Source organism: Podarcis erhardii (genome assembly GCF_964252035.2).
Source record: "Podarcis erhardii genome assembly, chromosome: 7".
Lineage (NCBI taxonomy): Eukaryota > Metazoa > Chordata > Lepidosauria > Squamata > Lacertidae > Podarcis > Podarcis erhardii.
The window spans coordinates 24,111,658-25,265,090 of NC_138511.1; the positions used below are offsets into that span (position 1 = coordinate 24,111,658).

General features: G+C 45.7%; 18 protein-coding genes and 4 long non-coding RNA genes across 42 annotated transcripts; 10 read left to right on the forward strand and 12 right to left on the reverse strand.

The window, feature by feature from the left end:
* Positions 1-21,563: 21,563 nt before the first annotated feature.
* On the reverse strand, positions 21,564-24,514 carry LOC309347047. Its single transcript, XR_014158790.1, has 3 exons — positions 24,282-24,514; positions 22,422-22,455; positions 21,564-21,835 (listed from the first exon to the last, which is right to left on the reverse strand). It is a non-coding gene; the product is annotated as an uncharacterized lncRNA (long non-coding RNA).
* A 29-nt stretch (positions 24,515-24,543) lies between these two features.
* PRDM16 (PR/SET domain 16) lies at positions 24,544-471,738 on the forward strand. 5 transcript variants are annotated; one of them, XM_081870802.1, is made up of 17 exons: positions 24,544-24,764; positions 194,826-195,175; positions 272,964-273,014; positions 413,060-413,194; positions 428,792-428,894; positions 436,307-436,505; positions 436,701-436,848; positions 437,809-437,962; positions 440,174-441,578; positions 445,486-445,573; positions 450,962-451,131; positions 452,453-452,530; positions 460,966-461,135; positions 461,391-461,565; positions 465,662-465,892; positions 467,393-467,567; positions 471,353-471,738. In XM_081870802.1, the coding sequence occupies exons 1-17, from the start codon at positions 24,728-24,730 to the stop codon at positions 471,485-471,487; spliced, it is 3,804 nt and encodes a 1,267-aa protein (XP_081726928.1). In that variant the 5' UTR covers positions 24,544-24,727; the 3' UTR covers positions 471,488-471,738. The 5 variants fall into 5 exon arrangements, with proteins under 5 accessions (XP_081726928.1, XP_081726929.1, XP_081726931.1 ...); XM_081870803.1 differs by having other exon boundaries at positions 445,489-445,573; XM_081870805.1 differs by lacking the exon at positions 467,393-467,567 and having other exon boundaries at positions 24,545-24,764; positions 465,662-465,829; positions 471,410-471,738.
* LOC309347116 lies at positions 332,455-333,328 on the reverse strand. The gene is made up of 2 exons (XR_014158865.1): positions 332,863-333,328; positions 332,455-332,823 (listed from the first exon to the last, which is right to left on the reverse strand). It is a non-coding gene; the product is annotated as an uncharacterized lncRNA (long non-coding RNA).
* Positions 471,739-480,137: 8,399 nt separating the features above from the next.
* Positions 480,138-481,608, forward strand: LOC309347489. The gene is made up of 2 exons (XR_014158956.1): positions 480,138-480,304; positions 480,571-481,608. It is a non-coding gene; the product is annotated as an uncharacterized lncRNA (long non-coding RNA).
* A 5,729-nt stretch (positions 481,609-487,337) lies between these two features.
* On the forward strand, positions 487,338-522,594 carry ARHGEF16 (Rho guanine nucleotide exchange factor 16). Its single transcript, XM_081870973.1, has 15 exons — positions 487,338-487,563; positions 494,323-494,914; positions 500,581-500,632; positions 501,840-502,015; positions 504,929-504,985; positions 506,376-506,536; positions 506,882-507,034; positions 507,575-507,704; positions 508,520-508,594; positions 509,808-509,900; positions 510,367-510,524; positions 513,541-513,741; positions 515,521-515,594; positions 520,107-520,208; positions 521,127-522,594. Exons 2-15 carry the CDS (start codon positions 494,351-494,353, stop codon positions 521,264-521,266), a joined length of 2,136 nt encoding a protein of 711 aa, XP_081727099.1. The 5' UTR covers positions 487,338-487,563; positions 494,323-494,350; the 3' UTR covers positions 521,267-522,594.
* A 2,351-nt stretch (positions 522,595-524,945) lies between these two features.
* On the reverse strand, positions 524,946-732,770 carry MEGF6 (multiple EGF like domains 6). 5 transcript variants are annotated; one of them, XM_081870733.1, is made up of 39 exons: positions 732,739-732,770; positions 718,447-718,581; positions 709,916-710,025; positions 692,126-692,230; positions 644,242-644,364; positions 604,298-604,420; positions 582,302-582,427; positions 579,695-579,817; positions 577,075-577,197; positions 576,107-576,244; positions 571,125-571,247; positions 569,438-569,560; positions 568,264-568,431; positions 567,318-567,449; positions 565,459-565,587; positions 564,406-564,534; positions 564,127-564,261; positions 563,387-563,521; positions 558,662-558,787; positions 557,566-557,697; positions 555,408-555,536; positions 555,191-555,322; positions 553,449-553,577; positions 551,855-551,983; positions 551,625-551,753; positions 549,821-549,949; positions 547,036-547,164; positions 543,324-543,452; positions 541,105-541,233; positions 539,692-539,823; positions 538,680-538,808; positions 537,751-537,879; positions 536,108-536,236; positions 534,277-534,405; positions 533,424-533,552; positions 531,957-532,085; positions 530,678-530,809; positions 528,827-528,874; positions 524,946-527,404 (listed from the first exon to the last, which is right to left on the reverse strand). In XM_081870733.1, the coding sequence occupies exons 1-39, from the start codon at positions 732,753-732,755 to the stop codon at positions 527,340-527,342; spliced, it is 4,770 nt and encodes a 1,589-aa protein (XP_081726859.1). In that variant the 5' UTR covers positions 732,756-732,770; the 3' UTR covers positions 524,946-527,339. The 5 variants fall into 5 exon arrangements, with proteins under 5 accessions (XP_081726859.1, XP_081726858.1, XP_081726860.1 ...); XM_081870732.1 differs by lacking the exon at positions 732,739-732,770 and adding an exon at positions 727,142-727,908; XM_081870734.1 differs by lacking the exons at positions 692,126-692,230; positions 732,739-732,770 and adding an exon at positions 727,142-727,908.
* LOC309347073 lies at positions 725,590-872,895 on the forward strand. The gene is made up of 2 exons (XR_014158819.1): positions 725,590-725,735; positions 872,093-872,895. It is a non-coding gene; the product is annotated as an uncharacterized lncRNA (long non-coding RNA).
* On the forward strand, positions 741,129-746,061 carry TPRG1L (tumor protein p63 regulated 1 like). Its single transcript, XM_081871322.1, has 5 exons — positions 741,129-741,457; positions 742,263-742,354; positions 743,154-743,330; positions 743,662-743,815; positions 744,618-746,061. Exons 1-5 carry the CDS (start codon positions 741,215-741,217, stop codon positions 744,810-744,812), a joined length of 861 nt encoding a protein of 286 aa, XP_081727448.1. The 5' UTR covers positions 741,129-741,214; the 3' UTR covers positions 744,813-746,061.
* On the reverse strand, positions 746,790-770,222 carry WRAP73 (WD repeat containing, antisense to TP73). Of its 2 annotated transcripts, XM_081871147.1 has the most exons (12): positions 768,931-770,222; positions 767,116-767,268; positions 765,665-765,781; positions 757,355-757,427; positions 755,460-755,563; positions 754,131-754,217; positions 753,433-753,567; positions 753,198-753,275; positions 752,318-752,423; positions 750,985-751,110; positions 748,938-749,129; positions 746,790-747,724 (listed from the first exon to the last, which is right to left on the reverse strand). In XM_081871147.1, the coding sequence occupies exons 1-12, from the start codon at positions 768,997-768,999 to the stop codon at positions 747,609-747,611; spliced, it is 1,356 nt and encodes a 451-aa protein (XP_081727273.1). In that variant the 5' UTR covers positions 769,000-770,222; the 3' UTR covers positions 746,790-747,608. The 2 variants fall into 2 exon arrangements, with proteins under 2 accessions (XP_081727273.1, XP_081727274.1); XM_081871148.1 differs by lacking the exon at positions 754,131-754,217.
* TP73 (tumor protein p73) lies at positions 801,393-869,578 on the forward strand. 2 transcript variants are annotated; one of them, XM_081871025.1, is made up of 12 exons: positions 801,393-801,449; positions 821,929-822,174; positions 855,313-855,499; positions 856,040-856,155; positions 858,944-859,053; positions 860,307-860,449; positions 861,219-861,307; positions 861,742-861,866; positions 862,255-862,409; positions 864,033-864,165; positions 865,000-865,093; positions 868,457-869,578. In XM_081871025.1, the coding sequence occupies exons 1-12, from the start codon at positions 801,408-801,410 to the stop codon at positions 868,775-868,777; spliced, it is 1,761 nt and encodes a 586-aa protein (XP_081727151.1). In that variant the 5' UTR covers positions 801,393-801,407; the 3' UTR covers positions 868,778-869,578. The 2 variants fall into 2 exon arrangements, with proteins under 2 accessions (XP_081727151.1, XP_081727152.1); XM_081871026.1 differs by lacking the exons at positions 864,033-864,165; positions 865,000-865,093.
* A 1,863-nt stretch (positions 872,896-874,758) lies between the features above and the next one.
* Positions 874,759-895,277, reverse strand: LOC309346815 (uncharacterized protein). Of its 2 annotated transcripts, none has more exons than XM_081871033.1 (13): positions 895,046-895,277; positions 894,180-894,317; positions 892,346-892,532; positions 890,228-890,475; positions 883,882-884,056; positions 882,445-882,545; positions 881,386-881,457; positions 880,620-880,748; positions 879,569-879,691; positions 878,410-878,574; positions 876,829-876,996; positions 875,937-876,097; positions 874,759-875,366 (listed from the first exon to the last, which is right to left on the reverse strand). In XM_081871033.1, the coding sequence occupies exons 1-13, from the start codon at positions 895,110-895,112 to the stop codon at positions 875,301-875,303; spliced, it is 1,800 nt and encodes a 599-aa protein (XP_081727159.1). In that variant the 5' UTR covers positions 895,113-895,277; the 3' UTR covers positions 874,759-875,300. The 2 variants fall into 2 exon arrangements, with proteins under 2 accessions (XP_081727159.1, XP_081727158.1); XM_081871032.1 differs by having other exon boundaries at positions 881,371-881,457; positions 895,046-895,276.
* A 2,099-nt stretch (positions 895,278-897,376) lies between these two features.
* On the reverse strand, positions 897,377-911,337 carry CCDC27 (coiled-coil domain containing 27). 2 transcript variants are annotated; one of them, XM_081871007.1, is made up of 14 exons: positions 911,225-911,337; positions 910,557-910,657; positions 909,548-909,769; positions 909,247-909,376; positions 907,880-908,011; positions 907,285-907,430; positions 905,845-906,024; positions 904,358-904,588; positions 902,965-903,160; positions 902,242-902,372; positions 900,478-900,555; positions 899,226-899,438; positions 897,738-897,842; positions 897,377-897,617 (listed from the first exon to the last, which is right to left on the reverse strand). In XM_081871007.1, the coding sequence occupies exons 3-14, from the start codon at positions 909,719-909,721 to the stop codon at positions 897,489-897,491; spliced, it is 1,845 nt and encodes a 614-aa protein (XP_081727133.1). In that variant the 5' UTR covers positions 909,722-909,769; positions 910,557-910,657; positions 911,225-911,337; the 3' UTR covers positions 897,377-897,488. The 2 variants fall into 2 exon arrangements, with proteins under 2 accessions (XP_081727133.1, XP_081727132.1); XM_081871006.1 differs by having other exon boundaries at positions 897,377-897,842.
* Positions 911,338-911,536: 199 nt separating this feature from the next.
* MRPS16 (mitochondrial ribosomal protein S16) lies at positions 911,537-916,176 on the forward strand. 2 transcript variants are annotated; one of them, XM_081871444.1, is made up of 4 exons: positions 911,537-911,585; positions 912,497-912,521; positions 914,023-914,283; positions 915,356-916,176. In XM_081871444.1, exons 2-4 carry the CDS (start codon positions 912,509-912,511, stop codon positions 915,478-915,480), a joined length of 399 nt encoding a protein of 132 aa, XP_081727570.1. In that variant the 5' UTR covers positions 911,537-911,585; positions 912,497-912,508; the 3' UTR covers positions 915,481-916,176. The 2 variants fall into 2 exon arrangements, with proteins under 2 accessions (XP_081727570.1, XP_081727569.1); XM_081871443.1 differs by having other exon boundaries at positions 911,557-911,647.
* LOC309346840 (putative oxidoreductase YteT) lies at positions 916,012-939,431 on the reverse strand. Of its 2 annotated transcripts, XM_081871086.1 has the most exons (16): positions 939,307-939,431; positions 936,828-936,969; positions 935,371-935,481; positions 934,367-934,451; positions 932,977-933,050; positions 931,585-931,644; positions 929,330-929,437; positions 927,494-927,550; positions 924,696-924,826; positions 924,074-924,128; positions 923,336-923,428; positions 922,406-922,540; positions 920,633-920,734; positions 920,144-920,308; positions 918,505-919,643; positions 916,012-918,339 (listed from the first exon to the last, which is right to left on the reverse strand). In XM_081871086.1, exons 1-15 carry the CDS (start codon positions 939,414-939,416, stop codon positions 919,527-919,529), a joined length of 1,545 nt encoding a protein of 514 aa, XP_081727212.1. In that variant the 5' UTR covers positions 939,417-939,431; the 3' UTR covers positions 916,012-918,339; positions 918,505-919,526. The 2 variants fall into 2 exon arrangements, with proteins under 2 accessions (XP_081727212.1, XP_081727213.1); XM_081871087.1 differs by lacking the exon at positions 936,828-936,969 and having other exon boundaries at positions 939,307-939,395.
* A 3,741-nt stretch (positions 939,432-943,172) lies between these two features.
* Positions 943,173-955,653, reverse strand: SLC45A1 (solute carrier family 45 member 1). 2 transcript variants are annotated; one of them, XM_081870959.1, is made up of 9 exons: positions 955,314-955,653; positions 951,901-952,309; positions 950,635-950,727; positions 949,929-950,153; positions 947,784-948,523; positions 947,035-947,188; positions 945,715-945,891; positions 943,780-943,985; positions 943,173-943,554 (listed from the first exon to the last, which is right to left on the reverse strand). In XM_081870959.1, the coding sequence occupies exons 2-9, from the start codon at positions 952,295-952,297 to the stop codon at positions 943,288-943,290; spliced, it is 2,259 nt and encodes a 752-aa protein (XP_081727085.1). In that variant the 5' UTR covers positions 952,298-952,309; positions 955,314-955,653; the 3' UTR covers positions 943,173-943,287. The 2 variants fall into 2 exon arrangements, with proteins under 2 accessions (XP_081727085.1, XP_081727084.1); XM_081870958.1 differs by having other exon boundaries at positions 955,251-955,653.
* A 2,387-nt stretch (positions 955,654-958,040) lies between these two features.
* Positions 958,041-966,119, forward strand: LOC309346975 (claudin-16-like). 2 transcript variants are annotated; one of them, XM_081871380.1, is made up of 5 exons: positions 958,041-958,172; positions 961,400-961,535; positions 962,202-962,366; positions 964,298-964,362; positions 965,565-966,117. In XM_081871380.1, the coding sequence occupies exons 1-5, from the start codon at positions 958,068-958,070 to the stop codon at positions 965,757-965,759; spliced, it is 666 nt and encodes a 221-aa protein (XP_081727506.1). In that variant the 5' UTR covers positions 958,041-958,067; the 3' UTR covers positions 965,760-966,117. The 2 variants fall into 2 exon arrangements, with proteins under 2 accessions (XP_081727506.1, XP_081727507.1); XM_081871381.1 differs by lacking the exon at positions 958,041-958,172 and adding an exon at positions 959,414-959,588 and having other exon boundaries at positions 965,565-966,119.
* A 1,592-nt stretch (positions 966,120-967,711) lies between these two features.
* Positions 967,712-978,728, reverse strand: LOC309346981 (claudin-16-like). The gene is made up of 6 exons (XM_081871392.1): positions 978,602-978,728; positions 974,228-974,359; positions 972,055-972,157; positions 969,743-969,907; positions 969,064-969,258; positions 967,712-967,850 (listed from the first exon to the last, which is right to left on the reverse strand). Exons 2-6 carry the CDS (start codon positions 974,339-974,341, stop codon positions 967,762-967,764), a joined length of 666 nt encoding a protein of 221 aa, XP_081727518.1. The 5' UTR covers positions 974,342-974,359; positions 978,602-978,728; the 3' UTR covers positions 967,712-967,761.
* Positions 978,729-983,697: 4,969 nt separating this feature from the next.
* Positions 983,698-993,446, reverse strand: CLDN19 (claudin 19). 2 transcript variants are annotated; one of them, XM_081871371.1, is made up of 5 exons: positions 993,064-993,446; positions 988,532-988,696; positions 986,601-986,685; positions 984,468-984,614; positions 983,698-984,288 (listed from the first exon to the last, which is right to left on the reverse strand). In XM_081871371.1, exons 1-5 carry the CDS (start codon positions 993,284-993,286, stop codon positions 984,210-984,212), a joined length of 699 nt encoding a protein of 232 aa, XP_081727497.1. In that variant the 5' UTR covers positions 993,287-993,446; the 3' UTR covers positions 983,698-984,209. The 2 variants fall into 2 exon arrangements, with proteins under 2 accessions (XP_081727497.1, XP_081727498.1); XM_081871372.1 differs by having other exon boundaries at positions 983,698-984,102; positions 993,064-993,444.
* A 6,391-nt stretch (positions 993,447-999,837) lies between these two features.
* P3H1 (prolyl 3-hydroxylase 1) lies at positions 999,838-1,025,506 on the reverse strand. Its single transcript, XM_081870940.1, has 15 exons — positions 1,024,978-1,025,506; positions 1,020,696-1,020,848; positions 1,019,139-1,019,328; positions 1,018,152-1,018,283; positions 1,017,263-1,017,402; positions 1,016,053-1,016,142; positions 1,015,674-1,015,726; positions 1,014,389-1,014,510; positions 1,013,718-1,013,845; positions 1,012,282-1,012,377; positions 1,009,400-1,009,550; positions 1,008,944-1,009,061; positions 1,006,375-1,006,450; positions 1,003,564-1,003,704; positions 999,838-1,000,621 (listed from the first exon to the last, which is right to left on the reverse strand). Exons 1-15 carry the CDS (start codon positions 1,025,467-1,025,469, stop codon positions 1,000,397-1,000,399), a joined length of 2,307 nt encoding a protein of 768 aa, XP_081727066.1. The 5' UTR covers positions 1,025,470-1,025,506; the 3' UTR covers positions 999,838-1,000,396.
* A 981-nt stretch (positions 1,025,507-1,026,487) lies between these two features.
* Positions 1,026,488-1,031,339, forward strand: LOC309346663 (uncharacterized protein C1orf50 homolog). Its single transcript, XM_081870539.1, has 4 exons — positions 1,026,488-1,026,681; positions 1,027,785-1,027,871; positions 1,028,732-1,028,863; positions 1,030,058-1,031,339. Exons 1-4 carry the CDS (start codon positions 1,026,517-1,026,519, stop codon positions 1,030,241-1,030,243), a joined length of 570 nt encoding a protein of 189 aa, XP_081726665.1. The 5' UTR covers positions 1,026,488-1,026,516; the 3' UTR covers positions 1,030,244-1,031,339.
* A 2,704-nt stretch (positions 1,031,340-1,034,043) lies between these two features.
* CDC42 (cell division cycle 42) lies at positions 1,034,044-1,055,955 on the forward strand. 3 transcript variants are annotated; one of them, XM_081871400.1, is made up of 6 exons: positions 1,034,044-1,034,169; positions 1,044,008-1,044,149; positions 1,048,050-1,048,122; positions 1,049,488-1,049,597; positions 1,049,710-1,049,907; positions 1,054,548-1,055,955. In XM_081871400.1, exons 2-6 carry the CDS (start codon positions 1,044,045-1,044,047, stop codon positions 1,054,635-1,054,637), a joined length of 576 nt encoding a protein of 191 aa, XP_081727526.1. In that variant the 5' UTR covers positions 1,034,044-1,034,169; positions 1,044,008-1,044,044; the 3' UTR covers positions 1,054,638-1,055,955. The 3 variants fall into 3 exon arrangements, with proteins under 3 accessions (XP_081727526.1, XP_081727528.1, XP_081727527.1); XM_081871402.1 differs by lacking the exon at positions 1,054,548-1,055,955 and adding an exon at positions 1,053,064-1,053,253; XM_081871401.1 differs by having other exon boundaries at positions 1,034,117-1,034,211.
* Positions 1,055,956-1,079,754: 23,799 nt separating this feature from the next.
* On the reverse strand, positions 1,079,755-1,131,339 carry WNT4 (Wnt family member 4). Of its 2 annotated transcripts, none has more exons than XM_081871260.1 (5): positions 1,131,213-1,131,339; positions 1,091,900-1,092,135; positions 1,084,631-1,084,762; positions 1,082,582-1,082,724; positions 1,079,755-1,080,833 (listed from the first exon to the last, which is right to left on the reverse strand). In XM_081871260.1, the coding sequence occupies exons 1-5, from the start codon at positions 1,131,287-1,131,289 to the stop codon at positions 1,080,366-1,080,368; spliced, it is 1,056 nt and encodes a 351-aa protein (XP_081727386.1). In that variant the 5' UTR covers positions 1,131,290-1,131,339; the 3' UTR covers positions 1,079,755-1,080,365. The 2 variants fall into 2 exon arrangements, with proteins under 2 accessions (XP_081727386.1, XP_081727387.1); XM_081871261.1 differs by lacking the exon at positions 1,131,213-1,131,339 and adding an exon at positions 1,129,358-1,129,376.
* Between the last annotated feature and the right edge of the window lie 22,094 nt (positions 1,131,340-1,153,433).

Below are 1,153,433 nucleotides of genomic sequence, written 5' to 3' on the forward strand. Positions count from 1 at the left end.
GGCCCTTTAAGTGAACTCTGATTTGCACCAGCAAGGGATTATAAGAGGCTACACCTGTGGGAGAAGGATGACTGGGCAATTTCATTTGTCTGCCTGATGGGCAAAATGGAGCTCAGCTGCTGCATCTCTAGCAGAATGAAGAGTGTGGAGGCAGCCAGGGTTTCTAAAAAGCCTCAAGGCCTTGCCAAGAAAGAGGAGAAGCTCAGTAGAGAGAGGTAAGAGGCATACTATAATAGCTGAGTTAGCCTCAGGTCTTCTGCTGGATGGGGCTAAAGAAGGAATATAAGCACCCTATGTTTATCCAGTTTCCCTGATAAGTCTACATGTGAGTTCTGGACTTAAGCCTGCCAAAGGCATTGAGGCAAGGCATTCCTGCCCTCATTTTGAAGAGCTCCCCATACCCCACTATCCCTGAAACGACTCAGAGAATTCGCAGGGGTGGACTTCAGTAATTTTCCATAATAAGGTGCCCTGTGTGAGGCAGAAGACTGGCACTCCCAAAGGGATCTTCTCAATTACAGAGCTGCTCAATTTTTTGCCCTCTTGGCTCAGTGTTCTGTGCGAGGGAACCACCCACACTGCCCTAAATCTGGTGCTAGAATTGGATTGCCTCTAGGATCTGGGGATTTACTCCTGAGGAGACTGGAGTGGACAAGGGAGCCTTGGGAGTTCTGAAAGGAACCATTACTCTGAAGTAGCCACTCCGGAGAGGAAGTTGCCGAAAGACCTCCAGGATGTGGGCAGAAGCAAGTTCATGGAGCAGCTTTCCTGAAACTGAGTCTTCCTTACAACAGACCTAGAAGTAAGTTGGTACTTTCTTTTAAACACTGACACACCCTTCAGTTAGGTGTAGCCCATGTAAGATACATAGTATGCCTTCTTTTTCATGTGACCCTGGGGTACAATACACAAGCAAATCTGCGAATTGAACCATCTTGTTAAATGGTGCTGGAGTTGTGAAACCTCTGGCCATGATTGGCTGAGCTGGTGCGGCAATGAGGTAAAACGTGTGGGCATTCTGACTGTCCAGGGAACAAAGCTTTCAGAATGTTTGCAGTGTAACTTCTGTTAGGGAAGAGGTTAGTTAGTCTAGTGGAGATTAAGAGCTGAATTTTGGAGCTCTGGCTTAGGTTGAAAGCCCCTGGGAAGCAAGGAAGCAGAAAAGCAATATATTCATGGGTATGAAATGTTGATGGAGGGAAGAAACAGTTGGGTAAGGTTTAAGCTGTTCTTGTAAGCATCTATGGAGCATTGTGCTGGGAACAGGATACTGAGGCTCTCTGAATCTTTGTTCTGATGCAACAGGGCAGTTTTAAAATGTTTCCCCTTAACTATCAGCAAATTGAAAGGCTACATGTTTATTTACAACTTGGTATCAATTGAAATCATGAGTTAATGTGCTATGGCTATGATATAAAGCAGAGATGGTGAACAGAATACTGTCAGAGATGAATCCAGAATTTGACCAATCCTGTCTGGGCCACTTTTGACTGATGGGCGGGGCTGGCCGCCTGCTGAACACCTAATATCGTGTGATTCTAATTTCAAGCTGTGGTTGAAAAGGACACTCTTCTTTTGGTGCTTGAAGTAAGTGGGTTTTGAGTTTGTCACCCACCATGGTGATAAGAAAAAGGTGACAAGGGCATAAAATTCAGAAAGCACTGAATTCAAGTCACCACTGAAAATGAAGATTCTGGAGCCTGCTCAGAGTACTGAATTATTCCTTTTGAATTTGATACCATGGCTTTACCTGCCCAGCGCCTGATGGCAGGTGGGCATGGCATTGCCAAAGCAATCTCATGGGCCAAGCATACAAGTCTACTGTACTGAAGCTCAGCAGTTCTGGGTGTGGACAGTGTCTGTTTATAAGACCATCTTGGAGTCTCATATAGGCTCTTTGGGTTTTTATCCTGAAAGAAAGCTATCATATAAATAAAATGGGTTCTAGCCAACTAAGAGATAACCTAACCTGGGGAGAAAACAGCAAAGACCTGATGAAGAGAGCACAGCAGAGGTTATATTTTCAGAGAATCCTACGGAAAAACAATCTCTCAAAGGACCTGTTGATGGCATTTTACCATTGTACTGTGGAGAGTGTATTAACTTATGGTCTCTGTGTGTGGTTTGGGAGCTGCATGGTCAGGGGGAAAGCAATGCTGTCCAGGGTTGTAAAGACTGCAGAGAGAATAACTGGGTGCACTCTTCCCACCTCGGATCAAATCTATGCTTCCAGGTGCCATAAGAAAGCTGCAGAGATAGCACAGGATAGTGCACACCCTGGAAATGATATTTCAGCTTCTGCTTTCTGGAAGAAGGTACAGGGTTATAAAGACTATGACTAGCCGCCTGAGAAACAGTTTCTAGCCAAATGCGATTTTGGTTTTAAACACATTGTAAGGAGTCTGTATGGGAGTATATTGTATTTAAAAATGGGGTATCAGAGTTTTTAGGGGGCTAACCAGGTTGGGATAGCTGGGATAGCAGGCTTGTTGGGTTTTGAATGTCATATGTAGATTGTTCCATTTCGTTGTTCTGTATGGGACAATGACAATGAAGATTATCGTATTGTGTTGTATTGTATTGTATTGTATTGTATTGTATTGTATTGTATTGTATTGTATTGTATTGTATTGTATCATATTGTAAGTTATACCTGAAGTAGACTTCTCCCTCCTGAGTTAGTAATATCCATTAACTTCAGTGGACTTGTTCTGGGTAGGTCTAACATTAAGTCCAACCCAGTGATAAAGAGACAAAATAAAGGATACTGGTGGTTGGGGATAATTCTCAAAGTAGCAAGAGGTGGGAAAGACCTCTGCATGAGACCCTGGGGTACTGCTACCAGTCAGAGTTGACAATACTAGGTGACAATGGACAAGTAGACTCACCTGGCAAAATTAGGCAGCTTCCAGTGCTCCTCTGAGTTCACTTGGTGGCATTAATGAGCTCTCTCTCTCTCTCTAAGCCTCAGCTGCACAGTCTACATTATGGGGGTAATAACACTGACCTATCTTGCCGAGTTAGGGGCAAGGATTACTGATACATGTCAAGAGCTTTCAGCCTTTGAGAGTGCTATCTGAAATGCCCTGCAGGTTTCCACAGCCTCCTTCAATCAACTCGGTAGCTAGAGTCATTGAAGAAGATACAGCTTGATGGGAATCAGGCATGGCTGGGGGGGTGGGGGCAGGGAGGTATTAAAAGGATCCCCCTCCTCCGCCTGGGTTTTCTGGAGCAGGGCAGCCCTCCCTGAGGTCTCCTGATAGCCAAACATGATTGATTGCATCTTCTTTAAGGTCACGTCTAAGAGTCTTTGGCCTCAGGGTGTTCCTGGTTTCTGCCCTTTCCTGGCTGGCTGGCCAGCCAGCCTGAGCCTCCAGACGTAGATTGCTTCTCTTCCTATTGGAAAAGTGATTTGTTGTCAAAGAAAGAGGAGCATTGACCTGGGCTGATTAAACAGGAGAGGGGGTTGGTGGGAAAAGAAAAAAGCTGAAGGTTTTGTGGGTAGGTAGGCAACCTGTACGGGTGAGGAGAGAGGTGCATGGCTTGACTGGTCGATTGATGGAATTGCGCACCTTCTGGTGAGCAAGCCTCTGGCATATCTGCACCCACATTTCATTCTTTCACCCTTTGCTTCCAGGTCTGTTGAGCACAGGCTTCCTTTGCCCCCTGTCCTCAGCCTGAGATGCCTTGGTGGTTCTTCATGTAGACAGGTGTAAGGGTTGACAAAGGGGATTAGAGTAATGGCTGCTCATTCACAAAAGTGCTGAAGGAGAGGGTCGCAGGGCCAGTGGGAGACCAATGTTTTTCAGGAAAAATGCCCTAGGTTCTGTCTCCCCTGGTGCAGCTGAGATAGCCTCCTATTTGAAGACCTACGGCCAGTCAGTTTAGGCCAGTGGTGGGGAAGCTTCTGCAGCTCGGGGACCTCATTCTGTCGTGGGCCACGAGCCAGTGGTGGGAGGGGCTGGAGGCAAAAGTGGGTGGAGCAATGGATGTGATGCTTGCTTTTTGCGTGGCTGGGATGCAGCCTATTGGGCAAGCTCAGAGCACACAGGAAGAGGCTTGCTAGATCAGGCCAAAGGCCCATCTAGACCAGCATCCATTATGGGAAAGCTGAAAGCAGGACCTGAGCACAACAGGGCTCTCCCCACTTTCAGTTCCCAGGAGCTAATGCTCAGAAGCATACTGACTGCAATAGTGGAAATAAAGCCTAGCTATCACATGGCTAGGCATGTGGGTGGTGCTGTGGGTTAAACCACAGAGCCTAGGACTTGCCAATCAGAAGGTCGGTGGTTCGAATCCCCGCGACAGGGTGAGCTCCTGTTGCTCCGTCCCTGCTCCTGTCAACCTAGCAGTTCAAAAGCACATCAAAGTGCAAGTAGATAAACAGGTACTGCTCCAGCGGGAAGGTAAATGGCGTTTCCGTGTGCTGCTCTGGTTCGCCAGAAGCGGCTTAGTCATGCTGGCCACATGACCCAGAAGCTGTATGCTGGCTCCCTCAGCCAATAAAGTGAGATGAGCGCCACAACCCCAGAGTCGGTCACGACTGGACCTAATGGTCAGGGGTCCCTTTACCTTTTATCATGGCTAATAGCCACCGATAGCCACCTAATTGGGTGGCTCTGAAACAGAATTGGCACAATTCATGGAGGGTGAAGCTATCACAACATCTTTTGGGGCTGAATTCCATATTTAAACTATGTGCTGTGTGAAGAAGTCCTTCCTTTTGTCTGTCCTGAATCTTCTAGCATTTAGCTTAATTAGATGACCCTGGGTTCTAATAATATGAGATGTGGAGGAAAATCCACCACATCATGGATACTTTATACATGTGTACACACACACAGAGAGAGAGAGAGAGCTCATCTCTTTTCTGAACTCAAAGCCCCAAATGTTTTGCCCTTTTCTCATAGGGGAATTCAAAAGACAACACACCTAAGAAATAAGCGGATTTGTTTTCTTAAATAAGATGGTTGTAGCAAGAGCAGTATTGGCCAAGCTTTGGAGATAGGCATGCTGCATAATCCCATGTAAAACCTATGCTCTATGGATCTGACTAGCCAAAGAGGATTCATAGGTTTGCAGCCTCTCCCCTTTAACGTTGAATCCAATGTGATGTGCTTTCAAAGAGATGTTCATAGGAGAATGCGGTCCGGGGCCCTTCACACATTGGCTTTTGCAGAAAACCCTCCTGAGATGATTGATGTCTGACGTTAGAAGATGCGAGCGACTAATACATAATTGCAGGTATGTTACCAGCCATCAAGGAAATGGATCTGGCTGCGACTTCTTGTCAAGTGAACAATTGGTGGCAGACCCTGGTTTCTTACTGTGTAACATGTGCAGTGCTATGATTAAGATAATTACGAAAGAAAAGGGGTTCATTACATTATGAGACTAAGCCATCTCTTTAGTGTGCTTGCTCGGAAAGAAAGCTCATTTTCCAGGGCAGGGGTGGGGAACCTCAGGCATGGGGGTCAAATATGACCCTCCAAGCCCCTCCCTCTGGCCCCTGGAACTCTCCCCACCCAACCACACACCCCAACTAGCCCAGCTCCACCCTCTCCTTCAATGGTTTGGCAGGGCTCAAATGAGTCCTTGAACTCTGACTAAGGCTGTGAGCACACCATCCTTTTAAAGCACCCACCCTCCTGCGAAAGAATCCTTGAAATGGTAGTTTAGCCCACACAGAGCTATAATTCCCTGTACTTAGCCAAACTACAGTTCCCAGGATTATTGGGGAGATGTGTGCGCTTTCAGTGTATGGTGTGCACCCAGTCAATGCCTCTTGTTTCCCTGGATGGAGATGAGGAGTATGTGTTTGTGTAGGAACTAGCCTATTCTACAGAGGTATAATAATAATAATTAATAATAATAATAATAATGATGATGATGATGATGATGATGATGATGATGATGGCCTCCCCAGCCACTCTGGGCAGCTTCCAACAAAGATGAATAATACATTAAAATGTCACACATTAAAAACTTATCTGAACAGGGCTGCCTTCAGATGTCTTCTAAATGTTAGGTAGTTTATGTCTTCGACATTTGATGGGAGGGCCTTCCGCACAGTGGGTGCCACTACCAAGAAGGCCCTCTGCCTGGTTCCCTTTAGCTTTGCTTCTCGCAATGAGGGAACCACCAGAAGGCCCTCGGCACTGGACCTCAGCGTCCAGGCAGAACGATGGGGGTGGAGATGCTCCTTCAGGTATACTGGGCCGAGGCATCCATTGCTCCACCCACTTTCACCCTGGCCCCTCCAGCCACTGGAATGTGGCCCTGAAGGATGCACAGAAAGGAATGTGTCTTTGGGGCTGTAATTGGTTCTTCATCCTGTGCTACGAAATAAACACCATTGGACGTAGTGGGACCTGCTTCGGAGTAAACACAGAGTTGTGCTGCTTGTCCCATTGAGTCCAATGAGATTTAATCTTGAGAAACTATACATAGGATGGCAGGAAGAAAGCCTGGCTCAGTTGCATATTTGAGAGCAGGTTCCACTGAATTCAATAGGTCATATTCCCAAGAAAATATATGTAAGATTTCAATGACTTCTGTCCCGGTATAACACATTATATCCATGAAAAAAGTAGATATGCATGTCTTGATTTAAAAACAAATTTTATTCAACATTGAACTTTGGTGTATACAAAGGCAAACATGATATTTGTGGGCTTTGCATTATTTAATGAACTGTAATCAAAATGAGCATAGCTGTTAACTGTCTGGATCATGTGTCAAGCTTAGCGCATGGGATTTACTGTGTGTTACCATTTATAATTTGAAATTGTGAAAGAAAATGATGGGGTGGAGAGCGAAAATAAGTGAGGATACTTCAGCTGAAATAAACTGGATCATTTTTAAAGGGGGGGTTTCATAAAGATGTCTTATGCTTAAAAGATCAACTTCTTTGTCAAACTGAGCCAATAGAAGACTGTAGAGTGGGTTAAACAGGAATACAAGAAACTGCCTTATCTGACCACATGGGCGTAGCCAAGATCCACAAAAATTGTCAAAAAGCATTGAAAGTACAGTATTGTCTCCTTTGACTGCCAGTGGCTCTCCAGGCTTTCAAACCCGAGTCTCTCCTAGCTTGACCTGGAGGTTTAGGATGAGGTTGTGGGGAGACTGGACCCGGGACCTTTTGCATGCAAAGCAGATGCTTTGGGGAATGGAAGTTTCTATCCATTTCCATGCTCTCTATTTCAACTTTCTTCCAATCTTAAATCCAGTTCTTCACATCTCCACAGTAGATTTTTCTTAAAAAGAAAAATCCTCTTGAAAACTCATCCACAATTTAAGTGTGAAGCTCTTTTTAAAAATTAATTTTTGCTTGGAGTTTTTACCAGTCTACACGTTTGGGCAAGCTGCTTTTTTTAACAGAATGCGTTTTTGTATTTTCACAAATCAATGCTTCTACATGCACCCTTTACCCTGGCATGTGGATTTCAGTGGACATAGTTGGAAAACTGCATCACGAAATTCGGATCAGGGTGAGTTTCAAAGGATGGTTGTGTTTTGGTTCTCACCTTGTTTCAGAAAGTGCCAGTGTGACGGACTCAAATTTAGATGTGGACTGAATCAAACTTCTCCCCACGTCAGATTCTTCCTCTGGAGCTAAGGAAAGTTTTCCAAAACCGGCCCTTTCCATTTTAGACAATCCAACCCTTTAACCTGTCCATCCTTAGCTATTTTCTCTCTCTGATATTTTCACATTATAAATAAAACAGTACTACTGATATTAACAATATCTATGGGGGAAGATGATCTTCCTTTTCAAAATATTTCCCATCCAAGGAGGTTTCCCCCCCTCTCTTATTTTCTGAGAAATCTCAAAAGCACTTCTCCATTCGCATGTTTCTAGTCTTCCCTCCCCCCCCCCACCCTGTCTACAGCACTCTCCTCCAGTGAATCAGAGCTTACTGCAAAATCACCTCACACCCCATAAGTTCTTCCTCCACCTCTCTTGAATTATGCCTCTAACCAGCTTGCGTTTGAGAGTTTCATTGTGTCTTAAATGAATAAAATATGTTGCCAGCCCATCAGAGACTTGTGCTCTGCTCACCTTGGAACCAAGGGGAGTTAATCAGAAGCTGTACCCCCCCTTCCCTCACCCCCCCCAATTCCACACTTCTGTTTTTCAGAAAGAAAGGGAAAGTGGGGGGGGGAGGAACTTTCATGTTTATCATTCATTTTGGATCATCCCTATTTTCTGGTACATAATGAGGGGGGGCATTGCTTTTTAGATGTGCAAAATAGGATATCCTTTGCATGCACTTACGGTGCAAAAGGGATGTCTTTTTTAAAAAAAGGTAGAAACACATTGGAAAGCCACGGTCCTAACTATTAGGGGTGTTGAAAGCTGAAAACATTTGGGTCTTTGTTTCTTTAGGGGAAAGATACAATCCTATAGATGCCTGTTTAATTTCAATGGGGTGAGCTCCTTTTTCAACCTAAGGGCCACATTGCCTTCCAGAAAACCTTTTGGGAGACAAATGCCCAAAGTAGGCAGAGCAAGGAATGTCAGTTTGACCATCATCCAGTCTTTATTTGGTTTCATAAAACCCACATACCACTTGAGAGTAAGAAAAAAAGACCTCTGCGTGATTTACAAAAATAAGAAAACGGTAAGCAATTAAAAACAGCTATTTAAAAAACCTTAAGAAATAATTAAATTCAAAAGTAGGCTAGAAACAGATTTAAACAGGGGTCTCTCCCAGCCTTACCCAGAGATGCTTGCTGGGATTGAACCCACGGCCATCTGCATGCAAAGCAGATGCTTTGCCACTGAGCCACGCTACACCCTTTGCCCTTCAGCCTGTTGCCCTCTGCCTAATGCCACTGCTGTTCAGACAGTGGGCCAAGTCAAGCCCTGCTCCCTCCCTCTTAGTTTGAGTGGTATTTAACATTCTTGTATTTGGTTTTCGGCTGCTGCTAAGAACTGTTCCATTTGCCGCTTCTCATTTGTGGGCTTTACAGCACTTTTCATTTGAAGTTTGTGATGTTTAATTTGGATAGGGTACTTTTATTGTTTTGGTGATGGTTTGTAAGTTGCCTTGAGGGCGTTTACAATGAAAGGTGGGATAAATAAAACATGGTGTGTGTGTGTGTGTGTGTGTGTGTGTGTGTGTGTGTGTGTGTGTGTTTGAAGCAAGTAAACCGAGGTACAAATTCATTTCAGAACAGGGGGGGAAACTGTTTGTTCCCAAACGAAAAAAGGAACCAGAACGATTCTGAGCCCCACTGATGATTCATATCTGCCAGAAGGGGGATGTTACACCAGTGGAGGCTGGTCCATTAGGGAAACTGAGGCACTGCCCCACCCACTTCAGTCTGCTCTCTGCCAGCTCCCACCTGCCTGCCTTCCTACTTGCAACCAGTCCAGCGGGTGGCACTGTCCATCAGCTTCCTGCTCCTTAGTCTTGGTGTTGCCCTTGCAGAACTCAACAGCGAGGAGGAAGACGATGGGAACAAAGCCAGAAGTTATCTTTGCCTCTCATTGGCAAGTCATAATGGGTACCACCAGCCTCTACTTCCCTATGCCACCAATGGCAGCTAGGACTGTGTTGATTTTGACAGTCACCTTCACCCTAAGGCCCAGGACATCATGATTTCTGTTCTCATCCTGAAGCAAAGTTCTTAACCTGAAGCACTATTTCTGGGTTAGCAGTCTGTAACCTGAAGCGAATGTAACCTGAAGCGTATGTAACCCGAGGTACCACTGTATTTGTTTATACTTCGCCTTTTTCACTGGTAGAGATTCAAGGTGATTTACAGATGGAATAAGTGCAGCTAAAATTAAGTGCTCAAGAACACAAATGAATGGAGTAACCAAGCAAATAAGCACAGTGCTGACAGCCCAATGTCTCCTCTGAAGTAAGACTTGTTGAGTTCAATGGACAGTGTTTGCTGGCTTCACCCATACACTTAGAATCATAGAACTGCTGAGTCAGAAGGGGTCCCAAGGGTCATCTAATCGAAGCCACTGCAATGTGGGCATCACAACACACGGTTCCCCATCCAATTTGAAACCATACCAGATCCTGCTTACCTTTGCAAATGTGCTAGCAGTTTTAGTTTATACATATCTCCTCTTCTCATTGACTTCAGTGGAGCTAGCTCTCAGTTAAGGGGGTATAGGACTGGGGGCTTAGGTGCAGAGAACTCATATCACATAAATAGGATAAAGATAAAGGTAAAGGGACCCCTGACCATTAGGTCCAGTCATGGCCGACTCCGAGGTTGGGGCACTCATCTCGCTTTATTGGCCGAGGTAGCCGGCGTACAGCGTCTGAGTCATGTGGCCAGCATGACTAAGCCACTTCTGGCAAACCAGAGCAGCGCATGGAAATGCTATTTACCTTCCCGCTGGAGCAGTACCTATTTATCTACTTGCGCTTTGACGTGTTTTCGAACTGCTAGGTTGGCAGGAGCAGGGACTGAGCAATGGGAGCTCACCCCGTCGTGGGGATTCGAACTGCCGACCATCTGATCGGCAAGTCCTAGGCTCTGTGGTTTAACCCACAGTGCCACCCGCATCCCTACAAATAGGATAGGTGTGCATAAAATAAAGGGATACTAATATAGATAAACTTGCAGAGTTGTTGTTGTTGTGTAAGAACACAAATGCATGATGCTCTTTGAAGAACACACAATAGCATTACAGGGATGCTTGTTGTGGGTTCTAAGTGTGGCTCTAAGTGTGTTTGGGGGAGGGTCTTGTAGAGAAGAAAATAATAATAATAATAATAATAATAATAATAATAATAATAATAATAATAATAATATAGCACCTGTTTTGCATGTAGAAGGTCCCATGTTCAATTCCTAGCACCTCCAGGTGGAGACTCCCTGCCTGAACCCCTGGAGAGCTGCTGCCAGCCAGTGTAGACTCTACTGAGTTAGATGGACCAGTGGTCTGACTTAGGCCAAAGCAGCTGCCTATGTTCCTATCTTCTGCAGTGCGCGCACACACCCTCCTGGCAAAGCGGCAGAGCAGCCTAGCGAAACTTTTTCTCTCCACACGCCCTTTTTTTGATTGTATAGTTCATGTCCCTTCCTCCTCCCCCTTCGGCCAGGCTGTTCCAGTAAGCTCCTGGCACGGAACAACCTGAATTGAAAATAAAAGGAAGCGGAGGGGGAGACCCAAAGCACCCTTTTTCCTTAGCCAGGAGCGGTGCCTTAATTTAAATTATTATTTTTTTGGTCCCTTGTTGCAGCTGAAGAAGTTTTCCACCCACCCCTTTAATACTTGGGCATTGCCCTCAAAGGAATCGTTGGATCCTGCCTTCGCTTCTTCTCCCCCCCCTCCCTCCTCCACGTCTCTTCTGGGGAGTTCTTGGGTCACCATCCTCCCCACCCCACCCCACCCCACCGCCGGTGAACGAGGTCCTGAACTCAATTAATGGCTAATAATTATACAGGCGCAAAGGCGGCAGGGGCGAGCGAGAACAGGCAGCAGGAGAAAAGGAGGGAGGTGCGGATAGTGGGAGCAAGTTGGGGAGAAAGGGCCCCGATTCCGCGCCAGGTTGGCTGGTTGGTCGACGGCTCGCCAAACTGCCTCCGGGAGGCGCGGGATCTTTGGAAAGGAGTCAAGCGCGAATTCCGTCGCTGCTCGTTGGCGGGAGGTGTTAATCCGAATTAAAAAGAGGGCCGTCGCCTCCTTGTTTTAAAAACTTGCCTCTCTGGGAGTGATTGCTCTCTTGGGACTCCTTGAACATATATATTTTCTCTGTGCGTTTGGTTTCTCTTTTCCCTTTAAAGCTGCAACCCCATTTTAAAGAGAAGAAATACCTAGGCGCGCATTGAGGGCAATGCAGATTTACTTATGAGTAAGCCCCAGAGTCGTCCGCGGCTGGACTTAATGGTCAGGGGTCCCTTTACCTTTACGCCCCTCTAAGATCAGAGCTCTAAGGCTTCCATCCTGTACCCGCTTTCCTGGTCATAAACCCCAACATAACTCAGTTCACTGCCGAGTAGAGGCAGACTGGGAAGATTTCTGTCTAAGGTTGGAGTAAAGTGGAACTTTCTCTTGGATCACCAACTCAAAAGTTTACCGCCCCCCGCCTTTTAAGAATGTCTTCATCTCTTCTTACTTTGTTTTAAACCATTCTCTGCAGCCGTTTGCTGGAAATAACTTGAGCGTCGTTTCAGGTTTTCGGCTGCTGGCCGGCAGCGGGTCTACTCGGAGGCAAGCCTCACCGCTGCGGCATTTATTTTTCAAATCCGGCTAGGCAGCCGGGGGCTCTTTTGGAGACGCAAAGCGCGCTTTGGCTTAAACGCTCTGTATTCTTCTAATAGATATTATTGTTTGCTGCAATAAATGCCGGTTTTAAACCAGCTGGGGGAAGCAGCGACTCTCTGATGGAGCCCATCTTTCCATTGCTCCTTTCTGGTCCCTTAAAACTTTAATTAAAAATAAAATTAAAATCCTGGTGGATTTTCCACATCCCATAAGGAATGATTGTTTCTTTCCCCCCCATAAAAACCCTCTTTTTTCGGGTGATGCATTTGGCTAATTACGTTTCTGTCAACAGCAGGAAAAAGGAGGCGGTCGTGTTGGGCTCGTTTGAAGCTCGTTATAATATTTGCGCTCTCGTGACTGTTAATTACCATAAATTAGGCGATTGTCTGCATAATTGTCATTATTGGGAACCTAATCATGGGTCTGTAGCCGACCTCAGTCCTACTCAGAAGTAGGAGCTATGAAATGAATAGACACGGCTGGTCAATGATGTCAATGGGTCTACTCTGAGTAGGGCATCATGGCTGCATCCTAATAACTTGTGAACTAGTACCTGTGAATAAAATTCTCCTTTTAAAAAATCAACCATTTGTCACGACGACGTATCTATGGCTTTAAAAATGCAGCAAAAGAAAAGAAAAGAAAAGAAAAAACCGATTTAGGTTAATTTTTGTTCGCTTGTGGGTGGGAGAGAGTTACCCGGAGGCTTTAATATTTTGGAGGGCAGGGTGGGAGGGGGCAAAACAAGCAGATCGGGTTTGCAGTCTTGGGTTGGGGAGGGGTCTCTCTAGCCGAACCTTTACAATGTTACTTAAAAAAAAAAAATTCAGCTGCCAGAAAGCTGGTGGAAAAAAGGAACAGTAGCTACCTTTGAACAAACCCGGACCAACCTTTTTGTGTGTGCGTGTGTGCATTTATGTCCTTGGGGTGCGAGGAGGAGGGGAGGAGGGCGGTGAGTTTTCAGATCTGGCATGGAAAAACTTAAAATAGTCCTATAAACGGGGTTTTTTTCTTCTTCTATTGCAAAACGCCTGGGCAAGAAACGTTTAGCAATCAACCGCGATCCCGCAGCCACTTCAGGCTGCCTGCTCCTGCTTTTGAAAAAGGGGGAAGAATACAACGAATCTGGAGGCGTTTCCAGGCTTTTCGAAGCCGTAATTAACACCGGATGGACCCTTTTAGACGACCCCCCCCCCCGCCGCCGCCCCCGTTTATTCTAAAGCCGATTAAAGAACAGTTTTGAACAGAGGCATCTCTGCGTTAAAAAAAAAGGATGTATTCCGAGACTAAATTTCTGCCTGCCCTTCCCTTAAAGCAAAACAAAAAAGAGTGTAACCGATTTCCAAACGTCCTTCTTTTCTTCCTCTTGCTTTTCTGTGCGTTTGTTCAACGCATCCACAGTATTTCGTTGGAGGATTTTTATTTTTATTATTAAAAGAAACGGCTACAAGGGAATGCCCCGCTTTCGTGCAAACCTGCACATCAAGGCATATTAAATCAAAACTTTAAAAAATGGGTTAATGCATGTTAGCCCTTCTCGAGTCTTCCAAACTCTCCCAACGCGTAATATAGCTTATTAGCTGAAAGTGGAAATCGTTTTAAAAGAAGGAAACCAGTTTCTGAACGGTCTCTTGCCGGAGACTGTTGCTATCCAGCCGTCGGTAGGTGATTCCTCGTCTCCATCCTCTCAGTTAAGACTCTTTTGAAAAGGGGCACGATCCCGCACTTTTAAGCGTCCTGGCAATCGCTTCGATTTGAAATGGGAGAGAGTTAAAGCGCGTGAAATCAGTGGCATTTTCAAACTCTGTAAACCGAGCCTGTTGCATGTTTACTCGGAAGTAAAACCTCCGAAGACTTCCAGCCCCTTCGGAAGCGAGTATACCACGTAGGCTTCAGTTGGACTTACTCCCAATTAAGTGTGCCTGGGATTGGAGTACATACTCCCAAAAGTGCAAGTTTACTCCGAAGTAAAATTAACTGAATTCAGTGGGACTTACTTCCAAGTAAATGGGCAGAGAGGCAGCCTTGGTCTCTTTGCTTGGTCCTTCCCGCTATTATAAGTAGCTGTAGGAACAGAAAGCTGGTGAGAAACATGGAAGGAAGCAAGAGTTGATATTTCAGCCGGTTGGGAAGGCAAACATTTTACCCTGTGTATATGTTTAATATATAATATTGTCAACAAGTATTCTTTAGGCGCAACAAGAATGTGGATGGTCAGAAACAGGAGAACGAAATTTACGATATCAGTTGTTGCTGCTCCAAAGCGTTATTGTTATCAGATGTAGTGCTGTTGATTTGCATCAACGTGAGTCCTGCTCAGAGTAGACCCACTAAAATGAACGGGCACGACTAACTTAGACTCGTTTATGTCTATGGGCCTGTGCTGAGTAAAGTTAATAGGATAATTGTTCTAGTCAAAGTTAGACCCCTTGAAGTAAATAGACCTGATTGACTTGGGTCCAACAATATCCACGGGTCTACACTGAGGAAAACTAAGTTGGATACTGTACTAAGTTGCTGCTATTACCACAATAATAACACGGTTGAGATTCATGGCATTGCACAGAGTACCATATACCTTTATTTACAATAGTTATGTTTGCAATTTGTCTTTACAATGGGGAGTGGGGTGGGGGAATAAGTGTCTGAGTCGGGAAGCCCAAATACACCCCTCCATTAGGACCAGGCGGCCAAAGGAGCTAGCTGCCTGCGCCATCTTTTTCGGGAGAGAGATGGAGGATCCAGCTTGCCATTTTCTCCTTCAGCCGGTGGCTGTGGGTGGTTCTGCGATTTCCCACACTCCTGTCTCCAGCTGCCCCCTTGCGATTGCAAGATGAGCTTCGGGGGAGCGAAGTGTGTGCGCGTGTGGACAAGCGTGCCTCCTATCTACACACACCATTGAAATCCTTCGGCGAGGAAGCGTTACCGCTTATAAAAAGAAGATAACATACGTTTCCTCCTTGGTCGATATAAATAATAATAATAATAATAATAATAATAATAATAATAATAATAATAATAATAATAATAATGGCAGCGACCAGTTCTCACAGTGCCCCTCCCCAGGCGCCCATGTCGGGCAGCGCGCAAGCAAGCAAGACCTGAGTACAAGAGCGTTTTTCCCCGCAGCCAGGAGTGGCACGTGGTGGGGGCAACCTGAATGGACCCCCCCCTTAAAAACGTAATTAAGCCCTTGCCTAATGCCCTCTCCCTGCAGAACTGGGTATGGTAAGAATCAAGCGCTCATGCCATCAAATCCTCCGGGGGAGGAGATTTATTTATTTTTTAATCATGAACTCAAGGCCTCCTGATCTGTCCATAAAACCCCAAGTATTTTAAGCTGTGCTAATTCTACGGAACTCTGAGGCCAGAGGCAGCCGAAGACACACAGCGCCCCCGCCCGCTCCCCCCGCAATTATTTATTTTTATATAACTTCTTAACGTATACAGTAAGCGCTTCGTTCCTTTGGTTCACCCAGCACATATATTTCGCTCTCCTCGGGAAAATCCCCATTTCCTAGGCTCCCCCGTCCCCCGACCCCGAAAGCAGTGAGTAGCACCGATTTCATTTAATAGGCTTTACTTCCGAGTAAGTGCAAGCAAAGGAACTGTAGATTTGGAGTCCGGTTTTTTGAGGACCCTGGAACAACCCGCTCTGAAAATCTGACTCGCGAGGAAGCGGGGGGGGGGTCAAGAGCAGTGGCGTAGCGTGGGGGGTGCAGGGGGGGCCGGCCGCACCGGGCGCAACATCTGGGGTTAGGGCAAATCCACGGGTTAGGGGGCGCAAATCCACGGGTTAGGGGGCGCAAATTACTTGCCTTGCCCCGGGTGCTCACAACCCACGCTACGCCACTGGTCAAGAGTTTACTTCCTTGAAATGGGTCCCGCGCAAGACCATTTGACACTGCTCAGGTGTATGTTGTTTTTAAGGCGGGGACACCTCCATCCAAAGAAAAAATCCAGCCCGATCCTGTGTTTGTTTCCTGGGAAGTGATTTCCACATGATTCACTGGAAAAAGGTTACGTAGCCACCATGCCTTTAAGGCGTACATCGAAGCCTGGAAACCGTAGTTTACCCATAAATCCTAGCACATACGAGCTACAGTTCCCATCGTTCTTTTTTTGGGGGGGGGAGGTGCTCCAAATGTAAGCGCAGACCCTATGCAGGTGTACATCAAGCCCCCTTGATCTCCTTGGGAGAGCTTTTCGCCCATTCACACCCAAGACAAGTGCTTAAGAATTAAGATGCATATTGATGGAGCTACACATGCATTATTGTGGAGAGACGTGGAGTCCGAACCGACGCGCTGTCAAAGGTGAAACTCGACGCCCTCCACTGTGAGAGGCGATATTACTAGGCATCGCCTCCCTGCGAATTGTTATGAATTGCCCCCTTTTTGGGGGTAGTGGGAAGAATATCGATCGGGAAAAGCAGGCAGGGAGGTAGGTCGTCTGGGCAGCGTTAGCGCAGAAGAATCATTCTAGGGCTGGTAGACTTGTCTCCCTCCATGGAAAACCACTTCACCCAAGTTATGATCTCCACACACCCCAGCCCTGACTTTATTTTTATTTATTTACAAGAGTGGGGCAGAGTAAATACCCCCAAGGGGAGTGAGGCTAACCCCTTTCGCTTGCCTTCCATAAAAATCCAAGCTAACCTAAGGAAAACGGGAGGGTGGTAACATTCTAGTCTTCAAGACTAAATCGATAAAGGTTTCTAGTCCACAATATATATGTGCGTGCGTGCGTGTATTGAGGGCTAGATATTTGTATATGGAGGGATTCTTAAGGAGAAGCAGATGCATGCACAGCGAAATCTAGTTAATAATGGCATTCTCGACCTGAAAGGACAGAGGAGAACAAAACGGGTTGAAAGGGACACTCTAACCAAAGGGGTCCATCCAAGTGCAGTGTCTTTGAACCCTCCCTTTAGGTCATCCACATTCTGCCTTGTCTTGTGGTCAAAGGAGTAAAAAAATAAAATTCTACCAAGCGCAAAAGTCGGCGGAAATGGATACAAATCATTTGGGGGAGAAGGAAAGGACACCGTTACCTGTGAACAGGCCTTATTGAACATTGGGGGTGGGGGTGTTACTTTGGAGTAACCAAGCACAGACTCGAGTTCTGCAGACACCTTGGAAATAGAGAGCAGCGACCATATACAAGGAATCCCTTTGCTCCTCCAGGTTGATCTAAACTCCCTCTTCAGTTTCTGGAACAAGGAAGACCGAATGGGGGGGGTCGTTGTATGTGTTTCCCCCCTAGTTTTATCAGGACTGGTCTATCTGGTTTTCCATATTAAAAGGCAGCTAGGAACACCCCAGCGATAAATGTGTTTGTGTGCATTTTAGATGTAAACAGGGCGGTGGCGAGGGGAGGATTAAGAAGCGGCGCAGTTCCTCCCCAATCCGGTGATAGCTCTGATCCTGCTCCTAATTCGGTTCGCAATTCGTAATCCGAACCAGCCGCGCGGAATTAATTGCTTTCGCTTTGCTTTTTAGTGTGCGCGTTTCAAAGAACAAAAACCTAAAGTTTAAATTCGCGACTTCTGAGGAGTGCGGTTGTGCGCAAGAAACAAAAGCTTGCGGGCAAGCATCGCTCCTGTATGTGTGTGGCTTGGCCTTCAGCTGTGATCCGCAACGCAATTAAGTTTAGACCGAAACAATTCAAAGATGGAACGTCATGGCAATGCGCCGAGATGGGGTGACGGATGCCTCTGGCACCGAATTGACTTCGGTTTAAGAATCCGGTTGTGCAGCCTAAGGTACCTCGCAGGGTTGTTGTGAAGATTAAATGGGGAGGCGGAGAACTATGCAGCTATCTTGCAGGAAAGGTGGAATAATAATAACAACAGTAGTAGTAGTTAATTATATGGAAAACTGCGATTGTGTTTATTGGCATCATCGAGGTGACTACAGAGCTGCTTTGAGAATAAATTCCATTGGACTCATTAAAATCTTACTCCTGAGTAAACATGCCGGCCTGTGTATCCACGTGGGGGTACATTCGTCCGAACCCAGTTGGGACTGCGAGTTTATTATAATCTGATTAATGACCACAGGTGCTGTTTTTCAAAACGCTGCGTTTCATCCAATGCGCTGCCAGTCACCAACTTTTCATCTGTTCTGGAGAAAGCCTATTCTTGTAAAATCCCTTCTTCTACTAACGCCCCCCCCCCATCCCTCGTCCTTAAATAAGTACCCCCCCCCTTTGAACTGACAAAAAAGCCAACCCAAAATCCCGTGCCCTATTCTAAAATTGATTTCTAGATTATCGAGAAAGGACGTGACTGCACTTTGAGGGAGAGAAATTAATTCATCATGCAGATGAGGGCTTTTCTAATTCCTCTACCATCTCCTGCCCGTTTCTTGACTGCTAATAAAATAGATCATTGATTGTATAAAAATAATGGGGGGGGCAATCTGCGGGAAATATGGAGTTGAGATGATAGACAGGGGGAAGGGGATACACACACGCACACCGAGAGAGAGAGAGAATATAACTCACACACAACCGAAGAAATACTTCGATTAATCGCAATCTGCCATGTAGACACAAACACCTGCCTTTAAATTTGCTGTGTGACCTCTTTTAAATGGCTTCTCAGCAAATCTTTCAAAGCATCTCATTTCAGTGACGCGCACCTATTCTTCGAAGGCTCCCCCCTCTTCTCCACTGAATCCCCAATTAATCCTAATTATTTGGTGTCACTTTGGGTTTTGTTTTGGTTTTTTTAAAAACCAAACCAGCCCTTGGAGGGTGGTCATCCAACACCCTCCCCGCTTCCCGTTTCTCCCTGAATTTTCAAAACCTGTTTCTTTAACAAGCGCGATCCTCTGCCTCTGTATCGGAACGGTCCGCTTGAGGCTGCCAACCTTATCCGCACGCGGGCGGTAGTCAAAACTCGTTGAAGTTCACTCAAAGGGATTTACTTCTGACTTGGCGCGCGTAAGCACCGCGCTTACGACACTTCCGGGACCACCATTCTGAACCTTTTCAAAAAGGTGGAGGGAGGGAGGGAGGGAGGGCACCAATCAAAGGGGGAACCTAGCAGAGGAAATTCGGTTTATGTTTACCCCGAAGCGAACCTCCTAAATTTATTAAGTACCATTTATTAAGTTGGTGCTAATTATTATCAATAAATGATAGTACATAATAAGAGTCATCCGTGTTCAAAAGAACTATACTTCCCATTATCCTGTTGCTATTCTTGCCACAGCCCTCTAAGAAAAAGCAGTAGGAATAGTCCCAACTTGGTTTATTCGGAAGCAAGTCCCATTGGAGACCTGCCACGCAAGTGCATCTTTGCAAGCTAGTCACCGCCGGATTGTCTCCCTAGTGAGTTTAGATGGCCAATGCGGATCCGAAGCGCAGGCCCTTTGATTCAGGACCCACCTTAGCCACTGGTCTCTGGGCTATAAATGTCGCTTTGTGAGCGAACTCCGGGAAAGGTGAAACTTAAAGCGACAGGGTGGTTTGCTTTGCGCGTTGCGCAATTGACTTCACTTTTGATACTCTTTTGAAAAGGGCGGATTTTGAGATGGCCCCAAAGAGCCAAATCGCTCCATTTCTGCCCTGGTCATCTCTTGGAAACTGCCAGAGAAGTCGCTGACTTCTCCTCCCTCCTAACCCTCACCGGGGCCATGCTCGGTCGCTTTGCCAGACCCACACACCTGAGATCAACCTGCCCTATAAATATTAAGGGGAGGTAGTGGAAAGAGAGAGATTTTTGCAAATTGGAAACAAGCGGGGGTCAGGGACACAAGGAGCGTGATGTGGTTATTCTGCAAACAGTCACTTGACCGTTAAAGGGGGCAATAAGGCCTAGTGGCCAGAGCGCTGCAGCTTTGACACGCAAGTTCAATTCCGCTTCCCCACCCTCTTAGGCAGCTCCCTGGGGGGGGGGTCACTCCAGGCCAACCCCCAGCAGCCCTCAGCCCAAATTCGCCACAAGGGTAAAACTTTCACATCATGTGCTAATCATTCCTCACACTTTTTAGCCCTGAAAAGTTCGGTTCGTAAACCGTAGGGTGCAATCTAGAAAAAAAATAAATAAATCCGCGGGGTGTTGTTGCTTTTAAATCTTACTGGTGGCGGGGGTGGGTGGGGGAATTTCCTTCAGAGTGCAGCAACATCTACAGGATCGGGTTCCAACTTTCAAGGGACACCAACTGCGATCCTAAACAGTAGGACATCATACCGGATCCAGCCGGACGCACTCTCCCTGGCAGATGGGGGGGGGGGTAGAGAGTAACTGTCTATATGGATCGCGCCCCCGCCTCTCCTCCTGTTCACTAGACTTTTTGGATCTGCTGGTGTTCGATGGAAAAAATCGTTTAGGGCCTGTCTTAAGAGACACACTTGGCACAGCCTACAGTTGTTGTTTACGCGGAAGTAAGTCCCACTTAGCGTTTCAGCCTTGCTGTCAACCCCCACGAGCGATGCCCCCCGCCTTGAAATATTTAATTCCAGCTGGGTTGGATACAGCTGAATATTTCTAAAACAATCTTGGGGAGTTTCCTAAAGCATCTCCTAGCTGGATTTTTCACCCCTCGAGTTCCTCACCCGGTATTGATCTTGGAGTGGATTGCGAATTCCGCGGGGCAGAGAACCTGTCTGCTGTTCTATGTTATGTTGTGGAGAAACAACCGCCACAAAAAACAAAAAAACAAAAAACAAAAACAAAAAAAAAACCCGAGAAGGAAGTTATTCTCATTCAAGGGCCCGATGTATCCATGCTTGCTTTTACACGGAAGTAAATCCCATTGGCTACGGCGAGACTGACTCTTGAATTAACCTGCTTGGGGTTAGGGGCCCCTCAACTCAATGTAGGGCAGCAATTAACTGAAGAAACAGCGTAGACTGCCTTTAGTAGGTTTACTCAGGAGTAAGCACACTCATGCAGAATATATATATATATATATATGCGCAAAAAACACGCGGAAAAAGAGTGCGAATTAAGAACACGTGTTCGTTTACACGCACAGGTGCAACGCAAGGATGTTTTCGCATTTTGAGGGGGAAAAAAGTCAATCTGCTTTTAGCTGGGAAGGGGCAGCTATTGGTTTCTCCACTTTGAAAACATTGACTCGGAAGTTCCCTTCCAATCTTATTATTTAAAAAAAATCTCAACGTACTCTTACAATCCTTATCATCAGAATTCAGATTCAAACGCATTTATAAATAATTCTGGACAAATAACTCTCCCACCCCCACCCCACGCCGTGCTTTGAGAGCCTACATTTAAAACCAATTCCATTTTATTAATTACTTGATAAATAAGCAACGCTTTTTAAATAATAATAATAATTCGGCAGGCTTTGTTTTATTATTTGAATGGCTTTTAAAATTACCAGCTTTATTACAAGTTTGTGGAAACAGAACGGGGTGGGCGGACGGGCGGCGGAATCCCAGAACCTGATTGAGTTAAATCGCGAGGGGTTGGAGTAACTGAACCTCAAGCACAAAATGAAGAAAAGGAGAAGGGGACTTGGTTTGTTACCTTTCTTTTCCGTCCCCGTCCCCCACTTGGAAATATAACAAATGTTTTCAGACCTCCTTTGCCCTGACCACAACAGGATTAATATAAATCTAGATACAAAAAAGAGAAAATCTTCTATAATCTTAATAATAATAATTTATTTCATTGTACTTCATTCTAGTAAAAAAGTATGCAGTTTTCAACCTCAAACTTTATTCTCTCCTCATATCTCCCACCTGCCGGTCGGCTGCTAACCTGCTTTTTTTATTTTTCTGGGGGTGGGGTGTGAACGCCCCTTGTCCTGTTTCTTCTCTCCCCCCCCACCCGCATTAAAAAAAATCTGGTTTATTTTCTTGAAGGCTTCTTGACATTCCCTTTCCCTTTATATTAAACACGCCACGCAATGTATCCTTTCTAGTCACCATCTCTCCCGGGCCCTTGAATTCCCAAAGGGAGTAATTAATTAATACTGACCCAGCCAGGCTATTTACTCCTGGGAGGGGGCCTAGTGTCCTCTATCCACTTTCCCATTTCCGGGGATTCCTGAAAAATTCAAGAATCCAAAGATCCAGCTTCCTCCATTTCCATCCATTGCCCAGGAGAATAGGGTCGTTTCTATAAGGGACAACCAAGCATTTTAAATAGATAATGATGATAATATATATATTAATTAAAGGACCTTAAAATGATACTTACCACCTTGATCCCTTCTAAAGCAACACCCCCGGACCTGTAAAAAGCAGAGTCCAACATTCAAGTGGAAAGGCTGTCATAATAAAAATTAGTTGGAAGAAAGGAGGAGTAAGAATAGAGAATAGCGTGTAAATACATATATATGTATGAACAGGAAGCGCCGTAGAGCAGGTGAACTTGCTTAGATCAGAACCCCATGTTTTTTTGTTTTTGAGCAGGACACATTCATCGCTGTGGCAAAATAGGTAAGTCAGAGATCAGAGAGAGAAGGAGTCGGTGCCCAGGCTGCCTGAGTGGCTGAGCTCTTCCATCCTGCGCATACTTACTTGTGAATTAGCAGCTTGCCACATTTGAGTTCATTGAGCCTTACTCCCAAGTAAGCTTGCATAGGAATGCGGCCCATTGGGTAAAAAACAAACAAATATGTAATGTCTTCCGAGTCAAGCTGCCCGTGGGATCGGCCAGTCTAACTAGGCGTTAAAGGAGCCCCTTACTCCTTACTTCCGAGTAAGGCCACAGCGATTCATTGGGAACGTTTCCTGGGGGCTGGCAAGGTTCCTGAGCTCGTGGGAAGTCGTATTGCGAAGTTCTGGTCTGAAGTGCTTCGATCCTGAAGGCTGCTTTGCAGTGCTAGCCCGCTGGGGAGCCAAGACCCATTCAGCTTGGCGGAAGCTTACTTCAGAGTAAGCCCAGGCTTCAGCAGCGGGTCGCAGCCCAGATGCTTCCCTACACACACACACACATCTCGAGGACCCACGATCAGGTTTTAGCGTGTTTTAAACAAGCACCACGATGGAGACAGAATCGTTTAAACCGGCTGGTGGAGAGGGGGGGGGGCTGGGAGGAGAGAGAACCGAAAGCCCCCAACCCACCCAATTTTTATTGTAAATGGATTGAGGACAGGGTGGGAAAGAATGCGCCGATCGTTAGGAAAACGAAAGTCGTTTGGGTGTACAGGGGGAGTTTTCATTTTGCCCGCCAGATTGGCTTAAATGCACTAGAGTGGAATGGGGTGCACGTTTTTCGGTAACGGCGCAAAACTGGGAGAAAGACACGGTAAAAGGTAGAAGAAGTCTGTGCACCTAAACATCGTCTGTGCACCCCTGGTAATTCTATAAGCCCCCGCCGAGTAGGGAAGCGGCCACAGCTTCTGCAGTCAACCTCAGCCGCGGCTGCGATCTTCCTCAACCTGCCTACCTGGAGGTAAATCCCACTGTAATCAATAAAACAAAAACTTCCGAGTAAACCTGGCCTTAAGGAAGGGTGGGGGAGATCAGACATCCATATATTCACAATTGCCCGGAATGGGTGGCTGGGGGGCGGCGGGGGGGGGAGAAGAGTAAGCCCCTGTGGAAGAATGTGGGGCGTTTACTCGCGAGTAAGCATGCTGCGGATCATGCGAGAAGAAAGCGGGTGTGTGTGTGTGTGTATATATATATATATATATATATATATATATATATATATATAATCATAATATATCATGATATATCATATATATATATAATATATCAGGCGTGGGGGGGGGGGGGGAAAGAGACCATCGCGACTGCCCCATTGATGAGAATAGCAGCTAATAGCCAAATAATAGCAAAATCATTAGATCTGTAAAGTTGAAAGAGACGGCTAACTAGTGACCAGAAAATAATAGATCTGCAAAAGGGCAGCGTGCAATTGACCAGCTGCAACGGACCGGTTGCTAGGAAAATAATAATTAGACCTGTAAAGTACAGCATGCAATGGACCAGTTACCCCCCCCCAAAAAAAAAAACCCCAGCCACATACACCCCCCCAACCCTCCCCGTCCCACCCCAGCATAGCATAGAAACCATCGTCCGAATAAAAAAAAAAGGGCAAAGTCACCTCTTCCTGGATGTTACCTTCCATCTTTAAATATTGTCCACTGGGGAAGGGCAGCATGTAAAGGGTTAGGGAGAGAGAGAAAGGTCGCTTTTTCTTAAAGGGGCAGATCAGGGGAAGTGGCGGGGGGGGGGAGGAGGAGGAAAGGCTGGGATGGTGCTGCGCTCCGAGGAGGTGGGGGCAGAGATAAGTGATCTGAAGAAGAGGATAGGACCACGGAAGAGAAGGGGGGAGGTTAAAAAAAAAAAAAAGCCACACACACATACACACACCAACCCCAACCCTGATGGTGATGAATACATTGGAAAGTTTTTTTGGCCCCGGAGAGGGTGTCAGATTGAATGCTCTGTGCGCATGTGCGAAGGTGTCCAAACTGACAATGCTTGGGAGATGAAGATAGCGCGGCAGAGCTGTTGCGGGTTCAAGGAGGGATCCGCTCCGCCGTCAAGATGAGATCCAAGGCGCGAGCGAGGAAACTGCCCAAAAGTAGGTCCCCTTTCTCCCGCGAGGGGGAGATCCCCGGCGAGATCTGGCGTGGGGGTTGAGAGAGAGAGGGAGAGAGGGGGGGCGCGCGCTGAGCAGAGGTGGGGGGGAGCCATGGGTGTCTGGCTGGTCGGCCCTGGGGTGGGGGGACGACAACGACGAAGTCGAGCCGATCGCCTCCTCCTCGGCCGCCCTGGCCTCGCCGCGGCCGGATGAGCGCAGCTGGGCGAGCCGGGAGCGAGCTCCGCGCCGCCACAGCCGCCGTCGCCGGTCTCTGCGCGACGATCGGGGCAGCCTGGCCAAGGCTCCCCCCGCCTCTCCTTGCGCTCCGAGAGTTGTGCTCCGCACCCCGCGATTGGTGGGGTTCACCCGTCTAAGGATCTCGAGGCGATCAAGGATGGCAAGGAGGAGGAAGGAGGGGGGATCGGTTTTTTAAAAAAATGAAAAGTAGGGGGGACACAGGGAGAGCTAACGAGAGCGAAGCGAAAGTTAGCTACAAAGTTGAAGCCTGCAACTTTTTTTCTCTCCCTTTCCCTCCTCCTCTCTCCTCTTCGCCGAGTCGTTTCCAAGTTCTTGTGAAATCTTTTTTTTTTTTTTTTTAGTTCCCAGCTTTTGAAATATAGTGGGCGCTAGAGATTCGCGGCTGGGAAGGCAAAGCGAGGTTTCCCGAGTAGATGGGGAGCTTGAGAGAGAGAGAGAGAGAGAGAGAGAAGACAGTGGAAAAGAGAGAAGGGGAGGGAGAGAAAAAGGAGGCAAGGGGGGAAGAGAGAGAGAGAAATATATATATTTATAAAACCAACCAGGCGAATAAAGAGAGAGAGATTTGGATGGAAAGAGGCAGAGAAACTGGAACCCCAAATGCAGCTTGGCGTTATAGATATGTGTGTGTGTGTGTATGTGTATCTATCTAGATATACGCAGTGAAACTGACAGGAGGTGAAATGGACAAGTTTCTGGAGCTCTGGCGGTTGTCGTGTTTTGAAAGTGAGCGATGGTGGGGTTCCTGCATGCGCCCTGTTGCAGAAGCAGTTTCTGTCCCCGATTCTCGCGCGCACGCTTGGAAAAGGGGAGGGGGATGTGGAAAGTTTGCAAATATATTCGTGTCTCCTTCCTCTCCCCCCCCCCCAATTTCTCGATCCCTCGTTGCCGGGGGCGAGGAGGGGGGGAGTGGAGGAGGAGAGAGAACCCTCATCATTCTCCAACGCTTGTCATCGGTTACCAATGAAATATTAAAAGATGGCAATGAGAAAAGAGGGTGGGCGGATGAGAAAGAGGGGGGGGCAAGTTGTTTGCTGCGCGATCTAAGATACTTTAGCTGTCAAATGACGATAGATCTTCCCCCCGCCCCATCTCCCACTTTCAGGATTTTTGTAGCAAAAATAATTTAAGTTATTTCTGCGTTGTTGCTGCTCTTTTAAACTCCGAAGTTAACACCGCGTGCATTTCATTCTGGCAGATATTTTTTCATTGTTTTGTCTGGAAAGCGGGAGGGTCTATTCTGTGTTTTTACAATCGCTGTTGTCTGTCTTGATTTTTTTGTTTTAATCTTAATTATCATTTGGAAACGGTCTGTTTTGTTTTGTTCCCCCGCCCCTCGTTGAGTTCCACGCTGAAACCGGACGCGAGATTGTGGCTGGTTGAGGTGGAAGCGCGCGCGCGGGTGGCTGGAGGGGGGGGGGAGGAATGCCGTAAAGCTGTAAAAATAAAATACCTGTAAATATATTTGCAAATATAAGGTGACGGAAAGCTATCCAGGGGAAGTTGGGAGCTGGAGCTGGCGCTTTAATCCTGAATACGTTTAAATACTTTTTAAAAAGGGGAAGGGAGTTTGTCTCTCTACTCCGAAATACATTTACTCGGTAGTGAAAGTTCTAATGGATTTTCAACCATGAACAGTTTGCGCCAGGAGATTTCGAAAGCTCACCTAAGTTTTGATTCTCTCGAGAGAGCGAGGATCTGAAACTCCTGCCTTTAAGTCTTTGTGTGTGCGTGTTAGCTGTGTTGCCGATCGTTACAAAACTCCAGCGGATTTCCACCGCCGTCCCCGAGACAAGTTAAGAACCCGCGACTCTCTCCTGCCTTAACGATTCAAATCCCCGATTTCGGACACCTCCTCCAGACTCAGTTCAAGGTCAAGGCGCCCCCCGTTCTGAATCCTTCCTCCTTCCAGTCCCCTGCATGCTCGTCTCCAGATCACCCCGAAGGAAACAAGTGGAGATAGAGATTTGCAACGCTGAATGTCTCACACTTAATGCAACTCCAATAAGTGAGATCGCAGCCCTAATGGACAGAAGCACGTTTCCTGCGGTTTTAATGGAGCGGTCCCCTCCGCTCCAGGCAGGATCTGTCCAACACCAACTTTCAAACTCCCTTGATTTAGTCTCTACTTTTTCGGAAGGGCGAGAGTTCAAATAAAAAAAGAGAGAGAGAGAGAGAGAGAGAAAAGAAAAGAAAAGGCAGCGGTCTTCCTCCTGCTGTTTTAACGTAATCAATAGTTGGATAATTTTTCAAGGCGCAAAAGGAACAAGCGCGCAGGGCGCGCAGGCAGCCGCTTGTCCTCCTTGACAGGCCCCGCAATTTTAACAGGAACAAATTCCTGTTTTCACAGCTCTCTCTCCCCGGACCGCTCCCCACCCCCCAGCCCGCTTTTCCACTACTGGGTAGAATCGAGGAAGGGAAGAAAAATTGATCTCCAAGCAGGACCTCGTTCCGCCTCGTGTCTTTTTACCGCTGTATCAAACTTGGGGAACGGCTGGACTTTGGTACAGCAACATCTTTGTAATTAATACTATAATTTTTCAATAAACAGAAATATCGGCTCCCTTCCCTATATATCTGTCTCTGCTGCATTAAAAACAATCACATCCAGAATGCCTCAGGTGATATATGTAAATTATCTCTCTCTCTCTGTGTGTGTGTCTTTTAAAAGCGTAAATTAAAATTTGTCCATTTCATCAGGTCGGAGTGGAAACGTCGCTGTCATTTTCCCCTTATGAGCTGAAATGGACGAGACCTCAGGTGTGGTTGAATGCTTCCTTTGGATAATTTCAGTCTTAAAGGCTTCAGTTCTGTGCCCACTTACACGGGAATAAGCCTCACTGAAATAAAAAGCGACTTGCTTCTGAGTAGACTTGCTCAACCTTGCGCTGCAAATGTGTGCTGGAGAGTTTAGTTCATTCCGCCCCCAGGAGGGCAGTTCCACTCTCTGTGTTTTGGGGTTCTGGATGTACATGGGGAGGGGGAGATGATTAAAAAAAAATGTAAATGGTTTTCAAAAACTTTTTTTTTTTTTTTGAGCCGCGCAAGGAGAATTTCTTTCTGCCCCCGCCGTTTACCACTTGATCCAACCTGGAAGTGTCTGTTATGAAAGTCCTGATTAAATTCAGCTGTTTTGATACCAACCCCAGACTCAACAGTTTACAGCCCGTGGAAGGAGGAGGGGGGGCAAGCCCTTTGAAGCTGAGGATGCTTTTAAGGTTCCCCCCCCCCTTCTAAATACAGTAGTCCGGGTTTCCAGATCCCTGGGGCTTTCTGCACGGAAAACGTTCGGTCCTGATTTGCAAGCGATCGTTGCTTTCGCATTTATCTCCGGATCAAAAGCGCCCTCAAATAACCATTCCTCTCCAACACGGGCCTAATGCGTTCGCTTCCCCCCTCCTTGCCCTGAAATGCCTGTCAAGTTTTGTTTGTGTTTTGAAATGCTGATCGGGTATCTTAGACAAAATAAAAATTGAAAATCATCCTCGCTTCCTTGTGACTGATGCAGCCGAGGAGGTAAAGGCGAATCAACGTCTAGCTGAATGTGCTGTAGTAGGATTTGGTTTTCGGTGGGCAATATTTCCAGCAGATGGAAAGGGGCCTCTCCGGAGACTCCCGGTTCCACGACATGTTTTCGCTACGAGGAATGTGATGTGTGAATGCGTGTGGGTTTCGTTTCTTGAATGGAGCCCTTCACCGCGGCACCTATGTGAAGATGAAATTTTAATTTCTCCAGACAGCAGTCCCTTGGCATGAACTGGGATGGCCTGTGTGTGTGTGTGTGTGTGTGTGTGCAAGTTAAATGACACCCCCCCCCAAACACACACAGCTGAATAAATTCATCCTGGGCCCTGCAATCCTATTCTCGTTTAGCTCCATTGAACTCAGAACCCAGTCGACACGTACAGAACTGCCGTCCTACACGCGCGCTGAGCTGAGAAAGCAACTTGTGGCTTCTTCCTCCCGAGTAGGGCTGCATCTCTGGATTAAAGAACTCCAGAACAAATCCAATTATAAAGTGTTGTGTTTTTTTAAATAAAAAATTATTATTTAAAGGCAGGCGCAATGAGCACCAAGATGGAGCAGAGGGTGAGGCGGGGAGGTGATACCTGATTTTTGTACTACGATCACTTCCCTTGATTCTGTCCCGCTTAATAAATAAATAAATAAATAAATAAACAAACAACAAAAACCGCTCCTGCAGTTGAGTCCCATTTGCAGCGAAGGGTTTGGGCTGCGTGCGTTGCAGGAGAAAACGTGGTGATGTTTGGGAGATGCCTTTACACTGGAACAGACAGGGAAATAAATAAAAAAAATTAAATAAAGTCTTAGATAGCGGTGCTAGGCTCTGCGTGTCTACTTGCAAGTAAAGCCCATAGAGCCCGGCTGCACTCATAAACCCACTTTACCCAGGAGCAAGCTCCATCGGATTAAATAGGGTTTGATTCTGAGGAAGCACGGCCAGGCCGGCAGCCATGATCCTGGCTTTAACTCTTAGCCAAAAAGAAAGAAAGAAGTGTGTGTATATATACATACATATATATATATATATAGGATTGCAGCCCGAGTGACTTCCTTAACCGTCGAGAGCCAGATTATGGAATAAAACCTTGAGGCAAGCCGTTTGAGTCTCTGTGTGAAAAAGAAAGTAAGAGGAGAAGAAAGGGAGAAGTTAAGGAACGAGGAAGGGAACGATTGAGACCGGCTTCCCCAGGAACCGAACCTGGAGCGGCTGGGCCGAGGCTGCGCCGTTTCAGATTCTCCAGTCCCGGGAAGGAAAGGCTGGGGAGATTATCCTCAGAGTGGCCAGCCCGATGTACGCGAAAAGCTCTCCGATCTTGCTCTCCCCCCTCTCGCTGTTTCTCAGCACCAGGTCCTTTGCAGCGCAGTCTGAACCGCGTCTGCTCGGAAACAAGTCCAATTGGATTCATCGAGGCTTGCTCCCGGGCAGGCGAGTTTAGGGTCGCAGCCTTAAACCGTCTTTGAAACGCAAAGGGGGGGGGGGACGGGACCGTTTTTTGCGTTAGTTTTTTGAGGCAATACCCTCTTTCGCTGGCTTGGCCTGGTGCTGTGGGGGGGGGGTGCGGGCGACTAAAGGGGGTGCAATCTCCCACCTGGATCGGGGAGCTACGTCATTTTCTTGCAAAAAATAAATAAATTAAAAATAAATTAAAATGCAGAGGAAACGCTCTGCCCTCATCAGATGGCTGATTTCAACAGGTTTGGAGAACTTTTAAAACGCGAGTTTGCTTTTTAAAGGAAACATTAAAGGCGCCCCCCCCCCCCAATTAGGAATTCCGCTTTCACAGATGCAGTTCAAGCAAGAACAGTTTGCTTCTATTCCCCTTTGGGAGGGGAAAAAAGCATTCATATATAGTTCAGATGTGTCCAAAATATATAAACAATTTTCTCTTTCTGCAGGGGTAGGGGGGCACTGGATCGAGGCCTCTACAAGGCTGCGAATACATACACCCCCCTTCCTAGTTATTACCTTTAAACTAAGAACAGTATAGTATATACTCTCTCAACATCAACTCGATTCTTTCCTTCAAACAGGCAGCTAGAGTTCTGTCTAGCAAGCTGAAAACAAGAGACGGTCCACGGGCTACTCATCTCTCTTCTCGGGTACCCCTCCCCGCCAAAAAACCCCTCCACCCTTCCTGCTTCTGGCTGGGATCGCGAGATTCTGAAGAGCTAGGGAGACTAAGTGGAGATGCTGTATGTGTGTGTAATAAGGCAGTTGTGGGATGGTGTCTAAGCTGGGCAGATCTGTAGGAGGAGCGATAGCTCTGAGAATTGTTCAGCCTCTGACCTGCGACTCCCCATAAGTCAGGATCGCCTGCCTGCCTGCCTGGGTAAAACGGAAGCCCATTTAGTGAGTCCTTCATTCTTCTCTCAGCAAATTCCTTCTCCTCACTCCCCCATCCGACAGGACCGCCACTAGAGCTCAAAAACGACACATGGCCTTGCATACTGTCTCTGACTGTGGAAGGCAGCTTAGAAGTTCCCTCACTGCCGCTAGCCCTGCCTTTCTGCACTAAAATGCTCCTGTTTCCTCCCTCTCACGTCATCTAAGGTTGCATGCAGTCCTAGGTTTCTGGACTCCAATGCCATACTTCCTCACCATGTGCTTCTCCAACCATCCTTTTTGTTGCACGTTCATGACAATTTGCGCTCAGGATGCTATCAGGGCAGTTGCACCGTGATTATTCTTTCAGTACTGTTAGTGCCAGCAAAAGTTTTGGAGTGGACACATGGGCGTAGCCGGGGGGGGGCAGGGAGGGACAGCTGCCCCCCAATCAATAAAATTCAATAAAAATACATTGCAAACTGAGGTTTTGCCCACCCTAACAAAAGGCCTGCCCCCCCCAAATCCTGGCTATGCCCTGATTCGTTTCCAATCGGTGTCTATCCTGTCACTTTCTACTGAAATTCTGTCACTTTCCATACCCCCAGTGTTCAGGGGTGTGTATGGGGTTTTTTGTTTTCACTTTTGCTGCTGTTCCATTTTTGTTGTGCTGCAGCTCCTCTGGAAACCTATTATATGATAGCACTGGGAAAGTATCAAATAATAAACCAAAGAGGAATAAATCACTTTACTGTGAACATGTTTCAGAATAAATGCCAATAAAACATCAGTCTGGAGAGAAGCTGTGTGGAGAGAGAGAGAGAGAAAGAGAAAAATTTTGTCTTCCATAGCAATGACTTTACAGTCATGATGTTTCCTTTCCATATTCAAAGTCATCTCCCCCCCCCAAGCCAAACAGCACCCCCCCCACAGTTTTTCATTTTGGCTGCTGATTTCTCCACCCTTTTTTGGGGGGGGGATAATAGAATTGTAGAGTTGGGACCCAAGTTTAAAATGCAATTGTTACTTAAGATTTGTTCACATGTCACCACTGAGCACAAAATGTCTCTGCACGTGTGCAGGAGAAAACAAGCTTGCTCTATCTTCCATGTGACAGCCCTTCAGGTATTTGAAGATGGCTCTCAGATAACCTCTCAGTCTTCTCTTCTCCAGGCTAAACATACCCTGCTCCCTCAACCATTCTTCATAAGGCATGGTTTCCAGACCTTTTATCCTCTTGGCTGCCCTCCTCTGCACACATTCCAGCTTGTCAATATCTTCCTTCCTTCAACGTTCTTAGATCCTCCAGTTCTAGAGTAGGCTTTTCCAGATGGGGTGTCCAGAACTGCATGCATTCTTCCAAACAGAGCCGTGCCTCAATGTCTATAAGAATTTTCCCTTTTCTTTGTTCCCCTAGAACTCTACATTTAAAAAATCGTGTGCCAAAGGTTAATACAGTATATCACTCACCAGCTGCATGTATTTTTCACACGCCTAAAAAGTTCTTTCTTTTGCATTAGTAACATGCAGGAACATTATCTGTGCTGGGAATCACAATCTGTCCCCTGTCATCTTTATAAGTTTGTTTTTCGCACACGCTGCTTGTTTGCACCATGATACTGATGCAGGGCAAAATGCAAATGAAAAAGTGTTCTGAGTTTTACGCAGCTCAATACAGACCTGAGGACCACCTTTCTGTATATGCAAGGTACTTCGGGCAACAAGTGTGTTTGTTCCCCTCTTAAATTCTTGGTTTGGGTGTGTGTCTATTTATGTTTGTGGTGATGATGGTGAATGCAGACGATAACGTGGAAAAGAGGATTTGTAGTGCAAATCAGCTTTCTGACCTTTTAAGAGTTTGTTTTGCTTTTTTTTTTTTTTGCAAACTCTAATAAAATCAGGGATGCGGATGGCACTGTGGGTTAAACCACAGAGCCTAGGACTTGCCGATCAGAAGGTCGACGGTTCAAATCCCCGCAATGGGGTGAGTTCCCGTTGCTCGGTCCCTGCTCCTGCCCACCTAGCAGTTTGAAAGCACGTCAAAGTGCAAGGAAATAAATAGGTACCGCTCTGGCGGGAAGGTGAATGGCATTTCCGTGTGCTGCTCTGGTTCGCCAGAAGTGGCTTAGTCATGCTGGCCACATGACCCGGAAACTGTATGCCGGCTCCCTCGGCCAATAAAGCGAGATGAGCGCCACAACCCCAGAGTTGGCCACGACTGGCCCTAATGGTCAGGGGTCCCCTTAATAATCTAAAAGAGACACATTTATAATGGGGGGGGGGCTCAGGCTCTGGGGGCCAAATCTCTCTCTCTCTAGGCCTCTCTTGTATGGCCCTCAAAACTCTCTGCAGCCAAATCCTGCACTGTGCCCCCATTTCCCCAGTTTTTGGCTGGTTGGAATATGTGCTCAAGCTCTAGTATAGCCTCCTGCTAGAGGAAGGAGAGGTGTATCTCTGTGCGTCGAGAAGCTTGGCTGCTGGGGAAAGGCAAAATTTACATTCATTGCCCCATTCACTTTTGCTTTCGTAAAAGATTGCTTCGAGGGCACGAACTGAATTGGGGGATGTATCAGGTTAAAATCTCACCCAGGTTAATTATGCAGTCGGTGTACTTAGGCAAAACACTAATTTCTTCATTCCCGTGTACAGCACAGGGTGATGATATGGACCCACTTTGCAAGGCAAAACTCTCCCCCCACCCCCGAGTTACTGAGAGAAGGTATGATGAAATACTGTGAATGCTTTCTAGCCACCCATCTCTCTCCAGGCATCACCTGAGCAGGTAGAGGGTGTTCCATGCCAGTGATGCTCTCATAGCAACCAGTGCCAATTCAGGGAGCAACTGAACTTACAAAAGCCTAGAGAGAAAAGGTTATTTGACTTGCCACCCCTAAATATATATTTTCCTCTCCTCCCGTTCTTGATAAGATGTATACATCAAAGTTCCATAAGTTAAATGAACAGGTTGGGATTCACCAGCCCTTCTAGGGCTAGACATAGGCTAGTGCCTATGAATACCAATGGCCTGTTTTCATAGTGGCCAACCATGTACCAGCTGGGGAATCTGGTTGGCTGCTATGAGAACAGGATACTGGACTAGATGGGCATCTGGCTTGATCTAGCAGAGCTCTTATGTCTGAGCAGAATTGATCTTGAGATTGTGAGGTTATTCCATTGCACCTTCCACCCATCAGTCATTGTGGTCAAGGAATATGATGATGTTGTTGTGTTTAAGCACAAAAAAATAGGCAGAGTTTCCCCAGCAGGTGTGAGTATCATGTCTAACTCAGATAGTGGAAGAGCTCCTGATATAAGCAAACTCCCATCTTCTCCCAGTCGTAAGGACTGGATAGCAAAAGTGGAGAGGAAATAACTTGTCATAGGAAGAACACAGAAATGTAGGAAGCTGCCTTTATACTGAGTCAGACCACTGGTCCATCTAGCTCAGTATTGTCTTCTCTGATTGGCAGCTGATCTCCAGAGTTTCAGACCAGGACATTTTTAGCCTTACCTGGAGATGCCAGGAATCGAACCTGGGACCTTCTGCATGCAAGGCTGATGCACTGCCACTGAGCTATAGTCCTTCATAAGCATATGTGTCTGGCTTGGGAGGCCAGGACTCTGAAGAGTCGACAGTCTTTTCACCAGGCCCAGTTCTCCCCCAAAGAAACAGAAAACACACTGAGATGCACAAGTATTTGTGAACCAAGTTTAAGAAGGTGTTCAGCTGCCATCTTGTTCTAACTTCAAAGCAGAAGAGAGGAGGAAGGTTGCATCCTCTGGCAGCCTCATGTCCCTGCAGTTGCTGAGGACAGTGTATGTGCTAAGGCTTCCCAGTCTGACTTCCTGCCAGAGGTGCCATTTCTAAGACCCCTAAGAATCCTATAGGGCTGGTGGAGATAATTGTTGGCCTGACCACCTTTTTCATATCATTCATGGTCCCATCAGACTGCATCCTGATGAACCTGGAAAGCTACAAGAGCTAAGAAGAAGGAGGAAGGAGTGGAACAAACCACAGCAGCCCTGAATCGCAGACACTACTTCCTCTGCGGATGCATGGCTTCCTCCATTCCATGCCCACCCTCCATGGGGACCAGTGTCCTGAAATAGATTCTCTGCTGCTTCCCAGCCACCACAGAGGATGTAGTTCAAGGTGGCTGCACTCTGGAGTCTTAAAATCTTATCATCAAGAGAAAGTAAACCATTGGTGGGTGGAATCTTTGGCCCTCCAGATGTTGTCGAACTACAATTCCCATTATCTGTAGTCATTGGTCATGCTTGATGAGGCTGATGGGAATCATATTTCAGCAGCTTTTGGACTACCACAGGTCCCTCCCCCATTTGTTTTAGGATGTATCTTTCTGATTGGAGAAGCTTCTCCCATGCCATCAATGATTGTTTTCTCAAACTTACATTACATGCCAATAAACTTTAATATATATTTTTTAAACCGAACATTTTTATACCCCAAGTCAGGGTTAGAGAACGTGTCTTTCTCCAGATATTTGCAGGTCTACAATTCCCATCATCCCTAGTAATTGATCATGCTGGCTGGGGCTGATGGGAGTTGGAGTCCTGCAAATATCTGGAGGGTCGCAAGCCCTGCCATAGGTTTTACACCCGAGTTGCTTGTGATTTGAAATGTATATTTAATGAAACTGAATAAATAGAATAGGCTGTATCCAACTAAGACTTTCTCAAAGTAGACCACCTGGAATTAATGGAGTTAACTTAGCCATGCCCATTAACTTCAATGGGTCTCCTCTGCGTATGACAAGCATTGTTTACAACCCGATGCTTCTTTTAAAAAAGGGAGCGGGGAACGATGTCTGAACTTGCCTTGCAAATGGGAGGACCGGCTTACTTAGAAATGTGAAAAAGAATGATAGCATTGATTTCGTACTTTGCACTGTTCAAAGTGCATCACATGTATGATCTTGGTGATCCTTACAAGGATCCCATAAGGTAGGCATGTAAGGCTAGCCTCCATTGTGCACACAAAACACCTGAAGCTTGAGAGGTAGTGAGTTTAAGGCTGAAATCACCTGTTTGCACCATGGGCTTCCTGGTTCAAAGTTCAGTCCTTTAACCACTACGTGATATTAGCTCTGCTGGTGAGGAAATGGAACAGCATTACGTTTATCAAGAAAATAGTAATAACAATCAGAGGTAATATGAACCTGCGCCAAATGATTTCATTCTGACTCTGGAAAAAATACCAGTGCTAGGGTTAGGGCTGTCTACACACCATACATTTAGGGCACATTTAAAGTCAGTCTGGTGCAGAGGTTAGAGTGCTGGACTAGGACCTGTGAGACCTGGATTCAATGCCCCACTCAGCCATGAAGCTTACTGGGTGGCCTTGGGCCAGTTGCTGTCTCTCAGTTTAGCCCTACCTCACAGGGTTGTTGTGAGGCTAAAATGGGGGAGAGGCACCCCATATACAATGCCTTGAGCCCCTTGGAGGAAAGGTAGGCTATTAATACTACTATTACTAATAATAAAAATAATAATGCAGATTTAAGGCACATCCTCCCACCAAATAGGATGTTAAGGGTTTTGGTAAGTGGGCTGAAATTTTTATTTTTGTTCTTGGAATTCTTTGATGGAAGGTGAAATGGGCTTCAAATGTATGGTGTATTTGCAGAAGTTAAGCAGAATGCAAGTGATCAAAGCTACAGTTGGCTTAAGGGGCAGTGAGAAGCACACACCCCCTCCACTAGAGATGGTTTCTTCAAACCAGGGTGTTTTTGTGGGAAGGGAGGCAAAGAGGGAAGTTGTGGTGGCTTAAAAACAATTTTGGGATTTAATGAAGGGATGGTCCTATATGCATTATGCTACATTTGCAGTGACCTGGGTGGGTCTGCAGCAAAGTGCAAGTTGTAAGTGGTGACTTGGTGGCCTAAAGCCCTGTTCATGTGATCATTTCCATGAATAGCAACCTGCAAAGGCAGGGACATGGCTCACCAGCCACATCTCTACACCTCCCTACATTGATGCTCATGAGAAGGTTGGGACAGAGCCTGCTCAGGCTACAAGAAGAGCTTTTGGGTGAACAAATCACATTTTCCTCCTGCTCAGATCAGTCTGCTTTATTTCAGCAGTTGCTTGATTGTCTTCAAAAGCCTGTATGATTCCATGGAATTTTCTTCCGAAATGCACATTTTGTTTTGCCTAATGTATTCATTTTTTTGCCATCCAGCTCTCCCGGCATGTATTTGCACATTAGTGAAAATGCACATTTCCACATGCACTTTCCTCTAATACATGTGCATACATAGGAAAATGCCTTTTGCCTTTTCCATCCAACTCAGCATTGTCTACACTGACTGGCAGCGGCTCTCCAGAATTTCAGGCAGGGTTTTCCAGGACTGAATTTGAGACCTTTTGCAGCTCTCCCTCCTGCTTTTCCTCTGGTTGGAGAACTGCATCACGAAATTCGGAGAAGTGCAAATTTTAATAAATAGCTGTGCTATGCATTGCTGTTTTAGGGTACTTTGGAAATATGTGTGTATTGGGCACAAATGTGGCCCCTGGGAAGAGGGGCTGATTGTTGCCCCACTCTGGGCATCAGTAAGGTCTCCTAAAAACTCTCAGCATCCTTAAGAAAAGCTTGCTACCAGAATTTTCCCAGGGAAATCATGACTGTCAAATGGTATGATAGGGCTTTAAATGTACGGTATATTGTAGATGTAACCTAAGATAGGCATTTGATTGGAGTGTATGTAGTCCCCCCCCCCCCCCGTTATGATATATTGGGAAGTATCAGTGCTCTGAAGAAGAAAGCAAAGACCAGCCAGGATCAGGATCATTCCCCAGGTTGTAAACTCTTCTGGGCATGCATTTGTAATGTTCCCCCTTCTTTTTCTTTTCTGCAAATGCCATTGAGGTCACCTTACTTCTGGCATAAAGAGCTCTTTGTCCCCTGGGCTTTCAGAGCGCTCTCTCTCTCTCCCTTCCAAAATGTACAGGGAGGCCTAGGAAATAGAGAAGGATGAAGGAAAACTCTTATTCTCTGTGGGTGGCTCCCCACCCAGAAAATAATCTCTCACCTCTTCTGCTAATCCACCCTAAAGTTCTTGGCAGCTTCAGAACAACCTCGACATAGCCAGCTAGCAGATGAACCTCTCCGGGGCACTTAACGTACCACTAGGGGCCTGTTCTCCCCACTCAGTGCCATGGATTGGCAATGGCATATAGGCCATAGCAAGCAAAGAGTGTCTCTGGGCATGCACAGAAAACCTCCCCCTTAAAGGTAAAGGGACCCCTGACCATTAGGTCCAGTTGTGGCCGACTCTGGGGTTGTGGCACTCATCTCGCTTTATTGGCCGAGGGAGCTGGCGTACAGCTTCTGGGTCATGTGGCCAGCATGACTAAACCACTTCTGGTGAACCAGAGCAGTGCACAGAAATGCCAGAGTGGTACCTATTTATCTACTTGCACTTTGACGTGCTTTCGAACTGCTAGGTTGGCAGGAACAGGGACCGAGCAATGGGAGCTCACCCCGTTGCGGGGATTCAAACCGCCAACCTTCTGATCGGCAAGCCCTAGGCTCTGTAGTTTAGACCCATCTCATCCAGCCCTACATGCATCTCATGCAGCGCTGTTTCTGTTTTGCTGCAGTTTGTTCGCTAAAACTGTGTCATTGGCCTCTCTGTCTGCTGTGGTGAAATTATATAATTTATGTAATTTACGTTGTTGTTGTGTTATTGCGTCCCATTCATTTCGATGCAAAGGAAACACAATGTGAATGGAGAGGCCAGGAAACATAACTAATTACGCGTCGTTTGCAGACCGAAATCAACAACAACAGATTTCCTTTTTTTGGGCACAGGAGGAATAAGAAAACATGGGTTCCCATTTCGGTTTTTTCTCCCATTTCTGTTTGCACAGGAATTATCCAACAAGTTACCCCTTACTGCTCACAAGCATACCTAGAAGCAGAGCAGACCCTATTATATTTGGTGACCTTTAGCCGAAAGATTTAGGGCATCCTGACTTCTGAAGGTTCCTGGGCCCATTTGTTGCCACTAAGGAGAGCCTGAGAACTCTGGAATCCCATTGCTTGAATTTCAGGGAATTTAAGTGGGCGATGCACTGGCTCAGAGCCATGCATCTGGGTGACGTGAAACTGCTTCCCAGAGGATGCCCTTTGCCTTCTCCAGCACAGACCAGTAGGAGAGCCAGCAGAATTGAATGGGAGAGGCTGAAGGGTTCTGCAAAATGCTGACAAGATGAACCCTGGCTGAAGACCATTTAGTGAAGGAGTCACTATAAGAGACTGTGCACCAGTTCCTAGGGGTAATCTCTTCATGTGAGGCTGGGAAGTCACAGTGCAACCCTAACCATGCTTTCTCAGAAGTAAGTTGGAGGTAGCAATGCTTCTGAATATCAGTTTCTGGAAACCACAGGAAGCAAGAGTGGTCTTGTGCTTGGGTCCCGCTTGTGGGTTTCCTGCAGGCATCTGGTTGGCCACTGTGAGAACAGCATGTTGGATTAGATGGGCTACTTCTCATGTTCCTATTTAATTCAGTGGCATTTACTACCAGGAAAGTGGGGTTAAGATTGTAGCCTTACTTGTGAGAGTTCCATGATCTCCAGAGTGCCCAAGTAAATTGTTGTGGGTTGTTCTGTCCTCTTACATCTGGGGTGGGTGGGGGACCTGTATTTCTCCAGATGTTGCTGGACTACAATGCCCATTTTCCTGACCATTAGCCATGCTGACCAGGGGTCAATGAGAGCTGGAGTCCCAACAACATCTGGAGGCCCACAGATCCCGTAGTTCTTCTCTGAGTGATGAGGGAAAGCAGGCAAATGGCTGTTCCCAAGGACGTAGAATCTGAGTTGAGCCACCTGCCCAGGCCTGAACATCAGCGTGGCAAGGGATGAAGTCAACTATATGTGTTAAGTAGGGACCTGGAAAACTATAGCTTTGCATTGAGCTGGGAAGATGCTGGACTAATTGACAAGGCAAATCTGTGTGCTTGCTTCTGAATCCCTCTTACCACCTGATCAAGCAGTACACATACAAATTGACATGTTTTTGGAAGTCTTTAGGGATCTGTTCTCTGAGGGGAACCCACGCCAGAAAAAGTCCCTGACATCTCCCATTATTTGGAGTCGTTTCTTTTCAGCAGGACTCTTGGGGATGTTAACATCACCTTGGACAAGGCTAAAAATCAAATTTCTCCTCAGGTCAGGTGTGGGGGACCTTTTGCAGCCTGCAGGCCACAATTCTCTCCTGGAAAGCCTTCCAGGGACCCCATGCCAGTGGGCAGAGCAACAAACCTAGGTGTGTGTTTACTTCTGCACAGCAGGCTACACACTTCCTATGCTTGCAATGTTCCTTCCAGACAAGCAAGAGATATCAACAGAACCAGGCAAAAGCACCCGAGGACGGAGTGATGCAGTGCTGGTGAGGGGTGTGGCTCAGGAGGGGTTGTGGCCTGGGGAGGAAAGTACCAACAGAGGTGGAATTAGGGCAGCATGACTGGTTCTGCTGCACTGAGCACTGAGTCTAGGGGGCGCTGCAGGGCATGGCAGCTATGACATAGTAAATTGAGCAGAATGGAAGGCGAGAGATTGGGTGTGTGCGCGCTGAATTTTGGCCTTGCACAGGGTGCTGCTGACATTTGAAAGACCAAAGTCTGCCCCCGGTCCCAAGAGCTAGATAGGGAGTCCTGGAGGACCATACTTGCCTCCTGAGACTCCCTATTCCTGGACTTATTAGATGCTCATATATGAATGCCCTTATTTTGTAGTCTGATTGCAGATTAGGCAGGTCTCTCTACAGGATTCATTCCCTGCAGGGCTTGCTCCCCGTGTAACTTACTTTAGTGCCACAGGAGATAACAAAAAATCAGGAGCTGACCATTCTCATTCCAGCCCTCCTGCCTGCCTACTTTCCTTCATGAAACACCCACCCACATCCAACTCCTATTCCCCCACATCACAATCAACTTCTTTGAAGGAAAGTTTGCTACTAGCTGTTCTCTCCCCCCCCCACCAAAAAAACCACAATTTATTTCAATTAGGCAATTAGAAATACTTAGGGGGTTCTGATCTGGTAATTGAAGTGATGTATAATTACAGTCTGAATCCAAATTATCCAGGATTAAGAAATCTTTATTTTTAAATGAAGTGCTCCCCCCTCCCCAATTTCCCCTCGAACCCTGATGCTGAAATAGTCTTTGATGTGATTCATCAGGTGTCTCCAGGGGAGGAAATGGGGGGTGGGGGAGAGAGAAGGAGAGAGTGGGGAGGCGAAGGCATTGGCAAACAAAGAATTAGCTTTCCTGAGAAACAAACACTTTCAAGGGGACTTTGGTTTGAACCCTGATAAGGTGGTTGGCGTTAGATCAGGCTTGACCTAGGGGTGGGGGGAGCCTTTTGTTCAGCTCGGGGGCCACATTCCATTCGAACAGCCGTCTTGGGGCCAAAGGGAAAACTAGACAGAGCAAATAACGTAGGGTCTCTCTGTGTGTATACGTTTTGTATATTAGGCTCCTTTCTGCATATCCTCCTTTCTGCCCTCCATCCCTGCAAGCGAGAGTTCAAGGACACATTCCAGCCGGGCTAAAAACATTCAAGGAGAGTGCTTAACACAGCCAGAGAGTGGTGTGTCACTGGGGAGAGCGGCCTGTCCGGAGGAGAGAGGGTGTTGCCTGGGGAGAGTCCCAAGGGAGGGTGAGAGAGGGCAGGAGAACCATTTAAATATAATTGGAAGCGAGGTAGGAGAAAATCTGTCTGCCAGCTCCCTGAGTGGAGTGTCCAGTTCTTTTTTGAAGTCAAAAGGCCGGATAAAAACAGACCTGTGAGTTTCTTTCCTCCCTATTTTGACAGACACACACACATTCTTGTCAACTGTTTCACACAGACACTATGCCCTGGTAACGAGGATTAGAGACAATTTAGCCACCATTATTAGATAATGCATGGAAGGCTGGAGCAGGGGAATATTTGTCTAATAGTTAACTGTCTGCTATTTTTTCTTTTTAAAAAGTGTTGGGTGGGGGAGAGAAATGCCAGGATTGGTGCGGGTTTGGTGGGGGAGAGAGGTGTGCATGTCAGTCTCTGTTGAATGCTCTGCTTATTCTATCTCAATGCTAACTCTTTCTGTCCACGAAAATTGGCTTAATTATATCAATGGAATGTTTCTTTTTCAATTCTGCATGCAATTAGTCCATCTTTCTGGCTGCAATTTATTTTAATAAAAAAGTAAACCAGTGGCGTGTACGACTCTTCGTCCCCCGGGGACAAATGCGATTGGTGTGTTTAATTTCATTAACGACAATGCAGCCTACTGGAAAAAAAAAATGGATAAAAATCAGCTTTCTATGGCTTAAACACCAGCGTTTGAAACAAATCATTACTGCATTAGCTGTCACACCAGTAATTCTAGAATCCGAGACAAAAATATTATCGCTGTTTTTATAAGGCGGTTGCAAATGTACTGTTAAGATAATTTGTAATAATTTATTATTACTATTATTTTACTTTTTTATAAAAAAATTATGCCTGGCTTGTTGCTTTTCAGTTAAATACATTTTTATCACCCCCCAAAGAAAGCTATTCATTTTCAGAATCCTGTTTTGTGGACTGATTCATAGTGGATTTCCTTTAGAGGTTTGAGTTTATCCTTCAGCCTCCAGAGGAGAATATCAATTATTATTACCAGCCAAACAAATGTAATGCTTACAACTCCGCCCTCTGGCTCACACGCTGTTGCCTCCTAATCCAAGACGTGTGGTGAAGAAAACGCACTCGGCACATGCTCAAAAGCCAATCTTATTACGCCACCTTTTCTGGAGCTGAGTCCTGTAAATGCTTTCCAAGATGGAGCCCAACATTTCTGGGGGTAAATCTACGAATTCATATAGGGCAAGTATGTTGGTGCCACAGACCCCAGGTAGTTGTGGCAGCTATGGCAGGTATCACACACATTGCTCTTCCTCTACCACAAATCAGAGAATATACACATTTCCTATGGTTAAGGATGAATGTAGTGCTGAGGTCTACTCCACAGTGTTAAGACAGATTGTGGAACGAATCAATTGGAGGTCTCTTTGTCTAGTATGACCTCTGCAAAAGAGGCCAGAATGCAGTGCTGGATTAAACCCTGTGGTGGCCCCTAGGCAATCAAATTTTTTTGGGGGGGGGGTTGCCTTGCAAATAATCTCCTATTGCAATTTCCTTTCATGATCAAATCAATATAATTTTGATCTGTTGCCTCAGGGTCTCTAAAAGGCATGGGACCCATAGGCTGGTGCCTACTCTGTCTATTTGGTAATCCGGCACTGCCGGAATGTCTTCTGCACATGTACCATGAGGTCTACCATGAGGTCTCTTAAACTTTGCCACTGAAATCCCAAACGCTTGTTTGGTTGGTGAGTTCCACCAATCCAAATTTCCGGGTGGACTAAAACTTGTTGCAATGGCCAACAGCTAGAGAACCAAAGGCTCCCAGGCTTCTTGGATGTTCCTGCTGGGCTGGAATGTGTCCTTGAACTCTGATAATGCTCCTCACTTATCTGGATGGAGGACTGAGAGCGGTGGGTGAGCATGTGTAGAAACCAGCCTACTGTACAAAGTTAAAGTTTTACATTGGTTGCTCTGCCCAGTTTTCTTTTGGCTCCACATGTGGCCTCTGGAGGTTTGCACAGAAGGGAATGTGGCCCCCAGGCTGTGACAGGCTTCTCACTCCTGCTCTAAGGCACACAGGTGCCCTCCTTTGTTGTCTTCTGCCTTCCCTCCATGTTATCATCACAACAATCGTGTTAGGTAGGTTAGGTGAGTTGCAGTGATAGTGGCTGGGAATTGTGGCTGCTCAGGGACTTGAATTTAGCTGTGATTCCTGCATTGCAGCCTGCTGAAATAGATGACCCTAGAGATCCCTTCCAACTCTACAGTTCAGTGATTCTATGAAACTGTTGGAATCTGGAACGTGTAACTAGATTGTCCATAGTCCAGGAATGATCAGCTGATGAAAGGTGGCCAAATCAGTCAGCTGCTAGCATTGCCAATCTAGAAATGCTGCTTTGCTTCTGGGTCGTTTTGCCTCTACACTTCCTCCTCTGCCCCAACCATTTTAAAACCTTTGTGTATAATCTGAACTCTTGTTTATACTATCTGATGAGTTAGCCATCAGGTCTCAGTAAAGTGTGTTCCACGCCAAGATGATACCTTCACCATTGCTGTGTTGTAGATGCTATGCCCATAAAGCATGATCTCTCTCCCTCTCTCTCTCTCTCTCTCTCTCTCACACACACACACACACACACCAAAGGTGGATCTAGGGGTGCACAACCAATTCAGTCACACCAGAGGTTGAACTTCTGAAGTGCTGCAACTATGACGTCCAATGGAAGGTGAAAGGTGGGTGGGAACTGGATGTTGGCGTTGCACAAGGCACCGCTGAAATTTGAGATGCCAAGATCCATCACTGCACTCACTCACTCACTCACTCACTCACTCACTCACTCACTTCCTGTTTAGAGGTAATCACTATGTCCATGTTATGCTCCATAGCAGCATCCTGCAGTAAGGAAACACACACATTAAGCAAATGATCAGAGCTCCCTGTGTTTGATCAAGTAGAAATAAAATGGACCTTTAAAGCTGAACATGGCAGAACTATCTTTTAAAATAGCTGGCTTTTTAAATAACTATCTTTTTATAGCGTAGACGATGAGTTGTGGAGAACTTTGCTAAGTCTGCTATGCAAAAAGTTTTGCCAAGGGAACGATAACCCTTTTCTGTGCGTTGGAGATGCATTCTTCCGCCTCTCTAGAGAGCAACCACTGGGTCGCATCCAACACTAGTTCCACTTGGAGCAGACTCACTGATGAGAATGGACATGCCAAACTTGGGTTTGTTAATTTTAATGGGCCTACTCTAAGTAGGACTGAGACTTTATGAGGCACAATTGAAGGAGTGGGTATGTTCAGCCTGGAAAAGAGAAGACTGAGAGCCAACTTCAAATATCCATAGGGCTGTCAGATGGAAGATGGAGCAAGCTTTTCCCCCCTTCTCCTCCGGAGGGTACAAACCAAACCAATGGATTCAAATTAAAAGGAAGGAAATTCTGACTAAATATTAGGAAGACCTTTCTGACAGGAAGAGCTGGTTGGCAGTGGAATAGACTTCTTCAGAAGGTGGTGGACCTTCATTGGAGGTTTTCAGACAAAGGTTGGATGGCCACCTGTCAGGGATGCTTTAGCTGAGTTGCATTGCAGGGAGCAGGACTACATGACCTTTGGGATTCCTTCCAGCTCTACAGTTCCACAAATCTATTAATATAACCCACTGCCAGCTGAGGGCATAAGTAGAGTGAGCAGGGATAACCCTCCAGTTTTGCAATTTGAAGGGCTTCCTGGTCCAAATCCAGTTTACAGATCAGCCTGAGAAGGAGGATACTGGGGCAGGGTTTAAACTTCCCATCAAGAGTAAGAACCTGGACAGCAGCAGACTGAGCAGCTAGCCAAAAAAATGTCACCTAGATATAGTTTTTCCTACTAGGGCAGCAGTTCTCGACCTGTGGGTCTCCAGATGTTGTTACACTACAACTCCCATCATCCCTGAGCTCTGGCCTTGCTAGCTAGGGAGATGGGAGTTGTAGCTCAACAACATCTGGGGACCCACAGGTTGAGAAAAGCTTTACTAGAGTGAGATGGGCTGCATTTTTATTTGAATGAGTGTAATTATTTCCAAATCTGCATTTATGCATATAAATTACCCCATAAATATTTCTGCCCATCTATGGTCATCTCTTGACATCTCTTTACAGTGATGCATCAGTGGTCAATTTAGATAGGGGTCTTACAGGAATATAGGTAGCAGCCTTATAATGAATCAGTTCATAGGTCCTGGGTTGCCATATTCTGAAGAGCAAAAAAGAGGACACATTTGTCGACTTCTGCTTTTAACCATGGATCGCTGTTATGACTCTCTTCATGAAAAAGGGGACATGTCCTGGAAAAAGACGACACATGGCTATTAGCCATCATAGTCTACACCAGGCATAGGCAAACTCGGCCCTCCAGATGTTTTGGGACTACAACTCCCATCACCCCTAGCTAATAGGACCAGTGGTCAGGGATGATGGGAGTTGTAGTCCCCAAACATCTGGAGGGCCGAGTTTGCGTATGCCTGTTCTACACTGACTGGCCGTGGTTCTGTAAGGCTCCCTCCCAGGCCTACCTGAGGATGCTGGGAATTTAACCTGGAGCCTTTTGCATGGCATGCAGACCAGATGCTCTACCACTGAGCTTCTGGCCTAATTATGGGTTGTATGCAATGCTTGCCTACTCTGAGCAGGACAGAGCTGGTCCATAATCAATCCACAATCTCTAGATTTTTATCACTGCCTTTCCTCCTGTCTCACTTAAAAATAGTGCCATGTAAAATTCTAAAACAATTCCCCTCCCCCAAATACTTCCATTAAATGAAATAATCAATTCATTCCTCTCCTCTAATCTGATTTCATGGCAAGGAAAAGAACCACCATCTTCATTGCTCTTTAGGGGAATGTGCTGTAGCCTTCAGAACGCTCATAAATAAACATGGGCTTTGCTATAATGTTTTCTTTTTTCCTTAAGTGCTATTAACACATCTAAAACCTATCAAAACAAACGTGGCAAGGGAATGAGTTTGCGTCCAATGGCAGGGCTTTGGCATCGGCAAAGTTAACGAAACCTGCTCGTTTTGACTTGAAAGGCGTAATTAATGGCAAGTGGTAAACAGCACTTAGGAGTGGAGGGCGACGCTCCTCAGCCTTAACATTTGCCTGTCTTTTTGGAAACCTTGGACCACGGCAATGTCAAATATGAGGCTTCTGCCACAACCTCATTCCCAGATTTCCTTTTCTCACCTGCACACCCTAATTCACTTAGGTCAGAATTCACTTCTGTCCCCATCCAACACAAATTTCTTTGCCCTTGACTTAAATCAATGGTGAGGAATTTTTATCAATCAGAGGGCCTCATTCCCTTCTGGGAGTCATCTTGGGGCCACATGCCATTGGTGGGTGGGGCCAGAGAAAATATGGGCAGAGCAATGAATGCAACTGTTACCTTTGTGCAGGATAAATCAGAGGTTTATACCAGGGCTTCCCAAACTTGGGTCTCCAGCTGTTGATGGACTACAATTCCCATCATCCTTAGCGTGCAGGACCAGTGCTCAGGGATCATGGGAACTGTAGTCCAAAATCAACGGGAGACCCAAATTTGGAAAATCCTGGTTTACACAAAGGTTGTACATGGACTGACCCAACAGGGCTCTCATTGCATTCTAATATGGATTCTAAAATGAAAAAGCTACTATGTAAGGATTCCTATTATATAAATAAAAAGTCTGCAAAAAAACCGAAAGGCTGCTGGATTTCTCTCCAATAAAAGGGCAAAGGAAGTCTGTTTTGCTCACGCCTGTGTCTTGAAGCTCGCATTAGGGTGGGTAGGGAATAGATATTCTAGGGGGGAAATTACAAAATAATCCTTGCAGTGTCGGGTTCCAAGATAATGATGTGTCTCTGTGTGAAAATATTAAATTGCAATAATGTGTAGTGGGAGGATGTTTCTGAATGGGAGAGTCAGTTAACAGCTTGGACCTCACATCCATCTAGTGAGTGACAGGGTACGAATGGTGCCTTGGGATATCGGGGGAAGAATTTCGGATCTCTAGAGTTTTTGCTCTGTGCGATACCTCTCCACTCTCCTTCTCTCTTTCCCATCCATCTTCTTTTAATGAAACAGTTATACAAGTTTAATGATGGTGTATTAATTTCAGAGATCCGAAAACAGCATAGAGACAACTGCTTCGTCTGCTACTTCAGCACCTGCAACTTAGGATGTGAGGATATGTCCGTTTCAGTTTCTTTCAATTTGCAAAAATTGATTTCTTCATATTTCTGCATCAGTTTGTGTGTTGTTGTTGCTTTAAGGTGCTCATGAAAATTCACCCACATTTTAGTATGATTTTCTCCTAATGTTAACATTTGTGCCTTCAGTATAATGCATTTTTTTGTATTTCTTTTCACTAATGTATGCATATAAATGCACACTTTGCTCTAATGTAGGCATTGCAAAATTCAGGAACTGCATTGCAGAATTCAGTGTGAATGTCAAAGGTTGACTGCATTTCAGTTTGCATATTGTTTCAGAAATGGTGAATTAGGTAAGTCCTGACTTTTCAACGTGAGCTGAATCAATTTCTTCCTTACCTTTATTTGCAAGTACGGACTAGCCCAACTAGATGGGAGAGAAATTAGGTTTGGTTTGCATTTCAATGCAAACTCGCCAAATTCAATAGTTCTAGGAACCAAAATGTGCTTGTCCTTCAAAATCTGCCCTTCTCTGAATTTCGCAAGGCCATTCTCCAACCAAATAACACATTCAAAAATCCTTATCAAGAATCTATACACAGGCATTGCAATAAAAGTGATGGCAAAGATGGACAACTGTCAGGTGAAATGCAGTCAACAGACGGTGTAAAACAAGGCTCTTTTCTGTTTAATATTTATGCTAAGGATATTATTGCACAATTGTCTGATGAATCTATTTTTTCCATTATACAAAAATGTGGATATTAGGGGAAAGTGTACATTAAAATGCATTCTGTTTTTTGGGGGGTGGAGTTGCTTGCAAAAATGTGCATATTAGTGTAATTAAACTGACAACTTTTATTTTGAACATCAACCACCACCATAACCAAGAACAGTCTTTTAGGTTGTGTGGTGCAGTGCTTAGAGTATTAGACTAGGACCTGGGAGACCAGAGTTCAATCCCCACTTCAGCCATGAAGCCCACTGGGGTACCTTGGGCCAGTCACTGCCTCTCAGCCAAACCAACCTCATGGGGTTGTGATGAGGATTAACTGAGGAGGGGGAGAACCACAGACACTAGTTTCATTGCCTTCCTGCTGCTAATTCCCCTGCAAAGGTGCTGTTTATAAGGAAGAGCACTTTCTGAGGGTGAATATGAGTGGATGGGGGTAATTTTAGCAGGAAATTGGAACAAGGGCCCAGATCTGTGTCTAATTTGGGAATAAAAGCAGTCAGTTGTTAAGTAGACATTTTTTAAAAAAATAAATAAATTGAGTGTATGAATGTTATTCTGGAGTTTTGCCCTAAATCTGGGGTGGAGGCATGTCAGCAGCTGTGTGTATAAATGCACTTGGATGAACACTTAAGGCCACATGTAGCCTGTTGTTCCTCACACAAAGAACTGTCATATTTTATTTTATTTTATTTATTGTCAACCAATTTGTATATCTAAGGCTGAAGTGGCAAATTTCGGGCCCGGTCATCCGATGTGACTCTCCAGGCCTCACAATCTGGCTGTGGGGACTCTCTCCAAAGCCACAGTTCCTTCTCTGACAATATCCTCTCTCTCCCGGCCACACCTCTCCCTGGCCTCCAAGTGTAAACTTTTTGTGTATAGGATCAGAGGGGCAACATCTTCACAACTGTTAGCTTCACCTCCGTAAGATTCCAGAAAGGCCAAGCGAAATGATAGGGGTTGATTTAGGCCGGCGGTTCCCAAAGTGGGCTGTATTGCCCTCTGGGGGGGGGGTTTACTGTGGGTGGGAAATCAAGGGGCAGCTGAGGGCACTGGGGTTGGAAAAGCTGGCATCGCTGGACCAAGTCCATCAATTTTGTTGAATTAATTAAACGAAATAGTTCGGGTTGGGTTTTGAATAATCGTGTTGATTAATTGCTACTGTTTTGAACGTCATTCTGTTATTATCTTCCACAGTGGGTCATGCAAGCTGCTATTCTGAATAATGCTTTTTGTAGGGTAAGGGCCACACGAGATGTGTTCCATTGAACCAAGGGGGGGGGGCAGTGCCTTGAAAAAGCTTGGAAACTACTGATTTAGATGAGCATTGATCAAGCTGTGACCATGAAGCAATGGGAAGCTCAGACCCTCCAAGTGTCCCAGTTTTCCAGGGAGGTCCCTGATTTAGAGAATCCATCCTAGTTTCTGATTTGATCCTATAATGTCCTGCTTTTGCTTAAAGGTAAAGGTAAAGAGACCCCTGACTGTTAGGTCATGGCCCACTCTGGGGTTGCGGCACTCATCTTGCTTTATTGGCCGAGGGAGCCGGCGTACAGCTTCCGGGACATGTGGCCAGCATGACTAAGCCACTTCTGGCAAACCAGAGCAGCGCACGGAAACGCCGTTTACCTTCCCGCCGGAAGTCTTAGGCTCTATGGTTTAACCCACAGCTCCACCCGCGTCCCTTGCTTTTCCTTAGGATGTCTCTATTTTCATTGAAGAAATGTTGGAGGGTATGGAGTTATCTGACCTACGAGCCATCTGAAGGCAGATCTGTATACATTTTTTAAAAATGTTTTATGTTTTATTATGTTTTTATATATGTTGGGAGCTGCCCAGAGTGCTAGGGCAACCCAATAAGATGTGTGGGGTATAAATAATCAACTTATCATTATGGAACGGGACATCCCTATTTTCGTCAGAGAAATGTTGGAGGGTATGGAATCGTTAGGGAATGTTAGCCATGGTAACTGCTGCTCAGGGCAGACTGAGGTTGGTGGGGCCAGGGCTGGATTTAGGTTTGATGAGGCCATAAGCTCCTGAAGGTAATGGTGCCCTTTATATGTCCAGCTGTCCTTTGTCAACAACAAATTGTCGCTGTTTTTTGTGTTGAATATATGCTGTATGGTAATTTATGGACCTAATATTTTGGAAATGTACATCTAGTTCCTCCCCTTTAATTTCTTTGGGGCCCCCCAAGAGCGTGGGGCCCTAAACTATAGCTTGTTTAGCTTATATGTAAATCTGGCACTGGGTGGGGCAGTGCCCCATTTGCCCTCCTGGACCAGTCTCTGCTGCTTTTTAGGAGCTACCCCATAGCCTATATGTCAGGCTGTGTTCCTTTTCCTTCTTATAGAGCGCTGAGACGCAAGATCTACCTTCTCCAGCCACTTGGTCCAGTCAACTGAAGCTGAGAACTCTCGTGTTTCATCCCAAGGAATTCCAGGGTAGACGAGCCAAATGGAGTTCCCTTTCTCCCCTCCCTCCTAGGTGTTAATCTTCCCCCTTTAAAAAAAAAAAAGTCAGACTGATACTTTTTTTTTTAAAAAAAGGCCTTTGTTGGTTATAGAATATCATCTTCTAATAATGGGGTAAGTTAGGCATTGAAGGGCATCCTGACCGCACCAGTGGGGTCATCTCCATTGGCAGCCTTGATAAGGGATCATTCTTCCCTCTTTACCTCACGGTCTCCCTTTACCAGGGGTTTTAAATTGCTTTTTCCCGACAGACTACCCTCGTTCAAAGGGAAATGGGAAAGAGGTTGACAGGAGCATTGGGTATTAGGAATCCATTACCAAAGGCCTGGATTCTGCCGGGGTCTCGGGGGATGTGCCCCTCACCAGCTCACCAAACAGTGTATTACATTGTGAAGGGAAAGTGTGTGGTGGTGGAGGAGGAAGACACGAGGATAAAGGAATTTGACTTTGCTTTCCCTCTCCCCTCTGTCAAAGAATCCTCACTGTGTTTATTCGGCCAAAACCAGAATTGCTTTGAGATGCTTTAGCTAGTTCTCTGTCTTTTGGCTCATTTTGCTTTTGCCTAAAGAAGCCCCCGTCCCTCCCACTTAAATGGCTCTTAAGCTAATGAGCCGAGATGTAAATAAAAGTTAGCATACTTTGCTATTTGGGTGAGGTGCCCACAGAGATGAGGAGCCTCATAGGGTTACAAGCTGCATGGTGACAGAAAAATACTTGCCATCCGCCGAACACTGGATTATTTCCCATTCGGGGGTGATCTGGTAGCAATGGACAACTGTCTCATTTCAGAAACTGGGTTGGGGATCCTCAGGCCTGTGGTCTGAATGAGGGCCTTGGGTCTCTCTTACCTGGCCCTCGGAACTCTCACCAGGCCACACCCCTCACTGGTTCTGTTTTGCACTCCAGTGGAACATGTCCTTAACCCTGACCACGCCTCTTGCTTGTTGGGGACAGAAAGGGGCGTGTTTAGAAACTTGCTGAACAAAAAGAGAAGTTGCTTTCATTGCTGTGCCCACTTTTAACCCCACCCCCTGCTGGAATGTGGGAGGATAGGTGTACACAACAGAATGTGCCTCTTGGGCTGAGATTGAGAAGTGTTTTTCCTTTCCGCTGTAAAGTCAAAATTTGCCAGGCGCCAGGCACGTTTTGCACCTGGCTATGAGCCACTTAAGGGACGCGAGTGGCACTGTGGGTTAAACCACAGAGCCTAGGATTTGCCGATCAGAAGGTTGGTGGTTCAAATCCCCGTGGCGGGGTGAGCTCCCATTACTCGGTCCCTGCTCCTGCCAACCTAGCAGTTCGAAAACACGTCAAGTGCAAGTAGATAAGTAGGTACCACTCCGGTGGGAAGGTAAACGGCATTTCCGTGTGCTGCTCTGGTTCGCCAGAAGCGGCTTAGTCATGCTGGCCACATGACGCAGAAGCTGTACGCCGGCTCCCTTGGCCAATAAAGCAAGATGAGCGCCACAACCCCAGAGTCGGTCATGACTGGACCTAATGGTCAGGGGTCCCTTTACCTTTACCTTTATGAGCCACTTGCGACCATTCTCCACCATCAGGAGGTACATGCCTGTAGATCATTGGAGTTAGACTATTTTCACATACTAACAACACATCCTGTAGAATTCTATCTATTATATCTTGTCTGCATGAGAATGAATTTCAGGAACCCAAAAGTCATATTGAAAAATATGACTTTTGAACCGCCTGGCTCCCAAATGGCAGCTAGGCATTTCATTTTGGTGACGGTAACCCTGGTTAAGGAAGCCCTTTGGTGCCTAACTTATATATCTGAGTTTCTGACACTGGTCAGAAGGACACCCATACTGCAAGGGGCAGGTGGGTGGGCATTGCAAGAAAAAGAGGGAGGAGTGTGGGGTGGAGCTGGATTAAATCAGTGCTATTTTCTGGGTGGACACAGGGGGACGCATACCCCTAAACATTTTGTGAATCTTTGTACTTTTGTCCATTTACTGTATTTATTTTTCCCAATTTGAACTATAAAATGGTGATTTTCTTGAGTCAAAATGAGAGTACTTCTAAACATTTTTTTTTTAAAGAAAAAAGCACTGGATTAAATAGCCTGGACTTCGCCTCTTCCTTATTGAGGTGGGGGAAACCCATGTGGTAAGCTATGCCCCCCCAAACTAACTCTTCTCTCCTTTTCAAGGGAGGGTAGCATTGCCATATTCCAAAAAGTTGCGTGTTGGGCCTTTTTCTTGCCACAGTTGTTGAGGTTTTTATTTTGCAAAATCTCAAAAAAGAACAACGACCTGAGTTTTTGAGCTATTTTTCTTTTTAATGAAATTTGCCAAAAATTCACTTCTGACATGGGCTGCCATATGTCTGGATTATCCTGGATATTTAAGCAATTTCTGCCTGGGCACTTCTTTTTGACGACCAAGTCCCAGCTATGTCCGGGAAATTCCGGACATATGGGAACCCTAGGGGAGGAGGTTGTGGCAAACTCCCCCCAGCATTGTAATAGGGACAAACAGCATTATGGGGAATTTAAAGTTGGACAGGATGAGCCCCAGCAGTGGGTCCCATGGTCTTAAGCTGTGGTTCACCTGGGGCTGGTACCAGAACTCTCCCAAGTAAATAAACCTGTTGCAGTGTCTGCTTTTACAGCCGGCGTGTGGAAGTGTGCAGATTTTGTCATTGTCATTTCTGTAGGCCATTTTTCTTTCTCTTTTTTAATGATCCCAGAGCCATGGGTAGCCCCTTACCTGAAGCACATATCTTCTAAGGTTTACCCACTTTCATGCTGGGTGAGTTTCCAGTTTGATTAAACAACTGCTCTTCTGCTTAATTTGTCTACGCCAGCCGTTCATATGAAATATGCAGTTAATTAGGGCAGCAGAGTACAGAAACTTGTTTATCCCTGTGACTTAGGCAAGAGAGAGAGAGAGAGAGAGACCCCTTGAAATTTCCAGTAGTGAAGCAATTAAGTAATGGAATTCGGCAGTATAAACATAGTATAATTCAGCTATAAAAAATGATGCCTAAGTAATGTTAATGAGTTGACTGCAAGCCACAGCTGCAAGGAGAATCTAGTTCAGGCAGAGTCATGCTTAGGAGAAAGGAGAGGGGAGAGAGGAGAACTTACCCCTGATCTCCTATCACTGATCGGTTGCATGAAAAACTGCCCAAATTTCACTTGGGACTTTCCCCCCAAAACTGGCCACCTTGGCTTTTGTGCTGGAATCCAGAACTTCTCCCAGATTGGATACATAATGCACAACTGGGAACTACAAGCACGTAAGAAGAGTAGTAGAATCATAGAATCGTAGAGGTGGAGGAGACCTCAAGGACAATCTAGTCCAACCCTCTGCAATCCAGTCCTGCTGGATCAGGCCAAAGGCCCATCTGGTCCAGCATCTTGTTCTCAAAGAGGCCAACCAGATGTCGCTGGGAAGCTGGCAAGGAAGATCTGAGAACAATAGTGGCTCTCCCCACTACTGTTCCCAGGAACTGATATCAAGGTAGGAAAGGAGAGAATTGATAAGGCTTTTTTGTTTTCTTAGAAAAAAAAAAGTTTATCTGTCCCAGTGGGCATGCTGCTAACAACTTATTATTTTAAATGCTTATTAAAGTATAATGTAAGTGTCACTTCCATATAGACATGCGCATTCCATATGTTTTCAGTGCTTGGTTATCCCATAATTTCCCAGAGCTTGATTCCACAAAGGATGGTCCTTTTCTCACTTGAGGTAGAAAGACCCAATGGTTTGACTCAGTAGCTTCCCATATTAACTGGCAACAACAGCCATAGTTCTGGGGCAGAATATATGCTTTGGATGCAGAAGGTTCTAGGTTCAGTCTGTGGCATCTCCAGCTAGGGCTGGGAAGGGTCTGAAAGCCTGGAGAGCTGGTGGCAGTGTAGACAAGCTAGATGGACAAATACTGGTCATTTTCTTCTGCAACTTGTTTGGCGCAAAGACTTCCCCCTTGTCCTCTATCATCTCTCCTGAGGCTTCCATGATGTCCAGTCTAGATGCCCACTCAGGCATGGATAGATATTCTCCTCTGATGAACACAGAAGAATGGTCTGAATCAGAGCGAGCATCAACTGGGGAAGATTCATAGCTCAGTGGTAGAGCATCTGCTTTGTATGCAGGAGGTCCCAGGTTTGATCCCCAGGATCTCCAAGTAAGGCTGGGAGTGACCCTGCTTGGAAACCCCAGAGAGCTGCTGTCAGTCAGTGTAGACAATATTGAGCTAGATGAATGAAAGACTTGGAACAAGGCAGGTCCCCATGTTCCAATACTATGTGAAAATATGCGCTCAGCACAGGGGTACTGCATGTTCATCCTCGGTGCATTCAATCTTCTGAACCTTATCCCACTTCTGCCACACCTGGGGGCAAGGCTAGCTGTCCAGCTGTTGGTTCCTCCAGTCCATCCTTGGAACAAGCCTTGTTTTCTATGCCCCCTGTAATCTTCTGCGCATGCCCAGATGCTAAAATTGTGCCTGTGCAGAAGTGATTTCCAGTGCCGCACATATATGCAGATGCGATTTTCAGTATCTGGGCATGTGCAGAAGCGATTTCTGGAGCTGTGGAAGAGAGTCCCTGTGCCATGCTGTGCCGGTGTAGTGGCTCGGTTTGGGGGGCAGCTTAAGGGCCAGTTAAACGGCCTCCATGGGCTGCTTCTGGCCCATGGGCCTTAGGTTGCCGACCCCTGCTCTAGCTTAATGGTCTTGTGCACGCACGCACGCACGCACGCGCGCACACACACACACACACACACACACACTTTCTATATGACCATGTGTATTTACTTTGGAAGGTGGTAAGTTGACCCTGCTCTGTTTGGGGTTGCAGAAAGAATATCCTTGCTTTAGGCTAAGCTATCAATTAGGCACCTGCAGGAACACATGGACCCGTAGACACCTCCCCTGGCACTCATAGATTCCCTTCCCATCACTGAAATTAGCCCTGAAATGAGCATTCTGCTGTAGCCAATGAAACAAGTTGTGACACACACCTGTGGTGTGTGTGTATGTACGGGCTTGACTATGAATAGGCTGCAAGGGTTTAAAAGAGAACAAGATGTGGCCTTCTCCCTTATATACCCAGCAGGTCACTGTGATCTTTGGGGGAGCTTCTCCATCAGCCTGGAAAGCTCAGTTGGTTAGAGAGTGGTGCTGATAACACCAAGGTTGCAGGATCAATCCCCACATGGGATAGCTGCATATGGCAGGAAGTTGGACTAGATGTTCCGCAGGGTGCCTTCCAACTCTATGATTCTATGACCTTCTACTGCCTGAGCACCACATATACAAGTGTGATGTTCGCAAAGATCTCAGAAGCCCACTCCTTAAGTTTCTTAGTGTGGCTTCCCTTGTTCTGTGGAACAGCGTCCTGTCTCTGCATTTTCTGGAAACAACAGAAGACAGTTTTGCTCAGACTGGCTTTCCAAGCTGGGTAAAGGGGTATTTGGTATGAATGTATATTTAGTAGCTCTTATTTTCTGTGTTGTTTAAAACCTTTAAAAGCCGTTTCTATTGAATTTTGTGCATTGCCTTGAGCTGTTGGCGAAAGGCAATGAAACAGCAGCAGCAACATTATTATTATTATTTATTTATTTATTTATTTATTTATTTATTTATTTATTTATTTAATTTGGCTATTAAACCAGCTGGCCTTAGGCCTGACCCACAGAGGAGAAAGCATGATTGAAATGAATGGAAGTCATTGAGAATGTCTGTATCGGGGAGAGCCTCTCAGACTTTCAATAGAGTATATGCCACTTAATGGTCTCTCATGGCAGAGCATCTACAAAGCATTTCAGGGTTTAAAACCTTGGATGTCAGCTTTGTACCAGTGCCTCAGGGTGAAGTTTCTAGCAGGATTTATTTTAAACGAGCCTCCCCTTTGCCTACCTGGTGCTTCTAATGGAAATGTTTTATAGACCCTTAACGAGAACTGAGAGCACCAGGCTTCCATCATAAAAGAACAAGTTTATAATATCCAGAATGTTAACTTCTTCTTTTTTGTTTTTAATTGACCCCTGCCACTACCCCTTGGCTGTCACTGCTAATTCGGACTTTAAGTGTGTGTGTGTGTGTGTGTGTGTGTGTGTGTGTGTGTGTGTAAAAGCTTTGGAATGCTTCTCTCCAACAAATTTAAAAACAGTATTGACTAAGCAATTTGCAAGTAAGGGGCAGGGCTGCCGACGACATCAAAACAAATAATTCTGTGAGCAGCAGCCAGGAGGAGAGTAATAGGACTTTTACAAGTTGCATTTCATTCAAGCCAGATCCTCTGGGATCTTTCTGCTTTCTGCCACTCTTGGTGTGCGCAAGGCATTTATTTTTACATCTCTCCCCTTCCACTTCACAATGTTGTCCCTGTCACTTAAGCAAACACGATAAACTCGTTGAAGCAGGCATAAGGCAAGGTGAAGCGACTGCCTCAAGCAGCATGATCCACTAGGACAGCAGATTCCAGTATGGACATTTCTTTCCCCCTTGTTCCCCACGTAGATCTTCCCTCACCTCTTCTTCCCTGGTGGGGAGGAGGGCGTCATTTTGAGGTCCGCCTCAGGTGCTCAAATGTCTTGGGCCAGTCCTGCACTGGAGATTTTAAAGGTTGGGGTGTGTTTATCTCATTGCGAGAAGTGAGGTTACAGGGAACCAGGCAGAGGGCCTTCTCGGTAGTGGTGCCCACCTTGTTGAACGCCCTCCCATCAAATGTCAAGGAAATAAACAACTACAGTGGTACCTCAGGTTAAGAACTTAATTTGTTCCAGAGGTCCGTTCTTAACCTGAAACTGTTCTTAACCTGAAGCACCACTTTAGCTAATGGAGCCTCCCACTGCCGCCGCGCCGCCGGAGCACAATTTCTGTTCTCATCCTGAAGCAAATTTCTTAACCCAAGGTACTATTTCTGGGTTAGCGGAGTCTGTGACCTGAAGCGTATGTAACTTGAAGCATATGTAACCCAAGGTACCACTGTATCTGACTCTTAGAAGACACCTGAAGGCATCCCTGTTTAGGGAAGTTTTTAGTGTCTAATGTTTTATTGTGTTTTAATATTCTGTTGTGAGCCGCCCAGAGTAGCTGGGGAGACCCAGTCAGATGCACAAAGTATAACATTATTATTATTATTATTATTATTATTATTATTATTATTATTAATTATTATTATTATTATTATTATATCTCTGCACACCAGAGATTGATGCTGCCACTCTGCAGCTGCGCGATTTCTGTTCTCTTTTTTTAAAAAATAATAATATTTATTAGCCGTTTAAAGATTACAAAAGAAAAGAAAAAGAATTAAACAATACAATACAATACAAAAACAAAACAAAAACACCACACAACCCAAACCCTAAAATATTGAATCAACCAAACAAAACAAAAACAATTAAAAATACATCCAATAATTTTGATATCATAACTTTCGTTCACTTGTTTCAGCGACCTCCTCACACCTCCCTTTTTGTATTCCACTTCAATTAACTGTTTCAGCAATTCCTTTCCATCTTCCTCTGTTTTCTGTCTTGTAATTTATCTTAACGTATTCTAACCTTGTTTTTTCCCTTTAATACATTTACAATCTCAATTTCTGTTCTCATCCTGAAGCAAAGTTCTTAACCCGAGGTACTATTTCTGGGTTAGTGGAGTCTGTAACCTGAAGCGTCTGTAACCTGAAGCGTCTGTAACCCAAGGTACCATTGTAGATGTTTTGAACTGTCCCCCCCCCCCAATAATACTATTATTCTATTCTTTTTAAGAACTGCTTTGTTTGTTTGTTTGTTTGTTTTACAATCAAGCCATGTATAGTTTTTTATGTAATGAATAAATAAACCAATATAGCATTTCGCAAACTGATGTGGGAAAAATACGGAGCACATTCCCAGCCACCTTAAGAAACTACATGTCCCAGGATTATTTGGGGTCTGTGTGTGTGTGTGCTAAAATGTATATATTGTGTACACTGCCTCAATTCTGCCTCAGTAAATGTTCATTCAGCAGAATTGTTTGAGACAGTTGCAATGGGCTGCTGGAGAGAGCAGATCTTGCAAAAAAAATCGTGTCTGTTTCTCTGCTTTTTTATTTTGTTTTTTTTTAAGGTACCCACACGGCCCTGCACCCCCATAATTGCACATTAATTAAAAATCTAATAAAAGGAAACTTGAAATATGTCAATTACTCTCCCCCCCCCACTATGTTCCTAAGGTAAATAAAAAAAGGGGGGAAAGAAACAAAAACGGCTCATACGTTTTGGGGTCGTTAGAAGCGCATTGTTAAATTGGAGCACGCTGCAGAATTTCCAAATTAAAAAACTGCAGAGAGCCACATCTGGAACGGGACATGAGAGCTGATCGTTGTTAACTTCATCCGGGAGTCAGTCTATAGTTCATTTGTTGCTTCTGGTAAGTACTATGGCTGAGAAGCCCCAGCAATCCACAGCTCCTGGAACCATACCTTGCAAAATTTCCTTTTTACAACATCTCCCGTGGTCAACTATAACCCCTCACAGCTTTACCCTCAGGCTTTGGAGCTCTGAACTCCATATGCCGTCTGGTGCTTGAGCTATAATATGCCTTTTAATATGTCGAAAACAGAAACAGCTTGGAATATTAACTTAGCTCGACTTTTCCCGCTGCCACGGGTATAATGATGAAAAGTAGACAAGCTGTCAGGGTTGGCAATTAAGCAAACTAACCCTTTTCTGCATGTGTGTGTGCGCGTGTTTTTAAATGCCAAGTACTGTAGTGATTTCCTAACTGTTCAGACCTCTCAGGTCAAGATACCTCAAGGACAAACCCTGGTTGGGTTGGTTATTTTGGTGGACCATCTCAGTTATTATTTTTTTAAAAAATGAACAACCACCTTTGATTTGAGTTGCACCATAACGGTTTCCAAGAGAAATGACTTTGCTTCCTGAATTATCAATATGTCTACAGAGGGGGTCACTACAGAGTAGAGTAATCAGGTGTTTGCTCACTAGGACCAACATGATGTTTTGAAACATTGTGACATGTCCATTTTGACCTTCTATGGTGGTTTTCTTCTTCCCTTCTCCCCTCTCTTCCCCCTCCTCTCATCTCTCTCTCATCCATCCCATCTCCATTTATGTGCCTGTGCTCCAGAACAAGGAAATATTGACCTTGATCTCTCTTCAATCACACTGTTAGGTAGCCATGGGCTTTCTATCTGTAAAATGGGGCCAAGGATAACATACTTCCCAAACTTCCCAAGGATAAAATACTTCCCAAACATACCTGAAGGAGCATCTCCACCCCCATCGTTCTGCCCAGACACTGAGGTCTAGCGCCGAGGACCTTCTGGCGGTTCCCTCACTGCGAGAAGTCAAGTTACAGGGAACCAGGCAGAGGGCCTTCTCGGTAGTGGCACCCACCTTGTGGAACGCCCTCCCACCAGATGTCAAAGAGAAGAACAATTACCAGACTTTTAGAAGACATCTGAAGGCAGCCCTATTTAGGGAAGCTTTTAATGTTTAACAGACTACTGTATTTTAATACTTTGTTGGAAGCCACCCAGAGTGGCTAGGGAAACCCAGCCAGATGGGTGGGGTATAAATGATAAAATTATTATTGTTGTTGTTGTTGTTGTTGTTGTTTTGTTATTATGAACTAACAATGGCTAGCAGATTATCATCATCATGGTCGTATCCAAACTAAACCCTCCTCAGAGTACACCATTTGAAATCAAAGAACATAAGTTGGTAATGTCCATTGATTCCAAGGGGTCGACTCTGAGTAGGGCTTTGCCAGCCATCTTCTCCCCCCCCCTTTCCCTTTAATCTGAACTCCTTCACACTGAATAAAGCTGCTGTCGATAAACTGGGGACAGAAGGAGGCCTCCCTCTTGTACCACTTTCCCCCTTCTGAGAAATATATATATAACATCTGATTTAGGTTTACTGAAATAACAACAGATGTTTATCTTGTATTGTGTGGCACATGGTGCTGGAGCCCATAAACCCCTCCTGGAGATTGAACCGCTCGCCTTAGACACTTAGGGGCTTTGTTCCCTTTTTCTGATTCCTTCTCCCCCTCTCCCCTCCCAGCTTTCTCTTGGTGTTTTTATTTCTTAGCCATTTAATCTGCTACCAAAGAATGTATAAGCATCACATTATAGAGCGTGAAACAAGGGGATAGTGAGGGGATTTTCAATACTTCCTTCCACTGAGCTGGAGACTCTCGATGCGGTAACCTTACCTGCCGTTTTGGATCAGGAAATAATGACAGGGGCATTCCATAACTTCCTGAAAAGCTTTAGGCTGTGGTCCAATAGGAGTCCAATAGGAACGACCCCCATGGAGATGAATAGAAGTTACTGTGGTACAGCTTCTGTTTGCTTTAGGCCAGCATGGAGGGTCTTAATGGATCGCGACCATGGTGATGGCTGGGAAGGGCTGTGGCTCAGGGCAAGAGCTTCTGCCTGGCATGCAGAATGTCCCAGGTTCAATCCCCAGCACCGCCAGGTATGACTGGGAGGGATTCCCATCCTGGAGAGACGCTGCCAGTCAGTGTAGGCCACAGTGAGCTTAGATGGGGTCAGGGGGTCTGACTCTGTTTAAGGCTGCACTGCTCTATTAAACAATGTAGTCTGTGTTCTGTACTGAGTTGAACAGGATCCAAAATGCAGCAGTCTGATTGGTCCTAGAACAATTGGATTCAGAATGCAACAGTCTGATTAGACCGCAGGAGCCACCCAATCCAACTCCAGGTGGAAGTGAATCCGCAATCTGATTGGCCTACAGGAGAATCCCAGAATTAGCCAATCACATGGGGCCCATTGTGTAAATAATGTATATAAAGCAGACATTTTGGGGGAACTTCCATTCCTCACTACTATGAGCTGAATCAATCGGGTCAGAGCGGAGCTCTGGAAAAATGACAGAGAGGGTGGCTGCAGCACTCCCATCAAGCAGGGCTTGAGACAGCTGCCTCTCTTTAGGATGAGCCCTGTCTGTCAATCCTATTTACAGAACATGGCATCAGTTTCAGACAACCTTATTCCTGACCCATTCACATTTATGAAGACCTGCTTTAAAATCTCACTTGAGTTGGGATGGAATGGCCAGTCCGTTTTTGTTTTATTCCCACTCCAACATCTTCATTTCTGCACCACTTTGTCCAGGGGTCAGCAACCTTTTTCAGCCATGGGCCAGTCCACTGTCCCTCAGACAATGTGGGGGGCCGGACTATATTTTGGGGGGGGGGATGAATGAATTCCTGTGCCCCACAAATAACCCAGAGATGCATTTTAAATAAAAGCACACATTCTACTCATGTAAAAACATGCTGATTCCCGGACCATCCGCGGGCCGGATTAAGAAAGTGACTGGGCCGCATCCGGCCCATGAGCCTTGGGTTGCCTACTCCAGACTTTGTCATTTATGTATTTATATTAATGCCCTGATGAAAGCTCATCAGGGCGTTTTAAGTGCACATTTCATATTTTAAATATATGTATTTTGAATATATATATTTCGTATATTTCGTATTTTAAACACACACACACACACTTTTGTATACCGTTTTGACTAATGGATGCATATTTGTAAGCAATTTATCCTAATAATAAGCATTTCTGTATGCCATTTTCAGTCATATAGGCATTTTGATGGAGATCATTGTATGCCTTCTTTAGTTGGAAACTGCATTTCAAAATTCAGAGAATGGTGATTTTGAAAAGGTAGTGGTGTTTCGGTTCCTGTTTTGCACCAGGAGGTGTGGATTAGGGAATTTGACAGCAAACAATGAACCAAACCAAATTTATCCCTCATCCCTATTGGAGCTTCCAGCACTATCACCTCCGAGGACTCTCCTTCCACCTCGGGTATTTTGGTGGGGGCAGTGTTTGCAATAAATTAAATAAAACATACACTGTCAGTGTCTTATTGCACTTAGAATAATTTAGTAAGATGACCAGGAACGTTCCAGTCCACCGGGAAAAAGAACTAGGATTGAACAGTACACTTTAGAATCTACAACAAAATAATCTTCATTTCCTGCTTAAATTTCAGGAGGGTGTTGAGTTAAGTGGGATATGCTTTTTTGGATAAACATGTCTGGTGTGTTTTGGGTTGTTTTATTTCTGTTTTTGTGCTTCTGTTTTAATGTTTTTTGGAAGCACTTTGAGTATTTTTTCTGGATAAATGTTGTTGTTATTGTTTGTTGTAATGCTGGAGGAGAATGCTCAGGTTGAAAGAGGACAGCCAAAAGTTGATTGATAGTTCCCAAAATGAGATAGATGGTTCCTCATTGTTCCTTTCAATGGCTCTGTATGAAATTGGTGGCTTGACCAGATCTTTCGTACGATAATAAAAACCCATTGGGTTGTATCCAGAAATAATCCTATTCAGAGAAGACCCATTGAAATGAGCAGACTTGAATACCTCAAGTTCATGAATTTAAATAGGACTTCATTAGCTACAACGCTACATTAGCAGACACCTCTTCATTTTATGTTACTCTTCCTTGTGTTGTGTATTGTGTCGAACAATAGCCCTTCAGGGTAAGCACCCCTTCCCATTTTACATGTAAAGACCCAATGTGGACAATGAATTGCTTTTGCTCAAAATCCAAACAAGGAACCCAATCTGCAGTTGTTGTTTTTTTTATAATTACGCCCATTAATTTAATCCACAAAAATGTAACTTATTGATCTACTTAAGGTTAGCCTACTTAAGGTTAGCCTTATATTCATTTTATATACTTCATCACTTTCTGTCTGAGATAAATGTAGCGGTAGCTGGTGCTCTTTGGGGCTGGTAGAGTTGGGAACCCCAACTCCTCCCTAATCATTGGATTAGTTGTAAGTTAGCAGGCAGGCCGAGATCAGGCTGAGGCTCATGGGGAAGTCCCCCCTTTGCCTCGATGAACCAGCCAGGGCCAGATTAAGACCTTTAGAGGTCCTAAGCACTTAAAAGATTTGAATGTCCCCATATATATCTAATTCAAAATATAAACCATATTATATAAACAGCCATAGGAGCCAACTCCTAGGGGCCAAGGGGTCTTCGGTTCCCCCAATAAAATATTTGAAGGGGTTGCCCCCCAAAATTGATGGGCATTCCCATTCAAATGGTGTACATGCACCACATCATGTGATCAATTATGTGGGGTGGGGCTTACCTCGCCCCCCAATATTTTATTCAAGTTGACACCCCTGATGACAGCATTACATTTTTATGTATATAGGAAGATAGAGAGATATTGCATCCTTACAGAACATTACAAAGGTTGATTATTTTCCCTTGAATTAGGTTTTGTTTAGTTTTCGTGTGTTCTTATATAATATGTGATCTTGCCATTCACAGCTGAATCCCATATCCTGAATAAAATGCAATCAGATGGAGCGGGGTGGGGGACAGGATTTTTTATTTTCCCACATGGAGCTACTGAGATAATTGTAGCTGTGAATTCATTGATAACCACCTCACCATAAATTCTTTCTACACACCCCTTCAACTAATTCCAAAGGAGCTTTCAAAGCATCCTCTGGAATCTTATATCCTGTGATTTGCTAGGGTGTAAAATAAAATAGAGAGAGGTGCCCCACATTGGTGCTGTTGAGTTTGTGGCTTTCCACCTGTTCAGCATTGACTGTGGCATTATGATAGAAAGAGGAAAATGATATCGCTTAGCGTTCAGGATAATCCATGAATCTAGTTTCAGGAATTAAGGGAAAGATACCCCTGGAAGGAGAAAAGAAACACAAATAATCTCATCCAGCCTTTTGTCAATTTCTGACAAGTTCCCCTCTTCTCTTCAGAATAACACAGAAGTGGGTGTGGTTTGGGCAGTTGGGGGCGGGGTAACCTCAAATCCTTTAAGCTGTGTTTGGCATTTTGCAAAGCTGAGGTTGATTTGGATTGTGCTTGACAGGTAGTTCCACTCCCTTCTTCTCCCTCGACTGTGAAAATTTAGCAGGGTTTCTCTGTTAAGGAAGTTTGTGTCACTGTGGACCAGGTTCCACACATCATACAGACAAAGGCAAACCCTTGTTTGGCGCTGGACAAATGCTAATCAGGAAGTTCAGCAGTGTATCAAGGTGAGAGAGATCTGCCGCCAGATGTTGCTAGACTACAGCTCCCATCATCCCTGATATTGGCCGTGCTAGCTGAGACTAATAGGTGAGGTCTAGCAACACACAGAGGGACCCAGATTCCCCATCCCTGTTCTACATAGTATCTGTCCTTCCTAGTTCTGTTTCCTTCATGGTGATAGGGGTCAGCTGCCCTACAGGGTTTCCATGTGACTTTCAGATACAGTGGTACCTCAGGTTACAGATGCTTCAGGTTACAGACTCCGCTAACCCAGAAATAGTACCTCAGGTTAAGAACTTTGCTTCAGGATGAGAACAGAAATCATGTGGCGGTGGCAGCAGGAGGCCCCATTAGCTAAAGTGGTACCTCAGGTTAAGAACAGTTTCAGGTTAAGAACGGACCTCCAGAACGAATTAAGTTCTTAACCAGAGGTACCACTGTATAATATAGTAGAGCTGACAGGTTTTAGAATAGAGTTGTAGCCCACTGATATGTATGCACATGTCTAATGTAGGTCCATCAGTTTCAATAGGTCTACTCTAGGTTGGACGTAGTTGGGTGAAACCCATAATCTGATGGTATGGTTGCTCAGGGGCTTTGCAAGATTAGCAGGCAAGATACCACTGCAGACACTTCGAACTGGCCCATGCCTGCAGCCTAACACTGCACAGCACATTCAACTGGTAATGGAACAGAAAACTGGAGTGTTGTCATGTGACACAAGGTGATAGCAACTAGCAGATTCCCCCACCCCTTTCTTTTTTGGCATAATGCTACTTGAGCAACTATGGGAACTCTAAATTTCAGTGTGGTCCAACAGCTGTTCATTACACACGGAGATGTCAGAAGGGATGAATGATGAACTAACTGGGTGCCTTCCATAAGTGTGATATGGATTAGCTATGGCTGTGGCATCTGCCCATCAGGACAGCCCAGGATTCAATGCACCACATATCAAGAGTAGGGAACCTCTGGTCTGGGGATCAAAAACTGCCCTCCAGACTCCCACACCTCACCCTTGAAAAGGCCACACCCTTCACCAGCCTCATTTGAACTTTAAGCATGTGGGTTTTTTTGTCAAGTTTGATTGCATTATTGAACTCTGGTCATATCACTTGCTTGCCTGGTTGGAAGACAGAGGGGTGTGTGTGTGTGTGTGTAGATACTTTGTATAGCACTGCACAGGTTAAAATTTGCTCTACCCCAGCAGATAGCTCTTGGAACATTGTCCAGAAGGGAGTAGGAATATAGGAATCTGTCTTATGCTGAGTCAGACCATTGTTTCATGTCGCTTTGTATTGTCTACACTCAGTGGTGGCTGGTGGGGTGGAAGGCGGGGAGCCCAACAGTAGGTGGCGCCAGAGCCAATGATAGGAAGAGCTGCAGCCAATGACAGGCAGAGCCAGCTAATTCTAGTTTTGTCCCCATCCCTTTCCCTGTTGAGTTGTGCAATGGCAACACTGATACTAAGGCGGAGGAAGCTGACAGGTGGGGACACCCTCTGTACGTGTTTTAAGTAAGTAAGTAAATAAGTAAGTAAGTAAGTAGGCAGGGGACTGACTGAGGGCAGACTGAAGTTGGTGGGGCAGTGCCCCACTTGTTCTAATGAACCAGCCCCCTCTGTCTATACTGACCAGGAGCAGCAGTCCATGGGGTTCAGGTAGAGGTATCTCTCAGCCATACCTGGAGATGCTGGGGATTGAACCTTGAACCTTCTGCATGCAAAGCAGATGCTCTGCCACTGAGCTATGACTTTTTCTGTAAGACATGGGAATGTTCAGCCTTATGCAGGCTGAAAAGGGTCCTCCACTTCTGCCGTAGATAGAAAGCATATAACGTCCTCAGTATGACCCACCTTCTACAGGTCAAGACCAAGTTGGGTTCTTGGAAGTCTCTCTTAGATGGGTCTGAATCTCCCCCTCCTCTTCCTTCTTTCTTCTCCTCTTCCTCCCACCTCCTGCCCTCCCTCCGTAGGCCTTGACAGAGCCGCAAACACTCTTAAATGAGAGATAGTGGCTTCCATCCAATGAAGTAGCCGCTTAATCACCGACCATCGTGGGAAAAGCACAAGATGAGGCCTGAGAAACAGCCCATTGTCTGGGCAAGATTAAAGCTGCAAAGGCCGTATTGTCTAGCCAGCGGATAAATCTTCCTACTGTCACTCAAACACTGAATTAAATTCCCCTTCATTTCTAAAGGGGCTTATCTGTCTTGAATGGGCTGTTACGCCACAAGCGTAAGGGAACATTTTTTTAAGTGAGCTCCTGTCTTGGGCACCTTCACAAATAAGAATGTCGGGGTGGGGGAGAGGAAGGGACGAGGAGTCCTTCTAGATGCCAGCGTGGTAGTCTCTGCATGCGCCTTTGGCATGGCTCGGAAGGAGGACAGAAAAGGCCCGGTGTGTGTCTATGCGTATGGTGGATGCAGCATCCATTGAATGGGAAGCTATCTTATACTGAATCCGGCTATTGGTCCACCTGGTTCAGCATTGTCTCCAGTGACTGCCAGCAGTTCTCCTGTGTTTCAGGCAGGAGGCAATTCCCAGCGCTACATGGAAACGCCAACAACTGAGCCTTGGACCGCCTGACTGCAAAACAAGAGCGATGCTGCTGAGCTGTGGCTATTCGCCAATGATGCCAGCTCTGCTTCAGGCACCTATCCCCATTCATCTGCCTTCATCAGAGGAGCATGACTGGGGTTCTAGATTGCACATGAAGGAAGCTGGGAATTGCAGCTGTGTGAGGAATAAACCACAGTTCCCAGGATTCTTTGGGGGAAGCAATGCACTTTAAATGGACGGGTGTGGAGGTGACCCATGCCTTCATTTTTATTTTATTTTTTACTAGATATTTCTGTTGCGACTCATTTAGGCCAGCCTTTAGCCCAGGAGCCAATGGGTCCTGACCCATTGTGTGTGTGTGTGTGTGTGTGCATGCGCATGGGCCCTTGACCTCATTTTTGGCAGTCCTCAAATCCTCTTTAGCTCCCGATTCTTCCATCCCATCAGAATTCCTGTTCATTTCCTACTTATTTTCCCCGGCTTTCTAAAGTGCTTCCTTTTTCTTTATATGTCGTTTCAGAACAATTGGAAGGGGGAGTATTCTCTTTGATCTTTAAAAATAGCAAAAAAATTGCCTGTTTTAGGGTCACTGCTCTGTTCTGTAGAGTATGGAGCCCCAAATAAAAAATAAAAATAAAAATACCCCAAATGACTTAAGTGATCTTACAGGTCTATGCAGGTCAATTCAGGTAACTGAAGGCATAAATAAAATAGGATATCAATGCAGTCACTAAATTAAGGAAAGCCTGTTGGGTTAGACTGAATATCTACCCAGTCCAACATCTTGTTCTCAGCGTGGCCAACCAGATGCCAAGGGGAAGTGCACTAGCAGGACTAGAGTGCAACAGCCACTCTCATAAGAACATCAGAAGAACCTCCTGGATCTAGTCCAGCATCCCGTTCTCTCAGTGGCCAACCAGATGCCTGTCAGAAACCAGAAGCATAATTCAAGCACGAGAGCCTTCTCTCTTCCTGGGATTTCCAGCAAATTTTTTTTTGAAGCACTGCTGCCTCCCAACTGTGGAGGCACAGTGTAGCCATCATGGCTAGAAGCCATTGATAGCCTTCTCCTACATGACTGTGTCTAGTCTTCTTACCCATCCAAGCTGGTGGCCACCACTGCCTCCCCACTTGGAACTCCCAGCAAATGATATTCAGAAGGATAAAGGTAAATGGATCCCTGACCATTAGGTCATCGCAGACGACTCTGGGGTTGCGGTGCTCATCTTGCTTTACTGGCCGAGGGAGCCAGCGTACAGCTTCCGGGTCATGTGGCCAGCATGACTAAGCCACTTCTGGCGAACCAGAGCAGCGCACAGAAACACTGTTTACCTATCCACCGGAGTGGTGCCTATTTATCTACTTGCACTTTGATGTGCTTTCGAACTGCTAGGTTGGCAGGAGCAGGGACCGGGCAACGGGAGCTCACCCCATCGCAGGGTTTTGAACCGCCGACCTTCTGATCGGCAAGTCCTAGGCTCTGTGGTTTAACCCACAGCTCCACCTGCATCCCTATTCAGAAGGATATTGCCTTTTAAAGTGGAGGGAGAAGATAGCCATTGTGGCCAGTAGGCACTGAAAGTCTTCCCTTCCATTAATTTCTCCAATTGTTTACCCTCCAAAGTATGGAGGGTGGTGGGGCCAGGTGACAGCATGGTGGCAGAGGGTACAGGAAAATAACATCTGCAGAGGGGTTGAGTCTTAACCCAAAGTAATATCTAGACTACAAGTCTTTTACATGTGTTTGTTGGGATGAGGAAGCAAATACTGCTACCATGCTAGCTAGTCAACAACATGGCCATCAGTGGAGATCTTCTGCTTGGAAAACCTCTAGAGTTATTGGCCTTCTTAAAACGATTGATTCCATTACCACAGTAGTGGAGAACCTCAGGCCTGGGGGCCAAATCTAGCCCTTTGGGCTTCTCTGCCTGGCCCATGGGTCAACTTCAAGTACAACTTGGCTGTCTGCAACCCTATGTCTCCCTGTCTGTTTATTCTGAACTGAGAATTATACAAAGGCAATATTCCTCACCAAATTCTACTTAACAGATATTCACACAAACTGAAGGGCGCTGTGCCCCATTGGTCAGCAAGGGTTCACATCACTCTTTATTAAGACCATTTTTATACCACTTAGTACATGAAATATATCTGAGTGATGTCCAGCAATTAAGCCCCCCCAACACAAATTGTTGTTGTTGTTGTTTAGTCATTTAGTCGTGTCTGACTCTTTGTGACCCCATGGACCAGAGCACGCCAGGCACTCCTGTCTTCCACTGCCTCCCACAGTGTGGTCAAACTCATGCTGGTAGCTTCGAGAACACTGTCCAACCATCTCGTCCTCTGCCGTCCCCTTCTCCTTGTGCCCTCCATCTTTCCCAGCATCAGGGTCTTTTCCAGGGAGTCTTCTCTTCTCATGAGGTGGCCAAAGTATTGGAGCCTCAGCTTCAGGATCTGTCCTTCCAGTGAGCACTCAGAGCTGATTTCCTTCAGAATAGATAGGTTTGATCTTCTTGCAGCCCATGGGACTCCCAAGAGTCTCCTCCAGCACCATAATTCAAAAGCATCAATACTGATATCTGCACTGTGCTGGAGTACTGATGGTAACCCCTTCATCTCACAGGGCTCAATACCTCTCAAGCTCCTGGCTGTCGTCCCCAGGACCTAAACCAGCTCCCATGTCACTCCAAAATTTCTCACACCCCCTCAACTTGCTGATCTCATATGGGTCCCTTATTCTGCAGTTTGCTGGTAGGGACCTAGGTCTGATGAAGCTTCTTTAAGATGCCCACTTAAGATGTCCCATTCCACAATCAATCTACTGCACTCAGGGCCAGTCCTCCAATGAGGAAGGGTGAATCAGCCACCTTGGGTGGCAGAAACCCCCATGGGTGGTGCCTCCATGGGCTCCCAACTCCCCCCACTGCCTCTGGCACCAGCAGAGAAGTGGCACCAGCATTGCCACTAATTTCCAGAGAGATCTCTTGGGAGCCTGCCGCTGTGTCACCTAGGTAAGGGATGCTTCAGCGGAGCAGATGTGGGGGCAGCATGATGGGGCAGCACTTCCTGTTTCACCTCAAACGGTGAAATGGGACATGCTGCCGCAGGCTATAGTCCACACTCGTGGGTTTTGTAGGATCAATTGAAGTGCATTCTGGACCTTTTTGGTTTGAGGCAATTAACGTGCATTAAAGTGCTCTGTCCACTTATGAAAGAAAGAGACTGTCTTTTTGCAGTTAGGAAAGTAACAGGGAAATGCATTGAAACGTGCGGGATGATCAGACGATTAATGGGAAAGCAAACAAATGTCTTGCAAGAAAATGAGGATGTTTATTGTTGTATAAGAACCCCCCACGACTAACAAACAACTCAGAATAAATGCTCAATATGGAGTGGATATAGTCCATCCTATTTGTAAAGAAATAAGGAGAAATACTCACTAAATAGGTCACTGGGAGTCATTGTTATTTTATATTTAAAGGTCTAATCCTTGCAAGATTTTGCTAATTGACGTTCAGGTTGGTGTTCGATATAAGTTTCTCCACGGCACTGAATGTGGGCTTTTTGTGGGGAAATCCCCAATGAACAGGCTGAGTTTTTCAAAGATTTTTTGAACAGCACCAAATGTCAACGGTGGTGCACCTGCAAATTCTGTTTAAGGCACAGAGAGCTTTCTATGCAGCCTTTGCTAAACACCATGCGGAAAATGGCATGGAAGGGATTGTTTAGGCAAGGACACACCTTGGGGTGTTAGCATTAGGAAACCTGCTGGTTATACTTTTCCTAGGGCTCGAGTGTATTGGATTAAGTGGACTCTGTTTTTTAGGACTTGGTAGATTTTCTGAAGGGTGAAATAGGATTCTTTACATCCTGTAGGAGGGACCCCTTTGTCGTTGGGGTTTAAGGATCTCCCCCCCCCCCCCAAGATCAGCCTTTGTAAAGGTCTCTCCTTTTTAGCAACCAAAAACCATTGTTTTTAACAAGTGTGCTTACACCTGTTTAGCAGCTTGGTTTAATTATCTGGAAATAGACTGAAAAGAGCCGGCAGGAAAACAATAGCCAATTAAATAATACATTGGTTCTCCCTATCCCATTTCATTTTCTCCTCTGCAGTGATTGCCAATGTGAAGCCCTAGAGATGATGCTGGACCACAAGTCCCATCTTCCCTGCCCCCTGCTTGATGGGATATGTAGTTCAGCAACATCTGGAGGTCGACAATTTGATGTTTCAGTGGAAACTGTCTAGAAAGAGGTTTATCTATCATTGCCATCCCCTAATTTGAGGCTGGGTTTTCATGCATCTGCCCATGGGTGGATGAATCTATCCATTTCAGATTTTCTCATTTTTCCACTCTTAAGTCCATTTCTCCAAGTTTCTGACCAGTTTGTGATTTTTTTTTTTAAAAAAAAGGTCTCATGAGAATTTGCCATCATTTTACTGCACATTGAGTCAATTTTTGTATGTGATTTTGCCTGATGCACACATATATTCCAGCAATTTCTCCTAATATATTGCATTTTACTACGTTATTTTCACTATTAACGTACCTTTTATGCTCACTGTCTCCCAATAAAGACATTTTTTTTTGGTACACATTATTTTGTCAGTTAACGGCATCACTAAATCCTTGAAAGTGCAGAATTTGAAGGACAGCTGGCTTTCAGGCTGAATATCGTTTTGGGAAATGAATTGGGAAGATTTGCATTGAAGCCACCAGTGCCTGATCATTAGGATGAGTGACTAAAGTGACTAGTGGGGTGCCACAGGGTTCTGTCTTGGGCCCCGTCTTATTCAACATCTTTATCAACGACTTGGATGATGGACTCAAGGGCATCCTGATCAAATTTGCAGATGACACCAAACTGGGAGGGGTGGCTAACACCCCAGAGGACAGGATCACACTTCAAAATGACCTTGACAGATTAGAGAACTGGGCCAAAACAAACAAGATGAATTTTAATAGGGAGAAATGTAAAGTATTGCACTTGGGCAAAAAAAATGAGAGGCACAAATACAAGATGGGTGACACCTGGCTTGAGAGCAGTACATGTGAAAAGGATCTAGGAGTCTTGGTTGACCACAAACTTGACATGAGCCAACAGTGTGACACAGCAGCTAAAAAAGCCAATGCAATTCTGGGCTGCATCAATAGGAGTATTGCATCTAGATCAAGGGAAGTAATAGTGCCACTGTATTCTGCTCTGGTCAGACCTCACCTGGAGTACTGTGTCCAGTTCTGGGCACCACAGTTCAAGAAGGACACTGACAAACTGGAACGTGTCCAGAGGAGGGCAACCAAAATGGTCAAAGGCCTGGAAACGATGCCTTATGAAGAACGGCTAAGGGAGCTGGGCATGTTTAGCCTGGAGAAGAGGAGGTTAAGGGGTGATATGATAGCCATGTTCAAATATATAAAAGGATGTCACATAGAGGAGGGAGAAAGGTTGTTTTCTGCTGCTCCAGACAAGTGGACACGGAGCAATGGCTCCAAACTACAAGAAAGAAGATTCCACCTAAACATTAGGAAGAACTTCCTGACAGTAAGAGCTGTTTGACAGTGGAATTTGCTGCCAAGGAGTGTGGTGGAGTCTCCTTCTTTGGAGGTCTTTAAGCAGAGGCTTGACATCCATATGTCAGGAGTGCTCTGATGGTGTTTCCTGCTTGGCAGGGGGTTGGACTCGATGGCCCTTGTGGTCTCTTCCAACTCTATGATTCTATGATTCTATGATTCTAGGATGGAAGTCAACAGAAGAATATGCATTAAATCAACACCAAACTTAGCCCTAGCAGGTTGTGGGCTCACACAGAACTGACTAAAAGGCAAGTAAGAGGTGACATGATTTAAGTTTGTAAAACGATACATTGCATGGATGGAGAGTGTGGATAGAGAATTTTTTTTATCCGCCTCTCATAATACTAGAATGCACCCAAGGAAACTGAATGTTGGAAGACTGAAGGCAGATGGAAAAAGTCTTCGTAATGCAGCACATAGCTGAAGTGTGGAACTCACTTGTACAAGAGACAGTGATGGCCACCAACTTGGATGGTTTTAAAGCAAGATTGGGCAAATTTTCAGAGGCAGCAATGCCTCTGAATACCAATTTGCTGGTATACCAGTTGCCCTTGTGCTTGGATACTGCTTACAGATTTTCCACAGGGATCTGTTTGGCCGGTGTGAGAACAGGATGCTAGACTAGCATAAGCCTTTGGCCTCATCCGGCAGGCTTTTCTTATATACTTAGGACTCACCCCCCCCCTTCCCGGTACAAAAATACAAGCAATATTCATGGCTGCAGTTGTTCACTTAAAATGAACTCAGCCAGGCTTGATTTTCTTTTTTCTTATCTCTTTTTATTGATTTTTCATTTCACACAAACAAACAAAATACAGTAATATTCAACAGTCATCTACCCACATTCTTCCCCAACACCCCAACTGCCGAGCATTGACTTCCCTCCCTCCCTTCAACAGGTTTTCTTACTTCAGTCTCCTTTCCACAGTTTCTTATTATATTTAGTCCACGTCGTAAGATTTATTTCAGTCCTGCTAGAGTCTTCAAATTTCTACAGTTATTATTTATATAATCCATAATTTTACTCCAATCTCTTTGGAATTTTGTTTCCTCCTGGTTTAGGATCCTGCAGTTCAGTTTTGCTAATTCTGCAAAATCCACCATCTTTGTCTGCAACTGTTGGTAAATCTGGTACTTTCCATTTTGGGGCTAACAAAGTTCTAGCAGGAGTCATAGCATATATAAATAACCTTTGATCTGCTTTTCCTATTTCCTCTCCCATCAAGCCTAGCAGAAAAGCTTCCGGCTTTTTGGGGAAAGTATATTTGAACCAGGCTTGCTTTTCATTGGGAATGTATAGGATTGCGCTGGAAATATGTTGTTAACACCTCTGAGAACACACACGTTGTTTTTCAAATAAACCGCTATATATTGTGAACAGTAGTTTATCCCTCACAGAGTCACAATTCTAAGCACCCCTCACAAACTACAGCTCCTAGGATTCTTATTTTATATGAAGGGGGTGCACTTTTAATGTATTGGGTGTGCACACATGAGGTGTAGATGGCGTTGGATCTTTTTTTATCTAGAAAAAGTACCCTTAAATCATCCTATCATTTCCAGACTGACTGGAAAACTTTCTTCCCTCAACTTGAAATAATAAGGTAGTTCCTTTCTATTCTTTTCCCATTCCAAGTAGCTGGGCGAGGCTTGCTTCTGGGTTAAAAATTTGAAATATCTTGGAAGAGGAACAGGAAAACACTTTGAAAAATAAAAAAAATCATGCCACGCTACTTTTAAAGTCAATTTTATTTAAAAATCAAATAAGAAGCAAACAACCTGGCAAGCCCACGGGACGTTTATGTCCTGCGGCTTAATGGCAAGAGTCTTTATACATCAAAATGCAGCAGCTTTCAATAACAAAGGATGAAATTCACCAAACAAATTGCCTCTCTCTCCTCATAAGTCGTGCACTCCTATGCCAGAAGGAAAGATGTGTTGATAACATTAAAATCATTTGGTCCTCAATGAACTGTTAATTCCCACCGAGTCTCTGACCTGCTGCGTCTGTAGTGAACAGCATGGTGCGGGCCGCAAAATGCTTTGTGATTGGTGTATTTTATTGCACTCCTTCTCTCCCTCTCTTTCCCTCCCTCTCTCTTTTTAAAAAAGGGGGTAACAAGCAAATGCCACTGTCAAATTTTTTGGTAGGCAGCTCCAAGAGCTGCGAGGAAATTATTCAGGGTGATTTAATGAACATCTTTTAAGAGCAGTAGCATCCCTTGGTGATGTCGGACAAGGCGGCGACATGATGTTGATGTTTAAATGGCTTGTGGGGAGGGGAAAGGTGGCCAAAGTTGCTGTAGTTCAAAAGAGGGACAAGAGTTGTGCCTCAGTCGGTGCTGTGGAAACACCTTCGTCAAGAAGGCAAACACAGGTCTCGTGTAAAGTGCTTTCTGGGGGCGTGATTCCTGTGACTGGTGGGTTAGTGGAAGCTTATCGATCAGGGAAGACTGGTGGTACCTGGATCTGGTGGGGAACCTGGGCGGAGCTAAGGAAGTCACATGGGCAGGGCTGCTTGTGAAGTCTCCAACCTCTTCCCTTGCAAATAGAGAGTGGACACTTCAGCAATGGCTTGGCGTCTAAAAACATCTAATTTTGGTTCAGAAGGACATAAAGGTAAAGGGACCCCTGACCATTAGGTCCAGTCGTGGCCGACTCTGGGGTTGTGGCGCTCATCTCGCTTTACTGGCCGAGGGAGCCAGCGTACAGCTTCCGGGTCATGTGGCCAGCATGACTAAGCCGCTTCTGGAGAACCAGAGCAGCGCACGGAAACACCGTTTACCTTCCCGCCAGAGCGGTACCTATTTATCTACTTGCACTTTGACGTGCTTTCGAACTGCTAGGTGGGCAGGAGCAGGGACTGAGCAACGGGAGCTCACCCCGTCATGGGGATTCCTACTGCCGACCTTCTGATCGGCAAGTCCTAGGCTCTGTGGTTTAACCCACAGTGCCACCCGCATCCTCAGAAGGGCATACCCTCCAACATTTCTCTGATGAAAATAGGGGCACCTTATTCCTTATGTGTTTGTTTGTTTGTTTGTTTGCTTGTTTGTACCCCACCCATCTGACTGGGTTGCCCTAGCCACTTTTGGCGGCTTCTAACATATATGAAAACATCTTCAAACTTCCCTATACAGGGCTGCCCTCAGATGTTCTTCTAAAGGTTGTATCCTTGGCTTGGGGGGGGGGGTCACATAACTCCATACCTTCCAACATTTCCCCAATGAAAATAGGGACGTCCTAAGGAAAAGTGGGGACACGGGTGGCACTGTGGGTTAAACCACAGAGCCTAGGACTTGCTGATCGAAAGGTTGGCGATTCGAATCCCCGCAGCGGGGTGGGCTCCCGTTGTTCAGTCCCTGCTCCTGCCCACCTAGCAGTTCGAAAGCACCCCTAAGTGCAAGTAGATAAATAGGGACCACTTTCTAGCAGGATGGTAAACGGCATTTCCGTGTGTGGCGCTGGTGCTGGCTAGCCAGATGCAGCTTTGTCACACTGGCCACGTGACCCTGAAGTGTCTTCGGACAGCCCCGGCTCCCAGCCTCTTGAGCGAGATGAGCGCGCAACCCTAGAGTCGGTCACGACTGGCCCGGATGGGCAGGGGTACCTTTACCTTTAAGGAAAAGTGGGACAGTCTGGGATCAAATGAGCTGGATGGAAGCAGCTTCCGATGATTCTTAACAATAGGGTTGTCAACAAGCTAGAACGGAGGCCCAGAACATACTGATCTCCTGCCCTTTTAACAGAGATTTGGCATGCAGACATCAGCAGGTGCAACTTTTCATGGTATGAAGCTAAATTGTTATCACCTGCTAATAGCTGCCGGATCAAAGTGCTCCTTTAAAGGTTGGCAAACTCTGCTTATCAGGGAGATGTATGGAGCAGAGATAGTTGCTGGAAAAAGGGCAAAGAGGAACACCACTTATAGCAAGGCCTTGGAAAGGTAAGTTTCTGCCCTACAGAATATTCTGTTCCTTGTTTCCCTGAAGAATTAATTGTAGAACAAACACACAGGTGCCAGTCTATTGCTGTTTGCTTACGACCAGGTCTGGGAGGTTTAAATTCACATTTGCAATGGTAGAAATGGTGCCATGCTAAAATCATTCTAGATTAATTAACCTGGAGTCTGTGGCTGCATATCTGAGTTCTTTTCACCTGCCTAGTCACAGAGCAAGGCTCCCGTTTATCAAGGAGAACTCCCCATTCCTTGATACTTATCTCTGGAGAGGGAGGAACTGCACTTTTTTGCTGACATAGTAGCAAATTTAAGGATTAGTTGCTGACCACTCTTCTGCTCCTTCGGCTGTTCTTGGTGCATGGGTGGAGCCAGAAAGGTGAATGGCTAGTGTGCCCAACTTTGTTGTTCTTTCCATTCATTCTGAGAAGCACTTCAGTAATGACCAAAGGGGAGAGAAAATTCTGGTGAAATCCATGTGTGTGAGTGTGAAATTCATGCTCCTGTTGCCAGTGCTATCCGGTGCCATCCAACTATTCCTGCTTTTCTAACATCATGGAGTTTATCTGGTATAGCAGAGGGTAGGGACTCTCTTTTCCCTTTGGACCATATCCTTAGATCCTCCATGAGCATCAACTCCAATATCAGCTGATGCCACAATAGTGCCAGGTGATTGGCAGGCAGTTTGTCCCACCCACCTGTCAGCGTTGGCCTGTGTGGAAAGGAGACAGCTGGACCAAGCAAAAGCTTCAGCACTCCACCCCATAAGCTGATGGGTGGAGGGCTCAATCCTGCTTTGTGTAAGCACAGGGAACTCATATGGCTGAGCCGAACAGGACTGAACTCTTCCATCAGCTTACATCACCTGATAGACAGGTGGGCGTGGTTTTGGAAAAATAGTCTCCCAGGCCAAATTCGAACCTCTGGTGGGTTAGTGTTTTGGCTTGTAGGCTGATGGGGGGGCATTGTGGTTCCCCACCATTGTAACATAGCATCCTATTTCCAAAGGAAAGACAGGTAGGTAGCTTTGGGAAACCTTCAGCACAGTATATATGATGTAGTGGTTAGGGTGTTGGAACAGGACCTGAGAGACCAGGCTTCAAACCCCCACTAACTTGGTGTCCTTGAGCCAGTCACTGTCTCCTAGCCTAGCCTAGCTCACAGGGTTGTTGTGTGGATAAAACAGGGAAGGGAAATACCATGTATGCCACCTTGAGCTCCTTGGAAGAAAGGAGGGATAGAGCCCAGGTAGATCAACAAGGTAGATTAACTGTCCCATCGGTTTGTCCCCTCGGCAACTTCTTTCCAGGGTTATGCTGCTTTCCAACACGGAGGCACCTTTTAACTTTTTTTTTATTGCGGCTGCTAATTGTTCTCTCTTCCATGGGTGTGTCTTAACAGAGGAACCCTGTGTGTGTCTGCTTGGAAGTAAGTTCGGTGACACTTATTGCTGGGGACGTGGGTAGATGATCACTGCTGAATCCACACTTGTGACTGTCACCTCAAACTTCCCTTTCAACTTCAAACTCGGAGGAGGAGGAGGAAAACCCCATCACCAAATCTAGATCCAAAGCTCTTTACTCAAGTTAGAGAATTTGAGTTGGACCCCCAAAGGATTAACAAACAAACTGCTTTTGAGCTGCTTTGTTCCCTGGTGATCTAATCAGATGTTAACCTGAAGTTTATATCCAAGCAATCCTTGCCTTATGATAGTGATTAGACTAACCCTCCGAATGAATAGACCACAAAAAGATCCCTATGGTAACCCTTCACATTGCATTCCTCAGGCGGGCTCTGCCTACTCTCTCTAATGACATTCTTAACTCGTCTAACAAACGGCATGCTAATTAGCTGCTTAACCAGCCACGGCTCCTTATTAGCAGGATGGGGGAGCCTTGAATGGGGTGACCTGGGGAGAGGGGGAATATGCACATCGCTTTTCTTTTCTTTTTTTTGGAGTGGGGTGGGGAGCCCTGAAATAATATTCATAACAATAAAAAGGTTGATTTGCCCAAGATGGATGGTGTTTCGTAATTACACTTGACATTTCCTTCCACTTCTTCTTCGTTTTTGCATCCTGGTAGGATGCAAAACTGTCAGGGTTTTTGGAGGGGGCAGGCAAGAAAACTTGGCTCGACAGAAGTCAAGTCTGTTTCAGAGTGATGGGTTGTGCCCAGTGATAGTTATACTAGGAGTAGACCCATCCACATGAATAGCCAGGAGTTTGACTTGCTCAAGGCTGCCATTAAACCCAGCTATGTCATCTAAAAGCAAAGAACGCATATCGTCTTGCTTTGGTGCCATTGTTTTTTTTACCCCGTGCAACTGTGTGCTTGTTTAACCAACCAATTAATCAACTAAAATCCACATACATAATCAACTGAGATTTCTTTAATCAGGTGACTGGCCTGAGCCAAAATGACCATTAACTTTAAGGTAAAGGAACCCCTTACCATTGGGTTCAGTTGCGGACGACTCTGGGGTTGTGGGCTCATCTCGCTTTACTGGCTGAGGGAGCTGGCGTACAGCTTCCAGGTCATGTGGCCACCATGACTAAGCCACTTCTGGCTAACCAGAGCAGCACATGGAAACACCGTTTACCTTCCCGCCAGAGCGGTACCCATTTATCTACTTGCACTTTGATGTGCTTTCGAACTGCTAGGTTGGCAGGAGCAAGGACCGAGCAACGGGAGCTCACCCAGTCGCAGGGATTCGAACTGCCGACCTGCTGATCAGCAAGCCCTAGGCTCTGTGGTTTAACCCACAGTGCCACCTGCGTACCCTGACCATTAACTTAGTTGACTTCTTAAAAGGTTAAGAAGGTTGCGCAGTCACAGGGAGGTTTTCGGTCCTCCAGATGTTGCAAAACCAACCCACATCCAATGGACAGCAATGTTGGAGTTCAACAACAGCTGGAGGGCCAAAGGTTTCCTGCTTCTGCTGTGGTAGTTAGTATACTTGACTTGGACCTGGGAGGCTAGGTTTCAAATTCCCACTCATCCACAAAGCTAGCTGGGTGACCTTTGAGCCAGTCTCCTAGCCTAGCCTACCTCGCAGGGTTGTCGTGAGAGTAAAATGTGGGGGGGGGGAGAAGCATGTAAACCACCTTAAGCTCCATGGAGGGAAGGTGAGATATAAACATGACTAATAAACAAAATTCATGGCACTATTACAATAGCAAAAGGGAACCAGCATGTACAACAAAGAGGGAAGCTTTTCCTTGCTTGAGGGCAGCATGCTGGCTCTGGATAGGGGGAAAGCTAGTGGGGAGGAGGGGGAAGACAGTTTTTCTCCCCCCCTTTCATTCTTCCCATCCAGTTGATATGTCAGCAGAGGGCAGGTCACTTGTGCCAGACATCTGAACAAACATTGCAAAGTTTGTCAATTTCAATTTCTCCTTGTTCCTCATGTTTCCAACTTTAACTCCAGTTCTCCTTGTTTCTGCATGAGTTTGCATTAAAAAGGCCCCACGAAATTTGCCAGCAGTCAGATGAAGATTTATATGAATGCGCCTGTTTTCAGGTGTGCAATTTTGCCTACTCCTACCCACCTTTGCACACAATTTTGCTTTATAGAACATGCCATTTTGGATTGTTATTTTCACCAATGAATGCATTTTAAATGTGTGCTTATCTTGTATGCAAGCATTCTTTGTCTGGGGAACCATATTGCAAAATTCAGAGGACAGCTACATGTTGATTTGCTTCTTGTATTGGAAACTGCAGGTTAGGAAGGTTGGCATTAAGAACCAATGGAAATGTCTCCTGTCTCTCTACAGGCAGAGGACTTTTTGCAATGAGGCCAGGGGCTGCATGCCTACCTGTGGTGTAGAGGCAGTTAACCTCTGAATATTTGGACAATCAAGGGAGAGCCGTTTGGGGAAAGGGATGTAGCTCGTTGTTAGAAACTTGCATGCTGAAGGTCCCAGGTTCAATCCCCAGCATCTCCAGGTAGGGTTGGGAGACATTCCCTGACTGAAAACCCAGAGAGCCTAGGCAATACTGACCTAGATGGACCAGTGAGTCTGATTCAGTATAAGGCAGCTTCCTATATACCAAATCCTTTGTGCAGGTGAATTTGCCAGCAGCATCTGATCAGCTGTTTTGGAAACCAAATGCTGAGCTAGATAAACCTTTCTCTAATTTAGGGAAGTGTGTCTACTGGAAGTTAGGAGTTAGGAAGACTCTGAAGATGCTGAAATGCTCTTATACATTTGATAATACTATCTGAATTGTAGCTGCCGGCAAGTTTTCATAAGACTATTTTAAAATGGCAAATTGCTGCAAAACTGTGGAGTACAGAATTTAAGATCGGGAAAATGGGGTGTGGGGAAAAAACCCTGGAGAAACTGACAGATTCGCCCATCACTAGTAGAGCCTTGCATGCAGCAGGTCACAGATTCAATTCCAGACATCTCCAGATAGGCACTTGAAGCTGTTCTTTGCCTTAAACCCTGGAGAACTGCTGCCAGTCGGTGTGGACATTACTGAGCCTAGAAAGACCAGCAGTATCTTCCAACATAGTTACTGCCAGTCAGAAGATACTGTACTAAATGAGATGGACCACTGTCTGACCCAGCGCAGGTGGGGGGGGGGAGCTTTATATGCATGGTGTGGTGTCTCTGGGAAGGTTATGCCAGCCACTGGGTTGTAGTGAAAAAGAGCATCCAGTTTCAACTAGGAGACCATGTTGATGGGGGCATGAGGCTCTTCAAGGGCTTCCCCTCAAGGAGAAGCCTTGCCACCCCTCTTGGGGTGGGGAGGATGAAGATTCAGCAATGCCTTTGCCCAATCTCTGCCTTCCCACCCTTGGAAAGCCTCACCTGGGGGCAGCCCCAAACAGGAAGCGCTACTGTGCTCTGCCACTCTGCTCACCCATGCCTCCTCTGACATTGGGCTGCTGCTGGAGCGCCAATTTTGGGTGAGATCAGATCGGACTGAAATCTTGGGAGGTCTTGGTGGGAGTTGGTGTCAATCCTAGCACCGGTTCTCAGGTGCTGGTGGTGGTAAAGGTTGGGGGGCAGGTGGGGCACCCAAAGGAGTGCCACCTTCGGGGGCATCCACCACATGAGGGGCAGCTGCCTCTACATCACTGCACCTGCTCTGCCTTGGAGGAAGGATAGGATAGGCATCTCAGAAATACAGTGGTACCTCGGGTTACATACACTTCAGGTTACATACACTTCAGGTTACAGACTCTGCTAACCCAGAAATAGTACCTCGGGTTAAGAACTTTGCTTCAGGATGAGAACAGAAATCATGCTCCAGTGGCGTGGTGGCAGCAGGAGGCCCCATTAGCTAAAGTGGTGCTTCAGGTTAAGAACAGTTTCAGGTTAAGAATGGACCTCCGGAACAAATTAAGTTCTTAACCCGAGGTACCACTGTATTACCTGGTGGTGGTTCCCCTCCAAAAAAACACACGCCAGTCTTTGGAAGAAGGAACACCACTCTTACTCACACAATGAAGGTCTCTGCAGAAGGTCCAAGAATCAGTGCCAGGCATCTCCGCGTAGGGCTGGGAGTGTGCAAAACCCAGCAGAGCTGCTACCACCCAGTTTAAGTCAGACAGACTGATGTGTAAGACAGCATCCTGTATTCCTTTGATTCCCCTTGGACATTTTGATCATCTGGTCAAATTTAGGCTGCTCATCACAACCAAGGCCCTGCACAAGGGCCTCCACAAGGATGTAACAGTTCTATCCGCGTTGCTGCTGCTGACCTCCTGATTTGCTTACTGCTTGAATCAATAGAGAATGCTTTTGATTCATTCAGGTGCTAGGATGCTTTGGATTTAACTTCCCCCCACTTTTAGTTCGGAACAGGTCCCAGTTTTGAGGTCTCGGTTTTTAGTAAAATCAGGATTTTATTCATCACATCTGTTTCCCTCTCTTGAAGCACTGAGAGAAGTATATGTTGGGTAGTCATTTCTTTTTTAATTTCCCAAGAGCCTTGTAGATAGGATTCTCAAAAAAAGGGGGGGGGAGTACTTGTTGGGGCGGAGCCATCTAGGTCAGGGGGAGGAGCCAGGAGCCAGGTCAGAGTTCAGCAATTGTCAGGCTTTGGGACTGTTCATGCTGTTCATGGTTGCTCTATAAGAAAAGTATTCTGTTTTATGTGGACTCTCCTTCACTGGAGGTTTTAAAACAGAGCTTGGATAGCCATCTCTCTGGGATTCTTTAGCTGTGATTCCTGCATTGCAGGGGGTTGGGCTAGATGACCCTTTAGGTCCCTTCCAACTCTACATTTCTATGGTTCTGTGTTGTACAGCAACAAAGGAAGAGCACATAACCATTATTACCTCTTGCTCTTTTGAGCCCTGGCCCCAAAAATCAAATCAAATTTAAATTTCCAGACCTTTTATTCCCCCCTGGCGGTTTGCAATACAGTAGTACCTCAGTTTATGAACTTAATCCATTCCAGAAGTCCATTCTTAAACCGAAACCATTCTTAAACCGAGGCATGCTTTCCCTAATGAGGCCTCCCACCACCGGTGCCCTTCCACCGTTCAGATTCCATTCTTAGACCGAGGGAGAGTTCTCAAACCAGGACACTACTTCCGGTTTTGCGAGTTTGTAAACTGAATTGTTCTTAAACCGAACTGTTCTTAAAACCGAGGTAGCACTGTACTCTGCAGGGCAGGGTTGCCAACTAACCTGAGGAAAACCAGCCCATTCTGCTTTTCTGCATTTAACAACAGCTTAGTGGGCTATCACAGCAGCATGAAGATAAGCATTATTACTTTGCTAATGCCTGCATCTCACAGCTGCACTCATCAGTTAAGAAGTTTGGCTACAGTATAAATGTTTTTGGTTTTTTTTAAATGACAACAGAATATTGGCTCATCTCCATTTTGCAGATGAAGTTTTTCCCATGAGGGCAGATGTGTGTGTGAGCTGCACAGGTTGTTGTTAAAGGCAGAGTAGCCATACTCAAAGCAAGAAGGGACTCCTATATTTTAAACACTTCCATAGGAATCAAAATTTCAGCTGATACAGCTTCTAGCTTTAAAGCAGTTAATGTTTTACCTTTTAAAAAAGTGATTGGTCCTTTCACTGCCTTTACTACAGTGGTTGCTTCTAAGAAAAGAAAAGAAAAATAATTGTTCATAGCGCAAAACTTCAGCAAGTGAAGCTACTCACTTTAAAACAGTTATTTTTGCTTTTATAAAAAAAATGGATTGGTGCTTTCACCTTATTCCTAAGTTAGTTGCATTCTCTCTTTTTAAAAAAACGCAAGCTAAGATAATAAGAGCGGATGTGTATGATATATTTCTCAGTCAGAGGGGTGGTTTTTTTTTGGGGGGGGGGAGTGCTCATCCCTAGTGAAACCAAATCTTCAGGACCCATGCCAAGCAACAGATATATTTAGCATGACATAAATCGGGGGGGAAAAAGAAAAGAGAAAAATAATACACTCTGTTCACTACCCAAATATGTATTCCTCATTTAATCACTCCTTGGCTAATTGTCTGGCAGGGACCCTGTACTAATAGTCTGTGGTTCACGAAGAGTTTTACCCCCAGGGAACAAAGAACACTGGCCACTTACAAGGTTATTAAAAGATGTTTGACTTCTTGAAACTTTGCAAAAGCAAAGCATTTTAACATCTGTCAAGAGAGCTGTTGCGAGCTCAGCTTTGCCCCTCATGAAGGAGGGAATGAATATGCAATTGAAGAAAATGGTTTTTTTAAAAAAACAAAAAAATATGATTAAAACATAGTTGTTTGTTGTTGGTTCTACAAATGGGGGGCGGGGGGGGGCATAAGAACAGCTTGCAGGATCAGGCCTAAGGTCCCTCTAGTGGAATAAAGGTAAAGGTAAAGGGACCCCTGACCATTAGGTCCAGTCGTGACCGACTCTGGGGTTGCAGCACTCATCTCGCTTTACTGGCTGAGGGAGCCGGCATACAGCTTCCGGGTCATGTGGCCAGCATGACTAAGCCGCTTCTGGCAAACCAGAGCAGCGCACGGAAATGCCATTTACCTTCCCGCTAGAACGGTACCTATTTATCTACTTGCACTTGACATGCTTTCGAACTGCTAGGTTGGCAGGAGCAGGGACCGAGCAACGGGAGCTCACCCCGACCTTGTGATCGGCAAGTCCTAGACCCTGTGGTTTAACCCACAGCGCCACCTGCGTCCCTTTTCTAGTGGAATACTCTCTTCCAATTGCAATTGAAGTCTTGCTACCTCCAATTTTCCCCTTTCTAGCAACCCCACGTAGGGAGAGCACTGCAGCGTCTGGGTCTTGCTTGTGGCAGAGACATCTGGCCTCCCACAGTGAGGACTGCATGCTGGACTTATATGGCTCTTTGACCAGATCCAAAAAGGCAATGGTTACGTTAATATAAGATGCCTTGGAGGCAGTGCAGGATTAAATTCCTGCATTTCAGGGGGTTGGACTAGATGACCCTCGGGGTCCCTTACAACTCTACAATTCTATGATTCTAAACCTTGTGGATGGCTGCCGCCCTCGCAAATAATCTCCGAATATGCTCTTGATTTTGCCGACCAACAATTTTAATAAACTAATTTTATTTCAAGATGAAATCAATATATATTTTTTGATCCATTGTCGTGGGGCTCATAGGCAATCTGGCAATGCTTGGAGGTGACCGCCACACACTGACTAACCCACTAGGCATCGGCCTCTGCGAAATAAGTGAGATGATTTCCTGTTCAATTTCATTGGAGAATCCTATTCGGTCAGTCTCTGTTCCAAATAAAATGATGATGGTGACGAAGTGATGAAAGTTCCTAATTTATTGGAATAGGAACTTAAGAGAGACTTGTTAAGAGTCATGCAGTCTGAGCTTAGAGCAACCTGCTTAGACCTCACACATTGAGCTTCTCAGGTAGACTGGAGAACAAAGGCTTGATGACCTAGTTCCTCCCAAGGTGAGCTAAGCCTGGCAGGACAGCTTACTCTATGGTTTAACCCCTTCATGTATGAATTAGACCAGGCATAGGCAAACTTGGCCCTCCAGATGTTTTGGGACTACAAATCCCATGATCCCTAGCTAACAGGACCAGTGGTCAGGGATGATGGAAATTGTAATCCCATAACATCTGGAGGGCCGAGTTTGCCTATGCCTGAATTAGACTTAACCATGTTAGGTATCTGAGGCTGGTTATCCCACATAGACCTCTCTATCTGGCCCACCAGACTCTTCCTCCCTAGCCCCGATTCACAATCTCCTTGAGTGTTTCTTGCCCAGTTTGAATGTGTCCTTGAACTCTGGTAGTGTGTTTTGCTCTCCTGAATAGAGGATACAGAAGGGGTGTCGGTGTGTGGGTGTATGTGTGCAAAAACTGAAAAAAAGAGGTAAACCTGCTAACTTTTAGCTCTGACCTTGTTCACCACTGGCATATGGTCATTGAGCTGCCAAAGTCTTCCCACCCCTGATCTAGGTCCAGAGGAAGGGGTTAAGTGCTGGCCAACTGGCACCTCTAGTTAGGGGGCGTATATTGAGAGCACATCTTCCCTGGTGAATCACTTCCTGGCTTGTATTTCTCAAAGCCCAGCGTTCCTAAAACTTTGTCTTGTTGAAGCATCTTCCTGGCTTGCTCAGTTGTGTGAACCAGGTTGGTGGGGGAGAGAGAGAAGGCAGGGAGAATGTGGAAAACTCAACTTGGGAGGCCCTCTGTGAAGGCATCTTATTATCCTACCCCAGATGGCACCAGCTGGACTCTTGGGCTAACACCCAGTGACTGGAGCTTGCGCCAAATATGTGTTGGAGTGGGCCGTGCCTGCAAGGCTCCTTAAATCTATATATTTAACAATTAAAGCTTGAGCATGAAACGATACGGAATGAACCTCATGGCAAAGCTAAACAGGAGCCTACATGGGTGCAGACAGGACAGAGACGGATATTAATACACACACACACGTATATTTTTGGGGCCCACACTTTGCGTGCAAACGGATTTCTGGCCTTTTTAATGTTTTGCCTGTTGCTAATTCTCAGTTATGCTAATGGGAAGGCGACGCAGACAGGCCGGATTCTGAGGAGGCTAAAGGCTGCCCTACTGATATCATGTAAATGCGAGGGAAGGGGGTGGAGGTTAGGGTCAGTGGCTAGCCTTGTAAACACCACCTGATCTGGAAGGACATGGAGCTCGGCTCTATTCAGGTATTCGGGCCTTTGTCTGCTGATATAACACTTGCCTGTCAGCCCCGCGGTCAGAGGTTTAATCTTTTCTTCTTCGCGGGCTGAAAAGGTCCCAGCGCCACATCGGGACGACACACTGGCTTCTCATTCTCCTTCCCTCTGGAACGCAATCACCGGACAACTCTGCTATAATTCACTCCCTGGCCAGCCCTTTGAAAAGGTGGGCTGCCTCAGCACTGTTAGCCCAGCAAGATAAATCGTGTAGTCGAAATTAACTTCCATTGAAAGGAAGGGGTGGATAAAATGCTGGCTGGTCAGGCGGAGCTTGCTAAAGAAAAGATGACTAGAGTTGATAAATGTCACGGTGGATAATTTGGGGGCTGCAATTAAGATCTTATCTAGGTAGGAAGTAAATAGAAAAGATGTAATAATTATATATATATATATATATATATATATATATATATATATCTCCTGCCCAGGGAACAGGGAATCTGGGCTTTATGAACTTGCGATTTTTTCTCCCTTCCCCCCCAAAAATAAATAACTAAATTGCCCCAAATATTTATTATTATTGTTGATGTGTTTTTTTTAAAAAAATGCCCCAAATGTGATATGTGTGTGTGTGTGTGTGTGTGTGTGTGTGTGTGTGTATAATATGTATTCTGAATTTCACCTTGAGAAAAATAGCACACACACCCTCACATTTTGAGTAGCAAAGAGAGTATTTTTTTCCTTTTCCTTTTTTCTCTTAAAAAAGGGATTATAGGTTGTATCCAATGCTGGACCAGCTGAAATTAATGAAGGCGGCTCACTTAGGTCCATTCACTTCAATGGATGTACTCTGAGTCAAAGTTAGTTAGACACGGCCCTGACTATCTGGCCCCAAAAATGGAATTCCGTACTGATGTGGCAAATTGATTGATGAGAATTCCTGAGTTGCAGTCGTGTGTGTGTGTTTGTGTGTTTTAAAGAATTGGCTTTGCTGCCGCAAAGTTTTCTGCAAATAAAACGTAACCTTATCCCTTCTACATAAAGGAAAGAACATGGTGTCCTGTATGTCCATGAAGACTAACCATATTCATGAAAAAGGGATGCATTCATTCCTCTCTCTCTCTCTCTATCTTTATTGTTGCAAGCAAACTGCTTTTACTGTTGTTTGGCGTTAAGGAGATATTGCAACTCATTCTATCTTGCAAGAAACCCACAGAGCAGGCCAGCTCGAAAACTTGGTTAACATCTGTGTGGTTGAAATGACCAAGATCTGGAGTCCGGTGTGAATTTTCCATTGCGAGTAACTCCAACCCCCTTTTGTCCTCCCCCTCTCCCCACTCACTCCTGGTTTGCTGACGGAGCTCTGCATACGACACAAAATGAGTGCAGACAATCCTTAACAGCTGTACAGCTGTTTTCTGTGTATAGACTTCTGTTAGTTAATGAGAGTGTTTAAAATTTTATTGGGGAGTGTATCCTGTGATGTATTACCTCCCTAATCCAAACCTCTCTGTGATATTGAACAGCAAGAGGTCTTCGGCACCCCATCACGTTTGCCCTGAACGATCCGATTTCTTGGGTTTTCCTGCAACCACTTCTCACAGTAAACAGCCGGCCCTGCTGCGGCATCTCATAAGTGCATTTCTGTGACCCACAGGACCAGATCCTGAGTTCTTTTTGATAGTCCGTTCTAGGGAGGATGCTTGCTGTTAGGATGGGGGAAAGTAGGCTTAACTGGTTTATAATATTATTTGGACTTTGTATTCTGGTCCTGCTGGCCTTTCTGGGCCTCTGGGCACATTTGCAAACCAGAGAATCATAGAATTGTACCGTTGGAAGGGAATTGTTCTCAATTCTGCAATTCCATATATATATATATATATATATATATATATATATATATATATATATATGTATATACATACACACACACATTTTTCTTTATTTTTTAACATATCAGTTCCAACAGTCATACAACATAACTTCTCATCTTATACAATATTTTAGTGTCCCGTCAAAACCTCTGATAATTTCCCATTCTTTATCACTTATTCTGCATTTCTCAATTTCTGTATTACATTTAATTATCCTTAACTAATAATTCTCTTCATAGTCTTTCTTGCAAGACTTCAAATAATCCACTTTACAAAACTTCTTGCAGTCCTACTAGCGTAATCTGTTCATCACAATTACTTTTCAAATAGTTCATATATTTACTCCAGTCTTCTAAGAATCTCTGATCCCACAGGTTTTGAATCCTTCCTGTTAATTTATCTAATTCTGCATAGTCCATCAACTTCATCTTCCATTCTTCTTTCGTTGGTAGTTCTTCCTCAATTCTGCAATTCCACCCGTTTATTGAGAGGGGAAATTTGCTACACCCCTCCTCCCCTCCCCTCTCCCTGTAGAAGAACGTTATGGCACAAGGGTGATTTCGCCTAATGGGGACAGGCTACTTAAGCATGCTCTTCCCTGCACTATCCCTGAGTAGCATTTTTTTTTGGGGGGGGGGATTCTAATTTGCTGTGTGTCTATTCTATCTCACCTATTCAAGGCTGTTGGGTGATGTTTGTCTGTTGGAGTGGCATTCCTTCAACACAGTTATTTGACATGCAGTCTGGGCAGGTGAATGGGACATGGGTGGCGCTGTGGGTTAAACCACAGAGCCTAGGACTTGCCAATCAGAAGGTTGGCAGTTCAAATCCCTGTGATGGGGTGAGCTCCCATTGCTCGGTCCCAGCTCCTGCCCACCTAGCAGTTCAAAAGCACCTCAAAGTGCAAGTAGATAAATAGGTACCGCTCCGGCGGGAAGGTAAACGGCGTTTCCGTGCGCTGCTCTGGTTTGCCAGAAGCGGCTTAGTCATGCTGGCCACATGACCTGGGAGCTGTACGCCGGCTCCCTTGATCAATAAAGCGTGATGAGCGCCGCAACCCCAGAGTCGGTCACGACTGGACCTAATGGTCAGGGGTCCCTTTACCTTTACCTTTTACTGGCAGGTGAGATTTCAGAAATAGTGGCACACTTACCTGAGGCAGTGTTGGGTTGTGGACATCCCTTAGTCACTGTTTTCAGATATGGCCTGTGGGTGCTGGGTAGGGAGGCAGTGCCCTTTGGTTTGATGGACACATCAGGGTGAATGTTGGCCAATGGAGCCACAGTGTGCCTGTTGGGCTGTTACATCTAAGGCGCACACAACAGTGAGAAAGGAATCTCATGAATTTTTTCTGCATACACACAGTGTGCAGCTGCTTTTTGGACCTGTTGAAGGTTTCTGAATTATCGTGGAGAGCAGCCCCATTTTGTGGGGAGGGTGGCACTACAATGTCTATTCCCATAGGATATGAAATTATCTCCAGTTTTCATGGCAAATTCTCATTTTATTTAACATAATGTTTCAAGTCTTAACAGTCTTCTTGCTTTTTGATGTGACCTTGGATGACGTGAGCAAACCACGAGCCCCAGTGGCTTTGGGTTGTATCTGGCGCAAAGCCAACTGAAATGAATGAACCTAAGTTACATCACATCATTTTCAGTTGGTCTACTCTGAGTAGCACCAGCACTTGGCTGCAAACAGGGCCATCTTTCTCTCCAGTTTCCCATTGCCATGAGAGAATTTTGCCCCCGCTGCAGCTGAGCAGACAGCCACATCTAAAAATATCCAGATTCCTCTGGAATCCTATTGGCATATCATAATCTCTTTTTATTAATGACTTGGGCGAGGGGGGGACCTTGGCTCCAATAAACTCTGTATCGGGAGGGGAAGGGGAAAAAAAAGATACAGCGAGAACTGGAAAGTGACAGATAAAGCGAATGTCTTGCTCCTAAACAAACACAGCAGGACAGGCCTGGGTGACAAATGATGAGATTGTGTCAGCTTGAAAACAGATTGGACTAATGGAACGCTGGACTTTGCTCGCCGGGAGATCAATACTCTTTCAGGCCAGAGAGCTGGAGACCTTGTGAATAGCGTTCGGTGAGACAAAAGGGAGATTTCTGCTGATAGGCCTGAGTGCAGCTTGCAAGAGTGTCATCTCCCCCACCACAATAAAACGGCGCCTTAATAAAGGCAGGCTGGGTGCGGGAAGAACTTTCGATTCCAGGCAACACTCTCTGTTGCTGGTGTGTTTTCCTTTCTCTCTTTCAAACTTTCCTAACATCGGGAAACCCTTTCCAAGTTGCCAGGGTAAAAACAGATCTTCTGAAGAAGTTCTGCACATCGCAGGGAGGTTTCTCGGGTGCAGGGCTGGTGCCGGGGGTTGGCAGAGATGGGCAAGTGTCCAGCCCTGCAGGGGCCCCACTTAAGAGAAATTTTAGAGAGGCCATTTTGCACATTATGTGTCACACAGTGTTAGCGGTCCCAGGTTCAGTCTCAGCCAATGGGTAGGGCTGGGAGAGGCCCCTACATGGGAATCCTGGAAAACTCAGTATACACAATACTGAACTATATCATAAATGGACCAATAGCCATACTTGATATAAGGGAAGCTTCCCGTGTCCCTATTTTACAGAGGGAGAAATTGTGTGGTGGGTGGAGAGGGATTTGCCAAATGTTCCCTGAGCAGGGAAGGTCAATTCTTCAACCATTTTGGGCTGACCAGGAAATTAAAATCTAATTACAGTGGTACCTTGGGTTACAGATGCTTCAGGTTACAGATGCTTCAGGTTACAGACTCCGCTAACCCAGAAATAGTACCTTGGGTTAAGAACTTTGCTTCAGGATGAGAACAGAAATCGTGCGGCAGCAGCAGGAGGCCCCATTAGCTGAAGTGGTACCTCAGGTTAAGAACAGTTTCAGGTTAAGAATGGACCTCCAGAATGAATTAAGTTCTTAACCCGAGGTACCACTGTATATTCCCTTCTTTTAATACTGAATGAAACACATTTGTGTCCCAGGTATTGTAGTTTAGTAAGTGTGCTGTACATGGTAGCTCTGTGAGGGGAGGGAAACTACAATTCCCAGGAGTTTTTTGGGGGGGTGGGGGGTGGGAAGCCATGTGCTTTAAATGTGTGTTGCATATTTTTTCAATGTATAGCGTGCCTTTATTGTATTCCTCACATTCTGTATACTAGTATAATCTGAATATGGATCCATATGTAGTCAAAACAGCAGCTTCCACGCATAAGGGGAAAGCTTCAACAGCCTTTAGAAAAAAAATATGGCAACTTGAACAAATTATTGTTCCATATTCTTTTTGTTGTTGTTGCTCTTTTTCCTTTTTTTTTAATAAATATTTTTATTTGTTTTCCAAAACAATTATACATTTTTCTCTATGTTTAACAAATTAATCTTTTTTTGACTTCCTTCCGCTTCTCTGGTAATCATCCATGTTTACTATTCAATACGCATACGCATACCTCTTCATTGTATTGCCATTTGTCTTCCCTCCCCTTTCTATTTCTTTTTGACAATACATCTCAATCTTTTGCAGTGCTTCTTGAAACCCCACTAGCGTTGTTTGCACATCACATACATTTTTCAGATAATCTACAAACTTTCCCCAATCCTCGATGAACTTTTGGTTTCGAACATATCTTATTTTCCCAGTCCATCTGTCCAGTTCTGCATAGTCCGTTAATTTCAATATCCATTCTTGTATCATCAGTACTTCCTCTTGTTTCCATTTCTGGGCCAATAAAATTCTTGCTGCTGTAACTGCATACTGGAAAAGTTTACAGTCTTTCCTTCTTATTTCATTTCCTGTAATCCCTAAAAGAAAAGCTTCTGGTTTCTTAACAAAAGTATATTTTAACATCTTTTTCAATTCATTATATATTGCTTCCCAAAAGCTCCTTACTTTCTTACATTCCCACCACATATGGTAAAACATTCCCTCTTTTTCTTTACATTTCCAACACTTATTGCATGTTTTATACATTTTTGCAAGTTTTACCAGTGTGATATACCATCTATAAAACATTTTCATAACATTTTCCTTCAGCGCCGTGCATGCAGTAAATTTTAAATTTTCTTTCCACATTTTTCCCCAGTCTTCAAATTGAATATTATAACCAAAAAATATTGTTCCATATTCAGCTCTGCAGAGTGTACCTTCCTCTGCCACAGACAACTGGGTGCAGGCCACCCTTCTCCAATGCCCTCTAGCCTCTCCTCCACCGTGTGCAAAAGTTTCTGCCTGCTCTAACAAAGGGATGGAGAGAGGCACCAACTTGCAGAAAATATTGTGAGGGGCCTAAATATTTTATTGGGGCATGAAGGGAACCAGGCCTCATAGAGTTGGCTCCTGTGGGAGAAAGCCAGGTCTTGCGAAAGTTGAGAAACTTAGGCTAATGGCAAGAACCCCCAAATAGAGATCGGGAGAAATTCAGATCAGTTTGCGCATAGTGATGACACCCTCTCATTTGAGCTTCCTGAATCATTCCATGAATTCTGCTATCTTTCAGTTTATGCGCTTCTCTGAATATCGAAAGGCAGTTCTCCAACCAAGTCATGGTTACAACAGTTCGAATATTCAGAAAAGTGTCTGTAACAATGCGTACGTTGTGGAACTCACAGACATTGCGTTAGCAGAAACTGACTGCAAGAATGTGCTTGTAGGGTGATTGCTACTGAATTTTCACAAGGACCTGAAAAAGGGGGGATTTTTTTTTAAAATTATTTTTTGCAAATTGATGAGGCAAAGTAGAGATTAAGATTGGGAAAACGAGACACTGGCATGGACAGATTTGCCCAACCCAAACCGCCCTGTGTGGACTAAATATGCTCCGTAGGCACAGAATGTTGATTATCTCTTTGGCTGGCAGTGGGCTAGGAATAGTCTGGAATGGAGCATCCTGGGGAAAAACCCCATGACTGGCTGGCTGAAACCCTGAAGAAGAGCACTCTGCCACACAATCATTTGCTGCAAGAACCACTTTCCCCCAATATTTCCTTGAGATCATTCTTATTTAACCCTATATGTTATTAACCGGTTTTAATAAGGAATGATTAGAAACCAATTTAAAGTAATCATATCAACAAAGCAATTTCCAAGTCCACAGTTCACATCCATTGACTAGGAACACAATAAAGGATTTGTCAAGCTGCATACTTTGATGGCGACTGTTTTTTTTGTTTTTTTTTAAAATGGAATCAAATTCCAAAAAATGAAATATTGTTACACGATGCAATTCATCAAGGGCTGATTGCTTTTACCAGGCAGTGTCTTATAGGCGTGTGTGTAAATAAACTAACCAACCAACCAACCAACCAACCAACCAACCAACCAACCAACTATAGGTTAGATAGAATCCTGCCTTGTTCTATTACTTTAACCACTCCTTATTTACAGTAAAGAATGTGATGTGTGCACCAGCAGTGGTTAAAGGAAAGGTTCCAAAAGCCATGCATGTTTTAAGGTGCCGCTGTGGGTAAAACCACAGAGCCTAGGACTTGCCGCTCAGAAGGTCGGCGGTTCGAATCCCTGTGACGGGGTGAGCGTCCGTTGCTCAGTCCCAGCTCCTGCCAACCTAGCAGTTCGAAAGCACGTCAAAGTGCAAGTAGATAAATAGGAACTGCTCCGAAGGGTAGGTAAACTGTGTTTCCGTGCGCTGCTCTGGTTCGCCAGAAGCGGCTTAGTCATGTTGGCCACGTGACCCGGAAGCTGTATGCCGGCTCCCTTGGCCAATAAAGCGAGATGAGCGCCGCAACCCCAGAGTCGGCCACGACTGGACCTAATGGTCAGGGGTCCTTTTACCTTTACCTTTAGTTGACACAGTATCCTCTTGATATTTTGGACTACAGTTCCCATCAGCCCTATTGAACATTGCCAGTGGTCAGGGATGATAGAAGCTGTAGTCCAGCAACATCCATAGGGTCTTAGATGTCCTATCCTAGGAAGAGGGAGAGGTGAGCAGATGTCTGGTCGCCAGGGCTCCCCCCTGGAGGAATTCGCTGGAACTCAGTTCCGGCAGCTCTCAAGTGTGCGCCATTGTCATTCTAAGAGAATGAGGGAGGTGTTCATAGCGAGTTCTGGCACCTCTTTTTCTAGAAAAATAGCACTCTCAACTAGGGGAAGTAGCAGGGCCAAGAGATGTCTGGGGCAGGCTTATCAGTGGACCCGCTGATGTGACGTGGGCCTCGGCACGTGCCTGGCAAGGCCAGCTGCTGGTGCTTTGCATGCTTCTAGCACGGAAGGCTGCAGCAACTGGTTCCCTTAGCAGTTGGTTGCTCATGCAGAAAGCTTGCATGGGTTCTGTCTGACAAGAAAAAATGCATTGAGTCTGCCACAGTCATTTGTCTTTATTGGTGGCCTAATTGGAACGAAAGCAGTTGCTAATAGAGGTGTAAGGTGGTGGGTGACTCTGTGTGTGTGTGTGTGTGTGTGTGTGTGTGTGTGTGTGAGAGAGAGAGAGAGAGAGAGAGAGAGAGAGAGAGAGAGAGATATTTTCCTGCGACTTACTGATGTGCAATAATAATAATAAAGTTTATGTACTTCCACAAGACACAGAAAACTGAAACTTGGTACTTAAAACCCATTTTCTAGGAAAACATTACCTTACAGCTATAACAATAATAATACAGTTTTAAAATGTTATTTTAAATAATATTAAATACAGCTATTCTTTGAATAATTATTGTTTGTACACCGCTTGGAGAGCTTTTCAAGCAGTTGATACATCTAATTGAACGATATATAATTTCATATCGTACCATCAGTGTGCAATAGGACTTTGCAAAGTGTAGGAGGCCGGGATGGAGAAGAAATTGGATTAGGCAAACCCACTTAATTTGTATTTTCCAAACCAAGTACGTGAACCGAAACACAGTCACCCTTTGACATTTGCAAACGTCTGGATCTTGCAATGCAGTTCTCCAGCCAAGTAATGTGTTTTAAAAAGTGTGTATGCTAGGGGGAAATCTTCATTTAAAATTTGCACATAATGGAAACAAGATACAAAAAATGTGTTATATTGGAGGAATTGCTTTGCCAAATCATGTATATTAGGCAAAATTGCATAGATAAATGCGTATGTTAAAGAAAAGTCTCTAGTAAAATGCTGGCGAATTATCAGGAGAACTTGAAGAAAACAAGGCCAAACTGACATGGAAATGTGGAGAGCTGAACTTAAGGCTGGAAAAATGAGTGAAGGTGAAATTACTTGCCCCCTCCCCCATCTCTAATAAGAGTACAGGTAGCTATCCTGAGGGGATTTTAATCTAAAATTTGACACAGAAGAAGTGGAGGCAGAGATAGACAAGAGAAGAACTGGTTTCTGTTAGTCACTTTGAGTTCACTTTTCTGGAGAAAAGGAAATCAATAAATATATTTAATAAATATATTCAATGAAAAGAATAATCCCCCCCCCAGTTGCTTTGGGGCTTCTTAGAGGCACTGTTGTCCACAGGTTACCCCACAGCAGGATCTGTGAGGGGGCATTTTGTGGAAGGATGTCCAAAACACAAGATTTGGTCCTTTTCACATGATTTTTAACAATGCTTAAATTGGGAAAGGGATGAAATCTCCCCACTTCTCTCACTCACTTGTTCACTCTCTCTCACACAGACACAAACACACACCGCCAGTACGGTGGCAGGGTATCCAGAGACCTAACTCTCACTTCACAAACCAATACTCAGACTCTCCTTCAAAGCTCCCACTTCCCCCAAACTTTGCAATTATTCTTCAATTCATTACCTGCCTCTCACCAGCAGGTCCTAGGGCAGGTTAGAACAATTTAATTTTACAAACAGTTAAGACAGATTACCGTCACAGGAATAGGGTAGGCCCTGGCAATGCACATCTCAGGTGTCAAAGACCAGGGCAAAGAAGTGTGTCATCAGCATTCTCTGGAAGAAGAAGAAGAAGAAGAAGAAGAAGAAGAAGAAGAAGAAGAAGAAGAAGAAGAAGATTTTTTTATTTATACCCCGCCCATCTGGTTGGGTTTCCCCGGCCACTCTGGGCGGCTCCCAACAGAATATTAAAAACACATTAAAACATCAAACATTAAAAACTTCCCTAAACAGGGCTGCCTTCAGATGTCTTCTAAAAGTCAGGTAGTTGTTTATCTCCCTAACATCTGAGGGGAGGGCGTTCCACAGGGCGCCACCACCAAGAAGGCCCTCTGCCTGGTTCCCTGTAACCTCACTTCTCACAGTGAGGGAACCACTAGAAGGCCCTCGGAGCTGGACCTCAGCATCCGGGCTGAATGATGGGGGTGGAGACATGAGAATTAGCTCTGTAGGGAAGGGAACAGAGTCAGTTTTAGGGAGGTACGACCAGTATGGTCACACAGGAAGCCACACTGCAGGGGGTGCCCAAACAGTGCTGTAGAACAGAGCATGAGAGGCAGAGGGCACTAGACTTTAGAGTCACACGGGGCGCCACTGAAATTTGAGAGCCCAGAGCCCGCCACTGGAGGAAACTCCACAGAAAATGCCCTCTCCTGGGCCACGCTGCCCACAACCTTGAACTTCTGAGGGAGGTGGAACTACCAAGAGGCGCCCCTCTGATTATCTTAACCCCTGGTAGGGTTGGTTGGAAATTCAGCTCTCCAAGCAAAGTGCTTTCAGACATCTGTGCATGAGGCAAAATGGTGTGCAAAAAAAGAACATATTAGGAGTCATTTGCATGAAGACGCGTGACCATTTTTGTGAGGACTTTAAAATCACAAGCTGATGCAGAAGTGGGGCAAGCTGGGCTGAAGGTTGAGAAAATGCAAAAACGGGGGGAAGCTAAAATGGATAGAAATGCCATATATTTTGTTTTTAATCACTACCCTCAGATTGGGGCGGGGTAGGGGGACTGAATTTTAAGTGGCAACCTGAACAGGTTTATGGCTGCATACTGCAAGGTATATTTACGTGTGTCTGCTTATATCTATTATCTGAAATCTACTGTATGAAATGGACTTGCAGATGTTTCCCTACATATCCATGGAATTTAACAGCCTCTTTTAGCATCTCTACATTCTTGCCAGAGGAGGTTGTGCTCCTTCCTCTCTCATCTCTCTGCAGTTCCTCTTTTGTGCATGTGCGTGTGAGAGAGTGTGTGTGTGCTGCTGTTCTTCCTCTCCTGCCCTCCCGAGCAAAAGTTCCTCCACGAATTCATCTAGAAATATATTGATTCCATGCTGCGCTGCAGTTGGACAGTGTGAAGGAGTTCTTGCTGTTTCCCTTTTCATGGAGCAGTCCCAGGCTGCGTCTGTCAGAGCTCCTCCGTGCCATAATAGGTCTTCCTTGCGATTTCGCAATATGAGCTGTACATCAAGGCAAGATAGACATTTTAAATAAAGTGCCATCAAGCCTTCTGGCCCTCACAGTGGTGGGCTATTGTGTTTGCCATACGGGAGAGCCAGTGATGGTCTGGTCCCCTCGGAATCCTTCTTAATTACCTTTAACATTCTCCCGACTTGATGTTTCAATTGCAAAAGAGAGAGAGAGAGAAAGAGAAAAAGAAAAGGCATCCATATACTTGTTTTTGGGGAACGTGTGTGTCTTTGTGTTATTGTGTGCAGCAAATCTAAAATTGCCTGTTTGATCGGGGCAAAGAGGTTAAAATATACTGTCAGCTGGCCTCTGGGAAGCATTGATGACAAGGGAAACCATGAACAGGGGAAGGACCATAGTTTGGTGATGGAGAATCTGCTTTGCATGCAGAATTTCCCAGTTCAATCCATGGCATCTCCAGGTAGGGCTGGGAGAAAACCTTTCTAGAAATCCGAAGGCTGCTGCCATTCAGTGTAGATGATCCTGATCTTGATGAGTCAATGGTCTGACTTAGTGTGAGACAGCTTCCTCCCTTATGCCCCAGAGCTGCAAAGAAGATAGCTAGCCACTTCCTCCAGAAGCTGATATCATCATGAGACTCTCCCCACTCCAAATATCAAGTCTCTAGTCCTTGGTGAGAAAACAATTATGCTGAACTTCCCCTCCTTCTTAGGAATATCTAGTCCTCAGTAAGGTAGGTGTGCGGGGGAGAACCCAACTATTATACCTGTTAAGTGTCTGGCAAGAAGCCTTACTCTGCCAGCACTTGAACAGGAGATGCTGACTTTCTGAAACCAGATATTTGAGCTCAGGTAGCATCATGCAGGATGAGCCAAGAGAGGAACTGAAGATGACTTCTCCGTCTCTGAAACCAAGATTAACTGGGATGGGTCATGTGACCATCTTCCACCCCAAAAGAGTGGTTTGGGTTTCCATTGGGTCCAAACTAGCAAAGATTCTCTCTACTTCCCATCCCTGTCACTGCAAGTGCCATTGCCCTGCCCCTGCAGCCTATGTCCTCCTCCAGATATTTTGTAAGGCGGTCTTGTTTTTGGCCCATACAACACTGCTTCCATTCTGCTGCAGTTCACCTTCCACCCAAAACTGTGCTGTCCCCCCCCCCCCCCGCACTGTCTGCTGTGGTGAGTTTACACAATTTACGCAGTTAACTACGCAAATTACATTGTCATTATTCCACCCGGTTCATTTCCTTACAAAGGAAACACAATGCAAATGGAGTGGGAAGGGGAGATGCAATAAATTAGGTATCATTAGCAGACTAAAAGCAACAACTAGAATGAATACTGATTGTATTCGCTGAATTGATTTCCAATCTGGACATGGGACAAATAAGTGATCATTGGCAGTTCCCACTCTTGTTTCTATTTTTCTCAGAACACTCTGATTTCCCTTCTTCCAGATGGCCTATTTCTTGGACATTCATAGAACCATAGAATTGTAGAGTTGAAAGGGACACCCCAAGTATCATCTAGTCTAACCCTCTGCAATGCAGGAATCTCAACTAAAGGTTAGACTAATTCTGGGCTTCATTGAGCATTCATTCTGATTGACTTGCAGGGAGTTTTTATGGCAATGAACTTGCAGATATAAAATTTGCTATTTAGAATTCTAGTTTAGAATTTGCTTGTGGTGGTATTCACACATCTTCCCATTCTTCCTTACATTTTGCAATGCATTTCTCTCTCGTTTTTTTCCAAACAGCAAAAATTACCTTTTTTGAAGCAAGTGGGTTTGTTCTCCCAGGATACTGGAGCTCTGTATTCCTCTTTCATTGCACAAACATAAATTTCCAATATGTGCTTGAATGCGTCTTCCATACAAAATAGCAGTCTAGAGGCACACGAGAATCCTGTGTGGTACCTTCCAATCTTAATAATAATTAATAATAATTTACACCCCGCCCATCTGACTGGGTTTCCCCAGCCGCTCTGGGAGGCTTCCAACAGAACACTAAATACAATAACCTATTAAACATTAAAAGCTTCCCTAAACAATATATAACCAATATATCTTCACATAGGGTTCCTTTATCACACATATCCAATGAAACGGACTCTCATCCACAAAAGCTTCCACTATCATGAATGTATTGGCCTTTGAAGGTGTCATGAGATTTGTTGCTATCATTGATGTGGTAGACTTGGCACTGCTATCCCTCTGGAAGGCCATGCTTGTGAAGGACTTGAGCCACCCATTGAAAAAAGCCCTGCTGGATGCAGACTTAAGGACCAATCTAGTTTAGCATTCTTTTCCCTCCTTGAGTTGCCAGCCAGATGCCTTTGGGAAGTCCACAAACAGGACTAGAGGGCAGTGACCTTCTCCTATTGTTATTCCCCAGGATCTTGCAATTCAGAGGCAGGCTCTTTCTGGAGGATCAGAGAATGCTGTATAAATGTTAAGTATCGTAACCTGCACCCCCTCTGCCCGCAAAATACTTAATGTTCAAATTGCTATGAGCCTGTAAGAACAGAGCAGAAGCAGAGTGTGCCAAATAATTTCGGTGATGGCTTCAGTCTGCCAGAGACGAGCGTGTCTTAGCCAATATTGTTCCATTTCATAGGGATCAAGTTCCCCTCCCTCCTTAGCATCCTCAGTTCCCTCTCCCTCCACCCCACCCCGAGAAGCAAGACTGCCACTGGGTGATGTATATTACCGAAACCTCATTAATGTCACTGGTTGCTCACTTATGGGGCCTTAATTGCCAGAAAACGAGCCCAAAGTAAACAAATTCAAGCAGGTCTTTAAAATTCTGTAGCATTAAAAACAGAGGTGGGGGACCTGCCTTACAGCCAACAAACTGTTTGGGGTAGATAGGAGGCAGCACACACAGGGTTTGGATGTGTTAAAAAATTTGATGGGGAGGAGATAGCTCTCTGGTTTAAGACACAGAGGGCTTGCTGCCAAGTCAAAACTGAGTACCTCTTTCCTGCCCTCTGGTATGCTGGCAAGGCCAAAATAAAACAATATTTTGAGAATATAATATTACAATAACGTACAAAAACGTTGTGGGATGCTGCTGGTGGCTGAATAATATGTGCATTTGCATTGACTGTTGACGGGAGGGCTGGCTTGGATAATGCTCTTACCTAGGGAAGCGGGGAAATGCTGATGGAAATGGGGATGAGAATTACTCTAGTGCAGGCTTCCTCAACCTCAGCCCTCCAGATGTTTTTGGCCTACAAGTCCCATAATCCCTAGCTAACAGGACTAGTGGTCAGGGATGATGGGAATTGCAGTCTCAAAACATCTGGAGGGCTGAGGTTGAGGAAGCCTGCTCTAGTGGATAGGCTTAGTATTCACTGTTGTGAATTCACTATGTACCGTATTTTTTGCTCTATAAGACTCACCTTTTCCCTCCTAAAAAGTAAGGGGAAATGTGTGTGCATCCTATGGAGTGAATGCAGGCTGCGCAGCTATCCCAGAAGCCAGAACAGCAAGAGGGATTGCTGCTTTCACTGCACAGCGATCCCTCTTGCTGTTCTGGCATCTGAGATTCAGAATATTTTTTTTCTTGTTTTCGTCCTCTGAAAGCTAGGTGCGTCTTGTGGTCTGGTGCGTCTTATAGAGCGAAAAATACGGTAATTGATTAGGCTCTCCCATAGTGGAATTATATAAAAAGACAATTAATTATATAAGTTACATAATTTTACCACAGTGGGCAATGAACATGAGTAATATAGTTTTTGACAAAGGATGAACTGCAGTGGAAGGGAAACAGTGCTGTGTGCATTGGATGGATGGCAGGGTGTCAAGTGAGGCTGCCTTACACCCCTGTTCCTGCTTCCCTGCTGACAGAGTGAGTGCACACGGATTCTCCTTTTCCAGAATGCTGGACTCTGCCATTCCTTCCTGCACATATGGGGACCACGCAGTTGCAATCTATTGAGTAAAATAACAGAACAACTGTGTGATGTCTACACATGTAGGCTAGAATTGGATGGCCTATCCCTGTGTATAAAGATGGGGGAAAGAAGGTAGAGGCTGGTGGAGCAGAGCTGTGATGATAGAAGTGTATAATATTGTGCATAGTATGGAGAATCAAGACCGTGGGACCATTGGATGAAGCTGGAGGTTGGAAGAGTGTACTCCTTCACACACCACTATGAAATTTACTCCAATAAGATGCCGTGTTGGCCACAACTTGGATGGCTTTAAAAGAGGATGAGAAAGATTCATGGAGGATAAAGGCTATGTTCTACCTCCACCAGGGGCACCAACTTGCCCTCCACATTGAGGGGGTGTGGTCATGTGATGTGCCACGTGATGTATCACATGATGCCACCTGGATCTCCATGCTTGATTGTCCCAGCCACAGCCCGGCTCCTGGGCAGAGGCTGGGATGAGCAAGCACAGTCATCTAATCCAGCTCTCCGAAAGATGGTCATCCAGCCTCTGTTTAAAGGCTTCCAATGAAAGAGAACCTACCACCTTCCAAGGTAGTCCATTCCACTGTTGAACAGCTCTTACTGTCAGAAAGCTCTTCCTAATGTTCAGTCAGAATCTACTTTCTTGTAATTTGAATCCATCAGTTTGCACCCTACCCTCTGGAGGAGCAGAAAACAAGCCTGCTCCATCTTCCATCTGACAGCCCTTCAGATATTTGAAGATGGCTCTCATAGCACCTCTCCGTCTTCTTTTCCTCAGGCTAAACATACCCAACTCCCTCAATTGTTCCTCATAAGACCTTTTATCATCTTGATCACATGCCTCTGCACACGTTCCAGCTTTTTAATATCTCCTGTAAAATTTGGTGCCCATAACTTTTCAGTAGGCTTTCTGTAAGACAGTAGGGCTGCAGCAATGTTTGCACTTATTTGGCTAAGTCCCACTAGCACTGAAAGGAGAACTAAAATAAAATGAAATTTATAAAAACTTTTCTGTCTCTTGATTTATTTATTTTTAAGTTCCAGATGAAAGGCAGGAATGTGAAAAAGCATTTTAGAAATAGAAGACCAGAAATCTTGAGTGCTTTAAGTCTATGTAAAGCCTGCTAAGACCCACTGGTTTGGACAGAATTTACTTTGAAATAAGTGTGTGGTACTGAAGATGGTGTATCCAATCCTTTATATTCTTACTGAATTCAATGGGAAGGGTTCAAATGACTGCAGTCTAGTTTAATAGTATGGAGAAGGAGAATAATGTAGAAGCAATTTTTTTATTGTATCTATAATTGTTCCAAATGGATTTGATGGTTTTGTTTTGTTGTTTTTTTAAAATGAAATTGCAGTATACAAATATATTTTATGCATAAACACAGGGGGGCTAGCTTCTGAGTAAATTCTGCTTTAGCCTAATTTAGTGGTTTCTGTCATTAGACCATTGCAAGGCAAAGTTTCACAGCATAAAAGTAACATGAAACAGAAGTTATACAAACCTGACTGAATAAGAGTTTGTAAAAACCAGCGGCCGCTTAAACAGTGTCGTTCTATAGGAAGGCATGCATAGGATTGCCGTGTTGTTTCTGTTTTTGTTTGCGGATTGCCGTAGGGGAGTCTTTGATCCACATATAGAGAAGGATTATGGTTGCGCTTATTGGTCCGGGGCAAGTAAATGCACATAAAACCGATTGCTTCGCCGACACTGTTCTGTGTGAGGAATTTTGTCCCGTGTGCAATAGGCAGCGAGATCTCTGACCTGCTCCCTGCTGAAACGATCTTGGCTGAGGAGCAACGCAAAGCAGGGGTGATTCAGAAACCAGTAAGCTCATAAGAATGAGCCTGTCGTCCGCCGAGTTCTTTTTAGATATAGCGGTTATAAAAGTACATGTTTTGTTGACTTTTATGTTCTTAGCCCTTTAAAATTAAGGTTGTAAAACAGAACAGAAATCCTGATGAAACACATGCAAGGAGGCCAGGCCTGCTCCAGACACTCGGAGATGATGAACATCAACTGTGGACACTTTTAAGTGCATTTTGAAGGACTGTAGCAAGGGGGGCCGGATGGTGGTGGAGGGAGAAATGAGTTGCAAATAAGGAACAGCAACAAGCGGCGAGGGGGGGGGGGGAGAGAGAGAGAGAGACAAAACAATCTCCCAGCATAAACTTCCCCCAAACCTCTTAACTTTACATTATTTATGATGCTGGAACCGTATCAGGATGTCTGCCAACAAAATCGAATAAAATCACCCAGACTTTTTTTGACTCAGTGCGCAGCCAAACATAATGAACATGGCCGTGAGTTTATTTCTCTTTCTGAAGTTTTTAAGTCGTAGCAATCACTTTTAGGAGTTTTATTCCACTTTTCCGAAAGAGAGCCCGTCCTTTTAAAAGGGGGTTTTGTTTTTTAAGTCAGGAGCGGGGTATAATAAAGTTGTCGACATGTCAAAACCTTGCCTCGGGAAAATGCGCAAGGGGCTGTTGTTCTTTGCATCGGTCATTGCTGTCGTGCTATTAAACACACACACACACAAAACCACAGGGCAAAACCCTGCAATTAGCATCTTGGGTATAATAGCAGAAATGTGTGGACACAGAGAGAGACCTCTGAGGTCCACGAAGGAACGCTGGAACAAGTGCAGCTTGCAAATTTGCAGGACCAAAGGCCAGCAAGGAAGTTGCCTTCCTTGGTTGTTCCTCTGCTCATGATAAGTCATGGCAAGACCTCCTTCTTTCTTTGTCCACCCACCATACCAATCCTGATTCTTCCACAGATGAATGTAGCACTCATGGAGGGCAATGGTGGGAAATCTTGGGTCCAAAATGGGTCCCTCCAGACCTCTTGAATTTCCCTCCAGCCACAGGCTCTCACAGAGGGTTTCCAGCTGCTATGATCTAAAACACAGCTGGGGAACCTCAGGAGCCACGCGTGGCCCTCTGGGACTCTCTGTTTGGCCCCCAGGGCTCTTTCCTCATGCCACACCACCTCCCAGAAGCTGCGCCCTTTTTGAATGCTTTTTGCCTGGTTGGACGGCATCCCTGGAACTCTGTAATGCCTCTCGCTTGCACATATAGAGAGGGTGTGTGTGTGTGTGAATGCATGGAGATGTATTTCACCTGCTGTACTGCAGAGCAAGAAATGTGAGTAGGCTAGTTTCTTCACCCTCATGCATCCATCCGGGGAATGAGAAGCATCATCAGAGTTCAAGGCCAGAAGGAAAATGCTGGAGGAAAGGGTGCCAAGCAGTGTTGGGGGGGGTGTCTTGGGAGGGAGTGTGTTAAGAGGCAGGAGTTACTTTTCCATTGTTATTATTTAAATTGCTGAATTCTGGACTTTGTGGCACAGAATTCCAGATACAGTACTTTGAGTGTGCCGGGTTTCATGAAGTCTTCTTTTACATATCTATACAGTGGTACCTCGAGTTACAAACGCACGCCTCTAGTTAGCAAAAGCACGCCTCTAGTTAAGAACAGTTTTAGATTAAGAACAGACCTCCGGAATGAATTAAGTTCGTAACTAGAGGTACCACTGTATAACCATGAAGTCGGTAGTTGAGAACAATATTAACTTTTTTTTTAGAAAACCCCAAACCGATGGCTATGTTATTGCATACGTTCTAATATTGGACTCTTGTGAAGAAGTTTTATTGCTTGCTTTTACTGACTGTTGACAAGCCAGAAGATGACATAAGAGGGAAATTTCCAAACGGGGCTGTTTCTTCGTTTTCATCTTTAAAAATATGGTCTAAAAATTCTGTATTGGGAAGATATGGGGTTCAAGCCTTCGGGGGAATCTTGAGTCAGATCCATAATGACAGAAAAGTTTCCTTGAAAAATAGTTTGCTTAACTACTCATGTATATGCGACGTAAGTTGTGCTCTGTGGAAGTTGGTTCTGCTCAGGGGTAGACCCCTTAAAAATGATGGCTATGGCTAATGTAGACTGCTAATTTGCAAGGGTTGTATCTGATGCTAGTACTACTCAAAGTAAACTCGCTGAAGTTGATGGACAACTTCAGTGTGGTGTAGTGGTTAGGGTGCTTGACGAAGACCTGGGAGACCAGAGTTCAAATCCCCACATGGCTGCAAAGCTGTCTGGGTGACTTTGGGGACCAATCACACTGTCTTCCTCATACCTCACAAGATTGGTCTGAAGATGTCAGGGACTGGACTGAAGAGGAACGGTGGAGACCGCCTCCTCCTCCTCCTCCTCCTCAACCTTCCAGAGAAGAGGAAGACAGTATAGATGTACAACAGTGGTTTGCAGAAGATCACAACTCAGAGACAGAAGAGGGGCAAAGCTGGGAGATAATGGGAGGAGAGGAGGGGAAAGAAGCAGAGCCCGAGCAGCTGGCTGACACATTATCACTAGAAAGCATTCCAGATCCCCTTCGCCCAGAACCTGGCGAGTAGTGAAAACAGGAGAGCAAAGAGCTAAGAGGCAATTGGCCTTAAGCAGCCACCGTAAGGGGTAGTGGTGCTGTTGACGACTGACAAGGGAAGGCAGGTGGAGCTGACTCGGAGCAACACCATTACTCCTAGAGGCAGCATTTCTAATCCTCTCTCTGTGAATATTGAATAAACAACTTGGTAAGAGCTTCTTGTCTATAGTACTGGCAGCCTGCCGTGAGTGTGTGTAGGGGGAAGGATCAGGTTCCCTGAAGCCTGACAGAGGATAGCACAGGGAGGCAGAGAACTATGTATGCCACCTTGAGCTCTTTGGAGAAAAGATGGGGTATAAATGTAAAAATAAACATTAAAAAACAGACACCTTAGGTCCATTAATTTTAGTGGGTCTATTCAGAGGACTTAGTTGGATTCAGTCCAATGTGTTTGGTTGCTACCGCTAACCAGGCTTGGCAGCTCCTCAACTGGTACAGCAGCAGCAGCCAAGTTGGTGCCCCTCAGATGCAACAATGTAGGTCTCCTGTGAGTCTAGTTTTTTGGATATTGCATAACTGCTGGCTTTTGTTTCTCCTGGTGGAACTCCAGCATCAGAAGCAAAGTTGACCTGGTGGTTAAAACAACAACAACAACAACAACAGGTGAAAACAGTGGTTTCAGGTTGAAAAACATGGCTGGGCAAAAGGTTCTCTCCATCTGCAACTACCCCTTTTTATCTAGATTTGGTATGTCCCAATTTAGGTGTCCCGCCTCATTGTCTCCATGGCTATTCAATTTCCCCACGAGTCCAGTAATCCAGCCTTCTAACTCAGATCATGCAATCCAGGGTTCCGCCACATGCATGTTTAATATAAAACTGACGTTTTGATATATGCACCTTTCACAATTTTCTGCTTTTAAAAAATAAAAAACCCCGAAAGTCTTTTGTTCTGTAGAGATTAAGCTAGGATTTGGCTTTTCATTCTCCATAATATTTCACTCTATACATCACAACCGTCCGTGGAGCCTTAATGAGGGTCCACCTTTTGCTCCACACCAGCTCTTGGAACTTGAAAGCGTACCCAAGCCCTCCCTCCCCTCCCCTCCCCTGCCCAGTGCAATCTTCCATGAACAAAGTTTGAAAAGTGCTGTTAATATTACAGATATTAGATGCATATAAATATCCCCCAACCCCTTCCACTTTGGGGCACACAACTTTAAAATGAAGTCAGCAAAGCAACCTGTAGGCTTAAATCTACACGTTGAGATGGGCTCTCTCCCTTCCTCTTCTGAGGACTCACATCTGTTTTTCTGCATTTTGAAACTGCATTCATTTTTCACCACTGCCCGTTTGTCCCGCACATTCAAGCTCTCGGCAAGGGCTTTGTCTTACTTATTCAATAAGCAAGAAGCACAGCAGAGAGATTTCGGACAAAGCTCGGAACTTCCAGATGAACTGAAAATTTTTGTGTCTGCCTGCCTTATATGCTTGCTTCCTGCCAAGGGCCTTGTGCCAGCGTATCCAGAAAATGGAATAAATATTTTATTTCCATGATAATTGATCAATATATATACGTACAGTGTAATTCTACATATGTTTAAGGCCCACAGTGTCCACCTGGGATTTCAGAGAAGTCTGCATTGGGTCAGTCTTTGGCCACTGCCTTTCAAGGTGCCTCTTTTCATATTTAGACAGTGTGGCATAGCAGTTATTGTGTTTGATTAGGACCTGGGATGCGAGAGCTCAAATCCCCATTCAGCCATGAAGTTCACTTGGGTGTCTTTGCCTAACCTACCTCACATTGTTGTTGAGGGTGTATGATGTGAATGGGCGAGCAATATATGCCACCTTCGAGGACAAATGGGCTACAATTGCAAATATTATTATTCTTACCCTTATTACTGCTGTTGTTAACTAGTCTGCTGTGAATCCCTTCCACATTGCAGAGATTTCTGGGACATATTTAATGGCAGGCAGTATATTTAAGGGCAGACTTTGGGGGGGGGGGAGCTGGCTAAGCCTAAGGTCTAATTGACACCTTATTTAAATACTAGGCTAGGGAGCCTGTAGACAGATGTGTGAATCTGTTTATTTCAGTGTCTCTGTTTTCCCCAAGCTTAAGTTCACTTCTCCACATTTTCACATTACTTCACAATATTTTTTAAAAGGTCCTCACGAGAATTCATCATCATTTTAGAGTTATTCTTCTGCTCATATATAAAGGTCTGTATACAATTTCCCACAACATACAATAAATGCAAAAAGTTTTTTTCTGCAACGTAATGCATCTAACATGTGTGTTTAACCCCAGTATGTGCATTTTTGGGAACGTAATGTGGCTGGGGACGCGGGTGGCACTGTGGATAAAACCTCAGTGCCTAGGACTTACCGATTGCATGGTCGGCGGTTCGAATCCCTGTGACAGGGTGAGTTCCCATCGTTCGGTCCAAGCTCCTGCCCACCTAGCAGTTCGAAAGCACCCCTAAGTGCAAGTAGATAAATAGGTACCGCTTTATAGCGGGAAGGTAAATGGCGTTTCCGTGTGCTGCGCTGGTGCTGGCTCGCCAGAGCAGCTTCATCACGCTGGCCACGTGACCCGGAAGTCTCTCCAGACAGCGCTGGCTCCTGGCCTCTTAAGTGAGATGAGCGCACAACCCTAGAGTCGGACACGACTGGCCTGTACGGGCAGGGGTACCTTTACCTTTAATGTGGCTGGCAAATTGCATTGCACAGTTCAGAGAAGTGCAAATTAAGAAGAATGGCTATGTTTCAGTTCTCCTATTGTGCAAATTAGGTAGATGCACCCATCTACATGAAGCCGCTGGGAGAGATCATCAGGAGGGTAGGGCTGGGTGTTCATCAGTATGCGGATGATACCCAGCTCTACTTCTCCTTCAAATCAGAACCAGTGAGGACGGTGAAGGTCCTAAGTGAGTGTCTAGAGGTGGTTGGCGGATGGATGGTGGCTAACAGATTGAGGTTGAATCCTGACAAGACAGAAGTACAGTGGTACCTCGGGTTACATACTGTCAGGACTGCCTCCAGGTCCCAGCTCACAGAGGACCAACACCCAGTGGATGTTATATACAAAAGTCTTTATTGAAGTTTAGTTTCCATTTCTAAGCTCTGGGTGCGCAGACCCACGTCTTGACGCTAGACCGGCTAAGTTCCCTCTGACTCGCTGCTGAACCCACACCAGTTTAAGATTCTAGCCTTGCTCCACCTCCTACGCTGTTCTTTCCTCCTCTGGGTCCTTCTGCCCTCTGACCTTACCTCCTTCCTGGATTCCTCTGACGCTGACCCCCCTGAGTCTCGCCCTTCCTTTCGGCGGGCTTTAGGACCTGGCTCCCTGTCAGGACTCCCTGCTGTGCCGCTCTCCTGTACATTTGAACTTGGCGCGCGCGCCCAGCCGGTAACTTTCCTTCTGACCATTTCCCCGCTCCCTGATGTGGGCGTTGCCAAGCCTGACTCCTCTCCTCCCGCTGGAGATGAGAACACTGGTCCCGACTCCTGGGACTCCCCCTCCCCACTGCGCTCTGGTGGAGAAGCTGGTCCTGATTTCCAACTGCTGCTCAGGGACTCCCCGCTGGCCCCTCCCTCCTGGGGCTTCCCTCCTGGAACCCCCCTCGCTCTGGCCATCGGTGCTCCCTTCTGTGAGTCCTCCGATTCGCTAGAGAGGCTTGTGGATTGACTCTGCCCACTGTCACTGCCTGCTCCCCCTTCGTACTCCTCCTCCTCACTTTCCATTTGCTCACTCTGCTCTGCCTCTGCTCCTGAACCCCTGACACATACGCTTCAGGTTACAGACTCTGCTAACCCAGAAATAGTGCTTCAGGTTAAGAACTTTGCTTCAGGATGAGAACAGAAATCATGCTGTGGCGGCGCGGCAGCAGCAGGAGGCCCCATTAGCTAAAGTGGTGCTTCAGGTTAAGAACAGTTACAGGTTAAGTACAGACCTCCGGAACAAATTAAGTACTTAACCCGAGGTACCACTGTACTGTTTGGGGGGGACAGGGGGCTGCCTGGTGTGGAGGACTCTCTGATCCTGAATGGGGTAACTGTACCCCTGAAGGACCAGGTGCGCAGTCTGGGAGTCATTTTGGACTCACCGCTGTCCATGGAGGTGTAGGTCAATTCTGTGTCCAGGGCAGCTGTCTACCAGCTCCATCTGGTACGCAGGATGAGACGCTACCTGCCCGCAGACTGTCTCACCAGAGTAGTACATGCGCTGGTTATCTCCCGCTTGGACCACTGCAATGTGCTCTGCGTGGGGCTACCTTTGAAGGTGACTGGAAAGTATAACTAATCCAGAATGTGGCAGCTAGACTGGTGACTGGGAGTGGCTGCTGCGACCATATAACACCGGTCCTAAAGGATCTTCACTGACTCTCAGTACATTTCCGAGCACAATTCAAAGTGTTGGTTCTGACCTTTAAAGCCCTAAACGGCCTTGACCCAGTATACCTAATGGAGCGTCTCCACCCCCATCGCTCAGCCCTGAGGTCTTCTTTTAGGTCTTTTTCTGAGGGCCTTCTGGCAGTCCCTCACTGCGAGAGGCAAAGTTACAGGGAACAAAGCAGAGGGCCTTCTCGGTAGTGGCACCCTCCCTGTGGAATGCCCTCCCCTCAGATATCAAGGGGATAAAGAATTATACAACTTTTAGAAGACATCTGAAGACAGCCCTGTATTGGGAGGTTTTTAACGACTGATGTTTTCTTTTTATATATATGCTGTAAGCTGCCCAGAGTGGCTGGGGAAACCCAGCCAGATGGGCGGGATATAAATAATAAAATTGTTGTTGTTGTTGTTGAATCGAAATTTCTTCCCCCTCTGTACCTGTGACCCTGTTTAACCCAGGGATGGGGAATCTGTGACGCTCCAGATGTTGGATTACAACTCCCATCATCCCTGACCTTTGGCCAATGCTGGCTGGGGCTGATGGGATTTGGAGTCAAACAACATCTGGAGGACCACTGGCTCCCCCCCCCCATGGTGTAAAACATGGTTGGGGATGAGGGGGAGTGCAGCTCCCCTCTTCCCTCCTGCCTGAATGGGTTATGTTTTCGGTGCCTGCTAGCCCACTTCATTGCTTCAATAGCAGGGTTGGGGTATGGCTCAGAGGGATGAAATACCGTCTTGCATTAGTTTTCAGATCTGTCTCGTGGTCAAGGAAGCCAGCCTTCCTTGAGAGAGAAGCCCCACATCCCATGATGACCAGAATGATCACTGGCCGAGGCCACTGCAGTCAAAATGCTGTGTGAAGAGAACAAAATATGGTTTCCAGTCTTTGCTGATGGTGATGCATCTTAGGTCCCTTCTGATCTGTCACTACCTCCCTGAGCAACCTTTCTCTTGAGCTTGTCATGCCACATTTGCCTTCCAAGGAAGATGGACTGGGTGAAAAGGCAAAATGATTAGGACTGGCAGCCTCTGAAATTTCACCTCAGCTGAAATTTAAAACACATTTGGACATCCCTTCTCAGGAAACTGCTCAAGAGGGAAGCCAGGAGAATATATACACATATACAGCAAGGGGGATTTCTCAGAAAGGGCATAGCTTGGTGGTTAAGCATCTGTTTTGCATGCAGAAGGTCCCAGGTTCTATCCCTGGCATCTCCAGATAGGACAGGGTTCCTGCCTGAACTGATGGAGAGCTGCTGCTAGTCAGAGTGGACAATACCGACCTAAATGGATCAGTGCTCTGACTCAGGTTGCTCCCTATGCTTTATTGGGAGGTTCTGCAGGTCAGCAGTAGATCATCTACTTTGCATTTCCAAGTAGGGCTGGGAAAGACTCCTGCCTGGAACCCTGGAGAGCAACTTCTAGGCCAGAGCAAGATGGGCCAATGGTTTGACTTAGGCAATGGAATTCCAATCTATCCATGTAATGCCCTTTGGGATTCCTTAGTGGGTCCACACTGTCATTTTAGACTTTGGGGATCTCATCCAAAGTATGATAAGATCTCCCACCATCCCTGATTGGGCATGAACCATTGGGGCTGATGGGAGCTGTAGGGTGCCATGTTGGGCGAAAGCCATTCTCAACATTCTGGGTCCAGGATACCCTAAAGATTGCCTTCCCCCATACATGTTCACTTAGGTCAACAGGACTTTCTCAGTGAGAGTGCCTGAGCTGGGGAACATCCTTCCAAGTGAGACTTGTCTCACTCATTCTACAATACATTTTAGATGGAAGTCCATTTGAAGCTACATATATTCTATAGGGAATTTGAGGTTATATACACACTACACAAATGGAAATCATCATCCTGTTGAACTATGAATTGCCCTTGATTAGGGTTCGAGTCAGTCAGCTGATGCCCTCTTATATAATATTCCATTATGCTCCCTGTTTTCTCTCTCTCGTCCCCTTCCAATGCTTAGTCCCTACCAGACTGTTGGTTGATTTTTTAAGAGGGTTGCCCACAGTGCTTTTTTTTTCTGGGGGGACTTAGGGGTATGCATCATAGCTGTCAACGTTTCCCTTTTTAAAAGGGAAATTCCCTTATTCCGAATAGGACCCCTTGCAAGAAAAGGGAAAAGTTGACAGCTATGGGTATGCATAACCCTAAACATTTTGTGAACCTAAGTTTGGCCTCATTGAGGGGCAGTATTTCAATATGAGTAGGAATATGAGAGTACCCCTAAACATCTTTTATTTATTTTTTTGAAAAAAGCACTGGTTGCCCAACTCACTGGGGGTGAGAAATGTGTGATCCAAAGATTGCCTTTTTGTTGTTGTTGGTACTTTTGCAAACTTTGGGATACCCTTGATCCTGCTACTACCTCGCTGTTGTGTGTGGGTAATATCATTTGGGTTAGATTAGTGGCAACACTCAGCCCCAAACCTTGAGAATTGAGGGAAGGATGTCTTATCTGGTTCTCATTGTGCTATATACTGTGCTGTATGGTTTTTGAAGCATTGCTTTTCTTTTCTTTTTAACTGCATTGTTTCTACATGGTCATTAAACTGTGGATACCAAGGAATCTACAGGTTGCGGGAGACATAAATAAACAATGCCCGTATTTTGTTTTGGTTCTTGTGCCATCATCGGTCACCTCTAGAAAATAACATCCCTTTTTAGGGTTGCTTGTTTGACCAATTTGACAAGCTGAATACCGGAGTTGGCAGTCGAAACGGTTAGAATACGCAGAATTAGCAAGGATGACAGAAAAATTAAGGGACCACGCAGAACAAACATTTATGAGAGAATGGGACATGTGCAGAAAATATCTCAGGGAGAGTTGTAAAAACCTGAACTCGTCGGCAGGTCTGGAGTGACTTCTGTAGGAAAGTAGAAAATTTGGGGAATTTAAGAGAACTGAGATTTGTTTTGACTGATAAAGATAAGTGTGATATGCTAAAACTACTTAGGACCCACGATGGGGTGATTGGAAGTCACTATAGAAGCTATGTACGATGAAAATATTTTATCTTTTGGTAATGTGTATTATTCTTTTGTTGACTGTCTTCTTTTTGCTTTTCAATAAAGCATTATTATTTTTTAAGGACAAGCTGAATATCAGTAGCTGAAAACTGTAGGAAGTGAAAGTTGCTCTTGTACTTGGGTCCTGCTTGTGAAATTTTCACAGGCATGTGGTTGACCACTGTGAGATTAGGACGCTGGACTGGAAGGGTCACTGGCTCTTCTTAAGTTCTTAAATGTATATCCCACCTTTCATTAGAGTTCAGGAAGCTAGCAGTTCTAAGATACAAGAGCACAGCCATAAGAGCAATATTTTATTTTTATTTTTTTAAAACAACCACACAAATATGACAGCCATATTAAAAAAAAACCCTTCCATAAATTGTAGTACAAATGTTAAAAACCACCATCAGGAGATTTAAAACTTAAATAAATTAAAGGAGCAAATAAACCCCAAACAAACCATCACACGGATTAAATTTAACTTGCTCCCTTGAGAACTCATGTAGGAAGTTTGAGACAAGGGATAGACAATACTGTCAGTTTCCCAGTTTTCCCACTCTTAATTTCAGTTCTTCTTGCTTCCACATAAATGTTCAATTTTTAAAAAAATCCTCATACAAATTCATTAGTATTTTTGTTCAAACTTCTCCCAGTCTACACATTTTGGTATGTCGTTTTGACCAATATAAGAATTCCCACCACCACCATTTCTCCTGATATTTGTTTATGTTACTTTCACTAATGTGTGCATTTTTAAAATGCAGTCTCTCTACTAATATCAGCACATTTTTGTATAGATTGCTTGGGTGGAGAACTGCATTGTGAAATTCCAAGAAGTGCAAATTTCAGAGGTTAAAGGTGCTTCGCTTCACGATTTGGTTCAAATTAGGTAGTTTCCCATTAAAATGCAAACCAAAATCAAATTTCTTCCCCTTTGCTGCCCATCTTGCATTTTCGCCACTGAGATATGCTCAATTAGCAGACCTTTTATTGTTGTTAATATTATTATTATGGCACACAGATTATGGAACTTTTTTCCCCTACTCTGGCTCATTGTTTTCCATGGTTAAGCAAGCGATTAAGACTGTATTGTTTCACTGGACTTTTTAAAAAGTTACATACTTTTAGAATTTGTTGTCTTCTGTCTACTCTTCATTGTTCTAAGAATAACAGTTTATTTTATTGTTTTACTTAGCTGTAAAACACCTTGTATCTACTCTGTAGAGAAAGGCAGGCTATATCAGAGACAAAAAAAGAAAATTAAACTGTGAAAAATGTCTCTGGCTGACAAAAGAGGCTTTCTTGTAAGAATCACACCAGGGACAGGTTTGAAGGCTGAGGTAGAAATCTCTAAAGTAAATAATAAGCAAATAATAAAAAAATGAGACCAGTAATCTCTACACAACAGGTCAGTTTGTTCTTTTCTTTTTAAAAAGTAAAATTAAATCAGGCGTTCATGAAAAGCAGAAATGTTTGGGTCTCATCCTGTCTGGGTCTGAGATCCACCTCTTGGCAAGCCAGTGATTTTTGCCATTACTTCAGGGCTAAAACAGCATAAACAAAACTTGAATGTCTGAAAGGAGAAGCAGATCATTATAGAAAGAGGGGAGCGGAGAAGGGAGAGATATTTTTTCCCCTTTCTAAAAAATCACATCCCGCAAATGGCACAATCCTATCTTTTACCAGATGCTGTGTGCCTGGTGAGGAAAAGAAATCAGATTTAAGGGAAAGTGGGTGGCAGGGGGTGGGGGAGAGGGAGACGATTTTTCAGCTTCGTTTTGTAAAAATAATTTAATAAAGAACGTCTTCCCCACCTCCACCCCTTTCAGAGTTCCCCTGCTTTGATTTGTGCCTGAATCCTTCCTGTAAGTCGGTAGGAACACGGTTTTCCTCCTTTCAGTGCCGAAAGGCCAAATTCAAACCAGGGGCTTACACAAGTTAGACTGTGAAGAATTAGAGGCTGGCTTCCTTCAGTCCCCCCCCTTCCTCCTTAAGAGCCGACAAAGAGCTAGTATCCCGACGCAGGGAGCTGATGTCGAGATTAAGCATGACCGATTTGGACAGGAAGGAGTTTTCTATCAATCTTGCTAGCCATGCCGGTTCTTGTAAATCAACATATCTTAATTAATTACATTCTTTTCATACCGAGACTATTTAAATTGATGCGGGTGTGCTGTGGTGTATTTATTGCTCGTTAGCTCCTTGGACGGTGCTAAGGCCCTATAACACTTGTCCCAGACAACTGAATACACCTCGGCCCATTGTGGGTATCCAGTTATGCATTTGCCGCTGAAAGTTCTGGTTTGAAGCTGCTCGCTCAAGTTGCCATGTGGGAAAGGGCTTACTGTCTCTTTTACAGTTGCTGTTACTTACGATGGACCGAAGCTATTTCTTAACGTAAGGCATCAATCCAGGTGACTCTAGCATGGGGTGGTTAGGATCTGTAAGTTTTAGTTTATTCTTTTTCCACATTTCTGCAACACTGCATTTTTGAAAAAATGAAAACGAAAATTCACCAGCATTTCAGTGCACATTTTTTAATTAATTTATACATTTAGGAGCAATTGCTTTCCCACAATTGAATGCATTTTTGCATGTTATTTTCTCGTGGCTTTCCCTATACGCACTATTGTTTTGTGTGCACCTGACTTAGTTGTCTATTTGCATTGCGAAGTTCGGAGAAGTGCAAATTTTGAAAGATAGCTGTATTTCTGTTCCTGTGCTGTATCAGATGACGTGTGAATTAGTTGGTTTTGCTTTTAAAAAGCAAACCAAACTGAATTTCCCCTCATCCCTGCCCCAGCAAAGGGTGTCCATGTTGCTTTTGACGCACAGATAACGGCTCCAAAACATTCTCTAGAATATTTGTGATGTACTGAAACAAATGTTTCAGGCGAAAGGTCACAGCAGAAAACAGAAAGTACATAATGTATAATAATTAAAACATAGGATGAAAACCAAATATAATAGGAAACAATTGCCATGGTCAAAGGACAGAAATTAAAGCTTTCAATCATGTCTCAGCGGTTTAGTTATTTTTTTGTTTGTGACAACTGATCTGCTCAGCTTATCCCCTATAAATTATGAGCGTGAATATTCTGTTTCCCAAATGCTCAGCTATTTGCTGAATATTTTCCAGCTACTGTATTTGGTATCTGTATTGAACATCCACTGACATTTGATTTTCATATTTCACAGCTAACCAATGCCCTTCAGATGTTTTGGTCTCCAAAGTCCCAACATACCCAGCCATTGGGCAGGGCTGATGGGAGTCATGGCCTACAACATATGGAGGGCACCACATTGGCCACCTCTGCAATATTTGATCTGTGACACTGCTGAATATATTATGCAATTTCATGCCAGCATATGACAGTTGGCATGCAATAATAGTTTTACAAACACAAAAGCTTGCTCCCTATTTTGTACCACTTTTAGCTGGTCCTGATCAAACAGTGTGGCTTGCAAGTTCCTTTTCATAATGAACCAACACAGTTGCATACAATGTTTGACTGCATTTGACTCTTGACATGCATACGGTGATATCTGATATTTCGGCAAGTAACACAAGGTTTTGTATTGGCACCAACCAAAATTGAGATAGTGATAAGCATTTCCTTATTAAATGTTTACCCCATCTTTTATGCAACCAACCAAGCAAAGCCAGCTAACAACACTAAAGATATCATCAGTACAATGTAAATATAATGCAATTGTATTGAGGTCCTGTTTGGAGGACTGGATTGACCAGAGTTCAAATTGACTAGGAGACCAGGGTTCAAATCTCCACTCTCCCATTAAGGTTGCTGAGCCACAGGGAAGTTGTGACGATAATATGAAGGGGCGGGGGAACGCGTATGCTACCTTGAGCTCCTTGAAGGAAAAAGAGGGATATAAAAGAATGGTAAATAAATAACAGGGGAAATACCACAATTAAATCAACAGTTAATATTTTAAAAAAATTGAGAGATTTTATTTTTTATGAAAAAATACAGCAGAGCAAATAAAAAGCTTCACCACAAAAATAGCAGCAGCAGTTACCTGAGCAGGTCAGAGGCCTGTCGAAAGAGGAAGGACTTCAACCCGGCAATGGAAGGACAGCAGAAAAGGGGTAGCTAAGCTGGCCTGGAAGGCAAACTGCAGCATTTGGGCACTGCCTAAAGTGCCCGCTTGCACATCACCAAGATTTTCATTTGCGTGAAAATTGCAGAGCCTAATTTATACGAATAGATGCAGATTTAGAAAGAGATGCTATAACAGAATTTCCAGCACGTCTCAGCATCGTGGGGGAGAAGAGAGTGACCAGTTTACCTGTGTGCCTGCTCAATCTGCTGTCCAGGTGCTGTCCGGGTGATGTCAAGGCGCCTATGGCTCTTCCTGCGGCTTTCATCTATATAGGATTGTAGTCTCTAAAGTAGAGCACTTGGCCACCCTACCCAACCCTGTAACATAGCACAGGAACATAACAAGGTGACTTATACCAAGCCAAACCACAGAGTCCATCTAGTTCAATACTGTCTCCAAGGAAGGGCAACAGATCTCCAGGGTTTCAGACAGGGAGATTCTCCCAGCCCTTCCTGGAGAAGCCGGGAACTGAACCTGGGACCTTATGGGTCCAAAGGATGTGCTAAGCTATAGTCCTTCCCCAGAGCAGAGGTTTGACCCAGTGCTAGTTCTATTCAGGGTAGGTTATTGCAATTAATGCCCACAAGTAACTTGGGTCAATGAATTCCAGTGGATCTACTCTTGGTTCAATGCAACTCCATAACTTGCTGTGCCCATTAGTTAAATTTAGTGCTACGAATGAGGCTTAAGGCAGGACAAACTTGTGACATTGATTTTAATAGAACCTAAGTTCTAACAAAGCTCTCTGGATCCAACTTCTTTATACCCTCTTCACTAAACCAAGTGGAAGGAATGGCACAGGCTGAACATGGAAGCTTCTGGAGTAGCTCAGTCAGTAGAGCATGAGACTCTTGATCTCAGGGTTGTGGGTTCAATCCCCACCTTGGGTTGGACTAGATGACCCGCATGGTCCCTTCCAACTCTACAATTCTATGATTCTGTGTGTGCCTGTTTAGCTGTTCCTAGATGAAGAAAAATAACATTGCATCAATTAATGCAATGAGACCTGTGGATAGAGGGCGGTATACAGATTTAATTCATCATCATCATCATCATCATCATCATCATCATCATACGAGCCAGCTCCTAGGGGCCATGGGGGATTTAGCCCCCACAATAAAATATTTGAGGGGGCTGGGCCCCCACAAAGTTGACAGGCATTCCCATTCAAATGGTGTGTGTGCGCACTGCATCATGGGATTGGCTTACCTGGGCCCCCACAATATTTTATTCAAGTTGGTACCCCTGATAAAGATAATAATTAATGGTCAGTCCCTTAACATGCTGCCCCCCAAATGTGGAAGGGAGTAGATGAGATAACATTAAGTAAATCCTATTAACACCCCCCCCCCAGTGTTTTACTGCAGGAAAAGCTTTACTGCTTTATTCTTCTGTACTGGGTATTTTTTGTAGGAGTTGTGGTCTAATGTGTGCATGCTCACATGCGCCACTTGGTCCTCCCCCCAAATGTGCCATGTCTCTGACACCACCTTCTTTCCCCCTTTCTTCTCTGAGACTAATCTATGACAGGCAGACAAGACTTCTCACTCATCAGTTTTGCCAGTGGGAATTTATTTTGGACTAATGGAGAGAGGAAGCTGGAGCGGTTCAACTTGAGCCACATGTTTTCTTACCGTCCTGCATCAGTGGAGGAGAGGTGAAAGGAGGAGATGGCATGCAAAAGGGGTACACAAACCTTTTGTTTACTCTCCGCTTGGCACAGACTGCACACATGGATTTTCCAATGTGTGTGATTTACCCCCAGACCTTTTTGGAATATAGCTGCCGATCCTCTGAGTGATGATATTCAGGTGTGATATCTCCAGGAAACTACAATCTAGAAAACATCCAAAAATATTCCAAGAAGACTCAGGCCACATGCTCCCCTATAAAACAGCATAATACCTCTTTAATTGTCATGGCTTTTCCCAAAGAATCCTGGGAATTGTAGTTTGTTAATGGTGCTGAGAGCAACTAGGAGGAACCCCCCCCCCATCAATCCCATCGCAGAGTTGCAATTCCCAGAGTTCCCTAGAAAGAAGGATTTATTGTTAAACCACTCTGGTATTATTATTTTTTAGCTCTGTGAAGAAAATAAAAGGTGCACACCTTATTTCTACAATTGTAGATTGTTTTAAACTGTTCTTAGTGTTGTGTTTTAATTGTGGTAGCTCACCCTGAGACCTTATGGTGAAGGGCAGATTAAAAACAACAACAACCAATCAACCAGTGTACAGTTTGAGTGTCCAACATTTTGTCCTGCTTGAGTAGACCCACCCAAATTTATGCACAAGATCCACTTAGGCCTACTGATTTCAGTAGGCTCACTGAGTAAAACTTGGTTTGTGATGACCCTGCGTTTACAAATATTTGACATTTATTCACAGGTAGTATTCAACAGCTATACTACCTGTGTCCCAGTGTGCACAATTGTTCAGCTGTACAAATCAACAAGTTTCACACACACACACACACAAATACTTGGACACTGCAGAGACACCTTGTGCTCAGTGGTGATGTGCGAACAAGTCTTAGATAACTTTTGTATAGCAAGTTTGTTTTCTGCTGTTCCAGAGGGTAGGACCTGAATCAATGGATTCAAATTACAGTGGCACCTCGGTTTACGAACTTAATCCATTCCGGAAGTCCGTTCTTAAACCAAAACCGTTCTTAAACCGAGGCACACTTTCTCTAATGAGGACTCCCACCGTCGGTGCCCTTCCACTGTTCGGCTTCTGTTCTTAGACTGAGGTAAAGTTTGCAAACCGGGACACTACTTCCAGTTTTGCGGAGTTCCTAAACTGAATAGTTCGTAAACAGGGCTGTTCTTAATCCGAGGTACCACTGTAAAAGAAAGGAGATTCCAACTAAACATTAGGAAGACCCGTTCAACAGTGGAATGGACTATTTCGGAAGGTGGTGGACACTCCTGAATGAGAGATTTTAAAGAAAGGTTGGATGGCCGTCTGTCATACATTTTTTTTAAAGCTGTGATTCCTGCATTTCAGGTGGCTGGACTGGATGACCCCTGAGGTCCCTTACAACTCTCCAGCTCTATGGTTCTGAGGTAGCCCATTTCAGAGCCAGAGCAAACAGAGCTCCCTAACCTTATTCCATATTAGAACCAAGATTTTTATCGCCTGATCTGGCAGGTGCTTTTGCCTTGATAAATCGTTTCCTCTCTCCCCCGTTACATTTATTATTATTATTATTATTATTATTATTATTATTATTATTATTAATTAAATATTATTATTTTGCTGGAAAAGGTGAGGAAATTCCGCTAACACCCCCCCCCCAAAAAAGGGGGGAAGGGGGGGAGATCTGTGCGTAAGGCAAGATGCCAGTGGCCAGTTAAAAGCACCAGCATTAACCTAATTTATTAAGTGTCAGATGCCCTCTTTGTTTGCATGTGCTTGAAACCCTATTGATGTCAAGCAGGCGGTTAAAAAGCATAATGACATGGCATTAGAGACCCTGAGAGCAATTAACAGGCTGCTTAATTAGCAAAAGGAATTAGAATTTGAGTGGCTGATCTTTGCTTAAAGACGCGTCGTGTGTGTGTGTGTGTGTGTGTGTGTGTGTGTGTGTGTAAGACGGAGCAGTTATCTGATTATGCATTGATCAAACAGGCTAACCCAGTCTGTAGGTAATTCTTTTCCCACTTCCATCATTGTAATCTTTGAATATACAACTGTTTAAATATTCCAAACTGTCTCAATAAACAAGAAAAGAGAACGCTTTGTATTGCGAGGTGGGATGTGGGTGGAGGGGGATGGGAGAAGCCTTTCCCCCCCTGGAAAAAGCTTTCTTTTCCTGTTTGTTGCGGGGGGTGGGGGTGGTATTTGGCGCAGGGTTTGATGGAACGAGTACCAAAGATTCATTTGTTTGTGGGTAGCCTTCCTATTTAGAGGGGGAGGATGAAGGATTGGTTAGTGCAGGCATAGGCAAACTCTGGCCCAGATGTTTGGGACTACAATTCCCATCATCCCTAGCTAACAGGACCAGTGGCCAGGGATGATGGGAATTGTAGTCCTAAACATCTGGAGGGCCAGAGTTTGTCTATGCCTGGGCTAGTTGATCCGGTGAGGGCATCCCCCCGCCTAGCTTTTTTCAGACGTTACGCAACTTTGCTTACATATAATCCTGCCTGCAATACTTCTTTTTTTAAATGCGGATAGTTAAGGATGGTGGAGAATTTTTTTCCAGTTTGTATTTAAAGACGAACTGGCCAAATTTGCACTTCCTGAAATGATATGAGAGCCAAAAATGTGTATGCAAAATTAAGGAGTTGCTGGATGGTGGAACAGGCTACCTTGGAAAGTTGGCAGACTCTTCATCATTGGAGAGGTCAGGTGGCCACCTGTTAGGAACTGTGTAGCCATTTGCATGGGGTTGGACTAAATGACCCTTTGGATCCCTTCCAACTTTGTGATTCTGTGGAATGCACCCGTCCTTTGAAACCGATACTTCTCTGAATTTTGCAGTGAAGTTCCTCGGCCAAGTAATGTGTACAAAAAAATTAATATACCTGGGCAAAGTGTGTTTAGAAAAATGTATATAGTATTTATTTGTTTGTTTAATAAAATGTAAACACTGTTTGACTATATCTATCTATCTATCTATATAGCTATAGTCCCTCAAAGAGGTTTATAAAGAGGAAATAACATAACATGCAAAAAAGGCATCACACATTGAAAAGATGCAAGCAAATGTACTATCCACAAGTGACACGATAGCGGATGGTACTTGGTTTTGACTGATAAACTTACACAACACTATAGAGCAATGCATAGAAAAACAAAACACAATATATATACTTTTGATTCCGAATGGTTCATGTTTATTTCTTTTATTAAGTTTCACCCAGGACAACTTAGCCACCCCCTGTAATTCCTTAATCTTCTTGGCTTGGTTATTTAACTGAACATGCCACTCTTGTTTTCTGCCTTATACACATCATAGCTGTATTTTACTTTGTACCTGGTGAGCAATACCCAGTATTCGTTCTTTGCATTGCTTCATGTTTTTCTTAATAAAAATTATATATTTTTATATTCTTAATAAAAATTAAATGCATCATGAGGGACCGAGCAATGGGAGCTCACCCCATCATGGGGATTCGAACCGCTGACCTTCTGATCAGCAAGTCCTAGGCTCTGTGGTTTAACCCACAGCGCCACCCACATCCCATTTCACATATATAAAAACATAAAAACACATTTAAAAAACCTTCCCTGTACAGGGCTGCCTTCGGATGTCTTCTAAAGGTTGCATAGTTACTTATCTTCTTGGCTCAGGGGTCGCTTAACTCCAAGTTCAACATTTCTCCAGTGAAAATAGGGGCGTCCTAAGGAAAAGTGGGACATTCTGGGATCAAATCAGAAACTGGGACAGCTTTTGTAAATCTTGGACTGTCCCTGGAGAATAGGGACGCTTGGAGGGTCTTATACCAGTGTAAGCTTTTTATCCCGGAGGGCAATGCAAGCCTGCCATCTGACATAATGAAGTCGACTAGGGAAAACCAGGATGTGGCATTGCTAGTTAGCCAAGGGAACAAGTGCTGACAGACCTCTGCCTGTCAACACTGCCTTTGATTAGTCAGCCGACCTTGAATGATTCATTCACCCTTGGCCCCGATCCTTTTCTTGGGAGGGTTTTCCACCTCTGTTTGCGAAGCAACGAAGTTGTGTTGGAAGGAGACCTGTTTGTGAGGAGTCAGTGCTGACCCTGGAAAGCAAGAGGGGGAGGGGATGATGAAGGTGATTCAGATTTAGATATTTTCACTGGGCCAACTTGAGCTTTGCTGCTGCCCAGCTTCTCACCCTACCGGCTTCCTCCCGGTGATTTAGTTTAATTTAAAGGCAGCCGTGTTTACAGAGCTGCCGAGTAAACACTTTCATAACCTCAACCTCTAATCAACACAATGCTTCCACTCTGGAGATTCAGGAAATACAGCCTCCATTACATATTGGCAAACTCTCTCCACCCCCAGTGCACTTAACTGTTTAAGGAGACTTGGAACCAACTCACCGAGAGTGAGATAATTCTGAAGGGGCATGAAGGCAGCACGGTATTCAGATGTTCTGTCTCCACTGCAAAGCTCTAAGGCAATATTAACCTTGAAGGTAACAGGACAGGCCTAGCCCCAGAGTTAAGATTAGCATTACTCATACCCTCCAACATTTCTCTGATGACAATAGGGACACCCTATTCAATAATAATAATAATAATAATAATAATAATAATAATAATACTTTTATTCATACCCTGCCCATCTGACTGGTTTGTCCTAGCCATTCTGGGCAGATTCCAACATATATAAAAACACAATAAAACATTTTTTAAAAACTTCCCTATATAGGGCTGCCTTCAGACATCTTCTAAAGTTGCATAGTTGCCTATCTCCTTGACTCATGGGTCGCATAGCTCCATACCCTCCAACATTTCTCCAATGAAAATTTGTTGTTGTTTAGTCATTTAGTCGTGTCCGACTCTTCGTGACCCCATGGACCAGAGCACGTCAGGCACTCCTGTCTTCCACTGCCTCCCACAGTTTGGTCAAACTCATGCTGGTAGCTTCGAGAACACTGTCCAACCATCTCGTCCTCTGTCGTCCCCTTCTCCTTGTGCCCCCCATCTTTCCCAACATCAGGGTCTTTTTCAGGGAGTCTTCTCTTCTCATGAGTTGGCCAAAATATTGGAGCCTCAGCTTCACGATCTGTCCTTCCAGTGAGCACTCAGGGTTGATTTCCTTAAGAATGGATGGGTTTGATCTTCTTGCAGTCCATGGGACTCTCAAGAGTCTCCTCCAGCACCATAATTCAAAAGCATCAATTCTTTGGTGATCAGCCTTCTTGATGGTCCAGCTCTCACTTCCATACATCACTACTGGGAAAATCATAGCTTTAACTATATGGACCTTTGTTGGCAAGGTGATGTCTCTGCTTTTTAAGATGCTGAATGAATGAAAGGCTGAATGAATGAATGCCCCAATGAAAACAAGGAGATCCTAAGGAAAAGCGGGATGTTCTGGGATCAAATCAGAACTAGGATGGTTTCTGTAAATGTGGGCCGGTGGAAAATAGGGGCACTTGGAGGGTCTACATTACTAAGAACTGTTGAGATTTCTGTTGATTTGCTTGTTAGCAATATTTCCCCACCCATCTCTGATCCTCTAGCTCAGTCCTTTCACCTTAGGGTTGCCATATTCCCAAAAGCAAAATTCCAGATAAAGTTGTTGGGAGCTCCCCACCCCAAAGTCATTGAGCTTTATTTAGGAACATCTCTGCCCAAAAATTAAGTTTTGAGGCCTTTTTTGGATTTTTTCAAAGAAGGTTTTCACTGAAGCATGAGTGCCTAGCAGTTTTCCAGAGGGCACAATGATTTGAGTGAAATCAGTGGATTGAGGAGTGAGGAAGAACTGGTGTCAGGATTCACTGCTCATAATGGATGTAGCAAAGGGCCTAGGAGCCGTGAAACAAATCAGGATATCAGTGCAGACTCTCCTGGGTTCTTTCCGTTCCTGTGCTGGAGAGAAGGAAGGAACCTATAGAAAATCAGAGGGTGGGGAAGATCAGTTCCTATCAAAGAAGGGATCGAACAGCACTCATGTTGCTAAACTGGTTGTTGTTGTTAAATTGAGATACTGCCCTTCATCAAAAGATTTCAGGGCGGTTCACAGAATAAAATACAAGGTTAAACACAAGTAAATAATTCAACCAAAACAACAAAACAATAACTTCTCTTGTCACCCCATTCCATCCCCGTTCCACCCTTTTAGTGACATTTCAGTAATATCTTTATGACATTTCCAGGTCACTTCTGGGTTTAGCATGATGCGCGGTCATGCACATAAATGGGGGTCTGCCTGTAATCGTGCATCCCTTTTGAGAGTTTAGTCTTACCGGCGTACCCTTTCTTGGGTGAAGATAGTTTGCAGTTCATCTCAATACAGTGGTACCTTGGTTCTCAAACTTAATCCGTTCTGGAAGTCCATTCCAAAACCAAGGTGCGCTTTCCCATAGATAGTAATTGCAAAACGGATTAATCTGTTCCAGACCTTTAAAAACAACCCCTAAAACAGCAATTTAACATGAATTTTACTATCTAACGAGACCACTAATCCATAAAATGAAAGCAATAAACAATGTACTGCAGTCACACAATCAATCAATCAATCAATCAGTACCTGAACTGGGTTCCACACAGTCACAAAAACAAAACAAAAAAAGAGCCGCAAAAACAAAAATGCTAAATAAATAACAAAAACAGACAGACCTCAGTGTAACACTCAAAACGGAGGACGTTCGTCTTCCGAAAAAAGTTTGCAAACTGGAACACTTACTTCTGGGTTTGCAGTGTTTGGGTTCCAAGTTGTTTGAGTACCAAGGCATTTGAGAACCAAAGTACAAGTGTAATAATACTTTATAATGGAGCAAATACAATAAATGACATTAATTTGTCGATATGTAATGAAAATAATAATTTATGGACTTTGGCTGTTGTGGGTGGGTGGGGAATGCATATAAACTGTGTCTTTCCAGGGGGTGGGGTGGAGCCAAAATACTTTTTTGTCATCTGGTGGGAATTTATTTCCCATGCTTCCTACTTAGACACTTGAACATTCACCATCCATGCCAGATCAGGAAATACAGAAGTATTGATTTATATTGGTGTGCCACGATTTCTTTTTCCTGACTCTATTGTTTGTTTGCTTTGTATATGGTAGGATGCAATATCCTGCTACTGCACTTTGGGATTGTTAATAAAGGTTAATATTGTGTGTGTGTGTGTGTGTGTGTGTGTGTGTATTCACAACACACATACTTCAACACACACACACACACACACACACTATAACATAAAATTAATAATTCTGCCCTGAAACCTTTGAAATGCTTCTGTGCGTTTTGTAAGCACTGGTCGACGCGGAGCAAAAGAATATTGACATGAGGCCCAGCGGTGATGGAGAAAAATAATAAAGGCGAAAGAGAAATCTGGGGCAGGCTTGAAAACTTTGAGGAAATCTTAACCTAATTCGTTTCATTAGTGAAGCACGGACCCGTCCGGGGCATCTGTACCCAACTTTTTAATTTGTGTGTGTGTGTGTGTTGAAGGAAAGATTAAGTTTAAAGAGATTAGACAATCCCAGCCACCCCTGTTCCTGCAAGACATTAGCTGTTCAAAAATGACAAAAATGTCCTTAAGCCTCTCCAGAGGAAGGGCGACCAAATAGGCAGGCTTTTGTTTCACCCTAATTCTTGCCCGCAAAGACACTGAGAGGTGGTGTCCGGTCACCATGTGAGGGATGCTGGAACATGACTTATCTGTCGCCAAGAAAGCAAATCAGGCAGCAGCGTTCGCGGGAGGATTAGAAGTCAGAGTCCCTAGCAGAGAGGAAAATTGTCCGGCCACCCACAAGGTGCAGCAGAGCTCCTAGTCAGCAGAAGGTTCTTGCAACTGGAGGCAGAAATGATGCAGCTTTTCTTTCTCCATACAAACAACCTTTCCCCCTGGAGGGACTCAAGACAGCTTGCAGATGAAGACAAGAAGCCCTGAAAGCATTGAAAAAATTGATGGTTTAAAATGCAGTTGAACAACAACAACAACAACAACAACATTTATATGCCACCCTTCTGAATGGGTTGCCCTAGCCACTCTGGGCAGCTTCTAACAGATTAAGACGTCAAATTAATAGAATTAAACTATATACATAGAATAACTTGTAAAATTTGTTTTAAGAAATAAAATCTGTTTATTATTAATAATAATACAGTGGTACCTCGGGTTACAGACGCTTCAGGTTACAGATGCTTCAGGTTACAGACGCTTCAGGTTACAGACTCCGCTAACCCAGAAATAGTAGCTCGGGTTAAGAACTTTGCTTTGGGATGAGAACAGAAATTGCGTGGCAGCAGTGGGAGGCCCCATTAGCTAAAGTGGCACCTCAGGTTAAGAACAGTTTCAGGTTAAGAATGGACCTCCAGAATGAATTAAGTTCTTAACCCAAGGTACTACTGTAATAATAATAATATTTACAATCAAGCTTAATGGTTTCCGCCATATTTTTATGAGTTGTTTGTGGAATACGGTGCCATAAGTTGTGGTAATGGTAACTGTCTTAGGCACATCCTAAGACAGTTTTGTTTTATTGCATTTATATATCCAACCTTCTCTTCTAAGGAGCTCAAGGTGGCATACATGGTTCTCCCCCTCCTCATTTAATCCGCACAACTACCCTGTGAGGTAGGTTAGGCCAGGAGGCAGTGGCAGACCCAAGGTCACCCAGTGAGCTTCATCGCCAAGCAGGGATTCAAACCCTGATCTCCCAGGTCTTAGTCCAACACTCTAACCACTACACTGTGCCAGCTCTCATGGTGATAGCACTTTAAACAATGGGTAGGCAAACTAAGGCCCGGGGGCCGGATCTGGCCCAATCTCCTTCTAAATCCGGCCCACAGACGGTCCAGGAATCAGTGTGTTTTTACATGAGTAGAATGTGTCTTTTTATTTAAAATGCATCTCTGGGTTATTTGTGGGGCATAGGAATTCATTCATATTTTTTTTCAAAATATAGTCCGGCCCCCCACAAGGTCTGAGGGACAGTGGACCAGCCCGCTGCTGAAGAAGTTTGCTGACCCCTGCTTTAAACAGTCATGACTTCCCCGCAAAGAATTCAGGGAACTGTAGCTTGTTAAGAGTGCTGAGAGCTGTTCAGAGACCTTCATTCTCCTTCCACAGTCGTCTGTTTGGCCACTGTGAGAACAAGATGCAGGACTAGATGGTTTGACCCAGTAGGCTGGTCTAATGCAATGAAGGGAATGTTTATTGACCGGTTGAAAAATAACGCCTCACCTAACTGGCTAGCTGAATGCTTTTTTAAATACCACGACTGAGGGCTGAGCCGATGAATTCAGTCTTTATGTATGCTTTAAGAAGTGAGTTGGAGTTGGCCCGGCCAACCCTCCAAGAGGTCTGGTGGTTTGAAGAGGTAGTAACAGAACACTTCCATGTTCCCGTGGATGGAGTTCAAAATGCAAGCGTGTTGGCTGCTAAGGTTTGCTCAAGTGGTGGATTAGTGGCTTGTGGTTTGGGGCGTGCTAATTCCCATCTAGGGGGTTCCCTTCGGATGCTGGCAGAGCAGTGGGATAGTGCTGTGGGGGAGGGACATTTCCAAATTTTATTTTTGAAAGAATGAGGAGGTTAGTAGGGAGAAAAGGATGGCATAATAACAAATTGAACATAACCCCCCACTCACATTCCTTCCATCATCCCTAGAGGTGTTTTCCCCAAATGTACTCGTCATCAAGCGTGCAAAAACCTAGAAGTCTTGATGCCTTGTCCAAATATTTCCCTTCAGTGTAGAGATGGATGGATGGATGGATCAATCAATCAATCAATCAATCAGTGGCTGGTTCATGTCACTTATACCCTGATTTATTCCTCAGTCTATTCCATTCCTTTTTTGGTCGGATTTTGCAACTTTTTTAAAGACTGTACAAAATTTAATTTAAAAACAAACAAACAGTACCAGTAATGTTTTTCCTTCCCAAGTCCATTTACTATTTTCAAGATCCATTCCCATTTTATTTGGTATTGATCTATTAACGATTCCAAATTAGTTAGAGTTTCATACATAAAAGTTAAAAGTTCCCTTTGATTGTGCAAGATTAGTATTCCATACTTTGCAGAGCCCCTCAATAAACCAGACATTGTGATCAGCAGAGTAATTTGGTTGAATCCAACCAGTGCTTTTCCCCCCTTAAAAAAATGTTTAGGGGTACTCTCATTTTGACTCAAGAAAACCACTATTTTATAATTCACATCTGGAAAGATAAATACAGTAAATGGACAGAAGTACAAAGATTCACAAAATGTTTAGGGGTATGCATATCCCTGCGTCCCCCTAGAAAAAAAGCACTGAATCCAACTAAATTTAACTCAGAGTAGACTCACTGGGTTGTATTCAATGCTAGAGAACTGCTTCCAGTCAGGGTAGACAATATTGAACTTAATGGGCCAATGATCTGAACTGGCATAAGGCATACATCCCCCTCTTCTTATATGTTCTTGTTTTCCTTCATCCTGAACTTCCAGTATATAACAGCTCCTTCATTTTCACAGTGCACAGGGGGTAAAAAACAGAAAAGCAAAGCAAAGCAAGAAAATATATGGACCTGTCTGTTTGCTTGTCAGGTAGGCCTGTCTGTCACACCCTCTGGGCAAATATAACTCTTATGATCATTTTCTGACAGGCGCAGCTCGGGAGGTCCTGACCTATGTCGCTTGCCTGCCTATTCTTCCAGCAGGCCTTTTCACACCGGCCTGTTTTAATGCCACTCTCGGCTGACCTGCAACTTCTGTTTCTAATACCTGGGAAACCCAGACTAGTCAGCTGTGGGCTTCCTCCCCACCCCCCCTCAGACTCCGCTGTCGGGGCTCGTGGTCTGAACAGTGATTGTTACATTTCCACACACCCCGACCTTTTGAAATAAGATTGCATTGAAGAATGCCGAGTCTTCCAGGTATGCTGAAACAGAAGGTGCTGTGCGGACAATAGAGGAGTGGTCTTACAGCAGCCCTGCACATTAAGACTGCAATTGTTATCCCCGAGCTCAGTGGCAGAGCATCATCTCTGGGGCTCCCCTTGAGGAAGCCATGTCTACTGTGCCCTTGCTGCAATGGTAGATTCCCGAAATGTTCAAACTGACTGTGGCGCAGGGTTGAGGGACATCAAGCCCTGGGGCTGGCTGTGCCCCTCCTGCAATCTTTACATGGCTGCCGGAACTCTCCTCAGCCACACCCCTCTCCTCGTCTTCCATGCCCTCCTCAAATGTTTTCTTGCCTCGCTCAGATATGGCCTTGAACTCTGATATCACTTCTTTGTTCCCTGGATGGAGGCTATAGACTTTCAGGGCTCCCCCCCCCCCCAGCTACAACTCACCAGAACTCAGTTCTGGCACCTCTCAGGTGGGCGCCATCGCAATTCTAAGAGAACAAGGGGGTCGTTCATGGTGAGTTCTGGCACCTCTTTTTTAAAAGAAAAATAGCACCGGAAATGTGTGTGTGTGTGAAGGTGTAGAAACCAGCCTACTGTACAAAGGTAACATTCACATCTTTTGTATCCTCCATTTTAGCCTCTGGTTCACCTCACCACTGCCATGTGGCCCCCCGGGTAATGGCTCGGATGGGAGTGTGGTCCTCAGTCAGAAAAGGTTCCTTACTTTCCCCACATCATTTCAGACTACAGAGATAATATGTAGGGCTGGGATCACATTTGATGGATTTCTGTGCAAAGTCCCTGCCGATGGCTTTCTCCACACTTTCCTGGTGGGCCCCCAAAGGTTACCAGGGGCTGGATGGAGACAGGCAGCAGAAGTCAGCAGCAGGGACCAGTGGTGAAGCTGATAGCAGTGTGGCTCCAAGTATCCAACACTGTGGAAAAATGCTCGGTATGGCAGCTATGTCACCCTCCCTCCTTCCTGTCTTTCAGTGCCTCTGGGCCCATCAGGGCAGGACCCAGGGGCATTGGAGATAAGGAAGACCACATCTGGAATACTGTGTCCAATTCTGGGACACCACAATGTAAGAAGGATGGCAACAAGCTGGAACGTGTACAGAGGAGGGCAACCAATAGTAATAATAATGATAATAATATTTTATTTATATCCCGCTCTCCCCATCCGAAGCTCAGAGCGGCTAACAACAGTAAAAGTAACACAGTTTACATAAAATCACAATCAATTAATTAAAATACATTCTAAAATCAATTCATTCTAAAATCAATTCATTCTAAAATCAATTCATTCTAAAATCAATTCAGAATCAAATTAATGGCAACCATTGGGCTAGAGTTCTATGAGGATTACCAAAGGAGGGGGGGGGTCAGGCTGTGCCTTGGCCAAAGGCCTGGTGGAACAGCTCTGTCTTGCAGATGATCAAGGGTCTGGAACCCAAGCCTTATGAGGAACAGTTGAGGGAGTTGGGTATGTTTAGCCTGGAAAAGAGGAGAATGATATGAGCCACCTTTGAATAACCCAAGGGCTGTTGCATGGAAGATGGAGCAAGCTTGTTTTCCCCTGCTCTGGAGGGTAGAACTTGAACCAGTGCCTTCGAGTTACAAAAAAGGAGATTTCGACTAAACGTCAGGATGAACTTTCTGACAGGAAGAGCTGTTCGACAGTGGAACGGTCTCCCTCAGGAGGTTGTGGACTCTCCTTCCCTGGAGGTTTTTAAGCAGTGGTTGCGTGACCATCTGTCATACATGCTTTAGCTGAGATTCCTACATTGCAGGGGGTTGGAGTAGATGACCTTTGAGGTTACTTCCAACTCTACAATTCTACTGGCAACAGCTGTAACTGCCTTGAGCCCGGAAGGCCTCTTTAAAAGCGATGGGTCTGCAGCAGCTTACAGCCACTGCCATCCTCTTCTCCAAAGCCTCTGAATTTAGAGAACAGTTTGACACCCTCTAATTGCTTCTCTGTATAAAGTTTGAGAGGGCTGAGTTGGGAAAGGCGAGCAGAGAAGTGTAAGCAGCCAGAATCTCCCACCACCCAATCTCAAGTGATGGTTGTGGTCCTCTGACATCTCTGGGCACAGAGCAGACAAGTTCTGCCCCCCCCCCCCGCAAAGCATCTCTCTCCCCATTGGTGCTGACAGCTTCAACCTCCCGTGACCTCTGTGAGTGCATTGGGCAGACACTGGCCATGTGAGGTGGGTCATAAGAAACAGATTTAGATACAAACCCGTATCATCCTACTGGAGGAATGCAAAGTCGCTCCCGATCCCCTTCCACAAAGCCGCATCATGTGTATGAGATAAATTCCGGGGACACAGAGAGGTTTGCCAGCGAATTTGTAGAGGACAATAGCTTTTGCGATTGCGGCGCAGACAGACAAAGGCTGCCCAGCGGCACTGGACATTTTGATCTTAAAGGGCCAGTGGCCTCTGCCCACAACCCCGGAGACAAAGCAAGAGAACCACAAGGGCATCACCCTCAGGCACAGTGACAGAGGCCTTTTCCAGAGGTCCTTGCATTGTGTATTCTCGCTGACTTGTGCTCATGATGCTATTTGGGCAGTTACATGCAATGTTTCCCCCCTGACTTCCAGTGTATTAAGTCTCATGGCGATTCCAACCTATCAGGGACCAAAACGGCATTGCGCAGCTGAACCGATTTAGCAGGAGGCAATTAAGGGCAAGAGCAAGTGAGGGCCATAGCAAGTGAGGGCAAATACATTAGTAAGTGCTCAAGGAGTGCAAAAGAAAGAAATCATGGGGTTCCCCAAAGAGTTTTGATAAACCTGTAATTTCAAGCCATTAAACAATAGGATCAGTGTTTAATCCACTAAAAAAGTGCCCCCTTTCTCCCTCTAAAAATATAAGCTTCTGAATTATGTCACATTTGTGCATTAAATGATATGAGAGCTTTCAAACCAGTTTGACTTGCGCTGTATTTGAACATAGTGCCACAGGAATAGCCAATGTATTGTCCTCCAGATATTTTTGGACTGCAACTCCCATCATCCTGAACCCCTGGCCATGCTAGCTAGGCCTGATGGGAATTGTTGTCCAACAACATCTAGAGGGCACCATGTTGGCTAACCTGCCAGTACCAGTTGAGGAGGTGTGAGCCCCGTCAGTGGTAGCAGTCAGAGAAACAGGAACCAAAAAACTCACCCATCTTACAGTAGAGATACTATAGGTTGTACCCAATGCTAGTCCTCCTTAGAGTAGACCCATTAAGGTTAACAAGCATAATTTAGGTTTGTTAATTCAAGTCAGTCTACTCTGAGTAGAATAGGACACAATATGCAAGGAGTGGAGAGGACAGGAAAGTCCCATTGCATGAGCAGAATGCTACTTACGGAGGGTTGGATGCAACCCTCTTTATTTATCTATGTGCCACTGTTGCAAACTGGAGCTACTTGGCGGTTGTATCCAGCGCTGGTCTGACTCAAAGTAGACCCACTGAAGTTAAGGGCCATGACTAACTTAGCTCCATTAATTTCAGAGGGTCTCCTCTGAGTAGGGTTTAGTTGGCGACAACCAAATGTTTTTGGAGGGTGTCTCCGAAGCTTTGGTAACATGCTACTGTTCCAGAGCCACAGAAGCAAAGGGGAAGAGGAGATGAACTGTATTTTTTTCCCCTTGCAGAATTGAAACCTGATTAAATTGATGTGTTAAATAAAAGAAGGGTGTCTCCCCGCCTCCCCCCCCCTCACACACACTCTTGGTTTCATTTCACTTCCTAATTGTCAGCTCTTTCTCGAGCGATCTTCCAACAGCTGGCTCCTGGTTCCTTAATATTTAGACTTATGGCCCAATTTCAGAAATATTTTCTTTCTTTGCTTTTGATTAATGCTCCCAAGAAACAATGTCATCACAAGCCATCTACCTACCTTGTCAGCTGGGCATCCATCTGGCTGTGCAGTGCTGGTAATTTATGACCCTTTCTGACAATTTGCAAACCTAATGCAAGAATTCGAGGGAGGAAAGCGGAGGATGGAGGTGGAGTGTGTGTGTGTGTGTGTGTGTGTGTGTGTTGCAGAGTGTGTGTGGGGGTGGGGGTGTGTGGAATGCCAGGAGGTTGGGAGATCTTGACTGCCTCTCACTGACTCGGTACGTCTCGCCCCCATTAGTAAAACAAATGGCACAAGAGGTGGGGGGATTGGACATCATCTCCGAGCCTCGATAAATATTTTAACAGCCATAATGGAAATTGTCAAATTGATCTAATTGTACAATACGTTATCAACAAAGATATCAAAGTAGGATGTGGCCTTTGGCCTCGTTGTCTCATTTCAAGGCCTCCCCCTCCTCCCCCCCTGCCTTCGATTGCTACTCCCTAGGAGGAAAGCAGAAAAGAGTGAGGTTCATTATCAAGTTGTGTAAATAATATGCCAAGAGGGTGGGTGGGGGGAATATCCCTCCAGAAGATGAATTCCAGAGGAGTAATTAAGTCAGTCATCATAGCTTTGCTCTGGGGGTAAAGGAGGGCTCAAGGAAGGTCTAGCTACAAAACGCTGTACGTGTTGTTTAAGCCGAACCGGTGAAATTGCTAGCAGAAACTCATTTGTGAGTGGACAGATTCATGCAGCTGGAGTCAAGTTCATCCAAAGTTTTGATTTCATTTGAGTGCATTTTAATTCTGCATTATTTGCTCTATTCCTTTGGTACTTTTCCCATGAAAGTATCTCAAAGCGATGTGCAGTGGTACCTTGGTTTATGAACTTAATCAATTCTGGAAGTCCGTTCTTAAACCAAAGTGTTCTTAAACCAAGGCGTGCCTTCCCATAGCAGCGGGGGACTCAATTCACAAACGGAGCACACTCAGCAGGAAGCGAAACATGTTCTGCTTCCAAGGCAAAGTTCACAAACCAAAACACCTACTTCTGGGTTTGCAGCATTCTTAATCCAAGTTGTTCATAAACTAAGCTGTTCTTAAACTAAGGTACCACTGTACAATGTGCAAAACAAATTGAAATGAAACATCTTTGCATCATATGGGACGGGCAACAGACTTCCACTTGTGGGATGGTACTTTCCCTTCCCTTCCTCGCCACTTCTCTTTGGCCCCTCCCTGGACACCCTCAAAATCTGCTCCAGGAGGACCCTTCTGAGCACATTTGGAGGGTACATAGTGAAAGGAAGTGGAAGTCCCATTTCATGAGCAGAACTCCATGTGCACAGAGCTGGCTATAACCCATTAGAACTACTTTTAAGAGCAAGATTACTATAAGCACCAAATATGTCAATCTATAAATATGTATATTAGGTTGGGCAGTTCCAACCCAACTTTTCTCACTGTAACAAAGTGCACTAAAAGAGACCACAGCCATGCCTTAAATACCCTACAAATCAGGGTCGAAAACATGGGCAACAGGGCGGTTCATAAAATAGCTGTTTACTTGGCTGTTTTCCTATGTCGTAAAGGCTGAAATTTCAATTCAGTGGAGCAGGGTCAAGATATTAACTGATATGCATGAAATTTCAGATATAGCTATATAATCCCTAGTGTAGTATGATAAGACCTTTGGAGCAGGCATTTTTTTAAAAAAGTTTTTTTATGAACCGCCCTAGTGGGCAAGTGAAAATGTGAAATGGGGAGCCACCACCGAGGAGGCCAGTTTCTTCTGCGGCCAACCTCTGCACCTTCCTTGGAGGTGGCATGTGGGAAAGGGCTTCAGGTGAGCTCAGGGATTGCATTGGTTCACATTGAGAGAAGTGGTCCTTGAGGTACTGGGGTCTTCAGCTGCATGAGGCTTTATAGGTTGCTATCAAAAATTCCCCCTCGTACTGAAATTCAAAACAAAGGTTCTATCTTGGTCAAAACATCTGAATGGACCTGAAAGAGTTTCCATAAGATTAATGAGTTCCACCCACAAGTCTCTGTCACCCCAGCTTCCTTATTTTAATTAGTGATGGGTGAAACTGACCCCATCATGATTCTTAACTTGCTGATGAACTGAGCCATATAAAATGTAATTACATAATTTTGAAGCATCTTCACATTTACCGTATTTATTTTTAGCATGGCTGTCACCCAAGCAGGAATGTGCTATGCTTATAGATTCCTTAAATCTGAGGGAGCCAGAGGGGTGTAATGTAATGTAATGTTCTCTGAAGTACTTTAATCTAAGGGATGGGAAATAAATTAATTTTGGTTCTCATTTTAATGCAAACCTACCTAATTCACACTTTATGAAACGATCTGCAAATTAAAACGCAGCTCTTCTTCAAAATTTGCACTTCTGGAAATGTAGTTATCCATTCAAATCATGTGTACAAAAATGCACGTATTAGGACAAAGTGTGTCTGGAAATGCAGGCATCAGTGTTAGTAACAATAAAAATGCATTGCATTAAGGATATATTAGGCAAAGTTGTACACATAGGAGAAATGCACATCATAAAATACAGATGAATTTATGCAGAACTTTTGTACTATTGGAAAACTGAGGAACTAGGGGAAGCCAAAACTGATAGATCCATCTGTTCCTACTTTGACGTAGAAGCAATTGCATGGGGCAGACATATATCAAGCTATTTGTCATGCCAGTAACATCATAGCTCATGCCTGCTTTGTCCCTGGTAAGTAGCTTGAGAATACCAGTAGCGCTTTTCCAGTCAGAGAATCTTAAAACATTGCTTTGGACAGAGCCCTCAAGCAATGGTTTTCATTAGATCTTGCGGAGGTTTTGAACGAGAAGTCTGCATTCGGTGTTTTTGGTTTCCTGTCATTTCAAATCAAAATAAGAATAAGGGAATGTGGTATCTTAATAAGAACCTTGAGCTGAAGTGGCTTTAGGTAGTAGCATCGTTTCTAGAGGAAATAAAAGCGGACACGCTGCAAACTTCCTGCAACGATGCTTTGGCGTCCACTTGTCATCCCCTGTCGCAGATTTACGTATAAGCTAAACAAGCTATAGTTTAGGGCCCCACTCTTTTTTTGGGGGGGGGGAAATTTAAAGGAAAAAAAATGGATGTACATTTCCAAAATATAAGATAAAAAACACATAAAATAAAACCTACATACAGCAAATTTGTTTTGTGTTGTGTAGGCTCCTATGATGTAAGTAATGGGACCCGCCTGCTAACCTGCTCCCTAAAATATCACTGGTTTGCTCATTCCTATATATAGGGTGCCTACATTCTGCATGGACTGGTTGCATGGCAACATGTCCAAATGGCTTTAGATACCCATTAGGTCCATAAATTACCATATAGCATATATTCAACACAAAACAGTGACAATTTGTTGTTGACAAAGGACAGCATGACATATAAAGGGCTCCATTACCTTCAGTAGCTTAGGGCCTCATCAAACCTAAATAAAGCCCTGGTCATTCCCCCCCTCCCCCATTAAAACGTTTGCCACTTTGTCCCATGCTGCAAATGAGAAAGGAAAAGAAAAGTGCATGGCTTGTAACCAATTTACAGAAATTAACTTGTGACTTCCAATCAGATCATAACAGCCTTTAATTTAACTGGAGGTGAACTGGTTCAATCCCCCACTTCTTTAAACCAGTTAGGTGAAATGAAGGAAAACTAGAGGCTGAAGTTAAAGGTCCATGCAGTTCACAGCCTCAGGGCTAGTGATTTGGGAAAGGCTTTCAGACATAAGCAATATGCTGAAGTCCTCCTTAAAATGTTTGATCTTGCTATCTTCGTTGCTTGCTTGCCTCCCTCCCCCATCTTTCTAATGTACACATACTCACTTTGGTGCATCAGACTAAACTATACAAATTAACCAATAATGTTTTTCAACACACACACAAATTCTGGCACTGCCCATGAGGACATCAGAAGAACCTGGCTGCTGGATCAGATCAAAGGTCCATCAAAGCCCAGCACCCTATTCTTACAGTGGCCAAAGAGAAGCCCCTGGGAAATTGGCAAGCAGGACCTGAGTGCAACAGTATTCTTGCCACTTGTGCTTGCCAACAACTTGCATTCACAAAGTGAAGGTTGAAGATAGCCATCATGCCTAGAAGCCACGGCTTCACAACCCTCAATTTAATTTAATAGTTTATACCCATCTGACTGGGTTGCCTGAGCCACTCTGGGCTGCTTCCAACACTTATAAAAACAAAATAAAACATCAAACATAAAAAACCTCCTGATACAGAGCTGTCTTCAGGTGCCTTCTAAAAGTTGTATAGGTATTCATCTCCTTGACATCTGATGGGAGAGCATTCCACAGGGGTGGTGCCATTGCGGAGAAGGTCCTCTTCCTAGTTCCCTGTAACTTCTCCTCTTGCAGTGAGGGAACCACCAGAAGGCCCTCAGAACTGGACCTCAGGAGTGGAGACACTCCTTCGTTTTTTATTTCCTAAAAATAAATATTTTAAAACTCAGAGTCTAGGAAAGCTTGGGCAAACATCTATATTTTAAAGAGAAATCCATGGGTCATTACTTTCTCTGCCTCGTGAATTACCTGAAGGAAAGCATTCCAGAGGGCGGGTGATACCACCAAGAAGTCCCTTTTTTACATCGTCACCAAGTGGCAACTCTCTGACGGTGGCATGACCAGCAGGGTCTCGCTGGAATGTCTTTTTAAAAAATAAATAGCTTCGGTTGTACCAGGAGAGGCTGTCAGTCTGCCAGGTATCCTGGCCCGAATTGGTAAAGTCTTTAAATGTGAAGACCAGAAGGTCACACTTGGCTCTGTAACTAATAGAAAACCAGTGTAGAGCCCTGGTGTTATATCTGTGAAGCTGGGAGTCCTAGTAAACTGGGAGTAGGAAACATCTGGTCCTCCAGATGTTGCAGAACTACATCATCTCCAGCAGTTGACCATGCTTGGTGGGGCTGATGGGGGTTGGAATTCAGCAATGGTGGCATAACAAAAAGCTCCCATCCATTCACCCAGTAAGCACACGAGCAGGTGCATTTTGCACTAGCTGCAGCTTCTGAACTGCGCCCAAAGGTAGCCCCACATACAGAGCACTGCAGTAGTCTAATTGTGAGGTTAAGAACACATTGATCACAGTGTCCAGGAACAGAATAATCCCAGGCCCAACCTACATGCATTACATGAATTCCATGAATAGGCACTCCCATTTACTTTTAATTGAAAAGCAGCCTCAGGGGAATAATTTGTACTTAGTCAAAATAAGGAGCAGAGAACAGTTGGGGCAGAGCTTAGTTGCTTGCAGTGATTCTGTGAGTGGGGCTCAGCAGTTGAGGACAGGCCTGAGGAAGAGCTCCTTCCCAAACCGGCCTGTTCACCTAAAAAGGACAACTTGGGAGGCGAGTGTCACAGAATTTTGTTTTCTGGCAAGTGACCCAAAAGCAAACAAAGAGATATTTCATGTTCTGCCCCAGAGTGGCTAGCAGCAACAACTCCATTAATACCAAATATCAAAATAATATAACAATACAGGAGGCTGGATTCAAACACGTGTGCCATTAGTGGAAACCAGAACAAAGACTCTGATTGGAGCAACTGGGCTTTCCCTGCTCTCTCCCCACTATGTGCCCCCGTCCCTTCCCAAAATCTGTTCTGGAGGGTTGGGAATACCCCCAGAACAACATGCCTGGGAAGGAATGGGGAGAGTGTTTGCATTGGGCAAGGAGAAATGTTTGCATTGACCTAATGATCTCCTCAGCGCTACCCTGAATTCCATCCGGAGCATATATCAAAACAGAAGAAATCAAAGATGCATTTGTGGAAAAACCATTGTGCAATAAATGTATTAAATCTGTAGGAATTGTTTCAATAACAGCCAATCCTCCTCCCAGCCCACTCTTATCTCCTCATACAGTAGTTCCCTTCATTGGCATGAAGATGGGAGCTGCCTCCCCATGAGATGATTTCGTGAAGATCTCAATATTCAACCACGTACTGAACTTCTGCACCTTCATACGCATGTTAGTTGACACAGATGGAAGCTGGCTAGTTTGCTCACTGGAACACTCTAGAACAGGCCTGTGGAACTTGGGGCCCTCCAGATGTTGGAGTCCAACTCCCATCAGACCCAGCCAGCACAGCCAATGGTCAAATATGGTGGCAGCTGGAGGTCCCCAACAACATTTAGCAGGCCACAGTCCCTGCCCCATACCTGCTGTACATTTGTACATAGGAGGCATTAAATAGCAAGCATGACCTGTCAATGAACCTTATGTTCAAACTGGGCTCCCATTGATTTCCAACAATGGTGGTAACCTGTGGTTCTCCAGATGTTGCTGGACTACAACCCCCACCAGCTCCTGCCAGCATGGCTGACAGTCAGGGGTGATGGGACATGGAGTCCTTCAATGTTTATTTTTTTATTTCTTAATCCGGGTTGGTTCGCAAAAATCTCTATGTAAGATGCCTTTCCTACTGAATGTGCTTCCCTCACCCCTGCAGAGTTCATGGCTTTTGCGCCCTCTGCTCACCCCCACCCCAGTGATTTCAAACCTGATTCCCATCAGCAGATGCTTTTAGTAGCCTGGAGAAGGCCCTGGTGGTGATGATGGGGTGGGGTGGGGGAAGCCAGGGGAATGCAACATCTCCCCCCACCCCGAAAAGCTTCATTTTTGAGGCCAAGAATAACCCTGGCCGAGACGAGCGACTCCTTTCTAGTTTCCTCGGGAGACCGTAGCGTCTCGGGCTACACAGACAGTGAGGTCATTCCAAGCGCTATTGTTTCCTGATAACCCAATTAGGAAAGTGCAATTTATCTAGCCTGTTTCCATTTAATTATCTAATTTGTCTGACTGAGCCGGACTAGCTATCTCTATCCCTGGCACTTCAGGAACCGCTATCACACTGACGGCTTGTTCCTGCTTCAGGGGTCCCCAGGTGCTTTTCATTCATTTGACCCTTTAGTCATAAACACTTATAAATCAGGAAGGTGGGAGAAGGGAACGATTACACTGCATTCCCGTATTTTATCATCATCGGAGAAAATAGATCTAAGCTGGGCACTGAAGTACTATTCTCCTTTAGCTTGCCAGAAAATGGGGGGGGGGGAGAGAGAGAGAGAGAGTCTATATTCTTTCTTTTAAAAGAAACGAAAAAGAGGTTTCGATTTTTATTTTTTGTTAAAACCAGCCCCTGGCCCATTATCTGTCAATCCTCCTTTTGAAATGTGCAGTGAAATCTTACCATTGTATTGTTGTTCTCCAGCTAGCTGACCTGTGTGTGTGTGTGTGTGTGTGTGTGTGTGTGGTCTCCTAAGGCTCAGGAAAGTCTATGTGGTGTGTGTTTGCATGTGTGATCTTTTCTGACTCAGTAGAGAGGTCTTAGAGCCAGGGGTGGAGCCTAATACCATCTCTGTACACTGCTTTGAAACACTTCAAATCAGAATGAATTTATTCATCGAATAAATGCCAGTGCTGCTGTGATGTTTGCAGTGGCCTGGCTTCACCTGGGCTTGAGTCTGGACAAGGATCCAGAACCCTCTGATTTTGATTCCATTCATGATATCCAATCACGTAGCATTGTCAGGGTTTGGGTTACTGGCATAAGCTCTGGGTTACGATTCACAGCTTGGGCAGTTCTGACAGCCAATCACGTTGAGAGTGGGAGTGGCCTAGGCCTTTAGAAATGCATATAAGCAGTTGCTTTGCCCCTGTTTGACTGTTCTGTTTTGTTAGCCATCGGCTCAATAAAGTCTCTTGCTATTATCGCTGCGTCTCGCCTCGTAGAAAACCCATATACAACTTCAACCACTGCCTGCTGACCATTATAATTATTAGCAATGATAATGTGATGCAGACTGTCCACGTCTGGTGGCTTCCAAGCCTGAGATTCTCCATTTTTGCCCCACAGTCTGTCAGTCCACCCACCCCAGTGTTCCTTGCTCTGACTGGCAACAACTCTCCAAGATTTCCAGCAGAGTCCTTCCCAGCCCCACTTCCTGAGGTCCTCCTCTTTCCCCTCCTCCCCAGAGTTGTCAGGACTGAACGCAAGAACTTCCTGCATGCAAAAAGCAGGTGAGCCCTGGACCCTCCCTCTTTTGAAGATCTGTTTTTTTAAAAAAGGGGGGGGGCAAAGGGTAGGACACACCCACCCTCTTGAATAGCCCCTACAGAAGTACCTGTTTACCTTTGTTCAGGTGGCTTGCAGCCACAGAAATGTACGTGACACAGCTTCAGAACTTCCCTGGCACGAAGTGTCAAGTTTTCACCTCTTCTCCGTCAACGTGTGTGTTGACTTTTTGAGCTGTGCATCCATTTATCTTGCTGACATTGTTTTCCTGGCAACTCTGGATACTTTGGTGTCCGTCCTGCCTTGCCTAAGGTGTCCTTTAGTAAACGTTTGCTTTTGATCTGTCAGGTCCCATTTCTGAAGAGTCTGCATTCATCCTCAGCACACACAAACAGTGCTACCTGAAATTAACCGTGACTTTAGCTATCTGCTGATGGCTGTACTATTTTATTTGCTTGGCTACAGCCCTGGATGATGTGAGCAGGTGGACAAATATCGGTGAATGGGTGAATGGGTGGGGCTTGTTATCATCTCCTGCCTCGCTTTGTCCCTCTCGCCTTGGTATTGCAGACAAATCTCTCTACTAGGACTTGTCATGCCAGATCATGTTTGTGTTTATTTGCGGGGAGCAGTTTCTCTAAAATCCCAGCAGCAAAAACAAATTTGAAGAAGAGGAAGAAAACACTGAATGCTTTAGAAGAACAATAATCTTTTATCTAAGCAAGCTAACTCAGACCCTCCAAGTGTCCCTATTTTCCAGGGACAGTTCCGGATTTACAGAAGGCGTCCTGGTTTCTGATTTGATCCCAGAATGCCCCATTTCCCCTTAGGACATCCCTATTTTCATCAGAGAAATGTTGGAGGGTATGAAGTTATGCAACCCCCAAGCCAAGGAGATAAGTAGCTACACAATCTTTAGAAGACATTTGAAGGCAGCCCTGTATAGGGAAGCTTTTTATATATAATGTTTAATGTTTTGTTATGTTTTTATATATGTTGGAAGCTGCCTAGAGTGACTGGGGCAACCCAGTCAAATAGGTGGGATACAAATAATAAAAATATATTAGTATTATTATGGAATAGGACGTCCCTGTTTTCATCAGAGAAATGTTGGAGGGCATGCCAAATTGTAATCTTTTGTGAGATGTGAGATTCTAGTTCATCCATTTTTAAATTGCTGCTGCTGTTACCCTTCTTAAGAACTTCATTCCATTTAATTCCAAAGTTCAGTTGTTACTAGCAGTGATGGACATGCTCCCCCCGCCAACGTCCAAGGCACTGTCCCTGAATACCAGCTTTTGGGACTCCCAATTTGGGAAATCATGATTGCACTCTGGGTCTTCCTTTGGGGCTTCCCAGAAGCATCTGGTTGGCCACAGTGAGAACAGGGACTCTGGACTAGATGAGCCACTGGCCTGAACTAGCAGGCAAGCTCTTCCTATGTTCTTCTTTATCATAATCTCTTTTGATGACTTTAGAAGGGGAGTAGAGAAGTTCAATGCTATTAATGGCCGCAAGCCCTGATGGCTATATTTCCCCTCCACTGTTGGAGGCAGTCTGTCTCTGACCACAGGAAGTCACAAGGAGGGAGAGAGTTGGTGTTGTACTCAGGTCCCGTTTGCAGGCTTCTGTGAGAACAGAATGCTGGATTAGATGGGCTTTTGACCTAATCCAACATCTTCTTATGTTCAGGGTTGAGTGCGGATCCTTATGTAGCTAAAAGAGCAACATCTGTGCAGAAGAGGAAGGGGTGAATCTGCAAAGATTTACAGAAGTACAAATATTTAAAATCCATCATTGCATATGTGAAAATTGTCTTTGGTGGGAGCCAGGTAAGTCCTGGCTGAAGTTTTAGCATCTGGCAAACCTGTAAGCAGAGGATGTTTGTGGTTGTATCCAACTAAGTTATCCTTTATTATTACAGTCCAAAGACCTACAAAAAACTGTTTCAGAAGCAAAATACAGTAGAAAAAGGGAAAAGTTATCCTCCAGGTATTTTTTTTTAAATAATATTTATTAAGAATTTCCAATTATAACAATATAAAAAAAACAAAACATCCAAATTTAAGATCTTATTTTCCATAACATCTTTCCAGGACTTCCCCTCCCCTCCCCCTCTTGTATTCCAATTCTTACAAATAAATTCAGCAATTTATTATCCCAAATTTTAACCTTATTATCATTAGCCCAATTTAAAAATATTTTCCCATCTCCTAAGATCGACCTATTCCCTTCCGCGCGTTCCCCCCTTTAATATACATAATAGGTTAAAATATAATAAAATAAAATATGATTTTGATTTTACAGCCTTTGGATTCCAAATCCCTCCCCCTTTTCCTGGTTGCGTTTCCCGTATTGATCAACATCTGATGTCTTCCTGGAGTTCCCACATTTATTTAAACCATAGTCCTTTACCAGTCTTCTTTAATTTTAAATGTCCAATCTTGGAAGGAGTCTATCTCAAAAAGGCCCATTTTTTCCATCCAGATTTTTATATAAGTTATCCTCCAGGTAAACTGCACTGGAATGAATGAAGCTAAGTTGATTGTGCCCATTAGATTCCGTAGCTCTACTTTGAGTAAGGCTGGCATTAAATACAACATTTATATTTGAAAATTCCCTGTGGGACAGGCCTAACAGCAGTTCCTGGACCAACATGCAGTTCTGTGTTTATTTCACACTGTCTGTCACAGTTTTTATTAAAACAACAACACCTTATTTCAGAATTGTGCTTATGGTTTATTACTAGTTATTCTGCACAAAGTCACAGGACAAATTGGGTATTTTGAGAGAAAATACATATATAAATGCACATTTTTAAGCACTTCAGAAAATGATAATAATGGAAAATTCTGATGTATTGGACTTATGGTTTAACACTTGCAAAAGTGATACAGGTGACAACTAGCTCAATTCATCTGTCCCTACCTTGCTTCCCATTGCAGCATCTCACTGACTTCTGTGAGACCAGGATGTTGGACCTGATGGGTCTTGGCCTGATCCTGCTGGGCTCTTCCAATATCCTTATGTTCTACCTGTAAATGGCCCTTTCTCCCCCACAACGCAAAATTGACATGTGACCTATGTGCCTTACCAATATAGGAACGTAGGAAGCCACCTTATACCAAATCAGACTGTTGGTCCATCTATCTCAGCCATGTCCATGGCAGCATCTCTCCAAGGTTTTGGACAGATGCATCTACCTGGAGATGCTGAGGATGGAAGCTGGGACCTTCTGCACGCAAAGCAATGCTATAGACTGCCCACACCATGACCCCATGGAGGAAAAAACATGGGCCACTTTATAGTTGTGAGTTACCAAAAGAAAAACCCTGCCAAGTATGTAGCGTGGACTCTGTGAGCCAAGTCTTACCTCTCTCCCACGCTTTTGGATGAGCGCCTGAAGCACTGGAAAAGCAGGAGAGAAATCTGACTGTCGCCTTGCCAGTGCTAATAGAAGCAACGTTCTTCATTTGCTTGTTCAGGATAATTTTTGACTCGTCAGGGAAAATGTAGCGATTCTGCTTTGCTCCTCAGGGGCAGAGGTAGCCTGTGGTCGAGGAACCCGGTACAACTGGTGGGACATGGTCTGTGATCTCTCGGTCGCAAAAGAACCACAGTTGTGTTCCATCAAATAGGGCAAAGCCCCAGAGGGAAACAAGGTTGGGCATTTGCCAGGGGCTCACAGAAGGACCACCACCCTAACAGAGCTAACGATACCAACTTCCTGCAGAGTATCCCAAGACTGAGGTTGTATCTCCTGCCTCTTCCAGGTTTTGGGGACCCATTGAGGATGCTATGCTCAAGCTCATCTACACTCCCACCCCCCACCAAATAATTCTAATACCAGCATTGTGGCTGATGCCAGCAGAAAGCCCTAGATGACCCACCTTGGGTATTCAATTTATACACAAAGTGAGACATATTTCTGATCCTCACTATCACAAAGCATGAGTGCTCCGCAGGGCAGTAGAATTTGTTTTTTCTGGGAAAACCACACGATGCAAGCCAAGAAGGCAGTTGCTTAATTTGTGCAGATCCGCTGTTACACTCCACATGCCGGTGGTGACTTTATTTTCTTTCTCTTCTTCTTCTTGCATAAACGCTGAGCAGTGTTTATTTTTTAAAGCCCCCGTTTTTCTTTCATATATATATATATATATATATATATGGAGTTAAAATGGTCTCTCTTTCCATCTGAGTAACATTTCTATTTTTAAAGGCTATCTAAATCTTACACGTATTCTTTTTTTTAAAAAAAAATGTGATTTATTATTATCGTGTTTTTTTTGTTGTATTGCAATAAGCAACCCTGGGAATACTTAGAAGTGTGGAATAGAAATCTTTAAAATAAATTAGTGAACCGAAGGCATATTTCATCTTCAGAACACATATCTAGAAAAGCAGACATGCAAGCTTTCTGAGGTCAGGATTTTCAATAAATGCATGTTGGTTGAGATCTCTTGTTCCTCCTCATTCAGGGGCATAGAGACTGGTTAACTATTGTGCATCTTTTCCGGTTCAGCCAATCAATGCCCGTCAAAGTTTCCCATTTGATTGCTCTCCAAGCTTGCTGTTTCACATTCTTTCACCATCCTGTGCAATAGGTTTTATTGTACAATGGGTTTTTCTCTTGTCTCTCTGATTCTCCTCTGGAGCTGCAAGAAATCTTTGAAAACCTGCATTTGGGATACTTTTCTTTTTGCAGCATTGATGGTACATGGTTTTCATAACTAGAAATTAAAACGATTAATACAAGCAGGATCTGCAACAAAATGTTTCCGCCTGGAATGTTCCAGGCAGTCAGCCTTGCCCTTCTCCAATGTGCTTCATTCTATGTCCCCTCCCACCCACACCTCCATTTCCCCCAATGCTCAATCCACATTCCGTGCCAGCTGAGCATGCTCAGTTCTCATCAGTTCCCACAGGAAGCTTCACACATAGGAAGTTTATGATATGGGTGAGCATTGTACTATGTACCAGTGATGCATTGTACTATGACAGTGGTGGCCAAACCTGGCCCTCCAGCTGTTTTGGGACTACAATTCCCATCATCCCTGACCACTGGTCCTGTTGGCTAAGGATGATGGGAGTTGTAGTTCAAAAACAGCTGGAGGGTCAAGTCTGACTCTGTAAGGCAGCTTTCCTGTTTGCCATCCTTGTCCTCTCAGTTTCATGCATGTTCATTCAAGTTCATTTGGTCCTTTATGACATGAATTTTGTGAATTTTTTTTATTTAAAGAAAGAAAGCCCACATAGAAAATTGCATTCAAATAGTATTGAAGTAATTTGCCCAGCTTGTAATTAATTTGTGGAGTTTGCTGTCACCAAACTGGATAATGCCCACTGATTGTGATGTCCTTGCCATGAATTTATTGATCTTTCCCACTCCTTGAATTTATTGGCAGCTGTTGAGAGACACTGGTAGTCAAATGGAGTCTCCGGATTCAGAGGCAGTCTATGTGTGTGTGTGGATTCACACATGTGTGTGCATGAGTGCTGTGGCCATTATGCTTTCCTTGTGGATTTCCCAGCAGTATCTGATTGGACACTGCAGGAAATAGGATGTCGGACGTGATGAGCCTTTGGTGTGATCTGTGCAGTTGTGATGTTCTTAGATGGCAACTCTATACCAAGCTTAAGAGCTTGTTGAACCATGCCTGATCTGGCCTCCAACAGCCTTTCTGGTAAATCAGACCCCTTTGCCCACCCCCACCCCATTTTAGGACTTCACAATTTGTAGAAACAAACCACTGGTGAGCCTGCAAAAAGAAAAAACCAAGGGCTGCATCCAAATTAAGTTCTATTTAGAGTAGATGCATTCAAATGAATGAACCTACGATCATCATTTCCATTCATTTTCATGGGTCTGCTCAGAGTGGGACTAGCATTCGGCACAACCCAAAGTGAGTGGCGAGATTATGTGTGTGTTCTGGTGGGCCGTGTTTTCTTGAGGCTTAGCCTAACGAATTTTGCTAGACGAGTGTTTAGTTGTCCTCTCTAACACCCAAGCAATTGTTCTTTGACCTTTTCAGAGGGCATTTATGGTGATATGTGTATATACGCGAACTTTAATATAGCACACGAAGCCCTGAGAAGGATCCTGAATCCATTTCTGCCGCCATAAAAGAAAGACAAAACAGCCAAATTAAATTGGAGGCAATCTCCTCTCTACACAAGGCCGCACATTCTGAGATTCTCAAAACAAGAGGAGAGGACAGAAGCCAATCGCTGCGATGGGAAGGAGCTGTTACTCTCCCTTAACTCAGAGGTGAAATATTTTAACTCTTCCAGTGCTGGCGAGATCTCCTGCTTGTATAGGTTGCGAACCTGGATGATTGGGAGAAACGGCCAGTGTTTTAGAGGGAAATGTATCTGTAAATCCTGCCCTCCTTAGGATGGCTGGGGAGGCTTTTCAGCCAAAGAATGAGGAATGGGAAGGGGGGGGATGGGGATAATGAGTTTGCGACTTGGCAGGGTGGGAAAAGCAGAGGAAATCCAAAGCCTCTTCTAGCACTCAAGTTTTTAAACATCTTTGAAAGGCTAAGTTCGTATTTGTTATGGTTAAGTTGGCCATTGACCCGCTGGCATCAAGCACCGTCTCGCGCTCAGACTTGTTGTTCGATTTTTATTTTATTTTTATTGTGTGAAGGGGAGGGAGAGAGAGAGAGAGAATGGAGGAGCTAAAAAACTAAACTGATCACCTATCTTGCCTCATCCAATTTAATTATTTCAAGGGGTAGCTGGAGGTGGTTTTTTTGCAGGGGGAGGCGGAAAATGAAAGGGGGGGGAGAGAAAAATGGAATTCCTTGGATCCTGAGTCACAACATCATTGCGGCCAGTTCAAATTCCCTTGACCACTGGAATAATGCCAATGCATCTGGGTAGAATCTGGTCTTCTGAAGCAGACATTCTACCTGATTTGGGGCCTGAGTAAGATTTTGGGTTGCTATTAGCTGCATGGGGGAGAAGGAGGGACAAAATTCTGATACATTGCATAAGGAAATAGCTTTGCTCTTATTTAGAGAAGAAAAGGGAGGTTCTTTTGTAAGGCTCTGCCACAGAGGCATAGGAAGTTGCCTTATACCAAACCCATCTAGCTCAATATTGTCTGGCAACAACCGTCCAGCATTTTAGATGGGGGACATGCCAGGGACTGAAGCTAAGACCTTCTGCATGCAAGGTAGAGAGCTACAGCCCTCTCCATAAGCTGTTCAGGCCTTGTCAGAGTCAGCCAAATAGATTTGGTGAAGTGCAAGAAGGGGCCCTCCACTCCAAGCACAGAGGCTGACCCATTGGGGAAGCATCAAGATTGAGCAGCGACTCTTAACTGCTCAGACCAGAATGGGGGATACAGTTTAGAAGCTGTTATAAGGTTTCATTGCTCTAGCCCATTGGGATAAGGAAGCTTACTTGTTGGTCTCAGAGCTTGCAGTTGGTACCCAGGCTTGAGTTGTCTCTCCAGTTACAAATTTGAGCTCCACCCTGGGCATGAGTCCAGACTAGGGATGGGGGAGACATTTGGTTATATTTGCATTTCATGGCAAACCTCCTTAAGTTGCACCTTCCAAAGCAACACATAAACTGAAATACCACCATCCATCAAAATTCGCACTTCTGCGAATTTTGCAATGAAGTTTTGCAGCCAAGAAATGTGTGCAGAAATGCATATACAGTGGTACCTTGGGTTACATACACTTCAGGTTACAAACGCTTCAGGTTCAGACTCTGCTAACACAGAAATAGTACCTCGGGTTAAGAACTTTGCTTCAGGATGAGAACAGAAATTGTGCTGCGGAGCCAGCGGGAGGCCCCATTGGCTAAAGTGGTGCTTCAGGTTAAGAACAGTTTCAGGTTAAGAATGGACCTCCGGAACGAATTAAGTACTTAACCCGAGGTACCACTGTACTGGTGTCAAGTCTGTAAAAATGCATATGTAAGTGAAGATAACATAAAAATAGGAAGGTGCTTTGCAAAAATGAAAAGGAAAGAGTGTGCATAAGGAGAAATTTGCACTGGAATGCTGGGTATTTTCATTAGGGATTTTTTTTTAAAAGTGATTTGGGAGTGAGGGGAAAAACAACTACTAAGAGCTAGTGGGGTCCAGTTAAATTTACACAGAGTTCCCCTTCTTTCAAGCAAATGACCCTTTACTTGCACAATGTAATCACATCCATCAAACACAGCATTTGGCGGCATGTGAAGATTGGGGGTTCCTGATTTTTTGAAAGATCATTTCTGCAGAATTCAGACTGAAAGCACAGCAGTTGTGTGTAGGGATGGAGCAACTCATTCCATTCTTCCTCCGCCCACGTTCATCAGGTTATGTGTAAAAAAGAAGGAAAAACCTAACGTTTCCTGGCTTGCCTTGTTTCAAGACGGACAAGGGGGACACTTGAAAATGCCAACAGGGTTCATTGGGTTCCTCTTCTTTTTATAATAGGCTCCCAATCCTTTTTTTGTTTTTGATCGTGCTCTCCTCCTGACTGATAAATTACACCTTTACTTAAATGTCAATGTACAAATGGGGAGATAATAGAGACAAAGGAGAGGGACCTTCTTGTGTTACATAAGTGGCTTCCCTCAGGTAAAGCGATTCAGTTGTTCATAAATTGACCTCTTGACCTTTCTTAATTGCCAGCAAATTATCCAGGCCTTTCATCTGCAATCTTCATTATGCACTGTTATGAAACAGACTAATTACCCTTTTTATTGGGGACAGCACTGCTGAAATGTTGCTGAGAACTCAGGGGAGAGGGAGGGAGGGAGAGAGAAGCTTTTACCATGCGTTCAGCTATTCACCTGTGTGCTATTCACCTGGATATGAGGACCTGGATTACTCACATCCTGTGTCATTGTTTCCTTTTTTGCTGCATTTGGCAATTCCCTGTCTCTCAGCCTTTGTTCTCATCTGTAAAATGGGAACAGTAGTGATCTACCACAAAGTTCTGACGTGAGAAAAAACTCAATGGATGCAATCTAGCCTAGGTTGAGCACTTTTTAAAGTACCGTTAATTTCCAACTAGAGGCTGCAGTGCTTAACATTGTGATCTCATATTCAGACATTGCATTTTTTATCTAGTCCTTCCTCCAATTAGCTCAAGGCAGCCGTACATGGCCCTTGTCCCTTTTATCTCCACAATAACCCAGAGAGGTAAGCTAGGCTGGTAGCAATGGCCACAAGATCACATATATAGCTTCATGGCTGAGTTGGGACCTGGACCAGGAACTGCAGAGTCTACATGATGTGCTATTGACTAAACCATAAACTGCACGCTCCTCTGCCTTGCAGGACGTCTTTGGGAGAAGCAAAGAAATTGCGAGAAAGGGGTACTGTCCAATAGGCTTGTGAAATCTGTGAAGCATCGTTGCTATTTAATTGGCACAGTAATTTTTCCAACTTGTAAAGGTAAAGGGTAAAGGGACCCCTGACCATTAGGTCCAGTCGTGACCGACGCTGGGGTTGCGGCGCTCATCTCGCTTTATTGGCCGAGGCAGCGGGTGTGCAGCTTCCGGGTCATGTGGCCAGCAGGACTAAGCCACTTCTGGAGAACCAGAGCAGCGCACGGAAATGCTGTTTACCTTCCCACTGGAGCAGTACCTATTTATCTACTTGCACTTTGACGTGCTTTCGAACTGCTAGGTTGGCAGGAGCAGGGACCAAGCAGGAGCTCACCCCATCGCAGGGATTCGAACAGCCGACCTTCTGATCGGCAAGTCCTAGGCTCTGTGGTTTAACCCACAATGCCACCCGCATCCCTTTCCAACCTGTAAGGTAGTATTAAACGTAAACTTGGGAAATTAGACCAGTTTGGAGCTGGAGCTGGAGCTGGGGGGGGGGAGAGAACAAGTAAAGGTCTCCTAGCAAGATGAGACTTGAACCGGGGTCTTTTTACAGCTCACAATCCAACTCCAAAGTGAAGCCCGCCAAAGCTCATTGATTTCAGGCATTAGTGGAGGTGGTCCTCCATGTTTGGGCCACACCATGACTAAATCTTTGTGACAGACAAGGCAGGGGAAAGCACTCCCCCCACTCCCATGACTTCCTGGCCTACAAAGAACACAAGTGCCGTAGATTCAGTTTTAAGTCACTCAGAAGACGAGGGGGCAGGAAAAAGTCTATGCCTAAAACAACACTGATAAAGTCGTCGTGTCTTCCCTTTAGCAGCCCTTTATGAGAAATGCTGCCAGCTCTGCTAACGGAATTGGCTGACTTGTTGTCAAAGCAATTGGGGAGGGGGGCAGGATTTTGAGGTTTGTGTTGGCAAATTCTGAGGGCATTTCCCCCCATCTCTTTCTGACACTCTTCAGATCCCTTCTCAGGAACATCCTACTCCTTTTACAGATCTATTGGAGGTGTGCAAACCAGGGATGGTTTAGCTGATTGATTGGTTATAGTAATTGGTTTCAAACCTGCTTGGTTGGCGAATAGGTAAGCAGTGGCAGTTTGTGGGTTGCTTTAAAAACAACAACACTACTTATCTATAATATAAGAATTTGTAAACATCATAGCTGGCAGCTGCTGTCTTGGAAGACATAGAACAGCTTCTCTAAGATGGTACAAAACAAATGCACCTCTCCCCCCACAACACTCTTGTTTTATTCAAATGGAAATTCATGCAGATTTAACTGATGGATTGATCAAAACAGATGCAATTGATTTCTTTGCTCTGCAAACAAGCCTTCATGGGAATTTATGTTTGTCTGACATCTTTCGGCTTTGCTTTGATACCTCAGAGGTTCTGTCTGCAGAGAATCTTCTGACTCTGTTTGCTTGTTGCTTTATGCGAGATCCATCAACAATGTTGGGACATGTGCACGTGCATACACACAACACAACACTGTGTTGCCAGTCATCCTACAGTTCCACAAAATTTTTTCAAATATTGCAACACATTTCTCCAACCCAAAAATGCATTTTTTTTAGGAGAATGTGTTTTTTAAAACTGTATGTTACTCAATATAGCATGCAAAAATGCATTATATTGCAGGAAACTGCTTATTTAGCACACAAAAGTATGTATTTTGGGAGATATATGCATTAAAATGCTGTGCATTTTCACAAAGGCTTTTTAAAAAAAATATGTAAACTGATGTAGCAAGCTGGATTAGAGAAACTGAGAAAAAAGTTAAATTTATAGATTTGTCCACCTGATATAGCTTTCAGTAAATCAGGCATGTCCAAAATGTCCAAAGTCCATTTTGGGAGTGTAATCCAGCCTCCCGGCCTCCTAAAAAAATGTCCAATTCATCAAATCTGGCCCTCTTTGAAAAAAGTTTGGGCACCCCTGCATCTATCATATCTCTAGTCCAGGCTGATCACAAGCAAGACAACTCATGACAGCCCCATGGAAAAAATAATAATCAAACTATGCTGACTTTCTGCCATGTTAGTTCATTATGAATCAATTATGCTTAAATTGTGAGTCCAGATGCCTCGAGCTAATGCTTAGTTGTGATGTATGCATGTCAAGCATACTGGTGATTTGGGGAGGGGCTTACCAGCGATGGTCACAGGAGCAACTCTTATTGCTGACCACCAACTGACATTCACTATTGTCCCTTTCCTCAACTTCCATAGGCCGCAACCAGAATGGCTGCTAGTCAGGAATTATGGGAGTTGTAGTCCTGACCACATCTGAACTGCACCATGTTACATCATGAAGCATTGTTGATGTCTATTTTCCACCGCTGAGCCTATTTGCTCTGTAATGGTCTGTCCTCCAGAGATCAAAAAAAGCAAAGAGGGCATTTTTACTTTGGGAGGGAAAACATTAATTGTCCTTATTAAACTGAAATCCCACCCTTCTTCTCAAACTCTAATGTCTGTTCAATTTCTGCATGACTCTGCATATGCACGAAAAATTCACAGGCATGTAAATAGGTATTTTTGACCGTAATTTTCCACAAAGTACATATTTCTAAACCCATATTTTCTCTCACATTTTAAATCTGTTTTGATTTTATTTATTTTTTTAGCTGAGAACTATTGATATCTGGCAGCTTTAATCTCTTTAACTGTTTATTTTGATTATTTTTAAATCCTTTTAATTGTTTTATTGATAACTTTAATATTTCTTGTAAACATCTTAGAGGTTTTACAACAATCAAGTGATTAATAATAATAATAATAATAATAATAATAATAATAATAATAATAATAATAAATAACTGTACTAAAATGTCAAGGAGCTGCAATATTTGATGAATAGTTATCTTCCCGATCTGCACATTTGTTCTGGCCAATGTTAAAGTGTTTAGGTAAAAAAAAGTCCCTGTGTGATATTTTTCATGCTCAAACAGATCAAGGAAAGCAGACGGATTCCCATTTTCTGACATAATGCTCATGGTTTCATTCTTACGGAATTTTACTTACGGAATTTTACTATCCCAAAATCCCCCCCCCCCAATTACTTCCCCCAAATTTCTAATGAATTGGTTTGGAGTACTAAAATTAACCCCACTACCCACCCAAATGTGTCATGCTATTCCTCCTCCAGACAAACTGTTTATTGACATTTCTGATTTGCTTACACAAAGCTTACACAGTGGTTAGACTATGTCCGGCCTTTACTATTCTGATTCATTTGTGCAGAAGTTATAAGACAGTGAGCACCGATTCTGGCTTGTTTGTGTGGTGTTTATACATCTTCACCTTATCCATTTGCTCATCCCACACTTTTCTGTGAATTTCCCCATTGCTTTAATAACTTCAAAAGGACATTTTCCATTTTTTAAAGTGGATTTGTTGCCCCAGGGTGACAGAGGGCCTTACCCCCCCTTTATTTGTGCAAACTTAAATTCCCAATATTCTTTTGAATCAGGCAAACTCAGTGTCTTTGCTTGGCTACCATTTGATGCTAAATGCAACATGCACAAACACAAGATAGAATAGCTTAGGTAGAATAGCTTCCACACTCACACACACACACACTCATCTAGTGTTTTAGGCAGATCGAATGTGAATAGTTGCCAGCAAATTAAATTAATCATATCGAACTGGCACATTGGACAGAGTACCTGCTGGCACTGGGCATTTTCAGCTCTGGCTGAGCTCTTTTCCCTTCTTCTCCTGGTAGTGGATTTATAACAATAATTTTCAAAGGGGGACCAAGAGAGAGAGAGAGAGTAAAAAAAAAAAAAACCAGCACACACCAACCCTTAGAGTCTTGGCTTTGCATCATGCGATCAATAGAAAGCACGACTGCCGATTACCATCTCTCCTTACAGAAAGTGGCTGTGCTCTAGGTTCACAGAATTATTTTGCTTTTCAGCTTTGTTGTCTGGGCTCGCATTGTGTACAGATTTTCGCAGGCGCTTTCTGTTGTTCCGAAGCCAAAGGAACCTGTTTTATTGTTGGCCAATGCACTTGTTCCAATTCGGTGCCCTTCCCATCTGTTTTCCTTTTTCCTTCCTCTCTCGATACAAGCCGCGTTTCCTCTCGGGGAGCGAGGTGCAGCACAAGCCCCGAGAAACAGCTCATTACGCTGGAGATCAGAGCGCAAGATTTCTGAAAAAAGAAAGGGGGGGAAATCCAGTCTCTTCAAACCTTGGGGGGAAAACAAACAGAACTGGAGCATTAAAAGGGGGCAAGCATGGGAGAGAGGAAGATGCAGTTTAGGAACATGAGAAGCAGGCTTACAGCAGGTCACCAGGCTACTTGTTCATCTAGCACTCGATAATGTCCTCTCCTCTGCCTGGCAGCAAGTCTTCTTGATCTCAAGCAGAGAGAGGCCTTTCATGTTACTTGCTCTCTTCGATCGAACCAGGGACCCTCTGCATTTGGAAAAAATAGCTGTACCCCTTAGCTGCGACGTGGGTGGCGCTGTGGTCTAAACCACTGAGCCTAGGACTTGCCGATCGGAAGGTTGGCGATTCCAATCCCTGCGACAGGGTGAGCTCCTGTTGCTCTGTCCCAGCTCCTGCCCACCTAGCAGTTCGAAAGCACACCAGTGCAAGTAGATAAATAGGTACCACTGTGGTGGGAAGGTAAACGGCATTTCCGTGCACTGCTCTGGTTTCGCCAGAAGCAGCTAAGTCAGGCTGGCCACATGATCTGGAGAAACTGTCTGTGGACAAACGCCGGCTCCCTCGGTCAGTAAAGTGAGATGAGCGCTGCAACCCCAGAGTCGTTCGCGACTGGACTTAACTGTCAGGGGTCACTTTACCTTTACCCCTTAGCTATGCTTTCTTCCAAGATTTTAGCCTATTGTGGAACTTTGAGGGAGAGGGAATAAATAAGGCAGTTCATGCATTCCTGCACCTGCATGAGATCTTGCAGTCCCTGGGTCTCTCTGCTTTCAAATCCTTATCTGCACCCTGAATATCAGCCTGGAATTGTGACTTAGATGAGATGTGGCTGGCTAGATCAGTTGGCCTGCGCTGGAGGCAAAGCTTCTACAAAGCAATCTGGAGTCAGGATGAGGTTTTGAGCCAGAAACCTCTGAATCAGGACCTCTAGACATCTTTGAGGAGTTGACTTCCCACCCTCCATGCCAGGCCTCTGCATCCAAAATGACCTAACTGGCAGGGAGAGTGCTGGATTCCCATCAAGACACTTTCCGGACTTCCACTCTTCAAGAAAGGAGTGGATCTGGCATGAAAAGCTGCATGCCAATCTTAAACTTCATGGGAGCAGGCCATCTAAGGCTAAGGTGTTTGCATCCAGAGACATTCTGCCTCTGAGTCTGCAAATATCTTTGGGGGAACAGAGTAATAAGGCATCTGCTTTACATTCAGAAGGTCCCAGGTTCAATCCCTGGCATCTCCAGCTAGAGCTGGGAGAGACTCGGGTTTGAATTACTGGAGACCTGTTGCCGCCCATGTAGACAATATGGAGCTAGATGCATTGATGATCTAACTTTGTATAAGACTGCATCCTATGCTCCTGAGTAACATATAGACATCATGATTGGTAGTCACTGGTAACCTTATCCTCCATGATTCTTTTTTTCTAATTGGCTTTAACCAAGCTGGTACAGTGGTGCCCCGCAAGACGAATGCCTCGCAAGACAAAAAACTCGCTAGACGAAAGGGTTTTCCGTTTTGGAGGCGCTTCGCAAAACGAATTTCCCTATGGGCTTGCTTTGCAAGATGAAATGTCTTGCGAGTTTTTCCGACTCCCCCCCCTTTCCCCCCTTTTTCTAAGCCGCTAAGCTGCTTATCCGCTTACCCGCTAAGCTGATAAGCCGCTAAAAGCCGCTAAAAGCCACTAAAAGCCGCTAAACCGCTAATAGCACTAATCCGCTAAGCCGTCAATGGGCTTGCTTCGCAAGACGAAAAAACCGCTAGACGAAGAGAATCGCAGAACGGATTCTTTTCGTCATGCGAGGCACCACTGTACAATAATAATAATAATAATTTATTATCTATACCCCACCCATCTGGCTGGGCTTCCCCAGCCATTCTGGGTGGCTTTCAACAAAATATTAAAATACAGTAATGCATCAAACATTAAAAGCTTCCCTAAGCAGGGCTGCCTTCAGATGTCTTCTAAAAGTCTGGTAGCTTTTGTTCTCTTTGACATCTGGTGGGAGGGCGTTCCACAGGGCAGGTGCCACTACCGAGAAGGCCCCCTGCCTGGTTCCCTGTAACTTGGCTTCTCACAGTGAGGGAACCACCAGAAGGCCCTCGGAGCTGGACCTCAGTGTCTGGGTAGAACGATGGGGGTGGAGATGCTCCTTCAGATATACTGGACCGAGGCCATTACTACACCTTGTCCCCACCCCCACCCCGTTTATATTTCATTAAATTTCAAAAAATTCACATACACACAGCAAAATATCACCGCCACCACCATCATTCTGTTATTCAACTTATACACCACCCTATACCCAGAGGTCTCAGGGCAGTTCACAACAAGACCGCAACATATAAAATCAAACAAAAAGCAATAACCCAATAACACCCCCCCCAAAAAAAGCCATATTCTAAAAGGGTGTTGGATGTCAATAAGATCAACCAAAGGCCTGGTTAAAAAGGAATGTTTTTGCCTAGCACCTAAAGGTGTATAATGAAGGCGCCAGGCGCACTTCCCTGGGGAGAGCATTCCACAGACGGGGAGCCAGTGCAGAAAAGGCTCGTTCTCATGTTGCCATCCTCCGGACCTCTTTCATTTTATCGACTTCTCCTCCTGTTTTCCATAGTGTTTGTTACTTCTCCCCCTTGCTGCACCCTGCCATCTCTCTCTTAAATCTTAGCCACCATACAATGATCTCTAATTCCTTCTGCTTCTCATAGTTCAAATCCTGCTTGCAAATTCATCATATGATAATATTTCTTTAAATATTCCATTGCTACAGCTTGCAATGGTGTATTCCGTAGTTTAGCCACACACTCTGTGAAGAGTGCATGCTTCATGTTATCTGTTTTGAATTCCCCACCCTTTACATTCATTCGACGACTCTTAAGTTAAGTTTGTGTATTGTGAAAGAGGGAGAAGTCCCTGTCCACTTTTTCAAAGACATGTGTAATTCTATATGCCTCTGTCATGTCCTCCCCTTATTCACTCCCCACCCCATAACAAACTTATAAAGCTCCGAACATTGTACTCTTTTCTTCATTGGAGATGGGGGGGAAATCCAGTTCACTTGTCAATTAAAGATGAATCTGCCAAACTTGCACCTCCTGAAACAATACGCAAAGCTAAACACAAGCAAAATCTGCCGTTCTCCGAATTTTGCAATGCAGGTCTTCAACCAAATAATGTGTAGGGGAGAGGGGAATTCATATACTAGGGAATGTGGGAAGGAAAGCACATATATTAATACATCTTTATTAGGGGAAATTTCCTGCAAAAGTGTGTATGTTAGGAGCTATTTGCACTACAATGCTACTGACAAAGTTTCACGAGGATTTAAAAAGAAGAATTTGCAAACTGAGATGGAAATGTGGAGAGCTAAAGGGAAGACTGGAAAAATGAGAAGCTGACAGTAACCCATCCATATTCCTCGTTAAGGAGCTGCTCCATCCCCTTGATCATTTTGGTTTCCCTTTTCTGGGCTGGAGCTAAAAGCGAATTAAATTGGTTCGGCTTCTTTTCTGTTCCATTGCTATTTCGAGTTTGGCAAAAACAAACAAGCAAGAGAAAACCATGTTTTAAGTTACTTTGCAGGGAAATGGCTGGGCACAGACCTCCCTTCCCTCTTGGCATTTGCAGCAATTAAATTATCAGCAAAAGCAAATGGAACCACAACCGAGCACCCCTTGCTTACAGTGTATGTGTGTGTGTGTTTAGCTTCGCCCCTTTGCCAGAAGTCTGCCGAGATCCTGATGGAAGCTGTTCCAGCCTTGTCTTTTAAAAGCAATGGCTATTTCGAGGATCCACATTCTATCATAGCTCAAAGTGGGCTCTCAAAATAAATGGGAAAGGGGAAATCAATGAGATATATTAGCTGCGCGGCATATTTTTCACCTCCTTCTTTCCTACCTTCCCAAAGAATATTGGTGATGAATTTGCAAATGCCTCTGGATTATGACAGACTTCCCACTCCTGCCTCTTCATTATTTATCCCCAGGCTGAACACCTCTATTAGAGACTACAGTGACAAATGCATGAATAAAAGGCAAAAAAAACAATATTTTAGCACGGCAGCGTAAATCTCCTTTTACGCATTATTAATTTAAAGAAATCCATTACGCGGGGCGGCATTGGGGAGAAAGACAAGGTTACATGAAGATGGTTATAGGCGCTTGAGGGTCACAGGAAGATGGAAAATCCAGGCTCATCACTTTCAGGCGCCTTCTTTTTGGTAATATTTCTATAATTCTATTGCTCAAGTGCAGAATACTAGTTCATACCATTGTGTGTTTGTTTGTTTGTGTGTGTGTGTGTGTGTGTGTGTGTGTGTGTGTAGAAACATAAATATGTGCATTGTTTGTCTGTAGGCTATGCATCTGAACCACCTAAGACATCATACCCAAATTTTACACGGTGGTTCCTGAGATCGAGGAGCAGGTTTTGTCTTTTTGAATACAACTGGGTGCCATTTTCAATCAAGATGGCAGGTGGAACTTTTAAAAACTGCACTGATTTTAAGCACTCATTTCAAAATTGTGCTGATTTTTTTTTGGGGGGGGAGGGGTGTTCCCAAGAAGTGCTGCTTGTGTGTGTGTGTGTGTGTGTGTGTGTGTGTGTGTGTTTTTCTGTGTTTGTATACAACCCATTCAGTAACCGTGAAGTGAGAAACTCAAAGAACACACTGTGGAAGCTGTAAGGGGGGCCCACAGAATGCAAGACACCACATGGAGCCTCTCCAGGCATGGACCATCTGATTTCTACACTATGGGAAAAGGCTGTTGCTCAGTGTTAGAACACATGGCTTGTATACAGAATGTCCCAGATTCTGTCTGCAGAACCAGGGGCACAATGGTTGGTTTTTTTACAGTTTTTAAGGGGGCACAAACCAGGCAACCCTACACAGGTGACCCCAGAATGGCCCAAACCCAGTACTCCTCTCCTCTCCACTTGCCAAGGGCTGCATTGGCCAGCCAGATGCCCCACCCTGTGTGTGTTGGTGCTGACATTATGCTGCTGTGCAGAACCTCCAATCAGGAAATGATCAGGTAGCCCAGATGTGGGGAACCTTTTGGCCCTCCAGATATAGTTAGACTCCAACACCCATTGGTCCCAGCAAGCCTAGTCAGCTGTCAGAGGCGATGGGGGTTGCAGTCCAGCAGCATATGGAGGGCACCAGGTTGGGAACTAGTATATGGGGAGGCTGCATAACATCCACCAAACAATTCGACAATTCCTTTACTCGTGGCATTTGCTTCAATTTATTTCCTGTCGGTTTTGATAGATGAATGCATGTCCCCAATGAGAACAGGAAACTGGTTTATACAGAGTCAAGGCTGTTGGTCCTTCTAACCCATTGATAAGGCTAGCAGCCATCATGACCGTGTTCTACTTTCGCTGTTGGAGGTGGTATGTTTCTCAACACCAGTTGCTGGCAATTGTAAGCGGGGAGAGCTTTTGCACTCATGTCCTGCTTGCAGGCATCCCACAGGCATCTGGTTGGCCACTGTGGGAACCAGATGCTGGACCAGATAGGCCTAAGCAAGCAAGCAAGCAAGCTTTTCTCACGTTTAGTCTCTGTTGATTCACAGCAGAGGTGCCAACTTGAATAAAATACTGGGGGGGGGGGAGAGCTAAGCCCCACCCCACATAATCGATCAAATGATGTGGCACATGCACACCATTTGAAAGGCAATGTCCATCAATCTTGAAAGGGGGCAGCCCTCTCAAATATTTAATTTGCCCCCACCCCCTGAAGAGCCCTTGGCCCCTAGGATTTGGCTCCTATGATTCACAGTGGCTGTCCGTGATCTTGGGCAGAAGAGTCCTACAAACTTGAGGTTCCATAACTGGAAGGAATGAACCCACATCCATCAGGGATGTGGTCTACCAGTGAGTTACACTCAGGATCCTGGATATTTTTGTTTGGTTTGTTTTTTTCCCAGTGAGCCAACCTAACACAGCCACCTCATCTTCCTGATTTTTTGTTCTTCAATATTCTTCAGTGCAACTGAAATGCAAATTTTCATGCACTCTGTGTGTGTGTGTGTGTGTGTGTGTGAGAGAGAGAGAGAGAGAGAGAGAGAGAGAGAGAGAGAGAGAGTAATCGGAGTATAGGGATAAAACATATTACAACAACAACAACAACAACAACAATCTTTATTACGGTCCCAAACAAATTGTTACAAAGCAATACACATAAAACATATTAAACTTTCATAGACTGGAAGTAGGCTTCTCTGTTCACCCCTACTACAATCTCTGTGTTTTGTTGCAAACAGGGGGTTCTCCTAGGGGTGGGGGAGAAATTAAATCCAGTTTGCATTTAAAGAAAAACTTACCTAGTTTGCACTTTCCAAAACATTGCACAAACTGAAGCATACTCTTACGTAGAAATTTGCAATTCTCTGAATTTTGCAATGCAGTTCTCCGACCGGATAACGTGTGCCAAGGTAAACTGTGCAAAGTGATGCCCGTGTCTTTGACAATAACATACAAAAGTACATTTTTATTTGGGGAAATTGCTTGCAAAAGAATTGTGTATATTAGGTTGAATTTGCACTTAAATGCTGTTGAATTTTCACAAGGGTTTTGTTTTTTTTTAAAAAAAATGCAAACTGATGTGGAAACGTGGAGAACTGGACTTCAGATGGGAAAAATAAGAAACCGGAACTGACCGATTTCCCCATCCCTTCAGTGCTTGGAGTTGGACAGGACATCTCCTTGGTCACGTACAGCGCTGCAATGGCTTTTGTCCAGTAATATAGAAGATGGAAGTGTGGGCATGCTGTTTGGCACCCCATAATTTTGGCAGGGCCTGCACAGTCTCCCAGGGGTATGGATTCCATTGTCCTGTTCTATATCACTTCTGTGGCTGAGCTGGAGTAATATTGGAACCAGTAACTAGAGCAAAACCCCCAGAAAGAATGTAGTAGCACTCAGAGGAAAGGGCAGCAGGGAGGGAAGGGATGAAATATATCATAAGATAATAAGAAAATAAACCATTAAATGGCTCTGCTTTCTATTATCATGTGGTTTTATGTTAATGAAGTTGTTCCAGACCCGCTTAAGTTTAACTCAGGCAGGGGAATATCTGGTAATGTGAAAAATGTGTGGGGGACGGAGACCCTAAGTTGAAAAGTCTGTGTAACATTTTCATGTTTTCGTTTTACATGCACTGCTGGGCAAAAATACAAAGGGAGCCAGTAAGTGGTAAGGGGGAGGGGGAGGGGGAGGGGGGAGAATGATTGAAGGAAGTGCGGTGGAAGAAAAACATGTAGGACCCGATTTTCAGTGGCTCACAAATCAGTTTAAGTGGTAATCCTGTATCTCTGGGTGTGCAAACACACACCGGCAGATATGCGGGGGAGAAAAACAGGTTACTTGGCGAGCAATTTTAGACTGCAAAGCTATATGCGCAGGTGTCTCCCAGCTCCCAGAAGGACCTGTGGAACCCCAGTCTTATGGAGGCCGTGCAGGAACCTGCACCACTCCAAAGGCAACTGAGGAAACTCCATCTCAGATATGCTTTGTCCTCCACCCACCCACCACCACTTCTGAGCTGCACCCTAATCTCTATATTCCTCCCCCCATCATTCTCCAGGTCTCAGGAGCAAAGGTGGCAGGTAACCAGAAAGGAAGCCCGTGATTTGTAGGAGGGACACCTATTTGGCTTCCAAACAGCACTATCAGCCCAGAAAGGGTATACAGTGGTACCTCGGGTAAAGAACTTCATTCTGGAGGTCCGTTCTTAACCTCAAACTCTTCTTAACATGAGGTACCACTTTAGCTAATGGGGCCTCCCACTGCCACCGTGCAATTTTTGTTTTCATCCTGAAGCAAAGTTCTTAACCTGAGGTACTATTTTAGCGGCGTCTGTAACCTCAAGCGTCTGTAACCCGAGGTACCACTGTATCCATTATGCAGACTTGTGTAAGGAACGTTCATGTTCGGAAACATCCCCCACAACTGTCCCTAATCACCAGGGACTTGTTACTGGCACAACACTGCCCTGATTCTGCCCAAGATTGTGTGGGTGCTTTGGGGTGGAGTGTGGGAGATGTGGAGGAGGGGAAGAGTGCATTCCAAAAAACAGTATGTGTATGTGTCTGCTCTTATTTCTTTGGGTTTTCCCTTCCTCTCTTGATTCCTTCATATTAAATCTCTGGGTTGTATCCGGTGTCAGTCCTGCTTAGAAGAGACCCGTTGAAATGAACGGACATGGCAAACTCAGGCCCTGTGATTTCAGTGGGTCTACTCTGAGCAAGTTTAAATTGGCTACAACCTTCTGAAAGGGGCTGGATGTATCTTGAGCACATTCCACATGGATGCAATGTTTACTATGCTTTATATGTTCTGTAAGCAGCCCAGAGTGGATGGGGAAACCTAGCCAGGTGGATGGGGTATAAATAATAAAATTATTAAATTATTATGATTTTACATGCCCACTCCTTTGTCCTTTCCTTTCCCTTGCCTATCTAGATAAGAGTACTCCAGACCCAGCAGACATAGCAGAATGTCTTTCTGCTGGCTCCCACCTTGGCTGTTTTGAATGCTATTGAACTTGGGGAACAGGCATGGGGTCAACCAGCCCCATCTTGCAATAGTGCCCAGGTTGCACACAAGACTTTGTGAACTTCCCATATGCAAACCAGGCTACTTCCAGTTGAGAAGTGTTCTGCCACTCACTGATGGTCCTGGAGGACCATGTGATTCCTTAAAGGGGTCACTTGTGTGTGTGTCACCCCCACCCAGTGCCATCATGGCAATATTCCTTCTCTCACCACCTGAAACAGTGAGGATGTGCAATGGGGGGAGAGGATGCTGTTGAGCTGTGGTCAACTTGCTTCCATTTCCCAGCATGTGACTGCACAGGAAGTCCGTGTTCAGGGTGCTGGAGGTGTGCCTGCAGGCCATGCCCCCAACCTTCCTCCCCTGCCTATTCAGTCCCATACTCCTCCCAAGCTGATAAGGGAATGTCTGAAGGAGGGTTCTGCATAGGTGCAAGCAAGCATGCGTGCAAGCTTCATTCAGGCCCTGCTCAGTGCAGGAAAGGCTGGAACAGGGAGTGTGGGGTGAGAAGTGCCAGGGGGCACAGGGGGTGGAGCTGACATACATGACCCTGTGCCTCCTCTATGTGGTGTCACACATAGAACATGGAGCAATCTTGTTTTCTGGTGCTCCAGACAGTAGAATTTGAACCAGTTGCGAGAACGGGGATTCTGACTCAACATTAGGAGGGACTTTCTGATGTAAAGAGCAGCTCGGCAGTGGAATGGAGTACCTTGGGTGGTGGTGGACTCGTCTACATTTTCTAAAGCAGAGGTTGGATCACCATCTATCAAGGATTCTTTGGCTGTGATTCCTGCATCGCAGGGACCTGGAAGAGACGTACCTTGGGGTCTCTTCCAACTCTACAATTCTGTGATTCTAACATTTCCCATTTGGACCCATAAGAGTGGAACATGAGGTTGTGCACCCATTAACAGGCTTCAGTTCATCACCCTCTAACTTCAATGGGTCTACCTTGAGTAATGTTGGATACAACCCAGAGCCTCTAAGACAGCCTTTCTCAACCTGTGGGTCCCCAGATGTTGTTGAACTACAACTCCCATCACCCCTAGCTAGCAAGGCCAGAGCTCAGGGATGATGAAAGTTGTAGTCCAACAACATCTGGGGACCCACAGGTTGAGAACCGCTGCTCAAAGAAGTACTATTCTGAAGTGAAACATTCTATTAAACATCCTTTGTTTACTTCTGCCTTTTTCAGAGCAAGCTGCTATGGCCAGTTTAATGTACAGCGGGCAGAGAGCAGTACAGTGGTACCTCGGAAGTCGAACAGAATCCGTTCCGGAAGTCCATTTGACTTCCAAAATGTTTGGAGACCAAGGCGCGGCTTCCAATTGGCTGCAGGTAGCTCCTGCAGCCAATCAGAAGTGGCGGAAGCCCCGTTGGACGTTTGGGTTCCAAAGTACATTCACAAACTGGACATTCACTTCTGGGTTTGCGGCGTCTGGGAGCCAAAAGGTCCGAGTACCAAGGCGTTCGTCAACCAAGGTCCGACTGTAATGTTCAACTGGGAGAAGGGACAATCCTCTTGCAGGGAGAGAGTGGTAGCTTAGTGGTACAACACCAGGTTTGCCTGCAGAAAGTTTCAGGTTCAATCCCTGGCTTCTCCACACAGAGCTGAGAATGTTCCCTGTCCGGAATTCTCGAGAGCTACTGCCAGTCAGTGCAGACAGTACTGCGCTACATAGACCAATGATTTGACTCTGCAGCTTCCTATGTCCCAATGAATCCTTGGGTTTACGAGTTTACGAATCCTTGTGTGTTCTCTAAACACACAAGACATGTCCCTATTGAAATCTCTGAACGGTGGAAGGTATCAAGTGTTGCTGAGAATGCAAGCTGAGGGGCAAACGTTTCAAGGTGGGCACATGCGGTGAACAGTCCCCCCCCCCACTCTGCCAATTCATTTCAACAGGGTTTGCACAGCAACAGGTTCCCCAGTGGGGCTGTGTCCAAAACCTGCTTTAAACCCCTGCTTAATGCTATATATTAAGTAACAGCATTAAAGAAGAATATCACTTTGCCTCCTGTTTGGCTGATTCAAGTTAGCTGACAGGAAATCATGGATTTCCGAACCTAACTTCCCTTGCAGCGCCGGCTTTCTCCCCCCCCTCCCTTTTCTTTCTTTCTTTTTTTTTAAAAAGGAGAATTAAACTGATAAAAGCAAGTAACTAGAAACAGATCAGAAAATTATTCCGTAGAGCAAAAGAAAATATGCTTGACCTGATCAAATCCTGTGGCGGAGTGCAAGAGGGTTGAATAACTGCTGCTTTCCCTCCTAACAAAGTCTCCTTTAGCTTCATGCAAGGCAGAAGTTCAACAGGTGATGCCCTCCACCAATGTTGCACCTTCACCGAAAGTGAAGCTGTGGGTTTTTGGCTGCCCTGCAGGTCTTAAAAATCAAGGGTTGCCAACGTGGTGCCCTCCTGATGACATGAGGGATATGTGAGCACATAGATGCATGAATTTGTCAATTTTGGCTTCTCATCTTTATGTGATTTTAATCCACTTGTTTTGGCAGCAATTTGCGATCCTTATGAGAATCAGCCAGCATTTTGGCACAAATATCCTCTTAGTACGCACCCTTCTGTATGCAGTTTTGACTAATAGGCACATTTTTTTTGGTAACAAAGTTCCCCCCCCCCCCAAAAAAATATAATGTGTTATGGTGTGCATGTCTTGTTTGCTACCGTATGCATTTTTAAACGCACACTTTCCCTTAGGATGATGTGATTTGTACATGTTGGTTGGTTGCAGAACTGCTGCATAAAATTCCGAGAAAGGCAGATTTCAAGGGCAATTGTGTTTCCATTCATGTATTCGCTCGGGAATTAAGTGCATTTTCTCCTTAGAATGCAAGCAAATTTGAATTCCTCCTCCCGCCCCCCGGCCTGGCCTTTGTGTGCATAAAGTTATAGGTTCAGAATGCTTGGCAAATAAAAAGCTGCCTTATTTACTTGAGGTATTTTTGCTCCTACATCCCTATCTTTCCTCTCCAGGTTATCCTCACAATGTCCCTGCAAGGTAGGTTAGGCAGAGAGATGGCGACTGGCTTGAGGTCACCCAGTGAGCACAATTCAAAACATACCTTTGAAGTTCCATATAGCTTCAGGCATGGCGGCCACAATCAACGCCCCTTTCCGCCTCTATTTGCCTATGTTCTGCATTTGGGGGACACTTTCCCTCCTAGCCCCCCACTTCTGGGACTGCCTACGCCATCCGCCATCTGAGGCAAGGTGGTTGGCAGCCAAGGTGCGCAGGTGGCACATCATATAAGGACCCGCCCGTCACCCAGTTTTGTTTTGCTTTTTAACACCAGTCAAAGACCTGCTCTTCATTGCACCTTTCCAGTGGTGGTTTGATTTGATCTTCCACACAGACAATTTTATTGCTGCCTGCGTTTTGCCAAGAACCGTTTGGCTGCAAATGTGCGAAATAAGCTGGGAACAGGCAAACAAGAGGGCAAGCAAGCAAACAAACAAACAAACAAAATCTTTGCTAGGCCGTTAGAACGGGGAACCGGGTTTGAGTCTCCGCTCCTCCACATGCAGCTGCTGGGTGACCTTGGGCCAGTCACACTTCTTTGAAGTCTCTCAGCCCCACTCACCTCACAGAGTGTTTGTTGTGGGGGGTGTTGTGACGTGGGGTTGTGATTTCAGCTCTCTTGACATAATATGCTGGAGACAGTTCTCTAGTAACACTTCTTTATTAAAGCAACAAGACTGGGACCTGAGGAGGGGAGAGCTACATTTATAGGGACAGGGAACTAGCTAGAAAGGATACATTTTGGAGGGAACAATATCAGGCAATCACAGTCCTGCCTTTTGGAGGAAACCAATAAGACAGAGGATCCAAATACAGCAGCTTAAATGAACCAATAGCAGCTGTACCCTCTGGAACCAAAAGGCAGTTACTTTACCCTAATGCAAATACAGACAATAATAATACAGATATAAAATCCTTTGACTCAATACACAACAGGGGAGGAAGGGAAAGGAGAATGTTAGCCGCTTTCAGACTCCTTCGGGTAGTGATAAAGCGGGATATCAGATCCAAACTCTTCTTCTTCTTCTTCTAGTTATTTTTATTGAAGCCAATTTTTGAAGCCAATTTTTATTGATTCTTAGGAAGCCAAATCTTGCACCCGTTGCTGCTTCCTGTAGTCCCTTGGAAGTGAAGCAGGGACACAACCCTGTCTTGTGAGAGAGGAGCCTTTGCCAATCCTTCGCCAAGGTTGCAGAGGTTCTGCATTGCAAAGGGACGAAGCCATAGGAATCCGCCCAACCTACTTTCTGTTATCACCTTTGTAGCAATCTCACAGCAGGTGCATCACTTCCGTTTGCTGCTTTCTTCCTGGTTTTACTTTTTTATATATATAAAAAAGCAAAACCAAATAAACGAACGAAATAAATTCCTTTGCCTCCATAATTGGGCGGGGGGGGGGAGAGAGAGAGAGGCAGGGAAAATCCCTTTCTTTCCTAGGCTTCTGCACACTCCCCTCTTACGGCTTGCGTCCCAGAGCTGCGCTCGGGTCAGCAGCCAGCTAACGCTTTTGTCAGCGTGATTAATAGTGCTGTGGATTGTCGTTAATTCACTAGCTAATGACTGCAACTCCGTCTGCTCTCGGAGTAATCGGGTGATGTATGGACGGAGCGCGCACCTCATGGCAGAGGTGAAAAATCATTTCGACAAGTCAAATATTGTCACAGGGAACAAATGGCTCTCCCTGTTAATAAAAATTAATGAATTTTTTTCCCTCCCCCCCCCCACCTTTAAACGCCGGCCTGCTAAATGAAGCCGTCGAACGGCCTGAGCGGATGGGGGGGACAAGCTCTATGGAATTAAGCACTTTATTTGATGGTTAAAACTATAAACATCTTTATTACTGTTGCAATAGAACGTGGCATGTGCAAGGGAATTTGGTTTGAGCTATTTTCTCAAATGTGCCGGTGTTCTTTAAATGGGGGGAATGGGAAGCAGGGGGGAATCTAGAAAGCTGAAAAGGTTTGAAATATGAGAGAGGGAGAGGTGTGGGTTTGGGGGAAGGGGAAATCGGAGGGAGAGAGAGCAATATCAGGCTGTTGCTTCCAAATGCCTCGCATCTCGCAGGTGCCATTGCACCCAACTTTGATGCAGTCCCTGCCCCAACTCTGTAAATAACCAGAGAGCAGATCATTAGCTGGCTGAACTGATCCCATTCAAAGAAGATCTTGAAGATTTGGATCATTCAAATTGACTCGATAACATGCGGTTTAAGGGAATGGCAATGGTGCAGATTTAAAGCCAGGAACTGTTGTGGCTTCGCTGAAATAGTCCTGGGAATTATAGTTTTAATTCTGGCACAGGCGTCTTACTGCAGACCACTATCCCCGTTGTAGAGCAGCCATTTCTGAAACTTCCACAATTTGAGGCCTGGCTATTAAATCAACCTGAAACATGTTTAGATTTGTAGCACAGACATATCCCAGGTTGCTTTCCCCACCACAAACAGCTTCTCTGTGTGTTGTACGCGCAGAGGTGTGGATAGTTATTGAGGTGGCAAGAGTTACGGAAGTGAGAAATGCAAACATTGTAAAATGATATATTTTTAAGTAGTTTTCTTTGGGGAGGAGTGTGGGAGTTTTGAGCGTCGCCGACCCCCTTATCTGGTTCTCTTGGGCCACCAGATGTTAATCCAGTGTTGGCCACTATACAATGATCCGTAGGTCTTCAACAAAAGTTAAAAACTAGAAATACCTGTAGTCTGGTCTAAGGATGAAGGGCAGAGGCATGAAAACACACTTTCCAACCAATATAATAACAGAAACACAACTATCCTAGAACCTCACACTCTTTTGTGATGCTTCTCTCTTTCCAAAATTGTGTACAAAAGGGGAAAGTTCAGACAGCAATGTGTGTGTGTGTGCATGTGTGCGATTGTAAATCACTCCAAGGCACTATTGTGTGTAAAACTACCAACCAAACAAAAAAAAAATGAAAAAATTCCTTCCAGTAGCACCTTAAAGACCAACTGAGTTAGTTCTAGGTATGAGCTTTCGTGTGCATGCACACTTCTTCAGATGTATCTGAAGAAGTGTGCATGCACACGAAAGCTCATACCTAGAACTAACTCAGTTGGTCTTTAAGGTGCTACTGGAAGGAATTTTTTTATTTTGTTTTGACCATGGCAGACCAACACGGCTACCTATCTGTAAAAAAAAAATGCAAAATGCATCATTTTAGGCAAAATTGCTTGCAAAGCTGTACATTTTAAGTGGAATTATGTTCCCAAATGTGTATGCCAGGAGAAATGTGCATTTGAATATTTAAGTCAACTTTATTTATTTATTTATTTATTTAAAATGCAAATTGATGCAAGAAAGTGGGTGAAGTGAGCTGGAGATTGTAAATATGAGTGAGGAACTGATCTTGGCATATCTGTCTAGCCCTAGTCTGGTCTTTTGCCTGATCCAGCAGGATTCATCTTATTTTCTCATGTATGGCTTGTACGAAATCTCCCACTTTGTTTTTGTAAATATTGTCACCTCTCCAAACACTTGTGGGCATTTGAAACAGTTGTTGCGCCTCATTGTGGTGAATTCCACGGAACCAGATTAATTGTAAATCGTTCCCCACTCAGAACCATGGTACCCGCTCCCCTGAACAACCTTCCACCAGCATCCTATTCATGGGTAAAATCCCACAAGATCTGCCTGGGAATATCACTGCTTTCTCTCACTTTGACAGGATTAAACAAAGGGGGTGGGTCCTGTCTAAATAAGCCCCTCCCCTCAACCTCACAAGAAGCTTAATCACACCTGGGAGGCAGGAAAGGAATAGACTTGCACTAGATCATAGCAAAGGGACACATCTAAATAAGTAACTGCTCTATTACTTCCTACGCCAGAGCCAAAAATCCTTCTTTTCAAAGATTACTTATATATTTTCCCCATTTTATTAGGAGGCACCTTCTTAACACAGCTAACTAAAATAGTCCTTGCTCTCTCTTGTGGCCCCATTCCCTTCTTGAAGCATAGCTGCTGCTGCTGCTGCTGCTGCTTCTTCTTCTTCTTCTTCTTCTTCTTCTTCTTCTTCTTCTTCTTCTTCTTCTTCTTCTTCATTTCCTCTTCCATTCATGGAGCTCTGTAGTTTATTTGCCAGTCCTGGTTCTGCTTCTAAATATTAGGTTGTATCCAATGCTATGGGTGACTTAGGGCCATGAATTTAAACGGTCTACTCTGAATAAAACTGAGTTGGAGATGACCGACTGAAATGTACTAGGTGCTCCTTGTTGGGTATGTGTCAGATGAGGTGTACCACCAGACTTGACAAGGAGCTTGGACAAGTGACCCCACTAAGAGCTGATATTTGCTTTCTCAGTGGCTTCACTTACCTCGCGCATTCCTGCCTTTTCTTCAACATTTCATATTCCACTTCCTCTTTCCATCTCAGTATTTTTACAATGGATTATTTTAGGGGGGGGGCAGACTTTAGTATCCATCAGACATGCCTCCCTGGGCAGCTTTGAAAAGAAGACTCTGTAGATTGTGTCCAGTTCTAGGGTACTCAGTGAGTGGAGAACCATTGGAATGAATGAAGCTGACTAACTTAGGTCCATTAATTTCAGTAGGTCTGTTCTGAGTACGGTCTAGCTGGATACAACTCTACACACCCTTTCCATGATAGGATCAACAAGGCAGACATTGCAGCCAGTCTGCTATTCTTTAGTCCAGGGTGCGGTGGGTGTCTACCAACTGCAGGGTCCCATAAAGATATCTATTTTTCCACCTATTCCAGTTCTTCACATCCTCCATACTAGAGATCTGCAGCAACTTTGCCAGGTTATATTTGCAGCGGTTTGTGTTGGCTCCTTGGAACGGCATTCGCCCTCCTGTGAATGCTAGTCAGTTTCACAGCCATACCTTCACTTTCTAGTTTTCACGGGGTTCGTTGCCTTCATCCCATCTTTACCAAGGAACTTGTCCAATTTGTTTTACTATTTATTAATTAAAGCAGTTATAACCTGCACTTCCATTTAAAGAAAAAGTATGCATGGTGGCATGCAATGTGCAGGGTTATAATGAAACATCGGCAAATACTGGTTGGTTCAAAAAAGAAAATTCATATTGCGAAGGCCTAAGTTTCCTACTAAGTTTCTCAAAGACATCTGAAAGAAGGGGCAGATGGTTTCTGCCAAACCTCTATTGTGATTTCTGCAGGACAGAGTCTGCTCAGTCCCTACTGAAGGCAAAATGGACCTTCAAGGGCATGAGGAACTACCAGAAGTACCGAGGGTCTTGGCAATCAAGGTGGATGTTCTCTGCAGTACATTGAGCTCAAGTTGTTTAGGGCTTTGTGAATTAACACAAGTACCTTGAAAATGGCCCAGTGGCAAATCAGCAAGAGGCATGGCAATCTCAGACCCTCCAAGTGTCCATATTTTCCAGGGACAGTCTCGGATTTACAGAAGCCATCCCAGTTTCTGATTTGATCCCAGAATGTCCCACTTTCCCTTAGGACGTCCCTATTTTCATCAGAGAAATGTTGAAGGGTATGGAGTTATGCGACCCCCAAGCCAAGGAGATAAGTAACTATACAACCTTTAGAAGACATCTGAAGGCAGCCTTATTTAGGGAAGTTCTTTTAAAAAATGTTTTAATATATGTTGAATGCCGCCTAGAGTGGCTGGGGCAACCCAGTCAGATGGGTGGGGTATAAATAATAAAAGTATTATTATTATTAGTAGTAGTAGTATTAATTTTCATCAGATAAATGTTGGAGGGTACGCCCAGGTATTAGGCAGTTTCCTATGAGTTGTGTCCAGCTATGTCCTACTCATAAGAGACTCACTGAAATGAATGAACCTAAAGTTAGTCATCCCCATTAATTTCAGTGGGTCTACTCTGAGTAGGACTAGCATGATTTTCTCTCTTTGTGTGCTCACTTATTCCATTTGGAGCAGGGGAGCGGAGGGTAGTCCATTGTTGAAGAGTTAAAGGTGAAATCAAATCTCAAGTTCCTACTGTCAGCTTAGGTGGTGCTCAGCCATGAGTTGAGGAAAGAAGTCGGTTAAGATTTAGGGTGGTGGTGGTGGTGGGAGGAGTGTGTGTGTGTGTGTGCGTGTGTCAGGAAGGGTATGGGGGGTGGAGCACAGAGATTTCAGCCATTCCATGGAATACCTTTCCTAGCCCCAGGGCGACTGGAAGTAGTATATTAACCAAGCAACAGAGGGAAAGAGGGAAAAGGCCAAATCACATTTCTTTGAAACAAAGAGCCTCTTTTCTCCCCCCCCCACCCTCCCCCCACCCCAAGGAACATGCTCTGATCAAAATTACGGCGTCTTTGCTAGCCATTTCATCCCACCCAGCCCGAGGCAATATTAAAGCAATGAGGAAATAGGGGGATGCAGTAGGCCCTGAAGAGTCCCTGGAGCCTTTTGCATATAAATAATCCTTTTTAGAATAATGCACTAGTTTTAAACAGAGCCAGGTTCTCCGGGTACCTCCTAACAGTGGATGGCGATGGTATCGTTATCGCTATTATTATTGCTAGCGTTAGGCATGTTATTTATCATTTTTATTTATTTGAATATTTATGATCCACACGGTTGTACCAAGGTGGCTTACAAGATAACTTACAATTAAATAAATCAATTAATATATTTAAAACTTTTTTCTTTTACAAAATCAACAAAACAGCAAGGGGGAAATGTAGGGGGAAATGAGCAATATGTACCAGTTGTTTACAAGCAAGAACAAAAACAGTATTGTGTCTAAAAAGTAGATTTTACGAGACATCTAAAAGAAGGCAGGGGTGGTTCCTGCCTAACGTCTACAGGCAGGGAGTTCCATAGATCACGGCCCATTACACTAAAGGTTTGCTGCCTAGTGAAGGTCAACCAAACATTGGATGAATGTCCTAACCTTGGCCACATACACCAGATGTGTCCCATCAGAAGATGTAGGTCATGGACTTAAAACTACTCTGCATTCCAGTTAAGATTGTGTGAAACCCACCTGAGAACCTTTGCTAGACTCGTCAAATTTTGTGGTGGTGGGAGAGCTTAGATTTTCTCAAAAGTCATTCACACATGCTGTCTAGGAAAGGACCTCCAAACTTAGTTCCAGTGTCATTTTCAGTGCAGAATTTAAAATCCTAACATGGCTCCCCCACCCACCCAATGAGCTTCAAATTGATCCCACCCACCCAATGAGCTTCAAATTGCTCTTGAATTTTCCATACTCAACTCTCAGATTCAATGCCTGGCTTCTCCTCCAGCGCTACTGCCAGCCAGTGGCAGCTATACTGGCAGTGGCAGCTTCCTATGTCTCTATGTGTGCTTTAGGCAGACTTGGTGACAAAAGCCAGTCTTTGGTTCTAAAGGCAAGAGCATAGGGAAAGACAACATCCATAGAGAAAACATTTGGTGACATTATCACTGAAATATACTCGGAGTCGAGAGTGGATTTCATGCTCTTTATTCAGCTCATAGTGGTGAGGAGGAATGGAAGTTCCACCAGAATGTCTGCTTTATATACATTATTTACACAATGGGCCACACGTGATTGGCTAATTCCGGGATTCTCCTGTAGGCCAATCAGATTGCGGATTCAGTTCCACCTGGAGCTGGATTGGGTGGCTCCTGTGGACGAATCGGACTGCTGCATTCTGGATCCTATTGTTCTAGGACCAATCAGACTGCTGCATTCTGAATCCTATTGTTCTAGGACCAATCAGACTGCTGCCTTTTGGATCCTATTCAACTCAGTATATAACAAACACATTTTCACTGTCCTCTCTGCCAGCCTTCCTCAACCTGGTCCTTTCTAAATGTTGTCGGACTCCATTTCCTACCACCCCACACTTCTGTTGGCCACCCTAGCTGGTCCAATGACATATTGGGGTGGGCAGCAGGTTGGAAAAGGCTGAACTATAAAACAAAACTTGGTGGGGGTGTTTCTAGGGTTTTCTGCACACGAAATATTGATGAGGATCTGGAAAAGAACTCTTAGAAACAGGTGGGTGCTTTGATTTTTTTGGCCTCCACACTTCCCTTCCCCTGGGAAAGCTAATAAAAACTAAATTGATTCGAAATAGGAGGGAAGAGAATGTGCCCATGTCAGTTTACCCTGTGTACCCACTGGTCACCTTGCAATCGCAGTTTCATGTGGCCCTGAGCCTGGTTTTTAGGCACAGCCTTCTCCGTTCAGAATAGGCTCCCAACCCTCAGTGGAGCATTTTGGGGGGAGTTGAGGGAGGCTGCTGTAGGGACTGGGAAGTCAGTTTCCTGGAGCTCTCTACGGCCTCATCCAGTCTCGACATTGAAAGCGGTATCATACCACTTTGAAAGCGGTGTCATACCACTTTAAACAGACATGGCTTCTCCCAAAGGATTCTGGGAATTGCAGTTTGTTAGGGAACCCCTATCCACAGAGCTACCATTCTGAGCGGTGTAACAGGCAACTCCACTTTCCAGGGAATTATAGCTGGAAAGGGGCCTCCTAACAACTTTCAGCACCCTTAAACGGACTACAGTTCCCAAGATACTCAGTTCCTTGGGGGAAACCGTGTCTGCTTAAAGTGGTATGATACTGGTTTAGATGCACAGTGCAGATGGGGCCTTAGGTGTGCTTATCTCTAGATGCAGTCTACTGAATCAGGACAGAACGGGAGCCCATTGACTTGCCAGGGTATGACAAGAGGTCAGCTCATGCAGAGAGCCAGAAGGATGGATGGGGGAGATGGGCTGGTCCTTCATTTATAGCTCCGTCCAGACTCCATCTGTGTATATAGAGCTCCTGCTAAACAGAGCAGTCTTCTTAATTGATCCACTTCGCTGGAAGGGGCATTTCCAACATTTTGTTGTTGTTTAGTCGTTTAGTCATGTCTGACTCTTCATGACCCCATGGACCAGAGCACGCCAGGCACTCCTGTCTTCCACTGCCTCCCGCAGTTTGGTCAAACTCATGCTGGTAGCTTCAAGAACACTATCCAACTACCTCATCCTCTGCTGTCCCCTTCTCCTTGTGCCCTCCATCTTTCCCAACATCAGGGTCTTTTCCAGGGAGTCTTGTCTTCTCATGAGGTGGCCAAAGTATCGGAGTCTCAGCTTCAGGATCTGTCCTTCCAGTGAGCACTCAGGGCTGATTTCCTTAAGAATGGATAGGTTTGATCTACTTGCAGTCCATGGGACTCTCAAGAGTCTCCTCCAGCACCATAATTCAAAAGCATCAATTCTTTGGTGATCAGCCTTCTTTATGGTCCAGCTCTCACTTCCATACATCACTACTGGGAAAACCATAGCTTTAACTATACGGACATTTGTTGGCAAGGTGATGTCTTGCTTTTTAAGATGCTTTTTAAGATTTCCAACATACCTCCCCCCATTTGCAAGTGCCCAGCTGCCCCTTGTATTGATACAGATAAGTCAAGCCTTGTGCATGGAAAAGGGAGTTTAGCATGGGCCCTGGAGTCTCTTCACCTATGAGAAATCAGCAGCAGCAGCAGTATTTACTGTATTAGTCATTCAACTATGAAAGAAAATAGTTTCAGTGCAACTTAGCAACACAATAAAACCATTTTAAAAGTTTTAAAAGACATGCATAGCTCAGTTGGTTGGAGCGTGATGCTGACAGTGCCAAGGTTGCAGGTTCAATCCCCATAAGGGACAGCTGCATATTCCTGCATTGCAGAGGGTTAGACTAGCCGATCCTCAGGGTCCCTTCCAACTCTATGACTCTTTGAGATGAAATGCCCAAATTCTGATTCAGCAATCCAGTGAAAAGGAGAAGCCCTGCCCCTCCCCATTAAAAGATGAGCGCCACAGCCTATGTTGACTAAACCACCAGAATAAAATAAAGTCTCAGTCTGGCACCTAAACACAGTGGTGGCACCAGGCATGTTTCCCCTGGGAAGAGCAGATCATGCACATGGGGGCACCACTGGCAAAGCCCGCTCTCGTCCAGCTACCCTGCGCACTTTAATTTTGGCCAAATTAAGACTGAATTAAGGGTCCGATCTCATTCCCAATGCACCCAGGACTAAGCGTTATTTTACGCGTACCGGCTTCCTTCTGAGTCAACCCGTGTAGCATTGTGTCAACTGATAAGGCTGCAATCCTGAGTCCATTTACCTAAGCCCCATTGGATGCAGTGGGACTTACTTCCGAGTAGACATGGATAGGCTTGTTCTGTAAGATAATAGAGCTTGAAAATTCACCTGGACAGTTTCAGACATAATTTGTTTTTTTGTTTTGTTTTGTTTTGTTTTGTTGTTAAGTCATGATCTGATCCTGACATCTGGGTTTCCCCTGTTTTTCTCAGTGGTGAATATCTGAAGGGCAGACATAGAACATAGAAGCCTTCTTTACACCAGGTCAGACTTTTTGTCCAACTAGCCCGCCATTCTCTATTCTGACTTGGGGCGGCTGCTCAGCATCTTGAGGCAGAGAGAATTCCTTTCCCATGCCATGCCGCCTGCCACCGGTGGAGCTTGGTTCATTAGGGCAAATTGAGCCCTGCCCTGCCAATCTCAGCCTGTCCTAACCTGTGTTGCCTTCTTCCTTACAACCAGTCAAGGAATGGCACTGCCTGCCATCTTCCTCCCGCTTAGCCCCAGTCTTGCCTCTTGTAGAACTCCACAGGGAATCACTTGGCTCTGCCTGCCATTGGCTATGGCGCCACCTACTGTTGACCTCCCTCCTTTCCATCCCACCAGTCCTAATGGACAAGGCAAGCAAAGATCAAAGTGGGTGTCTCTCCCAACGAGCTCTGATCCCTCCCCACATGGCACACGTCGCACAGTTAAAAATATCGCACAAGTTAGAAATTCAGCGGCTTTGCAGAATTTCTGAATCCCCCCCCCAAAAAAAATATCTTGGTTTGGGGATTAGGTCACAAAGATCTTTTAAAAGAAAACCACTACTGCAACTCGGCTCTTGGCAATTCATTTTAGAGCAATCAACTTGCTACAGTCAATAAATGTCTTGCTTTTCTTCTTCTTCTTCTAAAACTCCCAAATCCAGCAGTATCCCTAATTGAAAATGCTTTGTGGTAAGAGGTTTTATTTTGGGGTGGGGAGCGGTGGCAGAGTAGGTAGGAGATGAATTAGGAGAATATAAATGAGAATTTTTTGCAAATAACCGTGAGCTTTGAGAAATGCTTCCCTTGTGAACGTATTTTGGTGTCAAAGCTCTGTGATAATTTGGGCCCAGAAACTCCCACTGAAGCTAATGTCAGGGACGAAGCGAGTTAGCCGTGGGTGAAAGTATCAAACACACTCTCTCTGTGTGTGTGTGTGTGTGTGAGAGAGAGAGAGAGAGAGAGAGAGAGAAGAAATGGCCTCAAATTTCTTTTACACAGCCCTCTAAGACATGGTGTGTGTGTGTGTGTGTGTGTGTGTGTGTGTGTGTGTGTGGAATTGTAAAGTTGGAACAAGCAGGGGTGGGTGGTTGATCTGGGAAGGGGGAAAAAATCTGTCCCACATTGTTAGGTTAAAATGCATCCCTTCCCTCTTGTAAAAGAGTTCTGCTTTTGACATCCACCTCACGGCTCAGCCCTCTGTCCAGCATTTATCCTCCCAGCTCCCCTTTTATCCTGCGCTGCCTCTGGCTGCTGGGGTCCGTTTTGATATCTCCGCTAACTCCCCTTCTCTCACCTAGTGCCAGGGGGTATGTTTGTGCAGGGCCCTCTAGGAGATATAAGTTGCTATCGATTATTTTTAATATTTAGCATGTTTGTGAACATGCCTTAGCCCCCTCTCCAGCCCACCCTATTAATCTACTATGTTAATAGCGCCAAGACTCCTGCTCTGGACCCCGGGGAACCACAAGTGAGGAGAATGACAATGAGGCAATGACAACAGAGGCGATGCCTGCGCTTGGCAGGGATGCGAATTCCCAATGCAGGCTCTCTTTGGGGAGAGTTTCAAATTCTTTATTCTTCTTTCTTTTTTCCTGGAGTTTTGAGGGCCAGGATTCAAAGGCATACTTTACACTATCTGCCATTTTCCTTTCTTTCTTCTTCCTTTCTTTGGAAGCCCAAAGGGGAGACAAATCTAATTTGCTCAGCATCTTTCATCTAATATTTCGAAAGCCTTCACATTCCATCCCTTTGGGAATATTTTCCAAATTTTAGCTAGGTTGCATCTTTTCTCTCCCTCCCCCTTTCCCGGCTCCATCCTCCCCTCCCCCGCCCTGTTTCTTTCTCTTTTCTTTCCCGTTTCTATTATTTTCGTACATTTCCACCTGAAAGAACTTCTCGCTGAACTGGAAACTTTGTCCATGCTTTTATCAAAGCTGACATGGCAGCGTTTCCAAAGAAAATAGCACGATTTCTCCGTGTCTTTTCTCCCTCTTCTTCTTCATATGTGTATGCTCACCCACCCCCAGTGAGTTTTCTGAAACTTTTTTTGTACTTCCTCCAAATTGCTAATGAACGTTTCTATGAGAAAGCTCCAGAATTTATTACGTAGCATCCCTTTTCATCATGGTGTAAGGGTTGAATGAGGGTGAGTTCCCACTTCAGACATCTCTCTCTGCTTATCTGTCTTCAGCCACTGTTCAGAAGTCAGTCTTTTTGACAGTCCACTAGTGGCCCTTTGCTAGCAAGGCTATGTGAATTGTATGTTTGTGTATTGTTTGTGGGATGGTGAAATCGGACAATCTTTTAGTGTCTCATATCTCTAATCTTAAGTTCTCTACATTTCCACATCAGTTTGTTGTTGTTGTTGCTGTTTTTATTATGAAAATTCATCAGCATTTTAGTGTGAATCCCTCCTGATAGCTACATTTTCGCAAAGCAATCTCCCCTAACATAATGCATTTTTGGTATGTTACTTTCAAGAACACATGCTTTGTTATGCAAGCTATACCCTGATATATGCATTTTTTGTACACAACATTTGGTTGGACAATTGCATAGCAGAATTCAGAAAAGTGCAAATTTTGAAGGATCGTTGTGTTTTAGTTCAAGTATTGTATTGGAAAGCATGAATTAGGTAGGTTCATCTTTAAATGAGAAGCCAATCAACTTTCTTCCCCATTGTGGGCATCTATATCTGCCAATATATGTGCCTGTGTCCCTGTAGCAATTTTAACAAATACAGTAACATAGTTTTATATTTTCCTTCCTCAAAAAGAAGCAGGAGAAGGCATTCAGTCTTTAAAAGAAGGTGATATTCCGGGAGAGGGGGGGAATTTCCCCTACATTTATTTCAGACCTGCAATCTAGACCTGAGCTGCAATTTCCCAGGAAAAGAATTTTCTGGGGAACATCTCTAGACTTTCTCTGAACTAGCAACATTTTTTTCTTTCCATATGATCTGAGCTGAAATTTCTCAGAAGGGAGTTTTCTGACAGTTTTGTTTTGACACATATAATCCATGACGCTGCTTGAATTTATATAGGTATTATAATTCAGTTTTCATTTTTGAAAAATCTGGTGAGGAGAAATTATAATATGCACTGCATCCGACTGTTCAACCTCCTTGCATGCAGTATTTGAACAGAAGAAGAGCCATGGGGCTAGATCAGGCCAAAGGCACATCAAGTTCAGCATTCTCAAAGTGGCCACCCAGATGCCTCTGCTGAGAACAGGGATGGATTAATCTGCCAATTTTGGTTCCTCTCCGTTTATCATTTTCCCAATCATTTGTTTTTTTTATTTCAGGCATTTATATACTGCTTAACACCCAAATTCTCTAAGCAGTGTTATATTCAAATCTATACGTTTCCACATCAAATTGCAATATTTTTAAAAAATGAATCCTCCTGAAAATTCACCAGCATTTTAGTACACAACATACAAATTTGCTTTTGCAAAGGAATTTTCTCTAATGCAATGCATTTTTTCGACATGTCGTTTTCATTAATATATGCATTTACATGCACACTAGGATATTCATCACACACACCCCTTGAAGTCCAGATTTTGATGGATAGCTGTGTTTTTGGTTTACACCGTTATTTCAGGAAGCACAAATTAAGTAGGTTTGCCTTTAAATGTGACAGGAAATGAAGTTTTTCCCCATCCCTGGTTAGGAAGCCCATGAGTAGGACTTGAGTGCAACAGCAGCTGATCTTCAGAGGCATCTTGAGCATTACGGTGTCCAGGCGGGAAACTGGACAGGACTCCTGTGCCTGTAATAATTGTGCCAAAGACGATGGATTACCCACTGCTTAGGACACTTCTCATGTAACTCCATGCACGTGGTGATCTAGAAGAAAGTTCTCCTGAGTCTGAATGCATTTACTCCCATGTAAGTATGCAGAGAACAGTGGCCTTGCAGTGCAGTCCTCTGCATGTCTGCTTGGAAGTCAGTCCTATTGAACACAGGGAGGTTTACTTCCAGGAAAGTAATAATAATAATAATAATAATAATAATAATAATAATAAATATTAATTATTATTTATTATTTGTACCCGGCCCACTCTGGGTGGCTTCCAACAAAGATTAAAAATACATTAAAATGTCGCACCTTAAAAACTTCCCTGCGGTCCAAGAATAAAAATGCAAATTGATCTTTTAATAATCTCAGAGCCCTCAAAAAAATTGCTCTGTACTCAAAGCATCCAAATTGGCTATATTTTAAAAAGCAACCCATCCAACTATCCAACAGAAGTCATGCATCCTAATTTATGTTGTTGCTGTTGCTGCTGTTTACTAATCAACTTGCAGTGCTCCTTAATTTCCCGCAGTAATAGTCACACACACCCTTTCCCTTCTTCTTGAGTTGTAAAGCAAATAGCTTGCAATTCCCTTCAGCTGAAATCCCAGCGGACTTCACCTGGAGGACTCCACCTGTCCGTGTTTACTCAGAATCAAAGCAAAAAATAAATAACAGAATGCTGTGTTGTGCCAATCCTAACCATGCTTCCACCGAACTAAATTCCACTGCATTCAGTGGGACTCACATGCATGCCTGTGTGCGTACGGTTGCAGCATATTTGTCCTGTTAATACTTTTGCCAAACTGCATTCAGATCCAAGGTTTTATCGGAGCCTGTTATCATGATTAAATGATCTAAATTAAGGGCACTTCTAGACAACCTATTTATTGAGCATTCATCCTGATCTGTTTGCAGGGCGATTAGACGACATTGGCTCTTTGATTAGCATTAATTCTGTTTGTTTTCCACACTCTCCCACCACTTTTCTTATTACAAAAAAAAAAAAGCCTCGTCTCTTGGGGGAGTGGGTTTGCTGCACGGCACTATAATTGCACAAACTGAATTTGGCGGTAAGTGATTGAATCCTATCTGAAAATAGCAACAATCTGGAGTCACCCTAAATGTCCTCTGTTATTTTCCAGAATCAGGTGGGTGGGGAAAGAGAGTTATGCTGAATTTCCAATCCTATCGGGTTTTGACACATCTTGCATGTCTACGACCCGAATATCGAGAGAAGGTTAAGCAAGTGAAAAGGTAATGCTTAGCTCTGGACAGCAGCCTCTGGTTAATGATTCTAATAAGACTTATGTGCGGAAATATATTTTATGCCTGGCTGAACTCAACTTTCACAAGAAATATAATACTGGCATTTAGAAGAGAAGTATTTGGACACTTTCCCTGCTGCTTTTACTAGGGGAAAATGTGCATTTAAAAACACTTTGAAATATTGTTACAGGCTTTAGTCTCCATTCCACCAGCAGAAATCCTTTTAATAAAATAAAATACCTTAATTTAATCTTTAGAAAGTGAAGGCACGTGGAGCCTCCCCTCCCCTTGCTTCTTGAAGTCTCTCCCTCCCCCCATCTCATTTAAATCAATACGACCCACTTCTACATAACGTTGTGGAGAAATTTTATACTGTAAATGGATTTCAGAGTAAAAAAACTTTTCTTCTGCACTTATTTTCCTTGTGGTGTGTTCAAAACCCTTTCTAAGCCAGGGGGTGGTGGAATCTGAACAAAGTTTAGGAGTTTGTATTTTATTTTTATTTTATTTTTAAAATAATGTTTTTCAATTAAGTTTCTGATGCTATTCTGGTTTGAATTCACTTTCAATTCACTTGCCTTCCTTTGGATTTTATCTTCCTTCCACTATGGATTTCAATGGAGACCCTTCCTGCTTACTTCGGCATGTAGCTCTGTCTGTTTCCATCCAATTGACATGAAATTGGTAGGCATTCTGTTACTTCAGCAGTGCATCAAACCAGCCAGATTCCCACATGCACTCCAGCTCTCGCCATTGACCAACTCTCCACCGCTGCTTTTGTTTTGCTGTTACACTCGGGTGCCTCTTGAGAGTAGTGGAAGTGAGACTGTTCAGTCAAATGGGGCACTTGCCCCACCAGCCTTAGTCTGCCCTGAGCCAGACCCCACCAGCCTGCCTTCCTGTTTATCATTAGGGTCCTAGAGCTGGCCTGGGCTGGCAGCTTTCTCCTCTTTAGCCTCAGTGTTGCCCTTGTGGATCACAGCATGGAGGAGAATGGGGACAAAACTACAAGGAATGGGCTCTATCTGTCATTGGCTCTGGCGCCACCTACTGTTGGCCTCCCTGCCTTCCTATCAGTCCCAATGGGCACCACCCACAATTCCATGTTGGTTTCTAATAGTCATCTGGTTGGTCAATGTAAAAACAGGATGTTGGACTAGGTGGCAATTGATCTCATCCAGCAGGGTTCTTCTCCATCCTACAGAGCAGGACTGAGGAACCTGCAACCCCCTGGGTGCTTTTGGATTCCCATCTCCTATAACCACCACTGCCAGCATGGTCAATGGTCAGAGACTATGTGAGTTGCTGTGGAGCAACATCTGGAGGACCACAGGTCCTCCACCCCTTGTGCAGGAGATGAAACTAACAATGGCTATAAGCCAGGCTTCCTCAACCTTCAGCCGTCCAGATGTTTTGAGACTACAACTCCCATCATCCCTGACCACTGGTCCTGCTAGCTAAGGATCATGGGAGTTGTAGGCCAAAAACATCTGGAGGGCCAAGGTTGAGGAAACCTGGCTATAAGCTATGATGTCTATGTTCTCCCTCCACTGATTAGGCAACATGTCTCTGAATACTTGTTCCTGGGAGGATACTAGTGCACTTGGGTCCTGCTTCTGGGCTTACCAATGGTGTCTGGTTCACCATTGTGAAAACTGGATGCTGGACTAGATGGACCTTTGACCTGATCCAAAGGTCCCCAGATTTGTCATTGGATTGGTCCTTTGTTTCTTTTCTTTTCTTTTCTTTTCTTTTCTTTTCTTTTCTTTTCTTTTCTTTACTTTTCTTTACTTTTCTTTTTCTTTTTTGCTAATGAATGCTGGTAGCATTTTTGTTCTTCTTCAGGGTCCCAGTCCCTTTTCTCAGGATATTTGAAGTTAAGTCTCCATGTGTGCAAATGGGTACACACCATCCCTAGCAGACATCCATGTAAATGCAGACACATTAACGCTAAGTGATCACACAGTGCACACAGAGGAAGGTCTGTGGCTCAGTGGTCAAGTGGCTCAGTGGTCAAGTGTGTGTGTCACATTTTCACAATAACCTTCAAATCAAATACATTGTTTCATAACTTGACTTCCCACCCTCACCTGCACAGTGTTCTTATTCCAACATAATATATATATATATATATATATATATATATATATATATATATATATATAAGTTTTTTTTAACGTAGCATTTTCAACAGTAAACATACTTTTACATCTTATTCAAATTTTTGACTTCCGTCAATCCTGTCCAACATTTTCTACTGCGTTGTATGTTTACCTATTGAAAAAAAATAATTGCAATAATTTTATCCTTTTTCTTCCACTGCTTTTATCTCAAAACCTGCCCGCAATTTCATTTGGCTGCAATTATAATAACAATAACAATAACATCAACAGTAATATAGTTCATGAAAAGCCTCCATTCTTCCATAAAATATATCCGTCATTCTGATCTCATAACTTCGCTGTCAGTTTTGCCATTTCTGCATAGTCCATTGCTTTCAGAAGCCACTCTTTTTTCATTGGCACCATCTCTTCTTTCCATGTCTGTGCATTTAATGTTATACTTGCTGTTGTCACATACAGCCAAGCATCCTCACTTAAGCCCCAGAACAACCCTACAAGGTAGGTGAGGCTCAGAGGCTGTGACTAGCCCAAGGTCACCCCATGGCATTCAAAAACAAGATACCCAAAGCTGTAAAAAAAAGAATCAGATAAATGATTCAGAGCCTGTGGAATCACACAGCTGTGTTTAATTCTGGCATAATGAGCATGGATTGCAGAATAAAGAATTTCTCATTGCAGAATTTTGGCTTCCTTTGTTCAGATTTTCTTACTTAAGCAGCATGCTCACAGCACTGCCTACAGCTGCATGTGGTTCCTTCTTGAGAGAAGGCGAAAGTTGTCTCAGTTTGGATGTTAATGCGATGCAACCTAATTTTCACTTTCTGAAGCTGTTTTTGAACTGAAACACAGCTATCCCTGGAAAGTCACGTTTCTCTGGGCTTCGCAGTGCAGTTTTCGGATCACGCGATGTGTTCAAGAAGAAAATGCATGTGTATTAGTGGAAAGGGTGTGTAAACATGCCAACGTACATTCACGAAAATGCATACAAAAATGAATTATAGTAAAGAGAATTGCTTGTGGGGGGGAGGGGAAGTGTGCGTATTATGGAAAATACGAGCTAAAATGCTGGCAAATTCTCACAAGGACTTTGAACAACAATTAGATGCAGGAATGTGGAGAGCTGAACTTAATATTGGAAAAACGAGAAAGTGAAAAATAAGCCTTGCCGAAATTGACAGATTTGAGCAAGTCTCTGCTCTTCCCTTAAGTCTATTCCCCAAATATGTTCTCTTTATGGTTCTGTGCGGCACTGAACCAGGTTTCCCTCCCCGCCTGGAAGCATTTTGGAGTGATTGCTTAGACAGAAGCAGCGGCCTGCTGCAACCCTCTGCCCCACTTGGAAACCAAGAACAGGACACAATTCACTATTTCCCCCACTGTTTTGCAAAAGGTGTGAAATGTTCCGTGCTTTTTTCTTTCTTTTTTTCTGGTGTGCTCAGCCCTCATCCAAAATGATTTGTGTCCAAGCGAGGGAGAAGTCTATGACCCCTGACTTTGGGTTTGTTCCATTAAGTTACAAAGGAAAGAATTTACATCCCTGAAAGCCATAAAAAATATCCAGTGCTTCTCCTAGATCAGCAGTCCACCTCAATATTGCTAAGGGTCTTGCTGGACCACTTACTGACTTTTGTAACAATTGTAATTTGCTTTGCTAAACACTGTCGTTTTTCTTTCTGCTGTGGTTTTCCTTTCTCTGCACTGACCTCTGTTACAGGATAAATGCCACGTTCAGAATTGTAAGGGTTAGACATAAAAGAAGAAGAAGAAGCTTTTTGAGATTTCTCAATCATGTGCAACTTCTCAGCTGCCTTCAGAAGCAGCATTATTATTAATATTTGCATGGATAGATAGATAGATTAGATAGATGAGAGAGAGAGAGAGAGATACCATATTTTTCGCTCTATAAGATGCACCAGACCATAAGATGCACCTAGTTTTTGGAGGAGGAAAACAAGGGGAAAAAAATCTGAATCTCAGAAGCCAGAACAGCAAGAGGGACTGCTGCGCCCCGAAAGCAGTGACTCCTCTTGCTGTTCTGGCTTCTGGGATAGCTGCGCAGCCTGCATTCGCTCCATAAGATGCACAAACATTTCCCCTTACTTTTTAGGAGGGAAAAAGTGAGTCTTATAGAGCAAAAAATACGGTAGATAGATAGATAGATGATAGAAGATAGATGATAGATGATAGATAGATATCAGTGTCATAGCTGTCAACATTTCCCTTTTCTTGTGAGGAATTTTAAGGGAATTTCCCTTAAAAAAGGGGAAACGTTGACAGCTATGATCAATGTTGATGTTGTTATCATAAATGTTGCTAGCAGCTGTCCATTTGGGCTGTAAACTTTCAGTTCAAATATATGGAGCGGGGAGCATGATGGTTAAAAGATGGCAACCCTTCAGCAATGTTGAGTTGAATTGTCTTTGGGGTGGGTGCAGATGAGTGAAACTCACTGCTACGCCTCCCAGTCTTACCTGTCTCTATCATGTACTGTTTCTTTTCAGTTGTTCACTTTCTTAGTCCAAAATGTCACACTTTGCCTTTCATAAACAAGAACCAGCAATCCTCCTCTCTGCCTTTACAGGCTGTTTGTACTCCCCACACCTTCTCTCTATCTCCCCACCTCCCTCTGTACGATTCCTAAGCCAACAACCTCCCCCACCCCCAGGGAATCCTCTTCCTGCCTGTCAGGGTTGTGCAGCCCACAGAGTCGGTTGCTACTTTATGCCCAAGTAAAAATGACCCGTTTTCCTTTTCCTTCCCCCCCCCCCGCCCCCTTTCTTTCCCTCTTTTTCTTTCTTTCTTTCTTGTGAACATCCAGTTCTCCAGCTGTCTGCCAAATCTGAGCCTTGGAGGACTGCCATGTGTCAGGCAAAACGCATAATGCGACGGAATTTCACAAAACTGCTACAGGCCAGATCCTAAGCTGTCGGTGGCATGACCCCAAAATGCAATCATCCACAGTCATCATACTTAGCCCTTAGTGCAAAGCATCATCATTATTTAATTTATATGCCACTTAACATGCCGAAAACGGCTTCTCGGTCTTTTATGAGTATAAAAATCAATGATTAAATATCCACACGTAATTAAAATACATCGTGCCAAAGCATGGCATCGGGCTCCTACAGACTGCTGCTGCTGCATTCTGCAACATGTCACTGTTGGAAGCAATAGGGCATTTGTGGTGGATTTATACTGGACCATCCACCTATCAATCCACTCTACGAGTTGTTCTGTGATGCTTCTCCAGTGTCCCTGCGTTATTGCCATCTGGAGCAGCACTCTTGCACCATAAGTGGGATAAAAAGCAAACAAACACCAGAACGTTTGAAGGATGAAAAGTTGCAGAATTTCAACAGGAAGTTATAGGACATGCACTGATAGGAAACAAAGTGGTATGTCCACCGCAAGACTTTTCTTGACACCATTAGTATTGAAAGTGGAATTGCACCAAACCATTGTGAGCAAAACACATTGTGGATACAAAATGAAAATGATGTTTGGAGGGCCCTTCATTTAAGTGACCCACTCCTGAGTGGGGACCTCCCTGAGAATAAGAGTCCAGTTTCCGCTGCTCATAGTGGAGTCCAGTTTCCGCTACTCATAGTGGCCAATGACTACCACTCACTTCTCATTGTTACCGATACTGACTCTCTCTCTTGGCCGAATTTGCAATGCTATCCAGAGGTCGAGAGCAAAGGAAAGATGGAGGGCAGGCCTCCCATTAAGCAGAGTGAAATGATGGATGCTGGCATGAAGTGAGGGCAATGGTTCCCCTCTGCTGGAGGACAAATCTGTGAGTACCAAGCAGGCATCTAGTTGCACCTCTCAGATACCTTGGTAGTTTAAGAGCATCTGAAAATCCCTGTTGGATCAGGCCAGCATCCTGTCCTCACAGTGACCAACTATATGCTTTCGGGAAGCCCATGAGCAGGACCTGAGTGGAACAGCAACTCTCCCTACCTGCAATTCCAAGCAACCGGGATACTGCCTCCAACAGCAGAGGTAGACCGTAGGCATCATTATAACCATTGATAGCCTTATTCTCAGTGACTTTGCCTAATTTTCTTTTGAAGCCATCCAAGTTGGTGACTATCGCTACATTTGGTTGGAGGGAAATCCATATGTGAAGAAGTGCTTCCTTTTGTCTGCTCTTTGTCTCTTGCTATTCAGGTTCGTTGTATAGCCCCATTGGGTCCTAGTATTCTCCCTATCCAATATCTCTACACCATGCATCATTTTACACACCTCAACGAGAAGAGGCTTCAGGTGTGATGGAGGATGCCATCCTGTCACCAATGTTTGGACCAGACTAGTCCTGCACATGCCATAGGAGTAGTGGTGCCCTCTCCTCAGGCTGCAAAGTGTCTTGGGCTCACCTTGGAGGCAACAGAGAGGAGAAGGAAGAGCAGGACCAAAAGGCTTTGGAGGCTGGCAGTGGAGAAAGCCCATAGCTCAGTGGTAGAGAACCTGATTTGCATGCAGAAGGTCCCAAATTCAAGGTAGGGCTGGGACTATTCATGGCGTAAAACCCAGGAGCATCTAGGCAGTAGTGAGCTAGATAGACCAGTGGTCTACTTGGTATAAGGTAAAGGTAAAGGGACCCCTGACCATTAGGTCCAGTCGTGGCCAACTCGGGGGTTGCGGCGCTCATCTCGCTTTATTGGCTGAGGGAGCTGGCTTACAGCTTCCGAGTCATGTGGCCAGCATGATTAAGCAGCTTCTGGCGAACCAGAGCAGAGCATGGAAATGCCGTTTACCTTCCCACCGGAGCTGTACCTATTTATCTACTTGCACTTTGACATGCTTTCGAACTGCTAGGTTGGCAGGAGCAGGGACCGAGCAACGGGAGCTCACCCCGTCGTGGGGATTCAAACCGCCGACCTTCTGATCGGCAAGTCCTAAGCTCTGTGGTTTAACCCACAGCGCCACCCGCATCCCTTGGTATAAGGTAGAGACCTCTATTTCCCTGACAGGGTGTGGATGTCAGCAGACGGCCAATGATGCCAACCCCTGATTCCAACTCTGAAAGCAGATTACACTTGGGACAGGAGTTGACACCACGTGAAATGTTAAGGTCAGAGAAGCAGGTGGAGCTGTTGGCTTTTGTCATCACTGTAGAGGTTTGGTTTTGAGAAGTGATATTTCTCAGGCAGGTTGCCGCACAACCCTCTAGGCACCCTTAAGTACAGAGGAAACAGCGACAAAAAGAACCCTCGATACTGCTCAGGAGCCGGGCAGCTTGTCATGTCAAGTTCCCCTTCGATGGTCTCACTCTGCTCTTAAACTCAGCCTTCCCTCCTCAGCCTGGTTGGAATCCCTGTTTCATAAGTGCAAAGGGGGCTAATCATAGAGTGGAAAATAATTTGACTTGCTAATACCCAGAGGAGAAACATTTACTGCAACCACAAGTATTTTCGGGATTATGGTGTATAATGCTTCTGAAAGGCTTGTTTCTGGGGGCATGTTTGCGTAAGCAAGATTGCCCTCTCTCTCCCCCCTCCCTCTCGCTCTCTTTCTCTTTTTCTCTCTCGCTGAAGGAAATGTTCATAAGCGATAGATGCATTCGCCCCGGAATGCACGCAACAAAAAAATCCTCCTTCCTATCCCTTTAGTGATCCAAAGCAATGATTTTCAGAATAAGCGTTTATGAGGCCTCAAAAGAAAAGGAGGGGAATATTTCTCAGAGGCCAGAGGCCCCGTTTTGAGAATATAAAAGGGATGAAAGATTCATTCCTTAAAAGTCGAGCCCTGCTGTTATAACTGCTCTGCTCCTATTCGGCAGCACAAAAAATGCCTTTCCACGCTGAAGTGAAAACTGCAATTTCGGTCGGGTGCTATTTCCCTCCCTCCCCTTCCCCGATTACATCAGAGGTCAGCCATTAATATTCTCGCTAGGAGTCCCGCACATTGCTCCAGAGCCCACAATGAGGCAGTTGTTGGATTGTTATTCTGGGGAGGGGGGTGCAGGGAGCGAGGAGGGAAATATGGCACAAAGAAAGCAGGGAGCCTGCAGCTGATGGCTGGGCTGGGGAAAGGTAAATTTGTTCTCCCCCCCCACCCTCCCCCCCCAAAAAAGTGAGAAAGGGGAGGGAAACAACCCAGCCGATTGCCACATATGAAAGGGTTTTATTTATTTATTTAAAAGCTTAACATATACCGTTGGTCCGGGTCTTGTAGCCCTACCTCTACCTTTCTACATTGCCAGGCTCATAGAGCAACATGCTATCTCAGAGCCATAGCTCAGTGGTAGAGCATCCACTTTTTGTATACGAGGTTCAATCCCTGGTAACATCTCCGCCTAGGACAGCTCTCAGAATGGTTTGAAAGCCAATCCATCTTCCTAGGGAATTCTAGGAGTTGTAATCCTCTGAAGGAGAACAGGAGTCTCCTGATGTCTCTCAGCACCCTTAACAAGCTACAGTTCCCAGGGTTCTTCTACCACCATTCAAAGTGGCACCAGAGTGCTTTAAAGGTATTGTGCGGTTTGGAGCCACTGTCTTGAGTAGCAGAAATGGCCTGTCTGTGTCAACAGGGGTAGAGGTAGGCGATGGAGTTCTAGCACTTTGTATCCAATGTTAGTCCTATAACAGACACAGGTCCATTAATTTCAGTGGGTTTGCTCTGTGTAAAACTTAGTTGCAGACAACCCAGCATCTTCGAGAATCCGACAGAACGCAGAAATCTAGCTAGAGACTTTTAGAGGTTTCCACTGTATTGTTATTTTTAACTTTTCTTCAGAAGCTCATCGAACAGGTTGCTCCCCCCCCCTTCTATGCATTTTAGCAAAACAAACAAACAAGCAAGCGAAAGAGCAGAAAGGGGATGTAACGGGTGACTGCGGAATTACAGCTTTCCTTTGCAACCCAGTTTTAAGTGTCGCAATTTGCAGCCTGCTAAAATAATCACACTAATTTCCTAATTGCTCTTGGGGTTGGGCGGAGGGAGAACGACTTTGCAAGATTAAGGGTATTTAGCCTGTGTGTGTGTGTGTGTGTGTGTGTGTGTGTGTGTTTAAAAGTAACAACAGAGGACACAGTGCACGGTTCATTCCTGTATGGTGCTGAGCATCTTCCATCTGTGCTACAGTTCCCTTGCAACCAAGGGTGCCGTGCTCCCTCCTGACCGGATGCATTGTTGGTTCCTTGATGTGGTCACTTACTCTGACTAATTCAGCTAATTGCTCTCCCTTGCAATTTTACGTTTGTTCTGCATATGTCCTATTTGAATGTTTTCTGGGGGTGTTTTCTCTCTCTCCCTCTGCTCCCAAACAACATAGAACTTTAGTGCATGAGGAAAACAGCTGCGGCTCTTTGCTGCTTTTGTGAGCGGAAGGCACAAATCAGTGGAAGAAGAAATAAAAGACACCCCTACCCACTTGTAGGCTCATAATTACTCTTCTGAATGCTCCTAAATTAAATAAGTGTTTTAGCCACATGACTTTTAAAGGTTTGGGTCTTTTTGTTTTCTCTGCAGAGAATAGATCTGAAATAGTTCCTGAAGGGCTCTGTTTGTAAGCGGATTATGAATCTATTTTTCTGCAGCCATTAAACCGAGAGGCACATTTCCACCACCCTGCCGTAACCCAGGATTCAATCACAGGCAAACCTTCTTCCTGATGTGAAGGGTTTTGTTTTTTTTTAATCGAGTAATATGTACACTGCAGTGGAGAGACGAGTTTAACTTCAGTCGTATATCTAGCTAGCTAGCTCCCGGTTTCTTTTTGACAAATTCCTATCCGTCAGCTTATTAACCCAACCTGCTGTATTGAATGAAATTAGATTCAGGGTCAAAAAGCCAATTTTCATTGAACTCAGTACCTTTCCATGACAGTTCTGCAGCCCAGGTCCTTTACCAAACCTTTGACTTACCTACTCAGTTTCTACGTTAGCCGTCGAACCGCCACATTCAGGACTAGTTGCAACTTCTGGGTTAACCTCAAGGGCAGTCCCACATAGAGCGCATTGCAGCAATGCTTGCAAAAATGCATATACCAGGGTAAAGTGTGCACATAAAAACATATGTTGGTGAAGATAACATACCAGAATGCATTATATTAGTGCAAATTGCTTTGTGAAACTGTGTATATTTGGCAAAATTGCTACCTACCTACCTACCTATCTGTGTTTTCCCACTAAAATTCTGATGAATTTTCACAAGGACTTTTCATTAAAACACACACACACACACACACACACACACACACACACACTGATGTGGAGATGTGGAGAAATGAGCTTATAATTAGAACAATAAGTAACTGAGATAAACTAAAACGGAAACGTTCACCTATCCCTACATCTGAGTACAGTTGTGCATATGCTGGTGATGCTATTGTGTTGAAGGAGAAACTGTTCTCTATGGCTTGCCGAGCAGGGCATAAAAGTGAGAGGCATGGTTTCAAGGGCAGGTTGGCTGCTCACCTCCTTTTGAGTTACTCACTGAACCAGATCCAGACATGGATTTTGAATGGCGTCTGTGGCCAAGCCTGAACTGCGGGTGGCATGGTTATACTACAGGAACATGGTAGGACTATAACATTGTTGGGGGAGATGGAGAGAGAGAGAGGGAGGCATATTTTTTTTTGAACAACTTTCCTCAATAAAGGAATATGTACGGTACTTTTCCCAGTAACTTTACAAAGATGAGCTGCTTGTGACTCAGGAATTGCCATTGCTTGCATAAAATAAACATGGCCTTACATAGTTCACTCAGATGCACACATCTTGGCCTGCGAAGCTGATATATGCATAGCTTTTGCTTTGCTAAAATACATAGAAATATTAGAGGGAAATAGTAAATGTAGCACACTGTCCCCATGTGTTCCTTGCTTAAATTCATCCCTAGCCTTACCCTTATTCTCAGACCCTTGGTCTACACTGACTGGCAGAGGCTCTCCAGGGGTTCAGGAAGGGGACATTCCCATCCTTACTTGGAGATGATGGGACCTTCCACATGAAAAACTTGGTCCTTTCCATCTCTTTAAACAATGTCAGTGGTTGATAGAGTCAACAGAATCTTCAACTAGCATTTTTTAAACCATTATTTAGTGAATTTATATACTGCCCTATACCCACAGGTCTCAGGACAGTTCACAGGATAAAATATAAAAGCACAAAAAACATAACACAAGAGTTGCCATTTTTCAAAAAATAAAAAACCAGGACACCCCAAAATTTGTTGAGCTTTTTGTGTAGGAAGATCCCCAAGTTGTTGTGCTTTTCTTTTTAACAAAAATGCCAAAAACAGACAATTTTTCCATTGACTTGCCTAAGATCCAGGGCAAAGCACCACCTTTTAGAAATCCCCCCTCCCCAATGTCAATTCCGCCTTTGAAATCCTGGTCATGTCCGGGGAAATACAGACATATGGCGGCTCTAAAATAACAATAACACACACACCCCAACACATTTTAAAAGGGCATAAGAAGCAGTATTCTCTGCTGGGCAGCAGCAGTCCTTATGAAGCTGTCAGGTCCTCCCCTGGTTCCACAGAGGCCTGTTTCTGAGGCTAATCTCACTGCCTTGGTACGCAGGGAGTGCTTGACTATTCCCTTTGCCCAAGAGAAGAGGATCTCACTGCTTATCCCTTTCTGTTTGTGTGTGTGTTTTCAAGGTGACAACGAGATTGTGAACAACATGTACGAAACCGAGGCAGACCTCCTAGCAGGCGAGAGCGGGGAGGAGGAGACCGAGGACAGCATCATGTCCCCCATCCCCGTGGGGCCGCCATCCCCTTTCCCCGCCGGAGAGGACTTCAACCCCAAGGAAGGCTCTCCGTATGAAGCTCCCGTCTACATCCCCGATGACATTCCAATCCCGCCCGACTTTGAGCTGAGGGAGTCTTCCATTCCAGGGGCAGGGCTGGGCATCTGGACCAAAAAGAAGATTGAAACTGGGGAAAGATTCGGGCCTTACATGACCTTTCCAAGGACGACGTTGAAAGAAGCAAACTTTGGATGGGAGGTAAGAAGGCTTTTGACTAATACGATGGTGATTGGTTTGGCTTTGGAGGAAGGTGCAGCCTTTGTTTTTGGATGACCTCCAGGACCGGGAAGAAGAGTGGCTTTGTTGATTTCATGTCTTTGTGGATATTCTGATTTTTATTGTGCAATGATTATTTATTGTTATGAAGGATTCGGTTTCAGTCCCACAAACACACTTTTTGGAAGCTCCACAGCCATTCTTTATAGGGTCCATGGCCTCATAAGATTGAATTATTGAGAAATGGCTTTTTTTAAGGGCTTTGTGGGAAATTCAAAGTTCAGCACTGATGGGAATGCTGGTTTAAAAGGAGGGTAGTGGTCAGGGGTTGGGCTTGCTGGCATTTGGGGGTGGGGAAGCAAATGTCCACTTGCTAGCATCAGACCCTTGAGAACCTCCCCCTTTTATTTGTTTGAGAGCCAGTGTGGTATAGTGGTTAAGAGCGGTAGACTCGTAATCTGGTGAACCGGGTTCAATTCCCTGCTCCTCCACATGCAGCTGCTGGGTGACCTTGGGCTAGTCACACTTCTCTGAAGTCTCTCAGCCCCATTCACCTCACAGAGTGTTTAGAATCATAGAATCATAGAGTTGGAAGAGACCACAAGGGCCATCGAGTCCAACCCCCTGCCAAGCAGGAAACACCATCAGAGCACTCCTGACATATGGTTGTCAAGCCTCTGCTTAAAGACCTCCAAAGAAGGAGACTCCACCACACTCCTTGGCAGCAAATTCCACTGTCGAACAGCTCTTACTGTCAGGAAGTTCTTCCTAATGTTTAGGTGGAATCTTCTTTCTTGTAGTTTGGAACCATTGCTCCGTGTCCGCTTCTCTGGAGCAGCAGAAAACAACCTTTCTCCCTCCTCTATGTGACATCCTTTTATATATTTGAACATGGCTATCATATCACCCCTTAACCTCCTCTTCTCCAGGCTAAACATGCCCAGCTCCCTTAGCCATTCTTCATAAGGCATCATTTCCAGGCCTTTGACCATTTTGGTTGCCCTCCTCTGGACACGTTCCAGTTTGTCTGTGTCCTTCTTGAACTGTGGTGCCCAGAACTGGACACAGTACTCCAGGTGAGGTCTGACCAGAGCAGAATACAGTGGCACTATTACTTCCCTTGATCTAGATGCAATACTCCTATTGATGCAGCCCAGAATTGCATTGGCTTTTTTAGCTGCCGCGTCACACTGTTGGCTCATGTGGAGGAGGAAGGGAAAGGAGAATGTTAGCCACTTTGAGACTCCTTCAGGTAGTGATAAAGCAGGATATCAAATCCAAACTCTTCTTCTTCTTCTTTACTGTTTTGCATCTCTATCCCACCATTTCTCCTAGGTGGCTACGTGGTTCTGCCCCTCCCCATCACAACAACCCTGTGAGGTAGGTGAAGCAGAGGGACTGTGGCTGGCCCCTGGTCACCCCAGTGAGCTTCATGGCTGAGCAGGGATTTGAACCCTAGTTCCCCGGTCCTATGCTGACATTCTGAGTACTCTGTACCATGCTAGCAGGAGGGCTGAGAAACTCTTGCAAAGGAAGACAGGTTTTCTCTGTTTTTCCAGATGCATAGAATCTGAATATACTTGGAACAGAATGTGTGGGTGTCGTAAGAACACCAACACTGCATAGAATGCTGTGCCCACAGGCCTAGTTATATGTTCAGTTTCTGACAGCAAAGCTTTTAAAACCTGATTTTGTAAACAGTCTTCGTACAGTTATTGAACTCACTGCTAAATATCTCTAGCAGTATGAGAAGTCCTGCTCCCCTCTCCTCACAAAATATAAACATGATGGACAGTTTTCTCTTAACTTTGACAGGAAAACTGGAACTAGAAAAGCAGCTCACTTTCTAGGAACATTTTTGAGAGCTCCTCTTTTTTTTTTGGTCAGGCAATAAATGGAACTGCTGGTGTTTTTGCTTCCTGTCCTGGGTGAGAGTCAAGGCAAACACGTGATGTAGCTGCTTGACAGGTTGCATTTGCTTCCCACTAAACCTGTCGGAAAGGCACTGCTAGTTTTAGGAACTTCTTCTCTCAACAGGCAGGGAAGCCGTCCAAAAGCAAAACTGACTGGGACCTGTGTTAACCTCAAAAAACACACAAATAAACCAAAACTCACACAGCAGGGCTTTCTTAAGCAGGGGACTCTTGTCACCATGCTGAGACCTCTGTATCCTGGCCATTCTGCGTGGATAAGTACAGTGGTACCTTGGGTTACATACGCTTCAGGTTACATACACTTCAGGTTACAGACTCCGCTAATCCAGAAATAGTATCTCGGGTTAAGAACTTTGCTTCAGGATGAGAACAGAAATCGTGCTCCAGCGGTGCAGCGGCAGCAGGAGGCCCCATTAGCTAAAGTGGTGCTTCAGGTTAAGAACAGTTTCAGGTTAAGAACAGACCTCCAGAATGAATTAGGTTCTTAACCCGAGGTACCACTGTACCTTCTTAGCTAGGTATGGGAATCTATGGGAAGCTACCACTTTCTCACCCCCCAAAAAACCTCTGTTGGGCTGCTTCATAGAAAACACTTTTTAAAGCAAAGGTAGGAAACCTGCCTGGGGACGCAGGTGGCGCTGTGGGTTAAACCACAGAGCCTAGGACTTGCCGATCAGAAGGTCAGCGGTTCGAATCCCTGCGACGGGGTGAGCTCCCATTGCTCGGTCCCAGCTCCTGCCAACCTAGCAGTTCGAAAGCATGTCAAAGTGCAAGTAGGTAAATAGGTACCGCTCTGGCAGGAAGGTAAACGGCGTTTCCATGTGCTGCTCTGGTTCACCAGAAGCGGCTTAGTCATGCTGGCCACATGACCCGGAAGCTGTACGCCGGCTCCCTTGGCCAGTAAAGCGAGATGAGCGCCGCAACCCCAGAGTCGGTCATGACTGGACTTAATGGTCAGGGGTCCCTTTACCTTTACTTTAGGAAACCTGCAGCCAACTAGATGTTATTGGACTCTAACCCACATCAGCCCTGGCCAGCATGACTGATGACCAGGGATGATGGAAATTGTAGGGCCACAGCTTCACCACCACCCCATTTTAAAGCATCGGCTGACGCACTCTTGCAGCCCAGTGCCTCCTGAACCCCTTTTTCCCCAAGGGGGGGCTGTACTTCAGAGAGGGAGAGAAGGAAGAAGGAACAGAGCAGGCAGCACCATTCAGCTCCTGCATTTCCTGGGCTGAATGGAGCGGTCCTTTACAGGCGGGAGTTGTGAGGCTGGTAGACCCCTTGATAGAAGTGCAAGCTGTGGTTCGAGTCTCTGCAAGCTCAACAGGTGGTCTGTGCCTACCTTGGATGAGGCCACCTCTGCATCGAGCATAGATGCTCACATTTTTGAGCACCTCTGTTTTGAATAGTGATTCCATATATCCACAGGAAGCTGGTCCATTAGAGCACAGTGGCAACTGCCCCAGCAACGCCAGTCTGCTCTCATCTCAGCCAGGTCCTCTCATCTCATGCGAAAGGTTAGAATCCACATGATCTGCCATGGAGGGCTTGCAAACTTGCACGGGCTGGGAGGAAGCAATGGTTTTGTCCATCATTGGCTCTGGCTCCCCTTACTGTTGAGCTCCCTGCCTTCCAGCCTATCAGTCCCAGTGAGCACCAGCCACCATTGCATGTATCTACTGCTGACTGTCATTGGTGATGTCTTCGTATATAGTACTTGATCTGCAAGGATAGACATCTTCCCGCTTGGCACTTGTGGTGGTCCTCTTCACCTGCGATGATAAATAATTTTCCTGGCAATCACCGGATGCTGCTCTTCTCCTAATCTGAGCATTGTTAAAAGAATCTGGCTAGAAACCAGATCATCTCCCAACCTTCCTTCCTCTTATATGTGTGACTTTCCGTGTTCTTAGGCTGGCATTCCTGTTGCCATTGTACATCTCGCCTTCCTCCTTCCTTGTACCCCAAAGGTGTTGGGAGGGTGGAGGATTTCCTCTTCACAAGGCAAAAGTGTGATGCTTTCCATGGGGATAGATTCCAGAAGAGCGGCCTTGTTAGCGAGGTGCCGGTGGAAAAGGCATTGAGAGCTGTGGCATGTAAAAGATCTGGCTGATTTATTGTCGAGCCAAGTGTCAGATGCATGAAGTGGCAAGGGTTTTTCACATCCTGAATGCGATGCATAAACAGTTTACTTTGGACACTTCCAGAGGCATCTGGCTATGGCGTGGCCCCAGTCTCATGCATGGAAAAAGGATGGGGCAGCCAAGTCTTAAGACTCCTGTGCCACTGGCTGAGGAATTCATGGAGGGGAGAAAGAAGGCAGAGAAAAGCATTTCTCCCTGTTTGATTAGACTATAACTCATGGGCATCCAGTGAAGCTGGGCATTGGAAGGTTCAGGACAAGCATAAAACGACAGAATTTTGCATGGTTAAGCTACTGTCACAAAAGGGAGTGACAGACACCAGCTTGGGTGGGTCTGAAAGCGTATTAGGCAAATTCCCAGAGGATAAAGCTATCAGTGGCTACTTTCCACGTTAGGTGTGTTAAACCACCACTATCAGAGGCAGCAGTCCTCTGAAGACCAGTTGCTGGGAATCACAGGTGAGGGGAGAGCATTTCATTTATTTCGTATTTATTTCATAAAATTAATATACCACGAACACAAAGCGACAACTGCAAAGTGGTTTGCAAAAAGGGTAAAACCACATATCAATGAAAAAGAGTTTGGAACAGCAATTCAAAACATTTTAAACTGCTGCGCTCAAGTCCTGCTGTCAGCCTTTCCCATAATGGGTATCTGGTTGGCCACTGTGAGAAAAGGCTGCTGGACCAGATGGGCTTTTGACCTGATGCAGCTGCAGGGCTCTCCTTACGCTCTATCTACTTGTGAATTAGAGTGGGTTTGTAATAATCCACCTGTGCTTTGGAATGCGAGACAGGACCCCAACAGGTGAGTTCCCCTAAGGCCAAGTCACCTGAAGGTTTAAGTACTTCCTGCTCTACTATGCTTGCCCAGTGGCAAAGGGGGAGGTTAGGAGAAGAAGTGCTTGGGTTGGGGAGCAGCCTTTAAGGCAGTGGTTCTCAACCTGTGAGTCCCCAGATGTTGTTGGACTACAACTCCCATCACTCCTAGCCAGCATGACCAGTGGTCAGGGATGATGGGAGTTGTAGTCCAACAACATCTGGGGACCCACAGGTTGAGAACCACTGATTTAAGGGCTCACACTCTTCAGGTGGGTGGGAGGGCATGAGAAAGCCTTTGTTGGAGCAAGTTGCTCACCTGGAGCTTTCCATAGTCCTGCAGCCCCTCACCCACTGCATCACTTGGCCCTTTGAGTGCCTGTTGTGGATGGATCAGGACATGGGATACTGAACTGGGTGAATGTTTGTTCAAGCAAAGCAAATGTCCCATCATTTCATGCTGAAGCCTGCCCACCCCAATATACAAAACCATGCATGTTTAATTCAACAACAAATCAGCTCCTTACCCATTCTCCACTACTACCACTTATGACTTCATCAAATACTCAACACAAATGGAAATCCATTCAGTGGTTGTTGCGCCTTCAGTTCCCACCATTTATGAGTATGGGCCATGCTGGCTGGGGCTGATGGGAGATGAAGTCTGAGAGGGCCACAGGCTTCCCATCAGTCATTTAATCAGATGACAGGTTTAACTAGCCAAATCTGGGTTCGTATCCAATATAATCCTACTCAGAGTGAGCCTGTTGAAATTAATAGGCATGGTTAACTTAGGTCCATTCATTCCAGCCAGTTTCCTCTAAGTAGACCTTAGATGGCTGCAATCTCTGGAATTTTACACACCAACCCTAACCTTCCCACCATCTGTCAATAAATCAGGACTTCTGCTCAGGTTGCCCAAGAAGAACCAATCACACGCAACGCAGCCACCCCACACATGTGAATGGATTACTGAATGGAGGAATCAATATGAATAACCTATCAAAACTACCTCCTCCCACTCCCCCCCCAAAAAAAATGGTTGGGGGGGAAAAAGGATCATTTGCCAAATCTCTCAACAGCTTTCCACTGCATTTAACAAAGGTGCCTCAGAAGATCTTCCTGCCCTGGGATACTTCAACCATGAATCTCATAACTTTCGGAATGTTTGATTAGCACCACCTTACGGAGTTGCTTGCAGAAACATCCTCCTTCCCACCTCCTCTTTTTTTTTCAGCCTTGGAAATATCAGGCCATTCCAAGCAGGGTGTGGACATGAAGGCAGGCCTGGATTTGCACACATTAAAATATACATTTTATGAGCTAAACGGAAACACCTTGTGGAATGAAGGAAAACATTCCTTAAGGAGCGCAGCACGTCAGTTGTATGTGTGTGGGGGGGAGAGTGTTGGTTGGCTGCTAAACAGAGGCAACTTCTGAAGGCCGCATATGCAACCCCTTTAGAGACTTACTGTAGCTTTAGTCCAGCTTTCCCCTTCGGTAGACTAAATCACCCACCATTCCCAGCCAGCATTGGCAGTGGTCAGGGACCATAGCAGTCATAGTCCAACAACATCTAGGGATTCAAGGCTGGGAAAAGATATTCTAGGCTGCTCATTGTTCAGAGGGTTTCATGTGGAGTCAGATACCTGGTGCATATTTTTTATAAAAAAAATTATTCTCCCTAAAACTCCTGGCTGTCTCTCAGTTTGGGATGGAGAATTTCTCATGTATATATGTGTGTGTGTGTGTGTGTGTGTGTATAAAACATATTAGTTATCATTCATACAACAGAACTTCACATCTTATACAATCTTTTTGGACTTCCATCAGCCCCTCTGATGGTCTTCCGTTCTTATCACTTATTCTGCATTTCTTAAATTCCTATTGCCTTTAATTATCTTATCAGTCCCCCTCATTACCTTTTTTTTGCAATATTTCAAATAGTCCACCTTACAAAACTTCTCACAAACCTACAAGCGTAATATGATCATCACAATTACTCTCCAAATAGTCCGTAAATTTATGCCAGTCTTCTGTGAATCTCTGGTCCCGCAGATTTCGAATTCTTCCTGTTAATTTATCTAATTCTGCATAGTCCAACAGTTTCATCCTCCATTCTTCTTTTGTCGGTAATTCTTCTTGTTTCCAGAAACTTAAAACGGGATGGAGAATTTCTCAACCTCGTGGTTCTAAAGCAAAGGTGGGTAGCCCGCCCGCCCCCAGCCCTGGGGTAGAGGCTGATCTGTCTCCCCAAGCAATTTTTCTGCCCCCATCTTCATAAGACCCCACTGATTTTGGTGGTAGTAGAAAGAAAAATAAATAAATAAATAAATAAATAAATAAGCATTGGCGTTGCCCTTCTAGAGCTGAGGAGTAGGTTGGGGGCAAAAGAGAGGAGGTTGGGGACAAAATTAGAATGAGTTGTCTCTGCCTATCATTGGCCCTGGCTCAACCTCTCTGTTGTTCTGCCCTGCCAGTCCCAGTGGGCACCAGCAGCTGCTGTGATAACCCCTCCCTCAACTGATCTGCATGGATCAGATGAGGAGACAGGCACTGTTCACCTGTGGATACCTGTATGTGTGTGTACTGCGTTTCGGGCCTACTGTTCGATCTGGCCTCTTTTGCTCATTCTCTGGTCCTGCCCAATTGCTCTCTAGTCCCGAATCCTAGTTCCCAGCCTTCTGACTTCGGCTCCAGACTGCTTCCCACGGCCCAGCCCTGGCAGATACTTCTAAAAATGTAAATCATTAAATTGTCCCTGATGGATGTTGAGGCAATAAATAGTATCCATTGTGTACATGCATTTCTGACATCCCTGGGTTGCATCCAGGCTAGGTTAGCCTGGTCTTCAAAACAAATAGAACTTCCGTCATGACTAATTTGTCCTCCTGGTTTCAGCGGGACCTAAATTAGTCCTTACTCTGCCCTCTAAATCCACCAGTAAACATTAAATTGTATATACACATAAACCTTTTTTAAAAATGCTTTTCAATGGAACATTCCAAAGTTCCAAGAAAATAACAGCAGCAACGTGGTGTTGTAGCCCACACTACTCCTACTCAGAGTAGACACATTAAAATTCATGGACATGTCTATTTAGGTCCATTTATTTCAATGGGTCTAGGCTGAGTAGGACTAACTTTGGATACAACATTTGAGGGTTGTTGTTTTTAATGGAAAGAGACCATAATTTATTAGGGTAACGCATGTTTCGCATGTAGAAGGTCCCATGTTTGGGGCTTGGTACCTCTGGTTAAAAGGACAAGACAGCAGGTGGTGTACAAGTCTCTTCTCCATCTGATACCCTGGAAAGCTGCTGCCAGTTAGAGCAGAGCAGGAGTAGTTAATGTGGTGTCCTTCAGATGTTGCTGGACTCCAACTCCCATTGCTCCAAGCCTCCATCATCTGAAGGAAGCTATGTTGCCTATCCCTGGAACAGACAGCACTGGGCACTGTCTGACTGTTGTGCCTTCATTGCCAAGCTGGTGGGCTTCTGAAAGCATATGGCGGCCACTGTGGAAAACAAGTGGTTGGACTAGGTCAGGAGTGGGGAACTGCAAGCCCAGGACCAAATGCATCCCACAGGCCTGGCCAAACTTGGCCCTCTGGCTGTTTTGGGACTACAATTCCCATCATCCCTAGCTAACAGGACCAGTGGGTGATGGGAATTGTAGTCCCAAAACAGCTGGAGGGCCAAGTTTGGCCAGGCCTGATCTATATGGTCCTCAGGATTGTCGCCAGGTCACACTCACTGGTCCTCCTTTGCAGCCTGAGTGTTTTTCCTGAGTGGTGTACGTCCCTGGACTCGACTCACTTGCTTGCCTGGCTAAAGGATATAGAGAGGTGTGGTTGCTGAAACTAGCCTACTATATAAAGGTCACATTTCTAGTTGTTTCTCTCTTCACTTTTGCCTCTGGCCACACCCACCATTGGCATGTGACCTTCTCCACTGCCTGCTACAAGGTAGACCAGAAAGGAATGTGGACTTTGGGTTGAAAAAGGATCCCTTGCAACTGGACAAGGCTGAGCTTCGGTCAGGTTGTCTGGAATAAGCATATATGGAAGGATTCAAGGAAGCACAGCTACCTCCCATTGATTTCAATGGAAAAAGTTAGTTACAATTATGCTTGCAAATGGGTAAGGTCATATTGTATAAGGTTCTCAACCCATTTCCTCTTTGGGACATCTGCCATAGCAAATATATGTGGTTTTGTGTCAAGGTTGCAAAATCCTGGATGTTTGAGATTCCCTAAATTGCTCTTAATTCTTGGAAGTTCCATACAAGCTAACAAGAGCCTATATTACTTCTCCATAACCTTGCAGCAAACTTTTGTCCTTTTCTTCTTCTGATAAAAGTCTTTGTTTATTTTCACGTACTCGGTAATGCTTCATATCTCCTTTCTTTCCTGAACGCCAGACTCGGTACAGGCCCTTTCTATTATCTGTCATAAATGTTGTTGACTTTCCAATGCTATTAATTTTTATTTTTCGCAGTGGACGTGAGAGAGCACACACTTTCCTAGGAGCACCTCACATTTCTTCAAAGCTCCTTTGTTTCTTCGGCTACTACAGAAAGCAACAAATCTTTGTCTCCTAACGCAAACAATTCTCAGCTACCCCCCCAAAAAACCATTGGACTTCCATCTTCCGTTCTCCTCATTAGCAGCGATCATTACTGGGGCTCCACCAAACGTTCACCAGATTTTATTCACTGTTTTAACAATATGTGTTGTTTGTTCACTAATGCTGCTGCTTGAATTAAGAATCACTTAGAACAGCACAACCTATCAGGGACCACATACTGAACAGGCTGATGTCATGACACTATACCTGGCATGACAACAGTAAATATAACCAAATGGGTTGACATAACCAAATCATAATTTGGCTACATGATGCTATCACTGAGGGCAGGTGAGGGCAGTGTTTTGAACAAATGTGCACATGTTCTTTGCACAGTATTGCACATGTTCATCCAGACATCCACTCCATCTATTTCTGAGAATCTGTGATTTATTTATTTTTTCATCTGAACAAAATCCACTTTCATATTTAAACACAATAAGATTAATGGTCATGGCTAAATCAGCACTGTTGATTTCAAGTGGACCTACTCAGAACAAGACATACAGTGGTACCTCGGGTTACAGACGCTTCAGGTTACAGACCCTTCAGGTTACAGACTCCGCTAACCCAGAAATAGTACCTCGGGATGAACTTTACCTCAGGATGAGAACAGAAATTGTGTGGTAGCGGCGCGGCGGTAGCGGGAGGCCCTATTAGCTAAAGTGGTACCTCAGGTTAAGAACAGTTTCAGGTTAAGAACGGACCTCCAGAACGAATTAAGTTCTTAACCCAAGGTACCACTGTAGTTGGTTACAACCCAGATTTTATATGGCATTTTATGTTAAAATACACCTTCTAAAACGTATGTTTATTTTTATTTTATTTTGTCGTCACTGAGGAATGTGTTGGGGAAAGTGTGAAAGCTGATAATTAACTCCACTTCCAGTCTGCATATTAGGAAGACTTGTGGAATTTGATTTTTGCAAATTCCATTAAACAAACATGATCTGCAACTCCTGGACTGGGGTAGACAATGCAGTGTCCTTCCAATGATATTGAACTTCAGTCCCAGATGATGTGATCTGTGGTCCAACATCACCATGTTACCTACCCTTGTTCCAGGAGTGGCATGGTTTATACAGGTATTTGCAAACTGTCCCTACCTGTGAGTAATGTCTGATTTGGCTCAAAAAGCGGCATGCATTAATGTGAGCCGATTTGGATCCCTACATTGACCTATCTTTTTCCTTGCGAAGAAAACTCAGTCCAAAATGTAGAATGCACTCAGTTATGCTGCACGATGGGATTGCATTTTACACCCCCTCCCTCAAGCTTATTATTCCCTTGCTTGCTGACACAGAACGTCCAAGTCACGGCACCCTGAAATAAATCACACTGTGTTTTCCCTTTATTACCCCTGGGTCCTTTGAAAACAAAACCTGGAGGGGGGGGGGCCGACACATGCATGCACAATGATCTAGATCATTTATTGAGTAAATAATGACATTAATCACAGCATTGTTTATTTTGCTAATGAAGAGCAGGCTGAGAAGTGACATCCTGGAGAGTAATATTGGCCACAAAATCATGGAAGGCTTTGCATCACTAAAAGCCTGAAGGAAGCTGAGCATGTGATCCTCTTTGCAAAGAACATGGCTTTTGCATCATAGAGATCAGTGGGATTCACCTACTTTTAATATGTGTGCAGGATTACACCACCAGAGTGTAACTGTCTTAGGAGTCTTGCTTCCTTGGAGATATTTTTTTTAAAAAATACAATAATTGGATCCTTTATGGGGGGGGGGATTTTCCAAGTAACTTGATTTTCTTTTTTTCTTTTACCTTTTTGTAAATCCATACATTTTTAAAATTGGGGTGTGGGTGGCGCTATGGTCTAAACCACAGAGCCTAGGGCTTGCCGATCGGAAGGTCGGCGGTTCAAATTCCCGCAACAGGGTGAGCTCCCATTGTTCGGTCCCAGCTCCTGCCAACCTAGCAGATCAAAAGTACGTCAAGTGCAAGTAGATAAATAGGTACCACTGTGACGGGAAGGTAAATGGCGTTTCCGTGTGCTGCTCTGGTTTCGCCAGAAGCAGCTTAGTCATGCTGGCCACATGACCCGGAAAAACTGTCTGCGGACAAACGCCGGCTTCCTCGGCCAGTACAGCGAGATGAGTGCCGCAACCCCAGAGTCATTCGCAACTGGACTTAACTGACGGGGTTCATTTACCTTTATGTTTTTACATTTTTAAAATGCAGGTGTTGTATAATGGAAAGTGCTGTTTATTATCTATGCTGCCTTAAATGGCACTGTCCACAGATACCCTTTGTTATCTCATAGTATGATCTGAGATCCACGTATGGGTGATGTTTAGTGAGTCAAGACTCAAAGAGAAGCACCACCTTTGACCTTTCAAAAGTGACATTGGTAGAGATCCTTAGCCAAGCGGCACTGTCTAGGGTTTATTTTAAGAGACCGGTCCTGCTTGTATCAACTCCTGATGTAATCTGTGATTTGTCTCCCATTGCCCAAAGGAATGCTGGAAGCTGCCTTACACAGTCAGCATAGTATTGTCTGTTTTGCTTGGGACTGAACCCAGAGCAGATGCCCTACTGCACAGGAATGCAGGGCACTGCCTATTCCAGGTCGGATCATTTGTCCATCCATCTCACTATTGTCTCTAGTGGATGGCAGTGTTTCAGACTTAGAGATGCTGAGGCCTTCTGCATGCAAGGCAGATGCTGTACCACTAAGTTATGGCCCTTCCCGACTCATTTCAAGAGAACTAGGTCTTCATCCTAGAAATGGCTATGAAATGTCCAAACTGCTGAAAGCAAATGTCTTTCCAGCTGCCTCTGTCTCTCTCTCTCTCTCTCTGATGCTCAACCCGTGGATGACATCAGAAGCAGGCTAAGAGGTCACTCTCGGCCCCCGTGTGCCAAGAAATCCGGGACTGTGCTTGGAATGAGTTGGAAACATGGGTATATAAGGAATAAGTGGGGAAGCAAGAGACAGACAGACAGGGAGGGGGGAGGATGTGTGCACACCCAATGAAAGAATGACTAAGAATACCTCTGTGATATTTCTCCATTTATTTCCATAAGGGGTAATAACTCATCGGTAATCCGACAGAGGGCATTTTCCTTAAAATAGAACACTCTGATTCACAAGCAGAAATAGGAAATAAATGTTTTCTTTTCATCTTTGAGAGACATCTATGAATACCAGCCTCTGAACCTGGTATTTTATCATCTCTATTAAAAACAAAATTGAGAACGAGTGAGAGAACCAAGAATAGCCCATTTGTGACCATGGGGCTTGAAAAATAGCCTTTTCCCCTTGTCAGGGAAAGCTTGCAAGAATACAGGGCCCTGTTTTCTTTTCACTGGAATGTTATCCTTTCTACAAATGCAGTCTTCTGCACAATCTGGATTTCTTCCCCTTGGAAAGTCCGGTCAGGAAAGAACGTTGAAGTACAGAAGGGTATTTTGCCATCACGCCCTTAAAGAAGACTCAGGGCACAAACTTATGGAAGAAAGGTTCTATTTATTGAAATCGAGCGTCTCAGAGGCTCTGCAAAATAAGTAATCCATTTTAACCAAGTTAAAATATAGTCTGGGCAGAGAAGCTGCCTAATGCAAGAGGGATAGAATCATAGAATTGTAGAGCTGGAAGGGACCTTGAGGACCATCTAGTTCAACCCCCTGTAATGCAGGAATATGCAGCTGTCCCATATGGGGATCAAACCAGTGACCTTGGTGTTATCAGCACCACTATTTGTCATTTCTCAGTTCTCCTCATTTCCATATCACTTTGTGATTCTTCTTCTTCTTATTATTATTAATCAGCATTTTAATGTGGATTTCTCACAACGTACACATTTCTGTATGCATGTTTGTTTCATATGCACACTTTGGCAATAGAATGCATTTTTGTTCCCCTTGCCTAATTTACACCTTCTGAAACAGCACATGAACACAGCCATCTTTTGAAATTAGCACTTCTCTGGATTTTGAAGAGCAACTTTCCAGCCAAGAAATGTATGCAAAAATGCATGCGACAGGATGGCGTGTGCGTAAAATGCACATATGAATGAAAATGACCTGAAAAATGCATTTTATTGGAGAAATTTGTGTGTAAATTTGGCAAAATTGCAATCAAAAATTCGTATATTAGGATAAATTTGCATTAACGTGCCGATCAATTTACATGGCTTTTTTTAAAAGGAAAAGGAAAATTGCACATAGATTTGTCAACGTCGGGAAATGAATTTAAGATTGGAAAAAATGAGAAACTGAAAGAAACTGATATGAAGACATAGTGGTGTTTGCGCCATTTTGATGAGCTTAAGAGGTTGGCTCTCCCATTTACCAAAACATGGCAAATTTTTCCATCCTTGACAGGTTTTTTCCCCACCCCACCCCCACAGCCTCCATATCTAGTCTTTCCTGTAAGCTAAAAGCTTCCATACTGTACTCATTTTGGGGTGGGATTCAGTCACATATTGGCAAATTCATGTCGTGCAACTTAATTTGATGGGGTGCTCTTGCACAATGCAATCTATTGTGGGGGTTTTTGTGATAAGGAAAGTGAGGGGGGTCAGTGCACTGAGAAGTGTGGACTAAATGCTTATTAGTGCAATATCATGTAACTTAATCTGTCCAAAAAATCAGAATGAGCCCCAAATAAATAGCCAGATTCATCTCACTCCTTTCCTCCAAAGACATCAGGATGAATGCTCAAAAGGCAGGTCGTCTGAAAGCAACCTGTGTCAATGTTGCAGGTGTTCATTCATTCTATGCCATTTCCTCATCAACCAGTTTATCTTAAACAAAAACAACAACTCCTGTAGCTAAATTTTTATTTTATCATTCAGTGCACATGTATTTTTGATGTATGCATGTATGAATTAATTTCATCATAAAATGTGTATTTTAATGCATTTGGTATATGCTTTGAGCAGAGAACTGTTATCACAGTGCAAAATTCAATGCATGATTACATCCCGATTTGTCTATTAGTTCAGGGGGTGTGAATTAGGTTCTGCTGGTTTGAAAATCCGGGCAAAACAAAATTCTTCTTCATCCCAACTAAAAAAACCCACAGATTCATTCGCACAGCTCTTCATTCTTTTTCTTCCCTTAAACCCTCTACAAAGCAAACAGATAAGAGGTTCCTGTTCAGACCATGAGGTTAGAAGTGGATGCTGGTTAGACTTAATTAAGATCCAGACTGATAACCATTAAATTGGTTCACAATGAGTGAGGAAATGCAGGTTCAAGTGGAAAGGGTAAAAAGGGGGGAAAAAGCAGGGGCACCTCTCTGAAGAGCCCATTCCCTCACAACTCATTTCCCCCCTCCCCAATCTGTCTGGACTATGTTACTTGCCCCAATGTTCTTGAAATTCAAAGTGTCTTTGGAGAAAGGAGAACATCTCTCTTCAAAAACGTCCCCTCATTCTCCTCCAGAGCTCGAATTTGCTTGGCCTTGTGCCCGTGAGTTATTTCTAATTTGAAATTTGGGATGGCAGGACTCTCCTGTGAAATATTGCTAGGTTTATGGAAGCAGAGTTTTTTTTTTGGGGGGGGGGACTTATCACAATATTTATCTGGCATTTTACTTGAGCAGAAACCTCCAGATTCGCTTCAAAATTTCACTCCTGCAGAATTGACAGGCAACTGATTTTGAAAATTCATCTGTGGCCCCTCCTGCTTTGTGAAAGAGCACAGATTTATGATGAATGACAACGGTGTTTGTAAGTACTTGAGAGAAGGCCTTTGTGCTGCCTGCGGTTCTTATGTCCTGCCTCACAATAAGCTTATACGGAGGGCAGCTCATTCTGTGAAGAGAGGGAGGTTGGATTTCTTCCTACCTTTCTTTATCTGATTAGCCAGCGGTATATTTCTTCCCTTTGAGATAATGCCCAGGAAAAAAGAAATCTTTGGTTTAATTGCACATCTTATTGTGTCATCCCTGTTCAATCATGTTAGAAAAATACCGGCCTTCCCCCCCCCAAACTCACACCCACCTCCCCTTTTTCCCATTTAGATCTTACTAAAGTCCATTCTACCTTATCAGCACAGTAATTTCGCGAGCAGAGCTTAAGTTTTCTGCCATTTAGGTCTTGCCCATTGTCTGTCGCAGCTGCAGTCAAGATAAACCCTCACCCAGAACAAAGTTGGAATGACCTTTTACAAGCTGAATCTGCCTTGTTTCCCTCTAGACTAATTTATCAGCCTTCATTTCAAGCCTAGATTCTCAGCAGAGGCCTGAAAGAACATTACGGAGAGCATGAATGAACAGGGGGATTAAGATGCTTGGCGTCTCCCCCCTCTCTTTTCTTTTTCTTCTTCTCCTTCTTGCCCCTTTCCATCAGACACCTTCTGGATTTACTGAGATGGATGTAAGCTGTAAACGACCATAAGTTGTGAACTGCCTTAAACTTGGGATAACAGACACTGATGACATAAGAAACACTAGACACATGTTTCGGGACAAATGTGTAAAGGAGAAGCTAACCCTCTTCTCCCCACAGCTCGGTCACCTATGCACCAAAGCATTTGAAAGAGCCAAGTTTCTCCTTATCTCATAGCGGCTCCTGACTGTTTGGCCTGAGGCAGCCTTGCACATCGTAACAAACTGAAATGGCAGGTGCATTTTTTGCAAGAGGCATAGCACATTTTTATAGCATGGAAACCCTGAAACAGATACCTGCTTGCCATTTCCCTTACAGACACATGCAACACCTCCCCATACTAAAGCCAGCTCACTCTTGCATCGTTCACACAAATTGGCTATCTACCATGGCCACTCTTTTACAGATTGCCGTGCTTCCCTGGTTTGGGTGGCGTTACGGCTGAATGTTGTGTGCAGTCTGTCGAGCCTGGAAGGTGATGTATATTCTGAACTCTGATCTCCCAGGTGAAGGTCCAGCGTGCTGTCAATTCAGCCTAGAGACTACAGGGCAAAGCACAGAGTGTGGGACTGAGCAGGGGTGCCAACTTGAACAAAATATTGGGGGGTCTAGGTAAACCCCACCCCACCGAATCGAATGAATGATGTGGTGCATGCACACCTATTGAATGGCAATGCCCATCTACTTGGGGGCTGGGGGCTGGCTCGCTCAAATATTTTATTGGGGGAAAGAAGACCCCTCATCCCCTAGGAGTTGGCTTCTATGGTACGGAGTTGTATAAAATTTAGGTTCTCAAGAATCTCAGCTTGCCATATATATATATATATATAGTGGTACCTCAGGTTAAGTACTTAATTCGTTCTGGAGGTCTGTTCTTAACCTGAAACTGTTCTTAACCTGAAGCATCACTTTAGCTAATGGAGCCTCCTGCTGCCACCGCGCTGCAGGAGCACGATTTCTGTTCTCATCCTGAAGCAAAGTTCTTAACTTGAAGCACTTTTTCTGGGTTAGCGGAGTCTGTAACCTGAAGCGTATGTAACCTGAAGCATATGTAACACGAGGTACCACTGTAAAAGCAATTTCTAGAACTTAAGGTGGAAAATTTAGGGTTCAAAGTGTGTAGGCAATGCTAGCTGAACTCTCAGAAGCCAATGAGGTGGTTGACTAAGATCTCCATTGGCTGGAGGAAGGGCTTCAGTCCACAAGCAGACGTGGATAAAAGAAAGATAAATGAGGGAGATTTGCTGCACTTGCATAATGCCTTACAAGGCTCAGAGTTCAGCTGTTCACCATGGTTTGTCAGAATTGAAACAAGCAATGAGTTTAAGCATTTTTTTCTTCCCTACTCCCCTTCTCATTTGCCCAGCATCAGAAGAGTCCTTGCAGTTTGTTTGAACTACAGTTACCTCTGATGTCCCAACTGGGAAACTGTGGCTTAAGCACTCCCTATAAACCAGGCTGGCAAATGGTGATTCCGGAACTCATCATCCCTCACTCCTGCAAACCATGGTTGTTGAGCAGGGAGTGTTACAGCTGAGCCAAGCCACCTCCCTCCAAGGCCATTGCAATTGAAAAGCTGCTAGGGTTGGCATCTTACACACAAGGAGAAAAGTTTGTAATTGATGCATCAGTGGGATAAATGCGAGTGTGATAATTGTGTGGAAGGGAAATATTAAAAGGAAGGCCATTCCTTTGGTAGGCTTCTTTTTCCAAGGTTTCTGCAGCTAGCTTTTTCCTCCTTTCGTGAAACAACTCACAGAACCAAAATGTTCTGCCCCAAGGAGCTTGCAGAGTATCTAGAATCTCTGGGACCCTCGATGCTGTTTTTTCGTTAAAATCCTGTGTGCTCATTAAAATCTATGCACAGCTGCAGTGCCCTCGAAAGCTAAGCTCCTCTCTGCTTGTTTCCCAGGAAACTGGACCCCAGCCAAAGATAACCTGTCCTATTTAGCGTATCTGTCTTTTGCCCAAAATCTTTTCTGTGACAGCCCTCTCTTTCCCCTCCTCCCCTCTGGATTTGGATTCAGCTTTGGGGGGGGGGGGAGAGAGACCTGTCAGGATCAGAAATTCTTGCACGGCGTAGAAATAGTGTTTCCTCTTTTCTTTTTAATGGATTATGGTCTTTCTTTCTCTATAATACTCTGGACAAATGGGGCACTGCCCCATCAACTTCAGCCTGCTCTCAACCAGATGTCATCTGCCTATCTTCTTACTTACAACCAGTTCAGGGGGTAGAGCTGTCTGTCAGTTTTCTCTTCTTCAGTATGGAGGACAATGGGGAAAATGTTAGATTGAGTTGACTCTGTCTTTCTTTGGCTTTGGTTCCAAGGGGCACCAGCCACCACTTTCATAATATTCCCAGTACTGTGGAAATCCCTCCCTGTAGGTGGTCTTTGAAGATGCACCTCTTTTCTTTGGCCTCTGAAAGGTGTACAATGTACTGCTCCCCTACATTCCATTTGTTTGTTGATTCATAAATTTTGTATAGTGTTTTAGGACTGGGGTTGGGTTTTTGGGTTTTGTTGGAAGTCTGGGTGCAATTATGCAGAAGAGGGGTTTGCATGGGTTTAAAACGGAGTGAGAAGCAATCATATTCTCAGACTATCCCTGTACCTTTAAGCTGTCAGTTTACTTCTCTACCTCCTTCTTGTCTTGACCAATACATCTTAGCTTTCATCCTGTTTACAACCTCCTCCTCCTCTTCCTCTTCCTGCCATTTCTCCCTTGGACCTCAAGATGAGAGGCCATCTTTAACTATTCCTTGGAGGCCCTTGTGGATTCTGCCTCCTGAAGCAATTACCTCCCCTTACCTCGTGCGTGGGCCGGCCCTGTGTCCGAGTTCTGTATTTCCTACAGTAATTGACTGTATCATTTTCTAACCAGAAGCATTTCTCTGTTGTGTGTGATTGGATAGATCTCTGCATTTCTAGCACCTGTTTCTTATAGTATATGTTAACTCATAGTAAGTCCATCACATTCCATTTCTGGATTAACTTGTGGTTGTTTTAAAAAGTTGCGTGGAACTTTGCATTCCAACACACATTTTGTTTGTTTGTTTGGTTGAATGAGTCTTCAAACTGCTTAATAAATAATCTCTAAGCAGTATACAAAAGTAACACAAAGACTAGAAATCAGGGCACTTGCAGAAATGCATTTTTGGGGCATTGCCTTGTGATGTGTTTTAGGGTAAATGTGTCACAGGTAAAAATATATAAATCCTGAAATGATCTAAGTGATCTTCACAGGGGTGGTTCTTCAGGTAACATGGCCACAAGTTGTTTGTAGTTTTATACATTATTAAGAAGACCTTGAGCATAGCCTGGTGCATTATGTGTGGAGGTGTTGATCAAGTCAATTTGTCTTGGGATCACAAACACTTCCCAATATGCCTTCTAATGATAGCTCTGGCCTTTGACTCTGGGGCTGCCAGGTCCCACCAACTTTTCCCTGACACACATTTATAAGCATGAATATGAATATATATATATATATATATATATATATATATATATATATATAGTGCAAGCTTTTATTCTTTTCATTTTTAATGATCACATTTTGAAACTGCATGTGAATTTTCGCTCCAATGACGCCACATCTGAAAAGGTAACTTGTCAATTCAAGAATATTCACCTCTCCTTCTCCTTTAGATCCATTGGTCTGAGCAGATGAATTTAAGCTCATGCAGAGCCCTGCAGATTTTCATTTTATATTGGTTCATTTCATTTTGGTCTTGTTTATAACAATGGATATGCTCTTAATTTATAATCAGTAAAACTGCAGATGGAGTTCAGGGGATAATGTGCCTTTTAGTTTATTACCTGTATTATCACTGTTACATTTTCCACCCTGTTCCTTTATCCTTCATGATTTGTGTTTTCTCTAGACCGACATTTTCCTCCTCTGATGAATTAACTGTCAATTGAAGTTAGCGAGATAAATCAAAACAAATGGATACTATGCACCATATTGACTTTCTTACTGACTGATTTTGAAAAACCACTTTCGGAAAACTACACCAATATTATGTTCACTTGGTCCTGAGCCAATTTGCACATGAGGGCTGGGGGTTGGGGTTTTGAGGGGCGGGCGGGCTGTCTTTTATATATTTCTGCCATCCTGTTCGACTTTTGTTCTTATTATGTCTGGGGAGAGATTTGGCTTGAATGTAGGGATTTCAAGACAATAAAATGCATGCTTAATGTTGGTTACAAGAGGTTAATTTAACGGTGTGCTGCTGTACTGGCTTATTTTTCCTCCTTTTTTATTTAAACAATTTATATTCCACTTAACTACAATTATCTCTAAGCAGTGCATGAGAAATAAAATACAGAAAAGGTAAAAAAAATGGATTAAAATTATAAAACCAGCGTTCAATTAAAATTCTGCTATGGGTGGGCGGGGAGCACTCTTCAATAGGTGCCAGTGGTTCAACAGGGAGGGGGCTCATCAAATCTGAACTGGAAGGGAGTTCCACAAAATTGGGCCTACGGTACTGATCATATGAGGATATAGCCAATACAGGCTGTGCATTGAAGCCACGGGGGACCACTAACAGTGACTCCCTGCCCTCCAGACCTCAGGGATCAAGGAGGGATATAAGGAATTAGGCAGTCCTTGAGGTATCCTGGACCCAAATTTTTTAGAGCCCTGTAAATTAATACAAAAAACATTGAGTCTGGCCCAGCAGTGTATGGGTACCCAATACAAGCTGCTGAGCACAGGAGTTGTGTAGGTTACTTAGGATGTGGATGTGGCTCAAAGCACACCCTGGTTCTAATTTTGTATGGGGATTTTTAAAAACAGCAACAGCAAAGATTTGGGTTTCTGCATGCCGCCATTGCACATTGTCATGGACTGGCTGGATGCAGAGGAGTGGCAGGATGAATGGTCAGAGGGAGAAGAGGGGGGGAAACTGGAAGAAGGAGGTGTTGAAAGCTGGAGAGGTGGCAGGGCTTAGTGAGCAGGAAAAGTCTGTGGCAGAGAGCAGTCCAGAAGCAGAGGCTGGAGAGGAGGGGGCCAAGATCAGGCAGGCTGCTGAAGAATCCGGGGAGGGGGTCCCCATTCTGCTGTAACCAGCTTCTCCTCCCCCCTTGGTCTCCCAGAACCAGAAGAGGCATGGAAAGGGTGGAGCAAAGATAGGCATGATGCAGAAGTCTCAGATTGCTTGAGAAGGTCCCAGGAGAGGAGGAGACTTAAGCAACAGTGGGAAGGCGGGGACCTTCAGTCCCCACAGCTGCCTCATACAGGCAAGATCTACCAGGATGAGTGGCTGTGCTCACTAGGTCACCTGGCCTCCTGGGTTGACTTTGTTTCCTCGATTAAAGAGTTAAATTCACTGAGGCCATGCGATTTATTTCTGACCTGCTCCTGACTCCCACTCCTGACACAGATTGACTGCTTGTGCATCTTCTGTTTTGGCCAAGCGGGACCCCCACAAAGGCTCAAAGCCTGGAAAGTACTTGGGGGCTCAACTGAAATTGCCCAGTGCTAGATGCAGGAAGCCAGTTCCAGGTAGACTGTAAAACAGGGGCAGCTAACTTGTAGGCTTGAAGATGTTGTTGGACTACAGCACCCACCATCCCTGACCATGGATCATGATGACTGAGGCTGGTGGGAGTTGGAGTGCCAGCAACATCAGGTTAGCTACCCTGGCTGTAAAAGGAGGAGGAGGACCAGGCTTTTCAGAACCTGGGAGAGCTCCCATACAGGGCTGATATTGATGTGATGGAGTCGGAAGCACAGGTGTGCCTTTCTGTCTCCAGGCAGAGCCTGTTAACCAGGGAGTGAGCCCCAGCTCCACCCCTGGAACAATAGGTTGTCCTGGCAACTTGTCGCACAACAAGTTGGCTAGGTAGACTCAGGCCCTGTCTCCAAGGATGTACTGTTGGGTAAGCAGACCCAACCCACTTCTGGGAGTGCCTGCTTGCTTGCCCAGTCCCAACACATGGGATGAGAACCACCCAAATGTCTGTGCCCACCTTGCTCTTCAAAAAGGGAGGCCAGGGGGTAAATCTGGTATCATGTACCATACTGTAGAGTCCTGCTTCTGAATTTCTGAGTCATGCAACCTGCAACCTAAACTATGTTTAAACTATGCAGCAACTTCTGGAATAAAGTCTGGGGGGAATAGTTGAGTTGAGAGTCTGAGTACTGTGTCTGAGAGTGGGAACCAGGATGCAAGGAGGCAGAGTTCAGCTAAAGATTAGGAGAAATGTTTTAATGGCATGGATGGTTTGATGGTAGAATGGGCTGCCATGGGTGATGGCTGGACTGACATCTGTCAAGGATGCTATGGTTGCTGTGGCAGGGTTGACTAGATCCCCTCCCAACTCTGTGATTCTGTGAATTGCCTGAACTGAATAAACTTTGTACTGGAAGTGATGTGGAGTAACAAGAACATTATCTGTGTTATGTGAGCGGTGTCTTATTCATGCATGTAAGCCCTCGCCTGAGTGTGACACAGAGAGAGCCACACGCAAGCTGTCCCAAGCATCTTGAAGCAAGAGCTAGGCAAAAGTTGAATAAACAAATTGAAACACACAGTTCCACGCCATTAGGAGTGATGTTAGGAATCCTTTAACCAAGCCACTGGCTGATGGGCACTTCCATTATTTTGGAAGGTTGAGACTACAGAGCAAAATGTATCTAAAAATAGTTCAACACTCGTCTCTGTCTTGCTCTGTTCTTTCAAAGATACTTTGCTTTCCTGACTTGATTTTACATAAGACAGTGGTGGTTTTCACTGCATTGCTTGTTTTCGAAACTATGGAACATTTTGTGATCATGACTCCAACAACTGTTTTATGCTGAGGTTTCCACTAGGGAATGGGAGTTCAGCTGGCACCATAAATTGACAGAACAAGCTCCCCACGAGAAAGAGAACTTTCCATTATTTCTCAAGGAAGAGTTTTTAGATCTTTGTGCCATGATCTGTTTTCTGGCATTGTTTCAGAATTGGTTTCTTCAGAATTATTCTGAAAACATCTTTTTAGCGGTGCGTTGTCCATAATTTGGGGAGTGGGCATGTTTATTTCAGAAAAAAGAGAATTTTGTAGCCTCTTTTTTGTAATAAAATAAAATGAGGTGTTGGTACCTATGCTTTGATAAATTATAAAATGCCTCTCCCACCCCACTCCTCTACTGAATTTTGGCTTACAATTTGGTTTGAAAAAAATCCAAGCTGGCTACAACTTTCCATAAGGAAGCTTCTCCTCCCCAGGTCTTCAAACATCCTCTCGTCTTGCCCCCCAAACCTTTAGAGTGGCTGTAACAGGTAGGCCTAATTGTTCCAAGCAACATGGGACAGGGTGATTTTTTTTTTTAAAAAAAGAAGGATGCTGTCATAGTTTGGGCAAGAGGAATATGCTGGCAAGCAAAACATTGTTGTTAAGAGTTAAAAGCTGGTGAGTACCCTCCTAATGCCCCTGGGGTGAAAGAAGTCTAAAGCAGGGTTTCCTCACCACAGGCTTGCCAAGTTGTGATGCTCTCTCTGTGTGTCTTTGTGTATAAAATGAGATGTTGATGCTCTGTACCAGCACATATAATCAGATGGAAAGCAGAGCTTGTAGCAACCCAAAGACTAATAAATGTATTGGCATAACTTTTTGTGGGCATTTCTCAGATGTGTGAAGTGGCATCCTAGGTGGTTAGGGAAGAGGACATGGGGTGGGGGTTGTGTGGAGAGAGTCTCCTCCTTTAAATTCCTGGGAGTTTACGTTAGTGAAGACCTCACTTGGAAAAACAATATAACTCAGGTGCTTAGGAAGCCCCACCAGAGACTCCATTTCCTCAGGGTCTTGCGAAAGAACAATGTTAAACAACAATTGATTACCTCCTTCTACCGGTCAACAATAGAAATTGTCCTCTCATATTGTATCACAGTGTGGTATGTTGGCTTGACAGCCATGGACAGAAAGTCTTTACAGAGGGTGGTGAACACAGCACATGATATCATGGGCTGTCCCCTGAGCCCTCTAGATGACATCGCAAGGGATCAATGCCTTAGGAGAGTGAGAAATATTATCAGGAACGATTCACACCCCGGCCAGCACCTTTATAATCTTCAACCCTCAGGTAGAAGATATAGAAGTATAATCAGTAGTACCAACAGGCTAAAAAACAGTTTCTATCTGTGGGCTGTTAGGCTGCTGAACAGAACATAATATAGTGCAACTTACTTTCGGAGATGGTGTGTTGTGCAACAAGCACACAGAGCGCAATGAGATTGAGTGTTTGTGGGGGGGGGAGGCTCAGTTAATTTCATTGTACACAGGTTGTACATTGACAATAAAGGTATTATTATTAAAGGGGAATAGATAGTGTGATGGGGTTTTTGTTTTTTTAAGCCAAGCAATTCAAGAGATAGAGGTAGATGCGCCACACTCCTAGGCAGAACTCAAATAGCTACCAGAATCAATCAAAATAGATTAATCCAGGGTTGCCAACATAGGGTTGTATCCAATGATGCCCTGCTCAAAGTAGACCTGTTGAAATTAATGGATCAAAGTTAGTGATACTCATTAATTACAGTGGGTCTACTCTGAGTAGGACTAGCGTTGCATACATCCATAGCATTTATTTATTATCCCGTTCTTCCTCCCAAAGGAGCCCAGGGCAATGTGTATCAACCAATCTATATGTTCTAGCTCAAGTAGTAAGCAGCTGGACAAAATGCATAAAGGCTTAGGACCTGAGTGTATGTTAAGCACAGCTTAAGTCGTCCGAGATTAAGTATGCTGGACAGTCCTCTTAACAGCATTCAGGACTTTGTGGCCAACAGGTAGTCAAGGACCTGCGGAAGAGGATGTATGCACTAGAGCTCAGAGGAAATGGAAATTTGACAACGCCTCACACCTACGACTGCATGCGATGCTAGCCCTACTCAGAGCAGCCCCAAAGAAATTAATTGACATGGCTATCATAGACCAAATAATTCCAGCAGGGATGCTCTGAGTTGGCTGCAACCCCATTCTCTCACCTGGAAAGATGTGCAAAATGCTTAATCAAAGCGATCTCTAATTATTGTACAACGAAAATGGTAAACAAAACACAGCTAAAATCCATACCTTTTTTTTTTTTTAGAAAAAAGAAACTAATATAGTTGAAATAATAATTATTAAAGCAGGAAAGAACAAATCAGTAAAACTTTGCAAATGACTATGGGTAACTGGGTAGGCTTGCTGAAATAAATAGATTAAGGTTTCAGCAGGTGTTTAAAAGAACATAGTGTTGGCATCAGTAGCATATGGGAGCCAATGTGGTGTAGTGGTTAAGAGCAGTGGACTCGTAATCTGGCGAACCGGGTTTGATTTCCTGCTCCTCCACATGCAGCTGCTGGGTGACCTTGGGCTAGTCACACTTCTCTGAAGTCTCTCAGCCTCACTCACCTCACAGAGTGTTTGTTGTGGGGGAGGGAGGGAAAGGAGATTGTTAGCCACTTTCAGACTCCTTCGGGTAGTGATAAAGTAGGATATAAAATCCAAACTCTTCTTCTTCATTGTTGGGCAGCACCAATCACTTGACCTCCTTTTGGCTGAGTTGCAGCTGTGTGCCAGGATGCGGTGGAGGGGGAGGCAGTGGCAAATTCAAACGTGCTGTCAGAAGCACCAGATCGGCTTTGCCAGTGCATTTGCAGTATGCCCACCATGCCAGTCACCTCACCTCTCCACCTCTCCATTCTAGTATGCACCGGTGACTCAGATGGAGGGAGTACAGTTGAGCGGCTCACTACTGGAGGGTTCCTGCCTGGTATCGGTAGGCAGGGAACAGAAAAGCCTGCTTGCTGGTCTCTGGTTGGCCCCTGGAGATAACAGGGTTGCTGGGCTAGGTGGGCCTTTGGCCTGATCCAGCAGGCTCTCCTGCTGTTCTTATGGGACAAGACTATCCCTCAAGTCCCAGTTCACACTCAGTGCATTGCAATATCTGTTGCATTGCTATAAATTTGTGCCGGACTGTGGGAACAAGTGTCTGTCTTGGCGTGCGATTTAGCCATTGCTCATCTTCATATATATGCCCGTGTCAGGGGGTCGTGCCAGGGGTGAAGGGGATGGGAAGGGATCTTGTAGAGTTGAAAAGGTTTTTTAAAAAAGAGGAAGGGGGTGGAGAGAAGAGTGCGCTGGAATGGGCAAAGGAGAGAGAGGTAAAGCCGTCTCAGCAGTAGGTTAATTGGAGAGCGGAATAGGAGCACAGATAGGAGCATGCAGCTCCCACGGACAATGCGCTAAAGAAGCTAGAGCTGAGAAGAACCAGCCGGGATTGTTAGTGAATTAACTGAAGTCAGAAACCCCTGAATGGAGCAGAGACGTAAAGGGGAAATGAAGGTTAGGGTATAATTCAGTCTAAATTAGGTGGGCCATTCACAATGCATAAAGGGGATGCTGAGCTTCCTTTCTTGGGGGAAAATGGGCAGGAAAGCTTACTTTGTTTGAATTTGGAGCTAGTGGCTGATTTAAAGGATGTACTTACCTACAGCCAGGAGCGCTGAAAGCGCATTATCCCAGATGGATTTCGAAGAAGCATTGACAGCAATCTCCCTCCGTGTCATGAACTTGCACAGCAGACTTTAGAAGGCAGAAATTAATTCCGTGGTGCAATGAAAGTCTGTAATTCCCTCCCCTTTGCAACCCAGTATAAAATTATTTGGCAACAAGCCTCTTCCTCTGCATTTAGAACTACTCAGATGCATGTCAGGGGCTCTGGAGTTTGAAAGGGTAAATTTTGTGCTCTCAGGTTGCGTTCCTGCATTGCAATTTACTTGAGACTAAGGGGTGCTCGAGGAATTCAATCTGTGTGCATTTTAATGGGGGAGAGATTTGATTCAGTTCACACTTGAAGGCGAACCTGCATAGTTCGCCCTTTCAGAAACAAAAATGCAAACCAAAATGTAGCTGTCCTTCAAAATTAGCACTTCTTGGAGTTTTGCAGGGTAGTTCTCCAGCAAACTAATACGTACAAAAATGCACATATTTGTGAAAATTACATACAAAATGCATCGCATTAAAGGAAATTGCTTTGCAGAAATTTGGACATTAGACAAGATTGCATGCAAGTATGTGTATATTAGAACTTGGCATGCATGTCCATGAGGAGTTTTTCTTTTTCTTTAAATGGGTTTGCAAACCCATGCTGAAATGTGGAGAACTAAACTTAATTTTTTTTTTGGGGGGGGGAATGAGAAATAGAAAGAAACCAAAATTGACAGATTCGCCCATTCCTAATTCATGTATGGCTTAAATTATTGGATTCTAAGGGATGAAAGCAGGGATTGTTGTCAAAACAATGCAGGTAGGGTCCCTATTTCAGAGAACAAAATGCCTCATTGGCCTCCACTTTGGAGTGTTTTCCAGACTTCTGGGTTGAGATCTGTGCTGCAGAAATGCTGATAGTTATAAGCAGTGCAAACTTTTGTTGTTGTTGTTCAGTCGGTTGACAAAACTGGCTCTGGGAAATGGTTCCTGTTGCCACCAGCAAGATTTGCTTAGAACTGGCATGGGCAGCCTCTGGCTCACAGGCCCAGTTAGCTTTGCTAGGCTTCCCGTGAGACCATCTTGACCAAACCATGCTCACCTAACCTACACCTGATGTTGTATAGGATGTCAGGTGGAGGGCAGGAGAAGGTATGGCTGGGCCAAAAGGGCTTATTCAAGACACTGGCAGTCAGTAGGTTTTTAGGTTGCCAGCAAAGTCCTGTGTTAAGACCCTGCAAAGTGCTTTGTAAGACCTAATGATCAGTTGATGGTTGGATCTCACAAAGCACAAGGCTATGTGTCTATGTTGACATGGTTTGGTTTCAAGCCATATGGGTAAAAAACAAGTCCTCTGACATCATTGTAATTATGGGTTTTGACAAGTGTCTTGCCCACCTCTCCAGTATTGCCCATGGGTGTGGAAGGAATGGGATATATAGGAAACATAGAATCTGATTCATGAGTTTCACTGCCATTGTTTTTGGTATCTGCTACTGTATTAACTGACAATATTCACATGGGCCTTGTCAGGGAACTACCATCGGAGCCAGAGGGAGAGGGAGGGCTCCAGAGGGATTCTGGAGAGCGTCCCGGGAGGGAGAGAAGCAGCCCATCTTCTGGGGAAGGAAATCAGCGTAGCACCAGTGGAGAAGGGAGGCAGATGGAGGAATCGGCGAGGTGGCTCCATGACTCCTCGCCGGAGACCAGCGGGGAGAGCACGGGTCCTCCGTTGCCCACACCCTCCCTGCGCAGAAGGCTTCTGCGCAGGGAGAGTAGGCGGAGACTAGGCGTCAAAGAGCTTCTTTGCTGGAAGAAGTTCAAGAAACGCCCACTGACGGATTCTGCCAGCGATTCAGGCAGCCACGGGTGAGTGGCTGTCCGGACAGAAAGGGTTCACTCAGGCAACCCAGCCAGGTGTGGCGCCGATTTACGCACAAGCAACCCCAAGAACCATTACAGGCCTCTTCCCACGGGACTTGCTTGAGGGTTTCGTTCAACTCATAAATGTGGACTGCACATGATGCATTCACACACACACTCTCTCTCACACACACAACTCAAATCTTTATCCATTTCAAAGGGTTGCATTAGAGCTGTTCATTTGCAACAAGGCTCAGAAAAGCAAGGAGTCGCTTGGTGACATTGTCTGAGAAATCGCTCAGAGCAGCCTTGCAGGTTTCAAAGTCTGTAAATGTAAGTTCTGCTTTCATTTCAAGCTAGCAAATGTGACAGGAGTGAGAGACGGGGAAAGTCAAAACAGCAGGAAAGGGGAGGAGGGAGGAGGCAGATCCTTTGATGAGATTAAAATGCCAGCAGTTTGAAGTGGTGAGCAGGTAGAAGCTTCTGGATGCCTCCCAGTACTCAGAGAGTACTTGAAAGTTTACAAAAGCAAATATACAGAGCAGCTTGATCATAGCATTCTTTTTTCTTCAAAAGTTGCTGCATGCAGGATCTTTGCAGGGTCTAAATTGGAATCGCACAAGAACAGCTCTTTCTGTGTCTGATGACATTGGAAATGACAGTAAATAAGAAATGATGCACTCTCCCTCATTCATTAGCAGGAAAGATTGGGAAGACTTAGCACAGGGAGGCGGAACTTAAGATTCAGGGACCAAATGCAGCCCTCAGGGTCTCTTTGTGTGACCCACATCCCTCACCAGCCCTGTGAAGGCTGCACCCTCCTGAAGTGGTTTTGCCTGGCTGGAATGGGTCCTTGAACTCTGATCATGCCTTTTGCTTGCCTGGTTAGAACAGAGAGAGAGGTACGTCTCAGCCTGGGTAGAAACTAGCCTAGCACCCAAGTTTTCCTCTGGCCTTGCCCATCACAGGCATGTGGCCCTAAGAAGGTTGCGCAGCAGGGACTTGGGCTACTCCTGTGCTAATGGAAATAGACTTAGAGGGAGATGGGGAGTTATTTTCTAACATCCCATGCCAACCACTGGGGGGAATGGGTCAGCCTGGAGATGGGACGGCTGGTCCTTGGAACCTTGGAGCCAGTGTAGTGTAGTGGTTAAGAGCGGTAGTCTTGTAATCTGGTGAACCGGGTTTGCTTCCCCGCTCCTCCACATGCAGCTGCTGGGTGACCTTGGGCTAGTCACACTTCTCTGAAGTCTCTCAGCCCCACTCACCTCACAGAGTGTTTGTTATGGGAGGGGGGGAGGGAAAGGAGAATGTTAGCCGCTTTGAGACTCCTTAAAGGGAGTGAAAGGCGGGATATAAAATCCAAACTCCCCCTCCTCCCCCTCTTCTTCTTCTTCTTCTTCTTCTGCAAGCAATGGATGTGTTGTGCCACTGAGACACAGATGCTCTCCAAATACTGAGACAGAGTAATGAATGCAAATGCTACCTTTTGCATAGATGAACGATAGATGATAGCTAGATAGCTAGAGATGATAGATAGATGATAGATAGATAGATAGATAGATAGATAGATAGATAGATAGATAGATGATAGATGATAGATAGATAGATGAGTTACAGTCTGAAATGAAAAATCACTACCCTTTTTCGTTCCGGGGGGGGGGGGAGCTGTATTAATATTACATTAGCAAAAATTGTTAATTTAATATATATATTAGCATATTATCTATTCCCACACTTTCAGTCCCAAGTTCTCTTTTAATATATAGCAATCCCAGATTCCAGCTTTTCAATCTTTCTTTATAATGTCCACATTTAAAAACGTTATTGTCAGTAGAAAAATTGCCATCCGTTACCATAAGTTTCTAACTACATCTATGGTTTCTAGCTACTTTCCCAGGTTTTTGAGCACATGATTCTTGTGAAGGTTAAGATATGCAGCACTTGAAAATGATAGCTTATTTGGAAACTTAGATTGTTTGCATGTTCAGTATGCACGACAATCAGTCTGAAAGCAGATATTTCATGTATGATTTATGTTACCATATTCCACAAGTTTCTGGCCTCCCATACATGTATACAGCCCCCTTCCTTTCTTCACAAAACCAACATTTGCCATTGTCTTTCCTTCTTACCAGTTCAGAAAAGGGCAACAAAAATGATCAGTGGGAATGAGTGACTCCTCTATAAGGAAATGTTGCAGAGTTTGGAACTGCTTAGTTTAAAGGAAAGGGGGAATAATAGGTGACATGATTGGCACATATAAAATGATGCGTGGTGTGGAGAGAGAAATAATCTCTCTCTCTCTCATATGACACTAGAACTTGGGGTTATCCAATGCAAAGTATTTCTTCACACTGTGCATAGTTAAAACTGTGGAATTCACTCTCAAGAGGCAGTGGAGACCAGCAACTTGGATGTCTTTGAAAGGGAATTAGACAGGTTCATGGAAGAGAAGCCTACCAAGGTCTGCTAACCTAGATGGCTACATTCTGCCTCCACTGTCAGAGGCTGGGTTCTGAATTCCAGTTGCTTGAGAATGCAAGTTTAAAAAGCACATTTGCACTCAGGTCCCGCTTGCAGGCTTCCCCACAAACATCTGGTTGGCCTCTGTGAGAAAAGAATGCTGGACTAAATTGGCCTTTAGCTGATCCAGAAGGCACTTTTTATGCTCTTATTATGACCTCTGTCAATGGATGCAACCATTTTCACATCCCTTCTACTTTGTATATGGCAGCTCCTCTCATGCAGGGTACAAATTCTTCTCCGGAAAAGCCCTTTGCTTTGTCTTGGCTTCCTTTGAGACCCATTCCACATCCTACCCCACTGCATTCCATAAGTTGAAGACATTCTACATATTTAGTGACTGTCTTTTTTGACTGTCCAAAGCCGCCTGCTATTCTATCTGATTGAGGAATACCAACGTTCAGAGTTAGGCAAGATGGTAGTATGAAGGGACCTGAGTTTCCCCTTCTTTTGTAGACAAAGAAAACGTTCTTGCCTGTGAGAGGGCCATAGCCCAGTGGGAGAGTACATGCTTTGGAAAGTCCAAGGTTCAGCCGCTGCCATTGTGACAGACACCCTCACTTAGAATGGGTGCTGCATAACGTGTCTGCTGGATAGGGTGTGTTATTTGTTAACTCCTCCCTGTATTGCCACAACAGAGGTTCTGGTATTAACTGGTTGTGGTAGCGTTCTTATTTACCAGCAACAAGGTATGACCACTAACCCTGAGTGTGGATGAGGCACTTGCAAAACAGAACAGGAACTTTATTTGTTTACACTCAAAGAAGTTGTAGCTCAGTGGCTATTTTCGCGAGGCGCAATATAAAGGGTGCGGTGCCAACTTGAATAAAATATGGGGGGGCAGGTAAGCCATGCCTCGCATAAATGATCAAGTGATGTGGTGCATACGCACCATTTGAATGGCAATGTCCATCAACTTTGGGGGTGGGGAGTGGTCAAAAGATTGGGGGGCCTCCTATGCATTAGACAATTTTAACAGTGTTGTTTGATAACTGTCTTAACCAGGGCTTTTTTTTCAATTGGAACTTGCTAGAACTCAGTTCTGACACCTCTCAGGTGGGCACCATTGCCATTATAAGAGAACAAGGGAGGCGTTCTTTTTCTAGAAAAATAGCACTGGTCTTAACTCAATACTTTCAAGCTGTCCCTGTTCCAGGATGGCTATTGTTTAACCCTATCTGTAAAACACTTCCAGCTGCTCTCCTAGCCTTTCCCTCAGATAGATGGTACCTTACCTGGCTCCGAACAATTCCCAGTACTGATGGAGAGCCACTTCACAATCTATTTTCCCTAACACATTAATACCTAAGTCTGCTAAGATATACAGAGACTCCTTCTGCCCACCCAGAGAGCAAGTCCTTAAATCTAAAACCCAGGTCCTTGTCCAACACACAGGCAATTCTTGCCTGCTCTGTCAGACAGTCCCAGTCCCTGTCTCACTGTTAACTGTCAGGTTCCAACTCTCCCTCTCTCCTGATTGGTTGATCTACATGCTAGTCCCCGCTAGTCCCCAAGGCCTGTTGGGAAATACTGCTGCCTGAAACCTTGGAGGGTCACCACCTCTTAAGATACACCAGAGATGGAGGACCTATGCTCCTTCAATGGTGGACTGACTATAAGTCCCATCACTCCCAGCTGGCTGGGACTAATGAGAGCCAGAGTCCACCAGTATCCGGATGTCCTCAGGTTCTCCATCCCTGGAGTAGGAAGACAAACAAATGCTCCTTCCTGCCTTTGTTGTGCTTGCCATTAGACAGGTATGAAATGATACACCCTGGGTGGAGAAATTTCCTGAGGGAAATTGAATTATATAGCACAGACAATAATTATGCAGATGAGGATCCCTTCCGTCCATGGTTGGAGTCTTGTAGGCACGGGTAGCTAAGGGGGTACTTGTGTGGCGCATGTAAGCTCCTCATCCACCGATCCATTCTTCACTAAAAGCTTCCCTGCAGTGGGCAAAATGCATGGAATATTGTAGGAAAAGGAGAAGAGAAGGGGGGTGGAGGGAAAGACATACAATGGTGTGTGTTTTTTTAAAAAGAGGGGAAAGAAAAAAAGAAAGAAACCTTTGCTCAGCTAAAGGAAAGAGGAAAGTCCGTTAGGTTTTTTATTAATCCTTATTTCCCTTTTTGGACTGTCAGGTCTGGAGTGACAGTGAAAAAGCTCGTCACGACGTTGGCTAATTTGCGCTCCATTCAGTTTCTCCTCAAAACCCATCAGGAGGACTGAAGGGTTGCTCGGCAGTTGACCTTATTGAATGGCAGAGTGATATACTGGGAAACAAGCCAGTTTCCACAATGCCCAAAAGAGCAAATTGGACGGAATCTTTGTTCTAATCTTACACACACACACACACACACACACACACACACACACACGTCCCTTCCCTTCTTTCTATGCCAGGCCGTGTTGTAGTTAAGCTCCAGCGTTTGTTCCCTCAATCGCATTGGGGCTCAGATCCTCCCTGGGGTGCCATTGCAAGAGGATAGCTGGAGGCCTGGCATTGCAAGCAGAAGGTGGCTGCCTCAGAAGGACCCGATTGGGGAGAGAATGGGACTTAAGGGGGTTTGAAGACTTTGTCACGACGAGAAAGGGCTGCCATCAAGCCATCACAGAGGTGCCAAACAACCAATGGGGAAGAGACTTCGGGGACAAAAGATTTACAGAAGTAGTAGGGGGAGAAAAGCCTTGCTCCGATAGTCCTGACGAGGCAAGGCCATAATTGCAAGCCGCAGCACCCGCATCCAGACCTGGAATCTTTGCTCTCCTCCGCAGTCCTTAAGCTTCTTTGGGTCAAGCTTGCTTCATGGGGATTGGGGAAAGTTTTCAGCACCGGGGGCCACATTCCCTTCTGGGAAACTTTCCAGGGGCCACAAGCCTGGGTTGGGGGGAGAGGGGAAGCAGAACCAGAACAAAATCAGCAAAACAATGAATGTAATTGTTACCTTTGCAGCTAGTTTACACACATACACACACACCAACATTTCTCTGATGGAAATACGGACATCATCATCATCATCATCATCATCATCATCATCATATCCTGCCCATCTGACCAGGTTGCCCCAGTCACTCTGATTCACTTCCAACATATATAAAAACATAATACAGCATTAAACATTAAACAAACCTTCGAATACAGGGCTGCCTTCAGATGTCTTCTAAAGGTTGTATAGTTATTTATGTCCTTGGCTCGGGGGGTCACATAACTCCCTACCCTCCAGCATTTCTCCAATGAAAATAGGGATGTCCTAAGGAAAAGCGGGACATTCTGGGATCAAATCAGAAACCGGGACAGCTTCTGTAAATCCAAGACCCTTGGAGGCTCTGCACATACCCACACACTCCTCTCTATTTTCCACTCAGGCAAACGAAAAGCATTATCAGAATTCAAGGACAAATCCTAGCCAGGCAAAAACTTGTCATAGGATGGGGAAAATGGGTCAGTGAGGGGTGTGGCCTAGGAAGAGGAGGCGTGACCTCAGGAGAGTTCCAAGTCTCAGAGGATCTCTAGCAAGAGAACACAATACACGTGCCTAAGAGCTTGGAGGACTGCAGCCTGAGGCCTGTTGTTAGTCTGGGTTAAGCCAGTGTCAGAGTTCAGGAAATAAACCCTGATGCATTAGTTGTCTTGTCTCAGCTGCTGCTTTCTGACCCTTTTTGTTGCATTTATATCTCACTTTTGCATTATTATTTTTAAAAATAAATTTTTAATGCCACACAAATGCACCCTAATTGCTCTTCTCCCCCTGCCCAAATTAATACATGATGTTGCAAGCGGCCACAGACTCCCACATGCCACACAAAGATGCTCTTGGTGCACAGTGAGTACTGGGGAAGTTAAAAAGGTGATTCTGGGGGAGGGGATAGTGTTACCTCATCCACACCCTCGTCTCCACTGGGATATCTCTCAGACAACTGAAGGAAGTGAGGACACTTTTAAAAAGAGAGATTTCTATCCCTGCTCTTAGAAACAAGATACCCCCCCCCAAAAAAAAATACAAAAATGCTATTTAAATTTTTCAAAATAGTCCCTTTAAACAGGGTAGCACAGAAACCACAGTCATCACATGGTCAGAAAATGTTACATAAACAAATTTTAGAAGGCCAGTTAAAAGCTGTCCATAATCATGATCCTGAGATTAAGCATCTCATCCTCTACTGATTGAGCTATGCAGCGTTAGTTATGGAAATGTGTGGGGATACAAGCAAATGAATTTAGCATACAGAAGCATTAATCTCTCATTCAGTTCAATTCAAGCTCTGCTAGAGCAGTGTGGATAGGTCAAAGTATGTAGCAGGGGGAGAAGAGCAGTTAGGGGGCATTTGTGTGGTGTTAAAATTTGTGAATGGAATGAAGGAACCTTTTGCCTTAGCTGGAATTTAGAAGGCCTCATCCTTCAGAAATGTTGTGCCTCTTGGATGGCAAACACAGAAGGTAGCAGCAGTTGTAGAGCAGCTGTGCCTCTCTTTGAACTCTAAGGGGAACGCTTAGGGATGTGTGTGGAATTGCCTATAAAATGGGGGCCTTTCCGACAACCTGTTGGCAATCTGACAGGTCCGATGCCTTGAATGGGCATGTAATCATCTGAAAATCACATGCCACTTGGTCGTAGATTACAGAAGTTACAGGCAGCAGATTTCTGCATCGGTTTGCCATCGAAAGCAGAGGGAAGCAAAACAGTGCAGGAATAATGAAAACAAATGAACTGGTTTTGAATCAGTTATGAAAGCAAATGAAAAATAAGCGAATGAGCCATGAAACAACTGACACTTTCAATAATGAAAACGAATGAAGTCACTAAATTGTGATTGTTACTATTATTCTAGCACGTGTCTATTGCACATCCCTGAGCTTGAATAAAGCATCAAAGTATGCACAGAGGCAACCCCTGTTAGCTTACCAAACAAAGTCCTAGCCTTGGCCTATGCAGGTCCCAATTCAGTCTTTACTGGGCTGTAATGCATACCCTGAGCTCCGCACAAACAGGGGCTCTAACTTCATTTTCAGTATGGAGCTTCATCTGCATCTGAACTGTAAGCAAGAAGCTTCCCTTTTGAATGAATGAATGACTGAATGACTGAAGTCCTCAGTACGATAGAGCTCTATGTGTGCATTAGAGCTGATGGATGGAGATTTTTTGAGTCATTACTATGTCTGATTTATCTTCTAAAGAAGCAGAGGAGCTGGCAGGCTATGGGCTTAATCTGCCACTAGAGCAGTTTTTCTTGCTAGAAATTGAGGCTGTGGGATAAATTTTGAAGGCGAATTTGCCTAATTTGCACTGACCAAAACAACCGATAAAGTCAAACACAGCTGTCCTTCAAAATTCACAGTTCTCTGAATTTTGCGGTGTCGTTCTCCACCCCCCCAAAACGTGCACACATAAATGCATTTATTATGGGGAAATGTGCAACGCAATGTACATATATTTGTGAAAAGTGCCTTCTATTAGGCAGAATTGCAAGCAAACATGTGCATATTAGGGAAGATGCACATTAACTGCATTTCAGCGAGTTCTTTCTTGTGTAGTAGTAGTGATCACAATTAATAATAACAAGTGACTAATGGAGAAATGTGGAGAAGTGAACTTGAGTGGGAAAATGAGAAACTTGAGAGGAAACAAAGTGAAGAGATTGTACATCAATGACATGTTCTTGGCTTCTTTTTTTGCAATTGCTATTGTGCCTCGTGATGCACATCAGAGGCACATTTGGCTCAATCACCCATCCATGATCCCCCGCCTTCAGAAATGTGGACCTGGCTTTATTTTGTTGTGTTCCTCATTCAAAAGCCCAAATGAATGCCAACCTAAATGGTGGCTGCACAACTGCCTGAATTGTGCATCATCTAATGCAGGCACATCTAACAGGTAGATCGTGATCTACCAGTAGATCACTGGGTGTCTGTGGTAGATCACTGGTAGATCACTGGCTCCCCCAAAGAAGCTCAACGACATTGGCTTCCCTTAAAAAAATTTCAAGAACTTTGACCTGAATCCCTAAATAGGCGGTGGATCACTGCCAGTTTTTAACTCTGTGAGTAGATCGCAGTCTCTTGGGAGTTGGCCGCCCTTGATTACAGTGGTACCTCGGGTTAAGTACTTAATTCGTTCCGGAGGTCTGTTCTTAACCTGAAACTGTTCTTAACCTGAAGCACCACTTTAGCTAATGGGGCCTCCCGCTGCTGCCGTGCCGCTGGAGCACGATTTCTGTTCTCATCCTGAAGCAAAGTTCTTAACCTGAGGTACTATTTCTGGGTTAGCGGAGTCTGTAACCTGAAGCATCTGTAACCTGAAGCGTATGTAATCTGAGGTATCACTGTATCAAGATTTGCTTAGAACTGGCATGGGGAGCCTCTGGCTCACAGGCCCAGTTAGCTTTGCTAGGCTTCCCCATTTGGCCCGTGAGACCATCTTGGCCAAACCATGCTCACCTGCCCTACCCCTGATGTCATATAGGATATCAGGTGGAGGGCTGGCAAAGGCATGGCTGGGCCAAAAGCAGTTATTCAGACACTGGCAATCAGTAGGTTGGTAGGTTGCCAGCAAAGCCCTATGTTAAGAACCTGCAAAGTACTATTTCTGGGTTGGTGGAGTCTGTAACCTGAAGCGTCTGTAACCCGAGGTACCACTGTATTCTAATGCATAGAATCACCGCTTCCCCTCTGCCCAAGATCTCAGCAGGGATGGGGGGGGGGGGGACACACCAAGCCCTTGCTAGCTTGCAATGTGGTTGGGAGGCTTACCTATAAAATCAAGTACAGTGGTACCTCAGGTTACAGACGCTTCAGGTTACCCAGAAATAGTACCTCAGGTTAAGAACTTTGCTTCAGGATGAGAACAGAAATCGCGCAGCGGTGGCAGCAGGAGGCCCCATTAGCTAAAGTGGTACCTCAGGTTAAGAACAGTTTCAGGTTAAGAACGGACCTCCAGAACAAATTAAGTTCTTAACCCGAGGTACCACTGTACACGGTTTTTATTTCGGGAGCAGATATTTACAACATCTCTTTTCTGAACCCTGGAATGCTAACTGGAGAGAGCAGTGACCTCTCAGGGATAAATGCCACTCCTGCCGCGAAGTAACATCTTCAGGGCTGTGGCAACCTTGCAGGGTGGAAGATACAGCTGGGTGACCCTCGTTTCCCTCTCTTTTTTGCCGTGCCTTTGCAATGAAGCTGGCACGGTTCTGGCACCCCGCTGTCACCTCCTTGTCTTCCTCCTTCTGGTGCCCCCAGGTCCTCTTAATTTCCCCCTTCCCTCTCTCACATTCTGCCCATGTCCGCACCCTCATTAATCAACGTCAACTAGCAGAGAGGACAACAAGGGCGGTATTCTTCAGCTGCCCCCTCAGTCTTCATACATCCCATTGTTCTGGAGGGCGGAGAAGAAGGGGGGGAAAACCTGATTCAAATGCCCCAAAACAGCCAATGCAGCACTTAAAAGGGATGAGACAAAAATGGAAAGAATTGAAAGTGTGTGTGTGTATGTGTGTGTGCGCACGCGGGGAGATTTATAAAATAAATAACTCAAATTAAAAAGAGAGCAGGCATTTCCCCACCCCGATCTCTCGAATAAATAACTCTGGCAATGATAATTTAAATTATTCATACATTTCTGAAAACATCCATTGAAACGGGAAGTCTATGATGCTCTTTGTCTTTCCCCCCTCTTGTCTCTTGTTTGCGATTAACCTTTACTGTAACTTGGGCAGGCTGTGGCGTTTTCACAAAGGCCGGCCTTTTCCTTCCATGGGAAAATATGTTTTGTCGGATCGAAATGAAAGAAGGGAGGGGAGCAACCGTTTTGAGTGGAGGTATTTTGTGCTGATGCTGCTGATTCTTAGAGATGAGCCTTTGATTGGTCCATTGCCAAAGGCCAAGATCTGCCTGTACGAGGCCGGCCAGAGGCGTACAAAGCACGCTTGCAAGCTCTTCACGTTGTCCATGCTTGGCACAAGGAATGACTCAGGCGCCAAGAGCCTGGACAGCACTTGCTAGCCAGCTGGGGTTTGCTCTGCTTAAGTGGGAATAGATGCATATTCTTAGTGAAGAGCCCATGGAGGAGAGGGAGTTACACTCAGCATATTTTAAACCAGGGCCTCCCAAACTTGAGCCTCCAGCTCAGCGGTTCTCAACCTGTGGGTCCCCACATGTTATTGGACTACAACTCCCACCATCCCTAGGCCAGAGCTCAGGGATGATGGGAGTTGTAGTCCAACAACACCTGGGGACCCACAGGTTGAGAACCACTGCTCCAGCTGGTGTTTTGGGACTACAATTCCCATCACCACTGGTCCTGCTAGCTAGGAATGATGGGAGTTGTAGTCCAAATCCGATCCAAATTTGGGAAACCCTGTTTTAAACTCAGCATCTTCTACTTTTTGGACTGCTTTTCTCTTTAGGCTTTGTGTTCTTCTGTCCGCCTTGTATTTTTTCCCAAAGGAGGTCTAAGGTCAGACAGGGAGGACCACAGTTCAGCCACAAAAACATCTGCTTTGCCTAGGTTCAGTCATAAAAAGTCTAAGAAGAGCCTGCTGGATCCGACCAATGGTCACTCTATCCCTGCATCCTGTTCTCACAGTGGCCAACCAGGTGCCTGTGGGAAATCCACAAGTAGGATTCAAGCTTAATAATAATAATAATAATAATAATAATAATAATAATAATAATTTCATTTGTATGCCACACATCTGAATGGGTTGCCCCAGCCACTCTTCTCTCCTGTGGCCTCAGCAACTGGTATTCAGAAGCATTGCTACCTCCTACTGCAGAGGCAAAAAAGCAGAGACATCACCTTGCCAACAAAGGCCCGTATAGTTAAAGCTATGGTTTTCCCAGTAGTGATGTATGGAAGTGAGAGCTGGACCATAAAGAAGGCTGATCGCTGAAGAATTGATGCTTTTGAATTATGGTGCTGGAGGAGACTCTTGAGAGTCCCATTCTTAAGGAAATCAGCCCTTAGTGCTCACTGGAAGGACAGATCCTGAAGCTGAGGCTCCAGTACTTTGGCCACCTCATGAGAAGAGATGACTCCCTGGAAAAGACCCTGATGTTGGGAAAGATTGAGGGCACAAGGAGAAGGGGACGACAGAGGACGAGATTGTTGGACAGTGTTCTCAAGGCTACCAGCATGAGTTTGACCAAACTGAGGGAGGCAGCGGAAGACAGGAGTGCCTGGCGTGCTCTGGTCCACAGGGTCATGAAGAGTCGGACACAACTAAACGACTAAACAACAACAACTGCAGAGGCAGAACATCCATTGACAAGCCTTCTCCGTGAATTCATCTAATCCTCTTTTAAAGCCTAGGTTTGTGTCCCTCACTGCCTCCTGTAGGAGTGATTTCCATAGTTTAACTATGTGGTGCATGAAGACGTACTTTCTGAAGAAGACCCCTGGCATCTCCAGGTGGTCCAAAGCCCTGGAGATCCACTACCAGTCAGTGTGGGAAGCAATGAGCTGCCCACTAATCAGTTCCACTCATCTAGTTTTGGACCCTGCCCATACAGTGTGCTTCACAGCCCTAAATGGCTTAGGTCCAGGATGCCTGATCCTCCCAGTCCATTCAGTGAGGTCATTTGGAGAAGTTCTTTTACATGCCTCTCCACTCCCCTTGCAGTGAAGGCTGGTCCATTAGGGTGAACAGGGCCCTGCCCTGCCAACCTCAGCCTGCTCTCCACCAGCTCCCACCTGCCTGCCTGCCTTCTTATATATCACTGGTCCAGGGAGGGGCATGGCCTGCCAGCCTCCTCCTTGTCAGCCCCAGAGTTGCCTCTTGTAGAACTCAGCAGAGAAAAAGATGGGGGAAGCACTATAGCTGTCTCCTCCTGTCATTGTCTGTAGTGGCACTTTCTCTTGGCATCTACCACCATTGCTCACCTCCACCCAAGGCATTCTCAGTGCATGCACCTCTGAAACTCTTTGCCCTAGGAAATCCATTCTGACCCCTCCTTGATGACATCCCATCACCATCGGAAAAACAATCTTCCTTCCTTCCTTCCTTCCTTCCTTCCTTCCTTCCTTCCTCTCTCTCCCTCTTTCTTTCTTTCTTTCTTTCTTTCTTTCTTTCTTTCTTTCTTTCTTTCTTTCTTTCATCTTTCATCTATCTATCTATATCTATCTATCTATCATCTATCATCTATCATCTATCATCTATCATATCATCTATCATCTATCTATCATCTATCATCTATCTATCATCTATCATCTATCTATCATCTATCATCTATCTATCATCTATCTATCTATCTATCTATCTATCTATCTATCTATCTGTCTGTCTATCTATCATCTATCTGTCTGTCTATCTATCTATCATCTATCTATCTATCTTCTATCTATCTTTATATCTATATCTATCTATCTATCTATCTATCTATCTATCTATCTATCTATAATCTATCTATCTATCTATCTATCTATCTATCTATCTATCTATCATCTATCTAGGCACTTAGCATGCCAATTGGTTAAATACACCCTTTCATTGTTAAAGAATGAATCTCCCTGCCCCCAAATCCTCATTTGTTCTCAAATCTTACATAGCATCACCAATGACAAAAACAACAAAAGCGTACTACAGTGGTACTTTGGGTTACAGGCACTTCAGGTTACAAACGCTTCAGGTTACAGACTCCGCTAACCCAGAAATAGTAGAATCATAGAATCATAGAATCATAGAGTTGGAAGAGACCACAAGGGCCATCGAGTCCAACCCCCTGCCAAGCAGGAAACACCATCAGAGCACTCCTGACATTTGGTTGTCAAGCCTCTGCTTAAAGACCTCCAAAGAAGGAGACTCCACCACACTCCTTGGCAGCAAATTCCACTGTCGAACAGCTCTTACTGTCAGGAAGTTCTTCCTAATGTTTAGGTGGAATCTTTTTTCTTGTAGTTTGGAACCTCAGGTTAAGAACGTTGCTACAGGATGAGAACAGAAATCGTGCTCCAGTGGTGCAGCGGCAGCAGGAGGCCCCATTAGCTAAAGTGGTGCTTCAGGTTAAGAACAGTTTCAGGTTAAGAACGGACCTCTGGAACAACTTAAGTACTTAACCCGAGGTACTACTGTACTTTAGTCTTCATTACACACTACTAACTCCTACGGACATCAACACCAATGGGAAAGACAGTTTCCTAGAACCACTGGGAAATGTAGTTTCCTTGGTCACCTCCGCACCATGCCTTTCAAGCCACCTTATCCTACTCCAGCAACCATCGATTCCTCCAAAAGTCCTGGGAAGCATAGTTTGCTAAGGGTGCTGAGAGCTGATAGGAGACTCCACACAGAGGGACAATTCCCAGCACCTTTAACAAGCTGCAGTCCCCATAATTCTTTGCAGGAAGCAGGGCTTTTTTCCCAGCCAGAGTTCACCAGAGCTCAGCTCCTGCACCTCTCAGGTTGGCACTATTGCTATTCTAAGTGAACAAGGAAGAAGTTCATGGCGACCTCAGGGACCTCTTTTTAGAAAAACAGCACTGGGGGAAGCCACAACTACTAAAGTGAGATGAGAGCGCTTTAAATGCATGGTGTAGATATGACAACGACAAAGGTCCATATAGTTAAAGCTATGGTTTTCCCAGTAGTGATGTATGGAAGTGAAAGCTGGACCATAAAGAAGGCTGATCGCCAAAGAATTGATGCTTTTGAATTATGGTGCTGGAGGAGACTCTTGAGAGTCTCATGGACTGCAAGAAGATCAAACCTCTCCATTCTTAAGGAAATCAGCCCTGAGTGCTCACTGGAAGGACAGATCCTGAAGCTGAGGCTCCAATACTTTGGCCACCTCATGAGAAGAGAAGACTCTCTGCAAAAGACCCTGATGTTGGGAAAGATTGAGGGCACAAGGAGAAGGGGACGTCAGCAGACGAGATGGTTGGACAGTGTTTGACCAAACTGCGAGAAGCAGTGGAAGACAGGAGTGCCTGGCGTGCTCTGCTCCATGGGGTCATGAAGAGTTAGACACTACTAAACAACTAAACAACAACAACAACAGCAGCAAAGATATGAAGAACTGAGGTGCCCTAGAGAACTTTGTTTCTGGATAGTTTTGGTGCCCTCAAAGAATGCAGCAGCAAAACTCTTGCTTTCTTTCTTTTCTTTTTACAAAGAAAGGGAAGGGGGGCCAATTTCAGGCTGATCCCAAATTTTAGATAGGCTTGGGTTCAGCTTGAAATGAGCACAGTAGTTGCAAACAGAAAAAGTGCATACTCCAATTTCTCACTTCAGCTGCTTCGCTCTGTGAAACAGATTGGCACCAGGCACCCACCCACCCAAACACACACTGTGGTGTTCTGCCACCTTGCGAATCTGAACTCAAGTTTTGTTATCATGGAGCTGTTTGTTCATAATTCGGCTTTTTTCAGTTGAACCTACATTGCAGGCAACAGTGTTTATTTAACCAAATGTGTTTCAGGCAATCTGGAAGAGCATATGTTGAAAAATGGAAAGGGCAGTAAATATCCCTAAATCATATTCCTGGCAATATGATATTTGGCTGCATGTTACTACAATATTTTTTTATTTAAAAATTGGCTGTGAACACAAACTCTCTCTCTCTCTCTCTCTCTCTCTCTCTCTCTCTCTCTCTCACACACACACACACACACACACACACACACACACACACTTGGAAGTTTTCTGGATCTTCCCTTGGCTCACGGTTTCGGATTAGTGGTAATCCAGGCTAATTTTATGTATAGTTTATATGAAGTAATGGGCAGACTTCAGAAGGCTTGGGGGATTAATTTGAGTGCATATTAATATCCTGATTTTCTGAGGTTGTTTGCGTAAGATGCTCGCCAGGCTACTGCTTTCCATGCTTCCTATTGGTTTGGCACAGAGAGGTTTCGTGCATATTTACCATATTATGCTGAGAATGTTTACCCATAAGTAACTTTAAGTAAGTCTCACTCCATACTATTATTCTCACCGGGGAAGTTTGAAGCATTTGATCTTTTCCTTCATTGCAATCTTTTCATTGCATCTTTTCCTGCAGTGCAAATCCACACCTCCTGAACTAAGGTGGATTAGAACTGCAGTTTTTTAAAAAAAAAACTCAGTGGGGCTTACATCTGAGTAGATATGCATAAAATTATAGAATTGTAGAGTTGGAAGGGACCAAAGGGTCCTCTAGTCCACCCCCTGCAATTGCACAGTTAATTACTCAGCAGCTTTCACACTTCCCAAATCTTACAGTGCAGTAAAGGTAAAGGACCCCTGACAGTTAAGTCCAGTCGCAAACGACTCTGGGGTTGCGGCGCTCATCTCGCTTTACTGGCCGAGGGAGCCAATGTTTGTCTGCAGACCGTTTTTCCAGGTCATGTGGCCAGCATGACTAAGCTGCTTCTGGCAAAACCAGAGCAGCGCACGGAAACGCCATTTACCTTCCCGCCGCAGCAGTACCTATTCATCTACTTGCACTTTGATGTGCTTTCAAACTGCTAGGTTGGCAGGAGCTGGGACTGAGCAACGGGAGCTCACCCCATCACAAGGATTCGAACCGCCGACCTTCTGATTGGCAAGCCCTAGGCTCAGTGGTTTAGACCACAGCACCACCATACATTATTTGGAAAGGAAACACATTTAGAAACTTTCAAGAGAAATTTTGAGAGAAGAATAGCCTTAGAAAAATGTGTTCAAGTATGATTTCCTTTCTTGTTGCTGCTTTGATGCAGGATAAAACAGACTTGAGAGTAGGGATATCAAAGAATTCAGACAAAAGTGGTAATAATAGCAGAAATCACTGGTGTTCACTTATTTGTCCATTTCCGGAAAGGAAATCAAGCTCTTTTTCTTGTTTGTCAACCAGCAAACAATTGACCCATTTAAATTGTGTTTCCTTTCCATTGAAATAATTTTGTCATTAATTACATTTAATTAATCAATTGTGCAATTGATAACATAAATTATGTTAAATAGTGGACAGTGAGACAAATAATATAGTGCTTGGTGGAAACTGAACTGCAGCAGAACAGAAACAGTGCTAATTGTGAAGAAGACAGGGCAGAGCAGGTCAATGGCCCATCTAGTCCAACCTGCTGTTTTCACAGAAGCCAACCAGATGCCTATGAAAAACCAGGAAGTGGGACTTGACACCACTCTCCCCACTTGTGATTCCCAGCAACTGGGTATGGCCATTGATTTCTGAGTAAATTTTTCCAGTTTTGCCGGTCTTCAGTTCAGCTATCTATCCACATGCCTGCATCAGTTTGCTTTTTAAAAACAACCCTCATGAAAATTTACCAGCATTTTAGTGCAAGTTTATTCTAAAGTGCACATTTTCCCCCATATATAATAAACTTTTGCATGTTATTTTAACCAATAGATGCATTCGAATGCACACTTTACACTAATGCATACATGTTTGTACATGTTATAGAACAACACTGCAAAATTCAGAAAATTGCAGAAGAATTGCAGGAGATGACACGGATTTCATTTGTGCACTTCAGAAAATTCAGATTAGGTTGGTTTGCCATTCGGTGCAAACTAGGGGATCATAAGGAGCAACAGTTGGAACAGGGTGGAACCAGAAAATGTTTGCAAACCGGAACACTTACTTCTAGGTTTGGGTTCCAAGTTGTTTGAGTACCAAGGCATTTGAGAACCAAGGTACCACTGTACTTTAACGTTGCATTGTTGATGAACTCAAGCATGTCCGAACAAGGCTAGAACATCCAGGCACTTCTCCGAACGTAACAACAAGATGGCAACATGTGAAGGAAACATATTGCGCCATCTGCTGGCCGGAGGTGCTCCATAGACACCCAAACATTTGAAGACTCCAGATAAAATCAGAACGGTAGCTATTTCTTTTTAGGCACTTAGTTTTTGTTGTTGTTCATGATGCCATCTGGGCCAATCTGAGTGTCCTTCCGGCATCTCTGGGATGTCTCTGAGTCATCAGAGCAGTGCTGCTGCTGCTTTTTTACTCCACTGCCCTTTCTTCTCCCCCTTCTCCCCACCCACCATCCCTTCAGTTTGCCCATACAAGGTAAATATCAAGATTGCTTCAGTTATGGAGTCGCCTCTGCCCACTGCTCTCCCTCCCACCCAGAGCCACCAAAGCGAAGGTCTGGGATGGCAGCCAAATGCCACAGAGGACACTGGACTCATAAATCATCCCTTTTCCAACATCTGCAGGCCCCCAAAGGCCTACCCTGATCTTCCCCTCCTCTCTCTCTCTCGCACACAACCCATTGCCCACTTTCTGGCTTTTTTTTTTTAATCCTATCCCTCTCAGACAAAACACCTATTGTCGCAAGTCTCGGTGAAGAAGACTCCCTTTCCTCCCACCCCCCTCACAAAGCGACCTTCTGAAGCCGCCATCAAAGATGCCTGCATCACGGCAGGGAGCCTGTATCTCACTCTTTTTTTCTTCCTCCCTCTCGTACGTAGTTTTTTTAATTTTTTCTTTCCTTTCCCCCTCGCTCGTGGGGGTCAGGCCAGTGCTTTTCATTCCAGCTTCATATTCGCATAAAGACATCAAGTTTAAAAAAGGGGAGGGGGAGAGAAGGGGAACTCACCAGAAAGAATTATTAGGCATGGCTGTCAAATGCTTTTATCGGAAGGTGGGGGTGGGTGGGTGGGTGGGTTGTGGGGGATTCAGTGCACTCCATGTCCTTGCATTGTTTCCAGAGCCAATGTACTTTTGCCTTGGCCCGGTGTGCCAGCCCTCCTTAACGAATTCCGGAAGGAGGGAAACTAAATAAAATAAGAATAAAAAATCCCTTCATGTTGATTGTCCGAAATGACTTGTCCGGTTTGCAAGTATGTTATTGTATGGAATGTTTACTGAAGAAGGGGACTTTATTTAAAGGAAAAAATGGTGTGCCAGTGCTCAATGGTGCTGAGCAATTTATGGAGCAGGTTAGTCAGTAGCGCACGAGGATCTTAATCTCAGAGTTATGGGTTCAAGCCTTGCATTGGGGAAAAGATTCCTGCATTGCAGGGGGTTGGACTAGATGGCCCTTGTGGTGCCTTCCTAGTCTAGTGTAGTCTAGTCTAGTCTAGTCTATGAAACAAAAATATTCCCAGCTAACTATTGTTTTGTCCCCTCCTTTGTGGGGAAAACAGTACATGAATTGCCACTGAAACATCATCAAATATTATATTTGAAGCGAATGTGAGGCTATCTCACTCCATAGCTGAAACGTCTGACATATTTCGAGGGGGGACTGCATTTCTTCACCTCTCACCGCTCAAATAAAGCCCAGCTCAGTGGCAAATCCAGGTTTGCATCCAGTGTTTGTACAGCAAGTATTGTAGCTCAGTAGCAGAGTATCTGCTTTGCATGCAGAAGGTTCCGGCTTTAACCACCAACATCTCTGGGTAGGTTTGGCAGTGTCCCCTGCCTGAAATCTTGTAGAGCTGCCGCCGGTCAGTGTGGACAATATTGAACTAGATGTAGCAATGGCCTGCCTCAGTATAAGGCAGTTTCCCAGGATGCCACAATTGTCTTATCAGACAAGCACCTTCTCTGTTGGGGAAGGGCCATAGCTTTGTGGTAGAGGATCTGCTTTGCATGCAGAAAGTTCCAGGTTCAATCCCCAGCATCTCCAGGTAGGCTGGGGAGAGAACTCTGCCTGAAACTCTCAAGAGCCTCTGCCAGTCAGTGCAGACAACAGGGAACTAGATGGGCCTATTACCTAACTTAAAATATTTTGCAGTTGGCCTGAAAATCTAAATCAGGATCTATGTTAGTTTGTAAGCTTTAGTAGGCCTCAAAGCTATGGCTTGGAATGACAGCTGAACTAAGATCCAGAGTTCTACCTTTTGCTCAGATGTTTTCCCCCCTCCCCTGAGGAAAAAGAAACCTATTGAAGAATTTCACCTCCCTCCCCCAAGGAAATTTGACAAAATGCCTCCTCCCCCAATCTCCCACCAATGATAATTATAGTAATAATTGAGTTTATCAATCTGTTTCCAAGCACATGCGTCAGGGTGATGTATAAAATGCAACACGGCACCTAAAACAGTTAAAAACAGCACAGAAAATAACAACAGATTTAAAAATGCAAAAATAAATAAATAAGCGCACCGATGGCAGAGACCCATTTCTCGAGCTGAAAAGGGCTGTCAAAACAAAAAGGGCTGTCTCCAATTGGTTCTTGGAAAGTGTAGATAAGTGGTGCCCATCGTACCTTGACCGGTGTGCTATTCCACAGTACAGGGGCAGTCACCACAAAGGTCCTGTCCCTAGCCACTGTGGGTGGCTTCCAACACAATATTAAAATACAGTAATGCATCAAACATTAAAAGCTTCCCTAAACAGGGCTGCCTTCAGATGTCTTCTAAAAGTCTGGTAGTTGTTGTTCTCTTTGACATCTGGTGGGAGGGTGTTCCACAGGGCGGGCGCCACCACCGAGAAGGCCCTCTGCCTGGTTCCCTGTAACTTGGCTTCTCGCAGTGAGGGAACAACCAGAAGGCCCCCAGGGCTGGACCTCAGTGTCCGGGTAGAACAATGGGGGTGGAGACGCTCCCCCTAAATGTAAAGGTAAAGGACCCCTGGATGGTTAAGTCCAGTCAAAGGCGACTATGGGGGTTGCGACACTCATCTCGCTTTCAGGCCAAGGGAGCTGGCATTTGTCCACAGACAGCTTTCCAGGTCATGTGGCCAGCATGACTAAGCTGCTTTTAGTGCACTGTGATGGAAGCCGGAGTGCACGGAAACTCTGTTTACCTTCCTGCCGCAGCAGTACCTATTTATCTACTTGCACTGGCGTGCTTTCGAACTGCTAGGTTGGCAGGAGCTGGGACAGAGCAAAGGGAGCTCACCCCGTCATGGGGATTCAAACTGCCGACCTTCTGATCGGCAAGCCCAAGAGGCTCAGTGGTTTAGACCACAGCACCACCTGTATCCCTACTCTGGAGACTTGCTGCCAGTCATCACACATAATGCTAGGTTAGATGGCCCCACAGTCTGACTCAGCAAAAGTAGCTTTCCATGTTCCCAATTGAAAGGGAAACAGTGATGCTAGGTGAGATTTTCAAAGTGGGATTTCCCCACAATCTATCCGCTTGGGGAAGGTGGAACTTTGATCATGCTGTAAGTGCCAGTTTCTATCCAGAAACCAAAGCATAAGAATGTTCAGCGCCATAGCAAGCTTTCCCCTTGGATAATCTTGTTGTGTTTTTTAAAAATAATATTTATTAAATTTCCATTTCATATTACTAAGATATAACCACATTTACCCACAATATTTGTTCTAATAAAATATCGACCTCCTTCCCTCTCATCTCACAGTTACTTTAGTTCTTTTTTATATCATAGCATTTGTACATCTTCCTCCTTAATTATATCCCATCATATATCAAAGTTATAACCAATATGCAAAAAGGTATATATATATATATACATTATAAGTCTTATTAATGCCAATGTTGTCAGTTGCTTGCAATTGTCCTTCAAATATTGTATAAATTTACTCCAGTCTTTCGGGTACGTTTGATCACACTGATTACTGAGTTTCCCTGTCAGCTTTGCCAGTTCAGCATATTCTATCATCTTCATCTGCCATTCTTGTATCATTGTTATCTCCTGATGCTTCCATTTTTGAGCTAGTAAAATCTTTGCTGCAGTTGTTCCATACTTAAACAGCTTTTGGTCTTTTTTGGGGGGGGGGATTTCTTCGTCTATTATTCCTAGTAAAAATGCTTCTGGTTTTTTAACAAACATACTTTTGTACATTTTCTTTAACTCATTATATATCATATCCCAGTAAGCCCCATGGAGAATCTTGTGGTCTTGTTAGTTTTTGCCAATATCATATGTGCAGATCCCCAGCAGTCCTCCCTAAAGTGATCAGCGCTCTCCCATTCCTGCTTCTGCAGACTGTTCACAGCAAAGTGTGTGTGTATGTGAGGGGGGGAAATCAATAGAAATTTTAAGAAGCCCCCAGTGGCTTTTAGGAGCTAGAGATAAATGAAGAACTATAGCTAATAGGAACTGGAGATAAATGAAGAACTATAGCTAATCTTTTGGGAGGCTGATGCCGTGAACGTTTTAACAGTATGCTGTTAAAATGTGTGTCTCAGGGAATAAACACATGAATCTGGAAAACAATAGCATGTTTAAAAAATTAATATAATATAATATAATCTCATACCAAAGTGCAAAGCCATTGACCTCCTCCTGCATTTCCCCCCTCCTTTTCCAAATTTGCCCCTTTGCAAAACATTTTTATTTCCAATTAGGAAAAGAAAAATTGCTAATTTGCTGCAGTTGGACAGGGCTGATGTCTCAATCTGCAAAGTGTCAGCGCTGTGAAAGGAAATGTTTCACACTGTGCCGGAGAGACAGAGCCGTTCTAAAGAGGGTCAGGGCACCGGGCCCAGAAACCACATTGACTGGCCACAGCGCTAAATTACTCACACAAGACAGACATTGTCTGTGGTGCCAGCGATGATGGTGGACTCACTTTCGCATTCTCCCTCTGTGCTTCCTCGGTGTGTGTCGGCGAGGGGGGAGGTGAGGAGGAGGAGGAGGAGGAGAAAGGGACAGTCCGAGTGAAAGGGTGAGCAGGGGACAAAAAAAGCTCCAGAACCCCTTTCATGCAATTCTTACTGTAGTTTGATTTTTAAGAAAACAAAACAAAACAGCAAAACCTAAGCTGCCTGGTTAAAGGTTATCAGAGATAAGGTGTGAAATGGCCAGACGAGAGGCACATCTTAGAAGAACAAAGCACCCAGCCCAGTTTGCACAGTAGTCTTTGGGCTCGAAAGTGCGTGTGTGTGTCCGTGTGTGTTTTAATTTGGCTCTGAGTTTTTGAATCTTAGCATTCTGGTCACATTTCGAACTCTTCACTGACAAGTCCATGGATTTTATTTTTTAAAAAATAAGCTATCCCCCCCCCCCTGAAATCATGGGCATCATTTTAGAGTTGGCCACATGAAGAAGCACAATAAGATTCCTTGCTCTTGGACATAACCATAGGAAAAATGCATTAAAAAACCTCCAGCTCCCCCCCCCCATTTTGTTTGCATAACAGCATCTTCAGCTGGTGAGTGTTAACAGGGTTGTTGTCAACAAGGGACCAGTGAGGAACAAGAGAGAAGCATGAGTGGGGTTGGGGGAGACCCAAGATTTTCAGAAGGTGAAGAAAACCTTTATTTTGAGCAGGGGGGCGAAATCTAAAAGGGCAGAAAAAAACCCAAACATCCCAATGAGAACTATGCATGCCTGGTGGGCACAGAATGTCGAGTGTCTATTGGCTGGGAACATAGGAAGCTAACTTTTATTGGTCTATCTTGCTTAGCATTGTCTACACTGACTGGCAGCAGCCCTCCCAGGTTGCAGACAGGAGCTTGCTCCCTGCCCTGCCTGGAGATGTGGGAATTGAATCTGAAACAGTCTACCTGCAGAGCAAATGCTCTGGCACTGAGCTATGGGCCTTCCATGTGTGGGGAGGGTAATTTCGAGTCTCAAGCAGAGAAAGGTCTTTCCCATCTCTTGGGTCACAAACACGGTGCCCGTGGGCACTGATGTTTCCTCAGAGGTTCTCCTTGGCAGCCCCAGGGTCTCATCAGTCACCCTTCCCTCCCTGCACTTAGACTTTGGGAAGCTGAGTCTTGCTTCCCCAACTGATGGAAGATCAGACTCCCAATAAGCTTGAGAAAAGTGGTGATGCTTTTTCAGGAGTAAGTGTGGATGGATGTGCGTGGTCAGGGGGCATAAATGTGCAGCTGAAGCATCAGTTTTTCCAGTTTACCCAACAACTCAATGATCCAGGTGCTACCTAATCGTTTTAACTGGATATGACATGACAGTAGAGATAGACAAATCTACTGTGGGTTTTTTATTTCTACCAGTTTCTCATTTTTCCATTCTTAAGTTCTGTTTTCCACATTTTCAAATCAGCTGCCCCCCCCCCCAAGTTCTCATTAAAATTCATTATTTGCATTTATGTGCAATTTTCTCCTAACGTGCACATTTTGTATGCAGTTTTCCCCTAGTGCGCACTTTTTCTGCAAATCAATTGGCCTTAATATTTGTTATTCTTCGCACATAATGTAAATTCTTTTTGTGCACGCTTTACTCTGGTTTGTGCATTTTTGTACACAAAACTTGGCCAGAGAGCTGCATTGCAAAATTCAGATAAGTGGCGTGTTGCAAAGGATAGCTGCGCTTTAGTATGCATATTGCTTCGGAAAGTGAGAATTACATAAACAGGCCTTTAAATGTGAACTGAATTGGATTTCTACCCCATCCCTAGCCTAGGAATTGAAACTCTCATCTTCCACATGCAAGGCTTTACAGCTGAACTATATAGTCTCTCCATAAGGGCCGGATTTGGGGGCGGGGCTTTCGGAGAAATTTATTGTACTTAATGCCAGCTGCTGCCTATATCTCTCTTTAAAGAGAGATGGATTGCAAATGTTCAGCTATCTTTTTCTTTTCTTTTTCTTTTAAGCTGTGTCTAGATAGCAGTCCTGCCATATGAGAGGGTTGAAGTGTTCCATTCCATTGGAGAGAGAACAAGGATAGGTATCTGTTCTGTTTAATGCACAGGAAGCTATGAGCCATCTGAAAAGAACTCAGCTGAGGGCTGAGGGTGTAAGGGAGACCTTAATGTGTTTGGATTGTGCAGAAGGAATTCAAGATTATCAGGAAAACAAGAGGTCCTGAGGGGACTATCAGTGGAAAGTAACCCAGAACTCTGCCATGCAAGAAGGTGGGGGGGGGGGGTTGGAGGGAAAGGTTTCTCAATAGATGTACAAAATTATTCCATATCCAGGTGGCAATCTCAAGTAATTGCTGTAGACAGCGAAATGGCTTTGCTCCCCCCCCCTTATAAAAACACAATATAGTTTCCGTGTCGCCATAGCTGTTTTACCAACAAGGTTATTCGTTAGTTAGTTACTACATTGTTACACCCACCCCATCGCTGACATCCAGTGAGCAATGGATAAATAAAATACAGTGGTACCTCAGGTTACAGACACTTCAGGTTACAGACTCCACTAACCCAGAAATAGTACCTCGGGTTAAGAACTTAGCTTCAGGATGAGAACAGAAATCATGCAGCTGCGGTGCAGCGGCAGCAGTGGGAGGCCCCATTAGCTAAAGTGGTGCTTCAGGTTAAGAACAGTTTCAGGCTAAGAACAGACCTCCGGAACGAATTAAGTTCTTAACCCGAGGTACCACTGTATGTTGAATTATTTTAATCAGCGTATGCCTGCCCCACCTTCACAAAACAGTGCATCAAGTGAAGATAAGCATTGTGGTACTAAAGAAATAAAAAAATTCAAAACATCCAATACATAATATGCTTTTAAAAAAGTAATTAAATGAATAAGCAAGCAGGCAAGCTCCTGGTCATCCTCCCTTAATTTGGTTGTACACAACTTCCAATGTTTTTCTTTTCGCGCCTTTTAAAAAACAAAGCATCATCTAATTAATGGAAATGCAAGGTTGGAACAAATTATGCCATCTAAATTTGCAACTATTCACACACAAAAACACAAAGATGGTTTCTGAGCATAAATAAAAATAATAAAGCATGCAGAAAAGCCAGCACAACCCCCCCCCCAGCATTAATGAAAAGTCTGAACTGCAAATAGACATGGAGTCATCAGAGGATGAACCAAACACCACAAATGGTTGAGGACCTTGAGGAACTGGCAGGGTCCAACCTAGAACCAGCATGGAGGAGACTTGCTGAAGAACCCATGGAGATGTCAGAAGAGGTGGTGGAGCCACTTCCCTATCTCCAAGAAGGCCAGAAAGAAAAGGTCCCAAGGGTGACATAGCATGCCTCTACTGAGCCACAGTCATTGTGTGGCTTGGGAAAAAGCAATCCCTGAAATTCGTTCCCTACCAGTCGGGGTGGTCTAGGAGGCCAGAGTAGATTCCTCTTAAAGCTGTGCTGTTGCTGGAAGTGAAATAGGTCTCTGGCTCCTTGTTCTGGTTCCTGCAGTGCTGCACATTGCCTGAACATCCTGTAATATTGAACTCTGGGCTGCTTCCTGACCTTTTCTTTGAATCATGTTTTGGACCTAAGTAGTTCCCTGTGACTGACCTTGCTGCACCTGCAATGTTGCCCTCACTGGGAAGAGTTTTGCTAAGGGGCTTACACCTCCTGAGACTGGGCCTTTGAGGGCACCCAGTCAGGAGTGCGGTGGGTAGAACAGGTCGGTGTAAGGAGAAACTTCACCTCCTGACCTCCTGTGGCATCGAGTGGCTTCCATGTCGCTGCCACAGTTCTTTAGCTTTGATTTCTGTCGCGTCATGTTCAGCAGATTCGTGATCAGCTGAATCGTTTTCACCGTTGTGTGGCTCACGGTTGCATTGTGTTGCTGACAAAGAGGCTGTTGGCTTTGTCCCTTTTGCAGTCAATTGTTCTGCAGTCCATAAACTTCTTTGTCTGAAATTAAGAAAACGACAGCGCAGTGTTGAGTCAGAGCTCAATATTTATGTTACGGTGAACTTGTCGGGGGAAGCCTGGGATGTTCTGCTGCCTGAGGCCAAGGGCAAGATGGTGTTCCCATCTTCAAAAATCGGAAGGGCTATCATATGGAAGCAAGCTTGCTTTCCACTGTTCCAAAATGGAGGACCTGATCAAATGGATTCAAACTACAAGAAATGAGCTTTTGACTAAATGTTAGGAAGAACTTTCTGCAGGTACAAGCTGTTCAACACTGAAAAGAACTAGCTTAAAAGGTGGTAGACTCTCCTTTATTGGAGGTTTTCAAACAGAGGTTGGATGGCCACGTGCCAGGCATTCTTTAGCCTGCATTGAAGGCAATGGACTAGGTGGCCCTTGTGGTCCTTTCCATCTCTACAATGGTATGGTTTTATGATTCAATCTTAGCAGGTGCACAAAGCTCTTTTCAGGTGGCACACACTACCACTGGCCCCCACCCAAACCACATTAACCACTACCAGAGGTTACCAGAATCACTACCAGAGATTCTTCGTATCTGAAGAAGTGTGCATGCACACGAAAGCTCATACCTAGAACTAACTCAGTTGGTCTTTAAGGTGCTACTGGAAGGAATTTTTTTATTTTGTTTTGACCATGGCAGACCAACACGGCTACCTATCTGTAACCACTACCAGAGGTGACTGTTTCACTTTGCCTAATGGTGGGGCCGGCCCTATGCTCACTGAGGCAGAGAAACTATGCTTGGGCTGCACTCTCACAGGCTTGCAGATTGGGAAACGTGAGGCCAAATGCTCCTCTATCCAGACAAAACAATCCCTTGACCATAGAAAAATCATCCATGACAGGGATCCTAACCTCTGTGATCTGATGGCTTGCACCGATGAATGATACTTTTTCTTCCTCCCTGCGCAAAGGAGCCAACTCCTAAGGGCCGAGGGTACTTCAGCTCCCCCCCTAAAATATTTGAGGGGGCTGGGGCCCCCAAAGTCGATGGCCATTGCCATTCAAATGGGGTGAGTGTGCCATGTCTTGTGATGGATTATGCGGGGTGGGGCTTATCTGCCTCCCCCATATTTTATTCAAGTTGCCCCCCCCCCGCGTCCTTGCTCCAGAAGGTACAAGGTCACAATATGCTTTGCATACCTTTCCCTGGTGTAGCTTTCTATGTTCTGCACCAAACCACCAAGACTTGCAGGTCACCCAATGAAATTGATAAATGCCAACACAAACTCTGAGAGGATTCTGTTTGGATCTTTTTTAACAAGCTCACAAAACTGCATACATTAAGGAGAAAAAGATGCCTTAGACATTAAGACCTCCAAAAGCATTGTAGGCTGGGCGGCTACATTGTCAAATAGTTGCCCACCTCTTTACGCTTAACAATATGCATGCACACAACACCAAAAACAGAGACAATTTTATTATTTCCTAAGATATGGGTCATACGATGCTGGAATCCCTTTTGTAAAATAACATAATAATAAAAAAGACCTTGAATTAATAGAAAAATCTAATCAAAGCCTCTTTATCTTTCCAAGGAGCTGGTGTGAATTCAGAGGGGCAGCTGTATATCACGGGCCTGTGTCTCTCAAATAGATAATCAATTTCCATGAAGGCATCAATAATCATAGCCTGACGTTTATGACCCTCTGGATGGTTTATCTTTGGGGCTAAGAGGGACAGCAGGGGCAATGACAAATGCCAAGGCTGTCACAGAAGACAATTAAATGGCACAGGGGTAAAGGATTTAATATTATAGAAATATATATGAAGCAATCCAGTCCATTCATAATTGAACAAGATAGTATAAAGTATATAGGGATATAAATATGACATTTGCCTGCTTGAATAAACGCTGGCGGTTTAGCCAGGGGGATAGGCGGAGGGGAGGCGGGCCTGGAAATCTGCTCTGTGCTTGCCTTTCAGACTTGGAGTGAACTTCAGCTATCATGGTTATGGAGAAATGCTTGAACACGCATGAGTAGCGTCTGCCAGAGATTCAGGACTCGGCACACTCGAGCCGGCACACAAGTGGAAATGGATTTAGGGCTGTGGAATTGAAAGCATATGCAGGCTGGAGCTGAAAGAAAAATGAGAGTGGGGGATTTTCATGCTCTTGGCCAGAATGAGCTTGTTTTAAAGTTTGATTTTATCAGTCGTATCTTATGCATAGTTTGTCTAGTTTTATGTGCACGCTTGGAGGTTTTTGCTAGTTAAGTAGTAATCCGGGCAGGTAGGATTGTATCCAACTGAGTTAATACTCTGAGCCACATCCATTGACGTGATCAAAGCTGAGTTAGCCATGCCTATTCATCTCAATGGGTCTACGCCGAGTAGGACTAGCATACAACCCAGTGGAATTGAGGGATCCAAGTTGGCCATGCCTGTCATTTTCAAGGAGTCTTCTCTGAGGAGCACTAACGCCATAAGCTTTGCTTTTTTAAAACAACAACAACTAACATTCTAGAGCATTTTTCTTTCCTTCCAGTATTCCCAATTATTAGTTTACAGTTAAGGATTTGGCAACACAGCACAGGAAGTGGAGAATCACTGTACATAGCTAGTTACTACTTCACATCATTGACTCTCGTTCATCCTTAAGAATTTTTTAAAGTATCCCCTGGACTCTGGTTACAAAAATGTCCTTTAAAAATTGTGATTCCAAAGGTTTGTGTGTGTGTGTGTGTGTGTGTGTTTTCATGAATTCTGGATATTTTTTTCTGCGGTGAACATGGTAGCAGCATTTCATCCCAGCTCCGAAGCAAGTTACGTAGAGAGAGAAGAGAGAAGGTAGTGGCACTTCTGGTAGAAGGTGACTTGGTCTGCATCTCCTGGACTATGTGCAGGAGACTTAGTTGTCCGCAGCCTTCCCCATTCCCCTAATGATCCAATGCTGTTTTCAGCTCAAGCAGCATATCATATTATCTGTACTTGTTGGGTGGATGAGATCTGGATGAGCAAAAAGGTCGCAGGCAGGGGGAATGTGTCAGAAAATGAGCAGAGAGAGACCTAAAAAGAAACAAGGTCATGGGAAGATTTTGAAGGTGAAGGCAAGAAGCTAAGGAAGGTGCGGAGGACAGAACTGGCAGCTTCTGGGAACTACAGGCGAGGAGAGTTGCTGTTGCATTGACCTATGTGAAAGCATCACAGGTTGGCACAGGCTTGGTTGCTCTCTGTAGCTGTAAGCCACCTTGGGTATGTATGTGTATATATATATATATATATATATATATATATATATATATATATAATAAACAAGTGGAACACAAACCTAGACAGCATCTTAAAAAGCAGAGACATCACTTTGCCAACAAAGGTCCGTATAGTTAAAGCTATGGTTTTCCCGTAGTGGTGTATGTAAGTGAGAGCTGGACCATAAAGAAGGCTGATCGCCAAAGATTTGATGCTTTTGAATTATGGTGCTGGAGGAGACTCTTGAGAGTCCCATGAACTGAAAGAAGATCAAACTATCCATTCTTAAGGAAATCAGCCCTCAATGCTCACTGGAAGGACAGATCCTGAAGCTGAGGCTCCAATATTTTGGCCACCTCATGAGAAGAGAAGACTCCCTGGAAAAGACTCTGATGTTGGGAAAGATGGAGGGCACAAGGAGAAGGGGACGACAGAGGACAAGATGGTTGGACAGTGTTCTCGAAGCTACCAGCATGAGTTTGACCAAACTGAGGGAGGCAGCGGAAGACAGGAGTGCCTGGTGTGCTCTGGTCCACAGGGTCATGAAGAGTCAGACACGACTAAACAACTAAACAACAACAACAGATTGTCATTTTTCAAAGGTCCCCCTGGGCTTAAATTTGGAATGGTGGTCTTGAGGAGTCTAAGCATGCCCACATTGAAGTTGTTGTATTTCTAAAGCAGCGGGTGAAGCCAATAGCAGAGCTTTGGATAAGTCCAGCAGCCTTATTACAAGGCAGAGACTATGCTGCTATGCCTCCAAAATTCAAAACCCAAAGGCTTGGCTCACATGCATAGCTCAGTTGGTTAGAGCATGCTGCTAATAGCACCAAGGTTGCAGGTTTAATCCCCGTGAGAGATAGCTGCAGATTCCTGCATCAGAGGGGGTTGGACTAGGTGATTCTCAGGATCCCTTCCAACTTTAAGATTATATGATTCTGTTACAAGCACTTTGTTCTGCCCTTTGCTTCCAGCTCTGTGTCCAAATTGCCATTACATTCTCCTTCTTCTTTTTACTTTGGATGAGCTGGACACTGGTTTCTTTATTATTTAAATCTGTGAGCTTAAAAAAAAAAAATGCAGAGAAAATTTGGACGCAGCTACAGGGCTCGCCCTGCTGAAGACTGAATTCCCTTGGGATAATATGGTGGGCATATCTGAAGCCAACCGTTGGCAGGGCCAGAGTAAAAAATGTTAAGGCATCCCCTTCTCATTCTCTCCTTCTCTTTTTGACACCCCCTTTCTCTCTTTCAATCCCTTCTCCCCTTTTATCTCATTATGTCACCCCTGCTTGCTCTCTCTCTCCCTCTCCCTCTTTGACACCCCTTTTCTTTCTGACACCTCCTTCTCTCTCCCAAATGGCTCACTCGCAGAGAGCTCTTGATATTAGGCTGAAGGTCACACACAGATCTCTGGCAGCAGGTTGCCCATCTCTGCGTTAGGATGTCAAACACAGAGATCGAATATTCAGGAGACATGCAGCAAATGTAATATTGGACCCAAAGCTGTCCATGTGCTCTTGGGAAAGTTTTCCAACGTAGAGGGAAAGCTTTGTGGGATAAAGGCAAGGGCCGTAGCTCATTGGTAGGGCACACGACATTGTATGTTCTTGGGCTTCCAAAGGCATCTTAGTTGGTGCCAGTTGGAAACAAAAGTTCTGGATTATGAGGATGTTGGTCTCTTCTAGCAAGACACACATTAAATCCTTATTACTTTATGTTCATTGTGGAACATCTTCTACTTGGACACATGCCAGTGTTCAGATCCAACCAAACTATTGTTGTTTTCCTGTTGAATGCAACTCTTTCCAGATGAAAATTAACCTCCAGTACAATGGCTGAAAATCTTGATCAAGGGCTACAAGGTCTTCCCAGTTTGTTTGCACATTCATTCAGAGGTGCCCATCTTTCAGTGCCTTGATTAAGGCTATTTACAATCCTGGAAAAGTAGCTGAATGTCTGTGGTTCTGCTATGTTCCTTGAATGCAGCTTTGCAGAAAATTCAACGCTGAGTTTTTATTTCAGTGCCTTTCTGACTTTGCTTCCTTCTATTATGCCAAAAGGAACATTGATGGTAAGAGATGCATCTCTCTTTCTGTCTGCACAGCGTTGCCAAAAGGCACTTCTGTTTATGTCTTAAAACTATGACCAATATTTCATGGACACCACAAATGTTCATAATGCAGCCAGACGCTAGAGAGGAAATTTCTTTACGCTGTTGAAGAGGGTTTATTAAAGTACATTTTTTGGATTGAGGCATCCAAAATAAATAATCATTTATCTGAAGGCAGCCAAATTCTATGAATGGCCAAAAACTTTGGACGCACCACCAAGGAAACTCTTGCTAATATAGAGCTCAAAGCATAATAAAGTACTTGTGAATTTGGCAGTCTCCCAGCCCCACAGCCGAAATCTTTGCCGGCGGCAACAGCGGAAAGCAAATCCATATAAAGGAAAACCTTCTCCAAGTCTTTTCAGTAGTGCTGAACCTAAAATGGGGGGGGGGGGAGAGAGAGATTTTATGGAAATATGTGCCAAAATCTAACCATCTTCTTTTTGAGCTGCACATACACTCCAATTTCATCTAGAAGCAATGGAGGCTAAATACTTGTTTTTTTCTATCATAGTTATACGCAGTCTTAGATGTATTACTTTTTTTGCTCTGAAAACGCTTCCTAGAATTAGAGAAAATTGTAGAGCTTGAAGGAACCCCAAGGGCCATCTGGTCCCACCCCCTGCAATGCAGGCATCGCAGCTCTTGAGAAACCCGTTTCGTTGCAAAAATAAAAGCACACTGTAGAGGAGTCTGCATCACCCGGCAGCGGGTCCATTTGAAAACAGATGTAAGCAGTTCCTGCAATAGGGGCTGTATCCACACCTGCCCATTGACATATCCCTTGAGGTTAGCAAGATCTAAAATCAATCTAGCTTGAAAGCAGTATGTTGAGGACAAGTACTAGGAATTCTGGATTGGGGCAGGTGTGCCATTGCATTTTGCACTACAGACAGGTTGGTGTGCATGCAGCCTTTGGGTCACTTTTCAGAGATAATTGCAAAATAACTTTAAAAACAGAGTGCTAGAATAATCCCTGGCTGACTAGGATCACTCATGTAGTGAGCTTCATTCATCACCTGATGCCTTTATGCAGTCTTGCAGATTCCTAGGTGGTATTAATCACACCAACATGATCACAGTTTCTGCACTGTATCTTGAAGCTGCATTCAGGGCTTCCCCCCAAAAATGTGCCCTAGCTGTTGGGCACACCAAGACTAGGGAAGGCAAACCCACCAATGTGTAAAACTGACCTATGGCTGCTTAAAATAACCACCACAAGGACATCAAACTTCAGGAACCTGCATCTCATAAGCAGAGATGCAGATTGATGATGGAATTGGCACAATGCATACGAGCAAATGTTCAGAATCTTCTACGCGGTTCCTAGCATAGGGCAAACGGCGTCTTGTTTTTATTTTGTGACTTTGGCTCAGTCTGGGTCAGCGGATCTTCATTATGCCTCACTTAGCTCAGCAGGGAAATCAGGTTAAAAGAATGTGGCATCATGTGCTGAAGCTCACTCTCTGAACAGAGACATTCTTCAAGGAAAAGTGAAGGGGGAAAGGGAGATTGAAACATGGGCATGTTCGTTACTACATTAATCAGTCTTCCCTTCCAGTCCTATGATCTATCACCATCTTTGGGCTGTTGCATCAAAACCCGGCCAGGGACACCTTGACCACAGTAGTCCATAACTGACAATCTCAAGGCTGGATTACTGCAATGTGCTCTATGTGCGGACTTGAGCCTGGTTAGCACGGTTCAGCTAGTATAGTGGGCCATCTGGAAATGAATTTAATTCATTCTGGGGGTCCGTGCACACCCCAAATAATTCGTACCCAGGGCGCCCTTCTATGCATGCGCGCAGCACGATTGAGCACTTTTGCGCATGTGCGCGCGGCAAAACCCAGAAGTACACACTTCTGGGTTTGCCACGTTTGCAACCCGAGGATTATGTTACTCGAAGGTAACGTAACCCAAGGGTCCACTGTACAGAATACTGTGGCTAGATTGGTGGTGTGGGCAGAGTAACATCTACATGTGACACCAGAGAGAGAAAACCTAGACTGCCTTTCCATCTGGTACTGGGCTGGATGAAAGATTTTTGCACCAGTGTGCAGAGCCCTGAATGACTTCGGCTGACCTTACCCAGGTATGGACCACCTTACTCAGTATGTCCCAACCTGATATCTGAGGAAGCACTACTGGTGGTCCCCCATAGTCTCGGGTTAACAAGGACCATGCCTTCATTGTATTGGGCCCAAATCAATCCAGTTCCCTTCTACTGGGAATCAGGCAGGCACAGTCCCTACTAAGTTTCAGAGACCGTGGTGGGTGGGAGGTGCCTAGACATTGCATTGTGGTGACTGTAACCTGGTCTTAAGGCTCCATGTGGCACCTAGTTTATATATCTGAGTTCCTAGCACTGGATATATCCAGGATTACCATATTTTTCCATGTATAAGATTCCCCCATGTATAAGACGACCCCTATTTTTTTTAACCCAACATTAAGAAATTAAGTTGTTTAGCTTTTTTGGGCAGTGGGGGAGGTCATTTCCGCCAATTGCTCATCCGCCTGCCCGCCACTGCCAATCGTTTGCCACAGCCACTGCCAATTGCACACCTTGCTGCAGCCGCCAATTGTCTGCCCACTTGCCACAGCCACCAATCACCCGCCCAATTGCCACAGCCACAGCCAATCACCAGTAGACCATGCCACAGCACCAATCACCCGCCCAATCGCCGCTGCCTATCTCTTGCTTGCTGCTGTCATTTATCGCACACACACCCCCCGCATTCACTATCCATGTATAAGACGACCCCCAATTTTTGCCTATTTTTTAATAGCAAAAAGCATCGTCTTATACACGGAAAAATACGGTAGTCCTCCTCAGATTAGATCCACTGAAATTCATGAATCTAAGGTAGCTATGTCCATTAATTCCACTCTTACTCTGAGTAAGATAGCATTGGATACAACCCATGTCCTAGAGTTTCTTAGTGGTTAGTCACACTTAACTTTCCGCTGCAGTTTCGAGACATGGTCCATACTTTAAAGCTCTGTATCTAAACGTTTGTGGGGGGTTTTGCCCTGGAACTTTCCCTGCAAAAATGTACTCCTTACTACTCAATCAGAACAAATGGCAATGCACAGAAAATGCAAATTGTCATTTGTTGTGCTTCAGCCTTAAACAGTGGGTTTTCATGGGGAAAGTTCTGGGACAAAAATGAGAGAGCTCAGATGCAGAGCTTTAAGGCATTCATCTGTGCATAGAATGTGTGGGGCAAAAGGTAAGGGTGGATATGCTCTTATTTTGAACTGTAATACCTTAACAAAACAAGAGTTCTGGAGACGGGTATTCCACAATGAGCACAGATTGTATGTAACATTTTAATGGCTCCAGATCACATTAATTCCCACCCATGGAAGGCATTGTCATCCCTTACAGAACTGGTCTCCCGGAATTCCTGTCTCAAGAAAAAGCGACGAAATTACCACCCACTCTCCGTCGTCTGGCGGATGAAATAAAATATTGGGTCTTTCCAAACATAATATTATCATTCCAAGCATAATATTATCAAATTGTGCCCAAGATTGTTTCAACAGCTCTTAAAAGTGAACTCACCTGGTACCCCCATCTGTTCAGATAAAACAACATTGTGCACTTTCTTAAAAATAGGAAAGCGATTATATGCTTATGACGAAAGTTAATCCACGGAATTGCTGTGTTAACCTTTCTCTGGAGTGAATATCAATGGCCCACTATTAGTTCAGAAGAAAGGAAGAAATGGGGCTCTGTTTAATTCCCTCTATTGTTTCTTTCCCCTGTTCAAAACGATTACTGCCAGCAGTCATTCTCTCCCAAGTTAACATGTGTTTATATATATATCCTGTTTTTGAGCAGCAGAAGTCTTTATGATGTTGTGGCAAAACAATACCACAATTTGCCTCTAGAAAAAAAATGGCACTGAACATTAGCTTATGCAAGAATGCTGCATATATTTTCACGTACCTCTTAATAATTTGAGTTTTCCATGGGATTAAGGCTGCAACCCTAAGCATACAGCAGCCTAGTTCTCTGCAAATTCATCCAGAAAAGAAGTATTCTCTCCTCCTCTCATAATACTAAAACCTGAAAGTCGTCCAGTGAAGCTGAATGTGGGAAGATTAAAAACAGATACCTTGATGCACCTAGTTAAACCATAGGCCAAACTGCACCACATATTTAAAACAGTATCATGACACTTAAACAGTCATGCTTTCCCCCTAAAAAGTCCTGGGTATTACAGAATCATAGAGTTGGAAGAGACCATGAGGGTCATCTAGTGCGGCTCCCTGGGCAGGCATCCCCAACCTTTGGCTCTCCAGATGTTTTGGCCTAAAATCCCCATGATCCCTAGCTAACAGGACCAGTGGTCAGAGATGATGGGAATTGTAGTCCAAAACATCTGGAGGGCCAAAAGTTGGGGATGCCTGCCCCTGGGGCTTGAAACCCACAACTCTGAGAGTAAGAGTCTCATGGTTTCCCAACTGAATTTGTTAAGAGTTCTGGGAGTTGTTAGGAGACCCTTATTCCCACCATGGAGCTACGATTCAATGGAGCTTTCAATGGAAGTCTAGAAATCATAGCTCTCTAAGACAAAGCTTTTTAAGTCTCAGCTTTTTTAAACAAGCTACAGCTCCCAGAATTCTTTGGGGGAAGCCATGATTTCTTAGAGCGGTATAATACTGCGTGAAATGTACATTGCGCAATATGCTCCCTCAAGATAGAGTGATGTTTTATAGATGGTACTTAACACCTCCCAAAATTGTGAAAATATATAAAACAAAAGCAAACCTGTGTTGGAGGTGCAGTAAAGCACAAGGGACACTTGTACATATCTGGTGGACCTGTGGAAAAAATCTAAAGCTTCTGTATAGTATATGATGAACTTTAAAAAATGTTTAAATATAACTTTGTGAAAAATACAGAAGCTTTCCTATTAGGAATAACAGACACAGGTATAACAAAAGAAGATTGGAAAATATTCCTTTATGCCACAGGTGCGGCGAGGACCTTAATTGCCAGAAATTGGAAAAAAGGATTTGTGCCAACAAAAATGGAATGGCAGGATAAATAATTGATTATACTGAACTGGCCAGATTAACAGAGACAATTAGGGGTCAACCCAGACAAGAATTTCGAAAAGAATGGGGAAAATGCAGAGAATACTTTACCAAACAGTGCCCCAATATATATACCTGGACTTGTTTCGATTAATTTCTACAGGAGACTTTGTGGGTTTTTTAAGTCATAACTAGGAAAAATTGTAATAATCACATATAAAAGAAACAGTATACAAGAAGTAAATAAGGAGGCCATTTACAGGATAAAGAAAGTCTTTTATTTTTATGTTTGTTTTCTTTATGTAAGGGGATAGGAGTTTAATTTCAATAATTAAATTGTCAATGGTGGTGGGTTTGTTTGTATGTATGTATGAGTTGTTGTGGACTATGCTGTAAATAAATTATTAATTTAAAAAAAGATAGAGTGGTGGTCATCACATTGGACAGGTTTAGGACGGGATTAGACAAATTCATGAATGGTAAGGTAATCACTGGTTACTCCTGTATCAGAGGCAATATGTCTCTGAATCCTATTTGCCAGAAAACACGAGTAGGTCTGTGCTACTGCATTCATGCTTGTGGGTTTCCCATACACATCTAGTTGGCTCCTGTGAGGCAAAAATTCAAGTCTACACCAGGACTTTTAAGTTCTTAAGGAAGTTCTGCTTTATTGAAAACCCTCCCCACCCCTTAGCCTTAGTCGGAAGCAAACCCCATTCCACTCAATGGGCTTTGCTTCTGTTTGGCCATTTCCCCCCACCACTGTGTTTGAAACTGTAAGAGACACTCTCCGTTAATATACCAGGTTCAGATCTTCATTTTCACCTTGCTGGGATGTCTCAACATGACAGATGCTGAGTACCTGTCACCGTGTTCCAATTCAGCGTGGGGTTTGTGGGTGGGTGTTTTTTTTCTACTTCACCTTTCAGGATGCAACTTTATTTTCTTCCACGGCACTAATGGGGGTCATTTTTCTCCGTCTAACAGGCAGACTGACTAAGACCCTGTCATGTTAAAGTGACATTTGGCTCGGTGGCTGGTGGGTCTCAAACTGACATATCCCATCCTTTCTGTCAGGGTACCAGGAAGGGTTATGTTCCCAGACAGTGTAGGAAAAATAACCAGCTTTCCCCCTGGACTCTAGCAGTGTTTAAAAAGGCAGATGTTTCATGTGTCTTTTCACCACATAGGTGGCTGACTTAAGTGGCGAGATTGGGGGGGGGGGGGACATGGAATACCTTTTCCATAGCATTAGCACAAAGCAAAGTAGCATAGCAATCCTGCACACATTTTACTTATGAGTTACTCAACACAGCAGGGCTAATGTCTCAGGAAAATTGCATAGGATTGGGCTGTAAAGTGCTAGCATTACTACGCTCCCTAAGAAGAGAGAAGGTTTAGCCACCAAAGAAAGTTAGAAAATGTCCTTTGGCTAGGGAGGCTTCCCCTGTAAATCTGTTACTGGCTTTATCAAAAACCGGCTTTATCAGGGCGCTGGGTCCCCCACCCTTCACTTTGAGTTGAATTAAAGGTAAGACCCAGTATCAAAGCATCACCCCCCCTTTCAGAAATTTCGCTAGCCATCTCAGCTCCTCACAAAATTCTGACATCTTTTGTAAGACTCATGGAGAGCCTTTCAGGTCTACCAGTGTCCTAAAGAAATAAACAAGCTAAGTGGGTCAGTTGACTTGTTATTCCAGCCACACAATACAAATTGGGCCCACACTGACAGGGGAGCATTTTCAAGGTCCCTTTGGAAACCCCCACTTTTGAGAGTACATATCTCATTTGAAGAAATAACTGCCAAACCCAGCCAGATGGGTGGGGTATAAATAAATTATTGTTGTTATTGTTATTGTTGTTGTTGTTGTTGTTGTTGTTGTTAACATTTCATTAACTTCAGGGAAGTGAAGCCCCTCTTCCCCATTCAACACTCCTTGTGAGTGAAGAATGAAAGCTGAACGCTACCTTTTAGCAAGATATATCTAACCTGGATCTGCCAATTATCGCTGTCTCCCTCACTCCCTGTGCATTACCATTACAGAAGATATATGGGCAGCCCTTATTTACTTATGATTATTACAGATCATCTTAACAAACAGCTTATCAATAACCAAAGCACCAGACAAATTCATTCCCTTTTATCACTTTGTCAATAACAAGGTCAGTTCTATAACGAAAAAGGATTGCATGAAATGAAGAGATGGATCATATGTGTACAGGCAAAACCTACCCATGATTTATTGTGCCTACTTTGTTTTATTGAAGTGAGGCTTTGAACCCCCCCCCCCATATTAAAGAGGGACCCCCTCCAAAGAACAAAAAATAATGTTAGTTTCTCCTGAAAATTGTACAGTACAACTTTGTTATATTTGTTTGGATTGGGGGGGGGTGAGTTTAAAAATATAAGAATGCCGTGAATAAGTCTACAGAGATCTGAGTATTCCAAAATGTGATGCTTCATGAGTCAAGGCAAAGCTGACCTGCTGCTGTCACTGAGCCTGATTTGAGTCCAATCGGTTGATGGCAATCCAACATTTCTCCGATGAAAATAGACATCCTATTTAATACTAATAATAATAGTTGTTGTTACCATATTGACCTGATTATAAACTGCACTTTTTCCCACAAATTCCGACAGTGAAAAGTTAAAGTGCATCTTAAATGTGCAACCTTACAAATATTGGCTTATTTGTGGGTGTGGCTTATATTTGGGCCAATACGATATTATTATTATTACAGTTGTACCTTGGTTTTTGAACAGCTTAGTTCTCAAACATTCTGGCTCCCAAAGGCCGCAAATCCAGAAGTGATTGTTCTGGTTTGCAAACTATTTTTGGAAGCTGAACGTCTGATGGGGCTTCTGCAGTCAATTAGAAGCCTTGCTTTGGTTTTCGAATGTTTTGGAAGTCGAACGGACTTGCAGAATGGATTTAGTTCGACTTCCAAGGTATGACTGTATTGTTATTCTATTTAAACCACATCCATTTGACTGGGTTGCCTCAGCCACTTTAGCATATATAAAGACATAATAAAACATCAAACATTTTAAAACTTCCCTATAGAGAGCTGCTTTCAGATGGCTCGGGGGTCGCTTAACTCCATACCCTCCAACAGAATATCTGATGGAAATAGGGACGTCCTAAGGAAAAGCGGGACTTTCATGGATCAAAACAGAAACTGAGGCAGCTTCTGTAAATCCGGGACTGTCCCTGGAAAATAGGGACACTTGGAGGGCCTGACATAATAAATAAATGAAATGTCCCAGAAGAGGGAGATTGCTACATGAAAAGAAAAGAATACACCTCATAATTAGATTTCTATTTCTTCTACACACAGAAACACATGTAATGAGCTTACAGTATTTATTTCCCCCCTTTTCTCCTTGAGGGGGGAAAACCTTGCCAAAGCTTGAAGTACATTTCATCAGCTCACAAACACTGGACTTTTAAAGCCTGATAAGGACGCCATATAAAAACCAAATAGGCCCTGAAGACTGTGGGATTGTACTTAACATCCTCCTATCACCATCCTCCAATTACTTGGCAAAGGGAAAGGTGCCATTCTGCAATCTCTACCTTGTCTTCTGTTTGTCTTGGCCAAAAGTCTTAAGTCCTCTGCATACTGAACTTCTTACAAATGATCCCCATTAGACGGCGTGTTTAACTTCCTGATATTTATCGTGGGATATGATCACACCAAAGCCGGCAGGGGGAGGTTATTACTTCTTGCTGTGTGTGTGTGTGTGTGTGTGTGTGTGTTTAAGCCAGGAGTTTTGATATATTTTTCAGTTTCATCTTGGTTTCATCTCTCAACAAAGTCGACAATCGCTTTTAATTTGTGCCGTTCATAGAGAAAGAACAAATATAAAGCTTCAATAGTAAAGGTGAACCTGGTTGTGAAGCTGCACAAAACTTTCGAACTTTCAACTTTTTCCCTTTCAGTTGCATTTCACTGGTGTTGCCCATTCCTTATGGAACAACCTTGCAAAAACAGTTGTCTAATGGAATATGCATGTTACTTGCATATCTTTGACCCTTTCCCCATTAAATACTGTCTGTGTTTAAGAGAACATCTTACTAATTGCCCTGTGCTGCTCTGAAACATAGATTTTTATTTTTTGTATTTTACTTTCATTTGTGATATTGTTAGGATATCAGAGGCTTCTTTAAAGTATGAAATTGTATATAAATGACCAAAATGATGATCTATCTATCTATCTATCTATCTAGGGACTCACCCTATGCTCTTGATTGTAATTGTTTTAACTGATTTTAATATATTTTTTTATAAGTTGTTGTAACCTGCCCTGGAATCTCACGTTGAAGGTTGGGTAGGAAATCTAATAAACAGATAAAGGATGATAATTATTGATCGAACATTGGTCATTGATCAAGGCTGGTTCTGTGGAGTCAGGTGCTATGGAGTCAGACATCTCTACTCGCCCTGCCATTAGATCATTATATATGAACTTTCCCACACCTGGGAGTTATCACAGCTGGGCTCTTGGGTGTGGCCTCTCTCCACAGTATCTGCCTGGTGCCATAGCCCAGAGTGACAAAACGATTAATCATGGCTGTGTTTGAGGACCGTCTGGAGGGATTAGGGTGAAGAGTGCAACTCTGCATACTGGGGAGACAACAGACACTCAGCTTGGAGGTGAATGCTAGTGCAGAAAAGCATCTGATCTGCGGTTAAATATTAAGCCAGCTCCCCACCACCACCCTCTCTGTTTCATATTCAAATAACATCAAACACATCCTGATCAAACACCTCATCTTCAGCCCATCAAAGGCCCTCACCGGGTCTTTGAGAGCTGGCATAGTGCAAAGTGCTGAGACCATGCACACATGCCATGAAGCTTGCTGAGTGGTCTTGCGGCAGCTGCCTGATAGCTGTCTATCGGGGGTGTTGTGGGGATATACAATCTGTGGTGGTTTTCTTTTGTGGGGGATGTATATCTCCCTTGGCTCCTTGGAGTACAAAACTGTTTAACCATTCCAGGACAACTTGCGCAGATATGGCAAACCCTTATGGTCACCCCAAGACCATCAGCCTAGAATAGGCATAGGCAAACTCGGCTCTCCAGATGTTTTTTGAGACTACAATTCCCATCATCCCTGACCACTGGTCCTGTTAGCTAGGGATGATGGGAGTTGTAGTCCCAAAACATCTGGAGGGCTGAGTTTGCCTATGCCTGGCCTAGAAGGATAAACACCTGCTGTCCATTGTGCAGTGGTCTGAGGACCTAATCTTCCTTGTCGCATTTGAACATGCTTCTTATGCATGGCAATTTCACATGGATACCTATCTGGACATTGGATTCATGTGCTTAAATTAAAAATGGGTGCACTGGTGGTTATTGCATCTTAATGTGAGCTTATGGTTGGGTTCTACCCCTTCCTTCCTTCCTTCCTTCCTTCCTTCTCCTTTCTTAAAGGGGGGGGGGTAATCTATCTATCTATGCATTCCAAGAACCAATACAGAATTTTTAATTTAGAGAGGAATAAGTCCCTTGACTTATTGACTCATCCTTTGCCAACCTGGTGCCATACAGATGTATTGGACTACAACTCTCGTCAACCCCAGCCAACACAGAGAGATCACCCATATATTTCTGGACCAGTGGGGACCAAGACCCTACTGGCCATTGTCAGGGACACACCCAGCAGAGAGGAATCTCCAGAGGAAGAGGAATTGGCTTCACCTGAGTCGCCAAGAAGTAGGAGGCGGAGCAAGAGATTAGAGCAGAGGTGGGCTAGCATGAGGCAGGGGAGGACATAGTGTATATCTGGCCTTGGGCGAGGTCAGAAGCCAGTCGAGTCAACTGACTCCGACGGGGAAGGATGAGTTGTGGAAGCTTGGCCTGCTGTAAGCCTGTTATTGAGAAATAAACCTCAGCTACTTACCGTATTTTTCACTCTATAGGACACACTTTCCCCGCTCCAAAAATTAAGGGGAAATGTGTGTGTGTCCTATGGAGCGAATGCAGGCTCCTTGGTTTCAGCGATAGCAACGCGAAACCTTGGAAGCACAGAGGGAGTGCTCCCTCCACGCTCCAGAGGTTTCGGGTTCCTTTTGCTGAAGCCGGGAGAGCAAGTCTCTCCTGGCTTCAGCAGAGAGGGAGAGCTGTGCAGCACCCCTTCAGTGAAGCGGGAGGAGAAATGGAAGGGGCTCTGTTTCTCCTGCCGCTTCGCTGAAGGGGCGCTGAGCAGAGAGGGGGAGATTTTTTTTTTTTCTTGTTCTCTCCCTCTAAAACAAGGTGCATCCTATGGTCGGGTGCGTCCTATAGAGCGAATAATATGGTAAACTGCCAGCATTCTATGTCTTGTGTGGGAGAAACGCTAAACCTGACAGCCATGATGGCTGGGGTCTTGGCATTTGAGGCAGAAAATTGCACAAGTGCCTCGCCTTGGAAGTAATATACAACAATAATAAATCAACCTCTTTTTTTGCTGCCCATTCATGATATCCAAAATCACTTGCTAGAGAGGACTACTGCCTCATTATGCCTACTGATAGGATCAGAATTGCATCAACTCTGACTCCTAGCTTTGTCCCTCATCTTTGACTGCCAGACACAGGAAGCAGCCTATAGCTCAGTCCTGACAGGAGCTAAGGAGTAGAGCTCACAGCTTAGGGCAATCTTAACCAACCTGGTGCCCCTCTAGATGCTGCTGGACTCCATTTAACATCAGCTCCAGCCACCATGGCCAATGGCCAAGGATGATGGGTGTTCTGGCCCAACAATATATGGAGTGGGGGCACAGCTTCCCCATATTTGATCTCTCTGTGCTGGCTGGGGTTGGTGAGAGTTATAGTTCAATACATCTCTGCAGCATGAGACAACAGTATGCAGAGCAAAGGATTGGCGGCCCATGACAGCTCCTGACACCTCAGGCATGAATTGAGCTTTGTGCAAAGTCATCTATCTCGGAGATGTTGTTGGACTGCATCTCCCATCAACCCCAAGTCCATTAATTTCAATGGATCTACTCTGAGTAAAAGTTAGTTGACTACAACCCACAGCTACCCCATCCTTGACTTCTCTTGGTTGTTTCAATGTATCTCTTAACTGGGTGTTTGTGTGAGGGGGAGTTATGGGTGAATTTGTCAATTTATGTCCAGTTTCTATCCACTTGGCCTTTTCCCAAGTGTTATCTTCAGTTCACTACATTTCCACATCAGTATGTGATTATTATTTTTAAAATCTTTGTGAAAACATGTCAGCATTTCAGTGCACATTTTCCTATTCCATTTTGCGAAATGTACACATTTTTGCAATGTGCTTTTCCCTAAAACAATGCATGTTTGTGTGTTATTTTCATAAATATATGCATTTTGAGGAAAACTTTACCCAAGCATTGCTTGGCTTCAGAAATGCATTGCAAAATTCAAAGATGCGTGAATTTCAAAGGAAGGTTGTGCATTATTTTTTCTTTCCAGAAAATGCAAATAAGATAAGTTTGCCCTTGGGTGTGAACTGAATCAAATTTATCCTACTCCTAATATGCTTCAACGTGACCTGGTGGCTCACCCCACAGGGCAATTGCACACAGAACCAAAGATTCCTGGTTCTAGCCCTGGTAATTCTCAACAGTTCCAGGCATGCACAGAGGGTTGTGACTCTTCAGTGTTGGCACTCAGCACATCTCTAGAGACAGCTAAATTATACTCAGAATATGCCCACTGAAATCAACAGACCTGGGTTTGTCATGTTTGTTGACTTCAGTAGGTCTACTCTGAGTAGGTCTAGCACTTGGTGCAACCCATTACCTGTCTTCAAGCTTAAATCTATTGATTCTAGCCTCAACCTAAGATATTGGAAAAGGAAATAAAAACTCTGGATGCCATATGCAATCTTGAGCACAGCAAAACAGCGGTTTGGCCAAATAGATACAGTAACTATACATCCAATATATCCATCCATTTTGCATGCCTGTGTGCTTTAATTACACACACACACACACACACACACACACACACACACACGGGATAAGCATTTATCCAAGCACATGGGATGAATGGATAATATTACTATTTACATAAGCTCATTGTGATCCGTCCGGGGAATGTAATCAAATTAGGGCTAAGCGCAGATGGCGCATGCCAACTTGTAAACTGTTTTTGAAAAAGATTCACATGGCGTCTCCTGACATGTTTGGCTGTAGAAAGTGGGGAGGAGTTGCACAAATCCCAATGCGCCAGCAACAAAACCTCTTCCATCTCCCAACTCCAGGAAGGAAAATCTAGGGACAGGATTCCTTCCCCGCCGCTGCCAGCCCTAGAGCAACAGCTAATGCAAAGCTGTCCTTCAGCAGTGGCTGCTGAAATGTTGTTATGCTTGTATGATTGTGTGTGTGTGTGTGTGTGTGTGTGTGTGTGTGTGTTTTCAAACTCCTTTGGAAATTTTTATTTCTCTCTCTGTTCATCCAGGAACAAGGAGTGGATTTTTGCTGGAATTGTCAATGCTGGGATAGAGGGTAGCATTCTGCTCAGTCCTGCTCAGAGGAAACACACTTAAATTAATGAACCTAAGTTAGCCATGTCCACTAACACCATTGGGTGTGTTCTATGTAGGACTGTGCTGAATACCACTCAGAATTTTTCAAATTTGATATTTCACATCTTGGGGACTTTCTCTTCAGTTCTTCATTGGCAGTTACATTGTGGTCTTGGTCTCTCTATAAGGAAATGTTGCATTGTTTGGAGCTTCTAAGTTTAGAGAAAAGGGGAGTAATAGGTGATATGATTGGTACATATAAAATGGCACATGGCATGGAGACAGAAATAATATCTCTCTCTCTCTCTCTCTCTCTCTCTCTCTTTCTCTCCCTCTGAAATTTAGTCCAGTGGTTCACATTTTAATGCAAAACTACCTAGTTAGTACTACCTGAAATGATTTGCAAGCTGAAACACAGCCATCCTTCAAAATGTCATGGGGCATTTATCTAACCAAGTAACTGGATATATCAGGGGGGAAGTATATATGAAAATGCATTTTATTGCAAAAATAACACACCAAAAATGCATTGCATTGGGGAAATTTGCTTGCAAACTTGTGCATACAGTGGTACCTTGGGTTACAGACACTTCAGGTTACAGACGCTTCAGGTTACAGACTCTGCTAACCCAGAAATAGTACCCCGGGTTAAGAACTTTGCTTCAGGATAAGAACAGAACTTTGCTTCAGGATGAGAACAGAAATCGTGCGATGGCAGCAGTGGGAGGCCCCATTAGCTAAAGTGGCACCTCAGATTAAGAACAGTTTCAGGTTAAGAACGGACCTGCAGAACGAATTAAGTTCTTAACCCGAGGTACCACTGTATTAGGAAGTAGAATGCTAACGAATTTCCAGGAGGAGTTTTTCTGCAATGCAAATGTATGCAGAAAAGTGGAGAACTGAATTAAGATTGGGGGAGCGGGTGAGAAACTGATATTGACAGTTTCGTACATTCCTGGTTCTCAGACAATATGGATGCTTGCCCCTTCAGCCTGGTGGGAACTCCAAAGAGAGACTCATTCAGGATCAAAATTGGCTTTGTTATCTTAGTGTATATTGCGCTAGGTAGCTAAATCCTCCTTTAGACTGTAATGAAGAAATTTCACACCCTCCCTAAATTTCTGTATATCCTGATTGGGCTGACAAGCTGAGTGTGGGCTGCTGGCCTTGCCCAGAAGGACTGTCCTTTCCCTTTAAAACCCCAGCTCGGTTCTGCTCCATCGAACCAGCCCCATCTGCTCGCATTGGGGCATGCAAAACTATTTAGCATGCAGCCTGGAGTGCTGATTTTCCCCCGACAAACTTTGCTTTGTTCCTCCGGTGCTCACCTTTCGCTCCTGTTTGCTTTTCGCAGCTTTCCAAAACCACAATTTTTGGTGTCTATTAAAAGAAACGTAAAACATCGGAGGGGTTAGAAAACCTTTCATATTTAAAATCTGACACTTTGTTGTCACAGCTGAGCTCGGGGAAAAGCCCTGCCAACATATTTGAACTTAGGAAATTGGGCGGCCTTACCCAGGCCGGGTCATGCAAACACAGAGATGGAGCCAGACCCACTCAGCTGGCACATTTATTGGGCAGAACGTGTAGGACTTCTGTAGCTCAGAGTTCCACCCTGGAAAACGGGGGTGGGAGAGAGAGAGAGAGAGAGAGAGAGAGAGAGAGAGAGAGAGAAGAAATAGCTGGAGTAGTCTGTGAGTTCCAAATTAGCTACTACGACTCCAGAAAGACATCTTGGAACCATTGCAGGAGCTTCCCAGAAAACAGCTGTGCAAATGTGTCCAAAAGGAAAGAGAATATTGAGGGTTATTAGGGAAGGAACAGAAAGAAAGAAAAATACAGCGAATATATTTAGGTCTGAAATTCTGACGATGATAATGAGTGATTACTGTTAATATTAAGAAACCAGGGAAATGTCTACACGTGGGCCCTGTGTATGGCAATGATCTATAGGATAGGAGGGGCAAAGGGATCCATGTTGGTGGAGGCTGGACCACCCATGATTAGGTGTAGGGAGTAGATTTGTTCCACCACAACTTTTCCGTTGATTGAAGACCTTTATTGGCCCCATGGAAATAAATGGCAGAAATTTATGTGCAAGAGAGTAAGTAAATAGGTGTCTGAAGGGCCCTGTGAAAGCATGAAAAGGTTGTAGCCATTGCTAGTCCAATTCAGAGTAGACCCTTTCGAGTTAATAGACATGGCTAACTTAGGTTCATTAATTTACATGGGTTTGTTCTGAGGGGAACTTAGTTGGATGCAACCTGAGTTCTGCTGGATCAGGCCACTGGGCCATCTAAACTAACATACTTTTTTGGGTTTCCCACAAACATCTGCTTGGCCACTGTGAGAACAAGATACTCAACTAATTGTGCCTGGTCCAGAAGGGCTCTTATGTTCTTCTCGGGTTCTCACATTGCCCAGCCGGAGGCTGATGGGAAGTTCTGTAAGTAGGGTCTGAGGACAGCAGCACTCTCCCTACCTGTGATTCCCTGAAACTGGTATTCAGAGGCATGATTCCTCCAACAGTGGAGGTAGAACACAGCCATCATAGTTGGCAGCCATTGATAGCCTCAACAAATTTGTCTAATTCTCCTTCAACGCCAGCCAAGTTGGCACCCAACACTACTTCTCTTAGCTATGTGCTGCTGTGTGAAGAAGCATTTTCTTTTGTCTGCCATAAATCTTCAGGCATTCAGCTTCACAGAATATCCTGAGTTCTAGTATAGGGAGAAGGAGAGGTAAACTTTCTCCACAATCACAGCACCATATTTAATTTTGCCCACCTCCGTCAGGCCTTCTCTTACGCACCTTTCCCTACACTAAAAACAGACAAACAACCAGTAAACCCCCAATGTTGTGACCTATCTTCATAAGAGAGTTGCTCCAACCTCTTGATCATTTTGGCTATCCCTTTCTGAACCTTTCCCCAGCTCTTCAATATCCCTTTTAAAGGCAAAGCAACTAGAATGGACACATTATTCCAAGTGCACCATCCCCAGTGAAGGGAGTTTAAATGGCACCACAGTTAGTGGGCAAAGAACAGGTTTTGCCTCAAATGGCTGTTGCCTGTTTCTTTTCTCCAGTTGTGACAATCAAATCTGCTCCTAACTGCATGGGTTCAGTATGTGGCAGTGAGGGTGCGTGTGGAACTGTTGGCTCTGTACAGATTCCCCATGTCACCAAACTGTAGGTGGCTGCTTTTCAGTGAAGAACCATGAGACTCTGGACCGACTTCACCCATCCATATTCACCATTGGATCCACCTGGACCAATGAAGTACAGTGGTACCTTGGGTTAAGAACTTAATTCGTTCTGGAGGTCCGTTTCCGTTCTTAACCTGAAACTGTTCTTAACCTGAGGTACCACTTTAGCTAATGGGGCCTCCCACTGCCACCATGCCGCCGCCGCACAATTTCTGTTCTCATCCTGAAGCAAAGTTCTTAACCCAAGGTAGTATTTTTGGGTTAGTGGAGTCTGTAACCTGAAGTGTCTGTAACCTGAAGCGTCTGTAACCCGAGGTACCACTGTAGTATAAAGGGCTTTCTGTTCTTTACAGAAGCAACATGGGTTTGTCTCTGACAAAACTCTCCTGAGAGTGGACCTGTTGAAAGCAGTGAATCTAAGTTAGTCATGTCCATTAACATCAGTGGGTCTCCTCTGAGTAGGAATAGCATTGGATACGATCCATAGTCATACTGAGCTCTGCCATGATTCTGCATGCTTGCAGCACATCTCTGGTGCCCTGACCCTTTTTGCAAGCAATCAATTGGGATAGTTCATGTTTGCCCATCACCTGTTTAGTTTATCACAACATCCCTGTTGTGCTTATAAACAATCCTTCCTGCAATCCCCCAAGTTCCAAGCATATTGTCATTTCTGTGTTGATAGGAAAGAGTATGAGAATGAGGGGCTTTCTGAAGACCGCTTGGTAGGTCATGGCAGAAGTGAAAATCAAGCTTGGGACAGGAGTCTTTAAGCAACAAACTGCATGCATGTATATACCATGAGAGAGATAACATGCTAGTTGACATGTTCATATTGTTCTGCTTATCCCCTTAATGAGGGTGCTTTTGAATGGAGTGATTTATTTATTTATTTATTTATTTATTTAGTGTGCATTTTAGATTGATGTAGAAATTGAATGGAATGGACTGCAGTGGGAGGGGAACATATGTCAAATGAGAATTAGATTGATTCCCCCATCCCTGGAATTCTCTATTCAGTTTGAATGCCTGGTTTTACCCTCCTTGCGTTCCATCTAGAGACTGGGGAGGAATCCAATTCGGTTTGCATTTAAAAGTGAATCAACCTAATTCAGTTTCTGAAACACAGCCATCTTTGAACTTGGCCCTTCTCTGAATTTTGTAATGCGGTTCTCTAGCCAAGCAATGCCTGCAGAAACACACACACATATATATGTTATGGTAAAGCATGCAAAAGAATGCCTATATTAATGAAGATAATATACAAAACAGTGTTGCATGTTAGGAGAAATGGTTTTGCCAAAAAAAAAAACCATTTACACCAGGCAAAACTTCACACAATGAAAATGCGTATATTAAGAGGAAATGTGGAAATGTGGAAAACAGAACTTATGAAAAACAAGATACCCAAACTGACAGATTCACCCATTCCTAGTGCCATCGCTGTATGCAAATCATTGTATGCTTGTTTCCCAGTCTAAAATCATACTTTTACTCGTATTATTTCAATATGATTTGCATTGTCTCACTGCTCCCCAGATCTGCCAAGTGACCTTTGTTTTTGTTTTGCTTTCAGCAAATGCTTACGGATCCTGAGACAGCTTTGCAAGCTGGCTGCATTAAAAAGGTAGGAGAGAGAAAAAATGCCTTTTGATCTTGTCCAAGTTGTGCAACTTCTGTATTTGGTTATGACGGGACCTAGACTGCTTCCTTGTTCCAGGGGCGAGGAAGTGGGTGTGATATATGTCTCCTGAATATCCACCTAAATTTGTTGATTTGCATATTGTCGTTTGCATATTGGAACAGGAATGCCCTTCTTATTGTGCGGGGGGTTCCGTTTATGTCTAGTTTGTGGGCTCAGCATGATTTTCAGGTAGGATGTAGGCTTCAGTTCTGGGTCAAGCTGGACAAAAGTTCAGAAATCCTCTGTGGCACTGAAAATAAAATTGTTTGTTATAAATAGGTTTTGAGTCCACTCTGTGGAAGCGAATGCGTTGCCTAAAATTTTCATCTCTTGGAACTCTTAGAAACCATGTGGTCAGCTATACATGTTAGAAGGGGACTGTTGTGATGTTAACATATGAGAGTGCTGGAGGTGAAACAGTTAAACAGGTTACCCAATCAGAAGCCAGGAGGTGGAGTCAGAGGGACTATAAAACCAGCTCTGGGAGGGGCGAAGGGAGAAGTTCATTGGGAGTTGGGTGGTTGGTTGGAGTGGGAGTGAATGGGGATAGAGTCTGTGGGTAGGTTGAGTTAGTGTAGCAAAATAAGCTGAGTCAGGAACAGTTAGGAGCTAGGAAGACAAGTTAATATCTGAGAGGTGGTTTAGTGAGTGAGAGCAGGTAGCGGAAGTTATAGGTCTGGATAGGCACCCCATGAATGTAATTGACTGATACCGTTTATGAAACCACACGCTTGTTAAACTGCAATAAACAAACAGAAGTTTATGTTCCAATTTAACCCTGACTGGACTAAGAATTTTACCAGGTAGGGCCTGGGTGGTGGCAGTGAGAAATAAAGTGGTGGCACAGGGATCAATAGACGGTGAAACGTCCGGGGACCCTGTGTGATCGCCACAACTGTATCCATGACCTGGTATCAGTGAAAACCTTCTCCACCCAAGGCCCAAACAACTGAAAATCAGCTGCAAAGCCCCTTCCAAAGGCTACTTTGCTAGTAACACGGTCACTGCAGTAAGCCAGGAGGATGGAAATCTGGATGCAGAGCTCCAGCCCAGAACATCCCTCTTGACAAATGTCCGGGTAGCAGTGAGTCTGCATTTTCAGTGTGGTAGCTTTTGAAATTGAGGGAGTTGGGGCCAGGGCACTACCTTGTGGGCTAGATTTTCAAACCATGGGCAGGGCCTGGCAGATTCCGCTGTATCATGTGTGGAGCTTTGCAGATGTTGATGATTCATGGGCAGAACCTGGAATATGCTACTGAATCAGTGGTGGGAATATTGTGGCTTTGGATGATCTGCAGACAGGGACTGGCAGATTCCGATGAGTCAGGCATCACACCTGGCAGATTTTGGTGACAGAGAATCCTGATTCTTACTGTCTTTCTAGCCCTTAGTACTGTGTTGTTGTTGTTTTTAATTGGACATGAGTTTTAGAGGTCACACCACAGCCACATTCACACCATGCATTTACAGCACTACAATACTTGTTTTTGTTGTTGTTGTTGCTTAGTCGTTTAGTCATGTCCGACTCTTCGTGACCCCATGGACCAGAGCACGCCAGGCACTCCTGTCTTCCACTGCCTCTCGCAGTTCAGTCAAACTCATGTTAGTAGCTTCGAGAACACTGTCCAACCATCTCGTCCTCTGTTGTCCCTTTCTCCTTGTGCCCTCCATCTTTCCCAACATCAGGGTCTCTTCTAGGGAGTCTTCTCTTCTCATGAGTTGGCCAAAGTATTGGAGCCTCAGCTTCAGGATCTGTCCTTCCAGTGAGCACTCAGGGCTGATTTCCTTAAGAATGGATAGGTTTGATCTTCTTGCAGACCATGGGACTCTCAAGAGTCTCCTCCAGCACCATAATTCAAAAGCATCAATTCAATACTTAGCAAACCACAGCTCCCCAGACTCTTTGGGGGAAGCCATGACTTTTTAAAGCAGTATGAATGTCCCCAAAATATATTCTAATCTGACAATGCTTGCAGGGTTATATGGGATCTCAAAGCAGCCCTGCTTACCATTGCCTATTTATTGAATTAGGCCCAATCGTTACACTTATCCCAGCCAAAGTCTATCCAGTTTGCTGTTTTAGTGGAACAAGTAACTGAGTTGGAGGGCGCGCTTCATTGCATCACCTATCTAGGCAATGGCAACATGTGTTTGCCTAAAGGTGTTCTTTCTGTGCTTCATTTTGGCTTATTTTCTTTTTTATGAGATTTCATATTTTCGGTAGCATACCTCCAGAGACTTCCTTTTAAGAAACCATTGCTGTTTCAGATTGAAAACTAGAGCAACTCTTTTCCTGCCCCCTTTGTATGGCTGTCTTGTTAATGACACTTTCTGAGCTCTGAAAGTTAAAACGAAACACCCGGGCAGCTTCTGCCAAACATTGTGAAACTCTAGATCTGGCTGGCTCCAGAGGCAGTTTGAAAAGAGATACATAGACATATCTATATGCAACACAGTCTATTCCAATTCTCTCCAGGATGAGGAGGCAAATAATCTTTTCCTTTAGAAGCTAAACTTGAGGGCTGGGGGGTGGGATGTCCCACATGAAATGCCCTCTGTTGACCACCCTGTGACCTTGCAGTAGTGCTGAACTTTTTACCTTGTTCATCTCATAACTCATCGGCCATTTGTCTGGACCTCGGAGGGCTCTTATTATCCCAAGCCATGTGGGGACAGTCCTTATTATCATAACCTCATTTATCACCCCCAAAAATGGAATCCCATCCTCCTTGTTTTAGAAGCCACTTTGCAGTTTTCCTGGACTTTCTCATGATGTGTTAGCAATAAGTCCCATTCCATTTGTACCCAGTCAATGTGAGCTCATCTCTAGATGTTTGTTATTGCAATGAGGCACACATACAATTTTTTATTTTGATTTTTTTTTGGGGGGGGAACATCCTCCTTAAATGTCTCACAATTTTTAAAATGTGAACCTACCTAATTTGCATTTCTCAAAGTGATGGTTCATTTGACATGAAACTGAGCTGCTGCTGTTGTTAAATTTATGACCTACCCTTGATCAGCAGGTCTGAGGGCAGGTTATAACAATTAAAAATTAAAAATGATTGATTGATTTGATTTACTCCATTTCTATGCTGCTTTTCATTCAAATGAACCCCAAAGCAGCTTACAAACAATAAATAAGAATAGCATGATAGAACATAATAGAACATTACGAATACAACACAAATCATATAGAATAATCAACAATTCCTCATATTGAATTAACAAATCACCAGATGGCATTTGTAGGAATAGGGTGGGGCTGTCAAAGCACACATCTTAGGTGTCAAAGGTCATGGTAAATATGCATTTCTTCACCATTCAGCAAAAGTTATATGGCGAAGTTTCCAGATGTACCTCTGTGGGGAGGGGATTCCATGACCTAGGGGGCTGCCACAGATAAGGCCCTCCTCCAGGAAACCCCTAGAAACTTCTGAGGGAGGTGGAACTATCAAGAAGGCCCCCTTTCATGTCATTGGTCCAGGCATCTTCCAGTAAAGATTCAGCAGGTGTCTTCTACACTGGCCTTTAAACATTTGCTGAAAACTTTTTTTCTTTGCCATTGGGATTATGGAGGCTGTTAAGATAAACTAGTCAGTGATCTATAACCATGTGGCTTTTATTGTGTGTGTACAATTGTTGTAAACCGCTTTGATTTTTTAAAAAATGTAATTGCCACATACAAGTTATTTATTTATTTATTTTGCTATAAATAAATAAACGGAGCTATCTAACAAGATTTGCAGTGTTCCCGATGTTGCAGTGCTCTTCTCAGTAGCAGCAGAAATGCACACTATAACACTTTTTTTAAAGGAGAAATTTGCACAGAAATGCATGCAAATATTCATGTAGACTTTGCCATGACGCCCATAAAAAAGACTCGAGCAACATGAATGTGGTGAAACAGGTTATGTCTGCTAAAATATAACAACTTAGAGGATCTGCAAAAACCAATTAAACCAATTAGTGAAATAAAAGTACAGGACTTATGGGTACAGCAAATTCACATTGGATGCTCATGAGTTCTAGTGTCATGAAAGAGGGAGGAAAATGTTTCCCTACATACTTCTTGCATGACATCCATAATATTGTACACTTCTATCATGTCATCTCTTGCACACCTTTTCTCTCAACTCAAAACTCCCAAATGCTCCAACCTTTCTTCATTTAGGGATGTTGTTTCATGGCCTTGATAAGTTTGGTTGCCTTTTTCTGGGCAGGTGTGCAGAAGGATGCAGAACTGAACTGAAATGAACAGTGAGGTGGCAGGGAGGAGAGAAGGCCAACTGGACATTCACTATCCACAGTTGGGTTGGTTCCTCATTTTCCTGTCTTAATTCACACACACACACCCCACCAACTGCAAACATAAACTATGACAATTATAATATTTGACATAGGCTCTAGCCTAAACACATTGTAAAGAAGCACTACCGACGGTTTATGAGGTGATAAATTTGCTGAAGGCCAGTCGGATTTTGAAGCCAGGCCAACAGAGGTCAAAGCAGTAGGGTAAAGAGTTCAAGTCTAAGCTTAATGGCTTGTGAAGGAACCTGGTGCTAAACAGAAGGAACTACCACCAGACAGTGGAGAGGAGTAAAGAATGAAAAATCACCCTTTACCAGTGCCTTTCTCTGCTCTAAAGGTGTGAGCAGAATCTGTCATGTTTGATTTCTGCAAGGGATGCCACAAAGCGGTGCTTAGACTTAATGAAATGTCTACTAGCCATGATGGCTATGTTTACTACCTCCACTGTTGGACACAGTTTGTCTCTGAATACTAGCCTCTGGAAATTGGAGGTGGGGAGAGGTGGCATTGCCCTCAGGTCTTGCATATGGACTTCCCATAGGTTGGCCACTGCGATAACAGGATGCCTGATCCAGCACAGCTCTTCTTACATCCTTAAATCCTCTTCGCTGGCTTCAGTGGGTCTGTTCTGAGTAAGGTTACTATTGTATTTCACCCATTTTGTATGGAATTTTTTTGATCAAGGTGTGCTCCTTGCAGAGCAATGCTGGGAAGAGCAGAGGGTCCAGGTAGTAATGTCCCTCCAGTGAATGACATCAATCAGAGTTTCCCAAACTTGGGTCTCTGGGTGTTTCTTTAGACTACAATTCCCATCATTCCTGACCTCTGGTCCTGCTAGCTAGGGATGAGGGGAGTTGTAGTCCAACAATGACTGGGAAACCCTGGTGTAGATCAAATTGGGGAGGGAGGAAATAAACCTAAAGGCAGCTTTGTATCCTCTCTGTTTCTAATGTCAGAAAGGGTACCACACTCCCTACTTTTCTAGTGCATGATAAGCCATTTCCAAGGCAAGACCTCTTTCCCCTGGGGAAAAAAAATGGTTGAAAATTGCAGAGAAGATGGAAGAAAGAAGCATCCATACAGGCCAGTCTAGTGTGGGCTGTTTAATTTTATTTTTCCCAAGCATGATGACTAAAGAACCTTGGAAGACATCTTTCTCCAGTATGCTCTCCCCCCCTTTAGCCTCTGTTTACTTAGAGGGAATCGCCTAAAGGGGCTACTGGAGGGAAAACAGCTGTGGGAGATAATCTATAGAGTTATCTATCTATCACTCTTTGTCAACCCCGTCTCCCCAGAGACCATGCGGAGAGACTTGTAATAAAAAGGCATTGCTTGAAGAGGCTTTAGGGACAAATAAAGAGACATGTTAAGGGCCAGCTGAAATGGATAGGCAACATTATTAAAGCTCAATAGCCGTCTTATCAAAATCAAATAGGATAGACATTTGCCCAAGAAGGTTGTGGGGGTGGGGGGAGGCTCTGAATTTATTCTGTGACTTTCTGGTGAGTCCAGATTTATCCATCAACAAGGAGAAACTCTGTGGGGAGACCGAGAGATAACATTGTCTTTTTAAAAAATAATACACAGAGAGAGTCAATCTTTAAGATGATAGACCTTTTCTTTCTGCTCGAGTTTGCATTATGAATATTTTTTTAAAGTAATAAATGTGATTAAGGCTATGCAAAATGCAGTGAACACGTTGGCGGGGAAAGCCCCTTTTGATATATGCTGACCTTGTTTTCCTGAAGAGCACTAGAGACTGTTGAAGACTGTATTGCAAATAAATAAAGGGGGGCACATCTTTATAGAAATTTGGAACATTTGTTGTTGTTGTTGTTACTTTTATTCTTTTGATGAGCCGAATCCTTCAGCTCTGAGAAACTGCATCCCATATCTAAGCCTGGCAGTTATCGGGGCAGATTTATTCCCAAATTCACTAAATGTCATTGCAGAGAAGCATTAGCAGCCATGGAACCAATAAATCTCTCTCTGTTTATGTTGCGCAACCACACACACACACACACACACACACACACACACTACAGGTCACCCAAGCCATCTGATATTTGCACAAGGCATTGTTCAAAAGAAGATGATTGATTGATAATTATGATAATTTGTGAAATCATTATTTGGATATTATAAACATAGCTCACCCCACTGGGAGAGAGTGGAGACATTTTATAGAGGACAGGGCCATCAAAAAAAAAAAAAAAAAGGAAAGGCCTCCGGTTATAAGGGAGAGAGAAAAGGTCTGCTGGGCCTTCTCCAGTGGGATCTGAGGGGCTGATGAATGATGACCTCAAGGAGTGGGAAATTAGGCTTCAATGGGAAGTCAGGAAGGTAGTTAGAGAAGAGCAGGGGAACTGTTAACTGTCTTTTGTGGAGCAATTATGACTTGGGCCAATTTGCCGAAGGCCTTTGCCACATTTATAATAACAGTACTAAACACACACACACACGTTTGGTCTGGAGATTTTAACTTGAGTTGCTCAAAGTTCACAGATTCCCTGCAGTTCCAATGCAGTGCGAAGCAAACCATGATGTTTATTTTGTATCCTCTGAAAAACTCCTTGCACTTAGTGGCATTAAATGTTCTCAGTTCTTCTTTTTTTTTTTTTTTTGATTTTTGGTTTTTGGTTTAAGTATGCATTCAAAGCTATGGTGCTTGTGAACATATCCATTTGGGGAAGGGTGTGTTATTAAAAATATCAGTTGGGCAGATTTTATGTGTTTGCAGCCAATGGCTATTGCCATATAAATCACACGCAAAACAAGGCAGTCAAAGGGTGAGTTTAAACATATCCGTTTTCAGAAGCTGTGAAAACCTGAAATGTTTCTCAAATGAATTAGTGTGGTTTTTTGTTTTGGTTTTTTGTTTAAAGCACCTCGATTTTCTCACTGCTGGTGCTCCTATAAGTAGAGATGTTGGAGAAATCTGAATGAACAGGAGAGGAAATTGCACATGTCTACTTCCGCATCCCATGTCCAGAATGGAAATGTATTTAGCAAATATCATTCACATTGACTGTTATTGCAGTTTTCATTCCACAGACAATACATAGTACATTGCATTTCCTTTGCTTTGAAATGAATAGGGTGCAATAGTGTAACGGCAATGCAATTTGCGTAATTACATAAATTACACAAATTGTGCGATTTCGTCACAGCAGACAGGGAGACAAGCAATGTAGATTTGGGTGGGAGATGAACTGCAGTGGAACTGAAACAGTGCTGTGGACGATGAAGGCGGCAAAACAGAAACCTTCTTCCATCCTTACCTAGAGGTAACAAGCCTGTCTGCATTGGCCAGCAAACCCTCTGACTTAGAAACCACTTAACTGGCATGCTAAAAAAATCTTGAATAAATAGCAGAATCTGTCCCTGGGGAGGATTAAAATAAATTTATAGGTTTGTGGGGTGCAAGACTCCTCTAAACTCCTGGATCCAGTAAGTGTTATAATTTAATCTAGGTATAGGGTGTTAGACTGGGTGCCAGACACTTAACCCCTGGAGCCAGCAAGCGTTAAAAGAGAACAAAGGGAAAGGTGACAGGCCCTTTTAAGAAAGCAAAAAAAGGGGGGTGCTTTGGGCCAGACGACAAATGAGTGGGGCACTTCCTCCAGCTCTGAGATAGTTAGAAGGACAAAGCCTGAGTTTTGAGGGTAGGGTTTGCTGTGATGTGTGACCTAGAGGTGAAGCTGCGTACTGGAAAAGCAGAGAGAGAGAGAGAGAGAGAGAGAGAGAGAGAGAGAGAGAGAGAGAGAGATGATTTCTGCTTGAATACAAGGCTGCAGCTATGGGGTAAACAAGACCTTTTTGGGTCTCCCCTCAGTCCTAAGTGGAGATGTTGTTGGGGATTGAACTCCTGCATGCAAAGCAGTTGCTCCAACAACGAACCCTGGCCGTTCCCCAAAAGCATAACTGTGAAATGTTGAAGAGCTATGTGTTATGCAGGCCTGACCATGCACTAATTCACATGCACTGCTCCATCACATTTTTGGATTTTTTAAATAAAAAATGCTCTGAAATGCATTTATTTGTCATGCCTTTTCCTTATTAAGCATTTTGTAAATAATCTATCTATCTATCTATCTATCTATCTATCTATCTATCTATCTATCTATCTATCATCTCTCTCTCTCTCTCTCTCTATCTATCTATCATCTATCTATCTATCTATCTATCTATCTATCTATCTATCATCTATCTATCTATCTATCTATCTATCTATCTATCTAATTTACATCCCCCCCCCAAAAAAGATGCATTGTGATAGATTTCCCCCATAGCATACACATCGCCTTTTGTATCGAAACTGCCGAGAAGTGCACATTCCACCTGATAACTGCATTCTAGTCCGGGAGCTAAAAATCAGGTGGTTTCACTTTAAAATGTGGGCAGTACGGGGTTTTCCTCTTCCCTAATGGTGACCCACAGTTATGTTATCTCACTCCCAAGTCTATTTACATTTCTTACATCGGTCTTGTGTTCAAAAATAAAAACTAAAAAATGGAGGAATGAGTGAGGGTCCAGTTGTGGTTTGAGAAACCAACTGAACAATAGTGGCTAAGAATCACAGCCTTCTGTATAACAATATCTATCGGTTATATCTCAAATCCACTTTCAACACACTCTGCTGTGGTATTTCAGGTTCGTTCAGCACTTCAATTTGCTTGTTTTATAGTTTCTGACTCTATGAAATAAAAGTGTGTTTAGCTGCCACAACAGAGGCAGCTTTGAGTTGATTTTTATAATCTCTCTCTCTCTCCCCCCCCCCCCTTTAAATAGACTCACTTCATTGCAATAAGCCCTTCAACAAAAGACTGGACAGTTGTCTGAGGGAGAGAGAGAGTGTGTGTGTCTTTATTTTATTTTTTTTAAAAAAAACAGCATTTCTCTCTCCCTCTCTTTTTTTCATTGTTAGGCCACCGTTAGTAAAAGAACGAGGAGTCCATTAATTCAGTGAATGAACATATAGTAAAGTCAGTTCCCCTCTTGAGAACAATAATGTTGAGGTCAGCTTAGGTTACCATGGAAACTAAGTACCTCTAAGAAGTTTGCATCCTTGATTTTCCTGAAATGAAGCATGGAACGCAGAGGCAGGAGCAAAACAGCCGCTGGACGCCTTGCAGAACAAAGTTTAACGGACAAACGACAATTGCCATCTTGATCTTTACATGTCTGGCAATTCCCAAGCAAATGTCCTACACTGGGGCTGAAGGTGGGATTGAACCAAAATCTCTCTCCACCCCACTCCAAAAAACCACAACAGTTTTTGTAACCCTATTTCCTAAAAGGGAAATAAAGAGTCCGTTTTCATAATTCTGGTGGGGGGTATGGGAGGGGAGGTAAAGGGCAACCCCTCCAATACATTTGGGGGTTTTGTTTTAAACTCTCCTTCTTAATGTTCCCCATATTTGGGGAATTCAGAAAAAGAACGACATGGTAGCCACTAGGGATGTTGGACACTTTTGACACAAACAGAAACATAAATTGTTGATGTTCGCTTATTCATCCCTTGTCCGGAATGGAAATCATAGAGTTGGAAGGGAACCCCATGGTCATCTAGTCCAACCCCCAGCAATGCAGGAATCACAACTAAATCATCCCTAATCAATGGCCACCCAACCTCTATTTAAAAACTTCCAGAGGAGGAGAGTCCACCACCTTCCGAATGGTACATGATGTTGTTGCTTTCAGATGTTTTGAGACTACAATTCCCAGCATCCCTGACCATTGGTCCTGCTTGCTAGGGATCATGGGAGTTATAGGCCAAAAACTTCGGGAGGGCCGTGATTGAGGAAGCCCGTTCTACTCCATTCATTTCAATGTAATCTTCATAATTTGTCACGTATATTACGTAAGTTGCATAGTTTCACCACAACAAGCTGCAAGATGAATAATGTAGTTTTTGGTGGAAGCTGAGCTGCAGCAGAAAAGAAACAGTGCTGCATGCGGCAAAACAGAAAACTGTGTCTTCGTACATCATTAGCAACCACTCCATGTGGGTACTAGCATTTCCAAACACACACTGAACGTCCCAGAATGACACAGCGCTTGTTGTGGGTAGGATATGGCAGCCAGAAGGTGGCCACCAAGAATATCCAACCCTGCTGACATCTGTTTGACATCTGTACTTTTTTTACTCAGTCATGGCAGCTGATGCTGTTTGGGGGCAAAAAATTAGTCTGTAATTTTACCACTGCTTGAAAGCTACCTGACAGATAACAAGCTTCACTACATTGGCCAGGAACCATCTAATTTCCATCTAATATGATTGACTTTTTAGAAGATTCTGAATGAATAGAGGATTCCATCCCTAGAGGAGTTATATCAAGGGCAAAACATAATATAATGTCCCATGTCATAGCTCTGGTCTGATCCACAGAAACCAAGATGGCTAGTTGATGGCCTGTTAAAAGAAATTACTGGTCAAATAGTCTGTGAGCATAGTTTGAAAGCTGAGCGGAGCAGTGCATGTCTTAACAGGAAGGGGGGTAAGTCCTGCCCCCCAGAAGAAATCGTAGGTTGAGCAGTTCATGCCAGTATTATATCTTTTTTACAGTTCCAGTTCTCTTGTTTCCATTAAGAATATGACTTCTGGTGCAGCTATGACACCCACACCTCCAGCAGGGAGTGTTGCTATAAAGGAATCTGTTGGTAGATCTTTGAGTGATTTGCAGTAGATCTGCAAGGCTTTCTGATGCTTAACAAGAGTCTATTCTCCCTTCCTTCCTTCCTCTCATATTGCTAGACATTAGGTGGGGGAACATAGGGTGAATTTTCGTGTGAATGGATTGCCAACTCAGATCCAGTATTGAAAGCAGTGCTAGAATCCCTGGTTCCTAAGAAGACATTGGTAGATGCTTGTTTATAGAGGCTATCCCTGTATGACTCATGGAGCACAGTAGGTCAACTGGCTCCACCTCCAAGTCACCATTTTGAATCTGGTTCGGTCACCACAAATGCCTCATGCACCAGTCAATTCTAGCAACAAAATGTGACGCGTTAGATACCGCAAACTTGAGGTCTGCTCACCCCTCTGGTATGCCACAAGAAAGTAATGTTGCATTTCTGTTCCTTTAGCTTGTTCATTTCGGTTATCTCACTCGCATGGTGTTGACACCCATCCTTCATTCCCTTGGCATCACAAGCCTTACATAAATCTGCAGATATAAACTGGGTTCTAAGCTAATGAAGAATTGATTTAGCTTCACATCTCTCTGCCAACCCAGGCAATTTAAAGGGGGGGGGTCAACAAGAGTGTCCGAGGGCTTTGGGAAAGAGGTAGCAGGCAAGATCAACTTGATTTTACAAAAAGGTTGCCATGCTAATGATCTAAAGGGTGCTCTGCCCTCGTCCATTTATTTGCATTAACCGAGAGGGGAAAGGGCTTTGCCAATGGACGGTTAATCACCTACATCATTATGGTATTGACAATATTGAAAACCCAAGCTGTTACCAAGGACTCAAGCCACCAACTGCTTCTGCTCGATTCAGTGGAGTTTCTTGGAGATAAAGATGGGAGAAAACTCTTGTGGAGAAGTGTTAATCTCCTTACCACGGCCTGATTAATTGGCACGTGCACTAAGAAGCTATTGATTCTTAATTACTGGATATTTGGCCTTGTCATTCCAAATGGGAGCACAGAAGCTGGTCAAGGAAAGTTCATGGACCTGGACTGCCCAGGTTGACCGAAATTGAACCTTCCACCCTTGTTCCTGAACACACCGATGCATTTTGTGTTGTTCCCTGATGCTCAGTGTTATATGTTGCCTTTTGAGGGTGCCCCAAGCACTCAAAGAAAAAATATATGAGCACAAATAGCTAGAGAAGGGAAAGAAATTCAGACCTGTTTGCATTTCAATGCAGCCTTCCCTAATCTGCACTTCTGGAAACAATATGCAAATCAAAACAGTGCTCTCTTTTGAAATGCACACTTCTCTTAATTTTGTGGTGCAGTTCTCCTACCAAAATAAATGTATAAATGCATTTTCGGGGAAAGTGTGCTTTAAGCTTGCAAAAAATATGTATGCTAGGAAAAATTGCATGCATATATATTTATAGTGGCATTGAAAAGGAGTCTGTGATGGCACTAGGTGGACCTCACTGGGGAGAGCATTCCATAAATAGGGAGCCACAAGTGAAAAGGCCCTCTGGCTTGTCATCACTCTCTTGAGTCCCCTTCAGAGGGGTGGGCAGAAGAATCCCACAATATTGGGGACTATGTACTAGGATTTAAAAAGAAATATTTGTATTCTACTGGCTTGGCTTTTTTCATTCATATTGGGCAAGGCCCACTTGGTGTTTGCTCCTTCTGCCACAAGGAACTCAAGCACTCTATTTCTATATAATTTCTTCCTCTCTCCTTTGATGCACACATGCGCTCAGATTATCTGACTCGCTTTACTGAAAGAAAACGATGGCTCAAAAATAGTGTGATTCAGAATGGTGGTTGAACTGAGCATTTGCCTGCTGAAACGCAAATGAATGCTCACATAACTGGAATGGTTCATACAAAAATTCCTTCATAAATGTGTTTTAATGCACATTTCTTCTAACATGCATGCATTTGTATACAGTTTTGCCTAGCAAATCCATCTGTCCAAGCAAATTTCCCCAAACAGAATACATTTTTGGTAAAAGCGGGGGGAAACCAAAAGAAGTATTTTTAATTTTTTTGCCTAGTTTGAGAAATGCATTGCAAAATTTGTAAAAGGTGTGAGTTGCAAAAGAGAGCTGTGCTTCAATTTGCATATTAGTTTGGGACATGCAGATTCACTAAAAGGCAAACTAAACAAATTCCTTCTGCCATGCCAGTCACAAAACGAAATGAACAGCAAAACGGTTGGCATTAACATGGACGCATCTCTCTCTTATCCCACTTACCCAGATGATTGCTTGTGAAATAATAATCTGGATGCCTAAGAGGCACACAGCCCCCACCCCCAAGCCTCTTCATTTAAGAATGCTAGAAAGCCCCCAGAGAGCTTTCAGGAGTCTGTTGCCAGCCGGCCCCTGTCAAAGCTGAAGGCCGCGCTGTCTGGGGCCCGAAATCAACTTCAGGAAGGTCATGTGAAAGAAAATCCTCCATCATCAGGAAGCCCTCGGCCTCCTGGCCTTTCTGACATTCTCTGACAAACCTTAAATCACCAGCCCCAGCGGCAGACAAAACACCACAAATTTTGGACCGCTGCCCCTCCTGGGATTCCAAAACCGCATTTCTAACTTAGGCAGCAGGGCAAAGACTGGCGGGTGACGTAACGGTCTCTATATTGGCATGGCAGTGAAAGGATTGGGGGGAGGGCTGAACTCTGAGAGTTTCTGCCAAAGTTGATCAGGTCCTGGCCCCTTGGGCTGAATGAGAAGAAGCTTGCAAAAATGAGAGCAAATGTCTTTTTGAGAGGGACATAATGTTTTCTAACAGAGTTTTAGCCAATATTAGTCCTACTCAGAGTAGACCCATTGGATTCAGTGCCCATGGGTAAGTTGGGTTGGTGAATTTCAATGGGTCTGCTCAGGGTAGAGACCTCTGGGTATAGGGCGGTATATAAACTCATTATTTTTTAATAATAATAATAATAATAATAATAATAATAATAATAGGCAACAAAAGGGCATTTTAACGAAACATGGTGTTTCATAGTATGTTCCGGTAATATTTTCTATGGGTTAGGGTTAGGGTTAGGGTCGCATTTCACAGGACACATTTCATTGGAGGTAAAATGCAGACTTATCCATGGGCTTGACCCAAAGCAGTGCTTGAGAAGGTTGATCTTTGAGAACTCTGACACAAATTCTGGCCCTATTGGCACCCTGATGAATGCAAAAAAATATTTTTTAAAAAATAAATCAAAACTTTCAGTGTAATCCCACCTGTGTCTACTCAGAAGTAAATCACACTGGATTCAATGGGGCTTGCTTCCTGGTAAGTGGGGTTAGAATTGCAGCTTTATAGCTATGCATCTGCTCTCCCCCCCTTTCCAAATGTTCTAAGGCAGTTCACAGATAAAAAATAAAATCAAAACACATTTTGAAGCATATTTAGAAATATGCACCTTGAGAGAAAAAGAAATACAGATTTAAATTCTGAAATGTTTAGTTGTCATCATTGTTTAATGGGGGGTTATTGGGTTGTTGCTTTTATTTTGATTATGTATTTTGTGGTTTTATATTTTGATTTTGTTCTGTGAACCGCCCTGAGACCTCTGGGTATAGGACAGTACAGTGGTACCTCAGGTTAAGAACTTAATTCATTCTGGAGGTCCGTTCTTAACCTGAAACTGTTCTTAACCTGAGGTACCACTTTAACTAATGGGGCCTCCCTCTGGCGCTGCACGATTTCTCTTCTCATCCTGCAGCAAAGTTCTTAACCCAAGGTACTATTTCTGGGTTAGCGAAGTCTGTAACCTGAAGCGTCTGTAACCTGGAGCATCTGTAACCTGAGGTACCACTGTATATAAATTCCAGAAGTAATAATAATAAATGCAGATCATTGTGGAAGCAGGATAAAACAGACATGGGTGAACACATACCAAAATAGTCATCATAAACTGACTGATTCATCCATCCCCAGCAGGCCTAGCTGAGCCAGGTGGTGCTAACAACCCCCCCCCCACACACACACTGCTTGACACCTCTGAACACCTCTGGGCTGAGCATCATGACTAGGGATGGTGAGGAAATCCAGTTCGCATCTAAAGGTGGCTGTAATCACAATTTCCGAAACAATACACGGACCCAAACCCAGCCATCCTTTGACATTTGCACTGGTCTGAATTTTGCAATGCAGTTCTCGAGCCAAGTGATGTGTACCAAAAAGTATATACTAGAATGGTGCGTGCATAGAAATGCACGTATTAATGAAAAATAGAACAAAGCAATGCATTTATATTAGGGGAACCGTTTTGCAGAAATGTGTACGATAGGCAAATATGCAAAGAAGAATGGGTTTCGGAGCAGAAATCAAAACAAAAGCACCCACGAATTTTCATGAGAGCTTTTTTTTTTTTTTTGAAAAAAAAATTGCAAACTGGAAACGTGGGGAACTGATTTTAAGTCTTGGAGGTACAGTGGTACCTCGGGTTACATACGCTTCAGGTTACAGACTCTGCTAACCCAGAAATAGTACCTCGGGTTAAGAACTTTGCTTCAGGATGAGAACAGAAATTGTGCAGTGGCAGCGCAGCGGCAGCTGGAGGCCCCATTAGCTAAAGTGGTGCTTCAGGTTAGGAACAGTTTCAGGTTAAGAACGGACCTCTGGAATGAATTAAGTACTTAACCCGAGGTACCACTGTATAGGAAACTCAAGGGAAACAACAACAAAAATTGGATAGATTCAGTCATCCATAATGGCCTAGCAAAAGGTTTTCCCATTTTCTGAGGCTCCTGGAATGGTGCATTATCATTAAAAATTGAGAATCTGTAAATATACAGGAAATAGATGAAGACGCCTAAAATTAATAACTTAGCACATGTCTAGTCTAAACCTTTAGAATCGAAGGGGGCAATGCGTTCTTAATTTGGGGGCAATGCTGCCGGGGGGGGAGTGTAATATTATAGCATGGTCCTGTCCCCCCGCGCCAGTGATTGGGACAGTGTTCGTGAATGCCTTCAGGCTTTCAAGAGGGTGGGTGGAGGAAGGTCACCCTCTGGTGACCTGCCCGACTTTTGTGAAGACTGGATAATTAGAAAGGCTTGCCCATACTGAAAGTTTACCATGTTTGTGCTCTATCAAATAGAGCCATAGCTCCCCCCTCCCACCTCCCCAAAGCCAGCTCCTGGTCTTCCTTCCATGGGGTGCTTTTGAGTAGAGACATAAGTTGAATATGCCTAATGAGCAGACTTTTCTAGAAAGCAGCATGGGAACGACTGTCTCTTGCATAATGCGAAACCTATTTAGATGCTCTGAGATTAGGCTACGGAGCAGAGCAACATTTATTTGTTTTTTCCTGGCCAGTATAGCATTTGGAAGAAGGGTTGTTTTAGTGTACATATTTTATAAGTGCATTATCCAAGCCAGATGGTGACATCAATAATGTCACTTATCATCAGGCGTGCCTGATACTGAGTTAATTGAATTGTGCTGCACCATTTGGAGGGAAATATATATCATCAGAAAGGCCTATTAAGATCTCTTAAACCAGAGTTTTGCAGAAGGAGAAAGGGGTGTGAGAAGACTTTGAGACTTTTTTTTTCCTCCTCCAGGAAAATGAGTGCTAAAAACTGAGCCAATTAGATTCTTCTAGTAATATTCCTACCACTGCTTTTCAGAGTAAGAAGGGAGAATTTCTTTTGGCCCTTGTTTTTAAGTGATCCTAACCTAAGCTGCACCACCCAGATCAAAAGATGTAGAATTTGCACTTTTCTGAATTTTGTGATACGGTTCATGGCTCAAAAATAAGCAAACAGGCACAGTGGTACCTAGGGTTAAGTACTTAATTCATTCCGGAGGTCTGTTCTTAACTTGAAACTGTTCTTAATCTGAAGCACCACTTTAGCTAATGGGGCCTTCTGCTGCCGCTGCGCCACCGGAGCACAATTTGTGTTCTCATCCTGAAGCAAAGTTCTTAACCCAAGGTACTATTTCTGGGTTAGCGGAGTCTGTAACCTGAAGCGTATGTAACCCGAGGTACCACTGTACATTAAAATAATATTTTAGAGATGTGCATACCTTGAGATAATCACATATTTAAATGCTGCTTTGCAATATTTAAATAGAAATGTTTGCATGCAGTCTTTCCTTTAATTCCTAGATTCATGCAGCAATACGATGGAATGGCCTTAAATGTCTGAAATTGACACACTGCAGAAATAGACTGATGTGCCTATCCTTTTTTAGATCTAACGAAATGTCTTTGTATTGAGATGAAATGAACTGTCAATGGTGATCAAAAAGTATGTTTCTAAAATGCTGGGATAGAGGAGCCAGTCTTCGGAAAGCTCTGAGGTGGGCTGAGCTTGGTGTTGATCTGGTTAGAATGGGTTAAAAGTCTTGTTTCAAATCAATAAAGCAAGTTAGCTGTAAGTAAAGTCCTATTGATTTCAGTGGAAAGTAAATTTGTCCAACTTATTCTGGATCCAGTCCAATGTGTATCCAAGGACATAGTGGTCTGTTGGTCAAATTTGATCCACTGATCCACTGGGATCCATTGGCCAACTGTTAACCACAGTAAGTCATGGCAGCATCATGTACACATTCACACTGAACACAGAGAATTCCATGAACTGGGAGCAGCCACAGAAAAAGGCACTTTCATGTCACTACCAACTTTGCCTCTGATGTTGATGGGACTGAGAAAAGGTGCTCACCCAAGGATCTTGACACCAGGGAAGGTTCATAAAGGAAGATAAAATCAGTGGTGGAGACAAATCAGCTACAAATCCACTGTTAAAGATTTTGAATCAGATGGCCACTCTACCACTATAAAAAAAGTAAGTGGGAAAGGGCCCCCAATGTGTGAACACACCTATAAATATTGTGTAGAAAAGGGCAAGGACAGAGAGGGAAGTGAGTGAGTGAGAGGAGTAGACAAATAACTGGTCCACATTCATCAACTGGATGAGGTGTTAGACCAATATAAGCAGGATGTGAAGTCAGAGTGTGGATTTGTCTGGTGGGAAAGTTCTAAGTACTGACAAGATGGACAATAGAGGAAAAGAGCCTTGTGAAAGCAAGAAATTGCTAAGAACATAAAGTGTTGCTTTCTACTAAGCCAAACCATTGGTTCATCTAGCTCCCATTCATCCACACTGGTGGGCAGCTGCTCTCCAGTGTTTCTGGCAGGGGCCTATCTGGGTGTTGAAATTGTGACCTTCTCCATGCATAGCAGTTGCTCTGGAACAGAGCTAGTGCCCTTTCCGTTACCTTCTCAAACTCAAAACAAAATAAAAAAATTCCTTCCAGTAGCACCTTAAAGACCAACTGAGTTAGTTCTAGGTATGAGCTTTCGTGTGCATGCACACTTCTTCAGATACACTGAAACAGAAGTCACCGGACCTTTCTATATAGTGAGAAGGTGGGGAGGGGTATTACTCAGAAGGGTGGTGGGAATGGGTGATTGGCAGATAGCTGCGATGAGCCTGTTGACGACTCTTAACGACTGCAATAGGTCTAACAGGAAAAAGCAAGGGGTGAGAAGGTGAAAAATGGCTTTGTCATGTATAATGAGATAAGAATCCAATGTCTTTGTTCAAACCAGGTCTCTCCATAGTTTTAAGTTTGGTGATAAGTTGCAATTCAGCAGCTTCTCTTTCCAGTCTATTTCTGAAATTCCTTTGTAATAGAACAGCTACTTTGAGATCTTGTATAGAATGTCCTGGGATCTGCCAATCACCCATTCCCACCACCCTTCTGAGTAATACCCCTCCCCACCTTCTCACTATATAGAAAGGTCCGGTGACTTCTGTTTCAGTGTATCTGAAGAAGTGTGCATGCACACGAAAGCTCATACCTAGAACTAACTCAGTTGGTCTTTAAGGTGCTACTGGAAGGAATTTTTTTATTTTGTTTTGACCATGGCAGACCAACACGGCTACCTATCTGTAACCTTCTCAAACTCATTTGTTTTCCCCTCAAAAATTATCCAATGTTTCAAGCAAGGAGGGACCCCTAACTGAATGACACTTACATGCCTAACTTCAGCTGTAGCATTTAATGAAGGCAAAGAAAGGGGTTGCCAGAAGCCCCCTTGCTCAGCCAAGAGCTCAATAGTGACCCAGAAGGCTTTGGAGGTGATGCCAGGGCAAATGAGACAGTTGAGGGATGGTGCCACATCAAAGCCATTTATTTTATATTGTCTGTTGTCACATTTCTAGCCCACCTTTCCTCCAAGGAAATCACACTCCAACTACCCATTTTATCCTCACAACAACACTGTGAGGTAGGTAAGGCTGAGACACAGTGATTGGCCCAAGGTCATCCAATGAGAGCTTCAAGACCAAGTCGGGATTCAAACCCTGCTCTCCCAGGTTCTATCCAGTCCAGCACTCTAACCACTACATCACAGCGGCTCCTACGTTTCTGTGACTTGTCAGTGGAAGGTGAGATTGGGCAACCGAGGAGCCAGGCTATGTCCATGCCATGCAGCCCTTATCAGTGACTCTCAAAAAGTCAGAGGTTTGCAGAAAATAGAAAGCTAAGTCTGTATTTAGACTTTTCTCCCTCCCTCAATATATAGCTCTTTTCCGGTTAACAAGATATTCTTTTCCCCACCCAGAACACAGTGTTGATGAATTAGGTCATAAGAGCAAGACGTATTATTCAGTGCTGGAATTGTGCCTGGGCTGTTCCTGAGTTACAGCCAAGTCTGCAAGCATCTGTTTCGCGAATGTTTGTGTACCTCTGAATGTTAAAATTATGCCATCAAAAAAGAAACAATAGCTAGCATGGGTGCAGAAGCAGGATATTTGGTCGAGGGGTGGTGGGGGTATAAACCTGCCCTTCTCTTTCTACCACCTCCCTGTGGAACTAATCAATCCATGAACTCAAAAGTATTCATATAGCATCTTTCTGCAATACGTTTTATGCTTGAGACAAACAGTAAACGAAATATCGGTAGACATTTAGCTTTTCTAATAAGAGATTGAAAAATGAAAAGCAACGCAACGCAACACTTTGAGCTTCCAAAGCAAGGGGCAGGGAAACCTATTTAGCTCAAGGTTCACATTTTCTTCTGTAAAACCTTCCAGGGACCAAATAATAATAATAATAATTATTATTATTATTATTATTATTATTATTATTATTATTTATACCCCGCCCATCTGGCTGGGTTTCCCAGCCACTCTGGGCGGCTTCCAACAAAACACTAAAATATAATAACCTATTAAACATTAAAAGCTTCCCTAAACAGGGCTGCCTTTAGATGTCTTCTAAAAGTTTAGTGGCTATTTCTCTCTTTGACATCTGGTGGTTCCACAGGGCAGGTGCCACTACCGAGAAGGCCCTCTGCCTGGTTCCCTGTAACTTGGCTTCTCGCAGCGAGTGAACCACCAGAAGGCCCTCAGCACTGGACCTCAGTGTCCAGGCAGAATGATAGAGGTGGAGATGTTCCTTCAGGTATACTGCTCCAAAGTCATTTAGGGCTTTATGCCAGCCAAATGCCAGCGGTAGGAAGAGTCGTGGGCAAAATGGGATGGAGCAACGAATGCACAGTAGGCTATTTTCTACACACAACCCCAAGCGCATCCTTTTCTATTCTCCAATCAGGCAAGGAAGAAGCATCAGAGTCCAAGGACACATTTCAGCTGGGCAAAAGCATTCAAGGAGGGTGCATAGCAGAGCCATTGAGAGGTGTGGCCTGGGGAGAGGGCATTGGCATGGGAGGAGTTCCAAAGGCCAGATACAGAGGCAGGACTATTATTGCTCACTTGCTTAAGTTGCTTACATATTTCAGCAATACCTAAGTTCTGAAAATGAGAGAAAGGTCATCCTCTGAAGAAAAAAACCCCAATGTGTATAAAAGTACAGAGACCTGAGTTGGCAATTATTAATAAAGTACAAATTGGGTTCAGACTTAGAGTAGACCCATTGAAATAAATGAGCCTTACACTCTGACTAACTTAAATCTCATTTATTTTAATGGGTCTGTTGTAAGGATGACTAAGTTTGTGTCCAGACTCTGGTAGCCACCAATAATTGGAGACTTTCCATCGAACACTTGTGAAACCCAACTCATGTATGCACCTTCCAAACTTGGTTCAAGACCTTTCAGTTGACGTAGCTTTCAATAGACTTTTCTTTAACTTTTCATTTAGAACAGGCACTTTTTAGATAAACCATTGTGATATAGTCAGATAGAAAAATGGAAACAAGTAAAAGATGGGAAGTAAGACTTTTTAAATAAAAAACCCACTAATCAAATAATATCGGGGGGGGGGTGGAAATCTTTATCCATCCAAAGCTCTGAAGCTATTTGTCCTTGCAGCTGACATTACTCAGTTTCTATGCAGTGACGCGATGGGTGGAAACATCCTTTAACTGCCAGACAGCACTTTACCGATAAGCCGGCCAATTAATAATACTGATTTGAAAAGCCCAAGAGTAGGTGAGAAAGCAAAGTCCTCTGGCAAGTCATATTTGCACAGCATTTAAGAGTCCCTTTTTTTACCTGGCCTGGTAAACAGAGTATTTGTGGAACTCTGCGGCTATTGAGAAAGTTCGAGGGACTACAGCGATACGTCGGCCTGATAATTGGCCACTCCCAGCCATTCGGCTCCACTTATCATGCCTTTTGTACATACATACCTTTTGAAAGAGACATCTCGCCGCTCATGTTTGCCACCTCCTCTTGAATGCTGGGAGGCCGGCCTCCACCATTCCTGCTTTATCAAGGCGGTGGGGGGGGGCAGGGGGAAGCGTGAAGAGAGAAGAAGTAGGATTGGCGTTTCCACTTCTGAGGCAGTTGCAAGTGACAGGCTAAGACTTAGTTTTGCTCTAGAGCAGGGATGGGGAACCCCTTTTTTCAACCTGCATTTCCATCTGTGCAACTTTGTGGGGGCCGAGTACCAGCTGTTGGCAAGCTCAGAGGCAAAAGTGGGCGCCACAAGAGATGTGAATTTTTCCTTTGTCCTGTAGGATTGTTTCCACATATGTCCTCCATCCAGACAAACAAGAACCGTCATTGGAGTTCAAGGGCACTTTCCAGCCAGGCAGAAACATACTGAGGAGGGTGCAAAGCAGGGCTGGTAATGGGTATGGTCTTGGGGACACAGGGGTGTGTCCTATAGAAAGTCACAAGGGCCAGTTAGAAAGGCATGGAGGGCCACATAGGGTTCCCGGGCCTGAGGCTCTCCATCCCTTCTTTATTGTTGTTGTTTAGTCGTTTAGTCATGTCCGACTCTTCTTGACCCCATGGACCAGAGCACGCCAGGCACTTCTGTCTTCCAGTGCCTCCCGCAGTTTGGTCAAACTCATGCCGGTAGCTTGGAGAACGCTATTCAACCATCTCGTCCTCTGTCGTCCCCTTCACCTTGGGCTCTCCATCTTTCCCAACATCAGGGTCTTTTCCAGGGAGTCTTTTTTTCTCATGAGGTGGCCAAAATATTGGAGCCTCAGCTTCAGGATCTGTCCTTCCAGTGAGCACTCAGGGCTGATTTCCTTCAGAATGGATAGGTTTGATCTTCTTGCAGTCCATGGGACTCTCAAGAGTCTCCTCCAGCACCATAATTCAAAAGCATCACCCTTCTTTATAGAGAACCCCAATCCTAAAGGAAAGCCCAAAATTAGCAGCTAGCTGTGCGGAAGGATTCAAGTTTCTTCAGCACCCCTGGAGGGCCACCCCTGGATTGATGGAAAGCATCAGAAAGGGACAGCTGTTGGCTTCCTGCCCTGCTTGTGGGCTACCTGAAAGCAGATTGGCTACTGTGGGAGTGCTGTTGCTTAGCTATAGGTGGACCATTGGCCTGATCCAGCAGGCCCTTCTTATGGGCTTAACATTTGCTTGCTAAGAAATCCCTTTCCAGTTTCCATTCTGCAAGCAGGTTTGGGTGTGCCAGTTGTCTGGTCCTGCAGGAAAGTAGAAAGAAGGAAATAATGTGGCCTAGTGAGTGAAAATGCAGAACACAGGTGGGGTTTTTTTCTGATAGCAGCAAGTTACTAGTCCCTATGCCTTAGACAAGCGGCGGGGACCTTTTTTTTCAATTTGAGGGCCACATTCTTTCTTGGCAACCTTCTGGGGGGCCACCTGCCCCCATGGGTGGTTGGATTGAGCCAATTGTGGGTGGGGCAATGGAAGTGATTTGTACATTTCCTACAGCTGGCTACATCTTAAAACAACAGAGTTTTACATGTACACACTTATCTCTCCAGACTCTGTTTGCAATGTTACAGTTCAAGGACACCTTCAAGACAGGCAACAGCAGTCAAGGAAGGTGTTGGGCCAGTGAGGGGCGTATCCTGTGAAGAATGGGTGTGGCTAAGGAGTGGGTGTGGCTTAGAAGAGGTTTGGAATGCCAGATAGAGAGGCCTGGAGGGCTACGTTTGGCCCATGCTGCAATAGACTTCCCATGCTTACCTTAGCCTGCCAGGCAGGGATATGGGAATGGCCTTTTCTATGCACCTTCCTCTCCCATTGCACTCATGCTCCTCTGAGCCGTTGAGCAGCAAAATTCAGAGGTGGTGGCAGCAGCAGCAGCAGCAGTGACTTCAGTGCAAAGGTACAGCTTTGCACATCCATGGTGCTTTCCTGGGAAGGCCTATGGAGGCTGCATGTGTGCCACGAATCACCCCAATGTTCCCTAATAGTTGTGGGAAACATGGTTGAGAAAGTGTGTAGGCAGGCTTGATAAAAGCCCATGACACTGGAAAGATGCTGATGAAAGATCTCCAATAACCTGTGAACTACAGTGGTACCTCGGGTTAAGAACTTAATTTGTTCTGGAGGTCTGTTCTTAACCTGAAACTGTTCTTAACCTGAAGCACCACTTTAGTTAATGGGGCCTCCTGCTGCCGCTGCACCACTGCTGCACGATTTCTGCTCTCATCCTGAAGCAAAGTTCTTATCTCAAGGTACTATTTCTGGGTTAGTGGAGTCTGTAACCTGAAGCGTATGTAACCTGAAGCATATGTAACCCGAGGTACCACTGTATCAGAGTCCTCAATGCCCTTATCCAAAACAGTATAAACCAGGGGTGGGGGGAAGCTATGGGGCCTCCACATGTTGTTAGACTCCGATCAGCCCCTACAATCATATTCAGCAGTGAGGAATTATGGGAGTAGTAGTCCAGCAACCTCTGGAGAGCTACTGGTTCCCCATCCCTGGTACAAAGCTTCAGGATATGTAATTACAGCAATTCTGCAAATATGATTAACAGAATTCAGATTTCTTGGCACACGTTTTTGTTTCTTATGGTGCCGAAAGCAGCCACGGAGTTGGAAAAGTTGTCCCCCAATGTGTAATCTTGTGAAGGCTGCCCCACTGAAGCCAACAGGGGAAATGTCGGCGTCAACGGCTAGCTGTTTTGTCTCCTCCAAAACACACATTACCTAGTCATGCTCCCACTGCAAGGGGATATTTTAGTACTAGCAAGGCTGGTGGCAAGAAGGGGGCGGGCAGAAAATGCCCTTCATATTTCAAGCTGATAATGAGAAGTTAATAAACTTGGGATTTTGTTCAGTGCAGGGCCCTTTGACATCTTAATCTTTATTAAAGAGTCTTTAACTACCAAGGAGCCACTGGTGCGGACTGGCACCGCCACAATCGACAAAACACGTGGACAGGCTGGTCAAACGAACTCTTAAACACTCATCCGTAATCCGCCAGAGAAACAAAAAAAATGGGGGGGGGACGGGCGGGACACACATCTATTTTTCCATGCATCAATCATGCTCCCCCTAAGTGGCTTCTAATTAATTTATATTACTTTTAGATTAGACAGCTCCCCAAGATAGCTAATCTGAACGAAGCCTTTGCTTTATTAAAATTGGGGGGGGGGGAGAGCCACCCAAGGAATCGCCTTTTGTCTGCATGTCAAATATTGTCCTATATGATGTTGGGGGGCAGGAATTCTTTCTCTGCACGCAGTTCCTCCCTCCCACTTAAGAATTAAATTTCTACTTGGTGCCCCACACCTTCTCTTCAATTTCAGAAAACCCTTTTATGAATCCTTCAAATAAGCTTGGAAATTTTGTTTGGCTCCTTTTTGCAAAGGAGGGGAGAAGCTATTTAGCTCGACTGGTGGTTCTGAACGGAAGACTGCACTGTATCATCAGAATCGAATACAGAAAATGATTTATTTTTGTTTCCTGTCCCCCTCTGCAAAAGGACAGTATAAATGACATCCTTAATTAATTATCTACTGATAAAGCATGAGACAAACCTCTTGAAGTTTTCTGGGTTTCCCTATCCCACACCCAGGAAAAAAAGCCCTTTTATATTGATCCTTGAGCCATAAGACATGGCAAGGGTAGACGTCCCTATACATTTAACAAACCCATTCTTGTAAGCTTCACCCCCCTCCCCAAATGCTGTTTGCTAATCCAATGAAGGAGAAAGGGAGGAGGGGAGGACAGAATCTTTGTCATTATCCAAGCAATTAAGATAATTAAAAAAGAAAGCTTATTGGGTAAACATGCTCTTAAATTGTGACCTCTTAATTAATGGACTACAGGGAGAAATTACAGCAGTGGCAAGATAATTAACACATGCATTTAAAAGGAACTGTAAAACAAGGGCATTCCGGGATAGTAAAGAGAGACTGAATCACTGGAAGGCCAAGGGGGTGAACCAACAGAGTCAAACAGGAGGAGGATGAGATTTGTCTTCGCATGTCTCTGCACACCCAAGGAATCCAAATCTGATTTCAGGGAACTTTGTCAGCGTGGGAAGGGAATCCTCTCCCCCTTCTTCCTGCATAATTCATTTCAAAAGTTGGTCTGTGGAGAGAAGTAGAGACGGGCAAAATCTGCCAGTTTTGGCTTCTTTCGGTTTTCTGGTTGCAAGTTCACCTCTTGAAAATCTGTCAGTATTTTCGTGCATATTGCACATTTTTGTGTGTGTATGCAGTTTTCCCTAACATAATGCATTTTTATATGATATCTTTGCTTAGATAGATAGATAGAATGATAGATAGATAGATAAATGATAGATAGATAGATAGATAGATAGATAGATAGATAGATAGATGATAGATAGATAGATAGATACATGCACACTTTACACAGTGAACACGTTATTTGTTTAGAGAACTGCATTGCAAAATTTTGAGGAGTGTGAATTCCAAAGGGCGATTGCGCTTCAGTTCACATTACTGTTTTGGAAAGTGTGAATCAGCTCAAATTGCTTTTAAGTGTGAACCAAATCATATCTGTTCTCTATTCCCGGGAGGGAGAAAGTAGTTTGTGTCAATGTCCTTTGACGCTTTGTTTCTCAGCAGCATCGCATTTTCCTAGCCAACCTCTGTAAAAGACTCATGTGGAATCTTGATTATTATGGCTTAAATCAGTGTTTCTCAACCTTTTTCTGACCATGGCCCCCTTCCGACTTTGTTTCCTTCCTGTGGCCCCCCTGCCCTACCGGTAGAAATGTAGCTATTTAAATTGCTTGCAGATAGGACATGTTTTATTTATTATTTTCATTTATAATTTTTTTATTTATAATTTTTATAAATCCAGTCGGAGGCATGGTCACTTCCCTGTTCACTCTACTTCTCTGTTTTCTATCTTCTTCACTTCTCTGTTTTCTTTCTTCTTTTCTGTTTTCTTTTCTCGCTCACTTCTCTGTTTTCTTCATTTCTCACTTCCCTCTGTGGCCCCCAAATTTTGTGTCATGGCCCCTCATTTATACGATTTTCACCTGTGGCCCCCTTGGAATATCCTGGGGCCATATGGCCCCCAGTTGAAAAACACTGGTTTAAATGACTTGGCTTTCATTTTGTGCTTTCCTACTATATTTTTTGTAAATCACTCTGGACTTTATTTTATTTTATCTGCTAGTAAGTGGTCTAAAACAGAAATAATAAATTAAATGTGGAAGAAGAAAACAGATCTGAAGTTAAACTTCATGTTGTGAATTCACTTGCAGGTATATAGGATTTCGATGTTTGTTTGTTTTCCACTTCTAGTTATAGTGCTGTTAAATTCAGGTACTTTAGAAATAAGGGAAAATAAAGTGAAAAGTGCTGAATGAGCCAAGTTAATAAATTCTAAGGAAAACTATACCAGCAAGAATGTTTAGTTTTAAGAGCAATCCTTGAAATTGGAATACAGGCATTTGGAGGAAAAAATGATACACATTCTGTTTTTGGGGTGTTTTGCTGCAAAACCTTGATGCAACTTGGGGTATGTGTCTTAAGGCTGATGTTTCTAGCTAAAGTAAATATTTAAGTCTCCTTCTAACTTTTTGTCGGTGTGTTTTGGTTTTGGTTTTATGATCTATTAGCTGCTTTGAGAGCCTACACTAAAGAACAGCATGCAAATTCAATATTGTTATTATTTGTCAGGTGCATCCATAGCTCAGTGGCAGAACATGTTTGCATGCAGGTTCAATCCCCGGGGTGTTGTGAGAATAAAATGTGGGGAAGAAGAACCATGTATATTATCTTGAGCTTCATGGTGAAAAGTGTACAATAAATGTGGTTAATAAAAATGAATAAATATGCTCCGTGAGTCAATCAATCAGGCTCTACCGGGAGGCAAATGGTACACTTGAGCTCTTACCCAACTGCTGATTGCCATCTTTCCCTTACCAGTAGGCAATGATTTCTGCTCTTGCTTGTGTTTTTGGCAAGCAGCACTGTTTCCGTACTGCTGCATTTCGGCCTCCAACAAAAACGTTATTATTTGTGCAACTGTGGTGGAATTTTACACAATTAATTACATTATGCCACACCATTTATTTCAATGCAAAGGATACACAATGCAAACAAGGTGGGGTGGGAAGCCTGTCATCAATTATGTTTTGTTTGCAGACTACAGCAAAGACTGGTTTATTTTCATTATGGACAAGGGACACATGAAACACACTGGCAATTTCCACTACCATTTCCTGATCTGCCAAAACTTTGGTTCTTTAGCTCCACTCCCTGGATCTCAAGATTTCAGCATCAGGACACCTAGATGGGCTTTGAATAAAGACTGCTGGCTGAACTTTGAGGTGGCCAGCTAGCCATGAATTAGATTGGGGTAACTGGTTAAAAAAAAAAAAAGACCTGTGTGGGATTGGGAAATCAGACCATGTGCCTGTGTCACTTTTGCACTAGTTCACCATAAATCTCTTCAATCCTGTTTCTGTATGAATGTGCAAGTAAAATGAATAAAATTTGCAAACACAAACGGTGCACTTCTAGACACATACTTCAAAATGTTCTTTTCTCTGAGAATGTGCATTTCTATGTGCATTTTCTCTCAAATATATGCCCTTTTAAAATTGCCGTTTAATGCCTTTTGAGCAAAGAGCTACTTTGGAACATTTGGAAAGTGCAGAAGCCCATGGATAACTTAAGTTCCGATCCACACATCCATTCAAGAGGCACAGATAAGGTTAGTTCCTCTCATAATTTGCAAATATCAGATCTCCAATTCTGTTAGGTAACTATTACTGGGCTCCAGAGAACCAATGAGTTTCACATTCTGTCTGCATTACACCAGTTCTGCACTGCCACCAGCCCTTAACCCACTATATTTATGTCAAAAATTCACACCCCTAGGAATATGCTACTGTCTCCAATACCTTATGGGGAAAGTAGGATCCATTTCCCCCAAGTATTGGACCATGTTTCTCAAAACAGACTCCTTGCTTAGAGTAGACCAGGGATGCTCAAGGTTCTTCCAGATGTTGGATCGCCCTGTGTTCTGCATCAGGGACGAGCAGCCTGTCCTTCCAGGTGTTGCTGGACTACAACTCCCATCAACCCTTGAGACCATGGGACATGCTGGCTGATGCTGATGAGAGCTGGTGTCCAACAACACTTGGAGGGCCACAGTTTTCCCCTCTTTGTTGTCCATGCTTATGCTGGAGCGGGTGGATGGAAATGTACTCAGTGGCTTTGTGCACTGTTCATCAGTGACCCAAATATCCCTCTCTTTCTCGTTTTATTTTTTTTAACTAATTGAGTACATTAAATAATACATCCCCGAGAAGACTGCCTAATTCAAGACACTTTTCAAAGCTTCTTTAATAATAATAAAAAAATCTATTTGGGATTTCAACCATAATGGCTATCCTTACTTGCCAAAACATGACTTCTTAGCAGGTGACTTTCATCAAGTACATCTGAAATAGTACCTAAATGAATTAGCAATAAAATGGACTTAGGCCCACCAGTGGGAGCCTCCATTAATCTTGGTTTAATCACTAAAGAGATGCCATTCACTTTTCTTAAGAAGTCACATTTTTCTCCCCTTGCTGGCGAACAGATTTCATAAAGTAACATATTTCTAATGAAATGACTCTGCTTGAATTAAAAAACCCTGAAGGTTTATGCAGATTTCAGTTTTGATTACTGCTGGCATGGGCTCTTAGCTGACTCCGGAAGGTAGGTCCGTACTGAAAGGGTCCCAGCATGGAGTTTATAATATTCTTTGAAATAAAATACTGCGCTTGTACTTAGTGGCTTTAATCAGCTCTGACTTTTGATAACCCAACAATAGCTAATTAGAATAACACCTGCCTTCTGAGTCATGTCATGTAGGTTACTGCCAACAAGGAACCTTGTATCTTAGCTGCATGATTATTATAGAGTTGAAAATCTATCTGTAGAAAACACTAGAACTGACACTCTGCAAGTCTGGTAGCCATTAGGCAGAGCTTTTTTCCTCCTCCTTCCCCTGATACATTTTGCGTGCGTCGCCCCCCCCCCCCCGCTCACCCGCCACACACACACACCAGTGCACAGCTCCTCACTGGCATATGCAAAGGGGAAAATGTTTGCCGCTGAAGCAAGGATGCAACACCCCATGTCAAACCTACATCTTATTTTGTCATCCCATCCATTGCATATTGACACTGGAGATATTGCAGCGATTGGGTGGGGGTGTTGGTGGATGTACAATGGGATGAGTGATTTTGGATGTTTAGTGGAGGCTACTTAATTTGGGTTTCTGGAGCAGGGAAATTCTGAGTAGTTGTAAAATATGTCCTTTGGGGGTATGTTATTGCTTTATTTGGCATTTTAGGTTTCATTGTTCATTGTGAGATATACTATAGCTATATAGATAAATACAGATACAGATAATAGATACCGTTTAGACTGCCCTGGTATAAATATATGATATTGTATCTATCCGTTTCTCTGAATGGCATGCACGATCCTAAGCCAAGTTGAGATACACAAACAATTAGCAAATTATTTTGGCTATCCTGTTTTCCATTTCTGGGGTGCCATGTAGCTGCAGAATTGAATTTTGCATGTTTTTAAATTTATAATGGTGGTGGTGGTGGTGGTGATTTTAATGTAAACTTTTGAGGGGTTTTCAGGCTTTATTTAAAATAAGACTTGGTGCCAAAGTGTCATGTTCTGAATGTTAAGTAAACCAACGTTTTCAGTCTTTCTAGAAAAAGAACCCTTCTTCGCTTGTCCTTTTTTCTCAATTGAAATATATTATCAAATGAGTTCCACTGTCAAAACCTGCCAATTCCAGAAGTAATAAATTATTGTCTCATTGAGGACCTTCTTTTGCTCGTTAATTTTGCTCACAAACAAGCTCGCCCTCCCTCTCCCCCCCCCCCCAATGAAGCCACTCAACCAAAAGAGAAAAGAGAAAAGCATCAGTTCTTAGCTACAGGCACAAAAAAGACTCCTCTAACAAGTGTCGGAGAGTTAACAACCGAGATACAATGATAAAGTGATGAATGTGTCCTCCTCCAGGCGTAAAGAAGATAACGGACATCACTCCCCCCTGCTCCTCCGCTGTTGTTAAACAGGAGATTACACTCCCAATGAAGTCCAAACAGGGAACTCTCCCGGCAAATTGACTCTGCTTCCTTCTCAGCCCTGTGATTTTACAATTCCGTGAAATGGATCCTGCCATTTAAAAGCACCAGAAAAAAACCAACAATGCAGGTCGACAGAGCTTGTCTGGCGTTGTTGCACTGCGGTGTCCGCACTTTCCACGCCCTTGAGAGTTGGAATTTGGGCCCATTATACCTGCTCACCTGCAGCTTGACAATTTAGATCTCTTAACTTTGAATGCACACACACACACACAAGCACACGCACACACGTACATGTGTATTTAGATGTACTTAGTAAATACATCGAGTGAAGTGCATCTCAGCAGAGCTCCTCTTAAATACCTTGTCGTTTCATAACAAGCAATGCCGCTGCTTATTAATCACAAGGAAATCGAGATTCTAGCAGGGCCCATACCACAATTGCCCAAATATTTAGGAAGCCACATAGAGATCCAGTGTAGATGGACTGTTGGGTTTGCATCTTGAAGTCCTAGGTTACCCAAGATCCCCTCCTCTTCCAAAGTCTACAGTTAGGAGTGTGGTGTACGAATGAGTCAAATCTGGGTTTGGGATGTTGGTGCGTTAAGGAGTGTGTGCTCCCACACAAGCTTGTTATCATTTGGAAAGGTCCAGAATGTTTGGAGAATGTGGCAACTGTGGAGGTGTTCCAGTCTGGAATGCCCTCCACAGGGGTGTTCACCCGACACTTGCCTTTATGAGTTTCAGGCACCAGGTGATGACATTGTATTTTAGACTATGCTGTTTGACACCTGCAGATGGCTTTGCTCTTATGACTGCTCTCTGCTGTTCTATTGTTTTGCCTTTTGTATTGGATTGTTTGGTTTTATTTTTCTTTTATCAATCTCACATGTCACCTTGGAAATGCTTAATGGGATGGCAGGATGGGAAATGTGTCGGAATGAATACATCTAAATATAGCAGAGAGCTGGGTTTGGCTTAGCTCCCTGTCAAGTGTAAATGTGGTGGCAAACTCAGATTTGCTATCGTTGGCGGAGATGGCCAGTGTGGCACTTATAGGGTGCACTTGAGGTCTTCCCCTAGTGCCCACAAGCTTCTGAGCCCTCCCACCCGTGTACTTACTGCCTCCTTATTCATGAAGTGATGATAAGTAGTTACCTTTTTCTCCCTTGAAGGAAACATAGGGTTGAAGGAGGAAGTTGGGAAAGTGACACTCTTGCCCACTTCCTCTTTCAGCTCTATGTACTTTTCAAGGCTCAGGTTAATTTTATTAGATATGACTTGTGTGTGCATAAGTATATTCTGTCTTTCTGTTTCTTGGGGGTAGACTGATCCATTGGGGGTACAGGATGGGAGGGAGGGAGGGAGGGAGGGAGGGAGGGAGAGAGAGAGAGAGAGAGAGAGAGAGAGAGAGAGAGAGAGAGAAGTGCCAGATGGGGCAGCACCAATGACACTCATTCAAAAATCCAAATCTACTCAGGGGTCTATAAAGACTGGCAACCTCTGAATTTTGTAATATGTGAAATGGCTGATAAACCAAGCTTTGGATTTCATTTTTACAACGTAAGAACTTCAGCGAGAGAAATTGCTTGGTTTGTTTGGTGTACAAGGAATAATTCGAATTGCAGTGTGGAGGGACACTGGCTCGGTAACAGACAGCTGCTGTGCCTGTCGAATGCCCTGGGTTCAACTCTTTGCATCTCCATCTCAAAGGACCAGGAAGTGGGTGTCATGAGCCCCATAGAGACTTCTTGGCAGGGCTGGTCAGAGTGGGAGGAGGAATGGGATGAGAGACTGGGGACCAATCCAGAGGTGGGGCTCAATGCTTTGGGAGGGGCCAGGAAGGTTGTGAAGAGAAAGCTCCGCCTCAGCAACATGCTAGGGTTGAGCTTTTTAGGATTTTGCTTTGTTTTGGGTTTTATAAGTGGTGTTAATGTTTCGATTATTTGGGACACTTTTGTGAAAAATGGAACAAATGAGGAGGAGGAGTCTGAAGTCTGCAGGCGTGGAGCAGTATACAAATATAATGTGCAAATTAAGTCAAATGGCTTAAAAATATGGGCCAGATGAAATTGCCCAGCATCCCTAGTCAAAGCAAGTCTACGTGCAAATCTCTCCACCCAACCCCACTGCAACCACTGCTCAGTTTATATTCTGGCCAGGTCCAGACCTGCTTAGTTCCAAGGATCTGCTTAAGGAACCCTGCCCTGCCACTGGGAAGGTGTTGTTGTTGTTGTTGTTGTTTTGCTATTCTGCACCCTCTACTGCAACTGCCAGGCAATGTAAATAGCACTGAGCAAAATGGCCTGACTTGGTCTAAGGTAGCTAATTATTATTATTATTATTATTATTATTATTATTATTATTATTATTATTATTATTATTTATACCCTGCCCATCTGGCTGGGTTTACCCAGCCACTCTGGGCGACTTCCAACAAAAGATTAAAAATACATTAAAACATCAGTCATTAAAAACTTCCCTAAACAGGACTGCCTTCATGTATTGTGATGTTGTGGAACGACCTCGGTGAGTCCTGGAACAACTGCTCCCTGCCTTGCAGGCCTTTTCCCACCTGGCCTGGGAAGGTAGGGCCCTGACTGACTCCAGCTTACAAAAGCTGAGGATTCTGAACAGACTTGGATTTGGGCATTTGGGGTTTTATTGCGAGGGGCGGTTATTGCTGCCCCTCATTTTTATTTTAGATCTTGTGATTTATGTGGAAATGATTCGGTTTGGTTGTGTATTTTTAATGTTTTATTTATTTTTTGTGACTACTTTTGTTATGTTGTAGTTATGTGTTTTTTTTTATTTTGTAAGCCACCTTGAACTGTGGAAATGTGGCCTACAAAGAAAATCAAGTGTGTATGTATATAGTAAGGCTTGCAGCCCAGCCGTCCTTTGAAATTCACACTTCTCTGAATTTTGCAGTGCCTTTCTCCAGCCCAAATACTGTGTACAGCAATGCATAAATGAGGGGGGAAATTTGCACAAAAATGCATATGTTAGTGGAAACAAGAAACAAAACGTGTTAATGTGAGGGGAAAATTGTTTAAAAAAGCATATTAGGCAAAACTGAATGTGAAATTGTCTATATTAGGAGAAATTTGCACTGAAAGGCTGATGAATTTTCCATGCAGGCTTAAAAAGAAGAAGAGCAACCTGATGTGGAGAACTGAATTTAGGGCTGGGAAAATGAGAAGCTGAGAGAAACAAAAAATGACAGATTAATCGATCCCTTTCCTCATTTCTGGTTCTGGCCCCACCTTTGTTAAAACTCTCTGGAGATTCCTTACATGTTTTCCAGAAGCAAGAGCGTGCAAATTCACTCAGCTCACTTGGATTAGTTGGAATTGTTGGTCAGCAATGGTGGTGGCCCTGGGTGGTGGAGGGGTTATCAAGTTCAGCAATGAAACTATGTCATCTCCAAAATGCACATATGAAGCCAAGGTCCAAGGGCTACCCACAGGTTTTGTTTTGTTTTGGTGTTGTTGTTTTTTTAAAAAGAAAACCCCTGCACACCTCATGAATTGTAGTGAATACTTTGTAGGTTGTTTTGATAGAAGCAAAGCAAGAAATATTTGTGCGTGGGGGCTGCGGGCTGAGGCGTTGCTGTTAACTCGTGGTGTCGTTGCTCTACAATGGTTTGCCAGTTGGGCTCCACTCCAGCCTGACCTCCCTCCAGCCCTCCTCCCAAACGCACACACTTTAGTTATTCTTGCTCCCCGCTATCATTTGTCATGTTAACCTCAAGCCAAAGCAGCCGGGCATCTTCTTTGTATCAGTTGCTATGTTTGCCATATCTGATCAGCGTGATTGATCATTGCCTTGGCCACAGGTTGGTAATAAGCTGTTTTGAGAGACTCCCGCATTTCCCAGAGGGCAAAAGTGGCATGACAGCCTTATAAACCGGCCATTCATCAATGTGTTCCCTGGTGGTGGCCTGTCTGAAGGCTGCGAGGCAGGCCGGCCGGCCTGTCCGTTCTGCCTGAGCCAAGAGCCTTGCTCGTGGGAACAGTTTCAAGGCTCCGCAAGGCGCTTAGGCAAGAAGCACAGTAATTAACTGACTCCTTGGCTGAATCAAAACTCCCAAGCACAAATGCTGTATTTTAAATTCTGATAAAATGGCTTTAAAATGTGACCCAGCTCAAGGGATGCCTGACTTGACCACGTTGTGGAAGTCTGCTAGCCTTGATGAAATTATTTGGGCTTCACGTGACATTCCTCAAATATTTTGACTGAGGAGGAACTTCTCTTTAGGTGGCTCCAAAATCCATCGTAGGACAATGCTTTCATTGGGACTGACTCAAAATGAGCGTGCATCTGAATTCCACAGAATCTTCCATCATGCTAGATCAGGGTTTCCCAAACATGTGTCTCCAGCTGGTCCTGCTACCCAGAGATGAGGGAGTTGTAGTCCAACAGCAGCTAGAGACCTAAGTTTGGGAAACTCTGTACAGTCATACCTCGGGTTGAATATGCTTCATGTTGAGCACATTCGAGTTGCGCTCCACAACAACCTGGAAGTAACGGAGTGTGTTACTTCCAGGTTTCGCCGCACATGCATGCGCCGACGCTCAAAATGACGTCATGCGCATGCGCAGAAGCTGTGAAAAGTGGCACGCGCTTGCACAGACGTGCCATCGCTAGTTACATTTGCTTCTGGATGCAAACAGGGCTCTGGAACGGATCCTGTTTGCATCCCGAGGTACCACTATATGTAGCAAATGTGAGGGGACAGGAATATTAATGTCAGGTGATGTTGAAGCCACAGAGTCTGCAGTTAGTAGGAGGAGTTGGCGGACACTGGATTAGGTTCTGCTGCAGGAGTAGGGAACCTGTGGACTCCTAGATGCTGTTAGATGTCAATTACTACCAACCTCAGGCAGGCTGGCAAGTGGTCAAGGATGATAGGAGTTGTAGCTGAACAACATCTGTAGGGCCAAAGGTTTCATAGTCCTGTTTTACTAGGTTCTATTCTGGTTTCAGCCTACATCTAGGAGGTATTTCAGTGCCAGCAATGACAACCTTCTAGGAGGACATTATTGTGATGGTCTCTTCAACACAGCCCCATTAGCATCATGTTTATATAGGAATGAACCTCCTGATCTGCTTGAGAAAGCACCACTGTTGCCAGTATTGGTATTGTTGGTGACTGTTGTCCATTGGGACTGGTGGGCCAGAAAACAGTGAGCCCCACAGTAGGTGGAGCCAGAGCCACTGACAAGCAGAGCCAAATAATCCTGGTTTTGGCCTCACACTCCTGCCTGTTGAGTTCTACAAGGGCAAGATCCAGACTTAAGGTGGAGGCTGATGGAGGGCCACACCCTGGACTGGATATGAGTAAGAAAGCAAAGTCTTTTGCCTAGTTTTGGCATGATTTGCTTCTCCTTTTGTGGATAACTGAGACTGAGATTTTGAGGTGAGGTGGACCATGACTTTACTATATTATATGAACTCCATCTTTTGAGTGGGAGTGGCTATTGATATTTTGGTTCTGTAATACATAAAAATAATAATTGAGGTTGGTGGGGCAGTGCCCCACTTGCCCTAATGTCCCAGTCGCCACTGGTAGATAGCTCAGTCAGTAGAGCATGAGACTATCCATCTCAGGGTTGTGAGTTTGAGCTCTACATTGGGCAAAAGATTCCTGCATTGCAGGGGGCTGGACCAGATAACCCTCGTGGTCCTTTCAAACTCTACAATTCTAAGACGCTGTGGTTCTATTCTTGAAATCTTTTAGGTGGCAATGTTGGGAACGGAACCTGCAAATGCTTAAAAACAAAGCATAGGCTATAGAGGATCGCAGGACACCTCCTTACACCAGGTCAGATCATTTGTCCATCTAGACCAGCACTGTCTGCTCTGACTAGCATCAGCTCTCCAGAACCTCAAGCAGACCTGCTACCTGATCCTCTTTAACTGGAGTTGCCAATGATGTTATGCGAGTTTATTCCAGGCTAGAGATTAGGGATGACAGACACAATCTAATAACCATTGGCAAAAGCTCTTGAATAACATAATTGAAAACCACTATCTCAGTTTCCTCCTTCTTTTTTTGTCCTGAGTTTTTCTCCCCTTTCCATTGGATCTTGGGTGAAACAACTTTCCCTTCCAATAAGTGCAAAGTGATTTCTTTCTTGTAGGAAGTACAGTTTTAATCTTAACGAAAGATTTAATGCCCACTGAAGTGTAAAATAAACCACTGTGTTGCACACACGGCCTAATCAATCAAATCTACATAGTTCACAGGGAAAGTACCTGTATGAGGTTTTTATATCAAAATGCCTGTAATAATAAGAGACATTTATTAGCACCCATAAACCTGTTTGAATTTAATCCCTCTCTAAATAACACCAACAGCATTAAAACAAATCTCTAAAGCAAGCACAAGTGTGTCATAAACAGCCTGCAACACAAGGCTTAAAAGCCATTATGGAAAACTCATAGATTGTAGTAGTGGTTCAAGACTCCATAGAATGAATAAGGGAAATCCCACAATTACGATGGATCAGCTGTGTATTTTCATTGCACAAGCCATTAGAGGCCTGGCTGTGTCCATTCAGCAGATGGAAAATGATTCTAAGAACTTTGAATTCGCTGCCCCCGTGTTTCCCAATTGCTTTGCTGGATAAGACCACTGAATCCAGCTCGGGGCTTTCAACATCAGGTAGCTTCTGGGAAGTCAGAAGAACATAAGCAGAGACCTGCAGCTGGATCAGGCCAGTGGCTCACCTAGTCCAGCATCCTGTTCGCACAGGAGCCAAGTTGATGGCTATGGGAAGCCACCAAGCAGAACATGGAGGCAGTCTCTCCACTGTTGCTCCCTAGAAAGTAGTCTATAGCCATCATGACTAGTAGCCACTGATATTCTTTTTTCCCCAATCTCTTCTGAAAGCCATCCAGATTGGCAGCCGTCACTTTATATTGTGGTCACAAATTCCATACGTTAACTACACAATGTGTGAGGAAGTACTTCCCTTTGTCTGTCCAAAAATGTTCTCTTTGTTTGTTTGTTTAACTTTAATTTTAATAATAATAATAGAATAATAATAAATTATTTATACCCCGCCCTCCCCGGCCAGAGCCGGGCTCAGGGCGGCTAACACCAATAAATATATACCACCCTTTATCGAAAGATCTTAGGGTGGTTCACAGAATAAAATACAAGATAAAACACAAGTAAATAATTAAACCCAAACCACAAAACAACACACACACACACACACACATACACACACTTTCCAGAGATCCATTTTAAAAGCTGTAGGATATTCATCAGCCAAAGGACTGATTGAAGAAGAACATTTTCGCCTGGCCCTAAAAATATATAATGAAGGCGCTAGGTGAACCTCCCTGTGGAGAGCATTCTACAAATGGGGGGCCACTACAGAAAAGGCCTGTTCTCGTGTTGCCACCCTCCAGACCTCTTCTCTCCCATCTCCTCACCCCCCACCTAACTTAGGGACATAATACTGATTCGCCTTGCCCAGATGTAGTAAGAACCACTGAGATTCTGTATGTGAAACCCTCTGAGCACTTGGAATCACTGTGCAAAAGTGATTGTCCCCGGAGATACCGACATATCCCTGAGTTTGGGCTCCCTTGAGGAGCATGGAGCAGGGTTTGTTTGAGCAGGGTGGTTGTGTGGATTGGGGTGTGTTGGCAAATGTGGCTGGATCAAAGCTCTGAGTGAACAGGATGTTCAGAGGACAGGAGGCCACGGGATGTATGGCAGAATAAAGGCTGGCAGTGTTTTAGGCCTGCAGCTGTGGTTAAGGGATGGGAGTCTGCAAGGTAGTTTTCTCACTGGAGGTTAGCGGACCCTGCTTCAGAGAGAGAGAGAGAATAAGTGGGGCAGCCCTTTTGCGGGAGAAGACAACATTGGGTGGCTCTGTGCTTTCAACCCTGTCCACCCAAAGTGAGCATGAATGCCCAGATTCACGGCTGAGCTTCCTTCTCCCACTTCAGAGGGCAGTCTGCCCTCTCTGTATCACTGTCTGTGCTGAACGACTCAGGAGGAGGGAATCCCTTACTTTGGGGTGGGGGTGGGGAGGGTGTTTCTGCTTAAAACAGAGCGAGCTTTTAAAAATAAGAGCAAGCTTTCATTCAGAGCCAAGGTTATCCAAAGAACCTCACAGCCAAGCTTTCAAGTTCTTGATGCTGGAAAAATAAAATAAAGCCATACGTTTTCTTTCCTCTCCAGAAGAGTTCAAATATTCCTTTAAAAGGTGTCTGTCTTATCCATGTGCTTAAATGGAACAGATCTCCAACAACAAAAACATTTAGAGCACTAATATCCAATAAACTGCATCTCCTCTTTTTGTATATCCTTTTTGCATCTCCTTTTGACAGAGACTCCTTGAGATAAATTAGCCCTGGGTTGTGTGGCAAGCTCAGAAAATGCTTTAGCAAGGGTGACTTAGGTGTCCTCTATTTGAAGGAGGTCTCTATTTGGTTTAAAGTTAAAGAACTTTAAGAAGGGGGAGCAGGCATTAGACACACAGATATAGTCTGAAAATAACCTACAGAAATTGCTTGCAAATGTGTGGTTATAGAATGTAATGTGCATCAAAATGGAATTTTTAATATATAAATTTGATGCATAAATTGGCTGAAATAGACCGAGGACCTACTGCAAGTGTCTGTAGATGTTGTTTAGCAAATAAAGATTAGGTATCTGTGCACCGACAACCCCGTGACAATTTTTTCGTTAAAACAGGACACATTGTGTGTTCATTTGGTACAGATCCCTCCTAAAACATGCATCTTTGTCTCTTTCTCAAGTGCATTTTACCCTAAAATGTGCATTTTTTTTGTACATTAAAAAGAAAAGTACCAAACTGCACATTTTAATGTGTGCAATTTTGGGGGGGACTGAAACTTCACTGTAAAATCTGGAGGTGTGCATAATCTGATTGACAGTTCCATTCAAAACCAGCAGGTTAAGCCCAGCATTGATTATTCTGATTGTTGTGCTATAAAAAGTGGACCGGGTGAATTTATCCTCCAACCCTAGCTATGCCTGACAAGGAGAAGACCTGGGGAGGATATGAGTGTACTCATCAAATTCCTGAAGAGCTGCCAGATAGAAGAGGGCAGAGCCGATGGAAAATGCGAGACTGTATTTTATGGGCTTAAGCTTGAGGAGGACAGGTTTTCACTGAACATTCAGGAAAAACGTCTTGATGCCAAGGGCAGTTTGACAACAGTTTGTGCATCCTCTAGAGGGGTAGTGGGCTGTCCCTCACTTGAGGTCTTCAAACAGAGGCTGGACATCCACCCCCAATGAACTTAAACTAGGCTTGGAGAGCCCCTTCCACAATGTTGTTGCACTTCCATCAGCCCCAGCCAGCGTGCCCAGTGTTCAGGGAGAACGGGAGTTGTAATCCAGGAACATCTGGTGGTTCATAGGGTTGCAGACAAGACTGAGCTAGATAGAGCAATGGTCTGACTCACTGTTGAGCAGTTTCCTATGTTCTGAGTATTGGGAGATGTGAAAGGAATAGATTAGGTGAAGGGGAAATAGCATCTGGCTCCCAGGCAAGCAAGCAAGAAGAAAGGTGTGTGTGTGTGTGTGTGTGTGTGTGTGTGTGTGTGTCCCCAAAAATCACTAGGCAAACAAGGGAACCAGCTGAAATCTCCTGCCTTCAGTTGAGGATAATAATAGCAAGGAACTGGCTTGGGCAAAGAAACAATTCCAGGAGACAGCTAATGAGCTGCCTGCATGTGATACCAAGCCATGATCTCACCTCGGGAACCAGAAGAATAGTAAAGCACTTGGTGGCCTCTGGAGTCTCCTTTTCCCTTTGAGGGGAAAACAAAAACAAAACCACGCAGAAACACAAATGCACCAAAGAGGAAGACTTCAGGAACTGGTTCCTGGATGTCTTCAGAGAGGTGGAGTTGTCAGGTCCTAAGCTTGAAGGGGGCCTTTTTGTAGTACAGTGGTAGCTTGGGTTAAGAACTTAATTCATTCTGGAAGTCTGTTCTTAACCTGAAATTGTTCTTAACCTGAGGTACCACTTTAGCTAATGGGGCCTCCCGCTGCCCCCGCGCGATTTCTGTTCTCATCCTGAAGCAAAGTTCTTAACCCGAGGTACTACTTCCGGGTTAGCTGAGTCTGTAACCTGAAGCGTTTGTAACCCGAGGTACCACTGTACCTCCTTAGCAATAGATGTTTCTCCCACCGCTGGAGGAGCTTGGCAGCAAAAGCTGTCCATCTGTGAAGGAGAACCTTTTGTAGCCTGAGGACTGCATTCCCTCACGGGCAACTTTCCGGAGGCCACGCACCAGTGGTGGGTGGGGCCAGAAGCCAAAGGTTTACAGATCCGTAATTCATTGCATACCCTCCAACATTTCTGTGATGAAAATAGAGACATCCCATTCCATAATGATAATTTTGCTATTCGTACCACACACATCTTATTGGGTTTCCCCAGCCATTCTGGGCAGCTTTCAACATATATAAAAACATAATAAAACTTTAGACATTTAAAAAAATACTTCCCTATACAGGATTGCCTTCAGATGGCTTGGGGGTTGGATAACTTAATAATAATAATAATAATAATAATAATAATAATAATAATAATAATAATTTATTTATACCCCACCCATCTGGCTGGACTTCCCCAGCTACTCTGGGCAGCTTCCAACAAAATATTAAAATACAGTAATGCATCATACATTAAAAGCTTCCCTAAACAGGGCTGCCTTCAGATGTCTTCTAAAAGTCTGGTAGTTGTTCTCTTTGACATCTCCATACCCTCTAACATTTCCCCAACATTTCCCCAATAAAAATGGGAACATCCTAAGGAAAAGCGGGACCTTCCAGGATCAAATCAGAAACTGGGATGGTTGCTCTAAATCAGGAATGTCCCTGGAAAATAGGGTCTGTCATTGCTCTCACCAAATGTATTTTCACCAAGTGTCATGATCCTGGCAACGGCTTATTGTTAATTTGTTACTTAAGCCTTAAAAAAACCCCAACAACTTTATTTTAAGATAAAAGGCCAATCTCAGGCACTGGTTAAACCAGACTCCCTGGCTTCCCATTCCTCAATTAAAAACCAGGGAAAGGCATAATCTTGGTTATATATTTAGACCATTTCTATGCTGCTTTATATATATAAACCACCACCACCACAAATATTACAAATAAACACAATAATACCCAGAATGCAAATTACTAAGAAATAAATACTGACATATATTCCTTCTTCCACTTGACATCTCTCAGCCTCCTGACTCCTCCAAAGACCCAAACAAACTCACATACCATCCCTGAAACCTTACAACAAAGAGATTATGAGGTTCCTAGAACCTGCTGACAGAATCTTAGTCTCCCTTTCTAGGCTTGCTTTCCTAGGCAGGCACCAAGGTTGATGGGGCATCCTCTGGCTGCCCACTATTGCAATACCACTTTGTCCCATGTCAGCTGCACTGCCCACGCTCAGCTCCAGGCTACGGCAGGGTTGGTTTGGTGAGGCAGCTTCTCTGGTTGGCCCTTTTCAGATCGGGAAGTGTAGGGAGGATGCAGAGTGCTGGGGGAAAAAAATGTTTAGTGGCATGTCACCCTCAGCCAGCTCACAGCAAGTAGGAAGGCTCAACCACACACCCACTAAAACCATTGAGATATTTTCAATTTGTATTGTGAATTAGACAGAAGAGGAGAAGCCTCTTTTGCATGGGAAGAGAACTTTCTATAATTTGGAGGAGCACTGAGCTGAACAGGGCAATCTTATGTTTGTCTACTCAGAAGTGTGTCCATTGAGTTACTTCCATGAAACCAGCTATAGGACTGTCTACAGGCCTGCTTTTCATTTACGTATGGAACGGCATTTCAAAGTGTGTTTAGATATGATCCATGGGGTTTATTTTTCATTTTTCAGCAATTATTAGTCCCCTATCGCCCTGAAATCACACAAGAACTACAGTAGTACCTCGGGTTACAGACGCTTCAGGTTACAGACTCCGCTAACCCAGAAATAGTACCTCGGGTTAAGAACTTTGCTTCAGGATAAGAACAGAAATTGCGTGGCGGCAGCAGGAGGCCCCATTAGCTGAAGTGGTACCTCAGGTTAAGAACAGTTTCAGGTTAAGAACAGACCTCCAGAATGAATTAAGCTTTTAACCCGAGGTACCACTGTATAGTTTAGTATCAGGAATCCCACCCACCCCTCATTTTTCTCTTTCAAATGGTTTCTGTGTTCAAGCTGACAAGGAAAGGGGGAAAGTCTCCGCTCTTCTCAAATAGAACTTGTCCGGGCATTTGATGTGATGGAATGACTGTCATTTTCACACCTGTACAAACTCTTCATGAATGAAGGTTATTCTGAATGCTTCTCTTTAGAAAAGCCCTCCGTGTGTGTACATTGTCCCATCCAATCCAATGCAAACAGTCATGGGGGCTGAAGGTTTTGTAGAGTAGCATACCGGAAGACCACCATTGGTTCATTCTGGGTTTTCAGGAAACCCATTCTTCAGAATAAACCATGTTGGTAGTCCACATACAAACGCTATAAAAGGAATTACACAGGACATGATTCAATGAGGCAGTTGGGCTTAGCTGGAGGGTGAGAGGGCCTAACATGCATGTAGTATGAGGAATGGAGGAGTTGTGTGTTTGTGTGTGTGCGCACTCGTCTTAATTACGGATGAGGAGAGAATTGATTCACTTTATATTTTAGGGCAAATCTTCCAAATCTGTGTGATTTGTGTGATGCAAAACACTACGCAAACCGAAACACAGCGGCTCTTTGAAAATTGCAATCTTCCGAATTCTGCGATGCAATTCTCCAGCCAAGGAAAGTGAATGCAGGAGCTGAAAAGGAAATTAGATTGGCATAGTCATAGTTAGATGAGTTGCATTCTAATGCCCCCTGTTTAAAAATAATGATGATAATGGTTTTCCATGCCATCATAATTTCGAGGTAGCAAGGGGAAAGGCCGAGAAAACAGTGAACTAACTTTCAGTGAGAATGGTATCCATCAAATCCTGACTTGGGGAGTCCTGAACAGCCAGATGTGGCAGTATTGGAAAGCCACATTAGTTACTGCTTTAGAATCGCAAGTGCAGACACAGATTTTTTCCAGGAAGGTGTACCAATTAGGGCTGGTATTTGGGTAGGATATTTTATGCCCTTTATTCTGCATGTTTGATTTAAAGATGGTGTTTTCTTTGTAAGATCAAGAAAAAGGAAAGTAAGTTATCCAGAATTGAATATGCATGTAAATATATTTCCCCCTGCCCTTAAAATCAGTGTTTAATTCTTCATCGACAGGTTTTTATTTTAAGCCAACTTTTCTTTAAAAAATCAACTCTAAAAAATCTTCCTAACAGTAGAACCTATAGCATACTCATATTATAATCAGAGAGTGAGTTTTAAAAACAGGATTTTTTAAAAGGGCTTCGTTGATGGTCCAGAACATGTTTTGATTATCATGTATCTTTTAAGTATAGTCATTTGAAATGTAATATAACTACTGTATAAAGGTGCCCTCTGTTGTTAAAAGTTGGTTCTGCAGCCTCTAATAGAGATGGCCTTCTGGATTAAATCTGTGTGGTTGAGATGATGGTTCTGCCTCCCCCATGCTCCTCTGTTGAAAAACGATACTTGAAAGATGCCAAATATTTGCTGAATCTCTAAAAAAGAAGAAAAGAAAAGAAAGTCAAACACTTGTGATTTCTGGCTGGCTAGTCAGCATTAAGCAGCAGAAATATATAAGATTCTTCTGGGAAAGTTAATAAAGACGGTTTAAAAGAACCAGAAAATGTACCCATCAAGAAAATACAGTGGAAACTAGATAAAAGAACATAGCATTTAAATAATAATAATAATAATAATAATAATAATAATAAGCTGTAAAATATGCATTCCAGTCATTCTGATATTCAACACTGCTGACATAGTGTTGTGCAATTTGGACAAAAGGCTGTACAGTAGCTAAAGGAATATGCTTATTGATGATTTCTCATTTTCAGTGTCTTCCCTTCCACACCCTAGCTATTTCTGTTCTGTTCTTTGAAAAATGTAAAAGGAAGGGGAAATGAAAGCTTTAAATAACCCCATGCAGTTCTGCTATCTGTGTTCAGCCAAGAAGTCCCTGGATTGTATCAAACTAAGTTCTGCTTGAAGCAGACCCATTTAAATTAATGGACCTCAATCACATCCATTAATTCCAGCGTAGGACTAATGTTGGATGCAATCCTTCACTTATTTAAATCATTGTTGGATGCGTGAGGGATAACATCTTAGATCCTCGGGATAAGATAAGGAAGCCAATGAAAGTTTCACATCCTCTGGGACCATCTGTACCTCCCACACCCAAAATGCCTCTTTGAACAATTGAAGGTCTCTCCTGAACAATGGGGGCTGGTTCAGAGTGGAGGGGGACAGGAAGCTTTCCTTCCATGAACTTCCCTTCCATATGAACTGACCTGGCCCTTCTCTGTGTGCCCCTCTCCTCTATTGGAGGCCTGGTAACATGGGAATAGGCCTTTTCAGTGGTGGCTCCCAGCTTGTGCAATGCTCGGCCCCAGGGAGGTTTGCCTGGCACCATCTTTGTCTCGTTTGGGGCACCAGGCATAAACTTTTGTTTTCACGCAGGTTTTTGGCCCTTAGTTCAAAGGGTTTTACATATTCATGGCCTCTTTTGATGGAGTAGTAGACTTGCCTTTTGTTTGTATGCATTTGTGCTTGTAAGGGTTTTACTGATTACATTTATTGTAATTGATTTTGACATTTCTGTTGCATTTGTAAATTGCTTTCAGTTATTCTTGTGAGTAAAATGACAAATTATTATTATTATTATTATTATTATTATTATTATTTCCTTAACTTATATGAGGATCTAAGACTGTCTGTCTATCTATCATCTATCTATCTATCTATCTATCTATCTATCTATCTATCTATCTATCTCCAAAAGGAAAACAAAATGAAACATGATCTTGTGCAACATTGCAGCCTGGCATCAAGTTTTCAGCTGGCCATGCACATTTCCAGAATACTCCATTCCATTTCCCCTCCCCAGTGTTCCATTGCTCCCTCCCTGCAACAATCATTCAGCATTCTGACTTCACTGAACATGCTCAGCAATAATTGAGCTGTTTAGTCCTCCCCTTGCTTTAGGATTCCCCCCTCCCCAAGAAATTCCATACTTCTGAAAATGTATTGTGTGTCCCACAAGTGTGCCAATATCTTCCCACTCGTGTGCGGATGATGCTGTTTTAACTATGCACAGATCGGAATCCAGAGAATGTGTTCCCTACTAGTATATAGGCCTGAGGACTGGCTGTTGCAGAATAAATAAAATCCTAGGACAGGCTGAGCGTGGGCAGTGATCCCTGGTATGAGAATATAAGGCCGTTATGCGCATGTCCCTTTTCCCAGCTGCGAACTTTTTCAAGGGCATGCAATTTGCAAGGGTGTGTGAGTGCGTGCACACTATATTTTGGCTACATTTTGCTCAGATGACCAAGTTTATTAAGTGCTACTGAGTGCTCCTCTTGCGGGTGTGTCTCCCCCTTTCTGGGGAAATGCCGAGAAAAGCCTTCACAAAATCTGCCGGCTTGGATCGTTGACATAGCTTTATATGATAGCAAGTCCCTTGTATAGTGTAATTGGCCGCTAATGAACCTTCCTTGAACAGAGGGGAGGATACACTTTGAGTTAATTTTTGGCACGGTCCCTGGGCCTCTGCTAACATGAGCCGAAGCTGGAAAGATTTCCTGGCAGAGGAGGCTGCAGTAAGGACGAGAAAACATCAGGCTCATAAAAAATTGCTGGCACTTCTGGTAGCGACAAATGTTTCAGAAGTTTGAGATGGATTCCTTGCGATATTAAGAGCATCTCCAATTCAGGAAACAGTCCAGAGGTTGTTGTTGCTTTATTATTATTATTTTTAAGAAAGTTGAGATGGGTTCTAATTTTGTGGTTAAGGCAGAACGTCGTTTACCTTGTTTACAGGCCGTGTGAATCTCTCTTAACTCCCAAGTGACAAAAGATGAATGCTCCAAACCAGTTTAGGAGTGGCTTTAAAAACAAAAGAAAAGACTTAGACGTTTGGGGTGTGACATATTGTTGGGACTTTTCTTTAAACGGAATTGGCCCCACATTTGAAAGCCGGGCAGGGACGTAGTGGGCAAAGCACAGTCTCATCCAGCGATTTATGAGACATAAGCCTTTTAAAATTTTAAACTCCAAAGGAAACTTTACCTTGGTGGAAACCTAGCCATGTTTACCCAGAAGTAAGTCCTATTGAATTCAGTGAGGCTTACTGCCAGGTAAGCATTTAGAGGATTGCAAACTAAATACCTAACTCTGGATTATCCAGTCGAGAAACACCATTTCTGGTTTGCTTTGCAAGATGGGGCACTTCATGATTGTTGGGAATAAATATTTTAATATGTGCCCTGTCTTGCTTTCCCTTAAAATTATGCATATTTTTTTTTTTTAAAAAAAACATTTTTTAAAAAATGTGGCCTAAGTTGGATTTCAAACAAAGCATTTTTTTTTTTTAAAGCATTTGAATGCATGTGCGACATTCTGGAATAAGGAGTGTGCCTCCTGTTTCATTTTCTTTAGTGCAATTCTAGCCTTACCAAATAAAGAAATTCGTACCTTTGCAAATTCATCAGCCACACAAACATACGCAATGTACCTATTTAGTTTTGCTTTTCCATTGGGCCAAATTTGCTTTTTTTAAAAAATCTCCTTTTTCAGAAAAAATTGTGCATAGAACTATAACTGGTGATTATTGATCTAGTATGCAATTTCTAGGACTGTGCAGAGCAACCCTAACCGCTGTTCCACGCTGCTGGAAAGGGTGAGGATGAGCTGGAAGGGACAGGCTCCACTTATGCAGGGCTCCTGTTGCCATATGTCCTCTTTTGGGGGGCCAAAATGCCAATCCAGGGGGGTTTCCACATTTTAAAGGAAATGTCTGGGGGTTTTGGGGGGGCGAGGGGCACAGGCAGCTCTGCACACCGTGGCTGCTGCCAGTCCCCGCCGGTGGCCCTGCATGCCCGTGCCCTTCTTTCCCGGGCTTGGGTTGGCAGTGGCTCAGGCTGTCCTCTTTTTTTGCTCTTCAAGATACGGCAACCCTACAATCACTGAAAATACAGGGGAGTGTGTGCTATCTTCATTGGCAGCTATCAGAGGAGCACGGGGGAGGGAGAGCAGGTCCAGCATAAATCTGCTGGATCCCAAGCTAGGCTTGCCATACGTCAGGAAAATTCCTGACATGTCCTGGTTTTCTAGTGCAAAAATGGCACGGGTGTGGAGTTTGTCATAAGAAAGCTGCAGAGATAGCGCAGGATAGTGCGCACCCCAGAAATGATGTCTTTCAGTTTCTGCCTTCTGGAAGAAGGTACAGGGTTATAAAGACTAGGACTAGCCGCCTGAGAAACAGTTTCTACCCAAATGCAATTTTGGTTTTAAACGCAGTGTAAGGTAGTGTCTATGAGAGTATATTGTATTTAATTATGGGGTATCAGAGTTTTTAGGGGGTTAACCAGGCTGGGATAGCTGGGATAGCAGGCTTGCTGGTTTCTGAATGTCTGATGTAGATTTTTTCCATTTCGTTGTTCTGTATGGACAATGACAACAAAGATTATCATATCGTAAAAAAATAATAATAATGTCAGGGAAAATCCAGATGTATGGCAATGTGATGGAAGAAAAGAGCGGAAGCAGCTCCAAAAGCTTACAATCACTATTTTATCAACAATTTGAGTGGTTTCCTTAAGGAAAAAAAAAAAAAAAAAAAGCTCAACAACTTTGTGGGTGTCAGGAATTTTACTTCTTAAAATATGGCAACCCTATCCAAAGCTGGACCATGTCCCGTGGAGAGCCAGGATCCTAACCCCTGTTCTGCACCAGCCTGGAGATGGTCCCATAGAAAAATGTTGGACATAACCACCAGTTTTAAGCCTTTCATTGCTGGAGGCACAAAGCATGGGGTTTTAGTTCTTCTGCTTAATTCCAATCCACCATTCCTGGCTGGAGTTTTTGCTCAGTGAGACGATTTTGTTTTATTGAAAGGGTTGATTCTTGCCCATTTCTCCGAGGGAAAAAACCAGATACATACTGAGGCATTCTTTGTTCAGTGAACTTCACAGGGCTTTGAATTCGGGTCTCCCCAGCCTTAGTCCACACTCCGACCACTACACCACGCTTCTTCTCATGTGATGCTGTCCATAAAGCCGGAAAGGGTGTTGAGATTAGTCCAGCTGGTCAAGACCATGAATTGTGGAAAACTCAGGTCCTAGTTTTCTGTTATAATTGCTGATTCATTTTGATGGGATTGCTTTTTTTTTTTTTTGCATATCCTAATAATGCATGTTTATATGTTATTGTTCTTAGGCAATTGCTTTATTGTGCATTTTTATCATGGGTCTTTATATTTGGATGTTTATGCCATTCGTTTTTTATACTTGTACATGGCTCAGAAGCCAATTTGACATCTTTTAAGCAGGACATAAAATATAATAACAAGCAATGCAACTGCATTCTCATGTCAAATATTTCCAATGCTCAGTTGAAAAAAACACAATTGCATACTAGTAAGTGTATACGAATATGCTTTTATAATTGCATACTAATAATTCTCATGGCAGTGGATCAATGGGGGATAAGCCTCCCCACATTTTTGCAAATAGATCAGCTCTGGGTTTTTTTTTTTTTATAATCACGGGACTAGCTTTGAAGGAAATGAAGCTTTGGAAGGAGGGTGAGAAATTGAAGGGTAAAATTCTTACTTGTCTCCACCTAGCAGCTGCCGACTCAAGAGTGCTACTTGATGCTATAGACTTTTTTCCTGACATAACACCAAATAAAATCCCAGCAGCGTGAAAAGCTGTCTCTGTGTGCGTATCGCACGCACACACACACACTCAAAGGGAACATTTGCAAATTTCAATAAATTGATCATATTCTGCTGAACCTTCACCTTTATAATGCTGTTACCATTTAAATGCTAATGCCATTTAAAAAAACAAAAAAAACCCCAACAAAGTCAATTACTGGAGTTTTAAAATAACTGAGTCAGCAGTCTTGGATGTAGATCTGGCATATTAATCTGCCTCCTACACTATTTCCATGTGTGCTGATGCTTTGATCCACCACTTGCAAGTAAGAAGAGCCCTCCTGGATCAGGACCTAGTCCAGCATCCTGTTTCATACCCGCCAACATTTCTTAGATGAAAATAGGAATGTCCTATTCAATAATAATAATAATAATAATAATAATAATAATAATAATAATAATAATAATAATTCAGTATGCTATTCACCATGGGTGGGAAACCTTTGGCCTTCCAGGTGCTGTCGGACTCCGACTCCCATCACCCCTTGCCAGAATGGCCTATGGACAAGGATGATGGGAGTTGTAGTTCAGCAACACCTGAAGGGCTATGAGTTCCTCAGACCTTCTATACAGATTCCTTTAAACAAAACCCCTGCTGGCCTTGTTATCATTTTTTTTTTTTACTTAATTGATTGCTTCTGGGGGCAATTATGTTTTAATTGTTGCTTTCATTATGCACCTGCTTTACAATTTTGTTAGCTGCCCCAGGGAGCCTTTGGCAAGTTACAAATATTCTAATGTACACACGGCATAAATTGGTTTGTTTATTATTTATGGTGTTATCATATAGTAATTCATCACAGTTAAGCGTCATTAAGGTTTCTAGTTCAGGTGCTCCAGCACAAACCTGGCTGAATATTGAGATTGCGTGCAGCCGATTTCTCTAAGCGATCCTGTCTTCGGAGGCGACTGTGGCTGGCTGGGCTGAAATTTCTCAAAAGAGATGTTCAGATTGATTTCCTGAGGATTTTCTTTGTGAAGAGTTGGAGAGTTCTACGCGCACACCACAGAAAGAATTGAGCAAAATGTCACAACCGTAGGAGCCAAAACCTAGGGCTGAGGTCCCTTCACCTCTCCCGAATAACATATTTGAGGGGACCGGGGCCCCCAAAGTTGATAGGCATTGCCATTGAAATGGTGTGTGCGTGTTGCGTCTTGTGATGGATGATGTGGGGCAAGGCTTACCTGCCCCCCACCAATATTTTACTTATGTTGGCACCCTTGGTCACAACTGCAATGTGGTCACTTGTAAATGGGGGGGGGGAGAGAGAGAGAGCACCCTCACCAAAAATTCACTGGCCCTGTTTTTACCCCTTCCCCACAATCCTTCTAAAAATGCAAAAATCCATATATAATGGGAAGATGTACATTTTAAAAAATGTGTATATTAGGTGAAATTGCTTGCAGAAATATTGTTTGTATCCCACTAACTTCAACTCAGATAAGACCCATTGAAATTAGGGTACCTTTCTTAGCCACCCCCATTAACTTCAATGGATCTACTCTGAGTAGGGCTAGCACTGGCTGCAGCTCTCTAAATCGAGCATCGCACAAAGCTGGCTTCTATCAAAGCATCAATACTAGAGGTTCTAAGTTTAAGATGGTTCGTATTGCAATTGAGGGCGGATCGTCTCCAATGAGGAACCCAAACTGAAATGTTTGCGGTCATTAAGGGACTTAAAGGTTTGTCGTACATGTCCTACCCTCTCCCCCCATGGTAATGACCCAGCTCAGTCCTTCTGCCAGATCTCTCTCTCTCTCTCTTGCTCTCTGACCTCCGCTGCTTCAGGATGCTGTTGAACTTGCTCTAATTACATTCCAGTCTGACAGGGGTTTGAACACTTTTTGAAGTTCCAGGTGTCCTTTGCTTCCAGACAGATCGCTCTCAAGGCTACACAGGAGGTGTGTGTCTTTGGAATGAGGCCAACCAAGTCCTACTCAGAGTAGATCCATCAACATTAGTGGTCATAAGTTGCCCACATCTATTGATTTCCGAGGGTCTGCTCTGAGTAAGGCTAATGGTGAACCTGTCAGTGTAGGTTTCTCTCGGGTTTTTTTTCCTTCTTCCAGTCTTCAGGTCTGTTCTCCATGTTTCCACATTGGTTTCCCTTTCTCTCCCCCCCCCCCACCCCAAGAATGAAAATTCACCAGCATTTTAGTGTTAAGTTTCTCCTAATATACACCACTTCTTCTTGCAAAGCAATTTCCCTTTGGTGTGTTATTTTTACCAAGCTGGGTGGCCATCTGTCAGGGATCTATGCCTTGCAGAGAATTGAACTAGCTGCCCCTTGGGATCAGGGGTGCCATCTTGAATAAAATATTTGGGGGGCAAGCAAACCCCACCCCACATAATGGATCACATGACATGGCACACACCCACACCCCATTTGAATGGCAGTTCCCATCAACTTTGGGGCCCCCTGGCCCCTTCAAATATTTTATTGGGGGGAAGACTCCCTTGGCCCCTAGGGGTAGGTTGTTATGCTTGGGATCCCTTCCAATCTACAGTTCTATGAGTCTTTGTATTTTGAACACAATGCTTGATTGCATTGCAAGATTGAGAAATGTGATTTTTCAAGGATGGGTGTGAGGTCCAGCACCAAGGGAAACAGGCAGAGGGCCTTCTCAGTAGTGGCGCCCACCCTGTTGAACACCTTCCCATCAGATGTCAAAGAAATAAACAACTATCTGACGCTTAGAATACATCTGAAGGCAGCCCTGTTTAGGGAAGCTTTAAATATTTGATTAATTATTGTATTTTAATATTTTGCTGGAAGCTGCCCAGAGTGGCTGGGGAAACCCAATAATAAATTATTATTGTTGTTGTTATTATTATTATTATTATTAATAATAATAATAATTTCAGTTTACATGTTTCAGGGACTGTGAATCTGGTAGATTCATCTTTAATATGGCAACTCTGGAGGTACTGCAGATCCCTGGACCTCTGGTTGGCCAGTGTGAGAACAGAATGTTGGACTTCTGCTCTTAATCGCTGGAATCTCATTCAATGGGGACTCAAGATGTAAAAAGGGGACTCAATATGTTAATGGAGGAGAAGGTTTTCAGTGGCCAGTAACCACAATGGCTGCATTCTCCATCCACTTTCAAAGGCATAATTCTTCTGACGACAAGTCACTGAGAATCACAAGGGGGGAGTGATGCTGTTGCCCAGGGGTGTCTGGCTGGCTAAGGTAAGAGCAAAATGCTGAACTACAATGGGCCTATGGACTATCATCTCAGTTGGTTAGAGCATGGTGCTGATAATGCCAAGGTTGCAAGTTTGATCCCTGTTTGGGACAGCTGTGTATTCCTACATTGCAGGGGGTTGGACTAGATGATCCTCAGGGTCCCTTCCAACTCTACAGTTCTATGATTTCTATGATCCAGCCGGGCTCGTCTTATGTCCAGAGTGAGGCATCACATCAGGTGCCTCGTTCAGTCGGGAAGCAGAGTCCCCGAGGGCCTGTCACGAAGCAGGAGGCATCAGCGAGGCAGTTGCACATTTCAAAATATTGTATCATTTTAAAATGCAGCCCACATTAGGCCACTGAAACCGGACACGCCGATTTGAGCTCTGTCAAATAATGCAGCCCTCTGTTTTCAGGGACAAGAGGCAAACCCCGCACCCGAAAATCCCTTGAGCTGTCTTTCAGAGAGTGATAGTTACGGAAATTAGCAGTGCAGAAATTCATACTAATCATTCATCGGGAGCCTTATTAGCTGTCTTAGCGATGTTATGAGGAGTGGGCCCAGCCTAGTGACATGGGCAGCTGCAAAAGGGCTTCTTCAGACCCACAGATGTAGAAAAAGTGATGCTTCGGGGATCTTCGGCATGGCTGTTAAGGTGGAACTTCGTTCTAGTGGCTGAAGTTTAGTACATTGATTATTGGGACTTAGCTCGTGTTTGGAGCACCAGTCCTGGAGAGATCACGTATTTTCAATAGACATACCCCAAGGACATATTGCTAAGAGCTCTCCAGCAACAGTACCAAATCAGTCCAAACAGGAACTGAGCTAGGAAGGGCAAAGAGTCCATCATGCATCATGGATTTTTGAAGGGAGATTTATGGAGACCTTCTGTTGCCCCAGGAGTGCCAACTTGAATTAAATATTGGAGAGGGGGGCAGGTATGCCCTACCCCACATAATCACATGGCACAGTGCATGCACACCATTTAAATGGCAATGCCCATCAACTCGGGGGGGGGGGGGCTTGCCCCCCCGAAATATTTTATGGGGGGCGAAGACCACTCACCCCCTAGGCGTTGGCTCCTATGTTGTGCCCTGCCAGAGGTTCTGGTGGGCAGACTGCTGCCCATTCAGACCCTCCAAGTGTCCCTACTTTCCAGGGTCAGTCCTGGATTTCCAGAAGCCGCCCTGGTTTCTGATTTGATCTCGAAATGTCCTGTTTTTCCTTAGTACGTCCCTATTTTGATTGGAGAAATTTCGGAAGGTATAGAGTTATGCAAACACCCCCCCCCCCCGGAGCCAAGGAGATAAATAACTACGCAACCTTAAGAAGACACCTGAAGGCAGTTTTTTATATTTATTTTTTAAAAATGTTTTTATATGAGTTGTAAGCTGCCCAGAGTGGGCAGGATAAGAAGAAGAAGAAGAAGAAGAAGAAGAAGAAGAAGAAGAAGAAGAAGAAGAAGAAGAAGAAGAAATTCCTAGTTTCATTAGAGAATTGTTGGAGGATATGTCCATGTGTTGGCAACCTCTGGGGTAAGGGCTGCAGTAACCTTACCTGGTACTGTAGCCCTCAATATACAGTGGTGCCTCGCAAGACGAAATTAATCCGTTCTGTGAGGTTCTTCGTATAGCGGTTTTTTCGTCTTGCGAAGCAAGCCCATTGACAGCTTAGCGGATTAACGCTATTAGCGGTTTAGCGGCTTTTAGCGAATCAGCTGATAAGCAGCTTAGCGGCTTAGGAAAAGGGGGGGGGAACCCGCAGGAACTCGCAAGACATTTTGTCTTGCGAAGCCCATAGGGAAATTCGTTTTGCGAAGCGCCTCCAAAACAGAAAACCCTTTCGTCTAGCGGGTTTTCCGTCTTGCGAGGCGTTTGTCTTGCGGGGCACCACTGTACCATACGGTTTGGGAACTGCCTGCCTCCATGCGGGTTTTGTGGAAGTCCTGTGGAGCCTTGCAGTGTAAACTGCCCCCAGTGATCCAGAAAATGACAAACTGTGGGGTAGGATGGGGGACAGATAGGTTTTTGTTGTTATTGTTTATAAAAAAATACTGCTGCATTTGAGATTTCCATCTTCTTACACGGCTGGTGTCTTCAATCTGACCTTGAAAAATGCATTTTTAAAAATTATTATTTCCCATTCTGGAACAGCCACTTTTATTTCTGTGAATCACCATCAGAATGAAAGCCATCTGATTCTGAGCACAACCATTTCCACTAGCTTTCAAAGCTAGCTAGCTTTGCCTGGCCTCTCCACCTTAAGAGGGAGTGAAGAGATAATTCGTGGAAAAAGAAAAGGGACATTTCTGGCTGTTTCCTTATCTCTCCAGTTGAACTGTGTTCCTCGTGTGTTGAAAGGGGTACTTCTTTAACAAGCATGACATAAATAACCTTCACTCTTGACTGCACTGTCTGTAGATAGTTTAATGCCTAGATGAAAATAGGAGACCTTTTTGTATTAGATTATCTCATAATGACACGGAGAAAGGCAAGGAATGTTCCTTGTTGCGCTGGCCTTGAAGGAGTTGAAGAATGCAACTTGAGACCTGGTGGAGAGCATGGAAGAGCATCGTTTCCAAGAGTGGCTGCCTCAAGCGCTCAGCTCTCAATGAGATAGTGAAGCTGTGTCTGGCCTGTAGGAATGATAGAAAAAGTCCCTGCCTACAGAAGGCTACTATGTTCAGGGAGAAGGGTTTTCAACCTAGCTTTCTATGTGCTGGGATTTGTTTATTTTACGGAGGACCATTGAATCACATGAGCTCCAGCCTGAGTCCAGAAATTAGCACAACTAGGTCACAGGGTACCCATCTCAGTAAGAACTAGGTTATGGTCTACACTGGGTATTGCTTTCTTTCTTGTTTTCTAAATGCATCTCGTGGCAAAGGAGCTATAAATATGGCTTAGGCCTATGAAGCTGAGGGTAGTGGCAGTCTTCAGCAGATCTCCTTGCTCATACTTTCCAACGTTTCTCCCAAGAAAATAGGGACGTCCTATTCCATAATAATGATGATAATAATACTCTGGGCGGCTTCCAGCGCATATAAAAATGTAATAAAACTATATAGGGCTGCCTTCAGATGTCTTCTCAAGGTGGTATAGGTACTTATTTCCTTGGCTCTGGGGGTCACATAACTCCAACCTTCCAATATTTCTCCAATGGAAATAAGGACACCCTAAGGAAAAGTGTGTTGTCTTTGTCCATGGAGTTTTCTTGGCAGGGATACTGGAGTGGCTTGCCGGTTCTTCCTCCAGGTGGATCACATTTGGTCAAAACTCTCCACTATGACCTGTTCATCTAGGGTGCCCTGCTCAGCATAGTTCATAGCTTCTCTGAGTTATTCAAGCCCCTTTGCCATGGCAAGGCAGTGATCCATGAAGGGGATGGATGCTTTTGATTGATGCTTTTGAATTATGGTGCTGGAGGAGACTCTTGAGAGTCCCATGGACTGCAAGAAGATCAAACCTATCCATTCTGAAGGAAATCAGCCCTGAGTGCTCACTGGAAGGACAGATCGTGAAGCTGAGGCTCCAGTACTTTGGCCACCTCATGAGAAGAGAAGACTCCCTGGAAAAGACCCTGATGTTGGGAAAGATGGAGGGCACAAGGAGAAGGGGAAGACAGAGGACGAGATGGTTGGACAGTGTTAACGAAGCTACCAGCATGAGTCTGACAAAACTACGGGAGGCAGTGGAAGACAGAAGTGTCTGGCATGCTCTGGTCCATGGGGTCACGAAGAGTCGGACATGACTAAATGACTTAACAACAACAACAAAGGAAAAGCGGGACCTTCTAAGATCAAATCAAAAACTGGAACAACTTCTGTAAATTTGGGGTGTCCCTGGAAAATAGGGACAGTTGGAGGATCTGCTTGTTCAGCCTTCCCAAACTGGTACCCTCCTGATGTTGTTGGACTGCAACTCTGAGCCATGGCCAATGGTCATGAATGATGGGAGCTGTACACCAGGCCCATCTGGCAGGGATCAGGTTCTCCATCCCAGGTGGAGATGGATGGACCTGTCCATTTCCCGTCTGGATAACTTTGGGACAAACAAGGGGGCTGCACTGCTGCCTTCATGCTGGGCTTTCCAGATGCCTCAAGCTGAAGATTGTGGCTACCTTCACACCACACATTTAAGGCACAATGATATCCCTTTGAGTAGCCATGGCTGCCCCCAAAGAATTCTGGGAGCTGTAGCTTGTTAATACTGTTGAGAATTATTAGGAGACCCCCCCTAGTCCCCTCATAGGGCTGCAGTTCCCAGTGTGGTTTATCAACCAATCCTTTTTCATGGGGAACTCTGAGAACTATAGCTCTGCAAATAGAGGATCTCTTAACAACTGTCAGCACCTTAACAAACTATAGACCCCAGATTTTTTTGGGGGGGGGAGGGGGGACTGAATTATGACTTAAAGTGGATTCATATTGTTTTAAAACAGTGTTTCCCAAACACAAGTCTCCAACTGTTTTTGGACTACTGTTCTCAACATCCCTGACCACTGGTCCTGCTAGCTAAGGAGTTGTGGTCCAAAAACAGCTGGAGACCCAAGTTTGGGAAACACTGCTTTAAAGTCATAGTGTGAATATGGTTTAGAATATGGCTTAGGTAATGGAATATATGGACCTTTGGTCAAGTCTAGCTGGGTTCCTCTGATGTCCTTAGAGAACCTAAGTGGACATGGGAACAGACAAGATTGGAACATGTGTGTTCCTGCCTGCCTGCCTGCATTAAGGATGGACAAATCTCACTTTTTGTTTCTCCTCTTCACGTGTTTGCCCCATTTCTGCATCAGTTTGCTATTCTTTTTTAAAAAAACCTCATGAAAACTTGCCAGCATTTTCACGCACATTTCTCATTGCATGCACAGTTTTGTATACAGGTTTGTCATATACGCCAAGGGTGTAGCACCGAATGCTAATCCTACTCACTAAAGTCAGTGACATTTGGTCTATTAATTTAAATGAGCCTTATTGAAAATAATAGATCCCCCCCCCAAAAAAAAATTGTGATAGTAAATGTGGATATTTTCCAACAAAGTTTCTGTCCTCCATTTTAGGATGGCAGTTAAAATAAAATATAATAAATTGGGACTGTGGTATTCTGGGCTCTCGGCTACGAAATTATTGTAATCAGTGCCTGAAAGATTTGCATCTCTGCAGTGTGCTTGCCCACGGAGGTGTAATGAAACCTTCTAAAATCGCCATGGATGCTGATTTTGATAATAGTCTGTGGCTAAAGGTTGTATTGATATCCATGTAGTGATTCATCCATCTATGAACCAGGACAAAGTATTAATAAAAGGGATTGCATTGCCCTGGGGCGAAGCTGTAGTGGAAACTTATCGGAAGCGCTGAACTTTGATGTGAGGCGGTTAAAATATAATTTCATTATTCTTCCATAAATAAAAGGTTTCGGGTTGCCAAGCCACAAAGTGCTGATCGCAGGGTAATAAGTGTGCACTAAATCTTACAGGTTCCATTGACTGTGGGGCAATGGGAGGGTCTCAGCTGATAAGATGCCTCCGAACTTTTGTGTTTGCCTTTGCAGAATTTAATTGAGGAGCTCTGCCCATCTTGCCTTATTTTTAAATGTCTGCTTTAACCACCATTCTTTGATCCACCCACTCACAGAATCGGCCAGGGGCACTTTTGTGGGTAAAGGCAGCCAGTAATATATTAAGCGAAATGGCAGTCCAGCAGTGGAGCAGGCTGACATTGCTCTGATGTGTTAAGATCTGGTGGACTCAGTCTCCAGTTTGGCTTGCGGATGCAGTGGCTGATGAAGCTAAGAAACTGAGGTCTAAGACAGGGAAAGATGTTCATGGGAACATGGGATGCTTCCATTGGCCCATCTAGCTCATTATTGCCTACACTGACTGGCAGTAGCTCCAGCTGGTCTTGGGCCAGAATCTTACCCAGGCCTACTTGGAGACATCAGGGATGGAACCTGGGGGCTTCTGAGTGTAAGGAACTGAACTGTGACCCTTTCCTTGAAGGAGGAGGAGGAAATGGCAGAAGACCAAAGGGGAAGGACCAGTATATTTATATTATGGCTCAGGAACTCATACCTTCCAACATTTCTCCAATGAAAATAGGGACATCCTATTCCATTATTGACTGAGTTGCCCCAGCCACTCTGGGAGGCTTCCAACATACATAAAAACATAATGAAACATTAAACATTTTTAAAAACTTCCCTATATAGGGTTGCCTTCAGATGTCTTCTAAAGATTGTATAGTTACTTATCTCCTTGGCTTGGCGGGGTCACATAACTCCACACCCTCCAATATTTCTCTGATGAAAATATGGATGCCCTAAGGAAAAGTGGGACATTTCAGGATCGAATCAAAAACCGGAGTGCCTGTCTGCTTGTCTGTGTAAATGGATGAGTTTATGGGGAATGTTCACCTTGAAAGAAAGAAAGAGAGAGAGAGAGAGAGAGAGAGAGAGAGAGAGAGAAAGAAAGAAAGAGAGAAAGAAAGAAAGAAAGAAAGAAAGAAAGAAAGAAAGAAAGAAAGAAAATATTTCAAATGATCTTTGGGAGGCTGTGCATCCGGCTCTGTTTAATGCGATCATCAACATGCCTCTTCTGTTGCTAATGCACATGTCATAAAGGAGGGTGTCTGGGGGGGGGGCGTTTTGCCTTCAAACATTGGTTCTTATGAAAGGACACCAGATCTTTGCTCTTGAGCATCCTCATTCAATTTCAGTTGGATATGCAAAGGATACATAGGAACCAACTCCTTGGGGCTGAGGTCCTTTTTCCCCTCCCCCAATAAAATATTTGAGGTAGCCAGGTCCCCTGAAATTTGGTGGGCATTGCCATTCAAACAGCATACCTGCACCACGACTTGTGATCAATTATGTAGGATGGGACTTACCTGCCCCCCAATATTTCATTCAAATTGGCACCCCCAGATATGTTTGATGATTCTGTGGGAGGCAGCCTGGGCTGTATCCAGCAGAGTAGACCCATTAGAAGTGATGAACATGGATCTACTCAGAGTAGATCCATTAGAAGTAATGAACATGACAAACTTGGATCCAGTCATCTCAATCAGTCTACTCTAAGTAGAACTCAGTTGGATGCCACCTACTGTTTCAGATCAGAGGAGCGTGCTGTGTGTGTATTTTGTTTCAACGAGAGTGTGTGTGTGAGAGAGAGAGTGGGAATGTATGTCAGTCGAAAAATGTTTGAACTCACAAATTCTCAACACAGTCATACTGTGTAGGAACAGGCTAAATTCTTTCCAGGACATACTGTACACAATAGATGGTACATTAGCACATTTGGAATTCATCAGACTTGACTCACAAAACCATTTACTGTGTTTTCAGTAGCCAAATTCTATGCATTATGGAAATGAGCCTCTATTATAGGTAGCAAAACACAGTTTGGGGAGAGATAATGTGGCTCACATTAGTGCTTCCTAGCACAGGATTCTGGGTAACATCTAAAGTTCCAGTTTCAGGGATAACGTAGTAGAAACTTCTGTGCTAAAGGATGTTGGATTCGTCTAGTCTTCTCCAACTCGATGCCTTCCAGATTTGTTGGACTCCAGTTCCCAACAGCCTCAGAAAACGATGGGAAATGTAGTCCAGTAACATCCAGAGGGAAGGAGATTGGAGAAGAATGCTCTGGGATGTCTTCAAATTGAAAACCTGAAGCTCACATTTCAGTCTTTCACCAATTCCGGACAGACAAAACTGTTGCAACATATCAAGTTACATTCGACAGTTCCGGATATTGAAATGCTTTTTCAAATGCGCGAAAACCGCAGAGGGATGTAGAAACTGGGCAGGATGGGATTGGTGGTAGAACATCTGTTTGCATGCAGAAGGTCCCAGGTTCAATTCCTACCAGCATTTCCAGGTAGGACTGGGAAAGATTCCTCTCTGAGAGTTGCTGCCAGTCAGTGTAGTCGGCAATATGGAGTTAAAGGGATTAAAGTCCTTCCTAACAGACTTCATAGAACCATAGAATTGTAAACCCTAAGGAAGGGACCCTAAGGGTCATCTAGTGAAAGCCCCTACAATACAGGAATCTCAACACATGGTCTCCCATCCAATTTGAAACCATACTGGACCCTGCTTAGCTTTGCAAATATGCCAGCAGTTTTATTGCTGAACAGACTCATTTATCCATGCCTGGAGTCATCTCATTGTCTACTGACAGAGCAGGAACCTGGGCTAGATGGACACTTGGACTGTCTCAGGAGGGTTCTTCTAACTTTCTTCCATTACCTAATCCACAATAGCATCAACACAGGTTGCGTTACAGCTCTGTTGTTGCTAGGCAGAAGAGTCAAGGAAGTGAAGAACCTGAATCTGAACCTGGGTTGGTGCTTCCACAAGACCGGTTCCCACCTTTCGAAACCCTGACCATCACCACTGGTTGCAATAAGCATGCATTTGGCAGGAATTCCAAATAATTATTTGGCGCTTGTGACGGTGAGTCCTGTTTGCTCTGAAAGGGCTATGCCAAGCGTTTTTAAACCAGCAGAGGAAAAAGTATTTAACAGATGCCCACTGCCATTTGTTTAGAGAATGTGGAATTAGGAGTGCTGCAGTCTGCTGCCATGACCCCTCCTCACCTTCCACTCCGTCACCAGAATGTAAAACAGGGTTTCAAAACCCTTCTAAACTGGGTACACGGGGGGACATGCACATTATTGTGAGTACACAGGCAACCGTGTGCCTGTTAGCCCAGGAAGAGTGTCTCATAACAGTGGGACGATAGTTGAACAGCAATCTGGCTTTCATTAGAGACCAGCAATGGGCCGAATTTCAGCACTGGACTGTATGCTCACATCTCTCTCTCTCTCTCTCTCTCTCTCTCTCTCTCTCTCTCTCTCTCTCTGTGTGTGTGTGTGTGTGTGTGTGTGTGTGTTGGTCATTAACCCCTTAACTTCTGGATACAGTGGACCATCCACATCCCTCCCACCTGTCAGGCTTTTGAGTATCTCCTAAGCTGCACGTGATCTTGTCGGGGGGGGGGGGAGAGAGAGAGAAAGAGAGAGAGAGAGAGAGAGAGAGAGAGAGAGAGAGAGAACCACATCTCAAAGCACCCATCAAATCTCCTCCTATTTATCTGTCATGCTTAGTTGATGGGAAAGCTCCCTTATCCCAGTTTAAACATTTGCTTATGCCCTGGGAACCTCCTTTCTGCACAATGGTCATGTCCAGTGTAACCTATTTGCTCAAGAGACTTGTGGCCCTTGGGTGGTAGTCTAGAAGGAAATGCAGGCCTTGGGATGAAAAAGGTTCCCTACCTCTAAGACTGAGACACAAGGAGAGTTAGGAGGTTATTTCAGGATAGAGTCTGTGCAAGCAAACCCTTAGACATGAACACCAGTGCATGTTCCTTGCAAATCACCGAAACTCAACTTTTTCTCTTTCTTTTTCCCTTTGGCTGTGCCTGAAATTTCTGGTCTGCTTTTGTTTTCATGGCAAATATTTTTGAGATGTGTTACAAGCAGAGCTTGATGGCTCATGTTTAATGTATGGGTGTTCAGTGAGGTTTTCATTAAATTGGATCAAGCAACTGTAAAGAATTTATCTGGAGCACGATTACAATCACACAGCCTCCCTAAGGAAGGCGAGTCCATTCCCAGCATTTCCCGAGAGAGCTTCTTATATAAAGCTTCTCCTCTCTTGCAACATTACACCGAGCCATCAACACGTCGTCGGCATACGGTGCCAAATGTGCAACAACAAACAATTTGAAATCACACTAGCCTTGCATGCACAACACAAACATTTCACACATTTGGCATGCCTCAGTCCTAGACGTAAGTGCAGCTAAGTCATTGGGAGTTGTGATGCACTCCCAGTCTGGCCATAATAGTTTCCTGGGTAAGACATTCCACCTGTCAAATTAGTTACTTCTATCCCACCTTCTTTCCAGGGAGCTCAAGGTGGTATACATGGTTCTACCCCCCAGCTCCATTTAACTTCACAACAACCCTGTGAGGTTGGTTAGGCTGAATAAAAGCGTGCCACACCTGGTTACGACAGATGCTTCTGACACAGAGTATGTCAATAGAGGGGTTCAGAAAAGGGCAACCACAATTATCAAGGGAGTGAAGAGAAGTTGCAGGACTTGGGACGTTTTTGGTTTGAGAAGAGGCAAGTGAGAGACAACATGATGCAAGTACCGTATTTTTCGCTCTATAAGATGCACTTTTCCCCTCCTAAAAAATAAGGGGAAATGTTTGTGCGTCTTATGGAGCGAATGCAGGCTGCGTGGCTATCCCAGAAGCCAGGAGAGCAAGAGGGATCAGTGCGCAGTGAAAGCAGTGGTCCCTCTTGCTGTTCTGGCTTCCGGGATAGCTATGCGAAGCCTCTTCAGGGCAATGGGTACAGCTATCCCAGAAGCCAGAACAGCAAGAGGGACCGCTGCTTTCACTGCACAGCGATCCCTCTTGCTGTTGTGACTTCGCTTCGCTGGAGAGGTGCTGCGCAGCTTTCCCTCTCCGCACAGGGCCTCTTCAGTGCTGAAGAGGCCCTGCTCAGAGAGGGAGAGCTGCGCAGAGCCCCTTCAGCAAAGCGGCAGGAGAACCGGAGCCCCTTCCATTTCTCCTCCCGCTTTGCTGAAGGGATGCTGCACAGAGAGGGAGAGAATATTTTTCTTTCTTGTTCTCCTCCTCTAAAACTAGGTGTGTCTTATGGTCGGATGCCTCTTATAGAGCGAAAAATACGGTATATTAAACTGAGCACAGCACAGAGAAAAGGTACTCATAGCACGCACCCGATGAGGCTGAATGTTGAGAGATCCAAGACAGGTAAAAAATGCTCACACAGAGCATCACTTACTCCCATAAGAGGCAGCGATGGCCACCAACTTGGATGGCTTTAAAAGAGGATTGAGCAGAATCATGGAGAACAAGGCTGCCAATAGCTACTAGCCAAATGGCTATGCTCTGCCAACACTGTCAGATGCTTCTGAATCCCAGCTGCTGGAAACAGGAAGAAGGGAGAGTGCTGTTGCACCCATGCCCTGCTTGCAGGCTTCTTGCTGCCATCTTCTTGGTCACTCTGAGAACCTGATGTTGAACTAAGTGGACCCTTGGCCTGATCCTGCAAGATCATCTTATGTTCATATGTGTGTGTGTGTGTGTGTGTGTGTGTGTGTGTGTGCATGTGTGCGTGTGGTGGAGATCAGAACTTCCTTCACATATCTGATCCTTGTAGTTCAGACATGCAGGTATTACACACAGTTGTTTTCCAACAAAATGTGTAGCTGCTTTATACTAGATTAGACCATTGGTTCATCTAACCCATAATAGTAGGTCTCTCTGGGGTTTTCCACATCACCTGCTTCTAGGGATGGAGGATTCTTTCAGTTTTACTTCTCTCAGCTCCTCAGTTTTAAGTTCAGTTCTCCACATGCCCACATAAGTTTGCAAATTTTCAAAAGTATGTATGGAAATACACCAGCCTTTTAGGGCACATTTCTCCTAATACACAAATTTCTGTAGGCATTTTTATTTTATTTTTTGCTCAGTATACTACGATTGTGTATTACATGGAGGTTATGTTCAGGAGATGGCATGTATATGCCAAAATGGGTATACTGAACCACTCCTGACCTTTCCGGAGCAGGCACCACAAGCAGCCCTGGCAACCTCGCCCAAAGTAAGGCAGAAAACTTTTAAGTTCTCTGCCTTGGTTACTGGACTCTGGGATGCCCTTGCAAGATCTCGCAGGGCTGTCCGAGTTCCTACAAGATCTTTCAAGGGTATCCCAGAGTCTTGTGGGAAAGCCCCGTGCAAAAAGAGCTTTTAAGCTCTCTGCCTTAAATTGTGCGATTTCAACTGGTCAGCCTTTGGCTGCATAAAGTTGAATTTGTGCATGTTAAACGTGTGCAAATTGCAACTGTACTGTATTGTTATGAGTTTGTGGGTGCCAGGCACCTAATCCCTGGACCCAGCCAGCTAATCAAGCCTTCAAATTTTGGGAAATAGCCAGACTAGCCTCCTGGTGAGGTGTAAGGAGAGCAAAGGAAGGGGCTCTGTGGGAAATGGCAAATGGATGAGGCCCCTCTCTCGATTCACAGATATAGTGAAGAGGAATAAAGCCAAAGTTGAGAGTTAGATGTTATGTGAGTGAGAAGCTGGAGGTGTAAAAGCTGCAGGCTGAAAAGACAGAGAGGCAGAGCGCAAGGTTTGATTTCTTGTTTGAATCCAAGTCTGCGGCTGTGGGAGAAACGACCCTTTTAGACTGTTAATGCTGTGCACCCCTCCACCACAGGCTCGGGTTGTATGTATGTGCAAATAAATCATATATCCTAAAGGCAATGTGCCTCATTCCCAAAAGGAAACACAAACCCTGGGTAAGTGCTTGTAACCCCTGGAATCTTGCACGGCTCAGAGATTGGGGTGGCATGTAACAGTAGGCATATTTTTTGCAAGCAGATCCCCTTAATAAAATGCATCTTTTAATGTTATTGTCAGGGAACTGCCATCAGCTCAGAGGCGAGAGGTGGAAGGGCAGTTGTGTTATAGGGAACCTCTGAAAATCTTGCGAAGCAGTTTCTCCTCTGGCGAGGAGGGAAGCCCCACCTCCTGTGGAGAGGAAGTGGTGGGAGCAGGGGATGGTAGGGAGAGCCTCAACACCGAGCCTGAGCAAACCGGAGGGGAGGGAAGTACCCCTTTGCCAGCGCCCATGCTGCGCAGTAGGTTTAGGTGCAGGGAAGGGAGGAGAAGGTTGGGGGTCACACAACTGTTATGCTGGAGGAGGTATAAGGACCGTCCACTCCCATATTCTGCTAGCGAGTGAGCCAGACATGAACTTGCGACACTCTTCACTGTAAATAGTTTGCACTAATAATAAAGCCTGGAAAAGACAGGTCGGAGTCTTGCCTGTTTGTTCTCGAGCAACCACACCAGCACCTGACAGTTATATATATTTTTAATTTGCACATTTATGCACACTATCCCCTAGTATATGCATCTTTGTTCACATCATTTGATGGAAGGACTTGACTGCAAAAGTTTGTAAAAGTGTGCATTCTGAAATGGGGTGTGTGTGTTGTGTTGTCTTTCAGTTTGTGTACTGTTTTGGGAAATGTAGACGTGAACTGAATCCAATTTCTGCCACATCCTTAGCTCTGAATTTTTAGAGCTCTGAAATGTCTGTATATCTTTAGGGGATGCACACATGCCATCAGTGCCTTTGGCATTTATGAGAAATTAATACAGGCAAAGAATACCGTAAGGCTCGACCGAAGCCTCTTATTCATCTCCCTTCCTCGCTATCGTATGGTGAATCCTTTACTCATCTGACAATGAAACTGGCAAGTGTGTCCTTTTCTGCTGTCAAATGCTGGAGGGAAGGAGGGAGCCACCAGCTGGCAGATGAGCAAGATCGGTGGCATCCGTTACCAGTCCACTGCTGGTGAGCCCATGTCTGTGGGTTAAGTGAGTCAAGTTTCAAAGAGGCAGTTCAGGAGTAGGGCAAGAAGCAACAGAGAACAGAAGCCGGAACTAAGGGAAATGGATAGGAAGAGTCACACCATGCAGGCTATGATTGTCAGATAAGTATGCAGATTTAAATACCAGCCAAGCAGAAGCCTTGGCTACAGATAATCAGGGACACCCGAAAGAAAAAATGTGGTGAAACCAAAAGGGGAAGGGTCGCGACCTGCTTTGCATTACCAGGTTCAAAGCCTGGCATCTCCAGCCAAGGCTAAGAATTGTGCCCCACCTGAAACCCAGGAGAGCTCCTGTCAGTTAGTGCAGACAATACTGAACTCGATGGACCAATTCGGACTTGGCCTAAGGTAGCTTCCTGCGTCCATCTACAGTGCAGTCCTAAGTCCACAACAAGTGGTTTAATGTTAGCCTCTGGTAATATTAGGAAAGGACACAGTCTAGCGCTGTAGCTTGTACAGGAATGTTGTTGTATAATGGTTGGGGAATCAGATGGCATGTGGCAACCTCTTTGCTGCAGCAGAGACCGGAGTGTCTCCCAGTCAGGTAGGAAGTTATTGCTGAAAGCAGCCTAGAGAGAGAAAAAATGCCAAATAAGCTTTTTCAGAAAAAAATAAAAAAATTTGGATCCAAAGTTCATGGGCAACTCAGCCACAGAGCTCCGGAGTCATGATTCAGGAGTTCAGAAAGAAGTTCAGAACCCAACGGAAGTGGTGAAGATGCCCCAACAAGTTTCCATGCCCCTACCTGCCAAGCTTTGAGAGACAAGGTGTGGTAAGCTCACCTGCAGCACTCTCTCACCTTGTGGGAACATCAGGATTGCAGAAACACAGTCCCTCGGGGTGGGTGGGTCTGCTCCCATTCATGAAGGCAACACGGATGGAGAGTCCTGTGGGTACATTTGTTTTTCTGGGAGCTGTGTGGCTGCTAGCTAGGGAACAACCAGACCTGGGCAACATATCCGCACCAGCAAATAACTTTAGCTGAATTCATTCATTCATTCATTCATTTTTTATTATTCAGATTGAGTTAGATTTCATGTCCCGAAAAGTCAAAAGCTGAGCATTTCAAAGTTCAAAAATTGTACATTTAATTTATTCTCCCCCCTCCAAAAAGAGAAGCATCTTAGCGTGTCACGATGTGTGCTGCATACAAGTCTAATAAGCCCTGCAGTGCAAGAATACGACACTTAATTTAAAAAAAGAAAATCAGAAAAGCGAAGAGTGAGGGGAGAGTAGTGAATAGAGAGGATCTTATAGTGAATGAAGGAGGTGGGGGCAGGCGGGGAGGGAGAGAGAGAGATGAGCCAAGGGACTGACGCGTCCCTCGGCTTGTCGGACGTATCTGTGGACTTAAATGACATCTCAGGGGACGGGATCAAACTTCCAGATTCAATTCATCCATCAGATGGGAGAACAAGACCTGGCTTTCAGTCAGAGAGGAGCTGAAGGTTCCTATTGGAGTAAATGAGCTCAGACCACACAGATAAACAGCGTTTTCTGTTCCATTTGAAAACATTTTCAGGGGAGAATCATCTGTCACTCGGCTCCAGGCCGGAGGCCTTTCAGCTCTGATTAAAGTAGAGAGTTCAACACAACACTGGCGCTTTTGAAAGCCTCTCTCCAATCCTTCTCTTCATCTCAACTTCACAGCTTCCCAGAATTTGAAGCAAACCGCCTGGCATTCATATATTACTGATAGCATTCTCATTCCCAAGAAAGGATGAACCGTGCTTCGCAAGCATTAGTTGTGCTCCAGCCCTTTCTTTACTGACTCATTGTCTAGTGCCTGTGTTTTCTGGCTTTTAATGTTGGGGATCGGATGCTCGGACAGAAGGGCCAAAATGTATTTAAGCATTTTATATATATATATATATATATATATATATATATATATATATATATATATGCAGGTTTTGGTGTCCTCGGGTGTCTTCCCGTGTAAAAGTTGGGGTGTCTAGGCGACGTTTCGACGAGGTCTCACTCGTCATCTTCACTCGTCATCTTCGAGACCTCGTCGAAACGTCGCCTAGACACCCCAACTTTTACACGGGAAGACACCCGAGGACACCAAAACCTGCATTCCTGTACCCGTGAAAATCTACGAAAGCATATATATATATATATATATATATATATATATATATATATAGTTGGGAGTGGGGAAAATCAGAACTCTTGATTATAACTTGCTTGCAGAAAAAAATGGATTTCTCTTCTCTTTATTCTATATTACGAAGGAAGGTGTGTGCTATACCCTCTGCCCCACCCCACTCAATTAAAAACACCCCTCTTTCTCATTAGACAGAATAGCTCAGTGGTTAGCACATTCCTTTTCTGCAAAAAATAAAAAATCCAAGCTCAGACTCCGACATCTACACTAGGGGCTAGGAAGGATTCCTGTCTGAAATTCTGACCAGACCATTGGCCTCATACCGAGTCAAGCCATTGGCCCATTTAGCTCAGCATTGTCCACACTGACTGGCAGCAGCTGGCCAGGGTTCAAAGGCAGGGAACAATCCCAGTCCTACCCGGAGAAGCCGGGGATCGAACTTTGGATCTTCTGCACGCAAAGCAGATGCTCTCCCCCCTGTGCTACAGCCCCTTCCCTAATTCTGGAGAGCCACCATTCAGTTGGTATGGACAGGACTGAACAAGATGAGCCAGTTGCCTGGCTCAGTGAAAGGCAGCTTCTTAGGTTCCTAAGTCTTAAAGTAAGAACTGTATCTCAGTGGTAGAGCCATGTGGCATGCAGGCAAAAGGTCCCTGGTTCAATTCCCAGCATCGCTAAGTAGGGCTAGGAAAATTTCCGGTCTGAAACCCAGGAAAGCTTCCACCAGCAATACTGAGCTGGAGAGACTAATGGGCTGACTCTGCGAAAGGCAACCTTGTCTTTTTCTGTGACCTTGCTGTCATCCTTTGCTGAAGCACCAAAAATCCCACATTTCTCCTCTTCCTGCTGCATCACAACCTGCTACCCAAACCCAAGTCTCGTTGCAAACGGTCAGCCTCCTGATTCCTACTCATCTCACATCTTATCTGGGGTTGGCACAGCACCACACTGACAAAATTCATGCAGGATTGCCAATGACTTGAAAGTATTCAGCGTATTCCATCAAGGGTTATTCCCACGCAACTTTCCATTGAAATAAAGAGAAGCTGTACTTGATAGATTGCATCCATTGTTGCCATTACAACTGGCCGTTGTGGGCATTAAAAAAAAAACAAAAAAAAACAACCCAAATCACTCATATGCACAGGGGGAGGGAAATGGGAAATTTTCTCCACCACACACACACACACACACACACACACACACACACACACAAGTTCAATGTCAAAAATATAGGCATATGCATTTGGTGTGTGCTTTTAAGCAAAGCAACCTAATTTGCAGTTCCTGGACTAATCCATGGATCAGCACACAGTTATCATTTGCACGGTGCATTTCTCTAAACTATACAACACAGTTTTGCTTCCAAAAAGTACATTTAGGGGGGGAAATCCATACAAAAATGCCAACTTTAGGGTAAAATGCAAACACATTCAGCAATGTGCAATTTGGGAGTTGAATGTGTACTGAGATGTGTTTTAAGGGAAATTGCATACCAAAAACAAAACAAAAAACCCCACAATTTAGGAGGAAATGCATATCAGTATATGTTGTTTTTTTCTGTATTAAAAAAGAAAGAAAGAAGACTGGATAGGTTGTACTGATGATTTGGCACATGAGAAGTTGACATGGAACAGAAATAGACTCTCTATCCCTAAAAACAAAAACAAGCATGGTGAGTGGGGGTGGGGTCGGGTGGCAATGCTTCTATTCTATTTAGTGTATGTGTTTTGTGTCAGCTGTAGAAAATATAACTTGGAAAAAAAGAGACATTGCGCATACGTTTGTAAACCAAGAAATCTTTAATTAAAATACGTTAAAAAATAAAAAATAAAATAAAACAAGCACACAAATATAAAGTGGTACCTTGGTTCTCAAACTTAATCCGTTCTGGAAATCCATTCCAAAACCAAAGCGTTCCAAAACCAAGGCGTGCTTTCCCATAGAAAGTTATGCAAAATGGATTAATCTGTGCCAGACCTTTAATAACAACCCCTAAAACAGCAATTTAACATGAACTTTACTATCTGAAGAGACCACTGATCCGTAAAATGAAAGCAATAAACAATGTACTGCAGTCACACAGTCAATCAATCAGTAGCCGATCTGGGTTCCACACAGTCACAAAAACATAAAAAAGAGGCACAAAAACGCAAAATAAATAGCAAAAACAGGCAGACCTCAGCATAACACTCAAAATGGAAGTGTGGCACTCAAATCGGAAGCGTAACACTCAAAGCAGAGCATGTTCGGCTTCCGAAAAGCGGTCGTAAACCGGAACACTTACTTCCGGGTTTGCAGTGTTTGGGTTTGAGAACCAAAGTGTTTGAGAACCAAGGTACCACTGTAATAAGAAATAAGGACTAACAAACCTTGTCCCGGGGCAACCGTGTAGTGTAGGCAGAAACGCCTCCGTTAATTGCTGAGCAGTCTGTTAACCATATAGGTCCTAGCTGGCCTGAATGAATCCAACTAGTTTTACACTGTAAGGTAAACTAAAGAGGACTGACCAAGGAGTTGTGTGCGCTTATACAGTCCCTGGCACCAGGCACCATGCCGCTGTCAGTGCCACATGCAGATAAATTCACCATGCAGCCTGCAGAGCATTCACCGAGGCCACTTCTGCTCAGTGGCTGCATCCACACTGTGAATTTCATCCTAGGAACTGCGGCTTACCCCTCACAGGGCTACAGTTCCCAGTATCCTTAATTGACTGCATTGCTGAAGAGTCTTTGGGTGCAAGCAGGTGCTTTCAATGTGTTGTTTCTATCCAGGCAATAAGTGTGGCAAATGGAGGAGTGTGGTTATCATTTTATAACTACAATTTATTGCCAAGGCCCCAGGGTGGGTTGCAACATTAAAACGCGACATTAAAAGCAGTAATCAAACAACCGCCGATCATAAAAAAAATAAGGTGGGTTCTAAAAATAGATACCTCAGGTGTCAAAGGCAGGGTAAAGAGATGTGTATTTAGCTGTCCTCCAGAGGAGGCATAATGAAGATGCCAGGCACATTTCCTTGGGGAGGGAGTTCCACAGCCTATGGGCAGCCACAGAGAAGGCCCTCTCCTGGGCTGCCCCCCCCCACCTGAGCCTTTGAGGAGCCAATGTGGTGTAGTGGTTAAGAGCGATGGACTCGTAATCTGGTGAACCGGGTTCGCTTCCCCACTCCTCCATGTGCAGCTGCTGGGTGACCTTGGGCTAGTCACATTTCTCTGAAGTCTCTCAGCCTCACTCACCTCACAGAGTGTTTGTTGTGGGGGAGGAAGGGAAAGGAGAATGTTAGCCGCTTTGAGACTCCTTCGGGTAGTGATAAATCCAAACTCTTCTTCTTCTTCTCTGCTGATCATGGCAGCTGAGAGGGCCAGCACAGAAGGAGGTGGTCTCTCAGATATTTGGGACCTGAGTTGTTTAGGGCTTTCAGTACTTAACATGAGCACCTTCAATTAGGCCTGGAAACAAACTGGCAACTGGCCCAGACTCTCCAAGTATCCCTATTTTCTAGGACCTGTCCCAGCTTTACAAAACTATCCCAGTTTCTGATTTGATCCCAGAATGTCCCACTTTTCCTTTGTTGTTGTTGTTTAGTCGATCAGTTGTGTCTGACTCGTCGTGACCCCGTCGACCAGAGCACGCCAGGCACTCCTGTCTTCCACTGCCTTCCACAGTTTGGTCAAACTCATGTTCGTAGCTTCGAGAACACCATCCAACCATCTTGTCTTCTTTCATCCCCTTCTCCTTGTGCCCTCAATCATATCCAACATCAGAGGTTTTTTCCAGAGAGTCTTCTCTTCTCATGAGGTGACCAAAGTATTTGAGCCTCAGCATCAGGATCTGTCCCTATTTTCATTGGAGAAATGTTGGAGGGTATGGAGTTATTGCAACCCCCGAGCCAAAGAGATAAGTAAATATGCAACCTTTAGAAGGCATGTGAAGGCTGCCATGTACAATGGTACCTCAGGTTAAGAACTTAATTCATTCTGGAGGTCCGTTCTTAACCTGAAACTGTTCTTAACCTGAGGTACCACTTTAGCTAATGGGGCCTCCTGCTGCCGCTGTGTCGCCGCTGCATGATTTCTGTTCTCATCCTGAAGCAAAGTTCTTAACCCGAGGTACTATTTCTGGGTTAAAGGAGTCTGAAACCTGAAGTGTCTGTAACCTGAAGCATCTGTAACCTCAGGTACCACCGTACAGGGAAGCTTTTTTAAAATGTTTAATGTTTTACTATGTTTTTATATATATTGGAAGCTGCCCAGTCAGATGGGCAGGGCATAATAATAATAATAATAATAAGAAGAAGAAGAAGAAGAAGAAGAAGAAGAAGAAGAAGAAGAAGATGATGTCCCTATTTTCATCGGAGAAATGTTGGAGGGCATGCCAGCCTGCTTTATGTGAGATCAGAAAGGAAACCCAGCCCAGTAATCAGACCATTGCATTTTGGACCAATCGAAGTTTCCTAGTCACCTTCAAGGGCAGCCCCACATGGAAGTCATTGCAATAATCCAATCTGGAAATTACCAGAGCATGGAGTACAGTGGCCAAGTCATGTTAGGGGGGAGACGTAAATGACTTAAATGCTGCACATTTTCTGCAGGAAATGGGATGGAAAGCTATTCATGGCTGAACATGTGACAAGAAAAGGGACTAGGCTCATCTGTCCTTTCTTAACAACACACACACACACACACACACACACACACACACACATGCGAACGCCTATGCAGAGTCCTGAAAGGACAGGTTGGTTAACTTTTGTCTCCCTAACTATTGTAAAGATGCGTTTTTCATCCTGCAAGGCAAGGCCCCTAGTTAGTGGTTCCTGGCCCGTTACATTAACTAATTTGAGATTGAATTATCAAATTTGCTCATTGCTGCTAGCACTAATTTGAAACCATACAATAAAGAACAGTTTGAGAAGCCAGATGAAAGGAAGCCACCCACTGAGGCTCCAAGACCTGTCCCTCGCATATCACAGCAAGGTTCGGAAAGATTTTGGATAATTGCAGTCATGAGCTGCAGTTGATTGAAGAAAATTATACCCTTGGCTTTTTCTTTCCTTTTTTTTTTCAACTGCAAGGGTTGAATTTTGGGTTGTTGCTTTTTTTGCATGGGGGGTGGTTTAGTATTGGTGGCGATGGTGGTGATTCCAGCCACACTGCGCACTGGGAGAAAAAAAATCAATGGCTAGGAAGAATAAGTCATTTTATCAGAATCATTTAAAAAAAAAAAAAAAATGGGTGGGGAGGGGGAGAAACCTTTCACTGGCAGTCCAAATGGCAGATGGAGAAATGGATGGGACACTGTCAATAATGCAGAGATTGATTCATTTGCACTTTGAACATTTGATCCACCAGTTCTGGGTAGAGTATCAGAGACCAAAAGTATAAACAACAATAGAGGTATATACAGCAATAGAGGTGTACACAGCAATCCTTAAATTACTCTCTTCAGCTTTCATTCAAGAAAGCCCTACTCAGAGTAGACCAACTGAAATTAATGGACCTATGTTCACCAGGTCCATTCATTTCAACGGGTCTTCTTCAAATAGGGCTAACATTGGCTACAACTCTCAGAGAGTTGGTTGTTAAACCACTTGGGGAATTGTAGCTCTGTGAGGAGAATAGAGGTTTCATTACAACACTCAAAGCTTTGACAAACTGCAGTTTCCATAATTCTTGGAGGAGGAGTCATGACTGTTTAAAGCGGTATGATCCGGCTTTAAACGGATAGTGGAGATGGGGCCTTTGTCCTCATTCCCTGCCCCTCCTCTTCTAATCTTGCCTTCCCTCAGGGAAGAGATAGGTGGATTTCAGACTTGCGGGATCTACAGTGGTACCTCGGGTTAAGTACTTAATTCGTTCCGGAGGTCCATTCTAAACCTGAAACTGTTCTTAACCTGAAGCACCACTTTAGCTAATGGGGCCTCCTGCTGCCGCTGCGCCGCTGGAGCACAATTTCTGTTCTCATCCTGAAGCAAAGTTCTTAACCTGAAGCACTATTTCTGGGTTAGCGGAGTCTGTAACCTGAAGCGTATGTAACCTGAGGTACCACTGTAGTTGGGGTTTTACCTGGGACTGGCTAACCAGATTCAAACACATTAATGCAAAACTCAAAGCCATTTGGGGGGGGGGTCAGATGTGTCACCCTCAGGGAGCGATTGGGTACAGGCCTGCCCCCTCATGTATTCAAAGTGTGTGCATAGGCAGGGAAAGGGAAAATTTGTCCCCCCCCCATTGCCTAAGGCTACTCTCCCATGCACGCTAACCTGGAAGTAAACACTACTAAACTCAGTGGAATTTGTTTCCTAGTCAACATGCAGAGAATTACAAATTGCAAATGCCTTAAAGCCTGATCGCCGGTGCATTTTCTTGGAGCAAGTCCTACTGATTTAAACGGATCTTTTACTTCTACAAAGCAGCTGTAGTATTGCAGATTTAACTTCTCATTTTAGAATCGCTACCAGTCTGGGGTTTATTTTTGTGTTTTTTTAAAAAAAAAATTGGTCTGAGGTTATTGTTTTAACTTTTGAATGCCTTCCAACTGCAAAAAGAAAGATGTTAATGTGCTACTGTACTCAAAAGAAATTATGTAAGACCATTTACATTCTAAGTTGCGGGGGAAGCTTTACTGTTCCGTCTGAGATTTTTAAGTTGTGCAAGGTTTCTACACACAGACCCCTTTGATTTTGGCAAAAGAGGAAGGTTTGCATTTTAATAGCTATTCTGTCTCTCTCTCTCTCTCTCTCTCTCTCGTGTGTGTGTGTTGTATAAATATATCCCTCTGTCATATCCTCACTAAATTTGGCTGGCAATTGCAGACATGGAATCCCTGAAATGAATGAAACCACCATTGAATTAAGATAAATGTCAAGCTAAAGGATTTCCCCACCAGCGCTGACCTTCCTGGGCATAAACAGTAATGGCAGAATCTTTATATCAATATCGAAAGGTGAGAGGTCAAAGCTTCTCACTCCCCGAAATCTTCAAAAATGCCTCATTTCCTGCATTGGTTTTCTTTTGACTCAATGGCTGCAAGATGTCAGCACAATTGCTGTTATACCTTCTGCATTTGAATTCTTGGGGGGGGGGGCGAGTATGAAGAACGGACTCTGCTTGGAGCGCATTTCAATCCAAATTATGTTTGTAAAAATCTCTCTCCTCTGAACAGAGATTTTAGGGCCAGGTTCAATGCTGACAACAAGTCCTGCGGTTTAGTTAGGGCAAAGGTTAAAACGCTCTCCTAATTTGCAGCCCCTTTTGGCACTCCCTCTCCTTGAGAGTTGTTGTTTTTTTGTTTTTTTCCTTAAAAAAAAAAAAAATCTGGGGGAAGAGGCAGACAAACATCAGAGCCGGCTGAGCTTGGAGAGAATAGCAAGTGTTTTGAACTTCTTCCTTTTTTGCGGAAGAGAATGCAAAGAACATTGATGCCCCAACAGAGTGGAACCTCGCATACAGATTTAGGCTTCCACAATGCAGGCAACATGGTATCTATCAGCTGCAGCTAAGAACCAGTGGGAGCTAGCTGTGCACCCTTTTGAAAAAAGTCCCTGGGTCCAGGAGTTGCTGTTTTAATTCCCTGCAATGCCTTGGAACATGGGTCATCAACGTGACACCCGTTGGTAGTGCTGTGGCCGCCAGAATCTCATTGGACACAAAAGACCTCAGTAAATATTCCATCATAACTCCACTGCGCTCCCTGCTTATTCCCTGTTTATGCTGGCTCTGCCTCTCCTACATTGGCCATGCCTCCTTAAATGTGTCCCTACGTCCAATTTTGCATCCATTCGGAACAGAGGAGAGGTGCAAAGAGTGTCCCTCTGATTGTGCTGATGGGTGGTGTACATGTTTCACCCCACCTCAGATGGGGGATGGAGGGGACATGCAAACACCATTTTGTGGCCCTGATGCCACACACTGAAACATCCACAGCACCCATTATGTCACTGGTTCCTATGGCAGAGAGACAAATGACTGGGTCTGCACAATCAGATTCAGATCAGAATTTGGCCCATTTAGACGTTGTTTCTGTTGCTGAACTGTTGGTTCTGGCAAAGGCCCACGTGACTTGCAGGGCTTCATCTTGGTCCCTGCTTTGCGGGGGGGGGGCATGGCGGGGGGCAGGAGGAAGAGAAGCCATACCTTCAATTATCTCTGCAAGATATCTGTGGCTGTGTGTGTGTGTGTGTGTGTGTGTTTTAAAAGACAGAGTACTGGGGGCTAATTCGAGAACTTTAGTGACAGAGAGGAAACAGGGCCAGGAATAAATGGCCTGTTGATTTACTCAGGTTACATCATTTTCTTCCCCTCAAGAGCCTATAAATCTCCCTCTCCTTGTAAAAACAGAATTTAAAAACAATTGAGAGCTTCTGAGGGGGACCCCTCGGCTTCCAGGCCCAGCAGACTCCCAGCACAGAGTCTCCTTTCACGACGACGGACGGGCTCGGTTCGCCTCAGATAGTCGGGGAGCCCCCCGCCCTCCAGCCAAGCGGCCAAAAACTGTTAAGATATTTTATAGTCATCCTAGCGGTTGAGATAACACTCCCCGCGTACATATCGCAGGGCTTTAACTTAAATAGCTGGCTTCCTGGCTTGGCTGTCAACTTGTAGAGCCATTTATTCACACATTCGCAGCCATTCTCCTTCCCAGTCAACCCCCCACCCAGCACCGTCACCTCCTCCCCTTCAGTAATATTTCTGATCAAAGACACACAGGCCGAGGCTATTATTTATTTTATTTTATTTAAAATGAAGCCCAAGGAAAGGGCAGCTTCTCTGGGCTTATTGTAAAATTTATAGCCTCTCTTGACTCCAAGGGTTTAATTTTTTTTTTTAAGGGGAGGGGGTGAGGATAAAAGAAAACAGCTTGATTGTTCAGCAGCTTGAGGCAGTGCTCATTAATTTCATTTTAATGTCTCCCATCTGAGGGGAATGGGGAATTAAATTTGATTTCTTTCCTCGGCCGTATTTGAATAGCAGGATAATACAATGCGTGTCAGCAATCCCAGAGGTGGCCCGGCCTATTAGGGGCTCCTTAAATCTGCAAGAAGGGGGGCAGGAGAGACACACACAGCCCTACCCGATGGTCATGGTGGACATAGGACATGATAACAGCAGGGCTTTTTCCCCCCTGCCGGAACTCAATTCTGGCACCTCTCAGGTGGGCACCATTGTCATTATAAGAGAACAAGGGAGGAGTTCATGGTAAGTTCCAGCACCTCTTTTTCTAGAAAAATGGCACTTGGTAACAGGTCTATACTCTTCCGCCTTTCCTCAGATGTGTGTGGGGTCAGCCACAACACCAGCGAGATATAGGAGGACCGGAACCAATTCAAGGTGACCACATTAGTGCATCAAGCCCTAAACATGGTAGGCCCCCAAAATCTGAAAGCTCCTCCTCTTCCTTTGGTAAAGACCCTCTTGGGTGTTAAAATCAATAGAGGGGGAGGCTCTTGGGAGCTCCACCACCTTAGATGTTTGGTGGGGTCTTCTCTGTGGCAACCCCCTAAACTGTGGAATTCTCTCTTCACAGTGGCAGGTTGGCCACCTTCATTTGTACATCTCTTACATAGCCTGGTCACAAGCCTCTTGATCCTGGCCTTTGAAAGCTGATCTATAGATAGAGATATTGATGACCCACCCTATCCTTCTGCTTGTATATTGGTTTAACTGATTGCTATATTGTTGCAAACTGCCCTGGGAGCTTATAATGAACGGCAGGTCAGAAATCCTATAAATGAATATTCGGAGCAGGAAGGCAGAGAAGTTTTATCAGTTCAGATTCTGGACTGGAAAATGAATTAAGCAAACCCCTAACATCTGGGACAGGGTAGAGCTTGGGAAGCATGGGTTTTTTTGTGTGTGTGTTTGCCACCAGATCCCCAGGGCAGGTTGTCAAAGTCAGAATGGTGGTGAAATTCCAGAATGAGTGGCCCAAGATCATCCAATGAGCTTCATGGTTGAATAGAGATTGGTTTCCCTGGGTACCGAACCTCTTCCTGCATGAGGGCTACATTCCCTTCTGGTCAGCCTTCCAAGGGCCACATGCCGGGAAGTGGGAGAGGCCAGAGCCAAAGATGGGTGGAGCAACAAGTATACATTTTATCCTGCTACAGAAGGAGAGTTTCCACACATACTCAAGCACCCATCTTGTATCTGCCTTCCATACAAGCAAGAGACATTATTAGCTTTCTAGGACACATGCGAGGGACGCGGGTGACTCTGTGGGTTAAATCACAGAGCCTAGGACTTGCTGATCAGAAGGTCGGCAGTTTGAATCCCCGCGACGGGGTGAGCTCCCATTGCTTGGTCCCTGCTCCTGCCAACCTAGCAGTTTGAAAGCACTTCAAAGTGCAAGTAGATAAATAGGTACCGCTCCAGCGGGAAGGTAAATGGTGTTTCCGTGTGCTGCTCTGGTTCGACAGAAGTGGCTTAGTCATGCTGGCCACATGACCCGGAAGCTGTACGCCGGCTCCCTCGGCCAATAAAGCGAGATGAGCGCCGCAACCCCAGAGTCGGTCACGACTGGACCTAATGGTCAGGGGTCCCTTTACCTTTACCTTTACCTTTAGGACACATGCCACCCAGGCAAAAACAAAAAAGGAGAAGGTTGAATTGTGAAACAGGGCCAGTGAGGGGGGTTGTCTGGAGAGAGTTCAGAGGGGCAGAAAGAGAGGTCTGGAGGGCCACATTTGGCCCCTGGGCATGAAGTTCACCACCCCTGTCCTCATCCACCATTCCAGCTGTTACACCTCACTGACTCTTTTCAAATTTCCTGCCCCCGGTGCTTAGAGAGCACTTTGCATCATAGCAAAGCAGAGCTTTGATCTGCAATGTAGCATTGATGGTTGGTCGCATGAAGGCTGCTTCCAGAGACTGCTACTCCTGGGCAGCCAGGTCCTTGTTAGCATCCTGCAGGCTCTCAGGGACTTCCTTCTGCTCAGAGGTTGTTCTTGGATCAGGGCCGCTGTCTGTTGAATTGCTTTCAAATTGCACTCGCTGAGTCCTTGGAAAGGGGCATAGGAGGAAGAGGGCCCATGCAGGCACGAGGTATATAAATTAACTAGATTTATGGCCTATTCCCATAAATGACTTCAGTGAAGCAGAAAGATGGAGAAGGGGAAGGGGGAAGCTCCAGGAAAGTCTTCAGATGTGGAAATGTAGGGAAAGCCTTTTCTTGGGGGAAATCCAGGGGTTTGCATCCAATGCTAGTCCTACGCAGAGTAGACCCCTTGAAGTTAATAGGCATGTCTAACTTGGGCACATTAAGTGGGTCTGCTCTAAATAGGACTTCCACTGGAGACAACACCAAGACTCTAAAACCAAGGTGAGAGATTTCTTTTTATTTTCATTTGTCACTGTTGGGGTTGGAAAGATGAGTTTTAGGACTTTACAGCTCTATGGTTCCCTTCCCTCACTAGAGCTCTCTGTAGATGGGACAAAATGAAACATAAGAATTTTATACTAAGTCAGACCACTGGTTCATCTGGCTCTGTATTTTCTCTACAGTGACTGGTACTTTCAGATGTTGGAGTTGGTGGGCTTTTGATCTGATCCAACAGCAGTTACCATTGTGGTTTCTTTTACAGTAGGGTCCTTCCATGCGGCAGAGACACAGCCATCTCAGGTGGTGGATTTGGGGTCTGTTGAGGCTGCACCTAACCTATGGATTTCGATCCAATGGGCATTTAGGAACACAGGATTATTCTAAGTCAGACCATTGGAGCCATCCAGCTCTGTACTGTTTTCAGGCAAGGGTCATTCACAAGTATGCGTAATAGTTTCCTGTTGTCTACCTAGTTGCAGGAGTTGGGGAACTTCAGGCCGAGGGACAAATGTGGCTTTCAAAGGCAGGTCCATCCTCTGGCCTGACTGGCTGGTAACTGAGGAATTGGGCACAAATCCATTGTGCGTTGACACTCTAGTAGGGATGTCAGAAGGCATCGTTTTTTGTTCATCACATGCAGCACTGCTTCCATTCTGCTGCAGTTCACCTTCTGCTAAAAAAAGACCCCATTCATCTCACTATCTGTTATGGTGAAATTACGTAATGTACATTTATGTGCTTTGCATAGCTAGTTACGTAAATCACATTGTTGTCATGCTATTCCACTGCATTCATTTCGTTGCAAATGAAACAGTACAAATGTGGGGGCATGGATGTAATAAGTACATACCATTTTCAGACTGAAAGTAACAACAGTGGATATCAACCATATTTGCTAACATTGGCAATTTCTCCTCCCGTTTCTGTTTTTGTCAGAAGCCTCCAGCACTCCCTACATGGCATGTTTCTGAGTTTCCCTCCTTTTGCTTCTACTCTGTCTTGCTTTATAGATAAAAATTAAACACAAACACACACAAAACAGGGTAAGTTCGTGTATTCTCCCCGCTCCAAAAATAAAAAATAAAAACCCAGGCCCACTTCCCTTGCCCTCAAATGAGTCAGTCGGCCTCCTCTCTCACACATGGCTTGGAAACACATGAGTTCCATTGATACCGCCCGCCATTTTCTTTTATAGCAGTACTAAGGAATTGACTTTAAAAGAAATTTAAAATTAAAATAAAAGCAGGACCTCACAGATGTCGAAGAGTGTTTGGCCTCACGCTACAATTTTGCTGGTGCCCCAGTTCCTCTTGCTGAGAAGATAGGCATGGCTTTTCATGCCGTTTGACAGTTATCTCCTCAGCTGCGCTACTGGGTTTATACACCTCCTTTCAACAGCTCTCGATAGGACTGACAGCTGGGGTGGGTATGGGTTGGGGGGGCAGGTTGTTTCTGTTTTGTCTCAGGGAAGGAAGGGGGAGGAAAGGTGGTCTTTTGGCAGTAGCCAAGGCCACACTCGAGCACCGAGGGGGTTACAATGTCTCCTCTGTCTCCCAGAGAAAATAGCTCTTGACAGGAATCGGGTTTCAGTCAAGCCACCAGGGCTTCTCCCATTCTGGGAGGCCTGGTCTGCAGGCTGTTCTGCAGATAACCTACCTGTTATCATTGAGGAGATGGGAGAATTGGGCAGTGGTGGTGGTGGTGACTATCGCCCTCTTCATGTGGAAACCGTCAAATAAATAAGCCCCTTGCACGTGGCGTTGCAAGATCTCTAAAGAGAGTAAGGATGGATGAACCTGTTAGTTTGTGCTTCTCTCCATTTCTCTGTCTTATTGTTTCAGCCTTATGTTTAGTCTGCAGCCCCTATTTTCATAGCCATTTGCATTTCTTTGTTTTTTAAAAAATAAATAGTGTTTTTGTTTGCGTTTCCCATATAATATAGGTTCGAGACCAATGAAATTTTGCTCAGAGTAGACCGAAATGGGCGAAAATGTATTAGTTCAGTTAGTACAGGGGTCAGCAAACTTTTTCGGGGGGGGGGAGCGGTCCACTGTCCCTCAGACCTTGTGAGGGGCCGGACTATATTTTGGAGGGGGGGGAAATATGAACAAATTCCTATGCCCCACAAATAACCTAGAGATGCATTTTAAATAAAAGGGCACATTCTACTCATGTAAAAACACCTGGCAGGCCCCACAAATAACCCAGAGATGCATTTTAAATAAAAGGACACATTCTACTCATGTAAAAACACCAGGCAGGCCCCACAAATAACCCAGAGATGCATTTTAAGTAGATGCACGTTCTACTCATGTAAAAATGCGCTGATTCCCGAACCATCTGTGGGCTGGATTTAGAAGGTGATTGTGTTGGATCCGGCCTTAGTTTGCCTACCCAAGAGTTAGTAGAACACTGATATCAATACTGTTATAATTATTATTAGTTGCTCAACATATAACGAATCTACAGGTGACTTACAGAATTTTAAAAAAGCATAAAGTATGGCATTAGATCAGTTAGAAAAAATAAAATGTGTTAAAGGTATCTGGTTGGCCACTGTGAAAACACGACATTGGAGTAGGCAGGCCATTGGCCTGATCCAGCTGCCTCCTCTTACATGGATTGCATCCAATGTTAGTACTATGCAGCGTAGACCCATTGGAACTAATGAACATACTGTAACTAACTTATTTTTAATGGGTCTGCCCTGACTGAAACTTAGTTGAATGTGACAGCAGCAAAAACACCAATAGCCACCAAAAGTCTAGGAGAAGAAGTTCTGTACATGGTTTTTGTGTGTACTTTCCCCAGTTCACACATTTTGGGGCTGGAGATCTATCACAAGACTGGATCTATCACAGTACAGGCAGCTTTGCATTAAAATGTGAATTGGGCAAATTTCTGGCCCCACCACCCCTGCAATCCCTGAACTGGGTGGTATGTACAAATGTGTCTTGCATGGATAGGCCAACCTTTCTGTTTCCTTTCTAATGAGCTATGTTTCAAGCCAAGCATGAAATTCAGTTCAGGCTATTGATTAACTGGACAGAGCTGTAGGCCGGTGCATGTGCTGAGATGCTGTAGGAACACTGGGAATTGCCTTACATTGAGTCAAACCCTTGGTATGTCTAGCTCAGTATTGCCTCCACTGGCTGGCAGTCATTCTCCAAGGTTTCAGATGGCAATCTCTCCCAGCCCCACCTGGAGAAACCAGAGATTGAATATGGGACCTTCTGCACGCAAAACAGAGGCTCTACTGCTAAGCCATGATCCTTCCCGATAGTATATACAGTGGTACCTCGGGTTAAGTACTTAATTTGTTATGGAGGTCCATTCTTAACCTGAAACTTTTCTTAACCTGAAGCACCACTTTAGCTAATGTGGCCTCCTGCCTCCGCCGCGCCGCTGGAGCACGATTCCTGTTCTCATCCTGAAGCAAAGTTCTTAACCCAAAGCACTATTTCTTTCCTTTTCTATATAATAATTTTTATTGATTTTAACATATAAATTATAAAGTGTACCACGAAACTTATCACTTATACAATCTTTTTAGACTTCCATCAGCACCCCTGATAATCCACCATTTTATCCACTTCTTATACATTTCTTAACTTTATATTGCCTTTAAGTCTCTTAACAAATTATCCTTCCCCTTATCTGTTTTTGCAATATTTCCAACAATACTCCTCACAGAACTTCTTGCAAACCTACAAACGTCGTCTGATCTTTACAAATACTTTTCAAATAGTCCGTAAATTTACTCCAGTCTTCCGTGAATTTCTGGTCCCGCCGGTTTCGAATTCTTCCTGTTAGTTTATCCAGTTCTGCATAGTCCATTAACTTCGTCCTCCATTCTTCAATTGTCGGTAATTCTTCCCAAAGCACTATTTCTGGGTTAGCGGAGTCTGTAACCTGAAGCGTATGTAACCTGAGGTACCACTGTACAGAGCATGGAGGAGAGCAGAGTGTGGTCTTCTGTGTGAATACAACTGCTCAAGAGCTTTATGTTTGATTTTTTTAAAAAAGAACACAGTCAGTTGGACACCAGTAACAGGAGAAATGCAGGAGCCCAGGATGATGAGGGGGCCATTATTATTATCTTTAAAAAATATCTAAGGACATAAGGAGATCCTGGCTGCAGGGTCAGGCCAAAAGTCCATCTAGTCCAGCATTCTCTTCTCCCGTTGGCCAACTGGATGCCTCTGAGAAGCCCACAAGCAGGATCTGAGTACAACAGTAACTCTCCACCTGCAATCCCCAGGAAGGGACACTGTGTCTCAGCTGTCTTAACCAGCGAGACAAACCATCAAAGTGTTTGAGTGAAACAATGTGAAATCCTGAACGATAATGCAGTGAGGAGTCTCCTTGAGGGGAGAGTTCCATCACCAGGGACCCACAAATGTGAAAGCCCTCTCTGCCTTAGCTAAAGTGGTCTTAATATTGCATTGAGCATGTTTCATCAGGGCTTTTTCCAGCCCAAACTCTCCAGAACTCAGTTCTGGCACCTCTCAGGTGGGTGCCATTGCATTGTTCATGGTGAGTTCCGGCTCCTCTTTTGCTAGAAAAATAGCGCTGTGTATCATCAGCTAACTTTCTTTACCTGCCCATTTCCTACTTATGGAGAATTAGCTTCCCGTCCACCTCTCTGCCTTTGCTCCTGCCGTACAAATAATGATGCTTAGACTTTTCCATTGAGGCTCTGCGCAGATAGGGATAGGCAGTGTACTTAGAGATAGGCCTATTATAGTAATAGTCTGTTTAGCCTGACTTTAAGTTATTTGACCTCCAAGCTGATCATGTTACTGATAGCTGGCATATCAGATCTCTGAAATCCTGGCTTATCACCTGAGCACTGATGCTGTCAGGTGGGGAAGAAGCCAGAAAGGATGGGTTCTTGGTAGAGCAAGAGAGGATGGAAAGTAAGGCATAAAGTTACAGAGAAGAGCTTTATCCAAAGCAAATCCGTGGAGTTAACCCCACCCTGGGGGAAACAGAAATGTGCATACACACATCTGTATCGTGCAAAATGGCCTCTCAACGTCCACTGGTTGCTTAGAACTGCCCTATCATTCAAATGGAAATGGACCTCACCAGTGTGGAGGAGAAGGTGCTGAGATGACCTTTGTGCCACTGGTGCTAAATGGACACCCTTAAGGCCTCTGCAGGTCCAGCCACCAGCTCAGATGGATTTAAAGAATCATGGAATTGTTATTATTATTATTATTATTATTATTATTATTATTATTATTATTATTATTTATTTATACCTCACCCATCTGGCTGAGTCTCCCCAGCCACTCTAGGGCGGCTCCCAATCAAGTATTAAAAACAATACAGCGTTAAATATTAAAAACTTCCCTGAACAGGGCTGCCTACAGATGTCTTTTAAAGATAGGATAGCTACTTATTTCCTTCACATCTGAAGGGAGGGTGTTCCACCGAGAAGGCCCTCTGTCTGGTTCCCTGTAACCTTACTTCTCGCAATGAGGGAACCACCAGAAGGCCCTCGGCGCTGGATCTCAGTGTCCGGGCTGAACGATGGGGGTGGAGACGCTCCTTCAGGTTTACAGGACCGGGGCCATTTAGGGCTTTAAAGGTCAGCACCAACACTTTGAATTGTGCTCGGAAACGTACTGTAGAGTTGGAAGGGAGCCCAAGGTTCATCTAGTCCAACCCCCTGCAATGCAGGAATCTCAACTAAAGCATCCATGACAGATGGTCATCAAAAGAGGATTAGATAAATTCATGGAGGACAAAGGTGTTCTGCCTCCCCCATCAAAGGCATTACACCTCTGACCAGCAGTTTCTGGGTATTGCATGTGGGCAGAGTGCTGTTGCACTCATGTCAAGCTTTCAGGGTTTCCACGTACATCCGGTCAACCACTGGGAGAACAGTGTGCTGAACTAGATGGGTCTGCGGGCTGATACAGCTGCTGTGTTTTCCTTGCGTTCAACATGAAGATCTTCTCTGCTGGTTTCCTTCAAAGGTGAAGCAAAGGGCGGAAGCCAGAGTTAGCTGGTAGAACCTGAGACTCGAGCTCCATGTTGGGCAAAAGATTCCTGCTTTGCAGGGGATCGGACTAGATGATCCTTGTGGTCCCTTCCAGCTCCACAATTCTATAATTCTATGACTCCAAATGTCTACCTTTCCCTTTTACCCACTTCTGATGTGAGCCTTTACGCGTGTGCGCGCGCGCACACACACACACACACACACAGCCTTCCCCTGATAGTCGGATCAGTGGTGAAAACAAAGACGGGAACATGCATGCGAAGCTGCCTCAGAAGTTCAAAGGCCCACCAAATGCGAAATGCGTGCCTGCCGTGCCTCTGTTGCAAATGAGGTACCTCCCAGAACAATCCAGTGATGACTGTGCCCTGTCAGCTCTTTGCTTCCTGCCCTCCCGCCCACCCGCTCAATTCAGAAGGCAGAAGGAAGGAGAAAAGCTTTCATGTCATGCAGCAAAGCTGCAGCGAGACGCCTAATCATTCCAAAGAGGTCAAGAAGCAATCGGCAGGCCCACACAGTTGCCGTTCCGACTCATCTTGGAACCACCTTTACAGTCTGTCTGTGGCCCGGGCTCTCCAGTGTTCAACGGGATGGATAGGATTTACGTAGGCACTTCATAGTCTTAATTACCGTTAGTTGTTGCTGGGGTTGCATTATTGTGATTTGCAGCCCACACTGGCTGTAGGGAACACAGTGCAGACATTTTTAAATGTGACACAGTGGTGCTTTAGAGTGGACACAGTTAACGATGGGCGAATCTTTGAATCTTCCAATTGAATCCCCCTCGGTTTTCCTATCTTAAGTTCGGTTTTCTGCATTTCCACATCAGTCTGCAAATATCTTTTCACACACACACAGTTCACATGAAAATTGATCAGCATTTTAGTGTAGATCTAATAATATACACATGTTCACATGCAATTTTGTGCAACGCATACTTTTTTTGCAAAACAATTTTGCCTTATATAGTGGATTTTCACATATTAATTTTACGAATGTATCCGTTTTTATGCACACTTTACCCCAGTATATGCATCTTCGTAGACATTCCTTGGCTGCAGAACTTCACTGCAAAATTCAGAGAAGTGCAACTTTCCAAAGATTGATGTTTTTCAGTTCTTGTGTTGTTTTGGACTGTTTGAATCACATAGGTATGCCCTTGCATGCAAACTGAATGGGATATCTCCCCACCCGCCACACATCCCTAGCTATAGATCAGTGGTAGAGCATTTGCTTAGCATGCAAACAATCTCAGGTTCAATCCATAGTATTACAAGCTGAAAGGATCAGAAAACAGTGGGGAGAGGACTTGCTGAGGAGAGGACTTGCTCTGCTTGAGATTCTTAGAAGAACCTTTGGACAAAGTAGTCATAGAATCTGTCTTGTTTAAGGCAACTTCCTATGTTACTGTAGCTTGGCAAACTTTACAACCTTGTAAGGTTGGCCAGAATCACTATCCCCATATTGCAGACGTTGAAGCTGAAAGGGTAGCAGAAGGCCTTTGAGTAAGTTTATGGAAAGCGCGAGTGGTCAACCAAAAACACACCAGCTCCAATCTTGCTTCAACCAATGTTAATTTTGTAATGTCCTTCCACCTCCCCCTTTACAAAAAAAAAGGAAAGTTCTGGGATTGAACTATGAACATTATTGGCTATTAACTCAAGCAAATCCCTGCACAGGATTTTGTGTTCGCCTGGCACCTTCATTATAAATTTTTAGGCACCAGGCAAAAACATTCCTCTTCAGCCAGACCTTCAGCTGATTAATTTTCTACAGCCTTTTAAATGTGTCTGTGGGAAGGGGGGCGGTTATTGTTTTGCTGTGTTGTTTTAATTATTTACTTGTGTTTTTATCTTGTATTTTATTCTGTGAACTGCCCTGACATCTTATGATGAAGGGTGATACATAAATAATAATAATGTGTGCACGTGCAACATCAGCCCTTAAATCGAGGCTTACAAGAAGATATTAAGAACACTCGGTTTTTCAGGAATTAGGAAAGCACTGTATGTTATTGACAGAGCATCTGCTTTGCAAGAAAAATGTTCCAAATTCAACCACAAATGCATTGATTGTACACTCATGTCTTTTAACCAGTGAATACCCTTGTACAGTGCGCCTTCCTGTATTGTCAGACCACTGGCCCACCTTCCTCAGTATTATCCACATTGGCTGCAGAGGATCTCAAGGGATTTTTGGAGGCATCATCTCCCAGGCTTTCCTAGAGATGCTGGAGTTTGGACCCTGGGACTTTTGGCATGCAAACCTCTGAGCGGCAGCCCTCACTCCTGGGCCTTTATCAGAAGCCTGGTGTTATACTGGTGAATCTTTCCAGTTTCAGGGGAAGGGGAATGCGGGGCAGAAGAATATGGAAGCACTGTTTCTTCCTTCCTTTATTTCTTTCTCTCCTTGGATGAAAGAGTCTGCCTGAAGCGGCTGTCTCTTTAAGAAGGAAAGCTTTGGCCGGCTCCAGCCGCCTCATTCTGATTCCTATCACCAAGTGATGATGTGCGGGTTCAGCAGAAAGAACAAGAGCCTGGATTCTCAGCCAAGAGGGGTTAAGGGTGCCTTTCAGACTTCGCTGACCACCCACTTCACCTTGTACTTGTCAAGCGCGGCAGGGTTTCTTAACCCTCGCCTTGGCGGAGCAAACTAGCTAGTTAGGAGTGCTTTGTTTAAGTCAAACTACTTCTTCTTAAAATAAAGAGTCGCACACACAAACAGCTCGTGCACACCCAGATAATGCGCAAGCAAATGATTGTCACTCTAGCAAGTGCTTTGCTTGAAAGGTTGCAATTTGTTGCACCAAAAGCCCCAGAAGAATGTGTGGATATTGATATTAAAGAGGTTGCGTTCCCCCTCCCCTTTCTCCCCCTTTTTCTCTTCCTTTAAATGAATGCTGGCACTCCTCACGTGGCCGTTGCTTAAAGTATGTGTCAGAATCTCAACCCACCAGACATTTCTTCACTCAAGTGGCCTGGCTGTGAAACCTGATAAAAAAGAGAGAGAGTTCTTGCAAAGTTTCAGCCAAGTTTTTTTAGAATAATAATACGAAAAATAAAACAAAGAGCTGGTGCAGTGTATACTGAACTCAACACCCTGAACGGCCACGAGACAGCTCTTTGTCATTTGCACACATTTGCATTTGTGAAATTGTTTGCACTGTTGTTATTATTATTATTTTTACTGCAAACAACGATTTTTACTCAAACAACAATCTTTTTTACCCAAACAACAATCTTTCAGATCCCTCCTCTAAACTCGCAATTCTAATAATGTCTGTTTCTCCGTCCTTTACAGGCCATGCAATTTGAGTGTCTTCCCCTGAACCCCTGAGCCATTGGCTCGACACTCACACCCCAAAACATCACTTGTCTGTCAAGGTGACCTTGGTATCTCCCAGCATAACCTGCTATGCAGAGTTCCTAGAATTACAGAATTGAAGAGTTGGTAGGGACCTCAAAAGCTCTCTAGCCACATCCCCTATGACCCAAGAGCCAATATCTTAAAAACAAACAACATATATGCATTATCGCTGCAGATTCCCCACCCCCTTCTGAGTTCAGTAAGGCTGTCTGTGACCAGTCATGGGGTAGTGGTTAGAGTGTTGGACCAGGACTTGGGGGGACCAGGGTTCAAATCTCCACTCAGCGACGAAGCTCACTGAGTGGTCTCGGGCCAGTCACCACTCCTCAGCCTAACCTATCTTGCAGGATTGTTGTGGGAGTTACTGTATTGGCCTGAATATAAGCTGCACCGGAATATAAGCCTTTCCGCTTCTTCGCTCTCTCCCTTCCCAGCCTTGGCAGAGAGGACGGGAGACTACGTCCGAAACGGGCACGGCTGTTTGCCCCACGTTCCTGGCTGCATACCGTACGGTGGCGAATATAAGCCGCACTTTAACTTTTCATGATCGGAATTGGGGGGGGGGTGCAGGTTATATTCGGGCCAATACGGTAAACGAGGAGGGGGAGAACATTGTATGCAGCTTTGAGCAGCTCAGGGGAAAGGGTGGGATATAAATGCAACAAATGAATGAAATGAAATGAAATAAATGAAAGGAAATGAAATGAAATGAAAGATGGGGGGCTGGTGTGCGGGTTTAAACATTCCCTAGCCCTCCTGGAGGCTACTCACACCACTCAAATAAAATAGAAGTGGCTGCTTCATCTGGATGTGAATGTTAGGTTTCCCTCCCTCCTCTTTCTTTCTTTCTTTCTTTCTTTCTTTCTTTCTTTCTTTCTTTCTAACTAACTAACAGCATTCAAAGATGCTGCAGGGGCCTTCCAGCCTCATCGCCGTCCTCTACCCCAGGGAAAAAAAGACATTTCTTCCTCCTTTCAAGGCACTGCAACCAAGGACTTTGTCACCTGTTAGGTCCCTGGCAAGAAATTAAACCCTTCCCCCCCTCCTTGCAGCCATGATTCAGGGTCAAGAGGTAAGGAGATAAGGCCCCCCCTGGCTCTTTGTGAATGGGAGCTTGACTTTCAGCGAACAGGAAGTAGGAATGAATGAGAGGAGAATGGCAGGAATCAGAACAGTGAAACTCCAACCTGCTTTGATCTGATAAGGGATAGACATTAAACTTAACACTGACAGGGAGACTCCATTCAGCAGCCAAGCAGAAAAGGAAGCTCTGAGCCCACATAGTTTTGAGCAGAGAGAGCCTGTGGTGTGCATTTTATTACTTTTGTCTATAAACTAAAGCCCAAACTTTGCTGTCCTCCCATTAATATCCGGAACAGATCATCCATTCCTTAGGTTCCCAGGGCTGCACAGTAAGCCCCATTGAACTCAATGGAACTTACTTCTGAGTAGATATGGGTTGTGCAGTAAGTAGGGATGAATAAATTTGCCAGTTTCAGTTATGCACTTAAGGTCAGCTCTCCACATTTCTGCACCAGGATGGAATTCTTCCTTTTTTAAAGGCCTCAGCAAAATTTGTCAGAGTTTTAGTCTATGCATACTCCTCTAAAATACACATATTTGTATGCGATTTTGCCTAAACCGATGCATAGTTTTGATAAATTTGCCCTAATCTAATGCAGTTTTGTTTGTTATCTTCCCCCATATAAGGGTTTTATGCAAACTTCCCCTTAATCCCCCCCCTTTTGTAAACACTGCTTTTTTGGTATTAATGTTTTATTGAAAAGCTTTCAATTATAAAGAAATAAAGTGATGCAAGGGGGGGGGAGATAAAAAGAAGAAGAAAGCACAAAAATGTGTAGAAAGAAACAATATACAAGAATATACAATATATGGAAAAATACCCTAAACCATACATTCTTATGTACATTTTATATTATTGTCCTAATATATGTGTAAATATTGATAGCCTGCTATATTTTGTATAAACTCATTCCAAATACAGTGGTGCCCCGCAAGACGAATGCCTCGGAAGACGAAAAACTCGCTAGACGAAGGAGTTTTTCGTTTTCTTAGCCGCTTCGCAAGACGCATCTCCCTATGGGCTTGCTTCGCAAAACGAAGCTTGCCCCACAAGCTCCGGGGATAGCGGGGAAGCGCGCGCACCTTCCCCTCTGTCCCCGGACCCCTTTTGAACCAAGGGGCGGCAACGGGGAGAAGCGATTCTCCCCGCTGCCCCTTCCCTTGCTTTAAAACAGGCCCGGGACAGGCAACGGGGAGAAGCAATCTTCTCCCCGCCGCCCCTTGCTTTAAACAGGTCCGGGGACAGAGGGGAAGGCGCGCGGCGCTTCCCCTCTGTCCCCGGACGGTCTCCATAGGAACGCATTGACTGATTTTCAATGCATTCCTATGGGAAACCGTGCTTCGCAAGACGAAAAACTCGCAAGAAGGAAAAACTTGCGGAACAAATTAATTTCGTCTTGCGAGGCACCACTGTATTGTCATATTTATCTACATCTGTAAGCAGTCCGTTCATAAGTTGCGATTGTTACCATACCGTCAATCCTTTATTAAAGGGGATCATATCTTTATTCTTCCAGTTCATCAGTTTCATACTTTTTTGTAAACACTGCTTGGTGAGAGAACTGCATTGCAAATTTCAAAGAAGTAAGAATTTGGGAGGATGTTTCTGTTTGAGGGGCTCCCACGTGGATTCACGAAGTGTGACTTTAGATAGATTTGTCTTTAAATAGGAACCTGATTGAATTTTTCCCATGTTATTGACAGTGAGTCTCCTGCAAAGACTCACCAAGTTATTAGCCTGCAATTTATTTATTTATTTTTGCTATTCATCTACTAAGAGGCAAGTAGCCTGCATTCCCATGCCAGTCAGGGAGGAATAGATTTTCTTTGGCAAGAGGCTAGCATTGAAACCATGTGGGCTGCCAGAATAGGGATGCTGTGATCTGTTCCTTTGCCACATACAGGAGATTCCTGACGAATTGTGAAATATATTTCTTCAGAACCCAAGAGTGGTGCATCTATATGCATCTATCTAAACCACTGAGCCTAGGGCTTGCCGATAGAAAGGTCAGTGGTTTGAATCCCCGCAAGCTCCCGTTGCTCGGTCCCTGCTCCTGCCTCATTCCTAGCTAGAAGTCCCAGTGGTCAGGGATGATGGGAGTTGTAGTACAAAAACAGCTGGAGAACCATGTTTGAGGAACCCTGGACCAGCAAGTAGGGATGGCATTTGAGAGATCTGTTGCATTTGAAGCAATATTGGACAAAACCAGATTAACAACAGACTCTGTAAAATAGAGGAAGCAACCTAAACTGGTGTCTGTATCCACGTATGGGGGTTTCCTCTCTTTTTTTGAGGGGGGAGTACAGTATGTGCAGACGCGGGTGGTGCTGTGGGTTAAACCACAGAGCCTAGGATTTGCCAATCAGAAGGTCGGTGGTTCGAATCCTGTGATGGGGTGAGCTCCCGTTACTCGGTCCCTGCTCCTGCCAACCTAGCAGTTCGAAACACATCAAAGTGCAAGTAGATAAATAGGTACCGCTCCGGCGGGAAGGTAAACGGCATTTCCGTGCACTGCTCTGGTTCGCCAAAAGCAGCTTAGTCATGCTGGCCACACGACCCGGAAGCTGTACGCCAGCTCCCTCGACCAATAAAGCGAGATGAGCGCCACAACCCCAGAGTCGGCCACGACTGGACCTAATGGTCAGGGGTCCCTTTGCCTTTACCTTTGTTGGTGGTTGCTAGACACGATGGCTATATTCTACCTCCAGTGTTGGAGGGGCAGCATGCCTTTGAATACCGTCAGCAGGAACTGCAAGTGGGGAGGTAGAATAAAGTGTAGTAGAATAAAGTTAAAATGAGAGAAATACCCAAGGAAAACAATCGTAATAATTTCCTATGCTAAATGTTCTCAGTTCCTCACAGGAACTCTAAGCCCATCACTGTCCACAGACTCAGCTGTATAGTGGCTGCTGGTGTTTACTCAGTGAGGACATGGCTTTTCTCTTAAAAAAGAAAAAAAAAAGAACAGAATATGCATTATTTTCTTCCTGACAGCAACGTACAGATAGCCTCCTAGATAGCTTCCACTTGCAAAATCACAAAAAAATGGCTGTTTTGGAACTGGTCCAGAGATGCTAGTACCTTGGTTATAGTGAAATTGCAACATCGTTTTTAATATATATGTTCTTTCCTTTTTGCTGTTGTTGAAGCAACTCTTTCAATGAGGCAATAAAACACATTTGGCATGGAGTCTTTTTCTTTTCTTTCTCCCTTCCCCTTTTCCTTTTCCACCAGTCTTTGGAGGAGCAGCTGTCAAATCTTGCCCATAAAGTTTGTCTCATAACTTGCTCCTACGTTTCATTCCTGCTCCCCCTCGGCTTTCCCCTCCTTTTTTTACAGCTTTTAAGCTACTCCTTGATATACCACCAGCAAGCAAGATGGGGATTTATTGTGAGCAAATCTCTCATAAAATGGTCAGCTTGGGCCAGCCCAAGATCGCGGCGGGGGGACGAGTTCCACACTGCTGGGATGTGCTGGACTCCAAGCACATGTGGGGCTGTTAAATGTAATTGGAGACGGGAGGAAATGTTTGCGCTGCTGAACTTCCTTAATTACATAGCAGTAGGGCCGGCTACTGGTCTATCTCTACGGCTTTCTGAGCCTCTGGAGAAAGAGGAAAGAATCTTCAAAATAGCAGTCTGCAGCTTTACAATGTTATGCCTCCTTTGAACAGGGCCGCTGTGACGGCATTCATGCTGAGGCTGCTGCAACAGAGTTGGCAGAGTAGGATCGGGTGGTGTCCAAAGCATTCTAAGAACCTCAGATTTTTTTTTGGGGGGGGGAGGATGTGTGCACACAAAATCATGTGCACATACTGTAAGGTAAAGGTAAAGGGACCGCTGACCATTAGGTCCAGTCGTGGCCGACTCTGTGGTTGCGGTGCTCATCTCGCTTTATTAGCCAAGGGAGATGGAGTACAACTTCCAGGTCATGTGGCCAGCATGACTAAGCCGCTTCTGGCGAACCAGAGCAGTGCACGGAAACGCTGTTTACCTTCCCACCGGAGTGGTACCTATTTATCTACTTGCACTTTGATGTGCTTTCGAACTGCTAGGTTGGCAGGAGCAGGGACCGAGTAACGGGAGCTCACCCCATCACAGGATTCGAACCACCGACCTTCTGATTGGCAAATCCTAGGCTCTGTGGTTTAACCCACAGCACCACCCGCGTCTGCACATACTGTACTCCCCCCTCAAAAAAAGAGAGGAAACCCCCATACGTGGATACAGACACCAGTTTAGGTTGCTTCCTCTATTTTACAGAGTCTGTTGTTAATCTGGTTTTGTCCAATATTGCTTCAAATGCAACAGATCTCTCAAATGCCATCCCTACTTGCTGGTCCAGGGTTCCTCAAACATGGTTCTCCAGCTGTTTTTGTACTACAACTCCCATCATCCCTGACCACTGGGACTTCTAGCTAGGAATGATGGGAGTTGTAGTCCAAAAAAACAACTGGAGAACCAAATATTGAGATCTACCAGCCGATCCCAGTCAACCTTTTGATGAGGCATGCATAGCCCACCAAGTGATGGCAGGACTATGAAGCAACCTGACCGTCACATATCCATTCCGAGTATCCATTCCGACTTTTTCCTTCAGATGCAACAAATCTCTGAGGCCAGCACAACTCATTCAGAAAATGCCACCACTGGTGCTTTGAACAGAGACAAAGAACTTCTGTCACATGGCAAGTATTAATTAGCTCACTGATGTCATGATACCTGTGCTCTCCATGATGGTTTCTTTGCAAATGGTTTCCTGCCCAACTGTGGGTGTTAATGCAATGATCTCAGCAATTATCACACCAATCTGCTACTGTGAAAAGTTTGTGATTGTGGCAATTTAAGGTATTCAGGGAGAGCTCGCCCATGAGGCAAGGTGAGTCAACTTCCATCATCACCAGTAAGCATGGCCAATGGTCAAGGATGATGGGGGTTATAATCTGGCAACGTCCGGAGAGCCACGGGTTCCCTAACTGCAATCTACTGCCTGGAAAGGTCGGTCAGTTGCCCTAGACTGAAAACAGGGCACTTAAAAGGCAAACGTGAGCCACAGAACAGCATAACTGATAATTTCTATTAATGTGTTCTATGGGGTAGCAGGAAAGAATGTATAGTCATAATGCGACGGTTCAGTAAATTTCGAAAGTGTTTTCCCCAAAGCTGGAATCTCCAATTTCTCCTTGGTATTTCATGGAAGGAGTTGCTGACAACACAACACAACTCCCCAGGAAAACGCAAAGCTGCAACAGAGAATAAGCTGAGAAGATCCCACCTCCCACCTCCCTTATCTGAATGCTTGTTTTGATTACCTCTGGAAGCCACCAGATACAATGGGGGGTGGGTACGTGGGGGGGGGGTTTACAGGTATTCACCTGCACGAAACAGCCAAGCCAAATCTTCCGCGGCTCTCATTACGGCATCTGTCCTTTCAATGGTACGAAACCTTAGGAGTTGTCTTTAGACAATGCGCTCGCTGGAGGCCCAATCTCATGAACTCTTCGCGAGCACACCTCCCATTCATTGGGGTGGACTCAAATTCACATTCCTTTCTTACAGTGCCGGGTGGGGGGGGGAATCCTTGTTCCCACAGCTCGGTAGCATGGATAAGGGTGTGCGTGTTGTGGGGAAATGGGTTCGCTTGCTTTTAAAATCTGGTTTTATCAATACTTTTAAAGTATATCTTATGTAAATTGCTTATAGGGATGGCAGATAAATTTGCTTCCATTCTCACTAAAGTGGTACCTCGGGTTAAGAACTTAATTCGTTCCGGAGATCCGTTCTTAACCTGAAACTGTTCTTAACCTGAGGTACCACTTTAGCTAATGGGGCCTCCCACTGCCGCTGTGCCGCCGCCGCTGCACGATTTCTATTCTCATCCTGAAGCAAAGTTCTTAACCCGAGGTACTATTTCTGGGTTAGCAGAGTCTGTAACCTGAAATGTATGTAACCCGAGGTACCACTGTACCTTATTTGCACTTTCTGAAGCGATGCACGAACCAAAACACAGCCATCCTTTGGAATTTGCACTTTTCTGATTTTTGGAGTGGGGTTCTCCAGTCAAGCTATGTGTACAAAAATGCACGTACCCGAACAACATGTGCATACGAATGCATATATTAGTGAAAACAGGGTGCATAAATTTTTAATATGGGTGGGGGAATTGCTCTGCTGAAATGGGCATATTAGCCCAAATTGTATCCAAATACATGTATACTGCATTAGGAGAAATTTGTTTTAGAATGCTGAGGGGTTTTCATGGGGGCTTTTCTGCTGTTTTGTTTTAATGTAAACTGATAGGGGAATACATAGAGCTGAATTTAGGATTGGATACACAGAACAGGGAGAAAAACTGAAATTTGCAGAAATGCTCATTCTCAAATGCTCATTGATTTTGATGATTGCATACCCTCCGATATTTCTCAGATGAAAATAGGGACGTCCCATTCCATAATGATAATTTTACTGTTTATACCCCAGCCACTCCGGGCAGCTTCCAACATATAGGAAAACATAATGAAACATTAAACATTAAAAAAATCCTTCCTTATACAGGATTGCCTTCAGACGGCTCAGGGGTTGCAATAACTCCATAAACCTCCAACATTTCTCAAATGAAAATAGGGACATCCTAAGGAAAAGTGGACATTCCAGGATCAAATCCGAAACCAGGATGGCTTCTCCAAATTAGGAATGTCCCTGGGCTGCCCCCCTTTGAGGGCAGGGGAACTACTGGGAGGTGCCCCTCTGCCGATCTCAGCAGCTGAGTGGGGCAACACAGAAGGAGGCCATCTCTCAGATATTTGGGGCCTGGGCTGTTTAGGGCTTTCAACACTTAACACGAGCACCTTCAATTAGGCCTGTAAACAAAATGGCAACTGGCCCAGACCCTCCAAATGCCCCTCTTTTCCAGCCTGTCTGTCTGTCTGCTTTTCTATCTACCTACCTCAAAACAATCCACCAAATTACTGCCGCTCGGCCCTCTTATATATCCATCCCGCTTCAGTAGGGCTAGCTCAGACAAGGCATTCAACAAGCTGATCTCAGAATCATAATGTTGGAAATAAGAGAAGGAAGGAGCCAAAGGTAGTCATTGCTTTTGTATCCCATCCTTCCATCAGGTCCATATATGGAGTTAATACTTTATCATCACTGACTGCAATCCTAGGTATTTTTACTAGGCACAAGCCCCATTGATTTTTTTTATTTTTTTTTTTTGTGGGGGGCAGGTTTTCTTCTGAGTACATGTGTTTTGGATTAAGCAGCCCTGTGGAGTAGGTAGGTTTGTGAAGGGTCATGGCCTTGCTTGCAAAAGTTCCGAAGCACCAGCATCTCTGTGTACAGCTAGGAAAGATTTTTTGTGAATTGCTTCCAGTCAGTGCTGAACTTGGTGGACGAATGGTCTGGCTCAACATCAGGCAACCTCTTAGGGATTCAAGTGATATGGCCAACACCAGCCAGGGTATTTCATGGCTATGTGCAGATCTGAGCCAGGGATGTTCAACATCTCCCATATTTTAACGTGGATACTGCAGTTTTAATGTACTGGGTATGTTTAGTGGAGTTAAACTCAAAATGCCTGCTTTGCTTCTGAAGGTGCATTTCTGGAATTTTGCATCTTCAGTGTAAGAGATTCAGTGCTTCCTTTTCTGCTTCTGGGCAGCAAAGGCAGACTAAATGTAATTTTGATCTGTTTTTAAATTTTGTATGTTTTAAAGTATGGTTGTGGATTTGTCTCGATTTTATTGTGTGCAGTTTTTTACAATCAAGCAGTGTATAGGTTTTATGAAATAAATAAATGTGCATTAAAAATGAACTCCCCTTCACTAAAGGCAGAACAATGCAAACATGCAAATTGACTGTTGATATCTAGATATGGGGGATAAATTTGATTGCATTTAAATCCAACTCTATCAAATTTGGACTTTCTGAACAATATGAGAAACAAAATACAGCTGTCCTTCAAAATCCGCACTTATCCAGCTTTTGTGATGCAGTTCTCCAACTAACACTTACACAAATATATAGTTTGGGGCGTAAAACTGAATATATTGGTGATAATAACATGACTGAATGCTCTCAATGCCAAGGGGACAGCAGTACATACTCCCTGCATATAGAAGGCTACAATGTCAGGAAAAAGATTCCATTTTTTTCTGCAAGTGGTGTGTGTGTGTGTGTGTGTGTGTGTGTGTGTGTGTGAAAGAGCTTTCACTCCATTGAGATATCATAATATAAAGTGGTACAGCCCACCTCAGCAAGGACTGAGCCATGCAGCTGGGCCATTTCTGAGGTTGATTTCTTTCCTTATAGATCCTATCTGGTCTTATCTGGCTGCCTTCAAACAATGTTGAATGAAAATGCTTTAAAAAAATAACAATCTGCAGGCTTTAAGTGAACGTATTGAGTGGTGTTTTATTTTGTGTGTGTGTGTTTTAAAAAGGAAATGCTTTTTTAGTCTCCTAGCTTCATGTCAAAGTGATAATGTAAGCTGCTTTGAGCTTTGTAAGGAGAACCGAGGTTGCCCCCCCCCCCCACCACACACACACCCTGAATTAAGTAAATAAATCCTTGATCCCGCTGCTTTCAGTGGGGCTGACTGCTCCGTGGACCACAGCCAAAGAATCCCTAATACAGACCATTAATGCAGTCTCTGGTTTTAGACCCCCATATACCTGAGGGATGTATCATAACCAAATATCCTTTTTTGTTTTTGGTGAGAGTTTATTATTATTTCTGCGAGGAGCGCGGCTATGTTACATTATATCGCTGGCAGCCGGGAAGCCAAGCCAAAAGTATATAAAAAGGCCCTTATACCGGCCATCAGGTTCACCTTCTGTGGGTCATTTGCTTCGCTGCTGGCTCAGACCGCCGACGCACACTGAAGCCTCTCTCAGTTTTTGCCTTGGAAACGGAGCCCAAACAGGCTTTCATGTGGCTGCCCCTTGTTTTCCTTTTTGCATAAATGAACCCCTTGAACGTTCAGCGTTCCCTTCCCCAGCGAGAAAGGCAGCTCTCGCACATCGAGATAGTCAAAGTTGGCAGCCTCCGCTTCCTGAGCGCACTGTCCTTTGCTGGTCGGGGGCTGCAAATACGCCTTACATTAAAGCTACCTTTAAAGCACATGGATTCCACCCCCCCCAAAAAAATAATAATAATCCTAGGAACTGTAGTTTAACCCTCCCCCCCAACACACACACACACACAGCTGCAATTCCCAGCACCCTTAACAAACTACATATCCCAGCATTCTTTGGGGATGTCATGTGCTTTAAATGTGGGTTGTGTATGCAGCCTATATGGGGTAAGGTTTGTACTCTTCTCACCTAGAGATGCTTCCTAAACTTTGAGGAATGGGGCAGACGGGGATGTAGGGAAGCATGATGATGGTGGTGATGATGATTTATTCATTCATTTATACTCCGCTCATCTGGCTGGGTTTCCCCAGCCACTCTGGGCAGCTCCCAACAGAATACTAATAAGAAGAAGAAGAATGTGACAAAACATCAAACATTAAAAGCTTCCCTAAAGAGGGCTGCCTTCAGATGTCTTCTAAAAGTCAGGTAGTTGCTTATTTCCTTGAAATCTGGTGGTAGGGTGTTCCACAGGGCGGGCACCACTACCAAGAAGGCCCTCTACCTGGTTCCCTGTAACCTCACTTCTTGCAGTGAGGGAACCGCCAGAAGGCCCTCGGCGCTGGACCTCAGTGTCCAGGCAGAATGGTGGGGTGGAGACACTCCTTCAGATATACTGGACTGAGGCCGTTTAGAGCTTTAAAGTTCAGCACCAGCACCATTGGTTCGGTCTCACTGGGTACGAAGCCATGGGGGTGCCTGCAGGGGACGCCACAACTATGATTTAGAATGAAGCATGAGAGGCGCTGAACACCTTCCATGGTGTTCTTTTCTTGCCATATAAAGCTGCTATATGACTTACATTTTTACCCATTAGATACATGAATTTATGGTTTAAGAAGGCCCTGTGTTTCATTCAGATTAGGCCCTGCCTTGCTGGGGTTATTTCCAGGTAGTGCAATGCATGTTGATTTTGGCACTCTTGAGCTATGAAGCTGCTTTTGCAAACAGTTTTCTAGAAAGTGTGAGACAACACTTGCTTAATGCCACGTCATCTAACGTCCCTGAAAACAGGTCAGTGTGGGTGCTCAATGAATAGTCAACATCATCTGATATCCCCATAAACAAATTAGGATGAAAGCTTGATGAACAGCTTGTCTGAAAGTGACATTTAATTGTGCAAAAAGAAAAAGAGAGAAGGGGAAAGTCCCTCGATATCACAACCAGCAAATTCTGGCTATTTTCAGAGACTTGGGTGTATATTGAGGGTGGGAGCATAATTCAATATATTGTTCTGGAAATTGGAGAGCAGTTTGTGTATATATGTCTCTCTGTCTCTGTCTGTCTGTCTGTCTATCCTTGAATACCATTCCTTTCTCTGAGGCCTTTTAAACACCTATTGGGCACTTCTGCTTTCTGTACCCTGAACATATTGAATTCTTAGGAACTCCCCAACCCTGCTTATCACTGGCACCAGCTGTGCTTAAAAACAGAAAGGTAGTGGTTCGAGTGCTGCGGTGGTTAGTGTGTCGGACATGGATGTGGGAGACCTGGGTTCAAATCCACACCTGATCAGTCAGTCTCTCATCCTCACCTACCTCACAGGGTTGTTGAGGAGATGGGCACTGGGCAAGCAAGGAACCATGCCCCCTATTTTATGCTCCCTGGGCAAAAGTTCGAATACAAATGCAACAACAGGCAAAAGCTAGATTGTCTGCACGTCTTTTTCTCTTTCATCCCCCCCTCCCTTTGAAACTAAACATCGGGCTTTAAGGTGCTTAACTCTGGCTGGATTCTACCCTGCATAAATAAACACCAAGGTTGCAACGGCAACACCATTAATAAATTTCAGTCTGCAGCTCAGGCAATTAAATTATTCAGAGGCTGCGACGCATCAGAAAATGTGCTGCGGTGCTTTGGCTTAATGTGATCAGGTGTGTAACGCAATGCCTCAATCATTAATGCAGCAGCCTGGCCAGGATCGGTGGAATTAAAGAAGTTGTCTTTAAAAAAGAGCAATAGCAAGAGGTTGTTGTGCTTGGGATGCCATGTGTGTGTTTCTGTGTGTGTGCACGCGTGTGTGTGTGCGCGCGCACACCAGTGTGGTTTGTGTCAGGTTGAGTGGTGCTGCTCAAAAAGGCAGGAGAAAGAAAACGATGCAGCAGATCGACACTCAGAGTGAGACTATGCCACAATCAGAATGGAGGATTTGTTTATTTATTTGTTTATTTATTTTTAAATTATTATTTTTTTGAAATAGACTTTTTGGGGGGCGGGAAGCAATATGAGAGTGAAGTGTCATATTCTATTACGTTCTGAAGTTCGTTTCATATGTTTATCATGCAAGACAGTTTAGAAGGGCTTTAGCTCTTAAAGGTAGCCTAACTAGTGGTATTGCTGGTGCCCACGGGCAATGCGTTGGCGACCCCTGCTCTAGAAGAACAATCTTTTTTTTTTTTTTAGTAGGGGGAGGGGGTGTTAATGCATGCATGTGTGGAATGTGGATGTCAGTTCTTAATCTAGGCTTCATACCAGCCTTGGGAAAACCTCCATTAAATGGATGTTGGGTGGCCATCTGTCAGGGATTATTTAGCTGTGATTCCTGCATTGTAGGGGGGTCAGACTAGATGACCCTGGGGTTCATCACCAACTCTGCAATTCCATTATTCTAAATCTCCTGCAAGTATATTATTCTAAATCTCCTGCAAGTATAAAGCTGATAAGACATGGAACTAGAGTTGCTCCTGAATTTTGATGTTTTTGAAGGGAGTCCCTAGTCAAGGTAAAAACAATCTCCAAGGAATTAGAAAGTGTACTGGATTTGGGGGGCAGGTTCCACACATACCTAGTAAGGTAAAAGTGATCGGAAGGTTGGTGGTTCAAATCCCCATGATGGAGTGAGCTCCCGTTGCTCTGTCCCAGCTCCTGCCAACCTAGCAGTTTTGAAAGCATGCCAATGCAAGTAGATAAATAGGTACCACTGTGGCGGGAAGGTAAACAGTGTTTCCGTGCACTCTGGTTTCCATCACGGTGTCCCGTTGTGCCAGAAGCAGTTTAGTCCTGCTGGCCACATGACCCAGAAAGCTGTCTGTGGACAAATGCCGGCTCCCTCGGCCTGAAAGTAGGATGAGCACCACAACCCCATAGACACCTTTGACTGGACTTAAGTGTCCAAGAATGGGCCCTAAATGACTAATGTGCATTTTTAAAAAGTAGACCAATGGCAAGGAGTTTGTGGTCCTCCAGATGTTGTTGAACCTCCAGCTCTCAACAGGCCAACTAGCAAAGCCAACAAAGAGCTGTTTGGAGTTGTAATTCAGTAATATCTGAAAGGCCACAGGTTTCCCAACTTTGGTCTAAGCACTTTGATGCCTTCCCAGATCATTGCAGGAGGAACATCCCTAGGAACTTGGCAACCTCTTTTTCCACTTGTCTAGTTTCCCCTCACAGACCATCAGACTTGGCTCAGACATGGATGCTAAATAAGCCACTTAGGGGTCCAGGCTGCAGATCAGTGGTAGGGCATCTGCTTTGCATGCAGAAGGTCCAAGGTTCAATCCCCGACATCTCCAGGTAGGACTGGGGAAAGCTCTCACCTGAAACTCTGGACAGCTGCTGCCACTCAGTGTAGACAATACTGAGATAGGAGAATTGATGAGTTGGACTCAGTAGATTCTTATGTTCCTATATCTTAAGGCAGGGGTCAGCAAACTTTTTCATCAGGGGGCCGGTCCACTGTCCCTCAAACCTTGTGGGGGCCGGACTATTTTTTTTTAAATGTATTTTTATTAAAGATTTTCTTAATTTACAAAAGTATGTGCAATGTCACTCTCTCGTTTTCCCCCCTCCATGTAACATTTTTACAAATCAATTTCATTTGTTGGCACATTAGGAAGAATAGGGGGAAAGAGGTGGAGGGGGAACAGATGAGTGGGGGTGGGGGTGGGGTGGTGATGTTTCTACATTTTATTTACTATATGTGGGGTTTTGTGTCAGTGTTGCTTGTGCAGGTTCTCTGCTGTTCACTTGCGCTCCTTTGGTGGTGAGAGAGGTTGGGGTCGGCCTAGGGTGTGGTTGTTCATTTGTGGTTGGCTGTGGTGGTCTTCGTTTTCATGTGTGAGTGGGGTGGGTGGGTGTTTTGGAGGCCGGACTATATTTTTCAAAAATATAAATACCCTGCAAGCCGGTCCCGCAGCTGCCTCCAAACCTGGAGAAGGAACGCACTCTCCACACGCTCAGGAGCATGTGGAGAGTGCCGCTTGCTCACTGGCATTGTGGACAAGCAGCGACCACTCCATTGGCCCATCCCCACGGAGCTACCAGGTGATGTGCACCATGCGCTATGGCCCATCATCTGAGGCCAGGTCGGCGGGCAGGCCGCGCATGCAGAGCACCAAGCAGGTGGTGCGCAGCTCGCCCTCCAGCTGCTCCAGCTCGGCCACCAAGCACAGCACCAGCAGCAGCACCAAGCTGAGCACCAGGCATGGGGCCAGCAGGCGCACCAAGCTCTGCCTGAAGCCCTTCGACGCACCCATCACGATGCCCATGGTGCGGCCCAGACCTGCCACCCGCCCGCTGACCTCTCCATCCATGGCCATGCCAGGTTTACCTCAGCGTGTAAACGGCAAGTCTTCCGATTGGCCGAAGGAACCTCGCCACACGGGGACTGACTTCCGTAACGCTGGCACGGCTTCAGATTGGCTGCAAGAAGCCACGCCTGCTTCCTGCAGCCAATCCGAAGCCGTGCCAGTGTTATAGAAGTCAGTCCCCGTGCGGCGAGGCGTCCGCGGCTTCTTTTCAAGGAAACGCCACAGCACACCAGTTTAGCTCATCGCGGGGATTGACCAAGCGGGTGGCAGGGTTCACAGGCCGGATTTACGAGCCTGGTGGGCTGCATCTGGTCCCTGGGCCGTAGTTTGCCGACCCCTGTCTTAAGGGAAGGAGCATGGCTGAGTGGTAGAGGACCTGCTTTGAATGGAGAGGGTCCCAGGTTCAATCCCCAGCACCTCTAGGAAGGGCTGGGAAGAGAGATGCTATCAGCTGGAATAGAAATTACTGAGCCAGATGGTCCAAAGACCTAACTACCAAGACCTGACTATTTTCTCGAAGACCGCTTTGTACATTTCTAAGCAGCCACATTGCGGCAGGTTAATTGAATAGTCCCCTTGCTCTGTAGATTAGAGTCAGGATAGAAATGGTTGGTTATTGTGACTGTTGAGCTCTCAGTGTGATTTAAATGAATTTAAGTGTTGTTGCAGGTTTTTTTTTTAAGTATGTTCAGATTTTATAGTAGATTTTTAAAATTGCATTATTATTATTTTAGATGTTTGCCATTTGTTTTAAACTTCTGTTGCACATCAGTCAGAGAACCATGTTATGTGTATTAGTATTAGTATTAGTATTAGTATTAGTATTAGTATTAGTAGTAATGGTAATACCAGTAATACTTATTTATGTCCCACCATTCTCTCAGAATTGGGACTCAAGGCGATCCACGAAAATGAAAACAATGAGTTTGGTCTCATTAAGGAGCAATATTTCAATATGAGTAGGAAAATGAGAGTACCCCTAAATATTTATTTATAGAAAAAAGCTGTGTTTGTGTGTGTGTGAAGTAATTAAACTACGGTGGCATGAAAACAGGTAATAAATGCGGCACTGTTAAAAGCCCTTTCCTTAAAAGCAATCAGTTCTCCAAAGCCTATAATAATATTATTATTAGAAAATAAATAGATAGATGATAGATAGAAAGAAAGATAGACGAGATAGATAGATGATAGATAGAGATAGATAGATAGACAGATGATAGATAGATGATAGATAGATAGATAGATAGATAGATAGATAGATAGATAGATATAGATAGATGAGAGAGAGAGAGAGAGAGAGAGAGAGAGAATGAGAGAGTATCCTGTGTCTTGCTGAGAGTAGAACCATTGAACTTAATGGGCATGACTAACTTAGGTTAAGAGGTGTGCAAATGTTATGAAATTCAATTAATTAATTATTTTTCTGCCCAGAGTGTAACTTAGCTTGTCATTAGTGGTAGAGCGAGACCTCCTGGTGCTTCCCAGGGCAGCTGGACCTCTCCCATCAGTCCATAGAGTTTTCTGGGGTTCATTGTTAATTCTGTGGAGATGGCCAACCTTTTCCCAGCCATCATCTACAAATAATATAGAAGTTTTAAAATGGAATCATGAGCTATAAGCATTTCACTTGCAAACAGCATTAAAAGAAAGAAGAAAAACCCCTCGGAGGTTGGAAACGAAGTGTCAATAAATGCCGAGCTGTTCCCCATACCCTTCAGAAACCAGTGTTATGGGTCATCGCATCCGATAGTGTCTTGAACGTTCCCTTAGAAAATAAAACAATTATTTTTGGCAACTTGCATTGATTTATGTGCGTGTATGTATGTATGTGTATGTATATATTTTCCAAGAGCAGTTATCCTTTTTACATTCTCTTTTGGTGTCTTTGGAAAAATAAAAAAAGCCTGCGGGAGATTCAATAAACCAATTGTTTGCCTCATCGATCGCATTTTGGGTTGGGGGTGTGTGGAAGGAGGAGAGCGAGAGAGGGAGAGAAAATCTGCAGACAGCGCAGTGTTAAATTATTAACTAAATGTTTCCGTCCTCCAGGGACATGTTTCTGTAAAGATCATCTGGAAGAACAATGATCTTTTTATGAAATTAATAGCCTGAGGGATGTCATCAGATAAAGAAGCCGAAACTCCCCGAGCAGCTGGGAGAACAAATGCAAGTGTGGCTAGCAAACAAGAACCTAATATTATTATTACTGTTATTCTTATTAGAGGTGAAGATTCACACATGCTCATCTCACTGCATGGAGAGAAAGAAAGGCTCACTTTAAGGGTTGTAGCTCAGAGGTGGACAGCTGCTTGGCATGCAGAAGGTCCCAATTCAATTACTGGCATCTCCAGGTAGGGCTGCCTGAAACCCCAGAGAACTGCTGCCAGTCAGTGTGGACAATGCTGAGCTAGATGAACTGATGGTGCGACTCAGATTAAGGCAGCTTCCTATGCTTGATCCTGGGCAATGATGTCCCCTTCATTCATCCTGAACTTACAGGTTTTAATTGTGCAGAATGGGGTCATGCTGACTGGCCCCAGCCCCAGAACTGTGTCTCCTGATGCCTCCACCATCTATGCTTGGAGCCAAAGCATTGAAGTGAGGTGTCTGCTCTATATATTACTCTCCCTCATAGTTTAGAACTCTTCAGGATCACCTTCCCATTTTCTGTTTGTGTGATTTTGATCACGGGGACAGATACAGCCGAAAAGGACTGGAGTCTTTGCTGAGAAGCTCGGCTGACTTCCAGCAGTGTTGAGTCTGTGGTGGCTGGTGCCCATTGCGACTGGTGGAGCAGCAGGCAGGGAGGCCAACAGTAGGTGGCGCCAGAGCCAATGATAAGCAGAGTCAACTCGTTCTGTCCACGTACTGCTCCCGTCTGAGTTCTTCCGGTGCAACACTGAGGCTAAGGAGGAGGAAACTGATAGGCAGTGCTACCCCCTGAGTTACTTGGAATTAAGAAGGCAGGCAGGTAACTGGTAGACAGGCTGAGGTTGAGAAGGCAGTGTCTCTCTTGCCCTAATTGACACTCCTCCACTGCTTATGGTGCTTCCAGACTGGGGGATATTAATGCGGCCTCGGTCCAGTATATCTGAAGGAGCGTCTTCACCCCCATCGTTCTACTGAAGTTCAGCACCAAGGGCCTTCTGGCAGTTCCCTCACTGCCAGAAGCCAAGTCACAGGGAACCAGGCAGAGGGCCTTCTCGGTAGTGGCACCCTCCTTGTGGAACACCCTCCCACCAGATGTCAAAGAGAACAACAACTACCAGACTTTTAGAAGACATCTGAAGGCAGCCCTGTTTAGGGAAGCCTTTAATGTTCGATGCATTACTGTATTTTAATATTTTGTTGGAAGCCGCCCAGAGTGGCTGGGGAAACCCAGCCAGATGGGTGAGGTATAAATAATAAATTGTTGTTGTTGTTGTTGTTGTTGTTGTTGTTGTTGTTGTTACTATGGAACATGCAGGATTGCACCAGATTCCTCACAATTCAGGATGCATATTTTTGTGCGTATATCTGTGAACAGTGCTCCAAAGCAGCTCATTTTATAATAGTGCCTTCATTATTATACCACCCCCCCAAAAAAGGTGGGTTGTACCTCAGCTGAGGCAGCAGTACCCTGGACAGCTCCATTCAGGGCTCAGGCTGAATACTTAAGGAGAGCAAGGCTCAGATGTTGCTTCAGCAGCAGCCATCCTCAAGACGGATCCCTAAATGAGAGCTCCATCTCCGTAGCCAGCTCCACACTTCCTGAGATGAGCCTCTTCATTTAAAAGCCAGCTTTAGCAATCATATATTGTGGCAGAGCAAGGGAGACTCTGATTGCAGTTGGGCTTCCGATCTGGAACTTTCTGAGCCAGAGGAAGGCAATGCCAAATCTGAAAAATAAAAATAAAATGCTTATGGTTGGTTAGGAGTTTCTGGGACTTTTCCCTCAGGCCAACTCCATCTTCCACTCTGCATCCCTAATCTTGTCCCCAGGTGAATAGGAACCTGACTCCAGCGTTGTGACGCTGTCATTCACAGAGAGGTCCAAGACACCTGCCTGTTTCTGGAAAGTGAACTTGAGAGGACAAAGGGATAGAAAGGAGATGGAAGGGAAATGGGAATGATATTCTCTGCCCCACGCAAACTGCCTTGGAGGGCCTGTCAAACTGATGGTGGGCATTCTGTGTGCCTCCACACACCTAGAGCTGCCCCTGTACTGATGCTGTACCTCCTTCTCCAAAACAAAACAAATTCCTTCCAGTAGCACCTTAAAGACCAACTAAGTCAGTTCTTGGTATGAGCTTTCGTGTGCATGCACACTTCTTCAGATACACAGATCCTTCAGATACACTTCTTCAGATACACGTGTATCTGAAGAAGTGTGCATGCACACGAAAGCTCATACCAAGAACTGACTTAGTTGGTCTTTAAGGTGCTACTGGAAGGAATTTGTTTTGTTTTGACTATGGCAGACCAACACGGCTACCTATCTGTAACTCCTTCTCCAAAGGTAGAGTTTTCTGAGCTCTCCAGAGAAGCAGAGCAATAGCAGTTTGATGACAGCCTCATGTAGGTGCCTTCCAAAAAGTGAGTGAACAAAATGCCTGGGAGTGCCCTTCGTACTGTAATATTGAGGGATGACTTGTATCTGTGATGAGTCTTAAGAGATGAAGCCACACCATGGGCAGTAGGACTTGTTGTGTGTATTGATGGGCCATGCCCCCTCAAACTCTGAGAGCAATGATTCCATGTTGAGATATTGCCTCTTGTAAAAGAAACACAAAATGTCTTGCATGTGGAAAACTAGCATTTCAGGAAGAGTGTTGGGCTAGCACTAAAAGTAGAAGGAGAGGGAGGGGAAACCCACCCTCCCCTCTATTATTTTGCATTTTAGTAGAGCTATTATAGCTCTGAACAGCTGGAGGACAACATTTTATTTTCCCCAGTATCATGATGAATCTTGAAAGGGTGGGTAGGAAATACATAACACATACGACAATTCAAGAAGATTGTAAATTGCCCTGAGGTTTATGTGAAAAGGGATTCATTAAACAACAGCAGCAATATTATTGAGGAAGGTCTTAGAGATAACATTGAAACATGGTATGAGTAGGTATTGTAGTTTTCTTGTTGACATCCAAAACGTATGCAGCTCCTGCACTCATTTAAGTCTCTCTCTGTGTGTGTGCGTGCACACGGACAAAACAAACAATAAAATAAAAAATGAATGAGAATCAGAACGCATGTTCAGGAAAGCAAGACAAGTGGGGAACAAACAGATGTCTACCCTCTCTTAGTAGGGAATGCCTGAAGAATACAGTATTTATGAACATCAGCACTGGTTGACGATCCTCATCTCCTAGATCTTAGGCTTCTCACTATTATTTGCAACCCCTAGATGTTCTGTTGCAGTTCCTGGTTCAACAAGTGTATCTCCATACATTTGGAGCTACATTTAAGATAGTATAGAAGTGTGGATTTTTTATGGAATTGCAGCTTAGTGTGCGAGTGGGGCTGAAGGGATTTATGAGTGACCATGTGCGAATGTGAGCTAGACTGAGTGGGGCATCTGTTCCCATAAATTGCACACCATGTTTAAAACCTACATGTGGAGAGAGTCTGAGTGATGACAATGTGTCTGTGTGTAAACCCCACAGGTTTAACCGAAAAACGAGGAACTAATTTAGTATCTGCTCTCCGATGTGCTCTTTTAGATTATAGTGTCCCTGCTGAATACAAAGGAGCAATGCATCTTCAAAACAATATGCCCTTGTACAGAATGCATGAACTAAAATGCTTTAAATCGTGGTTTTCAACCAGCTAAAGAATCACCTGCCTTTTCATGGATTAAATGTCCATAAACTGGCATTCAGAATCATAGAATTGTAGAGTTGGAAGGGGCACTGAGGGTCATCTTGTCCAGCCCCCTGAAGTGCAGGAATCTCAACTAAGGCATCCCTGACAGGTGGTCGTCCAACCTCCGCTTAAAAACTTCAGATGAAGGAGAGTCCACCACCTTCCAAAGGAGTCCATTCCGCTGTCAGAACAGCTCTTACCACCATGAAGTTCTTCCTGGTGTTTAGTCAGAATCTCCTTTCTTGTAACTTGAATCCATTGGTTTGAGTCCTACCCTCCGGAGCAGGCCTGTCACAGGCCTGTGAATATTGGAAGATGGCTGTCATAGCTCCTCTCAGTCTCCTCTTATCCAGTCGAAACATATGTACTGGAACCATGCACACCCTTTTGAGTGGTTGGATGAAAGAAAAAGCATTGGTGGTTGCGTTTGGTGAATTATATACATATGGGCAGGCAAGCTGAAATTAAAAACAAAAGCAAGCTTTCAGCAGGCATCTATAGAAACACAGGCGGTACCTGCCTGAGATCAATAAGCAAGGAGTTCCAAACATCGCTCGTGTTTATATTCCAGTTTTCAATCACCATTGACTTCCATTGCAGCTTACAGGGATGAAAATCCATCAGGATGATTGCAATTTAAGTTGATAGAGAGACATAGCAATTTGGAGAGAGGGTGATGTTTGCAAGGGTGAATCAATTAATTTTGCTGATTACCAGTTAACTCTGGGAACTCTGTGTTTGTGTGTGTGTGTGTGTGTGTGTGTGTGTGATCTCTGCAAGGCTGGAAGAGGTAGAGTGTCATTTGGGGTTCTGTTTATAACATAGATGAAAACGTCACCAGGAGGATGTCTCTGAGAGGTTTCATCCTGTTTTCTTACCAAAGCATGTCAAAGCTAATGTGTTTATGCCTTCAGTTCCATGGTGTGTGTTGAAGAGAGGAAGAGTCAACTTGTGCCAATTACAGCAAGATCCCGGGTTGTTTCTGGCTGCTTCTGTTTCAACATGGCATTGCCCAGCAGGGGAGACGTAAAGGGGAGGATGTTTGGGTTATTGTGGTTTAATAAAAATATCAGGTTTAACGTCTGAAGAAAGAGCTAGAGAAGGCCCTTTTTTTGTAAATCACAGCAAGGGTCGGAAAAGGGTTGGGGAGGAAGGCAAGGGAAAATCCTCATTCTCGTCATGAACTATGAAGGTGAATGTGTTAGGGGAATGCCCTATGTCCAAATCAACCTGAGCTCTTTGCAGTGAGGAAGGGGCAGCCTTCTTAGGTTTAACAAATTTCTCTGTAGGTAGCCGCAACTGTAAGTCTGAAGACAATGTAGTAATAATAGGTAAAGGTAAAGGGCCCCCTGACCATTAGGTCCAGTCGTGGCCGACTCTGGGGTTGTGGCCCTCATCTTGCTTTATTAGGCAAGGGAGCTGGTGTACAACTTCCGGGTCATGTGGCCAGCAGGACTAAGCCACTTCTGGCGAACCAGAGCAGCGCACGGAAATGCCGTTTACCTCCCCGCTGGAGCGGTACCTATTTATCTACTTGCACTTTGATGTGCTTTCGAACTGCTAGGTTGGCAGGAGCAGGGACCGAGCAACGGGAGCTCACTGCGTTGCGGGGATTCGAACCACCGACCTTCTGATCGGCAAGTCCTAGGCTCTGTGGTTTAACCCACAGCACCACCCGCATCCCTTTCAATTGTTCAGTAAGTGAGGCTGGAAACGTTTGGGGGACAGAGGCAGATTGCTGAGAGGGGAGGTCTGAACCTCATGTCCTTGATCATCAGAAAAATCTAAAAACTCAGGTTCATATTCAGATGAGGTGTCAACCTGAGAGTGACCATGCAGGATCTTTCATTTTTGATACTCACTTAAAAAAAAAAAAAAAAATCCCTCTCCAATTGGGGTGGGGGAATGCACTTAGCAAAATGTTAAGGCCACACAAATTTTCATGAAGCATATCCAGCAAAGCTTCTCAGATTAAATGAAACACGCTCATCTCATTTTAGAGTTTGTTATAGCAAAGACATTGTGCTTCTATTACATCAGAGCACAAGGAAGAGGCCTTCTGAATCAGGCCAGTGGCTCATCTGGTCCAGCATCCTGTTCTCTCAGTGGCCAATCAGATGCTTAGATCTGATCACAAGGGCAACTGTCCCCACCTGTGATTTTCCAGCAACTGGGATTCGGGGGATTACTGCCTCTGAGCAGAGACAGAACATAGGCACCAATTATTAATCACTTCCCGTTAAACATGTCATGATAAATGCACATGGAAAACAAGTTTGCATATAAAGAAACATTGAAACAAATTCAGATATGAAAGTAATTAAAATCGTTTCACATATAAAAACAATTTCAAGTCCAGCACAGAAACGAACTGGAATGGGAAAAAATCTTCATGGGAAAGACTTGTTGGAAACAGAAGGTCTTTGGTGAGTCCCAGAAAGACCATAGAGACTAAGGAGGATTGGCAACTTAAGTGCACAGAACATGCAGAACTTGCAGATCTAACACACAGAATAAGAGAGCAAGAGGAACATTTATTTAGAGTAGAAAACATTTATTGAGTATGTGGAAAATAACTGTACACAGTTGAAAATGCTGGCAGCATTAAAACAAATTCAACAGTGTAAATAATATTTGATTGATGTGAAAGTGACAAACTGATTTGAATGGTTGCAGTAAAATATGCAGGAATGTATGGTATGTGAAATGAACCATGGAAGGAGAAGAAGGGAAGTTACTGGATATTTTAAAGTTTGCAAAATGTTTATTTTGAAATGTAAAATTGAAAACTTTATAAGAAATATTATGCAGAAAGACCATGGAGAAGGTGCCTGTCCGGTGTGTCATAGAATACTAGAGAACCATAGAATTGTAGAGTTGGAAGGTACCCCGAGATTCATCTAGTCCAACCCCTGCAATCCAGGAGTCTTTCACCCAATGTCAGGATCAAACCCATGACCCTGAGATCAAGAGTCTCATGCTCTACCGACTGAGCTATCATGGAATGCCGTGGGGGAGAGCTCCAGAGGCTCGGTGCCACTACACTGAAGGCCCGTTTCCTATATCATATGGACTGGACCTTCTGATGAGATGGCACCAGTGCAAAGATTGCTAAAACTAATAAAAAATTGGGGGGGGGGGGGAGATTGCTTGGGCATACAGTGGTACCTTGGGTTAAGAACTTAATTCGTTCTGGAGGTCCGTTCTTAAACTGAAACTGTTCTTAACCTGAGGTACCACTTTAGCTAATGGGGCCTCCCTCTGTCACCACTGCACGATTTCTGTTCTCATCCTGAAGCAAAGTTCTTAACCCAAAGTACTATTTCTGGGTTAGCGGAGTCTGTAACCTGAAGCATCTGTAACCCGAGGTACCACTGTATTAGATTGCCTCTTAGGCATCCTGGCCCCAAGCTGTGTAGGGTTCTCTACACCAGACCAGTGTTGCCCTTGTTGGACTCAGTAGGGTGGAAGGGTTGGATCTACCTGTCGTTGGCTCTGGCGCCACCTACTGTCAGGCTCCTGCCCTTCTGTCCCACCAGTCTCACCAGGCACCAACTACCCCGATTAGTGGAGAGAGTCATGCAGCAATGCGTAAGTGGGGAAGCAGGTGCTCGGACAGAGCATGGGGGGCTGCCACACAAGCAGGAGCATCTTGTTCTCATCTGTGAAACACTGGAGGGTATGTCCCCTGCAATATTGCAAAGGAGCTGGATGGGGGTTCTCCCCCATTTGAACACTGCCTCTAAAAATGTTGCCGCCTAGGCCAATTGCTAGGGGTGCTTATGCTGTCAGGTTAGCCCCATGTCTCTTCCTGGACATTGTGTTCTGTATGATTCTGAGTGATTGCATTTATGCTTTTGACAAAAAAAGGGGGGGGAGCTAGCATAAAGCAGCTGAACTGAAGTTAATATTTATGCCCAGTGCCTGTTTGTGATAGGAAAAAGGAGGAGGGTGGGGAGGGTTATGACTGGTGAAGGGGGCTCATTGTTCCCCGTTCCTCTCCGAAAAATATATGTGGCAGTGACATAAAGCCAGCCTTACCCCAATGCGTGACTCGGTGCCACGCTGAGCCCTCTTTTGTTTCCCCAGAAGAGAATGCACAGCTTCTGCCACTTAAATGGGCCATTTTTCTTGCAAAACATAGCTTTCACAAAAAAAGAGAGCACTTTTTGGAACAAGATCCTCACTAAGGTAAGAAGGCCTGGCATCGTTTCACGCGGCACTCCAGCTGTTTAAGAGCGGCCTTTTCTTTCCAGTGTCCAACCTATAATAGGTGCAAATGAGCAATATTTTTTTTGTTGTTGTTCCATGCTCAAAAAAGGAAGGGGAAAGGGAAAAAAAGGACCTTTGGGGAGTGCCTTGTCATCCCACCCCAACCCTGAGAGAATAAAGACTGTATTTTGGGCAAATTAAACGGATTCAACTTTGCTCGCGTCACATTGCCTGAGAGGAGGGTTAAAAAGAGCCCCTGCTTGGGGTGTGTGTCGGGAGGGGAACTTGCGAGGTTTTGTTTGAAATTATAGGAACGATTCCCGAATTATAGCAGCTGTAAGTAAATGTGTTGTCAGGAGGTGCGGGGCAGGGTGGGGGCACCCATTTATAATTTCCCTCACTTTCACAGACTGTTAGCTTAATCTTCTCCGGTCAACTGGTGCCGCTGAACTTGTCTCTGAACTGCATTCCGAGACACCAAGCTCCTCTTTTTCCCAGTTGGGGACCTCTCTCCACGGGAGATAAGAAGAGACAAATCTCCTTGGCCGAGAAGGTGTCAATGGGAAGACTCCCTCTGCCCAGCGCTGCCCTGACACATGATGAGTGCTCCAGCCTCTGGAAAGGTGCTGACGTGGCCACGCCAACTTAATGAGGTCATCGCTGAAGTCACGGCCCCCTGCTGATAACCTTGCAAATCCAAAGTTATGCGAAGATAGCACAGGAGGGTGTTCAGAAAATCCTGTCCTTCATCATTCTCTCGCTTGTCAGCCCCAGTTCAAGAAGGAGAGCAGCTACCCCTCACGATCCGAAACAAAACAAATGTTCCCATTGCATTGCGCTCATTCCCCTCACAGCTTTCGGGAGCTGCTTTCTTAGACGATGAGAAAGCAGCGCCTTTGCGATGAGGTCCGTAACAATCGCTGTCCAGAGAAGCCAAACATTCCGGTCGGACATAATGCAGCCTTTGTTGCCATATGCGTTGGCAACCGGTAAAATGGTTGTCAAAAGAGGGTGACTTGCGTCGCTGAGGGCTGCGGCTGGGGAATTTCACTTTCACAGTGAAATTCTGCCTTGAGTTTTGAGGTTTCTGCCCAGGGATGAAAATGTCCCATGCATTTCAAAGGAAGCGGAAAGAGTTTGTATAAAATTGCATATGGGAGTTTCTGTGCCTCCTGCCTGGGACCCAGGGAGCACATCAATGCAAGTGGTTATTATTCATATTTATTTATTTATTTATTAAAAAAGTATGTATATGCCACTGCTTCATAGAAAAATATTAAAGCTGCCTTATGGGTGTTCACCAGCAGTGGCTGGGTTGTTTGTTAAGATTAGAGAAGAAACTTTCCAAGCAATGAGACCTTATGACCCAAATCTAGGGTTGCCACCAAATTTCACTCACCGTGAAAATTCAAAGTGAATCTTAGGGCTATTTGAGGGGAATAGCCCTAGCCACTAAGGAAAGCAAATGTTATCTTAACAATATAAGCGGGGATGGGGAAGGAATTTACTTTTGTTTGCATTTCAATCAGGAATTACCTAATTTGCAGTTCTCAACCCAGCACACAGAACTCAAGCCCAATTCTCCTTCGTAATCAGCCCTTTTCCAGTCGTGTAACATGTACAGAAATGCCTCTGTTATGCTACCATTTAGTGTACTTCTCTCCTCATAAACAGCTCCCTGCCTGCCCATACTTCATCGTGGCCAGTTGTGAATTTTCTGTCCTTTCCTTCTTAGCAGCTCAGGTTTAATTTACTTAATCAGTGCAGCAAAATGTCCAGGGCACCTCTGTCTTATTCCCAGAGGATCAGAGCTATTTTTAGCCCCTGTTTCTGATCCAAGTGTGTTCGGCAGAGAAGAATTAATTTGTGCTTTGTGCTCCCTTGCTCTTTGGACCTTTTATATTTATGGAGGTGGGGGGGGGGAGAGACATCAAAGGCTTCAAAAACCAGAGGAATATCATCATCATCAGTTTGCATTCTGCAGTAGGACTCTTTTCTTTTCTTTTCTTTTCTTTTCTTTTCTTTTCTTTTCTTTTCTTTTCTTTTCTTTTCTTTTCTTTTCAGCATACTGAATGAACTTCTGATTTAAATAGGAAACTTTATATTGAGTCAGGCCGCTGGTCCATAAAGCTCAATATTATCTACACTGGCCAGCAGCAGCTGTCCACAGTTTCAGGTGGAAGTCTATCTGCAATCCTACTGGGAGATGTCAAGGATTTGTACCTATGACCTTCTACCTGCAAAGCAAATGCTCTGCTCCTGAGTTACGGCCATTTTCTACCCATCTTCTATGATTTTAAATGAGTGTGCAGTGGGGAGGACCTCTGTTCTGAAGCCCTGATGTGTCCTACACCTCATACCATCTGCTCCACAAACTCTTCTCAGGCAGGAGGTGACTCAGCACCAGGCAAGAAACTCCCAGGATCAATACCCAGGATCTCCTGATCATTACGGAAGAAAGCCTCCTCTGAAATCTGGAGAACCACTGCCAGTCAGTCCTGAGTTAGGTGGACCAAATAAATAGATGCAGGGGAAGGGCTGTGGCTGCAATATCCACTTTGTGTACAAAAAAAGGGTCCCAGTTTCAAATCCTTGGCATCTCCAGGTAGGGCTGAGAATGACCCCTTTCTGAAATCCTGGACAGCTGCTGCCACTCAGGGTTGACAGTACTGCGCTAGATGGGCCCATAATCTGACTTGGTATGAGACGTCTTCCTAGGCTCCTTTGTTCCCCCGTTGATCTTTACCCATCCGCCAGTGACCCGTTCTTGGCATCTATCTGTCTCGAGAGACAATGGAGTGTGCCACTGCGGGTGAAATCAAACTGCTGCATTAGCAGCATCAAAGTGATCTCCCCAAGGTGCAAGCCTGGGCAGTGTGTCTGAAGGTCCTGGGCTGCCCAGATGACAAGTCCCTCCTCTTGGCATCACTAATGTGGTCCAAAGAAAAGCAGAGCAATATGGTTGGCACCAGCTTGGCTGCAGGAGTGGCCAGAAGGAGTCGCCTTCCAACTGTCTTAGGGTCTGCACTCCAGATTTGTGTAGGGTTTACTCCTTAGCCTTTTCTTCTCCTGAATATATCCCACAAGGCAGTGGAGGTTTAGGACTACCTTCCCAAGTTGACGAGCCCCATTTGCCACTCACTTCCCTCAGCATGTACAGAAATCTCCTTCTTGACTGTTGGACCCACTATTGTTCTCGGCCACTCAATCCACCAGAGCCTGTCTTCTCATGTAGGGGAAGCACTGCAGTGATTATCTTCCAGAGTTCTCCCCAGCCTTCTGGTTTTAATGTCTTTGTTATTTTAGTTTATTGCTTTTTCAGTCTCTTTGTGACACCTTAATGTGAATTAACAACGAAACCTTTGCACTAACGATGGAGAAATTCTAAACTTTCAACACCTCTCCCTTCCAGGTTTGGTTAAACTGTCTTCATTCATGTTCTCCAAAGCACTTCACATCTGCATGGCAGGCAGTAATTCAGCAGGTAGGGAGAGGGAATGGAGCTCTCAGCTCGAGGTGTATTCCAGGTGTGTCTGGCTGCTGCTTACTTACCCTCTAGGAGCCTCAGCAAGTAGAATTTGTCAGGATCCTGAAGTCACAACCAAATTTTGCACTGAGACCCCAGCAATTATGGAAGTAGCAAGACTTCCCAGATATATTTTTCCACCCTGCTACATCATAGATATCCCCAGGTTTTGAATTGTTCCCATCCCAGCCTTTTGATTGGCTGGCATGCCTACAGACATCCTTTCAAACTCATGTCAGGACTAGTCTTGAGCATTTTGTCTAGCCGTGGGGGCTGGTGACCATTGGAACTGATAGGACAGAAGGTGGAACAGCCAACAGTAGGTGGCGCCAGAGCCAATGAAAAACCAATAGTTTTGCTCCCCACCCTCCTTTCTGCTGAGTCCTAGAAGGGCAACAATGAGGCTAAGGAGAAGAAAGCTGGGCTGTAAGTGATGGGGCAGCCCTTGTTATCCCAGGCCAGCCCAACCTCTGGGGAAGTGAATTAGTCACTTTCTGGTTCATATCATGTTTCCAGGTGTTCTGCCATCTTTCTGAACCATTCTGTTACAGTATAAACTATGATCTGTCATCTATCTATATCTATCTATCTATCTATCTATCTATCTATCTATCTATCATCTATCTATCTATCTATATCTAACTATATCTACCATCTATCTATCAGATCTACCAATCTATCTACCCATCTATCAATCTATCTGCTCAAAAAATGCATTTAAATAATCTTCCAAAGCCTGTTGTCTCCCCAAATGCACATTTCTAATTGTACTTTTATTTGTCTTAAGTTTGAGCAGAGATCTGTGTCAAAACATTTGGGAAGTACAAGAGCAAACGGATAACTTAAGTTCCTATCTACACATTAGACCGGGGCTGGTGGTGGTTTGGATCACAATTCACAGTGACCAAATTACCCCTTCCTCTGGCCCATTTCCCACCACCACCAGGAGACAGTGGTGGTATGTGTATGCCATTTTGATTTTCCTCCTGGGGAAACCAGAACATGTTCACCTCTCTCTGCTGCCATGGCTGAATAAGGGTTCATGCAATAGGCACATGGTGGCCCCACCTTCTACCAATGTGGAATATATATGTGGAAGGTCTTCACTAGGTCTTTGTAGCCTCATCTGATGAAGAGTTGACCTTCAACCTCTGTTCAAATCCCACACCTGCTCGGGTCGTGCTGCGCAGTCTTGGACTTGTTACAGCCTTCCATTTTCAGTTGCCCATCTGTAAAAACGGGAAGCACAGAGGCCTACTTCACAAGGCTGAGGTTTTCTTTTTTGAGGGGGTGACAGATGTATTCATGATTAGAATGCAGTTCTGTAGAAAAATCCCCGCAACTTTTAGAAAGGTAATGAAACAAGCACCCTATAGCTTTCAAGTTTTTTCTTTTCTGTTTGTAAGTAAGTCAAATGTGATTGAATTGTGTCCTTTAAATGTACTTGACTTTACACACACACAAACACACACACACACTGTGCAGGTGTAAAATGAGAAATCCAGAAAAGGAATAGTGGCTGAAATGACAGTGGTAAAAGTTTAGAACTAGAGAATAATAATAATAATAATAATAATAATAATAATAATAATAATAATTTATTTTTATACCCTGCCTATGTGGCTGGGTTTCCCCAGCCACTCTGGGCGGCTTCCAACAGAATATTAAAATACAATAGTCTATTAAACATTAAAAGCTTCCCTAAACAGGGCTGCCTTCAGATGTCTTCTAAAAGTCTGGTAGTTGTTTTTCTCTTTGACATCTGTTGGGAGGGCGTTCCACAGGGCGGGTGCCACTACTGAGAAGGCCCTCTGCCTGGTTCCCTGTAACTTGGCTTCTTGCAGCGAGGGAACTGCTAGAAGGCCCTCAGCACTGGACCTCAGTGTCCGAGCAGAACGATGGAGGTGGAGACGCTCCATCAGGTATACTGGGAGAAGTACAGTATGAGGAATTGGTTATTTTTGAAGTCTGATATGAACTGGACCAGGGTTGGTACTGTCAGCTCCAGGGCCAAATGTGGCCCCCCAAGGCCCTCCATCTGGCCCCTTGGACTCTACCCAGCCACACCTCTCACCAGCCTTTCTTCACACACCCATTTAGTGTTTTTGCTTGGGTGTCTGGATGGAGGATAGAGAGAGGTTTGTGAATTTTACTATGCATTGTTCCTCCTACTTTTGCACCTGGCCCTGCCCTCCACTAGCATGTGGGCTCCAGAATGTTGCCCAGAAGGGGGTGTGGCCCTTGGGCTGGAATACATTCCCTACTCATGAACGAGCCTGCCCTGCAACTCCTAAGCAATTGTGTGTATTTGAATTTAGCTACCTGCCTGTTTTCTCACTTCTCAGATAATGTTCATGGCTCAAACACTGTCTCCAGAAAACATGTTCAGAATGCTACGTTTTGAGAGAAACACACATTGCAAAAGAAAATACATTTAGCGATGCTCAATTTGGGAGACTGCATGCAGACTGAAACGTGGATTTCTGTGCTAATTTAAAACACATACAGACCGGTGCTGAAGTAGGATCCTGAAACAGAAATGCGGAACACCTGCAGGAGTGACATAGCCTGGAATTAGACTCCTTCAGCCACCCTTATTTGGGCACACAGGCCCAGTAAAGGGCAATCTAATGCTTTTTGCTTTTTGCTTTTGCATGCTTTGCTCCCCCGCAGGCGCCACCAACATCTCGCCCTCCTTTTCTGAGCCTGTGCCTGTTTTATGGCCTGCTTGGATGGCTCAAAGATTGAATTTCCCAGCATCTACACACGATTAGGAAGCTGCGCTTGAAACCTGAGCGCAGTGGCAGGGGGATCTCCAGCTGGGCTGAGTCTTCTGCAGGCTACTGCCCCTGCAGTTCGCTCACAGGATGGGGAACAGCTGTCCTCGCTAGCAAGGAAATGTCCCTTGACTGACAGTCAGAGCAGATGTTGGTTGGGGGGGGGAGAGAAAGAGAGAGAGAGAGATGGCTCTCGCTTTCCACACAGGAGGGAACTCCCTAGGTAGCGCTGGGCAAGGCTGGGACCCTGGAGATCTGCTGCTGTTCCGGACATGGGACAAATACGTGACCCTTGACAATTCCCATTTTTCTGTTTCCATTGGAATTCTCTGACATCCAGGAGTGTGGTCTGGGACAACATCTCAAGGGCTGCATAGAAATGTCTGGAGGGCCAAACATGGCCCCCATGCCTGGTTTAGTCTATCAAAAAAGAATGGGCACAATTCTAATGGAGGCAGATGAAGAATGTCAGAAAGTGGAGCTGCCAATGTCCTATTTTACCTGCCATTTTTGCAGCTTTAAAGGGTTCTTTTTTTGTTAGTACAAATTATACTGATTATATATTGGTTACTGTAATGGATCCCATCACGAGATCATGTTTTGAGTGGGCTCTACCACTTTTTTTTATTATTCTATTACCAGCATCTCTATGTGCTTCAAAATGGATTGTTTTAATCTTGCAGGATTCTGACATGGGACTGTAGCCAACACTAGTCCTACTCAGAGCAGACCCATTAAAAAATCAATAGGTGTGTCTAACTTCGGCCCATTAATTTCAAAGGATCTACTCTGAGTATAACTTAGCTGGATACAACCCTTGGTTGTTGTCATTTTGTCATTTTTATTTTATTTTATTTTTGTTGAACAGAAAGGCAGGACATACGTATTTTCAATAAATCAAATAATTATAATTTCCTTTCTTTGCATGAGACCCAGTAAGTGGCAGTAGCCCCTGTTAGGATTGCCCCAGACATAATCTCTCAAAATGTCCCTAATCCTATGTCCCTAAACCCATCCATCCATCCATCCATCCATCCATCCATCCATCCATCCATCCCATTTCTATTCCACCTTTCCTCCAAGGAGCTCAATGTGACATGCATACTCCTTCTCCACCCCATTTTATTCTTCACAACAACCCTATGAGATGGATTAGGTGGAGAGCGAGTGCCTGGCCCAAGGGTCACCCAGTGACCTTCATGGCCAAGTGGGGATTAGAACCCTGGTCTCCCAGATCCTAGACCAGTGCTCTAACCACTACACCATATTGGCTTTCACTGCTTGAAGCTTTCCCCAAGTCCCATTTCTGAGGCTTCAGGTTTGAGGGAGCCCTCAGCAAAAACATTATCTGGTGTACGAAGCGACACACAGAGATTGGATGATCATCTGCCAGGGATTCTTTAGCTGTGGTCCCTCCTTTGCCAGGGGTTGAACCAGATGGCCCTTAGGGTCCCTTCCAGTTCTGCAATTTTATGATTCTCCAGTTCAAGCCCAGTTGGAACCATCCCACTGTAGGGAGGTTTAGATTCTTCTCTGTCTACTTCGGCTGTCCAGCAAATCGAGGAGCAAGGGAAGCCTGCAATTGTCCCTCTGCTCATTTGGCTTAGATTTACCCCTGAAACAATACCCGTGCATACCTTCCCTTCTTTTAAGGGGAGAACAAGGAGACCATCCTAAATGGAGATGGACCTTTGGAGGTGGACCATAGCTCCATGCTGGAGGATCTGCCTTGCACGCAGAAGGTCCCAAGTTCAATCTCTGGTGTCTCCAGGTTGGGCTGCGATTGCCCTGAAAAGCTGGACAGCTGCTGCCTGTCAGTGTAGGCAATGCTGAACTAATGGACCAATGGTCTGAGCCACCTTGCTCTGCTCCTATTTAAAACCACTCTTTATATAGGACCATGAAGACTAGAATATTACTTTAGAGGGGTGACCACAGCTCCGTGGGGAGAGCATCTCCTCTGCATGCAGAGAGACCCAGATTCAATTGCTGGTAGGGCAAGGGATGTCTCCTGTCTGAGCCACTACCAGTCATGGTAGACAATGCTGGGCTAGGTGGACCATGCTCTGAGTCGGTACCAGGCAGCTTCCCATGTTCCTATGTCCTATGCCCTGTGTTAATTGGAAGCGGGAGGGAGAGAGGGAAGGGAGTGACATTTAGACACCAAATGTCTTGGGCCGGCTCCATCATCTTTTCGGCTTGTCTGTGTGTCATCTCCCCTCCGTAGGCACAGCCTCTGTGATTAAGTCTGCAGTTCCCCTGCTGTTTTTAATAGGCCTGTAGACCCGACCAGCTGATGAGAACTAAACTACACAGCTTGATCCCGAATATTTTCACTGGAATCTCCTAATACACTATATTAATCATTACTGTCAAACCATTCGGGAGCCAAATATGTCCACCCAGAAGGGCAGGAGGGGGTTGGGGCTGCAAGCACGGGGGGAGAGAGAGATTGGCTGGCTCCGTATTAAAACCAGACTCAGGATGGCCCCATGTGCCTGTCTTTGTAAGGCTCTAGCATTCTGGGCCTTTGCACAAGCAAAATGGACATCAGCATGGAATAGCCTGCTGGCTTTCCTATCTCAGTGCATTGCAAGCAATTCATATGTTTTGATGACTTGAATAGGGAATAGAAAGCAACGAGAGATATTTATTAGTCCAGCATGTTTCAGCTTCTACTGGTCCTTTGTCAGGGAAATCTTTTTTAAAAAAAGTTGTTAAAATAACCATGTTATTTACTTCATTAAAAATATACACTGCTTGATTGGTTAGGTTTTTTAAAACAACAACAACAACAAATTGGTTTACAAAGAGAATTAAAGAATAAAATCATTGGTTAAATACAGCTATTTAAAACATTCCAAAAAATAAAATAAAATTGGCAATAAACTGAAATCGGATTGAAGCACATATTGGCATTCTAGGTATCTGAGTCATTCTTTTTGCCTAAACAAAATTGTTTTGAGCAGGTGCCTGGAAGAGTACAGTGAAAAGTTCCTGCCTGGTTTCAATAGGCAGCGAGTTCCACAGTGCAGGCGCTTCCACATGAAGAGATTGATTTCTTACAAATGCCAAATGAATATTATGTAGCCCCTGTAATAGTGCCCCTTCCACACAGAACTGAATAGTGTATTATATACAGTGGTACCTCAGGTTACATATGCTTCAGGTTACATACACTTCAGGTTACAGACTCCGCTAACCCAGAAATAGTGCTTCAGGTTAAGAACTTTGCTTCAGGATGAGAACAGAAATCGTGTGGTGGCAGCAGCAGGAGGCCCCATTAGCTAAAGTAGTGCTTCAGGTTAAGAACAGTTTCAGGTTAAGAACGGACCTCCGGAACGAATTAAGTACTTAACCTGAGGTACCACCGTACATGATTTCTCAATAAACAATATGTATAACCATCATAACGGAATTTTAAAAGGACAGAAATTAATATCCCACATTTAAAAAGAAAACGTTTTAGGAAGTGCAATATACATCTTTGAAGTTAAAGTATTCCAATGGAGCAGTGAAAGTTGTGAGTATTATATATTTATACCAAGTTTTATGAGAACAGTACACATGCTTGCGTGCAGAATGCCATTTTTTTTGCAGTACCTTATCACCAATAAACGTAAATAAATGAAATTATCTGGGACTAAGTCTCATTGAGCTCAGTAGGATTTATGTCTGAGTAGACATGGAGGCTCACGCAGGAGGTCTGCAATTCCAAATGCATTTACCTAGGAGTAACCTCTCTTGTACTCAAGGGGCTGTGCAAGTAGGAAGTCACCTTACAGCAGACCAGCCAACAGGTGGTGTAAAGGACCCTTTTCTGCCTGGGGTGGCGTCCATTATATAAGCAGAAAGGCCAGTAGGTGGGCTTGTGCAGCAAAGTTGGACATTGCAAGTAGAAGAATAAAGTTAGGTATGTTTTGCCTCCCCCACCATGGTGTCCTGGGTTGGTGTGTGTGTGTGTGTGTGTGTGTGAAACCTTGGGTGTTGCTCATGCAAAGATGCTTAGGAAATGCACGGTAACTCCTTTAGGAATACTCAGAGAGCTTTCAGAAGTGTCCCACCTGAACACCAACAGATAGCACAGAGAGATAGGTTGTGTGAGGTTCTCCTTCCCCACTGCTCCCGGAAGGGACACCCTCGCCTGTTGCAACCTGGCAAAGTAAATTCAGCATACATGGAGAGCTCGGTCGTGTTGGGAAGCCATGGATCTGGGAGTCTCCTTGCTTCTCCAGCACCCCTGTGAGTGCTGAAGCCAGCCTGCTCATTTGTAAATATTATATTAATATGATTTTTCCTTTCCTCGGAGACCGGTCTACCTTTATTGGAGTGCTTTCTTCATGTGCATCTGCTTTAGGGCAACGTGTTTCCATAACTATATGATTAGCTATGTGTCCTGCTTATAATAATAGTGCGCGCGCACACATGCACACACGCGATACTCTAGATGGTGTTGTAGTGTTATGTTATATCAAAACCATGTGTAGCAAATCCTTATTTGCAGCAACTTCTGAGTTTGAGTTTCAGCTCCTGCTCCACTTATCAACACTGATTCTCAGAAACCTTGCTGGTTTATTTCCTCTTTCACCTTCATGCCAACTTTTATTTTCACTCCCTTCTACTCCCAGCATCCCCCCCCCTTCCTGGCAGCCTCTTTCTCCTCCCAAAACATGGTCCCAAAACATCTGGATGGGGGGAAGGCCGTTCTAGGCTTCCTTATTTCCCCCTCCCCCATCAAATTTTCCATTTTTCGGAGGAAACAGGCTGTGGTTCAGGGCAGAGCCCAGGTTCCAGGTTCATTTTCCAATGACATATCCAGGTAGGGCTGGGAATGTCCCCAGCTTGAAACCATGGAGAGCCACTGCAGATGGATGTAGACAGCACTGAGCTGGCTGGACTGGTTCTGGTTCTGCCTAAGTCAGCTTCCTATGAGCCTAAACAATCCTGCTTTCTTCATGAAGAGGGCAGAGCAACGTTGCATCGGCATGCGGCATGGAAACTGGTGGTCCTTCCACCCAAGCCATTGCCACTGCCATTGACTCAGACCTTCTCAAAAGCAGTGTGGCAAAATGAGAATGGAGAAGTGGGCCCTTCCGAGCCCTGCATTTCTGAATGGGCTAAATCCTAAATTCATAGGAACCCAGAAAGTTGCCTTATACTGAGTCAGTCCATCTAGCTTGGAATTGTCTACTCTGAATGGCAATAACTCTCTGGGGTTTCAGACAACAGCTTTTTCCAGATTCCAAGGAATGAACCTGGAACCTTCAGGACAGATATTCTACCAATGAGCTGCAGTCCTTCCCCTGTCCTGCAGTCCTTGAAAATAGGCTTGCAAATGGAAAAAGATATGAAAAGATTAACATTTCTTGCACTGTTCTGCATACTTTCTGTTTTGGTTGCAGACTGTGTTTCTCCCCCTGCTCATGAATGGCTACTTAAAGAGAATGTTGACAAATTAATAAAGGTTAGCCCATTAACCGCTGTCTTGGCAGGCCGTTTTGCAGAGTTTAAGAATCCCGGTTTTTCCAACTAAGTGCCGCTGCCAGTTGAATGAAGCGAGCACGTCTAATTAGAAATGTTAGCGATTCAGTGGGCAACAAGGAGGCTGCCCCATAATTGCATTGAGAACACAGCAATGAAAATATTTTCGTCAGTTTTGAGTGCATGGTCCAATTTATCATGTTCCTGTCCGCTTTCATCTCCAAGCGAGTATAATAACGAGGACCACATGTGGGAATTTTGCCTCTGCCTTCAGCAACGATGTTGCTAATCTATTACGCTATAGAGATAACTTTGTTTTGTACCTACGGTGGTTGCCAACTGCCATGGGCCCCTTGGCTCCACCAGTTGGAGGAGGTTGGGAGTTGGGCACCCAGGGATGTAGGCCCACCCCTTGTGACTGACTACGCTAGGGAGGAGGAAGTAGATCATCTGCTTTCTCTCCTGGCCTTCCTGTGGAGTGCAGAGCCCCATCAGAGAGTGAGAAGGACATCCACCAGCCAGAAAGAGGGACCACAAGAGGTGGTGGTGCTGGAGCTGGAGACAAAGGGACAAGGCACAGGCTTGCTGCCAAGAACCAGGCACCACCTTGGCACATGGGATCAGACGCACCCACCCAGATGGAGCGCATGTGTGCACAACCCAAGAGAGATGGGATCTTGTGAATGAGCTCACGCCACCTCATCTTTAAAAGCTTGGCAAGCAGGGCATGCCCATTGTTGGGGCATCTTCCTACCTTCTGTTCAGTTATGAACCATTTGCCTTGCTCATGGACCTTGAAATGTTGGCTTCTGGTCCTTGCACTTTTAGCCTAAAAAATATCTCTTCCATACTTTCAAATAAGAGCTTCTGTTGTCGTGTTCAGAGAAGGGAGACAGAAACCAACTCTACAGAGGAACTTCGGAAGCTGTCCTTTACAGAGTCAGGCTGTTGGTCTGTCTAACTTAGTATTGTCTGCTCAGACTGGCAGTGTCTCTTTGGGCTTTCAGACACAAGTCTTTTCCCCAGCCCTCCTAGACATGGTGGAGATTGTTCCCGGGACCTTCTGCCCTGCCTCTGAGGGCGCAGTGTGAAAGTGGTACCCACAATGGTTTCTTCAGTTTGCAAATGGGCCCACCTGAGGGTGAAACATTGGTGACCCCTGACATAAATTAATGGTGCAAAAATGAGGGGAAAGTAGAGTGGAGTTTATCAAGTGTGGGATTGCACTCTCTGTGTGTGCATATCTTATTCCCCATTCAACACCACTGTCTGGTCACATCCTTAGACGTGCATTGACAGCCGCTGTTGCCATTATTCTTGAACTTCTACACAGAAGCCCTCAGTTCTCTGTTTTCCATCCACCCCGGAGGTGTTCCTGCCTTTTTCCAAAGTGGAACATCTTCAGAAAGTCCTAAAATGATACCAGATGTGCCGTTGATGTTCCCATTAGGGTCAAAGAAAAAAGGGGGGGGAGCAAAGTACTGTCCGCTTGGGATTTTCCATATGCTCATTTTCTCCCAGTCAAAGAAGAAGAAGAGGAAAGGCGGGGGACCTTTTTCTGTTTGACTTAGTGAAGACACGGCTCCAACAATCCCGACACTGTCTTGTCACACAGTGTTGCCATTCAGGAGCACAGATAGCCTTTCATGATGTGAGATAGCTGCGTGGGACAATCAGGCAAGACATTGTGTTGTACAATCTCGTTTTGTAGTCAGCAAGTAGGCAGCACGGGTTGGGGATTTTTACCCTCCAAAGACATCGGGTTGACCTTACAGAAAGAAGCTCTGTGGAGAAAAAAAACAAAAACAAAAGCCAGCCGTGCACCACTCTGGCTTTTTCGCTTTGCGTTGGATCTCCTGCTTTATTTTCAATGTATTTCATAATTCTTCTCTCCTCAACTTCGGAAGGCATTCTTATTATTAATGCCCTGCCTTTTCCCTACACCAGGACTCAAGGCACCTTACATAAATTAAAGCAATAAAAATAAAATACCGAAAAGCTAAAAACATGCAAAAGATGATAACTGAAGGCAAATCTGCAGATTATAAAGCTAGAAAAATGCCACAATTAAAATCTAACAACAGTTACACACAAATGCCTTTATCTTTTCAAGGAGAGATGGCATCAGAAGATGACTTGATTCCTTAATGATAGGCCATTATTTATTACTTCAGGTACCCCGAAGGACAATGCGACACCTCTTAAGTCCCTAAACCACATGCACAAAACCATACAGACACACACACATACCTTTTAGCAAACAGTTTCAAACAATTATCGCCCGCCCCACAGATTGAAATCTAACTTTTTCATTAATGGACCTTCTAGTGTCAAACTTATAAAGCACATGGCGTAACCTCTCCTGCCCTCCCCGCTGCTTCGCAACGTCCATTAACGATCTTTGGTGCTCTGTAAGTTTATGCTACACGCCCCAAGCCTCCGGCTTTAGAGACAAAATGAAAGCCCAGTAAATGGCAAAAAAAACACACACACACCAAAAAACCCCTCACACCACCCCAACAACAGTTCTTTGCTGCCCCGGCAATTACATTTGCTTCATCTTCGAAAGCCAGATGGGCGACATTATAGAAACCAGACCCTTGCCACAGTTTTAATTATCAGGGCCCTGACAGAAATGAGTGAAATTTTGAATGACCAGCCATGGAGCAGACCGAAATGCTTTACACATGGATTTTTTCCTCCATAAAACTTTATAGCTTCTTAAAGAAACACTATTCATATATTTTACGAGGCCTAATCATTGACTAATGCCTCGATGGCTGCACCTGTGGCCCACGGTCCCAGGGATATCCCTGCGCCGTTGCCAACAACTCATGCTGTTGACCGACCCTGACAGGCAGCACACGTACCGGAGGAGAGGCCGGCCTGGTTCCAGTTACCTAGCAACCATTCTAATAAGGCAGAGGCAGGGAGATTTATGGGTATTTATCTGCTGACGCATAGATTTGGTATGAAGCAGGTTCAATTTCTTCTTGAAAAGAAAAGCCATTTGCCATATTTCTTAAGGCAGGAAGAACAGAAAGGTTTCGACATTGGTGCATTTAGGGGGTTTTTTGTTTGCAGGGGAACGGGAGTAAGGTAAAGGTAAAAAAAGGTAAAGGACCCCTGGATGGTTAAGTCAAAGGCGACTATGGAGTTGCAGTGCTCATCTTGCTTTCAGGCCGTCCACAGACAGCTTTCCGGGTCAAGTGGCCAGCATGACTAAACCGCTTCTGGTGCAATGGAACACCGTGATGGAAACCCGAGTGCGTGGAAATGCTGTTTACCTTCCTGCTGCAGTGGTACCTGTTGATTTAATTGCACTAGTGTGCTTTCGAACTGCTAGGTTGGCAGCAGCTGAGACAGAACTCACCGCAACATGGGCATTTGAAATGCCAACCTTCTGATCAACAAGTCCAAGAGGCTCAGTGATTTAGACCACAGCACCACCCGCATCCCTGGAATGGGAGTAGGAGGACACGGTAGAAATATATGAAATTATGTGTGGTGTGTGGAACATGGACAGAGAGCATGCTCTCCAACATTTCACAGATGAAAATAGGGACGTCCTATTCAATAATAATAATAATAATAATAATAATAATAATAATAATAATATTTATACTTCACCCATCTAAATGGGTTGCCCCAGCCACTCAGGGTAGCTTCCAACATACATAAAAACATAATAAAATATTAAACATTTTTTTTAAAAAAACTTCCCTATACAGGGCTGCCTTCAGATGTCTTCTAAAGGTTGTATAGTTATTTACCTCCTTGGCTCAGAAGTCGCATAACTCCATACCCTCCAACAGTTCTCCAATGAAAATAGGGACATCCTAAGAAAAAGCTGGACATTCTGGGATCAAATCAGAAACTGGGACATCTTTTATAAATCCAGGACTGCCCCTAGAAAATAGAGACACTTGGAAGGTCTGAGAGAGAAGTTTCCCCCCCTCTCTCACAATACTAGAATCGGGGGGCATACAATGGAGCTGAAGACTGGGAGATTTAGAATGGAGAAAAAGAAATATTTCTGCACCCAACACATAGGTAAATTATGGAATTCACTCCACACACACACCCGGAAGGTTGTGATGGTCACCAGCTTGGATAGGTTTTAAGAGAGGATTTGACAAATTCATGGAGGATAAGGCTATCAATGGCTACTTGTAATTGATGATTATATCCTTTCTCCTGTATCGGAAGGACCAGTTGCTGGGAACTACATGAGAGGAGAGAGCGGTTGCCCTTATGTCCTTTTTACAGGCTTCCCATAGTCATCTGGTTGGCTACTGGTTGGCTGCTAGTCTAGGCAGGACTGCCTTGGGGTTCTGAGACTGGTGGAGTGACTCTCCATGCTTGGGAGAAAACTGGGGGAAAATACTGAGTTGCTTTTGCTTCCCTACAGCAAAATGACTCAAGTTCCTGCTTGGGGGAAGCATCTGAAGAACTTCCAGGGAAGCCAAGTGTCTCAATAAGATTTCTCAGGTCTCCAAATTTTGCAATGCAGTTCTCCAAAGACTGCATACAAAACATGTGTACAGTACTATTGTATCTTACATGGGCATTCTGTTCCAAGGGTTCCATGTATACATGAAAATTGTGGGTACCCAAACCCTCAGAGGCACCTTCACGGCTAGTGGGTGAGGGGGAGAGAGAGAGAGAGAGAATCCCACATACTCCCAGTGCTTAAGTAGCAAGTAGGCCTTGCCCAGCAAGCAGGGCAAAAAGCTTACATGTTGTTTGCACACTGGGTAACCCAAGGAGACCTCTCTGCCTTGAGCTTGGGGTAAGGCCTGCTCAGCACTCTGGCTCTGAGATGCTCACGTGAGATCTCACAGGGCTCTGGGACGCTCGTGTGAGTGGACTCAGTGCACAAAGAGCTTTTAAGCTGTCAGCCTGGCTTGGGTTTAGCGCGCACAGATTCAACCAGCCCGCCTTCAACTGTGTGTGGTTGAAACCGTGCAAGTTAACTGCACATAACATGCGCTTGTACTGTATATTAGGAGAAAGTGAGCCTAAAAAATGGGCACGTCCGTGGAAATCACATGCGAAAATGCTTTCCTTTGGGGGAAGAGGAGTGCTTGCAAGAACGGGTATGTTCGGCATAGAAAAACATGTAGCTTAGGAGAAATGTGCACTTAAATTGATGATCAATTTTGATTAGGACTTCAAAAGAAAAACCTGATGCACAGAAGCGCAGAACTAAAGTTAGGACTGGGACAATGAGAAACTGAAACTAATACATTTGTACGTCTCTAAGAGGAAGGCAGGGCTAGAATTCTCATCCCAGAATATATATACAGTGGTACCTCGGGTTATGAACTTAATTCATTCTGGAGGTCTGTTCTTAACCCGAAACCGTTCTTAACCTGAGGCGTGCTTTCGGTAATGGGGCCTCCCCCTGCCACCGTGCTGCCAGCACGTGATTTCCATTCCCATCCTGGGGAAAAGTTCTCAACCAGAGGTAGTGCTTCTGGGTTAGCAGAGTTTGTAACCTGAAGTGTTTGTAACCCGAGGTACCACTGTATATATTTGACACTTAATGGCCACACCTGCAGTGTGCCAACCTGAAAGGTGAAAGGGAGTTTTGCTGGGAGGGGAACTGTTGATTATACCATTTGCTCCTCCTGTGGGTTACCCAAGTAGTTTGAAAAGTGGAAGAGACGAGTGGTTACACCCCAGTTCTGTCCGTCTGACACCATCCTTCGGTTTAAGCACATTCCTCACCCCCTACCAACTGCCCTTTGCTGGTCTCCCTCATGTGTGTGTGTGGGTTTTTTTAAAAGGTACAAAGTGTCCTTTTACTGAGCTGATCAATTCAGAAAGGGGCTAGTACTAAGCCGAGAATATTTGGATAAACTTGTCAGCCCTTGAAGACAAGAAAAGGTCTTTTGTCCGTAAAATTTGGGGGGGGGGGCTGGGGAGGAGAGAGAGAGAGAGACCCATTACCGTACTGTAGGATCAGTTGAGTGTATCCAATAAAAACTTAGCTTGGCATAGGGTTAAAAATAAAATAAGAAGGTGATTGGGATGTCTTACGGGTCTTAAGTATGTTTGATTTATTTATTGGAACGTAAGCCTGACATCCTATTGCACGCTCAGATTCAGCAAAGGCCTTCTTAAGACGACTGTCCATTGACAATGGGGACTTTGTATGAAGTTGAGAGGAGAGTTCGTAAGGCAGGGGACAAGCGACCCAATGGGCAAAGGAAGGGAAACCCAGAAGGCGAATTTATTTTGCCTGGATTTAGCAGCACTTTATGGGGTTTATTATTAGTGTTGTGAAGGACCACCAAGGACTTCCCCACTGTCGTCGTCCCCACAGTATGGTTGCCTCCTGCATGCTTGCAGGATTAGCGCCCAGTCACAGCAGTGTTTGCTGGGTGGTGGGAATGTCTGCAGCTAGACAAGACACAGGGCAAGACCCTGGCAGTCCTTCTCAATAAGAGAGCCAGTGCGGTGTAGCGGTTAGGGTGCTGGACTTTGACCTGGGAGACCAGGGTTCAAATCCCCACTCAGCCATGAAGCTCGCTGAGTGACCTTGGACCAGTCAGTGGCATAGTAGGGGGGGATGCTGGGGGTCTGTGGCCTTGGGTGCATGTTTTTGAGGGGGCACGCAGCAAGACGCCCTGGCGACAGGCTCCCTCATTGGAGCCTGGCTCCAGTGAACAAGGGAGTTATGGAGACAGCTTCCTTGCGTGACGGCCCAACACCGCTAGCCGGCTGCAGCTCCACTCCTGGGTCAAGTCTGACCCGGGGGCATAGAGAAGAAGGAGAAAAATGAGGACCAAGGAGAACCCAAAATTGACATATTCATCCATTTGTAGCTGGAGCTGATGGAAGCTGGCACCCAACAATATCTGGAGGGCCACAGGTTTTCCACCTTGTGGTGCAAATAGTACTCAGAAGCTTTCTTTCTTTGCACCTTCTGAAAAAAGCAGAAGATGTGTTTGCTGGCAGGAAAAAAAAGAGGAGGCGTTGGCAATAATCTTGCAAAATAACAATAATCATTAAAGGTGATGAGGACATGGCTTCTTCCCACAATTGTAGCACTCTTTTTGCCTTGCCGAACATAATTTCCTGCTTTACTAAAACCCCACTCTCCTTGTTGCTCTCAGTAGCTGCTCTGGGAGCGCGCAGTTTATGCCTCTCCCTCTGCTGGCAATTTCAAAACACAGAACTCTCTGCTTCAAACGTGTAAAATTGTGGTCAGCTCTGTGGTTCGCTCTGCAACCCTTTGCCCTGTGAACTCCTGCAGTTTAATGGTAGCACATTTAAAAAGTGAAAACCCACACCGGATCTCAGACCAATGTTTTCTCATTTCAACTGCCGGAGCACTTGTGAGGTTTGCTGACATGGGACTATAAACCGGCAAGGAGGACCCGGCAAGCTTTTTTGGGTGGGTGGAGAGGGCCACCGCTTTGTGCCGCTGCTCAAATCCACACCCATTTCCAGGGCTGGCCTTAGATCAAAGGGTGCCACCCCCCCCCCCAGGTGAGCAATGTCATCAGTGGTGCTTCATGTACAGACACCCTATGCCTCCATTTTATTCAGCTGTTGGATACTTAAATTTTGTTCCTGTATTTATGGATTGCTTTCCTTTATTCTGATGCACATGATTTAGTCCTATAAGAACAGGCAATACATTTGACGTGGAACATCAGCAAGCAGGCCTTGAGTGCAACTGTGCTCTCCCTACTTGGCTCAGTTGGTCAGAATGTGGTGCTGACAATGCCAAGGTTGCAGGTTCGACCCCTGTATGGGAGAGCTGCACATTCCTGCATTGCGGGGGGGTGGGGTGGACTAGACCCTACAATTCTGTTCTTCTACTTATTCCTGGTGACTGGTATCCGTAGGGCCCCCCCAAAGTGGGACAGATAACAGAAAGTACTTTTTCATGCAAAGCACACTTCAGCTATGAAACTTGCTCCTACAAAAGGCAATGATGGCCACTGACTTGAATGGCGATTAGACAAATTAATGGAGGGAAAGGCTGTTGATGGCTACTAGCTACAGTGGTACCTCGGGTTACAAACACTTCAGGTTACAGACTTCAATAACCCAGAAGTAGTACCTTGCAGTGGCATAGCGTGGGTTGTCAGCACCCGGGGCAAGGCAAGTAATTTGCACCCCCTAACCTGTGGATTTGCGCCCCCTAACCCATGGATTTGCGCCCCCTAACCCTAACCCCCAGATGTTGCGGCCGGTGTGGCCGGGCCCCCCCCGTACCCCCCACGCTACGCCACTGGTACCTTGGGTTAAGAACTTTACCTCAGATGATGAGAACCCTCCGAACTTGAAGCATGGGAAGTCCTATTAAAAAAAATTATAATTTGGCAGAATATTTGGATTATTTGATATGTATATATATAATTTGGAATATTTCATGTGATTGGATTGGACTGTTAAAGTAAAAATTTAATAAAAAGATTTTTTTAAAAAGAACTTTACCTCAGGATGAGAACAGAAAGCTAAAGTGGTACCTCAGGTTAAGGAAGGTTTCAGGTTAAGAGTGGACCTCCGGAACGAATTAAGTACGTAACCAGAGGTACCACTATACCACCAGAGGTACACTTTGTTGTCCCTCCATGATCAGAGGCAGCAATGCTTCTCAATGCCAGTTGCTGGAAACCAGAGGAGGGGGAGGTATTTTTGTGCTCAAATCCTGCTTCCAGGCTCCCCAAATGTATATGGTTGGCCACCGTGAGAACAGGATGTTGGAGTAAATGGGCCATTGGCCTGATCCAGCAGGCTCTTCTTATGTTCTCAACACAGCCATTGTAGCGAGGAGCTATTGATAGGCTTACCATCCATCAGTTTGCCCCATCCTCTTTTAAAGCAACCCAAGGCTTTGAACTAAGAATGTAAGAAGGGCCCTGCATCATCTAATGAACCAAGGCTCCATCTAATCCTGACTCCCTCAGTGGTGAACCTTTGGGAAGCCCAAATGCAGGGCATGAAGGAAACAGCCCCTCATGGAAGGTCCCATTTCACTGTCATGGTTGAAGAACCTATCCCACCACAACGCCCCCTTTCCCCTTAAAAGTCACTGGTTGTATCCAGGTCCTACTCAAAGTAGACCCACTGAAGTTAATGGACATACGTGAGCCATGCCCATTAATTTGAATCTATTTATTTCTTTATTACATTTACACCCTGCCAAATTCTGTGTGCCTGTGGGTTGCCAAATTCTGTGCGACTGCCATAAAACTTAGGGAACAAGTTGTACTACCAAAATGATTAAGGTTTTAAATGATAATTTTAGGTTATATTTTAGTGATCAAGATTTAATATATTTTTTTAACTGCCGCTATATCTGAATTGTCTCTGTTATACCCAATTGCAATACAATGTATTCCTTTTGTGTTTTATGATTTTCCTGATATTGTAAGTGACCTGGAACTGATCTGTGACCGTAATAATAAAATTCTATTCTATTCATTTACATCCCGCCTTTCCTCCAGGGAGCTTAAGGGGGCATACCTAGTTCTTCTCCTGCTCCTCATTTTATCCTCACAACAACCCCTGTGAGGTAAATTATGCTGAGAGGCAGTGACTGGCCAGGGCCCAGTGGCGTAGCGTGGGTTGTCAGCACCCGGGGCAAGGCAAGTAATTTGCGCCCCCTAACCCGCACGCCTGGCACCCCCCCTCCACAGTGGGCGGCGACCCGGCGGCTCGGATCGGATTCGCACAGCCAGCACAGCAGTGAGAGAGAATGAGTGAGCCAGGTAGGGGCAGAGAGCTGTGAGTGCGAGCGCGCCCCACCCAGATGTTGCGTCCGGTGCAGCCGGCCCCCCTGCACCCCCCATGCTACGCCACTGCCAGGGCCACCCCATGAGCTTTAAGTCCTGGTCTGCTAGGTCCTAGGGATTTGAATCCTGGTCTCCTAGGTCCTCATATATCACACTGGGTCTTCTGCAAGTAGGACTAGCATTGGCTACAACCCTATGTAAACCAAAGGCCATCTCTACGTCCCATGCCAGTGAATTCCATGCCTCAGTCCCATAAGATAACTGAACATGAGAAAGCAGAAATGGCCAGCCTAAGGAATGATGCAGAAGAGTGAGGCGATCAAAACAACATGCCTGGAGGGGGGGCTGGGGGGTGAGGTGGACAGAGTTGAGCCCAGACGAAAGTGATGAGTGAAGAAATGCAGAGACAGCCAGCAAAGCATTGCATTGTCACCTCTTGTCAAGGGGTAGAATCCTTTCCCTCCCCCAGCTCCATGCAGATAGCTGCCTTCCCTTTCATCACCTCCTCAGTTTCCCTATCTGCATCCACACAGGAGGATTTGATAATACAGAAATAACCCAAGCGGAAGATGTGTTGTTGTTTTCTGAAAACACCGTGGTTTGTATCAAGGTAGACTCAGAGTAGACCCATTGGGTTGCACCCAATATCAACCCTACTGAAATGAACGAACGTGATGAACTAGGGCCTGTCCGTTTCTACAAATAAACTCTGTGTAAGACTTAAGTAAAGGTAAAGGGACCCCTGACCATTAGATCCAGTCTTGGCAGACTCTGGGGTTGCGGCGCTCATCTTGCTTTATTGGCCGAGGGAGCCAGCATACAGTTTCCGGGTCATGTGGCCAGCATGACTAAGCTGCTTCTGGCGAACCAGAGCAGTGCACGGAAACACCGTTTACCTTCCCGCCGGAGTAGTACCTATTTATCTACTTGCACTTTGACTTGCTTTTGAACTGCTAGGTTGGCAGGAGCAGGGACCAAGCAATGGGAGCTCACGGGGATTCGAACCGCCGACCTTCTGATTGGCAAGTCCTAGGCTCTGTGGTTTAACCCACAGCGCCACCCGCATCCCTTGGGTAAGACTTAGCCATCTTCAAATATTTGAAGGGCTGTCACACAGAAGATGGAGCAAGCTTGCTTTCTGCTGCTCTGGCGGGTAGAGCCCAAGCTGATGGGTTCCCATTGCAAGGAAGGCGATTCTGACTAAACGTTAGGAAGAACTTTCTGACAGTAAAAGCTCTTCGAAAGTGGGAAGGACTCCTTCGGCAGGTGGTCGCCTCTCCTTCATTGGAGGCTTTTAAACAGAAGTGGGGTGACCATCTTGTCTGAGATTCTTCTGGACACTCCCGTCCCCTGCTCCTCCCCCTTTCCCATTCACTAGCTTTGCGGGTTTGGGAGATCCTTATCTGCAAAAGCGGAGATGTCATTTTCTGCTTGCCAAAGGTCCAAATCATTCTTGCAAGGTACGCAAATCATTGTCGCACGCACTGGGTTTTTCCACATCCGGCTAATTGCACATTGTATTCATCATCCATAAAAAAACCCAGACATCTCTCAAAGCAGGAGGCTTTGAAGGTTAACACGTCCACACCTTGAACGGAGCCCAGAACATCCCAGTAACTTAGTCCAAGTTAGTACTGTTAAGCCTGATCCACTTCTTAAAGCAGCGAAAAGTTTTGAAGACCCAACACTTAAAAAATCTTTTATTTCCTTAGGAAGGAGGTCCCTGGCATTTTGTAGTAGTTGTGTTTATTTACAAATTTACAGGTGGGGTGTGGAGCAACAGGCTGCCTTTTGGAGTACTTAAGTTGTGTGCCTACACAATAAATACTCCAAAAAGCATAGTTGCTGCTATGTCAGGTCTCTAGGGCAATGGCTGGTACCCTAAAATGCAGTCAGAGCTCAATGTTTAGTTCTCTGTGTTACTCACCCCCCCCCCTTAAAACTGCAACAAGCCTGGATCATCTTTATCCCCCCCCAAAAAAAACCCCAATACGGTCATACCTCGGGTTACAGATGGCTGCATTTTTTCAGGTTGCGTACTGCCGAACCCCATAAGTACCGGAATGGGTTACTTCTGGGTTTTGGCGGTCTCGCGTGCACAGAAGTGCTCAATTGCGCTTTGCGCATGTGCAGAAGCGCCGAATCACAACCCGTGCGTGTGCAGATGTGCCACTGCAGGTTGTGGATGCTGCGGGTTATGGACGTGCATCTCGCACAGATCACGTTCGCAACCCAAGCATCCACTGTAGAAGCAATTGGCTATCTATTTAACACCCCATGCAATACATCACCTGTGTTTGTCTAACAAAGGGATCCAGGCCAGACTTGGGTGGGTCCCAATTTCAAACAGTCCTGCTCCTGCGCAACCTCCCAGGTTTACAACAGTGATGCCCTAACCACCATGCACCATGCACCAATAGCCTGGGAGTCATGTCCTATCCCAGCTGCAGTTCCTTAACCCTACTCACAACTCTGAACCACATTGCAGTAATCACACTGGGGAAGTACCCAAGCTATTGAGAACACTCACTTGCCTCTGCAAAAAAGAAAGAAAGAAGAGTGTGTGTGTGAAAAATCTTTGCTACCTGTCTTCAGATACTCTCACATAACTTGCTAGCTTTCCTGTGTGAAGAAAGTAGAGGCTCTTTGAGAAGAGAAAGAGAGAGAAACAGAAAACAACCGTGAATTTTTAAAAGGTCACCACCATCATTTTCTTTCCCACACTTGCACATTTGTATCTTCTAAGTATCTGTGAGCATGTCTGTCATCAGGGCTTCTGTTAATCACAACTGGGCTTCTGTTTTTAGGCTTCAGCTGAGATAACTTGCCTTTGCCCAGTCTTCTGCAACCTGGTGCCCTCCAAATGTTGCTGGACTCCATCTCCCACAATCCCAGGTGATTGGCTCTATCAACATGGGCCAGTGGAATTTAATAGTATCTGGAGGGCACCAGGTTGGGGAAGGTTGCTTAGACTGACATTGAAGCATGCTGCCTTTTAATCAACCCCATTCTCTCTTTCAATGTACTTCTCCACCCCCATCGTTCAGCCCGGACACTGAGATCCAGCACCGAGGGCCTTCTGGTGGTTCTCTCATTGCGAAAAGTGAGGTTACAGGGAACCAGACAGAGGGCCTTCTTGGTAGTGGCACCCGCCTTGTGGAACACCCTCCCTTCAGATGTGAAGGAAATAAGCAGCTATCTTATCTTTAAAATACATCTGAAGGCAGCCCTGTTTAGGGAAGTTTTTAATATTTAATGCTGTATTGTTTTTAACACTCGATTGGGAGCCGCCCAGAGTGGCTAGGGAAACTCGGCAGATGGGCGGGGTATAAATAATAAATTATTATTATTAAAAGGGGGGAGGAATCTGGATCCATCTCTGCCTAGAAGTCACACACTTTGACCTGACCTCAAACCCAAATGTGTAGTGACTGATTGCAATTGTAGCTAGGTTAAAGGCACTCTGTGCACGCCCAGAAATACTTTGTTCAAGGGGCTGGTTTTCATAAGCAACCCACCTACCGGCTTATTCATTTTTTTCCACATAAGCCCTTCTGTGTGCAGGATTTCAGGGTGAAACTCGGGCATAAATTGCTTGGTTCGGGGATGCAGCCCACAGTATAGGAACATGTAGTCAGTCCATCTGGCTCAGTATTGTCTACCCTGGTTGGCAGCAGCTCTCCAGGATTTCAGGGAGAGAGGCCTCTCTGAGCCCTACCTGGAGATGCCAGGGATTGAACTCTGGAGCCATTACATTCAAGGCAGATGCTCTACCATGGAGCTATGGCCTTTGGTATGGTTATGGCAGCATGGCTCCCTTGCCAGAGGAATCAAAATTGTGGATGTCACCGTAGGCAGGAACTATGCACTTTCTCAGTTTGCACAAAGGAAGCAAGGCCAAGAGAGGTTGTGAGTTCCAAGACGCAACTGATTTTTCCAGACCAATTTGACCTGGCCAATAAATTTTGGGCTGCTTTTCTCCCTCCCACCCTGCTTATGTCTTTACTTAAGTACTTATAGCAGGGGTAGAGAGCCTCCAGCTCTGGGGCCCAATGCAGCCCTCAACCCCCTCCATTTGGCCCTCAGAACTCTCCCCAGTCCACAGCCCTCACTAGCACTGCTTCAGATTCTCCTTGAGCATTTGAATGTGTCCCTGAACTCTTGATAATGCCCCATGCTTACATGGATGGAGAATAGAGAGGGGATCCATGTGTGGGTATGTGTACAAAGCAAACTGCTGCACAAAGGTAAATTTTTGCCACGGTTGTTCTTCCCACTTCTGACCTTGGTGCCATGTGGCCCTCTGGAGATTGCTTTGAAAGGAATGCGGCCCTCCAGCTGAAAAGCTGTTCCCAACCCCTGGCTTAAAGGTAAAGGTAAAGGGACCCCTGACCATTAGGTCCAGTCGTGGTTGACTCTGGGGTTGTGGCGCTCATCTCGCTTTATTGGCCGAGGGAGCCGGTGTACAGCTTCCAGGTCACGTGGCCAGCATGACTAAGCCGCTTCTGGCGAACCAGAGCAGCACACAGAAATGCTGTTTACCTTCCTGCCGGAGCGGTACCTATTTATCTACTTGCACTTTGACGTGCTACCGAACCCCTGGTTTATGGTCTTCCAATTTGGTTGTTTAACACTGCTTTCTCTTTCAGATTGGCGATGACCTGGGCACTGAGAAATTCTGCGTCGATGCCAACCAGACAGGAAACGGGAACTGGCTGAAGTACATCCGGGTGGCCTGCTCCAGCGAAGAACAAAACCTAGCCGTGTGTCCTGTGAATGACCAGGTATGATCTGGATCCATGGAATCCACTTCTCTTCCCCATGTCATCTTGTGTCTCTGCTGCTGTGATGAACCTTTGGGGGCCAATTGGGCAGTGAGAGTGGAGTTAAGTGTATCACAGGAGAAAGTTCTGATGATTTATCATTTGAATTGATAAATGGTTGCATTTAAAAAGAAAAACCAGAACGCCACAACAAAGTACCCCAAGTTTAACACGTAACAATATTCTCCAAGATCTGATGATTGGTTACCACGCCAGATTCAAGGCGGGACCACTTGAGTGCATTGGCCTGAGGAACTGGCACTTTTAGAAGTGGTTCCATGCTGGCGAGTAATCAAACTTTCCTTGTTATCTTGGGATGTAATAATTAATGATGCCAACTTGTAGCTGTTGTAAGGGTTGCGAACACATTGTGCATTAGGGGAATAGGGTTCCCAGGCCTCCAGGTCTTACCTGACAATAATTCATAATGATAATTTTATACCCTGCCCACATGGCTGGGTTGCCCCAGCAACTCTGGGCAGCTAACAGCATGTATAAAACATATAGTGAAACATCAGACATTAAAAACTTCCCTAAACAGGGCTGCCTTCGGATGTCTTCTCAAAGTTATGTAGTTCTTTATCTCCTTGACATCTGATGGGAGGGCGTTCCACAGGGAGGGTGCCACTACCAAGAAGGCCTTCTGCCTGGTTCCCTGTAATTTTGCTTCTCGCAGTGAGGGAACCACCAGAAGGCCCTCAGAGGAGAACCTCAGTGTCTGGGCTGAGTGATGGGGGTGGAGATACTTCTTCAAGTATACTGGGCCAAGGCCATTTAGGGCTTTAAAGGTCAGCACCAACACTTTGAATTGTGCTTGTCACCATTTCAACAGTACAGTCATTTGCCAAAGGGAAGAAGAGGCGAGCAATCTATTTCATCTCTGTGGGTCTCCAGCAAGGGCAGAATCCTGTAGCGTACTTTGGCGACAAAAAAAAATCAAACAGAGGAACTTAGCTACTGTCTTAGTGAGCTCCTGGTCTCTCCCCTGTAATAAGAAGCATATAACCTCTGTCTCTGCTTTCCATATTGGAATACATAGATGGTCTAGAAATTGTTGGCGGAGATCATCATACATTTTACATTTAAGGGCCATGTGAGCTAGAGTTTCCACCAGGTGGGCATCCCATGGGCAAATCCTTAGAAGGATTAGAATTGAACCTAGCCAGCGAAAAACAGGCGAGACAGTTTGTGGGCAGGTAGGGTCTCAGCCGGCGTACCAGATGGAGCTGTTAGACAGGTACTTTGGTTGCCCTCCTCTGCTCCTCTCTTCCAATTAACCTCCATCTCCAGGACCTGCCCCCATGACATCACCAAGGGCCATTCCTAGGTCTCAGGTTTGGGCCCTGGAATTTCAGGGCCTAGGATGCTCCTGATCTGGCAACCCTAGAGAGGAACGGGAGCCTCCTGACAACTCTCAGCACCCTTAACAAACTATAGTTCCTAGGATTCTTTAGGGAAAGCCATGACTGTCAAAGTAGTATCACAGTCCTTTAGATGTGCAGTGCAAATGGCACCTAGACCATCCAAGCACAAAGGCTGCGCTAGTTAATCGTTGATTTCAAATGATGATCCTGAGTGAAATGCAGAGATAAGACTTCCACCTATCAAATTAAAATCCTGGCCCTTTCACCCTGGATATCTGCTTACTGCCATTCTTGAGAATTGAGCATGGTAAACTACTTACCTCTTGATTTCGGCTTGCAAGGCAAAATACCTGCCATCACACTGTATGGTTTTTAAAGAAGCTTGTGGTGTGTTTTGGATGGGGGCAAGCCTCACTTCTCTCTCCCAGACTGGGGCAAATGGCAGGTCCAACTTTCTGGATCATTTGACTCAGTGGTTTTTCATTCCTGTAGAGCGCCTACGGAGGGAGGGCGGCAAAAAAGGCAGGGCAACCTTCCTGCAACCTGTTGATACTCTGCTCTTTCTAGAACACACAGTCTTCTTGGATAATGGGCAGGGGAGCAGCTCAAATGGTATAGAGAGCCAGTGTGGTGTAGTGGTTAAGAACGGTAGACTCATAATCTGGTGAACCGGGTTCGCTTCCCTGCTCCTCCACATGCAGCTGCTGGGTGACCTTGGGCTAGTCACACTTCTCTGAAGTCTCTCAGCCTCACTCACCTCACAGAGTGTTTGTTGTGGAGGAGGAAGGGAAAAGGAGATTGTTAGCTGCTTTGAGACTCCTTCAGGTAGCGATAAAGTGGGATATCAAATCCAAACTCTTCTTCTTCTCTTCTGTAACAGCTCCTTCCACGTGTTTTCTCTCTGGCTGGAAACAAGAGCTAATGGGAGCCAAAGCGGCTTGCAGTGTGAGGACCCATGCCGCTGTAGACTCTGGGGGGACAGGTTTGGCAGGTTTCTTGGAGTGCCGCAAAAACCAAAAGCGCCTTTTGAGTAGTGGCAATGGTGGTACTTTGGCTCATTTCAGATGTAACAGCAAAATGCTAAGTCATAAAAAAAACCAACCCTGATCGGTGCTTGAGCTTCAGCAGTCAAAGTCATAACAGAAGTCACTGCTGCTGTGGATGTTTGAAACTGCAGTTTTAGTTTCAGAGCGTTAAATAGCTTTTAGTTTGACTGAAGCCTGAGCTGTCCATCTCCCCCACCCCTATATCTTATTAAGCTGTTTACGCTTCAGGGTTTTTTCTGGTTTTGTTTCCAGCACTTGGAAAAACATAGCTATTGTCAATATATGCATGTGTATATATTATATAGATACGCAGTTTCTGATATCGAGTGTTTTTCAAATGTATGTTGAAAACCGAAAGCTAGCATTCTTGAATCAGCAGGAAGCACTTCCACTATGACCAGCGCTGAGTTGTTTTGTGACATGACCAGGTTTTTTGGGGGGGAGGGGCGGGATGATTAAAATATGATTTCAGGGTTTTATTATTTATTTATTTATTGTAGCTGAAATGAGGCTCCCAAAGTGAGCATTCAGATAGAAATTCTGTTCAATATCATCAGCTTGTTTGTATGGTCAGCTAGCAAAGGTAGGAAAATAAAGAGCACTTTTTAAAAGGTACAACCCTAGAGTGGGGTGAGTGGCTTTCTTAATTTTGAAACATAAGTGACATGCTGGCAAGAGAGGAAATTCATTGATTCTAGAGGAGGAGGAGGAGGATATGTTAGGTGTGTTATTTAGCTGAAACCCATTTCAACAAAACAATTTCTGTATTTCTTCTTCCTTTCCTCTTCCCCCTGCAAAAAAATGAAATGAAATGACGTCACAATGTTCTTAACCACTTGGTTCCAAAAGGTATTTCTCTGCCTAAACTACTTAATTCTTTTTGGAAATCGTTTTGGAAGTGAACTGACAGCGAGGCTCTTGTCGTTTCCTCTCCTCAGATCTCTTCAGTTTCAGAACTTTGGGAGGGCTGCTGTATCAATGAATACTGGGGGAGAAATAACCTCTGAATACTTCATATATGTGTCTGCCTATCTAATCCAGCCTTCCCTAGCCTGGTGCCCTCAAGAATCCATCCAGGCGTTTGGGACTACAAATCCCATCATCCCCAGCTAGTGCAGCCAGCTGGGTACAGGATCCCAGCCTGGACCAATAACATTTGCATAGAACATCATTCAGTGTCTATATTTACCTAAACCCAGAAGCCAAAACTCTATGGGGCTGTAGTGGATAGTGGAAGCTGTGGCGTTGCTTGGGTGGTGTAGTGGTTAGAGTGTTGGACTAGGACCTGGGAGACAAGGGTTCAAATCCCCACTCAGCCATATAGCTCCTTGTCACCAAGCTCCTTGAAAAAGTAGGGCTAGAAATAAAATAACTTAATCAATTAATATGGGATGTTTGTATCTGCCCATTACAGTGCAATCTTAGCTATGTCTACTCAGAATCAAGGATGGAGGGGGGGGCAGGAGTGCCAGGTTGAGCCCACGGCTGTGCATGCTGCATGGCCCTGGCACCAAAATTTGTGGGTGCCCGGCCCCTTCATGGGGAATTTTGTGGGCACCTAGGGCCCAAGGGAGTTGGCACCTGTGTGGGGGGAGATTCACTTTGCATTTAAAGGGGAACCTACCTAATTCATGCGTTCTGATACAATACACGAACCAAAACACAGCCATTTGCTGTTATCTGAATTTTGCAGTGCAGTTCTCTAGCCAAGTAAAGTGTCCGAAAATGGATACATTAGGGCAAAGTGTCCAGAAAAATGCATATGTTGCTGAAAATAGCATGCAAGACTACAGTATATTCGGACAATTGCATGGGAAATGTGTATCTTAGGAGAAGTGCACACTAACTTTCTGATCATTTTTCATGAGGATCGAGAGTGAGAGAGAGAGAGAATTCACAAACTTGGTGTGGGAATGTGGAGAAGGGAACTTCCGGGGAATTCTGGTTCCCCAGAATTATGTCTGGTCTCTGGCAATCTGTTGTTTCTATTGATGCATTTTGACAACATCCACCACCCCCTTCAGACAATTTCACTGAGGTAGCTTATATTAGCAAAATTATAATTTTTAAAAATGCAACAAAATGGTTAAAACAAACCTAATAGATAAAAGCAGCATAGATTAAAAGCCTAGTAATTAAATAATAATAATAATTGCCTGGAGCCAAAATGACTTAAAAGGTGGTACCAGGCAGGCTTTCCTATGAAAATTATTTGGGGTGCCACTACAAAACATGTCCTCTTTTTGTCACTGCACTGCAGATAACAGTCACAAGAAGAAAGGCCCTGTTGTCTGCTTCTTAGTCCAGGCTTATTCCACTACGAGCTGTAACTATTCTTTTTCTTCATTTTCTTACTCATTTCCCTTACCTGCCTAACTTCAGCAAAGTTACTATAGCCTTTGTCTTTGGATCATAACTCTAGGACCAGCTCTTATACCCAAAATCTGGTTCAGAACTATATTTGTGCAAAGGGTCTTTTAATTCACATCTACATTTTGAGTTGTAAGAGTATCACACGCAATATATGCACACATCTAAACTCAAGATTAAAGTACCTTCAAAATAATATTTCCAAATAGTTCAGCAAATTTACAAACATATTCCCAGTAACCAAACGGTACTTACATTTATTACTTCTCCTTCACAAAGCATTTCAGATTATTGGCATTTGCAAGAGAACATTCTGATCAAATTGCCTATTCCGCTAAACTACTGAAAGATTTTCATGAAGCAAACAATACCTGTCTTTATTCATTATGATTAGCAATGTATTTGAGAGTACTGATATTATGCATTAATAATATCTGCATTTATCACCTTCCCAAGTGAATACAGTTTCACCATAAACACATCATTCAACGTTCTCTTTAACTAATCTTTCATAGTTTCATCTCTTGCTATTATCATATGCACAATGGATTTTCTGGCAACCTCTCAACTGTAAAATATTTTACGTAGCCAAACATGGCTCAAAAGACAAACAAACCACCTAGCCAAACAGACACCATTTTGGGGAGATATATGCATGAGATATTATGTTACATTTCTAAGCATTCTGATAAATCCCTTTGCTCGCTTCTAGAATTTCTGAATCTCCATTCATCCCCACCAAATAGTGATATCACCCACCCACAGTCTCGTCCATCTCCAAAATGTGTATCTCAAATGCCGTAAAGGGGAGGTTCAGAACTAATTAGTGGATACTGCATACTTACTTGGCAGTGAATGGTTTTTGAAACCTGACTATGTCTGGCAAGTTGTTCTGCATCAGGTAAGACAAGGTACTCCTCTGTTACATGTTGTATTGCCCCCCCCGCCCCCATTCACCCTTGAATTTTCTTTAAGTTGCTGCATCTGAGAGCTTTGTTATATATTTCCAATAGTCACTGGTAGGCATTATTCAGCAAAGATGCATATTTCCCATGTGCTTTTGAGACATTTCATTCATTCATATTTCTACACTTTAATCATTTCTGGTCCAGTTCTTAGAATGGTTGTGTGTTTCTTATATTGACTCTAGCTAAAATAATTACGCTCTGGGGTTTTAAAAGGCTTTTTATCAGTTTCAACTGCAAACTCGGGAAATCAGACGACCTGAGGTTGTTCTGGCATTCTGACCCCCCAGTTTTTTGCTAAATGCGTTTACCTATATTTCTGTACTTTTCTTCTTTCAGATCTTGGGGTGAGGCTTTTTGCGGCATTCTGAACTTGGTATGAGCATCCAAGAGAACGTATCATACTTCAGAAATGCTGTTTTTATTTTTCACGACAAGAGCAAACATTTGTAACACCTACTGTGGAATTAGCAAAATTATCCAAATGATAAAAATCTCTGTAGTTAAAAAGAGAAGGCAACACATACTTATCCTCAATAATTTCCAATGCCTTTTTTAAAAATTCAAGTTCGCTAGTTGCCAAAGAAGACAGAATATTGATGGCTCATCCACATTGTCAGAAATGAAACGTTCTCGTAGCTGCAGTGAGGTGACATTAATTTGTGAAAACTACAAAGAGACCCCAGTTTCCTTAAAAGGCTAGTGCACTGAGCCTAGCATGTGCTTTCTTTGACAAGCACCTAGTCTTTCAGATTCACATAGCAGCGAACAGATTACTTGAGCCATGAATTGCTTGTGTAGCACAAAACTATAGATGCTGACTTGAAATAAGTCTTAGGATGGGACTTGCTCCCAGGTAAGTGTGTCACAGATGGCATCCTTAAGGCCACCATAGAAATCTTCTCTTTCTCTCTTTTTTCAAACGGTGAGGAGGAGGATGTTGAAATGGCAGAAAACAGAGTGAAACCAGTAAAATGTAAGCACCTTGACCAGGCAGTTCACAAACCAACAGAATGTTATACCTAGAAATAATAATAGCAGCAATAGAAATTGCATCAAACTAAGTTCTACTCAGAGCAGACCCACTGAAATCAGTTGAGCCAAGTTAGCCATGTTCATTAATTTTAGTGGGTCTACTTTGAGTAGGACTAGCATTGGAGTCAAAATATTAATGGTACTACTACTAGCATTCATCTCTGATATATTTATCTCTGTTGAATGTGTTCTAATCCCAGGAATTATAATGAAGAGGGAACTGGGTTCTTGTTGGTTGCCGAGTTTAAAGTTTTGTGGGGTTTTTTATCTGTTTTCTTTTTGTTTTCTCCACCTCCCCCCCCAAAAAAAAAACAACCTGAGGAAGTTTTCAGGCAGTTTCAAAACTCTGGACGCCTGACTCCCATAACCCAAACATCCTTTTCCTTCAAATTGCAAGGGAGCTGCAATCTCTCTCTTACATTCTTAGGGTAAGGAGGCTGGTTTGATAAGAGCTGTGGGTGTGTCTCAGATGTGAAGATTTTAGGTAACCGAGAGAGGATGAAGTGAAAGGAAGACTTTTGCAAGAGAGGGATAATCTGAACTGAGGATGCTGTGTTGCAGATAGAAGTATCCCCCACACTCTGCACACACACACACCCTCTCAGCTTCCTGAGGCCCATAATATCTGCTGTTTCCCTCTAATCGCGTACAGAATGGTTTTTGTGGTCAGCTCTCTTGATTCCGGATTAAAGCACAGGGACCCTCTAAATTTAACCTGGGTCTGTCCGGTGGGGGATCTTGCACAGCAGAAGCAGGTCAGCAATTTCATTGTTGTTTTCTCTCTCTCTTCCTCTCCCTCTCCCTCTCCCTCTCCTCAGCCCAGCTTTTGTCACCTTGTGTTTGTCAATATGCCTGCATTCTGTGGAGCCTTTAAACCTCTGCTTTGCAATGCAGTGTAGATGGAGAAGGGCTGCTAGGGGCTTCTTAACTTTGAATCGTGTCTGGGCCAGGATCTAAAGGACAGCGGACCTAATTCCAGTGAAGCTTGAAATCAGTACAACTGCCAACTCATCGTGACCCAGCATCATGCCCCTTTCCTCCACCTCATTCGGGAAACTTAATGAAGTTTTAGATGCAGGAACAAAAGGCCATCAGAAGCTGCTTTCTACAGAATGAAATGATTGGTTCATCTAGTGCAGTACTGTCTACCTTGACAGGTAGTTGCTCTCCAGGGTTTCAGTTAGGAAATATCCCTAGAGAGATGGCAGAGATTGATCCTAGGATCTTCCACACGAAAAGCAGATGCTATCCTTCTGAGCTACAGGCCTTCCCCATGTTCTTTGTAGGGATGGGGGGAGAGATTAAATTTGCTTCCAATTGAAATTCCAACCCACCCGGATTTTCACTTTACGAAATATTTACACAAATCAAAACGCAGCCATTGTTCAAAAGGTGCTCCTTCTCTGATTTTATTTTGTTTTTGTTTTTGCAATGCACTTCTCCAGCCAAGTAATGTGTACATGCGATGATGAAAAATTCAATGAGGATTGGAAACTTTTCATTAAGTATTTAAAGAACTACTGCAGCAAGATAAAAATGCAAGCAGGATTTGAAATATGAGCAGCAACAGCAGCATGTATTACTAAGATAAATAGGTTAAATTGAATGAATGGAATAGTATAGGCAAAATATGCAGCATTTAAGGAAACCATGGAAGGGGAGGACGGAAAGCCAATTGACAGAGTAACTTATGGTTTAGGTTAAAATTTGTAAAGTGTTTTTTTTCTCTGTGAAAAATTACTAAATAATAGTTTTTTTAAAAAAGAAAATGCACATGCTAAGGTTAAGTCTGCATTGAAATGCACATATTAGTAAAAATAGCATACAAAAAATGCATTATATCAGGGAATGTTGCTTTGCAAAAAAAAGAAAGAAAAGGTTGCGTCAGAGAAAGGTGTGTATTATTAGAAATGCTAACTAATTTTCTTGAGGAATTGAGGACTTCTTGTTGAGAAGTGGACTTAAGCTTAGGAAAATGAGAAGGTGGAGGAAACCAAAACCGACAGTCTCACTAGACATGTGTCCCCCTAACAAAATGTTGCGTCTGTTCAGAGTAGGCCCATTTAAATTAATGGACATAGCTAACTTAGGTCCCATGAATTTCACTGGATTTATTCCCGAGTAAAACTTAGCTGGAGATAACCCATCCGCTCTGAAATTCAACCTTCATGAGATTAGATTACCGGATTGATCAACTTCCCCCCTGCTCCCAAAAGAAAGCTGGAGATGAACTTTGCAGAATTCCCCTTCAATCTCAGCTCTCTTTAAAAGTCGACCTGTCCACACATTCTCCCACAGTGTGCGAGGAAGGATTCAACCTCGCCTGCCATGAGGTTGTGATCGTTCTTATCTGACTGAGCGGGTGGCGCCTTCTGGAATAAATTTCTATTCATTCTTTTTTGCTGCATTAAAAGATGCTTACAAGGGATTTTGCTGTTGTTTTAGCTTCAGTTTAGCACTTAGGTTTATTTGAGGAATAAGGTCCTTCCTTTATGTATCCACCTTCAAGGAAGCTTTCGAGAAATGGCTCTAACTCTTGCTAGGTGGAAGGAAGGAAGGAAGGAAGCGGTAGGATATACAGTATACCAGTTTTGGGGAAGTGATTCCCTTGCCGCTCAACATCCTTTTCATTGGTAAACGGTGCCCTCTAGCGGGCGAACGAAAAGCGCGGATGCACCCCCTCAGAGAACGTGAGAATGCCTTTCAAAATAAAGGTCCATAAATCCAACAAGTTAAAAAGCAGCAGTTCATGATCCAGCCTTATCCATTTATTAAAATTATATCTGACAGGCTATTTGGGTAAATCTGGGTGAGATGTGTCAGAAATGGGTTCACTTTGAAAAGCAGAGGGTAAACCAAGGCAGAGGAGAAACAATAGTTGTTTTGTGCCTATAAGGCCAACAAGGAATGAAATACTGCTCCTTCTGTCTTGCACGGGGTGGTATATATCACACACTGAATGAATCATTCTTTGAGCACAACGCAATTTCAGCATTTCCTCGGGCGCTGCTTAGAGGCATCACCAAATATCGGCTAAAACCAAATTCAGAGCGAATTCAAAGCTTCTGAAACAGCTGTGTGATTTTCAAGGGAACATTTGGTGGTGGTGATGGGGGAAAAGATTATAGATTATCCCCAGCTGCATGCCACCAAAGTCATTTTGCTTCTGAGGAACAATAAGATTTGTAGTAACGATATATGTGCAGCCTATGTTGTCACATAGACTTTATTCTGTCTTCTGCTGTGTTGTGTTTTAATTGTCGGTGTGGATTGCACACCGTCATTTTAATCTTTGTTTTGTAATATTTTATAACATATGTGTGTTGTTAAGCATTCCAGGAAAAAGGACAGGATAAAAGAATGAGAAATCAATAATATTGCAGGTTGCTTTAGGTTCTTAATGCAAGTTTCTTTCTTTCTCTCCCTTTATCTACACCTTTATAGCTACCTGTTTCTAAGAGTGCCACTTTGTCTGACTTAAAGGCAGAGCAAAAATTAAAAGCAGATCCCTCACATGGGATTCTAATATTAAGAAACTTAAACTAGTCTTCCCTGACATGCTGCCCTCCAAATGCCCTTGCGGGTACTTATTAATTACGTACCACTTAATGGCAATATTGGCTTCTAAGTGGTTTACAAGTATGAAAGCCAACAACACAGATATTAAAATATAAACATCCATAATTAAGAGACACACTGAAACAATCCCATTAAAGCATTAAAATATAAGCACCCATAATTAAAATTGGGGGGGGGGACAATTCCATTAAAACAGTACACCAATTAAAACAAGAGATGAGAGGTCAAAGGTGGAGAGATCATAGGAATGCCTGTGTAAATAGGTGCATCTTCCAAAGCCGGTGGAATGCCAGTGTAGATGGAACTTCTCTCATTGGGCTCTAGCTCCCATCCTCCCTGGCCATTGGCTGTTCTGGCTGGGGTTGATGGGAGTTGGAGTCCAGAAACATCTGGAGGGCCTCAGGTTGGGGATGGATGTTTTAGGGGAGGGAAAGGGGAGGAAACCACTGTTGGCTCCTGGTTTTCCAGGGCAGGTGGGCATTGTGCTCTCAGCAGGCTCTCGTTTCCTGAATGTGTTCTCCACCTCCTCCTTATCACTGTCATTGCTGCCCACTCCTATCTTTCTCTCCACCCATTCCCCACCAACTCCCAAAGCAGGCAAAGGCTGTTGCTCCATTCCCCAGCTACTCATATGCAGAGAGCAGAAGTGAGCAAGCAGCACATTGAGGAAAGTGTGGACCAGGAAGCTCCAGGGATTGGCAATGGGCCCTTACTGGTGTGGGGGCCTTGGCTGGTGCCCAGTGATGTCAGGCCCTGCTGCCAGGCCCGGAGGGAGCACTAGGGGTGAATGGGAACCAATGCAGTGTCAAGAACTTTGGACTGTGTCCAATTTTTACGGTTGTTGTTGTTGTTTAGTCGTTTAGTCATGTCCGACTCTTTGTGACCCCATGGACCAGAGCACGCCAGGCACTCCTGTCTTCCACTGCCTCCCGCAGTTTGGTCAAACTCATGCTGGTAGCTTCGAGAACACTGTCCAACCATCTCATCCTCTGTCATCCCCTTCTCCTTGTGCCTTCCATCTTTCCCGACATCGGGGTCTTCTAAAGTTGCATAGTTGCCTATCTCCTTGACTCATGGGTCGCATAGCTCCATACCCTCCAACATTTCTCCAATGAAAATTTGTTGTTGTTTAGTCATTTAGTCGTGTCCGACTCTTCGTGACCCCATGGACCAGAGCACGTCAGGCACTCCTGTCTTCCACTGCCTCCCACAGTTTGGTCAAACTCATGCTGGTAGCTTCGAGAACACTGTCCAACCATCTCGTCCTCTGTCATCCCCTTCTCCTTGTGCCTTCCATCTTTCCCAACATCGGGGTCTTTTCCAGGGAGTCTTCTCTTCTCATGAGGTGGCTAAAGTATTAGAGCCTCAGCTTCAGGATCTGTCCTTCCAGTGAGCACTCAGGGCTGATTTCCTTCAGAATGGAGAGGTTTGATCTTCTTGCAGTCCATGGAACTCTCAAGAGTCTCCTCCAGCACCATAATTCAAAAGCATCAATTCTTTATGGTCCAGCTCTCACTTCCATACATCACTACTGGGAAAACCATAGCTTCCTATTGAAATGACTAGACCTGACTAACTTAGTTCTATTAATTCAGCAGGTCTACTGTGAGTCAGGCTTAGTTGGGTGCAACCCTTTATTTTGGTGAGTAAAGGTTTGCTTGCTTGTTTGGAGTATTGGTCATTAATTTGCAAGATAGCATGGATATCTAGCTATATAAGTTCTCAGGGGAAATTTCCCCATCTCTGAGGAGGTTGCCATTTTCCACCATGTCATAGGCCGCAGGTTAGGCTCAGCTATATCTCCCAGCTCCCCACTCTAGTGAAGATTTCTGTTTAGAAAGAGACTTGCGAGTATTGAAAGACCAATGCAGCTGCTGCCTCTAGTTGCAGTCACCAGGCTGTGAAACATCACACTGTGGGATGTGTCAAGCCACCTGCCCCTTCCTCTCTGTGGAAAGGTCCCCTCCACCGTGGGTGCTGACAATGCAGCCTTAGGACACTTGCGTCAAAAGCTAATATGCTGTTTTTGCAAGGCTGGTTGCACAAAACACATGAGCTTATTTTTTTGAAGTCAGGACAGATATTTACAAGCAGCTAAAGAATGAGAGGGGAAAGGAATGCATCAAATATAAACCAGGGGCGTGGTCTTAGAGGGTTCAGTTGTCATTATTATTATTATTATTATTATTATTATTATTATTATTATTTGCAAACATTTTCATACTGCCAATGTTAAGGAAAAGTATCCCCCCAGTGAACAACATAAGGGGTTGTAGATAATACTAGACCTATTCAGCCCAGTATACCTGAAGTAGTGTCTCCACCCCCATCGTATGGCCTAGACATGGAGGTCCAGCGCCGAGGGCCTTCGGGCGGTTCCCTCGCTGCAAGAAGCCAAGTTACAGGGAACCAGGCAAAGGGCCTTCTCAGTAGTGGCACCCTCCCTGTGGAATACCCTCCCACCAGATGTCAAAGAGAAGAACAACTACCAACTTTTAGAAGAACAACTTTTAGAAGACATCTGAAGGCAGCCCTGTTTAGGGAAGCTTTTAATGTTTAACAGACCACTGTATTTTAATACTTTGTTGGAAGCCGCCCAGGGTGGCTGGGGAGACCCAGCCAGATGGGCAGGGTATAAATAAATTATTATTATTATTATTATTATTATTATTATTATTATTATTATTAGCACTGCAACCCCATAGTTCCCTTTGACTGGACTTAACTGTCCAGGGGTCCTTTACCTTTGTTTACCTGAGCAGCCTAAGCAAAGCCCTGCTACACCTTCGGTCTCTTTGGGGCTTCCTCTGCCCTCACCTACATCCTCTTCAGGGTCCTCCGATCTCAGGAAGGGTCTCTTCACAAGCCACGAGGGCTCTCCAGCTCTCTCCTGCCATTTCCTGCTTTGAATCTATTTCTATTTCTATCCTGGCACTATGCATATACATGGTTGCGTATGAGGGAAGAGTGCATAAGTGAGGGGGACGCCTGTATTTTAAACCCCCCCCCCCGGGGGTTATAAATTGAGCAATAATAACAAAATCTCTCCCATAACTACTAGCATTGTTATAAATTTAAATTTTCAGTTATAATGCAGGGGGAAAGGGCATAAGTTTGGATATATTTCTGGGACTCAGTCATGCTGCAACAGTTGGCAGCAGTAATGAAAGAGGGGAAATTGCAGGAGGGGAGAGGGATCTTGTCCTCAGGTCCTAATTGTGGTTCTTCCACAGGCATCTGGTTAGCCACTCTGGGGATAGGATACTGGGCTAGATGGGCCATTGGTCCAATCCAGCAAGTTCTTTTTGTGTTCTTATGTGATTCATTTTCAACATTGAGTGACACACATTTCTGCCGCATTTATAAGCTGTGGGTCTTCTGATTGGATTTCTTCTTTTGGGAAACAAAGTAAAGGGACACTGACAGTATTGTTGTTTTTTGTGGTGGAGTTACTTGACAACTGGCGTCCTGTGATTTGTTGAATTGTGGTCAAGATTAATTTGCCTCTCCCCCTCAAAGACAAAAAAATTAATACATGGACAACATGAATTCATATTGTTATCCATGATGGCCTCAATTGTTTTCGAAGCACAAAATCAGTAGTACAACACAGACCTGTATCATGGCTGCACATTGGTTGCGCAACTGTCTACTTTGGGAATCGTTTTCATTACAAATCTTGGGCCTGTTGTGGAAGCCCTAGCTGGTACAGGATGCGGCTGCTAGACAAGGGGGTGGGCAGATGGTCAACCAGATATGACCCTCTTGCTAAAACATCTGCATCGTCTGCCAATGTGCCACTGGACGAGTTTCAAGGTTCTTGTGTTGATATGAAAAACCGTTGAAAAACAAACAAACATGGGTATACTTTTAGGATTGCTTGACCCTTTCTATCCCAGCTCAATTTCTGAGATCATCCATGCCCACCCCACCCCACCCCAAGCAATGGCTAAATGTAAGATGTGATTAATAAACTCAAGTAGACAATTATCTAGATTAGAAATGGCCACAACTTTGTTGATTACAGGTATAGGTGGGGTTTTGGCTCAGGCATTGGGTGTAGATCCGTTCCAGCCCCCACCCCCGACAATAACAAAAATTCTTTAATTTAAAAAAGGTTAGGGAATTCAGCTCCCCCAAGTTCCTACTCAAAAACAACCCTGTTGTTAATGGTCTTTTATGTTTTATCACTATACAGCACCCTGATATTTTATGATACAGCAGAATAGAGGGGGGGTGGGGGTTCTTTTTTGTTTTGTTTTGTTTACAAATAAATAAACCCAGTGCTAGCTAATATTCTTGAACCAGCTGCCTGTTCCATGTACTTCTCTATTACCAGGAATGTGTGGCTTTGGAGATGGTGGTTGGTGCAGAAGTGGGGGATTGTTGATATTCATGACTGCTTGGGCTCTGCCACGACTGTATAGCTCCTGCATATGGGCAAATGGGTTTTCCGTCATTCACTTTGTGGCTGACCCACAGATCACTATTGCACGCTCATAGTTTGGTTTGCAGCTGAAGTGGATGAGACTGGTTGAGTGAGGAGCATTGCATGTACCCATGAGGGATGTTGTTCCATGCATCAGAGAGGAAGATTTCAAGCATAACAAAAACCAGAAGAGTACAAGAAGCATGATAGAGACCAATATTTGGGGTTGCATCTAATTCTTCTCAGAGTAGAGCCATCCTTCAGTGCTGAATGGAATTAGGAGCTCCTTCTCACCCGAAGCTCTGTGAAGACATCAAAGCTATGCAGACCTTTGGATCATTCCACATATAGGGGTGTGTTGAAAACCCCTTCCTTGCAGGCAACACCCTTGGGGCACTGTGATCTTCACTCAGGCGGAAGTGGGAAGACTTTTGCAAGGCCACTGACCAACTCCCCCCTCCAAACAATACAAGTTTGTGTTGGAAGGTGTATTTGCCAATCGGGGAAAAAAGACATGTGCTTTGAGCTATATTGAATTGTGACTTTCCTCCCTCTGAGTCCATGAAAATCTGGCAAACTTAGCATATGACTAATAGCCGGGAGCAGGGATGGGGGGTGGGGTAAAAACTGAAAAGAGCCAAGATCAAACAGATCAAGGGGCAATTTTCTTTTTCTCTCTGGGGGAAAAAAGGCCTTTAAGTCATACGAAAGTGACTGTGCAGATTTAATATTTTCTCTTCTCTTCTCTCTCTTTCATTGCAAATGTCTAGATTTATTATAAAGTTATTAAAGAAATTGAACCCGGAGAAGAGCTGCTGATGTATATGAAAGAAGGTACTTATCCGACTGGGAACATCCCACCCAGTTTGGAAGGTAAGAATTCTTACACGAACGCACTCTGCAACCTTGTCCCATTTCCTTCAAGACATGAAGCTCCCTGAACACGCACACAACGAACAAAAAATGATGAAGTACTTAGAATAACTCACCCGTGAGAAAAGGTTCCAACATGTGGGGTGTTTTAGTTTTAGGAGTGAATAAGGGATTGGGGACATGATAGAGGTAATTAAAATCATGCATGGTTTGGTAAAAGTGGACAATGCTATAAAACACTGGGGTGATCCAATGTGGCTGAATGCTGGACAATTCAGGTCAGAAAACAGGACTGGACTCTTACACACCTTCCATCGTTGGAATTTTCTCCCCCAATATATAATGATGGCCGCCAACTTGGATGGCTTTGAAGAAGGCAAAGTCAAGGATGACAAGGCTATCAGTGTTACTAGCCACAATAGCTGTGTCCTCCCTCCACTACCAGAGGCAATATGCTTCTGAATGCTGGTTTTTTGGTAGAGGAGATGTTGTACTCGCCTCCTGCTTGTAGGCTTTTCATAATGTGCATCTGGTTGGCCACTGTGAGAACAGGATGCTGGATTAGACACTGCCTTGGCCCAGCGTGGCTCATGAAATGTATCATAAAGAGGAGGCCGCAGAGGGGATGCAAAGCATTGACACCTTTTTTTATCAAGCAGTTTGCGGAGGGAACAAATTATGCAGCTTGCAATGCAGAACTGAAACGAAACTGAGAGCCAGCACCACATTACTTGGTATGGCAATCCAATGCACTGGAGTGTTTCTTTTCGGCTTGTTATTCTGCCCCATTGTCTGATTGCAGCATAAGAGTGACGAGCTCTGCCAAGAAGTCGACTACAGTATCTGCATCCACAAAGGGTGACGAGTTGGCAGCTATTTAATTCGTTTTCTTCATCCTTATTGCAGGAGAGCTATGCTGAGGAACTGACCTTTGGCATGTACACTACTCTCTGTTCTGTAAAATGGAATGCTTTTTGGTAGGGAGGGCTGGGAGATTCCGCAGGCATGGTGGCTGCATCAGCAGCCTTGGGTGTGGACCTTTCTGCTTCTAATGTTGCCCTGTGGGCATGGGAAGGGCTGTAGCTCAAAAGCAGAGCATCTGTCTTGCATGCAGAAGGCTACAGGTTCTGTCTCCAGCACCCCCAGTCAGTGTAGGTAGACCAATGGGTTTGACTCAGTATAAGGCACCTTCCTATTTCCCCATGTCTTAAGAAAATTTCCATAGCTCAGTGATAGAGCACCCGCTTTGCATGCAGCAGTTCCCAGGTTTGATCCCCATCATCTCCAGGCAGGGCTGCCAGTCAGTGTAGATGATACTGAACTAGATGGAACAGCGGGTCTGATAAAGGAAAAGACATCTTCCTCTGGGCTGAAGCCACAGTGTTACTGCTTCCTGGCCACTGACCCATCCTCAGAATTGGGCTCTTAAGCCAAACTGCATGCTCCCAGCAGCCACGTGGTATGGTCCTTCCTGGACTGTAAGTGTGATGATACTGAGGGAGGCTATGAAACAAATGGAAGAAGAAGACTGCTTAGTTCTGGAAGATCTGTTGAGCATCATACATTTCATTTCATTCCAAAATGACACATTTCTGAATCTACCAGGGCGGGGCGAACCCCCCCACCAAAAAAAAACCCATTTACCTTGCTTCCAACAATGTTCCATTTTTGACATGCCGCAGTATTTATCTACCACCTCCTAATAGCGTATCAAGTAGCAGGCAGTTGCCGGCTAATTGCTTCCCAAACATAATAACCTATCATCATCAAACATTTGACTTTTTAAATACTTTGTCTTTCTTCTTTTCCTCTTTTTTATCCCCCCCCCCTTTTTTTTTGCCTTCGACAAGGCTCGGTCTCTCCCCCCACCTTGCTTTTCCAGTGCAACTCTGAATTGCACAAGAAAGGAAATGTTAAAATGTTCCACACAAAGATAATTAAAATCTTTTTCTCCAAGCCGCAGCCAAATGTGGCAGACCCCCTTATCACTGCAGGAATTTTGAGCAGGGCTCTTGAATTCCTTTGAGATACGGTTCTGGTAGATTAGCATGTAGATCCTACAATTATGTTCCCCTTGGTCTCTTTGAAAGCTATTACGGCCTGATGTAATTTTTTCTCTCCCCTTCCTCTTCTCCCCCGGTTGCTTTCTCACTATGTCCCAAGTGTTCCTGATGGAACATAAGGCAGAAGCGTGTAACACAAATTTGACAAAGAGGGCAGGAAAGAATGACGGAAAAGAATTGCCTGGAGAGATTCAACCCCTCCCTTAATGCCATGAGTCCTAATCTAACCCCAAGAAACATAGGAAGCCATCTTATAACAAGTGTGGACATTGGTCCATCTAGTGGTCTGTCTGCATTGATGGGCAGCCTCTCTCAAGGATTTCAGCCATTATGATTTCAGGCCAAAGCCAGTGTTGTGCAGAGGTTAGAGCAGAGCTTTCCAAACTGTGTGTCGCGACACGTTAGTGTGTCGGCTGCAGGGCTGGAAAGGCGTTAGCTTAATCTCTGGTTTGCTAGTAAAACTGAATTACTGTGTCACGAAATGATACATGTCTCTAAAGTGTCACCAGCATGAAAAGTTTGGTAAGCTCTGGGTTAGAGTGTTGCACTTAGGGAGACTAGGATTCAAATCCCCTTGAAGCTCACTGGGTAACTTTGGGCCAGTAATTCACTCTTGGCCGAACCTACCTCACAGGGCTATTGTGGGGATTGATTGGGGTGGGGGAGAACCTTACATGCCACTTTGAGCTCCATGGAGAAAAAGACGGATGGATGGATGGATGGATAGATAGATAGATGATAGATAGATAGATGTTAGACATAGATAGATGTTAGAGATAGATGATAGACAGATGATAGATATAGATAGACAGATTAGATAGATAGATGATAGATAGATAGATAGATAGATAGATAGATAGATAGATAGATGATAGATAGATAGATTGATGATAGATAGATAGATAGATAGATAGATAGATAGATACATGATAGATAGATAGATAGATAGATAGATAGATGATAGATAGATAGAGATATAGATAGATAGATAGATGATAGATAGATGATAGATAGATAGATACATAGATATAAATGATGATAGATAGATAGATAGATAGATAGATAGATAGATGATAGATAGATAGATAGATAGATAGATAGATAGATAGATAGATGTTAGACATAGATAGATGATAGATAGATAGATGATATATGATAGATGATTGATAGATAGATGATAGATAGATAGATAGATAGATGATAGATAGATAGATAGATAGATAGATGTTAGACATAGATAGATGATAGATAGATAGATGATATATGATAGATGATTGATAGATAGATGATAGATAGATAGATAGATAGATAGATAGATAGAAGTATCTCTCTGAGCCCGATACCTGGAGATATTGAGGATTAAATTTGGGACCTTTTCATGCAAGGCAGATGCTCTACCACTGATCTATGTCTCTCCACAGAACCGTTGCACTTGTGCCTTCACACTAAACTCTGGTTTGGCTTGGCGTTATGTGTGAACCAGCTCTACTAACATGCTTTAGGGCAGTGGTGAGGAAGCTTTTCCAGACCAGGGGGCCCCATTTCCTCAGCTGTGGGTGTGGCAAAAGTACAGGCATGGCCAGACAACACACTGCTTTCTGGGTAAAATCACTAGGGGAAGATGCAGAACAGGGCCAATGAGGGGGGCGGGCCAGTGTGTATGACCTGTGGAGACTCCCAAGGTCTGGAGGGTCAGTCCACAAACCTGAGGCTGCAGAGACCTGCTTTGAGGGTCCTGCGCTCCCTTCCCCATAAAGTCAGAGAGAGATTTAGAGCTCTGTAGGGGTTGGTTATTTCCCACTGAGCAGTGTGAACTGTAGGATATCTGACTGCAGTAGGTGTCCTGTTTTGCACCCAACACAGACTCCTAATGGATATCTTCATTCAGCAGACATAGAGTTCAAGCATGACAATGCAGAAAACAGGCGAGATGTTCAGAACTGGGGGGAAGCACTGAAGATGTCCCAACAGTTCCCACACCCTTCCCACCAAGCTTTTAAGTATGAGGCGTGATGCACTCGACCACGAGGCTCGTTCACTTGGAGGGGATGTGAGGATTGCAAGCGCCCATTCATCCAGGGTGGGTGGGAGGCAATACCTGGTTCTGGGCAGCAGGACTATGCCCTCTTATTCATGCTCCTGATTGTTTGCTTCTGCCTTCAGAGTTTCCTCCCACCTTGGCTGCCCAAAGCCCTCCCCAGCCTCCGTTTAGACCCTCTGCTCTTCCTGTAGACCATGGGGAGCAGCCAGCACCCGGGAACCCCCTTCTGAAGTGGCTGGAGTCAAAGCACAACAGGGAGATGCCCCCCATCCTCTGCCCCCACTTCCCAGCAACCAGCCTCTCTAATAGGGGGACCACATGCCCCAGTTTAGAGAGAATGGTCTTCTCAGTCCAGTGTCAAGATAAGGAACTATAAAAAGAGAGTGCAGCATTGAACCTGCCCATCAACCCTTTAAGACCTACACCCTTGTAAGACCTGGAACACTTTAAGACCTGGAACACAAACTGAGCAGACACACCAGTCACCTGAGCCCTGTTGTTCCCACTAGAGTGAGATGTCTTGTATTCCTGTTTAAAGGATTATAGTTCTGTCTAAGTTTGCATTTGTAAATAATAATAATAATAATAATAATAATAATAATAATAATAATAATAATAATATTTATACCCTGCCCATCTGGCTGGGTTTCCCCAGCCACCCTGGGCAACTTCCAACAAAGTATTAAAGTACAGTGGTCTGTTAAACATTAAAAGCTTCCTTAAAGAGGGCTGCCTTCTTATGTTTTCTAAAAGTCTGGAAGTTGTTCTTCTCTTTGACATCTGGTGGGAGGGTGTTCCACAGGGTGGGTGCCACTACCGAGAAGGCCCTCTGCCTGGTTCCCTGTAACTTGGCTTCTCACAGTGAGGGAACCGCCAGAAGGCCCTCGGCACTGGACCTCAGTGTCTAGGCAAAACGACGGGGGTGGAGATGCTCCTTCAAGAATTAGAACATGTGAACATTATGGGTTGTGTCCAGGGCTGGTCCTACCTAACATTGATGGACATCACTAACTTAGGTCATTAATTTCAATGCGTCTACTCCGCACACGACCTAGCTGCATACAGCCCTATTGAAATCACTGTCATCTTTCGCCTTCTGTTTTCAAGATCCCTGTCTCTCTTTTTGGGCAATGCAAAAGTGGCTTTATATAAGGGTTGTATCCAATGTAGTCCTATGCAACATGGACCCATGGGGAGCAATAGATGTGACTAAATTAGGTCCATTCATTTCAGTGGTCTACTCTGTGAAGGACTGGCGTTGGATACAACCCTCTCTCTCTCTCTCTCTCTCTCTCTCTCTCATTAACACCTCTGTTTATTTGCTCATCTTTTTAAATTGAATGTTATGGTTTGTTCTGTAAATATGAATAAGAACAGTTTAAAAAGTAGTGACAGTTACAGGCTTTATATTAGCAGTAAAACTGTTAGAGGAAGCGAGTGAGCAAGAGGCTTTAATTACAAAGCAAGCTTCTGAAACGGAGGATTTCAGTGCTGAGGAAGGTGGGAAACCGTAAAGCAAAAGCAGGAAAAAAGAAGAAGAAGAAATTTACCAAAGCTTCTGTTTCAAGCGAGGAGGAAGAAATCCTGCTCTGTCCCGACTCTCCTCCCAGAAACCGCTCTGCTGGAAAATTTACAGCGCTAAGCCGATTGTTTGGTTTGGCACTCTGGTCAGGATGCTGTCTTGTAAACTTAATAATAGCTGCCCTCCTTTTAATTTGTTTGACCTTGACTACAATAATTTATTATGTGCGTTAGAAGGTTTCTCTCTCTCCCTCCTCCCCCCCGTCACTTTTCTTTAAAACAAAGAATTTGGCTTCTTCCCCTTGACTGCGCGGAGAGAGCTGTGCCTTGGAATTCCCTTTGGCTTCAGTTGCTCATGTGGCGGCTGGTTAGCAATCGACTTCATATTTAAACAGAGGACAGAGTTTTATTTTTTATTTCCCCCTTTTACATGTATATTTGAATCCCTGGAAAACCTAAAAGGCTGGTTTTTCCTCATTGGAAAGACATAATTAATCTTGGTCTTGGTGAATGGTTAGTTCAGCATCTCTCTGCATTTTGACAGTGCTGCTGACAATGTCTGCCTTTTCCTTCACCCTCCTCCTCACTCCCACCTTAAGTCTGCCTTCAGATTAAACTCTCTGGGCTAGGGAGGTAAGAAGGTTTTCCATTCTGCCTTGTCGTCGTCCCATGCAGCGCTGTCTCCATCCTGCTGCAGTTTGCCTTCTGCCAAGACCATCGTTCCTTTTCTCACTGGCCATTGCGGCAGCATTGTGCAGACTGCATAATCTGCAGAACAAATTACGCAACTGATTGCGTAAACAATGCAAGATGCGTTGTCATTCCATTATTCCACCCCATTCATTTCAACACAAATAAAAAAAGGGGGGTGTAATCAATTGCATATTGTTTGCATATCGTTTTGGCTCTGGCCCCACTTGCCAGCCGCATGACATAAAAAGGTTCCTCGCTTCTATGATACAGGAAGAACCATAAGAAGAGCCTGCTGGATCAGACCAATGGCCCTTCTTGTCCAGCATCCTGTTTCCCCAGAGACCAACCAGATGGCTTTGGAAGGCCTCAACGCAAATACACTCCTTTGGGGTTCTCATTCTTCCAGCCTCAAGTTTCTGTTCTCCACATTTCCACATCAGTTGGCAATGCAGGGTGCAGGGAAGTCCTCATGAAAATGAACCAGCATTTTACATAAGAAGAGCCTTGCTGGATCAGGCCAATGTCCCATCTAGTCCAACATCCTGTTTTCACAGTGACCATACCAGATGCTTGTGGGAAGCCAGTGATCAGGTTTCAAGCACAAGAGCGCTCTCCCTTCCTGTGGTTTCTGCAACTGGGGTTCAGAACCATTGCTGTCTCCAAATGTGGGGGCAGAGCATAGCCATCATGGCTAGTAGCCAGCCCTCTGTTCCGTGAGTTTTAATCCATCTGGGTCGGTGACCCAGCATCTGGTTGGCCATTGGGAGAACAAGATACTGGGCTGAACAGCCCTGATCCAGCAGGGCTCTTCTGATGTTGTCCTGTTCTCAGCTCCAGCCAGTGTGTTGTAGTGGTTAAGAGCGGTGGACTCGTAATCTGGTGAACCGGGTTCGATTCCCCGCTTCTCCACATGCAGCTGCTGGGTGAACTTGGGCTAGTCATACTTCTTTGAAGTCTCTCAACCCCACTTACCTCACAGAGTGTTTGTTGTGGGAGAGGAAGGGAAAGGAGAATGTTAGCCGCTTTGAGACTCCTTCAGGTAGTGATAAAGCAGGATATCAAATCCAAACTCTTCTTCTTCCTTCTTTCCTTAGAAGTGCACACGTACCGCTGCGAGGACTGCGACGAACTCTTCCAGTCAAAGATGGACATGAGGCGGCACAAGAAATACTCTTGCAATGCCGTCAGCTCCCTCTACGAGACCCTCAGCGAGGAGATCAAGCAGGAAGGGGCTTCTGATGGGCAGGTCCATGAGTGCAAGGATTGTGAGAGGATGTTCCCAAACAAATACAGGTAATACACCTGGGAACCGGTGAGATGCTGAGCATCCTGGCTGGGGCTGGTTGGAGTTGGTCCAGAACACCTGGAGGGCACCAGGTTTACTCTGTAGCCCTCTTACCCTGTTTCAAAATTAGGCTTGCTAGAGTTAGTAGCAGTAGGAAGAGCTGTAGTATCCGTGCAACGTGTCCGCCCATTTCTCTCTTTCAGCTTGGAACAGCACATGATCATCCACACTGAGGAACGGGAGTACAAATGTGACCAGTGTCCGAAGGCCTTCAACTGGAAATCAAACCTGATTCGTCACCAGATGTCGCACGATAGCGGCAAGCGATTTGAATGTGAAAACTGTGTAAAGGTATGGCTGTGATGGGCACCATTGATTGACTCTGGTTGTGGTCCCAACCACTCAAGAGGATCAACCCTACCTTCCTTTGAAGATGGGGAAATAAAGGGACAGAGGAAGACTATTTTGAAATAAAACAAATGCCATGGATTGGCTGGACACAGAGGAATGGTGGGAGGCACTGGGGAACTCCCAAGGGAAGAAGGCTCAGAGCCCTGAAAGAGGTGGTGGGATGAAGATGAGTGGTCAGAGGGAGAAGACTGGGAGTAAGTGGAGGGGTTGGCAGCTAAGGAGGCAACGGCTTAGTGAGCTGGGAGAGTCTGTGGCAGAGAGAAGTGCAGAAGGCAGAGAGAAGGGAGGCCAAGAGGCAGAGATGAGTCAGGCTGGTGAAGAAGCCAGGGTTTCTCTCCCTCCTGCTACAACAGGCTCTCCTCACCACTGGAGTTGCAGTACTAGGAGAGGCATGAAGAGGGAGGAACAGAGACAGGCATGCAGGCATTGTCTCAGATTGCTTGGGAAGGACCTAGGAGAGGAGGATGCTTGCTGGGAAGGCAGGGACCTTCAGTCCCCACAACTGCCTCTTAGGCGCAAGACCTACTGAGAAGAGTTGATGTGTCATTAGGCCTGGTGCTCTTGAGCTGACCTTATACTTCTAATAAAGCGTTAACTTCACTTACTCCATATGATTTATTGCTGACTTGCTCTTGGCAACAGTTCTGCAAAAAAGCGAAAAAGACACTTTAATCTCAGAAATAAACCCTACCTCACAGGGCTGTTGTGGGAATTAAAGGAGGTGGGGCAGAACCACATATGTTGCCCTAGGCTCCTTGGAGTGGGGGGGGAAGGTGGGATATAAATGAAATGAAATAAATAAGTCGCCAGTAAACAGAAATTCACAGTGAGAGGAATTTATGTGGCTTTGTTAATCAAAAAAGTTCTCTCTCTCTCTCTTTCTGCACTCCCTATTTCCAGGTGTTTACTGACCCCAGCAACCTCCAGAGGCACATCCGTTCTCAGCACGTCGGCGCACGGGCGCACGCTTGCCCTGACTGTGGGAAAACCTTTGCCACTTCTTCCGGCTTAAAGCAGCACAAGCACATTCACAGCACTGTCAAACCTTTCATATGTAAGTTGTCATGGCTGCCTCCGAGAGCGGGCCAGCCACTATAATTGCACATATCCTGAGCCGCAGCCTCCACCGCCACCCCCTCCGGCCTCTGCCAGCAGCAGCCGCTGTAATTTTATAGGTCAGAGCACCAGATTAAATTCTGCCGCAATTCCCACCCCCCACTTCACGCACGGCTCCTGTTTTTTCAGTAAACATTTGAGGCAGGGTTTTTTGTTTTTGACAGGTTAAAAGCTGAACTCCGCAGTCAGTCGGGCCAATTTGGCTGTGCGCGTTTCGTTGCAGCAAGCGCACACCCACACGCCATCCCCCCCCCCCCAATCCTAGGAACATAGGGAACTGCCTTATACAGAGTCAGACCATTGATCTCTCCAGCTCAGAATTGCCTCCAATGACTGGCAGGGACTCTCCAGGCTGTCAATCAGGGGGCGTCTCTCCCAGCCCTACCTGGAGATGCTGGTCTTTGAACCTGGGACCTTCTGCATGCAAGGCAGATGTTGCAGGCTATGGGGACCTTTTGGTCTGATCCACGAGGCTCTTCCTGTGTCTGTGCAATGAGCCCTTCCCCACTTCATCCCTGCCCCCTTTCTTGGGCAGAAATAACCAACTCTGGGCAGCTTCCAACACACATAAAAACATAATAAAACGTTAAACATTAAAAACTTCCCTATACAGGGCTGCCTTCAGATGACTTCTAAAAGTTGTGTAGTTCTCCATCTCCTTGACATCTGATGGGAAGGTGTTGCACAGGGAGGGTGCCACTACCAAGAAGGCCTTCTGCCTGGTTCCCTGTAATTTCTCACAGTGAGGGAACCACCAGAAGGCCCTCGGAGGAGAACCTCAGTATCTGGGCTGAGCAATGGGGGTGGAGACACTTCTTCAGGTATGCTGGGCCAAGGCCATTTAGGGTTTTAAAGGTCAGCACCAACACTTTGAATTGTGCTCGGAAACATACTGGGAGCCAGTGAAGATCCTTTAAGACCAGTGTTATATGGACCGGTGTTATATTCTTTAGAGAAGGCCGAGAGGGCCCTCTGCCTAGTTCCCTGTAACTTTATTGTGGCAGAAGGCCCTCAGAGCTGGACTTCAATGTCCGGGCTGGACGATGGGGGTGGAGACGCTCCTTCAGGTATTCAGGGCTGAGTAGTTTGTTAACTGTGCTGGGTATTGTGATGGGTAAGCTACAGCCCCCAGGGTTCTCTGGGCCAAGCCCCATGCTTTTTAAATGTGCAGTGGATGCGTTTTAAACATATGGTGTGGATGTGACCGTCATCTTCTACACAAGGAATTGTCTCAGCCAATATTTCCAGTGAGGTAATAGGCTTGGTAAGCCAAAGCACTACTTCGGGTTCACATGAGGGGCAGCAATCAAACTGTTAGCACATTTGCAAAGCTAAGCAGGGTCCGGTGTGGTTTCAGATTGGATGGGGAACCCCATGTTGAGATTCCTGCATTGCAGGAGGTTGGACTAGATGACACTTAGGGTCCCATCCAACTCTAGAATTCTAGGATGCAGCATTTCTGCAAATTTGCTTGCTGCGAAATCCTTTGCTGCTGGGAACTGGGGAAGTTGCTGGCTCACCAGGGCAAGGCAGCACTGGGCTACATGGGCTAAGGGGTTATGTTTGAAATTTATATGTAAAATGATGTTACTCCTCCCTCCCCCCCCATGCTCCGCTTCAACAGGGTGGCACCCAAAACCAGTAAAAAATAACAACAAACAATCATGATTTCAGGTTGATAGTTTTTAAAAAACTATCAATTCTTTATTGATTAAAAGATTCACATGTCTATACAAACATTATGTACTATCTCTTTAACAAGTAAAAGAAAAAAGAAAATTATATAAAATAGAATATTTATAAAGAAATAAAGAAGTAACAAAGATAAGAAACAAAGAAATCATTTTTTTAAAAAAAGAAACAAAGTTATTTATATAGTAAAAGTACTCATCCGCACAATCCTTCCCATCCTTCTCATTATACTGTTTGATATAACATTCTTTTTTACACAGGTTTACATTGTATAATATCATTTCTTTCTGCTTTATATACGTTCCTTTGATCTTTTTCTTTACAAATATCACTCAATCACTCATCCAACTAAGTCCTGTTCATTACTTTATTATGAAACACCACCTGATTTCCAACCAGTTCTTTCATATTAATTTCATATTGGGTTTTGGTATTTTGGTTTCTGTTGATGCTTTAGGTGAGGTCTGCCACAAGTCCTACACGCAGTTCTCCAACCTGTGCCGCCACAAGCGCATGCATGCTGACTGCCGGACCCAGATCAAGTGCAAGGACTGCGGCCAGATGTTCAGCACCACCTCCTCACTCAACAAACACCGCCGCTTCTGCGAGGGGAAGAACCATTACAACCCCGGGGGGATATTTGGGCCAGGCTTGCCTCTCACTCCCAGCTCAATGATGGACAAATCCAAGCCATCTCCTGCCCTTAACCATGCCAGCCTGGGGTTCAGCGATTACTTCCCATCCCGGCAGCACCCTGGAGGGCTCCCCTTCTCCCCCACTCCCCCAGCGTTCCCATCCCTCGCCCCTGGGTTCCCGGGCATCTTCCCTCCTTCGCTGTACCCCAGGCCCCCTTTATTACCTCCGACGCCGCTGCTGAAAAGCCCCCTCAACCACACTCAAGATGCCAAACTTCCCAGCCCCCTGGGCAACCCAGCCCTCCCTCTGATCTCGGCCGTAAGCAACAGTGGCCACCCTGCCTCCGGGGAGGAGCGTTACAACAGCAGCAACCTGGGGAACTCCTACCTGGAGAAGCTCAAGGCCAGGACCAGCGACATGTCAGACGCGAGCGACTTCGAGGACGTCAACACCACCACAGGAACGGACCTGGATACCACCACCGGGACAGGGTCTGACCTGGAGAGCGACGCGGAGAGCGACCGGGACAAAATGAAGGAGAAGAGCAAGCCGTCCGAGAGCAAGCCGGATTTCGGCAGTGGCGCAGTGCCCACCAGTTCCGCCAACAACATGAGCGACCTCCCCCTCTTCTACTCGCAGCATTCCTTCTTCCCTCCCCCCGAAGAGCAGCTCCTCCCCATGGCGGGAGCAGCCAACGACTCCATCAAGGCCATCGCCTCCATCGCGGAGAAGTACTTTGGGCCCGGCTTCATGGGGATGCAGGAGAAGAAGATGGGCTCCCTCCCGTACCATTCCATGTTCCCCTTCCAGTTCCTCCCCAACTTCCCCCATTCGCTGTACCCTTTTACGGACCGCACCCTCAACCACAGCTTGCTGGTCAAGGCAGAACCAAAGTCACCCAGGGACCTTCACAAACTGGGCAGCACCAGCTCTGAGTCGCCCTTCGACCTTACCACAAAGCCAAAAGAAATCAAGCCAGCCTTGCCGCCCCCCAAAGTCCCGCCCGCTCACCCGTCTGGGGAGGAGCAGCCGCTGGATCTCAGCATCGGCAACCGTATCCGGGCCAGTCAGAATGGGAGCCGGGACTCCCGGAGGAACCACGTGTACGGAGAAAGGAAGTTGTTGGCCAGTGAAGTATTACCCAAGATCTCTCAGGCTCAGATGCCGCCACAGCCATCACTGCATTACGCCAAGCCGTCTCCTTTTTTCATGGACCCCATATACAGGTATTAACATAGCCTGCCTTAATCGCACGTGTTTGCAGCTGAGGCCAACTGAGCCCCAGCGACAACAGTGGTGGCAAGCAGTGGTTGGGGTTGCCACCGCTACTGAGTTACCCCAACCCTGGTGTGTGAAGCAATCACTCGGGTCTGGTCTACTTGCCAGCAAAGTTCTCAGGGACTGAGCAGAGGAGGAATGGTGGAGACCACCTCCCCATCCTAACTTAAGGAAGAGGAAGACAGTAGATTTGCTACAGGGGTTTGAGGGAGGTCAGAGCTCAAAGGCAGATGAGGGGGGAAATTGGGAAATCATGGGAGAGCTAGAGCAACACCCAGCTGACACGTTGTCATTAGAAAGCATTTCAGAGCCTCCATCTCCCAGAACCCAGAGAGCCTTGAAAGTAGGAGAGCAAAGAGCTCAAAAACAAAGGGCCCGTAGCAGCACTGGTAGAGGAGGCGATGAGAATGACAAGGATGTGGGAGAGATGGGGGGGGTGGAGATTCACTTGGGACAACGCCATTTTCCAAGAGGCTGGGTTCTATACCCTCTCTCTGTAAAGATTGAAATAAAAAAGGATGGTAAGAAACTTTATACTTTCCTGGGCAACCAGCCGGGAGCCGCTGACAGCATCCTGGCAAAAGTTGACCGTTAGCTGTGGCTGCAACATGGTTATGTTGTTTGCATGTCGAGACCCCGCAGCCACCCCCTCGTTGGAAATAACTCACACAAGGACACGGATATTAGGTTTATGTTATTGGGCAAATTTTGGCCACACCTTTATTGAAATTACAGAATGTGAGTGGTATTGGCTTAGGCATTGACTGGACCTGACTATACCTGTCTCCTGCCCATTGTGCAGGAAGTCGTCAGTAAGGGTAAGCCACCAGTAGGGGGAGCCCTGTCAATGCGGACCAACTCAAGCTCCCCCTGGTGTTCCCGTCGGGGTTGTGTCAAGGCCTTAGCCCCCCAGCCGGGCTTCAGACTAAAACAACACCCCCGGATTCCTTTAACGGAATACCCTTAAGCATGGAGGGGCAGGTGATGGCCACACCTCCCCCCCCACTAGGTCAAACAATGCCTAACTGCCACAACTGGTCATGCCCCCCGGCCAGCGGGTTGGCTGGCCGGGCTCTGACGTGGCCAGGATCCCCCAGGCAACGGGGGACAAGGCCATGCAGTCCAACGCAACTCCTCCCCACTGGGAAGTGGAGCGGATATATCACGTTGTATCCAATGAAACTCTGTGCAGAGTAGACCCACTTTAATTAATGGACATGACTGAACTAGGCCCATTAATTTCCAATTTATTCATTGAAATGAACGGCGCTAGGTCCTTAACATTGAAGCAATAACTTTAGTTAAAAACAACAACTCAGTTTCTCAGCCCAGTGGCCAATAAATTCACCTCCATATCCAATGCCATTGACAAACAGAATACACGTGGATCAATTAAAATGAAATAAAATGTGCAGTTACATGAAGCAAATATTTTCCAAAGCCAGTATCTGTGGCCAGACATGCTCTGATGAATAGGGTTTCTTCCGTGGCAGGTAAACAAAACAGAACACCAACTTGAGCACGACTCTGAAAGTGTCATTGCTTTTTTTATGATGTGCTGCAGCAAACATTTCTTTCCAAATTGAAAAAAGAAGACATTTTAGTCTTCTGCCAACACTGGCCATCCCCACCACCAGAAGATAGAGTCAGGGGTGCCAACTTGAATAAAATATTTGGAGTGGGGCAGGTAAGCCCCGCCCCACATAATCGGTCACATGACATGGTGCACACACACTATTTGAATAGTAATGCCCATTAACTTTGGGGGGCCCTGGTCCCCTCAAACATTTTATGGGGGGGGGCGCGAAGACCCTAGGAGTTGGCTAGGATAGAGTCATTTGAAAACAAGCTGACTGTTGGGCTAGGAGATTGTTTTCATCAAGTTATCATCTTAAAGCTTTTTTGCCTATGTAATAGGTGTATCTGTAACTCATAGGCTACCTTAACTTCTATTGTAGCAAATTAATGAGCACGACTAACTTAGGTCCACCCATTTAAATGGATCTATTCTGATCAAACATACAGCACATGCACTCCTGATCGTTCTTGGTCTGATACAGTCGTACCTTGGTTTTCGAACAGAATGCGTTCCGGAAGTCTGTTCGACTTCCAAAGCATTCAGAAACCAAGGCGTGGCTTCCTATTGGTTGCAGGAGCGTCCTGCAGTCAATCAGAAACTGTGGAAGCCGCACTGGATGTTCAGCTTCCAAGGCAAAGTTCGCAAACCGGAACAGCTATTTCCAGGTTTGCGACATTTGAGTTCTGAGTTGTTCGTGAACTAAACTGTTCGAAAACCAAGGTACAGCTGTATAGGACACTGGCCTAGATAAGCTCTTCTTACCTTTTTGTTGTTGTTGTTCGTAAGTATTGTTGTTGGCATTCATCTGCCTTGAGAGACAATGGTTGTGCTCCTCCAGGGGTGAAGTCAAACCACTGTGTTAGCAGCACCAAAGTGATCTCCCTGGGGCACAAGCCTGGGCAGTGAGAATGGGGGTCCTGGGCTGCCCAGATGACAAACTTCCACTCTTGGGCTCGCTGATGTGGTCCAAAGGAAAGCAGAGCAGTACCTTTGGCATCAGCTTGGCTGCAGGAGTTGCCAGAAAGAGGTGTACAAGACGCCATCCAACTGTTTGAGGGAATTGCGTCGGGTTTAAGCATATAGGCTTGTATAGGACAAGTGGGTCCAAAATTAGGAAACCAGAAACCGTGATCTGCAAATCATGCACAGTGGAGAAGTTTGGGAAACCATGAAGTCAATATGGGAAGATGCCAAGGAACTGTCAGCCAAGGTGATGTTGGCCGGGCATGTTGAGAAACCGGGAGGGGGTGGGTAAGGAAGAGGAACTCGAGTTTTCTCAAGATCCCTTTTCAGATTGGTACTCCATGAGGAGGGCTTCCTTGTTCTCACTCTTGAGATCCTAAGGACTTTGCTCAAAGCTTTATGTTGCCTCTCCCAATCATGCTCGTCTAGGAATGCCATTCCAGGTATGAAAAATGGCCCTGACCATTTTCGGCTTTGTTCCTTGGGAAATAGCGACGGTAACGGTAGAGATGGAAGTTATTCCAGTGGGATTCCAGCACCTCTGCGTAAGGGCTGGAAAACGTGCCAAAATAACAGAGGTTGGAGGAAGCTTTGCCAGTCAAAACAGAAAGGCAGGAAACGGCACAGGAGCAGAAGACAGATGAATGAGATGGATCAGGGGACGGGGGAGACATGCTCAGTGAGTCCCTGGGAGATGTGAAGGATTAGTAGCGGGTTCTTTTGGGGGGGGGGGTAGATTTCAAAGTTAGAAACAAGTCAAAGGTTGTAAATCCAACTGAGGATGCCATGAGTTAGCAAGCTCAGAAAATAGAAAAATGCAAGTTGGACCCATAACATATTATTGCTGCTCAAGGACACATTCCAGCAAGGTGGAAACACTTTGGCAGGACCAGTGAGAGGTGTGGCCTTGGGAAAGTTGTGAGGGCCAGATAGAGAGCCCTGGGGGGCCACATTTGGCCCCTGGGTTGGAGGTCCTTCACTCATGCTCTTAAACCATGAATGGGCCTGCTCTGAGTTGGATTAATGTTTGTTTCAGCCCATTGTTATAATCCTGGCACAACAGTAAGGCATCCCTTGGCAGAAACCAGGAAGGGTAGATTATATATACATATATTCTTAGTTCAGTTGGTAGAGCATAGGACTCTTAATCCCAGGTTTGTGAGTTCGAGTCTCATGTTGGGCAAAAGATTCCTGCATTGCAGAGGGTTGGACTAGATGGTCCTCGTGGTCTCTTCCAAATCTACAATTCTATGATTCTTCTGGTTTTCCCTGGAGGTCCTGTGAGGTATGTAACCCTCTGTATTGCTGTCCAGCAGGGTGGAGAAGCGGAAGGTGGTAGATTCAGTGGGCGCATTGAAGGAGAAGTATCTGAGACCATCCCCGCTGCTTTTTCATCCCCAGGTAAGACCAATTTTTTATTTTTTTAAAAAATGTTATATTTGACTTTGATGCAGTTTGATGAGAACCGACTTTGTCTGGAACCTCCCGGACAGATGTGTGGATCAGAGCAGCGGACTGTATCCAGCTAAGACCTACTTTGAGTAGACCCATTGAAATGATTGGGCCTAAGTTAATCACGTTCCTTAACTTCTACTCTTAGTAGGACTGGCAGAGACTACAGCTCATCATTTTGCAATTCCCTGGATTTTGCAGTAGTTTCCAACTCAGAAAATCGGCCCGAAAAAGGCATTGCAAAAATAAAAAAAAGTTCATTTGTGGAGATAAAATAAATTTTATTTATTTATTTTTTTAATAAATTTTATTGGTGCGTGTGCCCCCCCCCCCCCAGGTACAAACCTAGCACACCAGAGATACATTTTCTACCCCAGCCAGGTACTTGTTTCTAGCCTGACGTCAGCAACATCAGCAGCAACATTATTATTATTATTATTATTATTACTATTATTATTATTAGCCTTATTTGAACACCAGGGCTTTTCAGAGCACCCAAAGCTCTGAAATACTTTGCAAGTTCTCATGAGACTCTTTATCTCAAGGTCGTGGATTTAAGCCCAACGCTGGGGGAAAAATTCCTCCATTGCAAGGGGTTGGACTTGATGACCCTCATGGTGCCTTCCAACTCTACAATTCTATGACTATTATTCTAGGGCCCCTCATAACTGAGCACACAAAAATGACGTTTCATTGAATGAGACCATTGGGCTAGTGCGATCAAGAGCAGATTGGCAGGGTCTTGTGCTTCTGCAGGGTCTTGTGTGTTTCCATGACTTTGCTAAAAGATCTATAAAGCCCCTGCACAGGGGTCCCACCATATTAGGGGCCCCTTACTTCACTCTCAGCTTTAAGCACCTTTGCTATCCCTTAAGCAGAGGGGCTAGCGATAAAGCACAAGCCATCAGTGTCACATCTCAGTTTCCCTTCTGTTGGAAACAGTAAGAGTCTACCCTGTGGTTTCATTTACAGGGTACTCAACAACCATTGTTTTGCGGCTGGAGCTTTTCCCGCCCGATATGGTTTTGCTTTCACAGCTAAACTTAGTTCCTTCATTGTTTTGTCTCAGCCTGAGAGTTTGGTTAATAACTTCCCCCGATTTTCCATTTGAGGAGGTCCTACAATGGTGACAGGCTGGCCAGGGACATCCTGTGTTTGTGTGGGTTAGAATAGCAGGAGAGAAATGATCTGATAGCTGTCCCAGAAAGTCTGGTGAGAAAGCTATGTGCCCCGAGAAAGACTGTGTGCTGGGGGCACAGAAGGGTCTAAAAGTCAATCTCATAAAATTTGGACCGTGGAAAACATCTGTCACATTGGTTGTCTGTCAAGTTAGTATCTGTCAACAGAATATATACAATGATGGTGGTCGTTCTCACCATCACAATTATCAACAAGTTCTTTATTTTTTCCCAAACCACCATTCCTCCAGATAGCCCAGGGCAGCATGTATGAATCCCTCATTCACACTCACCCACCCATTCGATTCTCACAACAGCCCTGTGAAGTGGGGTAAGCTAAAATATAGTGTGTATCTCATGGTCATTCAACAAGCTTCTTGACTGAGTGATGCTGTGAACCTCTTGAATGGTGGGGCTAGGTTGTGGGCCTGGATGGGGAAGAAACTTGATTTAGCTTGCATATAAAGGTGAACCCACCTAATTCACACTTTCTGAAACAATACGTGAAATGAAACAAAGCCATTCATTGAAATTGGCACTCCTCCGAATTTTGCAGTGTAGTTCCCGAGCCAAGTAAGTCATATACTGGGACAAAGTGTCCATAAAGAGGCAGATCTCTGTCATTATAACATTAAGAGTGCCTTGTATTAGGGGAAATTGCTTTGCAAAAATGTGCAAAATTGTACATAAACATTGCAATAAATTTGCTGGTGAATTTTCACGAAGGCCTAATAATAATAATAATAATCATCGTCATCATCATCATCATCATCACACAAACTGGTGTGGAAATGTGGAGTACTGAACTTAAAGTTGGAACAAATTAGAAATTGAGAGAAACAAAAATGGACAGACTTGCCCATCCCTAACTGTGAGAAGCAGAGTAGTGGGAGCTGGGAGCCAGAAGAGCGGCTAGTTGTCAGGACCAGAAAGCAAGTAAAACAAAAACAAACCAAGGAGGCAAGAGCAAAGAGCAAACCAAGTCGAGACTAAAGCATAATCAGACACAGGGACACAGCAGAGTTCAGGAAGACTGTTGTTCCATCAAGGATCAACAAGAACAGGAAGTCCTCTTAAACTACTTCCTGTCCAGGAAGGTCCAATATACACCTTCAGTGAGCACAGTCAATGGCAGAAGCTATTTCACCGGGTAGCTTCTATACGCATCTCAAAGCTTCACCACATCGGGGTGCTGCACACAGACCCAGCTGTTCCTGACACCATTTCCTGGCTGTAATTTGCAGTGCAATGTAGATTAATTGCTTAAATTGTGTGCCCATAGTTCAAGGGGTAGGGACCATTTCAGCCTGAGCTGGACAGGTTCCAGCTAGGCAAAAGCACTTGAGGAGAGTATGAATCAGGGCCAGGGAGGGGTGTGGCCTGAGGAGAGGTGCAGGGGCCACAGAGAGAGGTTTGGAAGGCCACATTTTTCCCCTGGGACCAAGGTTCCCCACTCCGGGAACATTCCTAGAAGGGGACAAGTCTATCTGTCTAAAACCCTTGAAATCCATGCTGTGGCATTTCCTTGCAAGTGCTATTTGTCAACAGCAAAATATCAGCATAAGGTTGGGATAGTCAACATGGGGCTGCTTTGCAGAAGTTGTTGGTCTCCTCCACCCATCAGCACCCCCACCAGCATGGCCAAATGTCAGGGATGATGGAAGTTGTAGTCTAACAACCTCTGGAGGACCACAGCTTACCTAACCATGGACAGCTCTTTTTGATACCCAGCTCCTAATGCTTTGTCATTTAGTTTTACTGGGCCGTGTGGGGTTTTTGAAATGAAATGCAGATCTGTACAAAATCTGGCATTTAGGAGACCATTAGCCTTTGGAAACCAAGGACAATAACATAAAAAATAAATATATGCTGGATTCCCATGCTGGCATTTCTGAAAACATGACATGTATCTCTCTTTTGTTTTGCAAGGGGCAGGAAGGGGTATAAACAAAAGAAGGCTTTCCCCCCCCCTTCACTGATTTTTGTACAACTCCAGCATGATCTGTTTCGAATGAACTTCTGCCTGCACAAATCATTGGCAAGCCTTTCTGATTGCTTAATGGCAAGCCCCCCCCCCGCACCCACCCCGATGACTGTCTTTCCTTCTTCCTCTTCTCTGCTTTTCTTTTCTTCCTCATCTTTATTTGTCATTTCGAACCGGTTGCTCCTGCCTTAAATAGCAAATGCTCCTGCCAAACGGAGAGGCCAGGGCCTGCCTTTAGAATTGTAGAATGAGCCCACGACATCTCACACTGGCAAACCCTCTGTGATTAAGTGCCAAAAGAGCGGGGAGCGACAAAAGCCGCCACCAGGTACTCCGGTAAAGGGCTGAGTGAAAAGAACCCTCGACGAGATCCACCAAGTGTTTTGCAACCCGCTCGGTTTTGTTACATGACTGGCAGCGGGGGCTGGCCCTCTGTTCCCTTGCGCTATTATCATACAGTCCTGGGATCTGTTCTATTAAATAACACAAAATGGCTTTTATGGGACTCCTTTTATTTTATTTTTTAAGGTTTATGATTGGTTGTCAGCCTTCTGCAATTTATTCCTCAATGATCAGGACAGCACTCTCTATCTATCTTCCTTCCTTCCTTAATGTTGTCCTTTGTTTTCTTTCCTTCTCTCTCTCTCTCCCCTTCCCCTTCCCTTCCTTTTTTTTCTTACTCATTCTCTCTGTCTCTGCCTCTCCCCCCTTCCCTTCTCTCCTATTTTCTTAGTCATTCTCTCTCTCTCTCTCTCTCTCTCTCTCTCTCTCTCTCTCTCTCTCTTTCTCTCTCTCTCTCTCTCTTTTCACACACACCCAGAGAGAGAGAGAGAGAGAGATAGGAGGGAATGGGGGGGGGGACGGGACTATACATGTTCCACATTTTAATGTAAAGCCACTGACTTCACACTTCGGAGAAACTGAATTTGGCACATCCGTCTGTCATTAGAAATGGTATGCATTCTTAGGCATTATCTCCAGTCCCATTTCAACGGAGTAGGAACATGGCAAATGCCAGCTCTCCCAGGTACCCAACAGAGCACCTTGTTTTGTGACTGAGAGATCCCTCCTGCCATCAAAAGTGTGACCTCCCATCCACAACATTGGACTCTTAATTCTGAGCCTTGCACCCTCCCTGCTCAGCCTCCATTGCTCTTTCCTTCCCGCATAACAATACCATTAAGACAGTTTTTAATCGCCTAGCTCTTGGCATAACACAGCAAAGATTTATCTTACAGGGCAACCATTTCGCTTTACTTTATTGGGCTGTTTCCCCTACAGAACAATGTTAACCAGCTATAAGGAAGAGATGTTTAGCACAGACCCCAGTGTGCTAGTTATTGCAGGTTTCTACATGGGGGGAACATTTGGAAGAAAAAACAAGTTGGGAGTGGGGACAGGATGGTTCTCATTGAAAGGCCAACTTACCTAGATTGCAGAGTCTGAAAGCATGTGTGCACTGAAACACACCTCTCTGAATTTTGCAATGCAGTTCTGCAGCCAAGTAACATCTTTTAAAAGATGCATGTACTAGGAGAAAGTGTGCACATAAATGCGTACATTGGCAAAACTAGTATAATAAAAATACATTCTATTAAGATAAATGGCTAAAGTGCTGGTGAATTTTCATGAGGCTATAATCATCAGCATCAGCATCATTGCACACTAATGTGGAAATGTGGAGAGCTGAAAGGTAGAAAGGGGGTGTTATTTTTATTTTGGGTTGTTGTTTTTATTTTTGTTATATATATTGTGATTTTTATCTTGATCTTTTCTGTGAACCGCCCTGAGACTTTAAATACTACTACTACTAATAGTAATAGTAGTAGTAATAATAATAATAATAGGAAAATGAGAGAAACTGAAACATGTTCACCCAACCCGTAGGTGACGCTAAAGCAGCAGACAGGCTCCTACAGCCTGGACTGATCTAAATATTTGCACCTTACATCATATAATATGCAGAAGAACTCCCGAGCAATATCTCATTAAAATCAAGGAAGCGGAGTGGTTAGGCCCCACTCAGAATTATCTCTGTCTGAAAAGACGTTGGATGCTTATAGGCCTGCCTGGTTGGTAGTATCTAGAATCCCGCCGCCACCCTGCTTGTTCAAAATCTATAAACAAATTGTGTTGGCCACTACGGGTGACAAACCTTCCCCCTTCTCTGAACAGATGTCAGCAATAGAAACCATGACGGAGAAACTGGAGAGCTTTGCAGCCATGAAGGCAGACGCCAGCGCTTCCTTGCAGCCCCTCCCGCACCATCCCTTCAACTTCCGGTCGCCGCCCCCAACGCTGTCCGACCCCATTTTGCGCAAGGGCAAAGAACGTTATACCTGCAGGTAAGAAGCGAAGGGCCGTCAGTGTTATGTACTGAAGTTCTCACCCTGGGCCAGCAGGGGGATAGTGTAGATAGTTCAGGTCCACATATGCAAATAAGGGATTGAAAGTGATGTTCAGTGATTGGATAGTTACAGAAAATGGTTACTGTTGCGTTCTAGTGGAGCTCTATATAAGCAGGCTGGCTGAACCCTTCAGTTCAGTTCAGTTCTGGCCTGTGAATAAACAAGAGCTGTTTGAAGAATCGCTGTGTCGTCTGGTATGTTCACCCACAACTTAACAGACAGTTGAAAATATATATATACACAACTAAAGCTGTATTTGACGGGCGAAAGGATATATGATTTTTGACATGACTGAGAATCGTAGAGCCAGGGACGGAGAATTTTAAAGATCGGGATGTGGGAAATACGAAAACAACGAGAGGAGGCAGGACTGAAGATTTGGAGATATGCTTCAGAGGTCCAGACTATAGGGAGCCCGGAAAATATAATAATTACAATTTGGATTACAATTTGGTCCTTTTTTATTTTAGTTTTTTGTTTTTAATTGGATTATGATGTGGACATGTTGATTGGCTGTCTTTATTGGAAAATCAATAAAAATGATTATTATTATTTTTTAAAAAGAAGAAGCTAAGGGCCATCAGCAGTTGCTGCAAAGAACAAGGAAGAGAGAAAAGGCTCAGCTTGAGGTGGGATGCAAGATCCGGGACAGGGATTGCCATCCTTCTAGGCCAGTGGGCACATTTGGGATTTTTGATCGTGTGTCGCTGGTCCCACTCTCTCTGTTCACTTCTCTCCTCCTTCAGATCGCCAGAGAGAGGTAGAAAGAGTGTCCCCACAAGCTGCCCTTTTGCAAGCGATCCATTAGCATTGATGTGAGCTTTGAAAAGCCCATAGAGTTGAAAGAGGAAGTGGGAAAGAGCATCACTTTCCCAACTTCCTCCTTCAGCTCTATGGACTTGTTGAGGGGGAAGAAGGTAAGCTGCCTCACCAACTTGTAGACAAGGAGGCATGGTAAGGTGGTGTCAGGGGGCTCAGAAGCTTCATGGGCACCAGAAGGAAGCCTCAAGGATGCCATTGCACACATGGGCACCCTCTTGGTGACACCTGATCCAAGAAAATGAAACAAACAGCCTCTTCCTCTTTCTGATTTCTTTGCTTGAGAATCCCTCTACCCCCTCATGACAGTTAGTAATCTCTGGATCACACCACTATAGCAAAGGGCCATAGAGGAAGGCTGTCGTTCAGTGGTAGAGCATCTGTTCCTGCGATAGCCATAAGACTAGGGTCTGAACTTCACTGTCTTCTTGCCTCCTAGGTACTGTGGTAAAATATTCCCGCGTTCAGCAAATCTGACGAGACATCTGCGGACACACACAGGAGAGCAACCTTACAGGTAAGGAAGAACGTAGCTTTAAATCTCAGGACAAACAGCAGGAAACAGTCAATATAGACTTTTTTTCTGAAGAGAATTATGAGCAAGAAAGGTTTGGGGCAAATATAAAGGAGCCTGATTTATCTGTGGAACTGATTGCCACAGGATCATGGGATGGCGACTCAACGTAGATGAGCCTAGCAGACTCACAGCAGATAAGCATTAGCTGCGATCCCTCAGAATGGAGCCTCCATGTTCAGGGCCTCTCTACCACAGGTGCCCTTTTAGAGTTTGGTGTGGAGCAGAAGATAAACCGCAAAATATCTGCTGTTGCCGGGCGGGGGGGGCGGGTTCCACAAACCTGATAATTTCTAAGAGTTTTATCCATTGAAATTAATGGGCATGACTGATGTAGGCCCATTAATTTCAATGGGTTTACTCTTGAGTTAAACTTATTAGGATAATGGCAGTTTTTTATATTGGTTCTGGGTAAAGAGAAATTTCAGCCCAATTTTGAGGGGAGGCGGAGGTTGGATTTCAACCATTTATTGAGACGATTTGCTGGTGGGTGGGTGTGTGAAAGAGAGTGGGCATAAAAGTAGCTTTAGCAGGAAGAAATAGGTGGTCTGAAGCAAAGGAAGGATAAAAGAAGTGGTAGAGGAGAAGGAAAGAGCTTGTGGAGGACCACTCTATTATAGTGTTATAGATTAGGGGGAGCGAGACCCTAGAAATTAAGAAATGGTAAAGGTAAAGGGACCCCTGACCATTAGGTCCAGTCGTGACCGACCCTGGGGTTGCGGTGCTCATCTTGCTTTACTGGCCGAGGGAGCCTAGCGTACAGTTTCCGGGTCATGTGGCCAGCATGACTAAGCCACTTCTAGCGAACCAGAAAAGCACACGGAAACACCGTTTACCTTCCCGCCTGAGTGGTACCTATTTATCTACTTGCACTTTGACGTGCTTTCAAACTGCTAGGTTGGCAGGAGCAGGGACCGAGCAACGGGATCTCACCCCGTCGCGGGGATTCGAACTGCCCACCTTCCGATCGGCAAGCCCTAGGCTCTGTGGTTTAACCCATAGCGCCACCTGCGTCCCTAATAAATGGTAGGATTTTTATTATTTGGGGAGAAATACAGGCTGCAGAAGAATTCCCAAACTAGCCTATGCAAAATGACCTGGCCAAGCTAGGGCCATTAAGAAACAATACAGGGCCGTTGAGAGCCATTGGCAATTGGCCATTGAGAGTCATGCTGGTGAACCAGAGCAGCGCACGGAAACACCATTTACCTTCCCGCCAGAAGGTATTTATCTACTTGCACTTTGACGTGCTTTCGAACTGCTAGGTTGGCAGGAGCAGGGACCAAACAATGGGAGCTCACCCTGTTGCAGGGATTCGAATCACCAACGTTCTGATCGGCAAGCCCTAGGCTCTGTGGTTTAACTCACAGCGCCACCCGTGTCCCAATGCTCATAGTATGGGACTCACAAAAGAGTGTCTGGTTTTCAGGCACACCATGGGGCCTCTGAGAATCCTGGGGACCTTGGTCAGGGATAGACTATACTTGACATGTGTCAATTACTTTAAAATGTTTTCAGCTGGCCCTGTTGCATTTGGGGGAGACTCCTTCTCCATCAGCAGAGCGAGGTCTCCAATTTTCACCCCAAAGCCCTGTCCCTGGCCTCATGGGAGCTTTCAGCTCTGCAGTAGGCTTTTTAGTTTTCTTTTTCATTCTGGTCAAGAGCTGCTTCCATGGCCACTGCCTCGCCCCCATGTGCATTCTGCAGTTGCTTCCCCGCTCCCCACTCTTCCAATCTGTCTGTCGGGCTGTTTTGCTGTTTGAAGGAGATGAATGCCGCCGTGTTCCCTTGTCCGGAGCCCAAAGCACACATCAGATCATTCACAGCTTGTTCAGTCCATTTTTCTTCCAAAAAAGGAGACTTTGATACTTAGCATAAGTTAGCAAAATAAAGTTGTATTTGGTCTGGTCCTCTCCCAGAAACGGGGTTGGGGAAAGTCTGTGCATTTTTATTATTTTTTAGCAATCAAGGTTTGACTTCTGGGCAATCCTGCATAGTAATGGCACTCCGGAGAGGGAAGGTGGCATTTTGCAAAGAGCATGGGCCACTGTTGGGTTTCGTTTTTTCTTTTCACAATGTTGGCTTCTAATTTTAGCAAAACAAATGGCTCCTTAGAAAGCGTTCTGGCTTGGCCTGGGCAGGAAGAAGCCCATTGCTAGGTTCTAGCTCATATATTTGGACCGTCCCCCCCCCCACTTCAGCTGCTTAAGTAGTTTCTTTGCTGACCTATTTAATCTGAAGAGATTAATCAAGCACCTGACTGTGAGTGAGCGTGAACTTCAGGGCAAGCAAAGCAGAGCTGAGTTGATGAACTTTGCTCCAATCCCAATTCCCAGGGCAATCCTGGGCATGTTGACTACCATGGATTCTTCAGCTGTGGCTCCTGAGTTGCAGGGAGTTGGTGAACCCTGTGTTCCCTTCCAACTCTGATGATTCTACTCTGATCTAAACCTCAACGATGTCTCTGGAGGTTTTTGAGCAGAGGTTGGTCCTGAAAGACCTGCATTGGCTCCCAGTACGTTTCTGAGCACAATTCATAGTGTTGGTGCTGACCTTTAAAGCCCTAAACGGCCTCAGCCCTGTATACCCAAAAGTGTGTCTTCACCCCCATCGTTCAGCTCAAACACTGAGGTCCAGCACCGAGGGCCTTCTGGCAGTTCCCTCACTGCGAGAAGTGAAGTTACAGGGAACCGGGCAGAGGGCCTTCTCGGTAGTGGCACCCGCCCTGTGGAACACCCTCCTATTAGATGTCAAAGGAATAAACAACTGTCTGACTTTTAGAAGACATCTGAAGGCAGCCCTCCTTAGGGAAGTTTTTAATGTTTGATGTTTTATTGTGTTTTTAATATTCTGTTGGAAGCCGCCCAGAGTAGCTGGGGAGGCCCGGCCAGATGGGCAGGATAATAATAATAATAATAATAATAATAATAATAATAATAATAATAATAATAGCCCTCTGTCATGGATGCTTTAGCTGAGATTCCTGCATTGCAGGGGGTTGGACTGGATGACCCTTGGGGTCCCTTCCAATCATACATTTCTACAATTCTTTGACTTCACTGCTGTGTACTCCCTGGCAAATGTGTATAGGCAAAGGTGGGGGGACCTACGACCCTCCAGATGTTGCTGGCAAGGTTTGCAGGAGTATCCCCTCTCTGAAAAAGAAGCAAATCTCAAAAAGTCAATGATGTGTGAGCATGCTCAATGGTCACGCAATGTTCTGTATCAGTTGGAGAGAGAAAAAAACAATTAAAGCAAGTGAATAAAGAGAAAGACAGGGAGATTCCCGACAGTGGCATTCTGCAAGCTGGTGTTCTCCAGAGTCTACAACTCAACATAAACCCCAGCCAATACATTGGTGGAGGTGGAGGAAGTCATAGCTCAGTGGTAGAGCATCTGTTCTCCAGGTAGAATTCAGCTCCCATATGAAAGTGTGGAAAGCCACTGCCAGTCAGAGTGGTCAGTCCTGAGCTAGATTGACCGATACACAGTAGCTTCCTATTTTCCTATGTTTATTGGTCTAGGTAAGGAAAAGTAGAGGCTAAGCCCCATTGCTCCCTGCAATAAGATGAAGATAATATCAAACTCTGTTGATACTGGGTCCACAGCTGCCTCTCGAATTCATGGGTAGCAAATCTGGGGTAGACCCTATCTCTACATCCTCTCCAGGGGAGGACTGGAAATTCTCCCCCAACAGTTCAGGAAGAACTTGAGAATGGGAAAGATTTCCGAAACTGTTCATGAAATTGTGAAGTTTCAGTTCAGGCCTCCTGCGTCTCTGAATGCAAAGCCAGCCACTCTCTTTGTCTAGGTCAGTGATTAAAAGCAGCACAGTGACCCCTCTGAGAACTCATATAACCCAATAACTGTTTTCCCTCACTCCTCATATGCTCAGCCATGAGATACAGCCTTCTTAACATCTTCCTCTGGTTTTGATTTTTTTAAGCAAGGTAATTATCTAAACTCTGTATCCTAACTTCTGTGCCCATCACTCACAGCTCAAGCAAGGGGCTGTCCAGAGTAACTTTTCAAAGACTTCCGGAACAGATAGGCAATGGGTGCTTTTTCTTAATTTGCACAAGGCTCTTTGAAGTCATCAATTATTATTATTTTTTAACAAAAGGAACAGGAAAATACGCTTTAAATGGCACACGGTGCCAGCAAATAATATAGGTGACGGACATGGGGATCCTGACCTGAGTACCTTTTTTTGTCTCTTAAAGAAGCTAGAACATCTTTTCATTTTTTTCTGTTCTGTTTTAAACCCATCCCAGGAATGAAGGAGGCTCCTCACTCCTGTTGTCGGGAACAGAGGTGTGACTCAAATGTTTCCCAAAGTCCTTACAGTTCCAGGAATTTGGTAGCTCAGAAAAGAAAGAGACCTCAGCAACAGATATGGTGGAAATATATTTCATAGAATTGTAAAATTGTAGGATTAGAAGGGACCATAAGGGTCACAAGTAGCCCAATCTTTTGCCCAATGTGGGGCTTGAACCCACAACCCTGAGATTAAAAGCCTCATGTACCAGCTTTTCCCCCAAGGAGCTCAAGGTGGCAGACATGCTTCTCCCCATCCTCATTTAATCCCCACAACAACCCTGCGAGGCAGGTTAGGATGAGAGGCAGTGGTTAGCTCAAGGTCACCCATTGAGTTTCATGGCAAAGTAGGGATGGGACCAGGACGATTGGTTGACTAGGAGCTTTGGGTATAGGGCATGTGGTTTGTAGCCACTGTGATGGAATCTAGACACATATTAAAAACACTGTGAAAATGCTTTTTTTAAAAAAAGCGTTTTTAAAAATATACTGAAATTGCCATAAGTTTGCTGTCGCCATCTAGTGTCACATCTGTATAATGCACTTAAAACACACTTGAAACATTATATTTGCATGGCCAAGTCCTATGTCTTACTCCAAAGTAGACCAACTGAAATTAATTGGCCTAAGTTAGCCATGTCCACCCATTTCACTCTGAGTAGGATTTGATACACACCTGTGTGTTTCTGTTGGAGGGCGATAGCAATGGCTTTCCCTGTGTTGCGGACCACATGCTTTGAGAGTCCCTGTCCACTGTAGCCTAGTTCAGATGTAATAGGAAACCATGATTTCTCACTATGTTAACAAGCTTATACGTGCCTCAGGTTCACGTGTTCTCCTGCTGCACCTCATGGTTGCGAAGTGTCATGGTCAGAAGCTTCCATTTCCACTTTTAAACAAACCACAGTTTCCCATGATGTCTAAAGCCCAGAAACCGTGGCTTACTTAGACTATGGCTCAGTGAGGCCAAGCCAGGGTTAAGCTGTGTTTTCAGAACCTGACTTGTTCTGAAATTGTGATTTCCTATTATGCCCCTAAAAGTTGCCAACACCACCTCCAGAAATATTTGAAATGACTCTGCTTTTCAGCAAGCCAGCCTTCCCCTCAGAATGGAGGATTTAATGACAGTGTTTTGTGACATGTAACACCTTGAGTCCAGCTCGTTATTCAAAGCCGGCAAATCGCAAGCTGAATGCGGGGTCCAAAAAACAAAACAAAAAGGAGAGTGTTTCATAAATGTATATCCGCTGTTTCCAAAAATAATAGGGGAGATATTTTTAGTCTCAGTCCCAGCTGTAGCGCATTTGGAAAGTATGTGCTGTCTGCATAATGTAGAATTGTGACAATTGCTCCCCTCCTTTGAAAGTTTATTTTTAAGAAAACAAACTCTGTGTACTCTGCATCAATAGGCTGAAGGATACAAGTGCTAGCAAATCTAATAAGCAGTCCTGTTGGCGGAGAGGGGAAAGCCTCCAAGGAAGGAACAAAGCTTGACTTCAACAGGCACTGAAATCCCAATTTCATTTCTGGGTGCCCCAATGCTGCCCTCTTCAGGAAATCTGGAGATCTTGCACATCAGAGTTTTTTACAAGCCTCACAAACCCGTCTAAAATCCCTGGTAGAGGACAAGGATCCTGAGATCACGTTAAGGGTAGCCAAATTCTGTGTGATTGCCATAAAACTTAGGGAACAAGCTGTGCTATCATAATGATTAAGGTTTTAAATGATAGTTTTACATTATATGATAGTGACTAAGTTTTTAATTTATATATTTTTTAACTGTTGCTATATCTGTATTGTCCCTGTTACACCTAATTGCAAATTCAAATGTATCCTTATCGTGTTTTATGACTTCCTTGATATTGTATGTGGGCTGGAACTGGTCTGTGTCCGAAATAATCAATTCAATTCAATTCAGTCTCACAAACCTTCCTGGGCCAAGGTTGGTACCGCTGCTTATTATAGTTGCCATCATTAACCGCCTCAACTCCAATATTAGCAGCTACGGTAGCCGTAACAAACTCAATTCTTCCCGGCACTAGTGTGATTTTCAAATTCCTTCTTGATCATGAAGCTTGCTGGGTGAACTTCAGCTGCTCACCAACTCTAAGCCTAATCTACTTCGTAGGGTTGTTTTGAGGAGGGGGAGAGCAATGTACAGTGGTACCTCTGGTTATATACGTAATTCGTTCTGGAGGTCTGTTCTTAACCTGAAACTGTTCTTAACCTGAAGCACCACTTTAGCTAATGGGGCCTCCCACTGCTGCCACACCACCGCCGCACCATTTCTGTTCTCATCCTGAAGCAAAGTTCTTAACCCAAGGTAATATTTCTGGGTTAGAGGAGTCTGTAACCTGAAGTGTCTGTAACCCGAGGTACCACTGTACACCAACTTGAGCTCCTAGGAGAAAGGGGGAGGTCATCACCATCATCACAATTAATCAGATTTTGGGTCCCTGTTTAGCCAAACCTCAAAGTTTGCAGAAGCACTAAAATCTTTAGAGAGAGAAAGAAAAAATCTAAAGTGGGAGGAAACCCCAAAGCAGCCCAATAAGGGCCAAGTGTTAGAAGGGAAAGGAAGCCCCAGAAAACTGAGAAAAGGGTGGAATGGAGTATCCCAAAACAAGGCGTGGTTGGATGGAACCTTGTACAGGAGCACTCCATTTTGTTGCAGGAACTTCTTGTAATTATTACAATAGTAAATTATTCAGGTGCCAACCTAGGTAGTTGGTAGTTTATCGTTCCCTTTTATTGCGTGGTTTGGCCTTGTTTTTATTTGTTGAGCTATTTTTGTAAGCTTCTCTACTTATACTTCCACACAATCCAAAGTGGCCGACAGTAAAAATAATTGTAGTATCAATAAGGCCTCCCCCCTCTCGCCCCCCACAATCAAAGCAAACAAATATCACAGCATATAATAATCGTAAAAGCAACAGTCAGCAAATGAAAGGAGATTGCCTCCTACTGGGGTCCTAGCAGCAAGTGTGATTGCTTGTTTATTTAGTTCTATGCAGCCATTGCCCAGCATGGGATTCCAGGGAGGGTTATGTGTAGCTTAAAAAATATGAATTGGGGTATTACCGTCCACCTTCAAAAGCTTGGGCAAAAAGGCACAACTTCACCTGATGTCAAAATGTATTCAGTAGTGAGTTCAGATGAACTGCGGAGGGGAGGGTGTTCCAGAGTCTGAGGGCCACCACAGTTGAGACCCTCTCAAGCACCACCACCCCAGGAACTCGTAGAATTGTAGAGTTGGAAGGGAGCCCTTAAGGCAGGGGCCAGCAAACTTTTTCAGCAAGGGGCCGGTCCACTGTCCCTCAGACCTTGTGGGGGGCTGGACTATATTTTGGGGGGGGAGAGAATGAATGAATTCCTATGCCCCACGAATAACTCAGAGATGCATTTTAAATAAAACGACACATTCTACTCATGTAAAAACATGCTGATTACCAGACTGTCCGCAGGCTGGATTTAGAAGGCGATTGGGCCGGATCTGGCCCCTGGGCCTTAGTTTGCCTACCCATGCCTTAAAGGTAAAGGTAAAGGTACCCCTGCCCGTACGGGCCAGTCGTGTCCGACTCTAGGGTTGTGCGCCCATCTCACTTAAGAGGCCGGGGGCCAGCGCTGTCCGCAGACACTTCTGGGTCACATGGCCAGCGTGACAAGCTGCATCTGGCGAGCCAGCGCAGCACACAGAAACACCGTTTACCTTCCCGCTAGTAAGCGGTCCCTATTTATCTACTTGCACCCGGGGGTGCTTTCGAACTGCTAGGTTGGCAGGCGCTGGGACCGAGCAACGGGAGTGCACCCCACCGCGGGGATTCGAACCGCTGACCTGACGATTGGCAAGTCCTAGGTGCTGAGGTTTTACCCACAGCGCCACCCGCATCCTATGCCTTAAGGGTTATCCAATCCAAGTCCCTACAATGCAGGAACCACAGCTAATGAACTGTTTGCACAAGCTTCCTTTTCCCTCCAAGAACCAACCATTGCAGACAACTTCTTTTATTGCCGTGTTATTGGTTTTCCCCCCACATTGTCTTTCTTCTTCCTCTCTCCAGATGTAAATATTGCGACCGGTCCTTCAGCATTTCATCCAACCTCCAGCGCCATGTCCGAAACATCCACAACAAGGAGAAGCCATTCAAGTGCCACCTGTGTAATCGTTGCTTCGGCCAGCAGACCAATCTCGACCGACACCTGAAAAAGCACGAACACGAGAGTGTGCCAGGTAATGGGGAACGGTGCAGGCCCAGAATTGTATGAGTGAAAGGCAATCCTTGATTTTCCCACCACCGACCACTTTTTAAACAATTTTCAGAGGCAGAGAACCCAATGAGGCGGTCTTTGGATAAGTGTTGTTCCCAGGTCAATTTGGCTTGTTTTCATTCATTAGACTGATCGTGTGTCCTTCTTTACAGAGGACATTCCTCTGCTTGAACAAGTCCTCTATTTAATGTGCGCCTGTTCTCTTCCGGCACCGCAGTGAGCCAGCACACGGGCGTCATCACGAACCACCTGGGGACCAACGCCTCCTCGCCGACCTCAGAATCAGACAACCATGCACTTTTAGACGAGAAGGAAGACTCGTATTTCTCCGAAATCAGAAACTTTATTGCAAATAGCGAGATGAACCAATCGTCAGGCTTAGCAGATAAAAGGTGAGTGAGTTTCAATGTGTTTTTAGTGATGGAGCTGGGAGAGTATTAATTGTGAGCTTCCGGGTCATAATCAGAGCCTACCCTCACAATGAGGAAGGAGCCATTTGGTTAGACATTAATTTTGGGAAGCGGGGAATTTTGGGAAGCGGGGTGGCTAGAATAGCTCAGAGGTAGAGCACATGTATTGCTGTTTTTGGACTCAAACTCCCATCATCCCTATCTAGCAAGACCAGTGGTCAGGGATGATGGGAACTGTAGTTCAAAAACAGCTGGAGATCCAAGTTTGGGAAAACCCAATCTAAGACAACTTTGTACATTCACTATGGTGACAGTAACAACCTCAGCAGACATCTGCAAGGATTTTTGGGGAAGAGCTTAAAGGAATTAGGAAACAGCCTTATGGAAATGGTTTGCTTGCCTTATAATTATAGTGCACTTCTGACTTAGTTTGGTATTTACAACCCAGTTCTACAGTGCGGTGACAGAGCATGTCTGAGCTGCTTCACTACAGACTGCAGGTGGGGGGCTCACATAAGTGCATAGAAAATAGTGTTTCAGGGAAAAGGTTGACATGCTAGATTTCTGAATACAGTGGTACCTCAGGTTAAGAACTTAATTCATTCTTAACCTGAAACTGTTCTTAACCTGAGGTACCACTTTAGCTAATGGGGCTTCCTACTGCCGCTGCGCAATTTCTGTTCTCATCCTGAAGCAAAGTTCTTAACCCAAGGTACTATTTCTGGGTTAGCTGAGTCTGTAACCTGAAGCGTCTGTAACCCAAGGTACCACTGTACAAGGATTTATTTGTGAGTGTTAGGAATCAGATTCCATGACCTATAAGAAAATGGTTTCCTCAGCCTTACCTTGTATAAACATTACTGCTAATTTGACTTTTAGATTTTAGCATGTATGGAACTCCCTATCACAGTAACTCAGAGCTGCTGAATGTGATCTTTTTCCACTGCCCCTATTCCCTTAGAATGGATTTGGAGCATCTTAGTAGCTTGATACAACAGTCTTAGGCAGGAGATGGACACCAGCACTGGCTTTGATCTCCTTGCAGCCAAGAGGAAAATATGGCAATCTCATTCAGTACCAAAACAAAACAAAACAAAAACCCTGTGAAATAGTTTGCTTTTAAAACTTTGTGCTTTAGATCTAAATGAGAAAAGGAAACCCTGAAAAGTCAAGGATGGAGTTTTGGTGGAAAATCACGTTAGTTGCAAACACACACAAATTGATACCAAATTAGAGGTGGAATCCTCAGCAGACTGGCATAATTGATCTCTAGGGAGAATGAAATTGGGGGGACCTGGCTTTCGTATGTGTGGGTTTTTGTTGTTGTTTTTTAATTACAAGCAGCTTCTGAACTTGTTTAGGCTATGTGATGAGATGCAGGGCTCACAGGAAGCTTGTGTGCTCCCTACCCTTAATTTTTTTAAACCTCACATTGACGGGGGGGGGGGGTATATTTAAGCAGCTTACAGACCAAGAGAAGAAATAAATAGGGTCCTTTTTGTACCCTGCACACAAATACTCTCTCTCTCCATCCTACTAGGCAGTGCCAGTTGCAATTACGATCAGGCTATTCTGATCTTTCCAAATGCCATGTAATGTGAACATGGACATTTAAGAAAGAAAGAAAAAATACTTAATTTGTGTGTGGGGTTTTGTGTCGAGAATTCCATGTTTGGAGTGGAGCCCCCAAGTCAGACACTAATCACGGCATTTCTGATGGCTCTTGAGGGTCGATGCTTATTTTCTGTCTGGGACAATGTTGTTCCTGGATCCTGGTGGGCCTGTGGCAAAGATATCATCTGAATTAAGCATGGCAAGCTGTCAGCGCCGGGTTTATAGTCAGCCAAGCATACAGAACTTTGAAATGAGTGATGTCATTCAAGTTCCTTATTTACCTGGCATGGGCTATGAACTTCTCCAGCTCAGCTGTGTTATATCGATTGAGTGTCATTTCCATCCAGCTTAGAATACAGGCAGTTTCAGAGCATCAGCGAAGATCCCTGGGAAATAAAAGTTTTCCATAGTGACTTAAGTATACTATGGCACTCTCAAACACCGTGCAAATTGTTGTTGTTGCTGCTGCTTATTTTCCCACCAAGGGACTGGAAGCAACTTAACATTAAAGACTTCGTTAAACTTTCTTCCTGTTTTTTCCCATCTTTTTTCTTGTTTTTCTATTTTCTTTTTGTGTAAATTCTTTTTCCTTTCATAACAGAACAATGTGTTTGATTATGTGTAAATTTTTAATGTGGGAATCAAGATTATTTTTAAAAAACCATTAAAGACAATTAAGGGCAGCCAAATTAAAATCTTTTAAAAAAAAAAAAAAACAGACCCAGCTATACAGATAAAAGGCAGGACTTAGTTATCCTACCCACTCAAAGAAGCCACAATTGCAATCCTTTCAAATTAAGGGCCAAAAGCCCAGGTAAAGAGAAGAGCCTTAAAAGCAGGGGTGTACCTACGGACTGGTCAAGTCGGCCCACCAAATGCAAAGACCCAAAGGGGTGCAAAAAGTGTGTCTCTTCACTCTTGGTCCGAGTGACTAGGAGCCTGCCTGCTATGAGCTCCCCCAGCAGTTTTCCACTGCTCAGGGCGGCCGGGCAAGGTGTGCAGGCTGTTCTGGGCTCCTTGGCAGAGAAATTTGGTCACCAGCAGGGGCGACTGCAGCTGCCCCTTTTCCCAGTGGCGCTGTTAGGTGTGTAAGTGGAGTGCCCAGTGGGGTTTGGGGGGAAGAAAGAATGAGAGTGGGTGAGGAGTTGGAGGAGGGAATGAAAGAAGAAGAAGAGTTTGGATTTGATATTCCCAGTGGCGTAGCGTGGGGGGTGCAGGGGGGGCCGGCCGCACCGGGTGCAACATCTGGGGGTTAGGGTGCGCAAATCCATGGGTTAGGGGGCGCAAATCCACGGGTTAGGGGGCGCAAATCCACGGGTTAGGGGGCGCAAATTACTTGCCTTTCCCCGGGTGCTGACAACCCACGCTACGCCACTGGATATCCCACTTTATCACTATCCAAAGGAATCTCAAAGCGGCTAACATTCTCCTTTCCCTTCCTCCCCCACAACAAACACTCTGTGAGGTGAGTGGGGCTGAGAGACTTCAGAGAAGTGTGACTAGCCCAAGGTCACCCAGCAGCTGCATGTGGAGGAGCGGAGACACGAACCTGGTTCACCAGATTACGAGTCTACCGCTCTTAACCACTACACCACACTGGAATGAGGGAGGCAGAAGGGAAAGCAGCAAACTGAGGGAGGAGGGAAGAAGGCAGACTGCACCGAGGTGGAGGAGGGGAGGCAGAACAGAGCAGACCTGACCCTGATGGTCACGGGGAAAAGTCACTGGCGAATGCGGAAAGCGACAAAAAGCAAACTTTTTGAGTTTCTGGTCCATGGTCTCTCCTGACTTCAGAGACACAAGGGAGCCTAGGTATGCCTCTCCCTAAAAGTAGATCCATTAGTACCTGGAATGCTGTAAGGAGTAAAGCTGTAGGCCATGGGATGTGTACTTTCCAGGTAAAAAGCATGGAATGCGGGTGGCGCTGTGGTCTAAACCACTAAGCCTCTTGGACTTGCCAGTTGGAAGGTTGGCGGTTGCAATCCGCGTGACGGGGTGAGCTCCTGTTGCTCAGTCCCAGCTCCTGCCAACCTAGCAGTTTGAAAGCACACCAGTCCAAGTAGATAAATAGTTACCACTGTAGCGGGAAGGTAAACAGTGTTTCTGTGTGCTCTGGTTTCTGTCACAGTGTTCTGTGGTTTAGTCATGCTGGCCACATGACCTGGAAAGGTGTCTGTGGACAATCTCCAGCTCCCTTGGCCTGAAAGCGAGATGAGCGACGCAACCCCAGAGTCGCCTTTGACTGGACTTAACTGTCCAGGGGTCCTTTACCTTTACCTTTTTACTTTCCTGGGCATAAGACATTCTCAAAGGAGCAGAGGTTAGGAAGGCATGTGGATGAGAAAATTTCCTAGCCTATTTCTTATAACCCAACAGCCGAAAAGCACCTTTACAAACTGAAAGTCATATTTGCTCTCTGTTTACCACAACCCCACTCCAAAACCTTTGCACTTGCAACCCACAGGCCTGAAATCCAGAATGCTGATGGCAACTCCCAGTGCCATGGCCTCCCAAATGACAAAACGGAGGATGTTGACGAGGAAGAGGAAGAACTGGAAGAGGAAGACGATGATAGCCTGACGGGGAAGTCGCAGGACGAGACGGCGTCGCCGACGACAGAGCCGCAAGGAGGGTATGAGGATGAGGAAGATGAAGAGGCCACGTCCCTTACCATGAGTTTTGACCGCACCCGAAGGTGGGTGGGACAGGACTTTCAGTGTGTGGTGGGGGGAACGCCTGCTTTTCCCACCCCTCATTGGCAAGTCGTGGGAGGGGGGGATCGTGAACCATCCATTCGGCGTGGCTATAGCATCCGCCCTAGAGGTGCATCGGTACCTCTGCAATGAAGGGAGTCTAGCTCAGCTCTCAGCAGTAGCATTGAGCTGCGGTGACAGGCAAAGCCACAGAATGTCATCAGCATCCCATGCAAGCTTCCGCAGGCTGCAGAGAGAGCCTTTGGGCTCCTTCACACACGTCCGCTTTATCCAAGGCATCCGGGGATCATGGGAAGTGCAGTTCCCATGGATCCCTGTATGCCCTGGCAGGCACGTCTAAGTTCCCCTCTAGCTTGTGTCCTTCCCTGCATGGATGAGAACTCTCAACCTCACGCAGACACACACTCGGCTGGGAAATAAGGCATAGCCAAGTGTAGTAGGAATCACCCAGCATTTTTCAGGAAAGGTTGTGAGGCTCAATCCACTCATCAAGAGCATGGCAGTATCTGAAACCTCTCTATGCTCGCCATATTTCACCTGCAGTTGGTGAGGCCCTTGCTGTTTTAGCTCCTCACCATGGCATTACCCTGAGGGAACTAGGTGCTCCAGAGCCTAGAGGGGGCCTTTTGGACTCTTTTGTCTCCATTATGAAGTCTGTAACTTTCAGCTACACACACACACACATGCAAGCAGACTCCCGCAGCTTCCTCCTCTTTGGTCTCAGTGCTGCCCTTTGTAAAACTCGGCAGGGAGGAGGCTGGGAACAACTCTAGAACTGTTTGGCTCGGCCTGTCGTTGGCTCTGGCGCCACCTGCTGTTGACCTCCCTGCCTTCCACCCTACCATCTGGATGGGCACCACCTGGTGCTGACACACCCCCATACAGGCAAGCTAGAGGCATTATCAGAGTGCAAGGACACAATCCCGCCAAGCAGAAGCACTTGGTGTGTGAGGGGGGCATAGCAGGAGCAATGGGGTCTGGGGAGAATCCCAAGGGTTGCATTGTATAGCAGGGCCAGGGCAGGCACTTCTGGCCTCTGGGCCTGAGGTTCCTCACCCCTGGTGCAAGAGGGCACTGAGAACTCCTTTGAGGCATCTCCAGGGAGAGCTCCTCAGCTGGGCAGTGAGCACCAAACGGCGCATGCAGCACCACACGCCAGTGAGACGGCGTGCGATCCAAGCTCACACGGCCATGCCCATGCCATGCTTTGCTTGTTCCTCGGTGTCATTTGCAAGCCCCTCGTCTGTCCGTCCATGTGCCCCCCCCCTCTCTCTCTCTCTCTCTCTCTCTGTGTGTGTGTGTTGTGTGTGTCCCCCTCCCTTTAACACGTCCTGCATGTAGCTTCCGGGCAGCTCCTCCACGGTCTGTGCATGTTGTCAGCCCCTGCCCGAGTTTGGCGACGCTCACCTTGGCCCTGTTTGTGAACAGTCAGATGCGCTAACAGGTCCACCCCTCCCCTCCCCTCCTGGTCATTGGTACAGGTGTGTTGAGGAGGACGAAGCCGGCCTGTTAGATTTGGAGCAGTTACCGCAGTTTGGGAAGGGGCTGGATCTACGCAAGGCGTCCGAGGAAGCTTTTGAAGTTAAAGATGTGTATAACCCCACCTTAGACTCTGAGGCAATAAAACATACTCTGTACAGGCAGGCTAAAAATCAGGTAGGTGCACCCTTGGGATATTTTCCGCAGTTTTCCCTCTCGTGGTGACGAAGGGGGTTCAGCCCGTTTGGTTTCCTCTCCTCGCTGAAGGTCCCCATGAGCAATGGCCAACACTGGGAACTCGCAGCCAAGCAGTGTCAGGTCCCGCAAAACATTATCAGGATTTATGGGTTGGGTTGCCTACCAATCTAACCTCAGAGGCGACAGTGGGAAGGACGAATGGGTCAACCTGCATGGCCAATTTCTCTCGGGTTTTATAGGCTGAGCCAGTGTTTTGTAGATTTGCTCTGGGGAGCGGTACCAAGAAAATGCATCAAACATGGACATGAGTTGCTAGAAATGTTGAGGGTCTTTTTTCTTGGTGGTGGGGTAGGTTGCATACCTTACTTACAGGAGAGGTAGCCTTGGGTAGATGGTTTGGTGGTGGGGTTTTTTATTTCACTTTTTTAATAAGTCCGAGAACTTGCCAAGTGCAATTGGCAGCCAGCAAACCTCCCTGTCTTACCGCATCCTTCAAAATTCCTTCCAGCCGCATGGCTGTTTCTGCACTAGATCACCATGAACTGCTAGCGGCTAGAAGGAATACAGAAGGCTGTGGAGCAGGACCAGCCAATGTGGTCCCCTCCAGATGTTTTTGGATACCAGCCTCCATCACCCCTGTTGATTAAGGATGAAGGGAGTCGTAGCCCAAGCAAACCAGGAGGTCACTACCTTGCCAACTCCTGCTGTAGGTCATGGGTGGAGAATCTGTGGCCCTCCAGATGTTGCTCCTATCATCCCTTGATATTGCCCATGCTTGCTGAGGCCTATGGGTGTCCAACCACCTCTGGAGGACCATAGGTTCCCCAGCCCTGCTTTAGATAGACCAAGATGCTCGCTGGCCATTGAATTATGGAGAAATAGGTTCAACCCAGTACTTGTTTCATACTGCCATAGCATGCTTCTCCTCACCTTGAAAAAGGAAGAAGCAAGAATCCTTGGCAGGAGCATTGGTGAAGTGGCAGAGATCCTTTCAACTGCCTCTCAGATCACCACTGTTTTCTTAAACTCAAGAAACATTGCTTTGCAAAGTGCAAAGTTCTGTTGAGAGCCCAGCTGCCCACCTTCTCAGCTTGTTTGAAGACCACCCTCTGCATCGATACATGTACAAATTTGGGTGGTGATCTTGCGGGTTGCAGCCAGCTGAGTTCTGCTCAGAGAAGACCCATTGAAATGAACAAGTCTACGTTCTTCATTGCAATGGCTTTACTTTGAAGATGGTCCTTGTGCAACACAACCCCAGTATTCATGCATCCTGTCACAGCATCCCTGATCCTGGGGAGATTTGAGGTCCGTGAAAATTCTCTCTCATAGCTCCCCCTAGCCTTTCTTCCGAGAACTGCAATTATTAAGGTTTTTACCTGGGAAGATAGAATTGCTGTTTAAACCATTTTAAGTCTGTAGGAAAGACCCTCCCTGATGGTAGCTGCAGAGAACCTCAAGCTCCCCTACTTTTGTTTTGTGTGGGAAACTCATGCTCTTGTTTGTTGAGAAAGAAAGGGAGGTCTCATTTCCTGTTTCCATGCATGTCTCTTTGTCTTTGTCTTTTTAATACTAATATGCTGAAACCTACTAATTTTTTTATGGACTTTGTCTTCTCTGTTCCTGTTTCCCTGCAATTTCAGTCTTGGTTTTTACAGAGGGCTCCTGTTGTTGCTTTGCTACAATGGTATATACACCAACACAGAATTGTGATTTGGCCAAAGGCAGTAGAGCTGAGAAGGAGGGAGAACACAGGATTTCATTTCCCAAACCTAAACCTTTTTACTGTTCACTCTGAAGTCCATCCTCCTCTTTTCCTAGTGAGGAACCCTGCCCTCATCTCCCTGGATTCCATGGTCAACATTTGCTGTTGGATCTCAGTAGGATGGGGATCACAGGACATTGTTTTCCCTGGCCACACTTTTCTGATACTGACTCAGATCAATCAGTCCGGTGGAAACACCATCCTCTGGTTGGATGGCCATGTGTCAGGGATTATTTAACTGTGATTCCTTCATTGCAGGGGGGGTGGACTAGATGGCCCTTGGTGGTATCTTCCAACTCTACAGTTTCTATGAGAAAAAACCCTCTCCCCCTGGATTCCAGAGCAAGGACAACCTAAGAACTCATCCAGTTCAAGCAGTGGGCCCATCAGGGGGCAGAGGTCCAGGGATGCCCCACTCAGCAGAAATGAGTAGGCTGCCTCCCCCCTTCCCATTGCAGCAGTGCTCACTTACCACATTTGGAAGCAAGTGGTGACATTGCCATCTCAAGGAGGGGGGGGTCTAGCTTTCTCGGGCTCAAGGACAACATTGCCGCCTTCCAAGCCCCCAGAGGCTGCATGCCAGAGGTGGCGAGTGTGGCTTAAAAATGGGCATGGCCACCCCATGGTTGGCATGCATAGACACACCAGAGCAGGTGGGAGGCAGGTCACCCCCTTCCCCATCCATCCAATCAATTATTTGGTGCGGGGCAAGGGGGCAACCTCAGTCAGGAAATGAGGAAACTGAAACATAAGGAGAGTGCGCACATGCCAGGGGATGAGATGTGTAAACTGAGCCATTCTGATTTCCCATCTCACCCCACCACCCCCAAAAGCAAGGGTAGCCAACGTGGCACATTCAAGAGGCTACTGAACTGCAACTCCCATCATCTCTTGGCCATATGGGCTGGAGTTGATGGAAGACAACCTTGGCCGCCAATGAGATTTAATCAGAGTAGATGCATAAAAATTAAAAGACCTTGGCCGGTCACGCCCAGTCCCTTTGCTGGGTTGCATTCAGCGCTAGCCCTGCCCAAAAGAAACCCACCCAAAAGAAACCCACTGCTCAAAAGAAACCCACTGACGGGCATGACCCAATTGGGTCTATTGATTCCAGTGGGTCTACTCTGAGTAGGACTTGGTTGGCTACAAGCCAGCGGGGGTATATTCTGAGTGTGAAGAACGCCAGACACAACTCTTGAAGTCCAGCAACATCTGGAGAGCACAGTGCTTGCTACCATAGGTAAAGGTAAAGGGACCCCTGACCATTAAGTCCAGTCATGACCGACTCTGGGGTTGCGGCACTCATCTCGCTTTATTGACCTAGGGAGCCGGCATACAGTTTCTGGGTCATGTGGCCAGCATGACTAAGCTGCTTCTGGTGAACCAGAGCAGCGCATGGGAATGCTGTTTACCTTCCCGCCGGAGCGGTACCTATTTATCTACTTGCACTTTGACGTTCTTTTGAACTGCTAGGTTGGCAGGAGCAGGGACTGAGCAATGGGAGCTCACCCCATCGTGGGGATTCAAACTGCTGACCTTCTGATCGGCAAGTCCTAGGCTCTGTGGTTTAACCCACAGCTCCACCCGTGTCCCTAGTCCCATGCAAAAACACACCACACCACCAGGAAAGTGCTCTTGCACCAAAGTCCCTTGAAGTGAATAGGGGTGACATTTGTTTATCATGACTACATTTATGCCCCGCCTTTCCTTTAAGGAGCTTAAGGTGGTGCGCGTCATTCCTCTTCTCCTATTTTGTCCTCACAACAACCCTGTGAGGTAGGCCAGGCTGAGAGACTGTGCCCCCTTAGTAGCCTTACAGCTGAGTGAGAGATTTCAAACCTGGGCTTCCGGGTCTCAGCCCAGCCCTCTAACCACTACACTGCACTGCCTTTCTTAGAATCCTCACACACACACACTTTTCTTTGCTGACAAAGATCTGACCAGCATGTACTGATGCCCTCTTTCCCTCGCTGTGTTTTTCTTCTCTTCCCCCCCTTAGGCTTATGCAATGATGTTGTCCCTTTCTGAGAACACTCCCCTCCATCCTTCTTCCCAGAACTCTCTGGATGCTTGGTTGAACATGGCAGGTGCTGCTTCTGAGCCAGGAGGCTTCAGCACCGTCGGTCATCTCTGAGAGGCTGGAGGAGAAGGCGCCCGGCCCAAGATCCCAAGCAAGGAGGCCGAGGTGCCACACGTCTCCCTTCTCAGACCTTCTGGTCAGCAGCGGAGGACTGGACAGGAAGCCCTCGGGGCTCACCCACCCACCACCAGGAGAAGGAACCCACCACGGACAGCTCGTTCCCTGTTTCGTCGGACCTAGGAAACCACCACCGCAGCAGACCTGGGGGCCTGCCATCTCTCTGATGCACAGTACATCCCAGGAGCGAAACTGGGGGGGGGGGGAGACCAGGTGCATTTGTCGTTAGCAAATCCAGTCGTGCCCCACCCTCTCACGTTACAGACCGTGTTGCTGAGCCAGCAAAAACCTCCTTGTAAACAACCCCACCCTACCCCACATGAAGTCCCTTGACCCTCGTATCCAGTTCTGCTAAGAAGAAGAAAACGACGTTCTAGGCCAGGTCCCATTCCAATGAAGTCACTGGAGTTCTGCTGAGATTAGAACTTCCCTTGAGTTTTGTTTGCTTCCTTCCCCCTCTTAAAAAAAAGAAAATAAGGTGTCAAGTTCCTTTCCCTCAGGTGCACTCTTCTTCAGGTGGCCTCACTGTGGTTAATAACCTCTCTTGTCCCCCAGTGGTTGCCTTTTGGAAAGCTTGTTGGCACACTTTTTTAAAGGAAAAAACCCCCTCTGTAACTCTGGTTTACAGCCACCCATTGCCACTTCTCTTGAGGGGTTTTCACACGTTACGTTTGACGGTGAGTGCACAGTCTTTCTGGCCCGGGGTGCACATCTACTGAGCTGTACGCTTGTACGGTTATTCACATGTAACAATCAAGGAGTGTACAGTCTGTGTGTGCAAGTCACAATTTTCCACACACACGCTGATCGCTGTGTTCAGCATAATGTGTGGAACAAGCCACACATGTGAAGTTCTGATGCTGAGCTGAGGAGCAGCTGGGGCTGTGGAAGGAAACTTTATGTATGGCCTTCACTATCCCACCTGCCCAGGTTGTGCTTATGATGGAAAACAGCCTGTAAAAGTTTGAAATGGGCAAGAGAGGTGCTATCTAATTTCCCTCTCCTGTTGCACAGCCAGAGAACAGAATTACTCCCCTATAGCTTGAAGTAGTTAAGGTTCTGGACTTTGTGGTGGTGGGGAGAACAAAATCAGCTCCTCTGATAAATGGGGTGTACAGACCCTCCTTCCCTCTGACCCGAGAAGCATCACAAGTCTTACAGAAATTCCCTTTGCTTCTCTTTGAACTCCTCTGCTTGTTTGTTTTGGTCTGCCAGATTGCCAAATCTGCCTCGCAGTTGCACTTTTGGTGGAACTTTGACAGCAGCTTCAACACAGGTGTGGATCGGGGCCACTCCTGGGGGACCTGGGGGCATCAATCAAAGCATCTTGCTAGGGTCCAGCTCCACAATTTTTGTTTCCTTCCCAGGGATGGGCTGGCAACCTCTCTTGCAGACTGTGGCAGCAGAGTTTTGCACAGAGACCTAGCAGAGGTCAAACCGTGAGTCTTGTGCCAACAGGTGGGATGCCTCCAGTCTGTGGCCAGGTCAGCTCCCATGCAGAACACCAGACTTTGCCAGTCAGGTGCCATCCAGATGTTGTGGTCACAACTCCCACCCGCCCCAGCCAGCACAGTGGGATTTGTAGTCCAAAACATCTGAAAGGCACCCAGTTGGCCAGAGGCTGTTGGCAAGAAGACAAGGTCCCAAGACAACACCATCCAAAGCCAGCCTTATTCCTCTCTCCCCAAACTTCTTCTGTATAAAGCGGCAACCTTTCCCACCTTATTCCAGAACCACTATTTAAACTCATTCCTAAAACAAGGACAAATAGTATTACATGGGTGTCTGATTGGTTTTTGTTTATTTTTGTTTGCAGATTTTCAGTTCTGATTCCCTCCCGTCCAGTGCCAATGTTTTCAAATCATCTCTAGATCAAGTTCCAGGACACAGAAATAGTATTGAGACCTTAATGCTGAATTGTTGTGAGTCCAGCATTCGCTTTGCTTAGGGTTCATCCAGGTTTAGGGGTTTTTAGAGTACAGGGTTGGTTTTTAGAGTAAGTTTGGGCAAGAGGGGTAATTATCAGGTGTTCAGGTCTTCCTGTAGTTGCTGCCAAGGCAGGAACTAGACAATAGGGCAGAGGTTGCCAAAGAGGTGCCCGTGGGCACACATCTGCCCACAGAGGTCCTTCCTGCTACCCATGTGATTCCCCTCTCCAGTTTCAAGTTCAGCTTGGAAGCAGCATTCTGTGGTAACCAAGAGCATGCTATGTTGTGTCTGCTGGCTTGTGGGTTGTGCAGCACCTGTGAGTTATCTCTGGCTTGCAAATGGGCCCCACGGCTCCCCAAAGCTTCGTGACACCTGCATTGTGGCAGGCCGGAAGTGATTGTACTGGAGGAAACATTAAGACGGGTGTTTCTCCCTTTCTCTCTCTCTCCCCCCCATCCCAGTATTATCTAATGGGTGGGGGAGAATGTGAAACAACATAAGCAACATCCTGCATTTATTTCTGTCCCTGTTGTACTTCACTGGCTTTGTGGCACCATGACAGTGCCACATTCTGAATTTTTGTTTTACGCGGCATTACAGGGAGAGAGGGAAGCAGACAGCCAGGGTTACCGATTGCAGTCAAAGGCACCACCTTGTAGATAACATCAAGCTCTGACTTCAGAAACCACCTCATCTTCCCATCTCTGTCGGACAGTCGTACCTTGCTTCTCGAACTCCTTGCGAGTCGTACGTTTTGGCTCCCGAACGCCACAAACCCAGAAGTGAGTGTTCCAGTTTGCGAACGTTCTTTGGAACCCGAACGTCCAACTCAGCTTCCGCGGCTTCTGATTGAGTGCAGGAAGCTCCCGCAGCCATTCAGAAGGCACGCCTTGGTTTTTGAACTTTTTTGGAAGTCGAACGGACATCCGGAATGGATTACGTTCGGGTGCCAAGGTACGATTGTACTGGAGACTTTGTATTCTCAAATAGCTGGCTCTCCCATCTCTTTCTTTTCCCATTGATCACTCTGCACCAGGCCCTTCCTTACATAATTGCCCATAAAAAGGAGTTTCTCACAACGGCATAAACTTAGATCAGCTTTATTATTCCAGTTTACCTATCCTGGCTCCCCACCTCCCACCGCAAGGATATTGGGAACTGTGGTTTTGTCAAGGTGATACTCTGTTGAAGAGATTGCTAGGTCTCCTGGCAGCCCTATGTTCCCCTGAGAGAAAGGAAATATGGCTAGATTTTACATTTTACAGGCCTGCACAAATACCCAGAAGTCATTTCCAAGTCTTGAAGCTAAGTGTCTATCTGGTGCCTTAAGGACTGTATGCAATCAAGTCCTACTCAGAATTGGATCCAAGTTAGTCATTAATTTCAGCCAGAGTTGTCTGAATAAGATTAGCATTGGTTGGATAAAAGTTTCAGGTGCCAGGGTACCTTCTCACATGCATTATCATTCATATATTTTCAAGTTTTGCTTTTAAAAGCCAGCTTTTTTGGGAGGGGGGAGTGAAGCTTACAACTTTAAGTTGGAAGGCAGCCATTTATTTTTTTAAAGTACTTCTACCTACACCTTCCCACAAAACCCTAAATCTCCTAAAACCTAATGACTCCAGTAATAGGGTTGCCATAGGTCCTCTATTTCCAGGACAGGTGCTCTTTTTCATGGGTATGTAAAATGAGAGTCATCATAGACATCCATAGTTAAAAATAGAAGTCAGCAAATGTGTCCTCTTTTTTGCTCTTCAAAATATGGCAACCCTAAATTAGTTGGGACTTTGCAGAGAGGGGTGGCAAAGGACACACCTGAACTGAACTGAAATTTTTCAGAGCACATTTGTCAGAAATAATATTTTGAGATTTTTCATTTTCTCACCTCCCTAGGGGAGGGGGGAGACTAAATATTCTCCATCGTTATTCATTTGCAGGTCTGTTTTTTTTGTTTAAGTTTTAGTACCTTGCTGGTGGTGACCACTGTTTGTATCACCTAATGTCCCAGAATAATGTATTTTGGAATGTACAAAGTGGTGGTTATGCTGACAGCACAGATCTTAAATTTCAATGGTAAAAAAAAAATCCCCAAATCCTTAAGAAGAAAAAAGAAGACATTTTCGAATTTCTCCTCTCCCTGGATAATTCTGGCAAAATGGTCCCCCCAACTCCTTCCTTCCTTCCTTCCTTCCTTCCTTCCTTCCTTCCTTCCTTCCTTCCTTCCTTCTTTTCTTTAAATGCTTTATTAACTCACTAATGCATTGAGATAAATCAAAAGTTTTTTTACAAAAAAATGCAATTAGGGTTTCCTAAAGTACAATAACATTGTAAGAAACTCAGAGCAGTGTAAAAGTTTGATGTGGTCATTAAACTTATTCCAGAACATTGCAAACAAAACCCATTTTGCCCCAAAGTGCATAATGGTTGACTTACGCAAATTCTTTTTTTGAATAAGTTAACTTGATCCATATTGATACAGACCCAATCATTTCTATCTACTCGGCTTCTGTAGGGAATCAACTTTTCTTCCATTTCTTAGCAATCACTACTCTTGCAGCTGTTAAAAGATTAACTGCTATTTCTAGGTCATTTTCCAAGATAATGCCTTTCCAATAACCAAGCAAGAAAATTTCAGATTCTGACGGTACGAATGTTGGGTCTCTCCAACTTCTTCATCTGCAAAGAAAGTTGAAAATGTGAAAAGGTCATTTGCACATTGCTTTTTAAAAAAGAAGGATAGATTCACATTTTAGCAAACGTGCTTAATTAGCTGCTGTTGCTTTAGACATCACCGCCACCAAATAAGTCTCACCTGTATTTCAGGAATAAAATCATAGAATTGTAGAGTTGGGAGGGACAATAAGGGTAAAACACCTCTAACTTCAAGCCTTACTCAGGCAGTGCTATTTCTGAGCATCAACATTGTGATTTCAGTTCTTCTGCTTAGCTAAGATGCTCTGAGATGTTGCACTCCACATAACAAAGCTACCTTAGATCAGATTTGATCTTCTTGTCCAGTATTGTCTCCTTTGGATGGGCAGAAACTTTCCACAGTCTCAGGAACGGGGTCTTTCCAATCACTTGTCACCTGAGAGCCGTTTTTGAAACTGGAGATGTCAGGGTTTGAACCTGTGACCAGCTGCATGTAAATGCTTTTCACTGAGCCGTGAGATCTTCCCTATCGGTTGTCAAGTATTCTGCTTCCTAGATCAGCACGGAGGGCTGATGAAAGCCACATCACTGGCAGAATGGCTATTTGAATGTTCTTCCGAAGCTTGATGTGGCTCCAGAATCTCTGGGTTCATCATGCGAGACCCACCAATGGACACCCTTAATTGTTGAGCGACGGCCAGGATCATACAAACCAAGGGAAAAACCTTTCCCTGTAAGAAACCTCCTTCCTCTAAGAGGAATGAAGAGACCGGGCAAATTCTCTCCTTTTGTGCTGAGCTTTGAAGGAAAGCTGGAAGGACTTTTCAGGTGCTGATGGCTTGGCGAGGCTTCTGGTCACCAGTAGTTTTGATCAACCTGGCTGACATCTGGTGTCAGCCGTGCTGCAAAACATAAACAGATTCTTGTGCATCTTCTCTGCCCACTTTTGGGGAATTTGAGTGCCACCAACCTTAGTGCACCTCCCTACAGGTGAGAGTCACAGCCAGTTTCGTGTAGTGGTTAAGAACGGTGGACTCGTAATCTGGTGAACCGGGTTCACTTCCCCGCTTCTCCACATGCAGCTGCTGGGTGACCTTGGGCTAGTCACACTTCTCTGAAGTCTCTCAGCCTCACTCTCAGCCTCACTGAAGTCTCTCAGCCTCACAGAGTGTTCGTTGTGGGGGAGGAAGGGAAAGGAGATTATTAGCCGCTTTGAGACTCCTTAAGAGGAGTGAAAGGGGGATATCAAGTCCAAACTCCTCCTCCTCCTCCTCCTCCTCCTCCTCCTCCTCCTCCTCCTCCTCCTCCTCCTCTTCTTCTTCTTCTTCTTCTTCTTCTTCTTCTTCTTTACAGAAGACGCAGAGCCATTTAGAGTGGATGCCTAGCTTCCTCTTATGCCACACTGCCAAGCAGTGTGGAGCCTAACCAATGGAGGCTGGTTCACTTAGGCAAAGAGGCCACTGGCCCACCAACCTCAGTCTGATCATAGCCAGCCCTCACCTACCTGTCTCCTTACTTAACAACCAGCCCAGGGGACAACACTGCCTGTGCCTTCTAATCCCACCTGTCCCAATTAGCCACCACTGAGTATAGCAGTGTTGGGGGGTTGCAAACCTTCCCCTGGGACGCATCTGGCGTTCCTACTTTTGCATGGCCAGGAAGTCTGGGAGAGAGCATCCTTATCTGGGAATCATCCATGAATAGGTTGCGAGAAGTCACTCTTAACATTCCATTCCTTGGCACTTATGTTTCTACAAAGCAAATCATCCCATTCACGTGGGCTGTGTGTTCAAACAGGGGCCAAATTTTTATATATAGAAAAATAAAAGACTATTGGGGTATTCTATGGGATGGTGGATTTTTTTTTAATCTGTATATAACTTGTGATTTTTTAAAAAAAGAAGAGAGGAAAACACACACACACACACACACATTTATTTTATTTCTTCCTTAACAGTATTTTATTATTATATTATATATACATATATATATATTTGGCGTTAGATATCATTATTGTGGAAAAAATAATAATGTTAATATAAGTAACTAGTGAAGGACCAAAATGGTGTATAATTAAAGGCTATTATGCCATATGACCAATAAGTAGGACGTAGAAGGGTGAATTGTTTTCCATTATTAATTAATTGTTTTTATCATTGTCAATGTGCCAAATGACCCATAAATAATGAAAGCGCTAATCTGGCAGCCAGCTTCCCAGACAATCATATGCTGCATCTAATTTGGTTTCTTAAAAATAATCATCATAATATTTCCATCATATTTGCATTTAGAATTAAGTGTTCTATTTATTTTCTAGGGTAGTTTGGTTTGGCAAAACAAGGTGGGAGGCAGAAGAAAATTGCAATTATAAATATCTATATTAAAAAAAAAACCCACACAATCACACATGTGTGAGTTCTGTGTCAGAGAATGCCACCCGAAACAGAAATCACGCCAGCAATTATGAGCAGTATTCACTTAGCAGGGCTTTTCTTTTCTCCACAAACCTTAGTTAAATAATTACGTTCTTTTCTGCATTTGTTTGTTTGTTTGTTTCCCTTTTACCGAAATGCATTGAAATTAATTGTGTGAATAATCATGTATGTTTTGGCCATAGCGAGATGAATAATGTAGGACTTAGTGGAAGCCAGACTGCAGCAGAACAGAGATAGCGACGATTGCAGTTAGATGGAAACCATGGCCACCTCTTGACACACCGACTCCTAAGCACCCAAACCGCAAATGCCTAAGAACAGTCCTTGAGGTGTTCTGTATTCAAGTCAGATGGCATTTATTTCAAGTGTGCCACTTACATTAGAAGATACCAATAATTATTATTGTTTTAGGAAGTCCTCCCTCTCCTCCCCTCCCCACCACCAAAGTCCTGCTTGTATTTTTGGTCTGATCTGAGCAGTTTTCAGCTGTCCTCCAAAGTTCCCCACATGTCGTGCTGTGCTGTGTGCAGGAGGTGATGTTTCCCACGGGTCTCTTGACATGCTGGCCACTACTGCTTGGGCGGGTGCACTGAGTGCAGAATTCTAGCAGACGAGCCTTTGCTGTTGCCATGAGCTTTCTGAACTTTGACACCAGTATTCAAACCCCATGAAACATCGAAGATTCTTTTGTTAAGTTTTTACAGTGGTACCTAGGTTTTCTAGCATCTCAGAAGCCGAACGTTTCAGTTTCCGTATGCCGAAAAGTCAGAAGTAATTGCGTCCGTTTTCAAACACGCCTTGGAAGTCAAACGGCTTCCGCTGCGTGTTTTCCATTAATTTTTTTTCCCAATTGAACTTGCAGCCCAGCCTTTTGCGCCTCGGTTTTTGAACGTTTCAGAAGTTGAACGGTCTTCCGGAACAGATTACATCCGAGAACCAAAGTACCACTGTAGGTTTAAATTTGACAGATAATTGCCCTATGTTTCTTCCCTCCCACCCCGCAATGCTATTACAGACATGCTTCCATGGAAAGGCGTGAACTGGGTGTTGTGGTGTCTAGACCGGGCTCCTTAGATGCTGATGTATCTTGCCCAGCTCCACCTGTGCTGTTTGAATATAGGAGAGAGAGGGCAGGTGCTAAGCTTGTAACTCTGGAAGACCAGAATGATCTTGCTAATGGGAATATCTAAGGAGGAAACCACCCCCTTCAACTCATGTTTACTGGCACTTTTCACGCATCCTGAGTGTGAAGTTGGGCTATCCTAGAGAGCAGAGAATTCTGGATGGAGTGAAGTGCCTGCTCTGTCCAATGCCCCATTCCCCAGGCTCAATATCCTGGTGTCTGTATGCATAATAATAGTGATCTCCATCTTCTGTTCATTCCACCATTGTTGCCTCTCTGTCAGTGTGCCCCTCAAAAAACCTGGCTGGCTATTTTTCTGGATTGTTTCACAAATGTGTGCTTCAAGAGCATATATCTCGGACTAAGGTGCCCAAAATGTCGGCTTGGGTCAAGGAATAGGAAGCAGCATTCGACACCTGCTAAAAGATACTGTCTATATGATGATACTGTCTATAATATGTCAATGATTTGGTGGAGGGATGCAGGGAAATGTCCCTGAAGTGAATCAGTGGAACCTGAAAATGTAGTTGAGATGGGGTGAAAGTGTGGGTCAAGGCATTTGCATTCCTTTGTAACCAAAATTAGACCCCTTGCTCTTTCAAGAGAGCCAGTGTGGTGTAGTGGTTAAGAGTGGTAGACTCGTAATCTGGTGAACCATGTTCGCTTCCCCGCTCCTCCACATGCAGCTGCTGGGTGACCTTGGGCTAGTCACACTTCTCTGAAGTCTCTCAGCCCCACTCACCTCACAGAGTGTTTGTTGTGGGGGAGGAAGGGAAAGGAGAATGTTAGCCGCTTTGAGACTCCTATGGGTAGTGATAAAGCGGGATATCAAATCCAAAGTCGTCTTCTTCTTCAAGCCAGTAAAAGGGCCAGCAAACAAGGCAGGAAAGTTGAAACGGAATTAGATGGTTATGTTGTGAAGCTTGGCAGCAAGGAAGCACTGTGATTGCCAAGGTGCATTTTATGTTGCAAACACAACCCCCCCCCCCGCCGCCGCCTATATAAAACCAGCACTTAAGGAGAGGCTGTGGCTCAATGGGTAGCACACCTGCTTGGAATGCAGAAGATCCCAAGTTAAATCCCTGATATCTCCAGGTAGGGCTAGGAAAGGCTCCTGCCTGGTGAAATCCTGGAACGTTGGCATCCCTGAGGTAGATGGACCAACGGTCTGACTCAATATGAGGCAGCATCATGTTAGAATTTCGCAAGATTATTTTCTCTGTGTGTGGAGAAGCCTTTGAGTTCCCCCAATCCTGTGTTTAGGGTGACGAATTATGAAAAGCACTTGCTCAGTGGGAAGAAACCCCCATCCCTTGACTCCCCAAAGAGGGTCTCTTGCCCAAAGTCTCATGGCAAATGAACTACAGCTGCACCACAGGGCAACTTCTGCAAGGGACGTTTCTGATGGACTGTACCCATGTACAAATTTAGGCACCAATAAATACTATAATGAACCACAGAAAAAGCACTGGATTGAGTTTCTCTCCGTCGTACTGCAAGCTACTGACTTAAAACATTCATTATTTTAATATGCTGTAATTTTTTTGTGTGTGTCGTGGTCTGAGGGAGCGGGGAGGGAGGGAAGGGAGGGGGATGATGCATCATGGTGTAGAAACTCACAAAAAAATAAACGAATGAAGGAATGGCACGATCTACTTGCGCCGCTTTGCCAATGAGAATGTGGGCTCGAAACATTTCCTTCTATAATGGTCAGTAGGTGTCCTTCACAAACCCGTCAAACTGTTTCCCTGTATATTTAACAGATACTGTGATTAAAAGGTTTTGTTCCCCTTAATCGAAGTGTATTTTCTTTTCTTTTTCAACTCTTTCCCCTCGCTGTCTCTGATTCCTCAGTCGTTGATACCACTTTCAGAACGATGTATGATTTATTATTATTTTTTTGTAAGGAAAAATAAAAATACAAACGGCAGCTTTGCTTCTTCCTCCCTAACAGGCAATTCACAGAAGATCAAAAGATTCTAAAGCCATTTCTTAGAGGGCAATATCTACACCAGAGACTGAAGCTGCAGTTCTGCAACCCACTTACCTGGGAGTAAGCCCCATTAAACACAGTGGAACGTATCTCCAAGTAAATATGCCTCAGATTGCACTGGAAGGCTGCAATCCTATACACCAGAGGCGGGCAGGTGGTAAATCAGTGTTAACACAGGAAAAATAACAACACACAAGTTGCTTTTAATTAATTTGCTGAGATGAACTAATTTTGTTGTTGTTGAGAAAACTAGTAGTGCATTTGTGTATGAAAAGATTCCTGCATGACCTGGAAATATATCCTCAGACTGAGGCTGTGACAAGAGCCCTCCAAGTCCTTAATAGCACCGCCATTTTGCAACTGGCCCTGGCTAGTGGATCTCAGGAGCAGCAGTATGGTGCAATGGTTAAAGATTGTTGGACTAGGACCTGGGAGAACAGGGTAAAAAATCCCTAGTCAGCCATGAAGCTCCTCACTTTGGGCCAGTCACTGTCTCTTAGCCAAACCTCCCTCACAGGTTTGTTGTGAAGGTAAAATATGGAGGAGAACCACATATGCTGTCTGGGGCTCCTCGAAGGAAAGTTGGCGTGTGAATGCAACAAAGAAATAAAAAGTGCTAGGGAAGGAAAATGGATTTATCAGACCTGAAATCTGCCCGCCTCTGCTGTATATGGTTTACCTGGGAGTAACTCTGGTTGAAATCAATGGGGCTTATGACTGAATTGGACAGAATTGCTCTTTCAGTGGCTTAACACTAGCCGTTCCATCTCCCCAGGGTTCCTTGGGAACTGTAGTTTGCTAAGGCTGAGAGTCTCTAACCAGAAAGTTTCAGCGTTCACAGTAAACTATCATTCCCAAGATTTTGGGGAGGCAGCCAATGCAATTAAAAACTGACATGTGTTTCTAGTGTAGATATGCCTCGTTGTCTTAGCTTGTCTTTCTCTGTGTCTTCAGAATGCAACCTTTTCCCCCCCCCCCAAAAGCCCACTGCCTACCTACAAAAAGATGTAATTTTTTCATGTTTTTTAAAAAGAACCTTATATATATAAATGGTAGCAAGGATTATGATTTGTGTATCTGTCCTCATCTTCCTGTTCTTATCCCATCCTCCTGCCGTTGTTACAGTATACACGTTTGATCTAGGATATTTCATTTCTTTTAGAATTGTATAGTCTCTCTCCCCCCTCTCTCTCTTGCTTTTTTTTTTAATCAATTGTAAATGTCTGTTTTTTTCAAATAATGTTTTTAAAACACTGCGAAAGAGGAAGGTGCTAGTTCCTTAGCATTCTGGAGTGTATATTGCTTCTATTCTGTTTATAAGTAAAAAAACAAAACAAAACTGTGCATGACTTGTGTTTAGCAGTCATTATTGTGTCCGTTTGTGAAATTTTTATTAAAAAGGAAAAAAAAAATTCAGTAGATGCACTTATGTATATGTGATTAGGGGTTTTGTTTCATTTTTTTCCCCTCCGTTGTTGTTTCGTTTGGGGATTATTATTATTATTATTTGTTCTTTTTTTTTTTTTGAGTTGGGGCTAGAAGCCTTGAACTGCCAAGGAAAATTTTAAATAAGTGGCAGTTATTAATTAATATGAAATCGCTTTGTTGGGAGAATAAATAAAGTAAAAAAATAAAAAAGAGGTGATGTGTAGAATATAATTAAAATAAAAGGCGATTTTTTTTTGCAAAAATTTCACTTTGATGCTTGTGATAAAAAGATGAAAAACAAACAATGTACTTGTGTAGAGAAATTCCTTTAAAAAAATAATGACTAGAAAGCGCTGATTTTGAGGTTAATGCTGTAGAATAGGAATGTATACCAAATGTAATCTTTCCAATGCTACAACGGATTTATACATGAGATTGATATGCAATAAACCTGTGTGCTTTTTTAAAGGATGCTTCTCTGCATTTTCTTGGGATGCGTACAAAATAAGTTGAATGCATAATGAATACTATTTACAGTCATACCTCATGTTACGTCCGCTTCATGTTACATTCTTTAAAGTTACGTCCCTTGGCGACCCTGAAGTACCAGAAAGGGTTACTTCTGAGTTTCATGGCTCATGCATACGCAGGAGCGCAAAATGACATCACAGGGATGCGCGGAAGCGGCGAATTGCAACCTGTGTGCGCCCCGACTCGCCACTGCAGGTTGCACTCTTTTCATGTTGCGAACGGGCCTCTGGTTCGCTAGAAGCGGCTTAGTCATGCTGGCCACAAGACCCAGAAGTTGTACACCGGCTCCCTCGGCCAATAAAGCGAGATGAGCGCCACAATCCCAGAGTCGGCCACGACTGGATCTAATGGTCAGGGGTCCCTTTACCTTTACCTATATATTGTTTCATACTCTATGACTGTGAAAGAAGCCCTGGTTATATCATACTTACAATGGCAGCGGGTACCAAAATGCTCTGTGAGTGGGTACCTGAAGGGAAGCAGTTCTAGGATTTGGAATCTCTCCTCATCACTGGACTCCTCTGTCTAGATTTCTTTTCTGTACAGCTTTCCCTATCCCTTGCTATTTTTGGTAGGATAACGGTTCGCTTCTGCCCACCCACGCTGTTCTCTACTGTGACACACAACATCCCATGTTTGCGTTTGCTACACTTATATAAAAGCTTTGTGCCTCCTTTGTTTGAGGTTTGGTTCTTTTGGAGAGATCCAAACTAAAACTCACTTGTTGCAGCTTTGAATATACCTTTTTTTTACTTTCCCACCCATTATCCCTTGCCATTGGCCAAGGCAAGTGGGATTGGCATAATTCTCTCCCACCCCCCGTCCCCAGACACCTCCCCATCCCTTTCTGGACCCTTTCAATTTATTTATTTTAATTGTCAAGTTTGTAAAGATGAATGCCCACAAGTTAAATACATGTACGGTAAGTTGCAAGTGTATTCAAGGCAATGAGCAGCATCACCCAGCAGAGGGCGAGCTGCAGCTGCAGAATCTGGGCTTTGCAGCAGCGTTTCCAAGCTAACTGATGCACGGGGCTCCAAATTTCATGCAATGTTAAGAGTTTTGCTATTTGAACTCCCAATGGCATTTCCCTTTTCATAAGAGTGTAAGAAGAGCTCTGCTGAATCAGGCCAAGGGACCACTGGGTGCAACAGCCGATTCTCCCAGTTACCAACTAGATGCCCCTGGCAAGCAGAACCTGAGCCCAACAGCATATCTCTCAACCTACAATTCCCCGAAACTGGTATCAAAAGCCTTAGATACCCAAAGTTACTCTGTTTTATTTCTACTTTTTAATTCTGGTTGGTTTTTTAAAATCTTCGCTCTTGTTGGGTTTTTAATGTTTTCTAACTAATTAATGATCAGAACAATAAATCTAATTTAATTCTTGCTGTGCACCTTTTATGTTGGTGTATTGCTTAGTTGGGATGTGGGTGGTGCTGTGGGTTAAACCACAGAGCCTAGGGCTTGGTGATCAGAAGGTTGGCAGTTCGAATCCCCGCAACAAGGTGAGCTCCTGTTGCTCGGTCCCTGCTTCTCCCAACCTAGCAGTTCGAAAGTACGTCAAAGTGCAAGTAGATAAATAGGAACCGCTCCGGTGGGAAGGTAAATGGTGTTTCCGTGCACTGCTCTGGTTTCGCCAGAAGTGGCTTAGTCATGCTCCCCACATGACCTGGAAGCTGTACGCCGGCTCCCTCGGCCAATAAAGCGAGATGAGCGCTGCAACCCCAGAGTCAGCCACGACTGGACCTAATGGTCAGGGGTCCCTTTACCTTTACCTATTGCTTAGTTTCACTCTTCTTGTCAGGCAGAGTTCAGTTGCTTTTAACTACACTGCTCTGGGAAGGAAGTTCTTCAAAGAGAGCGGTAATGCACTCTTCAAATAAATAAAGGGCACTACTAACTTAGGTCCATTAATTGCAGTGGGTTTAATTGCAGCAGTGCCAGATTCATGTATAGGCTAAGTAGGCTGAAGCCTAGGGCCTCTAAATCTGGGGGGCCTCACCAGCCCTCCCGCTCCCCAATGCTGCAGTCTCCCCTCTCCCAAAATTGCAAACCCAAGACTTCATGCAAGGGCAGGGCAACTCAGGCCCAGCAACCATTAGACTCAGGGCTAGCCAGTGGGGCCCAATTTGAAGCAGTGGGGCACAACTTGATTTTTTTTTTTTATAGGGCCCCAGTTCACAGCCAAAGTCTGCAAAACCTTATAGATATAAATAAAATCCATCAAGATTGCCCTGGTGAAGGGGCCCCCTTAGGAGCGGCCCGAGGGGCCCAATTTGGCCCAGTTGCCTTAATGTCAGCCCTGATGAGACTGTGCAGGGGTTGGACTGACAAGCCCTGCACCTTCTAGGTCCCTGGTGTCACCATCCAGAGTACAGACTCAAGGACTTGTTATGGAAATAAAGGGGAGGCACTTATTGGAAATCAGTTTTGTCACCTCTTCCACCCGAAACCCTGAGACAATGAGCCCAGCCACCTTTTATTCACAGTCGCATAAGCACTACATTATAGCATGGCCATAAACTTGTACATTCAACTGCTGAAATATACACCCATAATGGAGATTTATGTTACTGCTTTATGAATGAACACTGTGTTTTATGAATGGACTCTGTTTTATGAATGGTCGATGGCCTGTCCACCTCTGCTAGCCTCTAGAGTAGCCTGTTTGCTAAAAGGCGTAGCTGTGGATCCTGAAGTTCTGGGTTTGAATCTTGCCTCTGCCATAAACTCAAATAACCATCTGGCTTATTTACTATGCAGTTTTTCATGAACGCTGAATACACACCTCTTTACCTTTGCGTTTCGACCCTTGTGATGTGTGTTTTTCAGGACCCACCCTATTCCTAGGATGGGTAACCTGTTTTAACTGTTTTTAATTCTGATTTTTAAATGGTTGCAATCCACCATAGGGCCTGCTGGTGAAGGATGAAAAATAAATAATATGCAAAAGATGGCATGGGGCTCTGAAATCTTCGAGAGCTGCTGCTAGTCAGTGAGGATATTACTGAGCTAGATAGACTAGGTATAAGGCAAACGTCTGGAGGCGAAGCTATGCAGGTTAAAGGTAAAGGTAAAGGGACCCCTGACCATAGGTCCAGTCTTGGCCGACTCTGGGGTTGTGGTGCTCACCTCGCTTTATTTGCCGAGGGAGCCAGCGTACAGCTTCCAGGTCATGTGGCCACCATGACTAAGCCGCTTCTGGCGAACCAGAGCAGCGCACAGAAATGCCGTTTACCTTCCTGCCGGAGCGGTACCTATTTATCTACTTGCAATTTGTGCTTTCGAACTGCTAGGTTGGCAGGAGCTGGGACCGAACAACGGGAGCTCACCCTGTCGCGCAGATTCGAACCGCGGACCTTCTGATCGGCAAGTCCTAGGCTCTGTGGTTTAACCCACAGGACACTGTAAAAAAACACAAGAATTAACATTGATTTGAAAACATTTTAAGACTATGACCCTTTGCGACAGTATCAGGAGAATATAGACCCAGGAAAGCCCACGCCATAACAATTTTTTCATTTATTTTATTTATTGCAACTCCCAGCGTTGCGTTTTGCTGGTTAACCGGGCAGGGGTTTGAATCTTTTGTAACTTGACGCCCGCGTGGGAATCTGCCCGGCCTGGAAGAGTTAAAGGAAGTTCAGAGGAAGTCTTTGGGACGCCCAAGCCCCGAAGGGCAAGGCAGGCTGGCTGGCTGGCTGCAAGAGAGACCGGTCGGCTCTTGCGCCCCAGCTGGAGAAAGAGAGCCACGTGGGAGGGCTTGCCCAGGTGCACTTCGATCTCAGGCTCCTCCTCGGAGGGTGGAGCCCCCCTTCTCAGGCGACACCTGTGCTTTTCTTTTCTTTCTTGTCCCAGGCCGAGGACGATGGCGCTCCGTTGACGCTGGAGACTGAGCCCCGATGGAGACGTAAAGAAGGTGAGCGCGTTTGGAGAAAAGCGCGCACGGGTTTGTTTTCGGTGTGTGTGAGAGCGCGTGGGAAAGTTAGCTCGCTGGTCAAAGGAGGACAAGGCATAGTTTTCCCAATTGCTTCCTTACCGGGAGGGAGGCTCCTCGCATCTCTCCCCCCACCCCACCCCACCCCACCCCGCGCGCCTTGATTATGGGGAGCTGTGATTTGGAGTTAGGTGGCTCGGTTTCAAATCGTGGGCGTTCAGGCAGTCACCTCCGCGGGTCGTATGTATCCCGGTTAGAAAAGGGCTTCCCAGCAGTTAATAAAGCAAAGCTGCTTCGCATGATGCATTCTGCACTAAGGGAACAAATCAGTGAATTGTAGAGTTGGGGCACACCAGAGGGTCATCGAGTCCGACCCCTTGCAAATCCTGGAGGGGCGAAATCTAGGCTAGCAGGGGTCCGATCCTTTTCCAGGCCTGGATCTTCTAATTTCTGCGGGTCTACTCTGAGCAGGGATCCCGCAGGATACAGGCCCCTGTTGTTGATAAGAGGACTTCCTTTTGCGGAAGGCGGCCCGAGGATCGCATGCGTGGCGCGCGGTGTACAAAGGGTTAAAAGGAGATTGGCTGGAAAATTGCAACAGGCACCTTTTGCTCTGACGTAAGCGGTGCATCGTCGAAGTGGAACTTACTCCTGAGTCTGAGTCCCCACTGGATAGTGGCGCGCGTGTGGCGTGGAGGGGGCGGGCTTCTTGTGCGTGATGACCCAGCTGAATGCGTACTCGAGTAAGCATAATAGAGGATTGTAATAATTTATTTTATTTTTAGTAAATGATGAGTGTAGCCTTCCTGCGTGTAATCCATGTGTACCCACCGCACTGTGGGTGGGGGGCACAACTGTGCCCCTTGCCCCTTCCTCCTCCCCCCCCCCCACCATCCCCAATATCCCAAATAGAAACCAAGAGTAAGTTTGTAGAATCTGTGATATGAAGCAAAATATGTAGACGCTACTGTGTGTGTGTGTGTGTGTGTGTGTGTGTGTGTGTGTGTAATTATCCCCCCTCGCTTTTGGTGTTGTTTCTCTCCCTGCCCCCACCCCCAAAGGATTGCAGGTGCCCATGGTGCAATCCTGTGCAGGCCCAGTGAGTATGGTGGCACTTAAAGGTAAAGGGTAAAGGGGCCCCCGACCATTAGGTCCAGTCGTGGCCAACTCTGGGGTTGCAGAGCTCATCTCGCTATATTGGCCGAGGGAGCTGGCATACAGCTTCCGGGTCATGTGGCCAGCATGACTAAGCGGCTTCTGGCGAACCAGAGCAGCTCACGGAAACACCGTTTACCTTCCCACCGGAGCGGTACCTATTTATCTACTTGCACTTTGACATGCTTTCGAACTGCTAAGTTGGCAGGAGCAGGGACTGAGCAACGGGAGCTCACCCCATCGTGGGGATTCGAACTGCCAACCTTCTGATCAGCAAGTCCTAGGCTCTGTGGTTTAACCCACAGCACCATGTCTAGCACCATGCTGCCTCTCTGTCACCTTGGCATATTTGGGAGTAAATTAAGTCAGACTGATTTAAGAGTGAACCTGGATAGGGTCAGCCTTCAGAGAATAGTTTGGGGAAACCAAGGTCTCAAACAAAGGAATCTGATTGAAATCCATGGACACTGCTGGGGGTGGGCACTGTTAGGATCAAGCTTTTCAATATTTAAAGTGCTTTGGCTGGAAACGGGTTGACTAATGAAAAGCTTACAAGCTGTTTAGGCTTGCTGTCATTCTCCCAGGTTCACGGAAGGACTTGAAAGTGAAACTAGTCATATCTAGTTGTGTTCAAGGTTGGTCCTACTTGGAGCAGACTCACTGAAATCAATGGACCTAAGTTAGCTATGTCCATTAATTTCAATGGATCTACAGTGAGTAGGGCTAACATTGGATAGGAGCTATAACCCTAAAGTTTACCTCCTTCCTGAAAACTGATTATTTCCAGGTGACCTATTTAATGAGCATCCATCCTGATTCCTTTGCACAAAATTTGTGGGGAGGTTAGATAGCAATGGCTATTTGTTGAGTACTCATTCTGTTTCTTTTGCAAGGAGGTTATATGACATTGAGTCAAGCCCAGTGCTATTTCGCACTTTCTGGTGCATTTCCACCTCGCTTCTCTTACCATGAAAAGTCCAAATTTTGCAGGGAAGCAGGTTTGTTGAGAGAGCCAAATTAACTTGAATGGTGCAACTCTAATTTGCTGGCACATGATAGAATCACACCTGGAATTGTGAATCTGAAAGTGTCCTGGGAGAGAACGATAGGCCTTATCCTGAGTCACTCAGACCATTGATCCAGCTAGGTCAGTATTGTCTGCACTAACTGGCAGCAGCTCTCCAGGGTTTCAGAAAGGGAACATTTTCGGTCCTGTCTGGAGATGGTGGGAATTGGACCTGTTACTCTCTTCATCCAAAGCAGATGCACTACCCATAGAACCAGGCTTTAATTTTCATCTGAAAGTGGTTATTGAATCACACCTGACTGCTAGTCCTGTATGGCTAGTTGTGATTCCTACATTGCAGGGAGTTGGGCTAGATGGCCTTTTGGATCCCTTCCATCTCAACATTTTTATGATTCTCTGATTCCCTTTTTAGTTATTACATCCTGCCTCAGGAATTGATGCTAGCCAGTTTTGCCTGCATGTTATTTTCCCAACCTGGCTCCTGTGCTTTTGACTGCAGCCTAGTACGGTACTTGGAAATCCAACAAGATAAATTGTTATAATCAGCACAGTGGAGCACTTAGAATGTTGAAATACCTTTGTATACATGACTTAAGTAATTTTTTAATGACAGCCCTGCAGGAGGAGGAGTCAACAGTATGATCCTTGGGAAAAATAATAATACCAACAGAACTGCCAGCAGGTTCATAGCAAATGAGAAATTTGAACCGGGAACATTCCCGTTTGTGTGTTCAGCCGGCACGTGGCCCTAGCTCTCATTGAGGAAGCTAATTGTGCCAGCATCACTCTGTGTGTCCCCACCACCACTGTTGAAGTTATGTGCAACTAAGTTCAGATGGGACGCAGGTGGCGCTGTGGGTTAAACCACTGAGCCTAGGGCTTGCCGATCAGAAGGTCGGTGGTTCGAATCCCTGCGACGGGGTGAGCTTCCGTTGCTCGGTCCCTGCTCCTGCCAACCTAGCAGTTCGAAAGCATGTCAAAGTGCAAGTAGAGAAATAGGTACCGCTCTGGCGGGAAGGTAAACGGCATTTCTGTGAGCTGCTCTGGTTTGCCAGAAGGACCTTAGTCATGCTGGCCACATGACCCGGAAGCTGTACACCGGCTCCCTCGGCCAATAAAGCGAGATGAGTGCCACAACCCCAGAGTCATCCGTGACTGGACCTAATGGTCAGGGGTCCCTTTACCTTTAGGGTCAGATAGGAAATGTAGAGGACAGAGGCCTCCTGTGTCTTTAATAGTTGGGCAGAAGATGGAGTTTCTGCAGGTGTACCTTGTTACCTAGAGCTGATTTGTTCTTCTACATAACTATTAGATGCAGGGGCCCACCCCACCCTGTTCCTCTTTTTTGCATTTGCCCATCTTATCCATATCCCGATCTTGGCCTTGACATCATAGAATCATGGAGTTGGAAGAGACCCTGAGGATCATCTAGTCCAGGGTTTCCCGAATTTGACTCTCTGCTTTTTGTTTTCTTAACTTGTGTGTTCTCTGTCGCTGCCTGCTCCAGCCGTGCCCCAACCTGCCAACCGAGAAATCAAAGGGTGTTTCTTCTCCTTCAGGGTTGGAAGGAATGCTGGTGGAGTAAATAATGCAATCTACCTTGCACCCTAGATAACATGTCTCAACAGGTGCGGGTTGTAAATAAAGAAATTTCCAGGCATTGCACCAAATAGCTGCAGTTCATAGCTTCTTCTTCATCATCAGCATCATCATTCCTCCTAGGAGTTAAAGGTAGCATACTTTGTTTTATCTATAGAGCCCTTAAGGATTCAACCTCTGCTAACCCTGGTGCCTACTTTCCCAAACTCACCTGCTTGTGGGCATGGAAAGGTGGATCAGCCTGATTAAAATCTGTGCTATGATATGTGTGAAAATCCAATTGTGGCTATTCTTGGAGAACAATTTTCAATGGCGCATTTCAGGAACAGTGATGAGTGAGATATGTGAATTAGGCGCAAAAGCAGCTCCTACATTTCTTGCATCCATTATTTCCTCCTTTGCATGCCCTCATTCATATTAAATAATCAGGGGTCTGTGGTTTCTAGGTGTAGCAACTAGAGCATCAGACCATGGAGACCAGGGTTCAAATTGCCCACTCAGCTGTTAAGAAGAGCCTGGCTGCTTGATCAAGCCAGTGGCCAATCAAGCCCAGCATCTTGTCCCCACATAGGCTGCCCAGATGCCACCCAGGGAAGGCTACAAGCAGAACTGAAGCACGGCTGCTCTCTTGTCATTTGATGCCCAGCAGCTACCATTCAGAGACATTCTGCCTCCAGCAGTGGAGGCAGGACACAGTCATTGTGCCTAGTAGTCATGAATTTCCCTGGTTATCTTGTGCCAGTCAACATCTCTCAGCCAAACCTACCTCACAGGGTTGTTGTGAGGATAAAGTGGGGGCAGGGAGAACCATGCACTGCATCTTGATCTCCTTAAAGGTAAAGGGACCCCTGACCATTAGGTCCAGTCATGGCCGACTCTGGGGTTACGGCACTCATCTTGCTTTATTGGCCGAGGGAGCCGGCGTACAGCTTCCAGGTCATGTGGCCAGCATGACTAAGCCACTTCTGGCAAACCTGAGCAGCGCACGGAAACGCTGTTTACCTTCCTGCCGGAGTGGTACCTTTGACGTGCTTTCGAACTGCTAGGTTGGCAGGAGCAGGGACTGAGGAACAGGAGCTCACCCCATTGCGGGGATTCGAACCCCTGGCCTTCTGATCGGCAAGTCCTAGGTTCTGTGGTTTAACCCACAGCGCCACCCGCGTCCCCTTGGAGGGATATAAATAGTGTTATTGTAGCATGCCTGTACATTTCTAGAATCCTTCCAAAAGAAGAAGGAACGAAGGAGGAAACTTACTGCATCCTAGCCAGCATGAAAACAACGCTGTCCTGGGATCCCCAAATATCTTTAAACTAGGAGTTGCATGCAAGGTATCTGGAAGAGGAGCTCCCCGCCCTTTTACAGGGACAGTTGAATTAAGAATACCTTTTAGTGCCCCAACCCGCTATAGAAAACTGGAAGAGAATACTAGTTGGAAATCAGTTTGAAAACTAATCCAACAGGTTGGACAGCCTTTTTTCTCCCCTAGTCTTTGCAAGCTGAAAGAGTTCTGCGGCCTCTATGTTTAACTTTTTAAAAAACAGTCTTGTTATGAAATTGACCGCTTCGATGGGAATGAATAAGCAACAAGGTGCCTATGAAATCATTCTCAGCAAAGGTTTAATATTATGCTTTGCTAATATTTATGGGGCACTATGAACAGGTGATTTTATGACCTATTGACCAGCCAAATGATGGTGCTGTTTAAAAAAGAAAAACACCCCATAAATGTACATATTTCTACTTACTGAAGGAATATCACTCAGCGGCAGCTTTGGGGGGAGATGCTGTTCCTAGAAATTAATTTAAGAAGAAAGCAAGAATTTATGCAGGTTCCTCTCTTGGTGATGTGGGGTGGGCCAAATGGAAGATGGCTTGGAAAGAATTGAGTATATTTATTTATAGAAACATACAACTGTAGACTTGGAAGTGACCCCAAGGGTCATCTAGTTCAGTCTCCTGCAATGCAGACATCTCAACTAGATAGTATGTGACAGATGGCCTTCTTATGGTTGTCACAAGAAAAGGAAACATTTAGACAAATTAAATAAGGATTTCTGGCATAGTTAAGTCTGGAGCGTAGTTATTGTTGAAAAATTAACTCACACATGATGTTAGATTACAGAACAAACAAACAAAAATACAGTGGTACCTCGGGTTAAGTACTTAATTCGTTCCGGAGGTCCGTTCTTAACCTGAAACTCTTCTTAACCTGAAGCACCACTTTAGCTAATGGGGCCTCCTGCTTCCGCCGCACCACCACAGCACGATTTCTGTTCTCATCCTGAAGCAAAGCTCTTAACCTGAAGCACTATTTCTGGGTTGAGTCTGTAACCTGAAGCGTATGTAGCCTGAAGTGTATGTAACCCAAAGTGCCACTGTATTCATTTTCAACTGCAGGGAAAAAATTGCCACCTGTGGAATAATGTTACTATTTGGAATGCTTAGTAACTTTAGCTCCAACTGAGAATATCATAAGACAATATCCTGGTACAGTCAAACCTCGGTTTTTGATCATCTCCGTTGCTGAACATTTCGGCTTCCGATTGTTGAAAACCCAGAAGTAAGAGATCCGGTTTCCGAACGTTTTTTGGAAGCCAAACATCTGATGTGGCAGACAAGTGGCTTCCGATTGGCTCTTCTGGTTGCAAGAGCCAATCAGAAGCCACGCCTCAGAAACGGAACATTTTGGAAGTCGAACATCCTTCCGGAATGGATAACGTTCGACATCCGAGGTACCACTGTATTTTAAAACATTTTTTTTATTTAAGTGTTACTACCTACTCCAAAAAGAGTAAGAAATATATTTTCCTCAGGGATTCTGAATGAAACCACCCAAATGGTCTCCACATGTTTATTATGTCATGGCTTTGGCAGATTCAGATCCCTAGAGACTCACATATTTTGTTTGCTTCCTGTGCTGGAAAGCTGCATCCCTGATCCTCTTTCTTCCTTTCTCCAGGCCCCACAAATCTGCAGACGCCGGCGCCATGTCTCAGCGCCATTCGACCGGCTCCTTGGGAGACAAGGCCATTCTGCTGGAGCACCAGGTCAGCTCGGAATTGCGCCTCAGCTCCAACAATGTGTCCCCACACAGCAAGCGCAGCTCTCTGGGCCCGCTGGACAGCTCTGCGTTCTTGGCCGAGCGCTCCCCATCGCCCACTGGGCCCCGCCGGATCGTCCTTAGCACCCAAAGCCCAGTCGCCCTCAAGGTGGGCACCCAGCAGCTCATCCCCAAGGGCCTGGCGGAGGGCCCCAAGCCCAAGGTCCCCTCTCGGCACCAGAGCTTCTCGGCGGCCATCTTGAGCAAGGAAGCCGCCCGAATGGACCCCAAGCGCATGTCGGCCCCCAGCATTTCGTTCGACGACCTGGAGGAAGCGGAGCTGGACGGAGGGACGCTCAAGCGCAACCTCCGCAGCATGTCGTACCGGGCCGCCATGAAGGGTCTGGGGAACGGGGAGCCCGCAGAGCCCTCCAAGTTCATTGGGGGCGGCCTGAAGCCACTGTGTGAAGAAAGCAATGGCCAAGGAGCCCGGAGCCCTGGAAGGCAGAAGGTAGGGCCTTTGTACTGCCACTGGCCCTCTAGAATAGCCTAGAATTATAGGCTATTCTAGAGGGCACAGTGGTATATAATCCACTGTTGTTATTATTTATTGCATGTCTATTCCACCTTTTTTCTCCATGGATGGATCTCAAGTTGGCCCACTCTTTATGCGTAATACTTTTTTATTAGTTTTCAGTTACAATGATCCAATAAAAGCCTCATTGTCACAATACCAAATTATAATACAACCAATAATGCCAATTGTTCATATGCCAAACTATTGTCACAATACCACATTATAATACAACCAATAATGCCAATTGTTCATATGCCAGACTATGTTAGAATTGATGGCTTGGTAATTTACTTTAACTCAGCATTCCAAAAACTTATAAATCCCAATTACACACCAGTCAGAATAACAAACCCTGCAATTTTAACGACTTCCATTCACATTAACACATCAAATAATTTACAGTCTTACAGGTAAAGCATTCAAACTCTCTCTTTGTTGTTCTTTGTGTGTGGCTAATATTCTGTCCATGATGTTTCTTCCTGTCCTTGTACTGTATTATGTCCACCTTTTGTCGCTTGTTGCTGTTCTCCACCATACCTTAGGTGGAGCTAGTATTACATTGCTGTTTCATAAGTTCTCCATTGCACCGTTCCAAGCTTCATTGTTTTGCAACTCAAGCAGCTGCTGAAGCAGGTGGCCTGTTCTTTTAATCTCCACTATGTCCACTACAACCCTGTGAGGTGGGTTAGGCCAAGAGGCAGCGACTGGCCCAAGGTCACCCAGTGAGCTTCATGGCTGAGGGGGTCAGGATTCGAACCCTGGTCTCTCTCTGTCTGATACTCTAATCACTCCACCCTGCTGGCTCTCATTTAGCAGGGAAGCCAGCAATGTGTCTTCAGTTGTTGTTGCACTCTTAATTTCCATCCGTCCCTAGCCAGCATGGCCCACGGTCAGGGTGGCAGAAGTTGTAGCCTGCTGGTGCTTCCTTCCTGGGCATGGCTACCCCTGTTTTAATGGGGTTATGAGCATTTCAGCAGCTGATTTGTCCCAGTCGGAAACTGGAGTAGAGTTGGGTGGATTCCTTCCATTCACCCAGAAGATGCTTGAGACTTCAGGGGTGTTTCAGGTGGACATGCCAAAAGCCCCATAGTGTCTTCCACCCTACCTCAGGAAAGGAACAAGCTGACAGTGCCACCTTCCCCAACCTGGTGCCCTCCAGATGTTGAGGGACTCCAAACCATGGCTTGCCAGTGCAATTGGTCACTCAGACCACAGTCTGGATTCTGAAGTACTCAGGATTCACTGAGATCCCTGCATTGCAGGCGGTTGGAAGATAAGACCCTTAGGGAAGGGAGGTACCTTCTAACTCTAGGAACCCACACAATGAAATTGTATTGTGAGCTGCTGAAGCAATGGTGTGTTTGTTTCCAAAGTGTTAAAGCTTTCATCCTCGTTCCAAATGATTTTATTCTGGATTGGACAAATGCATACAGAGCGCCAGTTTGGTCGCAGCTGGCCCGAATTACTGCCCTGATTAGCTGAGGCCTGGCCAGCGGAGGGTCAGAGCTCAAACTTGGATTTTAAAACAAAACAAGTTAACTCTGTCCACTCCAGAAGTGAGCAAAGCAGCCTGCCATCTGGATGCAGGATATGGTGCTGCCTTTGATAGATCCTTGGGAACTGGGGAGTTAATCACGCTCTCTATTTGAAGATGACTTTGGGGTTTCTATCAACTTTTCCAGGGAGATTTGGAATGAATTGGAAAGGGGAGGGTGAAGGGGCGGACGTTTTCAGCACAAGAGTCCATGTAACTGGGCTTTTCTCTCCTGGGAACTTGGAAGGAGAGGGGAACCTTGCCATGGATATATGGCAGAGTTCATGCACTCCACTTAGATTTTTGAATACACTCCGCTTAGATTTTTGAAGGACCACAAGCTGCAGATGTGGCTTGAATCAGAAAATGGATGCAAGGGTGGCCAATTTGTGATTTTTTTCCCCAATGGAAAGTGCTGACTTCATTGCAATTCACAGTGTTGGTTATGACCCTGTATGCACCTACCTCCTTATATGAGCCTGCCCAGGTTTTGAAATCTTCCGAGGAGGCATGAGACAAGGACTTCTTGGTGGCTGCTCCCAGATAGTGAAACTCCCTTCTACAGGGGGTTAGTCCAGTCTCCTCTCTGCTTTCCTTTCAGTAGAAAGCAAATACTTTCTTTGTTCAGACAGGTCTTTGGCCAGTAACTGACGTGGCAGGGTCTTCTGAAGGGAAGGTTGTACCGTGGTGCCTCGCAAGACGAAAATAATCCGTTCCGCGAGTCTCTTCGTCTAGCGTTTTTTTCGTCTTGCGAAGCATCCCTATTAGTGGATTAGCGCTCTTAGCGGCTTTTAGCGGCTTAGCGGCTTAGAAAAAGGGGGGGGAGGGAAAAAACTCGCAAGACTCGCAAGACATTTTCGTCTTGCAAAGCAAGCCCATAGGGAAATTCGTCTTGCGAAGCGCCTCGAAAAACGGAAAACCCTTTCGTCTAGCGGGTTTTTCGTCTTGCGAGGCATTCGTCTTGCGGGGCACCACTGTACGTTTTTGTTTTTGTTTTGGATATGTGTGTTGTGCTTTTAAATGGTTTTCGGTGCTGGCTGTTGATTAAATAGGGTCACTTATTTAACTGTTAATTAATATTTAAATGTATTGTGCATTTGTAGCTGAATCTGTTTTGATGTATGCTGCGAATCACTTTGGGTCCTGCTCTTCGGAAAAGGGTATATAAATACAGTCATACCTCAGGTTAGATGTGTTTCGGGTTGAGCATTTTCAAGTTACACTCTGTGGGGCCCCGGAAGTAACGGAGCGCGTTACTTCCGGGTCTCGCTGCTCGCGCATGCGCAGATGCTCAAAATGACATTACGCGCATGCGCGGAAATGGCAAAACGCGACCTGCAGACGCGCAGGCGCGTCTTACGTTTTACTCAGGATGCGAACAGGGCTTCCGAATGGATCCCATTCGCATCCAGAGGTACTGCTGTACTTGAAACAAACAAACAAACAGATGTAGGAGGAACTGTTAAGAGCCAGGAGTCCCAACGACCTCTGGAGGGCATCATGTTAGCAACCCTTGCTCTGTGTTTGGTAAACTGGGACCCCGAGTACGGCATACCCTCCAACCATCCCTGTTTGCCCGGGATATTCCCGGAATTACAGAAGTCATATTGGCTTCTGAAATGATCCTGGAATGTCCTAGGGGATGAGCAGGCGCTGGCGCTGGCACTTGCAGTTGTGTTGTGCTCACATGCAAGTCAGCAACACCAAAAGATGCTTATACACTGCTTGGCCCTTTCTGCTCCCTTGAGATTTACCTCTTGCACCCAGCCAGGAATGTCCATGATGTGGAAGAGGTGGTGTCGATCCATCTGAGGGTGCAAAGTAGGGCTTGGAAGGTGAGTTCTGAGGTACTCCTGAAGATCAGAAACAGAGAGAGAGGCTTGGAGGACCACTTTCACCCCCTGGGCCTGAGGTTCACCACCTCTGGCCTAGGTAGGTAGGTGCTGCAGCTGCTGTTCAGTCTCTCACCACAAGAGGCAGCAGCAAGTACACCAAGGTTTGAGTCCTGACAGCTCTTGGCCTGAGGGTTGATCCATCTATGCTATGTGTTGCAACAAGACCCAAGGTGGGTGGGAGTCTAGTATGGGGAACTGCTGCAGTGATAATGTTAGGGCTGCTGGGGGCAAAGGTCCCTGGAAAACTAAACAAAAGCTTGAGTCACTTTGGAACTTGGATTCCTCCACCCCCATCCCACACGTTGAGAAAGTGAAACTGAAATAAGGCAAAGAAGATCACACGCCAAAGTTGCAAGGTGTGTGTGAAAGACACACATTGACCAAGAGGTTATGGCCCTGTGGGAAAGCCCTTGGTTGTGTTGCTTCCTCTTAAGGCTTAAGAAGCAATGCAAGGGATCCTTTCTTGCATACTGTGCCACATTTCTCTGATGAAAATAGGGGCGTCTTATTCCATTGCTGCTGCTGCTGTTGTTGTTCTATTTATGCCCCGCTCAACATGGCAGAACATGTTTCTTGCATGCAGAACACCCCAAATTCAGTCCCCAGCATCTCCAGGAAGGGCTGGGAAAGGCTCCCATTCTGAAATGCTGGAGAGCTGCTGCCAGGCAGAGAACTGGGCCAGTGGTCTGACTCTGCCTACAGCAGCTTCCTATGTTCCACCTCTATTAGGCTGCAAGCCTAGGCTAGAAACTCCTTAATGCTGAACCCAAACCTTTGTGATGTTTATTTGTCGCAGGCCCCTTTCCTCTCTGGACTCTGCTCGGTATTTATCCAGAGAAACGCCTCGTTTTCTGGGTGGTTGTTTTTGTTTTCAAACTGGGGCTGCAAACTTGACCGCGGACGTAACTGCCGTTGCAACATAATTCTCTGGCTGGCAATTGTTTCCCTCGGCTCAAATCCGGATGATCCTCTTAGGACGTTGTTTGTACATAGGTCTGAGCCAGCCGTGGGGCGGATAAACATGTGGGGGAAATTCAGCAGCCGCTGAATCTACGAAGGAGCTTGGCTCTCAGTTGCTTGTTCAGACTTCTGGGAGTCCTGAACAAGCAAGAGTTGTTCAAACAAACGGAGCAAGATCACAGAACTGTGGAGTTGGGACCAAGGGTCATCTAGTCCAACCCCGTGCAATGCAGGAATCTCAGCGAGATCATACGTGGCCGGTGGCCTTTCAACCTCTGCTCAAAAATGTTGAATGATGATTGGCAAGGTTCAGTCATTGCTAATGTCTAGTATTTCATAGTGCTTCGGGGCAGGAAACTTTTTTTTTCCAGATTGAGGGCCGCATTCCCTCCTGGGCAGCCTTCTGGGGGCCATAGGAAGACGGTGGGTGGGGTGAAAGTAGACTTTACCTTTGTATGGTGGAGTGCTCTCCCCAGAGAGGCTCATCTGGCAGCATCATTGCATGTCTTTAGGCACCAGGCAAAAACATTCCTCTTTACCCTGGAATCTTTTGATAAAGGGTGATATATAAATTGAATAAGGGACAGGGGTGGTGCTGTGGTTAAACCACAGAGTCTAGGACTTGCCAATCAGAAGGTCAGTGGTTCGAATCCCCGTGACGGGGTGAGCTCCCATTGCTCGGTCCCTGCTCCTGCCATCCTAGCAGATCAAAAGCACGTCAAAGTGCAAGTAGATAAATAGGTACCACTCTGGCGGGAAGGTAAACTGTGTTTCTGTGTGCTGCTGTGGTTCGCCAGAAGCGGCTTAGTCATGCTGGCCACGTGACCCGGAAGCTGTACGCCGGCTCCCTCAGCCAATAAAGCGAGATGAGCGCCGCAACCCCAGAGTCAGTCACGACTGGACCTAATGATCAGGGGTCCCTTTACCTTTACCTATAAATTGAATAAACTAATAATAATAATATTACAGTAGGCTTGTTTCCTCTCTCTCTCTCTCTCTCTCTGGAGAGAGGAAGAGAATTAGTTGGCTCCGCATGTCTTTTGCTCTGGGCCTGCCTGTTATTGGCTCTAGCGCCACTTACTGTTAGTCTCCCTGCCTTCCAGCCTACCAGTACAAATGGGCACCAGCAGTATGATTTTTTTTTAAAATAGAGTGTCTGTATACCTGCTTATGATCGCCTCCCACCCTCATTTTCTCTCTCCGTTTGACAGAGAAACTTTGGTCGGAAGCGTATGAATCGGCATGGAGGTTCCTTCAAAGATGGTGAGTAGATGGACCAGGATATTCCAGGGTACCCCTAATCAAGACTTTAGATTGATCCTGGGAGTCTTCCCTTTGCATCCATTTCACAACAGGACCTCTTAAAATAAGACGTGGTTCCTATGGGAGCAGTTTCACACAGGCGGTCAACTCAAGGTGCCCAAATTTTTGGCAACAGGAAGTGGCAGCCTGGCTACTCTTACGTCAGTTCAGCTAGCGATCCTCAGGGTTGTGTCTTGTGCTAGCCCCCTACTCAGAGTAAACCCACTGAAATGAATGGACTGCTGAAATGAATTGCTAACTTGGGTCCATTAAATTCAACAGGTCTACCCTGAGTAAAACTTAGTTGTCTGCAACCCCCCTGCTAGGGTAGTTGTTTTCTGCTGCTAAGGACTCCCCATGCCTAGGAACATGGGAGTTCTTGATGGGAATTACAAGTGGAAGCTGCAACAAAATGTTGCAGTGTGGAGTGATTTTGCTAAGGACACCAGGCAGTCGAACCCTCTTCCAGGATACTCCATTCCATCCCCCCTTTCAGTCAGGCAGCATTCTGGGGTCCATTCTCAAGTGTCGTTTGGGCTATTTTTGCTCTTTCTCGCTCTCTCTCTCATACACACACCTTTAGCTTGTTAACATGGGCAGCTGCATTTTCCTGAGTCAGCCCCCTGTTCCATCCAGCTCAGGATTAGTTACATTGACTGGCAGCAGCTCTTTGGGGGTTTAGGCAAGGGACATCTCCAGACCTACCCAGAGATGCTGGAGATGGAACCTGGGACCTTCTGCCTGCATAGCTGAGTCTTGGATTCCGCTTGAAAGTTTTCTTCCCCCTAAAATATATTGTTTAATATAATTGAGCAAACCTTGTTTTCTCCAAATCTTTCTGATGCTTGCTTCATAAAAGATATCAATGGAGAAGAATCAGTTCACTATTACCGCATAGCAGGGATAGCCAGTGTACTGTGAAATGTTTTGGGACAGATGTTTTGGGACTCCCAGCTCCCATCAGCCCCAAATGGTCAGAGATGGTGGGAGATGTTGCTGAGGAATGTCTGGAGGGCCCCACATCATCCCCTCCTGGTATATAAGATTCCTATTGGTAATGCGCTTCCATAGCGTTAGCACATAGGCTGGGAAAATGTGTGTCTTTGGGGAGCAAAGAGTTACCTGAGGTTTCTCAGCATCACTGATCCGCACCACTTCTCTATCCCAGATCCCCGCCTGTATCAAGAGATTCGCGAGAAAGGTCTCAACTCCATCAGCCACGAGTCAGATGACGACCTCCTAGAGGTGGAAACCATCCCTGAGGAACCCCCTGCCACAGATTCCTCCACCATTGTGGTGAAGAACTACCGGCCTGCTCACATGACCTGGAGCCAGCTGCCAGAGGTAGGAATGGGAGATTGCTAGAGGGTGAGGGATCCCGTCTTTCAGAACAGCAGCTGGGAACCTCCTTGAATCAGGCCCAGTAGGCCTTCTCAGTTGCTCCATTTTGGCCAGAACCTGCCCACCTGCCCTGCACATGATGCCACGTATGATGATGACAGTTGTGGAGCAGGTAAAGGCACAGCAAGGATGAAATGCACTAGCTGGTCATTGACGATTTTGTACATGGGCACATGATATACCAGTGACATCAGGTGATGGAAAGGCTGCTGGCCCCACCCATCTGTGGTCCACAAGAGGGGTCCTTCTGTTTTTGAAGGACAGTCATTTTCTTCCATTTCATTTTGGGTACCTATGGGGCTACCTTATAGAAATACTTTTTGCGCCACTGGTTAGTGAGGCTCAGGGCTTGCTTGCATTTATTAGCCCCCAACTTTCCTAGCTTCCGCAGAGCTGTTTTGCAACATTGTTGTTGTTTAGTCATTTAGTCATGTCCGACTCTTCATGACCCCATGGACCAGAGCACGCCAGGCACTCCTGTCTTCCACTGCCTCCCGCAGTTTGGTCAAACTCATGCTGGTAGCTTCAAGAACACTGTCCAACCATCTCGTCCTCTGTCGTCCCCTTCTCCTTGTGGCCTCCATCTTTCCCAACATCAGGGTCTTTTCCAGGGAGTCTTCTCTTCTAATGAGGTGGCCAAAGTATTGGAGCCTCAGCTTCAGGATCTGTCCTTTCAGTGAGCACTCAGGGCTGATTTCCTTAAGAATGGATAGGTTTGATCTTCTTGCAGTCCATGGGACTCTCAAGAGTCTCCTCCAGCACCATAATCCAAAAACATCAATTCTTTGGCGATCAGCCTTCTTGATGGTCCAGCTCTCACTTCCATACAGCACTGCTGGGAAAACCATGGCTTTAAATATATGACCTTTGCAACATAGCCCACTGAATATAAATGTGGTGCAAACAATGTAGGGGGATGAGGCAGGTTCATAAATGAGTTGCCTCTCCCTCAAATGAGTTCTTTCTGACAGTGGGTCTCTGGGATCCTTCCCTACTACTGAAAATATAGCAGTGTGGATGCCAGGCAAGACTTGTTGGGGAGAGTACTACAACTGGGAAATACCCTCTTGCTGGTTTGCCCCCTTCCTTGTCTGATGGCCTCGGCATATGGGCCGTTTGTTGTGGGAACTCTATGTGCTCAAGCCGCATACTGCTGTACTGGTACACACCAACACTGAATTCTCAGAAGTGGAGCAGCAGGAGTCATAACTTAGTGGTATGCAGGAGGTCCCAGGTTCAGTCCCCAGCATCTCCAGGTCAGGTTGGCTGAGATCCCTGCCTGAAATCCTGGAGAGCCACTGCAGTGTTCTAACTCTGGATTAGGGAGCGTCCTGTGTTCCAGGAATGTACTTCAGGTGGATTTCTTCTGCTTCAGTCAATATTTGCATACCTGTCTCCCGCACCCTTTTCGACATGTGTGTTTTGGCTACTGTGGGACTCTCTGTAGAAGTTCCCCTGCAGCAGACAGAGAAATGGATGGTGCAACATTCAGTTGGGATGATGTGACCTGAAGGAGTGGCTTTGCCCCTGAGGCTCACCTGCCTTTTCTTATCTGACCTGGTATTGTCCTCCTCCACTTTTTTTTTTTTTAAAAAAAAACCAACTAAACATTTCCTCCTGAGATGGTTCCAAAGTTCATCTGCTTCACCTGGCAGGATTAATGGAGTTTGCTGAAATGCAGCTCTGATGTTTTTCCCCTTTTCTTTTCAAGCTTTGTCTGGGGGCGTTGCAGGTGAGAGTGGAAACTCCCTGAGCATGGAGCTCCCTAGTAACTCTACAGTGCCACGTAATGTTTGTTCTGCATTTGCAAGGAATCGACCCATTAGTGTGGCACCAGGACTCCCTGCCCATTATTATTAGGCTGTATTGTTTTCTGCACCTACCAAACCCTTTCTAGCCTCCCCAGGCATGCATTTCTCTAACATGTACTTTGGTTACATATGTTTTAACTTTTCTGATTTTATTTGTATTTTGACTATATTCTATGTTGGCTTGTTTTTAACATTTGATATGATTGGCATTTTGGACGGAATACGTTGCATTGTTTTATGTGAACCAGTAAAAGTAGGGGGAGCTTTGTCAGCCTGAGGGCCACATAGCCTTCTGAACAATGTCCTGACGGCCATATGGTGGGTGGGGCCAGAGGTTAAAGTGGGAGGAGCAACTGATGCAAATTTTACCTTTGTACAGTAGGCTGATTTCTACGCACTGCCAGTCTCCCTCCTCCATCTAGCTAAGCAAGAGGCATGATCAGAGTTCAAGGGCACATTCCAGCCAAGCAAAAACACCTAAGGAGAGGGTAAAGCAAGGCCAACTAGGGGTGTGGCCTGGGGCGTTCCAAGGGCCGGACGGAGCTGCCTAGAGGGCCACATTCAGCCCCTAAGCCTGTTCCCCACCCCTGAGTTAGAGATTTTTGATTACAAAATAACAAAAATAATGGGGAACTCAATCTGGCTTGTTCAGTGTGAGGGACTTAGCTCTGGGACAATATGTAGTGGCAGTGAAGAGGGGCAGATTTGTTTTGTCTTCATGGGAAATACTTCGTAGTTTCATTCCTGTAACTTCTTTACCATGTTCTAAAAACAAAAGATAGATTCATCATCTTCTTCTTCATCATCATCATCATCATCATCATAAAATGAGTTCTTAACATAAAAATGGGCACCCTGTAATCCTATAACCACTTACCAGGGAGGAAACCCCATTGAATTCTATGTGACTTGCTTTTTTTTTTTTTAAGTGCCCTTCTTGCACCCCCATGGCCACCTGTGGGGTCCTTGGTCATGTGGTTCCACAGAAGGGATGTCTGAAAACTATCACTGAGTCTGCAAGTCACTCAGAATCTGTCTTCTGCAGGTGCAGGAAGCCGGAATCCTGGAGCAGATATCCCCGGAAGAGCGCAAACGGCAGGAGGTAAGAGAAGCTAGCAGGCTCAAACAAGCTTCCTGCTTGGTGCTAGAAGAGTACCGTAATTTTCCGTGTATAAGATGCCCCCATGTATAAGACGCCCCCTATTTTTGGGGACTCAAAATTAATAAAATGGGAGATTGCCCAGAGTTGTTGAGCTTTTTTTAGGGGAAATTGTCAAAATTCACTCACCTGCCTGACCTACGCTGCGACTTGCACACAACGCAAAATCCGCAGCAACAACAAATAACATGCCAAATAGCCACTGACGATCTCCGGCTCATGGCAGCAACCAATCACATGTCCCCACAATGCACTATCTGTGTATAACGTGACCCCCAATTTTTAATACAATTTTTAAGGAAGAAAAGCTCGTCTTATCCATGGAAAAATACAGTATGTTGCGCAAAGTGCTGTGGAAATTGGAGAAGTGGCATGGTTTTGAATGCCTTGTGAATTCTCCCAAACAATGAGTTCCTTTCAAGCTGCTGTGTCTCTTTATTCCCTGTTTCAGATTGTTTCGCTTAATAGTCTTATGGAGGACTTCTCTTCTCTTTCTCTTTTATTTGTTAGTCCCTTTTCTCAAGGAGGGACCATAAGCAGCTGACATTAAAACCAATAAGAACACGCTATGGAGATTTAAAAATACAGACAAAACAGATCAGGACTTGCAGACCCCACCCCACTAATGTCATATTGAGGGCCAAGAGCCCAGGTAAAGAGAAGAATCTTTGCCTGGCACCTGAAAATTGACCAGAGATGGCTCCAGGCATGCCTTCCAGGGAGGGAGAGGATTCCACAAGTGGAGGGGGCCACCACTGAAAAGTCCCAGTCTTGTGTTGCCACCCTCTGAAAATCGGTGTTATGTGTTCTGACCATACTGCCTAGTCAACAATTTGGCTGCTGAATCATGTATTAACTGCGGTTTCCAAATCATCTTCAAAGGCAGCCTGACATAGAATGCATTGCCAGAACATAAACAATAAATGTCAGATCGCTAAAGTGGATTGCTGGATTTTTTTTGGGGGGAGGGGGATCTGCCTCATCATTCTGGAGATTAGAGCCCCAGATTTTTGCCCACAGTTCTATCCAGATGGCACCATTAATGGTGCCAATGTTGGTGGCTGCAGACCAACATTTCACTTGCCAGCATCTGAAAATGCACCCCCAAGACAGCTGGATGAACAGCTCAGTTGGAAGAGCATGAGACTCTTAACCTTAGGTCTGGCTTACACATTGGGCAAAAGATTCCTGCATTGTAGGGGGTTGGACTAGATGACCCTGGGGGTCCCTTCCACCTCTACAGTTCCATAATCAGCTATGATCAGTGATCAGCTTAAAAGGGCTGTCCACTCATGTTCACCTTTCTGTCTCTCCATCCTTTTTTTCCCTGCAGGCGATCTTTGAGATCATTACCTCTGAGTATTCCTACATGCGCAGCCTGGAGATCCTGGTGAACCACTTCATGAAGTCGGAGGCACTGAAGGACACCATGAATCAGACGGATCACCACCACCTCTTCTCCAACATTGGGGATATCCTGGCTGCCAGCAAGAGGTAAATCTCAAGCCTCAGGCAGCTGTCTGTGTGGTGTAGCAGTTATAACAGGCTCCCCATCCCTGAGTTAAGAGTGTTGGACTTGGTGACAACCAAATTCATATCCCTGCTCAGCTAGAAAGCAACACTGGGTGACCTTGAGCTGGCCTCTGACCTTTTTTGACCCACCTGGCAAAGTGGTTGTGAGGATTCCTCTTGAGATCCTTGGACTGTTCACCTTTGGATCTGCTTAACTGTTCTGGGCACCACAGTTTAAAGAGGATATTGACAAGCTGAAACATGTGCAGAGGAGGCTGACCATGAAACTCAGTTTCTCAACCTCCCTCTTATTTATTGTACCTCTAGCTTTTTTGAGGACTTGGAGAAAAGGCATCAGGAGAACGTCCTGATCCCGGACATCAGCGACATCGTAGAGACTCACGCAACTAATAATTTTAATCCATACGTAATCTATTGTTCGAATGAAGTCTACCAACAGAGGACCCTTCAGAAGCTGTTGTAAGTGACTGCAGTCATCCTCCTCCCCCAAACTTAAAAGATTATTTATAAGCTTTGGTGTATTAAAGTCCAACCCATGTGGCTTGGTGTAGAGACTTAGAATCTTCCCCCTGTTATGAACCCAAGTGGCCTTAGCCTTCAGTCTCCCCCATCTGTGATATGGGAATAATAACACAAACATGCCTGGCAGCTCTATATAATTGTATGATTCTAAGTAAGTGCTACTGAATGCCAACTTAATCCTACTCAGAGTAGACCCACTGAAATTCATTACCCTAAGTTAGTCATGCCCATTGACTTCAATAGGTCTGCTCTGAGCAGGACTAATTTGGATTCAACCCTTAATCCAGGGTAGGTATAGCTGAATTCATTGAAACTCCCAGTTTGATACTCTACTCTTTCTTGCACCAGGAGGCAACTTTGTGTGTGTGTGTGTGTGTGTGTGTGTGTGTGTGTATTCAGGTTATCCATTTAAAGTGTAAAAAGCATGCATTGCATTGGTCACAAGAAGCTAAAGTGGTGTTTTCTGTTCTGTTGCAGAACCACGAATCCTGCCTTTAAAGAGACCCTGAAACACATTGAGCAGAAACCAGAGTGTGGCAGCCTTCCCTTGATCTCTTTCCTTATCAACCCCATGCAGAGAGTTACTCGCCTGCCTCTTCTGATGGATGTAAGAGCAAGCAGAGGGGCACATGGAAATATATATGCCCATCTGTTGTTGTTTACCTGCCTGTCACCCCGGGGGCAGGGGGCGGGTTTCAGCATTAAAACACAATATTAATGTCTACCATTCATCAGGCTGAAAGCTGGGGTTCTTTCCTCTGACCTTCGAACCTCATTAACAAGCCATGCTGCTAGACCCTGGTGAGGAAGCTGTTTATGCTTCTCATTCATTCATTCATACCTGACCCTTGGCCCCAGATTTACTGGGCCCCTCACTGATCTGCATGTTTTTTAAGATCGCTACATGTTCCTGAAGAGAAGACTGAATGATACACCTAAAATCCTGCAATTCTTATAGTAATGTTCTCTGTGTTCTGATCAGATCTATTCTATTTGGTTTAGGCATTTTCCAAAACTATACACAAACTGAAACACAGTCATCCTTCAAAATTTGCAGTTCTCCATCCAAGCAATATGTCCAAAAATGCATATGCTGGGATAAAGTGTGCATCAGGATACATTTATTCATGAAAACAACATATAACAAAATACTTCCTGTTAGGGAAAAAATGCATTGCAAAAAAGTGTATATTAGAGGAAGGAAGGAGGGATAATTCATGAGAATTATTTTTAAAATTGCATGTTGATGTAGAACTGTGGCAAACTGGCCTCAAGATTGGAAAAAACACACCAAGAAACTAAAATTGGCAGATATGCCCCTCCCTTAGCTGAGCGGACGGTCAAGAACAGGTTGCAGGTTGGGGCAGCCAATAGTTTTGGAAGGGGGCAATGAAGTGGTGTGGATGTTCTGTTCCATTTCAGACTGTCTGCCAGAAAACCCAGATGCATAGTAGAGCTTATGAAGCAGCGACTCAGGCTTTGAAGGCCATCAGTAAGGTAAGAGACTTTCTCCAGCTCTCTTTGTGTGATCACATTTTTTGAAGAATGAAACGGGCTTTTCTGCAGTTAGGAAAGTGATGGGAGGCAAATTGGTTGAGAATCGTGCGGTGGATAGATGGTTAATGGGAAGACATGTAAACACCTTACAAGCAAATCAGGATGAATGTTTATTGCCGCATAACCCTCCTAAAAATGGGAACAAATGCTCCATAGAGCAAATTGGAATGGATGCTCAGTAAGGACTGGGCATAGTCTAACCTCCACATAAGCTTCCCATGAGCATATGAGGATGAATGCTCCATAAACTGGTTATTTGGGGGAGCCCCAGAATTGGTCGCTCAGTGTTTAATCTAATGAAGGAAAAAACAAGGAGATGCTTTCTTGGACAGCTGGGGCGCTCTCGTGTGGTCTAGAACCAATCAAAACAAATCAATAAATTCTGATAGAAAATTTAATATTGTCAAGGCCACAATAGTTTTCAAGAGGCGTCTGAAATTAGGGAGGGACTGCTCCTGTCAAACCTCTAACAGGAGATTGCAGAAAGACACACTTTAGCAACCCATTCCTCTAATTTAGTGGTGTTCAAACTTCTTTCAAAGAGGGCCAGATTTGATGAAGTGAAGGGCCGTGAGGGTCAACCAGAGTTGTTGACCCCTTTTTTTGGATCGAAGGATGTAAGTTGTTGAGCTTTTTAAAGGATTTTACCCCAGGAAATAAACCGACCAGCGTGCCAGGTTAGGCCTCCAAAACAGTCTTTGGACATGCCTGCTCTAATTCCAGCATTTTGGGTTTGAGTGCTGTTGCAGATGTAGCTAAAACTGAATTACACATGTGCAAAAAGTGGAAGGATCAGCAGACTCTGGGGAACCCCAACTTTTGCAGATGTACCCAACCTGTACCTGTCCCCCCAAAAAGGGAGGAGGGAAGCAGCCCAGTGAGGACTAAGCATGTTCAGTGAGCATGGAATGCTGACTGATGGACTGGAGGGGGGAGACTCAGAAAACCAGGTGGGATGGGAAATAGAATGGAGCCAAAGGCATGGAATGGAGTGTCACCGAGGAGGGTTAGGACTGACAGGCTGGAGAGGTGCACAGGAGCACCCCCGTGTTGCACCATTACTATTTTTCCTGCAGCTCCCACTTGTGCAGATGACAATAGAGATGATATTGCATTTACAAAAGTATGTTTCTGCCTCTCCTTTACACCCCAGCTCGTGAAGAGGTGCAACGAGGGTGCCCACACCATGGAGAGAACCGAGCAGATGTACACGTTGCAGAAGCAGCTGGAGTTTGGAAAGATCAAGGTGTGAGATTTGGAAGGTGTAAATCTTTTTTTTCCCCAGCGCGGCTCTGCCCCTTAGGCTTGATGGCAAGTTGTGGCGTACTGGTTGGACTTGGGGCCCTGCGAATCCTCACTCAGCCTCCCTTGGTGACCTTGGGCCAACTGCTGTCCTTCTCCCTAACTTACCTCGCAGGGTTGTTGTGTCTAACTCCCTTTTAAAAACATCCAAGTTGTTGGCCATTGCTAGAACTTCACCTTTACACCCAGAGAGCCCACCTTGTTGCTAGGCCTTGTGTTCTTTTGGAGACAAAAGGAAGGGAGTATTTTGAGGAGGGGCTGTTTCTCAAGTAGGGAGCGGTCTGGGGGACAGTGCCATTTTGGATTTGCCCCTGGCTAACTCTGAATGTGTCTGGTTCCGTGATATACTTGTTATAACCCTTTGGTTGAATTTGCTGTATTGACCAATGTCACCCTGGGTCTTTCCCCAGAACTTCCCACTGATTTCTGCTTCCCGGTGGCTGCTGAAAAGGGGGGAACTCTCTATGCCTCTGGCGGAAGAAGGTGGAATTTTCCGGAAGGGCTCTGGACGTGGGAACTGCTATCTCTTTGTGTTCAACGATGTCCTGATCATCACCAAGAAAAAGAGGTGTGAGAGAGGCCATTTTTAGTGGAACAAACTTCACCTCACGTAGGGGGGGGTTTATTTTGTGCATGATTTTTTTTTACCTCATGAAGTCGCTTGCAGTGCACTTCAACAAGGCTCTGCTTCATTCATTTGGCAAACACCATCTCAGTCCCTGATGATGCCTCTTTTAAAATTAATATTTATAGCAAATTTAACACAGAAATAAAAACAGAGGGAAAATGGGAAATTAAAAAAACACTCATCATCTCACGCTGAAAATACAATAGCCATTGACACATCCATCTTAATTTAAAATATGCAAATCTGTATTAGCCACCCAAATGTCCAGATAGCTGTCCACATGAAAATGATATTTATAAGAAATATTTTAAATGTAGCAAGGGTATTGTAAGTCCTCAAACCATTGCATTAACAGGCGCTGGGTGCTTATCCTTCCAGCATTGAAGTGATCATGCCAGGTGTGCTTTCCTAGGGAGAACATCCCACAAACCTGGGAGCCACCACTAAAAAGGCCTGTTCTTATGTTTCCACCCTCCACACTTATGGGGCACATGACAAAGGGCTGAACAGGGATTTGAAGCCAAGTCTCCCTGGTCAACCTGGTTTAATTCTCTCTTCGTCTCACTATTGATATCCTTCTGTGATACAAAAGAAAATTAGGTAGATTAGGTAGATTCCTTTTAAGAGGGGTTGAGTCTCTGGCCTGCTTCCTAGCGACTGAGGTAAAATCCAAGAAAAGTCTGTGTAGATTTCTTGCCTGATGTGTGAGGGTTTCTGGTTAATGCCTAGAGGCATCAGCAGTGGGGGGGAAACCCTGATGGAAAGAGGCTTTGCAGACTATGTTGAGGGCTGCTCAGAACTTCAAATGGAAAAAAACCCATCAATCACGTCACAAATTTGCTGGATGGAGGGAAATGGCTGCTTCTTCAGAGGAGTGTGTTCTGATGTCAGTGAGATGCATCTTATTCTCTTCTCTCCCCCCCCCCCGCCCCCGACATTGGGTTTTGGGTGGAGATCCTGTGGCTCTGTCATTATGGGCAGCCTGCAAGCACGATGTGTGTGTGTGTGGTCATGTGATGCCCATGACAAGTTACCTCAGATTTGCAAATGTGCCCATGGACCCAAAGATTATTTCATATTATAACCATTGCCCCTTCAGTGGGTTAACATTTGATGTTTTGAAGTTTCGGGATGTTTTTCGGTCACTTGGGGTCGGGTGGCGAGGATGTTTCTGGCCAGGCGCTGGTGTGCAGAAACACTTGAGAACCGTCTTTTGCGATAAAGAGGGAGCTGAAGAATTCCTTGTGGAATGTGAAGTCATTAGACGCTGTGCATTAGTTTTTTGTTTCGTTTTTTCTCTTTGCAAGATTGTGGGACTGTGGCCCTGTCCCTACATTCCTTCTCTGAGATTCGCCGTCCTGGCCAAGACTCTATTTCACTAGTTTTTTCCTTCCCTCATTCTTTTTTTATGTCATTTGGGGGGAAATCTCCCCCCACCCTGCTTGAAATGCCTCTTGCCTGCTCGCTGTGGAATGGTGAGCGGCTGATTTATGTGGGAAGTGCCTGCCGAGAGGGACGTGGTTTGTGGCCTTCCCATTCCCAAATGATTCTTTAATGGGAATTTTGGCACAAAGAGAAGCCAGGCTTCTGTCTGTCATGGGAAAACTCTTCCTCTCTCACACATCAGGCTTCAGTCACTCTCTCTGCGGAATGCCAGAACGACTGATTTTTCATTTCATTTTATATATCATTCTATAGCAGGGCTGTGAGGCCTGCAGTCTTCCAGATGTTGCTGGACTCCAACTCCCATCACCCCTGACCATTGATTGTGCTGGCTGGGGCTGATGGGAGTTGGAGTCCATCCACGCTTGGAGGTCCCGCAGGTTCTCCAGTCCTGTCCTACAGCAAGCAAAGAGCCTTGAACGAAAAATTTCCCCAAGGAAGGACCATCTTGCTCTTCAATGTGAATCCTGCAAGACCAGCTCCCTTCCTTGCTGGCCTCTTTCTGCCTGGTTGGGAGGGAGGGGCACTGACTGACTGACTGACTCCAGCTACAAAAGTTGAGACTGGCGAAGCGGCCAGAGACCATCTTGGCTGAGAGTCCTTCACAAACTGCTTCTTGAGAAGCCTTCAGACTTTTGGGGTGGGGTATTGATTAGGGGTGTTTGTTGGGGTCAAGATTTAATTTTGGAGCTGTTAATTTTGATGTTCTTTGTGATTTTTTTGTATCTTTATTTGTAGATCTTGTTATGACTTGTGTGGGGATTGTTTAACTTTGTGGCACACATTTTGATAAGTTTTTATTTATTGCTCGCAACTGCTTTTGTTGTATTGTAATCATGTAAATCTTTCCAGGTTGTAAGCTGCCTTGAAAGTAGAATGTTATTATGGAATCATAATAACAATTTTATTATTTATACCCCGCCCCTCTGGCTGGGTTTCCCCAGCTGCTCAGGGTGGCTCCCAACACAATATTAAAAATACGATAAAACATTAAACATTAAAAACTTCCCAATGCAGGGCTGCCTTCAGATGTGTTCTAAAAGTTGTGTAGTTCTTTATCTCCTTGACATCTGATGGGAAGGCGTTCCAAAGGGAGGGCGCAACTGCCAAGGCAGAATACTAATAAATGATGATGATGAGAAGGGAACTTTGGAGGGAACTGTGGGATATTTTAGGATGCTTTGTCCCAAGCTGTCAAAAACAACACAGCCAGTAGATTAATTCATTTACAGCCTTCCCTGGCCTCATGTCTTCCAGAATATGCTGGACTCCATATCCCATCAGCCCCACTCAGCATGCCCAGTTGTTGGGGGGTTATGGGAGTTGTAGTCCAGGAACATCTGGAGGTTCTTCTGCCACCATTATAGAAAGAAGTTAATGATCACAGTTGCCTTGGGGGGACTTTCACTGTTCACAAACCATTTTGTAGCAAGTAAAACGTAAGTGCAATTCCGCTGTACACAGTTCTTTCTCACTCTTGTCCCTTTCACCGGCTCTCTTTTATTTCTTGCAGCGAGGAGAGCTACATGGTTCTCAACTACGCCATGCTTGACCAGCTTTCGGTGGACAAAATTGAAAACCCGGATGCTCCCTCTTCTCCCCCCGGCAAGCCGGGTTCGAGTGGTGCATTCCGCTTTGGCCACTTGTTCCGTGTGATCATGAACAAGGACAGCGAAGGCAAGCGGGAGGCGATAGTGCTGGCCGCGGAATCCCTGTGAGTATTGGTTTGATTGGTGCAGAGGTGGTTGGCGTCACCGGACACCTTCCGGGGCAGTTGTGCCCAGTGGGTAGAGGGCACGTGATCAAGCAGAGGTGAAGGGGAAGGTGGGCACTGGAGAGATTTCTGTGTTTGCTTGTGGGGGGTGGCTGTTTCCACCTGACTTTCCCTACCCTTCAGTCCTCTGTGCCTGCATGGGATGAAGCCTTGTGTCCATCCAGCTTAGTATCATCTACACGGACTGGCAGTGGCTCTCCGGGGTTTCGGACGGGGGACATTCTCAGCCCCTACCTGCAGACGTCAAGGATTGAACCTCAGACCTTCTGCATGCAAAGCAGATGCTCCACCACCAATCCAACCAGTCTTTGCAGGAACTGTGTAACTAAGAGCTAGTGCAGGGGTGCAGAAGGTGTTGGATGTTGTTGGACTACAATTCCCATCATTCCCTGCCAGCATGACCAATGCCCAGGCAGTATGGGCACTGTCCAACAACAGCTGGGGGACACAGGCCCTCATTCCTTGCTTTCTTTCTCTTCACTTCCATCCCTCATTCCTGTATCTTTGTCTAAGCCTGAAGGTAGCTGGGTTTATATTTGCAAGGTGCCTTGGGAACCTATTCCCAGTGGGATAAAATGCATTAAATATATAGGGTTGTAGCCAACCTTAGTCCTACTAATGATGTTCTACTGTGCTTGATGTTTTAATCTGTTGGAAGCCGCCCAGAGTGGCTTAGGCAAACCAGTCAGAAGGGCAAGAAACAAACAAACAAATATTCAGAATAGGCCCACTGAAATTAATGACCATGCCTAACTTGGGTCCGTTGCTTTTGGTGGGTCTGCTTTGAGTAGGACTAACACCGGATTCAGCCCATAATGCTTTTGTTGTTACATGCCACCCCATTCTCTGAGGAGGGAGAGACACCAGAGGTCCTATGGGATTTTTCCAGGGTTCGGTTTCCTTGGAATGAAGGTCACCGGAGATGGTGATGCATTTAGAAGATACTATTTTATTTGCATATCTATACAACCTGGGGACATGGGTGGCGCTGTGGGTTAAACCACAGAGCCTAGGGCTTGCCGATCAGAAGGTTGGCGGTTTGAATCCCCTTGACGGGGTGAGCTCCCGTTGCTCAGTCCCTGCTCCTGCCAACCTAGCAGTTCGAAAGCACATCAGAGTGCAAGTGGATAAATAGGTACCGCTCCGGCGGGAAGGTAAACGGCGTTTCCGTGTGCTGCTCTGGTTCGCCAGAAGCGGCTTAGTCCCTCGGCCAATAAAGCGAGATGAGCGCCGCAACCCCAGAGTCGGTCACGACTGGACCTAATGTTCAGGTGTCCCTTTACCTTTACCTTTACAACCTGAGCATAGGATGGAAGGGCTCACAGCATTAACTCCCAACAGATCTTGCTTCTCTATTAGGTTTCCTTTGGGAAGTCCCAAGTCCAGCATGGAGCAAGTAAGTCTCTATGTCTCCAGCTTCCAGACTGCTTCATGCTCCGTCGCCACAACTCTGGCCTATAGTTCTCCAAAGTGGCAGCCCACCTGTTTTACTCTATGGTAAAATAGCAACTTCTTTTGTCATGCTAAATCATGGTACTTAACAGCCAAAGCCATTGACTTGATGAAGGAACTGGTTTGACAAGCTTGCTTTTATGCATTCTACCCCAAAAGATACAGGATCTCAAGAACTGGAAGGCACTTGGGGGTATCATCCAGACTCCCCAAACTCATAACATTATATTTGCTTTGTAAATGCTCTGAATTATGTGCTTTTGGCAGGAGCGACCGTGCCCGGTGGATCAGGGCTTTGATGCACAGGGAAGACAAGGAGAAGGACACTGCCAACAAAGGAGGTACAACTTATTATTATTATTTGAAAATCTTGTGCTTCTCTTAAAAAGAACTTGCTGTATTTATGGAGAGCTGAATTGAGTCTTGAATAATGGCTCTAAAACAGGGCTGGAGCTCCTTCCCTCCACCCCCTTGTTGTTGGACTCTAAAGTTGTCATTGTCCCCCTCCAGGGCTGGATTAAGTGGTTGCATCCAGTGCTGTGCTTATAGAATCATAGAACTGTAGAGTTGGAAGGTACCCTGGGGGTCATCTAGTCCAACCCCCTGCAATGCAGGAATCTCAACCAAAGAGTCCCCAACAGATGACCATCCAACCTCCGTTTAAAAACCTCCAGTGAAGGAGAGTCCGCCACCTTCCGAGGGTGTCCGTTCTATTTAATGGTACGCTGGTTCCACTGGCAAAATCCTTTGCAACTGTGGAATGTTGCCCAAGAGAACATTTAAGCAGGTTTTCTAGAGTGCACAGCTAGCTCCTGCACCTTCCTTTGGATTCCTCTGTTGCGCAGTATTAAAACTTGCCTTCTCTGCAACTGCAAAAGCCCTGAGGCCCTAAGCCCAGGGGTAGCCAACATGCTGCCCTCTGGATGTTTTTGCTGGACTACAACTCCCATCATCCCTGACCATTGACCGTGCTGACAGGTGCTGATGGGAGATGTAGTCTCATGATGTCTGGACGGCAGCACCTTGGCCGTGCCTGTCACAAGCTATTAGCATCATCATCATAATTATTATTATTAACAATGTTGTTGTTGGCAGTGTTTGCATTTATCGGTTGCTTTTTCCACAAGAGGTGACCCAAAGCAGCTTACAAAATGGTGCAAATGTTAGGCCCGATGTATAAAAACCAGAACCAAATGAAAACCTAAAGCCACCTGTCCATTTTATATATAAAAGGCAGGTCAGACACAGAGCTCCCCACCCCACTGGAAGATTTAAAAAAAAATGGAGCCACAGGTAACACCTATTGTCCTCCAGATGAAGGGCCCAAATCATGGATTAAAATAAAAGGCTTTTGCCTGGCACCTAAACATAGATGATGTCTCAAGTTACAGTTTTAGAACCAGCGCTGTCTGGGTGTTCCCATCTGCTTCCTCAAAGAGCAGGCGAATGTGCTGGGCTAGTTTTGAAGCCAGCCTGAAGGTGCTTCTCACTGCAAAGGATCAAAAGAATCTGGGAGTATTCCAGCCTCTTACCTGAAAGAGGGGAGCCATTCAGGCAGGTCCGGTTCTCTGCAAGGGAGGGTGTTGGTCTTGGCTCTGCCCCTTTAAGAGATACCTTGCCCTCTGTTCTCCCTGATCTGAGGGGGAGGAGAGGGGGGAGGACAGTGCTAAACAAGGAATGTGGCTTTTTCCACCCTTGAGTGCAGAGAGCAAAAATCCAAAAAGGAACTGAGATTAGTGCTCCCTCTGGTGGTTCATGCGGAGTTTGGCTGTCTAGGGAAGAGCTCAATTCTAGAGAATATAGCTAGTTGACTTTCTGCTGTTGCAAATGTTCAGTGTTTGCAGGAAATGGGGCACTTTCATTCCACCGCCCCAGGATGCTGCCTTATGCTGAGCCTGTCCTTTGGTCCATCTAACTCATAGCTCAGTTGGTGGAGCATGAGACTTTTAATCTTGGGGTCATGGGTTCGAGCCTCACTTGGGCAGAAGGTTCCTGTGTTGCAGGGGGTTGGACTAGATGATCCTCAGGGTGCCTTCCAACTCCACAGTTCTATGATTCTATTACGCGCATTGTGGCTCTTCAGGGTTACAAGCCTGCCTGGATTTGCTTAGGGATTGAACCTGGGACCTTCTGCATGCAAAACAGCTGCTCTGACACTGAGATGCAGCCCCTCCCTTTGTTGGCAGCAGGCTAGGCAGGAAGCCAACAGGTTATACAGACCGACATTTTTTTCATTTTAATATGCTGGTTTGCTTCCCAAGGGAAACCCAAAGTGCTTGATGAGCAAACCAGGAAACAGTTCAGTTAATGGAAAGTATCGGAATGGAAAGTCAGTACAGTGGTAACTTGGGTTACATACACTTCAGGTTACATACGCTTCAGGTTACAGACTTCGCTAACCCAGAAATAGTGCTTCAGGTTAAGAACTTTGCTTCAGGATGAGAACAGAAATCGTGCTCCAGTGGCGCGGTGGCAGCAGGAGGCCCCGTTAGCTAAAGTGGTGCTTCAGGTTAAGAACAGTTTCAGGTTAAGAAGCTAAAGTGGTGCTTCAGGTTAAGAACAGTTTCAGGTTAAGAACGGACCTCCAGAATGAATTAAGTACTTAACCTGAGGTACCACTGTAGTTCCAAGAGCCAGATAGAGAGGCTTGATGTATAGTGGTACTTCAGGTGTCAAACGCTTCAGGTTACAGACTCTGCTAACCCAGAAACAGTACCTCGGATTAAGAACTTTGCTTCAGGATGAGAACAGAAATCGTGCTCCGGCAGCGCGGCAGCAGCGGGAGGCCTCATTAGCTAAAGTGGTGCTTCAGGTTAAGAATGGACCTCCAGAACGAATCAAGTTCTTAACCCAAGGTACCACTGTATAACGAAACCATAGCATAGCCTCAAAACAGAAAACAAAAGCCATGGCATCAAGATAGAAAGCAAGTTGCATCTAAATTGATGTCAATGCAAGCTATGGATCTAAACTCAAAAGCCGTGTTCTCCCTCCACTATTTAAGACAGTATCTTCTGAATACCAGTCGCTGTGACTCGCAGGCGGGGAGAGTTGCTGTTTCACTCAGGTCCTGCTTGCGGGATTCCCATAATGAGCATCTGTTTGGCCACTGTGGGAACAGGATGCTGGACTAATTGAGCCATTGGCCCGATTCAGCAGCCGGAGTCTCCTTATGTAATTGATCCACTAATGTCTCAAAGTCTCCCTGCTTGACCAGCTTCCCCAAATCTTTACAGGGCAGGCTAGCCAGAGAGCGGCCTGCTCCCCAGAAGTCAGCCAGAAGCTGAATGTTAATGCAGTGTGGGAATAACTATCGTTCTCAAAAGTCTTTTGCCTGCCAAACTGAAAATTGTGTGGTTGGAAAGGAAGAGAGGGAGAGGGGAACTGTGGCAGAAGCATTCTCTATATCTTTGCCCAATGTTTCCCACGTTTCTTTGGTTCAATGCATTTCAACCGGATGAAGAAGGGCCCCCACAACTCGAGATCTGGGGACCTGCCTTGCAGGCATCAATCCCCACACATTTGATGCTCCTCTAATAACAAATGCAGGTGGCCCATGCCGACAGAAATGGAGCCCCTGAGAGATGGGAGGGGAGGTATTGGCAGAGCTTGGAATAATTTCAAGGTTTGCAGAAGTACAAACACTCTTAAAAGGAAGGTCCAATGAGGATTGAGCATTGTAAATAGCCGCTGAATGTTGCCCATTGAGCGGAGAAAGGAAAACAGGAAGTTGATGTGGTGGGTTTTGCCCTACTTCAGCTCCTTAGACTAGGAGTGGGGAATCTCAGGTCCATGGGTCAAGGCTCTCAAGTCCCACCTGTCCTGCACCTGACGTCAGGTAAGAGCAGGCCTCTGAAGGAACAATCAGGAGCTTAAAATGAGCTCTCTTGATTGTTCCTTTGCTGGCGAATGGCACATTCCCATCCACCCAATGACTGATTTTCATTTCACTTTTAATTTGTATACCATATTTCTATTTTACAATACCCAAGGCGGTTTACAAGCTAAGGAAACAAAGAATGTACGCCTTATAACAATCTAATCCAATACAAAAATATGATAAAAGAACATAACTTTAAAATAAGCAACTTATATCAAATAAAGTAACATTCAACAACCCATTAGAATGATATAGAATCATATTAAATATCAGCATATTAAAAATTATAATAAATAATTTCTAAACTATAATCAATAAAACAACGGCAAGTCACAGTGCATAAAATAATAATATTTTAATAATATCGGCAGTGGGAGTATGCCTTACTCCAGGAAAGGGAAGCAGTTTCCACTGAATGAAGACCGCTTCTCCCTCCCGGGGTCGCTCCTTGAACCTCCGCTTCTCAGAGGTTCAGAGAGCAGCACGGGGTTGTTTGCACTGTGCTTTGAAGTCCTGACTATCGGGGCTTCAAAGCAAAGCATCACCTGATGTCATCACATTGTTGAGTGAGTGACAGGTGGGCAGTCCCCCCCATCATCCACTGAATGACACTGTGACATCAGGTGATGGTGTGCTTTGGCCTGGCAGGCGTGGGGAGATAATCTGCTAGCCAGATATAGGTTATCCACCTGTGCCTTGTAGTATCTTTGGGGAGGGCATGACTGGCAAGAACCTGGAACAAGAGAAATTGTACTAGGGGATGAGTGCATGCTGCAGCATTTATTTTTCTTTGCAGCTCCCACTTATATTCTTATCATTGAATTGATTTTGAACTTCATGTTTTTAAAGGTTTTTCTAAAAGAATAGGAGGGAGAAAGGAATGCTTGCATTGTTCTTTCTCTTCTTCTCTCTCTCTCTTTGCCCCTTTTGTCTCCACGCTGCCACTCACTCTGTGTCCCTCTGTTTCTCCAAGATCTCAAGCAGGTGGAGATTGTACGGGCTTACTTGGCCAAGCAGACGGATGAGATTTCCCTCCAGCAAGGTGATGTTGTCCTAGTCCTGACCAGGGAGGAAGGTAAGTGTGCTCTGAAAAGAGATTGGTTTCCAGAGATAGATTTATGGGCCCAGTTTGAGAGGACCTGGAGTAGGATCTGCCAGGGCTTTAGGCCCAGTTTGCAGGTGTGATTGTGGGGTGTGTATGTGAGGAACCTCCCCAGACCCTACTCCACACTCTTCTCAAGTGTCTTTGCTCAGCTGAAACATGTCCTTCAACTGTGATGTTTGCCTGGATGTGTGTAGAGATCTCTGGCTTTTTAATGCCTGGAATCTAAACCCCATCTGTTGCATCTGGCCCTGCCAGCTTCTGGCCCCTGGAAGATTACTAATAAGGGAATGTGGCCCTCAGGACTTGAAAAGAGAGAGAAATCGCCACCATCTGTGCAGTGAATATTATAAACAGAAAAAAGTTCTTCTCTCTTAACAAAATGCCACTTCAGAAAGACTGAGTTTAGGAAACCATGAATGATAGCCTCCATATCCTATATACAGCACAATAGATTTTTGAAAATTGCAAGTGTGTACAGTTATGCTGCTGTATGGCTTCTTAATGATTTCTGAAAATAATCATGATTGTACTACAAGAGATATAAATATATTGCGTTGGGAAGTCTTAGAACTACTCCAGTTATGATTTTTTTTATATACCAAGGCCTAGGATTGCAAATGTTTGGCTGCCAAAATGTTGAAACGCACCTGTCCAGTTCATCTAATAAGCACTCTTAATTGCAGTTTGACCTTTTAATAGAATATAGGGATGATTTTTTTTAAACAAATTGTAGCCTGTATGGAAAATTAAAAGCTTGTGTTTATGTTTGCAGAAGCTGCAACTGAATGTTTTAGCTTAACTTTTCTCTTTTTGAAGTTGAGGCAATAATGAATGCGATGCCAGGCTAGGAGCAGTGGATCAAGTGCCCCTTCTCTCTCCTCCTTCCAGGCTGGTACTTAGGTGAGCGTCTGCGTGATGGCGAGAAGGGCTGGTTCCCGCAAGCCTGTGCCCAGGAGATCACCAACCGCAGCGCCGTGGAACGCAATGTTCAGCGCATGGAACGGTTGCGCATAGAGACAGATGTGTGAATGCTGGAGCATGTTGAACATTAGTCCGCTGGAGCACTTGGGACACAAAGCCAGCTGTAGGGCCTGGGAAGGCAGACCTCAGTTGCTGACTGCCTCTCAATGTCCCTCCTGGGTCGGAAGTGAGCTCTTGCCTTACTTTGTAAGGTAGCCGCCGTCCAAAGAGATGAATGACCTTCCAGCCATGCTGCACAATGGACGCACCTTTGTTGGGGGACCACCTGGGTTGAGGCATCTCCCCGCTTCCCTCCCCCTGCACAAAAGGACACAGTTGTTCACCTGGTTGTTTGAAGATGGTGTTTCGCTGGCATTCTTCGCCCCTTCCCTAAAGGTCCTCCTTGGGTGTTATCTTCTGTGGTCTGTTGTTGGTTGTTCAGATGATGTACAGATAACGTTCTGTCCAGATTCATGTCAGCATCTCATCGTGGTGTGTTTGTGTGTGTGTATTGTGGAAGCTGCAATGCTCAGGGAAAATGGGGTTATGTGACCCACCAATTGTAGAAGCTGGCTTTTAATATTGCAATTTCCTGCCCCCACCCCCAAACCTGCAGCCACGAGGACACATTCCTGTGCAATCAGTTCGATGTTTGCAGAGCCTTACACCTCCCTTCACCCTCCTTTGCCAGTTTGCACAGATGTGGCGAATCCAATATATGTTCATGAGCCATTAAGCCATTGCACCTCAGTAGTGCTGTGTGATTCTTATAGTTGGAAGCACAATGCCTTTGAAAACTTTTGAATGGATTCCTCCTAGTCCGCATACATGCGCTGGCACCATTTTATTCTTTTTAGCATGGTGGTTTCCAGTGTGACCTTTACGGTGCAACCCTAAACATGTCTTGCACAAAAGCAAGCTCCGCTGAGCTCAATGGGGCTTACTTTTAGGTAAGTGTGCATGGGCTTACAGCCTTATTTATCTTGGATGCCTTTTGACGTATGTCTAGCTTATGGGCTACAATGAATTTGGGTTTAGTGTCTAATGCTGACTCTTGGGTGTACTGGTTTTTAAATCATTTTTGTTCGGGGCATTTTAATAAGTGCGCCTGCCTTTTATACAGTATGTGTAACTCTGTTTTTAGACTTCATCGTTAACATACACCCCCTCCAAGTAGTTTGTTTTCCTGTGTCTGACCACTGTAATTATCCTGCGCATTCTGGATCTGCATGAGTCTAGCAAGTGGACCGGAGTGGTTTTGATTGGGACAAATTGCATTGCTGTAGTAACCCTGTTTCCTGCAGTTCCTGTGAGCTTGGAGGGTAGTTTTAGAAAATGAGTGGTGCGTCTTGCTGTATATCTATTTAAGCTGATTAAACTCTTGTATGATTTGGAACGAGGTGCGGAGCGTTTATTTCTACACAGGAAGACCATTGGTCCATCTAGCTCAGTATTGTCTACCCTGACTGGCAGCAGCTCTTCGCAGTTTCAGGAAGGTATCTCTCTCCCAGCCCTGCCCAGAGATGTTGGGGATTAAGCCTGGGACTTTCTGCATGCCAAGCAGGTGCTCTCACCACTGAGCCTTCCTACTTCAACCCAGGACTGAAGCTTTTGCTTTAAGGGGTAGGGTACCCAAGGAGTTGTTCAGACCTGGGGTGCATTGAGATGTGGTGTGGATTGTATTGGTGATAACAACATTTCTGTCTCAGTTTCTAATATTCCTTTTCTACTGCAGGAAATTACAGCACAAAAAACTCTTGCCATTTTCCAGGTCGACAGAGTTGCAAACGGATATTTTGTGGGAGCAATTAATGCAGAAGTGAGCGCTAAACTTCCACTAGATTTCCAAAAGTGGCCTTTATGCCACGTGAAAGAACACACAAGATGTGAAAAGGCTCAGGTAAGGAAATGGAACAAAATGCTGTCTGTGTTGGTTAGATTTCACATGCAACATATTTGGAACTAAAGTGGTGTTTCTTATGTAGTTTGTCCTGCAGTTTTTGTTTCAAGGAGGCTTTCCCTAAAGTGTGGCTCAGTCACTGTGGGAAAATACTACCATAATTATAGAGCTGGAAGGGATTCCAAGGGTCATCGAGTCCAAACCAGTGCAATTATCATAGCTAAATAACCCCTGACAGGTGGCCATCCAACCTCTATTGAAAAACCTCTAGCAAAGAAGAGACCCTCACCTTGAGACAGTCCATTCCACTATTTGGCACAGTTGTAGAAATGGGCTTAGCCAACTTGAGTTTGTAATCGTTAACATTTTATCTTTCTCACATCTTATTTGTAAATTAGCTGTCGGAACGTATGGTTTGGAAGCGGTTCATAAATCTGCAAATAATCTGTGTGTGTGTGTGTGTGTGTGTGTGTGCGCGCGCGCGCTATGGGGAAATGCCCCAAAGCTCCTAAATTTAGGCACCAGGACAGAACTTTATTTTTGCAAGCTTCTAAAATGTGTTTTTAAAAACCTTGCTGACTGTTTTCTTAAAATGATCTAACATAGTTGTTTCTTTTTAAAAATATTATTACTTGAAACATCTGTATAGCACTGTCAAGTATTCAGAGCAGTTCGTATGCAGGCCCCGAATGCAGTCTTTGCAAGCACCCTGTAAGGTAAGTCAATATTACCATGATCCCCCCCCCCCCATATTGCAGATTATTGCAGGGTGGGGGGCAGATTGAAGCTGAGAGAACAGCTTCTTTAATGCTACCCAGCAAACTTGTGGCTCATGCAGGATTTGTAACAGGGACATCATGCTGTGCAAGCTCAGTTTCTTAGGCTGCATTCCTATTCCCTGCAGCTGGGAAGTAAGGTCCACTGAATTCTGCAGGGCTGCCGTCTGAGTATACCTGAACACTGTATGCCTGGGCACTGAGGTCCAGCTCCGAGGGCCTTCTGGCGGTTCCCTCACTGTGAGAAGTGAAGTTACAGGGAACCAGGCAGAGGGCCTTCTCGGTAGTGGCACCCGCCCTGTGGAATGCCCTCCCACCAGATGTCAAAGAAATAAACAACTATGACATTTAGAAGACATCGGAAGGCAGTCCTGTTTAGGGACGTTTTTTATGACTGATGTTTTAATGCATTTTAAAGCTTTTGTTGGAAGCCGCCCAGAGTGGCTGGGGAAATAATAAATGGCTACAGAGTGGCTGTAGAAATAATAAATTATTATTATTATTATTATTATTATTATTGAGTAGATGTGCATAAGATTGTGTGTTAGTCACTTTGCACTTGATGATTTTTAATGATAAAAGCAGCTCAAGGCCAAATCTGGTGATGGGGAGGAGGTATGTCAAAATTATCCTGATAAAGATGTGGGCAATGACATGAGAACGTAAGAGACTGCAGGATCAGGCCGATGGCCCATCCAGTCCAGATTCTTGTTCTCACAGTGGCCGACCCATATCCCTGTGGGAAGTTTGCAAGCGCAACCTCCCCTTCTGCGGTTTCCAGCAATAGCTGATATGCAGAAGCATTCACTGCCCCTGACCACAGCTTAGTAGCCATCAGTCACTTTGCCTTTGGTGAATTTGTCTCATCCTCTTTTAGAGCCATTCAGGTTGGTGGTATTCAATATTATAGAACTGGGGAGGGCAGAGAGGCCATCTATGTGTGCAACGTGATTATTGTTATTTTGGGCGGGGGGGAACCCCAAATTAATTTTTATTTTTGTGTTGGACATAATACCCTGTGCCAAAAATCTGCCACCTTCACGGAGGATAGCATAAAGTGTATACAGTAAATAAATATAAATATATATTTTAATAGAAGCAAGTGACAACATTATAATTTTGTCAGACATATGGCAAGATGTTCTGCAGTATTGCAGCTGGAAAAAAACAAAGATCTGTAAACCGATGGCAGGAGTAAGTCAGAGGTCATGGATTGTTTCCAGTCTTAGTCCAACACAAAGTAAATGTAACAGGCATGACTGACTTAAGTCCATTAATTTCTACGGATCTGCTTGGGGGTAAAACACAACTCTTGACGGGACAGCAAAGAGGGTAGATAGCAGGTAGGTGGTGCTTTTGAAAGCAGGCCTAGGGCATTATGGACAAAGGAGCACTAATCTTGCAAATAAAAGCTTCCATTAAACTGAAAAGGCAAAACTCTGCTCTATTAAACTTTAGCTGGGGAAGTTTCTGATGTGTTGTCCCCAAGCACAAGTATGAAAGCTAAAACTTTCACATATAAAACACTGTACAGCTCCACAGTTTCTGATTACTTTCTAAAGCCAGGTTCAAGTTCTTAAGCATGACACATGATAAAATCTCAGTTGTGATGGTAAGTTCTCTCTCTCTTTGCTACAGTAGCCCAGCTTTTAACTGACTCTCTCTTTATTTTCCAAGACTTAGCCCTTGTAAAAAGGAGCTTGGGCAGTGAGTGTTTCCCATATCTTCTGGCTCAGTGGAGTTCTTCTCAGTGGAGTTCTTCTGTTTTCCAGATTGGCAGTGGATGTTCAAGGTAAGATGATGCCTTTGCTGCAAACCTACCTTGCCTTTCGCAAGATAAAGATTGAGGGAAAGGGTGAAAATGTGTGTTTGGGGGTGAAATTCCTGAATTGTTTGGTTGTTGCTGTCCTGTAATTAACCAATTTCTGTGCCATCGCTACTTTAAAAAGGAAGACTTCCCTAGGTGTTCAGTCTTCAGAATCTGACTCCTCCTTGTGCCATGCAGGCTGATAAAATCCTGTCCTTTTCATCCTGTCTTGGTTCCCAAATTATTTTTAAGCAGAGTCTTCACAAAAGTACTTCATTGCAAGTACAATGTAGGCTGGCAGAGATGCAGCAGAAAATTCGTGGACCACCAAGCACATTTCAGAACCGGCAGAGTTCCAAGTTTCTGTTCCAAGTTCCAAGTTTCTGTTTAAAAACAGCAAGTGGCTTTCCCACATGGCTGTATAGGGAAAGGCCAGGCAAAAAGCTTATAAAAGACTCTAAAACAAGGAGGAAAAAGCATGCTTAAAAAACCCCAACAACCATAGGGCTCATGCATGAATTAATCTAACAAGCTTTTTAGCTCTTGCTCGGAACAAGTTCCACGGTCTTTTCCCTCTTCCATGATGGGAAAACAAGGATCATAGCAGAAGAGATGTTCCTATAGCATTTCACAAGCCCCTGCCTCTTGCAATCTCTCTCTGATGATATATTGGTGGGGGATGATGGGTTTTGTAGTCCAAAATGGCAGGAGAGCACCAGGTTGACGAAAGGTGGAGCAATGGGCATCAATTCATCTTATGCAAAGTCAGGCAGTTAAAACATCTGTCCCCAAGTCTGATGTCTTTAGGCTTTAGATTGCAGGCTTAATGGCTCCTTTGTATATGCAAATGGCAACCTAAAGTAAGCAACCCAACAGACTTTTTATGTGAAATAATCTCAGGCTGGCTGGTGCATCTGTGGTGCCAGGCTACGATTCTTCTACAAATCCCTTAGGCCAGATCATAGAAAGGCAGCAAAACAGTCTGCACCTTTGTAGTGCCATGTTTTTGCACCTGGGGCCTTCTGGGAGTTAAAAGGGGCTATCCTCTCCTCCCACCACCACCCAGCAGCTTGCCACTCTCAAGCTCTTGGCTAGCTAGTATGGGGACTCTTGAGATCATGCTATCTCAAGTGCCAGGGATGTTGTGTTTCAAACAAACACGCTTCCACCCTCTGTCTCCCACACTTTCCAGGGCTACACAGACCCATAGGGCCTTTTGTGTAGCAAGTAAGAAGATGCAGCTTTTGATACACCTGCCCATAAATAATACCTTTACATAAATACAGAATCCTGCTATTAATAATTCCAGGCAAACAAGAATAACTCATAATTACAAGCTTTTGCTCTTTTTAAGTCCAGAAGCTCAGAGACAAAATGGCTATGCTTAAAAATGGTTTCCAGATTTTGTGAGTGGATGAGATGGAGGATTTGGGGGGGGGGGGTTCCACACTGCCTTGTTGGTTCGAAGCGGATATGTGCTTCTTTTGAGTTGTTTTCACTCAGTCTGTGCAGGATGACAGCTCCTAGGATTTGTTGCACTCTTGAGGGGTCAGATCTGCAAGCTGGCATGTCATGAGTCAGGTGGGCTAGTTCCATACTTGGCAGCCAACCACTGCAGCTTCTGCCCAAGTCTGCGCTGGAAGTGATGAGTCCAGAAACTAGTGCTTCACAGATGGGGCAACCACCCTGGAGGAAGCCCGGTAAAAAGTCCGAGACTGTGCAGCTGTAAGAGGAAAATTATAATGTGTTAGAGGCATGGCCTCAGCAACAGGGCTATATAGTTCAGTGGTGGAGCCCCTGCCATGCATGCAGAGGATCCCGGCTTCAGTCCCCGACATCTCCAGGTACTAGGGCTGGGCGGTGTTTGGTTTTCAGCATCGTGATATATCAGCAGCTAAATACTGCAGCATACTAACACATCACGATATCTGAAATGTATCTGGCTGCTTCTTCCTTGCCACCTTAGGGGAGGATGAAACAGCCAGATACAGCACCCAGGCCTTTGGCTGAGGAAGTCCCTTTATCGTATTGCTCCCATTCACACAAGCCAGATGGTAGCGGGCAGGAAGGTGCAACCAGTCTTTTTCCTCCCAGTTGGGCACTTTGAAGGAAAGTGACTGATCGCTGCTCCCTTCGCTTGCTTGTGGGAGGCCAGGGCTGATGCAGCTTGTTCCCAGCACCCAGCGTGTGGAGGGAACAAGCTTCTGTATTGAGGCGAGCAGGAGGGGGGCTCCCTCAAAGACACCTGCCTGCTTTCGCCCAAGTGGGTGTGCTGCGTCTTTACTCCCAGGGGAGGAAAGATGCAGCCTGCCCAATGGCGACCAAGCCCATGGAACCTGCTGGGCTCCAGTCACAGGATTCCCTCTGCCTTCACACGGGTGGGCATCCTCTTTCTCCTGGGAGAAGGTGGCCTGGGCAGCACGGTGGCCTCAGGCACTGCCACTGTACAGGTGGGTGGCATCTTTATACTGCTCTGCTGAGGGGTGTGCAGCTGCCTGTGCCCCTCAGCAAGCAGATGAATGAAGCCCCCACCTGGTCTGTGGAGGCTTGATCAGCCAAGAAGCAGGCTTCCTTAAACTGCCCGCCTGTTCAGCTGATCAAGCCTCCACCTCCTGGATAAGTGGGCTTTTTGTTAAACTACTCCCTAGAGGCGCAGACAGCCGTGCCCACCCCTCGGTGTAGCAATTTAAAGAAGTCACCTGCTGGCACAATGAGGACCAGACTGCTTCACCCAGCAGTCTTGCCCACATACTGGACTTGGGTGATGTATCAATACATTACCCAGGCCTTTCTTGGGGTCTTCAGATGCTGTTGAACCGCAACTCCCATTATCCCTCAGCACTGGAGGGTCGGTGGTGTAGTCTAACATTATCTGGGCACCCAAAGTTGATGTAGACCAGTGATGGCCAAACTTGGCCCTCCAGCTGTTTTGGGGCTACAACTCCCATGACAAGACAGGGATGAAGGGAATTGTAGTCCCAAAACTGCTGGAGGGCTGAGTTTGGCCATCACTGAATTGTAGACCCTATGGAGCTAGGTGGGCCCGTGGTCTAATTTGGTCCAAGGCTGCATCCTATGCTCCTAGTTCTGATGCCCCTTGCTCCCCACATCAGCCAGCTATATATCTATATATAAAACAACTCACATTGTTCCGGTTGTAGTCTCGTGTGGGTTGGCAGCTGTGGTAGGCCACCTGAAAGTGAAGATGTGTTAGTTTTGCTCTGTCCCTTCATCTATCTGTCAAATTTATTTCACCACAATTCTATCTCACCTTTTTTATTTACAAGGAGTTCAAGCTGGTGTGCATCCCTGTGGCCTAGTGGGGATTTAAGCCCTGGTCCCCCAGGTCCTAGTCTGACACTCATAAGTATGGACATGACCTAGGTCCAAAATCCTACTGGGATGAAGCCTGAGTACTCCCCAGTTGGTTCCTTCCTTCCATGACCGTGGTAGGAAAGCACAAAGTATTACATCTGAACCGGAGATCCTGATTTCCACCCACCCAAACACAACCAGGAAAAGCTAAGCCTATAGCCACTAGACCAGGGGTTGTCAGCCTGGTCCCTACCACCCACTAGTGGGCATTTCAGGACTCTAGGTGAGTGGTAGGGGGTTTTACAGCACAAGCTGAATCCTCCTTCCACCGAGCACTGGTGGGCAGTAGGTATAGAAAGGTTGACTACCGCTGCACTGGACAGTGCTTTTATTCTAGACAAAAGGGTGCTGGTACTGTGTACCCCCAGAAAAAAGCACTGTTAAGAAGGACTAATGATCACAGGTTATTTGGGGGACACAAACAATGCTCTCCCATGGTTCATCACTTGTCTTGGCTGAAAAGCATCCCTGATGGAAGGTGGCTCTCAGTGGGGCTGTTCTCCTCTTCTCAGCAGTGTCACCCCTATATATGGGACACACAAACACCCCCATCTCCCTGCCTCAGTTTCCCGTGAAAAGAACAATGGGAGGGAGGGAGGGACTCTGGTGATATGGCACCCTGAGCGATGACAACATTTGGTGTCCTCTCCCAAATTTTTTTTTCTTATCTTCACACAGAGATATGCCAGAACTGACTTCCCCCTGGGAAAAAAAGACCTTCTCTCTCACTCACACACACACAAAACCCACCAATTTTTCTATCTATCTCTGGTACCAAGAGAAGCCTTTTCCAATAGGTGAGCGAGAGAGAAATTGAGGGAGGGCAAGCCTCTTAGCATATCACGGCAGCACTTCCCTCTCCCATTTGGGGTCTGAGGTGGATTGCTACAGGGGCTGGCTTTCAAAACTCGGCTCTGCATGTGTGTTTTGCACTCCCTAGGTGCTCAGACAACCATTACAGTGTAATGACAGACCAGTACAATTATTATAGAGAGAGATACCTACACAAACTTTTCTCAGTCTCTCTGTATGTATACACACAATGGATTTGTATAAAGTACAAGTACTGCAGCCTTTTTTGGACTTGACTACTTTATTCTGCAGGTGCTGGTGGGGAAATGATCTCCTTGAATATGACCACCTAACATGGGTATTTACGTGTGTGTGTGTGTGATTTTATATATATCTCTCTCCTATATATTTTGGAAAGTTATTTGTTCACTAAAATTTTGGACACCAAATATTGCATGATGGTTCCTGAGATCAAGAAACACATTTTCACCTATGTTTGGATATAATTAGATGTCATTTTGTATTTGCCAGATTTGAATCTTTCAAAACCTCAATGATACTTTTAGTATCTTACAACAAACACCAGCCATTTCCCCCTAGCATGTGCTTTATATATATATATATAAAACAAACAAACCCACATTGCTAGCTGTAAAGATTCTCCCTCATTTTCCTCACCTGCTTGAGGAACAGTATTATGGAAGCAGGTCATTTCCCTACTAGCAGCTGAGCAGTGGAATGATGGAGGCTAAAGCAGGCTGCTGCACATAGATAAACTCAAAGAAATCCAGGATTTCTTAAGACAGCGTCCAATTTGGGCCCTCCTTACCTTCTCGACACATCGCCCCTATGTAACCATTGAGGCAAACGCAGCGGCCGTTCTGGGCATTGCAGTAAGCGTTGGACATGGCGCACTCGCACGTCAGAGCACAATCGGGGCCAAATTTCTTCAGTGGGCAATCTGGGTTAGCAAGAAGAACAAGTCAAATCACAGATGGTGCAATGCTAGGAAGGAATCTCACCCCGGGGGGGAGCGAAGATTCTGCCACACACATTTAAAGTATAAAAATGTCCTGAGACCGGGAGGCGGTAATCCCATAGCAACAGGGTCTGCCCTGTATAGCAGAGGTGAGGAACCCAGGACCCTGTTGGGTTTGACCCACTTTCCAAAGCTGGCTCCTACCCCCTTAGCATAAGATTGGCAGGTTTCCATCAGTCCACGGCAAGACACTTAAGGGGGCAGAACCTGATTGTTAACCTTGGGTGTGGGGGCGAATCCTGGATAGCTCAGTTGGTTAGAGCATGATACTGGTAACGCCAAGGTTGCAGGTTCCGTTCCCTTATGGGACAGCTGCATCGTGCTGCATTGCAAGGGGTTGGACCAGATGATCCTTTCCATGATCCCAGCTGATACACAGACTAAACCTGGGAGCATCTAGTGGTAAAGAGGAAGTGCTAAAACTGTGCAGTCCCAAAGAAATGGAAGAAATTTTAGGGGGTGGGGCAGGCACTGCCTCTCTGAGAACCTCATGAATGATGAACGAGAAATTTATTTAAAGCAACCGAAAGGGCCATAGCTCAGTGGTAGAGCATCTGCTTTGCTTGCAGAAAAGGTCCCATGTTCAATCCCTGATGGCTCTAGGAAGATGCAGGGAAAGCTGCTGCCTGGAATTCTGCCAATCAGTACAGACATTATTGAGCTAGATAGACCCGATGCTCTGACTCAGGGGGCTTCCTAAGTTCCCCACCTTCACATTCTTCCTACTGCAAAAAAAGTGAGCACTGCTACAACAGCCAAAGCAGCCCATTACTGCTGCAAGCTGCTGATTAATATAACTTCGGGGCTGCTAGGGCAATTTCCAGGTACACTTCCATGTACAAAAAGCTCCTAGAGGCCGGCAGGTATCTGATCGCCTAGTGCACCTGCGTACCTGCAGGCTGCGAAGTATTCAGAGGTGTGAAGGACTAACAGACAGCTCAGAGTTTCCAACTTGCTGCAACTGAAAAGAGCCTATTTGCATTGCTGGCCCAGCCATATGGAAGCCAGCCCACTCCTGCCCTTGACAAGGTGTGACTTGTTTCTTTGTAAAGATGATACATGCACTCACCTACGTCACACTTGGCACCCGTTTTCCCAGGAGGACAGAGGCAGCGGCCACTGGTTGCCTCACACGGAGCGTTCCCCTCACAGTCACACCAATGTTGACACTTGTCTCCGTACGTCCCCACATCGCACACTGTGGCCGCAAAAGAGATATCCATTGTTACTAAGGGTAGGCAAATTAATCTGTTTCATTTCCAGCTCTCTCTCTCCCCCCCCCCCCGTTTCTCATCTTTCCAGTATGTTCAGTTCTCCATATTTCTGCAGCAGTTTGCAATTATTTGTTTTTTAAAAATCCTTCTTTACAGTCTGCTCCCCTCCCCCCAGCCCCCAGATGTTTAAAATAGAGCAGACAACATAACACATTTTTTGGAGTTGCTTTCAAATGCAAACTATTTGGAAATCTGTACAGGCCCATGTTTCTGACATGTAAGGATATTATACACCCTTAGACCGTAAATTACTGCTGCTATGCTATCTGAAGGATGTTATCCCGGAAGATGAGCAAGACATAAGTAATCAACCATTTAACTGCTGTAAAGATTATTGTAGCTAAAAACTGGGGCAGGGGGTGTATGTATCTCCTACTAAATGTGAATGGTTCAAAAAAATCTGGTCTATAGTAATCAAATTATCTTAATACACATAAACCAACCTAATAGGTTCTTGGGAAAATAGGTTTCCTTCATAATGTTTCTGAATAGTGATTTTAATGATACTGTTCAACCTTGTGCTGCTTTCAATTTGTTCTAATGTTATGGTGTTATGGGTGTATGTATTTATTTAATTTACTGGCTCTGATGTAATCTCACAAAAATTAATTCAAATTTTAGCTTACATTTCCTCAAACATACACATCTTTGCAAGCAGCTCCCCCTAATATAATGTCATTTTCACTAATGCATGCATTTCTTTACAAACTTTCTCCTAATGCGGAGTTTTATACACCTTGCTTAGTTGAAGAAGAGCATCATAAAATTCAGAGGCATGCAAATTTCGAAGGACAGCCCAAGTTTCAGTTTGAATACTGCTTCAGGCAGTGTGCTAAAGTGCGGACCAAACCAAATCTCTGCCACATCACTGTTACAGCCATAGGGCAAGAGAAAGATATCCTTTCAACCAGAGCACTCCTTCAAGCCAAGGAAATCAAAATTAAAACGAGAGTACCACCCCACTGACAGTTAAAGAAACAGATGGAATGGCTCAGACCTGGGTGGAATGGCCCACCATCCTCCTAAATAGTATATATAGCAGGTGTTGAGAACCCTTTTGGCCAAGTGGGCCAGATATTTCTCTCTCCCACAGCCCAACTTTGGCAGGTGGGTTTTCCCCAACATCCTATCAAAGTTGCCCCATGCAAGTGGGCAGAGACGCTGCCCAAACAGGTCCGCAATTCCCCCTCAACATTGGCTGACATGAAGGGAACTCAAGCCTGCTTTCTGCAGCCACTTTTCCTTTCCGGAAAGTTCCATACCTTTCTGACACTGGTTGCCGTAGAAACCCGAGGGGCACACACATTCCCCTGTCGTCGGGTCACACGTGGCTCCGTTCTGACAGTCACACAACTCCTGGCAACCAACTCCATGAAAACCAGCTGGACAAGCTAAGGGAAATGGAAAGCCATTGGGAAGCAAATTAAAAACATCCATGTGAAAAGAGGACCAAAAGATATTTCGGGACGGGGGATTCCATTTGGCTTGTTGCAGCTGGCAACCCACTTAGCCAAAGAGCACTAAACAGCCCTTGGATTTAGAATCATTGTATTGCCCTTCGCCAACTCACCAACGTTCAGGTCCATCAGTTAGTTTCACATGCTCAGCCTGCCGTTATCAAAATAAACAAGGGTGGTTTTTTTTGCCACCCCAGCTCCCAAATGCCACCATTTTGCCATCACAGTTTTGGGCAGTGAAACTGAGGTCCTGCAGGGGGAGTGGGTGAAATTTAAGGGTGGGATTCCTCCTCCTCAAAACCCCTATGTGATGATGCAACATTGCTCTGATGGACTTCAGGGGGCACTGATATCCACAAATATTTTCCAGGGCAGCATCACCAACCCCTTTCTCCCCAGTGCTTCTAAGTTCAAGCTGAAATTTCTCCCGTAGTGTAGTTTGAGATCACGACTAGCTTTTCCGACTTGGCTGAAACTTCAGATGGAAAGGCCACTGGGGATCAGCTGAACCCCCAGAGCTACGGCCACACCCTATTTCTGGAGACAAGAGCAGCTCTGATACAATGCATCAGGCCTTAGGCTTGGCTTAGACCGACCTGGTCGGATCGTTACCAAACCTGCAATAAATTTCCGGAGCAACAGGAGTGACCACACTTACTGTGTTGGCAAAGGTCTCCATAGTGCCCTTTCCCGCAGCGGCAGGCTCCCGACACGGGGTCACAGGTCATGTTATTTTGGCAGGTGCAGCTCAGCTGACAGTTGGCTCCGTATCTCCCTGGCGGACATCCTGCAAGGGAAGACCATGTCTCAGTTTATCACACTGCTCGTAAAGAGGTGGTCTCGCTCAAGCTCAAGCAGGCCAAAATCGAGATTTATTATCAAGCTGGTTCCCAGAGATCCTGCCTTGTTTCAAACATAAACTTTTTTTTCCTTGGGGGAAATTACGCAAGATCTCAATTAAGAAAACAGTATGCCAATTGGAGAACATCTGTGGCTGACATCATACATATCTAATGGTAGGAGAAAAACAGTCATGTGCTTTCTTACACCCCCCCCCTTTACTCTCATAAAAAAGGAAGCTAGCTGATGCAGACTTTTAAGCCATCTAGTTCAGTACTGTCTACACTGACTGGCAGCAGCTCTCCATGATACCTGGCAATGTGGAGGAGAGACTCCTAGACCTTCTGCATGCAAGGCAGACTGGAATGGATTCTCTCTAGAATACCCTTTCGGAATTGTTACAAAGCATTCTTTTAAAAGAGCAGCTCTGCTGAATCAGACCCGCCACCATACAGCATCTTGTTCTCACAGTATTCAACCCGAATACTGCAACATCTCTTTCCCCATTTGTGATCTCAAGCAACTGGCATTCAGGAACTGCTACCTCCGACGATGAAGGTGGAATATAGTCATGGTGGCTAGTTAGCCCCCAAGAGCCATATCCTCAATGAGTTTGCCCAACTCTCTTTTAAAGCCCATTCAATGCAGGTGGCCATAACCTGGTACCGTTCCCTTTTGAACGTAAGAAGAGCCCCTGCTAGATCAGGTCAAAGGCCCATCTAGTCCAGCATCTTGTTCTCACAGTGGCCAAGTAAATACCCTAAAGTAGTGCTATATACCCAGCCAGATGGGTGGGGTATTTAATAATAATAATAATGACTGCAGGTCCTGTTAGCTAGGGATGATGGGAGTCGTAGTCCAACAACTGGGGACCCAGTTTGAGATACGCTGTCCTAGTGGGAAACCTGAAAGCAGGGCCTGAGTGCAACAGCCTTCTCCCCTCTCCCAGTACAGTGGTACCTCAGGTTAAGTACTCAATTAGTTCCGGAGGTCCGTTATTAACCTGAAACTGTGCTTAACCCGAAGCACCACTTTAGCTAATGGGGCCTCCCGCTGCTCCCGCGCCACCAGAGCACATTTTCTGTTCTCCTGAAGCAAAGTTCTTAACCTGAAGCACTATTTCTGGGTTAGCGGAGTCTGTAACCTGAAGCATATGTAACCCGAGGTACCACTGTATTGAGAAGCTTGCAGCCTCAGACACTGGAGGTGGAGCAAAGCCATCGTGACTAGTAGCCAATGGTAGCCCTTTCCTCCATTAATTTGTCTAATGCACTTTTAAAGTCACCCAAGGAGATTACGATAAATAAAAACAGTTTGGTCTACTGGATCGGACCAAAGGCGCATTTAATCCAGCCAACCAGATGCCTAAAGCAGGACCTAAACCAAAATAAATTGTCAGGAGACATGACCAGTGAGTTTTTAACTTCCCCGCATCAAAATGCACTCTCTCCAACATCTGAAACCCCCACCTCCACGTTCATGACCTGCAAATGTGGCTGGAAAACGGAGGTGGGTTTTGTTTTGTTTTTAGCACAGCGGCTCTAGTGAAATTCCAGCAGCCTGGACCGCAGCCAAGTTGCGGGGGAAGGCAGACGGATCAATTGCACCTTTGTAGCAAGAGGGAATAGGAGCCGCACATGCAGAATTACCCAATTCGCAAAACTTCCCCGTCCACCCGAGCCCACACAGGCAGGAGCCGTCGGTCGCCAGGCAGATCCCCCCGTTCCGGCAGGCGCACGTCTGCTTGCAGCCAGCTCCGTGGCGGTTCCCTGGACAGCCTGGTGGCGAAGAAGAGAGCGAGACATGGTGGTTGGGGATAGCCAGGGACAGACACCTATTTCTGTTGACGGAGCAATGTGACGACAGGACACGAAGAGAGCCCTGTTGGGACTGGGCCAAAGGACAAAGTTCAGCATCCTGCTTTCCACAGTGGCCAATCAGATGGCTCCAGGAAGTCCAGAGGCAGAACATGGAGGGCGGCAGCCCTCCCCAAACGATTGGGTCAGGCTAAGAGTCCATTATAGTCCACAGTCCTTTTTGCAGTGGCTAAAATCAGATGCCTCTGGGAAGCCCACAAGTAGGACATAAGTGTGCAACTTCTCCCCAACTTCAATGCGCAATTTTATTATTACTTCTACTGCCACCACCTATGCTTCACCCCAAGGTCACAGCTATTAAAACACAAAATTAAAAACCAGTTTAAAACAACTTAAAATTACAGAAGAAAGATGGGGTCCTAAAAATATGCATCTCAAGTGTCGAAAAACAGGGTAAAGAAGTATCCCTATTTTCACTGAAGTGTCCCTATTTTCCAGGAACAGTCCTGGATTTACAGAAGCCGTCCCACTTTCTGATTTGATCCCGGAATGTCCCACTTTTCCTTAGGACGTCCCTATTCTCATCGGAGAAATGTTGGAGAGTACAGTATGTTATGAATGAGCCCGAAACACCTCTGTTGGATGGGAGATTCATAGTTTCGAGACCGCCACAGAGAAGGCGTTATGCTCATCAGGCTCTATTGGACAAAATGGCACTTTACATTAATGGCAAGCCACACCACACCCGTCACTGGCCCTGCACTGCACCCCTAGAGTTTTTGCCTGGCTGGAATGCATCCCTGAACTCCGATGGCACTTCTTCCTTGCCTGGGGGGAGGACAGCGAGGTGTGTGTGAATATGTGTAGAAACTGCCACAAGTTCAGCCTACACTCAAGTAGGGCCCTAGTAGAGACACATGCCTGACTGGCATGTTCTCTCCCTCCTGGTCGATCGTTCGGGAGCTTCAACAGCTTTCTTCAGGCCGAACATCACAGCAACCGATGCCAACCGACACCGGCACACTTAGAGATCTGCAGACTTTGCGCATCATGCACATGACAGACCTCAGTAACTCCGCATTTTGGCTAATCTACTTTATTTACATATAAAGACATACAGAGCACTGCAACATGGCCCCCTCCCTCTCTAGCATCGGACAGCAAAGAGAAAAAGAACAAAGGACAATAGTCCCACTTCACGGAACACAGTAACACAAACATCCTGTTTCTGTCACTTCCCACTCTGTGGAGTCAAAACATACACCGTCATGTGATAGACAAAAATCCCATGACTGCAATCATAGATCAGGAATTCTAACAGAAACTAGTGTACAAAAGGTAAAATTCCCCTCCATCGTCCCCACACACTTCTGGCCCCACCCACCATAGTCATGCAGCCTCCAGGACGTTGCCTAGAAGGGAGCGTGGCCCTGGGATGAAAACTGTCCGCCCCGCCACCCGCTCTAAATGCTTACCGTGCTCACAGTTGGGGCCTGTTTTTCCTGGTGGGCAAAGGCAGAGGCCTGTCGCATGATGGCAGGTGGCGGTGTTGCCACAGGAACACACTAGAGCACAGTCCACACCGTAGCGACCGGCTGGGCACGCTATGGAGGGGGGAGAGAGAGATAAAGAGCGACAAAGAAAGGTCTTCATTTACAGCAGAGTCTTCTTAGTGTTTGCTCCCAAAAGCACATCTCCATAATCAAGGCTGCAACCCTACAGTAAGGAACAGCAACCCCATTTCACAGATTGGAAGGGAGGGAGGGGAAGTTATTTTCCACCAGTGATGTTTTCTGATACAGAGAAGGTTCTGGAATGGAGAAACTGACTCCTGAGGCCTTCATAGAAAAGAAAAGAAAAAATGACACAGGTTGGGTGCATTCCAACAACCCTTAGTATGTGACCAGCTTTCAGTCGGCACTTAAAAACGATTGTCTCCAATAAAGAGTGTGTTCTCATGACAGGTTTATTGTATTTTCCTGACAGTTCCCTAACTGTTAACTTCTGTACGTATTATATTTGAGCCTGCACATGATGCAAAGGCCACTTTGAGAAATGTGGCGGAACAGAATGCACATTTAGTACTGTACTCCTTTCCATATTATTGTCAAATGGATTTTTTTTAGGGGGGAGGCAAATAACACATAAATGAGTGCTAAACTTGTGCTATATTCTGGTCCTTTATAAAACAAGATCTCCCCTCTTTACCAGCTTCTGTAATTTTTATGACAAAAAATTAAATATATGATATTTTGGTTCAGAGTTACATCACCTTAAAAAAAACAAACCTGTGTAAATTTCATGATGAAATTTCAAATATTTGATCTTTCAGCCTAGCTAGCCTTTTGCCACTCAATATATAAGAAGCCGCTGCATTACATACAACCCGTCCCAATCCACTCACCAGTTCCGCAGTCGGCACCAATATAACCAGCTGGGCATTGGCATGTTCCTGTGGTGGTCACACATTGCCCCCCGTTCTTGCACTTGCACTGCCTCTCACAATTTGGACCATAACGCCCAGAGGGGCATCCTGGGTACAAAAAAAGCCATTAAAAGTTGAAAAGATTCAAAATAAGCCTGGGTTTGCACTGCCAAAGAAGAACATTTTGCTCGTGTCAAACCAATTTCCATTGCCACAGGAGGGGGACTGACATGCTTTTGTCATCATGCGTCGATTCTCCCAACAGCATCTGGAGATTCCAACCAGGAGGGGTTGCAAGCTGCGTTGCAAAGCACCTGTTGTTTTGCACGCCGATTTCCCCTAGGTTCAATTCCAGCATCCTCCAGGTAGGGGGTGGGAAACCTGCTTGAAACCCCACAGGTCTGACACAAGTATACTACTGACTTAGTCTAAGGCAGCTTCCTATGTTCCTATGCTCTTGTGGAGACAGCTATTCAGAGATCAGCTGTGCACACATCACCCTAAATCTTTTGAGTTGAACTGTCCTGCTGCTCCCTTCTGCATCCTCTATACATTCTTCGTGTGTGTGTGTGTGTGTGTGTGTGTGTGTGTAAACATGTACTGGAGAGCAAGTGTGGTATAGTGGTTAGGGTGTCAGACTAGGACCTGGGAGTCCTGAGTTCAAATCCCTCGCTCAGCCATAAAGCTCGCTGGGTGACTGAGCTAGTCAATCTCTCTCAGCCTAGCCTGCCTCACAGGGGTGTTATGAAGATTAAATGGGGAATGGTGGTATATACCACCTTGGGCTCCTTGGGGCAGAGGCGAGATACAAACACAATACATCCTACCTCGCAGAATGTGAAGACGTCCAAAATCCGAAAGGCAGTAACATTCTAATCTATATGAAGTCACCCAGATGGTGCAAATTCCATCAACTCACTTAAAACCGCAGACCAAACAACATTACCTCCCATTCCTTGCTATGCAAGCAAATAATTCAGAGCAAACTCACTTTGTCGGCAATTGCTGCCGTGGTAACCGGGTGCGCAGATGCAGTCTCCAGTCACTGGGTGGCAGTCATGGTTCACTCCGGGACACTGGCAAATCCGAGCGCAGTTCATTCCGAAGGTCCCAGGGAGACAGGCTGAAGGGCAGGGGGCATGGAGGAAGAAAGGGGGACAATGAGCTGGGATGGTGAAGGTTGGGTCCAGATCTCTTTCGGCACCCAACAAATTGGTGGTGCAGAGAATCCATAGCAAGGTTTTCCATGAGGCGGCTGATTCCTGTTTTCTGTTCTTCCGTAACGGAATTGAAAGCTGAGCAGATGCTGTATCTTATTTTTTGACATGCAAAGGCACTGTATCGCAACTTTCACAGAAGGATTTGTAAACATTTGCTTTTAATGCCTCTGGCTCTGCCCTCCACACATGTGTCCCCACCACCACCACTCTTCTGAAGATTCCCTAGGAGGAAATGTAATGCTCAGACTGAAAATAGTTTCTCCACCCTGGCTTAGGCCCAGATTAGTCTGCCCTCAACCTGGGTGAGGTCTGCAAACTCCTTTCACCTGGTCCTCCCCCTGAGCCTTTTGGGGCATTTGACGGTCTCATCTCTGTGCTGTGACCAACTCCACTTTTCTGCAGAACATGTTGATATCAAAGGCTGAGGAGCAGGCCAGGTCAGGGTCCTCCAGGCCCTGTTCGATCAGTTGGCATCTTCTCTTAGAAAAAGAGAATGCTTGTCGTCCTGTGAAAAGTCAGCTAGCAGTTTGCAGCCAGGCAGGGTTTCTTTTCCCGGTCAGTTGGCAGGAACCCTTTGAAGCATGGAAGGAGAGCCTCAAAACACACAAGTGCATGAATCGTGGCGGCGAGCCACAGCGCTCTGCGCCAAGCCTTGGCTTCCACTTGAGGCTTTATTAATCTAATCCTCTTTGGACAGAGGATGCTGATCCCATTTCCCACTTGGCTCTCCCTCCGCTGTGTTTGGATTACAAGAGCATGAGGCACCTGCCAGGATGCGATCTGGGATTTGGCTGAGCACCCGCTTTATTTACTCCATTTATATATATCAGGCATGTGCAACCAGTAGATCACGATCTACTGGCAGAGCCCTGGCTGATCCTGGTAGATCGTGGGACCCTTATCGATTGTAGGATTAAATGAGGTTTACTGAAAGTTAACAAATAAAAGCTGAAGAACTCTGAGCAATCCTATCCCCAAAAATGCTCAACAACTCTGGGCAATCCACCTGCCCCCCCCCACTCCTCCTCCCTCCAATGGGTAGATCACTGCCAGTTTTTTTATACTGGGAGTAGATCACAGTCTCTTGGGAGTTGGACATGCCTGATATATATTATCCAAAGCTGAATGGACACCAACACTCTGGCCCAAGCTGCAAGCCCCACTGGGGAACTTGGGGAACATACATTGCTCGCATCCATGGCCCGTAACTCCTGGGGGGCAGCTGCACTCGCCCGTGATGTGGTTGCAAGGCGTTCCTGGAGGGCAGTCACAGCTGGCAGCACAGTCTTTCCCAAATGACCCAGGCAGGCAGGCTGTGATGGGGACAGATAAGAGCGTTAAGACAAAGCCCTGTCGGATCAGGCCAAAGGGCCCATCGAGTCCAGTTCTTACAGTGGCCAACCAGATTCTCACTATGGGAAAGCCCACAAGCTGGACCTGTGGGCAACAGCGACTCTCCTCCTTTGTGGTACCCAGAGCTATACACCTCCAACCAACAATGGCAACAGGACACCGTCATCGTGGCAAGCAGCCATGGATAGCCTCACCCTCCCTGAAATCATCTAACCCTCCAAAGAGAATACAAAGAATAAAAATATAACAGTCCAGTGGTTGGATTAGGTGAAAGACCACTCTGGACCAGCACCTTGTTCTCAGAGCGGCCAACCAAGATGCCTCTGGGAAGCTCAAAAGCTGAGAGCAACAGCAGCCTCTCTGCTTGTGATGCCAGCAACTGGTGTTCAGAAGCATGGCAGCGACGGTGGAGCAGAGCCATTGTGGCTAGCCACCTTTCCTCCACGAACTTCTCCAGCCTTCTTTTAAAGCCATCGAAGTTGGTGGCCATCGCCTGGTATTCCACAGAAGCAGGAGAAGCGCCAGGCTGCCAGATCAAGCCACAGGCCCATCTAGTGAGGTATCCTTCCCTCACGGGTGGCCAACCAGACGCCCCCCTGTAGGAAGCCCCCAAGCAGGGCCTTGAGTGCAACAGCTGCTCTCCCCATTTGTGGTTCCCAGCAGCTGGTGGGACCCAAAGCAGTAGGCTCCATGCCAGGGGTGGTGGAAACTAAGCCAGCCTTTTTCATGCCATCCAGGAAGGGAACTGAGCAGAGCAGCAGAGGGTTGAGAGAGAGGGGTTATTGTTGGAGCCTCTGGGGGGAAAGGGCTTCAGTTTTCTGTGGAATCAGTTTGTTTTCCAGAACATGCTTGTTTTCCCAACTGGGTGGTCTCCTAAATGAAAAGATGTTAGCAAGCCAACGTCTTTCCATGGAAAGCTCATACCCTCTTAAACTTGGCGGTTCTCCCACATCATATTATTCCCCCAATGTAACATTTTATGATGGTGCCATTCAATCCTCGCATCCTAACCAGGATTCAGAAATACCATAGCAGCAGGTTAGTCAGTTGTACTGGAAGGAGGAAGAAACGGGGAGTAGATTGATGGCAGGTAAGTGGGGAAACAGAGGGGACAGCCATGTGTCAATTCCTGATTATCAGGTGCATGGCTTGAAATTGAACCCATGCAGGCACAGTGCTGGATGCTAGAGGTTGCAAAATGCTGTGGCTGAGATTATGTGCAGGATTGTTGTAGGTGCTGGCCATCAGTGGTGCCTGCAAGCCCTCCCCCCTTTTAGCCCAGCCACATTCTCATTTGCCCCAAAACTTAATGTCCTATATGATGTCAGGCAATCAGGAGTGGCTTGGCCCCAAACAGCATCGTAGGCCAGAAGGGGAGGGCTGGAGGGCCGCATTAGGTCTGTGGGCTGGAGGTTCCTTGCCACTACAGGGGCTCAAGAGGCCTTATGCACTGTGCCGCCAGAGCAGTTTGCCAAAGGAGGCATCCACTAGCCTACTCTTGTGGAGTAGCCTACTAGAGAGCCAGCGTGGTGTAGTGGTTAAGAGCAGTGGACTCATAATCTGGTGAACCAGATTTGCTTCCCTGCTCCTCCACATGTAGCTGCTGGGTGACCTTGGGTTAGTCACACTTCTTTGAAGTCTCTCAGCCCCACTCACCTCACAGAGTGTTTGTTGTGGGGGAGGAAGGGAGAGGAGATTGTTAGCTGTTTTGAGACTCCTTAGGGTAGTGATAAAGCGGGATATCAAATCCAAACTCTTCTTCTTCTACTACTCTCTGCAGCACACCAGCGCCCCCACAGGGTGGAGGTGTTATTGCACCTACCCTGCAATACCACCTCCAGCCAGTGGGGGCAGTGAAGGGCTGCAGATACAAGGGAAAATGAGAGTTCAGGCTGGCCCTATAAAATCACTGACTCCAGCCCATCTCTCAAGTTTGAGCAAATGGTCACTCACCAGGCAGCAACGGAGCACAACCTCCTCGTTTACCTGCTTGGCCGCCTGCATACGGGCTCGCCTACCTGGCCACCAGAGGAGCTGGCAGCTCCCTCACCTTTATCACAGTGATGTCCTCTCCACCCTGGTGGGCAATCGCAGGCCCCTGTAATGTGGTGGCAGGAGACCCCATGCTCGCAGTCGCACCGCTGCTTGCACTGTTCCCCATAGGTGCCCTCGGGGCAAGCTGAAAAAGAGAAGAAACGGCTGCGGTGCTTCATTCATGAATGCATTCTGATCTAGAATCTGATCAAAACAAACAGACTCAGGTTAACCGGACACAGCAATCAGCCCCCCACTTTCAAGAAGCTGTTAAACCATCCCTCCACGCCAAATTCGTAATGTAGAATTATTGACTGGGTACATACCACAATGTGGCTTTACAGGTCAGATCAGGAGCGGGAACCCAGACATTGGATGCTCAACTACCATCAGCCCCAGCCAGCATAGTCAATGGTCCAAGGTGAAGGGAGAGCTACAGGTTTCCATCTCTCACAATAGGGGTAGCCAGTGTGGCGAGCTCCAGATGCTGCTAGACTCCCACTTCCATCTTCCTTGACCATTGGGCATGCTGGTTGAGGCTGGTAGGAGCCACTGGCCAACACTATCCATAGGGCACCACTTTGGCTACCCCTGGCTTACAGCATCCTTGAAGAGCAACGTTGGCTGGCAAGGAAGCCGAAACAGGAGCCACACTTGCTACGCTGCAACTTTTTGTCATGGCAGCAGCTGCTGTGTTTGTGCAACTCCTAACTTCAAATTTCAGTTTCCAATTTCTCCCTGCCTGCGCCCCTCAAGACCTCTGTGTGTTTGTGTGTGTGTATGTTTTTCAAAAAGAACCCTCTTCTTTAAAGTTCTGCGTTAAACTTCCGATGACAGATAAAACAGCAAATTCCAACTACTGGAGCCGTTCTTGCTAAATACCCTGGATCATGGTGAGATTGTCCTGGCATCCGAGCGCTGCTGGCTCAAGCCAGAAATAACACTTCCAATCTTATTTGGCACTGTTTGGGGAGAGCTTTTCACACCCGGATAAGAAGGGGGGGGGAGCGTTTTGATTTCTAATTTCTGCAGCTTCTTCACTTTCTGCCCAAGTCAGCGCCCCCCTCCGGTTGCCAAGATTCCCAGGAAAATTCTTTTGCGGAGAACATTCTGCTCCAAAGCTCCCAAATAGGGGAAAGAGAAGTATCTCATGTCAGCCGCATGGGCTTGCTGGCCATAAGTAAGTGATAGTCTCCAGTTCAGGGGGTTGGACTAGATGGCCCTTGGGGTCCCTTCCAACTCAACAATTCTAAGATTTTATAACTCCCTTTCCTGCTTGAGCTCCCAAAAGGAAGCATGTCCCCCCTCCCCCCGGAACAAATGACAAATTGAACTGAATGATGGGCCCATAACAGAGGGCTGGCAAAACTTTTTTTTCAACAACTACCAGACTTTCAGAAGACATCTGAAGGCAGCCCTGTTTAGGAAAGCTTTTAATGTTTGATGCAATGATTACTGTATTTTAATATTTTGTTGGAAGCTGCCCAGAGTGGCTGGGGAAGCCCAACCAGAAGCTGGGCCAGTGAGGAATGTGGCTGGGGAGAGTCTCAAGGGCCAGGCAGAGAGATCCAGAGGGCCACAGTTGGACCTCAGACCTGAATTACCCCACCCATTGGTGTCATGATTTGGAAATTATATGAACGAAAGGAAGACTGGAAGACAAGTGGACGGAGGGGATGAGGTAATCAAAATAGATTCTGGTATTCACCATTTCAAGCAGCAAACATTTGCCAGGCGAAAGGACAGTTTCCTTGCCCTGGGCACAGAGCGGCTTGGAAGCCGTCCTAACGCCTCCATCACGGAACTGAAACGCAGCAAAATCAACACTGGGGCACTGGCTCAGGAGCTTGGCTGCGCTCCCAGTGCTTGCCAGTTCCCGAGCAGGGCAGCCGGTAACCCGAGGCGGGCGGCTCGCCTTACAACACACGTGAGGTTGCCCCGAGGGCACGCCAACTCCACTCAAACCTCCTGAGCTGGCTCTCGCCTCAGACAGAAGGCGAAAATGGCCACAGTCCAAGGCAAACACAGAAAGGGTAAAATGCAAGGTAGGCTGGCTAGGGAACGGCGCCGAGCCGGCCGTTTGGAATGGCACCTTCCGCAGCCTCATTCCCAGTTGCTTTCATGGCGGCCGGGGGAGGCGGGTGCGTAATTGAAACCAGATTCGGGCAATGCCAGTTGCAATTTGCACCGGGAAATTCCAAATGGATGTGAAGAGGAACTCCAGGCTTGGTTCAGAAAAAGCCTTTCAAGCATTTTACATGGATATTTTTCTAAAAAAAATAAATCACAGTCTACATTTGAAATTTGCTTGTTTTGATCAGTGTAGTAAATTGTTTTATGTTGTTATTGTTGTTTAGTCATTTAGTCATGTCCGACTCTTTGTGACCCCATGGACCAGAGCATGCCAGGCACACCTGTCTTCTACTGCCTCCCGCAGTTTAGTCAAACTCATGCTGGTAGCTTCGAGAACACTGTCTAACCATCTGGTCCTCTGTCGTCCCCTTCTTCTTGTGCCCTCAGTCTTTCCCAACATCAGGGTCTTTTCCAGGGAGTCTTCTCTTCTCATGAGGTGGCCAAAGTATTGGAGCCTCAGCTTCAGGATCTGTCCTTCCAGTGAGCACTCAGGGCTGATTTCCTTCAGAATGGATAGGTTTGATCTTCTTGCAGTCCATAGGACTCTCAAGAGTCTCCTCCAGTACCATAATTCAAAAGCATCAATTCTTTGGCGATCAGCCTTCTTTATGGTCCAGCTCTCACTTCCATACATCACTACTGGGAAAACCATAGCTTTAACTATACAGACCTTTGTCAGCAAGGTGATGTCTGCTTTTTAAGATGCTGTCTAGGTTTGTCATTGCTTTTCTCCCAAGAAGCAGGAGTCTTTTAATTTCGTGACTGCTGTCACGAATTGTTTTATACCTGCTTTTAAAATTGCTTATTTGCTGTTAAAGCACTTCGCTGAAAATAGTTATGGAGGCAGCCCTGTATGCATGAATGTGGGCAGAGGAGGGCAAGCAGAACGACACAAGGTCTGAGAACCAAGCCTTGTGAGGAACGGAAGAGGGAGATGTTTCCTTTAGCCAGGAGAAGAGACAGAGAGGATAGGACAGCCAAGACAGAGCAAGCTTGTTTTCTGCTGCTGCTCCAGTATCGGGAGGACCTGAACCAACCAATTCAAATTAGAAGAAACAAGATTCCAAGCAAACATTAGGAAGAACTTTCCGATGCTAAGAGCTGTTCAATAGTGGAATGGGCTCCCTCAGAAGATGGTGGCCTCCACTTCCTCGGAGGTTGTTAAGCAGAGGTTGGATGGCTATCTGTCATGGATTCTTCAGCTCTGCTTGGGTTGGGCTAAATGACCCTCAGGTGTTCTGCAATTCCATGAAACAATTTAATTGGCATATCTACCATGGCACACTATGCCCCGTTTTGTTTTTTTAAAAAGTTATTTTGCCATCATTCTGCAGAGGCTAAATTAATGAATAGCAATAATCAAATGATGTTAAAAGGCCTCAAATCAATAAAAGTGTTGTTTCAGTCCACTTATTTATCGAAGGCTGCTTTACTGCTTGTTTCAGAGGGCGCAATGTGGATTTTAAACTCGGTTTCTTACATATTGCTAGGTTTGTTGTGTCATTACTTTGCACCATGCCTCATGAAGGAGATGCCTATTGTAAGGATGTTCATAAGTTTTGATATAAAAAACCCCCACAAAATATTCTACTTACGGCTTTGGCACTTTTCTCCTGTCCAGCCGCTGCGGCAAAGGCAGCGCCCGGCCTGCCGGTCACACAAGCCCTCGTTCAGGCAATCGCAGCTCTCCTGGCAATTGACCCCATATTTTCCTTGGGTGCACTCTAAGAGAAAGAGACGTTTTTAGATGAGCCTTCCACAGACTACCCGTCAAAATGCAGGTGTGCAGGGTGGGAACGTGAGCTGAATGCCTCCCCCCTCCAATGCAAAACACACGATAAATATCCATGTCAGTAGAGAAGTAGCAGATCAAGGTTATGTAGCTCAACCTCCCTTAGAGATCTATTTTCTACATGCAAGGAGGCTTACTGTAGCTACATTCTCTGGTGAGACATGGGATGGCTGAAGAGTTTGCATCACATCGCTTCTGATTCTGTTTACCCATAAATCCATCCCATGAAGGGAATGCAGCAGCCATCCTTGAAAAGGTTCCCCATCCCCAGCTTAAATTATTGCGCCAGAGAGTTCCGCAGATGGGGTGCCGATGGATGGGAGCGTCAGGTTATGAGGTGTGTGTGTGGCTAATGACAGGTGGCACCATCATTAAAGCATCTGTTCTGGCTGCCCATCTACTACCAAGCCAGATTCAAGGTTCTTGCATTAATCTGCAAAGCTCTGAACAACTTAGGTCCAGGGTATCTTATCCCCAAGGGACACAGGTGGCGCTGTGGGTTAAACCACAAAGCCTAGGACTTGCCGATCAGAAGGTTGGCAGTTCGAATCCCTGAGACGGGGTGAGCTCCCATTGCTCGGTCCCTGCTCCTGCCAACCTAGCAGTCCGAAAGCACGTCAAAGTGCAAGTAGATAAATAGGTACCGCTACGGTGGGAAGGTAAATGGTGTTTCCGTGCACTGCTCTGGTTCGCCAGAAGCGGCTTAGTCATGCTGTACGCCGGCTCCCTTGGCCAATAAAGCGAGATGAGCGCCGCAACCCCAGAGTTGGCCATGACTGGACCTAATGGTCAGGGGTCCCTTTACCTTTACCTTTACCTTATCCCCAATCGCTGGGATCTACTTCAGGAGCTTTTCCCTAAACTCTACCCTTAAAGAATCTAAAGAATTAATTTCCTTCCTGTTCAAAGCAGCTAGACTTTGCCCAACAAGGGAAGGAAACCTGTTATATACCATTAGAGGCTTGGGTTAATAAGATCTGGAGCAGCCTTTCTCAACCTTGGGTCCTCAGATTTTTGGCCTACATGATCTCTAGCTCACAGGACCAGTGGTCAGGGATGATGGAAGTTGTAGGCCAAAAACATCTGGGGACCCACAGGTTGAGAAAGGATGATTCTGGAGCATTGCACAGACCATCAGCAGCTAATCAAGACCATCTCCAAAAAAGGTATCTTTCACACGATCTGGTCTCCCTTTTTCTCTCTTATTGAAGAAGAACAGGAGGTTTTAATGCCATCATCATCCCAGAGGTGTCTGTGGAGGGGATATATTGATTGAAAATGTCTAGCCAACCAGATTGATAGTTGGATTTCCAAACAATAATAAAAAAGGAGCGTTCCTCAAATTTGGGAGGCTCGTTTGACAACAGCAAGAAGAAACTGAGCCTATAGTATCATGAGCAAGGCCTTGTGGCTTACTCTGCCAGCAAAAGTTCAGAAGGCACCTTCTGTTTCAAATTATAGATGCCCAATTGTTATTTTTCTTTTTCCTTCAGGCTGCTTCCAATTTTAACCTCTTCATATGGGAGGAGCAAGAGGATGGCTGGTGAACAGCTCCTTTGAGCTGCTCCTCTGATAAGTTTTTAACTTATTCTATTTTTATTTTATTACTTTTTTGGCCCATTGATTTGTATCGCTTTTCAAAAAATTTTTTACAGATCTACATCAAATTTATTATAATTTAATACAAATCTAAAAGTTGACTTCCCACCCCACTTCCATTATGTTTTTCTTCCCTCCCTTACCCAGTGCAACATACATTTCATAATTCTGTTTTAATACTTGAAATATTTTAGCGTTTTATCACTTTATCACTTCTTCATTTCCCCTTGGCTGTACATATTTCAATCCCCGCATAGAATTTTATTCAACTACAACATATTCCCAAAATGTCAAGCAGGGTTACTCTTCGCTTTGCCAGCCCACAAATAAAATCATTGGTTATATATCAATATTCCACAAATGCAACTTATCCCTCCTGCTATTTTATGTATGAAAAAGTCTGACTGGTAAATAAGAAATCCCCTTCAGCCACAACATTCCATTCCTGCTCCTTTATTTTATTACTTTTAACATTTTAACACGTTCCTCATATCTAAGCAACATAGTAAGCATTCCCATAGTGCTTTTTTATTGTGTGGTTTTACGTATAATTGTTTTAAGCAGTTTTGTTATTTACAGTTCCTCATATCTAAGCAACATAGTAAGCATTCCCATAGTGCTTTTTTATTGTGTGGTTTTACATATAATTGTTTTAAGCAGTTTTGTTATTTACAGTCGTACCTTGGTTTTCAAACAGCTTGGTTTTCAAACATTTTGGCTCCCAAGCACTGCAAACCCGGAAGTGACTGTTCCGGTTTGCAAACTATTTTTGGAAGCCAAACATCCAACGGGGCTTCCGCAGCTTCCCATTGGCTGCAGGAGCTTCCTACAGCCAATCAGAAGCCATGCTTTGGTTTCTGGATGTTTTGGAAGTCAAATGGACTTCCGGAACTGAGTCCGTTCGCCTTCAAAGGTATGACTGTATTTATGAATAATGAGAGAGAAATTTATTATTATTATTATTATTGCAAAAAAAAGAAACAGATTACCCTGTTCGCAGGCCAGTCCTGTCCAGCCTTCAGGACACACGCAGCTCCCAGTGACTGGATCACACGTCCCGCCATTTTGACAAAGACACTGCTGCTGGCAGCTTGCTCCAAAGGAGCCATTGGGACACACTGAGGGCAGGGGAGGAAAAAAGGGAACAGCAACCAGATCAGAACGCAGCTGAAATAAATTTCCAGTGGGAACAAAAAGGGACTCAGAATCTCAATTGTTTAAGCCACAGGCTTGGCGCCCATAGGAAACTAATTTGCACATCAGTAGCTCCTACGAAGCCCACAAAAGGTAAAGGCCCCTTCGGAAATCTGCAACGCACAAGAAGCTGCTTGCTCTCCATGCTCAGTTCCTGCTTGCTCTCGTTCAGTCTCTCCAACATTGAACACATCCCCTTAAGCATGGACGCATTTCATTGGTTGCCTGGATTGGACCCACACAGCCACTCACCCTTTCATTCTGAACAGGGGAGAGGTGCGAAGAACATTTTTCTGTGAACACGGCAGGTCTCTTTCCCTCCTGGATTGCGAGGAGGGAAATGCCCACAACATTTTCAGCTCCTGCCTCTTCACCCCAGCACATACAAAATTATATTTGTATGCTGCCTTTTACAGTTCAGACCTTGCGCTAAGCGGCTTGCAAAATGAAAGCAATACATGACTACAGTGGTGCCCCGCAAGACGGAAAACCCGCTAGACGATAAAAGGGTTTTCCGTTTTGGAGGTGCTTCGCAAGACGAATTTCCCTATTGGCTTGCTTCACAAGACGAAAATGTCTTGCGAGTTTTTCCGACTTTCCCCCCCTTTCCCCCCCCTTTTCTAAGCCGCTAAGCCGCTTATCCGCTTATCCGCTAAGCCGCTAATAGCGCTAATCTGCTAAGCCGCTAATGGGCTTGCTTCGCAAGATGAAAAAACCGCTAGATGAAGAGACTCGCGGAACGGATTCTTTTTGCCTTGCGAGGCACCACTGTACAGCATAACAAACGTGTTATTTGACTACATTTCAAAAAACACAACCAAACTGTTTATGCATTGACAAGGTCTAAAAATAATGATACAAAAAAAAAAAGCAACAGTAACACACACACACACACACACACACACACACACACACACACACAACAAAACCCTTCAGATAACAGCCCAGCTGAAGAGTCTCCGTTCAGCAGCCTCAGTTTTTGTAGCTGGAGTCAGTCCGGGGCCCACCCTCCCAGACCAGGTGGAAAAAAGGCCTGCAGGTCTTCCTTCCAGGACTCACAGCCAAAATGGTCTGCAAGTGATGCTAATGTCACAAAATACTTCAGTTGGGTTTAATCTTTCCAAAAGTGCCTTTCCCTTTCTTGGATCAATACTTATAGTTTGAACTCCCCCCTTATCTTCTGTAAACTTCAGGATCTCTCTCTCACACACACATTCCCAGTCTACTTTGTTACAAACTGAAGTGCCAAGAATTCCTAAACTGGGCAGTCTTCGTTAGGTAGTTTAGGAATGTGTCTATGCGCTTGTGTGTGTGTGCTCCCTAAATCTCCACCACAGATGGAATTTTTGCTGGTCATTGCTTAGAAGCAACCCACTAGCAGGAGAGAAGTGAAATAGATAAAAACTTTCTGCATGCTAACAAGAGCAGAAAAGGAAAGGAAAGGGGAAGTCAAGCTCTACAGCCAACCAGAAACTGGAGGACAGCAGCACTCACCTGACTTGTGATTCGAGAACACTGTCTCCAACAGTGGAAGCCGCACACAGCTATCATGGCTAGTAGCTATAGAAAGCCTCCTTACTTATTATTAGCGAGCAATACCTTGCTGGCAGGTCTCTCCCATCCATCCAGGTGCGCAGAGGCACTGGCCGCTCATGTGGTCACAGGTGGCCCCATTGGAGCAGCTGCAGTCCTGGCTGCAGTTCTCCCCATAGCGGTGAGCCTGGCAAGCTGTAGCAGAAGGGAAACAGACAATGAGGGCCGCCACTTTCACGCATGTCCACAGCCAGCTGGGGAGGCTGAGAGGCTGGCACCCAGCACAGGGCACCTACTTTGATTGCAGGTGGGACCGATCCAGCCAGCGGGGCAGGTGCAGCGTCCGGTCACGTGATCACAGCGGGCTCCGTTCAGGCACCGGCAGGCCTTGTGACACTCCGTCCCATAAAAGCCATCAGGGCAAGCTGGGGAAAGAAAAACCCGCATGATAAGTCTTGGCACCAATGCGTATGAGAGAGCAAAGCCACCTTTCTTTTTCTTTCTTTTTAAATTCACTTAATCTAGATTTTCAAGACAGCCTACAAAAGAGAACCATAAAACAAATATAAAACAGATGAAAAAGCTTAGAGACAAAAGCAGCTATTGCAGCAATACTAAAGATACAAAAAAAGCCCTAAACGGCCTTGGTCCAGTATACCTGAAGGAGCGTTTCTACCTCCATCATTCTGCCCGGACACTGAGGTCCAGCGCTGAGGGCCTTCTGGCGGTTCCCTCACTACGAGAAGCCAAGTTACAGGGAACCAGAAAGAGGGCCTTCTTGGTAGTGGCACCCGCCCTGTGGAACACCCTCCCACCAGATGTCAAAGAGAAAAATAACTACCAAACTTTTAGAAGACATCTGAAGGCAGCCCTGTTTAAAGGTAAAGGGACCCCTGACCATTAGGTCCAGTCGTGGCCGACTCTGGGGTTGAAGCGCTCATCTCGCTTTACTAGCCGAGGGAGCCGGCGTACAGCTTCCGGGTCATGTGGCCAGCATGACTAAGCCGCCTCTGGCGAAACAGAGCAGCACACGGAAACGCCGTTTACCTTCTCGCTGGAGTGGTACCTATTTATCTACTTGCACTTTGACGTGCTTTTGAACTGCTAGGTTGGCAGGAGCAGGGGCTGAACAACGGGAGCTCACCCCGTCACGGGGATTCAAACCGCCAACCTTCTGAGAGGCAAGTCCTAGGCTCAGTGGTTTAACCCACAGCGCCACCCGCATCCCTTAGCCCTGTTTAGGGAAGCTTTTAATGTTTAATAGGTTATTGTATTTTAGTGTTCTGCTGGAAGCCACCCAGAGTGGCTGGGGAAACCCAGCCAGATGGGCGGGGTATAAATAAATTGTTGTTGTTGTTGTTGTTGTTGTTGTTGTTGTTGTTGTTATAAAAGCAGTTAAAATCCTGGGCAATCTTCTTCTTTTTTTGAAAATGTCTAAAATAGGGCTCTCTGGGCAACTCAGTCATGTGGTGACTTATAAACAACAACAACAGTAGCAGTAATAAAGAAAGCCTACTGAGTGGCAGGGATATTTAGAGAAGGACCTCTGGTGCCAGGCTTAACAAACAGGTAGGTTCTTTTCTTTAAAAAGAAAAGAGAAAAAGCTAACATTTCCTAGACCAGGCGATTATGAAGAGTCTGCTGTGGTTTGGCAAATGGAGAGGCAGAGAAATGAGTAAGCTGGAGTTTAAATGGACACCCCCCTCCAGGGACAATACCTTCCTGCTGAAAACATTTCTGGGAGAACTTTTGGCACAGCCCTCATTTGAAGAGCGACTGGCAGCCTAGCAAGGTGAGCAGATCGAAAGGTCCTTCTGTGAATAGGGGCGGGGAGGATTTTATTAGTAGTAGCAGTATGAGTAACAAAAGTCCTGGGTTTGGGTTACTTACGGCGTTCACAGAAGGTCCCTCTCCAGCCCGGGGTGCAGGTGCAAGCCCCGCTGACATGGTCGCAGCTAGCCCCGTTGTCACACTGGCACCTGTGGCGGCAGCTTGGACCAAACCAGCCTTCGGGGCACTCTTGGGGAAAACAGAACACATAAAAACAATGGCGGGGGGGAGGGAGAGAGAGGGGTTTATAAGAGGATGCAGAGCTGGTGTGTAAAACCAGATGCTGCTAAAAGGACCACCTTCTTTCAGGAAAGCGCTGCCTCCCACCCAGATGTTCAGGAGGGGAAAGGAGTTTGGTGGGGCCACAATCTTGGATGTTTGATTCCCCTGCTTTGGGAGATGAGGACTCCAAAGCAGAAGGGCGTGCAGGGCCAGCCCCAGAACCACTTTCACTGGCCCCGTCTCTGGCGGCACTGCTGCTACCCTTGGATGACTCCATTGCGCTGGCCCCAGGGAGACTGATGGAATCCCTTTAACTAAAAAATGGCACCTTCCAGCAGGGTGGGGTTAGTTGGGTGCGGCTGCTATATAAGGCTCAGTCTTGGGTTTGATAGCTGCTGAGGCAACATCTGAGGTCTGCTCTCCCCAAGCACAGTCCGAACGCCTCCTTGAACCAGCCCTTGCCTTGCCTGAAATCCATGCTCTCCTCACAACAAGCTGCTCCAGTCATGTTCATTCTTAAAAGTTTTGCTTTTCACTCAGAACCATAGCTGTCAACGTTTCCCTTTTTTAAAGGGAAATTCCCTTATTCTGAATAGGATTCCTCGCAAGAAAAGTGAAAAGTTGACTAGCTTATTTGTTTTACTTGTTCCCTAACTTCTTTTGGTTTTATATTGCTTTCAGTGGAAGACTCAGGTGGTCTTTCTGCTGCCTGTAACGTTGGTGTTTTCCCCATTCATGTGGCATGAAATGTTCAGGCTTCTTACTACTTCAAAGCATCAGATCTGCCTGGTTTCAGACAGGTAATGTTTGCTGCTTTAGATTCAGTTAAAGGAGGCACATATCCTATAAACTACCCATTGCATTCCATTACAGAACTACCAGCTCTTCTCCTGCTTATTACTTCCATGTTTTCTGCCCCAATTGGCATGAACTTCTCAGACTTTCTACTACTCCTTCAAACAGACAGACTGGCCAAATCTATAATAGAACAAAGGGTCTCTATCTTATAGGCCTTTAAAAAAAATTAGAAATACAACCTAATTTCTCTCCTTCCCCTCTCTGTGATCTTCCTGTGACCAGTACAGACTGTTCCAGGTTATATTAAAACTTTGTCCCAATATCAAAAATATGAGAAACAGAAAAGAATTGTGTTTTTTAATGGAACATTTCTTTGAATGAGTGGAAAAACTCACATTTTGAATTTTCCATTCAGTTTGGAAATAAAGATTGTTAGTAATGGCAATAAATGATTTTTAAATCCAATTTAGAACCACCTAGTGTTCAAGTAATCTGGCCGGGATTCTCTGATACAGGTGAGTTTCAGGAGCTCAGCACATTTCTTCAAGAAACTGGACATTCTCCATTGTGGTGCCCTCATCCCAGAATTACCTCACAAGATTCAATCATCTCCCAGTCAGTTGGTCTCTCTCTCTCTCTCTCTCTCTCTCTCTCTCTCTCTCTGTGCGTGTGTGTCTCTCACACTCACACATAATCACTCTGCTGGCTGGACATTAACAACACCTTCGCACATGCACAAAGAGTGAGCAGGAGGCTCGAAAACACCGGAAGGCGGCACTCACTCTGATCGCAACGGGTCCCGGTGTAGCCGGCTTCACAGAGACACTGTCCTGTCATAGCGTTGCAGCTCCCATCACTGTTGCTGCAGTTACAAGTGTTGGTGCAATCGGGTCCCCAGCGGCCAGCATTGCAGGCTGAAGAGGAGGAAGGGGAAGACTCATTATCATCGTGACTTCGACACTGGGTTGCACTTAAGTCCTACTCAGAGTAGACCTATACCTCTTCGGCAATTGTGGCCCGTCCATCCGGGCAGGCAGCTACACCTCCCCGTCTCAGGGTGGCAGTATCCTTCGTTCCCACAGTTGCAGCGCATTTGGCAATCTTGCCCAAACCATCCAGGTGGACATACTACAAAAGGAGGGGGGGGGGGGAAATCCAATAAACAGTTATTGCTTGTAGCCAGAGTCCATTGCAAACACAGTCAAATGCCTATTTGCACAGATTTATTTATTTTTAATGCATTTTCCAATGTCTAATTTATACATCCTGTTTTTCCATCACATGGTATTTACAGACTCCCCAACCCAGCATTCCAAGACATTCTAGATATACCTTGTTTTGCTACATATCAAATACTTTATCCACCCATTCCCCCCTTCTTTTACCTCTTTGTTATAATTCGCCGCTGCTCAAAAAGTTACCCTGACTTGAAAATTGATTTTTATATCACATCATTTTAAACCTTCCCCAAAGCTTTCCCGCTCGGACCATATCCGTTTGTCATCCCAATTCCTTAATTTTGGCTGTCAAATTGGCTAATTCTGCAAATTCTATAAGCTCAGGCAGTCATTGTTATTTGTTGGGATTCCTTGATCTTTCCTTTATTTTTTTTAACACAGGCAAGATTGCATTTTCTTTCTCGACTAGAGCCAGGGCCTTTTCGGCCGTGGCCCCAGCCTGGTGGAACACTCTCTCATAAGAGACCAGGGTCCTGCGAGATTTGACATCTTTCCACAGGGCCTGCAAGACAGAGCTGTTCCGCCCGGCCTTTGGTCAGGGTTCAGTGTGACTCATTTTCTCTTTGTATAAGAACAAGCATGAAGGAGGTTTCCCAGCCCGCTCACAGGTCCTTATAATATCAGTGGAAATAGTTGGTCCCGGCGAGTAACCGCTTTCAATTTTAACCTGAGGATTGTCATTTGTCCAGTCAAATCTTAATTTCAATTTATTTGAATTAATTTTAGGATGCATTTTAATAGTTTGATTGCTTGTTTTTATGTATATTGTATTATTTATATGACGTTAGCCGCTCTGAGCCCAGCTTTGGCAGGGGAGGGCAGGATACAAATAAAATTTATTATTATTATTATTATTATTATTATTATTATTATTATTATTATTTCTAGGACAGGCATTATGGTTGGGCAGTGCAATAAAACATTTTACTAAATCCTCCATACAACCGTTCCCACACACACACAATCAAAGGTAACTGATGCTCCAGATCGGTACATCAAATCACCTCTGGGGAGGGATGGGAGGAGGAGGAGGAGCAATGCAAAGGCAGTACAGCCCATAAGCATTTGGGGGGTGCCATTGAGAATGGCAGAGTCAAGGGAGCCCAGCTGGCACTGTGCTCTCACACAACACCCATTCATTTCACTTGCACTTACTTGGAAGAATCCACACTGGGTGTTGCTTCCGTTGACCACACATGTCAAATTCAACTATTTTATTATTATTATTATTTATTCAACTTATACACTGCCCTATACTCGGAGGTCTCAGGGAGGTTCGCAACAAGACCACAGCATATAAAATCAAACCAAAAGCAATAACCCAATAACACCCCCCAAGCCACATTCTAAAAGGGTGTTGGGTGTCAATAAGATCCACCAAAGGCCTGGTTAAAAAGGAATGTTTTTGCCTGGCACCTAAAGGTGTATAATGAAGGTGCCAGGTGAACTTCCCTGGAGAGAGCAGTCCACAGATGGGGAGCCACTGCAGAGAAGGCCCCGTTCTCATGTTGCCACCCTCCGGACCTCTCAAGGAGGAGGCACACAAAGGAGGGCCTCAGAAGATGATCTCAGGGACTGGGTAAGTTCATATGGGACAAGGCAGTCCTTGAGGTACTGCGGTCCTGAGCTGCACTTCTATCTTCACTGCAGGTATTTAAACAGAGGTTGGATGGCCATCTGCCATGGATGTTTTAATGGAGATTATGGCATTGCAGGGGGTTGGACTGGATGACCCTTGGGGGTCCCTTCCAGCTCTGCAGTTCTATGATTCTATGTCTATACTTCTCTATGGGGTTCCAGGCCAAGAGTCTCTCCTGGCCCTACCTGGAGATGTCAGGCATTGACTTTGGGACCTTTGGCATGCAGAACAGGTATCCTTGCCGTTGCTTCTAACCCTGCTAAAGACAATAGCTGCTTACCGTCTTGACAATGGCTGCCTGTATATCCAGGAAGGCACAAGCAAGTGCCAGTGGCAGGATCACAGCGGGCACTGTTCTTGCACTCTGGGCAGAGCTCCTGGCAGCCTCTACCCCAGTGGCCTTCAGGGCAATCTGTATCAAGAGAAAGAGAGAGAGAATGAATGTTGAAGACCTGGATTGGCAATGGACTCTAGGTTCTCCTCTAGGCAGCGCTAGGCTCCCCATCACCCACAGCAGCTTCCCCATGAGGTAGTCCTGAGCACCTGTGGCACACATGGGAACACCAGAGCCATTTGGGTGGGTCTTTCCTAAACAAGCAGCAGGCAGGAGGAAGTAGCCACACAATCACACATTGTCAAGGTTTCACTGAAGGAAGAATCAAGTGGCTGGAGTGATGTGGTTGTTGCAAGGACATGGTTGAGTGATGGTGAGTGTGAGGGTGTGCAAGGGCATTTGTGAGCTCCTTGGAAGAAAAGGTGGGATGCAAACACAATGAATGAATGAGTTAATTGTGCCCATTAACTTTAATGGGTCTACTCTGAATAGGACTAGCCCTCAATACTACCTATAATGCTGAATGTGTCCATCCCCCAACAGCATAACAAGGGCAGGGGGAAACCACAGGGTTGTGTCCAGCTTAGTCCTACTCAGAGTAGACCCACTGAAGTTAATGAGCGTGAATAACTTATTCATTTATTGTGTTTATATCCCACCTTTTTCTCCAAAGAGCTCGCTGCAGCATACGTGGTTCTCCTCCTCCTCCTCATTTAATCCCCACAACCACCCTGTGAGGTAGGTTAGGCTGAGAGGCAAGGTGAGCTTCATGGCCCTGGTCTCTCCCAGGTCCTAGTTTGATAGACTAAACATTACGCCACGCTGGCTCCATAAACCTCAGTTGCATTAACCTCTGTGAGTCTACTCTGCCCATAACTAAGCTGAATTAGTTAAATTAAAATGCCATAGGGCACTGTGTGAAATCAATGGGCACGATGTTTCCTTACATCTTCAAGCTGTGAGAAGTTCTAGCTCTTCCTTCCTGTGACGCAGGGAGCGTTCAAGGGTTCAGAGGTGGAGACATGGTACTTCCCTTACTCACCTTGGCTGCAATCCACACCAGTCTTCCCGGCCACACAATGGCACTGCCCGGTGAAGCGGCTACACTGCGAACCACCGCAGGAACAGGTCTGTAAACAGTTCATGCCAAACTTGCCTTCTGGGCATTCTGAAAAGCAAATGACATGAAGCGATTAAGAGAACGCACATGTCCCTAGGGATGGGATTTTTTTCTGAAACTCTCGACGCCAAGATTATCTGCCCAGATTTGTTTTCCATCCAATTCTCATCTTTGCCTTCACTGTCCTCGACAATGTTTAATCTGATCGGTTAGAGTGGCCATGTGGCATTTGCCTGTTATGTTGTGGACACCCAGTAGCAAAAGGACATGGAGTCACCATGGTCAATCTGATTAAACACGAATGTGGTTGTTTGAGGACAGCGGCAGCCCCCCCAAAAAGAAGCAAAACACCCCCTTCCAGCAAAAGGGCCTTTTTAGTGGTGGCTCCTCATACACAGAACTGCCTCTTTGCAGAGGCACACCCGGCCCACATCTTAATAATTTTAGGTGGCTATTTAAGATACATCTTCAGGCATTTGGACGAAGAGAGACCTGATTGCTCCTGCTATTAGCAACTATTCTTTAGTTTGTTTGTTTATTTATTACCCTGGATTCATCTACCACTTTTTTGTAATAAAAACTCAACACCAACATGCAAAAAATTATGAGACTCATAGAATTGTTGAGCTGGAAGGGACCCCAACCCTCTGCAATGCAGGAATACATTGCGAGTGGCCATCTAAACTCTGCTTAAAAGCCTCCAAGGAAACTAAAATCTGGATTAAGACACATGTCAATAGTGCACATGTCACAATCATAAAAAGTAAACAAATAGCACATGTCAGCATAAATGAATAGATTGGGTTGTATCCAGTACTATTCCTCCTCGGAGCAGACCCAGTGAAATTAATCACAGAATTATAGACAGATCCAATCACCCAGCAACACAGGAATCACAGTCTAACTTAGGCCCGTTAATATCAATTAATGGTTAATTGATATTAATTAACCAGGCCAGATTCAATTAAGTTGTTGTGCTAGCAGAACGGGACTTCTCTCCAAATCTGCCATGGAGGGTCATCTGCTGCAGAACAGTGCATGGGAGAGGAAGACGAGAGTGGACACTTTTCTGTCAGGCAAGCAGAAAGGTTTATGCAGACAGAACTATTGCCTTATGCTGAATCCCATCCAGCGGACCCCCCCCCCCTTGAGTAGGCCTTGGTTGGATGCAGCCCAAAACATTTTAAATAACCAATGAATAAATAAAATGATCTAAACTACAGAAGCAGCCTGGTGGATGTGCAAAGGCGAGGCGCTCGTTTATGTTGGGGCAGGTCTTGCACAGATGCAAGCCCTGAGCTGCAAGCACACAATCAAAAAAGTCCATTGGGGGCAGGAATTGGTGGGGACACACACACACACACACACACACACACACACACACACACTGATTTAAGGATCTAAAGCAACAACAGCATCACTTTTGTGCATTCTTTCCTCTAAGCTAATAGGTGACAGATGTTTCTCTTCCCTTTTAATAGCTTCCAGATTTTGTATCGAAGTCCAGAGCTCAATATTGCCATTAAAAAAATTTACGTTATTTCCTGTCCCTCCTTCCTTGGGGGCCTGAAATTTCCACCAAGATGCTTGTGTTGCTTTCAAGCCACCCGGTCCATCATTATATACCACTGCCTACCCCCCTACCCCAATCAGCCCAAATTGCTGCAACATAGCACTTGTGATCCAGACAGATCTTAGCAAGGATTCCTGCTTTCTCTGTGACTGGAAAGTGAGATTCTTCCTGGGGGACTGAGACATATTCTCTGCAAAACAAAAACTCAAAGCTTTGATCAGGCATAGGCTAAGATCCAAAAGGAGAAGGAAATGAAATGAATGCTCAGATATCGATGTTGCCCAATTAAAAGAACACACACTATTTATTTATTTATTCCATAAAATGCAAATACTTTAAATAAATCAGCTTGATGAATCATAGATTTGTACAGTTGCAAGGGATCCCCAAGGGTCATCCAGTCTAACCCCCTGAAATGCAGGAATCACAGCGCTCTCTTTTTATTTAAACTCTGGAAAGGTAAATGAGCCCACTCAGAGTCTATAACTAGAGACATACCCTGAAGAAAAAGAAGTCTAGTAAAGGAGTAGGGAGGTTTTTCATGCTAGTGGACAGAGGAATTAATGCAAATTTTGTCCGTGTACAACAGGCTGATTTCCAAGCACACTCACACAGCCCATGCTACCCTCCCTCCAGGGAAGTAAAAGACATTTTAAAAAGGTAAAAGGTAAAGGACCCCTGGATGGTTAAGTCCAGTCAAAGGCGACTAAGGGGTTGCTGCGCTCAGCTCGCTTTCAGGCCAAGGGAGCTGGCGTTTGTCCACAGACAGTTTTCCGGGTCATGTGGCAAGCATGACTAAAACAGCTTCTGGAGCAACAGGACACCGTGACGGAAACCAGAGCGCTGCGAGATTGGGATCGTGGGACCAGCCACTTGACCTTGAAGAGAAATGTGTTGGGAGGAAATTTTGGTGTCTGCCCTTGACAAGACAAATGCTTTGCTGGAGCAGTTGCACGAGAGGATGAATTTGATGAATGAGAAGTTGGACTTGATGACTGCCGTAGCCAGTGAATATGAATTAACAGGAAACAAAGATAAAGAAATTATACGGCGACCAACTCAGGAAACTGGTTTGACTGGGCAAGTGCAAGGGCAGAGGAAGATGGAAGAGGTTGTGATTGCACCCCAAGCAACACAAATGGAGAGATCCAAAGTCCTGCAGGAGCAAAAGTTGCTGCATTGGAAGATTGAAATTAGAGTGTACCTGGAAGTGTTTGGAGTTAAGGAAGCTCTTAACTCTGGTGGGACTATGAAACATGTTGACAATTACCTTTTGGACAACCACTTTTTGGAATACAACGATGATGACAGGGAGTGGAAATGTGGGGAATAGGCTGGCTTGATGAAGGAAAATGGAGATTATTACCGGTTGGAATCCCTCGGAGACCCACTCCCCAAGGAGAAAGGGAAGAAATTAAGAAAGAAACCAACAAAAGGCAAGGAAGAGTGCAACTACAAACAAGAACAAGAAAATCTGCAGAAGGGGCATAGAAGACACTTAAGGGCCTCGGATATAAGATCACCAGATTGATGGACTGGATGGAATGCATAGAAAGGACTGACATAACCCGAAACCAGGAAGAAGGGATGTTGGATAATAATTAGGGGGAAAAATTCCTTTTTTTATTATTTATGGAATTAGTGTAATATTAATGAAATATCAGGGGAAATGCTGGAAAGGAACTAATTGGCTTTAGTAGAAAGGATTTAAGGAGTTATGTATAAATATGGTTTAAACTTTGAATCTTAAGGTTTTTAAGGTAAGATAAGGTTAAATAAATTACTGTAAGGTAAATTGAATAACAGAATATGGTAAAAGATGGAAAGGATATGTTGAATTAATTAATGAGATAGGTTGTTAAGACAAATTATTTAAATAAAAATTGAGAAATATGGGAAGAATTTGCTGAAACAACGAATCAAGTTAGAATACAAAAAGGGAGGTGTGAGGAGGTCCAAGAAACAGGCAAATGAAAAGAGGTAATAAGGGATGTGTATTTTTCTTTTCTTTTTACTTTTTCTTATCTTTTTTTCTATTGTATTTTTTGTGGGGTTTTTTTTGTATTTATATATTCTGGAAACTTTGAATAAATATCATTTTTTTAAAAAAAGGAAACCAGAGCGCATGGAAACACCGTTTACCTTCCCACCACAGTGGTACCTATTTATCTACTTGCAGTGGTGTGCTTTTGAACTGCTTGGTTGGCAGGAGCTGGGACAGAGCAATGGAAGCTCACCCCATCATGGGGATTTGAACTGCCAAACTTTTGATCAACAATCCCAAGAGGCTCAGTGGTTTAGACCACAGCGCCACATAATAATAATAATAATAATAATAATAATAATAATAATAATAATAATAAATTTTATTTATACCCTGCCCTCCCCAGCCAAGACTGGACTCAGGGCGGCTAACACCAGATATAAAAACAATTGATTGAAATACAACTTAAAAAACAAGATTAAAATACAACATTAAAGCATTAAAATGCAGCCTCATTTCAGTGGAAACTCAAATCAAAAACTTTTTGGGAGATGAAAATGTCAAGTTTTCACCAAGGCTAACTATCCATACTGGTCCTACATGGGCCAGAAAAAAGCCAGGGAAGTCCCCAAATAGGAGTTCCATCACAGAAGGAGAAAGGAAAAAAGAAAGAGGGGGAGGAAATCAAGTTGATTCCAAGCCAAAGGCCAGGTGGAACAACTCTGTCTTACAGGCCCTGCAATATTGGATGGTCATTAAACATTCCAGCCAGTCAGAAACACACTCAAGGCAGTGCTGTGGAGGAGTGTGACCTAAGAAGAAGGGGTGTGGCCTGGGGAGAGTGCTAAAGGCCAATGAGAAAGTTATGGAGGGCCGCATCTGGGCTTCAGGTTCCCCACCTGTGCAACAAAGCTGTCGCCTGCCTACAGGCAACGATGGCACCTGGGAAACACAAGAGGAGAGCTCTCTCACGCTCAAATCCCGCTTGCTGGTCCACCACAGGCTGCTGTGAGAACTGGGTGCTGGATGAGATGGGCCATTGGCCTGATCAAGCAGGCTCTTCCTATGTACACCCCAAAGCAGATCTTACCCTGGCTGCAGTTCTCCCCGTGGTAGCCTGCTGCGCACTGATTCTGACACTCTCCGCTGACATGGTCACAGGGCGAACCAGAGGGGCAATCGCACTTGCTTCTGCACCTGGCGCCGTAATAGCCTGGATCACATTCTGAGAAGGGCGATAGCAACATCAAGCATTTAATGCAAGGCTGGACAGGGAGGAGAGAGGGGGCAGCTGACAGGTGGACAACAACAGCCTTGGTATGCAAAAAGTTCCTGGGTTTTAATCCACAAGATGCCCCACTAAAATAGTCCTCCCCAACCTTGGATCCTGTTGAAGCTGGGGCTGATGGGAGCTGGAGTACAATATTGGGGGACCCCCCCAGGTTAGGGAGGCTGCACTGAAAGAAAAATACAGATCCAACGCCGGTCAGAATAGACAGTCAGTATCCTTCATCCCTGGGCCCTAGATTTGGATGGACTACAATGCCCATCATCCATGACCATTGGCTAAGCTGCCATGGATAATGGGTGTTGTAGTACGGCAACATCTACAGTGGAAGGGTCATAGCAGAGTGGTGTAGAGCCTGCAAATGGTCTCCACAAGTTGAGCTGGGACAGATGCCTTGTCTGAAAACCAGGAGAGCGGCTGCCGGTCAGTGTGGACAACACTGAGCTAGGTGCATCAATATTCTGACTTCGCAGAAGGCAGCTTCCCAAGTGTCCCCTACAAGAACCTGAGTACCTGAAACCGACTGCACAAAAGCAACTCACTTTTCTGGCATCTGTCACCGGAGAAGCCGGGTTTGCACACGCAAGTGCCGTCCTTTTTGTCACACTCCAGGCTGTTTGCTTGTGTGCACCGGCATTCTTCAGAGCAACCTGTGCCATAGGCCCACTTTGGACAAGCTAACATAGAACAGGAGTGAAGGGCAGGGGGGAGAGAATCAAGAAAAAAAAGTAAATGGACTTGGGGAGGGGAAATACACTTATTGGGGGGACCCCAAGAGCCCTCTCAATGTCCCCAGGCGAACAAGGTGCCCAGCTGATTACCTAAATGACAATATCGCCCATAAAGGCCTGGGTCGCACAGGCAGGCCCCGTAGATTCGGTGGCAGCGCCCTCTGTTGGCACAGTTGCATTTCTTCCTGCAATGCTTCCCGAAAAATCCTTTGGGGCAGCCTGGAAACAAGCAAACAAATGAAGATGGTCAAAGCAGAATGATAGGCTGATGTAGGCTACCCTCTTTCCCAAACTCGGGTCCCCAGGTGTGGCTGGACTACAACTCCCATCATTCCTGGCCAGTGTGGCCAGTGCTCATGGATGATGGGATATGTAGTTCAAGAACATCTGGGGACCCAAGGCTAAGAAAGGCTGGGCTAAATCCTTGATGCTTTAGTATCCCAATCACTAAAGGCAGCTCAAACCAAGTCCTTTCCATTTCCTGCTGATATCAGAGGACCCTCTGGGACATCAGACCGATTTTGAATTTTGTTTATACCTTCTTGCTTAGTCTTAATCTTATTACCCTCAAGGCCAAAAATGGCTGCACATCTTTCTTGTGTGGAGCGAGGGAAATTAATGCAGTATCAGGTGCCTCTTGGACTCATTCCTGCTCTTCTTGAGTTGCCTTTCCTAGCAAATTGCTTCCATATGTTCCTAACTATTGCTGTGAGGTCATGTTAATGGATTTCATTTTTGTTTCTTAGCTTTGGACAAAACATCCGTCTCCCCCCCCCTTAAATAACCTCCAGGGTGGGGGGAAATACAGTATGTGGCATTGTGTGACAAAAGTGAGGGATCAGGATCGAAGAGACCTGGGTGACAATTGCTACTCAGCCATGAAAATGCATTTGGTGGCCTTAGGAACATTGTAGTCCCTATGCCTCTCAATCTCTGTTCTCTCCATTGAAAGCAGCATTTGTATTTTATTTCACAATCATGCAGAGGTGCCATTCCCATACATTCAACAAGGAAGTGTGTTTGTACATCCTTGAGCATCCATGCACACCTATCTAGGAGCCCTGATGAATGGTCACAGCTGCTTAAGGACGTGTGCTTGTTGACGCTACGGGTCAACAAGCACATGCAAGGTCTGAGCCTTACCGTCTTCACACAGTTCCCCACTGACTCCAGGCGGGCAGCGGCAGGCTCCTGTCACCGGGTTGCAGGTGCCTCCGTTTTGGCAGAGGCAGATAGAGCTGCAGTTCCTTCCAAAGGTACCTTCTGGGCAGGCTGTGAGAAGGAGACAGGCAGAGAAGGCCCATGAGATACTAGAAACAGATGGGCCAGGCCAGTGGAAACAGAGGAGAACTTCAAAACCTTTAAAGCTCTATGCGGCCTAGGACCCACGTACTTACAGGACCGCCTCTCCTGGTATGCCCCACGGAGGACCTTAAGGTCCACAAATGACAACACTTTGGAGGTCCCAAGTCACAAGGTGGTTAGGTTGGTCTCAACTAGGACCAGGGCCTTTTCAGTACTGGCCCCAACTTGGTGGAACGCTTTGTCACAAGAGACTAGGGCCCTGTGGGACTTGACATCTTTCTGCAGGGCCTGCAAGACAGAGCTGTTCCGCCTGGCCTTTGGTTTGGACTCAGTCTGACCCTTTTGTTTCCCTCCCCTTATGGTTCTGACTTTTAAAATGAGGCTGCATTTTAAATTGCATTTAAACCGGTATTTTAAATTGTTTTTTTCTTTTTCTTTTTTTCTTATTATGTTTTTAATGAAATTTTATTGGTGTTAGCTGCCCTGAGCCTGGCTCTGGCCAGGGAGGATGGGGTATAAATTATTATTATTATTATTATTATTATTATTATTATTAAAGAATTAGATAGATTCATGAAAGGTAAGTCTGTTGCTGGCTACCAGCCACAATGGCTATGTTTCAGGGATATGCTTCAATCAAATGCTGGATCTCACAGATCTCACACTGAATCAGATTGATTTGGGTCCAACCCTGGATTTATACAAAGCCGGTTGAGGCAACTCTGGATCCCTCTGATGGGATCGAGTCCATCCGGAATGATCCAGGGCTGTTAAAAGGAAGGGCAAAGGAGATGCACCTCCCTTCCTGACTACATAGACCCATGGACTTGTAGAGTTGCAAGGGACATCAAGGGCCATCTGGCCCAACCCCCTGCAATGCAAGGATTCATCCTGGGTCGCAATGGAGCTGCTCCAAAGCACCAGCCTGGGTCTTAAAATCAGATCGGAGGAGGCATATAAAAGCCCTATGCTTTCCCTCCATCGTCAGAGGTATGTATGCCTCCCAGTTGCTGGGAATCACAAGTGGCAAGAGTGCTACTCCACTCAGGTCCTGCTTGCAAATTTCCTGTAGACATGTGGTTAACTGCTGGATGGGCCTTCTGCTTTCTCGCGAAAGGTGAAAAAAGAAGACCTTCTTCTTAGATAGGCATCAGTTCATTTAGTGTCAGGTGAATGGGCAGGGAAGGTACAGGCATGACTCAATTCTGCCTACAGACTCAATTGGCCCCTTGAGGGAGGTGGCGGTAGTGGGGAGTGGTGGTCTCTGTTTTTCCAGAGTGGCCAGACACTGTGCTGGGAGACAGAATCCCCAAAGGTTCCCACTGGTGTCATATAAAGAGTTCATTAGCCTTTCAAAAGCCAGCAGTGCTTCTAATTCATCGCCGATAGGTTTATAGCTGTTGTCTGAGTGCAAACACTCAGATCCAAGGCACACAAAAATGCCTGGACTGCAGACTGGGATCTCAAGGGGCAGATAGCAGCAACGGCCTCCGCACAACTTTACTGAGCGCTTTTGCCAGGTAACTCTTAGTCCAAGGTAAACATGATAAAATGCAGGCCTTTGGTGCTATTCCAAGCCAGCTGGCTCACCACTGCCCTGACGCTCTTCACGTTTAATGGCCTCTAGGAAGGAAACACTTTGACAGGTCATAAAAGGCGGCCCCATCGTTTGCCAGGGCATTGCCTTCCCAACTCACTTTGGTTGCAGAGGATCCCGCTCCAGCCAGCAGGACAGTTGCAGCCTGTCCGGTCCTCATTGCACACCCCTCCGTTTTGGCAATCGTCACATGTCAGGCTGCAGTCGTGGCCGAAGGTGTCGTCCAAGCAGACTGCAAGAAAGGTAAACTGTTACGGAGCTCAACCTTGAACCAAGAGGCAACAGTAGTGCAATACTTTTATGAGGGCTAACTGGGGGAGGCTTCTAGCTCCGTGCTTAACATGCCAAAGGTCCCAGGTTCAATCCCTGGGACCTCCAGGTAGGACTGGGGGGAAAGTCCCGTCTGCAACCTGGAGAACCACTGCCAGTCTGTGTAAACAACACCAAGCTAGATGGGCCAATGCTCTTGCTCGGAATAATGATGTAAATGGATCATTTGATTCATTTAAACATCTGCATCGTAAGATTCAGTGATGCACAGAAGCTATTGTGGATAGCTAAGTTCCAAACCACAGTTTAGCAAATCAGGTCATTTTGTGCTGGAAATCACAAAGACTGAATTCACATCTCCCAGTACTGGAGTGCAATATGTTCAGAATAAATAAAATAGATTTGAATGCCTAACTTTGCATGATTTTTTATGGTTCTCCTACAGGATAATCACAAGAAAGGGAAGCGTTCAGTAACAAACTTGGGAGTTTGCAAGCTATCGACCCTATAGAATGAAATCTGAGTAAGTAAACCTGCAGGACATACACATTTGTCACACAACAGAAACAAAAAGTACGCATGTTTAGTGGAATAGTGATTGTTACTGGTGTGTGTTTTGATGGAGGAAGAGAAAACCAGGGAAATGAATAATGGAATGGACTACCTGGGAAAAGGGCATGTCTAGTTGGCCGGCGACCGCAGCCATGAACAGGAGTGCTCATTTTAGGAAGGAGGACACAGTGCAATATTTTGCTGTGGGTCCCATGTGTGCTTACTGAATTTCTCAGACAGTGTGTGCTCTCCTCTTGCTTCTGCCTCCTCCTCCTCATCAAGGTAGTCTTCATCAAATAGCTGGGTGAGCTCATCTCGCAGGACCGCCACATGGGGGAGCGGCCGGAAGATGGGACGCCGGCTATCCAGGGCCTCCACGGGTTCATCGAGCACTGCGGAGAAAAAGCAAGCCACGCCAAGGACATTTAAGGAACGCCAAGGACCCAGAAAAATGGTCTGATCATTCACCAAAAGAAATAAACTCAATATGGGGGCTGAGCAGTGTACAATGGTCTATATTGTTTTATGTTGTAAAGAATCTAAATGCCCTTTTCCAAAATGACACACACCTTCTGCATATGGACCCTTCTTCATGCATTACATTTTTAGGTATAGCTTGAGAAGGGTCACTAATCATAGAGCATGTGCTTTAGGTCAGGGCGGAGGACCTCTTTATTTGACCCTTCGGATAATGCCTGGATGGAGGACAGAGTTTAGGGGAGTGCAAGTACACATAGGAACTATCCTGCCATCTGAAGGTAAAAGGCTCTGGCTCACTTCAGGAATACGGCCCCCAAAAAGTTGCCTAGAAGGGAATGTTGCCCTTAGGTTGAAAAGGGCTCCTGTGCAGATGCAGAATGTTCTCGGTTCAGCTCCTATCATCTACTCCAAGGAGGAGGATAAAATTGGGAACTAAATGAGAAGGGGGCAGAACTAGGTACATCACTCTGAGTTTCTTAGAGGAAGGTAGGATGGAAAGAAAATGTAATAAACAAACAAATGTAAGTAGGTATAACAAAGAGCCACTGTGCTGTGTTGGCTTTTAATTTCTTTGTTGATTTGCTCCAAGGAGCTGTTTTGTTTTGTTTTGTTTTGTTTTGTTTTGTTTTGTTTTGTTTTGTTTTGTTTTGTTTTGTTTTGTTTTGTTTTGTTTTGTTTTGTTTTGTTTTGTTTTGGGGTTTGCTGATGTTTCCTGTACCATGTGCACAAAGCCTTTCAGATTGAGTGGGCTCTCAATCTAAAGAAGTAAAATGCCTCCAGTGTTGATAAGAAGGAGAAGGAGAAGGAGAAGGAGAAGGAGAAGGAGAAGGAGAAGGAGAAGGAGGAGGAGGAGGAGGAGGAGGAGGAGGAGGAGGAGGAGGAGGAGGAAACGGGTGGAAAGATGAAGAAGTCACTTACAGAGACAGCTCCTTCGGTCTTCATCGAGCTTGTAGCCAATCTGACAGCTGCAGTGGAAAGACCCCACCAGGTTCTGGCAGAGGTGTTCACATCCGCCGTTATTTGAAGAGCATTCATCCACATCTTAAAAATTAAAGGAGGCATATATGCATATATATTTTTTTAGTTTTAATTTTGAGCTACAAATCTTCAGAATGTAAGAATCAAGCAACATGGCTGGACTAGGCCAATGGCCCATCTAGTCCAGCATTCTGTTCTCATAATGACCAACCCAATGGGAAGCCCAAAAGCTGGATGGACCTGAGCACAAGGGCCCTCTCTCCTCCTGTGGTTTCCAGCAACTGGGATTCAGAAACATAACTGCCTCAGACTATAGAGGCAAAGCACAGCCTTCATGGCTAGTAGCTATCAATAGCCTCCATGAATTTGTCTAACCCTCATTTAAAGCCATCCATTTTGGTGGCCATCACTGCCTCCTGTGCAAACAAGTTCCATAGTTTTAACTGTGCACCATATGGATTATTTTCTTTTATTCGTCCTGAAACTTTCAATACTCGTCTTCATTAGATGCCCACGAGTTCTTGTGCTATGAGAGAGAGGGAGGAAAACTTTCTTCATAGCCACTTCCGAGCTGGAGAGGAGGTGGGGTTGTGGGCTTCAGCCCCTGCAAGAGCAGGGAATCCTCGGGCATGTCATCTCCCTTGCCAGCCAATCAGCTGGCCTGGGAGGCGTGGCCTGTGCTGTTTAGGGCCAGCGCGCCTGAGGATTTCCCTCTTTCTCCGCTCCAGCGCCCCAGCTGCTTCAGCATCCAGTTTAGCATGGAGGCCCTCTTCAGAGATGATGGCGTGCATCTTTCGGATGCTGGAAATGATATCTGGTTAGCCGACATATCTTCAGGGATTAGGGATTGGTTACAGGTTTGAGGGTATTGGCGGCGAGCTATTGCTCGAGTGGCGGTTAGGCATTGTTAAGGGTATTGTTATGCAGATGAGTGGGGGGGGGGAGGAAGCGTCATCACCTTCCCCCATATCGAGGGGTAGTCTGGTAAAGGATTCCGGGGGGCGTTGCCCTGTCCGAAGCCTATGGAGGTGTGGGCCTAAGGCACGCCTCCAAGCGGTGACCCCGGGGGAGCTCCTAGTTGATGTACATCAGCAGGACTCCCCCTACTGGTGGTTAACCCTTGCTGGTCTTCTAGCAATCAGGCTGAAGCCGGTTAGTCGATAGGACCAATGCCTAAGCCAATACCGCTCACTTCCTGTAATCAATAAAGTTGTGGCCTAATTTTGCCCATTAACCTAAAATACTGGTGCCCTGTGTCTTTATTTCCGTGGGGGAGGCGGGAACTCGCCACGCAACCACTTTCTCCATGCGTACATTCTATAAGACTTCTGACATGTCACCTTGCTCACTCTCCCTTTCCTCTAAGCTGCAAATTCCCAAGCACTGCCACCTTTCGCTCCACCCCCTTGATCATTTGTGTTTCCCCTTCTCTGAACTACAGGTCAGTAAGATGAACCAGACAAGTAAGACTGGGAAACTGACAGATGCCTCCATCCCTAGATGCACGCTCACACACACACACACACACAAAAAGCATGTGGACCTTTGAGCAGGAGCTGAAAGCGAATGGAAGGGCGCAACGCCAAACTATTTTTTGAGTCCGGCTGAGCGCATAGCACCTCCCTACCATCGCAGCTGCAGCCATCAGCGTTCAGCCTGTATCCAGCGAAGCAAACGCACTCGTAACCCCCTGGGTAGTTGTAGCAATCCTGGTGGCAGCAATGAGAATGAGCGCCGCACTCGTCTGTATCTGGTCGAAAGAGAAATGGTTGTCAGCCTGCATCAACCCTGCGAAGGGCAGTGTGAAGGAGGAGCAGGTTTACCTGGCCCTCCCCCTAAGACACAAACAGGGGAGGCATTGGGCTCTGCTGGCATTTCAACGGGAATCTTCCCAGTTCCTACCTCTCAAACTGAAAACCAGCTGCCCTGCAGTTCTCTGACCGACGTGTACAAAAATGCATATATTGTGGGGGAAGGGGGCATCTGGCTTAGTAGTGTCTACACTGACTGGCAGTAGCTCTCCAGGGTTTTAGGTTGGGGGGGCAATCCCAGCCCCATCTGGAGAGGCTGGGGATTGGAGACCTTCTGCATGCAAGACAGATTTTCTCCTGGGGAGCTACAGCACTTCCCAAAATTAGGGAGGGGAAAGTAGAGGGGGGAGAGAAAGAGGTGCAGGTGAGAATCTCTACTTGGACCTCCTCTCCCGGCTACCATTGCCCTGATTGCATGTTTAATTGGGGTTTTAAACCCTAATTAAGTTTAGGGCTGTGCATGGCCCACCCCCATCCAGTTCAAGGCCTGGATTGTGCCAGGGCTGGGTTACACCATGTCAGATCTGGCCCAATCTAACATGCTGAATCAGACCTCAAACCAGATTGGCCCAGTATACCTGAAGGAGCGTCTCCACCCCCATCGTTCAGCCCAGACAATGAGGTCCAGCTCCAAAGGCCTTCTGGCGGTTCCCTCTCTGTGAGAAGTGAGATCACAGGGAACCAGGCAGAGGGCCTTCTCAGTAATGGCACCAGCCCTGTGGAACGCCCTCCCTTCAGATGTCAAGGAAATAGACAGCTATCTGACTTTTAGAAGACATCTGAAGGCAGCCCTGTTTAGGGAAGTTTTGAATGTTTTATGCTTTATCGTGTTTTTAATATTCTGTTGCTAGCCGCCCAGAGTGGCTGGGGAAACCCATTATTATACATAATAAATTATTATTATACAAGTCTGAGGTTGCCCATAGATACTGTCTACCAATTACACTGGCTTGAAATGAAAGTGCAAACAGTATTCCAGGCCCTGCTAAACCTTCCTTGCCCATCACACACCCTCAGCGCTATGAAATTTAATAGAATCATCCAGAGTAATTGCCCCTGGACATGGGAAAGCTGAGAAAATCCCTGGGGGGGGGCAGGGGGACAGCAACTACAACCTCAATGCAGAAAGGATGCAGGCAAAATTGCACTTAATGGTCCTCTGAAGATCCCGCTGGATGCTCTGGGCACTGACCCAGACAGACCTACGCTCCACACGCGCAGCTCAGATGCATCCGGTGCATAAACATTTAAACACAGGCGGAGCCAGTTCCCTATCCAGGAAATGCCTGGCTGGTAAGATCTGCGGAGAGTTTCTGATTAGGTTAATTGCCAGACTGGGACTCAGCACGGCGTGATATAAAATGAAATACAGACATTTGAGATCATGGCATTCTCACACACACACACACACACACACACACACACCTACGCACACGCCTTTGTCCAGCAGGCAACCTACAATTTGACGGAGCGCTGAGTTTTTGGCAGCTTGCTTGGAGATGGAGACCTTGTTATTGTCAGTAATTCTTCTAGTGTTGTTGATGGAGGGGAAGGCAAAGGAAGCCAGGTCTCCCAGGGCCTGTGGTATTAGCACCTGCCGAGCACGCAGAAGGTCTCAGGTTTGATCCCTGGCGTTTCCAAGCAGGGCTAGAAAAGTCTCTTCTCTGAAAACATGGAGTCTGTGTTGACAATGCCTAGCTAGATGGCCTGACTCAGTCTAAGAGAGCTTCAGATGTTCATTGGGAGTAAGGGAGCAGAAGTTCAACTGCTGGCTCCTCCTGTTAAAAGAATCTCAGGAAGTTGGGTTTGGAAAGATCCCTGCCTAAAATCTTGGAGAAGTGTTGGCGGGTAGTATTGGGCCAGATGGACCAGTGGCCAATTTGGCTAACTATCGCCCTGTCTCAAATTTACCATTCTTGGGCAAGGTGATTGAGTGGGTGGTTGCTGAACAACTCCAAGCACGCCTGGAGGATGCAGACCATTTGGATCCCTTCCAATTGGGATTCAGGCCTCACCATGGGACTGAAACTGCCTTGGTCGCACTGGTTGATGATCTCCAGCGGGCTAGGGACAAAGGTGAGAGCTGTTTCCTAGTTCTGCTGGATCTCTCAGCGGCCTTTGACACCATCGACCATAACATCCTTCTGGACCGTCTTGAGGGGCTGGGAGCTGGGGTCACTGTTATATGGTGGTTCCACTTCTTTCTCCTGGGCCGTGTCCAGAAAGTGGGGGGGGGGATGAGTGTTCAGACCCCTGGGCTCTCACTTGTGGGGTGCCTCAGGATTCTGTCCTCTCCCCCATGCTTTTTAATATCTTTATGAAGCCGCTGGGAGAGATCATCAGGGGCTTTGGGCTGGGTGTTCATCAGTATGCAGATGACACCCAGCTCTACCTCTCCTTTAAATCAGAACCAGTGAAGGCAGTGAAGGTCCTGTGTGAGTGCCTGGAGGCGGTTGGAGGATGGATGGTGGCTAACAGATTGAGGTTGAATCCTGACAAGACAGAAGTACTGTTTTGGGGGGACAGGGGCGGGTGGGTGTAGGGGATTCCCTGGTCCTGAATGGGGTAACTGTGCCCCTGAAGGACCAGGTGCGTAGCCTGGGAGTCAGTTTGGACTCACAGTTGTCCATGGAGGCACAGGTTAATTCTGTGTCCAGGGCAGCTGTCTACCAGCTCCACCTGGTACGCAGACTAAGACCCTACCTGCCCACGGACTGTCTCACCAGAGTGGTGCATGCTCTGGTTATCTCCTGCTTGGACTACTGCAATGCGCTCTACGTGGGGCTGCCTTTGAAGGTGACCCAGAAACTGCAATTAATCCAGAATGCGGCAGCTAGACTGGTGACTGGGAGCGGCCGCCGGGACCACATAACACCAGTTCTGAGAGATCTGCATTGGCTCCCAGTACGTTTCCGAGCACAATTCAAAGTGTTGGTGCTGACCTTTAAAGGCCTAAACGGCCTCGGTCCTGTATACCTGAAGGAGCGTCTCCACCCCCATCGTCCAGCCCGGACACTGAGATCCAGCGCCGAGGGCCTTCTGGCGGTTCCCTCATTGCGAGAAGTAAGGTTACAGGGAACCAGGCAGAGGGCCTTCTCGGTAGTGGCGCCCGCCCTGTGGAACACCCTCCCAGCAGATGTCAAGGCAATAAACAACTATTTTACTTTTAAAAGACAACTGAAGGCAGCCCTCTTTAGGGAAGTTTTTAATGTCTAATGCTGTATTGTTTTTAATATTCAGTTGGAAGCCGCCCAGAGTGGCTGGGGAAACCCAGCCAGATGGGCGGGGTATAAATAATAAATTATTATTATTATTATTATTATTATTATTATTATTAAGTGCAATATATATGCTTCTCACTTGTCTGGATGGATAGAGAAGGGTGAACACGCATGTGTAGAAACTGGCTTCATTAAGGTAACATTTAGATGCATTGCCCCACCTACATTTGCCTCTGGCCATACCTGTCCCTGGCATGTGGCCCTCAGAAGGTTGCAAAGAAGGAAATGTGGACCCTGGGCTGAAAAATGTTCCCTAACCCTACCTTGCAAGCTTCCAGGTATACCAAGAAGGCATTCCCTGGGGTCCTGGTCAGGTGGGGTAGTTCAGGGAGAGACATCCCTGATGGGCCAAAGATCCACCCTGGCTTCCATTGGGCAGGTGACCCGTGCTTTCTCCACATGTGTGTCTTGCTTGCTCAAGGCCATGCCCCTAAAATGGAGGGTATCATGCAGGGGTCCACAGTTTATTTGGCTGCCCTTAGCAGCTAGGCCAAAATAACCCATATGGTTGCCTCCATACCCTGGTTGGTTTGTGTGCTCTGGATACCTAGACCAACCAATGGCCAAAGAGCCCTTTCCCAAACAGGAGTACAGGGACCAGAGGCTTGTTGTTGTTTTTTGCAGAAACTTGGGGGAACTGAATTCCCTTACCACATTATTGTTGTTATTACTGTTACTACTGTTATTATTATGGTCAGGTGGCGGGGGGCAGGGAGGGAGGCTGGAACGGATATACACCCAATGCCTGAGCCAAAACCCCACCTATATCTGTAATCAATAAAGTTGTGGCCATTTCTAATCCTGAACATTGTCTGCTTAATCACATCTTACATTTAGTCACTGCCCGGTGTGTGTTTGTGTGTCACTGTGACTGAGCCCGCAATAAACAAACAACTTTGTGGTGAGTTCCCCCACTGTTTTTTCCAAGAAAAAAGAATTGACAGGGACCACCACACAACTTCTAGAATGATCCCCCAATGTCCTCTGCAACTCAAGGATTGGGAGGAAGCCTGGGGCTCAGCAGTCTTCTGAGAAAGGTGATCTCAGCGAGTGAAAAATGTGGAAGCCTGGAAGTAGGTAACCAGTCATCTCTGTCAATAGCAATGGGGAGCCCCTTAGATGCTTCTCAAGCAAACCTCCAAACAGCATAGCCAGTGGTCAAGGATGATGAGTACTGTAGTCTGACAACATCTGGAAGGTCATAGGTTCCTCATCCATGCTTTAAGTAACAGCACTGCTTACTGCATATGACAGATGGAGGGGTGTCTCTATTTCGAAGAGGCGTTTCCACCTGAGAGTGAGGGGTGCCTCTTAGGTCAGAGATGGGGAAGCCTGTGGCCCTGCAGATGGTGTTGGATGCCAACTCCCATCAGCTCCAGCCAGCATGGCCACTGGTCCGGGATGATGGGAGCTGTAGGTCAGCAGAGACTGGAAGGCACCAGGTTCCTTGCCTCTCATATGCTCATCATAGTTTTTTTCTTCACTTAACAAATCACCAGCTCAGGTTATTGGATTACCAGTGCAAGTCTTCTTGTCTTCGTCCAGCTGGTATCCTGAGTTGCAGCTGCAGACGGGACCACTGCTGGTGTGGTGGCAAAGGTGAGAACAGCCCCCATTGCTGGTCTCGCAGCTGTTCACAATTTCCATTTCTATACCTAGAAAAGCAAGAAGAAGAGGAGGAGGAAGAGATACACTATTGACTGGTTTCCTACAGAATTATCTATTGACCCATGGCCAAGTGGAAGCAGACATTTGCATGAAATCAACATTTCAGTAAAAGAGTTTGCACGCATTCAAAATTTAAGAGGTTTTTTTTTAAAAAAAGAAGATCTGAAATGTGAATTCCGAAATTCGCAGGCCTACACTGCCCCTTGATATATCGCTCTTATTGTTATTCTATTTTATGAATCGCTTCCTATGAAGCATTTTGATTCTTGAAGCAATTCCACAACACAATAAAAACACATATGAAACAACTGGGTATCTAAACACAGGTTTAAACTAGGGTTATTTACCTGGACTAAAATGCAAAGGTGGAAGTCAAAACATGTAGCAAGAGAACTTATATCTCTTGTTTTATTAATCACGGTACTGTATATGTTATTTCAGGGATTAACAGAACCCCAAAAGGGATTTGGGGCTTTTTTCCCCAACCGGAACTCACTGGAATTCAGTTCCTGCACCTGTCAGGTGGGCACCATTGCCATTATAAGAGAACAAGGGAGGCGTTCGTGGCAAGTTCCGGCACCTCTTTTTCTAGAAAAACAGCACTGGATCTGGAACAAGCTTGTGTGAATTGATGTTTGATGTGGGCTGACTATGTGGCCCCACCAAAAGACTCCGTAACTCGCCCAAGGAAAGCCTTATCTCAGCATCTTCCGCTCTTGCATTTTCATCAGAGGGAAGAACATGGGGTTGCACTCGATGACCCTTGGGGTCCCTTCCAACTCTATGGTTCTGTGATTCTATGGAGATGAATACTTACGGTAACACCGCTTGCCGTCAGCCCCCAGCTCATAGCCTGGATTGCAAGTGCATTTAAAGGAGCCGCGGGTGTTCAGGCAACCATGCACACACATGGCTATCCCTGCTACGCATTCATCGATATCTGGACGAAAGAAAGCAGAAGCAAGCTATTTTATGCAGACGAGCTATTTAGATCCCTGTACATAATTGCCAGCTTGCAGGGGGTGGGACTAGACAAGCCTTTCTCAACCTGTGGGTCCCCAGATGTTGTTGAACTACAACTCCCATCACCCCTAGCTAGCAAGGCCAGAGCTCAGGGATGATGGGAGTTGTAGTCCAACAACATCTGGGGACCCACAGGCTGAGAACCGCTGGATTGGACGAACTTGTGGGCCCCTTCCATCTCTACAGTCCTGTGGTTCCATGAAATTGGAGCAGAACTGCAGACAATGTGAGCAGAGCAGCTGATGGCGAAGACTGCCATCGAACCAGAGAGCTTGAACTTTGAGCAACTCAGGGGAGTCAAAAGAAACTGCTTCTTCACACAGTACATAGTTAAACTATGGAACTGGCTATGGACACCAACTTGGATGGCTTTAAAAGAGGATTAGATAAATTCATGGAGGATAAAGACTATCTGTGGCTACTAGCCGTGTTGGATATGCTTTGCCTTCACTGTCAGATGAAGCAATGCTTCTGGATATTCAGAGTGGTCCCATTGAAATTAATGGACCTGAGTTAGCTCATTTGTTCTAATTGCTGTTCTCTATCCAGATCTAAAATCCTGTTGTTCCCAGTGCTGGTGGAAAGTTTGCCCATTGCTACCCTCTCTCTTCCCTTCATGGATCACTGCCTTGTCATGGCAAAGGGGTTTGAATAACTCAGAGAAGCTATGAGCTATGCCGTGCAGGGCCACCCAAGACGGACAGGTCATAGCCGAGAGTTTAGACTAAATGTGACCCCCCTGGAAAAGGAACTGGCAAACCACTCAATGGACATAAAAAAGAAGCTTTAGGAAGAAAGTGAGTTTGCAAGGCATGCTCTGGTTCATGGGGTCACGGAGAATCCAACATGACTAAAACGACTAAACAATAACAACCCTCTCTCTGGCTGCAAAGATCTTACAGTGCAGAGCATGCTTCACCATCTTGTTTTGGTCGCCACACTCTTAAGTTTTCTAGTGGGCAATGTGGTGTCCTCCAATAGACATTGGACTCCCAACACCTGAAGGGCCCAGCCAGCCTGGCTAATAGTCAAGGTTGAGGGGAGCTGTAGTCCGTCCAACAACTTATGAAGGGCCCCACATGGACTCCCCAGCTCTAAATGTAGCTGGACACCAGCTCCCATCAGCCCCAGCCAGCCTGGAGAATGGTCAGGGGTGATGGGTGTCGTACAAATTATGGAAATAATTAAATTAAAGGTTGAAATATGTCAGAGAAGGGTTGAGCAAGTAAAGGCTGGAATGTGAAGGCTGTGTTTGCAAGAGAAGCACAGAATGACATGAAAACACAAGCTACTGCTGTAACTGTTAAGGACGAAGGAAGGGAGGAAAGTTAAGATGTTATTCCTCCTGACTGAACCAATAGAAGATAGAAGAAGAAGAGGAGGTTTGGATTTGATATCCCGCCTTTCACTCCCTTTAAGGAGTCTCAAAGCGGCTAACATTCTCCTTTCCCTTCCTCCCCCACAACAAACACTCTGTGAGGTGAGTGGGGCTGAGAGACTTCAAAGAAGTGTGACTGGCCCAAGCTCACCCAGCAGCTGCATGTGGAGGAGTGGAGACGCGAACCCGGTTCACCAGATTACGAGACTACCGCTCTTAACCACTATACCACACTGGCTCTCCCGAAGTACTGCCATATATGGACATAACTGCCCCTTTCCTTCTCTTTGTTTATAAATGTATAAATGCTTGTGGTTTGTTTTTTTCATATTTGGGGTGCCATCCCTCAACTACCTGCTACCTGAGGTTGTGTTGCACTGGCTTTGCAACACCTAAATAAACGTCCTGTTGGACTGAGAACTGGAGTCTGGATTTTATTTGCTGTCCAAGCTGAACCCACAGGGTGTTGGTTATTCAACCCCAGTATTTCCCCAACAATGGGAGTCATAGTGCAGTTGTACGAGGTTAGTATGGCCCATGTACAAGGATGACGCACAAAGCTGTTATCCAGGAACACCAGGAGGACACCACATCGCCCCCCCCCCCCCAATATGTTGCTGAACACCAACTCCAATCATCCCTGACCATTGGGTCAACAGTCAGGGATGATAGGAGTTGTAGTCTACAATCAGCAGGGCACCCCATTGGCTGTCCCAGGAGTCTCTCTCCCATGCATGGAGCATATTGGACAAGCATAGAATTGGTGGCTGAGGATTTTTTGGTTGCTGTCCCCCCACCCCCATGAACACTAGAAAGATCTGTATTAATTGCAAGAAGTAAATGGGATTTTTGTTTTTGCAAGCACTTATCTTCTAGGGCAGCTGAAGGCTCATTTATCATCCTCCCAGACCAGACGGAGCAACTAATTATAGCATCTATGGAGATTAGCAAGGCATTTGCATGGGGGGAACAGGAGGGAAGAGAAAAAGGACAGCTCTGCAGAACTTGTGCAAGAGCCTCATGAGACGCCCCGTACCTTCGCAAGCTTTGTTGTCAGCCGCCAGCCTGTATCCAGGGTGGCACTCGCAATGTGCCACCCCACGCCGGCTCTGGCACCGGTGCATGCAGCCTCCATTCCTGTCGGCACATGGGTTTCTCACTGGGAAGAGAAGGGAGGCAGCGAGTCAGTTGGAAATGGTCCAAAAGGAAGCAGTCCAAGGCAGAGCCTTGGTGTCACGTGCAGAAGATCACAGGAGCATCTCCAGGTAGGACAGGGAAGAGACTCCCCCTGGACAGCCACTGCCAGTCAGCGCAGTCAATACTGAACTGGATGGAGTCTATTCTCAATAAATAGGTCATCTGCAGAAACCCACAGGCTGTTGCCCAAAATAGTTCTGCTTATGAGAGAGGAACAGTGGGGTGCAACTGCTTTGGATGGAGGCTTCCTTGCATCTTGTGAAGAAGAGAAATTACGCCGTGCGGGTTCTTAGAACGGCCAAACACCCTTTCCAAAGAACACTGGCAATGGCTTATCCTGCATGCAGTTGTTCAGGAAAGGAAGCCAGGGGCCAAGTCCTTTCAAGTACATTTTGAAGAAGGATCAGCCAGCACTCAGATGCCAGAAGAGCTGCAGCTTCAGCTTTCCACCAGTGAGCTCCTGTTCTAGGTTAATCTGCACACCAGCATCCTCCCCTTTCTGTCTCTTATCTGAGTCCTTCCAGCTGAGATTATCCAGCTGGTTCTCTCTCCATAGTTGGCTTTCTCCCCTCCTCTGCTGGAACCAGAGATGACTAAAGGGGAGGGGCAGGCACTTCCTCAGAGATAATTCTGTCTCTTCCCTGGTATGAGAGACTCCTGGGCTTGATTCTATTTCATTTCGCTCTGCTTCCCTCCCTTCTCCTCTTCCTCCAAAGACAAAGCATTCCCTCAAAAGGTGTCTGAAAGAACATCATTACACACTCCCTTCTAAACACAAACTGGCCGTGCAATCAGGGCAGTGCCGGATTTATGTATAGGCTAAACAAGCTATAGCTTAGGGCCCCACTCTCTTGGTGGCCTCCAAAAAAATTAAAGGGGGAAAAAGCTTAATAATTATTTCACTATCAATATACTACTTCTTAATTGTATTTCACTATTAATATAATTCTTCTTAATTGTATTTCAGTTCAACAATTACTTTGATAAAAATACATATTTTGTTACATGCAAATGGCTTTAGATACCCATTAGGTCCATAAATTACTATATAGCATATATTCAACACAAAAAACAGCGGCAATTTGTTGTTGACAAAGGACAGCTGGACATATAAAGGCCCCCATTACCTTCAGTAGCTTAGGGCCTCATCAAAAGTAAATCCGGCCCTGAATCAAGGAGCCTCAGTCCAGGCCAGCCTTTCTCAACCCGTGAGACCCCAGATGTTGTTGAACTACAACTCCCATCACCCCTAGCTAGCAGGGCCAGAGCTCAGGGATGATGGGAGTTGTAGTCCAACAACATCTGGGGACCCACAGGTTGAGAACCGCTGGTCCAGGTGATCATTATGAATGAGCAACCATTTCCCGACCAGCTGATCTCACTTGGAACACCTGTGGAAGCCCAGGGGGTGGCACACCTAAAGACATTCACAACTGTCTCCTGTTTTCATCAGGACCACCCCCAGGTTTCAGGCAGCCCCTGCCCTACCTGGTGTTGCTGGAGCTTGGACCCAGGGCTGACTGCATGCAAAGTGGGTGCTGTATCATAGAGCGACTGAACCCAACCCTACCGGGAGATGCTGGTTATTGAACCTGGGACCTTCTGTATGCAAATCAGAAGCTCTTACCACTGAGCTACTGCCAGGGATGGGTGAATCTGCTGTCAGTTTGGGTTGCTCTTGATTTCTCTTCTCCCCCCATGCCCAGGCTGTAATTGTGTTAAATTAATCACCAAATGTGAAAACACACACCAACTTAATTCCAAACAATTCATCCATTTTTTTAAAAAAAAAACTGAATTAAAATATAGATACTGGTGACTGCATTTCCACTGTACAAATTTGACCCTGGCAATAATATTTTTTTTGGGGGGGGAGGGTGGAATTCCTTATATTTATTAAATATACACAATTCCATGCAAGTAGCCTGCAGAGGCGTAACTGTCTCTGATCCTAGATATATATAGCCCTCAGGACCATTTGGGAAGAGGGCAGTAGCCCAGTGGCTAGAGCACCTGCTTTGCAAGCAGAAGGTCCTAGGTTCCATCATTGGCATCTCCAGGTACGGCTGGGAATGTCCCCTGCTGGAAACCTTGAACAGTCCCTGCATGCAAGTAGAGACAATGTTGTGCTAGATGGACTAGTGGTCTGATCCATATAAGGCATGTTCCTTTGTTCTTATTAAACCAGGTCTTCATTTAGAATCTTGAGGACTAGGAACTTACTAGGGGGAAGGTCCATAGCTCAGTGGCAGAGCACCTGCCTTGCATGCAGGAGGTCAAAGGTTCAAACCTTGGCATCTCCTGATAGGGCTGCAAATGTCTCCTGTCCAAAATGTTGCATGAACAATACGGAACTAGATGGACCAAGGGTCCAGGGCTCAGTATAAGACTGGCCTGCCACATTCCTCTGCTTGATCCGAGCCCTCAAAGGGCAGGGGAGACTCACCAATGCAATGCTTCCCATCCTCCTTCAGCTGGTAATTTGGCCGGCATTGGCACTGATGCTGTGAGAGGGTGAGCTGCACACAGTCATGTTCACATCCACCGTTGTTGATAGCACAGGTGTTTATGGCTGGGAAATAAAAGAACAGAGGCATGATTAGGTCAAACTGCAACAGATGAACGATTGGCCTGATCCAGAGGGCCTTTCTTCTTAGTAATGTGATTGCAGTCATGAATCAACTTCACATAGAAATCTTGAACCAATTGCACAGTAAAATGATAATGACCAACAACATGCAAAACAAATAAAAACAATTCCACATATACAGAGAATTAAAGACAATTCCATTTTTCAACTTCAATACAGATACCGACTGCTTGTTGAAAAATGGCTTGCTGAAAAAGGAAGGCGTTCAATAGGTGTTGAAAAGACAACAAAGACAGCGCCCACCTAATATCTAATGCTGATTTAAGGACTCCAACCCCCATCAGTCCCAGTCAGCATAGTCAGTCATCAGGGAGGATGGGAGTTGTAGCCCAAGAACATCTGGAGGGCCAAAGGCTCCTTCCCGGTGCTTCAATGGGAGGGAGTTGCTGACACACTAAAATCCAATTCTGGAACAAACCTTCTGATAAGACAGTATCTGCAGGAAGCCCTCGTCTGAGCAGTTCAGTGATCAACTGAGTATATAATGGGGGACATGATTTTATTTTAGGCATCCTGGTTTCAAGCATCCTGGGCTTTGAGCACCAGAGCCAACACATTGTTGGTTAATTGGGAGCCACTCAAATTCTTTCAGCAGCAGTGCAAAGCTGCTGCATTTTGCACTAGCTACGTGATGTGTGAACAGATGCTTTCTTCAGTCATGTTCTTGTCTACAGCTCATAGCTAGCAAAGAGGAAACTTAACCCAGAGCCCTAGTTTCAGTGATGATACTCCAAGCCAAACTTTGGCTGAACTCAGTGCGGCACTGAAAAAGGACTGGGATGGAGCAAAGCAGTTGCAAGATCTTCTCTGGGAGTCCACACATTCACAAAGTCCAAGGAAGGCAGAGTTGGGGCAGTCCCTTTTCAGACCAAAGGGCCCCATTATCTCCTGGGCAGCCACATGGCAGTAGTGGGTGGATCCAAAGGCAAAAGTGTGCAGAGCAACACCTTTGTACAGACAACTATTTTCTGAACACAACCCTCTCCATTCAGGCAAGCAAGAAGCATGTTCTGCTTTGCAGGACACACTGCAGTCAGGCACAAACATCTGAGGGGCAAAGCAAAGCTGGTGAAGGGAGTGGGCTGGGGAGAAATTAACAGGCCACACAGAATTGCCTGAAGGGCTTTACTTGACCCCTAGTCCTAAGGTTCCCCAGCCGAGGTAAGCCACAGTTTTGGACTTGCCATTTGTGAACCAGACCAGTGTGTCACTGAGCAATGAGCAGAACAGTCCATGTATGGGACTCGTCTGCAGAAAAATGTGCTGATGATATAAAACAGGCCATTCTTTTTGGATCTGCTATCTTGTTTTGTTTTTAAAAGAATGAAAAGAGGGATGTTCTCCTTGGATCGAAATTTCAGCCACACGGTTTCAGTGACATAATCCAAGGCTGCAAACTGGGGGTGGTTCAAGGGACGGATTCCAATTGACAATTTTGTCTGCACGTGGCAAACCCTCTGCCCCACGCTGCCACCTGCCCGGCAGGTGCTGAGGTTGAAGGACAAGTTTTGATGAGGGTTTGTTTAAGGAAGGAAACGGCCAACATGGGGTGTTGATGGCAGGAGGGGCGGCTCCAAGTGCCCCCAGCGGTTCAGACCAAACCAGGAAGAGAGCAAACAGTCAATGGCAATTGAAGCTGCATTCAAATAACTTTCAGTGAGACAAGAAGGATGTGGGAAGCTCGTTTTCTGGCTGCACGCCATGCAGTAAACAAACAAAGAAAGAAACATTTTATGCAACCAGTCATGCTTCAAAACACCCCAAAGGTACACGCAAAAATCTGCCTTGCTTTTCTGGACTTTCAAAGACTTGTTTCACGTATGGAACTTGAGAAGCTACTTTGTACAGAGTTCAGAACTTTAGTCCATTTACACGCGGGGGTCAAATACAGCCCCCTAGCCCTCTCCTTCTGGCCTTAGGCACTCTCCCAAGCCATGCCCCCTTACTCAGGCCACACCCCTACCTGACCCTGCTTTGCATCCTCCTTGAATGTTTTGCCAGGCTGGATCACGCCTTTTGCTTCTCTGGGTGGAGGACAGAGAGCGGTGTGTAGCCAACTGTACAATGCTAAAATTTGCATTTGTTGCTCCGCCCACTTTTGCCTCTGGCCCCGCCCATGTCCAGAATATGTTCCCCAGAAAGGAATGTAGCTCCTGGGTTTCCCCCAACTCCAACTTATGCTGATTGGAAGGGGGAGGGTCTCTACACTGTCTTTCCCAGCTCTTCCTTCCTGGGTGCCCAGGCTGGAATCAGATGCAGGTCAGTATGAAGAAGCAGTCAGTTGTCAGTAAAGTTAACTCTTTATTCAAGGAAACAGCATGCAACTCAGCCACACTTCTGAGTAGGTCTTGCCACTGTGGAACTGGCCCTGCCTTCCACCCCTTCTAAGGCGCCTTCTCTCCTAGCTGTTTCCCAAGCAGTCTCAAACTGCATCTGCCCGCCTCTGACCTCTGTTCTGCTCTCCTCATTATTCTGTGTGTTCTTGCAGACCAGGGTGGAGGGGAGCTTCTCGCAGCATGAGAGGGAGACTCCCAGGATCCTTCAGCAGTATCTTAACCCCCTCCTCTGCTGCAGCCTCGGAGTCTGAACTGCTCCCTGTCACAGGTTCCTCCTGATCATTAAACCCTGTATCCATCACCTCTGTCCAATCTTCCCTCTCTGACGTCTCCTCAGTGTCCCACCACCAATCCCCTGGCTCTGAGCCTTCATCCTCTGGGATTACCCATGGGATTACCCCCCTCCTCTTCACCCAGCGGCTTCCACTGCATTAGGTGGGCTCCTCACATGGCCTCCTCAGTGGGCCAGGCCCGGTGGTACAGTCCAGGAAAGGCTTTGCCACTTGACTTTAGTGAATGTGTACATTAGCCTTTAAATTCTCTGGAGACATTTATATTTCATGGCCCACAGCCTGCTTCTTCACGCAAGAGACTGGCTGACAATATTATCTTAGAAAAGAAACCGTTCAGTGGGTTTCCATAAACAACTTCTGGCAAGCAACAATTATTTGGAAGGCAGTTATCTCGAACCCTCTGGGAGACATCTCCCGCCTCCCTCCCCACAAATAAAAGAGAGGTGCTTTTGGAGAAGGTAATGCCACGTCTCTTGAGTCGGAGGTGGGGAACTTTTTACAACCCAAGGGCCACATTCCCTTCCAGGCAACATTTCAGGGGCCACATGCCAGTAGTGGGCGGGGCCAGAGGCAGAAGTGGATGGAGCAACAAATGTGGATTTTGCATTTTAACAGCAGGCTAGTTTTATTCAAAGGTCTGTATAGTTAAAGCTATGGTTTTCCCAGTAGTGATGTATGGAAGTGAGAGCTGGACCATAAAGAAGGCTGATTGCCAAAGAATTGATGCTTTTGAATTATGGTGTTGGAGGAGACTCTTGAGAGTCCCATGGACTGCAAGAAGATCAAACCTCTCCGACATAAGGGAAGGGAATAAGGGCAAAATCCTGCTTTTGCTACGGCATTCCACCATAGTTAATTGGTAGAGCCTCTGCTTTGTGTAGAGAAGGTCCTTGGTTCAACCACTGGCATCTCTGTGAAGGACTGGGAGAGACCCCTGGAGAGCTGCTGCCAGCCAGGGTAGACACTACTAATCCAGATGGAGTCAGTGGTCTGACTTGGTATATACAAGGCAGCTTCCCACGTTCCTGTGTCGTAAGAGCCATACCCCCATGGCAGAACATCTACTTTGCATGGGGAAGGTCAAGGTTCTCTCCTCAGCATCTCTAGGTAGGGCTACAAGAGCCTCCTGCCTGAAACCCTGGAGAGCTGCTGCCAGTCAGTGTAGGCAGTTCTGGTCCAGATGGGCCTATGGTGCGATTTAGCGAAAAGCAGTTAATGTGCCTGTGGGAGGTTGGGTGATGGCATGATCTCTCTATATGGATACTGTCCTTTCAGAGCTGTTTGGGGAGGACTGTGTTGCTTTGAGCTATATGCTCAATGGGCCATCCCATTATCCCAGCATTCCTTTTGAACAAGAAACATCCAGTTTTGTAAGCTTAGCTTTCATATGTGTGCTTGCTTGCTTGTGAGTTGGTATAACAGCCTGTTTAATTCTGAAATACAAAAACAAGTCCTCTTTAATAGCAAGAACTGGTTTAAGTTTTATACGGTTTCATACCAGGAGAGATTATTTTAGATTTAAGATGATCGCTTATTAAACCTTTGTAGTCTTGTTTTTCTCCCAGGCGGGCAAAAGTGAAGCCTGCTTTTACCATCATATATATATTTTTAAAAAAAGGAAGGAAAGAGAGAACCTCAACAGCATTCTTTATGAAAGCTTTGAATGTTTTTATTAGCTTTGTTTAAATATATGTGATTTGATTTGATTTTTTTTAATAGCTACCACCAGGCTCTGTAATATCCAGCTCCTCATTGCCTCAGTCCAAGATGATTGTGCATGTGTGTGTTTTTGTTTTTGTTGCAAAAGAACCGTAAACCACTTTTCCAGCTCCTGTTCCAACAGCCCTTATGCATTGCTCAACAAACATTTTGACCCGCCTCAGTGGCTTTGGGTCCCCAAATGGGTTGCCTGGTTAATCAGGGGCTTGTGTGTCTATGCCTGAATGCAAAAGACCAATTCAAATTGTTCTCTGTATCAGGAAAGGTCACACATTACTATTTCGGGCCGTGTTTTGTTTTTATGCTGGGGGAATCGTTTACAGTAAAATTAGGACATATTTGTGGCTTTTCCCTCTTGCACGCTAAGCCAAGTTTTCTTCTGCAGCTCCTGGAGGCTATTTGGGGATCACAGATGATCCTGGAAGAGCAGCGCACTGGAAAGCAGACACCTTTTGAGATGTTATATTGGGGATGAGGAACCTCAGGCCCTGGCGGGGAGGGGAGGGGAGCAAATGCAACCCTCCACTCCATCAGGCCCTTGGGATGCTCCCTCCCAAGCCCTGATGCTAGCCCTCCTTGGATGTTTTTTTGCCTGTCTGGAATGTATTCTTGAACTCAGAGTACATCCTTTTCCCTAGATGGAGAGTGGTGGGTTTTTTTTGGGGGGGGGGCTGTATAAAACTTGTCGTTTAGTCGTGACCGCCTCTTCGTGACCCCATGGACCAGAGCACGCCAGGCACTCCTGTCTTCCACTGCCTCCCGCAGTTTGGTCAAACTCATGCTGGTAGCTTCAAGAACACTGTCCAACCATCTCGTCCTCTGTTGTCCCCTTCTCCTTGTGCCCTCCATCTTTCCCAACATCAGGGTCTTTTCCAGGGAGTCTTCTCTTCGCATGAGGTGGCCAAAGTACTGGAGCCTCAGCTTCACGATCTGTCCTTCCAGTGAGCACTCAGGGCTGATTTCCTTCAGAATGGAGAGGTTTGATCTTCTTGCAGTCCACGGGACTCTCAAGAGTCTCCTCCAGCACCATAATTCAAAAACATCAATTCTTCAGCATCAGCGTTCTTTATGGTCCAGCTCTCACTTCCATACATCACTACTGGGAAAACCATAGCTTTAACTATACAGACCTTTGTCGGCAAGGTTCTAGCTATCTATCCAGCAGCTAACAGTCCAGTTTGATCAACCCAGGAGCAACTTATGAATGGTTTGATTCCACTACACTCTCCTCCTCCTCCTCCTCATTCACATTTCAGGCTCCACTCTGCTCAACCCAGAAGGAGCACTTACAGATTTGATGTTGGTAGACAGAGAGCTCACAGGCTCAAAAGAGCTGAAGCAGAGGGAGAACACAGCCATCGTGCTTAGTAACCAATGTCAGAAACTCAGTCTATAAGCTAGGCACCAAATGGCTCCTTAAACCAGTTGCCATTTGGGGGTTAGATAGTTTGAAATTCCTATTTTTCTCCAGCACGACTTTTTGGTTCCTGAAATTCGTTCTGACTGCGCAGTGAAAATATAATAGAGAGAATTCGACAGGATGTGTTGATAGGGTGCGAAAGCAGCCAAGAGCTAAATATCGCCAGGCACGCGCCTCCAGATGGTGGAGATGTCAGGTGCCAACCTGGCACCCGGGCATCTTCACTTGGTTGCACGTGGCCGAAAGCCAGGTGCAAAATCCACCTGGCAATTTTCGAATGCTGTTAGTAACCACCAGAAATCTCCTCCTCCATGAATTGGTCTTTTAAAGCCATCCATCTGAGGAAAGTATCGTGAATAAGAACAATAAAAGAGCCAGGCTGCTGGATCATGGCAAAGGCCCATCTAGTCCAGCCCCCTGTTCTCACAGTGGTCAAGCAGATGCCTATCAGGTTTAAGGTGCTTCAAAGCCCTATACGGCCGAGGACCCTCGTACCTACGGGACTGCCTCTCCTGGTATGTCCCACGGAGGACCTTACAGTCTTCAAACAAAAACATCTTGGAGATCCCAGGCCACAGGGAGGTTAGGCTGGCCTCAACCAGAGCCAGGGCTTTTTCGGCTGTGGCCCCGATCTGGTGGAACGCTCTGTCACAAGAGACTAGGGCCCTGTGGGACCTGACATCTTTCCTCAGGGCCTGCAAGACAGTGCTGTTCCGCCTGGCCTTTGGTCAAGGCACAGCCTGACCCCCTCCTTTGGTAATCCTCACAGAACTCTAGCTCAATTAATTTGATTTGAACTGATTTTAAAATGAATTGATTTTATAATGTTGTGTTACTTTTATTGTTGTTAGCTGCTCTGAGCCCGGCTTTGGCTGGGGAGGGCAGGATATAAATACAATATTTTTAATAATAATAATAATAATAATAATAATAATAATAATAATAATAATAATTGGAATCCCGCAAGCAGGATCCAAGCACAAGAGCATTCTCCTCTCCTGTGGTTTCCAGCAACTGGTACCCGGAGGCATGCTGCCTCTGACAGTGGAGAAAGAAGACAGCCATCACTGGCAGCCTCACCTCCATGAATTTGTCCAGCCTTCTAAAGCTCTCCAGGCTGGTTGCCATCATGGCATCTTGTGGGAGTGAGTTCCACAGTTTTACTAGGCCCTGGATGAAGAAGTACATCCTTTTGTCTGTCTTCAATCTCCCAACAATCAGATTTCTTGGATTTCCACAAGTTCAATATTATGATAGAAGAAGGAAAAAACATCTCCCTATCAGCTTTCATACCCAACATGTATAGTTGTGTACAGGTTTATAATGCTCCTTCATAAATTATAGCAAGGCCAACTTCTCTGTATGTAAACAGGATTTGTCATCGCTCATTTGGGTGAAGGGGATTTCCTGTTCCCTCTACATCTTTTTTGTTCTGAAGGGCTCCTACAGTTCCCCAACAGTTCCCAGTAATCTTGAAAATCACTCTTTGGAAAATCAGGGCAGTTTTCTGAGCTGCAATTGCCCGGCTTTGGGTAAACAAGACCACCTTCTTCAGCTCAAAGGGCATTCTGTGTCTCTGCAGAATTTCATTTTAAATCCTAAATTGGAGGAGGACTTCTCTAGGGTACAGTGCCCAGTTCTCAATACCTCAGAGCGTTACAACCTGAGCAAATCCATATTTTGACCAAAAAAATTATTCATTTTGGCAACTTTGTTAAATTATATTCTGCCCCACTCAGGAAACTGGTTGAGGGTTTTATAGAACTGTTTCCAGTAGCGCTCTGCCAAAAATTACCTTCACATATTTCCCCCCTGACGCGTTTTCCATCAGTTAATGAGAAAAGAAATTACATTCAAAAACATATCAAGGGAGGAGGAAATTTCAGTGAGATTTTCATGTATGGGATGTGGTTTTTTTGTTCTGCTTACTTACTTACAAGGTGGTCAGGGGGAGGGGAAATCTTGAATGTCCCTTCATTCTACAAAAATCATTTTCTCTGGCATTCTGCAGGCTTGCACATTAATCCCACTTCCCGAAATCCACATGAGGTGAGCTACCCTTTAAGTGGGGGGAGGTGGAGAGGCTGCCTACTTTGTGCCTGATAGTTGCTCCCCCCCCCCCTTTATTAATGCAGAGCATTGGAATGCCAAAAGGGAAGGGAAAGCAAAAAAGCAGAAGTAAACAAACTGAACTCAGGAACTCCCAGGTAAGTTCCGCCCACTATTGTGTGGGCAGGTCGATCCCTCCCCTTACCTGGCCAACTCTATCCTGGCAACGCCTCCCCAGCTGGGATTAGGTAACTGGCAGAGGTAGGCGGCCACCTCCAGGTGGTCAGCCTGGTGGGGGGGGGGGCGAATCCAGGCTGTACTGCTGGGAGCCGCATGGGATTGTGGGGGCTGCATGTGACCACACAAAAGGTGCTCCCCATATGATGTGGGGAGCGGTCATTAACACAGCACTTGTTTTAAATGCTAGAGAGAGCAGCATTTGGCCGTCATGCCCCGTACTTACAATGAGTAGGCCTAATGTTGAGTATAACACACTGCTTAGGTCAGGCATGGGGAACTTAAGAGTCAGAGAATTGTAAGGTTGGAAGGCACCCAGAAGATCAACTAGTCCTGCAATGTAGGAATAGACAACTGTCCCACAGGGGGATCGAACCTGCGACCCTGGGGTTATCAGCACTATGCTCTTGCCAACTGAGCTATTCAGCTGTGACTCTTCTCATTTCATTTATTATATTTCTATGCCGCTTCTCCCTCACACAAATTGGCACACAAACAATAAACAATGATAACATAATAAAACCTCAAGATTTCAACATAAATCACGAAGAACAATTAACAAATAATCAGCAAAACAAATCGCCAGTAAAACAACCACCTTCTATAAAACGCTATCGACAAGATTAAAACATAAGCTAAACAGCGCAGCCACAACAAAAAGTCATATTCTAAGACTCACAAAACACTACAGGATTTGTAATCCACAAAAGACTATTAACAGCATTAGCAAACTAACAACCAAAAACAATAAGCAACTATTTTACTTTTAAAAGACAACTGAAGGAGGCCCTGTTTAGGGAAGTTTTTAAAGATTGATGCTGTATTGTTTTTAATATTTGGTTGGAAGCTGCCCAGAGTGGCTGGGGAAACCCAGCCTGATGTGCGGGGTATAAATAATAAACTGTATATTATTATTATTATTATTATTATTATTATTATTATTATTATTATTAAAAAAATAAGCACTGCTGAATGCACACACTCTCTCTTCCAACCCCCATGACTCATAATCTTCCACTCAACTCATCCAAAGACACATACACATAATGCCCATGACAGTAACTCCATTTTGAAGGCTTCAGAAACTTCTATGGCTGGAGGTTGGGGAAACAACAACAACAACAACAACAACAAACCAGGTGAGGGAAGCTCATCAGGTCTCAAACTCTCGGTGAGTTATGTACTGAGTTGAACAGGATCCAAAATGCAGCAGTCTGATTGGTCCTAGAACAATAGGATTCAGAATGCAGCAGTCGGATTGGTCCTAGAACAATAGAATTCAAAATGCAGCAGTCTGATTGGTCCGCAGGAGCCACCCATTCCAACTCCAGGTGGAAGTGAATCCGCAACCTGATTGGCCTACAGGAGAATCCCAGAATTAGCCAATCACATGGGGCCCATTGTGTAAATAATGTATATAAAGCAGACATTTCAGGGGAACTGGCATTCCTCACTACTATGAGCTGAATAAAGAGCATGAAATCCACACTCGACTCCAAGTATATTTCACACTGCATGAGAAGACAGTCTCAGGCAGACTGAGCAGATGAGACCAAAGATGGGCCCAACGACCAAGAAGGCAGTTTCTGCATGTGCTGTAGCAATGAGGGGCAGGTGGGGCTCATGAACCTGGAAAGCCAGCTTGTCTAGGAGAAGGAAAACCTCCACTGCTCTGTGGGATATCTTTGGGAGAAGGAAAAGTTAAGGATCAAACCCTACACAAATCTGGAGTGGGGTTGATGGTTGAATAGCACCTGGTACGCCTCTTTCTGGCAACTCCTGCAGCCAAGCTGGTGCCAAAGGTATTGCTCTGCTTTCCTTTGGACCACATCAAGAGGGAGGTCTTGTCGTCTGGGCAGCCCAGGACCTCCACACATACTGCCCAGGTCTGCACCCCAAGTCTGCTAACACAGTGGTTTGATTTCACCTCCAGCGCACACTCCATTGTCCCTCAAGACCGATGGATGCCAACAACCAAAAACTCTCTCTCCACACACCAACCCTGTACCCAATTCAATACCCTGCACCACCAAAATGCGACTGCTGGACTCTGAGGAATGTGTGCAAATTAATTACCTGTGTGCTGGGCTTGCTTTCCCTCCCCTCCCCTAAATAATTTTGCTTTCAGCTCCCACCATTCAAACTATCAAATACATTGGAATAGATATAATGCAGCAGCAACAGAGGCGAATGCAATTCTAGGCTGTCTCAACAGAAGTACAGAATTAATGTCATAGGCAATTGTCAGTTACATTGAACTACCCTGGGGCTCAGTTTCACTCAAAGTAGACTTGTTTAAATTAATGGCCCTGAGCTAGTCAAAACCATTAATTTCAACGATCTGAGTAGGACTAACATTGAGTGCAAACTTTGTGAAAAATAATTTATTAAAATGAAAGAAATACAAGTATGACTGACAATCAAAATGATTAAAAAGGTAAGCTGGATAAAAGTATATATATATAACTGGCAGGAAGTTGTTCTCCGCACTCATGAAGAAAAGAAGCTTGTAAAATGATGTTAAATTATTCACTGCATACATGCCTTGTGTTTTGCTTTTTAAGCAGCCTGAGGAGAATGGGAGGGTTAGGGTAAAGGTAAGGGTAAAGGTAAAGGTAAAGGTAAAGGGACCCCTGACCATTAGGTCCAGTCGTGGTTGACTCTGGGGTTGTGGCGCTCATCTCGCTTTATTGGCCGAGGGAGCCGGCGTACAGTTTCCGGGTCATGTGGCCAGCATGACTAAGCCGCTTCTGGCGAACCAGAGCAGCACACGGAAACGCCGTTTACCTTCCTGCCGGAGCAGTACCTATTTATCTACTTGTACTTCATGCTTTCAAACTGCTAGGTTGGCAGGAGCAGGGACCGAGCAACGGGAGCTCGCCCTGTCGCAGGGATTCGACACGCCAACCTTCTGATCAGCAAGTCCTAGGCTCTGTGGTTTAACCCACAGCGCCACCCGCGTCCCTGTTAGGGTATCTTCTCCCAACTAACTCGTCCACTCAATTCTCTTTGACCATCCCAAAATACAGGTTGCATGTAAGAAGAGGAATACCCTTCCCCGCCCTCCACAAGCTAATAACCCCGTTTGAACCTTATAGCTTTTCCAACTGTACATGTCAACTGCAAAGCGCTCTGTTTGCATTTGCCATACGGCGTACATTCCAGCTCGGGACAAGTAATAAGAAGCAGAAGTCATTCTCTGGCAAGGCACGCAGCAGGCCATATGCACATGTGAAACAAGACGGGGGGTTGGCAGCCCCGTCGATACAGGATGGGGAATTATACATGGCACATGTCAAGGAGGAAGAATCAAACCAATAACACAGAATTGCATTTTAATACATACCACCCACCTCAGTTGCTAGAAGCCAGGGCTAAAGTTACACTGGTGGGGGGGGAGGGGGGGAGGAAGACCGGGAGCCCCAGCTTGATTTCATCGTGGCACCAACTTAGTCAAGAAACAGCTTCTGACTACGCAAGTCTCTTTTTCAAGGTGGACCTTGTCAGCACACAAAAAAGCTCACCACCCCCATCCCCACCTATCAAACATAAAATAAAGGCAAAAGAATTGATTCCAGTCCTGGTAAGTTCCCTCTAGAGACAAATGCACAGAATGTTTGTGAGTCCAGGCACTCTTTCAAAGCAGCAACTTGGATTGTAAAAAAATAAATAAACCCAGAGCTGTGAACCTCACAGATTCCAACCCCCCCCCCCCAAACATCCAAACAAGCTCCTCATCAGAGCAGACCCACTGAAATTAACGGAACTAAGTCAGACTGCATTTAAAGGCAGTTTGTTCTGTTTTCATGACTTTCCCCTCACTGTCGAGTTCCACGTTATATCCAAGTTTTCAGACAACGTTAAAAGGCACTCCTGGAACTATAGTGGGAAACGGTGGAAGTTCAGCACTCAGTTTTGTGTTACTTGAATCCAGAAATAATCTGTTTGCAAATAATATGGGAATGAGTGCTAAGCTTTTTATTTTTTTCCATTAAAAAATCATATACCACTTGATTGTATTAAAAAACAACAATCCTCACAGTGGTTTACAGAAGGAATAAAACAATAACGTTTTTGGGGGGAAACAGATAAAACAACCATTTAAAACATTACAAAACAAAACCAAAAAGCCAGTAATAAGCCAAAAAAACACACCAGCATTCTAGGTATCTGGGAAGGTTTACCTAAACATAAATGTTTGGGGGAGGTACCAAAAAGAGTACAGTGGTACCTTGGGTTACATACACTTCAGGTTACAGACGCTTCAGGTTACAGACTCCGCCAAAACAGAAATAGTACCTTGGGTAAGAACTTTGCTTCAGGATGAGAACAGAAATTGTGCTCCGGTGGCGCGGCAGCAGCGGGAGGCCCCAATAGCTAAAGTGGTGTTTCAGGTTAAGAACAGTTTCAGGTTAAGAAAGGACCTCTGGAACAAAATAAGTACTTAACCTGAGGTACCACTGTACAGTGAAGTGCCTGCCTTTTAGCAATAGGTAGGGAGTTCCAAAGTTTAGGTGCTGCTATACTAACAGATCAATTTATTGCAAATGAAGAACAGGCATTACTTGTCACCTGTAACTGTGCCAGTTCTGCAGATTTAAGCAGACATATGGGCAAACGTGGGCAAGGCACAATATGCCCCTGAGCCACAAAGGCTGGTGTGGTTGGGGAGGAGCATAATACTCAGGCCTCTGTCGGGAACCCAGTGGCAAAGAGGCTTTGGATTGGGGAGATCCAAATCTGCCTCTGCCCCGACTGAAACTCTGCTGGTGGTCGACTGATGCCGATGGAGGTTTCCACAGCTGTAACTGTAGCCTCCAATCCTGCCAGCAAAAGCTCCTCTCTAATGGTGGAAAAAATGTCTCCACCCAGCCCTAAAACCCCTGCAGCCAGCAGATCTGGGGGTTAGGATTTAGCTGGGTGTCTGTTGTGTACAAGGCCTGAAATAAGAAAGACAAAACCTCTGTGTCCCTTTCTCCTCCTCCAATTACACACTGGTTTTGTTCGGTTTCCTCCAGTGAAGTGTTGTCAGGATTTTATTTTATTTTCTCTGTGGAGTTAATTAGGTGGCTTTGCTAAGAGGATGAGCCCAAGATGACCTCCGGGTTCTTTTTTGTACCCATCAGCAGCCAGGAACACTCGCCCCTTCAGAATAAAGGCACAGTGACCGTGCAGATTCTGGGTGGGTGGGTGGAAAATCTAACCAGCTTCTCTCGAGTTCTGTGGTCATGCCTTTGTGCCCATTGGGACAACAGCAAACCTCAATTCCTAAAGCACAATTCTGGAGACACTGTGCTTTAGTCAGCTTTTGCTGATGAGCCTGAAAGCTTTTGTGGTTTTTTTTTTTATGGCAGCCCAGACACATTTGGATTGGTGGCTCGTTGCCAACTTTAAACTGGAATCTTTTGTACAGTCTTTTTTCTATTATTAAGAATAAAACAAAAGCACCCCCCCCCTTTCTCTCAAAAATATTCCTGGCACTGCATTTGTTTACTTATTTTGCTCATTAGTTCTGCCAACTGCTTCCTAAAAATGAATTTGCACAACTGACGGTGTCTCAGGACCAAAGGGGAAACTGCTGCGTACCCAATCTAGGAACTGTAAATTTTCCACTTCCAAAGAATTGGTGGCCTGGGAAATGGGAGGGTGGAAGAAAATAAGAACCCCATACCTTTGAGTTGTGATCATCACACTGAATTGGAAGTACTTCTGAATCAATGATGGCCAATTGATCGAGCAACTAATAGTTACTTAGGGTAACTGAGATCCGTAAGGGGTGGTATTCCCAGGCTGCATCTTCCAACAGCAGCAACAACGACTGCATCACAACACACTTTGGGCTGCAATCATCGACTGCATCACAACACACTTTGGGCTGCAATCATCACATTGGACTGGAAGTACAAACGACTTCCCACTTATGTGGGGTTTATGTTCTGGGCCCCCAGACACCTAAATGAAATCGCATTAAGTGAGAAGTACCCTTTAAACACCTTCTAAATGCCCTCTCTGCCGCCTTCTCTTCAATCCATACCAAAACATTTGTTGTTGTTGTTTAGTCGTTTAGTCGTGTCCGACTTCGTGACTCCATGGACCAGAGCACGCCAGGCGCTCCTATCTTCCACTGCCTCCCGCAAAAATATCCACAACCAGAATTGAAGCCCTGGGGCCATATTTGTGTGCATTTCCCCCAATATACTCATTTTTGCAAGCTAATACAATGTATATTGGTAGGTCACTTACACATCTGTAGGAACACTTTCCCCTAATACATGCATTATTTTGGTACATGTTGCTTGATTGAAGAACCACATTGCAAAATTCGAACACCCGCAAAATTTCAAAAGAGAGTCTTCCTTTGGTTCACATATTGTTTCGAAGAGAGCGAATAAGGTAGTTCCATGTTAAAAATGTGAACCCGAGTGGTTGTTTCTCCCCCATCCTTTCCCACTGCTGCCCTTCCTCTAGGCAGGCTCCAGACTCAGAAGACCTGTCAAGAATGTTGCTTTTTTAAAAAAATAATAATAATTAAAGCCACGTGATTTCAAAGATCAAGTCAGAGCAAATTCACCGTTTCCCTTAGAGTAAATATTTACACAGGCAGAGAGCTGGCTGAATGAGCCCCTTTCATGCCTGTGCAGAAGCACAAGAGAAAGGAGGCAGGGGTTCCTAGGCCCCAGGCGATTTGTATGGTGAGCCCTCCCTTCCCCAAAATCAAGCATTGCTGCTCCGATTAAGTCAAAGCTCCTAGCTTCTAGAGCTCAGTGACAGAGCATCTCCCTTGCATGCAGAAGGTCACAGATTCAATCCTGGGCAACTCCAGTTAGAGCTGGAAGAACTTCCTGCCTGAAACTCTGGGAAAGCTTTGCCATTCGGTGTGGACAAGATTTGGCGAGATGGGACTGACTCAGTTTAAGGCAGAACTCTTGTGTCCCTATTTAAGCAGCTCTCAACTCTGAACCATGAGGACTGAAATCTTACTTTAAGGGAAGATTCTGCAAATCCGGGACTGACCCTGGAAAACAGGCACACTTGAAGACTCTGATCTAGTCCAACCCCCTGCAATGCAGGAATCTCAAGCCCATCATACAGGACAGATGGCCATCCAACCTCTGCTTCAAAACCTCCAAAGGATGGAGAGTCCACCACCGCTCGCTGGAGTCCATTCCACTGCCAAACAGGCCACTGTGAGAAACATGAAGGTGGACTATATGGGCCCCTTGGTTCGATCCAACAGGACTCCTGTTGCCTTTTAGCTGTCTCGGGGGCCGTATATGTGTACACACATGTGCCAGAAGTAGGTTTCAATGTGGCCTAAGGGACTGCTAATACTTTGGAAAAATATGAAAGCTAGCCACAGTGTCTTTGGATCAGAGAGAGCAAGCTCTTTCCCCATCTGAACTTAATTCATCTCCTCTTAAAACGTGTCTGCTTCAAGCGGGTGTATAATGTCCCCAAAGAACTACAGTGCGCACATTGCATCTGGCCCTGCCCCTAAAAGGTGTGAATGGACACAAGTCACTTTCCAGACACGGAAAAGTTACAGAAACATATTTTTGGTTTACTGCCAAGTTGCTACAAGGTTTAGAAGCCCCTGTGCTCTCTATTTTTCTAGAAACCCCACACTGCACATACCGGCTCGCCACAATGTTTTCATTCGAATGGGACGCTGTGGGGTTTTGCACCGTTCCGTCCGTCTCAAAGAGAGAAGGCAAGCATAATCCCGGAGGAAGGAATTGGCACAGCTGGAACTATCGCAGGCTCCACTAGAGCAAAGACCCTCATGTCTAGTGGCAGGGAGAGAGGGGAGGCCAACAGCATCCTCTGGGATGGGAAGGCCAGCCCAAGACATTTTGCTGATGGAATGAGGAAATCCAAAGATGGTACCCACCTCCATGTGTTCACGATCCACTGAGAATTTCTCCCTCACAGAGGTCCTTGCAATGACTCAACAGAGCAGGAAGATCCTGCAATCTTTGTAAATTGGGAGTCTTTGGATTTGTTTGAGGCTTCCTCCAGTATGACTATGAACACTGGTGCTGAGAATCATGGGCAGAGAGAGTCCTCTTGTGCTCTGGTCATGTCTGTGTGCTTCCTACAGACATTTGGTTGGCTACTGTGAGAACAGGATGCTGGACTAGATGGGCCATTGGCCTGATCCAGGAAGGATCTACTTATGTTCTTATATATGGTGAACCACAGAACAGCAGGCTGGTGGGGTTTTTTATCTAGACCAAGAAACTTTTCTGCTACAAAAGCTACATTTTCTATCCCATGTCACTGGTACCATCCAAATTAGGACTCATCCACTTTCCCCTTGCCAGTGAATGGTTTGAGATCACATCATACATTTAAAGCACTATAACTGCACTTTAAGCAGTCATGTCCCCCGTCGCCAAGAATTCTGGGAGCTGCAGTTTTTGTTAAGGGTGCCAAGAGTTGTTAACAAAGCTCTATTCCCCTCTCAGAGCTACAGTTCTCTGAGTGGCTTAACAGCCAGCCCCTTTTCCCAAGGAATTCAGGGAACTCTGGGCCTAATGTGCATATTTGAAAACTGAAGAAACTGTTGTAGGCACCACATAGACCACAACCTCTTCCATTGCTCACAGCAGAATGCATCAAAACATAATTTCAGCAGAAATTTCGTTGGTGACCTGTGCTTTAACTGATAAGTGTCCCTCAGCCATTTCCTGGCTACCCTCTGCTCCACAAATATCTTCAAAACCTGGAGAATCGAATGGCCTTTGTAGTAGAAGGAATCTCTTGGAATCGGAAATGAAAGCAGAGTACAGCTCATCGCTGTGGCTTGAAAACGTCTCACCGGGGCGGAAAGCATCGCTCCATTTGCTTCAAAACAAACCATTAAGAACAAAGTGAGGGTGCAGTGAAATGAATCATCCCAGAGGGGATCACTTTGTCTGAAAAAGCCTCGAGATTCCCCGTGCTTTGCCGGCCTCCCCCGCAAAGTGAGCTCAAGCTGAGCCCTCGGACCACGGCTTTCCTTTCTCAAACTTCAGAGGGATGAAAGCTGATCTTGCTCAGGAGGAACCAGCCCAAAGCCAGGTGCTTGGACAAAGTCAGGGTCAACTGGGACATCCCAATACATCGCACTTGCACGTTACAACCATGGAGAAGAAAAAGCAGCGTAGCTTCTTGTTTTTACAAATCCATTGCTGCTTCCCTCCTCTGTCTAGTGGTGAGGTAAGGAAACAGGGAGAGGTTTTCCTGTCAAGAAGATAGACACCCCTGTGGACACCATGCACGGGTGTGAAAACTCTGTGGTAAATTTACAGCTCCAGGTGTTTTGTGTGTTTGTTTTTGTGTTTGTGTGTTTGTGGACTCTCCTTCCTTGGAGGCTTCTAAGCAGAGGTTGGATAACCCTCAAGGTCCCTTCCAACTCTACAATTCTATAATTCTAGTATTCTCTCTCTCTCTCTCTCTCTCTCTCTCACACACACACACACACACACACACACAGGGGGGAAGGGCAAGGGGGGAGATTGAATAGACTGTTTCAGAGCTTTTCTACTCCAAAGGTCTGATAAGCTGATTGGTACCGGTTGACAGAGACTTTTAGTTCCAGAACTATGCAGTTTTCTCATGCAAAGCACCACTCACTGCCCTCTAATAGCAAACCCTAGTGACAAGTGCCAATGATACTCAACCCAAACAGGGCCACCAAAAAACTGGGGAGGAGGAGGTGGTCAGCATGTGTGGCAGCAAGCCAAGAATTGCAGAACTACAAAATGCATATGCAGTGGAACCTCTGGTTACGAACTTAATTTGTTCCGGAGGTCCATTCTTAACCTGAAACTCTTCTTAACCTAAGGTACCATTTTAGCTAATGGGGCCTCCCACCGCTCCCGTGCCACCGCCGTGCAATTTCTGATCTCATCCTGAGGTAAAGTTCTTAACCCGAGGTACTACTTCCGGGTTAGTGGAGTCTGTAACCTGAGGTGTTTGTAATCCGAGGTACCACTGTATATTGTTTCAAAATCGAAGGGAGCCACCATGCAACACTCAAATAATAATAATCCAATTAGCTGCTGGACACCCCACCTGATTGACATGTGGAGGAAAACGTTTCGGTAGTTGGACTAGTTTGTAACACAGAGGAATTATTACCTGCCCACATGAGGGGAACATGGTCAATTATGTGTTGTTTATGGACTAAAAACAACAATAATGAATCATAGAATCATAGAGTTGGAAGAGACCACAAGGGCCATCGAGTCCAACCCCCTGCCAGTCCATATTCCAGTCATATACCGGTCCATATTCCAGTCATGGGATAAATCAGCAAATATTGGCAATTTCTGCTCCCGTTTCTGTCAGAAATAATGAGCATCACTTCTAGCCACAAAAAAGCCTGAGGTTTCACCCTCTCTCCATCCCAGAAAGGGAGAGGCAATATCACAGTTCAATGAAACATAGGCAGAAGCACTTGTGAGGGCTGCTAAGGGCCATGGCCTGAGGGACAGTCCTGGGGGCCAGACAGAGAAGCCTTGAGGGCCACATTTGGCTTGTGGTCCAGAGATCAGTTAAAAAAAGGTAAAGGACCCCTGTGGATGGTGAAGTCCAGTTAAAGGTGACTGTGGGGTTGCCATATGGGACTATGGGGTTGTTCTGTTGAAAGCCGCCCAGAGCAGCTGGGGAAACCCAGCCAGATGGGTGGGGTAGAAATAATAAATTTATTTATTTATTTATTATTATTATTATTATTATTATTATTATTATTATTATTATATCTTGCTTTCAGGCCAAGGGAGCCGGCGTTTGTCCATAGACAGCTTTCTGTGTCCTGCGGCCAGCATGACTAAACAGCTTCTGGTGCAAGTGAACGCCATGACAGAAACCAGAGTGCACGAAAATGCCATTTAACTTCCCACCGCAGCAGTACCTCTTTTTCTACTTGCACTGGTATGCTTTTGAACCGCTAGGTTGGCAGGAGCTGGAACAGAGCAACGGGAGCTCACCCCGTCACGGGGATTCGAACCGCTGACCTTCTAATCGGCAAGCCCAAGAGGCTCAGTGGTTTAGGCCACAGCAGACACCCCCCACTGTGCCCCACTGTCATATTCAAAGCAAAACTTTACAGTCTTCAACAACAACAGAACAAGAAATGATCATTTGGAGACTTCCTTGAAGTTTTTCCCTTGGCACACCTCGCAGACTTTCCATCCAAGAATATGTTTCTCTCCACAAGACCTCTAACTGGTGTTTACTTAAGAGAAGCAGGCCAAGACATGGAGCAATCAGACGCACCTATTTCCCCACTAATTCTTAATTTGATGTAAGCAGGAGAGAAAACAATTAAATCACCGACTCTAAACCATGGTTTGCCTCGGTGTTCATCTCTTTTGCTGTTAATTTCAATTAATTTCAATTTATTTTTATGGATATTGTGAATATTTTTTTCTTGTGAACTGCTAAGAGGCTTTGCTACAATCAAATGATATATAACTTTTGTTTAAAAAAAGGAAGGAGGAAACACTATTTGGATTCTAAGCTATGGTTAGCACAAACCATGTTGTCTCCTTCTTACTGGCAGTCCTTGGTCCTAGTGCAAGCCAAATCTATACCCATAAGCAGAATACTTGCTCTGCCTCTAACAAATGCCTATCATATCTATATTTTCTAACAATAGCTTGCAAAGAATAAGGATCGTAATGGCTATATTCTCCCTCCACTGTCAGAGGCAGTGTACTTCTGAATACAGTGGTGCCTCGCAAGACGAAATTAATCCGTTCTGTGAGGCTCTTCGTATAGCGGTTTTTTTGTCTTGCGAAGCAAGCCCATTGACAGCTTAGCGGATTAGCGCTATTAGTGGTTTAGCGGCTTTTAGCGATCAGCTGTTAAGTGGCTTAGCTGCTTAGGAAAAGGGGGGGAAGGGGGGGACCCGCAGGAACTCGCAAGACATTTCATCTTGCGAAGCAAGCCCATAGGGAAATTCATTTTGCGAAGCGCCTCCAAAACGGAAAACCCTTTCGTCTAGCGGGTTTTCCGTCTTGCGGGGCACCACTGTGCCAGTTTCTGTGGGGATAGGGACTTCTCAGGTTAGAGAAAAGGCAAGAGATGATATGAAGGTGAGAGATGACAGGTAGAAATTTATAGAATTATGCATGGCATGGAGGAAATGGTTAGATGTAAGTTTTTCTCCCACTCATGGAAATCCAATGAAGTTCCAGAACAGATAAACGTACATAATTAAAGTAAAAAAGGTAAAAGGAAAAGGACACCTGGACGCTTAAGTCCAGTCAAAGGAGACTGTGGGGTATGGCGCTCATCTTGTTTTCAGGCCGAGGGAGTCGAAGTTTGTCCATAGACAGATTTCCAGACCATGTGGTCAGCATGACTAAACCACTTCTGGCACAACAGAACACCGTGATGGAAGCCAGAGCACATGGAAACGCCATTTGCCTTCCCACCATGACGGTGCCTATTTATCTACTTGCACTGGTGTGCTTTTGAACTGCTAGGTTGGCAGGAGCTGGGACAGAGCAACAGGAGCTCACCCCTTCGCGGGAATTCGAACCGCCGACCTTCCGATCAGCAAGCCCAAGAGGCTCAGTGGTTTAGACCCAGCACCACCCACTTCCCATTTAAAAGTATGGAACTTGCTCCCACAGGAGGCAGAGATGGGCAGCAACCTAGATGGCTTTAAAAGAGGTTTGGACAATTCCATTGAGGAGAGGGCTATCCCAAACTACCAGCTATGATGCCTCCATGGGCAGAAATAGTAATGCTTCTGAATACCAGTTTCTGGAAACCACAGGAAGGGAGAGGGCTCTCGTTCTCAGATCCCGCTTGCGGGCTTCTCACAGGCATCTGGGTGGCAACTGTGAAGACAGGAGGCTGTTGGTCTGATACAACAGGGTATTATGAGAGCGCTGTTGTGCTCAGATGTTGCTCATGTGCTTCCCGCTGGGGTGATTGTAAGAACAGGAAGGTGGAGCATGGCCTCCCATTGGCCTGATCCATAAGATTCTGCCTATGATCTTATAGGCAATTGAGCTGTGAAACTGCAGTCACATGTCCAGTTACAGTGGTACCTCAGTTTAAGAACAGCCCTGTTTATGAACTATTCAGTTTAGGAAAGCCACTTCCGCCCTGCAGAGGAGGTAGGGTTGCGGGCTTCATGGTCCCAGCCCCTGCATGATTGGGGGAATCCCTGGCTGTGTCACCCCCTGGTCAGCCAATCGGCTAGCTCTGGGGGCGTGGCCTGCCCTATTTAACGCAGGCGCGGCCGGGAGTCTCCCTCTTTTGCCGCCTACCAGCTGTTCCTGTTTTTTGCTCCGCAAAACTGGAAGTAGTGTCTCGGTTTGCGAACTTTACCTCGGTCTAAGAATGGAAGCCAAATGGTGGAAGGGCACTGGCGATGAGAGGCCTCATTAGGGAAAGTGTGCCCCAGTTCAAGAATGGTTTCGGTTTAATAACAGACTTCTGGAATAGATTAAGTTCGTAAACTGAGGTACCACTGTATTTGGAAGCAGGGCCATTAAACATGGTGGGACTTACTCATGAGTAAAAACCCCTAGGCTGGCTGCACCATTCTTAACAACTAAGCAAACCAGGTGAATCAAAGGCAGTCAATGTGATTACGTAGCATTGTTCTGCAGAGATGATTCAACACAAGAGAGCCAGATCCCTTTGGCTGACATTGTCTTCCCAGCATGTGCTGGGCTGGACACTGGAAGTAATCAGAGGGGCTGAGATGCCGCTGAAATCCACGTCTTACCAAGACAGGTCCTGCCGTCTGTGTGCAGACGAAAGCCTGGCTTGCATTCGCAGTAATAGGACCCCAGAGTGTTCACACATCTGTGCTGGCAGCCCCCATTGTGAACTTGGCACTCGTCAACATCTGGAAAGGAAGCAAAAATGGAAACAGTCAGAGCAGCGGGCATGGTGCAAGCTAAACTCAGCATTTGTGCCAGCCAGAAGCAGGACTCCAGAGGAGCAGCCAGCCAGGCCAATGGGCCAGGCTTAGGAAGATGTTGTGGCTATTCTGGGGTGGGATTCAATCACGTATCGACAATTCAGGTTGCACAGTTAAAGTTTACTTGGTGGTCTTGCACACTGAGCCCAGTTTCTGCAAAACTGCAGTCAGGAAAGTGATGGGGAAATGCATTGGAGTCTTGTGACACTTGCTTGACACAACACTGTCTAACCTCCCCATAAACAAACCAGAACAAATGCTTAATAAACAAGGTGTCTGGAAGCACCCCATGCAGCTATGTGCTCCATCATGAAGCTACAGATGCACCTAATAAACATAGGAAGGTGCTTTATGCCAAGTCAGACCATTGGTCCATATGGCTCCATACTGGCTACACTGACTGGCAGCAGCTCTGACCCAATTTGTACCTCATCAGCTTATGTGTGGATTGTAACCAAGGTCCCCAGCCCTGAAGCAGCTTTTCAGCTAGCTTCCACAGGAAGGACAAAAGCCCTGTACAGGCACACACTGTCACACATTCAGACAATGCATAAAGAGAGGCACAGGGCCTATGCTTGATGGTCTCGCCTCAGTGTCCCCCTCCCTGCTAGCACCAACCCCAGCCTTCAGACCTTTCCTAAGGACCAGGTGGTTCTTGGAAAGTTGTCCCAAAGGAAATGGAGCTCTTCAGCTCAGAAAAAAAGTTCTTAAGGTATAAAACAGAAGAAGGAGGGGAGAGAGTTAGAAGACTGCTGGACTGGCTAAGTGAGAGATGGATAGGCTGGAAATTATTCTCTGGCTCGGATTTTAATCTAAGCCAGGAAAGAATTCAGGGCCCCTAAATGCTCACATTCCTTTTATAACCCCTCAAAACTCCTATCCAAACCCTGGACAAGCAGGTTTTGCTAGCGACTCTACCCAGGGTTAACCATTCAGTTTCTTCTAACCAGCAGTCTAAACAATGTAATGCAATATGCATGCAAAATTTGGAAACTGCAGATCCAAAAGTTCCCTCCACATGTGCACACACACGCACGCACACACGCACAAACTTTGGGGTTGATTTTGTTTCAGCTCTGTGGTGTGGAAAGGGGAGACCATGAGTCTCGAGCACATTCAAGCCCATGATGCTTATCTTCTGTTCTGGTTTTGGAGCATGGCTTCCCCCCTTTTTTCCTTTTGCAGTGGGGCGGGGAGAAGAGGCTTCCTCACAAATGTCCTCCTTCCATTTGGCCTTCTGCCCAGAAAGAAACGCACCAAGGCAAACACAGAAGATGCAGACAAAAGGCGTTTCCTGCCAGCAGAGAAATGGTGATGGACAATGTCTTTATATTTATTTTATTGCCTGTAGGGGTCAGTGGAGCCACCACTGAGAGAAGCTATCTCACCTCCCCCAAATGGTTCTTGCGGTTAATGAGAAGGGGCGCTTCTAGGACGCAGTCCAAATCCGGTTGCCCTCAATTGACAGGGACCCGGCCTTGTGGTCCAAAACGCTCTCAACAGGGCACAGAGAAACTTCAAAAGCACGGCCAAGAAAGGTTGGCACTCGCTCTTTTCCCAGCGTCCTGCTGGGAAATGATCAGATCCTCCTGCTTCAACTTCTGCACTGAAAAGGTTCAGAATCATCTGTCATGTTTCAAGGGAAACCGGGGGAATGCATTGAGACATTTCACAAGCTTTTGTTTGGTTGAGTGTTCAAAGGCAGAAAGAGAAGGAACGCAAAGATAAATTGTGTTGCAAACAGATTGTTGGCGGGAGGGCAGGAATCAAGAGTCAGAATCAAGGTGTGCTTGTCCTCAGTTCAACTTTGCGTTCTTCTTTTCAACAGGGCTATGGAGGCCATTTGTTTTCAAAATGTTCCCCACTTTTCTTTATTAAAAACAAAACAAATTCAATGCAGCTTATGGACAATGATGAAGAGAGAGCAATCTTAGCATGGTCTTACAAAATGGCAAACTACATCTCTTCATCCTTGTGCACCTATGTATCAGGTGTGAGGAACCTCCAATGTGATCTTGCATAGGTCACTGTCCAAACCTCTGAACTCTCCCCAGGCCTAACCAACTCTCCCCAGACCCTGTTTTGCATCCTTCTTGGGTGTTTGTGCCTGGCTGGAATGTGCCCTTGAACCCCAATAGTGTGCCTTGCTTGTCTGGATGGAGGCGGGCGAGCGAGGAGGATGCAAGGGTGTTTACATGAACTAGCCTAATGTAGAGACACCACCTTGCCAACAAAGATCCGTATAGTTAAAGCTATGGTTTTCCCAGTAGTGCTGTATGGAAGTGAGAGCTGGACCACAAAGAAGGCTGATCGCCGAAAAATTGATGCTTTTGAATTATGGTGCTGGAGAAGACTCTTGAGACTCCCATGGACTGCAAGAAGATCAAACCTATCCATTCTGAAGGAAATCAGCCCTGAGTGCTCACTGGAAGGACAGATCCTGAAGCTGAGGCTCCAATACTTTGGCCACTTCATGAGAAGAGAAGACTCCCTGGAAAAGACCCTGATGTTGGGAAAGATGGAGGGCACAAGGAGAAGGGGACGACAGAGGATGAGATGGTTGGACAGTGTTCTCGAAGCTACCAGCATGAGTTTGACCAAACTGTGGGAGGCAGTGGAAGACAGGAGGGCCTGGCGTGCTCTGGTCCATGGGGTCACGAAGAGTCGGACACTACTAAACGACTAAACAACAACAGCCTAATGTAGAAAGATAAAATTTGCACTCAATGCTTTGCACTCAATGTCCACTTTTCCCCAATGCTAGTATATGGCCCCGAGATGGTTATATGTGAGGGAAGGCGGCCCTCAGGCTGAAAAAGGTTTCCCCACCCCTACCTTGGAATACCTCGACATCTCCAGGTAGCAATGGGAGAGACCTCCATCCAAAACCCTGGAGAGTTGCTGCCAGCCATTGTGGACGATACTGAGCTAGCTGAACCAGCCAGCTGGCTCAATACAAGGTAGCTTCCAATGCTTCTACTCTTGGCTACTTTCAAGAGCAGACTACCCTCCCTCTCTATCTTCTTGTCAGATCAGAGGACACAGGGAAGAAGAAGAGAATAGACCTCCTACCTCTCTCCACCAGTTTATTCTCCTGTAATGGGCAGCCTTCAGGTCTCTCCTTGGCCTCTTCCCTCCCTTCAGGTTGCTCAGGCTCCTAAACCACCAAAAGGCAGTAAAAGGCTTGCAGCATCTTATCAGCCCCAACCCTACCCACCTGCAGCCCATACTGGCTTAATGCTGTTGGGGTCAATTGTCAGCAAGCAGGTGGTCTAGCAGCTACAAATGTAGGAAGCTGTCTTTACAGAGTCAGATCGTAAGTCCATCTGGCTCAAGAGTCTCTTTGTCAACACTGAGTCCCCAGCCAGTGTAGCCAGGGGTCAGGGGATGATGGTACTAGTTGTCCAAATGGCACCAGGGGACCCAAACTTGAAGAACACTGGTCTACAATGAGTAGCCGTGTTTCTCCAAGGTCTCATGAAGACATTTCACTCAGCTGAAAGCGGGGTTGTCAGGGATCGAACCAGGAACTTCCTGCATGCAAAGCTGATGCTTTACCACTAAGCTGCAGCCCTTCTCACTATATCTCATTGACCAGTTGACCAGAGGGAACATCACCCCTTTTTCAGATCCTGAAGGAGAGGCTCCCGGCGGAGAAAAGATGCTTTTGGGACCCCCGGGGTGAGTGCAGAGCGGGCTGCTGGTCTCACCCTCCCACCTCTTAATTTTCATAACCGAATCTTCATTAGCATAATTGGCCAGTCTTGCATATGTTGGGATTTTTCCTCGGCAGCGTATTCCGACAACGGTGAGTGCGAGAGCGATGTTTAAAATGCGCAGCGCATGGATAGCACACAGGGATAATTAGTGAGGGCAGATGAGGCAGAAGTAAAACGGTTACAATAGAATAGAATGCCATTACCCTTGTGGCCGAAAGGCGTTTGGCGTGAATGAGTTTCTAAGATTAGCCCATCGAAAGGGCTCGGATGATTACTGGGCCAACAAGAGGGGTAGGTTTTTTTATCGGTATTGATCCGCCCCTCCAGCCAAACAGATAATGGCTACTGGTTTGGATTAAGGTAGGAATGGGCACCCCCTTACGTACTGAAGGGGAGTGCCACCCATCAGCCATGACCCTGCTAGGAGGGCAGGCAAAGGAGCCCCACACACAAGTCCCTCCACACGAAAGAGGTTTGTAATCGGCACATGACTGGTGAGGGGCATTGGTGATGGGTGTGGCAGCAGGATGTGTCTGATGGGTACCACTGTCCCTCAATATATGCAGGACCTCTATGCCAAGCAGGGTTGCATGGTCAGTGGGTGTGGCTGGGCTAACCCACACTGCTTCCATGCTCTTTTAATGCCTGGACTCCCCTCCTGTCGCGTGATAAGCACATGCTCCTGTTCATGTATACGTCTGACCACACTTTGAAATTCGTACTTCTCTGAATCTTGCAGGCATGTAATCAAATGTACAAAAATGCATATACTGGGGTGAAGTGTGTAAAAAAAGAAATGTGAATATTTGTGAAAATAGCATTCCAAAATGCATTGTGTTGGGGGGAATCACTTTGCAAACATGCACAAATTCAGCAAAATGCCATACAAAAAAATGTATATATTAGGAGAAATTTGCACTAAAATGCTGCTGGGTTTTCACAGGGACATTTGTTTTAACAAGGAGTTTTCAAAATGATGGGGAAATGTAGACAGATGAGTTGCAGGCTGGAAAAATGAGAGACTGAAAAAATGAGACCGAAACCACAATTGACAGACTGGCCCATCCCTGGCGAGGACGGGCGTCCTCAGCTCACCTGCTCCGATTACAAACTTGAAGCAACAGAAACCTTTGCTTGAAGTTATGAATGAAGGAAATGGGAAGGAGCTGGGGCAGGAATGACGTGCCAATTGATAATTAAAGTGATTCCCCCGCCCCTCAAAGGCATGGGCACAAAAACACCCTTAAACCAGATTAATCATGTTGATCAACTTCTTTGACTAGGCTCTGTGCAAATTCTTTGGCTCCAGCAGAACCCAAGAAAACGTGGCAAAAGTGCCAGGCAGAGGCAGACATCAGCACAGACTGCCATGGCCCAGGGGCACCACTGCAGCCAAGGGGTGCACAGACCTCTCTGGCACTGGAGCTGTGAGCCGCTCCTCAAATGAGAACCAATATAGCTCGCAGGACTTACGAAGAGCTGCAAAACCTAAACCTTGCTGGGAAATTTCAGTTTGTGCAATTAAAGTGGATTCAAGTACAATGTTGCCTGAGAGCCACAAATCTATGAAAAGAGAAGAAACAGGCTTGAAGAATGATGGGGAGATGCATTCTGTTTATTATTTATTTGTTGCAGCCTGGAGCTCATGGTGGCTTATATGCTTCTCTTCCTCCTTATTTAATCCCCACAGCAACCCCGTGAGGTAGGTCAGGCTCCGTGTGAGTGACTGGCCACCAAGGTGATCTTCGTGGTCAAGAAGAGGTGACGACTTTTTCAGAGGACATGTAAGGGAAGCATGATGTCGTATATGTGATGTCACAGGGAGCCAGGGGGTGGAGCCAAACACCCTCTGAAAATTGAGGGAGCCCAGTCCCTTTAAAAAATACATGAGGGGAACTGCCTTGGCCCATAGGAATCGGTGCCTATGAGGCTAAGGAGGGATTTGAACCCTGGTCTCTCCCAGGTCCTAGTCCGACACACGTCAAATGCAATTTTCAAATGCATTGAAAACTGGGATGAAGCAATGCAAGCACATCCAAACGGATACAGAATGAATGCTCATTGTTATATAATGTTCCTGCTCCTATACAGTGGTATTTCTGGTTGCGAACGGGATCCGTTCCGGAGGCCTGTTCGCAACCTGAAAAGCCCACAACCTGAAGCGCCATATCTGTGCAGGTGCGTGTCACAATTTGGTGCTTGTGCGCATGCACAAAGGGCGAAACCCAGAAGTAACCCTTTCCAGTACTTCTGGGTCACCACGGGACGCAACCTGAAAAAACATAACATGAAGCAAACGTAACATGAGGTATGACTGTGCTGCTGAATTCCCTCCCAAGGGAGGCCCGACTGGCTCCCTCCTCATTCTCTTTCTGCCTGCCTTCCTTCTTACCTTCCTGTTCAGACAGGCCTTTGGAAACGAAGGTGCAGGCTATGCTGATCATTGAACGGCTGTTGGGACAAACACCATTTTAAATACTGGTTTTAGTTGCATTGTGCTGTGTTTTAATTGATGCTTTTAACTTGTTGGTTTTAGCCTTCTTTATTTTATAACTGATTTTATTTTTTAATGTCACAAGCTGGCTTGTATTCCAGCTTGGGAGAAAGGTGAGACGGAAGTACGTTACTTAAATAAACAGTAAGTAAATAAATTACAACAAATGCTCAATAGAGACCAGAAATGATCTAAATGCTGCATAATCCTTGTGCAAGCAAATCAGGAGGAATGCTCAGTAAATAGGTCAACTGGAGAAGCCCTAAGTCACCTTTAAAACATAGAAGTGCACGCACATGCATGTGTGCACTATAAAGGCCGAAACCTTTTAGCTTGTTCTTGCAGGAAATGTGCTCCAAGCTATTAACAGGGTGGCGGAGACGGGGGAACTTTACTTTTACACTGCAAATCCTCTGGTTCTTTTCTTTCCATGTGAGCAGGGGCAATTTATGCCTCAGAAGATGATTTGTTGTTGCCTTTTATTCCGCTCTACCACTCTACAGAGGAAGCTTGCTGGTTGGCACACTTGGCACAGTGCCCCCCTCCGCAATAGCTGCCAGTGCTCCTTTAGCACTTTTCAGAACAGAAAACAAAAATGGGATGTTCCAGAGCTGCAGCCATGAACAATTTTGCCTGGCTTTCTCAGTTACAGCTGCTCAGAAGCTGCCACTACACAGTCAGGCACGAAAGCACACTCCAATGGGGCTGCATGATGACATCCTTACATTTTTATTATATAGAGAGAAATATTGCAGCTCAATGAAGATATGGGACGGATGAGACTATACATGCGGAAGTGACACAGATATAGTGTAGGCAACACTGAACTAGATGGACCAATAGTCTGACAGTACAAGGCAGATTCAAATGCTTCTATATCTTAAGGGCTGTAGGTCCATGAAAGAGCATCTGCCTTACACACAAAAAGTTTGAGGTTCAATCCCCAAATTCTGCATTTAAAAAAGGAACATGCAGCAGGTGGCAGGAAATATCTCTGTCTGAGACTCCGGAGAGCCTCTGCCTGTCAGCACAGATAATAGTTGGCTTTCTGAACCAAAGGGTTGACTGAATAAGCTTGTTCACACATTACACCAACACAGGCACAAGCTGTCTCCACACACGCCCAAGTCTTTGTGTGGAAGAGCATATGGTGGTTGAGCTGTACTGTTAAACTATAGCGTAGACAGTAACCTCCTTAGATGTTGCGTGTGAATGCCTATATGAGTGTACAGCTTAACTAATTAATTTACAAAGCCCTGAACAACTTAGGTCCTTAGGGATCACCTGAACCCTCATATTTCAACTCAATCACAGAGATCATCTGCCGGAGTTGGTGAGGCTTATTTGACAACAAAAAGGAACCCAGCCTTTAGTGTTATTGGCCTGGTCCTGTGAAACACTCTGCCAATAGAGATTCAGCAGGAGCCTTCTGCATCAGCATTCCAACACCTGATGAAAACTTTTTCTGTGCTGTCAGGCTTACACAGGCAATTAAGAACAGTTTCCTGATTTCTGATTTTAACTTTTTATATCTGGTTTATATTGTACGGTTTTAGGTAGCGTTGCTGTGAACTGTTTCAATGCTTTCTTTATGAATTAACGATCTATAAATAGTTTTCTTAACTAACGACTGTGTATACACACTGTATACTCCCTGAATGTAACAGGTGAATGCTCCCAGAATAATGTGACTTTATACCATGGAAAATACCCCAGCTTGGTAGGATTGGAAAGGGACCCCAAGGGTCATCAAGTCCAACTCCCTGAAAATGCAAGAGTCACGGCTAACATATCCCTGACAGATGGCCATCCAGTCTCTGTTTTAAAATCTGCCATGAAGGAGAGTCCACCACCTTCTGTGGGAGCCCATTCCACTCTCAAACAGCTCTTCCCATCCAAAAGTCACCTCTCATCTTATATATATGTGCTAATAGCAAACTATCAATCAAGTTGATTAGTGAAATGCAGTTAAGGATTAAAGGGCCCATCCCCTCCACACAAGGAAGGCCACTCATACCTGCTGTCATTTGAAAAAAATAAATAAGAATCAGCTGGGATTCTATGATACCTGTCCCGAGGCAGGGGAGAGAGAAAAGATTCATGCATTTAAAAAGCTATGCTGTTGTACAGGCAGCCAACAGTGCCCCTGGAGTTGTGAACAAAACAAGCTGTACCTTACCTGGCCTCCGCTCAGAGTGGCCCACGCTGCCGTATCCTGCCTGCCCCAAATAGCACGGGTAACAGTTTCTCCAGAGGTAGCGGTAGTGCAAGGCGGTAGCTTGGGGGATGCTGTGCAAAACAGCTGCACAGCAGAATAGAAGTATCCAAAACTCTGCCGGCTGCTTGTGTCCCATAGCACAAAACCTAATCCGATTTTAATTAATTAATTTTTTTTTTTTAAAAAGTGCAGGGGTGGTGGTGGAGAGGTTTAAGAAAAGCTAGACCCCAGCGCAGCAGAAGGAAAACGGTTAAGCTGCAAGGTTTCCATGTGCATGCATGGGAAATGCTTTTAAAAGAGAGAGAGAGAGAGTTGCAAAGCAAATCCCTCTCCTCTCTGCTCAAACGTTGCTATTGTTTGCAGCTTGGAGACAAATTCCTTCGGTGAGGATGCCCTGATGTACACACCATGTCCCTGTGAAACAGCTTACAAGCACACATGTCGTTGGGGAGGAGGCTTTTCAGAGCAACCCTCCCACACGGACTCCTCTATAAAAAAAAAAAGTGAATGTTCTCAACTTTCGATCCGCCCCCTGCAGGTAAAAATGACCAAACCCACAGTGGCTTTTCTGCCCCCTTCTTCTCTCTCACAGCACAAATTATCTTTCTCTCCCCTGTTCTATCCGGGCTACTCTAAGAAAAGAAAAGAAAAAAGTGTGACACTGCATCTCTCTCTCTCTCTCACACACACACACACACACACACAAAATTATGCCTGAGAAGCAAAGGAATTCTGGCTGATGGGCTCTGGGGCATTATTGAGTTCCTGGCTTGAGGCCAATCTGGATTCTAAAATTGGCCATGTAAACAAGAAAAGAAACCAGGAGAGTCAGGGGGGAAAGGGGAGGGCGGTCTTTAAATCAACACCACATTTTGGAAAGTCCTGCTTAGAATCAGTGAAATATTATTCCAAAGTTCTCTCTCTCTCTCTCTCCACACACACACACACGCACACACACACACTCCGGGAAGGAGTTTTACTTTTTGAGACAATGAAATATTCCCCATCTGAATATTTCAAAGCCAAATGGGAGAAAGTCACACCAAATTGAAAGGGTTGTATTAATCCTATGCAAGGTAGACAAATTGAAAATAATGGACACGACAAACAGGCTCACCACTGTGACTAAGGTTGGCTACAACCCATTCTTATCGGGTTAGCCCTACTCAGGGTAAACCCATTGAAATCAGTGTACCTAGCCATGTCCAGTAATTTCCATTGATCTATTCGGGGGGGGGGGCTAACATTAGATACAACCTATTTTTGTTGTTTTGTTTTTGTTGTTTTGTTGTTCTGTTTTTCTGGACAAATTGGTCTGCATATTTTAATCACGCTTTATATAAAATAAGACTTGTACACCATTTGGAGGTTTGTTTGGTGTGTGTTTCTTTAGGTTTGTACATTTTCTAAATAAATAAATGCCCACCCAAAACAGCTTGCAATCAGTAATGACACAAGGATTAAAACAGTAATACAAAATTGAAAAACTTGAAACTACAACTCAGCAACACACACAGATAGACACAGAGAGAAAAAGAGTGTCAGAAAAAAATAATTCAGTCAGACTCATCACCCAGCTAATCTGCATAATGACCAGAACACCAAGTTGGGGGGGGGGGGAGATAGTTCTTCAGGTATGTCTGAAAAGCTAGAAATGTAGAGATTTGAGATTTGACATGGGCCTAATGGAAGGGAATCCCACAGCCCTGGGGCTCTCTCCCTCGTGGAACACCTACCCAATCAACCTATGGGAAGAACCTCTGAAGCAAATCTTAAATTGCGGGCAGGGATGTTGTGGGGGCAAGCAGACCAATAAGTAGCTTGGGGTTTCAAATGCAAAATGCAACACTTTCAACTGAGTTTGGAAACCCAAAGGTTTGGGAGTGTAGCTTATTAGGATTTAAAATAAAATAAAAATATGGACTAATAAATATCCCATTTCATTTGCAGCCTTATAAACACAGTCGGGTTATTTTATATGTTTTTTCCATATTTTCTCAAAGTTGCATAGTTAAATTTAGGGTCTTGGAATGTAAAGACCCTTTGTTGACTGGTATTGAATTGGTATTCTTTGGGATACAAAAGGCATTGTGTAGACAAGGTGCAAATATCATTTATCTGGCGCAGTATTTGACAGACTGGGCCACTTCAAAGCCTGTTCATGGGAGGCATTGAGTTGTATCCAGTGCAAGTCTTGCTCACAGTAGACCCATTCAGTAACTTAAGACCTATGACTAACTTAGGCTTATTAATTTCAAAAGGTCTGTTTTGAGTAGGATTCAGCAGGATACAACCCACATAAGCAGAGCCTGCTAGATCATGTCAATGGCCAACATCCTGTTCTCATAGTGGCCAACTGGATGCCTTTGGGAAACCCACAAACAGGACTCGAGCACAACAGCACTCTCCCCTCCTGTGGTTTCCAGCAACTGGTCCTTGGAAGCACCCTGCCTCTGATGGTGGAAAGAGAACATAGCCATCCCAGCTAGTAGCCATTGGAAGCCTTATCCGCCGTGAATTTGTCAACCTTCTGAAGATCTCCAAGTTGGTTGCCATCACAGCATCTTGTGGGAGTGAGTTCCGTAGCCTAACTATGAGCTGCATGAAGAAGTCCTTTCTTCTATCTGCCCTGAATCTTCCAACCTTCAACGCCACTGGCTGTCCACAAGTCCTAGTGCTAGCGAGGATTCCCCGCTGGCTCCTCAAAAGCTCTTTTCATCTTACCTTGACAACAAGAACTGGCCTGCCCCACTAATACCCAACTATCTGCACTAATCCATGCGTGAACAGCAATCCACACATATTTCTGAACAGGGGTGGGCGGAGGGGGCACTCAGCGAGTCATCCAGCTTCACAGCCTTGAATCGTACACATCTGACCCCATGCTCACTCATGGTTGGGTGAGGCCGTGCGGAAAGGGTATGCTGCCAAGACGAGCGGCTTTTGTGTGCTCCGTGCACACACTCAGCTAAGCACACCCACGGCTCCGCGCATGTTATGCAGGAAGGAATTTGTCAAACCTTTCAGGGCGTGACTACCTGCGTCACACCCACCCAATGTTATTTGGATGGGCACCCTGGTGCAAGCCGGCAAAGAACAGAGGGTTCTCTTGGGAAATATGAAGCCATGCAGCAACCTGCCTCTGGAATGAACATGGCAACAGAACAGTGAACACACAGAGCTTTTTTGAATAATGTAAAGGCAGAACTTGCTCTTGGAACAATTATATACGGTGGTACCTCGGGTTACAGACGCTTCAGGTTACAGATGCTTCAGGTTACAGACTCCGCTAACCCAGAAATAGTACCTCAGGTTAAGAACTTTGCTTCAGAATGAGAACAGAAATTGCTCGGCGGCAGCGGGAGGCCCCATTAGCTAAAGTGGTACCTCAAGGTTAAGAACAGTTTCAGGTTAAGAACGGACCTCCAGAATGAATTAAGTTCTTAACCCGAGGTACCACTGTATATATAAAATAGTTACACTTCCAGGTAACAGCCTGAAGCAGAGAAGCCTATATGGATTTGACTGCACAAATTAATCAGCCCTGGGCTTCTTCAAGATACTTGCACAATTCCTTCCTTTTCTGTCTGCATTGATTTAATTTACCCAAAACACTACTAGGCATGATTCTGAAGATCAGGGGTGGGGAACATCCAGCCCAGGGGCAAAAGGTGGCCTTGCATGCTCCTTGTTAAATTCTCAGGTAATAGAAGACAAGGTTACTCACTTCATAGGCTCAGAACAAGAGGCTGTTTCTTGGAGAACACAGCAGCATCCATTGCCTTGCATCGATCTGCACAGTAGTGTTACAGGTGCCACACAACACTCGTTTTTAATTTGTAAGAAATTGGTATTTTATTCCTCGGGGGCACAATGGGTCAGTAGGTGGTTTGAGCCCACCCAGGTCAGAATTCCTGCATTGCAGGGGGTTGGACTAGATGAGCTTTGGGGTCCCTTCCAACTCTACAATTGTTTGGTTCTGTAATTCTAATCTGGTAGCACCTTCGCTGGAATTCACTGTACCCTTTTCCCTGTGCTTCAGGCGCTTTCCCCTGTGCTCTTCTTGGCGTCTGCTGTAAACTGTTTTTGTTTAGACAAGCCGACCCAGACATGCAGAATGCTTGATCTGTTTTTAGTTTATTGCTGATTTTATCATCTGAATGTTTCAAAAGAGTTGTCTTTACTGCTCTTACTGGTAATTTTATTGTTTTCCTCTCTTTGTAAACTACTTTCTTTTTTTTAACCATCAAGCTGTGCATGAATTTTATGAAATAATTTCATACTTATTAAGTAAGTAAATAAAGACTGCGTAGGAAAAAGGAGGGAGATGCAAGGACAAGCCAAAAGGTGGCAACTTAGTTTCAGTCCATAACAACTGGAGACAATATTTAACCTAGTCTCAAGCCATGACTATGGCACTGTGGGTTAAACCACAGAGCCTAGGACTTGACGATCGGAAGGTCGGCGGTTTGAATCCCCGCGACGGGGTGAGCTCCCATTGCTCAGTCCCTGCTCCTGCCAACCTAGCAGTTTGAAAGCATGTCAAAGTGCAAGTAGATAAATAAGTACCGCTCCAGCGGGAAGGTAAACGGCGTTTCCGTGCGCTGCTCTGGTTCGCCAGATGCAGCTTAGTCATGCTGGCCACATGACCGGGAAGCTGTACGCTGGCTCCCTCGGCCAATATACGAGATGGGCGCCACAACCCCAGAGTCGGTCACGACTGGACCTAATGGTCAGGGGTCCCTTTACCTTTACCAAGCCATGACTATACCTCTCTCTAACAGGTTGTTGAGACTGCCCAGGCCAATGCAACCCTCCCTAGGCCACGCATCTCATTGGCCCTGTACAAAGATAAGAAGCATGACTTCTGCCCCACCCACTTTGGCCCCTGTCCCCACCCACCACCACCATGCAGCCCCTAATAGCTTGCCAATGAAATAATGTGGTCCTCAGGACAGAAAAGTTTCCGTGTCCCTGTTATAAATGCAGGCTATAAAACAACTGCCCTCCGCACATGGGTTTGCATCTCATGCAAAGATTATTTGCATTCATCGCTCCACCCGCCTTTTCCTCTGGCCCTGCCCACCATTCGACCGTGGTCCCCAGAAGGTAGCCCGAAATGAAATTGCACATTCTTGGTTTGGTTAAAAATTTAAAAACTTAAAAGCAGGGATAAGGAATCGGCTGGCTCCTTGAGCTTTCTTAATGACATTGCAATGGTCAGGATATTTTAAATCAAGACACTGCTTATTCATATGAGAAGGCCCTTAAACCTTGCTAAGAATCTTAAAACATCCCTCTCCCTGCCCCATAGGCTCCTTCCCCCCAACCCAGCAATCTCTTTGGATGGAGCCAGATTTCCTTAGGCATTTTTTATTTTCATTCTTTTTTCACCATGAATTCTTTCCTCGGGAGCTTGAGCCAGAGCTGGGAACCCAGCAAGTATCCTCGCTGCACTTTCTTGCGTGTTCTTGCGAGAACAATTAAATGCAAATGTTACTCTGCTGAGACATATACTCTCCCTCTCCCTCCCCCCCCCCCCCCGCCGCTGCCCATTAAGCAGTCACAGAAGCTCTCTTTGGCGGCTGAAGAAATCGAAACCCACCCACATGCCCAAGCGGCAGATACACAAGCAAACCTTCCTTGGTTTTTTTTTTATTAATACAACCTGTTGAAAGACAAGATTATCGGGCGAATTGCTCTGTTATGATGGCGGGGGCGATGGTTTTCCCAGTCCTTTCAGTGCTGGTGATGGAGACGATGGGGTAAAGGAATGGGGAAGCGGGAAGCATGGATAAAGATCAAGGCAAAGCTCCATCCCCCTTAGCAGGGCTCAGTTCTCTATGAAGAGGAGAGGTTTAGCCTCATTGACTCCTTGAAGTCCATTCGTGGGTAGGCAGGCCTTCCCTGTGGAAGTTGTTACCTGAGCATCCACAGGCTTTTACAAAAGCATCAATGCTTTTATTCACACAGCGAGCTAGAGACAAACCATTCCTGTGTGGCAGGAAAAGGATGCCTATGGTACAGTCAGTTTATTTCCCTGCAACTCATTTTCATTCATTGTTCCAATCTGGCCCATTTGCACAATGAGGGCATTTAAAACACACACACGCAAGTGCACATTTAAATATGTAAAGAGAGAGAGTCGCTCTTGCACTCCTGTTCCGCTTGCAGGCTTCCCCTTCGCATGTATTTCATAGAATCATAGAACTGAAGAATTGGAAGGGACACCCAAACGCCATCTAGTCCAGCCCTCTGAAGTGCCACCGTGAGAACAGAGTGCTGGACCAGGTGGGCCTTTGGCCTGATCCAGCATGTATTAGTGAAAATGACATGCCAAAAAGAAAAGAAAAATGCATTACATTGGGGAAAACGGCATTGGAAAAAAAAAATCTGTACATTAGGTTGCATTGCATAGAAAAACGTGTGCTATTAGAAGGAATCCACACCTCATTGCTGATTAATTTTCATGGGGACTTTAAAAAAAGAAGATTGTAAACTGATGTGGAAATGTGGAGAACTGACCAAGAAAATCCGAAATGGACAGGTTAGCCCTGTCACAACAGGTAGTGCCTGAGTCCAGGTGTATTGTGAGAGAATTAAAATTAGGGTTTTGCACCAGATCTGGGCTAGATCCTGGGTTGACTTGTGATTCAGCAGGATTGGATTGAGGCAGCCTCTGTTCAGACCTACCTGGAACAATCCAGGGTGCTCAAAAGGGGGGGGGGTTGGCAGTGAGAAGGAGGGGAGGAGAAGGAGATGGAGACATCCAGGCAGCCTGTGTGCATGTTCTTCTCCCCTTCCACCATGTTTAATCAGGGTTAAAAACCCAAATTAAATACTGTGCACCCAGTTCAGGTTGGATTGAGATTGCTGCAAAACTCTAGATGAAGCCCCAAATCCAATCAGGGGACCTGTACACAATCCTAATTTAAACAGCATTTTCAGTGTTGACACCCATAGCAAAAGAATAGGCAGCCCTATCACAACCAAGGTAAGGGCTAAAGGGCCTTGTAATGGAAGCAGGGGGGCCTGGCAACCACCCCCACAAACCTGGAGCCAGCCCCCCCAGTAGGTGTTTTGGGGGGCACAGGCAGCTGAGGGGTACTCTGTGTGCCCAACGATTTCCCCCCTTTTTCCTTTTCAGCAGCAACGCTCATAAAAGCCTAAATTGCTTTTCTGGAATGCTTTGTCGCATTGTGCCGCCGAGGAAAGGAAAGCTTCTCTTTCAGAATCACAGACATTTCCGCGGTATCGATTTGGCTGCGGAAAAATTCCAAATTAAAACGTGCGGTTTTGGAGCGCAATGAATACCATTTTGAAATGGTACACTGGGCTGGCCTGTGCCAGGAGCCAGAGAACACTTTTATGCTCAAGAAATAAACCCACCCTCAAGTCATTTTTAGCAAGGCTGAATCAAATGAGAACCAAATTCTTAAGCACCCATGGCCTCTGCCTTCTGAATTGCAAAGCTAACTGACTGCCACATTGAGCCTGCTTCTGATTCATAACAATATTTCCCCAAGCCAAAGTGATTTCCTAGAAGACACAGAACTGTTTCAGAAAAAGAGAGAGCAAGTTGTACAGTCAGCAGACAGTTTTTTTCTCCGTGGGCAGTTTGACAAGCTCATCATCCCTTCTTCCTTCCACAGTCTGCCGGCTGGAAGTACGAATAGACTTCACTGGGAAGTCTTGTGCCTAAGATGATATAAGGGGATGTGATGGTTTTCTTGCTAGTGTTGAATCTGAGTTCACTCGTTTTGGGAAAGGGGGCATAGCTCAGTGGTTGGAGGATATGTTCTGAATGCAGAAGGTCCCAAGGTCCTTTTGGGTATTATAGGGACAGAACTACTCAAACTGTATAGAAATTTATTCATCTATGTGACTACAGCAGCAAGAATGTTACTTGCCCAAAAATGGAAAGAAGAAGTCCCAGCAAAAGAAGAATGGGTACAAAAAATGATGGAATATGCAGAAATGGCAAAACTTACCAGAAAAAAATAAGAAATCAAGATAACAAACTTTTAAAATAAAAGAACAGAAATTGTTTGCTGAATATTTACAAATAAACTGTAAACACAGAAGAACCCTGGAAGGATTATTGTAATAACCTGCAGTTTTATAAGAGTGTATCTTTAAATTAGATGAATAAATGAGCAAATTAGGTTAATTTGGATATGCAGAAAATGTTAAAAATAAATTTAAGGAACCGCAGAAAGAGGGGGAAGGAAGTCAAGTTTGGAAATGTTAAAATGATTATAGAATTATTGAAACGTATAAAATTGAAAATTATAAATAAAATAATAATAAAGAAGGTCCCAAAGTCAATCCCCTGCAATTCCAGGTAAGGAGACTCAGAAAGACCCCTGCCCAAGACTCTGAAGAGCCCCCACCAATCATGGTAGACAATACTGAGCAAGTTGGACCAATGGTATGGAAGCTTCCTGTGTTCCCATTCACACCTGCAACTTAATACAAGCACCCTGCTCCACTTCTCTCTCTCACCAACATTGCTTTCCTCTGGAATTCAGACTGGAAAAATGATAAGCTGAAATTGACAGGTTTCAGAAACTGAAATTGACCCTAGCTGTGTAACTTCCCAATGAAGGTCCAACAAATAATACCTCGGACTGTTGCTGGGGTGGGGAGATGGCTCTGTGAAATAGCCAGGGGAACAGAGCAGATGGTATAGATGGCCCAAAACAGCAGTGAAAATTCACCACTGGAAAAGAGAACCTGGAATGAGGGGAAGAAAGAAACGCACTGCAAACTTAAGACTAATGGCAGGGAAGTTTGCTGTTTCCATAATGGATATTTTGCAGAAGAAAACCAGTAAGTAAGCAGAAGAAGAAAGCAGGCACCCAGGAGTACAGATCACAGTGAGTGGAAGGTGTTTGACTGCCTCTACGGGCCATTTTCTGTAGCAGATGGACCAAAACTCTCACCCAGCCAGCCCTTGTGTGAAAAACACAAGAAGAGTCCTGATGGATCAGGCCAGAGGCCCACCTCACCCAGCACCCTGTTTTCACAGTGGCCAACAATGGGCTGTACTCGACGTAGCTGTGAGGAATACGTTCCATCGGCAAAAGGAGTTCTCTGTGTGCAGTGGAATGTCTGCCTCTTCTTCTCCCTCTGTGCACCCCTTAAATCTGTTCTGGGGTTTTCCCCAACCCTCAAGAGCAGATACGGGGGTGGCTTGGGGAATATACAGGGGGAGGAGATGGGGGAAATCCCATTGCACAGGCAGTAATCTTTGGGCTAGTGCTACTATTTGGTTGACTACCACCCCACGTGTCTATAGGAAATGTGCCAGCAGGACATGTACACAGCAGTACTCGCCCCACATGAGATTCCCAAAAACTGGTGTTCAGAGGCATACAGCCTCCGACTGTGGAGATTGAACATAACCACCATGGCTGGCAGCTGTGGATAGCCTCATCCTCCAAGAGTTTTTCTAATCCTCTTTAAAAAGCCCTCCAAGGAGAGTATGATTAATAAGAATCTAAGAGCCCTTGCTGGATCAGACCAAATGCCCATCTAGTCCAGCATCTTGTTTTTGGCCCCAATGGGAAACTCAAACCAAGACCTGAGTGCAACAGTGCTCTCCTCGCTTGTTACTCCCAGCAAAGGATATTCACAGCCATCCTGCCCTCAACAGTGGAGATAAAACATAGCCATTAATAGCTTAATCATCCGTGAAGTTGTCCAGCCCTCTTTTAAAGCCATCCAAGTTGGTGGCCATTGCTGCCATCTTGTGGGGGTGAGTTCTGTAGTTCAGCTATGCTGTGGGGTGAAGAATTGCTCTATTTTGCCTGTCCTGGATGCTGCAGCATTCGGCTCCATTGGATGTCCCCAAATTCTAATATTAGAAGAGAACATGCATCACCTTCTCACCTCTATCAAGATTCTACCTTGCTTGCCTTTAAGAAAAACAAAACAAAACAGCACCACTTCTCTCAAATGAGAGCTGCTCCAAGCCCTTGATCACCCTTCAGTTGTCAGGCTGATGCTGGAAGGTTCTCCCTATAGCTTCAAAGAACATCTGAAGATCTAACCAACTGGATGAAATTTCATTTTCTGGAAAGGAGGCTCACAGTAGAATGGAGCACTTTCTGGAATTAAGTGGAATATTATCGGCACAAGGTTATTGACGTTGGCCCAACTGTATGCTTGCTTGTCACCTGATTTCATTTAGCTGACAAAGCTCTGGAAGGAGTTGGTTTAGATTTGGCAACCTCTTTGTATGATTCCCAAGGAACCATTATATCTTCGCCTCGATTTGGTTGCCAGGCTATTCATCACCTCTTTCGGAGCCTGCTGACATCCATGTGGACCGAGCTTGTAAGGCTAAAGGAATTTCACCGGGGTTATCCCTGCCCACAAACCTGTCCTGATGTGTTAATATGTTCTTTCAAGGTCCCCCGGTGTGTGAATGATAATCGCCAAAAAAAAATCTTTATAAATTAAGAGAGAAAAGTTTGACAAGATTTGTTCGGAGCTTAAAATTAGCTCTCTGGCTCAGGAGGTAGGAACCGAATTCTCGAGTTCAGTGGGGGCATTGGGAACTTTTCCCATGGGCAAGTTTCTACGTTTGATCAGACAGCAGGAACTTGGGCAGATTTCCTAGCACACACCCCCATATATATCATAGACTATATGAGTTGGAAGGGACCATGAGGATAATTGTGCTGGTCCCATGGGTTACCCGAGAGGCGAGGTCCAAGTCCGGTCTGTGGTCAATGGTGCAGCATGGAGGCAGTCCGTAGTAGTGGAAGCTAGGTGCAGGGCAGGGAGTCGGGTGAAGTCAGGAACAGGCTTGTAAGCAGGGAGCCAGGGCAGGTCAGGAGATCAGGCAGGGAGGCAGGAACTAGCAACCAACAATGTTGCTCCCACAACTTGGGACTGGGGCTGGCTGGCTTTTATCTGCCCTGAGGCATAGGGCAGCCCTGATCCTCTGGTGACTCGCCTCTCCTGGCCTGGAGGCGAGCACTCCTCCTGTGAGAATTTAGTTCCCTCTGCCTCTCTGCCCTGAGCCTCTGCAGCCCAGGAGAGGCTGGAGGGTTACCGGACCCAGAGGCAACCTCAGCTTCCCCTGACAGGGCTGAGAGTGGAGCACCTGCAGACAATGGGTCCTCCATCACCTCAGGAGCCAGAGCAGACTCAGCTGGAGCCTGCAGCTGAGTATCCAGCACAGGTGAGGACCCTTCAGGCTCAAGCCCCAGCCCTGGCTCAGCTGGTTCTGGAGGCGGGGAATCCTGTGCAGGCTGGGATCCCTCAGGTTCAGCATCTAAGTCCAAATCCCAGACCATCAAAATCATCTAGTCCAACCCTCTGCAATGCAGGAATATGCAGCTGTCCCATACAGGAATCGAACCTACGACCTTGGTGTTTTCAGCACCATGCTCTGAGCTGTGTGTGTGTGGATATGTGTGTGTGTACACCCTAAATATAAACCCATTGGGAGGCAGTTTTACTGCCTTCCCCAATGAAGAAACAAGGGGAATCATAGAGCTGTAGAGCCCAACGTGGGGCTCAAACCCACATCCCTGAGATTAAGAGTCTCATGCTCTACCAACTGAGCTATCTCAGCAAGGTGGGCCCTAAATATATAGAGATATAGAGTGAGTGGAGCAATGGATGCAAATTTCACCACTGTACAAAGGGCTCGTTTTCACACACATTTGCCAACTCCCTCCACCATCTGTCCAGGCAAACGAGAGGTAATGTCGGAATTCAATGGCACATTGAATTCATAGCACTGTAGGTGCAAAGTGGTCGGTGAAGGGTGTGGCCCGAGGCAGCGGGTGGCCTGGGGATAGTTCCAAGGGCCAGACAGAGCTGGAAATCCCCCTTCTGTCTCCTCGAGTTTTCCTCTTCCATTTCTCCTTCTTTCATTCTTTTTTTTTTTTTAAAAAAAAAATCATTTCTAAAAAGGTACAAATTACAAACCCACTTCAACTAGCTAGAAGCGTGACTCACATAGCATGCTATGAAAACAGAGCTAGAAATTTCACTTGTTGTAAAGTAAAACTGTTTCCAGGATCACTGGGTTTCGGGTGGGTGGTTTGGGAAAGCTGCCCAGCCTGCTTGAACAAATCTATTAAGTTTTGTTGTTTTGATCCCTTGGGGTTGTATCCAGCTTCAATCCTCTTCAAGAAATGCCCATTGTGCTCAGGCCCATTGATGTTTATATAAGACACATCACAAACTCCTTGGAGGATTTCATTTTGCAATTCCATCTCGCAGTAGATGTGGATAGATTAGATTAGATTAAAAATCAGATTGTAAACCTGCAGGCAGTGCCCTGTTGATGATTGACTGCTGTAAGTATTGTAAAACACAATATTATACGTACGATGTAAATACTAAATGATGGTGAGATTTTTGTGAGAACAAAAAAAGAAAGAGCGCTTCCGTTGTATATTTCAGTGAGACCCATGGACATGTGGTTCTGTATTATTAATTTTAAAAATGACAGAGATTCCACACTGCAATCCGATGAAAATATTCTTGGAGCAAGTCTCACTCTGAATTTTGCATTGGAGCTCTCCAACTAAACAAATGTACAAAAATGCGTATACTGGAGGAAAGCTTGCATGGAGGGGGGGGAGAATGCAGCTATTAGAGGAACATGCTTGCAAAAATGTACATCCATCAAAACTGCATATGAAAATATATATTTTAAGAGAAAATTGCACTAAGATGATGACGCATTCTCATGGGGATTTTCGCTCTAGAAATGTAGAGAACTGAATTTAAGATTGAGGAAAAGTGAAACTGAAAATGGTAAGATTCATTCATCCCTAGTCAGAACTGCCGCATTACATCTCAGCCGGAAGTAACTTTCCTATAGGAAGTTCAGAGGCCTACAGCAACAATTTCGCCACATGGGTGTCCCCTTTTTCAGGCTGCTGGGAAGGAACAGCTGACAAGCAGGAAAGCACCTTTCATTGTTGTATTTGAGAAAGCCTTGTAGAAGGAAGAATGAAAGAAACTGGAGTCAGGGATTCTGTGTGCGTAGGTGTGCTTTTCAAGTTTCTGTCTTGCTGGGTAATGCTCTTAAAACATCAGGAAAACTCTGACAAGGCAGTTCTTCGAGATCTGAGCAATGAGTGGTTTCCCTCTCCCAGAGTAGTGAGATAGGGGTTGCAGAACGCAAAGAGGCAAAGTGGCTCAATGATAGAGCATCTGCTTTGCACGTAGAATGCTTCAAGTCCAATCCCTGGAATCCCCGAGCAGAGCTGGGAATACTCTCAGTCTGAAACCCTGGAAGTTAGTACAGATGTCACTGAGCTTGAGTCTGACTCAATATAAAGCAGTTTCCTGGATTAATGACACAACTCTTCACTTTTAACGGTACTGTGAACCTTTGGAGCAATTGGGCTTCAACCATTTCTTGATCAGAGCCAGTATAGCAAAGGTGTGCTATTCAGAGAGGATGACTGATTCTTCTGGTTGTTAGGTATGTCTCCCATCCCCATTCCTCTGATTGCTTGGGTGGGACGGTGTTCCTCATTCTTTAAGCCCATCCATCTCCAACTTGTTAGCAGACCTAATTTTCCTCCATAAATCTATCAACAAGTGATTGAGACACATGTCCCTGAATAGTTGAAGCCAACCACAGAGAAGTGATCCAACTTGCAGAAGATCACACCCTTTTGCTTTTGTATTCTTCTTCCTATCTGCAGGCATTTGTCTGGCAAGGAAGACTCCAGGTACATATGCAGGGGCTGTTCTAGCTTCCTCTCAAGAACAAGTTCTGCACATTGGATGGCCCACAAGTGAACACACAGGAGAATTCTGGCTCCCTGATAGGGCTGCCCATTTTTGAAATGGAACCTCCAGCAATACCTTTAGCAGTGGCTCTAGATGTAGCAGTTAGCAGACAATTATGCTTCATTCTGCACCCTGAAATGCTTCACTCCAATAAAGAATAACTTTGTTCAAAAGGCACAGCAGGATCAGGCCAGGCTGGTAATTTTTCTCTTCTGATTTCTGGCAACTATACTTTCTTGGATTCCTGTGTTTGCAAACATGTGGAACTTGTTGCATCCACAAGTTGTGTTTCTGAGAGCACGTGTAAAAGCCTTGAGTGTACACCTAAACATAAAGATGCATGCAAAATAGGTCTTAGAAGCTGGTGCACACAATCACTCTGTGTATCGCTGGTGCCTTTTTCCTGTGCACCCTGAAGCCGCTCTCCATTGGTGGCATGTCCACACAACGGGTTCCGTGAAGCTCAGATTCTGAGATTCAGAGGGCAGAGCCTAGCAAAGAAAAGATGGTGGCCAGAGCCTGGTTGAATGGGGTGGCATCTAGGACAGGTGGGAAGTGGCATCTGACCAGGTATGAAGAAGAGTCAGGCTGTGCTTAGTGGATAGGAGGTAAAGGAAAGGAGCAAAACCTTTGAAACCTAAGCAAATCTTCTGTCCTTATATGCTGAGATTGCAGTCAATCACCAGAACATTGCTACTTAATGAATTATGGTGGTACCTCGGGTTACAGACGCTTCAGGTTACAGACTCCGCTAACCCAGAAATAGTACCTCGGGTTAAGAACTTTGCTTCAGGATGAGAACAGAAATTGTGCAGTGGCAGTGCAGCAGCAGCAGGAGGCCCCATTACCTAAAGTGGTCTTCAGGTTAAGAACAGTTTCAGGTTAAGAACGGACCTCCAGAACGAATTAAGTTCTTAACCCAAGGTACCACTGTAATTACTTCCTCCCCCTCCCCTGTCCATTACCAAGAAAATCTAAGCCAAGGGTTGCCAAACTGTCTTCCCATAGGCCTTGTTTGGTTCCCCAACTAAGATGAACCATAATTCCCAGATGCCCAGCTTTCTCAAAAACAAAAAGTTTCAAGCATTTTTAGAACCTGAAATATGAGGCAAAACATACGGACACATTTCCTCCCCTCCACCCCCCCCCGCCTTCATTTTTCTTTTTTGTGCAAAATGAGCCTGCTCCACCCTTTCAGTGTCTTCCTTTGCTCCCCTGGGGAAACTGCCTCCCTCCCTGGAAAAATTCCTGTGGATGCCCAGGCATGCTAGAGAGGAAGGAACACACTCAAGGAGAGATGCACATGTGGTGTGGATGTGGGGGGCAGATGTGTGGTCTGCGGGGGAGGTGTGTGTGAGAGACAGAAATTATGAATATGTGGCCATATGTGTGGTCTGAGATGCGCTTGGGCAGAGAGAGAGATGAGTGGGTGCATGCAGTGTGTGTATATATTTGTGTGCAAGTGAGAGACAGCATCTTAAAAAGTAGAGACATCACCTTGCCAACAAAGGTCCATATAGTAAAAGCTATGGTTTTCCCAGTAGTGATGTATGGAAGTGAGAGCTGGACCATAAAGAAGGCTGATTGCTGAAGAATTGATGCTTTCGAATTATGGTGCTGGAGGAGACTCTTGAGAGTCCCATGGACCGCAAGAAGATCGAACCTATCCATTCTTAAGGAAATCAGCCCTGAGTGCTCACTGGAAGGACAGATCCTGAAGCTGAGGCTCCAATACTTTGGCCACCTCATGAGAAGAGAAGACTCCCTGGAAAAGACCCTGATGTTGGGAAAGATGGAGGGCACAAGGAGAAGGGGACGACAGAGGATGAGATGGTTGGACAGTGTTCTTGAAGCTAGCAACATGAGTTTGACCAAACTGCAGGAGGCAGTGGAAGAAAGGAGTGCCTGGAGTGCTCTGGTCCATGGGGTCACGAAGAGTCGGACACGACTAAACGACTAAACAACAACAACAGAGAGAGGTGAACGTAGGCAGTTTGCGAGAGAGAGCATGCTATGGGCTCCTTACACATTTTTTCTGGTACTGGAGAAGTTTTCCTGTTGGTATTAAACAGTAACAGCATCATTGCACATGAAAAATCAATATATTGTGCAATCTCCCCAATCAGGACCAGCAGGACAAATCAGGGCAAAGCCCTGGTAAGCCTGATGTTGCCCAGGATGCAGCTGATGCAGCAATGAATGCTCTCTCTAATTTTTGTGTCGGGCTCGGCCTCCACTGCTGCCATTTTGTGATACCATGTCGCTGAGCGCTTTCACAAAATTCAAAATGTGCCTGCTGCTCCAAAAAGATCAGCAACCCCTGGCCTACACTGACTGGCAGCTGCTACCCAGGGTTTCAGATGGGGCTGTTTCTCAGCTCCACCTTGAGATGCCAGGGATTGACTGGTAATATCCGCATGCCTTACCACAGTGCTACACCCCTTCCCAAAATTAATTAGGTTATTGCTCAAGCACGTGGCAGTTCTCTCACCTCTTAATAGTGAACCTTTTCATAACTTTCCCCCCCAAATCTTATTTTTGGCTTCCTCTGAAATCCCTCTGAGGTTTCAGCCACACTTGAACATCAACATTCGCTTTGAAATTTTGCTTTAGGCCAAATCTCGCAGCAACTGCCTCTCCTGACCAAGCCCGACACAATCTTCACTCAATGCCAGCAAAATCTCAGGATGTAAGAAGCTAGATTTGGTGACCTGGCCCTTCTTTCAGAGAATTCTCAAAGGAAAAAGTGGGGGGGGGGGCGAGCCTACCTATTAGGAAAATCAACAAATGGAATTGCTCGCCGTTTCTTGAAAGAAAAACCACCCATCATCTAACTGAGGAAATTGGTGGCCTTGAGGTGTGTTTAGTGTCTATGCTAAGAGGAAGAAGCTGTTCCAGTCTGTTTGGCAGTAAGAGCTTGATTCTAGAGATTAGCAAATTGGCTCTCCTCTAATAGTACCATGCTAAAGGCTTTGGAGGTTTCGGATAAACAAAGAGGACAGGAAATTTCATACATGCCACTGGCAAGCTATGTGCTACACAATGGCTCCCAGAAAGATCTCCAATCCTCCCCACCACCTTCCCTTCAAAACATTCAAGAGGAAGATATTAGCTGATAATTGAATAAACAGAATCCATGTGTCTTCCCAAGCATGAAACATTTTCTCTCCCTCTTTTCTGAAATACAGTTAAAAGCTGAGGTTTCAGTTTGGGGTCAGGAGGACAATGGCCTCATTTTTATGGGCAAGTGGTTCTTGAAGGGTGTGGCAGGAAGATTCATGGATCATCAAGGAATCACTTAAACATTTCAGCACAGTATAGCATAATATAGTATAATAATAATAACAATAATTGCAGAATATGCCTAGATATCTTTTCAAAATAAGAGCAAGAGCATTACAGGGAATGCTCTGCACCACGGAGAAGGGTCGAAGCAGCCGGTGGTGCCACCAGGAGGAGCTGGAGGAGGAGCCACTGGCTATTGAGACATGCGGCCGCTGTGTTCGGCTCCGTCCATGGCTCCTCCCAATGTCCTGACATCATGCTTGGGGCATCAGGATGTTGCCCACCCCCATTGATCTCGCAAGCTGGCGCCTCTGCTGAGGACAATCCTAGCTGTGATCCAGAACCACTGTTTGAACAGAGTTGTGAACAGGGACACATTGTTGTGAACAGAGATTTTCAACTCTGACAAAATACAGAAGATGAGAAAGGGGGAAGGCTTCTTTGTGTTGATGAGCAGATGAGAGTTCGTTTGTCTCAAATCAGGCCTAATGTACCCTATTTTTCGCCCTATAGGACGCACCGTCCCATAAGGCGCACCTAGTTTTTTGGGGGGGAAATAAAGGGAAAAAAATTATTTCCCCCCCAGGCGCGGGGCTGGGGCGGGGGAGGCCCGCCCGAGGTTCCCCCGACCCCAGCCCCCAAACAGGCAGCTCTCTGCAAGCTGTGGGAGCCCAGCGCTGGCTCCTGCTGCTTGTGGAGAGGTCCGCGAAGCCTGGACGCGCTGAGCTCAGTGCGCGCAGGCTTCAGCACGCAGGCAACTCTCCGCAAGCAGCGGGAGCGCTCCCGCTGCTTGCGGAGAGGTCCGCGAAGCCTGCATTCGCCCCATAGGACGCACACACATTTCCCCTTCATTTTTGGAGAGGAAAAAGTGCGTTCTATAGGGCGAAAAATACGGTAAGTGAGATTACCTGGCAAAGGCAAGCTCACACCTCTCATTGAACTGGTGTGCATACTTAAGGTACATATGTAAGATGCTTGTTTGTAATTCTATTTTGAGAAATGATTCCTGTTCTATGTAGCTGCATTCTTTTATACTTTCTGGATGTCCCGTGATCATATTACAAAGTGGTTGTGTTCTGTGTTTTAAATCAAGCACTGCTATGAATTGCTTCTTTTTGTTTTCCGATATATTTATTATCAATAGCAAATGTGGTGTGGCCCGTGCAAATTTTTTTTATGAAAGTGTGGCCCAGAGAAGAAAGTTTGAGAACTACTGGCTTAAAAACAGAAGAGAGAGACAGAGTTTGGAACATCCTATATGGTATGTTATTGGAACTACAACACAATGCCAACCATGTCTACTCAGAAGTAAGTTGTATTGAATTCCTAGGTAAGTAGGGTTAGGACTGCAGCTGGTTGGGCTGTCAAGCTATACTTTCTGAATTTAAAATGAGCACATTGCATTTATATCTATATATGTAGGTCAGCTTTATGTTAATGAATTTAAACACCAGTACCAGACTAAGTTCAATGTGCTGGTACAGGGATACAAAGCTCTATACATCTTGGGTCCAGAATACCCCTAATACACCCAACGTACTACTAAGCTCTCCCTGAAAATATCATGTTATCTGGAGGTCCATTCCATGCAATGCAGGAACTGTGCCTCCCATTATATACCAGGCAGGCAGCATCTCTATTGTATTGTAGGCACCATTAAAAATGGTGGACTTTCCTTCAATTGAGGTTTTTAAGCAGGTTGAATGGCCATCAGTCAGGGAGCCTTTAGCTTTTGATTCCGGCTCTGACTAGATGGCCTTTGGGGGGGTCCCTCCCAACTCTACAAGGGACATGGGTGGTGCTGTGGTCTAAACCACAGAGCCTAGGACCTGCTGATCAGAAGGTTGGCGGTTCGAATCCCTGTGACAGGGTGAGCTCCCATTGCTCGGTCCCAGCTCCTGCCAATCTAGTAGTTCGAAAGCACATCAAAGTGCAAGTAGATAAATAGGTACCACTCCAGCGGGAAGGTAAATGGCGTTTCCGTGCACTGCTCTGGTTCGCCAGAAGTGGCTTAGTCATGCTGACTACAAGACCTGGAAGCTATATGCCGGCTCCCTTGGCCAATAAAGCGAGATGAGCGCCACAACCCCAGAGTCACCCGCGGCTGGACCTAACGGTCAGGGGTCCCTGTACCTTTACCCAACTCTACATTTCCTACAGTTCTACGGTTCCTTTTTCAACAAGGTTCTCCAGTAGAGATTTTTTATCCCAAGCAGTATCTGTATTGAATTTGAATTGCGTTTATTGCTGATGTGTTTTTGCTAATTGCTTTGAGATGTTTTCGTGTGTGTGTGTGTGTGTGTGTGTGTGTGTTTGTGTGTGTATAAATAATTCCAGGAATCAGAAGTTGACAACTGAAAGCAGATTCAGCTTGGATCTAAACAGGAGACAGTGCCTCCCTTTCCTGCTGCAGATGTTAATTAATTTAGCATTGCCAAGCTGATGTTTCATCACTTATCGCTGCTGTTGTAAAGGGTAATGAATAAATGTGTATTTATATACACACATTGCATTTTGAAAGTTTTGGCTTAGATCAGACATAATGACAAGTCAAGCAGTGAGGCTCCCCCAGCCCACCCCTCGCAACCTCACACAATTCCTTCTTCCTTTGTGTTCGCACATTTTCCCCTCCACTTCCTCATTTTCACTAACCATTATGTGCCATGGGATCCCAACTGGCAAATGATGGTTATTTAACCCCAGCTCAAATGCTGGCTTCATATTGCGGGTTTGCAAGCAGGGAACAAAGCATAGTTCCCACTTTGGACATCACAGAAAACTATGTTTGGGGTGAACTAGGAAGTGAAGGAGGGAAGCTAGGGAGGAGGATTGGAGGTGGACTCTCAGATATTTGGGGCCTAAGCCATTAACCAGGCACAGGGCCTTCTCGGTGGTGGCGCCCTCCCTGTGGAACACCCTCCCTTCGGCTGTCAAGGAAATAAACAACCATCTGGCTTTTAGAAGACATTTGAAGACTGTTTAGGGAAGTTTGATGTTTTACTATTCTGCTGGGAGCTGCCCAGGGTGGTGTAGATTGGCCAGGGATGGTTCAGCTGTGGTCCCTGCCTTGCAGGGGGTTAGACTAATGGCCCTTGGCGCAGCTTCCAAGTTTACAATTCTATGATTCCAGCTGGGCAAAATGGAGGATGCAAAGCAGACCTGGCAAGGGGTGTGGCCTGGAGAGGAGGGGTGTGGAGCGAGAAGAGTCCTGAGAGCCTGATAGGGGGACGCAGAGGGCCACATGTGGTTCCCCAACCTCACTTTAACCAGAGAGGCTGGGCGGTGAGCTCGGAGCCCTGTGCCTGAAAAGCATGAGCTCTACCACTAAGCGATGGCCCCTTGCCCTTACCTAGGGTTGCAGCCTGGCCTCCCTTCATCCATTCAAACACTCTCGAGTTGGCAAGAATGACCTTAAGTGGGGAAGCCGGCCAAGTCCCAGTTCACGGGAGAACGGGGAACAAAGACTTCTGAGAAATTCCCCAATGATTTGAAAACAGAAAACTGGAAGCCTTTCTGAGCTTGTGACTAAAGATCACTGCCGCCCAGCCAAGACTGCCTGGCTCTCACCCGGGATCTGTCTACACTCCCTGGAAGCAGACACCCAGCAGCAGCAGCAGCAGTGGGCAGGAGCTGTGGAAAAGATTCCTGGCAGCAGATTCGGATGAGCGATCAGAGAGCAAAAGGGTGGAAAGCATTAAAACGGACATCGGCAAAGCTGTCGTTCTTGCAGCCTTAATGGGAATCAGATTTAATTTCTTCTTTGAGTCTTTTTTTCTTTTTAACAGTCAAATACAAACAAACTCTTGGGTCCATTCCAGTCTTAAAACTACATGCTATTGGAAAGATGGACACTAAGCTCTTTGCTGTCTCTAGGCCATAATTTGAACAGAGCGGTCCATCGAGCAATCTCTACAATGGATGAAAAAGACCGTCTTGTAAGTTGGGAGAACTTGGCTGGGGGCTCGGTTTAGCTATGTCTGCAGTGCTTTTTTCTGGGGGTCACAAGGGTACGCATACCCCTAAACATTTTGTGAATCTTTTTACTTTTGTCCATTTACTGTATTTTTTCCCTCCAATTTGAACTATAAAATGGTGATTTTCTTGAGTCAAAATGAGAGAACCCCTACACTTTTTTAAAAAAAAAGAAAGAAAAAAAGCACTGGGTGTTCGTCTTGCCTTATTCCAGAAATATCTGCCCAGCCACCATGGAGAGGTAGTTTTGACCACCACATCTTATGCCTCTAAACGCTGCTCAAAAACCATCCAGAGCTGAGATTTCTGCATTTAGGAATGGGGGAGAGATTCAATTTTGTTCGTATTTTAATGAGGAACTCCCCAATATGCATTTTCTGAAACATCGCACATTAAAGCTCAATTGGAGCAAATGGCAATCTGTAGAAAACCTGAATTGACATTTGCTCCAATTGAGCACTAAAGAGCAGGTTTTTACAGGGAAAGTTTAGGGCAAAAAAAACACAACACTCAGACAAAGAAGTTTTAAGTGCAGCCCTTTGCTTGGATAGAGTGGGGCAAAAGGCAAACAACAACAACGATGACGATGATTTATTTGTTCCCTGCCCATCTGACTGGGTTGCCCCAGCCACTCTGGGCACCTTCCAGCATATATAAGAACATAATAAAGCCTTAAACCTTAAAAAGCTTCCTTTTATAGAGCAGCCTTCAGATGTTTCCAGATGTAAGTGTGGATAAACCCTGATCTTAAATTAATGGTACCTATTTGGGGGGGGAGAGAGAGAGAGAAAGGGAGAGGGGGGAGGACATATAGATTTTTGAGATCAAAGCATTCTTTCGTACAACATTTGGAAAACAAACAGGACACCCCAGCGGGGTTAGCTGATGCTCCCTAGCACCCTGCGGCTGTCACTATGCAGCTGTTTGTTTAAGAAGAACTTCAAACATGAGGTCTCCTGCAATCCAGTGTCATTGAATGCCTGACAGAGACCATCCATCAAGCCAAAGTGCCAAGAGTGAGCAAAGTCGCGATCTTTGAGCCCAAGACATGCAGCCTACATATTCCCAACAAAGCCATGAATCCCATCCACAGTCTGAAAGCTTCACACACAGACCCCCATCTGTCCCATGACCCCACCACCCACACAGAGTCCTAAAGCTTCATAAGTCATACACCTTCACTTCACGCTTTCTGGAAAAGGCCAGACAGTCTTGATTCAAGGTCCAGTGTGATTCCTGCTTTAGCATAACGCAGAAGAATGAGAATGTATGTTCCCAAAGACTTGTGCTTCCCCCTGTGTGCATCCTGGTGCATAGAATGTGGGGACCATTATTCAAGGATGAGTGAATCTATCTGTTTTGTTTATTTCTCAGCTTCCCATTTTTGAAATCTGGTTCTCCACTTCATGAAAATTCATCAACACAGCAACACTAATTTCTCCTAACAGACACATGAATGATATACAATTTTGCATACACATTTTGGCAACACAGTGTTTCCTAACATAATGCATTTATTTGGGTTACTTTCACCAAACAACCTAATTTAGTGGCAATACCACCTGATTTCCATGAATGTGATATGTTTAAACTGTTTTTAATACTGAGTTTTAAACTAATTGTTGTAGCCCACCCACAAATCTGCTGGTGAGGGGCACGTTAATAATAATGATAATCATCATCATTTTAAGCAGTTTCTCCTAACAGATGCATGTCTGTAAAGATTACTTGGTACTTGGCTGGAGAATTGTGTTGCAAAATCCAGAAAGGTGCAACTTTCAAACGATTGATATTTCTCGGTCTGCGTATTGTTTCAGAAAGTGAGAATCAGGTATGTTTGCATTAAAATGCGAACTGGATCAAATGTCTTCCTGCACCCCTAGTGGTAGAACATCTGCTTTGCATCAGGAGGTCTGAGGTTTCATCCCTGGCCTTTCCAGTTAAATAGAATCAGGTAGCAAGCAATGACCCCAGCCAGAAAGCCTCAAAAACCACTGCTGGCTAAACAGTCTGACCGAGTACAACAAGACAGCTTCCTTTGCTCCTAAATGATCCTGTTGGGTCGCAGGGGAATTGTCACAGTTGTGGTGATCCATTGCAGTGTTTTTGGCACAGGCATCTTAAAGTAGGACCTTTCTCAGCCTGAAAGCTACATCAGTCCAAAATTCAGCATCTTGATTACTGACTAGGGTCCCTTTCAAATTTCATATAGCCCCAGTTCTGAAACAGCGACACTGGTTGCCAGTTCATTTCAAGGCCCAATTCAAGGTGCTCATGTCATAACCCCGGGGGGGGGGGGAGAGAATGGGACATCCCAGTTTTATCATACAAGATCATGGCGGCCATTTTGGATGAGACAATCTCGCCTCATAAAAACCGTTCATTTTTTCAGGGCAAGAATGAGGTGCGGGTCACATGACTTGCCTGAAAGTGCATCCTGAAAGACACACGTCGTAGTTTGGGGTCTGAAAAAGTTGGACAGTGTGTCATGCTAATGTTTAAAGCCCTTAATAACTTGGGCCCCAAATATCCTTCCCTACAGACAATCTCAGATGCTGAGATTGGTAGATGGGGCCCTCTTGGTAGTTCCTCTGCCCTCAGAGGCTTGCAGGGTGAGTAGTGGCCTGGGAGAGGGCCTTCTCTGTGGTGGCCCCTAACCTGTGGATCACCCTCTCCACAGAGGTGTGTCTGGCACCTCTTTTGCCACTTGAGATGTATAGTTTTCAGACCCACCTTATTTTGTGATTGTAGATTGCTTGAAACAGTTTTAACTATTGCATTTTAGTGCTGCAACTTGCTCTGGGACCTTAGGCTGAAGGGCAAGTGAATAATAATAATAATAATAATAATTCCTTTTTGCAAAACTTTCCAGGGGCCACATACCAGCAGTGGGTGGACCCAGATTCAGAAATGGGCAGAGCAAAAAATGTGAAGCCCAGCTCTCATCTGCCCAAGTCATCCTGATGGGTCAAGGATGATGGGAGTTATAGTCTGACTACTTGTGGGCGGCACCACTTTAGCTAACTCAGATGTTGCCCTTACATGTGAAAGTAAAAGGAAGGAAGATGGGAAGGATCTGCTAATGGCCCAGGGACAAGACAGGGCTGGGAAAGGTTTGGAATGACTCCAACTTCCATCAGCTGCAGCCAGCATGGTCCATGGCTAGAATGATGGAACTTGAAGCCCAGTAACATCTTAGAGATCCACAGCATCCTCATCCCTGGAACGAACCACATGCCCTCCAACACATTGAGTCTCAAAACTGAGTCATGCATCTTTTTTTTCTTCAGGGCTATGCTTTTGCACAAGAGCATGAGACCCAAAAACACATGTTCTGGGGAGCTGTGTGAGTTCGCAGCCCCCCAAAAAGTGCTTTTTCAGGGCGAAATCTTGGTGCAAAACTGTGTGAGATCACAGTGCCCCAAATGGCTGCTGTGCTCTCGCAAGGAAAAATGGGATGTCCCGGTTTTTCTGGGACACTTGGGTATGAAACCAGCGATTGGACACTATGGGCATTGTTAGGCATCTTCTAAGGCTCATGCCCAGTCAGTTCTTGACCTTGTGGTTCTGCCTTCTGCTTGTCGTTCTAGTCTATGCTTTCCAGACTTAGTTCTGCTTTGCTTGCTTCCTTTCCAGGAAAGCCTTTACAAGTGGTATCAGTAACCATGCCGGTTATGGATCACACAGCCTTTATGTAACCAAATCACTTGCAAAAGTTACTTTTTAAAGCTATTAAGAGTTGTAAGCAACTTTTACAGATTTGCTAATGGGCTCCAGTTGTTTTTAATGTTGTTTTTTTCTTTAAAATAAAATAAAAATCCATTTAAATGTTTTAATTGCCCTGTTAATATGCCCTTACTTGTGTATATTTCAGGTCCCACTCCATGTATGGAATGAAATCTCTCTCTCTCTCTCTCTCTCTCTCTCTCTCTGTGTGTGTGTGTGTGTTAATTTGAAGGTCTGTGGGCTATTAAGAAATATGAATTGAACTGAACAGTAATAAAAGCAGGGGTCCTATTTTACAGAGGACAGTCCTTTGTTTGGTAGCCAAGTTTGATTCCCACCTCTTCTCTTTTCTCCCTGCCCCTTTCCCCTTGTGTGCCCTTTTTTGCTTTAGATTGCAAGCCTGCAGGTAGAGACTCCCACTCTGGGAGGGATGCATACAATCTAAATAAAAAAATAAAATTTGAAGGAATCCTCAATTTCAGTGATAGGGGGACCATTTTCCCCTTCAGGTCAACCTTCTGGGGAACCACATCACAATAGTTGCAGGGGCCAGAGGGAAAACTGGACAGATGGGGTCTTTATAAATAGTCTAGGCAGCCTTCCTGGTCTTGTGGGAAGTGGTGGCTGGTGTCCATTGGGGCTGGAAGGCAGGGAGGTTGACAGTAGGAGGCGCTAGAGCCAACAGTTTGTTTGTAAGTAGGAAGGCAGGCAGGCATGTGGAGGCTGAGGCTGGTGGGCCAGTGCCCCATTTGCTGTAATGGACCAGATTCCACGTCTCTTCCCTGTATAGAAGCATTTAATGAGATGGAAATGATTTCACAAGCTATGAAAGACCTTCTATTGCCCCCTTCCCCCAGCTGAGTCACAACTGAAAGCATCAAAAGAGCTATATCCCCTCGTGGAACATCTAATCTTTCCAAGCCCAGCTGTTTGAGGAGAAGGATGGGGGGGGGAGTGAGGTGATCGCAAGTTTGGATCAAAGGTATAGGTCAGTCTGAGGCTAACGTGCGGGTCAGATATAATGCTAGCCAAGGCTGCTGGCCAATCTTTATTGCAAAACAGCGATGCATGGCTTGGATCGCCAAAGCGTCGGCAAGAGATGGTTCATTTCCCCCTGATGGCTGAGAAACCTTTAATCATTCAACAGGCTAATCCCTGTCCAGGGAATTCTGGGGAAATTAAAAATGGCTTAGCTTGACTCAGATACGGGCAACAGTGTTCATTTCACACATATTGATAGTGCAAGGAGCCTGGAAATATTTCAATCTCCCCACCCCCCAATAAAATATACTCTAATGGCAAGGAAAGAAGAAGAAGAAGAAGAAGAAGAAGAAGAAGAAGAAGAAGAAGAAGAAGAAGAAGAAGAAGAAATAATGATTGCTAAAATTCCTGAACATCCAGCCCACCAAGAGTATTTCATGCTCCCAGATTGCTTTAAATGAACATTCATAAGCAAAGGTGCCATTTTATCCCTGTAACCAAATCCATCCAGAAGTAGCTCTGATCAAACGCTGGTTTCTAGAGAAGTATGAAGAACTCAGTCTTTGAAGTGTTTGCTCTGATCTGATCTGTACTTGACTAGCATGAGGATCAGAACATAGATATCCATCAGTTTGCTTGCTTGCTTTGTATTTTGAAAGAATATGTTGGTTCACTCCACTCAGTATTGTCTAAAAACTGACCACTAGCAGCTTTCCAGGGTCTGGGAGGAGCATTCTATCTCAGTCCCTTCCTGGAGATGCCAGGATTTGAACCTGGGACCTTTTGCAAGCAAAGCAGATGCTCTACCATGAGCTAGGTTTGATCCGTGTTTGGAAATAGGTGCTTATATGTGAATTTTTGTATGGGTTGAAAAACTGCAAGTTAATGTGGAAACGCAAAAGATTAGATGCAAGGGTGAAAGCACATGAACGAGACATGGATCACAAATACACTGGTTTGTCTACCCCTGAAAATGTCATTCCTTCTGGGGATTCTCTCTGTCACCTAATGGGAGGTGACACAAGGAAATTTGCTGGTCTAATATGCTTCAGAGCCAATTGATTTTTCTATGGTGAAGTCAATGCACATTGGCCGTGAAGTTCACCAAAACCAGACGGTTGAACCCTCCGACACATCTCCAGACTGTGACTCACCATGTCATGGCACAAGTCACTTGCATGGTTTCTTTTTCAGGATGTGGTTGATGAGTTGTGATCTGGACAGATGCTGAAGTTTCCCCAGACCAGACCAGTTTTCGCAGGCCTCGGTTCAGACACCAACTTAAACATGGGCCTGTGAAATATGGGCTTCCATGAAGAATTGGCTCATGCAATGGAATAGAACCTTTTGGAGTGTGAAGGCAATGTGCTCTTCTACACAACCTTCAGGGGCCATGCATCAGTGGTGGGCAGGGCCAGAAGCAAAAAATGGGAGGACCAACGAGTGCTAATTTTGATTTTGTCCAGTGGGGTTGCTTCTACACTCATTCACAGAGTCATAGCCAATTACATTTTACGCAGAGCAGACCCCCTGAAATTAATAAGCCTAAGTGAGTCCTGGCCATTCATTTTGATGGGTCTACCCTGAGTAGGACTAGCATGGAATGAAACCCAATTATCCCTCTTTATCCTCCATCCAAGCACTCTCAGATTTCAAGGACCCACTCCAGCCAAGCAAAAGCAACAATGGGTGTGTCCTGGGGAGAGTGGGAGTCACCTAGGGTGAGTCCCAAAGGACTTGGAGTCTAGCAACATCTATAGATCTACAAATTCCCCATCCATGTGGAGAGACTTTCACCAGCCAGCAATTGGGCAATGCGTGTCCTGCTGCCAGGGCAAATATCAGGGGCCATTGTTGGATAGCCTCCAAGCCCCATACCTAGTCAGGGCCCACTGCCAATTTTTGAACCTATTGACCTTGTGGCTCCACCTTCTCCATGTTGTTTCAGCCTCTACTTTCCAAACTTAGTTCTGCTTTGATTTTTCCCTTTCCGAGAAAGCCTTTAGAAATGGTGTGTGTTATGGATCACACATTCTTTATGTAACTGAATCACCTGAAAAAAAGTTTCTGTTTCAAACTATTAAGAGTCGTGAGCAACTTTACAGATTTGTTAATGGGCACTGGGGTTTTTTTAAATGTCTTTTAAAAAATAACAAATAATCTATTTAAAGGTTTTACTTTTCCTGCTAATATACCTTTTTCGTGTATTTGAGGTCCCACTCCTTGCATGAAATCAAAGATCTGGGAGTGTGTGTGTGTGTATGTTTTAATTTGAAGGTCTGTGGGCTAGTAAGAAATATGACTTGAATGGTAATAAGAGCAGGTGACCTATTTTACACAAGACAGTCCTATATTTGAAGGGATCTGCTATTTTAGGAATAGGGAATCTTTCCAGTGCAAGGGCCATATTTCCTCCTCGGGGGCACATGCCAGAAATTGGTGGTACCAGGGGCAAAAGTGAACAGAGAAAGTCTTTAGAAATGGTATATACAGCCTTCCTAGTTGAGGAACACACAATCCTTATGTAACTGAGTCAGTTGCAAATGTTTCTATTTTGTAAGCGACGTTTGCAGAATTGCTAAATCCTGCATGGGTGCTTTTTTAAAAAAAGTTGTTCCCTTTAATGATTGCAATGAAGATACAGTGGACCCTCTGGATACAAATTAAATTTGTTCCAGGGGTCTGTCTGCAACCCGAAAAGTCCGTAATCAGAGGCACCGCTTCTGCACGTTCAGCGAAACCCAGAAATAGACACTTCCAGGTTTGTCGCGTTCGTAACCCAAAAGTTACGTATCCACTGCAGTACGTAACTAGAGGGTCTACTGTATGTACAAACTCGCTGCACATGAACAAGTTGTGAAGAAACATATCCTTGCCATGGATAAATTTAACGATATTTGGAATTCATTTTCATAAATACCATATTAGATTAAGGTCTAGTTAACTACAATAACGTTCCCCCCCCCTATTTTTTTGTAATGTACACAATATAATTTTGATGTTGTTATTGCTCTGCTTTGTTTTCTACATGGGTACTATTTCTTGTTTCTTTTTTGTGTGTGTCTTACCTTACTCTTGTAATTTTGTACTTTTTATTTTTTCAATAAAGACTATAAATATATACATATGAAAAATGTACTTAAATGTTTTATGTGTCCCATTAATATACCTTTCTGTTTATTTGCACTCACACTCCTTGTATGGAACCATTTATTTATTTATGTATTTATTTATTTGATTCCATTTTTATGAATCGCTTTCCATAAAACATCTTGAAACAATTTCACATCTGGGGCGTGTGGGTGTGTTTTTATGAATATGAACTGAATGTGCCCCCCCTTTTTTTTCTTTTTTGCAGATGACAGTTTTCTCTGTGGAGGAATCCTATTTCAGGAATAGGGAATCTTTTTCCAGCTCAGGAGTCTCATTTCCTTCCAGGGGTCATGTGGCAGTGGGGGGCGTGGCCAGAGGCAAAAGTGGGTGGAGTGACAAGTTTTAATTCATGGCTAGTTTCTACATACACACACCCCTTCTCTGTCCTCCATCCAGGCAGGTGAAGAGGCATTATCAGAATTCAAGGACACATTCCAGCCAGGCAAAAGACACTCAAACAGGATCAGTATCGGGTCATGGACTGTTTGGATGCAGAGGAATGGTAGGAGGAACCAGCTGGGGAAGCTCAGAAGAAGAAGGCTCAGAGCCCAGGGACTGGTGGTAGGATGACGATGAGCGGTCAGAGGGAGCAGACTGGGGAAAAGTGGTGTTGGAAGCTGAGGAGGCAACAGGGCTTAGTGAGCTGGGAGAGCCTGTGGCAGACAGCAGTGCAGAATCAAAGGCAGACGCTGAAGTGGATGAGTGGGAGGATGGAGGCCAAGAGGCAGAGAGGAGTCAGGCTGGTGAAGAGTCATAGTGTCTCCCCCCTCCTGCTGCAACAAGCTCTCCTCCCCCCGGGTCTCCCAGAACCCAGAGAGGCATGAAGTGTGAGGAGCAAAGGTAGATATTTAGGCGTGGTCTCAGATTAATTGGGGAAACTATAGAAGAGGGTAAAGGTAAAAAAGGTAAAGGACCCCTGGATGGCTAAATCCATTCAAAGGTTGCGGTGCTCATCTCACTTTCAGGCCAAGGAAGCCGATGTTTGTCCACAAACAGCTTTCCAGGTCATGTGGCCAGCATGACTAAACTGCTTCTGGTGCAACAGAACACGGAAACCAGAGCACCCAGAAACGCCATTCACCTTCCCACCACAGTGGTACCTATTTATCTACTTGCACTTTGATGTGCTTTCGAACTGGTTGGCAGGAGCAGGGACTGAATAACAGGAGCTCACCCCGTCGCAGGGATTCGAACTGCCAACCTTCTGATCGGCAAGCCCTAGGCTCTGTGGTTTAGACCACATCACGAACCGCGTCCTCCAAAGAATCCTGGGAAATATAGTTTGTTATGAGTCATGGGAATTGAAGCTCTGGCAGAGGGTTGGCTAACAGCTCTCAGCACCCTTAACCAACTAACTACAGCTACTGGGATTCTTTAAAGAAGACCACGACTGTTTAAAGTGGTATGGTGCTGATTTAGACATACAATGCAGATGGGATTTAAGCAGATCCACAGCACACCTGGTTGCCATCTGCCCCGCTATGGTGAAATGTGTTCTGTTTTTTACAAGATTATAGTTTAGAAGACTGCATCTATTCACAAAGAAGGCCAACAGCAATTAAAAAGGCAACCTATGTTATTGTTTTAAAAGCCACAGATCACACACCATAAAGACCAGGAGCCTTGTATCTGCCTGCTTCTCTTTGGTAAAATATTGCAACCCAAGCCATGCGCCGCATTTGGCATGAAAAGTTGGTTGTGGGCACTCGAAATCATAGAACTCACTTCCTTCAAGTCAAACTCTCTGCCTTTGGAAAGTGAAACCACCATCCCTCTCTCAAACAGACAGCACAGACTAATCCACTTAAATCCGGCTTAGCAATTAAACACACATAAACACACTTTTCCAAAACATTGTTAGAGCAGAGGTGGGGGAAAACCTTTTTGAAGGCCCAAGCTCAATTGCTTCCCAGATGAAACTGAGCTTTGAACGGGGCACACCGGGATAAAACCCTCCAGCAACAGCTAGTGACCACTGGAACTGGTGGAGTGGAAGGCAAGGAGGCTAGCAGTATGTGGAGCCAAAGCCAGTGGCTGACAGAGTCAGAGCCAATGACAGGCAGAGCCAACTCATTCTGGTTTTGTTCCCATTCTCTCCTCCCTGCTGAGGTCAAGAAGGGCTACACTAGGTCTCAGTACACATCACTGGCTTAAAACACAGCTCGGTCATTCTTTTCTCAATTTGAATCAAAGCCAATTTGGGTGAAAAATGCATCAAAATGCAGCATTTCGTAAGGGTTGTCTCATAGAAGATCTGGTTGTAGAGTATACAATGGTGCAACCTAATACTTAAGAGGAGGGAGCTGACAGGCAGTACAACTTCTGGACTGTTTGCAAGTAAGAAGGCAGACAGGGACCGGCATCTAGGGAAGCCCAAACCGCCTCCAATGATACAGTGATTGGTTAAATGGACTGTCATTACCTTCACAGGCCTTTCCATCATCTTTAAGCTTGGATCCTTCGGGACACTTGCAGTAAAAACTCCCAATTGTGTTACAGCACTGGGATTCGCAGCCTGCGTTCCCGGTTTCGCATTCATTCACATCTGCAAGCAAAGGAAGAAGAAGAGGAAACTCAGTGTTCTAACTGGTGCTTAATGCCAATTTCCAGTGAGAGCTATTGGCCGTGTTCATGTTCACAGGTTCTCAGAGGGTGTGGAGGAAGGATTGGGCCATGCATGCTAATCCACTCCCCAAGTTCCATGCCTGACCTTTATGCATAGGAACACAGAAAAGTTAGCTAACTGTTGGTCCATCTAGCTCAGCATTGTCTACACTGCCATTCAGTAGCTCTCTGGGGCTTCGGGTGAGCCCATCTCTAACTGGAGACAGGGAGGATCAAACCCCATTCTACATGCAAAGCAGATGCACTCTCTCTGAGCTATGCCCCTTCTCCAAAAGGCAGCAACGCAGTATACTTTGTGTCAGTATACACCCTTTGCCTGTCTAGACTACTGTTGTCCAGTCTTGATGGGCAGCATTTCTCCAGGGTGTCAGGCCCAAGGACCTGACCTACCACCGGATCCTTTTAATTGGAAATGCTAGCCAAGGAACCTGCATGCCGATCTGGTGCTCTCCCACCAAGGTATGGCCCCACTGATCTGCACTGCCCCACTGGAGCTTGCAAACAATAGTGTTGCACCATGGAACCCCCAGTTGCATGGAAGCAAGGAGGACTTGGCAGTCCCATTTTCCTTGCCCACTTTGAATACTGAACATTTATTTATGGCTTTGGCTCCAGAAGTGCAAATTAATGCAAATCTGGTGGGTGGGTGTGTTCCACAACATATCCTGGTATGGCAGAGAAGTAGAAAAAATGTATGGTTGTTCTTAAGTCATCTTCAAATATCAAATGAAGATCAACCTTCTGGGTCAAATGTGAGAGGTGGGTGGAGCCTCCCGCCTGTCCAAGGCATATTGTCATGGCACCACATAATCAGTTTGCAATTTAAAAAAAAACTTCATGGAAATTTGGTGGTATTTTGATACACATTTCTCCTAATACACACACCTTTGTAAGGCAGTTTGCCTAATGTACCAATTTTTGCACAGCCATTTGGGGTTTGGACTAGACGGCCCTTGGGACCTTTTCCAACCCCTCGATCCTATGATTCTAATTTCCACCAAAGAAATAATTTTGACATCTTCATTTTCACTAAGGGGTATATTTTTATGGACACTTGATCCCAGTGCAGGCTGCTGCTGCTGCTGCTTTTTTGGTGCGCCTTCCTTGGCGCGAGAAATGCATTTCAAAATTCAGGAAAGTGCAAATTTCGAAGGATGGCTCTGTTTCAGTTAGTGTACTATTCCAGAAAGTGCAAATTAAAGCTTTCTGGGATACAGCCTTCCAAGAAATCGGATCTTTGGTTAAGTATCATCTTTTACCCTCACACTACAACTAGCCCTCCTCAATCTTTTTTTTTAATGGAAGATGATGCTATTGTTTATAGTAGGGAGCTAGTTGGACATTTATTGACTGCTGCACAACTCAGGATTGCAAGGTTTTTGGAGAGATAAGTCTGGAGCTGATTTGAACTACTGGTGCAGGAAGGTCTGCACTGTTGGAAAAGCTAACATTTAAATTAAAAGTGTGCAGAAGTCAATGTAGAACAGGTAAGTTCACTTCGGTTTAGTTTATTTGTTGTTGTTGTTTAGTCATTTAGTCGTGTCCGACTCTTCGTGCCCCCATGGACCAGAGCAAGCCAGGCACTCCTATCTTCCACTACCTCCCGCAGTTTGGTCAGACTCATGCTGGTAGCTTCAAGAATGCTGTCCAGCCATCTTGTCCTCTGTCGTCCCCTTCTCCTTGTGCCCTCCATCTTTCCCAACATCAGGGTCTTTTCCAAGGAGTCTTCTCTTCTCATGAGGTGGCCAAAGTATTGGAGCCTCAGCTTCAGGATCTGTCCTTCCAGTGAGCACTCAGGGCTAATTGCCTTAAGAATGGAGAGGTTTGATCTTCTTGCAGTCCATGGGACTCTCAAGAGTCTCCTCCAGCACCAGAATTCAAAAGCATCAATTCTTCGGCGATCAGCCTTCTTTATGGTCCAGCTCTCACTTCCACACATCACTACTGGGAAAGCCATGGCTTTAACTATGAGTTGTGTCAATACTGTTACATGCCACCACAATCTCTGAGCCGCACAAGACTCCAGAAACTTACCCCGGGTTCCGTTTCCTTGGAATGAAGGTCAGCAGAGATTATGGTGTCTTTGAGATGTATGTTTTTGTTTTTATTTACACATATATACAACCTGAGGATAAGATTGAGGAGCTCCCAGCATTAACACCCAAACAGATCTTCTTCTTGTGGTTAATTTAATTTCTATACTGCTTTATATTTTTAAGAAAGCAAAAACCTCTCAAAGAGGTTTACAGCCTACATTAGAAGCTCAAATAGAACAATCCAGAATCAAGTCAAATATAGACTGAAGAAAGTATACTGAAGAAAGCAAAATATAAAGTATACGTACATTCAAAGCAATGTAATTTACAGGGAACTGAACTATTATCTTAAAGATTTCAAAATAAAACATTACCAAGGAGGTCAACTACAGAAGGCGCATTTAATGCAGCAATGTTAACCCCAAATGATTATTATCTTAAACATTTCAAAAGAAAACATTACTAAAGGAAGTCAGATATAAAATGAACATTTCAAACAGCACAATTAGCAAGAGAATGAAAGTTCTTAATATAGGTTAGCCATAATTCCAAGCTTAAGTCTGAGAAGAATCAGTACTGTTTGCTTCTCCATTAGTCACAGCTTTGGATCCAGCACAGATCAAGCGTGTCTCTGTGTCCCCAGCTTCCAGCCTGCTTTCTGCTCAGTACTCCCCAACTCTCACTACGTCTACTGTTCTCCTTCCTAGCAGATAGTGAGGGGGTAGAGGAAAGGCCTGCCCATTTGTTCTATGGCAGGGAGCAACTTCTTTGGTTATGCTAACCATGGCGCTTAAGTGAATCAGCCAAAACCATGAGCTAGACAAAAGGACAGGTTGGGCAAGCTTGCTCTCATACATTTGACACCCACAGATACAGAATCCCAAGAATTGGATGGGACTCGGAGAATCATCCAGACTGACCCCACCCCCCCAAATCCACAATATCCAAGTACATGGTCGGTTTCCACCATTGGTGTTTAAATGGATCTGGTTAAAGCTGAAGTTCATCAATATATTATTTTTGTTTCTTTGTGTGTCTTCTCCCTCTTTTGTACACCCATTTCCTGAATTTGCAAAATAAAAGAGATACTTTTTGGTGTTATACTTACAGGATATGATCCTTAAAGACTACTACAGACGACTTCTTCTTTAATCCCTGCCCAATGTTTGCTCTTTGTTTATATTGTTTTCATCCCTTATTATGGTAAGATTTATTTTTTACTAGGTTATGTCTATTATTCTTATTTTTTTTAAAAAAAGAAACATTTTATTGAGTTGTTTTTTTAAAAGTGCAGGCGTTAACAAAAAGAAAGAAAATCAAGACTCAGAAGTGTAAAAGAATCAAGCATCACAGTCTAGAAGGACAAAATCATAGAATCACAGTTGGAAGATACCCAAAGAGTCATCTAGGCCAGCCCCTTGCGATGCAGGAATCACAGCTAAGTACAACGCACAAAGATACTTTGTACAAAGTACAAAGCTCCAAAGGGGTAATAAAGTATTAACCAATACAAATATCCCCTTTACAAATAATAAAGACATGCAAAAATAAATGTATTCTCCACCTGTGAGTCCCATCGTTATTGAGAATAAAGGTTCTTAGATGAGCCAGACGTTTGCATATACTGGTGGGCTGAGCAACCATGTGCCTTGATATCTGCGTAAGAAATAAAACCACGTTCTCTATCCCAAAAAATGATTATTTGAGCTGTGCCATTTAGATACTTTCGGCTTATCAGATTTCTTTCCAAGGAGGGCAATTTGCCGAGTGCAAAAGTACCTGCGATTCAAATGATTAACGGTCAGTTATTGTTATTTAAGAAACTGATCTGATGTTTAGGAGTTATCAAAACTCAATAAAAAAATTATACGAAAATGGGTGTGTGTGTGTGCAAATTCAACAGGTTACCTTTAAATGCAACCCGGATAAAATTTATTCCTCATCCCCAGAACCCGTCTCACGTGATTACAGGGAACTTTGCTGGGGCACCAGAAGAAGGTAGCTTGTGCTTTGTTGTCTGGACCCATCCTGTTACTGTTCAGGGACCAGGGCTTTAACAGGAAGACACTGCAGTTAAGGGACTTCAGGGAAACACTAGCAAAGATCCGACTTGGGTGAAAAGCCTTTGACGCAGAAAGCTTTAAGACCGGGCTCGGGCGGCTCTTAAGTCTGGGCTGCCAGGCGGCTTCAGAAGGGAGCTCAGAAACGGTTGACCTGGGAGTCCAGCCAAAGGAGAGTGAGTTCCAGGCGACTTCAGCTGTCACAACATGCTCAAGGAGGCGGGGGGGTGGAAGCATGTGCCACGGAACTCTTGAAAAACTTATGGGCCCTGACTGCTGGGCTGCATTTCCAGGGGGAGCTGTCATCCACAAACCTATCCATTTCAGTTTTGCTCACTTTCTTAATTCCCCACACCTTAAATTCAGGACCTGGGAGACCAGGGTTCAAATCCTCACTTGGCCATGAAGCTCACTGGGTGTCACCTAGAGCTAGTCACTGCCTCTGGGCCTAACCTACCTTTAGGGGTGGAGGTGCAGGGAAAAGCACGTAGGGCACTCTGAGCTCCTTGGAGAAAAAGAAGGGATGTAAATAAATAATATGTTTGCAGATATAGGGCTGTACCCAGTGAAATGAATGACCTCCAAGAAACTAAAATCATCTTGACGACACCTCAATGCGGTGCCCACCATAAAAACAGTAGCATTAATTATCTGTCCAGTGCCCCAAACAAATTTGTCCAAAAACAGTGTCTCTCTTATAAGCACGTTTTCATCTCTTTCCATGCCACAATGCCTCTTGTTTTTGGAAGGATCCTGCCCCCTGGTGGCACATCTTTTTTAAAAAAACCAGCTACATGCCTATCTTTGCCATCCACCCTCATAGTGTTGAAACTGACAATTTTGGCTCTTTCGGAATTTGATTGGTGTTCATCTTAGACAGACGGCTGCATCTGGCAGTAGTCAAACGAAGAGTATAGCCACTAAAATACCGTAGATTCTGGCGTATAAGACGACTTTTTAACCCCAGAAAATCCTCTAAAAAGTTGGGGGTCATCTTATACGTCGGGTATGGGTTTGCTGGGCAGCGGCAGTGGGCGGTGGGCTCCACGCCAGGAGGAAGCTGCCTGGCGAAGCTGCCCAGCTTTGCAAAGCCGGCTTCACTGGGAGGCTTTCTCCCAGTGTGGAGCGGAGCCCGCCACCCACTGCCACTGTCCAGCGAAGCTGCCGCGTATAAGACTGGGTGTATGTCGACCCCCCCCCCAATTGGCAGCTGCCAATTTGGGGGGTCGTCTTATACGCCCAGTCGCCTAATATGCCAGAGTCTACGGTAAATAGCTTGGACCCATTAAATTGCAATGGGTCTACCTTGAGTAAAGCTCCTCTGAATGCAACCCAGACGTCAGTTATAACTAAGGACACTTCCAGGCTGTCAGCGTTTTGAGGGAGGGGTTTGGTTTCCTAGCAGAAATGTAGGTTTGTGCAGTTAAGGTGGATTAAAGCGCTTGGTGATAAAAGAAGAAACAGACTTCTTGCAGTTAGGAAAGTGACAGGAAAATGCATTGAAAAGTGTGGGAGGTTCAAATGATGGTTGAGGAAATGTATAAACAAGCAAATCAGGATGAACACAAGACAAAGGCGTGTTCTTGTATAACCTCCCCACAAGTGAATTAAAATGGATGTTCAATCACAGAAAGAGGCAATAAATTTTTTTTGTTGGAGGACAGCAAAAGCCATTCTAACCTTTGGGAGGTTTAAAGGAGGCTCCTTTGAAGCCCTCAGCTTGAATATTTATGCTGCTAAAATACTCCCCCAACATTTGTATGGGACTCAGACACCAGGACGGGGATATGTTCCAGCAGATGCAACCAACCATTCAGAGTAAGTTTCTGAAGGAACTGCTGGCACTTCCCCCACAGGTACTTTAGCACTAGTACTAGTACTAGTACTAGTACTAGTACTAGTACTAGTACTAGTATTACTATTAGTATTAGTATCTAAATTTGTATACACCCCAATACCCTCAGGTCTCTGGATGGTTCACAGCATAAATTCACAATATAAAAACACAAAATACATAATAAAAACAAGAGCAACCCAATTAACCCTCCCTCCCCAACACATTTTAAAAGGGCATCAGATGTCAATCAGCCCAAAACCTTGCTAAAGAGGAATGCTTTTGCCTGGCGTCTAACGGTGTATTATGAAGGCATCACGTGAACTTCCCTGGGGAGAGCATTCCACAGACAGGGAGCCACTACAGGAAAGGCCCGTTCTCATGTTGCCACCCTCCGGATCTCTCGTGGAGGAGGCACACGAAGAAAGGCCTCAGAAGACGACCTTAGGGTCTGGGTAGGTTCATATGGAAAGAGGCGGTCCTTGAGGTACAGTGGTACATCGGGTTAAGAACTTAATCCATTCTGGAGGTCCGTTCTTAACCTGTGCTTAACCTGAGGTACCACTTTAGCTAATAGGGCCTCCCGCTGCCGCCACACGATTTCTGTTCTCATCCTGAAGCAAAGTTCTTAACCCGAGGTATTACTTCTGGGTTAGCGGAGTCTGTAACCTGAAGCGTCTGTAACCCGAGGTACCACTGTATTGCAGTCCTAAGTCGCTTAAGGTACCTTCTTAGTCATACTCTCACTGGATGAGTAGACAAATTCATGGAGGATAAAGCTATCAGTGACTACCCACCATGATCTGTGTTCTCCCTCTGCTGTGAGAGGCAAATGCTTATGAATACCAATTGCAAGCGGGAAGAGCTGCAGACATCTGGTTGGCCACTGTGAGAACAGAATGCTGGAGTAGGTGGGCCCCCCTTTGGCCTGATCCAGCAGGGCTTTTGTTCTGTTCTTATTGTGCTGCTAAAACTCTTGCTCTCTTGCTCACCACCCCTTACACACCACCCACGGCCCTAGATGCCAATCACACACAAAAAGAATCCTTCGCTCCAAACCTCTACGGTTATTCAGAGAGCCATAAAACACACAGTTGTTATTCAATCCAGACACCAGACCCCAAGATTTATTTGTGTATGTGGGGAATGTAAAGAAAAGGACACTCTGGGGTGTGTGTGTGTGGGGGGGGGGGGTACTCTAAGATCCTGGAGGTGCGGGTGGAGAGCAGGAAGAGAGTGAAGAAATCCGATCCGTTGAGTGTTTGCCCCCCCCCAAAGCTTTGAAAAGCTTCAGCGTTTGAAAACCTAGATGTTTTAGGAGTTCATGAAGAGAATCACACAGTGAAAGAACCAGGCAAGAGAGTTGAATGGCGGGGGGGGGGGGGTCAGATTTAAAGGGATCGCTTTTCCAAATCCTGTATTTGAACACAAAGCAGGGAGGGTACCGTGTTTGGCTTTTAAAACATGTTTTAAGGTGTTGCAAAGGGTTCTCTCTCTCTCCTTTGCCCCTCCATTTTGTGAGGAAGTTATACAATGTCCACTGTTTATGGAGTGGGGAAGTCTTAGGATGTTGGGCTGTTCATGGTGTGTGTGTGTGTGTGTGTGTGTGTGTGTGTGTGTGTGAGAGAGAGAGAGAGAGAGAGAGAGAGAGAGAGAGAGAGAGAGAGAGTGATGTTAGTGGCACAATGGCCAGGAATGAGGACTAGCAGCAATCAAACAGCAACAATGGAAACTGAAATATACTCGGAGTGTCGAGTGTGAATTTCATACTCTTTATTCAGCTCATAGTAGCAATGAATGAAACTTTCCCCAAAATGTCTAGCTATATATACATTATTTACACAATGGGCCCCGCATGATTGGCTAATTCTGGGCTGCTCCTGTAGGCCAATTAGGTTGCGGATTCACCTCCTCCAGAAGCCTGACTGGCTGCTCCTGCAGGCCAATTAGGTTGCGGATTCACCTCCTCCAGAAGCCTGACTGGCTGCTCCTGCAGGCCAATCAGGTCACTGATTCACTTCTACCTGGGGCTGGATTGGGTGGCTCCTGTGGACCAATCAGACTGCTGCATTCTGGATCCTATTGTTCTAGGATTCAGCTCAGTACATAACAGAAACATTGTGTTATTGGTGAGGAAAACGGAGAAATTTGATTTAACTTTCCAGTGGTACCTCGGTTTTTGAACGTAATCCATTCCGGAAGACCATTTGACTTCCAGAACATTCAAAAACTGAGGCACAATGGGTGGTCTGTAGAAAATTGAGAAAAATACAGTTGTACACTCAGCGGACGCTGTTCGACTTCCGAGGCACATTCGAAAACGGAAGCATTTACTTCCGGGTTTTCGGCGTTCGGGTTCTGAAATGATGGAGACATCCAAAAACTGAGGTACCACTGTACACTGAAGGTGAACCTATCTAACTTGCACTTTCCGAAATAATGCACAAACTGAAACTCAACCTTCCTTCAAAATTTGCACTTTTCTAGGGCTTGCAATGCAAAAGCTGCTGTATTATCGAGATAGGTCGTTGGTCCCTCACTAGCTTAGTACTGTCTGCACTGATTGGCAGCAGCTGTCCAGAGTTTTGGACAGGGAGTTCTTTCCAGTCTCTATCTGGAGACACTGAGGATTGAACTTAGGACCTTCTGCCATGCAAAGCATCTGCTCTACCCACTGAGTTATGGCCCTTCCCTGTTGAGTCCAGACAATGTGACCATGCCAGCCATGGAAGCGAGATCTGGCAGAGCTCTTAGGTTCTTCGAAAAGGTAACAGAGCAAAACATCATGGGAGGCAGGTTTGCCAAGAGCTACTAGTTGTGACCCTTAAATGGGAGCTGCATATTCAAAGACACAATATATATCATAGGATCAGATCCAGGCGGGATAGTGGATAAAGCCAATGAGACAGATTCTCCCCTTGCAGGTCAAGACTGAAAGGTGTCAATCACCTGACATCACAATGGTGTCAGAAGTCCCACTTTTGCTCATGTAAAAGTCCCCATGGCATCTAGTACACCATTTTGTGCCTGTGTGTTTCAAAATCAAATGGTGTAGGTAACCACACAGCGTTTTACATTGCCTGATGATCAGCTGGTCATGGGCACTGCAGCAATCAGCTGGGCTGGCAAGTTTTAAACTCCTTTTCCATGACCATGCTGCTTGGGACCGATGGAATCATAGAATCATAGAATTGCAGAGTTGGAAGGGACACCAAAGGTCATCTAGTCCAAACCCCCCCCCCTGCAATGCAAGCATCTCAGCTAAAGTATCCATGACAGATGCCCATCCAACCTCTGCTTAAAAACCTCCAAGGAAGGAGAGTCCACAACTTCCATAGTCAGAATCTCCTTTCTTGTCAATCGAAGCCATTGGTTCGATTCCTACCCTCCAGAGCAGGAGAAAACAAACTTGTTCCCTCTTCCATGTGACAGCCCTTGAGATATTTGAAGATGGCTATCATATCTCCTCTCAGTCTCCTCTTTTCTGAGCTAAACATAGCCAGCTTCTTCAACCATTCCTCATCAGGCTTGGGTTCCAGACCCTTGATCAGCACATGTAGCAGAAAAGGAGGATCAAATGTTCTCCACTCCTGACTTATTGTATCTGGTAGCAGCTCTTCACACTCTGAGAGACTGAGAAAGAGAGACAAAGTGTGTGTGTGTGTGTGTGTGTGTGTGTGTGTGTGTGTGTGTGTGTTTCTTCCCATTGCTAGCTCCCTTATCCTTTTTTAAAAAACTGGAAAGAAATTCACCATTCACTCTCTACCAAAACCCTTCCACCATTTGCAACTGCCCCATCTGCTTTAACCAAGCCGAATCCGAGATCTACAATCTTTGAAATACGAAATAAAAGCACACAGAGCATTCCACCTAGGAGAACATCAGGAGAACATCAGGTTTCTGTTTCCCTGACGTTTTGAAAACCTGCTCAGGTTCAGCAAAAGGTCTGGATTCCAAAACCTTCCTAGGCAAACCATGCTGAGCCCATCCTGACCATTCCAAAATAAAGCTCCAAACTGGTTGAGATGGGTTGCTCTTTAAAGCAACGTTTCACTCCATTCTTGAACCATTGCCATGGTTTGACATCACACACAGGCACCAAAGAAGTTCAGAGAGTTCTTCATCCAGACTCAAACAGCGGGGGCACCTCTTGCAAGGAACTCTCCGCGAGGGAGCGCAGCGTTTGGGATGACAGGGTGATTAATGATGTGTGCTCAAACGCTGAAGAGGCCGGCGAGGACAGACCGCCACAAGACGCAAAAGGGTCGAGGCCACAATCCTAGATGAACAGAGCGCCACTGGGCTCGAAGTGCGCTTGCTGCCAGAGGTGTTTGGAAAGCTGGCGCTGCAGCTGACCACCCTGGTGAATCAGCAGGCCAGTTAGAAATGAAAAAGAGGATTTGCCCATCAACGTCTGGCTGTTTTTAATTCGCAGGAGCTTGTGAAGTAATGTCTGCCTTTTTGCAAGCTGAGGGAGAAGACTGTCGACATCCCCTGCTGACCTGTGAAACCAAGAGTGGGTCGCCTACTCTTACATCCACAGGTCCCACCCGCTCTTGATTTCCAAGGTGAAACAGCGGGCAGAAATTCTTCAGAGGAAGAAGATCATTAGGTGTGCGTACAGAAGAAGACCTTGTGTTGGTGTTGACCTTTAAAGCCCTAAACCGCCTCGGCCCAGTATACCTGAAGGAGCATCTCCACCCCCATTGTTCTGCCTGGAGACTGAGGTCCAGCGCCGAGGGCGTTCTGGAGGTTCCCTCACTGCAAGAAGCAAAGCTACAGGGAACCAGGCAGAGGGCCTTCTCGGTAATGGCGCCCGCCCTGTGGAACGCCCTCCCACCAAGATGTCGAAGAGAAGAACAACTACCTGACACTTAGGAGACATCTGAAGGCAGCCCTGCTCAGGGAAGTTTTTACTGTGTGACATTTTGATGTATTTTTAATCATAGAATCATAGAATCATAGAATCATAGAATCATAGAGTTGGAAGAGACCACAAGGGCCATCGAGGCCAACCCCCTGCCAAGCAGGAAACACCATCAGAGCACTCCTGACATATGGTTGTCAAGCCTCTGCTTAAAGACCTCCAAAGAAGGAGACTCCACCACACTCCTTGGCAGCAAATTCCACTGTCGAACAGCTCTTACTGTCAGGAAGTTCTTCCTAATGTTTAGGTGGAATCTTCTTTCTTGTAGTTTGAATCCATTGCTCCGTGTCCGCTTCTCTGGAGCAGCAGAAAACAACCTTTCTCCCTCCTCTATGTGACATCCTTTTATATATCTGAACATGGCTATCATATCACCCCTTAACCTCCTCTTCTCCAGGCTAAACATGCCCAGCTCCCTTAGCCGTTCCTCATAAGGCATCGTTTCCAGGCCTTTGACCATTTTGGTTGCCCTCCTCTGGACACGTTCCAGTTTGTCAGTGTCCTTCTTGAACTGTGGTGCCCAGAACTGGACACAGTACTCCAGGTGAGGTCTGACCAGAGCAGAATACAGTGGCACTATTACTTCCCTTGATCTAGATGCAATACTCCTATTGATGCAGCCCAGAATTGCATTGGCTTTTTTAGCTGCCGCGTCACACTGTTGGCTCATGTCAAGTTTGTGGTCAACCAAGACTCCTAGATCCTTTTCACATGTACTGCTCTCAAGCCAGGTGTCACCCATCTTGTATTTGTGCCTCTCATTTTTTTTTTTTTTTTTTTTGTCCAAGTGCAATACTTTACATTTCTCCCTATTAAAATTCATCTTGTTTGTTTTGGCCCAGTTCTCTAATCTGTCAAGGTCGTTTTGAAGTGTGATCCTGTCCTCTGGGGTGTTAGCCACCCCTCCCAGTTTGGTGTCATCTGCAAATTTGATCAGGATGCCCTTGAGTCCATCATCCAAGTCGTTGATAAAGATGTTGAATAAGACCGGGCCCAAGACAGAACCCTGTGGCACCCCACTAGTCACTCTTCTCCAGGATGAAGAGGAACCATTGATGAGCACCCTTTGGGTTCGGTCAGTCAGCCAATTACAAATCCACTGAGTGGTAGCATAGTCAAGACCGCATTTTACCAGCTTCTTTACAAGAATATCATGGGGCACCTTGTCAAATGCCTTGCTGAAATCAAGGTAGGCTACATCCACTGCGTTCCCTTCATCTACCAGGCTTGTAATTCTGTCAAAAAACGAGATCAGGTTAGTCTGACATGACTTATTTTTCAGAAATCCATGCTGACTATTGGTGATCACAGCATTCCTTTCTAGGTGCTCACAGACTGTTTGCTTAATGATCTGCTCCAGAATCTTCCCTGGTATTGATGTCAGACTGACTGGGTGGTAATTATTTGGGTCCTCTCTTTTCCCCTTTTTGAAAATAGGGACAACATTTGCCCTCCTCCAGTCTGCCGGGACTTCGCCTGTTCTCCAGGAATTCTCAAAGATGACTGCCAGTGGTTCTGAGATCACATCTGCCAGTTCCTTTAATACTCTTGGATGCAGTTCATCTGGCCCTGGAGACTTGAATACATCTAAACTAGCCAAGTATTCTTGTACTATCTCCTTAGTTATTCTGGGCTGTGTTTCCTCTGCTGAATCATTTGCTCCAAATTCTTCAGGTCGGGCATTGTTTTCTTTATCGGAGAAGACTGAGGCAAAGAAGGCATTGAGGAGTTCAGCCCTTTCTGTGTCCCCTGTTTGCATTTCACCATCTTCTCCTCTGAGTGACCCCACTGTTTCTTTGTTCTTCCTTTTGCTACGAACATACCCATAAAAGCCTTTTTTGTTGCTTTTAACCTCTCTAGCAAGCCTGAGTTCATTCTGTGCTTTAGCTTTTCTGACTTTGTGTCTACACGTGCTGGCTATTTGTTTGAATTCCTCTTTGGTGGTTTCCCCCCTTTTCCATTTTTTGTACACATCCTTTTTTAATCTTAACTCAGTTAAAAGTTCTTTAGATAGCCACCCTGGCTTCTTTAGGCATGTTTCCGTCTCATTGGTATTGCCTGGAGTTGTGGTTTTACTATCTCCCTCTTAACAAACTCCCAGCCATCATGAACTCCCTTTCCTTTTAATATTACTGTCCATGGGATCTCACCCAGCACTTCCCTAAGTTTTATGAAGTTGGCTTTCTTAAAGTCAAGAAATTGAGTCCTAGTATGCTTGGCTGCTCCTTTCCGCTGTATAGTAAACTTCAGAAGAGCATGATCACTCGCGCCTAATGATCCTTCCACTTCTACCCCACTAACCAGGTCATCAACATTGGTTAGGACCAGATCTAAAATGGCTGTTCCTCTTGTTGCTTCTCCCACTTTCTGGACAACGAAGTTGTCTGCAAGGCCAGTGAGGAATCTGTTTGACCTTATGCTCTTGGCTGAGTTTGACATCCAGCAAATATCCGGGTAATTGAAGTCCCCCATTACTACTATCTCCCTTCCTTTTGCATGCTTGGCCATCTGTTCCAGGAAGGCATCATCTATGTCCTCCATTTGGCTTGGGGATCTATAGTAAACTCCCACAATGAGGTCCCTGTTATTCAGCTCTCCCTTAATTTTGACCCAAATGCTCTCACTTTGGCTTTCAGGTTCTAAATCTTGGATCTCTTCACAGGTATACACATCCAGCGGCGTAGCGTGGGTTATCAGCACCCGGGGCAAGGCAAGTAATTTGCACCCCCTAACCTGGGGCAAGGCAAGTACAGTAATTTACTCTCCCAAGCAGCAGCAGCGAGGCTTCTCTTTCCCCCGCACTCTCCCGGAGCTGCCTCTTTTCTTTCCTTTTTTCCCTTTCTCCAAGGCTTTTCGCTTTCTCTCCTTAATTGATTCCCCCTCCACACCGCGGCGTTTCCTGGCTGCTTCCCCCCCCCCTTCCCCTCTCTCTTCTCCTTGCTCTGCTTGCCTTGCCCTGCCCTGCCTGAGGGCGCCCTGAGGAGACTCCGCTCTCCGTTTTGACCAGGCGAGGTGGAAAAAAGGGGGGAAAGTCTCTTCCCGCCCCCTCGCCAGACTCCCTGCTCGGCTCGGCTCACTACCCAGGCGGCCAGTGGGGAGAGAGCCGCAATTACCATAAAGCTCCTCTCCCTCCGCTTCGCCAAGCTGTCAAAGCCCGGCAGCAGTGGCAACGGCAGCAGCAGGCGTAGCCAGACCCCCGCCAGCCAGCCAGCCCGCCCGGCTTCCTCTCCTTTTTTTGCCCGCGGCAGAAGGCTTCGCTCTCCCCCTTCCGCAACCTCCTCGCCAAGCCGAGCGAGCGCGGGCTCCCTAACCCGTGGATTTTAGTAGGGGCAGAGAGCTGCTAGTGCGAGCGTGCCCCCCGCCCATGTTGCACCCGGTGCGGCCGGCCCCCCTGGCACCCCCCACGCTACGCCACTGTACACATCCCTGACATATAACGCCACTCCTCCTCCTTTCTTGTCTGGTCTGTTTCTCTGAAATAGATTGTAACCCTCCATTATTACATTCCAGTCGTGGGACTTATCCCACCAGGTTTCAGTGATGCCTATTATGTCATATTTACTTTGCTGTACCAAGAGCTCAAGCTCATCTTGTTTATTTCCCATGCTTTGCGCATTAGTGTACAGACATTGAAGTCCATTAATCATTCCCCCATGTCTCTTATTTAAGGATTTTTTCCTCCCACCACTAGGTCTACGCGCTGTTTGCTCCATTTGGTCTATGACATTTGGATGATCATCTTCATCAATTGATAGACTCCTACCTTCAGGAGCACTGTCTTCCTCCCCCTAATAATCTTTGTTGGAAGCCGCCTAGAGTGGCTGGGGAAACCCAGCCAGATGGGTAGGGTACAAATAAATTATTATTAATTATTATTATTATTATTATTATTATTATTACTATTACTATTATTATTTTACTATGCCACAGTCTGTGCAAGGCCATTTGACACCCTCCCCCCAGCCCTTTTGGCACCAGCTTAAGCTAGGCTTTGGTAGGGACCTAGAGATCTCCTACCTTCTTCCCAAATCACTTGCTCAGCTTTGGGAAGGAGGAAGGAGGACACTAGGACTGTGTCAGAGCCCTCACACCTCCTCTCTGAAGTCAGATAAGCACTTACCGGGCTTTGGGAAGGCACCCTACTCGGTTGCGCACCCGGTGCAACCGCACTGCTCTCACTGCCCTAAATGGGCCCCTGGTGGGTGAGTAATGGGGGAGGCAGAGGTGTGTAAAATCATGCACAGCGAGGAGACAGCAAAAAAAGGAGAAGTTGTCCTCCCTCTCTTGTAATACTGGAACTCAGGGTCACCCAATGAAGCTGAATGTTGGGGGAATGTAGGACAGGCAGAAGCAGTGGTGTAGCATGGGTTGCCAGTGCCCCGGGCCGCATGGAGTAGAATGGGAGGGAAGGAGGGAAACAGTCAGAGTACGCATGCACATTCAACTGCCTAACTGCGTCCGCAGCACCCAGGAGATCATAGCCACAGAGATAAGAAAAGAAGAGTCATTCCATTGCCTGGAGAGGTCAATTCCTGGTTCACATGGATAACCCCTTTTCAACAGCAACAGAAGTGCACAGCTATATTGAGGCAGCACCGGGTGTTGAAATTCGCAGTCCTAACAATTTTGCACCCAGAGCAACTGCCCCTGTGCCCCCACCCCGGCACACTACGCCACTGGGCAGAAGAAAATACTTATTCACACAGTGCTTGGTTAAACGATGGAATTCATTTCCACGAGAGCTGGTGGTGAGACACCATCTTGGATGGCTTTCTCAGAGGGTGAGACAAATGGCTGCTAGCCATGGCGACTAGGTTCCACCTCCATTGTCCCCTGCTGAGTATCACAGGTGAAGAGAGTACTGCTGGAATTGTGGGCTTCCCAGAGGCATCTACAAAAACAGGATGCAGGACGAGCTGGGCCTAGCAGGGCTCTTTGTATGTTATAGACACAGATCCAAACCATGGAGAAATCCAGTTCAGCGTCATCTGAACAGGCAGGGGCTCTCGGGCAAAAATCTTTCCCTGCTCTCTGTCCTCTTTTACCGGTGATGCAAGGGACTGAACTTCTGCATGCGAAGGGTGTGCATCCAAGACAAATACTGGGGAAATCCAAGCCGCATACCAGACTAACAGCTTGCTTGTATAACCCCAGTGCAGAGGGCGTCCCCTCAAAAGCTGTTATCACAAGGGTTAGCCGATGGGTGGTTTGTGGGCCATAAACTACCATGCAGTTCTTGCCAATGGAGGTCATGCACACAGTTTCTCACGGTGACAAATCACAGAATGAAGATATTCTGGTGCCTCAAAATAGTGCCTCAGTGGTTGCGCTTCTCCTGCTCTGCACTCTGCCTCCCCCTTCATCTTTGACCTCTCTCCTTTCATCACAACTCTTGATGCCATTAGCCGATCTGAAGTCACACTGGGGCTGACCAAGCAGAAAGTGTCCGATGGCTTATCTTCCCCTACTATTGGCTTGGCTGCTCTGATGTCAGAGGTGGGGCATACCTCCATTTGCCCTGCCTCTTTCCCCCGGGGAAACCCAATTTTTAGCGCTGAATCGGAACAAATGGCTATTGGGTTTTCTGCGGGCTGCTGTACTAATTTAGCACTAAAGAGTGAGTTTTCCAGGGGAAAGTGGTGAGGCAAAGGCAAACTCAATCAGACCTCGTGCCTAGAAAGTGTTGGACAAGCAGAAAACTGCTTTCTAGGCACAGCACAAATGGAAGTGTGAACAAGCCCAGAGTGAGGAGGGTGGACTCCTTCCAACAATCGATTCATTGAGCTTATATTCATCCACAAAGCTTATGTGGAGCTTAGACTATGTCCAGTCATTATTTTTTGTAATTGTTTTTGTTTTTTCCCTTTGTAATATGCAAGGAGCAATAATGGCAACAATAAAGAGAAAGGGAAAAGATCAAAGCAGGAAAAGAAGTGAAGGCTGTGAGGAGAGGGGAGTGGAAGTATTCCAAAAAAAGCATTATAATTCCAGACAATTGCCCTTGATAATAAGTCTGTTATCCAAGAATGTTTCCATAGGAATCTATGAGAAGAGGGCAGCTGCCAAGAATACTATGTCCAGTCATTACTGAGCACTCCTGTTTTTCTTCTTTTCTTTTTTTGCGGGGGAATGGACAACCATGAACACTTACCCTGAATTACAGGTGCTTAGACATCTCCCCATAAGATGCGGGTGGTGCTGTGGGTTAAACCACAGAGCCTAGGACTTGCCAATCAGAAGGTCAGCGGTTTGAATCCATGTGACGGGGTGAGCTCCCGTTGCTCGGTCCCTGCTCCTGCCAACCTAGCAGTTCGAAAACACGTCAAAGTGCAAGTAGATAAATAGGTTCCGCTCTGGCGGGGAAGGTAAACGGCGTTTCCGTGCGCTGCTCTGGTTCGCCAGAAGCGGCTTAGTGATGCTGGCCACATGACCCGGAAGCTGTACGCCGGCTCCCTCGGCCAATAAAGTGAGATGAGCACTGCAGCCCCATAGTCGGTCATGACTGGACCTAATGGTCAGGGGTCCCTTTATCTTTACCTTTTAGGCATCTCCCCATTAATTGCTCATTTTAATGCATTTTCCCTGCCACCTTCCCAACGGAAATAGAATAATAGAATCAAAGAACTGTAGGGTTGGAGGTTCCCTGAGGTAGCAGATTTGTTGTACTAAGGTAACAAGAGTGCTTTCGTCCACGGGAAATGTGAAAACCTAAAGTTCCAGCAGGCATCTGAAACCAAAATGCAGACTTGGAGAGAGTGCATAGTCAAATGCTCTCTGGACTCTGCCTGCAACACATTACTGAATAAAGTCCGGCCAGTTGGGAACTTGGTGTGAGTCTCTGTAACAGAATGTTCCTCCTACAGCTGCTCCCACGTAGTGCAGGCAACAGTGTGCTAGATGAGACTATGGTCTGATTCGCTGTGGGTTAAACCACTGAGCCTAGGACTTGCCGATCAGAAGGTCGGCGGTTCGAATCCCCACGATGGGGTGAGCTCCCGTTGCTCAGTCTCTGCTCCTGCCAACCTAGCAGTTCAAAAGCATGTCAAAGTGCAAGTAGATAAATAGGTACCACTCCGGCGGGAAGGTAAACGGCGTTTCCGTGCACTGCTGTGGTTCGCCAGAAGCGGCTTAGCCATGCTGGCCACATGACCAGGCTGTACGCTGGCGCCTTCGGCCAATAAAGCGAGATGAGCGCCGCAACGCCAGAGTTGGCCACGACTGGACCTAATGGTCAGAGGTCCCTTTTCCCTTTACCTTTACCTATATTCTTATCAGGTTGTGGGGTTTTTTTTTTAAATAGTGCTTCATCAATGGGGGTGTGTCATCCATGCACACATGTGCACTGGCAATGTGCCAGGCCGTGAGATTGGGATGCTGCATATAAATGGAACTGAAACCTGAAGCACCGGTTCTGCAATTCATTTGATGAAAACTCCTAAGTAAAAGCAGATCCTAGGAGAAGAGAAGCATGAGGCAGAAGAAGGCAGAAGACAGACAAAGAATTGGGATGGGGAAAATCTTCCCATTCTTTACTTTCAAGATATACATTTCTTGGGTTATTCTCCTTTATCTTCTGGATGGGTTTGTTGGTTTGACAGACGATCATGGTCTTCTAGACACTGGAGGAGCCACTGTTTTGTTTTGTTTTGTTTTGAATTTACATATATGTATTTATTCACTGACGTATTTCAAAATGGCCCTGTTGACCTTGAACATGCAGTAGAATTAGATAAGCTTAAGAACATATGAAGTGGCATTATCCTGTATCAGACTCCTCAGTCCACCTAGCTCAGTAATGTCTATACTGACTGGTAGCATCTCTCCAGGGTTTCAGGCAGAGAGTCTTCCTGAGCCCTCCCTGGAGATGCTGGGATTGAACCCGGGACCTTCTGCATGCAATGCAGAGACTGTGCCACTGAGCCAGAGAGAGCCTTTCCCCTGCTCAAAAGGAAGTGGCTTCAGGTTATATGTCTGTTGAGACTAGCACTGTAACCCTGACAGGCAGCAGCTCTCCAGCAGAGGTCCCCTCCCTCACCTGCTATCTTTTACTGGGCATCGAACCTGGGAACTTCTATACGGAAGGAATCCATTCTACGCCTAAGCTGCGGTTCCTGCCATTTGCCTCCTTCCCACCAAACTCAGTGATTGTTATTTTTACATTTCTATATGAGCTTTTCCTCCAAGGAGTGCCCATGGTTCTCCTCCTCTCCATTTTATTTTCACAACAACCCTGTGAGGCAGGTTAGGCTGAGAGACAGTGATTGACCCACCTCCTCCCAGTGAGCTTTGTGCCTGAATGCGGATTTGAACACAGGTCCGAGTACAGCACTCTAACCATTATACCACAGTAACCCCGAGACCCGTGAAGTTGCATTGGAATCCTTCTCCAGGCAAGGGGAACATGGTTGGTCTGCTTAGGGCTTTAAACCCTGGTCTCTCAGGCCCTAGACCGACACTCTAACCCAGGCATCCCCAAACTTGGCCCTCCAGCTGTTTGGGGACTACAACTCCCACCATCCCTAGCTAACAGGACCAGTTGTCAGGGATGATGGGAATTGTACAGTGGTGCCTCAGGTTAAGAACTTAATTCGTTCTGGAGGTCCGTTCTTAACCTGAAACTGTTCTTAACCTAAGATACCACTTTAGCTAATGGGGCCTCCTGCTGCCCCTGTGCTGCCGCCGTGCAATTTCTGTTCTCTTCCTGAAGCAAAGTTCTTAACCTGAGGTACTATTTCTGGGTTAACAGAGTCTGTAACCTGAAGTGTCTGTAACCCGAGGTACCACTGTAATCCCAAAACAGCTGGAGGGCCGAGTTTGGGGGCTGCCTGCTCTAACCACTACAGAGCACTACCTTTTGTGGCACTTGCTAATCCTGGCCCTGCCTGTTGAATTTGTACTCAGGGAACGTAGTCTTTAAGGAACCCCCCCAAAAAAAAAACTCTGTCTTTTGTCACTTTATCGCAGGAGTGAATGGCCAGCATCTGCAACTGGTTCTACAGCTCAAGAAGTACAATTGAATTTCAAGGGAGGAGGGAAGGATTCAGGGCACATCTGGTCCTTTATTTACCGAGATTCTGACATCCCCACATGAAAGTAGTTTGCCGACTTAAAACCGATAACGACCCCCCTCCCCTTTCCTCTCTTCCATCTGTCTTTGGGCACAAAAAAACCCTCACCAAACAGACACGCTTATTGTGTAGGAATTTATAGCATCTCAAGGAGAGAGGGAGAAAAGGGAGGAAGCTTCCAGAAGAGCAAGAGGCTCCTCTGGGCTGCCAGCATCTGTCCGGCTTCCTGAACAATGACCGTCCCTTATCATCCTCCCCTGCAGAGGCACCATAAACAGACCCACCAATCAGATTCACTGGCAACCAAAATCTACAGATGGGACACATTCCTGTTGGCAAAGAGAGAAAGAGAGAGGGGGAGAAAGAAAGAAAGAAAGAAAGAAAGAAAGAAAGAAAGAAAGAGATGAAGACACAGGAATCAGGCAGCCCAAGTTTCCAAGAAGGCAATAATGTCTTTGTAGGAAACTTAGAAAGCTGTCTTTATAATGAGTCAGAAACTTAGAAAGCTGTCTTTATAATGAGTCAGGGTGTTGGTGCACCTATCTGGTCATTGCAAAGACTTAGCATGTGACTAGGAGTGTGTACGTGGATTTGCTGCTTCTTTTCCCTTCCTCCCTTCCAGTCCCTTTCCTTATGTGTTGCAACACGTCCACTGTAAACCTTATTTGGACTGAAGAGCAGGGTGATAATGCTTCAAATGAATGAATGCATAAAAAGTGCCTGCAAAAGAATAGTTAATTGTGCATCCATTTCATTTGCCAACGCACTCATTTCAGAATAAACCTTTTTTATATAAAAAAATTTTCAGGTGAGCTCCATTTAATTCATCTTCCAACCCCGACCCCACATACAATGACTTCTGCATCAGATTAGGTGTCCTCATCCCCTCTCCCTAACATGATCGGTAACTGTTGTGCTTGAATCAAGATTTCACTTCTTGTGTACCAAAAAAAGAGAGGAAAAACTGTCATTTTAAGACCCTCAGTTTTTCAGTTCCCTGCATCAGTTTGTGAATTCTTCTTTCAGTTCTTCGTGAAAATTTGTCAGGTGTTTAGTGTAAATTTATCCCCAAATAAACTTTTTTGCAATAATTCCCCCCCCCCCAGTATAATGTATTCTTGTATGCTTTTTCCACAAATATATCCATTTTTAAGCTTTATCCTAGCATATGCTTTTTGGCACATATTACTTGGGTGGAAATCTGCACTGCAAAATTCAGAGAAGTGCAAATTTCAAAGGTTGGCTGTGTTTCGGTATACAGTGGTACCTCGGGTTGCATACGCTTCAGGTTATATACGCTTCGGGTTACAGACTTCACTAACCCAGAAATAGTATGCGGGATGAGAAAAGAAATCGTGCTCCGGTGGCGCAGCAGCAGCGGGAGGCCCCATTAGCTAAAGTGGTGCTTCAGGTTAAGAACAGTTTCAGGTTAAGAACGGACCTTTGGAACGAATTAAGTACTTAACCCAAGGTACCACTGTACGTACTGCCTCAGAAAGTGTGAATTAGGTACATTCACCGGTATATGCAAACTGAATCAAATTTCTCTATCTCCGCTAGTAGCGAGGCTAGTATTCATTCATAAACTAGAACCTTGACTCCCCGTCATGATTTATTTCCACAATTTGCAGTTTTACGCAAAGGCCACCAGGCGGAGCCCCTTCCATCCTTTTGTTCTCTGAACTGTAGAGTTTATTGGCAGGCTTAATCATGCATTTCTGTTTAATAATTTTATACACACACATACACCCCCCCCCCCAAAATTGAGAAAATGTAAATGCACACAAGATGTAACTGCTACCCTAAGACGTCCTACAAAACCACAAATGAATACGCAGACATGAAGCTTCAGTAGAGAAAGAATTCCAAGTACCTACATCATAAAAGCCATTATTAGGAGCAACTACATATTTAAAAGCAGCAAGCTAGCTTCTGAGTTCCACAAATTTCTTCCTCTGGATTGTTGGGTTTTTTTAAGGGACAAAGAGGAAGAATACCATGCCTTGTTTTAGGAGGCTAGTATGTTTGGATGTTGAACACCACAACAGCCTGCAAAGATGTCTCATTCAACACCACTGATCTCCCCTGAAGCATGCTAACCTCAGGGTACTTACAAACAACCTGTTTATTCAGCATTCATCCCAATTTTGTTGTAGGGAGATTAGAGAATGCTGGTTGTGTAACAAACATTCATTTAAAGAAAAATCAATTTTTATTAAGAATTTTCAACATAAAACACAATAAAAGGGGGGGGTGGAAATCAGAAGAAGTACCGACATTGAAAGATTGGCAACATAAATTTTTTCAAGTGATTGAATTAGCAAAAATGACGGCGACAATTAGAATGCAATCTAATCAAAATCTCAAACAGGAATGGAAATGTGTAGAAGAATACATGACCAAAAGATGCTCCAACAAGATTTTATTGAAATGTATAGACTGATTTCACAAACTTAAGTTAGGTTAAGCTAAGCAGATATATAAGATTGAATGTTTAATTATTAAGATACAAAAATACAATCTCAATAATAAAGTTACAAAATAATAACAAGTCATGCATGGGTAGAGGGAAGACACAGGGTAAGAAATAAGAAGTGGATAAATATTGGTACATAATGAAATGTGAAAATGTGAATTTACGAATATAATGTATATGTATCATTATGTAACGATTTCATATATGTATTGCAACTTTAATAATAAAGAAATAAATAAATGAAATGCAAAAAAGTGAAACTAATCTAAAGAAGATTAATAGGAAAGAAGCAAGAATAAGCAAAAGAAGAGAATAAAGAGAAGAGAATAAAGAGAAGAGAATAAAGAGAAGAGAAGAGGAGAGGAGAGGAGAGGAGAGGAGAGGAGAGGAGACAGAACAAACACCAGGCCCTCCATCACAATTATATCTTAATCATTTTTCCATACATAGAAAAGTGAACCCTCCAAGCTCTCACCTGGGAACTTCAAACATTCATTCTGATCTGCTTATGGGGAAGTTAGATGGTGTTGCATCCAGTGCATTCACCCATTGCCTTCCTCAGCATGAAAAAGTCTGATCTTTTGGGGAAGAGGGTTTGTTGCACAAGACCTCCCAATCAACTGGGCTAATGACAACAGAGCCAATTAATTCTACTTTTGTCTCCACCCTCCTTTCTGCAGAGTTCAGAGGAGGAGAAAACTGCTTGCCAGTGCTACACCCTGGGCTGGCTGTCAGTAAAAAGTCAGGGAGCTGGATAAGGACAGAGTAAGGTTCCTGGAACAGTGCCTCATTCATCCTAATGGACCAGCCTCCACTGCATATTGTCCATTCTAGGAACAGGGAGCTTGTGGACCTCCATATGTTTTTGAACTCCCATCATCTTTGACTCCTGGCTGGCAGGGGTCCATGGAAGCTGGACACCAACAACATCTGGAATGTCAAAGGCTCTGCACCCCTGACCTAGTCTAAGCGGCGGCAGCTCTTCACAATGCGAGAGGTTGAGAGAGCCTTCCCATTGCTTGCTACCCTATCCTTTTTAAAGCTGGAAAGAAATCCATCCGCAGAAACTCGGCCAGAGTTTGCCATCCTCCCCATCACCCAGCCCTCTTGCTCCCGCAATCCTACTGACTTGCTGGGTCTGGAGCTCCCGTAACGACATTAATCAGTTGAAACACCATCACTGGGGAACTGCTAACAAGCCCCGACAGGCAGTCCCAGACCATCATTCTGGGGAGAGAAGCATGATGGCATTGGGAGTTGAACTTCTGCATTAGCAGAAGATGAACGTAGAACTGGATCATTGTCAAAGGCACACACTTTGCCCTGGAAATAATCCCGTTGAGATTCTGAGTTTAGGGGAAACAAGAAAGCTATGGTTTGTTTTCGTTTCTGTAGGAATCGCATGCCAGATAGGAAAGATCTGAGTTCTAACTAAGGAGAAGAGGCAACAAGTCAAGCTTGCTCTTGTAGCTTGGATGGACAGACATCCAAAATTGACACCTCCTCTCCTTCTCCCATGGAGAAGAAGAGAGTCGGAAATGAGGTTGGCAAGCCTACAAGGAAGGGAGGTCAGCACAGGGAAAAGGACAGTCTAGGAAGCTTGGAGGTTCCTCCTCTCTCTCTCTCTCTCTCTCTCTCTCTCCCCCCCCCCCATTTTCCATGCTGACACATCAGCCGCCAGGACAAGCCAAGTTGCATCCCAACACTTCCAACAAGGCCATGGCAGGTTTGTAAAGTGAAAGGACAGGTTCAACTGGTCTTGAAGTGGAGTTGGCATCTTCTTGTGCCCATTGGCATTCCTTTCCATTTCTATTCATGTCCCTCTCCTAGCTGCTCTTATGAGAGTTCTCCAAGTGCATCAATGCGCAACTGAACCAAACCCAGGCTGACAGCTGGCAACCGGCAGCACACCAGTTACTGTGGGAGATTTGCAGTCAAATCTAACAAGGCATATTCTTGTGAGTTAGCATGTGAGGGGGTAAGACCACACGGCCACATTGCTGATAGGCAGACTCAAACCATAGAAATGTAATTGGTAGAGAAGGCTCTGTGTGATGTCATTTCCCTTCCTCTCTTGGGAAGGAAGAATCAAATAAATATTTCCCCTTCCTTCCTTCCTTCCTTCCTTCCTTCCTTCCTTCCTTCCTTCCCTCTCTTTCTCATTGACCAGTGATGGATACAACTGTTCCAGCACCAGTTACATGCCTGAGGATGTTTATACTGTAAATATAAGCATTTTGCCTGCATTTATTTTACTGCTGTTGCTGCTGCGAACGAATGCATGATTATGAGTAAGTAAATCATATGTTAAACTTACTTCTCAGCCTGAGAAGCATGGCGAGAAAGTGGGAGCCAGCTTGCTTCACAGCTGGACTTAATTAAAAGAAGTCTTCACAGCCTATTCCTATGATTTCCATATTTCTGCTAAGGATGGGACTTGCAACTCTGCTCTGCCCCATATATTAAATAAAGTTGTAAACTCTTTGTATACTCAACCCTCACACATGGGCACCTGGAGGGATAAATTGCAATTAATACATCCTCTCCTACCTATTAAAATCCACCCCACAATTACTGAAGCAGGAATGGGCAAGTGGTGACCCTAAAACCTTTCTTTGCCTTGAGGGCTGCATGGCCTTTCAGGTAATTTTCTGGGGCCACGTGCCGGTTGTGGGTGAAGTAATTGGTGCCAGTTTTACCTTTCTACAGCAGCTTAGTAGAGACACATAAACACCTCTATCCTCCATCCATTCATTCCAGCCAGAGAAAAACAGTCAAGGAGGATATGATGTAGGGCTGGTGAGGGGAGTGGCTTTTGGAGAAGGGGTGGAGTCAAGGAAGGGGTATGGCCTTGAAAGAGTCCCAAGAGGCAGATAGAGAGGCCTGTGGGGCACATTTGGCCCTTGGGCCTGAGGCTTTCCCCCACCCCATCCTTATGACACATGCGACTCCTTGCCTAATCTGAAAAGCCTTCTGCAAGCGACTGGTTCAGACATCTGGCAAGTGTGGTCTGTTCTCCCCCCAGAAGAAGAAAAAGAGTTTGGATTTGATATCCCGCTCTATCACTACCCGAAGGAGTCTCAAAGCGGCTAACATTCTCCTTTCCCTTCCTCCCCCACAACAAACACTCTGTGAGGTGAGTGAGGCTGAGAGACTTCAGAGAAGTGTGACTAGCCCAAGGTCACCCAGCAGCTGCATGTGGAGGAGCAGAGACGCGAACCTGGTTCACCAGATTACGAGTCTACTGCTCTTAACCACTACTCCACACTGGCTCTCATCAAAGAAGTGTGACTAGAAGCCCTCTGGCCAGGGAGGAAGTGGGAGGGGAAAGTGTGTTTTAGAAAGAGACAGACAGAAAAGGGATGGCACCACCCATATACAGCTCTGGACCCTCCCACTGTCAGCAGGCAGCCCCTAACAGGATAGGAGTCAGTGTGGCACAGTGTTTAGAGAGTTAGACTAGGACCTCAGCAGCCAGGGTTCAAATTCCATACTTGGCCATGAAGCTCACTGGCTGACTTTGGGCCAGTCCCTGCCTCTCAGCCTAACCTACCTCACAGGGTTGTTGTGATGATGACATGGGGAGAATAAGGAGGAATATGTACACCACCATGAGCGCCTTGGAGGGAAGGTGGGATATAAATCCAATAAAGAATAAATTAATGATCAATTAATCAGAACAAACCTAGACAGCATCTTAAAAAGCAGAGACATCACCTTGCTAACAAAGGTCCATATAGTAAAAGCTATGGTTTTCCCAGTAGTGATGTATGGAAGTGAGAGCTGGACCATAAAGAAGGCTGATCGCCAAAGAATTGATGCTTTTGAATTATGGTGCTGGAGGAGACTCTTGAGAGTCCCATGGACTGCAAGAAGATCAAACCTATCCATTCTTAAGGAAATCAGCCCTGAGTACTCACTGGAAGGACAGATCCTGAAGCTGAGGCTCCAATACTTTGGCCTCTTCATGAGAAAAGAAGACTCCCTGGAAAAGACCCTGATGCTGGGAAAGATGGAGGGCACAAGGAGAAGGGGATGACAGAGGATGAGATGGTTGGACAGTGTTCTCGAAGCTACCAGCATGAGTTTGACCAAACTGTGGGAGGCAGTGGAAGACAGGAATGCCTGGTGTGCTCTGGTCCATGGGGTCATGAAGAGTCAGACACGACTAAACAACAACAATCAGCACAAATGCTTAATAAAGACCAGGCATAAACTAAGTACCAAGTAAGCTCTGTGCGAGTAAATCAGGAAGGATGCTCACCTGCCCTTTGGCTGGCAGGGCAAACCACACTCTTTATTTGCAACATGCAAATGCACTCTGTCAGCAACAGGTCTCCTCTTGCACACCTAATGTTTCAATCCATCGAACTATAAAAACCTCCACATATAACCTTATCCTTAATCCCTCGGCTGTGTTACAAAGAGGAAAAGGCACAGCCACACATTGGAAACTGGCAGGAAATTGAATGGCTCCCAATGGGATGATAACAAAATAATTAGGCAGCTATAGACTCCCCCTCCCGTCTCTCATAATGTTGGGAAAAAGTAATAATACTCATTCTCACTAGACAGCAGGCGGCCAGCAATTATGAGCTGCGTGTAAAGTTCAAAAGTGCTTTCCAAGCCAAGAGATGTTCTTGCAGAAATGCTAGCTAACGGCTCTCCGAGGTACATGGGCTGAGATTGCAGAGGGGATGGCTGGCTGGTGGAAAAATAGCAGGACAGGAATTTGTTCGCAGACGGCTCTCTCTGGGAAAGAGAAGGCACTTTGGCTAGCTCTGGAGCCACCAGTGCAAAGGAGAGGGAGCTACAAACATGGACATTTTACGAAATCAGGGGGAGGGGGTCAGAACAAAAATACAGATGTTGTTGCACTGGTCCCTGTGCCTATGCATACTTATTCTGAAAAGTCTGATCAAGGAAGCAAATGAGAGTTTTTAAGGTAGAACAATACAGGCATGGTTGTTTGTGGATTGAACCCATGGATAGATGGCTGCTGCACATCAAAAATCCGCCAGGACCAAATTCAGCCCCCTCTGTCCACAGTGACAGAGGCTCTTCCTTGTAAGAAAGAGATCTTTATTGGGGGTACTAACCAATACTGGTGCAGCAGCAAACATGGGGACCAGAAGTCACAATTCCAAAGTATACAAAATGAAGCAAGAGGTTCAGGACTGAAGAGAAGCAACCAAGATGTCCCAATGGTTATCGCACCCTTCCTGCCCAGCTTTGAAAGAGACTTGCTTGCTTTGCGGGAATGCCAGTTGTGCCAAGACGCACACTTCGTCTGGGCACGTGTGCCTGATCCCATCTGCAGAAGTGACACCTGGCTCTTGGTGACAAGACTGCATCCTGCCCCTCTGGCTCTGCTACCACTGCCTCTTGCTCAGCCCCATCCCCAGGCTGGCTGAGGTCTTCTGCACTCCCCAATGGGGCTCTGAATGAAGGGCAATGGAGAGAGCCGGCAGATTGGCTTGTCCATCTCTGATACTTGGTATTGAAAGTGGAGAACCCCTATTTTCCATCCCTGGATGCCGACCTTAACACAAACACGCCCTGCTACGTATCTCTCCTAATTGTCCACATCCACCTGGGGCTGCCAAACCATGCCAGATCCCAACACAGCTCATGCTGAGATTTCAGAGTCCTCCAGAAGTTCCATCCTTAATACCCATCTAGTCCAGCATTCCCCTTTGGAGGAGGGACTTAGCTCAGCAGTAGAGTATCTGCTTTGTAAGCGGAAAGTCCCAGGTTCAATTCCTGGTATCTCCAGGTAGGGCTGGGTGAGAATCCTGCCTGAAAGCCTTTCAGTCAGCATGAGTAATACTGAGCTGGATGACCTACTCACTGGTCTGACTTGATATATGACAGCTTCCTATCCGTAAACTTCAGTTTTTTAAAGAGAGAACAGAGGGAGGTTGTAATTTCACCCCCCAAAAAACTCCTGGGGTGAGTGTGTCAGGGTGGGGGACTTGGGATTTCATTAATGGCCCCTTCTTCTCCCCATGGTTTGAAGAAAGGAGGTCAGGATATCAAATTCTTTGGCCTGCATGAAGCCAGATGAAATGGCAATGGGAGATTCAGCAGCAGCTGACAACTATAACTATTATTACTGGCGGTCTTCCGAATGTGCAGAAAATCTATCCTGCACCAGATCATATTCCATCCAAGAAATAATGGAGGCTGCAAACTCATCACACCAGCTTCTTGTCACAGGAAAGGAATATTGTATACATGGACTTGGGAGTGGCCAGCCAGTTGCTGGTAAGAATCCCATAAAACAAACCTGAGCAGCATTATTATTATTATTATTATTATTATTATTATTATTATTATTATTATTTCTATACCACCCTTCATCTGAGGATCACACGGCAGTTTACAATATAACAACACAAAAATACATATCATAGTAACAAATGAAAACAGTAACTCGCCCCACCCCAGTTTAAAAAGTCATGGATTGTTTAATTAGCCAAAGGCCTGGGAGAAAAGGATATGTAAAGAAGGGGCTAGGTGAGCCTCTCTGGAGAGAGCATTCCACAATGGGGAGCCACCACAGAAAAGGCCCGTTCTGATGTTGCTGCTCTCATGGAGGAGGCACACGAAGAAGGGCCTCAGATGATGATTGCAGGGTCTGGGTCAGTTCCACTGGGGAGAGGCAGTCCTTGAGGTATTGCAGTCCTGAGCCATTTATGGCTTTATAGGTCAATACCAGCACTTTGAATTGGGCCCGGAAATTAATCAGCAGCCAGTGCATTGCTGAGCCAGGATTGGCGTTATTAACTTACCCTGGTGAGCAACCTGGCGGCTGAATCCTGCACCAGCTGAAGTTTCCGAACCATCATCAGGGGCAGCCCCACATATAATGTGTTGCAGTAATCTAACCAAGAGCACTCTCCACCCCTGTGGTTTCTAACAACTGGTATTCAGGCACCTACTGCCTTCAACAGTAGAGCATAGTCTTAGCCCTCCATGAATTTGTCTAAACTTCTTTTAAAGTTGGTAGCCACCTCTTGTGGGAATATTTCAACTCTGGGCTATGTGATGAAGTACTTCCTTTTGCCTGCCCTGAATCTTCCAGAATTCAGCTTCATTGCATGCCCCCAAATTCTAGTATTATGGGAGGAGAACAACTTTTCTCTACACACTTCCTCCATGCCCTGCACAATTGTATTCTATCTTGATACCAAACATTGAAGAATCAACTCGAAACTTCATTTACCCCAGCAGAATCTTATTCACTAACGCCCAGGAGTGAGTGAAGTCATGGATTATGGCTAGAGGTACATATTTCTCCTTTAACAGTCAGCAACATATGGATTTTCATTCCAGATAATCAGAAGGTGGTGGCTGGTAGGCTCTGCGCTTTGGCGCTGGAATGCGTGCAAATACCTGCCATATTAGCATGACTTAGTAAGCGCAGGTTTTGCAAGCAGCCTAAAAGGAGGCCCATCTGCCAAGCATATAGCAGTGAGTTGGAGCATGGAAACGTTTACATGTAGTGGAGGTTTCTGATATAGTCAACAGACCCCGGAACAAACAAATAAAATGATCAAGGAGCAAGAGAAGATACCACGATGCCAAGATTTACTCTTTTCTTTAGTCCTGTTCTAGGGGTGCAGAATCTCACTTTTAGCCCTCCAGCCTTCTCCATCTAGCCCCCAGGAATCTCCCCAGGCCCAAACCATCACCAGCCCTATCTCATATCACGGTTCTGCCCAACTGGAACCTGTCCTTGAACTCTGAATGTGTCATGCTTAGAGAGGCAAGTAGAAACTAAGGGTCATATTCAACTAAGCCTTACTCAGAATATACCAACTGAAATTCATGAACCTAAGTTACACACACACACACACACACACACACATATGGTACCTCTAGATGTGAACAGGATCCGTTCTGGAGCCCCGTTCACATCTAGAAGCAAACGTAACCCGTGTCCATGCGTCTGCGCGTGCGCAGGTCACATTTCGGTGCTTCTGTGCATGCCCGTGACATCATTTTGAGCGTCGAAACCCGGAAGAAACACACTCCGTTAGTTCTGGGTTGCCGCGAAGCGCATCTTGAACGCGCTCATCCCAAAGCACATTCAACCCGAGGTATGACTGTATACACACACACACACACACACATATACAGGTAACTCCCATTTCAGGCGTGACTGATATGTAGAATCATAGATTCACAGCGTTGGAAAGGACCCTGAGTATCATTTAGTCCAACCCCCTGCAATGCAGGAATATGCAGCTGTCCCTTATGGGGATCAAACCTGCAACCCTGGCATTACCAGCACCATGCTCTAATCAACTGAGCTATCTGCCTGTTGTACAGTGGTACCTTGGTTCTCCAACTTAATCCATTCCGGCAGTCCATTTGACTCCTGAAACCATTCAAAAACCAAGGTGGAAGTAACGCTTCCAATTGGCTACAGGAGCTTCCAGCACTCAAGTGGAAGCCACATCGGATGTTCAGCTTCCAAAAATTGTTTGCAAACCGGAACACTTACTCCTGGGTTTGCAGCATTCAGGAGCTGATTTGTTCAGGAGCCAAGCCATTTGAGTACCAAGGTACCACTATACGCTTTCCTTTGGACCACATCAGCGAGGCCAAGATGGGGCCTTGTTGTCTAGGCAGCTCAGGACCTCCATACCCACCAACCAGGCTTGTGCCCCAGGGAGGCAGCAGTTTGACTTCAACCTCGAAAGTGCACTCCATTGTCTCTTGAGGCAGATGGATGCCAACAGCAACTCCAGAGTCAATGAGCCCTGATCTGCGCTTCCCTAACTCCAGTTGGACCTCTATGCAACAAATATCAAGGCCTGCTTTGGCTCCTGCTTTCTCAACATGGGCATTCATCATCTGCATCTGACAAGCAAAATCAGTCAACGTTCAAACATTTCTGGAGACCAGGGCCCGCCTGCGTAGCTCCTGCCAGCTGTTGCAACCGTTTACACTGCTTGTCAGCAAAAGCTTCTCCTCCGAAAGCAGACAAAGTGCCGCTATCAAGGAGCCCTGTTTCAGCTTGACGTTGTGCAGAGTAAGTACAGTTCAACAACCGCAAGGAAGAATGCAGGGGTAGCTGGAATGCACACAGCTTCCAAAGCATCTGAAGGGGACCCAAGGATGGAGGGCAGGGGGGAGAAGGGGCCTCCCTTTCTGTCATGCCCCTCATTAGTTATACCACCAAAGCTTGCTGTGTTGTTGGGTATTCTCAGAACACACATAATCACTAATTAGCACATTCTCAACATTGCTTGGCTTCTTGAATTGTTGCATAAGCCACTCTGAGCTGTGGGGAAGGGGTGTTATTGAAAATTAGAGGCTACATTTAAAAGTGTTCCAGGAAGGAAGGAAGGAAGGAAGGAAGGAAGGAAGGAAGGAAGGAAGGAAGGAAGGAAGGAAGGAAGGAAGGACCAGAAGGAGAACCATGCCCCATCTAGTCCAATAGCCTATTCTCACAGTGACCATCAAGATGTCTATTCTTGGATGTCTACAAGCAGGACCTGAGCACAACAGCATTCTCCCTTTCTATGGTTTCCAACTACTAGAATTAAGAAGCATACCAACAGCCTCCTTCTCCACCCATGAATTTGTCTAATCCTGTCTCACAGTTAAAGGGACGCGGGCGGCGCTGTGGGTTAAACCACACAGCCTAGGACTTGCCAATCAGAAGGTCAGTGGTTCGAACCCCCGTGACGGGGTGAGCTCCCGTTGCTCGGTCCCTGCTCCTGCCAACCTAGCAGTTCAAAAGCACGTCAAAGTGCAAGTAGATAAATGGGTGGGAAGGTAAACGGCGTTTCCTTGTGCTGCTCTGGTTCGCCAGAAGTGGCTTAGTTATGCTGGCCACATGACCCAGAAGCTGTACGCTGGCTCCCTTGGCCAATAAACTGAGATGAGCGTCGGTCACAACTCGACCTAATGGTCAGGGATCCCTTTACCTTTACCTATCTCATAGTTACCCATGTTGGTTGCCATCACTGCCACTTGTGAGAGTCTGTTCCATAGTTTAGCCATAGAGATCACACCAAAACTTACTGTAGAATCACAGAAGTTTAGAGTTGGAAGGAATCTTTGAGATCCCCTAGTCCAAACCCCTTTTGTTTTTGATGTTTCCCTTCCACTGAAATGAATTGGAATCAATTATTGAAATAATCAGAGTAGTTTCAGCCATAGTGGATAGCAGGATTTAGGTTTCAGCAGAAGCTGAACTGTAGCAGAACGGAAACAGTGCTGGTTGCACGGAATGCAAGATGGGATGGAAATTACTATCTGCTTACATCCCTACTTGAGGCAAACTCCTGGGCTCTGAATTCTTTCATTCTAAGGGTATGCATTTTTTACTTTAGTTGGCAAATATGAGTGTTCAAGGGGGGGAATATAGAGGGGGATCCCACATTGTGATTCCTGCAATTATAGAGGTTGGACCAGATGACCCTTTGGATTCCTTCCAATGCTACAATTCTATGATCCTGTGACCTATGCTTGCTGATCTAATGTGTAGATCTATTCAAAGAGTGTGTGTTGGAATGGAGAGGTGAAGAATCAACAGGATTCCTGTTCGCCCACCAGCTCCTCTGTTTCTCACCTTCTCCAAAGCTCAATGTGAGTGAGATAAGATACTCTCCCCACTGCTTGTTTCTCAAGCCCTCTGGCACACACACAGAGGGCTGAAGGGAGAGATATTTTTATAATTTTTGGACAAGAAACAGCAGGAGCCTCTCCCACCCACTCCCCTCCTATAAACTCAGAGGAGAGAGATCTCACCTCTCTCCCACTGCCTCTACACCTGCCAGGGGACTTAGAGGGAGAGCGGTTGTGTTAGGGAACACAGCTTGTGGCTAGCTAGAGGTTAGCCAAGCAACTATTAGGAGATCCAAGGCTATGAGCTCCACCTACGACTGTCCCCAGGGTCATCCCAGTGGTGACAGATGCTCATTGCGGCTGATAGGGTGGAAGGCAAGGAGATGAACAGTAGGGGGAGCCAGAGCTGGTGACAGACAGAACACCCTCTCAGTGGTTGTAAGGAAGAAGGCAGGCAGGCCTGGCAAACTGGGGTTGGTGGGGCAACACCCTATTTATCCTACTAGACTATCCTCTTCAACTGCCTAATCCTGAGACTTATAAGGCTGGGCTAAACACCCCTGGTGCGGACAGGATTTGTCAACTCCCAGCTGATTTCAACCTCCCACTCACCCTGTAAACATGACTCACCAGAGCTCCAGAGGAAAGCAAAAGAAAAGACCAGTTGGCTTCAACAAACGAAAAGCAGGACCCTAAAATAACAGATTTTTCAGCTGCCATGAACTTTTTGCTCCAGGTGTATAAATCAAGTTAATGAGCTGAGAACTTGGAGGGCTTCTTGGCTTTCCTCTTCTTAACATAACAAATTGATGATGATGGTGATGGGTGAGATATATATATATATGTAACTCTTGTAAGAAGTGAAACTATTCCAGGTACAGCTTGTTGTATGCAGCAAAAAAATTATTTAAAACCTTGATCCTCCAGATGTTGTTCAACTACAACTCCCATCATCCCTGACCATCAACCATGCTGATGGGAGCTGGAGTCCACCAACATCTGGAGGACCCCATCCCCAATCCCCATTTTAAAAAGTAAAAATAAATTTTAAAAGGGAATCTCCAAACACTCCTTTTGTCCTGAGTGCATTCCACTCCCCCCCCGCCCCGCCCCCATTTAAATGCATTTACCAAACTTCCTTGCACAACTCAATAAGCTCCTCTAATATGTTGGCTTGCTTCCCTTCCCAGCCTCTCCATCAAAGTGTCTGGTGCTATCTGCTTGCCAACTATTAAATACCTAGTACTTGGCTGATGGACAAGCAGATAACTCAGGGCAAAGCGGAGCCTTGCTTTCCTCTCTCCTCCTGCTCTCCCACCCCACTTTACCTGTCAGAGCCGGGAAATAGCCAAACAAAAAAAGAGGGGATGAACAAAGGGGGAAATCAACAAGAACAAAACCGGAGACATGAGCCAATTTTACTCCCCCACCACCACCACCTAATATGCTATGAAACTAATAACCATAACGGAAAAACCAGAAATACTGCAATGTAACTAATGGGGTGAGGGACACGGGTGGCGCTGTGGGTTAAAGCACACAGCCTAGGACTTGCCGATCAGAAGGTCGGCGGTTCGAATCCCCGCAACGGGGTGAGCTCCCGTTGCTCAGTCCCTGCTCCTGCCAACCTAGCAGTTCAAAAACACGTCAAAGTGCAAGTAGATAAATAGGTACCGCTCCGGCAGGAAGATAAGCGGCATTTCCATGTGCTGCTCTGGTTCGCCAGAAGCAGCTTAGTCATGCTGGCCACGTGACCCGGAAGCTGTACGCCGGCTCCCTTGGCCAATAAAGTGAGATGAGCGCCGCAACCCCAGAGTTATTCACAACTGGACCTAATGGTCAGGGGTCCCTTTACCTTTAACTAATGGGGTGGGGGGAACACTTACAGTGATATTAAGGTTGACTCAAGATTGTCCCAGTATGGAGAAGTAGAAAGGTGTCTAGAATCATTGAATTGTAGAGTTGGAAGGCAGAACAAGGGTCATCTAGTCCAACCCCTGCAATGCAAGGAATCTTTTTCTCCAACGTGAGACTTGAACCTGTGACCCTGAGATTACAAGTCTCGTGCTCTACCGACTGAGCTACCCCAGCTCTTTTACTTTTGTCCTAAAGGGCTGCAAGTTATTCACATGAGGTTGTTTCTTATATCTTCTTCTTGGAATCTTGTCTATTTCTGGTGCACTAAGACTGGAGATAAGTACCCTTCTTCGTTTTCACACGCAAACATGCTCCACCTCTTCATTCAGGAAAAAATAAATATGGCAGCTATTCTATGGAAGCAGATGATCCATTGTGAGGATATGTTTGTCTCAAAGAAAAGGGAACTGCTAAGGTCTAGTTTTTCTTTAGTACGGGTGCCTAAGGAACTTGAACTTCGTGAATTCTGATTCATACCAACCAAACTAATGCGATCGCCAGCTTTCACACTTCAGTTACCGCCAGACAGTCTGCATTTTGCAGAGGGTGTGAGCTCGTGTCAGAAATTTAGGCTTGCCATTAAAAGCAGATTGAAGCATACTATCACCCTGGAACAAGCATTCCTCTTGGGGGGGGGGTGCAGAGGATTTTTGCAATTACAAACGTTGGAGAGGAAAGGCATTGGAAAACATGGATTGGTGATCAAATGATGGGAGGACAAGTAACCTCTGCTCACACAAATCAGGGCAGGGCACAGGCATGCATGCAGAATGTAACGGTAAAGGGACCCCTGACCATTAGGTCCAGTCGTGACCGACTCTGGGGTTGTGGCGCTCATCTCAGTTTATTGGCCGAGGGAGCCGGCGTACAGCTTCCGGGTCATATGGCCAGCATGACTAAGCCACTTCTGGCAAACCAGAGCAGCGCACGGAAACGCCGTTTACCTTCCCGCCGGAGCGGTACCTATTTATCTACTTGCACTTTGAAGTGCTTTCGAACTGCTAGGTTGGCAGGAGCAGGGACCAAGCAACGGGAGCTCACCCCCATTGCGGGGATTCGAACCGCCGACCTTCTGATCGGCAAGCCCTAGGCTCTGTGGTTTAACCCACAGCGCCACCCGCGTCTGGGCACAAAAAGTGCCCTGACCTTTCACCATGGTAGCCCAGGCTGCTGCTCCACATCTTCCAATGAGCTGCACCCTGGTACCTGGAACATCTCACCTTGGGTGAGCAACAAGGGGGAGCTGTGGCCCAATTCAAGGTCCAGAGGTCAAAAATGTCTGTATTTTCTAGAAGAAAAACAATACAGGAGTATACTCCACTGCTTTCTTCCCCTTGGCAAAAAAAGGTTCAAAGTTGATGCTCTTATGTTTGGAAAGGTCATTCTCCAAAGTACCAGAAACTTCCCCCCAACTCCTTTATTTCCACACAAAGCTCTCTGCAGAAGCTTCAGGGAGCCAGATGGATCAGACATTAAAGGCTTGCTTTGCTCCCCCACTCAGCGCACCACATGCTGTTGGTCATTAGAAAATCTGGCTCGGGAACTGGGCTACTATCTGTTCTGGAAGGGGTTGCACTCCCAGTGAAAGATTATGTTCATAGCTGAAGAGTGTATCTTTGACCCTCTGGTACTCCTAGACTCCCCAGTGGTGGAAGCAATAAGCATGTTTGCAGGAATACATTCAGGATTGTATCCAACAGCTGTTGCACCCAAGAGTTGTTGCCCGCTGAAATGAATGGGCATGACTAACTTGGGTCCATTAATTTCACTTGGGTCTACTCTGAGTAAAACTTGGTTGGCTGCAATCCTTAGGGTGCAAGCTACACCCTTTCACTTGATGGTAATGGCTATTATTTTTTTGTCTGCAAATTTAACATGTAAAAATATGAAAAGATGAAAGATTTCCTACATTTCAGATAGGAATTCTGTTAATGTTTCATTGTTTTTTAATGGTTGCTTGTTTGTTTGCTTCCTATGTTTTTAGCTGCTCCTATTTTATCTGTAAGCTGCCTTAGGTTCCTCTCAGGGAAAAAGGTAGAGTATAAAGTAATTAATAATGATAACAACAACAATAATAATAATCTGTTACTATTTGTAGGTGGGCTCCAATCACATCCCAGAAAATTCAGGTTGCACAATTCAAGTTGGCTTGAAACTCTTGTTCTCCCAACCCAACTGACTTTTCCAGATAAGGAGCTTGACGTGAAAATGCACTGGGAAAGTTCAACATCATTTTGCCTCCCTGCCAACAAGTCAGGATGAAGGCTCAACAGACAGGTCATCTATAAAAGGTCTCAGCCACATCACATCCAGGCCACTTCAAAATAGTCAGCATTCAGACTTGCACAATTAAAGTTAATTCAAGCACTCCATCGAATGAGCACAAGAAGCTCACTTTTAAAAAGAAATCATTTTTTTGTAGTTAGAAAGGTCACAGCAAAATGCTCTGAAAATTGGGGGACTGAACAAATATTGGGGGCAGAAATATTGTGCAAGCAAATCAGAATGAATGTTCATAGTCATATAATGTCCCTGCAAAACAATAAGAACTGGTGCTCAATAAAGTCAGGGCATAATCTAACTTTTCCCTAAGCTTTGTGCCAGCCAATCAGGATATATGCTCGATACATTGGTGATCTAGAGCTATATATGTGTCTACCCTCGAAGAGCATCTGGTAGTTGCAGTCGCTGCAAAGTCAGCAGCTAGGCTGCTTACATGTCCATAGGACCAGGAACCCATCACTTGATCTTTCAATACACCCCTGGTTACTGAATGTTATCCAACTGGGCTACATTTGTTTTAACTCTTGGAGCCCCAGAAGGCTTGAGGCCAGGCTATTTGAAGGATCTTCTGTCTTGTTATAAAGCTGTCTAGTTATTAAAATCTGCAGGGGAGGCCCTGCTGAGCATTTTACAGAGGCTTGCTTGATGTGCACAGGTGAGAAGGCTTTATCCTGTGTACAGTGGTACCTCGGGTTAAGTATTTAATTCGTTCCGGAGGTCCGTTCTTAACCTGCAACTGTTCTTAACCTGAAGCACCACTTTAGCTAATGGGGCCTCCCACTGCCGCTGCGCCGCCGGAGCACAATTTCTGTTCTCATCCTGAAGCAAAGTTCTTAACCAGAGGTACTATTTCTGGGTTAGCAGAGTCTGTAACCTGAAATGTATGTAACCTGAAGCGTATGTAACCCGAGGTACCACTGTACATTAGAAAAATTCACTGATGAATTTTCACGGAGGGTTTTTTTAAAAAGTACAAATTAATGCAGAAATGTGGATAACCGAATTGAAGATTGGAAGAACGACAAATGGAGAGAAACTAAAACTGTCAGATCCACCCAGCCCTGCTTTATAATATTTCATGCACCTGGCAGAATGGGCTCAAGTCTATAAAACCTAACATGCCACCATGTTAGCCTTCAAGGTGCCACACGATCCCGGGTTGGGTTTTGCTGCAACGGACCAACCCAGCTCGCTCTCTAGGACTTCTTCCAAGCAGGGATTCTTTACCTGTGATTCCTGCGTTTCAGGGATTTGGACTAGATGCCCCTTCCAACTTTCAATTCTAGGATTCCATGAACTGCAAGTGACTACGGACGAAGTCCCTGCAAACCAGCACAGGATGATCCCTGCCTAGATGCAACCAGCAAACTAAACAGGTCAGGCTGCCTGTCTCATCTCCACGCTGAGCCCAGCATCTGTAGCTTATCTGCTGCATCACACGTCTCCACGTGCGGCGGCTCGGGTCTTCTTTTACACAAAGGGCTATGAAGATTAGTTTGCCAGGAAGCCCCCAAGCGAGTCAGAAGGGCTTTCATCTCTCCCCCCACCCCACCCCTCGGGGGGGGCGCACGGGAAGATTGCTTTCCTGTCCACATTCTCCCCTTGGCCCAGGGGGATATCCGCGGAGCCAACTGAAAGCCACCTTGAGCACATAATGGAATTCAGGAAGATGTATCTGCGCTCGGGACCAAATTCCAGCAGCAAAGCCCATAAGCTTGTTACAGCTCTGCGGGGACCTCGCCATCAAACAGAACAGAAGGGCTGGCCTCCGACTAAAGGAGCTCTTTGTTTCAAGGGGAGGGAGAGCGCAAGCGGGGGGAATACATTTGGGGAAGGAAATTTCAACCTGGCAGCCTCGCCGAGAAGGAGAAAAACGGCTTGTTCTTGGGGCCTCTCCAGATGGTTCTCTTGGTGCAATAGCAGCGCAAGCTCATTACTCAGCTGTTTGGAGAAATCCAACCTCCACCCGCTTCCCCAATCAATGTTGGGGGGGAGGCAGGAAAGGAAGGCCCCTCTTGCAAGATGGTGGAATTTTCCCCAGTGCAAAAAGGGGGGCCTTTTGCGCCCGAGAAAGTCCTTGCCATCCTGATACTACATCACAACAGTGCCCGCTGCAAGGAAATGCAAGAAGAAGAAGAAGAAGAAGAAGAAGAAGAAGAAGAAGAAGAAGAAGAAGAAGAGTAGTAGTAGTAGTAGTAGTTTGGATTTGATATCCCGCTTTATCACTACCCTAAGGAGTCTCAAAGCGGCTAACATTCTCCTTTCCCTTCCTCCCCCACAACAAACACTCTGTGAGGTGAGTGAGGCTGAGAGACTTCAGAGACGTGTGACTAGCCCCAGGTCACCCAGCAGCTGCATGTGGAGGAGCAGGGAAGCGAACCCGGTTCCCCAGATTACGAGTCTATTCCTCTTAACCACTACACCACACTGGCTCACTACACCACACGGGCATTTGTATCCAAGGTACAGATGGAACAGGTAGCTGCAAAATACTGCATTTACAATAGGGGAACCTCAGGCCCACATACAAATGTGGCCTTCAGAACTCTCCCCAGGCTACACTCTTCCCTGTTCTTGCTTCACATACACTTTGAGTATTTTAGCCTGGCTGGACTGTGTCCTTGATCTGATCGTGATCCTTGCTTGCTTGGATAGAGGCATGGAAATGTGCATGGAAACGTGCCCAATATCTCCTTCGCTTTTTATATCGGTCCTGGAGGTTTTGTTAAACATGATTAGAAGGGACCAGTTGGTTAAAGGAGTTCAGGTCGGAGTTAGACACTACAAACTAAGAGCATTCGCAGATGACCTAGTATTGACTTTACAACAGCCAGACACTAGTACCAAAAGAGTATTAGAGCTAATCGAGACTTTTGGTCAAGTAGCAGGATTTAAACTTAACAAACAGAAAACGAAAGTGTTGGAAAAAAATTTAACTATGGAGGAAAGAGAGAGATTTCAGAATGAAACAGGTTTGGAAATAACGAAAAAAGTGAAATACCTGGGGGTAAACTTAACATCTAAGAACGTGAATTTATTTAAAGACAATTATGAAAAATGCTGGTCAGAAGTAAAGAAAGATCTAGAAATATGGTCAAGACTGAGACTTTCCTTGTTAGGCCGAATTGCTACTATAAAGATGAATGTATTGCCTAGAATGTTGTTTTTATTTCAAAACTTACAAATATTGGACAAGATGGACTGTTTCAAGAAGTGGCAGAAAGATATATCAAAATTTGTCTGGCAGGGCAAAAAGCCCAGAAAAAAATTTAAGATTTTAACTGATGCAAAAGACAGAGGGGGGTTTGCCCTGCCGGACTTAAGACTCTATTATGAATCGGCAGCTTTCTGCTGGTTGAAAGACTGGCTACTTCTTGAAAACACAGACATTTTGGATCTGGAAGGGTATGACAATAGTTTTGGTTGGCATGCATATCTATGGTATAACAAGGCAAAGGTATACAAGAGTTTTAAAAACCATATTGTCAGAAAAGCATTATATAATGTTTGGATTAGATATAAGGATCTGTTGGAAAGTAAAACTCCCAGGTGGTTGTCACCAATGGAAGCTAAGGCAGTGAAAAAACTTAATATGGACTCTAAATGGCCAAAATATTGTGAAATTCTAGAACAAGATGGTGAAAAGGTTAAACTTCAGAGTTATGAGAAATTAAAGTCCAAAGTTCGAGATTGGTTGCACTACCATCAGATAAACGAGACATTTAAGCAGGACAGGAAAATTGGATTTCAGAAGGAGAGGTCAAAATTAGAAACAGAATTGTTAGAACCCAATACAAAAAAATTGTCAAGAATGTATAACTTGCTGTTGAAATGGAATACACAGGATGAAATGGTGAAATCAGCTATGATTAAATGGGCACAAGACATCGGTCATGACATTATGTTTGCTGACTGGGAACAGTTATGGACCACCGGTGTTAAATTTATGGCATGTAATGCCTTAAAAGAAAACATAATGAAAATGATCTATAGGTGGTACATGACCCCAGTCAAGCTTGCAAAAATTTACCATTTGCCCAATAACAAATGTTGGAAATGCAATGAGACTGAAGGTACTTTTTATCACCTTTGGTGGACCTGCCCGAGGGTTAAAGCCTTTTGGGAAATGATCTATAATGAAATTAAGAAAGTCCTTAAGTGGACCTTCCCTAAGAAACCTGAGGCTTTTCTCCTTGGTATGGTTGGCCAATTGGTGTCAAAAAAGGATAGGACCTTTTTTATGTATGCTACTACAGCAGCAAGAATTCTACTGGCAAAGAATTGGAAGATGCAAGAACTACCTACTCTGGAAGAATGGCAGACAAAGGTGATTGACTTTATGGGACTGGCAGAGATGACCGGCAGAATCCGTGACCAGGGGAAAGAGACAGTGGAAGAAGACTGGAAGAAATTTAAAATGTATCTTAAAAACTGTTGTAAAATTGAGGAGTGTTAAGATGTCAAGGGGTAAGAAACAGAGAATTACAGCTGTAACTAAAAAATTAAAGAAAACTTAATGAAAGGGAACTAAAGGGATTAATGGATTAAAGGGTTGCTTAAAAAAAAAATTGTAAAATAAGGATGCAGCGAAAGGGAGGTATGGGGAAGTCGGAGGAAAGAAGGTATATGAAAATAAGATTGTGAAATTATATGTGTTTGTTTTTGATTTGGTTTGTTTGTATTATGTGTTGTGTTTGGCTTTTTGTTTATGTGTTTTTTTAAAAAAAATCTGAATAAAAAATATTTTTTTTAAAAAAGGAAATGTGCATGGAAACTAGCCTACGGTACAAAGGTAAACATTTACAGTTGTTGCTCCACCCATTTTGACCTCAGACTCCACCCACCATTGGCATACAGCCCCTGAAAGTGTGCCCAGAAGGGGCTGCGGCCCTTGGACTAAAAAGGTAAGGTTTTGTAAGCTTGCAGACCACTTCCAGCTCCAAGAACCTTCATAAAGGAGCTTCCTCAGGAAGAAGAACCTGGAGAGGCGAGAGACTCAGCACTTGCTATCAAGGGATGGCTGCTTCTGCCTGCCTACTGTATAAAAGAAATATCTGCATTTGCTGCCCCTCCCATTTTTGCCTCTGGCCCCGCCCACTGCGGGCATGTCACCCACAGAAGAGAACTGGCCTTGGGGCTGAAGGACAGACACCCCACTTCCTCTGATCCATAGATGGCCATCTGTTATGGCCCCTTTAGTGAAGATTCCTGCATTGCAGGGGTTTGGATTAGATGACCTTTGGGGTCCCTTACAACTCTATGATTACACTCCCCATCACTTCCCCCACTCCTGAGCTACATAATGAAGAAACAGAAAGAAAAAAACCAGTATTTGAAAGGAGCTAGAACATGGATTTTAATAGGAGGGTGAGAAATAGCCTTCTGTAAAATCGTCTGGAACAAACCATCTACACCTGGACCGATGTAACTCCCGTTTTAATAGCAAGGGAAATCCATTATTTCTGTCTGTGAGTTTTAGGCAGGTCATTAATGGGACGTACAAGAGCCAGGGCCAGAAAAGCATATTGCTATTTGGCTCGGCCTGAAACTGCTGTTTTGCACGCCATCTGATACCAGAATTTAGGAGGGGAGGCAATGATTATCTTGGCATCAGCCCTAAGGGCAAAGTGTGCACCCAGGAAAATAAATCCTGCATGTACCTCTCTATGGTAAGAAATTTGTTTTTATTTTATTTATTGCATTTGTATCCCGTTTTTTTCTCCAAGGTGCTCACATGGTTGTCCTCATTTAGTCCCCACAACAACCCTGTGAGGTAGGTCTGGCTGAGCGGCATTGGCTCAGTGAGCTTCATGGCTGAGTGGGGATTTGAACCCTGGTCTCCCAGGTCCTAGTCCGACAGGTTAACCACTACACCACATTGGCTCTAGAAATCCAAGGGTCCTTCCTTAGGGGAAGATCAAGGCGGTAGGGGAACTCTGCTATGAGGAAAGGTTGCAGCATTCGGAACATTTGAGTTTAGAGAAAAGGTGAACAAGTTTCTTTGAAAGCTACTCCCAGGAAGGGGTCCCTGAGAGTCCCTAAGTTTATAGTATTATGCATGGTATGGAAATAGTGGATGGACAAAATTCCCCCACCCACTCCCTCATAACACTAGAAACTGGACATCCAACAAAGCTGAGTGCTGAAAGAGTCAGGACAGATAAAAGAAAGTCCTTCTTCATGTAGAGCCAGTGTGGTGTAGTGGTTAAGAGCAATGGACTCGTAATCTGGTGAACCGGGTTCGATTCCCCGCTCCTCCACATGCAGCTGCTGGGTGACCTTGGGCCAGTCACACTTCTGAAGTCTTTCAGCCCCACTCACCTCACAGAGTGTTTGTTGTGGGGGAGGAAGGGAAAGGAGAATGTTAGCCGCTTTGAGACTCCTTAGGGTAGTGATAAAGTGGGATATCAAATCCAAACTCCTCCTAATGCATAGTTAAACTTCAGAACTCACTTCCACAGGAGGCAGTGATGACCACCAACTTGGGTGGTTTTGAAAAAGGATTAGACAAATCCATGGAGAGGGCTTTTTATGGAAACTAACAGTGATGGCTATGCCCTGCCTCCGTTGTCAGAGTGCTTCTGAATACTAGTTGCTGGAAATGGCAAAAGAGGAGAGTGTTCTTGTGCTTGTGTCTTGCTTGAGGTTTCTCATAAGGGGCACCTGTGAGAAGCTGGACTAGATCCAGCTGGGTCTTCTTATGTTCCTCAGACTTTCTGCATCAGCTCAGCAGCCAAGGAGCCATTTGGAGTCACTGCCAACTAGATTCTACTCAGAGCCGGCCCCCTGGAATTAATGAGTCCCAAGCTTAGGTCCATTAACTTCATTGAGTCTACTCTTGAGTAGCACTGGACATAAGCCTTGATCTGGGATGTGCACTCATGACAACCTGCATTTGTTCTCATTCACTGGAATGAAGTCTGAAGGAGAGCTATAGAGCTATTTGCATTCATTCCAAGTTTTTGTATGTGGAGATCGTACAACGTTGAGTGAAGCATGTATTATCCTACACTTTCTAATGGGTTTTCCCCTCACTTTCCTTATTGCAGAAAGTACAATCTATTTTGGGAGAGAGGGGAGTCATTGATAGCCTCCATGCATTCTTCACTAGAAGCCATCCAAATCAGAGGCAATCGCTGCCTTTTGTGGGATACACGGTTGTAGTAACTAGTCAGTAATAAATCTCACAGAACAGCATGGCATTTATCTCTGAGGAAATGTGCATTATAAAGAGCTCTCCTGGTGGGCAACCCAGTACACCAACTTTCCCCAACCCGGTGCCCCCAGATGCTTCGGGCTACAACTCCCATCAGTCCTGACCACCAACCCTTCTAGGCCTGGGACTCAAAGAGAGTTGGGAGTCCACTGACAGCTCAAGGGGGCCCAACTAGGGCAGGCTGCCATCCACGCTGACCAGAAAACAAGTCCCACTGAAGCAAATGGAACTTACTTTTGAGTTGCAATGCAGAGGATTATGCAGTTGGCATTTACTTCCAAAAACGTGCAGTGGAAAAGATAGAAAAATTGGGATATTCTTTCAGTTTGGAACGGAGCATGCAGTGGAAGTTATGCAGAGAGAAAGGGGGAATATATTTTGCAGGAGAGGATCATGAGCCCTGCTGAACACACCACACCCATAGATAACCAAAGGTCTCTTGCAACAGCATGATATTTGTGCTCTCTCTTGCGCACACTGTGTGTGTGTGTGTAGAGAATTGCATCTGCTTTCAACAGATTATCTGAAAGAGACTTCAAATGCCTTGATAGTGCTTCTATATTGTCACCTGTAATGATAATTACAGTTCACGAAAACAGATGTACCATGAAAGAAAGGGGAAGGAGGGAGAAAGCATGCTGAATCAGCAGCTAAAACCCACCTAACCAGATGAGTTCACGATTCTCCTGTAATCAGGACTCCCCAAAGCATGAAATGGATGTGTGCACTCAGCAACGGAGGTTCCTGAGGCCCATCGCCATTCTGCATACTCCCTGAAGACTTAACATCAGAGGAAGCGAGATAGCTCAGTGGCAGAGCAGTTCCTCCACACGCAGAAGGTTCCAAGGTTCAATCCCTTGCATTCTCCCAGTAGGATGTTTTACAGTGGTACCTTGGTTCTCAAACGTAATCCACTCCGGAAGTCCGTTCCAAAACCAAAGCGTTCCAAAACCAAGGCATGCTTTCCCATAGAAAGTAGTGCAAAATGGATTAATCTGTCCCAGACTTTTAAAAACAACAGCTAAAACAGCAGTTTAACATGAATTTTACTATCTAACAAAACCATTGATCCATACAATGAAAGCAATAAACAAGTCACACAAGCAAGCAATCAGTAGCTGAACTGGGTTCCACACAGTCACAAAAGCAACAAAAAAGAGCAGAAAAATAAAAATAAAAAAATAAATAGCAAAAACTGACAGATCTCAGCATAACGCTCAAAATGGAACTGTGGCACTCAAATTTGAAGCATAACACTCAAAACGGAGTATGTTTGGCTTCCGAAAAAAGTTCGTGAACCCAGGTTTGCAGTGTTTGGGTTCTAAGTTGTTTGAAAACCAAGGTACCACTGTATTATGTTTTTATATACATTGGAAGCCACCAACATATCGTCATTGTTGTTGTTGTGGTTGTGGTTGTTTAGGACATCCCTATTTTCATCGGAGAAATGTTAGCAGATATGTGGTATGTAGTGGAATTAAGCTCTCTCCTCCCCTTCCAGACCATTTCCCTAAATCCTGATTCACCTCAGTCTCTCCCCCCATCCCTCAACTCACTGTGCAGCTGTTTGGCTGGGGCGGGGGGGGGGGTATTTAAAGAGAGAGAGGCATTCACACGCCTCCTTTGTAACATGCTGTCTGAGCCATAAAACATACCTGCTCAGAAATGTGCCCCATTGAATGCATGGACCCCGAATTGCCAAGCAAGCATGCCTAAGGTCAGGTTACTTAAAAAGAAAATTGTGTGATCTAGCTATGGGTTTGTGTGTGTCCATCATGGGTGTGTGTGTGATCCCTGAAGTTTGTTGCTGGAGGTAGGGGGAGACACATGTATCGTGCCAACTGGAAGATCTCTCCGAATTACAGGCTGTAAGGAGCACTTAGCGGGGTCTTTCCCAGAGAGAACCTCTCTTGCTATGATGACCTAACTGCCCCCTCTCTCCAGCTGTTATGAATCAATAAAAACTGGCAAAAAGGCAGAGGAGACTGCGTCTGGCTTCCAAATACAAGATTGCAGCCGGCAGCACTCAGACATCACGCACACGTGCAAACGTAAGAGGGAGACCTCGCTAGAAAACTTGGGATGTAAAAAAGACAGGGCGGTGCAGCAAGAGCAGCAGTAAGAATTATTCCAAATCAGCAGGTCAGTACCAAGAAAATCACATAGTTCGGCTTGGCATGTTGCACAAGCCAGGTTAGAGATAGACAAATACCGTATTTTTTGCTCCATAAGATGCACTTTTTTCCTCTTAAAATCTAAGGGGAAATGTCTGTGCGTCTTATGGGGTGAATGTGTGGTCCCTGGGGCTGGGGGGGGGACCTGGGCTTCCCCCGCCAGCCCCACAAGCTCAGGGAGCAGCGGGAAGGCTGCTCCTTTCACTGAAGCCTTTCCTTTCGCCTCTCCTTTCGCTGAAGCCAGGAGAGTCCTGCTCTTCTGGCTTCAGCAAAAGCAACCCGAAGCCTCTGGAGTGCAGAGGGAACTCTCGCCACGCTCCGGAGGCTTTGGGTTGCCTTCACTAAAGGCGAAAGCAATGTGGGAGAGGGAGAGCTGCACAGCACCCCTTCAGTGAAGCGGGAGGAGAAATGGAAGGGGCTCCGTTTCTCCTGCCGCTTCGCTGAAGGGGCGCTGCACAGAGAGGGGGAGAATATTTTTTTCTTGTTCTCCCCCTCTAAAACAAGGTGTGTCCTGTGGTCGGGTGCGTCCTATAGAGTGAAAAATACGGTATGTAAGGAATATGTTTATACTGGCCACTAGCAACTGCCATTTGTACAAGCATATATGAGCACAACTATATATTAAATTATTTCAGGCACTGGAAAATTGGGCAGACAGTCTCAAGGTCCAAAGCGCTAATCCATTGTGCTTTGCACAAGCACACGTGGGTTCGAATCCCACCTTCGGCGCCAGTGTTAAATTGTGGGTGGACATAGCAGTCAACACAGAGATTTCTCCAAGTAGTTCCAAGTTGGAACTGGACTGAACTGAAGTGAACTGAACAGCTCAGCCGGCCTGCTTTCCGCATGGCTGTCAACATTGTAACAACACCACCCCAGGGTTTCCCGCCTAAATTAACTTATGTGGACCTGAGTGAAAACTATATACACAATACCCCTGGTGGCCAGTACATAACCTCAATACATAACAGTTATCATCCACTTAGAAGTCGACTCCCAACAGCCTGCTGTGTGTGCCAAGCCAGGTCTCCGACTCAGGTGGAGAGGCGGCTCCACCTTAAGACTGACATGGGCGCAAGGGTCACTTTGAAGCAGCTACTCACCATATTGACAGCTGGGGCCCTGGAAGCCTGCAGGGCAGTGGCAGACCTGAGTGGAGCCTTCCGCACACTTGCCTCCATTGAAACACATGCCGTAACTGCAGACAGCTTAAAAAGAAAAAGACAGATGACCATATGAGATATGGATGCACTGGATAACTCAGTCAGTAGAGTAGGAGACTCTTAATCTCAGGGTTGTGGGTTTGAGCCCCACAGAGGGTGAAATATTTCTGCATTGCTGGAGGCTGACTCTTGTGGTCCCGTTCAACTCTATGATGCGATGAGTCCATTGACTGACACTCTAGAATATGAATTGGAGGCCATTCTCAGCACAAGAGCAAAAAATCCTTTCTGGACGAGCTTCCAGAGAACGCTTGCTGGCAGTGGGCAGAAAGGCAAAAGTGGGGCAGATCAAGAAATGCAAATTTCACCTAGTTTTTACAGACGTTCTCACACACCTCTCTAACCTCCATTTGGGCAAGCAGGAAGCCATCATCAGAGTTCAAGGATACCTGCTCTCGGGTTGTTCTGGAGAAAGTATGGGAAGAGCGCCAAGGAGTTGCTCTTTTGTACACCTCACAGCTAAGCGTTTCAAAAAAAATGGCGTGGAAGTTCCGCCATGTGCAATGGAATTTCTAGGGGCAACACAGCTTAGGTCACCACAAAAGGAGGCCTCGGAGCACTCCAAATCATTTGCTATGTATGTCCACAGATCTAGCTGAAAGGCAATGCATGATATCCGCCTTGATCATTGTAATGTGTCCCTAGTTATTATTATTGTATAATTATAAGGAAATTGCATAATCTTAGAAGGGAGTGTAGCTGTGACTATCCTGAAGGGACCTCGCACTTCCGAATTTGCCACTACCCTCCTGCAGCCAGCCCACTATACTATGCAGCAGAACAGAAAAAGCTCAACAACTTTGGTGTCCATATTTGTACTTTTCGAAATATGGCAACCCTACCATATTGTGTCATACCACTAGAACAGGGGTCAGCAACCATTTTCAGCCATGGGCCGGTCCACTGTCCCTCAGACCATGTGGTGGGCTGGACTATATTTTGGAGGGGGGAAATGAACAAATTTCTATGCCCCACAAATAACCCAGAGATGCATTTTAAATAAAAGCACACATTCTACTCATGTAAAAACATGATGATTCTTGAACCGTCTGTGGGCTGGATTGAGAAGGCAATTGGGCCGCTTCTGGCCCACGGGCCTTAGGTTGCCTACCCCTGCACTAGAAGGACCTTTTTCATTGTTGGAAGGAGGAGGAGGAGGAGGAGGAGGAGGAGGAGGAGGATCTCTTCAGCAGTAGCAAAAGCCAAAAATCACAAGCAACTTTGGTACAATGGGGTACAACAGAATTACATAAAGGTAAAGATAAAGGGACCCCTGACCATTAGGTCCAGTCGTGACTGACTCTGGGGTTGCAGCGCTCATCTCACTTTATTGGCCGAGGGAGCCGGCGTACAGCTTCCGGGTCATGTGGCCAGCATGACTAAGCCGCTTCTGGCAAACCACTTTGGTACAATGGGGTACAACAGAATTACATAAAATATTCAATTAGCTTTGCATTTAAAAAGCCCAAAGTACAATGCTATATTTTCAAATATGCCTACCATGAATATGACTTAATCTCTCAAGGCTGCCTTATTTAATAACAACAACAACAACAACAACAACAACAGCAACAACAACAACAACCCGCCCATCTGGCTGTGTTTCCCCAGCCACTCTAAACCTGCCTCCCTCATTAAAGGTATATAATGCTTTATCAAATAAATCAAGTTCAGTCTCCCCTTGAATTACATGGCAGTGTTAAATTAGATGTTCTGAGAGAGCTATATCCCATACGTTGCTAAGCCACATCTCTTAGGGCATTAGCTCTCAAGATTTCTAACAGGATGCTAATCTTGCAGAGGCTAATAGCTGGAATGCAAAAATCGTACGTGATACTACAGGATTAGAGTCACTTTCTGTGGACAATAGACCTGGCTCTGCAATTAGCTTCTGATGGGTACTGCATGCTATCTCTGAAAAGAGCTCCAAATTTTTGCACTTTCCCACATTCCCACCCCAGGCAAAAATGTGCCTGTTACTCCACACTATCTCCAACAATGCAGGGGCATAGATCATGTAATACGAGAGAGTGCCATTGGTGTCTGATGCCAGGTTAAGACAATTTAAGAACCACAGTCCAAAAACAGTGAAGTGATTAGCTCCGAAGACTGTGTAGCTCATACAGCGTGATGGCGATTAAAATGCCACAGATCTTGTCTGGCGCTCTGACAAGGGGTCTGTTCCAGTGGATGATGTCCAGAGCAGAAGTCTTTGGACTAGATCCCACTATGACAGAGAAATGCTCTGCTCAGCTTGGAAGTCAAGGGAAACAGAAACAGTGCGATGTTTCTGAATTCCATACAAAACGGCAGGGCAGCAGATCTCCCCACCGCATGGATGAACTCCATCCACAAACACAGAGCTGTATCCAATACTAGCCCGACTCAAAGTAGACCTACTATAGTTAATGGAGGTGGTGATTCATAGAAGTCTAGGGGGTTAGGAGGGACCCCAAGCGTGGTCCAACTTCCAACAATGAAAGAATCAGAACTGAAAATAACTGACAGATGGCCAACCAACCTCTCCCAAGAAACCTCCACCACCTTTTGGAGCAGCCCATTCCACCGTCAGAAAGTTCTTCCTAATGTTTAGTCAGATTCAGCTTTCTTGTAGTTTGAATCTATTTGTTTGGTTCTTGAGTCTATTGGTTTGGCCCTGTTTAGGGAAGTTTGTAATGACTGATGTTTTAATGTATTTTAATCTTTTGTTGGGAGCCGCCCAGAGTGGCTGGGGAAACCCAGCCAGATGGGTGGGGTATGAATAAATTATTATTATTATTATTATTACTACTACTACTACTACTACTACTACTACTACTACTACCACCAGTATTATTCCCCTCTGGAGCAACAGAAAACAAGGGGCCCCATTTTCCATCTGACTCACAACATTTTAAAAACACATACATTAGTGAATACAACATACAGAAGATGCATTATGTTAGAGCAAGCTGTCTGTTAGAATGTGCATACAGTGGTACCTCTGGTTGTGAATAGGATCTGTTCTGGAGGCCCGTTCATAACGTGAAAAGCCCGCAACCTGAAGCACCGTATCTGCGCAGGTGTGCAATGCAATTTGGGGCTTGTGCGCATGCGTGAAGCGCGATTTAGCGCTACTGCACATGCACAAGCAGTGAAACACAAAAGTAACCCTTTTTGGTACTTCCAGGTTGCCTCATGATGCAACCTGAAAAAACATAACATGAGGTGTGACTGTATTAGTCCAAACAGCATACCAAAAAAGGTTTGTATTAAAAGAAATGCCCCCTAAAAGACTGGTGAATTTTCATTCATTTTCATTCCTAAAATATTGGGGGGGGGGCTGAATTAAGTTTGGGGGGTATAAGATGCTGGGGGGATGGAATTCACATATTCATCTGTTCCTGGGGACATATATCAGCACGTGTGTGGAATTCCCTTCACATGGCTTCCAGCCACCTTGCCAGAAGAGATCATGGCCAGTAATCATTGGTTGCATCCAATGCTAGTCCTACTCAGAGTAGACTCAATGAAGCTGATAGACATGACTAATTCAGCTTCATTAAGGGTCAACTTTGGCAGCAGCAACTGATGCCTGCAACTCCCTCAAACATTCTTCTGCTCATTTCTGAACAGGCGTAAACAGGGTTGTACCACAATCTACCCAGATACATCTGCAGCCCTCGAGATTAAATGGGCAATCCATCATTTGCCTCTCCTGTATTCTTACCTCTAAAATTCCAAAAGAATCTCTTTTTGTAACGCTCAAAGTGGTGTTTTTGGCCAACTAACCCCAAACGTTTATTTCAAAGTGGGAAAGAAAAACACCTCTTTGCAAAAGAGATAAAGAGTTGTTCCTCAGCTGGGTAAAACAACATGCTCAGAACACCCACAGAGGCTGGAAATCTGAACAATGGGAATTAGCAGGAGGAGGATTAGCAGAATTGTTTTCCTGCAAATTTCAGGAACTTTTGTAAGAAATTCAAGTGGATAGGAGAAGTAATCTGGCCATAATCCACTATTTGCTCACTCCTGAGCATTTATACAGGATTAATAAAATCCCTCTGGAATAAATGAGCCTTGAGTTGAAGCCTATACAATGATTTTTGGGTTGAAGCAGATTCCAATGCAATTGTGCATGGTCCAGAAAAAGTGGACAGAGGGAAGTTTTACTCCCTCTCTCGTAATGCTGGAATTTAGGAACATCCACGGAAGCTGAGTGCTGGAAGATCATAGTTAAACTCCTGCCAAGGACCAGTAATGGCCACCAACTTGGACTGCTTTAAAAGAGGACTGGACAACTTCATGAAAGATAAGCCTATCAAAGACTACTAGCCACAGTCACTAGGTTCTACCTCCTCTGTCGGAGGCAGTTGAACACTAGTTGCCAGAAATTGCAGGTGGGGATTTGCTGCTGCACTCAGGGCAGTCTGGTTGGCCACTGTGAGAACAGGATTCTGGGAAAGATGGGCCATTGGTTTGACCCAGCAGCTGGTCTCTTCTTGGGTTGCTCCTTTGCATGAGTCATATCTGAAGAGGTCTGTCTGCAAAGGCTCAGCTGTACCTTTTCATTTACAGTCGACCCCTTTCAGCTCTTGCAAGAAGGAAAACATCCCTGTGAGGCCCAGTGACACTAGCAGGTGTGGTCCTGCGATCTCAAGTGGGTGTTAATTTATAGGAGCCATAAAACTAATGGGGAGAGGCCAGACATAACACAAGACAGACCAGCTGGATAGGGGATTTCCTTGCAGCGAGTTGAACATGGTTGCTGTACAATGAAGAGTGTCCTGCTCTCACAGTGGCCAACCAGATGCCCATTGTGAGAACTAGGGAAAATTACAGAGCCTAGGACTTGCTGATCAGAAGGTCGGCGGTTCGAATCCTCGTGATGGGGTGAGCTCCCATTGCTCGGTCCCTGCTCCTGCCAACCTAGCAGTTTGAAAGCACGTCAAAGTGTAAGTAGATAAATAGGGACCGCTCCAGTGGGAAGGTAAACAGCTCTGGTTCACCAGAAGTGGTTTAGTCATGCTGGCCACATGACCCGGAAGCTGTACACCGGCTCCCTCGGCCAATAAAGCGAGATGAGCACCACAACCCCAGAGTCAGTCACGACTGGACCTAATGGTCAGGGGTCCCTTTACCTTTATCTTTACCTTTATTGAGGGGGGATGCAATGCATATACTAGGCAAAATTCTGTCTGAAATGCAAAAATGTGCATGAATTTTCACGTGTTTTTAAAAACAAAGCAATTCACAAACAGATGTGGAAATGGGGTCAACCAAACCAAAATGGACAGATTCATCAAACCCTACACCTCCATCTATGCAGATTTGCCTAAATCCAAGAAATAGCTCTCAGAGCCTTTTAGGTTGCTGGCAAAATAGTGACAGAGATTTTTTTTTTTTTTTTTTAGAGCATTTAAGGGAAAAATCAACAGCACAGAGGAGATCAAAGCATTTTTGTGAGCCAACTCAGTCGCCAAAGAGGAGCTTGGGAAAGACCCCCACCCCCACCGCCAGTCCGGAGAGAAGATAAATTTCTGCAGAGAGAAGGAGTAAAGTGAGAAGAGAGCACCTTGGTGTCAGATAAGGGCCTGGGCTCAAAATGCATTCTGCATTCACCTGCAGAATCTCTTGGATCTAGGGAAACAAAACAAAACAGCAGCCACAAAGGGAGGAGAGTAAATATATTCCCAGGGACACATTGGGCGCCTCAAGACCGTGGGTATTTTCTAGAAGAAGAAGAAGAAGAAGAAGAGTTTGGATTTGATATCCTGCCTTTCACTCCCTTTAAGGAGTCTCAAAGCGGCTAACATTCTCCTTTCCCTTCCTCCCCCACAACAAACACTCTGTGAGGTGAGTGGGGCTGAGAGACTTCAAAGAAGTGCGACTGGCCCAAGGTCACCCAGCAGCTGCATGTGGAGGAGCGGAGACGCGAACCCGGTTCCCCAGATTAGGAGACTACCGCTCTTAACCACTACACCACACTGGCTCTAGGAGTGGTTCAAGCATACGCTGGGAAACTTGAGGATTCTTCCATTAAGTCAAGCGCTCCATTGCTCTAGTCTAGTGCAAGAAATCCACTTTTAAAAACTAGCAAATATGTTATGGTTCAGAAAGGGATGGTAAAGCACACTGAAAGGTATGAGAGGCATGCAGATTAGTGGGAATATGTGTGAACACCACACAAGAAACTCCACTCTTCGTTGAACCTCTCTGCAAAGAAAACCGAACAAATGCTCAATAAAGACTAGACATTGCCTAACCTCTGTTAGGATGAATGCTCTTTGTTGTATAACCTCCCCAGAAATAAATCAGAAAGCTCAGTGAAGACCAGACACTGGCTGCATCTGGATGTGAGAAATGTTGTGTTAGATTTCCTGGTTAAAATGCTGCCACTTCGGTCCTGTTTTCTAATGTTCCTTTCAGTGCCTGTTGCATTATTGCAGTGCCTGCTGCATTGTTGAACAATACTTTTGGACAGATATACTAGCATGTCGTGCTAAATTTCTTTCACACCAGTGGGCATAATGTGGCAAAACAACGGATGTCATGGACAATGTCATTCTCCTCCATACATGCTTCTGTTTCCCCATAAAAACAGCAGGGTAGAGCTATATGTTGGCTGTTGTTGTTGTTTAGTCGTTTAGTCGTGTCCGACTCTTCATGACCCCATGGACCAGAGCACGCCAGGCACTCCTGTCTTCCACTGCCTCCCACAGTTTGGTCAAACTCATGCTGGTAGCTTCGAGAACACTGTCCAACCATCTCGTCCTCTGTCGTCCCCTTCTCCTTGTGCCCTCAATCTTTCCCAACATCAGGGTCTTTTCCAGAGAGTCTTCTCTTCTCATGAGGTGGCCAAAGTATTGAAGGCTCAGCTTTAGGATCTGTCCTTCCAGTGAGCACTCAGGGCTGATTTCCTTAAGAACTCTCGAGTCTCCTCCAGCACCATAATTCAAAAGCATCAATTCTTCGGCGATCAGCCTTCTCTGTGGTCCAGCTCTCACTTCCATACATCACTACTGGGAAAACCATAGCTTTAACTATATGGACCTTTGTTGGCAACGTGATACAGGAACCTTTGCTTTTTAAGATGCTGTCACCCCAAACCATGCAATTTTCTGGATCCACAGGGTTGCAAGCAGTTTTTTTTTTCCTTGAAGCAAGTGACACAGAAATGAATATTAAGCTTTCACTAGATTTCCAGAAGCTGCTTTTGTGTCATGTGTGTTGGAAATCCCAGATGCAAAGAACCAAACTTGGGGCAATTGTTCTTTGGTGAGAGAACCCTAGCTGAGATTTGATGTGGCAAAATATGCAGCAAAGAAAGCATGGGAATATAGGCTGTAAAAACTTTTACATGTGCCCTTTCCAGTGAATCTTGATGTATCCCATTTCCCTAGCACAAAAATAGACCACACGTTTAGAAAGTCATAAAATGGTACCCTCACAAAATTCTTCAGAGGTCAGGTTCATGTGCTTTTCCATATAGCAGTCAGAAATAGTTGCTCAGGCAGTAAAATGTTGCTTGATTATAAAATGGTAAAAGTTCCTAAGCTATAGGTATAGGAAAACATTAGTTTCATATTTTATTCTTGTCTGAAACAAAAGAGGCTGCTTAAAGCCATGCAGCTGGAGGGAGCAGCTCAGACATCCTCATACATGTAGACATCCTCACACATGTAGGCTTTGTTGCCTGTTTCCTCCCAAGGTGAGGGGAAGTGGCATAGGAAAAACCTGGCAGGATAGCTTACTCTATGGCATTAACCCCTTCACGCATTAATTAGACTCAAACATGCTGGTGATATGAGGCTGGTTCCCCTACAATGTGAAAGCTCAAATAAAATACAGTGCTTTAACCAACAATCCCTCTTTCCAGGGAACTCTGGGAATTGTAGCTCTGTGAGGGCAATAGGAGTCTCCTAACAACTCTCAGCACCCTTCACAAACTACAGTTCCCTGTATTATTTGGGGGAAGGTGTGATTGCTTAAAGTGACAATGCTTTAAATGTATAGTGCAGATGAGGCCTTAGACTCTTTTCCAAAGCTTCCTTCATACTCACAAAGGACTTGGGCAGTTCTTTTAGCACTGAGTCAGACCACTGGTCCAGCTCAGTACTGTCTACACTGACTGGCAGCAGCTTTCCAGGATTTCAGACAGTGGGGCTTTCCCAGCCCCAACTAGATGTGCCAGGTTTTGAACCTGCAACCTTCTGCATGCAAAGCAGATACTTTACTACTGAGCCATGACTCTTCCCACAACAGCTGAAGTATTTGCAGTTGTGTTAATACATTTGGGGCGTGCACAGGGGAAGCAGCTCTTTTGCACCACTCTTTATATTACTGACGATAATATTCATAAACACTTCTTTTGTTGGGTTTTATCACGGTGCCATCAATTATGACCCCGGTAATACAGAACAAGTTACACTCTGACAACATTTCCTGCTATTCTTGTTTCTGCCATGGGAAATTAAAGGCATTAAAATTTCAGTTCTCAGGAAGAATAAGGGAGGGACCTCAGTGAAGTGGTAGCGCTCGTTCTTTCCATACATAATAAAGGAGCCAGTTTCACCTCTTGGCATCTCCAGGAAAAGACCTATATTTGAGGTCACCTCCAGGCTGTCAGCATTTTGTGGGAGAGATTCAAGCGCAAACCAGGAATTTAGGTTTGCTGAATTAAGCGGATTAAAGAACTCTGTCGTCCTGGCACAACAAACCCACTTTTTAAAAAACTGACTTTTTGCAGTTGGGAGAGTTAACAGGGAAAGCATGGGGCAAATGAACAATTAATGGAAAGATGCATAAGCACCGCACAAGCAAATCAGGACGAATTTAGGAAGAATGCTGCCCACAAACAAATGAGAACAATGCTCAATATAGGCCAGCTGTAGCCTACTGTCTGCATAAGCTTTCTGCAAGCAAATAAGGATGGATGTTCAATTAAAGTTGGACATAGTCTAGCCTCCGCATGAGCTTCACGTAAGCAAATCAAATGAATGCTAAATAAATAGGTCACCTAATGGAGCCCAGAGACTTTGGATAAACATTACCAATATAAAGTACTGGCCCTTTGCCCTGATCCAGCCAACTTGGTATCCAAAACCAGACCCTCCAAGTGTCCCTATTTTCTAGGGAAGTCCCGGATTTACAGAAGCCATCCCAGTTTCTCATTTGATCCCGCAATGTCCCGCTTTTCCTTAGGATGGCCCTATTTTCATCAGAGAAGTGTTGGAGGCTATGGAGTTATTGCAACCCCCAAGCCAATGAGTTAAGTAACTATACAGCCTTTAGAAGACATCTGAAGGCAGCCCTGCTTTGGAAAGTATGTTTAATGTTTTATTATGCTTTTATATATGTTGTAAGCCACCTAGAGTGGCTGTGGCAAACCAGTCCAATAGGCGGGGGATGATGATGATGGATGATGATGATGATGATTCCAGTTACAGATAGGTAGCCGTGTTGGTCTGCCATAGTCAAAACAAAACAAATTCCTTCCAGTAGCACCTTAAAGACCAACTAAGTCAGTTCTTGGTATGAGCTTTCGTGTGCATGCACACTTCTTCAGATACCTGAAGAAGTGTGCATGCACACGAAAGCTCATACCAAGAACTGACTTAGTTGGTCTTTAAGGTGCTACTGGAAGGAATTTGTTTTGTTTTGATGATGATGATGTTGGATGTCCCTATTTTCATAGGAGAAATATTGAAGGGTATGTGCATTCCTAATGGCATGTTTAGCATCATATCGATTTTGACCCCTAGAAAACAATGTGATAGCACCAACGTCTGTTTGCTGTCATCCAAAAAAAGGCCATGGCTCAGTGGCTGAGCATCTGCTATGCATGTAAAAAGTCCCATGTTCAATCCCCAGCATCTCCAGGTCACACTGGGAAGATCTCTGTCCGAAATTCTGGAGACACATCACCAGTCAGCATGGGCAATACGGAACTGGACAGAACAATGGTTTGACTCTGGACCAGGCTGATTCCTCGGTTCTGCATCCTGCCAATGCTCACAGAACCAGAGTCTCTTTTTCCTCTTGGCTTACATCTCAGCTTGACCCACACCTGAACCCCACCACTACTTTGGCTGCATCAGAAGAGCCATGCCTGAACTTTGGAACCTGCTTGAATTGAATTGCGAGTCACAAGTCTCTTCAGAAGCATCCCCATAAATGGATGCTTATCCAGACAAAAGGCAACGCTCAAGCCATGCCTCCTGTATCCCCAAAGTAATGAAACGGTGTTGAAAAGTCTCTGCCAGAATTCTACTTAAGATGTCAAAGAGGAGGAGGAGTCCATAACCTGCTCGGTTTGACATCAGACACCCGTAGCTAAATCTGCATATTTCATTTGTGCTCATTGATTGCTTAACCATTCTGGAAACTCTAGCTCTGTGAGGGGAACTGGGGTCCCCTAAAACCTGCCGGCACCCCTTAACAAACTACAGCTCCCAGAATTCTTTGAGGAAAGCCATGACTGTTTAAAGTGGTACCATGCTGCTTTAAACGCATCATGCGGATGTACCCCATGTCTCAACTATGCTTGAGGAACAGTCTGGTGTTTCTTTTGAACCTTTAAGCAAGCCTTGGCCAGCCAAACAGCCCAAAGCAAAAGACAAGGGGGTTTAAAGAAAAAAAGATAAACATGAAACCGAGAGAGAGAGAGAGAGAGAGAGAGAGAGAGAGATCCTGTTTATGAGGTGCGATCTGACAGCATGAGAGGACCTTATGAATCCAGCAGACCCACTCACACACACACGATGGAAAGAAGCCGCTAGGAAGCCCAATATTTCACAAGGCATTTTACAGATCCCCTTGGAGCTGTTTAAAGTATACAGGCCTCTTCTTGCGGTGTCTTGTTCACCATCTGTTTTCCGTGAAAAGTTTTCCACCCATCTCCCAGCTTTCCTTTCATGGGGATGAAGAAATTCTGAACTCAGCAACGGGGTTGTTAAAGGGGGGGGGCACCGACCTGACAGAATGTATGGAGTTCCTTCAGTCAAACAGGAATGAATTTGTAAGGGGAAGGGTACTCCTGGGCAAATTTCACACAGTTTGCATTGACATGTTCAAGGTCTATGTTTGCAAGAAATAAAAAGGCAGCTCAAAGTGGGTCAAATCATGAGAAGGTCCCGAGGAATAGGGGTGGGGAGAGAGAGGGAGATCATGATGCACCTTACAGAGGACAGCCCTCAATATCAAAGGTGACCAGATGGAAGTCCTCTAACTGAAAGAATGACGTTAATAAAATTATATTTACTCATATCAATTTTATCAAAGGGTCTGAAATATTTTAAAGTGGTTTTTAACAGCATAGTGATATGTACTATTTAATGCGTACAAAGTGGTCTAATGTGCATTATTGCACACAATTTTAGATTTAGCCTCTAATAAACAAACATGTATAGCTCTCAAGGTACATGAACGGCGGTATTCAACTAAATTTTATGCAGAGTAGAAAACTATATGCCTAAGTTAACCATGTTCATTCATTTCAATGGATGTACTCTGTGTAAACATAAAACCACCCTATGCACAGAGGGAGAGAGCTTGGAAAGTTCATTTTCAAAAGAAACTAGTTCTAGTTGAATACGCGCTAAAAGAAACTAATTCTATGTCACATTCATCCCACCCCTTTTTTTAATAGAAAATTTGTGAACAAGTTCAGTTCACAGCTCAATTCAGGTTTATCCAAATGATCCTCAAAAAAACAAAAAACAGCATTCAGAATGTTACAAGCTTTGCCAAACTACAAAATATACTTAAGTAAACATCAAAACACACACACACACATATACTGGAATCTGAATGGTTTAATTTATACCCCCTCCCCAAATATTTATGATATTTAGGCTTTATGGGTTTAAAGGGGGGCATGTCAGAGAATGAAGATAAAATAGATTTTTTTTTTTAAAGTTCTACCTGAAAATGAACTCAATTCATATTCAGTTCACCTGGCACTTACAGAAACTACTTTCAAGTGTAGTTCAGAGATTCTTGAACTAATTCAATGAGCTTCGTGAAACTGAACTAGTTTATTTCAAGCACGGTAATGCATGTGCACGCACGCATGTGTACAGATACATAGCATGGTGGAAGAATGTATATTTATTAGCTTCTATCATGTCATCTTTAACTCCCTTTTTACCTAAACAAAAAAGCCCCAAACACTGCAACTTTTCCCCATGGGGAGCCGCTCCATCCCCTTGACTGTTTTTATCACCCATTTGCTGAACCTTCTCCAGCTCCTGTTTGAGGTGAGACAACCAGAACCATACTCAGTACAGTAAGCCCGTGACTTACATACATTATATTCCAAGGATCGTGCCTAAAGCCAAAATTGTGTATAGTCAAGACCCATTGGGCTCAATGGCGGTTTGCAATGCCAAAGACATTTTCCCTGGAATACATTTCTTTTTAAAATTGCCCTGCATGTAAGCTGAATGCACACAAGTTAAACGCATTACATGTAGGCTTACTGTATTCCAAACGTGGGTCACAGCATAGATTTGTACAATGGCATTATGATATGAGCAGTTTCATTTTCAATTCTCTTCCTAATGATCCCTAGCATGGAATTTGCCTTTTTCACAGCTGGTGGGTCGACATCTTCAGAGCTTCACTGGATGGTTCCTGGGTTGTAGTGGTGGGTGGGTGTGGGTGGGTGGGTGTGTGCGTATGTGGGTGGGTGTTTCCCCTCTCCCCTTTCTCCACAGCATGCCAGTTGTTGCTCCAACTGCAGCCATACAAAAACTCGTGACAATTGCTAGCTGGCAACAACACAAAGACCGGCAAACGCAGAAGCTCATTAGCTTTTAAGGCCACTCCAGTTAGCAGGCAGTTAAAAAAAAAAAAGCAAAAACACAAACATTCCTAACTTTGGGTTCCTCTGACAAATTACACACCAGTTCATAAACAGACACAGACTATTATTATCATTTTTCTTCTGCACAGACGCTCTTCCTCTTCGTGTCTGCCCCCATTATCTCTCTCGCCCCTTTCCAGCTACAAATGAGAGATTTCCTTCTGCCTTCTCCGTGCCAGCAGTTCAAATGGCAAGCTAAGATGCTGCTCTAGGCGTCTCTCTTTCCTATACTGGACTTGAATTATTCACTTCCTCTGCAGGAAACCTTTATGAAAGTTCTTTTCCCTCCTGAGTTGAGCTAATTGGCCAATTGCCGATTTGGGTGTACTTTTTTTCTTCTCCTTTTTGCCGAGTTCAGATAAGGCCATTATCTGGTCCCTATCCAAAGTTTCCTTTGAACTGTTGTTGTTGATATTATTTATTTTATTTTATTTTTTACTCTCTTCATCACCCTTCCACAACAGACAAACTGGCCACATCTTGAGTTAGGTATTATGGTGGTTGTCGTTACAAATTCACTGTTTATTCATCTGTAGACTGCAAGACAGGTTTCTAAGCAGTATTAACCTAGTTACACAACCACTGAACTATAAAACATCCATCGTGAATCAGAGAATTGTAGCATTAGAATGTACCCCAAGGGCTATCTAGACCAACCCCCTATAATGCAAGAATCGCAGCCGACCACTGTTTAAAAACCACCAGTGTAGGAGACTCCCAACACCTTCTGAGGTAGTCCATTCCACAGTCAGCCAGATCTCCATGTCAGAAAGTCCTTCCTGATGTTGAGTTGGAATCTCCTTTCTTGCAATTTAAAAATACACAATAAAACAAAGCAATCCTGCTTTAAAGGGAATTCCTGTGCAATGTTTTGTTTATCTTCAATGTGGTTTTATAATGCTAGGGGTGCCATCTACCAGTGTTTGCTAATACAGCCAATTTCTGGGCCCGGAATTAGAATATATAGTTTTATTAAGACGCCTGCTTCTTGGGAGAAAAGCAATGACAAACCTAGACAGCATCTTGAAAAGCAGAGACATCACCTTACCAACAAAGGTCCATATAGTTAAAGCTATGGTTTTCCCAGTAGTGAAGTATGGAAGTGAGAGCTGGACCATAAAGAAGGCTGATCGCCGAAGAATTGATGCTTTTAAATTATGGTGCTGGAGGAGACTCTTGAGAGTCCCATGGACTGCAAGAAGATCAAACCAATCCATTCTTAAGGAAAGTAGCCCAGAGTGCTCTCTGGAAGGACAGATCCTGAAGCTCCAAGACTTTGGTCACCTCATGAGAAGAGAAGACTCCCTGGAAAAGACCCTGATGTTGGGAAAGATGGAGGGCACAAGGAGAAGGGGACGACAGAGGATGAGGTTGGACAGTGTTCTTGAAGCTACCAACATGAGTTTGACCAAACTGCGGGAGGCAGTAGAAGTCAGGAGTGCCTGGCATGCTCTGGTCCATGGGGTCATGAAGAGTCGGACATGAGTAAATGACTAAACAACAACATGCATAAACACAACCTGGGAGGTAGGGGCTCGCAGCATTAATACTCCAACAGAGGCTGCTTCCCCATTAGGTTTCCAAAATCCAGAACAGAGGAAGACCTGCCTCACTTCCTCCAGTCTTCAGCATCAGGCCAACTCTCACACACTGCTCTGGTTATTGAGGGGGTAGGGAAAGCCCCACCCATTTGCTTCTATGGCAACCTTCTGGACTTTTAAATTGCAGTACTTAGCTGGCCAGACAAAGCCATTGCCTTGACAAAGGAACTTGCATTGGCAAAGCTTGCTTGTATGCATTCCACCTTCAGAGATACGGGGTTGCGGGTTGGGGAAAGAAATCCAGGGTTTCATCTAGACGGACTCGCCAAATTCATAATAATCGTCACCACCACTGCATCTCTCTAAACTTTGGGAATGGAATGCTGGACTATAATGGGCCTGCGGTCTTATCCAGCCATGAGCAACAATGCCTGGCTCCTTTCCCCACACAATTAATCAGCGTACATAGAGTGATTCCCAATTTACCTTCTTCAGCCCAAGCTATTAGGAAAAACTCCAGAACACATCGCACTAGCAGAGCACAAAGGCATATCAGGCAACTCCCGGCGGCCTGATCATTTCTACATACATTCTGACAAATGAGGAGGATGGATCTTGAAAACAGTCCAGAGTTTAATATCCTCAGTGCAGGTCTTTGCTTTAAATAGGGATGGACCTCGAGCCAACTAGCATTTCAATGATGTAAACGTAGAACACCTTCCACGCTAAGAAGTAGTAAGGACCAACCACGAACAATGGAAAGGTAGAAAACAAAGACAATATTCTTCAGAATATTTCTCTTGCTTTGCTACACACTTGTGGGGAGCAAACAAACAAACAAAACCCCCTACTTTTGAGGTCCTATGTAGGAATAAGCATCACCACCAGACCACAATATCTTTGCAAACTGGAACAGAGTTGATTCTTCTTCTCCCCACACCCCTTTAGGCCAAGAGTGAAGAACTTCTATCAGCCTTCTGGGCAACCCCTGGGGAGGGCACATGCCACCCGGGCCATAAGATCACCTTCGCCAAGTTTCATGGTACTAATGAACTGGAAGAATAGCGATATGATTCCCCCTTAATCAATGGCTTGACAATGTGACAACATTGGCAACATACGAACAGACAGCTTATAGACGCAGACTTTGGATAAATACAGCAATATATGGAATGAAATTACAAAGAATCTATTGGGTTACTGACAATTATATGTGTATTAGGATAATAAGAATATGCACATTTGTACCGTGGTACCTTGGGTTAAGTACTTAATTCGTTTCGGAGGTCCGTTCTGAACCTGAAACTGTTCTTAATCTGAAGCACCACTAATGGGGCCTCCCGCTGCTGCCGTGCCGCCGGAGCACGATTTCTGTTCTCATCCTGAAGCAAAGTTCTTAACCCAAGGTACTATTTCTGAGTTAGTGTAACCTGAAACATCTGTAACCTGAAGCGTATGTAACCCAAGGTACCACTGTATATTAATGTATGAAAATGTAATAGTACTTTTCTTCTTTCTATCTTTTCATAGATGAAATTCTTGTTTTTAAAAAAGTTTCATTTCAAGTTGTTTCAGAGGTTATAGCTCACGACTTGAAATACCTCAATTTAGTTGTTGTTTTCTCCACAAATGAGGAAGACAGATGGGTATAGAAGTCGGGTTATGCAAGCTGGTAATTTTTCTGAGGTTGTCTCCTCAATGCTGGAACCAAAACAGAGACTTGCACAATGATATCCATGCTGCCTGTGACCAAATTTCCAGGGTGTTTTTTTTGGGAGGGTGGGAGTGGAGTGGGGGGGGGTTAGAAAGAGTACTGTTCATCCTAGGAGGTGAGTGGAGGATCTTTTTCAGCCCAAAACCTTCATCCCTTCTGAGCAACTTTTTGAGGGCCACACGGCAGCAGAGCCAGAGGCAAGAGTAGGCAAAGCAATGAATGCAAATTTTATGTTTGTACAGTCACCTTGTTTCTACAGTACATCACACCAAAGCACACTCCTTTCTATTCTACATCCTGACAAGCAAGAGGCATTAGTGGAGTTCAAAGATGCACACCAGCCAGGCAAAAACACTTGAGGAGGGTGCAAAATACGGCTGCCAAGGGGTGTAGCCTGTGGAGAGAGGATGTGGCCTAAGAGAGACTTACGAGGATCACATTTGGCCCCCGGGCCAGAGCTTCCTAGCCTTGTATGGCCAGGGAAGAAGCTTATATACAGTACAGTGTCTGCTTCCATCTGGGAAAGATGCCCTCTCTGAAAAGGCCTCTTTGGTCCTCCACACTATCACCACCTCCCATTCATTTGCTCTGTGTTCCTTTGAGCGCATACAACAGCTCAGAGATTCAGCAAATGTTTGGTCCCTCTGCTCTGCCACACACAGAGAGAATTTGTATTTGCTACCCTGTTGTTAAGAAGCACAACACACTTTGCATTGGGCCAGCAGGGGTGTTCGCACACCGCACAATCTGCATACGCAAACGTTATGGCTGCTCACCTACACCGTCCTACGAGGGTGCACTCTGCATGCCTGGGTCACCGAGGTGTGCAAATCAACAAATGTACACACAGACACTTGCCCACGTGCAGGAACAGCTCGTACCTGTTGTAAGCCACAGTGGACATCATCAAAAGACAAGGCCTAAATCACGAGCATATGCATGAATCTCTCTGAGTTTCTGTATGTGCAATTAAAGAGACACATCATAGAACTGTAGAGTTGGAAGGGACCACAAGGTCATCTGGTCCAGGGGCATCTTATCCAGGGAGGCTAGTGGTGCAGGGAACCAGGGCGCCAAGTTCTGGAGGGCGCCAGGGAAGAGGCAGAGGCTGGACGTGGCACCTCCTGGAATCATCTCGCCACCTTCGCCATGCAGTGCCGCGCCGCGCTCAGAGCCTCCGTCAGCCATGGCCACCGCAGCACAAAGCAGTCAGCTGAGCCGGGAGCCACCACGTCCAGCCTCTGCCTCTTCCCTGCCGGAGGAGTTGCCTTCCAGCCGCTGCCCGCCTCCTCCAGCCCCGCAAAGCTGGGCACGTCACCGGCAGTACCGTCCTCCCTAAAAAAGGTCAGCAACTCTGGGAAACAGGGAGGGCGCCAGAGGGATCTTTGCACCACAGCGCCAGATATGCTTAAGATGTCCCTGGTCTGGTCCAACCCACCTGCAGTGCAGGAAGTATTTTGCCCAACATGGGGCTCAAACCCACAACCCTGAGGTTAAGAGTCCCATGCTCTACCGACTCAGCTATCCCAGATGGCAAAACATGGCAGGATGAAGGAGGGCCCACTTACGATAAAGGCAGCCTGCGTCCTCTCCAAACTGAGACCATCCCGGGCAGCACCTGTACACCGTCTGGTACTGCATGCTGTAGAGCTGCCTGTTGTCCATGTAATACACCATCCTGAGAAAAGAAAACATCAAAACAAGCACCGTTAAGTGTTACTGCAGCTGGAGGCTACAGCCGCATAATTCAGAAGAAATCAGATGCAGAAAGTTGCGTCCAGTGTTCGTCCTACTCTGAGTAGACCTGCTGAACTTTAATGGAGGTAAATTAGCTCTGTCTATTGATTTCAGTGGGTCCGCTCTAACATTGGCTGCAACCCAGAGCAATCAAGCCATTGCAAATAGGAAGCAACATAGGAATCTGCCTTATCAGACCAAAGATTCATCTGGGCCAATAATGTCTACACCGACTGGCAGCGGATCTCCAGGTTTTCAGACAGGAGCTTTACCAGGATCAACTTTCACTGTGCAACTAGAATTTCTCAGTATGTGATTGACTCCCACCCAAAAAAACCCCCAGTGGAAGTCTGTAAGCGACCAAAATTACAGGTGAAAAAAATACTTTCACGTCACATATAGTTAAGACTCCAGTTGAGTTAGTCTAACTTCACTGTTTGACCATTGTGGTGGTTTTAACATATGTTTTCAACACATCCCATTGGCAAGAGATGAAACACAACTAACTGTAAAAGCCCACAGAATGACTGCATGTATTCGAGCATTGCACTCACACACACTTTCCTGCATAGCAGAAAATGCCAGGTGTATCCATTTTTAAAAATTTAAAAAATTAAGTGTCCAGACAAATCCTGGTTACTTAGTGCTTTTAATTCACAAAGAAACTGAATCATAAAAACATAATTTGTACAACTGTTGCCCCAAGGGTGACCTAGCCCAACCCCTTGCAATGCAGGGCAAATGATCAGGGTTGTATCCAACTCAGTTCCACTCAACGTAGACTCAGTGACATTAAGGAGCCCACGTTAGCCATGCCCATTAACTTCAAAAAGTCTACTTTGAGCAGGGCTAGCATGGGCCACAAGCCTTAAGGCATAACCCAGCTTCATCCAAATGTACGACATCTCCAGTCTAGTTTTGCAAGGAGGAAAAGAGAAATAAAACGGGGTGGTGGAAAACATGAAAATATTTTACCCATTTCAGCCAAGCATGGAGAAAGCAATCAGGGCCCAGATGTGTCTGGGAAAGCAATATCCAGTCATTAGACAGCAAAACAGCTCGCAAACTGGCAAAAAGCCCAACCGGGTTGCGTGCTGCCAAAAAGACTCCCTTCTCCATTGTGCTCAAAACAGATATTGCTTTCAACGTCACGCAATCGGCTTTTTAAAAAATCCACAGGTTTAATATAAGTGATGGAGCAGATGTCCTGCAAGGAAAGCATGCCGAGGTTCGAAAAAAATGAATGAAAACTCATTGTTACATTCCCTCCACAGTTAACAGTTCACATCAAGAGGGGTGTGTGAGTTGTTTAGAACCAGGAGAAATTATTTGGGCTTTGAGAAACTCTCTTAGGTGACAAGAGACTTCTTCCCAAGCTGCTTACACACAGGGGGTAGGAGGACCCAACAAGACCTTTGCTGGATCAGGCCAGTGGCCCTTCTAGCCCAACCAAATGCCCCCGGGAAGCCTGCAAGCAGGACTTGGGCACAGCAGCAGTCTCCCCACTTGCAATTTCCAGGACTTAGTATTCAAAGTCATACTCCGTCTAACAGTGGAGGCAGAACATAGCCAGCATAGCTAGTCACCATTGATAGCCTTGCCCTCCATGAATTTGGCTAATCCCAAGAGTCATCTAGTCCAACTGGCTGAGATTCAGGAATCACAGCTGACAGATGGCCACCCAACTTCTGTTTAAAACTCTCCAGTGAAGGAAAGCCCACCACCATCCAAGAAAGTCCGTTCCACTGTCAAATGGCTTTTCCCATCAGATAATTCTTCCTAATATTTAGTCGGAACCTCCTTTCTTGCAACGTGATTTGATTTGGATCCTACCCTCTGAAGGAGCAGGAAAAAAAATTGCTCCATGTCATGGAAGAAGAAGAAGAGAAGGAGGAGGAGGAGGAGGAGGAGGAGGAGGAGGAGTTTGGATTTGATATCCTGCTTTATCACTACCCTAAAGAGTCTCAAAGTGGCTGACAATCTCCTATCCCTTCCTCCCTAACAACAAATGCTCTGTGAGGCAAGTGGGGCTGAGAGACTTCAGAGAAGTGTGACTGGCCCAAGGTCACCCAGCAGCTGCATGTGGAGGAGCAGGGAATCGAACCCGGTTCACCAGATTACGAGTCCACTGCTCTTAACCACTACACCATACTGGATTTGGGAGGGAACCCCCCCCCAAAAAAAATCCTAGAAATGGATAAATGGTAGGATTTTGATTAGTTGAGATATGGATGAAAAGTACAAGCTGCAGAACTGTGCCAGACAAGGAATCCCTGGCAAAAGGGGCTGATGGTCCCTCAGAGAGGAATCCTTTGGCCTGGGGAGACAGATGTATCCCAGGTGATTGGGGGGGGGGGTTTGAGGTGACAGGAAAAGAGAGTTTTGGAGCAAGGGGTTCTGGGAAGGAGACGGCAGAAGAAAGACTGGAGTCCATCTTGGGCAGGTTGGCTGAAGGCTGCCTGCACTGCTGTGGGGGACAAACCCCTCTTGATATGGCCATGCTGTAAGATCTGGACCCCCTCCATGCAGACTGAAGGTGTAAATAGGCAAATAAACCATATTTCTTATAGCTATGACAGTCTCCACTGTGTCTCAGTCTTCCAAAGATACACAGGGCCGGGGGGGGGGGTGTCTGGAACCCCATGGACTCTTGCCACTGCTCGGAAGAGAGAGGAGGAAGAAGGCAACTTTTGTAACCCTCCATCTTCCACACCACAGCCCTTCAGATATTTGACAAGGGCTATCGGATCACCTCTCAGGCTTCTCTTCTCCAACTAGAACTTTGGTTAGACTCTGCATATGGCAGCACCCAACATTTCTATTCGTGCAACAGGAAGGCCAAGGTGCCTTGCTGCAATCTGACAGATTTGGTTTCTGACCCGGGTAGTACAGCTAGAGGCACAGTGTGGGAGCAGCCAGTTGGCAGAAGAATCCACCTAGGAAGGATTCCCCGCAAGGAGGAGAACTATCAGGCAATGCGGTTTCAAAGAGGGATGCCAATAAAAGCTCATGTTGTCGAGCCCAATAAAAATTAATATGGCTCCTTATTGCATTGAGAACTAAGCTGGAGAAAAATAGCCCACTTAACAGGACCCAGAGGAGGGGGGAGAGGAAGGGCAGGTGGAACCACTCTGGCCGTCTTGCTCTGGGCTTGGCAGAAAATGCTGCTCTCATCTCCAGAGCCCGCTGCTGCTCCAGGATGGAGGAGGTCAAGAATTCTACCTTCCAGATATGTGTTGCTCACAGGAAAGAGAGGGAGAGGGAGAGAATGTGGGTGCACACAGTTCCTTAAAAGCCATTCAGGCCAGCTTGAGCAGTTTGGCTACAGGCAGACTTTTTTCAGACCTTCGTCTTTTGACCCAGGGTCAGATACAAGTTTTGAGGGCCTTGGGGCAATAGACCCCCAGCTCCCCCTAGCCCTGAGCAGCTCCTCCATCCAGGGGCATTGGAAGGGATGCAATGGAGGCGGCGTGTCCCAGGTGTCATCCTTAAGGGGGTAACAAAATCCCCCCATGGCGGATCACTACACCGCCTCCCCCCCCCCAGCAGATCTCCACGTGCCCACCCCCGGTACTGATCACCACGCCGATTGTTGGGATACTGCCAGGGAGATGGAGGCATCAGGCAGGCCCCCCCCCCCATCGTCTCTGGATGATCACCGGTCTCCCTTGGAACAGCATCAGTCAATTAGCAACACAAGCCTCAGAGACATTCCAAGGCCCGTGCACACCCTTTCTGCAGAGTTTCCACAAGGGAAGATTCAGACAGGAGAGCATACAATTGCCTCCCTGGGTGCCGATCGCTGCACCGATCGCCCCCCTGGGCGGCTCACCTTGCCCCCTGGATGCATGGCATGTGTGTCGCTCTGGTTGCCTGGCCCGCCCCTGGGATAGCTCAGTTGGTAGAGCATGGGACTCTTAACCTCGGGGTTGTGGGTTCGAGCCCCATGTTGTGCAAAAGATTTCCTGCACAGCAGGTGGGTTGGACCAGACCAGGGACGTCTTAAGCTCCGCCACTGCCCACATCCTCTGTGGCTCAGCAGCAGAGAGTCCCAAAGCCAATCCATTTTGTTTCCTCGTAAGGCTGGAAGAAATCTCTCTCTCCCCCTTTCTCCCTCTCCATATATGTGTGTGTGTGTGTGTGTGTGTGTGTGTGTGTGTGTGTGTTGAACATTGTTTCATTCATAAATTTGTTCATAAATTTGATGCACATCAGAGAAAGGGCCATTAATAAATTTAAATTAATAAATTTATTGTTTATTATTTATTGTTGTTAAAGACTACTGTGATCATCTGGCATCTAAGGAAGACCAGCTCTCTCAAAATGCTAAGAACCTCCTCTCACTATCCTAGTTCATTTCATTGAAGGCTGGATGGCCCTCTGTTGGTGCCTTCCTATAATTTTGTGACAGAGGGGTCTGGAGGGGCACATTTGGCCCCTGGACCTGAAGCTCCCCACATTTGGTCTAAAGTTACATAACTGCATACTCCTGGAATGACAAGGCAAAATCGGTCATGATAGTTGCCTGCCAAAAATTAAAACATTAAATAATGTGTGACTTCTTCCAGAACTGCCAGCGTGGTGCGTGCCCTTTGCCTGCCATTTTGCAACCCCTGCTTGGGCCATGCCCATGGCTAAGTGCCCCTGTTGTCCAATCTTCGTCACACAAAAGCTTATAACAAAAAAAAGTGGAGCAGCTGCCGTGCCTCCCTGGTCCCATCAAGGAAATCCGCAATGCTGCAGCCAAGCTCCCGATTCATCTGCTTCCACAGCCTAGTGTTGGCCAATTGAAACAGCTCCAGAAGCCAACACAGAGGCCAGGAAACATACTTTGCATGATATGAACCATACACAGCGGAGCTATGAGCTTTCACTCCCAAGGATTATGGATAGATGGGCTGCAGTCTTTGACTAGTTAAACTGGTAGATCAGCCAACTAATATTTTAGGTTGATTAACAGCGGGCAGCAAGTCACCGTCATACCTGCTGATTAGTAACACTCACACTCGTTTATTAGTGTTTTTAAAATGCTCTTTTGGTTCTAGTAAGTTCTGAAGGATTATCATGAACCTGGCTGCAAACTTTGACTGCTTTAACTGGTAGACCAGCCAACTATTATTTTAAGGTTGATTAACATGGGTAATGAAAGTGAAATACATACCCTGACAATACTTGTTGATTAATATTTTCAAAAGCTGTTGTGGTTCTGGTGTGTTATCAGCAATAGGAAGGATAAATAGGTGCTGCCTTTCGTTTATTAAACTGAGAGTTATCTGAAGACAACTTCAGATATAGAGATATGCTAGTTGGCACATGCATGTAAGCTTATACATATTATTAACAACTTGCACTAAAAAGAAAATATAGCCTCCTTATGTTCAGCTGAAATCTAGCCCAACTCAAGCTCAATAGTAACACAAGGAAGTTCACAGAATTGTTGAGCTGGAAGGAGCGGAGAGCAGGCGGGAGCATGGCATGCGTCCTGGGGGCGTGGCAGCCATTTGTGGGGGCGTGGCACCCGGCACGATGGGGGTGCGTGTCCCGGGGGTGCCCGTGATGGTACTTCCCTCCCCAATGGTGCCAGGGTGGTGCGCTCCCCCCGTTCCTCTGCCAGTTCTGGAAGGGACCATGAGGGTCATCTAGTCCAACCCCCGGCAATACAGGAATCTTTTACCCAACGTGGGGCTTGAACCCACAACCCTGAAATTGTGACTGAGCCAGCTCTTGAGTTGCCTTATATCGTCAGATCGTAAGCCCATCTAGCTCAGCACGGTGGAAGTTGGTCCATTTCGGCAAAGGGGGCACTGCCACACTAACCTCACACTGCTCTTAGTCAGCCCCTACCAGCCTGCCTTCTTCTCTTAGTCCAAAAGGCTGCATGATCTCTCAGCTTCCACTTCCTCATATCAAAGTTGCCCCTTGTAGAACTCAGCAGGGAGAAGGATAGGGATCAAAACTGGAATTAACTGGCTCCGGTGCCACCTACTGTTGGGCTCCCTGCTTGCCACCCTACCAGCCTCAATGGGCCCCAGCCACTGCTGATCATCTACGTTGACCTGCAGCGGTTCTCCAGGATTTCATGCACAGAACATGCCCTGGGTTGAATATGGGACCCTTCTGCATGAGAAGTAGATGCCCTACCACCAAGTTATAGCCCTTTGCTATACAGTAGTACCTCAGGCTACATACGCTTCAGGTTACATACGCTTCAGGTTACAGACTCCACTATCCCAGAAATAGTACCTCAAGTTAAGAACTTTGCTTCAGGATGAGAACAGAAATTGTGCTCTGGTTGTGCGGCAGCAGCAGGAGGCCCCATTAGCTAAAGTTGTGCTTCAGGTTAAGAACAGTTTCAGGTTAAGAATGGACCTCCGGAACAAATTAAGTACTTAACCCAAGGTACCACTGTACCAAGTTAGTCCATTGGTCCACTAGCTCAGTATTGCCGGCAGTGATTAGCTCTCCAGGGCTTCAGGCAAACCCTACTGGAGATGCCAGGGTTCTCCTGTGGGCTTCCAGGAGGGAGAAAAAGTGACAGAGAAGGAACTGTTGAGATGGGCAGTGAGCTCCCCCACCCCCAAATTTCCAGGACAAAATGGGGGGGTAATGTTTCAGCCACACAAATGCAGTTAAAATATTGATAGCACAGCCTCTGTCTTGGGGGCAAGACCCCTGCCTATTTGCTTATGTAACTCTTGCAGTAAGCACAAACCCCTCTGACTTTGCATGCCAAAAACGTGCATGTTTTTCAAGCCAGGAAGAGAGCAGCTAGAGTCTCATGGAGAAGAGAAGGGAGATTGTGTTTATGCTTCCTGATTTACAATGTTAAAAAGAGGGGATGGAGGGAGATTCATCGCATGAGAGCGAGCCGAACATTTGCAAGACGGAGGATTCTGAGCCTTTGAAGTGCTGTAGCAACAGACAAAGCCCCTCACATTTCAAAGTGTCCTCTCCGCACCAGACAAAGACACAGACTTTAAGACCAAAAGAAGAAATAAATCAGTAAGTTCAGCCTTACTGGTGGACAGCTCTCCATCAGCAAGGTAATTGCTGACAATTACAGGCTGCAAGGGATTCCTTAAATACAAGACCGGACTTTCTTTAAAAAAGAAAGAAAGAAAGAAAGAAAGAAAGAAAGAAAGAAAGAAAGAAAGAAAGAAAGAAAGAAAGAAAGGAGCTATCTTCATTTCTTTCAGGGACATAGGGTTGCACCCAACGTTAGTCCTCTTTAGAGCGAACCCACTGAAACGGATAGACATGAATCTACTCTGAGTAGAGATGCAAGAAGCCATCATTTTCTGCTTCTGTATTTATTGCATGCAGTACTGTCTCCATTCCACTGCAGTTCGTCTGCTGTCCAAAACTGCATTATTCATCTTGCTGCCCACTGCGGTAAAATTAAATAATCCGGAACTTGATGGACCAGGAGCCCCTCCAGATGTTGCTGAACTCCAGCTCCCATCAGCCCCGGTCTGCATAGCCAATGGTCAGGGATGAAGATGGAAGTTGTGGTCCTGAAACATCTGCGGGCACACAGGTTAGCCAGTCCAGCTGTATGCAACTTCATATATTTATACTGTGTTGTGTCCAAGGTTGGTCCTACTCAGGCCGCATCTGCACCATACATTTAACTTTAAGGGCATCTTCCCTCCCAAAAAATAATAATCTGGAAGCTGTAGTTTCAGAGTACTGTGAGTTCTTAGAAGACCCCTCTTTCTCTCACAGAGCTACAATTCCCAGAGCGATTTAACCATCAATCCTTCTTCCCCAAAACCTCTGGGAATTGTAGCTCTGTAAGGGAAACAGGGATCTCCTAACAATTATCAGTGCCCGGGCTTTTTTTCCAGCTGGAACTCAGTTCCGGCACCTCTCAGGTGGGCGCCATTGCCATTATAAGAGAACAAGGGAGGCGTTCATGGTGAGTTCTGGCACCTCTTTTTTCTAGGGTGGGGAAAAGCCTGCTCGGCATCCTTAATAAACTGCAGATCCAAGGATTCCTTAGGGAAAGGTATTAAAGCTGTGCCATTTAAAGCACTGGTATAATAGTGCTTTAATTGAAGGTGTGGGTGCAGCCTCAGAGACAGCCTTATGAAATCAGTGAGCATGACTGCAATAGGCCCATTCACTTCGACGGCTGTACGCACCCCCAATTAAGTCCTACTCGCTGAAATCAGTGGGCCTAAGTTAGTCGTGTCTATTAACTTCAACGGTTGCACTCTGAACGTAACCGACCCTGAACACATCCCATTATGGTCCAGGGGTGGAGAGGCTGCTCCACCAAGCTTTCAAGATGCGGGCAACGTAGCAATTGGAAAGAGCAACCAAACAAATATGGGAGACCCAGTGCAGCGACGACACGTACCTCCGTTCATAGCCCAAGCACCATGGATGCCCTCGACAACTTGGATTCCACACTTTAACCAACCGAGAGAAGGAGCTGATGCGTGGCTGTCGGTGACTGACCATTGCGAGTTGTCGCTCTGCACAGACGTTTGGCCTGGAGGGAAAAGAAAGATATTATTTCTTTACGCGGCTGAACAGTGGGACGTTCTTTTCAGGCACAGGGGACAAACCTGGCCCTCTAGGCTTTTTTTCACCGGCCCTCAGACTATGCTTCCTCTCCCTGTGCCACACCTCTAACTCCCCCTCCTTGATTGCTTTTGCCCGCTTGGAATATGTCCTTGATCTTTGGCCATGCTTTCCTCTTGCCTGGACAGATGATGCCAAAAAGTGTGTGTAGGAACTAGCCTACCATAGAAAGGCAAAATTTACATGTATCGCTCCTGCTGCATTTCCCTCTGGCATCTGCCCCTCAGGAAAGAATGCAGCCCTCTGGCTGAAAACAGGTGGCGCACCCCTACTTTTCAAGGTAGGCATCACGGCTGCCTTCTTTCAAAATAATTTAGGGAATGGCACACAGAGGATATGGATTGCCTAGTGATTATGATATGAATCCCTCCCCACCACCACCACACCCACACTATTTTGGGCGGGGGTGGAAATAACCTTTCAGGAATGCATCATTACTTAGAATTAGCTAGCAGCATAATGCAAGAAAACACAATCCAAGTGAAATTGAGGGATGGAAATGGATCCAATATCAGTCCTATCTGAAAATAATTTGTTGTATCCACCTAATTCCTCCTGCTGTTTTTGTCCATTGAGTTTTCTTGGTAGGGATGCTGAAATGGCTTGCCGGTTCCTGCTCCAGGTGGTAAGATTGCCGGAAGAAATATAAACAACCTCAGATATGGAGATGACACAACTATGATGGCAGAAAGTGAGGAGGAATTAAAGAACTTTTTAATGAGGGGGAAAGAGGAGAGCGCAAAATATGGTCTGAAGCTCAACATCAAAAAAATTAAGATCATGGCCACTGGTCCCATCACCTCCTGGCAAATAGAAGGGGAAGAAATGGAGGCAGTGAGAGATTTTACCTCCTTGTACTTTCTGCAGGAAAGGGACGCAGGTGGCGCTGTGGGTAAAACCTCAGCGCCTAGGACTTGCTGATCATCAGGTCGGAGGTTCAAATCCCCACGGCGGGGTGTGCTCCCATTGCTCGGTCCCAGCGCCTGCCAACCTAGCAGTTCGAAAGCACGTCAAAGTGCAAGTAGATAAATAGGGACCGCTTACTAGCGGGAAGGTAAACAGTGTTTCTGTGTGCTGCGCTGGCTCGCCAGATGCAGCTTGTCACGCTGGCCATGTGACCTGGAAGTGTCTTCAGACAGCGCTGGCCCCCAGCCTCTTAAGCGAGATGGGTGCGCAACCCCAGAGTCGGACACGACTGGCCCGTACGGGCAGGGTACCTTTACCTTTCTGCAGATGGAGACAGCAGTCACCAAATTAAAAGACCCCTGCTTCTTGGGAGAAAAGCAATGACAAACCTAGACAGCATCTTAAAAAGCAGAGACATCACCTTCCCAACAAAGGCCCGTATAGTCAAAGCTATGGTTTTCCCAGTAGTGATGTATGGAAGTGAGAGCTGGACCATAAAGAAGGTTGATTGCCGAAGAATTGATGCTTTTGAATTATGGTGCTGGAGGAGACTCTTGAGAGTCCCATGGACTGCAAGAAGATCAAACCTATCCATTCTGAAGGAAATCAGCCCTGAGGGCTCACTGGAAGTACAGATCGTGAAGCTGAGGCTCCAATACTTTGGCCACCTCATGAGAAGAGAAGACTCCCTGGAAAAGACCCTGATGCTGGGAAAGATGGAGGACACAAGGAGAAGGGGACGACAGAGGACAAGATGGTTGGACAGTGTTCTCGAAGCTACCAGCATGAGTTTGACCAAACTGCTGGAGGCAGTGGAAGACAGGCGTGCCTGGCGTGCTCTGGTCCATGGGGTCACGAAGAGTCGAACACAACTAAACAACAACAACAATTCCTCCTGAATGGTCCTATGTTAGTTGCTCCCATTCATTTTGGTGCATCTGCTCTAATTAATGCTGGATTCGACCCAGATTCCACCCCCACCCCCTGCCTCTCAATATAAAGACTGCCCACTCTCTCCTTGTTCCTATTTCCCACCTGCTTTTTGCTGGCTGGAAAACTGCAAAGTTAAGAGTCGCTTTGCCTCTGGCCCTGCCAGCCACTGACATGTGTGTCCCCCCCTTGTTGTCCACTAGGGAATGTGGCCCTCGGGATCCAAGAAAGTCCCCCACTCTGGCTCTAACTACTACACCAGCATCCCAGCCACTCTAGGTGAGGAAACGCCAATCCTACAGACATTGCACGAGTCACGTTTGGCTCTCCAGGATTCCATAACCCCCAAACAGAAATGTTTGTTTACAGCCAGGCTAATTTTGTTCTTCATTCAGCTAAAACCGTGTCCTGAGAGTGAAATCTATTGTCTCCAGGGAAGCTGGAATGGAGAGGCAGGATGTGCTAAGCTAAATCAAGAGCTCATCAAAAGAAGTGTTCCAGTCAGTGATGATGAGTTAAGCTAACAGGGCTAGATTAAAGGCTGCAAGGGAGCCTCAGGATAAAACCTATGTGTGTGGGGAGGGGGGAATCCTCCCCACCTGTCTCTACTTTACCGGGACGTGCAGAGATAAACGTTGTCCTGGGCTGGGCTGCAGAACTGCCAACTTTTGCTTTCAGAGCTTTTGGCAGGTGAAGTTGAAAGGCTTTGGGTCACAGCCAACGCTAGCCCTACTCAGAGCAGACCTGTCGACATTAATCGATCTAAAGTTGTTGTGTCCATTAATTTCAAAGGGCTTATTCCAAGTAGGTCCAGCATTGGATATAACCCTTTTAAGTATATCCAAAATGGAGCAGAGCTTTGCTTCCTTTAAAGCAAGAACAAATCTAAGGACGAAAGGGTGTTCCTGAGAGTACTCAGAGTGCTTTTACTCCCATTCTGAGCACATCAAACATTTGATTGAGTGCACCCATTTGGCAATTGGATCGCTGGGGACCCAAACATGCAAGCTCCCTTTGTACTGAGCCAGAGCGTCCATGCAGTATTATCTATGCTGACTGCCAGGGTTTGAGGCAGGGGTCTTCCCCAGAATTACCTGGAGATGCTGGGGATTGAACCGGGACCTCCTGCATGCAAAGCAGATTCTGTTACCATGAGCTACGGCTCCTTCCTCAATGGAACACACAGCTTCAAGTTAGACCACTGGCCCATTCTGTGTAGCAGCAAGTCTCCAAGATCCCGGGAGAGAGAAGACTGTCTCCCATTATCTGCTCTCCCAGCTCCTTTAATTGAACCACACCACATCTTCCTTGAGCCACACACACAGTTGACCAAAGAGTACAAATCCAAATTTTCATCTATCAGGGATTCCAACTGCACAGTCTATGGATGTCTAACCAGAAGTCCCATTGAGTTCAATGGGCCAGGTAAGGGTGTTTAGGCAGAAGGGCAGGTATGTCTTGTTGCTGCTGTTGTTAGACAACAGGGAAACCTTCCACAGCAAATCATCCTGCAGCACCCAATTTATCGTCTCCCTACAGTGGACCGGGTGGCGCTGTGGGTTAAACCACAGAGCCTAGGACTTGCCAATCAGAAGGTCGGCGGTTCGAATCCCCACGACGGGGTGAGCTCCCATTGTTCGGTCCCTGCTCCTGCCAACCTAGCAGTTTGAAAGCATGTCAAAGTGCAAGTAAATAAATAGGTACCGCTCCGGCGGGAAGGTAAACGGTGTTTCCGTGCGCTGCTTTGGTTCACCAGAAGCGGCTTAGTCATGCTGGCCACATGACCCAGAAGCTGTACGCCAGCTCCCTCGGCCAATAAAGTGAGATGAGCGCCGCAACCCCAGAGTCGGCCACGACTGGACCCAATAGTCAGGGGTCCCGTTACCTTTACCTTTACAGTGGACTAGAATACTCAGACCAGCCTTTGCCAGCCAGGTGTGCTCCAGATGTTTTAGACTACAACTCCCATCAACCCCAGCCAATCTGATAAACCTCCAGATGTAGTGCAAACATTTGGAGGGCACCTGGTTGACAAAGGCCGATGGAGATTTGCGGTGAGCCAATCCAAAGGGCAATAAATCCACTTGAATCCAAGCCTTCTGGGGTTTGACTGGGTTGTAATTCAGGCTACAACAACGGCTTTCTCAAAACGCATTTGCACTCAACCAGCCTAGGTTATCCCTGCCTCAAGCTGCTCAGCTTATAAACTTAACGAGTTTTCCAGAAATACGGAAAATGTCATCATGGCGGAGTTTTTCAAAGCGCATCGATGACATGATTCTGTCCCCTCAACCCCAATGCCTAACACACACATCCCATCACAGGGCAAACAACATATGGAGAAGATGGTCTGGATTTACTATGTTGTTCAATCCTGGTTCGGTTTACAAAGGAAAACAAAGATTTCGCTGAGTCGAGAATGGCGCTCTTGGCCAGAGCTCAAGCTTGTAAGGAAACTTTCCAAAGATTCACACAGTCGTATGCCGAGCGCCAGAGCTATAAGCTTTAATTGCAAGGAGAGGAAAACAGGAGGCAAATACTGTGCTCGTAAAAATGAGCAATCCTTTCAACTGAGCAGCGTGAACAACTTTCTCCTGGTTGAGCTCTTAAGATGGCAACCTTAAAACACAGACTTCCTCGGGGTGGGGGTGGGACAACTGAAAGCCCTTCCAGAAATCCATTTTATTCTGCATTTGCGATGATTTGAGCTCATGATGGTATCAGGGCAGTTATACACAATCCCACTTCCAATACTGTTTCAGCCTGCAAGAGTTCCGGGACAGATAACCTGAGGTACCACTGTACAGGACAAGTACATAATTCGTTCCGGAGGTCCGTTCTTAACCTGAAACTGTTCTTAACCTGAAGCACTTTAGCTAATGGGGCCTCCTGCTGCTGCCACGCCACAGCAGCACGATTTCTGTTCTCATCCAGAAGCAAAGTTCTTAACACAAGGTAATATTTCTGGGTTAGCGGAGTCTGTAACCTGAAGCGTATGTAACCCGAGGTACCACTGTAGCTTCCTGATGAAATCCTGCAACTTCTCATAGCACAAATGTTCTGGGTTGTTTGGGGGGTGGGCAGAGAGTGTTGCTCTTTTGTTACACTGTAGGTAAAAAAAAGGTAAAGGACCCCTGGACGGTTAAGTCCAGTCAAATTTGACTATGGGGTATCATGCTCATCTCCACTTTCAAGCCAAGGGAGCCGCCATTTGTCTGCAGACAGCTTTTCTGGGTCATGTGGCCAGCATGACTAAACTGCTTCTGGTGCACGGAACACCATGACAGAGGCCAGAGCGCACAGACACATCATTTACCTTCCTGCTGCAGTGGTACCTATTTATCTACTCGGGTTGGTATGCTTTTGAACTTCTATGTCAGCAGGAGCCGGGCAGTGCAACGGGAGCTCATCCCGTCATGCGGATTCGAACTGCCAACCTTGTGATCAGCAAGCCCAAGAGGCTCAGTGGTTTAGACCACAGCGCCACCCGCGTCCCATGCTGCAAGATTCCCCCGCTACACAGCAACAATGCAGTAACATTGGAGAAGCCTTCCAGAACAACTGAGTGAATTGATGTGTGGATGGTCCAACAGAAATCCACCACTATTGCTGCGTAGATGGCATGTTGCAGAAGACACACACAAAAATGAAAACCAGTCCAAGGAGTCTGGTGGCATGTTTAAAGACTAATAACTTTACTACAGCAGAAGCTTTTGTGGACTACAGTTCACGTCTGTCGGAGGTGGAGCTTTACTGCAGCCCATAAAAGCTTCTAAATTTGTCTTTAAGGGGACAAAACATTAAGTGGTTGACTTTGCTACAAGAGACTAACATGACTGCCCCATTACTTTCTCAGGTGAGCTGAGGGATGCTTTTTCAGATTAAGGGCCACATTCCCTTCTGCACCATCTTCTAAGGGCCATGTGCCAGTGGTGGGTAGAGCTAGGGGCAAAAGTGAACAGAGCAATCCATGTGAATTTTGCCTTTGTACAGTAGTTTACACACACACACACACACACACACACACACACACACACACAGCCTCTGTCCTCTATCCAAGCAAGCAGGAACTATTATCGGAGTTCAAGGGCATATTCCAGCTAGGCAAAAACACTCGGAGTCTGCAAAGCAGGGCAAGTGAGAGGCGTGCAGCCTGGGAAGATTTCCAGGGGCCAGACAGAAAGCCCTAGAGGGCCACATTTGGACCCCAGTCCCAAGGCCCTGCACCTCTGCTCTAGTGAACAGGTCCCATTGCACAGAGCACCAATTACTTTCTGCATGCATGTGTTCTGTGAGTCTTTTAACAGCTGCATAATACACAGATACTCAACTTGTAGAGCTTTTCCCATGCGGGCCAGGGGAAAACGTAAGAAAAATGCTTCACCTATTGAACTGCTGCTTGACACTAAAGTGTTCAACACACAGGGGGAAATTCTGGCTGCCTCCTACACTTAAAATTCCTTTGCTGGCTTGCAACGAGAGCAAGAAAAGATTATTTAAACTACCTGGGATGTCTTCTTTTTTTGCAAATGGAGTAGATTAGCTCTCTTTCTCCTGGTGTCTTCCAGATGCACCAGCCTGGCAAAGGCTGGGAGTAGACTGTCAAAATGCATTTATTATTTTATGGTGTTGCTTTCATATCCCAGCAATTTCTCCGAGAAGCTCAAAGTGGCACACAAAGTTCTCCCCTCCCCTATTAATCCTTACAGCAACCCTGCGAGGTGGGTTAGGCCGAGAGTCAGTGACTGGCTCAAGGTCACCCAGTGAGCTTCATGGCTGAGTGGGGAGATTTGAACCCTGGACTCCCAGGTTCTAGGCAGAAACTCTAACCACTAACTCCACACTGCCTCTTTATTCATCTAACCCAATACTGTGTTTAATTGAAACAGCTCTAAGCACTACGCACTATCCAGGTTAGGCTGGCTAACCTGTGGTGATCCAGATGTTGTTCAGATCTCATCAGCCCTCCCCATTACCATGCTGGCTGGGACAAATGGGAATTGGGAAGTCCAACAACATCTGGAGGACCCCACATGGACTACCTCCAATTTACAGTGGTACCTCGAGTTACATACTCTTCAGGTTACAGACTCCGCTAACCCAGAAATAGTACCTCGGGTTAAGAACTTTGCTTCAGGATGAGAACAGAAATCGTGCTCTGGCAGTGCGCCAGCAGCAGGAGGCCCCATTAGCTAAAGTGGTGCTTCAGGTTAAGAACAGTTTCAGGTTAAGAACGGACCTCCGGAACGAATTAAGTACTTAACCCAAGGTACCACTGTAAACTAATCCCCTTCCTCGGGGGGGGGGGTTATTATTTTTATTTTAAAAAACAACCTTATTTAACACATTTTAAGCCAGAGCAACTTAAACTAAACTTTGCAAAGGAACATGGCTGAGTGTACAAAGTGTTATCAGCAAGTATTGGGTGAACTGGTAACAGAACAACCCTATGCAGGTTTACTTGGGAGGAAATGTTCCCCTAGTGCCCAAGGGAGCTTACTCCCAAGTAAGTTGGTTGGGAATCACAGCATTGCTCTCATCAAGTCTCAGCGTCACCACCTGTTTAATGGCAACAACGATAGTAACTGCTGTGCACAGATAAGCATTCCTCAAAAATATTGGGGAAAGTTCATAATGACCCTTGGTGATCATCCAAAAATTAAAACCATCTGCTTTTTCCATTGCCTGCAGCAACAAGGACTCTTGCTCTTTAAAAAAAACAACAGTAAACCAAGCAGAAATCAAACAGGTGAAGCATTTTCCTTTCTCCAGCCTAGAAAAAGCTACACCATCTGAATAATAATAATTTATTATTTATACCCCGCCCATCTGGCTGGGTTTCCCCAGCCACTCTGGGCAGATTCCAGCAAAATATTAAAATACAATAGTCTGTTAAACATAAAAAAATTCCCTAAACAGGGCTCCCTTCAGATGTCTTCTAAAAGTCGGGTAGTTGTTTCTCTCTTTGACATCTGCTGGGAGGGCATTCCACAGGGCGGGTGCCACTACTGAGAAGGCCCTCTGCCTGGTTCCCTGTAACTTGGCTTCATGCAGTGAGGGAACCACCAGAAGGCCCTCTGCGCTGGACCTCAGTGTCTGGGCAGAACAATAGGGGTGAGACGCTCCTTCAGGAATATCTTTGCCCCATGAATGATAAAAGTACAGGAGTCCAACAGGAGAAAAGAAATACAGAACCTTGCCAACTCTCATACTTAGCATTCACCATAGCACCTTAGAGTAATCATAGCAATTCATAACTATCATTAACTCAGGAATTCTTACACCAACTTTCCCAGGTAGGGCAGTATTATAACCCCCCTCCAATACTGCAGATTTGAAGTGGGGGGTGGCATGGGCAGCTGCACCCCCTAGATCAAGTAAAACAATAGAAATACTTAACTGACCAATCACGTTGGTTCTGCCCCCCCCCCAAAAAAAAAAATCCTGGCTACGCCCATGGGTAGAGGGGGTGGACATGGAGGAACAGCTGCAGAGAGCAGAATCTGAATCCAGGACTTCCCACTTCACAGTCCAGTTTCTCAGCCACTATTATCCTTTTTCACACAGCACCCATATATAAAAGTTTTCCGCCCGGCTTTGGCCCCAATCCAAAGACAAGTTTGAATACCTACATGTTGGGCAGCAGCTTGTTCCCGTAGGCAGGGAAAAGCAGCTTGAGGACAAAGATGTACCGGGCGAGGGCATGGATCGCCATCGCTGCCATCCTCGGCCCCACACCTCCCCCAGGATGGAGGTGCCTCCAGCAAGTTGCAGCGAAGTCACAGTTCTGGCAGGTCCCCGATTTTCGGAGGAAGGAAGTTCATTGCTACCATTTGACCCAGCCGGGTCTGTCTGTCGCTGTTCCTCCTGCTGCTGTTGTTCCTTTACAAAAGAGCACTTTTGGAACTCTCTGTCCCCCTTGCCGGGAGATAGATAGATCTGTCACCGGGTGACATTCCCTCTGGGGAGCAACCGAGCTCTCCTCTCCCCTCCTCACACATCCACGGGAAAGCAGGGAGACTTAAAGGCAGAAGGCGCAACAAACAGCTGCCCTCTCCGGTGTGCTGCAGCCCAGCCTTAAAGCGCTTTGCTGCGACGGTGGCATTCGGGAGAAGCCCATGGATGGCAGGATCCGTCCAGACAAAGGGAGCTGCATTCGCGAGCTCGATCCACGCTTCTTAAGGTATAGTCTTTTTGTAGCAAAATCCAGGCACGGTGAAAGAGAGGGAGAAGAAAAAAAGCGCGCGCGCACCTTTGCTCCTTCCAAACAGGATACAATGCGCATTCCAGGGCGCCTTCACGCACAATGGGGAGAAACTCCCATTAATTCTCTCTGTGTCTCTCTTTCTTTCTTTCTTTGCAGAATGCGAGCTATCCCGTTGCAGGAGAAGCTGTTCTCTCCCCTCCCTCCCTCCCCTTTAAACAAGCCGCTGAATTTTGGAGACTCAAGTTAAGCAGAAAGCCATCCCACCCCACTTTTTCAGGTTCGGAAAAGGAGGGGGGGAGCCAGCTGGAAAGAGGAAGAGGATTTGGCTAGGGCAATTAATGTATGTGTTTTCTTTTTGCTCGTGTTGCAAGGATCCGAGTACCAAGGTGGGAGCTTGCATCGGTGCCTCTTTCTCTCCCCCTCTTAAAATACCCAAAGAAAAGCTGGATTTAGACAAAAAACCTCCCCCTCTGCACCAACTTTGTAGCCTGATCTGATTGCACGTTTACCCTGAATGAAGCTGGCAAGCGCTTGTTCCTCAGTCAGAATTGCAGAGATGGAAGGGACCCCGTGGGTCAAGCAGTCCAACTGCCTGCCATGCTGGAATCTCAGCCACATGAATCTCAACATGCTGCCCACCATCCAATTTGAAACACACCAGACCCTGCTCAGCTTTGCAAATGTGCTAGCAGTTTTATGGCTGGTGTAGTGGTTAGAGAGCCGGACTAGGACCTGGGAGACCAGGGTTTGAATCCTCGCTGGGCTGTGAAGCTCCCTGGGTGGCTTTAGGCCAGTCACTCACTCAGTCTAATCTACCTGGCAGGATTGTTGAGTTCCAGGGAGGAAAAGGGTGGGTTATATATTCAGGTGCTAAATAACTAATTCTAACCCTGCTTACCCAAAAGCAACCTGCACTGGCTTCTGTAGGACCTACTTCTGAGTAGGGCGTGGCTAGGATTGAACTGTTATAGACTGCAAACTTAACTTGGGATGGGGTGCCGCTGAGCTTGGGAGACTTGCTTTTGAGTAGACAGGCTCTGTAAGCAAACGGGCAAATTTAGGATTGTACCCCTGCCAGCGCAAGCTTATCAAAGCCTGCTCAAGGAGTGAGTCGATTTAGTTGTGGGTCTACTCATAAAATCCATTGAGTTCAGTGGGGTTCAATTCCAGGTAAGTGTAACTAGGATTGCCTCCTTAACCGGGATAAAGGTTCAAGGAGGAATTTGGATATGTACACTTGAAAACCCATAACCCACACAAAGAGAATGTAAGAGGCTGCCTTGCCCTAAGTCAAGAGTATTGATCCATCTAACTTAGTACTGCCTACACTGACTGGCAGCAGCTCCCCAGGGTTTCAGACACAGGTGTCTCTCTGTCCTACCTCAAGATGCCAGGGATTGAGCCTGAGACCTTCTGCATGCCAAGCAGATGCTCTTGTGTGGAGCCACATCCTTTCCCTAGTTGTAGAAGGAAGGTGTTGCGAGCAGGGAAAGGACATCTATGCCTGTGCTCATTTCTCTTCTTAAAGCTCATCTTACAAAGTTCACACAGCTGTGTTCATCAAGGGCCAGGCTGGAACCTGATGCCATTCATGCAATCAGCAATTTTGTGATTTATTTTTTTAAAACATAAAAGTAAACAGCAGGTGTGTGCCCCACCCACCCCTTTCCTGCCTGGGACCCTGACAGGGGGAGGTAAGGGGGCTTTAATCCTTATTCTCCATGCCACACATACACACCCACACACTGCAGTCCTGATCTGGATCAGAGCCCAAATGGCTCTATGCTTGGGAAGGGAAGGCTCCCTGGGCAAAAAATTAATGATGATAACTTTCAGGTGTGTCTGGCTCAGGCCTGCCAGATCAGCTGCAGCTGCATCTTCACTCTCCTCCTCTTAAGGGTTTTCTCAATCCATTTCACTGGCACCTTTGGCCACCCCAAACTAAGTGGCCTACTGCAGAGATGGAAGACCTGTTTTTTCCAGCAGAAGGCCTCCTCCTTTCATTGAAAGCCTACCAAGGTTCCAGTGGTGGGTGGGTGGGTGGGGCCAGAAACAAGAGTGGGCGGAGCCATGGGTGTGCCTCCTAGCTGTGATTCCTGTACTGCAAGAGTCTTGCCTCTGTGCAACAGAGTGCAACCCTACTAGGCATAAACCAGAGGTGCACACCCTGCGTACAGGCAGCTCTCCCTCCACCTGAGCTAGCAGAAGGCAATCGAGGGCACGTTCCAGCCATGCAAAGCCAATCAAGGAAGACGCAGAGCAGGACCGGTGAAGGGTGTGGCCTGGGGAGAGGGGGCGTGGCTTAGGGAGAGCAGCTTTGATCCCTGGCCTGAGGTTCCTCCACCATTATCAAATGCGAACTACTCAGGGATGAGGGACCCTGATACTTTCAGATGTAGTCAGCCCCCATTGTCCCTGACCATGCTGGCGATGGGAGCTGGAGTCCCACAACATCTGGAGGGCAGCAGGTTCCCCACCATGGGATTTCAAGAGCTGTAAGGGATCCTGGATGCTGTCTAGACCAACCAGCCAGGCAGTAGTGCAGGATCTTGCAGCTTGAGCATCCTTTGCAGGTGACCACCGTCTGCTTAAATACCTCCCGCGGCCACCAGCTCCTGGGGCAGATCGTTCTCCTGCCAGAACAGCTCTTACCATCCCGAAGCCCATGGAGCAGGCATCCCCAACCTTCGGCTCTCAAGAAATTTTGGACTACAATTCTCATCATCCCTGACCACTGGTCCTGTTAGATAGGGATCATGGGAGTTGTAGGCCAAAACATCTGGAGGGCCACAGGTTGGGGTTGCCTGCCATGGAGCAACAGAGGTTGAGAGTGGCAGCAAAGTGCTGGAAGGCAGAGCTGAGTATGGCATACAGCCTGCCCTTCTGCCTTCAGTTGTGATGGAGGATCCTGTCCTGCTATCAGTGTCGAGTTAGCTGCAGCTGGAAGTCTGGTTGTCCCTGGGAACAAAAAAATTTTTTTTGGGGGGGGGTCATTTACTTCTTCATCCGAGGTGGCCGTGATGGACTTGCAAGATCCCTTTATTTTCAAGTGGGACTTGCTCCCAAGTAGAGGTGGGCATATCTGTCAATTCTGCTTTTCCTCCTATTCTACATTTTCCAGTCTTAAGGTCAGTTCTCCACATTTCCACATCAGTTTGCATTTTTTAAAAAAGCAACCATTTTAGCTTGAATTTCTCTGAATATAAAAATGTTTGTGTGCAGTTTTGCCATGGGTTAAACCACAGAGCCTAGTACTTGCTGATCAGAAGGTCAGCGGTTCGAATCCCCATGATGGGGTGAGCTCCCGTTGCTTGGTCCCTGTTCCTGCCAACCTAGCAGTTCGAAAGCATGCCAGTGCAAGTAGATAAATAGGTACCGCTCCAGCGGGAAGGTAAACAGTGTTTCCGTGTGCTGCTCTGGTTCGCCAGAAGCGGCTTAGTCATGCTGGCCACATGACCCAGAAGCTGTATGCCGGCTCCCTCGGCCAATAAAGCGAGATGAGCGCTACAACCCCAGAGGCAGTCACGACTGGACCTAATGGTCAGGGGTCCCTTTACCTTTACTAGTTTTCCCTTACATGCACATTATTGCAAAGCAATATCCCATGACATAATGTATTTGTTGGTTATTTTCATTTTTATGTACATGTTGCCTTAATATATGCCCCCCTTTTTACACATTACTCTGTTGTAGAACCTCATTTCAAAATTCAGAGAAGCATGAATTTTGATGAAGCGCTACGTTTCAGTTTGTGTATTGTTTGGGAAAAGTACAAAATAGGCAGAGTCACCTTTCAGTGTGAACTGAATTGAAGTTCTGCACCACCTCTCCTCTGAAGTAAGCCCTGCCAAAGGACAAAGATGCAAAAGTGCTTATAAAGTTGCATCTGTCGGCTTTCTTTTTCTTAAAATAATAATAATAATTTTGTAAATACAGAAAAGGAAAGAGAGAAATCAAACAGGCCCACCTCCAACCTTCCTGGTCAACCTGGTTGGTTCAATACAAATTATTGAGTCTCCTTCTTTGGAGGTCTTTAAGCAGAGGCTTGGCAACCATATGTCAGGAGTGCTCTGATGGTGTTTCCTGCTTGGCAGGGGGTTGGACTCGATGGCCCTTGTGGTCTCTTCCAACTCTATGATTCTATGATTCTATCCCAAAGTGCTGTTCCACATTATGCCCATGTCTGCTAGGCGGGTGAAAGCTCTGTTCCTTTGCTACTGCATACAAAATAAAACTTCTCCAGATGGTGTAAAACTTATGAGGAGCATGTTCATTGCTTGGGGCTTGAAGTTTATGAGTCAGTTGTTCCATCAGTGCCAAAGTCCCCATCTGAATAGTTCATTCTTTTGACAAGTTCTGCAAAGCTCAGCTATAGCCTAGCTGCTTCAATAAGGCGTACGATTAAATATTGCCGCCGTAACAATGTTTCAGAATCAAAGAAAGAAAGGAAAGTGTGTCTAGGACTGGGCGGTGGAAGCTTTGGGTTAGTTATATGTTTCATTCCCAAAAATGCTTTCCACCAGAATAAGGTGACTTTGGGCAGGACCACAACATGGGATAAGAAGAACCAGGGGCCCAGCACTTTCTCCGGCATTTATTGTCTGCAGACTTCAAGTTACCAATGGTGATTGAGTTTAAAAGTGTTTTCCCTAACTCTGGCAGAAACTGACCTGGCATAAATCCAGCCCAGATTTCTCGCCAGTCTTTATCAGTTATGGGTTCCCCAGTGTCATGATCCTGCCTCTTTCTCAATCAATTGTCTAATGGGGTTTAAGTAAGGATTTAATAGAGTCTCCGCCCCCTGCCGCAAAAGTAATACAGTTTTATTATGCGAAAGGAGACCAGCATTCATCCCTGGGGGTCTGACCAGAGAAGATATACAATCATGCACAAATAGTTAAACATACACAGCACATGATTTTCACACACCCCAAGAAACCCTCTAATGTCCTAATACAGAAAACAAAACAAAAAACCACATTTTTTAAAAAACCAGTGAATCTGAAATCCATGTACACTTACCAAGAACTGAACCCCATTGGCCGCCTATCATAATCTGGAAGACCTGGCACAATTTTGCCTGCTTCCACAGTCAGATAATTGAAATATGTGGATGTCTTCTTTTATGCATATCTTAAAGAAAAAAGGGAAGCCATCAAGAGTGTTGGAAAATGAGACATAAACCATTACTATCTATTGTGACTTATAAATTACTGTTATGTATTAGATTTGGTTTTTATATTTAAAAAAACAACATTTTTAAAAAACCCAACAAATTACCAGTCTGAAGGATTGTTTGTTTCTTTGCAAACCACAATTAAAGCTGCTGTGGTCTAAACCACAGAGCCTAGGGTTTGCCGATCAGAAGGCTCAAATCCCCGCAATGGGGTGAGCTCCCGTTGCTCAGTCCCAGCTCCTGCCAACCTAGCAGTTCGAAGGCATGTCAAAGTGCAAGTAGATAAATAGGTGTTTCCGTGTGCTGCTCTGGTTTGCCAGAAGTGGCTTAGTCATGCTGGCCACATGACCCAGAAGATGTACGCCGGCTCCCTCAGCCAATAAAGTGAGATGAGTGCTGCAACCCCAGAGCTGTCTGCGATTGGACCTAACGGTCAGGGGTCCCTTAACCCATTAAGTCCTTTGAAGTCCTTTAAGTCCTTTGAAGGAAGAACAGGGTAGCAATATAATAGATATTGAAGCTGATATTTGCCATATTAGGAGTAAGCCCTTTGAAATTAATTAATTAGTGCTTATGTGAAAAGATCTATATTGGCCACATTTGACTCCATAATAATAATAATAATAATAATAATAATAATTTATTATTTATACCCCGCCCATCTGGCTGGGTCTCCCCAGCCACTTTAGGCGGCTTCCAACAAAGTATTAAAATACAATGGTCTGTTAAACATTAAAAGCTTCCCTAAAGAGGGCTGCCTTCAGATGTCTTCTTCTGAATGCGAAGTTCCCCTAAATGCAAGGCTCCCTGATATACAGCAAAGTTAAATTCAGGAGTGCCCATTTCCTCTAAACAGTCCAGCTTTTGCTAACACTCCCCCACCCCTGTAAACATGCTTTGTAAAGCCAAACCGTTCTACAGAACTATTTGGTTGTCGTTTTAAATCTGACTCAGAAAGCAGAAAACCCTCCCTCCACCTGCAACAGACATTAAGGTTTTGGCTAAGGAGAAAAAATCGCAGGCAAAGCCACAAGCACTTCTTCTTTATTGACTTTGGAATCGTGTTGCAAGTAAAGAGTGCCTAGTTCAGGAAGTGAAATACACAGGGATTTTCGTTTCTTGGTCCAAGGCCACAGGGGAACAAAAACATGCTGTTAAGTGTGCAAACGTGAAGGGGGCGGGGGCTGAGCTATTTCTGAACAGCAATGAATGCCTTAAATGAAATGGACAGATTGATATATCGGTCATTTTCAGGCTGTCGCTGCTAGGGAAGATCGAGGGAATCCCCTCCTTCCATCTTATCAGTCAAGGCAGAAGAGGCTGATGGCCGATTAAAGCCAAGGCCCACTCATGAGAATCAAGGAATTAAGCTTTTTCCACATTGCAATGGTCAGTCGTTCCATTCAAGGTCGCCTCCAGGCTGTCAGCATTTTGTTGGAGGGATTCGTTTAGTCGCATACCGGAAATTTAGGTTTCTGCAATCGAAGTGGATTAAAATGGTCTGGCACAACAAACCCACTTTTTTTTAAGGCTTTGTATAGTTCAAAAGCACATCAAAGCGCAAGTAGATAAATAAGTACCGCTCCGGCGGGAAGATAAACGGCATTTCCGTGCACTGCTCATCGTTTGCCAGAAGCGGCTTAGTCATGCTGGCCACATGACCGGAAGCTGTATGTCGGCTCCCTCGGCCAATAAAGCAAGATGAGCGCCGCAACCCCAGAGTCGTCACGACTGGACCTAATGGTCAGGGGTCCCTTTACCTTTATAGTTAGGAAAGTGATGGCGGGTACACTACAAAGTGTGGAATGAGCAGATTATTAATGGGAATATGTATAACGACATATCGGTCACTCAATAAAGAAGAGGCGTTGTCTAATCTCTGCATTAGCTTTGTGCCAACCTTCAGGATGAATGCTCCACAAACAGGCCACCTGGAGAAGAACCACACCTTCTGATGGCTCAGGGAAATCATGGGGAACCTGTATGCGCTCACAGGATCAGTAACATCCTCTTGGGGACTGATTGCCAAGCCGCTCTAGCTGACAGAGATCCAGGCCAGCTGTGAGGAGCACCGAAGCCGAAATCATCGGAGAGAGAACACAGCATCGGGAAAGTCTGTTTACAATGCTTTGAAAATAAGCCCCTGCAATGGCTGGATTTGTGCATCCATGTCGATGATGTTCATTCCAGATGCTTCCAGCTACGGTCCCTCGCGGGGCTGGAAGAAATGCAGTTGCGTCTTTGTGACAGGGCTTAAATGAATTACAAATATTTTTTGCAGTGGAAGAAGAAGCAATGCAGACGCAAAATAAAGTGAACAACAGGGAGAGAGAAATAACTTGCAAACCCGTTCTGGGATAAAGGCATTTCCTGTTAAAACTGTTTAGCGATTGGCTCCCCCTTGTGTGCCTGGAATAGAGGAGCAGCTAGGAAAAGGTGCTTCACGTAAGACAAATTCCCTACGGGGGGGGGGGTCGATATCCCACAAAGGAATGGGTATGACTCACGTCTGCTTAGTGGTGGGTGTAGGACATCAGCATTCAATGGGAGGAAGAGGGAGAAGGGGCCCGAATTTGCAGGAATGTGGCCCAGTATATGATTGGTGTAAATATGGAAAAGAACCTTTACAAAATAAATATTGGTATTTGAGGCTTCTATACAGTTGAAAGGTATGTATAACATATAATGTGACTGTGCTTTGTTGCAAATTCCCACTCCCTCACAGCGAGTCCCTAATCTAAGCTCACGAACTGCTGTCCGCCACTTATTTCAGAGAGCTGCATACACAAACCTTCCACTGATTTAAAAATAAATCCATTTGCGTTCTCCTGCACATAAAATGGAAGGTGCCTGTCTGAGATTATGGTGGCCAGAGATGAAGGAGGTCAAAGGCCATTGAAATTTTTTAAGGGTCTGGTAGCAAATGAACTTTTTGCTTTCATTGATGATCACTGAACATTCGAGGAGGTAGAGCACAGTTGAAGAGGAGGCACATTTCGTTGCAGATCCCCCTTGTGTTTCACTGCCTACCAAACATGCCATCACATATATTGCTATGGTCGCTTCCAGACAGCCTGTTTATATTCATCCTTGTGGAGTGGTGGACTTGCACAAAGTATGCAGAAGTTGATTCGGCAACATCAACCCTTTATCAAACATTCATTCTGATTTGTCTGCAGGGAAGCTTTGCGACATTGCAGCAATCTACTGTTATCCCAAACTTCCCAGAGCAGTTGCCTATCACACAAAGTTGGGGGGGGGGGCAAGTTTCTTACACAAGAGTGCCAAGCCAGTTTTACGTTGTGAACAGCCCTGAGATCTATAGATGAAGGGCGGCATACAAATTTAACAAATAAATACAGTGGTATCTCAGGTTAATAACTTAATTCATTCCAGAGGTCCGTTCTTAACCTGAAACAGTTCTTAACCTGAGGCGCACTTTCGTTAACATGGCCTTCTGCTGCCGCTGCGCCGCTGGCGCACGATTTCTGTTCTTATCCTGGGGCAAAGTTCTTAACCTGGAGCAACCACTTCCTGGTTAGCGGAGTTTGTAACCCGAAACGTCTGTAACCCGAGGTACCACTGTAAATAATAACTGAATTTGCTCGTGACTGAATCCCACCAGAAAATTGCAACAGTCTGGGCAACATCCTATGAGAGGCACAGGATACAATCTTCTTTGGCATCTGCTCCCCAGAGTTGGGGAAGTCACACCTGTTTTGTTTGCTCTCACTCATGTTGTTTATTGACAGGAGCGAGCCAGCGGTCAATCACACAAAGCAAGTGGATTTAACTCTTCATTAGGAAATACAGGATCTGAACAGGAGTGCAAGGCCAAATGAGCACTGCAACGCATCTCTGGTAGGTCTTGCCCCCATGAAGTAGTGTGTGATGCAGAGCCAGAAGGGGGCATGGCTTGGGAGAGTACCACGATAGGGAGCTGTGGAGGACTGCCTTTACCCACCCATTCCTGACCTGACACTCTCCAGACCTGGTTTAGAGTGAATAACTGGTTATGTTGCGATAAATCGGTTACCCTTCTTAAGTTACTGCGAGGCTTAAATGGGTATGCCTCTGGAATTTGCCTCTCGCACAGCTGCAATTGTTTTCCCCAAACTTGGGAGGTCCAACACAACATGCAGTGATCTCCTCCCCCTATTACAATGCAGTTGGCAGGCCAGCCCTCCACGTTTACTCAGGAGTAATTCTCGCTGAGTTCAAAGGGACTTACTTCCTAATCAGTAACCTCAAGGGTCGCTGCTTTGTTTTAAAGCTGTCAACTTCCTCCTGTTTCTGCCTGTTGCAATACAGACAGGCAACATTGCCATTTTGGAACAGGTAGCTGGGTAGACATTTGGAAGAATTTCATTCAGTTAAGACATAGCTATCCTGTTTCTCCATCCCTCAGAGGATGGCTAAAGCATATTTTTTTATGACTAAATAAAAAAACCATAATGAAAACACAAATAAAACAGAAGGAATGTTATCAATAGGCTTAAAACCCAGCGACTGTTTGCTGTTCTTGCATGGGCTCAGATTCTTCCACACTGAAACCACCACCCCCCTGCCTTGAACATGCCCACAATTTATAGGGCACCAACTGCTAGCCCCTCCTGCCACAGGCCAGCCAAAATAAATGTTCTCCTTAGTTAGAGCTCTCAGGACTGAATTTTTCGAAATCATGTCACCAGATGGCAGCACTTACCTGTAACCACATCAGGGCAGGTGAGACAGGACATATTAAACTGCAGAGTTGTCACCTGAATAACTCCCAAATAAGGAACACATTGTGAGACCCTAAGAAAATGACATATTGCCTGTGTCACAACATTATGAGTCGTCAAAGTCAGACCCCACCTGGAGGCCTGTGTCCAGTTCTGGGCACCACTATTTAATTCTTCTTCTTCTTCTTCTTCTTCTTCTTCTTCTTCTTCTTCTTCTTCTTCTTCTTCTTCTGTGATTGCTCGTAGCCAAGTAAGATTGTCTTCCATGAAAAGGGTCTTAACAGTGAGTCTGTAAGTGACTGTGGAGGCTAATTCTAGATCCACACGTCCTTCCACAGTGGAGACATAGGTTTCTGGGTGGGAGTTGATCACGGTAAGGGTTTGCCAAGCATGCCTTCCTCTTAGCACGTTTCTTCCTTGCGTCCTGAGTTCAAGTGTCTTCAAAGCCCATGACACCTTTGGTAATTGGAGCGCTCGCAGGCCAATGTTTCCCAGTTATTAGTGCTTATACTAGATTTTTTAAGATTTGCCTTGAGAGCATCTTTAAACCTCTTTTGTTGTCCACTGGTATTTCAATTTCCATTCTTGAATGGGGAATAGAATAGTTGCTTTGGAGGACGATAATCAGGCATCCAAACATGACCAGTCCAACAAACCTGAGTTGAAGAAACATTGCTTCAACACTGGTGATCTTTGCTTCTTCCTGTACACTGACATTAGTTTGCCTGTCTTCCCAAGTGATGTGTAAAAATTTTCGGAGACACCATTGATGAAATCTTTCAAGGAATTGGGAGATGGCGTTTATAAATGGCCCATGTTTCACAAGTGTACTGTAAAGTTGGTGGTACAGTAGCTTTGTAAATAAGCATTTTGGTTTCCCTGTCCCATTTGGTGTCCCATTCCTCAAACACTCTGCGTTTCATTCAGCAGAAAGTTGCACTCACAGAGCTCTCAGGCAAGGCTGGATTTCATCATTGATGTTGGTCCTTGTGGAAAGATAACTGCCCAGGTAGGAAAAGTGATCAACACTTTCCAATGTTACACCATTAAGTTGGGTTTGTGGCACTGAAGAGAGGTTGTTTTGTGGTTGTTGGTGTAGCACTTTTGTTTTTTGGATATTGACCAATGGGTCAAGTTTTCCGTAAGCTTCTGTAAAGATATTTATGATGTTTAAGTTTAAGGATATAGACAAGCTGGAACGTGTGCATAGGAGGGCAACCAAGATGATCAAGGGTCTGGAACGGTTGAAAAAGCTGGGTATGTTTAGCCTGGAAAAGAGGAGACTGAGAGGAAATATGATAGCCATCTTAAATATCTCAAGGGCTGTCACATGGAAGGTAGAGCAAGCTTGTTTTCTGCTGCTTCTGATGGCACAATCCAAACCAATGGATTCAAATTGCAAGAAAGGAAATTCCAATTAAACTGTAGGAATAGACATAGCTTTCTGAGGGTAAGAGCTGTTCAACAGTGAAATGGACCCCCTCGGAAGGTGGTAAAAAGGTAAAGGGACCCCTGAGCGTTAAGTCCAGTCACGGATGACTCTGGGGTTGCAGCGCTCATCTCGCTTTACTGGCCGAGGGAGCCGGCGTTTGTCCGCAGACAGCTTCCGGGTCATGTGGCCAGCATGACTAAGCCACTTCTGGAGAACCAGAGCTGTGCACGGAAACACTGTTTACCTTCCCACCAGAGTGGTACCTATTTATCTACTTGCACTTTGACATGCTTTTGAACTGCTGGGTTGGCAGGAGAAGGGACTGAGAAACGGGAGTTCACCCCATTGCGGGGATTCGAACCGCCAACCTTAGACTCCTTCATTGCAGGTTTTAAAGCAGAGGTTGGATGCCCATCTGTCAGGGATTCTTTAGCCAAAACCATACCTATGGGACTAGCCAGGTTTTTTGCCCCAGGTGAAGCCCCCAGAGGGGTGCCATTAAGGCTCTCAGGCTCTGTGTATATGTGTCTATGGAAATGCATGTGGGGTTTGTGTGCCAAACTAGGTCTCTGACCCGGGTGGAACAACGCCTAGTTTCATCCCTTCTTTAGCTAAATGATTTGTGCATTGCAGGGGGTTGGACCAGGTGTGTCATATTTATTGGAAGTGTTTATAGCCTACTCTTTATTGAACATTTTCAATCCCAGAAAAAGGAACATAATAAAAATAAAGAGAGAAAAGTGATATACATGTATTTCAATTGTTTTTAAAAGCACTTGATATATCTATCTATCTACTGGATGACATCGTGGAAGAACGTTGCCCCAGGAGAGTGAGGAAAATTCTCAGGGATGATTCACATTCTGGCCAGCACTTTCTTGATCTCCTGCCCTTGGGCAGAAGCTATAGAAGCATGATTAGTTGCACCAACAGGGTAAAGAACAGCTTCTGTCTGTGGGCTGTTAGGCTGCTGAATGAAAAGATAACAACAGGGCAACAGACTTTCGGGTTTGGTGGGCGTGCGTCAGTAAACGAGGGGAATTAAGATAAAGTTTCCAGATTCTTTTCCATTAATCTGGGGACACTTTTCAACTTCAATGGATTTTGTATGGGAACTGATTTGTAAATCCAGGGACTGTCCCTGGGGAACGGGGATGTCTGGTAACCTTAAATTAAGACTAAGAGAGCTGAGTGCGGGTGCTCGTGTAATCTCACTGTATACAAGTTGTACAAGTGACAATAAAGTATTTCAATCTACGTGGTGTACAATGTAAAAATAACAGTGAACCTTCTCATTAAAACAAAAACACGAAACACCAACAATACAACAGTAGTATAAGGAGAGGATGTTAAAAACCAATAAAAACCGGAGCTCTGGGTATTCAGACAAATCAAAACCTGGGCATTGGTTTTAGTGAAGCATAAATGTAGATGGTGAAATCAGAAGGGAGTTGAATGCCTGCAGCACTTAACACTTGCTGTTGAAAGGGCAGTTCACAGCAAGCATAGACTGCAACATCCTCTGTTGCTCCTTTCCAGGTACTATGCTGTGAGCAATGCTTAAACATTCCCTTGCTTACTGCTATCACAGGGGTTCACTCCTAAGTCCCAGGTCTGGTCCTTGACATCTCAGGGTCTGGGATGCTCCTAGAGCTGGAAGGGTCATCTCGTCCAACCCCCTGCAATGCAGGAATCTCAACGAAGGCATTCGTGGCAAGTGGCCACCCTGGCTTGGCAACCCCAATCGCGAACAACCAAAACAGCCCTCCTGGATCAGGGCAAAGGTTGCCCACCTAAGTCCAGCAACCTGCTTCTCACAGCGGCCAACGAGCTGCCCGTTGCGGGAAGCCAGCAAGCAGGTGCTAAGCGCAGCAGCAACTCGCCTAGCACCGAGCATCCCCAGCAGCTGATACACGTGGAACGTATGAGTGAAGCCGACCCGGAAGTTGCGCCTTCGTCCTCCACGGGTGTTGAGTCTAAATTCCCCCCTCCGCGTGAGTCTACGGGCTGCCGAGTCCCCGCCCCTCAGGACGGCCGTTGGGCGGCGCGCGGGTGGGAAAGAAGAGAGAGGCTGCCGTTGCCGCCGCCGCCGCCGCGCAGGCGCAGAAGGCGCTGCTGTGAGGCAGCCGCCAGAGAGGCCTGGCGCGCTAGGCGCCGGTGTGGGCGATGCTGCAGATGCGGGACTCGGTGGAAGGCGTCGGGCCGGGCTCCTGCGAGGGCTCCGGGGGGGCGGCGCTGCTGGTGCCCGCGGCCGAGGCCGACGTGCCCTTCACGCCGACGGGGGAGCTGCCGCCCAGCTCGCCCTCTGCCTCGCTGTTGGCGCAGGCGCCGCCCAGGCAGACCCTGCGGCCCCTCAGCGTCCGAAACCCCACCCGGGGGGGCCGCCTCAAGGAGTACTTCGTCTTCCGGGTGAGGAGGGGGGAGGGAGCGGCGGAGGCCACGCCCACCTCTCTGGCGCCCGGGAGCTCCTCTGCGGGTAGACTGCCCCTGTGGCTGGAGGCTCTCTTTGGAGGGAGAGGAGAGAGAAACGGGCACGCGATTCTGGGCGCAGATAGGGGGATATTCTTGTGGGAAACAGTGGCTTGGAGGCTCTGGAGCGGGAACGGAAGAGGATCGCCGAATCGTAGAGTTGGAAGGGACCCTGAGGGTCATCCAGTCCAACCCCCTTGCAATGCAGGAATACGCAGCTGTCCCACACGGGGATCGAACCTGCACCCTTGGTATCGTCAGCAGCTGAGCTATCCAAGGACACATAATTTTGGGTGGCGGCGTGGGGATATTTGGTGGGGTTGAGACTGCCGTTATGTGGAGAAGACGACAGAGAGAAATTCACTTTTGAAATGAAAATATATTTGGGCAGGCCACCCCTATGGCTGGAGGCTCTTGTTTGGGAGGGCAGAAGAGAGGAGACCAAAGGACACATAATTTGGGGCGGTGAGGAATATTTAGCAGGGAGTAGATTGCAACTGTGGTGAGAAGACAGACAAGAGAAGGAAATCAATTTCCAAGAGAAAGAACGTCATTCTAGGGGTAGACTGCCCCTGTGGTTGGAAGCTCTGGGAAGCAGACAGGAGAAAGGGGCATGTAATTTTTTGGGTGGGGGGGAATATCCTGGGGTAGATTGCAAATTGTGTATGGGGGCTCTGTTAGGGGTGAAAAGATGTCAATATTACTCTAACTGGGGAAAATTTATTTCCATTTTGTTTTAATTTAGCCAGGAACAATAGAGCAGGCAGTGAACGAGATACGAGTGGTGGTGATGCCCACTGAAGATGGAGAAGTGCAGAGTGTATGGCTGCTGACTGAGTAAGTAGCAGATCTGATATGCAGTTTCAGTGCAGTTTCCCTCCTTTCATTCTTTCCAACAAAACAGCTGAAACTTAGGAGTGGTGGTTCAATTAACATCAGAAAAGCAAGCCAAACTGCATGCGGAAGATCTTGTGATCTGGCAGGAGAAGTCTTTACAAAGTTCTTGACTGCAACCACTTTAAAAGAAGCACTTGACCATGCCACCCCCAGGCCTCCCAAAAGCAGGGTGAGATGTAAACAGAATGACCAGGCGCAGGAACCAGACTGACTTGTTTTGATCCAGGCAGTAAGGCAGGGGTGGGAAACCACAAGCCCAGAGGCCAGAGGTGACTCTGCAGGCCTCTCCATTTGACCCTCAGGACTCCCACAAGCCCCGCTCCTTGCATGTTCTTGCCTGGATAGAATTTTTATTGACCCAAGATCTGGACAGGGGTAGAGTACACAGACCTATTGACTTTTGCAGAGCTGGAATCTATGGTTCAAAGATAAGGATCATATCCATTGCTCTGCCCACTTTTGCCTCTGCCCTAGAAGGTGCAAGGGTGGCCCACAAGCAATGATTTAGAAGAGGTGCTGGTGAATTATCATTCCATACTTCTTGATTACAGGATTATCTAACCATGCCACAAACCTTTTAGTGTGTATCTAACTGCAGCAAAAATAGACTTTCAATTTAAACTGGGATGGGCATGCGTACGAATAATTTATTTCTTAAAAGCCCTCCTCACTTTATCATCTGTGTTTAGTTTAGGGAGATAAACCATGCTAACTCATCTTTATTTTTTTCCCTTTCCAGAATTGATCACTGGAACAATGAGAAGGAGCGCTTGGTTCTCATTACTGATTGGTCCCTTTTGATCTGTAAATATGACTTCATCAGCCTGCAGTGCCAGCAAGTGACCAGAATATCACTTAACGCCGTTGATACAATTTCCATTGGAGAATTTGAGTTTCCTCCTAAATCACTGAACAAGTGGGTTCTGATTCTGTTTCCTGTTCTTTGTTTTCTCTATCTTGTAAATCCCACTGCATTATAGAAGACTTGCAATTGTTAGCTCCTGTCTTCTAGTAGATATGGACTATAGAAGCTTTTTGCTTAAGCTTCTAGCTTCCGGATCTCCATTTAAGCTCCTCATGCATTTTAAATTACTACAAAAACTATCAGGTTTCACAGTGTAACATATTTTTATATAGGCTGTGTGTCATTGCTTTCCCATAAAACGGTTTAAATGGTTGCAGGGTTCACAGAAACTGCATGGCTGAAGGGGGAGCTTGAGTGAGCATACAATCTTTCCCTTTTTCAGACGAGAAGGCTTTGGAATCAGAGTCCAGTGGGATAAACAAAGCCGTGCCTCCTTCATAAATAGATGGAACCCATGGTCCACAAATGTGCCATATGCCACCTTCACAGAACATCCAATGGCTGATGCTGATGAAAAGATTGCATCTCTTTGTCAAGTAAGGTGTTGCCATATGTGCGTTCTTTGGGTGATTTTAGTCGAGGTCAAGTTCTTTAGGTAGAAATCATAACAGAACTTTAGTAAGGTACCACTGTACACAAGACAGACCAGCATCCTACACTTTGTCCTTTCTGAGGGTTTGATGGAAGTGTAAAGGCTTGATTTGGAGGAGAAAGGGCTGGGATTGATTTTAGCTGCCTTAATATTGTTCTCCATTGCTACTGACCCCTTCTCCACTTGCCTTTTAAAAAAATGTGTGTTTTCTCTTTGGTTTTCTTAGCACAAAATCCACACATCTAAGCATACATGCAAAGGACAGTTGTTTGGTTTACTTCCAAAAAAGGTTGACAAGAGTTTGCAGGAGACAACTTGATGCCAACTGAAAGGTCTTGAGACTTTCAAATATATAAATTTGTAGGTACATCTAAGGTTCTGGACCCATGCTGTTAGGGTCATTCTTTTATACCGCAGATACTCTTGCTATGCCAACAAACTGCTCTTGAGAGTCCTCATGGTTTCAAAAGTAACTTGCCATATGGCACGGAGGGATGCTGTTTGAGAAACAAGCCCTATTCCAAAGTCCCATTGGCTGTGCTAATTGTATGGCTTCTTCCATCCTTCTGTTATGGAGTTAGAATGAAACCTGTTATTTCATGGCACACTTCTGGTGAGGGGTTTAAAAAAGCGCTTGAGCCATGTGCAGTTAGTTGTTCACGGATACAGAAGTTCTGCAGTGTTGGTTTACTGACTATCGTGACTTCAGTCTAATTAACAGGTATGGTTTGTGTTTGTTTTTTAAGTTGGAGAACTTCAAAACTCAACTGATCCAAGCTGTGAAGAAGGCCCACAAGGAGTGCCCTCTGCCTGGGAGGGCAAATGGAGTTCTGCTGCTGGAGCGCCCTCTTCTCATTGAGACCTATGTGGGATTAATGTCTTTCATCAATAATGAGGCCAAGTTGGGCTATTCAATGACAAGAGGCAAAATTGGATTTTAAAAGTCTGCTTCCAAAAAAAGGGTGGAGAGATCACTGCCTATCAACTCCCTGGAAGAAGAAAGAGAGAGAGAAGAACATATAGAGGAGTTTCCAGCTCATCTAACAAGTCTTGCTTGTCATAAAATTCATTTGGTGAGTCAAATAAATATTCCAGTGAAAAGTTCTTTCCCTCCGTCAGTGTGTCTCAAGTAAGCCACCTGTATATTTTGAAGCATGGTTTCATTTTTAACTCTTATCAGTAAACATATTACTTTTGCAAGTGTCATATTTACATATGCTTGAGGTTCTGTTTTGCAGGGATAAAAGTTCTCTCTCTTCATTTAAAGAGAGCACCTCTCGATTTGACAGGTTGTGAACTGTTTTGCTAATGTGATTATTTTGTCAGAACCCAAGTTATTTTCTGTTAATCTTTGGAGACTGCACATTTGAGTGGAAATGTGGTTGAGTGATGGTAGTTGCCTTTAATAACCTTCTATAGTCAGATGCAAATGCATCTACCTACAGCTTCTCGTTGCAGTCAGATATCCAAAGAAGTCTCACTGTGAACACACAAGCAGCAGTGTCTGATTTTTATATTAACTTTTGCCACATGGGATCAAGTTTTTTTTTATCTTACAAGAAAAGGGAATTTTTGATTAGCTTTCTACTTTGTTTTAATCTAAACTAGATGAATAGCACCAAAGTACCTCTCTAATAAGAGGGCTAGGAGAAAAGACTATGGACATTTCCTTAAAACTCGACAAACCTGTATCTCTTAAAAGTCAAGTATATAGAGACTTTCTGCTCTATTGCATGAATAATGTTCTGTGGCTGGGATCCAAAGGGCCATGTGAGGTTTGTGCATAAGGATTTATCGGAAACTCCTCATATCCTTCCTCCAAAAAGGTACCCCAAAAGGTCACGGATCTTTCCAGGTGGCATTCGATGAGATAAGATGCTGCCAGAAGGGAGGAAATAGCAACCATGCCAGCCCTCCCAGTGCCTGCACATGAGCTTTGGCTCCCGGCCTGTGTCACCTTTGCTGGTTGAATCTTTCTATGCTTACTGAAAGTTTGTCACTAATATGCAAGAAATCCTGCTTTGGTACTGGTAATCCAATGTTTTATAGTGCTTATTTCTCTGAACCATTTTTTTCTCTCTCTGAAAATTTGTGTCAAAATATATGGTGCTGGAATGGAACCGAATGCATGACCTTTTTTTGTCTTAAGCAAGGTATATTTAAGCTTAATAAACTTGAAGTAAATGTGAATCTTAACTGTTATTTATTCCTTGTGGCTGGGTCAAAGGTCGGGCAGGGAGGAGCAAACAATTGTTTAATTGAGAGCCAGTGTGGTGTAGTGGTTAAGAGCGGTAGTCTCGTAATCTGGGGAACCGGGTTCGCGTCTCTGCTCCTCCACATGCAGCTGCTGGGTGACCTTGGGCCAGTCACACTCCTTTGAAGTCTCTCAGCCCCACTCACCTCACAGAGTGTTTGTTGTGGGGGAGGAAGGGAAAGGAGAATGTTAGCCGCTTTGAGACTCCTTAAAGGGAGTGAAAGGCGGGATATCAAATCCAAACTCTTCTTCTTCTAATGGTAGCGAAACAAGTAACACACACACACACACACACACACACACACTTTTTACATTGGGTGCTGCCAGTGGCCTTGTTACACTATTTTGTATACCAAAGAAAAGCATTTTTAACCTAAAGCCCTTATCATAATTTATTAGACCAGCTAACATAATTACAAAATGGTGTGCAGGGTTGCGTTGACAGACCTCTTTGTCCAACTATATTATAAAAATGGGGGGGGGGCAGAATTGGCTGGTACTGTTCCCATCTGTGTCTGCATCTGGTAACAGCCTTAAGGTAGAGAGTGGGAGGGGGTAGCAGGCATTCAAATGAGGTTTTGTTAAGAGTAGTTCGTGTAGTAACAAGACATACTGGGAAGAACAAACTGTCTGGAGATTTTAGGCTGTACGCTAAGTAATAAAAAAAAAATCAAAGCTAATTGGGTAGCCTTACTTAACAAACAGGTAGATGTTGGCAGCTGCTTATATACAGACTGCCTAGCTGTTCTTCATTTCTGTTTTCCACTTACCAAGGAACTGCAGCGGAGGCATGGGGTGGAATCAAATGAGCACTGCCCTCCTTGCTCTTGATCCAAGCAGTTCTGTGTTTTCTAAGTCAACCAACAGGACAACAAGCAGCTCTTCTATCCAAATTGTTGCCTTGGTTATCATTGACTGCATCCGTAACAGTGAGTGGAAACCTCAGTAAAGGACTGAAGGGGCAGGTGCCAGGGCCCTTGAAAACTGGCCAAATCCTGCTTCAGGCAGACCGCTTCTGGGAACATTTCAGGTGCTGAGTTTAACCTGAGAGCTTTCCCTTTATAAGTCTGCACTGCATACCTTCATTCAATTTTTTGTTTTCATAGGCGACAGCAAATACTGTTCATACTCTGAAGAATGAAAAAAATGTCAGCCTTGTAGCCATGTTTTAATAATGCATTATGTAACAAAAATGTTTTATTTTATTTTCAAAATAAACTAAGTAGTTTACACACTAAGATACACATGTTGTAAATGGATCTAGAAATTTAAAGCTAAAACACCTGTTTCCTCACTATTCCATAACATTTTATACTGCTCAGCTGTTTAAAGTGCATCAAGGGCAAATACAAGCTTCCACAAATCTATATACAGACTAAGCCCAGCAGCAGTTTCTCTCCACCCTCCCCCTCCACTTGCAATGCTGGAGAACCAGTACACAAAACCAGGCTTCCGTTTTAACCCAGCTTAGCTTTGGGTGTAGCTATTTCACATCTTCCTCTTCTTTTTCTAAATAACACATACAAAAATTGTCCTTACTCAGGAGAGCCAGAGTGTCCCCACTGGAGTGCCAGCACAGAGAAGTTACCTGGAAGTCACCTGTGGACAAGGATAAAAAAAAATTACTGGCAAATACCCTTTAAGCACAAAATTTTGCTAGGCGATCATTATAATGCCCACCCCTTCAGATAAAAGATAGTTGTAGGCATACGTTAGCTCCAATTTGCAGAATTGCACTGTACACGTAAATATTTAAGGATTACTTTCTAAAATGTATTCAAACACGTTGCTGCATGGAGCATTCCTGTTCATGGTCTCAACCACTCCATCTTGTTTTCGAGTCTTATTCCCTACCCTGACCTACAGCAGTCAACATCCTGTGGCCTCTTAAGCAGGTTCAAAACTCGTTGGGCTGTTTTGAGGTTCTTCGAACACACAGACCTCCTATTATCTCCCCGTTTGGGTGTGGGTGATGCTAATTTGGTCACAGCTTCAGAATTTGAAAGGATGATTAAGAGAATAATAATCCTAAAAGATTTTAGGATTCCTTTGTGGTTTTTTCAGTATCTTAAAAGTGCAGAAAGCACTCTAGCATGTGTGCCGTAGCAGCTGATGTAGGAAGATGACTCAGATCAAATCAGATTGACCATCTAGCCTAGTGTTGTTTACTCTGACTAGCAGTGACTTTCTAGAGTCTCCATCAGACAGTTTCATTCATCACCTGTTACTACTACTTTTTACTGGAGATGTGAAGGATTGAACCTTGACATGGGCTGTATTCCACTATTAGTCCTACTCTGAGAAGGTTGACCAATTTTAATGGGCCTACTCAGAGTAGAATACACACACACACACACACACACACACAGTGTGCTTCATGACAGCAATGCAAGTATGATCTATATGGTTTTGGAGATTAGCACAGAGTTAATCTCCACTTGTGACTGCCTCAGTTTTTTCACAGTCACGTGCAATGCATTTAATCAGCACCGCATGTTTAACAACCAAATGAGGGCCAACCAGCACACTGCTTTCAGTTCATTTCTGATGTGGTAACATCAATCCAAGCATTGACCTAGAGTTGTTGAAATGATCACACACCTAGAGAATGTGAGCTGTCTATTAAAGACATGTTGAAAATGATCAGCCAGTTTAGAAAAAAGGCTTCACAGTTTAAGAAAATGTTAACGAAACCTGTTGTTGCTAATTGCCCAGTAGGTAACAGTAACCCATTCAAGGATACCCTTCCCCACTGTAGCAAAATTGCCCCTAGGCCTGACTTGTCTGCAGTATCAGTTTGGAGCTTCCTTACCTTCCACTGGTACCTGTACAGACACGCATCCTGCTGGGGACCAGAGGTACACTCTGCTGTTCCCAGTACAAATGGCAAGCCGGGACTGACGGGGATCCCACTGGAAAAGCTGGATGGGACACAGCTGCTCCAGGATCACAAACAGCTTCATCTTTTGGACATCCCAGATCCAAATAGCGTTAGGAATATTATCTGTTAGACGTGAAACAGCAATTAAAGGTACAATACAAGCACACAATGCAATCAGTCCCTGGTTCACAATTGTACTAATAATTGGTCTATGGAACTGAGGCAGACGGACCTCAGCAACCACCCACAGTGAAAACTTACTGCAAAGCCCATCAGGCAGTGAGTTGGATCTTTTGTTAATCTGGATAAAGATATACAACCTGTTCTGGAACCAAGTACTGTGTTAGTCACCAAATACTAGAGAACCAAGCACAGAGTTTAGAATACCTCCTGGAACCAAGGTTATTTCTAGATGCCCAAGTTGCATCTGCAGCCAGGAATGCATTCTACTAGCTTTGGCTAGGTTTACCGGCTGCAACCTAGAGAAAGCCCATTGGGCCTCAGTTAACCATCTGCTTGCTACAGCCATACTAAATTACTTGCAATGCATTTAAAATTGAGCTGTCTTTAAAGACAAGCCAGAAGCTGCAGTTGATTCAGAATGTGGCAGGAGCAAGGTGGTGCAGACACATTACTACTCTGCTCAAACTGGTCACGCTGCTGCCAATTAAAAACAAAACTGGGGATGACCAAGTCCCTCAAGTTTGGGACCTGGTTATTGCTTGAACCACCTGTGCCAGGGGTGAGGAAGCTGTAGCCTCCCAAGTGTTCTTAGGAACTATCAGCCCCAGCCAGCATGGCCAGTGTTCAAGAATGAGGGCATCTGTAGTCCAGCAACATCTTGAGGGCCACAAGTTCCCCGCCTATGTCTGCATGAACCTATCAAAGTCTCAGGATCCGCAACCAAGGCCTGGCTTCTGGCCCTGCCACTGACTGAGGATCAATCTGCAGGGAATAGGAGCTCCATGGTGGCAGCTCTGTAGTGGCTCTGTGATTATGGAACTCAGTCCTGAAGGAGATTCACCAAGCCTGCTGCCTGCATGCTTTTTGACGGGTGCCTTCAAAAGACCTTTTAACTAACATGTTCCATTTGGAATCCTAATTTAAACAGCTGTTTTCATTCTACTGATCACTATTTGAATTTTTACTATCTGAAATAGTATTTATAGCAGCTTAATACTGTTAAGTGGCTTTGTGATTGCTGTTTTGCAAAATGGGGTGGAAGTACCTAAATAAAATTATGCAGCCCCCTGGGCATGAATTAAAAGAACCAATAAGGTGGCAGATTGTGCAACCAAATTTTCTTCAAGTGATTTTGGGGGAAACCAGTCTGCAGGGCAAGACCTCACAAAGTTTAGGGTGGAATGTTCTGGGCATGCTCCCAGAGCAAGAGTTTCATAATCACAGTGTTATCAGTGCAAGGCATGAGAGAGAGAGAAACATGTTTCATTTTTCTCTTAAGATCCATCCTCAAAAGCATATAATAACAATAACAACAACAATAATTTATTATTTATACCCCGCCTATCTGGCTGGATTTCCCCAGCACTCTGGGCGGCTTTCAACAAAATATTAAAAATATAGCGTCAACATAAATTTATATTCCAAGCTAGTCAAGATGTTTATAAAACAAGATAAGAACACACAGCTTTACAGAAGTTACTAGCTGATGTCATGATGAAAACATAAAGTGCTGAATATTAACAGCTGACAGGTCCCTGTGCTCAATGTAATAGCGTTTTCACGCACTAACCACTGAGCACACCACTCAGTCTGAACTGGAGAAACCTCCACAATGGGTCACTCCTATTAAGGAGACCCTTGCCATGTAAGATGGGGCAGTTACTTTCCAAACTATAACATGGGAAGTGAGTCATATACACAAAGCCATACAATGAGTACATTCTAGAGGCAGGACTTAAACCCGAAGTCACTAGGACACACATTGGTCCTCATTCACCCCTCTTGAGATACTAACCATTTCTGGTTGCCAGGAAGCAGTTATCTGAGCTAAAAGCTAACATTCCAACTCCAATTCTAGGATTTGCTCGGTCTACCGCAGGTTTGACATGATGCAAAGAAACTGGGACCTGGGCAATTTCATCTGGAAGGAGAGGAAAAATTAAAAGTCATAATGACACTTAAACCATAGATTGTTCTATTTTATGGATCCTGGAATAAACTTCCTTTTAATATTATGATGCACACAGAGTACTAGGGCTGCACACCCTCCCACTGCTTCAATTCAGGGCCCAATCAGGCGCCCCAATGGGGGCCTTGCAAAGTGTTTAATTAGCACTTAAAAACCAAATTAAACATGTATCAGCAGAGGGGAAACACCTGCAGGCTGCCTGCCTAGATCTCCTCCTCCCCACTCCCCAACCTTCACTACAAGACTGCTCTGCACCGCCACCCTTGACAGCCCTAGATCACTGTGGGTAGATCCGATCCAACCTGAGGCTACCTCAACCCATTCTGGCGGAATTATGGGTTGACCTGAATTGGCCAGATTCAGTTCGGGATTCCACCAGGACTGGTACACAGCCCTACTGAAGTGAAGGAGCCCAGGCCAGGAAGAACACATACTACCAGCTCCCAAATGGCATTGAGAAGACTCTATAATATATATGTTTTAGTATTTTAAAACTGTAAATCACCTTGAGTGGCTTGACAGAAAGGCAGTGTATAAATCCAATAAATCAACAGATACTGAGTACTTAGTCCAACCTTCTTTTAAGTGCCCAGTCTCACAAAAATGAGATATATCTCACCATACACAACTCCAGTATCTCACGATGTGGTTCGGAGATTTGTGGTGCGGTGGGGGTGGGGGGCTAGGAAAACTGAGCAACTACCTATTAGTATCTTTTGGTATCTGTTGACACGAATTAGAGAATCCAGTCCACAGCAGTTGCTCAACAACTGCCAAGTCAAGCAGGTATGCTGCTAAGACCTTACAGTCAATGGTCTCAAAAGCCATCAAGATCTCACAAGAACCATATGGTATCACTCTGGGTATCATGTATTTGAACCTTTTTCTGTGGCAAAACCAAATCCTTTTGGCACCTCCTTTCTCTAACCTGCTTCCGCCCCAGCTGGCTGTTATAAGAAATAGTGCTTTGATATTTGTTTTTCCCCTCCTCCCCTTCTCTTTTTCCCTTTATGTCTTGCCTTTTACACAGTGCGTCTTGTATTTCACCATGGGGGTCTTTTGAGCAGCAGAAGAGAGTAAAAGTTATTTCAAATACTTTTAAGTAAGTAAACAAACAAGTGATAACGCAGCTTTGTACACAGTCCCTGCTTTGACTTACATTTGCTCTTTGTGCTGAAGAGAGAGCTTGCCATTTTCTTGGTAGGGGGGAAGGCAAGTTTCTCCACTTCCACTGCTGGCGATTTCTCCACCTCCTTATAGACAATCTGAAGAGAAAGGCAAGTCAACCCTGCACCTCTTTATAGGAAACACGTTGCTAGAACATCAACGCTTGGGCTGGAAAGCATGGCAGTAAGCAAGGTCTGAGTGGTGGGGGTGTCATCAGATGAAAATAGAAACCTAAGAATAAACAGGGTGTGGGGTTTGGGTGAGAAGACTCTTTAATCCTTCTCAACTATTGTTTTAACACAAATCAGAACATAGATATCCAGACTGTGTGATGTAAAGAGAAATAGAAATGCAAGAGAATTTGCAGAATAGAAGCCGCAACATGGGTGTCCATGTTTTAAAAGCCCATTCCATGGGGGAGGAAGAGCAGGAAGAAGAACACATGAACCAAGGCAGTGCCTCACATTTCTCCTAATCTCCGATCACAAAGCAATGCTCCAATCCCCTTGAATCTGCATATGTTTTTGGTTCAAACAAACAAACAAAAAGAAAATAATTATCAAAGCTGTCCATACTAACCAGCACTTGGCTGATTTACATCAAGTGACTAAAAGGCTGAGATGTGAACAGGAAGTCCCGTGTTCAAATCTCACCTCAGCTGAATGCTTACTAAATGACCTTAAGCAAGCCACACAGCCTGAACACCCTCATTGCTGGGGACAATGATACTGACAGAGTTTTTGTAAGGACTGCTGAAAACATTTTGAAGGATTCTACAAATACCAAGTATTATCATTATAAGAGGTCTCAATGCCCCCCCCCCCAGTGTGTTTCCTGCAGCATGAGCCGGCCACTCTTCTTTTTCTACTTACTATCTTTGGGCTAGCAATGTTTGCAGGATGCTCAAATTCTGTAATTTTCTTCCAAGTCACATGGTTCAGAATGCGCACCTGATTAAGAGAGGAGAAAGCCCAGGGTGAACACACACACACACAGAGAGAGAGAGAGAGAGAGAGAGAGAGCGAGAGCGAGAGCGAGAGCGAGAGAGAGAGAGAGAGAACAAACTGTGGCACAAACTCAACTTTGGCAGGGATTCAGAAGCCTTACCTTTTCATCATAACTCCCGATTGCCAAGAACTGGCTGCTGGGGCTCCAGGCGATAGATTTAATGCCTAGTGACCATTCATAAGCACAGTATGTGGACAGCAGACGCCCGTCGAGGGAGTACAGCAAAACTTTATACTGAAATGAAAGGTTTACATCTTTAAGACTGGCAATGGCTTAAGAGTTTTAGTCTGTCCCATCTGAAGCTCTTGAAGCAAGCAACCTCCGCCCCAGTCCAAAAATGCATATGCACAGCCTGTCAATTATCCATACTCAAGTGCTGAGTGCTAAGCACTAAAAAAAGAGAATCTTCTCTGCATTTTGCAAAATCTCTTAAGTGTTTTTGCATTCAGATTCCAGCAACAGATTTCATACGCTCAACAAGTTGATGCAAAGGCCATCTCTTGAGACAGGAAGGGGCAACCTGTGACCCTCCAGATGTTTGGGACTCCAGATCCCATCAGGCAGCATAGCTGATGGTCAGAGGTGGTGGGCATTGCAGTCCAGCAACATCTGGAGGGCCACAGACTACCCATGCCTGTTCTCAAGAGGCCATTACCTAGATAATGTTCTCATTAAAGCCACCTCTCAGCCACATTTCTATGTGGGCTATTGAGTCAATATGGATGCAGCTGCTCTGACACGCTGCAATGGGTTTGGCAAAAGATCCCTCCACTGAGGCACTGGCAGTTTCCCCTCACCTCCAGGCAGCTGTCCCACACCGCCAACACGCAGCCGTTCGGCGCCCATTCTGTCCCAGCCAGGTCCTGTGTTTCAGTATCAAAATGCTTCCAAACAGAAACAAAGGAAATAATATCAGTGTGAGCTTAAGGTGAGGAAACAGCAGAAGTGAGAGAAGCAGCTGCTTCCTATGCTTCTATAGTTGGTTGATGGGGGCTGGTTGTCTCTGCTGTACTGCTACATCTTGAATCTGCCCATAGGTATGGTCCCCATTATGACAGCTGTTTCCATTTCTACTAATGTTTAAGAAGGCATCTTACATAATTGTTATATGAGGTACTGTAAAAAAAACCAATATTATTTTGACTTGGCTATTTTTGATATTTTAGGATGTGGAAAACAGCTTAGAAAATTTCTCTGAAATATGAAGAGGTAAATGACTCTCCTTCATTTGCTGTTTTTAAACAGAGGCTGGATGGCCATCTGTTAGGGATTCTTTAGCTGCGATTCCTGCAATGCAGAAGATTGCACTAAATGACCCTTGCGGTGCCTTCCAACTCTGTAATTATGTGATTCTAAATAAATTACCAATTAAATAAATAGTTTATTTTCTTTTATGAATATTGGACCACATTTTGAGAAGAATGATTGTGGGCACCCACAGGGTGTCCTCCTGCCCCATACCTGAACTATAATCCCAGTTCCCAGCTTTCATTTTAAACTGTGTGTGTGTGTGTGTGTGTGTGTGTGTACATGAGCAACTTGTATCCATTAATGAATACAATCCTAACAGTGGAATTAAATATCTCGCTCTTCCAATTGTTCTATCTGTGCAAGCATACACACCCTTGCTTGCTCTTCTGGCGATATTTTCCTGACACTCCCTGAGCCAATTTCAGAGGGCGGGAAACCCCATTGTGCATGAGGAAGTGTTTGTACAGGCCTTATGTTAATGGAACTGGCTAGGTGAATCTAGCTCTGAGGTTCTAGCATTTGTAGAGCCTGAGACATGAAGCAAAAATATTCAAGCACTATTCATCTCACTTTTTGCAAGAAACTAGCCTGCTCCCCACCCCTACAATTCACTATCTTACTTTGCCTTCTCCCCTGGAATAAGTCCTCTGGATTCCCAGGAGGATTAGCATTAACCATGGTTAAAGACAGCACCAGCTCTAGCCTATCGAAGAGAATTTGCAAATTGAATGAGGTGGAAGGAAAAGGCACAAACTGGTGGTCAACTCCTTATCGTTAAAGGGATTTGGAACATTACATCTGCACAGGCTCTATAAAGTTACAAGGCACATGGGAGCCTACAAGGGGAAGGTGAATAATGGGGGGAGGAGGGTTACCCTCAGAAGCTGCCAATCACTGCATACAAAGAGGCTGATGTAGTCTTTGCAGTCCCTCCTCTCTGCCAAGGCCATGTACCGGCCATCCTTTGTGAATGCTATTCCTGCCAAACACACACACAAAAATGGCAGCACTTAGGAGAGAGGGAAATTGAGCAATTAATACCAGCCAAGGAATGGGCCAAACCCAAAGAAAAACAAAACCTGGACAGAAGAGGCTTTTTTTGAGGATGGATGAGTATGTCTTAAGGCATATTTGTTGCTGCTTAGTTCCTGTTCTCTTGAGAGGCCTTGCATAACACACACGCTATACTTGCTCTGAAGTGGAGGTCTATTGCTTTCATTCGACTCTTCAAGGCCCTGAAGTACCACCACTGTAAACTCCGCTACTGTCAAGACCAAGTAATGGAAAGCCTGTCTGCGTGTGAAAGGAAAACAGAACCCTGACCCAGGACCCTTGACTCTCAGCTGTCCTCATCTTATTTGGTAAGAAGAAATGCTTTCTGAAAGGCCACACAAAACCACAAATGTTTAATTCAAAATACTGGTATGAACTACGTAAGGGAAGGAGTGGAAGTTAGTATTCTCACCTCTAGTTTACACAAGAGATATTAGAATACTTCCCTATTTCTTTAGGCACATGATTTGAGTGACATTGATTGGACAAAGCGGTGCTTATAAGTACAAAGAATCCATATCTTGTGGAGTGGGGAGAGCCAGTCTAACAGCAGATTCACGAGACTGGTTATGCAATTACTATTATAATAATCAAAAACAACTGTGTACATGTAACCTAAGATCAAATATCAGGGAGATACTGTTTTTGCAAGATAAAGCTACTTCTCAGTGCGTTCTTTAACCCTTCCACTTTTCTTGAACATTTCCACACATGCCATTCAAAGCATCTTCAGCCTCTCCTATGGTATTCATATTCATGTGTGTGCGAGAACATGGTAAATACAGAGAACAAAGAGAAAAGAGCCATGTTTAATTAAATTGCATGGGCTGCCCAATGGGATATGAACCTAAAATTAGCGCTGTTCAGTTGGGCCAAAGGGTCCAGCTTCCTGTTCTCAAAGTGGCCAACCAAATGCCCCCAGGAAGCCCACAAGCAAGACTCAAGTGCAACAGCAGCTCTCGCCTCCTGTGATTCCCAGCTATCAGTATTCAGAGGCTCACTGCCTCCAACAGCGGAGATAGAACATAATCATCAAGGGCTGCAGAAATGAACAGCCACATTTTCCAAGTTGACACACATATCCTCCATGTTGGCATTGTTCTTCTACCCAAACACGTTTGTTGTTTTTTGTGTATGACAAGGCCTTCCCCACTTGTACCAGGGGGGGAAACCATTCTCTCTTCAGTGCTATATCCCCAAAGCACCAATTCATAGTGACATGTATGTTAGCAGAACTGGTTGTGGTTATTCAGTGGTAACAAAGATATGCTACACATCCTCAGACATTCTGTCCTCCAGTCAGCCTGCACATGTTGGCTTAGCAATATCAGGCTGCTGTTCACAAGAACCACACCTGACTTCCTTCCTGCTTCAAAACTTTACCCACACAGAAATCAGGAGTGTACTTTCATCCCCCCATGCCCTACTAATTTGATTTTGTCCTCTGGATTTTTATTCCACAGATCTCCACCAGTCGGACACTTGCCTGCATCTGACAGAATACAGCTTGGGAACAAGAGGGGATTGCTTACTTGTGAACACCAACATCCACTGGGACAAACATATACTGCAGTTACCCCGCCATATCAGTACCCTTCCTGCGGGTAGATAAATATCAGTTGAAGGGGATATGGGATATCCCCAAATCATGGCAATCTTCGCTATAATAATAATTTTTTTAAAAAAACCTTTCCTGTTTTAGGTTAGCTCCACTTACCCTGCTGACAGGCCTTGGGATACTTGATATAAGACACAGATTTTGTACACAAGGACCAGACAGTTATCCGCAGCTGTTGGAAACAGAGAAAGAGACAGAGGAAGTATTTGTTTATCTTTGCAGATGAAATACATGCAGGGGGAGTGCTTTTTATACAGAACCCACTGAGCTTCATCTCCACACTCGACAATGGTGTGGTTTTCATTCTGCAGAAAGAATGGGAAACCAAACTAGGGGGCAAAACATGAAGACATACGGCAGTTTTGCTTCAGATACCTTCTTCCCAGCACACAAGCAAAAGCAAACTTACATCCCTCAGGCATTTTAACTGGTGCTTCCCTAAAGTTCTAAAAAAGTGGTGTTCAACTGGTACACACCTGTGACCCCAATCTCCAACTCCCAAACTGCATCATGGGGTGCACTTTTGTGTTTTCACTTTTGATTTATACTTAGTTATGGTAATAATGCATGTTGTTAATCCTAAAATGGCAATTCACAGAACAACACATGCAGTGTTAACTTAGCATTACTACTAAAGGAAAACCAGTGCTGCCGTGTGGCAGGAGAAAGTGCTCGATCAGAAATACGTATCTTATTTAAAAAAACAACTGGTGCCTTTCTCCTGCCACACTGCGGGACTTGTGGAAATGGATAAAATGAGTGCCTTATTAAAATGTGTCCTGGTCTAGACACACATGTAGTTAACTCTCCTTAGACTAAGCTGGAAACCCACATGGCGGCAACAGCTTTGTTGTGACCCACTTGGTGTGGCCTCACAACCCACCTGTGGGTGTGAAAGTGTGGAACGCACATACAGCTGGGCTTTAGTTTACTACAGGGTTCCCCAAACTCAGGTCCTCAGCTGTTTTCAGACTACAATTCCCATCATCCCTGACTGCTGGTCTTGCTGGCTAGGGATGATGGGAGTTGTAGTCTAAAATCAGCTGGAGACCAAAGTTTGGGAAATACTGGTTTACTATCTTGTGGCCTAATATCCCAGCTGTAAATGGAGGGGGGTGAATAATGATACTCTAAAGTGTCTGGGTGGAGAAGTAGCAGGAGTGGTGAAGATGCTGCCCCAATTTCAGTGGTGGTTAGAGTGAGGTACAGTCAGAGTGGAGGGGCTGCTTACCATCAAGGGCAAGGGCCTAGGTGTTTGGTCTCTTTTCCTTGTTTCAGCCCTCTCACTAGAAGGAATCGGTAGCATATACATTTTTATTTACTTTATTTTTTTACAATCAAGCAGTGTACACATTTTATGAGATAAATAAATAAATTATTAGCGTTGAAGGGCACATTCAAGCCAGGCAAAAATACTCAACTGAGGCTGTAAGGCAGGGCCAGTGAAGGGTGTGGTGTGGGAAAAGGAGGTGTGGCTCAGAAAGAGGTGGGGCATAGTTAGAGTCTCAAGAACCGGATAGAGAGGCTTGGAGGGCCATATTTGGCCTTTGCACCTTAGGTTCCTTATCCCTACTCTAGTCTTTCAATCTGCATACTTTCAGTCGAGTTTGAAGTTTCCCTCAGCAATGCAACATTAATCACAAGGTAGCAAGCAATAATTTTCTATGTCCATTAAAAAAAAAAAAAAGATTAATTCTGGGTCTGAGCCAGTGAAAGGCTTTTTAGACCATCGTCTCATCAGCTTGTTTGCAGTCATGCCAAAATATAAATTTCAGACTACACTCCTGACACTGAATATTTCTTTCGAAACAGCAACACAATGCCTATCTCAGCAGAAGAGAGATTGCAGTGCACTGCCCAGTAAAATCTGGGGATGATCAGGGAGCTACAGAGGTGATTTCAAATCTAGGCTGGAAAGAGGCCTTCACCCATTTTGTGCACTCAAGAATGTTGTTCGCCTACAACTCGCATCATCCCAGGTTGTCAATGGGAGTTGTAGTCCAACTTCTGCAGGGCAACAGGTTGGTGAAGACTGCCCTATCTGCAAGCAAGTGCACGATGATAAAGGCAAATTCGTAGACAAGTAGTAATAAGGGATGGCCCCCTGCTACTTATTTGATACCCTTAGATCCATTTATAAACCATTCAGAAAATTACAGAGCAGTTTCCAAAATATATGCTCCAATTTTTGCAGGACAACAGAACCATAAACATTGACCTTAGCATTCCAGCAAGATAAAGCACACCCATAGACTGTTCTACGAACTGAATGTTCCCCGTACCTAATTAAACAGCAACCTCAACAAGACCCAGAGGTCTGAGTGAAGTTGTACACCATTGGGAACCTGACAGAACTGGGAGTATGGGCAGTGACTAATGGTCTTCCAGAGACATGAAGCTCTACCAACATCCAGTGGTGGCCGATGCCCACTGGAATAAGTCGGGGAGGGAGGCGGACAGATCAACAGAAAATGGAGCCCGAGCCGATGAGAGGCAGAGCCAAGTAATTCTGGTTTTGCCCCCATCCTCCTCTCTGTTGAGTTCTGCAAGGCGCAACACTGAGGCTAAGGAGGAGGAAGGTGCTGGCAGTGCCACCCTCTGGACTGTAAGTGAAGTGGCAGCTGCATTAGGAAAGGCTGAGGTTGGTGGGGCTGTGCCACCTTCACCCTAACATGTGCCAACACCGCTTCCCTGAATGTTTACTTTAAAAGAAAAGCATTTAGCCCTTCTACTTACAGTGATAAGGAACAACAAGCGGGCAGATCGTCCGCAATTCGTGAGTCAACCTGCTCCCACCTTCCAACATTACAGGCAATTAATGCCAAGGCACTTAGGCACCCAACACCTACCAGCATGAGATTCTCGCTAGTCACCCCTCTTTTTATGTACGAGATCGAGAAACTAAGAAATTTAACAACAGATTGTAATGTTGGGGGGGGGGGTGTGCAAATCCCAGCAAATGCCACTACAGGGGCTTTTAGCCAGCTTTTCCCTAACAGATTTTCTTTCTCACCCACCCCCACCCCCAAATGTGGGGGTTACAGACTTAATTAAAATTTCCAAACTCACATCCTACTGCTAAGGTGCCTGAGGAGCATACAGCTGTTGTTTTGCAGCACAGGGCAGGGAAGGGTGGGAGGCGAAGCAGAAGCAGAAGCAGCATTTTTCAAATAGCCTAAAAACAGCTGAGAAACAAGAGGTATTTAGACAGTAACGTGATAAAACAGTCTGAAGAGCCGGGCTAAGGAGCTGCACCCAAGCTTTGACAACCCCAGGCAGGTGGCAAGACTGGCAATTTTCATTACACAAAACCCACGCTTAACAACCTTGCGTTCTCAAGTGACTGTCAACTTTTGTCCCAGACTTGACTAGGTCACTGGGCCTCCTTACATAGCTGTGTCTGTCAGCACAGGATTTCAGGGGATTACACAGCACACATTCCTCGACAGAAAGTATTTTTCAACCAATATAGCCATTTACAGTTACTAAGGATTAGAGCGACAGGGCACCCAAGTATTCGCCGAAAGAGGGAAAACTGCCGCTAGCAGCTCCTCCGGCCGTTCAGACCACAAACATTGCTCCAAATGGTAATGAGTCAAGCAGCGACCCTGGAGCATTTTTAGTGTGCAAACACAAGCATCATACAACTGTAAGTGCACACTCGTCCTGCAAAATAACAGGGGGGGGGGGGTGTAGCTGGAGAATTACAATGCTGGACTGAAACGGGGTCTGGGCTCAGCATGAAACTTACTAAATGGCCTTGGCCAATACCACCTTCTCAGCCCAACCTACCTTACAAGGTTGATGTGAGGATAAAATGGGTTAGATAACCCATTGTATATTGGCTTCAGCTTCTTAGAGAAAGGATAGGAAACAAAACATGGTAAATAAATAGGAGTGGCTGACTCCTCAGCTCTACATGGTGTCTAGCAGATGCATGGGAGTAAATATATGTCTTATAACAGTAACACGGATCTTTTGGTCCGCAAACAGCTTCTCAATAATTTGGTTCTCGGTGGCTGCCCAACCAGTGTGTAATATGCTTCCCAAAGCTCTTAAAGCTCATGGCAAAATACCATCCAGATGTTTTCTAAGGACTTTTCTTGTCTGGGCTGGCATTCAACGGCTAGAAGTTAAGTGGGCATGGGAATTTAATGTTTAAATCAAGGGTAGCCCATGCTTTCCATAGAGATGTTGTTGGACTACAACTCATGGTATGCTTGACCGTTAGCCATGCTGACTGAGGATGATGGGAGATGCAACCCAACAACATCTGGAGGACTTCAGACAAATTTTAATGCCTCAGCCTTATAAAGGAAAAGTTAACCCTTCTCACCCATCAATCAGCTACAACTATTTGAATAATACTCACAGCTTTATAACTATATCACTGTAAGAAATAAGGGGCCTCTCTTTAAAATCAGCACCTCATAGGAATATAAACTCTCCTCAGTGCTATCACTTGCCTTCTTAAAATAGCTAGCATTACCAGAAATCATCCAAGAGTCACATAAAAGGAACTTGTTAACACACTCTTCACTTCTTTACAGTCCTATTAGCTTACCAGGAGACAAATCAGAAAATGATCTTTCAGATACAATTTATTGTCGCAGGTTAAGACTTGCCGTTGTGAACCCAGTTATAGAAGCGGGTGACTAAACAGCCAAGTGAATACAATTGCATGCAACTGTTTCATAATGAATAGCTTATCTATCTATTGGACTTAAAGCCCACCCCATTTAGAGAACTCACATTAGGCAACAGTGTTTGCAAGCTTCCTCTACACTGCCCCTGGCCACTGGAGGCCAGTCTGGAAAAGAAAGAAAAAATCTTACAATATTTCCAGAAGGCAAATCTGCAAAGAAACAGAATTTCACTGCCAATAATATCTCCTTGCTGTAGGCCCTTACAGACTAATCTGGCACATTTAGGGAGCATTCCCAGCCAATCTTAAACATCATCCTAGTCAAGCTCAAGCCACTGGGCTCCTTGAATGGCACTTGGAAATAAAAGGGAGCCAATACCAACATTTGAATCCAGGTGCAAGTTATTCTCAATAATCCTCTCCCATCAGAAGACAGTGGATCTGTGTCTTTTGCATCACCTGGAGCCTGTGAATGGTAGTCCTGCAAAATGTTTAATACAGTGGGCTAGCCTCAAATCTATGAAGGTACAACATGACAGTCACTAGGTGTGCACCACTATGCAAAAGCAAGTCTTCTATCCATGAAGCTTCTATCCACTTCCGGCAAAACCGGGAGGAGGACTGTAGCTCAGGGGTTAAGAGCGCCTAATCTACATGCAGCAGGTACCAGGTTCAAGCCCCGGCATCTCCAAGTAGGACTTGGGAAAACTTCTGCATGAAAGCCCGGTGCACCACTGCCAGTCAGTGCAGACAATACTGAGTTACATGAACCAGGGGTCTGACTCATTACAAGGCAGCTTCCCATGTTCCAGCACCAACACCTGGAACCCAGGCACCTCCCAAGGCTACAAAACTGAGTGAACAGAAGGGACAAACCCAGCAGCAGTGGGAATTCCAGTCCCCTCCCAGTTGCAATGCCTGCCAGTCATTACCGTGGCCACCGACTTTGACAGCTTTAAAATAGGACTAGACAAATATATGCAGGAGGTGGCTATCAATGGCTACTGGGTCATGATCCTCTCTCAACTGTCATCAGGCTGCAGGGGAGTAAGAGAGAGAGAGAGAGAGAGAGAGAGAGAGAGAGAGAGATGGGACCACAGAGCCTCTCCATTGTCAGGATGCATTAAATAAGTAAAATACATGGGAACTTGATCAGAGCCAACTATGTTTATACTCCGAAACTATGCCCATTAACTTTAGTGGGTCGACTCTGAGCAGAACTAGTGTCGGACATAACCCGGCCTTCTGAATGTGAGCAGCAGCGGCTGAGGAATAACTTGCAAAACCTTCTAAGCGATCCCTGAAATGGGCAATGTGCACAATGCAAGGATATTATGTATCCTTAAAGTGCTCATCTCAAAACACTAGTCCACAGTCTGCTCCGGCAGACGATGGATTTAGAGGACCTGAGAGAGTAAACAGTGCAGACACCAACATATCCCAGCCAGCTGTCTGCCACAAGTTAATTTAGCAACCTGTTTACAGCTGGGGAGAAAGTCTATCCCAAACACACATGCCAACTTGGCAAGGGCTTAATGAAAATCCTGCAGGGTCAAATGGAGTTCTGATGGCGGGTAATAAATAACTTGTCAGCCCGCCCCCACATACATGTGCCATTTGGAAGCCGTGAGAGGTATGCAGAGGGAGCCCACCATCTTTGATTCCTCGGGATGCTGTTAGCCAGGCATCTGACTAACAAAATGAAGCTGGATAATTGGAATAGTTTTCACCCTATTAAAACTATCCAATACAGTGAAGTCTCGTGCCTGCTTTTTTGCCGCATGGCCCCGGAAGAGCCATGGATCGAACGGATGAACTGGCAAAGATGCAGGGAGAGGATAAGCCCGCACCATGAGGATAATATTCACCTGTACTATGGGAGATTACTTGCCACAAAAAAACCTAGAAGGTATTATTGCAGAGAAATGTGAGTGAAGCACTGTAAGCACGTGGGGAGCACTGGCAGCAGGAGAGACCAAAATAAGCAAGCGACTTCCCTTTGAGGAAAGGATGTAGCATTCGGGACTTCTTGGTTTGCAAAAAGGAAAATTAAGAGGTGGCATGACAGAAGTTTATAAAATTATGCATGGCCTGGGAAAAGTGGAAAGAGAAATGTTTTTCTCACTTACATCACACTAGAACCCATGGATAACTGATGTTGCTAAAAGATTCAGGACAGATAAAAGAAAACACTTCTTCATGCAGTGCATAGTTAAACTATGGAATTCACCCCCCACAGGGGGGGGCCACAAACTTGGATGGCTTTAAAGGAGAATTAAACCAATTCATGGAGGCTATGCTCTGCTTCCATGGTTGGAGGCAATACTGAATACAGTAAGCCCCCAACTTACGCACATTTAACTTGTGCACACTGAGCTTTATACACATGACAAAGGGGGTGGAAAGGTGGCTGGGTTCTGGGGAAAATGACTTGGGCAATCCAATCCCCCATTGAACCCAGTGGGTTTTGACTATACATGATTTTGGCTTTAGACTTGATCCCACGCAAGTTGTGAGCTTACTGTACCAGTTTCAGGAAACCACAGGAGTGCTCTTGCACTTAGGTCCAGCTTGCAATTTCCTACAGGTATCTGGTTGAGCTGTGAGAACAGGATGCTGGATAAGATGGGCCATTGATCTGATCCAGCAGGCTCTTCTTATGCTCTTAGGAGGGCCACTGCTCTCATATCCTGCTTGTGGGATTGTCATGCACATAGGACTGACCATGGTGGGGACTGGGATGCTGGGATAGATGGGCCTTTGATCTGATCCAGCAGAGCTCTTATGTTCTAAGGAGAGTGGCTCTATGCATGCCATCATCTATGATTCTATTATTCTTTTATTTACTGAACCAGCAACAGTTATTTCCACACCTGGGCAGTTATTACAGTTGAGGAAAAACATTTGACGGGCTCTAATGCAATACGGGAGGAAAATATCCTTCACAAACTAGCCCTTCAATTCGCTCAGTAAGAAAAACAGAAAGGTGTTCTCTCTCTCTTCCTTTGATTTTGGAACATTTCCACATTTGGGGAATCAGGGACAGTCGAGAGCAGAGACTTCACAACAGACCTTCACTTCACACATCTGTCTAACTGACTGCATATTTGGAGATGGAAATAAGCTTTACCTGAGATTAGGTAAGAAAGTGACCCTGTATTTTCTGACATGTGTTACCGGGGGGGGGGGGGGTCACCATGTGTATGGTGACCTGCACAAAGCCATTTCAAGCTACTGTGCTATATTAAAAATATCAGTGGGAGAATAATTCCAATTCTAATTTGTATATTGCTTTGAAGTGTCCATATGCATCAATCACCTCAATAGTCCTTACTTGTGAGCTTAGTAACATGCACATAAATGCAAAAAAAAAGTAAAAAAAATGTGGCTGAGATAGTGGTTTAATTAAACTAGTGGTGGTGAACAAGGAAACAAAGACTTCATGGCTTACTAATCCTGTTCTTGGCTACTGAACAACGCATCAGTCCTCAGGAGAGCTGGAGATAATGTTTATGATTCCTTATATACCCAAGATTATGTGACTAAAATCTGAGACTTGTTACCTTTCTTTGTTGTATTCTCCTGCAAAGAATGTTAAAGGAGCCTTTCCTTAATCATGCAGCCTCACTTTTTTAAAAAAAAAGGTCCCACAAGTACAACTTAGCAGCACACTGCAGCTTTAAGAGCTTCAGGCTATTTTAGGGGCTAGGATGTAGACAGTAACATTTGATATCTTACAAGAGCAGCCTCAATTTCACACTTACGTGGAACTCTGTAGTATTGAGAATGTGACGGCCATCCGGACTCCAGCAAGAAGCCACGAGTCCCGCTGAGCCTTCATCGATCTTGCAGTGCCAATCAGGCTGCTCCAAGGACCAGACCTAAGCCAAGGGAGGAAGAACAGGGCTGACTTGAACAAGGCACCCAAAGGCACCCAAGGCACCCAAAGCCCTACCAGCTTCCTCTCAAGGATCACTCTTCAACAGAAAAAGACAAGCCCACCAGCAAAAGACCATGAAAGACTGGCGCTGGATCCCACTACAGAGGTAAGCCTTTTCTTCTTCTTTACATCCAGTCAGATCCACAAAACTATTCCAAAAGAGCGTTTGTAAAGATCAAGAGGTTTGTTGTGGCACAGGATTGTATAGGCCTCCAGTAAAGATGGTGGCTGTCTTTAAGAGATCTGGACCACAATATATTTGTGACTTTAAAGATATCACAGAGCTCTGATATTATTAAAGACCCACCACACATTAAAATTTCAAAAAACTGAAAGGGTTTGCTTAAATTATTTTTTGTTTATTAAATTTACATACTGCCCTATTTATATGGTGCTTTTCAGATGCAAAGTGCTTCACAACAGGCTCACACTTACCAAGTTGCCTGTGGCAAACATGAATCACCTCCAGGCGACCAAGGAGGGAAATTTTATAACTGGTCTTTCATTAAGCATGATGTTGTCTCAATAAGTCCATGTGAGCCATTAAAATAAAATGTATGAGCTAGGAAGTTTGGTGAAATTACTTTCAAGTCTGCTTTGCTAAGCATCACTTTGATGGTCCACCACTGCTATTCCCAGTTTGTAAATGATGGTACTAAGCAAGGCTAGAAATCAGCTGGGTCCTTAACCCAGCTGCCCAGCTCAGTCATTGTCCACAGGACTGACAGCAGTCAGTCTTTCAGAAACTAGCAAAACCCTAAAGCTACTTTTTTGCATCAGGGGACGTAGTTCTGCGGTTTGTTTGTTCCTGGAAAAGACATGCTCTTTTCAACCTAGCTCAGTACTGTCTATAGTGACTGGGATGAGCAATACACGATTTCAGGGAGAAGTCTCAGCCCTACCTGGAGATATCAGTGGTTGGACTTGGGATCTTCTGCATGCAAAACAGAGATGCTCTGCCACTGAGATATGGTCCTTCCCCTAAACATTAAGAATTCTAGTCCTCATGTTTCTGAATAAAGACCTGATATTAATAGGAAGCTGCTTTAAACAAGGTCAGGCCAATGGTACAACCAAACTAGCTGGTAGAGGCTTTCCATGGTTTCAAGAAGACTCTCCCATCCCTATCTAACGATGCCAGTTTGAACTTGGGGGCATTCTCTAGGTAAAGTGCATTTGTTTCCTCAGCACCTATATTAAATACTTGCTGCTTAACACCATCAGTTTAGAAACTGGCAAGTTCCAGAAAAGAAAGCATATTGCATAGGTGCCCACCTGCACAATTCCACGCTTGTACATTGCACATAATATAAAAAGAGAATCTGAAGACCACTCAATGTGCTGGATTTGGTCTAGGCAGGTGAAGAGCTGCAGAATTTGGAGAGTGTTTACATCACGAACCACCAAACGATACTGGACACCGGAGGCCTGAATAGAACAAAAAATGAATAGCTTAGCTGTGGCATTTTAGCTCAGTGACAGGGGGCAAAATTATTTCAGATGTGATTCCTAAATCCTCTAGTATTAGAGACAGGAGAAACCATCAGAAAACCTGTAGAATAAGATGAAAGCTCTTCAAAATATAGACTGATGACATTTTTACTGCATGACAGGCCTGCGGTATAACTGATTTGTCAATTGCCAATTAATATATTAAATGTACCTGTTTTACAAATTAATATAGGTGCTTAAAGGCAAAGATAAAGGGACCCCTGACCATTAGGTCCAGTTGTGACCGACTCTGGGGTTGCGCGCTCATCTTGCTCTATAGGCCGAGGGAGCTGGCGTTTGTCTGCAGACAGCTTCCGGGTCATGTGGCCAGCATGACTAATAGGTGCACCGATAGATTTTCTGATGAGCTTCAGTAACTACAAGCCCTGAAATTTAGAGTCCAATCCCAAACCTTTGTAGGGTTTTGTAGTCGTTTAGAAGGGTTTTGTAGGGTGAATCATGCATTTTGTAGGGCCCCTCAAACCAGGGGACATAGGTATCCCCCAGAAAGCCAACTTGGTCTGGTTCATAGTTAATGAAGCTCTCCTGATAGCTTCAGTGGAAGTCTCTACCCCCATAAACATAGCTTGGTTCACACGTAACTTTAGCCAACGACACAGAAACTATCCTTAGGCCTATGCAGGACAACCAATGAAATAATGAAATAAATGTGGTGGCTTCTCCAACCGTAACTGATCACACAAGCTTCAGTTGCTGAAGCTCCCTTTTCTATGTAACTATTACAGGTGCAGAAGCCCCCTCCTCTTTTATATCTGAACACCTTCGGTTTATGCACTCCTCCTCCTCTTGAACTTCCTCGTCCTTGGCAAACCATTGTTTGTCATTTCATCTGAACAGGGCAAACCATGGTTTGCTACAAAAGAAGAAGTGCAGGTGGGGGAGAGAGGAACCCAAAATTGTTCATTTAAACCAAACTGGGGGCACTGGAATAGATCAGTGGGGTTGACACTCGAAGAAGCAATGCACAGAACTGCAGTTCTAAACAGCTACACCAGTTCTGCATACTAATGTTGCAGTAAACGTGCACTTCTGCAGATATACTACAAGGAACAGATTTCACATCATCATAATCCAGGTTGTTAGAACTACTAACCAAACATAGTAATAAAAGCTTATAAATTAAAAGACAAAACACATTAAGTAGGAAAGAGAAGGGGGCACAGAGGTGGCGCTGATTAAAATGATTATTTAAAATCACAGCCAATTTATACTTTGGTATTACTATGCACATCTTCTGGGAAGAGATTTCCTGGTGTCATTTAAAAACAGTTGAGAATTTAATGGGCAAATGTCATACAAGGTTGCTAACTAGGTGGAAAGGCTCATTTTATGGATGCTGCTCTCCTCAGCAGAAATCAGATACTGTTTGGCTAAGGCTGTCCCAACATAAAACTGAGTTGGAACAAAGAAATCATGTGTATTATCATCAAATATCAAAGCCACTCCTGGTCCCCACATCTCCCATCCTTCCCTGAATCCACATTCAACCCCCCCTCCGCCCACTCTTAGTCCTTGCCCCCCACAAAACCATTATCTGTATAATAGATACACAACGGCACACCACAAGGCTAAGCTCACCAAGCATTTTCCATCCGGAGAGAACCTGCACAACTGACTGGAGAGTTTAAAAACCTCGGAGAAATTCATGTTGACCAAATAACGAGAGAAGGGGAGCCTAGCGAATGAGCAGGACCAAATCTAGTCTCCCAAGGGCAAAAGGCCTGTTCGTCTACCTTGTTGTAGAGGCTAAGGAACAGGGAGTTTTAACATTACAGTTTTGCTCCAAGCAGAGAGCAACAGTTCAGTGTAAGGTCTGTCCTAGGAAGCGGAGTGGAGGAGATATCCAGCAGATAGTGGGAAAGATGCCATTTCCCATAAAGAAATGTGTATGCGTGTGGGTGAAGGGGTGATATCAACTAGCCCAGCCTTGGAAAATATATAATATAGAGGTATCCGGAATAATAGAGACTTGCCCACGGGATGCTGTATTTTGAGAAGTCTCAGAAAGTAGGGGAGGGGAACACATACAGAGGGAAAGAAATTTTCAAAATGAAAACAGTCTCAAAGAAGGTGCTGCCCATCAATGCCTAGGAGATGGAAGGGGGTGAGAATTTGAGTAAGAGGAGGGAGGTCCCCAAGGAAGGAGTGGATGACACCCCCGCCAAAAAAACCCCACAACCTGGCAGATATATGATATATATCATTATCCCCAATAAAAGAAAACAGGGGAGAGGTCCTCCTCAAAGGTGTTGAATGCAACTCTTAAGGTCTCAAGTAATGCCAAAGAACTGTCCCCTGAAGAAAAGGAAGGAGGTACAAAGACCCCTCACCCACCCAAAAAAAAGGAATACAGAAAAACGGGGTAGGGCGGGAATACACCTCAGAAGAAAAGATGCCGCCCCTTAAAAAATTCAAGGGAATAATTTGCCCCCCTGAAAGAAAAGAGGGGAGGAAGAGAGAAAGGGACCCCCAGCCTCAAAACACAAGTGGGGTGTGTGACCCACACACTTAGGAAATTATCCACAATTTTAAAAAGGGGAGGGGGAGGGAGATTTGGTCTTTGAAGCGAGGAAGAAACTGGGACACCCCCCCCCCCCCAAAAAAGAGAGAATAATAAAGGGAGAGAGGTGACCCACCCACCAGCCACCCTTCTGAGCAAAGGGAGCTGATTTGTAGGGCGCCCCCTCTGCCCCCCTCACCGACAGAGCGGGTAAGACCACCACCACCACCACCCAAATAAACGAGCCCCCTCCCTCTCTCTCTCGGTGGGGTGGGCGGTGGAATGGGGTGGGGGAGGGGAAGGCGCAGCTGCCGAGGCGAAGAGGCGGCCTCGCGCCCGCTTCAAAGCCGCCCGCCAATCAACCGGCTCTTCCCGGGCCGGAAACAGTTATCCGCTCCCTTCCGGAAAAGGTATGGGGTGGGGAGGAGGCCGCGAGGCACGCTGGGAGGTGTAGTTCTGCAGGGTTCTCGGACTCTCGAGCTAGGAAGCTAGCTAGGAAGGTCGGCCAAGGAGTTGTCAGCTGGCCGGCTTGCGGAGAAGGGGACGCTGCTTTTATTGCTGATGATAATGAAGATTCCACTAGGCCAGTAGGGGAGATAGATATAGATAGATAGATAGAGATGTTTGTGTGTGTATGAATATTATATATATATATGTATAAATATATCTAGCTATACTATATAATACTATATCTAGATATAGATATATATATCTCTGTGTTCAAGCAAATAAAACAAAAGTCGTGTAGAAAGCAGTATACTGGGGGTCAGCAATCTTTTTCAGCAGAGGGCCGGTCCACTGTCCCTCAGACCTTGTGGAGGGCCGAACTATATTTATTTTTTTTGGGGGGGGGGGATGAACGAATTCCTATGCTCCACAAATAACCCAGAGATGCATTTTAAATCAAAGCACATATTCTACTCATGTAAAAACACCAGGCAGGCCCCACAAATAACCCAGAGGTGCATTTTAAATAAAAGGACACATTCTACTCATGTAAAAACACGCTTATCCCCAGACCGTCCGTGGGCCAGATTTTGAAGGTGATTGTGCCGGATCCGGCCCCTGGGCCTTAGTTTGCCTACCCATGAGTTAGAGAATCAGATCCGGGAGAGAGACCAGGGTTCAAATCACCCCACCCAGGCATGAAGCTTCCTGGGTGATCTTGTGGGGGGGGGGCAGTCTCTGCTTCTTAGCCTAGCTCATTTGCAGAGTTTTATGACTAAACCACAAAATCATAGTCCATGGCCTACGACAATGGTAAGAGTTGGAAGGGACCTCAAGGGTCATCTAATCCTCTGCAGTGCAGGAATTGCACCTAAAGGTGGCCACCCAAGAAGGGTCATGGGTTCGAGCCCCACATTGGGCAAAATATTCCTACATTGCAGGGGCTTGGACCAGGTGACCCGGGTGGTCCCTTCCAACACTACTCCCTTTTTAGGGAAGCTTTTAATGTTTGATGTATTACAGTATTTTAATATTTTTTGGAAGCCGCCCAGAGTGGCTGGAGAAGCCCAGCCAGATGGGCAGGGTATAAATAATAAATTATTATTATTATTATTACAATGCTGTGATTCTATGATTCTGACCTCTGTTTAAAAACCGCAAATGAAGGAGAGTGCCCCACCTTCCAAGGAAGTCCTTCCCACTGTCAAACAGCTCTTAACATCAGAACATTCTTCCTAATGTTTAGTCGGGATCTCCTTCTTTCTTGTCCTTTGAATCCATTGGTTTGGGCCCCACCCTCTGTAGCAGTAGCAAACAAGCTTGCTCCATCTTCCATGGGCAGCCCTTCAGATATTTGGGGGACAAATGATGTATCCTACCTTGAGCTGTATGGAGAAAAGGGTAGGGTAGAAATGCAATAAATAAATGAAATGAATAATATGACGTTTCAGCCATAAACAGATAAAATCCACTCAATGGCAATTCAAACAAGGGCTGTAGCTTTGTGGTAGAGCATTTGTTTTGCATGCAAAACTTCCCAGGTTCAATCCCTGACAATTCCAGAAAGGGCTGGAGGACTCTTTCCTGAAAACCCAGAAAGCTGCTTCCAGTCAGTGTAGGAAATATAGAGCTAGCTGGACCCCTGCTCTGATTTGGCAGCTTCCTCTGTTCCTGTTTAAACTGCATTTCATCAAGAACCACAGCGTCAACTTTGCAGGTAGAAGCTCCCGATGTCTCTGAACAGAGCTGAGAATGTCTCCTTTCTGAAACCCTGCAAAGCTGCTGCCAGTCAGTGTAGACACTACCAAGCTAGATGGACCAAAATTCTGACTCAATATCAAGCAGTTTTCTGGGTTCCTAATTAGGTTTTCAGGGGAGAGCCATAGCTCAGTGGTAAAGCATCTATTTTTCGTGCAACAGATCGCAGGTTCGAACCCTGGTATATCCAGACAGGGCTGGGAATGTCTCTGGTCTGAAACTTGCCAGTCAGTGTAGTACACAATACTGAGCTTAATGGACCCAGCCTTCTAGTTCTATGTGGTACGTTGCATGCAGAAGAAGGTCTCAGATGCAGTCTCCAGGCAGGGATTGGAATGCCCCCTCCCCGTTAAACCGCTGCCAGTTATTTTCCTAATGGAGAAACGCTGCCCTGCTTTCTCGCTCAGCAAACAGAAAAAAACACAAGCAATTCCCGGGAAAGAGCGCGCCACCTTCTTAACGATCATCTGGGCAAACAGAGCTGCTCCGCCCCCAGCTATTTCCTTCTCTCTCTCTTTCTCTCACACACCAGTCCATTCGTCGCCCTTTAATTCCCAAATACAATTTAAAACCCAGACAAAAATTTCCTTCTCCCTTCCTCCCACCCTCTCTCCTCTCCTCTCTCCGTCCGATTTGCTCCGATCATGCATCCACAATCTGGATCTGATTCTTAGGGTAAACTCGCTTTTCAGTCCTGTGTATGTTTTCTTGGAAGTCCTACATTCAGGGAGGTTTACTCCCAGGGAAGTGGGCGCGTAGGACTGCAACCAGACTGAGGCTGTGCCAGTCTTGCAAAAAAATTAAAAAAATTAAAAAGTGTTCGCAAAAATGAGAGAGAGTTCTCTCTTTTTAATCGAAAGAGGTAGGCCATAAATATTTATTAGAGAAAAGAAAGGAAGTCGATGGGGTTTATACCTTCCTTCTTCCCATTACTTGGAAGTAAGTCCCGCCGAAATCAATGGCACTTCCTCCCAGGTAATGCGTGCAAAGCCTACAAGGGCGTAGCCAATATTTTTTTTGTTAGGGGGTGCAGGCCTTTTGGTTTTTGGGGGTGCGGTGGAGAACCTCAGTTAGCAATGAATTTTTATTTATTTATATTGATGGGGGCATCTGCCCCCCCCCCACGCCCATGATAGCCGGTACTCTGCTGTGCTGCAGGTATGTGAACTCACATCTTCCTGACGCCACGTGTGTGTGTGTATTTCTTCCTTTGGGGTTAGGTCGGTGTGCCTATGCATTGGTGTCCAAACTTTTTTCAAAGAGGGCCAGATTTGATGAAGTGAAGGGCCCTGAGGGCCGACCAAAGGGCCGATCAAAGTTGCTTTTTTAGGGTTGGAGTTGTTGAGAGGTTTTTTTTAGGATTTTACCCCAGGAAATAAACTGCCACAGGGGCCGAATTAAACCGACCGGAGGGCCGGATTAGGCCCCCGAAACGGATTTTGGACATGCCTGGCCTATTGAGTTCTAGTCTATGACGAACTTCAGTCCATTAATTTCAATGGTTCTACTCTGAGTAGGACAGGACCAGGGCATTATACAAGGCACATCATGACATCCTCAAGTGATAAAAATCCCAGAGTTCATGTTACATACGTTAAAGCCTCTAAATGTCCATATTATTCCCTTTGTGTGTGTGTGTTTTTAAGTCTTTGCTGAGTGCATATGTAATAAAGTTATGCCTATATTGATTGATTGTATTTCCAATGCTGCTTTTCATTCAAATGAAGCGTAAAGCGGCTTACAAATAATAAATAACAACGGAGTGAATCGTATAACATAATCATACAAAATAACAAATCAACAGTAAAACAACACAGCAGCAACTAAAAAAAATAAGCTAAGCATCCCAATCACAGCAGAAGACGTATTATATGATCTATGCAACAATATTAACAACGTTAAATAAACAGCAGCTAATAAATAAGCTAAGAATTGCATGGCAGTCATAATGATATCTAAAAATTTATCTAGAAAAATGGAAAACTACTCAGATGAATTAAGTGATATGCCGCAAACATATCTCCTAAAGTGCCTTATTAATAGCTTTGCAGCGAAACCGCATCCTTGACCATTCACAGGGACGCCTCGCTTGTACTCTACTCTCCCTCTTAGATAGTGATGGAGGGAACTGAGGGGCAGTCAAGGCAAGTGACGGTCCAAATCGGAGATGGGGAACCTGCTTCTCCCCAGATGTTGAACTTTCAACTCCCATCAGTCCCAGCCAGCATGATCAGTGGTTAGGGGCTATGGATGTTGGAGTCACGGGGAAATCTGAGGGTGGGACACCAATCAGGCTGGTTGTGGCTTTAGCCAGGCACTTCCACGATAGCATCCCAACTGCAGAGCCAGAAGCCAGCGATCCCTATAAACACCGGAAACAAGTCCCGTTGAACTCAATGGGGCTTCGTTTTGAACAGACGTGTATAGGGCTCCATTGAATCAAATGGGAGAGCTCACCTGCTGAAATGGCACGGCTGTGACTGCATCGTAGCCCTTCTAGTCAGGGTTTCGACCCGATTTCGCAGGTGTCAAACTTGCCTGCAAATCCAAACCTTTATTATTATTATTATTATTATTATTATTATTATTATTATTATGCTCGAAAGCTGATTCTCCACATCCGTGGGTAGGATTGGCTGTTTAGCGGAGAGGGGCCCTTTGTGTATGGTCAGAGGTCCTGTTTGTTGTTTTCTCGTTGTTCCGGGGCGCCTGACTTACCGTTGAAAATAGGTTTTGAATGATGAGCTTCAACGTTAGTGGTGGTGATATTTTACTATTTATTTCGTGTTATTACTATTGTTGCTGCTATTCTTTCGAAAGGACAGTTTGAGAAACAATGAAATCCCATTACAGGAAGTTCAACCGTGAAATCACGACTCAGAACTAAGTCCATCGAGTTCAATGGCTTTTACTCCCAAGGAAAAATGGGTTGGATGGCTTTGAGTTGTTCACTTTCTTTCTTTGTCCGGGAGAAAATTGGGTTCTACCACCCTCCTGCAAATTTTTATAGAGCACTCCTCGCGTGCAAATCCCGCAGAGTTAAGTGGGTCAGATTTATTTCTGAATTAAAGCTGCATTCTGAAAAGTGCGTTCCCATTCAAAATTGTTGTCGTTCATTCGTTTTGCTATCTGTTCCGGGATTTCTGCTCCTCTTTGGCCACATCAGGGCCCCGAGGGAGGCTCAGGTGCATTAAAACAGCCTTGCCAACCTGGTGCCCTCCAGATGCCATTTGAACTACAACTCCCACCACCCCCCTGCCAGTACCTGCTCATGGGAACTGTAGTCCGCAACATTTGGAGAGCAGCAGGTTGAAGAAGCTGCATAAAAACAAGAACATCTAAATATGGATAAAATATTGACAGGACCAGAGTCTCACCTTTTCATCAAGCGTTCTACCAGGGGCCTGACATTATTACTAGTTATGGCCTGTCGTTTTGTTTGTTTGTTTGTTGTTTTAAAAATAGATTTCGTGTATTACGGCAAACCGCCTTGCGGACTGTGCAAAGGTATATAAGTCACCTGAAGGAGTGGATAAAATATAACAACTTTAAAAGCAGCATCATAATGCGGATAATACGATTTAATACAGAACGAACGGCAATCCATGCGTTGCACTCGATGCTGGTCCTCCTCAGAGCAGACCGTTTGGACATGAGCAACAGCTTCATTAATTTCAGTGGGTCTACTCTAAGTAGGACTTAGCTAGCCACAACACGAACTTGGAGGCCTGAGCCGCCACCGACCGTACGGATCGGATTCGCTCCGCCGTCGTAACGACGCTTGCCCCGTTTACACCTGGTGTGGGAAACACTTTGATTCGGATTGATCCTTGCAGCAGGGTCCAGGAATCCCCTTTAGCAGAATACGTAGTTAGCTTGGAACATTTCTGCGTGCCATTTCGGCCCTGCTTGCGCTGTTGCTGCTTTCAAAAGGAAACAAACCCCTGGCGCACAGATTCCCCCCGCGTTGCTGTTTTTGTTGATGTCTCGAATCTCACTTGGCCGCCCCTCCCAATTTATTTATTTTTGCATCCACACGGGGCTCTGCGCTCTCCGGCTGCGGGTTCATTCGGCGCACAGGCTAATTTGACACACGACCAGCGCTGGCAGAGTTAGGCAACTGCCGCCCACCCCCTCCACCCGCCTCTATAATAAGCTCAAATAAACAACAAATGAACACCCAGGAAGAAGGGGGGGAACACCCTCAAAAACACCCACAAAGGAAGGGATCCACCAGGAATCCGCAGCAAGCTGCAAAACCGCCTGCGATCCCGGAGCAATTTCCGAAAAGGTACATTCACATCTATATCTATATTTATATATGGCCTGATTGGTGAGGGGTCCCCATTAACAGTGGCGTGTTTTGTTTTGTCCTATATCTAATCTATATCTATATCTATACAGTATCTATATCTATATCTATATCTATATCTATATCTATATCTATATCTATATCTATATCTATATCTATATCTATATACGTTTGTTTAAAAACAAACGAATCTGTGTGCATTTTCGTTTCTTCTGTGCTTTAAAAAATAAAATAAAAAATCACAACCCTCGACTGCTATTCAACCATTGGGGAAATGTTTAAAAGAAAATTCCCAGGAGGAGCAGTGGGTTGGTGTCTCTCTCTCTGTTTGTGTGTGTGTTAGTTTGCAAGAGGGCGAGTCGAGCATCGTAATAAATTGCCATGATAAAAGATGGACCTCCATGCCTTTTTTAAAGAGTTGGAACTGGGGAAGGGTAAGGTAACTTTTAAAATAATTTATAATGATGGAAATTGGAGGGGAGAATCTTTTGCGATTTTTGAAGCAAGCACGGGTAGGTGCTGCAGGAAAGTCCATGATGTGTACGCGCGCGTGTGTGTAAAGAAATGGGATGGGATCAGGAACAGGAGGACGGCATGATCGCAGAGATAAATGTAAACAGATCCCTTTGGCCATATATATACCGTATATAATCATCGGGTGTCGTTCAACCTACATGATAGCATTTTTCTCCTGGAGTGCAATGCTAACAGTGCCTACTCAGAAGTAAGCCGTATTGTATCCAATCGGAAAGTGGGGTTAGGATTGCAGCCTCGGTTTGTCAATACGATGTCTAAAATCCTGCTCCCCCTAAAAAAACCAAAACCCCACCACTACCACCACCCGGTTATGTGGCGTGCAGACAGACGCTTCGGATTCTGTCGTTCCTGAGCCGCCTCCAAATTTGAAACAAGCGTGAGGTATAAATGGCGCGGAAAGGAAGGTCTCCAGTTCATGAATTCTCAAACAGAAACCCCAAAAGAGGAGACCATTTGCTCCTTTTGCTGCTGTCCTGCTTGGCACATGTGTGTGTGTGTGTGTGTGTGTGTGTGTGTGTGTGTGTGTGGTATCTGGCCATGGGCGTCCACGGGGTGCAAGGAAGGCAGCCTCGCTACCTACCCGTGAACCATAATTTCCAGATCCGGCCCCCATCTTAAAAAAAAAGTGTTAAGCATTTGTAGAATGCAAAATATGCAAGCACGATTCTTCTCAAAAAAAAATTGGGGGGTGTGTGAGAAATTAACCTGCCTTCCCACAACGAAAAAAAAATTCTTGCCCAAGTGCCCACTTTGAATGACAGTTGTCAAGCTGAATTACCTATATACCTATTTGACAGAGCGTGAAATGCAACCCCATCCATAGCTAGATACATCTCAGTGCGACTTACTTTTGAACTAAGTCCTACAGAGAGTTAAACCTATTAAGGGGCCTTGGTTACCACGGCTGTCATTTTACATGGCTGCACTCGATGTGTAAGACTAACATTGTCTAAAACCCGCTGAATGCAACCAACGGGATATTTAACAAGGTGATATCAGGCCAGCATTAGAAGGGAGATTCTAACCACATCTGCGCAGAAGTAAACCGCATTTAATTCAGTCGGGTTTATTCCTAGGAATGTGTGGGGTTAGGATTGCAGCAGCCCTAGGGTTGCATCCAACCAATTTCCAGTCAGAGCAGATCCACTGAAATTAACGGGCCTCAATTAAGCATGCCCATTAACTTCAATGGGTTTACTCTGAGCAGGATTCGTAAGAGCTGCAACGGTCATCATTCACAGGACTAACTTCTGAAGAGACCAGAGTGAGGATCGTGCCTGTTTGTCAATGAACATGGGAATGGAGAAGTTAGTTTCTCTGAAACAATGAAAAGATGCTTGCCGTAGGTTAGTTTGAGTGTGGGCGATGTAGGTGGGAGGGTTGCCTTGAGGACCTCTTGTGAGTCTCCTCCCCATCTTTCCCCCTCTGCCTCTCTTTCTCTGCCTTCCCGCCTGCTCAGAGCGAAAAGGCGCCTTTCCTCCTGGCCATCCCCTTCCAAGAATGCCAGGGAAGGGTTAAAAAAGCAAGGCATTGGGGGAAACACACACACACACACCCCCCCCCGCCAACAACCTGGAATCAAAGAGGGAGGGGAAGGAGCGGAGTAAAGCTCCATCTCATCCCTCCCAGCCCAGGCCCAAGTGGGGAAACAAGAGAAGACTAGATGAGCAAGCATGGCTCTGTGGAACGAGGGTGCCAACCTCTGCTGCGTCCCCCCTTGGCAGAGCTGAACCCCCACCCCAGTCAGCCAGGTAGGGAAGGGGGAATTGGGTTAGGCGGGTAGAGGGGCAAATGGCCCTAAGGATGGCTGGAGTGCCCGGCCAGTTGCTAGACTAGGGTACTTTGCTTTCTCTAATTCCTAAAATTCCAGTTATTTATTTAATCTGCAAATAAAGCAGGGGGAGGAGCCATAGCTCAGTGGCAGAGCATCTCTTTGATGCAGAAGGTCCCAGGTTCAATCTTTAGCTTCTCCACGTAGGGTTGGGAGAGACTCCTGAAGAGCCACTGCCAGTCAGTGTGGGCAATACTGAGCTAGATGGACCAAGAGTTTGATTTTGCATAATGTGGCTTCCAATGTACCTACGTCTTCAAGGGAGGGTCATAGTTTGGTGGTTAGAACACCTTGCACCTGAGTTTTGGTCCCTGGCATCTGCATGTACGGCTAGGAGTCTCCCCTGCCTGAATCCCTGGAGAGCTGCTGCCAGTCAGTGTAGGCAATACTGAGCTAGATGGACTAATGGTTTGACTTGGGAAAAGGCACCTTTCCACCGTCCTTACTGATTTTCTTTATTTACTTCATTTATACCCCTCCATTTCCCCCAAGGAGTTCAAGGCGGTAAACACTCTTTTCATTTCATCTTTGTAACAACCTTGCAAGGTAGGCAAGGCTGAGAGAGAACAACTGGTCCAATGAGCTTCTTTGCTGAGTGGGGATTTGAACCTGGGTCTCTGGTCCTAGCCCAACATTCTCAACTGCTATACTTCCCTGACTCTCTTATTTGCTTCATCCTATTTTTTTCCATAAAGGACAATCCTCCCCCCTCCCCCCCATCCATTATATGGAGCAACCTCCTCCCCAATGCCAGTTTAACAGGGGACAAAGGACCCAAGGAAATGAAATTTTACTTTGTAGAGTGATAACTTAGCCAGAGTTGGATCATTGGCCTACCTAGTTCCATAGTGTCTACACTGTCTGACAGCAGCCCTCTGGGATTTTTACAGGGTCCTATCCCAGCATACCTGGAGATGCCAGGGACTGAACCAGGGACCTTCTGCATGCCAAGCAGATGTTCAGCCGCTGACACCAGTTCTAGACCACACATTTAAAGCATGTGGCTTCCAGAGAATCCTGGGAACTGTAGTTCTGTGAGCAGGAAGCTACAGTTCCCAGGATTCTCTGGGGGAAATCATGTGCTTTGAATGTGTGTTGAATGTATGATGTGGATATGATTTGAGCTACAAACCTTCCTGAGGAACAGGTGGGTCAACCCTCTGCTCCAACAAACGAAAAAGAAAAGAGCCTTTGATGGTACCTTAAAGATGGATGATAGCACCAACTAGCATAAGTTCTAGTCCAAAAAAAGGGGAAGAAAAACAAAACCCTATGCCACAATCAAAGCTGTTAGCCTTTATGTGACTTTGATACTCTGGTTGTTTCGATAGTGAGATTTGATTCTTTGTGGTATGCTGTTTAGGACTGGAAAAACAGTGTTGGCTGCTTCCCATTGAGACTGGTAGGGCAGATGGCAGGGAGCCCAACAGTAGGTGGCGCCATAGTCAATTATAGGCAGAGCCAACAATTTCTAGCTTTGTTCCCACCCTCTTCCTGCCTGCTGAGTTCTATAAGGGCAACACTGAGACTAAGGGGGAGGAGGAAACTGGAGGGCAGTGTCACCCCTTGGGCTGGATATAAGTAAGAAGGCAGGTTGGTGGGAGGTGGGTGAAGGCAGATTGGGCTTGGTGGGGCAGTGCTTTATTCACCCTAGTGGACTAGCCTCCAGTACTGAAAAAGGAAGAGAAGTGTAGGTCCACCAAGCCTGGTCCTGTGCTGAGGAGCAGCTCCACAAAGCCCTAACACAAGATGGGGGAACCTCAAGTCCAGGGGCTGAATAAATCACCCTCCAGGTCTTTCCATCCCATCCATTCTCCAGTCCACAGTCCATAACTATCTGGTGAGTTTTTGCTTGGCTGGAATGTGTCCTTGGGCTCAATGATTCCTCTTGCTTGCCTGGCAGGAGAATAGAAGTGTGTGTGTGTGTGTGTGTGTAGACACTAGCCTCCCACCTCACAAATAAGCCAGTCTAAATATAAGCCAGGGTAGCCACTCATGCAGGGATACTGCAGGGAGCCCCCTTTCTGGATCGTGGTCTCAGTCAGCCCCCAGGAGCCTTTACTCCAGGAATAGGAGCCCTCCAGCCTTCCAGAAGTCACTGGACTCCAGTTCCCATCACTCCTACCCATTAGCCATGCCGTCTGGGGCTGATGGGACTTGTAGTTTAACAACACCTGGAATACACCTTAGCTACCTCTGGTCTAAGTTATCACAGGACGTCTCCCCTCTTTGAGCAAAGCTCTGCCTGCTGTTATTTTACTGGAGTAATGTGCTCTTTCGCTGATAGCAGCTGTGGCAAGAAAAAATTCGGGTCCAGGACTTGGTGAGAGCAAAAGGATGCACCCAGCTTTCCCTCTCAAAAGCTCAGGTTAACACAGATGGGTTTCTGTCCAACAACAACCTTGCTGGGTAGGCCAGAGGATTAGAAAACATGATTTGCCAAGAGCAGCAACCTTGCAGTCAGAGTGAGTAATTAGCAGAGTTGGGCTTTTCCCCTCAACAACCATCCTGCTAGAGTAAGTTAGAACGAATGAATATCATACATGGGTTTTCTGCCAAACAACAACCTTATAGATCAGATCAGGGTGAGATTCACTGTTGGACAAGGATTTGAGCAAATATCCACTATGCAGAGTCTAATATAATAAATTATTTTGCAAATCAGGAGAAATAATAGGGGGGAATAGGTGACAGACAGCTATGATTGATGGAACTATTCAGTTTAAATATTCATTTCTTCTTCCCCAGTACCCTTAAATTGTTTGATGGAACTGCTGATCTATTTGATCCCCTGATTCCTTCCTTTTTTCCAACATCTGGAGAGGTAGCCATGCTACCAATATACTGGCTGCTTGGGGTTGCCAACGTGGTGCCCGTGGGCATGATAGTGCCCATGAGGACTTCCCTTGGTGACTGTGCAGTCTTTGAGTCCTACCCTGCTCACATCACATGGTGCTCAGAGTGGTTAGCTCCTTCCCCTGCAATAGAGGGAATGAGAAGAGTGTTGCTCTTTCAAACTTCCTCTTTCAGCTCTATGGGCTTTTGGAGGCTCTGATCTGCCGGGGAGGCACTGAATGGAATGCAGGGTGGGAGAGAGAAAGGGAACGTTCTGGGAGACTGTGAGAAGAATGGCGAGAAAGTGGGATGCTACAAGAGGGGGGGGGAGGGAGGGAGGGAGGGAGAGAGACAGAGGGAGTGAAAGAACGAAAACACACACAGAGAGACACCAGGGTCCAGTAAAATGAGTCCTCTTGGTTAATTTATTCATGAGTTTGTCTCTCCCGCAACCATCACCACATCTGCATCTACTGACTAAACTGAGAAAATCATCTATCTCCTTGCTTTCCAAACCTATTATGGCTCAAAAACACGTATCCAAAGTACAGGTCCTCTCCCCGAGGAAGCCTGGCTGGTTGCTGTAGTTTACTCCTCACAGAGATATAGTTCTCAGCACCCTTAGCAAGCTAAGGTTCCCAGGATTCATTGGAGGAGAAAGAAAGGGGCCTGAAATGCATGAAATGCGTGAAAACAAATCTGGACGAATACCCAAACAATAAGGCTGTCTGGATGCACCCAAAGTGATCTGTTCCAATTAGCGCAAAGCAGCAAAGGACCCTAGTCAGGAGCCCCCCCACCCCACTTTTCACACAATGAGCCAAGTTTTTACCTGCAAGAGAGCGGGGCCCTCTGGGTTATCCCACACGCCCAGCCCAGCCGGCAAAAGCTTGGTGGCCCTGCCTTTGCATTGTGCAATTGTGTTACTATGGCGGTTGCCATAGAGGCTAGTGTAACCAACAAGGGGATATTGCAATGAACAGGTACAAAATGTAACAGAACTAGTCTAAAGAGCTTGTCCCTGGTGAAATCAGAGAAAACAAGAGCCTTCCAGAGGAGGGACAATAGCGCTGCATCTGTTTCGGGCTGTGATCGGGGGCGGAGGATCCTCCCACCTGTCACGCCCCCTTCTCCCAGAGCTTGAGAAGGAGGCTCATTAAAACCACGCTTGAAAATTCCTGGCTGACTGGTGCAGAATATCTTCCCTGAGCTTCCCATTGTGGTGCCTTAAGACGAGTTAGAAATAAAACCACTGCAGCAAAAAACACACACAGAGAAGAAGTAGAGCGGAGGAGCTGGTGGCTTCGATTTGAAGCCCAGTGGACATAACTAAAGCTGGCTTTGTATAGAGTTGTCACCCAAGACACTGAGAACCTGCTTTTGAAGGTTCTCGAGTGAGCAGGGAGACAGCGACACCAGAACCCGGGACCTTCTGCGTGCAAAGCGGGTGTTTTGCCACTGAGCTACGAATCCTTGACCGGCTAAGTGCATGAGCTGGAGGGGGTGTGGGGAGGTGTAACCCACACTTCTGCCATGAATCACAGCAGCCCTGCTTCACGGTGGATACTTAACAGCAGTGTAACGTCAGCAGGATGTAGCTGGCATCATACGCCCTGTCATCATTGTGTACAGGGCTGACGCCAGGTGACCCTTGGCAGCCCACCACCACTGCCCCTCCACACATGGTTTTATGGGTTCAAATCTCCTCTCAGGCATAATGCTCACAGGGTAACCTTGGGCCAGCCACTATCTCTCTCTCAGCCCAGCCTACATCACAGGGCAGTTGTAGAGGCGAAAGCTGGGAGGGGGGGAGCAGTGTGTATGCCACCTTTGAGCTCCTTGGAGAAAAAGGTGGAATATCAATGTAATAATAATAATAATAATAATTAATAATAACATTATTATCATCAACATTATTATTATTATTGCATCTATATCTTTTTAAAAAATTATTTATGATTTTAATTTATATACATTTCAGTAGTAATTTAACAGTAATATATCACATTTATATCAATATTATTATATTATAAATATTAACAACAACAAACAATCTTAATGAAAAAGGTGATGGTGATGAATAAAAGGTTTGATATTACAGTGGTACCTCGGGTTACATACCCTTCAGTTTACATACGCTTCAGGTTACAGACTCCGCTAACCCAGAAATTTTACCTCGGGTTAAGAACTTTGCTTCAGGATGAGAACAGAAATCGTGCTCCAGCAGCCCGGCGGCAGCAGGAGGCCCCATTAGGTAAAGTGGTGCTTCAGGTTAAGAACAGTTTCAGGTTAAGAACGGACCTCCGGAACAAATTAAGTACTTAACCCGAGGTACCACTGTATATTACACCTGTATCGTTTTTTCCTTCTTTGCCATCATTACTGAATTATTATTATTAATAAATTCATAGCAAACCTTTCATCACAATCATTATTTAACAACAACAACAACAACAACATTTTAAAAGTATGTATTAAGTTGGCCTATACATCACTTTTGCACACAGATTCTATCAGCAAAGAAACTCTCATTCCGTGTAAACTGCACCTTAGAAAGCATCAAATAGAAAGACATTGTTGTTACAACAACATCAACAATCACAATATAGCAGCAGCAACAACAACACATGGAGGGCTCCAGGTTCCTCACCTGTAGGAGCATACAATCTAAATTTCAACACTGGGAGAATAACCCCTAACAAGCAGCAGGGAAAGTCTCCTGCTTTGCGGCCCGTTCAGCTCCCTGAGTTGCCGCAGAACAACATGCTCCCTGCAAGGTACCAGCTGGATAATCAATTCACCTCTCATTGCCTTTGCCAGTTGTGCGGGCCTTTAATTGCCTGCCTGCTGCTCCTTGCAGTTCTGCTGCTCTCCAAGGAGCGCCTCTCCAGGGCTGGGTGGGGACCTTCCTGCGTAATTGGGCAGGTGTGAGTACATTTTGAACTGCCGCCACTGTTTCAGTCGCCTCGGATGTCTCCAGCTCCAGCTTATGGCTCCACACCCAAACCAAGAGTTTGGTTTAACAGCCAAATTTCTAAAATCTGGACTTGGAATTTTGCAGTAGATCATGTCGGAACACCCCTGGGGGGGGCACACACAGCCCCTGGAATGAGACAAACCTCTCCTCTTCCGGATGAAGTGCAGCCCAGGATGTTCACAAATCAGTCCCGGTGTGCACCAGCGGCACATATCAAAATACATGTGCATGCTCACTCAACAGAGTATAGCAGAAATGATCGTGGAGCGTGAGTGTAGCATTCTAAGTGATTGCATTCTAAGCAATACATACAGGATGCGGGTGGCACTGTGGGTTACACCACAGAGCCTAGGACTTGCCGATCAGAAGGTCGGCGGTTCGAATCCCTGTGACGGGGTGAGCTCCCGTTGCTCAGTCCCTGCTCCTGCCAACCTAGCAGTTCAAAAGCATGTCGAAGTGCAAGTAGATAAATAGGTACCGCTCCGGCGGGAAGGTAAACGGTGTTTCCGTGTGCTGCTCTGGTTCACCAGAAGCGGCTTAGTCATACTGGCCACATGACCCGGAAGCTGTGTGCAGACAAATGCCAGCTCCCTCAGCCAATAAAACGAGATGAGCGGCGCAACCCCAGAGTCGGCCACGACTGGATCTAACGGTATGGGGTCCCTTTACCTTTACCTTTACCTTTACCTTTACCTTTACCTTTACCTTTACCTTTACCTTTACCTTTATATACAGGACAAAACAACCATGGTGTCCTCTTGCTTCTTCTCCAAGAGAGAAAGAGAGAGGGGGAAAAAGAAAGCACAAAAGTACAGTACGGCGGAAGAGAGATAAGACTGACTTCCGTTCTCACACTTTCCAAGCCTAGAAAGTAAACACTGACATGTGATGTAACAACCACACATCCAGCAACAGAGGAGTGAAATGCTAACAGATCAGAGACAAGGAGCTTCCCCCACCCCAAGGGCCACATCCCCAGGGGGGGAAGAGGCAAGAGTGCGTGGAACAATGAATGCAAATTTCACCTTTGTAAAAATGGCTAGAGCAATTAAATTAAATTTTATTTTTTTTGTCCATAGGCTAGTTGTTCCACGCATTGTCCTCCACCCAGTCAGGCAAGCGGCATTATCTGAATTCAGTCCACTGTCATGATCTCAGTGATACTATTCACTAGTCCTACCCATTGTAGTAGCCTGAAAGTGGTTTTGTGGTTGTGGTAGGTAAGAGAGATGCCCCTCACCAAGTGATGCTGAGAGTTCATTTCCTGAGTTCAGACAAGACGAAGTTACAATAGGTGAAGTTTCTGCAAATACTCCTCTCTGTCCTCCATCCAGACAGGCAGGCAAGCAGCATTATAGATCATAGAATCATAGAGTTGGAAGGGACCCTGAGGATCATCTAGTCCAAACCTCTGCAAGGCAGGAATATGCAACTGTCCCATATGGGGATCGAACCTCCAACCTTGGCATCATCAGCACTATGCTCTAACCAACTGAGCTATCCAGGGGCTGCAATGTAACTCATTATCTGAGTTCATTTTACCTTGCACAGCAGGCTAATTTCTACACCAACACCCTTCTCGCTCCTCCATCCAGGCAAGCAAGAGGTATGATCAGAGCCCAAGGGCACATTCCAGCCAGGCAAAAACACCCAAGGAAGGCAAGACCCATGAGTGGTGTGGCCTGAGAAGAGAGCGAGCGAGCGGCCAGGGGGAAAATCCAAAGGGGCAGATAGAAAAAGGGTCCCCGGTTATGGGGCTCCCCTGCTGCATTGTAATGCAGACTAACATCCTTACACATTAATAACGGCAAACGATGATGAATATTTTTATATCGGAAGGGAATCTGTACCACACTTAATTACATGCAACACGCCTCACCAGGCAATTAAACCTCCATTTCCCCCATCCCGTCACTCATTCCCCAAAGCCTAGAAATGTCAACAAAACTCCGTTGTAATTAGAAGAGTCTCCTATAATATTTACCCCCCTTTTTTGTACATAAAGCATGTTCCAACTTGTCCCCCGATTCTTAATTTCTGATCACGGCCAGCGTCTCTGCTAATTATGGGACATAATGAGAGAAAATCGATAACAACAGCTTGTGGAAGTTGCCCTCAGCTTTTAGGGAAAGGCTGCAAATTGCAAAAGGAGAGGTAGGTAAACAAGTCACTAATTGGGTTAAAAGGGGAAATTATAGAGACTCCAGGGCTGCTTTTACATATATGGCCTTTGTATAGCTTTTATATACTATGCCCATAACAACACAATACACAACAGTAAAATCCAATGCAATATGTCATCACATTTTAAAAAAATGTTATGGGTGCATTTGCAATTCATATTACAGGTGGTACAAAACCAAACCATTTTAAAATTCAATGTGCTCAGAGAAATGTGTATATTAAATTGATGAAGATTCATACTTTCCTTATCCTCCATAAATGTCATACCTAAAATCAACACGACTCAATTTCAGTATGCTGAGAGCTTGCATCCACCCTCCCTGCCAGAAAGAAAGCTTGTGCCTGAGTTTGCTTTTCACCTCTTCCCTCCCAGTCAATTTTCCTTTTGTGTTGCGTGACAATAGTAAGTGCAAGGGCAGGGACTGCCTTATTGATAATTGCAGTCTGCTTGGGAGCTTTCTTTGGCTGAAGAGTGGGGTAAAAATACCTTAAATAAAATATCTGTTTCCTTCCCCTAATAGAAGTCACAGGACTAGATCATAGACTGAGGCATCACTCATTTTGGAGTAAAGCCCATTGCATTCCAGTGGACTTTCTTCTGAGCATACATGCTTAGAATTGCATGGTGGTTTAGTTAACTGAAAGGTAGAGGGACCCCTGACCATTAGGTCCAGTTGTAGATGACTCTGCGGTTGTGGCGCTCATCTCGCTTTATTGGCCGAGGGAGCCGGCATACAGCTTCCGGGTCATGTGGCCAGCATGACTAAGCCACTTCTGGTGAACCAGAGCAGTGCACGGAAATGTTGTTTACCTTCCTGCTGGAGTGGTACCTATTTATCTACTTGCACTTTGACGTGCTTTTGAACTGCTAGGTTGGCAGGAGCTGTGACCGAGCAACGGGAGCTCACCCCGTTGCGGGCATTCGAACCGGCAAGCTTCTGATCGGCAAGCCCTAGGCTTTGTGGTTTAACCCAAAGTGCCACCCACATCCCTTGGTAAAGGGACCCCAAAATTGGCATGGTGCAAGTTAGGTGATGAGAAGGGATGAGGGATAAATTCACACAACAACATACATTATATTAGGATAAAAATGTCCTTACAAGGCAAAATCACATTAAAAAATGAGTATGTTGGGAGAAATATGCTGTAGAATGCTGATGGGTTTTTGTATGTAATAGCAAGCTGATCTAGAAATGTGGTATACTTAAGACAAAATGAGAATCAGAGAGAATTTGAAAATGGCAGCATTGTCCATCCTTCGTCATTGATTTCAGTGGGGTCTATGTTCAATTCACTTGTTCTGCATTTGACCCAGGCACAGAGCTGTAACTAGGTGATCTTGCGCCCCTGGCAGAATTGTCCAGATTGCATCCCCTATTTAAAGAAAAATGAATAGGGAAAAACAGGGCCCCTGCATATCATATAAAGACCCTCTATTTAAAACTTTTTCTTATGAGGTATTAATCAATATTTTTATTTATAGACATATTTACAACACATTTTAAAGCCTGCACCTCTGGTGGGGGCCTTCCTCACCACCCCCAAGCTATGGCCCTGCCCAGGCATTTCTTTAGGATTAAGATGGCCTCTTCCTGAGACAAATGGGAGAGAGAATTACCGTATTTTTTGCTCTATAAGACTCACTTTTTCCCTCCTAAAAAGTAAGGGGAAATGTATGTGCATCTTATGGAGCGAGTGCAGGCTGCGCAGCTATCCCAGAAGCCAGAACAGCAAGAGGGATCGCTGCTTCCGCTGCGCAGTGATCCCTCTTGCTGTTCTGGCTTCTGGGATTCAGAATATTTTTTTTCTTGTTTTCCTCCTCCAAAAACTAGGTGCGTCTTATGGCCTGGTATGTCTTTTAGAGAGGAAAATACGGTAATTTACAGATAGAGTGATGGTGACTGGCAATCCAGTCTGGCTCCAGCATAGTTCCTGATTCTGAAGATATCTCTCCCAATTAATAAAGCCTTGCATTTGTTTATCGGGTTGGGAGAAAACAGAAAAACACTTTAGCAGCCCTCTTTTCCAGAACAGCCACAAAATGTTCAAGGGATTGGTTGTGAAATGACCTATCTGAACCACACACACACACACACACACACAGAGAGAGAGAGAGAGAGAGAGAGAGAGAGAGAGAGAGAGTTTGTAGCCTTTTGAAGAACAGACACATTTTTTGCCTTGAATAGCTGCATGACACAGGCAGAAATGCAATAGGTATGTCATTGCTCATTTTTGCATTACCTTACTGGTGATGGAGAAGCTTTACCAGCTAAGTTCTGCCTGTTATGTAGCTGCCAAGTCTTAGATGGCAATGTGTATCATATTGCTTATACAGTTCCCCATCTTTTGCAGACTATTTAAGAGAGTGTGTGTGTGTGTGTGTGTGTGTGTGTGTGTGTTTAAAACCCCCCAGTAAAAAATGAGATGGAATGAATTTATGGCTCAGCACATATGACACCGACACAGACCAGAAGCAGAGGGTTGCCTCCAGCTATGTTTTACTCACCCTGAAATTAATGGATCTAAGTTAGCCATGACCATTAATTTCAGTGGGTCTGCTGTGAGTAGGACTAGCATTGGACATGAGTAGGAGAAGTAAAACTGGCTAAGCATCTGAGCAGGGATTCCTTTGATCTGCATGGTGGTTCCATGGATCTAGTGCTGATATAAGGAGAACATTGCAGGATTAAGGAAAGCAGTCTGGAAAAAGAAGCACAATGCATGTCTGTGCATTTCAAGATCGTGTGTGCAGCCTCCAAAGAGGCCTTAGCCCCAGCTTGACCCAAAGCTTCAAGTTTGCCAAATTGCTACGCCTGATGATAAGGAAGCAAAGTTGTTTGCTGTGGCTGCACAGGTCACTCTTATCCAAATAATCAGATCAGGTGTGCTTCAATAAAACAATACAGGGCTGTTGGCATGAAATGGAAGGTTCAATGTCAGGTGTTCAATTAACGCAGCCTTTGCCAACCTAGTGCTTTCCAATTAGAAACATAGAATTGTAGAGTTGGAAGGGACCCTGAGATTCATCTAGTCCACTTAAAAATCTCAAATGAAGAAGAGTCCACCACCCTCCAAAGCAGTCTGTTCCACCGTCAAACAGCTCTTCCCACCAGAAGGTTCTTCCCATAGCCCTCCAGATGCTTTTGGGCACCAGTTCCTAGTAGCCCCAGACAACCTAGTCAGGGAACTGGAGTGCTGTGATTCCTGCATTTCAGGGGGTTGGACTAGATGACCCTTGGTGATCCCTTCAAACTCTACAGTTCTGTGATTCTAGGTTCCTCCTTCCTGGCTAAGATGGTGCCTGCTGTCAGAATTTTGCCTAAACTATTTAACCAACAAAGACAACCACTTAATCGGATAACAATGTGATTTGAAGCACCTTTACTCAGAAATAAATTGAGCGGGCTGACTCCTAAGTACAGTGGTACCTCGGGTTACATATGCTTCAGGTTACATACGCTTCAGCTTACAGATTCCGCTAACCCAGAAATAGTGCTTCAGGTTAAGAACTTTGCTTCAGGATGAGAATAGAAATCGTGCTCCAGCGGCGCAGTGGCAGCAGGAGGCCCCATTAGCTAAAGTGGTGCTTCAGGTTAAGAACAGTTTCAGGTTAAGTACAGACCTCCGGAATGAATTAAGTACTTAACCCGAGGTACCACTGTATGTACATACAGGATGTCAGCTGAAACGTAACAGTCAGCGGCCTCTTCCAGAACAACTATATATTGAGCATTCATCCCACATTGCTTCTACAAAGCTTACGCAGAGGTTAGATGGCATTCAGGTCTGTTCATTCAGAGGTTATCCGACAATAAGCATTCATCACAATTTGCTCGCACGTTCTGTCATTCCATTAATCATTTGCTCATCTCGCGCTTGTCAGTGCACTTTCTCCTAACAGTTTCCTAACTGCAAAACAAGGAGGTCTGTTTCTTTTCCAAAGAGGCTTTGTCGCGCTGAGGCGACGGAGTGCTTTAATCCACTTGGATTGCTGCGTAAACCTGAATTTCCCCGGTATGCCTTTTTAAATCCCTTCTGCAAAAATACGGATAGCCTGGGAGAGGCACCCCGAGTTACAAAGCCAGGTGTAAGCAGGGTCATATACCTACGCAGAACCTGCAAAAGGTGTTGGATGCTTTCAGGAGAGTTTGCAGGAAAAGAAAAAAAGAAAGAATCGGATGACCAGGTGAGGCAAGTTGTCTAGGGCTTCTGCTTCAGGGCCTGCTCTCTAATTCCTCAAGGCAGGGACACAGCTGGGGGAGTGAACAGCCCCTCCCCGCCACACTTGGCGTTCCAGGAAGGAGTGCGCGGGCCTTTGCCACACATTTCACATAGCTTTCGACAGCTCCAATGTCATCACCTAGGCGACCGGGACGCTACTTTGTCAGCGGGTGCAGTTAAATAACTCAGAATCTCAACCCTTTAGGCCTCTCTCTCTCTGTCTGTCTCTTTGAGGGAAACCCAAACTTACTGGGGGCTGCGAACAGGTAAGAAGACACTTTCTCCTTCCCCTCCTTCGCTCTGCTCTAGAAGCATTTTTTTTTTCCTTTTAAAAGAAGGTGTGATTTGCACACATTTGATGGTCACAATCAGATCCTGGTGTTACAGGCTGCGATGTAAGGGAGAGGGGGTAGGATTTGCTTCCCTGGCTAATCCCCCTCTGGCAGGAAAGATAGGTCTGCATTTTTGGATGGGGCATTAGCGCTACAGCAGACATATGACCCATTGGCAAAAGTTGTGTGTGGATGACTTGGCTCTAGAGAGTGATGCCTTTGCGTTCAACTGTTTCTATAATTTCAATAGGAATGGTCTGTTCAATTTTGGTTCTCTGGGGTTCTCATTTTCCCCAGTCTTGAATTCCATTATCCACGTTTTTGCAGCAATTTCCAGTTAAAAACAACAACTCCTCGCCAGCATTTTAGCACAAATTTCTTCTAAAAAGCATATTTCAGCAAAGCAATTTCCACTAATACATGCATTTGCATGCACACTTTACCCCAGTATGTGCCAATTTTTTTGTACACACTACCTGGATGGAAACCTGCATTGCAAAATCAGGACACATGTGAATTTCGGATGGTGGTTGCGTATTGGTTCGCAAATACGTTCGCATGTACGGGTTGTGCAGGCTCACCTTTAAATGTGAACTGAATCGCCCCCAAACATATACATGTTCTGAATCACAGCCTCAGTCTCCCACTGAAACCATCAACAATTTCCAATACTGAAATTTGACCAGACTGAGCCAATGCTCTCACGAAGTTTTTTGTTTATGTAGCAAATGGTTATTGTTGCGGCACCACCTATGAAAATGCATTACAAAGTTACATAAGTAGAGAAGTATTGCTTCATTCTAAAATGGACAATGCAGGTGAGAAACAGTCACGGAATGGAGAGGGCAAACCTACAACTCCTCCCCCCCGATTCCACAAATATTATTGAAAAGCATTGAAAATTTTCTGAGGTTTTGCCTCCTTGCATGCAGAAGCTTGCCCCCCGCAATGTCCTACTGATACGGTATTTTTATTTTTACCTGTGATTTCCCAAGGAAGGCTCAACAACTTTGAGTCGCTAAAAAAAGCTCAACAATGGGGGCTGCCCAAAAAGAGCTGTTTTAACTGTAAAAATATAAATACAGTCATACTTTGGGTTACAGACACTTCAGGTTGTGTGTTTTCGGGTTGCGCACTGCGCTGAACCCGGAAGTACCGGAATGGGTTACTTCTGGGTTTTGGCACTCGCGCATGAACAGAAGTAGTAAATCATGCTATGCGCAAAAGCGCCAAATCGCAACTTGCACGTGCGCAGACACGGCACTGCGGGTTGCAAACACTGTGGGTTGCAAACATGCCTCCTGCATGGATCACGTTCGCAACCCGAGCGTCCACTGTACCATAAATGTGTCTTCAGCAGCTGGTCATGGAGAAAGGCAGACTGCAGCCTTTCCTTTGGGCTGATGTGAACAAAATGGAAGTAAGGGGCACAGAGGGTGACAGCACCCAGCAAAACATCACCACAGGGAATGTTTTTTTTCTCCCCAGTCAAAACTCACAGAAATTCAGTTCTGGCACCTCTCAGGTGGGCACCATTGCCATTGTAAGAGAACAAGGGGAGGTGTTTGTGGTGATTTCTGACACATCTTTTTCTACAGAAATAGCACTGGTTACAGGTACACACCCACACCCCACCCACGAACAGGCAATATCCCAATCAAACAGGTCTTCCTCCCCCCAAAAACCCACATTTCACAACATAGGAGTACTGTGAGTGGGGGCTGGGCGAACCACATTGGAGAACCCAGGCCTAGTAGTAGGGGCAATCTCATCCTTTATTTGCACACTGTGGCTCCAGTCCAAATCATCTGTCAGGAGAGTTATTCCCAGGATGCAGGCAGGAGGCACCCATGAGGATGCTGCCTCGGGTGTGTGGGTGGGTGGGTGGGTGGGTGTGGGTGTGCTTCTGTTGCCTCAGGCAGCTACTTTACGCCACTTCATGGATGGGCTGGCCTTGCCTGAGGTCATTATGGGCATGCACACTGGTAGCTGTTTACCTGTAAGCACAAACCTTTGTTGGTTTTTTAAATACAAGTTTCTCAATCTACCAGATTTGCACAAAACAGCAGCCATCTCTCTCTCTCTCTCTCTCTCTCTCTCTGTGTGTGTGTGTGTGTGTGTGTGTGTGTTCCTCCAAGCCAAGAAACCTGAGATCCACGGGTATTTCTCTACATGTGCACATACACCTTTTGTGATTTACCATGCTTGCACAAAATAGCAATCCAAAACTAAAAATAAGTGATGCCTTGCTCCAAACTAGGTAAGGATTTGGAATGAGGCATATTGAAAAGCATGTACTTGATTATCTGAGGTTCTGCGCCTATCCCCCGCAATGTCTTATTTACAGGGTATATTTATCTGTGATTTCGACTTGGCCCATGGGTCAAATCAATGATATGTACTTAGAATTTGGAAGGGGTACTGAATGGATGATCCAAAGACCATATTTAAAAGCAGGGGGTTTGTGGGAAAGAAAAGTGATGGAAGGGCTGTAACTCAGTGGCAGAGTTTCTGCTTTGCATGCAGAAGGACGTAGGTCCAGTTACCAGCATTTTCAGATAGGATTGGGATAGACCCCTGCCTGCATCTCCAGATAGGACTGCCTGCGTTTTTGGAGAGCCACTGCCTGTCAACGCAGACAATACTACTTGGTATGGGGGGTAAGGTAAAGGTAAAGGGACCCCTGACCATTAGGTCCAGTCGTGGCCAACTCTGGGGTCATGGCACTCATCTTGCTTTATTGGCCGAGGGAGCCGGCGTACAGCTTCTGGGTCATGTGGCCAGCATGACTAAGCCGTTTCTGGCAAACCAGAGCAGCGCACGAAACACCGTTTACCTTCCCGCCAGAGTGGTACCTATTTATCTACTTGCACTTTGACGTGCTTTCGAACTGCTAGGTTGGCAGGAGCAGGGACCGAGCAACGGGAGCTCACCCCATCATGGGGATTTGAACCACTGACCTTCTGATCGGCAAGTCCTAGGCTCTGTGGTTTAACCCACAGCGCCACCTGCATCCCTGGTATGGGGGGGGGTAGCTTTCTATTTAAACAACTATTCATTTAGAACTATTCATGATAGCTGGAATCTTATTATCATTGAGAAAGGGGTTGCGGCACAGAGAGAGAGCAGCTTCCTGTGTTCCTGTGTGGCAGCAAGAGTTTCTCTAGAAAGAGCAGGGCTGGTGTCTGGTTTGAAGGGACCCTGACTAGATCTTAGCAGAGGGCAGCAGCACTGGGACAACTGAGCAGGCAGTGGAGCACAACAGCAGCAAACAGCCCCGAACTCTGAAAGTGCTGGGCAAGGTGGCTGTGACTCTGCCACCTTAATTTCTCGAGAATGCCTCTGAACATGAGAAAAGTCTTGCTAGAGCAAGCCAGTTGCTGGGCAATTGCAAAAGGGGAAAGCATGGCTGCTCTCTGGTCCTGTGATTGGATTTCCCAGAGGTTGCTGGTTGGCTGTGGTTGAGAACAGATTCTTATGATAAACTCAGGAGAAAAACCCTACCCAGTTTCCCTACAAGTCACCAAAGTTTCATATATGCAGGTCCACTGTTACTAATCCACTGTGACACCTCTATGAGGAAAGGTTGCAGCCTTTTTAGTTTGGAGAATGGAGAAAACTGGTCCTCTCTCTCTCTTGTAATGTTAGAACTCATGGACATCCCATGAAGCTGCAAGGCTCAGCACAGATAAAAGGAAGTCCTTTTTTATGCAACACACTTTTCAAGTTTGGAACTCCCTCCCACAGGAGACAGTAGTGGCCACCAATTAGGATGGCTTTAAAAGAGCACTGGACAAAATCAAGGAAGAGAAGACTGGTGACTGGGAGCGGCCACCAGGACCATAGAACACTAAAGGATCTACATTGGCTCCCAGTGCATTTCTGAGCACAATTCAAAGTGTTGGTGCTGACCTTTAAAGCCCTAAATGACCTCAGCCCAGTATACCTGAAGGAGCGTCTCCTCCCCCATTGTTCAACCTGGACACTGAGGTCCTCCTCTGAGGGTCTCCTGCTGATTCCCTCCCTGAGAGAAGTGAGGTTACAGGGCACCAGGCAGAGGGCCTTCTCGGTAGTGGCACCCTCCCTGTGGAACACCCTCCCTTCAGATGTTAAGGAAATAAACCACCCCCACCTGACTTTTAGAAGACATCTGAAGGCAGCCCTGTATTAGGAAGTTTATAATGTTTGATGTTTTAGTATGTTCTGAAATATGCTGTGAGCTACCCAGAGTGGCTGGGGAAACCCAGCCAGATGGGCGGGGTATAAATAAAATCATCATCATCAATAACCATGACAGTTATGCTCTGCCTCCATGTTCAGAGCCAGTAATGTTTCTGAATACCAGTTGCTGGAAACCACAGGTGGGGAGAGCGCTCTTGCACTCGTATCCTGCTTGCAAGTTTCCTACAGGCATCTGTGTGGCCACTGTGGGAACAGGATGCTGGAGTAGGCAGGCCATGGGCCTAATCCACCAGGCTCTTCTTATGTTTGTTTTCTAAACTAAAAATCCCCATACACCACAACCTTTTCTTGCAGGTGTGTTGCTCCAGCCTTTGGTCATTTTCAGGGTCCAGAAGCATTCTGGAAACTTCAGGTAGTGGCTGCAGCTGCCTCACCAAATGCTTATTTATAGAGGGTCCCAAGGAGGCTGATGTCACCAGCATGGCTGTCCATGTCAAGGCTACCACCAGCAGTCAGTCAGGCTAATCCCTTGCCGAGGGCCCCAGGACTTGGCCCAACTCCTGGCCTGTTACTGGCTTTCCCCCCTTGACCTCCTTGCCACGTCTGGGCTCAGAGAAATTGCTAAGTGGGACCTTCACAGAGCCTGGCTTTCTGGGAGAGGTGGCCAGTCACTGTCTGCCCTTCCCCATGGGATTCAGAATCCACCTAAAACCTGCTGGAAGTGCAAGGAAAAAGATGGCGATTTCTATCACATGTGGTGGTCTTGCAATAAAATAAAAGAGTTTTGGGATGCGGTTTACAACGAGTTAAAAAAAGATGTTTAAGTATAGTTTTCCCCAAAAGCCGGAAGAATTTTTGCTAGGTTTGGTGGGAGAAGGGATTAAAAAGATAGATCAAAGATTATATTTATATGCAACAACTGCAGCCAGAGTTCTGATAGCTCTAAAGTGGAAGCAACAGGAGATGCCGACTATAAGAGAATGGCAGATAAAGTTGGTTGAGTATGCTGAGATGGCTAAATTGACACACAGAATTCGCAATCAGGAGGAGACAAAGTACCAAAAAGAATGGAGTAAATTTATGGTTTATATAAGTGAGAATTATACAAATATGAAGACGTTGGCAGGATTGAAATAATTCTCATGTCATGGCATAATTTATAATTAAAGAATCTGTAAACTATAGAATGGAATAGGAAAACTGGTGGAAGGGAAGGACGGAAGCTAATGGATCTATGAAACACAAAGTAGGATACATGTAACAAGATGTGATGTTTTGGTGGTGGGTGGTGGGGGTTGGTTGGTGATTGTAAATTTCAATAAAAATCATATTAAAACAAAAAGAATCCACCTGAAGAAGGGGAACATCACCCAGGCGCATGGCGATTAGGAACAAAAAGCAAGGGGACAAAAGAGATATTTATTAATGCAAAGTGGTAGTGGCTTTAAATGTTGTATCTTTTCCCAAATTTCAACAAAGAAGAACCACTAGAACTTGAAATGTGGTGGATTAATACCTTCCTGGCTCCCCCCCTCTTTTTTGCTCCTACTTCCATTTCATTTGGGGTTTTCAATTTTTGTTGCATCATGGCAATTATGGCTTCTCTTAACTGTTTTGCCCCATAAGTTGTTCAGTAGATGTAAGAGTCCTCAGAAACAGATAACAGGGAAGGGGCACAGATTAGGAGTAAAGCATCTATTCTGCATGTAGAACCTGCTTTCCCAGGAATCTGTTTCCCCAGGTTTGAATGCCTGACATCTCCAGGTAGGGCTGGGAACATTCACTGTCTGAAACCCAGAAGAGCTGCTGTCTGTTAGTGTAGGAGGTGATACTGAGCTAGATGGACCAATAGGACCATGGCAGCACAAGGCAGCTTCTTGTTTCTTGTGGAAGGGCCATAGCACCTGCTTCGCATGCAAGAAGGTCCCAGGTTCAATCTCCAGCACCCCCAGGTAGGACTGGGAGAGACTCCCTGCTGCTGCCAGTCAGTGTAGACAGTACAGAGCTCGATGGTCCAATGGTTCTGACTCGCTTTAAGGCAGCTTGCTATGTTCCTAACAAGGTTTAGAAAACACAACTGATAGGTCAATGGCCACAAGCTTAAGAAACCCAGAAAACAACCAGCAGCCCCTCTGGGGTAGGAGCCAGAGTGAACTAGCTGCCTACCAAAAATCCAATGAGATGAGATTAGGACACCGGCATATTCTGCATTGCAGGGTGTTGGACTAGAAGACCCTTGGGGGTCCCTCCAATTCTGCAATTCTATGACTCCAAGTAAATAGGCAATTAATTATAGGCCTGGTGCCTTTTTTTTATTAAAAAAAAAAAAAAGAATGCCAGGAGCTGTTTACCTTTGACAGCCAAATAACAGGCTGAAATGGGGAGGACATGATGGTGTGAGGGGGAGACTCTATACCTGCTGAACTTCTACCTGTGACCCTAATGTGGAAAGCGAAAAGAGCATCTGTCCATAAAGCTGGTGGCAGGGCTAATTAATAATGTTTTATTTTTATATAGAGGAACACCAGGGCCTCCCACCTCGCGGGTGTGCAGGTTGCTTCCTTCCTTAATCCCTTGGCTGGTCCCCTGGTTCCAAGAGCTTGGGGATCTAGCACTCATCTCCTCTGCGGCCTTGTGCTTGGAAACAAAAGCCCTGTAGAACTCATTACATTGAATTGTTGCCATTTCAGCTCTAGGCAGAACTGGAACCTGGCCTCAGATGTAGTAGCAAAGCATTGTAGCGCAGTCTGGGGCAGAGGGAGGCGGTAAGCCAGATTGTTATCCTCCCCACCCCCGCATGCAAACCAAATTTGACAGCTGAGTGACGCATCACAGTGACGCCTGGTTGACCCTTTTTGCCTACATGATTCAACACCAAACTATGCAGGCAAATGCACTCCACAGGATTCAGCAATCAGCTTATTGGGGGGTCTTGCAAAGGGCTTTTCAGGTGCCGGTCAGCTGATTGGTGGTGCTTGTCCTACCAGTTTTGGCTAAACCAGGACTTTTACCTGTACATAGGAAGAGAGAAAGCTACAGAGCCAGTCCATCTAGTTCAGCATTGTCTACACTGTCTGGCAGTGGGACATTCCTAGCCCTGAGATGCTCTGCCACTGAACTATGGCTCCTCCCCTGCATGATACCTAACTTCTTCTATGACATATCAGGTGTTGGGCAGATGGCTGTGGCTTGGCTGAAATGGCCTTGAGGGCTAAATGCCAAGGCTTGGTAGACCTAATCTGGTTTGAAGGCTGGAAATTTCCCAACCTCGATCTAGCTTCACAGTCAAACATCTATGGCTGTTCAAAATCACCTTATAATTATCTGCACTTCTATTTTATTTTATTTTTAAGGCACTTTGTGTTTTAACATGGTATGCCACCTTATTTTATGATGCAACAGTATATGAACACTTCTATAAATAAAATACCTCAGAGCTTGCTAAGCTGATTTCCTCCTCCCCTTCTCCCCTTTAGGGCCATCTATCCTTCATCTGAGACCCCTGCTGTGAAGATGTCTGAGTCTTCCCCAGCAGATGAAGGCACCACATTCGAGCACCTTTGGAGCACCCTGTAAGTATCACCTGTATGCCACCGTCTGGGTGAACGGAGCTTTGCAGTGATGAGCCCCTGCCCCAAAGAGCTTACAGTAATGTCCTTGTTGCCCTGAGTGACTTTCCATGCACAGTTTTGGCTAACTTTCTCTCCCACTGCAGGCAAACAGGAGATCCTACATGTATTGTTTGTTGATGCCATAGCTGGATTTAGGAGCTTCACCTAGCTGATGCAAATAGTAGAAAGGGCTTATTCCCCCCCGCCATTGTCAAGCAGACATCAGCATTACAGTAACCTGTGCTTTTGGCCAGGACCCCACAGAGGAGCTGGCATGACTCTGTAACAGGACAGGCGTTCAGGACCCTGGCCAGCTCCTTGAAGCACAGATACCACCAGCTAAGGATGCAGCTCCAGCAAAGGTGCAGAGCCACCTGGGGGGTTTAAATAATATTGCAGCCATCTAGCTCCACCCCCTCTGGGGGGAACTGCTGCACTTAAAGAGGTCATGCCCTATTTAAGCCAGAGGTTGTCAACCTTTCTGGGGGCCATGGGCCCATCTGCAAACAGAAGAAACTGTTGAGGGCAACAGGCGCACACTGTTCAACTGGCTGCAGCAAAGTGCTGCCTTCAAGTCTAATTTTAGCAGAAGGAAAGGAACTGTGGGCTCTTACAGAGACAATGCCTATCTTAAGCATTGGCACGAGCAGGGCTGGGGACCACCACTGCTGCTGCTCCAGGCTGCAGAGTGGTAATAGCAAAGTGCCCTCCCTCCACTGTGGACAGTTCCAAAGGGGACTTGTCCTCAGAGTCAGAGCCCTGTCCAGTGGGAGTTGACAATGCAGGGTTGGTGTTTTCAGGGCTCTTACCAGGCCTGGCTCTGTCTGAACCGTTTCCCCCCATCATCTCTATCATCTCTTCACCAATATTTCAGCCTTCACATATCTGGAGTGCTCTAGACTGGTGGAGGTTGATCTATGCCATCAGGATTCTGGGACCATAATGAATTGCTTTCTTAAAATAACTAACAAACAAACAAACAAACAAATAAATAAATAAATAGAATAAGAATAAGAATAAGAATAAGAATAAGAATAAGAATAAGAATAAGAATAAGAATAAGAATAAGAATCCACAGGGTAATTTACAACTTCAATAACAGCCATGCAACAACCAACATGCATGCATTTGTATTCCAGATGAAATTAGTTTGCAGAGATGCACAGTTTCGAAAGGCAATTTTAAAATGCATGCATTCAAAATGATGTATATCACAGGGACATAGGAAGCAGCCTTCTTCGAAGTCAGGCTATTGTTCTTACAAGCTTAATATTGTCTGAACTGCCTATATGGACTGGCATCAGCTCTCCAGAGTTACAGGCAGGGATCCTGTAACTCCCAGCCCTACCTAGAGATTCCTGGGATTGGATCTTCTGCAGGCAAAGAGCACCACATAATGCCTGCTCTATGCTTGCAAGGAATCAGTCCTTCAGTGTGGCAGCACTTCTTATTTGGAACACACTGCCCATTGATATTAAGTAAGTGCCTTCACTGTACTGTATTCTGTACCCCAGACAGGTAAATTTGACATGCTATTAAATTTGCAAATTTATTTCATTATGTATACAGTAGTACCTCGGGTTACAGACACTTCAGGTTACAGACGCTTCAGGTTACAGACTCCGTTAACCCAGAAATAATACCTCGGGTTAAGAACTTTGCTTCAGGATGAGAACAGAAATCACGCAGCAGCAGTGCGGCGGCAGCGGGAGGTCCCATTAGCTAAAGTGGTGCTTCAGGTTAAGAACAGCTTCAGGTTAAGAACAGACCTCCAGAACGAATTAAGTTCTTAACCCGAGGTACCACTGTATATTTAAACTGCTGGCTGTATTTTGCAAAAAGCAGCCCAGCTAACACCTGATTTTATTGGTAATTTTAATGAGCACCTTATATTGCACGCCTGCCATGTACCAAGCAATCCTAACTTTTGCCAGATGACCCCAACCCCTCAGCTGGAAGAGCCCTGCTTAAGCTAGGATATGGGACTTACTGACTGAGCTGAGGGTGGGGAACTTACTCTAGTGTAGCTCCAAATCAGTTGTGAAAACACAAGATCCTTTAAACCCATACTCTCTCATCCCAGGGAATCTTGAATTTTGATTGCACCATTGAAGATTTTGGGGATTAAGCTGGTATATATACCTTGCTAAATATGAATGAATGAATGAGTAGAAGTGCAAGGTGAGGCTGCATTCATTGGAGACCAGACCAGATGCACTGAAGCCTTCTTGTTTCCTTTCCACCAGGGAACCTGACAGTACTTATTTTGACCTTCCCCAGTCGGGACATGCAGGGAGCAGTGAAGCTTCTAACCGCACAGAGGTCACCATGGATGTCTTCCAGATGAGAAGCATGAATGACTCCGTAATGGTAAGAGATGGAAGAAAGTGGAAGGCTTTGTTGACTCAGTTGAGGCTGCAGAGAAATGACATGGTGACGGGTTGGTTCAAGGGACACTTCAGACTTCAAGCACTGGTGTCTGGACTAAACAAAACAAATTCCTTCCAGTAGCACCTTAAAGACCAACTAAGTCAGTTCTTGGTATGAGCTTTCGTGTGCATGCACACTTCTTCAGATACGCTGAAACAAAAGTTTCCAGACCCTTCTATATAGTGAGAAGGTGGGGAGGGGTATTACTCAGAAGGGTGGTGGGAATGGGTGATTGGCAGATAGCTGTGATGAGCCTGTTGACGACTCTTAACGACTGCAATAGGTCTTACAGGAAAAAGCAAGGGGTGAAAAGGTGAAAAATGGCTTTGTCATGTATAATGAGATAAGAATCCAAGGTCTTTGTTCAGACCAGGTTTCTCCATGGTTTTAAGTTTGGTGATAAGTTGTAATTCAGCAGCTTCTCTTTCCAGTCTATTTCTGAAATTCCTTTGTAGTAAAATAGCTACTTTGAGATCTTGTATAGAATGTCCTGGGAGATTGAAGTGTTCTCCTACTGGTTTCTCTGTCTTGTGATTCCTGATGTCCGATTTATGTCCGTTTATTCTTTGGCGTAAGGTCTGGCCTGTTTGTCCAATATAGAGAGCTGAAGGACACTGTTGGCATTTTATGGCATACACAATGTTAGACGATGTCTGGACTGGTAGGGCAGAAGGTGTCTGGACTGGTAGGGAAGGTGTCTGGACTGGTAGGACGGTGTCTGGACTGGTAGGGCAGAAGGTAGGGAGATGAACAGTAGGTGGCACCAGAGCCAAGGATAGCCAGAGCCAACTGATTCCAGTTTTGTCTTCATCATCTTCTCTACTGAGTTCTGCAAGAGGCAACACTGAGACTAAGGAAGTGGAAGCTGCTAGGCAGTGCCACCTCCTGGGCTGTAAGTAAGAAGGCAATACAGCTGGAAACTAGCGGAGATCATAGGGCCCCTTTGGCCCTAATGGAACAGCCTCCTACTACTTCTACTACTACTACTACTACACACACACACAGAGGGGGAGAGAGAGAGAGAGATTTCCCACTCCTAGTCTGAAATGGTACTGTCTGTCCTATCATTTCAAAACTCTACCAACATGTCCTGCAGTGGTTTGGCCTCAGGAAGCATTTGCACCAGCTAAATTCTCAAGGGAAGGAGGAGGTGAGCTCTTTCAAGGTTGCCCCAATCCAGTAGATTGCTGCTTTAACACTACATCCTTTTCTTTTACATTTTGAATTAGCGTGGTGTGATTTCCTCACAATAAACCTCATTTTTGTTAATCGTACTACCTATGGATATATAAAGGAAACAATTTGGGGGACCACTTTTGTCATCATGGCATCACAGCAGGGGAGCAAAAGAGCAGCCAGTTCTTCTTCTTCTTCTTCTTCTTCTTCTTCTTCTTCTTCTTCTTCTTCTTCTTCTTCACCCTTTGTTGGTCCACATCCATCCCATGACCCCCTCCAGACACTGGTTCACTGTCTGCACTCTCTCTTCTGATCCAGATAACACACAGAGAGATAGATATTGATGATGCTTTGCTTTAGATCTCTTGAGGACTGGTCCCAATGGATCTATGAGGTTGTTAAATAGAATGGGAGAGAAGGTTCAACTTTATGGGGTGGTGGTGCTCACAGATCAGTTCCCATGAGGCTGAGCAAAGGTTTCCCAATGCTATTCTCTGAAACCCCCTTGGAGGTCTTATCTACTCTAACTGACCCTTTTACTGGAGATTCTAGGGCTTGACCTAAGACCTTCTGGATGCAAAGCAGATTCTCTACCATTGAGCTATGCTCCATCTTCCAGAGTTGCTTTTGGCTAAATCAGACCATTGGGCCACTTTTGTCTTGTCTAATTGGCAGCAGCTCTCCAGAATCTCAGGCAGATATCTTTTCCATCAGATAGTGAACTCAAGCCCCTTGACTTTACCCACACAACAGCCTTGTGAAGTAAGTCAGGCTGGGAGACTGATCCAAGGTCCTCCAGTAAACTTCACAAGTGAGCAGAGATTTGAACCTGGGTCCGTCCCCCCCCCCCGACACTCTCAGTACACTAACAGTGTGATTAAATGTGTCCTCCGATTTCTCAAAAGCTTGCTTTCCTCGCAAATGAAGCTTCAGATTTTCTGCCTCATTCTCAAGGCATTTTAGAATTTCTGCAGGATTTCTCTCAATGCAAGGGTTGGAGCTCACTTTATTGCTGCAAGGGGGTCACAGGTGGTTGGTGTTACTTTCTTCCCCAGTAAACATTTCTCCGGGGCTCTGCAGCCTCCTGTCCAGTTCACCCCTCTGCCCCGATTTGAGAAAGAGCTATGGGATGAGTCACTCACAATGGCTTTCCCTGGGCTTTGATTGGAACGTGGGCACCCAGGAAGGCTGCAGACTACTGATGAGATGATGTGTAGAATAAAAGCAAGGACATTCAGAGACCACTCCCTTGGCCCTCTCAAAAGGTATGCACAACAAACAAACAAACAAACAAACAAACAAACAAACAAACAACCCAAGAATTTCTCTGAAATTTTCATCTCCCCTTTCAATATTTTGCAAATGCAATTTCCTTTCATGTTATTGGGTGGGAAAATTGGGGGCGGGATGCAAGAGAAGATTTTGGCACAGCACTCCTTCACATGCTGGAGAAAATCAGGTACCCTCTGCATTCAAAAAGGAGTAATTTACCATGGAGTTGTGTGCCATCCTCTTCACACATCCTCTGGTAACTTTCCATGGATCCCTCAAGGCTTCTCTCTGGGAGACAGTGGTGGAAGCTACTCCATTAGGGCCAATGTGGCACACTGTCCCACCAATATCAGTGCGCCCTTTGCCTGCCACGTTGCTTACACCCAGTCAAGGGAGTAGCACTGCCTGCTGATTCCTCTTCCTGTGTCTCTGTGTTGCCCTTGTAGAACTTCAGCAAGGAGAAGTGGCGGGGACCAACCCAGAATCAGCTGGCTCTGCCTGTCATTGGTTCTGGTGCCACCTACTGCTGGGCTCCTGCCCCACTAGCCCCATTAGCCCCACTAGCCCCAGCGGGCACCAGTTGCCAGAGTTTTAAAACTGAAGCTGAAGCCACTGCCTATAGTTTCTCATGTTGGTTCCTTCTCCTTCCCCTCCCCATTCTCTTATCGTGGTTGGACCCATGGCTGCTGGGGTGGGGGAGGATATGAAGCAAGAGTCCCAAGAGAGAAGACCAGCTTGCTTGCTTGCTTGCTTGCTTGCTTGCTTGCTTCCTTCCTCCCTCCTCCTCCTCTTTTTAAATTTATTTTAAAGTTCATCCACCTCAGCTGAACAGCCAAACGTCTCTCAGGTGTAGGAATGTGAATCATAGAATTGTAAACTTGGAAGGGACCCTGAGGATCATCTACTTCAACCCCCTGCAAAGCAGGAATATGCAGCCAGGGATTGAACCCGCAACCTTGGTGTTTATCAGCACCATGCTCTAACCAACTGTGCTATCCAGGTTTAAAGCTTCTGTTGCTTGACTGGACAAGTGGAAGGCAAACATTCTTGCAGTAGGTGGAGCACGTCAACAGCAGAAAAGCAGAGGCTCTGATTCGTGCTGGTATAGAGTTATGCTGCAAGGAACCGTGAAAATGTTTTCCTGCGGTGATACTGATGCTGCAGTTCTAGGAATACAGGAAGTAGCCTTATACTGACTCAGACCGTTGGTCCACCTGGCTCAGTATTGTCTGCACAGAGGGATCATCCACACTTCCGCTTGTTCCATGCCTAGGAAGCAGGGTTTGAGTGGATTCCTGCTTGTCTCGTGCTTTCTAGGCATGAGTCCGAGTGGTTTTGCCTTTGCCCCAGAAAACCTACTTTTTAGCCCCAAATTGGAACAAAACTGCATTCTGCAGGGAACCCGGCTGCTGTTAATTCCGATCTGGCACTAAACCACAGGTTTTCCCTGGAGAAAGCAGGGGACAAACAGAGGAGATGATAAGCCCCAAGTCACAGGTTTTCAGGCAGGGCTTTCTCACCAGCCCTACCTATAGATGCTGTGGACTGGACCTTCCACACAAAATGCAGGTGCTCTAGTGCTGAGCTACAAATGTTCCCTGAAGACACAGGTGAGTCAGACCATCAGTCCATTTCACTATTGCCTACACTGGCTGGCAACAACTCTTCAGGGTTTCATACAGGATCTCTCCCAGCTCTACCTGGAGGTGCTGGGGATTGGATCCAGAACCTTTTGCATGCAAAGCAGATGTTCTACCACTTAGTTATGGCCCTACCCCCTATGCACACTTGCTTAGGGGGTCAGCCCCTCTGAACTCATTGCTGAGTAGACATGCCTAGGTGGAGTAGCATTGTCTACAGAGACTGGCAGCAGTTCTCCAGGGATTCAGTTAGAGGTCTTTCTATTGGGGTCCTATTACCTACTGAAGCCCTTTCATATGCATATTGAGCAGTGTTTGTCTACTGAAGCTTGGTTAAAGAATAGACTTTGTCTGTTGAAACACCAAGAGAGATGCAAGAGAACAATAAAGTTGTTTGTTGTAGGAAATACACCACAAGGATTTTAGGAAATATATAGCAGCTGGAAAGGTTTCTAGTTCTAGTCTAACTAGCCCAGAGAAGAACAAGGCAGCCATGCTTGCTCCTTCAATCTCTCAGAGGCTAGTTCAAAGAGGACCTGTCATCTTGAGGTCTAAGAAAGAAGTGTCAGGAGGAGGAGGAGGAAGCTGTAAACACAGCACCTAAGATGTATCAGCCTAAACAGACAGGAGACAGAGAAAGAAGCTGATGGGTTAAATGCACAGGGATCATCTGGGGATATGGATGCCCCTCACTCTATCTGTCTTAACCCCAAGTGGAGTTGCACCCAAACTTCCAACACTTTCATCACCTAGCTGAAGACTCTGGGAATTGAACCTGGAGCCAGCTGGTTGTGGGAAGAGGGGCAAGACACTCTAACAAGAGATCTGAACTGATAGTTTGCAGAGGGGTTTTGAAAGTTGAGTGCATGCAGCCCCAGAGGCAGTGGAGACTGGTCCATTAGAGCAAATGGTGTACTGTCCCACCAACCTTGATTCCTCTGGATGTGCCTGGATAGCTCAGTTGGCTAGAGTGTGGTGCTGATAATTCCAAGGCTGCAGGTTCAATCCCCGTATGGGACAACTGCATTGCAGGGGGTTGCACCAGATGATCTGCAGAGTCCCTTCCAACTCTATTATTCTATGTCCACCTGCCTTCTTACTTGCAACTTGCCTACAGAGTGGCCCTGGCTGTCTTTTTCATACTCCTTAGTCTCAGTCTTTGCCCTTCTAGAATTTAGCAGGTATGAAGAGTAGAATGGGGAATAAAACTAGAATCAGTTGGCTCTGTCACTGCTTCTGGTGCCACCTGCTGTAGACTTACCTGCTTGCTGCCCTATCAGTCCCACTAGGCATCAGCTACCATTGCCTAGGGTAAGGATAACCAATGTGGTGCTCTCTGTGTTGTTGGACTACAGTTCCCATCAGCCCCAATGACAAATGATTTGGGATGATGGGAGTTGGAAGCCAACATCTGGAGAGCACGACATGGCTAGGGCCACAGGTTTCCCAGCCCTCTTGGAAGCAAGGATCCTCTGTAATATTTTATTGCAGGTTCTGCTTGTGGAGTGCTAATATGCCAAGCCCTGTCAATAATATCTGAGCTGAATCACTGTAACCCCACAATAACAGCCCCTTATGCGGGAGCCCAGAGGATGTGGTTGCATCAAGGTGAGTCAGGCTCAGAGAAGACCCGCTGAAATCATTGGACCTAAGTTAGTCACGTTGAGGACCTTCAGTGGGTATACTCTGAGTAGGATCCAATCTGTGGTTTACAGAAGAACTGATCTTGCCCAGAGTTGTAAAGTTCTGCACCAGGGTCTGTATCTGGGTTTCCCAAACTTTGGTCTCAAGCCGTTTTTGGAATACAATTCCCATCATCCCTGACTAGCTCCTGCTAGCTAGGGATGATGGGAGTTGTAATCCCAAAACAGCTGGAGACCCATTTTTGGGAAACCCTGGTCTATAGCCTAAGATACTGTGGGCTACAGGGCAGTGTTGAGGTCACTTGACCCAACACAAACCATGTCATGGACCCTACTTTATAGAGGACAGCCTCTCTGTTGAGAGACCTGGGAGATGGTCAGCCACAATTTCCACCTGGACATCTCTAAATCTGCACCTGCACATATAAATTAGCATTATGCAAATGTGACTAGATCTCTGTCCTCTTTTACCCTCTTTTCTGGAGAAGTGTGAGTGGTCGTTCTCACTGCCCCTCAGATTCTTTCAAGTCTGCTGGGAAAATGGAGCTCCGTTGCTCATGGAAAGTGAATGGTTCAAGGGATGGGGAACGAATGCAAGAGGGATGGGCAGGAGGCAGGGAATGATAAAAGGAGGCTTCATCCCAATATCTCCAATGGTCCTGAGAGTGTGAATTTGGATCCAGATGAGCCTGTTGGTTGATATGCAAGCACTTGTTAGTATGTGCACTCTACATCCCAGAGCGTTGATAAGTTCTTTTCCTATGGTTGGTTAAGTTCAAAGTGCTAGTTTTGGTGTACAAAGCTCTCTATGCAGCATGGGACCAGGACACCCGAAAGATCATCTCACCCCTTATATACCCAGTCAATCACTGTGCTCTGCAGGTGAGGGCCTCCTGCAAATGCCATCTTACCAGGAGGTCCTTTGCTCACAACATAGAAACTGGGCCTTCAGTGTGGTGGCTCCTGCCCTCTGGAATGCCCTCCAGAGACAGAGCTGCTGTCTCTGTCGTATTTTTGGTCCCTACCCTCCTCCTCTTCTAACAAGCCTTTTAAGTTGAGATCTCTCCCAGTCCGCATCTGTATTGGAATTGTTTTCAAGGTGGTCTTTATCATTTTATCACTTGTTGCTTGCTTGCCCTGGGCTCCTTTGAGAAGGAAGCGCAGGACAGAAACGATTCCTTTGGAAGGAGAGGCGACTTGGAGTCCTGCTTTTGGCAGGCAAAAACTCCTAGGTTTGGTTTTTGATAGAATTGGAAATGGGCCCTGTCAGAAAGGGTGGAGAGTCAATGTGGTTCAGCATAGGCCAGGGGTTAGGAACCTCAGGCCTGGAGCTGAATGTGGCCCTCCAAACCTCATTTTTTGGCCCTTGGAACTCTTCCCAAGCCACAACTCTCAATTATATCCAGAGGCCCTGGGGAACAAGGTGGACACTGAAGAATCACCACAGTGTCAGGGTTCGTTCTTGCTCAGATCTGGAACCAGGGGTCTCACTGGAGGAAGAGCAGGGGGAGCACAGCCTCTTGAGTGCTTCTGCCCAGCTGGACCATCCCTCTTGCTTGCCTGGTGAAGGATAGAGATGAGTGTCTGCAAGTGTGAGTAGAAACCAATCTACTGCACAAAGCTGAAGCTTACATTCATTGCTCCACTTGCTCTTGCCTCTGGTACCACCCACCATTGGCATGTGGCCCCTGGAATATTGCCCAGAAGGCAATGTGGCCCTCAAGCTGGAAAAAAATTCTGCATCTTTGCCATTGATGATTCTGAACTAGATGGACCAGTGGTCTGATGCAGTAAATAAGGCAGCTGCCCATCACCCTCCATGCTTCCTGATCCTCTCTTTGCCAGGCCTTCACACACACACACACACACACACACACACACACAAAATCAAAAGACAAACTATCCAGATCCACACCATACATTCAAAGCACATTCAGCACTCATGACTTCCCCCAGAGAATCCTGGGAACTGTAGTATGTTAAAGGCATGGGGGATTGTTGCTCCATGAGGGGTAAACTACATTTCCCAGGGTACTTTGGGTGAAAGCCAGGTACTTTAAATATGCTATGGAGATGCTTTAAATAAAATTTATTATTATTATTATTATTAAATGTATACAGTGCAGGGTTGCCATATTTCAGAAAGTGGAAATCCGGACACAAAAGTTGTTGAGCTTCTTTTGCAAAATCTCTTGCAAAAAACATGGGTTGCCGTACACCCGGGTTTTCACAGACATTTTGACCAATTTTCAGAAATTCTGCCCAGTCACTATTTTTAGCGGACGAATCCCAGCAATGTCCGGGAAATTCTGGATGTATGACAGCCCTAATGGTGTGGACCGAAACCTTATAGGTCAACGGAGAGAAGCTTTCATGCAGCTTGCCAGCTTGTAGACTCCATGATATTAAAATCCATTCATACCAGTGGTATGGAAGCAGCACAATCAGTACCCTGCTTTGCACTCTTGCATATACAGTGGTACCTCAGGTTAAGTACTTAATTCATTATGGAGGTCCGTTCTTAACCTGAAACTGTTCTTAACCTGAAGCACCACTTTAGCTAATGAGGCCTCCTGCTGCCGCTGCGCCGCCGGAGCATGATTTCTGTTCTCATCCTGAAGCAAAGTTCTTAACCCGAGGTACTATTTCTGAGTTAGCGGAGTCTGTAACCTGAAGAGTATGTAACCCGAGGTACCACTGTATCTGCATCTATCGATCGATGGATTGATACATGTTTTTGTTGCAGAAAGAAGGCCTTCTCTTTAAAGCACAGACTTCTATAATCTATTACTATCTGTCTTGGGAACAGACCTTTTCCAGCTTCACAAATACACACACACAAACACACACACACACCTGGGGACAATTTCCAAATCATTCCGTTTGCCCATGCAGAGAAGTCTCACTCTGTCCATGACAAAGCAACGTACCACCGAAATCTGTTTCATGCAGCTAAAAAAATATTTTGGACATGGGAATTAAGTCTGGCTTGGTTTTATTGTGCAGAAAGGACACCCACCTCACACTCCAACCCCCCCCCCCTTTCCACTGAGAACCAGTGGTACTGTCCAATACATCACCGGGCAAGTCTAGGCCTGCCTATTTCTTTAATGAATAGTCATGAGAGAGGGAAAGGGGTGGGTATGAGTTTTGTTGTTAGATGCAGCTAGATGACAGAACTAAGGTGTGGGGAGGGTGCCGGGGGTGGGGGTAGAGAAACAAGCAAAATAGCCAGCCACCAAAGTAGCCAGCCCCACATCTTTCCGCTGCCCTTTCCCCATTGGCACACCACAGGCACTTCACCGCCCTCCCCACTTTTGCATGCTGTTTAAATGCCCCCCGCGGCTCCACCGTCCACCCCTTGACTCCATGACTCCGGCGACAGGGATTTCCCCTGTTACTTTTAAACCCCAAGAAGACTAAAATGCTGTACGCTAGCAACCCAATGCAGCACTACACCACGGTAGGTGTCAACTTTTCTTCTGCCGGGGGCTCGGTTCCCGTGACGCGGTGGCGCTTGGCTAGACCTAAACAGGGCACCTGTGGATTCTTGAGGAATGCCAGCGTGGGCTGGCTCAGGATGGGTTGAAACAGGGGAGCGTTTGCTTTGCCTGTTAGCAAATGGTTCAGTGGCACAGGACATCTGCTTTGCATGCAGAAGGTCCGGGGTTTAATCCCTCGCATCCCCAGGTAGGACAGAGAGAGTCTGAAAACCTGGAGGGACGCTGCCAGCCACCGTCTTTGCACTTCTGAGCATGTGGGGAGACGCATTGATCTCACTCTAGCAGGCTTGCATTGAAGATGGAGTTGGGTCCTACAGCACAGGATACTTGTTTGGCAAGACATCTGGTACGGTGGCTCAGTGGTGTATTTTGACCTTTGTCTCCAGTTGAGATAAAGGTTGGGCTCCGACTTGACTTCCACATGTTATTTTTTTTAATGCTTCTCTTGCTGGTCTGGAGGTGGTATTTCCCCATTCATCCATAACTTTGTAAGGGAGGCTGTTTAGGAAGCTGCTCAAGAGAACTGGGGACAAAAAGGGATCTGTAAAACCAAAGACCCAGTATGTTTAGGATATGGCAGTCAACAAAGACCACAGGGGAATCCACGTTGTCCTTTTTAGGAATGGGATCCTGCGATGTAGCCTACACTGTGACAGTTCAGCTGTTTGCAGGGGTTCCAGCGAAATGCAACACAATGTTTTGGTCCTCAGCATGGTCTTCAAAGAGTGATAGAGGAGGGTTTGTTAGCATGTCCACAGAATTTGGCTCCTTACCACAGTGCATCAGAAACGAGCTTCCTTAGAATAAAAGAAAGGCACTCACTGGCAATTACTGATGAATGTGCTTGGCTCTTATTTCAAGTATTATAAGTAGATTAATGTCTTTAATCAATAGTATGTGTAAGTTAAGTAGTCCATTAAGTGTTCCATTAAGTAGTCAGTTAGATTTTGCTCAGAGTAGACCCATTAGGCTTTATCTAACATTAGTCCTAGAGTAGACCAATTCATTCCAATGAGTCTATTTTAGGTTAAACTTAGTTGGATACAACCCATTGAAATTAATGGGACTAATGTTTGATAAACCCAGACTCTTGTGTTGGTGCCCTAGCCTTTGAAATTAGCGGATTATTGTTTGGTTACAGATATGAAGGCTTGTTTCTTTATGGGTTTTCTGTGTTTCACCGATGGCATTCATACATTACTGTATGTGCTTTTAAGGCAAGTATATTAAGCACTCTTAACAAGCGAGAAAAGAAGGCTGAGTTCAATGAGACTTCTGCTTGAACATGTTACGTTCAGGTGGCGTGCTTCTTAGCTTTTCTGACATTATTTATCCTTGACAATCTCAAACAGTAAATACCTTTTTATATAGAAAAATACCATGTTATACTCTTAAAGCTATCTTGCAAAGAAAGCAATTTCACAGTAATTATTACCATTTCTCTTTTGCTTTGATCCATGAAATTGCTGAACAATTAGCAACCCGCAAGAACATCTCCAATGGCACAGAAATTTCCATGAAGTTTACGACGACAAACAATCTCTCTCTCTCTCTCTCTCTCTCTCTCTCTCTCTCTCTCTCTCTCTCTCTCTCTCTCTCCTATATGAACAATGGCAATGTTAATTCATGCTCAAACCCTTTGCTGTAACTTTAAAAGTCACTCCAGAGCCTGGCTTCTAAGTTGCATTTATTAAATCCTGGCCATTTCATTGGGATCCTGCTTACAAGCTTGGACCCTAAATGTATTACCTAGAAGTGAATTGCACTAAAATCAAAGGGATTTATAATCTGATTCTTCACAGTTAGAAGTTATCTGTCAATTTATCACTCAGCATTTAAGGTGATCTGCCTTAGACCTTGTTGTCTACCAAACAGTGTAACACACCCATGGTGTGTGCTCAGTGGGGTCTGACTCTTAACTTGCGCTAATTGGCGTGAGTCACTCACGGTAGCTGCCTCCGATCCTGTGTAATGCTCACAGGCCATGTGTTTTCTGTAACCTTAGGAGATAATTGCCAGAGTCAGGGTGACTGTGTCTCTTTAATTTACTTCACCAGTAATCGCCACCGTTGTGGTTTTGTTTCTTCTTCTTTTAAAACAAGCCATTTATTATCTGTATATCTTGCGCTCCCGGTAATCTCTCGTCTAGATTTCTGATCTGATCCATGCTGGATTACATTTAGTAATTCTGTCATAGTACCACATACTAAAGCTCTTGAGGGTGTAGCACGATAAAAATGCTGACCAAGTTCATGGCATTTTTCGTAATAGTTGTTGTTGTTGTTTAGTCGTTTAGTCGTGTCCGACTCTTCATGACCCCATGGATCAGAGCACGCCAGGCACTCCTGTCTTCCACTGCCTTTCGCAGTTTGGTCAAACTCATGCTGGTAGCTTTGAGAACACTGTCCAACCATCTCGTCCTCTGTTGTCCTCTTCTCCTTGTGCCCTCAATCTTTCCCAACATCAGGGTCTTTTCCAGGGAGTCTTCTCTTCTCATGAGGTGGCCAAAGTATTGGAGCCTCAGCTTCAGGATCTGTCCTTCCATTGAGCACTCAGGGCTGATTTCCTTAAGAATTGAGAGGTTTGATTTTCTTGCAGTCCATGGGATGCTCAAGAGTCTCCTCCAGCACCATAATTCAAAAGCATCAATTCTTCAGCGATCAGCCTTCTTTATGGTCCAGCTTTCACTTCCATACATTACTAGTGGGAAAACCATAGCTTTTACTATACAGACCTTTGTTGGCAAGGTGATGTCTCTACTTTTTAAGATGCTGTCTAGGTTTGTCATTGCTTTTCTCCCAAGACTCGTAATAGTAGGCACAATTTAAATGCCATACATACACTTACTCGCAAGGAGTCTTCCCTAACATGATGCATTTTCACTAATATATGCATTTTCACTAGCATTTCTATGCACACTTCCCCCCGCTCCAATATATTCACAGCTTTGTACACATTATTTGGTTACTGAACTGCCACCAAATTTGATGGCCTTCAAAAGAGGACTGGACAAATTCATAGAGGAGAGGGCTACCAATGGCTACTAGTCGTGATGGCTATTCTCTGCCTCCATAGTTGGAGACAGCCATGCTTCTGAATACCAGTTGCTGAAAATCAATGGAGGGGAGAGTGATCTTGTACTCAGATTCTGCTTGCGGGTTTCCCATTGAGGCATCTGGTAGGCTTCCATGAGAACAGGATCCCGGGCTAGATGAGCCATTGTGCTGATCTCACAGGCTGTTACTGTGTTCTTTTATCTTTTCAGAAAGCGCAAGTTAGGCAGAGGTCCGCAATAGCATCCTAACCAAAGCAAATCCATACCCTCTGCCCCCATTGCAACACTTCTATAGAGATATATGGTGCAGTCACATGTGGAATGCTGTGCCCAGTCTCAGAAGAGGTTGCAAATCAGGAAAAAAAGGAATAGAAAAGGGCAACTAAAATGATCACCAAGGTGCAGCAACACCCCTATAATTTTCTTTTCTTTTTTTTGAACTAAAAAGCTCCTATCCCTGCAGCCTTTTTTGTTCAAAAGAAAAGAATCAGATTCTCCAAGCGCCCCTATTTTCCAGGGACAGTCCCAGATTTAAAGAAGTCATCCAGGTTTCTGAACTGATCCAGGAATGTGCTGCTTTTCCTTAGGACGTCCCTATTTTCATCTGAGAAATATTGGGGGGTATGGAATGGGACATCCATATTTTGACCGGAGAAATGTTTAGTTTGAGTAAAGGTGGGTGTGAGACTTGGCAGAGGTTTTTTTTTAGAAAGTTAGGCATTGTGTGGAGAGAGTGGATGGAGAGGGTGGGGTTTTTTTACCCTCTCTAATGAGACAAGGATACAGGATCAGTTGAAGAAATGGATTGGTAGGAGATTCCAGCCCAGAGGAAGGACTGCACACAGGGCATAGATAAACTATGGAAGCTGCTACTGCAAAATTAGGTGATGGCTTGAAAATGGGGGTTAGACACATTCTTGGTGGTGGAGGAGGAAGCTATCAGTGGCATCTAGTCATGATGGCTGCATATTATGCCCCTGATGACCAGTTGTTGGGGAATAACGGTGAGATGGGCTTCTTGCAGCCATATCCTTGTGGTGGGCTTCCCATGTGCATCTGGTTGACCAGCTGGGGAAACTGAATGCTGTACCTTTAGTCAGATCCAGAATGACACCTCTGATGTTCTTCTTGTTGTTTAGTCGTGTCCGACTCTTCATGACCCCATGGACCAGAGCACGCCAGGCACTCCTGTCTTCCACTGCCTCCCGCAGTTTGGTCAAACTCATGTTGGTAGCTTCGAGAACACTACCCAACCATCTCGTCCTCTGTCGTCCCCTTCTCCTTGTACCCTCAATCTTTCCCAACATCAGGGTCTTTTCCAGGGAGTCTTCTCTTCTCATGAGGTGGCCGAAGTATTTTCTTATGCCTATTCAATTCCCCATCATTGGGGAAGTTTGTGGCATCTCAGTGTCTCATTTTTCCAATCTTAAATTCAGTTCTATCTCTTTCTACAGCAATTTGCAATTCAATCATCATCATCATGAAAATTCTTCAGCATTTTAGTGTGAATTTCCTCCTGATAAACACATTTTTGTATTTTCATGTGTTTTTCAGCCAGAAGTCTGTCCTGTCCGTTTTTTAATAGTTTTTTTAAAAATATATATTTCAAAAAATGAAAATGTTGTGATTAAATTATACACATCCTTGTAAACACTTTCCCCGGAAATATGCATTTTTTGCACATACGTTTTATGCATTTCTATTATAAAGTTCACACTTTATATGCCTTACACCTTTGTACACATTAGATGGTATCCAGTGCTAGTCCTACTCAGAGTAGATCTTCTGAAGTTAATGGGCATGACTACCTTCGTTTCGGTAATTTCAATGGGTCTGGTCTCATTAAGCCTAGCATTGGCCATAACCCATTATCCTCATAAAATACAGATTTCAGTATATGTCTTTTGAACCAAAACTGCATTTTAAAAAAAACGGACTCTGCTTACTCTGTTCAAGCTGCATATTAGCTGGAGAACTGTGAATTTGGTTGGTTTGCTTTAAAATGCAGACAAAACAAAATTCTCCTCAATTCCTATTCTTGGGGATCTCTGTCTGAGGACGCACCTCAAGATCCATAGCGCGGAGGGTGAAAGCATCCTGGAACTGTATTATCAAAGAGGACAAAAGAGTTTTGCATGCATATTTTCGGGGAGAAAAGAGGTGTTCTCCACCAGTGCAAGTTCAGTCTTGCTCCGAATTCCAACTGTTACTCACTGAACACTGATGATATTGTAGGAGTTACAACGCGCTGGAGGTCTTGCTTGACATGGATGTCTCATGTTGGTACTTTTTTAAAAAAAAAGAAAAAGAAAAAGAAAAAAGAAAGGAAGCTATTAGAGTGCAACATCAGAAAGTTATCCGTGGGTGAGGTTCGAGAATCCCAAGTTATAACTTGTCCCTTGATTCCAAAGTCTGGTTAGTTTTAAAAATCTTAAGATTGATGGCATGTTGGTAAGGAGGGGAGGGTAGCTAAGTTCCATTGCTGTGTTGAACTGGGGATCTGCAAAATGAAATCCATCCAGCTTCTGGTGCTTTGCAGACACATCTTCAGAGTTTTGCTTTATCTGGTGTAGAGTCAGGTCGTTGGGTGGAATCCGGTGCTAGAGTAGACCCATTGATGTTGATGGGTGTGGCCAAAGAATGTAGATGATAGGGTTGCCATACGTCCAGATTTCCCCAGAGATGTCTGGGATTGCAATGCTGGAATTAGCGTCTGGAGGGGGGAGGATTTTGGGAAATCGGAAAAATGTTCGGGTTTTCGAAACTCCCCCCGAAAAAAAATATGTCCAGATTTTTAGTTCTTTAAATATGGCAACCCTAGTACATGCCAACCAGATGAACCTTGGGGTCCCTTACAAGTCTACAGTCCTATGATTCTATGGCTGTACTACCCTCTCACCAGCAGAGCTGTCTTTCCTATTGGGCTTACTGGCGCATTGTGCCAGGGCGCTGGCTTCTCAGGGCACCCCAGTGAGCGGGGGAGCTGTGCGGCTTTACCGGTGGCCTCCCCTTTCCCTCCTGCAAGCTGTGTCCCGTCAACCATATGGCTGGCGGGCATGCAGCTTGCCTCCCAAGCCTCCTTGGGAGGAGAGCGATCCCCACAGAGGCTTGGGAAAAGGTCGACAACTCTGCGAAACGGGGGTGGGGCGCCGGAGGGATCTTTGCACCACGGCGCTGAATATGCTTAAGACGAATATGCTTAAGACGGCCCTGCTCACCAGCAAGGTAAGGTTAGCTCCAACAGTTTCTGGTGTATGCTGAAAACAAACAAACCCACTCTTATTTGCCCAAGCATTTTTCTGGACACAGATATTGTGCTGGTAATTGCTGCTGGATGTTGTAGGTGCTGTTGCTCTGGCATTTCAGTGTTGGCTTATTGCATTTTTATAGTACATTATCATCATCAGTATTATCGTTTGACTGTAAGCTGCCCTTAAATCTTCTGAATAGAAGCAGCAGCGGTGGAGCATATGCCCAAGCTGCCCAGGGCAGGTGCACACCCAAGGAGGGCAGGGGAGCTCTGGGGGGCATGGGCGCGGAGCGCACTCCCGAGGGGGGCAGAGCACGGAGGGTGCCTTCCCAGGCACGGGATAGCCACTTGGGTGCATGGAGCGGCAAAAGCGCCTGCCGCCGGGGACGGAGCAAGCCACCCACGGGGGCAGAGCGAGTCCCTGATGGGGGAACATTCAGCACGCTGTCCGCCCATGACTCCCAAGCCTCCCTGAGCTGTCAAAATGAAGGAGGAAGGGGGGAATGGCACAGGCAAAGTGGTGCAGCTCCCCTCTTCCCCCGATGGCTCAGGGTAGGCTTGGAAGTCGTGGGCTGGCAGCATGCCGAATGTCACCCCTCTCAGTGAACACACCCGGGGCAGTCCGCCCCCACTGCCCCAAAGAAATAAATGGCTGCATTTTTCATGCCAGTAGTGAGGAAGGTCAGTTACAGGGCCTGAATATGCCTCTCCAAGCCTCTCTGTTTGACCTTCAGTGCTGTCCCCATCCTCACACCTTCCTGGGCTGGTTTCACACCCTCCTTAAACCATCATAACCCCTCCTTCCTGGACCACTTTGCGTATCTCCCTCTCTCCTTCACATTCACTTCAGATCTCTTAAGGGCTTAACCAATCAGTTGTTGTGCTCTCTATTTTTCCCCTTGCATGCCATGGTGGCTGGTGGATGTTTAGGCTGGTGGGGCGGAAAGCAGGGAGCCCAACAGCAGGTGGCACCAGAGCCAACAACAGGCACAGCTAACTGGTTCTAGCTTTGTCACCCTTCCTTCTCCCAACTGGGTTCTGTAATGGCAACCAGGGTTCTGTAATGGCAACCAGGAAGCGGACTTTATTTTTTGAGCCTGAGACCTAGAGTGTGGATACAGGTAATGACCCAAGCTTTCTTTTGAACGCACCAGAGCAGACTTTCCTGTTGTTGGATCACAGCTCCCATCATCCCTGGCAGCTAGGGATGATGGGAGTTGTAGTGCAACAACTTCTGGGGACCCAAGGTTGAGAGAGGCTGCATTAGAACCTTGAAGTATTCGGCAGAGAAGAGAATGGCAGCAGAAACTAGTTAGTTAGAATCATGTTGTTGTTTAGTCGTTTAGTCGTGTCCGACTCTTCGTGACCCCATGGACCAGAGCATGCCAGGCACTCCTGTCTTCCACTGCCTCCCGCAGTTTGGTCATTGCCATGGCAAAGGGGCTTGAATAACTCAGAGAAGCTATGAACTATGCTGAGCAGGGCACCCAAGATGGACAGGTCATAGTGGAGAGTTTTGACCAAACGTGATCCACCTGGAGGAGGAACCGGCAAGCCACTCCAGTATCCCTGCCAAGAAAACTCCATGGACAAAGTTAGAATCATAGAAGCTTATAATTGTGGAGTTGGAAGGGATCCCAAGGGTCATCTAGTCCAACCCACTGCAATGCAGGAATCACAGCTAAGTGGTAGTTGGCCCTGCCTGTCATGTGTTCAGTGTTCTGGGCAGGGGATATTCCCAGCTGTATCAGGAGATGCCAGCAATTCAACCTGGGGCCTTCTCTGTGCAAAGCAGGAGCTCTAACCATTGAGTTTATGGTCCCTCCCCAGCAAGTGATGCTAGAAAGCTATTGAAGCCCTGGCATGGGCTTTCAGCCTGGACACCAAGCACAGGGCAAGGGAATCTGTGTGCCTGTTCTGGGGTGGAAGACCTACGTACGTGTGCAGGCTTGCCTCTGCCAAGACCAAAAATATATTTTGTTCAAACACGCTCACGAATTGCCTCGAAGACCTCAAAAAGATGGGAGATGCATACGTTGAAATAAGGAAAGTGGATCGGAAGGAGGCTTTGTAACTCAGCAAGAGGGCATTTGCTTTCTGCGCAGCATCCTCAGGTGTGGCATTGTGGTGCCCATTGGGAGTGGTGGAGCCAAAGGGAGGAGGCCCAACAGCAGGTGGCGCCAGAGGCAGAGCCGACTCATTCTAGCTGTGCCCCATCTGCCTCCTTCTCCCTGCTGGGTTATACAAAGGGCAACACTCAGGCTAAGGTGGAGGAAGCTGATGGACAGTGCCTGCCCCCTGTTGACTAGTGGAAAGTAAGAAGGCTGGCAGGTAGGGATTGGCTAAAGGTAGCTGGCAAGCCAGGACCCCATTTGCCCCCAGGGAAGATTCTGTGCTGGCCCCGGGGGAAAGGTACCGTGAGCGTAGTCTGAGTCCACACAAAGAGGGGCGAGGTCCGAGGTGGAGAGCCGGGCGGGGAACAGGAACGCTGGAACAGGAGGCCGAGCAGGGTACAGGAACACCGGATGGTCAGGAACAGGAGGCCGAGCAGGGAACAGGAACACAGGAAGGTCCAACGCCAACAACGACATTGCTCCCGCAACCTGGGGCCGGGCTGACTGGGCTTTTATCCTCTTCTAAGGCCAGGGGCGGTCCCGGCCCCCAGGAGCCCCGCCTCCTCTGGCCTTAAGGTGAGCACTCCTCCTGGGAGCAACCAGTTCCCTTCGCCTCTCTGCCCTAAGCCTCTGCAGATCAGGAGAGGCCGAAGGGTTACTGGGCCCTGGAGGAGGCTCACCTGTAGCCACTGAGTCTTCAAGCCCCTCTGGGGCCAGAAGGGTTTCACCTGGGGCCAGCTCCCGGTGCTCTGCCACAGGTGCAGGCTCTTCAGCATCTAGGCCTTGCCCCAGTTCAGCCGGCCCTGGAGGCGGGGACTCCTGTGCAGGCTGGGATTCCTCTGGTTCATCCTCTGAATCGGAATCCCAGGCCATCACAGATTCTTTGCAAAGTCTTCAAGATTCATTTGCCCATCCAGGGAGAAATCAGTGGGGTAGCCTCATGGGTGCCATGCCCAAAGCCCATGGGCCACATCCATTGCAGGGGACCCACCAGCCCCCAGCAAAATCAGCACCCTCTTTTCTCCATCTCAGCGCTGAGCTGAGTGGCTTAAAGCCCCTCTGCACAGCTCAGCACTGCAACGGTGAAATGGCCCAGTCAAAGCATGGAGTTATATGGAGAGTTTTACACCACTCAGCCCAGCACTTCAGTGGCAATGAGCATGGCATGACCTGTGTGTGGCTTTATATCTGCTGTGTGTGTGTGGCATACAACCCTTGGACCTTCAGCACACAGTCCTCATGCTGAAAAGGGGTAGATGGGTTTTGTGTAAGACAATTATCACCTGCTTCCAGTTCCTTGGACAAGTTTACCTGCGCAAGGAAGTAGAGAACTGCTTTATTCTGAGCCAGACCCTTTGGTCTATCTAGTTCAGTATTGTTTACACTGACTGGCTGTGGCTCTCCTGGGTTTTGGACAGAGGAAATCCCCAGCTCTGCCTGGAGATGTCACAGTTTGAAGCTCTGCTCTGCATGCAAAGTTGATGCTCTTTTAATTGAGCCACAGCTGCAGTTCTCTTAATAGTTGTATGCTTCTGCACAGATGACTGCTGTGCTCATTCATTACATCTGTGGATGAGAATGCACTGCGGCCCATTGCAAGTAAACTTGCCCATAGACTTATAAAGCTGGAAGGATTCTTGGGCATCACCTCCAGGTGTGGGGAACCTATGGGCCACCCAGAGGTTGCTGAACTGCAGCTCCCATCCTCACTTTTGGCTCAGGGATGGAGGGGAAATTCATGTGGTCTGCATTTTAATACAAACTTCTCAAATCTGCCCCCCCCCAAAAAACTGCTATGTGAACCAAAACACAGTTCTCCTTTGAAATGAGCACTTCTCCAAGAGAAGATTTTCAATGAAATATTCCAAGCAAAGACTGCATACAAGCAAGCATGCAAGTATTAGTGAAAATAACAGTCAAACTTGCATCCTATTGGAAGGTGGGGGAAACAGCTTGCAAAAATGCTCACAGAAGGCAAATATGTGTTGCAAAAATGCACAAATAAGGAGAAACGTGTGTAAAAATGCACACACACACACATTTTCATGCTGTCTTATGTAAAAGGGGGGGAAATGCAATGTGCAATCTAGATTTAAGACTGGAAAAAGGAGAGGAACTGAAATGGACATCTCTTTCTATCTCTACCCACAGCTACACCTAAAGATAGTTCATGAGGGCCAGTCACTTATGCAAATGCCTTTAGTCTCACTTTCAGAATGGACAGCGCCCAAATCACAAAACCTTTAGCTCTTCCCAAGGGCAAAATGCAAGGGTTCCATTTTGCTAAATTTGTTATATGTATTATATATGTATGTATGTATGTATGTATGTATGTATGTATGTATGTATATATCCTGGGTTGTGGGTTTTTTTTTTGGTTTTTTTTTTTTTTTTTGGAGGGGCAGGGTTGCACATGTGTCATCTCCATCCTGGATCAAGGTCAGTCTTGTTAGAAAAAAAGGCAAAAGGCAAAAAAGAGATTATCCTTTTCTTTTTCTAACAAGTGGTGGCTTGTTTGGAATTGGGGGTGGTGTAGTGGCTAAAGATAAGAAGCTGAGCCATGAATGGCCCATGCTGCTTTTCTCTGGAGTGAGGCTACCCCTTTAAAGGTGCCTGTAACAAGACACCTGGAAAACTTTTTCTTTTGCAAAAAAAGGAGTGTGTTGAGATTTCCATGTGTTTAAACTGGCGGTGTTATTTCTCTCCATCCCTTCCTTCCTCCTCCCCCCTTTCCATCCTCCTCCCCCTCCGTTTCCTTTCCTCCAGTCTCAGTTTAATTTGCTAAACAACAGCATGGATCAGAGCACTGACAGCAGGGCCGCCTCCTCTAGCCCTTATAGCTCCGAGCACGCCTCCAATGTCCCGACGCTCTCGCCTTACTCGCAGCCCAGCTCCACCTTCGACACCATGTCCCCAGCGCCTGTCATCCCGTCCAACACTGACTACCCGGGGCCGCATCACTTCGAGGTCACCTTCCAGCAATCCAGCACGGCCAAATCTGCGACCTGGACAGTAAGTTGCATGGCTTGGGTTTTTTTGCTCTTTTGGAGGGCAAGGCCACAGCTCAGTGGAGGAACAGCTTCCCTTTGCATGCAAAAAGTCCCAGGTTTGATTCCTGGTGTCTCCAGGTAAATCTCATGCCTGAAGGTTTAGGCTGGAGAAGGGGAGACTGAGAGGTGAAAGCCATCTTCAAATACCTGATGGGCTGCTGCATAGAATATGGAGAGAGCTTGTTTTCTCCAGCGGGTAGGACCCAAACCAATAGATTCAAATACCAAGAAAGGAGATTCTAACCTAAATATTGTGAAGAACTTCCTGACAGTAAGAGCTGGTTTGATAATGGGATGGACCACCTCGTAAAGTGGTGGACTCTCCTTCCTTGGAGGTTTCTAAGCAGAGGTTGGATGACCATCTGCCATGGATACTTGAGTTGAGATTCCTGCATTGCAGGGGGTTGGACTAGATGGCCCTTGAGGTCCCCTCCAACACTACAATTCTGTGATTCAGTGAAGCCCTGGAACACCACTGCAAGGCAGAGAAGACAATACTAGGGTAGATTGACCAATTGTCCTACTCAGTGCTTTTTTTCAAGGGGTACTCAAGTGCGGCACCTTTTTTTGTTGTTGTTAAAAAGTGTGGCACTTACTGTAACAACTTCATGGTGAGTACCAGTACCTATTTTTCTAGGGGGGAAAGCATTGGTCCTACTCCGTATAAGGCAGCTTCTCATGTCCTTCAGCTGGGGATTTGCCAGCCAGGAATGCACTCTCGATAGGTTGCCATCTTATTTATTTATTTTAGAACCTAAGCAACTGCCTTGTGCAGACTCAGGCCACTGATCCATCTAACTCAGTGCTGCCTACACTGACTGGCAGAAGCTCTCCAGGGTTTCTGAAGGACCTGGAGATGCCAGGGATTGAATCTGAGCCCCTTTCCATGCTCAACATGTGCTCAACCCACTGAGTTATGGCCTTTCCTCAAATGCTGGTGCATGACAATAGGCGTTCTTTTAAATATGCATTTGCCCATATTGGGCAAACGGACTTTTCAGATGTGTCAATGCACCGTACAACCATCTTGCCTTTTTCGCTCTTCTGTCCAACTTTGGAGCTAGGTCACCGGTATGTCCATTATATGGGACCTCTTTCTCAACAAGCCAGTTCCAAAATCCCATCACACCTGGTGCAATGCAAGCAAAAGGGTGCAGGGCATAGCTGAACAGATGTGGCATTTACTGTTCACTTATTACACATATATCTGATCATACAACTTAGTGCAGCATAGGCGGGGTTTCCCATGTAGCAATGCATCCATGTGCTGACTAGACCTAATAGCAACAACAACAACAACAACAACAATTTAATTGTACCCCGCCTATCTGACTTGGTTGCCCCAGCCACTCTGGGTGGCTCCAGCCACTCTGTTTAAGTATAGCAAGTTGGCTGTGTCATATCCCTTTAGACTGGGAGTAGCCAAAAGTGTTGCCTTCCAGATTTTGTTGGACTACAATGCCCATCAACCCTGGCCTTGCTGGTTTGGGCTGATGGGAGTTGTAGTCCAACAACACCTGGGGAGAGCACGCTGTTGGCTGTAACTCTTAGACCGTGCCTTCAGAACTGGCTTCATTCAAAGTCTCACCCACTGAGCTCTATCAGACAAAGCAAACTAGCCACTTTCTGCATCAAGGTTGAGAGGGGTCTGAACCCACTTCTCCGGTATCACTCAGGTTAAGCAGCAGGTTTAGCCAGTTCCCTTCCTCAGCAGTCTCCAAATGGTCACCACACATGTGGTACATGGTACATAGACAGGCATCCTTCTATGATGCTCCTGTGACACACACAGCCTCCCCTCCCACATGGTTCCTGTCAGTAGGGATGGAGGAGAAACTCGATTCACTTCACAGTTAAAGGCGAGCCTACCTGTTCCACGCTTTCCGAAACAATATGCAAACGGAAACATGGCCATCCTTCGAAATTTGCGCTTCTTTGAATTTTTCAAAGCAGCCAAGTTACGGACAGCAAAAGCGCATTGGCTGAGGTGAAGAAGCATGCATGAAAATGCATGACATTAAGTGAAAACAACATGCAAAACTGTATTCTGTTTGTGGAAACTGCTTTGCAAAAATGTGTATATTAGGCAGACTTGCAGATAAGCATGCGTATATCAGGAGATCGTCACATTAAAATCATGGCGAATTTTCATGAGCCCTTTATTGGGTGTTTGGTTGTGGGTTGCTTTTTTTGTTTTTTGTTTTTTGTTTTTTGTTTTTTGTTTTTTTTTTTTTTTGAGAGAGAGAGAGAGAATAATAATAATCAGGAAATTGATGTGGAAATGTGGAGAACTGAACTTAAGACTAAGAAAAGAAACTGAGAAGCTGAAGATGACAGATTCACTCATCCTTATCAGTCAGGATAATGCAGCTTGAGTGGTGAGGAGAATGCCAAGGGCACCACAGCACCTTTCTCCTCCTAAGTAAACTGTTTATTTGTGTACAAGGGCATTCTCGTTGGCAGGCACGTGGCTTTGGAATTCATTGCCAGACCACTAATGCTGCAGGCTTTCCTGAGATATTTGGGGACTCAGCTCCAACCCCAACCCTCTGCAGGCTGTCCTTTGAAGGGTTGTTACTGGGTTTCCCTTTGCTTCAGGTCTTTCATAATATTGTAGTAATTTTGAGTGGGTCAGCCTGCCTTATCCATTACTGTTCTCCCAGTATTCTATTCGCTAACTGTCGTCATTGCATTTCTGAGTTTTATTGCAAGCTGTCATGAAGGAGGCAGCATATAGCTGTTTCAAACCCATAAAATGGTGCTGATAAGGGCACCATCTCTGGGCAAAGCCTAGCCTCCATCACAGAATATAAGAAGCCACCTTAGACTGAATCAGACCACTGGTCCATCTAACTCAGTACTGCCTTCACTGGCTGGCAGTGGCTCTCCAGGAAATTCATACAGGAGTCTCAACATCTCACCTTGGAGATGCTGGGGATTGAACCTGGGACCTTCTGTATTCAACACAGGTGCTCCACCACTGAGCTACAGCCCTTTCCTTAAAACACAAGAACATAGTCAGCTGCTGTATACCAAGCCAGACCATTGGTCCATCTAGCTCTGTCTTTTTGACACTGGCTGGCAGCAACTTCCCAGGGCTTCAGGCAGAGGACATTCCCAGCCTCCCCTGGTGATTCTGCAGGGTTGTAGGACCTGCGCTCTTCTGCATGAAAAGCAGGTGGCCTACCACCAGGCTTCCCTTCCCTAAACTGAACTCCCTTAGCCCAGCCCAGAGTGACCAGGAACCCACAGGAAGGCAGGATTTCTTTTCATGGCACAGACTTTAATGTGATTAGTAATAGCTCAACAGGTTAGAGCATGGCTGCTAATGCCAAGGTTGCAGGTTCAATCCCCGTATGGGATGGCTGCATATTGAGAGGTTGATCCTCAGGGTCCCTTCCAACTTTACAAATCTATGATCACTGACTAGTGGTTGTTAAAAGGAGAGCTGGCACTCAGGCATTAAAGCCCATTACAGTGGTGCCCCGCAAGACAAACGCTTCGCAAGACAGAAAACCCGCTAGACGAAAGGGTTTTCCGTTTTGGAGGCACTTCGCAAAACGAATTTCCCTATGGGCTTGCTTCGCAAGACGAAAATGTATTGCGAGTTCCTGTGGGGTTTTTTTCCCCTTTCCCCCCTTTTCCTAAGCCCTAAGCCGCTTATCAGCTGATCCGCTGATAAGCCGCTTATCAGCTGATCCGCTAAAAGCCGCTAAACCGCTAATAGCGCTAATCCGCTAAGCTGTCAATGGGCTTGCTTCGCAAGATGAAAAAATCACTATACGAAGAGCCTCACGGAACGGATTAATTTCGTCTTGCGAGGCACCACTGTATCTGCACACGCATGCAAATATTGTAGCAAGTGTTCCGCTAGCTGTTAAATCATCGTGGTAATATTTATAAACCAGCCCAAGTTAAATGGCACGCACAAAACTCTTCTCATACTGGAAGGTGTTAGGATGAGCTCATCACCAGTCTTACATGCTACTGTCTAGCATTAAGATTTCAACTGATTTTTCACCACAAGCTTAAGCACACTTACAGTACCTGGGAGCCAGGTATGATGGGGAAAGAAATATGATTCAGTTTGCATTTAAAGGTGAACCTAATCTGTACTTTCTGCAACAAGACACAGTCATCCTTCGGAATGTGGATGTCTCCGAATCTTGCTGTGTCTTTCTCCAGTGTATCAGAATGCATATATTGAGGTAAAGATATCCATAAAGGGTGCATATATTGGTGTAAATGATGTACCAAAATGTGCTGCGCTGTGGGGAAACTGCTTTGCAAAAACTGCTCACGTTAGGAAAACTTCATACCAAAAACTAGCAGGAATTCACAAATGCGAGTGAATTTTCATGAGAAGTATATAAAAAAATTGGAATTCGGGCACTGATGTGGAGAAAACATGGGCTTGCGGCAGGAAAAACAAGAAGCTGAAACAGACAGGTTTTGCCCATTCGCACTTGGGAGTAGCCCCATTGAATTCAGTGGAGCCCAACTCCCGAGGAAATGCATGCAAACTCTGGATGCACATCTCCTTGACTATAGTCCTGCAGACAGTTAGGCAGCTGCAATCTCAATGTGGAGATGCCTAGACAAACTCACCAGGGTGTAAGCCCCACCAAACATACTTCCAAATAAACAGGCATAGAACATGATTGCAATTGTGTTCAGAATCTGAGATGTTGCCTGCTCTGTGCAATGGTGGCTTGCTTATCTATCTATCTATCATCTATCTATCTATCATCTATCTATCTCTATCTCTATCTCTATCTCTATCTCTATCTCTATCTCTATCTCTATCTCTATCTCTATCTCTATCTCTATCTCTATCTCTATCTATCTATCATCTATCATCTATCATCTATCTATCATCTATATCTATCTATATCTATCTATCTATCTATCTATCTATCTATCTATCTATCTATCTATGCTTTAATCTCCCACCTTTCCTTCAAGGAGCTAAAGGTGACATACACGGCGCTCTTCCTCTCCATTTTATGTTCACAACCCTGTGAGGTAGGTTAGGCTGAGATGATGACTGCCCCAAGAAGACCTGCTTCGAATGCAAACTGTTTTGCCATCAGTGGGGATACTTTTGAGTAAGTGTTGCTAGGGACAGAGTGTCCATTGATCAGTTTTTCTGGGATTGCACATTATTTATTTATTTATTATTTAGCACAATGTGTATACCATTTTAATGCAATAAACCTCTAAGTAGTGGTTTTCAAGAAATAGGAAAATGATCATTTTTAAAAAAGTAATGCTAAACACATTTAAAAGAGAATTAACATTGGTAATTAAAATGAGATCAAAACACTTGTCAGCATTGTTGCATTTTAATATTTTGCTGGAAGCCGCCCAGAGTGGCTGGGGAAACCCAGCCAAATGGGCGGGGTATAAATAATAATAACAACAATTTATTATTATTATACTGCATGTCTGGATAGGCTTGCCAAAACAAAAATATTTCAAGCAGGTGACAAAAAGAGGCCTCTCTGCCTTGTATCAATAGGCAGGGAGTTCCAAAGTGTAGGTGCTCCCACACTAAATGATTGATTTCTTACAATTGTAGAACGAGTATTATGTGGCATCTGTAACAGGGCCAGTTCTGCTAATTGAAGTGGTCAACTGGGCACACATGGGCTAAGGCTATCCTGCAAGTAAACTTTCCCCAAGCCGTTAAGGACTTTATATACCAATTGTGATACCCTGAACTTGACACAGTAATGAACAGGCAAACACTCCAGATCTCTGAGCAGAGGTATTGCATGCTGACAGGCCCTCACTCCTGTCTGCTCTATCTGCAGTTCCCGGGTCAAGCACAAGGGAAACCCCACATAGTGCATTGCAGTTATCCAGTACGGAGGTCACCACCGTCTGATGTACTATAGTTAAGCTGGCACATCTGGTTAAAGGAGCTTCTAGCCACTGTAAGTTCAAGGGCCTCTAGTGGTAAAGCTGAGTTGAGATAACAGCTTGTCCAGGGCAACCCAGTAATGTCACAAGAGTTTGGACATAGATTCTCCAAGTCAATCCTATGGACCAAAGCAGATCTTTCTCCATTTCTCAATGTGCAGTTTGGGATATTCAGCCTCCTGGTGGTTTGAGAGAGGTTGTGTTTCCAGAAGAGAAAACCACCCCTACTATCACCCAGAGTTGCTTTCAAGTATGCTATACTCAGAGTAGACCCATTGAAATTAATGAATGCTGTAGGGGCCTCCCATTCTAGGGCAGAGATACCTGTACAGTGGTACCTCAGGTTACAGAAGCTTCAGGTTACAGACGCTTCAGGTTACAGACTCCACTAACCCAGAAATAGTACCTCGAGTTAAGAATTTTGCTTCAGGATGAGAATAGAAATCGCACAGCAGTGGCATGGCAGCAGCGGGAGGCTCCATGAGCTAAAGTGGTACCTCAGGTTAAGAACAGTTCCAGGTTAAGAACGGACCTCCAGAATGAATTGATTATTGAAAGTCCCTAGGGGAGAGTAGAGATCATCCAAAGGCCGCTGTTTCCCTTGCTCCTACTCTGAAGAGAAATATATTTAAGGAGGATATTGACAAGCTGGAACATGTGCAGAAGAGGGTGACCATGACGACAAAGGGCCTGGAAGCCAAGCCTTATTAGGAACGGTTGAGGGAGTTGGGCATGTTTAGCCTGGCGAATAAAAGACTGAGAGGTGATATGATAGGCATCTTCAAATATCTGAAGGATTCCCCATGGAAGATGAAGCAAGCTTGTTTTCTGCTGCTCCAGAGGAGAGGACACCATGCAATTGATTCAAATGACAATAAAGGAGATTCCAGCTAAATATTAGGAAGAACTTTCTGGTGGTAAGAGTTGATTGATGGTGGAGCAAAGTACCTTGGAAGGTGGTGAACTCTCATTCATTGGATGTTTTTAAGCAGAGGTTGGGTGGCCATTTGTCAGGGATTCTTAAGCTGTGATTCCTGCATTGCAGGGGGTTGGACTAGATGACCCTTGAGGTTCCTTCCAACTCTGTAGTTTTGTGATTCTATACCCATTGCCCAGGGCTTTTTTATCAGCTGGAACTTACTGGACAGCTATCTGATAGGGAGATGCGGGCTCTGAATTTCTATAACTCAATAGGGGTTCAACTAGGATCACCTTTAGATGAACTATTTATTCTGCGTTCATTGTGATTTGTTTGCAGGGAGGCTATAAGATGTTACATCAAGCAATTATTATCCCACACTTTCCATTTCATTTTCTGGTCACTTTCCTTATTCCATAATTTTTTATTGGGGGTGGTGGGGTGGGTGGTTTGCTGTGCAAATCAACTTTAATTGCACAACCTGGATTTGGTAGTGTGCAATTGAATCCTACCTGAAAATATTGGCAGTCTTGAAGCACCCCAGATGCCCCATCAGCAGAGTGTTGCAGAGAGGCAAGATGTAATGCAAAATTTTGCTACTAAGCGCTCTCTCTCTCTCTCTCTCTCTCTCTCACACACACACACACACATACACACACAATCTTTAGGGGTATGTGTACCCCTGCACCCCCCCAGAAGAAACATTATATATATATATGAGACTGTGTCCTGCAAAAATCTATATATCCTACTCAAGACATTCCAAATTTAATTTAATAAATTAAATAGATTTAATAAATCCTGTCTTTATTTATCCGCTTCTCAAAGTACTGAAATAATCCTGTAATGAAAAAGCTAGCATGTATGAAGGAGTCAATAAATTTTGACTTTGAATGTTTTAGCATTAGTATTACTTCCGTGATGGAATGTTTTTAGATGATAGTGGCTCATTGTTGTTGTTTAGCAATTAAAATATCATTCGGCGCCTGGGTTTTCCCTTCTGTTATTCTGGTTCATCTTGGTACTCTTCCCCACACTTTATTTGTTTTGTTTTCAGCTTTGTGTTCTTGGGGGCTTCATCACATTTGCTGAGGGGGTGAATTCCCTGGAACTCTTCAGCAAAGTTTGGGAGGGACTCAAGTTCCCAGAGAGCACCTGCTGGAGCAAGGCTGTGCCTTCTGAGGACAATAGGATGGGCTTGGGCGATTGACCACACAAATCTGGCTTCCTTGGAGAACAGCAGAGCAGTTCCAAAGGGAGTTCATGACAGAGGCGTGTGCAATTTATGCATGGCATAGACAGAAAGAAGTGCTTCCTCCTCTACTAGATTTTTGGGACCATCCAATGAATCTGAATGCTGGAAGATTCAGGACAGACAAAATAAAATACCTCTCCACACAGCCCATAGTTAAACTATGGAATTTGCTCCCATGAGAGATAATGATGGCCACCAACTTGGATGGCCTTCAAATAAATTTGTGTTGGAGAGAGAGGTTTGGAAGAGAGTTCCAAGTTTGCTTCAGCATACAAGACACCATCTTTAACTCCATGGCATTTGTTCTTCTCAAAGTGCACTGCAAACTCTTTCTTGTCTAATGCAGAGACGTTTAGCATGTTGTAGCTCAGACTTGGAGCGTACGAAAACATCAACCACGTTGTTGGCCTCTTGGTTTGTCGTTTACTCTGAGTCTTAACATTCTGGATCCCTTGTTTTGGATCTCCATTACATCACTGTTGGAAATCAGAATGTTCCTGCTCTTGGGTTCTAGACCCTTAAAGAAATTCCTGTTATGGGAACGGTGAGAAGAACACCCACTGTTGATAATCCTGCGAGAGGGATCCTGTAGGAGCATATTGCTCATGTTGCTCTGTCTCCTTCTATTTGTCCACATTCCTCTGGGGCTTCCCCCATTGTTGTCTAGAATGTGTTGCCTTGTGGGTAGGGTTGCTGCTCCAGCACACATTGGCCTTGTGCCCCTCTTACCCACATCTGAAGCAAGTAAGAGGCTCTCTCTTGGCCAGGGCATTCTCCCTGGAATGGGAGAAGTCATTTGAGTCAGAAGGCTCGCTTTGTGACGGAAGGAACGCTTCATCCTTTGGGGAGCAGTGTTCTTTCAGAAATGCCATGGTTCTGTCCAGGACATCTCATCATTCCAACACTTTTGCAAAAGCATCAAAATTATCTCCTAGTGAGCTGATCAGAACTAAAACCTTTTGCTCGTCATTAAAAAAAGCCTGTTAGGGCCAGCTGGTCAGTTGGTGTTAGCACGCTTGCCACAGTCTCTTTCAGAATTCAGCCTTAGCCTGAATAGTTCCTTCACCCATTTTGCCTGATGTCTCTTGCTAACAAATCCAAATGGAAATTCTAGCTTTGTTAAAGCTTCAGCTGCAGTTTCACAATGCTCAAGATGGATCAGCTGGCAATTCTCTAGGCTTTGCATAACGATCCCCATGGCAGAATTGCTTTCTGTGTCCCATTGGCATGCTTCCTTATCATTGGCTTTGGGTCTGGGAATCTCAATGCATTTAATATGCCTTTTGCCTTTAAAAAGGATCTCCAATCTCATTTTGCAATGGACAATTGTGGAGTTTGTAAGCTTTGCAAGGGTGGAATTATGACAGATCATTGGATCCAGGGCTGTCATGGTTAAAAAACAAGTTTCCCCAAAATGCTGGAAACGCACACACACACCACTAAAATTGCAAAAAATAAAATAAAAAATTGCTTGATAATAAGAATAAAACCTTTCTGGAGATTTGAACACAAACCTGGTGCATGGGGAAGAAAAGAAAAAAATGGTGGTTGATACCTATCCCCCTCAGTAAAAACAAATGGACAAAAAGAAGTCTCAAAAACCCTTTCATGCACACAAGTGTGAGTCAGTAACTGCATATTACAACAGTTTCAACCCATACATGGAGGATAAGCCTATCAATGGCTACTAGTTGCTGGGAACTGCAGGAAGGGAGAGTTGAAATTACACTCAGGTCCAACTTGTAGGCTTTCCATTGAGGTATCTGCTTGGCCAGTAGGAAAACAGGATGATGCACCAGGTAGGCTATTGGCCTGATTTTGTAGGGCTCTTTCAATGATGAGGAAGTTCTTTGACATAAACCTCACTAAAATAAATGGAAGATACACAAAGGAGAGGTGGACAGTGCTAACCCAAGACATTTTGCTTCATGAGGCAAAGGATAAGATGCCCTTCCCCCAATTACATTCACAAAATCAGGCCAGGTGGACAGTTGATTCTTATTTCAGCTATGGTGATGGGACAGCAGACTAGTTTGGAGGATAATAATAATAATAATAATAATAATAATAATAATAATAATAATAATTTATTTATACCCCGCCCATCTGGTGGGCTTCCCCAGCCGTTTTGGGCAGCTTCCAACAGAATATTAAAATACAGTAGTCTATTAAACATTAAAAGCTTCCTTAAACAGGGCTGCCTTGAGATGTCATCTAAAAGTCTGGTAGTAGTTGTTCTCTTTGACATCTAGTGGGAGGGCGTTCCACAGGGCGGGTGCCACTATCGAGAAGGCCCTCTGCCTGGTTCCCTGTAACTTGGCTTCTCGCAGCAAGGGAACTACCAGAAGGCCCTCGGCACTGGACCTCCGTGTCCAGGCAGAATGATGGGGGTGGAGATGCTCCTTCAGGTATACTGGACCAAGGCCATTTAGGGCTTTACAGGATGGAGGTCAGACTGTGGGTGGCATCTACAGGACTTCTTTCCAACGTGCTGCCACCACTTTCTGCTTCTCTTCATTTGTCACCAGAGGCAGCCACCTCACTGAACCTTGGCTGCAGGCAGCTGTCCAAGATGAGAGTGAAGAGGACCAGGAGGGTGTAGCCAATGAATTAACCAGAGAGTCAGAAACAGAGAACCAATCAGTAAGGATGGAGAAGAAAGCTACTTCCGTTCGCATCTAAAAGCGAGCTTATTTACTCCCTGAAACGAACGGGTGAACCAAAACAACAGCCATCCTTTGAAATATGCACTTCTCTAAATTTTATAGTGCAGTTCTCCAGCAGAGTAAAATATGCAAATAAAATAAATAAATAAATAAATAAATAAATAAATAAATAAATAAATAATGCATCTAAACGGGTAATGTGTGCAAAAGTGAGAAACCAAAACAGACAGATTTGCCTGTCTCTGGCTGTAGCTCCCAGAGAAAAGGATCAATACTGTGGAAACTGTAGGTCTGTGAAGGGCATAGGGCTCTCCTAACAACTCTTGGAATCCTTAGCAAACTAATGTTCCCCTGGATTCTTTGCCATTTAAAGTGGCACCATAGGGCTTTAACTGCATGGTGCAGATGAGGCCTTAAAGTTGAACAGCTGCTGGAATGCCACAGCTTCCCCATCCCTGACTTCTGGAAGTGTTCAAACCTGCAGTTCTCTGGCTCACCAGAAGTGTCCCAGTTTGACCCCAAGCATCTTCCTACAGACACCTTCACAACTGCCATGCAAGCTCCTGGTATTTATAGCAGCCCAATCCAGAGGCTTCCCCTCTGCCAGCCAATCAAAGTTCTGGCATTACAAACCACTATTCCCTTTTGTGCTCTGAGCATACTCAGGTCTTGGGTAGCTTATCATGGCTAGCCCTCAGCCTCAAGGCATGGTGACCGCTGCAGCAAAAGATTGCTTGGGTCTCTCTTTAGCAGCTTCTGCTGCATCTCCATAATCATCCTCCTCATCATCATCATCATCCACCCCTGAACAAGGACCTCATAGGGTAAATGTATTTGTTTAGAGCAGGGGTGGTGAAGCTCGGGCCTATGCACAGAATATGGCCATCCAGATTTCTCTGCCTGGTTCTCAAGGCTTGCCCCAGGCTACACCCCTTCCCCACCTATATCCCCTTCCGCAAGGTCACATCTGTCACCAACCCCACTTAGCACCTTCCTCGGGCGTTTTAGCCTGGGTGGAATGTGTCCTTGACCATCACTGTTGCTGACCTGGATGGAGAATAGAGAGAGGGGAGTTTGTCCATTTTACAAAGGCAAAACTTTACATTTCTTGATCTGGCCCCTTTTGTCTCTGGCCAAACCCACCACCAGTGTGGGGCCTCTGGAAGGTTGCCCAGATGAGAATGTGGCCCCTCAAGCAGGAAAAATTTCCCCACCCTTGATTAAGGAGATTTACACCCAACCTTTTAATCAAAGTGACTCATGATAGATTGCAACAGCATGCCCTAAATCCACACAACCATGTACTCTCTTAGTCCTCTGGCTGGTGGATGGTGCCTGGCTGGTTGCCCCCCAAACTATGATGTTCCTCCTGAGAGGCAGAGGGTGAAATTTCTCATTAGCTTTGGTATTGCAGCTGTTAAGATCACAGAATCATAGAACTAGAGTTCGAAGGGATCCTGAGGATCATCTAGCCCAGGCACAGGCAAATTCGGCCCTCCAGATGTTTTGGGACTATAACTCCCATCATCCCTAGCTAACAGGACCAGTGGTCAGGCATGATGGGAATTGTAGTCCCAAAACATAGGCCGAGTTTGCCTATGCCTGATCTAGCCCAACCCTCAGCAATGCAGGAATATGCAGCTGTCCCATACGGGGATCGAACCTGCAACCTTGGTATTACCAACACCATGCTCTAACTATAAATAATAGTACCAGAGTGTGCCTCTGTTCAGTTTTATTTTTTTAATACATTATATACCCCTTGATTGTAGGGAAAGCGGTATCCAAAAAAACAAAAAACAAACTTATCAGTAAAAAGTAAATAAATACAGCCATGATTTAAAACATACAGAAAGTTAAAACCGCAATAGAATAGACGAAAGACAAATGGAAACTCCTACGAACTTCCTAAACATCTGGGTAGGCTTGTCTAAATAAGAAGGCAGGCACCTGGGCAACTGACAGATGGGACAGAGAGGGAGAAGTCCACTTCCTGCATCTGCTCCTTCTCTGGCTGATGGAGGGGGCCTGGCTAGTCTTGCCCCCATTGCTACAAGCTCTTCCTTGAGAGGCAGCAGGTGCACCCTCCTAGTGTCCTTTGACCTCCTGACTAATGGAGCAGTGGGTGCTCCCCTTCAGCTCTGAGGTCCTGGGTCAACTCGTAGAAACCCCACATCCTGGCAGCAACCCCCCCACACACCGCCACTCTCCTGTTTGTGATTCATTTTCATAGTGGGTGGGAGGCCAGAGAAGCTGGCTCTCTGATCCATGGGCATGATGGAGCATGTCAGTAGCCCGACAGCATGTGCAAAGCTATCAGGCTGTCTGCCTGCAAGAGCTGCCTGGACGTGTCAAAACCGGGAGCTGATCGCAGCTGCCATATCTGCCCCATGCCCCTCCCTCCCCTCCCCTTGCCACGCCAGCCAGCTGGTAACTGATAGATAATTAGTATTTTTCTCAAGTCCAATCGCGGCAGCAGCAATGGCAGCTGTGGGACACGCTGCCTCCCTTCTTTAGCACTCTCCCAAAAAGCATGGGGGATGCTTGAAGTGAGAAAAGCACCTTTGGCCCTCCACGCCTTGTATGCTGCTGTGGAGACTTGCAAGAAGGTGGGGACATAAGCACACAGAAGAAGAGGAGGCCTGATGGACACCTAGCCCAGCGTTCTGCTCTCAGGGTCACCAGCCAAATGCGTGTGGGAAGCCCACAAGTAAGAGCCAGATGCAGCAGGGAATGCAAACTTCACTGGAGGCTTCTAAGCAGAGGTTGACGGTGGCCATATTGACAAAGTGATTCTTTAGCTGTGATTCTGGCATTGCAGGGGGTTGGACTAGATGGCCCATGGGGTCCCTTCCAACTCTCCAATTCCATGATCCTGTGACCCCCTGCCATTCCCAGCAACTGGTATCCAAAGGCACACATTGTCTCCATCTGTGGAGGCAGCACATAGCCATAGCAGAGAGTAGCCACTGATGGGTATCCTCCATGAATTTGTCTAACCCTTGTTTAAAACTTATTCAAGCTGGTTTGGGCAAAAGAAGGGGTAATGAACATGTCTAGTTTGCATTGTTTATATTCTGCCATCAGCGTAAACTACACTTAATAAATGTAACTGTCTGCTTGAGATGCTTCAAGTCTAAATTCAGACCAAAAGTTGGAGTAGGGTTGCCATGTGTCTGGAATTTCCTGGATGTAGCTGGCAATCGGAAACATTGTCTGGGCAGAAATAGCTGAAACTATGGCAAGCCATGTTGGCAGTGTCATTTTTGGTGTGCCCCCCCCCAAAAAATAGCTCAAAAATGTCAATATTTTCGAGCCCAACAACTTTTCTGTTCAGATTTAAAATATGGAAACCCTAGTTTGGAGTGAGGAAGTGGGCAAAAGAGGAGGAGGGAAAATGAATGGAGAGGAAAAGGAAAGGGGGATTATTTCCAGCAATCCAGCAATCGCTATCATGCACACGCATTGGTTTCTTCCAGTTTAAAAGTGCTCATGTGAAGCAGCCTTATAGCTCAGACTCTTTGTTAGTCTCACCTAGGCTGCATTCACATGACAGTTTGTCACAACTTTCCCCTTACTGTAACATTCCACATTAAATTTTAGCTTTCATCCAACATCAAAGCCACTTCTGGAACTATAGAGGAATGTATAGTGCAACTTTAGTGCTCATTTTCGTGTTATTTGCTTCCAGGAAAAAAAACTCATTTGCAGATAATATGGAAACGAGTGCTAAACTTGCACTATATTCTCTATAGTTCTGGAAGTGACTTCTACATTGTGTGAAATTTCAAGAGTTAGCAGGGCCATAGTATGATGAATTCGCTCGCAGGATTTGTTCTATGAGCAACAGAAGGAATTAGAGATTATTGAATCATTGTTATGATATAAAAGATAGAAGATAGGGTGCTGCAAGGGGGAGAAATAAAAAAAACACAATGGAAAAGGGATTGTGACGTTGACAAAACAAAAGAAAAAATCGTGATATATTAGAGTGTATATGTTACATTGTCATGTATCGGAATGTTTATGTGAAATTGCTGGAAATTTATTAAAATATATTGAAAGAAAAAAAGAGTTAGCAGGACCAGCCCACCCATTAGACAGGGCGAAGCAGCTGCCTCAGGCAGTGGAAGCTCTGTGGGTGCCAGCAGAGAAGTGGCACCAGCAGTGGTGCCAATTTCTGGGAAGATCTTACTGGAAATTGGCGCCAATGCCAATGGCAGAGGCAGCACTGTGTAGGTGGCACGGCAGGCGGCTCAATGGGTGGAGCTGCACCTCAAGCATCATGCGCTGCCCCTGACAGTTGAGGAAATGTCATGCAAAATGGAATAAACTGCCCTGTGAATGCAACCCCTATTTTTATCCAGCAAACAGAGTCTTTGGGCCCCTCCAGGTAACCTTCTTTACTGAGCCTTCATCCAGATTTGCTTGCACAGACAAGGGAGAGATTTGACTGGGTTGTCTCCCGCGTTAGTCCTACTCATTGCAGACACACAGGAATTAATTGATGTGACTAACCTCAGTCCATTCATTTCAGTGGGCCTACTCTGAGTATGACTTCCTTGGCTGCAACCCTTTGTTGTTGTTTAGTCGTTTAGTCATGTCCGACTCTTCGTGACCCCATGGACCAGAGCACGCCAGGCACTCCTATCTTCCACTGCCTCCCGCAGTTTGGTCAAACTCAGGTTTGTAGCTTCAAGAACGCTGTCCAACCATCTCGTCCTCTGTCATCCCCTTCTCCTTGTGCCCTCAATCTTTCCCAGCATCAGGGTCTTTTCCAGAGAGTCTTCTCTTCTCATGAGGTGGCCAAAGTATTGGTGCCTCAGCTTCAGAATCTGTCCTTCCAGTGAGCACTCAGGGCTGATTTCTTTAGGAATGGATAGGTTTGATCTTCTTGCAGTCCATGGGACTCTCAAAAGTCTCCTCCAGTACCATAATTAAAAAGCATCAATTCTTTGGTGATCAGCCTTCTTTATGGTCCAGCTCTCACTTCCAAACATCACTACTGGGAAAACCATAGCTTTAACTATACGGACCTTTGTTGACAAGGGGATGTCTCTGCTTTTTAAGATGCTGTCTAGGTTTGTCACTGCTGCTGCCCAGCCTTTATTGAGTGTTTGTTATATGACATCAAGCATTTCTGCTGATTTGCTTGCACAGTGTTTACACATCTTTGTGTTGGTCGTTTGTTCATCCCATGCCTTTCGATCCCATTTCCTTGTCACTTTCCTAATTGCCAAATGCCGTTTTTTTAAAGTGCATTTGTTGTGCTAGGGGCTATTCCAATTTAACTGTGCAAACCCCAGTTAACAGGTATGTGCTTGAAGCCCCCCTGACTATCTGAAGATGCCCTAAATGAGATACTGAATATCTGAAGATGCCCTAAAGGAGAAACAATGATAAATTGCAGGTGATCAATGGCTGCTTGTCAAGATGGCTGTGTATTACCTCCCATTTCAGAGGCAGCAGGACGCTGAATACTGATTCCTGCAAATCACAAGTAGGGAGAGTGTTGTTTTACTCAGGCCCTGCTAGTTAGCTTCGCAGAGGCATCTGGTTTGCCAGTGTAGGGATAAGATAGCCCCTTGGTCCAATTCAGCAAGGAACCTCACCGACTGCTAGAAGTCCAAGTGAAATGGTTGCTTTTCTTGTTGTTGAGTTCACCTGGAAGGCATTCCTGCCTTCCCCCCTCCCCCTTTAGCTTGTTGAGGCTCTCCAATTGCATGGGCAGGATCAAAGATGATCCCTTGTTGCATTAAGGCCAGATTAAGAGCATTAACCATAAACTCCCACAAATACTCATGCCAGATTTCGACAAGAGTCTCACATATTTGAATGCAACACTAATTTTAATTGCTTTGTTTTCCTCTCATTGGAGTGATTCTGTGAATTCAACACAGGCTCCCTCTGGGACCCATCCCCATACCTCAGTTTCACAATCTGTAAAATCAGTAGGCAGGGGAAATAGTTGTTCACCTTCTTGCGCTCTAAACCTGGGTTTGTTGACATCAGTGCCATAGCAGGCAGGTAGAAAGTTTTGTCCATATAAAGCAGGGGTGGGGAATCTCTTTTGACCTGGGGGCCACATTTCCTTCCAGACAACCTTCCAAGGGCCACATGCTAATAATGGGTTGCTCCAGTGGCTATACTGGGTGGTGCAATGAATGTAAATTTCACCTTTGTACAGTAGACTAGTTTCTGCATACACACACAACTCTCTATCTTCCATCCAGACAAGCAAGAAGCACAGTCAGAGTTCAATGACACATTCCAGAAAGGCAAAAACATGCAAGGAAGGTGCGAAATAGGGCACGGCCATTCTGGCTGGGGATGATGGAAGTTGTAGTCCAAAACATTTGCAGGGTACTAGGTTGGTGAAGTCTGTTATGAAAGTAGTCAGGGCTGTTATCTTGGTAACCTAGCAATATCTATCAAGTTTCTTCCTTTATAGGCAAAGTGGTTTTGATTTCACAGGGCCATTCATGTTTGTTATCAAAGGGCTCGTTTCTTTTATTACTCATTAATTGAAATGATACTGGGTTGGTCACTCAGGGTGACAACCAACAGCGTCCTACTCAGCATCCATTGAAATTAATGGAACTAAATTTGGCATGTTCATTATTTTCAATGGGTCTGCTTTGTATAGGACTAACGTTGAATGCAACTCACATTCATAAATGTCACATTCATTTTGTTCCTCGCATATTTATTAATTTACACATTCTTAAAATATACTGCTTAATGCAATATTGAAGTGTGTTATGAAAAGACATTAAAATTAAAATTTAGCAAAAAAATTTAGAACCTAAATAAAAACAAGACAAAACTTCATATCACGAATAAAACTGAGCATTATACAGAGCAGAGTTAAAAAGGAAAGCTTGGGGGAAAACCTTTAAGTTTTAAAGATGTCTTTAAAGATCATTATGGCCTCTGCCTCACAGATTCAATTGGACTTGCTCCCAAGTAAGTGGAGTTAGGGTTTCAGCCTAATTTGATGTTGTTTTTCCTTCCACTGGGGCAATTGAGAAAATAAATTGAAAGCTACTAGGACCAGTTAACATCAGCTCTACTGTGGACAGAGATGGTTCATTTGGAAAATGAAATGGCTCGTTCTTTTTATTCATTACAAAATGCACCCACCACTACCCTACTCTGTAAAAGTGCATGTTAGCTGTGTTGTTCCATTGGCTATTGCATAGTTGGAGATTGTAGAGCACGGAAAATTTTCAGAAAAGGACAGCAAAAATAATCATGCAGATGGAGCAACTCCCTTATGATGAAAGGTTACAACATTTGGTCTTGGGTTTTCCTCTCTCTTTTTTAGTTTAGATAAAAGGCAAATAAGAGAAGACATAGTTGTTGTTGCTTTTGTTACCTGACTGTTTGAGAGACAATGGATAGGAGTGTATAAAATCTGAGATGGTGTGAAAGTAGTGGGGAAATGCATGAGGTGGGGAGTAATTCTTCATGCAGTGAATAAACTGTGGAATCAGTGATGACCACCAACCCATATGGCTTTAAAAAGGGAGTTAAATACATTTGTGGAGAATAAGGCTATCATTAGCAACTAGCCGATATGAGCTACATTTTACCTGCATTGTTAGAGGCAGGATCCCTCTAAATACCAGTTGCTAGGAATCACAAGTGGGGAGATAGCCCTGTTGCCCTCTTTGCAGGCTTCTCATAAAGTAGCAGGCAACTGGTCGGCCACTGTGAAAACCAGCAAGCCCATCACCGTCCGTGTCAGGGGTAGCAAGATCTACAAAACCTACTGCTCATTGTGTAAAGATTCCGCCAGCTCTGGACCACAATACCTTCCAAGAATGTTTCCTTCCCGCCCCCACCCTCTGCTCCCCGATTTTGGGTGGGTGGGTGAGTCTTGCTCTTATCCATAATAATGAAAAAATAAAATAAAATAAGGAGCCAAGCTTTGCGGTAGGCATGTGCTCTCATCTCCCAGGATCCGTCCTAACAGATTTGGCCAAGCTGGTTAACGGTATTTGCGGTTTGCAAGATCCTACATGTCGAAGGGAAATGACAGACGCATTATTATCACCTCTCCGCTGCTATCTGCCCAAACCTGCCCAAACCAGGGAAGGGGGTCCTTGCAGCTGCTTGCTCAGGGAACGCAGAGAAATTAGCAGCCCGGGGCGCAATTTTTTTCCTTTCCCCCCCACCCCCCTTGCCTTGCTCCCTCTTTCCAGGGTAGCAGTTTCCTTAGGATCCATTGACTGCTGCATCCCCAAACACATCTGGAGGAAAAACTCTAATGAGGAGAATGGAATGCAAAAAATAAAATAAAAAATCATCCTAACAAAAGAAAAATTAAGGGTGTGGCTTTTTAGGGGGGATGAGGATAGGAATGAGTAGGAAACAACAGTAATGGTTTGGATCATTTCCTTTAAGAAAGAAGGAGGACAAACCCCTCCCTGTGCCTTTCAAGTCTAGACACTTCTGTGTCAAAAGCTGATGATAAACGGGATCTTATCAGTTGGGATTCTGTTGAGACACATCCACCTAGCGGTTCCGGACACAGAGATATTTCTCTGAAGGAATATTTCTGGGCAAGGCAAGGCTAGCCTTCAGCTCTCCAAATACTAAAGGGGGGGGTGAGAGAGAGACATTCATTGTCTCCCTCTTTTATTTTCTACAATGTATAAGGAGAGTTGGATCTTGCTATGAAGCAGCCAGAAGAGACTTTGAGGGTCGCAGAGTGGGAGGTGGAGAGATCCGATCTGGCAACTGGGTATGGGCTGCAGCTGTAGTGTGTGGGGGGGGGGGAGCTCAATGCCTTGCATGCAGAAGGTCCCAGGTTCAATCCCCAACATCTTCAGGTAGGGCTCAGAGAAACACCTTCCATAGCTTTGGAGAGTTGCTACCAGTCATTGTGGACAATCCTGAGCTAGATGGAGCAATGGCCAGAGAGCTTTTCTCTGCAAGTGTTTCTCCCCAAGTCAACTGAGAGAGAGTATGATGCCCTAGCACAATAAGCAAATGTTGTTAATCTATTTTTGATGGCCAGGCAGGCTCAGGACATGAGAGTCTAGGAAAAACAGTGAAGGGTCTACTATGACATATTGATTTGCATCCAACTGACTTCGTGCAAGACACCACTTTGGGGCAGGGATGTATATATAGATATAGGCACTGCAGGAATAACAAAACGATATCCAAAAGAAATCTGTGGAATCCCCTGTCTCTCAAGAATCGTCCAAAGAGGAACGCGGGTGGCGTTGTGGTCTAAACCACTGAGACTCTTGGGCTTGCCAATCAGAAGGTCGCGGTTCGAATCTGCGTGATGGGGTGAGCTCCTGTTGCTCTGTCCCAGATTCTGCCAACCTAGCAGTTTGAAAGCATGCCAGTGCAAGTAGATAAATAGGTACCACTGCGGCGGGAAGGTAAAAAGCATTTTCATGCACTCTGGTTTCCGACACGGTATTCCAATGCACCAAAAGCGGATTAATCATGCTGCTCACATGACCCAGAAAGCTGTCTGTGGACAAACATTGGCTCCCTCGGCCTGAAGCAAGATGAACACCCCATAGTTGCTTTTAACTGGTTGTAATGCACAGGACTCCTATAAAATGCAGTGATGGTCATTGACTTGGAAATCTTTAAAGGGGGAATTAGACAAATTCATGAAGGATAAGGCTGTCAGTGGCTACTGGCTGTGATGGCTCTGTTCCGCCTGCATGTCTCAGAAGCAATTGCTGGGATACCAGTTTCTGGAGCTCGCAAGAGGGGAGAATGCTGTTCTATTCAGCTCCTGCTTGTGGGCTTTCCATTGGGGCATCTGGTAGGCCACTGTGAGAAAAGGGTGCTGGTCCTGATGGGCTAACAGGACTATTGTGAACATTTCATACACATAATGCATTCAAAGGAAAGAGAAAAGAAAATTCCCCATATTTGAAGAATCCGAACCAAGTGCCTAATTGCATGGGACATCCATTTGCATAAAAAATAGCAAAGCCATCACCTGTCCCTGTCACCCCAAAAGTGTGTCTTACATCTGGTTTTCGTTTTACACCTAGACCAGGGTTTGGCATATTTCAGGCTAGTCAGTTCTACTCTGCTTTTTCACTAGAACCCCCAAGATTTTTCCAACCAAATGCAGAATAGGTGTTGTCAGCCATGATACAATACTTCACAATATGAGAATGATTATTTATTGCCTCTCATTCACCCTCTTCTCAGCCACAATGTCCACCGTATCAGCTGCTGCTGTTGTTTTCATTTCACTCCATATAGGACAAATACCAGGGACAGCTCCTTTGAAAAATTGCCAAATCAAAAGGCCAAACAACAAAGAACACCAGTCAGCTGTAATGATCCTGAAATGATCTGGTCTTTTCTCTTTGCAATAAAGGAAGAGGGAAATGGAAACAATGAGCGTGGTTTTCTTTTTATAACTAGACCAGGGTTTGGCACATTTCAGGCTAGTCAGTTCTACTCTGTCTTTAGCTAGAACCCCCCCCCCCAAGATCTCACAACCAGATGCATAATTGGTATTGTTGGCCACATAATGAGCCTAGTTGGTGCCCCCTAGGGCTGGTAGGGTGGGAGGCAGGGAGCCCAACAGTAGGCGGAGCCAGAGCCAATGACAGGCAGAGCCAACACATTCCAGTTTTGCACTAAACCTCCTCCCTGCTGGGTTCTATAAGAACAACACTGAGATTAAAGAGGAAGAGGAAGCTGACGGGCCATGCTGCCCCTCGAACTGAAATAAACACAGGGTGTTAGAGATCAGCTAGGAGACCCAGCTTAGTGCAGTGGTTAGAGTGTTGGACTAGAAACTGGGAGACCAGGGTTCAAATTCCCACTTAGACATGAATTTTACTGGGCGGCTATGGGTCCCTCACTGCCTTAACCTGACTCACAGGGTTGTTGCGGGGATTAAATGAGGAAGAGGGGAGAACTATGTAACCCACCTTGAACTCCTTAGAGAAAAGGTGGCATATAAATGCAAAAAATAAACAAAAATAAGAATTGTTGGGGTTTTTTTTCCAAATGGACCAGCCTCCACAGTCTGAGCATAAGAGTTTCCAGTTAAGTCACTTGGTTGTTAATTTATTTATTGGATATATAACCCACACTTCATCTTGAAGGAGACCAGGATGGCATCCTTTGTTTGGCAGCTGGGAGCCGGAAAGCACTTGTTGATCTGCTTCAAATCACCCAGAGATCCAGCAGGATAACCCAGTCTACTTTCTGCTCAGCCTAGAGTGCAACATAGGAGAAATCTGCTCCACTGCCCAGTGGGGAGGAGTTGTGGTGGACCGCGTGGCCACCCACTCCCCACTGGGGGTGGGGGACTTTATCCCCCGTTGCCTGGGGGATCCCAGCCACGTCAGAGCCCGGCCAGCCAATCCACTGGCCGGGGGACGTGGCCGGGTCCATTTAAACTGAGGAGCGAGCCAGAAGATTTCCTCTTTGGCTCGCTTCCTCAGTCGCCCGCCCTCCCTCCCTGTTATGCAGGTTAGGCAATGGCCTTGCTATAGACTTCGGTTGGTCGCCTTGGTTGTCCGAGGGGCCTGGTAGGAATTTTTCCACTTGGCAAATTGGCACTGGCCACTTGTTTTTTGCCTACCTCGTAGCAATCGTCACAACTTTGTTAGGGTTGCGGGAGTTAGATATAGTCAGGTCCAATCAATGCCTAAGCCAATACCACTCACATTCTGTAATTCAATAAAGTTGTGGCCAAAATTTGCCCAATAACATAAACCTAATATCTGTGTTCTTGTGTGAGTTATTTCCAATGAGGGGGTGGCTGCGGGGTCTCGACACGCAACCTCTTCCTCTGATTTTAGCCCACTAATCACTCATTAATTGGGCCCCATCATTAGTGTTTGCAAATGACGATATAAATCACAGCCTAAGGCCCTCCTTGCCTGGAACTTGTTTTGTTACAGGGTTTCTCGCCCTGGGCAGGTTGCAACAAAGCAAGGGAAACGTTTTAAAAGCAAAAATGGAACCACTAACCCAAAACAGTCTTACAATATTGTAGTGATGGGGGACGTCAGGCTCGAGGACCAAATGCAGCCCTCAAGCCCTCTCTAGCCAGCCCTCAAAAAAACTCCCAGAGCCACACCCTTCACCAGCTCTGCTCTGCATCCTCCTTGAGTGACTTGGTCTGGCTGGAATATGCCCTTGAAATCTGGCAATGCCTTTTGCTTACCAAGCTGATGGAGGACAGAGTGGGGTGCCTGGATGTCTGTGCAGAAACTAGACCACTGTACAATCCACCTCTATTGCTTTGATCCCTTTAACCTCTGGCCCCGCCTTCCCCTGGCATGTGGCCCTATGGAGAATAGGTGGCCCTTGAGCTGAAAAAAGGTTCTTGCAATATTGCCTTGTCATAATTAGGGATATATTATTGTCAACAGCATGGGCTCTGAATGGGTTAATGGGATCTGGAAAAGCAGGAATCAGCTCCCCATCTGCTCCCAGTAATTTTGAAACTGACTTGCGTTGCTATACTTCCCATCCCTCTCTTTTTCTCTCTCCAAGGGGCTCAGAGTGGTCTGTGTTGTCTCTCCCCCACGGCCAACATGTAGTTGGTGAAAGGGCCATGGCTCAGTGGAGGAGCCTCTGCCTTGCAAGCAGGAAGCCACAGGTTCAGTCCCTGCCATCTCCAGATAGGACTGGGAGAGACTCCTGTTTGAAATCCTGGAAAGCTGCTGCCAGTCAGTGTGGACAATTCTAAGCTAGGTAGAGTAATGGCCTGACTCAGTATAAGGCAGCTTCCTGTGGTCCTATGCTTTCCATTGGGGCAAGGAGTGGGAGGGTCTAGAAGCCAAAGTGGGTGAAGCAATGTCACAAACCATTGGTTGTTTTGTCTATCCTATATCCAGAGAAGAAAGTTTGCAGTTCAAGGATGCATTTGGCCCAGACAAAAACAAACAAACATTCAGGAGGCAAAACAGGAACAGTGACAGATACGGGCTGGGAAGAGGATGTGTGACCTAGGGAGACTGAAGAGTGATTCCCTGGGGAATCAGTATCCAGCCTTCAAATCCCTGCTTGGCCATAAAGTTCACTGTGATTTAGGTGTGATTCCTGCATTGCAGGGGGTTCGAGTAGATGACCCTTGGGGGAGGGGTCCTTCCAACTCTGCAATTCTATGATTCACAAGATGACCTTGGTCCAAGAACTTTCTCTCAGTGTAATCTATCTCACAGGGTTTTTGGGTGGATAATGGCCTCATTTGGTTAATTTTTTTTTCATTTGTTCCTAAACGATCCTTTTGTACACGATTGTAGCTAAGTGGTAGAGCAGCTGCTATGCAAAAGATCCCAATGCTGATGACCCCGGCATCAGAGCGATTTTTTAATAGCACCTGCACACACGTCTTGGATGACCTAGAAGGTGCCCTGATTTAGTTGGGCGTCAGACTCAAGTACTTCTAAATACAGGCTTCTAAAACGATGTCTGGTAATCTAAAACAAAAATAGAATAGTTTTTTGCTCCAGAGCAGTTGTTTTTTATTGCCAGCCAAATGTATGCAAATGTGATACTAGTCTATTAGTTGGTTACAGGTAAGACTTCTTTAATAAGATAATAGCTGCAATTATTATGCATGTCTGATGAAGCATGGGTGGGCAGATCAGTCTGTTCCTGTTCATTCAGAAACCCAGTATGTCCTGGTTTTCCATTAATCTGCAATTACTTAAATATGCATTTTAAACATATTTGATAGTTGAGAACTGCACCACAAAATTCAGAGAGAGAGAAACCAGAGGCACAAAATCTGGGGAATAACTGTGTTCTGGTTGTGCATATTACCCTAGAACAAGGGAGGTAAAAGTTGTTGTTTTTTAACCTTCAGATAACAATGCCATCCCCTGGTCTACCCACTTTTTGCCTCTGGCCCCACAGACGACTGGCATTTGGGATTGACAAAAGGTATCCCTGCTCTTGTTTCTTCAGCGATGGTCTCTTGCTACTCTCTCTTTGCTTGCTTCCTCCCTCTAGAAGCAAAGTGAATGGCTTGACTAGTCCTTACATGGCAGGGCATGTTTTTGCTGTCAAAAACATTCCTCCCATCTCCCCGCAAAATGCAACCCGAGCACCAAAACAACACGCACCACCAAAAAGTCCCTTAAAAACACCAGCTCACATCAAAAGCTCCCAAGGAATGTTCATCACCTGCCCAAACATGCCCTTCCAGGTAATATCCCAGGATTTAGAATGTGGTACCTAAGAGAGAAAAGGCAGGTAAAACCTCAAGTTTTGCTTTGCTTACATCTCCATAGTCACTTGGTGGAACCCCATAAGCCTACAAGGAGAGCCCTGCTGGGTCGGAACAAAGGCTGGTTTAGTCCAGCATCCTCACAGTAACTAACCAGATTCCTTTGGGAAGCATGCAAGTAGGACTCTCCCTATGCCAGAAAAGCAAGGTTTCCTTCTCTGTGCAATAGTCCTTGCTGAGATGGCAAGGTGCTTTGTAGAAAGTTTTTTGAAAGTCCAGGTAAATACACTATGCTGACCAGATCACCACTATCTATGTTCTCGTTGGCTCTCTCAAAGAATCATGCATTTGTCCTTGCTGAGATGGGTGCCAATTCTGCAAATTAATTTTTTAAAAACCAACTCAATTTGAAACCCTGTTATTTTGACTTTTCACTTCAGATGTGAAATAGTCTAGAGTCAGCACTGCCTTTGGGGGTTATTGCATTCACTTTACTTGGTTGTGAATTACAACCAAGACATACACACCCCAACAATGACTTGGGGGTGGGGGTGGGAATCTTACATTCCTTTCATCCTTAGACATGGAATCCTAACAATTATCTTCCTCTTTTTTATATATACCGTAAATGCTATTCTGTCACCACCATGGTGGGTTCCAACTAGCCACGGGTAACAGGAACGCAAGGAGAGAGAAGAAGGGGGGGGAGATACCCCACAAGCCAGGAAATCATTAATTTGAACCAGGCTAGCCAACATAAATATCATATTTTCTTTGTGCAAAATTATGTTGTACATGTTTTGCCTCCCACGGTGGCCCACAAATTGCTGCTGCAGATTGAACATGATAAGAGAAGCATTTAGGAAACTGGATTTTTATGATGTTTTAAGGTATCGTTTAAGAAGTTTGATGCAATTAAATCTTTTTTTTAAAAAAAATGGAATGTTGGGTATTTTATCATTGCAGCATCTCGTACATTAAACAATTGTTAGCTGCCCAGAATTTGCAAATAAGGAAGAAGGGATATACAGCTTGGACACCAACAACAGACAACAGAGCACTGCCATAAAATGTTGCAGTGTGAAGTGCTTCTGTCCAGGTTCCAACCAACCCGCCAGCCCGTTGCTTTTACACTCAAATGTGTTAGGAAGCCAGGACGTAGCCCAACATAAACGTATGAGAATAAAGAGAATTATACATTATACATAACCACCCTGAGATCTACAGGTAAAGGACAGCATAATCAATCAATCAATCAATCAATCAATCAATCAATCATTCAATGCCTTATGCTGTAATCTGCATTCTTCTAGACCTGGGGTATGAAAGTGTTTTGTTTTTTTAATGCAAGGGCTGCATTCCTTTCAAGAGACGCATCCCAGTGTCAGACGGGGCAGAAGACAAAGTGGGTGATTCTCCCACCCCTCCTAATTTAATCCCCACAATAACCCTGCGAGGTAGGTTGGTTTGAGAGGCAGTGTCTGGCCCATGGTTACCCAGTGAGCTTCATGGCCAGGTGGGATTTTGAACCCTGGTTTCTCCCAGGCGCCAGTCTGCTACTCTAACCAGTGCATGGCTTTATTATACCAATTTGCCAAAAAAGGCTCCTTCTGTATATTTCCCGCATCCCTACTGATGTCAATTAAAGTCTCAAACTCAGGTCCTGCCTGTGAAACTGCCTTAATGTCTCCCCTGACCCATTTATGTGAAAAAGGACCCTTCCTTGGCTTCCAACCTCTCCCCAGTTTCCCTGCCAGCTTCACTGTCCACTTGTGAGGAGTCCAATAATCCCTCCGGGGTTCCCCTTTGGGGAAGGGTTGGGGATTATGGGGGGGGATTTCCCCCTCCCCTGGCCAGGTGTTAAACACATGGATGACTCCTGTCAAAGGATCCCTTTCATGGCCGACATTCCCAGGCACGTCCCCAGCATGCCTGGGAAACGAAAAAGTTCTGGGACAGCGGAGGTGCTTTACGCTAAGCCGCTCAGTACAAATTATCTCGTTATGCCATGTTATGACACGGAGAAGAAACCTTTCCTTGAGCAGCAGCAGCAGCTCAGAGCCTGGAGGGGGGTTGGATGGGAGGCTGCCACAACCCCACACAGACAAGCCTCCTCTGATAACCCTGTCAAGTCCCAACAGCTCCTGCGAGGCCTCCAGAGATTCTTCGAAAACAGCAATCCCCTTTCGGTGGCACGTGCAAAGCGTTGCCGCGTTCGGAGGGAACCTGGATGGGCCACTGGCTGTTGAAGGTGCTTTGGGGTTGATTTATGTGGCTGGTTATTCCTATTGTTTTGCTCGGTGAAGCACGGAAAGGGAACCTCAGGTCCCTTGTGCATAGAGAGGGAGCGCATTGACAGGCATTGATGGGTGCAAGTAGCCCTCCCAAGTAGAGACTTAACAAGCAGCTAGGAAGGGTCATGCCCACTGTGCATGTTGGGTAGGGGAGCAGGGATGGCCCACCCAAGAGGCAAGGTGAGGTGACCACCTCAGGTGGTGGGATCTGTAGGGGCAGGAGATCCAGCCTCCAAGGAATGCATCAGCCGCTGCTACTGCTTCTGGAAACAACAGCTGCAACGCGCTCCTTGGAGACAAGATCTGTGATTTCCTTGGCAGGACACCCCCCATGTTGTCTCTACAATGGACACTTGGTGACTAGGAGGCACTGTCGGTCTCCTCCCACCCGTAGGGAGGAAATGGTGGGGGCTGTCCTCTGGACTCTGCACTCACCTGGTGTGATTAAAAGTGCCCCCCTCCACTGAAACAGCCTTTGGTTCCCACTTCAACCACCGAGCATGGTTGATTTGATTCCACTCCACTTGATCCAGATGTAGATTTTTACTCTATCATCTATATCTATCATCTATCTATCTATCTATCTATCTATCTATCTATCTATCTATCTTTCTATTTCTCTCTCTCTCCCCCACCCAATTGTTCCCAATGTAGATCTTAATTTTTCATCCTTTCCCCCGATGCAGATCTTTATTCCACCACAACCCTTGTTCCTGGTGTAGCTCTTCATTCACCCCATTCTTCCCTGGCTGGGGGGCATTTTGTGGTTCGCCTCAGGTGCCAAAATGTATTGGGCCAGCCCTGTGGGGAAGGAATAACCAGCAAAACCCTGTGACAGGCCCCACCTCCCTCACACACTGAAAGAACAATCACCTTATCTCAGCATGTTCAGTAAATACAAGGGATGTAGAGCCCATCAGAAACTGCCCCTCAAACAGGGGTGCCAACTTGAATAAAATACTGTGGGGGCCAGATCACATGAAACAGCAGATGCACATGATTTGAATGACAATACCCATCAACTTGGGGGGCAGCCCCCTCAAGTATTTTATTGGGGGGCAGAAGGGACCTCGGCCCCTAGGAGTTCACTCCTATGTCCTCAAATGACTCCACCTTGAACTCCATACAGAATGCTTTTTCTTTGGCACAAAAGGAGGGGGGGGAAGAATTATTAGTTTTCATGATAGCAATTATTCAAAATTTACTGCTCTTGTGCAACTTTTGGACTGATGGGCTTGGAATGTGACAAAAATTAATCAGGCAACAAAGCAGGCGAACTGTATAAATTAGGAGGAGTGTCAGTATAAGTTGGGCTTTTCCTTACATTTTTTTTCCAAAATCTGAAGTCTGTCTGTGACAGTGGCTTGAACTTTGTGAAGCCCAGAAGATTAACTACCATACCCCTTAAGCATTGCATTTCAAAACTGGAGTCTTTCCACTAGGAAAATGGCATTTGCACTTCCGCTGTGTACTCTGTTGGGTGTGTGTGTTGAGGGTTTAGAAACTATGGACTAGAAGCTTGAAGTTGACAAAGCATGCAGATGCACAATGGGATGAGGAGGAAAGGGAAGGGAGTGGAGGAGGAAAGTATTCTGCATCATGGGGATCTCCCTTCAGCTGAGTCAGACCATTGCTCCATCCAGCTCAGTATTGCCAACACAGACTTGCAGTGGCTTTCCTGGGTTTCAGGCAGGGGTCTTTCCCAGCCCTACCTGAAGATGCCAGGGACTGAACCTGGGGGCTTCTACATGCAAAGCATGTGCTCTGCAACTGACCCATGCCTCTTTCCAGATCAATGCAGAGGGGAGATTTGGTACTACACCAATATCCCACCAGATGTCCAAACATTAACAAGGAGGGTTGCCAATTTTTTTGTGTGCCCCAGAGGCTCTAATAGCAATGTGGCAGGGGGGTAAGTGATGGGCTGTGCAATCACTTGCTAAATTTTCAGTGTTAGGTTGCCATTGTCTTTACCTGTTCAAAGCTCTTTTTCTTTTTTGGGAGCTGGGTATTCTAGATTTTTCAACAGTGAGGTCTTGTTATTCTCGGCTTCCACTTCAAGCCAACTTGTCCCAGCAGATCCATGCAAGGAGCAAACTCAGTGTGAATTTTTGGGATCTCTGAGCAAAGGTGCTTGCTCTGGCATGTTGGAGAAACCCCTCCCATTCTCAGTCCTTGCCATGAAAGAGAGAGAGAGAGAGGCCAACCAAATAATCAGGATACCACTGGTGGGTGCAGAGGGGAGTGTCTAATAGAGGCTGGTCCACAATGGGTGGCAAAGTGGGCCTGTGGTCTTTGCTAGGGATGTTTGCATTCAAACAAGAAGCTACCGAATTTGCACTTCTTGGACCACTACATGAACCGAAATGCAGCTGTCATTCAGAATTTGCATTTTGCAAGGCTGTTCTCCTGCCAATGTTTGCAACAGCAACAAAAAAATGCATATATGGGGGGGTGTGCATTAAAAATGAACATGTTAGAGAAAAATGACATACACAAATGCATTGTATATGGGAAAATTGCTAGCAGAAGTGTGTACCTGAGTCAAAAGCATTAATTACAGTAGGTCTACTGGGAGCAGGATTTAACTGGATACAACCATGTGCATTTGCACTTTGTCTTATGTCATCTGGTGGTACCTGCTCAGATAGCTTTCTCTGTAGACAGAGAGACAGGTAGATAATTAGCATGAGCTGTGCCTGGTGGTGATGTATCTATTGACTGAACTCGACATAGGTCAGCTTCTCGCTCCTGATCATACACCTGCATGTGGCTATTGAAAACAAAAGGAGTTCAGCAAGTAGAATTACGTATAATGTATTATTTCAAATTTTAATTAGTTATACTTAGTTATACCGCGTTGTTTATACAAAAGTTCAAAGTAGCTTACATTTAAAACTAACTAACTACCCATCAAACTATGGAAATGGTTTAAGCTGACTTGGGCAGCATACACACTATGCAACACAAAAATGAAGTTTTTCTCAATCTTGAGTCATTCAAGCTCATCTTCAACATGCTGCTGAGTCTAGATCCTGCTGCCCACAAGGGTTGGTGCAGTTACTTGATATACATCTGAAAACCCTCCCCTTGATTAGGTTAGCCATGCCTTTTCCTCCTTGCACCTGCCTGAGGTGAATGAAGGAGGAAGTGGCGATTGTGATCTTGGTATATGCCCACACCTGCACAGTGTCATCGGACAGGTGTGGATGCATCTTCCCTCTATTGCCGGCCCTGCCTACACCTGTATTCTAATGGACATGCTGTGGAGTAATGCAAGATCAATCTGCAATGAGCTTTTATTTTCAGTATGAAACCGATTCCTCAAGAAACATTTGCCCATCCAAGGCAAAAGAAAAAAGGAAGAAAGAAGACGTACTAAATCTAGATTGTGCGTGGACAATGTCAATGAAACAAGTACTCAGTCCCCATTGATTCCAGAATAAAATGGCATGCGTATGCAGGCTTTGAGTACTTGTCAATCAATTTCTCCCTGTTAAGCATAACCTATTAGCTGATTGGGATCAAGTGGAACTATAATTGGATGGGTGGATCAAAAGAGCAGTAGATTGAACTGCTTTGTATCAGAAATCTGCAATACTTTTTCTTCTATTTCATTATCACTTTTGGGGTGTTTTTTAGGATCCTAATTTGTTCCATTATAACTTAACTTAACTTAACTTAACTTAACTTAACTTAACTTAACTTAAAACTTAACTTAAAACTTAACTTAAAACTTAACTTTTAACTTAACTTAACTTAACTTAACTTAACTTAACTTAACTTAACTTAACTTAACTTTTAACTTAACTTAACTTAACTTAACTTAACTTAACTTAACTTAACTTAACTTAACTTAACTTAACTTAACTTAACTTAACTTAACTTTAGTATTAGATTTACATTCCCAGCTTTCTTCTAAGGTGCTCAAGGTAGCATATAGTGTTCCCCCTTCTTCCCCATCTTGATCCTCACAGCAGCCCTGGGAGGTAGGTTGTGACCAGTCCAAGGTTGCTCAACAAGTGGAGGATTTGAATCCAGATCTCCCAGATCCTAGTTTAGCCTTCTAACCACTACACCATACTGGTATTAATTTAGTTGTTTGTTTATCTGTATTTTGTATTCATTTCGTCAATCATTTCCTCTTTTGTTCTTTTAAAAACAGTTTTTTAAAATAAAAAATAGTTTTATTTTGGAATCCAGCAGCAAAGCTGGATTCTGGAGCCATTCCAAAAGACCCCCCCTTTCAGACCCCTCCCCAATTCAGCATTTCTGAATGGGGGAAATTGTGGCCCCCACTAGTAGTTGTCATTTCCCCTCTAAAAGAACTATGCAACATCCAGGGCATTCTGGGAGGCACTAAATGATGGCCACTAGATACAGGACTCAGCTACATTTGTAAAGATAAAGCGCTTTACAGTGGTACCTCGGGTTACAAACACCTTGGGTTACAAACACTTTGGGTTACAGTGCTTCCCTCATGCCTCTGATAGGAGAACAAATGGGCTTGAGCTGCAGTTCCACATCTGACTCGATAATTCATTCCTTTCTGCATTAATTTCAGAACATATCTGAAAAATGTACTAAGAGGTACACATTCAGCCAAATTTTCCATTTGTTCTGAAATGAATTTTGTAAAGGGCTATAACTCAGTGGTAGATAACTCATCTGCTTTGCATGAAAGAGGTCTCAGGTTCATTCACTGCCGTCCCAGGTAGGGCTAGAAAAAAACCTCTACCAGAAGTCCTGGAGCGTTGCTGTTGGCTCATGTAGACAGTACTGAGTTAGACAGACCCATGGTCTAGCTTGGAAGCTTCCTATACAGTCGTACCTTGGGAGTTGAACAGAATCCATTCCAGACGTCTGTTCGACTTCTGAAATGTTCGACTTCCAAAGCGCGGCTCCTGCAGCCAATCAGAAGCCGTGGAAGCCCCATCAGACGTTCAGCTTCCCAAAGAACATTTGAAAACTGGAACACTCACTTCCAGTTTTTGATCATTTGGGAGCCGGAACGTTCGACTCCCAAGATGTTTGGGAGCTGAGGTACGACTGTATTTCTTTGAATGCCTATCCCTACTTATGAATGCACACACCTGATTTAGGCATGCTACATAGAATCATACAATTGTAGAGTTGGAAGGGATGCTGAGGATCATCTAGTCCAACCCCCTGCAAGGCAGGAATATGCAGCTGTCCCATACGGGGATCAAACCTGCCACCTTGGCATGATCAGCATCACACTCTAAGCAACTGAACTATCCAATGCCTGTCGAAAACCCACAAGCAGGACCCTGGCACAAGAGTGCTCTTCCCTCCTGTGGTTTTAAGCAACTGGTATTCAGAAGCATTATGGCCTCTGACTATGGAGGAAGGCTACTGTTGGTAGCATTATTCTCTAGTAACCATTGATAGCATTATTCTCTATGAATTTGCCCAATCCTCTTTTAAAGTGGTCCAAGAGGGTGGCCATTGCTGCTTCCTGAAGGAGTAAGTTTCATAATACTTTCTTTTTACCTGTTCTGAATCTTCCAGCCTTCAACTTCATTGGATGTCCACAAGTTTTAATGTTGCTAAACTTTTTATGAACACTTTCTAATGCTACAATATCCCCTTTGGAGGTGAGGTGATCAGTATTCCAAAAGTGGTTGCACCATAGGTTTGTAGAATGACATCACAATTGATTCTGCCACTTGGCAAATGCAAAGGTCAGTGCTGGTTAGGAGGGGAACAGGTTTTCCAAATCCACCTTCCAGGCGGATGGGTTGTCCCCTCTTGCTGGCCATCCATGGAGAACAAATGAGAAATGCTAGCACACCCCCATTCACATTTGTACCTTGTTCCTCTTTCCAGTATTCCCCGTTGCTCAAGAAGCTCTACTGTCAGATTGCGAAGACGTGCCCCATCCAGATCAAAGTGTCAACGCCGCCTCCTCCGGGGACTGTCATCCGAGCCATGCCAGTCTACAAGAAGGCGGAGCATGTGACAGAAGTGGTGAAGCGGTGTCCAAACCATGAGCTCGGGCGCGACTTCAATGACGGTGAGATCAGGTTCAACAGGAAGTGTGTGCCGTTGGTTCTCAAGAAGTTCTGGAATGCATTGGGTTGTCTCCAGCTATGATTTACTCAGAACAGACCCACTGAAATCAGTGGACCTTAGTTATCCATAGGACAATAAAACTCTAGAGTTGAAGGGGACCCAACAGGCCATCTGGTCAATCTTCATGTCTATTAATTTCAATGTGGCCTCTGCCCCCTTATAATGGGTTGTCCATTGCGATTGGTTCAGTGAGAGCAACACTAGGTGGCACCAGAGCCAATGAGAGGCAAAATTCATCCCTTACTGATGGCAAGACAGCAAGCACATCAGGGCACACTGAGGTTGGTAAGATGGATTGCTTCCCCCCAGCAGCCAGTCAGAAGGACAATCTTGTTGGCTTACATTACGATGCGTCTTGGCCTCACAGGAATTTATGCTGTTGATGGTGACATTCCGCTGAGTGGCATTTCTGGCCTCTTCATCCAAAAAGGCAACTAAAGGAGCAAATACTTGCAGTTAAGCCTGCTTTTTGTCTTCACAGGTCTCTCGGCTCCTGCAAGCCACTTAATCCGCGTGGAAGGCAACAACCTATCTCAGTATGTGGATGACCCTGTAACTGGGAGGCAGAGCGTGATGGTTCCTTATGAACCTCCCCAGGTAATCTGACTTGCTAATGGGGGGGGGGGCAACGTTTGAAGCAATAGGCATAATTTTTCTCTCTCTCTCTCTCTTGTGGGTGGTGGGTGGGGGTTGCTAGACCTCTTGAGGCTCAGAGCCAGAGGGAGGAGCCTGGGAATTCACAATGTTGATTGGATAACAGGGTGGAGCTTTCAGGAAAAGCATGCTTCTCATGTAGAGGCAGCTGCTGGCAGACTGAAGTTTTAAACTCACTATTCGCACCACTATATGGTAACAGCCAGAGGTTTCACATACACACAAGCCCTGCACTCATCTCTCCATCCAGGCACACAAGAGGCAGTATATCACAGTCACCTAGAATAAAATATTGAAGGGGCCCAGGGAAGCTCCATTCTGCATAATCGATCACATGATGTGGTGCAGTGCACTATTTGAATGGCAATGCCCATCAACTTGGGGGGGGGGCTCAAATATTTTATTGAGGGGACCGAAGACCCCTTGGCCCCTAGGAGTTGGCTCCTATGATCACAGTCAAGAAGGAGGGCATAACAGGGCCATTGAGAGTAATTGTGTGAGGATAGGGGAAAGGGCATTGCCTGAGAAGAGTCTCAAGGGCCATATAGAAAGACCCTTGAGGGCCACATCCAGCTCTTGGGCCTGAGGTTCCCCACTCCTGCTGCACAGAGTGCAGCCTCCCACTGTGTGGGAAAGGAAGAGGACACCGGTGCAAATCAGGTTTCTCCACTTCTAAGGGCCAAGCATGTTAAATATGCCTTAAAAGGCAGCAGGGAGGAAGTAGTATTTAAGCCAGCCGGTTTTTATTCTGAAGGAAAAGCAGCTACGCGTGAGCATTGCCCAGTCTTAATCCACCATAGAGGTTGTAGCTCAGTGGCAGAGCATTTATTTTGCATGCAGATGGAACCAGGTTCAATCCCCAGCATCGCCAGGTAGGACTGGGAATGTCCCCCTTCCTGAAAGATAAGCTAGTTGGACCGATGGTCTGACTAGATACAATGCAGCTTCTTTAACAGCTCCTCATCTGGAACCATGAGGACTAGAATCTTACTTTCACTTTAAGGGCTGGAAATGTCCCCTGTCTGAAACTCTCAAGACTGCTGCCAGCCAGTGGCGACAGTACTGAGCTAGATGGATCAGTATCCTGTCTTAGTATCATGAAGGACTGCAGCTAAGTTGCAGAGCATCTGTTGTGCATGCAGAAAGTCTCAGGTATCTCCAGGTAGGGCTGGGAAAGTCCCTGTGTCTGAAATCCTGGAAAACCACTGGCAGTCAGCATATGCAATCCTGATCTAGCTGGACCACTGGTTTCACTCGGTGCAAAGCAGCCTCCTAACTTTCGCCTTACCTTCCTTCTGCATTTATTGAACTAGGGATCTGGGGGGCATGTACCGCCAATGTTTGCAAACCCCAGGAAGAAAAACCAAATGTTGGCTGCATCTGCATTCAGGATGGGAACACCTACCAGGTGTGCTCTGCATCCTCGCCTGTCAAGAAGCACACCTGTAGCTCCTCGCTCTTTAAAGGATATGCCCACCTTCTACTGCTCTAAACTCACATATACTGCAGCATCTCAAAGGAGGAGAAATGCAGGAGAGTTTTAGGGGGGAGCCCAGAAGGAAAAATGAAGTCTGCTTATAGGAAGGCTTGGATCTCCCCCTACTGTTGGGCAGAATTATTGCAACTCTGATTCTGCACAACAGTATGTAATATGCTTCAATTTTGGGCATCATTACTGCAACTTTGATTCTACGCTCAGCTTGCAATGCTTCGTGCCTTTCTATGCCAAAGAGCTCAAAGTGGCATGTGTAGTTTTCCCCATCTTATACTTACAACAACCCTGCGAGGTACGTCAGGCTGAGAAATAGTGACTAGCCCAGGGAAATCCAGCAAGCTTCATGGCTGAGACTTGAACCTGGGTCTCCAGAGTCCTTGTCTGCCACTCTAACCACTACACCACACTAAGCCTCTGCTTTCCACTTCTGGAAAAGGTCCGAGACCTCAAAAGGTCACCTGCATTGGGGTGGGCAGAAGATTTACTAGTGGAGTTCTGAATGATCTTCCATAGATCAGCAAGGATTCTGACTCCTGTTTGTTTAACGATAGATGCAGCAACAACAAAGGTTTCCCCCTTATAAATTTCATCCTCTAAGCTGTTTTTGGTTTTTTGGTGGAGGAAGGAGGCTTGCTTATGGGGTCACTTTAAACCTATTATTATTATTATTATTATTATTATTATTATTATTATTATTAATTACCCTGCCTTTTCCCCTGGCAGGACTCAAGGCAGCTTACAGATAAAAATGAGAACTGCTAAAAACGTAGACGAAAATCAACATTAAAAAAAATGTTCTTAAACCATGCCAGCATATTAGACCTCCACACAAATAATTTTGGGAGACTTGGAACTTAAAGAAGAATAAGAATTGGCTGTTTGGTTTGTGAAATTGTGGACTGAATTTGGGATCCTGCCCTTGCACAGACCTTCTTTTAGATTAGTACTGTCTACAATGATTGGCAGTGCCTCTCCAAGGTTTCATACTGCCTTACCTGGAACTGCCAGAGATTGGACCTGGGACCATCTGCATGCATAGCAGATGCTGTACTGCTGAGCCATGCCTTTTCCTCAAACCCATTCCCATCCAGCTGATCCCTTCTACTCTTCACCTTTCCCCCATCCTCTTCCAGCAAATGGGCCAGATCCCCACCCACCTCCAGCTATAATAATAATGTTATGCACATCCCAAACATGGCTCACCACACCTTCTTCCCCCTCTTTCTCCCTCATCAGGTGGGTACTGAATTCACCACTATCCTCTACAACTTCATGTGCAACAGCAGCTGTGTGGGTGGAATGAACAGGAGACCCATCCTCATCATCATCACCTTGGAGACCAGAGAGTGAGTCAGTTATGTGAACACCAGCTCTGCTAGAGGACATGCAACTCCCCAATGGACAGTCAGATGAGTGGAGTTGATTTGGGTTGGGTTGGGAAGGTAGATGAAGATTGGAGCCGTGCCTCTAGAGGGGGTATTCCCTTGAAGACAGTTTGGAAATGCATGCGAAGGGCAGCCAACAGGTTGCTTACTGGCACATACTTTTAGACTGGCCTTATGTCAAGTGCACTGGGTTCCAATCTGCCAAACCCAAGGCGATGGTTCTTACTTCTGATGTGCTAAACCACGGGTAGGAAGCCAGTGAATCCCTGACCATTGGCCATACTGGGTGTGTGTTGGCAGAATTTGAATTAGGGGCAAGAGGGGAAAGGTTGGATCCCATCCCCCACTACCCACACCAAGTCATCCCTCCCTCTAATTGCTATTAACTGAAGAAATAACAGCAGGAGATGGATTCACCAACTCCTGTGTTATGTCTAGTTTGGCCCTAACACACCCAGAGTCAGGCTTTGGACCTTCCTCATTTATTATCATTCATCTGCTTCCCACTGCTACCACCACACAGCAGCTCAGGAAAGTATGCAAAGTTATCCCCTTCCCATTTGACAACTAGTACAGTGGTTTAGTGTATCAGCTTAGCACGTAGGAGTCCTCAATATCTCCTGATCTGAACCCACCCAGACCCTTAGATCTCTTCTGAGGTCCTCCACTGGGTTCCTTCTTTGAGGGAGGCTTGGTGGAGGATGGCAAGGTAGAGGGCCTTTTCAGTTGTGGCTCCCAGACTGCAGAACACTCTCCCCAGTGAGCCCCACCTGACACCTTCATTGACATATGTTGATGCCAAGTAAAAATGTATCTTTGCCCACTTCCAGCTTTTGATAAACTAGGAAGATTATGGTTTTTGCTGCTAAAGCTTTCCATGGCCGTTATTTTAGGGAGGGATTGTTTTGCATATTTTGGTGATTTGCACTTTTTAAAAAAAAAAATATGAATGTGTTAACATTACATTACACTGTATTTATGTTTTTATGTTACTGCTAATCACAGTAACAAGTCTAATAATAATTATAAACAAGGTCACTGGGTTGCATCCAACTATGTTCTGCTCAGAGCAGACCCCCTGAAATTAATGGACTCAAGGTAGTGATGTCCATAGGTTTCAGTGGGTCTTCTCTGGGTAGGACTAACATTAGATACAGCCCACTGTTGGTATAGAGGTTTACATCTGCTGAATTGACATTGTTTTTCCTTCTCAGCGGACAGGTCTTGGGGAGGAGGTCATTCGAAGGCCGAATCTGCGCTTGTCCAGGCAGAGACCGGAAAGCGGATGAGGACCATTACCGAGAGCAGCAGGCCCTGAATGAAAGCGTGGCAAAAAACGGCAACCCAAATAAGCGGAGTAAGTCTTTGGGTTGTGGATCATGGGCAGCATTCCAGAAAGGACAGCTGCCCCCAATCTGCTGCTTGTTACGGAAGTCAATACTGAGCGAGCTGGGCCTATGGACTGGTCTGGGATAAGGCAGCTTCCTATATACCAAAACTTAAAATGACCCAAATGACTGAAGCTAATTGGCCATAGGATCCTAGGTACAAACAGGGCTTTCAGGACCATGGACAGGTCACTGGAAGCTGCCTATTTATTGCTACATGAGATAAAAGAAAGTACAGTGGTACCTCGAGTTACATACGCTTCAGCTTACAGACTCTGCTAACCCAGAAATATTACCTTGGGTTAAGAACTTTGCTTCAGGATGAGAACAGAAATCGTGCAGCAGTGGCACAGCGGCAGCGGGAGACCCCATTAGCTAAAGTGGTGCTTCAGGTTAAGAACAGTTTCAGGTTAAGAACAGACCTCCAGAATGAATTAAGTTCTTAACCCGAGGTACCACTGTACTTCTTCATGCTGCAAATGGTTAAATGGTGGAACTCGCAACCACAGGAGCCAGCAATGGCCACCAGCTTGGACTGCTTTAAAAGCAGGTTAGACAAATTTATGGAGAAGTCTTGTCTATAGCCATGATGGACCGCTGAAGCAGCAGTGCATTACGCCACCTTGAGCTGCAGGTTCTCCACCATTCTCTCCAAGATGCCTTTGTGCTGTCGCAACCTTGGCTCAAATTAAGCCCTGTCTAATAGCAGTCATTGTTTCCTTCTCTCCCCTCACCCAGCTTTCAAGCAAAGTCCTCAAGGTATTCCAGCACTGGGAGCTGGAGTGAAGAAAAGGAGGCATGGGGAAGAAGAGACATATTACGTTCCTGTGAGTAGCACCTGAGACTGGTTTGTCTTTGTGTGCATGTGCAATGCTGTACAAGTGTCAAGCCACTAAAGCACGCTTTAAGATAAACTAGACCATGGCTTTCCAACATGGCATGCACAGTCACCATTGCCTCCTATGATGCCTGCAAAAGGCCTCAATGAATGTTCCCCCCCCCAAAAAAAAGATCCATAGCACATTTGAACTGTGATCATAGAACCATAGAACTGTTGAGTTGCAAGGGACCCCCAAGAGTCATCTAGTCCAGGAGTCATCTTGAGAGGTGGTGGGCTCTCCTACACTGGAGGGATGAAATCAGAGGCTGCGGCTGCAGATTCTGCACTGGACAGGGGGAGGGTTAGATCGGATGAACCCCCTCCCCCGGGGTCCCTTCCGACTCTTTTGATTCTAACTCACATCTGTTCTCCTTGATTCAGGTACGTGGCAGAGAGAACTTTGAGATCCTAATGAAGATCAAGGAGAGCCTGGAGCTGGTGGAGCTGGTTCCGCAACAGCTGGTCGACTCCTATCGCCAGCAACAGCAGCAGCTCTTGCAACGCCAGTAAGTCCCCAATTGTCTTTCCCCCTCTCTTCCCCCAAAACAACTTGCAGCACTATTAGGGTGAACAGGGTGCTGAAGGAGGATGGGAACAAAACAAGATTTAGCTGGGTCTGCCTCTAATTCGCTCTGGCACCACCTGTTGTGTTCTCTGTGTTGCAAGCTGCTTTGTTTATATTTTTTACAGAAGAGAGGATTCTGTGTTTTCAAAAACCATTCAGCAAATTTCAAATATTTCAAGAATGGTCCATCAGCTATTGCAGGATAGCAGTTCTCATGAGAGCGCAAGTTTAAATAAGCTGATTAAATAAATAAATGTGAACTGGAGCAAACTTCTCCTACCCTCCCACTCATCCCTGCTGCTGACCACCAAACTCCATTCCCCATGCAGGACTCACCTTCAGCCTCCTTCTTCCTATGGCCCAGTTCTCTCGCCAATCAACAAGCATCACACGGGAGGGATCAATAAGCTGCCGTCCGTCAACCAGCTCGTGGGGCAGCCCCCACAGCACAGCTCCGGTGCTGGGACCACCCTTGGGCCGATGGGTAAGGCAAGGCACCTAATGCAAAACGCCAAGAATGTTTTCTTATTGTCTGTGCAGCACCCTTTCTCTGAATCTCCCTGGTTCCCTACAGACACCCTGTCATTTCATTTCCTGTAGTCAATATTTCAGTGTTCCTGTATTTTGGGCTTCTTGCATGCTACCTGAGCCAGCCTCTCAGGGCTGTATAGGGTGGGATATATAGTTTTCTAAATAAAACGGAAAGCCCCGCTCTTCCTTTTGGAACCGAGATGGGGCGATTTGGGAATATGGAAGTGTAAACAGCTGCTTTGTGCTGAGTCAAAGCATTGGGTCATCTAGATTACTGTTGTCCACACTGACTGGCAGCAGCTCTCCTGGGTTTCATACTCAGGGGGTATTTTCAGCTCTACCTGGAGAAGCCGGGGATTGATATTGGGGTGGGGTTCTTCATGCAAAGCAGACACTCTACCACTGAGCTACAGCCCTTCCCCAAACTTGTGAGAGCTACTTTGTGGTTCCTTTTTCTCTTTTTACAAAACTCCCAAGGTTTTAGCAAACTGGATTCAAGTGTAAAATAATGGCTATCATGTGTGGGTGGAAAGCCCCTCCAACAGCCAAGAAGAGACGATGCCATCTGGACTTGGCTGCCCGTTTTTTGACCACCCTAAGTCTCTGTTTTAAAAACAAATAAAATTTAAAATTGCTTTCCTTTCCCACAATGTATTCTTGACTTGTAACTGACCAGCTAAACTGTCTCTGCCTGATGCCTGAGTGAGGAAAATGGGATAGGACATCAAGCTTACACTGAGCTGCAAAATCAACCCCAGTTACCTGGTGGCAACCCCACTAAATTCAGCGGGACTTACTTCTGAGTGAACATAGATAAGTTTGGAGCCATAGATGGCTTTGAATGGGCTAGTGGCCCATCACAAAGCCATTTTTGGCTCTTTGTTGTTTTGGCTGCAAAAATTCTAAGAGGGAAATTTATTAACTTTGGAAGGGAACATGCAAGGAAGGATTGTGAATATCTGTTGATGACTGGGTTTTTTGTGTCTGTTATGTGCTACACACACACACACACACACACACACCCCATTTAAAAATACATACTTGTTGCATCAGAGGATGACTAGATGGAACACAGACATGTGCAAAAGGACCCAACAGCAGCAGAACAAAAATTGCCAGGTGAAAGGGCAAATGAATATTGGAATGGATTGAGGCATGTTCAAACATCCCTACCTGGGTGTAAACCCAAGTGAACTCAATGGGATTTACTTCTGAGTACACACATGCACCATTGTATTGTGAGACTGTCCTTCTAAGCCCAGCATGCGCCTGGGGAACAGTGATACTTACACATGGTGCTAATCGATACCTGTGTGCCCACCTTTACCCACTTTAGAGCCAACACAATGTCCCCACTAAATACATATCTTTTGCATGGGGTCGCCATTTTTTTATCATACCCCACCCCAAGGCATCCATTTTGCGCTACGCTGCAGCCATTTTGCGGCATTTTCTCAACATTCCCTATGATCCCATTGGACCCGAAGGGTTGGCAGCCCCTGAGTTGTGTAAGGTTGTACCTGGAATGTATTTTGCAAACTCACCAGGCTGGTTTGCTGCCATTTCTTGAACCCAGGGCCGGGAATGCTGAACAGCCACACCATGCAGTCCAATGGAGAAATGAACGGCGGGCACCCCTCGCAGTCCATGGTCTCAGGGTCGCATTGCACGCCCCCTCCGCCCTACAACCCAGACCCAAACCTTGTCAGGTAGGAAGGAGGTGGCTCAGCAAGGGTCAACTCAGCAACGCCTGGTTTTGTTTTTGTTTAACCACACACTAACCTCTGTAGCAACTGGTTTGCTTAGGCCAGAGCTTTCCAAACTTTTCATGTCGGTGGCACACCTTTTACACGTGCATCGTTTTGTGAAACAGTAATTCAGTTTTGCTAGCAAACCGGAGGTTAAACTAACCCCTTATGAGAGATATGGGCACTTATCGCGCTACAACACTTCAGCCGACACACTAACATGTTGTGACACACAGTTTGGAAAGCTCTGGCTTAGGCAATGCTCTGTTGGGAGCGGGGTGGGAGAGAAAGGCGAGCGCTCCATTCACAACTTGTTTTCTTTAGCTAAGAGATAACAAGATGTTTAAAGTGGCATCATAGAGTTTTAAATATTTGGTATAGATGTGGCCTAGATGTTGCTGCCCTCCAGCTCCGGCCAGCAGGTCCAAAGGTCATGGATGATGGAAGTTGTAGTCCATCAACATTTGAAGGGCGCCACGTTGGCTATCCCTGCCTTAAGCCACATTTCCTACCACCGCTGTTCCTATTAACCCATCATATTCTTAAAAATTGATTTCTGTCAGCATTAAATGGGAACCGGGGCAGGGGGAAGGGGACGGGTTATGGAAACCATTTCCCCTCAATATTACAAAATATCTTATCAGTTATTGGAGCCATCCTAGGATATGAGAAGCTTGTCCATTATTTTGCCATTCCTAGCTTACCTTACTGATAAGAGTTTAATGTACCTGAGGACATTATTCTATCCCCCCCCCATATATATATCTATATATTTTTTCTTTTCTTCTTCTGCAGTTTTTTAACAGGTTTGGGGTGCTCAAACTGCATTGACTATTTCACTTCACAAGGGTTACAGACTCTTTACCACCTGCAGAACTTAACTCTAGAGGTAAATACCGAGAAAATCTGTCACTCTGTTTCTCTTGGGGCTGTCACTCTCAAAACAACGTTTTTGGGGATGGGATTGCGGGGCGGGGGGGACTGGGGATCTCAAGCAGCTGAAATGCATGCTTGTCACAGGAGAAATATCTTGACGATCATATTAGTTCAACAATAAAGACAATTACCTAGAGCACCCTTCCCCACAACCTTGGGTACTCGGGTATGGTTGAAAAGGCCAAAAACTCAGTGGTAGAACATCTGCTTTGCATGCAGAATAATAATAATAATAATAATAATAATAATAATAATAATAATAATAATGATGATGATGATGTGACTTTCCCACACAATCTTCGATTTCATTTTTGTTCTAAAAATATGAAGAGCACATAGTAGAATATGGTGAAATAATGTGGTCAGTTCTGTCAAGCACTGAACAGTTAATGCAAAACTTCATGCAACTTTCAGAATAATCCAGATTTACTCTGTAAACCACATGGAGTCTCTTTTAGGGGAAAAAGGTGGTATACAAATAATAATAATAATAATAATAATAATAATAATAATAATAATAATATTTATATGCCACCCATCTAACTGGGTTGCCTCAGCCACTCTGGGTGGCTCCCAACAAAATATTAAAAACACAATCAAATGTTAACCATTAAAAACCTCTCTAAACAGGGCTGCCTTCAGATGTCTTCTAAAAGTCAAATATTTATTTGTTTGACATCTGATGAGAATGTCCCTAGTTCAATCTCCAGGTATCTCCAGGTAGGAAATATCGCCCACCTGAAACCCATCAGTGTAGACAATAGGAAGCTTGCAGGATGATACTGAGCTAGATACATATTCTGAGGGAAAGCACACATTTAAATATGTATCCTGAGAGAAAAACATATTCTGAGAATGAATATGTGTTAGAATCCGTAATCTGAAAGAAAAATATATTCTAAGAGAAAATACGCCTTTGAATACAGTATGTGTTCTGAGAAAAAAACTCATTGTGAGAGAGAATACAATGTATTCTGAGAGAAAATTCACAACTGAATATGTATTCTGAGGAAAAAACTCATTGTGAGGAAGAACACACCTTCAAGCACCTTCTGAGAAAAATGAACATTCCAATACATATTCTGAGAGAAAATGAACATTTAAATATTAATTCTGTGAGAAAAACATATTCTGAGAGAAAATACAAAGTATTCTGAGGGAAAACACACAACTAAATATGTATTCTGAGCAAAAAACACATTGTGAGGAAGAACACACCTTCAAGCACCTTCTGAGAAAAATGCACATTTAAATATGCATTCTGCGAGAAAAAAATATTCCGAGAGAGAATACAATGTATTCTGAGGTAAAACACACATTTACACATGAGGGGGGGAGGGCTATTTCGATATGTGCTCTGAGAGAAAACAGACATTTAGATATGTGTTGTGAGACAAAATACCTTAAATGTGTATTCTGTGAGGAAAACATATTCTGAGAGGATACATATTTAAACACGTATTCTGAGAAAAGCACACATTTAAACACATGTTCTAAGAGAAAATATGCAATTAATCATGGGTTTTGTGAGGTGTTGTTGTTGTTTTAATGGCAGATGCAAGGGAATTATAGTAAAAACATATGAAAGCGGTATGGATCAGAAATTAGGCAGAGTTCTGTATCCCTACCCACTGTCCCCTGAGCAACCTTTCCCAAACCTTCTGCCCTCCTATCATCCTTGCTGATCAGCCATGCTGGGATGGGAGTTGGAGTCCAGTCACGTCTGGCGGGTTCCAGGCTGGAAAAGGCTGCTCTAAGGGAACCCTACACACATGTCTGCACATTGTATGTCATTTTCCGTTCCGGGCTTCAAGCACTGAACAGAAAACCTGCAGAATAAGGGCTTTTCCTTCCACAAACACCCGGAGCCAGTTGCACAGTCTTAGACTGGAATCAAAAGCTGCTTGCTGCTTAACCCCATAAAGTTTAGCATTGTGTATTCGCTTAGTTTTTTTTAAAAAAAAGAAAGATCCCATTTTTGCATGAAGACTCTTCATCTTTCCTGAGTTATGCCCACACCTAACTCACAACAGAGGTTTTCATAACTTGATGCTCTCCAGACGTTTTGGGTATCCAACTCTTTATGTTGTCGTTGTTTTAAAAAAAACCCATAAGGTGCTGATACTCATTTCTTCATAAAAGTTATCTGAGTGCCAGTACAAAATGGCTGGCATCATCAGCAAGAAAAGAGAGGCAATGGTATTCCAACTGCCTGCGAAATAAATCCAAAACACCTGCAGGGCACAAAGTTAGCGAAAGCTGTAATATAGTGCTTTCTGTTTTAACTAAATTAACACTTGTGCATGAATCCATGGTTGTTTTCATGAGTGGGACTTAAAACTGGCTGTGTTGTAAATCAGTCCTCTGAGAAGAACATGAGACTTGTTTGGGCCTCTGTGTCTCCTCATTTCCTCCCCCAAATTCTCTCCTGCATGAATCACACATGGAGGGCCAGAGCACTTTCTATGTTAAACATGTAGTACTTGGGCCTTCCATGTTTGTTTATTATTTATTTGGCTTGAAATAGTAGCCATGAGGTAGAGAGATCAGGACTGGAAGAGGCAAATCCCTAGAGATGGATATCGATGGCTATGAGCCACAATAGCTATGTGGAGGCAGCAATGCTTCTGAATGCGAATCATTGGAAAACACTGGAGGGAAGAGTGCTCTTGGTGGGCTTTCCAAAGGCATCTGGTTGACCTCTGTGAGAACAGGATGCTGGGAGAGATGGGCTGTTGGCCTGATCCAGCAGGCTCTTCTTATATTAAGGTTACCAGACGTCCCCATTTCCTGGAGACAGTCCCCAGATTTACAAATCAGTCCCCATACAAAGTTGGGACATGGGTGGCGCTGTGGGTTAAACCACAGAGCCTAGGACTTGCCGATCAGAAGGTCAGCGGTTTGAATCCCTGCGACGGGGTGAACTCCCGTTGCTCGGTCCCTGCTCCTGCCAACCTAGCAGTTCAAAAGCACGTCAAAGTGCAAGTAGATAAATAGATACCGCTCCAGTGGGAAGGTAAACGGCGTTTCCATGCGCTGCTCTGGTTCGCCAGAAGTGGCTTAGTCATGCTGGCCACATGACCCGGAAGCTGTACGCCGGCTCCCTCAGCCAATAAAGCGAGATGAGCGCCTCAACCCCAGAGTCGACCATGACTGGATGGTCAGGGGTCCCTTTACCTTTTACCCTATACAAAATCCACTGAAGTTGAAAAGTGTCCCCGGATTCATTGAAAAAAATCTGGCAACCTGATTTTATTTTCTTACAGTTCACCCAGTCCTTTTGTCAACCCAATCTCCCAAACATCTTTCTCTGCAGGATCTTGGAGCACTGAAGATCCCGGAGCAGTACCGGATGATTATCTGGAGGGGCCTCCAGGAACTGAAGCAAGGCCACGACTACGGAGCCCAGCAGCTCATCCGCTCCAGCAGCAATGCCTCCACCATCTCCATCGGCACGTCCGGCGAGCTGCAGAGGCAACGTGTCATGGAAGCCGTTCACTTCCGCGTCCGCCACACCATCACCATCCCGAACCGCAGTGGGGCCGATGAGTGGGCGGACTTCGGCTTTGACCTCCCGGACTGCAAGTCCCGCAAACAGTCCATCAAAGAGGAATTCACAGAGGGAGAAATCAACTGAGTGTCTCTAGAGAGGCACATGGAAGCCGGCGAATTAAGGACAAGGAACTGAACAATTGGACCTGAAAGGTATTTGGCACAACAGCCAGGCGGAACGAGCCTTTCGGGTAGCCACCGAAAAGTATTCTTTTTCAGAGCTTGGGGCAGGACGTGACGGTTGCGCTCTGGAGCTTAAATGCAGTCCTTTGCGATGTACCTTTTCACAAAGGGTAGCTAATTTGGCAGTTGCATTTAGGAGCAGGGCATGCACTGGGTTAAAAAAAACCCTGTGTTGTGTTGCACTTGGTTGTGTAGCAAACCTGGGTCAAATGTGTATCACAGCATCAAGTACCTTAAGGATATCATGTATCTCATTTTATCTATTCTCTTCCACCTCGTCAGAAAGTCTCCGAGTCCCTAACTTCTTTAAGTGAGAACGGGGTTGACCTATCGTACATCGTGGGAGGTCTCCATGGCCAACTGGAACCAAACCACTTAAGGACTTCTTTTCTTTAATAGACTGCCAAAAAAAAGAAGTGTTTGTTTTTCTACAGTACTTTGCAGAACAGAAAAGCGGCTCTTTATTATTTGATTAACCTGAGGGATATCTGTGTTAGCTGGGTGAAGGCTTTGCCTAGCAAGACAACTTTGTACACACACGTTGTATATACAGTATACTCGCCATGATGTTGTAAGGTCTATTTTCTATGTAAGCTATTGTGAAGAGTTCACAGATGGACAAGGTTTTCCCCCCTTCTGAGGGGGTGCAAAGATGGCATTGTTCTTCCCCTACCCAAGAAAGGAAAACAATTCCACAACTGTTTCTAGAGTCAAAGGTTTATTGCTTGATCAAATCCAAATCATTATTTGGTCTTTGTAATGGATTCCTAAGCAAAACATCAAAAAAGCTATAGTTTTCATCTTTGGGAGAAATGGGCTCTCTGTCATTACACTTCTCCATACACAAAAACACACACAATGATATATAGTTTGGTGCTAGCTATTTCGTGCTTAGAAGCCCTATAGATGGGTTATGTTCCCTAGATTTCAGAACAAATTCATGCTTAGGTGATAAGGAGTTGCATTCAGCAATGTGTGTGTTTTATCGGCTCGAGTGCAAAATTTTGGTTTGTAAGAAACTTTCTTTTTCTTTAAATTTTCTTCTTCTTCTTTTGTCACAGCACATTTCAATAGACTCCAGAAAGGTAAGAGGTTTTGGAGGGAGCTTCCAAATGCCATTGGACTCCAACTCTCACTAGCTCCAGGCAGAATGGCCAAAGGTTAGGGATAATGGGAGTAGTAGTCCAACAACATCTGGAAGGACAACTGGTTAGTTACCCTTGCTTTAAAGCAACTCATTCCATCAGGTTGGCCACTTTGGGAACAGGATTTATTTTGTTAAATAAATCATCTGGATAGCTCAGTTGGTTAGAGCATGTTGTTGATGACACCAAGATTGCAGGTTTGATCCTGATAAGGGACAGCTACATATTCCTGCACTGCAGAGAGCTGTACTAGATGAACTTGGTTCCTCATAAGGCTTGGTTACCAGATTATTGATTCCCTTGATTGCCATCCTCTACCCTCCAGCTTGGGTGCCTAGAATTGGACACAGTACTCTTATAAACCCTCCAGATGTTGTTATAGATTCCAATTCCCATCAGCCCCAACCAACATGGCTAAGTGGCAGGGACAATGCAAGCTGTAGCCTAGCAATACCTAGAAGGCCAGAGGTTCCCTATTCTATCCCAGGTACACATAATCGGTACCTCTGGAAATTTCCTCCTGATTCTGACCAGGATTTTCGACATTGACTTTCCTTGTTTCACATGCTTCTGCTATTGTATGTTTCTGTTTTCTTGTCTTTGCTAAGAACAGTTTGCAATTCACCCATCCTGTTGCAGCATCCAGGTAGAATTTTAGAGCCCCCTTTTGTGACACTGTGTGATTTTGTTTGTTTGTTTGTTTAAAAGCCCCTTGCAGGGCAAGGGGAAACACTTTGATTTGGGTTTGGGTTTCTTGATTTTTCAATAGGCTTCTTCTGGACTTCCATCCCTTAAAGAGAGGACTCTTTCAGAGGACTGCCCACTGTAAAGCAGGACACATACACCAGCTGCCCCTGCCACTGAACTAGCACAGCCAAAATGCTACAGATCTGTCACTCATTACGCAGCAAAAAAATCCTTCTCCTTTTCTCTCTCACCCACTTTGCATCACTACTCAGTGACTATCTCTAGGGAGCACCCAGATTTGCACCTTGTTAAAGATCCTGTCTGAAAACTGTGCATGTGTTTTTGTCCTGCAGGGGCTGAGACTTTGGGAACAGCCAAGATGAAATAGTGCTTGTGAAGTAGCAGCGAGTTAAAGCACTTTATGTTGTTCTTTTCCCCACTCTCTCACATCTTCAGTGGTCACAAAAATGCTTTCCCAGAGCAGTATTACTATATATAATTACTCTGTGTGTGAGTGAGTGTGTGTGTGCATCTGCATGCTTATGTTACTAGCAAATTTCAAAATGTTGGGCACACGTCATGAGCAGCTTGAGCAAAAATCCAGAAGCTCTGGAAGCATCCTGGAGTCAGCAGCAGGGATGGGAGAGTACATTTGTTTAGTATGCATGCAAAGGTGAGCCTTCATTCGCACTTTCTCGAAAAATACGAGGACTGAAGCACAGCACAGTAATGTGTACAAGCATGCATGTAAAGTGTACTTGTACCTAGAGGTATACAAGGTTCACAGTTTGCAGGAGAAAGGCCTATCATATTTTGTCGATTCATAGCCATACTGGAGAGCGGAGACCCACAGGATGCACAGACAGAGTGCATGTTGTTGACCTACCTGGGCTTCAGCTAGAGTTAGGCCTATATACACCTGCCACAACCACAGCTTACTCTGGTAGATTCAAAACCATGAAAAGGGAAAGAAAGGTGTTGGCACTCTAGATAACTGTAGGGAACTCTGGAGTGGCATCTCTCTTTCCCTCCCCCTCTCTTTCTTTTCCTGCCTTCCCCCCTGTCCCATGTTGAGAAAGAACATATGAGGAAGGAAGCCAGCACTTACAGGCTTCCACACAGTCTGAAAACCCAGGTTGTCCACAGTGACGGGCTTGTGCCTGTTAGGACAGGAAAGCAGGTGGCTCTGGAGCCAATAACAGGCAGAACCAACTACAGTGGTACCTTGGGTTACATACGCTTCGGTTACAGACTCTGCTAACCCAGAAATATTACCTCAGGTTAAGAACCTTGCTTCAGGTTGAGAACAGAAATTGTGCTCTGGTGGCGCAGCAGCAGCAGGAGGCCCCATTAGCTAAAGTGGTGCTTCAGGTTAACAGTTTCAGGTTAAGAACGGACCTCCGAAACGAATTAAATACTTAACCCGAGGTACCACTGTAACTACTTTTGTCCTCCTCCTCTTTCTCTGTGCCGAGTTCTACAACGGCAGAGCTAGGATTGAGAAGGCAGGTAAGCTTGGAGAAATCAAGGCTGAAGTTGGTGAGACAGTGCCCTAATGGACAGGTGTGTGTGGCCCAGCTCCCTATGCCCATAGACATCTATGATGCCTCATTATTATTATTTTGACTTGATTTTCTCTGCTGTAACAAGTGGTGCTAAACGAGAGTCCCTTCTGGAATAACTGGGGGCAAAGTTAGATATCCACTGGCTAATGCTCAGAGGTCCACACTCAGTGTATGGACAACAAGGTATGGGCTCCCATGCGGCATTGTGCATGAGTCCAAACCAGTACCATGACCCCATTGCCCCTTCTATGGGTGGGGATTCCTTCTCTTTCATGCACAGGTCTTTCATGCAGTTGTATTTCCCAGATGAAGCAGGGCAAAGAACAATCCATCTACATTGGTTTGTTCTGGAAATGGCCAGTAAACTTTCTGATGTCTGATATGGCAACCTCTGCATCTCGTCCTCCTGGTGGCTGCCTGACCCCTCTCAGGTGTGCGTGCCCGAGCTTTTTGGGATTCACCTTAACATGGGCTTAAGAAACACAAGTGGAGTTTAAACTTTGTCATGAATTGTGAGGTTTCGTTTCGTTTTTATTGTAATGATATCTTTGAGGGGGAGGAGCGGGGAAATGTGTTATTTTTATAGCTTTCTTGGGGTAACACAATAAATGGATTTCAAACGTTGTTTGACTCAAAAGGGAGAGATGCATCGCTGTTGCACACACATGCATAAACACGACCCTTCCTTTCATGCTCCTAGTGTGGGGCAAGTGAATTGTTTTAAGCCAAAGGGTTGCATTCACCGGCCACATGCCAGTGGGGGGGGGGGTGCCTTTTCACAGAAGGCTAGTTTCTACAAACATTTTCTCTCCTCCATCCTGGCAAGCAAGAAGCATTCTCAAGAGTGCAAGGGCACATTCCAGCCAGGCAAAAACACTTGGGTGCAAACCAGAGGGGGGAGGGAGTGTGGCTGGGTAGGAGGGTGCCCTGGGGAGAGTCCTGGGTGCCAGATAAAGAGGCATGGAGAGTCTCCTTCAGTCTCTAGCCCAAAGGGGAGTGACAAAGCATAGGAACCTTTTAAGCACAGCTTAGGCACACTACTGTGAATCACATCATGCTTCCCTCTTTTTTCACTTTAGAAAAGCTGTCTGGTTTCTGAATTCGATGGCAGCAGCATTAGTGCTGGGGGCAAGAATGCTTGATCCTTCCCACTCATTATAGGTAGAAGAACAGATGGTGCAGGAGAAGCGTTGCAGGTGCCTGGTCTTTTCATGGACTTGCTAACATTTCTGCTGCAGGAATTGCTGTTGATCTGCAGGCACATTCCGTGATGTGACCCATCCCATCGGCAGCTTGAAATGATACAGCCTCTGACACAGGCTGCTGAATCAGGAGTGGCCCTACCAATAGGCAGGGTGAGATAGCACCTCAGTGGACACAGCACTAGGGGAGTTGCTGGAGCTGTGAGAGCCACATAGAATCGTAGAGTTGGAAGAGTCCCCGAGGGTCATCCAGTCCCACCCCCTGTGGTGCAGGCATTTTTTGCCCAGCACGGGACTCGAACCCACAACCTTGAGATTAAGAGTTTCATGCTCAACCGACTGAGCTATCCCCTGCCCTTTACCCTCTAAACTAGTCTGCTCCCCTCACATGCTTTGAAGAATGCTATCCCAGCTAAACGGCTAAACAACAACAACAACATCCCATCAACACTGCAGGAGTAAGATCTATTACCAGTCCAGTTGAGTGCTGTATTGCCATAATAAGAAGTACCCTGCAGGATCAGGCCAAAGGCCCTTCTAGTCTAGTTTCCTGTTCTCTCAGCACCCAGCCAAAGATGCCTTTGGGAGGCTCACAAGCCGGGACCTAAAAACCTCTGATATTGCAGGGTAAACATGGACAATCTGGCTAGTAGCTGCCAATTGCCTTATCCCCCTTCAAAGCCATCAAAGATGGGTTATGCAGCATAGGACTAATCCCTGCTGGACCATGCCAGAGGCTCTTCTCGTCCAGCATTCTGCAGCCAAATGGATGCCAACGGGAAGTCTGCAGGCAGGACTCTCCCCACTTGCCACCTTCTTCAACTGGTTTTCCGTCAAGGATAGCCTTCAGGATCTGCCTATGACCCGGAAGCTGTCTGCGAACAAACGCCGGCTCCCTTGGCCAATAAAGCGAGATGAGCGCCACAACCCCAGAGTCGGTCACAACTGGACCTAATGGTCAGGGGCCCCTTTACCTTTTTTTAAAGTTAGTTGCCACCATTAATTCTAGTGGGAGCAAATTCCATAGTTTAAAGACATGCTGTGCTCTTTCATCTGTCCTGAATTTTCCTCCATTTCATGCAGCAAAATGTCTTCTAGGAGAAGAAGGTAGGTCGTTTATGATGGATGCATGAAACCTATGCCACCCTGAACACCCCTGGAAGTAGAAGTCCTTTCTGTTTCACAGAGTAATAATGATGCTGCAGAAGCCTTTCAAAACTGAGAGTAGAATAATAATAATAATAATAATAATAATAATAATAATAATAATAATTTGATCCAGTATAAAAGCTGGGGGAACTTTAATCATATTCATCATTGACCAGTCTCTGCCCTTTGTTGCCTGGGACCAGAAACTCCTCCCATCATCTGCTTTACTGTGGTCTGGGTTCCTCAAATGACCACAGTGCACAGGCCCTTCTGCAAACACGACATCTGTGTTCATTTCCAAAGACTCTTGTGCACCCATGCAAAATCCATTAACTGTGGACATAGTTGTGCATGATATTTCACAGGATGCTTCATTCCAGAGAAGATACTCAACTCCAGGTGTTTCTCAGTGCAATTAATACGGTTCCAAAATTTTCTTCCCAAACCGTTCTTTGCTAAAGTTGTCCATTGGTACAATTCTTTTCCTTTCCTCCCTCCCCCCCCCCAGCTTTTGGGCACCTGAGAATGGTTCTGTCTGCACTGGCCCCAATTCTCACTAAGCAGTGGCTGGATTGTCCTTCACAACACCATGAAATTTGGCCCACAAACTGAGAGAAGCCATACTTGGCCGGTTGCTGGTATTCTTCCCACTGCCGCATTGACCAATGTTTGGGTACTCATTGAATCAGTTTCCCTGTTATTATAGATTCAGATGGTTTGGGCAGGTATTTGCAGTAAGCCTCCTGCATGCAATAAATAAATAAAAATGAGAGAGACAGAGAGAGAGAGAGAGAGAGAGAGAGAGAGAGAGAGAGAGAGAGAGAGAGAGATGAGACAGAAGAGTGTGTCAATATCCAGACTGTCAACATATTGAAAGATTGTGCTGGGGCAGGCACAGTCTGCAGGTTGGAGATGCTGAATTTCCTGTGCATTGCTCAAACCTCACCACTGCAATTTTCAGAACAGAAAGCACAGGACATGCTTGCCTTTTAAAAACAGCAACAAGAGCAACAACAACCATGTGGGACAGAATGCTTTTGGAAAGTAGTTTGCTAGTGGCGAAATCCCTTAGCCCTTTCCCTTTGGCCTGCTATCTGAATTAAAACCCTTCCTCCAAAACTGCTACTTTTCCTGGGAGGGGACATGCTAAAACAATTAAATCCCCCTCCACTGGTGCAATGATCCTGATGTGGGTACTCCCCTCCCGGAATCTGAGTCAAGGATGGCCAAGGGTGATGCGAGGTTCCCCAGCCCTGTCTGAAAACGTTCTCTTGTCCTTTGTAGCCATGATTTCAAAAACCTGCTTCTCTCACCGGAAATCCGCAAGAGCCTTCCTCATACCCATGCCCACTGCAGTTATTCCCTCCCTGCTGTGGGGCAGGGTTGTTGCACTGTCGAGATCGGCTCACGACTCCTAGTCCGCAGGTGACGGGGCAGGGAGTCCAGGATGCCCAGGGAGACCACATTCCGTCAACTGAGGCAGAGAGAAAGCAAAGGGTTCAGTTTGGGCTTCCCACCAGCCGGGTCAGTCCATGATATTCCGCTGCCTCCAGACGGTCAGTATTTTCTATGAAATATTCAAGTGCATACTTCAGGATTGCACAATTAAAGGGAGGCAGGTGAAAGAATCATGCTGAAGAAGCAAGACTTTTGCAGTTAGGAAAGTGATGGGGAAGTGCATTGAAAAGTGTGGAAGGAACAAGTGATTCATGGGATGGTCACTGTGAGAACAGCATGTTGGACTGGTGGGGCTCATCCAGCAGTGCTCTCCTTATGTTCTTGTCTTGGGGAAAGGGAATGTGAGAATGTAAGATGAGCCCTGCTGAATCAAACCAAAGACCTGTCCAGCAGCCTGTTCTTGGATGCTTTCAGACAGGGCCGGCCCTAGTATTAGGCAGAAAGAGGCAGCGGCAGCCTCAGGTGGCAGACACAGGGATGGACGAGGGAGTGGAAGTGAAGTGCCCTTTATGTTTGTCTGCTGCCTTCAGATGTAAGAGAGGACCCTGTCCTGTTGCTGGTGTGTTGACGTAAGAGTCACCTGCCAGTCCAACCCATCGCCCTCGCCTTTTGGGAAGAGCTTCACAGCTGGGGAACTCCCTCAAGGTTTCTAAGGATTCAGCATTCAAGCCCAAAGGGTGCCTTATGCTTCTCCCAGCAAGGTCCCCTTCATGATCGCCCAATCCCTCTGCAAGATGATGGCTGCACCTGGACACTGGCTGTCATTGCACATTGCAAGCTCCTCCTTCTCCCCTTCACAAGGCAGGCCCCCTCCGGAAGGAGCAGGGCTGTCGCAGATTCGAATCCTTTTCTTGACCCCAGAACACTTCTCCGAACACATGGACCAGGGTGACCACTCTGACCAATGGCCGTTGTCTAAAAGAAAGAAAGGAGAAAATTGTTTACCAATTCTCGACATCAGTTTTGGACAAGCAGGTTCCTCCTCCTCCTTCTTCTTCTGTGGACATGACTGGTGTTGCACAATGGCCAGTGGCTAAGTGCATGTGTTTTGAGTGCTAGGATCTTCCCAGTTCTACTCTTTGCTATTTCCTCGGGTTTTTCTCCACCCTGGCTTTATTTATTCACAGCATTTATTCCATACCTTTTAGCAAAAAGGGGGAAAGAGAGAGTGTGTCTAAGAGAAGCTTAGCAGCTCTAAGATTTGCAATCTAAAAATACTTGACACACAAGGAAATAGGAATGGGAGGGTGGGAGGAGAATGGTTCCACTTCCTCTGGACTTGAGTTGAACAATAGGGAAGAGGGGATAAAAAGTGGTCAAGTGACAAAGGACATAAGAGGTGCTGTGAGATCAGCGAGAGATGTGTGATCCTCTGACAAAGGGGAAGCAGGGGAGAGGAGAGGGAGAGGCATCTCAGAATAGGTACAGGGCAGAATTCTGTTTTTGTTTGCATTTAAATGAGAAACTGCCTAATTCACCCTTCCTAAATCAATATGCAGAATAACGGCATAGATGCAATATGAAGAACAACTGCCTTTCAGAATTTGCACTCCTCTGCATTTTGTGGTGCAGTTCTCCAACAAAACAATATACACTTAAATGCATTTGTTAGGGGAAAGTGCAAACAGAAATGTGTGTATGAGCATACATTTGCACTGAAACAATGACACATTTTCATGGGGATTTATTTTTTTTTAAAAAAAAGATAGAGAAAAGAAATGCAAAGTGCTTGGGAAAGTAGAGAACTGAGTGTCAAGATTGGAAAAATGAGAAACTGAGGGAAACCAGAACTGGCGGATTCATCCATCCCTACTTGCAAGAACAAACCAGGATTCTTTGGAAGAAACCATGGGCCTCTCCAGACTGGTGTTTTATTGCAAGCATGCTCTGGAACCTGTTTTTGACACAAGAAGAGTGGTGCCACATTAGAGGTGGAATTATTCTGCTTTATTAATTGTTCTGGGATGCTTCCCCAAGGCTTCCACATGATTGCTGTCCAGAGGGGCTGCAGAACAGCAAAAGTGGAACAAATATAAACCAGAAGATTTCCGGCATAGAAATTTGTGAGATTGCTCAGGAGGAGGTTATGGAATATGCACTAACTGGAAATGAAAGTGTCACCCCCACCTACCCACCCAATGCTTACAAGCACAAAGGGCACTGAAATCTGGACTTGCATATGACCACCCTCTTAGTGGTGTGAGCACAACTGGAGGTTGTCTGGTGGGCTCCCATGAAGTTATAAAAGAAACGTGCTTTTGCAGTGGAGATGTGCCTTCTGCAAGGGAGGTCTGCCTGCCCCAGCTTAAGAAGTGAAGGCCAGCTTACATGGGCAGGGTTGCGTCTTAGGACAGAGCTTGAGATCAGAGGAAGGGCCCACACATCGCATGCCGCTCTCTGGGTGAGTGCACTGCCGGATGCGCATCTGGTTCTGGAGGCCGCAGGTGGCGGAACAGACGGACCACGGAGACCATGGGGACCAGTTGCTTTTTGCTGTAACAGCAGGAGAGAGAGGTGAACACCGGCAAAAAGACACACATGCACACCATGTGGGAGGATGTGGAACCCAAATCTCAAATGCACGATTGGCAGGCAGTCACAAACAGGGGCAATGGCACCGTGGAGTTTCAGAACCAGTACAGAGGGGACTCTATGATGTCATACCCCCAAACCTGGTCACAGGAAAAAGACAATGGGTTAATCCCTGCCTCTTTTGTTGGGTCACACACTCATTTTTTCCCTGCCTGCGATGGGGGAGGACGTTTCTTTGCTCTCCTTCAGGTAGCAATCTCCATTTTGAACTATGGATATCTGTAACGTTTAAGGATTATTGCCTGCCTGATTGTCATCCCTGTAACATATTGGATCCTGATAAGACTTTTGATGTGAGTTAAATTTGTCTTTTTCTTGTTTACTAAACAGTCTGAGAGTGATTTCTTTGTTCAGAGGGAAACAAAGCAAAACAAAAATGGGAAAAGGCAATCCAAGTCTGCCGAAAGCATCCTTGGATATAATAATTGTTCTAAAAGGTTATTCAACCTTGTCATAATAGCTTATAGAGATAAGATGTGCATGGATGGTGGTTTTTAACTCTGCTGAAATACATATTTGCATTCTCACACAAGTGAGTAAGTGGAGGTATAATTACTAATTAAACTATCCTCTCCTGCTCCTTTATAACCATCCAACACACACTTCTCCCATAAATAATCAACGTGTTTCCAGAACAATATCATATGACTAGGAAAGGGTAACAAAGATGGTCAAGGGACAGGACATTTCCCTGCCCAGGAAGACTTTTCACTTTAGGGATAAAGCCCACAATTATAGGAAGACATGAAAGTCTTAATAATGTGGTGTAGAGAAAGCGGGACGGCAGGAGGTAGTTTCATTTTCTCTCATAGTAGTTTGGAGCCATTCTACAAATCTGATTGGTTATAGAGCGTAGGGATGGAGGGGGGAATTCAATTCAGTCTGTGCAACTTACCTTCGCAGTGAACACCGTCACCAGTAAATCCACTTTGGCAAACGCAGAAGTAGGATCCCAGGGTGTTCAGGCACGTCGCGTCCTGGTTGCAGGCATGGGAATCCCTGGTGCATTCATCTATGTCTAAAAGGTGGGGGTGAGAGAGAAGCTGCACAATGTCTCAGACCTGTTTTTTCCCTTGTCTGCTGGGGCTGCCAGGGATTGAGCCTGGAACTTCTGAATGCAAAGTCAGGTCTACTACACCTGAGCTACAGGCCACCCATTACGGACCAGAAATGGGGGGCCTGTAAGTGGTGAGCTGATAACACCCTAGATATTTTTGGAACCCTCCCACAATGCCCATGAGCTCCAGCTGGCACAGCCAAGGTTCAGAGATAATCTGTTAGCCGGACTGGGTTACTGCAATCCACACTGCATGGGACTGCCCTTGAAGACGTGTATACTTCAATGGCTCCAAAATGCCGTGGTCAGGTTACTGGGGCTCCATTTGGGACTCACATAGCCACAATGTTTGTCAGTTCCAGGCCCAATTTTAGCTGCTTACTCGAGTGCTTAAAGCCCTAAGGCCCCAAGCATCTGAAAGACTGCCTGCCTTCCTACAGGCCCCCATTGGGTGCTAGGATTGGCAAAGGGTAATTGGTAATTCCACCACCCTCAGAAGCAAAGGCGGTGGCAGCCCAGGAGAGGGCCTTCTCTGTGGCAGCCCCCAGGTAGTCGAACTCCTCTCCACAGGTATGTGTCTGGCACCTTCACTGTGCAGTTTACATTGTATGCTAAAGCTGCACCTCTTTACCTTAGCCTTGGGCACTCAAGTTGTATATCCCTGGGACCCACCCTGTTATTATTGTGATTGCATTTTATATATATATATATATATATATATATATATATATATATCACAAACCTGTTTTTAATGTTGTATTTTAAATTGAGCTAGGACCTTGGGGTGAACAGTCAGTGATGGACTCTGCAGCAATACCCAGAGGCGACACAGTTTCCCCAGCCCAGCCCAACTATTCTTCACAACCAGAGACGCTGACGTTCCCTCTACCTATGCAGCTGAGCACACCGTCTCCTTCCAAGCCTTTTGGACAGCGACAAAAATATGATCCGTATGTGTTGATGCAGGTTGCTTCAGCCAGGCAATGCACGGGCATCTCCTTTTTGCACTCATCTATGTCTTTGCAGAAAAGAAGAAAATGAGACTATATAGGAGCATGCTCTACATACATTGTGCACATCAAGCCCAGCATTGTCTACACTGACTGGCAGCAGCTCTCCAGCCCTTCCCCTGCCACCTGAATCCTTTTAAATGGAGCTGGATAATAGCTGCCCTTCCTTTAAAAATAAAGCAAGGTCCCAGTCCTCATGGTTCTGAATACAGTGGTGATTTAAACAGGGATTTAAGAAGCTGCCTTTCACTCAATATTGTCTTCACTGACTGGCAGCAGCACTGCAGGGTTTCCAACAAGGTTCCACCCCAGCCCTGCCTGGGACCTTCTGCATGCAGGGCATGTGTGCTACCACTGAGCTTTAGGTATTCTAAACACAGGTTTTGCCAACCTTTTTGCAGCCTATGGACACAATAGGAATTTTAAGGTACTGTTGTGGGGGCACACACACAAAATGGATGCTGTAGGGTGTGTGGCACCACACAAAATGGCTCTGTTTGTGTGTATGTCACAATAATTCATGCATCAACGCTATATGTGGGAAATAAATGGTTGTTTATAGCAGCATTATGATCATTATGTACTATGCTAAAATAAAGACTAGAAGAAACAAAGCTCACAATTATTTACCAACACAGTGTATACCATTTCCCTCAAATCCTGGATTGCATTTGCAGTTTTCTTCATCCCGGCCTCCACTGCAGGTTTTGCTGATATCTGATAGGAAACACGTGAATAGCAGAAACTTGAACGCAGACACAAAATACCACAACAGGGTCTTCAGATTCAAAAGAGTACCAAGCACGGCCTTACTGACACAGTATTTAGGAATATAGAGGCTGTATATTTATGATTCCAAAATGTTTCAATGATCACATTTCCACTGTATCATTGCTTCATCTTGTTTTTCTTATGCTTCTGTTTTATATTTTATTAGCAGGGAGCCTTGCCCAGATATTTTTATAAATAAAAAAGGATGTGTTTTTTTAATAAAAAAATGGCTACAATTTGTGAGTTTGGACGCGTCACACAAAAAATTGGGTGAAGCCAGTCCAAAGTCATGTTTTGGCCCACCATCTTGATTCAAAATGGCACCTGGAATTCAAACAGTAATGAAGTTTGCCAGCCCCACCTCAAGAACCCTTGTGCCAAGTCTGGTGACGATACCTCGAGAGCTGTCCAAACGTATAGAGAACAAACGAACAAACAGGCAGGCAGACAGACAAACAAACTACTTTCCAAAATATCTAGCAGATGAAGTGAATGGATTGAGAAAGGACATTGGGCTGTATTTTAAACTCTGAAATTGTTGTTGCAGGTACTGTTTGGCCACACCATCATAAGCTGCTCTGAGCATACTTTGGTGCAGAATAGTTAATACTTATAATATTAGAGTCAAAGAATTGTAGAGTTGGAAGGGACCCTGAGGATCATCTAGTCCAACCCCCTTCAATGCAGGAATATGCAGCTGTCCCATACGGGGATCAAACCTGCCACCTTGGCATTACCAGCACTGCGCTCTAACCAACTGAGCTATTCAGGCATTGTTTGTTCATTTGTGTAGCCAACGCTATTGCAGAGCGAAACCTGGGATGGTTGGGCATAAACTGACAATCAAGAAAAGAATTGTTGTGTATCGCTTTAACAACCATTAACCACAACAGGATTTTTTAAAAAAGAGGGAAGGAGGGTGAGATTCCATACCCCTATTTATTAAGAAGAGTCTCTGAGCGTTTAACACCCTTCCAGGGACATCAGGGCTAAAATCGTAGACAAGTGCTCGGAAATAGCCAAAGTCAGTGTCCCTAAGAGACGAGGAAAGGGATAACAATGGTGAGATATGCTTCATGAAATCTTGAAACCCAAAGAGCAAAAATATGTAGAAATGCTCAGTTCTAGACACTCTCTTGCACACACATTCTCTCTCTCCCACATGTGCACACTCTAATCTAGTTAAAACTTTATAAAATTATGTATGGCATGGAGAAAGTAGACTAAGGAATGCTTCTTCCCTCCTCCTGTAAGACTAGAACTCATGGACCTCCAGTGAAGTTGAATGCTGGAATATTTGGGACAGATTTTTTAAAAGTACTTTTTCATGCAGTGCATGAGCTGTGAATCTTGATCCCACAGGAGAGACAGCGATGGCCACCGACTTTAAAGGAGGATTAGAGAAATTCATGGAGGATATCGGAGACTGCTAGCCATGATGGCTATGCACCGCCTCCCCTGACAAAGGCAGGTTGTTTCTGAATACCAGTTGCAAGAAGGCATAGGAGGGGAGAGTGCTGCTGAGCACGGGTCATGCATTTGGGCTTCCCATTGGGTTATCTGGGTGTCCACAGGGATGCTGGACTAGGTGAGCCATTGGGCCTGATCCAGGAGGCTCTTGTTATGTTCTTATGATACACAACACCCTTCCTTCCCAGAATGTAGGGGCTACTGCGTTAGAAGATCAGGTCCTTACATGTGCAGAACAAAGATCAGTTCCGTGAGCAAAGGCTTGTGAATGCTTGTGAATCCCACTTGCTGGAAACCACAGGAAGGGAAGAGCACTCTCACACTCGGACCCTGCATCTGGTTGGCCACTGTGAGAACAGGATGCTAGGCCAGACGGGCTGTTCGTCTGATCCAGCAGGCCTTTCTTATGTTCTTGTGTCAGGAGCAGCTGGAACCTGTTCTCCCCAGTGAAGAACCTTTGAATTGCAAGGTGTCAGCCTTCTCAGTGAGGATATTGCTGGACTACAACTTCCACCTTCCCTGCTGGCTATGCTGGATGGTGCTGATAGAAACCGGAATTTGACAACATCTGGAGAGCCACACGTTTCCCCACCCCTGACGCATACAATTTATTACGAAGATTATTATAAATATATATACTTCTTGATAACCAAAGAGGCCTCCTTAAAAGCCTAGGATGCAAAAATTAAAATATAAACATTCAGCATTACAATGCACCAAGAAGCAATCCCACCCCCACCCCCCTTTACATTAAACTGTGGGTTTTTTTCATAGTTCCCAAAAGATTCTCATGGCAGACACCGTCAAAATAAATAAGCCCTCCCCCTAAAGTGGGAAGTTGGAGGACACCTTTCTGTTTATAGGCTGAGCCTGAAAGCACCCGGATGATGGCAAGCGTACATTAATCCTCTGATCTCAAGCTCATCCAGGCCGTTGGCCAACACCACTGCATGGCTGTCCAGCAGCGTCATGGGGCGGGGCTCCTTGATCCACCGGACAAAGCTGGACGGAGGAAGCCGGAGGTATTTCGGCAACTGGATGGCAACGTTGTCCCCTTCCAAGAACTCTCCGACCTCTAAAAATAGAAGCAGAAGAAGAAAACAGAGAGACCTCTTGATGCACTGGGTCGTGAGCTGCCATGTCAAGAGTGTTGACTTGTGGCTATGGGGCAGAGGAAGGAAACCTGCAAAGCTTTAGATCAGGGTTCCCCAAGCTTGGGTCTCCAGCTGTTTTGGGACTACAACTCCCATCTTCCCTAACCAGCAGGACCAATCATCAGGGGTGATGGGGATTGTAGTCCAAAAAGAGCCAGACACCCAGGTTAGGGGAACCCTGCTCTAGATGAAGTTGGGCTAAAGTTCCCATCACCACCCCTGGCTGTCGGCTATGCTAGCTGGGGCTGATGGGAGCTGGAGTCTCACGACATCTGGAGGAGCACCATATCGGCTACTCCTGGCTTAAGGAGCAGGTACACCTCCTCAGTGAATAGGCTAGTGCAACGCCGTATTTATTGCTTTTGCTGAAATTAACCCCCCGCAGCTACAACTCCCATCATCATCCCAGACCATTTGGTCATGCCGGGCGGCACTGATGGGAGTTGGGAGTCCGACAACATCTGGCTCCCCCCCTCTGCTGCAGGAGCTGGTAGGGCTGAAGGCAGAGAGATGGATCCAGGAGGTGGATCCACAGCCAATGACAGATGGAGCCAGAGCTAATGGCAGACTAATGGGAAAGCCAAACAATTCCAGTTTTGTCCCTGTCATCCTCCCTGCTTCGTTTTGCAAGGACTAAGGAAGAGGAAACTGCCACACTCTAGACCAGCTTTAAATAGGAAGGCAGGTGGTTGGGAGAGTGCCCCATTTGCACTGAGAACATCTCCTTCCACCCGCTGTCCTGTTACATTCTGAGCTCCTACAGCTACTTGCCTCGTGTTTACAGTGCTCTCAAAGACCACTTAAAAATAACAACATCCAACAAAAAAGGGCTGAACTGCTCAGTCTGCTTTAATTTCCATAACTTGTGCAGCATTTACATGAATTTGGGGTTTTCATCGCTCACCCAACAGTCCAACTTTTGGCAAAATTCAGTCAAAATGACTATCGTTCCTTCTAACAGTGAATCTGGCTGCTAATTTGGAATGAAATGAAGCTGGTCAGAAACAAGGTTGTGGTTTCTACATACTCAGTGTGTGTACGGGAAGGGGACCTCCTTTGGTATGTAGAAATATAGAAGTTTGTGTGTGTGTAAGTGTGTGTGTGTGTTTTCATTTTTGAAACAAAAGAAGTGCCATGGTCAGGTCACTTCCTGGTGCAACTGGACTTCTCCGCGACCCTTCCCCTCTGCAGGGAGGTGGGACCAATTCGGATAGTCCGCCCCCGCCACTTAATGGATCCAAATGGTTTCCAGAGAGTGGTAGGGGATGCTTTATCCCATGTTGATGGCCTTTCAGCTGATTCCCTGGTGGCCCGCTGGAATGCAGGGCTATCGACTGTCTGGCTCCGAAGCGCCCTCTCTGATTGCATGGAGCCGGACAGCCCCGTGGTTTTCTTCGGAGCTGAGGGCAATGAAACAAGCGCTGAGATGGCTAGAGCGTCGGTGGCAGAAAACTCACTCCGAATCTGACCGGACACAGGTTAGAGCTCAACGTCGAGCCTACCAAGTGGCGATAGCGACGGCGAAGAAGACTTTCTTCACCGCCTCTATTGCATCTGCAGAAAATAGTAGCAGGAGATTTTTTCAGGTGGTTCGCAATTTAACGGAATCACCTTTACCACCGGGGCCTTGTAAAGACCCCAAGATCTCCTGCAACGTTTTTGCAAAGTTTTTTGCAGATAAAATCACTCATATTCGGAAGGAGCTAGATACCACTGTGGGAGCAGGGCTGGGGCGGGAGAGTGCTAGAGCTCTGTCTGGTCAAGTTGCATGGAATCAATTTCAATCCATTACCCCCAAGGATGTGGACAGGCTGCTTGGGCGCGTGAAACCAACCACCTGTCTCCTTGATCCTTGCCCATCCTGGCTAATAAAAGCAAGCCGGGAAGGGCTGGGCGATGGGCTCTGCGGGGTGGTGAATGCTTCCCTCTGTGAGGGAACATTCCCAGATCCGCTGAAAGAGGCGGTCATTAAACCGCTTCTTAAAAAAACATCTTTAGACCCGGCCAGTATGGCCAACTATCGCCCAGTCTCAAATCTTCCATTCTTGGGCAAAGTGATTCAGCGCGTGGTTGCTGAACAACTCCAGGCACGCCTGGAGGATGTGGACCGTTTGGATCCCTTCCAATTCGGGATTCAGGCCTCATCATGGGACTGAAACTGCCTTGGTCGCGCTGGTTGATGATCTCCGGCAAGCTAGGGACAAAGGTGAGAGTTGTTTCCTAGTTCTGCTGGATCTCTCAGTGGCCTTTGATACAATCGACCATAACATCCTTCTGGACCGTCTAGAGGGGCTGGGAGCTGGGGGCACTGTCATACAGTGGTTCCGCTCCTTCCTCCTGGGCCATGTTCAGAAGGTGGTAGTGGGGGATGAGTGTTCAGACCCCTGGGCCCTCACTTGTGGGGTGCCTCAGGGCTCCGTCCTCTCCCCCATGTTTTTTAACATCTATATGAAGCCGCTGGGAGAGATCATCAGGGGGTTTGGACTGGGTGTCCATCAATATGCAGATGATACCCAGCTCTACCTAACCAGTGAAGGTGGTGAAGGTCCTGTGTGAGTGCCTGGAGGCGGTTGGAGGGTGGATGGCAGCTAATGGATTGAAGTTGAATCCTGACAAGACAGAAGTACTGTTTTTGGGGGACAGGGGGCGGGCTGGTGTGGAGGACTCCCTGGTCCTGAGTGGGGTAACTGTGCCACTGAAGGACCAAGTGCGCAGCCTGGGAGTCATTTTGGACTCACAGCTGTCCGTGGAGGTGCAGGTCAATTCTGTATCCAGGTCAGCTGTCTACCAACTCCACCTGGTACGCAGGCTGAGACCCTACCTGCCCGCGGACTGTCTCGCCAGAGTGGTGCACGCTCTAGTTATCTCCCGCTTGGACTACTGCAATGCGCTCTACGTGGGGCTACCTTTGAAGGTGACTCGGAAACTACAACTAATCCAGAATGCGGCAGCTAGACTGGTGACTGGGGGCGGCCGCCGAGACCACATAACACCGGTCTTGAAAGACCTACATTGGCTCCCAGTACGTTTCCGAGCACAATTCAAAGTGCTGGTGTTGACCTTTAAAGCCCTAAATGGCCTCAGCCCAGTATACCTGAAGGAGCGTCTCTACCCCCATCGTTCTGCCCAGACGCTGAGGTCCAGCGCCGAGGGCCTTCTGGCGGTTCCCTCATTGCGAGAAGCCAAGTTACAGGGAACCAGGCAGAGGGCCTTCTTGGTAGTGGCGCCCGCCCTGTAGAACGCCCTCCCATCAGATGTCAAAGCGATAAATAACTACCTGACATTCAGAAGACTTCTTTTTTAAAAAAAAATAATATTTATTACTTTTAAACCTTACAAAAAAGAAGAAAAAGAAAAGAAAAAAAGAAGAAGCAAAAGAAAGAAAAAACAATACAATACAATATATAAACAGTACACAACGCAACATTAACACATTAGACTAAACAAAACAAAGCAAAAACAATTTAAAAACATACATCATTCCATTTCAATGCCTTATCTTTCATTCCCTTGTTTCATCGACCTCCTCTCACCTCCCTTTTTGTATTCCACTTCTATTAATTGTTTCAGCAATTCCTTTCCATCTTTCTATATTTTCTGTCATATAATTATCTTAACTTATTTTAACCTTATTTTCCATTAGTACTATAATACTTATTTATGCTTAACTCCTTATAACATTTCTACTAAAGCCATATAATTTCATTCCAACATTTTTCTGACACTCATTAATTTTACAGTATTTCTATAAATAAACTTTAAACTTTTTCCAATCTTCTTCCACCATCTCTTCTCCCTGGTCTCGGATTCTGCCAGTCATTTCTGTCAATTCCATATAGTCCATCAACCTGGTGATCTTCTGTCCGAGGCTCTTAACTCTTTTCCAGGTCCCTTCTGCAGGTCTTCTTCATATTTATACATGCACTTTACTTTGTCTTCTGCTGATCTTGTTCTTAATTTCCTTCCTTTGATGCTGAAGAGTAGATCTCGGGGAAGCTCCGACCTAGCAATGTTTTTATTCCTTCTCGACAGGTCAGCCAGATCTCCGTAATTAAAACTAAAATCCAAAAGATATTTCAGGACGTGTTTCAAAATCCCTCCAAATCTGAAAGTCCCCACAACTCCAATTTCCTCCTGACCCAGGTCCAGGTCCCAAAGGTCAGTAAATCCCTGCATGAGGTGATCTATCCAACTTTCCTTCTCCAGTCCAAGCAGGGCTCCAATCCTCAAAATCTGACTTTCTCTGAATTCAATCATAGAAGGCAACAACTTATAGTCATCAAATTGCCTCTGTAAGGCTGGGGCTCTCTCCCTCTCCACTTGTATTACTTTAGGTTCAACAACAACAACTTTCTCCCTCGCCTTCTCCACAGTTTGCCATGTCAAAGTAGATTCCTGTATCGATTCCTGAATGGTTTCTGTATAGATGTTCACTTTTTGTCCCAAATTAGTCACTTTTTGTCCCAAGTTATTGATTTTGATAGTCATCAGATCCGTCTTCTTGTGGAGCTGTTCCAATGAATCACTTATCTTACATAATGCAATCACTAAGGCTTCTTCTGTCGACATTCTTAACCTATCCAAGGTCAATCCCTGTTCTCACGGTTTTTTATCTTGCAGCTGGAGATTCCACCAGCTCAACTCTTGTAACAGTTTCAAAGGCTCCCTCTAGAGGGAAACAATTTCTATTTGTATCAATCCTTTTAAGCACAGTTCAAGCAATAAAAATAGTTTCAATTTTCAGTTACTTTTACTCCTTTTTAAACGCAAAGGGAGACAATGGAAACAATGTATTTCTCTTATTTAACTAGCTGTCAAGATACGTTTTATTCACAGTCAATGAACTTTCCCAAAACGTCAGTCTTACTAGCAGCCCGTTTCCAGGTTCAGAGCGGGGGTAATTTAACTTTCTTCACTCTCTCCTGCAGGCTTACGCAATCCCAAATTCCCCCCCCCTTCTCCTGCTTCCAAGGGGGGTTTAATGATTTTAGCCAATGGAAGTTTAATCCTTTACAGAGGACTTTCCAAGACTTTAGCTTGCAAGCTCTTTGCTTCAATCTATTTACAAAAGGGGAAGGGGGACTTCCTGTTTGAAACCTCCCCGTTTCAGTGCCAAATTAAGACGTTTAAAAATCCAATTTTCCGTTCTACTCACGGGTAGTTGTTTAGGATCAAATTGTCCACAGGAAAAAGTCAGCACTCTCCGGCAACAGCAGTGCGGCTTCACTCCGTGAAAGAAGCAGTCAATTCGAAGCACTGTGCCGCTCAGCCCACGTCGCTCCGGATCCCCGAAACCGGGTCTCCCTGTGAGTAGGGGAGGCGCAAAAGGTGCCAGCCGAATCCCACGTTCACAGGCTTCTCCCGCCTGTGATTTTTAGTGGGTCTCCGCCTTCGCCGTGGCGGCTAGACCCTGATTTCCACGGAGCAAATTCCTCCCGATCAGAGGAATTCCGCCATTGTCGGAGGCGCCAACCCAGAAGTCAATTCAGAAGACATCTTAAGGCAGCCCTGTTCAGGGAAGTTTTTAATCTGTGATATTTTAGTGTATTTTTGGTTTCTGTGGAAGCCGCCCAGAGTGGCTGGGGAAACCCAGCCAGATGGGCGGGGTACAAATAGTAAATTATTATTATTATTATTATTATTATTATTATTATTATCTCATTGCATAGAGAGGAACTGACCAGGTTTGAAATTTATGTCTGCTGCTATTTTAAGGCAGGACTGACATGAGGAGTGGGTGCATATTAATGTTATACTATTGTTATACAGTGGTACCTTGGGTTACAAATGCTTTAGGTTACAGACACTTCAGGTTACAGACTCTGCTAACCCAGAAATAGTATCTCGGGTTAAGAACTTTGCTTCAGGATGAGAACAGAAATCGTGCGGCAGCAGCGGGAGGCCCCATTAGATAAAGTGGTACCTCAGGTTAAGAACAGTTTCTGGTTAAGAACAGACCTCCAGAATGAATTAAGTTCTTAACCAGAGGTACCACTGCATAGAGTGAGCATCGGCCTTCCTTCCTTGAGCATATCTGCTGTCTTGAAGTCAAGTTGCAACAAATCTAGGGGAGAATTTAAAAGTTGCCTTACCTATAGGCATGCTATCCAGAGCAAAATAGTATCTCAGATTGGAAGGATTTAACAGCTGGAAGCCTGTCAGGTCATAGGCCTCAACCACGGCCGCCTTGGTGGGTGGTGTGCTTGGTTTCACTTCTGCCCAGAAAAGATTTGGGTAAAAATCATCCTCTTTGATTGAAAGTAGTGTCAGCGCCTGCCCACGATCATGCACAGCCATCCTCAGAGGCCTGTTCTTCCCAAGCGCCAATCTTCTCCGATAGCTGCAAAGCAACATCCATGGGGTAAGTGATGGCTGAGAATGTACCAAATAAGCCATTTAATTTCATCTCCCAAGATACACTCTCAAGCTTTGAAACCATTTCAGCCTTGCCTGCATTCGGTTTCTCAGTGCTTCTCTCTGTCTCTTTCCAATTACATTTCATTAAGTTTCAACATTTTCAACATATACAGTCAAAGCACAATTTAGTCTTTCCCCTTCTTTTTGTCAACTTCTCACCCCTTTCCCCATGGAGTTGTTGTTTCTCCCCTTCTGCTGCACCCCTATCTTCTGTCTATCAAATCACAACATTATAATCTAATAACCTTCTGCTGCTTGTAGCTCAAATCCTGCTTATGAGTTCATCATACTATAATATTTCTTTAAATAGTCTGAAAAAGGCATCCGGTCCTCCATAAAAGACTCATCACTAGATTCTCTTAATTTTGCTGTTAATTTTGCCAGTTCAGCATAGTTCCTTATCCTAACTTATCCGTTCTTCTTTGGCTGGAACTTCTTCTTCCTTCCATTTTTTCACATGTGGAATCCTAGCTGCTGTTGTTACATGCATAGCATTTTGGCGGGGTGGGGTGGGGATTTCTGCCCCTATAATCCTTAACAGAAATTCTTCAGGCTTTTTGGACAAACTCATTTTAAACATTTTTTTCTTATCTCATCATGTATCATTTCCCCAAATACCCTCCTTTTCTTGCGACTCCACCACATATGGAATATCTATATCTATATCTATATCTATATCTATATCTATATCTATATCTATATCTATATCTATATCTATATCTATATCTATATCTATATCTATATCTATATCTATATCTCCATCTACCTGTTTACACTTCCAGCAATTACAGTAGTACATCAGGTTACATACGCTTCAGGTTACAGACTCCGCTAACCCAGAAATAGTACCTTGGGTTAAGAACCTTGCTTCAGGATGAGAACAGAAATCGTGCTCCAGCAGCACGGTGGCAGCAGGAAGCCCCATTAGCTAAAGTGGTGCTTCAGGTTAAGAACAGTTTCAGGTTAAGAACGGACCTCCAGAACGAATTAAGTACTTAACCCAAGGTACCGCTGTATTAGGAGCCTTCTTATACATTTTAGATAATTTATTAGGTGTAAAGTACCATCCAAGCATCATTTTCATATTTTACAGCGCTTCTCAACTCCTTACATGCTCCTTCCTCAGGCTTGAAATCCATCTGGGAACAGGACTTGGGGAAGGAAATTGACAGAGTTTAGCTGGAATAGGATCTGGTCTACAAAACCTACCTCCTCTGTCTCAGCCACTATTATGGGCAAACTGCATGAAACAACCCACAAGACGTTTTTACACTCCGGTCGGATTTGCACATATTCATGGAATGGGCAATAAGCTTTGGGGGCGGAATTACACCTTGGGTGGTCCTGCCCAACAGCCTTTGGGGCTGCAATAATTTCTGAAATAAGTCATTGTTGGTGACATTGTACATGTGGTGCCTGCCTTGTGTTCATTGTCTCGTTTCGAAGGGAGCAACTAATTGGCTGTTTTAAAGCCTCTTGTTATTGTTGGAAGTTTCTGTAATGGCTCAGAACTAGAAAGACATCTCAAATGCCATAGTGGTGGACTTGGGGCTTTCAGATTTTAGCGGCAACTGGAGTGATGCCAAAATCCAGCCCCTCCCTGCCTCTTGCTTTCTAAGTCACTGCTGCGCTGCCCCCGAGTCACCCTCTCAGCTCGGTGCCCATTACGGGCAAACCAGTCGTGTTCCCCGAAATTCACCTCTGGTGAACAGCTGCCTTGAAAAGGACTACAGATAGGGCTACATCTTAAGAGATGCACACCAGATTGTATTTTGCACTCCACGCAAGCATACCTGTAGAACTGTGGGCTTTGGCCGGAGTAGAATTTGTACCACCTCACTTCGTGCTGGTGGCGTCTGCCGAAGATGGAGACCGTGATGTTGAAGGTGACTTTCCTCTCTCTTGCCTTGAGGAGACAGACCTGCTCTCCGAACCCATCGCAAACAGATGCATTGGAAATGGTGATGCGGAACCCAGGGTCTGCATGCAGACAAAGAGTGAGGTCAGTTCAGGTAGGTAGGTAGGTTTTTCAACGAGGTTACAGTATATTAAAGCCAAGGAGAACACTTTGAGCTCTTGCTAAGTGAACGATTAACTGATCGTTGTTTCTCTGGTAGCTAACATGTGAGTGTTGTGACTTTAGATTATGTGAGAGGTATTGGGTTGCAAATCTCCATTCTGAATCAAGTTGCCTTTGAGTCTTTTCTCCCAAACTCAATGGAGTGAGCATGTAAACGAAGTTCTCCTGAAGGGAGAGTAAACAGCCCGGAGGCTGGAATGCAGGGTGTGGAGAGACAGAGACAGAGACCTTTGCTTTTAGGTCTGTTTGGATTATTTCATATTTTATAAAATGTGACTCTTTTTGCTGGACAGCACAATGCATTGTATAGATATTTTGGAGATGTGATTTGATATATCTTTTTTATTTTAAAAGAGTTCTGTCAGTAAAAGTTTGAATAATATTTTTAAGAGTCTGAACAATGATTTATTCCAAAAGGAGTCGGTTCTTATGCTTCCAATAGCTTCAAACTGGTCAATATTAGTCTCTGCAACACTTGCTATTAATAATATAGGCAGCAATTCTCATTCGACAAATTTATCTTTCAGTATCTGTCTTTATCTCTTTCTTCCACAGAAGAACTTTGTGAAGGAAGCGTTTAATCATATCCCTCTTTTACAGATCGGATAAATGGAGTCTGGGAGAGGGAGGGAGAGTGATCAACCAAGACCACACAATGTTACAAAGGTGGGTAATTATTATTCACTTATTTCATTTATGAATCACATCCCAGAAAACATCATGAAGCAATTAAACAATAATTAATCACACACACACACACACATTGAATCCAGGTCTTTCCAGTTCCAAGATACTTGGATACTAGGGATACAAGAGAAATTTGTATTTAATTCTCATTTAATTCGCATTTGATTCACATTTAATTCACACAATATGTGGACCAAAGCACAACCTTCCTTTGAAATTTGCAGTTTTCTGAAACTTGCAGTGCAGTTCCGCAGCCGAGTGCAAAAATACATATACTGGGGCAAAGTGTGCATAAAATGAATGCATGCAGGGGTGCCCAAACTTTTTTCAAAGAGGGCCAGATTTGATGAAGTGAACATGCATGAGGCCTGACCAAAGTTGTTAGCTGTTGGGCCACGGAGGCTGGATTAAATCAACCAGTGGGCTAGATTAGGTCCCCGAAACAGACTTTGGACATGCCTGCATTAGTGAATATGACTTACAAAAATCCATATGGTGAAAAGTTGCTCTGTAAAAAATGTGTGTATTAGGCAAAATTGCATAGAAGCTTGTGTATATTAGGAGAAATCTGCACTAAAATGCTGATTAATTTTCATGAGGACTTAAAAAAAGTATGCAATGAGATGTGGAAATGTGGAGAACCAAATTTAGGATTGGGAAAATGAGAAACAAAAATTGACAGATTCACACATCCGCATCACACACACACACACTGCACTAAAAGCATTTTTAGGGTTCCTTGGGCTATCTGTGTGCATGAGAGGGAATGTTTTAACGTGGTATAGAAGACTGAATTCTAGCCACTGCGGGTCTCTGCTGCCCCCCATAAGAGGCAGATGTGCACACAGGTATTAACTTACCTTGGCAATTGTTTATTCCATCCCCCTTGTAGCCTGGCAGACACCGGCAATAGTAATCAGATGTCAGCTTGTCAAGTTGGCAAATGGCCTTCGGGTGACAGAGAATCCTCCTGGTGACACATTCCTGTTTATGTGGATCTAGAGAGGCCGGGAAGAGATGCATAATTGTTGATCACTGCCACCACCCTCAAAATGGAGGCGCATGGCTTCAGTAGTCAAAAAGGGCACAAATAAATGTTAAATCACCACTTCCTGGGGTGGGACATACTGGGACTTACCCAGTTCAGAGTAAAGTTCATTGAAAGTTGCGGACCCAGAAGGGAATGAGGCCCTTGGGGTGAAAAGCCTCAGCACCCTTGAGTTTGTGTGTGTAGGAGAGACAGAATGAATGCATGGGTGCAGAGGAGAGAGGGGGGTGAATATCCACAAGGGAATATAGCCCTCAGCCCCCAAAATGTTGCTCCTCCTCTTCTAACGGGCACAAATTATCCCTAAATGAAGAGAGGCAACTAACACAAAAGCTGGACATTCCTGCGCTAGCTGATTTGAAGTCTCCTGGCAATTTCATCAGGACGCTGAACACCTGAGATACACACTTTTGGGACCCACCCTTGATCATACGTTTCTTTTAACAGATTTTAATATTTTACCTTTGACATTGCAATAATGCAATCCTGTGACCTTACGGGCAGGCAAGAAATGTTAGTTGTGCTTCCTACATTGATGGTGATTGGCTTAAGTGATCCTTCCAACTCTGAAATTCTTTGGTTCTATGAAATCTAAGAACCATTTTTATTTTTACAAAGGCAGTCACAGAAGGGGTTCTAGGTTTCGTTTGTCCCCCACCCATCATGTAAGGGTCTTACCATGGATCTTGCTTAGGACCTGTGTGGTGATGAGGCAGAGGAGAGAAGCCAGGCGGCTCACTAGCATTTTCAGTTAAACCCCTCCTTTGTGGTTAGCTCGCATCTTGCTGGCTGCGGACAGGATTAGGAGGACGGTGTTGGCGGCATGTCTGTGGGTCTGCAGGCAGGTATTGTTATGTCTCTGGGATCTGCAGGCAGGAGGCACCAGGCCCAGCGTCCAGGAACAGAGAAGGTCCGTTTCATTTCAAATTATCTTGAAGGTTCTGCTTCCGGGATTCCAGGGGGCTTCCGATTGTGGGCCAGAGTTCCTCGTTCCGTCTGCAGAGCGGCAGTTTTCAAGCAATGTTCTAGGAGATCCTGCAGGACAGGCTCCGGTTCCGGTCTGCCTTAATGGAGGCAGCTCCCACGACAGCGGGAGATCGTTAGCGATCCTACAGACGCAGATCGAAATAACTCAAGGAAATCAGATCTGGCCTTGCGTTGCAATAAATCCATGCTTTATTTATTTTAAAATTTCATTTCACAGTTTAATGTTGTTGATATCTTGAACTCCAATTGCGGGCGTGTGTATGTGCACTATAATCTTTTCAGGCCTCGGGGCCTCTTCATTTGGCCCTGGTCTATCGTCTATTCATATAAATTAGCCTATGAAAAGTAAATGCAAATCTGTGCCCTCCCTTTCCTGGCAAATCCCTTTCTTCCTTTTGGGTGATGTGCAAGTGATCCGCTTAGCAGGGCACCCTGTTCACATGGGGCAAAGGGGAGGCCCTAGGCAGGCTTGAGCTGACTGTGGACCCTAAAACAGGTGCAGGAAGACTTCCGGCTAACTGGATCTATTCCAGGGATGGGTAATCTCAGACCCAAGACACAGCACCCCTCCTTCCCCAGGCCTCTCTGTATGGCCCTTGGGACTCTCTCTAGGCCATACCCAGGCACACCAAATTCGCATCTGCCCCCAAATCCCAGGAGAAATTAAAACATCACTCATTTCCTAGGTCCCAGCTGTGCTAAACGTTTAAAGCAGTATATCATTTAAAACAATCACAGTTTCTCCCCCCAAGAATCCAGGGAAATGCAGTTTTTTTAAAAAAGATATTTATTAAAATTTATTAATAATTTTATTATTTAATATAATTTATTTTCAAAGCAACAAAGGAAATGTAGCTTGTTCAGAGGTGGGGGCAGCCATCTACATTAATGCTTGGATGTTGTGAGCCATTTGAATCAAGGTGGCAGACCGAAACATCACTTTGGCGTGACTTTTCCCATTTTCTGGGATAGGTTTGGCCACTTCTCGAGATACCACTGCCAACCTTGGGACGAAGCTTTCTAAGATGAGGCATGCATTGATGTTTGAACTCCAGGTGCCATTTTGAATTACCATAGCGTACTGAAACATTTTGGGTGTGACTTCACCCATTTTTTGGCATGAGTTCATATCGCGTCCTGAGATACTGTCACCAAACTTTGCATGAGGGTTCCCAAGGGGCGTGGCAGTGGTTTTTGTTGATGTTTGGATGCTGGGCACCAATTAAGAATCAGGCAGGCAGACTGAATTGTGTTTTTCTTGTCACGGAACAGAGCAAATGTACATTTATTTGTGCCTTACTGAACACAGATAATGAATAACCTGGCCTCCCATCGATATTTATTCCATCAATATCAAGGGTGGGACCCAACGTTAGTCATACTCAATAGCAGACTCACTGAAATTAATGGATGTGACTAACAGATCCATTTGTTTCAGTGGGTCTGCTCTGATTAGGATTTAACTGGATACAACCCTATAAATATACCTCATCTGAAGGGTTACTCCTGAGCAATTTTTACACTTGTGTCAGATTGATGCACAGTTAAAACTTACAGAATTTCTTGCCACAGGGCCATAAATGCAGACTGCTATATATTTTGGAAAGTTGCTTGTCTGTTCATTTTGCCACCTCTTAAGATACTGTCACAAATTTGGCACAATGGTTCCTGAGATCAAGGAGAAAGTTTTCTTCCATGTCTGGATACAGCCATTTGGAATCACAATGGAGAACTGAACCCTGCACTGATTTCAACCACTGATTTAAAAACTGCACTGATTTGTGTGTGTGTCTTTTAGAATTCCTGCGCAACACCAGGTACGAGGCCCCTAGCAATAAAATTAAATAAATTACATGTTTTTGGAAGTAGTTTCTACTGTTGAGTCTTCAAGCTAAATTGCAACGATATGACATGACTGCTTCGGTGGTAATGCAAATTATTAGCATCTTACACCACTAGTAGGAGCAGGTTTCTTGAAGAATAAGAGGAAGCGGCAAGTGGGTCAGAGAGAAAAACTAAACATTAAGTGCAATCATTTAATTGGAGTCAGGAAAAGGAATTATAAAAGATGACCAAGAATGGATCAAGCCCCAGTTAGAAAAGAATGTGAAGAGAGACTTTAGCTTTCAAATCTCTATCTGCTGGAACTCTTTTTCTTAGAGGTAGTGATTGGAGGGGGTGGTTCGGAAGCGCCTAGAGCTGGGACTTTCACCCCTTTCTGTTTCAGCAACTGGTAAAAGTCTAGACGGTCTGTTATGATTTTCTGGAAGACAGATCCACAGAGGAGCTTTCTGTTAGAAATGGAGGCAGCTATTCCATTCCCCCATCCCGCTTCTGCACTGCAGCCACAGTGACAATCTGACTTCCACATGGTTGCCTTTACCTGCAAGGACTCTAAAACTTCGTCATCTGTGATTTCGGCCTGGGGAGACTTGGTGCCAGGGGTGCTGTAAGTTGCCTGGATGATTTTGCTCCGAAACCTTTCAAACTTTCAGTGAAAAGAAGGGCGGGGGAATGAAGTGGACAGTGCCTTAGTTCAAAAATTAGAGAATGTCATTCCTTAGAATCAAAGCTAATGCAGTGAGACAAGGTCACTCCCAGACAACCTGTTTACATTCGTCCTGATACATGTGCACAAAGATTCCGAGTAGGACCACTGTTTATTCTGATTTATTTGGGAGAAGGTTGAACAACATCGCACCAAACAGTCCTTATCCCTCATTTTCCAGGGGATATCCCTGTCACTTTCCTTACAGCAAAAGGTCTGGTTTTCTCGGAAGTGGGTTTATTGCACAAGAACACCAAATCCACCTGAGTTGCACAATCTGGATTTCCCTGCACGTGACTGAATCGCACCCCTGAAACAGGGACATTCCGGAAGCGGCCAGGATTCTCGGTTACTGATTTGCGAGAGCCATGTTTCATGCCATTTTCACATTTTTGATTTGTTTCCGTCTCTCAAAGAGCACTAGAAACTGAAATTCAGATTTTTATCCATTTAAAATAGCATGGCTTACCCCAAGGAACTCTGGGAAGCGGGGCAAATGGGGTACAGCCCCACAATAAGCAGCTCACCCCCCCCCCAACTGCCTGCCTGACTTCTTGCTTACATCCAGCCCTATGGATGGCCCTGGCTGTCCAATTCCTTCTCCTTAGCCCTAGTGTTGTCCTTGTGGAACTCAGCAGGAAGGAGGATGCCGTCAAAACTAGATCTGGCTCTGCTTGTCATTGGCAGTGGCTGCAGCTGTCACTGGCTCTGGTGCCACGAACTGCCTCCCTGCCAGCCCCAATGGGCACCAACCACCAGACTCTGGGAGGTGCCATTTTTCAGACCGACAGAATTCAGTTCTGTTCCTGAGATACTATTGAAAATACTTTGGGCCTGAGTGTAGACATAAATGTATGTTCATAACATTACATGCACATATGCATGCAAGCATGCAAGTATGCATTAAACACAGAAGGTCTTGGGTTCAATCCCTGGCAGGTTGCACTGGGCATAAAACTCCTGGAGAGCCTCTGCCAGTTGACGTAGACCAGGGTTTCCCAAACTTGGGTCTCCAGCTGTTTTTGCACTACAGCTCCCATCATCCCTAGCTAGCAGGACCAGTGGTCAGAGATGATGGGGACTGTAGTTCAAAAACAGCTGGAGACCCAAATTTGGGAAGCCCTGGTGTAGACAATACTCAGCCAGATGGACCAATGGCCCTGCCTTTGTTTTAACTGAGTTTAGTAGAGTATTTTTGCACTGCTGTGGTGAAGGGTTGATAGGAAATGCAAATGTTAATAACGGCAATAAAAAAGACCTAATAGCAGTAACAGTGGTGGTAGTAGTGGTTGAAGAAGCCCTGCGATCTGTGGAGAAGATTACCCTGGCACTGATGCTCTCCAGAGTGACTCTGGTTTGCTGCTCTGCCCGCTGCAAGATCTCCAGCTGCCTCTGCAGATCGTTCTGCCGGCTCAGCTGGTTCCCAACATGGTGCTGATTCAGTAACAGCTCGGCCTGGAGCCGGTTGACATTGCTCTGCAAGTCATCGATCATCTGGCTCTTGTCAGTTAGTTTGGATTCCAGATCAGCGAGGTCCTGCGTGGCAGGAGAGGATAAAGATAGAACTGTTAACTAAGAGTAAGGATGGAGGTTTCGATTTTGTTTGCTTTCTAACGGGAAACTACCTAATTTGCAGTTCCCGGACAAATAAACAAACCGAAACGCAGCTATCCTTTGAAAATTCACACTGCGCTGAATTTTTCTCCAGCCAAAGACTGTGTGCAGCAATAGTTGAAATGTGAGGGGAGAGTGCAAAATGGCTGCTGTGGGGGCACGGCATATCAGAAGATGGCTGCTGTCAGGGGACATCTTGGGCCCATCCTTATCTCTCAGTCTAACCTACCTCAAAGGGCTGTTGTGAGGATAAAAGTGGAGAGAGGGAGACACATATTCAGCACCTTGGGCTGCTTGGAGGACAAGTGGGATAGAAATGTAGTAATAAATAAAGCAAAAAAAAAAAAAAAACCAGAATAATGGCTTGAATGTAAGAGAGGCTGAGGCTGTAGAAACAGGAATGGCACACGAAAAGCTCGGTTTCTTTCGCAGGTGCCTTAGGAGGTACTGGCAAGCACACTGGTGCCCATGGGCACCACATTGGAGACCCACACTTAGAACTTAGGAACCTGCTTTGTGGATTCAGTTTGCATTTAGTGGCAAAGCCACCTGATTTGCACTTTCTGCAACAAGAAATGAACTGAAGCACAGTCCATCCAGTGAAATTCACACTTCCCCAAATTTTCCAGTGCAGTTCCCCAGACAGGTAAGGTGTGGGGGGAAATGCATAGGCTGAGGTGCAGCGCACCTGCAAATGCATATATATGGGGAAATATAATTTTAAAATGCATCAAATAATGGACATGGGGAAATAATGGGGAAATGCATGAAATAATGGGCATATTAGGAGAAATTCAAACAGAAATGCTGAGGAATTTCCTGAGGACTCCCCCCCCCCAACACACACAAAAAATGCAAACTGATATGGAAATGTGGAGAATCGAAGTTTAAGACCGGAAAAAATGAGAGAAACCAAAACTGAGATATTCGGCCTCGCTACTGGCAGGGAGCAGCAACTCACCTGCCTGAGATTGTAATTCTCTCTCTCGATGGAGCCCATCATTTCTTCGTGCTTCCTCTCCTCTCTCAAGTTGCTAAACTAAAATAAAAAGGCAAGCATGATAAAGGTACAACCCCATTTAGTATGTTCGTGGCCCGGCGGAAATCCCAGCTGGAAGGTACAGCCCATAATAATACAGGAAGCTTCCTTAGACTGAGCCAGAGCACAGCTGCACCTAACTCAGTATTGCCTTGATTACTTAAACTGCAGAATTTGCTCCCACAAGAGGTACTGATGGCTGCCAACCAATTGTTTAGGGTTAGATTCATGGAGAAGGCTGTCAATGGATTCTAGCCACAATGGCTGTGTGCTGCCTCCGTAGTTGGGAGACAGTAATGCTACTGGAACACCAGCTGCTGGAAACCACAGGAGGGAACGAGTACTCTTGAGCTTTTGGCCTCTGTGAGAACAGGATGCTGGACAAAATGGGCCACCGGCCTGATCCAAGAACAGGGCCCTTGGTACGTCCTTATGTCTACTTCCAACCACCAGCAGCTCTGTAGGATCTTGGGCTGGGGACCTTTCCAGCACTGCCTGGAGATGTTGGAGATTGAACCCAGGACAATTCTGCTTGCAAAGCGGATGCTCTCCCACTAAGCCATGGCAACTTCCTCCAAGTGCCACGTGGACCTCCAGCCAGCCACAGACCTGCCATCTCACCATAAGGCAATTAGGATCTTAGCAGCAAACCTGCTAGAAACATGTGGAGGGGGCAATCCATTCTCTCAGCCCTCTCAGGGACCTAAGAAGCTATCTTATGCTGAGTCAGACTACTGGTCCAACTAGCTCAGTATTGGCTGCATGAATGCCAGTGGCTGTCCAAGGTTTCAGAGAGGAGGCTGTTCCAAATCCTTATCTGGAGATAGCGGGGACTGAACTGGATATCTTTTCCCCCCTCCAATTAAAAGTTGTTAATCCATAATAAATTAAACAACTTTAATACAGTGGTACCTCGGGTTACAGACACTTCAGGTTACAGATGCTTCAGGTTACAGACTCCACCAACCCAGAAATAGTACCTTGGTTTAAGAACTTTACCTCAGGATGAGAACAGAAATCGTGCAGCTGTGGCACGGCAGCATCAGGAGGCCCCATTAGCTAAAGTGGCATCTCAGGTTAAGAATAGTTTCAGGTTAAGAACAGATCTCCAGAACGAATTAAGTTCTTAACCCAAGGTACCACTGTACAACATTATTTTTTTTTAAAAAAATGGCTTCCCAGATGTGCCAATAATTAACCCTTACTGCTGCTTATATTTCATAATTATCTCTATTTCACTATTTCCCCCTTTTGTCCTTGTCCATCAATTTGTCAATTCCTGCTTGTGCATTAGTTAACATTTCCAATGTTATCAGTGAGGACTGTTCATCCGTTTATCAATCCACATTAACCCATTAATTATTATTTCTGAAACAAAACCTTCATTTCCCTCCATCTGTGTATATAAAAAACCTAATCATTCCCACTCTGTAGTTGTTTTCCATTCGATTCTTAATTTGTAGCAAATTCACATCAAATTAATTTGAATTCCCTACATCTTTAAAAGTGTCCTGAAGTGGAGACCTTCCTTACAGAAAGCAGATGCTCAACCACTGAGAAACGGCCCCCTCCTCACCATCTCATGCATTCAGCTGTTTCAGAGCACGCCTTAAAAAATTAAAAGAATTCTCAGCCTTCCCCGCAATCCAAACCCAGCAGAACTGTGTAACCCCCCAATCAACATACTTTATTAGACATGGCTTCCAGCTGAACTCCCCGCTCCCTCAGCTCCTTCTGCAATGATTCTCGCTCTGCGTGAGCTTTCCTGAGCTGGGATGCCTCAAAGGATAGCTGCCTTTGCAAGGAAGATATCGCGCCTAGGGAATCAAGAGAAAAGCCTGTGAATGTGATCGAGGCCACCCAGTATGGATCGCCAGAAACTCTCCACTAGCATGAACCCTCTGAATTAACAAGAGAGGGACCTGCAAACCAATGTTGCTGTTTTGTTTTCGCCTTCTTGCAGGCATGCTCTCGTCCAATGGACAACCAATCCCAATCCCAGAAAACTCCATTCCATTCCCTGTGCCCTGGTTTTCTTTTCTTTTTCCAACGGGCTACCATGCCCAATCCCAGGAAACTCCATTCCATTCCCCATTCCCTGGTTTTCTTTTCTTTTTCCAACCGACACTCAGCAATCCATGGTTGCTGGGCACGCTCAACTCTCATTGGGCTCTTGAGGAGGTCACCCGCTTAAGATTCCAAAATGATTGTTTTGCATTTCAACTAACCTCAGGGTTCCACTGAGCATGCTCACAACTCCCTCTTGTCTCTCAGTGGCCTCACCTTAGTTCCATTTAAATCAGTGCCTACAATGTGAGGTTGCCTCCAGAAGGGGTGACTCTTGGTTCCCCAAGGAAAATATTAGCCAACCCTTTTCCATATATAACCATCTCAGCTTTCCAAAGGTACCTGTGGCCATGTCATAATCGCATTTCACTTTCTCCAGCTCCTCGTACAGCTCGTCGTTCATCCTCTGGAACTCAATAAGCTTGATAAAAAGGAGCTCCTCTTCCGATTCTTCCATATGCACTTCTTCGTAAGACCTACTTTCCACACGCATCTCTTCCTCGCCCTCCGAGCGTGCCTTTTCCTGTATTTCAGAGTACTGCGCAGAGAGAGCGCAAAGAAAGACTGGGATGCCAAAGTAAGGGCATGGGAGAAAGCCAATTTCGTTCGCGTTTTAACAGGAAAATACCCAATTTGTACTTCTCAAAGCAACACCTGAGCTGGAATGCAATTAGCCTTTGAAATCTGCACTTCTCCAAATTTTGTGCTGCGGCTCTCCAAGCAAGAAAGGTATGCAAAATATGCATACCCTAAGGAGGAGATTTGCACAGAAATGCATACCTTACTGAAAACAGCATTCAAAAATTCATTATAGTAGGGGAAACTGCATCCCCCCCCCAAAAAAGAGTATGTTAGGAGAAATCCACCCTAAAATACTGGTGAATTCTCATGAGAATTTAGGGGTTGTTGGGGGCTTTTTTTCCTTCAAAAGTGCAAATTGCTGTAGAAATGTGCAGAACCAAATTTACAACTGGAAAATGGGGAAACTGGCCTCTGCTAGGTTCCTCTACTCAAACGTTTCCCCTTCTTCCTCCATTTTCCCTGCCTGGATTAGACCTTTTACTCACCAACGAGGCAGAACTTTAGGATACAGGTCCTGGGACCCCACAGAGTGAGCAGGTGGGCCCCTGTTAAACGCAGCAGCACGACGGACCATATTTGGAAGTAAGCGAAGTGATGAGGATGACTTAGGCACATAAAAGCTTTCTTAAACCAAGCCAGAAGCTTGCTCCACTTTGTTCAGCATTGTCTACACGGACTGGCAGCACCTCAACAGGGTGACCTGGAGACACTGGGGATTGAACCTTCTAAAGGTGTAGGGTCCTTAAGACCAGAGTCTAAAACGACCTAACTTCACCACTGCTGACTCTGACCCTGATAAGGAGGGTGCCAACCAGGTCAGTTTGGACACAGGAGACTGAGGTCTTGCTGTGGCCTGGGGGAAAGGCAGGATAGCAAGGGAAAGGGACTCCCAAGGGCCAGGTAGGCAATCCTGGGGGCCACAATTGAACCACAGGTCAAAGGGTGCCCATCTCTAGCTTGGGGAGGGGGCAGGGTTCTGCCCAGCCCCACAGACATTCTGTACTTCTGCAAATCTTTGTGTGTTCCCCATGCCTGCAAAAACTTTCCTCTTTTGTGTGGACAGTGCTGTTTCGGCTCTAAGGAGACTAGAGCTTGGGAAACGAATTTGCTTTGAGTGTAGAAAAAAATCTCCCCAACTAGCCTTCAGGCTCACCTCTTTCTCCAGCTGCTCCAGTTCATTCTGATCCTTCAGCAGCGTCTTGCTAAGGAGCGCCATCTTGGAGTCCACCTGTCTGTCTGTCTGGGCCAGCTCCAATTTCAACCGCTCCAATTCCTGCCGAAATTCTTCCGGGATGCTCTTCTGCTGCATAAGGACCGGCAGAGAGACACCTCGCCTGCGCAGGTTTGGGTCACTCACTTGCATCATAAGCTTTTCTTCTGGTTCCTTTTAAGGAGAGGGATAAAAGATTCAGAAGGCGCTGAAGCTGGAAACTGAGGGCGCAGCCCTCCAGTAACTTGGGGAAATGCTGCTAGAACTAGGAAGGTTATCTCAGAACTGTTGTAGGAAATACTGGGCACAGAGGATGCAAAGCATAGGAAGCATAGGGACTCTGCCTGCCATTGGCTCTGGCTGTGCCTGCTACTAGCTTTGGCGCCACCTACTGTTGGCCTCCAGGCCTTCCGCCCTACCAATCGCTATAGGCACCAGCCACCACTGAGGGCGAATCCACCAAACATATCCCCAAGCATTTGCCATTAGCACAGAGGATGCATTCACTTTCCTTGCTCTCCCTTTAGTTAGATTGCAAAGTAAGAGCCCCTGGCACATATAGAGGCTTACAGAATTACACACAGACAGCCAATGTGGTGTTGTGTGCTTCAGGATCCTTCTTTTCATAAAACTGCAGAGTTGCAAGAGACCTCGTGAGTTATCTACTCAAACCCTCTGCAATGCAGGAATCAGAGAATTATAGAGTTGGAAGGGACCATGGGGATTATCCAGTCCAACACCCTGCAATGAGGTAGCTGCCAGTGGTCCCCTATGGCTCGTATCCACTAGGAGCCTCTCTGTGTTCAGTGCCTTGGACACTGTGTTCAGTGCCTTGTTCAGTGCCAATTTTTGCGGCACTCCCTTCCAGTTGAGTTCAGGCCGGCCAAAGATGATCTCAGCAGGTTATCCAAGTGAATGCTGATTTCATAGTTTTAACTCACATTTAATCTTACCGTATAGTGCAAATTGTTGAAATGAAAATTTAAAAAACAGTGGTTCACATGTCGAACTAGGACCCAGGAGACCCGGGTTCGGATCCCCAATTGGGTGTGAAGCCTGCTGGTTAACCTTGGGCTAGCCTCAACCTCTCAGCTTAACCTACCACACAGGGTTGTTTGGTCAGGGCACAGCCTGACTCCCTCCCTTGGCAATCTTCACAGATCTTTAGCCTAATGGTTGCCATCAATTTGAGTTGAATTAATTTTAATGAAATGATTTTAGAATGTTGTATTATTTTATTGTTGTTAGCCACCCTGAGCCCGGCTTCGGCTGGGGAGGGCAGGATATAAATAAAAAATTTTATTATTATTATTGTGAGAGTAAAATGTGGAGCAGGGGAGAACCACGTATACACCAATCTCAGCTCCTCGGAGGAAAAGCAGGACAGAAAGGCAGTAAATGAATAAACAAATAAGAAGGACTGGGCCAACCTTCTGGGTGGGTCTCTCCACTGGGGCGAGCTCATCCCCCTGCTGGGCCTGGTCCAGCTGCATCTGCATCACTTCCAGCTCCTCCCGGAGGACTGAGATCACGTCGTCCTTGCGGACGCTCTCCGCTTCACAGTTAGCAAGGCGGACGAGTTCCGCTTCCATCTTTTGCAAAGTTGTATCCTTGGGGGGGGGGGAGAGAGATATGAGAACAGCCAGGTTGAGACCTCAAAGACACTTCCTACAGTTGCATGACATGGGTGCCCCAGCAGGCAAGGCTGGTTCTACAATAAACACTTTGTCCACTTACATGGCAAGGGTGGGGAACCTCAGGCCACAGGCCAAATGCAGCCGCCCAGGCCGCTCTTCCTGGCCCTTGCAGCACTCCTCGGCCATTCCCCCTTACTGGCCCTACTCTATGCCCTCCTTGAGAGTTTCTGCCTGGCTGGAAGGTGTCCCAGAGCTCGGTTCCTGCCTCTTACTTGCCTTGGCAGGGTATGGAGAAATGGATGCTTCTGTATGGAAGCCCTGCTGAAATGTAGGCTGCTGTGCAAAGGGAAAGAGCTGCCCCTGCTGACCCACCTACTTTTCGCTTCTGGCCATGCCCCCTGCTGGCATGCGGGCCCCACAGAAGGCTCCCCACAAGGGAATGTGGCCTTGAGCTGAAAACAGGTGACTGTTGTATGGGGTAGGGAGGAAAGACAGCCACGCTCAGATACAAGGAAGACTGCTGATGTAGCCCAATATTTTTTACTCTGACAGGCAGGTGATCTCCAGGAGCCAGAGATCTTTCCACCAGCTGTATGTTCCCAAGTCCCAATTCATCATGCTGACTTGGATCTATAAAGGCCCGTGTAGTTCAGGACCCCTGTATCTTTCAGAGCGCTTCTCCTGGTGTTGAACCCTACTCAGATCCATTGACCTGCACCGGAAGGCCCACTTTCGGGTGCCTCCCTGGAAGGGCACGTACTGGAAATTGTAGAACTGTATATGCTTTGATAAATGGCCTACACGTGATATAAAAACCTGTAACTGCAGGAGGATAGCTCTATTACTCTGGCTGCATTAATGTTTGTCTGATGGAGAGCAGGTTCCAATATGGCAGGCATGCTTTCCGCCTGAGAACGGGACTTAGTTTCCATGCACCTGTAAAACTAAGGTGAGGGCATGGCTCTATATAAGCCTGCGTAATTCATAGGCTTGCAGTTTCCACTTTTGCATTCTTCCTCGAGGCCGCTGCTGTGACCAAGTAAAGTTGCCTTAAACATCACAACAGTGTGGTTATACTGAAGAACTCCGCTACCGGCATGAGTCCCCCCCATGCTCAGCATCCAGGGTGCCAGGATGGGCCTGGCCAGTGCCAGTGCTTTCCAGTAAGCCTTGCACGGCCCAGTTCCCTGCTCCCTTTCCTCTGCCAAGCTGCTTTGACAGTTACATCCTTACCTTTTCCTGCAGCAGACTGACGTACCATGGGATTCTGCTTCCTTTGCGGGTTTGGCTTTTCGGGTAGACGCCGCCTGTGAAGCCCTCGGTGAAACTTTTCCACTTAGGCAACCCAGACATGCTCTGAGTAGATGAGGCCGGACAATCTGTGTGCGCAATGGCAACGGAGTGGAGGAGAGAAAGGCACCGTCAAGGTAGTGCTATGGATCATCTCCGACGCTAGTCCTGAATCTGCTGGGATGCGACTGAAACCCACACGGGTCTAGCAATCATCTGGAAGCACCCAGGGTGCCATGGGCAATAATGGAGCCCTTTAACGATACATTTAATACATTGCCATTATAAAAAGAAGGCTGTCCTGGGATGTACCGCATCGGAAGGCTAGAAATCGTCCAGCTCAGTTGCCTGAAAAGAGGCGAGTTATAGCAGCTGAAACAAAAGCACTGCAGTTTTGTTTAAACATAGCAAAAGCTGCCTGCCCCACACCCCTTTCTGCATAGTCCTGAGATGTAAACTCCGGTTTGCAGCAGGAAGGGGAGGGGAGGGGAGGGGAGGGATCTGTGTGGGAACCAGCAAGTCAGACAAAGGCACTCACATCTGAGGCAGCTCTTTGACTCAAAGATATCTGGTCTTTGAAGTATCAAGTTCCATTCTTCCAAGGAGAGCTGGGAGGACAGACTTATGGTGCTGATGTTGCAAGGCAGGTGGCCTTTGGTTATCTCATTCCCTGCAAGGAGAAGGAGGAGGAGGAAGGAGACGGTTACATGGGTCCTTCACACACACAATGCATGGAAATCGTCAACAATGGAGGCACCACTTTTTCAGTTTAGACAGCATGCAGCAAATCGCAAAACAAAACCTTCAGCTCTCAGCAGGTTGCTGGATGATCACAACTCCCCTCTTCCCTGACCACTGGCCATGATGGTTGAGGCTGGTGGGAACTGAAGTCCAGCAACATCCTGGAGGACCACTGGTTCTCATGCCTACCCGAAGAGACATTTTGGACGCGAGAAGATTATGGAAGAGGGGCAGGTTAGGGTTACAACAGCACTTAGCAAGCTCAGGAGTCGGTTATCTGGAATGTACGTCAACATCCTGACAGTTCAAGTATGATTTTCTTGAGTTCAGTTAGGATGCCTTCTTGATTGATAATGATGGATGGAAAGGTGCTCATTAAAGTACTTTGATGACTGCTTGCTCCTAGCTACTGCACACATCTCACCTGCTTGAGTGCAGCCCCCAGAGCAGGGTGGGGAACCTTTTTCATCCCAAGGGCCACATTTCCTTTTCAGCAACCTTCTGGGGGGCCACATGCTAGTGGTGGGTGGGGCCAGAGGCAAAACTGGGTGGAGCAATAAATTTAAACTTTACTTTTGCAGTAGACTAATCTCTTTAGGCACCCCACACCTCTCTCTATCCTTCCTGTGTGTTGACGAGGGTGGAGTGCAGGACTAGGACAGAATTTCCCAAACTTGGGCCTCCAACTGTTTTGGACTACAATTCCCATCATCCTTGACCTGGTCCTGCTAGCTAGGGAAAGGAAAGGAGATGTTAGCAGAGTACAATGATGCATCTCAGCCAGGCAAAAGCACACATACAGGTACACAGCAGGGGTGTGGGCTGTGAACAGGATGTAGCCTGGAGAGAGTCCCAAGGGCCCAAAAGAGAGGCATGAAGGGCCATCTTTGGTGCTGGGCTGAGGTTCCCCATCTCTGCACTACAGAAAAACACTTCAGCCCATTGCTCCTCCTAGCTTAGGGATGGGGAACCTGCTGCCTTCCGTAAGTTGTTGTACTCCCAGCTCCCACCACTACTTACCATTGGCCATACTGGCTGGGGGCTGATGGGAGTTGCAGCCCAGCAGTGCCTGGATGGAGAACCATAGGTTGGGGAAAGCTGTCCTCCAGCCCACTACACCACCCTGGCCTCCCACAGAGACTGCCTCTTCCTCTTGAGCCTTACCAAGCTGAGATGTTGAAGTAGCTCTGTGGCTGTACCTGGGGCACCCAGGGCGCATGAGGAAGGATTTCCGCAGCTCCTCCACCTCGGGCGTGTAGGGAGACCTTGTGGGGCTCGCCAGCTGTTCCTTAGCCTGGGGAAGGAGAGGAATTGAGGGTGCAAAGGAGATGAGAAAGGAGGCACCGCGTCGGCAACTTCTGCCGTTAACGGCATCATGCACTGAGCAGGAAGGGCTGGACTAAATGACATCCAGGGCCCTTTCAAATTCATGCTAGGATTCTGCTCGCATCAAGGCACTGCCTACCTGCTTCTCATAGTACTCCCTCACTGCTTGGCCTGCTTTGCTGGAGATGGTTTTGCCGCTTGATGGAGGAGTCCACACTGGATTGTTCTGCTGCGACTGCTGCCGCTGCTTCCGGTTGCTCATTTCCTGCAGCACAGTGAAGCTCTTCCTCATCAAGGTGTCGCGTTTCTCCATGAGGGCAGCGGCTCAGTTGCTCTCGTTGCAACAAAGGGGTAAAGAGCCCTGCAATGTTTAAAAGCCCGTTATGAGAAAAAGAGACCTTCTTATTGTCAGATGGGGTATATAGGCCTGAACAAAGACTGTGAGCCTATGCACACTGTGTCTGTGAATAGACATCCCCCCCCCCGCCCCCATGCCTACTGAACATGAGTGGGACATACTTCCGACTGAGAAGAGCCTGGCTGCTGGATCAGGCCAAAGGTTGATCCAACCCAGACTATGCGCTTGTCATCTGAGGCCCTTCTCTACATCCCCCACCCCAGAGAAGTTCGGAGGGTGACAACAAGAGCCGGGCCTTTTCTGTGGTGGCTCCCCAATTGTGGAACGCTCTCCCCAGAGCCATCATTACATGTCTTTAGGCACCAGGCAAAAACATTCTTCTTTACCCAGGCCTTTAGCCATTAAATAAGCTATAGCCTGTGGAAAGTGTGTGGGAGAGGGCTGTGAGGATGACTATTGCCTTATTAGGCTGTCTGTAAGTATGCTTTTTATGTTTTTATCATGCATGTTCTGTAATGTGTTTTTAATGTCGGACATAGCCCTGGGATCTTTTGATAGCTGGCGATATAAAAACTGAATTCATAAAAATAAAAGTCCAAAGTCCTGTCTTCGGAGTGGCCAACCAGAAGCCCCTGGGAAGCCTGTCAGCAGGACCTGAGTGAAGATATACTCTCTCCCAGCAAAAGGTATTCAAGAGTTCTACTGCCTTCGACAGCAGAGCACAGCTGTCTAGTAGCCACAGGTAACCTTATCCTCCACAAATAACATCACTTTCACTATTAAAACTTACCTTTGAGTAAATGCAGTTAGGAACGTGGCATAAAGCGATCTATTTCAGGGCCACAAGGTTTAGTGGCTAGATGAACCAATCAAACGTTTTTGTCGATCCGTCTAGAAAGACAAATTATAAAATGGTGGGGCTGAGTGAACAAGGAGAGACCCACATTTATTTCCTTTTCCAGCTGTTTTCGATGTGCTGGTATGTTCTAACAACAGGAAAAGAAAGCAGGGGAGAGACAAGATTACAGACAGCCTGTCCTAACACGCGACAGCACACAATTTTAAGTGTGGGTGGTTAAATTTTAAGTTCAGCGTATATACCAAACTATCTCTATCCTTTTTTTTTTAAGCACCTATATCAAGGTTTGATGACGTGCATAGTTATTTAAATTCATCAATTAATCCATTAAAAGGAAGCCAATTTAATATGTTTGGGTGCTTTAAACCTTGCAGTGGGTTGGACTAGACGACCCTGGGAATACCTTCCAACTACGATTCCATGTAGGCTACCAGCGCACGCATGCGCATCGGAACCCGGCAAGCGCAACAAAGGCGGGGCCAAAGGGGCGTGGCCAAAAGACAGAGGCGGGGCCTGTTCTCTTATTCTCTCTCTGGGCCGTTGTACTGAAGCTTCTCTCGGCCTTTCGCTCCGTTCTCCTCCTCCGCCTTCCCCCTCACCTGCCAAAGGGCCACGGCCCGCGCCCTCCCCCGGCTCTCCGGCCGCGCGAGCCGGAGCCCGGCCAAGGAACGCGCTGGCTGGTTCCCCACCTTCGCGGCCTAATGCGGTTGCTTAGCAACGCGGAAGCGGAACTACAGCTCCCGTCGCCCTCTGGCGCATGCGCTTCGGCGTTGTTGTTTTTAATACACCGTGTTCTGATTGGTCGCCTCTCCCACGCTCGTTCCGCCGCTCGCCCCTCCCATCCCATCCGGGCACGCATGCGCGGGGCCGACTCGGGCTCCTCACGTGGTTTCCGACCTCCGGGACCTTGTAAGTAGCATCTATGTATGCGGTTGTCGCTTGGAGGGGAATTGTGCTCGTGTGGGCGCGCCGAGTTGCCTTGCGCGGGTTTGGGGAATGGCAGCTAAGGGCTCAGGCAGCAGGTACAGCTCGCCACGCGGGGCAGAAGCCGGCTGCTTCAATCAGCCCCTTTTCTCGGAACCATGTGGACTAGCGCCTTACTTTATTTTGAGGGGAAGGAGCGTAGCTCAGTGGTTGAGCTTCTGCTTTGCATCTGCAAGGTCCCAAGGTCGGGGGTGTCCGCTATGTGAGACCTTGCAGAGCCGCTGCGGATGGATGATAATTGTGTTAAATTCAGGGTCGCCGCCTGTCCTGTATAATACAGGATTGCCACGTATTTCAGTGTAAAATGCGCTCTGTGTGTGTGTGTGTGTGTGTGTGTGTCTCTCTCACACACACTCGGCCAAGTTAGGTATCCTCTCCAAATGCATGTGTTCGAAAGGGTGTGAGAAAGGTCATGTATTTAAGCTCTGGGTAGCCAAGCACAGACAAATTTACAAATTCGTGGGTGTGGGTGTGGGTGACAAATTTCAGAGACGCCAATAGATTATAATAGATTGCTTTGAATTCACTTCAGCACCAGCTGGAAAAAAATAATAATCCCCCACAACTGCTCTGCCCCATCCTGTCCTATATTTTGCCAGAACAAAGGTGGCAGTCATAAATGGACTGGTGGGTCTGATTGTATAAAAGGAGCTTTCTACATTTCTGGGTTAGGAATAATTGAGGAATGGACCACAAGGATTCTGTGTTCTCATTCCCTGGGCCTAGCTTCTATTCCACATCCCCCTCATTTATTTTAGAATTGCAGAAATTTAGGTAGCCTGGTTCCTCATTTCATAACTGTAAGCTGATGGCGCTTTTTTGTTTGTTTTAAAATGAAACTAAGTGTTGGGATCTGATTTGTTACCTCTGTTTCCCCTTCTCCACAGGAACCAGACATCATGGTTCAGCTGGGTAAGTGGGATTAATACTACTTTGTCCTTGTGTAGTGATGGAGCAACACTGGAACCAGTAAGAAAGCCCTGCTGGATCAGGCCAAAGACCTATCAGTTCTGGCATCCTGTTCACACAGCAGCCAACCAGGTGCCCTTTATAGGAAGATCACAGGAAGCCCCGAGCGCAACAGTGCTGTCCTTTCTTGTGATTCCTAGAGGCCTAGCACCTCCAGCAGTGGAGTTGCGTGACTTCCTCCATCTTTCTTAACTTTTGGGAGGAGTTTGAAAACCTTCCCATTTACCCAGGTATTTGGTGGCTAAAGAATACTATTCTAGGCAGCCTCTATATCACTGGGGGCAGAAATGCTTTTAACTTTGACCGGTATTAGGTGTAATGGTTTTTAGAATGTGTTAACTCTGCTAGATTTGTTTTTTAAACTCTGCCTCTGTTTACCACCCTGGGCTCCTTGGGGACGGAGGGTCAGGTATAAATTCAGTAAATAGCAATAACAATAAATAATAACAAGATAGACATCGTGATTTGTAGCCTTCTCATCCAGGAATTTGCCGAATCCTCTTTTAAAGCCATCCAAGTGGACTGCTGTATGGTTTTTAAGGCATTGGAAGACTCTAAAAGCAGACACGTTTGAGATCTGGATGTCACAACTCTGCGGCTTGATATTAATGGACAAATTGGCAGCCCTTGTCTGAGAGAGTTGAACAGAGAAGAAAGCCACTACTCTTCAATCAACAGGGCATAGTTTTATTACGCGTGTAACATCGATAGAACCCATTTATAGACCTCCCAAGAACACATGGCGATTTGTGGAATGGTACCATTGTTTAAGGAATACACGTAGCGCTGCGGTCTAAACCACTGAGCCTCTTGGGCCTGCCTATCAGAAGGTTGGCGGTTCAAATCCCCATGACAGGGTGAGCTCCTGTTGCTCAGTCCCAGCTCCTGCCAACCTAGCAGTTCGAAAGCACGCCAAAAAGTGCAAGTAGATAAACCTCCAGCGGGAAGATAAACGGCATTTCTGTGCGCTGCTCTGGTTTCATTGTTCCGTTGTGCCAGATGCGGCTTAGTCATGCTGGCCACATGACCCCAAAAAACTGCGACAAACACCGGCTCCCTCAGCCTGTAAAGTGAGATGAGCACCACAACCCCAGAGTCGTCTGTGACTGGACTTAACTGTCAGGGGTCCTTTACCTTTACCTTTTTTTTAAACCATTGTTTAAAGACTGAAACGACTTAAAAATTAACTGTAACTAAACAGATATTTGGTACTTCTAGGCAGGGTGGGGTGGGGTGTAAAAACAAAAATCAGCATTTATGAGTGACATATATTGCAGATGAAGAAAAGCACTATGGAGTTGGTGGTCATTGGGAGCGAGTTCTACAGCTTAACTATGCTCTGTGTAAAGAAGTATTTCCTTCAGCTTGTTTTAACCGCTGGAGGGAAATCTTCAATAAATGCAGGGTTTCTGTTGACGTTGTCTTTGCACGGTCTCCCTTCCAGGGCACTGCCTCCTGAAAAAGTACCACAATGCGCATACAGTCATCCGCTTTGCTATGGGTGGCTGCGCCAACAGGCCTTACTTTCGGATCGTGGCCGCACAGAACAAGCGAGCCCGGGATGGGAAGCACCTGGAGCAGATTGGGTGCTACGACCCGCTTCCCAACGATCACAACGAGAGGATCGTTGGTGTGAACTTCGAGCGGCTGAAATACTGGATTGCCAATGGCGCCCACCTCACCAAGCCCGTCGAGAAACTTCTGGGTAATGCCACCCGGTTTCCTTCTTTTTGGGGGGGGGGGGAATGTTGCTCCTATTTTGTTGTCGCTTTCTGTGTTCCCTTACTTAGATTGACATTTTGCTTGTTAAACAAAGCATTTATACCAAAATTAAACATGGCTTATACTTTTAATAGTTTCTCCACCATGCCAAACTCCTGCATTATTATAACCTATCCCTATGGGGGTTTTTTGCTGAATAAAATTATGTTTATTGTACAGTTATTCATTGAACCTAGGCAGTTCCTGATGATGATGATTCGTAAAATCATAGAGGGTATAAGGGGCCCCAGGGCTCCTCCAATTCAACTACCTTCAATACAGGATTTTTTTTTTCTTAATCCTCCCGTTTATTTTTAAGCTGAAAATTTGTCCGGGGGAACAAGTGGAACGGAAAGCATAGTGTGCTTCCTGATGTCACGGACAACCAGGCAATCAGTTCTTTCACAGCTTTGCGCTTAAGCCTAGGGTTGGGAAAGCTTTATCTTTTTGGACTCCCAACTCCCAGTGTCCCTAACTATTGGCTTGGGTCAGATGAGAGTTGTAGTCTTAACAGCAGCACGCACCCCTGACATATGACTGTGACATAGTCAGTACATTTTCTGAAGGCGATGAACTTTAGATTTTGTGTGTCCTGACTCTCCCCACCGTGCTTTGCTTTAGACAGTTGACCTCGAGAGATAATGCAGGGAAGGAGAGCTTCAGAACCAGGGACCAAATGTGGCCCTCCAGCCCTCTATATCTGGCCCCCAGAATTCTGCCTAAGCCACATCCCCTCACTGCTCCTGCTTCACTCTCTCAGGTGTCTGGCTTGAACTCTGATGCCTCTGCTTAGCTTCCGGGATGGAGGATAGGGAAAGCAGCCTATTGTGCAAAGGTAATAACTACACAAATTGCTCCAGCCGCTTTTGCCTCTGGCCTCATGCACCATTTATACATGCCCCCTGGAAGGTTGACCGGAAGCGAATGTGACCCATCAGGCTGAGAGAGGTTCCCCCATCCCTGCCGTGAAGAGTATAGACAGTAACAACAAAGTGATTTTTCTTTCCACCGCCCAGGGCTTTCTGGATTCTTTCCCCTGCATCCGATGACCATCACAAACGCCGAAAGAGTGAGGAAAGCACAAGCCCAGCAGGCTGAGAGGGCTGCTCAGGAAGAAGCAAGCCCAGCTCGGAATGAATAAAGAGCAAAATGTGGGGCTTTCGCTACCAGCTCAGAAGGCAATGCCAGGATGAAGGACCGCCTGTTGTGCAGAAGAAGCGAGCAGATACAGGCTCTGTCTCTGCTTGCAACATGATAGAGCCACAGCCTTCTTCAGGTTTGGTGACGTGCGGCCTGCCAGATGCTCTTGGACCCTCCTCAACCCCTGCCAGAATGACCAGTGGGCAGGGATGATGGGAGCTGGAGCCCAGTTCCACCTGGAGGGCTGCAGCTTCCCCACCCCATGGCCTAGCTCACAGCCTGACTCGACATCAGCATTGTAACGCCTGCTAGGAGAGGTACTTCCAGCAACATGGGATGGGAGCCTTTGCAGCACTGCAACTCCCATGATCCCTGTCCACTGCCTTTGCTGCCAGTTGGGCATTTATCATCATCCAACCATCCACAGGTTTCCTGCTCCCGTCTTTAAAAATTCAGTTCTTTCTCCATCCTTTGGCCAGATTTAATGCTTCTCTGGTGTCTGCACAGTCACTGCTTGTGAGATACTTTATTGGGGGGAAAGGCTTTCCTCCTGGACCACTTTGGCAGAGGAATGTTAATGGACTGGTGGGAGGGAAGGAAAGTTTTCCATCTACGCACCTGCCTGCTGATCTACCTCCTCCCACTAAAAAGGTGCAAAATTCAGCTTTCTGGTAAATAAATAAAAAAAAAGTTTCTAGGTCTTGGTATGTTGTATATATGAATGTCCGAGGATGCCTAAGAAGAGGTGTGTCTGGCAAAAAAACCCAAATCATTTGTAGGGGTTGGTGGATGAGATTTGAGGGCCCTGGTCACCTCTTGGCCGTCACAAGCAGACTAAACAGTACTAAAGAATCACAGAATTATAGACTTGGAAGGGACCCTGAGGATCATCTAGTCCTGCAATGTAGGAATAAGCTGATGTCCCATATGGGGCTCAAACCTGCAACCTTGGCCCTATCGGCACCATGATCTAAATAGTCTTGCTTTGTGGGTTTCCTCCTCAGTGCATTAGGCAGATCAGTTTGCAAAATGGCTTTTATTATTTATTTCGTGAAATTTATACATAGCTTGAATGATAAATTTTTTTAAGACCTCAAAGCGGTTTGCAAAAAGAACAAAATCAATAAAAATTTACAGCTTCGCTTTAAAACATACAAAGGTTAGAATAGTAAAACAGTTTAAAGTTACCTCAACTTTCTAAGCATCTGGGTAGGTTGGTCTAAACAAGAATGTTTTTATCAGATGAAGGCTCAATCTCAGAAGGCAGGGAGTCCCAAAGTGTAGGTGCTGCCATAATGAGAACCAAATTCTTAAAAATACAGAATCAGACCACTGGGCCCATTCTCTACACAAGTATTTCTCAAACTTGGGTCTCCAGCTGTTGTTGGGCTGCAACTCCCATCATCCCTAGCTAGTGGGACCAGTGAGCAGGGATGATGGGAGCTGTAGTCCAACTACATCTGGGGACCCAAGGTTGAGAAACACTGCACACTGACTGGCAGCACCTCTGCAAGGTTCTCTCCCAGCCCTACTGGGAGATGCCAGGAATTCATAGCATCACAGAATTGTATAATTATACCTTCTGCATGCAAAGCAGATGTTCTGCTAGCAGCTGGCAAAGGAGGGGTAGAACACTCCGTTAGAACTTAAGAACTTTGCGGATGCAAATCAAAAGGGTCCATCTAGTCCAGGGTCCCGTTCAGTCTCCCCCTCCCCAAGAGGCCAGCTAGATGCCGACAAGGAGGGGATGAATGAAATGGTTATCACACAATATTGCTTCTAGGCAACTAGGTATTCAGACACATACTGCCTCCATTACTGGATCTCCGGGTATAGGGCAACATATAAATTAAATTAATAATTAATAACAGTATATAGCCAAGGTGGCTACTAGCCACTAATTGCTTTATCCTTTGTAAATTTGTCTGAAGGGGAGGGGCTAAATTTGTCTGAAGGGAAGTTCAGTGGTAGAGAATCTGCTTTGCATACAGAATATTACCATCAGTGATTTGTTAATCACATTCTGAAGTGTCTCAAGGTGATGTACGTGAATGGCCATTCAAAACCAGAAAATGCATTTAAAACAAAACTCAAACTATACTTAAGACTGATGCCTGTGGCAAAGACCCATTCACCCTGCTGGGAAAATCAGCTAGAACAAAAATGTATTCGTTTCAGAAAATGCAGATGTTAGGCAACTGTTGTAACTCAATGTGAGCGCTACTCCAGATAATGGGTGGTTGTTGTGATGGAATAACAGTTCCATTGGGGCATTAAATTCAAGTAGGTAGCCGTGTTGATCAGACGCAGTAGAAATATGTTTGTTCTTGGTATGAGCTTTCGTGTGCATGCACACTTCTTCAGATACACTGAAACAGAAGTCACCAGACCTTTATATAGTGAGAGGGTGGAGAGCGGTAGGTTTACCACACCTGTCAGCCAATCACCCATTCCCACCTTCTGGGTAATACCCCTCCCCACCCTCCCACTATATATAAAGGTCTGGTGACTTCTGTTTCAGTGTATCTGAAGAAGTGTGTATGCACACAAAAGCTCATACCAAGAACAAACTTAGTTGGTCTGTAAGGTGCTACTGGAAGGAATTTTTTCATTTTGTTTTGACTACGGCAGACCAACACGGCTACCTAGCTGTAATAAAGAACAAACTAAGTTGGCCTCTAAGGTGCTACTAGGGACGCGGGTAGCACTGCGGGTTAAACCACAGAGCCTAGGACTTGCCGATCAGAAGGTCGGCGGTTCGAATCCCCGCGACGGGGTGAGCTCCAGTTGCTCGGTCCCTGCTCCTGTCAACCTAGCAGTTCAAAAGCACATCAAAGTGCAAGTAGATAAATAGGTACTGCTCCGGCAGGAAGGTAAACAGCGTTTCCGTGCGCTGCTCTGGTTCGCCAGAAGCAGCTTAGTCATGCTGGCCACATGACCCGGAAGCTGTACACCGGCTCCCTCGGCCAATAAAGCGAGATGAGCGCCGCAACCCCAGAGTCGGCCACGACTGGACCTAACAGACCTACCTTTACCTTTTTAAGGTGCTACTGGACAATTTTTATGTGTATTTCTATTGGGGCATTAAAACATCCTTAATTAAAATATCTCATTCTCTGGCATCTTCAGGTAGGAAGGAGAAACGGGCAGCTGTCTGAAACTCTGGAGGGGAGCTCCTCAAATACAAGACTGATCCATGGGTAAATTGTTTTATGAAGCACCTTTCCTGTGAGGTGATTTGCAAACATATAGTAAAATCAATGAAAACAGGTTTTAAGAACAATGCAAGCACCGGCTTGAAAACAATAGTAAAAGTAAAGGGACCATTAGGGCCAGTCGCGGATGACTCTGGGGTTCCGGCACTCATCTTGCTTTACTGGCCAAGGGAGCTGGTGTACAACTTCCGGGTCATGTGGCCAGCATGACTAAGCCGCTTCTGGCGAACCAGAGCAGCGCACGGAAATGTCGTTTACCTTCCCGCCGGAGTGGTACCTATTTATCTACTTGCACTTCATGCTTTCGAACTGCTAGGTTGGCAGGAGCAACTGCTAGGTTGGCAGGAGCATTGAAAACAATATGAAACACCTAAAACAGACCTTTTCACACAGCTGGGAAGAATGATAAATACCAAAACGTCCTGGAGTGTTTCCAAAAAGTGCAAAGGATTCACATTGTCATACCTCAGCAGGGATGCTGTTCCTCAAAATATTGGAAGCCCCACTGAAAGCCCTCCCTCCCTGGTTACTGTTGGGGGCTTCTTAGGGACTTCCAGGGAGAGAAATTCCTGCAGAATCAAGAGTGGGGAGGGCGTGTCTTCCTTGAATGCAAACTTTAAAAATTGAAATACGTTCCTGTAGTTCTTGTGCTATAAAGGAATGATAAGGATGCCCTTAAGATCTTTGGAATGCAAGCTGTTAACTGCTTCATTTTAAGTATGCAAGCAAGCTGCTCCCTACATCATAAATGATTCAGCTGCATAGAGTAGCGTTAATCATAAACCAGCATAGCAATTGCCCATGAGATTCAACATCACCTCCCCTAGCTTTTTCACAGCTCTAGAAGCACAACCCGATTCTCTTTTCTGGATCTCTCTGCTTCAAATACAAGGAGATGAGAGTTTAAGGTGTCTTCTGGACCGGTTCGAATCAGAGATGGGTTATTCTCCTGTTTTTTTCAGAGAAAAACAAAAGATGTTTTAGCGAGGCCTGGAGATGAATAATAAACGCCTAGCATTTGTAGAGCCCTTCAGAGTATTTGAATTCACATTTATTCTTGGGAATCCTTAAGGCGAGCCTATAAGGTAGGCCCTGTTATTAGGTGTACCCATTGTACAGAAGATGGAACTGAGGCTGATAGAAGCCTTACCCAAGGCCAATTCAGAATGTTCCATGTGTACAAATCTGCATTTGCATGCAAAAAAAATAAGTTCTCAGCAATGTTCCAACACACACAAAGTCTTGAAATCACTGCAGGCTGTGCCCTGTAGCTATCAGAAACCAGTGTACACACAGTACAGTCTTTATGACTCTGAAGATGGGTTTGAAAGCATAGTGGGCAATCTCAGACGCAGAGGGGTGTGTGTGTGTGTGTGTGTGTGTGTGACACAATACAATTCTATACTTATTGGGGAATTAAAGTGGGGTGCATGCGCATAATAAACTCACCGCTACAGCTGAAATGAAACTCTCCATGAGGTAGTAGTCAGCACCACTATGAGCACTTAAGCACATTGGGACACAGGCTGCTTTATCTGGAGAAAAGCTGCTTTTCTTCCTTTCCAGGAAATCATAAATCTCCACTGGTCCTGAACCCTCGCAGGAAAGTTCTCCCTAAAAATAAAAAACGCAGGAAGGTAAAACTGTTTTATGAAGACCACCAGTGTTTAATATGACCAAAGGTGAAACTGACTGAAGGATTTTAATTTTATTCAGTATTGCGTGTACACCTCACCTTTTCTCCAAAGATCTCAAGGTAATGGATGCACTCCCTCCCCCCACTCTCCAGTCTATCCTTACAACAACCCTGTGAGGTAGGTAAGGCTGAGAGACAGTGACTGGCCCAGGTACCTTGGAGATCAGATTGCAGAATTGGGAATTCCCTGGGTGCGGCCTGTGGGTGCAATTTCATGCACAGAGCCCTGCAGTTAAGTTTACCTTTGTCCCATAGATGGTTGTTTTCCTCACGCCTAGTTTGTGTGTGAAGCCAACCATTGTGAAAGCAACAGTGGCTCCACCTTCAAACTCCATATTGACAACCTGAGGAGGGACATGAAACAACAAGTGAAGACCAGTGTACAGAACATGGTAGGGAGCTGGAAGCAGGTTTCAATTTCCATTATTTAAACAGATGCTCCTAGTTCTCAAGACTGGTTTCAAAGCATGCCTTCTGTAAGCACCAACTTGGGCTGATGGAAGTTATAGGAAAAACTATCTGAGAACTGCGAGTATAGAAAAAAAAGAAGAGAGAGAGAGAGATTATACACATACACAAATATATGAAACCTTGAAGTCTTAAATCAGGGTTTCCCAAAGTTGGGTCTCCAGCTGTTTTTGGACCACAATCCCTGTTAGGTTGTGGGCGAACATAGCAGGTGACACAGCGATTTCTCCAGAGCAGCTCTTTATTTGTAAGCTGGACAGAACTGAACAGCAAACAGCTCAGCCGGCCTGCTTTTATAGGCAGCCGGCTGTCAACATTGTAGCAACAACAACCCAGGGTTTCCCGCCTAAAATAACTGACGTGGACCTGAGTGAAAACTATCTACAGTATCCCCCTGCTGGCCCAGGGTGAGAACTTCAGTACATAACAATCCCCATCATTTTTGACCACTGGTCCTGCTAGCTAGGGATGATGGGAGTTGTAGTCCAACAATGGCTGGAGAAACCCTGTCTTAAATTAGCAAACTAGAGCCGTAACAAACCTTCCCACCCCCAAAACTGACAATGAAAAATGTCACCATTCAGAAGTTTTATGTTGAGCATTGACATTTGGGTTTCAAATTCAAAAGCAAGGCCAGCTTTCATTGGCTTGGAGTCGTTACTATTTTCACCAATCTGAAGGGACGTTTCTGATTGGTTAAATGAAATGATATAAGGAACTGTCCCCTTGCTATTTTGTGTCAGTTGTCAGGAGGCCATCAGAGGTGCATATCAGATACTGCCACATAGCTGACTGCCCCTGCAGACTCACTGGGAGCCAGCTGCTCTTAAACTATCAACTCCCTGAGAGTTTATGCCAGACTGGACTTTGCCCTTGAACTCTGATTGTGCCTCTTGCTTTCCCAAACGGAAGACAGAGATATATGTGTGTAGAAAACTGCACAAAGGTCAAATTTGCACTGTTCTGCCTCCTTTTTGTCACCCCGAACATTACCCAGGAGAGAATGTAGCCCTCAGCTTGAAAAAAGGTTCCCCAGTCCTGTACTATATTAAAGTCAAGCAATTCATACTTCTAGAAAATATTCACTGCAAAGGTGCAGAGGATAATTGGAGGGTGGGGAGCATAGGCTAGGAGATTAACCCCACCCAATGGACTAGAATGTGGTCTAAACCTCCCTTTAAATCTGTATCAGTGGAAAGGAAAGAACTCATTCTGAAACTCACAGATAGTACCTAACACCACAGAAACTAGTGCTAATATGCCCAGGAACCTCACGAAAATGCTGGCGAACCTCACCAAAATCCACAGGCACATACCTCCACATTTGGTGAGAATGCCCCAAAATCCAACTCTTCTGGACAGCAATCATATAAGAAATATGCAAAATAACTAAACAAGTTTTAGAAGTCAACCCAGAACTTGCCCTACTAAACATCTTCCAAGACAATAATGCTGACATTTCTGTAACTTGTCAATTTGGTTAAGAAATAACCGGAGGAGGGCGGCTGGGGAGAAGAGGAAGGAAGGTTTAGTGCAAGGCTGCATACCTGGTGATTAACAACATCATTGTCACACTCGTAAACGCACCTTCCGTAGGGGCCGTGGCGCAAGGCGTCGGTCAGCGATTCTATATCGTACTCACCACTATGGCAGACCACAGAAACTGGCCACCCAAAGTATCCCTGGGATGAAGCAAAAGTAAGACTGTGTCAACAGCAGCTGCCCAGCAGGATCCAGCCCATCCTCAACAAGTTCGGATCTTAGGAACGCAAGAAGAACTCTGCTGGATCCAGAGTCTGAAGACTGGATCTCCCCAGCCAGCACACTAACCGCTACACCACACTGCTGCAGCCCAACTAGCCCACCAAGTTCTGTGGCCATTTACCATATACACCCAATATTGTGGGATTCTCTCCCAAGGGAAGTTAGACTGGCTCCCTCTTTCATGCCCTTCCACCAGAAGGCTGAGACCTTCCTGTTAAGAGAGGCCTTTGGAAACTAAGGTGCAGACAATGCTGATCTCTGGGCTGCTGACCGTGGGGAAAACTGTATTTTAGCTTCTGGTTCCAAATATGTCCTGATGTACTTTAATTATTGCGTTTAACTGGTTTCTTTTTATTACTTTGTATTTTAGAATGGTGTTTTTAAATGTCAAAAGCTACCTTGAAACCCAAGTTGGGAGAATGGCGAGTTAAATAAATACATTAAATTATATAGACATAGAAAAACAAGTGAGTGAGTGTGTGTGTGTGTGAGAGAGATTTTCTTGTTGCAAACTGAAATCATTTTCATAACTTTTTTTCTAAACTGCCAGGCACTTGCAAATTGATCAATGTACACCTCTACAGTCAGAAAAAAACAAAAAATAAAATTAAGTGATTGGTTTGGTTTTTCCTTACTGAGTAACTTGTTAACCTGTGGTGGGGGAATAAATAAATCAACCTATCTCCAAGGTAAGAACTTCTCCCAGTACCTACCCTCTCGGCCTGTGCCAGATAAATCTTCTTTGCTGAATACGGGCAGGTTTGTTCAACCGAACAGTCTAAACAGCGATCTGAAGCTCCTTCCGGCTAAGGGAAAGTTGGAGAGAAGTCATTGCTGAGAAACAAATGGCGCACTATAACTAATCCAGAATGTGGCTCCCAGTACGTTTCCAGACACAATCCAAAGTGCTGGTGCTGAACTTTAAAGCCTTGGCCCCATATACCAGGAGGAGTGCCTCCACCCCATCGTCCAGCCCAGACACTGAGGTCCAACTCCGAGGGCCTTCTGGCGGTTCCCTCATTGCGAGAAATGAAGTTACAGGGAAGCAGGCAGAGGGCCTTCTCAGTAGTGGTACCCGCCTTGTGGAATGCCCTCCCATCAGATGTCAAACAGATAAACAACTTTGTGAATTTTAGAAGACATCTGAAGGCAGACCTGTAAAGGGAAGTTATTTTATTGTTTGATGCTTTATTGTGTTTTTTGTCGGAAGCTGCCCAGAGTGGCTGGGGGCAACCCAGTCAGATGGACGGGGTATAAGAAATAAACTATTATTACTATTAAATTCACAAACTGCATCTCAGAACATCATTGTTTCCACATTTTATTTCAGGGGCAAAGTTGAAAGCTGGCAGGACGCAGCTCAAATTCTGCACTCACCCAGTGTGGCAAAATGCACAAAAGACTCTTCCTTTAAAAACATAAAAAAGTAATCATTAGAAAGTTTGACCAACCTTGTGCTCTTTCGTGAAATGGGACAGGTTGCCAAAAGATGACACTTTCAAACATCTGAAAGAAGAATCGGGGAGGGAAGGGGAAGAGGCATTTTGAGGTTTATTTATTTATAACAATATTTATAAAACACCACCATATTTTTTTAAAAGTATCAAGACATTGTGCAATAAAACATAATAAAATCCAGACCAAATGGCCAACGTGGAACACTTGCAACTTGAAACAAATGCATTTTCGGCATCTTTCAGGGCTGCAGGGGCCTGTCTGATTTCCACAAGAGCAACATCCCAAATACACACACACACACCTGCATATTTTACAGAAACTATTCCAATCATTTCCCCAGTATTACACCCATCAGAGATGATTTACACTGTTGAATTTATCTTAATGCTGCCAGCGTTTTCAGCTGTGCAGTTATTTTCCGTATACTCAATAAACGTTTGGCAATCTTCTTTAAACGTATATTCTTCTTGCTCTCTTATTCCATATGTTAAGCCTGCAAGTTGTGCATATTCTGCCAACTTAAGTTGCCAGTCTTCTTCAGTTGGGACCTCACTCACTTTCCGCCTCTGCAAACAATAGCAGCCTCTTAAGAGAGAAGGGTTCTTCCTTGCATACCTTCTGCTGCCCATCCAGTAATTGATGAGGTCGACATCGTGGCACGATTTAGCGAGCAGCGAAAAGGTGCTCTCGGCTTCGTTCCGCCAGTTTCCTCGTACAAAGGAGTGGGCAAAATGCCAGAATCCAACCTGGGTGGGGGGTGGGGTCAGGGAGAGAAAAACAGTCCGTGGTCAGTCTCGAGACAGGGAGCAAGTGCTGCTGGAACGGAAAGCATGAAGTGCTAAAATTCAGGTGGGGAACTTGCCTCCCCGCAAGCTACTGGACCCTAACTCCCATTAGCTCCATCAGCCAGGGATGACATTAAAACCTTTTTAGTTTAAACAGACTTTTTCCCAAAGGTGGCCCAACTCTGTACCACCAATAATGCAAACTTTTAATAACAATAATAACAACAACAATAACAACAATAATAAGTATTAGATTTGTTAAAGTAAAGTAAAGGTAAAGGTACCCCTGCCCGTATGGGCCAGTCGTGTCCGACTCTAGGGTTGCACGCTCATCTCGCTCAAGAGGCCGCGAGCTGGTGCCGTCCGAAGACACTTCCGGGTCACGTGGCCAGCATGACGAGCCAGCACCAACGCAGCACACAGAAACACCATTTACCTTCCCACTATAAAGCGGTACCTATTTATCTACTTGCACTTAGGGGTGCTTTCGAACTGCTAGGTGGGCAGGAGCTGGGACCGAACGGCAGGAGCTCACCCCGCCACAGGGATTCGAACCGCCGACCTTACAATCAGCAAGTCCTAGGCACTGAGGTTTTACCCACAGCGCCACCCGCGTCCCACATTAGATTTGTTAGTCACATGTAAACATACACAGCCTTTCTGATGTTTTATTTGTGTTTTAGGACATTCTTTTTTCTTTCTTTTAAAAAAATGTATACTGTCCAACAGACTTTCGTATTTGCACACAAATCTGTGCAAATACGAAAGTCTGTTGGACAGTATACATTTTTTTAAAAGAAAGAAAAAAGAATGTCCTAAAACACAAATAAAACATCAGAAAGGCTGTGTATGTTTACGTATTTGCACACAAATCTGTGCAAATAAATAAATGCGAGAAATTATTATGAGAGCTTCCCTACCCGCTCAAAAACTTAGCTAAACACTTGTACAAGTAGGTTGGAATAGCTCGATAACGTACCATTTGTCTTTTATTGCACCATCCACACAAATGGTCCTTGACCAAGAATTTGGGGACAGGTACACTGCCCAAAAGGATGACTGGTAGGGTGGAAGGCAGGGAGCCCAACAGTAGGTGGTGCTAGAGCCAGTGGCAGGTGGAGTCAATGGATTCCAGTTTCATCCCTATCCTCCTCTCTGCTGAGTCTTACAAAGCGGGTTCTCCTTCATGGAGAGCACGTGTTGCAGTGGGGGCAACCATGACATCCCCTGTTGCTGGGCGGGTTAGTATGGATGGCCATGAATTTGATAAGGTACCTCCAACTGTTGCTGGGGAGAATTTAATGTTGCAAAATTGTTTGATTGATGGGGGTGCTATTTATTTCCTGTGCGCAGCTTTGATCTTCCTCTTTTTGCTGCGCACATCGGATCGCCCGCCCTCCTTCCCTATAGTTAGGGTTTGTTCATGCTGACCTTGCTATGCCTGTCATGGGGTCGTCTGCTTTGGAGCAGGGGCCTGGTAGGAATTTTTACCATTTGGCTGATTGGCTGGTGCCATTTGGTTTTTTGCCTGCTGTGTAGTAAATCGTCACAACTTATAAGGTTGTGGTTAGGCATTGGTTAATTTTGGTCGGTGGAGGGGATGTGGTTGGCTGTGCCTGCCCCTCCAATGCTGCCTGCTGCAAGGGTATTCCGGTAAAGGAATCCAGGGGCTCGCCATGCTCTTGTCCAAACCCCTGTCAAGGGGCTAGGGCCACGCAAGAGCCCCTGGGAGCATTTGGGGAGAGGTGAGAGCCTGGCGCCAAGCTCTATTCTCTCCCCAAAAATGTTTACCCTTACTGACTTCCGCAGGCTTGCGGTTGTCAGTTCTGTTCCTACCTCTATGTAGGAACAGATAGTCGCTAACCAATGCCTAAGCAACCACTCACATACTGTAATTCAATAAAGTTGTGGCCAAAATTCTGCCAAAAACAAAAACAAAAATGTTGTGTGAAACGTGTCTTTATGTGGGGGTGTCTTGGGGGGCCTCAACATGCATGGGGCAACACTGAGACTAAGCAAGGGGAAGCTGACAAGCTGTGCCACTCCCCAGAACTGATACAAAGGCAGGCAGGCAGGTGGCTGAATAAGGGCAGCATGGGGCTAGTGGGACAAGGGGGAAAGAGAAACAGGCAGGAGAAAATGGGGGGGGGGCATGCTATTACATCATGAGTGCAAGGAAGTGTGTTTCATAGGATTCAGTGTAATTTGGGCATGTAATACTGAAAACGAAGCCTTATGAAAAGTGCTCGAAGGAGCTGGGTATGTTTGGCATGGAAAATAGGAGACTGAAAGGAGATATGATAGGCAAATATCTGAAGGGCTGTCCCATGGAAGATGGAGCAAAGTTGTTTCCTCCTGCTCTGGAGGGTAGGACTCGAACCCGTGGCTTCATGTTACAAGAAAGGAGATTCCAACTAAACACCAGGAAGAACTTTCTGACAGGAAGAGCTGTTTGACAGTGGAACGGTCCCTCTTGACAGGTTGTGGACTCTCCTTCCTTGGAGGTTTTTTAAGCAGAGGCTGGAGGGCCCTCTGTCATGGATGCTTTAGCTGAGATGCCTGCATTGCAGGGGGTTTGGACTAGATGACCCCATGAGGTCCCTTCCAACTCTATGATTCTATACTTACAGGTTCCAGGTGCTGAATGTGGCAGATGTCTCCAATCAGTCCAGCGTCTAGGAGTTCCTAAACAAAAATACAGTGGTACCTTGGGTTAAGTATTTTCGTTCCGGAGGTCCATTCTTAACCTGAAACTGTTCTTAACCTGAAGCACCACTTTAGCTAATGGGGCCTCCCGCTGCCACTGCGCCGCTGGAGCACGATTTCTGTTCTTATCCTGAAGCAAAGTTCTTAACCTGAAGCACTATTTCTGGGTTAGCAGAGTCTGTAACCTGAAGCGTATGTAAACTGAAGCGTATGTAACCCGAGGTACCACTGTAAACAGATAGGGCAGACAGTTGTCAGAGAAAAATAAAACGGGAGCAGAAACCGATTAACTCATTCACCCCCTGCCTGGAACAGAAACCAATCCAGTGAATGCAGTTGGTTTCCTCTGTTTATTTGAGGTTTGTGTTGGGTACAGGGTCAGGAGACAACTGCACCCAATGAGGAGGCTGGGCAAGAACTCACAGAGGAACCTCTCAGCCACCTTCCCCTGTGAAAGAAGTGAATGTAATTAAGGTCAAGCTTCTGAGTCACTGTTCAGTGCCTTTTCATAGAATCATAGAGTTGGAAGAGACCACAAGGGCCATCGAGTCCAACCCCCTGCCGACCCTCATTAACCATCTCCTTAAAAAAGGAAAACTTTGTGCACGCCAGCAGAGGTGTAGAGTAGGGGTCTGAGAAGAGAACATGAAGGAGACATAGAAAATAGATAGTGTGAAGGAAAGCATTTTGTCAAGGGCATACAGGAGGATCCCTTCTGTGGGAGCCGGCTGGGTGAATTACCGCAGCGTTGAACTTTCTACCAGGAGTATAAAGGGCAGGCAAACCACCTTTGACTCCTGTAAGAACTGCACTGTTTCCTTGCATTTAAAAGGACTACACCCTCTCGTGAATGAGAGAGAGGCTTAGTATTGAAGCCTTGCGTTAGACGGGTTGCCTGTTGGCTCATCTAAACGCTACCTCTGAGTTAAAAACTCCCGGTCCTCAGTCTCTGTGAGAAGTGGTTCCTTCAGGTGGAAGAAGATTGGAAGAAATTTAAAGTTTATCTACAGAAACATTGTAAAATTAAGGAATGTTAGAAGGATGTTGGAATGAAGTAATGTGGTTTTAGCAGAAATGATATAAAGGATTAAGTAAAAATGGATTGTTAATTGGTGAAAGAACAGAATGTAAAATTATAGTATATTAAGATAAATCATTAGGATAAAAATAAAGATGGAAAGGATTTGCTGAAATATCTAATTGAATTAGAATACAAAAGAGGGAGGTGTGAGGAGGTCAAGGCAATAAGCAAAGGAAAGAAAGTTATGTAAAGGTTGGATTTGTGTGTTTTTTTGTTTTTGCGCTTTGTTTGTTTAACTTTTTCTATTTTTCTTTCTGTAACCTTCAAAACTTTAATAAAATTTATTATATATATAAAAAGAGAAGTGGTTCCTTCAACACTGGGTTTGGAGGAGGGAACCCACTGTGCGGCAGAAACAACCAGCACACCTTCCTTCAGGCCAGAGGGTTTGGCCCTTTATAGCTCTGAGGTTCTCTGCAAGGAGGTGGGGCCGCCTGATTTGCACGCAGAAGGTCCCAAGTGCAACTCTTGGCATCTCCAGCTAAAAGGAACAAGTATCAGGCAAAGAAAGAGGCCTCTCCCCAAGTCCCTAATCCCCCACGCCTCCTTCTCTAGCTTCTCAGTAGCCATCTTTCTCACATCCAGTCCAGTCGACACTCACCGGTCAAGTTTGGAATTAGAAGGGCTGATATTTTTAAGAGTACGTCCTCCCCTCACTGTCTGCCTAGCTGGCATACCTTTATTTTCAAGGACACCGGATGGTAGCGCAGGACGTGACAGACTGCGAGGATGACGTCGTTGGTTTTACAGGCCAGAACTATTTCTTTACAGTCCTCTAGTGTTACCTGATCGATCAAAAGGGGGGGAAATACCATCAGTTTCAGCGAAGGCAACACTGGTCACTTCACCTGGGGATATGCCAACCTACTGCCCCCCCCCCCCCCGGACTACAACTCTCAACATCCCTGGCAATGCCAGCTGGGGCTCTTGGGATCTGTAGTTCAAGAACATCCCAAGGGCACAGCTTCCCTGGCTTTGTTTCCATTGATAAAAGCCAGATCAGCCACTTATGCAGAGACACAGCAGGGAGACTCCTTTCCGGATGAGCCTTTAGCCCAGGGATGGGGAACCCAATGCACTCCAGGTATTACTGGACTACAACTCCCATCATCCCTGATTACTGACCATGGCTGATGGGAGTTGTAGTTCAACATCTGGAGGCCACCACCTTGGCTACCCCCTGCTCTTACCTATTTTAAGAGCATAGGGCATTTCCTATCCCTCCAGGGCAGGGGTTAGGCCTTCCAGAGACAGTGTTGGGCTCCAAGTCCCATCAGCCCCAGCCAAGCACAGTCAATGGGTAAGGGATGATGGGAGTTGTAGTCCAAAAACGCTCCAAGGATGTGGACATATGGAAACGGTCAATGGAAGAAGAGCAACAACCAGCTAGAGTCACACTTGAAGGCATTTGGGCCTTCTCAGCAGTGGTTAGAATTTCAGAATGAGCAGGAGGGCTTCTGAAGACAGCGAGGTCGGCTGGCTGACCACGCGAGACCATTAAGCCCAGAGACTTACAAAAGAAATGCTCGACTGCTCACAAGGAATTCAGTCAGAGATTCTGGCCTGAGGAAATAAATTATAGCTGACATGCACACTTTTTGGCTCAGCTGAGTGCACATTTTTCGATCTCAGCCAAGTGCTACAAAGGCAGAGGAAGTGCGTCGAAGAGTCAACAGGAAGCAGAAGAACAAACCAAGGAAGAATTCTTGGGAGCCCAGAAAACAGACCCAGGAAGGAAAGACCCTCGCTTGGCATGCTCTGAGACAGCTTCTCCTTTCCACTGGAAAGCAAGTCCTTATGGTTCAGCATGCAGCCATTATACCCGTCTTAACCCTGGACTTGCTACTGTGGCCTCAACAATTTCCTCCAGCAAGAGGTCCTGCCAGCACACAGCAATCGAAATTCTCCAGGGGAAATTTTGCACCTGGCCTTCAGCCAAGTGAAGATGCACCTGGAGGTGCATGCCTGGGGATCCTTGGATCTCGACTGTTTTCACACACTAGCATCACATATAACAAATTCTATCCGTTATATTTTACTAGAATTTCAGGAACCAAAAAGTCATATTGAAAAATACAACTTTCGAATTGTCTGGCCCCCAAAAGGCAACTAGCTGTAACCCTGGTTTAAGGAGCCATTTAATGCCTAATATATACCGTATTTTTCGCCCTATAGGACACACTTTTTCCCCTCCAAAAATGAAGGGGAAATGTGTGTGCGTCCTATGGGGCGAATGCAGGCTTTCGCTGAAGCCTGGAGAGCGAGAGGGGTCGGTGCACACCGACCCCTCTCACTCTCCAGGCTTCAGGAAGCTATCCGCAAGCCTTGGGAGCTCCGTGGGAGTTCCCGTCGGGCTCCCAAGGCTTGCGGATAGCAGCCTCCAAACCTGACCTGGTTTGGAGGCTGGGGGTGGGGAAAGCAGCGCTTCTCCCCACCACCAGCCCCACAAGCTCGGGGGACAGCGGGGAGGCGGAGCACGCTTTCCCGCTGTTCCCCAACCTGGTTTGGAGGCTGGCGGTGGGGAGAAGCGCTGCTTTCCCCACCCCCAGCCCCACAAGCTCGGGGGACAGCAGGGAGGCGGAGCGCCGCTTTCCCGCTGTTCCCTGACCTGGTTTGGAGGCTGGCAGTGGGAGCTGCCTGCATCCTGAAGCCTGGGGCACGCTGAGCCACGCGCCCTGGGCTTCGGGAAGATATCCGCAAGCCTGGGGAGACCGGTGCGACTTCCCGCTGGGCTCCCTAGGCTTGCGGATAGCAGCCTGTTCTGGGGGCTGGGGTCGGGGAAGCTCGGGCTTCCCCCGCCCCAGCCCTGCGCCTGGGGGGAAAATATTTTTTTTTCTTTATTTCCCCCCCAAAAAAAAACAACAACACACCGGTGCACCCTATGGGGCAAAAAATACGGTATATGAGAGTTTCTAACACAGGCAACACTTACTGCCATGGGCTTCTCCAGCAAGATGTGGTATCCTTTGTGGGCAAAAGCCACTGCTGGCGCCTGGTGGGGAAGAGACCACCACAAATTACCATCAAGCAGCTGACATTTCAATGCATCCTTAGTGTCCTGGGAAAGGATTTTTCTAAATACATAGTTCTCCTTTTTTTATATAGCAACTTAAAGGCAGACATCCTATTCAGTGGTCCCTCTCCTCTGGAACCGCAAAGACTCCATTTTGGCTGTGTTTGGATGGTGGTCTTCTGGCTTTCAGCAGAAGACGGAATTGCACAGCAACAATTGGCCAGTTCCTGTATCATTCACAATCAGTGGGGGATGGCCCATCAGGTTGCATGAGGCAACCTCAGCCTGCCCCCACCTTCCTTCCTTCCTTCCTACTTACAGCTTAGCTCAGGTGTGGCACAGACCGCCAGCAGCCTACTACACAGTCTCGGTGTTGTCCCTGGTAGAACACAGCAGGGAGGAGGATGGGGACAAAACTAGATTTCCTTGGCTCTGCCAGCCACTGGCTCTGGCACCACCTGCTGGTGGGCTCCCTGCCTTCCACCCTACCTGTCTCCATGGGCACCAGCCACCGCTAAGCACAATCTCATAACCCCATCCCTTTCCTGAAGCAAGGTTTTGGGAAGTGGCAACTGGCTGGCCCTTAGATCACTCCAACAGCCTCCTCCTTCAGAACAGTTTTTAATGCGTAAAACAAACTTTGCACAAACCATACTAAAATGCATGGATAAGCACACATGGTGTTTCAGGGGGAAAGGGGTGTGCGTGATATGGCAAAGCGGATATTAGGGAAACTAGGCAGCATCCTTTTCTGTTCTGCCTTGCGCTCGTCACATGCAGCGCCGTTTCTATGCCTCTGCAGTTTGCTTTCTGCCAAAATGGATGCTATTCATCCTGCTGTCAGGAAACAACGTGGCTTAGGTAATTTGCAGAGTTAATTCATTGTGCACAATAAATTGCCGTCGAGTTACTCCACCCCACTCGTATAAACATAAAAGGAAATGGGGGAGGCGGAATGTAACCAATTTCACATCCTTTGCAGACCAAAAGCAACAGCAGTGAATACTGATTGTATTTCTCGACTTGGAAGGAACAAACTGACATTGGCAATTTCCTCTCTGCTTTCCATTCTCCAACATCCTTGGTGGGCATTCCCATGGCTGTATGGGGGACGCTGTTAGATTCAGAGGCTGTGTGTGCTCAAGCTAAACTCCTTTCTGTTTCAAAGTATATCCCTAAACTACTTCTACTTTTATTTCTCATGCAGGGCTAAGCTGAGCACTGCCACCAAAACTGTTTGCATGCAAGCAGAGTCGAGATGATTCAGACTTGACTCAAAAGAAGCATTGAGTGGGAGAAGGTTAGCAGTACCTTGTGAAGGCTGTCAGGCGTTGCTATGATAACAGCATCTGCAAACCTCTCTTTCTCAGCCGCTGCTGTCCAGTCTTAAAAGAATAAGATTGAACAGTGAAAGGATGAACTGCAAGAGCAGAAAATTACACTTATTATGCTGCTGGGTTCTCTTCCCCTCCATTTCCTGTTATTTAGCATAATCTTTAAATGATTATTAGGAAGAAAATTCTAAAAAATATTTATATATCTTGGAATCGCCGTACCCACAAGCAGGCATTTATTACAAATGTACATTCTCACATCTTGGGCGGGGGGGACCATAATGGGGTGTATACAACTAATTTCTACACGGACAAAACTCACTGAAATGAATCAACCTACCTTAGTTCAATGGGTCTACTCTGAGTAGCACTAGCATTGGATACAACTCAGTGTGTGAAACGAAGCAAAATAAGATCTCAGCCAATGTTTCCAGAGGCAGGAGGAGAGAGAAAAAACCAAGCCCCAAAACAGTCAGAGAGATGTATTAATTTTTGTTCAGCCTCGCCTTCCTGACAGAGTTGTTGTGAGGATAAAACGGGGGGGGCGGGGCAGGGGAGAAATAGCAGTGTGCATGTTGCAGTAAGCTCTTTGGAGAAGGGGAGCATATTTCCTGGAGAAACTTCTAGCTTCTGTGCAATGTCACAGGGATGTAAGAAGGCACCGTTTTTCCATTCTGCCCTGAATGAAGCGCCGTTTCTGTTCCTCTGCAGTTCACCTCTGGCCCAAAAATACATTATTTGTCTCATGGTCTGCTGTGCCGAAATTGAGTTTACATTATTTCCACAAAGAATCACCCAAATTACATTGTCAATGGGTTATCCAGGACCCCCCCCCTTTCAATGCAAAGAAAACACAAGGTATATTGAAATCAGCAGCAACAATTGGTATTTGCTGGGTTGGTTTACTTTTCCAGACATAGGACAAATAAGCTAACATTGGAAGAGAAGAAGAAGAGTTTGGATTTGATATCCTGCTTTATCACTACCCAAAGGAGTCTCAAAGCGGCTAACATTCTCCTTTCCCTTCCTCCCCCACAACAAACACTCTGTGGGGTGAGTGGGGCTGAGAGACTTCAGAGAAGTGTGACTAGCCCAAGGTCACCCAGCAGCTGCATGTGGAGGAGCGGAGACGCGAACCCGGTTCCCCAGATTACGAGTCTATCGCTCTTAACCACTACACCACACTAGCAATTGCCTCTTTCATTTTCACCAGAATTCTGAAACCCAGAGGCTACATCCTGATAGTGGTCAATTTTCTCAATTCCTCCCCTCTCCACACCTACATGAATTATGCTGAAGACCACAGATGGGACCCTCTCTGTTTTGGAGCAAAGGCAGGGCAAAGATATAGAGTAATAATTGCATACCATCAAACACATTGTCCTCGTCAATGCCATGAGCTTCCTGGAGCCTCTTCCTCGCAAATGGATGTGGGTCTGCCACACCAATCACCTAACGAAGGGAGAAAGCTGTCAGCATCTCACAAGCAGATAGCTGGACTATGGCGGTCCAATGCAGGCTATTTCAATACAGCTTAGTTCTCGAACGTTTTGGCTCCTGAACACCGCAAACCCGGAACCGAGTGTTCCCGTTTGCGAACAAATTTTGGAAGCCGAATGTCCGACGGGGCTTCTGCAGCTTCAGATGGGCTGCAGGAGCTTCCTGCAGCCTATCAGAAGCCACACTTTGGTTTCCAAACGTTTTGGAAGCCGAACAGATTCCGTTCGACTTCCGAGGTACGACTGTACCATGGAAAGCATAGTGGTCCATTTAGTTCAACATCCTATGCTCACAGCAGCCAATCAGATGCCCACGGGAAGCCTGAGTGAAAGCAATACTCTCCGCACCTGTGAACAGGACTGGTTGATATATTGATATACAGTGGTACCTCGGGTTAAGTACTTAATTCGTTCTGGAGGTCCGTTCTTAACCTGAAACTGTTCTTAACCTGAAGCACCACTTTAGCTAATGGGTCCTCCTGCTGCCACTGCACTGCCAGAGCACAATTTCTGTTCTCATCCTGAAGCAAAGTTCTTAACCTGAGGTACTATTTCTGGGTTAGCGGAGTCTGTAACCTGAAGCGTATGTAACCCGAGGTACCACTGTAATGTCCAAAACCAGTTTAAAGTCCATATTGTGATAGCGGTTTCATAATTTTTGCCCTGGCAAAATCATGAATTGCAAATCATTGGTGTGTGGGTGTGGGTGTTTGTGCTATGCAAAAATCACAGTGAAGAAAAATGGGACATTTGCTGGGGGGGCAGGGATGAGTATCAAGTGTTTGGTTTGAAGTCCACTGCACCTGGAGCTATTTTGACATCAGTAGAAGGGTGTGTTCACAAGACTCAGAAGATCCCTGGTCAGCTCTTACCTTCATGCGTGCAGGAAACTGCTGAGCAAAAGAGGAATAATTCCTTCCCCGACTTCCAGCTCCAATCACGAGAACAGTGACTTGGCGAGACATCTCGGTGTTGCTTTCCATCTGCGTCAAGGAAACAAAAACGTAGGACAAGCTTATGGCTGGGAAGTTCCTGCAGAGTTATGGCTTTATCTGGATTTGACTGCATCCCACAATTTATTGCTGACAGCTTCAATGTACTTCCAGGAAATCGTGATCATATTATTCATAGCTTTCTTTTTATCTCCCCGCAATAACCATGTCTCTGCTCTGCAACATTCTCCTTCTTAAATTGTGAGCCACAGGATGTCAAACATGCAAAGCCATTGTTTGTTTCTGCACCTCTGAAACATTTGTTATATGTAACGAAACATTCTGTTTTATGTAACGAAACGACCTATTTTTTTGAAAGACAGAAAATGAAAAGAACTTTTGCAGAGAGAATTCGGGAAATGAAACTATCCACAAACCACAATTTACTTACCGTACATGTCTGCTTTGTTTGCATTTCCTGGCTTCTTTTGCTAATCTTGGCAGAGATTCAGGGAAATGTCAAGAGGTTGTGAAGCCTCAGGCCTTAATCAACAGCTTCTAAAATGTTCTACAATGTCCCTACAATTTCAAGCCTACTTCTCAGTCATAAGGTCTAGAAACTTGATATATATATTTAAAAAGAAGAAGAGGAGGGTAGTCTCACAAAGTAGAATTCTATACTCAACATCAAATTCCAAATTACCCTAAAATAATCAATAAAAGGGGACGCAGGTGGCGCTGTGGGTAAAAGCCTCAGCGCCTAGGACTTGCCGATCGAAAGGTCGGCGGTTCGAATCCCCGCGGTGGGGTGCGCTCCCGTCGCTCGGTCCCAGCGCCTGCCAACCTAGCAGTTCGAAAGCACCCCCGGGTGCAAGTAGATAAATAGGGACCGCTTACTAGCGGGAAGGTAAACGGCGTTCCGTGTGCTGCGCTGGCTCGCCAGATGCAGCTTGTCACGCTGGCCACGTGACCCGGAAGTGTCTGCGGACAGCGCTGGCCCCCGGCCTCTTAAGCGAGATGGGCGCGCAACCCCAGAGTCTGTCAAGACTGGCCTGTATGGGCAGGGGTACCTTTACCTTTACCTAATCAATAAAAACATTTATTTTATTTTTCTTAGATTTAAAACGGGCATGTATAGAAGAGGCAAATCATGATGTAGAAATGAGTAGTCAACGCTTGCAGGGAGAAGCTCAGAACGAGCTTGCAAGAGAGGTTAAAAATAATAATAAATGGTTTTCTGCAGCTATGTTTGAAGCAAGAGGAAGAACAAGCAAATAGTAGGTCCTCTGCATGGAGAAGATGAAGAAATGCTATTGGGTGTCAGAGAGAAGGTAGAACTGTTCAACACCTATCCACGGCCTGCTGAGCTGCGTTCAAGGATTACCAAAGGAACTCACATTTGGAATCTCAGAGCTTCCTCCTCTAACATTTGAGAATTCTTGGGGAACAGGTGAAGTCCCTGTGGGCTGGAAGCAGGAAGGTTTTGCTCCCATCTTCAAAAAGGCAACTACCAACTTGCTGTAGATACCAGGAAAGGTCCTAGAACAGAATTAAACAGCCGGTCTGTGAGCACTTTGAAAAAGATGCTGTGATTACCAAGACCAACCATGGGTTTCTGAAAAACAAGTCATGCCAGACTAATCTTATTTCTTTTCTCTCTTCTTTGAGTTACAAGTTTGCTGGATCAGGGGAATGCTGTGGATGTAATATCTCTTGATTTCAGTAGACCTTCCTGGTAAAATGTAGACTAGCTAGACAATATTAGTTAGGTGGATTTGAAACTGGCTGACTGACCAAACCCAAACAGTGCTCACCAATAGTTCCTCGTCATTCCATAAAAAAGTGAGAAGTGGGGTGCCGCAGGGTTCTGTCCTGGGTCCAGTGTTGTTCAACTGCAGCGGCTTGTATACTTGTGGCCAAGGGATGGAAAGATCACGAGGGTCCAAAATAACAGATTGGCAAATCAAATTACACGAATTGGTGGAGACGGCTCAATTGACTAGTAAACTCAGAGGAAACTCAAAGCAAAAATTTGTGGGAAAATGGGATGGTTATAGAAGATATGTGCAAAAATACAATAATAGTTTTGACTCCATGCTAGCATTCAAGTGATAAATTAACTAAAAGGAGGTGGACAACAATTAAGGATGTATTATGTTTTCAGAATGTATTGGAAAATTTATATAGAAAGGTTTATTGTTTTGTGTACATTCGATTGTAAGATAAAATATATGCAAAGGGACTTGACAGGAAGTCAAAGTTGAAGAAAAGATTTTGGAAGATAAAAGGGGAAAAATATTTACTTTCATTATTATCATTTTGTGTGCGGGGGTGTGTGTGGGTGTGTGGGTGTCTGCACATATATGTGTTTTTGTATGGAATGTTTGGGAGGAAATAAGACGGTAAATAAACTAAATATTGATGTATGTAATTTTTATTTCTTAATTATATTTAGTGCTAGTATGGTTATATTTTTTTGTAACATAAAATCATTCAATAATGTTTTATTATTATTTTTTAAGTGAGAAGTGGGGTGCTTGGTTGAAGGAACTGGGCCGGGTGCTTGTCAAACTTGCAGATGACACCAAATTAGGAAATGTAGCTAATACAGTACCACATAAGACAGAATCAAAATTCAAGGATTTAACATAACCTTAGCAGATGGGAGAACTAGGCCAAAATTAACAAAATGAATTCCAATAGGGACAAATATAGGATGGGGGACATCTGGGTTGACAGCAGCTCAGTACATATAAGAAAGTTCTAGGGGTCTTAGTAGACCACAAGCTTAACAAGAGTCAGGAGTGTGATGTAGCAGCAAAAAAAAGCTAACACTGTTCTAGGCTGGATCAACAGAAGTATAGTGTCCAGGTCAATGGGAATAACAGTTCTACTCTTATTCTGCCTTAGTCAGATCCCGTATCCAGTTCTGGGCAACACAGTTTAAGGAGGATATTGACAAGCAGGAAAGTGTGCAAGGGAGAGCAACCAAGATGATCATGGGTCTGGAAACCAAGCCCTATGAGGAACAGCTGAAGGAGTTGGGTATGTTTAGACAGGAGAAAAGAAGACCGAGAGGTGATATGAGAGCCATCTTCTATGCTTCTGTGAATAAAGTGTGTCCAATTTGTTTTTAAAACTGTTAGTTTGGGGTGGCATCCAACATTAGTCCTGCTCAGAGCAGACCCATTGAAATTAATAACCCAAGTTATTAATAACCCATTAACTTCAACGAGTCTGATTTGAACGTCGGCTACAACACGTTACCTGTATTTTAATAACTTTTGTCTCATTTATTTTATTTTATTTGTTGATACTTATTCAAAGATATACATACATACCCATTACAAAGTATATTTTTATGATATGCCAAAATAAAACTGCTCTTTTTTTAGATTAAGTAGCTAAGTCAGAAGGAGGAAAATACAAGAAAAGGATAAATTGAAAGAAGGAGAAGGAAGAGAGATGGAAAATAAAGAAAAAGCTATTTTTTTAATGAACGTTTTATATTATTTTATGTAAACCGCTTACAGGTGGTATTACCATTACTATTATTAGGCAAAATACAAATCCTGGTAAATATTTAATATTTAAATATTTAAGCCCCACCATCTTTCCACCTTGAGCTCCTTGGAGGAAACGTGGGGTGTAAAAGCATTTAATACAGCTTAAAAATGCAAGCCCGCCACATCCCACATAGCGCTGGCTAAACAGCAAGAGGAGGGAAGTATCTTAAACCTGAAACTAACGTCGGGGAAGCTTTGCAGCGATGCTTTGAGACCATCACCCTGGTTTGTTTGTTTTAAAGTGATTTCCTCCCGCTAACAGCATCCCTTCGTGTTATCAGTTTTATAGTTTGCATTGAGAGAGACTCACCGGACAATAGCAGAATTTGTTCTGATCTGATCGCTGAGCACGATTAACACCGACCTCAGAACAGAACGCTCAGCTGGGCAGGGAGCCACGCCCACTTCCAGCTTCCCCATTCACGCGGGGCTCTCCGAACTCAAGCCAAACAATGGGCGCGGATGACATCGCAGGAGAGGAATTTTATTGGCCGACAAGAAAAGTTGGGGCGGGGAAATGAGGATGCCAGCTGTTGATTGGTTCTGCGTTTAGACCGGTTAACTTTGGACTCCAACCCCAATTAGTTAACAGTGAGGAATTATGGGGATTGTAGGCAAGAACATATGGAGCTCACCGGGCTATCGCTGAGCTAAGGAGATGCCCACGCAGTGCCTACTCAGAGGTAAGCATCATTGAGACCAGCGGAGCTTACTCACAGGTAAGTATGTGCAACATACTTGTGTAGCATTGCAGCATCAGCTATCCTTTAAAATAATAATAATAATAATAATAATATAGAATTGTAGAGCTGGAAGAGACCACGAGGGTCATCTAATTCAGCTCCTTGCAATGCAGGAATCGAACTGACAACCCAGAGATTAAGAGTCCATATTCCACCGACTGAGCTATGTAGCAATCTCCTTTCAGCGGATATGTACATGCTGCTTATATCTAAAAAAATTCCTTCCAGAAGCACCTTAGAGACCAACTAAGTTTGTTATTGGTATGAGCTTTCGTGTGCATGCACACTTCTTCAGATACACTGAAAGAGAAGTCACCAGACCTTTATATACAGTAAGAGGGTGGGGAGGGGCATTACTCAAAAGGGTGGTGGGAATGGGTGATTGGCTGATAGGTGTGGGAAACCTGTTGACGGACTGTTAACGACTGCAGTTGGTCTTACAGGAAAAAGCAAGGGGTGAGATGGTTAAAAATAGCTTTATCATGTATAATTTTTTTATTTTGTTTTGGCTACGGCAGACCAGCATGGCTACCTACCTGTAACTACTGCTTATATCTATTTATTCTTAATTATGCAAGTGCATATTGATAATTTTATTTTTAAAGTGTTATTTAATTGTATCTGCCTGCCACCTTCCAAGGGAGCTCTTCCTGCTATCAAAGAGTTCTTGGCGTCAGAAAATTCTTCCTAATGTTTAGTCGGAATCTCCTTTCTTGTAACATGAATCCCATCTGCTGTATGGAGATAATAATACACATCCCTACCTTCCAGGGCTGCTGTAAAGACTGCATGCATGTGAAATGTTTAGAATGATGTGCTAGGCATGTATTGTTACCCTTATTACAAGTGAAGGGACGCAGGTGGCACTGTGGTCTAAACCACTGAGCCTAGGGCTTGCTGATCGGAAAGTCGAAGGTTCGAATCCCCGTGACGGGGTGAGCTCCCGTTGCTCGGTCCCAGCTCCTGCCAACCTAGCACATCAAAGTGCAAGTAGATAAATAGGTACCGTTCTGGCAGGAAGGTAAACAGCATTTCCATGCACTGCTCTGGTTTCGCCAGAAGCGGCTTAGTCATGCTGGCCACATGACCCCGAAAAACTGTCTGTGGACAAACGTCGGCTCCCTCGGCCAGTAAAGCGGGATGAGCGCCAAAACCCCAGTTGTTCACGACTGGACTTAACTGTAAGGGGTCCTTTACCTTTACCTTTATTACAAGTGAGAACCCACAACAAAATGTTGTAGTGTGGAGTGTGCCAACCAGCTAGCCATTCCTTCTCCAGGGTATTCCATGACAACCACAACTTTCCAGCTTTTTCTTTCCCAAGAAGCACCCTAGTCCTCGTTGTGCTGTTCCCTGCCCTGTGCCGCAATAGTGCTTTTCCCCTAAAAAAAAATTGTTGGATCTTCAGGACTCCCTTGAGTATGCTGATAGCCTCCTTGCTTCTGAGTGGACCATTTCATTCACCAACAGAGTTCACTAGAGGAAGCTGTTATGTGTTTATTGCTTTTTTAATATTAATATTGATATTGATGTGGCATTTATTGGATTCAACGCTGAGCTCTCCCCCTCCCCCATGGCTAATGCTTTTTAAAGTTATTTAGCTCCCCTGTGGATTTCTGTAAACTGCTTTGAGCACTGCTGTGATGCTCCAACAGATCACTTCCAGAGTCATATGGCTCTTGGGAAGGAAGGTTCCTTACCCCTGGGCTGCTTGTTTGAAATGGCGGGTTACATTTTTCAAACAAACAAACCAGCCTACTAACTGAGAAAACTGCAGGAGTAAAGTGGCAAAATCTGAAGCGGTATACGGTATATTTGCATTAAGTGCCGGATTTATGTATAAGGTAAACAAGCTATAGCTTAGCGCCCCACTCTCTTGGGCCCCCCAAAAAATGTAAAGGGAAAAAACCTGGATGTACGTTTCCAAAATACAGTGGTACCTCGGATTACAGACGCTTCAGGTTACAGACTCCGCTAACCCAGAAATAGTACCTCGGGTTAAGAACTTTGCTTCAGGATGAGAACAGAAATCACGCAGAAGCGGCGTGGTGGCAGCAGGAGGCCCCATTAGCTAAAGTGGTACCTCAGGTTAAGAACAGTTTCAGGTTAAGAATGGACCTCCAGAACGAATTAAGTTCTTAACCCGAGGTACCACTGTATAAGATAAAAAACAAATAAAATAAAACCTACATACAGCAACAGTGTTTTGTGTTGTATAGGCCCCTATGATGTAAGTAATGGACCCCTCCTGCTAGCCTGCTCCCTAAAATATCACTGGTTTGCTCATGTCTATATATAGGGTGCCTACATTCTGCATGGACTGGTTCACGGCAACATGTGCAAATGGCTTTAGATACCTATTAGGTTCATAAATTACCATATAGCATATATTCAACACAAAAAACCAGTAACAATTTGTTGTTGACAAAGGACAGCTGGACATATAAAGGGCCCCATTACCTTCAGTAGCTTAGGGCCTCATCAAACCTAAATCTGGCCCTGCCTGCATTCAGTTACCCCTGTTCACATGTGAGAACAGAACCATGCATGTGCGGAAAAGGTGGAGTAGGAGCAACTTTGTCCAACGACATTCGTCGTTGTGTCCGACGGCACCCACTGTTGTGAATGAAATTTAGCTGGTGACAAGCTGGTATGTTGATCAAAAAGCCACATTTCCATAACACAATAGGTCCCTGCAGTGGGAAAGGAACATTGGAATACAGGACAGAGGCGCCAGCATTACAACTGTGAAAACCAAGACAACACAGCCCATGTCTGAATGCGCCCGGTGTTGCCGCCTGGAGCAGTAGCGCAACAAAATCAGGACAGCCACACCGCCTGGGACATTTGTGATATGAAGAGTCCCAGGATTTCAGCAGGAAGCGAAAGGAAATGCCCAGATTGGAATCGAAGCTGCATGCCTGTCCTAAAACGTTTGCACATGCAAACGGTATTGAAAGCAGGTTTGCTCAGGTATAATCATGAGCACAAATCTCAGGTAGCGCAATGGGTCAGTGTGCCTAGCTGTTAAGCAAAAGGTTGTTGGTTCAAGCCCACTCAGGGATGGCTGTGGGCAGGATTCGTGCGTTGCCGGGGGTTGGACTGGATGACCCTCGGGAGTCCCTTCCAATTCTACAATTGAATACAGAATAAGAAAGATGCCTGGAGGGAACTGCTCCCTTTTGGTTAACACACTTTCCAACCTACAAAAAAGCTCCCTTAACTTCAGTGGATTTGTCGAGTACTTGAACCCTCTCACATGCTTGATTCCCTCTCACAGAGCATTGACAACCTAGGAGCATCCTTGGACTTCAACCCTAGACCTATTTACTTGGGAATGAACCCCACTGAACTCAGCAGGACTTGCTTCTAAGTAGACATGAGCAGGATTGCATTTCTGAGGTTGCCACTCCTCTCCTTCACTTAAAGACATCAAAAGGAGTCATGTGTGGTTTTTGTTTATTAAGGGCACAGCTCCGTGGTCCCCTCCCCCTTCCACTGTCTCTCGCACAGCACCGCGACGCGTGATCCCCCTCCCCGCGCCAGCTTCACGTGCTCAGAATCAGCGGCTGTTGCTCCTCGGCCATTTCCTCGCCTGGCGAGATCTCGTAGATGACGCAGAGGGACGAATACAGGCAGCCGACAAAGGAGACCACGCTGGAAAAGTACATCACCCCATTGGCGCTGCCCACGGCAGCTGTCAAAGGCCCCATCACTATGGAGACGAGGATCTGCGCCAGGAAATACTGGCAGCTCAGGAGGGAAATGTCCACCCCCATGCCTCTTTTGGTGCCGTCTTCATTCGATCCCGCGAACTGTTCAGGGGACAGGGGAAAAAGCCTGTGGTTGGAAAACAGTTTCTGGTACCCCTTGGGAGTGGTGGGACGGAAGGCAGGGAGGACAGCCATTTTGGAGGGCCGCAGGTTCCCCTTCCTTCCTCTACGTCCCTCGACCCACAGTGCCAGTATATTTTTGATACCCGTGAGATGGAAACCCCCCCCCCAAGCGATACATTGGGGGCTGCCAAACCCGAGGCTCACCTTTTTACTCTGGTAGTAGTCACACAGCAGCGAGTACGGAAGCGTGCAGAGTGTCGAAAACAAAATCCCGTAAGTGACGCACAGCGATAAAATGACGTAGACGTTCCGCGACAGCGTCGCCAGTCCTGTGCCAAGCCCGAAGGCGAGGTAGGCTATAAAATACAGCGTGCGGATGCTGAAATATTCCTCCAGTTTTTCCAGGGAGGCTGTGGAATGAAAAGGAAGGACATTGACTATTCTCTCGAGCAGATCCGGTGCGTTTTGCTGTGGCCTGAGGGGCAACTCAGGTGATTGTATTTTAGTGTTCTGTTGGAAGCTGCCCAGAGTGGCTGGGGAAACCCAGGCAGATGGGTGGGGTATAAATAATAAATTATTGTTATTATTATTGTTGTTGTTGTTGTGTATAAATAATAAATTGTTGTTGTTGTTGTTTATTATATAACTTCAATGCGGGGGCGGGGCGGGGCGGGGGGAGATGGGAGACCCTCTAGAAGTTGTGAGGCTCCAACTTCCTTCACCCTCTGCCAGTAATACTAACGTTCAGTAATGATGGGCGTCACCTCTACTTTAAACATTCATGAGAGCCAGTGTGGTGTAGTGGTTAAGAGCGATAGACTCGTAATCTGGGGAACCAGGTTCGCATCTCCGCTCCTCCACATGCAACTGCTGGGTGACCTTGGGCTAGTCACACTTCTCTGAAGTCTCTCAGCCCCACTCACCTCACAGAGTGTTTGTTGTGGGGGAGGAAGGGAAAGGAGAATGTTAGCCGCTTTGAGACTCCTTTGGGTAGTGATAAAGCAGGATATCAAATCCAAACTCTTCTTCTTCATCATCATCATCTGTTTTGGCACTTTCTCTACAGTGCTCTTAAGACAGAGGTTGGATGGCCATCTCGTATATGATTGAGATTCCTCCATTGCAGGGGGTTGGCCTACATGACCCTCTGGGTCCCTTCCAAGTCTACAACCCTATGATTTAAAACTGCTGCTATTTACATGCATGTTGGACTGTAGCCTGCCATAACAGTGAGTGGGGAATCCAGATGTTGCTTTCAAACATGGGGTGATGGGAGCTGGAGCCCAGCAATGTCTGGGGGGCCACAGTTCCCCCAGCCCTGCCATCGTGTTTGGGAAATTGTTGTTTTGGTGTGGCAGCACCCACCCTTTGGAACTCCCTGCCTATTGACAGAAGTGGAGAGTGGCGAATCTGGGCTTGCAGCAGCAGGGCAGAGAGAGAGAGAGAGAGGGTGTCAGGGTGGCATGGGCAAGCTTCAAAGGTTTGTCAAGAAGAAAGGGGGATGCTTGCAGAATACTCTCCCCAGGAAGGCACGCCTGGGGCCATCTTTCATTCTAGGCTCAGCAGAGTATCTTTGGCAAGGAGTAAGGGGAGGGGGAGGGACGCGGGTGGCACTGTGGGTTAAACAACTGAACCTAGGACTTGCAGATCAGAAGGTCGGCAGTTCGAATCCCCACAACGGGGTGAGCTCCCGTTGCTCAGTCACTGCTCCTGCCAACCTAGCAGTTCGAAAGCACATCAAAGTGCAAGTAGATAAATAGGTACCGCTCCAGTGTTTCGTGTGCTGCTCTGGTTCTCCAGAAGTGGCTTAGTCATGCTGGCCACATGACCTGGAAGCTGTATGCCAGCTCCCTCGGCCAGTAAAGCGAAATGAGCGGCGCAACCCCAGAGTCAGTCATGACTGGACCTAATGGTCAGGGGTCCCTTTACCTTTACCTTAAGGGGAGGTGGGCTGTGGGCAGGGGGTTCAGGGGTGGGTGGGAAGGGCAAGCTGAGTAGGAGCATCAGCCCCATGTGTTTATGCATTCACATACATGAATGTGCGCAGATGTTACACAAAGCCACGGCGATGTCCAAAACCAGACAGCATGTGCCCTGCAAAAAAAGGTCTCCATGGAGAAGGCCGGAGAGGTTTTGTACCTGAATAGAAGGCGGCGCTGAACGCATAGATACACATGCCCCAGCAGCCCATGGTGACTCCGGCGTTGTACTTCTGATACTCTGCAGAATCGTGAGGGGCTTTGGGGTCCCCTTGGAAGACCACTTCCCCCATGAAGTCGGTATAGAACAAGAGCATCCCTTCGAAGGAGAGCCAGCCTGGGGGAGGAATTGGAAGACAGTGAAGGAGGCGGCACAGTTTGGAAGGCGAGAAAATCAAGCAGCCGTTATGCAAGGCAGCCTGCTTCCAAGGACATGGCAACCCCGGGGCTGTATAGAGAAGCAGTGATTTGTATTAAAAAAAATAAAAAATGAAAATTGATTAACCCTTGCAGAAAGCCAGTCCCTACTTGCATGGGGCTCTTTGACATCTGCCCTGAAGTTTTTCTGATGGCACCACTACCATTTAACTTGCAGTCTCACCCATTCCACAATGCTGGCACTGTTGTTAACATTTGCTAATTGACAATATAGTCTCTACTATGAATTAGGTACCAGGTTGCATCCCTAAGGTTCTCCCCACTAGTTTGAAATTGTAAGGCCAAAAAGGCTGTAGATTCTTTTAACCCTCAACTCTTTCGTGTGTTCCTCTCTCTTCCATGCTATCCGGGAAATGGCTTTTCCAGAACAATCAAGACAGCATGCTTAAACTAAATCAGCCAGTGTCACGCATCCAACAAATAACTGTGAAAGTGGCAAATAATAATTTGAATGGGGTGCAAATAAAAACCAACAAAAGGATAAAGGAGAAACTCAGCTCAGTACACATTTGAAGATGAATCTGCCAAATTTTCACTTGCTTAAATAATATGCGAGCCAAAACACAACTATCCTTCACAATTCATACTTATCCACATTCTGCATTGCAGTTCTCACAACAATATATACAGACATGCACGTATTATGGGAAAGTGTGCATTTAAAGATGTGTCCATTTTTTAAAATCATTATTTGAATGCAAATAGCTGCAAAAATTGGAGAACTGAATTTAAGATTGGAAAAATATAAGGAGCTGAGAGAATCAAAATGGACAGAGCCTCCCATCCCTGTGCAGACAGTTTCAGGTGCCCAGAAAATGTATTTTGTCCACTACGGGTAATAGGTTTTAAAACACATACAGACAGACACATTTTATCCAATAGCTCTGTTTGGCAGCAGTCAGCCAAAATCGGGGCCTCATCTTGGGCAAACGTTGAAGACCAGCAAGTGGTTCTGCAAAACCACTGCTTTGGAGGCATTGTGAAGTCTTGGGACCACAAATGTGCAAATATAGCCAAAAGCAGGAGCAACTCACAGGTTTACCTAGGAAGTGATTGATGCAGAGGTTCCTCAAGGGTTTGGGCATCCGGCAGATGGTCGAGCAAAGGAGCTTCATTGAAAGTGGCTGCTCAGACAGTTCGCTCGATCCGTTCAATTCGCTCTCGTACTTGACCCCATTCAGCAAAATGTTTGCTACCTGCACCACAAAGAGGATGCCCTGGTCGGCATACAAAAACGTACAAGCAACCTGGAACGGGAACTGAGCAGGAAGAGCAAAACGTCTCTGGCATAGCTCCGGAGTAAGATATTCCTCCTCCTCTGCTCATCTTTTTCCCCAGACTTGATTTATAGTGATGTTTCCCCAGTAAGATGCACTTGTGCACCCCCAGCATGTCTGTGTGGAAAATGCTGTTGAGCTTTTCAGGGATACTGTACCCTTAATTAGAAACTTCCTCCACCCGCCTTTGGCTTTCAATGGCTTTCTGTGCAGTTCAGCCCAGCGTAAACTGATGAATTGCCCCTTTATTACCCCATAATTAAGTAAGTCCCTGTTCCCCACAAGAACAAAACATTTCATTGCAGGAGAACAGGAATAATGGGAGGGAATCAGCGGCCAAAGCTCCACCCTATGGAGCAGGATTTAACCTATTAAGGATAAGAGAGGAGGTTGATTAAACAGCTGAACCAATCTGGAAACCATTATAGACAGAATCAGCAAGAAGGAAGCTTCTAACAAGTTGCAGGGGCCTTTTGCTGAACTTGACTACTAAATAACCATTTTCACCACTCACCTGTTGGCTGAAGGTTACGTTCCTTCTCCTACTGTTCTCGGGGAGATTCCCTGTGATAATATCCGGGATGGCTAAAGTCTGCGGTCTTTTCAGGATTCCCGACGACCGTGGTTTTATTGCGTCCAGGGAACCCACCCTCAGGCAGTCGCCCTCTGGCCCAAGCACCCCGACATTCTCTCCTGCTTCCAAGGCGGCACTTTCATGGCAGTGGAATCCTTCGGGGGCCCTAGGGAGGCTGACGCTTATGCCCTGCCGGGGCAAGCTAGCCGGGATGCTCAAGTAGCCATCGTGCCCTGCCGTGAAGCAGTCAATGAGCACGCTGTCGATATTCGAGGTCCCGAAAGATGAGGCGAACTCGCTCAGCCCCGTCAAGGAGTTGTCCCGGCTGATGAGGCTGCCGTACTTGGGCGTGAGGGGGCTGAGTGGGGAAATGGGGCTCGTGAAACTGGCGTACAAACGGACGGGGTTCTGGGCCGCGAGGTTTTCGTTCCCGCAGTCCTCGAAGAGAAGGGGCGGCGAAGGAGGAAGAGGGAAGTTGGGGCTCTTCATCACCTTCTTCAGCTTGCTGAAAGACTGCAAGGGCCTTTCGGGAATACTGACCAAAGTCAAGGCAGTCGCTAGTGTCAGCGTGATTGAGGTAAAAATGTAAATGACCCGGAGCTGGCCCCCTACCGCCCTGCCGAAGCCAGTGTGGTCCCAGTTGATTCCTCCCACAACGTAGCCAAAGCCACCTCCGAGACCTGCCAAGGGGGGAAGAGAACAAAGTTGAAATCGCCTCTCACAGGCACTTACGAAGCTGCCTTATGACAGTTCAGGCCATTGGTCCATTTAGCTCAGTATTGCCTACACTGTCAGGCAGCAGCTCTCCAGGCTTTCAAACAGGGGGTGGACTGGATGACCTGTTGGGTCACTTCCAATGCTACGATTCCATGATTGTAGAGTTCTCTCACAGCCCTATTTGGAGATGCACTCGGAGAGGCAGTGTGGTTTAGTGGTTAGTGTGTCGGACTAGGACCTGGAGTCTGGGCCATGCAGTCTCTTAGCCTAACCCCCTTCACAGGGTTAGAATAATATGGATGGGGGAGAACCACGGACACCACCTTTAGATCCTTGGAGGAGAGGTAGGGTATAAATGTAATACATAAATGCCCAGAGACTTAAGAGGCTGAGCTACGATGAATCATAAAATTGCCCAGCTCAAGTCTCACCTCTGCCATGAGTATGCCTAGATGTCCTTAGACCCACATTTTCTTCCTCTTAGCTTTATCTGCCCATCTGATAATGCATAATAATGCAGACCTATCTTTCAGTGTTGGTGTAAGCAGTGCTTTTTTTCTTTTCTGGGGGTACACGTACCCCTAAACATTTTGAGAATCTAAGTCTGGCCTCATTGTGGGGCAGTATTTCAATATGAGTAGGAAAATGAGAGTACTCCTAAACATTTGTTTAGGGGAAAAAAGCACTGGCTATAAGGATTATTTAAATGACTTCAGTTTAGTTAAGCTCAAGGCAGCATACATAGTTCTGCACACACCCAGCCACCCTGTGAAGTAGGCTGAGCTCAGAGATACCAGCAGACCCAAGGGTGCCAAGCGAAGTGTGGATTTGAACCCAGATCTCCCATACACTATTCTGGCTCACACTTTACAGCAAAATAATATGTGTTATGTCATCAGAACACTAAAAAATCACCAACTACAGTGGTACCTCGGGTTACATACACTTCAGGTTACATACGCTTCAGGTTACAGACTCCGCTAACCCAGAAATAGTACCTCGGGTTAAGAACTTTGCTTCAGGATAAGAACAGAAATTGGGCAGCAGCGGCACGGCGGCAGCAGGAGGCCCCATTAGCTAAAGTGGTATCTCAGGTTAAAAACAGTTTCAGGTTAAGAACGGACCTCTGGAATGAATTAAGTATGTAACCAGAGGTACCACTGTACATTTAAGATCTTATCCTCCAGTTTGCTTTTTCCTCCTCCCTCCCATTCCCTTTTTCCTTGCTTGTTGTGACATTTCAGTTTGTGAGGGGCAGAACTGTCTCAGCAGCCGCTCTGGGCGTCTTTTCAGCTAGAGGGCCAGGTCTAAATCCTGAAAATAAGCAAATGCCCAGCACTGCCACTGCCGATATGCCGAAAACCTCACCAGCTAGCAGCGCGTGCATGTTGAGTCCTCGGTCCTGATCCGATGGGCTGCACACATCCATCATGTAGGCGTGGCTGGGGTTGTCCGCAGAGTCAGCACAGAAGTCCATCAGAATGACTCCGCAGATGGTGAACGCAATTCCCCACTTGTGGTCACTCACAGTGTCGGTCAAGGCCGTGCCCATATCCCTGCCGTTCAGCATCAGCGAAAGGCCCAACAATGCCCCTGAGGAGGAACGAGGAACCAAATCAAGGCAGTCAGAAAACAGCAAAGAAGGCTCGGGTTCAAGTTGGTACTTTTTCATGAGCCACAGATTGGTTGCGTTCCCTTCTGGGCAACTTTCCAGGGGTCACATGGCCAGTGGCAGATGGAACAACAGTTGTAAATGCTGCCTTGGATCTGGAAACCAAGCCTTATGAAGAACGGTTGGGGGAGTTGGGTCAAACAAAGCATCTACAGTGGACGCTCGGGTTGCGAACGTGATCCGTGCGGGATGCACATTCACAACCCACAGTGTTCGCAACCCACATCTGTGCACGCGCAGTTTACGATTCGGCGCTTCTGTGCATGTGCAAAGCACAATTTAGCTCTTCTGCTCATGCACGACCGCCAAAACCCGGAACAGGTTACTTCCGGGTTTTGGCGGTCCGTAACCCGAAGAAACGCAACCTGAAGCGGCTGAAACCCAAAGTATGACTGTATTTACCAATTGCGAGGACCAGGATGAAGGGTCTCCTCCGTCCAAAAGGTGAAGTGCACCTGTCGCTCCAGGCTCCCAGCAGGGGCTGCAGCAGGAAACCTGGAAGAGAGAAGAAGGGAGATGGGCCATTCCCCCATATGTGGTGGAAATGTAAAAAAAAGGGGGGGCAAAAAAAGCTAAAGTCTTTTGGGAAATGATATATAATGAAATGAAGAAAATGTTTAAATGGGTTATTCCCAAAAGACTGGAAGCTTTCCTTGCAGGTATAATAGGGACAGAAGTTTCAAAGAAGATGACTAAACTATTTATGTATGTGAAAACAGCAGCTAGAATATTATAATCACAGAGATGAAAAGAAGAGAAGGTTCCGACAAAAAAGGAATGGCTTCTAAAATAATTTCATTTACTTATTTATTTATTTATTTATTTATTTTATATTATTTATACCCCACCCATCTGGCTGGGTTTCCCCAGTCACTCCGGGTGGCTTCCAACAAAAGATTAAAATACAATAATTCATCAAATATTAAAAACTTCCCTAAACAGGGCTGCCTTCAGATGCAGAAATGGCAAATATGACAGCAAAATTTAAAGATAAAAATGACAAACTTATCACAAAAGAATGGAGGCCTTTTGGGAACAATTTTAAAAAAAAATAAACCACCATAGTCAAATGAAATCATCAGCAGGATTCGAGATAAAAGCAACAGAAGGAAAACGCCAAGATAACAGTAAATGGAGAAACTTTTAGTAATAGTTAAAGATATAATACAGTAGAAAACGTTTCAGTGGAAACACTGTTGGGGGGGGGATTTATGAAACAATGTACGGTAATCATTGGATATGGAATTTACTGTGAACATGTTTGAAAATTTCAATAAAAAATTATATTGCCAAAAAGAGAGAGAGGGAGGGAGAGAGAGAGAGTTGGAAAGAAGAGTGTCATTCAGCACTTTCTGACCAGGGAGAGCAAGACAGAGGTCTCAGCTAAAGGCCAATCTGTGTTGGGTGGCACCAGTTCAGCCTGTGACTGGGGACCAGTAGGAGGGGATTGCCCTTAGGAACATCGCAAGTCCATGCAACCAAGCCCTTCTCAGAGCAGACCCATCAGAATGAATGACACTGAGCTGGCTGCCTCCATTGACCTCAATGGACTGTTGACTAAGTAGAACTAGCATTGGATACAACCCAGCCACGGTTTGCTTTGCCAAGTCCCACCAGTTCCCAGAGCAGTTAACCTCTCTTCCTGAGGACCGGGGCCCCAGCACTCACCCAATATTGGGCTGATGAACCAGACCATTCCATACAGCTGATCTGGCAAGCCCATCTGGAGCAAGACAGGCGTCACGTAGGCGGTCTCCATGGCGTAGCTGAACTCGATCCCGAAGAGAATGCACCCATTGAACAACAGTTCCCAGAAGGACCTCTGCGGGTGGATCTCGCTAAAGTGGACCTGGTCGATGGGGCAAGGGGTGTTGGGCGGCGGGGGAGGGGAAGGCCGGATGTGTTTCCTCCTCTTTGGGTGCCGCTTGAAGTTGTTGGCCCGGTGGCTGATGTGGCGGGTGACGGATCCGGCATACCCTGCCACCTGGGACCTCCACAGTTCCTGAGATGACAACGTGGGGAAGAGGGCGTCGCTGGAAGGGCTCGCCGTGGTGGGAGGAATCATCGTGGATTTTGCCTATGAAGAAAAGCTGGCACTTTATCTTTACTTATTACTGGCAACATTTTCCAGCTGCCCTAAATCAGACAGGCTTGCAATAAGGAGTGGAAGTTTCAGCTGCACAGATCTGCCTTCCTGCAGAGCAAGGGGTTGGACTACATGACAAGTGGACATCCATCCCAAGTCTACAGGTGGGGTTTGGGGTTTGGGGTTTTTGTTTTGGGCAGGGGTATTCTGCAACGTGGCATCGGTCACATCCAAACCATACTTTTAAAGCACGTTGGGTCACAGTCAACAAAACAGCTGTGCTAGCTTTGAGCCAGCACAATGAGTTTCTCTAGTGCAAAGTTACCCAAACTTGGGTCTCCAGCTGGTTTTGGACTACAGTTCCCATCATTCCTGTGGGAATGTTGAGGATAGTAGGAGAGGATATATTGATTAGTATCAACCTTCCTCACTCTCACTAGTGAGCTAGTAGCAGGGCACATTCCCTTGTACATAGCAGGAAGCTAATTGATAGATCCGTTAGAACCTTTTGAGTTAAGCAATCCAGTCTGGCTTGTCCAGATTGGATTGTTCCTGGTAAATTCCCTCTGTTCCCTCGTAAAAACAATACAATTGTACCTTGGGTTACATACGCTTCAGGTTACAGACGCTTCAGGTTACCGACTCCGCTAACCCAGAAATATTACCTCGGGTTAAGAACTTTGCTTCAGGATGAGAACAGAAATCACACAGCGGCAACGAAAGGCCCCATTAGCTAAAGTGGTGCTTTAGGTTAAGAACAGTTTCAGGTTAAGAATGGACCTCTGGAACGAATTAAGTTCTTAACCCGAGGTACCACTGTAATGGCACAACAGTCCTCTTTTCTAAAGTACAGTGGTACCTGGGGTTACAGGCGCTTCAGGTTACAGACTGCGCTAACCCAGAAATAGTACCTCAGGTTAAGAACTTTGCTTCAGGATGAGAACAGAAATCACGTGGTAGCGGCACGGTAACAGCGGTAGGCTCCATTAGCTAAAGTGGTGCTTCAAGCTAAGAACATTTTCAGGTTAAGAACAGACCTCTAGAACGAATTACGTTCTTAACCCGAGGTACCACTGTAATGATAAGGTTTACTTACATTCAGTTCACAGTATGATACTGAAGGGAGGCTTTAGCTTTTAGTTGCAGTTAACAGAGAAAGGTTTGGGTTCATGCTCTTGTGAGGGATGAGCCCGTGTGCTGCTGACTGAGAGCCAGCACACAGCAAAAGAGCATATCAAGAGAGAAGGGTGAAAAAGGGAAGATGGCTGCGTGACCAGCCCTTTTATGAGGTCTGCCAGGGTCACGCCCATCTACCTGGTCACACACGCAGGGGGAGAGGATGCTCCAGACCAGGTGTGACAGGAAGTCCTCCTGGCTGGAGCAACATTCCCCTGTGTGTACACTCTGGGACAACAGGAAATGTTGTATTTGGCTGCTTTTGTGATGTTACATCCCACACATCCCTGACCACAGGTGCTGCTAGCTAGGGATGATGGGAGTTGTAGTCCAAAAAGAGCTGGAGACACAAGTTGGGGAAGCCCTGCTCCACTGAAATGGAGCTTTCTCCTGCTCTCCTTTGCCTGTATATACCCCCACACCCCTGCCCTAATTCAGTTCTGTGGGGTCAGGAGAACCCCCCAAAGCAGAACTCAGGGGGAGTAGAGAGGGAAATGCTTGCACTGACAGAGTGCTGTTGAATTCTGCCCATTGCTTCTGCCAAGGAATTCTGGGAACTGTCGGGAGCGGTAAACTGCAACCCCCAGGATCCTTTGGGGGAAGCCAAGCACTCAACTTTATGGTGCAGATGTGACCTACGAAGCAACGGATCATGGTGGCTTTTTTACCAGTTCGCCCACACATCATTAAACTTTGTTCATCATAGTTTTGTTCCCCATAGTTTTATGACATAACTTCATCAAATGATTCCGGGGCTGTGTGCAAAAAGTGTGAATGGAGTTAATTCACAGAGATACAACCGCATGTTGTCAGGTAAGCATGATAAAATACACAACACCTTTTTATCAAGCCCTTCCCCCAAATACCTCAAGGCAGCTTCCGTTTTATGCCCACAACAGCCCTGTGAGGTAGGCCAGTCTGAGAGATAAGTTCCTGGCCCCAAGTCACCCAGTGGCTGAGTGGGAATTTGACCCTGAGTCTTCCCAGTCCTAGTCTCATAAACTCATCATTGTACTCCACTTATGCTCAGTCTCTCCTCTTTACAAAACATTACCTGGAATAAATTCTTAACGGTAACATATATAATAATAATAATAATTGCACTCTTACATTCATCAATTTGTTATCCCAACACCTTTTCACTCATTGATTAGAAGACTGGAAAATGGGCAGATTTGCTGGGCAACAAGCTAGAATACAGCCCATATATTTCTTTTTAAATTTTTTTTGCCTTATACCTCTGCAACCAAAGGGACCAGAAACTTAACAAAAATAAAACTGAAAATTCATCTTCACTGATATATCTGGGACCAAAAAGGACTAGAAACTTAACAGGGGGTGGGGAAATAAACCTGAAAATTCATTTGTCCTTCTATCTCCGGATCCAAAAGAGTAGAAACTTAAAAAAAGAAAAGAAAAAAGCTTAACATTCAGGAAAAGAGCCCTGAGTATAAATATGTAGTAACACCCTCATAGGCTAAGGCTCAGTCTAGTGGATTATTCTAATCTGAGGGATAAAACCCTCAGTCACTGCCGTTCACTCTCTGTGAAGGCAAAAGTCCACAGCACACCTTAAAATTCCACCACATTTCCCTCTCTTAACCACCATCATTCAAACACCCCCCTCCCTCCATCCCTCTTGGAGCTAAAACAGGCAGGTAAGGCGGCGCCCACCCCATCTCTTTTAGCAAGGAGGGCCTGGTCTCAAAGATCTTAGGAAGCAGGCTGGCAATGATTCAGTAGGAAATGGATTTACCTGTATTAGGATAGATGGTGGAGCATCCTTCCAATAATAATAAGAATTAAAAATAATCTTTACAATAATGCCTGCAATTTTCCCCGGGATCCTTGGATTGGCGGCGGCAGGCTCGCTCTCCGTCCTCTCTCTCTCTCCCTCTCTTCCCGCCCCCCTGCACTAGGATCCTGCGTTTCTGGCTGGGGAGGAGGCTGGGTGATGTCACTGTGTCTCCTGCCCTGCCTTTCCCCCAGCCCTGCAGAAACGCATCCGCCTTCTCTCCACCTCGTCCACCCCGTGCCTTAAAGAGGCAGGAGCCAGGGATGCGATTCAGCATCCTGCTGCACGGGTACCCAACGGCGGAGGGCAGGAAATGGATTGGTTGAAAGACGGGAGGGGAGGCGTGCGCGCGCGCACACACACGGAAAATTCTCTGCTGAGGGAGGATCCAGATTCAGGTATGCTTTGGACAGCACGGGAGGTGTTTGCTGAGAACTGGGTACCGAGGCAATCGCTGGATTGTATCCCTACAAAACCCTTTTTCTAAAAAAAAGAAAAGGAAAGTTTGGATTCTGTTGACTCCAGAATCAGTGCCGGATTTGCGCATAAGCTGAACAAGCTATAGCTTAGGGCCCCATTCTCTTGGGGCCCCCCAAAGAAATTAAAGGGGGAAAAACCCCTAGAGGTACATTTCCAAAATATAAGATTAAAAAAAGAAATAAAATAAAACCTACATACAGCAACAGTGTTTTGTGTTGTGTAGACTCTTGAGAGTCCCATGGATTGCAGGAAGATCAAACTTAACCATTCTTAGGGAAATCAGCCCTGAGTGCTCAATGGAGGGACAAACCGTGAAGCTGAGGCTCCAGTACTTTGGCCAGCTCATGAGAAGAGAAGACTTCCTGGAAAAGACCCTGATGTTGGGAAAGATGGAGGGTACAAGGAGAAGGGGACGACAGAAAACGAGATGGTTAGACAGTGTTCTCGAAGCTACGAAGAGTCGGACATGACTAAACAACAGGCCTCCTTTGTTTTTAATATAACTTTATTAATTTAAAATAAATACATTTATGAAAAACAGACATACATACAAGTAAACAAACATACGAACAAACAAACAAATAACAGAAAAATCAAACAAACCGCCACACTATAAGATATAAGAAGATTAATATAATACAGTGAGATTAATTGGATGTCAGTTTTAAATTTCTTCTCTATAAATTTTATAATTGTTTTCAATACCAGGAGTATATATGATGATAATTATAATTATAATTATAATTATACAACAACAAGGCTCCTATGATGTAAGTAATAGGCCCTGCCTGCTAGCCTGCTCCCTAAAATATCGCTATTAATATACTTCTTAATTGTATTTCAGTTCAACAATTACTTTGATAAAATACACATTTTGTTACGTGCAAATGGCTTTAGATACCTATTAGGTCCATAAATTACCATATAGCATATATTCAACATAAAAAACAGTGACAATTTGTTGTTGACAAAGGACAGCTGGACATATAAAGGGCACCATTAGCTTCAGTAGCTCAGGGCCTCATCAAACCTAAATCCAGGCCTGTCCAGAATGATGATGAGGAAGAGCTGTAGCCCAGTGGCACAGCATCATCCAAAGGTCCCAGGTTCAATTCCCTTCTGGCTTCTCCAGGTAAGCCCAGGAGAGGCCCCTGCCTGAAATCCTGGGCAGTTGCTGCCAAGTCCGTGTTGGCAATACTGAGCTAGATGAATCAATGATCTGACTCAGTGTGATGCAGCTTCATGTGTTCCTATTATACAGCCCCCCATCCATATGGAGGTTTTACCAGGTGATTCGGAATGTATGCTCCTTTTCCATAACAAACTGTGCCAAAAAAGAGTCTCACAAATAGATTTTTAAAACCCTTTCCTATCAAAATGCATAGCATAGCTGGGGAGGGAAGCTACATCCCTATAAGACAAAATCAACAATTGAATAACTCTAGAACAAATTCTACATCACCTTGCCAACAAAGGTCCGTATAGTTAAAGCTATGGTTTTCCCAGTAGTGATATATGGAAGTGAGAGCTGGACCATAAAGAAGGCTGATCACCAAAGAATTGATGCTTTTGAATTATGGTTCTGGAGGAGACTCTTGAGAGTCCCATGGACTGCAAGAAGATCAAACCTATCCATTCCTAAAGAAATCAGCCCTGAGTGCTCACTGGAAGGACAGATCCTGAAACTGAGGCTCCAATACTTTGGCCACCTCATTAGAAGAGAAGACTCCCTTGAAAAGACCCTGATGTTGGGAAAGATGGAGGGCACAAGGAGAAGGGGACGACAGAGGATGAGATGGTTGGATAGTGTTCTCGAAGCTACAAACATGAGTCTGACCAAACTGCGGGAGGCAGTGGAAGACAGAAGTGCCTGGCGTGCTCTGGTCCATGGGGTCATGAAGAGTCGGACACGACTAAATGACTAAACGACTAAAAAACAACAACAACAACAACAACAAAACAAATTCAGTAGGATAGTGAAGTAATTCAGATTAAGCACATAGGTGGCAAATGTGACATGAAGCCTGGCAACCTGAACCCCGGTGTAACCACTTGCAGATGATCTCAAAGTACCTGGAGACAGTCTGATCATGCAGCTAACACAGCAGTTTGACTTCGCCAACCAAAACGCATGTTCTTTCCATTTCCACAAGGGGGAACATGCTGGCTTTTACCAGCTTCCCTCTCAAAGTCCTTTCCACTTAGATCTGCTGGTCACCTTCTGGTCTACAGGTTCCAAGAAGAAAAGTGGTGTGTGTGGGGGGGTGCTGCGAAGGAAAATTCCCAGTTGAGCCTGGAATGGAGATCCCGGGCATGGCAGTGGCAACAGACATCCTGGCGATGGGACTGGGAGGGCTGGGCTTTTTGCTTCTCGTTCTGGGCGCCGGAGCAGATTGCTGGAGGGTAAGAAACAAATTAAGAGGACTTTAAAGCTGGGAAGGGGGCAAGGGGGGGGGAATCAAAATCTGTGTTGTGCCAAATACCTGCCCTTTAGTTTCCTTGGTTCTTTTCATTTTTTCCTGCTTCATCTGTGGGTAGGGATGCACAAACCTGTCTGATTTCAATTTCCAAAGGCAAACTTTAAGTTCCGAAACGAGATGTTAAGTGCAATGTAGCCAACCTTTGCGCTTCTTCAGATTTTGCAGGGCTGTTCTCCTCCACGCAAGGTGTAGATAGTGTACACTAGATCGCAGAAGTCCCAAGCACTGACAAGATTATGGTGCCTCCCCCCGCCATGTGCAATTAAAAATAAAAACAATACTGAAACATAGAATAAAATTGTACTACAGTGGTACCTCGGATTAAGTACTTAATTCATTCTGGAGGTCCATTCTTAACCTGAAACTGTTTTTAACCTGAAGCATCACTTTAGCTAATGGGGCCTCCCGCTGCTGCTGCACCGCCAGAGCACGATTTCTGTTCTCATCCTGAAGCAAAGTTCTTAACCCGAGGTACTATTTCTGGGTTAGCGGAGTCTGTAACCTGAAGCATATGTAACCCGAGGCACCACTGTATTTGTAATGTCACAGAACTCGTATGTATGCTGAAATGCACATGTATGTATGTCATTTGTGACACGCAACAGGATCTGATTTCCTCACATTAGTTTGATCTGTGTTAGGAGGAACACTCCCTGGCTTAGGAGGAGATAAGTAATAAAAAGAGAAGAGGAATAATGAGGGAAGTATTAGTAGTGGAGAATAAGGAAGCCCAACAAAGGTCTGATTTTCCCCATCAGAAGAAGTTTTTTATTTTTTGGAAATCTCAAATGTTAAATTACTTCCCAAAAGAAATACATTTTGTGTGTGTGTGTGTGTGTGTGTGCACCCCTGCCTTGCTGGTACCTGAAACATGTGCTTAATCAGTCCATTGGGCAATCTAGCACTGTGTTCTACAAGACGAAGACACAAAGTCCTTCTGGGAAATTCTTCACCTTGGATCAGCTTCAGAGCCATTCCCTCATCCTAGCATACAAAATTTTCTTGGTCCCCCTTTCCCTCTCTGAAGAAATTGATAGAAGAACTGGAGGGGTGCTTGGCTTGTGCTGTTGTCAAACCCAAGGCCTGGTTGCCATAGGAACGTTAAGCTCTGGGGAAAATATACCGCAGCGGCAAGGGCCGGTGTACTCCTTGGAAAGGTCAAACCTGCTTCTGGTGACTTTGATAAAGAGGGGCCAGTGCCCCCAGCTTTGCCCTTGCTGGGTAAACACTGGCCACGGGAGCCATCGCCGCTTCTTCCTTTCTTCGTTGCTCAGCCCTCTCCGGGTGTTGGATGCACAGGAGCCTGCTCTGTCAAACGTATTTACTAATATTTATAAAAGTGAGCTGCCTGTGTGTGAGAAAGATACAGACAGACAGACAGACAGACAGACAGACAGACAGACAGACAAAAGAGAGAGTGGGGGCTGTGAGGATGAGAGTGCCTGAGACACAGGACAGTCAGAACATGATAACATAAGAGCCTACTGGATCTGGCCAATAGCCCATCTGGCCCAGCCTCCTGTTCTCACAGCGGTCAGCCAGATTCCTCAAATGGGAAACCTGCCCTGCAGGACCTGCGCACAAGAACCCTCTCCCCCTTCCTGTGCTTTCCAGCCACTGGTATTCAGAAGCATTGATGCCTCTGACCATGGTGGCAGAACGCAGCCACCATGGATAGCAGCCATTGATCGTCTTCTCCTCCAGGAGGTTCTCTAATCCTCTTTGAAAGCTGTCCAAGTATGGTGGCCACCACTGCCTCCTGCAGGAGCAAGTTCCACCGATTATGCACTGTGTGAAGAAGTTACCGTATTTTTTGCTCTATAAGACTCACTTTTTCCCTCCTAAAAAGTAAGGGGAAATGTGTGTGTGTCTTATGGAGTGAATGCAGGCTGCACAGCTATCCCAGAAGCCAGAACAGCAAGAGGGATTGCTGCTTTCAGTGATACCTCTTGCTGTTCTGGCTTCTGAGATTCAGATTTATTTTTTTCTTGGTTTCCTCCTCCAAAAACTAGGTGCGTCTTGTGGTCTGGTGCGTCTTATAGAGCAAAAAATATGATATTCTCTCTTTTTTTATAAATAATATTTATTCAAAATTTTAAAAGTTACAAAAAGAAAAAAAGAGAAAAAATAAAAATAAAAAAGACAGAAAGAATACAATCATTTAAAAAAGAAAAAGAACAAATCGAGCCTTTACATAGCTTTCTTCCTTTACTTATTTCCTTGACCTCCTCACACCTCCCATTTTTGTATTCTAATTCAAATTGTTATTTCAGCAAATCCTTCCAACCTTGTTTTTATCTTAATAATTTGTTTTAATCTACTGTAATTTTACGTTCTCTCTTTCATCAATTCATTTTTACTTAATCCTTTATATCATTTCTGCCAAAACCACATAATTTTCTTTTTCCAACATCTTTCTAACAATCCTTAATTTTACAATATTTTTGAAGATAAACTTTAATTTTTTTCCAATCTTCTTCCACTGACTCTTAAAAATATGATATTCTCAACTGTCCTGGTCTGTGGACCCGCTGAATGGGGTTCATCAACAGCCCGTGGTCTGCAGGCCCCTGCTTAAGAACCTCTAATTAAAAAATTAGTTCTCGAAGTCTCTCTCCACCCAACCCCCAATCCTTCCTCCCTGCTCACCTTCCTTCTTTCTTACAACGAGTCCAGAGTGTAGTCCTGGGTGTCTTCATCTTCCTCCTTAGTCTCAGCGTTGAACTCAAGGGGGGGAATGGGGACAAAACTAGAATGAGTTGGCTCTGCCTGCCATGCCCTCTGGTGCCACCTACTGTTGGCCTCCCTACCTTCTGTCCTACCAGACCTCATGGGCACCAGCCTCCACTGACTACAGTTCCCACCACCCCAGTTCATTAGCCATGCTTGGGGCTGAAGGGTGCTTCAGGGAGTCCAACCACATCTGGAGAGCCTCAGGTTCTTTCCATCCTCGAATAGGGGACAGATTCCCTCCTGCCACAATCCTGAGGCTCCAACCAATTGGAGGGGTGGGCAGCCTGGGTACAACTGAGTTAGTCCACCAACACCTTTCTACTCAACTCCATCTCACTTCACCTCACCTGTCTGTACAAAAACCCCGGCGGTGCCTCATTCCTGCACAGAACATTTCTTCTCTCTTCCCTTCTCTAGCAAGATGCCAAGGACCCCCTGTCTTCGGTAGGGCTAAGTGCCCGGTGCCGGGGGTTGTGGAGTGAGTGTGTGTTTGATAATGTCGCTGACCTCTGGACCTGTGACATCCCGATCTCCTATCTCAGCGAGCATCCAGGTGAGGAAAATAAACCAGGTCCACCTAGTTGGAGCAGGTTGCAAAGGTGGACAGGACACACAGGAAGCTGCCCTGTACCATTAGTCCATCTAGCTCAATAATACCAGCACTGGCTGGCACTGGTTCTCCAAAGTTTCAGACAGCAGTTTCCCCCCAGCCTCACCTGGAGTTTTTCGGGGATTGAACCTGGGATCAGAGGCTCCCAGTCAAAGATGCAGTTCTAAGACTCTCAGCTCAGTTATTGCCAGTGGGTTTATTCCATAAGTCACAACAATGGCCAAACAGTGGTCAGGTTACAAGGTGTCCAGGTCACCAGTCTCCAGACGGAAATTGCTAAATGTCCTGGAAAATCCAGCCATATGGCAACCCATGTTGGGAGTGAAGTTTCCCACGTTGGGCAAAAGATTCCTACATTGCAGGGGGTTGGACTAGATGGTCCTAGTGGTCTCTTCCAACTCAACAGTTCTATTATTCTAACCCAGAGGAGGTTTTTGAGAGAAGGGGGAGAGATTTTGTTGTTGTTGCTGTCATTATTAAATAAGTGAGCATCAGAAACCCCACAGCAAAATTTGCCTGCAGTCTACCATTAAACTCTGATCTCCTTTCAAGGTGCCTTCCATGTTCTAAAGTCTTGTTCTCTCTCAATTCTTCACCCCATCCCACCAGCTGTTCTCGTGGTCACTCGGGTCTTGGTGATCCTCTCTGCCTTTCTGACTCTTTCTGCCATACCTCCCTTCATTGCTGGCATGAAATGTACCAAGCTAATGCGCAGCAGAGTCCTTCAGAAACAGAAGTTCTCCCTGGCTGCTGGCATCCTGTTCCTCTTAGGAGGTAAGCACAGCCTTGCCTTGTTTCAGGTTGGGGCAGAATAGTACTCGATCTAGACCTTGCCTTCCACAGTCTTGTTTGTAGGGTGCCTCCTTCCTCTTCCTTTTTACATTAGTCCCGCATTAAAGCCTTTAACAGCAACCAAAAAACAGAGGAACCCTCCAGATGCCCTTTTATTCCACATTCATGATGATTTGTGCTCAAAATGGTATTGGGGTGGTTAAACCCGATCCCACATTTATGGCTCTCTGCACCTGCAACTTCTTACAGTCTGAACAGCTGTAATGACGAAGCAGTGCAGATTGCTCAAAATAAGTAAATGTAAGTTGAAAGAGAGTAATATGTGGAAGTATAGGGTTGTCTCCAACTAAGTCCTACTCAGAGCAGACCCAGGGCCGGATTTAGGTTTGATGAGGCCCTAAGCTACTGAAGGTAATGGGGCCCTTTATATGTCCAGCTGTCCTTTGTCAACAACAAATTGTCACTGTTTTTTGTGTTGAATATATGCTATATGGTAGTTCATGGACCTTTAAATTGGGGGGGGGGGGAGAGTGGGGCCCTAAGCTATAGCTTGTTTAGCTTATACGTAAATCTGGCACTGAGCAGACCCATTGAACTAAGTTGGTCATGCTGTTATTCAGAGTAGGACTAGCACTGAATATGACCCTGATTCATAGGATGATGTTCTAGAATATGACAAAGAGATCTTGCCCTTCCAGAATTCAGTGTGACACCAAGGATGGGCACATCTGCCAATTTCGGTTTTTCACAGGCTCTCATTCCCCCTTCCCCCAATTGTAGTCCACATTTCTCCTACTATTCGCATATATTTTTTTTTACCATTTCCAATTTTGCCTAATCCGCACCTTTTTTTTTGCAGAGCAATTTCCCCCCAATATAATGCATTTGTAGCTTTCTCCTCCTTCCCAATATCATATACACTTTTGTAAACATTACTTAGCTCAAGAAATACATTGCAAGATCCAGTGAAGTGCGAATTTCTAAGGATGGCTGTATTCTTGAATTGTTTTAGAAAGCCAATGTGGTTAAGAGCGTAATGGTTAGAAATGTTGGACTAAGACCTGGGAGACCTGGGTTCGAATCCCTCAGCTCACTGCATAACCTTGGGCCAGCCACTGTCCTTTAGCCTAAACTACCTCACAGGGTTGTTCTGAGGATATAATCAGCAGCTGGAGAACAATGTAGGCCACCTTAAGCTCCATTGAGGAAAGGTGGGATAGAAATGTAAAAATAAAAGTGGGTAGGTTCACCTTTCAATGCAGATGAAATAAAAACCCACCCTGATCCCTGTATGAAGTGGAGGTCAATCTAGTGTTGATCCTACTCAGAATAGACCCATTGAAATTCATGGGCCCAAGTTGGCATTGTCCATTTATTGCAGTGGTAATAAAAGTTAGCTAGGTGGATACACATCAGCCGGAGGTGTGTGCACAGCTATTTTTCAAAAAAAGAGAAAGCTTAAAATTCTATTTATCCTTAGAGGAGATATTAGAGGACATCTGAAGGCAGCCTTGTTTAGGGAAGCTTTTAATGTTTAATAGACTATAGTATTTTAATATTCTGTTAGAAGCCGCCCACAGTGGCTGGGGAAACCCAGCCAGATGGGCGGGGTATAAATAAATTATTATTATTATTACAGTGGTACCTCGGGTTACAGCGCTTCAGGTTACAGACTCCGCTAACCCAGAAATATTACCTTGGGTTAAGAACTTTGCTTCAGGATGAGAACAGAAATTGTGCTCTGGCAGCGCAGCGGCAGTGGGAGGCCCCATTAGCTAAAGTGGTGCTTCAGGTTAAGAACGGACCTCTGGAAAGAATTAAGTACTTAACCCAAAGTACCACTGTATTATTATTATTATTAAGGAAGCCACGGCAGCTGTAAACTCTAATGTGGAATGGTCTCCCTTTCACAGGGCTCTCTGGAGTGGTTGCTTCACTGTGGTATGGCATCGACACCGTTCAAAAGTATAAGCTTGAGGTAAGTAAGGTAGCCTAAAAGAACATATGAACAGAAGCATCATAGAACTGTAGAGTTGCAAGGGACCACATGAGGGTCGTCTAGTCCAACCCCCTGCCTTGTGGTAATCTTCTGCCCTACATGGGGCTCAAACCCACCACCCTGAGATTAAGAGTCTCGAGCTCTACCAACTGAGATATATGGCAGAAGCTGCCTTATGCCAGAGTCTGCTAGCTGACTGACACCAGCTCTCAATGAAGGGAGTCTTTCCCTGCCCAGCTTGGCGATGGCTAGATTTGAACCTGGGACCTTCCTGCATGCAAAGTAGGTGCTCTACCACACAGTTGTGGCCATTCCCCAATGGGAATGGAGTTTAGTATAGAACGTCTTGGAAGCTACATGGATTCTTTAGGGCATTCCCCATCCACCTCCTGCCTTGACTGGCTGCAGTTCCCTGGGGTCTCAGGCCTTTCTCAGAAGTACCTGAGATGTCAGGATTTGAACCTGGGACTTTCTACCCGCAAAGCCCTACAAGTGAGAATTTTTTTATGGTAATCAACACATTATTTTAAAATGTGCTGCTCCCACCCAGTTTGATGCCTGCAGAGTGTCCGGGATTGCTCACCATCTCTCTTTTTTGTGTGTAATATTTTTATTGCTTTTCCATTTTCAAAATTTAAACATAATCTTATTATCCACATTGTTTTTTTGCTCTTCTGAGCCGAATCAACTTCCCTCCCTCCCTCCCGTCTCATGGCTTTCAAAGTTCACCCATATATCATATCGTTCATACATCTTCCATTTTACATATTTCTCATTCAACTTATCTCCATGTTCAAATAAATAAAAAAGGTAATAACCATTATCATTACAAGATTTCTTACAACCCTACTAGTGTTGGTAAATGTTTACAATGATCCTTCAAATATTGTGCAAATTTACTCCAGCCTTTTAGGAAAGCTTGATCACGCTGGTTTCAGATTTTCCCGGTCAGCTTTGCCAATTCCACATAGTCCACCATTTTCATCTGCCACTCTTCAATCGCTGGTACTTCTTGTTGCTTCCATTTTGGGGCTAAAGGAGTCCTTGCTGCAGTAGTAGCATACATGAACAATTTATGATCACTCTTTGGTATTTCTTCACCTACTATACCTAATAAAAATGCTTCCTGTTTGTTGTTTTTTAAAGAAAAGGGATCGCTCACCATCTCAGTTCTCTTTCAGGTCAGCTTGGGCATCCCTGGCGTGACTTACGAGCTTGGCTACTCCTATTGGATGGCTGCCGCAGGCGCCGCTTGTGCCACTTCCGGTGGTGCCTTACTGATCGCTGCCGCCTGCCTCGATGCCCAGGCGCCGAAGAGAAAGCAGAACCTTCTCTGCAGCCCACTGACCTCCAAAGGGCCACAAACCTATCTATGAAGAAGGAGTCCAGCCCTCTCTCCACTGACAAACCAACCGTTGGCTTTCTAGCAAATGTTGATTGTAAAGGCTGCTGGGGATTATAGCTCTGCGAGGGGGGAACTACGGTTCCTGGGCTTCCCTGGTGGAAGCCATAGGCTTTAAATGCCACGTGCTTTAAAAGCTATATGGTTTATGAGGTGGGTGCGACCATAAAGCAAGATTCCAATTAAACCAGAAGCAGCTGGCTGGTTGGATTGCATTGTGTCTTTTCTGCATCATCAGACTGGTCTTCGCACTTGCTTGCTGATTGGTAGCAGGGCCAACCGGGGAGCAGCCAGAAGGACCACATGGCCTTGGTCTCAAGCTCAAAAGGGGGCTCAGATTTAGCCATGCATTTGTTCCATTTCTGTCGCATTTGAGAAGTTTTGCAAATTTGTTTTTAAGTGCTGAAAGGTGACACATTATCCTCCCTTGGAGCTGCAAATATATATAAAAAAGGGAGTTGTGATTTGGCAAAAGACATCCAGTATTTAATGATGGGTAAAGCTGTCCATTTTGGTTCTCTCCATTTCTCAGTGTGGTGTAGTGGTTAAGAGCGGTAGTCTTGTAATCCGGGGAACCGGGTTCGAGTCTCCGCTCCTCCACATGCAGCTGCTGGGTGACCTTGGGCCAGTCACACTTCTTTGAAGTCTCTCAGCCCCACTCACCTCACAGAGTGTTTGTTGTGGGGGAGGAAGGGAAAGGAGAATGTTAGCCGCTTTGAGACTCCTGAAGGGGAGTGAAAGGCAGGATATCAAATCCAAACTACTACTACTACTACTACTCTTCTTCTTCTTCTTCTTCTTCTTCTTCTTCTTCTTCTTCTTCTTCTTCTTCATATTTCCAACCTTAAGTTCAGTCCTCTTTGTTCCCACATCAGTTTCCAATGCTTTTTGAAAGTCCTCGTGAAAAATTGTCAGTGTTGTGGTGCAATTTTCTCCTAATATGCACAGGTTCCTAAGCAATTTCTCCTAAGAAACACACTTTGGCAAAGCAATCTCCCCCTATAGAATACAGTTTTGAACTTCATTTTCCCCACTAACAGGTGTTATTTTTTTGACACCCTTTCCCCTAATAGAGGCATTTACTTGGTCAGAGAACCACAATACAAAATTCAGAGAAGTGTAAATTTTGAATAATGGTTGCACTTCTATTTCGAGAAGTACAAATTTCCATATGTTTGCCTTTAAATGTGAGATGAATTGAATCCCCCTGCCCCCATCCAGCCCTTGTTGTAATATGACAACCCCACATCTCATCTAGGGGTGCTATAAATATACAGTATGTAGCATCAGGATTCTCTCCAAAGAGCTTGGGCCACACGGCAACCACATAGTGATTCCTTCTGGTTTCCCAACATGTCCCTAGCTCTTAATTTCCACATCACATTTGAGCTTCCACATGACAAAGAACTATAGTAGGATGTAGTGCAAGTTTCATACTCGTTTCCATGCTATTTGCAAAGGATTTTCTTCTTTTTCTGGAGGCAAGTAGCACATGAATGAGTCCTCAGCTTACACCATATTCTGCTGCATTTCTGGAAGTGGCTTTTACATTATGCGGAAGCACAAATATAATGTGGAAATTCACAGATAGGGAAAGAAAATGGAATAAACTGCCATGTGAATGCAGCCCAGGTGTGGAGAAGCTGTGTTGTGATCAACAGCATTTCCATGCTCTAGGGCATGAGTGTGTTTGTCTGTAGGGCTTCCTTTGCAAACAGCTGTGCTCAATGTACAAGCATCAGAGAGTGGATCTGAGCCAGAGTCACAATATCAGGGGTGGGGCAGGGTGTGGCTCCCTATTCCTGCTTCACCAGCAGTCATCTAAGCCACACGGGGGGGGGGGGAGAAGGCACACGCCATGTGGGCAAGGCCCCAAAGTGGTCATCTGCCTTCCCTCCGAAGCCAGCATGGAGAGAAAAAGCTCGTGAGCAGCTGTTCCAGAGGCAGTTAGCTCACTGGGACCGCTTGCTTCCGTGTCACACGCGGGAAGCCATGGCATACATCTTGCAAGTGACTATGGGCGAATGGTGTGTCGGGCGCTGAGGTCTCCTGCAGGGGGCAGCACCTGCATTGGAAAGAAGAATTGAAGTCACAATATTTAGAAATCGACGTGGCCCTCTCTAGTGCTCTTAGAGAGTGGTGCATACACAGTGGCGTATCGTGGGTTGCCTTTGCCCGGGGCAAGGAAAGTATTGCCCCCCTAAGAAAATTATTGTGCCCCATAAGTGGCATTTCCATGCGACACTGATGTTGCTACTGGACGGAACTTCAGCACAGCGGCAGAATATGTGCATGCACCTCCTTGGGCTTGGGCATCACCACCGTGGCAAATCTCGCCGTCTGCCTGCCTCCTCTGCTGGTGGGGGGGGCACACAGCCAAAGGTTGCAAGGGCCCATCCTCTCCCAGCTCCTGCTTGGAGTGCTGTTCAGGTGAGGCAGGCAAAAGGTTGGGGCAAAAGCTGCAGAGGCACACTCGTAACAATTTTTGCACTTGGAGCAATCGCCCCGGTAGCCCCACCACCATGCTACACCACTGTGCATACATTATCTTGTAACAGCCCTGCTAGGTTATCTTCACCCATGTGGGGGGAGCACCGTGAGCAGGGTTTCCTGACATCACCTCCAAATTCTCACTGTTGGGTGGGAGGAATTCAGCTAGGGCCCATCATCCCTAGGCAGCATGGCTAGTAGCTAGGTAGGGTGGTTGGAACCTGTAGCCCAAGAATATCTGGAGAATGTAAGAACATAAGGGTAAGAACATGTAAGAGCTTAAGAGCCCTGCGGAATCAGGCCAAAGGCCCATCTAGTCCAACATCCTGTGGCCAACCAGATGCCCATTAGGGGAAGCCCCCAAGCAGGATCTGAGCATGACAGCAACCCGCCCCACTTGTGGTTCCCGGCAACTGGTATTCCAAAGCATAATGTCCCCAACAGTGGAGGCAGAACATAGTGATAACTGGCTAGTAGCCATTGATAGCCTCCCTGAATTTGTCTAGTCCTGTAAAGTTACGTGAGTTGGTGGCTCTCATTACCTCTTATTATAGTGAGTTCCACAATTTAAACATGTGTTGTGTGAAGAAGTACTTTTCTCTGTCCTGAGTCCTCCTACGTTTGGTTTTCTTGGATGGCCCCAGGTCCTAGCATTATAGGAAGGCACAAGTTTCCTACCCCTCCCTTAGGACAATTGGGGGATAGCCACAGCCGGTGATAACTACTACTGTTTTTCCTCTTACACCACCTTTACTGCTGTCTCTGAACTCTTAACTCTTCGTACTGACCTCCTGCGGCGGCAGAAAGGCAGCAAGTCAACACAATGGCTGCCACGAAGCATCCTGAGGACCCCACCATTCCCAGCCAGCAAGACCATCCAAAGTCATAATGGACTCCCAAGAACACACTGTGCAAGACAAGAGTGGTCCTCTCCATATAGATGTCGACGGCATACCAGACAGAGCCCACCAGTCCGAGGACACCTGGTGGGCCAAGAAAACACAATTATCTTAAGAATGGCAGAGGCCATATGCTGGGCCACTACCCAAATCCCTCTGTATATGTTCATATATGTGTCAAAATCTCTCCATGTCAACTGGCCAGGGGTCGCAAACCATTTTGGGCCAGTGGGCATATTTGGGCCAGTCACAAAATGGCTGCCCTGAGGTGTGCAACATAACACAAAATGGCTGCTGGTTGTAGGCGTGGGGGCATAACACAAAGTGGCTTCCATTGTGAGTCATGGCACAACACAGGATGGCTGTCTTATCTAAAGGAGCAGAAAAGGAGACCTGGATGGAAAACAGTGTGGTCCTGTCCTAGAATCAGGGGCAATGCATCCCGTTGTGTGATTATGAGGGATGAGAGAGGTGATACAGGAGACTCCACTTTCCACCTCAAGGCTTGCCTCGGTAGCTGTCCTGGTCGATAACAACAAAGCCAGACCCCAATGGAAAAGGCGCTTACTTCCGACTCCCAGGACTAATCCTGATGAATAGCGCATCTTCAGCTTAACGTGCGGCTCGTCCTTGAGAAACTTGATGCAGTCGAGGCCCAGCGCCAGCAAGACTAACGCGAATCCCGAGAGGATGTCAGCTGTGATCAGCAATGCTCGAGTCACCACAATCTTCACTGAGAAGGGAGAGCAAAATACAAGGTAGTTGAAGGTCAGTCAGAGAAGCATCCCCCTGGCTGACTCTATTGGGAGGAACCCTGAAGGTCTGTCTAATACTAAGCCAGGTCATTTGTCCACTTAGACCATCAATGTCTACACCAGTGGGCAGTAGCTCTCCAGGATTTCTCGCAGCAGTCCCTCCCATTTCTCTACCCGGATTAAAATGGGACCTTCTGCATGCATATCAGGAGCTATAACCACTGAGCTAGGTCCCTTTCCTAAAATTAAAGCAAGGTGCCAGATAGAGTTGATTTAAATAGAAACATAAGAAGCTAACATACTGAGTCATTGGTGCATCCAGCTCATGATGGACTACACTGACTGGAAGCAGCTATACAGGAATTCAGGCAGGGGGTCTCTCCTAGGATAGTTGGAGATGCCAGGGATTGAACCTGCAACCTTCTGCATGCAGAGCAGATGTTTTACCACTAAGCTATGGCTCTTCCCCCCTGGTTCTTCCCTGCTCTACCTGGCACCTGACCTGTCTTCTGACGACCTCTCTTGCCTCTTCCTCTAGCTCCCGCTTCCTTATTTACCTGATTTGGTGCCTCTGACCTCCAGCCCATCCAAGATTGTGCCTCCTCCCACTGCCCCATTTTGCAGACCAGACCCTTCAAGAGTCACCGTTTTCCAGGAACAGTTCCAGTTTACAGAAGCTGTCCCGGTTTCTGATTAGATCCCAAAATGTCCCACTTTTCCTTAGGAAATCTCTACAGTGGTTCCTCGGGTTAAGAACTTAATTCATTCTGGAGGTCCGTTCTTTACCTGAAACTGTTTTTAACCTGAGGTACCAAGTTTAGCTAATGGGGCCTCCTGCTGCCGCCGCCGTGCGATTTCTGTTCTCATCCAGAAGCAAAGTTCTTAACCTGAAGCATTATTTCTGGGTTAGCGGAGTCTGTAACCTGAAGCATCTGTAACCCGAGGTACCACTGTATTTTCATCGGATAAATGTTGGAGGGCCTGGAGTTACATGACCCCCGAGCCAAGGAGATAAGTAACTCTACAACTTTTAGAAGACATTTGTGTAGGGAAGTTTTAAAAAAACTTTTAATGTTTTATTATGTTTTTATATATGTTGGGAAGCCGCCCAGAGTGACTGGGGGAATCCACCCAAATGGGCAGGGTATAAATAATAAAGTTGTTGTTGTTGTTGTTGATGATGATGATGTTATATAGGACACCCCTATTTTTAGTGGAAAAATGTTGGAGGGTATGATTTTGGCTGAAGCCTGTGCCAGGCTAGCACTACCCCCGTCCAACTCTAAAAAGGTAGGGCAGTGTTATTACCCCCATACTGCCAAAAAACAAGCTGAGGCTGAGAGAGATACAGCTTGCCAAAGAATATTTGCATTGCCACAGATCACGGGCACATTATTATCATCACTATAGGCCACTATGGGGCTCCCGATTTGGCCCATGAAGTCATGCCTTGTACAGTGCAAGCCCCAATGATCAGACAATGGTCAGGGCCTCAGTGCACAGCTCTACAGTGGTATCTCGGGTTACATACGCTTCAGGTTACATACGCTTTAGGTTACAGACTCTGCTAACCCAGAAATATTATATCGGGTTAAGAACTTTGCTTCAGGATGAGAACAGAAATCGTGCTCTGGCAGCGCGGCAGCAGCAGGAGGCCCCATTAGCTAAAGTGGTGCTTCAGGTTAAGAACAGTTTCAGGTTAAGAATGGACCTCCGGAACGAATTACGTACTTAACCCGAGGTACCACTGTATTTAAAGAAAAGCTCCCCTGATGTCATTGTGATGTCAGATGATTAACAGGTCAAACTTGGCCCATGGAGGGGGGGCAGGAGATAAAGATTTGGCCCACCAGTTCCGAATCCAGTTCTTCCACCCCCTGACGTAAGCCTATCCAACCTTACTTTATAGAGGACTCTCCACTGGTCAACTCTCATTTTTACTCCACCCCTGGAGGCCTGATCATCAGTTCCAGCCCTTTTAGCAATCTTAACATGCTCAGAAACACCTCCTAGCACCTCCAACAATTGGGGCGAACTGTAGAAGGGGAAGGTCGCAATCATGCAAAGGCTGAGAAACTTGAATGCACCCGAAGATGCTTCAGCCCATCAGCTGTTGGAGACTTACAGGGGTGCTCTGCTAAAATGGAGTCGTACTGGTCGCAGGTCCTGATGCCGTCTTGCATGTTGGTGACACACTCCCTCCACAGTCCTCGGCATTTGTGGCTGACCTGCAAAGAACATCATTGGAAGTTTTAGGTGCAAAAGGGGGGGGGGGTTGCCTGGGGCTGAGACAGATAGAGAAAGGGATCTCCACATTTCCAGGCTATCGCTGTACCTTTAAGCTTACTGTTTTATCTCACTGCTTTCTTATTATTATTATTATTATTATTATTATTATTATTATTATTATTTATACCCCGCCCTCCCTGGCCAAGACCGGGCTCAGGACAACTAACACCAAATATAAATACAGGAAAAACATTTTAAAACAAAACAAAAAATGTTCATAAAAATATAAGTTTAAAATGTAACTTACAATGCAGCCTCGTTTTAATGGTAGCCTATAGATCAAAGCCATAAGGGGAGAAAATGTCAAATATTCACCAGGGCCAACTATCCATGCTGGTCCTACATGGGCCAGCAAAAAGAGCCTAGGGAAAATTTATATACAAAATCCCATATATGGGGTTCCATAAAAAAAAAAAATAATAAGAGGGGTGGTTAGACCAGCCCAAAGGCCAGGCGGAACAGCACTGTCTTGCAGGCCCTGCAGAAAGATGTCAAATCCCACAGGGCCCTAGTCTCTTGTGACAGAGCGTTACACCAGGCCAGGGCCAAAGCTGGAAAGGACTAGATGTTTTAGACTGAAACATCTTAAGTTGCATCCTATTTACAACTTCCTCCACCTCCTCTGACTTTTCTTTTGGACCTCAAGATGAGAGGACACCTTGGGTCCATCCTCTGAGAACAAAGGAGTAAGCATGGCTGCTTTTGTATTGCCCAGATTAGTTGGTTAGGATAGAATGAAAAAACTTCCCTATCCAAGTTATGTACTACCTATAATAAACTACTTTTCTTACTCCACAAGCATCTCTGCATGTTGGATTGCAACAGGTAAAGTCGACTCTGGGTTCTCTCTTTTTTTATATAATATTTTTATTGATTTTTACAAATAATTTCCAAAAATCATATAACATACTTTCTTATCTTATACAATATTGTGGACTTCAATCAACCGCATCTGAAGATTTTTCAATCTTTATCACTTAATCTACATTTCTTAATTTCTCTATTACTTTTAATTATCCTTCACTAATAGCTCTCTTCATAATCTTCTCGGCAACATTTCGCATAATCCTCCTTACAAAACTTCTTGCAGTCCTACTAGCGTAATCTGTTTGTTACAACTGCATTTCAAATAATTCAAATATTTACTCTGCTGCAACTGGATTCTCAAGCCATATGCTACTCACTTTGCACAGCAAAGAGCTCCAATAGGTAATTGGGCTCAGTTCCTGTTAGGATTAGGGACGCGGGTGGCACTGTGGTCTAAACCACCGAGTCTCTTGGGCTTGCTGATCAGAAGGCTGGTGGTTTGTATCTGTGTAATGGTGTCAGCTCCTGTTGCTCTGTCCCAGCTTCTGCCAACGTAGCAGTTCAAAAGCATACCAGTACCTTTTCATCATCTATTATTTATTATAGTACTACTACTACTACTAAAACTAGTTGGTTGCCTGATACAGGGCTGGCTTACAATCATGTTTATCTTGCTGTCTTACAATCAAATTTCATCAGGTACCCCAGGAGAGACGAACACTTTAGCTGCCAAAATGTGCCCATTTTGCAGGCAGGGAGCCTGACAGTAGGTGGTGCCAGAGCCAATGACAGAAAGAGCAAAGTGATTCCAGTTTCGCCCCCATCCTCCTCCCTGTTGAGTTCTGCAAGGGGCAACACTGAGACTAAGGAGTGGGGGAGCCAATAGGCAGCGCCACCCTCTGAACTTGTAAGCTGGTAGAGAGGTGGGAGAGAGCCCTAACCCTAACCCTGGCTGAGGGCAGATTGAACTGCCTCCACTGGATGTAAAGGTTGGCCCCAGGTGGGCATGGCCAGGGAAAGCACTCCACAAGCAGAGAAGGGTGACTGCAATCTTTCTTATTATGGACGGGCCCTGAGGGAAGAGGGATGCAGTTACAGATCTGTAGAATAGGAATGGTTGCATATATAGGCACCAAGCTGGCTATCCCAGCGTAGTAAAACATGCTGGAGCTCAGCTACCTGTTCCTGTTCCTTGCCCTCACCTCCAAGCTGTCATCAGCATTAACCATCCAGCAGTCGGTCCATGTGGCCGCGACCAGGAAGAGGGTTGAAATGAGAGCGACGCAGAAGGACATCAGTTGCAAAGCCACCGCCATTGGGAGAACTACGAAGGGCTAGGAGGAGACACACGTAAGGCTCTGGGTATCTCTCCACCCTCACCCTGCCCAAAATTACCACGGCTTCCCCCCAAATTGCAGCAGTCTCTGAGCTTTGCTCCCAATAAGGGATTCCAGCTTGTCCCCGTTTGCTTTGGGGGGGGGAGATGGGTGTCCTTTGGAAAAAAAACAACTTACAGAATGAAGGCACACAAACATTGCAGGAGGTTGGAATAGATGCCCCTTTGAGCCCCTTCCAACTCTATAATTCTATAATTCTATGAAACGCACATGTGCTCAGAGTCCACATATATGCACTCTGCTCCCAAGAAACTATCAGAATCATATATATATATATTGTTTCATGCTGATTTCCTTGACCAATGGCTTGAGGAAACCCGAGTTAGGCAAGCAGGAAAAGACTTCCACCCTTACAAAAATTAAAAAAGGGTGAGGGGATTGCACAATAATGCCAATTCCAAGCAACTGAATTTGTCCTCTGTGCTGCCAGCTTTGCCACATAAAAAAGGGTTCCCCAAGGAATAAGGTAAGCTAGAAAAAAAAAATTCAGAATGGCATACTAATGTAGCAAAATTAACGTTTGAGGCTGAAGGAAATCTCCACGCGGTGGTGATAAAACAAAGGGTGTTAGCAATAATGGCTCAGTGGGAATCACTCTCCAAAAGCTGAGCAAAGCCCAAAAGGGTGAGGCCTGCTTTATATACATAGCTGTTATCTGTTAAAGCAATACAGTGATACCTCGGGTTAAGTACTTAATTTGTTCCGGAGGTCCGTTCTTAACCTGAAACTGTTCTTAACCTGAAGCACCACTTTAGCTAATGGGCCCTCCCGCTGCCGCTGTGCCGCCGCCACGTGATTTCTGTTCACATCCTGAAGCAAAGTTCTTAATTCGAGGTACTATTTCTGGGTTAGCGGAGTCTGTAACCTGAAGCATATGTAACCCGAGGCACCACTGTATATATGCATAAACTTCCTCCAATCTAAAGTTACAACACAATACTAATTATACCGTGTATGGTCTTTCCTTCATTACCTATTCATTAGGCAAGGAAACAAAGGACTCTCTCTTGTCAAATGTAAACAAAATAAAAAAAATTTTCTTTCCAGTAGCACCTTAAAGACCAACTGAGTTAGTTCTAGGTATGAGCTTTCGTGTGCATGCACACTTCTTCAGATACACTGAAACAGAAGTCACCGGACCTTTCTATATAGTGAGAAGGTGGGGAGGGCTATTACTCAGAAGGGTGGTGGGAATGGGTGATTGGCAGATAGCTGCGATGAGCCTGTTGACGACTCTTAACGACTGCAATAGGTCTACAGTGGTGCCCCGCAAGACGAACGCCTCGCAAGACGGAAAACCCGCTAGACGAAAGGGTTTTCCGTTTTGGAGGCGCTTCGCTAAACGAATTTCTCTATGGGGTTGCTTCGCAAGACGAAAAAATCTTGCGAGTTCCCGCGGGTTTTTTTCCCGCTTCCCCCCCCCTTTCCTAAGCCGCTAAGCCGCTTATCAGCTGTTCCGCTGATAAGCCGCCTCTCAGCTGATCGCTAAAAGCCGCTAGACCGCTAATAGCGCTAATCCGCTAAGCCGTCAATGGGCTTGCTTCGCAAGAGGAAAAAACCGCTAGACGAAGAGAATCACGGAACGGATTAATTTCGTCTTGCGAGGCACCACTGTAACAGGAAAAAGCAAGGGGTGAGAAGGTGAAAAATGGCTTTGTCATGTATAATGAGATAAGAATCCAATGTCTTTGTTCAAACCAGGTCTCTCCATAGTTTTAAGTTTGGTGATAAGTTGCAATTCAGCAGCTTCTCTTTCCAGTCTATTTCTGAAATTCCTTTGTAATAGAACAGCTACTTTGAGATCTTGTATAGAATGTCCTGGGAGATTGAAGTGTTCTCCTACTGGTTTCTCTGTCTTGTGGTTCCTGATGTCGGATTTATGTCCGTTTATTCTTTGGCGTAAGGTTTGGCCTGTTTGTCCAATATAGAGAGCTGAAGGACACTGTTGGCATTTGATGGCATACACAATGTTAGACGATGAGCAATTAAATAGTCCCGAGATGGTATGTGTGATGTTGTTGGGGCCAGTAATGGTGTTGTCCGGGTGTATGTGGCAGCAAAGTTGGCATCTGGGTTTATTGCAGGCTCTGGTGCCAGTGTCCGTGTTAAGTCTGGTTATAGTATTATTGTGGGTTAGGAGTTGTTTAAGATTGGGGGGCTGTCTGTAGGCAATGAAAGGTCTTCCTCCCAGAGCTTGAGAAAGAGAACTGTCATTGTCCAGGAGAGGTTGTAGATCTCTGATGATGCGTTGTACTGTTTTAACTTGGGAGCTGTATGTGATGACTAGAGGTGTTCTGTTATTTTCTTTTTTGGGTCTGTCTTGCAGCAAGTTCTCTCTGGGTATCAGTCTGGCTCTGTTGATCTGTTGTCTAACTTCATCTGCTGGGTATTTTAGTTCTAAAAAGGTTTGCTGTAGATCTCTTAGGTGAGAGTCTCTGTCTGTAGAATTGGAGCAGATGCGGCTGTAACGTAGTGCCTGTAACGTAGTGCTGTTCTATTACAAAGGAATTTCAGAAATAGACTGGAAAGAGAAGCTGCTGAATTGCAACTTATCACCAAACTTAAAACTATGGAGAGACCTGGTTTGAACAAAGACATTGGATTCTTATCTCATTATACATGACAAAGCCATTTTTCACCTTCTCACCCCTTGCTTTTTCCTGTTAGACCTATTGCAGTCGTTAAGAGTCGTCAAAAAGGCTCATCGCAGCTATCTGCCAATCACCCATTCCCACCACCCTTCTGAGTAATAGCCCTCCCCACCTTCTCACTATATAGAAAGGTCCGGTGACTTCTGTTTCAGTGTATCTGAAGAAGTGTGCATGCACACGAAAGCTCATACCTAGAACTAACTCAGTTGGTCTTTAAGGTGCTACTGGAAAGAAAAAAATTTTTATTTTGTTTTGACCATGGCAGACCAACACGGCTACCTATCTGTATCCAAATGTAAACACTTAAGGATGTTGTTTACAACCTTGGGACTAAAGCTGTTCCTAACATGAGATAAGGCACAAGGCCTCTAGCCTAGCTAGTTAGCTGAGCTTATAGGTCTCTATGTGCATCACTAAGACCTAGAAAGAAGCACACAGAACATCGCTCAAGGGCCCTGGCTTCTTTGGTCCACAGGAATTTGGGTGGGTTTTCTTTTTAAAAGCTCAGTGCTCTCTACACTGACTGGCAGCATTTCTCCAGGTCTTGCCCAGCCATACCTGGACATGCCAGGAACTGAACCTGGGACTTTCTGCATGCAGGTCAGATGCTCTGCCTCTGAGCTATGAATGATTTTAGTTTTCACCTGCACGGCCTGGTTGTGTTTGCGGGAAAGGGAAGGAAAGTAACCAACTCAACTCGTGGCACCAGGGGAAGGAGGCATGATGGAAGGGAGCTGGTGATGTGTTGATGAAAAGGATGACAAAGGATGTCCTGAGATTCTCAGTGTTTTGCAGGAGGGAACCTAGTGCATGGCATAATTGTAGGCTTGTGCAATGAAAACAGATCAAAGCCCTCTGTCACCCTTTTGAAACGAATCCACTTTTGAAAAATAAATAAAAGGGAAGCGGACTTCTGTGGGGGAAGGCAGCAAAAAGTCCTGCAAGCACACCAGAACAAATTGCTCACTGACTGCTCATTGTTGTATAACAGCCCTGCAAACGAATCACAACAAACATTCAGTCAAGACTTAACTAAAGCCCCATCTGCACTGCAGTAGCATATCACTTTCAACAGTGATGGCTTTCCCCCAAGGAATCCCGAGAACTGTACTTTGTTAAGGGTGCAGAGAGTTGTTAGGAGACCCTTATTCCTCCCACAGAGCTAAAACTCCCAGAGTGGTTTAACAGCCGATCCCTCTTCCTAGGGAACTCTGAGATCTGTTAGCTCTGTGAAGGGAATAGAAATTCTCTGAATTTTGATTCAGTGATTGTTTTGGAAAAAGTGACTTTGTTAGGTTTTCCTTTAAATGTGAACTTAATCTGATTCCTCCACCATTTCTAGAAAAACCCTCCCATCTTTCCAGAAAGAAAATAAGACTGTAATAATTATTAGTATTATTATCCTCCTGCCCCCATCCTATTGGAGGTGGAAACAGGAGACTGAAGGGAAGGCCCTTAACTCAGTGACAGAGCCTCTCTCAAAGACCACAACGCCCTCCCAAGGAAGATCACAACATTAGGAGTTTACCTTTAAGTCGGGTGCACAAGAGCCTCTGCTTCTGACATCCTTGCAAAGGAGATCCCACAGAACGTCTGAAGAGAAGTCAGAAATTCAGGTTAAGTCTTTTCCAGGAGTTTTGAAACGTCAATAAGGTGACATGAGTTTGCACCACCAAACCCAGGAACCGTCACCTGACAGTACAGGGGGCAGAATTGAACCCCACCTGGCAGTCCTGCCACTGGCCTGTTCAGTAGCAATAGAAACTGTCTCTGGATCAGATTCCTTAAAAAATAAAAATAAAATCCAAGCCATGTCAGCTGTGCTTTGGGCTTTAACAGCGTGATGGGCTTCCTTGCAATTAAAATGGCTATGGGTCAGAAAGCATAAACAGGTATTGGCATCTTTGGGAGCTTGCCAGGCGATACTGGCACGCAGCGGTATGCCCTCCCTCCAGAACTAAATCCATCACTTCTTCACTGAGGATCAAGGCTACATCAATTATTTCCGGAATTAGAGGTTCCAGTCAACCTCTCCAAAAGAAAGGCTGGGAGCCTTTCCTGCGGGATCCCTGGGTTCCTGGTAGAGGGTTTGTTCAGAGGTCAAGAATGCAATGATTTTGCTAAATTGGACCAAAATCCATCTTAGTCTGGTATTCTGTTGCCAACAGTGGCCAGCGGGATCGGGGGTGGCTGGTGCCCATTGGACAGAAGGGAGGGAGCCCAACAGTAGGTGGCGCTAGAGCCAATGACAGGCAAAGCCAAGCAATGCTAGCTTTCTCTCCATCCTCTTCCCTGCTGAGTTCTACAAGGAGTAACCCTGAGACTAAAGAGGAAGAGCACTTGAGAGAGAGAGAGAGAGAGAGAGAGACAAGATATCAGGATATCTCAGTTGGTAGAGCAGGCAACTCTTAGTCTCAGGGCTGTGGGTTCGAGATTCCTGCATTGCAGTGGGGTTGGAGAATTGATGCAAACAGCCCCTTCTATGGCCTGTGATTAAGACCGCAGCTTTGGTGCAAAAAAGGCCAAAAACCTCTCCCTCTCTTCCTATTTCCCAAGTCTGCAGCTGGAATTGTCACACGTGCTTGTTCCCAGTGCCTGCAAAGTGTGGGTGCCTCCTCTTGATGCTGAGCATTAAGATAACAGGTTGGAGCTGCCATTGTTGCCAGTGAACAGTTAAATCATTCTCATGGCTGCTTCATTTGCCTTGAGCATCAGACAAGAGGCTGCTTGCTGGGCCCTTCCAAACAGAAGTGTCTGTTAAAGCGGAAGAAAGGGCTTCTGTGTTTTGGTATGAAACATTCTGGAGCTCTGCCAGACAGCTCAAAGTCTTGAGGCTGGTTCAGGAGGGCCATGTAGATTGCTTTGTTGCCTGGGGTTCCGAAAAGGTTCAGAGAATATCATTTATCGGACTTTTCAACCAGGTCCACCCTCCCCCTCCTCTTATCTGGACCAAGGATGGATAAGTCCAAAACCTCCTGCAAGATGAACTTTGATGCTCAAAGACAGCACAGTGCACACCAGCTATTTGGGGATGTAAATCTTAAATTGGGAACGCTGGCCTGACTCAAATCTGATTTTTCTTTTCATTGCCATGAACTCGCTAGGCGAAGGTTGGCAGGTCACCATTTTCTCAGCCCTGACTTCTTTTGTTTGTGACACGGGGAGTAAGAGCACTTGTAAGTTTGTAAGCCGTTACGTCCTTTGCCCCACAGGTTTAAAACACATGCCTTCCCACAAAGATTCCTGGAAATGGTTGCTTCTTATATGTGCTGGCTGCTTTGTGCGGGGGAAAAGACAGTTCCCAGGTGTCCTTTACATGTATGGTGGGTGTGCAGCAGAGTTCACTTTGGGTATCCTTTGGAGGAGAGCATGCTGCCATTTTTAATACAGTGGTACCTCGGGTTAAGTATTTAATTCATTCCAGAGGTCCGTTCTTAACCTGAAATTGTTCTTAACCTGAAGCACCACTTTAGCTAATGGGGCCTCCTGCTGCTGCTGTGCTGCCGCAGCATGATTTCTGTTCTCAACCTGAAGCAAAGTTCTTAACCCGATATAATATTTCTGGGTTAGCAGAGTCTGTAACCTGAAGCGTATGTAACCCGAGGTACCACTGTATACTGTATGTAATACTGGCTTACATGCCACAGGTGGAAGTGTGATTTTCAGAGTCCTGGGCCAGGTGTCAGTGTGTGCCATGTACAGTGGTACCTTGGGTTACAGATGCTCTGACACATATGCTTCAGGTTACAGACTCCGCTAACCCAGAAATAGTACCTCAGGTTTAGAACTTTGCTGCAAGATGAGAACATAAATCGCACAGCAGCGGCGCAGCAGCAGCGGGAGGCCCCATTAGCTAAAGTGGTGCTTCAGGTTAAGGACAGTTTCAGGTTAAGAACGGACCTCCGGAATGAATTAAGTTCTTAACCTGAGGTACCACTGTATTTGTTGTTTTGCATGCCATTTTCTGAGGGGAAATGGTGAAGAATGCACATCATTCTAGCCTTCCATTTGAAAGGCTATCTGGTCCAAGTCTGGTTTAAAGACAGAGAAGCATAAGAAAGGAGATAAGCTAGTCCAGTGGTTTTCCACCAGTGTGCAGTGGCACCCTGGGGTGCCTTGAATAGTGGTCAGGGTGCTGCAGGCAACGCTGGTATCTGTCCCTCCTTCCCTCCCTTCTCTGATGCACTATCTTGTCTTCCTCCCAAAGGCTTGCACAGCTGTTTGTTGCAGTAGCCCTGGCTACAAGCTCCCCAGGCGAATGGTGCCTCTAGGGCTGACCAGGGGGTGCTTCCCAGATCCCTGTGGGGCAGTGGGAGGAGACACCTCTCTATGGGCAGGGAGGGCAGCTCAGAGACCAAGGGCGGCGGCAGCGGCTGCCTGGAGGACTCCCAAGGAGAGGGGAGAGGAGGCTGAAGGAACACTCCACAAGGGAGGATGTTCAAAAAAGGGTGAGAGGCTGCCAGGTCTGCAAGGGGGGACATAACTGGGCTCCTGAGCCCCATAGGGTTGCCACAGAAAGAATGCAGTTGGTCAAGGGAGCCGTGGACTCAATAAGGTTGAAAACCTCTGAGCTAGGTAGACTGCAGTCTTCAGCTGAATCCAACAGCAACCTGCTCCGCTACTGGATTGACACCCCTGTTTAGATGGCTTAAAGAAGAACTGAGCCCAAACCAGTTCCAGGCTGGCTTGACACCTGAACACACACACACACACTGTTTTTGGCAGCTCGTGATATCTTGGGCCCAGCTGGTTTTTGCAGAGGCTTCTGAAGCTGCCTAGAACTTCAGAAAAGCAGCCCCAATTAGCCCACATTAGGCACAAAAGCCGCAGGGGAGAAGATTACCTCTCCTTTGCCCCCACCCCTTTCCATGGCATCCTGCGTGTGCAGACGGATTAGGTTAATTAGCGTTTCCTGCATTCATCAGCCCAAAAAATGAGAGCAAAGGTGGGGGAGAGAGAAGAATGAACAATTTGGCTCAAGTGGCTAGTTACAGGCAGCAGCAAAGCTGAGGCTCCCCAGTAGCAACTGGACGACTAGCAAGTGGGGTGGGGGCGATTCCATCAGAAGCCAGGCAAAGCAGGATGCTGGCACACCAGACACATCATGGGGTCAAGAAGGCCAAGCTGGCTGGTGGTGGGAAAGCCAGGAGTTAATTTTGCCACCAGGGATCTGCAGCTACAGTCTTGGGTTTGCTGATTGGTCTTCCCAATACAGTGGTACCTCGGATTAAATACTTAATTCGTTCTGGAGGTCCATTCTTAACCTGAAACTGTTCTTAACCTAAAGCACCACTTTAGCAAATGGGGCCTCCCGCTGCTGCCGTGCCGCCGGAGCATGATTTCTGAAAGTTCTTAACCTGAAACTTCTTAACCCAAGGTAATATTTCTGGTTAGCGGAGTCTGTAACCTGAATCGTCTGTAACCTGAATCGTCTGTAACCCGAGGTACTACTGTATGGGTTTCCCCTCAAGCTATAGGGATGGGCAAAGTATCCACTTTGCATGCAGAAGCTCCTAAATCCAGTCCCTGGCATTTCTAGACCGGGCTAGGAAAGGGCCGCTGTCCAGAACCCTGTTTTGCCACTGCCGGCTAAGCTAGATGTACGGGTGATCTGACTCAATGTAAAGCCACTCTTATGTTTATATGGCTGTGTACGCACCATGCATTGAAAGCACATTTCTCTCCCCACCCCCACCCCAGTTCCAAAGAATCCTGGAAATTGCGGTTCGTTAAAGGTGCTGGGAATTGTAGTTTTCTGAGGTGCCAACTGCAATTCCCAGGTTCTTGGGATGTGCCCATGCTAAAGTACATTCAAAGCACCTTCCTCCCCTGAATGCATTTTGGCCGCTGTAGTTCAACCCTCAGGGACGCGGGTGGCACTGTGGATTAAACCACAAAGCCTAGGGCTTGCCGATCAGAAGGTCAGCAGTTCGAATCCCCGCAACGGGGTGAGCTCCCATTGCTCGGTCCCTGCTCCTGCCAACCTAGCAGTTCGAAAGCACGTCAAAGTGCAAGTAGATAAATAGGTACCGCTCCGGCGGGAAGGTAAACGGTGTTTCCGTGCGCTGCTCTGGTTCACCAGAAGCGGCTTAGTCATGCTGGCCCCATGGCCTGGAAGCTGTACGCCGGCTCCCTTGGCCAGTAAAGCGAGATGTGTGCCGCAACCCCAGAGTCGGCCATGACTGGACCTAATGGTCAGGGGTCCCTTTACCTTTACCTTTAACTGAAAACCAGTACAAGTCTATGTAGTAAGTAAACCATATTCTAAACTTGCTTTCCAGTCTGTTCTCTTATATCTTTGTTAAGCAGAGTAAGAAGGGAAAAGCTAGCCTAATTCCTCTGCTTCAGTTTTGCTGCTATGGATGGGACTTTAAAAACTCTGTTCAGTCCACACCTGCTTTGCATGCAGAAGGTCATGTGTTCAATCCCCAGCAACTCCAGGTAGGTCTGGGAAGGTTCCCTACATGAAGCCCTCAATGCAGAGAATATTGAGCTAGCCTGGCTGAGTATATAAATTTCTCTACTACCCCCCTCCCCTCAAAATGTGATGGGTAGTGAACTTGCTGGACCATTCAGTTCAGCACTTATAAGGCACTCCAGAATCTGGGGAGGGATACAACAAACTTTAGAAAGCTGGCAATAAAAATATTTTAATAGGAGAAATGTTTAGTACAAACCATTAGAAACATTTATATATTTTGTTGTTGTCGTTGTTGAAAAGGTAGAACCATATTGTCAAGCAGTATAAACGGTACCATGGGGAAAAGTTAATGCAACCTTTTTACATTTCGAAAACGAGCAACTTTCATTTTCAAAGATGCATTTCTGGTTTTTCATTTTTCTCTCTCCCAATAAGGAAAAGGGGTCTTGGGGAAACACAGTGAGGTGTCTGCTTTGTGTTTGTTTTTTTTAAATGTCCTCGCTATAGTCACTTTGGTCTCTTGGATTGAAAAGCTCAGGCCCAGAACCATGTGTCTCTCTTCCCCCTGAAGGCATTACACGGACTGATCTCCCCTTTTTACAGGGGGCCTGAAAAATGAAGGGGAAATAAAAAGAGGGCTGTTAGTTTCAAGCCCACAGATACACAACAGGTGGGTGGAAAACATATCACGAGGTTGGGACTCCCTTCCCACCGCTCACACGGGCCCATCTGTGATGCCATTTTGCAGAGCTGTGGGTGGGGAAGACGTTCCAAATCCCTTCTTGTGCATGAATCTGAGAAGGAACCAAAAATAACAATAATAACAACAACAACCCCTGAGATACTGTGCCTCTGGACTTTCTAGCCTGCTTGGAGCTGCAAGAGGCAACTTGGCCCTCTCCATTCCACAGACACGTAAAAGAACCACCCGTCACTTGTCTCCACTCTTTCTTCCCTTGGGATTCAGACGTACTCTCTAGCTGTGGAAGGCTGCGACTGCCGGTAGTACTGCTGCCCTCTCTCTTCCGGTTTGGGGCAAGAGCAGGAGAGGAAGGCTCCGCCCAGCATGGTCAGGCTGCCTGCTGACCACCCCACAAAGAGAGCAGGTCCAAATTCATACCTAAGGCCAAAAAAGAAGAAGAAAAAGTGTAGAGTATAACAGCAGACATGTTGAGGTGTACATCCTGATAAATCGGCTCCACCTCTTTGTGGGGACACGTTGCGGGCAAGCCGCCAAGCCTCCCCTCCTACAGGGAACCAGGCAGAGGGCCTTCTTGGTAGTGGCACCCGCCCTGTGGAACGCCCTCCCACCAGATGGCAAAGAGGAAAACAACTACCAGACTTTTAGAAGACATCTGAAGGCAGCCCTCTTTAGGGAAGCTTTTAATGTTGAATAGGTTATTGTATTTTAGTGTTCTGTTGGAAGCTGCCTTACACTGGGGAGGCCCGGCCACACCAGTTAGCCAAGTGGCCAGTCAGGCGGCTTGGGGGGCATGTCTGGGGTCAATTCAAACCACAGCACAACGCTGAATCACCCCTTTTCAGCCTCACACCGCGGATCTCCTGCCCTCCCACCCTTTGTTCAGGTTGCGTCATTGCCTTGCCATGGACTTTGGTTGGTCGCCGTTGAGGGGCCTGGTAGGACTTTTTCCACTTGACAAATTGGCACTGGCCACTTGGTTTTCGCCTAACTCATAGCAATCGTCACAACTTTGTAAGGTTAGGCGGTTAGACACTGGAATAGCAATGTGGGGGGGGGAGGGGAGGTGCGGCCATCATCTGCCCCTCCGTGCTCAAGAGTATTCCGTTAAAGCATGGGTAGACAAACTAAGGCCTGGGGGTCGGATCCGGTCCAATTGCCTTCTAAATCCAGCCTGTGGACGGTCCGGGAATCAGCATGTTTTTACATGGGTAGAATGTGTCCTTTTATTTAAAATACATCTCTGGATTATTTGTGGGGCCTGCCTGGTGTTTTTACATGAGTAGAATATGTGCTTTTATTAAAAATGCATCTCTGGGTTGTTTGTGGGGCATAGGAATTTGTTGATTATTTCTTTTCAAAATATAGTCCGGCTCCCCACAAGGTCTGAGGGACAGTGGACCGGCCCCCTGCTGAAAAAGTTTGCTGACCCCTGTGTTAAAGGAATCCAGGGGTGTGGATCTCGTCCAAAGCCCGGGGAGGGACTAGGGCCATGCCGCGACCCCAGCGGGAACCCAGGGGATGCTCGAGTGGATCTACATTGGCGAGGCTCCCCCTGCTGGTGGTTTACCCCTAAAAGACTCCCTGCAAGGAGGGCAGGAGTCTGATATAGTCTGTTGATGCCAGTGCCTAAGCCAATACCGCTCACATTCTGTAATCAATAAAGTTGTGGCCTAAATTTTGCCCATTAACATTAACCTAAATTCTGTGTCCTTGTGTCTTCATTCTCCTGGGGGTGGCTTGGGGCTTTGACATGCAAACTCAGTTGCCTCAAGATGGCAAAAAATAAAGGGCCACAGTGGAGTGGCAGAAGAACAGAACACCTGCTTTGCATGCAGGAAGGGCTGGGGATCATCCATTGGCATCCCCCAGGTAGGGTTAGGCGACAACCCTAGTCTGGAACCCTAGGCTGCTAACAGTCACTGTAGACAATACTGAGCTACATGGTGTGACAATCAGCTTCCTGTTTCAGGAATTTATGGGAGGGATTGAAGTGCATATCAGAACTTGTGTTAACTTGTGGGTTAACGTGCTGTGTTGCTCTGGTGCATTAAATCAGCGCTGATTTCCAGCGAGATCTCAGACAGCGAAGGCATGTTGCTGGCCCCGTAGAGATGGGTTTGTGAGTGTGTATTCAAATTAGCCTGGTGTGCAAAGGTAACATTTACATTCATCCCTTTCCTCTACGGTCTCCCACAGCTGGCATGTGGCCCTCAGAAGGTTGCCCAGAAGGCAATGTGGCCCTTGGACTGAAAAACGTTCTCCACCTGTGATCGAGGGGGGATGCTGTACACAACTGGGACAATCTCTCTGGGTTTTGAAAGGCACACATCCGCTGCTGTGATTTCTGGTTTGACAAGAGGTGTAAGAAAGCACACTCTGGGTTGGCGCAGGCCCTGCTCTCACCTGGCATTAACCGGCGTGCTGGGATTGAAAAACTCGTACGTCACCCGTGCCGCGTACCATGAAACAGCCGTCATAGTGCACAGACCTGGGAACAGAGAAGACAACACAAATGATCCAGTTAATAGGAATTGGGGGCCAAACTACACATTACACTCATGTTCCAGGATTGGGAGTCATCATGAGAACATTCTGCTAAATCAGACGAGGGACCCATCTAGTCCAGCATTCTCTCAGTCTCTGACCACATGCCTGTGGGAAGCTCGCAAACTAGACACGAGTGCAACAGCACTCTCCCCACTTGTGATTCCCAGGAGCTGGAATTAGGAGGCGTAATATCTCTGACAGTGGAGGTAGAACATAGATGTTGTAGCAAGTAGCCATTGAGAGCCCTCTCTTCCCTTGAATTTGTCCAGTCCTCTTTTAAAGCCATTTGAGTTAGTGGCTTTCACTGTCTCCTGCAGGAGTGAGTTCTATAGTTCAACTAGGGGCTGCGTAAAGAAGGACTTCCTTTTATCTGTCGTGAATCTCCCAACATTCAGCTTTATGGGATGTTCTAATATTGTGAGAGAGGGAGAAGAGCTTTTCTCTGTCTGCTTTCTCCATGCCATGCATTGTGTTATAAACAAAAGGGTGGGGGGAAGAAATACAAGCAAGCCCAGGAACCCATTCTTTAAAGTAGTAAATGAACAGCTTGAATGGAAAATGTTTGAGGGGAGGAGCAGCCAAACAGAGATGGTCTCTTAGCAGAGCCAATGAGAATGGGCCCTGCAGTCCTATATCTCCTATGGCTGCTGCTGTCTTGTAACACATGTCTCCAATTCCCCCATCCCCAAAAGCAATATTCAGTGGTTGATGTACTTCATAAGGCTTATCTGCAGGCATAGGACCAAGGAGAAACTGCTATGTTGCCTGACCTACTGCCCTTACTAAGCCTTGGAGCAAGCTGATATATCTAGCTTTTTCATTTACTATCTTGAACACATGCTTGTGTTCCCCAAATCATCATTTAAGCACCAGTATAACAAGAACTTTGATATGCATTTCATGCTCCAAGCCAGGATGTGCCCAGAACAGGTGCACCCGATAACCCTCTTATTAACTTGTTTCCACAAAGTTGTATTTGTTATGAGCCACTTCGAGTCCACCAAATAAAGCAAGGGTGGAGTGTATTTTTCAACCACATTATCTTCTGGGCAACTTTCTGGGGGCTACGTGCCAGTGGTGGGCAGCAGACCTGAAGCAAAAGTGGGTGGAGCAATAAATATTACTCTCGTCTTACTGTATAATAGCAATGTAAGATTGTCGTCAGGCTGCAGTTACCTTGGCCACCAACAGACGTCACTGTCCACTTCAGTGTAGTGAGTGGTGGCAAATAGGCAGCCCAGGGAATCTGTGGGGTGACAGCAAGAGCACGATGCAGCAGCCACCCAGCTCCACTGGCTCCCCCACCTGCCAGTCTCAAGGGCCTTGCCCCCAGGATTCAGATACCCAGGCTGACTGCTGGTCACCTACCCCCTCTGCATCCCGCCTTGGAATCTGTTGCTATTGATTAACAGGAAGAATGACAGGAGGAGCAGACCAGAGAGGTGAAAGATGCCCGGAAACATAGTCTGGCCTTGAATACTGCAGGAGCAGTAGCATGGAGAAGGCACTCAGCAGTGGCAGCCAACCAGCCTCCAGATCTGCAGCACAATCCAGTTTCCACGTGTTGTCATACACACACGTCTGTCCTCCATCCAGGCAAGCAAGAGGGATGCTCAGAGTTTGAGGACGCAACCCAGCCAGACAACAACACCCAAGGAGAGTACAAATACAGCAGGCAAGGGACCAGGGAGAGTCCCCAGGTCAGAGGGAGATGCCCAGAGGGCCCCATTTGACACCCAGACTGGGACAAGGCCCACAGGGTATATATTGGCCTTCAGCTTACTTACCTGCTAGTAGGAAGAAGACACCCCCCAACACAGCGATCCAGCTTTTCACCACGGGATTCTCGTCTCCGACTTTGGTGCATTTCATTCCGATCACGCTGACAACAGCCCCCACGAAGCCCAGGAGGATGGAGACCACCATGAGTGCCCGGGAAGTCTGGATATGAACTGGAAAACAAGAAAGTGCCTGTCTTTGGGGTGTCCAAGAGGGGAAAGAGGCAGCTGCAATTGCAGGGTTAAGTTGCTTAAAATGGCCCATAAAGGTAAAGGGACCCCTGACCATTAGGTCCAGTCGTGGTTGACTCTGGGGTTGTGGCGCTCATCTCGCTTTATTGGCTGAGGGAGCCGGCGTACAGCTTCTGGGTCATGTGGCCAGCATGGCTAAGCCGCTTCTGGCAAACCAGAGCAGCGCACGGAAACGCCGTTTACCTTCCTGCTGGAGCGGTACCTATTTAGCTACTTGCACTTTGACGTGCTTTCGAACTGCTAGGTTGGCAGGAGCAGGGACCGAGCAACAGGAGCTCACCCCGTTGCGGGGATTTGAACCTCTGACCTTCTGATCGGCAAGTCCTAGGCTCTGTGATTTAACCCTCAGAGCCACCCGCGTCCCTTCAAAATGGCCCATAGGGTTGCCATATTTTGAAGAGCAAAAAAGAGGTCACATTTGCCGACTTCTACTTTTAACTATGGATCACTATGATGACTCTACACAGCAGGTGGTGCTGCGGTCTAAACCACTGAGCCTCTTGGGCTTGCTGATCAGAAGGTTGGCAGTTCGAATCCCCACGACCAAGTGAGCTCCTGTTGCTTGGTCCCAGCTCCTGCCAACCTAGCAGTTTGAAAGCACGCCAGTTTGAAAGCACTGCCAACCTAGCAGTTTGAAAGCACGCCAGTTTGAAAGCACTGCCAACCTAGCAGTTTGAAAGCACGCTCCAGCGGAAAGGTAAATGGCATTTCTGTGCACTCTGGCTACTGTCATGGTGTTCACTTGTGCCTGAAGCGGTTTAGTCATGCTGGCTACATGACCCAGAAAGCTGTCTGGCATGAAAGCGAGATGAGCACCACACTCCATAGTCGCCTTTGACTGGACTTAACCTTCCAGGGGTCCTTTACCTTTACCTTTTTACCTCTACCCATGAAAAAGAGGATGTGACCTGGAAAAAGAGGACACATGGCAACCCTTCCAGGAACTAATTTTTAACAAAGGCATTTCATTTCATTTCATTTCATTCCCAATTAAGAGTGCCTTGTTCCAACCTCTGATGTATGGGCAAAGGGCTCCCTTACCTGTTAAAGGCCTCTTTGACACATTGGCTAAAGGCTCTTTACAGCTCTACCCAATGACTCTCGCCCATTGACACATAGGCAAAGGGCTCCTTTAACAGTTATATGCAACACTTATGAAAAAGCTCTGACACAGAGGCGAAGAGCTATTTAACCTGGGCTCTACACCTTGAATCAGATCCACTGGCACACAGGCCAAAGGCTCCATCTGCTCTGAAAGGGGTCTCCAATGCAGAGGATAACAGACTCTCTCACACTGACACATGGGCGCCATTTTGAATCCATCTGTCAGGCCCAAACTCTGCCAATTTGGATGCCTCTGAAGATTTCCTAATTCCAGTTTGGCGTGATGGGCTCCCGATAGTGAGGAGTGGGTTTTGGTCTCTGTTTCTTAGATTCCTGGGGCAACACCAGGTGTACTGCCAGCTAGCTAGCTAAATAAATAAATAATAGTTAATCCTCAGCAAGCAGTTGCACCCATGCAAGAACATCGCACGCGCACAGTTACTGTTTTAGATCTTCGCTCTGTTCAGGGTTGCTTTGACCATGCAAAGCACTTAGAGAAGAGAGCTGGTAGCAGAGCGATCTGTTGAAGAATCAGCATCCCTACTGACTGGTAGCTTTCCCCCTCCGGGGGGTCTTCCACAATCAAATTGCATTAGTCAAAGCTGGCCCATCCATGAGGCGAAGCGAGGCGGTTGCCTCAAGGCGGCAGGCTCCAGACAGCCACAAGGAGTGTCAAATCCAGCTGCCAGGGAATGTGCACCATGACTGTCAGGCTCCTTTTCCACTGCATGCCCACCTGGCAGGCTGGCACACAACAGCGGGCACACAGCAGTGGAGAAAGCATTTTCCACTTTGTCTCTAGCAGCAAAATGTCCCGGCCTGGCCCTGGCATTAATGTTGGGTTTATTCTGGAAAGTCCATACACCACTCCTCTTTACAGTGGTACCTCGGGTTACATACGCTTCAGGTTACAGGCGCTTCAGGTTACAGACTCCGCTAACCCAGAAATAGTACCTCGGGTTAAGAACTTTGCTTCAGGATGAGAACAGAAATCGTGCTCCAGCGCCACAGCGGCAGCAGGAGGCCCCATTAGCTAAAGTAGTGCTTCAGGTTAAGAACAGTTTCAGGTTAAGAACAGACCTCCAGAACGAATTAAGTACTTAACCCTAGGTACCACTGTATTGTTTTTCTTCTTCAATGCATCTCCAACATTACTGCATGGAGAGGTGCTCTTGCAGAACAATGACAGTGGGACTCACCCTCCCACCGTGGATACTGAATACTGCAAAATAATAATTATCAATAGTAATAGTTTGTATCCAGAGTTAGTCCAACTCAGAGTAAACCCGCTGAAGTTAGTAGGCATTGCTAACTTAGGTTCATTACCGCATTGGCCCGAATGTAAGCCTCACTTTCCCCCCGTATTCCGACTGTGAAAAGTCAAAGTGTGGCTTATATTCACGACATTACGGTATGCAGCCAGGAGCAGCGAGGAATGAAGAGGCTTATATTTGGGTATTTTCCCTTCTTTTCTTTCCCCCTCTCCAATTTTAAAGGTCTGGCTTATATTCGGGTGCGACATATTCGGGCCAATATGGTAATTGCAATGGGTAGCACTTACTTGGAGGGAGCCCCCAAATAGTAAACAGCTACTACTGTCACCCCAAGGCTTCCTTTGAGGCAAGGTTCACCAGGGGTCACTTCCAGCACCTTTACATGATACCAAGGCTCAACGTGGATACGAAATAGCACCAAATGTTAAACAATAATAAATATCACCTTGAGCCTTCCCTTGAGACAAGGCTCACCAGAGGTCACTCGCAATGCCTTTATATGATGCCAAGGTTTGGCTTGGATATGAAAGAATATGAAAGCTAATACTGTAATAAAAATAAAAGCAAAAGAGGAGGAGGAGATATCAACTGTGTGGCATTTTCACATTAACAACAACACAAGGAGCCCCGACAATTATGGACTGGCATGCCAAGCTACAAGAATTTGCTGAAATGGCACAGCTGACAAATAGCCTGAGAGGCAACTCAAAACAAAAATTTATGGAAAAGCGGGATAGATATAAGATATATGTTCAAAAATACAGTAAAGGTTCACTATCTATGCAAGCATTCGGTTGACGTTGGGGAGAGACTGAGTTGAGGAACAAGACCAAGGGTGCATATTGATATAGGAATGTATTAGGCAAAATGTAAAGAAATATACAATAATAAGAGTACATTCATTTGTAAAGGGAAAAAAAAGTAATATACAACGGGATAGACAGGAAGTCCAAAGTGTTGATAGATATATGATTTTGGAATAAGTTTGGAATAGCTTTTTCTTTTTGGTTTTTTTCCCCTTTCCCTTTTCTCTTTATGCATATAAAGTATACGTACAGGTTGAAAATTACAGTATAATAAGTTTTGTGATGTAATATGACAATGCCTGACAATGTAACGTAAGAACTAATAAATAAATTCAATTCAATTCAATGCACTGGAGACAATCAAAGGCAATTGTGAGGGGGGGAGCTTTTCTTTTCTATGTTAGGAGAAGAGAGAAGCAGAGCTCTCAGCCGCCACCACTGCGTAGCTAAAACCCACCACATACAAACACGCAGCACATTTGAGTGGGAAGGGGTTCCAGATCCGTGGATGCTGCCATGGGCGTAGCCAGGATTTATGGGGGGCTGCGGCAGGACACCCACCTGTCATCAACCTCTTCTTAGCAGATTCGGAATCAAGGGTCTCAACAACAGTAGTTTTAAATTTCTCTTGACCAGCACCCCCCAAGTGCTCAGAAAAAAAATCTGTCCAAATCTTTCTACAGTGTCCACTTTTAGTAAATTGCTTTTATTCATTTACAGTGGTACCTCGGGTTAAGAACGTAATTCGTTCCGGAGGTCCGTTCTTAACCTGAATCTGTTCTTAACCTGAAGCACCACTTTAGCTAATGGAGCCTCCCTCTGCCACCGCCACGCGATTTCTGTTCTCATCCTGAAGCAAAGTTCTTAACCCGAGGTACTATTTCTGGGTTAGCGGAGTCTGTAACCTGAAGCGTCTGTATACCGAAGTACGATTGTACTTGATTTAGAGGGGGTACCTCGGGTTACAGACGCTTGGAAGCTGCGCTACATCCCGTCAGGCGAGAGCCCCTCTTCCCCTACCCACCCGCAGGCTGCCTGCTGGACGCCAGCGAGGCGCAACCGCAGTGCGCCCGCTCCCCCCCCCCCATGCACCCCTGGGACGCACCGTCGAGCGAGAGCAACGACTCGTGGAGCTTGCACTGGACCTGCCCGGTGCTCTGCGAGGCGCAGCTCATCCAGAGGCCCTCATACAGCCCGACGGCCGTGATGATGGCGTCCCCAGCGTAGGAGCTCTGCTTCCACTGGGGCAGCGCTGACGAGCAGATGGAGCCCACCAAACCGGCCAGGGCCATGAAGTAGCCCACCAGCTGCAGCCCCGCGCTGGCCATGGAGAGAGGGAGAGGACCACGGGGAGCGACGGCAGGAGGAGGAGGAGGAGAAGGCTCGCCTCTTCCGACGGGGCGATCTGCGGCAGCGACTGCAGCGGCGGCCGACGATGCCAGGGGCCGCCCCCGCGAGGGAACACGCTCTGGCAGCGGACGAGCTCGCCCGCCCGCGCTCCCTTGCTCTCGTCCTCTCTCTCCCCCCCCCACCCCATAGCAAGGCTGGCCCCGGAGCGGGAGGAGCCAGCCCTCGAGTCCAGGCAGCTTGAGCTCCGCTGGACCCTTCGCAGCGATGAGCAAAAGGCATCACACAGAACCGCAGAATGGTACAGTGGTACCTCAGGTTACAGACACTTCAGGTTACACATGCTTCAGGTTACAGACTCCGCTAACCCAGAAATAGTACCTCGGGTTAAGAACTTTGCTTCAGGATGAGAACAGTAATCGTGCGGCACAGCGGGAGGCCCCATTAGCTAAAGTGGTGCTTCAGGTTAAGAACGGCCCTCCAGAACGAATTAAGTTCTTAACCTGAGGTACCACTGTAGTTGGAAGGGACCTCTAACCCCAAGGCAGCAGGTTCTAAGTCCCAAGGGATGTGAGTAAATTTGTAGAGGATCAGGCTGTAAGGAACATTCTCATGCACACATAGAATGATGACGGAGGGCTTCCGCCACAGATATGCATCAAAAACTGGTGCATGCCAAGGGTATCTATTTGAATAAAATATTTGGGGGGGGCAAGTAGGCATGGGCGTAGCCAGGAATTGGGGGGGGGGGGCAGGACACCCACTTGTCATCATCCTCTGTCTTGCTCTTTCTAGCAGATTTGGAATGATATTTCTCAACAACTGTTGGTTTAAATGACTTTATTTTGCCCCCAAGTGCTCAGAAAAATCTGTCCAAACCTTTCTACAATTTCTACTTTTAGCTAAGGTGGTTTTAGGAAGGGGGCAGCTGCCCTTCCTGCTTCCCTGGCTACACCCATGGGGATCACATAATCACATAATCAATCACAAGTTGCAGCACACACCCACACACCCATTTGAATGTGGCGCTGTAGTCTACAGAGCCTAGGGCTTGTCGATCAGAAGGTTGGCATTTGAATCCCTGTGATGGGGTGAGCTCCTGTTGCTCGGTCCCTGCTCCTGCCAACCTAGCAGTTTGAAAGCACGTCAAGTGCAAGTAGATAAATAGGTACCACTCTGGCGGGAAGGTATATGGCGTTTCCATGCGTTGCTCTGGTTTGCCAGAAGCGGCTTAGTCATGCTGGCCACATGACCCGGAAGCTGACTGCGGACAAACGCCGGCTCCATCGGCCTATAGAATGAGATGAGCGCTGCAACCCCAGAGTCGTCCACGACTGGACCTGGTCAGGGGTACCTTTACCTTTTTACCCATCAACTGGGGAGGGTGAGGGGCAGTGCTAGATTATCAAATTAGAAGAGTAGGCACCGTCCTATGGACCCCACACTTTTGAGGGGCCCCACAACAATAAATCGAAATAGTGTTGATTTGATCTTGAAAGAAAATTACAGTCAAACTGAGTAGAAGCTTTGAGATAACTTGCAAGGGGCCCCCTGAGATTTTGACTGCCATGGGGCCTCCATAGGGTTTAACCCAGCACTGGGGGGGGGAGGGCTCCCAAATATTTTATTGGGGGGGCAAAGGGAGCTGGCTCCTGTGGTACATGGGCACCATTGCAGTCAGTGTCAGGTGCCTCGTTTAGCAGGATCAGGGCCTCTGAACACAATGGCATTTGGAAAGTTTGACCTGCCCCACTCTCATTTCTTCAACTCCTGCCCTTTGTCTAGTAAAGTAGCCCTGAGCTGCATGCTAATGAGCATAACCTTTCCCTCTCCTTGTCCAAAGGCTTGCTTTGTGCCTAGGCCCCGTACGTGGGGGGCGCTTGGCATTTGGGCTAGGAATCCGGGTGGGCTCTGTGCGTAAACAAAAAACCTTATTGACACGAGACCGTTGGGAGTGTTTGGCTTCCTGCTGATTACATTGACTCTCCCCACCCTGCAAGTATGTGTGTAAAAGAAAGAATGTTTTTAAAAAATAAAAATAATCCTGGTGGAAAAAAAACAAAAACCACAGTCACAAACAGACTATATCTTGCAGTTCAGTGCTGCCCCCAGCGTGAATCCTGGCCCGAGGCCAGAACTCAATTCGTGCCCTGTGCATTCCTGCCTAAAGCAGTTTGGAAAATTGCTCTGCAGGGTTGCCTTTGAGAGAATTGCTGTTGCGCTCCACCAAGACACATGATTTTTAGAAGTCGGTATGCATGGAGTAGAGAAAGCAAAGAGCAAAATGTTTCCTTCCCTCTTCATTAACACCAGAACTCCAATAGGATGAAGTGGAAGGTTCGGGGAGGGATAAAGGAAAGCACTTTGTTGTGCAGCGCTCGGTTAATCTGTGGAACTCCCTCCCACAAGGAGGCAGCGATGGCCAGCAACATGGGTGGCTGTAAAAGAGAACCAGACAAATTAATAGGAAAAGGTTATTAATGGCGACTCTCCTACAGTGGCGTAGCGTGGGGGGTGCAGGAGGGGCTGGCCGCACCGGGCGCAACATCTGGGGGGGCGCGCTCGCACTCGCAGCTCTCTGCCCCTACTAAAATCCATGGGTTAGCGGGCGCAAATTACTTGCCTTGCCCCGGGTGCTGATACCCCACGCTACACCACTGCTCTCCTACCAACCTAGCAGTTTGAAAGCACGTCAAAGTGCAAGTAGATAAATAGGTACTGCTCCAGCGGGAAGGTAAACGGCGTTTCCGTGCACTGCTCTGGTTCGCCAGAAGTGGCTTAGTCATGCTGGCCACATGACCCAGAAGCTGTACGCCAGCTCCCTCGGCCAATAAAGCGAGATGAGCGCCGCAACCCCAGAGTCAGCCACGACTGGACCTAATGGTCAAGGGTCCCCCTTTACCTATTAATTCAGAAGGTTAAAGGTTCCACACCTGGCATTACCACGTCCTTTACCTGAAGCCCTGGAGAGCTATTGCCAAACAGCACTCAGCTAAGGGGACCTGGCCTCTAACATGGTATAAGGCAACGTCCTTAGGAGCATACATGGCTCAAAGGAAGAGCACCTGCACTGAGTGCAGAAGGTCCCATGCTGCAACAGCTTGAGGCAGCTATGTTCCTATGAGGGAGAGGGTTGTGTGGAACTGTGTGTGACAATTGTGCAGCTGGAATACAGTCTGTTGCCACATTTAGAGAGGTAAGACTACCGCTTGGACTTCTGCAATGCGCTCTGCGTGGGGCTACCTTTGAAGGTGACTCGGAAACTGCAATTAATCCAGAATGCGGCAGCTAGACTGGTGACTGGGAGTGGCTGCCGGGACCATATAACACCGGTCCTGAAAGATCTTCATTGGCTCCCAGTATGTTTCTGAGCACAATTCAAAGTGTTGGTGCTGACCTTTAAAGCCCTAAACTTCCTTGGCCCTGTATACCTGAAGGAGCATCTCCACCCGCATCGTTCTGCCCGGACACTGAGGTTCAGCGCTGAGGGCCTTCTGGTGGTTCCCTCGCTGCGAGAAGTGAGGTTACAGGGAACCAGGCAGAGGGCCTTCTCGGTAGTGGTGCCCGCCCTGTGGAATGCCCTCCCAGCAGATGTCAAGGCAATGAACAACTATTTTACTTTTAAAAGACAACTGAAGGCGGCCTTGTTTAGGGAAGTTTTTAATGTCTGATGCTGCATTCAAAACAAAACAAATTCCTTCCAGTAGCACCTTAAAGACCAACTAAGTCAGTTCTTGGTATGAGCTTTCGTGTGCATGCACACTTCTTCAGAACATGCACACGAAAGCTCATACCAAGAACTGACTTAGTTGGTCTTTAAGGTGCTACTGGAAGGAATTTGTTTTGTTTTGACTATGGCAGACCAACACGGCTACCTATCTGTAACTGATGCTGCATTGTTTTTGGTATTCGGTTGGAAGCCCCTCAGAATGGCTGGGGAAACCCAGCCAGATGGGTGGGGTATAAATTATTGTTAATATTATTGTTATTATTGTTGTTGTTATTATTATTATTATTATTATTAAAGAGTCATATCAACTGACCTGCCCACCTTTAGCACCCAGCCCTTGTCCACCCTTGGAATGTGGCCCCCCAGACTGTTCTCCATAAGGGAATGTGGCCCCTGGGCTGCTAAAGCTCCCCACCTCCTTAGAGCACTTGGATTCTTCTCCTTTCCTTTTTTGCAACGTTCCCAGTCGTGAGCTTATTACTTTTGGGGGCCCACCAAAACATCACACACCCAAAAAAGCTGTTGAGAAGACACAGTCTCGATTCCCCTTCCCCACAGCTGAGAAATGGCCCCTGGCCGAGAGTTGCCCTCTGGGCTTGGGCCTCGCCCGCCTTCCTCACTCCTCCACCTCCAAGCTGCAAATATTTAACTCTCCCTGCTCATTAGCAATCTGCTCACGCTTTGCAACCTGGCTTTCACCTTCTTTCCTCGCAAGGAGAGCGCGACGCGTTCACATGTGCTGCGAGGAGGCAGCGTAGATATGATATGAGGTTTATAGAATGGTTTCTGGCTTGGAGGAAGTGGAGAGAGATTCTCCCCACACCCTTGTTCAGTTGTAGTGCCCCAAAGCAGACAGTCAGAAAGGCAGAGGGGCTGTTACTCTGTATTAGAAGTGCGGTGAGGTCCAAATCCAGCTTAAAGGTAAAAATAAAGGGACCCCTGACCATTAGGTCCAGTTGTGGCCGACTCTGGGGTTGTGGCGCTCATCTTGCTTTATTGGCCGAGGGAGCCGGCGTACAGCTTCCGGGTCGTGTGGCCAGCATGACCAAGCCGCTTCTGGCGAACCAGAGCAGCGCACGGAAACGCTGTTTACCTTCCTGCCGGAACGGTACCTATTTATCTACTTGTACTTTGACGTGCTTGAATTTAATTCGGCACGTAGCCTGTAGCTTTTTGTGCCAAAATACTCTTGCTGTCCCCTTGGTATGAAAAGCTGGACTGCCCTGTTCTAGGAGGTTTCTTCAAAAGTAGTTTTTAGGTGGAGCGGTGGGGATATTTGAAGGAATGTCATTTCGTAATTAAGGCGCTGCGGCAGAAAATAAGCAGTTATACGAAATGGGAGGAGGTCTGCAAGATTAGAGACACACAAAGGGACTGTAGAAGCAGATGAAGGGGGGAGAAGTGCTTTCTTAAGGAGAAAAAGGATGTTTCTAGTGAAGAGAAGAAAGGACAATAAGCGCAGTGACAGCGAAGAGAGCAGTGGAAAGAACAAGGCCCAATGGGAGCCTGGAGAGGAGGAATGTGATGTCTTTCAGTTAAAGGTGAAGGGACCCTTGACCATTAGGTCCAGTCATGACCGACTCTGGGGTTGCAGTGCTCATCTCGCTTTATTGGCCGAGGGAGCCGGCGTACAGCTTCCGGGTTATGTGCCAGCATGACTAAGCTGCTTCTGGTGAACCAGAGCAGCACACGGAAACACCGTTTACCTTCCCACCGGAGCTGTACCTATTTATCTACTTGCACTTTGACGTGCTTTCGAACTGCTAGGTTGGCAGGAACAGGGACTGAGCAACGGGAGCTCACCCCATCACGAGAATTCGAACTGCCGACCTTCTGATCGGCAAGTCCTAGGCTCTGTGGTTTAACCCACAGCGCCACCCGCATCCCTTGTCTTTCAGGTACAAAGGGGCTATCACAGCAAAGCAAGTGGTTCACGTGGAAAAGATCCTGGGTTCGATCTCCCAGGTAAGGCTGGGAGAGTAAACTCGGGAGAGTCACTGCCAAACAACATAGACAACACTGATCTAAACACAGACCAGTGGTTTTGTTTAACACAAAATTGAAGGGTTTGCAATATAGTTAAACTCATTTAATATAAACCATGTATTTAATTAAATACATATTTAAATACAAAACTAATAAGATTTAATTGTTAAACAAATTTAATACGCAGATTGCATGCGCTTTTGTTAATAGTGCATGACATAAAAAGTAAAATTTTAAGGCTTTAAGATTTTTTTTTTCTTGAATGTTGCCGAGGGCTGCCAAAAAGGCTGCAGATTGAACTACCCTGTCCTAGGACATATATTTTCCTTCATCTCACTGAACGTTCCCCTTTTTTTAACTCCTTTTCCCCATTTCGTGTCAGCACATCATCTCATTTCCTCCTCCCTCCACTGTTTAGTTTCCTCTTGTGTCGTGTCTGCTTTAGCCTACAGGCAGAATCTTTTGTCTACTTCATTTTACATACAGTGCCCAAGCCACTGGGGGACACTCAGAATCATAGAATTTTAGAGCTGGAAAGGGCTTTGGAGGTCATTCCGGAATTAAAACCCCTTTGTTCAACGGAGGACTCAACTGCAGCACCCCTGATGGATGGCCATCCAGCCTCTACTTCAAGGTAGGGAATATTTTTTTCAAGCCAAGGGCCACTTTCCATTCTAGGCAACCTTCCAGGGGCCACATGCTCGTGGTGGGCGGGGCAAGAGGCAAACGAGGGCGGGGAACAAATGCAAATTTTACCTCTGTATGAAGACAGGTTTCCACCTACACGAGACACATACTTGTTCCAGAGCAGGAAAGTGGTATCCATCTTATTTTATTTGGTACATTTGCATCCCACTCTTCCTCCACAGATCTCAGGGCAGGGCCTGTTGGGCTGCCTCTGCTTTTATGCTCACAACAACCCTGTGAGGTAGGTTAGATTTGGAGATGGCGACAGGCCCACAAGTCGCCTGCTAAGTTTCGCAGCCGAGTGGAGATTTGAATTCAAGTCTCTGGGCAGCAGAGCTTTCCCTGCGACCCCAAAACTGGCTGGACCCTTAAAAAAGAAAAGGAAAAAGAAAACACAGCTGGTGGTGTGGCCCCCTTTGGAGAAACAGAACATCAGGGGAGGGGGAGAGGCAGATGGAAACAGGAAGCTTCCTCCTTCTCCCTCCAAAGAAATCCTCCTGGGCCACAGCAACTATATGTAAGGCACTTGGGAGGTGGTCATGTTCAGTCTTGTTTGTGTGCCGGACGAGGGTCCCAATCCACAGGCTGGTGGCCCACTATGCTTCTCGGTGCCCCAAAAGTTCTGCCTGTTGGTGCCTCTCGTTGGGCTCTCTTGGTTGTGTGCATTTGTGTGTTGGTGTGCGAGAGATTACAGCTCGTCTTTCCCTAAAGTGGCGTCTTGCTCAGGGTCTTCTGCTGGGGCTGGCGTGGAACTCTCCGCCACGATTTCCTTCTCCGTCACGATCTCTTTCTCCGCCACGATTTCCTTCTCCGCCACGATCTCCTTCTCCGCCATGGTCTCCTTCTCTGGAGGCAACTCTGTTTCCTCTGTGTTGAACAGCATCCGCACCAGGTCGTCGGCCTGGACTCTTTCCTGCGGTGGATGAGGAAGGAGACTTTGTTACAGGGGGTGGGGTGGGATGGGGTTCTGCTCTCATTATTATCTGTCAGGCTACTGCCATCGGAACAGGGTAGGGAAGCAGAGGGGCAGTTGGGTTACAGGGAACCTCCGGAAATCTTGCGAAGCACTTCCTCTTCCTGTGGTGAGGATAGCCTCACCTCCAGTGGGAAAGAGGGGAAAGGACCAGAGGATGCTGCTGGGAGCCTCAGCACCGCTCCTGGCCAAGCTGGCCAGGAGGGAAGCACGCCCCTTCCGTCGCCCACCCTGTGCGGAGGTGTAAAAGGCAAAGAAGGAAGGCTGGGGGTGACGAAGCTCTTATGTTGGGGGAGGTCCCGGAAACAACCACTCCTGGATTCTGCTAGCGATTGAGGCAGGCCTGAACTTGTGGCTCTGCACTGTAGATAGTTTTGCACCAAAATAAAACCTGCAAAAGACAGGTCGGAGTCCTGACTGGTTACTCACGAGCAACCACCACTGCCATCTGACATTATCGTTTCTACAACAGGGGCTCCCAAAATGCGCTCCGCCTGGGACCTTCTGCATGCAAAGCAGGTGGTATGACCGCGAAACTGCAGCCGCACCTAAAGCAGCTGCCCATTGTGCAGGATATTTAACCAACGACTCATGTTTTGCCGGAAGGCGCATGAAGGGGCTGAGGGTCACAGAGTGTTCCTGAAAAACTGCTAGGGAGAACTTGGTGGTCCTGGCAGGAAGAAGGCATAGCTATATATCCTCTTCCTTGCCTGGGCTCATCCTCTTTCCACCCTTCTCAGCCACGAGAACACCTGCAAGTTCAGACTCCATCTTAAGCTAGACTTTAGCATGTTTTAGTAACTGAATTGCTACTTTAAGCCTGTCTGAACAAACCGGCTGCATCTGTTATTCTTCAGGAGGCATACTGAGTGATTTTTACCCTTTACAAGACTGTGTGGTTGCTATTTTAAGGGGGAGAAAAGGGGGGTAAATAACAGGAAAATCCACTCTGCCTTAAAGCATCCTGGATTGCTAACACTGAAAGGCGAACACTAGCCTATTTAAGCTTCCCTTTTAAACACTCTGCTGAATGCACAAATGTGAGGAAGGAGGAGTAATATCTAATAAATATATCCTCCCTTAGCATCTAATTACATCCCAACACATTTCACCACAGGGCTGCCTGGGAAATTATGAAAGGTATGAGAGGAGAACAAGGTGAGCAAACTAGCAAGCCTTCTGTAGAAATGTATCGTTGGTACATCCCTAAGAGGTCATCCATTCTAGCCCCCCGTTCATTGTGGGGTGCAGCTTCAGCCAACCAACCTGCAGGAAAGGAGAACACACCATCTTTCTAGGCAGCTTGGCCTACAATCAAACAGCTCTTGAATATTTTGGTCACTGACCAGAGTGCAACATATACAACAGCAGAGAGCATACAAACATAAATTGATTAATATTAAGCTCTGCGAGCTAGTACACAATAAATAATTCAGATATAAAACAGCTAAAACATATAAACTAAAACCTTAATCGCTAATTTAGAACATCATTTAAAACCACTGGCCTGGTGGAACACTCTCTCACAAGAGACCAGGGCCCTGTGAGATTTGACATCCTTCTGCAGGGCCTGCAAGATGGAGCTGTTCCACCAGGCCTTTGGTCAGGGTTCAGTCTGACTCATTTTCTATTTGTATAAGAACAAGCACGAAGGAGGTTTCCCAGCCCACTCACAGGGTATTATAATATCAGTGGAAACTGGTTGGTCCTGGTGAGTATTAACCGCTTTCAGTTTTAACCTGAGGATTGTCATTTGTCCAGTTTGAACTTTACTTTTAATTTATTTAAATTAATTTTGGGATGCATTTTAATTGATCAATTGCTTGTTTTTATGCATAATGTATTATTTATATGATGTTAGCCGCTCTGAGCCCGGCTCTGGCTAGGGAGGGCGGGGTACAAATATTTTTTTAAAAAAACATATTCTTATTATACTTAGACATTGGTCGTTAGATTCATTCAAAGCTTGTCTCCTTAATTTTATAGAAGCAGCACGGAATTTAGCCACTTTGAAGGTAGTGTCTGGTTCTCTGTTCTCTATTAAGTATTTTAAGTAATAATCATCAGTTCTGCTTGGGGGTTTGCTGCGTGACTGGAGTGACAAATATAGAGCGTATAACCTTGTAGTAATGACAGCGCGGTAGGGCTTGAGTAGCAGTTTCAACTTCCTTCAAACCACAGAGGCATGTTCGTTCTGAATATGGTTTGCCTTCAAATCTGCCCTGCTGGTGGAAGGACATTAAATCTGGCAAGCATAAAAAGCTCTTCTAAATTTGGGTATTTCTATTTTGGATAAATACCTCCCTTTGGATAAACCCCCTCCCGTTAATTTCTGGATACCTTGTCCTTTCAACTCATGTGGTATTGCAGCTCAACATCACCCTATTCGTTGTTTAATTGTGGATTCAGCTTTTTCATATCCACAGGTTATCAGAGCCTGCAGTGTGAACCCTACGTTTCTCTTGGATTCTCTTGCAGTGAGGATTTCCCCATTTTTGTTTTGCAAAAGAAGAAAAATTAGTTTTAGCCAATAATGGACCTTCAGAATCCATATCTGGGACCTAAACAGTTCTTGCCATCTAGCAAGTGCCTCCAAATGCTTAGCCAAAAGATCTCCTTCGATGCGGCGCCTACCCACTAGGCTTCCTTCCTCTGCCCTCTGCATAACAACCAGGTGTTTTAGAAAGCAATTTCTTGGGAGAAAGGGCAGAGGCAGAAAACTTGAGGCCGAGTTGCCTGCAATGCAGAAGTGAAACCCAGCAAAACCCTCTTTTTTTTGCAGAATTTTACACACAGGCCTGGATATGGGGGCGGGAGAAAAAGAAGGGCATGGTGGGGTTGAGAAAGGAGGAGTGAGGCAAAGCAACAGCCATTCTACATACCCGTTCGCTGTGACGGGGGTCCAGGGTGAACCACAAGGCAATGGCACAGCGCTGGCCCTTGGTCACGGCTTTCACGCCATGCGGGTTTTCGGAACCTGATGAGAAACCCACAGCCCGGCCACACTGGGGCTGAACCTCTGCCTGGAAACCAACAAAGGGGATAATAATAATAATAATAATAATAATAATAATAATAATAATAATTTTATTTATACCCCGTCCTCCCCAGCCAAGACCGGGCTCAGGTGGCTAACACCGGGTATAAAAACAATTGATTAAAATACAACTTAAAAACAAGATTAAAATGCAACATAAAAAAATGATCAGAGGACCATTTTGATTTGGACAGCACACCCCAAACTGAATTGCTCCCCGCCGGGATTGCTGTGCTGACTGGTGCTGATGGGAGTTGTAGTCCCAAACACCTGGAAGGCAAATGGCCTTTCTAGGCCACTGGGCACATTAGGATTCATGAACAAATACTGGTGGTATTTGACTCCTAGTAAGTTTGATAATAATAATAATAATAATAATAATAATAATAATAATAATAACAACAATAATAATCTATTATTTGTACCCCGCCCATCTGGCTGGGTTTCCCCAGCCACTCTGGGCGGCTTCCAACAAAGATGAAAGATACACTAAAATGTCACATATTAAAAACTTCCCTGAACAGGGCTGCCTTCAGATGTCTTCTGAATGTCAGGTAGATGTTTATCACTTTGACATCTGATGGGAGGGCGTTCCACAGGGTGGGCGCCACTACCGAGAAGGCCCTCTGCCTGGTTCCCTGTAACCTGGCCTCTCGCAGTGAGGGAACCGCCAGAAGGCCCTCGGAGCTGGACCTCAGTGTCCGGGCAGAACGATGAGGGAGGAGACGCTCCTTCAGATATACTGGACCGAGGCCGTTTAGGGCTTTAAAGGTCAGCACCAACATTTTGAATTGTGCTTGGAAATGTACTGGGAGCCAATGTAGGTCTTTCAAGACCGATGTTATATGGTCTCGGCGGCCGCTCCCAGTCACCAGTCTAGCTGCCGCATTCTGGATTAGTTGTAGTTTCCGGGTCACCTTCAAAGGTAGCCCCACATAGAGCGCATTGCAGTAGTCCAAGCGGGAGATAACCAGAGCATGTACCACTCTGGCGAGACAGTCTGCAGGCAGATAGGGTCTCAGCCTACGTACCAGATGGAGCTGGTCAACAGCTGCCCTGGATACAGATTTGACCTGTGCCTCCATGGACAGCTGTGAGTCCAAAATGACTCCTAGGCTGCGCACCTGTTCCTTCAGGGGCACAGTTACCCCATTCAGGACCAGGGAATCCTCCACACCTGCCCGCCTCCTGTCCCCCCAAAACAGTACTTCTGTCTTGTCAGGATTCAACCTCAATCCATTAACTGCCATCCACCCTCCAACCGCTTCCAGACACTCACACAGGACCTTCACCACCTTCACTGGTTCTGATTTACATTGTTTGAAACAATGTATGGAACAGGTACAAATATCTACTGGTAATGTAAAGAAAAAGAAGGTACCTTTTATCATATGTGGCGGGTGCGTAAGAAAATAAAAGCTTTCTGGGAGATGGTATATAATGAAATGAAAAAAATGTTTAAAATAACTTTTGTGAAAAAAACAGAAGCTTTATTATTAGGAATTATAGGTACTGACATCCCAAGGGAGCAGAAAATACTTTTTATGTACAGCCGCTTGCATGTTACTAGCCCAGAGATAGAATGAAGAAAAAGTCGCTACCAGAGAGGAATGGCAAACTAAGCTGAAATGGCAAAGCTGACTGGGAAACTCAGGAACCAAGAGGACAAAAACTTTAAAAAAGAAGGGAAAAAAATTATAACTGATCTAGGAGACCACTACACGCAGATGGAAACATTAGCAGGATTTTAATCTCACTTGTAATGATAATTTGGACTGATATGAAATATAGAGTATGGCATAATATGCAGCTGTAAATGTTAATAATAGGACCCACGGAGGGAGTGGGGAGAAGTCATGAGATTCAGAGTAATATCTACATGTGGATATGCATTTGGAATGTAATAATTTTATATCTGTAAAATCAAATAAAAAGGATTTAAAAAAGAAAAGAAAAAAGGATTCACCCACACCCTACCCCTTCTGTCTACTCCCAGAAAAGAGAAGGAAGGAAGTGGGAAAGAGTGTGACTTTTCCAACTTCCTCCTTCTAGGAAGGAGGTTTCAGGGGAGACAAAGCGAACCACTCTCACCACCTGGCAGCTGAGGGCCACTGAGTGAGGGGGAAGGAGGCTCAGAGACCTCGTGGGCACTCAGGGGGGCAGCGTTGCATCTGCTGGTGAGCCCTGGTATAACTGCTAACATTAAGCGGAAGAGACAGAACCAGGACTCAGCTACATTGGCAAAGAGAAAACGCTTTATATGCGTTGGTTTATGCAATTTAACACTGTGACACCAGATGGCGCTGTGGAGTTCTGTTTTTGCTAACCTGATTTCTTGTACAAAGCTTGCAATCCATTTAACTGAAACGCTTCTTTGACGTGCCCAGATCCAATTATGCTTATTTGCACAATGTACGAAAGACGTCAGAATCCAGCACAGAAGGGGCATAGCCCCGCTGAAACGAATGAAATCCACTAACTTCAGTGGGTCTACTCTGAGCAGGGCGAATATTGGAGGCAATACAGGGCTGGCTCATTTGCACCAAGGGTCACACACAGACTATGGAGTCCAGCAAAGATGACCTTGGGGGGGGGATTCCCTTTGCCCAAAGACACACGAAAGAGCACAGAACATAAAGAGGAACAACCGACTCACAGTCACCGTCGTGGCATCCAGTTCCGTGAAGTAAAAAGCTCCTCCTTCAAAGTCACCGTTTAGGTAGAGAATAGCACTAGAATTAGCAGAGGAGAGGGGGGAGATATTATGTCAATGCCTTTCCTTCTGGTGGAGCGGAGAAACACACAGACCTGGTTCGTTTCACCTGGTTCATTTTGAAAGTGTCCTTAAAGGACACTCTTCCCAGGGGCTGCCAAGGTTTTTGGCCACGGGGCTCATTTGCCTTTTTAAGAGAGCGTCGTGGGCACATCCACAGATCTGAGACTTGAAAAAGGGCACAGAGCTGGAGGAGGAAGAGAGAGAGAGCATCACACTTCCCCTTTCAGCTCTATGTTCTTCTCAGGGGAGAAAAAAGATAATCGGTCTTTTGCTACCACGTGGCCATGGGGTGGGGCCCTCAGAGGCTCTACAAACACCAGGGGAAGACCACAGGGGCACCATTGCGCCCGTGGGCACCATAATGGCAACTGCTGCTCCAGAGTCTAATTTGCAGTGCATTATGGAGCAAAGGCAGACTCTGTTATAGTGCAGGGAATATGCATCAGAACTGCCTACCCTTTTCCTTCCTTCCTTTTTTTTTTATAAAAAAAATGAGGGATTCTAGTCCTCATTGTTCAAGATGGAAATTGGAAACCCCGCCAATTCCTTCTGAGCAGAAGGGGCTGAGCAAAATGTATGCAGATGGGTGAACCAAACATGTTCCCTTGGGTGCCAGCGTTGCAGCCCACAGAACAGAAAACAAGGTTGTTATATCTCATTTGAGACAGCCTATTTGAAGATGGCTCTATCCTATCAACTTCTCAGTCTCCTCTTCTCCAGGTTTAACGTACTCAACTCCCTCAACCGTTCCTCATAAGGTTTGTCTTGCAGACCCTTTAATACTCTTGGTCGCCCTCTTCCACACATGCTACAGCTTGTCGATATCCTTCTAAAACTGGGGTGCCCAGAACCGGACACGGGACTCCGGCAAGTTGCTGTTTCAAGAATAACCTGGCAGAGGTTGGCCACCTGTGCCTGACATGTCCTCCCTATGCTGGTCTTTTGACAGGCTGCTCTTATATTGTTTTAAATGGGTATTTTAATCGCTTTACTCTCATGCTGGGTAACGTTAAGTCTTTGGAGCGGCTGTGAGGTCCCCTGGTGGAAAAACCTGGGATAGACACTTAAAGAAAATAAACAAGGCAGAAGTCATGAACATGAGCCCAGTCTCTCTCTCTCTCTCTCTCTCTCTCTCTCTCTCTCTCTCTCTCTCTCTGTGTGTGTGTGTGTGTGTGTGAAAAGTCTTGCAGGGATAGAGGGAGTGAACTATGCAATCCTGCAACTCCCTCTTGCTGACTGACCTGGCTCCACCACCAGAAAAATGGGTTCCCCACCACTGTCCTAAAAGGGTGGGTCTTCAGGCAGCTAGACCTTGCCAACTACCTTAAGAACAGGGCAAGAGACTTTTGACCTTCAAGAGGTTGCTGGACTACAACTCCCACCTCACCCCTGACTGCTGGTCATGCTGGCTGGGGCTGATGGCTGCTGCAGTAGCCCAGCAACATCTAGAGATCCTCAGGTTCCCCATTGGCAGAGCAGCCACTCATGCAGGGACACAACACACAGCCTCCTTTCCAGATGGTGCTCCCAGGAGCCTTTAGCCCAGGGATGGGGAAGCTGTGGCCCTCCAGATGTTATAGACTACAACTCCCATCTTCCGTGACCAGCGGGTGCACTGGCTGGGGTTAATGGTGTCAGCATCGCCCTTGAGCCAGTGCCACGAACTGGACTCATACACTTCAGCCCCAAATGGGCCAAGCAAGCTGGGTAGCACTTCCAGAGACCACCTTCTGGACAGGAACAGGTCAAAGTGCTGTGGACTCACAGCTTAGAGTTGTGAGCACCGGATTCACTCCAGCAAGAAGACAGTCGTCCATAGCAGAGTATAGCAGAGTACATCAGAGAGCAGCTCTGTAGAATATCTTCTTTATTCTATCTACAACTATACAACTATATACAGAGCTTAATGAGGTCTAAGCATAAATGAATGCTACACTGAGTGTCTGCAGCTGCTCTTAGCAGCAACCTTATCTCTACACACGATCTCTAACACTCAGTCTCTCTCTCTCCGACACACTGACTGACTGACTCTTTGATGTGGTGCTGGAGTAGAATAAGTAGAGAGCAGAACACCGCCCCCTCCTCTCTGGAGAATCAGCAGAGACATCAGGAGATTCTTGGATATGGGAGGGGTGAAATCTCCTCAGATGGGAGTCGTAGTCCAACTACATCTAGAGCAGCGGTGCTCAACCTGTGGGTCCCCAGATGTTGCTGGACTACAACTCCCATCATCCCTGAGCTCTGGCCTTGCTAGCTAGGGGTAATGGGAGTTGTAGTTCAACAACATCTGGGGACCCACAGGTTGAGAAAGGCTGATCTAGAGGGGCACAGGGTCTGTGCCGTTCCTTAAGAGGTCAAAAAGCTGCTCAGGAGCACAACCACCGCAGTGCCTTGCTGTTGTCAGTGGAGAAGGAATTTTTCATTCTCTCCACTTCCTCACAGCCATTACCTGTAGTCCCGAAATGTGTAGGCTGGCGGCTCTTTGACACACACTAAAGCCTCTGCGTTAAGGATGCAGTTGTCCACGTGTACAGGGTGGCTTGGATCCGCCCGGTCTTCCTGTTTATCTGCACGGGAGACAGGCACCGCTGAAAGTTTGCACCACTGCGGCCAGCCTGCCACACTTGGCAGCGAAGATTCAATTACCCGAAGGATCCGGCTTTCGAAAGACAGCAGCCCTTCACGTTCCTAGTCCTCATGGTGCTTTTGGAAAGGCAAACTCCAGGCAGGCAAGAGGCCTGGCGAGAGTTGGAGGACACATTCTAGCCAGGCCAGAAACACCCAGAGAGGGTGTGAGGCAGGGCTGGTGAGGGGTGTGGCCTGGTGAGGGGTGTGGCCTGGTGAGGGGTGTGTGGCCTGAGGCAGGGTGTTTTGCGCTAGAGGATGTGCAGAATGCCCTACTTGCCTTCAATAGCAGTGCGGCACACCAGGTGGGAGTAAGAGAAATGCAGGGGGGTGTCGAGGCGAAAATAGGACTCCATCACCAGCCGGACCTTCTCGGTCACATTGTAGTAGAGGTAAGCACTTTGCATGGGCACTTTGCCTTCCTGTCCCAGCTGCGGAGGCATAATAATAATAATAATAATAATAATAATAATAATAATAATAAATTTTTATTTATACCCCGCCCTTCCCGGTTCAAAAACTGGGCTCAGGGCAGCTAACAACAAATTTAAAACACTTTAAAACACTTAATTATAAAAGCAGCATAAAATATAGTATAAAAACATGAATAACAATAAAATTCAAAAATAAAAAAACAATTAGATAATCCCCAGGGCTAGCTGGCTGAATTGGTCCTACTTGGGCCAGTGAGGAGGCCAGAGGAGAATTAGCTGTGGGGTCTCAGAGCAGGTGATCTTCATAAAAGGGGAGGGGGAAGGAAGAGAAGGGAAATAAAAGATCAGGCTGAATTCAAATTAAAGGCCAGGTGGAATGGCTCTGTCTTACAGGCCCAACAGAAGGAGGTTAAATCCTAAAGGGCCCTAGTCTCATGGGACAGAGCATTCCACTAGGTCAGAGCCATCACTGAAAAGGCCCTGGTGGAGGATAGTCTGACTTCCTTAGGGCCTGGGACCGCTAAACTATGGTTATTCATGGACCTTAAGGTCCTCTGCAAGGCATACCAGGAGAGGCGGTCCCATAGATACGAGGGCCCTATGAGGCACACAGAGGAGGTTCAAGTTCCAGACAACAACAACAACAACAACAACTTGTTATTATTTATACCCCACCCATCTGGCTGTGTTTCCCCAGACACTCTGGGCAGCTCCCAACAGAATACTAAAAACACGATAAACGGTCAAACATTAAAAACTTCCCTAAACAGGGCTGCCTTCAGATGTCTTCTAAACGTTTATTTCCTTGACATCTGATGGGAGGGCGTTCCACAGGGCAGGTGCCACCACCTTGAAGGACCTCTGCAAGGTTCCCTGTAACCTCACTTCTCTCAGGGAGGGAACTGCCAGAAGGCCCTCGGAGCTAGACCTCAGGCTAAATGATGGGGGTGGAGACGCTCCTTCAGCATTACTGGGCCAAGGCCACTTAGGGCTTTAAAGGTCAACACCAACACTTTTAATTGTGATCAGAAACATACTGGGAGCCAATGTAGGTCTTTCAGGACCGGTGTTATATGGACTCAGCGGCCACTCCCAGTCACCAGTCTAGCTGCCGCATTCTGGATTAGTTGTAGTTTCAAAGGTAGCCCCACGTAGAGCACATTGCAGTAGTCCAAGTGGGAGATAATCAGAGCAGGCACGACTCTAGTGAGACAGTCTGCCAGCAGGTAGGGTCTCAGCCTGCGTACCAGACCCTGGACACAGAATTGACCTGCGCCTCCATGGACAGCTGTGAGTCCAGAATGACTCCCAGGCTGCGCACCTGGTCCTTTAGGGGCACAGCTACCCCATTCAGGACCAGGGAGTCCCCATACACCTCCTGCCCCCTGTCCTCCCAAAACAGTACTTCTGTCTTGTCAGGATTCAACCTCAATCTGTTAGCCGTCATTCACCTGCCAACTGCCTCCAGACACTCACACAGGACCTTCACCGCCTTCACTGGTTCTGATTTGAAAGAGAGGGAGAGCTGGGTATCATCTGCATACTGATGATCACCCAGCCCAACTCCCCTGATGAGCTCTCCCAGCGGCCTGTCCTGGTCCCTATTACCGTGGGCTCACCGGCTTTAAAAATGGACTACTGCCCCAAAGACAACAGGTCCTGCGCTCCATCTTCCCTGACCCAGGCACCTGGTTCATTTGTTTATTTTATGACATTTCGCAGAATCATAGAACAGCAGAGTTGGACGGGCCTTCGAGGGTCATCTAGTCCAACCTCCTGCAATGCAGGAATCTTTTGCCCAACTTGGAGCTTGAACCCACAATCCTGAGATTAAGATTCCTGTGATCTACCGACTGAGCTATCCTAGGCCTGCCGCTTGAAGGTACACACACAGCAAAAACAACCACCTCAATAGCTGTTTACAAAAAAGACAAACGGGGAAGATTTGGAATCGGCGCGGCGAACTGTTTCAAAAGGACTGGAGCAAATTTATATTTTATATGAAAGAAAATTGCAAACATTTGAAAACGTTTGTAGGTTTGAGTTGGAATGTTTTGTAATGTGAATAGAAGGAGCTGATTTACATAGAATGAGGTGAAATGTTAAAGGAAGATAGAAAGTAAAAAGGGGGTTATAGAGATGCTAAGAATTTAGTAAACATGTTTGGAAGTCAGAAAGAGGGAGGGAAGGAGGTCGGTGCTCAGTCGAGCAATGTTTATGTAACAAAATGTGATTATGACAAATATGGAAAACTCAATAAAAATTATTATAAAAAAACCAAAACAAAAATAATAAACGTTTATCGGTAAGAAAAATTAACAACGACAATTCAAAACTCCCCAAAAGTTGAGGGAACAAACGGCCATGGCTTTTTATTCCGCAGTAAGGTTGGGATCTAGCTGAGGAGGCCACAATGCTTTCTGTGTTTGTTACAGCCCCAACATCACGGAAAGCAACTTCCGTCTGCGTCTTTGATGACAAAGACAGAGATTTACACAGGAAACAGGCCCATTCCAGCAGGCAGCGATGCTTCTGAATACCAGCAGAACCACAGGAGGGGAGAGGGGTCTTGTGTTCGAATCCTGCTTGTGGGTTTCCCACGGTGCAAAGAGGATGCTGGACTAGGTCAACCATCGGCCTGATCCAGCAGGCCCCCCCCTTAGATTCTTGTGTCCTGGATTCCCCCCCAGAAGTCCGAGCACAGCTTTCTGCTCTTTCAGAGACTTACCTTGAGTGCTTTATAGACGGTGACGCCATAGAAAGTCTCACTGGGGGTGTGTGGGGAGGTCTTCCCACGGTAGCCGTCACCGGCAGAGGCAGCTGCCTGCATTGGGAGAGGGTAGAGAAGATATATATATAAAACTGAACATTTATATCTCTCTCTACTTGTGTGTGTTAAATTTTGTGCTTTACAATTTAGAATATTCATTTATACAACCTTAAAATAGCAATGACTTCCCTTCTGTCTCCATGGTTCATTTTACATAGCATAAATCCCTGCATATTTTATATAAACTAAACCATTCCATATTCCATTATTACTTCCATCGATACTTATTTACATTGTTGGATTTATCTTAATGCTGCCAATGTTTTCAAGTGTACACAATTCCCCTCCCTGCCATGTATTCAATAAACATTTTCCAATCTTCTTTAAATAAATGTTCTTCTTGTTCTCTTATTCTATACATTAGATCCGCAAGCTGCGCGCATTCCATCAGTTTAAGTTGCCATTCTTCTTTGGTTGGGACCTCGCTCCATTTCCATTTGGGGCTAAAAAACATGGGCTGCTGTAGTGGCATATAAATAACCATTTTTGACACCTGGGAATTTCCATCTGAATCATCCCCAACAAAAAGGAAAGGTGCTTTTAAACATTTTTTCCCCCCAATTCATTATAAATTATTTCCCAGTACTCTATTACAGGTCCACCACACATGAAAGAACGTACCCTCAACCTCATTGCATCTCCAGCACTTATCTGATTCAGTCTTACACATCTTAGTAAGTCTACTCCAAGTAAAACTGAACATTTCAATCCATTTTTTCTTCTGGGGTTGTGGTGAAAACCCCAGGTAAAAAAAGAGAGTAAAAGACCTCTGGACGTTTAAGTCCAGTCAAAGGCGACTATGGGGTGTGTTGCTCATCTCACTTTTCAGGCTGAGGGAGTCAGCGTTTGTCCACAGACAGCCTTCCGGGTCATGTGTCTAGCATGACTAAACCGCTTCTGGCGCAATGAAACACCAAATGGAAACTGGAGCGCACGGAAATGCCGTTTACCTTCCCGCCACAGCAGTACCTATTTATCTACTTGCACTGGCGTGCTTTCGAACTGCTAGGTAGGCAGGAGCTGGGACAGAGCAACAGGAGCTCACACCATTGTGCAGATTTGAACCGCCGACCTTCTGATCGGCAAGCCCAAGAGGCTCAGTGGTTTAGACCACAGCGCCACCCACGTCCCTCAAGCAGGACTCATCTCAGGCCAAATGGCAGAGCTTGAGAACAGGCCCCTCGTGGCTCAATCCCTGTGCATCTCTAGGGTCAGGCAAACAGCTAAGGCAGCTGAGCTGAGAAAGAACCCCCCTGGACCAAGATTCTAGAGTGAGCTGCAGCCTCCCAGAGCATCCACAGTGCTGTGTTGGGACCTGAGGGGCAGCTACTCACATTGGTCAGCCTCTGCAGTGCCCGACATTCCTCTTCGGACAGAAAGCCGTCCACCACCACACGCTGGGAGCCGTTGAGCAGCTTGGAGTTCATGGTGATGCCAAGCCCGTCGTACACCAAGGGGCCTCCTGTGTGAGGCAACAAGAAGCAGTCAAGGCGTTATGGAACCTAGAGGCCCTTCAAGATGCTGCTGGACTCCAGCTCCCATCAACCCTCAACCGATAGGGATGCTGGGAGCCGTGGTCCATCGTCCTCTGGGGGAGCCAATTGGCCGCTGGGTGCAGCTGGAGCTGGGACTAAGCCTCGCCCTTCCAGTCAACAATCTCGAGCTCTGCCCTAGCTTCAGTTTAGGAGTTGTCTTCAAGGGCAGCCCCATGCATAAGTCACTGCAGCAGTCTAACCAGAGAGGAGGCGGCAGAAGCTAGGTTAGAGGCATGTCAGGGGTGTGGCCGCTCTGGATGCTGCTGAAACCTGCATCATCTCCAGTCAACATAGCCAACGGTCAAAGTTAAAGGGAGCTGGGAGTCCTTATGGAGGGCCGCAGGTTCCCCACGTGCGAGGAAATGGATTAGACCCTGCAGTTGGGACACAAGAGCTGGAAACACAGCTGGAGCCATGGGAAGAGTCCCCTTTCCCTTGGCCACCGACAAACACCCAGGCTGCCCTGTCACCTTCTCGCACGAGCTTGTTCATGTCCGTGGACTCCTTCGTCTTCTCCTCCACCAGGTTCTCAATCTCCTTCATGAGGTTGCCTATCTCTTCCGAGATGCGGGCTGCCGTCTCGCGCTCCACCCTGCAGAGAATGGAGAGACAGGGCGGCGTCATCAGCTGGAAGGTCAACAGTAACTCACTCTATGTGGGGCTGCCCTTGAGACTGACCCAGAAACTCCACCGGGTGCAGAATGCCATGGCGAGACTCCTTACGGGGTCCTCACTGCGGGATCAAATTCACCCGGTGCTATACCAGCTGCACTGGCTCCCAGTGGAGTACAGGATCAGGTTCAAGGTGCTGGTTTTAACCTTTAAAGCCCTATACGGCCTAGGACCCCTGTTCCTACGGGACCGCCTCTCCTGGTATGTCCCACGGAGGACCTTACGGTCTTCAAATAAAAACATATTGGAGATCCCAGGCCACAGGGAGGTTAGGCTGGCCTCAACCAGAGCCAGGGCTTTTTCGGCCTTGGCCCCGATCTGGTGGAACGCTCTGTCACAAGAGACTAGGGGCCTGCGGGACTCGACATCTTTCTGCAGGGCCTGCAACACGGAGCTGTTCCACCAGACCTTTGGCCAAGGTACAGTCTGACCCCCTCCTTCGGTAATACTCATAGAACTCGAGCCCAATGGCTGCCATTAATTTGATTCAGAATTGATTTTAGAATGAACTGATTTTAGAATGTATTTCAATTAATCGATTGTGATTTTATGTAAACTGTGTTATTTTTACTGTTGTTAGCTGCTCTGAGCCCAGTTTCAGCTGGAGAGAGTGGGATATAAATAAAAAATTATTATTATTATTATTATTATTATTATTATTATTATTATTATTAACTGGTAGACCTTGGAATGGAGCCAACTGCTGGCCTGGGTGGTGCGGTTGGGGGGAAGAGTTCCCATGCAGATGTGGAAGGAGAGCCAGCTTCAAAAGCCTAGCTCTGAGCTATAAGGCAGCCAGAGAGAACAAGCCAGGCAGAGACATAAGCAGAGAGCCAACATGGTGCAGTGGTTAGAGTATTGGACTAGGACCTGAGAGACCAGAGTTCAAATCCCCACTTTGCCATGAAGCTCTCAATGGGTGACCTTGGAGCCAGTCCCTGCCTCTCAGCCTTGGAGGGTTGTTCTTGGGATTAGATGAGGGGAGCCATGGGGGCCACCTGGGGCTCCTTGAAGTAAAAAGTGGGGTATAAAAGCATTTTAAAAAAGGGTGGGGAGAGAAAGTCTATTGAAAAAGGCGCTCACTTCTGCTTCTCTTGTAGCCTCTTCGGTATCACCTCTTCCGGTGTCCAAGTGTCCTTAAAAACAGGGGGAGAGAAAAAGAGCTTAGCGCAAGGAATTCACCCAAAACGTACAACCAGGGGTGGTGGAATTCTGGGCCTGCTGAGCTTCCTGGTCTCAGCTGCCCAGTCGTTGTACTCAGAAACTGGGGATGATGGGAACTGTAGTCCAATAACATGTAGCTCTCCACAGATCCCTTCCTCCTTGACTCACACAGCGCCAGCTCTGACACCTCTCCACCTCAAAGCCCTAGGCCCCATACTTTGCACCTTCCCCTCATCTGCCTTTCCTTAAAAAAAGGGCAAAACAGAATGGGTGTCAGGCCGAAGGAGCCGCCTCTTACCGGGTCCACGAAGGGGATCCCAAAGACGTCGTAGGCGAAGAAAAGCTGCTCTTTTTCCAGAAGGCTGCGTCTCCAATAGAGCTTGACATCCTGAGCGGAGAGGGTGAGAAAAGGAGGACAGAAAAGTCAGAAGCGGGCTCGATGAGCCAGCACAGGGGTGGGGAACCTTGTGGCGTGGTTCAGTTGAAGGACCAGATCTCCCTCAGCCTGGGGTCTGAGATCTCCTAGGGAAGCCTTTCTCTTAATCCTGCCACTCTCCCAGGCATGTTTGGTGAGAGAGAGGGGCTTAGTAGCTGCTCCCAGATTGTGGAACTTCTTTCCACGGGGAGCCTAAGCCGGTAGGAGTGTGTTGAATTGTTTCAACTTTTGAGTTCCAAAAAAAGGGGGGCGCGCTAAAAAGTCGTAACACGACTTGGGAATCCGAAACATATTTTGGTTTAATTGATATAATCTAGTTTTGCCTGGTAAGTGAATTTGTGTAAAAGTGCATAGAAATAATCAAAAATGACTGCCAAGCACTTTCAGTTATATTTATGGTTACCTGACATTTACAGAAGTTAAAATTAAAATTAGTTGGTTTCCCGAAAGCAGTTTATGTGCCTCTTTATCAAATACAGACTTATCAAGGTAAATGTTGTCCGATCACAAAAAGAATAGCAGGTTTGAATTCCTCACGCCCCAAAGCATATTTTTAAGACCCCACTCACTGAATAAATTTACAAAAAGTAAGTTTCACTCCAAACTAGGACAGTCTCCTCTCTGCTTTCCTCTTGCTGGTAGGCAAAGACTTTCTTTTCTTTTCTAATATAAATGGGATAGGCAGTAATAAAAAGATATAAATAAGTAACTGCAGAAAGGAGGAGAGGTAAGTTGAAGAAAATGCAGAATATGGACTGATGTAAAAAAAATAAATCAGCAAATATATGTAAAATGGAAAGAAAAAAAAATATCTAAGAATCCCTGTGGGGGGAAAGACTTTCTTTTCTTGTTCAGACAGATCTTTGGCCACTAACCGGCCATTGTGTTTTGGCAGGCCTTCTGTGTGTGTATGTGTGTTATGCATCCCCTCCGCATTGTTGTGTTTTTAAAATGGTTTTGTTTTGATTCAGTGCTTTTTTAAATAATATGCTCACTTATTTAGTCTCAATATTTATTGTCTGCTTTTCATTGTACCCGTGAGCCCCTGTACCTCACTTGCCAGGACACCCACCTTTCTGGGGCGTACGGGCATGGCCAGGTTGTCCCCCAGCACAGCTGTGTAGTAGGCCAGGTTCTGTTTCATCACTTCGTCGTTAGGGAAGAAAAGCAAATAGGTTTTGGCACACTCAATGGCCTTCTCGTAGTCGCCGCCTGGAAAAGGGGAGAGAACCTGCATAAGGACGTAAAAAGAAGAAGAAGACCTGCATCTGGATCAGGCCAGGCACCCATTTGGTCCAGAGGGGCAGATCCCCCAAGGGGAATCCTGCAAGCAGGACCTGGGAGCAACAGCAACTGCTAGTCAGAGGCAAAGCAGTGGAGGGAGAATGTACTGTATTTTTCACTCTATAGGACGCACCCGACCATAAGACGCACCTAGTTTTAGAGGGGGAGAACAAGGGAAAAAAATTCTCTCCCTCTCTGCACAGTGCTCCTTCAGCGAAGTGGCAGGAGAAACGGAGCCCCTTCCATTTCTCCTCCCGCTTCGCTGAAGGGGCATTACTTCCGGGTTTCGCCGCTCACGCATGCGCAGACAGTTAAAATGACATCACACACATGCACGGAAGTGGCAAACCGCGACCCGCACGGGTTACATTCACTTCAGGATGCGAATGGGGATCCGGAATGGATCCCATTCGTACCCAGAGGTACCACTGTACTTGCAAACCGCTTAGAAGCCTCTTTGGGTGTCACGAAGTGTATATATTAACACATTAGACAAACACATTTATTGTATACTGTACAATGTGTGGTGCGTTTTAGGTGTGTGATATCATGAGGGTCCAAAGGATAATTTTTCCTGGAAAAGGTGGCACAGGGTAAAACAACTGAAAGGGGAAGCAGGCCCGTTTCTTACCACAAAAATAAGAACGATTGGACCTGGACCTTTTCTCTCAACTTACTGTTGTAGTAGGCAAACTGAAGGTAGTTGAAATGAGATGGGAGGAAGTCCTCAATGGGCTTCTCAGTTCCGGTTTGAGATGCAAGTTCTGTGACGCAGCCTTGCTTGCAGCTCAACACTTGTGTGTAGTGATCTGCCCAAAAAAAGACGACAAACCAGGTTTCTTCTTAAAAACAGGACCAGAGAGTTAGAGGGGGTTTTGCAGGCCAGAGGCAGTAACCTACACACTGTATGCCATATCAGACCCAGGACAGACCAAGCCATGGCTTCCTACCCCACACCTAATGCTATATGTGACGTCAGGTGTGGGGCAGGAAAGGCTGTGGCTACAAGGAACAATCCTTAAAGTGAGTTCCTGACTGTTCCTTTGCAAACAGGACTTGCCATTCAATGCAAGCTTTGCCCCTTTGCAGCTGTGGTTTGGATTTGATTTTCCCAGACTGCATTGGCAAACCAACTCCCATCCCTCTTCACTTCGTATGCTCCTGAGTGGTTAAAAAAAAAAGGTAAAGGACCTCTGGACAGGTAAGTCCAGTCAAAGTCAACTATGGGGTTGCAGCGTTCATCTCGCTTTCAGGCCAAGGGAGCCGGCGTTTGTCCTCAGACAGCTTTCCGGGTCACATGGCCAGCATGACTGAACCACTTCTGGCACACCGTGACAGAAACCAGAGTGCATGGAAATGCTGTTTACCTTCCTGCTGCAGCGGGACCTATTCACTTGCACTGGCATGCTTTTGAACTGCTTGGTTGGGAGGAGCTGGGACAGAGCAACGGGAGCTCACCCTGCTGCAGGGATTTGAACCGCTGACCTTCTGATCGGCAAGCCCAAGAGGCTAAGTGGTTTAGACCACAGCGCCACCCACGTCCCCTGCTCCTGAGTGGTGCAGTCCAGCCACAAACTGAATGGGGCGCTTCGGCATTTAGAGAAAAGAATTGCTTGAGTTTCTTTTGCTCGTCCACAACACTCCGGCTGCTGGTTGGGGCTCACCAATGATAGCTTGGAAAAGGTCCGCGTTGTACTCGAGGTAGTTGTAGCCTTCGTAATCGTACGGCCCCTCGCAAAGGGCTCGGCACTCTGTGTCGGCGACCCAGTAGGCTTCTAGTGCCTTCTCCAGGTGCAAGATGGCCGCCTGGGGCTTCTCCTCTGTGTAGTAACTCACACCCAGGCGGAATTCTTCCTACAAAAAAAAGGGGAAAGCATGGGAAGCAGTCAGAACTTGTGCGAGAGATGGGAAGCACAGATTGGAAGCTAGTCCACCAACCTCAATCTTAGCTAGACTGCACATAGCATATGTTTGGAGGAATCCTTTCTCAGACTGTATTAAGGCTCGCGGCAAAGACCCTTTTTATCTAGTTGGCAAAGCCTGTCAGAACAAAAATTCCTTCAGTTATTTCTGGAAAGCACAGAGGGTGGGTGCCTGTCGGATTCCCCAGAATGGGGCACCCACCTTGGAGGCCCTGCTGCAGGTCAGTGAGGAGAGGCCTTCTGGGATCTTTGAAACTGGGAGGAGATACGTAAGGGAGCAGGCCGTCTCTCAGGTGTACAGTAAGAAGCACCATGCCTTATACGGCAGCACCTCAAACTTGGCCCAGTTGCAGTTTGGCCACCAGTGCGAATCCCACAAGCAAGGTGTTATATACTGGCAGTAGTTTGGCTCGACAAGCAATGTAGCTGCTCTGGTCTGGACCAGCTCACCCCATTGTTCCTGCCACTGTCAGCAAGAATGAGGTGTTCCAGCATGTGGTGTTGCCACTCATTTTACCTGTCCCTGAGTCCAGAACTTGAGTTGCCTTCAATGCTTTGGGGAGAACCCTGGCTCTTGCAAGAACTGGGAGGTTCCGGCAATAGAAGGGGAGCGGGCCGGCAGCAATTGCTGTTTTGCCTCAGGCGGTGAAACAGGATTGGCCACCTCTAGGCCCTGTGGTGGGAATTTTCCAGTCAGGAACCCAAGCAGCTGCTGTGGAAACCTCCATTCTTATGGCTGGAATGACCATGTTTGAATGTTGAGGGATGCCGGAATTTATTTATTTTTTTGTGGTGAGGGGGAGGGTTCTGCCTCCCCTCCTCCTCACAGGTGTCCCCAGGTTTCAGCCCTGGGCAGGATTGAACTCTGACACCTACTTGCTAAGTCTCCTCTGCAACGCCACACGGTTCACAGAAAGACCAATTTGGAGACCACATTTGTGGCTTAAAATGTGGAATTTATGTCGCCCAGGCTAGATTCTGGACCAGCATAGGTAGTAATTCATAGACAGAATCAGAGGCGCCAATTTGAATAAAATATTGGGGGGGGGGGAGGTACGCCCTGCCCCTCATAATCAGTCACGATGTGGTCACGCACACCATTTGAATGGCAATGCCCATCAACTTGAGGGGAACGGGACAATCCCCTCAAATATTTTATTTGGGTGGCTGGAGATCCCTCAGGCCCTAGGAGTTGGCTCCTGTGGGCAGAATATGGACCCTCTCTGTGCATGTGTGTTTATGTGTGTTGGGGGGAGAATCTGGGCACGGGTGAAGTACAGTTGCCAATGGCATTCTCACCATGTGCGGCTTGGCCTCCAAGTCCACAAAGTCAGAGTCTTTGACGCCAGCCATCATCTGGTAGTAGTCCAAGTTCTGCCGCATCTCCATGTGGTCAGGGTTGGCCACAAAGAACGTGTGGGCTGCGGCCACGGCTTTGTCAAGCTTGTTGATCTGAGGGAGGGAGGAGTAAAGACAGTGTTGAGTGCATAAGATGAAATTTGGTGGACCAAAGGTGGGGAGCCTTTCACAGTCCCATTCTGTTTGAGCCAAACCTCGGTGGGGCGGGGGGGGGGGGATAATAATAATAATTTATTATTTATACCCCGCCCATCTGGCTGAGTTTCCCCAGCCACTCTGGGTGGCTCCCAATCAAGTCTTAAAAACAATACAGCATTAAATATTTTAAACATCCCTATGCTATTATAGGGTATGCTAGTAAAGAGTAGTACAGTGGTATCTTGGGTTACAGACGCTTCAGGTTACAGACTCCGCTAACCCAGAAATATTACCTCGGGTAAAGAACTTTGCTTCAAGATGAGAACAGAAATCGTGCGGCAGCGGCAGTGGAAGGCCCCATTAGCTAAAGTGGTACCTCAGGTTAAGAACAGTTTCAGGTTAAGAACGGACCTCCGGAACGAATTAAGTTCTTAACCTGAGGTGCCACTGTATCAGAGGCCGGTGAGCCAAGCTTTGAAAATGATAATGATGATGACGATTAGGTGTCTCAAAGTGAACAACAAAAACAGACCTAACAGACATTAAGATCAGATGCAAACACACCAGCAAAACAAATAGTTCTTTCAAAATATATATCTTACCCAAGTTCTCCCTACCCCACTATAAAAAATGAGCATGAAAACAGCCAAGTTACATCCAAGTGACCCTCCCAATTAAAAACCAAGAGCCTGGGCAGATAAAATGTTTTACTTTTGTATAGCAGTCCAGTTTCTACACATGCAGAGGTGCTGAACCTGAGATTACCAAAATTGCAACAAGCCCTGCTGTTTGAGAGTTTCAGGGCCAGCCAAAGACATTTTGCTGCCCGAGGCAGAAAAGGCTGCCCCTCCCTCACCCCCTTCTACCACCATTCAAAGCCAACCAGAGAGGCAGCTGAATTCTACAACAACGCTGGCAATACTGCAGTCACCTCCATGGCACCTGAGGGCATTGGGCTGGCTTGCCCTCGGAGGGCAATCTTTTTACTCTGATGGCCAGCAGGTCGCACTAACTGCCATCCCTGAACAGCCAAAAAACACACATACCAAAGCCCCCTCCAAATTGCTTGTGTGAATTCTGCAAGAGTCCACACACATGCTTTATTCATGGTTCTGTGATGCTTCCCTAGGGTTAGCCTATTATTGCCATCTGGAGGGGCAATTCTGGAGCTACAGCACATCAAAGCAGGAAAAAAAAAATGAATGAGATTTGTTATGGCCACTCCATTCAAGTTTGCTGAGAGATATACAATGAAATGCTTCCAACATTTGTGCTTTAGAAGTAATCTTAAAGAAGCTGGCCAGATCCCTCTTAAAGGACCTCCCCTATTTCTTAGTAAAATTTTTCCTGTTGCTGGGTTTTTAATTGGTTTTATTACTTGGAAAATGATTGATATATTTTAATTTTTAAAAGATATACATATATATATTAAAGGGCTTTTGGAGGAAAAACCTGATTGCTGCTGTTATTAATGCCTGCGTAGTGATTTGTTGCTGTTTTAATGGATTGTGTTTTCTAAAAACAATAAAGCGTAATTGAAAATTAAAAAAACCAAGAACATTTGCGAAAAGATTCCAGCAGGAAGTTTTGGAACACGCATCACTCAGAAAGGAAGGCGTGTGTCTGTGCAACGCGTCTAACCGTCCTGATACCATCATGAGCACAGCTTTGCACAAACGCACAATGAAAAGGATTTCTAGAGAGGGCCCCCCAAAACTAACAGGAAGGCATGCAAACACCCCACAAGCAGTTCACTGCGAAGGCAGGGCAGCCAACTGGAGGACATAAACCACGGTATCCGATAGATAGGAAAAGCAGGAGGATTAAACTGCGGGTTTTTGCCTTTTAAGAATGGAGAGAGCTTAGGAATCAGACACAGAGAAGTCAACGGGGTTTTGGTTTTTGGTGGGGGAGAAAGAGAGCCTGGCTCTTTCCATATTTGCTTTCTCCACTCCAGTTGTTGAATTGGCTCTGAAACCTGAGACCACGGGGGAGGGCCCCCCTCTTTTTCGTCTTCCTGCGCAGCCCCTCTATGGACGTGGCACATCGCCCCTCCTAAGGAAGTAGGGAGGAGAGAGAGACACGAGAGAGGAAGGGCTGAACTTCTGGCCGCAGGGGAAGGAGCAGGAAAAACGCTTTCTAAGTGGCTGGAGTGAACATGTGGCAGACAAATGGATGGAGACTACAAGAGAGACAGGCCAGGTCAACTCTTCAGAACTGGAAAAGTGATTAAAGGCAAAACCCTTTCTGCAATAACTGTCCCTGAATCCAGGCAGCTCAAACTCATCAGCTCCTCCATCTCTGCTTTGTTCTGCTCAGACATTGCAACCGAGACGCAGGGCTTTCTACAAGGCTGCTTCCTATATAAGGACAAAGTATTCCTTCATTTTCCAATTGTGCCACAGGAAATCTGGAATGACCGATTCAGTTCTCCAACTTTTCCCAGACTTCCAACAAAGGGGAGATACTTCTAGGACTTGGGCAAAGTCCAGGCATTGGTCAATGGCATTGCAACTGACCCAGCCACTGGTGCATGAGGCAAAAGAGAAAGCCCATAGGTTCATTCATGGGGCAGCAGGATTGGGGCTGAAATGCAGTGGCAGGTCCAGTCCTAAGCATGGATGTGAGACAGATCTGATGCATGCTGGACCAAGTGGCCCACCTGGTCCAGCATCCTACTGTCACAGTGACTAATCAGAAGTCTCAATGGGAACACTGCAAGCTGGACCGGAGGGTAACAGTGCTCTCCTTGCTTGCAATTGCCAGCAACGGCAAAACCATTTCTCTGATAATGGATGCGTTTCGAGATGCAGATGGTGCTGTTTTTTTGCTTGCTCCCAGTGTGATTATTTTCACCCACAGCTGCAGTTTATTACACAGATACGATTAATAATATGTTCAACCTCTGTATGGCACTTTTAAGCACTTGGCGTATTTCACATGCATTTATCTAGCTGCAATCCTTACGAGCTCGCACGATAAACCGCTATTATTATACCCAATTTTGCAGGTGGAGATGCGAAAGATTATGCAGATTTTCAGCTCTGTCTCTTAGCGGCTTTGCAATTTCTGTTTTCTTTCTCTCTCCTTCCTCCGGTCTCTGTACCTGTAGCCTAGTTTCTCTGTTTCTTTCCATTGAACCTATTAACGTTTCTTCGACCTCAACCTACACGATGCCTGGACTGCCTAGTGGAGGGAAGGGGACTCTTCTTCAGCCAGGGGGACGCATTCCCTGCTGGGAAATCTTCTGAGGGCCATGTGCTAGTGATGGGGAAGTATCTGGAGTGCAAAGCAGAGTCGTCAAAAGGCCTGGGGAGGACTTGCCGATCAGAAGGTCGGAGGTTCGAATCCCCGCTCCCGTTGCTCGGTCCCAGCTCCTGCCAACCTAGCAGTTCGAAAGCACATCAAAGTGGAAGTAGATAAATAGGTACCACTCTGCCGGGAAGGTAAATGGTGTTTCCGTGCGCTGCTCTGGTTCGCTAAAGCTGGCCACATTACCCGGAAACTGTACGCCGGCTCCCTCAGCCAATAAAGCGAGATGAACGCTGCAACCCCAGAGTCGGCCAAAACTGGACCTAATGGTCAGGGGTCCTTTTACCTTTAAGAGTTGGAAGGGACCCCAATGGTCATCTAGACCACCCTCCTGCAACACAGGAATCTTCTGTCCAATGTGGGGCTCGAACCCACAACCCTGAGATTAAGAGCCTCCTGATTTGCTCACAAAGTTGTCCCAGTAGGCATCTTGTTGGCCACTGTGAGAACAGGATGCTAGACTAGATTTGAACTCTTCTCATATTCTTAAAGGAATATTAAAATTAGTTAGGGCTCCTAGCAGCAGCATCAAACCATCTCTTCCAACCCCCTCTAACTTTTGCTAAAACGGAATCCAACTGAACTCGACGGGGCCTACTTCCCCGGTAAATACGCAGAGAGGATCAGGAGGAATCCAAACCAAGCTGGATAGATCCCCCAGAGGGGCTTCCGTGACTCCTTTCCTCCCTGAGAAGGTCCCGATCCATTTGAAAAGATTCCCCCCTCCCCCAATCCTATCGCCATCAGTCCCCGATCCAAGCGAACAGGCTACCTTGAAATAAGCCACTTGGAGATAGTTGTACGGACTGCGCTTGCGGAACTCCAGCTCCGTCTCCTCGCCGAGCTGGTAGCGGGAGGCGCCGTCGGGGAGGCACTTGCGGAGGCAGCCGGCACGGCGGAGGAGCTGCCCGAAGAAGCGGAGGTCGTCCAGCGGGCGCCGCTCTCCGACGGCGGGAGGCGCCGGCTGCTGCTGTTCGCCCTCCGCCGGGCGAGGCGGGGCTCCGTCGGTGCTGTTGGCAGCGCAGCGCAAGCGGCACTGGATCAGGCGCGCCCGGTGCGCCTCCCGCGCCCGCAGCGCCCTCTCCATATGCAGGATAACGGCGCTCCAGTCCCCGCGGGCGTAAGCCTCCGTGCCCGCCGCCAGCAGCATGTCCGCGGGAAGCGAGGAAAGGTCCGTCTCGGCCTCGACGGCAGGGACGGAGAGCTGCGCCGCCAGCACCAGGAGCCCAAAGAGGGGCCGCGCAAGCAGATCCCGGGGCGCCATCGTGGCTCGCTCGCCGGCTGCGAAGGGGCGCGCAGGGGGGCTGGCCACGCCCACCCCGACGGGGAAGAGGCCCCGCCCCCGGTAGCAAATAGCCCCGCCCCTCTCCCGGAGGCCCTGCCCCCGGCATCTCTTCTTCCAGAGACTCCGCCCTCCCTCTAGAGACGTACTCCCAGTTTTGTGCATAACTGGGTGCTCTTTATTTTTAATGCTAGGTTTAAATTGTGTATGTATGTGTGTTCTATTCTCCTGCAATTCTTATTCAGCTATTTTTATTTGTTCATTGCGAAGCTTGATGCGCTGCTTTGAACCTCGAAGTGGTTTATAAAAAAAGAAGAAGACTCAAGAAATAAAAAAGAAACTCTCAGAAGCAGCTGTTTAAAACATTCAAGATTCACCCATCAAAAGCTAAAAATCAAAACACACGTCCGTGTTCTGTTGGATGGACTTGACTAAACAAAAATGTTCTTGGCAGGTGCAATCTAAGTTCACTTACATGGGAGTAAATCCCCTTGAATTCAATAGCCTGCTTCTGAGTAGAAACGGGTAGGGCTGCACAGCTACACCGAAGGCAGTGAGATTTCTTTCCGATTGCGCTTCTTAAATGTCACAAGCGAAACAAGACCTGGATCATAAAAAGGAGGGACATTTCTCGCTTGGCACTTTCCTCCCTGACTTTGTTAAGTCACAGCTAAACTTAAAACTTTGGATTTCCCCTTGGGGGAAAAGGGTGGGAGAAAGTTCGGCTGATATCCGCAATACCACTTCAGAAGCCTAGTGGTAGTCTAAAATTTTAGCAAGTCTATGCACCGCTCCCAGAAGCTCCGCCCATTTCCTGCCTACTTTCTCAAGAGGGGCTCTGAGTGGCCACGCCTACAAAAGGGAACCGCGCCTCCGCGACTCGTCCATCCACCCCGTTCCCCCGTTCGTGGCCTCCCTATTGGCGGAAAGGCTGGCTCCGCCTACTCCGTTCTGTCCCGTGGGTGCCCCGCCTTCTTTCTGACGTAGGCCAATGGGAGGTCGAAGAGGGAGGGGCTTGTGCCACGAGGAATGGCGGCCAGGGCGGAAGCGGAGTCCGAAGCCGGTGTAGCTGCTGAGTCTCCGGCCGCCTTGTCTCAGGGGGCGGCGCTGGTGGAGTCCAACTTCCAGCTGGCGCCGTCTGCGCGGAAGGCTCGGCCTTCGGACTTGGTGGCTCTAGCAGAGCAGGTGCAGAAGGTGAGCGAGGAGGGTGCCTCTGAGAGCGTGCAGAGCGCCTGTGTTTGATGAGCCTCCGGGCACGTGCAGAGTGGGGGGTTTTTTGTTTATTAACGCCTGATTGAATGTTCGGTGGTTGTTCCGTGGGCCTTGGCAATGGTGGCCTCTGGATGACAGCTAGCGTGAGCATGTCGGCGTGTCCCCCAAACTGCATTTGCGTTTCCGTGTAGTGTTTAGAATGCCGGACTTGGACCTAGGACATCGGGGTTAATAATAATAATAATAATAATAATAATAATAATAATAATATACCCCGCCCATCTGGCTGGGTTTCCCCAGCCAATCTGGGTGGCTTCCAACAAAACACTAAAATACAATAATCTATTAAACATTAAAAGCTTCCCTATAACAGGGCTGCCTTCAGATGTCTTCTAAAAGTTTGGTAGTTGTTTTTCTCTTTGACATCTGGTGGGAGGGCATTCCACAGGGTGGGTGCCACTACGGAGAAGGCCCTGTGCCTGGTTCCCTGTAACTTGGCTTCTCGCAGCGAGTGAACCGCCAGAAGGCTCTCTGCGCTGGACCTCAGTGTCTGGGCAGAATGATGGAGGTGGAGACGCTCCTTCAGGTATACTGAACGTATATAGGTATACTTCACATCCCCATTAGGCCACAAAGCTCTCACAGGCTGACCTTAGGGCAGTCATTGCCTCTCAGCCTAACCTACCTCACAAGGTTGTTGTGGGGATTAAACTAGGAGGGGGAGAACCATGTACTCTGCCTTCAACTCTGTAGAGAACAAAACACAAGATATAAACACAAAAATAAATAAATAAATAAATAAATAGGGTCATTACTGCTACTCACATATGTCAAAATGTTTGATGTTGGTTACACCCCTGAGTACACACCTTGAAATTAATGGACATGCCTTCACTTATTTCCATCAATTTCAATGGGCCTTCACTGATTTAAAATGCATTATTATTGTTCATTTATGAATGCCCTTCCGCGCAAATGTCTGAAAGTGCTGTACAAAAACCACCCTTGAACTTTTGTTGCTTATATGGAGACCCAGATTTCCAGTCTTCTTTAAAAAATATTCCCGTTTCCGTTCTTTTCTACAGGCCGATGATTTCACCCGAGCAAATGCCTGCAACAGACTGACCGTCATAGCAGAACAAATCCGGTACTTGCAGGAACAAGCCAGAAAGGTAAATGTGGGGAAGGGAAGAACTCCATTATAAAAGGCTTGCAAAGTTCTAAAATAACGCATCCTAGAGAGGTTTTTTCCTCTACCTCCCTGTTTTATCCTCACAGCAACGTCATCTCTAACCACTACAGCACACTAGCCAATTGGCTGATTTGCTGGCGCCTTCAAAGCCAAATGCAAAGAGGTCCACAAGATCTCTGCAGGCAAAAAAACTCCCTTGAGGTGATTGCCTGGGTGATGGGCCCTTAAGGGGGAACAAAGGAAAAGGACTCTGTGTGAGATGGCAAATGGGTGGGCCCCCTTCCCCAGCACAGGCTAGTTAGAAGAACAAAGCCAGAGTTTAGAGTTGAAAGTTTCAGTGATGTGATTTGGGAGGAAAGCAGCAAGCTTGAGAGAAAGAGCAATATTTCATAGAATCAAAGAATTGTAGAGTTGGAAGGGACTTTGAAGAGTAGGATATGCTGGGACCAGTGTACTTGGAGAAGGCTGCTTTAGGGGTCGGCCAACATGCTTGTCATAGCATAGTGCAGGGTTCTTCAGGCTTGCACCCCAGATGTTTGTGGGCTCCCAGCTCACAATCATCCCCAGCCAGTGTTCAGGGGTGATGGGAGCTGTGGTCCAACACCAGCTAAGGACCCAAGCCTGAAGGACACTGGCCTACTCGTAGAGAGCATCTGTTTTGCATGCCAATTTTCAGTGATTTGGTGCTCCATCAGGAATATGCAGGTGTCCCATATGGGGATCGAACCTGTAACCTTGGCGTTATCAGCGCCACATTCTAGCCAACTGTTTGTATCCAAGACTCTTGTGGGGTGTTAATGCGCGCGCGCTCTCTCTCTCTCTCTCTCTCTGGTGTTCTAGGTTTTGGAAGAGGCTAACAGAGATGCTGATCTGCACCACGTTGCCTGCAACTTTGTGAAAAAGCCGGGCAATGTCTATTACCTGTACAGGCGGGAGAGTGGCCAGCGCTACTTCTCCATGCTTTCACCTAAGGTACTGACCCCTTCTTTTAAAAGGGTTTTGAGTTTTGAGAACAGGCAAGTAAGAGGCAACATTATAGAGGCTTATAAAAATAATGCCTGATGTGGAGAAAATGAACAGAAGAAAGCTCCCCCCCCCCCCGTAAGACTAGAACTGCTGAAAATCCAATGAAGCTGAATGTTGGAAGACAGATAAGGAGGAACTCATTTCCACAGGAGGCAGCAATGGCCATCTGGTTGGATCGCTTTAAACATGGATTAGACAAATTCATGGAGGGCAGTGGCTACTAACCCTGATGACTATGTTCCACTTCCACTGTTGGAGACAGTATGCTTCTGAGTGCCATTTGCTGGAAATTGCAGGAGGGGAGGGTTGCAATTGCGCCCAGCTCCTGCTTGTGTGCTTCATAAGAGGCATTTGCTTGGCCACTGTGAGAATAGGATGCTGGATTAGATGGGCCACTAGCCTGACTCTCTTTACGTTCCTAAGGATTGTGTCGGAATTAGAAGAAAAGTACAGTGGTACCTCTGGTTACACACGCTTCAGGTTACAGACTCCGCTAACCCAGAAATAGTGCTTCAGGTTAAGAACTTTGCTTCAGGATTTGCATCACTTGGGGGCAATGCAGAGCTGTCTGCTTACAGAATGTCCCAATTCCAGTCCCTGGCTTCTCCAGGTGATGGAGAAAAACTTCTTGCCTGAGGCTCTGGAGACCATGGCCTGTAGCCCTCTAGATTTTGCTGTACTTTTGCTTCCATCATCCCTGGGCGTGGTGGTTTAGGGCTGGTGGGATCTGGAAGTCCAGCAGTGTCTGCAGGAACTCATGTTCCCGATCCCAGCTGGAGACCTTAGACCCCGGAGAACTGCTATCATTCAGGGTAGGATATGCTGGGACCAGTGTACTTGGAGAAGGCTGCTTTAGGGGTCGGCCAACATGCTTGTCATAGCATAGTGCAGGGTTCTTCAGATGTTTGTTGGCTCCCTGCTCCCAATCATCCCTAGTCAGTGTTCAGGGGTGATGGGAGCTGTGGTCCAACAACAGCCAAGGACCCAAGCCTGAAGGACACTGGCCTAGCTGTAGAGAGCATCTGTTTTGCATGCGAATTTTGAGTGATTTGGTGCTCCATCAAGAGCACGGTGTAGACACTTTCTGCTGGCATTCTGATAAGTGTTTCTTTCCTTCTCTCTCTTCCCCCCCTTCATAAGGAATGGGGGGCCAGCTGCCCAAGCGAGTTCCTTGGTGCCTACAAACTGCAGCACGACATGTCCTGGACTCCTTCGGATGACATCGAGAAGCGCGACGCTGAGCTCAACGTTCTCGAGAAGCTGCTAAACCAGCAAGCGGCGCTACCCCCCTGCAGCGAGCCCAACTTCCGAGGCCTTACTATGTAATGGTGGACCTAAACCAACTCCTCCTCCCAACTTGGTGCCTTCTACACACTTTGGGCCACAATTCCCATCACTTCCAGCGTTGTTATTGTTTTTTTGGACTACAACTCCCATCAGTCCCAGCCAGTTCTACTTTCTGGTGCTGATGGAAGCTGTAGTCCAATATATCTGCAGTGCCCCAGGTTAAAGGAGCACATGAAAGGCTGTAGCTGCATACCAGGTCAATCTTACTGCTGAACAAGGAGGCTCCACCCCAATATCATCATGACTAATTAAAACAAAACCAAGAAACCTCACAAGAATTATCCTGCTATATCAGGGATGGACAGAAGACAGATCAGGATCTGCTGGGAGATCTGCAATAGCTCAAGAGGTTCTGACTCCTTAATTTATTTATGGTGCATCCAAATAAGCTATCCTCTGAACAGATCTGATGAAATTAATAGTAAATCTATTGAAAATAATATGCCAGTATTATTAAGAGAACTCTTGGGTTGTATCCAACTAAATCCTATTCAGAGCTATGTTCATCTTCTTCCGTGGGTCTGCTCTGAGTAGGACTAGCATTGGCTATAACTCTATGACTCCAAGGTCTTTTTCCTAGTCAGTTGCTTCTAGTTTGGACCCTGTCAGGGTCTGACTTTAGAGGCGATGATCTGAACTGGAGGGCAATCTTGCAGCACAGGGTTAAAACGGGGGAATTCATTCCCATGGGAGGCAGTGATAGTCACAACTTGGATGGCTTTAAAAGAGGATTGGACAAATTCATATCGGTCGCAACTACCTATGATTGCTATGCTCTGCTGCCACAATTGGAGGCAGCAATACTAGTTGCTGGAAACCGCAGGAGAGGAGAGTGCACCTATTCTCAATTCTGGAATCTGGGTGGTACCTGTGAGGACAGGACATTGGACTAGCTGGGACATTGGTCTGATCCAGCAAGGCTGTTAGCTCTATACATAAGGCTGCTGTAGTGAGTGATTCTTCCTACAGAACATTTGGCTGTTGTTCAAAGAGAGAACACAATTATGTTGTTCCTTTTGAACTAAGTTGATGCTTGGTGTTTTTTCCTCAATTAAAAACAAATGCTTGCAAAAGAGGACCGACTCCAGCACATGCATTAGGAAGTGGGTTTTTGACTCCTCCCTGCAACTTGCCTACAAAGGATATGCAACTCTTTCTCCGGAAGAGTGCTGGTACTTGCCAGGCAGAGCTGCCCCGAAGCTGAGCGACTGACTTGGGTTTCTTTTCTATCACACACCTTGGTCATAAAAGTGTCCTGTGGTTAGGAGGCTTGACTCCCAATGCGGATATGATGTTTTACCATTGCAAATATTACAGCAGGGTAGAGAGCCTCAGGCCTGCGGGCCAAATGTGGCCCCTTCAGGACTCCCAAGGCCACACCCCTGCTTCACAACTTCTTTGCCAAGCTGGAATGTGTCCTTAAAGTGTGCTTACTTGTATTGAAAGGCAGATGTGTATGTGTGTGTGTTTGTAAGTGAATGCAGAAACCTTTTGTGGATGAGACGCAGAAACTCAATAATAATAATAATAATAATAATAATAATAATAATAATAATTTTAATATTTATACCCCACCCATCTGGCTGGATTTCTCCAGCCACTCTGGACGGCTTCCAACAAAACACTAAAATACAATAACCTATTAAATATTAAAAGCTTCCCTAAACAGGGCTGCCTTCAGATGTCTTCTAAAAGTTTGGTAGTTATTTTTCTCTTTGACATCTGGTGGGAGGGCGTTCCACAGGGTGGGTGCCACTACGGAGAAGGCTTTCTGCCTGGTTCCCTGTAACTTGGCTAATAATAATAATTTACCCCTCCTGCTCTGCACGCCACTGGCTTACTGCCTCCCTCAAACTGAAAATGATTCCCCACTCCTGTCTTAAGGTACTGGGGAGCGAATCATAGCGGCAGCAGTTCTAAAGCTTGCATGCTGGGAACTAAGTCTCATAGACCCAGTGCTGTTTCTTAATGAATTAGAAAAAGAGATGTTGGCACTCATATCTTGATAAAATTGCTGAGGGTGGCTGCAAAAAAATTAAAAAAGAGGTGACAGGACTCCATACCAGTGAATACAGTCATAAAAAGCATTGCAAAGAGTTAAATTTTTTAAATGTTATCAATAAAAATGGACACATATTGATCAGCTGAGATTTGACGACAATGATAATGCAGCCTAAGGAAGCAAACTATTGGCTGTCCCACTGATGTTTGAGGAAGGAAGAAAAGGGCACCATGGGATAGTGCCACGACATGTAAGAGCCTCAGCCAGGACAACCTCTCCAGTGCTTGGGAGACCAAGCTGGATTAATGTAACTTAATTTCTTCCATAATTGATTTTTTAATTTAAAAACCCCTTTAATCAATCCATATCTTAAGTATTGGGAGGCCTAAGTGGAAAACATAGTAGTAATATCAACAAACATGCTCAAAAGTTGTTTAGTGACCGCTAAAGTTCTATCTAGTTAAGGAGATGCTTACTGTGAAGAGTGTTGCCAAGTGGTTCCAAGGAATAGGGTGAAATAGGGCAATAATACCACTTGGCATGGGGACCAGGAGGGGGTAAGAGAAGGGCACCTGGTGGGTAAATGGACAGACCCTGGTGGCACTTGGTTCTACAGAATGGAGGACTGGGGAAGCTGATCTACTGGGAAGCATCCCCTGCCAAGCCAGGCAGAAATCAACCTGCCCAATTTACTCTTACCGTGCTGGTGCTGTTTTTATTGTAATTATCTCTATGTTTTTAATAGATAATATATAGAGAGTTTTAATTCTATCAATGTTTATTTTTAATTATTTCCCCTGCCATATTTCTAGCTCTTCTTAACTTTATCCGAAACAACCTTTAGTCCACAACAGGGAAAAAGGCAGGGTATGAATAAATATAGTAATAATACCGTATTTTTCGCTCCATAGGACACTTTTTTCTTCCTAAAAAGTAAGGGGAAATGTCTGTGCATCTTATGGAGTGAATGCGTGGTCCCTGGAGCTGAATTGCCCAGGAGCAAAAAGCAGATCATGGTTTTTTAAAAAAATAGGGTGCAAAAACGTGGTTATAAAGCATGGATCCACATGGATTCTCAGGATTTTTGCATTGGGCTACCCCAAACTCACCGTCAAATCACATGTCTGTGGCCACAGCATAAACCACAAAAATCATACATCCATGGTTCAGAATATTTTTTTTCTTGTTTTCCTCCTCTAAAAACTAGGTATGTCTTATGGTCAGGTGCGTCTTATGGAGCGAAAAATACGGTATTTTATTTCGTAATAATAAATACAATTCGCTCAGACTTCTTATGCCAGAGATGCTGAGGAGGCTAAATCCTGAGAGTCATGGTCAAACTGTCTAGATCTGCCTACTTCCTATGTCCAAGGCCAAAATAAAGAATAGCCAGGAATCTGCTTGCTGCAGACAGGCAGGCTAAACTACAGTTCCTGGGAACTGCCTGGTATTTGACCGTAATAAAGATGGATTCGTTGGTTGCAGTTCCCAGGACTGGGACCTGGGAGAGAGAGCTGAGTTCAGATCCCACCCCTTCAGCCATGAAGGCTCTCACCGGGTGTGACCTTGGAGTCAGTCTCGGCCGACCTCACAGGGTTGTTGTTGTGGGGGGGTATTGTATTGAGGAGTGGGGGAGAGAACCGCGTACACCCCCTTGGAGGAAAAGGAATGCCCTATCAACGCCGTAAATAAATAGAAATAGGCTCCGCTCATCCGCTCCCCCTCCCACTCGAAACGACGAAGCCTCTGTTCCGTTCCCGGAGCCCCGCCTCCTGCGGAGCGCGGTGACGTCAGCGCGCACGCCCCGGCCCTCCTCCCCCTCCCGCCCTTGCTGCCCAGGCGAGGAGACCCCGCAGCGAGCTGCCAACGCCCGGCGGAGGAGAGCGAGAGCGCCCTGCGTGAGGTAAGGCGCTGGTGCCGCCGAGGCGAAGGCGGACGGGCCCGGGTGTGTACGGAGAGGGGTCGCGGGTGGAGGGGGGGGGGACGTTTTCTTCTTGGCGGTGGGGCGGAGGCGGCGCGATGGGGGGAAGACGCCGCCGCTGTCGCCCTGGGTTTTTTTTTTTATCCTTTTCCGCTTGATTGACGGGGGGGAGGGGAAACGGTTTCCCGAGCGAGGTGGGGGAGGGGCGACCGGAAGCTCCGTGAGGAGGAGGAAGAAGAAAGGACGAAAGAGGGGGAGGGGGGCTACTGGCGGAGGATGGGGGGGGCGTCCGTTAGGCTCTTTATCCGCGCGCCCCGTTTATGAGGAGACAGTTCCTCTTCTCCCCACCAGCACCATCCTGAGGGCGGACACCGGGCCGCCTTTCCGCCGGCTTCCCTTCTCTACCGGCTGGCCTCCCCGCTCGGTCTTTTCCCCCCTTTCTTCCTGTCTCGGTTCCCCCCCTCCCCCACATTCCTCCGTGTATATCCCCGCCGCAATCTCCCCCCCGCCCCAAGCTGGGCGTGGACGGGGCCCTCGCCAATGCAGAGGAAGGGGAAGAGAGAGAACAGGGACGGGTCTCTCTCTCTCTCCCTCCCCCCCCCCCATCCAGGCCTATATGGAGCAGGCCTTTTTAGTCTGCTTCAGACCCGCTTGAAAGAAAGGGCTCCCCCAAATGCACGTTTGGGTTAAAACGTGCATTCCTAATGTATAAAAACATTTTGCTATATATATGTTTGAGTGGCGGGCGGTGCTCCTGTTGGATCAGGCCCCCGACCCAGCACCTGGAGACCATTCGTGGCCGGATCTAAGGGGGGCTGCCACAAGAGCCCCTGCTGCTTCACAAATATATATATGTGTGTGTGTATAGTGAAAAAAAATCGGTCTCAAAATGCATGTTTGGGTGTAAAGTGTGTCCTGGGCCTGAAAAAGGCAGAAGAGACCCGGTCTCTGGCCCACCAGAATACAGGGCAGGGTGGGAGGATCTTTCTTGAGGTGGTGGGGATGTCCCTTTGCCTCCCAGCTGCGAGCAGCACCCTCCCCCATGACAGGCCCTCTGAATGCTGGAAACTGTTAAGAAAGAGGCAGGAGGAGGGGGAGAGAAATGGGGGATTCCATTGACTATGACCCTGCCCCCCCCATCTTGTGAGGGGCTTAGGGAGCAGATGGGAGGACAGGTTTCTTACCCTGGGAGGGACTTGGGAGGAGAGGACAGACCCCTGCTTCCAGTGGGCTTCCAGTGGAGCAGAGAGGCTGGCGGAGGAAAGGGGATCTCTGTTGGCATGCCCCTGACTCTCACCCTTGCCCTCAGGGGGTGTTACAGAGAGTGAGAGAAGAGGTTTCTGCTCCAGAAGGGATTACAGAGGATAGGATGGTAGGCCCCTGTCTCTTGACAGGTCTGTAATGTAGGACACTGCCAAGAGAGAGATGTCAGTGAAGGGGGTCCCTGTGGAAGAGGTCTCTCCTTCTGATGGGCTTGCAAAGGGTGACAGGGCAGGTCCCTGTATTGCAGTACAGAAGGAGATACGTTGAAGAGGGAAATGGAGTTTTGTAGACAGGTTGTTGTCACTGAGAATATAGGAAACGGAAAGGAGGGAGACAACATGGAGAGGAAAATGGAGGGAAAACATACTCTATAGTTATTTTGTATTCAGGCTTAGCTAAAATAGGGGATGATAATAATGCTGATCTCCTAATTAGGATTGCAGCCAGTTTATGTGTGAAGTGCTGTGAGTTCTAAATGCTATGGATTGCATGCAGTTTTGAGTACAGTAGTTGCATTGAAATCCATGGGACAAGTTAGCCATGATTTGCCTCAAGTCCTGTCGATTTCATTGTGGCTACATGCAGCAAATGTAGTCTGAACCCAAAACTGGTGTAATATATTTCCCTTCTCTGCAGTATGAAAACCATAATCACTCCCTACCCACCCCCACTCCAAAGCTGGTGAATCAGTAGAGAGGTTTAACTACTATTCAGGAAGTATTTCTCTCCTCTCCCTTGTCCTCTGCTGCCAGAAACTCCATAGGTGGGCTTAGGTAAGGTATGGGGAACCTTTGGCCCTCCAGATGTCACTGATCTACAATTCACTTGCCCTAGCAAGTGTGGGCAATGACCAGGATTGATGGGCCTTAGATGAAGCTGCTCCAACCTAAGACTTTCCCCATCTGTGATATTTGGAAGAGGATGCTAATATTTCTGGCCTATTTCATAAGACTGTTGTCAGGGTTGATGTAAGTTAATGTATATTGAGTACCTTGAACATCTTTATTGGTATTCTCTGTCCTGCCACCTGCAGTATGTGAATTAAAATACCAATAATTCAGTGGCTAGGAGACTGGAATTGGCTAGGTGACACATAGACAAGCCACCCTTTCTGTCTTAGCCTCGCAGTCAGATATACATTGCTCTCCATGTATATAGATGTTTATGAAAGATCAAGGAGACAGATTGCTGATCTTTAGTGGTACTATATCACCGCCTTGCATTAAGAAGATCCTCTGACTTTAGACAGAAAGGGATCCCATGCATCTGGGTGAATAAGTGGGGAATAAGTGGGAGAGGACGGACTCCCCCTCCCAGTCTCTTTCATTTTCATGTTGGCCATGAAGAAGGGGAAACCTCCTTGTTTGTGGGCAGCCTGGAAACTAAGCAGGCATTTTTAATTTTATAGCCTGCTAGAAGGGCCACTAGCTTACATTTGTATGTTGGCTGAGGAGAAACACAGCCCAATAGCCCACTTAGTAGGCAAGTTTAAGTAAGGCTAGAAACTTTAGTGACTTATTTATGAGGCTGTTGTTTCATGACAATAATAAGAGCAGATTTGAGGTTCTTAATGCACTCCTTGAATCTATAACTTCACTGTGGCTGGGTGTTCACAAATCTTAAAATCTACCACACAGAACAGAATACATTACAGTACTTTCACAGAATAAATTGCATGTTGCAAACAATTGGCATATGGAGCTGCCTTGTACTGAGTCAGTCCACTGTTCTACGTACAGCTGGTGTTGCAGAATGGTGGAGAGCTATCATTTGAGAAAACCCTGATTCACATTTCAGCTCTGCACAAGTGGGTCTTAGGAAGGGTACTCTCTCCCAGCATCAGTCCTCTTCTTTCGCCTGCCCCCAAATCTGCAACATGGGGATAATACAGCTGCTTTAGAGCAGCTGTAGTCAACTTCTGACCTATATGTTGTTAGACTTCAACACTCTTCATCCCTGACAGTGTGCCGTGTTTAGCTGGACTGATGAGAGTTGTGGTCCAAGAAACCTCTGGAAGGCTTCAGTTTGCACACCCTTGCTTTAGAGAATGGTTGTAAGGATTATTTGAAGCACTTTGAAGACACTATAAATTCTCAGATTTTATTATTATCTGTCCAGATTGGGGTCCTTGGAGTGTAAGAAGGAATTGGCCAGTGGGGTGAAGCTAATGATCAAAGATGGTGTTAAGTGGAATGAGATTTTGTTGTGAATTTTTTTGCTTGCAAGTTTATTAAAGGGGAAAACAAAAAGACAGTTTACTTTCACAGTACAATAAACATCCATCTTAATTTACACACACAGTTTGATATATGTTTTCTCAATAGGTACCAAAATGAAGTTGGTGTTTATAGAAAGTGCATTCAAATGTAGCAAGGTTTTGAGATCTTCAAGCTATTGCCTAATAGTCACCTACACATCTGTGTATGTGGCTGCCAGAAATAATTGAGCCTTCTGCACAACTAATTTGAGACCTTCTAAATGCATATTTGTTTTGTTGGTTTCATTGCAAAGTGAGGTGGTAATTCCTTTCAACTAGCTTATAAGAACATAAGAAGCTGCCTTATACCGAATCAGACGATTGGTCCAGTTAGCTTTGTATTGCCAGCACTTAACTGGCAGTGAGTGATCTGCCAGGGTTTCTTGCAGGGATCTTTCCCAGCCCTGGAGATGGCGGGAATTGAACCTTGGACCTACTGTATTGAAGGCAAATGTTCTGCCACTGAGCTACAGCCCTTATTATCAGTCTTACTGCTGTGTGTAAAAGTACAGTGAGTTATTGGGTACCCAGGTATTGAGACCACCAGAAGCATGCTTTCTGTTAACAAATATTGTACTGGAAGAATGTTCACAGAAATCTTGTGATGGAAACTCCTTAGGTTGTTTGAGCCTGTATGCGTGCAATGAGGTGTATGCAATACAAGGATCAGTTATTTATTCCAAGCATGGACACTAAAAGGACAGCCATAAAAGCCATTTTACTTTGTAATTAAACTCTCTGCATATGGCTGCAAACTTGTCTTTTCTCATAGTGTGCTTGTGCATGTTCTAATAATTAGATATTGATACATGTTGACTAGCATCCAGCATAGACTGAATCATGTAATAGTACTTTTTGGTATAGAAACTCCCTATGAAGCTTCCTTTGTGATAAGAAAGAAGCAAATGGTAACGTGGTACTTTCTGTAGTGGCTCTGTGTTTGTAGTCTTCTTTGCCTAGGAATTGATGCACTTAATCTGACCTTGAAGCTATGTACTGCCTGTTAGCTATAAATCAAATCCCCTAATGTATGTGTCCAGAGAAGTTAACCCAGATATTTCTTGTGCATTTATGCAGACAGATGATAGATGGTGTTAGAAAAATGTCAGCCATGTTCACCCAGAATAATTCTCATTGATTACTGTAGGGCATTTGGAGGACTTTACGGTGGGTTAGTAGCCACCCAGGGAGTATGTGGGCAAATCTCAGTTTACAGAGAGAGTAGCACCTCTTTACAATACAATTGGTTTTAGAGGACAATGTTTCTAGAAAGATGGGACAAATTATATACTGCTTTAACTATTGTAACACTTTAGTCTAGTTGAATTGTGTCTGCAAAAATCGTTGTTTACTTGTTTGCTTAGCAAAGCAATCAGCAAGCTGTTCTTTTTTTAATTTATTTTGTATTGCTTGTTAATCTAACAGTTTCCTTTTCCTATTCCTTTTTATCTCCATTGCATAAACTTGAGGTTTCTATCTGAGGATGGGTGTGTGTGTGTGTGTGTGTGTGTGAGAGAGAGAGAGATTGACGTGAATCTTTCGAAATTGTGATTGCAAGAGTTCTACTTCATATTACTTTTCCCATGCAATTGTTTTCAGGTTTCCCAACCTTTCTGGGTCCAGGGAGCATTTGGAAATCTAAGAAACTGTGGTGGGCACCACAGGATACAGTTTTCAGAGAAGAAAACTGGCAGTGCGCAGACTCTGCCTTCAGCAGGCAGAGCATGTACATCCCCACAAACCAATAAAACACAGACAAAAGAAAAAGTCTCTTACTATGCATACGAAGGACAGGCAACCCCCCCCCCATTACAACCCCAAAGCTTAAAAATAAACCCTCATTATTATTTTTTTAAAAACCATAAAATAGAGATAGGCAGAGGGCCTTGGCAAGCATCAGTGATGTGTCTGAGAACACTGTGGTGCCCATGGGTGTTACATTCATCAATTATTTTTTAAGGAAAGGTTAAAAGTCATGTCCATTATGCATATGTGAATTTTTAATTCATATCTTATGAAAGCAATGCATTCAGTTTTATTTAGCATGTTGTTGAGGTCTTTTATTTTAATGGAACCTGGATCCAAGGGCTCAATGAGACATTCCTAAATTAACCTGTTATATTGGACTGGTAGTAGCACACTTGCCTACTTTAAAGATCTTGATTATACTTTATATTTGTCATTTTAAATCAGGGTTTCTCACACTTGTGAGTCATGACCCATGTGAATACTAACATGTTCCTGTGTGGGTCACACAATGAATAGCTATTTTCATTTTGGGGGCTCCCCCTTTTTTTTTGCTAGACTGATTGCTATCTGTTTATTATTTATTTGTTGCATTTATATCCCACCTTCTCTGAAGGAGCTCAAGGTGGTGTCCATTGCTCTGCCCCTCTTCACAACAAATCTGTTGAGGTAGGTTGGCTGAGAGGCAGTGAATGACTCAAGGTCACCTAGTGAGCTTCATAACTGAGTGGAGATTTGAACCCTGCTCTCCCAGGTTCTAGTTTTGACACTCTAAACCAGGCATCCCCAACCTTCGGCCCTCCAGATGTTTGGGACTACAGTTCCCATCATCCCTGACCACTGGTCCTGTTAGCTAGGGATCATGGGAGTTGTAGGCCAAAACATCTGGAAGGCCGCAGGTTGCGGATGCCTGCTCTAAACACTACACCACACTAACTCTCTTGCTATTATGTGGTTCCTTTAAGACATAGGCTTGCTTCCCCCTGCCTCTGTCATGCTTAAATTCTACTCAAATATATTTAAAGATGAAAAATTAAAAATGAAAAATTTGTTCAGTGTTAACTACTGATGAGGTAGTCTTAGCTTAGAAATGTTCATGAAGAACTGCTTTAAACCAAGCTATAACAATGCTCTCTTTTTTCTATTAGTGTGTGTCAGAAGAAATTAGCATAGTGAGTTTAGGAAGAGTGCAGCTGGTTATTATTTGTGTGGAATTCAGGTAGCTTCTTAGATTTCAGGGCACCAGTAATTCTTTTGATAAATAATCCAGGGGTCTGTTGACTCTATTGCTAGGAGCTTCTGTGAAGCAAAGCATCTGCTCAGTGCTCTTCATCTCCTTGTTTCTAGTGTGTGTGTTCTGCTATTTGGAATATGTAATCTGAACAGGGTGATGATGTGTGTGGGAACATGTTTTTCATTTCACCTCAAAATTAGGAAAGCAAATACCAGGGTGAATACTAAAAAAAAGTCAGGATTGTATTTTTTGTTTTCTTTAAACGGTATCATCCAGTGCTTTCAGGTTTAAAACAACAGTTGAAACTAATATATACCTAGTTTTAATCTCTAGATACTCACTCCATACTTTCTAAAATACTTTTCTCATACTTTTACATGTAATGAGATTAGAGAAAAATCTACCTTTGGGCATCAAAGCATTATAAGTATGGCACAGTGTTTGTCATCTGTGTATTGTGGGCTTGATACTGGGATCTAACAGTAGCCCCACTCAGAAAAGAATTTATTACTGGTGTTCAGATTCCATCTCTGGTTCACAAAAATAATCCACTGAGCCTACCTATATGAGCTCATATTCTTGTTTTAAGCCCTTTAACTATCTAAATTTTGCAGGTATGACCACTTTCAGTTAATGTTTGTGGTTGTGCTAGTCCTTTTTCTGGAAAGGTAGTTATCAGAGTCAACAAATTTTGGCTTATTTAGCCAGCTAAAATGTATTATCGTGGCCCTGCCCCACCCCTTTCAGGAAAGGGCAGGGTCTTCTAACATTATGTTGAGTGTTGTTCGCCACAGCTGAGGAGAGGAATGGAGCCATGTCCCCATTCCATTAAACTTCAGAAAGCAGCAAGACGTCTTGTGTCTCAGGCTCAGCACAGGATCAGGAACAGCCCTTACCATTTCCCAATGCTGCTGAAGTCAGACCTTCATGTTTTTCCAAGCATCGAAGAATACTGGAGAGTCTTGCTTGACCATGGGCTCTCTCCAGAGCAAAATACATATTTTCAGGTCAGGGCAGTTGTGGATATGGGCTGTGTTAGTAAAGCTTCTTATTTACTCTTACAGGTTAGTATAAAGGTTGTACTTGTGTTTGACCACTTATGGCAGATTGTTAGTCTACACTTTGCTTTACAAAATGGAAACTTCATTTAAATTAGTCATAGCTGCATAATTGTTTGAACCAGGCTACCCTGAAAATGATCAGTGGATTTTCCTTTTAGTTTACTCTTCCGATCTGAAGGGTAGTATATGTAAGATTAGAAGAGCTACCTATCTTCCTTTGGTGGCTGGTATGGTGAAGTCTAAGAATGGGTAACATTCCTGTTGGTTGACTTTTGTAGGAACACTTTGTGAACTAGGTAAAATGTGACACTTGTGAGAGAAGGAAAGTCAAGAAAGCTCTACTGAGATTACATCTCACAGTAAGGTGTGGCTTGTGCTCAAAGTGGGTGGGCGTGCATCAGAAGGCCCTGTTAAGTAGTTGTGCTGCCATAGCTGAGCATCAGCATAAGGACTTTACTGAGTGAGGTATGCTTTGATGAGAGGGTGTTAACAAGTGTTAGCAAAGCTTTCTAAATAATGCTTCTTAACTGCTAAAGGCAAGCTAGATGTATGCCCTCCCACCTTATCCAATATTCCTCAGTACTTTTCCAGTCCTACTTCCGTGTTGGTGTGTCTCTGCAAAAGAGATAGTAAAGCACATAGATGAAAGGAACAAGGCAAAGTACAGTGACTCAAAGGAGAACACACCCAACAGTAGGAGGGAGCTGTGACCTCATCGATCAGTGTGTATCTATGCTGTTAGAAGTAAGAACAATGTACTTATCTAGATGAAGGAAACACAGTGGTACCTTGGTTTATGAACTTAATCCGTTCCGGAAGTCTGTTCTTAAACCAAAGCATTCTTAAACCAAGGTGTGTTTTCCCATAGCAGCGGGGGACTCAGTTTACAAATGGAACACACTCAACAGGAAGTGAAACATGTTCTTATTCCAAGGCAAAGTTCACAAACCAAAACACCTACTTCTGGGTTTGCAGCGTTCTTAATCCCAAATTGTTCATAAACTAAGCTGTTCTTAAACCAAGGTACTTTTGTAGCTATCTTAGCATTTCAAACAGTGAAAATCTGGACAGGAAAGTCTTCAAGCTATTTTTAAGGAAAATTGCAAAAAACAACACTGCCAACAAGGCTTGCCATACGTCTGGATTTCCCCAGACACTTATTTTTTTGTGATTTCTACCCGGACTTCTTCCGACTGCAGTATTCTGGGAAATTCTGGACACATGGCAACCCTAAGGTAGCTGTACTAAATGGGGCTTTTTAAAGGAAGTGGGCAGCATGCATATGTATGCATATGTAACTTTCTGAAATGTTTCATATTCAGAAAAGTGCATTAACCTCTCACCACAGTAATAGCAAAAAGAGCGGCATCTGATTTGTATTTCCTTTAATAACTGGAAACTGATTTAGAGCACCAAAGGGCGGAATTAGATGCCATGTCAAGCCATATTTTGAAGGGTTCGTTTTAATGTTATTGATCTCAAACAGGCCAAAAGGTGTGGTGCGAAAGATAGTAATTTTCCTATGTAGTAGAAATTGTTTCTGAAATTAAAATATCAATTGTTTAGTGTGTGTGTTTGGTTGGCTAGGATGTCATTGTTACTTCTGGGTGTCTACTTGCAAAACAGGAAGGAAAGGGCTTGTGGTTAGAAGGCAGATTCCAGCTGTGGTACCGGATATGTAGGCTGGAGGTCCCCAGCTTGGCAAGAGCAAGACATTTAAAGCTTGTTATTAACTTTGAAATTCAGATTAGATAGAAATTGAAGTGGGTTGAGATGTATGTATATATCACATTTCTTCCTAGACAAAATCATACAAAATGCACATAGATCATACATAAATACTTGCTTCTTTCTTGTTCCTAACCTTAGAGTATTTGAAAGTAGGGGAGCATTAATGGTGAATACCTTTTAAATAACGTGTCAGTAACTTTTTAGCAATGTTTTCTCCATCATGTAGGCCCTTTGAGCTTCCATGAAGGTTTATTGGGTTTCCAAGTGATGAGGAAATAAAACTAGAGCCCAACTTGAAATTATTCTTTAATCAATTGTGGTTCCTTATCAGATGTTGAGAAGAAAAATAGATTCCTCCTGAAAGTCTCTTGCCTCTGAATTTTTTGTTTCAACTTTTTAGCTGCTTCAACTGTCATAGACCTGTTTGACTAAAGTTATTGGGTTGCTAATACAGAAGCTGTAATAGTGATCAAAAAATATTTCCCATTGTACAAAATTATAAAAAATATGCAATTGTTTTCTTTCTAGATTAATCTTGGACCTGATAAAGTAGCAGACTTCAGCTATGCAGACGATTAAGTGTGTAGTTGTGGGTGATGGTGCTGTTGGTAAAACATGTCTTCTAATTTCTTACACAACAAATAAATTCCCCTCTGAATACGTACCAACGGTGAGTAAAGAGTAACATTTTTATATTTTTCTTTTCTGTGCAACGTGGGGAATAGGGAATCTTAACGCTGTCAGTTAAATTACATACTGGTACATGTATATCATTAGTTGATTCCTGTATTTTATGAGTTTTCGCTTTTAGCAATATTGTGTATACATGATATGGCTGTGGCATTGTATTTTTGTATGTTTTACCATGTTTCTGAATCCATATTCTGTTTGAGGGAATCAGTATTTCTCCTAGCATGTAGATATGGTAATTTGCAGACTCCTTTGTTGAGGCCATTGGTTCTCAGTTCATATAAGTAATTATATAAGTCTCTAGTTTGCTCTGTCAACTATATTTGATCACTACACAGGTGTAAAATTTCTGATTTTTTAAAAATAAAATTTGAAATGTATGTAGTACTTAATCAGTCTTTAAAGACCATGAAAAGTATATAGCACATAAATTGTACTGTTTGGTAACAGGTGCATTTATGACTCTTTAAACGACAGAAGCCTTAGTTTTATTCAAACTGTAATTACAGATGTATCCAGCATTTGAGATGGAGTAGCAAGCTCATGGGGGTGGGGGACAGAAAATCTGCAACACCAGTGGAGGCAGTGGGATAAGCATACACATAAGCTATAATCCCTCTTTCAGAGAGATTCCAATTTATTTGCAACAGAAAAAGCAGAACTAGAGACTGACTCTAACTTAACAGGTCATAGTATTGATGATGATGATAATAATTTATTATTTGAACCCTGCCCACTCTGGGCGACATTAAAATGTCACACATTAAAAACTTCCCTAAACAGGGCTGCCTTCAGATGTCTTCTAAATGTCAGGTAGTTGTTTATCTCTTTGACATCTGATGGGAGGGCGTTCCACAGGGCAGGTGCCACTACCAAGAAGGCCCTCTGCCTGGTTCCCTGTAGCTTTGCAGTGAGGGAACTGCCAGAAGGCCCTCGGCGCTGGACCTCAGTGTCCAGGCAGAACGATGGGGTGGAAACGCTTCTTCAGGTATACTGGCCCGAGGCCATTTAGGGCTTTAAAGGTCAGCACCAACACTTTGAATTGTGCTCGGAAACGTACTGGGAGCCAATGTAGGTCTTTCAGGACTGGTGTTATATGGTCTCGGCGGCTGCTCCCAGTCACCAGTCTAGCTGCCGCATTCTGGATTAGTTGTAGTTTGCGGATTACCTTCGAAGGTAGCCCCACGAGGAGCGCATTGCAGTAGTCCACACGGGAGAAAACTAGAGCATGCACCACTCTGGCGAGACAGTCCGTGGGCAGGTAGGGTCTCAGCCTGCATACCAGATGGAGCTGGTAGACAGCTGCCCTGGATACAGAACTGACCTGTGCCTCCATGGACATCTGTGAGTCCAGAATGACTCCCAGGCTGTGCACCTGGTCCTTCAGGGGCACAGTTACCCCATTCAGGAGTCCTCCACACATAATTAAATATGGATGTTGAGTTTTGCTTTTTTAGTTTCAGAAAAAAATGATGAGCTTGAATATTGAGTTAAATTACTAAGTAGTACGGTGTTATAAATTTTTAATCACAGCACAAAGTAAGTGTAGTAGTAATTGTGGTCAAAATGAACCACATGAAAGCCACATGCCACTTTTAAAAATGTTTACCTATAAATCAGGCATGGGCAAACTTGGCCCTCCAGATGTTTTTGGGACTACAGTTCCCATCATCCCTTACCACTGGTCCTGTTAGCTAGGGATGATAGGAGTTGTAGTCCCAGATCATCTGGAAGGCCAAGTTTGGCCATGCTTGCTATAAATACTAGCGTCACAAGCCTTTATTTATTCAGTAACAATGTCTGGAAGATACTGAAATTCAATTCTGAATTCTTATTTTACTTCAATAAATTTCAGAAACTGAAGGTTTCAACAGATTGAAACAAGCCTTTCTACTCTAAACTATTATTTTATTTCTTGATCTTGGTATTCGTAAACATAGACAACGTTTTCACTTGATGGAGAATCATTGAATTGTGAGATCTCCATGTTTACAGTATGCTAAAAGTGGAATTACTTATCACTTACCTTAAAGAATAATTACATGATTATTGGAAAGCATTTTGATAGTGTAAAGATAAAATAGTATTTTAAGCTTAAACCTTAAGGCTTAAAAGTATTTTCTTCATTCTGAAAAAGAGGGTTCAGAAGAGGGAATTTTTTCCCGTGTTTTCCCCTATGTCTCTAATTTTTCCACTGGAAAACTTAAAGACTTTGGCAGATTATTTTTTCCCCAGTTGTCTTCCATACCTTTACATCTCTAACCCCTACACCTTAGCAATTAATGGATCTTCTGTGCTCTACAGTAAATCATTGTATTTTGTTCTCACTCATATCTTAAGGATGTGAGCAGCTATGCTTTGAGCTGTCTTCTTTTGGCATTCCTTTGATCTTCCCTTCAGGCTATCACATCTTGGTTCTCATAATAGCATGATAAAGCAAACCAGGGCTTTCTGGTGTAAGACAAGTTCCTCTAGTTATGATAAGAGCATAGACCCCCCTTATAAGTTACTGTGGATTGCTGCCTAACTAAAGGCTTATCTTTAGATCAGTATAGTATCCCTTTAGGGACGCGGGTGGCGCTGTGGGTAAAACCTCAGTGCCTAGGACTTGCTGATCGTATGGTTGGCGGTTCGAATCCCCGCGGCGGGGTGAGCTCCCATCGTTCGGTCCCAGCTCCTGCCCACCTAGCAGTTCGAAAGCACTCTTAAGTGCAAGTAGATAAATAGGTACCGCTTTATAGCGGGAAGGTAAACGGCGTTTCCGTGTGCTGTGCTGGTGCTGGCTCGCCAGCTGCAGCTTCGTCACGCTGGCCACGTGACCCGGAAGTGTCTTCGGGCGGCGCCGGCTCACGGCTTATAGAGCGAGATGAGCACGCAACCCTAGAGTCGGACACGACTGGCACGTACGGGCAGGGTTTACCTATAGTATCCCTTTAGGGCATTCCCCCCTCTGCCACTGAATTGGTTTCCATTTAGCAAGCATGTATCTATATAGCTAAATAAAACATAAAAGTGAGTTGCTACAAAGCCATAATCTGAAGATCCTCACTTATCTCATTTGATAAAGGAAATTCTGTTGCAAGTTGGGGTCTCCACAATAGACTGTCCAGACACCCTATTTCATACTGAATATCATTGAAATTACAATTCTTTATTTCAGTTAGCATCTGAGAGAGGCTGCTGCTGTACTGCTTCAGCAGTGAAACCAAGAAACAATGGCATGATACAAAGCATTATTGTATGGTTTGCTAAGCATGGGAAGCTTGCAGTTAAGATGTTCTGTTGGAAAGGATTGTGTTCTGTGGATGTTTGCTCGCACATGCATGTAGTGTAGTAGGTAAAATGTTCAGCTTTGACTATTCTGCTACACCATAATCGGAGCCCTGAACCCATTTTTCACTAGTTGACCAATGTGCTACCTGCATTAAGATGTAAATGTTAACATAAACTTGAACCTTTTTAAGATTCGAGTCTTAATAAAAGTTTCAAATCTGCTTGTTCAGCTTTAAAAATGAGAGAGAGAAAGAAACAATTGTGCTATTTATTTTAACTACTTGTTACAATCAGTTTTTTCATTTGATTTTCAGTAGACAAGAGTGGGCTATAGTTTTACTGTGTTGCTTACTTTATGCTTTGTACTTCATAACGGTGGTAACTGCAAATTTTGAAGAATATAATAAGGTTTTTGTAAGCTGCTTTTTATTGGCAGGTGTGCCAACTTCAATGTCGTTGTGTCTAGTGGTGATAATTGAACTCAGCCATCTGATAGGTCATGAACACAAAGTCACACTTCTGTTTTGACTGTTGGTTTACCTGCCTGTGTATGGCTCATGTTTAGAAGGTGATGTTTTCACTCTGCCTCTTCTCTCTTATCCCCCAGGTGTTTGATAACTATGCTGTAACAGTGATGATTGGTGGAGAGCCATATACCTTAGGCCTCTTTGATACAGCAGGTAAGCTCTCTTTTGAAATTAAACCCATGGAGAAAGCAGGTGACTTTGTTTCCTAGCTGCTTACCTAAATTTTCAAGACTGGCTTTCGATTTTTGAAAAAAACTTTCAACCATCAAGTATACACAGAATTGCAGGACATGACTGTATTACGTGGTCAAAGCAGTGTTTTCCAGTTGACCCCAGGTGATGAAGCTCAGTCTCTTGTTATCCTGCATCTGTAACGTCTTAGGCAGCCTTTAAGCTCAGACCATTTTGTGAAGGTGTGAAAGGGATTTAAAATATAGTGGAGAGACTCTTACTCTTCTAGTAAAAGTGGCTGTTTCAGCTAGAATTGAGAACTAATCTGGTAGGCACTTCTCTTGGGGGACTAGAGAAGGAACAGAATGAAGATGAACAGGACAGTAAAGGGAAAGAAGTAAAGAGGAAGAAGCCATTGTAACAGGAAGAGTAGAAGGGAGGATGTAGCATAGTTTGTGAGAATGGGGGAAGGTTTATTGTATTAGTTCATCTGAGGTGTATGAAATAGCATAGTTCACCCTTTGTGGCTATGTTATGCAGTATGTTGTCTTAAGGATTGTGTGTGCACACTTCTGTTTCCAATCCAGGAATGCTACTTTGGCAGCACTCTATCCTTTCTTGCCTTTAGGCAGGGTGGACATTGCCATTCATACAGCTTTCATGATGTTTCACAGTATTTCTAGGTTGTGAAATTAAGCACAGAGGGTGACTAAGGCTTCCAGTTCTTGCCTGGCTGGGATGGGCACTTATGCATAGATGGTGTAGTGCATGTGAGTAAGCGCTGTGGCAGATCAGCAGGGAGGAAGGATGGTTCCAGTGGAGTTGTTGCTTGCCAAATTCTGGTCAGTGGAGAGCAGTGTCTACTTCTCACAGGGTGATTTGGCAATTTGCAATGTGCATGGCAGTAATAGGCTGCTTTTTCTCTGGATGAAGTGGAGAATTGCTTCTGCTTATCTGCCTGACATCAGAGTAAGTCAGACTCATGGCACCTGTGGTATTGGTATCAAAGAATTCTTCCAACATGGAACTGAAAATCTCAGGCTGAATTTCTTAGGGTATTTATACCACCATTCTATAAAATAATCAAGGTGGCTGCTTGATCTGGTTTCCGGTTGATAAATTGATATACTAGATGAAAATTGTCAGTTTTCTGTTGTCTGCCCATAATCTTGAGAGCATAGATAGGTGCAAGGAAGATAAGTTGTTTGGGGTGTAATAAGTTATTAATCTATGGTAGTATTCGCCCTGCCCCCCCGTATGCCTGCATAGTTATCTGGAAAAAATGGCACATTTATAAGGCCTCCCCCCTCAATATAGGCTTCTGATGTCATTTTTAAATTTTAATAGGACAGGAAGATTATGACAGATTACGGCCCCTCAGCTATCCACAGACAGATGTGTTTCTGGTCTGTTTCTCAGTGGTCTCGCCATCTTCATTTGAAAATGTGAAAGAAAAGGTGAGTATGCTTTGACCCCCAAACTAGTTTTTGTCAGGCTTTGTAAAAAGTGTCCTGTGTTGTTGGATCCTGATATTTGCATTATGACCATCACATTTTATCTTCTCTTCAGTGGGTACCTGAAATCACTCACCATTGTCCAAAGACTCCCTTTTTGCTTGTTGGGACCCAAATTGATCTCAGAGATGACCCTTCAACAATTGAGAAACTTGCCAAGAATAAGCAGAAGCCTATCACTCCTGAGACTGCTGAAAAGCTGGCACGGGACTTGAAGGCTGTCAAATATGTGGAATGCTCTGCACTCACACAGGTAAGGCTTCTCATTTGTGGTGTTCTGGACTATTTCTTTCATAGTAGAGTGGAATAGCTAAACATGCTCTTTGGCGAAGTGAGTTTTTTATGGTTCATTCTAGCTGCATGAGAAGAATTTAAATGTTTTTCACCTGAAGATACTAGAACTAGCTTCAAAAATTTATCAAGTATTTTGCACTTACTTTCTTGAGCATTTTTTACTGCAAACAAATTATTTTCCTTACACGTGTTTATCATTGGGCATATAATAGAACAAACACAAATTTTGCCAGGATGGTTAATTGTTACAAAAAACGGCTAAATTATAGTCAGATAAAGCTGTGTATCTCATCACCGTGGGTTCTGATATTCTGTAAGGGTTCTAGGTGATAGTGTGAGTGATTCTAATGCAAGAACACTAATTAAAACAAGTGGACCGGTATGATTGACAATTCAAAATCAGTCTTATCTAACACATACAGAATTGAATGAGTTTTTCACCTACCTTTGATGCACAGGGAACACCTATTAATAAAAATAAACTGATATGTGAGATAGCATACTTTACAGCTAAATTTAATGCATGTATGTTGGTGAAACAGTGGTGTTACGGAACTGCAATAGTAATTATACCTAATCAGTTGATTTTATGCATGAGAATCATGATGAACTTGCAAAATAGTAAATGGCTTAAGGTTTTGAGTTACTTTTTCCTGCATATTACTGGCACTGCAGCAAAACTACGACACCTTTTCAGAAATTAGGCTTTGTCAGGGAATTGTGACTTCCCACAAATCCCTTTCCCAAATCCCAACCAACACATAGTTGGACATGGAACTGTAATATCATCAAGCGTAGGGCTGGAAATATTTCTGCTTATAATTATGTGAATAGCATTAGGGCTTTACCTAAGTTCTCATTATCACTTGGTGGTATACGCAAGTGGTGAAACACACTGTAGTTTTGAGCTGTGACCACCAGGCGCTCTCACCCATTGCTGCAGCAGGCCCTTCTTTCTGAGATTTCATAGATTCTAACTAGAAATTCCAGCCGAAATCTTCCACATAATTCTTCCAAGTTAAGGCAACCTTTGCCAACCTGGTGCTCACCAGTTGTTTTGGACTACAACTCCCATTCGGTTGGTGGGAATTGTAGTTCAGACATTCAGAGGGCTGCATATTGGTGATAGTTAAAGTAGGGAACCTCATTACTGTATGCTGTAGCCTGTAGTTGTCTCAAATGATAATATCGCTTTTGGCCTTTTAAATGTTCCTAAACCCATTTTAGGCAAGAATTTATAGAAAACATAGTGAATTAAAAAAACAACCTGTTTTTGTGAAATGGCTTTTCAAAGGCTAGCCTGTCACAAATCTAAAACAAAGTTAACAAGCATGTTAAGCTTGAGATTGTATTTAGAACAGTTGCTTTCACACTCATAATCCAGGATCAGCTAAATTGCTTTTCTGTATAAAGGAACAAAGCAAGGGAGAAACTGCTGCTTTATGGTGTAATAGATTATACCATTACACTACTTTATTATTACTCTGATACTTGTGTAATGGAGCTGGCAAATGATTACAGCAGGCACAGGGATGCAGTCCCTGGTTGCAGGAAATCCCTTCTGTGGCTCTCCAGAGGATATTCAGCTGAGCTTACTACATGCTTGGATGATCATGTAGGCCTATTCCATGACGTCAAATCACTTAATCACTTACATCATTTTTTTTCATGAAACCTCTGTTCAGTGCAAGATTGTTTATCTAAAGCAGACAGATAAATGAAAAATGGTCTGTTTGGGGGTGGGGTGTTTGTGCTGGTAAGATGTATATTTGCAGGACCTATTTCTTTCACTCTCTGGGCTATTGGTTGCGTATAGCGCAGTAGATTTAGGCGAGTCCAGTGTCTTCAGTTTCAGTTGCAAATATTTATCTGTCAATTTGTGACAGTGGCAAATCTGTTACAGAGTTGCTGTTCCTTTTCTTAGAAATCCTGTTGCTGCAGGTTTGTGCATTGATGTGTCTGTTGTAGACAGAAATGTTTGTTCACTTGGTGTTCAGAACACACAGTTGTCTAGAGCTCCCATTTCTGATTTCTTTTACCTGTCTTAGTGACCTCAGGGGCCATAATTGCTGTTGTTGACACAGTAACTGGAGCATACCATTTTATAAGCTGGTGTGTGTTCATGCCGAAACCAGTGTTCTTGAGCTGCAATAATCCTTGCTTCCCTGGACTTTATGGCAACCCCAGAGAGGTGGTGTAGAATTGTCTTAACTCTTAACATGGTTGAGACAGTACTGATTTTTCCCATTCATTGAGAATTGCTGAAAGATTTGTTGATAGCCAGTCCTCCCAACTGCTTGTGAACAGCACTTGAGCCTACATTTACATCCATTAGGTTCTTCTACAGTTGGCAGAGCATGCTGTTAAACCATGAAAGTAGGTGGTGAGTATTTTGCTACTCATGAGTAGCAATATGAAATTGGAGAGCAGCAAATGAATTCCCGGGACATGCCACCCTATGAGGGTTCTAACCTCACCCATCCTTTGCTGTAATATCAGTAAGTTTTGAAATAACTAGAGGCTACATTTGGCCAAAAGTATTGCCTGTGGGGCTCTCCCTTCGTAATACTCTGTGTAGGTAGGTGTTGCTGCTGAAATGAACTTGACAGCAGCAGATGGTCACCCAGAGCAAGTGCCATCAGGATGTGAAATGGGAGGGACTGCAGCTGAGCAGGGCGTACCCTTAGATGAGCAACTACCTTGTGATTTTCTTGGCAGTGGTGGTGGCAGTGCCAGGAATGAGCCTTCCTGAGTAGATTTTGTTTCATTTTGAGAGGGACATGCAACTTTGAGGTGTTCACTAACACAACTACTTTTCAGCTCTTCCTTTTAACTTACAAAGCTCCTTTTGGAAAGAGATACGTTACAATATTTCACTCATAGGGTAAGAAAACATCTACAGTATCCAGGTAGCATTCTTGCTAAGCCTCTGCTGTGCTTGTCTTGTTTCCTCTTTCCCTCAAAGATCTACTTTGTTACAAAGTAAATCTGCTTTGCTGACCACCTTTATCCTGAATGCTCTTTGTATCTGCTTGTGTGAGTGTGTGTGTGTTTGTGTCTCTCTCTAATCCTCTAACCTGGCTACTATTTTTTTCTCCTTCCCTCTGTCTTATAGAGAGGTCTGAAGAATGTGTTTGATGAGGCTATCCTAGCTGCCCTCGAGCCTCCGGAAACTCAACCCAAACGGAAATGCTGTATATTCTAAAACAGTTTCCTCTTTTTTTCCTTTCTTGTTGCTGCTTCCTCTGTCCTGCTGCTGTAGAAAGTTGGTTGAAAAACAAATAAAACCATCCTGATTGAAAGAAGCTGTGTCTTTACTTAACGTCTTAGAGCAAACTCTGTATTAGCTTTTGGATTGGAAACTGCTTATACAATTCGTTATGGCTATGGAACATGAACTGGACTCGCTTAAACCTTTTGCTTCTTGGGTTGCTGGATCTTTAATAGCTTTATAAGTTAGGTTGCTAAGGGACTGAAGGTCTATTTCAAAAGTTAAACTTGAGAGGAATAAGTGAAAACCTGGTTAAGAGTTTTTATATCCAAATGAGAAGTGATGTGCAATTCATTTTCTCTCTTGTGGCTCTGTTAACTGTATTTGCATGATGATTGTACCTGACATAGTGACCTGCAAGTGATGCTGAAATGGTGAAGGATTTTCTGGTTTTCCTCTGTGCAGTGGGGCTTGCTGTTGCTTTGGCTGTTTGTGCTGTAGTGGAGTATTTGTTGGTCCTCTAAGTGGGAGGGGAAGGAAGTTTGGTGTACCTGCTACTGCTTGACAGACGTCTTAACTTCTGTTTTCAGTGACACAGTATCACTTATTTTTACTCATTCTCAAAACTTGCAACTGTAAAATGTAAAACTTCTTTAAAACAAAGTCATACCATTTGGCTTCTGTTGTCTGAAGGAAGGAAAAGACATACAATTGTAGTTCTTTACATTTCAAAATTAAAATTAGTTGTTTGTATAAATGCCTGATGAAGCATTATTCCTGTCTGCATTCATTTGCTTCAGTTTAACATTTATACACTATAGTACCTACCTGTTCATTTTCCCATTATTGAAGTCTACTACCATTCCTTGCTTCCAAGTCTACTTCTGCTGCTTCAGTAACACATGGTACGTCACACGGCTTGGCTGATTTGTGCCAAAGGATTCTCCATTCTTGCTTGCTTGCTAATCTAACCTGGGTGTCACTTGCCCCCTTTCCTTGGATCATTACTTCTTTTTCAACACAGGGGATAATGCCTTGTCATTAGCATGTGAGTTGTAATATTACTTACACACACACACACACACACACACACACACACGGTCCATGGGAATTGCTTTAGTACATATACTTCATTTCTTGAAATATTGAGACTTGCCGAAAATGTCCTCAGGCTGTTTTATAGGCTTAAATGTTGGGTGCTTTGTATTATTATTATCATTTTAAAAAACTGATAAACAAGGTTCAAACACTCGGAAAGGAATATTGCTTCACTGCAGGATCTTCTCTCTACTCAATCTTTAACTTTGTCTTTGTGGGCTTTTTAAAACACGGTTTGCTTTTAATAACCCAGAAAATGAGACAGCCCCTTTCTCTTTGCCCCTTTTCAGAAAGGCCTAAAGAATGTATTTGACGAGGCGATATTGGCTGCCCTGGAGCCTCCGGAGCCGAAGAAGAGCCGCAGATGTGTGCTGCTATGAACATCCCTTCACGGCCCCCTTCTGCAAAGCTGGTGTTGATGTCATACTAAAAGCAATGTTGAAATCAAACTAAAGATTCAGATTTTCCCATTTGTTTTTGCAATAATGACAAATGTTGTGCACCCTCTTCCCATTCGCTCCCTGTGTGAGATGCAAATGTTAGTGCTCTTCCTCCAGTGCCCTTCAGTTAGTTGAATTTTTTTAAAAAATAATAATAATAATAATATTGTATTTCAGCAAACACTGATCAGTACTAGGGTTTTTTGTTTGTTTACTGTTTAATTTCTTTGTTTTTAAAATTCAGGCATGCTTGTGGTGATTTTTCTCTGTAACAGACTAACTTTTAGGCTCTGGCCTCCAAGCCTTTCCCCATCATGCTAGGCTGGCGCTGCTTGGATTCTTTGATCTTCTGTGGCCAGCTTGCAGTCTAGGGGGAGCAGGTTTCAGTCCTTGGAACGTATTCTGGAAATGAGAATGTCCCAAAACTGGTGCTCCATTGAAGAGGGGTGTAGTTCATCCTGCACCTCCTCTGAAGTTGCCTTCGATCTGTTTCCCTTTCTTTTCTCCAAGCAGGTCAGAAATTCCCATCTTGCCCTTTAAAACATGAAATGTGTAAACAAGTCTTTTGTTTATATATTACGCCAAAAGCTTTTTTTTTTTTTTTTTTTTTGGGTGTGTAACGCACGCACACATCTACACAAACCCCACCTAACTTTGCCAATTACTAATTCATTTGTAGTTAGTTTTCAAAACTTGACATTATTAGGCATTAATTGAAAGGGGAGAACTGCATCTTTTTAAAGTTAGTGCAGTCCATTGGATTCGCTAAACAACCAGCCTCTCTCTTGGCAAGCAGAGGCTTCTGATCAGCCACATGAGTGAGATTTTGAAACCCACACATGGCCTTTGCCTGCTGTAATGGAGGGTTGAAGCTAACCAGCTGACTATGCCGCAAAACGGTTTAGCATTCTCTTTGAAGAGGGGGAAGGAGATACGCCTCCATCAGGAGAAAATATGGATGGGAAAGATGTTCAATACGGCACCTTGGGGACCAGTAGAGGAATTACCTTAAAAGTGCATTGTGTGTCAGCAGCTCTTGCCTCCCCAGGTTGTTGCTTAGTATAACACACCATGTGAGGGTCTTTGACTCCAGTGTTAATAGGGATCTTACTAGAACTATACTCTGGCTTAATATTTCTCAGTCTTCCCAAATTCTAATTCTTATAGTCTCGTTAGTGTTGAACTGATGCTTTTTTCCATGTCTAAGTTCTTTGTATATGCATTTTTCAGATGTATTAAACATAAAGTATCTTCACAAGCCCGACTGAGAATACTTTTATTTATGATTTATGTCTAAAGAGTTGAATCCAGCTAAATATTACTCACTATAGACCCATTAGAATTAATGAATCTTAGCTCATCATGTCTATTAACTTCAATGGGTCTACTCTGAGTAGGACTGAGATGGGAGACAACTTATAGTCTGTGTGTCTTTTTAAAGAAATAAGCACACTTTCCCTCCCTGAACCTCTTCTTTAGCTATGAGTTCAGGACACGCCCCCCTTTATATATATAATTTTTTTCAGGACTCACTTTTCAGCAACTAGTTTAAAACTTCCCTCCATTCTCTGCTGACTGGAGGCTTCTTGGCCAGTTTTGAGATTTATTTTGCCTTGTAGGGAGGATTTTGGAGATTTTGTTTTCACTTTGTGCATTCCAGAACCCTGTAGCGTAGAAGAAAATGTCCATTGATTACTTTATGCTTGTGGTTTGGATTTAGTATCCAAATGTGGTGCCTTTCCTCAAAAGAGAAGTTTGTTCTCTTGTTGTAAAATAACGGCAAACAAATAAAATTTTTGGCATGTCCATGAATAACTTCTTGCGCTGTGAGCTTCTAGCTATTAAAGCACATCTCAAAGCCTAGTTGAAGTAAAACATCTTCAAGAAATTCCTAGAGTAGTAGCACCCTGAGAATGGGTCACAAATGAAATGTGAGTGTTGGCTTCTAGCGCCTACTATGTATTTTGTGGGTAGGTTTTTTTTAGTGATCAGTTATTATGATGTACTTGGCTTACAGCAGTGTTCTTTATATTTTGGACAAGTCTTGGCATCTGTTCATTCAACCTGTGAGTTGATCATCCTCTGATACAGCAATTTCAATTCTGGATTTTTCATCTAAGTGTGCTCTGGTAGGGGCCCTTGTTAGACCTGATGCTTTAGTGTAGGGGTGTATAACATTTGGCCTTCCAGATGTTACTGGACCGGACTACATCTCCCACCCTTCCTGTCCATTAGTCCTGTTGGTAAGGGCTGATGGAAGTTGGCGTCCACCATCGTTGGTAGGGCGCATAGGCTAGTCATCTGTGTCCTGTTTGGCCTTACTATAGTAGTTTAGTTTAAAGTATGTAACGCTTAGCACTGCAAGATCCATACTTCATTTAGAGGCTGTTTTGCAAACAGGAATTGTTATTCAATAAGCAGAATGGAAAAGAGAGGCCGCTAAATGTTGCTTTTTTTGATTGGTGGATTTCCTGCCCTCGCTCCTGATTTTTGAGCCTTCACTGGGCATTGTCTGCATGGTTTTTTTTTAAAGTGATTTGAGACTTCATGGTTAAAAGGGAGCTGGAAAGGGCAACCTGCCATATTCCCTATTATACAGTTCTGGATGACAAAGTGATTACCCTTTTTTTGGTGGGGGGCAAGCCTCTTCAACAACAAGTATAGCTAGTGTGTACATAATTGAACCATATACTCTGCAGATCTGAATGAATTGCCAAAGGGAAGGGTGTACTTACCTGGGCTTTCTTGAGTTTCTTGCCTTCAGTCCAGGCTGAAGAAAAACAAGAGTTTTTCCTCAACCACCAATCAGCAAGGTGAAAAAAGAGCTAGTGTTCTCTTTTGTGTGCATATATGCAACATCAGAATATTGCTAGGCATTCTTTCTTCTGTCATGACACTCTGTATTAGTACAGTTGTGTTTTGTCTTTCAGCTTGGGCTAGAGAGGCTTGGGGGTGGTGGTCCAGAAACTTTTAACTGCATTTAATTGCTGTCTGTCAGTGCACTTAAGGTAGCCTGCAGTTTAAAATACTGAAATAGGACAGAACAAATAAAACAGAATTTTCTCAGGACACTAGTAGTCTCTTCAGCAGCTGATAATTAGTTCCTTGGCCTGTTTCTTCATCTGCAGCTCCCAGGAATTATTTGTGGGGCCCGTACTGAATGAAAAATTAACAGAAGGCAGCTGTGGTTTTTATATGCATACTCTGCTCTTCCCCCTCCTCCCTCTTGTAATATGTATTAGAATACTTATTCTTGTGATACTGTATTCTGATCTTTGGAATCCTTTGGTCCCAACTTGGGGAATAGGACCTGTGAGAAAGCCAGGTTTTCTGAGCTGGTGTTTTTTTACAGTGGTACCTCCGGTTACGAACTTAATTCGTTCCGGAGGTCCATTCTTAACCTGAAACCGTTCTTAACATGAGGCGTGCTTTCCCTGATGGGGCCTCCTGCTGGCGCACGACTTCTGCTCGCATCCCAGGGCAAAGTTTGCAACCAGGAGCATCTACTTCCGGGTTAGCGGAGCTTGTTACCCGAAGCGTTCGTAAGGAGGATGGTACGTAACCCAAGGTTCCACTGTAGTTGTTGCTAGACTGCAACTCCTATCATCCATAACTATTATCCATGCTGGCTTGTGCTGATAAGAGTCCCAATAACATTTTGTATTAAGTAGGTAGTACAAGAAGTTTTCCTTTAGAAAATGGAAGAGTTAACTCAATCTAAATAACAAAAAGAAGCACAAACTTGGATGGCCCTGCAAGAGCTCCTGCCTTGCTTGGTAGGTAAGAGTAGTTGTGGCATTCCTGGACTATAACCCCTGCACAAGATGTGATTGTATTGTACTAGTTGTTGGAAACTGTAGAAGACAGTGCTGATGTGCTCAAGTCCTGTGGGCATCCTTATGTTTCTGGGCTACAGCTCATAATTTCTGACCATTGATTGTGCTGGTTGGGACTGATGAGAGTATTAACAGCAGCTGGAGAATCACAGGTTCCTATCTCCAGAAGTAATGAAGGGCTTGCGGTATGAAATAATATTAACCCCTAGCCACTGGAACAGTTTCTGGAGAATACTGTGCACCCCTTTAACATAAAACTCATTCCCAGCATACAGCCTTTGTTGTGTACCAACCCATATCATATTCTGAGCTGCAAGACCCTTCAGAGCCAGATTGGTATACTTTCTGCAGGAATTTAGGATGGAACCAACCTCTGCGCATTTCTGAGGGGGGCCACTAGATGGTGAAAGTGGACTGCCTTTGCCAGCAATGCTGCTCTGTTGCTTCCCCGCCCCTCCAGAAAGAGGGAAGGCTTCTGTTACAAGATGTCCACGAGAGGCGTGACATATCCTAGCAATCTCCGGCTGGGGTTTGCATGCAGTCATTCATGTTTCCAGTGTCTCCGCGTTAAACTCAGTGCTGGCTGCATGGAGCGGACAAGCTGCCGAGCTGTTTACAAATGTGCTCCAAAGAGATCAACAGAGATTTCACTCGAAGAGCTGAGCAGCTGGGCCCAGGCGTGTTGAGGATCAGATTCTGCTCTAGAAAGTCTGCATGGTACAACTCATGTCCACATCCTACTGGTTCGTGCAAAAGTGTTGTCTCCTCTCTGACAGGCAAATGACTTTTTATTAAAGAGACAACGGTGTCTCCAAGGTTGCAGGCTGCTCCATGGGCAGTTTGAGAATATCTGGAGAGCTACCTTGGACAGCTGCCCACACCGCAGTTCAGCATTCCAAGTTTCACCTCATCCTTCCTGTTTCTAGAGCTAGCGTCACCCAAACTTTCCCATTCGTCTTCCTTGAACGTGCATTTTGCCACTAGGAAAAATAAACTAAGTCAAAGAGCAGGCTGTGGTTGTTTTTAATTTTCTCTTTTATAACCTGGGCTTTTAAACATCCTCTTGTCTAGCTGTCTCTGTTGAGTAAGATTGGTTTCCATGAGACACAGCAGGGGTGTGGGTGAGGGGGCAAGTAACCTGTCGATTTTTCTGCAGCTCTTTAAAACAATGGAAAAAGAGAAAGACTTGGAGAGCCTAAAGTCTTCCTCTGAAACCTGAAGTGTGTGACACTGGCTGTATGCACCACATGCATTTAAAGCACGCGCGCACACACACACACTGGAATCCTGGGAACTGTAGTATGTTAAGGGTCTGGGAATTGTAGCTGTTTGCAAGTTAAGATTCAGTTCCCAGGATTCCTTGTGGGGAGCTGTGCTTTAAATGGATGATGTGTATGCAGTCTGTTGCCACCCCCAAAGTATTTAGGTGTGTGGGCTGCCTTTCAGACCACCATGCAGTTATTGTAAAGTCTGTAGAGGTTTATAAATTGCGTTTGGTTGACCTCTGATAAGACAGGATTTTATTACTCTCTCAGTGTGGGAGGGGGAACCTTTCTATGTAGGGCCACATTCCCTCCTCAGTGATCTGCCAGGGGACACCTACAAGCAGTGGGTCAGGTGGGAGCCAAAAGCAAATGGACCACATCCATCTCTGTTTTTCTCTTTGTGCCTTGCTCTTTCTCCCTCTCCCTTTTTCACCCCATTTTTCTTCTTTACCACTTATATGATATTAGGCTGAGGGCCACAGGTTTCCCTCTCCTGTCCTTGCAGTAGACATGGGTAACCTTTGGCCCTTCAGATGTTACTGATCTACATCAGCCATAGGAAACATAGCCAGGGACGATGACAGTTTTAGCTCCCCATACTTCTGTTACTGCCTTGAACATGTTATTTGTTTCTTTTACAATTTACGTTGTAAGTTCTGCAGCGTAATCCACAGGGCTGTCTTACCACCGATGCACTTTGAGGAGAAGAGCAAGGCCAGCTAACTAAGATCTTGATGTTTCCATCCTATAAATCTGCCTGCGAGAGCCTTGTGGCTATAAACCCTGAGTCATGTGATCAAAACTATTTCCAGCAGGTGGAGTCCAACTCTTTAGAACTGCTTCTTTGTTCTACACAGCCAGCCAAGGTCCTCATCTTTGGTGAGGAAACCTGTGCGGCAACTTTCCTCGATAGATCTCAATTCGCCGGCCACTCACCCACCCCATGGCTTGAGCAAGTAGATGAGCGGTCACCAACTCGGCACTTGTGGGGGCAGTGGGGCCCTTCTGCTGTTCTCATGAGGCCTCTGAAGTTTCTCCACTTCTTCCTCCATCACTTCCCCCTTAGCCATGAAGTGGTGATGGGTGATTGCCTTTTTCTCCCTTGAAAAGCCCATAAAGGTGAAGTTGGAAGGTTGACTCTCATTCCCACTTCCTCTTTCAGCTCTGTGCTTTCCAAGGCTTGGGTTAATTCTACTAGACTTTCCCCCATATCTCTTGGGGAAGTGTGTGTGCACACATTTTTAGTCTTTATGTCGCGGACTGATCTGAAGGTGTGAAATGACGAGAGGAAGTGGTGCCCACAGCATATCCAAATGTGCCCACGGGCCTAAAAAAGTTAGCAACCCCTGAAGCACAGCCTTTATGGAACTCATGGGAAGCCCGCACCACCTAAGTATGCATAGTTAGGAGAGGGGGAAAGAAATTTGTGTACAAAGCAGTTCTGGCGAGTCACAACTCTGCTTACGAAACACTCCCGAGCAGGACACCTTGCTTTGTTCGAGCAGCTCAGGGAGAGCTGGTGCTTTCCCACTCCCCAAGTGCTTCCTGGCGTTGGGTCCTCACGTTGCTGTGCTCTACTGCTCCTTCCCAGTCTGGAAGCTGGAAACGCCCTTGGAGCTCCCTCCCTTCTTCTCTCCCCTCCCCCCCAGCCGTTGTTGTTTCAGCTGTAAGTGTTGAAGCAGTGTTGGCCAGCACGCCTGGGTCTCTTGCCCACACAGGTGCTGTTTGCAGAGTATTTATATCATCTCAATGGAGCTCTTCGAAAGCCGGAGCTGTTTTGAAACCACAGCCACGGCCTTGCATCGCCCGTCCTTCCCTTCCACCTTTAGTCGTGACGGGGGGTGTATGTATCTGGGGCAGGGGAAGAGTTCTCCATACACAGGGCCTTGTTTCCTCCTCCGTCCTCTTCTTCCTTGACCCCAGGCCCTTGGAACACAGGCTGCCTTTCTGCCGGTTGCTGAGTGGACTCGTGTGTATGTTTTTATGTGTGTGTGAGAGAGAGTAACTTGCTGGCCGGGCCGCTCTGCCCCTCCAAGGCCGCCTCTTAACCTGAAGAAGCCCTGAGTTATTTGTGTTGTTCTTGGCAAGACTGGCCTGGCCCTTTTCAAACACAGAGGTGAGTGTGCACAGAGGTGCCGAGTGGGAGCCAGCGCGTGCTGTTTGTGTTGGAGCTGCGGTGCAGGGAATTAGTTCAACTCTGCTGCTAATTGCTCCTGAAGTGCAAGGCTCTGTGAAAACACACAAAAAGCGTGTGAGAGAAGGTGGGGGGGGGGCATTAGCGGTGTGCTTTGTAAGCTATAGCAATTGCCGGTTTTCAAGTTGGGATGGTGGACTGCCGAAGCACTCTGGCCACAGCCAGAAAACCCTCTTATAGGGGTCCCAGAGTTCAGCTTGGGGGTCTATGGCCTGCCCACTTCATTGCTGCTTGGTTCACATGCAGCTGCTACCCTATGGCAGGTGCCATAGATTTGGAAGGGTCCCCAAGGACCCTACAATGCAGGAATGCCAGCTACAGAATCCCCAATTTAATCTCTGTTTAAAAACCTCTGGTGAAGGAGAGTCTGCCGCCTTCCATCTTGCCCTTCTGTTAGCTGAGGGCTGGAGAAACCTAATCCCAGAGGGCAAATGTGGCCCCCTGAGACTCTTTGTTTGGCCCTCAGGAATCAGCCCAGGCTACACCCTCCCCATGCCCCACTCCTCCAGTCTCCCCCTACCCTCCTTGAAGCTGGGATGTCTCCTTGAACAGCAATAATACCTCTTACTTACCTGGATATATAAATTTTGATGCAGAAGAAACCTCTGACCATTACATAGCTGTAGTACAATGATAAGAGGCACAATCGTTGCACCACCATCTGCTGCCATGTGGCCCTTGAGAGGTTGCACACTAGCAAACTTGGCTCGGGGAAAAGTTCCCTACCCCTGTTTTAGTGTATATCAGTTAGATGTTAGGTTGGCTATTCCAAGAGGCTTGAAAGCCATTCTTACTGAATTTCTGTGGCTGTGAGTGATGGTATAGACTTGGGTGAACATCATCAGGACAGGGAGGTGTGCAAGATGAAGGGGGGCATTTTAAATTGAACACTGTGAGCATGCTAGTAGATTGTCTTCTGCTGGTGCCTTGTAGGTTGAAGGGTGCCAAGACAGGACCATTTTAACCTGGTTGTCAAAAGCATCAGCCACAGAGTACTAAAATATATATGCTTTTTTTAAAAAAAACCTTTTTGCAAATTCGTAAAAGAAAGAGGAAAACAATACAAAGAGAATGACATGCATACCCTTCCTGGTCAGCTCACATTCACAATACATTTCAACGTCAGTACATTGGTCTCAGTTTACACATACAGATCAATATAGATGGCATCCAAATATATGAATTTATATGAAATGTATATATATATATAATATACTTCATATATTTATATGAGGTGCAGTCAAATTTAGCAAGGGTGTTGAGGTCACCAAGCCATTGCATTATTGACGGTGGATATTTATCCTTCCAGGCTTGAAGCAGAAGTGTCTTGGTGACCATTAGGGCACATAAAATCCATTCCTCTTTTCCTGCTGTTAATCCCGGTACAGCAGGAATATGCTTTAAAATTACATGAAGATCTGCAAATATCAAGGATATTCACCAGCTGCAAATTTGTGATGGACATACATATTTCTATCCCACCTTTTCCTCCAAGGAGCTCAAGGTGGTGCACATCGTTCTCCCTGCTCCAATTTGCCCTCACAATAACCCTGTCAGGTAGGCTAGGCTCAGAGACCGTGACTGGCCCAAAGTCATCCAGTAAGCTTCATGGCTGTGTGGGGATTTGAACCCTTGTCTCCCAGGTCATAGTCCAGCACTCTGTCCGTTACACCACACTGGCTTTCTTCCAAGAGTGCTCATGCATAGAATTTCAAGCAGTTGGTGGCATGTAGATCAGTATTGTCTGTACAAATGTTTCTCAACCTTGGGCCTCCACCTGTTTTTGGACTACAACTCCCATCATCCATGACCAGTGGAGGCGCAAAGTTGAGAAACACTGGTCTATACATATAAAGGTAAAGGGACCCCTGACCATTAGGTCCAGTCATGACCGACTCTGGGGTTGTGGCGCTCATCTTGCTTTACTGGCCGAGGGAGCCGGCGTACAGCTTCCAGGTCATGTGGCCAGCATGACAAAGCCGCTTCTGGCGAACCAGAGCAGAGCACGGAAACGCCGATCACTTTCCCGCCGGAGCGGTACCTATTTATCTACTTGCACTTTGACGTGCATTTGAACTGCTAGGTTGGCAGGAGCAGGGCCCGAGCAACGGGAGCTCACTCCGTTGTGGGGATTCGAACCGCCGACCTTCTGATCAGCAAGCCCTAGGCTCTGTGGTTTAACCCACAGCGCCACCCTATACATAGGGTTGCCATATTTCAAAAAGTAAAAACCATGTGTCCCCCCCCCCCCAAAGTTGTTGAGCCTTTCGGAAACTCCCTCCAGATGACAATTCCGCCTCTGAAATACCGGTAATGTCTGGGAAAATCTGGACATACGGCAGCCCTGCTATACCATTGGTCTTCGACTGGTGGATCGGGACCTTCAACCGAGTCATGGCTTGATCTAAGGTATATCACAGCAGCAGCACTACCACCATATCAAATGGGATGGGTGGATGGGAGCTTTTAAAGCCCAAGGGCCACATTTCCTTCTGGGCCACTTTCCAGGGGCAACATACCCATGGTGGATGGGCCAGAGGCAAAAGCTGGTGAAGCAGATAACTGAAGTCTTGCCTTTGTACTGTAAGCTAGTTGCTACCCACACACCTCTCTCCCCTCCACTTAGGCAAGAGAGAGATACCATCAGAGTTTGAGGACATGTTCCAGCAAGTGAAAACACTCAAGGGGTGTGTGAAGCATGGCTGGTGAGATTTCAGCCTGGAGAGAGCCCCAGGGGCCAGAGAGAGAGTTGGTTCATGGCTCTGAAGTTTCCCACCCTTGATATAAATGTATGATTAAAAAAGATCCATAGAATTGTAGAGTTGAAAGTGATCACGTGGGGCATCTAGTCCAACCTCCTGCAATGCAGGAATCTTCTGCCCAACATAGGGCTCGAACCCACAACCTTGAGATTAAAAGTCTCATGCTCTGCTAACTGAGCTGTCCGCCCAATCCAATTCTTAAGAGAGAAATGAATGGGTCCCTAAACACAGGTTTGGATTAGAGGTGGGTCCAGGGGTCTGTATAAGCAAACCGTGACTGGCAGTGGCACCTCTAGGGTTTTGAGCAGGGGACATTTCCATCCACGCGGAGGACTGAACTTAGGACCTTCTGCTCACAAAGCAGATGCTCTCCCTCTGAGCTATGGCCCTGAGCTGCAGAAGAATGATGCATGTGTAAACAAGCACAGCCCGTGCTCCTCCTCTTCTGTCGGAGCCTTGGGAATCAAGCTATAACTGATTGCCGTTTGGAAAAAGGAACAGGGAGAAAGCAGCCTTGACATGATCTTGGTCCTGAAATCAGGAGCGTAGCTGACAAAACGCTCGTTTTTTGGTCTTTATTAGCACCTCCTCAGCCATGGAGGGGTGGTTTGAACAGACCTTTTCTGCTTCTCTCTCTGTCTGTCTGTCTCTCCCTCCTCTGGTGTCTGTCTATACTCCTTTCTAGCAGATGACAACCCGAGCTTGTGTGCTCTGTGCGTGCATGCGCTGTAGGTGTCTGTGCCTTGCATTGACATAACCAGGCAACAGCTATGTTGCAAGGCTGGACAGGAGGATAATCTCAGCAGAGAGGGAGAGTTGGAGCAGGAAATCAGGTAGACTTAGAGAAACAATACACACTTGTCAGGGCATTGCTGATTAAGATAGCTTTACACGCGTTAAGTCCGTCGGAGCTGGGTGATTATAATGCTCTTTGAGGTGGAGAAATTTATTAAGGCAGCACTCGAGTAAAACGATCTGAGGCCTTTGCCACCAAGAAAGGAGAAAGAGAGAATAGGCTTTCCGTGCTTCGCCGTGGTGAAAAGCAGAGTTGAAATGCCAGATAAAAGTGTTTTATCTGAAAACCGAGAGGCAGGTGAAAGGGATAAAAATGACATAATTCTTGGAGCAACGCAATATGTTGGAATTACCGAAGGATCAGAGATGTAATTTGGAAGGTAATATTAGAGAGAAATAAATGGTTGAAGTTAGATGAATGGAATAGAGGGAATAAGTAGCTTTCAGTGACTGCTTTTAATTTTTATGGAGGCAATCAAGATTCATAGGGAAACCTTTGCTGGGTTAGCCTGAGGAAGGGTCATAGCTTAGTGGTTGAGCCTCTGCTTTGTATGCAGAAGGTCTCAGGTTCAATCCCCACCATTTCCAGGTAGGGCTGAGATAGAACCCTGCCTGAAGCTCTGGTGAGCTGCTGCCAGTCAATGTAGACGATGCTGGGCTTAGAGGGACCAATAGTTTGACTTGGTTTAAAGCAGCAGCTTACATTCCTATGAAAGAGATGGGGACTTCCTTGACGCTTGTAGAGGTGACTACTGGTTGTATCTTTCTCAACCACAGATACAGGAAGCAAGCAGTTTCTGCAAGGCAGCACAGTTTTTCAACCACAGCTCGGAGGCAAAAGTCCTAGCAGCTTTTACTTCCTGCAGAAGCATTTTCCTTTTGTAACACGCAGGCTTTCCTGGGGCCAAACTGCTTTGCAAGTCCCAGGTAGTATGCTATTAGGAGAATAGAACACACACACACACACACACACACACACACACACACACACAATCCCCCCCCTCACTCCTGCAAAAATTCATAATGCTTCAATATGAGTTTGTAATTCATTGAAAGGGTTGGAGACAATGAGCTGGCAGCACATTTTAAACCCTCTGTTGCGACAACAAAGTTGTCTGCAAAGCTTGCAACATACCGTCCTCTCTCCCCACCTCCCCAAAGACGATGATGATAATTTGCCTGTGGGCCAGGATAGATGGGGAAATTGAGCAATGAGCAAGAAGACCTTGAACAGCTGTCAGAACGTACGTAAGATATTTGGGTAACTTTGAATTGACCACATGTTTCTTTGGAACAAAATACCTTTTTAGCTGCCCTTGTTGCACATGGATATTCAAGTGGGAAGCACTTTCCTGAAATCCTTGTGGAATTTCTGCTAGTTTTAGATAACGGTCCTTTTACAGATGTCCTCATCTTATAGTCCCAAGCTTATAATTAATGTGGCTCTGGCGTAATTCAAACTGTGGACAGTAAATATCTTTACATAGTCCTCCAGCAACACCTAATTCCTATTTAGAAAGGAATTGTCCTCCTTGCAGAATAGCATTACTGGCAGTGCCTGGTATACTTAAGCTGGAAGGCCTGTGTGTTGCAAATCACAACATGCACATCTGTTCCTGTGGCAGGTGGATAAGCACTTGCCTTCGCATTCCACAAATCTCTGACTGCTTGGGGATGGCAGCATTGGGGCCAAAGGACTGGCTGATGAGGAAATCTGGAAAAGGAAAGAGATGAAGGGAGAGACATGGTATTTCTCAGTTATCTGAAGGGGATGGAGCAGGCTTGTTCTCTGTGGCTCCAGAGAGCAGGACTAGAACCATTGATGGGAACTACAGGGAGGTATATCTCAGTTAAATGTTAGGAGAAACGTCCTAGTGGCAAGTTCTGTCTGACAATGGGACAGGCTGCATCAGGAGGCTGGAAGGTTTCTCCTTTGCTGGAGATGTTTAAGCAGAGACTTGATGGCTATTTGTCTGGCATGTTGTACTTGCTTCCTGCCTTGAGCCCATGGTTGTGCTGGATGACCTCTTAAGGTCCCAGCCAGTTATGTGATTCTCTGAGCACACTGCTTTTAAACAGATGGAAGGGTCTATAAAGTGACTCGATCTTTTAAATCCAAGCTGAAGGCTCAGGGGCAAGAGCTGTGGGAAGGCCGAACCTACAGTAAGCTTCTAAAATTGAGCTCAGCATTTCAGTTGTGGTCAAATGCATCCCTTAAAGAACTAAGGATTGTGCCCAACAAAGTTGGACTCGATGGCCCTTGTGGTCTCTTCCAGCTCTATGATTCTATGATTCTATTAAGCAGAGGCTTGACAACCATATGTCAGGAGTGCTCTGATGGTGTTTCCTGCTTGGCAGGGGGTTGGACTCGATGGCCCTTGTGGTCTCTTCCAACTCTATGATTCTATGATTCTATGATTCTAAGATCTATTCAGAGCAGACTCATCGAAATAGATGGACCTAAGTTAGAGATGCCCATTAATTCCGTTTTGTTTACTCTCGAGTAGGACTAGCACTGGATAAACAGAGCAGGTGCTCTTCCCCTGAACAGCCGCCCTTCCTTTTAACCCTGGTGGTAACAGTTAAAAATGCAAATAGACCCTACAAGCACTGGCAAGGAACAGAAGGCGACTTGTTGAATATACTCCCTGCTAGGCCACCAGGTGGCATTATTCTAAGTCGAGAAACAGCATAACTGGAGCATTGCCTTGCTGGATCAGACTAGAGGCCTGTCACTGGACACTTAAAGAGCAGATGTTTGCACAGTGCAAGGGGGGGGGTCTACCTAGGGTCACACTAACAACAGCCAGGACGGGGCAAGCATCTTCCCGACTGTTCTCAAGTACATGTCATTTTCAGGATAAACAGTGGAGTGCCCTCACGGCTGTGCCCTGCCCTTTCCCTTGACTGGTCCATGCTGGAAAGGAATCTTCTCTTCCCGCTGCCCCAGGTTTTGCTCTGCTTTCTGCTGGTTGTTTTCCCTGCGCACTTAGAACATGCTGGGTGCCCCATGCGTCTTTGTTCCTTTTCCTTTCCCCTTTTGTTTATTCCTCGGCTGAGGACAACTCTGCGGAGGGGTAAAAGAGAAGTGTGTTTCTGTTTCTGTTTTGTTTTATTGCTCCGCCGGCAACTTAACTTATCTTGCATTGAGAACATCCTTCTTGTCAGTCCCGCGGGGCTTCCTGCCAGGCTCTCTCCCTTTCTTTTCAGGAGAGCTCGTCTCATTCTTGCTGTGATCGCTGACACTTTTGACGAGGCACCATGTGTGTAGAGACCCTCCTGGTGCCGGCAGTGACCCTGTCTCTTCCCATGGGCACTGGCGGGCTTTGAAAGAGGGTTGGACAGATTCATGGAGGATAAGGCTACTAGCCACAAAGTCTATGTTGTAAAGTTCCTACACTGCCAGAGGCAAGTCCAGCATCTACTTTCTCACGGTCGCTAACCACTGTATGGTAGGATCAGAGGTCTGATTTTAGTATAAGTCAGCTGCTTGTTCGTTTACCCTTACATAGCGTATTTTTCGCTCCACAAGACACACTTTCTTCCTCCTAAAAAGTAAGGGGAAATGTCCGTGCATCTTATGGAGTGAATGCGTGGCCCCTGGAGCTGAATTGCCCAGGGGCGAAAAGCAGATCGTGCTTTTTTAGAAAGAGGGAAGGGGGTGTTGAAACAAAGCCACTGAGCAGCTGATTGGCAAGCGATCGGAAGGGAGATGAGGGACACTAGCGATAAAGGAGGCTGCCTGGGAGGGAAGAGGTAAAAGCACATGGTTCCTCAGGATTTTTGCATTGGGTCACCCCAAATTCACCATCAGATCACATAACATGTCCGTGGCTACAGCCTGCACCAAAACACACACACATCCACTGTTTCGTGGGGCCGCAGTGGCGCAAAAACGTGGTTACAAAGCATGGATCCACATGGATCCTCAGGATTTTTGCATTGGGCTACCCCAAACTCACCGTCAAATCACATATCACAACATGAACTACAAATAATCATACATCCACTGTTTTGTTCAGAATATTTTTTTTCTTGTTTTCCTCCTCTAAAAACTAGGTGTGTCTTATGGTCAGGTGCGTCTTATGGAGCCTCCCCGTTCACCCAGTTTAGAGAACCCTTTTTTGAGTTTGCTCACTTTCTCTCTGTCTGGCTTGGCTGTTTCCCTCTGCCCTCTCTCCTTCCCAGCTGCTGGGAAAAGCAGCCAAGCTCAATCATCAGGAAATGACGGCATTTGGGCAGGGATGCGCTCCCTGCTTTCTCGAGGCAGCCATGCAGCCCTTGGATCTGCTACCATTGAGGGACAAGGGATTTTTCGGGACCTCCAAATGAGGTTGGACTTCAGTGCCCATCAGCACGGCCAATGGTCAGGGATGATGGGAGTTGTAGTGTAACAAACATCAAAAGTGTGCTGCATCGGCTGCCCCTGACATAAGCTGATTTGGGGTCCCTACTGGACCACACCTAGGTGAAAAATGCAGCATTAACATTGCCATCTCGAACAACGGTCAGCCTTGTACTCTAGATGGGAGACTGGGAGACCAGTGGGGTTCCAGATATTGCTGAACTACAACTCCCATCATCCTTGATTTGGTTATTCTGGCTGAGACTCATGGGAGCTATAGTCCAACATAATCTGGAAGGCCACAGCTTCTGCCACTACCTGGAGCAGAGTTGCTGCTTTTCCCACTGGTGGAATAGGGGAATCTCAAACCCTTAGTCCTCTCTACCTGGCTGTCGGGACTCTTCTCAGTCCACACCCTCTGTTCTCAGGCTGTGCCTCTCAGCGACCCTGTTCCCTCCTTCAGTGCTTTTGCCTGGCTGGAATGTTTTCATGAACTGTGATAATCCCTCTTGTTTTCCAGGATGGAGAGATGTTTGTGTGTTATGTAGCAACCTCTGACTTTCACTATGCAAAGGCAAAAGTCATGCCTGATCCCTCACCCACTTTTGCATTTGATGCCACCCACCATGGTTCTGCAGCCCCCACAGATTGCCCATGGGGGAACATGGCCTCTGGTTTCAAAAAGTTGCCCGCCCCTAGGCTACAAGCACAGGGACTAGCCCCATGCTTCTAGTGAAAAGCTCAGATTTGGCAAATGGATATTCCAGCCTTTACTGAGCCTTGCTAAATGCTGAACATCTCCCTGTCCTTTCTGTTCCTGGCACAAGAGAAGCAGAAGAGTTCTACATTTAGCAAGGAATATAAGCTCAAATGAGCGGAACACATAATTGCCAGAATTACAGAAAAATCTCTCTCTCTCTTTAATGGGAAAGAACCACTAAAAAATGTGAGTCAGGCTACATGATGGAAATATTGCAGCCAATCATACGGTATAAAAACAAGGGAGACCAAGGTTCAAAAAACAAGAGTCAAAAGCACCATGTGGTTTGGAATAGTAGCATCCGAAGTCTCGCACCAGCCCAGCTTCCAAGCAAAAATTTTGTGCCGCAGGGGGAAACGTACGAGGGAAGTGGTCAGCCTTGGCCTTCCCCTCTCCTGAGCTGCCAACAGAGAGCAGAGTGCTGTGACAGCCAAAATGATTCAAAGAAGGGCAGACCCAAAATTGTCTGCGGCAATTTGACTTTGTTTCCCCCTTGGATGGGGGGGGGGGGAGAAACGCTATCAAGGAGAGTCACAAAGGGGTTTGCGTTGAAACCCCTGCTAAAAGGAAGGTTTCTTTCCTCCGTTTTACCAGCGCCTTCCTGCCAGCGAGGTGCTTTGAAGCCCTGATATCAGGTGATTGACAGGCAGGCAGCCCCACCCACCTGCCGAATGTGACCCACAATACCTATTCCAATAAGGATTGGGTCCGTAGAACCAAAATGGTTCTCCACCCTGGATTAGGGGATGATTGGCCTACTGGATTTGCCACTGCTGCAGTGATGAGGAACCCCAGGCCTGGGGAGTCAAATGTCCCCCCCCACATGCCTTTCTACCTGGCCTGTGGGACTCTCCCAAGGCCCCATACCAACTAGAGCTGAGTCCCTCATGAATTGTCCTTCTGGTGTATTTTTGACTGGCTGGAATGTGTCCTTGAGCTCTTATAATGCTTCTTCCTTACCTCAATGGGAGTGTAGAGATATGTACCGTATTTTTCGCTCTATAAGACGCACCCAACCGTAAGATGCACCTAGTTTTAGAGGAGGAGAACAAGAAAAAATATATACTCTTCCTCTCTGCACAGCGCCCCTTCAGTGAAGTGGCAGGAGAAGCGGAGCCCCTTCCATTTCTCTCACTTCGCTGAAGGGGTGCTGCGCAGAGAGGGAAAGCTGTACAGCGCCTCTCCAGTGAAGCAAAGCCAGGAGAGCAAGAGGGATCAGTGCACACCGATCCCTCTTGCTCTCCTGGCTTCAGGGATAGCCACCCGAAGCCTCTGGAGCGCAGCGGGAGTGTTCCCGCTGTGCTACGGAGGCTTCGCGTTGCTTTTGCCTGCATTCGCTCCATAAGATGCACACACATTTCCCCTTACTTTTTAGGAGGGGGAAAGTGCGTTTTATAGAGTGAAAAATACGGTATGTGTAGAAACTAGCCTACCGTACAAAGGTAAAAGTTACCTTCATTTTTGCCTTTGGACCCTCCCACCATGGGTACGTGGCCCAAGAAGGTTGTCCAGAAGAGAATGCAGCCGTCCAGCTAAAAAGCTCCCACCCCCCTGCTCTGCTGTGTAGTTATGGCTGGAAGTGAACCTTGACAAAACTGCAACCTCCATGAAAAGTAAAGTTTGGCCTCTGTGGGTATCAAACGTTTGCTGTTGCAAAGACCACCTGGACCAAATCAAGAACAGAAGTTCCTTTTGGAAATGTCCCTAGCTGGAGGATTGAACATGAATATCATAAACAGTTATTAAGAATGTTTTTTTTTTGGGGGGGGGGAGTAGGATGACTGCAGGTTCTATTACTGGGAGCAAGAAAATGAAATTGAAGCATTTAATTTACTTTGCATCACTTAGGTTGCTTCTTCCCACCCCCTGCTTTTTGCTTTCCTTCCAGAGAGGATTGACAAGAGTCGCATAGGAAGCTGCGACCTATTTTTCTCTCCCTGCATTGTCTATGCCCTGCATCAGGGAGCCATCTATGGTTCTATGTGGCCCATCTCCAGATGTTGATGAACTACAGCATCTGTCACCCTTCTCCATTGGCCATAGTTGCTGAGGGCTGATGGGAGTTGGAGTCCAGCAATACCTGGAGGGCCACAGGTTCCCCAGCCTTGGCCCACACCAATTGGCGGCAGCTGTCCATGGTCTTTCCACTACCTACGTGATCATTTATTACTGGAGCAGTGGAGGATTGAACTTGGGCCGTGTATTCTGCTGCTGAACCATCACCCTTCCCCAACTGGGGGGACCGTTGCTTGACAAATCAATCTGGTAATGTCCACGTGTCTAATCCTGCACTCAGCAAACCCACAGCAGGGGAGAATAGCCCTGCCATTATGCTCGTCCTGTCTGAGTTCCTGAAGGAGGAATATTCTTGGTAGTGAGGGACTTCTTGGTAGTGGCACCCGCCCTGTGGAACGGCCTCCCACCAGATGTCAAAGAGAAAAGCAACTACCAGACATCTGAAGGCAGTCCTGTTTAGGGAAGCTTTTAATGTTTAATAGACTATTAAACATAATATTCTGTTGGAAGCTGCCCAGAGTGGCCGGAGAAACCCAGCCAGATGGGTGGGGTATAAATAATAAATTATACAGTGGTACCTCTGGTTATGTACTTAATTTGTTCCGGAGGTCCGTTCTTAACCTGAAACTGTTCTTAACCTGAGGTACCACTTTGGCTAATGGGGCCTCCCACTGCCGTTGCGCTGCCGGAGCACGATTTCTGTTCTCATCCTGAAGCAAAGTTCTTAACCCGAGGTACTATTTCTGGGTTAGCGGAGTCTGTAACCTGAAGCGTATGTAACCCGAGGTACCACTGTAATTATTATTGTTATTATTATTATTATCCCTCCCACCAGATGTCAAGGAGATAAGTACAACTTTTAGAAGACATCTGAAGGCAGCCCTGTATAGGCAAGTTCTGAATGTTTGAATGCTTTATTACGCTTTTATGTTTGTTGGAAGCCGCTCAGGGTGGCTGGGGCAACCCAGGCAGATGAGCGGGGTACAAATAATAAAATCTTTATTATTATCAAGCTAAACTTCCTGAATTGCTCAAGGCTCAGCCTGCATCTGGGTCCTTTGTGAACCTTTGGCTGGAATGGCTTTGTGTCAGCTGGACTCTGACACTTTGCTGTGTTTGTATCTGAACTGGAATCTGGAGGAAAGGAACTACACTTGATTCTGAATCAACAGCCTGTCCCTCAGCGATCCCTATAGCTCCAGGGAATCGGGATGGTTCTTTTTGTTTTGGGAACATAGGAAGCTTCCTTATACTGACTCTGATCATTGACCCAGGCCTACCTCAGCGTTGTTAATGCCAGGGATTGAATTTGGGACCTTCTGCATACAAAGCCAGTGTTCTGCCTCCGAGCTATGGCACACTTTGCTTCACACGCAAAGGAAGACAGGTCGTCTGTTCTGCAGCTGCCTTGAGAGCCGCTGGAACTCCAAGGCCGGAGTTAACCTCCTACCAGGGTTAAGGAGGCTGCTAGTGATGGATGGCTTCGTTTATTCATAAGCAGGCCAGCCTTGGTCTAGAGCAGTAGATTGGGAAACTGAAACCCAGCTCATCACTCCCTGTTCCAGGCAGGCTACAGCACTCCGCAGACTCTTCCAATTATCGCCAGCCAGCTGGAGTATCCGGAGAGGAGCCAGGGCCACCCAGAGCTTCCCAGCTGCCCCCTTATGTTGTGAGGCTGGTGCCTCAGCTCCATTCGGTGTGGTTGCTACCTCTTGCATTGCAGAACAATGCCAACAGCTGACAGGCGAGCCCATCCCACAATGTCGTCTCTAGTCGTGCATTCCCAGGAAACCTCTCCACTGCCCTGCTTTCTGCTACCACCCGTCACCGTGAAAAATTCTCCAACGAAGACTATGGGTGGCTCAAGCCTCATCCTTGTAGCCATCTTTTTTTTTTTAAGTGGCTATGGTGTGCAAAGGCACCCATAAAATGGCATTTGGAGCGATGACACCGAACCAAACCGGCCTCAAAGTTGATAGGACAAGAGACAAGGAGACCAACAGTAGAGGGAGCTAGCGCCAATGACAGGTGGAGCCGACCGATTCTAGTTTTGTCCCCATCCTTCTCATTAAGCCACACAAAGGCAGCGAGGAGGAGGGAGCTAACAGCCAGGGCCACCCCTTAAATTGGTTGTAAGAAAGCAGATAGGTCTGTTGTGATGAAGTACAATCCACCTTGGCATGAATGAACGTCAGAAGCTGCTTTAGTCAGACCATTAGTACATCTAGCTCAGTATTCCTGACAGTGTCCGACAGCAGCCCTTGTAGGTTTCAGGCGCAAATTTATCCCATTCTTTCAGTATATTGCGTGAGTGTATCCATCTATCCATCTAGTTCATTTAGTCTGCACTGACTGGCAGAGGCTTTCTGGGGTTTGAGGTAGGAATCTCTCCCAGCCATTCCCAGAAACTGAACCCGGGACCTTCTGCATGCAAAGTAGCTGCTCTACAGGTAAGCTACGACCCTTCCCCAAATTTGCCTTTCAGATTGTTGAGAAAAGCAAGTTACGTTTTTGACTAGGGGGAGCTTTAGCAGCCTTCAGACCCATTGTACAGGTTTTTAATCCTGCTGCTGTTGTCTTTAAGGAAGTCATTTGTAGTAGAGGCCACTGTGACATCTTTTTCAGTGAGTACTGTGAAGCCTGTTAGGTTTTTAAGAGGATGAAGGAAGAGGGAATAAGGGATCTTTGATGCAGGCTCTGTCGAGGCTGAGGGGAGCCTCAATCTGCTTGTGACTGAGGGAGTGGGGCTGCTGGTCTGAGTCAGGATGATGCTGCAGAGCCGAAAACATGAGGAGCAGGAAGGCCAGTGTCAACGCTGTTTCATGTCAAGAAAAACAAATCCCTCAGCTAATTTCACTTGGAACTCTTTTTTTTAACAGTCAACATAAATAAAAGAAAAAGCAAATCCTGGAGCAGGCTGACATTTACAAGGGTCACTCTTCAAGCGATGTGTCCAGGAACGCTAATCATACATGCTGATCTCGGTTGCCTTTCTTGGCTGTTGTCCTAGCTGGATCCGTGCGGGAAGCCTGACAAGTGTCCTGCTGGCAGCCACATCACCGGACTCATCCCGAAAAGCGGGAGAGAGCGCCTCAACTTGAGGAGCTGCATTCTCATACCCAGCCTGGCGGCAAGGTTTTGTGAGCAGGAAACGGAGGACAGGACTGTCCCAAAAAAATGTCATTCCGTTGAATGGGGAAAGGGGTGGTACCCCGTTGAAAACACCACTCTTCCTAAAGTTAGAAGCTGACTTCTACCCTGGCCAATGGTTCCCGAACCTGGGTCTCCAGCTGTTTTTGGACTACAATTCCCATTGTCCCTGGCCACTGCTCTTGTTAGCTAGGGATGATGGGAGTTGTAGTCCAGCTGGAGACCCACTGTGACTTAGCTCAATAAATACGCCAGCCTTCCCCAACCTGGTATTCTCCAGATTTTGTTCTGACTCCAACTCTCACAAGCCCCATGCTGATGGCAACTGGGTGTCCAAAAACATCTGGAGAACATCAGGCTTTGGAAAGGCTGGCCTGTGTTGACCAGCAGTGGCTCTCCACAGTTTCCAGGAGTTTTTCCTAGCTCTTAAACGGAGAGGCCAGGGATTGAACCTGGGTTGTTGTTTATGCAGAGCACATGCTTTGCATGAAGCAGTGATGGCCACCAACGGGGATGGCTTTAAAGGAGGATTAGACAAGTTGATGGAGGAGAATAAGGTTATCAGTGGTGTTCTACCTCCACTGCCAGAGGCAATATGCCTCTGAATGCCAGTTGCTCGGGAGAGTTGCTGTGGAACTCAGGTCCTCCTTGGGACCTTCCCACTGGGGCATCTGATTGGCCACTGTGAGAACAGGAGTATGATAAGCCTTTGACCTGATCCGTCAGCGGCTTCCCCACTGCTAGGGTGAATGAAGGGACATAAACATTGTGGTTGTCCCTGACTTCAAGAGCATGACTATTAAGGATGTGTCATCCTCATAGGAGCATTCAGCCATACATTTGGATTGGCGCTTAAACTGGAGATGTTCAGAATGTGGATTTTTTTTTTTAAAGGAGAGCTAGCTTCTCCTTAGAGATGCGGGTGGCGCTGTGGGTTAAACCACAGAGCCTAGGACTTGCCGATCAGAAGGTCGGCGGTTCGAATCCCTGCAACGGGGTGAGCTCCCGTTGCTCGGTCCCTGCTCCTACCCACCTAGCAGTTCGAAAGCACGTCAAAGTGCAAGTAGATAAATAGGTACCGCTCCGGCGGGAAGGTAAATGGTGTTTCCGTTCGCTGCTCTGGTTGCCAGAAGCAGCTTAGTCATGCTGGCCACATGACCCGGAAGCTGTACGCCGGCTCCCTCGGCTAATAAAGCGAGATGAGCGCCGCAACCCCAGAGTCGTCTGCGACTGAACCTAACGGTCAGGGGTCCCTTTACCTTTACCTTCTCCTTCCGTGCCATGAATCACACAGAGCAAATTCCACAACATCTATCGCTCACCTAGTGGTGAGTCTGCCGGAGGCCGAACGCCAGATGTATCCAACGGGTATCCAGACTTTTTAAAAAAGTGCAGTAAGAAAGCATCATTTGCTAAAAGGCTGCCAATAACAGGGCAGGGATGCTTTTCAGCCCCCTTCTTCGCACACCCACAGAAAATAAGCAGAATTGGCTTCTGCCACAAGGCAAGAGAGTCTACAGGGAAGACTGCGGATGGGGCAGGACGTTGGGTCCAAAGCAAGCTTCTGCCTCCTTCTCCCTCCTGGCAGAGAGAGAGAGAGAGAGCGCGCAAAGGGGCCCATTCCGGGCAATCAGCTCGGTTCCCAACAACTGAATTTGCTGCTGTGTCGTTCAGCGGCCAAAATATTCCAGCCGGACCTCATCTGGAGCTTGTTCCAGTGACCACAACACTCCCCCGCCACATCACTGCCACAGCAGAGACAGCCTTGAATGTGTGCCTGCATCCCCCCCTCCCTAACCTTTCCCCTCACTCTGTTAGGAAGAAGAAAAACGCGAGGCCCATAGAGCAAAAGAAAAAAGTGCTCTGCTCATCCACCAATCCTACAGACTGTCCCAGAATCAAGCAGCAGGAGGTTGGGTGGTGGTGCTTTTCATGGGACTTTGGCTGCCTTATTAAGCAAATGTCCCCAAGACAAATGGACATAGAGGTCCCCTATTGTATAGCAGTGGCAGGTAGGAGACTTACTGTATGTCTCATCTCAGAAACAAGGCCCATCCACTCCAGTGGGATTGACTCCTATGTACATATAGACCCAAAGAATTGCAGAGTTGGAAGGGACCATGAGGGTCATCTACCACAACCCCCTGCAATGCAGAAATCTTTTACCCACCATGGGGCTCGAACCCATGACCGTCAGGTTAAGAGTCTTGTGCTCTACCAACTGAGCTGTCTCAGCTTGCCCTCTGTCACGGACTGCCATCAGGTGGCTTGCGGAGAGTTACGGTTGTATCCAATGCTAGCCCTGCTCGGAGTGGAGCCATTGAAGTGAATGACCCAACTAGGGTTTAGGCTGCTCAGCAAAGATGGATCCAACCTTCAGATGGGAAAGCAGTGGCCCTTAAGATCTTGCTAGACTCCAACTCCCATCATCCTTGACTTTTGGCCATATTGGCTGGTGCTGTTGGGAGTCCAAAAACATCTGGAGGGGATACAGCTCCCCCCAGCCTTGCTTTAGATTTTCTGCTTCCACATGGGTGCATTTTCGAGGTGGACACTGATTTCTTCATCTACAACCAAATCTTCAATCTGGTAAGATTGGTCCTCACTGGTTCCTCTCTCCCGTTCCACCAGCATCTCAATCCTACCTATTCATTTGTCCCATGTGGGTAGCGAATTCCTCCTGCTGATCACTATCTGGTCTGTCTGTGGCATCTTTGTTTGCCTTTAATATGTACCAGGGAAAGAAAGCAATGAGCCTAGTTCAGTTCAGACAGCAGTTCCATGGTTCTGCTGTAGAAACAACACCTTTGATTGATTGTGCAGGGCAGGTCTTACCTGCCCCCCCCCCCGTATTTTATTCAAGTTGGCACCCCTGACTGTAACTAAGTGGGGTCAGGTGGTGCCTCTGTGCATGTGCAAAGTACCCTTCCCACACTCTGCCCAGGCCTCACCCCTCACTGGCTCTGTTCTATAACCTCATCAAAGGCAGTGTGTCCTTGAACTGTGATAAAACCTCTCGCCTGGATAGAGGGCATCCGATCACACTCACTTTTGCCATTCCCACCAGTAGCACAAGACCCCGGAAGGCTGTCCACAAGGGGAATATAACCCTCAGGCTGAAAGAGGTTCCTCACCCCTGGTCTAGGATCTACAACAGGTAAAGGGAAACCTTTGGCCGCACAGGTGTTTTGGATGAACTACAACTACCATCACCCCTGGCCATAGCCCATGCTTGCTCGGGCTGATGGGAGTTGTAGTTCAGCAACATCTGCATGGCCAAAGGTTCCCCATATGTGATCCACATACAGAGCCCTGGCTTAGATTAACCCCCCTCCCCCAGCAAGTATTACAAATAGCCCTGGGAGTCGGTGGGGTGGGGGAGATAAGGAAGCTTATCTACAAGGCAGTGTTAGAAACTGAGGTATCAAAGCTAGGAACTTAATGGCACCTTACACCTAGGTTATTGGCGCAACAATGTCAGGCGCATTTTTTTATAACAAGAATACAAAGCTGAAAATGAATGAACCGCAGCTAAAATATTAGGTTCATTTTTCACATGGTCTGGTCCTTCCCCTGCCCACCCCCCTAATATTCTTAAGAGGGTCTCTTCAGAGAATAGCTGGAAGTGGGGAGGCAGAAAAAGGTCCTCTTTTCCTTCCACTCTGCAGTTTTAATCTGAAATCTTAGGCACAGTACAGCGCCCAGCACTCAGAAACTGCTTGCGCTAATTAAATTCTCTGTCACAAAATGCGCCTAGAACAATGGGAGTTTTGAACACTGCTACAAGGGCTTGTGATTTTTTGGAAATTACTTTGGCAGAGAGAGAGAGAGAGAGAGAGAGACTCACAGGTTGTGAACCTCATTCTGCACAAACCCCATAGAAGTGACCCACAATGATGCAAGAGTTCATTTTGACGAGACATGTCCTGGAAGATGTCTTGGCAGATTGCACCCCGCATTTATTATGTGGGGAGATGCAGGAAGGAAGGGGGACGTTGCCCTTTAGATGATCTGCCTCAGACGCCCCCCCCAACCCAACCCCAATGTCTTCCTGGTGGAAAAGCAGTTGCATCCAAAATCGTTCCATAACACCACATTTTCTTTCTTTTTTAATTGCCCCCCCCCCTTTCCAGGATCAGCCACTAGTCTCAAACATGCATCGTTGCAAAGGGCGATTTGTTCCAGGCGAGACCTTTCCTTTCCATTTTAGGTCTGTAGGTGGAGGCAGGAGGGTTTTGGGATGATGCAGGTGGGGGGGCACACCTTTCCCCTCAGCACCATGGAGCAGAGCAAACCCCTGTCCCTCACCCCCGCCCCCCCCCCCAAAGCCAGGAAGAAAGGTTTCTGGTTCTGGGCAATAAATACAGCAGGCCAAAGTGGACAATGACGACGTTGAAAAATAAAAAAGACAATCCCTATTGGAACTTTTAAATATTTTTCCTTAAAAAAAAAATCTGTTTCCCTTTGAAGCGTCTCCCAAGCGGGGCAACTCCGAAGAAGCGGTCTCTGGGCCCTGCTCTGGCCACGGAGTCTGCTCTGCCCACGTCACCGGCAGGTGTGCATCTCTGCCACGCGGTGGCACTGTTTACACTTGACAAAGCAACACCAGTGGAACTTGCAGCTGCACCGCTCCACCACCTCCACCTCGTCCGTGTGGAAGCCTCGGCCGCAGCACATCAGCTCGCAGCCGTCGATGGCCTTGGAAGTCTTGTTGCAGTGCCTGCCGCTGGTGCCCAGGACGCCGTTCCTCAAGTCGTGCTCGCAGAAGTCGGGGCTGGAGTCCAGGTAGACCAGGTCCTCGTCCGTGTGGGGCTTGAACTGGGAGTTCTTGGGGACTAGCACCTTGGTGGAGCCCACCTTCCGCTGCTCGACCTCCGTGGCCCCGTCGAACTTCTCCTTCAGCACGTTGCCCACCTTGCGGAAGGGGGGCATGGCCTTCCAGCAGGTCTTCACCTCGCACGAGCCGGACACGCCGTGGCACTTGCACTCCACCCGCATGTGGTTCAGGATGGCCTGGGTGGGGAAGGAGCAGAAATTCATTTAGTCATACCTCTTGTTACATCCGCTTCATGTTACGTTATTTCAGGATACGTTCCGCGGCGACCTGGAAGTACCAGAAAGGGTTACTTCCGGGTTTCGCCGCTTGCGCATGTGCGCAAAATGACATCACGCACATGCACAGAAGTGATGAATCGCAACCCGTGCACGCGCAGATGCAGGTTGCATTCTGTTCATGTTGCGAACGGGGCTCCGGAATGCATACCGTTCGCAACCAGAGGTACCACTGTACTTACAAACACGTTCCTTTCTTCCTTTCGTTCTTTAACACGCCCCCATAAAACAAGACACGAACAACAAAGTGGCAAACGACGACAATGAGGACATGCCTGACATTTGTGACGTCTTTCATCAAGGTGGCATGGCTAGCCAGGGAAGCTGAATGTTGGGAGATTTGGGGCAGGTTCATTCAGCAAATGGTTCAGCAGCAGAACCTGCTCCTGCAGGTAGCAGTGATGACCACCAGTTTGGATCAAGAGAGGATTAGACAAATTCATGGAGGGCAAGGCTAGCAATGGCTGCTAGTCACAATGTGCTGCAAGCCGCCCAGAGGGGCGAGGGAAACCCAGCCAGGTGGGCGGGTTATATATATTAAAATTATTACTATTATTAAATCCGCTATCATCAACCTCCGCTGAATACCAGTTGCAGGGAATTGCAGTTAGGCAGTTAGTCCTGTTATGCTCAGATCACTTGGTTAGCTGCTTTGAGAACAGGGTGCCTGACTAGTTGGGCCTCCAGATCCAACAGGCTCTTCTTATGTTCTCAACTGTCTTTAATTGTTGTTGTTTTAAATTATATATGAAACTGTTTTTATTGCTAATGGGTTTTTCGTGATTGTGTGAAATGGCTTCAAGATATTTCATGGAAAGAGATTTGTAAATGGAATTACACAAACTGCAAACACTTTAGGATTTTGAGGCAGGTGACATCCACTACCCATATGTCAGCGGGAAGTACTTTTGTTCGGGGGGGGGGGGGAGTAGGGGAACTCAACATGAAGCTTGTTTGTGGGTTTGAGGCCCAATTGCAGTGGCATACCCAACACACCGGTAGTGTCTGATTAATTAATTCAAGCAGACAATGTTCTGGATTAGAAAGGGCCACAACTTTATTGATTACAGATATCGGTGGATTTTTGGCTCAGGCATCGGGTGTATATCCATTCCAGTCCCCCAGACACCCCAAGTTCCTTCTTACAAAACCCAACCCTTAATGGTGGAGAAATGAAATATACCAAATGTACTGAGAGTAAAAGTTAGTCCACATCTGCTTATACTTGTCCACGGAAAGACAGAAGACACGCCCCCCCCCCCCAAACATGGCAGCTATTTTCGTTTCTTGCCAGTTTTGCAAGCTTTTTAAAATGTTGCATTCTTCACTTGGCCATGAGAGACATGGTAGGGCAACGCAGTCTTAACTGACCTGATGCCCTGCCTATGTGTTGGACTACAATTCCCATCAGCCATTGCTGGCTGGAAAGAGAAGAGATGATGCAGACACACAGAGGAGGGCAACACAGAGTGCTCATTCCTCCTCTGTCATCTGAAAGTCTTGACCGGCTGTTTCCCACACATTCAAGTTTCTCTCTGCAGGTTTAAGGGCTAGAAACTTGTTCTCTTCCAAAACCCAGCAAGCACAGGAAGCAGTGTGTGGCTGCCCCACACCCCGGGAAGCAAGATGCACAAGCCTTCTGCTCTTACCTTCCTCCCAGCTTCGTTGTTATGAAGGTTCATGAGCGCCCTGCTGGAGGAAGCCCCTTTGCTCCTCTCCCTGACGTCAACGAAGGACTGAGAGAAGGCCACTCCGTAGGCAATGTTGTCAGAACAGCCGGACCACTGGAAGCCTAGAGCAAGGAGGCGAAGGAAAACAAAGGGCAGCACTTACGTGGGGAGGACAGCATGACTCATTCTACAGCGCTGCAGCCCAATTGGAAGACAGGGATTCCCTCCCTCTTTCTCTTCTGGGAAGCCACAGGGCAGGGGTGGGGGAACTCAAATGTGCCCCCCAGGCCTTTATCTGGCCCTCAGGACTCCCCCAGGCAACATCTTCTGTCTTCAAGAGATGCCCCATAGAGGCCTTGCTCTGTGCACACTTTGATGCTTTTGCCTGTCATGAATGTGTCCTTGAATTGTAACACTGCCCCTTGCATGCCAAGGGGTGATGGAAGTTGCAGTCCACCAACAGCTGGGGAACCAAGTTTGAGAAAAGCTCATCTATGCCAACAATGGCCTTCCAGATGACGATGATAATTTTATCATTTACCGTATTTTTCGCCCCATAGGACGCACTTTTTCCCCTCCAAAAATGAAGGGGAAATGTGTGTGCATCCTATGGGGTGAATGCAGGCTTTCGCTGAAGCCTGGAGAGCGAGAGGGATCAGTGCGCACTGACCCCTCTCGCATTCTAGGCTTCAGGAAGCTCTCCGCAAGCCTGCGGAGCCCGACGGAAACTTCCTCTGGGCTCCGCAGATTCGCGGACAGCTGCTTGCAGCCCGAAGCTCGGGGAGTGCTGCGTTGCGCACCCCGGACTTCGGGCAGCTCTCCGCAAGCCTGCGGAGCCTGGTGCAACTTCCCGCTGGGCTCTCTAGGCTTGCGGATAGCAGCCTGTTCTGGGGGCTGGGGTGGGGGAAGCTCGGGTTTTCCCCGCCCCAGCCCTGCGCCTGGGGGGGGGGAATATATTTTTTTCCTTTATTCCCCCCCCAAAAAAACTAGGTGTGCCCTATGGGGTAAAAAATACGATATATGCTGCCCATCTGACTGTGTTGCCCCAGTCACTCTGGGTGGCTTCCAGCAAAATACAAAAATACAATAAAACATCAAACATTAAAAACTTCCCTATTCAGGGTTGCCTTCAGATGTCTTCTAAAAGTCATATAGTTGTTTATCTCCTTGACATCTGACGGGAAGGCGTTCCCCACATGGCGGGCACCACTACCGAGAAGGGTCTCTACTTGGTTCGCTGTAACCTCACAGTGAGGGAACAGCCAGAAGGCCCTCGGAGATGGACCTCCATGTCTGGGCTGAACGATTGGGGTGGAGACCCTCCTTCAGGTATACTGGGCTGAGGCCATTTAGGGCTTTAAAGGTCAGCACCAACACTTCCAATTGTGCTTGGAAACGTATTGAGAGCCAACACAGGTCATTTAGGACCAGTGTTATAGGGTCCTAGCTGCCGTATTCTGGATTACTTGTAGTTTCCGAGTCACCTTCAAAGGTAGCCCCATGTAGAGTGCATTGCAGATATCCTGGAATTCCAACTCCCACCAGGTCTAGCCAGCATAGTCAGTGGTGAGGGCAGATGGGAGTTGAGGCCAGTGACATCTGGAGCAGGAAAGTTGGAGAATTCCAATGGAGGTGGCAATGGGGGCAGAAATTGCCAGCATTTGCTTATTTTGTCCCATATCCAGAAAGGAAATAAGTTGAGTGAACAATGGCCAGGATCTCCTGCTGCTGTTGCTTTCAGTCTGCAAAACGGCGCGTAATTGCCGCTCCTTTGCACATACAGGGATTGGGGTGGAGTAGCACAACAGCAACACCATTTACATAAGCAGTTACATAATATACGCAATTTGGGCACAGCAGACAGCACAGCAAACAACGCAACTTTGGGTGGAATGGAAACAGCTCTGCATGCGACAAACTTGGCGCAGAGTAGAAAACGTCCTGACGTCCCTGCTCTGGAGGGCTGTCGGCCGCCCAGCCCTTCAGTGGTCCTACCTCCACCCCCTGAACTCCCACTCATGTACTTACCCTGAGGGCTGACCCCATGGACCGTGCGGTCGCACCCGCATTTGTCGAGTTCCCCGCTGCTGCATGCCCTCGTCACGGCAAAGGCAACACCAGCGGAGGAAATTGCATACACAAAGGCGGCCTCCCGCGTCCCTGGTGGAGAAAGAATAATAGAATTGTGGCATTGAAAAGGGACCCAAGGTATCATCTAGTCCAAGCTTCCTCAGACTCATCCCTCCAGATGTTTTGAGACTACAATTCCCAACATCCCTGACCACCGGTCCTGCTAGCTAGGGATCATGGGAGTTGTAGGCCAAAAACATCTGGAGGGCTGAGTTTGAGGAAGCCTGATCTAGTCCAACCCCCAAAAGAGGCACGAGTTAGCGCATAACCTGTGCTTGGGTGAGTGGAACTCAGCAATGTTTTAGGGGACAAACCTACATGTTACATGGATCTGGCCAAATGGCTCATTGCTCTGCACAAGCCCTTCACCAACCTGGTGCCCTCCAGATGTGTCGTACTGATAGGAGCTGTAGACCAGAACATCTGGAGGACAGCAAGCTGGCAAAAGCTGTTCTGCACAAAACCTGCTTGTTTATCTGCTTATCTCTCTGCTTGCTGTTCGTCTTTGCATTGCTGCTCTTGGGAGAAAGATCCACAGCCCCCTTTTGAAAACAAAACAAAGCATGGCGAGCAATGGAGATGCACAGAGATGCAGTCTGTGGGTAAAATTGAGGTTTATTTATTTACTTAACCTCAGTTTTACCCGCGGACTGCATCTCTGTGCAAGGAAGACCATCTTCAGGTGACTTGCTCCTAAAAGGCACTAGAACTTCAGTCTGCACAAAAAGACAACACTACTCAAACCTCTGAGTTCATTGGCTCCTTAATGAACAAACAAAGAAACCACCACCAACAACAACCACAACAACAACCACAACAACAAATTTATACCCTGCCCATCCGGCTGGGTTTTCCCAGCCACTCTGGATGGCTCCTAACAGAATATTAAAAACACGATAAAACATCAAACATTAAAAACTTCCATAAACAGGGCTTGCCATGGACCCCAGATTCTTAAAGGTAAAGGTAAAGGGACCCCGGACCATTAGTCCAGTGGTGACCAACTCTGGGGTTGCGGTGCTCATCTCGCTTTATTGGCCGAGGGAGTCGGCGTACAGCTTCCGGGTCATGTGGCCAGCATGACTAAGCCGCTTCTGGCGAACCAGAGCAGCACACGGAAACACCGTTTACCTTCCCACCGGAGCAGTACCTATTTATCTACTTGCACTTTGACGTGCTTTCGAACTGCTAGGTTGGCAGGAGCAGGGACCAAGCAATGGGAGCTCACCCCGTTGCGGGGATTCGAACCGCCAACCTTCTGATCGGCAAGTCCTAGGCTCTGTGGTTTAACCCACAGTGCCACCCGCGTCCCTATGATTAGGAAGGCAAATAAAACAAAGTCAACAAATATCAGTATATGACCATTCTATTAATTATCAAATCATTTTGCTTTTATATCTTCGAAGGATGGAAATGGTGGTGGTAGAATTTTTTCTTCCGACACTATAAAAAAAATGAAACTCTGCACCTGCACACAAATTATTTAGCAATGAAGCAGCAGCCTCAAAATGCAGTTGTATTGTGGAATATTCGTATACAGAGGTTCCTCATTGGCAAAGGAAGTGAACTCTTTATTTCTGAGGCTCCTAGTTCATTCATTAGTATTGCAGCATCCCTTGTGAACTAGGGGCAGCTGGGGCTCATCAACCTGGGAAGGTAACTCATCTAGGAGAAGGGAAACTCTGATCTGAACTGCCACTGCCTCGCGGGATATCTTCGGGAGAAGAAAAGGCTATGGAATAAACCCGACACAAATCGGGAGTGGACTCCCTAAGACGGTTGGGTGGCACCTTGTACGCCTCCTTCCGGCAACTCCTGCAGCCAAGCTGGTGCCAAACATATTGCACTGCTTTCCTGGGGACCACATTAGTGAGACCGAGAGGGGGGTCTTGTTGTCTGGGAAGCCCAGGAACTCCACGCTTGCACCTTGGGGAGGTCACTTTGATGTTGCTAACATGGCAGTTTGACTTCACCCAAAGAGGCGTACTCCATCGTCTCTACACCACAAGTCAGTGTGGTGTAGTGGTTAAGAGAGGTAGTCTCGTAATCTGGTGAACCGAGTTCGATTCCCTGCTCCTCCACATGCAGCTGCTGGGTGACCGTGGGCCAGTCACACTTCTCTGAAGTCTCTCAGCCCCACTCACCTCACAGAGTGTTTGTTGTGGGGGAGGAAGGGAAAGGAGAATGTTAGCCGCTTTGAGACTCCTTCAGGTAGTGATAAAGCGGGATATCAAATCCAAACTCTTCTTCTTTCAAGACAGACGGATGTCAACAACAATACCTTGTGAGCTGCTTTTTCATGCCAGCCCCTTTTCAAAGCTTAGGTCTGCTTTCACTCCTGGCACAGTCCCATCGACACGGGGTGGGGGTGGGCAATGCTGACCGCTTTGGGAAACGAGTGTTCTGACAGTTCCTAACTCTGTTAATTGCTAACTCTTAAACAAGGGGCCAGCAAACTTTTTCAGCCAGGGGCTGGTCCACTGTCCCTCAGACCTTGTGGTGGGCTGGACTATTTTTTTTTTGGGGGGGGGGATGAACAAATTCCTATGCCCCACAAATAACCCAGAGATACATTTTAAAGCGCACATTCTACTCATGTACAGTGGTACCTCGGGTTACATACCCTTCAGGTTACATACTCCGCTAATCCAGAAATAGTACCTCAGGTTAAGAACTTTGCTTCAGGGTGAGAACAGAAATCATGCTCCAGCAGCGCAGCGACAGCAGGAGGCCCCATTGGCTAAAGTGGTCTTCAGGTTAAGAACAGTTTCAGGTTAAGAACAGACCTCCGGAACGAATTAAGTACTTAACCCGAGGTACCACTGTAAAAACACGCTGATTCCTGGACCGTCCACGGGCTGGATTGAGAAGGCGAATGGGCCGCATCCGGTCCCTGGGCCTTAGTTTGCCTACCTGTGTCTTAAACCTTTCCTTCTCTACCATGGTTCCAGACCCAGCCTGTATGCTTACTTGCTGCGTCAGTATTTGAACCCGTGCGGTTCCAATTAAAGCCTAGCAAGGAAAATTAAACACACACACGCACCCCTGTCCAAAACTCCTCTCAGTAGAGTCCAAACTCCTCTCTAATACTCTTTCTGCTCTGCTCCCAGGCTGGGAACATCTACCAAGCCAGGCTGAGAACTCCTCTTATTGCTTTCTCTCTGCAACTTTGCAAAAGCAGGGGGTGGAGGAAGAGAAGAAGAAGAAGAGGTGAAGCTATGTTGGTGGCTCTGTGTGTTCTTCTTTCTACCTCCCCCCCCCAGTCACCCTCATGTGGGTAGGTGCATGCGGGTGGAGTTAATGAAAGAGGAATATTGGTTTAGCAGTTCTCAATTATGTCTTGCAACACTCCGTCCCTGCCAAGGGGTGGTTAGACTGGAACAGACCCTTCTGTCTTGGAAGATCCTGGCACAGGCTCCACCGAGAGGCCTTTGCTCCATTCTCACAGCCCCAAACAGCCAGCAGGGAAGGACACAAATGCCCTTTAACACACACACACACACACACACACACACACACACACACACACACACCAATCCCAGAGCCTCAACAGGAGAGAGGGGTGTTTGAGAAGGGGGGTGGGCGCAGAGAAATAAAACGTCCCGGCGGTCAGGACGGCTCAGGCACCAGAGACTCAAAGCAACCGAGCGACCTCCGAGTTAATCGAGGTTAATAGCAGGCCTAGCGTCCGTGGGTTTCGCTCTGTGGCCGCCCGAGAGGGAGACGACTTCACTCGCTGGTATTTCTGGCATTTCCAGGGCGAAACCTTTGCAAGCACAAATCTGCAGCCCTGCTCTGAAGACGGCCAGAGGAAAGTTACCGTATTTTTTGCCCCATAGGGCGCACCTAGTTTTTTTTTTTTGGGGGGGGAATAAAGAATTTTTTTTATCCCCCCCCCAGGTGCGGGAATGGCAGGGGAAGCCCGAGCTTCCCCCGACCCCAGCCCCCAGAACAGGCTGCTATCCACAAGCCTAGGGAGACCAGAGCGACTTCCCGCCCGAAGCCCAGGGCGTGCTCTGCTGTGCTCCCTGGGTTTGGGGCTGCAGGCTGCTGTCCGCAAGCCTTGGGAGCCCGGCGGGAACTCCCACGGGCTCCCAAGGCTTGCAGATAGCTTCCTGAAGCCTGGAGAGCGAGAGAGGTCGGTGCGCCCCGACCCCTCTCGCTCTCCAGGCTTCAGCGAAAGCCTGCATTTACCCCATAGGACGCACACACATTTCCCCTTCATTTTTGGAGGGGGAAAAGTGCGTCCTATAGGGTGAAAAATACGGTAAATGAGGCGCAGTGGTGGCGAGGATGGCAACCTGAGCGTGGGTGGGTAGCTGTAAGGTGGGGGGCAGTTCACAGAGAAGGGCAGAGACCTCTGGGTTGTTGTTTTGTGTGTGTGTGGTGTGTGTATATAACTGAGCATCTGAAGGATGCCCCCAAACCAATCCCAGACCTTAATCCTGGACCTTTGAACGCTTGTACAATTTCATGGGAGGATGAATGGCCTGATTTGGTAGCTATCAGCTGTGCCGGTGAAATAGAACCTCCAAATCCAGGTGCAGTCTACCTTGGAATCCAGAGTGCTGCAAACAAGCAACTGGAGGAGTCTGCTGCCTTCATGCCCCACTTGAGAGCCCCTTTCCCAGAGGACCCTGCTTGCTGTATCTAGCGCACCTGAACTATGAGACTCCTGAGCGGGGATGGGGGGGGCGCTATCTTGTGGCCCTGCATGTGTTGCTGGACTCCAATTCCCACCAGCCTCATTCAAGAGGGACAATGGCCGGAGATGCTTGGATATTAATCCTGCCTATCTTCAACTTTGTAATGCATAGGACTCCAGCAAAACTTTGCCAGAAGGAAATAACAAATGCAGACAACTGCTGGAAATGTGGAAGTAAAAATGCAAACTTAGTACATATCATGATGAACTGCCCGATGATAAGATCATTTTGGTGCGAGGTGAGGATATATATAGCAAGAGTAATAAAAAGAAATTGTTATTTAGGGGAATTTGAATTTAATTCTAAGTTATATACTGAAAACGTGGGATATTACAAGGGGTAAAAATAAATAAATGGATGTACCGTGCCATATTAGAAGCAAAGAAACTTGTTTTGATGAATTGGGAGAGCCGCAAAAAGATCCCATTGAGCACATGGATTGACAATATGGACAGACTAGTTACATACGAACGAATTGCATATCGATGGAAATTAAGAATGGATAAATATGAAGAAATCTGGAAGGAATACCTAAGCGATAAGGCAGAAAGTGGTGGGAAGTAGGGGGAGGAGAAGTGGGGAAATATTGTCAAAAAGGTGTAGTTATAGGTATATCAGTACTCAAATCTGAATTGTTAAATTGTGTTATTAGTGTTGTTGTGGTTTTTGTTGTATGTGTTTTTTGTGGTTGCTGTTTGTACTGAAAAAATGTTTAAATAAATTTAAAAAAACACACCTTTGTAATGCATAATGCTGGGCTGGTTGGTCAATTACGTATCCTATGCATTGAATTGCATTATTTATTTATTTTAAAAATGATTTTAACTGTGTATCACCACCTTGAAGGCCAGGGTGGGGAGCGCGGCGCTTTGGCCCGAAAGCCTTTATAGAAGTATGCCTCCCCCCTAATACATATAAACTTTCCCCCCAATCTTCCTATGCCCCAGATGCCTGCATCTCTCCTAATCAACCTGCTTCTTGAAAGTAGGATAGCTGTTGCCTGAGTCAGACCATTGCTTAGAGCTGGGCGATATCAGCTTTTCAACATTGTGGTGCATCGCCAGCCAAACATCACAGATATACCGCGATGCTGAAAAAACAAGATACATGGGCCTCTCTCTACCTTAGAGACACTGGATGAAACTGCCCTAGTTCTCACTTCCAGGCAGTTTTACCCAGGCTTGCAGGCTGGGATAATGCAGTTTGCTTGCACTGCTCAACTGCAGGGTGGGAAGGTCCCGTCCCCCAGCTGAGACAGGCCCAGAACTCTCCTTGCTTATGTGTGAACGGCAAGAACATCAGGGCACCTTTAACTGCTCACTGCGAGGTGCAGCAACCACACTCTCCCTAGCTTAGCAGTTTCACAGAGCCCCCACCCTGCTGCCAGCTTGTGGGAGCCAGCACTGGGCTGGGGGCTCCTTTAACTACTCGACTGAGGCAAGGGCAGCTGCACACTCCTCAGCTGAGCAGTTTAAAGATACAGAGGGAGGAACAAGCTGTATCAGCACCTCGCCAATACAGCTTGTTTCTCCCTTTCCGTCCTATGAGGGTAGAGTGTGATGGCGGTTTCACTCAGCGATATATCACTGCTGAAACCGCCGTCGCTTCTGAGTCCCTCTGCTAGCAGCGCTGCTGGAGGAAGGAACTTTCACAGACACTGTTAGCACAGGGAATCGGGAGAAGGTGGCGATTTCCCCAGCAATATACAGTGGTACCTCGGGTTACATACGCTTCAGGTTACAGATGCTTCAGGTTACCGACTCCGGTAACCCAGAAATAGTACCTCGGGTTAAGAACTTTGTTTCAGGATGAGAACAGAAATCATGCTCCGGCGGCGCAGCAGCAGCAGGAGGCCCCATTAGCTAAAGTGGTGCTTCAGGTTAAGAACAGTTTCAGGTTGAGAACAGACCTCCGGAATGAATGAAGTACTTAACCCGAGGTACCACTGTACTGCTGAGTTGAAACCGACATCGTGGTCTGCTCCTCATACTGGTCCTGGGCGATATATTGATGTATCACCCAGGTCTACCATTGGTCCAGCTATTTTGTATTTTCCACACTGACCGACTGCCACTCTCCAAGGTTTCTGGCAGGGAACATTTCCAGCTCTACTTGGAAACAACAGGGATTGGCCTGGGAGCCACTGCAAGCAAAGTAGATGCTTTTACAACTGTGCCATGGCCCTTCTATTAAAAAAGCAAGACACCGATCCTCGTGATTCTGAGAAAAGCTTGCTTAAATAGGGAGACGCCTCGCACCAAGGCAGACCATCAGGCCCATCTAGCTCACCGACTTGTGACAGCCCTCCAGGGTTGTTGAACAGGGGTATCTCCCAGCCTGGGGATTGAACCCAGAACTTTTTGCATGCAAAGGGGAGGCTCTGTCACTGAGCTATGTCCCTCCCACTACCCAGGGAACTTTCTGCATGTGGCCCAATGCACCCAAAGGGGGGAAACCTCACCTTGTGTCACCACTTTCCCAAAGACTGGCAGGCTGTCCAGCATGGAGCAGTTCCAACGGCGGTTGCGGAACTGGAACTGGCACTCCTCAATGGCCAGCTGTGCCCCCCGGCGCACCGAGTCCATGACCTCCAAGTTCCTCTTGCACATCTGCACCTGCCGCTGGATCAGACCCTTCAGCTTCTCGCAGGTCTCTTCCTCAGAGATACTTCCCACAGAAGACAGCTTTGCCAAATATCTGCTAGGACGATATGGGGGTGGGGAGAGAAGGGAGGAGGAGGAACAAGGACAACAATGAAGTGAGCAGTGGATACCAGCCACCTAACAGCAAACCCAGTAGCCAAAGGCCAAACTGCAGGTTCATTGCATTTTTTTTTTAAAAAAATTTGCACTGAGCATGCAGGTTTAAGAAATGCAAATAGCAGTAGGGGTGTAAAGATCATTTAACCCTTTCCTCCATTGCTGTGGCCCAACGGCTTTGCCTACAGAAGGTCTCAGGTCTGATCCCTGGAATCACAGAACTGGAAGGGCACCCCAGGGGTCATCTAGCACAACCCCCAGTAATCTTCATGGAGGAGTGGGATATATATACTCTGAAGTGGGGGCAGAGAACCTTTTCAGCTCCACGGGCCAGGAGCATATCAGGATCAGCCTCCAGAGGCCAAATTTGACAAGTGGGTGAGGCTGCTCAGCTGTCAATCAACTGATGTCCCAAATGACATCAGGTGCAAGGTGCTCTGAAGTCCTCAAGTTTTTTTTTTTGGTTTTTATTTTTGCATGGAATCTTGCAAAACTGAGCAGGATTCAAACCCTGGCCCATCAGGTGTTGAGCAAAAAAGGGGTTAAATCCTGATGTGTTGGCTGCGTGCCCCGTCTGTTCCCTAAGGGGAAAAGGTGCACACATCCAATGCAGGGTTTAACCTTGCCCTCCTGCCCATCAGATGGCATCACAAACCAAGATGGGCAGGCGAGGTTTGTGGTTTCTGACAAATGGCCTCAGGGCTTTCCAAGATGGGCCCATGGGATGGAGGTACCCCATCCTGCCAAAGGGAGTTATAGCAATAATGATCAGAATTGCAACAGACAGGAGGGGTAAATAACCATGGCTGCAATCCTGATGAAAATCCCTTATCTTGCTTGCTTTGCGGGGAGAACCCCTCCCTTCCCCCCTTCCATATCTGTTGTGATTCTGATACTTATCAGTATAGCCCCTGCCTCATCTGATGCTCTTTTGCATTCCCCCCCCCAACTTGCACATTAAATGCAAAGGTGCCATAACGTCACGTCTGCTTTGGCCCCCAACTCTTGTCCATACAACTTCATTCTCTTTAATATACAACCCATATTTTGCTCAAAGAGACCCCACGGTAGCTAGCCACATAAGATCATTCAAAACTCTAGTAAAATACATTGGAAATACCCACGAAAAGAAAAGAAAAGAAAAATCCACAAAAACGAAACAGCAGCCGTGGCTACTCCATCTCTGACCCTGTCTCCAAACGCTTAGTGAAAAGAAGCTGCCTCCACCAGCTTTGAAAATGTTAAAATAAAAGTGAGTCACATACATCATGTTGCCTAAAGAATCCTGAGAACTGTAGTTTAACCCACACAGAGCTACAACCCCCAGCACTCTGATCAAACTACAGTTCCCAGGATTCTTTGGGGGAAATGATGCGCTCCAAGTGTGCTTGAAATATATGGGGTGTGTGCAGCCGTGCAGCCAGCTCACACTTTGCTGCTTAGCGTGAAGGAACATAAGAAGCTGCCTTAGACGGAGTCATCCTGATAGTCCATCTAGTCCAGTAATGCCTACACTGACTGGCAGTGGCACTCCAAGGTTTTGGGCAGGGGTCTCACCCAGCCCAGCTAGAGATGCCGGGGCTTGAACCTGGGGCTCTTTTGCTTGCAAAGCGGGGCCCTGCTGCTGAGAAACAGACTTTCCGCACTGCAAATACATGCACAGTGGTACCTTGGTTCTCAGACACCTTGGTTCCCAAATGCTGAAAACTCGGAAGTAAGCGTTCCAGTTTTCAAATGTTTTTCGGAAGCCGAATGTCCGATGCGGCTGTCGGCTATTGTTTCCGGAGCGCCTGCACCAATCAGAAGCTGTGCCTTGGTTTTTGAACATTTCAAAAGTCAAATCGACTTCCAGAACGGATTAAGTTTTGCACTTTTGCTATTTATTTTGCATTTTTGGTTTCGAGGCTTTTTCGGTTAATTTGTTTTTGTGACTGTGTGGAACCCAGGTGAGCTACTGATTGACTGACGGTGTGACTGCAGAAATGGATAAAAGCCCCCCATCCAAACAATGACTATCATCAGCGCAGGTAAGAAAAAAAAAATATTTTAATTTTTATCATCTACAATACCGTCTTATCTATTTTATAGTACAGTACATTGATTATTGCTTTCATTTTATGGATCAATGGCCTCATTAGATAGTAAAATTCATGTTAAATTGCTATTTTAGGGGTTGTTTTTTAAAAAAGTCTGGAACAGATTAATCTGTTTTGCATTACTTTCTATGGGAAAGCGCTCCTTGGTTTTGGAACACTTTGGTTTTGGAACGGACTTCCGGAATAGATTAAGTTTGAGAACCAAGGTACCATTGTATAGAAGTTGACTCAACCGGCAGCTAAATGCTGCCCCCAGGACTTACAGTGAGACAGCCTTCTCTACAGTACGCAGACCAGCAGGCTAACTTCGGGAATAAAGGCCACACACCTCTGACTTCAGACACCAAGATGCTATTGCCTGCCCACCCCCCGCCAACCCCCAGTGCTTGCATTTGCCTAACAGCAGGGCCGGCTCTGCAAAGAGCCCATGGGGATGGGCACCTGACCAGTCACCCCCAAAAGATTTCATCAGCTCCCCACTCTTAAACCATTACTGTCACAAGAACGAAAGAGAAGTTCTAAAAGCAAAGATTACGATAACCACCCACCAAGGAAGTGGATCGCTGTGAAACCACGACAATTTCTTTTTGACAAATAAAAAGTTGCAAATAGTTTTATTGCATTTTCATTCTGCCGTTCCCCCGCACGCCACTGAAAAAGCTCAGGCTGGCATACACAGTTCCTCCCATTTCGCCCTCGCAACAATTCTGAGAGGTAAAGCGAAGCCCTGAATGTATGACTGGCTCAGCGTCACCTTGGATGGGCAAGCACTTGAACCCGGATCTCCCTGATGCTAGGATGACCTTTTGCTGATTAGGTCACCCTTGTCTTCCCCCCTGGGTAGCTGTTTCGAGGTACTGCCTGGAGAGGCCTGCCACAATCCTGCACCCTGCTTACTTGGAAGTAAACCCCACTGAACTCAATGGGACTTACTTCTGAAGAGCTGTGAACAGGATTGCACCATGAGCCAGGAAGCGCTTTGTGGATGCCAGGAATCTCCCCAGCAAATTGCCCTTGCTGCTCTTCTTCCTAACAAATGACTCTGTCATGAAATAAAAAAGGAAGACTGGCCCCAACACGATGGCACTCTTTTAATCCAGGGATGGAGAGCTTCACACCCAGGAGCCAAATGTGGCCCTCCAAACCTCTGTCTGGCCCTTGAGAGTCTCGGCAGGCCACACCTTCTGGCAACCCTGCATTTCACTCTTCTGGAGTGTTTTCTGCCTAGTTGGAAGGTGTCCTTCAACTCTCATAATGAAAATATCATTTCTCCCCCACCAACCCTCTCCGTCCCTCTTTCTCCCCCCTCTCTTTGCCCCCAACGTCTATGACAATGGTGTCTCATACTGAATGTATACAAACTGGAAAAAAAGACTCTATGATTTGAAAGTGGAGACGCAGTACAGTGGTACCTCGGGTTAAGTACTTAATTTGTTCCGGAGGTCCGTTCTTAACCTGAAACTGTTCTTAACCTGAAGCACCACTTTAGCTAATGGGGCCTCCTGCTGCTACTGCGCCGCCGGAGCATGATTTCTGTTCTTATCCTGAAGCAAAGTTCTTAACCCGAGGTAGTATTTCTGGGTTAGCGGAGTCTGTAACCTGAAGCGTATGTAACCTGAAGCGTCTGTAACCCGAGGTACCACTGTATGTACTTTCTCTTGTTTATTTGTTTGTTTTGTACCACAAATCTTTAATAAAAAATAATGCTTGTTGCTTCCCTGGATACAGAGAAGGAGTGTGTGTAGAAACTAGCTTAGGTAAAGGTAAAGGGACCCCTGACCATTAGGTCCAGTCATGGAGGACTCTGGGGTTGTGGTGCTCATCTCGCTTTATTGGCCAAGGGAGCCGGCGTACAGCTTCCAGGTCACGTGGCCAGCATGACTAAGCCACTTCTGGCGAACCAGAGCAGCGCACGGAAACACTGTTTACCTTCCCACCGGAGCGGTACCTATTTATCTACTTGCACTTTGACGTTCTTTTGAACTGCTAGGTTGGCAGGAGCAGGGACCGAGCACCGGGAGCTCACCCCGTTGTGGGGATTCGAACCGCTGACCTTCTGATCGGCAAGTCCTAGGCTCTGTGGTTTAACCCACAGCGCCACGCGTCCCTTAGAAACTAGCTTAGTGTACAGAATAATATTTGCATCCATTGCTCCACCCACTTTGGGCCTCTGCTGCTGCCCACCTGCTTGTGGCCCTTGAAAGGTTGTGCAGAAAGGGATGTGGCCCCCAGGCTGAAAAAGGCATCTCAGCCCTTGGCTAGTCAACTCATTTCACGGGCTTCGTTTTACAAAGCAGAAATAGACCCAAGCTTCCTACTTCCTCTTGCCACGGGATAGTGGCCTGACTCAACTCGAGTTCAAAAAGCTGTTGCAAGAGCTAGATGCTTTTGCAAACACATCACCCAGCTTTGAGCACTGGTCCATCGCTGTTCAAGAGCTTCTTTTGCTGGTCTTGCCAGTTCCCCTTGTACTTCACCACTTTGGGTGCTAGAGGGCGCCAGGATCCCTTTCCCCGACATCCCACAGGCCCCAGAAGTCAAGAGGTGTAGCGTTTACGATCCACCCCGAAGCATGCAAAAGAAAGTGTATCTGCGCGACACACTCCTGTCCTAGAATGCCACTCCTTAGCATCGCACACTATTCCACACTGCACAGCTTTCAGCGCTCTGCTGGTTAGGAAGAAATTCAATTCCGTCCACATTTAAAAGTGAAGCTACTGAATTTACACTTTCTGAAACAACACACAAAGAGAAATGCACACTTCTAAATGCACACGCCTCCAGACTTTGCAGTGCAGTTCTCCAGCCAGGTAATGCATGCAAAAATATATAGGCAACAGTCAAGTGTGCGTAAAAATGCATATAATAGTGAAAACGGCACTGGAAAATGCATTGGGGCGCATTCAGCTAAACTGGTGCACTAGTAGAAGCCAGAGCAAGGGCTCTTGCTAGTGTGGTGGGGATTTCCCCTCTCCTCCCCACACATATCCCCCCAGATCTGCTCTGGAGAGTCAGGAGAAGCCCCAGAACAGCACACAAGGGATTGTTCTGCCTGGCAAGCACAAATACTTGTGCTAATGGAACAACCAGAGGACTATGACACTCAATTCTTCCCATTACATTAGGGGAAAATTGCTTTGCAAAACACGTGTATAATTACTCAAGCTTGCATGCAAACATGTGTCCGTTAGGAGGAATCCGAACCAAGTTGCTGACGAATATTTTGTGAGGACCTTATCCCTCGCCCCCTGGTCTTTTAAGCGCAATCCAGTGTGGAAACATAAAGAATGGAACTTAACAGCGGAGAACTGAACCTGAAACGGAGAGATTTCACTTATCCCTAGCTGCTACTGTACGCAAGATGTACACATGGGCTTGGAGGTATTCCCTCCTCTCCCTGCCTCTTCTCCCCCTCTTTGCCCCCCCCCCCCCCCGGCCAGGGAGCCTGCTGCTCTCCCGAGCTCAACAGCTGTCCTTTGTCTCTCCAGAATGGAGAGGGATAGGACTTGCCCTGTCAGGGCTGAGGAGTCACAGTGTATCCAAGGGCTATTAGGAGAAGCCAAAGTGGTGGAGAGCCGGCCAAAGTCAGCAGAGCGAAGGACACTGGCTGCCAGCGCTGGCTGCCACAACCCTCCCTCAGCACGGGCAGCGTTCTGATCACCAGAGGCTCCCTCAAAACCACTTCCCTCCTGAAGCCCAGGCTGAGCTTTTCCTGGCTCCCTGTTCTCTTCACAGAGTCAGGCCTTTCAACCACTGGGCAAGCCAGGCTGCGCTGCCAGGAGAAGCTCAAGATTTGGGCAGAAAAATAGAAGGCCCCATATAGTGTGAGGCCCAAGTTACTCGAGAGGCTGCCTTGCTCCTTACAGACCCAGGAAGTGACAGGGGAGAGTCCCTCCTTTGTCCCCTCTGCCACCCCCCCCCAAGACTGGAAGCCTGCCCAAATTAACTCGGTGCAGGGCTTTCATCGTGGCTGCCCCCGTATTTCTGCTGAGATACGACAAGCAGAAGCATTTCAAGACATATTTGTTTGTTCTTTTCAGCAGGCTTTTCCAGTTGGGTGGAAAGGTATTTTCTGTGGTTTGTGCTGATTTTTTAACCAGCCTTTCAATTGGGTTTTTCTTTGGGGGGGGGCAATGTTTTCGTAAGCATTTGCCGATGATTTCCTGGTGTTTGTGTGGAGGTTGCTTTGAGACTCATGTAGAAGATTCCTTAAGCTAGTTGATTACAGTGGTACCTCGGGTTAAGTACTTAATTCGTTCCGGAGGTCTGTTCTTAACCTGAAGCACCACTTTAGCTAATGGGGCCTCCTGCTGCTGCCGCACCGCCAAAGCACGATTTCTGTTCTCAACCTGAAGCAAAGTTCTTAACCTGAAGCACTATTTATGGGTTAGTGGAATCTGTAACCTGAAGTGTATGTAACCTGAAGCATATGAAACCCAAGGTAACACTGTAATGAGAAGAAAGCTGATTGGCAACAATGCTTGCATCCATCTGGCACCATGAGGTTGGCACAGACTGGCAGTAGTCCTCTGGTATTTCAAGCAAGCAAAGGACATTCCCAGCCCTGCCTAGAGATGGTCATTGGGGATTGACCCGAGCTCCTTATTCCTGCAAAGCAGATGCCCTTTACCACGGGGTCCCAGCCCCAATTGAAGCCTTTTGCAGACTAACCCACTGGGAACTGGGCACATCCTGTGGGGTCCCTGAGGCTCCAACCACCTCCAAGTCTCTCCCTCCTCTCTTCCAAGCCAAGCTGGGTGGTGGGGGAAGCAGCCTAAGGAAAGGCCTCTTCCATGTTTGGTTGTGAGTAGAAGCAACTTTGGATGGAATGGGACCAAGCCAGAAGAAGCCTTCAAACAACAGAGAGCTTAGTCCATCCACCCATCGACTCCTCCAGCGCCTTCTGTCTGCCTGACTTGTTTGCTTTAAAAATAAAAATAAAAGTAACTCTTGGGAACCGTTGCTCTTGCTCTTGCAGCCAAACATGGAACAGAGGAACCTGGCTTATACTGAGCCAGACCCTTGGTCCATCTAGCTCTCAGTATCACTCACTGGTTGTGTCTCTCCAGAATTCCAGACTGGGATTTCTCCCAGTCCTACCTGCAGATGTTGGGGATTGAAGTTGGGACCTTCTAGACTTGTAGAGTTGGAAGGGATCCTGAGGATCATCTGGTTCAATCCCCTGCAATGCAGGAATATATGCAGGTGTCACTGGGATCGAACCTGCAACCTTGCCATTATCAGCACCACACTCTAATCAGCCAAGCCATCCGGATGCTGTATCCACAGCTCTTCCTCAAACATGCTATGGATTCTCCCCATTCCAAAGCCCGCCACCAAACAGTAGCCGTTCTCTGCTGGCTCCAACTATACTCTAGAAATATCTCCATTCCTCGCTCTTGGTGATGACTGTTCTGTAGCCGTAATGCCCACCAGAAGCTGAAGGGGCAGCAGCATTCTGTGCACCCCTGACTTCCCTTTCCACAGGGTCCATATTGATCTTCCTGGCTGTCGGAGGCGTCAGAAATTTGTCAATTTCACATAAGAATCTGGTGGCCTCTTTTAAGGTGGACATACGGACCGGCCATGCTGAGCCGTTGCGCACTCTCAAGTTCATCATTACTTACTCTAACTGGTAGCAGTTCTCCATGGTCTCAGGTCACCTGCTGCTTGGCCCTTTTAAACAGCAGATGCTGAAAACTGAGCCTGGAAGACCTTCCTTCTCCAAGTTACAGCGTCTCCAAATGGAGCAGCTTTGATGCAGGAATGCTTTTCAGAGATATAACTCATTTTTTTCTGGCAAAGGGGTTTGTTTCTCTTTTTGCTGGATACTAGGGGTGAAGGAGAAATTCAATTTAGTTTGTATTTTTTTTTAAAAAATATATATATTGGCTTTTGAATTCCAGTCATACCTTGGAAGTCGAATGGAATCCATTCCGGAAGTCCGTTGGACTGCCAAAGCATTCAAAAACCAAAGTGTGGCTTCTGATTGGCTGCAAGAAGCTCCTGCAGCCAATTGGAAGCCCTGTCGGACATTCAGCTTCCAAAAATAGTTCGCAAACAGGAACAGTTACTTCCAGGTTTGCGGTGTTCGGGAGCCAAAACACTTGGGAACTAAGCTGTTCAAAAACCAAGGTACGACTGTATTATTGATCCACATAGACCAATAAGCAAAAGCAAAAATTCAATAATATGCCCAACTAAAGGCAGGTGCAGGAATCAAAAACGTATCAAATAATAATACCCCATCTAAAATCATGACAAGTGTATTTCTCTAGATGACACAGGGAAGGAATTCAGTTTGCATTTAAAGGCAAACACTCTAATTTGCACTTTCTGAAACAACACGCAAAGCGTCCCTTGAAACCCACACTTTTTGGAATTTTGCAAGGCAGCTCTCCAGCCCCAAGCAGCGTGTAAACAAAAACACCTACTATGGTAAAGTGTGCCTATAGAGGCCTATATTCGTGGAAGGAAACACATCGCATTAGGAGAAATTGCTTTGAAATGATGTGAACATTAGGCAAAACTGCGCACAAAAAATTGCGTTTCTCAGCGGAAATTCACACTGTAATGCCGGTGGTTTCTCACAATTTTAAAAAAATGCAAACTGAGATAGAAATGTGGAGAAATGACCTTAAGAGTGGAGGAAATGAGAAAGAGAAAGAAGTCAAAGTGGACAGTTTTGCCCATCCGTACTGTATATGCACCATCAGCAAGCAGTCACAAGACTGGACCTTCGGAATGCCAAAATCTGGCTCACGGCTCTTTTGGCAGTCCTCTTCCACCCATGACCAACCTGCCGGAAATCCCAGATGCCCCCTATTGCCCAGATGGGGAACTTCAGCCTTCTAGACATAGTTGGACTAGCCAGCATGGCCAATGTATGACCAAAGATGCTGGAAATTGTAGGCCAAGTGACACCTAGTGTGCCACAGATTCCCCCCCCCCCACTAGCTGTGTCCTACAGCCTCTGCAGTCCCTTTCCCAAGACCATGTTGCAAGCAGCATAAGATATTCCCAGCGGCAGCAGTAAGAGGTGCCAGGGAAGCATGAGAGAATTCCAGTTGGCAATGGACGAGAGCGCCCGTTCAAAGGCCCAAGATATTTCCCAGATCTTTCCAGATGATGGGAGCATCCGAAACTCAAGCAGAGGAGGAGCCCTTTCAAACGTTTCCAAAACAGATTCTCCCGATAAGAGCTTTCCCAAACAAACACTTATTGCGGCTCCAGAGGATGAAAATGAAGATAAGGCGTGTGGTTTCAGCGATAGAGTGGAGCGTCATGGCATCAGCTCTAGAAATACAGCTGCCAGATGTTGCTCCTTGCAGCTCACACCAGTCCCAGGGCCTCTCCTGGACTCTACAAAAATGTCTTAAATAGGTGCCCCAGAGACTCTAATGATATCCCAGTCACGGTCCCAAATAGCCTTATGTTTAACTCATCTGGTCACCATAGATGACCAAGGATTCTCTGAAGTGTATATTGAGCATGGAAACCAGCCTTGTAAATTAAACCTGCAAAAGTTACTAGCCCATAACCCACCCACCCCTTTTATTGATTTATTAACAAGTGCAAAAATAACAAGGAGTCCAAAATTTAAACTACAAAGCGCCGTCACCTGGAAGGATGAAAGTACAAAGATCCAGCACAGCTCCTATGGGAGAATAAGATTCCCTTTACAAATAGCACAGCTTTATAAAAAAATAAAAGTATTATCCATTATTATTGAGAATAAAGTTTCTATGTAGTTAGAGAAGGTTCTGTATAGCCTTAAAAGAGCCAGACATCTAAGCCATATTAATTAGCTTCAGTGGGACTACTCTGAGTAAGACTAGCATTTCCTGCAACCCTTAAAACCCATTGTACAAACCTTTAAATATAAATATTCATGCTGCTGACATGATCTATGAGTTTTATGACATTTCTATGCCCTCATCTTAGCCAAAAAGGCTCTCAGAGCAGCTTGCAGAAATCAGTTCTCTCAGGCTGACAATTTAAAAAGACATAACACACGAGGAAAAAGGAATGGAAGGGAGGAGGAAGCAAGGAAGCGCAACCCAAGTTCTTAAAGTTACAGTTCTTACAACACAAGACTTCATACTGCAAGTACTTATTTATATAATTTAAATGGGCTCCGTTGTTTTTTGCAGCTATTCCCATATAAATATAAAGCAAATGTTATGTGAATGGTCCAGTATAATTTTTACTGTTTTGATGACATGTTGCAGAATGCACCTGCAAAACAAAGCCCAGTATGAAGAAACTCACAAATCAATCCCCCCTGAAGTATTTTCCCTTTGAATGAAAAACAAGCAGTGCAGCGAGAATTACAGCTGACTTAAGTCTTACTCAGGGTAGACCCATTGAAATTAGGGAAGCTAAGTTAGAACCACAGAACAGTAGAGTTGGGTCCATGCAATGCAGGTTAGTCATGACCACTGATTTCAGCGGGTCTACTCTGGGTTAAAAAAAAGGGGGGTGCAGGTGGCACTGTGATCTAAACCACAGAGCCTAGGGCTTGCCGATCAGAAGGTTGGCAGTTCGAATCCCCATGATGGGGTGAGCTCCCGTTGCTCGGTTGCTGCTCCTGCCAACCTAGCAGTTCGAAAGCACGTCAAAATGCAAGTAGATAAATAGGTACCGCTCCAGCAGGAAGGTAAACGGTGTTTCTGTGCGCTGCTCTGGTTCACCAGAAGCGGCTTAGTCATGCTGGCCACATGACCTGGAAGCTGTACGCCGGCTCCCTCGGCCAGTAAAGCGAGATGAGCGCCGCAACCCCAGAGTCGGCCACAACTGGACCTAATGGTCAGGGGTCCCTTTACGTTTTCCTTTGCTCTGGGTAACTCTAGCACCAGATGCAACTCTGAGTTCCTTGCATGTTCTAGAAACAAGCTTAACCTGCAGTGAGCTTTCAGCCGTGTGGCAAAAGTAATGTACTGTAAAGGGATGGAGAATAGCTCTTGCAGGTCAGTTAAGATCTGGTGCTTATGCAGGTAGGAGCAGGTAAAAGTAGGATTGTGGGGTGGGGAGGGAGAGGAGAGGGGAAATAAATTGCAGAGAAAAGGAGAGAGATTTGCAGGGAAACATTGTTTTGAGAGCAAAGTCGGTTAGTTCCCTCTAGGCCGAATTCGCTCACGCCAATGGGGGGGGGGGGAATGCGAGCAGCGACACGTCCCGTGAGCTTTTCGCTGTCTGACAGCTTGACAGGTTCTCCTCCCTTTCTTTACGGACAACAAACAAAATAAATGTTCTGCGGCTTCTCAGGTTTAGGAGAGTCCAAACAGAGGGAGGGAGGGAGAGAGAGAAAGCATCCTTTTCGCCTTTGGAAGCCAACTGCTGGGGCACGTGTCTTGGCACAGAACTGAATGGGAGCGTTCTCACTCAGGTTTCCGTCTCGCTCAGGTTTCCATCTGTGCAGAGCAGGCCTGGAACCAGCACCCAGCACCCTCAAGCACTTGCTGGGACCCCAAGCCAGTCCCCCAGGACGAATCGCCAGCACCGACGCCTATTCTAGGCCTCTTACTCGGCAGTGGTAACAGCGGCAGGCAGCCATTTAAATTCCCCACAATGGCCTAGAGCAACAACAATGCATCAGGCACACCAGGGCATTGTGGGAAATTAAAATGGCGGCCCTCGGGGGCCAAGGGCTCCCTCAAACAAGGAGCAAGCCCTAGCAGCCATTTAAATTCCCCACAATGGCCTAGAGCAACAACAATGCATCAGGCACACCAGGGCATTGTGGGAAATTAAAATGGCGGCCCTCGGGGGCCAAGGGCTCCCTCAAACCTGGAGCCAGCCCTAGCAAATGCCCAAGTCTCCTCTAGACTCTGCTGCCTTTAACACTAATCTCCTGAGTCACCCTCTCTTGGCTCGAAGCTGGTTATCTCACTCATTCCTTCTATCCCAACTTTCCTCCAAGGAAATGGTGTATGTGGCTCTCCTTGCTTTTATCCTTGCATCAACCCTGTGGGGATCAAGCCCAAGCAACTGGCTCACGTTCTGCCAGTGAGCTATGTGGAGGAGTGGGGATTTGAACCTAGTTCTCTCCAGTTATAGCCCCACACGCTTAACCACCCTGCCAATCTTTCCGCCCAGTCTGGTGCCCTCCTTCAGATGCTTTGGACTGTGGTTCCCAGCATCTCTGACCATGGGCCATACTGGCTGGAGCTGATGGAAGTTGCAGCTCAAAACATCTGAAGGACATCAAGCCAGAGAAGGTTCCACTATGCCATAATGCCTCGTTCAGGGTTATTGTAAGGTATATGAGATCATCAGAGGGCAGGACCCAAAAGCCAATGGATTCAAATGACAAGAAGGGAGATTCTGGCTAAACATTAGGAAGAACCTTCTGACCGTATGAGCTGCTTGGCAGTGGAATAGACTTCCTTGGAAGGTGGTGGACTCTCCTTCCATGGAGTTTTTAAAGCAGAGGTTGGTTGACCATCTGCCAGGGACTCTTTAGCCATGATTCCTGCATTGCAGGGGTTGGACTAAGATGGCCCTTGGGTTCCCTTCCAACCTGACAATTCCACAATTCTGTTTGTCAAGAACAGGCATAGGCAAACTCGCCCCCCAGATGTTTTGGGACCACTGGTTAGGGATAATGGGAGTTGTAGTCCCAAAACATCTGGAGGGCTGAGTTTGTATATGCCTGGTCAAGAAACTATGGGATCTATATGGATTGTGGCTAACATGGTGTGGACGAGGCTTCAAAAGCTAGCAAATTGAGCACACCGGATATGGAGTATGTGGTTCGTGGACATGACCTGATTCTGCCACCACCATTTGCAACTTTGCACAGCACAGTGGGGGGCACAGCCGTACGAATCCTCAACACAGGATCTGGTCATGTGGCACAATAAATCTATTGATTTATTGGTTTGCTTGTTGCTTGTGCTTGTTACAGGGAACCAGGCAGAGGGTCGTCTCAGTAGTGGCGCCCGCCCTGTGGAACGCCCTCCCAACAGATGTCAAGGAAATAAACAACTATCTGACTTTTAGAAGACATCTGAAGGCAGTCCTGTTTAGGGAAGTTATTAATGTTTGATGCTTTATCGTGTTTTTCATATTCTGTTGGGAGCTACCCAGAGTGGCTGGGGAAACCCAGCAAGAAGAGTGGGATATAAATTTTAAAAATATTTATTATATTATTATGTGGCACAAGACTCCATGGGCATGCTTTTGAATCAAGAAGCTTGGCTGGTGAACGAGGCTCTCATCCGCCATGAAAGGTTTACTCTGCGTAAACCATCTTAAGACACTGCTCAGCCACTGCTATTCCAAAGAGTGACCCTGACATGCTTGGGTTACTCATTATCAGACCAGAAAACACCAAGAGGCTCCCCCACAGACAGAAACATCTCATCAGTTTAAACAGAAACCCAGAGTCCCATTTACATTCACAACTCCGAGCTTCTCTTTGCAACCATTGTAATTTAATACCTAAAAGGTAATCTCAGTCCCTTATATATTAGGCACTGCATTCTAGGAGACAACTTCTGCAGATACATTTTTATTAGGAAGACCGTTCCATATGATATAGGAACAGGGCCTTCAGTGTGGTGGCCCCCATCTTTTAGAACACCTGTTAAATATTAGATGGATGATGTCTCTATTCTCTTTTCGGCACCTGCTAAAGACCTTCCTCTTTCAAGAAGACTTTCAAGAAGATATTTTGATCCTAATCCACATCTGTACTGGAACTGATTTTAATTGTATTTATATGTGGGATTTTTAATTGCCTCTATTCTTTCTTTCTTTTAGTTGTTTGACTGTATTGTTTTATTAGTGATGTGTATGCCACAATGGGCTCCTTTGGGAGGAAGGGAGAGATATAAATTTAATGAAGAAGCAAACAAACTCTAAAGCGCTCTCAAAATCAAGGGTAGTTGGGTGACCACAGGCAGTTCCTAATCATAATTATAAATCCAAAATATAGGTAAACAGTTGTTACTAAGCTGCTTCAGTAGGAGCTTCCACATACAAGTGTGGACTAGGATCTGGGACAGACTCCCCACTCAGTCATGAATCTCACTGGGTGGTGTTGGGTCAGTCGCTGGCCTCTCAGCCTAACCTATCTTACAGGGTTGTTGTGGGAATCAATCGAGGAGTGGGACAACCCTAAACGCCACCTTGAGCTCCTTAGAGAAAAAGGTGGGGTATAAATGCAAAGAATGAAAAATGAAATATACACTGGGGCAGAAGACAGATTGGGAGCTCCTGCTTCGTGACTAGCCACAGAATGGTGGTTTCTTCTTTTTCTCCCCAAACCTTCGTATAAGACAAACATTACGTAAACATGTCAGAGGAGGTTCACGTCGTAACGTACAGGACTGCGTTATTTTGCAAACAAGAAAGAAAGTGCAGCCTTTCAGTACAGGTTGCGTGAAATGCAGGGCTCACAAAAGTCTAACAATGTATAAAGGACATAAAACACCTTTTGAATTCCAACTATTTGCTCAAGGTGATAAAACGAATGACAAATATGAAATTGGTCTCTTGAAATGAAATGGGTGTAAAAGGGCTGGGAGTTCAGGTCAAGTCTGGTACTGAAACAACTTCTGAGGCTCAGAATGTGCTCCAACGAAGCACTCAGCTCTTTAATTCTAACTACATGTCTTTTGCACATGGCTCCAACTGGTTCTGGTAAAATAAAAAATTCCGAACCAAACTATTTCCCACAACTCTGAAATCTACCCGCCTCTGCTTAAAGGACTGACACGGTCACGAGTCAGGTCTAAGCCCCGAGGTGCTTACATATAGATCTGGGGCTGGACAGAGAGAGCACTAAACCCATTAGAATTAAATGGCATCAAATGCAGCTTTCGGAACTGCATTTTTTAAACGATTGCCTAGCAGCCCTTAGCGCAGGGAGGCAACCTGTAAACCTCAAAATATCAAGGGGAAAAACAAAAAATATCAGGGGTGTTTCCTTTGACTCAGTTGCACATGCCAAGCTGTGTGTTCCTGGAATGCCGCCAAAGTCCAGGTTGCATATTTGCTAGGTGAATCGTCGGCGGGGGGTGCTGCCTGCCAGCTAACCTCTGATCGTCGAGCAAGACCTCTTCTCCGCTTGGAGGTACCGCTAAGCCAGGGCTGCAGAGAAGTTGCTGCCAGCTCCGAAGAGGAGCCCTGCCTACTCCCGGCTAAGCCCAAGAGCTTCTGCTGGGAGGAGAAAAGGATCTGTTAAACCCACTCTTGTTTTTCTTGCAACACTAAAATTAGCTGCTTGCAGGACTCAACAGAGGGGGGAAATTCCTGTAGAGTTAAGTGGTAGCTTTTCTCTGGCTTTACTCTGCTGGAGCCTGCCTCCCCCTGCTCCCCGGGTCATTCGCCCTACCAGTACAACCAGACTATTGTCTACATAGAGGAGGGGGAATCATTTTTTTCGAAAAAAAAAGCCTCTTCGTCACCTATGGGTGCTGAAAAGACAGTGCATCAGAGAACAGCTACAAAGATGTTGCAAGCCCAGGCTATTCAAAAAATAACAACCTGCAGTTCAGTGTTAGGGCATCTGCTTTGCATGCAGAAGGTCCTAAATTCAATCCCTGGCATCTACAGGTAAGGATTGTCCCATGCCTGAGAGCTGAGATAGAGTCAGTGTAAAGGTAAAGGGAGCCCTGACCGTTAGGTCCAGTCGCGGACGACTCTGGGGTTGCGGCGCTCATCTCGCTTTATTGGTCGAGGGAGCCGGCATACAGCTCATTGGTCATGTGGCCAGCATGGCTAAGCCACTTCTGGCGAACCAGAGCAGCACACGGAAATGCCATTTACCTTCCCGCTGGAGTGGTACCTATGTATCTACTTGCACTTTGACGTGTTTTCAAACTGCTAGGTTGGCAGGAGCAGGGACCAAGCAACGGGAGCTCACCCCATTGCGGAGATTTGAACCGCTGACCTTCTGACTGGCAAGCCCTAGGCTCTGTGGTTTAACCCACAGTGCCACCCGCGTCCCTAGAGTCAGTGTAGACAGTGCTAAACTAGATGGGTGTTTGTCTGACGCAGTACAAGACAGCTTACTTTGTTCTTCTATCTTAACCTCAGTTCTAAGCAGAACCGCATGGCTCTACGCTTAAATAAAATTGCAATCCCACACCAAGAGAAGCTGAATTGCGACCCTGTTCTTAATGGTAAGTGTGGTGGTTAAAGTTGGTAGAGCATGAGACTCTTAATCTCAGGGTTGTGGGTTCGAGCCCCACATTGGGCCAAAGATTGCTGGGGGTTGGACTAGATGACACTTGTGGTCCCTTCCAGCTATACGATTCAAACTGGGCAGACATGGGTCCAAACCCCTACTCAGCTGTGAAGCAAGCTCTCTGCTGTTTCAGACAGGCACTATCTCTGTAGTCTCTTGGACACCTGTTGAAGACTTTGTTCAACAAGCCTTCTGAAGGGGAGGTTTTAAAAATATATCCCAATGTATATGCATCCCACTGTTGAACAGCTCTTACTTTCAGAAAGTTCTTCCTGATGTTTAGTCAGAATTTTGTGGGGTTTTTTTGTTACTCGAAGCCATTGGTTCAAGCCTACCCTCCAGAGCAGGAGAAAACAAGCTCGCTCCATCTTCCATGAGACAGCCCTTCAGATATTTGGAGATGGCTATCATATCTCCCTCTTTTCCAGGCTAAACATACCCAACTCCCTCAACTGGGTCATCTTGGTCGCTCTCCTCTGTACAAGTTCCAGCTTCTCAATACCCTTCTTAAATTGTGGCACCCAGAACTGGACACAGTATTCCAGGTGTGGTCTGACCTGGACAATAGATGGATGAAAATTAAATCAGAAATGGAACTGTAAGAACAGCCTGGGTGCTGGATCGTCCCATTGACCTATCTCACTGCAGCTTATCAGGTGCCACGACGGGGAGCCAGAAGCCCATTCTATTCCCCTTGCAGTCCTACGAGGGGAGCTGGCTGCCCAGGTAACAATGTTTTCCAAGCATGCCCAGGCCAGAAAAACATTGCACAAACCTGCTGTCCCTCCTCTGCAGACACTGTATCTCCCGTACAGACAGTCCTCGGGCCATCTGCGTAAGAAAAACATTTACACAAAAACATCCAATCCGCTTAGCAACCAAAGCGCCGCTGCCTGGGCTCTTCTCTAAGTCAAGTCTTCGCCCCCAGGGCTGCCTCGCCACACACGCACTCTCGTAAAAAATAAGAGGCGAGGTGGTGGCGCCACGCCCTCGACCCAGCCCGAGGTGCCACAAGCCCCTGTCCTGCGGTGCCCTTTCCAAGGCCAGGGAGGAACCAGAATGGGCGGCAAGCACCTCTCTGGAATAAGACAGTAAGGGCCCTGCAGGATCGATCCAGTGGCCCATCTAAGTCCAGCATCCTTCTCTCACAGTGGCCAACCAGATGCCTCAAGCCAGACCCAAGGGCAGCAGCAGCAACTCTCCCCACTTGCAATTCCCAGAAGCTCATATTCAGAGGCACCCTACCCTGCCTCTGGCAATGGGAAACAGCCATTGTGGGTAGTAGCCATTGATAATCTTACCCTTCAGGATCCAGTTTGGTGGCCATCCCTGCCTCTTGTGGGAGCCTAGATTTTTGCCTGAGCATCTTCTTGACTGTACAAATCAATTGCCCAAAACAGGGGGCGGGGAATCATTTTTGCTCTGCCGAGCAAGCCAACTGCGACAGATGGGACGACCCACCTGTCAATCATATGTCGTTATTGACATGTCCTGCCCCAACCCGGTCAAACTCTATTGCACAGGGTTCCTGCTGTAGCTCTGGATTTCTGCCATCAAGCAGGCTGTTACAAGACTGCTCTCCCCTCCAAAACAACAACAAAACAACCCTCTATATTGGTGGGGGAAGCCTCAAGACATCTTCGGCTTTTTCACCTCTGTCCCCCAAAAGTCATTCCTTGAAATCACTGTAGAAACTGAGCTTGAGTTCGAATTTTGCCTTGGCTATGAAGAAGAAGAAGAAGAGTTTGGATTTGATATCCCCCCTTTCACTCCCTTTAAGGAGTCTCAAAGCGGCTAACATTCTCCTTTCCTTTCCTCCCCCACAACAAACACTCTGTGAGGTGAGTGGGGCTGAGAGACTTCAGAGAAGTGTGACTAGCCCAAGGTCACCCAGCAGCTGCATGTGGAGGAGCAGGGAAGCGAACCCGGTTCCCCAGATTACGAGACTACCTCTCTTAACCACTACACCACACTGGCTCACTGACATCATCAGGTGGCCTCAAAGCAGGGGCCGCCATGGCAGTTCCTCCAGATTTTGCTGAGCCACAAACCTTATCACTTCTCACCTCTGCCTCTGCCGGTTGGGGCTGATGGGAGCAACATCTGGAGGGTGCCATCATGGCTACTCCTTTCTTAAAGCAAGCCAGTCTCTCTGCCCGCCCTCTGCTTCCCATTTGCAACAGGGCGAGAACAAAACTGGTCCGCCTTACAAAGTCGTCGTTGGAACTGGAGCAAGAAAACAGACACAAAGTGCTGTAAGCTTTTGAAATTGCTATTCAGAATGTTATGCATTAAAAAATTATTAGCAATAAACCAGGAGGTGGGAAGGGGGTGTGTGGGTGTGCTATTAACTTCATACATATATATATATCTCCAAGGAAATTCTGGCGCAAAGGATTAATAAAGGCACAGAAGAAATATTCAGTTCAACCTCACTGGTTTTTAATGATGCTTGACCTCTCTGCTGCTCTTATCTGGGTTTCTCTTTAACTTTGCTTGGCTCCTACCGTCTTTATATTTACTGGCGTTTTGATCTGATATTGTGGGTGCATATGGATGTGTGTGTGTGCGTGCGTCTTGCTTTCATTTTGCATGGCTTATTGTATTTTTGCAATTCCGGCAGCAAAGCTGCCTCAAAGCAATTTTGCCAAAGCAAGCAAGCACAAGCAAGCAAGCAAGCAAGCAAGCAAGCAAGCAAGCAAACAAACAAACAAAAAGGTAGGGTCAATTTATGTATTCAGTTGTCAGATTTCTCTGCAGCCCCCTTCACCGTAAGCTCCCAGGGGTGGGTTTCAGCAACACAATCGTACAATTAAAAACATTTTCTGAAAGAGCAAAACACTGCTTATATACCATTACAGAAAAATGTTTTAACAACGATTCCATGCAACAGCAGCATGGTATAAAAGGTAAAGGTAAAGGTACCCCTGCCCGTATGGGCCAGTCTTGACAGACTCTGGGGTTGGTGCGCCCATCTCACTCAAGAGGCCAGGGGCCAGCGCTGTCCGGAGACACTTCCGGGTCATGTGGCCAGCGTGACAAAGCTGCATCTGGCGAGCCAGCGCAGCACACGGAAACGGCGTTTACCTTCCCGCCAGTAAGCGGTCCCTATTTATCTACTTGCACCCGGGGGTGCTTTCGAACTGCTAGGTTGGCATGCGCTGGGACCGAACAACGGGAGCTCACCCCACTGCGGGGATTCGAACCGCCGACCTTTCGATCGGCAAGCCCTAGGCGCTGAGGCTTTTACCCACAGCGCCACCCGCGTCCCTAGCATGGTATAGAATTAGCCAAAATAGAAGCAGCTGAGTCTCATAACAGTAACTTAACTACCAAAGACCATAGTAAAGAATTTGGTTAGAATTAGAGAAGGGTGAATATTAATTTTGTAAAGGTTTCGCTAACGCTGAACTTGTCTGGGGGGGCTTTTCTCTCATTCCCGCCACCCTCAAAGGCATGTTTGGTGAGGACACGAGAGAGGGCTGTGCCTACATTAAAAACTAAGATTTATGATGGCAGGTATCTGGAGCATATGTCCTCATATGCAATGCTATCTCCAGTTGGCATGCATATATGCATGCAGGTAAAGAGATAAAAATTGAGCTGAAAGCATTCTTCTTCTTCTTCTTCATTATTATTATTCTACGAAGAAGAAGGTGGTATGTACCTCATTTCCACCCGGTTCCGCAGTTTACCACTTCCTCCTCATGTGCCCATTCTCTACACCTGAAAACTGAGGCAAGCATGACATCTTTCTCATTATTGGACTGTAGCTCACAAAAGTCTCTGAGCATCATTAATTTGTTGGGTTTAAGGTACCGCCAAGTCCCTGTGTTGCATTTATGAGCGAGCCGAGGATGCGGTTTCAGAGTATTCAGTTTGCCTAATTATTCTGCTTTAGTTTCATCCCAAATTAGAGTTTAGTGTGCATTGCAAACTGTGTAAATTTGGTAAGAGAACCAAATTCTCTTATTTCAAGGTTTGAGCAGCATATAATGAAGGCACACTTTCAGAAGATATTAGGTGGAAACTTTAAAATATGGAGATATGTGTGTGTGTGTGTGTGTGTGTGTGTTTTTCAGGATGTAATATTCCAGAGGAATATACTCTCTTACTCAGATGGAAAGGGATTCCTTCCCTTTGGTGTGAACACTTCTATGTTCTCTATTGTGTTCAGGAATATCTCAGCATACACAAGCAATTAAGAGAAGCAAGAGAATTTGAGAAGTTAATAATGAAAAACAACAAACATGGATTTGCAAAGATGTTATGGGCTGCTTGTCAAACATGATACAGAGCCAGAACAAATTAGGGAATATAGGGTGAACTGGGCTTAGGGTTCCCACAAAGGTTTTTTTTTGGGGGGGGGGTAGATAAAAAACAACCATGCACTTCCCTAAGGTAAAGGTAAAGGAACCCCTGACCATTAGGTCCAGTCATGGCCGACTCTGGGGTTGTGGTGCTCATCTCGCTTTATTGGCCAAGGGAGCCGGCGTACAGCTTCTGCGTCATGTGGCCAGCATGACTAAGCCGCTTCTGGTGAACCAGAGCAGCGCACGGAAACACCTTCCTGCCGGAGCGGTACCTATTTATCTACTTGCACTTTTGACGTGCTTTCGAAGTGCTAGGTTGGCAGGAGCAGGGACCGAACAACAGGAGCTCATGCCGTCTTGGGGATTTGAACCACCTACCTTCTGATTGGCAAGTCCTAGGCTCTGTGGTTTAACCCACAGCGCCACCCGCGTCCCTTGCACCACCCTAGAATGCACTTCCCTAGAATGTGGCAATTACAGAGAACTATTACAAGCTAATGAGACTATATTACTTCTGCGCTAATGCATAAAATCATTAAGAATTGCTCCCCCCAGAAAAATATGAAAGGGGGGGGATATGTGTGGTTGGAGTAGGAGTTGTTGTTTTTTTAAAAAGAGAAAAATAAAATATTTGCAGATTGTGCCCGACTAAGCTGTACTCAGAGTAGACCCATAGAAATTGCTGGGTTGTATCCCACGGTAGTCTTACTCAGAGTAGATCCATTAAAGTACATGAACATGACTAAAGTTGTTGTTTTCAGTGGCTCTCCTTCAAGTAGGACTAGAGTGGGATACAACCCTAAAGTTTTTAGGATGAAAAAATAGCCCTAAATGCAATGCTATACTTACTCCCAATACTATTGTTGGGAACTGCCCAGAGTGGCTGGGGCAACCCAGTCAGAACAAACAAACAAACAAAAACAGGGAATGTGATCTGACAGGGGTTCAAATATGGTCTGTGAAGCTCCAACCACATCTGCCTGCCCCACACCCTAAATACTACTACTACTAATACTAATAATTAATGGGCATGACTAGCTTAGGCCCATTCATTCCAATGGTTCGTCTCTGAGCAGGACTCAGTCAGACGCAACCCAAAACCAGGATAATTTCATGGCTAATTGAATTATATTCCCTAAATATCACAAGAAACGTTGGTTACTGCCAAATGTACAACATGGGTTTGCAATGTTCAATTAGATCAGTTCAGGATATGCATAATGTATAAAAATTAATTGGAGTGCTTGGATAATACAATGACATATATTGAAATACCATACAGATATACGATTGTCACCTGGAACTATTTATTTTTTTCAACAGTACGTTGGATATTAATTCAGACCATTGTATCAATACTGTTCTCATCCTGAGCTAAATTTCTTAACCCGAGGTACTACTTCTGGGTTAGTAGAGTCTGTAACCTGAAGTGTTTATAACCTGAGGTTCTACTGTATAAGCTTTTTGTAAGACTGGTAGAATTACCTTTTTTGCATCCCCCCCTACTCTTAATATTTCCAGAATGTTGCATATAACATGCTAATTTTTTTTTCTTTTTTAAAAAAAGTAACTATTGATCAGGTAGAGAGCCTATCCTTGGCTATCACTGAGCTCCTAGACTTGCTGAAAGCAGTTTCCAAGTAATAGTAGTAGTAGTAGTAGTAGTAATAATAATAATAATAAAGTTTATTTATCTGGCTGTGTTTCCCCAGCCACTCTGGGTGGCTTCCAACAAAATACTAAAATACAATAATTCATCAAATATTAAAAGCTTCCCTAAACATGGCTGCCTTCAGATTTCTTCTAAAAGTCTGATAGTTGTTTATTTCCTTGACGTCTGGTGGGAGGGAGTTCCAGAGGGTGGGCACCACGACTGAGAAGGCCCTCTGCCTGGTTCCCTGTAACTTCACTTCTCACAGGGAGGGAAGCACCAGTGAGGAAAGCTGGATCTCAGTGTCTGGGCAGAACGATGAGGGTGGAGACGCTCCTTCAGGTATACCGGACCGAGGCTATTTAGGGCTTTAAAGGTCAGCACCAACACTTTGAATTGTGCCCAGAAACATACTGGGAGCCAATGTAGGTCTTTCAGGACCGGTGTTATGTGGTCTCAGGGGCCACTCCCAGTCACCAGTCTAGCTGCCACATTCTGGATTAGTTGTAGTTTCCGGGTCACCTTCAAAGGTAGCCCCACGTAGAGCGCATTGCAGTAGTCCAAGCGGGAGATAACCAGAGCATGCACCACTCTGGCGAGACAGTCTGCGGGCAGGTGGGGTCTCAGCCTGTGTACCAGGTGGAGCTGGTAGACAGCTGCCCTGGACACAGAATTGACCTGTGCCTCCATGGACAGCTGTGAGTCCAGAATGACTCTGGTTGATAGTAATCAAGGCAGCCGCTTATGCTCCCTCCCTCCCAAGGAAAGAGATTTGCACAAAATGTGCATGTGCTGATGTCAGGTGTGCAATTTAGAAACAATTACTACCATTAAAATAGAAATGCAACGCACCTTCCCACACTGAGGAAGACTGGGATGGTGTGTCTGGCATGTCTGACTGCAACTGCTACTATGCTGTAAGATCCACTATCCTGTAATATTACATATGAGCCTGTTCTACTGATGAAGCCTAGGATGGCCAAACAAGGCTAATATTCCGGAAATCCTTGTCTTAGACTCTGTGAAAGGATTCTGTAGAACTGTAACAACGCTTCATGTGGATTATTGGACTCTTTGAACAGACAGGTGGAATAGATACTTTTACATGTATGGGCCTTATGCATGAACTGACTAGAGAATGAACTGATCCACTGGGTTTTCTGCTTTTTTCATTGAACTCGATGACACTTCCATTGAAATCTACAATTTGATACAATGAATAGTATACCTTATTTATTCAAAAGTACAGCCGGTTGCGTCTTGTGTGTTTATTGGGTCTGCTCTCCAGGCACTAACCATGGATGGGCGTCCTCAAGGCTCTTCCCATTCTCCCATAAGCTGAACTATGGAACTCACTGCCACAAGATGGGCTGCCACATGGGGGGTGGAGGAAGCTTGTTTTCTCCTACTTTGGAGGGTCGGGCCTGAATCAATGGCTTCCAGTTACAGGAAAGGAAATTATTATTTTTTAGGGAAGCTTCTTAAGGTTTAATGCTTTATTATGTTTTTGTATGTGCTGGAAGCCACCCAGAGTGGCTGGGGCAACACACTCAGATGGGTCAAGTACAAATAAATAATAATAATAATAATAATAATAATAATAATAATAATAATAATAATTTATTACTGTTGTTGTTGTTGTTGTTGTTCCTACTAATCATCAGGAACAACCTTATGACACAAAGACCTGCTTGACAGTGGAATGGACTCCTTTTTAAGCAAAGGTTCGGTAGTCATGGTCGTTTTAGCCGAGATCGTGTTGTAGGGGTTGGTCTAGATGACCCCTGGAGTCCCCTCCAACCCTACAATTCTATGATTACTATGGAATTCATGGAGACAAAGGCTTGCAGTGGCTATTAGCCATGATGGCCAAGTTCTACCTCCGCTTTCAGAGGTATTATTCCTCTGGTGACCAGTTGCTGGCAACCAGAAGTGGGCAGAGTCCTGCTGGACTTAGGGCCCGCTGATGGACTTCCCAGGGACACCTGGAAGAACGGGATCCACTGGCCTGATCCAGCAGGCCTCTTCTTATGTCTCTAGGGTAAAGGTAAAGAGACCCCTGACCATTAGGTCCAGTCACGGACGACTCTGGGGTTGCAGCACTCATCTCGCTTTATTGGCCGAGGGAGCCGGCGTATGCTTTCGGGTCATGTGGCCAGCATGACTAAGCCGCTTCTGGCGAACCAGAGCAGCGCACAGAAATGCCGTTTACCTTCCCGCCGGAGCGGTACCTATTTATCTACTTGCACTTTGAAGTGCTTTCAAACTGCTTTTCAAACTGTTGGGACCGAACAATGGGAGCTTATGCCGTTGCGGGGATTCGAACCGCTGACCTTCTGATTGGGCAAGTCCTAGGCTCTGCAGTTTAACCCACAGTGCCACCCGTGTCCCTTCTTATGTCTCTAGCACTGAGGAAAAAAGAAACACACGGCTGCGCATAACGTGCCATTGGCACTGAGAATCTGACAGAACGTTCCCTTCTATATTTGATTTCTCCAAAATGCCGCGGAGTGCGAGTTCCTACAGGCTTTATTTTTACTTTATTTTTTTTTTAAAGGGCTTGTGGGACATGGGGAGAGGGAAGGGGGGGGGAGGTAGAGAAAGAAAAACCAAAGAAACACCCTCTTGTCTTGTGAAACGCTCCCCGAGCTTAACCACTAATCCGGCAGGTTTTCTGAAAAAGGGAGACTCCACCAAGCTGCCTGGGGAGACAGCAAACACCTCCCCCGCCATGCTAAAGCAACAGAGAATGCCACACACACCTGGGCATGCAGCAGGCAGGATCTGGGCCAAGCGCAGGCCCCACCCCACCATTGGGGGGACCCCAGGTGACCCACACAGGCCTATCACAGCTCAGGATGGGGCAGCAGTGGGGGAAGAGAGAGGGGAAAAATGCTGCAAGACCAGATTCATTCCAGCACGGAAGCCGTCCAAGCATTTGATATCTCCTGAAAGTCGTCTAACTCTATGTTCACTGGCCCTCTGGCAGTCTCTCAAGTCCTCCTAGATGTGGATTGGAAGGGTAGGTAGGTGGGGGAAAGCTCTCCATCTAATAAGCCAAAAATGTATTAAAACTGCCACCTATGGTCTCCTCATCTTGCAGCCTTCAAGACCCTTACTTGACCAGAAAGGTCTGATGTTTCCATCCCTTGCCTCTCGAGGTGAAAGGACTATAGGTAGGTAGGACATTGGGGAACAAGTTCCAGGGACTGGATTTTAGAGTCTCTGTGTCAATCAGAGAAGAGCGTGGGGACAAAACCGGAATCAGAGAAGAGCGTGGGGACAAAACCCTACTCTGGCGCCACCTACTGTTGGCCTCCTTGCCCTTTGCCACAGCAGCCTCAATGGGCACCAGCTGCCATTGAGCAGTCAAGATGCCTGCCAGCTTGCAGGAGACAGGTCTGAATTTCAGCTCATTTTTAGATGAACAATTCCTAGCAAAGTTGAAGGGAGGCCCGTCAGGAGTGCCTCACAAGGACTAGCACCTTAAAACCATGTGGAAGAACAGAGCAAGAGACTCCCAGCTGAAATGAGAGAGCTTTCCTTTTTAGTATTAAAGGGTGTGTCATTTAGTTTCAGACAGAGGCATAGCTGTCAAAGTTTCCCTTTTTCTAAGGGAAATTCCCTTATTCCGAATAGGATTCCTCGCAAGAAAAGGGAAAAGTTGACAGCTATGGACAGAGGTGCCTCCTTTCCAAGGAGGCCATTCAGAGAAAATCTCATTCCCTTCTCTTTCAAGACAAACCTATTTGCGCTTTCGGAAACATGGCCAGCCTTTGAAATTCCCACTTCTCTGAATTTTGCAAGGCATTTCTCCAGCCCAGCAATGAGTACCAAAAAAATGCATGTAACAGTGTAAAGTGTGCATAAAGGCACACATAATAGAATATCAGAACTGTAGGGTTGGAAGGGACCCCAAGGATCATCTAGTCTAACCCCTGCAATGCAAGAATATCTTCCTGAAAAGGACATACTAAAAATGCATTCTCTATTAGGGTGGGATTTCTTTGCAAACACGAGTACAGTGGAACCTTCATTCTCAAACAGCTTAGTTGATGAACAAATTGGCTCCCGAACACCAACAAAGCCAAAAAAGTAAGTGTTCCAGTTTTTGAACGTTTTTCAGAAGCCGAACGTCCGACGCAGCATCCGCTTGAGTGCAGGAAGCTCTTGCAGCCAATCGGAAGCTGCACCTTGGTTTTCAAACGGTTTCAGGAGTCGAACAGACTTCCAGAATGGATTAAGTTCGAGAACCAAGGTTCCACTGTATATTAGGCAAAATTGCTCACCCCAAAATTCGTACTTTAATGCTGACAAATTTTCACAAGGCCTTGTTTTTCAGTTGCAAACCGATGCGGAAAACTCTGCTTAAGATGGGGGTTGGGGGTGGGGAAGAAATGAGAAAATTTGACAGACAGAAATGCCCATCCTTGGAGTGCAGACGGCAGGCCAAGAGAAGAAAAACCCAAGGCAGGCTTAACACCCTCCGTCGCTACCTGCCGACACATATCTGCCACACTCAGGAGCGAGAGACAGAAGCCCTCTGGCGCATTTTCCTCCAGCTCGCACCCAGAACGAGTCACAACAGTTTCACGCTCGTCTCCAGTAATGCATATGGTATGTGGTCTCCCCCATCTCCCTTTGCCCTGAGGCTAGAGTTTATCTCCAGGTTAGGCAGTGGAAGTCTAATGGCAAGGAGAAGGCAGTCCATTTAATCGTATCCCACCCAGTTGGCTAAACTCTCTCTCTCTGCTTATATCCCAAGGATAAAAAGGTAAGAAGACATAGGCTGTTGGATCAGACCAAAGGCCCATCTATCCCAACACCCTGTTTTCAGAAAGACTAATCAGGCGCCTCTGGGAATCCTATCAAAAAGGATATTGTAGAGTTGGAAGACGTTCGGAAAAGGGCAAGCAAGATGACCAAGGGAGTGGGGAGTGACACCCCCAACAAGAAGATGGGGCTGTGGGTTTGAGTCCCAGTTTGGGCAAAAGATTCTTGCATTGGACTAGATGAGCCTTGTGGTCCCTCTTGCAGCTCTACGATTCTGCATTCCAAGGAAGATGCTCTACCATGGAGCTATGGCCCTTCTCCAAAAGTTACACAAACCTCCCACTTGCCACAGCCCTGGCATCTCAACCACAGCCTGCTGTAAATATGTAGGGATGCCAATCCCTAAACAGTCTCGGCCCATTATACCTGAAGGAGCATCTCCGCCCCCATCATTCTGCCTGGACGCTGAGGTCCAGCGCCGAGGTCCTTCTGGCGGTTCCCTCACTGCGAGAAGCAAAGCTACAGGGAACCAGGCAGAGGGCCTTCTCGGTAGTGGCACCCGCCCTATGGAACGCCCTTCCATTAGATGTCAAAGAGATAAACAACTACCTGACATTTAGAAGACATCTGAAGGCAGCCCTGTTTAGGGAAGCTTTAAATGTGTGACGTTTTGATGTATTTTTAATCAAGCCGCCCAGAGTGGCTGGGGAAACCCAGCCAGATGGGCGGAGTACAAATAATAAATTATTATTATATAGTTATTGTTATTATTATTATTATAGCCCTTTTCAGGGATCTCGGAGGCTGTCTTCCACTGAGTCAGCTCTAAGCTCGGTACTGTCCGTACTTCCTGGCAGTGGTTCCCCGGGATTTCGGAAAGGGGTGCTGGAGGTGTCACAGCAGATGTGCCATTGCCATGGAACGAGCTCCTATCTTGCCTCTTCCTGGCAGGCAGCACCGCTTCGCTCCCTCCACGCACAGCTGTAGCCCCCACGCGGCCAGCTGGATTTAAAAGGAACAGGCTCGGCAGGAACTTTGGATGCTGATAAATAAGCAAGGCCCCCCTCCATTCCCACCCCTTCTGAAGGACAAGCTCAAAGAACTGCGCCTGGTGAGTCAGTCTCTCTCTCTCTCTCTCTCTCTCTCTCTCTCTCTCTCTCTCTCTCTCTCTCCCCCCCCCCTCCCTCTCCCTCTCCCTCTCCCTCTCTCTCTCTCTCTCTCACACACACACACTCTTCGGGGACTCCCAGTTGAGGGTCACCATCAGAACGACATCAAAAGGACAGCTGTGCCGGGAAGCCCAGACTTAAGAGAGGCCATCCTCGCCTCCAAAAACTGGCCCTGGAGACACCTTTCAATGAGGGCTCGTAGGATAGTTTGCCCTGCTTTATTCATTTAATTTTATTTATTTATTTATTAGCTTTAGGTACCCCCCCCCATCATAAGATCTCAGGGCAGCTCATAGAATAAAATAACACGGGATAAAAACAAGTAAATAACTAAAGGCACAACAGCAAAACCTCCCCTTCCAGAAGATACATTTAAAAGGCCTGGCTAGTGAAGCCTTTTAATGTGTAATGTTTTATTATGTTTTTATATGTGTTAGAAGCTGCCCAGAGTGGCTGGGGCAAGCCGGTCAGATAGGCAGGGTACAGATAATAAAATCTATCTATCTATCCAGTTCCGTTTTTTCCAAAAAATGTTTAGGGGTACTCCCATTTTGACTCAAGAAAAATACCATTTTACAGTTCAAATCGGGAAAAATAAATACAGTAAATGGACAAAAGTACAAAAATTCACAAAATGTTCAGGGGTATGCGTACCCCTGAGTCTCCCCAGAAAAAGCACTCTATCATCTATCCATCTATCTATCATCTATCTATCTATCTATCTATCTATCTATCTATCTATCTATCTATCATCTATCTATCTATCTATCTATCTATCTATCTATCTATCTATCTATCATTTGCCTACTAAAGGCCTTGCTGAAGAGGAAATGTTTTTGCCTGGCACCTAAAAATATAAAATGAATGCTACTGGTGAACCTCCCTGGGGGGAGCATTCCACAATTGGGGAGCCACTACAGAAAAGGCTCGTTCTCGTGTTTCCACCCTCTGGACCTCACGTGGAGAAGGCGCACAAAGAAGGGCCTCAGAGGATGAACACAGAGTCCAGGATGGTTTCTATGGGGAGAGGTGTTCCTTCGGGTTTTGCGGTCCTGAGCCATTTAAATCATTGCTTTGACTTTGCAATAATAAAATAATAATAATAATAATAATAATAATAATAATAATAATAATTAATAATAATAATAATGTATTTGTACCCCGCCCATCTGGTTGGGTTTCCCCAGCCACTCTGGGCAGCTTCCAACAAAGATTAAAAATACATTAAAACGTCACACATTAAAAACTTCCCTTCAGATGTCTTCTAAATGTCAGGTAGTTGTTTTTCTCTTTGACATCTGCTGGAAGGGCATTCCACAGGGTGGGTGCCACTACTGAGAAGGCCCTCTGCCTGGTTCCCTGTAGCTTTGCTTCTCGCAGTGAGGGAACTGCCAGAAGGCTCTTGGGGTCCCTTTGCAACACTACAGTTCTAGGATTATATTATATTTTATACCCCACTTTCCCCCACAGATGAAAGGCTCTTCCAGACTGGTGGGGCAGGAGCTGCAGGTGCATTCTGGAGCACGCCATTGATACAACAATAGTTGATACAACAATATTGATACAACAATAGTTACTAGGGGATTCACGATGGACTGTCCACACATCCTTTCCCTTTGTTAACTGCTCTGCGTTGCTCCCTCTGCCCCCGTGCTGTCTGGAGCACAGCACAACAAAAGCGGGCCAAAAACAAAAATCAAATGAACCGGAAAGTTTTATGGCATGAAAATGGACAGGATCTCAGCAGGGCACACGCATGCTGGAAAATGAAGCAACACATCTGCCCCACAAACCTCTTGCAGGTGCAAAAACAGTATTGACAGCAGGATCGTGTAAAACAGCCCTGACACCATCATTACAAATTCTCATGGCTGTGTGATGAAAAGGATGTCTGGAGGGGCCCAAAATCTGTCTCCCCCCAAAGCAGCCCAGGTCCATTTAAAACAATAAAATAAAAATAAGGGAGGGAAAGAGAAATCGTCGGGATCCCAGAATACAGTGGTGACCTGTAAAATGGTCTTTACATCCTGCTGGGCCCAAACTGCAGTTGTCCTGTATAGAAGTTGCACAGAATTAATGTTTAATTTGTGCACTATTTAAAAGCTTTTTTTTCCTTGGGGGGGGGGAGCGGAGATCTCAAAATCTCGTACATTAAAACAGGGGTGGAGAACCTCAGCCCAGAAGTTAAATGCGGCCCTCCAGGCCTCTCTATCTGGCCCTGGGGGCTCTCTTCAGAGCACACCCCTCACTAGTCGTTCTTCATCTCCTCCCAGAGTGTTTTTGCCTGGCTGGAATGTGTCCCTGAGCTCTGATAACATCTCTCACTGGCCTGGATGGTGCGTAGAGAGGGGTGTGTCAGCGTGTGGAGAAACTAGCCTTTTGCACAAAGGTCACATTTGCATTGATCGCTCTGCCCACGTTTGCATCTGCCCCCCCCCCCGGAAGGTTGCCCCAAAGGGACTGCAGCCCTTGAAGTGAAAAACAAATAATTAAAATTCCTCTCCCTTAGACATCTGGAAGGTAGCAGAGAGGCCACAGACAGGCACTCACTCACTCATCCCCTCACATGGAGGGAACCTGGAATATGCCCTGAAGCAGGTGAGCAAGGTTTCAGAGCAGACCACCCAGCTGATGCTGTAGCTGCGGATTTCCTGCACTGGCAGGGGGTCAGGCTAGATGGCCTCTGGGGTACCCCCGACTCTCTGATTCCACAGTCCCAGGGCAGATAAAATGATCACAAGGAGATCTATATGGTTTACAGTGCAGGCCTGTACAAAGCAAGCCCCACACAGTTCTGTGGGGCTTACTCAGCACACTGGCTGGGGCTGATGGGCACCAGGTTGGCAATGGGCACATCTACTGACCAAGGCTGGGCCCGACCCAGTACTTACCAGCTGTCTTTCTGCTTGACTAATTGCTCAAGCCTATACAGTGGTACCTCGGGTTAAGAACTTAATTTGGTCTGGAGGTCCGTTCTTAACCTGAAACTGTTCTTAACCTGAGGTACCACTTTTGCTAATGGGGCCTTCCACTGCCGCCGCGCCATTGGCACGTGATTTCTGTTCTCATCCTGAAGCAAAGTTCTGAACCCAAGGTACTATTTCTGGGTTAGCAGAGTCTATAACCTGAAGCGTATGTAACCTGAGGTACCACTGTATGTGCTTCCTCAGAAATAAACACTGTGCTCGATAGGACTTACTCCCAAGTAAGCCTGGAGTGGCTACTACAGCTTAGGCTGCCTTTCATTGATAAAGGCGGTACCTATAGATCGAATTAGAAGTGAATCACACACATTATCTTAGAAATTCCTAAACAACAACCCTGTTTGGCAAGGTTGATATTTTTATACCTATTTTTATATCTATTATAGGCAAAAGAATGAGACTGAGAGGGTGGCTTTCCTTAGAACCTTCCCCCAATGTCAGTGAATTCACCAACAGGAAAATCCCTTTGTGGATGGGGGGAGGAAGAAATCGCACAATCTGATATAAATAAAAGGGGCAGTATTCAGAATCTGGTAGAAAATTTCAATGTAATTTGGGATCAAAAGGAGCTATATTTGGACAGCAGAATTTGAAAGGTAGACTCTCATGAAAACTGCTGAATTATAACTCATCAAGAAGCTCAGCACTATTCATTTGGGTCTGAATAAAGATAATGTTTCCCTGTATCATTGAAGATCTTGATGCAATTATCTTAGCTGTGCTGAGTGAATCATCACTGGTTTGCTGCTGCAAAGGGTAACTGTGCATATTTCACATACATTTAAGCACCAGCTCAATTATCACCAACTGCACTTTTTTGTTTGTTGGTTTTGCATCTCATTGCCTTTCAGCTATCACCTAATTCAATTATCACCAACTGTACTTGTCTGGATCTCATTGCCAATCATCTCCCACCTTACATTCCCCTCCTTTCTTTCTGGCCTGTCCTGCCTCCAGCTGCCAGCTGAGATTCTGCTTCATCCACCTAAAAACATGGACTTCTTAAAGTCCACAAAAGCTTCTGCCACAATACATACATTGTATAGGAGTGAACTCCTAGGCACCACAGTCCCTTCAACCCCCCCAAAAAAATATATTTGAGAGGGCTGGGATCCCCCAAAGGTGATGGGCGTTGCCATTCAAATGGTGAGTGTGCACCATGTCTTGTGATTGATTATGTGCTTACCTGCCTCTCCTGATATTTTATTCAAGTCAGCACCCCTGTACATTTGTTAGTCTGTAAACTGTCTGTAAAGTGGGACGCGGGTGACGCTGTGGTCCAATTGCATTCAGGAATAACTGGATTGGGTTAAACCACAGAGCCTAGAACTTGCCGATCAGAAGGTCAGCGGTTTGAATCCCTGTGATGGGGTGAGCTCCTGTTGCTCGGTCCCAGCTCCTGCCAACCTAGCAATTTGAAAGCACATCAAAGTGCAAGTAGATAAATAGGTACCACTCTGGCGGGAAGGTAAACGGCATTTCCGTGTGCTGCTCTGGTTTCGCCAGAAGCGGCTTAGTCATGCTGACCACATGACCCGGAAAGTCTATCTGGGGACAAACGTTGGCTCCCTCAGCCTGTAAAGCGAGATGAGCGCCGCAACCCTAGAGTCGTTCGTGACTGGACTTAACTGTCAAGGGGCCTTTACCTTTTTAAAGTGTCACAGGGCTCCTTCATGTTTTGCCTGCAGCAGACTATCGCAGCTACCCCTCTAGAAATACAGTGGTACCTTGGGTTACATACGCTTCAGGTTACTTACGCTTCAGGTTACAGACTCTGCTAACCCAGAAATAGTACCTCGGGTTAAGAACTTTGCTTCAGGACGAGAACAGAAATCGTGCTCTGGTGGCACAGTGGCAGTGGGGAGCCCCATTAGTAAAGTGGTGCTTCAGGTTAAGAACATTTGCTGGGTGCAACAGCAGGAGAGAGCCAGGGCACTCATGTCCTGCCCAGAAGCATCTGGTTGGCAACTGTGGGAAGAGAAGATGTGCCAAGCTGGATCAGGCCAGAGGCCGGCCATAGCCCAGAGTTCTCACAGGAGCCAGCCATATATATACCTATGGGAAATCCCCCGCAAGCAGATCCTAATGCAACAGAATTCAGTACAGATGTGTCCTGCCTCTGACAGTGGAGGAAGACCGTAGACCTCATAGCTAGTAGCCAGTGATAGTCGTCTCCTCTGTGAACTTGTCAAATCCTCTTTTAAGGAGGATAGTTACCTTTTGTGGGAACAACTTTATGTGCTGAGAAACTGGCGCAGACAGGCCTTTGGTCTCATACAGCAGGACGGTTCTGGTTCTTCTTATCTTTTTTTACTCAATAGGAGATGCTCTGTTCATTCCTCCTCCACCACCTAGCAGCTTTGATACACCAGTCAAATTGCATTTAGTTCATCCAAAGTGAGGTCAAATCCCTGCCACGAGTGCTACCATGGAGAATGCCAACTTTGCCCATACATGGGAATAGAAAGCTGCCTTATACCCACTTGGACCCAGTGGTCCAATATTCTCTCCATTAGTCACCAGCAGTTTTCCAGAGTTTCAGATGGGGGAGAGTTCCAGTCCTAGCAGGAGATGCTGGGGATCGAACCTGGAACCCTCTGCATGCAAAGCAGATGCTCTAATCGCTGAGCTACAGCCCTGTGCTTGTACGGATCACACCAATTGTGACTGTGGAAGGGTGATGGGGGAGAAATAGGGGGCCTTGGTTAATCCCTGCTCAGAAAATTTCAGCACAACACCACTGCCCTAAATACATATCCACTCAAACTGTTTGTAGCTCTGCTCCAAAGGACACTGAGGAGTCCTTGAACTTGACTTCTCATGCCTTGCTCTCAACCACATAGGTGTAATCACTGTTATTTGAGACTCTAAGGGGCTAACATGAGGGAAGTGCTTTAGCCTGCAAGAAATAATCTGTGCACTCAGAAAGCACGCATGTCACACAGAATGCACATATTAAACATGCACAGTAAACACGCCTGGCTGGCGCACGTTGGGACTGATAGGATGGAAAGGAGGGAGCCCAACAGTAGGTGGCGCCAGAGCCAACAGCAGGCAAAATGAATTCATTCTAGTTTTCTCCCCATCCTTTTCCCCTGCTGAGTTCTGCAAGGGCAACACTGAGATTAAGGAGGAAAGGGAAGCTGACAGTCAGGTCCACCTCTTGTACTGCTTGTATGTCAGGTGGCAGGCAGGCAGAGTCGTGTGAAATCACAGCGCTTCAACTCTCAGGGCTACCCCCATCCCCATGCAGCCTTGCAGCAGGCATGTGCACAACAACAACAACAACAAATGCAGATTGGATTGTTTGCTTTAAAAGCCATGGGTTGGTGTTGGTAATAAAAAACAGCTGCAGGGGGTTAGGGCTTGGGGAGGAAGGAGGAGGTATCTAGGACTAGTTGCAACACCCAGCACCCCAAAAACTCCTGCAACAAATGCAAAAATGGCACTTGCAAACTTGCAGCAGTTAGCACCGCAAGGAAATTCAGCCAAGGCCCCTTGTGCAAAATGTATTGCAATGAAATGGCTTGTCGAGAAGCTGTGGTGGGGAGAGGGGTGCTTTAACCCTTTCTCACCCCCTTCTTCATTTGCTCTGAATTGCTCACAAACAGTCCTCCACGTAGATGGCAAAGGCACTTTTTTTGGGGGGGGGGGGCTCTGTAGGAAGGCAAGAGCACTGGGGAGGCAGTTTGGAAAAGACATGAAGCAGGCAACAAGTGAGGAAAAGGGTTAACCACACACGTACACACATACACTGCCTTTGCATTCTAGATTCACACCCCCCTCTTTTTTTCTTAGAAAAAGCAGCCTCCAGGCATCTCTTAGATGTGTAGCTCCACCCTAAGCTGGTCACAAATCTACAAGTCAAAGAAGCCATGCATTATCATCATCACTATTTGGAGAAGGACCATGGCTCAGTGGTAGACAGAGCATCTGCTTTGCATGCACAGTCCACTCCCTAACATCTCCAGGTAGGGCTGGGGGTGTCCCCTGCCTGAAACCCTGGAAAGCTGCTGCCAGTCGGTGTAGAAAACACTGGCTAGATGGACCAATGGATCTGACTCAAGATAAGGCAGATCCCAAGGTTTCTATGTCTGAAGGGAAGGGCAGTAGAGCACCTGCTTTGCATACAGAAGGTCCCAGTTCAATTCCTGGCATCTTCAAGTAGGGCTGGGGATGTCCCCTGCCTGAAAGTCCGGAGAGCTGCTGCCAGTCAGTGTCGACAACATTGGCTAGATGGACCAACAGTCTGACTCTGCATAAAACAGCTCCCTACGTTTCCATTATGAAGGAGATTTGACATCTCTACTCCACCTTTTCCCTGCGCTGAAAATCAAACATAAGGCGTCTTGAAAATAAATACAGTGGTACCTCAGATTACATACGCTTCAGGTTACATACGCTTCAGGTTACATTGGGCAAAATATTGGGCATTGCATGGGGTTGGATTACATATGACCCTCATCGTTGTTGTTGTTGTTGTTTAGTCGTTTAGTCGTGTCCGACTCTTCGTGACCCCATGGACCAGAGCATGGACCAGACCATGACCCTCATGGTCCCTTCCAACTCTGCCATTCTATTTCCTGTATATTACACCCCAGAATCAAATAAGCAAAAGCAGCAAGATCCCACTTACAACTTTAGAAAAAATTATTTCTTCCACTTGTGTAGGTTACAACCAAGTTTAGAACAAGCATGGCTGCTGGATCAGGCCAATGGCTATCTAAGTCCATCATTCTGTTCTCCCAGTGGCCCACCTGGCCAGGACAGCAACTCACCCCACCTGCAATTCCCAGAAACTGGAATTCAGTGGAATACTGCCTCTGGCTGTGGAGGTACAGCCTACCCATTGTGGCTAGGAGCCATCAATAGCTTTATCCTCCACACATTTGTCTTTGAAAGCCACCCAAGTTATTTGCCATCTTGGATTCTTCAAGTTAATCATCAACCCAAATCAGCAATCTATGGTTAATTATGCATGGTAAACCACAAGCTGGATAAAGCATGCAAGCCAAACATTTTTGACGCTATTCGATCTACTATGAATAGATTCACCCTGCCTCTGCCCATGTCGGGGAGAAAACCGGAAGCCTTAACAGGTGCCCCCCCAAATAGAACCCCCCCCGATAAATGTATTTTGTCCGTTTCTGTGGCCTCTGGGATTTCACCCTTCTTCTGTGCCCACCCACTCTTAAAGCATGAGGTCTAGTAACTTGACTGATGCTTTTTAAATGAAAAGCTGACTTGTAATATTTGAGCCGTGTACACACGGTGAATGGGGTGCAGAACCATCACGTTCCTATAGTTCTACAAAATAGATGGGCCTACGGTGCAGTTTAAAGTCCCGCAATGGCTTGCCTCAAAACAGGCACCAACCCCCAAAGAAATCAGACTTGTTCACAGCTTTAAATCAGACCATTGCTAAAGCAGCTTTGAATGTCGCAGGTAGCCAAGAGTTTTTAACTAGGTAGGAAAACCCTTCCATCTGGAGAACACCAGAGATTGGTAGTGACAGGCGACAATCCCATTCTTCAGTTATCTACTGCAATGCCACAAGGAGGTTAGCAAAGAGTGACATTGGGAGATAGGAGACTTTCACAGCTCCCTCTCTTAAGATCTCTTGCAAAGACACACACTATGAGTCCAGCTACTTTTGGATGGGGTAGCAGATGCTATTGCAAGCAGCCCAAGAACAGAAAACTTCAAGCCAATGAACTGAGCCAAGTTGACTCAAAGGGCCAAATAGGGTCTCCCTCAAAGGACATACAACAGGGCTCTTAGACATTGCCCTTGCAAACTACCAGATGCCACAGTTTCTTGCTTGGCTTCTCTTGAATGCTACAGAGTGCGCCAGCACATAAAAAGAGCCTTGCTGGTGGAACAAGCTGGTGGCTCGTCTAGTCCCTCAATGTGCTATCACAGAAGCCAGTCAGCCAATCACAGAAGCACGACCCGACCACAACAGCACTCTCCTCACCTGCGACTCCTAGGCAACACTGCTTCTGACAGTGGCAACAGAATATTTTTCTTAGACTACATTTTGCTGGATGAGCAAGCACAACAAGGCACCCTTCTGGAACCCAGACGTATGAATCAAGCTGCGCAGAACCTCCGAATTCTTCAATGTTACATCAGCACCGGCTTCCAAGTGGGATTTGCTTCTATCGACAGGGCGGAGCGACTTTAGCAAAACTTGAGCATCGTGGGTGTTCGACGGGAAAATGCTAACAGGCTAAGTGGGGAGTTAACTGCACAGACTCTGAAAGCTTGAGAGATGTACATTTGTGCGAACAAACAGCACAACCCTTGCAGTATACACAAGCCCCAGGAAGTGTCTGCTATTCCTCTCCTCGGCACCCAATTTTCTGCAAGCCTGGAACCACATCAAGGTCTTTCCCCCTTCTACAAAAAGTGGTATTGTCCACAATAAAGTGAACAAGAGTCCACACACTCTGAACAGCATTTAGAAAGACCCAGAGGACAGAACGGGTAGCAGAATTCACGTTTGGGTTAAGCAAAGTTGGAAGTACAACAGGTGGCCATCAAATTCACAATCTTATCAGCCCTGGTGCCCAACTATTAAACCAACTGAAAACAAAATAAAACCTTATTTTGCAAAACTTTTAAACTCAATCGGCTTTAAAGGCAGAGGTCTTCACTTCCAGTCCTTGCTCATTTTTACTTAAAAAATAAAAGTTAGTGGATTTTATTGCTTTTAGAGATTAAAAAAGTTCACTCAGAGAGATTGCACAGCAATCACTGTTTTATCAAGGCTAATAATATTAACTTAATTATGCAGGGTGTGTGTGTGTGTCAGATTTTCCCATGAAGCCACACCCTCTGTTCCGAAAACTGCTCTGCAATAAGTTCTCATTTTTGTTCATGAGAGCCTTTCGCCAAGGCACTCTGGCTAACATACATCAGGTTATTTCATGTCACAACGATCCCACAAGGTAGGCCAACCTGAAAAAAATCACACCAGCTCTTCAAGTCTGGCCCTCTGTCTGCTGCCCATGTTCCAGGAGTCAAAGACCATCAATAAAATAAAATAACACAAATCAGCTTCTGGGGCTAATGAGCTCACAGCACACTAAGCCCCACTGAATTCAGTGGGAATTCTTCTGTCCCATTGAATTCAATGGGGCTTACTCCCAGGGAAGTGAGCATAGGATTCTAGCCTGGGAGACCTACAGCTTTGACACGCCTTGGAGCTTCAGTGAAGGGGTTCTGACGGGCAAGAACCCCGATGCTGGGATAGGGAACGTCACAGCAAGGGCGGGGGGAACAACCACAGAAAGACTGCCCTTGAGCGCGTGCAGAAGGCGCCCTCGCAGCCTCTCGGTGGAGGTCTAGGATTGGATCTCTAGGCTGCTTCGAGTCCCGAAATACTATTGGCTACAGAAGGACGACTTTTTAAACAAAACGTGCGTTTGCAGCTAAGAGCAGAGCAGCGCGCCTCGCTCGCCAACCCTGGCTCCTCGAAGGGACCGAGCGCGCGCCAGATAATTCCCAGAAAGAGACCCCGTCCAGGCAGCGGGGTCTGATGAAGTAGGCAAATGGGACCTGTTCGGGGTTCCAATCCCCCTTCCCGAGCAGGGTGAAGCCAGGCGACACGACCAGGGAGGAAGAGGGAACCTCGACAGCTCCGTCTCCGCCGCTGCCCGCAGACTGGCTGGCTCGGCGAGGCTGGCGCTTGCTCCGGCTGCCGGCACCTGCTGCAGGCGAGGGCGGCGTCGGCAGCTCCCGGCGGCCCCTAGCTCTCCTCGGCCGGCGGGCCGGGCTCGGCTTCTCCTCCGCCTTCCCTCCCACCCCGTCGCGGCGCCCGCACTCACAGCCAGTTGCTGGCGTTGGCCGAGAAGGCGGCGAGGATCAGCAGCAGCAGCGAGCGCAGGAAGTAGCGCGGGCTCATCCTGGACGGCGCGGCCGGGCGGGCGAGCGCGGACGGCGGGGCAGCGGAGCCGCGGCTGCAGGAGGCAGGGCCGGCGTGGGGCCGTCGGCGGCGGGCCGCAGCGCAGCCGGACCCGTGGCCGCCCGGGCTCAGGTGCTGCTGCCGCGGCCGCCCGGCGCTCCGACCCGACGGCTCGAGCAGCAGGGCGCAGCCGGGGCTGATGCGCCGGCGGCAGCTGCGGAGCCGGACTGTCAGCTCGGCCGGGAGCTCCCGGGATGGAGCGGCGGGCGGGCGGGGCGCGGCCCCAGGAGGCGGCTCTCGGGGCGGGACCGGGACACCCCTGAGGCGGAGCGCGCGGCGCCCGGGAGCCGCCTCGCCTGCTGCCGTCCGCGTCCCGGGCCGGCCCAGCGCGGCCCGAGGGGGCTTACTCGGGAGTAAAGCGGAGCGGAGCCCACGCGCGGGCTACTCCCGAGTAAGAGAGCGGGCGTCCGGGGAGGCGATCGTCCCCAAGCAAGTCTGAACTATGCCTATTTCCAAAGCACATTTCTCTTCTTTCTCGTTCTCTCTCCCTGCAACTAGAGCTCTTCTGGGTTATTCTGGAAATGCGCTAAGCATTCTGCACTAGCTCGGAGAAGCCCTCTTCCTTTTATTTTCACCACATGTGTTTTCTCGAAGGGGAAGTGCTTGCCTGAAGCCTCTCCCATCTCTCTGCCTTGGAAGTCCAAACTTCCTGGATGTGTGGTTGCAGGGACTTCTTAGCCTGGGGAAGGGTGGAAGTTGAGAAATAGGGCACTCTGTGCATGATCAGAGGTGCCTGGGTGGTCTTGCTTTTATTTGCTTCCTATGGTAATAGAGCTGACAGCTCTGGCAGTGAACACAGCTTTAAAGGATGAGCTAGGGGAATGGCTAAAGAGCAATGGTCTGCTTCCTATGTGAGCTCATTTATGAAATGCTGTGGGTTAAACCACAGAGCCTAGGACTTGCGAATCAGAAGGTTGGCGGTTCGTATCCCCACGACGGGGTGAGCTCCCCTTGCTCAGTCCCTGCTCCTGCCAACCTAGCAGTTTGAAAGCATGTCAAAGTGCAAGTACGTAGATAAATAGGTACTGCTCCAGCGGGAAGGTAAACGGCGTTTCCGTGTGCTGCTCTGGTTCGCCAGAAGTGGCTTAGTCATGCTGGCCACACGACCTGGAAGCTGTACGCCGGCTCCCTCGGCCAATAAAGCGAGATGAGCGCCGCTACCCCAGAGTCGGTCATGACTGGACCTAATGGTCAGGGGTCCCTTTACCTTTACCTAACTGTTTCTTAAGGGATTGAGACATAAACTGTACTGTACTACCTTCTCAGCTGTGAAATGTGTTTGGTGTAGAGCTCCGCCCACACAACCCCCTCCTTCCTTTTAAAGGTCAAGTTTCCAGCCCTCAAGGCCACAGAGAGAGAAGGTTGAAAGTCTGCAGGCCTTATTGCCAGGGGAAACCTCAGCTGCACAGGGGTGGGGCTGAGCAGGTGAGAGTTCAGGGACAGCTGCAGCTCTCCCCTTCCCCTGGATTAGCAGAACCAGCAATTTATGCAAAATAAGCAGAATTCCGCTAAACTGGGTATATAGCCGAAGGTAGAACAAGGAAAACTGGCATGGGCTGAAACGCCGGGCAGGCCTTGACCTGTCCTACAGTGGTGGTTCTTTCTGCTTTTCAGACTTTTAAAAATCCATGCAGAGAAGGCCTGCATTCCTTCCATTGTCTCCTTGCCCAGAGAGAGTAGCTGCAGTAGATCAGTAAAAGAGAGAGAGAGAGGGAGAGAGAGGCTTCCAATACTTGTTTTAAAGCCCGTTGCCTTTCCCCAAAAGCCTCAGCTTGGGCTTGCACTGGTAATAGGATGGGGAACTGCTGGATGTCCACAGATTCCAGCTGCAATCTTGCCTGACCCTTGGCCATGCTGGCTGGGGCTGATGGGAGCTGTAGTCCGGCAACACCTGCAGGGACACAGGCTCCCCACCCCTGCGGTGTTATTTTGGTAGAAGAAGGGTCATCGGAAAAGATGTACCATATAAGCTGCTTTGCACTGAGTGAGAACATTCGTCTATCTAGCTCAGCATTGTCTGCACTAGGAATCATCAATGTGGTGCCCATGGGCACAATAGCACCCATAAAGATTTTCATTGGTCTCCCTGGGCAGGTCCCCCAGATGCTGAGCTCCTCCTCCTCCTCCTCCTTTTTCTTCTTCTTCTTCTTCTTAAAAAGTCCATAGGCCACTTAGAATCATAGAATGGTAGAGCTGGAAGGGACCCTAAGAGCCATCTAGTCCAACCCCCTTCAATGCAGGAGTAGCAGCTAAAGAATTCTTGACAGATGCCCCCACTCCCCAAACTTACCAGTGAAGAAGACGCTACCACCTTCCGAGGGAGCCCATTATCATCTCAAGCAGCTCTTTCTTAGAAACAATGTAGTGGTTTCCTTGAAATGATGATGTGATGTTGTATATTTTTTCTGGTGCTGTTGTTATTAGGCAGCAGAAGCATCAGTGTCTCTCTCTGTATGTAATCAATAAAAAGAGCCTGGCTGCTCAAACAGCCATTGGCTCTGGCGCCACCTACAGTCAGGCTCCCTGTCTTCCACCCTACCAACTCTGTTTTCCTTGGAGTTCTTTGTGTGTGTGTGTGTGTGTGTGTGTGTGTGTGTGTGTGCGCTTTTGTAGTGGCTTTTGCTGCTCCCCTCCTCCCTGGAAGGCCAAACATGGGCAGGTGGGCACCCCTCCCAATCAGCAATATTATTGTTATTGTTGTTATCTTTATTATTTGGGCTTTTAAAAAAACTTCTTCCTCCAATGAGCCAGCAGTTGTGGTATATGTGGAGTCCTCACATTTCACCCTCACAACAACCCTGTAAAGTAGGTGAGATTAGGAGGCAGTGGGTTGTATCCAACAGCAGTCCTATTTGGAGTAGATCCATTGAAATTAATTGGTCTAGACAACTTATTCCTGTTAATTTCAATGACTCGCTTTGGAGCTAAGAAAAGAATCCACACATGTGATCCACACATCCACATTTCCCCCCTTAGCTCTCTGGTCAAAATCCAGCGCCTTTTACATACTGACCCCTAAGAAATCCATGTTCGCTAGCTGAGACGTAGCTGACTACTATTTCCAAGGGAAAACTTGGAATAGACTGCCAGTGAAGCGCAGAGGTGATTTTGAGGTCTTAGGCTCTTAGCAGTTGCTTGACTAGCCACTAGAGGGAGACATGATCACATATAATTTAAGACTTGAGCACCATCCCCCTTTGGGGCTGGGCCTGAATATCTCCCACCCCCCATACCAAGGTTAGAGAGTTGGACTCTCACAACCATCATTTCTGGAACAGGCTGACGTTTAAGTCGGCCAGTGCTGCAGCAACTCATGATTCCTCATCTTGTTCTGGAGATATGGAAGGCTGGTCTCACTGGTCTGGAGATGTGGAAACCTTCTTGCTATGTCTGGATAGGGTTCTGAAGGCCTCTGAGGAAAGGTGGTCTTCCCCCTTCCGACTGATGGCAATGGGTGGGGGCAGACTACCATGCTTTGACATGACTAGATCTGGAAACTGGTAAGTATCCCAAGTCCATGTTAAAAAGAAGAAGTGGGTCCACCTGGATGGTCCTCCTGCCCCATTTAAACTGTTTTCAGAATCTAAGACAGGCTTCCTCAACCTCGGCCCTCCAGATGTTTTGAGACTACAATTCCCACCATCCCTGACCACTGGTCCTGCTAGCTAGGAATCATGGGAGTTGTAGGCCAAAAACATCTGGTTGAGGAAGCCTAATCTAAGACCACCTTCAGCTTGATCTCCCCTGGTCCAATCTTCCCAGCTGCCTGCATCTTAACCAACAAGCACATCTGCCTAGAGTGGCAGAGGAATGACGCTCTACATACCATGCTCTGTGGTTGCATCCTGCAACCACAGTGTGGTGTAGTGGTTAAGAGTGGTAGACTCGTAATGTGGTGAACCGGGTTTGATTCCCTGCTCCTCCACATGCAGCTGCTGGGTGACCTTGGGCTAGTCACACTTCTTTGAAGTCTCTCAGCCTCACTCACCTCACAGAGTATTTGTTATGGGGGAGGAAGGGAAAGGAGAATGTTAGCCGCTTTGAGACTCCTTTGGGTAGTGATAAAGCGGGATACCAAATCCAAACTCTTCTTCTTCTCCTCCCTGCTGGATCATCTGTTTTTCACTGCGGTGCTGGCATTGGCATAGAGGTACCAAGGGGCTGGACACAGGGAGGCTGAGGGCCAACTTGTGCCTTGTAAGGAAGATGCCACAGTGTGAGTTTGGATGGTCATCTGACAGGGATTCTTTAGCTGTGATTCTTGCATTGATGGCCCTTGGGGTCCTTGTCAAATAATGCCTGGTCCCCATGAAATGGGAGGTGGCTATGCAGAACTGAACACAGAGCGCTTCCAGACTCTCACTGTTTTTGAGCGGGATTCAATCACATCCAGGCAAATTCAATCAAAGCACAATCAGTGCTGATTGGGGGCTCTTTTGAAACAAAGCCGCTTCCTTTGCAATATGGAAAATGCTGGGATCATCTATTCTCCCCAGAAACAAATGAGGACGAATACTCATTAAGCAAGTTGCCTGGATCCAGAAACATTTATTATGTTATTGTTTTACCATTCTCCTTGGCTCTGTTATCAGAGTCTATTTATTTATTATTCAAGGCGAAGCAATGCATATAGCTGTGGGCAGGGGATTGTGAGAGGGTGAATTGAAAGAGGAGTCACTGTATATTAAAAAGAATTTAGCAGGGTGGTGGTAGTGGAATCAAATAAACTATTGGTACCAAAACTGGCATTGACCTACCTTAAAGGTTTTTTTGCAAGGAATACTCAAGTGAACACAAGTTAGGGTTGGGTGCTGTGCTGTGTAGCCGGTTACCACATTTAAAACCAGAAGCAATCTCTGCTTATCCTCAGGCCTTTGTGGTGGGCTGAGAGTCACTTAAGTCTGGTTTGCTTGAGGCTGATCCAGAATTTATGATTAACCCAATAGCCAAATTTTGTGCAAGGCTCTGGGATCAGGGGAGATCAGAGCAGAGATACATTTCAGTATATAGCAATAATAATAATAATAATAGCAATAATGATGATGATGGGCTGGGTTCAAAGTGCCACATTTATGCTGATGGCATTTTTCTTATTATTTGCTTTTTCCTGTTGTTACTCATGTCCAACCTGTTTTGGACATTGTGACACAATTGTGAACCAAAACGGAATATAAGAACATAAGAAGTGTCCAGCTGGATCAGGCCAGAGGCTCATCTTGTCCCAGTTGGACACCTGCAAGCAAGACCCGAAAATAGATACCATTTTGGGCCTTTCTCTCCCTCCTGCATTGCAGTTACACTGACTGTTGCTCATGGTCCCTTTTCAGGTTTGTGTGTGTGTGTGTGTGTGTGTGTGTGTGTGTGCGCGCGCTAGGGCTTATTCCCCTGTCAGCAGTTTTCAAGTGTTATCAGACTGCAATCTATCCTTTCATCTCCACTCTAACTCTGTTGTGAAGGCTTCCGAGTTGTTCACCTTGGAGAAAATAACACCCATTTCTTCCTTTTGATGTTGTGAAGGCTCTGCATCGTGTTTAGGCTATTTCTCATCTCCATGATGCCCATATTCCTTTTATCGACTGGCAGAGGGCCTTGTAGGTAGTGGCACCTTTCCTATGGAACACCCTCCCATCAGGTGTCAAGGAGATAGGTTACTATACAACTTTAAAAAGACATCTGAAGGCAGCCCTGTATTGGGAAGTTTTTAATGCTTGGTGTTTTATTATGCTTTTACAGTACAGTGGTACCTTGGTTTATGGACTTAATCCGTTCTGGAAGTCCGTTCTTCAACCAAAGTGTTCTTAAACCAAGGCGTGCTTTCCCTTAGCAGCGGGGGACTCAATTTACAAATGGAACACATTCGACAGGAAGCGAAACATGTTCTGCTTCCAAGGCAAAGTTCATAAACCAAAATACCTACTTCCGGGTCTGCAGTGTACTTAATCCAAGTTGTTCATAAACTAAGCTGTTCATAAACCAAGGCACCACTGTATATGTGTTGGGTGGGGTACAAATAAAAATAAAAATAAAAATAAAAATTGGCTACAGCTGGGGCAGGATGCTGCAGCCCACGCAGTGATTTGCACCAAGGAATATGCCATGGCAGCCTATTAACCACTGATCCAGTTTTCTTCCATTGCCAGATATGGGCTTTAGATCAGCAAATGGAAACTGCTTAGTTTTGCTGCAGCCTGATTATTATTGGCTTGTGTTAACCTGGAGGTAGGCTTCTTCACTAGTGGCCCCCGGTGTTGAAGAACGCTCTTCCTGCTGATATAAGGGGTTGCCCCATCTGTATTGGCATCCTGCCGGCTACTGATGACACAATGGTTTAGACAAGTGTTTCCCCCATCTCCAGACTTGATTCAGCAGCTTTGATTTACTGTTTCGTTACGCTGTTTTAATGGGCTTGTCATATTGCAGGTTGTATCCAACACCAGCTCGGAGTAGACCCACTGAACTTATTTGATTGTGACTACCTTGGGTCCATTAATTTCAGGATGGACTTCGTTGGATACAATCCATTGTATTTGAATTGTGCATGTTTTAACACAATTGTTTTACTATGTATTTTAATTACTGGGAGAATCTTCTTTAAAAAAATTGTTATTCTTGTCATTTTGCTGTTCACTTTTGTTTGTGAGATACCTTGGCATTTCTTCCTGAAATGACAGTATATTCTTCCTCTTGAAATGAAAGATTATTATTATTATTAATTCGTGGTTTCCAGACCTGGTTGCTAAGGTGGACGTGTGATTACTTTACAGAAGACAGTCTTCCGTTTAATGGTGTCTTCTCTTTGAAGCGAATAGCAAACACCCTCAAGCCAAGCAGGAAATAGACTGTTCCCTTAGTTAACTTTGGGCTGCCTTTCTCGCTTAAGATTTTAATTCTTCCTCTGGACACCTTGAGAAGAAGACTTGAGCTGCAACCCCATGCAGGCTTTCTAGGGCACCCTTCCTCAACCTGGTGCCCTCCAGATATTTGGACTACAGCTCCCCTCAGCCCTCACCAACAGGGCCAATGGTCAGCATTAATGGGAGTTGCAGGCTAGACACAGGTGGCACTGTGGGTTAAACCGCAGAGCCTAGGACTTGCCGATCAGAAGGTCGGCAGTTCAAATCCCCGTGATGGGGTGAGCTCCCGTTGCTCGGTCCCTGCTCCTGCCAACCTAGCAGTTCGAAAGCATGCTAGTGCAAGTAGATAAATAGGTACCACTCTGGCAGGAAGGTAAACGGCGTTTCCGTGTGCTGCTCTGGTTCGCCAGAAGCAGCTTAGTCATGCTGGCCACATGACCCGAGAGCTGTACGCCGGCTCTCTCGGCCAATAAAGCGAGATGAGCACCGCAACCCCAGAGTCGTCCGTGGCTGGACCTAATGGTCAGGGGTCCCTCTACCTTTACCTTTAGGCTAAACATCTGGTGGGCACCACCTTGGAAAAGGCTGCTCAATGACACAAGTTCCAATGAGATCAATGTCAGTTATTTCTTAATAAACATGTGGACAGGATTCTGCATTTCATGCAGAAGTTCCCATGCTCCATCTCCAGCCCCTTCAGGGAGAGCTAAGAGAGGTTCCCTTCCTGAGACCCCCAGGAGATGCTGTCAGTCAGAGCAGGCAGTACTGAGGTAGATGGACAAATAGCCTGAGGGGAGGAGCCATAGCTCAGGGGAAGAGCACCAGCTTTGCATGTGGAAGGTCTCTGGTTCAATCCCTGGCATCTCCAGGTAGGGCTAGGAGAGACTCCTGCAGAGCTGCTGCCAGCCCGTGTAGGCAAAATTGAGCTAGATGGATCACACAGTGTAAAGCGACTTTCTATGTGAAGGATTGTGCTGCAGAACTCTGAAACGTCGGGCCAAACCTTGAAATGTGGCAACAGCCAGCACGGCCTACAAGCCTTGTGCGTTCCTGCCGTGTGATGAGGCCTTCATGGGAGCGAGCGAGAGCCCAGAAAGCTGACGAGAGTGATTCTGTTTCCTCCTCCTCCTCTTCACCCCCTTTTTGCTTCAACCCAGGCTATTTCTGGAGCCTTTTATAGCTGCAATTTGTTTATGAATACAGTAAACAGTCAGTGCGGTCCAGGCAGATGCAAACACACCCGCGGCCCAGGCAGAGAGGCGAGTTGGGCCTGGGCCACTCGGAGAGGAGAGCACAGCTGGCAGACGGTCGGAAGGTGCCCTTTCCAGAGGTTACAGATGTGCGCTGGACGTTTGTGGGGATTTATTGTTTCTAACAAGAGGCATTGGTTTATTCCTGAGGTAAGCTGTATAAATAGGAGGAGGGGGAGACGATGTTTCCTGTTCCAGCGCAAATGGGAAAGTGGCCTATGAGCATCGCTGCATTGGCTATAAAGCAGCAGTGGCTGGTGCCCATTAGGACCGGAGAGCAGGGAGGTCCAACAGTAGGTGGCGCCAGAGCCAATGACAGCTGGAGGCGTGGCATTGTAGTATTTATTTTACTGTATTTATTTATTAGATTTATATCTCAGTTTTCCTCCCCCTCCAAGGAGGTCAAAGGAGGCATCTGTGGTTCTCCCCTTCCTCATTTAATCCCCACAACAACTCTATGAGGTAGGTTAGGCTGAGAGGCAGTAACTGGCCCAAGGCCACACACCCAGTGTGCTTCCTGGCTGTATGGTGATTCAAACCCCGATCTCCTAGGTCCTCATTTGGCTCTCTATAACCCCCTACACCACACTGGCTCTCTTGTGTCATAAAATGTGAATTGGGTAGGTTTGCATCAGCAGTGCCATCTTGAATAAAATGGGGGGGGGGAGGAGAGTTAGTAAGCCTCGCCCTGCATAATCCATCACAAGATTGATTTGAATGGCAATGCCTATCAACTCTGGGCCCTCTCAAATATTTTATTGTGGCGGGGGGAGGGAAGGGACCTAGGAGTTGGCTCCTATGGCTTGCATTGACATTTTATCCCACAGTTCCCCTGCTCCCCTCCAGTTCCTACTAGCAACGAGTCTCTGAGCCGAATGTCAATTTTTGGCCTGACTAGATCCTCAGATTTGGGCTGATGCATTGTGTGTGCACTGGGTGCATAAGGGTGGCTGGAGCAAGGATAACAACAACAACAACAACAACAACAACAACAACAAACTTATTTATACCCCGCCCATCTGGCTGGGCCTCCCCAGCCACTCTGGGCAGCTTCCAACAAAATATTAAAATACCGTAATGCATCAAACATTAAAAGCTTCCCTAAACAGGGCTGCCTTCAGATGTCTTCTAAAAGTCTGGTAGTTGTTCTCTTTGACATCTGGTGGGAGGGCGTTCCACAGGGCGGGTGCCACTACCGAGAAGGCCCTCTGCCTGGTTCCCTGTAGCTTTGCTTCTCGCAGTGAGGGAACTGCCAGAAGGCCCTCGGCACTGGACCTCAGTGTCCAGGTAGAACGATGGGGGTGGAGACGCTCCTTCAGATATACTGGACCGAGGCATAAGAAGAAACTGGCTTCTCACAATGGCCAGCCAGAACCCCCAGTTTGGAAGCCCACCAGCAGGACCCCAGATCTCTGCCCACCTGCAATTCCCAGCCACTGGTATTCAGAGTCCTAAAACCTCTGACAGCGGAGATATAACTTAGCCACCGTGGCTGGCAGCCAAAGACAGCCTTCCCCTTCATGAATTTACCTAATCCCCATCAAAGAAAATCACAATTGTTAACCTAAGAAGAGCTGGCTTGATAAGGCCAATGGCCCATTGAGTTCAGCATCCTGTTTCCACAGTGGCCAACCAGATGCCTGTGGGAAGCCCTTGAGCAGAACGCGAGCACAACCGTAACACTTTGATACTGAAAGCGGAGTGGAGGCATTTTCGTGTTTGTGTGCGACATCTTTCCCTCCGGCCGGCCTTTCCCTTCATCTTCTCTCCTCTTGTTTTGCAACCAACATCCACGGAATAACAGCAGCAGCAGCAGCAGGATGCTGGAGAGCCAATTTCCTTTCCCCCGCTGGGGTCCGTTATCATTCATTTGCGCTCTGAAAGCGAAGGAGCGGCGAGGAGAGAGAAAGGGAGAAAGAGAGCAAACACCCCACAGAGTATTTCAAGCCCAGCACAATATATGGCTTTGTTTTGGAAGGGTTTCTTCGCATAAACCATCTCCTGCGAGGCTTCCTAAGAACAAACAAAAGAGCAGAGAAAGAGAGAGAGGGAGAGACCCCTTTAGCTGAGTTGTTGGAATGATTGAGGGTCTGGTCCAGAGCAATTCAAGAGCTCTCTTGAGAGGGCAAGGTGCCAAGAGGGGGTGGGATGGCAGATCTCCCACCCTTTGCCAAGGGTAAAGGACACAGACGGGTGTCTCTGGATAAAGGGAGGACAACCATTCATTGGTGGAGCTGCTCATTGGGGATGGGCTGCAAAGACTGATTGACTGGAAGCCAAGCGAATGCTGAAATGGAAGTCTAAGGAGGGGCAAAGTGAGGATGGGGGAATCCTATGTTGAAAGCGGGAGGCTGATCATTGGGCAGGTCCACCTAAGACAAGGCAAGGAGGCATGGTTTTTAACCGGGTGGCGGCTGAATGTGGCCCTCCACACCTTTCAATCTGGCCCCCAGAATTCCCCCTGGGCTGCAACCCACCCACAGTAGTCCTCCTTTGCACCTTCCTTGAGCTCCAAGGAGATTCTTCATTGTGCCATTGCAGACCCAAAGGAAATAAAACAAACCACAGAGCAAGTAGAACCTTGTGTAATACATAAATGGTATAAAATACCAGGAATGTCGGAAGCATGTCTAAAATAAGATATGCAACACGATATAGAAATTAAGAGCCGGTCAGTTGCAAATAAAAAAATTAAAACCAAATTAAAAATGGCAGTGTATGAGAACAGCAGCTGGGCAGGGCAGATTTAATCAAGCAGCGATTTCCTCTCGAAAGAGGAATCTAGCCACGCTCTCTGTTAATAATTTGTTTGAATTTGCAGAAAGGTAGGTAGGCCAGGTTGCATTCAGAAGTCCTACCTGGAAATTCTGAGAGAATCGGAGTTGCCAGTCCAATTCGGTTTCTTTGTAAAGCGAAAAGCACATGAGCCAAAGGTTCTATAACCCCCTCTGCATGGGGAGACAGGTTGTAAGTGGTACCCTACAATTGGGCATCCGATACAGCAGAGGGCAAGCAATTAAACCTAGTTTCAGTGAAAATCCAATTGCATTCAGGAATAACTGGATTCTCCAAGTATCTCACATGGCTTACTGGCAGATGCAGGGTGCAGGGGGAGAGTAAAAACGCAGCGCCAGGAACAAACCTTCCAGTACAAGGATATGCAATACTGAATATCAGTGTTCTTAATCCGACAAGCGAGAGAGGATTTCTCCTGGAGATAAGCCAGAGTAAGGAAAGAGTTTATGGATAAACCTAGAAATTGCAGTTTGTTGATAAGGGGCTTCTACCACCCCCTGCCATACTGAGGAGCTACAGTAGAATAATAGAATTGTAGAGTAGGAAGGGATCACCAGGGTCATCTAGTCCAACCCCCTGCAATGCAGGGATCTTTGTACCCAATGTGGGGCTTGAACCCACAGCCTTGGGATTAAGAGTCTCGTGCTCTACCATGTTTTTGCGTGGCTGCCAAGGAGCCCTTGAACTCTGACAATGCCTCTTGCTTGCCTGGATGGAGAGGGGATGTGGGTAGAATCTTGCCTACTGAACAAAGGTCAGTCTAGCTCAGTAGTATTGTCTGCACTGACTGGCAGCAGCGCTCCAGGTTTCCAGATGGGTGGCATTCCCAAACCTATCTGGAGATGCTGGAGATGGAACTTTGGGATGTGAGCTGATGCTTTTCCATTGGACATGAGAAAGTGTTCTCTTTCCCAGGAACTCTGACAAAATATGGCAGAGCAGAGGAGTTGGTTGTGGTACTCCAAACATAACCAGACATGGTGTTCAGAGAACTTCCAGCTCAGTCCTAGTTAGTGCTCACTGCTTAAGCCTAGAAAGGTCCCCAAAATTTCCAAGCAGGGAACTGGTTTCTGTCTCCACTGTCAGAGGATACCAGTTGTTGGGAATCATGGCTGGAGAGAGTTGCTGTTGCACTCAAGTCTTTCTTAGAATCATAGAGTTTTAGAGTTAGGGTCCTGTGGGTCATCTAGTCCAACCCCCTGCAATTCAGGCTTCCCAGAGGCACCTTGTTGACCACTGGGAGAATGGGGATGCTGGGCCAGATGCGGGTGGCGCTGTGGTCTAACTCACTGAGCCTCTTAGCCTTGCCGATCAGAAGGTCGGCGGTTCAAATCCCTGTGACAAGGTGAGCTCCTGTTGCTCTGTCCCAGCTCCTGCCAACCTAGCAGTTCCAAAGCACACTAGTGCAAGTAGATAAATAGGTACCACTGTGGCAGGAGGGTAAATGGTGTTTCCGTGTGCTCTGGTTTCCGTCACAGTGTTCCGTTGCACCAGAAGCGGTTTAGTCATGCTGGCCACATGACCCGGAAAGCTGTCTGTGGACAAACGCTGGCTCCCTCAGCCTGAAAGCAAGATGAGTGCCCCAACCCCATAGTCGCCTTTGACTGGACTTAACTGTCCAGGGGTACTTTACCTGCCTCTGATCTGATCTGGTAGGGCTCTTCTCGGGTAACTAAGCCCTGTTCTCAGGCTTACAATCTGAAAGGCGCAACAGAAAATTAAGGAACGCGGCTCGTAGCAGGACACAAAAGGAAAAGCGATTGGGAGGCAGGAGGGAATGCCTCAGCATTAGCTCTGTCTCGCTGATCTACTGTGGGAGCCTTTTTTTTTTTTTTTTGGCTGAAAAAAGTCATTCAAATAAATAAGCAAATGGGAGAGGATGCCCCATGCCCCCCCCAATTCATTCATTTTAGCTGGATCTGGCAGAAACAGACCAGTTAACCGAGAATCATTGGGATCCTCACGAAACTCATTGGTTCAGAGTTCATCCTGGCGAAATCATGGCCGTTAAACTGGTTTCAAAACAGTCCAGGTTTGTGGATGGTGTGGACACACCTAGAAAGCTTGTTTTTTTTTGTTTTTGTTTCTGTCAGGGTCTTCAGCAGCCGGCAAGAAGCGAGAGGAGGCAAGGGACCAAAGACGTAGGAGATCATTCCTAAACATGTTGAGGACCATTAAACAACAACAACCACAGGGTAGATTTGGACGCCCTGCAGCTTCAGACAGTCTATTGCTTTCCTTGGTCCCCTGGACAAGCGTGCAAGAGAGGAATCCCTTTCGAGTTGGCATTGCCACCCAGAGCCTGGCACTCTGATCCACCCCCCCTTGTTGTTTTAGACGCCACCTGGAATTCCACCCCCTGCCCCCCAAATATATTTAATCAACCCCTGCTCCACGCCTCCTGAAAGCATCTTCCAAGGCGGTTATGAATCTGAAATCCTGTTAGTCTTGAATTAATTGCCTTTTCTCGCAGGGCAGTGGCCTGGAACTGTCTGCCGAGGCCAGTAATCATTAACCGGAGGGGGTGAGCCCTGCTAAAAAGGCTCGTGCTGTGCTTGGCTTCGGAAAACTAGTGTCTCTGCTCCCCACAGCTCCCCCCACCCCACACCTCCCTGGGCTTTCTCTGTGCTGACTTTCTTCCCCCATACATCAGCCAACCTTTTATCTACGAAGGGTCAGAGGGCTGCTCAACTAGATTTATTTATTTTTAACCACAAAGAAAGGATAACAAAATTGGGCTCATCACGCTCATTCAGAACAAATGCGACTGCCCCAGTCCTCTCTTTCTGGCCCTCAGAACGCTCTCCACAAGTCCTGCTTCACACCTGAAGTATTTTTAGCTTGGCTGGGATGTTTCCTCGAACTCTGAACTCCACTCGCCTGGGCAGAGAGGGGAGTATGTGTCAGCATGTATAGAAGCTTTCGTACTGTACATGTGTAACATTTGTGGCTCCGACCATTATTATTTACGATTTTTACTTCAAGAAATCTATGTACCACGTGATTGTTGGGGGGGGGGGCAAGCCTCAAAGCGGTTTACAAAATAATAATAATAACAACAACAACAACAACAACAACAACAACAACAACAATAATACAATAAGATAATCACAGCCCTTAATCTAAGAGGTGCAGAAAGTCAAACCACAGCGGAATAGGCTAAAACAACTTATAACTCCTACAAACCTTTTAAGCATTTGAATAGATTTGTCTATCGCTGAAAAGTGTAAAGTGAAGAATGCAGCCTGCCTGATATCAATTGGCAGGGAGTTCCAAAGGGCCCAGAGCTCCAAACTTAAATAGCCCACCAAAATGGCAGCAAAACTGCACCATCAATAGGCAGCAAAATTCTCAGTGTCGATCAAGTGCCTGGCAGAAGATACCAGTTTTTGCTTGGCACTGAAAGGATGTTAATGGCAGAGCCAGGCAGACCTCACTGAGGAGAGCATTGCACAAACAGGGAGCCACCACTGAAAAGGCTCTTCTCTCCTTTGTCGCTACCTCTGAACCTCCCGGGGTGGGGGACCTAGAGGACACCCTTAGATTAATTCATAACTGTCAGAGTGGCAGACCAGAACCTGGGAGACCAAGGGTCAAATATTCAGCAATGAAGCTCGACTTGGGCCTAACCTCTCGCCCTAACCTACCTCACAGGGTTGTTGTGGGGATTAAACAATGAGAGGGTGAACCATGTACGTCACCTTGAGCTCCTTGGAGAAAAAGGATGGGATAAAAATGCAACAAATAAATAAATAACTTTTAAATAAATGATTTTTTTTTTTTAAAAAAGTATGAATTTAAACAACCCTGGAAAATGGTGGAGTGCAAGAACATTCTCTATGTGCCCCTGCCCACACTTCTGTCTAGCTGGTGAGAACCCAGTAGGGCTTTGGGCAGTGGTGGCTGGTGCCCATGGGACTGGTGGTGCAGAAGGTGAGGAGGCCAACAGTAGGTGGCACCAGAGCCAATGACAGACAGAGCCGATTGATTCTAGTTTTGCCTCTCCACCCCCACCCCCAAGTTCTACAAGGTGCATCACTGAGTCTAAGGAGGAGGAAGCTGATTGGCAGTGCCACCCCATGGACTGGTTGTAAGGGGGCAGGCAGGAGAGGCCAGACTGAGGTTGGCATGGGGCTTTAATGTGATTGTAAGTCTCTCTCTCTCTCTCTCTCTCTCTGGAGCAAGGACAACAACAACAACAACAACAACAACAACAACAACAACAACAACTTATTTATACCCCGCCCATCTGGCTAGGTTTCCCCAGCCACTCTGGGCGGCTCCCAACAGAATATGAAAAACACGATAAAACATCAAACATTAAAAACTTCCCTAAACAGGGCTGCCTTCAGATGTCTTCTGATAGTAACATATTTATTTATTTATTTATTTATTTATTTATTTATTTATTTATTTATTTCCTTGACATCTGGTGGGAGGGCATTCCACAGGGTGGGCACCACCACCGAGAAGGCCCTCTGCCTGGTTCCCTGTAACCTGACTTCTCGTAGTGAGGGAACCACCAGAAGGCCCTTGGCACTGGACCTCAGTGTCCAGGCTGAACGATTGGGGTAGAGACGCTCCTTAAGGTATACTGGGCTGAGGATAGAATAATAATAATAATAATAATAATAATAATAATAATAATAATAATGGAACAGAAGTCCCTATTTTCATCAGAGAAATGTTGGAAGTTATGGACATGGCTGGACTTTGGCTCCTGTCCCCCCAGACCATTGGCCCTGCTTGCTGGTATGGACGGTAGCAGCAATCCAACATCATTCTCTCATGTTCCCGGACTTTGCCTTTGGGGGTTAACTTAAGGTTACCAGATGTCCCTGTTTCCCGGGGACAGTCCCTGGATTTATAAATCAGTTCCCTGACAAAATCCATCTATTTAGTAGGGAGTTGAAAAGCACCCCCGGATTCATTGAAAAAAAACTGGTAACCTTAGGTTAACTGTGATTACAGTCATACCTTGGGTTAAATGTGCTTCAGGTTGAGCGTTTTCAAGTTACGTTCCGCGGTGACCCGGAAGTAACAGAGTGGGCTACTTCTGGGTTTCACCGCTCACACATGCGCAGGCGCTCAAAATGGCGTCTTGCACATGCGTGGAAGTGGCAAAATGCGACCTGCGCATATGCAGATGCACAGTCGCGTCTTACGTTCTACTCAGGATGCGAATGGGGCTCCGGAACGGATCCTGTTCGCATCCAGAGGTACCATTGTATTTAAAAGAGGTAGGGAGATTGATGGGGGACAGGGGGTTCAAACCTGCAACCAGGTAAAATCCGAGGATCATGCTGCGGCGGGAGATGAGGAAGGTGCTGAATTAAAATGCTGCTTGTGGCTTCAGCTTTTGTTGTTGTTGTTAAAAAAACAACAATACCCATTAATAAATCTTGTTAAAGGTCTGTGTGTGACAGAAAGGCACCACGGCCTGTATGAGCTCCATGACTGGGGAAGGGTGGAGGGGGAGGACGGACCCTTGGGCGACGCACGCCAGTTTGCCCAGCCTCTCTGGCGGGATTAAGCGGGATCCCTCCTCACAACTGTGGCTCGGTGGGCAGCATGAAACAGGAACTTCGACTTCCCAGACAAAAAGTTATTTTGGTAGCACTGCGTAAACCTTTCCCCCTTTGGAAAATGTGACACGCTCTGATCCCCGCTTTTGTATTTGCTCACCAAACACTAATTAAGGCATGTAATGAAGACAGGGGCGTCCATTAATAAAGAATAATTATGGAGTGGGATTAGGCAGCTTATCGGAAACAGGTGGCGGCGAGGAGCCCGTCTGCTTGTTGGGCAGGGGAGGCATGAGCTAACCTTCTCCCACTTGTCCAGGGACCGGGGGGCTAATCCTGGGAACAAGGCCCCACCTTTCACCGGTCCCCAGAACAGCCTTCCCTTTTGTCAGCTGTTCCTTTCCTTTGATACTTGACTTGGTGCGGTCGCAGCAATGCTGAGAGCCCTGCTAATGAATTGCCCGGGAACCAGCCAGCCAACAATTGCCTTTCTCCCCTCCCTCTCTATTCTCCGGTCGTAATCCTACAGGCAAAAAGCCTTGTGTGCACTTTCCCCTTTCCTATATAGATATATATATAGAGAGAGAGATTTGTTAAACAACAACCAAAAAGCGCAAACGTAACAAAAAGAGAAAAACACACACACTAAAGAAATCAAAGATGGAATCCGTAAGGGTCGCAACCTGAAAAGGACAAAAGTACAAAGATCTCGCACAGCCCAAGGGATAATGAAGTGTTAACTCATACAAAGATTCGCTTTACAAATAAGAAAGATTTATAAAAGTATCCTCAACCTGTGGGTTTTGTTATTATTGAGAATAAAGGTTCTGTATAGTCTGAAATGAGCCAGGGATTTGCATATATACCAATGGCAGTGAGTGAAGAAATGAAATCATGCCCGAGATGTGTTAAGGTTGCTGTATTTCAAAACTGTTTCAGACTGCTGTATTCCAGCTATATCCAGGAAATTCCAGATGTATGGCAACCCTAAATATGTATGTATATGTGTATGTGTGTGTGTGTGTGTGTGTATTGTTCAAGCTCCGCTCTTTCAATACTTTTAATTCATGAGATAATCTTTTTCAAGAAGGGCAATCTGCCAAACCCTTTCAAACCCTGCTCTAGTTATCTCCCACTTGGACTACTGCAATGCGCTCTACGTGGGGCTAACTTTGAAGGTGACCCGGAAACTGCAATTAATCCAGAATGGGGCAGCTAGACTGGTGACTGGGAGTGGCTGCCGGGACCACATAACACCAGTCCTACTTAGTAATTTAACTCAACATTCAAGCTGATCATTTTTTTCTGAAACTAAAAAAGCAAAACTCAACATCCATATTTAATTATGTGTGGAAGACTCCCTGGTCCTGAATGGGGTAACTGTGCCCCTGAAGGACCAGGTGTGCAGCCTGGGAGTCATTTTGGACTCACAGATGTCCATGCAGGCGCAGGTCAGTTCTGTATCCAGGGCAGCTGTATATCAGCTCCATCTGGTACGCAGGCTGAGACCCTACCTGCCCGCAGACTGTCTCGCCAGAGTGGTGCATGCTCTAGTTATCTTGCTTGGACTACTGCAATGCACTTTATGTGGGGCTACCTTTGAAGGTGACCCAGGAACTACAACTAATCCAGAATACGGCAGCTAGACTGGTGACTGGGAGTGGCCGCCGGGACCACATAACACCAGTCCTGAGAGATCTGCATTGGCTCCCAGTATGTTTCTGAGCACAATTGAAAGTATTGGTGCTAACCTTTAAAGCCCTAAACGGCCTAGGCCCTGTATACCTGAAGGAGCCCCTATCGTTGAGCCCGGACACTGAGATCCAGTGCCAAGGGCCTTCTGGTGGTTCCCTCATTGCGAGAAGTGAGGTTACAGGGAACCAGACAGAGGGCCGTCTCGGTAGTGGTGCCCACCCTGTGGAGCATCCTCCCTTCAGATGTGAAGAAAATAAGCAGCTATCCTATCTTTAAAAGACATCTGAAGGTAGCCCTGTTTAGGGAAGTTTTTAATATTTAATGCTGTATTATTTTTTACACTCGATTGGGAGCCGCCCAGAGTGGCTGGGGAAACTTAGCCAGATGGGCGGGGTATAAATAAATTATTATTATTATTATTATTATTATTATTATTATTAAATGCCCCATACAGCATTTTCAACTTGTTAATTGCAAATGATGGAAACAGCAGAAGCTGAAAGGATGGGATCGTCTTCCTTATGGGAGTCATACAGGCCTTTGCAAAAAATATTCATTCTTTGGCCCCAACCCATGTTTGCAATGGTGTCAAGTGAATTTTGGGTTGACACACCCTGAGTTTTCCCTAGAATCCCATGCACCTGGGAATAAGTAAAATTGGACTTACCTCTGGGAAGGGATGGTGGGAGGGATACAATTTGGTTTGCACTTTAAAGCAAACTGACGGAATTCACTCTTCCTGAAACAATAGAGTAACCTAAACACAGCCATCCATTGAAACCTGTGCTTCTGCAAATTTTGCAGTGTGCTTCACCAGCCAAGTAATGCCTGCATCAAAGTTTACAGTTAAGCAGTATACAATTCTGTTTGGCAATTTTAAAAATACAATAAATAATGGACGAATACGTAGGGTTGGGTATGAAACCTGGAGGAACTGAGCCTCTGAAATGACCCTTGCCCTGATTTTCATCCATCCATAAGTTTTGCAGGAGGGCGATTTGTGACAACACGGAGAAAATTGCTTGATCCAAGTGGTAAATTGCTGCATGCTAACAGATTGTCACAAGGAGACAGACACGCTGCAGAGGGATTTAAAACACCCCTGTGCCTGACCCTAAGTCCTTGTCGAACAGTTGCACCCCACACAGTGCCGGATTATCAAATAGGCAGAGGAGGCATCAGCCTATGGGCCCCACACCTTTTAGGGGCCCCACGACAACAGATCAAAATAATATTGATTTGCTCTTGAGAGAAAATGACAATCAAGCTTTCTTAGTTTGATGCTATCCCACTAAAGCACACACACAGATTTTGATTGCCAAAGAAGAAGAAGAAGAAGCAGCAGCAGCAGCAGCAGCAGCAGAGTTTGGATTTGATATCCCGCTTTATCACTACCTGAAGGAGTCTCAAAACGGCTAACATTTTCCTTTCCCTTCCTCCCCCACAACAAACACTCTGTGAGGTGAGTGGGGCTGAGAGACTTCAGAGAAGTGTGACCAGCCCAAGGTCACCCAGCAGCTGCATGTGGAGGAGCAGGGAATCAAACCCGGTTCACCAGATTACGAGTCTACCACTCTTAACCACTACACCACACTGGCTCTCCACAGGGCTGAATCCAGCAATGGCCACACACCCCGGCCACTTGAATTAAGCAATTCATACTCCTTTTGCCTCTAATACACATGAAGATCCAGGATCCACCTTTAAGAAAGGTCAGCCTTCTTACATGGAAAGATGATTGGAGACTTCATTGCATTGCATCCAATTGTGAGCTAGTGTGGTCACAGAATCATAGAACTGTAGAGTCGGAAGGGACCACTTGAGTTATCTAGTCCAACCCCTCTGCAATTCAGGATTTTTTTTGCCCAACCTTCCTTCCTTCCTTCCTTCCTTCCTTCCTTCCTTCCTTCCTTCCTTCCTTCCTTCCTTCCTCCCTCTCTCTCTCTCTCTCTCTCATTTAATTTAATTTAATTTAATTTAATTTAATTTAATTTAATTTAATTTCTTCTAGATATAATAGTATTGTTTTGTGAAAGCTTTAATAATAATAATAATTTTGTGAAAGCTTTAATTCTGCGGACAGGGAGGGGAAGGAATAGTTTGCCCGATGTGGGGCTCGAACCCACAACACAAAGATTAAGAGTCTCATGCTCTACTGACTGAGCTATCACTTTGTTGTAGTGGTGTAATGCTTTGGTGAGACCTGTTTGCAAACAGAGAAGCTGAGCCCCCATCAATTTAAAGTCCCATGAATTCCCCCAAAGCAGCAACATACCTTTGGGACCTTTCAAAGGCTCCTCCTTGCCAGTATCAGCTGTGAATCCCAGGCTCCCACCCTCTGTTTCGACTCTCAGACTGTTTCTCTGCAGAGCCATGAGCCTTTAAATCTGCCAACAGTCTTGGAGATGGCACTTGCTCAGTACCTGTTAAAGCAGGGAAACCTGTGGCCCTTTAGATGCTGTTGGACTCCAACTCCCATCACTCCCAGCCAACGTGGCCAGTTCTCTGGGTGCCTGGGAGTTGTAGTACAGTAATGTCTGGGTCGTTACAGGTTCCCTAAAGGTAAAGGGACCCCTGACCGTTAGGTCCAGTCACGGACGACTCTGGGGTTGCGGTGCTCATCTCACTTTATTGGCCGAGGGAGCCGGCGTACAGCTTCTGGGTCAAGTGGCCAGCATGACTAAGCTGCTTCTGGTGAACCAGAGCAGCGCACGGAAACGCCGTTTACCTTCCCACCGGAGCAGTACCTATTTATCTACTTGCACTTTGATGTGCTTTCAAACTGCTAGGTTGGCAGGAGCAGGGACTGAGCAACGGGAACTCACCCCGTCACAGGCATTCAAACCGCCGACCTTCTGATCGGCAAGCCCTAGGCTCTGAGGTTTAACCCACAGCACTACCCATGTCCCTACATGTTCCCTACCTCTGTGTAAAAGAGACATACCTTATGCTTAGCGATGCAAAAGCCTGGAGTTAGGAGTGCACTCTTTCCCTTAGCTATAATAACAAGCATAATACATTAAATCAGCCATTGCCAACCTGATATTCTGGACTACAACTCCCAGTAGGGCTGCTGAGAATTGTAGTCCAAAACATCTGGAGGGCATCAGCTTGGCAAAGCCTGTACTGAGTGATTATTTCCTTCCTTTCCATGGGAAAGGGGAGCACACAGCCCCCAAGGATGACAGCTAACACAGCTTCTCACTGTTCTGCAGACGAAACTGAATTATGGCACAACTGAGTCCAGGTTCCACTTTGGATCCCACCACCTAAGTTTCCTTGGAGCTAAAGTCTTTCTCCTCTGTTTTCTTCCTCCCACAAAGTGCCTTGATCTTGCTGCCAAGAGATGCGGGGTGAACAGCTGTCTGACAACAGTCAGCGGAGGGTTGTGGTCATGAGCTGAACACTGTTCTCAAGACCTGAAAGGCTTTGTCTGAGGGGGTGGAGGAGGCATGCCTGCCCCACCTTGTTGCAAGAAGTGGGGTGTTAGATCCCCCTCACTTGTCCATTCCACCTGCACCCCCCTGCCAAAATGGGATGCAGAGTTGCATAACTTTTGCATGCATTGATGTAAAGGCATAGCTGTGGGTTTTGAAATAATGACTCTCATTTAAATCAAGAGTGGGGGACTTTTTCTGGCTGGCAGTTCTTATCCTTGTTGTTCTACCCCTGGAGGGCCAATCTTGACAGGTGGAGGAGGCTGCCCAACATTTTGAGGTGGGGGTTCCTCCCATTCCTATCTGTAGAGGCGAGAGACTGGACCTGGGACCTCCCATATTCAGAGCAGATATTCTTTCTAATACCCAGATGTCCTTCAGCTTTTGCACTTCCCCAGATCTTGTGATCTTGATCTCTATCTATCATCTATCTATCTATCTATCTATCTATCTATCTATCTATCTATCTATGAAAAAAACCAAAATGCATATAAAAATGCATATTTTAGCATAAAGTATATACAAAA

What these genes read in the sequence shown, in the direction of transcription:
- PRDM16 (XM_081870802.1), top strand. Translation starts at nt 24,728, where the DNA reads ATGAGATCCAAGGCGCGAGCGAGGAAACTGCCCAAAA. An exon ending in ACAGGAGAGCAACCTTACAG is followed by an intron (nt 452,531 to 460,965) that starts GTAAGGAAGAAC and finishes TCCTCTCTCCAG; the next exon opens with ATGTAAATATTGCGACCGGT. An exon ending in ACAGGCAGGCTAAAAATCAG is followed by an intron (nt 467,568 to 471,352) that starts GTAGGTGCACCC and finishes TCCCCCCCTTAG; the next exon opens with GCTTATGCAATGATGTTGTC.
- ARHGEF16 (XM_081870973.1), top strand. Translation starts at nt 494,351, where the DNA reads ATGTCTCAGCGCCATTCGACCGGCTCCTTGGGAGACAAGGCCATTCTG. An exon ending in CCTGGAGCCAGCTGCCAGAG is followed by an intron (nt 502,016 to 504,928) that starts GTAGGAATGGGA and finishes TGTCTTCTGCAG; the next exon opens with GTGCAGGAAGCCGGAATCCT. An exon ending in ATCATCACCAAGAAAAAGAG is followed by an intron (nt 510,525 to 513,540) that starts GTGTGAGAGAGG and finishes TATTTCTTGCAG; the next exon opens with CGAGGAGAGCTACATGGTTC.
- MEGF6 (XM_081870732.1), bottom strand. Translation starts at nt 727,233, where the DNA reads ATGGCAGCGATGGCGATCCATGCCCTCGCCCGGTACATCTTTGTCCTC. An exon ending in TGACGGCAAGCGGTGTTACC is followed by an intron (nt 576,245 to 577,074) that starts GTAAGTATTCAT and finishes TTGCTTTTCTAG; the next exon opens with GTATAGAAATGGAAATTGTG. An exon ending in TGGGGAACTGTGTGAAGACG is followed by an intron (nt 564,535 to 565,458) that starts GTAAGGCTCAGA and finishes GCTTGTTTCCAG; the next exon opens with GCTGCCCCAAAGGATTTTTC.
- TPRG1L (XM_081871322.1), top strand. Translation starts at nt 741,215, where the DNA reads ATGCTGCAGATGCGGGACTCGGTGGAAGGCGTCGGGCCGGGCTCCTGC. An exon ending in CCTCCTAAATCACTGAACAA is followed by an intron (nt 743,331 to 743,661) that starts GTGGGTTCTGAT and finishes TCCCTTTTTCAG; the next exon opens with ACGAGAAGGCTTTGGAATCA. An exon ending in AGATTGCATCTCTTTGTCAA is followed by an intron (nt 743,816 to 744,617) that starts GTAAGGTGTTGC and finishes TTGTTTTTTAAG; the next exon opens with TTGGAGAACTTCAAAACTCA.
- WRAP73 (XM_081871147.1), bottom strand. Translation starts at nt 768,999, where the DNA reads ATGAATTTCTCCGAGGTTTTTAAACTCTCCAGTCAGTTGTGCAGGTTC. An exon ending in ACAAGCGTGGAATTGTGCAG is followed by an intron (nt 765,782 to 767,115) that starts GTGGGCACCTAT and finishes CCCTTGGCTTAG; the next exon opens with GTCTGGTCCTTGGAGCAGCC. An exon ending in ACATTGCTAGCCCAAAGATA is followed by an intron (nt 752,424 to 753,197) that starts GTAAGTAGAAAA and finishes CTTTCTCTTCAG; the next exon opens with ATTGTCTATAAGGAGGTGGA.
- TP73 (XM_081871025.1), top strand. Translation starts at nt 801,408, where the DNA reads ATGGATGTCTTCCAGATGAGAAGCATGAATGACTCCGTAATG. An exon ending in GCATGAATGACTCCGTAATG is followed by an intron (nt 801,450 to 821,928) that starts GTAAGAGATGGA and finishes CCTTTCCTCCAG; the next exon opens with TCTCAGTTTAATTTGCTAAA. An exon ending in GACCACCCTTGGGCCGATGG is followed by an intron (nt 862,410 to 864,032) that starts GTAAGGCAAGGC and finishes TCTTGAACCCAG; the next exon opens with GGCCGGGAATGCTGAACAGC.
- LOC309346815 (XM_081871032.1), bottom strand. Translation starts at nt 895,112, where the DNA reads ATGCTAGTGAGCCGCCTGGCTTCTCTCCTCTGCCTCATCACCACACAG. An exon ending in CTTGAGATCAGAGGATTAAT is followed by an intron (nt 882,546 to 883,881) that starts GTACGCTTGCCA and finishes CTCGTCTCTTAG; the next exon opens with GGACACTGACTTTGGCTATT. An exon ending in TGACGGTGTTCACTGCGAAG is followed by an intron (nt 878,575 to 879,568) that starts GTAAGTTGCACA and finishes CTGCTGTTACAG; the next exon opens with CAAAAAGCAACTGGTCCCCA.
- CCDC27 (XM_081871006.1), bottom strand. Translation starts at nt 909,721, where the DNA reads ATGGAGAAACGCGACACCTTGATGAGGAAGAGCTTCACTGTGCTGCAG. An exon ending in TGGAGAGACCCACCCAGAAG is followed by an intron (nt 904,589 to 905,844) that starts GTTGGCCCAGTC and finishes TCTCCTTAAAAG; the next exon opens with GAACCAGAAGAAAAGCTTAT. An exon ending in TGGAGCAGCTGGAGAAAGAG is followed by an intron (nt 903,161 to 904,357) that starts GTGAGCCTGAAG and finishes CTCTCTGCGCAG; the next exon opens with TACTCTGAAATACAGGAAAA.
- MRPS16 (XM_081871444.1), top strand. An exon ending in GCCCGTCGAGAAACTTCTGG is followed by an intron (nt 914,284 to 915,355) that starts GTAATGCCACCC and finishes TCCACCGCCCAG; the next exon opens with GGCTTTCTGGATTCTTTCCC.
- LOC309346840 (XM_081871086.1), bottom strand. Translation starts at nt 939,416, where the DNA reads ATGGGGAAGCTGGAAGTGGGCGTGGCTCCCTGCCCAGCTGAGCGTTCT. An exon ending in CGGTGTCCTTGAAAATAAAG is followed by an intron (nt 927,551 to 929,329) that starts GTATGCCAGCTA and finishes ATTTTTGTTTAG; the next exon opens with GAACTCCTAGACGCTGGACT. An exon ending in GTTTCATTTCAGCTGTAGCG is followed by an intron (nt 919,644 to 920,143) that starts GTGAGTTTATTA and finishes TGAAAAAAACAG; the next exon opens with GAGAATAACCCATCTCTGAT.
- SLC45A1 (XM_081870959.1), bottom strand. Translation starts at nt 952,297, where the DNA reads ATGATTCCTCCCACCACGGCGAGCCCTTCCAGCGACGCCCTCTTCCCC. An exon ending in CTGCATCAATCACTTCCTAG is followed by an intron (nt 945,892 to 947,034) that starts GTAAACCTGTGA and finishes TTCCTCCCCCAG; the next exon opens with GCTGGCTCTCCTTCGAAGGG. An exon ending in CAGCGCCGCCTTCTATTCAG is followed by an intron (nt 943,986 to 945,714) that starts GTACAAAACCTC and finishes TTCATTCCACAG; the next exon opens with CCTCCCTGGAAAAACTGGAG.
- LOC309346975 (XM_081871380.1), top strand. Translation starts at nt 958,068, where the DNA reads ATGGAGATCCCGGGCATGGCAGTGGCAACAGACATCCTGGCGATGGGA. An exon ending in CCGGAGCAGATTGCTGGAGG is followed by an intron (nt 958,173 to 961,399) that starts GTAAGAAACAAA and finishes TCCCTTCTCTAG; the next exon opens with CAAGATGCCAAGGACCCCCT. An exon ending in CTATCTCAGCGAGCATCCAG is followed by an intron (nt 961,536 to 962,201) that starts GTGAGGAAAATA and finishes CCATCCCACCAG; the next exon opens with CTGTTCTCGTGGTCACTCGG.
- LOC309346981 (XM_081871392.1), bottom strand. Translation starts at nt 974,341, where the DNA reads ATGGCGGTGGCTTTGCAACTGATGTCCTTCTGCGTCGCTCTCATTTCA. An exon ending in ATGCTGATGACAGCTTGGAG is followed by an intron (nt 972,158 to 974,227) that starts GTGAGGGCAAGG and finishes TGTTCTTTGCAG; the next exon opens with GTCAGCCACAAATGCCGAGG. An exon ending in CCTTTCTGCCGCCGCAGGAG is followed by an intron (nt 967,851 to 969,063) that starts GTCAGTACGAAG and finishes TTTCCAATGCAG; the next exon opens with GTGCTGCCCCCTGCAGGAGA.
- CLDN19 (XM_081871371.1), bottom strand. Translation starts at nt 993,286, where the DNA reads ATGGCCAGCGCGGGGCTGCAGCTGGTGGGCTACTTCATGGCCCTGGCC. An exon ending in GTCGTTGCTCTCGCTCGACG is followed by an intron (nt 988,697 to 993,063) that starts GTGCGTCCCAGG and finishes CTTGTTTTCCAG; the next exon opens with TTCATATCCAGACTTCCCGG. An exon ending in AGCACGCCGGTTAATGCCAG is followed by an intron (nt 984,615 to 986,600) that starts GTGAGAGCAGGG and finishes TTTTGGCCTTAG; the next exon opens with GTATGAATTTGGACCTGCTC.
- P3H1 (XM_081870940.1), bottom strand. Translation starts at nt 1,025,469, where the DNA reads ATGGCGCCCCGGGATCTGCTTGCGCGGCCCCTCTTTGGGCTCCTGGTG. An exon ending in CCTTTTCCAAGCTATCATTG is followed by an intron (nt 1,018,284 to 1,019,138) that starts GTGAGCCCCAAC and finishes TTTTTTGGGCAG; the next exon opens with ATCACTACACACAAGTGTTG. An exon ending in TACACATTTCGGGACTACAG is followed by an intron (nt 1,006,451 to 1,008,943) that starts GTAATGGCTGTG and finishes TGCTAATTCTAG; the next exon opens with TGCTATTCTCTACCTAAACG.
- LOC309346663 (XM_081870539.1), top strand. Translation starts at nt 1,026,517, where the DNA reads ATGGCGGCCAGGGCGGAAGCGGAGTCCGAAGCCGGTGTAGCTGCTGAG. An exon ending in TGCAGGAACAAGCCAGAAAG is followed by an intron (nt 1,027,872 to 1,028,731) that starts GTAAATGTGGGG and finishes CTGGTGTTCTAG; the next exon opens with GTTTTGGAAGAGGCTAACAG. An exon ending in TCTCCATGCTTTCACCTAAG is followed by an intron (nt 1,028,864 to 1,030,057) that starts GTACTGACCCCT and finishes CCCCTTCATAAG; the next exon opens with GAATGGGGGGCCAGCTGCCC.
- CDC42 (XM_081871400.1), top strand. Translation starts at nt 1,044,045, where the DNA reads ATGCAGACGATTAAGTGTGTAGTTGTGGGTGATGGTGCTGTTGGTAAA. An exon ending in TTGAAAATGTGAAAGAAAAG is followed by an intron (nt 1,049,598 to 1,049,709) that starts GTGAGTATGCTT and finishes TCTTCTCTTCAG; the next exon opens with TGGGTACCTGAAATCACTCA. An exon ending in AATGCTCTGCACTCACACAG is followed by an intron (nt 1,049,908 to 1,054,547) that starts GTAAGGCTTCTC and finishes GCCCCTTTTCAG; the next exon opens with AAAGGCCTAAAGAATGTATT.
- WNT4 (XM_081871260.1), bottom strand. Translation starts at nt 1,131,289, where the DNA reads ATGAGCCCGCGCTACTTCCTGCGCTCGCTGCTGCTGCTGATCCTCGCC. An exon ending in GCCAACGCCAGCAACTGGCT is followed by an intron (nt 1,092,136 to 1,131,212) that starts GTGAGTGCGGGC and finishes TCGTCCTAGCAG; the next exon opens with ATATTTGGCAAAGCTGTCTT. An exon ending in ACAACGAAGCTGGGAGGAAG is followed by an intron (nt 1,080,834 to 1,082,581) that starts GTAAGAGCAGAA and finishes TTCCCCACCCAG; the next exon opens with GCCATCCTGAACCACATGCG.